Here is a 1,153,433-nt window from a genome sequence, read left to right on the forward strand (position 1 = left end):
TTATAATAGCTAGTGCTGATTTAATATAATCTTTTTTTGAAGTACTACTAAGCTTTTGTTCTTCTGTCTCCATCGGTTTTATCATGTTGTATTGGATTTTATTGTATGTGATAGTATAAACAAAACTTTTTATAGACAAGGAGATAATATAGAAACCATTATTTGTTTTCTGTTAGTTGATTCTGAATATCCTGTAATACTTTCATTCTCTTGAATGGTTTTTACACTGTCTTTTTATGGTTGATGCTATAGTATATGAAGGTATACTCAAATATTTCAAGGAAAGAGATACTATGGTAGCTACTGTTATGTCGGGTTGTCTTGTGGTGAAACACTATGTTGCTTAAATTGTTCTGTTCTGACTTGTGTTGTTGTGTTATGTCCTCTTTTATCTTAATCTGTTTTTAAAATAAAAAAAAAAAAAAAAGAAGAAGAAGAAGACTGTACAAGAGGAATTCTACCAAATCAAAGTTCAGGCATTAAGAAGCAATCGTGTTATGGAATTGTCTTTATTTCTCTCCAGTACTAACACAACTGATTAAACACTGTTAGAAAGAAGACAACCAATTTTTTGCAGTGTTCTGTGGGCGAACAAATCACAGACTTGTATGTGTAGCCTGAAATGAAGAATTATTTGAACATAGTTGAGTGGATCGATTTCAACTTCATGGTTTAAAAAAATGTAAAATAAAAAAATGCAGTGTTTTCTTTTCTATGTGTGGGAAGAAAGGTTGACAGAAAGCACACCCATTAGTAAGTGAGAGATAGACTAAATTAATTTTAATTCCGAAGTGGATATATGAGAGTACTTTATGAGAAAAATGAGGACATTTGGTATTGACAGCTGGAAAGTGATAAAAAGCAAGCTAGATGAGCAGAGGGAAAGGAAAGGGCATAATCATAAGGTTACAATTCTGATTTTCTACTTGGGTGGGGTAAAATAAATCCATGGTAATTTGGTTTCTTCTGTTTCCAATGAGACCGTAGACGTGAATGTCAAAGGGAGAGAATGTTCCCAAGAAGGATTGTTTTGAATGAAATTGGAGGCTTCTAATACTGTTGTACTCTTTTGCCTTGGTAGATATTTACTCCTTTTTCTAGGTGGCAGCTATGATGAGCTGCATTCCAACAGAAGGGTGACCACACACTTTCCAGTTTAATCAAACCTAATTTTTTGAGTGTCTGTACATAGTCTATCAAAAATACATATCTAAATGGAGATTTTGCGATTGGACTTCTCTGTCTGGAGAGGAGATCAGTTCAGTGAATCTGGCGTTGTTTGTATTAGTAAAGCTTTCAATCAATGACCAGGCAGTGTATGTGAAAAGCTGAAAGATTTTCAGGCTCTGTCACAACGTGCAATACAGAAACAGTGCTTTCTCTAGTACAAAAACAGTGACCGGGAAAACATAAACAGACAGGCCAGGCTAATGTCTCATAACAATTCTGAGAAAAATGACTAGAGGCCAAATTTAGGACACGGATTGCTGACATTTGACATAGCGTACAAGGGATACTGACCCATTGCTATTGTTTTTCTTTAGATGAGAAAGGCATAGTCTTAGAGCTTGAGAAGTATCAGTTGTAAATTGATGGTTACAAAACAATATTAGCTTATCTGTTTGTAAGCTAATTGCTGTTTTACAAGATTATAAATACTTTATCCAGCCCTGTACTATTTAAAACTTAATTTACTAAAATGGTATGTACTTTCCTTTTTGCTGTGTAGACAGCATGTATTTTTGAGTAACAACTTTAAAATTAACACCGCCCATATTAATCTTTTATTCTCCCCAATTTGAAAATGTGCTTTACTCATTTTTCTTTTTCATGAAACTTTTAAATTCCAAACACACAAATGAAAATTAAATTGGAAAAGAGAAGAAATTAAATAGTCTGAACAGTAGTCCTAATTAACAAGTTCAATGCAGAATATTTCAAAGGTAGAACAATGAGTGAAAAATTTAAATAGAAATTATTTGTGCATATATACATGTATTTAAATGATTTACTAAAATACTATTGTGTATTATATTTATGATAGGTACTGTAAAGGGCATATAAAGTATAACATGATTCAAGATCGTCTCCTTTATCAGAGAATTTAATCAAAAGCATTGTTTTTAAGTTAAACTGAGTTATAAAATAACATTTCAAAAGATAGTTTTTCTTAATATAAACCCTGGACTTGACTGGCAGTATAGAGGAGTTTTGCCAAAATAAATTAACCAAACTGTATTTTTCAGGAAATGACTGAGTAATAAACATCTTTCCTAATTCTATAAAAACCACTGGCTGATATCCTTTGTACTATGGCTCCTGGCTTCTCTCTTCTCAATCTTCCCTTCACTTCTGCTGTAGTTCAGGCATATATTTAATTCCATTAACTTTTGATGTGTACAGTAGCGTGTATAAGAAGGAAAATATATTTGTTTTCCTTCTATAACTGTTAAAATGTATCTGATGGACAAATAGTCAATTGATTCTATTTCACGTAAGTTGAGTATTTGGGCAATCTTATTATGAAGACTCACAATCTACCTATTTTTCATTTTTAAATGCTGTCAGGAGGCAGCAAATGTACCATGGAAAGATTACAGCCATTTGTCTCATGTGTGTTGTGCAAGGCTTAAAAATAAAAACATCAAACTTAAAAATTTTAGCCTTTTCCATTACCAAAGCAAGTGGCAAATTGATATCCTTAATCCATCTTTGATGTGGAGACTACTGGGTAGACTAGTCAATGCAGATGTGAAAATGCAGTTTGGGAGGATCCTCTGAATTGGTACTAAAAACAAAAGCAGTTACCTTTAGGTGCAGGTGAAAGTCTGATATGGGAGGAGGACAAATGGAAACATGAAGCAACTGGATTAAAATTTAGTGTTAGAAGGATAGGGGAGAGGAAACCACTCCACTTCAGGTTCACAGTAACCCTTGCCCAGCCCTGCCTAGCCTAGGCACCATTTTGAGAAAGGATCTGACTGAGGTGGGATCATGGCTGCCATTTTGCGAAAGTATCTGACTGAGGTGGTAGCAACCTGGCCCCTCCATGACAGCCTGAATGATTCAATGAACTCATATTCATGCTATCTTACTCGGTATGAGAAAGAGGGACATTTCTAACCCAGTTATACAAGCCACATATACTACTGGTGTCAACAGGCAGCAAGACACTAGGGAGAGGAAAGGTTTGTCCGACACAACAACAACAAGAGCCACAAACCACTCCTCCCACACACAAGGGGAATGCTGTACTTGGAATATTCAATGCTCTACACAGTGACTGTCAGTAGGTTCACAAAGGGGCCATCCAGCGATGCCTATTTGAGAACAGCTGGCAGATGGAAGTGAAAACCTGTTTCATAACAATTACATAGAGCATAGTCAGGGAAGGACATGGTAACTCAGCATCTTGGAAACTTGGCGACTTGGCAACTCCACAGAGCCAGGATAGAAAGAGTTCCCTCCTACTGTTTCTGTGGCCAGGGCTGGATCAGTCATCTGTCTTCCAAGAGACAGAGTTCGGAACCTATCCTAGTGGCTTTTTGGCCATGCAACAGACAAGAAAAACCTGTGCAGGAATGACACAGAGAAGTTCACATTTACCACCATCAGCCCCACATTGATTAAGGTAATCAGATCCTCAGAGGTCTGTAGCAGGGGCAAGTCTGGAGCTTGAAACCAGAACACAAGTAAGCAGAGAACAGTCCTCAAAGCTTTGGACAGGCTTGGTCTGGCCCACAGAGGGCTTGTGTGGCTAATCAAAAATAGTATGATATCAGTAAGGAGGGAGCTGTGAAGAAGATCTGGGTTAACTGGGCTATAACAGTGAGAAGAGGTTTTCTTTCTATCTTCTGTCTTTTTTCTTCTCTCTCTCTCTCTCTCTCTCTCTCTCTCTCTCTCTGTCTCTCTCTTTTTTAATTTTGGTAGTTTTAGTTCTTGTAATTTTGTATTTTTATTGTTATTTGTAACGTATTGCTACTTTATTGGCTTTAGGTCATCCTGAGAGACTGTTTTGGTTTTTGCTTTCAATTCTCTGTTCTCTGTTTTTTCTTTTCTTTCTTTTGGTGTTGATTGATTATATAGTTTAAATTTCAAGGGTCTCCCCTTTGACACATTCCCTCTTTAAGGGCATCCTCCTTCCTATCTTTTCATCCTCTCTTCACCTTATAGAATGTAGCAGGGGCCTGTATAAATGCATTAGAGAATAAGAATTAACCAGTGCAATAAATGCAACATTACCTTTAAAGGACATGTCTGGTTAATCCTCATAAAAATTGAGCTTAGAGGATCCAAATAAAATTACCTACAACCTACCTACAAAATTGCATTCAAATATATTAACAGGCATTGACAATTTTAGACCCTACCTCAATCTGTAAATACATCTCCATCACTTTTCAGCCTTTTGGCTAAGATCAAGTGTAAATACGTCTCCACCCATTTGCGCTCATCCTTCTGACAATACAAATGCTCTGTGGACACCCTTCTAACCAGGCCTTTACTCCAGCTTTAAAGTAAGGCTCAGAGTCTGATTTCTCGTCCTGCCTCCATTTTCAGAACCTACTGACATTAGCCTTCCTCTCATCATATTGAAATGTAGCTTTTCTATTACCCTTCCTCCTTACTCCCCTAGTACTCTAAATATCCTAGTATAATACAGTATGTAAGGGATATTGAAAACATGGTGAAATTGTCACAGTGTTTTTCATGTTGATGATTGATAAATACTTGGTTCTGTTGACTATACTGTAACCAGTAGAAATTATCTCCATAGAGCACAGCGATAAGGGGACCTTAATTAACTTAAATAAGTCAAAAACATAGAGAATACTTTTGGACAAATAAAAGCAAGAATGTATTACTGGAAAATCGAACTAACTAAAAAAGATCCTTGTATTAAAAATGAATGCTTTCACCTCATTTGACCTTAGCAATAAATAAATAATTATATATATATATATATATATATATATATATATAATAAAAATAGGAACATGAAAAATAAGAAGTGTGCAAAGAAATCTCAGCTTTCCCAAACAAATCCAAGGAGTATCAGTGGAGATAAAAGTTGTGGATCATTAAAGAAATACAAATTAAAACATCACTGATATTTTATCTTACTCTAGAAGAATGCCAATCAAAAAAATTCAAATAATAACAAATATTGGCAAGATGGGAAAAAAAGGAACCTTTCTTCATTGTTGGTGGGAATGTAAACTACAGCAATCAATATCCAAATCAGTATAGATATATTACTCAAAATATTTAAAATAGAAATTCCCTTTGACTCAGCTATTCCCCTTCTAAATATCTTCCAAAAGAATTAAAGACATCATGTGCCCATGACATATGCATACCCATGTTATAACAGCACAGTACACAGTACCTGAATCTTGGAAGAAGGCTGTATGTCCATCATAGATGAATATATAAACAAAATGTATTATTTATGCACAATAGAAAACTACTGAGCCATAAATAAAGATGAAGGACTCATTTGTAAGAAAATGGACGTTCCTCAAGTATGTAATGTTACATGAAATAAATCAGACACACAAGCTTAAATATTACATGATTTTTCTTACACGAGAAATTCAAACTATAAATAAAGACTGAAATAAAGGACAGATAATAGTAAGTAGGGATACAGATTCTTCTCATTTGGGAAGGGAACCAAGAGAGGAAGGGGAGTCTCCTTGGGAAGAGGAAAGGGAAAAGATGAGAAAAGAAATTAAAATGTGTTATATACATATACAAAGTCCACACAAGGAATGGAAGCATTATGTAAACCAAATATGTAGTGATAAAAAACTAAATTTGATTGTAACAGGAAAAAGAAAAATCTCATTAACTAACAGATGATTGTAGTTATTCATAAGATATTGTGATGACAATGACATTGTGTTAGAAATTAATTGCCTAAAAAAAGGACAAGAAAAGAACAAGAAAATGCAATTTTGACCATAAAGATGAATTAATTTGAGTCATTGGTAGAAAATGGGATGCATTTTGAGATTCTAATGCTAGGTGAGTAATATTCATAAAATGTTAAATGTTCCTCAAATATGTAATGTTAAGTGAAATAAATCAGACACACAAGCTTAAATATTACATGATTTTTCTTACACGAGAAATTCAAACTATAAATAAAGACTGAAATAAAGTCTATGGTGGTTTCTTATATATGATGCTATGGCTTGTATTGTTTCCCCAAAGCCACAAGCAGTTTGGGGAGGTAGCTGAATCATGGGTGTACAATACTAGATTACGTGTGTGTGACACTGGATTACTCCAGGATTTGGTTTAATCTAGTTCTGTGTGTGGTTGAATGGATTTCCTGAAAATAGGAGCCCTGTCTTATATAAGTGTATAGCCTGAATGAAATCTAAGGTGAAAGGAGGATGCTGTTGCTGCTTCCTGCCTGCCTGCCATGGACTGTTTCTCCTTTGCTACGTCCCTCTGCCTTGCTGCCCTGTCCTGGACCTAACCAACTATGCACTGAAACCTCTACAGCCTGTCAACTGAAATAAACTTTTACTCTTTTAAACTTGTATGTTTGGGGTATTTTGTCTCACCGGTGAAGAAGTAATTGAGACATAGGAGAAACACAAACTATAAATAAAAGCAAAATACAAGCTATGACAGGAAATAGGAGAGTAGACTTCATGAAATTGAGGAGGGGTTCTGTGGACCCAGGGAGAGGAAAGGAATGGGAATGAAGTGGAAGTAAAAATTAATAAAATGCAATATGTATGTGTAGCAATTTCACATTATGCTAATGAAAGAAATGCTAAATGGGTGTAATTAAAACAGAAAAAATAATTCAAATGCATTTGGACATTTTAATGTTCTTCCTATTTGTTTTGTGAGTACAAAACATTCTCTCTCTCTCTCTCTCTCTCTCTCTCTCTCTCTCTCTCTGTCTCTCCCCTTGCAGATTTTCAAATACTTTTGTTGTTGTTTTTGGGAATGAATGGCTTGCCTTTCACACACTCTCAAGCAGATTTCTAATTTAATCACGTTTTTGGTTCTGGAATATCCCTTCTTTCCCCTGAACATCGCTTCAAAATCCCTTTACCTCCATCTGCACCCAAGCCTCAGTGCTCTGGTCATGCTGCAGAGCTGTGTTTCTGGGTGGCTCCTAAACTCTCCTCTAGGTTTAGAGCCTTATTTCCCAGAAATTCATTCTCTCTCTTTTTTGTTTTACTAATGATTTTCCAAAAATTATGTTGTAAATTTTGTAAGTTCCTGTGTGTTTAAAAGAAATTTTGGTGTGCCTTCACTTTCTGATGGATAATTTGTCATTATAGAATTCAGGCATTAAAGAAAAAATTTTTATGACTCTGAAGGCATGGCTTCAATTTTTCTAGCATCAAGAAAAATAAATTTAAAAGGTCTGTGTATCTGATTCTTCTATGGGTAACTTGCTTATTTACTTGGATTGTTTCATTTTCTTTCCTTTCTTTTTATTTTTTAGGATTTTCTGGTTATGCTTGAAATTTCAAGTCAATGAAATTTTTTCATCCACACCTATAGATTGTTTTTATGGATTTGAATCCAGGGCCTTTGCACTGAGCTACGACTCCAATTCTTATTAATTTTTATGATGGGTTTCGCTACATCACTAAGTTACCTTGGCTGGGTTTAATCTTTTGATCTTTCTGTTTCAGCCTCCCAGACTGCTGGGACTGCAGACATGACCCCACCACACCAGGATTTCAAACTAATGTTTGTTTATTTTTAATTTCCTTCTTACTTCTTAGGCCTTTTAAATCTGAAAACACAATTTTATAGACATTTTAGTGAAATTTTCTTTACTTCTGTGACAAATGTTTCCCCTTCCTGTTTCTAAATCTATTCTCATTTGAAAATCTAGTGGTTTAGTATTGCACCTCCTGGGTGCTTCTCCATACTGATATATGTATTTTTTCCAATATGTTTTACCTGGGTTGGGGATTTAGCTCAGGGGCATAAGCACCTGCCTTGCAAGCAGGCAGTCATGAGTTTGATCCCTGGTAATGATTAAAAAAAAATCCAATATATCTTACCTTTTGTGCATGGTAGTAAGAGCAAAGGTCTGGACCTATGCTCACTCTATTGGAATATGAGATATCCTCTTCCTACACCTTCAACCAATTAGAGATTGTTTTCTCATTTGCAAAGTGGAAATATATTCCAGGCTCAACTGTCAACCTCTTGCTGTATTAACTAAAACTTTTGCATATTTAAAATTATATTTGGCACATGCAATGTTACCTCATACATTTTATCTTTTCTAATTATATGTGATTGGTATTTGATTTGGTCACCTGAAACTCCATTGAATTTTTAAATTGTTTAAACTTTTAAAAAAACTTTTATTAACGCTTGTTTGTAATGATTACATTTGCTAGGAAATTGGTACATGATGATAACACATTTAAATTCCATCTGCCTCTTCCTTTCATTTCTAGTGTCATATTTACCTAAGATTTTATAAAATAATTATCATATATAGATTGAAAACAATACTAACAGACCAGAATATATATAAATATAAAACATGTAAGACAATTATGCTAAGCCAATGTAATTGTTTAATCATTTTTTTCTTTATTTTAAACAGGGATCAAACTCATGACCTTGTGCATGCCAGGCAAGCATTTATTCTGCTGAGCTAAACCCCTCGCCAAATGCTAAACCTTAAAGAACTGTTTTACATTTGATGATTTGTGTTTTCCTTCTAATTCTAATATTTTTGAGATAATAATATCTTCTGAGTTCTCCTTTTTAAAAACATTAGTCTTAATTTCCTATAGCATCTTTTTTTAAATGTGTTTAGGGGTTGTTTTCATCTTTCTCATTTATTCAGTTGGTTTTTTTCATGCTCCTAATGATTGCTTATGTGTTCATATTTTAAAACGGAGGGCAGGTTGTACTGTGAGCTTTGTTAGATTTTTAAATATGTTGTACAATAAGTCTTTCTTACATATGGGGAACCTGATCATATTAATCAACAGGGTACATAATAGTTCACACTTGAATTCAATGTAAGTATAGTACAAATGGCAAAAGAGAAGTGATGTATTTAATACCAGTCTAGAAATTTCATATTTTCTTTTGTTACAAGTGTAATGCTGGTTAACCTATTGCATATTGTTATCTTCAAAGTAGTTGCTCAGATTGCAAGATATAAGACATGAAAACATGATCAAACAATGAAAGCACGAACTGTTCTTTTTGATGAACTAACAGAAATCAGTAATGTAGTTATCATATACTGACACATTCACACACACACACGAACATATATACAGGCACATAATCTTTTCCCTTCTTTCTTTTCTCCTTTTCCCTATCCCAGTTGCTTTTTTCATCCTAGTATAAAAAACAGTAAGATATAAAATGTAAAACACATATTGTGAAGTGGGAAGTGACAGAAACTGCATGTTTTCCTTATGGGACAACCTTTTAATTTTTCTTGTAGAGATCAGTTACTTGCACACTTTTACTTGGCTTGAAGAAGGAAGAAGGAGTGACTGGTATTATTTTTCCAAAATGAGGCTTTTGTTGAATCATCCTATCTTGATTGCCAAGATTTGTTTTATCTATTAATTTGTGTCCAGAATCTTTGTGGTTAAGATGATCAACCCACATGTACAGTAATTACAGAACTGTTACTCAGTGGGAGACACTGACAATCTGTAGCCATGGGCAACCAATTTTATAAAGTGATATTAGAACTCAACCACATTCATTATTTTAGATATTATCTATCGCTGTGTTGTCCTCTAAGAGCAGAATGAGTATTTATGGTCAAGATCTTATGGCCTGAAATTGTAAATATCTACCATTTGACCCTTCACAGAAGGAGGTTGCCATTTCTGCCTTACTATTTCTTTTACAAGTTTTGATGTTTCGTTAACATTTCTTTTACAGTGAGGATTCCTCATTGCTATTTCTCTCATGACTGTGGTTTTCTTTGTATATTTATAAATTTATTTTTGTGTATTTCAGAGGAACGGGTACTATGTGTAGGTTTTCAGTCTTCAGTCTTCCACATTCAATCGTAAGAAAGGCCAATTTTCTTTCATTTTAAATTCAGTAAATTTGAGTGGATCCTGAAAAATGGCAAGACAGAAAGCAATGGGAACAGGCATCTCTACTAAAACAATAAGTGCACTGACAGACTGTCTGATGTAGCTTGTTTTTTCTAAGCCCATAGCAATAATTCTGTGTCTTTCTGGAGCAGTTTGAACAAGATTTGTGAGAACCATGGCAACCATAAAGGATATTTCCTCAAAATATTGCAAACTATATTCTGGTAATACCTGATTGGTCATAGACATGCAGAGAAATGATTTGTAGCTGTTTTGGTATTTTTCCTCTTCATCTTGCAAAGTTTGCTTCTAGCTCAGGTTATTTCCAGACCATATGAAGAGCAACTATTCATTTCCTTTACCACCCCCACCCCCGCGATTATTGTTTCTGCTTTTGGAGTAAAACGTAAAAAAGCAGCTCTGATTATAGGGAAAATTAGAAAGTGGACATGTATGCCTAGAGAAAGGTATAAGTGCAGAAGAGGCCTCAGAAGTCTTGAAGTTTGCACATAGATTGATCCTTGATACAGAAAAAAACTAAAAAGCAAATAAACTGAAACTGTTACTGGAAAATGCCTGATAACACATTTACTAGACAAAGACTTTAAAACAAGTATTTCAGGGATGTTCAAGGGAATGAAGGCAAATGTGTGGGTAATAATAAGAATAATAAATCTATGATCAAAATCAAAATGGTAATAGTGGGAAAATCTAAAAAGAAACGGCACCAAAATTCTGGAACTAAAATGGACTTAAAAATATAGCTACAGGTATTGCAGCAGACTTGAAACAATGGACATATCAGCAGACTGAGAGCTATGACAATGAAAGCCACTGACTTGGAAAGAAAATTTCAAAGAAAAGTAAATAGAATTTAAGAGACTAAAAAATATCATCTAGAGGGCCAAATATACAGTCCAGGCATGCCAGAAAGAGAAGAAGGGAGAAAAAGGATGAAAAAATATTTGAAGTAACAATGAATGAAAGTTTCCTTAATTTGATACAAGACACAAAATATAAACATCCAATAAGATCAATAAACTAAGGTGAGCTAGCGAGACATGTAGCAAGATACATTATAATTTGCTAGGCAAAGAAAGTCTCTTAAAATCATCAATAAAGCAGTGACTTTTCACATATAAGGAATCACTGATACGGTTTTTAATCATATGTCTCATCAGAATCTGGAAGCTGGATAAAGTGGACCATAATAATCAAAGAGCTATGAGAGAGAGAGAGAGAGAGAGAGAGAGAGAGAGAGAGAGAGAGAGAGAGAGAGAGAGAGAGAGAGAGAGAGAGAGAGAGAGAGAGGACAAACAAGTGTTTTGTATCTATTATAAGTGTCCTTGATGAGTGAGAAAGATGTTAAAATATTTACAGACAGAGAAAAGCTGAGGAAGGCATTACTACTAGACTGGAACTGAGAGAAATGCTCAAAAGAGACCTTAAGAATGATAGAAAAGAGCACTAGAAAAGTAAATTAGGACTGAAAGAAACAGACGTCAACACACTAAATATAGAGTCATTATAACAACATATGCTGGTGTAATAGTGGTTTGTAATTGCAAGTTTTGTTTGCTAAGCAATGTAGAAGACTATTATTTTTAAATGATAGTGTAAAAGCTAGTAGTATTATAATTTTGCTTTATAAATCCAAATTTTTTTATGTAACTTGAGAGATAAATGCATTTTAAATCATTGTTAGTTTACACTTTACCTAACATAACATAAAACATACAGTTCTGTAAAGTCAACCGAAAGAGAGGATAGAGAATGGTACAGAAATGGACTTTTTAAACATTAATGAAGTTAAGTCTATATCAATCCCAATTACAAAGTTGCAAGGCAAGATGTTACATATGGGGAGTATTTCAGTGGTAGAGTACTTATTTAGCATACCAGAAGTCCTAAGTTAGTTTCCAGCACCAACAAACAAGCACATGAACAAGAGGCGATAACAAGAGACAATCTCCACAGTAACCACAAAAATGTAAATATAAGATACCTAAAACTAAACAAGGGATTTAAAAATATGATTTAAGCATTTTATTTTGTAAAATCAACTAAACAACAAATGAACACAGTAATACAAGAAATGGGAGATAAAAATTCTAGCAGGCATTTAGAAGCCAATCAGTAATCAGAAAAATGACAGAGGTGGGGTATTTTTTACCTGTATTTAATTTAAATGTAAAAGGGTTAGATTCTCCAATCAAAAACTGAGATTAGTAGAATGAATTTTATTAAAAATTCTATTGTCTATCTATGAGAGACTCATTTTAGATCTAAAGACATGTGCATGAAAAAAGATGGATATTCTATACAATAGTAAGTAAAAATGCAGAGTTAGCTACCATAATATCAAGAAAGTAGAGTAAGTAAAAAAAATTGTGTGAGAATCAAATTAGGACATTATATATTATTAAATAACATAAATAAATATATATGCACTTAATAAGAGATACTACCCTTATAACCATATAGAAAACAAATATGATTGTATTAAAGGAATAGATATTATAGATTGTTTTATAATAATATCTGGAGTCTTCAATGCCTTATTTAACAAGACATGGAACAGGAATATAAGGCAATAGAATATTGAAATAACACAATAAACCAACTAGATCTAACAGAGTTCTGTAGAACTCTCTACTCACCCAGAACAGCGCAAACATACCTCTCAAGTATAAACGAAACATTTTCCAGAGTAGAGAAAATATCTGAGACCACAAGTGAAGTCTCAATAGGTTTAAAGAGATAGGTATATACAAAGCATCTCCTTTGCCCATAGCCAGCAAAAGCTAATACTAATGACAGTAATAAAACTGGAAAATTCATTGACACACACTCTTAAAGAACCAATGGTTGAAGAAGAAATCACAAGGAAAATTAGAAAGTACTTACTGAAAAATAAAAATGAAAAAGCAACACACCGTTACCTAAAAGCACAATGAAATAGCACTAAGGGGAAAATTATAGTTTTAAATGCTGAACTTGAATACAAAAAAGAGCTCAAATCACCAACCTGACTTACAATTTGAGAGACTAAGAAAAGCAAAATAAGACAAATGAAAAACAAACTATGTCCAAAATTAGCAGGGGAAAAAAGGATAATAGTAAAGATTAGAATGAAGATTAGTTAAGTAGAGAATATAAAAACAACAGAGAAAAAACAATGAAAGTGAAAATTGTTTTTCTGGCAATATCAGCAAGATCTACAAAATTTTAAATAACCAGACTAAAAGTGAGAGAAATCTGAAATTCAAAAAAAACAATTTTTAAACAATCCAGAAACTAAATAATTTTCATTTTTTTAGAAATAAGGGATTTTAAGAAAATATTTTAAGTAATTATTTGTCAACAATATGGATAACTTAGAAAAAGTGGAAAAATTCCTATAACATAAATAATAAATAATAAATGAGGAGAAATACAAAATCTTTACAGACATAAAACAAGTCAAATGACTGAATCAGTAATCAAAACTCTCTCAACAAGAACAACAGCAAAAAAAGCCCTGCTCCTGACTAATACCTTTGCTGGTGAATTCTAAGAAGTATTTTTTAAACTACCATAAATAGCTCTCAAAATTTGTCAAAAAATTAAAGAGCAGGGTCCATTTTCTAAATCATTTTATGAACCCATTACTACTCTGATATAAAAATCTAACAAAGACATCATAAGAAAATTATACACCAATGTCTTTGTAAATATTAATCCAAGTATCTTCAACACTGTACCTGCAAACCAAGTTCAACAGCATGTTAAAAGATTTACACACTGTAACCAAATAGTAGTTATGCTTAGGGTGGTTGAACATATGAAAGACTGATCCATGTAATAAACCATGTTAAAAGAATAAGGAAACAATTCCATGATCATTTCAACTGATACATATAAAGAACTTATAAAATTCATAACATTGTCATGATAAAATTATGTGGCAAACTGGGAATAAAAGGAAACTTCCTTAGAGAAATAAAAACATATCCCTAAAGTAGACTCCATTCTTACTGGAGAAAGATTGACTGATTTTCTCAAGCATCTGCTTTGAAAAACACAAGAATTGCTCAAAAAAAAAAAAAGCCCCATAAAATTAGCACATGATGCAGCAATTCCATTTCTGGTATACAAAAATAACTGAAAGTAGAATCTGAAAGAGATAGTTTGTAAATAGATGCTCATAAAATATGGAGGTGAGCCCAGCCTGTTTGGGACCCTTGCACCATCTGGGTGCAGTGGAACAGCTAGGTGGGTCTGAGGCGCGTGCATCAGCCTCCCCATGTGTCTGGAGGACTGTGGATTTGTAAGCAAGCAGGCGAGCATCACCAGTTCCAGAGGCCCAGTGTCCTGAGGTAAGTGCTCCATGGACTTTCCCCCGAGCCCATCTTGTTCGGGACCCTCAAGCCTTCTGGGTACAGTAGAACAGCTAGGTGGGTCTGAGGTGGATGAATCCGCCTCCCTGTTCTGGCTGTGCTTCGGGAACTGTGAAGTTCTAAGCAAACAGGCAAGCGCCATGGGTTCCAGAGTCCCAGCAGCCTGGGGGAACTGGGTGCCAGAGTCCCAGAAGCTGTGGGCATAGAAGTGGATTTCCAACAGACCCTGAGGAAGCTTATGAATAACACTTGAAACACAGAACTATAGAAAAATGATAAAACAAAAGACCAAATTACAACCTGAAACCTCCAGCCCATCTCAAGAAACTCTAGGAGCGATGTATATAGAAGAAAATATATGCCATACACCTCAAATATCGGACATAATAGCAACTGAAATAAACAAGCAACTCTGGGAAGCTTTAAAGAAATTCAAACTAGAAATAATCTCCCTGGTAAAAGAAGAAATGATAAAAGAAATGAAAGTGATGCTGAACATATCTAAAGAAATCACAGTTAAAAAATTGGAGGAACTAAACAAAAAGATAGAATCCCTAGATGAGCAATATAAGAAACAAACAGAATACATAAAGCAGATGCACAGAGATATACAGGAAATAAAAAATTCCACTGAAAGCTGTAAAAACCCCCTCAGTGAAAGTGAAGATAGACTTTCAGACCTTGAAGACAGGATTGTAACTAGTGAACAGGAAAGGAAAGATCTTTTAAAAATAACAAAGAATCAGGAAATAACAATTCAACAACTGCAAGATGATGCAAAGAAAAACAACATAAAATTGATAGAGATTAATGAAAAAGAAGGGGAAGATATAAAGGACTTCAAGAGGCTATTTAGAGAAGTAATAGCTAAAAACTTCCCAACCATGAGATCAGAAACTGACATGAGGTTCAGTGAAGCATATAGAACTCCAAATAGTCATAATCAAAATAAAACTACACCCAGACATATAATAATCACCATCCCAGAAATCCAACACAAGAATAGATTATTAAAAGCTGTCAGAGAGAAAAGACAGATCACTTATAAAGGAAAACCTATCAGAATCACAGCAGACTTCTTAGCACAAACAATAAAGTCAAGAAGAGCTTGGAGTGAAGTATTCCAGATCCTAAAGGAAAATGATTTCCAACCTAGACTGAAGTACCCTGAAAACCTATCATTCAAAATCGATGGTGAAATAAGATACTTCCATGACAAAGAACAGCTGAAAAACTTCATGATCACCAAGCCAATCCTGCAAAAATATTGAAAGACAGTTTAGATACACAAAGGAAAAAAAAACACTAAACAAAGCAGATAATTAAACAGAACAGAAAGATAAAAATGCAACAGCAGAGAGATAACATGTCAAAATAAACCAACATATAACAGTTATAACCATTAATATAAATGGCCTCAATGCACCAATTAAAAGAAACAGACTGGCAGAATGGATCAAGAAACAAAATCCAACCGTATGCTATTTACTGGAAACCCATCTAACCCAGAAGGATACTCACAGACTGAAAGTCAAAGGATGAAAAATAGTACTTCATGAAACAGGAATCAAAAAAAAAGCAGGAGTAGCCTTCTGTTTGCAGACAGTGTGAACTTTAAACCAATAATGATCAGAAGAGACAAAGAAGGTTACTACATACTTGTTAGGGGAAAATTCCAAGAGGAAGAGGTAACTATCTTAAATATGTATGCACCAAATTCCAGAGCACCTAGTTATAAAAACAGGTATTAAAAGAAATGAAAAATCAAATTATCAATAACACATTCATAACAGATCTTAACACCCCAGTGACAACAAGGGGCAGATAAACCAGACAGAAAATCAGCAAAGAAATAACAGAACTGAATCACACCTGTGAACAAATGGACTTGATAGACATATATAGAGTATTCCATCCAACAACATCTGAATACACATTCTTCTCAGCAGTTCATGGTCATTCTCTGAAATAGACCACATATTACCTCACAGAACATATTTAAACAAATGCAAAAGCATTGAAACTATCCCTTGCATGTTATCGGATCATAGCACTTTGAAATTAGAAATTAATGGTAAAAGATACTGCAAAAATCCAACAAACACATGGAAACTGAATAATACATTCATGAGCAATCAGTGGGTCACAGGGGAAATTAAAGAGGAAATTAAACAATACATACAAGAAAGTGAAATTACAGATATAACTTAGTGGAATCTGTGGGATACAATGAAAGCCTTCCTCAGAGGAAAATTTATTGCACTGAGTTCCCACATCAGGAAAATAGAAAGAATACAAGTAAATAACCTGATGCTACATCTCAAACAGCTAGACAAAGTAGAGTAATTCAAGCCCAAAACCAAAAGAAGAGAGGAAATTATAAAAATCAGAGCAGAAATCAATGCAATAGAGACTAAGAAAACAATCCAGGGGCTGGGGATTTAGCTCAGCGGCATAAGCACCTGCCTTACAAGCAGACAGTCGTGAGTTCGATCCCTGGTACCGAGAAAAAGGAAAAAGACAAAAAAAAAAAAAAACAAAACAAAAAAACAAAACAAAACAAAACAAAACAACAACAACAAAAAAAAAACAATCCAAAGAATCAATGAATTGAAGAGTTGGTTCTTTGAAAGAATAAATAAAACCAATAAGCCCCTAGCCACTCTTATTTAAAAAAGGGAAGAAAAAGCTCAAATCCATGCAATAAGAAATGAAAAAAGTGAAATCACTACAGACTCTATAGAAATACAGAAGATCATCAACACCTATTTCGAAAACCTCTACTCTCAAAGGTTTGATAACGCAGAAGAAATAGACAGATTCCTAGAAACATATGAAGTACCAAAGCTAGGTCAAGAGGATGTAAAACTGCTGAATAACCCAATCTCTATTAATGAAATTGAAAATGTAATTAAGTCCTTACCAAAAAAGAAGAGCCCAGGCCCAGACGGATTCACTGCAGAATTCTACAAGAAATACAAGGAAGACCTAATGCCGACACTCCTCAAACTCTTCAATGAAATTGAAAGGGAAGCAATCCTTCCTAAGTCATTCCTGGAAGCAAATATTACTCTAGTACCAAAACCTGAGAGAGACCCAACTAAAAAAGAGAACTATAGACCAATCTCCCTAATGAACACAGATGCAAAAATCCTCAATAAAATATTGGCAAATAGGATGAAGCAAATCATCAAGAAGATTATACACCATGACAAAGTGGGATTCACCCCAGGCATGCAGGGATGGTTCAACATATGTAAATCAATAAATGTAATCCATTATATCAATAAAGCCAAAAGTAAAAATCACAGGATCATTTCTATAGATGCTGAAAAAGCTTTCAATAAGGTCCAACATTCATTCATGATAAGAACTTTACAGAAAATTGGAATAAATGGTCTTTACCTCAATATAATAAAGGCCATCTATTACAAACCAATAGCCAGTATCATACTAAATGGCCAAAAATTGAAGGCCTTTACTTTAATATCAGGCACAAAATAAGGATGTCCTTTATAAGGATGCCCTATATTAAATAGTACTGGAAATACTAGCCAGAGCAATTAGACAAGAGATAGAAATAAAAGGGGTAAAAAAAGGAAAAGAAGAGGTTAAATTATCATTGTTTGCAGATGACATGATACTCTACATAGAAGAGCCCCTAAACTCCATTGAAAGACTCTTAGATATAATAAATAAATTCAGTAATGTAGCTGGATACAAAATCAATACTCAAAAATCAATAGCATTCCTATCACTAACAACAAAATCTCAGAGAGAGAACTAAGTGAAGCCACACCCTTCACACTAGTAACCAAAAAATGAAATATTTAGGAATTACTGTTACAAAAGAAGTGAAAGACCTATACAGGAAAAATTAAAATACACTGAAAAAAGAAATTGAAGATGATCTCAGAAAATGGAAAGACATCCCTTGCTCATGGATAGGAAGAATAAACATTGTGAAAATGGCCATTCTCCCAAAACTCTTATACAGATTCAATGCAATCCCAATAAAAATACCATCAGCATACCTCATAGATAAATCCCTCCTAAAATTCATCTGGAGCAAGAAGAGACCTTGAATATCAAAGACAGTTCTAAGCAACAAAGGAAAGTTAGGAGGCATCACAATCCCTGACTTGAAGTTATACTACAAAGCAACCATAGTAAAATCAACATGGTACTGGAATCAAAATGGAGCTGAAGATCAATGGAATAGATTAGAAGATACAACCATAATTACAAACACACTCATCCACCTTATCTTTGATAAATGAGCCAAATAGTTTCACTGGAAGAAGGACAGTCTCTTTAATAAATGGTGCTGGAAAAACTGGCTCTCCTTTTGCCGAAAATGAAAACTAGGCCCATGCCTATCACCATGCACTAAATTAAAATCTAAATGGATCAAAGATCTGAATATTAAAACAGAAACAGTAAGTCCATTAAAGACAAATTGGGTAGAAACCTTGAAGACATAGGGGTAGGTAGAGACTTCATGAACAGGACTCAAACCGCACAGGAAATACTTCCCAGAATCAATAACTGGGACTACCACTTATTAAAAAGTTTCTGCATGTCAAAAATAATCTCCAGCATAGTGAAAAGAAAACCCACAAACTGGGAAAAAAATCTTAGTGAACTCTCCCTCAGACAAGGGACTTCTGTCTAAAAACATATAAAGAATTTTAAAAACTCAGACTCCCAAAGTTCAAAGATCCAATCCAAAAAGGAACATCTGAGTTGAATACACACTTCTCAGATGAAGAAATACAGTGGCAAATAAATACATGAAAAAATGTTCATCATCATTAGTCATTAGAGAAATGCAAATTAAAACCACAGTGTGATTTCATCTCACTCCTGAAAGAATGGCCAGGATCAAGAAAACCACCCACAGCATATTCTGGAGAGGCTGTGGAGAAAAAGGAACTTTCTTGCACTGTTGGTGGGAGTGTAGACTGGTGCAACCATTGTGGAGGTTAGTCTGGAGATTTCTCAAAAAGCTGGGATTGGAAGTCCCATTTGTTCCAGCTATTCCACTTCTAGGAATATTCCTAGAAGAACTGGAAGCATCATACCACAGTGATATACATGCACCTATGTTTATAGAAGTACAGTTTGTAATAGCCAGATCTTGGAAACAGCCCAAGTATCCATCAACTGAGAAATGGATAAAAAAAAAAAAATAAGTTGTGGTATTTTTTATATAATGGAGTACTACTGAGCTATAAAGAAGGATCACATTGAGATATTTATCAATATATGGATGCAGCTTGAGACGAGCTGAAGATCAAACTGAAATAAATCAAACTCACATGTGTGAATACCGAATATTTTCCCTAATGTAAGAAATGATTCAAATGTATAAAAGTATGTGGTAATCATGATTCCCCATTATGTGGCCTTGAACCCTTATAAAGTTTTCACTCATTAATTGGAATGGCTTTATTCTGGGCTTCTTGATATTATTACCTGTAATTAAGTGAACAGCTATTCTGAAGAAAACAAGACATCACAATAGCTAGTGCTGATTTATTTTTTTAAGTTTTATTTAAAAGGAAAAAGAGAAAAAACAAAACAAAACCAAGTGGTGTAAGGGTACAAGTAATACAGACTACAAAAAAAAAAAAAAAAAAAAAAAAACAGTAAGAAATCACCAGTTAATAGATTGCACAGTATCGTCTTAGAGATAGTTGCTCAAGTCACAGTATCAAAGCATACAAAGTGGACATTCAAACAGTGAGACTGAAAACAGTTTGTTCAATGATCCAACCAAAAACATTAATGTGGTCATCTATTTAACATCCCTAAACACACTTGCAGTTGTATCCTTTAGAACACATTTTTTCCCCCTCTCTTTTTTACAACAAAATTTACACATCTTGGGTTTTATTATTCCTTAGTTCTTAGTACTTTTTTTTTGGAAGAGAATAAAGTTATATATGGTAAAACAAAGCTGTCAATCAAAAAAAAAAAAAGGATAGACATAGCACATGATGTAAAAACAGAGTACAAGGTTATCAACAATGGTTACCATAATGCCTCTTGCTTTCTTAAAAAGAATTGTCTATCTCATTAGGTATTATAAAGTTGAACTAAACAGTAGAGAATAAGACCAATAAAACCTAAACATTGTAAACATTACAGGACTTCCAAGGGAGATAATAGTCAAATCAGAATGGACATCATAGTGAATCTTACTGCCTTCTGAGTAGTTGCCTATACCCTCAAACTTGATACTATCATACAGAACGCTAGTGCTGATTTAATATGACCTTGTTTTGAAGCCCCACCAAACTGTTGCTCTTCTGTCTCCATTGGTTTTATCATGTTGTATCTTACTGATATTTATTATATGTGATAGTATAAATAACAATTTTTTATAGGCAAAGAGATAATATAGAAACCATTGTTCTTTTTCCGTTAGCTGGTTCCAAATACCCTGTAATACTTTTATCCACTTGAATGGTTTCACACTGTCTTGTTATGTTTGATGCTATAGTATATGAAGTTATATTCAAATATTTTAAGGAAAGAGACACTAAGGTAACTACTATTAAGTCTGGTTATTTGGTGATGAACCACTAGGTTGCTGAAATTGTGATGCTTTGACCTGTATTGTTATATTGTTATGTCCTCTTTTATCTCAATCTCCCCCTTATTCATTATGATAATTATTTATTTATTTTTGTATTAATGTTTTAATTAAGGGAAAAATAAAAAAAGCAGGATATATTATAGTAACTTTTATGATTTCCTATTAACTTGATTTGAAGCCCTATATTACTCCCACTATCTTGTTTTGACTGATTAAACTCTGTTCCATTCTGTTTGATAGTATCAAGTTTGAGGGTATAGGCAACTACTTTGAAGGCAATAAGATTCACTATGATTCCCACTCTGGTTTGACTATTATCTTCTTTTGAAGTCCTGTAATATTTCCAATGTTTAGGTTTTATTTGTCTTGTTGTGTACTGTTTTGTTCAATTTTATGATACCTAATGATATAGGCAATTCTTTTTAAGGAAGCAAGAGGCATTATGGTAACCATTGTTGATAACCTTGTACTCTGTTTTTACATCATGTGCTGTCTATCCTTTTTTTTTTTTTTTTTTGACTGACAGTTTTGTTTTTTTCATATTTGGTTGTATTCTCTTCCCAAAAAAACCTAATAAGAACTATGGGAGTAATAAAACCCAAAATGTGTAAATTTTGTTGTAAAAAAGAGAGGGAAAAAAAGTGCTCTAAAGGATACAACTGCAAGTGTGTTTAGGTGTGTTAAGATAGATGACCATATTACTGAGTTTTTGTTGTATCATTGAACACAACTGTTTTCAGTCTCACTGTTGAATGTCCACTTTGTATGCTTTAATCCTGTAACTTGAACAACTATTTCTAAGATGAAAATATGTAATCTATTAACTAGTGATTTCTTACCATTTTTTGTAATTCTGTATTACTTGTACCCTTATACTGTTTTCTTTTGTTTTGTTTTTCCTTTAAAATAAAATTTTGAAAAATACATGAAATATGGAGGTAAACTAAGTGTCCATCCATAGGGAAATCAAATAAACTAACATACACACACAAACAAATTTCATTCATCCTTTAAAAATATGTTAATTCTGACATATGCTACTATATAACGAACTTTACCTAGTGATAAGTGAGTAAATAGCCACAAAAAACAAATATAGTGATTGCATTTTATGACATAGTTTAGTCAAAATCATAAAGTCAGAAAGAATGGACTAGAAAAAGAAGAAATACTGAGTCAGTTTTAAAGTAGGTACAGAATCTCAGTTTTACGTACAAATAGGATTCTGGAGATGGATAATGCTGGTGTTTGCACAATATTATGATTCTATTTAATAACCATGAGCTGCGTATTTAAATTAGGGTGGCAAATGTATATGATTTTGCCACAATAAAAAAGATAAAAAATAGGCAAGCTGAGAGAAAATATGTACAAATCAGATGGCTGACAGATGAGCATTTACAACAACCGAAGCACTCTCAAAACTCAACATTAAGAAACAATCCAATTGAAATGAACAAAAAGAAATATCACCTCTGACAACACACAGAGAGTGAGTAGGTACATGAAAAGAACTTCAACATCAACTGCTGTTAGGAAAATGTAAATAACTATACTGCTGTATCTTCACACACCTGTCAAACTGGTAAAACAAGACAAAGGGACAACAGTGTTTGGACAACAGTAAGGGACAACAGTGCTTTGGAGGACTAGATGACTCACAATTTGCTTATAGAAGTGTAAAATTACATAATTCTGAAAAATCATTTGACTTTTGCTTCTACAAGTAAAATTAGACTTTCCATATGATCAAACAATTGTATTCAGGAAAACATTTTTCTCAATGATGAACCTTGTTTTCATGCAGAAACTTGTAAACAAATATGTTATACTTCTTTTTAAAAAGTAACCATAACATAGAAATTATTCAAGTGCCATTCAATGAACAAGTGGTTAAAATGAGGTTTTCATACTGTAGATGATTACTCAGCAATTAAACAAAAGGACTATTGATATAGATATAATATATATATATGTATACACATATAAAATCACTTGAGTTACTATCAAATAAGTTATTCCTTATTAAAATCTGAAAGTTAACATACTGATTCCATTTGTACAGAATTTGTAAAATAAAATACTAATGGAATGATACGCAAGTGATTGTCTGGAGTTAGGAACAAAGGACAAGACATGGGTGTGGTTAGACATGGGTAGTACCTTTTACAATGCTACAGTTAAATACCTTAGTTGTGTTGCATGCATGAAAAAATCACATAGAGCCACATAAGCAGACAAACACACACAAATGGAGTTATGAATAACTAGTGCAATCTGAATGATCCCCATGCAGTATACCAAGGTTGATTTCCTGGGTATTGAATACTGCACTAAGTGTGATACATGCATGGTATAAATCCTCTAACGTGTGAAGCAAAGGGTTCATGCAGCCCTACTCCCATTTCTATGCAACTGCTAAGAATGCATGATTATTTAAAGCACTATATCTTATTTTCTTCTATTTATTTTTCTTTTATTCCCCCAAATTTTTGCCTGTTTCTAATTCTATTTTTCTCTCCTTTTACTCTCATCCTACCTTTTCACTGTGAAGACTGTAAGATTCACTATGATGCCCATTCTGGTTTGACTGTTATCTTCTTTTGAAGTCCTGTAATGTCTCCAATGTTTTGGTTTTATTGGTTTTGTTCTTTACTGTTTTGCTCAATTTTATTATAACTGATGATATAGGCAATTCTTTTTTAAGATAGCAAGAGGCATTATCATAACCATTGTTGATCACCTTGTATTCTGTTTTTACATTATGTGCTATGTCCATCCTTTTGATTTGACTGTCTCTGTTTTGTTATATCACATTTGGTTTTATTCTCTTAAAAAAAAGTAATAAGAACTATGGCAGTAATAAAACCCAAAATGTGTAATTGTCATTGTAAAAAAGAGAGGAAAAGAAAGTGCTCTAAAGATATAACTGCATGTATATTTAAGCGTATAAGATAGATAACCATATTATTGAGTTTTTGTTGGATCATTGTACAGAACTGTTTGCAGTCTCACTGTTTGAATGTCCACTTTATATGCTTTAATTTTGTAACTTTAACAACTATTTCTAAGATGACAATATGTAATCTATTAACTAGTGATTTCCTACTGTTTATTGTTTTTGAAATTCTGTATAACTTGTACCTTTTTTTTGTTTTTTTTCTACTTAAATAAAATTAAAAAAAAAAAGAAATAACCATCTGTTGGAGCAAATTGTGAATATTTCCCTATTTCTGACTATGTGGTTTAATATATATATATATATATATATGATTTATACATCAAGAAATTTTTTTATCTGTTATGAAGAAATTTTATGGTGGAAAAATCATTGCCTGTCGGCTAAGTAAAGTTTGATGATTAACTCTGAATTTCAATGCTATTTCTCTGTTTCTTAGTCCACTCTAGATAGTTGGAAATGGTGTAATTACGACCTTCAACTCATAGTAATAGGTCAACTTGACTGTGTAATTGTGAGAAAGATCCTTATCTCAATTACTATTTTTCATCTGTGCTTGGGAATTAAAAGAAACCCAATTCTTATAGAGATTCAAAACTCCTGAATAAAATCACTGAATCTTTTATGAGAGCTTTGAGAGAAAAAGACATTGCAATTCTGGTGACAAAAAGTGAAGTATCTATAGCTGACTTGGGTTGAATTAAAAACAGAAATAAACTTAACATCACAGTGATAACCAAAATTTCACTGACAATGTATTTGAATACATTCCTCAAAATAAAAAAGGCCTATTAACAGCCATCATTTTCTAAGACTAAGAAAGAAAAATGAATGAGAAATGAGAGACCTAGCTTGCAAGATGTGTCTTAGTTTTAATTTTGGCTTCACGTTTTTAAAATGATTGAACTCCTACACCATCCCACTGTATTTCTTGTAAGATTACTCACCAATAAATCTTTTACTCTAAATTTGCATAACTGCAACATTTTTACTTGGAAAGATGCGTGTTCTCATATACTGTATATGTAGACAGACGTAATTAATTCTAGTGCTGAGAAAAACTAGAGGTATAAAAAGTCTTTAATTGTTTGGTCACTATTAGGCACTTATATAATTTAATCACAAAAGCTAATTAAATGTCAGACCATTTATAATGTAGAAATCAGGCTAAGACCTAGGTCATCACCGGTAGATCTAATTAGATATGTACATATAATCATGTTAGAACCATACTAAGAAAAAGACAACATAAAGGTAGGGTCTTTTTTTCCCCTAAACACTTTTTCTTAGTTCTGAGTTGAATTATTTGCAGCGTTAGGAGTTGCACAAATGGGTAAGTGTGTGGATATGCAACTGTGTGTATTTTAATTGGGATTTATTATACATCATGTCACAATTTTCAGATGGATCTGCTCAGATAATTATGTGAGTTAGTTAAGAAATTAAATAAAAACATAAACAAACAGAATACTGCATTTTAACCCTGTGCTGTTGATATGAATGTTTTGATTCTGTTTTTGTTTTAAAAAGCCAGAAATTAAAATTTCAATATATTGCATAAAGTAGAGAAAACACAGTATCCTTCAGTAGATAACAATCTAAAATTAATCTTTGGTTTCATTAGTTTTACTTTTTAAAAATAAGGTTACAATATATTTATTTCAGTTCCTTCTTGAGACAGGATAGGAATATAATTACTATTAGTAGATAAAGTAACATTTGTTTCATAAAACAAGGCATCACTGTCACAATACACTATTAATATTAATCATTTGTTTTAAGCAAATTTGAATGCAACTGACCACAATTTAATTACTGTATCTTTTATAAGATTATATAGAGAGACGTAATGCTTTCATTTTTAAGGTATAAAACTTCTTTTAGATTCGCTTGAGACTTTGGTTGATGTCAGACATATTTTGTGTTTGCGGGTGTTTGATAATGTGTCTGAAATAAAATAGCCAAAGGTAATGAAATTCTCAAGAAGATAGATAGGCAACTTCAATGAGCAAGTCTAGTTATTTAACAGCAGGAAGCCATTATTGGATTGGTTTCCAGGGATAAGGATTACCTCTTATTTTTTGCTTTCCATACTAAGTAAGAGAGATCGCTTTTTATCGTGGAAGATGCATTTGACTAGCAGGCATGATTTCATATATACATTTAAAATAATTTAGATAAGATTACTTTTAAGCCAGAAAGAAAAGTAAGAGACTGGGAATACGGTTTGAAACTATCTGATCTGAAATATTAAAGAACACAAAAGTATATAATGCAACCTTGAAGTTAATCCTATAAAAACAAAGCAAATACAATCAGACTGTCATATAAAACAGAATACAAAATGGACAATAAATTTTATAAAAAATATGAAACTTAAGTAGTGGAAACACTGACTAATATTAAAACGTTTTTTAAACTACAATTAAAAAAACTTTAATATTTTAAATAATGTATACTTACACATGAATAAACGATGCAGTGTAATTATTGAACTTTTGTTTTTTTGTTTTTTGTTTTTTTTCCCTTATAGGTACTGGGGATCGAACTCACCAAGGCCTGCTTGCAGTGCAGGTTTTTATGCCACTGAACTAAATTCCCAGCCCCTAGACTTGTGTTTAGAGATAGATCCAAATATTATGTCAATTTAGTTTGTGGTATCATGGCATTTTAAAATTTTACTATTATTAGTTGTGCAGCTATAAACTGTAATATACCATCTCTTTAGGGAATAGACGTCAATGAATGGATAATAAAAATATGCCATATAGAGACAGGGGCATCACTCAGTTTATAAGAAGCATAAATTTGAGTCATTTGTAGGAAATGGATACATTTTTGAGACTACAGAGTGTAATGAAATAAATCAGATGCAGATGCTTAAGTATCTTAAGGTTTCTCTTATAGGAGAAACTCAATGTATAAATAATTTAAAGAGCAAAATAAAGGATAGATAAAGGAGACAGACATTTTGCAAATGGGAAGGGACTCAGAGATGAAGGGGAAGAGAGGGGAAAGAAAAGGAATTAAAACGGATTAAGATGAAATATATACATATACTAACTCCCCAGGATGACTATATTCATTACATGTCTCAAACATATATTAATGAAAAATTAAAAATAGGATAGAAATTTGGATCACTGGGAAATAAATCATTTTGAAAAAGTTTATTAGACAGCTGAATAATAAAGCTATATATGTAATTAATACCCTATGTTAAATAATTTGAATGATAGCCAGAGCATTTTATATGTAAATTAAGCAATATAATTCCAGTAAAAGCTAAAGTATCATAGTACAAGTGAAATATAAGACACAAATTCAAAGGACATGAAAAAAAAGAATATATTTACCAGTTATTCTAAATAAGTACACATGCATTTATATTTATTAGTGAAGTTTGCATTACAATTCATAGCAGTCTGTTTGGTTCCTTGTCCCCACATTCTATTTCCTTCAAATAGAATCATGAAATACCGTCTTGTGGCTTAAATCCTACCATCGGCTCAAAGACCATCCCTACCTCATTTGATGATCCTTAAATGACGTAGAGCCACAGATTTCCACCTTTTCTCCAGGTGCAAATCACTAGTTGGGTTGCTTGTTCAGAAGGGAGAACTCTGGATTGTGGGGTCAGCACCCCCTCTTTTCCTTCCTCTTCCTGTTTCTCTCCTTTTACTTCTCTCTCTCCCCATCCTTCCATCCCCCTACCTTCTTCATTTTAAGTATTTGTATTCCCTGTTCTTCCCCTGCCTGAGAAGTACATTGGAATTGAATATAGTTCTGGTTATATTCACAAGTTGCTGTGGTTTGTGTTTTAATGTTCCCCCAAAGCCTCATGCAGTCATGGGTGTGGCCTTTCAAAGGCCGGTGAGTGTAGGCTTTGTGATTAGTTTGTTGTTTGGTGCTGGGATTGGCCATGTGAATGCTGCAATGCCCAGAGGAGGGTAGCTGACATCCAGTACAAGGAAGGAAGGTGGGGATGCTTCTCCCCTTTTTCCCTTTTTCCCGTTGGCTCTCCTTGCTTCTGGTGTCTGCTGCAGCCTTCATATGGCCCCTCAGCCATGCCACCCTGCTTTGTAGCCAGCTGAGTGTGAACTAAAACCTCCAAAAACTGTAAGCTAAATAAACCTTTCCTTCTTTCATTTTGGGTGTCGAGTATTTTGTCTCAGCCATGAGAGAAAAGTAACTAAGATACAAATGAAGCACATTTCTTCTGCAAATAATGAAGAAAGTTTTTAAAAACACGATTCCTTAAAGTCTGGAAACTGGATAGAGAATGAAATAACCACTAGTCCTCACCAAAAGGGTAGATATGGAGAGGCAGAGAAAGTTTCTCTATTGGGGAAGACAAAAAGAAAACTGATGCACTGTTTTTGTTTTTTATTTCCTGCGCTGTGATGGATCAGATTTTGTTTTTGTAAGCACTAGCATTTAAACTACTTGAGAGGACCTGTTTCAGAAAAGATATTTCAAGAATAAGTCTACAAATTATGTATAGGAAGGAATATTTTATTTAGAGAGATCTATGCAAGTGAGAGAAGCCTTGAGGCTGAAGATTCTTTACCTTCATGCTAAATCTACTTCTACATCCATGACACTTACCATTTTTTGCATAGCCTTCACTGGCATGTAATCACACATACTGGGGTCTGTGTCTAGATCCCCAGTCTCCTAAATGAGTGCACAGCAAAGGTGCAAATGAATGAGACAAGTGGTATGATTTTCAGGGCTCCAGGAGGACCAAAATCCTCTGCAGAGTTCCTAACTGTGGTAGCTGAGACAGACAATGTCTCTGGGTGACCCATTTTTATTTGGTATTCAAACAAAGTAGAGGTTAGAGTGGAAAACGCAGGAAACCTGAGCAGGACCTTGGGACGGGTTCAAGGCCCTCCAAGCAACAGTCGATGCTAATTAAGGAGAATTATCTTAGGAGAAAGTCTCCAGGTGGCCTCAGCTGTGGCCTACCTTGCCTGCTGAGGTGTCTCCTCCTTCTCAATTCAGCCATGCCTGGGCCACGCCACAGCACTGCATATGTATTCAGATTCAGTGGCTGCAACAACACTACCTAGCTTTGTCATTTTAGTTTCCATGCCTAGACCTTCAATTTCAAGAAAGTGATATTTAAAATATGTACCTTCATCTATTCTTTCATTTCTTTGTCTATTGCCCATCTGTGCTAACTGTGTCACATATCTAGTGTCCATTGTTGGTGCTGAAATACATTTGTTGAATGACCTTTTGTATAAGTAGTAGAGGCATGCTCACTTCTGAGATGAACATTTTAATCTTTTGAATTGTTAAATAATAATTACTTAGTTAACAGAGTAAATGTTTATATAGAAGATATTTTAATACTAAGTAATAAACTGGAGATGATTGAATCATTATAACATTGACCCAAGAGTTTAGTAAAGCAAGGCATTATTATTCTTTTTTTAAAAAAAAAAACATGTTAGCTCTTTCTCAAATATACAACTAATATTGAAATTCTCTTTGAAGGTAGTTGAATTAGTTGAACAAAGTGACCCCTCCTCGTGAAACATTATTCGTCCCTTGTCCAAGAAAATGCCAAACTTATGCCATTATCTTTGCCTGACATCATTTTACAATTATAATGTCATTCCCGACAAATTTTTATACCATCATCTCATCTCAGATATAAATGCAGATGTGGGTGCACTTCTCTAGTGTTCTTCCTCTCTCCTCACCTTCTTCCTTATTAAAAAATTACCCATGTGGAAAATTAAAGCAAAACTAACTGTAAAATTACAACACACAAGCACTCCAACGATTTGCAATTTTCATAACTATTAACAATGCACTCCCAAAGGACTGCAGCACAGATGAGATAGCCTGCTGGTTATGCAGAAGCTCCAGCTCAATCTTTCCCTCCCACTCAAGGAGACACACGGCAATTCATAGAAAATGACATTTAAAATAACCTTGCACTAATCCTAATTTATTATTTCTTAAAAACTATGATGAAAACATTCTTCTGGCAATATAACAAATTACTTCCAACACAAAGACGCGTTCATTATAAATTTCAATTTTTTTTCTATGAACATGTTTGTATTTATTACTGTTATATTTTATTACCCAAATAAATTCTGTTAGCACTTAATACAACTCAGGTTGACTGTAGAAATAGCGCAAACGTGGGCAGTAATCTCATGTTGATATGCATCTCATTGTACAATTGAAGTTCAAGAAATGCTAGGGGTAAGTATATAAGTAATTCCTAAGGATTCTATCTTCTACCAACTTTCAAACAGTAGCCAAATAGATCTAAACATTTTTCTGTGTAAATCAATCCAATCCCAGTCACAAAATCTCACTAGCTTCATTTTCTGACTAGAGATAGAGCTGTATATTTGACTGAGAAATAAAACTTGGCTGATATAGTATATATTGCTTCATGATTGTAATTGTTATCTGTAGACTGAGATCAAGCAAAGGTCAAAGTAAAAATTCAGTGAATAAAAATGTAGTTATGAAAGGTAAAACTATAAGGATCAGAGTGAGGATCACCACGGATAAGACTGGAGAACAGAATGGGCATTTGGGTATGGACGGATGGGTCATATTTCCTGAGTGTGCTACCTGTAACTGACAAGGATTTACTGTGTGATTTGCGGAAAACTTTCTGCCTCACAAGCTTTTCTTGTGCCTGTTGTTTTGGGGATCAACTGAAGGGGTCACACATGCTTTGCCAGCACTTTATCACTAAGTGACATTCCTGACCTCTATCCCAATCACTTTAAGTCCCATTTTTTGTGCTGTAAGAATAATGGACATTGATCCTTCTGGGCTGTTTTGAATTTAAATAGATGTGTTGATGGAACAATGAAGGAATATTTTAATTAAAAATCCTGTATCTTTCTGAATAAGTATATATGTGCAGAAAAATGCCTGGTGTGAGGACTTCCAGGCATTTTTTTTTTTTTTCTTTGAGACAGGGTTTCAATATGTAGCCTAGACTGGCCTTGAACTCATGGTGAGCCTCCTGCCTCAGCCTCTGGAGTGGTGGAATTACAGGTGTGTGCAACCATGCCTGGCTTTTCAAGGCAATTTTATAGCTAAAAGTATCTAACTGTAAAAGTTCAAGACTTCTTGAATAATTTGCAAAATTTACATCTTATGAGTCAGTGACTTCACTCTAATTTATAAGCGTAGTTATTCAGCATTAAACAAGTGTCAGGTATCATTTTGTGTGACACTAATTGAAATATAACAATCCAGATTATTCCTTTTTAACCCAATCTTTTATTTTGAGTAATCATAGATTTGTATTAATCTGAGAAAATTAACAATATTTCAGATCCTTTTTATCCACTTCCTCAATGAACATATGTTATAAAACTATTGTGTAGTATCTCAATGATGAATACTGTAAGCCCCAGAACATTCCTAGAATCTCAAGGATTCTTGAGATTTCCCTTTCATACACAAATCCACTACCTGATGTTCTTTTACTCCTCTTATTTTTGAATCAATGGCAACCAGTAATTATTTTTATCTCTATTTTTTGTAATTTCAAGAATGTTGTATAAATAGGGTCCTATAGTATAGAATGCTCTATGGTTGCTTTTTTATTGCTTAGCATAACTTCCTGGAGATTCACTCAAGGTGTTATATGTATTCATAGATCATATCTTTTATTGTTATTAGTTCATGGTATGGATACACCACAATTTGCTTAAGCATTTATACTTTCAAGGGTTGAGGTTGCATAAGTTTCACTCTATTACATAAAAAGCTGATACCATAATTCATATACATGGTTTATATGTCCTTAACTTTTCATTTCTTATGTGATAAATGTCCTGGAGTGCAGTTGCATGTACATTTTCTTTAAAGAAACTGACAATATATTTCCAGAAAGGTTATAAGCTTTCAGATTCATGGGAGTAATGCTTGAGTGATACAGTTTCTCTCCATCTTTCCCATGGTTTCTGTTATTTTATTTTAGCTACTCTAGTAAGTGATATTATATTGTGATTTTTAAATTTTTTATATCCTTAATGGCTGGTGGTGTTGAATATCTTTTCATATATGTATCGTGCATTTCTTCTTTAGTAAAGTGTCTGTTTATTTTTATCCATTTTTCTGATTGAATTATTTTTTATACTGTCAGGTTTTCAAATGTCTTTATGTTGCCGAAATAAGCCTTTTGTCTTACATTTGGCTTACAAATATATTCTCTGTCTCTGTCTCTCTCTCTCTCTCTGTGTGTCTGTCTCTCTGTGACTCTCTCTGTCTGTCTCTCTGTCTCTGTCTCTGTCTCTGTCTCTCTCATCATTTTAGCCTATTAGTAGGGATATTAGTAGGGATCTTTACAAAGCAAGACTTGATTTTTGATGATGTGCAACATATCAAATTTTCCATATTTGGAATACCATTTATGCTTGCCTAGACTCCACAAGATTTTCTACCATTTTTAAAGAAGTTGTGTATCTTCATATTTTATGCAAAATATATGAAGTATATAAAGTACACAGTTCTTGTATAGTTAATTTCTATTTAAGGTGTAAGGTTAATTTGTAGGTTATTCGGCTTTGTTTTGGTAATTAAGAATGCCTAATTCTCTAAGACCATTTGTTGAAATGGCAATATTTTCTTCATAGAATCTGTTATTCATCTATGTCATAAAAACTAGGATATATTTATTCTAGACTATTTCTGAGTTCTGTGTTCCATTCCATCAAAATATGTATCTGTCTCTCCACCAATACCATGTAGACTTCATTACTATGGCTATAATTAATTTTAAAACCAAATCGACTGATTTTCATTTTATTCTCTTTTTTTAAAAAAATTGATTTAGCTATTTCTTCATTCTTTATCTTAGTATATGTGCTTCCAAAGTAAGCACATCCACATTCATTACTTTTATGCATACATTTTTAAAAAGTTTTTGCTGATATCTACAAGTCCTACGAAGTATTAAGTGTAATTACATATGTAAAATTGAGTAAAATCTATACAGGTACTATAATGAATTTTTATACTATGGTGATGATTGTCTGTTCATGTGTCTAAATTTTTAAAAATGTGTTATATCACAATTGTATGTTTTGTATTTTTAAACCCTGTATGTGATTTGTTAGATTTATGCACAAGAGTTTTAATGATCTAAACGATACTGAATTTAGGGATATCTATGTGTTCATTGTTAACATACAAGGATACTTACTGACTTTTTATTGTTGTATTTTTCTTATATCTTGGGACACACTTGAATACAGTGGAGAAATCTAGAAGGAGTTCTTTCTTTTGTGCATTCTTTGAGATTATATACATACATATATATATATATATATATATATATATATATTTAAAAAGTTAATTTTTTTTCTTTTCTGATCTACACTATTGCTAAATTAGCCAGTTTTTCTGCTCCTGTGCATAGTACCTGAAACCCATAACTTATAGGGTAATGGCTTAGTTTGGTTCACCATTTCAGGAGATTCTGACCATAGTGAGCTGGTTCTAGTGCAGAAGCATTTGAAGAAATGGCATCATAGAACAAAGCTACTTGGTTGGTAGTTGAGAAAGAGAAAGGGCAACAGTGTCAGATCCCAAGGTCATGTGCCCATGGCTCACATAGTATTGTGCTTTATTAATTTTCTGGGTAGCTACCAAATCAATCAGGTTAATAATCCACATCCAATCCTTTGTCAAATATCTCTTTAAACCATGCTTGTTCTTCAGTCCAAAGCAAGGTCTTTGTTCTGCTAACATGACACAACTATTCTGAGTGTAACTAAAACACAAGACTACCTTCTGGAAAATGTCAACAATCCCAACATTGCTAAAAATTTCACATGAAAAGTACCCTCTGAAAATCAAGACAAACCCTCAACTATGAATCCCTTAGAATTCAATAACGAGTGATAAGGTGAGGCACATAATTGGATCCAAACAAGACTGAAAACCAGGAGGGCAAACATTAAGTCCTGTAGTCCTACATAGCATCTGGGGCACATGATGGTAAAATGCAAGATCCAAATGGCTTGGATGCCCCTGGCCAGTTGCTGTTCACAAAGTGTCCCTCTCTGACTACCTCCATGCATGGCCCTTAGCTCTCCTTGGCAGACATTCTTAGTTCCTGGCATCTCCATCTTCCTGGCATCTCCACTGCACTTTTAGCTTCATTGCTTCAGATTCACACACTGTCTGCTCAGGAGCTCTTGCTTGATGTCTTACGCATTCTTTTAAAACTTAAGTGGATCTTTCCTTACCCAACAATTTTTGCATTCATCACAGAGCCATCCTAAAGCCATTATAAACCATCAAACCATGATAGAACCATCACAGAACTATAGTAAAATGAACATCACATAGAGAATGCTAGGGTCAGCAAAAATAGTAAGTAGGCCTCCCTGCACCATGAGAGCAGTGGCCTTGAATTCCTGGAGGTGAGCACACAATGAAATGGGTCTTCAGGATCCAGTTCCCTACTCAGACCTTCTTAGGAGCAGGGTACCTGTGAACCTCTCCTTAAATGAATTGCTAATACCTGTACCTTTGTGCCTGTGATGAATAGACTTGCTGATTTTTTCTTTTTGTCTTTTTCCTTTTTATCAGTACCAGGGATCAAACTCACAACTGCCTGCTTGCAAGGCAGGTGCTTATGCCGCTGAGCTAAATCCCCAGACCCTAAACTTGCTGATTTCTGAGATGCTGAATATTGGGTTGCTTTGAAATTTCTTCCACTCACTCAGTCCACTGCCTTTAACATCCGGCTCCTGCAGTGTCAGGGTGTGGGTAAAATACAGACAGTGCTATTGCTCTAGTGCAATACACATAGCCTTTAGTCTTATTGTCTGTATTATGAGCTAAAACCTTGAAAGTATGGCCTTTACTGTCTGTATTCCTCTTAGCATTCTATTTCCTGAGCTCCACCCAGAATTTCTCATGAAGCTCTGCTTACAGTATTGTAGGGCTTCTGTAGCCCATATCTCCAAAATTTTCCAAATTCCTTCTGTTCCAAACTGTTCTGAACCACTTGGTCAGAAAGGGTCACAGCAATGAACCCCTTTTGTGATAGGAATTTTCTTTATTCATCAACTTTCTTGAAGCTGGTACATAATACCTGACACCTACAATTGAAAGAAAGAGAGTTTTGACTTGATTCACAGTTTTAGGTGATTCAGTCCATAGTTAGTTGGGTCCAAGACAGGAACATCATGGTGGCAGGACATAGCACAGCAAAGCTACTTAGTTCATGGCAGCTAGGAAATCAACAAGATGACACTGCCAGATATGATGGGAGAGAGACCAGATGTAGATCTCAACATTAGATCTTCATGACCTACAAGATATACCTGGAAGTGTGCTTTACTAATACCCTGGAGGCTCCCAATCTAATCCAGTTGATAACTCACAATTTATTTTTCTTGTTTCATTTCACCTTTTAGAAATTCTGTGTTTTGAAAAGAGTGGTGAGAACGAATACCCTTTTCTTATTTCTGATATTATTAAAAACTAGATCTGTCACAATTAGGTATAATGTTAACTGAGTGTTTCTTTTGTGCATTATTTTTACCAAGTGAAGAAAATTCTCCTCTTTTTATTTCTCTGACAATTTTAACCATAAATGTTTACTGAATTTTACAAACAAAATTTTTGTATTGCTTGATTGGATTATATAAATTTTTTGTCTTGGTTTATTAAGCAACTGAATCACATTAATTCATTTCTAAATATTAAATAAGGCATGCACTTCTGGAATAAACCTCACTTGGTCATACTATATGATTCTTTGAATATATTACTTAATTCTATTTTGTTGTATTTTGTTAAGCATTGCTATTTCTATATTTCTAATGAAACTGTTGTATAGGTTTTTTTGGTTAATTTTTGTTTTTGTTGTAGTTTTAAACATCTGCTTAGTTTTGTTGTCAGGGCAATATTAGTTGGGAAAATCAGTTTGGAAATATTCTTTCTCATCTGTATTACTTGGATCTAAAGATTTGAGGAAAGGAGTTTCATTAAAATATTTAATTCATTTTCCTTAATTGGCATATGGATACTAAAATTATTTTTTATTGAATGAGTTGTGGTAGTTTATGTTATGGAACAACAGTAATTTCATGTAAATTTTTATTTATATGGAGTTTTTGTTGTACTTCTGTTTTCTTTTAAATGTGATGATTTCCTTTATTTAATTTCTGATGTTAATGTTTTCTTCTCTTTTTACTTTGTTGGTATTGCTACAGTTTTGTCAATTTTATATTATAATTTCAAAAAAACAAATTTTTTTGAATAGACTGTGATTTTCTGATTTTGAATATTACTCATGTCTGTTATTGTGTTTACTATATCCTTCCTGTCTTTGCTTTTAGTTTTCCTTTTTTTTTTTTTTTTTTTTTTTCTGGTTCCATGAGTTGATAAATCAGATTACTGATAAAATATTCTTCCTTTTTTCTAGTATATTAGGTATGTTTTATGCTGAATTTTCATTTTTATTCAGTTAAGTGCATTTTAAAAAATTTCCTTTCAGACCTCTTTCACTAGTGAATGAATCAGTATGATTTTTTTTTTTTCCTTGCAAGTGTTTGGAGAGTCTCCTTTTATCTTTCTTTCACTGACTTCTTTTTTTGTTTGTTTGTTTGTTTGTTTTTGATTACATAGATGATTCCAAAGAACTTGACATTATTTCAATCATTTTAAATTTGCTGAAGTTCATTTTATTTCTGGATATAGTCCATCTTGGTATGTGTTCCACTGAACTGTGAAAGGCTCCTACATAAATGTGATTAGATTCTGCTACTTGTTGACAGTTTTGAATTTCTATATCCTGGTTGATTTTTTAAATGCTTCCAATTTCTATGAGAGCAATGTTGAAGTCTACAAATATTTTTGTGGAATCATCTATTTTCAGCTCTGTAAGTTTTTGCTTCACTTGTTTTGCAGTTCTGTTGTTTGGTCATTATAAATTTAGGATTTTTATATCTTCTTGATAGATTCATTCTTTTATAATTACATTGCGTTTCTTTATTTCTCCAGTAAATTTCCTTGCCCTGTCTCAAATTCTTCTAACTTCTAAGAAACCCTTCCTGTTCCTATCATTAACATTTGAATAATATATATTTTTTTCATTACTCTACTTCGTTCTATATTTTTATGCTTAAAGTGAATTTCCTTTAAACAATACATGGCAGGGCCACACTTTGTGTTATATTTTTCCAAACTCTATATATATTTTAATTTGTACATTTAGGTAAGTTATATAAACTGTAATTATTGCACTTTCGATCTTGAATTTGCTGTTATTCTTGCACTTGTTTTCAGGTTTTTCCTCTGTTTATCATTTTTAGAGTAAAATTTTGATTTTTAAAAAATGTTTTTGGATGTGGTTCCTGACACACCCTTGGCAGTGATCACTCTGTATCTGATATTCTGTAAATACATTTGGGCCCCCATAGCCAACATTTCACTAGCGTGACTGGAACGGAGAAAACATCATTTTATGTCTCTACATTATTTCATGCTACATCATAGAACACATTTCCCACATATAGGCAGAACTACATGTGTTGTCATAGTTTTTGCTTTTTCAAACTTGATTCAGAAAACATGGGAAGGAATCTGTATTCTATTAATAACTTTACTGTTTCCATTCTTTCTTCCTCCATGATACTCCAAGATTTCTTTCTTTATTCTTCATTTTCTTTCTATTTACAGAATTCCATTTATGATTTTTTGGAGTAGTTTTAGTGTTTAAAAAATTAGTTTTTCAATCACCTAAGAATATCTTACATTTCTGAAAAATATTGCATTCTTTCTAGAATTCTGGGGTTGACATTTCTTTATGTAGTTGAAAAATATTACACCACTTCCTTTAGGCCTGCATAGTTTCTGATAAGAAATCTATCATCACTACACTTGTTTCTCTGCATTGTTAGAATGTCATTTCTTTCAGTTTGCCCTAATTGTTTTTTGCTTGTTTTTAATTTTTTTTTTTTTAAATTTGACTCTATTTTCTTTTGGGAAATAGATTTCATTGGTTCAGTCCTATTAGGATTGCTCAGATTCTTCTTGAATTTGCATATTTGTGTCTTTTGCTAAATATGAGATATTTTCAGCTGTTTTTAATCTGACTAATTTCTTTAGCTTAAGCACTTTTCCTGCTGCCTTTCAGATGTGGATAGCATGAACATTAGATCTCTTGTATAGCCCTGTAAATTGTCGAGACTTTATTAAAATTTTACCTTATGATTTTGTGTTCTTCAAAATGAATTATTCCTAATATTCTATTTTTAAATTCATTGACTCTGTCACTGTCCCCTCTCATTCTGTTAAGACCATCCACTGAGATTTTAATTCCAGTAATTAATTTTTATTACAGCATTTATATTTGTTTTTTAATCTGTTTTATCATTGATGTTTTATTTTTAGTTGTTCTAAGTGTATTTACTCACTGAATTATTTTTGTAAAAGCTTTAAAATCTGCCAGAGAATTCTAACATTTTCCAACTGGTGTTAATACCTATTGATTGTCTTTTTTGGTTAATGTTGAAGTTTCCATGATTTTTGATGTGACTAATGATTTCCACTGAAATCTAAATAATTTGTGTATTTTGTTATGGGACCCTAGGTCTTTTGTATATTTTATCTTTTGACTGTTTTCCCTGATACTTAAGTAAATAGTGTGCTGCCTGTTCCTGCCAGATGAGGGCAGAAATCTGAAATTCATCTTTAGCCTGTGTTTACACCCTTTGAGAGGTGGGATCCTAATTTATGCTGGGTTAGGATCTGGAGTCTAGGTATACGTAAGGCTTCTCCTGGAACACTCTATGAGATGAGGAAGGACTTCATTACTACTTCCCATGTGACCTCCAAGGACACCACCATGGGAGAGGGTAGTTTTGTAATCCCTGGGTGGTGCTGAAAGATCTGACTCTACTTAAACTTTTCTGATACGGGCATAGCAGTGAGTTGGTGCACCTTGTTAACACTAATGAGGTAGAAGTCTATGATTACCACATAGCCTCCACTGCTATCCTAGGAATGGCTTCATTACAACCAGGTGGAATGAAATCTCGGCTACAGGCTCAGCTTTCTCTGATGTACCTTACAGAAATTGTTGTAGAATCTAATTGCAGCTTAGCTAGGGTGAAAGCCTAAATCCACTGATCAAGTTTTGCTGTTGTGAATCAATGGTGGTAGGTCCACAGTTCTTTCTGTGATATTAATCTCGTATGATGCATGCTGCTAGGGTTAGCAACATGTATCCTGTGGGGTGTCCTTACTTCATCCTGTAGAAATGCAGAATAGGCTTTAGAAGAAGGAAGAGAGGTTTTCCCTTCATTGTTGTTACTGAGTTGTTGTCTTCTTTAGTCCTGTGTATAGAAAATACAAAGTAGAAAGGAGATCTAGCCAGTCCTTGCATGGTTTTCTGTTTGTCAAAGCTGTATCTATCAAACCCAGGAGTCCCTTTTCTTTAACATTTAGAATTTTTCTCATGAGAAACATACATTTTTTTCAGGTTTACTAAAACTTCTTCCCTTCTCTGTTTGCTGACACCAAAGAGAGCTCTGACTTGGTTCATTTATTTTTTCTATTTTGGATTTTGCTAGGAATAATGAAGTATAAAAAGTGGTTATTCAAAATGATTCCAACTGGATTGTCTCTCTTAAATTAAGTCATGCTGTACAATATTGATAAATTTCAATTAGTAGACTGAATCTATATCTTGTTATTCAATATAGAAAAAGCAATAGAGAAGACATGGTGGGAAAATTTAAAGAAAAATGCAAATACAGCTTGAGTCCTAAATATCAGGATATGTTCCGTTGGTTCTATCATCATGCTTAATGAACAAGTGCATACTAAATATGAACTAATCCTATAATATTTGTATCAGTGCTATCACATTTTCTCAGATTTGCAGTACTCTTTAAATAGCTTGAAAATGGGAGGTACCATATTTTTGGAGTCCACTATTTAATTGTTTTTTCTGAATTACTGAAACAAAACATTTTAAAACAGCGGTACTTATATTGTGGTACCTGGACCACTCCATAAACATCATCAGAGAACTTGTGAGAAAGGCAAAATTTAGGCTCTACTCTGGACTAAATTTAGGCTCTACTCTGGACTTAAAGTTCAAAAATTTCTGGAGTTGATAACTTGAATTTTATAATTTTAATTTCTAGGATCCACAAATGATTCTTCTGTATATCATTGTTCAGCTGATTAGGACTCTGTTGGAACCAGAAATATTGTTACAAACTCTCACTTTTATCAACTCATACTTCTATTATTCTTTGACACCTTCCTTTCTTTTTTATAAAATATGATGGTGATGTATAGCATTTATGAATAATATTTAAATGTAATAAATTCATAAATGAAATTTATTTTAGTAGTGTCTAACACCTACTTAATTCTTCTAAACATTATTCTTATTTGAAATGTGTAGAATTTTCACGATGAAAAACACCTCCAATGATTTTTCCTCTTTTATATTTTCACTTACATTGAGATTTATGTTATAAAGATAGTCTACATGTACACTTTAATTCAGTTGCCAAGACAATGTCTCTTTCCAGACATACACACATGAGGCCATTTTCTATCGATTTTATATTCTTGGACAGGAGAGACTTTTATTGCACAAAACAAGCATCTACAAGGATATGAATGTGTGCATTTTCTCACTATGCATTGAACCCTTGCTTTGATGGTAGCATTGTACTTTATATGATATGCCTCATTTAATTTTGTCCCATAAGGTAGGTACCATTATCATCTCTACTTTCTGAAAGGTGAAATTGATATCAGCAAATTCCTAAGGACATATTGAGTGTGTATAGTGGCCAGAGGTTTGGAACACAGGCAGTCTGACTCCAGTAGCTCAGCTACCATGTTCCACAATTCAGAGAGCTTAGTCAGTCTTTTCCTGGAGGCATTACTGAGGGTTAAGGTTAGGGACTCAGGTTCTATATTTCTACATTTACCTTACAAGCACTATACAAGCAAATGCTTCTTGGTGGAATTAAAGACTTAGGAAATTTTTTCCTATAAGTTATATTTTTGTCTGCCTTTGTGTTTTGAGTTTTTAACCAGTGACTTGAATTGCTTGTTGAATGTAATAGAGAAAGAAAAAATAGACAATGAGAAAAGGAAGTAAAGAAAAAGGAACAGAAAGAAAAGGAGACAGAAACAAGGAAAAGGCACAAAATACTGAGAAAGTAGGCATTTGTGACTTAAGTGTACCACCCATGTTTCATATCTACTTTACTAACTGAAGCATAAATACTCATATTCACCGCTAGCTTTCAATGTTTGTAATGATGTATCAATAAAAGTTTTATCACAATATTTCCATGAGAAATAAGGAGAAAACAAACAAAACACATACATACAGAATTGTGCCTATGGTTTTAATTATAACCAACAAGTAAATCTAATTTCAATTTTTTTAAAGTAGCAGGATCAAAGTTAGGAGGAAAAATCATGTATTTAAGGAGTACCAGAATAATAGCAATAAACAACTTGGTTTGGGCTACGTATGTTTGGTCACACTTTTTCATGAGTCATCAGATTAGTGAATGAAGATAAAAAATATAAGTAAAATATACTTAAGTCAAGATATAGAGAACATAACATATCTCTTGGCACATAAAAGTTGATGAATAAAAACATCTGTATCATTTATGGAATTTTTTGATGTACTATTTAAAGAATGAGGAGAACTCACAAAGCAATAATGAAAACTGTGTGTAGTTTGAATGGTGTAAGGCAATAAAGTGTTATTCTGTAGCTCAACCTGATCAGTGCATCTGCTAAATCTTCAGGCCTCTTCTAATACACACCAGAAATTCAAAGACAGTTTTGTAACCTAACATGCCTTTCTGTATTCCAAGTGCCATTATGGTGCAGCTCTGATCATCAGGTTTGACAGCGGCTACCTAGACCTGGACTGCTGCACGGTGGGTGTCACTGTAGTCACTTTAATTGCTGCTCCTCAGTGATCTCTTTTGCAGCTACCTGATCTTAAAACATTTTTCAGCAGCTGAGAACATTTGGCTGTTTTCTTATTCCATAGAATTATTGTCTCTCATAATGTTGAACTGTGCAGCTGAATGCAAGCATGTTGGCAGGTTCATGATTTCATCTGACTCCTTTACAGCTCTCCTGATAGAGGAGGTGTGGCAAACCACCGCTTCTCTTCTAGGCAGGAGACAGGCACAGTCTGTTTTAAAGGAACTGATCTTCTCCCTGTTTCTAGAATAGCACCAAAGAGTGGTTAGTGTTTTTTAGTATTGCATTTCTTTCAAAATCATTAGCTGTGTGTAAAAGAATTACGAGTAGAGTGAAGAATAGCCTGCCATACTCTAGATGGTTTTTAAAATAAAACCCATATTTGAAGGCATAAATTCCATTGTTTGATTATAACTATGATTTCAAAGCTGATTTATCATTTTCTTTCTAAATTTTTCTTTTAAAGTTAGCAATGTGCAGTTCATGCAGAGATTTTTGAGGGTGATGGTTAGGAGGATTGTGGCAGGAAATAAAATTTCAATTAATCTGTTCTTCATTTCGGTAGTTTATCATTCACACTGAAAATTGGACACTACTCTTCCAAGCCTGTGAAACAAAGCATTTTTAAACTGGTCTTTCAGCACCGTGTTTGCAATGTTAGTCTCCATATTCAAGTGATAGCAAACTCATTATGCCTCTGCACTGTTGTAGTAACTGAGATCTCTGAGTTCATGTACTCAGACATAAAAAAGTATTTCGTATGATGTTGTTGAATGGCAAAAATGAGATTTTCAATTTTTATCTTTACAATCATTTCATATGCACTAATTTAAGGAACAACAGACCTATTTATTGATTATAAACTATGCATCAATAACTGTTCTAGGTATTGACTTGACATTTTATTGTTTACTGAATTTTTCACTGATTTTTTCCAACAAAGAGATGACAAAAATCAGGCAGTAGAGAGTTCATTTCACCAGTCTGATACAGCAGAGATGATGAGAAATAGCCACTTTGGCACAAGGACTTCCTACATCCTAGTGGAAGGGTGCTCTTGGCTAATGTTTTCAGAAGGTGTTCAGACAGTACCTCTCTCTCCACTCAGGTTCTTTCTTTTTTGTAAGCATTACCATACTTTATTTCCCCTTTTTATTGTCCTTTTTTCTTGCCTAAGACATTTACTGATTTCTAAAAATAAATGTATTTAGTTCAGGCTAATTAAATACAGAAAAATGCATGAGTAATAATACCGTGATGTATGTTCATGAATTGGAAATAGGCTTAGCGTGATTGGTCTTTTTTATGTTTAGCTACTTAGCTGGTATGTTTAGGTACATCATTCTGGTTTCTGTTTGCTGTATGCTGATGACTCCAGAGGTTATGCACCTTTTCAAACATTTATTGCATTGAGAATCTTTTTACTTCCCATCTGTACCATCGGTTCTAGAATGTTCATACAAAACATAAATTTGCTATTGGCCTGTAGCCCAGAGAATCTTAAATACATGAAGGAACTATTGACCTTCTGACCTGCACTTTGATCCTGCACATTCGCTCATTCCAGTAGATTAGATCTCCTCAGGCACTTTGTCAAATTCGGACCCCCAACCCACTCCCCAATCTGCCATCTTGTGATATCCATTCCTTCTGCTTGGTAACTCTCTATTTTGTAAATAAAGAGGATAAGTGCATATTTTTTTTCCTGAGCTGAATATAATTCAAGCTAACCCTGCTCCTTGATGAGATCTGGCTCCCTGCAGAAGCCTGCAATCCCTTTTATTTTTTATTTATTTTTGCTTTGATTGCTGACCCTTGTGACTATGATTTTCTTATTCGCTCAGAATTGTCTTGCCTTTCTGCCCTCATCTGAAGGTATAATTCAATCCAAATTCCATGTTGAAGTGAGGGAGAATGGCAGAATGACCAGCTTTCCATAGCCAGTGTGCTATCAGGGAAATATACATGGTGTTAAAATGTGATGTCTGTTCAGTAGGATGGGTCTATAATCTCCACCTATTTGCAGTCATTCTCTTTTAACTTACTCTTTTCTTTGCCAAAGAAAAAGCAAAAATGTAGCTTTCCTGTCCATATATATCAAGTCAAGGGAAAGATGTAATAATTGAATATTCTCAGTACTTTAGCATGGATGAGAATTATTTCTTGTATAATCTAAATGATAGCCTTGCTTTCATGAGAAAATAATTTAAAAATAAATTTCCATTCTTCTACATAAAATACTTCAATATGGCAAGAGATTACATGTGGAAGCCATTGTGTGTCACTCTGATGAATACAAAAGTGTGCTTATAGTATCAAAATGCCAAATTTAAACTTAGGTACTGTCTTCAACATTTACTATGAAATTCTTTAGCGATAGAATTCTTTGAGTCTCTGTTACTAGACAGGGAAAAACATTTTTTTCTTGTATTTCACACTGAGATTTCTTGCATTAAACAGTGTTTTGATTTCACTATGAAACCTAAGCCAACTCACCCAGTAATGACTATTGAAAAGAAGACTCTTATAAATGCTTATGCAGTAACTGATAGGGTATAGTAAACTTTATGCAAAATAGTAACAGGATTTTTTGTTCCCCATGCTGAACCAATACAGTATAGGTATCATTGATTATAGGTGAATATTGGCCATACATTTACACTAGGTTATGGTAACATGATGTAAGAGCTATGTTTTAAAAATACTAACAGTTTTAATTGACTATTTTCAAAATGTTCACCCACTGACTTTTAAAAATAAATATGACTTTAACATATCTTAAAATAAAATCTGTTCATATATTGATGTATCATTTTGCTACACAATATATAAGGAAAATTAAGTTAATAGTGGACACTATTTTAGTCCCAGGGATGATATTTTAGGGCAATTATTATTCAATTCGCTCCTAAAGATTTTATATCTTTATCAAACTTAGTCCTAGACTGAAACTCAGGAAAAGACCGGATATACAAAGCCTACATGCCAAATAATGATTTTGTGCTGAAACCCTGTATATCTTTACATCTTAATTTCCTGTTCGTATTCATAAATCATATCCTATGAACACAGGTTTCTTAGTATCTTCCAAATCTGAGGCAACTTTTTTCCAGTGTTCCATCCTCCAATGATAAGTCTATCAGTTCTGGAAAATGCTAAGAGCTGACGACATAGCCACTACACCAGAAAGCTATATTGCAAAGGGGAAATATATATATATATATATATATACACACACACACACACACACACACACACACACACACACACACTTTGGTCTAAAGTTCATGATACTTGATGTCTGTTAATGTTTTCATTGCATAATTTATTTCTGGTCCAGAGAATTAACGGGATATACTTTTTAAAATTTCCTGTTTATCAAGAGATTTTCTGATTCCAGTCATCATTTCCAGTGCAGCAAAGATTTGTGTACCAAGAGGATTGAATCACTACTTTAAAACTCCACTACTACCATTTTATTTGTAAATGTGATTTCCTATTACACTGAGAGAGCTGGAAAAAATAATGAATCTTAAAGGTTTTCCAATAGTGATCAAACCCTTTTACATGTCTTTGCTTCCTATTGTTTCAAAATCATTTGTCATAGTCTTTATTCTAGTTATTTATAAAACATTTTGCATTTTACCCTTAAGGGGTTTGGTTATTGAACCCCTCCTTGGATTCCGTGAAACAATAAATTCTCTTTATGTAGTTCAGATTGGATTCTGAATTATATTTAGGGATGAAAGTGAGTGCTTATATTTGCCTATATCCTTAACTTCCCCATATTTTTTTATTATTTTGTTTTGTATTTCAGAGATGTACACCATTTGTCAAATAAATATTTGAAGAACTGAATTTTAAAGCCTTTAAAAAGATTCTAATATAGTACAATTTCTAAAAATCTTTAAATACGAGGTCACTCTCATATAGCTTCATTCTTCATAATCCAAAATCAATAGATAATATAATAATCACCCTATTTTATAAGAAGTATAAGAAACTGGAAATATGGGACAGGGAGTGACATTAATCATTGCTTTGGAAATAATTTTCTAATGGAATATGCAATTATTATAAAATAATTAGTATTGTGTATAGAACTTAATCACAATCATCATCATCATCATGAGAGTATATCTTAAACCTAATCATCATTACTTGGATTTCTTGAAAGTTAAGAGTTATTAATAGCATCTTGTTAGGTATTTGCTTTGTGATTTTTTCCCCCTTCTGAAAGAAGTTCATAACATACAAAAGTTCTCTAAAATGGGTTGGAAACAAGTAGCAGAAAAATAGGCCAATGTATAAATTGTGTTGGCAATCAACCTAGGGCATGTGTCACTGGAGAGCAACATTTCTGCACTGTGACTTTTGAAGGACAAAAAAAAGGCAGTTTTGTCTTCCTCAGCCCTTCCTCAATAAAGAATTTTCAAATCATATCCTAGGAATCTGTTGTTATAGGGAAAGCATTTATATTATATAGTAAAACATTTTTGGACCTAAGTATCTTTTCCACATAGGTTCTTGGCATTGTCTATTCTGTGCTTGGGAGCAATGTTTTTCTTGAAGAACGAGTCAACTAACTCACTTTCATCCATCAGCCATACCTTAGATTATTACACCAGTACACACGATGGTAGATCACAGAAGCCAAAGCTAGTTTAGGATGATAAGTTTTATTAGGAACATAAAGATGATTGAATGTAACCCAGGAAAAGAACACTCAAATCTTGTTTGAAGAGGTGGAGATGGAATAGGAAAAACGTTTCAAGAATTAAAAAAAAAATAAATAAATAAAATTGAGCAAGTAGAAGGGTAAATAGATTCAATATCTACCAAAATTCTGATTTCAATAAAATCTAGTGTTATCAACAGAAACAGGCAGGTTGGAGATGGCTTCCATCTTAATAACCTTTATGGAAGAAATTGCTTTTATTTATATAAACTGAGATATTTGTGAAAAGATGCTTGTGCATTTTTTGCCTGATGTCTAGGCAATCTCATTCTGAAAGAAAATGACTACTTTTGGCTTTCTGTCTTTTTCCCAGCTTACTTTTTAAGTTATCTAACTTCATAAGCTCTTTACTTGCGAATCAGGTAATTGAAGAAATAGCAAAGCCTAACATGTCAGACGAGATTTGCCGGCACAGTGCTCATTTATTTGTGGAAATTAAGAGTCATATTCTTGTAGAATATTCTCACTTTCATTCCAGTTTAAAATAATGTCAAAACGTTACAGGAGTGGGAGGAAAGTTGTGGTGATGTGTTTTATTTGAGCTCTTAATTAGAAGGATTCTTAAGATATCTTTGAAGACTACTTTGTGGAAATTAAAGTAGGATTTGTATACATGTAAATATGATTAAATTGAAATGGATATTGTCATGTAATAGAATGAAAATTTGTTTTTACTCTATTTTATATAATTCAAACATACTGTCTTTATAATATTTTGCCTCTAAATAAGTTGATCTTATTTTCTGTAATTATTTTAATTAAAATAATTTTAATTTTTTCTCTGAGTGCAACGGGTTGCCACTGATACTTTAGCAAATTTTTATCTATTTCTTTTAATTTCTACATGTGTGTGTGCATATATATATATATATATATATATATGAATAAATACAAGATGTCTCCTTCTGTAGGTTATAGACAAAGACAAGTTGAAGAAGTTACTTATGCCTTTTGTCATGTCATTCATCACTCCAGGAAAAAAAAATGGGAAGAAGAAATAAATAGTTCTAGAGTAGCTAACCAATGGACCACGAGATGATGTTTACATTCTCAGCATGAGCATATCAAATCTAACAATTGTGTAGTTTCTCTGCATGCTCAACAGTTGTATATATATATATATATATATATATATATATATATATATATATGGAATTGAAACCAGGAAGTTATTTCTATCTTTGTACTAACAATGACACCGTGTAATCTCTACACACAGTGCATAACCAAGAGGACCATAAAACACCAGACTTGGTCACACAGGCGGTGAATATGTAGTGAAATCTCCCTGAAACATGTAAACAAAGCCTGGATACAAACAGGTGAACTTCTGTGGGTCAGCTTATCAGGGCAACACAGAAACCCTCTCACTAGTTCTCCAAGCCAGTACATCCTTGGAGTGGACTGGAAAAGGGAGCAAAAGTCCATATTAGTCAGTGTTATCAATGGAATTAGTTGGTTTCTGATATACGCAATCATTCGACAGTCAACACTGCTTTCATAAGAGAAGAAGTTTCATCTTGCAGACTGTGCTTCTTTGCACAATTCTCATGGTAATAATCTGAATTATAGCAATACTTTCCTGTATATTGGCTATGTTGGGATTAAAATGCGTAGACATGGAGATTTTATTGACTGCATACATTATAGAAATTTATTTTTAAATAAATACCAAACAATTTAAAGGTTAATAATATATACAAGTTTTCAGTACAATTTTAGATTATTCTGAAAGATTTATGACTTTCTTGATTTTCCCTCTCAGCAACTTAAACAACATATTCAGGATTTGTGCACTATTTTTGACAAAACACTTTTAATCTGGTATAAAGTACTCCAAACATCAAATATTGGATAAAGTCTGAGGCGTTTTGGAATATGAAAGAAAAATCCACCCTCTCTTTTTGTATCGACGATCAAACTCACAACCTCATACTTGCCAGGCAGGTGCTTATTCCACCGGGCTAAATCCTCAGCAAAAATTCCAATTTAATTGCCTTTACAAATTGGGAAGAAAATCTTAAAGATTTTATCTTACTTTACATCTTGTATGTACAAATATACATATTTTTATTAAAAATGTTTTTCTTAATAATTAATTTGACCAGGTCACATTTGTTTGTATCAAATGAATGAAAGCGTTTACTCTACTCCCTTACACTTCTTTCTCATGACTCTTTTTTCCAAGCTAAAAGATTTTACAATCAGATGCCTACTAGCTGGGTGTTCATGAACTGTGATGGATTACTTTTAATTGGTGCCAGGTTCCGACTTTATTAACTGGTCTTTGTTTGGTGTTGTCTCGTTAGGCAAGTTAGCAAAGAACAGTGGTTTAACCATTTGCCCAAATAGGCAATGGCACGAAGTGTGTTTTTAAAAAGTTGACTATGTTCACAAAAGGATGTGTTTATTTTGGGAGTATCTGAGAGAAAAAGCTGGAGTGTGTGAATGTGTGTGTGCTTCCTTCAACTTAAAGCCCTGTCTGGCGGGCTGCCATCTCCATGCCAGTCTCCATGGCAACTTCTTTAAGGATAAAGTAACAGAAATGTGAGGAGGCTGCCTGCCCACAAACAGAGCTGCCACAGCCCCACCAGCCAGAGGCCTGACCAAGCAGAATCCCAGAACACTTCACATTCCAGGAGAATTCTGCAGGTTACTGATACTGGCTTTGTTTAAAGACACAGCACCTCCAGCTGGATGGGAGTTAAAGCCTCTGACAGGTACTTTTTCCCTCAAGTTGAAAAGCAGATGTGTGACCTATGTGTCCAAACATCACTTTAACCTTTGCATCTACTTTTAAATATTTAAATATATTTCATGTCTAACAGTCATTTTTGAGTAACTTTTGCTCAACACTACTTACTGAGGCAGTGGGTTCAAAAGTTAAATCAAGACATGGTTGAAGTGCCTTTAAATTTCTTGCATAAAATGTTGGTCAAATGAGATTTTAAGTATTTTGTTATATTTATCTTTTATTGAGAGTATATTTATTTTATAATAAATCATGAGTTTATGAAGCATTCCCTAAGAAATTAATAAAATTATTTATTAAATAGTATACATAATAACAAAGTATAATAGCAGTTCACATCCAGGAATGAGAACTGGAATAAAAGGGTAACCTTTATATTAGCAAGTAATAATATATTTGCAGTTTATATTAGCATTTCTCATCCAGAAATGAGATGCTTATAAAGGAACCAAGGAATAGCTTTTCCCTCACATAGTACTTGGCAGACCTGGGCAGGTAGCTCGGTGATAAAGTGCTTGCCTAGCTTGTGTAAGACCCTGAGTTTGGTCTCCAGCCCTCCAACAATTAAAAGAAAAACACTTGGCAATATCTGGAGACAAATGCAGCAGGAGCTCAAATGATGACTTCAGGTGGGTGTCCTCCACTCTGTAGGACAATGACCACAACAAAGGAGTGCTGGCCCAAACTGTCAAGAGTAACCAGTTGTGATACCCTGAGATAACATGTGCATTGATGTAATATGTGTGCTGTGCATGTACAAACACAACATATTTAAAATCAACATCACAATGTATAGCAATTCAGATAGGATTAAACTGTACCAAACATCTTTCTAAGTTGTTTTGGTTTTATCTGCTCAGCCTTGGCACTGAATGTGAAAGTCAAGTCTGGCAAATGTCAGGCTCAGATCTACCTTCAGAGTTATCTATATAATGTATTCAGCATGCTTACAAAGGCAGTTTTGAAATTTTTTATTTTTATAAAAACAATTTTTAGGATATAGAAATATGCACTGAAATACAAGGTTTATTCTTAGAAATAAAAGCCGTATATAGTTAATGCTGTCTATGAGAATAATTTCTATGCAATAAGCTATAAATAATATATTTCATGTTAAGTATTAATATTTTTGTTTGGGAATTAGTAAAATGCTTGATAGGTTTGGCTAAGGGAAATATTTATGATCTAAAGCATCTGGGTTTCTCATTTCATCACCAATGTTCTCCTAATGCTCTCTGGGGTATTTATGTTTTTTCCATTCCATTCTATTCTACAAGCGTCCATATATTAGTTTTTAAATGAATTAAGGAAAATTAGAAGTTTCTAATTATAAAAATTCAAAGTTCACTTGAAAGAGAAACCAAGGAAGTTTTTTCCATATGTGTCAGTGCCTCTCAGATTATGGTTTCCTGAACTAGTGAACACCCACAATGATTTCTTAGCAATCTCCAACAAAACAGATGTAGAAATTGAGAGTGAGCTTTTAGAAACTTTAATACCAATTTGACAGTGCCATGTCACCCCTACCTATGTCAGAAAATACTTTAGTTATTATGGAATTTACTGTGATCTAGTCAGGGTGATGACATGAACTCACAAGGCATGATCATATAAGGATCTGGGACAAATTCAAAATTTAAAATTGTCACTGAAACTCCACCACCAACAGCATGTAGTTACTATTTTTTAAATTACCTGGAAATACTTTTTTCAAGCCTGAGTCATTTCTGCCTTTATCTGGACATGTCTGAATAGGCTACCCTTATATTTTGTTGCAAAATTGAAGTTCACTGGTGTTGCAGTTTGAATCTTAAGCATACCCCCAAAGGCCCATATTCAACAAGCTTGGAGCTGACCTAGCCCACAGGGAGTAGAGGAAACTGGGATCTTGGCCCTAGTGAAAAGTGCAAGCCATTGTGAGTGTGCCTTGAAAAAGATACTGGGAAGCCAGAGTCTTCTTCCCTTTCTTTCTCTTTGATTTCCAATCACCAGAAAGTAAGCAACTTTGTGTTAACACATATTCCCTGCCAGTGTTCATGACTCACCACAGGCCACCACACAGTGCAGCTCACTGACTAATTTCTGAAATTGTAAGTCAAAATTAACCCTCCCTTCTTATATGCTGATTATCTCAGGTATTTTGTCACAGGGAAGAAAAGCTAACAAAAACAGTCTGGTATTCCTTACAGGTAGAATAACACATGGATCTGGCATAACCTATGAAGGGTTTTCTCTTGGAGATAAAAGAACATCATGCACATCAGGAAAGATATGACATAGTACGGCTGTAATCCCCAAACGGCAAATCTCAGAGGCTCAACTCAGTACCTATGCAGGATTATTTTTAATGGCACTTGTACATCACAAGTAGGCGGGGCTTCTCTCATTGCTCTCAGGTTAGCCACGCTAGAATCCAGGTCAGTGGAGCACACACTATGGTTAACTTTGTTGATCACTATCCAGAAGGAAAGAAGAAATTTAGCCACCCTTGTATCAAATACTCATTTGTCACTTCCCTCACTAAGTGGACAGCTAATAACTTGACCACAGCCAACCACATTTAAGAATACAATATGTGTCTAGGAGATATATAAGGTGTTGTAGGGAGAAGGATGAATGGAAAGAATTGTAAAGAAGAATTAAGGAATGCCACGTATGTGTATCAACTCATCACAATGAATGTAATCATTATGTACAACAACTATGTACTAGTAAACAATTAATAGGACAACTTGTATGCTTTACTATTAATTAAGCACATACTCAAGTGTAACACTCCGGTTTTTGCTCTTCAGCAAGATGCTTGCATAGACATAGAAAGCCCTGGGAAGAAGCAGAAAGAATTTTTCTTCTAATTTTACATGGAATATCAACCCTACCACTTACTGTTGTATAACCATACATAAATTATTTAATCACTTTGAAATAGGACAATAATGTTCACCTTATGGGCTGTCATGAAGATTAAATTGAGTAGCTTTCAATAACTTACCTTGCATATTACCTGTCAAGTGCAGGTGAGAAAAAACATATTTATTATTAGACTATGATAGTTTCAGCTCAGGTTGCAGCAAAATGTTTTGGATTGATAGTCTAAATAATATTGAAGTAATTTTTGTGGAACTTTGCTATTGAATTGTGATAGATCTGTAAACATGTTTACAATCTTGTGTGCTAGTGTTAACCTTGCTAATGCATCTTGAATTATTCTTTATAAAATCATGCAGGGTTGGAAAAAGTATCAAATTTTCTTTTCGGTAAAATGTTTCTAGTCTTGCACACCCTTCTTTGTTATCACAATTTATGATACCACTTAGGTCTTTGTGCTCTAGATTACTGTGTATTATCATTTCTAGGAAATTAGAATTGTGATAATAGTCTTATTTGAAATCCCTGTTCAATTTTAGCTGACTTCAAGGTTAATTACATGTATTTTTCCTGGTTCATAGCTTATTATGTAGGTTAATTCTTTTTAAAAGAGATTATTTAATATATTCAAACTAAACCTCATAATGGGAATCAATATATCAGAAGATTATTTGTGCAAATAGATGCTATTGATAGTCAGACAAGTCAGCGTTTTTAAAAAAAGAACAAGCCATTCTATCAGAACAATGTATCAGACTTATTTTCAGAGCAGGGAGTGATGCTCAAGCTTTGCATATTCTTTTCTGCCCTCCAATAAATAGTTTGTACCTCTGGTCAATCTCTAGTTCTTTCTCGTTATGCCTCCTTTTATCTTTCCTTTCTGGGCTCCACACCTACATTGAGAGACTTCAGAAACTGTGATTTTCAGATTTCTGAGCCAAACTTCTCACTTTTTTTCTTATGTGGATTGTAGTAGACTCACACTTCCATTTTTTTCACTCATAACTGTAGTCATGTTTTCGATGAGGTGTTAGAGCTTCTTTTAAGCTTTGGAATCTCTTTCTCCACCTCTTTAATCTGGGCTGGGATGAAGCTTTCTTTATTTAGTAGAGGTAATGGTATCTTAGTTCAGAGCCTTGACCTCAAGAAGTCTTGGTGTTCTGTTTTTCTCTCTGAAGAGAGAAAACGGCCATTGCCCAGAGAACAGGCCAGGCTAGCTCGCTAGAGCATGAGACACTATATGGGAAAGAGCCACTTCATCCAAGTGGAGGTCATCCTAAACAAGAATCTAACAGACTTCAACTGACTGTAGATCCAGAAGTGAGCATTTACCAACCAGCCACTGGACCTATGTCAGAGTCACCAGGCTTCAGGATGCAGTAGTTTATAACACTACATCTTTTATCAACACCAGAGTCGCATGAAACCTTTTCATGTTAAGAGAGTCAAGAAGGAAATGCATAGTATTTGTTAGTCTTAATAAGATTACCATCTGAATCTTTAATCTAAGGCACTGTCCTCTCAAAATACACGTACTCTTATTTATCTGATACTCTTCATTTTGATCACTATATTAGTTTTAATTATTCACATAACAAAATAGTATAAACTTGACGATGAAAGAAATACATCACCTTACAATGCTGGAGGTCAAAAGTTCAAAATCACTCATTGTCATCAACTCTTGTTCAAGAGTTCTTCCCTCAATTCGTTTCATTCTTTACATTTTACTAGAAGAAACCCAGTCACACTTTCAACAATGCTTGAAAAAGTTTTGCAGTGGTTGTGGGCTGTTTGTTTTGTTATTGCCTTGCCATTCTGTATTTTATGTATTTCGGGATACAATTCATGTAAGCTTTCTACCACTAGATAACAGAGATCCCCTTACTTCCAGTTTCCAGTGACACGTTCTGCATTTCCTTCTGAACCCTACCAACAAACTCCTGCCAAACGGAGATTTTCTCCACTGTGTTTCTCACTGTGGTACATGCTCTCACTAGAAGCAAATCAACATTCACAGTTTTATTCACAGGGTACTACATCCTCATGCATTCCTTGCGTCATGGTTATTTCATCTTTCTTCAAAGCCAGCAGCATGGAATCTAAATCTCTCTCTTCTTCACCTGTGCCTTGCCTCAGCTTCTTCATCAAATTTCCGTATTGGATTCGGTATTCCTCCTCTCTTATAAAGACTTCTGTGATTAACACCCACTTGGATAAAACACAATGAGAACTCACCTCAAGATCCTTTTAAAATTTCACATGCAAAGCATACTTGCAATGTAAGGTGATATATTCATGAGTTTCAGAGTTAGGTAATGATACCTTCAGAAGTCATTATTCTACATGCTACAACTATTTTTCTAGCTATGTTTCTTTTGATATCAAGCCCCAGGTATAGAGAAAATAGTATTAATTTGTGGATTTTAAAAGTAGGGCACGTACATCAAAATTGACTCCAAAACAGTTCACTTTATCTCATCAGAAATTGATATGCAGTATATAGTAAAACAAGCCCTAGTCATTTCCTTTAATAAACTGCTTTCACTTTTAATCTATTCCTGAACAACCAATGGCCTAATTCACTTTTAAATAAAACTATTTATTACATTTTTGCTCATAAGAAAAACAGTCTTCATAGAAGTCTGTCAATAATGGGCAAAGGACATCTTTGGGTTAGTGGGGAAATGAAGATCTCTCATGCTTTGTTATTGTATTGATACTCAATACAACCTGTCTCTTCAAAGCTTTTCAGTGATAGCAAATGAACCATATTTAGCTTCTAATCTCCAAAGTTCACTTGCATTTACAATTAAGGCCAATACCTAGGATCTTTCAACACTGCTCAGGTATTTGCCCATATCCTGCCACTGGTTTTAACCACTCTTAGTTATCACATTGTCACTCTTACTATTGATCTTTTTTATTTATTTATTTTTGCTTACAGTTGATCTTAAAGTTATTCAAATTCCTTTTATTTTTGGAGTTTTAAAAATAAGCATTTATTTGATTGAGGGTGTACTTCTTTGTACGAAATGGTAAGAATAAATTTTCTGACAGAGATTGTGAAATTACATTTAACAAAAGATTTGAAAGAAATCCAGATAAAAAAACAATTTTGTGCTACCCCATAGGGGAATCAACATTTTGGATTTCTTCAGCTTCTTGTTTGTCTATCCCTTGTCTGTAACATAGCTTTCCAGAGATTTTTGGCAGCTCTGCACACCAATGAATATCTAATAATTTCCCTAAAAAGGCCCAAATAGCATTGGAGAGAAAACTTCCTCAACCAACTACCACAATCCTTCCTCATGTGGACACTGGTCTGCTGGACAGAAGTTTAGCAATTTATCAACCAAAGTAGGCTGGATCTTCAAGATACAGAATCAAAAGTCATAACTTGGTTCATTTTTATTTCTCATTAGAAAGCCACTGTCTAGATCGAGCTTGTCTAATTCTTAATGCACCAGAGAGTAATGATCATAGTATTAACTAAGTATAGCTCCCTATTTACCTATTACACTTCTAAATACTTGTTTCTAAGGTTCCAGACACTGCAAGCAAATAAGACATCAAAAACACAAGGCAGTCTGGCTACGAAGGTGACAATGGACAGCCTTTGGGAAGACAATGGTATAACAAGAAATAAAAAAAGGCATTCTCTGCTGCTGCTCTTAACTACTCAGGGTTGGCTTCCTGTCCATATAACCTGTACATTATGGCTGCGCATAGAGCAAGCCTGTCTAGGGCTTAACTGTCTACCGTTACCATCTTGAAGTTTGAAGTAGTTTTTTTTTTTTTTTTTTTTAATTAAGTGTACTGCTACAATATACATGATGATCATATTCATCATACAGGATTTGTACCTGTACATTATGTATTATGATTCTCCTTTTTTCCCCAATCCCTCCTCCTCCCTTCAACCTTCTTCCCCTGCCTATTTACAAAGCTTTGTTTTCACTTTATCCCATTTTTATTACTGATTTTTTCTTTTTCCCCTCCTTCTTCCCTCACCCCCAAGTTTCTCTTTATTTTGAGCAATATTTTCCTGTTTCACAATAGCTGTTATATATTTTGGTCCTGATTTACACTTACAGCTTCTCACACCAGGGAGACGATGTGATATTTACACATGTGAGTCTGATTTATGTTACTTAAGGGTATGGTCTCAAATTACAATCATTTCCCTAGAAATATCACAAGTTTATCCTTATTTATGGCCCAATAGTACTCCATTGTGTAAAAAACACACATTTTTTATTCATTCCTTAGTTGATGGGCATTTGGGTTATTTCCAATATTTAGCTACTATGAACTGTGATGCTATGAACATGGGTGCTCATATAGCTCTGTGGCATGGTTTTTTAAATTCTTTTGGAAGATACTCAGAAAGTGTACAGTTGGGTCAAATAGGATGACTAATCCTAGTTTTTTGAGAAATCTCCCCGCTGATTCAGAGTGATTGCACCAGTCTATACCACCCAATAAGAGTTGAGAAGGGTTCCTTTTTCCCTACAGTTGCTCCAGCGTTTGTTATTGGTTGACATCTTGATGATAGCCATTCTTTCTGGAATGAGATGGAATTTCAGGGTTGCTTTAATTTTTGATCTCTCAAATGAGCAGTGATGTTGAACATTTTTTGTATATTTATTTTCCACTTGTATTTCTTCATCTGTATATTTTGTATTCATCTCAGAAGCCCGTTTTTAGCTTTGATCTTTAAATTTGGGAGGTCTGATTTTTAATTCTTTCTTCTATGTTTTAGATATAAGTCCTTTGAGGGACAATGGATTAAAATTTTTTCACTTGATGTGGATCGTCTTTTTACTGTATTAGTGGTTTCTATTGCTGTGCAGAAACTTTTTAGTTAGTATGAGATCATGGTTGTTGATTCTTTGTATTACTTCCTGTGCAATTGTGATGTTGCCTATGAAATCCTTCCCTGCACCTCCTTAAGGGTTCTGCCTGTTCTCTTTCCCTGTAGATTTAGTGTTTGTATTTATATATTTATATGTTTGATGCATTTCAATTTTAATTTAGTGTATATTGGTAGATATGGGTCTAGTTTCAGTTTTTGGCATGTGGAAAACCAGTTTTTTTCAGTAATATTAATAAGTGAGGCTGTCTTTCATCCAGTGAATGTGTTTGGCTCCTTTGTCAAAGATAAGGTTGCTGAGTGTTTTTGGAGTTTGTGTCTGCTGTTTTTTTTTTTTTTTTTTTTTGCCAGTAGCATTGTAAATATAATTTCAAGACAAGAATTGTGATGCCCTCTGCCTTGACTTTGCTGATGTAACTTCTTTTTAATATTCTATGTCTCTTCTGGTTACAAGTGAATTTTAAGAGTATTTTCTCTAGTTCTGTAAGGTATGCTAATGGTATTTTGATTGAGATTGCATTAAATCTGTATAAAAATGTTGAGAGTATGGCCATTTTCTCTATATCGATTCCTTCTACCCATGAGCAAGGATTGTCTTTCCATTTTCTGATATCTTCTTTTATCTTTTTTTTGAGTACTGTAATTTTCAGTGTATAGATCTTTTACTTCTTTTATTAGATTGATTCCCAAGTATTTTATTCTTTTGGATGCTATTGTGAAATATGTGATTTTCCTAATTTTCCTGTGAGTTTGCTGTGCAGGAATGTCATTGATGTTTAAGTGTTGATTTTGTATCAAGCTGCACTACTGAATTTAGTTATCAGATCTAGAAGTCTTGTGGTAGAGTTCTTGGGGCCTTCAATGTAGCGTATCATATCATCAGCAAATAATGATAATTTAACTTTCTCCTTTCATATCCGTATTCTTTTTATTACCTTTTCTTGTCTAATTGCTCTGGTTAATGTTTCAAGCACCATATTGAATAGGAATGGTGATTGTGGACATCCTTGTCTTGTTCCTGATTTTAGAGTGAAAGCTTACAGTTTTTGAGCATTTAGTATAATATTGGCTGTGATTTTTCAGAAATGACTTTTCAGATGTACGACCATTAATTTACATTTTTTTCTATAGGGTTTTTTTATCATGAATGGATGCTGAATGTTGTCAAATGCTTTTCCTGTGTATTGAGATGATCATGTTAATATGGTATATCGCATTTATGTATTTATTTATTTTATTTACATATGTTTAGCCATCCCTGCATCCGTAGGATGAATCCTTCTTGGTTATGGTGAGTAATCTTGATGATTTGCTGCATTCTTTTTTTTGTTTACCAGTTTCTTATTGAGGATTTTTTGTCTGTGTTTATTAAGGAAATAGATCTGTGGGTTTCTTTTCTGGTTGGGTCTTTCTCTGGTTTTTGTATCAGGGTAATGCTTGCTTCCAGGATTGATCTCATAAGTACTGATTCCTACTCAATTTCATTAGTTTCAGTATTAGTGACATTAAATTTAAATTTCTTATAGAATTCTACAGTGAATGCGTGGACCTGAGCCTTTCTTTGTTGGTAAGTTTTTAATTGTCTTTTAAATTTTATTGGCTGATGTCAAGCTATTTACAATTTTTATATCTTCTTATTTCAGTTTTTGCAATTTATATGTGTCTAGGAATCTGTCCATTCTTTCTGTGTTTTCCATCTTGTTAGAGGACAGGTTCTTAAAGTAGGTACTAAAGATCTTCTGGATTTCTACAGGATCCATTGTGATTTCACCCTTTTGGTTCCTAATTATATGCATTTGAGTCTTTCCTTTTTTTGAAAAGGTTGGATAAGTGTTTATCAATTTTATTTAATCTTTCAAAAAACCAACTCAATGATTCATTGATTCCTTGATTGTTTTCTTAGTCTCAATTACATTACTTTCTGATCTTATCTATTTATAACTTTCAGTCTCATCCAAAGTTTGGGTTTGACTTGTTATTCTTTTTCTAGACGTTTGTAGTTCAACATTAGACTGTTTATTTGAGCTCATTCTCTTTTCTCAATAGGTTGTATTTAAATGATAATTATCATTTAATTATAGTTACTGTTTAAATTCTTATTTAATTTCCTCTGTGACCCATTGGTTGTTCAGAAGGGTGCTGTTTAATTTTTGTGTGATTATGTAGTTTTTGTGATTTTTTTTTTTTCTCTTGACTTTCATTTTCATTGCACTATGGCTGGATAATATGCATGGGATAATTTCAATTCCTCTGCCTTTACCTGAGCATGTTCTATGAGCATGTGGGCTGTTCTGTAGAATGCCCATATGCAGCTGAGAAAACTGTGTATTCTGATGTTTTGAGATGAGACACTGTAGACATACACTGTCTGTTCACAGATTTGCTTCTGTTCTCATAATTTAGTTGCTTTTTTTGTCTAGTTGATTTACATAATTGTGACAGTGGGTTATTAAGGTCCTCTTTTACAACTGTATTAGTATTTGTTTCATTTTTCATGTCTGTCAATATTTGTTTGATGTAGTTGTGTACATTATTATCTTGTGCATATATATTTATGATAGTTATCACTTCTTGGAGTTTTCATTTAACCAGTACATAGTCACATTAGTCACATTCTTTGTCTCCTTTGATCAATCTTGGCTTGAAATTTCCATTGTCTGTGAATAAGATAGTTATGTCTAATTTTTTCTGGGTTTTTGTGGCATGTGGTATGTTTTATACCATTTGAGTGTCAGTAAATGAATTTCTTTTTGAACTACATGTGTTTGCTGTATGTAGTATATTCTATTTTGTTTCTTGATTTGTTGGAACAGTTTGTTTCTTCTGATTGGTGAATTGAGACAATTTACATTGGCTTATCTTTTGCATATTATTTTCTTATTGTTGTTTCCTTGTCTTTCTTCTCTAATTAATTGTTTGCTCTGTGTTGTGACTTCTTGCCATTGGCATTTTTATGCTTATTTTTATGTTCTCTTTCTTACATAACCTTCAGAACATTTTGTCAAACTGGTTGGGTGGCTGTGAATTTCTTCAATTTTTTTTTTTTTTTTTCTGGAAGTATCTTATATCTCCACTGAATTTGAAAGATAGCTTTTCATGGTACATTAGTCTGCGTTAGAGGTTGTTTTAGGGCTTGAAAGGCTTCATGTGTTGAGAAGCCTTCTCTGATTCTGATGGGCTTTCCTTTGTAAGTGATTCATTTCTTTTCTCTACATGCTTTTAATATTCTTTGCTTGTGCTGAATTTCTGGAATCTTTGTTATAAGCCTTTTTGGAGATTTATTTTGGTTACAGTAATTTGAAATTATATATTGTTAACTTATTTGTATATCACGTTCTTTATCCACGTTTGGGAAGTTTTCTGCCATTACTTCTGTGAAGCATTTTTCATGGTATTTGTATTATCTCCAGCTTTTTCATTGACTCAAATCAATCTTATATTGATCTTCGTTGGTTAATCTTGCAACTGTTGGATTGAATTTTCATGATATTTGCTATTTCTAAGATATCCTTCTTTTTATTTAAATAACAAAAACAAAACAGAAAAAGGTATAAATAATACATAATTTCAAACAACACACAGAAATCACTATTCGATAAAAAGCATATTGTCCTCTTAGAAATAGTTGTTCAAGTTACAAAAATAAGCATACAAAGTGAACATTTTTACAGCGAGACTGCAAACAGTTCTGTTCAGCGATCCAACAACAACTTAGTAATATGATTATATATCCTATACACTTAAACATACATGCAGTTATATCCTTTAGAGCACTTTATTTTCCTCTCTTTTTTTACAATAGCAATTCCACATTTTGGGTTTTATTATTCCTACATTTCTTATCTCTTTTTACACTAGAGACACAGTGTGTTATTTATAAATATTATTCTTATTTATTTCACTAATGAGGATAGCCTCAAGTTGTCTCCATTTGCCTATGAAGGCCTCTAGATCATACTTTTTTACAGTTGAATAATATTCCATTGTTTAAGAATGCCACACCTTTTTCATCCACTCTACAGCTGATGGGCATCTTGGTTGTTTCCAAGACTTAGCTATTACAGATTGTGCTGCTATGAACATGGGTGCACATATATTAATGTTCTATGACCTTTTCAGTTCTTCTGGGAAAATACCCAGAAGGGGAATAGCTGGGTTGAGGGGAACTTCCAATCCTAGTCTTATGAGAATTCTTCATACTGATCTCCATAGTGGTTGCACCAGACTACACTCCCACCAACAGTGGAGCAGTGTTTCTTTTCCCACAGCTTCGCCAACATTTGTTATCATTGGATTTCTTGATGGCAGCTATTCTTTCTGGAGTGAGATGAAATCTCAGTACTGTTTTAATTTACATTTCTTGAATGACAGTGATGGTAAACATTTCTTCATGTTTTTATTTTCCACTTTTATACCTTCATCTGAAAATTATGTGTTCATCTCAGATGCCCAGTTTTGGAGAGGGTATTTGAATTGGGGGCTTGATATTTTTCAGTTCTTTATATATTCTGGATATAAGTCCTTTGTCTGAGAGGTTGTTGGCTAAAATTGTTTCCTATTTGTGGGTTTTATTTTCACTCTGTTGGTGATTTCTTTTGAAATCCACAAACATTTTAATAATATGAGATACCAGTTGTTGATTCTTTTAAGTGTTTCCGGTGCAGTTTGCATTTTGCTCATGAATTCTCTGCCTATCCCTATGATTGCAAGACTTTTAGCTACCTTGTCTTCCAGTAGATTAAGTGTTTCTGTTTTAATATTTAGTTCTTTGATCCATTTAGACTTTAGTTTTGTGCATGGTGATAGGCATGGATCTAGTTTCAGTCTCTGGCATGTGGAGAGCCATTTTTTTCTAACACTGTTTATTAAAGAGGTTATCCTTCTTCCAGTGAACATGTTTATCCCCTTTGTCAAATATCAGGTGGCTGAGTGTCTTTGGAGTTTTTCTTGCATCTTCTAATCTGTTCCATTGATCCTCTGGTCTATTTCTTTGCCAGTACTATGCTGATTTTATCATTGTGGCTTTGAGGTAGAGTTTCAAGTCAGGAATTGAGATGCCTCCTGCCTTGCCTTTGTTGCCCAGAATTGCCTTTGCTATTCTGGGTTTCTTCTGTTTCCAAATGAATTTTAGGAATGTTTTCTCTAGATCTGTGAGATATGTTAATGGTATTTTGATTGGGATTGCATTAAATCTGTGTAACAGTTTTGGGAGTAGGGCCATTTTCAAAACGTTGGTATTCCTAGCCAAGAGCAAGGAATATCTTTCCCTTTTCTAATATCCTATTCAATCACATCTTTTAGCATAGCATAATTTTCAGCATATAGGTCTTTTACATTCTTACGTGGATTTCTAAGTATTTCCTTTATTTAGAAGCTATTATGAAGTGCAATATTTCCATATTTTCTCTTTGAGCTTTGTGTATGGGAATGCTATTGATTTTTGAGCATTGATTTCTATCCAGTTACACTGCTGAATATGTTTATTACTTCTAGTAGTCTTTTAAAGGAGTATTTTGGGTCTTCTATATAGAGTATCATGTCATCTGCAAGTAGTGGTAATTTGACTTCTTCCTTTCCTATCTTTATTCCTTTTATTTCTCTCTTTTGTCTGATTGCCCTAGCTAGTGTTTCCAGAACTATATTGAATAGGAGTGATGATATTGACATCCTTGTCTTGTTCCTGATTTTCAAGTGAAAGCTTTCAGCTTTGTTCAGTTAGTATAATGTTGGCTGTTGGTTTGTAAGTTTTTAATTACATTTTCAATTTCAATAGCTTATATTGGGTTATTCAGAATTGCTATATCTTCTTGGTTGAGCCTCGGAGGTTCATAGGTTTCTAGAAATCTGTCCATTTCCTCTCTGTTTTCCATTCTATGTGAGTAGAGATTTTCAATGTTGGTATTCATGATCTTTTGGTTTTCAATGGGATCGGTAGTAATTTTACCCTTTTCAGTTCGTATTGTGTGTATTTGGGTTTTTTCTTTGTTTTTCTTTATAATATTAGCTAAAGGTTTGTCAATTTTGTTTGGTCTTTCAAAAACCCAATTTTTTGATTCATTAATTCTTTGTATTTTTTATTTTCAATTGCATAAATTTCTGCTCTAATCTTTAAAATTTCCTCTCTTCCATGAGCTTTGGGTTTAACTTGCTCTTCTTTTTCTAGAAGATTGAGATGAAGCATTGTTTATTTGTGCTTGCTCTATTTTCTTGATGTGACTATTTATTGTATGTATTTCTCTTTTAAGATCACTTTCATTGCATTCTGTAGATTGCAGTATGTTGTTTCCAAATTTTCATTGAATTGTAGATATTGCTTTATTTCTTCTTTAATTTCATCTATAACCCACTGGTTGTTCAAAAGGTTGTAATTTAATTTCCATGTATTTGTTCAGATGTTGCAATTTCTTCTGCCATTAAATTCCAATTTCAGTGTGCTATGTCCAGATATTATCCATGGGATAATTTCAATACCTTTACATTTACTTAAGAATCTCTTATGGGATAATATATGGTTTATTTTGGAGAATGTTCCATGTGGTGCTGAAGAAGAATATGTATTCTGAGGTGGTTGGGTGGAACACTCTGTAAACATCTACTAAGTCCAATTGCTTATAGGTATGTTTCAGTTCTATTATTTCTTTGCTGACTTTTTGTCTAGTTGATCTATATCTTTGTGACAATGGGCTGTTAAAGTCCTGTGTTATAATTGTGTTCTTGTGTATTTGGTTTTTCATGTCCTTTAGTATCTGTCTTGTATAGTTGGGTGCTCCTGTATTTGGTGCATACATATTTATAAATTGTTAGTTCTTCCTCTTGAATTTTTCCACTAACAAGTACGTAGTGACCTTCTTTATCTCTTTTAATCATTTTAGGTTTGAAGTTCACATTGTCTGCAAGTAGAATAGTTACTCCTGCTTTTTTCTCAGTTCCTGTTGCATGGAGTTCTATTTTCCATCCTTTGACTTTTAATCTATGGGTTTCCTTTGGCTCAGATGTGTTTCTTGTATACAGCATATTGTGGGATCATGTTTCTTGATTCATTCCGTCAACTTATTTCTTTTGATAGGTGAATTGAGGCCATTTACATTTATGGATATCACTGATATATACTGGCTTGACTTTGCCATGTTATGTTCTGTTATTTGTTTTTTGCTCCCCCCCGCCTTGTTTAACTGCTTGTCTTACCTGGTGTTTTCTTTCTGTTGTTGTTCTGGGGATTGTGGTCATTTTTATCTCTATCTAGTATGTCTTTCAATACTCTTTCTAGGGCTGGTTTGGTGGACATGAATTTCTTCAGTTGTCCTTTGTCATGGAAGTATCTGGTTTTTCCATTAAATTGGAATTAAAGTTTTTCTGGGTACATCAGTCTGGGTTGAAAGTTGTTTTGTTTCAGGGCCTGATATACCCCACTCCAAGTGCATGTTGACTTGAGAGTTCATGCTGAAAAGTCTGCTGTGATTCTAATGGGCTTTCCTTAATAGGTGACTTGTGTTTTTTCTCTAGCAGCTTTTAGAATTCTATTTTTATACTGTATGTCTGAGATCTTAATTATTGTATGTCTGGCTGTAGATTTATGTTGGTTGTGATTGTTTGGCATTCTATATGCCTAACTTATTTGTATAACAGATTTTTCCCCATGTTTGGGAAATTTTCTGCTATTAATTCTATGAATATTTTAATTATGTCACTTGCATTGACTCCTCCATCTTTACTGATCCTATTAATCTTATATTGTTGCCCTTGGCATCATCTTTAATCTGCTGGATTGTCATTTCATGCTGCTTTGTTATTTTAAAAGTTCTATCCTTTCATGATCACTAATTGCGATATTGTCCTCAAAGTCCAAAATCCTATCCTCAGCTTCATTTCAATGGTTTTTCCAGCTTTGAATAGAATTTTTTATTTCTTTGAGTTGTTTCATGAATTCTGCTTGTTTTCTGTATTATTCATTCAAGGTTTCAATCAGTTTCCCATGCTCCTGTAATGTTTTTCTCTATTTCTTCTTTAGCTGCACTCAATAACGCCTTTACTAAGGTTGTTATTCCTACCTTTATGGGAGAGCACTTCTTATTTGATTTCCTTTATAGCCTCATGGAGTTTTTTATTTCACTTGCTATCTTTTCAGAGATTTCCAGTGTGTTACTTTTGATGTCCTCTATATGTCTCCTATACCTGCTCCTGGTGGACTAGATTTTTGAGGTTGCATTTTGCTTTTTTATTTTGCTATTTTCCCCTTTAGAGTTAATATTTGTTTCTTCAGTCCCACTAGCGTCAACTGTTAGTACTATGAATTTTGGGGTCCTAATGTAAGGTTGATATTTGTCCAGTTGATGGGTCCCACAATGAATAGGTGGGTCAGTCACCTAACTTCCCACTGCAGGGCATGTTGGGTGTGTCCTTTATTCTTTCTAGGCTGACAAGCCTAGGAGTATTGATGTAGATCAACTTTTAGTTCCTGCTGTTACTTTATCTTAGGTTATTCCAGGTCATCAAATCTCTTTGTCTTTAGTGTTTGTGTTGGCTGAGGCCCTGTTGTGTTCGTATTGTGTCCAGTGTGTCTCCATAAGCCTTTTTGATTTTTTCCAAGTTGGGAAAGTCCTTATTGGCATACTCCTTACCCTGCTTGATGTTTTCTGTGTGCAGGAAGGAGTCACCCACACTCTTGTTAGATTCACTAAGTCTTAAAATTAGTTGGAGGGAGCTTTACTACTGGCCCTATTTACCCACTGTACACCTCTATTTTGGGGGCATGCTCAACACACTGACTGGAGCCTGCTGAGATCTTCTGTTTGCGTGAGGCAGTTACTGAATCTCCCTTCAGGCTAGCACAGTTAATTCGCTGTAGTCCAAGGTTCTGGGAGAAAGGTTGGAGCTGAAGATCAGCAGTAGTATTAGGTCCAGGAGATTTGGGAGTGTTCTTGAGGGGCCAGCAGATATTCTGGTTTCCTCTGTCTGCTGGGTGCGGGCCATAGTCCCAGGTCCTCAGTGTTGACTGGAGTCTCACAGGAAGTGCGTGACGGTGCAGGCCAGTGTCCCAGGGTAGTGTGGCATTCCTCAGTGCCAGCTGGAGTTGCACTTAGTTCCAGGTTTTGAGCAATGTTTCAAGCTTCCTTGGTGCACTGTGAATCACCTGGCCCACTTTTGCCCCCGAGGCAGACAGCTGGCAACTGCTTGCCACTTGGAGCTTGCTGGGTGTGGGTCAGTTGGGCTCTCAGGGACTCCTGTGTTTTCTGGTGATTTCAGATGCAGCATGAGGTCTTCCTGACTGGGACGGAAGTTCCAAGGCTTCCCCATGCACTGAGATTCAACCTCTGAGCGTGGTCAGGGCCCAGGACTTTAAATTATCTTTTTTTTTTTTTTTTTCCAATGGTCACTGCTGCAATTCCGTGCTCTAGATTTGATATTGTATTCTTTCCTTCATTCAGTCTGTTGCATATACTTTCAATGGAGTTTTTAGTCTCTTGGATTTCTATTTAGATCTATATCATGAATTCTGTTTCTTTCCTATGTTGGGCATTTATGGTATTGATAGTTTTCCTAAGCCCCTCTTTATCTGTGGCTATGGTGATAGCTTTCATTCTTTAAAATATCATTTTGATGGGTTTTCTTTTTACCTGAATGATTACTTTTTTATAGCCTCTTTTATTTGCTATCATTTCAGAAAGTTCCAGTGTGTACTTCCGATTTCCTCTGTCTCATTGTGTTCTGGACTTGTCTTGGGTGAACTGGAGGTCTGGGATTGCATTTGGTTCTGTATCTTGTCATTCACTATTTACTATTTTTTATTTTATTTTGTTTTTTGTTTTTATGCTTTAATACTTCTTGTGGTACATAGCTTTATCACTAGCATTAAGCCTTCCCTGAAAAATGTCTGTTCCTGAGGGATGTCTTCTAATATAGATGGTTCTTTGTTTTTGTGGCTATCTCAAGAAACTACCTTCCCAATATATTAAGGGTGAGAAGTTGGTATCTATTTGACTCAGCATCCAATCCTTTAGTACTGAATTATGGTGATGGCTATGATCCCAGATAATGCCAGTTGTTACACAAAGGGGAAAAAATTGATTTCAATGGGTATAACATCCTGGCTAAAGTAGTACATTTAGCAACAACAAATAACATCAGGCACAGTTTATGTGCTGACAAATTATGCTAAATATTAACCCAATTCACTAAATTCACCAACTGCTGGCTTGTATTATCTCTGCTGTTTGGGACTTTTCCACCTGCCAGTGTGTACCTACATCAAGGCTTGCTCTACGCTGGCCTCACCTGCTGGTATGTGCCTGTACCAGGGGCTCCTCACCACTGGCCTCAAATTCTTGTAAACTATCATCACAGCATTTGACCACGGACTTTAAGTGGTGTTAAATGCTGCAAGTTCATTGCTTCCTGGCGAGAAGAAAACTTTCTTTTCATATATTTTGTTTACTCATAATTACTTCTTTGTGACCCTAGTTTTTATTTTGTAAGTGGCATAACAAAAGACAAAAATGAACATGCACTACTTATTCCCCACATGGATATGTTTGAGCAGTTCTTCTCAGTCTCTAAAAAAATAATTATATTTCTTTTTTAGCCTCATGTATTTTAGCTATATGACCACATGGCATGTTGTACTTCTGTGAGGTCCTTGGATTCTGCTCCAAATACTAACTTTTATAAAGAGAAATATTATTTACTTGTCACTCTAGGAGTGTTTCTCTTTTGGTACTGAGGCTCAAATAGTGAAAATCAAACATAATTTTCCAGCACAGTGTTAGATTCTCTCTCTTTTCACATTCTGCAAAACATTCAGTTTACTTTCCAAAAATCAGCCTTTCATGGTAAAGGACACCATCAAAGTAACTCCAAAAATGCTCTAAACTATTTTCTCACAGAATATTCGGTCAGTTTAGAGCCCAGCTGTTGACAGCATGTCACAAGGGAAAAGCTATCCTTCTGTGCTATTTATTCTCTTCCACACGACAAAGTAATACTACAAATTGATTTTATTCTAAGGCTTAAAAAACAATACAGGATTCTGCACCTGAAACTGGCCTTGGTGCTGCACTCACACACATTATTTTTTCCTTTTTGGCGTTAATTATCATCCGCTATCAACCTGCCTCCTCTCCCACTGCACTGGAGTCCATCTGGAGTGTCTCTGTGTTGTCTATGTGTGTGGGTTTCCCCTCTCACTAAATCAAGCTAAGTTAGCATCATCAGAAACTTTCCTAGTTACCATCTGTCTCCTTACTTCAGATTTTGAAACACTGAATTCACAAGTGCTAAAATGAGAATCCCTCTTAGAGATTTTGTACTGAGTTCTTCAGTGTTATCAATATTTGTTGACTTATTTTATAGCATTTGCATATATATATAATCTATATTTTAAGGCCCACTATTATTAAGCTCAAATAAAGTTTGAATGTCAAATAGGGAAACTTTATAGGAATAGTGTGACTTTATGATTAATATAGAACTTTGAGGTCAGAATACACGGGTAAAAATAATGACTGTCCTTTTTAATTTTGCAGCTATAGGCATTTACTTTTGATCTCCAAGACTCACTTTCTTCTTCTTTATTAATCATGATAAAACCTACTTATAAGGTATGTGACAGGATTTAATCAGATTCCATGAATAAAATACTTGTCATCGTGCTTGACAGGTATTAGATTCTCAGCAAATTTCATCTTTTATTCATCTGGATAAGGTAGTTTCAACTCAAACCTGAATATGCTTATGTTGTTTTGAAGCAAATTGATATTCAGTGTATATTTACTAATAATGTATTATATCACTCTTACATTGCAGTTGTAAATGCTAGGTTCTACACCTCAAGCACTCTAGAATATGGGAGAAACTCTTGAGCAAACAAGAGCCACGCTGATGGTGACACAACCACAATGGGTTGAAAAACAAGACAGGAGTTACCCAGAATGTAGAGAAGAGGAGGGTGAATGAAAGGTTAAAACAAAATTTCACAACAAAATAAAAGAACAACAATAAGTACAAAACATAGAAACAAAAGATTTTGTCTTATAAAGAAGACATAGTGTAAAACGTTCTGTTGAGTGAACTAAGAGAAATTAGTAGAAAAAATAAAGAAGTTAGTGTATACAATATGTTAGACCCTGATTAAGTTCTAACTGCTGAGCAATTTGGAGTTCTCCTAGTCTGAGGAAAATTATTCTAGGTGCAGTTGTAAGAAGAACATGATGTGCAATATGTAAATGAACAAAAATACTAAAAAATGACATTATAATGGAAGAACTGAAGTTAATGCTTTATATGAATCACATGATATTAAAAACCTGACTAAGAAAGTAAATATCTCACTGGGCAAAGCTTATTAAGGCAATTAGAAATTTCTGGCTTAAATTTTGCATTAAATAAAAGCTAATAAATTAATAATAACTAGTATTTATTCTGTAACAAACACTGAAGTTGTGTGATTGCCATTGTCTTCTCCAAATATAAACAGTCTTATAAGTTTTAAGATAAATGCAGTAAACGAACTGTAAAACTCTTACTATAGCAATTGTAAAAAATGCTAAACAGAAATTACTTATTCAGCTCTACTCCAGGTTATTTCCGTTAAGAGGCTCAGAGATGCTAATCTAAACAATCCCTCCATGTTATTGCCAAAAACTTTATTTTTCAGTAAGACAATTTTCAGTAGCTTCATGCTTCAAAGTAAATCTGTTAACTGTTGGAACATTTAGAACATTTTTGAATGTTAACAATTTTTAACTGCTCATGGGTTTATTCTACAATTTGCCAAATTTGACGACTTACATACTTTCTTCCTTAGTTCCCTCCTACATTCCTTCTCTCCCAAGGTGCTAACAACAATGGAAGAAAGTTGGCTGATGAAATAAAACCTGTTAGATCTTCGCACCAACATCATAGTTTGTATGAGCTGTGGTTGAAAAATGTGGTAAATATTCAAATTTTTTAAAAAAAAGAATTATTCTAGGAAAAGGCAAGTTGTAGTTCATCTTTGAAAATATTTCCTCTTGCTTTGAATACACTTACTCCATCATTCCGCCACTTTCTCGCCAATTCTGGGAGTCCTCTTGCTTGAGTATCTTTCATTGTGCTGTCATAGCTGAATATGTAATGTCTGATTTCAAAATATTTACATTTTATGGGCATTTGAACTTTGGAGAAGAGCCAGGAGTACCACAGTGCCAGACCTACTGCATAAGGTGACTGAGAAAATGCTACAGAGTTTTTACAAACTTGCCGATCTCTTGGATGGCACTTAACAGTGGATTCTTCTTCTTCCTCTTCTTCTTCTTCCTCTTCTTCTTCTCTTCTTCTTCTTTTCTTCTTCTTCTTCTTCTTCTTCTTCTTCTTCTTCTTCTTCTTCTTCTTCTTCTTCTTCTTCTTCTTCTTCTTCTTCTTCTATTCAATCACAATTCCTAAAGTCACTCTTGGAGCAAGATTGCTTCAGAGAGTGGCAAGATCATAGGATAACTGTCTTTAAAATATAGGGAATATTTTGAGAGTAATTAAGAGCAATTTGTCTTTTACTGTAGTATTTTTAAATTTAAATATTCACCCACTGTATATAATGATTACCCTATTATACTTAAGGGAATCGAATAAAACTGAAGATGGCTTAATTTCCTAGAAGAAGAAAGTAAAACCTATTTTACGTATGTGCGTGCTTGTTCACATATATATCCCCTCTTAACACTCATTTGAGGGAAAGAGAGATGTTAGTTGATTAAGTACAGGCAGACCAAAACCTAGAAATAGAGTTTTAGTAATCTATAATAAATTCAATAAGCTAGATATAGGATTTTATAATCTATAATAAATTCAATTAGTAAATTATAAAAATGAGCTTGTAATATTTTCCCTACTGCCCACATTTTTCATAAATAATTCACTATAAAGCTGTCTTTCTTGTCAAGGTAAAGAAACACTTTCTGTGTCCATGAAGCAAATTAGCGGATTAACCTTGTAGTACCTGCATGAGTTTATGGTCAGAAACTATATAAATTTAATATACACTTTAGACATGGGAAATGATGTACATTGATTTGACTGTCACACCAGAGCTATTTGTACATTCCCTTACTCTATCAGAAATGAAAACACAGATTTAGAAGAAAGTCATTATGCTCCATAACATACAAATGAGCAGAAGTACTGTAGATGGTTCTTCCCATTTTGATTTTGTGTTTCATCTACATGGTAGTATAGTAGAAGGTTTTCTTGTCTCTTCAGGTCATTTTCATTTGCCTGTTTCTGCACATTTTTAAGTAGGCTAAACATCTTATTTCTGGCAATTGTTTTCTAAGTCTTCCTTAGATTTCTTTACTAATCACTTGGGTTTCATATAGCAGCATCTAAACTCTCAGTCTGAATTTTAAGTTAATTCCATAAAATCTAACAGATAAAAAAAAATTTAAACCTCTGTTTTCTCCTAGGGGAAGATAATTTTCATCCTTCGGGAACAACCCAATTGTATACTGTTAGTATTTTTTAGAAGTTTGCAGGAATTCCCAGTTTCAACTTCCTCTGAAAATACTTTGTAAGTAGAATGGATACCAGGGTAATAGTTCTTTCCTATGATATAAGTGTTTCTTAGAGGCACTGCTTTCTCTTTCATCATTCAAATGTTTCATGCTTGCATCTTTTTTCTAAGATATTTAATTTTAGTGGATGTGCAACTTTATTTAATAGTCTTTTGATAAACCATTTGGCAAAATAGATTATTCAGGAAAAGCTACTTTGGTCTAATATCTTCCCATCTGACCAATTTCTACCCTACTTGCAAAAATTGCAGCTATTCTGAATTATTGTTTAATGTTACATTTCTAAACATTTTAAACTGAGATTATTGTGAACCAATAAAAATTCTTAAATTTTGAATATATTTGCTTAGAAATTTAATGCTAAGAAGTAACCATTCTTGTCCCCTTGTCAAACTATGAAAGGAAGTTCCTTCAAAAGCCTGTCTGAAATTTACCATATATCCAAAAATATCTTCCTGGAGTGCAAAATTTGTTAGTTAAAATTATATCATCACTTTTTAAGTATACATTCAAAGAATGACATTACAATACTATGTTCATTTTCAGGAAACAGAAATGTTTTCTGCTAATTATTACTAGAGACCTGTTAAACAATCATTTACATTTCTTGGCCCACTTATTATAGTTTGTTTCTGGTCTTCCCATACTTGTCAAGTTTTATCTGCTACTGTCTATTGTTAACGTTTTTCAGCTATTTGTAATAAAATGTTTACTATCTGCAGTCAGCTCAAAGTGGCTTATTGAACGAAAGAACCATCTTTGATCAGTAATTCTTGTAGCCAGTTTGGATTACTCTTCCTTTTCCATATTTTAACAACAATATCAAACAACAGAAGAGGTAGATGTTATGTATTGAGATATCAAAATGAGAAAAATAGAATGTGAAATAACAGTGTAAACTCAGAATAAGGGAAGTCAGTTGTATTTGAAATCAGTCATTTTTTGGAGTTTAACTCGTTTATCATGTAATTAGTTAATGATAATAATACAAATAGCATAAATACATGATAGTTTTTTAGAGTAATTGTTCTGAATAATCTATAAATCCTTGACTCTACATACGTATACAGTTTGCTGCCATGTTGACTGTAACTTGATCGTGTGGCTTGCTTTGATAAATTTAATATGAGCAAATGTGACACACATAGAGGCTTAAATAAAACTGGCACAAGGGCCGAGGATTTAGCTTAGCAGTGTAAGTGCCTGCTTGGAGAGTGCAAGGTCGTGAGTTTAATCCCCGGTACCAACAGTAAATAAATAAATAATAAATAAAACTAGTACATTTACAGCAGGTTTTTCATAAAACTGATCTAAGGGAAGCCAGGAGTAAATTGCTGGAGACACATGACTCAACTGACCCTCAACAGACCTGCAAGGAAATAAGTAAGGTCCTTTGACTCTGTCTATACCAGCTAAACTGCTTATTGAGGAGAACCACACAAATCAACCAAGATGAGACCAGAGAAAACCACTAGTCTAAACTGCTACTGATGTATTAATAAGTGAAAGTACTCAGAGCTAGTTATTTGGGGTTACTAGTTACACACACACACACACACACACACACACACACACACACACAAGTAAATTAGTGATATGGTAAATAAAGATGAATTTTTAATAAGATTTTCTGCCTTTTCTTCTTGGATTTCACATAATAATAAAAAAGAGAGTGGATATTGTAGGCTGGTGCTGAGAATTGTAATGTCATCAAGGTGCTTGTAGCTTTAATGCCTTGGAAGCCTGCTGTTCATGTTGAAATGACTGGTCTATCTTTAGGTACTCTCTCTGTGTTCGGGACGGACAAAAGGAAAATGGCTTCACCCACTGCTTTTTGTTAGGAAAGCACAACTCTCTCAGAAATCCCCACCAGATATCTGCTATACCTCACTGGAGGACAAGAGTATGTCATCAGGTCAATCCTAGCTGCTGTAGTGGCTAGGGAAGTATCATAGTCTCTAGGGAAGTATCAGCTTTTTCAACCCCAGGAAATGGCTTTAGAAATGACTGGTCTGTTATGCAGCCAGCAATGTCAGAATTATTTCCTTTCTCATCACATTGTTTTTTTTTTTTTTTTTAAATCTTTACTAGTGCACATTAATGTATGATGATGGAGTTTATTTGGGCAACCAGCCATTAAAATATTTTAATGAATTTAAACTCCTTTACTCCATCCCACATTTTCCACTGTTTCACATGTCCCTTTTTCTGCTCCAGATGTCTACCTATTGGTTTTCCTCCCATTTATTTGAATTATTTTTGTATCACTGCTGTACTTTTAACATTTCTCATATAAGAAAAATCATATGATATCAAATTTTCTGAATTTGGCTAATTTCACTTGATTTGACTTGTTTTCCTTTACATGACTTGACTTCATTATTCTTTATTGTTGAGTACTACTGCATTGTGTATATATAAACCATATTTTCTTTATCTATTCATCTCTTTATGGATATCTATGATGTTTCTGCACAAGAGAATCCCATGGCTAAGAACACAGGTATGCATTTATCACTATAGTATGCAACCTTTACTTTTTTTTCAAGAATATGCCCAAGAGTGATATAGCTAGGTCAAATGATCACATTGCCTTTTTCTGCTTAATAGTATATGAAACCCAAGGGGGAAAAAGATGCAAACTTGAATTTTTATCTATTTACTAAGCGACATTTACCTCTTTAAGTCTCAGCTTTGTTATGTGTAAAACTGTGAAACAACGTAACTTAAACATCTGTTGTAAATATTAAATTACAATATAGTCACGAAAGATATAACATTAGCTTTAGGTAGCTCTAAGTTAGGTAAATTTTCTCTTTGCCAGTCTCCTGAAACATGATGGAAGTTGGTATTAGATGATCAAAAAAGAACAGAAACATTAACTTTTCTTGAATTTTGCCTTTTTAGACAACTAATCAAAATATCACTGATGAACAAATTTAACCTAGATCCCAACCATGTTTAACTGTCTATAAATTTTTAAAATGTGATAAAATGATGACTGTTTAAGTAAAACAAAAAATGTATTGTGCTAAAAGATACCTTGCCATTAATACTTCTGAAATACCCCACACCCAAGCTTCAAACAAATTGATTCCTTTGTTTGCTCCGCTTTCTGAAGAACATCTCTGGAAGTCTGCTTTCATGGATGTCTTCAGTTGTGTCATTGTTAACTCCTTGAAATGTACTGAAATGACTCAAAAGACTTACATTTCATTGTTATTTTGACTTTGAAGAAGAGTCATATCACATGATATCAGATCAGGTGAAGAAGATGGGTGAAGACACACTATAATAATTTTACAAGTCACCCATTCCATTACATGCCAGTTAGCAGAAGAATTCATCATATTTTTGATCAAATTTTATAAAGACACTCATAAAAGAGGACTTCCAGGGGTGGTGGGATAAGTGTTTCAAGTGGAAGGGAAGATTCTGAGAGAGATTAATCACATTTTGTCTTTCTCTGTAATTTTTTTAATAAATATTTGTTGTATTTTTATATCACACTTTATAGATCAGAAATGGAAAAGTAATGCATGCCTATTCTGGTCAATTTGTTGTGAATTGAGGAGTTTGAATTGGAAAGAGACAAAAAGGATGACGGACAGTGAGAGATGCTAAAGTATAAGGAAATGAGACTTGACAGAATCAAAACTCAAAAATGTGTAAATATTTCTTTTGATAAACTTCCTTTTGACACTGCCCACACCTTGGCCAGTTCACTTTAGTGGACTTCTTTGGCATTCGAGGTAGCAGAACACCAGTAAAATCACTGAGGTTTCATTAGCCAGTCTCTGTCTTAATTTACATAACCCCACAACCTTATAAATCATGCTTTTGAAGAGTACAAGAACATCAGTTAAGCTTGGCTAGGGTAACAAATCCAGGAATCACAGTGGCTGAATGTAATGCATGTATTTGCTCACCTTGCTTATGAAAATGTTAGAATTTCCCTAAGAAATGTTTCTTCTAATTTATGACTCAGGGTTCCAAGCTACCTTCATCTTGTAGAAAGGCTATGAGCATATGGCCTGCTGGTTACAATTAAATAGGTGACTAATGGTGTTGTCTAAAAATGACCTGTTACTTTTTGTCTTGATATATTTCCAGAATTTTCTCATAGCCTTCCAAGGCTATGAGAAATGCAAACGGAAGAGAAGTGAGAAATGTGGCTATTAAATGCACACTACTTGTCTCTGCCAGAGTGGAAACTGTTTTCTTTACAATTAGAATTTGGGGGTTTAAATTAAATGAAAAATATTTATGCAACGTCTAGTACAATATGTGGACCCACAGTCTGAGAAGACTGTTCACTTGCCTAGAGTCAAAATCAAGTAGTGTTTGGCAAATAGGAAGGACATAAAATGAGGGAATGAAGAAGGATTGACTGAGTGACCGAAGGAGTGAACAAACCACTGTGCTGACTCTCTTGCAGCTGTATTTTTATCATCTTTGAGTATAGGTGATAAAACTTCCAAAACTTTTATTTCTGTCTCTTCATTGTTTAGAAAAATGTCCTGTACACCCTATGTATGCCACAAATTATTTGTTGATACTGAAGTTGAAGATAAGCAAGGCTAGCATAACAGTTTATGGTCTAACTACAATTGCACTGTAAGATTCCCTTTTTTCCTTCCATCAAAGGGTTACATTTTAAAAGGAATGAATTTCCCTAGAAATTTGATTTGTGTATATTTCAGGAATTGAATCTTAAAAAAAACCCTGGTTAACTTTGAAATACCAGAACAAATGTTCACCATGTGCTTCATGAAGTCTAAAGCATTTGACGTAATTGTACCTCTGTAGCACGTTGCTTTTCTTTCTTAAACAACATAATTTTGCTGAGCTGGGCTTTAGAGAACTGTGATTTGTTGACATGAATTTAACATGATCCCAACCTGCATATTAAGAATGTTTTGATTCCTTTGCCAGCTTTGATTCCTTCGCCAAGTTTTGTGGAACATACTTCTGGTCTTGGCAATCTTCTACATATTAACTATCCCATTCCTTCTAATTTCCAGGGAGAGAGAGAGAGTCGGAGACATCAGTTACTTTTCTTTGCAATCTTGGGAGTCATACACATGAAATTAATAGACAGCAGCAGTAGATTATTTTCCTGACACGTTCTAAGTTGGGGGTGTTACCAACAACATCTGAAAGTTAGAGAATGAATCTACATTATTCATCCTCAGCTGGTGATTATCAAAAGTTTGTTATTTCATTTAACTGTAGCAAGCAAACATAGACTAAATGCTAAAGTTGCATGGGAATACCTGAAAGATGCTTTTTTATTTGTATTCACATTGAGTGTTTTCTTGAGGAAAACACTAAGTGGATCAGAAAGTCTGCATGGTTGGCTTTAAGGAAAAATGTATTTGAAACACTGAAAACAAATACTGAGGAACAATTAAGAGTATAAGCATATGACACCGTGCCATACAGCTTGACTATCCATCTGCCAAATGAAGAAATGATGTACATTGTATAAACGGAGAGTTTTCGATGTAGTGAGAAGTTTAGGGCTTCTCTGTTGAGTTTTTCTTAAAAAGTGTGTACATTCACTTAATCAGTAACTATCTAATAGGTGCATAGCAAGGGTCAGGTGTTCTTGTAGGTTCAGTGACAAAAATTGTAAAACAAAATGAAGCGAAGCAAACGGAACCAATCTTGTCCTCAGGGAAAGTTTAGGGAACTTTTCCACAGTCACATAACTCCTAAATGACAGAGCTGAGATGTAAACCTAGCAATCTGAAGGCATAGTATCATTAAAGAATGTCTCCTCTTTATTCTGCATGCTTATATTACTATAGAAATAAATGGAAATTTTCCTAGTCCTCAGTGATTTGTTCTGCAAATCTTTCAACGAGGCTTTCCAATAAAGTGTTGAAGATGATGTATTCCTTACCCATGTACAGTTGATGGTAGAGTATAAGTCCTAGCATAAACAGGATCAAATATGGATATAAAATAAAAAAGACAAAGACTTTAAAAGACAATGTGGCACACAATTTAAGTTGAAGATTGATATTAGTCTAGCATAAGACAGTAATATTTGAGTGATACCTTTTAGGTGAATAAATTCAACTTTGCAAAGAGAAAAGAATATTTCAGGTAAAGAGACTGGCATGCACAAAGTTACTTGGTAGAAAAATAATGGGAAGTTTTGAAATTACAAAGAATTTAATTGGTAAAGGAAACAGAACTTGACTGACTTGAGAGATAGGAGAAAAACCAGGAGAATGTGTGGTCACAAAAGTTAAGAGAACTCTGGTTATTAAGGTCAAGTAAGTATAAGACTTTTAAAAAAGTCCATTGGCCAAGTTTTGTTTCCTTGTATGTTTTTACATCAACATTAGCAAACTGATGTTTTATTTTTTGTCTTCCAAAAAATACTTTTAGGTATCAGGAGCAATGACCTCAATATTTGAATAGAAGAGTGTGTTTGAAATGGATTGGCTAGTCAATTCATTGAAGGAAGTCATCCTATTATGCTTAGGTAGTGCTTGGAGTCAGCCTGCGTGCATAGAAGAAGGGAAAACAGCAGTTAGAAAAACAGGCAGCATTCAGGGAGTTTTCCTATGTATTGAGGTGAGATCAAGTAGAATAAGTCAAAATGCTGACTTCAGAGAACTAATGCAGAAAGACCAAAAATGCAAGTAGGGGATAATTGAGGTGGCAGAAATGTTAGAATCTAGGTACTCAGTCATTTAGGAAAAAAATTCACTCGTGAATATTTAGATTATTGGTAAATATAAATGTTGAGATTATTTTATAGGTTTATATAAAGTGGACAGCAGTATCAAGTTTTTAAGGAAGCATTAAGTAATTAGCAAGAAGCTTAGAAAGGAAGGGTATGAAGTAACAATAAGGATCAATTATTTGGAGGTGCTGATTCGGGAAAGGGAGACATTGAAATTTTAAAGGGATGATGTTAAGAACAATATTCATAGTTTGGTAACCATCTGAACTGAAGACCAAGAATTCATAGTGAGATCAGATGATTAAAATTGAGTTTAAACCACCTAGAAGGGCAAGAAGAATCGCTTAAGTGAAGTACGCACATAATACAAGCTATTCTCAAAACAGAGAAAGTTATAAATTCCAAAATTAAGTTAAACATTCTTCCTCTTTGACTTTCACGTCGGGTGCCTAACCTAGAGAGACAGTTTGCTCAAATCTTCACAGCATCGCCGTGACGGTTAAATTGATCATTTGAGCTAATGTGTTAATTATTATGTTTTCATAATTTATCACTCCCTATGATACCTCTTGAATTGCTGATAAGAAAAATTAAGACATAAATAAAGTCATATTTCTGATATTTTTCATGTCATTTTTAATGTAGTTCCATTATAAGACATGATTTCTCTGTATCATTTTCTCTCTTTGCTGAAGTGAATTTTCAGACTTGCTATTTTGTTTTGTTGTGTTTTAAAAGAGGTGGGATATAAATTTTCAGAATTTTTCATGACATTATGAATTGATATGTGTTGCTCCACTGTCTTGCTAAAATGAAATGAAAATAATAATAAAGAATTTTGATGCCCTGTTTATTCTTATTTCTTTATATACAAAGTGTTTTTCTTCTGGGGAAAATTTAGGATATTCTTTTTCTGGAGAGCTGACATTTACTCAAAGCACGTATGCCAAAACTTTAAAAATTGGTTTGTTTTATTCTTTCTTTTTGTGAAGAAGATTTAGATTGCATTTTGGACATGCTGAATTCATCTTACATATTTCAGTGTTCCTCTAGTATTTCCCATCCTTTCATATTTTGTGTCCATGTTCTAGTTTTCCCTGAAATTTTGTTATCTATTATTTCTTTCTTATATTCTTGCCAATTCTGGTACTTGGCTTTTCTAATTGACATGTTATTTTGTAATCATTTTATTAGTTCCTCATTTTCCATTCATTTTAACTGATTTTCACCATTTCTTCATATAGATGACTATTCCTTCAAATTTCTCTGATTAAAAAAACAGAAAGAGGATCATCATCATTATATTAATGACTTTATATCCATGTTTCTATGTCTACTTTGGTCTTTCCCCTTGAAACTGTGGATTTTCTTTAAACAGTAAGTGAAACTTGAAAACCCGTAATTACAATTGATTATTATACAAAACTGGCCCACATTTCTTTTATAGTTGTAGAATTGTCATCTCAAAAGCTTTATGCTTTGAAAGAGATGGCTAATTTTACACAGAGCAAAGATCTCTGTTGGTATACACCTTTCTCCTTAGATTATATGGATGGGGCATGTGTAGACAGTTTTAGGGTTACTATGTTACTAAGCCAACAAACATTATAGTTTTAAGTTTTGTGGTTAGAATTCTTGATCTCCAAAGGAAGGATTCATTTCAGCCACTTTAATTAAAAGAATTGACTAAGAGATGTTATATATCACACCTAATTGCTGAGAGACTTAGATGACGGGCTCTAGAAGAAACTACAATAAAACAAACAAACAAAAAGCAGCAAAACAAGAGCTGCTCTCAGAACCCCACTGAGGAACTGGCCTAAAAAATGAGCTCACCTAAGAGCATTTACACCTGAGAATGAATGACCTTTCCTAGCCTGCTTGCTTATGTGGCTCACATCCAAATCATACCATGTCTATACAGCTGACTGGGGAGACTAACATCACCTATCTGCAACTTAGTTGCAATGGAGACTAAAAAATGATGACTTTAAAGCTGTACCCCAGGAAATAGACGTAGTCATAGTCTGAGGAACCATCTAGCGTCCAAAGTGCTCTAAAGACCCAGAGCAGTCACAAAGACTAGAAATTTTCTATGCAGGAAAATTTACTTGAGTGGTTTTCTATATCCACGTCTAGCTGATTTTCCTTTTAACTTCTTAGACCCAGCAGTGGCTTTATGGCTGGTTTTACATTTCTGTCTGATCCCACAAAATATAGCAATGGTACCTTTACCTGTAAATCTTTCTCATTAACTCTAACTGAGGTTTGAGTTAGGATTAATTGGTGCAGAAAATTTAACAGACTATGAAACTGAAAGGGTTGACTAATCCCAGTGGTGCATGCACAGTACATTTTTTACCTAATTGTCCAAGTCTTCACACCCCACTCTCATATCCACTTCTTTTTCTTGTTCCTGTTTATTCTAAATACGGGGCCCCTGGAGGTGGCTTCTGGAAGTGGTGTGTCCATTCCCAGAGCAGCCTCTCTTTGACTATTCTGTTGGATTTGATATATCTGTCCAATAGATCTGATGCAATATCTTCATGTTCCAGAATTTAGGAAAATTATCTACATTGCTGACTGCATAGTTCATTTTTCTTTGTTCTACTGGATGGATTGTTTTTTCAAGTCTTTATTATTTCAGTAAGATTTTAGAAAGCGTCAACTTACATGTGAGTATCGACACAATTATTTTGTGAAAATCTTTTAGAAAAGGGAAAATCCCTCTGTGCCCTCTGCCCTCTGCCCCATTTCTGCCTCTCTATTGCCTACACAAGGAGCAGGCAAATTCGAAAGGATCAGGGAGTAAATACTTTGGACCCCTGTTGGCTTCATGGTCTCCTTTGCAGCTACTCAAATCTGCTATTGTAATGCAAAAATACCATAGGCAATATATAAAGAGATAAGCAGGACTAGGTTCCAACAAAAGTTTGTTTATGCAACAGGGAGAAAGCTAGACTTAGTCAACAATTTTAAGTTTACTGACTTTTGGTAAACTGCAAATGCACTGAGGAGAATATACCAACAGTATCAGTTTTAGCACTAGACAAAGAATGAAGTATTTGAGGATGAATTGACATTATTTATATTAAGTGTCTTGCTTATACTCTGAGTCACTTATTGCCTATCACTACAGTATTTTGAGAAATTTAATTGGAAACAGATAGGCTTAAGACCACTGATTTGGTCCAGAAAATATTTTGTTTTTACTGTCCCTTATGGAAATATATAAAACAATTTATAGCAGGCTTCTTCATGACTTTTTTCTTTACAATATGAAAGCAGCATTGAAAATTATTCTTCTGGTGTGAAACACTCTGCTGTCAGAAATATTTCTGGAGGAATTACTATGTTTACATGCAAAGGGAAAATCTTCAAAATTAACTTTAGAGAACCAGAGTTGGATTACTGTACACATACCTGTTAAATTAGCACAGGAGGAAAGCAAAAACTACCGAGTTATTTTCATCTGAGTTTTCAGTTAAATGGGAAACATATTAAGATTTGAAAGCAAGGAAAAGGGTAAAAATGTGGCAAGTAGCTATAATGCAGTGTATTTTGAAGTTTAAATGGATTGGAAAGTTGCTGAAAACATACTTTCCCTGCACATTTACTAAGGTGGATTTGCAACAGAACAGATTATATTTCCCTTTCATTTTATCCATGCACTATTTCAACACCAATAAAAATCCCTTTAACTCAGATGTTCAGCTTGACATTTGTATATGAAATTCAGAGAGAAAACCTGCAGCTCTGAAGTTGCCTTGGAAAGGACAGTGAGCTTTACGTGTAGGACATTTAGCTTTCTAGTGAGGGGAAATGCTCGGGTTCCCAATTCTTTGAAAGCTGCTAGTATTTGGTTGAGAAGTCTTGGATCATCAGTTTTACTGCATTGTCACCTCTGGCTGCCAGGGCTCCTCCCACAGCCTGTCACAAGCATCACTATTAGATTCCAAAGTGACACCGCCAAAGGAATCACCTCCGTCTTTCTTGGCTGCTATCTCGCATGGCATATTTTTTTTTTTTAAAGCTTAAGTTGTAGATTGCTAAACTCTGTCTCTTGTTTTCTTCACAAATCCTTCCATACTCTATTAGAACTCATCCTGCTATATATATCATACTCAATAAGGCTTTTGGCAGCTTTAATATTCTTTGAAGATAAGGAGTAAATAATGCTTCTCAGCATAGCTACTGAGCCAGATGGCAGGACTTCAAATTACAACTTGGCCATTTCCTAGTTTCTTGCTCTTGCATAAGTACTTAATCCCCCTATGACTAAATTTCTTCATCATTAGAATGACTCACTCGTAGCATTTACTTATGAAATTATTTACTGAGACAGATTAGTATAGAATATCATTTTTTTGTACCAGGAATTGAACTCAGGACCTCGCACTTGCCAGGCAGGCATTTATTCTGCTGAGCTAAATCCCCAGCCCCTGAGATAGATTTGTAAAGCAGTATCCTCATATTTTAATGTGAAGATGATAATCTTGGTAAGATGCAAATCCTGATTCAGTAGTTTGGGATTGGAGTTTCACCCCATGTAACGTGCCTGCCATTGGTCTGCAGATCCTGTGTGAATATCAAGAAGGAAATGTGTTTAAAACCCAGCTGAGCAAAAAGAGGTGCTATCACTGTTACTGTCATCATTATAACAGTAATATGTTTCTCCTTCCTGGAATGCCCTCTTCCCTCTGTGATCTCATTCTTTAAGGCCATCCTACGAGAATTAATAAAAGGTTTCTGAGTATAAACATCTTATTTTCTGGGAAAGGAAAAAAAAAGTATAATAATAGTCTATGTGAAAAACTCGCAGGCAGATATGACTTCTCTCTAGATTTCCACTTCAGCCCCAGGACTCTGCTAAATACTCCATCTGGAAGTCATACAGGAACATTTTTCCTCTTACCCTGTTTTACCTTGACGTTTCTTTCTGTAACTGCTGTCATTCAGATAGTCAGCATTCAAGATTCATTCCCTAAACATCCTTCTTTCCTTGCTCATTTTCTTTCTTCTCTTCTTTGTGTATTTTTGTTCATACTGATTGTGTTCTATATCTGGGAATTATTTCATCTTTATCTTCTGCGGAATCTTTATCTTCTGGGGAATTATTTTATCTTTGTTCTAGTGAAGCTTTAATTTTTATAAAAACAATTTTTAATTTTAAGATCTATCTTTCATTCTTCATATTTTTATATTATCACATTTTTAATTCCTGAATAAAATATTTTCATTCTCTGTGAGGATATTAATAATATTTTGATGATTTGGTTTCTTTCCATGTCCAGGTCTATTTCTCTCAAGTTTTCTTTATTCTATGTGTGTTAGTTTCTATTTTGCAAATCATTTTCTTTCCTCAAGTATCTGCATATTCTTCCTTTCACACTCAGATATGAGTATGCCGTGAAAGCTAGTTGGAAATTCTTATATGCAAATGATAATTTTCAAATGCGCGTTGACTGGGCAATTTTATTGGAGAAGCCCCAAATCATGACCTTTCAGTGGATTGGACAGAGTCACTAAAAGAATCTTATCTCTTGTATTTTCAACATTTATGTGCTCATTTTTACTTATTCCCTGTTTGTATTAAACTACATTGATCTTAGCTGTATCTAACTTCTCACAGACTTATTCTCTTACTTGTTTTAAACACAAATCCTCCAGTATGTGGCAGGGATTGACCAGTGCTATTTGCCTGACTAGACATAACAAAAGGAGGAGTCTGAGCATCAAAGTTGTTCTCTAACAAAACCGGGTGCGACTCTCTGGGTTATTCCTGCCTTTGCCTTTTCTGGAAGTTCTCAACCTTCCAACTTTAAGCACGTGGGAGTTTTAGGTTGAAAATTGGGGTGTTTCTTACATTGCTTAGTATACCCCCCAGATTCAGATTTTCCAGTACTAAATATACAAGCTTTCCCACTCTTTTTGATTTCTAAATGTCAATTGTACTGGTTTTGTTTCCTTTTTGTTTCTTGGGTTTTTGTTTTGTTTTTGTTTTTGTTGTTGTTGCTTCTATTAACTTCTTTCTTTAAAAACGTATATTTGCCATCACTTTATTTGGAAGAAGTGCATCTAAAGTAAATTATCCAATCACACTTGAATCATTTTAAAAATATATAAATATCTACTTTTCCATTATCTTAAGCAGCATTTGTGAAATGTTGATTCATGCAGTTATGTTTTTCGTATATATAGCTGATAAAACACAACAGTTTATAAAATTGCCCATATAATGCCCAAGATTATTTTATGCCTGTCTAATGTTAAACACAATGAAATTTGTGCAATATAGCCCAGCATGTAATTGACACTCCTTAGGCATTTATTGACTTGAAAAATTAATGTTCCTGAACATTCTAGAGAATAACTGTGTAACAGTACATTTTACACAATATATTCATGTGTGGGCTGTGTGTGTATGTGTGCACATAGCAGCTAATCATCCCGCCACTTAATGGAGGGAATACTGCAATTGACTGTGTAGCCCCAGGACCCATTCCCCACTGCTGAGTTGCCATTTCACTGAGCAGGGCTAAGACCCAGCAATGGTATAAGTATTATCATTATTTTCCAGAATATCACCATCTGCTCATTTGATCCATTAACCTCCTATTGTACCTCATAACAGAAATGTCCAGGCAAGAAAGCAGACACTCTGTAAAAACAAACAGAAGACAATATGTTCACATAGGTCACATACAGTTTGCTTTGGGGCGCATAGGTCAATATCTGTCTCCTTGTCTGTGTCTGTTTCTTTCCCTCTCTCTCTTTACACCTCTCTCATGCTCCCTTCTCTTTCCTTAACAGTACATTATCTTTCTTGCAGAGAGGTGGTAGATTGACTACATAAGTGAAATTATCCTGGTCTAGTTTATTTATTTATTTCTAATAGCAGGTTAATACAAATCAATTAACATTCAGTGTAGTCATTTCTTTGTGTCCACCAAGAAGAGAAATAATACACGAGCTAATAAGGAGCTTATGGGTGGTTAAATTTACATGCAGATTTCTCACCTGGGTTTTTAAACCTTTCATTAAGTACACTGAAATGATGTACCTTTCATGTTGATTGTATTCACAATTACATGAGGCTGTAGAATCTGAAAAAGAAATGTCGTTTTTAAAAACTATATTGTTTAAAAAGGAACATTTCTAAATTTCCTATCACATAATACTATCAAGTACTCTTATCCCATATGGAAGACATTATATAGAACTGTGTATATTTAGTGTCCACAGTAACATTTGAAATAGAGATTGTTCCATTTACCTAAAAGTAAGGTGATGTACTCAGAGAATTAAGTAGTTTTCCAAATCACACTCTAGAAAGTAGTGAGTCTGTGCTTAGAAACCCCGCCCAGTCTTCCCAGACTGAACCTTTTAATACTCCAACTCTAACCTAAATTCCACAATAACATAGATCCAGCATGGCTGAAATAGCAGATCCCTTGACTTAAGGATGAACAAAATCTGTTTTTCTTATCTGAAGTTATAATACGGATTGTGCAGGAAGCTAGGTTTACTGAAAATGTTCAATATTCATGATGTTCATATTGCTTTTGCTATGTTAAAGGGCTTCTCTTAGATTACTTAATTTTAATATATTTAAATGTTACTGTACTCTTAAAACATTGTGAGTTCGTTGTAATTCTAAATTAAAGAAACAACAATTAAAAATTCCAATCATGTGAGTTCTAGGCATTTACATTTTTGAAATCGTTTATGAAGCAAAGTGCACAAAAATCTTTGATGTGCAAGGTAGACCTTTTTATAATTTATCAGGTGATTAAATTATAATATTTATAATTTAACTTCATGTGGTTAAATCTATTTATAAATGCTTTAAGCTCGTAGTTGTTTCTAAATGTCTCAAACTAGTTGAAAATGTCTCTGTGCTAAGAAAAGCTGAGAATCATTGAGCTACACAAAGCTACACTAAAACCTTTAGCAGAAAAATTTAAAAATATTTTAAGAAGTTAAAAATGAAGTCAGTGCATTCCTTTCAATCTACCTCAACTTCTGTAATGATTGTTTAATATTTTATCTCTCATACTTTTGTTAGGTCATTAACACTATTTTCCAAAAACAATTGTCCCCATTGTCTTAAACCATGCTAGTCTTTATTTAGTGGATGAAGTAATCTCTTTTTTAAAAAAATTTAGGGCAAAGGATTCTTTTTTACATTTTTTTTGTTTTTGGTCTGAGTGTTGAAAACTATCCTTATAGAGAGCTATGAAATGGCAGTTCCAGTACAAAGTGAAAATAGCATCATGTCTTATCTCAATAACTCAATATGGAATTGATGAAATAACTCGGATTTCCAGTTTTCTAAAAGCAAAACAACTTAACAAAACAACCCATGAGTTCTAGACTTATTCAAGAAAAAATGAGAACAGAAAAACATAAAGATTTTCTTTAGTATTATTTTTTTTCTGGAAAGTTAATATGAAAACTTATGAGTATAATTAGGATGTTTTAGGGATAAATGCTAACTATATATACAATGATATAAATCATTTGGAAGTATTTGAAAATTCAGGTCTTATTAAGTGATGATATTAAGAGACCAGGTCTTTAAAAGGTGATGATGCAATGAATTGCCCTTCTTTGAGAATGGGATTAGATGCCCTTATAAAAAGGTCAGTTGGAGTGAATTTCTCTTCCTTGCCCTTTGCCATCTGCCAAATCCGAAGGAACAAGAAGGCCTCACTGAACATCAAATGCTGGAATTTTGATCTTGGAGTTCCCAGCTTCCAGAAATGTGAGAAATAAATTTATGTTCTTTATAAATAATTCCATTTATGATATTTTGTTATATAATCACAAAAGCACATATATGTATGAACATACATTTCAGTACTCACCTATGCTATTTAGGTCGTCGTGTTAGTGGACTTTATAAAAACTTGTATCCTTCTTAAAAAAAAACCTGTGTTTGTCCAAGATAGTAAGTTGCCTTTATGTTGTCAGTGTTCCACTGACCTAAGACAAAATGCCTGAATGATAGGAGAAAATGATGGAGGCCTTCAAAAGAGTTGAATTATCTCTTCAGAAGAGTTAATATGAAAGCTTACATGAGTATTATTAGGATATTTAAAGTAGAGATTATCATGATTTCAGAAATTTCATGTTAAGCTTGCTTCATTGCATTGCAGGTATGGAAGTCAGAACAGCATTGCTGGGAGCGTGTGATGGAGAAAAACTCTCATCTCACTGTGCCTGAGAAAGAGAAAAGAGAGACAGAAAGTGGTTGAGATCCCAGTATCCCAATCAAGGATACACTCCTAAGGACCTAACTTCTTTACATAGACTTCACCTTTTAGAATTTCTAGCACTTCTTAATAGTGTCACAAGCTGGCAAGCAAACTTCAAGATGCAGCATTTGGGGGACACTGAAGATCCAAATCCCAACAGGATGTCTGTTCATGTAATCCTTTTGACCAAGAAAGTCAGATTGAATATGCAACTAATATTCTGAACAAAATAATTTATTCTCACATTATTGCAGACCAAAGGTGATTGTGAAAAATGCTTCCAAAATTACACTATACTAACATTAAACTTGCCTAATCCACAGGTATTATTTAGTTTTCTAAGATCTAAGTTTCCTAAGGTTTATGATACTGGTCAGTGTTGACAGAAGCTACTTAGGTACTTTAAAGAAATTTTGGTATAAGTAATCGGTTATAAAATAGGGAGAAGGGCAGGGAGAGCAAAGAGAAGAGAAAGTGTTCAGCTTAGTAACTATGGAGGTACTAAACTTTCTAATGTGTGAAAGAGAAGTAGAAAAGCCTTTGCAAAAAGGTTCTTGTTTGTAAATTCTGCATTGGGTGACAACCATCTTCCCACATAAACAAATATGACCATCTTTTCCCAAATCACAGAGCAAAGTAAATTTGTGAACTAAAGTAACACTGTGTACTCTTAGTTGAGTATATTATCTACAGTCATGTCTTCACTTTATCGTAATTTGTTCAATCTCACCTTTCTTTTTGATTATCTGAAGTAGATATTATCAATTTTGTAACTGTTTTCGCAAAGTTGTATTGCTGAGATTTCTGAATCTTTTTCCCTTATCACCTAATTTGGTTCTTGTTTTTAATATAACCTCATTTCTACTTTATTTGTGGTGCATCAATTTCTTTCCTAAATATTCAAATTCAGTACTTATCTCATTGATATTTTACTTATTCTTTTCCTATGTAAGTGGCAATGGTCAGGTATCTAGTCTAGACTTCTAATGTTATTTTATTTTCCTATATGATGAAGTCTTTTCCTAAATTCATTTTTGCTTTTATGCCTCCAGATTTCTTCCCCAGGAAAAAGCCATTTCTCATTTATTTCATTACTTTTATATAATCTCAATTCTGAAGTAATCTTTTTTTTTTTCTCCTAGTTATGTCATGGATGAAAGTTATTGACATTTTTAATGACTTACTTTTTTCCAAAACAGTATGTTGAGAGATTTGAGTTGATACAGCATCCATTAGCCTATCAAAACACTAGGGTTTTCTGTTTTCACTTAATCTCCTTAAGCATATTTTATATATCTCTCCCAAATAATTGTCATGTATAATTCTCCTGCCTGTCTGATTGTGTTTATTATGGTTTCTCTTTGCTGTTTCTCTGGGGTATTTTGTATTTCATAAAAAATTACACAATGAAGTACTTATCCTCTTTAATTTTTTTGTGTTTTCTAATATTTCCTAATAAAATGTTTTATTTCAAAAATGAATTTTATTTATTTGTGTCATTTATCTGGAGCACTGACGGTTTCTAACCAGTTTGCTCTCATAAATTAGTGTTTGCCCTTTGGGGTCTACTTTAGTATCTCCATTAGTCTCCTCACAGAGAAGAAGTTCTACCTAGAGAAGACTTTTTTCCTACCCATGAATTTGTAATAAGTGATGCTCAACATCTTCTTAAAGTATAAGTAAACTGTGTTAGTTGGCACTGAATTGCAAAAAGATTACGGCCTGTGTAATTTAAACTGTCACAGTATTAGGAATATGTTCATGTACTAAAATTGGCATACGTCTTGACAAACTACAGCCTAATTCTTACTAAATTCTTTAGATAAACTAGTTGTATAAACATAATAAATGGAATTTCTTTTTGTGATACTGTGGTATCTTCACTAATTTAATAAATCCGATTCTGGAACTTACAAATAAAAAAAGCAAAAGCCTTCTATATAAAAATGTTGTAGTTTAAAATCTAAAAACAGAGAAAACTATAAATAAAACAACATAGTATATATGTACACACACACACACACACACACACACATATATATATATATATATATATATATGATCAAAGTGTGGTGAATCTTTCAATTAAAAAAAATTGTTACTACAGTAAAAGGCCCATTGTCATTAATCCACCATAAAACACTCTCCATCACTTTCAACTCACCCAACCTTTCTGAAGCGATTCTTGGAATCCATTTTTGTGTCTTTAGCTTAACTGACCGGCTGTCTCAACATTCTGAACGTATTTAAAACATTTATCATTCATGGTCTTTATAGTTTGGGGGAAAAACCAGAAGTCACAAAGTGTCCAGTCCAGTGAGTAAGTTAGATAAGCACACATCATAATATTTTTAAGATAGTGTCTTTCTGTTGAATGGGACTTGGCTGCAGCATTCATCATGTATTTGACTGTGCCTCATAAGACACAAAAGACTTCCAGAAATGCTGTAGAAAGTGGCAAGAAGATGGAATACATATGTTTGAATCCAAAGAGTATTTTGAGTGAAATTGTAAGCAATATGTTCTTCATTGTGATAATTTTTAAAATGTACTATTCCAGATGTAAATTAACTATACTTCCTATGTAAAATCAATCCTGTGCTTCATCTCTGTTTGGTGGTGTTTAAACCATTAGTGCACTTGAAATTTCCATCTTTTCAGCTAGTATAATTTTTCTCTTTTAGGACATATTCTATTAAATATATTATTATACTCTTTGTTTAAAGGAAATTTTAAAGTTACTTTTGTTTATGTTAGTTTTAGTTTAGATAAGGGACTTCTGTAGACATTTGTGTAAGATTTGATAAAAATAAGTTACTGCATAATGTATTTCAGGAAAAAAGTTTATTCCTTCCATAGTAATTTATGATTAAAATTTTAGAAATCTCACAGATATTTACCTGTTTCTATTAAATATTTTAGGAATTTTTTATTTCAAGCAGTAATTGTATCAATAACAGTACTGAAGAAACTACAATTTTCCTTTAACACCTCCAGTTTATACAATGACTTTGTTCATCATTTAATTCATTGGCCTACAAAATAAATAAGAAAAGTGAATTCCAGATATTTATTTTGTTGTCATGAGAACCCCATGCCAAAACAAAGTATGTATTCTTTTCCAATATAAGTGGCAATGGTCAGGTAGCTAGTCTAGACAGAACGTTAACGTTAACAGAACCTTATCTATGTAGTTCCAATCTTCAGTAAATATATGCACATTTTATTTTTTATGATTACTTCTGTCTTCAAACGAATTAACCTCATTAATTTTTGTAACAAGTACAACTGGAAACCCTTGTATGTAGCTTTTTCATCATAGTAGACACATAAAAAGAATGAATAATAGTGGCTTGATTTTATATCAATGTTTGAAACATGAACAGTGTTTAGCAGTAATCGGGAGGCTTTCAAAGTAGAGAAAAGAGCACAAAACAATACTGCAAGTTCTGAAATAGCAACTGCATTTATATAAAAATATAGTTCTGGAGCCTGTTACTGTTTGCTAGAAATGAGGGTGCTAAAGAGTTGCAAGAAACAAGAGGGGAACAAGAAACAAGTCATGCACCCAGAGAAAAGTAGGCAATAGTGGGTGCACCTATCTGTCTTGCTAAATTTTCATTGTCAGTTTATGTTTAGAGACTCCGGAGTGGTGATTGGAATGCAAGCGCACTGCAATTGATAAATTCAAAGCTGAAGTGGATGCTATGGTCTAACTGGATTAAGTGAGTCATGGGGACATGATCTTGGGGAATATATTTAGTGCTTGGCTCTTTCCACTCAGGCATTTTCCAAATTGCTCTGCTTTCTAGATGCCATGAATTGAATAGTTGGCATCTACCACGCCTTATGCATTAGATCCAGCTGATACAGACTGGAACTTCTGAAACCATAAGCCAAAGTAAATCACTTCTCCTTTAATTTGCAAGTGTAAGTTATTTTGTCCCAACAATGGGAAAGCTGACCAATCCAACCTTACATGAAACTCTTATACCATTTCGTAATTGACTACATTAGTAGACAGAAGGAGAGAGCAGATAGGTATGGGAACATTAACAAAAATATATAAATAAACATTATAGTTCACAGATAACATATTTTATGTATACTGGCTAATAAAATTTATTATCTTTTAATAAATTAAATGAGATCAGCATTTCTTGACATTAATTCTTTTTGCTTATTAGGTTTGTTGTAGGCTGACATTTGAAAATCTTTGGAAATACTACAACATTGTTTGTCTGAACAAAATTAAAATTCTACAAAATCTTTACCAATACAGAAAATACTTCAGTGAGATTCTAATAAATATTTAGATTATTAATTAAGCACGTTCACTAACATTTATTAAGGAGAACTGACAACAGGATTCTCAATTTAAATTCATCTTGCTGACCTCATCCTTTATTTATTCTTACCCATATCCCATTATGATCCTACAAAATTACTATAATGGACCATATAATTAACTGTTAATCATGCATCATTTATTATTGGGTATAGTGTCCTTGAGATAGTGTAGAGGTTTTAATGTGAAAATGCTTGCATTCCATGATCTGCTTAGCAGTACATGTATGAGAAGAATATTGGTAAGGAGTAAAATAATTTTAAAGTCACAGTATAGTGTTCACACTCTGCTACACCACTGTGCACTACTTACCAACCTGTCCATCATTTAAATGTCGTGCTCTTCCCAAGGGACATTATTCTTTCTGTAAATTCTACGATGTTACTCAGTGAGTGAGCTTTTTGAGAAATAGGTAAAAAAAGAAAGCTCTCAAGATTTTTTAATGTATTGCAACTTCTTATCTATGCTAGAGCTCTTGCTTATTCTGTTTGCATTGGATATTTCCAAAATTTTAAATTTTTAACATTTTTAAACATCAAGGATAGAAGAGAGATTTTTTTCCCATCTTGTATTGTATTTTCCCTTCATAATATGATTGTATTTTGTTCAAGCTAAATATTATTTATATCATTAATAATTATTGGTTTGATTCTTTAGAGAAGGCATAATTGTTTTTCTTTGTCCATGATAACAAAAACTAAAATTCAAAAGATTCATTAGCATTATATAAAATAGCTGGGGATATATATATATTTTTAATTTTAAAATGAAAAAAAGGATAAAAGCTGACAGAATTTCAAAACAAAATAATTGATTAACAATTGTTAATATATTGCATATTGTTATCAAAATAATTGCTCAGATTACAAGATACAAGCATGAAAATATTATCAAACAACGAAAGCACAAACCATTCTTTTTGATGAACTATACCTTTTTATGCTGATTACTTTATAATGTGCAAGTACTAATATGCAAATTATTAACAGATAAATGACAATATTAGACAAATGTGCTCTTCTAAATAGTTTACTTTGAATGATGCTCCATTTCAGGTTTTAAAAGTGTATTTCTTTACTTCTTAATAATATGCCTTAGAAGCTATCATGGCTTAAAATCTATTATGGTCCAGCAACAATTTCTGCGTAATACTCACTGCCTGATTTTTTGTTATTGTTGTTAAATTTTTATTTTTATTGGTGTGTATGTAGTGCATAATGACTGCATTCCTCATTCTGATTGGGTACATATATGTAACACATCTCAGTTCTTTTATCGTCCCCTTCCCTTCCCTGTGCCCTCCTTCCATCTCTTGGTTTCCTTCCCTATAGCAGATGTGTCGGGGATCTACCACGGCATGGCTAGCCAACCTCAACTTTCAGTGTCTCATTCCACACACCCCAAAAAAACTGCGTGATGAGAAAATATGCATTCTGTTGGTTGCTTTGGTCATTTTTTTCCAATAACATCTGTTGCAATTTAGAAAGACAACATCAAGACTGAGTAGGTGTGGAGACTTCAAAGAGAGGCTGAGACATACCAGTGAAACTTTCTCATTAAGAAAAAAATACAAAATTGCACCACTCTCCTTTCAATTTGAAAAATGATATTTTCATAGAAAACATAGATAGTGACATTTTTAATTGTAACAGCAGTTCAGAAAATTCAGGCTCTGAATCTGATAGGGTTAGTAGTATCTTATTTTAACTTACATTTTCTTTTCATATTACACAATAAATGTAAATTAAGTGTTCTAAGTAATAACAAAACCATGCAGCATTTTAACTGGTAGATTCAACTCATTCACAGAATCTGTAAAATGATAGTTTATAATGCAAAGATTAGCATGCTAGAAAACGGATGGAAAAGTATGATTGCATTTTTTTGTGGAAAATAAAATGAATATTATTAAAGATTTTTTTAATAGGAAGTTTTGTGTAGAATCATTTCTGTAAGGGTCAGTTCTGGCTGAGCATACAGTCTGTAAAGGAATAAAAAAAATAAGTGACTATAAAGTAATAGTAAATCAGAATTTATTTCTTTTTATATCTCTGATGTCTTCTTCATGTTTTGCTTTTGTTGTCAGTGGCCTGATATTTAATTGTAGGCAAAAGCTAAATGAATCTGAGCCAGAAAACTTCATTGATTTGACTTTTAATTATATATTATTGTTTCACTTTTGCTAAATACTTATCTATGCTAAATGTTTATTTTTCAAAAATTGTAACACTCACCTTAAACCATATGTGACATGATATTCTTATGATCTCTATTAATGATTTATAAGAATTTCGCAAACATTGAAAAAAAACTGTTGAATATGGATCAATAAAGGACTCACTGCTACCTGAATCTTAAGATTTTAATATTTCATTCTCATGAAACTTGTTCTTTTTAAAAATAAATATATTTTATAATGGGAAGTAAAATTTTATTACAGTCTTAGTTTAATCATTTTATATGCATTTAAAATGTATCACATTAGAATAAAGGAGAGAAATAGGATACACCATGTCCTAATATAATTTTATATTATGCTTTCTCTGTTTAAAATTATTGATTTTGTTTTACCTGAGTATCTGTTTTCCTAGCTCATAAACTCAATGGCTGACTAAGACTTACAAATGAAAATTTTCTTTAACATGTTGGAAATGTGGGAGGGATAATGGCACCATTTCCATTATTTAGATCATTAGGAAACACTTGTACAAACAACTTTTAGCATTTATCCCACCATACACTTATTATGTGCATGCAAATCTCTCAACTGAAACTATATACTTTAGGTAGCAGGGGTCTTTCGTCCAGTCATTAAATCCACAATACCTAGAGTATGCTCTAGCAAGCTCAGGTCTATTATTAACTACTCAATAAAGCATAGTGACTAGAATATAAGTCACATAAGGTTAGACATCTGCTCTGCTCTGTTCTTTTCACACAATATACACTCAGTAAATACCTTAAGTCAATAAATGAGAAAAAAATAGGGTTATTGAGCTTTCTCCATATTATGACCATTTATGAATCTAAAGACAATAGGGAACAATTTGAGCTGCGTTTGTGCACCTGACCTTTGAAGAGCTGCCAAATCAACTCTTCGACTACAGACCTCCCTTCAAAGGCCTCCTGCCTTGCTCAGCTGCAAGCACTGCCAGCAGACAGGAAGGAAAGCCAGCCTCCCTGACCTTGCTTCCCAAGACTCCAGTCCAGCTGCAGGGTGGGACAAGCAGATTGTCAATGAACCTGCCAACTGATTGCATTCAGTTTAAGTGAATACACATGTACACACACACAGGCACATTCATGGGCACACATACGGGCACATATGTGTGAGCATATGTGTATGTATATACACACATGTATGCATACATACATACATATATATATATGCTTATCAATATGTGTAGGAGGCTCTAATTCAGTCTTTACTAATGTTATCTGTCCTCTCTGACTCCACTGTGAAATTGTTGCCAGAGAGTGCTATAAATAAAAAGGTCTTTGTTTCCTGAACATTAATATCTTTTAGGTTGATTGCAGATTTTGGTGACTCACATTTAGAAGCATATTTCTGGTGACAAATTCACGTGGCTGAGATTCTTCCTAGAATTATAAGTTTACCAGCTGAGTATGTAGGGCTAGGCATATAGCTCAGTGGCACAGCGCCTGCCAGGCAAGCGCACGCTTGTGAGTTCGATCCCTGGTACCAAAACAACAGCAACAACAAAGTCGTGCCTCCGTGATAGCAGAGATATAGTTTTATAAAGGGTTTTGAATCTTAACTTGAACCAACATATTATTTTACATAGAATACAATTTGTTTTTCAGTCTTTGGCCCGTGATTCTAAACTCTTCTGCTTCTACAGTTTGCCTCTTTTGTAACAGATTCCATCACATGTGCCTGCCTTTTACACTTGTTTTTCTGTCTTTTCAAGCTCTAAGATCTTTCTTTTACTCCTACAGCTCAACAGTGTACATTTTAAAATGATTTATATTTCAAAAGCTGGAGGAGCTGATTATTTTAATAAAGAAAGGCTTGCAAACCTAGCCATTTTCATGGAGCATAGCTATTGAAGATAACAAAAATACAAGCTTCTGAAAAAAGAGTGCTTTTTATAGGTGAGCTCTGGGTGGCAATTTCACACCCACTCCTGTCAATAACATGACAAAAGTCAGTTACTCTAACAGATGCTTCTGCAGATTAAGGCCGATAGCAAAAGCACTCCAATTTCTCAATGAATATCGTAGATAGTTGCAAACGTCATGGGAACACAACAAGCAGGATTTATGCCACGCAAACACTGATGAGGTGGGGCTGAAGCAACATGAAAAAGTGAGACAATCTCTGTGACACATGGATTACTCGTGCTTGCTTTTTCTCTCTTCTCTTTTTTGTTGTTTTTTTCCGTTTTTCCCCAACACTGACTACTAGGGTTCAAACCCAGGATTTTCACACCAGTCCCTTTTTAACTTTGTATTTTGAAGCAGGGTTTCACTGTCACTTAACTGCCAGGCTGGGCTCAAACTTTCCATCTTTCTGCCCCAGCTTCCCTGAGATTATAGGCAGGCAACCAATTTGCCTACTTCTTTTTTTTCTTTTTTTTGTTCCTAAAAGACCTATAGAACTGTAGAAATGCTTTCAAAAATAAAATTTTAAAAATCAAAACTTTAGAAACAAGAAGGAATTTTCAGAAGCACAAAAAAGTTTAGAATTCAGTGATCTTTGATGGGTGTGGCTGTCAGTGTAATTTTTAAAATTCTTTTCCATAATTTACTAAACTGTGATATTTTTGTTGGTTTGGTTTGATTTTATACTTTTTACAGTGATGGAGACTGAAATCGGGACCTTTAAATGAGCTCTGCAGCCCTCTTTCTGTCATTTTTGTTTCTGTCTCAGTAAGTCATTAATTTGTTGCTCATGCTGGTCCTGAATTTGAGATCCTCCTTCCTCAGCCTCTTAAAGTGCTGGTATTCCACACGTGTGGCATAGTGCTATGTCTTGCTTTTATTCTTTTTTTTTTTTTTTAATATTTTTTTCTTTAGTCCTTAAATAATAACTTGAAATCAAGCTGCAAATCATTATTTTGTGGGCTTAACCAACATTTGTGTCCTTGTTTTTTTTTTTTTTTTTCTTTTACTCATCTTTCAAATAGGGCTATTACAGAGATGTTATCTGCCCCTTAGAATTTGATAGGTAATTGTGATGATAAAGTTCTTAATCTGTTGCTTTCTGTAACAAGATGCAAGCTTGTAAATTCTCAGTAGTTATTTTCCACTCCTATTTTTCCAAACTAAATATTACTTGTTTTCTTAGCCTAGAGAATATTGCCTCAGAAATTAAATGTGCCATCATCTATTTTACTTTTTGGAAAGACATATTATTTTCTATGACTTCAAGTATTCTGGCTGTAGAAATTGCACCTGAAAATATCTCATTTCTTTCATACTAGTATAAACAAACATTTTTTTGTATAGTTTTGTTATGATTCAGCCATTGTGATATGCAAACCAAATACTAGTTTAAACAAAGGTTAATGATTCAGGACTTTGCTAACTGACTATAGGTAAATTTTGTAGTTACTTAGAGGAAAAATACACTAATATAATCAGCATAATATAATACACTAATATAATCAATATAACATAAAATTCTACAGCTATTGTACTACTTTCCCTAATTGCATTATTTTTCTTAACAATCAGCGATCTATTTCTCTGATATTTTGTAAACTACAACTGTACATGGAAATATATTTGGCTATTTTCCATGTACAAAATTTATCTCTCCAAAGACAATGAAACCTGCTGTTACTTTGGCAATGCTATAAGAATCACCCAGGGAACTTGGTAACAATTCTTTCTTGTTTGGACCCACCTCTAAATTTTCTTTCCCTGAATATTCAGTTGAGTTCACCGATCTCATTTGTAATTAACTCCCGGTATCAAGCCACTTGTTGACTGTTGTAGCATGGAGACTAATTTATAACTCTGATTTGAATTCCCTGCGGAAATGACATATAACAACTGCTCAACAAACGTCTGAATGAATGAGTCAAGTAATCAGTGGAAAGGGTGTCTACATATCAATTGAAGTAGATGGATTCTCATGAAATTATGATATAATTAATGTTTTTTACTGCTTGAGAAGGGTATAAAAATTTGTTTTTTAAGAGACTCTAATTGGACTCAGGCTTCTATAGATGATATTTAGCTATTCCTAATTGCTATAGGCCTAAATTCTTGGTGCTTAGCACCTTCCTTTTTTGGTGGAACCCCGGACTCATGGCATTTAACTGTCATATCCATAGGCAGTAAGCACATATAAAATAATTCATTTTTAATATAATAAAAGCGACTTTGCTCTCATTGTTTTCTCTTCTCAGTATTTTTTTACAGCAATATTTTAGATATCATCTACAACATGGTCACCATCCCATCATAATTTAGTCAGCATATTGCATTTTATGAGAGAAAACTTCTAACAAAAGAAAGAATGGTTGAAAGTATGTGGAGTTACATTATTCAACCCCAACTCACAGAACTAGCCTTGAATGGTTTGGTTATAATGTGCTATTTTCCTATACATTGAAGTCCAGGGCTAACTATGAGTGGATCAGTCAGTAAAAGCTCAGATTCAGTTATTAGCTTCATGTATTAAAATGTCAGGTCTATTGAATGCAATTAAAATCTCAAGTTATGAGGGGTAAAAACTGATTGAAAATATACAGAACGCATGATCATTCCTACTATACATAGCAAAAGCCTTGGGTGTTATTTAAAATTTTTTTCTTCTGATTCAAGTAATAATATTTGCTGGATAATTTGAATTAATTTGAAAACATAGCAAAGCAACAGCCTATTATCTATAATTTCATTGCTTAGCTTACATTAAAGTTTTTGGTGTAATCTCATTCGCAGAAACTTACTTGTATTTGAAGCATGTTCTTATCAGTTTTTGTCTCTTACTATTTTATTGTTAGAAATTTTTCATTTCATTAAGACTGATTAGAACACATTCCCGTTTCTGGCATGGAAATGCTTTATACTCTATTTGCTGTGCATATTATTACATATTGATAGGTTATGTTTTCTACTAATACAAAGACAGAATCATTTTTTGTGCCATTGTTAACTTCATGAAAACAAATTTTGAGCAGTGGAATTCTTGAGTCATATAATCTAATTGTTTGAGAAAAAATGATCAGTTTACTTTGTCATTAGTATTGTTTAAAAATACACACTTTTTCAATAGAATCTTCAGCTTATTGGAGGTATAAAACAGCATATCACTGATATATTTTCTTTTTTATTAATTAATAATAAACTGGAATAAGTGCAAACTTTTTTCCTTTATTAAATGTGTGAGTTTCAGGAATTAAAATTTTTTTTGTACTAGGGATCAAACTCTTGACCTTGCACTTGCCAGGCAAGTGTTTATGCCACAGAGCTAAATCCCTGGCCCAGGAATTAAAAATATTGACAAAACTCTAATTAAAAATCTCTCCATCTGTTTTCCATTGAGTATGAAAGTTTCTAGATTGGCCATAAAGTTATTGAAAAACTTGACAACTTAGTTCAACTAACATCCATCATCTGACCCTCACAATATTGGCAAGAAAATACTGGAAAAATCCAACAAAAAATTATGAAGATAAGAGTGATATTATCTAATCAATATCTCAGATGTTTACTCTATCATATCATTAGAAGATAGACCTTAGTGGTTAAGATCATGAGTTCTGAAATTCCACAGATTTGAGTTAGAATCCTAGCTCTGCCATTTAGTAGCCAGGTAACACTGACAAAATTACAAGGGTGATTGAAAAATAAGATGTGTGGCTGGAGGTTTAGCTCAGCGGTTTAAGCGCCTGCCAGGCAAGTGCCAGGTCATGAGTTCAACCCCTCCCCCCCAAAAAAGAAAAAGAAGATGTGTATTTAAATTTATAAAATTATTACAGTAAAAGGCATTGCCATTAATCACTAGCAACATACTCCCTTTTCCTTTGAATGTATTTATCCAATTGTTCTTGACATTTTTAAAGTATTCTTGGATTTCCTTTTTCATGAGTATCTTCAGGAGGTTTGATAAAAAACATGAAAATCACTATCAACTGCTGTGCAACAAACAGAAAAGAAGACTCACAAAAATATTATATTCTTATCCAGCTTATTCATTGTATCAAACATTATGCAAATTGTGAATTTTCAAATTCAAAGCAACCATAAAAGATAACACTTTAAATCAATTTAAGTCATTACAACCACAACTACACAACCAAAGGCAGTCATGGAAAAAAGACTTTTAGGACCGTTCCACAAAGCAGCAAGAAAGAGGAATAAGTGGATTTGAAGCCAGGGGGAGTATTTTGGGGAAGATTTATAGCAATCTGTCTTTTGCTATAATATTTTAGAATTTATTCACCATATGTTTTGATTGCACCTCATATGTTGCTTTTCTGCAAAGTGAGACTAGCCAGCAATTTTTTAGGATTGTTTTGAATCTGAAATGACAATTTTAAAACTCACATCACAACTGTGAATAGAAAAAGCTCCTAATAAATGATGGCATGTGTAATAACAGTACAAGTTGTAATTCATATAGTTTGATCATTCACCATGCAGGGCAGATTGACAGACTGACACAAAAGCATGGTTGACATGGTGATAGTTTTGTGCTACGCTAAAGAAGACTCTACAAGATGCATTAGAAATACTACCACATTCATTGAAACTACAATCACTTGCACTTATTGCCTGAAATTCAACTTTAAAATACCTTACTTCTCTTTACTTTCAGCTTTTTATGATTCAGAATGGAAAAATCTAGAAACACGAAATCATATTTTTTTCCTAGCCATGCACACTCTAGAGTGAAGTATTTGATTGCATTTTGAGTACAGACTTTCACAGTGAGAAATTTAAGAGCTCTGGATTCCTGAAGGTGTCAGGGAATCTGTTGTCTGTCGCTGATTTGGGACAGTGACCTAATAATTGTAGCAACAAATAAGAAGAGTGGGCATTTGTCATCTAAGAACTGAATCTGTTAAAAGTGTTGGTTGGTTGATGATTCATAAAGGAAAATGCATGCATTGTTTTATGTACTCAGTTTTTAGGAATAAAGTGGGTTTTTTAAATCACTGAATTCAGAACAGATGTGGTGAAACAATGTGTGAAGGAGGCAAGGGGACTACGGTGAATCAGAATTCCTGTTTAACACAGACAGGCACTTACAGTGTCTTGAGAGAGTGAAGTCCAGAATTGGGAGTATTGCAAACTAGTTGTTCTTCCTTTTCCATCATCTACGTCAATCAAAATCATTAAGTGGACTCACTGCGTCTCTACAGTTCTTCACCTGCTCTTCCAGGGTCCTACCCAGAACCCCTCAAACAGGAGACCCTGTGAGTGACTTCTGTACTCCAGTCTAAGACGCTAAGTTTATGTTTCCTGTCAGGTAGTACTTGGTGTCAGTGCTCTCGATTTACTTATAAGCATCCTGAAATGTATATCGCATCCAGTGAGATTAAGACAGTCAGAAGGGCGGACCACAGCAAGGGTGGCAGGAGATCGACTGTACTTTTTTCTTTCACTTTTAGCCACCCACCCAAATAGAGTGCCAGGGTTTAATCTTAGTGTCTTAGCCACACATCATTTAACGGTTTTTAAAAGATGATCACATTTGGTGAATACTCAAGTGATTAATTAATTCAATGTCTAAAATCAGGGAGTTGAAAAAAGGAAATGGCTAGTAAAGGGCTGTGTTTTGAGAAATCTGATAAGGCTAATATTATTGCTTTGTCTTTAAAAAATTTTTTTACACTTTTTTTTTCTTTTTATTGGTACTGGGGATCAAACTCCAACTGCCTGCTTGCAAGGCAGGTATTTATGCCACTGAGCTAAATCCCCAGCCCCATAGTTGCTTTCTCTTTACAATAAATCATTTTAATCCAAGTACCATTGTTCAGGTTTCTTCTACAAATTACATTTAGAAGCTTGAAATTAACCATTTCAACATTTGTTATTAATGAAGAGTCCAGGCATAAAATTTATTGCTTCTTGATTATCTAAGAAATTATTATTTTCCTTTTATGCTTATTCTTCCAATCCTCTCTATTTTCCCCTTCTACCCATTGGGAAATATAAATTTCCTTTCCTTTCCATTCCTTTTTTCAGAGTGATCACTGGGAAGGCCCTTCAACTATCCATCTATGAATAGCCTATGTAAGTGTTTCAAAATTGTATGCATTAAAGCTTCACTTGAATACCAATGGTATAATATTCCAGAAGAAAATCGGGTAATATATATTAAAAGCCTTAAGTATTTGGCTCCTCCTTTTAACGTTCACTAGAAGAGACTTCTCTAGAGAAATCAAATAATTCATTTTTATCACATATAGAACAGAGTTGATAGTAAAGAAGTCAAAATGATAGAAATGAAAACTTAGATGTCTTTTGTAGACTACCAGGAAGTATAAATGCCATATAAGTGTCATAACAAATAAATAGCATAAAATTCAGTTTAGAAAGTGGCATGTTTAGGAGTTGTGTGATCAGGTAAAAGTTTACTGGAGAGCCTAACATTTGACAGATGTTAGATTATTTTTAAGAACATAATATTTGTGATTATTTCTAGTTCTGAAATTACTGTGTTTTGATTACATAAAATTAGAAAATACTCAATAGCATAAGAACAAAAATCAAAGTTACCCATAATTCCACCACCTCGTGAGATTCCCATCATTGATTTTGTGCAACATATTGTTATAAACAGCTCTCCAATTTTATAAGTAATGTGTTTATATTTTTATTGTGTCTGTCAACATCCTGCTAGGAAACAGATGGCAAGGTTAAATTATATGGGTAGGTAAAATATAGAGTCGCCTCAAAGGGTGGTGGAATAATCCAAAGCTAGTAATAATTGAGGGGCTATTACCAACCCTAAGTAATGGGTAAAGGAAAAAAGGGTGGTAGCAACTGAAACAGGAAGGAAAAGGAGCAAGTGTAAGATAGATGCCTGGAGTCAAGCTGCTTCATTTAAGGGACTCAGCCAGCTCAGACAACCTTGACAAGAGAGAATAATATCCTGATATGATGTTCTTTCCATATCCTGGATCTGATCAAGGCTTCCCACTGGCCAAAGCCGGCTGGCAGAGATCGGGGCCAGCGGAGTCATGCGCGTAGGTCATTTTCTTTGAGCAGCAAGCCAGAGAGGGAAAATTCATATATTGAGTCCAGAAGGTCCAACTGGAATATTTTCCAAATTTAGGTCAAGATGCACATATGATTTTTTAACTTATACACCATAATTTTTAGGTAAGTTTATACATATATCATATTGTTTTTAATCACTGTATGTTATCTTGTAAAATAGTTAGCTCTAGGTTATTCAATGTCTGCCTACCATATAACAACACAGAATGCTTCCTGTTTTTTCACTATTAAAATTAATGCATGTTTTTCCATTTATTTTGCTTTGTGGGTATATCTTTATTTTCCTAATCTCAATTCAAAGAAATGTATTGTTGAGCCAAACACTTATGTCTTTTAATATATATTACCAGATTATCTTCTGGGATATTATACCATTGGTATTCAAGTTAATGTGTACAATTTTGAAACACTTATATAGGCTATTCATAGACAGATAGTTGAAGTGCCTTCCCAGTGAGCACTCTGAAAAAAGAAATAGAAATGAAAGGAAATTTATGTTCCACAATGGATAACTGATTTAATTTGCATATAGTAGATTTGTTAATATGTCTAAATAATTTATTTTTACTCAGAATTTTGGAAAGCCCAATATTAAGGTAAACAGAACTGCTAAACAAGGCATCTTGACACAGCACATTTTCAGAAATCACACCCATGATATCTGAAAGTAGGTACAAGATTGAAACTAGTAAAATTCAGCCAAGTTCTAACCCAAGGTAGAAAAGTAGATGCACCTGCAAAATTGTGTTGAGTACCAGGCAGTATAGTGTAAGTCAAAAAGCCTGGGGGGGCCATTTGGTGATGTTTTGATCAGATTATGGCTCCATCTTTCCTAGCTGTGATTTTAGACAAGTGATGAAGTCTCTCAGTGTGGGAGTTAGAGATTTTGTGTTAAAATGAGATAAACAGGTCATCTCATGCATGGTAGTTAAAGAGAAGAAGGAGGAGGAGGGGAAAGTGGAGGAGGTGAAAGAGAAGAAAGAAGAAAAAGGAGAAAAAGAAAAAGAGAAGGAGGAGAAAGAAAAGGAAGAGGAAAGGTGACTGTGTCTTGGGCCCTGTTTTATGGAATAGGGATCCAATAGGTGAAAGGAAGCATATTGCGAGCAGTAAGCAGTTGAACAATATTCATGCCTAGAGTTTTATCAATGGAATAAAAGTGTAAATTTTCAAAAAAAATATGCTTTTCTCATATAAGTTTGCATATAACTAGATTGTTATCAACTGAAACTTTTATCCCACGTTGTATACTCTTTAGCACCCATTAACATCTATTTACCTTTGAGCATTCACAGAGTGCCATTCATGTATAAGCATGAATCTGTGAAGTACTTCATATTATGAATCAGTATATGTATTTTGTTTTCTCAGCTGAGATCACATTTATTCTTTCCATATAAGTGTACACAGTTTTTCTCTGTGAAATTTCAGTTTTCAGTTCAGTTGAAGTTTGTATGGACCTTAGTGTGTTGGTCTATACTTAATTCAACACTTTCCTGACTTCAGTGATTGGTTTGTGATGACTTAACTACTATTAGTAATCAATGTGAAACCTATCTTATGGTTTTGATCAAAAATGCTCCCCAAAGTCTTGTGTGTTCAGAAGTGAGGCTTTTGGAGGTAACTAGATCACAGGAGCACTCATCAGTGGATTAACTCATCATTGAGTTTGTTTATGAATGTGATTTTGGGAGGTGGCCTCTGGTCAGAATAAGTAGGTTACTTGAGTCATGACTTAAAAAGATATATTTTTGTTCATGATGTCTTCTTTCTTACTCTCTCATTCCTGACCACCACAGACTGAGTAGCTTTTCTCTGGTATGTTCTTCTATCATGCAGTTTATTTTTGAAGATGGGCAACCATGACTGAACTATCTGAACACATAAGCCAAATTGAGACTCTCCTTTAAGATGCAGCTATTCTGCATTTTCTCCCAATAATGGGAAAGTGACTAATATAAAAATTTTGGTACCAAAGAAGCAGAGTCATTGCTATAACTGTACTCAATGATGTGATTCTGAAGCCTTTGGAACTGGTTTGCAGAAGTGGTTTGAAAAGTTTTGAAGATATGGGCTACAAAATCCTTAGAATGTGATACACAGAGCTGGATGGATGACTCTGGTCAAAGCTCAGAAAAGTCAGAATACTAAAAGAGTGGAGACCATAAAGGCCAAGCTCATTAGATTGTAGTTAGAAATGAAGGCTCTCCTGGAAACAGGATTAGAGCATGTGTTTTATTCTAGCACAGAAGATGTTTGTTTTCTCTGTTTGGAAGACATTGACTGAAGCTGAATTTAAAGGTGATGGAAAAATTAATCTGGCAGAGGAAATTTCAAGTCATGCCAATGTTCAGACTGCAGCATGGATGCCCTGGTTGCTTTTAGCATGATGTATAATAGAATTAGGGAGCATAAACATCTGAATGATATGAAGCATTTGGAGCCAAAGAAAATCCTAAAGATATTAGAACCAGTAAAAATAAACTTAGTACATTGCATCAGGACAATAGAAAAAATGGCTGTGGATAGCTCAGGAATTAGTTAAGCCCCACAGATCTCACGTCAGATTCCTTTTTGAAAGACTTTGCCTCTAGAAATATCTTCAGAGAGCCCTACACAATCACACCACCTAGAGAAGGGTTTCCTTGAGTCAAGCCTTTTAGGCACTCAGAGATTGCTGCAGTCATAGTACATAGTGATTCAGCTATTGCTCCAGGCAGCAGACCTTGAGATCATTCATACGGTGTGGGCTTTGCAGACGTGTAGAATACATGAGTTGTGACTTCATGGAGTTTTCCACTGAGATTTCTAAAGACAGTGTGAAATGCCACGTAACATTCCTTGAAAAGTTGTTACATGCATGTCTTACTTTTCTCTCCTCACTTGAGACAAAATATGTGACATGCAAAGTTAAAAGTGGGAAGGTTTATTTAGCTCATAGTTTGTGGAAGTTTCAGTCCATAATCACAGATGGTGGCACATGGCAGAGGGACAACACTTCATGGCAGTGGAAGATAGCAAAAGCAATAATGGAGAGACCGAGACAAACCTCTATCTGCCCCTTATATTTTATCCAGTCTATCAGGATTAGGGAAGTGCTAATCGAAACAGTGGATTGATCCAGTAATCACCCATCCTTTATCCAGCATTCTTAATCCCAGCATTGCATTAGGAATCAATCAATCACATACTCTAGATTCAGTTGTCTCCAGAAAAACCTTTTGACCACATGAGGCTTTGCCAGGATACGTAGACACAAACCATAACAGTGAAGCTCTGTGAATAAAGCCAAATGTGCATGGGAGGAAGATGCAAGAAAGTGGAAGATGCCAGGAATTCCTGCTGAGGACAAACATGGGCAGTGAGTTAAGCCTGCCCAAGAAGAGGCCATTTGTCTGCTACCAGCAAGGCAAGGAGCATGAAGTCACCCAAACTCTTTGGAGCCCAAATCTCACCAAAACCAGCCCTATATACTGAACATGGAAAAACAAGACTTGATAGTTTCCCTGACATTTTCTGGTCTCTTTGATCTAATTCCTTTGTTTCCTCCTATTCTTCCCTATACATAGCAATATATATAGGATTATGTACTGCGTATTTTTTTACTTATGTTTTTAGGGATTCAGAGTTAAGAATTTGCTAAGACTCTCAAGAAAAACTTTGTATATGAACTTTTTGGCAATGTCAAAACTTTTAGGATCTTGGAAACTCTGAAAGATAGTGCTAACTCTTTAGCACTTTATGGGGCAAGAGGCTGAATGAATTCTTTAGATCCAGAATGTCCCTAGAAAACTCATGTGTGTAAAAGTGGAGTCTTAGGAAGGTGAGTGCATCATGGGGATATTATATTCCTCACTGGATTAACACACTGATGAGTTTATAGCTGAATATAATTTTAAGAAGCGGGTAGTATCTGGCTGTAAGGGATGAGTCAAACTGGGGGTATGACATGGAAGAATGTATTCTTCCACGTCAGCTCCTCCCTTCCCTCTCTGCTTTGGAGTCACTGTGCAGTGCACAGTTTCTTCTTCTAGGCCTTTTCATCACGCCATTTGTGCCTTAGAGCTGGACAACCATGAATGCAGTTCTCTTAAACCTTGAGCCAAATTGAAACTTTCAGCCTTTAAGCTTCTGGTCTGATGCTTTTGTCCTGGCAGTGGGTGTGTGACTAGTATACCTAGGCTTTTCTGGGATTTTTGTTAAGAGTACACTTATTCTTTTCCCTCAGATGACTTAAATTACAGGACTGGGTATCTGAAGCTACTAGTCACTATCTTGTCACTGTGAGGTTGTATAATAGAGAAACTAATCTGGAGTGGCTGTAATGGGCTGTGACAGGCTGAGCAGAGAACGAAATATGTAAACTAGCTCCTGGCTTGAATTGTTTCTGAGGCTTGATATCTTTTTTGATATTAGAGCAAAAAAAAAAAAACAAAAAAAAAAACAACTTTTGTTCAGCTTCAGTTAATTTGATTAGTGGTTGGACTAAAGCAGAACTGACAAATACATACACTTGGTTCAGTAGTTTATTTTTCATGTAATGTGAGGTCATAGTAAAATCTTCATTGTTTCTGTTTCTCATGATGCAAATAAAAGTTAAATTTCATGCTATTTGACAGAGTTTGAGAGCTAATAAACCAGAATATCCTGGAGGTCAGTGTAGCAGCCTTTGGACATTGGGATATAAATTTGCTATCTTTTTTTACAGTAGAAGTTTCAGCACGAAGTCCTCTCATCCCAGAAATACTGCACTTTGGGAATAAATCTCTATAAAGTCAGCATGTGAGAAATCTGGCTGAATCTCTCCATTGTATCAAAATAGAATCTTCTGAAAGGAGGGAAACAGATTTGTTGAGCACTTTTTTTATGAAAGTCAGGATTGTCTGGCTCAGTGTACAATAAATCACTTGTGTTTTTCTCTGCAGTCTTCTCATTGAGGATGAAAGTGACACATATAACTGCCAGGCCAGTTCTCCTCACTCTAGACTGATTTCCTCACTGCTTTCATCTCAGCAGTTGCTAATGTCACAAACAGACAGGCTTTGAAGCCAGAAGGAGGGGACAAAACAGTACAGCTCTTTAGCCGTACAGCAACCAGAAACCTTCTTTGGAAATCACAATGTCAGCGTTAAACGCAGTTGAGATATTCTGGATTGAAGGGATAAGGTGAGTTGCTGCCAGGTGATAGGGGAGAGTGTTTCCTCTTTGAGTGTCAAGTGTGAGTAGGAGCCTTGTTCATGTGGCTTCTTGGAATGAAGCTGAGGAAGTAAAGGGACAGAGACATTGGCCCCTTGTTAAAGTCCTACCCCAGACATCTGGTCCTGTTAGTACCTTCCTCTGTGTGCCTTTTGTGAGTTATGGGAAAGGTGGAAACCAAATGGTACTTGAAATAAAGAAAGGAAAACCACTTGTGTTTCCTTTAACTCTATTATACCTACTTTTCAATGTACAATTGCATCCGCTTCAGAAACTGAGGGATGAACAGATACCCAGGATATTTGAGGACCTGTGGACTGCTTTGAAGTTCCCATACAAGTGCCCTTTGTTTTTCTTTATTTCTTGTCTACTGGGAAGGTGAGAGTAACTCTGAAACCACATAGATCGAGGGGGCACTTTGCCCTAATAAGTGACTTATCCTATTTGTTTCGCCTGCTCTATTTCCCTCCCATTTTTTCTTTGGCTTAGAGTAGGAGGAGGTGTGGAGAATTTCTTCTGAAAAGTAGTATTGTGCACATTCACTAAGGACTCCATTTCATGAATAATGATTCCATAGTTTATAATTTTCCTCTTTTGCTTTCCAGTCTCTTGGCTGTGTGTTTAAATTTTCCATCTGCCTCTCTTGCTTCACTGCTCCTCTTTTTCTTTCCCCTTCCTGCTTTTAAGTAGCCTTTTCATGCTCAGCCCATCCACTTTAAATAATCTCGTTCATATTCTATCTTTGGTCTTACTTTCTAACTTCCCTCTGTAGACATTTCCTGAATTTCTTTCTCTCTGAGTCGCAAAGCTCTATGCAAAGCCTGCCCAGAATGCCTGCAAAGTGTCGTAGGGAAAATACTTTGGAAACTTTAAGGGGACACAGCATTCCAAGCTTGGCATGAATGGCTGAGAATCCACAGTTCTCTCTGGCATGAGATTTTTCCATAGGCCCTCTCCATATTGCTTGCATGCTAGAATTTGGAATTTCCAGATGTTATATTGCTGGCTATGAGTGGTTGATTTCCTTACAAAAACAAATGTAAATTGTAGCTTCTCAGCACCATTGGGGAAAAAACCCTATTTTCACTATTTTTTCTACCTCCCACCTCATACTTTTATTCTAAGTCATGGTTGGGAGTTGCTGTTTACATCTACACAAGAAATATAAATGTGCTGACAGTGTAATTCATTTAATAATAGTTGAGATGGTGGGTTCCACAGACTTATCCAGAAACCATTCCCTGTCTGACAGAACCACATATTTCCTCTTAATGCCCATTGTAAATATGTAGATGTAACTTACTTTATTTGCATATTCATGGAGAAAAGCTATTTCCCTTCCCATATTCTAATTCTCAACATGGATCATTGTGATTGAACAATATCTCACAGTCCTAGTGAAGGACTAAAAGTCTTTTTCTACAAGTAAGACGTATTCACAAAAAGAACCTTCTGGAACAGAACTTCCAGTGTGGAGAATTATTCCAGGCAGACTTTTGGAAAGAGACATGCCCTGGAACTGGTGCTTATGTGATATAACTGGGAAATTGAACCCCTGATTAGCCCTGCCAATGCCCAGTTCCATGAGCCTGGAAAAGTCACTGTTACAATTTGAACCCCAATTCCTCATATAGAAACTATAATGAAGACCATTTTGCATGCCAGTTGATAAGATTAGGTAATATTTGTAAAGGACTCAGCTCATTAGCATTTATATTTACACGAGTATTCCTAAGAGTCAGGCAGGATCTAAGTGCTCTGGTAACAGTTTTTCATACCTTCTAAAAGACCTGAGAGATGGCCATATTTTGATCATCATTTTTTTCAGAGGAGAAAAATGAAATAAAGCAAAGTTTACTAACTTAAATAAAGTCACACAACTAGTGACAACACTAAAATGCTAACCCAAATACCTAAATCATCAAAGCTCTGCACTTGTCCACAGGGAGATTCTGTCTTTAAAAATGCCAACATGCTTGACTGCTACACAGGGGTTTTCTCAATTTCCTGTTACATGTTTCTGTTTGGTGACATGTATATGTCTATTTTACTCAAATTTTGACTATTGCTGTATATTTTGGTTTCTGCTTTTAATGTTACTGTTTTCTTTTATATTTTTATTAGCACAGATGAAATACACAGAAAAAAAGAGAGAAAGAAAAAAGTATTGTCATCCAACATGGACAATGTATTTAAAAGTATACCTTGACTGAGTACCACTGTCTTATGCTTCATATATTCTTTGGCCTTTTATTCTGGTTTTCAATCTGTATATTAATTTTGTAAGGTTTTATAAGCTAAATAAAAGAATCTGATGGTGAGAATATAAAAGGGGGAGTGAAGGGAGTGGGAAAAAGAAGAGAATTGAAGGCTGCTATGTACATATACCAGTTCTCTACAGTAAATGTAATCATTATGCCCTGCAAACATGTAGTAATAAAGGTGAAAAAAATTTAAGAAGTTATAAAGAAAAGAAATAGACCAAGTAATGCGGAGGAGATAGAGGATTTAAAAAAAGGATTAAGATATATAATGGACATGGACCAACTCCCCACAGTGTATTTAATTATTATGTGCTGCAAACATGTGCTAATAAAAATAAAAATTAAATAAGCAAGCATGGGTTTCATTGTGAAATTTTGAATACATGCATATAAAGTACCTTGATCATATCTGCCATTTATTACCCTCTCTGTCTCTTTCTTATCCCACTGCCCTGGATACTTCTCTAATAATCTCTCTTCTAGTTTAATTTCATCTTTTTAAAAGTTTTGCATATGATAGATAACATGCAATACTCATCTTGTTGAGTCTGGCTTCTTCTGCTTAGCAACTTAAACTCAGGTTTCCTGAAGATTTCTTTGTCTTCTGTCCTCTGCATTGTCTATACCTACATTCCCAACTCTCACAGCTCCCACTCACCCAGGCAACACATATCTAGCAAGGTACGATTTATCCTTAGAACTCCTGTCCCTGCATTTTGAGCTTTTAAGAAGAACTCAGTAAAATTGCTAGAGCATAAGCAGTACCTGCATCAAATATACACAAACTTTCACTTTGTTTTAAAAGTCTTGTTGTTTAGCTTCAGCCTCCAGATCCCTGCCTTTGGATTCTCAGTCATCTGGGGTGGTGAGGAATGCTTCAGCACCGCACTTCTGGGCATTCAGGTGACTGTGTCATTCACACTTTAGCCTCCTTTCCTCCTTTCTAACTTGACTCTTCACCATCAACTCAGTCCTGATTCCAGTTACCATGCTCCCTCCCACTTACTTTATAAGTATCTCTGTTATTTTGTTGCCTTTAGATCACATTCCTTAGTGGCCCTTTCCCATGCTTCTTGTATCCTATTGTCTTGTTCTGGACAAACCTTCTGTAGCCCCCAACATATCTATGTCTTGTCTCCTTATGACATGGGAATTTCTGACCCTCTCAAGTGCTATACTTTTAGCACTCCAGGTTTGTTTTTCTCTCGTTTGGCCTGATGTCTTTCAACCTTCTGTTATTTTCAAGTCAACCTTCAAGAACTGTACAAGCAGAATTGCTGGGAGTTTCCTGCCTTTTTTTTATTACTACACATTTGCAGTACATAATGTTTGCATTCATCTTAGGAAGTAGGTACCTGTACTTAACATATGTTGATTATTTTTATTTCTGTTACCGTTCTCTCCCTCCTCCCTTTCTCCAGCTCTATTTTACTTATTTTTTTTAATTTAAAAAAAAAGATTAAGATGAAAGAAGACATAGCAAAACAGGTCAGAACAGAACAATTTAGACAACATAGTGTTTCACAAGACAACTCAACATAACAGTAGCTACCATAGTGTCTCTTTCCTTGAAATATTTGAGTGTACCTTCATACACTATAAGTATCAAATATAACACGACAATATAAAACCAATCAAGAGAATGAAAGTATTACAGCGTATTCAGAACCAACTAACAGAAAACGAACAATGGTTATTAAATTATCTCCTTGTTTATAAAAAATTTTGTTTATCCTATCACACACTAGATCCCTTCCCTCTATACCATTTTTTCAGGTCATGTGTGTGACACATGATCAGATTTATTATGGGTTTTGTGCATGACAGATCTTAATTATTTTTACCTCTCCTTCCCCTCCACCCTAACCATCATCTCTCAGTACCTTTCAATTTACACAGATCTCACTCTCTTTTTCCTTTTTTTAAAAAGAGAATAAAACCACACAAAATAAAGCACAATAAAGCCAATAAAAACAAAATAGTGTAAGTGATAAAGAACTTCAAAACAAGGTAATAGGAAATGAACAATGCTTATGATAATGGTTCTTGTTGTTTTCATAATAGCTGTCCATACCTTCAGACATAGCAATAATCAAACAGAACAAAAAAGAACCAATAAAAACAAAACAATGAATGCAATAAAAGACTTCAAAACAAGACAATAGTAAGCCAAAATGGCTACCATAATATATCTTGCTACCTTTCAAATAGCTGCCCATGCCATACATAGGATATGATAAAATCAAACAAGACAAAACAGTATAAAACCTAGCCCAACAAAACAATGAAAATGATACTGGACCTCAAAATAAGATAACAGGGAATCAACAATGTCTAGCACTTTAAGAGATCCCCCATAGATGCTACATTGCATATTATTACCTTCTGAATAGATGATCAGATTGCCAGCTTTAGACCTGCTAAGTCAGTGAAGCACCAAACACTACAAGCATGAAATTGTATTTCACCTCAATAGCTATCACTGCAGCCTGTATTTCTCCATATCAGCCAGTTGCTTAAGGGCTAGTGGTGGGGATGGCGTTGATTCTTCTTGTCTCCCAGCCTGTGTGCTGGAAGGGGTTGCATGTGGCTCTCCCCAGTCAGCCCACACATAGTGCTGACTCATAGGAGGTCTTAGCTTCTCGCTGACTTCTTGTTCTCTTCCCTCACAATCTGAGAATGGCACTGACCCACAGGAAAAAGCTTGCATCTGATTCTCCTCTCAGTGGCCTGTCTTGGTACCCACTTACAGGGAGGGTTTGCCTCTTGTTGACTTCTTGTCCTCTCCCCATGCAGTCTAAGAATGGCACTGACTTACAGGAAAAGGCTGGCATCTGGTTCTCCCCACAGCGGCCTGCACATGGCACTGGTTCACAGGCAGAACTTGCTTCTTGTTGACTTCATGTTCTCTTGCCCTGCTCCGTGTTTCTTTTTGTCTATTATTTTGCTCTTTATTTGTGGGCTTCTCGTATAAGAGAAACCATATGGCATTTAATCTTATGTGTCTCACTTATCTCCCTTAATATTATGTTTTCAAGTTATATCCATTTTTCTTCAAATGTCTCAAATTTGTCCTTTTTTGTGATTCCTAGTAGGTTAGGTGTATACTCCTTTTATCAAATATGAAATGAATTCCTATTCACAATGTGCCATTTAGGGAGTTGTAGTGGAAACATTACTATTTCCTTCTCCATGACTTTATGCTTTGTTTGGGAAATTAGCCAGGTGCTCTATGCCTGAGCTTTCGGCTGAGTTGTGACACATGTGACTCCCACAAAAGAGGTTGCAAGCCCGGTCCTGAATGGCATCAGTGAATCCCACAGGAGAACATATAAATTTGATCCTAAAGGAAACTCTGAAATGGCTACACAAATGCACGATGCTGTAGTTTTTACTATTAATCCTACAAAGAATGGCCTAAATGTTTTAACTCTTTAGTATCTAACTTGACATATGCCACACAATTCTAAAAGGTCAATCCCTACTTAGCACGGGATGTTTTTCAATTAACTCTACATGGTACGCAGCAAAGATCCTTTGCACCAGTGCCCAAACGACAGGTTTTTTAATAGATACTACTTCTGTTTTCAAGCTGCAGGCAGTAGGGTTAGATAGAAGTCCACATCTGAAAGACAGCTGAAGGTTTCTCCCAACACTGCCTCTTCTCTCCTGGAATTGAGCCAGAGCAGAGTTGTCTGGATTTCTTGTGAGCCTACTCCAAACTAACGTATTTATTATCAAGGAGGAAAGCTTGTGTGCTGTTAGTTAGATCACTGATGTTTTATTTGCGGTATTTTCTTGCAAAAAATTGCGAGACAGTCATTGAAGTGAGTTTGGCAAGGAAACTATAGAAAAATTCACCTTTATCAAAGGCAGAGTCTTGAAACTATCCTTGCTGATAAGAGAAACAAAAAATGGCTATTTGCTCTTCACTCTGTTTTTATGTATCTGAGAAGATAAATAATGACTGTATAAAGGGCGAATGATACTTGTTTAAGATTAGAACATTCTCACCGAATGCTTCAAATATTCTTGGTTGTAAGGATGGGGATTTATTTTTAAATGATGATTTGGCCCAATGCTTATAAAATATCTGCATTCTGTTGGTACAACACACAAATCTTTTGTGGTGGTTTAGGAGAAACTACAGGCTTTTCAAGTCTGGGAACAGATGGAGCTCTAAGTTCAACTGAGTTTCACAACAGGAACATATGACTATGTGCCTGTCTGTTTTCACTTGTGTGATATGTTCCACTTTCTCATCAACAGTCACTAAACTCCTGTGGCAGAACAAACTGTTGAAGTAGGTGTTCAACAACTGAAATTATAGAAACTTGGACCCAAGTATGCCTTTTAACAATTCTTAGTAATTTAAAGTATTTCTAACAAGCGTAAATATTTAAGCATATTTACAAAATCATCTGTAGCATTTTGATCATAGGAATTAGTATACATATATCTTTAAGAACATGAAATCTGAAAACATTGGCGTAAAATAATTCATTTAAATCTTTAATTCCTCATTGCTACATATCTGGCTAAAAACTACTAGACATGGAGCAATTCATGGTATGTGAAGAACATCTTAGATAATGAGAATTTTTCACAGCTTTCTTGGGTATTCATCAACTTCCTACATTTTGAGTATGAAGTTATTTATGCTAAATCTTCATGTAGAGAAACTCCCAGGTGTGAAACTTAAAATAATCTTCTACTTGACAATAAAAATGAATTTTTTTCTTCTTTTCTTGCCCTCCTTTATTATTTTTTTTCCTCTTTTTTCTTGTTTTTTTTTTTTTTTTTTGGTTGGTTTTTTCCCTCCGCTAAATTATATAAACAATAGGGCCCAACTTTCAAATGAATAAAGACTACTTTTAGCAAAAAATATAAAATCATGTATCTCAGTCTTTCTTTCTTTCTTTCTTTCTTTCTTTCTTTCTTTCTTTCTTTCTTCCTTTCACAAGACAGAGTGTCACTGCACAGTCTAGCCTGGCGTTGAACTCACTATGTAACCTAGACTGGCCTCAAATTCTCAGAAATTCTCTTGCATCAGCCTCCTGAGTGCTGAGATTACAGGAATACACCACCATACCTGCATCTCAGTTTCTCATATGCCATGTGAGTTATAACAGATTTAAAAGTCATCAGTGTTGAAATAAGTTAAATTATATAAATAATACTTTATCAAACGATTTTTTATATGTTAGATAAACCGATACTGCATATAACATACAAAGGGATTCTACACACACACACACACACACACACACACACACACACACACACAAATTGATTCAAACTGCTTTTAGAACCTATCTTTTCTATGAGAATACTTCTTAAATAGTCCTGAAATGCTGACTAGAGACAGACATGGAATTTAGAGATGGTATTTTGTATGGATTCGACTGCAATGTTGCAAGTTATAATTGACATAGGATAAACAAGGATATTTATCATTGAATAAATTGATAAATTGAATGAATATATTTGAGATCTTGAGTAAATAGCACTTAAAATAATCACATGTTGGCACATATTTTGATGAATTCAAGGCCTTAATGATTTCCTTTATTCAAGATTATAGTCTCGGAGAGAGAGGAACTGCTTGTGTCATGACCCCTCTTTTTGCATTGCCTAGGGGAGGTTTTGAAATGCCAGCTGAAATTTGAAAATTAAAAAAATAATAATAATAACATTTTTTTGGCTGTATTTCTTGTACCAGGTAAGAGAGACCTGATAGAATCTTAATTTAAATCCTTAGGCCAACCATTATTTCCTTTCTTACAATATTGTTTTTCAGAATTTAGACAAATTAGCTACTTTATGTCTTTTTTGAGTTAGGGGATCCATGATTAAACTTGGTTGCCTACTCTGTGACAAATTTGACATCAATCTTGCAGCAAATTTAGCATATCGGTTAAGCGGAGTGTTCAGGTACTGATGCCCAAGAGTGGCTCAGCAGACATGTCTTGGCCACATTCCTGTCACTGGGACGTATTACTACACATCTGCAATTTAAAGGAAGAGAGCTTGTTACGGCACACGAATTCAGTCCGTGGTCTGCTAGCTCCACGGCAGAAACAGGATAGCAGAGGAACAGGTACTCTCCCATGACAGCCAGGAAGGTGGGAGAGAAGGGAGGAGTTGGGGACAAGAACACACTTTTCAAGTCACAGCCCGTCTCCAACCAGGCCCTGATTTCTAGCTGTGCATTGAGCTACTGAACTTCCATATGGATAAATCCAAAATGTGTAGCACCCCTGTGATCCAACAGCCTTCACAATGCATGAGAGATTTGGGGAGGGCATTTTAGATCTAAACCATAACAAGATATTAGGTTACAGATTTGTCCCTTTGGCATTTTCCTTCTATATTATGTGAAAAGAAAAAAGAAACAACCCTAGGCCAGAGGATTTCATAACATGATCACTGATGGCAATATTGCCCCTTTAGAACCTGGTTTAAATTCAAATTTGATGACTTTTCCCTGATTGAGTTTAATGATACAGAGACAAGACCCAGATGGAATCATGCAGGTGGGTCTTTGAATTCCCTTAAGTTATAGAATATAGTCAGTCATACTGTCTGACATTGGGAGAAATGTTATGAATTTATAGCTTTCTCTTTGTAGGAAAGAAATATTTTCCCATGAAGCCATTTTGGTCCAAAAGATTCCAAAGGGTTTACAATGCTTTACACAAAATTTATCAGCCTTTTTCATCTGAAAATTTTTTCTATGGCTTAATTAATGCAAAGCAATCTCTTATTCTATTAACAAAAAGAAAATATTGCTTGCTGTTCTCTGCCTTTTCACTGAACACCTGAAATTTTGTTTTCTTTTTAAGTAGTCTGTTCTCCTCTTATAGGTCATGCTTGTTCAAGCAATCCTTTCTCTCTCTCTCTCTCTCTCTCTCTCTCTCTCTCTCTCTCGTATATTTATCTTTTCTGGCTTTTTTCTTAACACATGAAACTGTATAGAAATTCAACTAATTTTCTAATTGGAAACCTGTTGCATCACAGTACCCTTTATGCAGGAGGATAGGAAGTAGCAGTCATTTGGATGCAAAAGTAGTTCTTCTTAATCCGCCCTCAAGGTGTACCATTTTGTGCCCCGACTTGAGCAGCCTAAAAGCCTTGAGAAATTTTATTGTGTTTGAACATTATCCAGCTAATCTCTTCTAATTAATTTAATCCCTACAGACATGTGCTTGTTGATTAGTATAAATCAAGGCCTAAAATATCAGTCTTGCTTAAAGAGCTTTGTTGTTGCCTTGAAGAATCTTAATCATCATTGTTTAGGGTTCACACAGCAGACTAAAGAAGGCTTTCCCTCACTCACTCCCATTTTTACAGTGACAACTGGCTTCCAGAGTAACCTTCATGCATGAGTTCATTCTTTCTGACTTCCTTTTCCGACTGCTAAGGAAAACAGTTAACATTTGAATATTCACAGAATTAATTTTAGAATCATTAGGAGGCCAGCTATCCTAAGCGGTCATTTAACAAGCCTTTCTGCTAAATCAATTTTCTCATAAAGAAATGACATAGGTGGATTTTTCAGTCATTGTTTTTGTCAGCCTCTGAACTGAGAGAGCCAGCTGGCTTTACAGGTAACTCATTTCCTGATTAACAATACAGTTAGTCAGAAAAGTTGCTCTAATGCATCTTGATCTCAATCTTAGGGTCACTGTCTCTCATGTGACTTCGTTATGCCTAGTGGTTCACCAAGAGCAGTCCTTGGAATACTTCTCTCATCCACTTCTCTTCATTCCTCTTATCTGTGTCTATTTTAGTTTCTAGCTTTCTACATTTTATCATTTTTTTTCTAAACTCTTCATATAAATCTGGTGACATTTTAGGAGGATTAAGGTGATGCTGACATGAATGGATAGATGGGTTATCTAATGATCCTTGGGTATATTTTTATTTTTATACTCTAGGGTTCTACTGCAAAATTATGGACTGCTATGTATCCGCTATCTATTCTTCATGTGTTTACATGTGGATTTAGATGTTTTCTGTTTTCCCAGTCTACATTTCACAATGGTAGACAAATAGGAAATCCTCTTATTGATTGGTTTTTAAAGTACAGAATTGTATTCTGTTTTTCCCAGAGCAATTGTAGCAGAGGTTGCACAGCTTTTTCTTTAAAAGGCCAATTAGTAATATTTCAGATTTTGTTGGCTACAAGATCTTTGCTACTCCTGCTTACCTTCCCTTCCATAGAAAATATGGAAATAAATGATCGTGGCAATGTTTCAATTAAACTTTATTTACAGATACTGTAGGAAATTTTGATTCATTTAATTTGATTTCCTATCATAAAATATTATATTCTTTTAATACTATTTCAACCATTAAACTTTATAAAATCTACACTTAGTGAATACTAAACAAGATAGCAGGCTGGATTTGGCCCTTAGGTTAATGTTTGCTAACTCCTGAATTATATGAAACTAATGGTTTTCATGTGCACTAAAATTATTTATTAAGCTCCAGCATATTTTTCTTTGGTCCTAACTAGTTGTTTTGTTCTCTGTCATCATATTTACTTCTGCACTATTGTACAAGTCAAGCTATTCCCACTGTTTCTGGATGTCCTCTCTGGCATTCACTGAGCACTTCAATGCCACGTCCTCCTATAAGGAATGACAGGTTTGGTGTGAATGACTGAATAGATGACAAGGAGAGATGAAGAGAAAGGACAAGAGACAGTATCTGAAACAGACAATTTAATAATTCTTTAAATTGAAATTTAACTGTTTGAAACAGTAGTTAACATCAATAGTTCTGTACTTTGACCAATGAGAGAATTGTTAAATACATTTCCATTTTCTCTTCTACTTCTTTGGTATTGACAAAGATTTATAGACATTTAAATTTTTGCCCTTATAAACAGCTGTACTATTGTTAAAAATGCCAACCATTCAATGCTATTATATTCCTGTATGTTCCTGATTCTTTCAGTCAAGGAAAATCTTGTGTTGAATAAGTTGAAGTTACTGATTCAAATCTACAATGGACCAGTTGCTTCTACTCCCACAGCAATAGAACTAGCATCAAGATGTAATAACAACACATTAAAGGATTCTCCTCATAAGAATATCCAAGTATGAGAAAGTGAATAAATCCAAATAAATCCTACCCTGTTCCTGAAAAGATGCCTCACCACATAATATTCATATACAGCATATAAACATAATTATTGCATAAGAGAAAGACAACACATTTAGAAAAATGCTCATAATTTACTCAGTCTATCATGGGCTATAGAGTTGATCCTCATTAGTGAAAAATTCCTTTTTGGTGAATTAATCTTTTAGACAGGAGATCATTATCATTGTTACACCCATATTCATTTTTTTCTGTACATATAGATATTTACATACAGCTTCCTCATCTTGTCTCTGGAAAACAATGGTTTTTCAAAAGCTAGATTAACATTATCCTGTGCATCCTTTGGCTTAGAAATTTTATATTGAGCAATATTTATACTGAGTTTATCTTGACCTGGAAATACGTTTTGAGCAATGCACTGCAAATAAGAAAGCAGATAGAAAAGCTGCCACTCTGAAGGCACTGAAGGGGCTGTATCCTATAGAATGTAGCCAGCTGGCTTTCAAATGATGTAGGCTTTAAATAGAGAGAGAGATCTCTATCCATTAGGAAAAGCTAATGAACTGAATTTGAGGACTTGTTTTGTTCCAGGTTCATGAGAGACAAGATAGCTAATTGATCTATCAGATAAGTCAGCTAATACCACTGCTTTTATTGCATGTGGAGGGAGATTTCATTGGGAAGAGGCCAAGGTTACCATTCCAGTGCTTTCCAGATATTCCTTGGAGAGCTCTAGCTCCATAAAAAGCAGCCAATAAAGGGCTGCATCCTGGCAAGTTTGTATCCCATGGGATAGGATCTGCCACTGGAGGTCATAGGGCATATTGTCGTACTAAGAGCTTTGAGGAACTACATAGCTGCCATCAGGAATATGCTTGCTGGTCCTTTGTTGTCTTTCATACTTTGTAAGGGTAAAATTAAGTAGCACTTATTTAATTTAATATGTTATTCAGCCCCCGACATGGAAAATTCCCTAGGAAGATAAGATCAAAAGTCAAAGAATGTTTTTCCTCTATAAAATGGTCTTTGTCTGCTTAGACGTGAAAAACTGTATTTTTTTTAATTTCAAGTGATTATGATCTCGTATATTCTAAACCTGAAGGGATTTTTTTAGAGCTTTTGAGGAGCTGGCAGTGGAATGAGAAATAAAATACCACCCTTCCAAGTGCTTTGCAAAGTGCCAGAGTGTCCCATCTAACTGGGTCAGCTCTAAGAATCACTGTCCTTCAACCCTAACTTCGTAACAGTCACCCTTTCTTCTGGACATATTAAGAAGTGTTTTTAAAAATACGAGAAAGAAAAACAATGTTTGTATACTTTAACAGCATGTTTAGAAGTGTATATTATAATGATAAGATATGACAGCCCCAAAGATTAAAGATCGCAGGGCTAGCCCAGGGTTTCTCCACATCAGCACCGTTCAGATTTTTAAATCACAAAACTCTCTTTGGAGAGGTGTCCTGTGCAAAGCAAGAGGTTTAGTAGCAGGATCCCTGGTTTCCATCCACTGGATGCCAGCAGCCACCCTCCACCCTGCCAGTGACAATCACAAATGTCTCTATAGATATCACCAGAAGTTCGAGGTGGGGCAGAATCATCCGGGTTGAGAACTGCTAGGCTAGCTGCTCCGATTTGAAGCTCCTTGTTAGAGGGTCGCTTGGCTGATTTTTCATTTTTAAAAAAATATATAAATTGAACTTTAACCATTTTCATAGCTCTGGATTCATTTATCTGGAAATCACCTCTACAACATGACTTATTAATTTTGAATCTTCTCCTCATTCTCATATTTTTTTAAAAATTTATTATGTAGTGCAGACCTATTTTGTCATTAAAACACTCAAATTCTGTAGAAGGTTTTAGTTTCTGTTGTCCCTGGGGCAGATGTTAAACAAAAATAATTTGACTGCTGGGATCTCTAACATAGTAATTAAATTAGAAAAAATGTGCTTCAGAGTTTTAGATATACAAAACAAATGGGCGAAACATGGAAAGCATTTTGAAGAAGTATCTCAATAATTTTTATAAATGTGTGATTTTTATATATGAATATTTACTTGAATGAGAAAAAAATATAAGTGTAAATCACTATTTTCATAATGGCAATTCCTTGTCAGATTAAAGAAAAGCATTCAGTAACATAGCCAGCACAGTGACAAAGAAAATATTTCCAGTACTGAACTTTTCACCCCAGATTCTCGGGTCCATGTCTTTATTTTCTTCCAAAAGGACTTAGATGACTAAAAAAATAATGACAATAAACAGGAACTACTGAGAAGCTGTAAAGTTAATGCTGTGAATCTATGAATTTGGGAAGATCAAGTATACCTGAATATCTTGCAATGCATTCTTAGCATAATTTTAAATGTATCAAATTGGTTTTATATTAAAAAAACAACTTATGTAGTTTTAAATCAGTCTTTTTTGTATGTGTTTATTTCACTCTGTTCTTATTTTGGATATTTCCACTTTTCAGTATTATCTCTTAGGAAAGATTAGAAGGATGAAACTGCTTGGAAGCAAATCTACTGAGTGAGCATTGATTTTTTTTCCCTCTGCACAAATATATACAGAATATGTGCACACATGATAAAATATGTCAAAAGAGAGGGAGGGGAGAGCAGGAAACTGAAAGGAATGGAGAGAGAAAAAGTCATGGAGTTGCTAAAAATATTTACAATTGGAAACATGCCTGTAAGCACAAACCTTAGTAGCTGTGTTATTAAAACAAAATTAAAGAAGGAAAGACAACACTGAGCTTTAATGAGAGAAGCCGGAAGGGTGTAAGGCCAGCCACTGGAATGACCGGCAGTGAGCAGCTGGTGGTTCCTTGAGGTTTTATGATAAGAGCGTAGAGATAATTTTTTTCTTGCAGGAGAAACTGAGCAAGACCAAGCATAGCTATGCTGTCTGTACAAACGCTGAGAGGTGTGAGCATGTGAAATCCATTATGTGGAATGGAATCTGTTCCCTAAGTCATCAGAACAGACTTTGAGGATGTGTAGCAAAAACTCACAACTGTTGACCAGTGAACTGGTGTTTTGCTGTTAGTTTTCTGCGGAACACGGAAGATACCTTTTGGTCACTGGCTGATGTGCAGGTGTTTCTGTGAGAAGGCCAAGGGTCCTCTCAGCACATTGGTCCTTACTCCTTAAGAGACTTTGATCCACTGAAACTCTTGGAAAAAAGAGAAATGAAGAGTCATTTTTATCTTCAAAAAGCAAATATTTGCTTTTTGTTTTCTTAGATTCACGCTGAGAGCAAAAGAATAACTAAATGTATTATTTCTTTTTTTTTTTCCCTTGGTAAATGACAATATTTTAGTTGTGAGATATGTAAAGTAAACAGTTGCACGACTGTACATTTTTGTAGGGCTTTCACCATCCTTAGCAAAATCAGACATACAAACAATGACATACAAATGCAAAGTTTTCTACAAATGAAAATTGCAACAGGAATTCTAAATAATATAAAAACATAGAGCATTGCTTAACTGATTTTAATAATGACAGACGCACCCTAGATTTGATATAATCATTATGCAAAATGTAGATCGATTCTGTCTTCTTTTAAAAATATAAAATAAGTAAAGACGTGAAAATAGGCAATTTTTGATTAAATAAATGAAAATTTAAAAAAAAAAGAATCTTTTCCTTTCCATGTCATGTGAAGAAAGGAAATTATCCTTTTAAACAATATTCAAGTTTATTAAACAAATTAAAAAAGGACTTATACAATGTTTAATTTTCATCATTTCAAGGTTTATGTTGCTGCCAAATTTTGCACATAACTGAACGTTCAAATCTGCTAATACCCACTTAACTGATTCTACTCTGCATTCTGAAGCGTGGATTTCTTCTTGTAAATTTTTCCTTGTTCCTTCTAACATTTCTTGTGTTTCTTTTAGAGAATGGCTAATGAAAACATCACCAATTTGATAAAATATCATTAAGTAGTCATCTGTGAGAATGATGGCATCACAAGCACCTTTTAGATTCTGGAGTTTTTTTATTTTACTTTTTTACCTCCAATTCTTTCTTTAGCTATGTGATTCTACTCATATTCCGCGCAAATTTGCTTATGTTTTGTTGACCTTTAAGAGTAACATTGACACCTGCAGCCACCTTCTGCATGATCTAAATGTATTTTCACGTGTATGTTTAGTTCATATTGTTTTATGCTGGCCTCCTAGTTAGCAAAACAGTTTTAAAGAGAGATTGCAATTTTGTATACATTTTCTTGACTCTTAATATGTTACTTTGAATAGATGGAGATATACAATCAAAATATTGAATTGATCTATTGATTATGTATCTAATACAGTATATCATCTCTGTCTCCTACAAAACATTAATTTATAAAGGGCAGAGTTCACTCCTTATTCATTTTTGGAGGCAGATTATAGAGCATATAGTAGGATCTCCATAATTTTCAAGTTGACCCAAGTTTAGATTCATAACACATGATATTAACATCAGTTAAGATGATAGTTTTTGATTAAAGAAACCTAAGATTAGGTTAAATAATTTTACTGTTTGTACCAAATAATATTCCCACTAGCCGTGCTGTGACCCAGGAGCACTTTGTCGTTTATCTGAGAAGGCTGCTGTCTAAAGTTGCACAGGAAGAGTACTTTTTTGATTGTTGTTCTCTTGAGCCCTTCTTTCTTTCCTGGAAAGAATGCTGTTGGCTGGTCTATTCATTTTCTCTCCCTTTCATTCTGACATGCAAAAAAATATCTTTATATACAGTTAGCTCCAGAGTTTGTATTTATTTATTTTTACCTCCTCTTGTTCCAACGTGAACTGAGCTGAAAACCTGCAGGGAGAATTATGCGCTGAGTGGTCCTGTAGGCCTGAGCCTTCCATGTCCCTTACTTGGCAAACTGCACATTGAACTGGTTTCCTACCTTGGTTGTTAACCACATTTTAGGTGAATGACAAAATAAGCAATATATGTATTTCTTTCATGCTGTGGAAGGTTTATTCTGAATAAAGAATAAAACACTCAGAGGAAAGCAAGAGAGGATTAAGGATTGTTTCCATCAGGCTCTCTAGTTTATCTTGCACATAACAGATTTAACCGAGGCTGTGAGTCTACCTTGGGGTGGAAGGAATCATGACAGGAAAGTGTGGTTTCTTACCATTAAGTTCAGAAAACAATGACAGATGCAAGGACATTCAAGGAGACAGGATTGAAATCACTGTGACTTGTTCCTTTATTTTGTTGGAGCTTGAATTTAGTTTATTCTTGAATCATGACTTTTGTCTTCCTAATAGTAGATAACTATATGTGTTTGGATGTATGCAAGCTTTATAATACATTTAAGTAATGCGAGGCCACATGTACCTTAGTTTGGGTAAACATTTAAGTTCTGTGTGCAACATTTATACCTTTCTAAAGTTACAGCAGGCAAAATTTCTGTTAAGTATCAATAGGAAGTATTTTCATCTGTGCAAGCCACACCACCTTTGTTGAACCTTTTTAATAATATGAAAAGCATGAATGTGGCTATGTTTCAACAAACTTTTATTCATAAAGACAAAGAGCAGGCTGTATGTGGCCCAACAGGCCTTCAGTCTGCTGGTCCCTCTTCCAACAAAATGCTAAGTGGATAATATGGGAAAGAAGCCAGTCCGTCTACATAGCTGCCTAAAGTATTTGCATAAATACATTTATAAGCAAGTTCAACCTATAGCAATGTGTAAATTCCTTGTACATCTGATATTTTTCCCCGAGAGGACATATGAATTACTTGTCATTATCAAATAGTGAAATAGTGTCTTTGTTGCCATGAAGCATTGCCCTCCCCTTTGCATAATTCCCCTTAGCTTATTCCTCTCTCTCGCTTAGCTGCTTGGCAGTGAACCTCACGGTTGGGAAGGGCCAGTGGTTTACTGCCAGAATGACTTAGCATCCGCAAGCCCTTGTCTGCAGCACTTATAAAGGCTCCCAAGCTCAGCTGGCTGCCTGGACGGTCTCTCTGTGACTGTGGGTTAGAGTGGGTATCACATTTCTAATGGATTAGCCGACTATTGGGAATGCAGAGGGTTTTTAAAGTCTCTTAACTTCTAAATGCAGCACATAAATGGAGTTCTATGAATATTTAATTTGAGTGCAAGATTCAGAGTTCTTTGCAATTAGTTTAACTGTAGAGAGATGAAAAGAGAAAGAGGCAGAGAGTGAGAGTTTCCTTCAAGTGCTATCAGATTTACAGTGTACTCCTTTGTTTTTCTCATTTTAAAACTTTCCATGACCTCAGTCATGATCACTTTTATAAAATTTTAGAATCTATTTCATGATTGTGTGTCCAGTACATGTCTTCTTTTAGACAGGAATAAATACTTGCAGTTTCCAGGTTCAGTATCTCTTACACACTCAGTTGTTCTCTCCTTTAAAATTCAGCAGACCCTATGGACTGGTCTTTGCTACACAATTCATTTGCTCACTTTTCCAATAAAATAGAAAGCTTACTGGGAGCAAAGTTGGCACCAAAAATCCAGATGATTTTTGTCCTTTGTTTAAACATTTCTCAAATGATGAGATGCTTCAAAACTGCTCTCAAAATTGTTTCACTGAATAAATTGCAAGGTTGTAATCCTATTTTTGCTGAACAGTATGATTTGGGGTAAGGTCTTTAATATTTCACAGTAAGAATTTCCTCACTTACAGTAAAATAAAGTCTTACAAGGTGATTTTAGCTTCCTTTATAGCTCTTAACTTTTACACTTCTTTGTGCTCAAAACTTAGCTAAGTACATACATGTATAGAGAAAGTTAAAAAAAATTCCAACCTCCAGAAAGCATGTGCAGTAATTAAGAAAGTCACAGGAGCACATACAACAGCTAGAAAAAAATGTGTCTTATAATCAAGAAGAGATAGGTTATTGTGAATGTGGGAAGAGATGTTAGAAACAGAGATGATAGGGACTTCCGGGAGAATATGGTGGATAGATAGATGTAGCTACGGAGGCTCTCTTATATACCCCGCTTAGAATCCAGGAATGGTGCGGTACTAGGAGTCCTAAGCAAGGGGAGATATACCTTGCCGACCCAGCAATGAACTAAGCTAAGAGAAACCAACTAGAAATGCAATGCTGGTGCTATAACAGGAACAGATAAAATCTCAGCACGGAAACTGGAACCCGCACCATTGGAAGCCACAATTTAAACTTCCTGATGCCCCTGCTGCATCCAAATCGGCATGGCAGGGAGAGAGACGCATGAAAGCTGTGAGAGTGGGAATCATCAAACGGAGTTGAGAGCGGGACTGGCAGGGAGCCCTGCATCAACCTGTGTTGAGTGAGCGGAACGGGGACGCTTCCATAGAGTAGGAGGCTCCAGCAAAGGACATACTGGGACTGGGCAGACTTGCCAGAACAGGACGCTTTGGTGGCTTTAGTAGCATATTCCCCTCTCAAGTGGGATTGGTGGGGGTGACACTGCTAAGACCCAGTAGGCTAGCCCAAACCAGGTCCCAGCGCCTGGAGGTGTACCCTAGCGGTGAAGCCTTCAGGTAGGTTGAGCTGAAGGGGTGGGCCCAACAGAGGCTGCCCAGGTCTGTGTCTCCCTAGGATACTGCAGTGGGCAGGAACACCTAGCTGGCACAATTCAAACAAATTGTAACAGACAAAGAGAAAAAACTGGGCCTCCTATATTCGCTTGTATGGAAGGAACAAAAAGTATGGGAAGAGGAAGCAACAAGAAAGGGTCCTCAGTCCCCAGTCCTGAGAACACTGATCCAGGAAAGGGAAATGCAGAGGAGAACAGAAAACATGCAATATCAGACACGGCACCAATAGACATAAAGCGATATCTCTGGAGCCTCATAGATGAGTTTAAAAGTGAAGCATTTAATGAAATAAAGTAAGATATAAGTAGAATAGTTAGAGAAATGCTAAGTACCACCCAAGAAAAAAAGATGATGGAATGGAAGAACAGAAAAAAAAAAGGGGAGAATTATTTGATGGAGAAAATAGAGAAAACATAGAATATGTGAAGCAGGTTCAAAGAGATTACCAGGAAACTAAAAACTCTATCGAAAACTGGCATAACAGCTTGAAAGAAACTAAGGATAGATTATCTGCACTGGAGGGCAGATTTGTAATGTGGGAGAATGAAATGAAAAACTTCTTAAAAATAACAAGAAAACAAACAACAATAATACAAAGGCTAGAAGATGATAAGAGGATCTATAACTTAAGAATTAAGAACATAAAAGAAGTAGAGACACAAATAAATGTACTACAAAAGCTGCTCACAGAAATAATCCAGGAGAATTTCGCTAATTTAGCAAAAGGTAAACATACTCAGATCTATGAGGCATACAGGATCCCAGCCACCTACAACCCAAACAGAGCTGCACCCAGGCATATAATAATCAAAATTCCAGAAATCCAATATAAGAACAGAATATTAAAAGCCATCAGAGACAAGAAACAGATTACTTACAAGGGAACACCCATCAGAATTACAGCAGACTTCTCAGTACAAACCATCAAATCAAATTACAAAGAGCGTGGGGGGAAGTAATTCAAGCTTTGAAAGATAATAGCCTCCAGCCAAGATTGATATATCCTGCACAACTGTCCCTAGAAATTGATGGAAAAACAAGGTGCTTCCAGGACAAAGAGGAACTAGGGAAATTTGCAATCACCAATTCAACTCTACAGAGAATATTGCAGGATATTCTAAAAAAGGAAAATACCAAGATTCTAGAAATAGTGGCATAGAGGCCACAATGAATGGAGCAGAAAGAGAAATGAAGAAGAAAAGCTCACAACAAACAATAGAAAAAGAGCTCAACAGAAATGAAGCAGAGAAGATTGGATGGTAGGAACAGCTATTTTGGAGAAAACAAGACATCATAATAGCTAGTGCTGATTTAGAATCATCTTATTTTGAAGTCCCATCAAGCTTTTATTCTTCTGTTTCCATTGGTCTTAACAGGTTGTATCTTATTGGATTTTATTATATGTAATAATATAAGCAAAAACTTTTATAGACAAGGATTATACAGAAACCATTGTTCATTTTTTGATAGTTGGTTCTAAATACCCTGTAATACTGTCATTTTCTTGAATGGTTTTACATTGTCTTGATACGTTTGGTGCTACAGTATATGAAGTTATACTCAAAGATTTCAAGGAAAGAGACACTATGGTAACTACTTTTATGTCAGAATATCTTGTGGTGAAACACTATTTTGCTTAAATGATTATGCTTTGACCTGCGCTGTTTTGTTGTTATGCCCTCTTTTATCTCAATCTCCTTTTTTAAAAATTATTTACTTTCTTATTTTTATCTTTTTAATTAAGGGGAAAATAAATAAAAAATAGCAGGATACATTATAGTAACCTACTTTGATTTCCTATTAACTTGATTTGAAACCCTGTATTGCCCTCACCATCTTGTTTTGACTGATTTTCCTCTATTCTGCTTTGCTTGATAGTACCAAGTTCGAAGGTATAGGCAACAACTGTGAAGACAATAAGATTCATTATGACACCCATTGTGGTTGACTATTATCTTCTTTTAAAGTCCTGTAATGTCTCCAATGTTTTGGTTTTATTCTTTACTGTTTTGTTCAATTTTATTATAACTGGTGATATAGGCAATTCATTTTAAGATAGCAAGAGGCAGTATGGTAACCATTGTTGATCACCTAGTATTTTGTTTTTACATTATGTGATTTGACTTACTCTGTTCCGTTATGGCACATTTGGTATTACTCTCTTCAAAAAAAAGTAATAAGAACTGTGGGAGTAATAAAACCCAAAATGTGTAATTGTAATTGTACAAAAGAAAGGAAAAGAAAGTGCTCTAAAGGATATAACTGCATATATATTTAAGTGTATAAGATAGATAGTCATATTACTGTTTTGTTGGATCATTGGACTGAACTGTTTGCAGTCTCACTGTTTGAAAGTCCAGTACAAAGCTTTAGTTTTGTAACTTGAACAACTATTTCTAAGATAACAATATAACCTATTAACTAGTGATTTCCTACTGTTATTTTTTCTGAAACTCTGTATAACTTGTACCCTTTTCTTTTTTTTCTTTTTTTTCCTTAAATAAAATGTAAAAAAAGAGATGACAGAAAAGATCACTAATATAAAAATCAGATAACTAAAAAGAAGAATTTTTTCTAGGAGAATTATTGAATAAAACAGTACAAAAAGAACATATGGAAACCAAGAAAGAAAATGGTATATACTGTAAACAGTTGTAGACCTGACAAACTCCAGTCTGTCTTCTTACTGATATTGGCATTATATGGCATGGATGGATAGCACTTTTCTCTTTTATTTTGTGTGTGTGGCTTTTCTCTTTTTTCTCTCACGTCTTTCCTTTTGATTCTTCTTCTATCCTTGTCTCACTTTATAATAAGTTTTAAAATGCTAAGGATTGTCATTTGGATTGTTTTATATTCATTAAATAACTCGGCATACCTCTTACATGCCTAAATTCAGGCTCTTAACTTACTTCCTTGCACTATTTCAACAGCATCTTAACTTGTCTCCTTCAGTTGTAAAAGCCCTCTACAGAATGACAGCAAGTCAAAAAATTCCAAGGCAGGTTTTACCAGTAGCTCTGGCATGGTGACATCTGAGGACATGGTCAGTGCTTTCACTAGCATTACCAGTGCTTAGCATTTATTTGGCTCAGCTGTTCATTAGTGAAGCCTGATCTCTCCTCTTCGTTCCCTAAAAGCAACTGTTCAATCAACCTAGCTCGCTATCCAGCCAGACTCTGGGTCAATCCTTTCCTTATTTCCTGTGTGACAACATTAAATTTGGGCTATTTTATCTTGTTTAAGTAAAATCATTTTCACCTTTTTTGATGTTACTTATTTTCAACAACTAGATAGTAATTCTGTAAGAAAGTGTGTGCCTTGTCATTTTTCTTCTGTCTATCTGCTAACGTCTAGTTAGCACTGTTAGTAGCCTGGCAAAAACTGTTCTAATGTGTGCAACTTTCAGTCCTAGCACTTTTCTGGGATTTGTATCATCACGGTCTGCTATGTTGTGGAGGTGGGAGCTGAAAAATACCCTGGGCTGCCATTTGAGGGAGAGTCTGAGTTAAAGCAACACTAGACTTCTCTCTCACCCCGATTCACAGCAGCACAGCAACACAGGACCTTCCGTGGCAACATCTGTGGAGAAATAAACCCTTCTGTGTGTGGGAGCATCTGTTTTCCATATCTCTGTAAATGTCCAGGACATTTCCCAGTTCCTCTGTTTATTTAGCACAAGTAAATCTATTTTCCACACAACAGTTGGAAATGTCTGAGTGCACCATGCTGAATATATATGTCACCCTCCACCCTGGGAATGTGCATAGATACTAAAAACATGTTGCTTTCATGACACATTAGATTATGAGCATTTCAAGCATTTTGGTGGGACTCAGAAGTCAACAAATCATGTTGCAGCACTTTACTATTTTTTATTTTAAATTATTTCATTTTGCTTCATTTCCTATTTATCTACTTTTATTCACACAAGAAGAAATAATTGTACTGTCTACCTTCCTATCTTGCCTTTCATCTTCGGGTTGTTCCATCTTCCCAGGCACTACCGTTCCCAGTTTGATATACATGCTTTCAGACCTTTCTCTAAAAATTTTTTACAGATATGGAGATGTAAGAAAACAGAACCTGTAAGTGTTTTCATACTATTTGAACATGTGTTTGTGTATGTTATATATAATACTACAACTTGTTTTTTTAATTAAAAACATACCAGAAGATATAGATACATTTGATTTCCTATGACTACTATGTGACATCTCATAATATGTAAAATGGAGACATCTGGCTGAGAGGAACTAAAACTCCTTTAACTGGATCTCAAATAACAAAGACATTTATTACTTCATTCACAAGACATCTGAAGAATTTCCAATTCTTGTTCAGTGGCCAGGCTGTGGTATGCAGATACCAGATTCTTCATCTTTCTTAAGCATCGTCACAGATTGCCTCCTTTCCTCCTGCCCTGACTACCTCATCACTAAGCATCTCCTCAAACTGTATTTAAGAACAAGTACTGGAGGTCCAGGCAAAAACTGCTTTCATTTTATTAGGGGCCACTACTTTTAAGCATACTTACTATGTCGTCTTCACCAGAACTGGTGAAATCTACACCAGCTATAAGAGAGGATGGGGAGAGATTGTTCAGCAAAGGGAAAACCATTGGCTGCTACTGGAGTAGACCAAAAATGTATAAAGATGTATCACTGAGACTTAAGATGCTGCTGCGAATAAAACTCTCTTGGTTACAAGAAAGTTGGGCTAGCTGATAGACAGGCAGCTAGCACTGTCTGCAGCGAAGGTAGTTCTTTAATTTTTGTATTGCTGACATTTCAAGTGCATCTAATATTTAAATTTGTAAAAAACAATGCTATGGTAAAAATCACCTCACATGCTTCCCTGTTCATGTGGACATTTGGTTCTCTATGAAAATATGATACAAAAGAATTGATATGCCATACATAATAAAATATATTAATAGAAACTGCCAAGATGCTCACAAAATTCTTGTAGCATTTTGTACTTTTCAAGCTTTCTAGAGCAATATCTGTTTAATCACATGTTTACCAATGTTTTAAATAATAAATTTGGCTATTTGGGGTGAGAAATAGTATTATATAATTTTATTTAAATACTTTTTGTCATTTTTCTTCTACTCTTATAAATATTCAACTCTTTTAAATATTTTTGTTTTTACTCAGTTAGTTTTTGTTCATATTTTTGCTTCCTTCCTTTTATTATATTTTATAATATATTATATATACTTGTATCATAACACTTTATGTATAAATATATTTAAATATTATTATATCTTATATTTTCTATATATTATACTATATTATATATTATATTATTATATTTATCCATAAACAAGATAACATTTTTAAAATTTTATTTAAAAGGAAAAAGAGAAAAAACAAAACAAAACAAAGCAGTGAAAGGGTACAAGTAATACAGAACTACAAAAAAAAAAAGTAAGAAATCACCAGTTAATAGATTACACATTATCTTCTTAGAGATAGTTGCTCAAGTCACAGTATCAAAGCATACAAAGTGGACAGTGAGACTGCAAGCAGTTGTGTTCAATGATCTAACCAAAAACATTAATATGGTCACTATTTAACACCCCTAAACACACTTGCAGTTGTATCCTTTAGAACACTTTATTTCCCTCTCTTTTTTACAACAAAATTTCCACATTTTGGGTTTTATTACTCCTTAGTTCTTATTATTTTTTTTTTGGAAGAGAATAAAGTCAAATATGTCAAAACAAAGCTGTCAGTCAAAACCAAGGATAGACATAGCACATGATGTAAAAACAGAGTACAAGGTTATCAACAAAGGTTACGACAATGCCTCTTGCTTCCTTAAAAAGAATTGTCTATCTCATTAGGTATTATAAAGTTGAACAAACAGTAAAGAACAAGACCAATAAAAGCTAAACCTTGTAAACATTACAGGACTTCCAAAGAAGATAATAGTCAAACCAGAATGGGCATCATAGTGAATCTTATTGCCTTCAAAGTAGTTGCCTATACCCTCAAACTTGATACTATCATACAGAAAGAAACAGAGTCTAATCAGTCAAAACAAGATAGTGGGAGTATTATAGGACTTCAAATCAAGTTAATAGGAAATCAAAAAAGTTACTATAATATATACTGCTAATTTTTTTGATTTTTCCTCTTAATTAAAAAAATCATAAAAAATAACTTTTTTAATGAATAAGGGAGAGATTGAGATAAAAGAGGACATAACAACATAACAATACAGGTCAAAACATGACAGTTTCAGCAACCTACTGCTTCACCACCAAATAACCAGACTTAATAGTAGTTACCATAGTGTCTTTTCCTTGAAATTTTTGAATATAACTTCATATACTGTAGCTTCAAACATATCATGCCAGTGTAAAACCATTCAAGTGGATGAAAGCATTGAAGGGTATTTAGAACCAGCTAACAGAAAATGAACAATGGTTTCTATATTATCTCTTTGCCTATAACAATTTTTGTTTATACTATCACATAAAATAAAATCCAGCAAGATACATCATGATAAAACCAATGGAGACAGAAGAGCCATAGTTTGGTGGGGCTTCAAAACAAGATCATAGTAAATCAGCACTAGTTATTATGATGACTTATTTTCTTCAAAATAGCTGTTCATTTCATCACAGGAAATAATATCAAGCAGCCCAGAATAAAGCCATTCAAATTAATCAGTGAAAACTTTATAAGGCTTCAAGACCACATAATAGGGAATCATGATTACCACATACTTTTATATATTTGAATCATTACTTACATTAGGGAAACTATTCGGTGTTCACACATGCGAGATTGATTTACTTCACTTATGAGTATGGTCTCAAGCTGCGCCCATTTATTGATAAATATCTCAATGTGATCCTTCTTTATAGCTGAGTAATATTCCATTGTATAGAAATACCACAACTTTTTTATCTGTTCCTCAGTTCATGGACACTTGGGTTGTTTTCAAGATCTGTTTATTACAAATTGTGCTGCTATAAACATAGGTGCACATATATCACTGTGGTATGATGCTTTCAGTTCTTCTGGGAATATGCCTAGAAGTGGAATAGCTGGAACAAATGGGACTTGCGATCCCACCTTTTTGAGAAATCTCCACACTGACCTCCACAAAGGTTGTACCACTCTACACTCCCACCAACAGTGTAGGAGAGTTCCTTTTTCCCCAAGCCTCTTCAGCATTTGTTGTTGTTGGTTTTCTTGATCTTGGCCATTCTTTCAGGAGTGAGATGGAATTTCACTGTGGTTTTAATTTGCATTTCTCTAATGACCAAAGATGATAAATATTTTTTCATGTATTTATTTGCCATTTGTATTCCTTCATATGAAAAGTGCATATTCATCTCAGATGCCCATTTTTGGATTGGCTTTTTGAATTTTGAGGGTCTGATTTTTTTAATTCTTTATATGCTTTAGACAAAAGTCCCTTGTCTGAGGGGGAGTTCACTAAGATCTTTTCCCAGGTGTGGGTTTTCTTTTCACTATGCTGGAGATTTCTTTTGACATACAGAAACATTTTAATAAGAGGTGGTCCCACTAGGTGGTTCCTACATAGTAGACACTATGGTAACTACTATTAAGTCTGGTTATTTGGTGGTGAAGCACTAGGTTGCTGAAACTGTCATGTTTTGTCCTGTAGTGTTAATGATTCTGGGAAGTATTTCCCATGCAGTTTGATCCTATTCATGAATTCTCTACCTACCCCTATGTCTTCAAAGTTTTTACCTAATTTGTTTTCCAATAGATTTAGTGTATCTGTTTTAATATTCAGATCTTTGATCCATTTGGATTTTAATTTAGTAAATGGTGATAGGCATGGGTCTAGCTTTAGTTTTTGGCAAATGGAGAGCCAGTTTTTCCAACAACATTTATTAAAGAGACTGTCGTTCTTCCAGTGAAACTGCATGGCTCCTTTATCAAAGATAAGGTGGTTGAGTGTGTTTGTAGTTGTGGTTGTATCTTCTAATCTATTCCATTGATCTTCGGCTCTGTTTTGATTCCAGTACCATGTTGATTTTACTACGGTTGCTTTGTAGTATAACTTCAAGTCAGGGATTGTGATGCCTCCTGCCTTGCCTTTGCTACTTAGAATTGTCTTTGCTATTCTAGGTCTCTTCTGGTTCCAATGAATTTTGGGAGTGATTTCTCTAGATTTTTAAGGTATGTTGATGGTATTTTTATTGGGATTGCATTGAATCTGTATTAACAGTTTCAGGAGAATGGTCATTTTCACAATGTTTGTTGTTCCTATCCATGAGCAAGGGATGTCTTTCCATTTTCTGAGGTCATCTTCATTTTCTTTTTTCAGTGTATTATAATTTTCCCTGTATAGGTCTTTCACTTCTTTCGTAAGAGTAATTCCTAAATATTTCTTTTTTTTTTTTTTTTTTTTTTTTTTGCTTGCTTGTGTGAAGAGTGTGGTTTTTCTTATTTCCCTCTCTGTGATTTTGTTGTTAGTGTATAGGAATGCTATTGATTTCTGACTATTGATTTTGTATCCAGCTACATTACTGAATTTATTTAGTATATCTAAGAGTCTTTCAATGGGGTTTAGGGGGTCTTCTACCTAGAGTATCATATCATCTGCAAACAATGATAATTTAACTTCTTTTTTCCTATCTTTACCCCTTTTATTTCTCTCTCTTGTCTAATTGCTCTGGCTAGTACTTCCAATACTATATTAAATAGGAGTGGTGATAAAGGACATCCTGATTTTAAAGTAAAGGCTTTCAATTTTTGGCCATTTAATAAAATGCTGGCTGTTGGTTTGTTATAAATGGCCTTTATTATATTGAGGTAAAGACCATCTATTCCAATTTCCTGTAAAGTTCTTATCATGAATGAATGTTGGACTTATCAAAGGCTTTTTCTGTATCTATAGAAATGATCATGTGAGTCTTACTTTTGGCTTTATTGATATGTTGGGTTACATTTATTGATTTATGTATGTTGAACTATCCCTGCATTCCTGGCATGAATTCCACTTGCTCATGATGTATAATCTTCTTGATGATTTGCTGCACCCTATTTGCCAATATTTTATTGAGGATTTTTTGCATCTGTGTTCATTAGGGAGATTGGTCTATAGTTCTCTTTTTTAGTTGGGTCTTTCTCAGGTTTTGGTACTAGAGTAATATTTGCTTCCAGGAATGATTAGGAAGGATTGCTTCCCTTTCAATTTCATTGAAGAGTTTGAGGAGTGTCAGCATTAGGTCTTCTTGTATTTCTTGTAGAACTCTGCAGTGAATCCATCTGGGCCTGGGCTCTTCTTTGTAGGTCAGGACTTAATTACATTTTCAGTTTATTAATAGAGATTGGGTTATTCAGCAGTTTTACATCCTCTTGATCTAGCTTTGGTACTTCATATGTTTCTAGGAATCTGTCTATTTCTTCTGTGTTATCAAACCTTTGAGAGTAGAGGTTTTCGAAATAGTTGTTGATGATCTTCTGTATTTCTGTAGAGTCTGTAGTGATTTCACCTTTTTCATTTCTTATTGCATGAATTTGAACTTCTTCTTCCCTTTTTAATAAAGTGGGCTAGGGGCTTATCAATTTTATTTATTCTTTCAAAGAATGAACTTTTTGATTTGTTGATTCTTTGGATTGTTTTCTTAGTGTCTATTGCATTGATTTCTGCTCTGATTTTTATAATTTCCTCCCTTCTTTTGGCTTTGGGCTTGACTTGCTCATCTTTTTCTAGCTGTTTGAGGTGTACTATCAGGTTATTTATTTGTATTCGTTGTGTTTTCCTGATGTGGGAACTCAGTGCAATAAATTTTCCTCTGAGGATGGCTTTCATTGCATCCCACAGATTCCGGTAAGTTGTATCTGTATTTTCATTTTCTTGTAGGTATTGTTTAATTTCTTCTTTAATATCTTGTGTGACCCACTGATTACTCAAGAGTGTATTATTCTGTTTCCATGTGTTTGTGGGATTTTTGCAGTATCTTTTATTGTTAATTTCTAATTTCAAAGCGCTATGATCTGATAACAGTAAGGGATGATTTCAACTCTTTTGCATTTGTTTAAATATGTTCTGTGAGCTAATATATTTTAGAGAATGACCCATGTACTGCTGAGAAGAATGTGTATTCTGATGCTGTTGGGTGGAACATTCTGTATATGTCTATCAAGTCCATTTGTTTACAGGTGTGATTCAGTTCTGTTATTTCTTTGCTCATTTTCTGTCTGGTTGATCTGTCCCTTGGTGTCAATGGCGTGTTAAGGTATCCTGTTACAATTGTGTTACTGATAATTTGAGTTTTTATTTCTGTTAATAGTTGTTTTATATAACTGGGTGCTCTGGAGTTTGGTGCATATATATTTAAGAAAGTTATCTCTTCCTCTTGGAGTTTTCCCCTAACAAGTATGTAGTGACCTTCTTTGTCCTTTATGATCATTGTTGGTTTAAAGCTCACATTGTCTGCAAACAGAATGGCTACTCCTGCTTTTTTTTTTTTTTTTGGATCCCTGTTGCATGAAGTATTGTTTTCCATCCTTTGACTTTCAGTCTGTGAGTATCCTTCTGGGTTAGATGGGTTTCCTGTAAACAGCATATGGTTGGATTTTGTTTCTTGATTCATTCTGCTAGTCTGTTTCTTTTGATTGGTGCATTGAGACCATTTACATTAATGGTTATAACTGTTATAAGCTGGTTTATTGTTAACATATTATCTCTCTGCTGTTGCATCATTATCTTTCTGTTCTGTTTAATTATCTGCTTTGCTTAGTGGTTTTTTTCTTTTTTTCCTTTGTGTATCCAAACTGTCTCTCAATATTTTTTGCAGAGTTGGCTTGGTGTTCACAAAGTTCTTCAGCTGTTCTTTATCATGGAATTATTGTATTTCACCATCAATTTTGAATGATAGTTTTGCAGGGTACATCAGTCTAGTTTGGAAAACATTTTGCTTTAGGATCTGAAATACTTCACTCCATGGTCTTCTTGACTTTATCTTTTGTGCTGAGAAGTCTGCTGTGATTCTGATAGGTTTTCCTTTATAAGTGATCTGTCTTTTCTCTCTGACAGCTTTTAATAATCTATTCTTGTGTTGAATTTCTAGGATGATGATTATTATATGTCTGGGTGTAGTTTTATTTTGGTTATGACTATTTGGACTTCTATAGGCTTCACTGAACCTGATGTGGTTTCTGATCTCATGCTTGGGAATTTTTCAGGTATTACTTCTCTAAATATCTTTTTGACATCCTTTATGTTGTCTCCTTCTATTTCATTGATCCCTATCAATCTTATGTTGTTTTTCTTTGCATCATCTTGCAGTTGTTGAATTGTTATTTCCTGATTCTTTGTTATTTTTAAAAGATCTTTCCTTTCCTGTTCACTAGCTACAATCCTGTCTTCAAGGTCTGAAATTCTATCTTCACTTCATTGAGGCAGTTTTTACAGCTTTCAGTGGAGTTTTTTATTTCCTGCATATCTCTGTGCATCTGCTTTATGTACTCTGTTCGTTTCTTATATTGCTCATGTAGGGATTCTATCTTTTTTTAGTTCCTCCAATATTATAACTGTGTTTTCTTTAAATATATTCAGAATCTCTTTCATTTCTTTTATCATTTCTTCTTTCCGTGGGAGATTATTTCGAGTTTGAATTCCTTTAAAGCTTCCCGGAGTTGCTTGTTTATTTCAGTAGCTATTATGTTCGATATTTGAGGTGTATGGCATATATTTTCTTTTATACACATCGCTCCTAGGGTTTTTTGAGATGGGCTGGAGGTTTGAGGTTGTAATTTGGTCTTTCATTTCGTCATTTTCCTATATTTCTGTGTTTCAAGTGTTATTCAAAAGCTTCCTCAGGGTCTGTTGCAAATCCACTTCTATTTTCACAGCTCTTGGAATACTGGAACCCAGTTCCCCCAAGCCTCTGGGCCTCTAGAACCACTGGCTCTCTTCTGCCTGTTTAGAACTCTGTACTTCCAGATAAGCTGGACACTGTGTGCCTGCCTGCTTGCTGGTTCTCCAAGTGCAGCCAGAATGGGGAGGGGGATGTAGGTGCCTGGGGCCCACTTAGCCACTTCACTGCACCTGGAAGGCTCGAGGGTCCCGAACAGTTTGGGCTTGGGGCAGAGTGCACTGGGCACTTACCACAGGCCACGGGACCTCTGGAACTGGTGATGCTCGCTTGCTTGCTGAGAAATCCACAGTCCTCCAGGTACCCAGGGAGGCGGATGCAGGTGCCCCAGATCTGCCCAGCCCTTACTCTGCACCCAGAAGGTGTAAGAGTCCCAAATAGGCTGGACTCCAGGGATAACGTGTGCCCACCTGCTTGCTGGAAACTCCACAGTTCTCTGAGCACAGCTGGAATAGGGAGGCAGATGTAAGCGCCTCAGACCCACTTAGCCACTTCACTGCACCCGGAAGCCTGGAGGGTCCCAAACAGTCTGGGCTTGGGGCAGAGTGCACTGGGCACTTACCACAGGCCATGGGGCCTCTGGAACTGGTGATGCTCGCCTGCTTGCTGAGAAATCCACAGTCCTCCAGACACACAGGGAGGCAGATGCAGATGCCCCAGATCCACCCAGCCCTTACTCGGCACCCAGACGGTGCAAGAGTTCCAAATATGCTGGGCTCCAGGGATAGTGTGCGCCCGCCTGCTTGCTGGAAACTCCACAGTTCTCCGAGTGCAGCCGGAATCAAGATAATATTTCTTTCTTTGTTGTACTTTTGCAACCTATGGCTTTGCTTTGAACCACTAATAAGGCTTTTTCTCATGTCTGTTTCTAATTTAAATGTAATTTAATTTATGAATCTTTTTCTCTATTATTTATTTTTACATTGCATTTATTATTGAGTTCTACAATAAATGCATTCTAACTTTTCTTCAACTGCTTTTATTAGTTTTGTTTTCATCTAATTACATGTCATATGTGTTTTGCTAAGTGATCTAATGCTTTTCAAGTTTTTCACAAATACTGTGTCTAGACAAGTTATCTCATACTAAATGATGTATATTAGGCTTTGAAATATATTTGTCATAATCAACTCTTATGTATATATTGACTTTTGTATTTGTCTTGTCACATAATCTGTTTGTCTACCTTTCTGTCTGCTTATGTTATAGTTTTACAAATTGCCTACCCTTTATCCTATCACATTCCTTGGAAAGAGCAGGAGAAATCTATTTCTTTTTAAAAAATATTCCTTGAATATTCCTGTGTCTCTTGTTTTCCATGACAACTAAGATCAGTTTGTCAAGATCTCTAGAAATAAGACATTAAGTTTTTTTTATTATAAAGATATGCACAGTTTCTTCTGAATATTCCTTGGAATTACCTACTTTATATTGGTGTTGTCAACTCTTTTTACCTATTAAACTTTCTAACTGGTCATGGTTAAGGTATATGTAAAGTATTGTTATTTAATTCTAAATTTATCTACCTGTCTGGACTCATCTAATATGTTTATAATTTTGAAGTTAGACCTATGGAGGTAACTTTAACTATCATACCATAGTCATATTTTTACTTTTTAACTTTTTTTTTTTTGTTGTTTTATTGGACTGGCTAGCAAACCCTACCCAGTGATGGACAGAATAAAATAGTATTTTTCTAAAATTCACTTTAATGTAAGCTATTTGTTTTAATCTTCTAGTAGATAACATCTATTTGAAAACTGTTTCTCACTAATGCTGATTCATTAGAGAATGTCTTGTTGCTAAAGACACTACATATTTTTTCCATTGGTTTTTGAAATGTTAGTAATAATAAAAAAGAGTAACAAAAAGGGTTCTTTATGTCAAGTACTATTCTAGATGCTTCAAAGGAAACATCACACTCATTTCTAAAATAGCTATTTTACCTGTGAGAAACCTGGAACATAAAATGATCCAATCCTGCACTAGGTTTTAGAAATGAGTTAGTTGTTTTAAAAATCTTGTTTTGTTTTATTAAAAAGTGGTTTTTCTTATCAAAAACAGTTGATTTACTTAGCAATTTTAAACTTATATTCAGGGGTGAGATTAGCTAACAAATTCCAGGGCTGAAATGCAATAGAATTTCAGCTCTTTGCCTGACAAACCTATGTGATATGTGAGGATGTTTTGTTTTTTTCATTTATGGAGAATTATTGATGTATGAGTATATATATATATATATATATATATATATATATATGCCTGTATGTACATGTAAAGTTACATTTATGTGTTCAGAGAAATAATAGATAATATTCATTAAAATTTGAATGAAATTCATACCTGAATCTGAGTCTAGTACAAAAATAGAGCTTGATTTCCTTTTAATGTTCTTTTATTAATTAGTGACAGAAATATGTAACACATATTTTCTGAAATAATGTCTATTAAATATATTGGTTTAAAATTAATTTTTCTTCTCTTTATTTTCAATTAACTCCTGCATTGTATGTGTGATTTGTCTTCTTTTTCTCTAAAGATTTTCTCATTCTAAAGTTAATTTTCTCATCTTTTTTTTTCTTGAGGAGATTAAAATTTCAAAGATTTTATTTTTCTTTATTATTTAGTTTATCTGAAAACTAATTTTAATGTATTAAAATTTACTTTTTATTATTTTTTATAATTTTCCTGTACGTATTCCTCTTCTGTTTTATTTATCCTCATATAGTTGATTTTTGAGAAGTGAGAGGAAAACTCTTTATGTGATAATTTCCAATTATTTTTCCATGTAGCTCTGAATAATTGCATGCAGATGTCTTCTATCTGATGAGTTAAGGCACAATTTTATTTTATTTATTTATTTTTTTTTTATGGGTACCGAGGATCTAACTCATGACCATGCACTTGCAAGGCAGGCACTATGCCGCTGAGCTAAATCCCAATCCCTAAGGCACAATTTTAATAAATGGAGTACATGTTTTACAAGAAAACGTATGCTCTATTTTAGAACGGAAATTATTATATTAACTACTTAATTGTATGTGTTTCTTTGCATAACCTCATGTTCAAATTATGCAAAGCCCTTTTCTTCTTTTACCTTTTGAACCTTTCAATTTCTCAAAAAGAAAAGTTAACATTTACCATTATATGCTTTTTTCTATACTTCTATCCTCATTTTTATTTTTGCTTTCACAAAAATTTACTAGAGATATATTATGTGTTTATCATTCCTAAGATTTCATCTGTTGAGTGGATTATTATTTGATCCATAAATATTTATTTACCCCATTTTATTGGCTTTATTGTTGAATTTGCTGTTACTATTGGTTCCCTGGAAGTGTGTCTTTCTGTCTTTTTTTCTGTCTGTATTTCTTATTCTTTCTTCCTTTTTTGTTTTAAGAATCATTCTTGCTGCTAAATTTTAGAAAATAGCAATTTATCATCAAAGCCTCTCTTTTTTATCTATGTTTCTGTTGGGGTAAAATATGCATAACATGAAATTTACCATCTTAATTCACCTGATGTAGTCAGTTCACTGATACTACCATTTTACCATTGCTGTTACCCATCTCCAAAACATTTTTTATCTCACAAACCTGGAACTCTGTGTTCCCCTTCTCCTCCCACTCACTGGCAACCATCATTCTATTTTCTGTGTCTCTGATTATGACTGCTCTAAGTACTTCATATCAGTGGAATCATATAGTATTTGTGTTTATGACTGGCTTTTTATAGAATAGAAATATTTTACAGAACTCAGGTTTGTTTACATTGTAGCATGTCAGAATTCACTTTTGATGGCAGAATATTACTTTATCTGAGTAGCATATATTTTAATTATGCATTTTTGCATTGTGAATACTTGGGTTGTGTTCCCCTTTTGGCAACTGTAAATAACACTTCTATGAAAATGAGTATATGATTATTAATTTGAGAATGTGCCTTCAGATCTAGGTATGTACCTGGAAGTACAAGTTCTGAATCACAGGGCAATTCTGTGTTTAAATTTTGGAAGCACTATATGCCATTTTACATAGTGATTTGTACAATATCACATTCTCACCAACTATGTACAATTTCTCTATATGACTACGAATACTTATCTTTCTTTTTATTTGGTAATAGTAGCTATTCCATAGACTTGAGGTGGCATCTTGCAGTTTAGACTTGCACTGTGTCTGAAGTTTTATTTTCTTGAAATTTCCTATAAGATCTTTAGTGATGCCACATTTCTTCCTAGTGCCTGCTGTAGAAATACAAGTGAGTCTCACTGACAGGGACACTGTGCTTCAGCTTTATTTCCAAGGTCTGTGAGAGAAGACACAGGATCTTGAGAGAGGCAAAACCTATTTCCTGGGAAGAGCCCTCCCATTTTCTGCATGTATCATCAGACAATGAAGTCTCTGCTTTGTATTTTTTCTTTTTTTGGAACTAAACATCAAACTCATGACCTCGTAATTGCAGGCACGTGCCTTGTGCTGCTGAAGTAAATCCCCAGCCCCTCTGCTTTGTACTTTTTTAAAGCAAGCATCAATCCTCTACAAGTGCAAAGTTTCCTTTATTCATTCAATAAACATTCAGTAAAATTCTGTTACATCGTAAACATCATTTTAGCAAGTGAGAATACCACAATGATGAAAACAGAAAAGCTCATACTTTCCTGGAGGTTCACCTCCAGTGAGGGGAGTGAGACAATCCATAAAATATAATAGATAACATGCCAACTGGAGATAAGTACACTGTAAAAAGTAGAAAGGTTTTATTTGTTTTTTATTGCTGTGTAAAACAGTCTCACTCACCCAGAAGCTCAAAATAGCACACTTATTATCTACAGTTAGCTTTGGTCAAGAGTCCAGCATGGCTTCTCTACTCAGCATGTCATATAACTGAAACAAGATGCCATTCAAGTCTCTAAACTCTACTGAGATATTAAGTCCTCTTTCAGGTTCATTCAGTTCTAGCTAGATTAACTTCCTTGCATTTACAAGATTAGCATCTCCGATTCCTTGCTGGTTATCACCAGGAAGTTGTCCTCAGCTGCTAGATGCTGTTCATCATTTCCGGCCAAGTGGTCTTCTGCGTGATGTGGCCATTGCCTCCTCAAATTTGTCAAGGGAATCTCTTCTACCTTTCAGAATCTCCTCTGACTTTCTCTTTCTTTCATCTGTAGACCCAGATTTAAAGGATTAAATCAGACCCACTGAGAAAATTTCCTTTTCTTCAAGTCAAACTTCCTTTGTAACTTTACCTACGCAGAGCCATGAGATTCATCCTGTCCACAATTCTGAGGGCTGTTAAAGGCATGTAGACATTGGATGGGGACCTTGGGGACCATCTCAGAATTCTGCCTGCCTTTAGGGACAAGTGGCACAGAGTGCAGGTATAGGGCGAGCGTGGCCTCAGTTTCATGGGATGATCAGAGCGGCCTCTCTAGCAAGTGACATCTGAGCACACTGAGATTTATGGAGGAAGGACTTTTCTCCCTAGGAAGAAAAAATAACAAGGTCCACATCTGAAGCAAGTGTGTGTTAGAGACATAATGAAGACCTGTGTGTGGGGCAGTGAGTGAGACAGTGGAAGGAGGGAAGGGATAGCAAAGACCTGGTCAGAGAAATGCGGCCTAAAAGGCCATCCTGGGGGCTTTGGTTTTGATTATAAATGCTTATTCTTTTACACAACTTAAATTCCTTATTGTGAGGGAAAAAGGTTCATAATGTCCAGCTGATATGCATTAACGACAATACATTCTGATATTACACTTATAGTACTTATTGGTTCATAGCCTAAAAAGAGGTTCACAGCTGGTGGTGAGTGCAATAATGGGGTGCAGAGTAGATAAGTTTACAAGCTCAATGTTTTAAAATGATTAACTCCAATTATGCATTTTCCCATGTGAAGCTCCCAGAGTGATAAAGTCAGGGTATGCACACACATAACCTTCACGTTTCTTAGTGCTCTTGGCTAGACTAAATATATGCCACTTTTTACATACTCTAGATTTCAATATAAATAAATTTACATGTCCTGACTAATCTTCAATGAGTTTTTATGAAGACTCTTTGTTTCATAATTCCAGAGCCTTAATTTGGGACTTCTGATATGATGAGAAATAGGAGATTAATTTCTTTAATTGGGCCACATATGTATTCTTTTATAACTGCAGAACTCTCTGCTGTATCTGCTTAGGCATCCCTAAGATGAACATAAAATAAAAATCTCCAAAATGAATTTAATAAATCAATGCTTCTGCTTGGAAGGGTTACTGATGTGTAAGCTGAAAATCATTTTGCAAAATTGGCAGTTTTCTGACTATGAAGATGCAGATAATCCCCATCCATCTTTCCTACTTACACAGCAAAGCTTAAAGTAATGTGCTGGATTTCTAGGCATTTCTCATACTCTTTACCTGGGTGCCTCAGTGCTCCCTCAAGATCTGACAGTTCCTCTTTCCCTTAGAATTTCTGTACTGTCAATTTCGTACTCACTGACCAAGACGCCATATGCTTCATGTGTGCTGTCCAAGTCCTTCCTGAAACTCCATCACTCTTACTCTAACATTCAAACAACTGCTAGATTATTTCAAAGCAAAATCCTTCTCTAATGCACCTCATTTTAAGTGCAGTCAGCTTGCAGCAATCATTAGGCAGGTAATGTGTTCTTTTCTTCTTTCTTTCTTTTTTTTCTTTTTCTTTTTTTTTTTTTTTTTTTTGATGGTGCCTCATTATGTTTTTAAAACTGGTCTTGAATTCCTGGGCTCAAGGGTTCCTCCACCCTCAGTCTCCTGTGTAGACAGGCCTGCAAGTATGCACCACTGTTTTTGGCTAAGTCTGTTAAGGTTTGCGACCTCAATGCAGATGTTTGCGCAACAGCCTTTCACTGGCTGCTTATGTGCCTCAGACGTGAACGCCTTTCATGACAGATACTTCCCTCATTAAAAAGTTTAGCCTTAAGATGAGGGTTGCTGTGGGGTTAAAGAGTTAGAAAAGCGTCTCTAACTATCGGTTAGCACAGAACCACCAAAAACCTCCACCAACATCTCAATAATATCACTATCCTATCACAGCTAGGTCTGTTTGTTCACACAATACATCCCTGAATGGATGCAGAAACAGCAAAGGCCCTTCCTATCTTCTCTTACTTTAATTTGTTCCAAGTAGTGTTTTGGGGACCCTTCTAGTTACTTCTAATCCTTCTGCTTTTTGAGATTTTACCCTTTGAAGTTGGGCATGGTGTGCTATGCTTATGATTCCAGCAACTGGGAGGCTGAGACAAGAGGATCACTGTGAGTTCAAAGCCAGCTTGGACTGCATAGTGAGACTTTGTCTAAAACAACCCAATGAGACTGAAGAACTTGTGCTCTGATGTTAGAGGTATTCAGTTTCATAGCTTAGTTTTGCTCTTTGTTAGCTTTAGAATGAATCCTTAGGCTTGATTTCACACCGTTTCTGTGAGGACAAATAAAATGCATAGACAGTGCTAGACAATATTTGGAAAAAAAAAAAAAAAAACCTTCTCTTCTATTTGTCTCCTTGCTCCTCCTTTCTCTTCTCATTTATTCTGCATTTATGTTTGTTCCTGTGTATATTGTACAGCATATATACTATACAATGAATTGTGGTATGTGCATCACAACACTATATACAATGAATCATGCCTCTATTGCATATTTTCCTTAAAATTTTAATCATTTTTATGTCTATTCAAGTCTCTTATTCCTCAGAATTTACACAGATTGCCATGCAAACACTCACTAGATCATATCTAGAGAGGAAATGAAGAAAACTGACATTTCTACAGCTCTAAATTATTCAGGCCTGTTTTAAAATCACAAAATATACAAATGCCCATATTATGTATTTATACATATGTAAGAATCCATATGTACATAACTAAAGTCTTTAGGAAGTATTTCCCATATGTGCAAACATTGTATATGATGCAAACATCAGTATATGATATAATTATATAATGGCAATACTAGGGAAAGAGAAATTTAGAAAGTTCTCATCCTTTAAATTCTTAGGGTGAGGTCTGCTTGTGAAGATTATGAATACTCATAAAATGATAGTGATGAAATAGTTGCAATTAGTGATCAGCTTTTACTAGTTAGTGCTAAGCAACCAACTTTATCCTTGTTTGGTACTTGAAAATTCTTTTTATTTTTTGGTAGATGATCTTATAGTTTTTCAATTTTTAAAAAGCTCAGTTCTTCATAAATATCATGTTTTCAAATAAATTCACTATATTGCTTTCTTTATAGTTTTTAGTTGATGATCAAAATACATTTTTCTAACCTACAGTTCTCTATTTTATGTTTAGAAGTTTTCATTATCATTTCTGTGAAGTATTTTCAAATGGAATATCTTGTGAGTATTTGGAACAAAATACTGTTGGATATAAGAAGGAAATGATTTCATTCTGCCCAATCAATCTTGTTCATACCATCATTTAACTGATTTTACAGACCTACTGTCCTGGTGATCTTTTCCTCTGAATTTTGCTACTTTTTTTTTTTTCCAATATGCAAAGAGAACTTTGCAAAATGCTTTAAAGCTTTTCTTTCAGGGTAGCATCTATTTTTAGAGCATTTGTTTCTTGTTGGAAAAAGAGAATGATAAATTTCAAATGTTAATCCTTTAGAAAAGAATTTGTCAAATCCAGCCCACTGGCCCTCCTTTTTTTAAATAAAGATTTCTTGAAACTCATTCATACCCATTTTTTAAGCGATTGTCATTAAGATAGCAACCATGCTTTTGATGGCATGCTTTGAAAGCTGCTACTGAAACCATGCTTTGAAAAGCTGCTACTGAAACTGTATGGTCAACAAATACAGAAATATTTATTTGGTACTTCCCAGAAAAAAATGATTGAATAACTGTAGAGAGAGAAGGTGTATGTGACAGTGAAAATAAAAATGCATGCATAAATGCATATTTTCAAACTTTTAAACTTAATTGTAACTGCTGCAAAACGATACAAGTTCAAAGGTATGATCAATATCTGCTGAAAGGTAAGAATTTGGGCAGTATTGAAAAGAGTAAATGGAGCATTTAAAAAATGACTTTTTATTTATTTTACTTATTTATTTAAAGGGGGTAAAATTAAACACAACATAACAGAACAAAATAGGACATAAAAAAGCAAGGTAAGAGATATAAATTTCAAAGCTAGACCACCTGAGATCTTCACTATCTATCATATTGTCTCTTCTTTTCTTCCAAATAGTTGCCCATGTCTTCACATATAGAGAATTCATACAAAACAACATAGTATAAAACTGACTCGAACAGAATGAGGAAGGTCTTCAAAACAAAACAATGGCTGTCACTAATGACTTTCATAGAGTCTCTCTTTCTTGTCAAAATAACTGTCCATACTTTCATGTATATTGAAGTTCAACAAAACCAAACAGTCAGGGGAGAAGGGGTTGCTTGGTTTCCCGGCACTCCAGGTCCCAGCATGGCAAGGCAGTAAACATCGGTGGATCCTGGGGGCAGGAGTTGCTTCAAGCTGTTGCTTTCCAATGAACATTTCACTGCCGAAGTTCTGAAGTGGCAAACAGACCATAGAAAGACATCTCTTCAGGTTTTTGCTTGAAACCAACATTGTCAAGAAGCTGCCAGCCTTGATTCAGGGCCAGATTGACTATTGTTTTTACAAGAGATATTTAGAAGCAGTTTTCCATATTTACTGAGTGCTCCCTGACATATTTAGGTAGATGGAATATTTACTTAAGTTAACACTGTCTTGTCTTCCCCACGGTCTACTACAGTGCCTTACACATCATAAATTGATGACAAATAACCTGGTATTTAGTTACCTGGTGAAGTGGTATGCAACAAATATATAACAAAACTGTAGAGTATATCATACAAATGTTGACATAGCGTGTGGCAGAATTTCTTGCAAAGGATGCATGGGACTATCATTACGAATGAACTTTCATGAAGTATAAGACAGTCCTTGGCTGATGATTATCATTCTTCCTAAATTTGTTACTCCAGCTTTAATTCTCTGACATCCAAACCAGATTTTCAGACCATGATAATTTTGATGGTAAGTAAGATTTAGAATGAAAACTTCCTTTGAAATAGGAATTCAATACGTATCACTATATTACAATGAGCTTAATGCCAAGGGTGAGCTACTCATGCCACACTTTTCAGCACGGAAACAGTAACTTTATAGAATTTTCCATTAATAAACCACTTATTATGGCTTGTTCCATGGGAATTAAATTTTGGGGTACTGGACCTAACTAAATCAGCTCATCACCTTGAGGTTATGCTAATAACTTTAGTGGTGGCCTAATGCTGTCTACCTTTTCTATGCCACACATTTGCATGGTTTTAGTTACCGATGACTTTTAAATCTCCAGCACAGCAGTTTCTTCTGAACTCAGGACTCATAGAAATATCCACAAACATTACTATTTTTGTGTTTGTTCAAATGTCTACCTCACAGGCCTCACAGAGTGCTTCATGAAGGCAGGGTCTGTGTTTGCCTTTCTCCTGGTTGTAGTCCTCACCTCTGCACAATGTTGGTCCAATTGTAGCCCCTCATTAAGTAAGAGGATAATGAATGGATGGCTGGTTCATGTGCAGCACCGTGTACTAGAAATGGTAGTTGGTGTGGAGATAAAATGATTAATTCCTGCCATAGCATTATTCTTAGTGTTGCATTGAAATTCCTCTTAAAATGGATAAACTAGCCTACCTCTTGATATTAAAAGACTTGTAAGAACTCTTTTCCATTGTCATTTTTATAGGCTAGTTTCATTTTGGGGAATCAGCCCATTGCAATCTCAGTCACTCTGGGGCTCTGTGGGACTGTTCTCTAGGAATGGGCGGTGGGTCTTCAGCTTCCCAGCACACTCATGTGGGAGCAGCAGTGTGCCTGGCCTCATTGCATATGCACTGAGCCAGCAAGGAGCTGTAAAGTGACTTGCAGTGTCAGAAGAGAAATCAGTTACTCATATATAAAGAAATTAGCCTGTGCTAGGTTGAGTTTCTCTCTCTTCTCTCTCTCTCTCTCTCTCTCTCTCTCTCTCTCTCTGAAGGAAGGAAAGAAAGGAGGGAAGAAAGGGGGATGGAAAAAAGGAAGGAAAAAGAGAGAAAAGCTTTTACAGTTCTAGTAACCAATCAAGATTATGTTGTTTCATTGTTTTAAAAATATGAAAATATTAATTTTATCCATTAATAATTACTAGTAATATCTAATGAGTACAAGATACTCTTTAAATGTTTTAACATATTTAATTTCATAAGGACTTTTATAAAGTAGGTTGCTATTATTATATCAACTGTACAGCTAAAGAAACTGAGGCACAGACAAGTGAAAAAACTTTTCCAAAGTTATAAGACTGGGCATTGGGGGAGATAAACAGAAAGTGCTTTGATGTACCGGTCCTCAGGGCTTGTGTTCTGTGCCATGCCTCTGGCCTCTTTTCTCGGTAGGTATGCAGAGAATATCATCTGTCTTCCAGAAACTTCCATATAGCTCCTTTCACTTGAACCTTTCCATTCCCCCGGGAGCCAGAGATTTTTGATAAAGGGCAATTGTAGAGTTATGCAATGATTTGCCAAGAACATGGAAGTAGAAATGGGCCAGGGCCAAAACTCATGCCTAGACTTTTGACAGCAGTTATTTGCAGTGTTATTTGCATTGCCATCATACTTACCTGTTTCAGAGATGAAATATTTGGAATTGATTCTCTGTTTCATTCTGTCCAGAACCCTTTTCCCAGTCCTCAGAGCACTGTGACTGTAACAATGTGTACTAAATAGCAGCCACTTCTTACCCTGTCCTCAAGCAGGGTCAGCATCACAGACTGGAGGTGATCAGGTTGAGTGGGCAATGACCATACCTGTTCCGACCAGAGGCAGTAGTGGCCTTGCCTGGGACAGCCTGGGGAGTCCAGTGCAAGTCCAGTGGGAGCTGAAGAGGCCGGTATGGCTGGCAGTAGCACCAATTGTGTCTGCTGGAGTACGGAGAAGGTTCTATCACATTCCACTCCTTGAAGTGTTGAAGTTCAACAGTAACAATAAATTTAAAAGACAGAAAGCACCATGTTTTATGGTTATTTTATAAGAAGAACGTCTGATAAGCAAAGCTGACTCAGATACTTCATGCTCAAATGTCAGAAAATAAATGATATTGGAGAAGCAGACAATCCACCTGACATCGGGACAACAGTAACAATGAGAAAAAGCCTTATTGTCCCCAGAGAAGGAAATCTGCAGGGACCAAGCCAGGACGCACCTTTGAGGATAGTTACCAAAAAAAAAAAAAAAAAAAAAAAAAAAAAAAAAAAGATAATATGTCAAAATAGAGAAAACATGTTGTTCCGTTTCTCTGCAGCTGATTTTAAAAGTTTCTACCCATTTCCTTGTGTGGTCTCCTTCCTTTTGAGTGTCATGATTTAGATCCCTTTAAAAGGATTTATATGAAAGAAACTTCTTCTACCATAGGGCAGTTTGTGTCTTTCTCTCAGGCCTTTGTAAATGAACAAAGTAACCACTTGTCCCACACAGGGTGCAAAGAGAGGTTTGGTGTGGGTTTTACTGTCCATTCAGGCTGGGTATTCAGCGGGTCGTAAGTGAAATCTTTAGAAACCGCACAGCAAGAATCCTTTGCTTGGGGCACCGGCTGGGGAGGGATCTTTGAGAATCCTATTGAAACTTTGAGAGCTGTTGGATAGAAAATGTTCTTTTTAGACTTCCTCATGGGCAATACAGGAAATAAACACCAAGAGGAAGTCATTTAGCCTCTTTGCCAACTTTGTGTTGACATTTGCTTATCAAAAAGTCTGATATCGATACTTTAAACATTCGTGTATGTGGGTGTACTGTGAATGAATATGAATATCTGTGTGCGTATTCATGTAAACACACATACATGTACATCAACATATCCATATTCTAATTCTCCCTTATTATGACATTAATAATGAATTCTGCCAAAATCCAACTAATGAGGAAAAAGAACAACAAATACATATGGTAACTTTTACAACATTACTTTTAGAAATAAAAACTAGATATGCATGATCTATTTTAAAACAAGATTTAACAATCTGCATATACACATGTTGTTTCTAGTCCTTTTACTACTAAAACAATAGTGTCATTATTTATGTGTAATATTTGATTCAAACATCTTATCTAATTCAATTTTTGCTTTAGAATTGAAACAACTTTAACATGCGCATTGGAGGACCACTGAATGCCTAATACGATGTGAAAATGCTGACTTAAGAATTCAAAGTATTAAGGATTTCCCTATATAAAAGTTTTCACACACACACATATGAAGTATATAAACAAAGGAGAATTATATCAGTGTTCAGAAGTATCCACCTAGTTGTTAGGACAAGAAGGCCACTCACACAAGCGAAGGCGAGATGGGAGTCTCACCGGAATGATGAACAGGATTCAGACCACGGGGACCAGACCGTCTTTGCTATTTTTCCTCTATCTGGGCCTTATGTGCTTTGATCTTTGCCTTTCTACACATCTGTTCCTTTCACTTTGCTCAGGCAGTTCTCATTGAATTGCAATTGTTGATTATGATCACCTAAGCAGAAAACAAAACAAAACAAACAATAAAACCCTTTGTATCTGGGCCCAGGAATATCTTATAGTAACTAATGATCAGTAGCAGAATCGGGCATTGCAGGGAACTGATCCCAACACTAAGACAGGCATCCGGCACTGAAACCTTCCACCCAGGTGCTCCAACCAGGATTCTCTCATCTCTTCCTCTCTTTCTCTTCTCTGTCACTCTTATTCCTAATTCCTCCTTCCCAAATAGTCTATGTTTCTCCTTTTATTCAGTCCTTCCTTTATATCATTTCTTAGTTCACTTGCCCAATAAAGGTTTACATTACACTGGAGGACAATTCTGTTTGCTGAAGAAGACACATGATTGGTGCAGGTTGGTTCAGATAACTTCCTGCTTCAAATGGACTCATGTTGGCGAGTTCGATGGACTAACCACAGAACAGCTTCAGTGGAAGCTGTGAGAAAACTGGTAGTGCTGCTAAAGCTTTGGAAACAAGTCTATTATAATAATTATTAAAGACTGCTGACCAAGCAGTCTCCTCCATAAGCTTTAAGGCTATTGACTATAAAAACACATGTTTGCCTTGTGTTGCAATCATCATACATACTTAAGTCAAATGTAAATTTAAAGACTATAGGAGACCCTTTCCACAAAGCCAGTTATCAGGAGCCCTGCAGTGAGTCCCCAGTCTCCTGCTCAGAGTTACAGAGCTCTGCGGGAAGAAGGAGCAAATAACAAAATAGCCGTGCAGCAGGGATCTGGGATGACTAGATGTTCATGGGGAACAAAAGGTCTGAGACACCCAGAACATTAGTATTTATTGATTACTTCTGGGTCAAGGATGATGAGTGAAGGGCAGTGGGTCTTTCTGGGCACAATGATCGCAATTACAGTGGACTAGTAAGAGAGCAAAGCACTCTTGCAAGGACAAGGACAAGACAAGGAGGCGATAAGAAAACTAGTTTCCCCAGTTGCCTCAGTGTCTTTGATAGTCTTATCTTGCTCAGTGAGGACCAGAGCAGTGATTAGCCCTAGGGCTTCCAGCTGTGACCAAAAAAGCGCAGGGAGTTTCTGGGTTCCAAAATGGCCAAAGAGCAGGAGGGGGACAGGCTAGGACATTCCCTACACTCAATTCATTTTGTGGTCTCCAACAATCGACTACTCTAGAAATATCTCGTAGCTTCCTTCTGCTGAGAACATAGACTGGTAATAGCAACAACTGTTTCTCGATGCTAGGGATGGACCCAGGGCCTTGAATTCGAGGCAAGTGTTCTGCCACCCACCTACAGCTCCAGCCCAGAAACAGCAAGTGTAAAGGGGACAAATGTGGGTGATTGGGCTTGGTTATTTCACCCTACTTAACTTTGTTGTATCATATGATAGTTATATCACCAGTAGGAAAAGATGGTATTAGTCTATAATTCTGAGCTGTTCTCATGGCTATATTTCACAACATTCTGAAGTAGAATGTTCTACTGAACCATTGATTTTCTTTATAAATATATATTAACTTATCCTTATAGGAGTCTCGCCCTTAATCTTTCTTTCACAGCCAGTGTTTGGTTCATTTGTTAGCTTTTATTTCTTGGAGATGATATTTCTAGTTATGTAATCAATCCAAGTTCAATAGCCTTTGCACTTTTAATCCTTAGTTCTATATCCCTGTTAACTGTGTGTCATTGGGAAAGTGGTTTAAACTCCTTGTGCCCCAGTGGCATCAGTGAAATGTTGAAAATAGTATCCCCATCATTGAATTATTGTGGCAAATCAGAGAGACAATGCAAAGATACAAACAGTGCTTATGGATAATATGATTATCATTGCTGCACATATTAGAGAAATGATTGTAGAAACTGTATCTTATTACTAATATTTGGCTCCGGCGCCCCAATTTCAGCTGCGCCTGTGTGGACAATTCTGACTCACCGAGTACCTGACAGCACCTTCTTGGACTTCACTTGTGGATCTCTCCACTTTCTCTCCAGGGTCTTTTTTGTTACCCAGAAAGCTCATTCTCCATGCCTATCCACAGCGGATGTACTAGTGGTGATAATCTTAAGGTCAAACTTTATCTAGTAGTAGATGCTCCAGCTTGTCCTTTGCCAGTGGCCACATCCTACATGACACTTTGAATACTTTCTCTCTTTTTTTTTTTTTTTTTTTTTTTTTTTTTTTTTGTCTTTTTCGTTTCTATCAGTACCAGGGATCGAACTCATGACTGCCTGCTTGCAAGGCAGGCGCTTATGCCTCTGAGCTAAATCCCCAGCCCCTTGAATACTTCTCAGAAGTCTCAGCAAAATCCAATGCACAGCTCTTAGACCATAGATCTCAGTAGTGCACATTTGTGTTGCTTTCATTTTTTACCCAGTTTCTTCCTTGCTTCCTTTTTGCTTTTGGGGATCACCTGTCACGTCCTCCCCCTCATCAAGTCTTTTCTTTGTTAGAGTATTCTGGAGCAATAGAGAAGCAACAGGACAAAATTGAACAGGTTTATTGAGTTGAGGACATGGGAAGGAGCACACAACCCATGGCAGCTGGGCTGTCTCCTTCGACCAGATACAGACAGGCAGAGAGTTATATGACCACTGATGGAAGTGGCTCATGGAGCAGATATTGATGACATGGGACGAACCGATTGGATTCTCTGTGTGTGTAGACAGAAAAAGGAGTTGGGATTAGGGCTGAAGAAGAAGTAAGAAGTGGTAGGCATCCCCTCTCCCTCCTCCGCCATGCTAGACCACCACCACAACTGTACAGTGATTTATACTAGGGGAAAACTCATTCATTCCTAAACCCAGTCTTTGTTTTAGATGTGTTTAGGAGTAACTCAAAATAAGTTAGCATCATAGTTGAAAAATACTTGAGAACATGGATTCCAGAGTCCCTACTGGGCTCCAGTTCCAACTGAAATTTTTTAGACTTATATAACCTTAAATTTTAGGTTACCTAATTCTTTCTGCCTTGATTTTCTCACCTCTCATATGCACATGATAATAATAACTGCCCTTATGATTGTTGTGAGGAGTATATGAGTGAGTACAATACAAACATAAAGCACTTGAAACTGTAGGTAGCAGGTTGCTTGTAAAAGTTAGTTTTTATTTCTCTATAGCATTCATTTACTTGTGTCCAGAAATCTTATGGTTTGTTTGTTTGTTTCCTACTTCTTATTCCATTTGTTTTCTGGGTACAATTTCCTTCTGGTGCCCTCTCTCTTCCTTTTGCTAGTGTTGACCGAGAAGAAAGAATAGAATAAGTTCCCTGGAGCTATGCAATCTCTGGACATGTAAGAGGCTCTCTTTTCAGGAGCTTTCCATGTCTTTCTCCAGCAACACTGACCCTTGATCTGCTGGCGGACATCGGGTGATCCTGCCAGCTCTTACTTATTCAAAAGCTCTTTATTCAACTCTTCGCTCTTCTCTCTGGCTGCCTGCCTTTTGGCTGGTAGAGGCACCCTGGCTTTACTCTCAGAGGGCACGCCAGGGAAGGAAAAAACAGGGAATTGGATTAGTTGATTATAGGGTCTAGAAAATTAGAATTTTTGGATCACTCTGATTCTAGAATTCTGACCATTTTATACTGTTAATATTTACAATTCAGAATCAGCCTTTTGAAATACCAGTATATCTTTTGTTGATTGATTGAAATATAATTAAGACATAATAAAGTGTATAGGTCTCAAGTGTTCAGTGGATAAATTTTGCCAAATGTGTGCATTCATGTAATGATTACTCAAAGTAAGATAGTTAACATTCTATTTTCCTAGAAAGGTACCTTGTTCTCCTTTCTAATTAATTCCCTTAGACTCCTCCCAGCAATCATTTTCTGATTTCTATTACCATTTGTTTTTCTTTTAAAATTTTTTAAACCATATATAAACTAAATGACATAATGTTCCTCTGTTTCAGCCTTCTTCTGTTAACACCATTTCAACATTTATCCATGTGGCTGTGTATCACACATTTGTTCTCCATAGCTGAATAGCATTCTATTATATGAATGTATTTCTTAAACTCATTTTCCTATTGATAGATAATGTGAGTAATTTCTAGTTTGGGGCTATTGTGAATAAAGCTACTTTTTATATTTATATAAGAGTCTTTTGTGTACATATTTTATTCTTTTTGTTTTCTTTATTATTACATGCTGGCAATACATAATGACTATATTCATAGGGAGTTAGAAAATGTACATATCTCAATTTTTAAATCTCTCTTTCCTTCCTTTTTGCCCCCTTCCTCTATCTCTCAATTCCCTTCCCTATTTCCTGTCTTTTAGTTTGACTTTTAATTTTTTTTTTTTTTTGGTTTCTCATGTACGAGAAACCATGTAATATTTAAGTTTGTGTGTCTGACTTACCCATTTTCCTACAAATGGCTCAAATTTATCTTCTTTATGGCAGAGTAGTACTTCATTGTGTACAAAGTCCACATTTTCTTCATTCATTCATTTACTGATGGCTGTAGAGTCTGTTTCCAAGGGTTAGCTACTATGAACTGTGCCATAAATATGAGTATGCATGCATCAGTGTAATGTGATGTATTTAACTCTTTCAGGAAGATAGCTAGAAGTGGAATAGCTCAGTAAATAGAAGTTCTAAGTTTAGTTTTTTTTGGAATCTGCAAAGATTTGCATAATGGTTCTAATAAGGGTATATTCCCTCCAACAATGTAGCAAGTTTCCTTTCTCCTTTGAACCTCAATGTTGTTTTAATTTGTTTATCATAAAGGCTAGAGATATTGAACATTTCTTCATTTACTTATTAGTCATTTGAGTTTCTTCTTCCATTTATTCATTTCAGTTGCCCAGTTTTGATTGGGTCTTTAATTGTAGGGGTTTTTGTTTCTTTTATATTCTTGATATTAGTTCCTTGAGGAAAAACTGGCAAGAAAAATGTTTCCTATCCTGTAGGATGTCTGGTGATACTCTTGGCCATTTTATTCGCTGTGCAGAAGTTTATAAAAATTTTGATAAGGTTCCGTTTGCTGATTCTTAGTTCTATTTCTTGTGCAACTGAGGTTCTGTTCAGAAAGTCCTTGCCTACACTTATGTGTTTAAAAGGTTTACCTATTTTATCTTATAACAAATTGTTTCTATTTTACCATTTAAAATCCATTTTGGTTTTAGTTTAGTATATGATGAGGTATGTGGGTCTAAATTCAATCTCCTGTATGTTTATGGCCAGTTTCCCAAGCACCATTAATTAAAGAGGCTATCTTTCCTCTAGTGTAGTCTTTGGACCTTTGTGTCAAAGTTCTGGTAGCTTAATGTGCCTGGCACTGTTTGTATATCCTCTATTCTGTTCTACTGATCCACATATCTGGTTTTTGTTTTTTGTTTTTTGTTTTTGTTTGTTTTGTCAATGCCCTAGTTTTTTTTTGTTTTTTTTTTTTTTTTTTTTTTTTGTTTTTTTTTTTTTTTAATCAATAGAGCTTCATAATGTTCCTGGACAGATAAAATAAATATCATCAAAATAGTCCTTCTTCTAAAACTGATATATATTTTCTATTAAGAATATAACTGTATAATTATAGAGGCACAAAGTAAAAGTATAACTAATTTTATGCTAAAAAGACAACTACTAAAGAATTCTTCAAGGTAGTTCCACTCTTTAAGCTTCCAACCAAAAATATGTGAGAATTTTAAGTCCACAATAATTCACCAGCATTTGGAGTTGGACATCTTTTTAGTTTTAGCCACTCTAGGGTATGATTGATATATTGTTGTAGCTTTATTTTGTGTTTATCTGATGATAAATGATTCCAAGTACCTTTTTGTCTGCTTTCTAGCCTCCTTATTACTTTCATTTGTTCATTATTCTTTCAAGTCTGTAAAGGTAGGGTAATCTGATCAATTTGATCAATTTTTTGAAAGCTTACTTTCAAAAGAAATCCTATAAGATTAGGGTCTAGATTTCTAAGACAAACACAAAGAAGATCATGAGGTCAACTATTTAGTAACAGATGCTATTGACACTGCCTATATCTTTTGGCACTTACTTTTCTAGGGCACATAAACATTGTCCTGAGACACTCTACTTGTGAACTTTCTTTTGGCCTATATTTGAGGCAAGCCAGAAGTGCCAACTAATTAATGTGCTCAAAAACATCTCTTACAATACAAGTGAAAACTGTAGGCTAACTCTACCATTTCCCTTGGATATTAGGTATAGATGTGTTTTACACCATATCCTAGACTATCTCAGGAGAATAGAACCTTAATTCTCCAGAGAAATAATTTGTTCAGTGATAAAAACTTATTGGGCTACTCTGTATCTCTACTAATTTATCATATTGACTTTATATATTGATCATATTGACTTTATATCAGATGAACATGGTGGGAAATAGTTTCTATGAATAGTAAAAGCCAGGTTCTTCAAAGTGGTTGAAGTTTTACAGACAGTGTTGAGACTGGTGGGATCACTGAAGAATGAACTAGGAGAAAGTGAGGATACTCCAAGAGATGGTTGACTGTGACAACGGCATGACACACCAGTCATATTTGTAACAACAATGTATTCAGAGTTTAAGATTATATGGAAAGAGTAAAAAGCTGAGCCTTACCATATTAGGATAAAATTAAAATCTCAAAAAAATTAAAAAGTTTTGACTTTTGCTTGCAGATGGCAAAAAGAATCTGAACATTTTCACCAAGGAGTCACACAATAAGATCATTTTAGAAAATCTAAGTCTAATGTCATATTGGAGGGTCAATCAAGGGTTAACATGGAATTTCTTATTTCAGTTTTAGCAGATTTTATATAAACTGCTGAAATCCTTAAAATACACAATAGTTATAGGGTGGGGAAGGACAAATTAGTTTAAGAACGATGGAAAAGATTCAGTAAAATTTGGTAAGACTGACAGTTGAAGTTGGAGGAGGGGTGAGTCAAATTTGCTAATACTTCATGGTAGTGGTTGTAAATTTCAGAAAGTGATCCTTCCTAAAAGACAATGAAACTATGGGGAGAGATAATAATTTACAGCACTGCTATTTAATTCATGTAATTTTGGCTCGCTTTGGTGACTGATACTTATATAACCACATCCAGCAGATCTTTGAAAGTTTGGGGGTGGTATTCAGGGAAGAGACTGTATTGTTGAACTTCGTGTGGGAGTCACATCCTTAGAAGTCATACTTAAAATCTGACTGGAATGAGATCACAAAGGGGAAAAGTTAAAAGGGTTTAGAACATACGGCTGAAGATCAAGCCCTGGCAAATGACCTAATTTAGGGAGAAAAAAAGAAAAAGAGCAGTAAGTGCAGGCACAAAAGCTATGCAGTGGGAAGGAACATGGAAGCTCAGAGAAAGAGGATTGTAAAGAGGAGGGGAGGGCTGTTTGTGGCTTTAAAGTCGAGGAGGATGCACCTTCTTAGCTGTGGAAAAGACAATCCAGTATCCTGATTGCAGTGTGCTCTCTGAGGCCTGATCAAAAAGTTGAGAATATGTATCTGAGGTTGTAGTATATGCCACGTATTATTTGGAACAAATATAAGATAACTTAATCACATTTAAGCAATATTGTGGGAGCTCTCTGAAAGTTGGAAGGTCAAGGACTTAGTTGGCAGCATCAGAAGTGGAACCAGATAGGAGATGCAGACTGAGCATGAACTTGACAAGAGGAGAAGGATTTTCTGGAGGCACAGACCATCATGAATTAAAAAAAAAACAAAACAACAACAAAAAAAAAAAAAAAAAAAAAAAAAAAACCCTGAGGAGAGACTGATGCCATTCAGAAACAGAAAGTAGCGGGAGAAGATATGCACACACCTACTTGTAGATCAAATATGACTCCTAGCTTATGATAAAAATGTGAAAACAGGTAAGAAACTTAACATATGACAAGACCTAATCTTGAAGGACCTATGCTCTTAAGCAATTGAGTTAGTAAGTGACTGATTTTAGTGGACATAGATGCATAACATAAGCTAAAATTGTTTCATAGTCAAAGATAATTTAGGTAGTGGGCTCAGTTCTTCTTGGATTATGTCTATGAAACCCAGAACATAGGTATTTATATAAAAATAGCTTCCCTACTTAAAACCAAACATGAAATGAATGTCCTATTTATGTAAATGTCTATTGCTATTTCTTGAACACAAATTTGTCCTATTGGGTGAATAACCGTGTATAATTTTTATTGCTGTCTGAGTATCTCACTGAAATATTGATCCAAGTATGTTGCACAATAGTTTGCCTACTGATGAGAGATAAGGGTTGGAGCAGACACATAGCTAGATAAATTTGACTCCCTCAAGCACACTGTTTTTTTCCAGATTTTAGTTTAACTATTTTGAATTATGAACTAGCATTCAATCACTGATACATATTTTATTTTCCTTTTGCAAATAATTTTGAGCTCTGATGAGAAAAATGAGCCTGACTAAAGTGTTTGAATTGTTGGACTCTGGTTATGCCAAAATGCTCAACTCTCCTCAGAAAAGTTCTTCCCCTAAGTATCTAATTATATCAGAATCTATCCCAGTGGGAAACATGATCTTGGGTAAAAGTTCCTTCCCCACTGGGTTTCCTGAATATAATAGTCATGCGATTAGCACATTTTCCCACTGATGGAGTTGGAATGCACCCATAGATTTATAAATAGAATTTATTGTGAAAGTTACTGTGTTACGGGAGTAAGTGGCTATCGCAATTTGATGACAGAAAGTGTTCTCTGAAAAGAAACTATTATATGCCCTATGTGCTGTGGCCATCTGAGGACAAAGGAGGACAGAAGATACAAGAGAGTTTTGTTTTCAGTAAATACTATCCTATATACAGTTATGAACCACCAGATACATTTAACATTTGGCAAGCTGATATTTTATCATTCTTCTATGGGTAGAGCAGTTTAGGGATAAGTGATAATTCTATTCCTTCCCATTTTGCTGCCCCTAGGCAGTAGAACATTGACCTGTTGGAGTGTGTCCAGATTTCTGCTGATGTCTTCCCAGGAAAGCAACAGGCTAATGGAATTTGAAGACCATTTGCAGTTGAGCACCAACTTGTGCCTTAAAGTAATCCTTATACATTAAAATTTCCCTTTACTGAATTCAGATGAAACTAATGGCAAAATTCTAAGGTGAACACTGTGATGAAAGGACATTTATGCAATTGAAAATATCAGTTGCTATCACTACTGAAGCATAACTCATTTCGGAAGGATGGAGTTGCATGTTGCAACTATATATAAAAAAGAAGAAGAAGAAAAAAAAACACACCTGTATTCAATGAGGCTTTGTGCTTTGTGATCCAGTAAATCTGTAACAGCAAGAAAACACTTTTATCTTAATCAGAACAGTATTTAATGCTTCCTTGTAAGCCATCAGCAATTTCCCTAGTCAACTTAGTCCTCTCCCATGCTCATACATTGAGCATACATCATGCTATACCTAGCTGGCTTGTGTTTATACAGAGCTGCCTTTACATTGCATTTCTTTCTTTTTGATAGTCTAGCTCCACAGTGAGGGCCTATCAAAGTAGTAAGTCACGAGTGACCATGAGTCCTGGCTTCAGCTCCCAGTGGAACAGCAGCCCACCTGCATGGAACGCATACTCCTTCCCAAGAGCCAGCTTGCACTACCAGTCCCATGCCAGCTATACCTACTGCACTGGACACCCTGCTGTAAGTATCCCACATTTCTATATTTAGTAAATCAAATGCCTTATGTAGGTGTATTTTAAATCTAGAATTTCTGTCTCTGTGTTAGTGTGGCTACTCTTCTAGTGAATAGGCTATTCTTGAGTAAAGGAGATGAGCCGTGGAGAATATTTTAAATGTTTAAATGGCAGGCATAGAGGTAACCTTTACTGAAAATTACATTTAAAGTTACTTCTAAGTGTTGGCAGAATTCTTGGAATTGTCTGGTTTGGACATTGAATGTATGCACATCTCTGGTTTTAGTCTTCTCATTCCTTCTTGGATGTTGATTATAAATTCATTTTGTTGATTTTGTACTAGGAGAAGCAATCTTTCAAGCTAGAATAGAGTGACTGGAACCTGGATGCCTCCAATTTATCAGTGATTTTGCTGATGTATTTTTACAAATATAAATATATAGAAATACATTCCAGTTGGGGCTGGGGATTTAGCTCAGCAGCATAAGTGCCTGCCTTGCAAGCAGGCAGTCATGAGTTCGATCCCCGGTACCAATAAAAAGGAAAAAGACAAAAAAGAAAGAAAAAGAAATACATTCCAGTTGCTATTGTGCAGAACCAAGGTTGTTGGTATCAATGACTCAAATTGCAAGAATAAGAAATCTTTGATAGGGGATAAATTAATTTGTGGAATATGAGAGCCTTTTAGAATAAGGTACCTGTTTCTGCCAATATGCTTTTTGCTCTCGATATGCATTCTTCATAAGTTAAGATTACCTGCTGTACACTTGAAAAATACCATATAAATGCGGATTAGGAAAGTATCTGTTTATGCCTAATAATCCCATTCCAGTAGTAGTGGATAATGAGATACTTTTGAAAATAAGTAACATTCTTATCATAGCAGATTATCCACCTGACCAATCATAGAAGAGTCAGGTTCTGCAGTTATTCAGAAGGTCCACTGTAGACCTCAGTTTGTCTCTCCTCTTGGCCTTTCAACATCATGAAATTATAAGGAATCTATGGAAAATATATCTCCCAAACATTATAACATAAAGTCATACAAACAAATCCAGAAAATCCATTCAAAGTATAAATTAATGTAATATTGTTCATAGGCAATTTGGAAGTAATTCAAAATTCAAATCACACTTAATTTTTGACTCAATAAATAAACATTATTTTACGTCCCAGAATTATTCTACATAAAGCGTGATTAAGTGTTGCTCTTATAAAGCTCCTCTGCTAAGGAGTAGGAGGCTAGTAATTACACAAACAAATATTTAAATAAATCAAATGAAGCAAACAAGGAAAATATACCATAATGTAAAATGCAATGCAGAGACTTTAAATAGGTTGGGGAGACAGAGAATGATAGGGTGGCCACTTTTGAGATTATGTGATCAGCTAAGTCTTCACTCAGAGGCTAGGTTTTATCAAAGATTTGAGTAGAAAGGAGGGATTAAATAAGAACAGCTGAGGAGACAAAGCATCTCAAGTAGAGGAAAAGGAAAAGGAGTGTGTGGATATTCAGCACACAAAGAGAAAATCCATGTATTTGAGCAAGAATGAAGGGATATAAAGTCAGAGAAAAATGAAGGAGCCAGAACATGTAACACTTTGTAATGCAGAGTAATGAAATTTGTGTTTTATTTAAATGTGAAAAGAAGCTATTGGACAGTCCTAAGCAAGGAAATTGTTGCTGTTTGGAAAATTCCTAGTAAAGGAATAAGAATAAAAGAATAGCAATACAAATATGCAAGTTAATACAGGAAAATACTAACATTTTGTATATTCTTGAATCCATTTATGTTCAGAATTCATGCATCTTGTGTTCATAATTATATTGAAAAGCTGCATATAATTTGCATAAATTTTTCCTTGATAACCAGTTCCATATCTAATATATCTGATTAGTTTTTCCCCTTCAGTCATTATTTGTCAAACAAGAAGATGACAAATTATAATTTAATGAAGTATTTCTATTCAAATTCTTATTGAATTTGAGGTCACATAAAAGTAGGTGACTTTTTTTGAGCATTTAGCATTTTCCAAGCACTCTGTTGGAAATCTTACATTGTGTGTGAAGGTGCATGCATGTGTGCATGTGTACATGTGTACATATACACACATTCTCAAATAATCCTCTGAAATAGGTATCATCATCATTTTCAGATTTAGTAATATGAATTCCAGAGAGATATGTATCTTGCTCAGAGTTACACAGCTGGTACAGGGCTGAGATTTAATATGGGCTGCCTAGTCTTCTATTCACATCCATCATATCACTCTGCTCCTTGCTGCTGTATCTATGTCTTTGTTTACATCTGAGAATGCTTACCTGATTGTGTCCTCGCTATAACTATTTCTAATCATTCGATTTAAATATATACCTTGCTCCTTGGAGAATTACTGCTATTTATAGGACCCTTGATTTTAGATGGGGGAGGCAGAGAAAAAGAATAAGCACTCTCCTATTTTAGGAAGCACTAGGAAAATCATAGTCCATTGCTTAGCTTAAAGACCCAGTAACTGACACTTTTTCATCAGAACACCAAGAGTAAAGAGAGTCAAGTAAAGAAAAATAGAAGCAAAAGATTGGGACATACTTAAAACAGTCATGAGTGTTACACTTTTGATTTCAAGGATACTCTAAAGATTAACTTTAAACCTACTTCACATTCTTCCAGCAATAGAACATTTAAACTTGCTTTTAAATTTTCCTTCCCATTCCTGATCAAATGATATTAAACTCTTAACTCTAAGACAAGGATTCATGTAGCTCTAATATTGCTTTGAAAAAGAAGTTATATTATTTGAAAATATTCCAGAATAACATTGAGAGCTGGGTTAGTATGAGAATGTCTGTAAACATAATGACCTCATAATTTTTATGTGGGTCCATTTTGTAAGTGAATGAACTAGAGAAATATTTGTTGCTCTAGAAATGTAGAGTAGATTCCGTAGCTGCCATGGTGTTTAAGATCCAGAGGTTTTTGTGGTTAACCATGAAAATGGAACTCTTGTCTGAACAGATTTCCAGTGATTCTCCTGAGTCATATAATTGAGTGGCCTTTAGTGAAACCCTAAGTGCTCTGCCTGCCTTCTCACATTCTGATCCTTTTCTCCAACTCCCTAGTTTGATTAAAGATGTCCAGTTCTCCAGTTCCCTGTGGATCTGAGTGTGTCACCAATGTGATGTTTGTGTAGTAAATACACACGACACAAACGGCTTCGTTTTCCCTCCCTGTCCCTGGGACTGAGGAAGCCTGAAATCCCAGGAGAGTTGGTTAAGTTGAAATCAATATCCCTGGTAAAAATCTCAGAATTCAGTGAGACCTCTAACTGACCAAGTAAATATTTCCTCGGGGCCCTTCTGCCCATCATGGTGTTAGATTGCCACAGTTAATATAGCAAACAACCACAAACTTTGGGAATTATCTCATCACACGCTTATTCTCTTAGAGTTCTGTAGGGTGAGTTTTACTGAATTGAAACCAAGATGTCAACATGGTTGTACTTCTTCATAAGCTCGAGAAGAAAATGTTTCTTTGTCCTTACCAGCTCCAGCGCTATAATCCCTCTATATATTCTTGGCTCATGAGACCTTTTCTGATCTTCATGGTGAGCCACAATATTCTTGGCTTATCAGACCTTTTGTGATCTTCAGTATAGATTCTTCCAATGTATTTCTGCTGCTTCTTGACTTTGCCTTTCTGCTAATCGTATTTCTCACTGCTTTCCCCTTTTAGGTCACTCATGAGTACATTTAAGTGCACAACTAAATAATCCAGGGTAATCCCCCTGACTACAGTCCTAATTTAATAACATAATATTTTTTTTCCATGTAAAGTAGCAGGGCCCAAGGAATAGATCGTGAGCATCTTTGTGAACCATTATTCTGCCTATCATAATCATAGTATCCAGTGACTCAATGGCTAACTTCTGACATATAGGGTAAATACTTGGGGTTTTCTAATACTGAGAAGGTATAACTCACTGTGAAAGATAAACAAAGAGGGTTGGCATTTGTGTTGTTTCAAAAATTAAGATATTTTAAACCATGCTGCTATAAACATGGGTGTGCATATATAGCTGTGGTATGATGTTTTTAATTCTTCCAGGAAGATACTCAAAGGGGAATATCTGGCTCAAATTGAACCTCTAATCCTAGTTTTCGGAGGAATCTCCATATTGGCTTTCACAGTGAATGTACCAGCCTACACTCCCACCAAGAAATAAAAGGAATAAGGATAAGAAAGGAAGAAGTTAAACTATCATTTGCAGATGACATCATACTCTACGTAGAAGACCCCAAAAACTTCACCAAAAGACTTTTAAAGTTAATAACCAAATTCAGTGGTGTAGCTGGATCCAGTTAACAATCAAAATTAGTAGCATTCTTGTATAAAAACAACAAAGTCACAGAGAAAATTATCTTGTACAATATCATCAAAAAATTAGTCTAAGAAAAGAAGTAAAAGATCTGTACATTGAATATTAGAGTGCTAAGTAAAAGGAGATTGAAAAGGATACCAGAAAATTGAAAAGTACCCTTTTCTCATGGCTAGGAAGAAACAACATATTGAAAATGGCCATATTCCCAAAATTGTCATACACATTTAATGCAATCCCAATCAAAATAACATTAGCATACCTCACAGAACCAAAAAAAAAATGCCTAAAATTCATTTAGAAGTAGGCTTTACATTTATCCATATCCAAAGACAAAGATTTTATTTGGAATTTTATTCTAGTGATTAAAATTGGATGGATGTTTCCTTTCTCTTATGTAAAATTTTTATACTTATGGCTGCCAAATTACTTTGAAAATAAATAGAAAATCCCCTATAACAAATGCTCTAGTTCTAGGCTTTAATATTCAAGCAAGAGACAAGCCTTTTAACCACAGATTGGTTTTCTGTACTTTCTGATATGAAACACAGTGGCTGGAATTTAAACTACTATTTCATTGATTATCCCAATTACATTTATCCTAGCTATGAAAATACTTCAATAATCTATTAAAAGTATTTCATACGTTTACCAATATGACTGGAACCTTGTTTATTATTAAAATTGCAAAAACTTTGAGGTCATATAAAACATTTCAAGGATCACTGAAAATGGTAGTTTTCAGGGCAACAATGACCCCATCTTCATGAATTCTTATTTATATATTCATGTGCTTGATAATTCAATGGTGGGATCACCATATATTACTGTTTCCTGGTTTATGCTTATTTTATATCATAGATCTTATTAGTTTCCCTTTCTCAAAAATTTTCAGGTTGAAAAGATATACTGTAATTTCACTATCACATCCCTTTAAAAAAAAAGATATTCCTTGCAAATAAATCTTACAATGCTCTAATGTCTCAGGGTGTAAAACCTTCCAGGAGAGCACCAACAAAAGAAATGCCTCATATAATGATTAATGAGGCATTATAAACCAACGGGGCTTCTAAGGGAGAAGAGTGGCAGAGTGGCATTATCATGCTCTGGAACTTCCTTAAACATGTCACGAGATTTTTAGATAATTCAAAAATGGAAAAGATAATTCATAATTCATCAAAAAAGATGAATTTCTAAAAAAGATGGGAACAGAATTTAATGACTGCTACTCAGTAGTAACTTTACTTAGAGTACATTTTTCAAAACATAGAGACCATTTTGGTTCTGCTCAGAACTCAGGACTCTCTTCCTCAATGGTGCACAAATTCTCTAAGACCAAGTCATTAAATATCTCAACATACCTGTGTTGCTTAACAGTATATCATATCTATAGCTTTCATTTTCTCCTAAAAAAGGCTCCCACAATACTAACAGTTCAAAACCAAAATAACATAATTGCCCTCCTCTAATGTTTTGCTAAAAACAAAATAAAACAAAAATCTATTGGTTTAGATTCTTTTATATACTCATCAGGGAGTATCCAACTGGTAGTAATTTCAAAGAATAATTGCACATTAACACTCTTAATGAAAAATTGGGATATAGAAAGTGCATGTTTCTGTTTCCCGAGGACGGTTACCACTCTTCACACATGCTTCTTTACAGTGTGACAATACAGTTACCAACTCAAGAAATGGCATTTAATTTTCTTCTTAAGCTTGCTTCCCCTTGGGACTCGCTTCTATGGATAGAATATAGCAGAGGTGATCCTGTGTGATTTATGGATTGATAGAAAAAATACATTTATCAGTCAAGGTCTACTAGAGAAACAGATATAACACAAGACATACAAATATGTAAGAAATTACAAGATTAGTTTACAATGGTCAGCTTCAAATTTGGGTGAGGGAACATACAGAGGGTGTTTGCATGCTGGAGCCTGATGGTTCAAGCCAAAGGATGGAGCTTACCACAGTGTCCTGTGCAAGTCCATAGCAGGAAGTTGATGGGTCTGTGACAGACACTAAAGAATCTGTAATAGAAGGCTGAAGAGTTTATGACAAAGACTGAAGAGTCCCAGATGGAAGCCAGTCTGTGTCAGAAGCCAGGAGACAATGTCCAAGCTGAAGATGAAGACTGGAGCTCCTCTGAAAAAACCAGCAATCAGTTCCTCCTCATTTGCCTTTTATTGTGTGCAAGCTGCTCCCCAGGATTAGGTGTAGCACTCACCATTCACCAGCCCTCCTCTTGCACAGGTTGAGAATGTTATAAACTAACCATCTTGGCCCCTTGCTGAATCACTTAGTTTTCTCTTTGAACTCAAATTGACACAATGAGACATATCCTAGAATGGTAACAGTTTGTCCTCTCCACAGGGATGTAGAGTGCTGAAACCCTTAGTTAAATTTCTAGACTTCTCAAGTTGACATAATGTGTAAACCATAATGGTTTACCAAGCTACAACCAGCTGTCCTAAAAAGTTTAGGTTCTGGATGTTATCTCTCAGGGTATTCCCTTTCTCAACCTGGTTATTGACTGAGAGAAAGCCTGCTCCACATGGAAAGATGGCCTACAGGTTCTCTGGTTTCAGTTCAGGTCAGTTTTTTGAGTTAGCCTAAGTGTGAGTGAAGAGGCCTCTAGATGATTCCATTCACCAGCTGTGAGCCACATTCAGGTGTTTTTGCCTTCCTATCAAAAACGTCATGTAAGAGAGCAGAGACCAGGCATTAACATTATGTACTGTTTATAAACCTGACCCTCAGAGACTGGGCGTAACTGTGTATATAGTGTTAAGCAACTAAACCTGGAGGATTTTGTTTTTCAGCAATAGAAACAAGAACAGCATACATTTCCAAGTTTGATGCAACAGCTGATCAACAGCAAAGAAATAGGCACAATCCATTTCTTTTCTGTCACTTTCTGTGTGTTGGTGGTGTCACATTTTCTTGGCACAAGATGAAGCCCACAGCTTCAAACATTTCAGTTATATAGTACTCTACTCCAAAGAGGACAACTTTATATCATACTGTCATTTTAAGGAAATTTTTACTTAATAAAAATCATATATATATATATATATATATATATATATATATATATAACATAAAGTTTTGAAATATATTTCCATAATGGAATAATGTGTCTAAATCAAGCTAATTACCATATGTATTACTTCATATACTTATACTTTACATTGTGAGCACTTAAAAATCTTTAATATAATTGACTTAAATATGCATAATGTATAAGCAATGCTATCTCAATTATTATAATTATGCATAATAAATAATGCATTTAAATTGTAAATAATTAAAAATATTAGGATAATAAGTAAGTCAAACAAGATGTGAAAACTTATTCAGATTTAGCTTATTATTTGTTTAATACTACATATTTGGAGCATATAATGATGGCATTCCTTATGGAGAATTGGTACATTACGTAACACATTTTAATGTTTCTCCCCTTCCCCTTTCGTTACTTCCCCTCTTCCCATAAAGATCTACTCATTCAGCAGTTTTCCGATGTAGTACATTTTTATTAACCATATTAGCCATATTATGCAATATATCTTTTAAATGTATCCTTCCTATCTGTCTGAAGTCTTGGATGCTTTGCCCAAAATCTCCCTAATGCCCCTTGTCACACTCATAATGCTCAGCTTCTGGTAACCACCTTTGTAGAGTCTTCTCCTCCCACATATATAGTTAGCATCATACTCTCCAGTTTATTTTTATTCATTTTTAAAATTTTTATTAAATTGGTTGGTACAATTTAGACGTACATAATGATCACATTTGTTATAGGGAATTTGTACCATTTTACCATACATGATATATCCTGATTCCTCTTTTATTTCCCCACTTCTCTCCCCTCCCTCTTCCTCTCCTTATTTACAAAGATTTGTTTCCACCTTTTTCTCCTTTTATCATTTTTTCTGTCCATTCTTTCCTTCCTCCCACCCTTCCCCTAGCTTCTCTTCCTTTTTCCTAAAACACAATACCTTTTTATTTACTTTGGTCCTTATTTATGCTTTTAGTGTCTCACACCAGAGAAATAATGTAATGTCTACACATGTGTGTCCACTTTATTTCACTTAAAAGTACAATCTCAATATGCATCCATTTGCCTAGAAATGTCTCAAGCTTATCATTCTTTATGGTTGAAAGGTACTCCATCATACATGCAAAAGCTCATATTGTTTTTATCCATTCCTTGGTTAATGGGCATTTGTGCTGTTTGATTTCAGTCTTAACATTTTTAAGACTCGTTTTGCACATTATCATATAATCTATCCCAGAATATGTTCCATATGTGTCCTTAATAAGAATGTCAGTACCAGCTTCATATTTCTACTAATTTTCCGTGCGCATGATCTGCCCATACTAACACTTGAGTATTGCATTCTTCTAAATACTATCTTATTGTAGTATACCTCTCCTTGCAAACTTGTTAATTTTTCCTTTAAATGTTTCAATGCTTTTTTTCAATTTTAAAGAGATTAAAACAAAACAGGACATAACAGAGCAGATCAGAACAGAACAAGGTAAGCAACACAGTATTTCACCAGAAGACAACCCATAATTAACAGTAACTATCACGATGTCTCTTTCTTTGAAATAGTTCAGTATAACTTCATATACAATAGTAGCAAACATAACAAAATAATATAAAAACATTCAAGAGAATGAGAATATTACAGGGCTTTCAGAACCAAATAATACAAAATAAACAATGGCTAATATATTATCCAATTTTCCATAGGAAATTTGTTTATACTTTCACACATAATACAATTAAATGCTCCAATGTTGAGTGCATACATACTTACAGCTGGTACATTCTCCAAGAAATTGCCCACATACTATTGTATCATGACTTCTTTAGTTTATAACTTTTGTGACTTAATATCTATTTTATTGCATAGAAATATAGATCCTCCTGATCTCTTTCATTTTCCACTTGCATAGAATATGATTTTCTATCCTTTCACTTGCAGTATATATGTATTTTTACTGGTGAATTAACTCTTGTAAATAGAATATAGAGGGCTCCTGCATTTTTAAATCTTTCTACCATTTTTATTGGCAACATTAGTATATTTACATCCACATTAATTTCAAATATGCAAAGACCTTTTTGGTTGTTTTGTAGGTACTTTGATCCTTTTTTCTTTTCTTATTATTTTGTTTTCTTTGTTATAAAGTACACCTTCTTTAGTGATACACTTTTTCATCTTGGGCTCCCAAAAATTACCAAGGATTAACAAAATGCATTAAAATTCATTGCACAAATATAATGAGAGTAGTTTCTTCTATAATTTCAGATTTTTCTAAAACCTCAGAAGTCTGGCCTTTATTTTTCCATATTCCTCAATATCTGGTTTTTTGAGTCTCCTTCAAAATTTCCCATTAAGTTCTGCTTCCTGCACTCTAGGCTTTCTCTAGTCTTTCCTTGAAACTCTTTGAAGTTCTTCCCAATTCAAAAAAGTCCTTCACATTCTGAGTTATAGTTATAACAATGATTTACTAATACTATTTTTTTGTTAGCTTCGCATTATAATAGAATTACTGAGACTATTAACTTATAAGACTGAAAAGTTCATTTAGCTCTTAGATCTAGAGTTTCCAGCCTAAGAACAGGAAGTCTCACTGGATTAAGGGAGCTTTTTGCTATAATGTTGTAAAATATATAATAAAGCTAGGAAACAGGGAGATTAAGAGACTAGAGTGTAATTGCCTTCAAGGATTTGCCCCAATAATTTAAGGACATCTCACTAAGCCCTACCTCTGAAATATTCTATCACTTACCAATAATGCCACCCTGGAGACCAATAATTTACCACAAGGACTTTTGAAGGACGCTTATCTACACCACAGCTATGTGTTTTTAAAACATTGTCTTCAAGATCAGATTCTCCTTAGTCCATTATGAGGTTCATATTCTCTATTGCATTGTTCATTTCATTCATTGAGATTTTTAGCTCTAGACCACACACTTGCATGTGTATACACACACACACACACACACACACACACACACACACACACACTGTTTGGGGAGTAGCAAAGATTTCAGTGTCTCTATGGAAGGTGGACTAAGGGATATAACCGCAGGTATGTTCGAGTGTGTAGGATGGAAAACCATATTGCTGAGCTTTTGTTGGATCATTGAATGGAACTGTCTCCAACATCACTGTGTGAAGGTCCACTTTATACGCTTTAATTTTGTAATTTGGACAACTGTTTCTGGGAAGATAATATGTAACCTATTAACTGGTGATTTCTTACTGTATATTTTTTTTCTTGAAATTCTGTATTACTTGTACCCTTTTACTGCTTTGTTTTTTATGTTCTATCTTTTTTCTCTTTAAATAAAAAAAAATTCACATTAGGTGATTTTCTTTATTCTCCTGACTTTAGTGAATAGGTTAAAGTTTCCTGAACTTTTATAGAACAATTATTTTGAATTCTTTGTCAGGCAGTTCATATATCTCCATTTCACTGGGGCAATTATTGAAAGCGTCTTTTTTTGTTATTATATTTCCTTCGGTATTCATTATTACTACTTTATATGATGCCCATGAGTCTGAAGAAGCAGTGATTTTCTGTCAGACATTTTTGTGAAAATTATTCATCAGTTAGTCCATCCAGAAGTTCTGGACAAGTTAGCTAACATGGACTAGGGATAGGCTTTCTTCTAAAGTCCCTGAAAACACTGATTTGGTACATGAGTCAGCAAGTGAGTGTGCTTGAGGATCTGATCAATTGAGTTGAACCTATGATTGTTTATTCAGGGATAGGCTTCGAGTCTATGTCTGTAGGGGGTGAACTGGCATGGGGAGGGCCTTAAACCTGAATCTTCAGCAGCTGGCTAATTGCTACAATCGGCCAAGTATATGGGTCCACTTAATGGACCTTGAGCCTGATTCTGCAGAGGTTGGTTTTGTTGGGACTACTATTATAGGCCAGGAACCTCAATGAACCAGGAGAGATCTGGAGCTTGGAGGTGCTGGACAGATCCCCAGACCTTAGTCCTCAGGGTGCATTCTGTGACCAGCATCCACATGGTGAGTATGGGCCCTGGGTCTATTGGAAGGCCTGAGCCCTAAATCTGTAGACCCTGAAGTGACCTGGACTGGCCTACCATCTGTGCTGGAATAGAGCTTGTGCTTATGGAAGCTGCTCTGGAACCTCGAATTACTGGTGATGACCTGCTTGGACTAACATGAAATGCTGTGGGTATTGACCTAGAACTTATTTTTACTGGTATTGACCTCAAACATAAGTGCCAAGTATTATCTGATAGGTTAGGTCTGTGAGGGCTGGTCTGGATCCCTGGATCTTGGGGACTAATTCAGGAACAGGACAAACTGAAACAGTTCCTACATCTGAGTTTCTGGTGTCTTGCCCATTGCTGGAGCTTACCAAGGCAGAAATGAACCCTAGGTCTCCTAGAGTAAGCCTTGACCCCCAACTCTATGGAGTATTTATCTGTTACATAAATAAATTTTGACTTCTTTTAGTAAAAAGAAAGAAATAGGTATTGCAAAAACAACCACAGTTGTCTGTTATCATGGGACAGATCTGTGTTGTTTAGCCCTCTATAACATTCTCATATATATATATATATATATATATATATATATATATATATTAAGACTCATTAGAACAGTTTTAAGAGTCACTTGATAAAATTGAATTATTAGTTATAAAATATTTTAAATGATGTTGAGTGAGTTATAATATTTGACTCTGTGGTTGGATTTTTGATGCTGAATTGTGCATGTGTCATGGAGAATCCATCAGGTATAATGATGTTAAACTCTCCCCCTTCTTTTTCCTCATCATTTGGGGAATAAGACTTGTTGGCTAATATTCATATATTGCCATTTCAGTCCCACTTATGACTCTTTAAGTCCTTTCAATCATCGAGTGAAGTCATATCTTCAAAACTGCAAATACAGCAAATATTTGCTACATTCTGGAAACGGTGCTGTTTGGGAATGATGGTGGGCATGAGGTGGAGTATAAAAGAAAAGGAATAGTGAGTAATAACAAGAGACCATGTATTCAAGATGCTTAAAAGCTATTGATAAAGAGGTTATTGAAACATTTTTATTTGATGATGGTAGGGAAATTCTATCCCAATATTTTTCAAATGCTAAACATGGGCCCTTGAAATTCTGGTACATGGAGAAGCTCTGGGAATGTAATAGTTCAACAAGGGAACTCTGGAATCAAACTGACTTGAGTGCTTATATCAGATCCTTCACTCACTAGCTGTGTGGCTCAGAGCAAAATCACCGATTGTGTCAGCGTCCGCTTTGTTTCATATAAATTGAGAAATTACAGCTTTCTTCTTGAGGTTATTGATTGAACGTAATAAGATAATACACATGAAATTTGTTTAACACCAGTTTATTCCTTAAAAGTCAGTTAGTAGATAGAAGTTAGATTAAAATAAGAGCAAAATATTTTTGTTTTGGTCCTAAGGATCAAATCTAGGGCCTATTGCATTATAGACAAGTCATAGCCTCAGCCCCAACAAATCAATTATCATTTAGATTAGCAGACAAAGTTTACCAAGTCCCAGTTTGCACTCTTTGGGTGGCATCTTGAGACTCTTCGCCCAAGGCTTCAATTATTCAGAACCTCTCATGTAATGAAAATCCATTTTTCTCAGCCTGGGAATTTCAACTTTCTCTTTCATGACTAAGTTTCCTGTGACAAACACTACAAAGACATTAGAATTGTACCTAGATTCGGTCATTTTAGTGAGATCAAAAATCTAATGTCACATTTCTCATGTGATTTTCTTCCCAAAGGAAGTGTTTTCCAGATAAAAGTAAGAATTCTTTTCCTTTCTGACTTTTACTTTTCCCACAAGGTTTGAAAAACCAGAGTTTCAGCTACTGTATTTTATTCTCTTGGTTTAATTCCCAGCTGTGAGAGTCTCCCTTCGAACACAGCTTTTCCTCTCTGCTAATCGTCCCTTGTACCTTCCTTTAATTCTGAGTATCTAAAACAGATGTTTTGTGGAATGGATTCAGCTATTATTTGGGCTTGATCCCTGCATCCAGCAGTGAATTCTTGAAGTTCACAGGAACTTTTTGGAACGCCAGACTGCAGTACTTCATATTTGTCTTCTCTGACAATCTCTGTTTTGTATGTTTTATCTTTAAAAAAGCCATACCTGCCATGATAATTTTTAAAAATTCACACATTAAAGTCAGTTAAATGTAATAAGCTTCACACCAAATAATAAATGTGAAAATTATCAATGAAATACTATCTTCTGAAAATAAAAAAAAAATTATTTTGAAAGACTTTGGTTGCTATCATGGAATCTTGCACAGCTTACTTATGACAACTGGAGTGAGATTAAATTCTCTTTATAGAAAGGAATTTAGTTCACAGAAAGGATTTAAAGATGATAAGGAAATAAAAAATGACACCATTGTTACAAAAGACACATGAGATATAAAGGATTTGGTTTATGATCAGTGCTGTTCTAAATGCTAGGGCTGAAGTGAATTACCATTTCTATCTATTATCTGTGTCTATTTGTGAGGACTACTAGCACAAAATTATTAGACTGCCTTTCAAAGAACCAGTGACAAAACATATTTCCATTGTTATAATTCCCTTTTAAATAGCAAAATAATATTTTAAAGCTTAAAACAAAAAGGGTTTTGATTGTACCTTTCACCCGTTTAAAAAATGAAGATTCTGCCATCAGATGAAGGTATTTTCAATGCTGTCTCTTACATCCAAACTTCGCAGCCACTGCAGGCAGTGTGTGTGAATGACACCAGCTTATCAGCTCAGCTCATCAGAACAGCTTTGCATTCATTCATGCATGAAAATACACTGAGACTGGGTCAGGCTTATTTTTTAATTATAAAAGTAACAGAGTCTTTTGGAACAAAGATTTAAACTTTTAAAATGATTAAAATTAAAGTACAAATTACAAGTTTCTTAGATTCTGGCTATGTAGCAAAGTTATTTCCAGATACTGCTTGGGTGTGGATATATAATCTTCAATAATTCTTTAAACTTAGATTTGGGCTTAAACACTAATGCAGCAACACTCCTTCCCATCTGTACAGAATATGTTTGAAGACGTCTCATACCACACAGAATAGTGATATTGACTGATAACTAATATGTCTACTCAGGGACCAGGAGCATCTACAATGTGAATATATGGTGAAATGGGACAGTTTACATCCCATGTTGGAATGGAGTGAGGTTGTGAAATTTTATCACACTACTCAGTATCATGTATAATTTTAAACATATGGATTATTTATATCTGAAATTTTTCATTTACAATTTCCTGAACATGGCTGACCACTGAGTACTAAAACCATGGAAAATGAAGCTGCAGATAAGGAGAAATTTATATAATAGAAAAGTTTTCACAAAAATATAATAAAAATATACACTTCCAAACCCAGCGCCCACCTTTGGAAATAATATTATCAATGCTTTCATGTGCTCCTTTAATTTATCCTCTTCCTAGCTCCCAAAGCTAACCATAACCTAGAACATTTTTAAGACTGTCTTCTTTTTTCCATGACTTTTCATTTCTATATGAACATATTAATTGCCTAGTTTTAAATTTCATATCAATTTAAAATACACTGTAATATTCTATATAAAATGTACTATAGTATTTGTGCAATTTTTGTGTGTGTTAAGCATAGTTTTAGATTCATCTTTATAATATGACTAGCTATAGTTCACTCACAGTTATTGATGCATATATAGTTTGGTTTTGAACATATCAAAATTGACTTACCTATTTTAAAATAGATAGTAATGTGCAATATTCCTTGATATTACTATAAGTAGCAAAGCTGCTCAATTCCTGTTCCCTGGTATAAACATTGCCTACACCAAAGACTGGAACAGTTGGGTTTTAAGATGTGTCACATTTAGACTTTCGAGGTGAGAGCAGATGGTGACTGTACCATGACTTGTAGCTGAACATGAGTCTTTTCTATTTTCCTCCCATATGAAATACCACACTATATTATCTTTGCTCTATTTTTCTATTGTAATATTTGCATTCTTTATTTATGATTTATGATCTCTGCACAACCAGATAATAGTATTTTGTCACATCTGTATATCAAAATCTTATTTTGTTGACTATATTTCATTTTTATCTTTTGATAAATAATGTTCTTAATTAGAATTTAGTAATATTAATCCATTTTTAAATAGATAATGCTCTTTCTGTGCTGAGAAATTCTTTAAATTTAGTCCAGAGGCAAATTATGGCAGTCTCTTTTCTCCCTTGTTCATTTTTTAGGATAAACATAACAAATAGTTGGATTATCCCTCCTTTTTCTAATAAATTTATCTGTGGTGATTCGTTTGTGATTTTTGTATTGGAAATGTGATTAAGTGGAGTCAGACAAACTGGGCAGTGCATTGTCTTTCCTCCTACTTCTTCTCTGTGTTAGCTTGTCTTTCTTTGCCTGCTCTATAAAGTCACTGAAATCTCTGAGGACCAAGAGTGCTCACCTCCTTACAGGTCATTTAGCATCTCTGATTCTAGCTAAGAAGGGCTTTTTGGTTTTTGTTTTGCAGAAGATTGTTTGGAATGAATTCAGTAATATCTCAGAAGAAATTCTGCTGAAACAAAAATAAGATTTAATATAAATAAAGTCCATTGTACATACTACTCTGGAGTTTTCTGTTACTAAACAACTTATTCAGATATTTTTCCCTTGCTGATAGAGTGTATGTCTTCCTTTGATTTTGATATAAAGTACAATGATATGGCGTATGAGGAAGCATTTTAATCTCCCCTAACTAGAGGCTATTTAGGTGTTTCCAATTGTTCTTTGTAATTATCATGATAGCAAACATATATATCCCTAGATATTTAATTGTTTCTTTACAATTTTTAGAGATGAATTGCGATGATTAATAATATTTTATTTAAACGTTGTATTGTGACTGCTCAATTATTTTCTCATGATGTTGACAAAAATATGTCTCACCAGCCTCTAGCCTATCTTAGATGACAGCCAGTTAATTAGACATTTGCCCATTTGAGTTGAAAATGGCATTTTATTGCTTTAATTTTTATTTGTCTTGTCTCTAGATAGGCCAGCCTTCTTTACAAATGTTGATTTACCACTTATAATTTTTAGGACCTTACCTCTTTACTTTAATGAAAGTAGAGTTGTGATGTAAAGCATTATAACTGAAGAGATGTTCATGACTTACTGCAATTGTATTTTCATCATAAATCCAATAGAGCTAATCTTTGTGATTATTTGTTCACCTAAAAAAAAAAATCACAAACATAACCATGTTAAAATCAAATGGATTTTTTGGGTTTGCTGACTGAAAATTGTTAGTTTATATTTTTAAAATTATGTTTAAAAGAACACGTTTATAAGTATTTTTCTGAATCACTGAATGTTCACAAGAGATATTTGCATCAAGAGATATCAAGTTAAATAAAAAGAACAAAATTCAGGTGAAATAAAAAAGAACTTTTATATAAATATTATTAAATGAGTATTATATATTCAGTTATACTCCTTATTCACTAGTATAAGCTATCAGTGAAGATACTTCTAAAGGTCAAAGATTGAATATTATAAAAGCACAAGTAAAAATTATAAGAAGTAAACTAAGAGGATGCATGACTAGCTCAACTTAAATAGAAATATTCTATTTATCTAGATATATCATATATATGCAGGGCTTTGCATGCATGCTTTATAATTTCTCATAGTTATAAAATATTCTTAAAAGTTAAGGTTTCAATGCCTGATTTTTCCATTTCTATAGTGGCACATAAAACAGGATCACCCTCTCAAGCTTAATATTCACATCTGAGAGGTTCAAATGCCAGGATACTTGGCAGCAACTCAGGAGGATTGTGGAGCCTGTCTACCAGCCCTGAGTTGCCTGGATGATTATACCTAATCTCACAGAGGAAACATTTTAAAGAAAGCAGTTATTCACATTCCTTTAGGTTATGCGGTCCCACAAATAATAAAAGTTCTCAAAAGAGTCTACTGCAATGTTTGAAAAATAGAGTTGGCATGTAACTCAGCAAATTTACTCAAAACTATTTATGTAAAACATCATATATATATATATATATATATATATATATATATATTTTTTTTTTTTTTTTTTTTAATTTTGCAACTGTTTCCATGACTGATAGTATATATTAAACCTAGACCTGGTGCTCATACTATTTTCCTGCTTCATAAATTGAGATACGTTTCTGAATTTTTTTCAGCTGTTTGTTATTGAAACCTAAGGCAAGAGTGGTAGGCTTCATCTGTTCACTTTGAAACATAATATATTGAGAAGCTAGTAATTGTTCCTTGGGACTTCACAATTAAAATGCGTAGCACAATTTTGTGATGTGCTCTCTACACAGTTAGGGGTCCTGTCTCATTTGAAGACACATAGCTTCTGATTTTTACTGATTGACATGAAAATAAAAGCAGCCTCACATTGAGGTGGGTTGCATATTTAATGAATACATATTTGGATGTGACAGTGACTTTGCTGTTACTCCAAGTTTCCACAGCAGAGATTTACCCCATGGCAACATTGCATTGGAGTAGTATTCAGCTCTGCAATCAGTGGCACTTAACATTTATGGCACAATTCATTTAGGTTTTTATGAGTCCTTCATGTTCCCTTTATGATCCCAAACAGGAAATGTCAGTGCAGGGAATGAGAACTCTGTACACAGAAATCTCTTTGATTTTCTTTTTTATATTAATATTCATTAGCTTCTAAACCAAGAGGGTTGGTTTTCTGAACCTCAAACTCTGTATACCTTAGAGATCTCTCAGCATAATCCGAATGGTGTTTCATAGCATGGAATGACATCATTTTCTTGACTTATTTTGACAGAGATAAATTATATTACTGTTATAGGGAAAAGAACTCCCAAACTACTACATGTCCAGTATGAGTTTGTGTTATTTAAAAATCAAACGATGAATTTTAGGAACAATGGAGGTTAAGAGCAGAATATATTATTGAAAAAAAAGAGAACTTCTGTCTGAGAAAGAGACAGAAAGGATTCTGAGTAGATTACCAAAGACTTCCTTGTTTAGGGAATTTTACATAGTAAAAACACAAAGTGTAGCAGGTCCAAAGTGGGAACTCATGAGGTAGGCATGAGATGGGCCAGAACCATGGTCAATCAATAAGATTAATTGTTCAGGTAAAATTGATTAAATCAGAGACAAATGGGTAAGCAAGTCACATGGCAAGCAGGCTTTAAAGAGCAGTGACTCTTCCTCTAGGGTTTTGGGATGGTGACTCGTAGCTTCCTCAAGGTGACAGAGATATATTTACAATATAAGCCTTAGGATGTGGGTGTATCTGTTTGATCTTTTGTCTTGAAGTCTGGCCTACAGTGGGAGATGTCTGTCTTCTCCAAGGCTGCAAGATAACTGGTCTTCTGCATGGCTCCATCGAGGGCCTGGCCCTGTCTGACTGCCTATAATATCTGTGTCTGAGTTGCCTGTAACATTATGACATATAATACATTTAAACTAAGTATTTTCTTTACTGCATGTATATTAGTTGTGAATCAGTTAAGGAGCTACTATATTTCTAGGCCCTGAAGTGCATTTATTCAGGTATTCATTTATCTCATTGCTATGACAAATCCCCAAACTTAAAAGACTAACAAAATGGTCACGTATTTCCTATTTATATGAAATTCACTTTAGGGTTACAAGATTTTCTACACAGTGATTATGATATTAGTTTCCCTCTATTTATTTACTTTGTAGTCCCCTTAGGGCCTTAAAGTTGTCCACAGAATACTTTCATCAAACTTGCAAAGAGGAGAGAGTAGAGAATTACAATTTAGAGGTGTTTGTGAAACCGGACTTGCTGTGACCTGTACCACCTACACTCCTTTCCAGTCATTAGGGCTCAGCCAAATGGTCAGGATAACAGGAAACCCGGGAAACATGGTGTCAAACCTTATCTCATGGAAGAGAGCAAACAAGTTTGGTGCTCATAAAGCCAGTCTTCACCAAATGTGCTCCAGTATTAGACAGACAGATGGAATACCTATGTGCATGGGACAACTTTCCTGGTAAAGCAGTCTAGGCAATAAAATATAAGCGAACATACAAAATAAGAATTGCAGGTAGCGATGAGCACCAAAGGGATGCAGAGTAGAGAGACTCAGGGGGAAGAACAGAGGGAAAGGGTCACTTACACCTAGCACGATGGAATTTATATCAAGATGGATTTCCCTCTGCAATCCGAATGAAAGGAAAGAGTTGGTGGCAGAAAGCAGTTGACAATAATTTTCCAGACAAAAAACAAAAGGCAGAATCCAGGCTCTCAGTATGTTAGAAGGACAGAAAGCAAGTGAGTCTGGCCAAAGATTATTGACTGAGGCTGGAACAGGGATGAGTGAGCATGGAGAAGAATGGGTGTGTTCTGTAACTCTTAGAGGATAACAAGGACACCACATGCAGGAGGGTTTTGTTAGGCATACGAGTACATTATCACATTTATTATTTTGTAAAACTCTTGTTCTCCCTTCTGGAGACAAGGAAATGGAGTTTCAGAGAGTTTAAATAATTTCTGCTGACTCACACAGGTGATAAAGTGGTAGAGTTAGATTTATACTCAAGTCTGTCTGACTCCAACCTCATCCTTCTACTCATGATGCAATCACAGTTTTTATGAAACTCGCAATCACAGTGAGAATGCTCCTATTTTGTTCATGCAGTGAGGCATAAGATTGTGCACTGCTCTCTTCAGATTTCTGGAAACTCAAAATAACTGAAACTCCTGTAAATCCAATGCATATTTGAAAGGTATTTGAAATACTTTCATTGAAAAATACTTTTGTATAATAAACATGCCTTAGTATTAAGAATTTTGGTCACATCATTGTCAATTATGAATTATTGTTTTACTAGAGAACTTTCAAAATTTAATTCAAGTGAGTCCATAGAGAAGTACTCTCAAATAAACTCCCTAAAAATTTGTAGTAACTGCACTTCAGATTCCACTAAGAAATATTCAATACACTTTGTTAACCTTTTTTTGTTTGTTTTGTTTTACTATTATCTAACCTTCTGTTTCTGGAGTTTATATTTCTTCTGCCTCTAATATTGCTATGAGCAACTGAGTTAGACACAGATATTACAGGCAGTCAGACAGGGCGAGGCCCTCAAAGGAAGCCATGCAGACCAGTTATCCTGCAGCCTTGGAGAAGACAGACATCTCCCACTGTAGGCCAGAGTTCAAGACAAAAGATCAAATAAAAGCACCCACATCCTAAGGCTTGATATTGTAAATATGTCTCTGTCACCCTGAGGAATCCAGGAGTCACCATCCCAACCCCCTAAAGGAAGCCATTGCTCTTTAGCATACCCACTTGCCATGTGACTTGCTTACCCATTTGTCTCTGATTTAATTAATTTTACCTGAGCAGTTAATCTTATTGATTGACTATGATTCTGACCCATCTCATGCCTACCTTGCGAGTTCCAACTTTGGACCTGTATCACTATGTGTTTTTACACTATAAAAATCTTTTGACAACCCACTTGGGACCCTTTCTGTCTCTCTCTTAGACAGAAGCTTTCTTTCTTTCAACAAATATATTCTGCTCTTATCCTACATTGTACCTAAAATTTATCCTTCAATTTTAGATAACACAAAGGCATATTGGACAGCTATTAAGTTGGGAGTTCTGTTCCCCTATATCAATATCATTCGTGTGTTTACTTTCCTGATATTTCATTTTCCTTAAGGTTAGCCATTCATTTTTAAACCTTGTGAAGCACAGATAACTAGGTTAAATCACAGTCAGTTTGTATTTTCCTCAACATACCGCTGGAAATCCTCAACCAATGAAGGATGAAAGATTGAATAGAGTTCAGCTGTAACTCAATCATTTATTTTTTCTGTAATGCATTCTCTTTCCTTTTATTGTAATTTTTACTCATGATATCTTTTCTCTGCCTGAGGAGGACAACCAGAAGCCCACTTTTGATCTCTGGGAAACAAAAGTAATTCAACTGAGACATTACAGATAAATAGTTGATTGCTTCATTTTGCTTAAGTGATGTGCAAATATTGGAGAGCAAAGACCACTGTAAAGTGTTTTGGCATGTGGACAATAACTACATTGAAAGACTATATGAAATTCTTAGGTAGTATATTTAACTTAGATATGAAGGTCTCCTTTTTATTCTACATAACAGTTTTTCTCTGTTAGAATAGAAAGAATTCTACAATTATTTTCACAAAAATTAAACATGCATAAATACTGCATAATGACTGGGAAGAGAAATTGAGTACTTATTTTAAAAGTAAATGTTTTTGAACCAGGTAATTTCTCCTGACATACCACATATTTTTATCACATCCCTTCCTGTCATACTTTATAAGAGTGACTTTATAAAATCCGAATGTATTGTCAGAAAACCTAAATTTGTGTCTTCATTCTTTCATTTCTTTGTTTGATGACTCTGAGCAAAATTATTTATAATGTTGATTTGCTTTGTTCTCTGTAAAGTATGATAACATAGATGAAAGTGCTTCATAAATATTTAATGTTAAATTAGTGGGAAATGTCAACATCATTAAAATCAAGGTTTTCTAATTGAGTCTTAAATTCCTTGTAAAGAGAAGTTCCATTTTTATTTTCCAATTCCAGCCTTTACTGAGCTTCTCCATCTTGTCTGAACCTAAATCCTACGATCTCTCTTGCTTGGTTTCCTTCAAAGCTTTCTGTCTGATTCTTCTAAGATCAAGAAAGTATCTTTAAAATGAACTACAGACGGATTGCTAGATTTTATGTTTCATTTACATGATTTTACATAATGCAGTAATTATCGCTCCCGCCTCCATTACTATCTTTACTCTTCCTAGATCATTTTTTCCTATTGCTTTCTTCTTCCAGGCAAATGCATTTTTGTTATTCCTTGGAAATGATGCATTTCCCAACTATTTGAGTCAGATGGTGCTTCCCTTCCCTAAAAAGGCTGCAAATGGGAAACTCAGTTGGATAAATTATATTTCATATACATGCAAGCAATCTGGCATCCATCATAAAGCCATCATAAACATATATTAATGTGTTTCTCCATCATTGAAGTATATATACTCTTACTAATTTTTATTTTGAAAAGAATAAAACCAAATGAGAAAAAACTGGGGTCATTCAAAACAATGGATGGACATAGTATGTGATTTAAAACTACAATACAAGATGAGCTACAATGGTTACCATGATGTCTCTTGTTATCTTCCATAGAATTGTGCCTATCATTAGGTACAATAAAATTGAACATGGCAGCATGGAACAAAATCAATAAAAACAAAACCCTGGAAACATTATGGGACTTCAAAAGATGGTAATAGGCAAATGAGAATGAGTATCATAGTCAGTCATATTGTCTTCAGAGTAGCTGCCTACACTCTCAGACTTGATACTATCAAAAACAGATTTTAATAAAATCAGTCAAGACAAGACAGCGATCGAACAAAACAAATTCAAATAAAATCAGTCAAAACAAGGCAGTGAAGTCAATACAGAGTTTCAGATTAAGTTAGTAGGAAATCAAAAATGGTTATTGTAATATATCCTGCTATCTTTTGAATAGCTGTCTACAACCTCAAATCTAGTACCAGTAGACAAACTGGAACAAAATATAACCAAACTAAACAGAGCAATGAAAACAATACGGCTTTCAAATCATTATACAAGATTAACAATATCCTCTGCCTTCCCTATTTAGACAATTTGTCCCCTTTCACTTTCACAGGGTGCATTTTACATTTTGTATCCCACTGACTCCTTTAGTTTTTAGATTAGGGAGGCAATGCACTATCTACCTAAGTGATTCTGAACCTTTTTGCCCCCTTTTTGCCTCAAGGATTTCCTTCCTTAGAACTGGGTAGTTCTCCATTGCATAAAAGTGTTACATCTTTCCAACCAATCTGCAGCTGTTGGGTGAGCTACCTCCACATTTTTCTGGTTCCCTCTCAGAGCATTATTTTGTCATCTTTGACTTTCAGTCCATAAACCCTCTTTCAAGTTAAATATATTTCTTATATAGAACATCCTGATGGACCCTATCTTCTGATCACTCTGCCTGTGTTTCTTTTTGTTAGTGTATTGAGACCATCCATGTTAGCGATTATGACCAATCTTCTCTGCCTAATCTGTACCATGCTATTTTTCTGCTGTTTGTTGTCTATTTTCCCCTTCATTCTAATGTCTGTCTCTGAGCCCCCTCTGTCACTGTTCTTGAATCCATGGTCTTTTTTTCTCTCTCTCTAGAATGTCCTTCAGTATTTTTTGTAGGGTTGGATTGATGGTCATGAACTCCTTGAGTTCCTCTTTGTCATGGAAGCATCTTGTTTCTCCATTAATTTTGAGAGATAGTTTTTCAAGGTACATCAATCTGGGTTGGAGGTTATTTTCTTTCAGGGCTTGGATTACTTTGCTCCAAGCTCTTTTTGGTTTGATGGTTTGTGTTTAGAAGTCTGTCATGATTCTGATGGGTTTTCCTTCATAAGTGATCTGTTTCTTTTCTCTGACAGCTTTTAATATTATGTTCTCATATTGAATTTCTGGGATCTTTATTATTATATGTTTGGGTGTAGATCTGTTTTGGTTGTAGCTGGCCAGAGTTCTATATGCCTGATATATCTGAATATCATTTCCTTTTCCTATGCTTGGGAAGTTTTCTTTAATTATTTCTGTGAATAGCCTTTGTATTTCATTTGTGTTTACCCCTGCTTCTTCACTCACATTTTTTATTCTGAAGTTTTAGTTCCTCTTGTCAGCCTCTAGCCTTTGTATTGTTACTTCTTGGTTCTTGCTACTTTTAAGAGATCTTTCCTTTCACGATCACATGTTCCAAACCTGTCTTTGAAGTTTGATAGTCTATCTTTAGTTTCTTTCAAGCTGTTTTACCAGCTTTCAATGGAGTTTTTAATTTCCTGGTAATCTCTTTGGATCTGTTTCATATATTCTATTTTTTTTTTTTTTGTATTCTTCATTGAAGGCTTCTCTCCTTTCTCTGTGCTCTTCCATTCTTCCATCTGTGTCTTCTTAAGAGGTATTTAGCATTTCTGTTATTATTTTTCTTACATCTTTCTTTACTTGTACTACTATTTCTGTTCTGAGTTCTTTTATAATGTCATGAAAATAATTCTTTATGGCAGATGCAGCTTTTTCAGAACCAGCAGGTGTGCAACCACTGATCTCTTCTGTGTTTACCTCTCCTGGGTCAGTACTGTTGGGTTGGAGTCTGGAGACTTCCTTTGGTTTTTTCTCCTCTTGTCATGTTTCTGGTTTCTTTAGGCAAGTGGATAATGAGAGTCCCTGGAACTTCTTGTATTGGTTACAATTACTCTGAAGCATGCTGACTAGGGGCTGCTGCCCTCCCCAGTCTGCTGATGACCACTGACGTACAAGCCAGGTGGAACAGATTGGCCCCTCCCTTCTGAGCTGGTCAACCACTGGGAGTCTTCATTACATGAATGTGTGCCACGTGGTTGGGGCTGGTTAGGGAAAGCTTCAGGGAGACCTTGTCCTTGGCTATTGGATCGCACCCAGGGGCAGGACTGACTCCAAGTAATTCTCACCAATCCTCTCTGCGCTAGGGGTGGCTGACTGAAGCCACTGCAGTTCTGGTTAGGGTTTGTCCTGACCAACTCCAAAATGTTGCCCAGTCAATTGCCCACTCCTGCGGAAGGATCACGTTCCTCATACTCACCACAAGCTGGTCCAGATCTCCAAGTTGGTGCTGTACTCTGTTCTGCCACTCCCCTCCACAATGGCATCCTCCCATGGAGGCCCTGGGGCTTGCCAACCCCCAACTTCACAGTGACCTCATGCCTTCAGATTCTGGTGGCATTTCATACACAATAGGACTGGCTCCAGTGACAGCCTGGCTGGCTACAGCCTTCTGATGATGTTTTTCTTTTCTTTTCATTTTCCCTTAATTTCTTCTTTGGTCAAGAGGATCCATCTCCTTCCTTCTAGTCTTCTCTAAGATGTTTTATTCCAGCATCTGAGCTGTTTCTCTCAGAGAAGCTCTTTACTTTGCTGTCTATTGATCTGCCATTTTCCAAGCTTCTCCACACTAAATTTTATAAAGGTGACATTAAGGATGTAGTGGAGGATGATAATAATCATATCATCATGAACTGGCTCTGAGGGCTTGCTATGCTCTAGAAATTGAGCAGTCTTTTCTAAATGGCTTATTTCATTTCATGTGCATTGTTTTACATTATTATAGCTTATAAAATGTGGATAACTTACAGTTTCCATTCTGCCAAAGATTCTCAGGTAGAAAAATAGTTCACTTGACTTGGGCTTTCTTAAAAGACATTGTACTCCTCAAAAAAAAGCTACTGACTTATTGCCCTCTACACCATCAACCATTACATTTCTCTGTCAGTCCAGGAAGGGATGCCTTGCTCATTATGCCTTTCCTGTTGGGCATTCATTTTAACTGTAGATGACTTTCCAAATATGTTTACATTGTTTTGCATATTTTTCCCTTTTGTTGTTTTCCCAATTAAATCATCATATGGCATGAGAAAAATGTATTTCCAAGTTTCCTTCACATAACTCAGATGCTCCTGTGGTTAAAACTTCACTCTATTTGGTTAAACATTTCTGTTGCTCTGATCTCATAGGATTCATCACAGAGATGTGTGGTGGTCCATTCTCACAATTATTCCTCTTCAAGTCACACTTCTCTTATTTATTTGCACCATTTTCCAAGAAACTCTATATTTATACTCTTAACTGACAATAAACATCAGTGTTTTGATGCTGGTATCCCAAGCAGCAGGCCCAAGGCCTTTACAGGGGAAGTATTTAATATGGACTACTGTCTGTGTAATGAGTGAAGAAATGAGAAGTTTGCTGAAATAGTTTTTGTAAGTTTTGGGGCTGTCAATAAAAATGCAAAAATTTCACATCTACAGATCATTTATAAGATTTAAGAGATTTTCAGATGCTCAACTGAAGTAAATGATCCACAAAGAAGAAATACTTAGAGGTGATTCTTTTTGAGAAATAAAACTTTATGAATCTTGGTTATAAACAAATAATAAACTGGCTTTTCATTTACATAGTGGAAATGAGTTTTAAGATTTCATAAAGACTAGCTGAGAAATGTAAAAAATATTTTGATGCAGTTAAGTTTTAAAAGCAAAGAAAAAGATGTGTTGTACAGATTTACCTCAGTATGTAACAGATTTTGATGAATACACTGCTGACCAGGGTTATAGAACTCATCTCTGCAGATGCATGTGGCACAGCCCATTGTAATTCTTGCAGTACATTTATCCAATGTTTAATAAAGACTCCAGAAAATTATAATTTTCTTTTGTGCCTTGCCTTTCCATTTTTTTTAACCTACTTATACAAGACAGGCTATTCCTATTGTTGGGTATAATTTTGAGAGAAATTTCATTATTCATTAAATTGTTTAAAGAAATGTTTCAGTTCTAGGAAGTGCTTCTTTCTATCTAAACCTCATAACCTCTTAAAATAGAAAACTATTTCTGCCCTTACCAAGGCAGTAACATTTTTACTTAAGTGGACGTTATAGATTAAAATATTGATTGTAAAATTTTCTATGAATGTGAAAACTTCAATTTAAGGGGATATTAATTATAAAGTCAGTGCCTTCATCGCCAAACTTTAGCAAATAGTTTTTGAATACTATTGCAATTGATTTTCAGGTACCCTTCTCTTACTTTTCTACAATGTTTATTATTTCAAAGAGACGTAATTTAATGGCTTTAGGCTGCCTGCCATAAGATAGAGTTATATGAAGGGTCTTTTGTCACTTCCAAATACAAACATCTTCAGATAAGCTGCATTCTTGAACTACAATGTAGAAACATCTTTATGATTTGTGTGTATCTCAGATGTCAAACCTGTCTGTTAAAAAAATACATATACACATCTATCATAAAAATTTATCATAATAGTAAGCTGGTTTAAAATGAAAAAAATACAGCTTCTAGAGTACCTTGTGACAGAGCTGGTGTAGTCTTCTTCGTTTACCAGTGTTAGGATTTTGAGAGTTTATAAGCAGAACCAATTAGTATGCAAAAATAGTAATATGAAAATTGGCTAGAGAAAAAGGATTGACTTGAAAAAATATGAATAACACATTGTGCGGTGTCCCCTTTGGGAATTTAAATCCTGATCATCATAGAGATAAGGAGGCTCTTGAGCTTGACTCTGATGAATTTAACTGACATTAGGGTGAGTATGTGTCTTATAAAATGAAAACATTAAACATTTTTCATAAATATAAAAATGGTCTAGGAGTTTGAAAGCCCATGGAAGTCACATGATTAAACATAACAAGGATTTTTACTCCACAGAGTAAATAAGATCCTTCCCATGTGTGTATTGATATAAACTCTCGGTGCATTTGTTTTATGATTTAGCACAGATGGTCTCTCCCTTGTTTTAGGATGAAAAATGGATCTCCTTTTGGTTCCCCTGGAGTTCTTTTTCTTTGATGCTTAGAAAGTAGGTGTTAGCTTTTCTTGACATTTACACTTAAAGAAAACTATTGCTATGCCTTTAAAACGTTGTTTTATTTGTTTATATTTCAAAAAGAAATACACTATGGTAGTATCGGTTGTTAGCACACATTAGAATTTATGTTTTCATAGTGAGAACAATTCTCAAAGTATTATAATAAAGCCAGGGAATTATAAGAAAATCACATGAAAATATATTATATTAAAACCAATTCTTAGCATTTACTGTACTATTTATTTCCCTTAGTTTGCTAATATCAGCGTAAGTTTCTAGCGCATATTATTTTATCCGTTCATCACATTCAGACAGAGATAATGGAATTAATCAAAGTAAGTAGTCTATTATCTGCAGATCTTTAACACATGGTGAAGAAGATTTAAATATTTTCTTTATTTTATCTAAATTGCTCAAACTAAATATGTTTCTAGGTCAACATCATTTAGTCTGGAATAAGTGCTTGTTACTTTATAAACAATTTAAAGCCATTATTTCATAATTATGAAAACAATACCATGAAGTACAATGTTCTGTTTTCTAATGTGAGAAATAAAAAAAGCCGGAGATTTAAGTGGCTTACCTTGCAGGATTTGGGAAGAGTATTAAATAAATACTGTTTCTTAGCTTTTTATATGGCATGGGGTTTGCCCTGCTCATTCTTACATATTATTACCAAGTTGGATCATTCTTGGGACATACTGTGTTTGAGATGAATCTTATGATCACAGTGGGAGTAACAGCTAACATTTATGTAGTACTATTTATTTAGTGACTTTTATTTAGCAGAAATTCATTTTTATAGTGAACAGAACTCTTTATACATTTCTTCATATTATTACCTGAATTACTGAGGAAGAAGAGGCTGCTTTTATCACCATTTTTGAAATGAGAAGACTTCAACTGAAAGACTAGGCAGACCCAGAGTTGCAATGCTGGTAAGTACTGTAGGCTAAGCACTAGAAATTATGCTTTCACCAATAAGAATCATGGGAAGACTCCACCTGAACAGGATCTAGAGCAAACCTCATTATTAATAACGGCATTATAAAAAATCTTGTTCTAATTTTTAAATTACTGTTAGATAAATACACTAAGCTTCAATAGTACCTCATTGGATTAAGATCCCATATTATGTTTAATCTCTTTGGGTTTAAGTGTGGCTGTGAAAACACAGCTACTGAAAAAAAAATGTGGTGCTTCATAAATCACATGATTCGTACCAATTTGACAATATCGTATCTACCAAACTTAGCTAAGCAAATAAAATAGCAGCCTTTTGTATAATGATTCTGGTCAACCTTATTTCTTCCCAGTTTTGTGTTTTCAGAGCTTTCCTACCATGGCTTGGGCTAGCTTTCCCCTCAAATTCATATTGTTTCCCCTCTATCCATGTTCTTTCTATCCTTTCTTTGTATCCCATTTACCACCACTGTAGCTTCTTTCATGCTTGGGTAAGTCTTCTCTCTATGCCTGACATGACTTTCAAATCATTAAGGAGTTCGCCTACAACTGCTGTGTGGTTAGAGCAGGATCTGTGAAGTCAGTAAGAATTTTAAAGTCAACTTTTGAAGCACTGTAAATTAGTGGCAGTTGTGAGAGAGGTGTTATAAATGAAAAGCTGTGTTGCAGATTAGAACTAAATCAATATATGCTAAATTACTGAATGGCTGTATTCTTTGGGCAGCTTTATGAACATTTCTAAACTTTCGGAGTCAATGCCATGCATGCATCTTTCTCTTTGTCTCTTACTTTAAAATTTGGATTTGAGAGTACTGCTGCTCCTTTCATTAAGGGGCAAAATAGCTTTGGGGGAAAATATCCATCATTAAAAAGTAATTAAAGTTTCTTCTCATAATACACTATGATTTTCTTTTTCTACCATAAATTGCTCATAAGCCAAGTATACTACCTTTTCCAAGTCAGGTTGAATCTTACTTGCATTTATTCTGCCACACACAAATAGTTTCATTCTTTCTTTCTTTCCAGTTCATGGGTTCAAAGTTATGTCTCCCCCGGCTTCTTTAGGGTAAACAAACCACTTATTAAAAATGTGACTAATAGTCTCTATTCACACCTACAAAAACTTACCTCCCAAATTGTACATATCGGAAAATGCTCCCATTAAAATCAATACTCTCTCACACCAGAATTGTCATTCTAGGTGCTAAGAGAGTAAAACTGTAAAACAATCCTTACTGAGATGGTTAAACTCGACTGAATGGAAGAAAGGCTTTGGGCTTTTCCTAAATAAATAGATCAGCAGTATTATCAGGTACTAAATAAGAGCAGGTTCTGTTCTAAACATATAAAGAATAGCACTCACCATACTTAGCAACAACCTACCTGATAGCACTCCTACTGCCTTGACTTTTTTGAGATAACAGAGAGGTAAATTCTCTTAATCAAGTTTTCGTAGCTAACAGCTGTTCAGCATGATTTAAACCCCAAAATTGCCTTAAGTATGAGATGTGTAAAACTGTACCATATCCCCAAAGAAGTAGGCTTTAACAGTCATTCTAAGTGTATCAGATATCAAGTTTGGATGTTATGAGAGACTCACAATAATAACCCAGACACTGACATATATGATCTTACATTCATTTACCAGAATTTAGACACATGAGAATTCTTTTTCACAAGCACAGAGTTATAAATCAAGTTTTGACCTTGATGACCATGTGCCAACTAAAATTCTAATATTGTATAAAAAGCAAATAGTGGCACAAGTAGCAACTTGCACTGAAATGTGTTAATTCTTCATAACTGTCTTCAACTCTTAAAGGATCATTTCCTCTGTAAAGAGTTTTACCTCTGGCTTGAGTTACAAAACATGTGAGAATGATCAGTTATAATAGATGCATCCTTGTTTTCTCCCTTGGTATTTTTATATTCTCATTTGCAGAATATAGACATATGGAATCATTAGAGTGGAATATTTAATTACATATGGGCATTTTAAAATGTTTAAACCATCGCAAGAGAAAAAATGTGCCCACAATATCTACAAGCACAACCTAAAACTGTGACAAGAAATTAGCCTGTGATTTGCTCAAGTCAGAAAAACAAGTGCAGGTAGGCATGTGGTTTTTGAGGAAGATGAAGAGACACCAGAGATCTGAGTCCCTGACAATATTGAGAATTTGTCGCTGGATTTTTAATATGAAAGGAACATTAACATTTTATTCATTTCCATTGATTCCTGATCCAAGAATAAATAAATGCCTGGAATATTACAGACCAATCGTCAAGGGTTAATTTTGGTGCAAAGAAGCGGACATTACTTTTACAAAATATTTATTTATTAAATGATGGTACATATTTATATTATTGGGACCTGCACTCATTTAGCAGTCAACTACAATGATGAACATATTTCAAAAAATCCTTTGATTATTTCAAAAGTGAATATAGGGTGGGTGGGTGGTAGGAGGTAAAAAAATATCCCAATGCTCGTCATGGGATTAGGTAATGGAAATACAGTTAGGACCAAAAATAACATCCCTGCCTTTGTGGATCTTACCTTCTTGGTTAGAAGGGAGAAAAATACATAATTTAACAGTAATTAATCTTTATAAATAGATAATATTAAAATAAGCTATCTTAATATTAATGATAAAATTAGACATTTAATGTATAATATGATAGTGTGCTAAGAAGTTTGTAGCAGGGTAGAATAAAGACCTGATAGGGAATGGGAAGCCCCTCTTAGAAGAGCACTTACAGAGACTCTAACTGAGTCAGAATGAGTCGAGAAGAGTTCTCACAAGGGCGGTGGCTCTAAGTCAAGGCTGTGCTTGAGAGACTGCTGTGACTGGGGCAGAGTGAGCGTGCCAGGCACCTGAAGAGGTGGCATCTGAGATGTTACACATTGGATGATTTTGCAGCCAAGGTAGAGACTGTATTTTACTTGGAACAAGGTGGGAATTATTGAAGGGTTTTAGCGTGTTTTTGCCTATTTGTCCTACAACAAAGACTCTCTTCCCCTACCCATGTTACATTCCTTGTTCTATCAGCCACTCCTTCAACTGATTTTTTTTAATTCAGTTAAATGGTGGGTTAAATTAAACTTTTGTTCTTGAAAGATTAAAAGGCTTGAATTCTCAGTGTCTATTCCTTCATGTTTTCCCGTTATCTTCAGGCAAATTATACTATTGAACAAGAAAATACCAAACAGTCTTGCATTACCTGGTGAAATCATTCTTCCCTGGGAAGTAAGACAGATACATTTTCAAAACCCAAGTTCAGAGGAACAAAAACCAAAAGTCTTATGGGTGGGAAAGTGGTTGTATCAGTAAATGGATCCATTATCTATTTTACCATCACATTCTTATTATGAGAAACTGCACTGTTAGTGGTCCTTCCTCAGAAGCCGTACTACATGCTGTAGGTAAAGCTCCAAACTTTCAGAGTGGAGCCTTATGGATGCTGCATTAGAATCTTCAATAGGCCAGTCTGCTTGTCTATCATGTCAGCTGCTTGTGGGTAAAGAAACACACTGCAACACCAGTGGGTTTCATTGGCATGAGGCCACTGCTTGGACTTTGATGTAAAATGAGTTTCTTAGAGTAGTAATGTTGCATGCTGCTAATGATCATGATGCCAGAATCTTTGCAGAAAGGAAATTCAAATCAGTATCTGGAATAAGTTTGTATGTCTCTAAGGACATTGTGACAGAAGGGTCCATTATAAACAAATTGCTGCTGAATGGCTGTTAGGTCTCCTTAGTAATTGATTTTATCTAAGAAGTACTGCCTTCATTTCTAATGTTTGATGTTGAGGTGCTCAGCAGTAGTGATCAGCATGGGTGCAAGGAGTCCATGATTTTGAGCACACGTGTACCTTAACTGCCACTGGTTTGATAACTTTTTAATGAACATGTGTAGTTAGTGCTAGGATTTCCAGAGATTGAGGCTGACTGACGTTCTCTGAGTATTTTCTTACCCATCTGATATTTGAAAGCTGATTTTGCAGTAAATGTCATTTAGTTATAACTTATTTAGGGCAAAACTATCTGTACAGGTGTCTGACTTGAGAGATCCATCAAATAATTTCTCAAAACTTGGTGTCAGCATTATTCCAATTCTAGTCTTTCAAATTCCTGGCCATTCAGCCAAACTTTAGCTGCTGCTCATGAATCAGTATAAATATTTTACTGTGGTCATTTCTGAATCTAGATGAATAGACACGAGAATATATCGTTCAGGTTCTCTGCAGCAGGATGATCTCCATTCATGCTTGTCTGAAGAATTGCCTCATACAGGAGAAGTGCTGCTGAAGCAATCTATTTCCAGTTGGTTTCATTAGAGCATGCCATGAACCAAGCCCAAGATTTTATCCTCAGTCGAGCTATTCATAAGAACATCCCATGAAGGATTAGGTATAGATTCAGCGAGAGAAGACAATGCAGCAGGCAACTTACTCTATCTCTAAATTCCTACTGCAGATTCGAATTTTATATCTCACTTATACTGGGGGGATTGCTGGTATATATGCCCATCCTTTTTAGCATAGTAAGCCAGATAACATAATGAGTACCTTACAATGCAATAGTTGCTTCGTGTCTGAGAATTAAGTATTCAGGCAAAATATGACATGCCATTGACAATCTAGAAGCTGTTCAAAAAACAAAACAAAAACAAACAAACAAACAAAAAAACACTATCTTCAGTATCAGATAAACATTTCCCTTGCAATCCTAAGGATATTCACTGCAACTGTCTTATTACGGTTACTAGCAAGTGCGTGAAACATCTATGTTTTATATATATATATATTAATTCTGTTGCTTGTGCTAAGCCATATAGCCCAAGTGGTAAATCCACTTTAGCTGCAACCTGGACCTGGGAAAGAAACCTCTCTTACTTCTGCCTTCACTCAAAGCAGATGTCTTAAAGTTATCCTTTAGGTGGTTTGGAGCAGCATAAAAACAGTATATTTTACCTCCAAAATCTAAATATGACAAATGTTAACTATGCCTTTTTAAGAATTATGAGTAATGCAGATTGCTCCAATTTTTCTTTCACTTTGGAGGAAATATTCAACGGGGTCTAGACCATTGGAATCTACAAACTTCAAAGTGGTGGTCCTCTGAACATCCATGGTTTTCTTTTACCTCTCCTGTTGCATTTGTGTGTCTTAGGAAGGCAGCTAAGATCTTACTGCATCCTGTTTGTCGGGTCCTACCAACAAGGTGCCGTTAGTGTGGTGAACTAATGTGAAGATTACAGAATGTGCAGTCAAGTTAGGTGTCATAGTGCTGGATTATGGCAGCAGAGAGGGAGAACTGAGAGCCCAGGGAAGACAGAAAGAAGTCCTCGTGTTAATGCTTGATGAAAACTAGTACTAGTGTAGAACATAATCAGTGTAATAACAGTATCTTCCATTGTGAAATTTGATAAACCTACCTAGAGAAGAGGTCAATACATAAAACTGGGGTTCTTCTGATATGAGGCTGGGCCAGTCAGTGTGACTGAGAAATTTCCAGGTAACTAGGCTGATAACCAGAGTGTTATCCCAGAAGCCAGGTAAAGTCACAATAAGAAAGTATGTGATACATTCATATAGTTTGTTAGAAGCCTGAGGAAAATAAGTATTGAGAATTAAATGTAGACTTTGGCAAGATGTAAGTCATTTGCAACTTGAAAGAACAGATTGAGTGGAGTAGAGAAAAGGGGCCACAAAAGCTTGATGGGTTCAAGAGAGAATGAAAAGAGTAATCAAACAGAGCAACTATAGAAAGTCTTTTGATGAGCATTACTCTAAAGGTAATGAATGAAACTGATTTAAGCTAGAGAAAATTAATATAGCATGTTTGTGTGCTGATGGAGCTGATCTAAAGGACATGGAAAAATTATATCCCAAGAAAAAGAAGAGAAAATTACATGAAAGAGACTCTTAGGCTCCAAAGTTGTTCATAATATTTTGAGGGTCCTTGATGCTCTATAGTCAGAGTATATAAAAAGTAGGTAGGAAGCAATAATTTTAACTTACTATTTTGTTTATTCTATGAGAGATTGCCTCAGAATGACTTTTCCTTTTCTCAGACTTCATAAACACACACATGCACACACACACACACACACACACACACACACACACACACACACACCCTCTGTGCAGACACAAATACATTAGCACTGAAGCATAGAAAGCTTGAAGGCCAAGTGGAGGTGCTCATAAATATTCAAGGGAACATCATGTTGGTGTTTCCTGGCATTCTGCTCTCAAATATTACTAATGTTTCAGAACTACTTTTTGTGTGTGTGTGTTAGATTGCAAATTATCTCAAGATCCAGAGAGCTTCTGTGCTGTGTTAAAACAACAAATGTACACTTTACTATTCAGCAAATGAAATACAAAACCTTTCAAAATACAGATTCCATAGGTGGTTTTCAGGAATAGCTGCTGTAACATTATGGATTTGGAAAGGAGCATTTTGCCTTCCTACGTTTTAGAAGCAGAATTTTTTTTTTTAACCTGCAGACATTGATGCAGTTTGTCTATATTGCTGACATAAGAAGAAGGCAAGTCTCTTTGATAAAAGTTCAGATAGAAAATATTTCAGGCTTACACAGTACACAGTCTCTGTCAACACCTCCTTCTGTTGACATGCAGAATCAGGTATGGACAACATATAAATGTATGTATAAATGTGTACTCCAACAAAACGTGACTCCCAAAACAGGTGGCAGCCAGATTGGTCACGACAGCGATGTTTACCATATATAGTTTGGGGAAAAAAAAAAAAAATATATATATATATATATATATATATATATATATATTTATCAGTGATTTTAAAATTTAATCATTTCATATTATTCAACAGATAATAATCAAACAACATCATTTGGTGAAATGTTTTAGCATGATGTATTTAACCACCCTCCCAAAACCTATGCAGCCTTGTGAACTCAGGCTTAAGATGCTTGCCTTAATTCAAACACAATTCAGAGGGAAGTAGAAATCTCATTGGAATGTAGGAAGGCCATGATTCACAAATTAACTGAGAGAACCATGACATTTTAATTGGAACAAACTATATCTCTCTGCATTCTTTCCATCCAAGGATTTTTAAAAGAGTGAAAATACGTTCATTTACTTCAAAAATGGTTAGTTTTCTTTCTTTGCTCAAGTTTTCATGTGGTAAAATTCTTCATATATAACATATCATTTAGTATTCTTAGCCTTGAGAACTAAACCTTGGCATTGCTTTGACTGTATCATAAGGTCTTATCAATCAAAATCAGTTCTAGATGACAGGAAGAATTTCATTAATTTTATAATAGTCCCTTTGTTTGTGAACTATAATCTAAAAGAAATGCTTCCTTTTAGTAGGTAGTGGTTAATGCATCCCTCTTTTCCTTTCCTTTCCACTTTTGAACAACTGCCATTTTCCTTATTTTAGTATGCGTATTCCCTGTAGAATCCCAATTTTTGTTTTTAAGGTAGGCATGTCACCTAGGCCTGGCATGCAGAAATTGGCACATTCACAAACCAACCAGCTGATCTCATGCAGGTGACATTTTTAGCATTTTTCCTTTGAATAAGTGAAAAAGAGATATTTCCTTCTCCTCCAGCAGGCCCAGGAGATGTGTTGCTTCCATGAGGAATGAATGTGCCTGAGAATAGAAGCTTCTCAAGAAAACAGAGAAATAGTAAGCAATAGAGACTAAACTGAAAGTGATAGGCCAGGTCACAATGACTTTGTTTTAGTCTCTACTGAAAACTACACTCATCGGAACCATTAAGTCTCCCTTTTACACAGCCACATTTAGCCAGATGATCTCTGACTCAGTCTGTCCAGTATGTTTGGGCTGAGCATTGGTGAGTACCTTCTGTAATATCTTTGCTTAATGCCTCAATAAATCTCTGAGACAGGCTTATAATTACTATTTACAAATGAATAAACCAAAGCTTACTAATATCATAGAAACTCAGTGTCTTCAGTTATAAAATAAGCTGTCCAGTAGCAGCCAGGATTTAAAGTTAAGCTTTTAACTCTTTGAAGTTCTCTACCTCCCCATTTAGCACTCTTCCAAAGGGAAGGGAACCTGTGAGGAGAGACAAAAGCCCTGGTGCTTGCCACCTTTATTGTTTAGTTTCTGTTGCTTACTATTTTGCCTGCAGAAACAGATTTATTGTCTGGCAGGGGAATTGGGAGTATAAGAAAATCAAAGCTGAATATAAATATGAATGATGCAATATAATCCATAAATTACTATATACATAACTATCTCACAGTTGACCACATTGATGTACCATTTTCTCATAGAAGAATTATATTCCTCTCCTTACTGATAAGGAAACCCAACCTGAAGGCTCAGAGCACAATTGCTGGTGTCGGTGTCATGTTCCTTAGGCTTTCATCTCATCTCTGATATGTATTAGCTCAGTGATCTTAGAGGAAGTACATAGCACCCTTTATCTCAGTTTGCCCAGTATAAAATGGGGGAAATGTTAATATCTACCTCGTGTACAAGTTAAACACTCTGCCATGTCAAAATGATTAAAACTGAGTCTGATACAAAATAGCCAGTAATGGCAATGACTACTATAACAATTGAGAATTTTGGGGAAGTCTGCCACATGAAATTTTATTCGGTTTTCTTTTTCTTTCCATTGAACAAGTGCTACTCTTTGCTACCACTGGTGTAAATTTTCGTTTGCTTTAGTACATGTGATCCTTTTATGTTAGCATCCAGTTGTGAAGAATAACTGGATTTAGCCAGCTTTCCCTCCTTTCGTCTGTTCCTCCCTTCTTTTCTTCTTTTTTTCTCTCTTCTCTGTTCACCTTTCCCTCTCATCCTTTTACTCTTTCCCATTTGACATGGAGCCAGAGTTGAGAGAAGTATTTGTTCACAGAAATTGGCTTTTGCTGTTATAAAATATAACCTTGAAATATCAATTGATTGATAAAAAATAGTTGCTGGTTTTCTAACTGAGTGGATTGGCAGAGAGTTGTACACCAGGTAGTATTGCTAGGAGTTAGACTGAGAGGGGCGCTGGCATCTCAGCAGGTGCCAACAGTATTTGAAGCCTCCGGACAGACAAGTGCAAGTGCTTTTCTTTTTATTTTAATTTCTTTGGATTCTCAAAATTAAACATTTTTGAAAATGTTTATAAGTCAAAAGCAAATAATCTTATTTTAAAAGGAAATAATCCCCAACTACAGCAAACTATTATTTGTCATGTATATACATCACTGGATATCAGTAGAAGAAAGTAGTTCTTTAATGGAATTGATTTATAAGTAAAATTTCTTCTTTAAAATAACTGCAGTCCTGGGCCAGGGATTTAGTTCAGTGGAGTAAGCACCTGCCTAGCAAGCATGAGGTCAGGAGTTCAGTCCCTGGTACAAAACAAACAAACAAATAAACACCATATCTATAGATAATAAACATAGTTTTAAAAATAAAATAACTGCAGTCCTTTTTTTTTTCATGACCAAGAACAACATTAAAGAATTTTAGTAGTAGATTTTAAGATCATATATTTCTTGTGCCGCTTAATCTTCATTGATTGTCAAATTGACTGAATCAGGAGATCTCTGAAGAGGTCACTGAACTGCAAGAGTGATTTGGCATTAATAATAGCTGAATGTGATGTTAGCAGGGAGGGCCATCTTGGAGAAAATAGGTCACAGGGCCATGCCTATAAAGCTATAAATTTTCTCAAGTTCATCCCCTGTGTTGTGAGCCATGAAGTGTTCAGTATCATTCCACCATACCCTTCACCATCATATTCTACACTGACTCACATTTACAACAGCATCAGGTTCCCACAGACTGCAACCTCTGAAACTCTGGGCTAAATTGCTTAAAATGCATTTATCAGGTATTTTGTCTCAGCTATAGAAAGCTGAGTATTGCAGTGCCATAGTGTTACAGCTAAAATCTTGTGATTCTTAATGATTCACATAAAACATAGTAGTGATAAAATTTCCCCAATCACTAATGATACAGAAATAGATGAAATAATGTACTGTGTGCTACCAATAAAATTCATGTTTAGTAACACATAAATTGTAACAAACTTGGGAAACTTGAGAGGTTGACATTTTACTCTTTAAAACAATAAAAGTGCTGCAAAATAATGAGGTATTTAATATTTCAAATGTAATAAAGTTATGTGACAATTAAAAATTATTTTTTAATTCAGCAATAATTCCTTCCCAAACTATTTTCATGAGGTACCTTCAGGCTTTTAGAAAATATCTTTTGCTTACACTCAAATAACTACCATTAATTTTAGTGAGAGGTTCTGTCTAAGACTAGAAAGTGAATTCAGAAACATTAATGAGAAATGAATAAACTCTTGATCTTTTTTCCCTAAAGGATATTAATTGTGCATCTTAACAGATAGTTTATTAGTTTTTATCATGCTCAAAATGTCAAGGAATAAGGTCCTTGAATTCCTTCTTTGTATTTATGACAGAGACTGAACTATTGACTAATATTTTTTACTTCAAGTTCAGATGTTGAGGATTATTTCTTCTTTCTTCTTTTAAAATTTTATTTTAAAGAAGATGAAACAGAATAAAACAATCAAAAGAAACCAATGTAAGAGATACAGGACTTCAAAACATGAAATCAACAATAATTACCATAATGCCTTTTGATGTCTTCAAAATAGCTGCAGATAACTTCGGGCATAGTAAAAGGCAAATAGAATAGAATAGAAATGATAAAAACAAAACAATGAGTGCAATAAAGGATTTAAAAACAAGCCAACTGTAAATCTAAAACAGCTACCATAATACATTTGCTATCTTTAAAATAGCTGCTCCTGTCATTGGATCTGACATAACCAAACAAAACAAAAGAGAATAAAACCCAACCTAACAAAACAATGAAAATGATATAAGACTTCAAAACAAGACCATAGGGTGCCTCCCTATCCTGGGTGCACTTGGAGAACTGTGGAGCTTCCAATGGGTGGGCGGGCCCACGCTATCCCCAGAGCCCAGCCTGTTTGGGACTCCCGCACCTCACCATCGGTGTGCAGAGCAGGGGCTGGGTGATTCTGGGGCGCCAGCATCAGCCTCCCCCTGTGTCTGGAGGACTGTGGATGTCTCAGCGGGCAGTGGAGCATCACAGGTTCCAGAGACCCTGCAGCCTGTGGTGAGTGCTCAGCGCATTCTTCCCAAAGCCCAGACTGTTTGGGTCCCTACAGGCTTCTGGGTGCAGTGAAGTGGAGAGGTGGGTTTGAGGCGTCTACATACACCTCCGCATCCCGGCTGTGCTTGGAGAGCTGTGGAGCTTCCAACGGGCAGGTGGGCACACAGTGTCACTGAGGCCGAGCTTATCTGGAACTGAAGAGTTCTGAACAGGCAGAGGAGGGCCATTGGTTCTGCAGGTCCAGTGGATTGGGGTAACAGGGTGCCAGAGTCTCAGGAGCTGCAAACATGGAAGGGGCTTTCCAACAGACCCTGAGGAAGCTTTCAAATAACACTTGAAACACAGAAATATAGGAAAGGGAGAAAACGAAAGACCGAATTACAACCTCAAACCTCCAGGCCATCTCAAGAAACCCTAGGAGCAATGTATATAGAAGAAAATACGGGGCTGGGGGTTTAGCTCAGCGACATAAACACCTGCCTTGCAAGCAGGCGGTCGTGAGTTCGATCCCCGGTACCGATAAAAATGAAAAAGACAAAAAAAAAAAAAAAAAATATATATATATATATATATATATATATATATATATATATGCCATTCACCTCAAATATCAGACACAATAGCTACTGAAATTAACAAGCAAGTCCAGGAAGCTTTAAAGAAATTCAAACTCAAAATAATCTCCCAGGTAAAAGGAGAAATGATAAAAGAAATGAAAGATATTCTGAATATATCTAAAGAAAACACAGATAAAAAAATGGAGGAACTAAACAAAAAGATAGAATCCCTAGATGAGCAATATAAGAAACAAACAATACATAATGCAGATGCACAGTGATATACAGGAAATAAAAAAACTCCACTGAAAGTTGTAAAAACCGCCTTAGTGAAAGTGAAGATAGAATTTCAGACCTTGAAGACAGGAATGCAGCTAGTGAACAGGAAAGGAAAGATCTTTTAAAAATAACAAGGAATCAGGAAACAACAATTCAACAACTGCAAGATGATGCAAAAAACATAACATAATGATAGGGATTAATGAAAAAGAAGGAGACAACATAAAGGATGTCAAGAGGATATTTAGAGAAGTAATAGCTGAAAATTTCCCAAGCATGAGATCAGAAACCGACATCAGGATCAGTGAAGCATATAGAACTCCAAATAGTCATAACCAAAATAAAACTACACCCAGACATATAATAATCACCATCCCAGAAATACAACACAAGTATAGATTATTAAAAGCTGTCAGAGAGAAAAGACAGATCACTTATAAAGGAAAACCTATCAGAATCACAGCAGACTTCTCAGCACAAACAATAAAGTCAAGAAGAGCATGGAGTGAAGTATTCCAGATCCTAAAGCAAAATGATTTCCAACCTAGACTGATGTATCCTGCAAAACTATCATTCAAAATTGATGGTGAAATGCGATACCTCCATGACAAAGAACAGCTGAAGAATATCATGAACACCAAACCAACCCTGCAAAAAATATTGAAAGACAGTTTAGATACACAAAGGAAAAAACCACTAAGCAAAGCAGATAATTAAACAGAACAGAAAGATAATGATGCAACAGCAGAGAGATAACATGTCAACAATAAACTAGCATTTAACAGTAATAACCATTAATGTAAATGGTCTCAATGCACCAATCAAAGGAAACAGACTAGCAGAATGGATCAAGAAACAAAATCCAACCATATGCTGTTTACAGGAAACCCATCTAACCCAGAAGGATACTCACAGACTGAAAGTCAAAGGATGGAAAACAATACTTCATGCAGCAGGAATCCAAAAAAAGGCAGGAATAGCCATTCTGTTTGCAGACAATGTGAACTTTAAACCAAAAATGACCATAAAGGACAAAGAAGGTCACTACATACTCATAAGGGGAAAACTCCAATAGGAAGAGATAACTATCTTAAATATATATGCACCAAACTCCAGAGCACCCAGGTATATAAAACAACTATTAACAGAAATGAAAACTCAAATTATCAGTAACACAATTGTAACAGGAGACCTTAATACACCATTGACACCAAGGGACAGATCAACCAGACAGAAAATGAGCAAAGAAATAACAGAACTGAATCACACCTGCAAACAAATGGATTTGATAGATATATACAGAATGTTCCATGCAACAACATCAGAATACACATTCTTCTCAGCAGTACATGGATCATTCTCTAAAATAGACCATGTATTAGTGCACAGAACATATGTAAAAAATGCAAAAGAGTTGAAATCATCCCTTGCATGTTATCTGATCATAGCGCTCTGAAATTAGAAATTAAATGATAAAAGATACTGCAAAAATCCTTCAAACACATGGAAACTGAATAAGGCACTCTTGAGTAATCAATGGGTCACAGAAGAAATTAAAGAAGAAATTAAACAATACCTACAAGAAAATGAAATTTCAGATACAACTTACCGGAATTTGTGGGATGCAATGAAAGCTGTCCTCAGAGGAAAATTTATTGCACTGAGTACCCACATCAGGAAAACAGAACGAATACAAATAAATAACCTGATGCCACACCTCAAAGAGCTAGAAAAAGAAGAACAAGTCAAGCCCAAAGCCAAAAGAAGAGAGGAAATTATAAAAATCAGAGCAGAAATCAATGCAATAGAGACTAAGAAAACAATCCAAAGAATCAATGAATCAAAGAGTTGGTTCTTTGAAAGAATAAATAAAATCGATAAGCCCCTAGCCAACCTTATTTAAAAAGGGGATGAAAAAGCTCAAATTCATGCAATAAGAAATGAAATCACTACAGACCCAATAGAAATACAGAAGATCATCAACACCTATTTCGAAAACCTCTACTCTCAAAAGGTTGATAACACAGAAGAAATAGACAGATCCTTAGAAACATATGAAGTACCAAAGCTAGATCAAGAGGATGTAAAACTGTTGAATAACCCAATCTCTGTTAAAGAAATTGAAAATGTAATTAAGTCCTTACCTACAAAGAAGAGCCCAGGCCCAGATGGATTCACTGCAGAATTCTACAAGAAATACAAAGAAGACCTAATGCCGACACTCCTCAAACTATTCAATGAAATTGAAAGGGAAGCAAACCTTCCTAAGTCATTCCGGGAAGCAAATATTACTCTAGTACCAAAACCTGAGAAAGACCCAACTATAAAAGAGAACTATGGACCAATCTCCCTAATGAACACAGATGCAAAAATCCTCAATAAAATATTGGCAAATAGGATGCAGCAAATCATCAAGAAGATTATAAACCATGACCAAGTGGGATTCATCCCAGGAATGCAAGGATGGTTCGACATACGTAAATCAATAAATGTAATCCACTATATCAATAAAGCCAAAAGTAAGAATCACACGATCATTTCTATAGATACAGAAAAAGCCTTCGATAAGGTCCAAAATTTATTCATGATAAGAACTTTACAGAAAATTGGAATAGATGGTCTTTACCTCAATATAATAAAGGCCATTTATGACAAACCAACAGCCAGCATCATACTAAATGCCCAAAAATTGAAAGCCTTTACTTTAAAATTTGGCCCAAGACAAGGATGCCCTTTATCACCACTCCTATTTAATATAGTACTGGAAGTACTAGCCAGAGCAATTAGACAAGAGAGAGAAATAAAAGGGGTAAAGATAGGAAAAGAAGAAGTTAAATTATCATTGTTTGGAGATGACATGATACTCTACGTAGAAGACCCCCTAAACTCCATTGAAAGACTCTTAGCTACAATAAATAAATTCAGTAATGCGGCTGGATACAAAATCAATACTCAGAAATCAATAGCATTCCTATACATGAAAAACAAAATCACAGAGAGGGAAATAAGAGAAACTACACTCTTCACATTAGCAAGCACAAAAATGAAATATTTAGGAATTACTCTTACGAAAGAAGTGAAAGACTTATACAGTGAAAATTATGATACTCTGAAAAAAGAAATTGAAGATGATCTCAGAAAATGGAAAGGCATCCCTTGCTCATGGATAGGAAGAACAAATATTGTGAAAATGGCCATTCTCCCAAAACTGTTATACAGATTCAATGCAATCCCAATAAAAATACCATCAACATACCTTATAGATCTAGAGAAATCACTCCTAAATTTCATCTCGAACCAGAAGAGACCTAGAATAGCAAAGGCAATTCTAAGCAGCAAAGACAAAGCAGGAGGCATCACAATCCCTGACTTGAAGTTATACTACAAAGCAACAGTAGTAAAATCAACATGGTATTGGAATCATAACAGAGCCGAAGATCAATGAAATAGATTAGAAGATATAACCACAACTACAAACACACGCAACCACCTTATCTTTGATAAAGGAGCCCAGCACGTTCACTGGAAGAACGACAGTCTCTTTAATAAATGGTGCTGGAAAAACTGGCTCTCCATTTGCCGAAAACTAAAGCTAGACCCATGTCTATCACCATGTACTAAATTAAATCTAAATGGGTCAAAGATCTGAATATTAAAACAGAAACACTAAAACTATTGGAAGACAAATTGGGTAGAAACCTTGAAGACATAGGAGTAGGTAGAGAATTCACGAACAGGACTTAAACTGCACGGGAAATGCTTCCCTGAATCAATAACTAGGACCACTTCTTATTAAAAAGTTTCTGCATGTCAAAAGAAATCTCCATCACAGTGAAAAGAAAACCCAAGAACTGGGAAAAGATTTTAGTGAACTCTCTCTCAGACAAGGGACTCTTTTCTAAAACATAGAAGAATTAAAAAAACTCAGACCCCCAAAATTCAAAGATCCGATCCAAAAATGGGCGTCTGAGATGCATACACACTTCTCAGATGAAGAAATGTCAATGACATATAAATACATGAAAAAATGTTCATCATCATTGGTCATTAGAGAAATGCAAATTAAAACCACGCTGAGATATCATCTCACTCCTGAAAGAATGGCCAGGATCAAGAAAACCAACAACAAATGCTGGAGAGGCTTGGGGGAAAAGGAACTCTCGTATACTGTTGGTGGGAGTGTAGACTGGTGCAGCCTTTGTGGAGGTCAGTCTGGAGATTTCTTGAAAAGCTGGGATTGGAAGTCCCATGTATTCCAGCTATTCCACTTCTAGGCATATTCCCAGAAGAACTGAAAGCATCATACCACAGTGATATGTGTGCACCTATGTTTATAGCAGCACAATTTGTAATCGCCAGATCTTGGAAACAACCGAAGTGTCCATCAGTTGAGGAATGGATAAAAAAGTTGTGGTATTTCTATACAGTGGAGTATTATTCAGCTATAGAGAAGGATTGCATTGAGATATTTATCAACAAATGGGCGCAGCTTGAGACCATACTCATAAGTGAAATAAATCAATCTTGCATGTTTGAATACCGAATAGTTTCCCTAATGTAAGTAATGATTCAAATATATTAAAAAATATGGTAATAATGATTCCCCATTATGTCGCCTTGAAGCCTTATAAAGATTTCACTTATTAATTGGAAAGGCTTTATTCTGGGCTTCTTGATATGGAAATATTTGAAGCTATAGTATATGAAGTTTTATTCAAATATTTCAAAGAAAAAGACAGACACTATGGTAACTACTATTAAGTCGGGTTATTTGGTGGTGAAGCACTAGGTTGCTGAAACAGCCATGCTTTGACCTGTATTGTTATGTTGTTATGTCCTGTTTTATCTCAATCTCTCCCTTATTCATTAAAAAAATTATTTAGTGATTTTTTTATATTTTTTTAATTAAGGGGAAAATTTAAAAAATTAGCAGGATATATAATAGTAACTTTTTGATTTCCTATTAACTTGTTTTGAAATCCTGTAATACTCCCACTATCTTGTTTTGACTGATTAGACTCTGTTCCATTCTGTAGGATAGTATCAAGTTTGAGGGTATAGGCAACTTCTTTGAAGGCAATAAGATTCACTAAGATGCCCATTCTGGTTTGACTATCATCTCCTTTGGAAGTCCTGTAATGTTCACAATGTTTAAGTTTTACCGGTCTTGTTCTCTACTGTTTTGTTCAACTTTATAATATCTAATGAGATAGACAATTCTTTTTAAGGAAACAAGAGACATTGTTGATAACCATTGTTGATAACCTTGTACTCTGTTTTACATCATGTGCTATGTCTATCCTTGGTTTTGACTGGCAGCTTTGTTTTGCCATATTTGACTTTATTCTCCCCCCCCCCAAAAAAAAAAAAGTAATAAGAACTAAGGAGTAATAAAACCCAAAATGTGTAAATTTTGTTGTAAAAAAGAGAGGGAAAAAAAGAGCTCTAAAGGATACAACAGCAAGTGCGTTTAGGGGTGTTAAATAGCTGACCATATTAATGTTTTTGGTTGGATCACTGAACACAACTGTTTGCAGTCTCACTGTTTGAATGTCCACTTGGTATGCTTTGATACTGTGATTTGAGCCACTATCTCTAAGATGATAATGTGTAATCTATTAACTGGTGATTTCTTACTGTTTTTTTTTTTTTTTTTTTTTTTTTTTTTTTTTTTTTTTTTGTAGTTCTGTATTACTTGTACCCCTACACCGCTTTGTTTTGTTTTGCTTTTTCTCTTTTTCCTTTTAAATAAAATTAAAAAAAAAAAAAAAACGAAGACCATAGGGAATCAACAATGGCTGCAACTCTCAGGAGATCCCCCTACATGTCACATTGCATGCCTCTATCCTTTGAACCTAAGATCAGACCCCTGGCCATAGACCTGCAATGTTAGTGAAACAGTAAACACTACAGGCATCCAATTGCATTTCACCTCCACAGCTATCACCGTAGCCTGGGTTTCACCGAATAAGCCAGGAGCTTCTGGCAGGGGGTGGTAGAGGAGGTGGATATTTGACTTTTTGTTTGCCAGTGCGCATCCCGGAAGGGGCTGGGGTCTTGCTGTTCCAGTCCCCTCGCAACAGGTGCATGGTGCTGGTTCTCAAACAGGTTTTTCTTTCTGGGGTGGCCTTTTTCTCTCTCTTTCCTCTCAATCTTTAACTTTTGATTTTTATTAGTTATCCGTGCTCTTAGCTAACACAATGTGTCTAAAGGTAAATAAGGAAAACTAGCAGTTCCCCATTTTGTGCTACATTCTCCTCCTGGAGGCAGCTCCAGGAGCAACAGTACTCCTCCAGGGTAAGAGTCCAGGTGGGACTCTACTATGCTTCCTGCATGGCTGAGCTCTGTTGTTCTCAGTACTAGGCCTACCCTTCCATTCCTGATGCTTTGCTTTCTCTTATAGAATTTGAAGTTTCAGCTCTTTCTGAAACACAAATAGCTCTCCATCATACTTTTCCAAATATAGACCAATCCAAATATGGACCCATCTCTCTAGTTTAGTTTTAGATAATTCATATTATTATAACAAAGCAGAGCCAAGTTTCATGTTAATTTTGTGCTTCCTTTTCTTTTTCCACAAATTTTGTACAACTTTTTTTTCTTTTACTTTATTCTCTCTGTTCCTCTCATTCTCGATTTCTCTTTCTCAGTCTTTCTTTCTCTGTGCGTGTGTGTGTGTGTGTGTGTGTGTGTGTGTGTGTGTGTGTGTGCCTTTTTGCACATGCTGGGGAAGCCTGACCACCTGACTGCACTGAGCTTCATTTCTACTCCATTTTATTTTTTATTTTGTTCAGAAACAGAGTCTTGCTTACTCATTAAACTGTGCTCTAACCTCACTGAGTACTGGGATGGCAAGCATGTGTCAGTGAACTCAGCCTTAATGTCCCTGAAGCTAATAATTTCACTTTTGTTGTTGTAGTTTTCTAATTGGAACATTGCTCTCCAAGCCTGATACAGAGATGCTGTCTTGGTATCCTCTTCCACATTTGTCTTGCAGGGTCCTTTCATTTGTTTGTGTTGGGTTTTCTGCTTTGTCACTCCACAGTTTTCTTCTTTCTTTGCTTACTTCCTAATATTGGTGGAATGTATCTTGCAGTAGCTTCCAGAAATGTGGTACATGGAAGTTAGTTTTGCTGAATTATTGATTTGTATTTGATTGATAGTTTGACTATAAATGAAATTGACAGTTTGAAATGATTTTTGTTGGATGATTGCTCGTATTTCTCCATTGCCTCCTCAATTTGAATGTTGATATTCAGAAATTAAATGACATCTATTCTTAATGTAGTATGTTTAATCTGAGGTTCACAGTGCTATAGTTTGATAGGTGTATTTTTAACTATTTTTTTAGGAATTCACTATGCTACTTCATTTGGGAAAATCATGTTTTCAATCTTGAGTACTCTTAAATATATTTTGATACAGGTTTTCCCAAATGAAGTCTTGTAGGGCCTGATAAAAGAGTTATATCTTATTTTGTCATAGGAGGAATCTGTCAGAAATATTATGGGGTGTGATGAGTTATATCAAATACATAAAACAAACCATGATACAAATAGCATTTACTATCATGTTTAAATATTTTTTACTCATAAATGAATCATGGTAAATCCATAAAGTTGCAATTAACATATAACTTTAAATATAACATATAACTTTAAAATAGTTATCACAATATCATGATTCAAAATATTAAAATATGCAGAAATATTGTGTGGTAATTCACAGTTGTTTTCCTCTGCTCCCTGGTTACTCACCCAATTCCCAGCATCTTGCCAAGCACTAAGTACTTATATGATGCAAGAATAAGCTAGTAACTAAGAAGTACTCTCATTTTCATAAGCTATGAACCCAATTTCACCTTGTTGTTTAAAATTTAATGTATCTTGAATATATTCCTATAGGTATAATTAGAGAACTTCATCACCTTTTATACTGTTGCTCAGTATTCAATTTTATTCATGTAACCCAACCTTTTTATCTCGTTTCTTGTTAGTACTTCATTTTGTTTTTCTAAGTATGTGTGCTTAGCAAAGAATAACCTTGTATGCATGCTACTCTGCAGGTGTGAAATTGTACCTTAAACATAAACATCCAATCTTGAAACTATTAGGTTGAAATAGTTTTCTTTTTATAATTGGATAGATACCAATTACTTTTTGAAATGTCTTTTAGCTGAATAGATGTAATGCCCTGGGTTCTTGAGTCAAACTAACAAGGGTTTGACATCTGGGTTTTAGTGCTGCTATCTAGTAAGGTAAGAAATTTCATCTGTTACACAGTGTCTGACCAGAGCTGTTTCCTGTCAGACGGGATTATAATCCAATATCTAGTGGAATGAGGGTTTGATAGGTCAATAGGGAGTCACTTTTCCCAAACTGTTTTTCTTTGAAATGAAATTAAAAAAAAAGTAACCAGCTAAGGATCAAAGGTGAAAAGACCTTTCAAAGTGGGAGAGAGTTTGAGCATATGTACATTTTGATGGACATGATCCACTTGAGAAGAACTGATTGAATATGTGGAAGAAAAACCCTTCAAGTTACTGAGGAGAAAGATAATGGGAAGTGAGGAAGAAATGAAGGAGTTTATGGAGCTGAGGTGGTGGAAAGCGCACCCTGTGCAACACCATTCGGGAATGTAAAGATGGAAAGAGAGGAGCCAGGGTACTGGGTACAATGACACATTTAGCAGAAGGGAGCCAAGGGTCTTTCCATTTGTTCACTTTGCATTTTTTCTCTCTAATAGAAGCCAGGGGCATCTTCTGTGATTAAGGGATAAAGAAAGTTTGGAAGGTATATTTGGATCTTTAAAGAGAATATGGAAGGTTTACCTTGTTACAAGGAAAAATTAAATTGGTCAAAGAAAAGCACCATGATTACCAGGGAAGGTTATGTCACCATGTGAGTTTAGTAACTCTTACTTTACAGTGGAATCAGCTGACTGTGGGACTCTGAGAAAGCTTAGCTTCAGCAGGTGTGTATATTAATTACATTATTTAGGTGAGCAATAAGGGAAGTTATGAATCTCCAAGCACATTTTAAAAATAATGAACCATGTGTTCTAAGCCAAATGCAAAATGGTATGAAGAAAGCAATAGATTGCCAAAAAAGAGGACAGAGTAAAATGAGAGCAGTTTAACAAGTCAATAGGAAGGGGATGTTAGAGTAGCAGACGTTTGCATAGCTGAGATGGTAAACACAAAACAGTCACCGCCTTCCACAACTCATAATGCTCAATAAGTGTTGGCTGGAGTCACAGCCATGCACGTAGTTGTTTCCTACATTTATCCAGGCCACACCTCTATTTATGTCCAAAGTGCAAAGCACACAAATCTTTAAAAAAAGTAGAAAAGAGAGGCTCAAAGCAGCTGTTTATTTCAAAGGTGTAAAATCAATCTACTTTTTTTAATCTGACAAACTGATGGAGGACTTTGTTTATTTCTCTGTATTTGTACCTCAAAAACATTGCACTAGCTTTGAGGATGATAAAAGTACAAGACAAATGAAATTTGACCAGGTCAAATTGACCATTTCAGGGATAGCATGGAGAAACAGCCATACGTCAGCTATATCTGATTCAAAGTGGCATGGTCCCCTTTCTTTAACTCATCTTTGATGAGTTTGTGTTGTGAAACAAGACACAGGAAAAGTGGCACAGGGTGAGTATATCTAGGTCATTTGATGTTGCTGGAACCGAGTTATCTATTGATCAGCTTGGAATATTTAATTCTTTTTTAACCTTGATATTCCAGTATGGTAAGGCAGTGAGTCTCCAATAGCAAGTCATTTTGCTAGAAGTCCTCTTGTTGACTGAAGAGTAGGAAAAATGGGAGAACAAATACATAAAAAAAGCTGAACCAAAACAATAAACAAATAAAACAGTGAAAAACATCTAGTTTATTATCTACATCAACATGAAAGCACAGAAGAGAGCAGAATTTTTAGCAGTCTGGTCTGAAAGATTAAAATAACTCAGAGTGATTTGTTGCAAGCTGCATGACAGGTCAGCACATTTGAATCTCATTTGAATTCGACAACATTCACAAGAAGAGGTGTAAGCAGAATGTCTTCGGTTAGCTGTGCTTGTCTTTTATGACAGTATGAAAATGTTTTTTCTAGTCCACACCTATAGAACTTACATTGTGCTGCTGCGATGTGTGAAATTTTCCAGGACACATACTTAAGGTTCCTATGATCCCTTTCTATATTGTTTACTTATGTTCTTTCTAGTCTGCTGACTCTGTTAGAAAGCATGCCCGGTATTTGTTTAATTCCCAGAGAAATATCTGCAATATATTATTAGGTACTTAATAAATATTACTTGAATTCATTAATGTTGAATGAATGTCAAAAGCCTGCATTCACCTTATTAAGTAAATTATACTTTTTACAGAAAACGCTTGATTGAAACTGTCTATGAACATCTCTTCTTCTTGAACTGACTTCACAGAGCAGCGATTTAAGGAGATTTCCTGGTAGTTCCAGAGTATGTGAAGCCAAGAAAGTGTACCTCTGTCAGTAGTGTAAAATGCCTAGCACCTGAGCCAGTGCCAACAAGCACAGTCACTTGTCAGTGGGAGACTTATACTACAGGATGACACTTCTTGGAAATGTCTTCAAGTTAAAGAATTTGGAAGAAGAATACTCCAACAGCTATAGAGACACATTTTCCATTAACTGAACAGTCAGTGAGAAAAACACCCAGGGCTTTTCTTTAAATATGAAAGTAATAACAAATTGAGATTTCCATCATCATGACTACACAATATACCAGACAATTTAAGAGCATTACAAATAGTCTGACTTAGAAAGAAGAGACTCTGGTGTTTTTTCCTATTATTTTCTTTTCTTTTCCAGTTCTTCACAGTGTAAAATACCGCATACATATTCTTAATATGGGAAGCAAACCTATTCTTGATCTTGTTCTTCATTTATTTATAAGAACTCTTTATAGTAAATAATATAGTTTTTCATTCTTTTGAAAAACTGAACAATCCACACTGGCAAATGGCTTTAAAAATCCAATGAAATGGGAATGGGTTGCAGGGTAATGGTTACTTTTCAAGCAGAAATAAAGATTCTGGAGTACATAAAGTTACTCTTCTCTGTTTAAGAACACTTACGCTTCTTCTTACTCCTCATCCTCTGTTTGCAGTGATTCTGGGTATACTGAGGCACAGAATGCAGTGTCTGAGAAGGATCCAGATTTTTTAAAAGGTAATGATTAGGTAGTTTTTATCTAGCATATAGTTTTTGTCTAACATTTCCCTTACTTCTACACTGTACTCGAATTACTATACCCCCCCCCAATTCACAAAAAGCAATGCATAACTATATAGTTCTTGTATAGAGATAATGTATTTTAACAGCAGGATTCACAGATGTTAGCTTATCATGTATGCTTATGTATCCCATAAATCAGAGTAAAACAGTTTCCATTGAATTATCTAAATAAATTTCCAAGAGTTAGAAAAGTAAATTAATTTGTAGAGATTCTTACCTTCATTAAAGCATAATTTTATACACTAGTAATGTCAACCATGCTTTCTGATACATAGTTTCCAGATCCTGTAAGTATCACCGCCCCTATATTTTACATATGCCTTTGAATTGACCCTGTCCATGGCAACCATGAATATTTATCTCTCTTTAGAGTTTAGTTTCTTACAGAATGTCATCTAAATGAAATTTAAAAAGACATTGAAATTTAAAAATATCTAGATTCTTATATGTACCACATTTGAAATTTAACCATATCATTGTATGGATCAGTAATTCAGTTCTTTTGTTGTTGAACTATATTCTATTGCATAGATATACTACCAACGTGTTTATTTTTGATACTAGAATTTTTAATTAGTTTTTTTATTAATGATATTTAGTAACTATCCATAAGCTTGTTTACTTGCAATCTACTTACCATTATTGAAGTGTTCAAATTATTCAAATTATTTATTTAGTTATTGTCAATTTTTTAGAATTCTTTATACATTGTAAGTACAAGTTTTTTTAGCACATATGTAATAAACATTTTCTCAAGCTGTGACTTAACTTTGCAATCTTTTAACTGTCTTTCAAAAGATAAAACTGTTTAATCTTTATAAAAAACAATTATTATTTTTTCTTTCATGCATCATGCTTTTGATATACCTCAGAAAATAATGTCACAAAGGTCTTCTCTTATGTTTCCTTATAAAAACTTTGTAGATTTAGGTTTTCAAAGAAAGAGCACAATAGTGGTCAAGTTTAATTTTTTGCCTGTGTATGCCCAACGCTTCTAGCATCATTTGTTAAAAAGACTAGCCTTTTTCTATTTGTTTGCCATTGCACCTTAGAGAAAAATCAATTGACTAGGTATATATGAGTCTATTTCTAGGCTTTCTATGAAGCTTCATTAACCCACATGTTTTCCATTCTCCAATACAGATAGGAATGATTGTTGTATCTTTCTGGTGTTTGATGTCAGGCACCATGAGTGAACCAACTTTCTCCACGTTCAGGTTTATTTTGTCTTTTGCAATTCCTCTTAACTGCCATATACATTTTAGTATTAAATTGAAAATTCAACTTTAAAATACTCCTGGGATATCAAACAAATTTATTTTGAGTTATATATTAGTTTAGCATAAACTGGCATCTTTATAATCATGTGTGTTAAAATTCACAAGTAGGGCCTTTCCATTTATTTAGGTCTTCTTGAATTTCTATGAGTTACTATGAGTTTTTCACTACTCACTTATTAAGGGTTTGCTTTTCATATTTCATCATTACACTTTTTAGAATACCAAAATTAAAAACAATATATTTATTAGAGTCAAAACCAAAAAATAACATGAATCCATTTTGGGAAACTCAGTGAGCAGCAATATTTTTGAGGTTATGGCTTGTGCTTTAACTCTTTTAACCTTTTTGTGTTTCTTAATAGGTAAAAGAAAATATTTCATCATTGAGAAAGTCTGATAAGTAGTGGATTCTGTTAAAGGAAATGATGTGGATAAATCTCATGTCATTTTCTACTTCTACAGAAAGTATAGACTGAAAAAAAGATGTGTGAAATTTGACAGATTCTTATTAATTTTATGTGAAAGAATCACAGTGAATCTTTTTAAGACAAAAAGAAGATTCTGCAGTATTTCAAGCATATATCCATCCATGTCTTCTGTAATAGCCACCTATTGCATAATAGAGTAATGAACTAGCTATTGTCATGTGGATATTTCAAAAGACTATGTTGAGATCAAATAAGTGAGCTTCTTGTTTTCAGAAATGATTTTTGAAACATTTTAATTCATTTCTTCCTCTCCATTTCATTTAGCAGTGATTTTTAAGCCATGAAATTTGCATTTCCAGTTGGCATCATAAATTCATCATAAATACCCTAATCAAATCTGAGTTTGCTCCTCGAACAACTGTCTTAAAAAGATATACTGTTTGAAAGTGAATCAATTCAATTTTTCTTACAGATTCTGAAACATGCTTCATGACTCATTATGTCATCTACTTCATTCTTGAGCCTGGAAGGAAAGAATCAACCATCCAGTACTATAGCCTAGCTAGATCCAGCGCAGTGACATCCCCCAAATTCCTGGGGCTTAACAAAGGTGTGGCAGGCCTTGGAAGAGCTCCTTTGTAGAGTTTAAGAATCATGTTTTCTTTATTGTTTTACTCTAAATACTTAAATAGTAAAAACAGCTATCAAAGAAGCACACAGAAAAATATTTCAAAAAATTATTGTAATCTGTTTGCTATCAAAATCTAAAAATAATTGTTGACTTTTGCCTCCCCTTGAATTTCAATTTAAAAAAAAAAAAAACTTTAAAGAATTTTAGATCTGAAGCCAGTCTAAGACATATCGTAATACTCCTTGTATCACAAATGAAAGTATTAAAACTTACATAAATCAGTTTGTCCAAATTGCCATCGCTTACTAGAAGAACCGTAACTAAAATTGTGTTTTTCAGTTCAAAATTCTTGCCTAAAATATTACTTAAGTGTTACTATAGTTTGTTTGAATCTTAAAACTTCCTTTTAAAAATGAATTTAACAAATGTGAAATCTATATGTAACAGCAATCTTCTGTTTTTTCTTTTTCTGCTACTTATCAATAATCCCTTCAACTAACTGTATTGGTTTTTACTATACTATTTTGATATAAAGCATATCACATACATAGGTGCAGTGTTTGAGTTATTCAGAGAGGTCTCTGATGGTTAATTTGGATAAGATAGCACAATTATGTAAATCTTATGTGATATATTATCATTTTGTGGCCTGTCTCACAGGTCGTAATATGAGATATAGTTATTTGGTAACTGTATATACAACCATTTGAATCTGGTCAAATTACAACCTAGGTGGTTTTTACTGTAACTGAAAGCTCCCTGAAATCTTTTATATACTTTTTCTACATCTTCCAATGGAGCCATCACCAAACTCCTTTCCTTGAAGGACTAATATTTTGAGAATTTAATGAGTTTTTTATTGAATAAAGATAAGCTATAATCAATAAACTCGAGAGATTTTAAAATAAACAAAAAATACACAGAATCTTTTCAGAGAATTTTTCAGAAGCTCTACTACTGTGTTAGTCTAGCAGGCTGGGCACCATTCTGGTGGCACAAGATATGGCAGTAATGAAACAATGATCACTTGTTGTTGGTTATACTTTAACTGGAAAGACAGGCTGTGTCTATTAAGAAATAGACACAGAAAGTTATGGCAGGGGATTTAGTTTAGCAGCACAAGTGCTTGCTTGGCACATGTCAGATTGTGAGTTTGATCTCCAGTACGAAAAATAAAAAGAAAGAAATACATAAAGTAAAATAGAGTACATGTTGAATTAGGAAATGATAAATGTTACAGAAAAAGGAAAAAGGGAAAGGAAATTGGGCAAGGCTAGAGTTGAACAGAATGAAACCTTACAGTCTAACGGGATAGTATTGATTGAGAATGTGACAGATGATGAAGACCTGGGGAATGAGGATTAACCATGATAATAAAGGGAAAGAGCAGAGCCTGTCCGGATTTTGAGGTAGGATTTACTGCACTGCTTGAGAGACACAAAGAGAGTGTGTGTCTGTGTGACTAAAGGGACTGAAGATGATGTGAAGCATTTAATTAGACAAAGAGTAGTTGTAGTCAAACTTGTGTTGAAACTGGGTTTTGTACACTATTGTAGGGATTTTGACTTTAATCCAAGTGACATGGATAATGACAGAGTTTTTGAACAAAAGAGTGATATTATAATTTAACTCTATACCAGAAAAGTCATTGTGGCTGCTCTTTTGAAATCCTCTGTATTAAGGGGGAAAAAGAGTAGAAGTTGAAAGACTTTGAAGTTAGCGTGGGCATCCAGGTAGAGGGATGGTGGCTAATTCTACAACAGGAAGTCAACATAATGGCAAGTGGCCAGATAGGGATCTTTCTTACAATAGAGGTGACACGATTTTTTGATAGTTTGGATGTGTGATGGAGGAAAGAATGAAAAATGTCAAGGCTGACTCCAAATTCTGTGGCCTGAGCAACTGGAAAAATAGAGTTGCCATAGAAATGGTGAAGATAGGATTGAATGCATATTAAGTAAATACTGGGTGTTTTTAATTTGAGACGTACTAACTGGAGGTGTCTACTAGATATCCAAGTGGAGTTATAAAGAGCATAGATGGTTATGAAAATCATGATCTGGGTTTATTTTTTGCCTTTGAAACTTGCTGGATGGTTTTGTTGCTTTAAAATCTTTTTTAACTGTTTGCATTGCTAACTTCAGTCTTTACAATTACAATATTGTCTACTTCCTAGATTTATGAAATTAAAGTACCATAATATAATACATCATGTATACTGATTTATATTATATTGATAAATAGTTCTCTCCTCATACATGTAGGACTTCAAATATGTTAATTATTAGTTAATTTCAGCTATTATCTTCATTTGAGTTCACAATTTGAAAGAGAAACCTGGATGTCAATAAAAATTTTAGCAATCAATAGCTTCTTGCTAGTACTTATAGCCATAGGACTGAATCATCATTGAAAAGTGAAGATATAGGTTATTACAAATAGTATATACTTCATTTTTAAAATTTCTTTGTCAAGATTTTTATTTCTATTAAAGAACTCTCTTCTTCATGTACTGTTTTATAGAATTATAAAATTATTTTTGTAGTCTTATAAAATTATAAAAAATTTACTTCAAAAATGAAGAAAGAAACATTATCATACATATATTCATTGGGAAAATCAATTAAGCATCTGTTGGGGAGAATCTCAAAGATTTTTATGTCTAAAGGCAAAGACAACAGATAGAAATCGATGGGCACACATTGGTGGAGATGGATAGCTATGCAGTGGACGTGTCAGTGTTCCCCAGATATTCCTGTATGTCACAGATGCATGCAGGATACAAAGCCATAGCTATACCATCTCCAACAGATGGGAAGCTATGCAAATGAATTCTGGATTACCAGCAATTAGCAACAACTCTCGTATTGGTCACTAACCAGATGCTTAAATTTTGTGATGAGCAGGAAAGAGTGAAAAGCTGTTCAGCGGTATGGTGCTAACCCTGTCTTGAGTTATTTCTTTTCTTCTCAAATCCTTCCCACCGGTTGTTTTCAGAGTGTCCTGAGGTTTTCCTGATGAGAAGTGGTGCATTTTCTTTGTGTATGGGGATAGAACTGATCTACAGTAAGCAGCTGATAATTTAAATCCTTAGTCTTGACAGTTAGATTTGCAGTGATCCTTTTATTTGCTCACACCTGTTCTCACTGTGGCCAGATACCAGGTTGAACAAACCCGTGGCTTGGCCACTGACCATCAACTAAAATGAGGCTGTGGTGTTCTGGAGAATCCCCATCTTCTTGTTAGAACTGTGTGCTTACACATACCTTGCAGTGGCTTAAGTTATATGAATTTGTTACGAAATCCAGGATTTTCCATTAGAGCACTTATCATACTGCTGAGAGATAATAAATTCTATAATCCTTTCATGAAATTTATCCAGATTTGAAATGTCAAAGCTTTACTAATTTTTCTTCTCTCTGTCAGTGTTTTACTAAGCAATTCTTATGCATTATTCACTTATTTCTCAGAAAATGACCCTGTTCCATTTTCCTGATTGTCCCATTTTCTTGATTAAGAAGCTCAACACTTAGGCAGTTAATAGAATTGCATAGGATCAGAGAGCTAAGCAAGAGCTTGACATACTCCCAGGGTTATCCTGCCTCAAAGCCTTTGTTCTTGTTTCTATACTTACAGCAAGCAAATTCTACAACCTAGCATTTTAGGTCAGGGACTCAGAAATACTACCCTCAGTCAAACTGGCACATTTAATTACTGAGGTTCCCCCACCCCCACCCCTTGCAAGAAAAGCATCTGTGGATAGCATTTTGCCATCAGATGGCTTTTCCTCCTGAAAAGGTTCTGATAGGGTGTTCGCCTGTTTGTTGTAAAATACTCCTTGCTTTCACAAGAGTCCCTGAAAAATTCTTTCTTTCTCTGTTTGTTCCTTTAGGAAGTCATTCTATTTTGCCATGCACTGAGAAGCTTGGAGGCTGCAGATATAAGTTCCATTTCTGAGGGTTTTCTTTGTGAAGCGATGTTTGACCTTGTCTTGCAGTGACACATACCAATACACCACAGGTTCATGCTTTCATACATCTATGTCATTACTTACATACATCCTAAACACATGTATCCATAAAATATGCACATAATTCACAATATGTACATAACAATGAATTTTTACATCCTATGTGTTTTTAATTTACTAACATTACTACATCCTGTGTCAAGCTATAAGACTCTTTCATCTCTCCCAGGAAGTTCCTTCCTTCCTTTCTAGTTCAGAGCAAATACCACCCCTCCACTACCCCTGTTTTTACACAGACATAGGTACTCATGCCCCCTGCATGTTTTACCTCTGTGTGCAATGGTTCGGGAATAGAGTCTGCTTTGTATGTGCAAGTAGTGATTTGAAATTTTGTTCGGAGTAGAGGACAGCAAATCAAATGATTGCAATGAAGTAAAATAATACTCTGATTGGAGAAAAAGGAATTGGCTTATTCAGTCTAGAGGATACAGCTAAGAGATGATTTCCTAATTCCCCTGAAGTATATAAAGGGTAATTTTAAGGAAGAAAGGAGCACACTATCAATTTATACAAAGTACAAGATGAGAAAAAATGGGATTAAATTTCAACAAAAGAGTGCTTAGGCAGGGTATTATCATAATTAACATAGAAATAGGTTCCTGTCCCCAGGGTGTTTTCAAACATGTGAAGCTCTCTCCTTGGGTAAAACGTGGAAAGGTTTGGAAGGGAACTTTTCTTGCTATCTCATTAGTCCTTTTTATTTCTGAATTGTTTTCCTGGAAGATGCAGTTTTCCTACTAATTTCTGACTATATGCGTATAGTCAGAATACTTTATTCAGCACAACTGCTCAAAGAGGTAGAATGCCAGGAAGGAGGCTTCAGTATGGACACCAGAGGAAAACTTCAGGATGACACCACACTATTCATGAGTCACATTTCTGGGACAATCTGCAATACCCAGAGCCTTGTGACACTCTGAAGTTAATGAGAACTCTGCCTACAGTATGGCAAAATAGCTCCTATTAGACCACCCTTACTATAGATAATAAACAAAAGTTCTGAACAAAATATAAGAAATAACTACCTGACAATAGTAGGCAGGGACATAATCAGGCATTCTGAAGAGAAATCCACACTAGAGGAAAGGAATGGCTCTAGGATAACTCTTCATTTTCGTGGTTTTTGGCCTGGGGAAAAGCTGCTGTGTGCCCCAGTGCTGGGGCTTAAAACTTCTGAAAGTCGTTTACTTTATTTGGGACAGGAACCTGTAATCTCGATATGGTTTCCTGAGAGAAGGACAGAAAAAAGAACGTTTTTATTTGTCCTTAGAACACCTGGAGATGCTAGGATTAGCTTTTATTTTCATGTGCTTGGCTACTGGTTATTATAACAGTAAAGTAAAAAACTAACAAATTATTTTTAAAATTTTATTTAAGGAGAAAAAGGAGAAAAAAAAAAAAAAAAAAAAAAACCAGAAAGACGGTACAAGTTATACAGAATTTCAGAAAAAATAAACAGTAGAAAATCACTAATTAATAGATTATATATTTTACATTCCCAAGAGCAGGCCCAGATAGGATCACTGTTGGCACATGTGACATATCTGCAAGAATTAGGAAATGATGTATCTTTTTTGAAAAAAAAAAAAAAAAAAAAATGGTTCACCTGGAGAATTCTAACAGGGAAACTGTAAAAATGTCCAGCACCACCACGTAGGATATTTGGGAATGTTGCTCTCACAGCAGTGTTGATGCGAATCAGCCCTAGCGCCATGCTAGTACCCATTCAGCCTGTGGTGATGCCATCAAGGGGTCCCTTGCTCAGAGAGGCCACTGTCCCATGCCAGAGTCCATGGCTTTGTGAGCAGAGTAAGTCAGGTCAGAGGCGCAACTTGCCCACCGAGTAGTGGCGATTCCAGAGGGATGTAAATGGCGGCCTTGGACAGTCTGTTTTTTAATGGCTAAGGAGAGTTCATCTTTCATTTGTACCCTTGACCTTCTCAGCTTTTAAAAGCCTGTTCTTGGATCATTGCTTTTTTTTTTTTTTTGTTTTTTTTTTCTCTGCTACTCTTTGGACTGAGAGAAAGGCAGTAACTTGGAACATTCTTCAGTGCCAAAGTTAGCTTTCAAGGGAAAAGCAGTTTGAAAACACACTTTAAGTTATGTGTGTATAAATGTTTTCATAGTATAGTGTGAAGTCCTCAGACAATAATTCTGATGATCCAATGAGCCATCTTTGTAAAATATTTTTATTTAAATTCTGTTTCTGAAGATTATTTTTGTTTTGCAGTGAAATTGCTTAAATCGCTATCTATATACATTCTTTGCTAAAAATGTAGATATTATATGTATATTGTCAGAATTTTAAGGATAATCATTTTCTTGTGGATTGTGGGAAGTTATTATGATTTATATGTAGATAACCCACCAAAGCCTCATGTACTTAGAGGTGGTGCTTTGGGAAAATTTTTTGATCACAAGATACCATGCACATGAGTGAATTCATCTGATGATGAGTTTCTAGCTAGACATAATTGGGGAAGTGAAGCCTGAATGGAGAAGGTGAATTACTCAGGGCATGACTTAGAAAGATCTCTCTCCCTATTGATGTGGGGAATGAAATGCCCAAGCTATTATGTGTCCAGTATGAGTTCGTGTTCTCTAAAGTTGAAGAATGAATTTTAGGAACAACAGAGGTTAAGAGCAGAATATATTTACTGAGAGAAAGAATGATTCTGTCTGAAGCAGAGACAGAAGGAGTCCCGAATGGTTTGCCAAAGACTTATAGAGAGTAAAATCACAAAGTGAGGCAGGTCTAGGGTGGGAAAAACATGAGAACTCACAAAGTGGATGTGGAATGGGACAAAATTATGATTAACCATTAAGATTAATTGCACAGGTAACACTGATTAAATTTGGGACAAACAAGTCACATAGCAGGTGAGTGTGCATGAAAAGCAGTGAGTCTTTCTGTAGGAGGTTGGAATAGTGACTCCTGGCTTCCTCAGGGTGATAGAGATTTATTTAGAATATCAATCCCTGATGATTATCCTTAGGAAGGATGTAAGTGCATTTGTGTCTTAATTACTTTTTACTCGTCGCTGAGACAAAATACCTGATACTCAAGGTTGGGAAAGGAAAGGTTTATTTCTTACAGTTTTTGGAGGTTTCAGTCCACACTCAGTTGGCTCCAAGACAGAACTGTGGCATGGCAGGGCCGCAGTTCATGGTAGCTGCAAACGGCAAAGCAGAAAACTGGCAAGAGAGCAAGGCACACCTTCTTCCTGCCATTACACCACATCCTGGCTCCACCCCTATGTGGGTGGAGCACTGACACCATCAATCCACGTTCTAGACGATGAACCAATCACAAATGCACAATGCACAATGCATGAGGCCTGGGATTCACAGACATAAACCATGACAATTTGATTTATCTTTTGTCTTAAGGTCTGGGCCACAGAGGAGGTGTCTATCCTTCTGCAAGGTGTCTGTCCTTCTGCACTGGCTCTTTTGAGAGCCCAGCCCTGTGTGACTGCCTATAATATTTCTATCTAACTCAGGTGCCTAAAATACTGTCTTCTCCCTTGATCTCTCTGCCTTCTGCCACCACGCTATGAGTTTTCTCCTCTTCCATGTCCTTCTGCTGTGCCTTGAAACCGGTAGACGATGGACTGAAACATCTACAAACTGTGAGCCAAAACAAATCTTTCCCCCTTTACTTTGTGGACAGTGATGAAATAGTGACTGAGATAGAACCCATGGCAAAGACTCACTTTAGCCAATCCTTCCAGAATATAATGAATACTGTATTACTTTTCTATTGTCAAAACCAATTGTCACAATGTAGCATCTAAAAACAAAACGAATATATTGGCTTACAGGTCTGTAGGTAAGAGTTAGATGTCTTGTCATTAATTGATAAGTGTCTCCCCAAACTGAAATTGATGTACAGCATTTGCAGAATGCTATTGCATTCTGGGAATTTGATTTCCTGCTCATTTGAATTGTCAAGAGGATTCAGTAGCTGCGGTGTGGGACTGAAGTCCCTATTTTCCTATTAGTTATCAGTTGAGAGTGCGAATCAGGTTTCTTGAGATCACCACATTGGCTCACATCTCCTTTGCAGCCTGCAGGGTTGCTGGGTCCTTTTCAAGACTTGTTTTTTGATTCACTCTTCTACTCTTAGGGATTTGTGGGATTAGATTGGGCCTCAGTAAATAGTATATGTGTATAGGCTCATTTCAAGATCCTTAACCTTAATTATATCAGAAAATGTCCTTTTGCCATATAATGTAACATATTTACAAGTTCTTTAAATTAAGATTTGAACATCTTTAACCAGGCTATCATTTGCCTATCATAATATTCAACTATTCTGTGCTGATTGTGATCTTAAAGTTATTATTTGTAAATATTTAATGAACCGTTAGCAATAAAGAATATAGAAATGAATAAACTATGGCCTGACTTACTAGATACTTGTAATAAGAGATTACAGATTCCTATTTGCAGATATTCTCAAAATTCATCGTAAATGTCAACTCTTTAAAAAAAAATAGAGCTAGTGGCTCCAATCACTTGATTGCCAGTAGTACATTTTCCATGTGACATACAGTAAACACTCAACACATACTCTAAAATTGTTAAGCATTTACTTAATTACAATAGATTTTTAGACATTTAATAAAACTAGTGAATAAAATAAACATGACCTACACATTCATTGGTTTAGGTTAAAGTCCGGCACTTTATTTTCAAGGGAAGCAAATTATTTTATAGCTGAGTTTTCAGTGAACACATGATTGCATGAAGCAAGGTAGGTAAGTTGACAACAGATTTTTCTAGTGGCTTGTTGGGGTGTTTGACTCTTATCTCATAGCCAGTGAAGAACCAGTGAAGATTAATAAGCAGAAGTGAATTAAAAAGTTAGATACACTGTATTAATTAGATTAATACACTGGATGGTAGGAGGGGAAATGGGCTACTGATGAAGAATGGTTGTAACCAAGACAGTGATTGTTGGAATAGTGAGATCCCAAGAGATATTTATAAGGCTAATTTGCAAAAGAGAAATGAGTGTAATATATCAGAGTCTGATAGCAAAGTATATACATTTACAATCTATGAGATATTTGCAAATACATTATAGTTACTCTGTGTAAATTAGACGTGGTAATGAGAAACATATTTTTCTGTTACCATATTAAAATAGGCACACATAAAGACACCTCAAACAATTCTGGCATTTTGTTTCATGCTATTCATCTAGCCAGTAAGATATTGAGCATCTGTTGAATGTATAATATCACTCAGCATTCAAACAGGGAATTTATGTAATTATTCCTTTTGAAAGCAATAGGCTTTGTGTGCAGAGCCATCAGAACTGAAAACTTGACCTGGGAAATTTAACAGTTGAAATGCTACCAAGAACACATCAGAGGCAACCTACATAAAGAGTCTTAGTACAGATGATTCCTCCTTTCAAGAACCTACTTTTGTTCTTTCTGGGGAGGAAAAAATCCTGTCTGTAATAATGAGAAAAAAATGAGGGTGGAGAATTGTTGTAGAAGGCCTATTTGCCTTGTGTTTGTGGGACTTTCAACTAGTTAGTGGTTAGAATTTATATACTGTATCTGAGTACAATGTTTCCTTTAATTGATTTTCAGTAATGCCTCTCTGGAAACTGTCTGGCCAGTATGCTGTGGATGAGAAACCTTTGATTAAGAGAATCTTCTACAGGAGAAAGATCTAGTGGCATCTAGAAAGTCCACTAGAAACTTGGAAAGGGTTTCCTACCCTTCTATTGGTCAGTTCAAAAATTTTGTCAAACTGACATAGTTATTGTAAATCATAGCAAGAAAGGAAGCAATCAAATTAATTTCATATTTGGTGAAATAACCACACACACACACACACACACACACACACACACACACACACAGAAGCTCAAGCATTGCTTCCTAATATGGTAGTACAACTTAGAAACAAAAAGTCAGATGAACAAAATGTTTCCATTATTTAAATTTAAGAAGTGTTTGGAGCAATAGCCAGATGAGGAGAAATTTTAGTCATTCATCAGTAGTATTATATCTACACTAACACGATTGCTAGATGTGAGAGGGTAGGACTTTATCATTTTGTAGACAAAAGAATATGCTACATGTAGTATCTGACACGCATAAAAGGAGGAAAAGATTAATTCACTCATGGTTTGGGGAATTAAATCATAGTCAACTGACACCAAGGCAGGAATATCCTGACAGAATTTTGCATGGTACAACAATGTTGCTTAGTTCATGATCGGCAGAGCAGAGGAACAGTTCGGGAATGTAGAAGGCATCTAGTATAGCACTGAAAGCCACACTTCTATGGTTCTCCAGATACACTTAGGAACATGCTCTACTAATATGTAAGACATTTCTTAATCTAGTGAATTTAACAAAACAAGAATAATGGTCATACACACATATATACACAAAAACCAGCTAAAAAATATTTTTTGCCAGTACCACAGTCTTTATCACAGTAGCTTTATAGTATAATTTCAGCCCAGGGATTGTGATGCCCCCTTCTTGTCCTCGTTGCCCAGAATGACCTTTGTTGTTCTAGGCCTCTTCAAAATTAAAACAATTTTAAGATTTTACCTCACCCTAGAAAGAATGGCTAGTATTAAGAAATCAACCAACAACAAATGCTGGAGGGGCTGTGGGGGAAAACGAACCTTTCTCCATTGATGGGAATTCAGACTGGTGCAACCATTATGGAAATCAGCATGGAGATTCCCAAAAAAACTAGGACTGGGGGTTCCATTCAACCCAGCTATTTTCCTTCTGTATATGTTTCCAAAAGAATTAAAAACATCATATCACAGTGATATATGTGCACCCATGTTTATAGCAGCACAGTTTATAATAGCTGGATCTTGGAAACAACCTAAATGCCCATTGACTGAAGAATGGATAAAGCAGATGTGGTATTTCTATATAATGGAATACTATTCAGCAATAAAAAATGATGAGCTGGACATTTTTATAGATAAACGGGTGTGTCTTGAGAACATTCTTAGTAGTGAAATATGTCACACATGTATAAATATCATATTATTTCATTAATATAATGAAGAAAAAAACATGTATTTTGTCCCAGAGAGAATGACTTCAGCAAGCAGCAACTTGGGCACACTTAGGCAAGTTAAGGTTACCTTAACTAATCCACTGGGAGCCATTTTGAGTTGACTTTTGGATGTCTTTTTTTTTTTTTTTTTTTGGTACTGGGGATCAAACTCATGACCTTACGCTTGTCAGGCATGCACTTACGTTGCTGAGCTAAATCTCTGGCCCTAGGGATGTCTTAAATTTTTGATGTGCTATAAGGTTTGGGTTTTTTGTATGTGGATGGCCAGTTGTTCCAGTATATTTATTAAGAGTAAAATCCTTTTTCCACTTAACTGCTTTTGCATCTTTGCCAGAAGTCAATCGCCAATTGTTATGTGGATATCTATTTTGGGACTTTATATTGGTACTTTGGTGGTTTGTCTATCTTGATAGCAATGCCATTTTGTCATGATTGGTGTAATTTTGTGATAAATTGTGGGACTGGGGAGGGTTGCAGTTCTAGTTTTGTTCCTTTATCAAAATTGTTTAGCCTATTCTGAGTCTTTTCTATTTTTACAGAAATGTAAGAATCAAACTGTTAATCCTTATGAAAAATGATGTTGGCAGTTTGATAATGGATTGTGGTTTTTGATCTTTATTATTTTCTTCTAAAAAATAAATGTATCTAATTTTGGTTTTAAAAACTACGAGTCCTGATGAGATCATCTCAAATTATCCTTAGGTTATGGAGACACTATTTTCAGCACTTTGTCCTATGAACAAGACGGTTCTGGAAACTGTCAATCATGAAGTTATGACATTTTAGAACTGGAGAGGGGTTTGTTTGAAACCATCATCAACAGAGGCAAGCTGAGTATTTGATAATTTTCCCAGTTCATATAGCTGTACAATTTCAAAGCTGAACTAGAAGCCAATACCTTGTCCTTTTTAAAAGATACTAATTCAACACTACTATTTATTCCATTTTTAACTGATGCTCATGTTTTAAGGTGGTAGGTAAAATGGAATTCCACAAACTTCAGGCTCAGAATTGAGAAGTCAAGAGTGCACTGTGCTTTTCTCTCATTCACTGTGTGTTTGTGTGTCTCTGTTTCTGTCTTTATGTCTGTCTGTCTCTCTCTTGATATTTTGACTATTATATTGTGCTGGAAAGCTTTATTCAATCATTCTGCATTTCAAAGTTTTATTCCTTTTGAATACCAAAACACCTGGCATTTTGCTTATCACATGAAGATATTATAATAATTTGAGAACTAATTTTTTAAAGAATTAGAGATCCTTGAGGGAAAATTCTTGTGTTCCGAAATGAAATATTTAATATTTTATAAATGTTTTATCAGTTGTCTGATCATAATGCTTTGAGGAAGATATTCAAAATAAATAAAATCAAGACTAAAAAGCAGACAACTTTCTCAAGTTAAAAAATGAGGAAATTGAAGTTTTAAAGTCATTTTTCAGATTTGCCTAAAGCTGATTGTTGTTGAATTAATCATGAGATTGTAATATTTTCAACACATAAGAAGTGATTTAAAAAGTATTAAAAATCAAACTAATTTCACTAAGACAATATTTATTTATCTTGTTTTTTCTAAGCCTTCAACTATTTTAACTCTCTTGAAGTTTTTAAAGGTATATTTTCTAAGAACCTTGATGATGACTGGAGAAATGATATCACACGATGATCTTACGTAATTATGTTATAATATAGTGTGCTGAAACAGATTTTGTTGAATTATTTTTGCTATAATTCCCAGATCAAAAAATTGAGTTCTAAATAGATTATAAACTACCTAAAGAAAAGAACCATGCTATTTAATCTTGTTCCTCTCAAGACTTTTACATAGAATGCTCAACAGTTGCTATCCCAAATGATAATTATAGTTCGACCGTAGTAATTGAAAAGAATGTTTATCTATGCACCTTCCAATTTTTCCACTGCAATTAATTGTATCAATCCTTTTTCTATAGATTATACTCACTAGTAAACCAGTTTATGTTTTTGAAATTAAATATGTATTACCTGGTGACCAGGGTATGAGTTGAATCATACAAACTGACAAGGTTTTTTAATATGAATTGAAAAATATAAGAAAGAATTTTATAGAGATAAACGTAAAATATTTTTAAAATAACACAAAAATTCATTACAGGATTTACTTTAACTTTGATGAGTCTTTAGTGACCACGTTGTCTGTATTATTTCCCAGAAACTGTTATTTTTGAAAAGAGAAAGAAATATTTACTCCTTTTCTCATAATTTCTTAAAGGATAAGACAGAAACAAAGGTTTTGTATTCTAATTCATTTTTAACTCATCTCTATTGTCTTTCATGACAATAATCAGAAGAATATGATGACTAAAACATCACAGAAAAGTATGTTCTGAGGACGCCTTGAGTTGCAACTGGAAAGTTTAGGGATTTTAGACTGAAACAGATATTGACTCAAGTGATAAATCAGAACATAGTAACTTGGCAAGCTATTAGAGTTTATAAGACTTTCTGATTCATTATTACTTCAAATGAAAAAGAAACATTTTTGTGAACATGAATTGAGAAAAGAAGAACAAACATCTCCAGCATATTGTCTGGCATAAACATTTGCTTGTTACATAAGAGATTTATTTTCTAGAGTTTGCGGTTGGTGCTTATTTCAAATGAACAATTGCTCTTACATGTAGAAGAATTCTCTGTCTATGATCATTTAAATATGAAAGTTTCTGTCATTTTTTACTTATATTCTAAGTATTCTCTAAAGAGTTATTGGCAATGGAAATCGGCTACATTTGCTTATTTAAGATGAGTAATACTCTCATTTTCTTCTTTTATGTTCTCTACTTTTAGTTTCTCTGTATTTCCAGAGAGCGACTCACCTTGAACACAAAGTTTTATAAAGCATGTTCATTTTTTACACACAGTCTGCACAGTGGTTGCTCTCAATTTAAATACAAAAGAGAAATTTCCCTGATTTATGAGTTAAAGGGTGGTGGCAATTGGCAAGAGTTGTTCAGAGCTGTTTTTAAAAGCCAAATGCCACTACCTTAGTAAGTGACCAGACTTAGTTAGCATCACTCATAACTGGATCCAAGTAATAGATGTAACTGCTGATCTGATACATCAGAAAGGGCACCTCTGTGTAGTAATCCTGCCAAGTAAAGTTTACCTTATGTCCAATCTCAAAGAAACAATTACACAAATCCCTGCTGAAGACTATTTTAACTGGTGTAGGATCTGAAAAAGAAAAAAAAAAAAATTCAAGATAATGAAATTAAAAGGAAGGTTTATTTTAAGTTAAAGAAAGCTTAAAATAAATGAGAACTAAATTGTCTTCCATTAGATGATACATTTTGTTAATGCTATAAGAACCACAAAAAGCATTACTAGAAAAATTTAAATAGGGACTATGCATTAGATACTACCATAACTTTACTTTCAAAATTCCTGGGAATGAAAATAATGCAGGAATTTGACAGAAAGATGTCCTTATTCTAGAAGAGACATACTGAACAATCAAGAGTGTAAGTGTCATGTCTACCTCTTATTTTTCAGGAAAAAATAATTTGTTTAAATAGAGAAAAATATTAAAATTAGTGAATTAAAGAAAAATATGGCTATTTATGGTTTTTGTCCCCATAATATTTACAAATGATTGTGTTTTCGATATAAAATGCTGGTGAATTAAATAAATATGATTCTATGTTCATGTATCAATACATCGAGAAAGGAAAATCATGACAGAAATCTGGCTGAGAATGACTTTGTCTTAAGTATGTATCTAGTTGTTCTACTGAACATCACAGTTGTCATTTATTCTTCTATTCTTATCATGACATTCTGTTCAACAATCCTATCTTCTCTGCTTTCAAAATACCTGCCATCTGTTAAAGTGCTCTTTCGCTATAACTATCGTATTCTCCAGTCACCGCCATCACAGTCAGCTGTCCTTATAGGGGGCTCCTCTGTGAACTTTAATCTCTGGCCTCCTGTTCTCTAAATCACCAAATCGCCATCACAGTGATATTCTGTTTCAGTGCTCCCTGCTCCTGCTCAAATGTCTCCCATGGTTTTCTATCTCACTTAGAAAAGTAAAATTCAAACTCTGAGCACCATGATTTCTACCAGAGCTCCACCTTTTCTTCTAAGCTTTCTTCTCTTTATCTCTCTTTTGCTTGATTATTCCACATTCCTTCCCACACCATGGGATGTGAAGGGTGTGAAAGTTTCTCTGCCTTCCTGGAAGTCTTTTCCTTCCTCATTTCATTCTGATTCTTTTCCTTCACATAGTTAACTCAGTGGAACTGTGTCATTTAAGGACCCACTCACAAAGAATACAAAAATCTATGCTAATTATTAAAAACGAAACAAAAGGAAGTGTTGATCACCACCAGGAAGTTGCCATCATCCCAGGCTGATGGAAAAAGTTAAGGTCCACGAGGCCAAGGTCAAAGTCCACTGGTAGAATCGGAAACACAGAATCTCCCTTCTGGTGGAGAAGCCTCCAAGAACAGAGAAGAAGAAAAATAGACCAAACCTTTTCCTTCTGCCTGTTTCAAGAGATTGGCCAGAATCTAGGCAAAGACAACCACCTCAGGCACTTTAAACCCAGGCTGTGCTGCCAATCACCCTCAGAAAAAGTGGAGGATGGGAAGGAGCAGCAGGAGGGTAAACTGAGTAAGGACGACCTGCCCCGGGTGTTGTCACTGAACTTGAACAATATAAATCCATTCAGGAATCTTTCTTCTCCATCAGTGCAACTCTTTTTATGTTTAGGATGACCAATGCCAAAAGGTCTGATCATTGAACAAAAATAATATATCATTTATTTGTTTGTTTGTTTTAAAGATAATAAAATCAAACAAAACACACAGAATAAATCTAATCAGAATAGAACAATGAACGTGATACAAAACTTCAAAACAAAAAGGAAATCAACAATGGGTGCCATGATGTCTTTTGTTTTCTTGAAAATAGATGTTCATAACATCACACATAATAAAATCAAAGCCAAATATAACAAAATCAATCAAAAAAATAAAGAAAACACTGCAGAATTTCAAAACAAGATAATAGGAAATCAACAATGGCAGTCAAAATACATTCTGTTATCTTCAAAATAGCTGTCCATGCCATCAGATACAGTAAAAGCAAACAGAGCAAGATAAAATCAAACCAAAACTAAAAAAAAAAAAAAAAAAAAAAAAAAAAAAAAAAAAAAAAAAAAAAAAAAAAAAACCTATGACAATAATACAGGAATTCAAAACAAGATAATAGGGAATTAATAGTAGTTATCATCTTCACTTTTTAGGTATTCCGCCCCATCACTTTCATAATGTATATTGTACATTTTGGATCCACTAACTCCTTCAGTTTTTACACTCGGAGATAACACAGTGTTCACCTGTATGAGTCCAAACCATTTCACCCAGGAGCATGATCTTAAATTGCATCCATTTACCTACAAGAACCCTAATGATTATCCTTTTTTTTTTTTATAGCTGAGTAGCTTTCCATTGTATGAAAATACTGTATCTTTCTTATCCATTCTGCAGGTGATAGAAAAGCTACCCATGCTTTTTCCTGGTTTCCTGTCAAATGCAACGCTGTTTTCTCTCTTTTGACTTTAGGTCTATGAATTTCCTTTAGGGGGAAATGTGCTTCTTGTATATATCCTACTGATGAATCTTGTTTCTTGATTCACTCTCCCTGTGTTTCTTTTTATTGGTGAACTGAGGTAATCTATATTAATGCTTACAGCCAGCATGCATTAGTTCATCTCTGCCACGCTATCCTCCTGCTTTTGGTCCCCCACTTTTCCCCTTTGTTCAGTCGCCTGCCCTGCTTGGTGACTGCCCTCTGCCGCTGTTTCTGGAACTGTGGTCACCTTTGTCTCTCTAGTGTATCTTTTGGTGCTCTTTGTAGGGTTGATTTGGTAGTCATGAATTCCTTTAGTTGTTCTTTATCATAGAAGTATCTTATTTTTCCATTAGTTTTGAAAGATAGTTTTGTAGGATGCATCAATCTGGGTTGGAAGTTGTTTTCTTTCAGGATTTTAAACACTTCACTCCAAGCTCTTATTGACTTGATGGTTTGTATTGAGAAGTCTGTCCTGATTCTGTTTCTTTTCTCCAATAGCCTTTAATAATGTGTTCTTGTGCTGAATTTCTGGGATTTTGATTATTATATGTTTGAGTATAGATTTATATTGGTTATACCTAGTTAGAGTTCTTTCTATATGCCTCATTTATCGGTTTGTTAGGTCCTTTTCCCATGTTTTGGAAGTTTTCTGCTTTTATTTCCGTAAGTAATCTCTTTATGTCATTTGTGTTGACTCCTGCTTTTTTCACTGACATCTATCACTCTTAAATTATTTTTCTTTTCATTGTCTTGCAGTCATTGAATTGTTATTTCCTGGTCCTTTGTTATTTTTAAGAGATATTTTCTCTCACAAACTCTAACTATAATCCTGTCTTCAAAGTCTGAAAGTTTATCTTCACTCTCTTTCAAGCAGTTTTGCCAGGTTTCTATGGGGTTTTTAAAATCCTGGATACCTTTTTGAATCTGTTGTTTCATGCACTGTAATTCCTTCCTATATTGTTCATTCAAGGTTTCCATCATTTTCCTATGCTCTTCTTTGTTTATGTCTTCATTAGATATTCTCAGCAATTTGTTCATTATGTTTGTGATTTGTTCTTTTACCTGAGATATTATTTCTGATCCTATTTCTTTCACAGCCTCATAAAGTTGTTGCTTTACTTCAGTTGCTATCCTCCTAGAGATTTGAGATGTGGGACTTCCATTTTCTTCCATGTCTATATCTCCCAGACTTGTTCTGTGTGAGATAGAGGTCTGAGATTGCCTTTTGCTCCTTTGTCTTGACAGTCTATTGGGCTCCTACCAACAATCTGGTTCCTAGGCACTTCCCTCATTGGCTGCCCCTCTGCAGTGTAGACCAATCGGCCAGGCACCTGAGTTTCTTTGAAGCCAGGCTCCCAGGGAGGCAGTGGGGTAGGGGGCAAGCATCCTCAAACCTGCATAGCTACACTGAGGCTTCCTTGATGGCCATGCCTGTGCGTCAGCAGGTCTGTTTCTTCATTCAGGCTGCATGGTTACATGGTAACCCTTCCCACCAATGGCAGCAGGCATGAGGGGTGTGTTCACATGGTTCTCAGGCCCATACTGGCTGCTCCTGGGAAGCAAGTGCCTCTGATGACCTGTGGGCACATAGCATGTATCGGGCTGATTCCACCTGCATGCACTTGTTACCTGAGGGAAGCAAGCATCCAGATGGTGGATGCACAGGGGCAAGTCTGGCTGTTTCTCCCTGCCAGCTCTGGCTGTCTTCAAGAGGCAAGCCTTCAATGGCCGCCTAGTATATCATTTATTGTGGCTGTTTACCTTCCTGGTGAATAGTTGAACTCTTCATCTTAAATTTAGTGTTCCCATACCAAAAAGTTATCTGGAAATTAAGAAAAATTGTATGTACCATATTATTGAAAATGTAACTTTTTGCTTTCCCACATGTTCCTTGAGTTGAAGGATATGTTGTATTTAACCCTCACCTTTCTGATTTTTAAGTGTGGCTATCATTACAAATTGAGAATCACTTGATGAGCATTGTGTTTAGTCATGTTGTATTTATTCCAACACACTTTTTTCTTATAATTTACAAATACAAAACTCAGAAGAAAGTCATGTTTATCTCATCCACACCATAACCTTGAAACCATTGGTCTACCTTACCCCTGAGAAGGAACAGTGAGCCAGCCTGTGCACCTTTAACTCCACATAGCAAGTTCCCAACTGTTCACTTCTTTCTGCCCTTGCTCTACACATCTGGCTGTCCATCTCTCTGCAGTATCCCATTAACTTGTCAGGCGAGCTTGTCAGAAGTCATCTCAAATATCACACAAGAAGGAGAAAAAAAAAAAAAACACACAAGGCAGAAAACTGGACAAATAGCAGCTATCCCATGGGAAATAACACTTCCACAAAATGGAAATAAATTAGTTTATATTGTGGAAGCCTGTGAGGTTATGCAGAATAGTCACAGATTCTACTTAGGATTCCAATCTCATGAGAACCATTAAGTAAGAAGGCAGACATTACAGGAGATGCTTTTAAAAGGGGACATTAATGTACATTTTGAAAGCAATGGATCAGACATATAAATCATGGGTGGCATGTAGTACAAAATAGTGAATGAAATATTCATACATTCCATTGAAGCTTAGTGTATATTCCAGAGGGAAAAGTCCAAGAGTGATGGGTCATCTCCTTTGTTCTGGATCTATTTTTCCAATTGCTCTGACACAGCTGTTGGCTTCACAATCATTCTGAAGTTGATTAGATCAGAAAGAGGAGGTTCACTGGCCCAGCATGACTGTTGACAAGGGTAATGTCAGGCACAGAGTCTGTATACTCAGGTTGGGTTCCGTGTTGTTCCAGGTGGGTCTCTACATTTCAATGCTGCTGCATTTGAATGTTGTCTGCGTGCCTAACAGGGCAGCACAGTGTGCAGTGCATACGCTTACATAAAATCTGCCGAGTGAGGTTGGAAATGGTTGCTGGATTTATGGAACAGGGATATAATCACATTCACAGGAATGCTCAGCTGCAAGCAGAATCAGATCTTTGGTATCTTTGCTTAGTTTTTTGTAATAAAACCAAACATTGAATCTTAAGAAAATGAATTGCTGCTTGTGGAGAAATGCTTTTGACTTGCTGCTATAATGATTTAGAATTTCTGAAACATGTGTGGTACAGGTGAGCCTAATCCTAGATTATTCTTTGAAAGACAGAGCCTGTTAACAACTGGAAAAATAATAGGAGATAGCCAAACATGGTTGTTTGTGCCTGTAATCTCAGTTCTTGGGAGACTGAGGTAGGAGGATTATGGATTCAAGTTTGGCTGGGGCTACATAGCAAAATCCTGCCTTAGAACCCCAAACCAGGAAATAATGATAATTATACTGTGATAATATGTTGACTACTTTCTTCCATTATTTTACTTACTCTTCATAAAATCTCAAGGGAGCAGATATGGGTTTCAGTTTTCCCTGAACAGACGTGAAGGTGGAGGTTTACAGAAGCCTCTTTTCCTCTTGCCTCCATCCCATACCACATTACAGCTTGGTCTTTGCCTGGATGGTTCTGATTTGAGGTCTACCCAAGTACAAACTGCACACTTGGTAGACTTTCAGTGCAACATGAGTCTCCTTAAAATGCAATCTCCTAATTGCCTCGCGGTCATTGTGACAGTGAACACAGCCCAGCATGGTTGGTGCCCCTATCTGGGAAGAATCATTGGTTCTCTGCCAGCAGTAGTAACACTTCCACTCTTGCCTCTGTTTCCTTGACAGCTTGGTTTCTTGAAAACATGAGCTCACCAAAGATACCGGGTGCCTAAACATGGGATTCAGAGCCAGTATCACTTTTCATCATTAGGAGTGGTCAGCAAAATCATTGCTGTACAGAGTCAGAGTCGGTCATGACTTTAAGTTCATCTGGTCTAAACAGCCAGTTTTCAGATGAGGAAGCTGTGCCCTGGGACATAAGAGGAGTCAGATTAAGCTGCAGGAGTCGGAAGGGCTGTCTGGAGTGAGAAAGTGTGCACACAGCAGCATCTCATTTCTTTTTTCATCCCACATTTCCAGGCAAGCCATGAAGTTTCCCTTGGCAATAGACAGTTCCTCCTAATATGTATTTTACTATGCTAGTATTATGTTATAGAAATAAATATAGAACATGTGGGATAGACTGTAAGATAAGTGTTGTTTAAACTTTACAGAAAAGATCTGGTTTTAAACTTTATAATAGAAATAAGATACTACCATGTTTCTTGAGAGAAATAAATGAAGTCAGCATCTTAGAATATCTTATAGTAAAGATAAGATATTCTAACTATTAGAAGATTTTCCTTCTTTACTCTTTCAATTGCTATGTTTGTTAGCACTTTGGGCAAAAAATAATTTAAAAATTAAATATAGATGCACAATTCTTCTAAACCAATGCAATTGCAGCAAAAACTCACGAAGGGTATTCAGGAGATATATCCTAGATATCGATGTTTCAAATGGAGGTATTTTCTTTACAAGTGTAGCATCTAACTGTTAATGCTGTCTGAGAATTTCACATTGGATTTCTTTATAGATCTAACATGTTAAACTCAATTTAGAGAGATAAAAAATGACCTTTTAGAAAACACATTTATTGTTTTCCAGAGGATGCTCAGATAGACTATGTTTTATGTATGTTTTGCAGAACAAGAATAGAAGACATCCTGACCAAGCATGATAATCTACATAAGCCTTTTTTCATGTACTAGGAAAATCATCAGACAATTACATAAATGTGTGATTGCATGTGACTGCTTTACTATTTTCATTTGCCGAAGACTGGCTACTAAAAATTTTTCCTTCATATAGAAACTTTGTTTCAGATGAGTGAAATGCCCAAAGCACTTTTCAAAACTAGTATTGTCTCTTGGTGTGAAAATGGTTAAAGTGGGCTTTGGGAAAAGCACGAAATATCTTTAAAGGGCTGAATTTTAACGAAGAAGCCAGAATAAAAAATATCATGCACACTAAATCAGACTTGTGATGCCATTCTCTGGAGATTAGGTTTGGAGAACTGAATGGCAAGAGAGAGTGTGGAACATTTCCTCCAATTTGTAATATTGGATCAGGCCTATTTTAAACTGTGCTAATTTATTCTTCATTGAACCATGGAGATTCATTAATCCTTTGTTTTGCTGGATTAATGAGTAATCAATATGCCAAAGGGAGAAAAAAGAAAATGATTTCTACTCAAGGAACAAAGCATTCAGATAGCCAAGCCATTTTATCTTTTATGTTTACAAAACACATCACAACCCAGATAAAATGTGTGGCATTCAGGAACACTTGAGCTCTTTTTAGTTTTCTTAACTAAGATACCCATGCATTTGTATGTTTCAGATATAGATAATCAGACAATTCACTAAAATATCCAGTGTTAATGTGTGTGTATTTTGGTGCCTCTACTGTTCCCGCAAAATTTAATTCAATTTCTGTTCAACTTCTTAGACACCTATAAAGAAAAAGGTCATTCACCTTGAGTGATCTTCCCTAATAACCAAAATTAAAGTTGACCATCAAACTAGTTCCACTTAGTTACCTTACTTATTTTTTATAGTATTTACCACTGTCTGAAATTGTGTAGTATATTTACTGGTTTCTTGGTTTCTTGTCTATCCCACATCTACTCCTCACTCAAAAATATGAGTAGGGATTTTTGTCAGTTTCATTTGCCACTATTTTAATTGATGCTAGCGGCAAGCTTTCAGTGCATATTTTTTCAATGAATAAATGAGTTTTCCATGGAAAGAACTTAACCTGAAGCATCTTTTCAGACACAAACAGAAGGAACAAATAGACAGATGGAGAGAATCTGGAGATGTTTCTTGCCTAAACCTTAATGAAATCTATTAAGAATGTCTCATGATGTTAGTGACTAGTCATAGACCTTGCATTTCCTTTCACTAACAGCCATACTGTTAAGAGTTCCGCAGAGACTCTAGTTTCCTTTTGTCTGTCTGTTCTAAATGTGTTTGTATGCAATCTAGGGAGGGTTGGCATATTACTGAAGTGGCTGGGTGGGCAGAGGGCATGTCTGGCAGGGATGCTTTTCTTAACTATAAAAATCTATTAATTCTACTTAGTATTTCTTAGCACTATATTAATTGTCATTTGGAAGATTAACAACAATACCAGGACATAACCTAAGACATAGTGCATTTTCAGTTTAAAATGAAGCAGCACTGGTACGTATTCTTGTATGTTTTCCCAAAATGAAGATATATAATCCATTGGGATCAGAAATGACAAACAATATCATACATTAAACATATGTTTATGTTTAATCATAATATTAACCCCTTCAAATAAAACCGAGAATGCTGTCTTTATTTACCTTTGCTCAGAGCATTCTACTTTAGAATTTGAAATCAAAGTCTGTAACTTAAGGTTTGGTTTTAATTATTGAGTTTTCTTTCTTTCTTTTTTTTTTTTTTTTTTACTTAGAAATTACTGTGTAGAGAGCCCTATCATGGTAAACAACAGTGCCTATCTCTGAAAAACAGCCATAAGAGCAATTTATGAAATATATGGATTGAAAAACCAAAACTCTGAAAGAAGGGGCAAATCTGAGAGACTAAGGAACAGAAATGAAGAAGATCTTCTTTAGGGCATCACAATGGCAATGACGGAGCATCGAATACTTCCTCTTTGAGGCCACTCAAGACACATGTTTCCAGGAATTGAATCTCATTAGTTTAGTTGATTTAGGATCAGGTACCCAATCCTTAAGTAGGAGAGACCATCTATTATAAAAATTCTGATACACAGAGGCATTATTCCCTAGGAGAAAACTAGTATGCTAGTGAGAAGCAAACGAATAAAATAGGTGCTGGACAGGGAAAATCATAGATGTGCAGTGTAGTACCTGAGTGAACCCATCAATTCTGTATTTTATTTTCTGAAGCCTATAAACTAGTAACAGTAATCACTTCCCCTTGAGCAGTGATAAAAGAATAAACTTAGATTAAATCTTAATGTTGATTAAAATACATTGTGGCAATTTATTTTTAAAAAGAGGTATTAATAGGTGATGACAAGGTAGAAAAGTGAAAATAAATTAATATCTGGGCAAGCCAAGTACTCTGCTAATTGCTTACAGGAGTCTCTCCCTTAATAGTCACAGTGATTGTACGAAGAAGAATTCCTAAACTAATCAAACTGATAGGAAAACTGAGGATCAGAGAACTAAACATATTTTTTTCAGGGTAGTGTACTTAGTGACATACAAATATAATGATGGTGTACAAGTGTTACATTCTGTCAGTACAATTTCAAAGGAAAGCCGGAGCAATTGTCACAGTGCCTTGTTGATATGTTGTTGCACTTGTCACGGATAATTACTACATGGCTCCTTTCTGTTGGTCCATCACATTATCTTGAGACTAGCAAAATACAAGCTTCCCTTTTTCTGCCAGTATTTTAGGGTTAGGAATATTATCACCCTATAGTGTTTTGTTTTGTTTTGTTTTGTTTTCCTTGTTGAAAATCTCTGTTGTCGATTTTTATTTGAAACTGACCATATTGTTTTTAACCCTTTTTGGCTTAGGTCAGATTTCCTAAAAGCAGAGTTTGCAACAGGGATTCAGGTATATGTCATTTATCACAAAGCATTTTTTAGGAAACAAAAGAACAAAATGTTTCAAAGAAACTGAGGGAAAGAGAAAGAGTCAAACAAGAATATACTCCCTGGTAAAAAGGAGGAGACTTATTCTGATCCAGGGGACTCTGCAGCATACTTCCTACTATAAGATATTTCTCTTTCTAAAGAGAGGAGTAGGAATCTGTCAGTTAAGAGTAATTAGCAGAGGTGGGGAAACCAGAGCCTTTAGCAGATGACATCCACAGGAACTGGCAAATGGATATATTTGCTCAAAAAAACAGTATGGGCCAGGCACAAAACACATCTCTCTTCTCTAACACAAGAGTTCAGCAAATTCCAACTCTAAGGTCAAGTAGAGGGTAGGTCTTTATTCCTTTTTCTCCAACCAAAACAAATTCTAGTTTCTTGGAAAATGGTCCTTCTAATAGGAAGATACCCCTCACTGCCTAGCCTGCTGATCCCTGGCATGAGTAGGTGTACCCTTAGGTACTAAGAAGCGACTTAGTCACCTCGATTTAGATCTGCTTCTATACCTTTAAGGACCTTGTAGTCCTGCTCTAGAAGACAGTAAAGCAACAATATAAGCCATGTAGCCATGATTTATGACTGTAGTTGGTACATCTGTAAGTCTAATGATGAAATATTGTAAGAGGAGATAATGCTGCTTTTGTACGTGTGTTTAGTTTGCAAATCTAGCACATGTTCAAATCTTACTTATGGTTTAGCAAATAGCTTGTGTTTAAGTCCATATTTCCCCCTTTCTTTGTTTGTTGTTTTTGAATGGAGTTCCAAAAATTGATAAACATTTGTGGTTTAATAAATACCAAGCTACTTAACATAATCTGAGTGTTCTAACACTGAGATATTTTTAAGATTGGGGACATTTAACAAGGGATAGATAGATAGATAGATAGATAAATACCTTCTACTTTCTTTCATATTCAAATGATTGCATTATTTTATTTTTGTCATCTAAATATTTCAGTGTTCCTTCTCTCCTCTTAGCTCAATTTTTAACTTGGTTCACACACTTATTTCTTCTTCCCTGGAATATTATTACAGATTGCTATGCACATGTCAAAAGCAAAGTGATGATTTATTGACAACTCTCAGAATACTGTACAAGACTCTTTAATATAAGTTTTTTAAAAGGACATCAACTTCAGGAGGTTACAAAGCTGGAAATTTCAAAAACCTTCCCCTCACCATAGAGATAAATGTACTTCGTCTTCCCAGAGAGACCTTGACACCAATTATATGATCTGATGGATGAAGGCGTCTATCACCTTAAGAATTTGTTCTTACCTTCCTCATTTGGGCTTTGTACTCTCTGGCCTCTCCCAAATATCTTATAGGTCTGCTCCATGCCTACTCACTCACTAAATGTAAGGGATAGAACAATTCCAACCTAAGTACTCTGATCACCTATAATGAAAGTTAATTGCAAATCCATGCTGCACGGGCACATGTCCCTGTAGCTCTCTGAGTCTGATGCGTTTCCATTCTATTTATGCATCTCTTAAATGGTTTCTCCCACCCCTAAGAATCTGCTCCATTTTCCCATATTCCCCAATAAATTTTCATTTATTAAACCTATCTTTTTGTATCTTTTGCATGTTTTCTTAGTCATGATTTAGACAAAGTTTAATGAGTAATTAAATTAAAACAGCAAATCAAAGTACGTCATTTTCCTACTTATACTTTAATAGTTCTCCATGATGTAACTGATGGTGAATTGTAGTAATGATGTGAGTGTGTGTATGTATGTGTGCATGTACGTGTATTTGTTGTTCATCAGTAGCCAAAAGTGATTGGTTCCAGGAGCATCCCTCTCCACCAAACTCTGTGTGTACTCAAGCTCCATATATAAAATTTCATGGCATTTGAGTATAACCTGTGCAGATCCTTCTGCATACATTGTCATCTGTAGATTACTTATAATACCTAATAAAACATAAATGAAAAATAAATAGTTATCATATTATATTACTTAGGGAATAATGAGAAGAAAATAGTTGGCCCCTGTTTGATATAGACACAATTCTTAAAAAATGTTTTTGATGCATAGTCATTTGAATCGTTAGATGTACAACTTGCAGATACTGAAGGTCACATTCTAATTTTATGCCATTTTGCACATTATTTCTGGCCTAGGAAACTGCAGGCTTATGAACATACTTTTTCAAACCTCTGCTCATTAACATATGGCCTTTTCTCATTGGCCCAGCATCTCATTCTTATCTACCAGAGCCAAACTCAGTCATGCTTAGGTTTCACGACTGGATGCAAATAGTCCCTTCCCAATGAAGTTTTCAGTGAATTCCTAGGCAGTGTCATTCACTTGTTTTAGTATTCCTTATGACCTCTTACATATGTACATTTTAATTATTTTAATTCCGTACACATTTATTTCTCCTCTGAGCCCAGAAGAGTTTCCACGTAATTGCAAGACACAGCCCTCTCTAAGATCAGCAAGTGGCTATTTTCATGGGATTTTGAGAGTCAAATGCCTTGTGGAAACCAGTGGGAATATAAATTCCCTATCTCAATGTAACTTAAGGATGCACACTCTTGTTGAGAGCTGTTCTGATGCACTGTGCTGAGGGAACACCTCACGAGAGACCTGCCATCCGGAGAAGGAAGTCAACCATAGTGCAGAAAGGGTTAACAGAGAATTCTGATCTAAAGTTTGGCTTCAGCCCACTCTAGAGAGCTCTGGAGAATGAGTTTGGTCTATAAAAGAGCTGTATTTTGGTAGCTTTACCTATGAGCTTTACCCCAGATAGTACAGGTGTGGTGTAGTTGCAGGCTCCCATGCAACTCTAGATGAGGTGGCTCCAGTAGGCTCCAGAAAGGATGAGGGCGCATAGACTTAGTAAATAGATCTGGCAAGGGCAGAAATAGCATCTACAATACACACTCATATTTTTTTAATGTGTGAGTGTGTGTGTGGGTGTGTGGGTGTGTGTGTATACTGGGAATGGAACCCTTGGCCTTTGCAGTGAGCCATATTCTGTTGCTCATTATTAATTTATTTTTTATTGTGGAACAGATCTCATTCATTGCCCAGGGTTGGGTCAAACTTGTAATCCTCCTGCATCAGCTTCCCAGATGCTGGGATTATAGGCTTGCATCACCAAAAAGAAAGCATTAGTTTTCATTTCTTGAAAGCTAATTTCCTACCAAGTACCAGACTCAATGCCTTGCATTCATAGGGTTGAGCTCTTCAGTGGTCTGTATTAGAGTGTGTTCCACCAAGTTTCAGCCACTGTGTGACATCATAAAACCAGTGTAATCCACTGTGGGCCAGTGACATCAATGTCTATTTTTTTCTGAATATATGAAGCATAGATTACAAACTACGTTGTTGTATTAAGTTCTACTGGGAAAGAAAACAAACACATTACCTGCGAAACGATAGTGCAATGTTTTCAAGTTATCTAAATTGTACAAAATGGCTTGCAGATATATTGAAATTCAGGTAAAAAAGCATGAATGATACTGGAAACTCATAAAAATTGATGGCTGAAGGATAAGTAGGAAGAAGCTTATGTTAAGAGTAACACAATTTTAAATCATCAGTTCATTTAATCTCTGAAGTTAACTCTAAATAAGATTACTTAAAATTATTACCTTAAAATAATGTGGTACAGTACTTACAAGTGTTCATAAGAATTATATGTATTGTAAATCAACCACAAAGAAAGCCTCTTGATATAATATGCATACATTTTCTGAAAATTGATCCAGGGAAACTGTAGGTTGTTTTATACACAATCTTTATGTGTTATATATAAGAAGAGAGCACTAGTTATATTATCATTACTTTATCCATAACTATTTTGATCTGCTAGAATATATATATATATGTAAAATTAGACATTTTTTGTTTACTCACTTATATGTTATAATTCTTCAGTGTAAACCGTAAATACAGAGGGTATTGATAGTTTCAAAAATGTTTAAGTAAATGGACCAATCACATGTGATGTTTTATGCTACACTATCTGTATTACCCAGCCATTTCTTCTCTAGCACCTATCATACTGCAAGATATAAAAAGCCAAGGACAACGCCACTGATTTGATAAAAATAAGATTTTTGAGTCAGTATAATGGCTCACTCTATAACAAATTGGTGTCTTCAAATTCTCCATTATTACTGTGACTATTACAATATGAATTTTATTCATGTGAACATTACAAATATTAACAGTGAAGCATTTTTAATGAACATTCTCTGTGCAACAGCCAAATGAATTGGAGCATCTATACTCATTATGCTTTAGTTCAGCTAGTTAATTGAAATATGAGAAATTTCTTTGCATTCTATGCTAAAAAATGATTATTGCCTTAGCCAGCTAGTTGCTATTACCAAAATTAAAAATTATATAAGTTATACAAAGCTTTCCATAGAGGCTAGCATAAAAATTACTGCCTCTGCTGAGTACAAAATGATGTCTTTGGTTGAATTTCCAGATACGAAATAATAGCAAGAGATAAGCTACTTTCTGGACATTATTAAAGGATTGATGGTGAGTCTAAAATCTCTGTTGACCAGATTTATTTGCCTCCTCTGGTTGGTATATGTTTGCTTGGTTTTGAGTTGTTTGTAACTGAGAGAACTCTTGCATTTTTAAATATAGCTAAGAGCTCTAAAGAAATTGAATTTCATTTATTGTTTTGTCAGTTTGGTTTTATCTTTTCAGGTCATCAAAATTTTCAATTGGTTAAAGTGCTAAAGTGCTAAAAAAAAACCACTTAAAAATAAATTCAAAGCTAGGGTTCAGGTTCATTTGCAATCCTTAAAATTTTTAAAACTGAACATGTAGTTTTTCAGAATTGCTTCCCACTACTAGGAAGAAAGAGGATTGGTAATTAGGAAAAAGTTTTCATCCCATAGTTTTGCCCTAGATATAAGTTCCAATTTTTCTCTTGTCTAAGAACCAATACCTCAGAAAAAGCCAAAGGAATAATCTTGTAAGAGAATGTGAGATCATCTGTCTGCTGAACCATTCTACTTGGCCGATGATGGAATTGTATCATAAAACAATTGAATAGCTTCAGATGTTATGAAACTGGTCATCTCCCATCGTCTAGATTGGTAACTACATCAAAATCAGTGGGAGTGGGAAAAGCCTATGGAAATAACTGAGGATTAGATTAGTTTTATTGGTATTTGATTCAACAATAGTTTAAAACATTCTTTTTCTTGGATGATTCTTCAAGGGCTGGGGATTTAGCTCAGCAGCATGAGTTCCTGCCTAGAAAGTGTGAGGTCATGAGTTCGATCCCCACTACAATAATAATAATAATAACAATAATGGTTCAATCATTCTTTAGTTTTAATGCAGAAAAAAATGTTCATTTTTTCAAGCTAAGATTAAATACAATGAAATGAGTACCATTATAATTTTTTTTTCCTTTTTATGTTTTTCCTCTGGTTTTAAAAGTAATAGAAAAATACAGAGAATTGATAGGAGGAAACAAAAATCACTTTTGTTTCTGTTACTTTGTTAATCATTAATTCTTTATTCCATACACTATATTAAGCGTTACTCCAAGAACTGAGATTTCACCAGTAAGATAAGTCGACATTCCTACCCTCACTGGGCTGTCAGTCTTTGAGAAAGAGGTAGTGAAAAAAATTGTGTAGGATAAGAGCTATGGAGAAAAATGATACGAGGTCTTCACATAGCGCACCAGTTCAGAGGGCACATTCACATTTTGTTTCAGAGCCTCTTATTTCTGTGGGAAAGTACTGTAAACATTTGGAGAAAATGGAATAGGAGTGTGGGATGTCTGGATTGCACCAAAAGGCTACATTTTACATTAAAAACATGAATATGGTTCTATTTAAAGGAAGAGTATTCTAGACAGAAGAAAGAGTTTATACAAAGGGAGAAGGTTTAACGAGTCTGAGGACCAGCTAGGGGCCAGTGTAGTTGGACAAGAGAGAGTACAAGGATAGTAGCAGGAGACAAACAGTGACAAGTCACAGAGAATTTATGGCATGAGTGTGATATGTCACCACTGAAGATCGTTGGATAGAAGAATCTTGGTTACTCTTGGAAAGGTTATGCTTATAGCTGGTCAGAGAATATAGATAAGATCCTTAAGGTGCAGTCTAGGTGAGCAATCCTGGTGAGTCACACTACTACTGTGGAAGGGGTTAGATTCTGGATATACCCTGTTTCATATAACATACAGACTACTGAGAAGAATCAAAATGACTTCAAATCTTTTTGAATCATCATCATTAAGAAATATATCTGTGTAGTATCATTGCAGGAAATTATGAGAATGCTTAGGTATATAAACCTATGCTTCCTGCTAGTGTATGCATTTTTCACTTAACATAGTATATGCCATGACATTACCACATTCTACATCCTTGCATACTAAGAATATAATAAAACTAAAGTTTATATAGAATTTTATGGAGCAAACATATTACTTACTACTCAGAATGGGGAATTGGCAGAAATTTGGTGTCAGTTATTTGGTGTCAGCTGCAAAATTTTGCAAAAAAGGAAACAGTTTAGCTTTGTTGTGATTTTCAGCTTGACATTTCAGAACTTCTTAGTGTAGCAGATTTTCCAGAGCTTATAATCTGAGTTTGGTAACCAGAACTTTGCTCTTTACCAGGCATCAGTGCCCTCATTCTTAGTGGCTGCCCTCCCACTATTGATGAGGTTTCCCTCAACTAACACAGGTCTGCATAGCCATTCTCCATGCATGGTCTCTCTTATGACATGGTCTCCTCAGCAATACTGGCAGGATACCAGACTGTACCTAGATAGTAGACATTACTAAGTTCTTCTGCAATTTCTTTTTTTATAGCTCACCTAATTTCTTCCTCACGAGCCTGACTCTGTGAACTATCTTCTCACTGTAGTATGAATATTTCTTTTATAATTTTCTCTTGGCAGTTATATCCATGCACTCGTACCACCATTTTGCCTAGAAGTATTTAATATGTGTGTGTGGCTCAAAAAGACATTAATAGGAAATTCCAAGGCATACAAAATATAATAAGTTACTGTTGGGTAGTATGTTACTTTATTTGTTCATGGTTTCAAGGTATATTTTGTGACTATTTATGACATACAAGCAAATTTTAATCAGAATTTTAAAATATTTTATTAGAGAGTAATATAAAGTATATGATACCTCTCAACTGTTGAATTGTGACTTGATTTTGTCTCTTACTAGAAAGTTAAATGCTATTCAACTATCAATAAGTACAGTTTATTATGGAAAATGAAAGTTTGACCTAGAAGAATGTACATGAAAGGAAGGGAAATATCATTCCTTAGCCTTGCTGTGTAAATCACTGATTACCATAGAGAAAGATGCAAAAATAGTCATAGGATTAGGTTCCGTTAGACTTTCCTTGTGAACTAGGATAAGCAAGATGATCATCTTAATTTTACATTGCTAAAACATCTAGACACTCGTTAGTTTATTGGAAATGTGTTGTGGAATACCTGTAATACATCAGGAATTGTTGGATACTCTGAGGAATGATCAATGCACAGAATATAAAGACTTGACACATGGAATTTATTACCCTCTTAGGAGAAGGAGAATAAAAATGTGCAAAACATATTACATGATCAGAGAAAACTCATTTTAAAAGGTAGCTTTTAAACAGAGATCAAGAAAGTGAGGAATTAAGTGATATGGTTAACTAAATAAAGGTTGTTGTAGGCAGAAAGACTCCAAGGTGAGAGTTTGCTGGACTGGTGGAGGAAGAGCAGCCAGGAGGCCATCATATGACCTCGAAGAGATATCAGCCCTGAGATGACTTCCTGTGGCTAAGCAATTGGCTTGCCATCATCTGCTAAAGAGTGTTTGTCTCTTATTACAGAAAGCCATTTCAGAATACAGGCAGAAAAGACAGATATTTTAAGATTCATATGAATATATTATGTGTTTTTATATCTATAGATAAATGGTGTAAGTTGTAGCTCAATATGTCATCAGAAGGAAGTATTACACTGAAATGTAAAAATGTAATCGAGATAGTGCTGAGAAAGAGACAGAGAAACAAAGAAAGAGATTCTCATATTGAATAATAAACAAATACTAAAAATAACAATCAGTTTCTGACAATAGGGTTATATGAAATTAGATGTTTCAATTTTGTGTTTATTTCTCTACAATTTTTTATTTCAACATTTTATAATGGAAAAGGAAACCTTTTACAGAAAATTAAAAATTAGTGAAACTTACTACTAATTTTAAACAAATCAAAAAAAAAAAAAAAAGATGAAACAGGTGCCCAACAGGTTTTATGTAATCTAACATTGAAAACCTCAGAGTTTTATTCCATGACACTCAGACCCCCTCAGTCTCTAATCTCAGTTTGAATTCATCAGAGGTACTGGAAATATAAACATCACTACTCTATGGTTTTAATCTGGTTTGTATTGTTTAATTTCAACATACATGAAGGTATGAACAGCTAATTTGAAGAGAATAAGAGACATTATGACAGCCATTGTTGATTTTCCTATTGTCTGGTTTTGAAGACCTATAATGCCTTCATTACTCTTTTCTGATCAGTTTTATACTATTTTGTTTTGTATGAATTCATTGTGTGTGAAGATATGGACAATTATTTAGAAGAAAACAAGAAACAGTATGGCAGCCACTGTAGATCTCCTGTTGTCTTGCCTTGAAATCTGTCACATTATTTTCTTCTGATCTGCTTTGTTGTATTTTGTTATGTTTAGTTTTACCCTCTTTTTTTTCACTTGTAAGTGCTCTTTTTTAATTTTGAAGAATATAAAACCAAATGAGAGAAAACAAAAAGGGGTCAGTCAAAACAAAAGGAGGGACATAGTACATGACTTAAAAGCAAAATACAAAGTGGTGAACAATGGTTGCTATGTCTCTTGTTATCTTCAGTAGAATTGCCCATACCATCAGGCATAATAAAATTGAACATAATAGTACAGAAAAAAATCAATAAAAACAAAGTATTGGAGACATTATAGGACTTCAAAAGAAGATATTAGTCAAACCAGAATGGGTATCACAGTGAATCTTATTGTCTTCAAAGTAGTTGCCTATACCCTCAGACTTGATACTATCAAACAAAAGAGATTCGAAAAAAAATCAGTCAAAACAAGACAGTGAAAGCAATATAGGGCTTCAAATTAAGTTAAAAGAAAATCAAAAATAGTTACCATAGTATATTCTTCTGTCTTTGGAATAGCTTTCCATGCCATCAAATCTAGTACAAGTAGATAAACAAGAACAGAATATAACCAAACTAAACAAAGTGATGAAAACAATATGGCTTTCAAATCAATATACAAGATTACCAATGTCCTCTGCCTTCCCTTTTTAGATATTTCTTCCCGTTTCACTTTCACAGGGTGCACTGTACATTTTGTATCCCACTAACTCCTAGTTTTTAGATTTGGGAGGCAACCTGCTATTTACCTAAGTGATTCTGAATCTTTATACCCCTGAGCATGATCTCAAGTTGTATCCACTTACCTACAAGAACTTCAAGGGGTTTTCCTTCCTTATAGCTAGGTAGTTCTCCATTGCATAAAAGTGTTAAGTCTTTCCAAACAATCTGCAATTGAAGGGTGAGCTACTCCGACTTTTTGCTGGTTCCCTGTCACATAGAGCACTGTTTTCTCATCTTTGACTTTTAGTCTATAAACCCTCTTTCAGGTTAATTATATTTCTTATATAGAGCATCTTTATGGACTGTGTCTCCTGATCCACTCTGCCTGTGTTTCTTTTTATTAGTGTGTTGAGACCAACTCTATTAGTAATTATGGTCTACTTCTCTGTCTCATCTGTCATGCTATTTTTCTGTTGTTGACTGTCTACTTTTCCCCTTCATTCCACTATCTTCCCTCTCTGCTGCTGTTCCTGAAACCATGGTGTTTTTTCTCTTTAGAGTGTGTCCTTCAATATTTTTTATAGGGTTGATTTGGTGGTCATGAACTCCCCCAGTTCTTCTTTGTCATGGAAGCATCTTGTGTCTCCATTAATTTTGAGAGATGGTTTTGCAGGGCACATCAATCTGTGTTGGAGGTTATTTTCTTTCAGGGCTTAGAATACTTCACTCCAAGCTCTTCTTCTTCTTTTTTTTTTTTTTTTTTTTTTTTTTTTTTTGTCTTTTGCAAGGCAGGTACTTATGTCGCTGACCTAAACCCCCAGCCCCTCCAAGCTCTTCTTGATTTGATGGTTTTTGTTGAGAAGTTTGTTGTGATTCTCATGGGTTTTCCTTTATAGGTGATCTGTTTCTTTTCTGTGATAGCTTTTAATATTCTGTTCTTGTGTTGAATTTCTGGGATCTTGGTTATGTTTGGGTATAGATCTATTTTGGTTATAGCTGGCTGGATTTCTGTATACCTCATATATCTGAGTATCATTTCTTTTTCCTATGCTTGGGAAGTTTTCTTAATTATTTCTGTAAATAGCCTTTGTATTTCATTTGTATTTCTTCACTCACATTTTTTATTCTTAGGTTTTAGTTCCTCTTGTCATCATCTAGCCTTTGTATTATTTCCTGGTTCCTTATTATTTTTAAGAGCTCTTTCTTTCGCTATCACACATTGCAAACCTGTCTTCAAAGCTTGATAGTCTATCTTTAATTTCTTTCAAGCAGTTTTGCCAGCTTTCAATAGAGTTTTTAATTTCCTGGTAATCTCTTTGAATCTGTTTCATGTATTCTAAACTTTTTTATATTCTTCATCAAATATTTTCTTCCTTTTTCTGCACTCCTCTATTCTTCCATCTGTGTCTTCTTGAAAGGTGCTTAGCATTTCTTTTATTATTTTCTTATATCTTCCTTTACTTGTATTAGTATTTCTGTTCTATGTTCTTTTATAATTTCACAATGATGTTTATTTATGTCACATGCCATTTCTTCAGAAACTGCAGGTTTACAACTCCCCATCTCTTCTGTGTTTACCTCTCCTGGGCCAATACTGCTTAGGTTAGAGGCTAGAGACTGCATTTTGTTTTTTCCTCTTGTCATGTTCCTGGTTTCTTCCAGACAAGTGGGTAGTGGGTTCCCCAGCACTTCTTGTATTGGTTATAATTACTCTGAAGCATGCTGTCTAGGGATAGCTGCCCTCCCCAATCTACTGGTGACTACTGGAGTACATGCAGGGACAAGCTGGCCTCTCCCTTCTGAGCTGGTTAACCCCTTGTAGTCTTCACCACATTAGCATGTGCCGCACAGTTGGGGTTGGTTAGGGATAGCTTTAGGGAGACCTCAGCCTTGGCTATTGGATCACACACATGGGCAGGACTCAGTCCAAGCAATTTTCACCAATCTGCTCTGTGCTAGGAGTGGCTGAATGAAGCCAACTGCAATTCTGGTTCTGGGCTTATCCTGCCTGACTCCAAAATGGCACCCGGTCAAACACCCTCTCCTACAGGAGGATTGAGTGATCCACACGCATCACCAACCAGTGCAGTTCTCTGGTCCTCTGCTCCTCTCAACCACCATGTCTTCCCACCAAGGTGTTTGAGCTTGCTAACCTCCAACTTCACTGTGACTGTGCATCTCTGGATTCCAATGATGCTTTTTACAGAGTGGGACCAGCTCTGGTGAAAGCGCGTCTGGCTACCCCTTCAGTTTAAGCTTTTCTTTTTTCTTTCTTTCTTTCTTTCTTTCTTTCTTTCTTTCTTCCTTCCTTCCTTCCTTCCTTTCTTTCTTTCTTTCTTTCTTTCTTTCTTTCTTTCTTTCTTTCTTTCTTTCTTTCTTTCTTTCTTTCTTCTCTGTGTGGACTTAAATTCTCACTTAGTTTCTTCCTGGGTTGAGGATCCATTTCTTTCCTTCTGATCTTCACCAGAATGCTATATTCCAGTATCTGGGCTATTTCACTCAGAGAGGCTTTTTACTTTGCTGCTTACTATTCCGCCATCTTCTCAGAATCTCTAGTTTTACCTTCCTTAAAATAATTTCTAAAAACATCATCAGTACTTTAAGCAACAGATGAGAAATCCTTTCAATCCACATGTTCACTGCCTTCTCTATCTCACAGAGACAAAGGGCCACCTCTGCAGTGAGTTTGACCATGTGAACTCTGGAGGGCCATCCTCCTCTACAGCACCCTGTCCACAATGTCACATGAACATAACACAGCACACTCTTGTTCATAAGACCCTCCTCATAGGTAAGGGCACTGCCTAATGATGGTCTATTTGAAATGACAGCAGTGATGCATTCTACTGCAAAAATATTTTTTCACTTTAAAGTCCAAAGTAGAGTAAAATTTAAGCATGCAGATGATACTTTTGAGATTGCTGTATGGTACAAATTAGAATTCAAGTCATCTTGAGACATATAGAAACCGGGGACTTCTAAGTTAATTTATGATAATCTGCAGAGTCTCAAAAGAGATAGAATTTTGATCTTTCCACTGTTTATGAGAGTGGAAATGACTCTGGAAATGTTGGTAATCTATGATATTTAAAGCTAACATAATTAAAAATTTTGGAAAACACATTAAGGCACAGTCTTTCCCCTCTTCTTCAATTCCCGGAATAAACATAGCATATACTCTGACAGCCTGCATATCTAGGAGTTCTCTTGCTGTCTTGCTTATCTGTTCTGTGACAGGAAAGAAGATGAAGTGGTAGAGGAACAGGTACATCATATGTGTTTATGCAGATAGTCAGCTTGTGTATCTCTGTGGTGATGTCCTGAGTTATCAGCATTCATTTTTTTATCTGCATGAGATTGTGAAAGGGTTCCAAGGCAGAAGAGCAGGAATGGAGAAAGAAGAAAGAGAATTCAGTATTGTAGCTTGTTATCCAGGTTAATGCTAAAATGTTTACAGCAAAACGGAAAGTAAGACAACAATTGGGATGGGCCATAGGATTCAGAATCACTGAGGTCTGTAAGGTACAGAGGATCCCACAGTGTGCATTTCAAGGCATGGTGGCAGGGACACCCATCTGTCTACTCCTTCTGTGCTCCTGTGTAATTTGGTGTCACCTTGACACAATGGGCTGCACATTCACGCCACACTTGGACAGCCACTGAGCTTGTCCAAAGTGATACCTCTTTTCTAGAGCTCAGGTTCCCCGGGGGAGATGTTAAAATGGGCTACAAACTTCTGACTTGCATTTCTCAAAAGTAGCATTTTAGAGGACAGAGCTTGAGAGAAATTGAGTATGCAGTATGTAATTTAATTTGTTTATTGAGTACCTATTATACTCTATATGCTGGAAAAAATACATACTTAGGACCCCTCATAGGATTCCTGTTTGGTACAGGAAATAGGCCCATTTTCAATAAATATGTTGCCTACTGTAATGGAGATAAACACAAGCTGTCAAATAAGGTTTCATAGGAAAACTACTTTTATTCCAAATTAAGGAAGATTGTCACAGGAGGTGAGAGTCGGGATACACAGATACAATGTATGTTTATGTATATGTGCATGTGTACCTGTATTTCACTCAGAAGTGCAATGGTTGCCTGTTTCATGTGAATTATTTATTCTTACTGTCAACATTCAAATCCAGAAACATGTTAAGGTTCATTGAGCACAAATAGTCCTTAGAACTGACTGGCTTTATTGAAAGTCTATATTCTTCCCAATTCGTATTTGTGCTTTGGACACTTTTATTATTTCTGGTTTTTCTGGTAGTTACTTCTATTCGTTACAAAAAATAAAATAAAAAAGTGCCCATAAAGCTTCTTCCTAGGTTAGAATTTGTATGCTTCAGAAGAAAACCTTTGCACCTGCTGGAGAAATGTGCACACGTCTGGAGTGGAATGTGCCAGCTGTTCCTGTCTCCAACGGCATGCCAGGCAGTCCAGCGCCCAGAGGGAGGCATCACATCTCTGGCAGATGAAACTGGTGGGAAATTTCAAGTCGACAGAATGCAATTACCAACTTGAAATTAGGCCAGGGGCATATCTGGATGCCCTTCCCATCTGCCGGGGAAAGGACCACCAGATATTTGCTGGGGGCAAATGGTCAGTACTTTAGCTTCAAGAGTCATTTAAAAGGCGGAAACTTCAAAGAATACTAAAGGAAAATCGGACCTGGTAGGAAAAAGTCATATACCTTCGCTGGCAAATAAATAACATTAAAGCCTTGACGGGTGCAGACCTTTACTTCTCTGGGGGAAAAGAATGTTTATGGATAGGGAGGTTAAATATTTCTACTCTTAGCTACTCTTAGCAAGCGCATGTCATAATGGACAATTCGTTGTCCTGGAACTGACAAAAAGATTTCCCAAACCAAACATATTGAATGCAATACATTTATCCTGAGTCATAATGGGTAGATCCTCCCATTAAAGTTTATGGAACAACAGCAGGCAATTTTTCAAGGGGTCCTGACATAAGTATTATTTCTTTAGGAAGAAAATAAACTAATTTTTAGAGTTTATGGCAAAAAAAGAAGCTGACCTCAGACAGGACATTAAGAAGCTACCTCATGACAATGGTGTATGAAACCCTTAGAATCTGCAGGTCTATGTAGTAGAAAGATCCCCGGCTGTTTCACTTCTTCTGGTTTGTATGTTCTCCCTGGGAGAGTGACTTTTAGTAAGGGAAAAGAAAAATGTCTTAGTCTCTATACCATTATGAACATACTCATTGGCATATTTCCTGCACACTCTATTCAGAGAGAAATGAAAGATATATCTTATATCAGATCACGGTTTGCGGGAATCTATCATACCAGCAGTCTCTGTGTTCCTTTAAATAATTTGTCTTTTTTTGGGGGCTGAGAACTCAGTGTTTTCCTCCTGTGATAGGAAGCACAGAGAGGACTCTGGGCCGGATACCACTTTTCTGGCTGTCACTGTCTAGAGGATGGGGACAGGGAGTCTTCTCTGTAACCTTTCTGTAAACTGCTGTTTGACGATATGTAGCTAATCCTGAAAAGTACTCTTGGCTGTTTCTTACTGGGTGAAGAACAAAAGGTAAACACATGAGCTAGTGAGAAATCTTACAGTATTAACAGAAAAAAAAACAAAAAACAAAAAAACAATATTTGTTAGGGTGGCTTGCTTTGAATTCTGTTTGCAGAGTTCAAAGCAGGCAGAGTTCTGGGAAATCTGAGGAAATGGCCAGGAATGCAGTGGGTGAGAGTAGGTTCATTGCAAAATACAAAATACAAGGCAGCCATCCACGGGAGAGGTAAGAAGCCACAGCAGGCCACCTACAGGCTGAGTCTTTGACTGTCCTAACCCAAGTGTCACTGTTTGCTGTTCCTTTCTCGGGGATAGTGAAAAGAAGTTCAGGAGTCTCAAGACTGCCCAGTGGTTTCTCCATCACCCACGGCCAAGCCTTCCTGGAAAACTTCACAAGATGGGCTCAGTCTGAGCAATAGTGCACTGTGGCTGTAAGCAGAGCCTGGTAACTCCAACAAGTAGGAGCATTTCACCACAACTCCTGAACTCTCACCCGAGCTCTTCACAATTTATGAGCACCAAAATTTATCTCTCATAGAAGAAATCAGAGAACCTATTACTTAATGTTAGTCCTGAGCTCTACAAATGTTAAAAATCTGGCATTTTTGTTTAGCAGGTCAGCTTTTACTAATTTAGTTTTACTAGCCCTAGTAACAAGTGACCTTCTGAGTTTTATGTGAAAGCTGGTTTTCTGAAAGGATGATCCTTGAAGGAGTAAGGAATGAGATAGGTGCTAAGCTTTATTTCCTACTAAATAATTCTCCTGAAGGTGGGTAAATTTTCGGTAGTTAAATTGCTAAAGACAAAGATTCTACACAAGAAGAAATCTCCAAGTGACAATTATTTGTCTGTATTCATAGCATTTACGAGTCTCAGTAAACAGTCAGTACATTTATGTTTCTCCCATTACCTTTGGTCATAAACTTCCTTAAAGAAAAATGAATAATTATGCTTCCTGACTGCATAATGAGCATAAACATTGAGAATACAGAATACAGATAGCCCCTGGTGGGAGAGAATGGGCAAGGAGGCCAGCAGAGGTTCAACTATTTTCAAGGATCTGTAAAGTGTTGGGATGACCCTATGGCCATGGTTACTATAGTGCTACTCACATGGATGCAAACTCTAAAATGCAAATCATAAATTGTGAGATTATTTTTATGTCAGGTTCTCTCAGCACATAGCTTCAGCGGATTGCAGAAGAATCTCAAATATCCCTTGGCTAAGGAGTGTCAGCCTCAGTTGCCTAGGTAAACTTCACCACGGGCTCCTGGGTAGGCCAATGTATTTTGAGGGCAATGAAATGCAGTCTTCTCTTGGTTTAATGGCAAGCGCTTCATAGTAATATGGAATGTGAGAGTTCTAGAGTGATCTTCAAAGACTGAGATAATACACACTTTACACTGATTATCCAGATCAGGGGTCGATCTTACCAGGCTCAGTTACTCAAAATCAAGACGCCCACACTGGAGTCAATACTCTTAGATATCTTCATAGGAGTCAGCAACGTAGTATACACTTTACAGAAATAGGAATAGACAAAAGTGAGTCAGTTGCGAAAACAGGAACACATAATTCAAAGATACTAAATGTTTTCAGTGTGGTGTAGTTGTCCTTGTATTAAAATTAGAAAACAAATCAGTACAACATCTTTCACTAGAAATGTACAAATAAAAATGCAGGAAAAATCATAAAATTGTATGTTTTTTTAGATCAGTGCTTTTCAACTTATCTGTGCTGAAAGGCTGTTTTTTGTCTTGTTCTAATTGACCTCAACTGATATTTTATAAAATGAAAAAAATTATTAGAAAACATGACATGCAAAAATCAGACTTCCAAAATATAAGTTCAGACAGTCCTCCAGTCAAACAAGAGACATATGATTTTAATGAGCATTTGTTATTGATCTCCCATTCGCTGGCATGGCTGCATACCACGTGGTGGATCAGCACTTGTCTGTAGACCACACCTCAAGGGCAGCAGTGCCCTTGACTTCTTTTTCTCATCTTTTTTGCACTTTCATCTGCTCTATCTTAACTGAACTTTTCTGATATCAAAGTTAGAGCTCCAGTCACTTGTCACTTTCAACAGGCAGGTCTTTATTGAGTTCTCTGTCAGTTTAAGAAAAAATTGAATATTCTGTCAAACTAGCAGGAAAGATACCAGTTTAAAGCTACAATCAAAACAGAGCTCCTGGGATTCTGTATGGGTTGATTATTACTGACTCATTATGGCTTATGACTATTAAGGGAGATATAATTTGGGATCATTTTTGGTTTATCCAATTGGACTGTAAAGGTAATTGAAAATATTAACCCATTGTCCAAAGTTATTAAACTTAGACTTTCTGGCAAATGATCTTTAGCCTCTGAAAAGCCTGTAGTGAATCATTTCAGTGTGCCAGTTAGGAGGAAAGATGCCAAATTTAGGAAATCCAAATAGGAGTCCCAATTAAATTTGAATCTTACAGAAGAAATGATCAATTTTACATATACAGTCTGAACATTTCCTGAGATATACAATATATAATATTTGGGCTATATTTATGTTAAAAATTTATCCAGTCCACTTTACTTCTTATTTAAGCTTAGGGATTTTTACACAAGAGAAACAATATGATATTTAAACCTGTGTGTCTTATTTCACTTAAAATTGTGGCTTCAAGGTGCACCCACTCACATAGCAGAGGAGGACAGATACTGGGGAGTAGGATGAGCATGTTCAGATGGGAAGGGGAATGAGGGAGTGCAGATGGGGGAAAGGAAGGAAAGGAAAGGAAAAGGAAAAAAAGAGAATGGAAGGAAAAAAGTGGAAACAAAGCTTTTGTGAATGGAGAGGGGAAGATGAATTGAAGGGAGGGCAAATGACTAGGGAAATAAAGAATTAAGATGTATTATACACGGGTACAAATTTCCTAGAATGAATGTGATCATTATGCATTGTAAAGGCATACTAATGAACATGTATTCACTACTTTCTAAAATTCAAATTTAATTAGGTACCCTGCTAATTCTTGGTAGCCTTTCAGCCTGGACTTCAGTCTGCTTTTTGAGGAAAGATTCCACCAAGGCAACTTAAATTTAGCCATCTTGACTCAACTGGCTTAGCGTTGGCAACTGGCAGGGACAAGCTCAATATAGTGACATCCTTTAAAAGGATGTTTCCCGTGTGGCAAAGCAAATACTCATTTTCCACTGCCTGAAGTGTTACATTTTGGTGCTTTCCAGTTGTTCCTCTGCTGATAGCTGAGTCAGGGTGGCGAGCAGCAAGCCATACGACCCTGTGTATTAAATACGCAAGGAGCCACAGCAAAGACTGAAAAAAACTCTTCTTCCTCCAAGACATTGCAAATAGAAATTCACATTTTTAAAAATTCAAGAGAAAAGTATAAGGCAAACATCCAAAGGCAAAATTAGATGATATTAAAAATCCAAAAATCTTGTATATTATGTAGGTTTAAATTTACTTATTTCAAAGATACATCTTTTGCCATTAATAAAGTTATTCTCTGAGAATATTTATCTTTAGGTTTTAAGTGATAATCTTCCACTATTTTGATCTAAAATTAATAATGCCTAAACTTCCTTTTGTCAAACTGATGTCTGACATAGATCAAGAAGAGTGGTTAGGTAAAGGGCAAGTGTCATTTATTTTTATATTGTTATGCCTGAGTTTTGTGTGTGGAGAGGAAGTACTAAGAATCAAACAGAGGAGTGCTCTACCATTGAGTTACATCCCCAGCCCTTTTTATTGTTTTTCTTTTGAAACAGAGGCTTGCTGAATTGCCCAAGGGGGACTGAAACTTGAGATCCTACTGTGTCACCCTTCTGAGTGCTGTAATTATAAGTGTGGATCATCATACCCAGGTCTTCTGGGATCTCAAAGTTTCTTCTCAATCAAGAATGGTGATGCACAACTATAATCAGTACACTGGGAGGCTAAAGGGTAGGAGAATCACAAGATCAAGCCCATTCTGGCTAATTTAGATGCATACCAAGACCTTGTCCAAAATTTAAAAAATAATAATAACAAAGGACTGAGGATAGAGCTTAGTGCAAAGGACCTAAGTTCAGACCTCAATAAGACATGCATAAACACATGCCACACACTCACACACATGACAGAGAAGGAATGAGACAGAGAGGGACAGAGAGACAGAGACAGAGCGAGACTAGAGATTTTCAGGCAGTGGATCATGCAATTGTTGTGGTAACCGGTAAACAACGACCTACAGGCATGATCATAAGGTAGGAATCTGACGCACATAGGATTAATACTGAGTCTTGCATCTGTGTGTGCATCTGTGTTTTCAAGGAACCTCACTATTTTAAGGTCTTTAATTGACTGAATGAGTCCCACTCATATTACGAAAGGTAATTTCTTTACTCTAAGTCTACTATTTTTAAATCTTACTCAGATCCAATAAAAAAATCTCACAATAACAGCTAGAATGATGTGTGATAAACATTTGATTTTTAATTTCAATATTTTTATAATTAACTATAGTTTAAGTTAGTACCAGACATCCATGAATCACTAGTTTGTCTCTTTGCCGTTATTTGTCTAGGGTGTTTTTCTAAACAACTGGTGAATATTCAGTAGGAGGAAACAAGATTTTTGCAGGCAGGTTGTAATCTACACTCTACAATCTTGACTTAAGAAATTTTATGTTCAACATCTCTTTTACAACTGCTGTATTGAAAAGGAATCTCACCAATTTGAATAAAATCAAGAAGTTAAAGAATGTCAAGATTTAAAAATATAATTATTCAAGGTCATGAATGTGCTTCTTACTCATAGAATAACCCGTCTGTTTTCCAGGATGCAGTACTAGAATTATGGATTTCCTCTATATGCTTAATGTCTATTTGCTTTCCCCAATGTCTTTGTAATTGGAAAAATGGATCGCTCAAAGAAAGGACCTATCTATTCGTTCAGCGGATAGGTCAAGAGCAAACTAAAAAAGGTCTTTATCTCTGCCTACTTGATCTTTATTTCATAACTGTCACCTCCCCACCTACCTGGGGTGAGTTTGAAGCATCCTCTCCGTGCCAGTATTCAAAAACTCATCCTAAAGCGGGGCCTCTTCTGCCTGGCCTGCGTATCACGTGGATCGGTGGGTGTCCACGGCCTTATGATGCCGGTTGCTGTTCTTGGATTTGTTCAAAATTTGTTGGCTCATTGGCAAGCAGGACGCAGCTGGCTTCTGATTTAGAGAGTGCCTTAAACCAGTTACCTCCTACCTTAACTTGATCATTTAAATGGGAAGCACTACTGCTCCAACAGAGCAGAAATGATATAAAAACTATTTCAGACGGAGTATCTCACCTTGTGAATTGCCATGGCTACTGGTGCTTCTGAGGGGGAAAAACACAACAAAAAACAGTTTTCATGATTCTCACAAGTGGCACACTCCCTTTGCATTACTTAAGAAACGCTTTAAATGTACAATGAGTATTCTTAGGCTAATGACAATTGACGCCCGGAACATTACAATAATCCAATGAAACAGAATAGCATTTTGGAAAGTGGCAATTTGTGGAGAAATTGCTGATGGCATCAACACATGCTGGGAACTTTACATGTAAGTGGGCTATGGCTTAGAGCTGAGGAGTTATTTATTTGGCCTTTTATTTGTAAATAAGATCATATTCTTTTCCCTTCGGGAAGAGCTAGGCAATTATTAATACAAGAATACCCAAAGCCATCTATGATGCTGATCTTATAGGATTTAGGATTTGGAGATCTCAGTAGGTCATTTAGGGTGACAGTGTTCTATAGTTGAAAAGATCTGGGTCACAAGTCCAAATATTTGGGTAGAGTCCTTACTGCACTCCAAATAGTTACATTTTTGTAATAACTCCTTGCTGTGACTTGTCTCATCTGGCCTGAAAGCACCTCTCCAGCTTGGCTTTATGGTCTTTACTGCTTACTTACTTAATTCCAGCCTCTGCCTTATCATCAAGTACAATCCAAAGACGCAGTTTTGACCTTTGCTGTCCCCTCTGAGGAGAATGCTGACCCACTAGATGCAGGCTGACACATTTTGAGCAGACCTCACATTAAAAGACATGTTAATAATACGCTGGTTGAATGTAACAATATTATTATATTTTATGGAATAAAGAAAGGAGATCGGGAGATATTGCAGAGACAGGATGGCAACTCAGATAGGCTAGCTGGGAGCCAAATCTTTAGAAGTGAACATTCATGGGCTGGGGATTTAGCTTAGCGGCATAAGTGCCTGCCTGGCATGTGTGTGGTCATAAATTCAATCCCCAGTACCAAAAAAAAAAAAAAAAAAAAAAAAAAAAAAAAAGTAAGCATTCAGAAGGGACACTGTCTTAGTTTTCTCATTGCTAAGGCAAAATACTCGATACACAAAGTTAAAGCAGGAAACTTTTATTTAGCTTACAGCTTTTAGAGGTTTCAGTCCATTATTGGCTGGTTCCAAGGCAGGATGTTATCATAGAAGAGAAATAATTCATGGTGGGTGGAAGACAGCAAAATAACAAGGGACAACCACAGTTGTTTCTATCACTTACATTTTATCCAGGGTACTTAGGGTAGGTAGCATTGATACCCTTAATTCTAGTGTCCTTGAGTTTAACATTGCACCGTGAATCAGTCCCAGCATCACACACTCTAGAACCAGCCATTTCCAAAAAAGGCACACCTATGACAGAATAAGGCTTTGGGGGACATCTAGACATGAGCCACAGTGGGCAAAAAGCCCAGTTCACACTCCCTTTAATCTCAGAGCTCTATTGGGAAGAGTATTCCTTTAGAAGTAGAACCCCTGACACTTTGCTTTTCTTTACTCTCCACTTTATAGTTCCTTATAACATCAGACACTTTCTGATCTCATACTGCATATTTATTTATTTTTTTGTTATCTCCTCCACAAGAATATGCATTCTATAAAAGAATGGCTTTCTTCTGGTCCAAATATCTGTAGCCCTTGTACCCAGTTCAGCTCCAGAACTGTTGCAAAGAACAAAACGAACTGAAGGAAAGGTAGGGATTGTGTTACTATAATTTATGACATTTCACATATTAATCACCATTTTCTGAGCACCCATTTTTCTGCCACAGGTGAACAAGAGTCTTCATGAGTTTGGAACATAATGGAATAAACAAGCACTTACCGGATTAACAGAGGAGGATTACCATCTTTTTAGGGGAAGTATGACACCTATGGCACAAGCAAGGGTTTTGGGAGCACAAGTCTGAGAAGGAGATGCTCACAGTGATGTCAGGAGGATGGGTTGCAGGGAAAGAGCGGGAGATGGGGTTGGCAACACTAGGGCAGAGGGAACAACAGAGGGTCAGAGCGCACAGTCCTGTCCTCAACACAGCTCAGTGTGACTCAGGAGCTTATGTGAGAAGCAAAGTCAAGGGCCAAGGCCGCAGTGGGGACCGGGGACCCATCTTTAGTGATCAGGTGTGGTGCAGATTACTCAGGGACTCAGAATTTTATTTTCTGAGCCTTAGGACGCTATCAAAGCATTTTTCAATCAGTGGAATCGTCAGTATCTGCTTCTGTCTCACTCCTTTACCCAGGTACACTGGCAATATCACCATCTCACAGATTGGGCCCACTGAGGTCCAGAATAACCCATGGAAAACACTGGCGGAATTGACTTAATTTCCTCAATTATTACGTTATCAGATCTCCCTATATCTGCCCCCCTTCTTTCTGTTAATCGTACCAAAATTAAAAAGTGGAAATATTTACCCAGCGTCTTTTTCTGTCACCCACAAACACAATGCTCTCCCTAGCTCACAGAGGCCAGTGCCCCTCAGCAGAAGCCCGCTTGCTGCAGGGCGGTGGGGATTGCTTGCCCATGGATTCCATGCGCACACAGAGCCCCCATGCTATGTCCTTGCTCAGGGAGCTGGGTGCACCAGAAACGTTTTATCTGAAGGGGTGACTCCGGGCTGGAAGAGCAGAGCAGCCCTCCTCAGTGCCCACCCGGAGCTCTGTGTGGTCCGCCCACGCTTCGGGCACGCGAGAGCACTTCCAGTACAACACAGCTGGCGTGTCTAATTTTAGCCCTGCTGCCTCCTTGAAAAGAGACCCTTTAAGGAAATATATTTTCTGAAACAATCTGTATTATAATGGAGCAGCTGATAGACATGCCAGAATATTATTATTGGAAAAAAACTCTGCCAAGTAATTATGATATTTTTTGTTCTTTTCTTTTGAAGACGGTATCAATAAAGCGATTAAGCATCTATCTATCCATCCATTAAAATAATCATAAAGAAAGAGACAATGGGAAAAAAAAAAGATTTTATTTATAAAGAAGTTAGAAACCTCCGGGGTCACTTCTGATTTTTTTTACAAAATGGTTGCAAGCACAAGCATTGTTATTTCTGATCTAGTAAGGTGATGGGTGACTGGTTAGTAGGAGTCCTGGGGTACACTCTAAAATCTTTTCAATGCTCCATGTCCTCCAGGAAGTAAAAGGTTAGTTTCTCAACCAGGACTTGGGCTCATCTGGCGTGCGTGTGTTAACAGGTTTTGAAAGTGCCCCAGACACACTCTTCTCCACTTAATCAGCAAGGTTCATTCCTGCTCCTCTCCACTATTATTTCCCAGTTCTCCTGCTTGCCCCTCATCTCCTCTTCCCTCCCGTGGTCTTCCGTGTTTTGTTTAGCAGAGCGGCTTACCTCGGAACTTGGCAGGGAAAGAAAAGCAGGCAGCTCTGGTGCGGGGTAGATGGAGGGAAGGATAAGAAATAATCCACCACCCCCCTGCAACTGAGTTCTCCAGTTTCTGTTCCAGCGGCAGCAGGTTTGCTGCAAAAATCGCTTTGCTATTCGAGATAGCCAGCAGAGGGAATCGGAACTTTGCTTGCAGCAGGGGTTGAAGCAGCCTTTTTTTTTTTTTTTTTTTTTTTTTCTTGGAGGAAATACTGCAGCCTTCTGGACTGCGTACGCTGCTCCCCGGAGAGGTTCTCTCGGTTCCACCCACTGGCTGGAAGGAGGGGAAGTGAATGAAAGGACAGGACGAGCCCCGAACACCATGTCACTCTGGGAGGGAGACAGCAGCTTAAACTAAGCTGTGCACGGTTTTCTTTTTTTTTTCCTTTTTCTTTTCCTTTCTTTTTTTTTTTTCTTTTTCCTTTCTTTTCTTCTTTTTCTTTCTTTCTTTTTTTTTTTTTTTTTCTTTTCTTTTCCTTTAAGGTTGAGAAAGAGACAAACAGGAGACAGGAAGCTGATCTGCGAGGAGGATTTGGAGTTGTGCTAAAAAGGACTTTGATTTTTTTTTCCCCCCCTTTCCAAAAGCTGGCAATTGACATCGCTACAGACAGCTTGGTCAGAGAACAAACTGCCTTATCCCAAGTAGACCCTGGCAGCCGGCAGAAGCTTGCAAGATCTGGGGAGGCTGTCAGTCTGTCTGTCTGGCTTTTTTTTCCTACAGATCCCACTCCCCAGCTTTTTTTTTTTTTTTTTTTTTTTTTTTTTTTTTTTTTTTTTTTTTTTCTGGTGTGTTTTTGTTTTGCTTTGCTTTTTGAATTCTTACCGTGTTGGAACTAGCCAGTGGTGGAGTCTCCGAAGCCTCATCAGTCATCGGACTGTCAGGAATAGTGGTTTAAGAGGAAGCTCGGCCTGGGGCACTATACCCGGTCATCCAGTTCCCTGCTCGGAGATAAAGATTCCAGCTACATGGGCAAACGCCTGGATCAGCCACAAATGTACCCCCAGTACACTTACTACTATCCTCATTATCTCCAGACCAAGGTACGACTCGACCCACGGTCGGGCGATCAGTGTGGTATGTTCTGCACCGGGGTGGGAACCAGACAGGCATGTGAATTATTGTTTCACCCTCACCCGTCACCTCTTGCTTCTTCTTTGAAATTAGTAACATACCAGTGGAGTTAATGAGGCGTCGGAAGACGTAAGAGGAGAAAAGCAGCAGACCCGGAATTGTAGCTTTCTCTTTAAGGACAGATAATAGTTTCACTGGAGTTCCTTTGTTGGTGTTTGGCAGCATAAATGCTCCTGATATCTGTAAAGACCTTTGTAAATGGGCAGGGTTGTAAAAAGAAGATCACAATAGTGATTATGAGGCATGAGAACATAATGTCAGGGGCTTTTCTGGTGAGCTGTTCTTTGTTTGTAGCGCTAAAGGGGTTTTTCCCACTGTAGAGGAGTGCCAGGGTGGGGGCGCCTCAAACTTTTCATCGCTGAGTGTAGAATGAAAGAAGGGGTAAGAAGGGCTAAGGGCCCTACAGAAGGCTCTCAGAGTTTGTTTGGGTGTTTTCTCTTCTTCCGTTTTTTTGTTTTTTAGTTTTCTGTTGCCTTACAGACTTTATTTTACATTTTGAATGACTAGGATGCTAGAGACTGAATTAGGAGCTTTAGAATCAGAATCGATGGTCTTTACTTTTAGACTCTGTTTTTCTGTGTTGCTTGCCATCAGGAGGCCTGGATTTTAAGCAGGCATGGAATGTAACTGATAATAATTGGACTTTAATTGGTTAAACACTCTAGGCTGTGTGTGTGTGTGTGTGTGTGTGTGTGTGTGTGTGTGTGTGTGCTTAGATGATCACGGGGCTCAGAGACAAGCCCACATAACTAAGCAGTGGGCTGTGCCCAGCCCGAACTTTATCCTTCAGTTAAGACATGAAAGACTCTCCGGTGTGAATCACTCTTCCGATTCATCAATTAAATTGGACTTGATGGGTGGGGGTGTTCGTAGTGAACCACCTTGAGTGCGTGAATAATATTATTTTGTGTTGCTCTATCTGGACCCCACCATCTTCTGAATAAAAATAAAATGCTGAGAGTAAGGCGTGCCCGAGTGATCTTGCTGTCACTGGACTCCCTGATGTGATTAGGGTTTAGTAATTCATGCTGTAGTTGTCTCCCGTTTATTCCATGTCATCAAACAATACCTATTTGTAAACTAGACTAGGCAGGAGGTTTTCGGTATTATATTAAAATTTGTTGCTTATATCTATATTTTTTTTTCCTTTTTCAAATATTCTGTGATCTGTTCTACACCTCCAAGGTCGACCCCATTGCATTGCTTTGTGAGCATTTAGTTTGTGCTGCCGCTGCTTAAATAGACCAGCCTCCCTGCTGAGTGCCTTGGGCTTTAACTCTTTAGGGGATTTGGTTTAGAATATTGCCTGCTATTCCTCAAGGAAACAGCAAAGCAAGGACGAGTTCAAAAGGGAAAATCCACAGCCACTTCTCTCCGCCAAAAAATGAAAACAATAAACTCGAGGGGTGCCCGAAAAATATTGAACATTCTATGCCTTTTACTCATGTGACTAAATTTTTTCAAATGTTTAAAAAATCATGTTTTGTTTTGGACCTGGTTTTCTACTACTGCATATATTTGAAAAGAAACTTTAGATGGACGTGAATGAAATGATTGTTTTCCTATTTGAGATTTCTTTTAACCTGTTACTAGTGGGGAAATAAATGCTTTGTATATTATATCAAAGATGCAGGGGTCAAGAAGAGTTACTCTGGCAGAAAGCATGTGTGTGTTTGTATGAGTGCGTGTGTGTGTGTGTGTGTGTGTGTGTGTGTGTGTGGTGTGTGTAATAGGAGTAAATGAGAGTGAGTGGTGAGAGAAAAGAGATTGAAAAAATATAGAGGCAATTTTAAAATATCGGTTTTGGGGTCCTGTGTAGTTTAGTGTTGTGTAGACAGGCAGCATCTGGATCTTGTTACTTTCAAGCCAGCCAAAACCATCAATTTCAGGAATATTTTTGAAGAAGTTAGATCCATTAGGCATCCTAAGCTGATATTCAGGTCATTAGATCAGGGTAGTTGGGAATATGAGATCAGGTACTTTGGCTATCGTGCTGGTACCTATTGATTATTATGTTCTAAAATTTAACAGAGCTGTGAAGTTGTTGAATATTGTTATGGTACCTCTAGAATGACAGATATTAATAACATTCTGGCAGATGAAGGTATGAAAACGTGCCTTGTTTTGAAAGTTTGATTCACAGAAAGTATGGGAGGTGTCAGTGTGCAATAATATTTCACATCAGGGGACTTTTTGACAGAGTTAATCCTGTACAACGAAGCACTAAGATGCCCCAGAGTAAGAGGAAAATAACTGAGTTATTTCTATGTTATTTTTGCCCCTGTTACCACTTATATCTCAAAATATAGTTTATAAGCCTTTTAAAGAAAGTATATACTGCTTATATTTTATTTGATAAGCCTGAATGGAATTTTAAAAATCCACTGGCTAAGATTGGCTTGTAGTTATAACTCAATTTTACAGTCATAGTTATTGAAAATGATACATATAAAGAATACTTTTGGTTGATAGAAATACAATTCTATGGTCCAAAAACCATATTCTGTTTTATCACACCTTAAAATGTTACTTAAATTCAGTTTTGTTTTCTTCCCAAGTCACAACAGATATTTACTGAAATTCGTTGTTTTATTTTTTAAGTTTTGCTTTGTTTTCACTAAGGGATGTCTATGGGATGTTTAAAGAGTTAACTACACTTACTCAGAAAATGCAAATCACTGAACTTTCTACTTAAATAATACAATGTTCAATACAACTTATTTTTGTGATACAGCAAAATGGAAACAAAATGTTAAATAAAAGCAAATGTTTTGCATTCTTTCAAATACATACTCTAGTTTTAGAGAATCTTGTGACACTTCTTTACCTCTTCTGTTCTTATTTCCTATTACATTAGAAGTAGTCTCTTAATTGTGCCTTAAGTAATGGAAAAATATTATCATGTTTTGAATTATTTTCCAAATGTTCCAGGTTTTATTTTAGAAAAATATACATGCAAACTAAACAATGTGCAAACCCTGAGGCTGACCTGTAGCTGACTTCTAGTAATATTGCTACAATCTGCTCTTTTTCACGCCTCACATTTTAAAAGATCTTGCTGATTTTCTTTTTGACTAACATTTTTTCTACCACAATAAAGCATTTCAAGAAGCAAAGTTGCTTCTTATTAAGACTATTGAGAAGTGTTAATGACATATTCTATTATGTAGGATACATGATTGAGTTAACGACTTTTTGGAGCAAACTGGCATTGCAAAGCCAATCCAAACAGTCAGAAAATTCTAGAGAAAAGGAGCCCCCAAGATAATTTAATGACAAAACATAAAATGACATTTGATAAACTGTAACCAAATATTTTTGATTATACCAAAGACCAACCTGTTGCCTTGAGATGATGAAGTCCTGGTTAAATTTCACTCAGAATCTGAGATTTGGGATAGTTTTTCTGAAAACACCAACTAGTTTAAGGAGGAAAGCTTAGAGAAATGAAAGAAAGAAAAAGAAAAGTAAAACCTAGTCCAAGTCTGGTGCATTGAAATCTTGTAGTTTAGACATAGATATTTCTGTCATGTTGGAAAACTTTGGCCACCTTCATAAACTTTAGAAGTCATCCCAGCACACGAGCAAGGTTCTTTTTTCTCTTTCCATATCCTTACCAACCTGGTACCCCGCACAGCTTCTAACCAGCTCCTAACCAGGATGTTTTTATGTAACTACTGCTTTTTCTTCTTCGGACCTCTGGTTCCCCAAAAGATCCTGGAGAAGGGGTTCGGATAAGAGGGCTCTTTCCATTTATTTTTTTCTTGGTGCTTATGTTGAGATGCTTGCATGAAGAAGGGGCCAGGTGTAAAGAGTCATTCATCAGCTGCACGATGACTTGAGGCTGACGTTTCATAGTCTGCCTCCTGGACAGCCGCCCAACTCTAAAAAGTCTAGCTAGGGTCCAGCTGGCTGTGCCATAGAAAGCACAAACACTTGAAAGCACAAGAAGTGAGAAGTGGGGGGGGGGGGGAGGAGAGAAAGAAAGGAAAGAAGGAAAATAAAAGGGAGCTCCGGCAGGGTAAAGGGAGCAAAGATATTCTTATAAAGATGTGAATGTTCAGATCCCTCAAAAGCAAAACAGAAACCCCCCATAGTGCGCTCCTTACACGTGAAAATGCAGACAATCTTGCTGAAGGAGGGAATCAGTTTAAAATTTCCTCAGTACATCCTGCCTTGGATTTGCACTGATAGACGCAGTTGGTAACTCACCAGCTGTTTTAAAACAGACTTGTAAACTCCCCAGTTCTGTTTTTCTTTAAAAGCCTAAAACATACAAAACTGGTTTTCTAAAATTCTTCCAGTGATCCAACTTTTAGGTTTAACTCCAAATATTTTCTTTTGCTTTAGGTGGAAACAGTGTTACAGCATGAAACTATGATAAATCTTGTTTGTCTCAATCTAGAATGTAGAGAATTTTAATTGGTTTTAAATAAGACAAAAATAGAAACCTGGACCCACCCTTCCCTTACACTTTGTTTCTTTAGTCTCTCAAATCTTTACCAGACACATTTTGTTGTCTTTTTTTGATCTGGGCACTTTTATGATTGGAGGTATGTCACATCATTCAGTTTGGTGGCCATTGAAAATGAGTAGAAATGTAGAAAGTTCATTTGTTTTGTTTTGTTTTGTTTCCCAATTTTGGAATAAATCCCATTATCCCATTTTGGAATAAATCCAAATGTAGGGGAAAGCCCATGTATATTTCTTTTAAGAGCATCTTTTTTCCAGCATTTTCCTTTCACTTTCTTTCAGTCCGGAAAAGCAGAATTACGTAACACATAGTTATTTCTATGAAGTAATAAAGTCCATTTGAGGGCTGGGCAGGGGAAGTTTTGTAGGGAAAGGCAGAAAAAAAAAAAAAAAAAAAAAGAGGGAGAGAGAGAAGGAAGGCTGAAAGTTCATTTCAGGTCTTTCTGGCTTCAGGAATTCTGCAAAACCTCAATTTTGCACTAATATGATTTTACACAACCTTTTTGACATTATCAGTGGTTCTTGGGAGAGAGACAGCTTACTCACAATTACATCCTTGCAAAATTCTAGGAAAATCTGTCTTTTCCATTAAAAGAAAAATTCTTTAGTGTCAAACATTTTATTCAGAGTAAATGGCTGATGTGTATTCAAAATTGGCTTCAAGTACTGCATTAAAATTGTTTTGTGACAGTCTCATAAGCTACAGCTGTGTGTGATTAAATAGTGTAATATCAAAAGCATGTGAGAGTAGATGTTCTAATGCTATAGCCCGTGCACAGCAAGGGTCCAGATGGAGCCGAAGGTAGACCCGAGCAGAAATGTATTCATGTACGGTAATACGTGCATTGAGTGTATCTGTGGCTATTTTTTGCAGTGGTGGGAAAATGTTCAACTATTTTGGGTGTTCTTAAAATACGCTTTCTGAAAATGGAGACAGATGAACAATACCAATTTTTAAAAATATGGACTAGATGATGCCACTTAATTAGAGAACACATAAGTACTGAATGGGTTTAAAGTCAGCACAAATGGAAAGATGAAAATTGCTCCCATGGAGCACATATTGAAAAAGCAAAAGTGAATTTTTCAGTTCTGCTTTGAAATTATAAATACTTATCTTCTGTGTTTTTGTAACTTTTATCTGTGGAACTATCGTACGAAAATCTTTAGATCATTTATCCCTGAAGAAAGCAATGGAAGGTAATAGTGTTCAGCATTTTAGAGACAGCAAAAGAGCTAACAATGATTTCTCTCTAGTGATATTTGGCAATACAATGCCATATTGAGTTTTGTAAGCAAATTACACTTCTGTTTCCAATACTCAAGATTACGAAGTTACACAAGGACACATCAGTTTTATTCCTGAAGTAAAGAAGTTTCTGTTGTATAGAATTAATATTAATAAATTTCATAGATTTATTATAATAAATTGATCTTTACTAGCTATTAATTTATATATGATAAATTATAATAAATATTTATAGGATTTCCTAGTAAATTATTGTTTTCAGGCCATCAGAAAGCTTATAGAATTGGGTACTGGTCTTCTGACTTCCAGATTTTAGACACTAAAAAAATAGAGAAAGAAAAACTGAGAAATGCAGAGGTAATCAGAAGGGAGTTGAATTTGTTGCTTTTAATTTTTCTCTCAAAACGATATTGGCAGATAATCTGGGATCTTGTGAAATATTTAAGAGTTTTTCAGGAAATATACATCATGTGGAATCAGATATATGAAAAAAAGTTGGGTAATTCAGTACTTGCACTTTTAATATATATTAAAATTAAAGAAATGAATAGTTAACGTACTTTTTTCTTTGGGGACATGCTCTGATTTCTGTGTCTGTCGCTGTTTTCTAGGTCGGGTTCATTTGCTAAGGTTCCTTCTAGGTTTAACTTGTGTGCTTATGCCTTGGGAAGGGCTGAGCCCTTTTTGGTGTCCTAGTGGTATTGTGAGGTGACCTCAGTTTTATGCTTCTGAGGAGTTTCTATTGGATTCCTCAATGCTTTCTATGGAGCAGATCAAATGCTGCTTTACAAGCTGTCTAGGGATTTGTCAAATTTAGCTGTGTGTATCCTTTGCCACATCTAAATCCAGTGCGCTGAGACAAACACATCCATACCCTAAGAGTGTGTGAAGAGCATTCCTGGGGAGGGGGGACAAAATGGCAAGTGTCACTGAATCATTATCATTGCAGGCCTTGTTGTGATGGTTACAGTGTTTTCCTCTGAATGGGTGAAATTAGAGCTTTTTCAAAACTTCACAGTGATTGCATGAAGTTTTCATTTTCCTCCTCTAACTCCTTTTAATAGAGTGAGAAAGAGTTGAGGGGTGTGTATAAATGTGACTAAACTAATTAAGATAATGAAGGAAACCAGGGTTTCTGCATTAAAATAGTGCCAACTTTGCTTTCACGAATGATTACAGGTCCTAGAATAAATGGAGAAATAATAACTAATACTTGGAATTTTATTTTTACTAGAATTTACAAATTCTAAAATCCTCAAATATCAGTCTTAAAAGCATGAGACCAAAATACTACAGTTACTATAATATGTGGTAAAGTAGGAAGAAAATAATAGCAGCCTGAGGTTATATAAACAACAAAATTATGTTTGGATCATTTCCCTTCCTAGATACCCTTCTTCTCCCCAAAAGTTCCAGGAAACTAAATTAATGAAATCGAATTTCATAAAAGATTCCATTTGTAATAATGTATGATTTTATCTTTGTCATATAATGTATATAATTTAGTGAATAAATTATTATTATACTTGCTCTAATTGCATATGTACATTTGGGTTATAAGACAGGGAACATAATACTTTGAGAAAACTCCTTTGTTTCTGTTTCACCTGTGAAGTGGGAACAATGTGATCCCCCCATCCCAACTCAACTGGCCATTGTCATCAGTAGATTACCGTGACCTCTGTTAGGGAGGATAATGTTACTGTACTGTTCAGCTTGGACCATCCATAGGGACACAGCACTACTGTACATTTCATTTACTCATTACAGACTCAGATTGGAGGGAAACAATCTGTCATATTATACAGAAGACTTCAGGACATCTCCAAGTGTGTAAAAAGCGATTTTTACTTGTTGGAACTCAACCTTTACTATGTGTATTGGAGAAATATTGGTAATACATCACACAATTAAAATAGGTAACTATGTTCACAAAATTAGAAAAATCATTGAGAATAGATATCTACATATAAAAAGCCCAAAGGAACTATACTGAATTCTCAAACAAAAAAGATGTAAGTTAAATCTCAGATGTTCTTGTATGAACAATAAAATAAAACCAGTGGATGAGACTTACATATACAGTCAAGACAGCTGTGATAATGCCCATTCTTCTTGTGTGGAAAATAATGTATAGTAAAAGAAAAATAAAACTAAGGATATTTTAAATATTGGTAGTAATACTTACAGGTAATAATAGTTATGTATTTAAATTTATATATTGTGGGATTAAAGTTAGTATTTTGTTAGTATGCAACATACATGTGAACACTGGGTTTTCTAATTTGTGCCGATCATCTTAAACCTGCATATTGATCGTGTATAGAATTTAATAAGCACATTGGAAAGTCTTTTTATTGTTTTTCTAATGTGTGTACTGCTATCTACTTAATAAGTGGTTTCTGATGACTGATGACAATTTAATAAAAAAGAATGTTAACTACCCAGTTTCTAGAACAAGTTAAGATATTATAAAAACTTTTTTAATGAAGGTGAGTGATAATTGAAGCTATTGTTCATGTTTGTAAACGCTAATTTGGTTCCTTTTAAAGACATAAGTCACACAAATTGAAAAGTGGCACCCTGACTTAACTTAAAATCAAGATATCTTAAATTTCAATCACTAAATAGTTTTAAATAATGGAGTATTTGAAAAATAAATACAAAACTTGGAATGATGTTGGTGACATCACTTACTGATAATTTGTCACATCTTCAGACATTGTTTCTTGCAATATGAAATGAAAAGCACAATGACATTATTGTGATGTTTAATTGTTTCATGAGAGATGAAAGAACCACAGTTTATTTTCTTGTACTTGGTGCCAGTCGCATGACAAGTCATGACAACCCTTGTGTTAGCCTTGGTCTTGACTTTTGGCTACTAGAAGTCTTATACAATGCCATCGCCATCACTTGAAACTGTACCTTTAGAAATAAGATTTCTAAAGAGGAAGAGAATACTGAAAAGAATAAAAATCTGATATTTTTCCCTCAATTTATTGAAAAATGATTAACCTCTGACTTTAAACTTCACTAGAATAATATATCATGTTGGCAATTTCGGAAGTTTTGTTTTCTGATTTTTTTTTTTTTATTTGTTGCTAAATTGGGAAAAAACACAAGGAAAAAATCAGAAGGAATAGCTGAATGAACATTAAAGAATTTATCTTCAGGTTTTATGACTTCTTTGAAAGATGACAGCTGATGTTTGGCCTATTTCCTATAAAAATTTGGAGTCTTCATCCTGTCTTCAAATCATTGCAAATCAAAAATTTGTAATAAAGTATTGAAAGAGCTTTTATAAAAGCTCTGAGTACAAGTAAATTTCATACGTGCTTGTGAATGTAATGTCATCATTTTTCAAAGATTCTAACCTATAGATTGCTTTCAGATACAATGAAATAACAAATCTAAGTTAAATAATTAATAAAATTCACAATATATTATTTTACATAGGAATGCAAATAAATATCTGTTAGTTTTAGTTTTGTAGTTTTATTTCTAGTGTTTGAAGGTAACTATGTTTTTTTCTCATCATGACTGCATTTCTGAGTCCCTGCAGTGCTTAAGGCATTGAAAATCTGACCCTATGTCTCATGATTAAAGTCTTTCACTTACAAGATCTTGATATTTTACTAAGACCAAATTTCCGAAGAGCAACACATGGTAGAACAGGCCAGCATATCGGAAAATATTATTAACATTCTTTGGCTAAAATATGTCAAAGGCAGACACACTGGGCTGACCTTTGGCAGCAGGAACGGCTGGGAGTTCCAGGTCTGGGTGCCAGGCTGACAGCATTTTTCATTGCGTAATTGGTGGAAATGTTTATTATAGACAGTGCTTGACTGTAACAGGTGTTTCCCTGGGTTCCTAGCTTAGGGGTTCAGGCCGGAAGCGAATCAATAGCACAATACTTTCTCTATCGGATAATCTTTCTGAATTCTTTTGTCCCAAAATAGAGTAGTGAAGATTTTACACATAATCAAAGTGAAACTTCCTCTTGTTTCCTAGTTTTTGTGGTGCACTTTACCTCTGGGGAGCCAGGTGCCTCTTCCTCTCATCTAGAGGATTCATATCTCTATTAAAGCACCCATGACCAACTAGAGCCATCACCAGTCTTACAAAACGGTTGAGCATCAGGACCTCTGAAAGAAGTGTGATGGTTTCCATCATTTTCATTCTTATCCCAATATTGCAAGAAAATCAAAATTCCAAGAGTACACATGGCCCTCACCTTCTATTTCAGACAGGAAAAAGACTTTTTCTTTTTACTCTTGTTAACATTGTTCTTTTTTTTTTTTTTTTTTTTTTTTTTTTTTTTTTTTTTTTTTTTTTTTTTTTTTTGCTTTTTCTCTAGCTCCAAACATACCCTCATACCTAACAAGTCAATCCCTTCTCTATCTTGAAGAGAAAAATCTGTCACAGTCACCCTATTATTTTCCTTCCCAGTTCACAGGAATCATATCAGCTTGTAATGAATCAGCTTTTTATTGCTTTTTTACATAAAACACACACACACAAACACACACACACACACACACATACACACACACACACACACACACACATACACATGCTTGAAAGCTTGGAATATTATTTTAATGGCACTAATTTGCTCAGAAATTGGATGGATCAAGTAGAAACACAGATTGATAAACTGATTTTAAGAAGTCACTTAACTGTTTATTCTACTTGTAAAAAATTGTTTTGTTACTAGTTCGTAGTTCAAAGTGATGAATCTTATTGAAATACTAATAATATTCTTTTCTTTCTGCCAAAATATTGTTTTCCCATCACCTGAGAGGTACTGACAGTGTATTATGCAGTTTAGATATATTTTACTACGCTCTGTAGATATCGTTTATTTCCTATTATTCTTCATAGCATCTCTTAGAAATCATTGATTGTTTGATTCTAATTTCCCTAGATAATTTCATAGTAGTTGTTCATCTTGGGGAGAGGCTTCCCATGACGTTTAGTGAGGAGAGCACTAATAGCAAATTAGAAAATGATGACAGGATGCTTTTTGTACAACTGGAATTTTTTTTTTTTTTTTTTTTTTTTTTTTGTCTTTTTCCTTTTTATTGGTACCAGGGATTGAACTCAGGACTGCCTGCTTGCAAGGCAGGCGCTTATGCTGCTGAGCTAAATCCCCAGCCCCTATACAACTGGAATTTTACCTGAGATTTTTTAGGAGTATCAGAGAAGACAAAACAAAGAGATGAGTCACAGTCTAAAAGTGCTAATGGTAAATCAGGTCTTACTCCACTTTTAAAATTTGCTGTAAATTGCCCATTTTTTTCCTCTTCAAAAGCAAAACATTTGGCAAGCAAAGATAATTACTAATAGAATAACCATCTTTGGGGAAAAAAACTTTAACGTGAATACAAAATTGGATATGGAAGAGTATAGTGCAGTTGTGACTTTTGATGTTGTCAAAAATAAAAAAAAAAAAAACAGACACTGATTGCTCTGCTTCATTCCTCATACTCTGTGGCTGAGCTGTGGAGCTTTTGCTTTCGTAGTTTTAACTTTGTGTGCTCTCTGCGAGATGCTGCATGGAAGCATTATTGCACAGAGGAGTTGTTTGTTTGTTTGTTTCAGAAAGCTTTGGAGTGAAATTTTAATAGATATTTTGGAATTTTCTGTGTATAAAATGTTTGTGGAAAAATAATTATGAATGCGGCTCTGAGTCTGCATCTAATGGATCTGGATTTGAAGGGGAAAAAGCAATGTTATCAATTATAGAACCAGCAAAGCTGTATTGGCATAAGAATCACATGATGGAAATTGCTAACCAGACAACAGTGATGTTTGAAGGCCACGAATGTGCCTGAGGACTCGAGAAGCAGGTCAGTTGAGGGCGTGTGTGTGCAGTGGTGCTTATTGTTCTGGACCCCAGTATAATCATAACCTGGATGGCAATGTGCAGATTTCCTTATGGCCCAAGAAACACTAATTATTACTGTTATTATCCATGATCCAGCTTTTCTGCCTTTTTGTACCTGTGTCTCCACCCTTATTTCATTCAGATTGGCTGTCTGACGTGACCTTGTTTTATGCTATGTCTTCTGAATTTCCCTGCTTGCCAGGATTGGCCTTCCTGGGGTGATTCTTTTGTTTCCTATTACAGGCCCCTTATTGTTTCCTACACACTACTTTTCTCCTACTCTCCAATTTTCTGATATGGATTTTCCTCCTCTGCCCCCTGCCCTCTGGTCCTCTTTCATTTTATACTTTCAACCTTTGGTCCCATCTTGTTGTTTATAATTCATCACCGCATGTGGGTTTTTGTTTTTACATTTCATTCCAAGGTAGGGTGAGATTGAAATTTGCTTTCTCCTCTTTGTGCCTGGTTGTAAATTTATTTTTAGATTTCAATGAATCTGTTTCTCTCTGTCACTCCCTTGTTTAATATGTGATATTGTAATGTACATATTTATATCATAGTTATATTTCTATCAGAGTTAGTTTGTGAATAATCTGAGGATTAAAGACACAGTGCTCTTGCAGGACCTACCCTAGTGCCTGGTACAGACAGATGCCTTCACAAAAGGTTTTCAGACTGAATTAACCACCGTATTCTGCACCTATTGTATATTACTTTATTGCTAAAAGCAATGCTTTTTAAAGTCTGAACTGCCTAACATCGCTTTTACTTCTTTGATGCTTTATGTCAAAACACACTCTGTGTACCAGAAAGAAATGTATCTCAGTAAAAGACCCCGCAAAGTATCCAGACTGACATAACCTCTTTCCACCCTTGTTTTCCCTGGAAAACATGTGGGTCACTGGGATAACATCCTCAATGGCTGTTGGCTGAAGCTGGGTTACATCCTCAGCTCATGGAATACTCTGTTGCCAACAGGTGAGCTAAGCCAGAGGCCATAGTAGAACAAGGGAATAAAGAAAGAAGAGAGAGAGAGAGAGAGAGAGAGACAGAGACAGAGACAGAGACAGAGACAGAGACAAAGAGACAGACGGAGAGAGGAAGAGGGGAGAGGAGGGGAAAGGAGAGGAAAGGAGGGGAGAGGAGAGGAAAAGAGAGAAGAGAAGAGAATGAGATTGTGAAAGGCAAAGAAACCACCATAGTGCTGCATTCCAAGATGTTGGCAAGTGACACCACACACTTGCCAGCTCAGGAGATGCAAAAGTGGATTTCAAAGACAGACGAAGTCAAGACTTGGAACTTCAGGATGAAAGTAAGCAAGTAGGTCAGGACTAAATTGTAGTGGTAGTGGTTTGGAAAGAATTTGAGAGGCAATTCCTGAGCAATGGCCAAGAATATCAGCCTTTATATGTGGCTTCCTTTCATGCGTTTGCAGAAAATTGCGCATATCAGCGGATGAATTTAGCTTAAACAATTAGGACATGCGCTGAGTTGTAGGCCTAGAATTTTGTCAATTTTACTTACACAAGATCCAGAATTTTTAGCAAAAGAAAAGTCGTCTATTAAATATGCATGCCATGCGCCTATACACAACAATTACCTGATGGGAGTTTTCAGAATTTTAAAAGGATTTGAGAGATCAGATGAGAATGACTAAGGTCTCATTGCAGAAGAGGCATGCTCACATAGTTTCCCAATATAATTAATTAAGCAGGTATAAAGCTATGGCTAATATAAAGAGAGATGATGTGAGATTCTGAAATAAACTTCAAAGCCTTTTTCACATAGAAATATATGAAAAAATAATCCAGCTGTAGATAAGTGAATGAATTGTGATTTTGATTATGATTTCTCTTGATTTTTCCCAGTTATGCAAAATCACTTTTGTTTGGTCTACAAATATTTTTCTGTATCACAATCTTTTATTGCATTGCGATCATTATTACCACTGTAGAGAATATGGTTTCTAAATCCATAACTTCACTAAATTTAATAAAGTTGTTATTAAAAATTAATTCATGATTTGTATGTCTGCTAAAATGATTAAACATAAAAACATAAAAATACAAACATAAAAATGTTAAAAATCTCGGTGCAACACAAAGTCATGTCATCAAGAAATCTCTAAATCTCAGTAGCCTTCTCTATGCTCATGCAAATGTATCACCAGACTTATGATACAAATCATACTGAAGAGATTATTTAATTACTGCCTTTTCAATTTTGTACTTTCTTACCAGGTCATTAGAGCTCTCTGTTACTTATTAACAGAATAATTGTTCTTACTATATTTGTACTAAATTTTATGGAAGTCTTGCCCATTGACAGGCATGCATTTAATTGCCACCGCTTTGCCAGTTATGAAACATGCTACCATGTGCATTAATATTGCTCATTTAAGTATTCAAATTTGAATCGATGACTTTTAATCAAATTGGTTTCCTTTAAAACACTGAAAATCACCTGTTGAGCTTCCCTTACAAAGATTTGCTTGGATGTCTCTTTCAAAGATTGAGTGGCCTGATGATTGTCCCAATTCTTTGTACTTGGGTGACATAGGCTATGGTTTGTGCTGGTGACAAGGTGAACACCCTGACTGGGTTCAGAATGGCAGAAAATCCTCTGACCTGGAAGAAGTATAGATGTCTCATTACTTTGGGGGCACTACTGCGAATTCCAGTATTGGCCCTGCATCCCCAGTGCTACCATTGCATGGGTTCTATTCATGGTATATGGACTTCTCTTGTGTTCCAGTCAAAGTGCTTAATTTGCTACCAGATATTCTAAATTGGAAGTGCAGCCACTGACAAAGAGAACTTTAAGCAGCCTAAACCTTGCTAATGTATTAAAACACCACTAAACTAGTATTTGTCCTAGAGCAAACATTTTATTTCCCAAAGTTTGGAGTATCAAGATTTTCCCTCATTTTGGGAAGATGCATGACTGTGTTTCCTGTTAATTCCTGTCTTAATTATTATTAGTGCTACTTAATATCAAGTAATCTTATAGAATATCAATTCAGCTGGAAAGAAAGACACTGGTAAATCTAATGAACCTAAATTAAGTCTGATTGTGGTTTTTTTCCCTGTAGTTACAATTGTTCTTTTTCACTCTAACCCCAATTTCATTAAGATCAGAACAAGATAGTAAAAAAGTAACAGTATAAAAGTTTACCTAATGAAGATTATATGCTAGGATGATATTGAAATATATACTAACTAAATTTGACTAAAAGAGTATACATAAAGCCTCAAGAATGTGTTCTTAATATAAAAAAGCAGAACTTTTTTTTCTGCTAACATTTAATACTGTTCCTATAGTCACCTTTCAAAGAACTTAATCACATCTTTCAAAGTTGGATGATAATTTCCTACACACTTTTTTGGGAATTCAGGAAACTTCACCTAACTAAGGACACAAATGCCATTTTTTCACTTATACTTTGAGTTAGGCATTGGCAGTTTGATTCAACACATTATAGCTCAATGAATGTTTTCTCTTTTTAAGTTGGAAGATTCAGTATTTTTCATTCATCCTGGAAAAGCACTAGTATAAAATGCACCGCTTCAATTTAGGGCAAATAGAAATACCTTTTTTAAAAATCTAGAAAATTAATAGTAATGATCCAAGCAAAACAATTTGATGAACAGCAATTTGATCTGAGTTTTAAAATTTCTCATGGTAAAACTTGTTTTTGTACCTTTTCTGTATTATCACTGTCTTGCCTCTGGACAAAATGCCCACCACCCCAAATTTAAAGGAAGAGAGATCACAGTTTCTGTGCAGTCGGTTTGTGGTCAGCAGGTTCCAAAGCAGAAGCAGCATGGTGGAAAGGGCCTGGCGAAAATCAAAACAAGAAGAAGAGGAAAAAAAAAGAAAATGCTGCTTATGTCTTGATGGCTGAAAACAGAGGGAGGAAGGGAAGAGCTGGAGATGAGAACCCGCCCATCCAGGTCACACCCCAGTGACCTGCCTCTTCCGACCAGACTCTACATCCAAACATGACTTCTTTGAAGGAGATTTTAGATCCAAACCCAACAACTCCCAAAATTCCCTTACCTTTTAATATTTCAATATTTAGTTTCCTGTCATTTCTTTCCATCACGAGAATATTTAGTTATTTGCTAAGAATGTCTTCAGGATCAATATTAGACTAGCAGTAATGTGTTTCAGTGTTCTGCAAAGAATGCCAATCTATTAACATATTATGAAGCTGATAAAATATAAATAAGAACCACTTACTCAAAGAGATTGTGATTAGTGATAATGGGGGAGACCGCGCGACTGAAAGACTGGGGATTGACCTGACGCATGAGCATAATGGGCCGCGGACCCTTATGATGGCTCAGATCAATGCTGCGCATTGAGTCATTTCTTTCTACTTCTATTATGCTTCCCAGTATTAGCTCTGCAGTCAGTGACACTAAAATCATATAGAGATTTGCTCGCAAATTTCTCTCATATTTCTTTCATGATCTATTTTTTAATTGTTTTTCTGTTTTGGAAAGTAGGGCCAGTGTGTCTCAGTACTCTATCAAAAACTCACTCTGCAATATAAACCGAATGTATTGGCAAATTGTCTGGTTCTTACCTCGCTGTACTTCACACTGCTAGTACTTTCCTCATTTAAATTTCCGGGATGCCTCCATCGCCTAGAGTAGCTAAATTAGAGGGAAGGAGAGGTGTCATTTTCTTGTAGCCAGCAATCCGAGCATCAATTCTTCCTTTCCCAGAGTGAAACCTCATGTTTAAAAGTGCTGTGAGGGAGATTAGCACTGGTGCTGTGTGTGGAGTTAAGTTTTAACTAGACAATTCCCCGGCTCTGCAGCATGGAATGAAGAAATTGAGTTTCCTTTTGGTGTTTCAGCTTAGCAGGGCACTCAGTAACCTTCAAACTTCCTAGTGTTTAATATCACGAAACTTCAATTTTACTCTCTTGTTAACCTTCCTCCATTACTATCGCTGCCCTCACCAAGCACTCAAGCTAAAAACTCAAGGTCAGGTCATCTTAATGGTAGTCCAATTGTTTGATCCCCAATCCCTACCCTGGCAGGCAGCACTTACTTAATAAATATTAATTTAATAAACGATTGTTCTTTGTATATGGAAGTTGATGTTTAATGGCTAAACTCTAATAACTCTAACAGATACTTTTAGGTAATTAGCTGCTTTTTCTTCTCTTCAGTATATCCTGTAAGTTTCACCAGATGAGAATCTTTGTCTGTTCTATCTTTGTATTGTCCTACACTTTACAAGACTAGGTGAACATTGTTGATATCTACGGAATAGAGCAGATCATTGTATTCCCTATGCATCTTCTAACTGACTCCATAAATGTTGAGCAAGTTTAATAAAACCTCCTTCTTCCTTAGTATAATTATTTTATAGGTTAATTTGTTATTTTTAAAAAAAATTTTTTTTGTCTTTTTCTTTTTTATCGGTACCAGGGATCGAACTCACGACTGCCTGCTTACAAGGCAGGCGCTTATGCCGCTGAGCTAAATCCCCAGCCCCTAATTTGTTATTTTTAATTTGAAAATAGTATTTCAGTTCCATTTCCAAGACATTCATATAAATTGACAAAAAATGTAAAGTTACACACCAGGTGTTTGGCATATTTTTTGTAAAATACTTGATTTCTTTTACTCATGTGCTTACTCCAAAGTTAAAAAGACTTCATCAAAAACAGATATCTAAGTACCTTCTCTTACTTGTTAGTATGCTCGATCTGATGATCTGATGAGAATTTTGTAAAAAAAGAAAATAAGATTTTTCTGGGTTTGTGGCTCACTGTAATATTTTTCCTCTCATCATAAAGTCCACTATTTTGTACCCTAAGTTAATTGGTACGTGGAATAGTAGGACACAAAATAAAAATACTGTATAGATCAGTACGTATTTATATTCTGCCATACACAGGATGGTTGAGATAGGAAAAAAGGATATAATGTGATTCTTGCCCTTTAGAAGCTGATAATTTATGTGACAAAAAAGAGGTGACTCATGGAACAAAGGAGAGAGATTAAAGATGAAATCATGAAATACTGAGTTAAATTGAAAGGATAAAATTTGATAACTGGGCAAGTAGACCCATAAAAGGAGAAGACGAGCTTGAAGTAGGCAGAAATTTATATCCTGCTATATTGCTTAAGTCAGGCAGAGTAGGAGAGGTCTTCTTCCTAGGATAAGAGCAGAAACAGAGCACGCGACCGAGTTGGAATTGAGAAAGATACAGGGCACTGAGAAATCAGAACTCCGTGGGAGAGGCTGTCAGTTACGCAGGCAGCAAGTTTGATGGCCGGAAAACAGAAACAGAAACTGTTGTGGTCTGAAAAGACAATATAAATAAAAAAATAATTTGATCTTGGTGAAGGGAGTGGTTTTGCAAATTTACTCCAAAAACATTAACTGTTAATGTTGTTCGCCTTTTTTTTTTTTGAGTTGTTTTATGTATTTATTTTTTGTTTATCAGTATAATGAAATTTTGTTAGTACACATTTGCAGTACATTTCTTGTGTGGAGTTGGTACACATATGTAATAGATTATAATTCCTTTTTTCATGCCCTTTCCCTTTTCTTCCTTTCCCTGTTGTTTATTTCTTCATTTCCTTCCCATTTGAGATATGTCTGTATACCTATTTCCTGTTAGCTAGCTTTGATTTTGCTCTTTATTCATAATTTAGATTTCTCATGTAAGGAAAACTATGCAATATTTAAATACGTGTGTCTGATTTATTTCACTTAACATAGCCTCAAGATGCACCCATTTTCCTACAAATGAATCAAGTTTAAACTTTATGTCAGAATAGTACTCCATTGTGTAAAGGAAATGTAATACCACATACTTTTAACCATTCATCTATTGATGGATAGATAGACTGTTTTCAATGTTTAACTATTTTTTTTTTAATTTTTTTTTAAATTTTATTTAAGGAGAAAAGAAAAAAAAAGCAGGGAAAGGGTACCAGTTATACAGATTTACAGAAAAAAATGAACAGTAGGAAATCACTGGTTAATGGATTACATATTGTCATCTTAGAAATAATTGTTCAAGTCACAAAATTAGAGCTTGTAAAGTGGACATTCCATCAATGATACTGCAAACAGTTCTGTTCATTGATCCAATAAAACTCTGTGATATCATTTTCTATCTTATACACTTAAATATACATGCAGTTATATAGTTTGGAGCACTTTCTTTTCCTCTCTTTTGTACAATGACTATTACACATTTTGGGTTTCATTGCTCCCACGGTTCTTATTACTTTTTTGGAAGAGAGTAAAACCAAATGTGACATAACAGAACAGAATCGGTCAAGTCAAAAGGGTGGACATAATAGATAATGTAAAAACATAATACAAGGTGATCAACAATGGTTACCATAATGCCTCCCGCTATCTCTAATAGAATTGCCTATATCATTAGTTATAATACAATTGAACAAAACAGTAAAGAACAAAACCGACAAAACCAAAACATTGGAGACATTGTAGGTCTTCAAAAGTAGACAAAAGTCAACAAGAATGGGCGTCATAATGAATCTCATTATCTTCACAGCTGATGCCTAAACTTTCGAACCTGATACTATCCAGCAAAACAGAATAGGGGAACATCAGTTAAAAACCAGATGGTGAGAGTAATACAGGGCTTTAAATCAAGGTAATGAAAAGTCAAAGTGGGTTACTATAATATATCCTGCTATTTTTTTTCCCTTTAATTAAAAGGATAAAGATAAAAAAGTAAATAATGGAGTGGAGATTGAGATAAAAGAGGGCATAACAACGAAACAGCGCAGATCAAAACATAACCATTTAAGCAGAATAGTGTTTCACCACCAGATAATCCTAACCTAAAAGTAGTTACCATATTGTTTCTTTCTTTGAAATCCTTGAGTACAACTTCGTATACTGTAGCATTAAGTATATCAAAACAATGTAAAACCATTCAAGAGAATGACAGCATTACAGAGTATTTAGAATCGACTAACAAAATGAACAATGGTTTCTGTATAATCTCCTTGTCTTTAAAAGGTTTTTGCTTATACTATCGTACATAATAAAATCCAATAAGATACAGCCTATTTAGACCATTGGAGACAGAAGGACAAAAGCTAGATGAGACTTCAAAACAAGATGATACTAAATCTGTATTACCTATTAAGATGTCATTTTCTCCAAAATAGCTGTTCCTATCATCCAATCTTCTCTGCCTCATTTCTGTTAAGCTCTTTTTCTGTCCGTAGCTGTCAGTTTGTCTTCTTCATTTTGTTCTCTGCTCCATTCGTTGTGGCCTCTCTGCCATTATTTCTGGATTCTTTGTATTTTTCTTTTTTTAGAATATCCTGCAATACTCTCTGTAGAGTTGAATTGGTGGTTGCAAATTCCCCCAGTTCCTCTTTATCCTGGAAGCACCTTGTTTTTCCATCAATTTCCAGGGACAGTTGTGCAGGATATCTCAATCTTGGCTGGAGATTATTATCTTTCAATGCTTGAATTATTTCCCCCCACGCTCTTCGTGATTTGATGGTTTGTGCAGAGAAATCTGCTGTAATTCTGATGGGTGTTCCCTTGTAGGTGGTCTGTTTCTTGTCTCTTACAGCTTTTAATATTCTGTTCTTGTATTGAATTTCTGGAATTTTTATTATTATATGCCTGGGTGTTGCTCTGTTTGGGTTGTAGGTAGCTGGGGTCCTGTATGCCTCATACATCCGAGTATCTTTACCTTTTGCTAAATTAGGAAAATTCTCCTGGATTATTTCTGTGAGTAGCTTTTGTAGTTCACTTGTTTGTGTCCCTACTTCTTCTTTTATGTTCTTAATCCTTAAGTTATGGATCCTCTTATCATCTTCTTGTCTTTGTATTATTGCTGTTTGTTTCTTTCTTATTTTTAAGAAGTTTTTCATTTCATTCTCCCATATTACAAGTCTGCCCTCCAGTTCAGATAGTCTGTCCTTAGTTTCTTTCAACCTGTTATGCCAGTCTTCTATAGACTTCTTACTATCTTGGTAGTCCCTTTGAACCTGCTTCACGTATTCTATGCTTTCTCTGTTTTCTCCATCAAACAATTCTCCCCTTTTTTTTCTGTTCTTCCATTCCACCACCTGTTTTTTCTTGGGTGGTACTTAGCATTTCTCTAACTATTCTGCATACTTCTAGCTTCAGGTCATTGATAACTTCATTCCTGAATTGGTCTATGAGGCTCTCTATATGGTGCCTTATGTGTATTGGTGTGGTGTCTGCTATTGCCTGTTTCTCAGAATTGGGGGCCGAGGAGCCTTTCTTGTTGCTGCCTCTTCCCATGCTGCCTCTTCTTCTCTGTTCCTTATATATGCAAGCTTATATAAGAGGCCCAGCTTCTCTCCCAGTCAGCCACAGCCTGATCGAATTGCGCCAGTTAGTTGTTCCCACTCACCGCTGTGCAGCAGGGAGTTACGGACCAGGCAGCCTACGCATCTCCCCTCCCGGCCACCGTCAGGCTCTGGGATCTGGGTTGGGACAGTCTACCAGGTCTGCCGGCAGCGTCACGCAGGCCAGGCACTTTTCACCAATCCCGCCCTAGAGGGGGATGTGTGGCTGGAGTCCCACCGCGCCCTGCTCCCGCAGGACTGCTCGGGCCCAGAAAGTCCTCTGCTGGAATCAAACTGTGGTAGAGTGTCAGTTTCTCTCACTCACCTCACCATAAGTCAGTGCACGCCTCCCTGCCGTTCGCAGATTGCCGTTCTCAGAGCTTCCGCGCGTCTCTCTCCTTGCTGAGCCACTGTAGAGGCAGCCAGCCGCCGCGCGGCGGGAAACCCAAATCGCGGCTTACAATGGCGCGGTTCCAGCCTCCACACCAAGTCTTTTCTGTTCCTGTTTTAGCACCAGGACTGCATTCCAAGTTGGCTTCTCTCAGCCCAGTTCGTTCCTGAGTCAGCAGAGCATATGTCCACCGACTTATGTCTCCTTAGTCCGCACCATTCCTGGCTTCTGAGCCGAGTCTTTCAGAGAGCCTCCGGTAGTTGCTGTTATCTGTCCGCCATGTTCTCCCGGAAGTCTGTTGTTCGCCTTTTAATCAAGATGATGATCCGGTTCTGAACATGTTAAGCCTGGGGTAAGAATTGGCACTGAGGTGGAGCTGTATAATGCCGCAGGCTTAGGAGTCATAGAGGAGGTGACGTGTGCTGGGATAAATGTGAATGTGATCACCAAAACATGGTAAGGCAGCGACTGTTGAGAGACATAACTTACTTGGGAACTATAGTGAGAAAGTTTCTCCTCCTCCCTCTCTCTCTGTGACACTCATTTCTGTACTCCTGATTTAAGCCAGTGCTCTCCACCATCAGCCTCTTTAAAGGTTAGGAAAATAGTCTGAGTGGCATTCCTAACTGAGTTTAGAAAACTTGCCCTGCCAAAACGTCACCCATCTGAAAGTCTCAAACTTTCTTGTCCAGCTTTACCTTTTATTCTCCTAAGCAATTGCTCCCTAATGTTTGCTTCTGATTTTGTTCCCACAATACTTTTGTGTGAATCAACCCAATTTTCCAGAGTTTTGTTCAGGCAGAGTAAAACAGTAACAGGTGGCTATGTTTCACTTTATTTAATTATTTTTGGCTTGTCTAAATGATTCTTTTGTGCTTAAATGACCGATCAGCTGTTTTGGCTGGGACTTTTTTCTTCAGTTGCATATTAAGCTATGAATTCTTAAACTTTAACATGTGCAAGAGTCCTCAGAAGGATTTGTTGAAACACTGATGTGTGTTTCCCTATTTTAATGATGGCCCTAGGCTGGGGTAGGGGAGAAAGCTAAATTTCTCCTGGTTTCCTAAAGGATGCCGATGCCTCTAATTTTCCAGCTCTCGGGGAAACAGCCATTTCTCCTTTTTCCATTTTGTCCTTTTTCTCAAAGACACATTCATCTACATGAAGTAGTATATTGAAATTTATTGATGGTGATATTATTAATGTGTACTCTATATTCACTTCTCTAGATAGTATAACACAATATAAGTAATTAATAATAATTGATTAAAATTGTTTATCTAACAATTTTAAGTCTGTGTCTTCACACTTTCGTGACAGAAATTTGAAAGAGAGTGCAGTGAACTGTCCTCTAGATCTTAGCAAGAAGAAAAATTGGTTTGTTGTGGAGTGTAAAACTTAACTGATTTTTTTCATTGCATACTGAAAATGGTTTTATTCAAGTGTGTGTTAATATATAATTTAATTAGTGATTAGAAGATATTCAAAGAAAGGAGATGCTGCAAAATGGATGGGCCAGAGGTGAAAAGGAATCTCAAACTTCAAACAATCTTATTAATACGGAGGCTCTCTGCTGTGTATCTGGGATGTTTTAGCAGGCTTCATTTTGTCTGAAGAAGAATCCCTAGCTTTGAATTTCATTTTATAAGCAATTTTCTTATGCTTCTATTTCTCCAAAATGTGAAAATGTTGCTCATGTAAGGATATTTACGGTTACCTATCGATAGTTATTGTTCCAGTTGATGTGAACTGATGTAAGGTAACTTTGCTAGGATTCACTTCATCTCAGTGGATGTTGAGAAGTCCAGTTCCTAAATCTTTTGGGCTGGGGGAAAACTATGGCTTCCTAGTGATTCGCTGTGGCTACCAAATGGTGAGTCTTCTGAAAAGCCAACAACTGTGACCTGGTGGAAAATCATCTGCTCTCCGGAGCATTTTATATGCTGTCCATTTGTTCATATACTAGGAAGCAGAGCTATAGAATTTTATAAAATTGAAAGGAACTTTGAAATCATCAGGGCTAGCCCTTTCACTGTGAAGTTGAGGCCCTAACCTTCCATTGGTGTTTGTCTATCTCATGAACCTGGCAATTGACATAATTCAAAAGACTGGGCTCACTGTTCTGATGTAGACTACAGTGTTGTGCAGTGTTCCTCTTTTGTGATATCTTAGTATGAAGTATGTTACTTGGCATTGGGTTCAGGTACTAACCTTACAATGTGAACCCATCAAACCTTAACCTCTAGGTCCCTTCTTTATGAATTGTGTGTGTGTATTATGAAAGTTGCATATTTTGCTTACCTTTAAAGGTGGATTTTCTTTTCAGTGAAATTCCCTTTTTAACCTTTGTAGCAGAGAATGACACTTAATAAAAACTGCAAAGGATAAATCTCATTGAAAATGCAGCAGAAGGCATCAAAAAGGCTGAATAGGTTGTGGACTTGTACTAGTAGACATAAAATTTATATGCACATTTGATTAATTAATGAGGAGGAATAGGTTTTTTCAAAAAAAGTTGTTAACATTTGTTTTATGTATATCCTATTATAGTGGGAAGAAAGAGGTCAAACAATTTGATTATAAATATTTACTCATTTGAAGTTTCAGTTTTTCTTCCTGTAAGAGATATGGTTGGGAAGATTTTGGGTAATACAAGCAATACACTTTGCAGATGGCTTTTGATACTTATATAGAAATGCTAGTTACATTTATGGACTATATCCAAGTTACGCTGATATTTAGAATGGATGGAAAAGATGGATTTACAAACACTGAGAGCATATGTCTGATCTTCCCACACTTTCGCCTGGACTCTGGTTTGTTTGGCTTTGCATACTTGGATCCACTGATATCACCCTCTCCCTGATACAGCTCTGCCTCAGACTTGACTGATTTAAGGAGGACTGTTAAAGCTCGAGCTTCACCATGTGGGAGAGCTTAGAAATAAATCACCAACCCAGGGATGGAATGTGGTAATCTGATAATAAATACCACCGATGCCTGACATTCTCCCCAAAGGTCAACTAGGTAACCAGGCAGCCTTTGAGTTCCACAGACCTATGCTTCCCCCTTAATCCCATGCTTGTCTTAGCACCTGGTATCACTGTAAACCTTGTGCACTCTTCCAAGACAGAGTAGTCTTGCTTCCCAGCATTGCTCATGTCCATCTTCCTTCTAAATGAAATCTAGTCCTTGCTAAACTCCAGTGATCTGAGCCCTTCCTTCATTCCCTTCCCAAATTCCCAGGTTAGATTGTTCATCAGTTACTACTGTACATAGTATGTCTTTTCTTGATTTCCCCATCATATTAATTGGTGCTTTCAGTGCCTGACTTTTAAAGAGTCATTTGAGTTTGCCCTTTAGTAGTGACCTTTAGGAACTGCCCCCCTGGCTTCCAGTCTTCCCACTCTTCCTCTTCACACTTTAATTATGCAGTTACACTGGGCTTCTTCCTGTTACACCCATTTTCTAAGGCCTTTCAGCTCCCCAAGGGCACTGAAGCAAAGCTCCCCTTTGCTTCAGTTTTCCCCTTACCCTACTCAGTTAAGACGTGACTGGATTTTATTTGTTTTTTACATCTGAGCTTGAAGTTCTCTCCCTACTGGTCAGTGTAAAAGAAGCCCTTAGTCAAGCTTCATGGTTTCACCAGACTTTAGTTCTCATCAGCACGTCTTATCCTCACTAGTAGGTGATATTTTTCTCGTTTGTTTACTACATGTCTTCCCTACTAAAGTGTATGTTCTCTGAGAGCAGGAATCTCTTCTGTCATACTCTCATCTAAGTATCAGCACCCAGAACAATGGCTAGCTCATACTAGTAAGTGTTCTATAAATGTTTATTGTGTGCTCTGTAAATATTTTAGCTACCTTTTAGGTTTAGGTTTGTATCTGGCTGTATTTTCTGTTGTTGTGCCAGGTCAAATGCCAGACTAGTGATTCCTTGGTCTCTGATAATGAAAACGAAACAAACTTCTCATCTCTGTTTCATTGCCCAACTCCAGCCACCCACCTCCTTAAGCCAGGATAACACTGATAATTGATGGTTACATACACAATGGCCTTGGTATCCTAAGAGTGTTCAAGGGTTCTCATAAGTTAACCTGACCGTGAAATCAAAATGGCTTGTCTATCTTTGATCCTTAAAGTTGTTTCTGGGTTTCCTTTCCTGGAATTATACCCATGGCACCTGCAGTGAATTACCTACATCCTCTTTAGGTAAAGTGATTTTCCAGAGCAAATTGTTTCGAGAAATTTTTGCTTTTCATTTTAAAAATACCTGAAGGAAGTTATCCAAATAATAAACCACAGAGATTTACCATTTCAGTTCTGCTACAGCTCAGTAATCACAGAGTGGACAGAAGGAAGCATGAACCTCAGTTAGGAGGTTTTGCAGAACATGTGGAAACCAAAGCACGTATGTGGACACACACTCCTGTCTTTGTTGTTGGACACTTGTGTTTTCTTAGACCTCTAGAAAAACCTATCTTCTCAAAAGTTCAATATACGATTTTTGCATAGATCGTATTTGTTCTACCTTATTGTTGTATTATGCCCTGGTTTTCCTATTGGAAAGCAAATCAACTATTGGATATGATTTTAGTGCTATTGTTTGTCAGGATACAAGGCAGTTTTATTAAAAAAGAACTCCTAAGCCAACCTGTGAAAAGCAGCTACTCTTTCCTAAAAAGATGTATCTTGATGTGTCAATATTAGCTCTAAGCATTTGCAAAGAATGTCTTTTAGTGTCTTCAGTTTAGATTTCCAGTACTTCAGTTATTGCTGTATTAAGGAGTTGATTTTTCAGATTTGCTTTTGCTTTAGTTAGTTTTTTTTTTCTTTTCATACTGAAGAGTGATTTACTGTTGCTTACAGCCCTGGAAACTTAACTTATATTTAGTAAACATTGAGCATTAAATCTAATATTTGCTATTTAGTATTACAGGGGAAAAGCAGCAGTGCCTCAGATTTTTACTCCTGTCCTGCATTTCTGCTAGAACCAGAGCTGTGTAAAGGAAGCATTGCTTTCAAGGAGTGTGGACTCTGTTACCAGAAGTCTGGTTTCCACTGATGAAATTAAGGCTGTATCGTCTTGATTTTACTTATGTGATTCTCTTTCCTTCTTCCTCAGTTCTCTTTGACCCATCTCTGTCTTCCAGGTCTTGTTCATGTCTTTATTTCCTGAAATGGTACCTTCAGACATTAAAATAACCTTTCTGAATCATTCTTCCTATTCAACTTGTAGCCCTCCCAATCCAGTACATTCATTGGTGAATATACTGATCTTGTTGGAAATAGCTGCTAATTCTATGGCCATCATTTCTATTTTATTCATTAAGTTAAAGCAGTCTTAAAATATTCTGTTTTCTCTATCATCACCTCCCTGTCCTTACCAAATGTTTTCACTTCTGCTAATGTCTGTAATCTGAGGTTGATTGTTGTCCTAGTTAATGCATTGTACCTTTCCTAAGGAAATCATAAGTAAAGAGGTAGAAGATCAAACTCTTGCCAATGTAAATCATTTGCATTGCTTATAAGCAGTTACATTTGTGTACTAGTCATACTGTAAGTAATTATTTGAGGGTAGTAATAAGCAATGTGTAAATGTGATTCTCTATAGAATAACTCCTAACACTGCTGCATGTTACCTCAGTTAGAAGTGGCACTTTTCTTGGGACAGGGTTTTGAGGATGTCAGGATTATTCTGAGAAGAGTAGCAAAGCTCAGTGGGAGATTAATGACTCATGACAGTGCACTGTTTGTGTCTCTTTGGAACCATGATGTTATTTCCTACAAAGATGAAGCCTAAGAAGGACAAACAAGAGACCTCATTAAAGCTCTAAACATGTGGAGCACTGAAGTGGCTGTCTTTGTTGGTTGGATTTCAAAAGAAAGTAAGAGGTAATCATGATATTTGGGACCAAAGAATATCACAACAACCCAAAATGTTGTTTTATTACCGAAATATAGGAAATAAAAGACCTTATGCATTGGCTGCTTGTCTGTGATTTGTGGAGGTAATTAATAAGAGCTGTGGAGTACAAATGAACTATTATAAAATTTTTCATTTTTGTGTAGTACAAGTCATTCTTAATCAAGAAAATATAAAAGGCACTCTTCTTTTTTGAAAAACGATTGGTCAACAACTTGTTATTCAGACGACATTTTATGTTTTGCAGTACTAGGGTTTGGACCCAGGACCTTCACACTGAGCTATGTAACTCTAGCCTTTTTTAGTTTTTTATTTTGAGACAGGGTCTTGCAGAATTGCTAAACTGAGCAAGCAGGGTTTAAATTTGTAATCAGACTGACTCAGACTCTCAGATTGCTGGGATTAGCATCAGGCTTCGCAATGCCCAGTTTAGACATTTAATATTATATATTCATTTGTCAAATAAAATTTAATAATTTAGTGACTGAATCATTAGATACAGAACTAAATAAATTACAAAAGTCAAGAAAATTACTACTCATCTTTTTCATTTAAACTCATTGAAAATACACTAAATTCTATACCACTTGAAAACATTCTCATCTATGTGAATTTCAAAGGTTTTGAATTAGCATTCTTTAAATATATAAAGAAACATAAAAGTTTATTGGAATTTTTTAATAGTTTGGGGATGGCTTGTTCACGCAATTGCAAGGAGTACTAAAACCTAAAGAGTATTGGGTTTCACTCCTCACAAAGTTACTAGCTTGTCAGAGATTTTAGGAAGTATTTAAGTTCATAGAGATTTTAATTCTCTCTTATGGTGAGGGAAAGCATTGTATATATGTATAGCACATGCTATGTACCAGTCACTCTATAGTTTGGAAGAAAATGTTGCCTCGTTGAAGAGATGGAATTATTTTAACACTGAATTTTCCAACATTGTGGATTATATGTAGAGACCCACTGAGCAATTAATGAATACATAAGGGGCTAAGGATTTATAAATGATTATAAAACAGGAGCAGACATTCATAATATATAATGTCGTACAAGTTCTATGGTAGGTATGGAAGCCTGTCAGAAAAAAAATAGAGGTTATCGTGATCTAGAAACATTTGCGAAAACATCATAAAGGATATGCTGTTTGATATAAACATTAAAGAGCTTGTAGAATTATATGTACATTGCTGAGGGAAGGGTATGGCAAAAAGTCCGGAATTTGTAAGTTTTTAGCTGAAAGGAGTATGATGTTATAATAAAAAACAGAAAAATAGAACCATAAGGATTGATCAGAAATTGGAAGATCGTGAATAACCTGGGAAAAATGCTAAATATTTCCTCTAGGACAGTGGTGGTAAATATATGTCACACATGTTCAGTGAGATACTTGTGTCACTGGAAATTCTAAGAGGCTCATCATCATTGTTCTAGAAGATGTGAACTTCTGTCCAGGATAATACGTTATGATGTGAACAGTAACAGTAGTGTTGGTTACATGAGATGCCAATGAGAGAACATAGAGATAAGTGGTAAGTTAGAAGTTTCAGAAATAATACAGGTAAAAAGTATAAATTCCCTATGATGAATATGATCATTGTGTATATCTGAAATCTAACAATAAACTTAATTTCAAAAACACATGGCACTAGGGGTCCAGCTGTACACATGCCTGCCTGGCAAGGGCAAAGTCATGAGTTCGAGCTCCAGTACCCCTCCCCCACAAAATCATGACATTCTAACCAGGGACAGTTTTGCTGAAAGTGAAGAGGCTCCACGGTGTCATCAGTAGCTAAAATTGAGCAGCATTCTGATTCATGGGTTTGATGGATGGAGACTTTAAAAATCAGTCAAATGGAGTGCTGGAATGACACTAAGGAGAGGCTGTCCTCACCTGAGAAAGGAAGCACAGATGTAGAAACAGATTTGCAGGGCAGGAAAAGAGTTAAGCTTTACACATGAACTTGGTCAGCTAGCTTTAGCTGCCTGGATTACAGATAGAAGTTTTTATTAAGGCTTGAAATAAAGATTTATAATAAAATTATATTTAATAGTATTATTAGAGTAGTCAATTTAATAATGATATTAAGAGTTACAATCCTAGCACTAACTAGCACGTGTTGAGAAGGCTGTATTGTATTGTATTACACTATGCTGACCCATTAGGCCCCCATAATAACCCATCAGGTAGGCACTGTGATTATGATAATTTTGTCACTGTTTGGTAGTGATCATATTCAATGTTAGAACAAACAAGATTAAAAGGGAAATCTTAGAAACATAAAAAGATTTCAAGGAAAGTGTCTTAGAATACGTTGAGGCAAAAGCCAGTGAATGAAGGAGATCTAATCTAAAAGATGGAAGAAACAGAATTCAATATTTTGATAGCAAAGAGAATATGAAATACCATCACAGAAGGAATGTTTCATGATTTCATATATTAAAAGAGAGCTTAAAGTATTTGGAAAACTGAAAAAAATTCACTGCATTTAATAATTTTTGACCTTTTGGACCTTCAAGAAAATAGTTTCAAAAGAACAGTAACAGAAAGGGGGCTGAAAATTGAGGGAGAATTATGAGCTAGAGGCTTCAGTGGAGCGTGCCCTTCTTGGAAATTTGAGATTAAAGTTATGACAGATGTCTGAAAACTTTAGTCTCAACAAAGTAGGTCAACTTTTGTGAATGAACTAAGGTGAACCAGACGAGGTCATATTTGGAGAAGCAAAGGTAAATTTGTCTTCCTGATAGAACTTCAAATTTATAGTCCAAATAAGTAAGGGAGTTTGAAACAGAAAAAAAATGTAATGCAAAGGAAATCTATACAGTACTTTAAATCTTCTCAGTTGAAACTATTAAATGTATTAAATCCGAGCTGGATTTTTTTTCAATTAAAAATAAGCTTTGACTTCCAGTGAAATGCTGAAAAACTATGGTTGAGGATGAGAATCCTATAAGCCATATTTGTGTTAACATTTTAAAGTACATGTATTGTTTTGTGTTTCGTGGCAAGAATTTTTCTTCCTGAAACACAAGAAACAAAGAAGACAGCAGAAATTATGTCCTCCAGCCTCCCCTTTCACTTTGTCATCAGACTAAAGGTAGGGACTGAGGAGAGTCATCAAGATGTAGTCCTTGGGTTGAGTTGACATCATGGAAATTTACTGTTTTGTGGGAGGCATCAGCTGCTGTATTTCTAGATGGTTTTGGCTCTTCTGGTCATCTGTTACTCTCATTCTCCGAAATAGATTAAATGGTTAACATATCCATTTTCTTTTTCTGTTGCTAGATGAAAATAAAGCAAGGCAAACTCAAACAAAACATAAAATCATTTGGTTTGCACATTGTGACTCCCGGGGAGTCAAACTCTATCTCTGAAATTTGAATGTCAACAGTGGGTGTGTTATCACCCAAGTGCTGCCTCTTTTGTGGCCCAAGCCATAGGCATTTTTCAAATTGTATCCTCAATTCAGTAGGTTAATGTGGCTACTGAGCATGGTGCTGGTTGATAAACAGAGCTAATAAGCAAAGCTGGACATTATCTTTTATGTGCAAACAGATTTGAGGTGGGTTTGTTTGTTAAGTTCTTTCATTATCTCTGGAGAGCCCTGGCAGGAGAGTAACATTCCCTAGTTCTCCAATATAGCTCTTCTCTGAATTAAAATTGAGATTTTCCCTCAGCCCAAATTTGAAAAATGTAGTTAAGTGTCTGCAGACTGGTTTATGCAACATAGCTGGGCCTCAAGAGGAAGGGCTGATGCAGGGCAGAACACTACGCTGAGCATGAAGAATGCTGACTGCTAGACTGATGGAGGGATGAGCTGTTTGTAATCTAAGTATCTTTCTCATACCACAGTATGCAAACCCCTGAAAGAAAGTGGTAGTATACCAGGGATAGATAAATCAGGCATATGTTACTAGGATGTCCATTTAACTTAGGGGTTTGGGGAAGGTTCAAGTTTTACTTTTTTCCTTTCAACACTGGGGATTAAATTTAAGGCATTACACAGGCTGATAGTTATTATTAAAAAAATAGAAGTGATGACACAGTCATTGGCAAGGGAATATTATTTGATTGTGGCATATAAACTTGACTGGCAAAAATGGAGAATAAAGAAATTGGGAATTTTAATGATCCCAGGGTGAAGGTCACAAGCTATGAAGGAATGGAAAATATTCATAGTCCACGTTCCCTCATTAAATGAATCAGTACTGCCCCACTCTAGCCAACTTTACAGCCAACTTTATACTGCTAGATAGACCTCAGTTTCCTCACTTGGAAATGTCTGAGAGCTTGGCTTACATCAGAGATTGTGAAGTGTGCTCCCCACTTCACATGTGCTGTGAATGCACCTGGAAACAGAGCTCTCTTAGCACACCAGTTTGGGAAATGCTGCATAGCTCATTTGTAGAGTTCTACTGTGTGCTGGTATATGAAATATATGTAGTGAAGTATATATATATATATATATATATATATATATATATATATATATACCAAAGATTGAACTTATGACCTTTCGCGTGCCTAGGCACTTGTGCCACTGAGCTAAATCCCTGGCAAATGTACTGTTATATTGTAACAGTAGGGCTACATCCTAAAATATAAGGTAACTATAAGGTGTTTAAAATTCAAGGTATACCATTATGTTTATCTAGTATTATTTTTTTGGTTGAGTATGTGATAAAATTATGAACTTGTATTTAGGGGCCATGTTGTTCTATTTTTTTTTTTTTTTTAATTTTAGAGAGGATTAAAAAATACAGAACAAAGCAGATCAGAAGAAAACACTGCAAGTGACCGAGATTTCAAAGCAGGACATCTGGAGGTCAACAGTGGTTACCATAATATCTCTTGCTTTCTTCTAAATAGTTGTCTATATCTTCACACACAACTCATACAAAACCAAAGAGTATAAAAAGGGGCCATGTTTTTGCATGAAAATATCTTCTATTTTTATGAACCTGAACTGCTTTTAACGGCAAAAGTTTCACTTACATGGAGACAAGAAAACTGATTAGGATTAAGAAAAGGCTTAATACTTGACTCACCCTGTTATTAATTTACTTAGTAGACTGTTAAGTGGACTCAAATTTAAATCCTTAATTTATTCTCATCCTTTCTATACTCTTTTATTCCCTCTTTCTTTTTATCAAAATTTTCTGTCTTTTCTATTTGTCTATATCTCAATGCCTTTATCTCGAGCATCTCTCTCCATTTTTCCCTCTTGAATCTCTCTTTGATTTTCCTTTCTTTTTCTCTTGCCTAAACCACTACATGAACAAATATAGAATTAGAGTCTTATAAATTAAATATGCACATATTGTGACTGTCTATGTTGAACTTCTGCTAAGTTGCCATTCCTTGGAAAATGGAAACATCTTCAAAATCCCAGAATCCTTTGCTTTGGTCTACTTACTCATTTCTTCTGATTCTGGAGGATTCAGTTCTACTTTTCTCCTTTAACCTCCCTGCCGTACTCTGCCATTATTCTCTACCACAGATTTCAAAACAGGTTTGAAGAGGCGTGGGAGAATCAGTGCTTGTCCTAAACTATGTGTAAATGGTCTACATTCTCAGTGTTGACATGGAAGGCATTTGCTTACTGTCTGTGGGTCACACAGCTAATTCATTTTTTGAACAAATGTTCACATTTCTTATCTTGCTTGTTTTGCACATAGTTTTTCACATTTTGGAATGATGAACTGGCCTGTCAAGTAAGGATGTTCCAACAAATCAAATATAGTGTGACTTCAGTTTTGATGTTTGAAACATCTGGCCTTGTTTATGCATGAAAGTAGAGATAGCGAGCAAGTAAACATTGCCACCGCCCTCCACATTGCTGGCTTTCTCCTTCTGCTCTTGTATTGTAAAGGTGACTGCTTCCTGTAGAGAAAGGAAATTAAATTCCACAAAGGCTTAGTTTGCTAAGACTTGCTTGTGTGCCCATGAACAGAAAGTATCTGTGTGTCCTACTATTCCCAGTTGTACTCTGGGCTCCTGCCTTGAACAGAGGAAGCTGAGGCTTAGGATACCAGTCTCTCTGGTGACATGATTTTCTTGCAACAGAGTGAAGTTAAATGTCCTGGTCCCAGTGAAGACAATGTGAACCACTTCTACCTCTCAATTTTGCTAGCCACAACACAATCTTCTTGGAAGTCCTAAATCTCATTTATAAGAATAGCAACACTTGGTACACAAACCTCACAGCACCATATTTAACAAAAATTCACAGCGTGAATCAAACGGATGGCGTCCCAACCTGTGAGTGCTAAACAGGTGATGTGCTTGTAGATGGACTTTAAGGTTACTATGGGTTCAGTCTCTTTTAGATGGAGCCTTATAGAGGGTCAGCCATAGCCTTAGATTTATTCTCTTCTAAGGTTTATCTGTTAGGTTTTTGGAAAAGGGAAAATTCTAGAGAAGCAGAGAGTAGACAGTACAACCTTGAGGTATCATTTTTGAACATATGTATGGAAATCATATTGCTGGTATTTCTTGTTGATTGACCACTGGCAAAATCCTTTCCTTTGGTCTTATCTACTTCCTGGTGGTATAATGTGGAGATATGGAAGTAACAGGAGTGATAGATTAAGTTTTTGATATGGTAATATGCATTTATTATTTCATGCCAGGGCCTCTTTAATTAGATCTTTATGTCAAGATTGTGGTTAAAAAAATCCCATGATACTGTACCTTACTCATTTGGATAGAATATAATTGGCAGTTGGCTCCAGGATCCTTGGGCTTGCCAATCATGCAGCTAATGCTGGTCTTTCATTAATACAGCAATAATTTATTTTATTTGGTGGGATCAAATATATAGACACCATAACAGGAGATTAATGTCCTAATTTTATCAGTCAGGAAATTGGGGCATACAATATTTAAGTAAGTTTTTCCAAGATCACAGAACATACTTATAGTATAAGTGTGACGGTGGAGTTCAGGGTTTTCAAATGTGTCGTGGTCTGAGGAATAGAAAAGATATCTAAAGAAAGGGTAAAGCTATTGCTGCAGTCTGTAGGCCACAGTCCTGGCCCTGGTTTAGTTATAAATACCTCATGTTTCAGAGTTGCATTACGCTCTTTTGCTCCAGGTGCATATGAAAGGAGAGAACAAAAGATGGTGTGCACAAAACTCACTGGAAAGCTAAAGCCAGGGTGTTGGCTTGGCAAAGGACTTTCACTTTGATTTAGTTTCAAGTTTTATCTCAAAATGGCTTTTAAGACCCGGAAGAATTACTTGAAGTCCAAGTTCACGTGTGAAACATTAGTGGTGCACTGTGCTTTTCTGAATGACAGTTACTCTTTCCTAAAGTGTCCCCAAAAGGCATGTGCTTTTGGTTGGTAAAGTAAAGCTAGTAGCTGGCACATGAGATTTGAAAAAAAAAAAAAAATTGCAAAGAGCACATTGAATCTTTCATCTGTATTTAGCTTTCTGGAATCTATAACTGGAAAACATTTTAAATGCTGTTGCAAAAACCATAGGCTTTGATTTTTACTTTCTTGAAGATTTTGGGCCTAAATACACACCCATCTCTGGTCTAACCATTGCTCTTGTTAGATTTTTAACTTGAAAAGGGAAGCATGGCAATAAGTACTGACTCGTTGAAATACAATTAAGTAATGTTTATCAATAAAAGTGTTCATATACTTCTATTAATAATCTATCTGGAAACACAAGGTAGGAAAGAAATGTTTCTCACAGTTTTATTTATTTAATTACAGAATATCCCAGTTGTAAAAAAATAAAAAAGAAACATATGAGCAAAATGTACAAATACTTCTCTAATTCTACTTTACAAAGTTCAAACGCTTTTGTTTGTTATGTACTTTGGAACCTCATCCTCATTATATTTCCTCTCTCTTTCTCATATGTATATGTAATTATATATAATTATGCATATGTATACACACATTTATCTGTGAAAATATACAAAAATATATTTTAAGAAAGTTGTTAGACTGTGGATTTTTCTAAGTAATTAACTTTTGCCTCCGAATGATGAGTATTGTAATTTTGTGAGTGCATTTGGATCTACGTAATTCTTTTCTCAACTGTACACTAGTCTAGAATGAGAATATAGTCCTACTCATGAAACATAATGAACACTGAGGTTATTTCCAGTTTTGCTCATACAAACTTACCACAGAAAACACACTTGTTGTTACATTTTGATGCATAAGTAAGAGTGTGCTCCCAGAACCAAATCCTAGAATTCTAGAGTCAAAAGAATATTTCAATTTGTTATGTAGCACTTTAACTCCACTTCCAACACCACCACCACCACTGTAAAGTGCTACCAACTTAATTTCTCACTAATAACATATGTTATTTATGTTATATGTTAATAACATGTATGTTAAGGGGATGTTTGGTGTTTTTTTTTTTTTGGCATCTTGAGATGAATGCTTTATTGTTTATGTTTTATGGTAAATCTGTTTAACACAATAAGTTATCTTTTGAAAACTTTGTTAAGCACATCTCATGGGCTTTGATATATGCATACTTAAGAACTGGTAACCACACATCTGGCAAGTTTCCATGATTGCCTATTCCAGCTGTAAATAACTGGTTCCTGCTGTGCTGGTATGAATCAGCCAGTTATTAAGATAGGTAGTTTCCTTGAAATTTTCTTCCTGCAGCTCACCACATAACCAAAGTGTCCAACTTGACATTTTCTACATATGTCTAATAAAGTTTGTCTATTGCCTTTCATCTGACTCTTTTTCTTGCTGGGTCCTACTCTCAGTAATACTGTTGGTAAAATAACCAAAATTTAAGGCTTTTTTGAGATGATTCCTTCCTTGTGAAGAAGTAATTCTTCTATGAATTATCTTGTCATTTTTTTTGAGCTCCTTATGGTAGTCACTGTTGTCTTCACTAGGGCTCAGCAAGTTCAACTCTACAGGGCCAAATAGTAACCTTGCACTTCCTAGTCATATATTCTCCATTGTGTAGACTTAAGCAATAAACAGTGTGGCTCAGGTAAAATTATATTTACAGTTGTCCAGCCACTGAGTCATGTTTTGCTGATCTCTGTATTATGAGCTACTCTATTTATATGCCATTATGAACATTTCTAATCTTGTACTCTGTACTCTACACTTCCCAGGGATGACGTTTTTGGTTATTTGACTTAATCATTGGCTTCTGTGCATGCAAGGGATGCTTGCTGGATGAGAGAAAAATACCAATTTCACTATTACATACCTGTAGATTTTAGTGATTATACTATAAGCAATAGATCTTGAATATATTGACATACCAAAGTATAATCTATCTAAAAATAAATTGATAGCTAATCCATACTTGTATGTTTTTCTAGCTCATGTGTTAGACTGAATGTATTATTTGAGATTCACTATTACTAAAATGTTTTGAGGGATAAAAGAAATTTAGAGAAAAACCTAGTCTAGTATTTGAAAAAGCGCTAAATGAAAATATGTTAGGTCTGAAAGAAAATCTATGCAGATTGAGAACTGTGACACTTATTCTTGTCTAAGAAGTTTTATGTGAGTTGCTAAGCTAATTTGTCTTTGGCTTAACTAAAATGAGCTGTGACAGATCCTAACCATTATACGTTAGAAAGAAAACACAACTGGCAATTTAAACGATGTTTTTACCTTTACATTTCACTGTGTGTCCCGATAGAATGTTCTTTGGGAGAACTACATTAGTGTGTGGATACTGTTCAGAATGTTGCTCTGCTTTTAGGCTTTACCTGAACGTAAACACTTAAAGCTATGGATGAAAATTTCATCTATTCTATCACTAACATGACAAGAAAAGGAAAGTGTAATAAGTTCACAGCCACTTAGAAGCCACGGAGGCAAACACACCTATAGCCCTCTATGCTATTAAAAATCAGGTAGATCACCCCCCAAAGATGAGTAAATATCAATCACTCACACACAAATACATGTACAGAAACATATATAAAAATGAAGAAAATTAAACATAAGCAGTTAAAAATCTCTTTAAAATTAAAAAAGGTGAGAGCAGTAATGTATTTATATAGTAAATATTTGAGAAAAAATACTTCTTGTTACTGACCATAAAATGTTAAAGAATACAGCAATGCCGTCTCATTGAAACTGCATGGTTCATCTTCCAGAGGCAGCAGGGGTTTTTGTTACTTACCTTTGGTTTTCTTTTTTACAAGATTACACTTGTTCTATCCACTCATGGAAAGAACAGATTGTCTTATCACCCTTGAATGAAAATGAGTTATGAGTCTTTTATCTGGAGCTTACAGAGTGGTATTTACCTCTTTGTAGCTGAATTTCAGTGATGAATGCAATCTCTGATTTCATCTTAGTTAATTTTTTTCAAAAATTCCTTTTCCTGTTCTGATCTGTAGGTACATACAAGATAATAATGAGAAAGGTCAAATTACCCCATTTCAGATCATGTACAACATTTTTCTATTGTCCTCCAGGTCTTCATTCTTAATTTCCTGTTTCTTCTTCCATTCATGTCAACCCAGCTCAATAAACTAGGCATGTCTGACATTCTTAACAATCTAGTGTCTTCACTGTATTTCAAAGAAAAACTGGTGTTTTGTGTTGTACCCGTTTTAAAATCATCCTCTTTTGGCTACTCCGGCAACTGTTTCTTAAGCATAAACTAGGATTTCAAAGATTTTGTGAGCTAGAAATTTAAAGACTGAGGTCACTTAGGTGCCCTTTGCAAGTTAAAATGATCACTCACAATGGTGCATAAGCCCTAACCTGGGTACCGTACCAATGACAGGAAGAGTGAGATGCAGAACATTAGACAAAACATGGATTGCCCTATGTGGGGACTGATTAATGTCTCATTTTTTAAAAGGCTTTAAACATACACCAATACTAAATATTTGTTCAAAAATGCAAGATATTAGCTGGGCCTGGTAACAGTTGCTAGGACTATAACTACCTGCAAGGCTGATACAGAAGGATTGCAAATTCAAGACTAGAACAGGTAACTTAGCAAACAAGACACTGTCTCAAAATAAAAATTTTAAAAATGTCTCAAGCTATAACTCACTGACAGAATGTTTGCCTACTATGGCCAAGGGCTTGGCTTCACTCCCTGGCACTGAAAAAATAAAATCAAGGTCTAGTAAACTCAGCAAATATGAAACTCTTCTCATGAAACACTTCTTCCATTGCGGTGATTAGAAAATAGTTCTGAGTGATTACCTTGGATGATTACATAGAATTTGTGATTTTCCAAAATTCAAGCCAAATTGGTTAATCATGACATACTGCCTTTCTTTTCACATTTAGTTAGATAATTCACACATTCATCAATTATTGGGTAGCAGTGATACGCATGAATCTTGCAAGGTTGAATGTGTCAAGGTCTGAAACCTCCAAGGATTATAGTAAATGTATCAGTTATGTTTCACAAAAGGAATAGACTTAATGTAATAAATACGTAAGATATAAAGGGTAGTGGCCTATGTAGTCATAGGTGAAAGAACAGAAAAAGGCTGAGGGCTGGAGAGCTGAAGGATTCGGATGGAAGTTGACAGCCTGGAGCTCACTGCAGAGTCCATTATGAGTCTGAAAGGGAAAGTCAAAGCATCTGTGTTGGAAAGTTAAAAAGTCTGCACTAGAAGCCTGAAGGAACCAAAGATGATTACCCAAAGATGATGCAAAACCAGAGCTCCTGCAAAGAAGCACAAGGGAAGACTTCTGGGTTCTTTCCCTTTTTATTCCACCGAGACTGTAAGCCTATAGGTTGGTGCCACATACTTCCTGGTGGATGTTTCCTCTTTAGTTTGCAGCCTAAATGTCAGGCATTCACAGATGCATCTAGAACTATGCTCCTCTAATGTGCTGTCTATTTCCTAATCCATTCAAATTGATACCACAATTAACAGTAAGCAAACCACTATCACAATAAGTAAAACAATATGTAAACCCATGATCACCGTTATAGTATTTTATCAGTGCCATAAAGGGAGGAAGAACAGATTATTAGGGGGATATATGGCTATCAAGGGGCTATCAAGATCAGATTTAGGAAAAATATTCTGGAAAAACCTGTATTGAGAATGGAGAAACCATATATAGACTAAATTTTGAAGAACAAACAGGACTGCTGGTTACAGAAACAATACAATTACATTGTAGCATGTAAAAAAATCAAGGAGATGTAGAACAAAACCAGATTTTAAGTAATGACAAATACTTCAGCACAGCTTGGGCAATGGAGCTGAGTGGTCGGTGGTAAATGTTGAAGCTAAAGGTAAAGCCACTCTAGATCCTTAAAGCCTGAGAAACTAAGGAAGCATGAGGCTGTAACTTGCTACAAGGTGATTGATACAAGTTAAGGCAAGGATTCTGTGTGTTCATTCCATAGGATTCCAGCATTGTGCAAACTCCATGTTACACAGCCTCCCAGATCATCTATGGCTTTATTCAGGGGATTTCCCTGGGGTTTAGAGTGTGATCTTCAAAGTAAAGATAGGTTTCCGTTCTCTAAATGGAATTTATATCCCGGTTGCTAAGAGAATATATTCTTTATCTCTTTTCAATGATCTTTCTTGCCGTACACTCTGGAGGCTTGTTCAGCCTGCCTTGTTCTTGTGAACAATTTCGCCTTTATTTATACTAGTTTGCGCGTATATGAAAACGGGTAGAGATGCTGTCAGGGGAAACATAAGAGATAATAAGACTGTCAGTACCTACTGGGGGCAAGACATGCCATTTACCTGATACTTCATTTTGTCTTCTGTTAATATTATTCTCATCTACTTTTCCAAATAAGTAAAATAAATATCTTGGTTTAGGTAATTCATCGAGTAGAAAATTTAGGTTTTTAACTCTGGTTGTTCTAAGAAACCATTCTTTGAACATTGGAATACTTTTTAGTATGGGCAGTATTCTCGTGAATCTGAAGCTGACATTCTAAGAATAGTAAGTAAGTCTAACACAGGAAGAGCTTCAGTTCATATTCAAGCTGATTATGTCAGTTTATTATATCAAAGCTAATAAGGACATCTTTCCTTAGCAGCATCTACCCCTTCAAGCCTGTCTCCTTGAACCTTCTGGGCTAATATTCTGTCAGGTGCACAGCTGAAAGAATCAAGTTGTAGATTCTGGAGGGTGAGATTTACAAAACAGAGGTGATCATAATGATCTTTAAATCACACTCAAGTCACTTACACTTTCTGGGCTTCAGTCCCTGCTGTATACATGGAGGCAATGATGGACTTGAAGTCCTCTCCTGTAAATTGCTGGATTTTAGTTTTGTGAAAGACACTGAACAGTTACATCAATCAACATTGAGTAAACTGCTGCAGCACTTGTAGGTAATAGCCAGGCAGTTTCACTCCCAGATTAGGCCACTGTTGATTGTTAATATGAAGACATACAAGATGCTATAAAATTGGAAGTCTTCTTTACTTAAAAGGAAATTCATGAAAAACATTTCCCCTAGAATCAAAAGGAGCTATCCATTTCATTGTTTAATCACCTGAATCATCTTCCTTCTTAGAAATATTCAAAGATTATATATATATATATATATATATATAGTCTCAGAGAAAATTTATAAATATGTCATCATACATCATTTGGAGATTTCTAATACCCAGAAATAGTAATCAAAGAGAATTATATTCAGTTGCAGAGGACTATCTTTTAAAGACACATTTAATAGCAGGTTGATTTTCTATTTTAACTTAGCAATTACCAGTGTCATGGCTTTGCTGTTCAGGCAACTTGCAGTAATCAGAAATGTGCTAGGCAAAAGGTATTATTTTTAGTTATTAATTAATTATTTGCATAAACAACTGTTCTTTTTCTAGTAGAAAGCTTATTAAGAGACAGCAACATGCCAGAGAAAATACCCCGTAGTGGAAAGGTCAGTTAAATATAGTGTAATACATTAAAAAGAACAAACTTTGAAGTCAGAGAGGGCACAATATGAGCTGTGGTTCCAACACTGTGTCTAAGATCTTGAAAAAGTTTTGAATATTGTTTCTTTAACCTGCAAAGGAGTGTATTTTCAAGAGCAAATTATGTTAAGATACATAATCCCTGATTATGAAACATGCCAAATGACTCCAAGAGCCCTTTCTGTCTGTGTGATGGAGCAGGAATTTGAAGACAGACCTCCAAAGGGCTTTTCTTTCATTAATTACCAGAACTGCCTGTGTATCATATACCTGTGTCAAGTGTTTTATTGTACCAAACGCATGTTTCTCAAAGATTCATGGTGTATTCACCGCCTTCATTGAAACAGATGAAGCCTGCAACTTCCTTGGGAAATAAAAACAGTCATTTTGAAGGTATTACCTAGTTTAAAATAAAGGAAGACAAGTTTTACTGTTTCCTTTTACCAATCATAACCCTTGTTTAGTTATTTAAAAATTAATTTTGTAAGAAACTTGTGAGAAAAAAGAGATAAAAATGCAATAATAATTAGGCCACCAAAAGATTATAGATTGCAATGCATGCTGCATAGCTAAATTCTCTAATATTTGTAAATTGTCTCTGATGGAATAAGGGCCAGTTTCATGTTGTATTCTCAATTTGTTGTATATTGCTGGCATGTTTAAGTTTTTATTGCTCATACTAGGATCTAAATATATCAATAAGTAGCTTTTTCTTCTTACCGTTGACTGAGGTCATGAAATGCTTTAGTCATCACATAAAATGAACATATATTCTCAAGCCTGCATTTAGTCATAGCTCCAATAATAATACAAAGAGTCAGTGATAAGACGAAAACTAAAAGCAAGTATACATTTATAAAAGTAGAGCCGTCAAGCTATCTAGAGAAATTCAGCCGAGGGCTGCAACTACTCAGCTCCTAAGTCGGTGACACCTGGTCCCTTCTCTAAACTGTGCCCTTCTTTCAATGAACACTAAGTATCTCTAAATGGTTTCATTTTAAGAAAAAAAAAAAAAAAACATGTTTAGTGCATTATTTTTATTCTTTTAAAAATTAGATTGTATAGTAGATCCTAGGTGTGATTTTTTAAAATTTCTTTTTATTTATTGATTTATTTTGTTTCTTTGTTTGTTTGAGGCAGGATCTTGTTGTGCAGATCAGGCTGGCCTTGAACTCTCTTTGTAGCCCAGGCTGGCTTTGAACTCACAACAGTTCTCCTGCCTAAGCCTCCTGAGTGCTGTGATTGCAGGCATGCATCTCCATGCCCAGCCCCTAGTTACGATTTTAATGATGAGAGGAAAGCATGAAAAAATAATTTTACCAGGCACACTGCTTAGTGTTATACAGAATTTTCTATAGCATGCTCCCTTTGATTTTTTTTTTTTTGTTTGTTTGTTTATTTTGTTTTGTGGTATCAGGGATCAAACTCACAACCTCATGAAAAGCATGTGCTAATGCCTCTGAGCTAAACCCTCAGCAGGATACTCCTTTTGTAAAGAGCTCTATTTCTTTTATACTTTCTTCACATTCCTTCCCTCTTTTTGTGTCTTCTTTCTTTCTGATTTCTTCCCTCCCTTTATTCTTCCCTTCCTTCTTCCCTATCTTTCCCTCTTGTTCTTTTCTTTCTAGTAGGGGCCAAATTTCCAATATACCCACCATATCATACAAGGAACTATAAGAAGTCAATGAGTTTGTTACCTTTGTAAAAATATCTTCTTTTTTGGCTTCTAATTTACATTATCAGTTATCTTTCCTTACACATAAAACACTTAAATTTTAACTAAGCTGTAATCACTTTGATTCATTAAAGTGCATTAATATCCTGAAACATATGTCACCCTATGTCCTTGTGCCATAGATAATATTAAATATTTATTCTTTAACCTTCAAATAGATCAAGTAAGTATAAATCATACATTGATCAATGGAAATTCTTAGTATTCTTAACTACAGTTCTCATCAACTACTAGTCTAAATAAGATCATTTTGCATGCTAATTATTTTTCAAACATGAAAAAATATATTTCCCACACAGGTTCTTCTTTTTGAGGTAATATTCACATAAGAAAATTCCTCCAAATTCAAAATGTTTGTTGATGGTTTCTTGAAGTTAATTTTCATAGGCTTTAAAAGGTACTTAAACCCTAAAACATGGAGAGGATTTATAAATCCCTGCCAAAGCTCTTTAGCTTCTTTAGTTAAAGAGGGTAGTGCTTGGCTGTCGAATACCAAGGAGCATTTTGGGGGCTGTTTAGAAGTCTGGAGCATTGCATTGCTTGAAGATTATGTTTTTGACATTTCTCCCCAGCAGCCATCCATTCATCTACTAAATGTTATTTATGTGCATACAGTGTGCCAAGAGCTGGACTTGGTATCACTATGGAGACCATCACATTTTAGTCTTATCCATTAAAACCAAATGTGATTTTGTGCTATTTCTGTCAAGAAAAAGTAAAAACCTCAAGAAAGACTAAAACTCAGATAGACTCTTAAAAGTACAATCTCCACTTTTGAAAGTGCTGCCTTAATATCAAATTTTTGTGTGACTTAATGATTGTCAAGGTAACAGACATAAATTATTTTTATGCTTATATATACATTTTTCCCTCAAAAGTACTAACATACTTTAGTTTTATACAAAGTTGTTCTCTTGTGATGGGCATGAACTGCGCAGAATTTATAATATTTCAGAGTGATCTATAATAATATACGAAAGAAACACAGGTTTGGAGTAACTCCTTTTTTATTTAAAGGAAAAAAAAAAACAAAACAAAACTGTATAAGGGTACAAGTAATACAGAATTACAAAAAAAAACGGTAAGAAATCACGAGTTAATAATTACATATTGTCATCTTAGAAATAGTTGTTCAACTTACAGGATTAAAGCATACAAAGTGGACATTCAAACAGTGAGACTGCAAACAGGGATCGAACAAAAACTTAGTAATATGGTCATCTATCTTAATACACCTAAACACACGTGCAGTTGTATCCTTTAGAGCACTATTTTTTCCTCTTTTTTTTTATAACAAAATTTACACATTTTGGTTTTATTACTCCCATATTTCTTATTACTTTTTTTTGGAAGAGAATGAAACTAAATATGACAAAACAAAGTAGTCATTCAAAACAAAGGATAGACATAGCACATGATGTAAAAACAGAACACAGGTGATCAACAATGGTTACCAAATGCCTCTTGCTAAAAAAAAAAAAAAATGCCTATATCATTAGGTATAATAAAATTAAACAAAACAGTAAAGAACAAGACCAATCAAACCTAAACATTAGAAATATTACAGGACCTCAAAAGAAGATAATAGTCAAACCAGAGTGGGCATCATAGTGAATTTTATTGCCTTCAAAGTAGTTGCCTATACCCTCAAACTTGATACTATCAAACAGAGCGGAACAGAGTCTAATCAGTCAAAACAAGATAGTGGTAGTAATACAGGGCTTCAAATCAAGTTAATAAGAAATCAAAATAAGTTACTAAAATATATCCTGCCATTTTTTTATTTTTTCCATATTAAAAAAATAATAATAAAATAAATAATTTTTTTATGAAAAAGAGAGAGATTGAGATAAAAGAGGACATAACAACATAACAATATAGGTCAAAGCATGACAATTTCTGCAAATTAGTGCTTCACCAAAAGATAACCCGACGTAATAGTGGTTACCATAGTGTCTCTTTCCTTGAAATATTTGAATATAACTTTGTATACTATAGCATCCAACATATCAAGATATTGTGAAACCATTCAAGAGGATGAAAGTATGACAGGGTATTCAGAACCAGCTAACGGAAAATGAACAATGGTTTCTATATTTTCTCTTTGCCTATAAAAATTTTTGTTTATACTATTACATATAATAAAATCCAATAAGATACACATGATAAGAGACAGAAGAGCAACAGTTTGGTGGGACTTCAAAACAAGGTGATGTTAAATCAGCACTGGCTATTATGATGTCTTGTTTTCTTCAAATTAGCTGTTCATATCATCACAGGCAATTAATATCAAACAGCCCAGAATAAAGCCATTCCAATTAATGAATAAAAAGTTTATAAGGCTTCAAAGCCACATAATGAGGAATCATGATTACCACATATTTTATATATTTGAATCTTTTCTTACAGTACAGAAACTATTTGGTATTCATACATGTCAGTTTGATTTATTTCACTTATGAGTATGGTCTCAAACTGAGTCCATTTATTTATAAATATCTCAATGTGATCCTTTATATAGCTGAGTAGTACTCCATTGTATAAAAACACCACAACTTTTGTATTCATTCCTCAGTTGATGGACACTTGGGTTGTTTCCAAGATCTGGCGATTACAAATTGTGCTGCTATAAACATAGGTGCACATATATCACTGTGGTATGATGCTTTCAATTCTTCTGGGAATATGCCTAGAAGTGGAATAGCTTGAACAAATGGGACTTGCAATCCCAGCTTTTTGAGAAATCTCCAGACTGACCTCCACAATGGTTGCACCAGTCTACAATCCCATCAACAGTGCAGGAGAGTTCCTTTTTCCCCATAGCCTCTCCAGCATTTGTTGTTGATGGTTTTCTTGATCCTGGCCATTCTTTCAGGAGTGAGCTGGAATCTCAGTGTGGTTTTAATTTGCATTTCTCTAACCAATGATGATGAACATTTTTTCATGTATTTGTTTGCCATTTGTATTTCTTCATCTGAGAAATGTGTATTCATCTCAGATGCCCATTTTTGGACTGGATTTTTGAATTTGGGGGTCTGATTTTTTAATTGTTTATATGTTTTAGATAGAAGTCCTTTGAGGGAGAGTTCACTAAGGTTTTTTCCCATTTTGTGGGCTTTCTTTTCACGTGCTGGAGATTTCTTTTGACATGCAGAAACTTTTTAATAAGAGGTGGTCCCAGTTATTGATTCTGGGAAGTATTTCCTGTGCGTCTTGAGTCCTGTTCATGAATTCTCTACCCACCACTATGTGTTCAACGTTTCTACCCAATTTGTCTTCCAATAGATTTAGTGTTTCTGTTTTAATATTCAGATCTTTGATCCATTTAGATTTTAGTTTAATATGTGATGACAGGCATGGGACTACTTTTATTTTTTGGCATATGGAGACCAGTTTTTCTTAGCACCATTTATTAAAGAGACTGTGTTTCTTCCAGTGAACCTATTTGGCTTCTTTATCAAAGATAAGGTGGTTGAGTGTGTTTGTAGTTGTGATTGTATCTTCTAATCTATTCCATTGACCTTCAGCTCTGTTTTGATTTCAGTACTATGTTGATTTTACTATGGTTGCTTTGTAATATAACTTCAAGTCAGGGATTGTGATACCTCCTGCCTTGCCTTTGTTGCTTAGAACTGTCTTTGCTATTTGAGGTCTCTTCTCACTCCAGATGAATTTTAGAAGTGATTTCTCTAGATTTGTGAGGTATCTTGATGGTATTTTTATTGGGATTGCATAGAATCTGTATAAGAGTTTTGGAAGAATGGCCACTTTCACAATATCTTTTCTTCCTATCCATGAGCAAGGGATGTCTTTCCATTTTCTGAGATCATCTTCAATTTCTTTTTTCAGGGTGTTATAATTTTCCCTATATAGGTCTTTCACTTCTTTCATAAGGGTAATTAATTCCTAAATATTTCATTTTTTGTTGCTAGTATGAAGGGTGTGGCTTCTCTTATTTCTCTGTGATTTTGCTGTTAGTATAGAGGAATGCTATTGATTTTTGAGTATTGTTTTTGTATCCAGCTACATTACTGATGTATTTATTACATCTAAGAGTCTTTCAATGGAGTTTAGGGGGTCTTCTATGTAGAGTATCATGTCATCTGCAAACAATGATACTTTAACTTCTTCTTTTCCTATCTTTACCCCCTTTTATTTCTCTCTCTTGTCTAATTGCTCTGGCTAGTATTTCCAGTACTATATTAAATAGGAGTGGTGATAAAGGACATCCTTGTCTTGGGCCAGATTTTAAAGTAAAGGCCTTCAACTTTGGGCCATTTAGTATGATACTGGCTGTTGGTTTGCTGTAGATGGCCTTTATTATATTGAGGTAAAGACCATCTATTCCAATTTTCTGTAAATTTCTTAACATGAGTGAATGTTGGACCTTATCAAAAGCTTTTTCTGCATCTATAGAAATGATCACGTGATTCTTTCTTTTGGCTTTATTGATATGGTAGATTACATTTATTGATTTATGTGTGTTGAACCATCCCTGCATGCCTGAGATGAATCCCACTTGGTCATGGTGTATAATCTTTTTGATGATTTGCTGCACCCTATTTGCCAATATTTTATTGAGGATTTTTGCATCTGTGTTCATTAGGGAGATTGGTCTATAGCTCTCTTTTTTAGTTGGGTCTTTGTCAGGTTTTGGTACTAGAGTAATATTTGCTTCCAGGAATGACTTAGGAAGGATTGCTTCCCTTTCAGTTTCATTGAAGAGTTTGAGGAGTGTTGGCATTAGGTCTTCTTTGTATTTCTTGTAGAATTCTGCAGTGAATCCGTCTGGGCCTGGACTCTTCTTTGTAAGTAAGGACTTAATTATATTTTCAATTTTGTTAATAGAAATTGGGTTTTTCAGCATTTTACATCCTCTTGACCTAGCTTTGGTACTTCATATGTTTCTAGGAATTGGTCTATTTCTTCTGTGTTATCAAACCTTTGAGAGTAGGGGTTTTCAAAATAGGCGTTGATGATCTTCTGTATTTCTATAGAGTCTGTAATAGTTTCACCTTTTTCATTTCTTATTGCATGAATTTGAGCTTTTTCTTCCATTTTTTCAATAAGGTTGGCTAGGGACTTATCAATTTTATTTATTCTTTCAAAGAACCAACTCTTTGATTCATTGATTTTGGATTGTTTTCTTAGTCTCTATTGCATAGATTTCTGCTTTGATTTTTATAATTTCTTCTCTTCTTTTGGTTTTGGGCTTGACTTGCTCTTCTTTTTCTAGCTGTTTGAGGTGTAGCGCAGGTTATTTGTTTGTATTCGTTCTGTTTTACTGATGTGGGAACTCAGTGCCATAAATTTTCCTCTGAGGACAGCTTTCATTGGATCGCAAAGATTCCGGTATGTGGTATTTGTATTTTCATTTTCTTGTATTATTGTTTAATTTCTTCTTTAATTTCCTCTGTGACCCACTGATTACTCAAGCATGTGTTATTCAGTTTCCATGTGTTTGTGGGATTTTTGCAGTATCTTTTATCATTAATTTCTAATTTCAAAGCGCTATGATCTGATAACATGCAAGGGATAATTTCAACTCTTTTGCATTTATTTAAAATGTTCTGTGTGTTCATATGGCCTATTTTAGAGAATGACCCATGCACTGCTGAGAAGAATGTGTATTCTGATGTTGGATCAGTCTAAGTTGGAAATCATTTTCCTTTAGGATCTGGAATATTTCACTCCATGCTCTTCTTGACTTTATTGTTTGTGCTGAGAAGTCTACTGTGATTGTGATAGGTTTTCCTTTATAAGTGATCTGTCTTTTCTCTATTCTTGTGTTGGGTTTCTGGGACGGTGATTATTATATTTGGGTGTAGTTTTATTTTGGTTATGACTCTTTGGAGTTCTGTATACTTCACTGATCCTGATGTCGGTTTCCAATCTCATGTATGGGAAATTTTCAGCTATTACTTCTCTAAATATCCTCTTGACATCCTTTATATCATCCTTTCTTTTTCACTAATCCCTATCAATCTTATGTTGTTTTTTGTTGCATCACCTTTCAGTTGTTGAATTGTTATTTCCTGATTCTTTGTTATTTTGAAAAGATCTTTCCTTTCCTGTTCACTAGCTGCAATCTTGTCTTCAAGGTCTGAAATTCTATCTTCACTTTCATTGAGGTGATTTTTACAGCTTTCAGTGGAATTTTTGATTTCCTGTATATCTCTGTGCATCTGCATTATGTATTCTGTTTGTTTCTTATATCACTCATCTAGGGATTCTATCTTTTTTTTTGTTTTGTTTTGTTCCTCCAGTTTTTTAACTGTGTTCTCTTTAGATATATTCAGCATCTCTTTCATTTCTTTTATCATTTCTTCTTTTTGGGGACATTATTTCTATTTTGAATTCCTTTAAAGCTTTCTGGAATTGCTTATTTATTTCAGTTGCTATTATGTCCGATATTTGAAGTGTATGGCATATATTTTCTTCTATATAATCCCTCCTAAGGTTTCTTCAGATGCGCTGGAGATCTGAGGTTGTAATTTGGTCTTTCGTTTTGTCATTTTCCTTTATTTCTGCGTTTCAAGTGTTTCAAGTGTTATTCTAAAGCTTCCTTAGGGTCTGTTGGAAATCCTCTTCTATGCCCTCAGCTCGGGGGACTCTGGCACCCAGCTCCCCCAGGCCGCTGGGCCTCTGGAACAGGTGGCACTTGCCTGCTTGCTTAGACCTCCACAGTCCTCCATGCACAGCGGGGTACTGGGAGATAGATGCAGGTGCCCCAGACCCCCCTAACTGTTCCATGCACCCGGAAGGCTCGAGGGTCCCAAACATGCTGGGCTCCAGGGAAAGTGCGCAGGGCATTTACCCCAGTATGCTGGGCCTCTGGAACCAGTGGCACTCACCTCCTTAGATCTCCACAATCCTCCAAGCACAACTAAGGCAGATGCAGGCACCCCAGACCCGCCTAGCTGTTCCAGTACATCCAGAATTTGTGAGGGTCCCAAACAAGCTGGCCTCTGGGGAATGTAGGCACTTGCCTGCTTGCTTAGAACTTCACAGTCTCCCTGGAGTAACTCTTATTGTTCCATGATCTTTTGAAGTTTTGGGCAGAGCAATATTAATATCTTGACACACCTGGACTAAGGTATGTGAAAATTGGAAAATGCTAAGATTCAACTTTTCTACATTATTTACAATATGCTTATCTTTTCAAAACCTAACATGAGTGCTTAAATCTTGCATACACAATAAAATTAAAAAGAGGAAGAACTGAAAACCAGAGGTGGTAGGTAATATGTCTATTGTGTTCCCATTTTCTTTGTTTTTCGCTTCCCTTCTAAATAGGTTTCCTTTCTGATGCTGTGCACGTAGAATTAAATATGCATTCAGTCATGCATTGTGTCAGTAATAGAGACACATTCTGAGAAATGGATTTTAAATAATTTTGCTGTGTGCACCTCATAGGTCATATTTACATATCTGAAGAAGCTATAATGTCACAAGGTAATAAAATATCGTGGGACTGCTGTAATATATATTGTCCATATTTGGTTAAAACATTATACATATATCATTAAATGTATACTGTATTTTTATGTATGTACATTAGATTAATTTAATTTGAAATTTTAAAAATCAGCTATTTAGTATCTCTTAATATCATTCACACCTGTTCTTATCATTGCCTCTATGCTTTCTATTTAAGCATAAAGATGATTTCAGTCCTGAATTAAATTTTTATGCATTATGCTATAAAAGAAATTTTTGGGACATGCTAATGAAACCAATAAAATAACACACTTATTTAAGTATTTTCTTTGTTCAAACAGGGCTCTGAAATGAACTGTTTTCGTAGATTTGCCTACTGTAATTGGAAAAAATATTGCTACAAGTAAATCACTTTCTTTAACAATATCTAGAGATTTTTAAATTCACTTTTAACTTTGAACTTTATTAAGAAGACAAAGAATAGCTGAAGCTCAGTGGCATAAGTGTCTGCCTTGCAAGCGTGTGGTCATGAGTTCGATCCCAGTACCAAAGAAAACAAATTACTGCAGAATAAATCATATAGGTTTTCCTGTACAATGAACCCAAGTGAACTTCTATAAAGCAAGTTATAGACATTGACTTCAACTTTCCTTTTCTTCACTATAGGGACCAATGAGGCTGCATATTTTTTTCAGGTCTGGGTTTTTACTTCTGTTATGGATTTTCTCTCTGTCTCTATTTTCCGGGGTCTTGTGAGCTTCATATACTCATTGGAACACAGCTACTTAGAAACTATGCAGAGTGCTGGTTTATCTGATTAACAGTTACCCATGAGCCAGGTCTTTTAGTATAGTTGATTCTTTCTCAAAAGAAAGACCTTGAGGGTCCACGTGCTAGATAATCTGGAATGGCCATGTTCAGAGACATCTGACTTTTTGTGCTACATTTTTGGTTTTGGAATTTATTGTTTCTGTGTCACTGTAGTAGGTAGGATTGTTCGTAAAGGAAGAATTCTTTCCTTCTTACACTTTGCTAGCATTAAAGACCTCTGTGATGTTCACTTAAGCATCCACTCAACTGACACTGGTGTAATCACTTCCCCCACAGTATCCTGAAGGTAACCTCTCTCTCCATTCTATTTTCTCTCTTTTTCTGTGTTTTCCCTTTCTTTGATTTTGTAGTATTCCCTTTTCTCCCTTCATTGCTCACTCTCTCCTTCCTTCTTCGTTAATGCCAATCTCCCTGATTTTTTTTCTTTGTGATGTTTCTTTTACTTTCATTGCTTCTTGTTACATAAACTAGATTCCACCTTTCAGAAGTTTAGCTGCACAAAAATGAAAGGATACATATAGATAGACATTCATTCCTGAATTCTTTGAAATGAAATAAGATTGAAAATATCACTAATACTCATCAATAGGACACAAGTTAAGTAAATTGTAGTATGTCTATAGAATGAAATATTACTCACATGTAGAAAATAATTAGGAAGGACCTGACACAGTCATTTGGAAATACCTTCAAGATATTTTGCTAAGTGAAAAAAGCAAAGTAGAGAAGATTTTTGTCTTTTTTTCAGAAAAATGTTTCAGTAGGGAATAAAATTCTATTTTTACATTTTTATTGTTACTAGTAAACACACACAAAAAATTGTGTAGAAAATATAGATTCCAGGGGAAAATGAAAGGGGCAAGTTAATCAGTGTGCCTTTTTGTATACGTTAGGTTTTAAAACACTTTTCTGTAATTTTTAATTATAAATGAAATGTAATAACATAAACCTTAAAAGTCATTGTAGGACTCAGTTGAAAGAAAACTACTTTAACATTAAGTGCTAACTCCATCCAAATACCTGAAAAAACTGGTATATTTATCCAAACTTACCGGTGACTTTCTACCATAATTGCTGCCTAAAGCTTCAGTCATATTAAGTTATTTTTATGGGAAAAACTTGTTGAATATTGGCAGTTAACCTAATCTTTCTTCATTTTAAAGTAAAAAGCATCAAAAATTATTATACTCCTAAAGTTTTACTTCACACTTCTGTGCTATAGAATCTATTTCACTGGTTTTCCTGGCCATGTTACTACTGAATCAACTGTCCATCTAAGTTGTAATAATTTAAATACACAGTTTTAAATGGAACCATCTTATTCTACCACTAAGATTATAATGTCCTACTGAAAAATCATTTTAGATTCTAGACTTTTTGTGTGGATCTAATGTCCTCAACGCTATGAAATTCATCTTTCTGTGATACGTCTTGTTACTGAGTAAATGCATCTCATCTCTCTTCATGGCTTACTGAGAAAATGTGGATTGAACTCCTTGGCTGAGCTGTTCTTTCCCCAAACTGTGTGGGATGCCATAGCTTTGCTAATGACTTTCTACTTAACAAAAAAGGAACTTCTCCACCTTCTATATTTTGGTGATATTTATGTTACAATTTAAAATTTTACCAAATAATGTTTTTTTTAAGTTTTTTTTTTCCATACCTGTGATGTCCAGATAGCCACAATTATTTTTTATTTATGTTTCCACATTCCCCCATACTGACTCTTATTAGAATTTACTTATTATGGCTTACTTCACATATTTGCTTATGTGAGTGTCTTCCCTCCTGACTAGCGAGTGTTTGGCAGAAGAGTGGAGGTCTTGGTTACTCTTGTACTCCTGCCTGCTGAGCCCAGTGTTTGGTATATAGTTTTGTGTTTAGTAAATATTGACATAATGAGTAATACTTCAGTCTTATTACTGAGCTCCTTTTCTCTGTGGAAGTTTTTGCATTTTTTAAGTAAAGGTTTTAGATTAAGTAAGATTTTGGAGGGTGAAAACAAATGCCTTTACTATAGGACATGAATGTTGAAGTCTTAACTGTTTAGTTTTTGTAGAGACAATATTACTTTTGAATGTATTGCACAGTTTTACTTGATTGTTTTCTTTGCTTGTACTTATGTTGTTATTCTTCCCTACTGAGGATTAAACCTCATGGTGCTGTATCTCTAAGCTATGTTCTCAGACTTTTTAAATCTTTCTTTTACTTTTGAAACAAATTTTCACTAAGTTGCTTAGATAACACTAGAAATGCTACCCTGCTGTCTCTGTCTCCTTCAGTGCTAAGATTATAAATATTGTGCTAATTTAATGAAGATTGTAGTAATGGTATCAGTATGATTTACATTAATTTCTTTGTTAATTGTAGCTTAAACATCTTTATCCTTTTTACCTGGTGCTTTGATCACTGTACTCACCTTTAATTACAAAAGTTCTTGCTCTCTCTGTGCCATACATAGCTAGTGTTCTCAAAAGTACAAAAATCTGTAAATTCTTAATTTAATTTATTTTGAAGCGAATAAAACCAAGCAAAATAAAACAGAAAGAGTCCATTAAAACAACACAATGACTGTGATATATCTTCAAAATAAGATAAGAGGAAATCAGTGGCAACTATAATGCCTTTTGTTATCTTCAAAGAAGCTGACTATATCGTCAGACATAATAAAATCAAACAAAACAAAATAGAATAAGATCAATCATAACAAAACAATGAAAGTAATACAGGGCTTTGAAACAAGATAATAGGAAAACAGTAATGGCTACCATAATATATTTTGTTATTTTTGAAATAGCTGCCCATGCCAATCAAATGTAATAAAATCAAACAAAATGAAACAGAATAAAATCAAACTAAACAGAACAATGAAAACAATACAATGTTTTGAAACATGATAATAGATTAACAAGGGCCACTGCTTTCCCTTTTTAGACATTTTCTCCCCTTTCACTTCAAAGTATGTGTTGTACATTTTGGATCCAAATAACTGCTTTAGTTTTTTTTTTTTTTTTTTTTTTTTTTCATACTAACAAGATATTCATCCATATGACTCTGATCCATTTCACCTATGAGCACTATCTCAAATTGTATCCATTTACCTACAAGAGCCTCTAGGTTATCCTTTTTTATAACTGAGTAGCATTCCATTTTATGAAAATACCATGTTCTTTTCACTCATTCTGTTGTTGATTGACAAACTACCCCTATTTTTTTCTGGTTCACATAGAGTATTGTTTTCTCTCCTTTGACTTTCAGCCTATGAATTAAATGTGTTTCTTGTATAAAGCATATTGATGGATCCTATATCCTGATCCAATCCTTCCATATTTCTTTTCATTGGTGAATTGAGGCCATCTACATTAATGGTCATGGCCAACATGCACTGGCTCATCTCTGCCATACTGTTTTCCTGCCATTGGCTCCCCACTTTTCCCCTCCACTCAGTTGTCTGCCCCACTTGATAATTCCCCTTCTGCCACTGTTCCTGGAACCATGGTCATTTTTTAAAATCTCTCTCTAGAATGTCCTTCACTATTCTTTGTAAGGTTGGTTAGGTGATCATGATTTCCTTCAGTTGTTCTTTGTCATGGAACTATCCTGTTTTTCCATTAAGTTTGAAAGACAGCTTTGCATAAATTTTTGTTAGAAGTTGTTTTCTTTTAGGACTTGGAATACATAACTCCAACCTCTTTTTTTACTTGATGGTTTGTGTTGAGAAGTGTCATAGTTCATGTCGGTGGCCCCCAGGCCACGTGAGTTTGCCTTGTACATTTGTGATGGTTCATTGTCTAGTGCTTGGATTGATGGTGTCAGTGCTCCACCCACAAAGGGGTGGAGCCAGGATGTAATCTAATGGCAGGAAGAAGGTGTGTCTTGCTCTTTTTGTAGTTCCTGCCTGCTGTTTGCAGCCACCACGAACTGCAGCCCAGCAATGCCCACCTGCCTTGGAGCCAACTGAGTGTGGACTGAAACCTCCAAAAACTGTAAAAAATAAATCTTTCCTTTCCCAACTTGGGCTTCAGGTATTTTGTCTCAGCAACAAGTAAAAAGTAACTAAGACAAGAAGTACGTTGTGATGCTGATATATTTTCCTTTATAGGTGATCTGTGTCTTTCAATATTCTGCTCTTTTTTTGAATATCTGGGATCTTGATTATTTATATGTCTAGGCACAGATTTATTTTGGTTATGTTACTGGAGTCCTAAATGCCTAACTTATCCGTAAGCCACATCCCTTTCTCACGCTTGAGAAGTTTTCTGCTATTACTTCTGTAAATGCAGTTTTAATGTCATTCGTGTTGACTCCTGCTTTTTCTCTGACACCTATTATTCTTAAGTTATTTTTCTTTGTATTGTCTTTCAGCCACTGAATTGTCATTTCCTGATTCCTTGATATTTTTAGGAGATCTTTCCTTTCACAATTGCAAGCTGCACACCTGTCTTCAAGGTCTAAAAGTCTATCTTCAGTTCCAGTCAAACAGTTTTGTCAGACTTCAGTAGAATTTTTAATTTCCTGGATATCTTTTTGACTCTGCTTTGTGCATTCTAAATCCTTCTTATATTGTTCATTCAAGGTTTCCTTCATTTTCCTATGTTCCTCTATTTGTTTTATGTCTTCTTTTTGTGATTTCTTCTTTTACTTGAGATAGTATTTCTGTTCTAATTTCTTGTATGGCCTCAAGAAGTTGTTTCTTTACATCAGTTGCCATCTCTTCAGAAACTTCAGGTTGTGACTCCCAGTCTCTACCATGTTTACATCTGACTTGCTCTACAAAGATTGGAGGCCAGAGACTGCCTTTGTTTCCTTGTCTTGATATTTTCTTGAGTTCTTCTGGACAAGTGTGTAGTGGGGTCCCAGGCACTTCCCACATTAGCTACACTTTCTTTGAAGTGTTACAGTTTGGTTCTCCTGGCCAGTGCTGACTATGGCTATCTGATGGTGGCCATTGGGTGTGCTGGTGTGGGATTGGCTGCTACTTTCCCCAACCTGTGCTGGCTACTGGTGGTCAGAAGCATCCCCAGTGGCAGCTGGTTTGTGCACCAGGGCAAGGCTGACCACTGTCTCCTGAACCTGCGCTATTATCCTAAATCTGAAAAGTCTGAATGGTGGAGAAATGAGAAATTTCCTCTTTGTCTTAGTGTTTTTGTGTTGTTGTTGCTAATAAGACCATACCATGTACAGATTAAATTATAAAACAAAGAAGTTTATTTAGACTCACAGTTCTGGTTCAAGGTTAAGTGCATGTTCTTGGTGTTGATTTTTGTCCTGAAATAGTCATAAAGTGGCACAGGGATGACTGAGGTCAAAAGACAGGAAATATAGCTATGTTAGTTTTCTCTGGTATCTCCCTTCTTATAAAACAGCCACAGTTCAATCATGAGGGATAGCATCCCAATGATCTTATTCAATTCTCATCTCTCAAAGACCTCACCTCTAAGTTTCATAATTATGTTGTTACCCCCTTGTGAAGCCTCAGAATTGGGACTAAACTGTAACACTTAAAACCTTGAGGAACACACTCAAACCATATCCAGACCTGAGCCCATCTCTTCCTGCTTCTCTTTTTCCTTTAACTTATTTAATTTAATATTATCAAATCACTATTATTTGCTTCTAATCTGAAAGTAGCCCACATATATTGGATTTGTAATGTTGTTGAAAAACATGAAATGAAACTTTGGTGTAAGCACTCATCACAAGATGAGAATTCTTTGATGCTATATGGGTTTTATGTATTGCATGGATAAATCACTGAGTATACTGAAAGTTGAAATGAGTTTCATCAAATGTTTCTCTTACCTAGGGCTCAAACCCCCTCTTTTATGGATCCTCATAAAAGCTAGGGTTCATGTATAAAAAATTGTTGATTTTTCAATCCTTAACAATAACAGCAAATGACCATGATTCTCTACTTCAGGGTTATGTTATAGGACTATGATTGGATGTTTTAGCAGATAAAACAAAGCAGTAATAGCCCCTGAACCTAGTTTTGGGGTTTCTTCATTATTCTCTTGTTAATAAAGGAATGTTTTCTTTTTCCAAAAGTAAGTGAAACGGGCACCATTTGGCAACGTGTTCATTCAGGCTGGAGCAACATCGCTACGTCTTCTGTCACACTGTCCTGCACTGTCCTTCCACTTAAACACTGTCGCATATCTAAATGGTCTACCTGGACTATAAAATTTTGCTTTATTCTAGATTAAATTTTAAAAATGAGCAAATATTCTCTGAAAACTAGGAGTATATGTCATGGTTTTAAAGGTCTAGTCCAGTTTTTTTTTTTGGGAGACGAGCCTTAGTCTGCAGTCCATGCAAGCTTGGTGCTTGCTGTGCAGCCCAAACTGCCCTGGAACTCTCAATCCTACCGCCTCGGCCTCCTCACTCCAGGAGGTGCTGGCCACAGTGCATTCCTGGAGAACGATGAGGTGGTGATTGTCTTTTAGAAGTGATAAACATGTTTATTATAGATTGAATAATCTAAAATAACATTTTAAATTTATAAGGTTAAATGATCGGAGGAGGGATATTTAGTATTCTCTAATTTTTTTTTTTCAATCCCACTGCTTCCACTCATAATTCTTCCTCCATGAATGAGGGTTTGTCAGTTTTTTCTCAAAGATTTCATACAGTCATTAGAAAATTTAAGGATTCTGCAATGTGTTCTTTTCCTCCTCAAACTCCAAGTTAGCTTTACTCTCCTTCACTGACTCAAACCTCCCATGAAGGGAGATCAGGGGACTGCCTGCCTTCTACTCTTTCAGACAATTTCAGATTTGCTGTTGTTTTTATGATTATTTTTATTTATCATCATTTCCAGCTAATCCCAAAGCCCCACATAACTGAGAACACTTTTCAGTTTATCGTGGTATCATCAGTTACCTGTTAGTGTTTGGCATGCAGAGTCAAGGAATAAATATTTATTTTAAAAAATGATGATGTTCTAACCTAAAAGTTATCATGTTGACTATGGTATCTTATCTGGAAATGTTACCAAATGTCTACCAAATGTTAATATGTTTTATAGCTTATCAATTGTATAAAATTCAAATCAGTCTCACTAAAACTAAATTAATATTGAATGTTTAATGTTCCTATATAGATAACAGAGATGTTTTGTGTTCTTAATTCCACTACCTATTATTTTACTATACTCTTAAAATACATTAAAGGATTTCCAGGAATTTTTAAGATAACTCATTTATGTTCAGGGCATAACAACATCCACATTTGGATGCATGCCCAAAAGAACCAATTACAGGGGCCTTTCAATGTATATATATATTTTACCAAGCTTTATAGTATGATTGAATTTTGGAATACAAGATAGTTGGAAGGTTCTGGTAAAGTATTATGTTCCTTTTAAGATCAAAATCTAAAATTTAAAACGATAGGAGATTCTATAACTATCACACAAACCATGAGAACACAGTGAAAGTCACAGAAAGAGAATTTATTTTAAAATATCAGAATGAAGCCAAAAGAAATAATCTATTATGAGATGAGCCGGGGCTGGGGATTTAGCTCAGCGGCATAAGCACCTGCTTTGCAAGCAGGCAGTCGTGAGTTCGATCCCCGGTACCGATAAAAAAGAAAAAGACAAAAAAAAAAAAAAAAAAAAAGATGAGCCATAGTAGCATCCCATAAAGCTGTATAAAGCTTAGAGAAATATCTTACTCTCTGCTCCTACTTTTGGCAGAGGCAACTACAGAGTATTAACTAAGTAGAATATCATTGTGTCAATTCATTCATTCAAAGAAAATAAAGTATTTCAGTGTGCTGTGCATCGAGCCAAGTACCATAATTAAGCACAGATGCAGCATCTGAGTGGTGGACTTGTTCTCTGCTTACTAATGGAATTTTTAAAAAGGCCAAGATTAGATCTGGAAAAGTTTGAACTCCTTGTTACATTTACAAGATGCTTTAAAATCTTATACATTCTTCCAACTTTTACAAACTTTTATGAATATTATATCTTTTGTTATCATGCTACTGGGTGTACTATTTCTAGAGTGGTCAAAGTATTCAGAGATTTGGGTCTGTGTATCATAGACCTCAGACAGTGTTTAGAAAATGCACAAATCCAACAACTGACATTATTCCTCATTCAAGGCATGCATTTGAAAATATAACTAAATAGTATTTTGGTCTCTATTTCTCCACACTACAAAACTCTGCCTTCCTGGATTCCCATTGTCCTGTTTTTAGAGTGGGTGTTTGTTTATAGGTACTAGCTGCTTGTGATTCCAGTTAGATTTGTCACTGAGTTGCTTCTGCATTCAGCCACCCCTGTACTGGATACACTTTGGAATAAGTTATACTTAATAAGTATTATTTTAAACTAAAGTGCTTTATCTAATTTATGAAATTATTTGGACTTGAAGAGCCCTCCAGCAGAACACATAGCTCATCCCCTTTTCTCAAATAGTGGGATAGATTTTTATAGTCTTTAAAATCCATTCTGGGTGGGTATCTATTCTCAGCCTTCATTATCTCCAGTGATAGCAATTCCACAACCTCCCTTGGCAGCTTTCCCTATTGCTGAACTAGCCTTGCTTATTAATCCTATAATAATACCTTATGTTCTCTAAATATTGAAGCAGTGCTTAAGTTTCCCCTGCTAACTCATTCCTGCCTACCCACCCTGCAAAAAGCTTCAGGGAGGGGGAGGGTAATAATTATGTAAGCATACAGCACCAAATGATGTGTTGTGCTGCTTGTTCCTGAGGCATTCCACGAGGGACTTGTTAGGGTGGACCTTGTCAGTCCATAGAAAATTAAGCTATTAAATCTGCAGCACCAGGGGTGGTGATTGAATTACTTGTGCCACTGGGATAAAATTACTTTGCAGACATATGAATTTCAGAGCCAGTAGTATTCTTCCCTTCTTGTATGCTTTAATGGCATTGTTAGATTAGCACAATGATTCAGGGGCTATTCTGGCACATTTGTATTGGTTTGGGGACAAGGGAATCGACTTGACCTGTCCTTGGAAGGTGGAACCCACCAACTGAGGTAGAACTCATTACGAGGATTAGAGAGAGAGCATTCTTTCCTCTTTTTCATTAGTATGTGTACTACTTGGTCCTGGCACACTGTGTATCTTCGTCATTTCTATACCCCTACCCCCAGCTTCTGGATGCTTCTCTGGTATTGGCTGACTTTCCTTACAGGACTTTGCAAGACTTCAAGAGAGTTGAGAGGCCTGAAATTCATCTGCTGGTGTGTAAGAGATGCCAGTTCTGTACGAGTTTACCATGTGTAGTGCACCTGTGTGGTCTGAGTCCACCCTTCTTAGCACTTCACTTGAAAAATGTCCTCTTGATTAGCTTCTTTCCTTAGTTGCTTGTTTTTCATCAAATCCCTTTTCAGTTTATTCTAGGTGCTCACTAATAAATGTTGCCCATGGATCCTCATCCTGGGAACTAGAGTTTTCTTCTAGGGAACCAGACTCGAGGCATCAGTCTTTCTTCTGTGATGTGCAGAAGAATGTAACTGTCTGGCTCCTCTGCCTCCCTCGGTCAACTGACCTGATTTCCTTAGAAGTTTTCCTCACGCTAACCATATCCCACTTGCCCATGGAGATCACCAGTTTTATCCTAGGATTGGATGAGGGTTGTCTATAGTATTCCTTTATGCTTTCTGAAGTCATAAATATCGTTAGTAATTAAAGTGAGAATGAGCCCTGTCACCTGGAGTTTCCTGAGGTTTTGTATCACTGGGCTTCTTCTGAAACTGGTTTGTCCACATAAGATAACAAGCCACACATTGCTACCACCTGCAGAATTTGTCTGTCTCTCAAACTGGACTGTGCTTCTTTGTATGATATCTGGTCACAAGAAACCCTGCCAGGCAACTTATATAGTAGTGTCCATTCCTTTGCTGCCTAGTGTTTGTTTACTTCTTTCTCAATAAGATTTCAGTGCATTCTTGCTTACAGTCCTCCTGGGTGATTCCCTCTGACCAGCCACGTTTCCTCTAAGTTCATTCAGCTTGACTCTAAAGTATTGTCTAATTTATTGAAATTCAAGAAATTTTATATTCCCAGCCCAGTAGATACTGGAGTATCACAATAATAAGAATCAATGGCAAAATAAGAAGTGGGGGCAAACAAGAACCAACCATGACCTTTTTTTCATCTTTTTATTATTTCCAAGGATCTTTGTCCTGATATAAAGTATGTTTTTCATTTCCTCCCACTTTCCCCACAAGTGTGTGTGTGTGTGTGTGTGTGTGTGTGTGTTTGTGATTCTCAAATTCTTTACAAATATTAACTGATAAACAGGTATTATCTCAGAAATGAATTACCTTCTCAAGAATGACAGCTGCCCTGAATGTAACGTGTGCGAGCCCAGGGCACTGAGGACAACTTGTCTGGTCCTAAACGTTCCAGAAAGCATTGCTGACATGTAGAACACCACGCTCGTTGTGCTATTACTGTCTCCTTCAGTTGTAAACTCTCTAAATGAATACCTGAAATATTTATTCATACACACTCTTTCCAAGAATATGTCGCACACATTTGGTGCTCCACAATTGTTTTCAAATTATTTGGAAATATGTTTCTTGTGAAGAGAAAAAATAGTTTTCTGAGGTCCTCTCCCCAATACATAAATAATAACACTGAAAACTAAACAAGGAAATCATATTTGTGTTGCATGCTCCTGCAAACACAAACACGACTTCGTAATAAAAATTCCAAGTATAATTTAATTATGACATCATCCAGGGATGACTTCATACTTTTTTGGGAGACAAGCATATGATTTACTAGTTATTGTTTTTATAGCTACTTTTTAATAGAAAAAGTTGAGTACCTGGAAATAAATGTTGGAGGTTTTCAGTAACAAGGAAATGCTAACCTTTATTGTAGAGAGCATGCATTTTATTTAGTTAAAAGTTTCTGAAATTTGTACATTTTATAAGTATAGGATCTCTGTGTATAGTAGCAGTAGCATATTTTACTTTTGCATCAGAGAGAAATTAAAATAAAAAGTCTAGCAAACTCTGAAACTATAGTAAATTCATCTTAAAGCCAGTTGGTTGTCCTTTTTAGGCATGCTCCTGCTTGGTATACTGTTTCCCTTATTTCTGTCATCAGAGGTGAGATGGTCAGTGACTATTTGCATTCAGTGCTCTCTCAAGGTTTTTATACAGGTGTAAAGCAATGGTCCTTGTATTCAGTAGTACCCAAATTCAATAGATCAGGTGAGGTGTAAGTTTAATAAGCAATATTTTATTGTGTTCACCTATTCTTCCAGAACATAACAGGGCAAGCTTCAAGACAAAATTCTTTTAACCTACTTAGTATTTTAATTTTTAAACTTAGAGTGAAGCTTCAATTAATTATGGCAATTTAGCATAACACCTACTGTATTCTCAGCAATTTACCCTTGTAACCATGGGAAAGTCTTGAAATTTTCACCAGAGTATTGCATGTGATTAGGTTTTGCCTCCATACCTTTTGGATAAGAACAGAGATACATAATCATCATTATTATTTTAGTATGACCTGTCTATGATTTTGATAGGGTTAGCTGATAGTTCTTCATAGGGTATCCTGCCAACAAATGTGAAGTTCTGTTTATATAGAGAAAATGCCCCACCACTCAGGGCAGCAAAAGTGTGTGGTAGATCAGAGTGGTTATGTGATTATTGCTTCTGTGACCAGGCAGACCCAGGTTCTCACTGAGCCCCCCAACTGTAGACGAGACATATAAATACGTTCTATTTTCTTCATTTGCACAATGAGACTACATTAGAGGGTTAGTCTGAGAATAAAAAGAAAAATAATTACAACTAATGTGCTTAGCATAGTACCCCAAACCCAAAAATATTCCTTAATTCTAGTGTCAGCTAATAAAATTAATAGTAAAGTATTATTGTACTTGATTATTATCTAAACATATCATAATTCCCATTGCAATACAAAGATAACTTCATGTTTTTAGCTCATTCTCAGTTGGAGGAGGATAATGTCTTTAAGAATATAAAGAAATTAGGAGCATGGTTGGCTTGAATTATTTTCTATTCTTAATTTGAATTAGTTTCCCAAAATCTCTTTTGCATTATTTTGCAGATTGTTTTTCCTGTATACTATATTTTGAAGACACTCATGTCTTTATATTTTTAAGAAACAATGTTCTGGCTTTTATTCAGTTTAATAGTTTTTTTGGCAGCTGCCAAGTGGCAGATGATAAATCAAAAACTAATATTTCCAAGCACCTCAAAAAATGTCTGTGACAGATTAAACATGGGCTAAATGAAGCTTATGGATGATTTGTTCTAATTAGATATAAGGTAAATATTTCTTGCAATTTTATTAAAGTCAGAATATGGGGTTGTTCAGAGTTTCTTGCATCGTCCTTTAAAGAATCATTTGAAAATATCTTGGGTTTGCTGTCGCTGAGACAATATGGCTTGGCAGTGTATTGGTAACTTAATAAGCTCACCACATTTGTCACGCAGAAACTGTTCTTTATATGCAAAGCTGTCACACAGATTGAGTATATAATTCTTCTTTGCATGAAATAATATGATAAAACTTCAGTATCAAATTGAATGCTGTATTAGCATTTGGAATCTTTCATGCATAGTTTGGAATTGTTTTACAATGGAAGCTTTGTTTGATGACAAATACTCTTTTTGTAACATTCATCACTTATGTTTTAATTGCAGACATTATCCCTCTTACTATGAATCTGCTCCTTTTTTTTTTTTTTTTTTTCCTGTTAACATACTGGAAATGAAGCCTGTTTCTCATAGTTGTGTTTGACATTTTTTAAATGGTTTGCTGCTATGATTAGATTATACCATCAGGGTTATAGATGTTTTCATTCTTTCTACAAAAGCCTAACATTTTGAACTTTGCTCATTTTGTGATCAAGACAATATTTGCCTCCTTCCTGGTTTTGATTCAATCCCCAAAGATAATGCTTACTAATATAATATATCGTTAGTCCATCACAGAAGAGAAGTGCATGTGGTATGTGACTTCATAATGTACCCTGGCATGAGCAATGGGAGAATCAGTTAGCAGAAAAAGCCCAGGAAGCAAACTCTAGAAGCTCAGCAGTTACATTTTGTTCAGTAGTGGACATCTTCAGCAAACTGGCCCACCCGTATCAGTATCAGTTTCAAGGGGATAATGGGAGCGAAACCGCTAAAAACATGCACACAGCAAATGTGCTTAAAGCAGCCTTTTGCCAAGCAAGTTCCTGTTACAGAGTGGGCCTGCTGCCAAGGCTCTTCCAAGCACTCCACTGCTGCTTCATGTGTTTGGTATGTGGGAGAAGCTTATAACTCTAGCAGTGCCCATTGTACAATGCATGTCACGTCTGAAGTGCGAGCATTCCAGAGCTTACAGCCACCCAAATCAGAGCTCGAGAGAGAGCCAGGGACGTGGTTTAGTCTGAGTAGAAAGAAACCAGAAAGTGCATTTGTTACATTGGTTAGCTTCTCTCTCTCTCTTCTCTCAGAGTTTTCACTTTATTTCTTTTTAATTTATCTCTTCATGCTTCCCTCCTCTTTTGTTTTTGATTTACTTCATTAAAATAAATAAAGTGTATTAAAATTTTATAAAATGTTCCTTGGGATTCCTAGGCCTGAACTGAACAAACTTTCATTTGTGAGTTTATTAGGCTTTCCAGTTTTTCTTAACAAAGGAAAACCAGATCTTTTGCATCCCTGTAACTTCACAGAAAAGCCTCCATCTGGAATGAATTCAGCATCTTTAAGAAATATGTGTTCTCTATTCAAAAACCATCTAAAAATAGTGCTCAAACAAGTAAGAAAAAATATTTTGACATTTCCCTCATGTTTTATGTGGCAAGCACAGTTTGAAGCAATCTTCCTGTTAATTTTCACATGGATAAGAGTCGATGTACTTTTGTGTAATTGTAGGATGTATTTTACTCCAGAATTCTTTCTGGTTCAGAATTGTAATGCGGCGATTGCATTTGTAAGAAAGGCATAATTCTTAGCACTGTCAGCCTCTGCATAAAACTCAAATACAATTATCCAGAGTGAAATGTTCAATCACAGTCTACTGACATATGACAATACACATTTTTCTTAATTAGTTTCACATGAAATAAAGACCAGTCAACCTGTGAGGTTTTGTTCACCATCCAAGCCCCAAAGTATACTAAAGCCAGCAATTTTAATACCAAACAAGGGAATGCTTTTCCAAGAGTAACAACCACTCTCATAATTTATTGATCAGGCACCATGTGCCAAATGCCATGAAAGGGATCACACTCTTACAGTCTCAACGCTCTGGGATGCTGAGGCAGGAGAATTTTAAATTCAAACCCACCGTGGCCCATTTACTGACTTACCCAGATCCTTTTTCAGAATAAAAAAATATGGATATAGCTCAGTGTAAAGACACTGGGTTCAAACTTCAAAACTCATGAACAGAATTGACGTTTATAGAGATGCTTATAAATCAATGAAATCATTACTGTGTCAGGATTAATTTCGAGAAAACACAGTATTGTCTTTGATATGTTTAAACTTCAATGCTTAAAATTTTACCAATTTATCAAATCTATTTTTCCTGTAATATCAATGGTACCTATGTGGCTCAGAATTAAGCTATAATGGCCCAAATGAGAGAAAATTTAAGAATATGCTAGGGGAAAATATATTTCAGATTCACAGGCATGTTTTAAAATCACACAAAACTCATAGGAAGTAATACTTAACGTAATGACAAAGCCATTTTATAAGGCTGAGAACAAATATAAAGTAACCTCACAACACTGATTTTCTCTATTAGTGTTTTGAGTGTCCAAAGTTTGTACTTAGAAGATATATGTGAGATGGTTGTTCTTTGTAAACTACATCATAGTATGAAATAGTGTTTGGGAATTTTATTTTAAGAAAGAGCAATTGATTTAGAAAACAACCCCACTGACTATTTGATAAACTAGGTGTGGATAGTATAAATCAAAGGAATTTAGATCTTCTGGGCTCTCCATTTTAGAAGGAGAAGACAGAGGCTCCACCATGTTGAGTGACAGGTCTGCAACCTAAGGCCAGTTCATGATGGGAGAATCTAGAACAAAACCTGGATGTTCAGGTCTTTGTTTTATCTGCTGTTTTGTGATTGGTTTCATTTAAGCTTTTTTGAATAAACTCCACATCTATTTTGTCTTTGAGTTTCACTGATTTTATGTGCTGGCTATAAAAATCTCAATTCCAGCATCTTAGATATCATAAATGATGCTTAGAATGCATTTTATACTTCATCTGTGAGTTATAGAACAACAAATAACATGTTTAATACTTTACAGATTGATGTCAACAAAAATGAGAGTAACTGGTTTGCCCAACAATATGTTTTCTTATAAACTATAAAATACAACCTCTCCTTTAGAGGTTTAAAACAATAGTTTTCAAAGTGTAGTCCATGGAATGACAGCTGGGAACTTATAAATGACTAGGTCTCAGATTCCTACTCAGGCTTATTAAATCAAAAACTTTACTATCAAAGGTATAGAAATTTCTCTTTTTAAAGCTTTCCAGACAATTTTGATAAATGTTACTATTTCAGAGCAACTACCTTATTTATTTAGATTATACCAGTCTGCTTTTTCTTTCTCTCCTTCCTTTTTTACATTCTCTTCCTTCCTTCTTTTCTTCCATAATAATCTAATTGTTATGGTTTGTGTCTAGATATCCCCCTAAAGCCTCATGCAGTCTTAGGCTTTTATGGAGCTGGCTGACTCTAGAATGTGTGATGCTGAGATTAAGAGTGTGTGAATTCTAAATCAGTCTGATTGGTTTGGCATCATTCTAATCCCGTAAATCTACATGTAATATACAAGGTAGAAAGAATCTTGTCTATCTGCATTTGTTGTTTCGCTACTTTCTGCCAGCCATGACTGTTCTCCCATGCCACACTGTCCTACTTGGAGCCAGCAGACTATGGTCTGAAACCTCTACAAACTGTGAGCTAAATAAACCTTTCCATTTTAACTTTGGCTGTTGGATATTTTGTCTCAGCAAAGAAAGAAAAGTAACTAAGGTGCTAATACTTCACTAACATTTTCTTCTTTCATAAATAATTTAGTTTCTTAGTTATACATAATATCTTTTAAATATATAGTTATTAAGACACAAATATATTAGCACTGCTGTGTGGATGAGAGGACTAGGATCAACCATTTTGACACTATTCCTTGTTAATTTAAATGATCACCTCCATTGTTGGTCTCTGCTGCACTTTCCACGAGTGGCACCTTCATCTTTGTTGGCAGAGTCCACTAAGAGGTCACCCACTATAAGCTAAGAGACTTCATACTTCTCTCACTTAGGTGACCTCAATTGGTCAGGGCTACAGAAATGAATGGGGAAGCCAGGGAAAATTGTTTTTACTAGGATCCACGCCATGATAATCCTGAACATAAATAGGAAGACTTTTTCATCAATTCTCCTCCTGAATTCTCTTTTCAGCAACCCACAGTTCACTTCATCATCCTGGTCTGACTAAAGAAAGATCAAGACAAATGGCATTTAAAGATGAAACAATACTGAGTGTAGGGGCTTTGAGGTGTGCCTAACCAGAAACCCGTTCCTTTTGTCAGTGTGACACAGTGATGGACGTGCCAGAAAGTTGCTACAAGTCCTCACAGAAGCAGAATTTCTGATCATCTGTTGTCCAAAGTGGTTGGAAAATACTAGGTTGCACAGTCATTAATCATGATTATTGAACAAGGAACTAGGGTGAGGCTGTTACTTGCTTTCTAACTATAACACAAACTAGATAGTTCTCAGGGGTGTTCCTTAAAGCTTCTTTTCCTTTTTTACATAAATCAGAATGATACTGTCAGCAAAATTCTATCTTTGTAGTGGTAGGATAGGAATATTTAATAAGTAATTGCCTCACATGTATGATCCCAGAATTCTAGCAGTAACTACAATTTAAAGTATTGTTGTTAACAGATGTCAGATGTCATGCAGAGAAGAAATTTTTAATAATGTAGAGGAATAACAGAAGTAAAAATACCTTGAGAAGAGATAAATAATTGCCTTCAAGTCACAGATCTTTCTGAAGTCCAATTTTCAGATTGTGCACTAGGGGAAGGTGAGGAGCACATTTTGAGGCTGCAGGAAGGAGGGGAATGAGATCAGCAGAGTTCTTTGCACTTGAGAAGGTGATGGCAAGTGAAGAAATGGTGCAAAGAAATAAATTAGATTTTATGCTATCACTCCTTTTCATTATAAATAATACAGTATATATATATATATATATATATATATATCCTGTTATATAAACTTATGTAAACAAACAAACAGTGAAATATTTATACACTGGTTTTTATTAATTCTAAAATACACTGTACAGTTGCAAGCAAAACATTTTAAAGCTTTCTCAAAGAGCTCTATTATCTCTTTTTATTGCTAGCACATTATATATTAAATAAGTCATGGCCTAAGTATGCAATTGGACCCACAGTGGCATGAAATCTCAGACCGGTAAGGGAGGTTGCCTGCCACTGCCCACTCCTAAGACTGGCACTGGACCTGCCACTCTCCTTGGTTTCTCCTCCTCTCACTACTCCACCTAACAGCAGGCATTTATTTTCAGTAGTTTATATACTTCATAAGAGTCTGTACCAATTTAACATGTGTAGAATTATTATTATTTTCTAACCTCACCATCTAAAAAATAATCATTCACAAATGAAGAAGACAGCTAGAGTCATTTACTTCATTTATTATATTAGTACATGTTTGTCGTGCATGCTGCTTACATTCTTTGTGTGGAGACGGAGAATATATATAACAAGTCTTAATTACTTGTTTCATTCTCTTTTCTTCCCATTCATCAATCTCTTGATCCCTTTTCCACCTGAGAAAGATCTGTCTTCCTACTTCTTATTACCTACCTTTTATGTCATTCTGAGAATATAGAACTGAGCTCTGCATTTTAGAGAACATGCCAAAATCTGCTCAATTCAATCTCATTTCATTGGATTAAAAGTGAAGAGGTACATTTTCTCTTGTCTTTGTCTTTATCTTCATAAAACATGGTAAGAACATATCCCTAGGGATGCAATTGGGGTATCTTGTGACTCTGGAGGGGTCTGATAGTAACATACCAATGCCTGGTAAGGTAGGGAAATACATTTCACAGTAACAAAGTATAATAATTCAAGAGGAGTTATTTCCAGGAATGAGGGCTTCAGATAACAAAAAGTACATTTGCTTCCTTATTAAATTGCTTAGTGTGTCTATCACAAGTATAGGACCTGGCCACTTTGAAATGGAGAGACAGTGGCAAATTTTTTACTGAATTGAGTATTGTTTTTATTTTTATTTTTTTATTTGAATGCACTAAAATTAATTTATCAGTGCCTTACTCAATGCTATTTTTAAATTATCTATATTTCTCATATTTATTTACATGAAATACTGAAACTTTAGTCTCTCTGATAAAAGTTTCTTCTATAACTTAAAGAATCATACTACAATAAATGCCTGATTTAGAAGTTAGATCATGAAGACATGATATATAAAGGAGCATATCAGTTTCCAATTACTAAAGTATTTATGAAAGAAAAAAGTATTGAGAAAATACTAGATTACTAGTGAAGAATTAAAAAAGAAAGGGAAGGTAAAAGAGACAGAGAGACTGGGAAAGAGAGAGAAGACTGGAAATACTGGAGTGAATAATTTAAAAAGAAGGCAGAGAGGGTGAGAAAGAGAGAGAGAGGGAGAGAGAGAGAAAATGACAGAGAGAGAAGTAAAAGAACTTAGAAAATACAGTCACTTTGAATATTACGTTCTGCTCCTACTCTGACCAATTACATAGGGAATATGTGTTAAAATTCACACGTTGTGTTTTACTCAGAGAGTTCTCCACATTTGTACAAATAGTTGATGCATTTGGAAAAGATTATCAGCTCCTTCTCATTATCGCATTCTATGATTTTATGTTGGTTGGATAAAAAGTATATTGAAGAATCACCTAAGATTTGATATTGAATTTATTTGCTGGTAAAGAACCTGATTTACTGACTTGTGTTAGGGATTAAAATTCCAAACAAATGAATGTTATTGTGTAAGGTATTTTAAATATGTGATATTAGGAAAGAATTTAGCACAATTTATTTCTTAAGTAACTGTCATTCAGCAGAACAACTTCTGAAATGGTGAAGTGTTTATATATATATATATATATATATATATATATATGTTACTAATACATATAGAACTTATTTGCATCCATGTTTGTGATTTAAGGAACCAATATGTATGGAAAACAATTTAAGAAAGAGCATACATGAGTCTAATTCAAGTTGTGGTTACTGATTTGAATGAACTATCTTTTGGGAATGATTTATAATTATTAGTATGTACAAAAAAGTTCATACTGACTGTTTGATCTCTTACAATATAGCCAAAAACTTTAGAAAATCGTATATTTAACTCTCGTCTCTACACCAATACTGACGTCGTTAGATCTAATTAAACCACCTTAATTGACAAATGAGCATTACCGTATTAAATGCCTTAGTTTAAGTGAATCATTTCAGAAACTTTCGAAATAAATCCTGTTAGTTGAGAAATAATTTACATATCATGCTAATTAATCTATAGTAGTTTCTGTTAAGTAGGTAGCTATTTACTTACAAAAAGGTTTTTCTTTTATGTGTATATATTTTCTAAGCAAAGAAAAATGTTCCTAACTGCAAAAAATAAGAGATAATTTTCTCCCCACTGGAACACTGATGCTAGAAGGAATGTTGATCAATTAGAACCACTGATTTCTGTACAGCTGATTTAACTCATTGCCATCCCAAACTCTTCTGTTTATAACAGTTTCCTCACAAAACAAAGAATTAAATGGTGTCGCGTAAGTTTATTTATTTTTTTCTGATTTTGACCCTAATGTCACTTCTGTGAAGTAGTGGAAACCAGATAAAACTTAAAACATCTCTTGACTCCCCATTTTGCCGTTATACACTAGATTTGCTGCACATAGATCTTTTATCTCCCTTGTTTTTGTTTTTGTTTTTTAATCACAATCCTATGCTGCCGATATAAGTAGTGATGTCCCCATTTTATAGATAGGGAATACAACTCAGATACTTACCAAAGATCACACGGCAATGGGGGACAAATGTGGAAATGGAATTTAGTTTCCTTTCTTACATCTGCTATTGCCTACACTGATCTCTTTCCCTCTCTCTTCTTTATTTCTTTACTTTTTACCATGGAAAAAAAGCCAAACACCCTCATTTTTATGAAAGAAAAGCTTTCTCTCCAATATCATCCACCCACTATTTATAAGTTACGCTGAAGATCAGGAGCTGTACTAGGCTTCAGAGAGCACTGAACACTTTTGAATACTGTGGTAGGATCATGTGGTCTATAAAATTTTATCATATGGTCACACTCATTTGGTTCCTGAAAAGTGGAGCAGACACTATCTTCTCAACACTTTCATTTCTGTTAATTAAACAAAGGCAAATTGAATTTATCCTCGGTTCTGCTTCAGTTCACCAGTTCTGAATCTTCTTTTGGGAATTGGTGCAACACAGCAAGTTCCCAAGCCTGGTTAATGTTTTTAGCCTTTCAGGTATTCTTTTGTCTATAAACGACACTCTTTTTGTTGAGACTATTGTCTTTAATGCAGCCCAAGTCAGTTATCTGCTATATCCAACAAGACTGCATGTTAAAAAGGTGACTGCACCCTTTTGTGTGTTCTTATCAGTATTTGTCACCTTGACCATACATGAAGAAACTGACACTGTTCCTGGCGCATTCCTGGATGTAACTTAAGATAATTGTCATGTGTGTATTTCCAGTTCTCACCTCCCAAGCTAAGATTACTTAAATTTTTCAACATTTAATCACAGAGAAATTTAAAAAAAAATTTCTCTTATAATTTACCCACAAGAATCTTCTGCAGAAAAGAGACATTCACAGTATCTTTCTTTTTCCCTACCTCAGCACCAATAGATGTCTCCACAGGAGCTTCAGACCCAACAAGAGCTCTTTTCACTAAGGACTGTACAATTCTTAATTATCAAATGTCAGATTTCAGCCATCCTACAAACACCATTTAGCCAAGTGGGATAGCAGTGATATTTGTCTTGTCAAAGACCCTGAAGTTAAATTGCCACTGGACTATTTTTCTTCAAGGCTCACTTACTAGTTATGGTGGGAGTGAATTATTCACTGGGATCTTTCCATTCATCTAGACTGCCTTTATTATTTTAAATGATCTCATGAGCTACAGGGCAGCAATTTACATTCTTTGCTCAATGAATTATACCTGATAGCTCTGTCTGTAGTTTTCCTTGAGAAAGGGGACAGAAAATCTGAGAATGAATAAATCCTCTCTGAAAACATGGCTTTATCTCTTTCTGTCACAGGAGTGCTATAGATTTCAATTTTCTTGACTGAAGGATAGTTAGTGGTGGAAAGTCCTGTTTTCTAACAGTTTTAAAGAAGGAGGAATATATTTTTCTCTCACTCTTTGTTTCTCATTCTGCTTGCTTTAGGTTGTACTTTGTCTAAAACTGGGTATCCCCCACTGGTCTATGGGATTCCTCTAAAAGACATAAAGTACCCATCTGCATGAAGAGTCCTCTCCTAGGAGATATCTCTTTCCATTTATAATTTTCCCTTCCTTGCCTGTGTTTCCTCATCTAAATGTAAAGCTCAACTGCAACTTCCAGAGGGTCCTGAGAATGTTATCAGGCTTTCATGAGCTTGAGATGTTTCCAGGGACAGGCTGATAAACCATGTCCAGAGGAAGCCATTAAGGATACAGATTTGATTGAAGTCCTGACATTGATGGTGACAGCATAATTAAAAGGATTTATTTGGAGAAGAATAAGTGTTTCAAGCTAATTAGAAAAATGTTTTGGTCATACCCTAGACTGTACATGGAGCCAGAGGAAGGCAACTTTTGATACAGAGAAGGGAAAGTAAGTGTGTATATTAAAATTATGTCACTTTATATCTAGAGAATACTAAAAATTAAACATTGTAAATTATTTTTACATTGGCATTTTTTTGTGAGACGTTCAGCCTATTATTCCACCCCTGTTTGCAGGATTGCTCAGTGGGATTAGGGTGGCATAGGTACTCGAAAAGTAGAGAAAGTACCTGCTCCTAGAGTTGGTGCATGTTAATGTAAATTAGTTCTCAATCAAATTGTCTGTTTATGTGCTTGCTGCTACTTTAGAGAGAAGATGGTACACCAAGCAACAGCAGCTGACTCTGTTGAGGATCTCTATTTTTTTCTGTGTTCAGACACACTTAAAACGGTGCATTTAAATATGGCAAAATAATAGGAATATACAGTTTAGCTTCCAAAGTGTTTTCATTTTGATTGTTTCTGTTGCGTAGTGAATTCTAGTGAAAGTGAATAAATCTGATTGATTTAGAAAATCTGAAATATCATCTACCAATTTGTGTATAGATTATTAACAGGCATTAGCAGGACCATATTTGAGGTTTCTGAAGACACAATTTAGTTAAATTATTTCTTATTTTCCATAAAAGCTAATGTTTAATATTGCAAGATGGCAGGTCTTAGTCAACAAAACAATATTTCTTAAGAGAAACTCCATTGCCTGAAAGGGTAGCACTTCAATAGCTGCTGACCATAACTTCCTAACTAAAAGTGATATGAAAAACAAGTTCCTGCCAGATTTGAGGTTTTCCTTCTATTTGTGCTCTGCAAAGCTTGTTGGTGGATTTTCAGTTAATGCCTTCGGCTACATGAAAAGGGAGTCTCACCAAAAATGTTGGGAATTCCTTTGGTGCCCAATAGGAAATATGAGGAATCTGAAGGCTGAGAGAGATGAAAACTGGGAACGCTATGAACCTCATGCCAATTCTTGCAACTTACTTCATTTTCTTTTTAACTCGAGACCTGAAATTGTTTAAAATAATTCTTTAAAAACAGGATGTTAACTTACTAGTATTTTCAAACTTAATGCAAGTCAATATTCGAGTGTCACATAAATATGTGCAGTTAAGTGGATAGTTCTATGTTTGTAACTTTTAAAAATAATAAATAGGCTCCAACTTTGGAGGAAGGATATAAAATAAAACTGATAGGTAAAAGGGTCATTTGGAAGTCTATTTGTCTTAATTTAATAAAACTAAACACTCTAGTAATCCTATTAAATTGTAGTTTATTTTGTATATTTTTGCTAATTAATGTTATTATCTATAGAGTGTGAGTGTGTGAGTGTGTGTGTGTGTGTGTTCGTGATAGGGAAAAAATGGTCTCTTGAGAAGAATGCCATTTTGATGAATCACAGGAAATAGTAAATTATGTGGATTCCACACAGTTCCCAAGGCTATGACAGAGATTCTACCCCTGAAATTCATGAACTAACATCCAGAGGGAATTTGAATGGAATTACAATTCAAGCAGTTTACTTTGGGAGGAGTATAGGGTGGAGACAGAATTCAATGTTCAGTTTATTTCTCTAAACAAAACTTCTTGTGGTGTCACCCTAAAGACTGAGAAAATGCAAACTCGTTCTTTTACACTGAAATTTTCTAGCAGGATGAAGCTCTGAGTACGCTGCTAACCTTAAAATAGTTTAGAAAGTGTAAAAAATATACTCAAAATATTTTTGGAAGAAATATTGCTGCTCTGAGTAAGATTGATTATTTACAAGCAGTAGTAATGAAGTAGACAGTAAGTAATTGACTTTTCCAGCCTGCTGTATACTTGAAATGTACTGAGTTTCAAAGTCTCTTTATCCATAGACTCAGAAAATTTATTTTTTTTTCGTAGTAGTATTGTTTTCACCTTATTTCAAGTCTCTTGGCTGCCTTGTCAATTAAGCTAATTAAGGCAGAATACAATTCCCCAAAGGGGACACTGAACTAAAATATTTCAGACAAAATCATTTCTAATTTTTAATCAAGTTAGAAAATATTAACAGTATGCAAGCAGGGTTATGCATAAAAAGAATGCTGAAAAATGTTACCTTGTTCATGGAGCATACAGACAAAATACTGGATTTACAGTCTCTAGAAAATGAAAGTTAACTTATGCAGTTCATAAACAGTCCTTATTATTGTGCCACGTATTTGTGGTGCAGTTAAGACCATGGGGACTTTTGCTCTTGACTCTTTCCCTTAAAAAAAAAATTAAATAAAATTATTATACTTTTTTTAAAGAGACACAAGGCAATCATGGAAATGTAGTTTAACATCAAAGCTTTCAGTAATACACTGAGTGGAAATTGGCAAAAATCAAAAATCTTCGTCTCAGAGCTCCAATATCCTTAATTAAGTGAGGTCACAGGGATCCTGGATCCACTTTAGTTAGCAAATCAAGGCTCAAATCAGAAATTAGAATGTGTAGTTCCGAGTCAATAATCAATCTTTAATAAAAATGTAGATTGAGAAGCAGGCTGGGCACACATGGCGTTTGCTTCCGGGTCCTGCAGCAGCTCATCTCCCCATTTCACTGCTCACCCTGGCAGGAAGGCAATGAGAGAGAAAAGAAAGGGGAGAGGAGGAAGACAGAGACCAGCTTACTTGGCTGTCTTGAGGTCGCTTTGTGTGCTTTTTCCAAGCCTCTTTCTTTCATAGCCTCTCCTAGGAATGTTTGAAAGCGTATCTGCCACTGATCATGTATTTTCTACAGCTCTCGGGGCCCTTCTTACCTCCACCCCCTCCCAGGTCCACTCTGCAAAATTTCCCTCTAGCCTCTTGGTGGTTCTCCTGGACAAGAGTGGCAAAGCTTCAGCTGCCAGGCTCTCCACTCTCCCCTGAAAGCCATGTCTTACTCAGGAAGTTCTCACGCATCCCTGGCTGGCCCAGAGCTGGGAGGGCAGTCCAACCCCAACACGGCCACACCCACTCACGTAGTGCCCAGAGCAACCAGCATCGTTTACCTCCTCCTCCTCAGTACCCAGAGCAGGAACCAGGCTCAGATCCTTTGCTCTGTTCATTCGAGGGCACCCTTTGCAGTTCTTTCCTCTTGAGGAGAGAAGCACAGAACAACCTTCTCCAAGCAGAATTCCACTGGGCTTCTTCCTGGTTTTGTTTGCCAGCACCCAGTTTGACCCTTCAGTGCAAGTTTAATGCCACTGAACCAGCCTTCTGTCACCCTAAACTGAGTATCCAAATGCTACCATGTGCTGATCTCACTGTAGTATGTGCTGTTTTTTCTTGGTATCTCAGCGAAAGAATCCGATTTAGTATACTGTTGCAAATGATTTCAGTTCTAATACTCTATAGAACATTTATTACTCCAATTTCCCTTTGCAGACCCACCCAATTGATCCCTATTTATTCCTGTAATTCCAGCTGTTCATTTCAAATATCTTTGAAAGTAAGAAATGCTTTTAAAAATTGTCATTATAAAATTATGACTAAGAATTAAGAAATTTTGTAACTTGAGTGATCAGTTGTGTAGAGATTGATTCATTTTAAGGTTGTCTATTTATACACATTTCTCGATTTCCTTTCCTATGAAAGGAAAAAGAATATAATTTGCATGAAGCAAATTACATATGTATATATATATATATATATATATATATATATATATAGATAGATAGATAGATAGATCAACTGATTTAGCACAGGCAAAATAAATGAAAACGTAATTCAATCTTAAAATGACTTAACTATGAACTTATATGAAGAATTTTATGTATGAGTAGTAGAGATAGTATATAGTATAAGATAGTAGAATAGATGATATAAAAGCCCAAAAGTGGGATTAAGAACCTTCCTTTCAGAACTAAAGCACACGGTCCTGAACATCACAAATGTAAGATAGCTTAGTTTGTTTTGAGTGATAATTATTTGGAAAAATAATTTAAATGATAACATTGAACAGTGTGTTCTCGTTTCAGTAAAAAAGAATATAGAGAAGAAACAGTGCGTAATTTACTGCACATACAAATTTTTTTGCTATGAAAACTAATAAAATAAAAAGTTTATGTTCATGATAATAAAATTTCAATAATATGAAAGGCTGTGAAAGGAAAAAGAATATATTCTGTCCTTTGGCATTTTTCCTCATTCCAACTCGGTTCACCATTAACAGTTCTTGTCTAGTTTCAACAAAATATTATATATACATATATATAACATATTATATATTGTATAATTCATATAAATATATACATTGTCATTAAAGATGGACATTTACTAACTTGATTACTTCATTTCTTTCCTCCTTCCTTCAGCTAGTCACCTTAATTTTCTTTTACACCTCTCCCTTGTTCTTTTTTATGCTGGTGTTTATTCCTTATTATAGAAGTACCTAATCTAGTTAGTGTGTTTACTCTTGGTAGATGCATTCATCCCTAATACATTGTTATACAAATATATGCATGAGCCTCAAGGACTGTATACTCTAGACTTTCAACACTAAATAAAAAGAACCTTGAGTTTTCTATTTTTTTATGCACTGGCAAACTGCCCATAAGAAAGAACCTGTACATTTATCTTTTATTCAAAATGGATGACTGTGTATCCTCTTGCCTGCTCTGACATTATCATCACCGAACTCACAAATTTTGGTGAAACTGTATTTTGAAAAATACATTTGTTGCACAGTTTTATTATGGAAGAAGATAATCTACATTTGTCAATCTTTTGTATATTTTCCAGATATTTATTTTGTTTTACAGATTCTTATGTTATACTCTTATTTTTTCAGTTTATTTTAGACTAAAAACTAGTGTCTAGTTAGATGACATAGAATTGTATGTATTTCCCCAATTCATTTTTCAATTTTTCTTTTTTATATATTTATCATACAAAAATATAAAATTTATATATGTTAAACCAATATGCTGTTTCCTATGAGCATCCTAAGTTTTAAAATGATTTAAAACATCTCTTATTCAATGATTATGCATTAATTCAATTATAAAATGTTCTAGAAATCAAGTACACTTATAGTCCTAATACCATCAAGTAATTTCTCTTCCTACACTGATTTCAAATTTAATTTTGCTGTGTATTTAATTCTTATACATTTTTGGTATATTTTTAAACTTGTTTCTTTATTTTTTCTCCCAAATGTTTTTAAATGATAGTTTTATAATTAATAATGTATTTTAAGACTATTCTTTTATTTCATATACTGGCTGCAAGTCTTTGTCTTCTTTGAGACACTGAGCTCATTTTTATAAGCATGGATACATATTTTATGGATATTTCAATCCGGTCTACATTATATCTATAAATTCACTTTGGACAGTTTGACCTCCATATTCAGGTATGCCTTCCTCCTGCAAAGTGTATCTATTCATTTACCTAAATATTTTATGGTATATACAGATTTTTAAGTTTTCTTCACATTGTGATACAAATTTCTTTTAGATTAATAGTATTTTATTTTTGCTTACTAATTGGCTTATGTCTCCATTGTGCTTTTGCATGTAAATCATTTTTCTATTTATTACTTCCCTATAGAATTATCTTAATTTTTCTAATATGGTTTTAAATTAATATTTTAAATCTCCTTAGATATGACTAAATCAACTAATGTTATATATCTTTTTATATTTTTATAATGTTCTTTCTTGGAAATGATTGCATTAGGATATCTGTTTAGCAATATCAAGGTTTTAAAACACAGTTTTGTGGTTTTCATTATGATAAAAATGATTTTTGCTTTGTCTATGAAACATGATGGTGGTATTCAATTTTGTGTGTTTGTGGTATAATGTATGTATTTCTGTTATGAGCAGCTAAAACGTATCAATATTGAAATTAAACCTCATGTCTTCCTGGTACTTATTAGGGGTATGTACTCAATTCATAAAAATATTTCTTTCTTCAAGAGAATTATCCTACTTTCTTTGCTTGGCTGAAGCTGAATATCTTTGCCACTTTTTTACTTATTTATAATTAAGATTGTGGGAAGAAAATTTTGCAGTTTTGCTTCAGTGTGCTATCTGAAACCAGAAGTCTGGTGGGAACATTTTAAATATTATTCATCATGGAATCTCTATATAGCAAATCAAATAGAGCTATGTATTTTTCACTGAATGATTTTGCTGATGTGCTTGTAATACAACTTTAAAAACCACAAACAACGAATAATGTTTTTAAACAACATAATTCCCAAGCAATAATTTATACTGAAGAACATAGGGACATCTTTGAAATCCAAATATAAGCCAGAAAAATGACAGATTAACACTTGCATTTTAGTGCAAATTTTTACTAGAAAAATCTCATTGATAAACATACAGGTTCTAAGTGAACCGAAAGTCCTTTAACATTGGAAATATTCTTTATCAGAACTCCACAAGATTGCAAGTCATATTAGCTGGTATCAGGAAGATTAGGTCCAGATGTTTTGCCAGCAATTTTTCCAATCTTCAGTAAGGCTGAGAGCGGTGTCCGTTTGTTATCAATTGTTTGCGTATCTTATTTTCTCTGATTTTTATGTACTGCCATGTATCTTTCTGAAACACTCCTTAAACTTTCTCTTATATTTTATTGATTAATTAGTGACATTTTATCCTTTTGTTGTTTTTATCCAAACTCTAAAATTTGGAAACCCCCCCCCCTTTTTTTTGTATTGGGAACTGAATTCGTGACCTCATGCTTACCTGACAGGCACCACTGAGCTATATCCCAGGCAACATATTTGAGTATTGTGTTGTAATTATTCATTTGAGAACAAGAGCTCCTCCTGCATTGTATGTTCTCTGAATAGAGCTATGCAGTGGAGATATATGAATGGTTTTCTTTTTTTCAGTTGAATTAAAGGAAAACTTTGTCTCTATGCTAAAAAGAAGCCCTCTTGCTATTCTTCTCTAGGAAAGAGCTTTTATAATAAACTTTGGATGGATGAAGTTTGCTTAAAATAGGTAACAGAGGAAAAGCAACAAATTTCTGTAACAGATGCCTCCCCTAGTCTACTACTTTATTGCTATTTTTCATCAATCTGTTTCTGAAATTTTTCTGTAGTGTTCATTTTTAATATTTTGTACCATCCTAATATTTATTTAACCAAAGAAGGTGACTCTTATAAGAATACATACACACAAAAAAATGGTGGAAAACCTGACCATCTTTGATGATCCTTGATTAATGAGGATACACAGAAGTACAGTTGTCACATCTTCCCAAAGCACATGTATTACACTTTTAGATTGTCTAGGAGTCACTTTGAGAATGTTAACGCTTCTCCAATATGTCTTTGTTTCTGAAATCAAAATGAAAGCTCAAAGTGTATGAGGTTTTTTTTTTTTGTCTTTTTCAAGCGCCTGCCTTGAAAGTAGGCAGTCATGAGTTTGATCCCCGGTACCGATAAAAAGGAAAAAGTGTATGAGTTTTACCTAATAAAACAAATCACGATTGAAATTAAGTTAAAGAATGACATATAAGGCACAAAAAAACAAAACAAAACAAATGTTCTCCATAGAGCTCAGTGACTTTTGAAAAAAGAAATCTATAACCACTGCTTCATTCCAAATTGTTTCTCTGGAAAGTTCCTTTATCTGCCCTCCCAGGCAGTACTCCCCACTCCACTCGTTATTAACTTTTGTTTGACTTTTATCACAATAAGTTAATTTTGCTCATTGTAGAACATTATTTTGAGACTTATACAACCTGAAGTTAGTTACAAAAATCTGTGATGATGATTATGTTTTAATGATCCCTCGTTGGTTATAAGGAAAAATATTATGTACAGTTAGTACCAGTTGAGTCAACAGGTGATGTTGGATCCAGCTCACTTGGAGTGATGCTTTAAGTTTTTCTTGAAAAGCAGGTATCACTCTAACAGTTGTTCTTGAATGACTTCTCTATACTGTGGCTTCAAAACCTTCTAGATTAGTAATGATGGGAAAATACTTTTGCTCTACGTTATGTTGATGTAGTAAATTCCGTGGTACCCCTCTGTCAAACAATCAGATTATAGTAATTCCTCAAGAGAATATTTTCTTAAGGCAGTTTATTAGGCAAACATTCTTTGAAGCTATAATAGCATCTTTCAGTTTCAGGAGGATTGGTAAACTTCCATTTATTGTGACTAGTCAAAATATGATCATAGTGACTTTCAGTCTATTAAACCCTGCTTGTCCTCAGGACTCTTTGCATATTGGGGTATAAACAGCATGGCTACCCCAATTGTTAAATGAATCAGCTTTTCTTAAGAACAAGGTCTCTGCAAAAAGTTCATGTTTTGTATGTATTTGTATAAATGGTCTGCAGTTTATTTTACATAGTGAATAATATTTGCTGGGAAATGTGTATCTGTTTGCCAGTGAATGTGTGCATGCTTTCCAATTCTCAATACTTCCAATATGATCACAATTGCCCCATTGTTTTTCTCCTGTAAACTGAGTTAAGGATCACTATTTCATTGAACTGCTTGGAGGAACAAATGGGATAATACATTAAATAAGCTATGAATTATTTGGTTAAAAAAACATAAAAATGAGGCCTAACTGAGCGATACTTCATATGTGAATATGTATCAAGTTCAGAAAGGTGAAAACAGGAAATACAATCACAATTTTATGATTTCTTCTAAAATACTTTACCTTAGTTTCTAGGTCAAAGTGGTTTCTGAAATATCACAATTGATTTGAGATATTTTAATGTGTAATTTTGATGACAGTTGATGTAATTAATACTGAGTTAGAATCTACTCCTTGGTAAAATAACTCCAACTGTATCAGAGTTTTAGTCCTTTGAATTCAGTTCTATGTTCCATCTGGGATGTGATTCCAACATATCAATCCACCTTCCCCTCACACAGAAACATACACCCATTTGAGATCCTAATATGTACAAAAGAGATAACAAGCTTGTTCCCTCATTTTGGACATTTTGGGCCACAAAACAATTTCCCTCTTTCTTAGGTGCCTTTAAAATGAAGTCTGTATCAATAATAAGATAATGGCTTCAGTGGCCAATTTTGACTAATCTTTACTTCTAAGTTTTTTGTTTAACCTGGCCTCTCCTTATATTTTGTTCTAAATCCAAAGAGTGCCTCAATATAGTGCCTCAGCAGATTTAATAGTTATTCAGAAAAAATGAGATACAGACATAAAATGTATAAAAATACTTTTGGCTAGAAATGAGCCTAGAAAAAGATGGGGCTAGATTGTTTCTTATTTGAGTTTAAATACTTTGCAAACAAGTATCTTCAATGCAAATAATTACAGAAGGATTAGAAGTAATTGATCAGTATATAATATAATACCTATAGAGACTAACCCAGGGCTTTCTGAAACCTCAAAACCTAAAAGAAAGACAATTAAAGCTTAACTGTGTAGCAGACATATTTACGTATTACTACAGTTAGTGTAAGCTTAAACTAGTAACAATTTTTTTGTTATTAAATAGATTATTAAAATGTGGCAAATATGAGGCTAAAAGTTTATACTCATATAATATTGTCTAATTCAGAAAGTGTTTCTGTATTATTTGGAAATATTGATCATATTTTAAAATTAATGTATTGTTGGCCTAACATTTTAATTTCTAGGTATTCTATATACAAATGCAAAATAATACATACATAGAATATTACTTTAGATAAATTATAAATTATTAAATACACAAAATTTGGAGAAAGATACTTAAGTATGGAATAACTGCATATAGCACATTGAAAAATCTGATTATCATCAGTTGAAAAAAAAAGCATGCAAAGCAATGCATATAAAATGAACAAATAGGAGTAAGTGTCCATAAACTTACAATTGTATAGAGAAATTAATGGCAACTAGTAGAAGGATTCAATGAATAGTGATAAATTGCAGAAAGACAAACTCTGAGGGACCAACTTATGGCTGACCCCAACATATATACAATATACTGTTCTCAGTGCCGGAGATCAGACTCAGTTTTCTGTGGGTACCAGGCCGTCACTGTGCTTTTGAGCTGCATCCCTACATCCCTTTCCTTTCCAGTTGTATTTTATAACTGTGCAGAGCATCCCAAGAGCATTACCCTAAGCACAATATTTTATCTAGGACTTTTAATGTATCAAGAGCAAAACATAGACAAATGCTTATGAAAATAACCCAAATATTTTTAATCAAAAATTGCTGGCTAAAATTACTTTTATTTCTGAGGAATATATGTGACAGTAACTAGCAGAAAAACAGGGCAGATAGTATCAGATTTGAGCTTTTTTGAAACATGTTTTATATTTTCTTAGCTACAAAATGATTTTTTGGAAGCAGCCATGAGTGTGCTCCAGGAATAGCCCCGTCCCTGAAGCCTTGTTAGATGCATAGATGTGTTTTCTGGTGAGAGTTTCATGCTGTGAAAGTCATTAGAATAATAAATTAAGGTTCTCTGTGTACAGGTTTTTAAAGCTTCAGGTGAATGTTCCTTTTATATTTTTTTTCCCCATTCTCCTGTAGCTTGAAATATTGGGATTTTCAACTTCTCCCTTCCTCTTGGTTTTGTGGGAAAATGAATTCATGGTGTGTCACAGATGCCTCGCATAATTTGAGGCATTTGGATTGCAATGTGGGCTCAATCCTCTTTTTTCTTACTTTCTAAAACCTTGGTGGAACCAGAAGACTTAACTAACTAATAAAGACTTAACTAATAAAAACTGACTTCACAAGGGAGAAAGTGGAAGATCATATACTACGATTTTGTTATTTTGCATTAATGATTTGTCCATTAATAGCAGTATCGTCATATTCTAAAAGCACTCATTATATTTAGTTGCATGGAAATTATCACATTAAATTGTAATTTAAACAAATTTTGAGAAACAATTTGGTTATATCAGAAAGAAACTTAGTGAACAATGATTTGTGAAGTTTCTATACAAAGTGCTTATAAATTTAACTGTAATCATTGATTTTTGGGCCGGGACGTTTAGCTCAGCAGCACAAGTGCCTGCCTGACAAGCAGGTGGTCATGAGTTCAAATCTCTCAACAAAATATTTAAACTTTGATTTTTTAAAAGTAAAGGTAAAAAGACAGTAAAGATAAAAATATTTAGGAAATGTTTTTATTATATACATTCTTTTATAAAAAATATAAAACATTGCCATTAAGTTAGGGAATATGGAATAATAGAGATGTTTTTCATTACTGAAAATATTGTTAAGATGTTCCCCTATCTATAAGAAAATAAAAAAGAAAACTACTTTCTTACATGGTAATCAACCTCTAGAACTTCTAGACTAAAATTGGAGAAAAATATTACATCTAAATTCCATGAATGTGAAACAAGAAGATACAGTATTTATTTGTGTTAATCTCTGTATATTTTACCCGTGAGCTCATACTCTTGGAAAATTTCACCTTTCACACACATCTTTCCCTGGGTTAGCTCCTCCTTTCTCCTAAGGATGCAGGCTTCACCACATTGATTTCCTTTCAATCACTCCTCTTCACTTTTGCCTTTAAATGTATTAAGCATCCACTGTATTTTCCCTTTTCAAAGTGGGACACACAATAATTAAATGTAGCAGTTACTCATTTTAATAGATACTTATGTATTATTTTAAAACCTCCTAGATCCAGTATTCCCATTGGCTTTTCTCTAGTTTTTGAGCACTGCCTAGGAAACCTTTGTGAGTTGTGTCTGGTTCTTACCGATCTACTGACACATCCGGGAGCCTCTTATTTAACTCCAAGGGCTTCATTCGTTTGCTCTCACCAAGCTGATAGGAAGACATGTCACATACTCTAAATTTAGGAGAGAAGATAAAATAAAACTGAAGCCCACTCTTAGCTTTAATAATATTAGTCAATGTGTTACGCATATAAACTTGAGACAGATGAATCATGCTTTATAAAAATATAACAATACAAGCTTTTTAAAATTAGAAACTATTTAGAAATAGAATTTCTTGAGTTATCTGATAATTGTCTTATCATTGTTCCACACACACATTGCTTCAATCACATAGATATGTATCCATTTATTTGAAGATTATAAGATGAATTGAGAGTCCTGATGAAAGATGCTTCCAGAACTTCTGTTCCTAAATTCAGTCATGCTGAAAACTAGAGTTACTGTGCTCTCTCTCTGACCAAAAGTTTTATAACCACCCAAAGCAGCAAACCTATCACTTAGCACACATGCAATTAAATTCCTCATGCTGAATTATTTTACCCCTCTTTCTATAATCAGACTGTGTTACTGTTTGATGACTTGTCATTGTTTCATTATTTACAAATTTAGAAATGATAATAAAATGCTCACCTGTACTAAAAGTGAATTTTGATGCTTGATCAAGTAATTTAGATAACTTAAAGTTAGATTACGAAACCAGATATTTAAAAGTGGGAGAAATTTATAGTAAGTAAAATTACCTTTGGTAACAACATGAAAAATCTAAAAAAAGAAAAAAGATTACAAATGTATGTATAGTCCATTAAGAACTTTATTAAAAATTATTCTTGATTTGCATATTGTACGCATCCCATCTGTGTTTTTTATTTCCAGTTTTAGTTACTGGCCAGCCAACTGTGTCTTGAAATTATTAATTACATATTAAAATATTAATACTCTTCCTAAAGAGCATTTCACAATTTACTCCTTACAATACATTGTAAATTTGTTCTATTTTATTGTCAGTTATTGTTGTTATGTGCCTAATTTACCAATTAAAGTTTATCATAGATTGGTATATATTAAAATTGTATATAGAATTTAGTACTGTGTGTGGTTTCAGGAATTTACTTGGGATCTTAATATGTATCACCCACAGATAAGGCAGGACTACAGTCTGTAATATGAATGCAGAGATTTGAACATGTTACAAAAGTTTGTTATGGTGTTCCATTTTATGAAAAATCTTGGTAATTTAAATAAAAGAAAACTTGATGCTTACCTCATAATTATAGCAGAAAATGGATTGTCTTATTAAAATAATATGTAAACTTTAGTCACTTTACATCTGTATGAGGAAATATCCTCTGCTAAAAATGAAGTTTAAGAAAAGTATTTAACAACCTAAAAGACAATTGTGGCATGTTAAGATAACAGAAAGTCAAAACAGAAAACATTTAGTACTGAAAGGATATATTCCAAAATAATACTGGCATCACAGATACTTTGCTTCTTCTTTATTTATTCCATGTTTCAAAATTTCTGTTATTATCTATTATCTTTATAGTCAGGGAAACATGAAAACATGATGCTTTGTTTACAAAAAGCATAATGAATTTGAAGTGTTTACAAACATTTCAAAAAGTGATTATATTTTCTTATAGAAATGAAATTGTTTTTGATTATTTCTGGCTTCCTACAGTTTCCATAGTCTCCTAGAAGTGAACATATATTGCTTCTAAAAAAGAACCTAAGTTTCATTTTTTAAAAACCAAGTAAACAGAATTTTCCCTCATGCTAAATCAAATATTTTGATGAGACTAGAAAAATAAGAGAGTAATTTTCTTTCACTACAATTAGTTTATTACCAATCAGGAAGTACAAGAGGGCACTTTATTTTATTATACTGTTCTCTTCTGTTCTAAGCCAGTAAGTGAAGAGGAAATTGAGGAGGACAGGTTCAAATGTCCTTAGAGCAATGACTGAGGTTCCAACTTTGATGGAAATCAGTGAATCGCTACTGTATGTCTTTTACACATAGAAATCCCTCTTCAGACATGCACATTGATACTGCAAATAGTTCTTAAAACCTTGCATTCGTCAGAGAATTGAAAACTATATCTTTGTATATAGATTTAAGATATTTATGAGGATATAAATTTAATTAGCTTTATATTATAATTGGGAATTTCGTTTTTTTGTTTGTTTGTTTGTTTTGTTTTGTTTTGTTTTTGTCTTTTTCCTTTTTATCAGTACCAGGGATCGAACTCACCACTGCCTACTTGCAAGGTAGGCACTTATGCTGCTCAGCTAAATCCCCAGCCCCTATAATTGGGAATTTCAATCTGAACTTGCACACCAGTAGAACTTAGAAATGAATCCAACATTGCATCATTTGGTAGGAAAGACCACCAAGGCCTGGGAAGTAAAGCTGATGTGGCTCTGCAGAGTTAGAGATTATATCAGAATTTGTCCCAATCCTCTGTGAAAACAGAAAGGTCCTTAGTGAGATGTGGAAAGGTAAATTACAATGGCTTGATCACTGGAGCACAATGGGGAGCAGACTTGCCATCTCTTTAGCCCCAATCCTACCACATTGTCTGACACTGTAGGTATTTAATAAATATTTGTTGAATGAATTAAAAAGCTTTAAGATGATCCTTTCATATCACTACTGAATAATGAGAATCCAGAGGATTTTTTTTTCTTTTTTTAAAGCTTCATTTTTTGCTTTAAATAGAACATAAAGCAATAAGAATGATTTGGATTTATTGATTCTTTGATGTTAATTTGTATTTTTTTTGTTTTAATCTCACAAATGTTTACAGTAGTTCAGATAAAGCTGCTTAAGCTACTGTTTCAAATCCAGATCGTCCATTCTTAGGCATGTGAGTAAGCGCGCAGACACACACACACACACACACACACACACACACACACACACAGAGGCATGCACGGTCCCTGAGTGAGGGTTGGAAGGGGGCTGGGGCCTCTGCCATTTCCTTTCAGTGTCTTGGTGATGTTTGAGGTTCAATCAAGAATGGAGAAAATATATAGTCAAAAATAGGAAAATGACAGAGTCTGGAGTTAAGTAACAAAACAGAGACATACAGGAAAGTAAAGTGCAATAGATTATTGGATCTGGAAATGAATGTAGCTGACATTCTTTCTGTAGAGTCAAGAAGTCCCCAAACGGTGATAGTGAGGACTTCTAGAGACTGCCATTCCAATCACTCTTGCATTTCCAACCCTGATTTACAGATAACTTTTCTCAGTGAAAAAGCGGACCTGTCTGAAACTTCAGATCCAACCCTCTAAGGCCCTGGCCTAATTAATCTGAAGATACAGTGTAGAGCCAGCTTTTCTTTAGGATGATTTCCTAAAGACTAAAATTACGTTTCTCTAACAAACACCTTACCGAAGTGTTTTTCCTATCATGCACTTAGGGGTGAGGAACAGGCAGGACTAATGGCATGCGGTGCTTGGAGGACATTTTAATTGACTTTTCTACAGACTTAAAAAACTCCAGCAGCTAAATTGTCTGCTCACTGCTCCTCACTGTGCTGAGGGGGTTTTCTGCAAAGAAAGCAAGTGGATTTGGACTTTGGTTTTTAGTTTCAGGTTGACTTTTCTGAGCTTCTGAATCTTTTTGAGATAGAGTCATAATATCCTGCATTATTGCTGAACGTGTATGTGAACACAGCAGAGAGTAGAGTTTAGCCTGGTCACTTATTTTCATGTTAGTCAACCTGGTTGAGAATTCCTTTCTCTGTGTAAGTTTATTGCTTTTGAAAATCTATTGGACTTTTAATCTCTATATTTTAGTTTTCTTTGGACTAAACTATGCATGCTCATTGGATTTTACTACTTGGCTGCATATCCAGACCAGACCCTTTCTATTAGGTAATGTTGATATAAACCTGCCTCTTCCTTTCATATGACTCCTACATTTAGAGTGTCTAATAAATCACCACAAGAGGAATAATTAAAAGCTTCTTTCAGTTCTATTATTAAATCAACAAGAATGCCTGGATCCTGTTTCTTGATGTGCTATAATTTATACTATTAGTGTGGATTGTTTTGGTTTTCTAAAAATAATAAATGACCCAGTGAATAGCATTTGGCCGTCAGCATACAAGAAATAATCCATAGTATATAGATTTGCTCAATGGCATTTAAAAGACCTTGATTAGAATTCAGTCTGGGCTGGAGTAATGAGAATACTGTTTACTCATGGCTGCTGGAAGTCGTGCTATGTGGCAGAGGCTAGCCGGATTCATAAACAGAAACATTTCTTACCTCCAGTGGCTGGATCCAGCTGTCAGTAGGAGCTGGCATTTTACAAAACAGCTATAAAAATATCTGAATGTCACAAGTGCTAATGCTACTTTCGTGATTTGTTTTATGTTGCCTTTGTTTGCTCAGCATTCTGGCAATATAGTGGGTCAGCATTCCCCATAGGTTTTGGCTCTTTAAGATTCTTTGTGAATATTTGGGTGGTTTTGTACATGACTGAGGATTTTTCTCTGCTATGACTCTTTACCCTTACCTTCATGCCTGCCACACAACTAAATAACATTTCTTTTGACATGCTTAATATATTGGAATTAGTGGGTCAATATGCTTAGTGTTTAGGATTTTCTTGCATGGCTTGAGGGTACATATGGGCAGGGAAAAGGAAAGTACCAAGTGGCAAATTTAACCATCTTTGTAATGAAAACAAAGGTATTTAATTGGTTTTGCCAGCTGGTCCAGGCTATGCCTAGTTTTGAGAAAACAGAAGATTTCTGGGGCTGGGGATTTAGCTCAGCGGCATAAGCACCTGCCTTGCAAGCAGGCAGTCGTGAGTTCGATCCCCGGTACCGATAAAAAAGGAAAAAGACAAAAAAAAAAAAAAAAAAAAAAAAAAAAAAAAAAAAACCAGAAGAATTTTTCATTGGCCAGAAATGTTTATTCACCAGGATCCAGCAATGATACTGTGAAAAGGAAGAAGTCAAAGTAGAAAACCTGACTAATCCAGAACTTGAAAAACTAATCAGTGTTTCAATCAATTCCAGGTACAAACATTTCTTTTAAAATTCTTCCACTGTATCCTTGCCATCTTTAAAAGATTCCTTCCTTCTTCCTCTCTCTCTTAAATTTTCTTCAAGTAGAAAGCATATGGTAAATTTCTATTTGATGCGTAGGATTTTTGAATTGTTCTCGATCAAAGGATAATTAACACAGTCAAGCAATAGCAACAACAATGAGGAACAACAACTAAAAACCACCTGGAAAATGATAGGGAAGAACCAGCGACGCACATATAAGCTTTCAGTGATCCAGCCATTTTTCTCTAGTATGTAAAAGTCAACACGCAAACCAGTTAAATTACATCTTATTGTCTTGTTAGGGTGGGAAACTGAAAGAGTAAATAAGACCCAAAATGTGCCATAGATACTGAGAATAGGAAAGAAACTATTCAACACAAAAACTGTGATGGGAGGAAGGAGAAAGAAGGGGAAAATAAAATAAAATATATGTATATAAGCTCACACATGATAGCTAAGATAGTGATACAGCTAGTAGATAAGAAGATAATGTGTAGTAAATAGACACAAACATTTTCTCAGAAATTAAGTTTGGAAGCTGTTGTAAGAAAAGTAATTTAAAAACTAGCTTTGTTGGGAGGCAAAGTTCCAACGTCTTTTTGAATCGGTAAACACCAAACATGGAAATGATAACAGAACTTTGTAGCAGGCTTATGGTGATATTTCGGTGAGAAGGTAGCATGCACTTGAAGCCTGTAGGACAGAGCTTGGGAAAGACTGTGCTGATCTATATTAGCTTTTTCTTTTTTGTGTATTTAAGACATTGGCACACATAACGCTATTCAGATTTTTAATTCTACAAAGTGAAGTGCTGGGAATTCTTTTCTGATTAGCTCTTGTGTTTCTGGTGTTAAAGTCACTATGTGAACATCACATATGTGGAATGGTGATGTTCTCATTCTCTCGTGCACTAATCTTAAATTTCTTCTGTGGCTTCACTCCCAGAGCTCAGTGACCATGTGCAACACAGTGAATTCTCAGCTTGGTGCTTTGGTTTGAAGCAGCTTCTAAAATAAGGGACTGTGTGTGTGTGTGTGTGTGTGTGTGTGTTGTCATCTCCCTGTCCCTCCCCAGTGACACCCAACTTTTCTCTCTAACCTCCTGCCTATGTGAAAAGTCATGGTAAGTTAGCCAAAGAAAGTGAGTAGAAATGGAACAAATTGAAATAGTTAACTAAAAGATGTAAAGGGAAGCGAGAGTTCGACGTGGTCCCCAGACCCTGTGGGAAGTAAATTCTTGGTGGTGGTTAAAGGAATGGTAATGACCATTTTCCATGTTTGCAAACTGTTATCAGTGGTTAGGGTACTTGTGATTTGTGCTGGAGACTGGGAAAGAATGCTAACATATGAAACGAAGCAGAGAAGTGGCAAGTAATTGAGCCTTGAGGGATCCTTTTAGAAAGCATCTTGTCACTTAAAAGAATGTACTTTTGATATTCATCTAGCTGGCTTCTGAATGCCTGTTTGCAGGAAATGAAATTCTAGGTTTTGCTGTTTAAAAAGGGTAGGATGAGGGTGAGCAGTGTTCTCAGAAGTAATCAATGCCTTTTAAGCATTAAAGATGACTGTACAGTGTTTACAGCTGGATGCACAATGATGCAAATCAAATGGTGTATTAGTCTCCTGCCTAGTAAATGCGGAAACTGTAGCAATTACTTCCGTGGGTGGGTGGTCAGGATTAGAGCATTAGGAAGGGCCGGCACACTGAAGCGAAGAGATGTGTGGATGCTATGCAGATTTCCTGGAAAAGAGAGGCTGTCCTGGGGATGGGGGTTAGATACCTGAGGAACCGCAGGGAAGAGATATAGCATGAGCCTGGGGACTCTAATAATTTGACTTGCCTCTATCTGAGTGTAACAATCAATCCAGAATGGCAGAGGTCAGGAAGAACAAGATACTAAAATTGTGAAAAAGGATCACACAGCCCTTCAGTAAGTGTGAGTTGATTTATAATGACAATGCATCTGATAAGTTTTGTACAGTATTAGAGAACTACAGGCAGCTTGGGTCAGCTTCCTTTTAATTTTTCAGGAATTTTCATGCTTGTTTTTTAGCAAAGCCATATTTAAAATCACATTATGGGAACTTTTAATGACTAAGTTATATACAAAAGGCAATATTCCAAATCCATCACTTCATAACTGTATTAATATTATCCAAGGTGTTGAAATTATTCATATGTATTGCATCTGTATGGAGAAAACAGAGTATGCAAACTTTCCAAGACTGCATTCTGTTATTATGGCAGCTAAGTTAGATACAAGTTAATAAACAGTCAGAGAGGGAGCGGGCTTTCAAGGAAGTCAGTGAAAAACAAAGATATCAGAAGCGTGGCTTAAAGTGCATCTGAAGACCAGGCCTCAAGATAGATAAAGATGCAGGTGTACCACTCTCCTTAGGGGATAAGCAGTGACTTGGAATCACACTGTAATTAGCCCCACTTGGACCAGAAGTCCAGATAAGCATCAGTCACTCAGGTAGACCACTAGGCCATTTGGTCCCATCCCTTCCCCCAAATGCCTTTATTCTTTCTGTGTACCCTTGCTGCACGATGCACCGCCCTACTGGATTAGTGTCAGCCGAGCAGCTATACTTGTAACCCTTTAGGTTGACTATAGTGTGACCCACACTGTATCTACAATGTGACTTTCCTGTAGAAATCACCCCTGACAAAGAACTTCGGTGGCAACCCACCGGATCTCCTCCTGTCTCCCGGGAGCCATGTCTTAAGAAACCTTTCCTACCCTTAACCTCTGCTGTTGCTTGGCATACATTCTTTGGCTTCAGGGGACATGACCTCCGCTCATCTGACAGCTAGCAGGTTGGGAGTTGTGTCTCCCCTAGACCACCGTGAACGAGGTTGGCAGTTGGAAATTGGCTTTGCCTGACTGTTTAGCTTGCACCTCCTCCCACCCACGTGTAAAGCAGCAGCAGTGTGGTGATTCTGAAGTTCTCATGAGCAGCTGACTCATTTTAATCCTCATAAAAATGCTGTAAGTTTTGTTCTTGTTGCCATTTCACACATGGGTAAACCAAGGAACTTATGAGTTAAATAAATCGTACAAGTCACATGTATTAGTAAGTCATGGAGGCAGAATCAGGGCAGTGAGTGACTTTCCAAATCCCACACTCTAAATCAACATTACTCACACTGTAATCCACAGACTAACACCAGTCTGTGAAATGTTTATCTTTGGTGTATGATAAACAAAAGCATTGAACAGAAGTGTATTATTTGTCCTCTGGCCCTATTTAATAATATACAGACAAATATGAGTGTTCTTAAAGTCACATGGAATTGTATTGCTGTGACTCATGAATTGTAAGACCACATAATAGTTCCTGATTGATTGGAAGAAAAATATGGCTTTTTCAGAGATGGTTGAAAAAGTACAATTCTGAGCCATATGTGGTTCTTCATGATGAAAAAATAAGGTATTACCTCCCCTTTCTGGTGTCTCCTAGTAGTCTGCATCCCATGTGATAAACAAAAACTGTCATTTGTCATTTACTTTGTGGGTGCTCATTGAATTTCTTACTTGCCTCTTGGACTTGGGAGGAAGAGCCAGGAAGGGAGGAGGTCATGTTTCATGTACTCCAATGGCACAGCCAGGGGTCAGGTTGGTTCCACGGTGAGAGAATCACCTTCCAGCTTTTATCCTGTAGCACCTGTGGACAGAGTCATGTAAGACAAATATATGTCAGCATCATCACCTGTGGTTGAGTCCTTCAGAAGATTTAAGCATGATGCTAACAATACTGAGAATATGTCTTACTCTCCCCTCCCCCGCCACTGCTCCTATAGTGATAGTTTTTAAGCCACGGCTTCTGTGCTGGAGAAAAGAGAATGACACCACGATTTGGATGCAGTCCTGTAATGCTGTCATCAGGGGGTCAGAAAAGAATGATACAGGGGAGAGTTCCAGCGACACCTGTGCGTATGAGGAGTCACACAATTATTCTCAAGTGAAGCCGATTTTAGAAAAGGAAGTGAAGTTGTGGTGAGCTTAGGCAGAAAATCAGCTTCAGCAGGTCATTTCCCAGGAATCTTTTATCCAATGTGAGATCCCTTGTATCACATTTCTCCCTCTTCCCTTGCTCTAACTGGAAAGGTTTGTGTTTGCTCCCTTAGCCAAATAACTCTCCAGGTCAGATGTTAGATTGGTGCACCTGGATGCAAGTAGTGAACTCGTTTTTGTCTTTTGTTATTATTAATGTCACTTTGTGTTCAATAGCTTATTTTGGCTATGAAACCAGGATCTTCTCGCTTTCCTGATCAGCACAGAAGAGCTTGTTTTTCCTCTTTCCTCCCTTCCCTTCCCTTCCCTTCCCTTCCTTTCCCTTCTCTTCCCTTCCTTTCATCCAAGTGGAGAAATAGATAAAACTGATAAAACCCATAGTGTTGAGTAAATACCGTCAGTAGAAGGCCATTACCTTGCTGTTCTGAACAGAACTCTGACTCTGAAAGAGCCATTGTACAGGCTCACAATTCTCCCATCATCTAACTGCTTCTGTAAACAAGTTATGCACAGAGGTTAAACATGGGATTTTTGAAAAGCTGTTTAGTTTTAATATTGGCTTGCAAAAAAACATTGAATATATTTTCAAATAAAACACCAACATATACAAATACCAATATGAGGCAAAGTGCTGGGGGTGATTTGCTCCATGAGTTATAAGGAATGGACCAGGAGAGCAGCTCATCTGCAGTACATCTCCTGAATGGCCCCACACATGTAGTCACATCTATGTAAATGGGTGGATTTGTATCTCAGTATTTACAAAGCTGGATTTCTTCCTTCATACTTCGTGTATCTTTAATACTTCAATTTTTTGCCTCTTGGTTAATTATTATTTTTCTTTGTTTAAGAATTCACCTATTTGTATCAGGAAGGGAAAAGGATATCAAAACTGGCTCTTAGATGTGTTCAAACATGGTGAACTTTTGGCAGCCCTGAGAAGCAAGCCATTGTATTAGCTGATCACTGTGTTCATTGACATCTTGGAAGCAACACATTGTGTTGACCTTAAGAGACTATACCCATATTAAGTGTCATTTAAATAATAAAATTATTTTTAATTGTAACAAGAATGTGGTTATGTGGCATTTTAGGATTGCCTCCCATTAATATCCCACAGTTATACCACTACCACTTAAACAAACTTAAAATTTTTTAATATTTTAATTCAAAACTTGGGTAGAAACATTTAAATTTTTTTTGTTTTCTACTTTTTCTTTCAATAATAGTATTTACGAAAATAAATAATATCTAAAATCATTAATGAAAGAATTATGTGTATATAGACTCAGTTATGCACATTACTTACTCATGCTATTTCTGATGAGAAAATGATAGAAACACAATGAGAAAACCCACCCCATTTTCGAAGAGAAAAGACTTAATCTTGGAAGAGAAGGGCTTTGTGAAGCAGGTGCTATTTGTGCTCAGGATGTTCGGGCCACACAAGCAGCCCCCAGGGTGACAGTGTCAAAGATAATATGTTATGTTGAAATTGCAATGCCTTTAGTTTTTAAGATGTCACTTGTAATGGGAATTTGATCTTTGCTAGGGTAGTGGTTACGATTTGATCTTACAAATAAGTAAAATTTGTTTTTCATCATGAGAATTTAAAGTGGAAATAATTCCTTTTGCTGAATAGCTCCATTCCCTCTCATCACTTGTCTGTATAGGAAGAATCCTAATATATAAATGTCCTTTTACAACCTCCTTCTGATACTAGATACATGTATTTTAACCATCAGTGTTTCTTGATGTTATTTATCTCTAAAAGAAGGGGAAATTGAAGCAAGTTATTTCTATAATGCTAATCTTTCTTACATGACACTTGTAAATTGATTTGTCAAGAAAAGTTCCTCTAACTATAGTCATGCTTTAAAAATTAATGCAAATGGTTAAATTAATATAGTTCAGGCTCAAATTCTTGTGTATGGGTAAACATTCAGGAGTTAAGCAATAGGAAGACTGTATTAATATAAAATATATCATTCCATACTGGGCTATGAACTTAGGTCAGTAAACTTAGTCAATTTCATTCCCAGAAGTCTGACCCAACATCTGTCAATGTACAGTAACAGTATGTCTCTGAGTTCATAAATTTTTAGTGTTTCAGTGTCTTTCACTTTAACATATGGGAAGTATGATTATACCCCTCATAATATTATTAGAAAGACTGAAGTTAAAGTGAAAAGGGTGTACTTAGCTCACTGTGAACACCAGTCTGTGTTAACCATGTAAGTACAGTATTTGCACAACCCTCGAACTTCTAAATGAATTATGATTGAGGTACTTGGCCATGACACGATTCCAATGGGAAAGAAAACAAAAATGAAGACAGAATTCTAATTGAGCTTGAAAAGAGGAAACATAAACAGCAAAAGAAAGCTCAGTCAGAAAGACCGTAGCCACAGAACCTGTAACAGGATTGGAAGGAGGACAGAGGTGAAAAGAAAGCCTATAGTTTCTCATTTCTCAATTGAAGAACTTTATTGAACCACGTAGCCATGCAACAGGGAGCGAAGTTTTGCTAAGAGTGTCAATAATTTTCTGCCTTCACCATATTCATTATATCTCAGCTGTGACTCTACTTTGATTTCTGAATTTGAAATGAGAAAGTTTGAGCAAGGGCAGATCATTTCTGAGGGTTAGATCTGTGAAACCTATAGGCCGTTTCCTGCTCTCCAGGCCACTCCATATAAAGCATCTCTGCTCCCCGAGGGCCTCTGACATTCCTCAGTGTTTGGGGCTGGGAGGAGAGAAATGCTTTTTAGTTGGCTCAAGTTACTTCATTCTGGTTAAATGAAAAATTATTAGGGTTAAGCTCCTGGCTGTTGCAATTCCAGCTGGTCGTGTCAATGCTCTTGATACAGAAATGTGCAATTGTGTGACTCCTGAAATTAAAACAAAAGTTGCTGAGAAAGCTTCCCAATCCCAACCCTTGCTTCCTGCCTTTTGCATGAGACAGGAAGGTGAAAAGGTAAAATCTCAATAACAGATCCTCTTCTATGAGTGGTTAAACCAGCATTACCTGATGCTGTATGGTTTTTACCAATCAAAAAGATGCAGATCGAAAAATCAAATCCCAGCTGGTATGGTGGCTCACACATGCCTGTGATCCTAACACTCTGGAGGGTGAGGCAGAAGGATTGCTGTGAGTTCCAGGCCAGCCTGGACTACGTAGTGAGTTTAAGGCCAACTTGAACTACATAGTGAGATCTTATTTTTTTTTTAAAAAAAACCTTTAAGAAGAAAAATGAGATGTTTTTGGGGGATGCTATCCCTGGGCATATGTTAAAATGACTATAGTTGTTTTTAAGGCCCAGCAGACATCCTAGCTAATCGCATTCCTGCAAGAAACACCTCTCTCCCCTTTAGAAGTCTTTAACGCTTACTTCTCTTCCTTTTTTGAGCCTACATCCAGACCCATCCCGAGGCTCTCTGTAACTGGCAGAGTCACACACAAAATCTCCTTCATTGTTAGAGTTTCTTGAATTCTTTCTTGTGTTTTTTTCACTTAAACTCAAGCTTAAGATATTCCAAAAGATACTGTTCCCCTACCCCACTTCACATTGGAGAAGCCTGTCCTGCTGACTCCCGAGAACTCTCCTAGCTAACTTTTTCAGCTCATCCTTACCCTCTAGGAATCTGAGGGTCTTCAAATCATGTTCGTACCATTTTTTCATTCTTGACTTCCTTTTGTCCTATGTCAATCCCACGTACTTTTAATGGTGTATCAGGTTTTTTACCTCTCCTCCAATGATTTTCTTATTTATTCTACTTCATCTACCCATCCAATGGCCATTTCTTTGATCCTGCCATTCTTAATTGCTAAAAACTTTCTATTATCTCAATTTCAGGTGGCCTGTTTTCCTACAGTCCCAGTTGGGTTTTCCGATAAACAGTATTTTTAAAAACCTTTGTAGAAACTGTGAATCATTGGAAAAAATGTCCGTTGTCTTACATATATATTATATACATTTTTGTTCCTTTTTCCTACCTTTGAATCAGTGTTGTAAAATCCTAATCTTGGTGCCATTAGATTTTGCTCCTGTTTTGGTCTACATTCACACACCGGAACAGAACTGGAGGAAAACACTACCACGATGACTGGTCTCCCCCTAGCTCCCCAGACTCACCTGAAGCGGGCCTTCTGGCTGCCGAGCCTCCCATTACATTTCCCTGGCCCGTGCATTCTCCCACTCACCTTCATAACTAGTTTGTGCATTTCTCTTTTCTTTCAGCTGATAAATTTGCTTGCTATTTCAATGAAAAACAATGATCCAAAGAGAATTTCAAACTGTTCCTTATACAGGAACATCTTCCAACCCTTCCTGGATACCAACTTCTGCACCCTTGTACCCCCTTCTCTGTGCCTGCAGATGAATGCTCCGGTCGGAGCCAAGATGGAGTCCCCTATCACTGCTCTGCAGCCCACACCCCCGCTATATCTGCTGTTCTGCACCATAGATTGCACTTTTCCCTTGCAACTGAATTACTGTTATCAGCACACAAACTGGCTGTGAGGCTTCACATCATAAGTAAAAAGAAAAAAAAAAAAAAAAAAAAAACACCCAAAGACTTTTGACTCCTTTTCCCTTTTAGTGACTATCCAATCTCTTTTTTGCTTTTTAAAGCAAAATTCTCTAAAAGAGATCTTTCTCTCTGACTTCTGCTTCCTGTGTTTCTGTTCTCGGTTGACACGTGCCAGTCGTTTTCATCCTCACCTCTTCTTGCCAGTGTCGCTGAGGATCCTTATGTGGCCCAGCCCTATTTTTCACTCTTCAATTTTGTCAATATTCGGCACACTGGATCAACTATTCTTTCTTAAAACTAGCATTATTAGGGGCCAGCGATGTGAGTCAGTGGAGAGCATGCGCACCACATACATTCGGTTCCATCCTCGGTGCTGCAAAATGCAGCGAAGTAAACTCCAGTGCTGTGGGACGCCGTGCTCACGCATGCCCTGCCTGAGCCCTGGCGGGTTCTCCTTTCTTGTCCGGTGCACAGTCCTTGCCCACTTGTACATCTTTATCTTTCTTCATTCACTTTTTGTGAACTCATCAAAACTCCCATCTTTAAATATCATCTCTACATTGATGCCTATCCAAATTATAAAACCAAACTTGATTTCCACCTACACGTCCAAGTTAGTTATTCCATTTTTGGTTGATAATGAGAATTGAAAGTTCAGATGTCTAAAACCAGTCTTCATTTCCCCAAACTTGCTATCAGTCTTTACAGTCACAGTGAAAGATATCCTGCCAGCTGATTCAGGTGAAATCCTATCATTTTTCTTCCACTTCCTCTTATTCTTGTGTCTTATAATTTATCAACAAATATCAGTGGTTTCTTCTCACCACTTCCATCACTGTAATTGTATTACAAATCATCATAATTCCTTGCTTATATTATGACAATATTCTTTTAACAGATAACTGCTCCTATTCCTGCCTTTCTAGAGTTTCTTTCCTACCCAATGGTCAGAGATGACCTTGCAAAATGAATGCCAAATTATTTCATGTTTCAGGCCAAACCTGCCCAAAGTTTGTTTGTTTGTTTGTTTGTTTGTTTCTTTCTTTCTTTTTATCTCATTCAAAGTAAAATAAGTTTTATGAACATCTACATGTTATTTTTCTGTTTTCCCTTCCTTCTTCTTTCTAGCATACATCAACCTATCTATAACAAATACATGTCCAAACTACCCCTAGCTCTGTGTGTGTACCTTTGCCTGCATTATTTTTTTTTTTGTATCTTAAATCATGCTTGCAATAGATGCATGTTTTTTACTGTGTTACTCTGAAACACAATGTAAGTTTCAAGAAGATACAAATTTTTGTGTTACTTTTTATTGCCAGATTTCAGAGAAACATTTTGTACATATCAAATACACATATGTACTTGTTGAATAAATACTTTACTGGGTATAGGAATATGAGCTTAGATTTTACTTTTTCTTCAATGTTTAACCCAAATTAACTTTCTAAGAATGTCATATTAAAGAAACATGATAATTAGAGAATTTGGCATCTGTAAGCCAAGCTTATGGCCAACCCTCACTAAATTTATAACTTTGCTATTTTTTTTCCACTGGTAACATGATACTATTTTTTGAGTTTGCATGCTTGATTTATCACTTTTTTAATGTGGGCATATCAGTAGGCAGTTTATAGCATACTGATATGAGCAGCTTAGAGAAATTGGGTACGGGGGTGGATAACACTTAGCTAAAAATTAAGTCTCCTTTTGAGTTTTTAAAATTTAAACATACCATTTAATTAGATCCTTTTGGAGAATTATCCTACCTCAGGAAATCAGGAAATGTGGTAAGTGATAATAGCAGAATCAGATTAATACTCCTTACACACACACACACACTGAGAGAGAGAGAGAGAGAGAGAGAGAGAGAGAGAGAGAGAGAGAGAGAGAGAGAGAGAAAGGATAAAAATGCACCAATATCCATCCAGCCCTCACTCTTTTTTCTTCTGCTTGTTTGCGCAGATGTTTTACTCATAGTTTCTCATGCCCCTTCTTGGTGGCTTTTATGGTTTCCGTGTTGTTAGATTATGCTACCCCACAGATTGCCATGCTGGTGATCCCGATTCTAATAAGAGAAGCTGGTAAATGCAATGAGAAAAACAATAGCGGAAAGGCCACTTTTAACTTGTAGAGAGAGCTGCCTTTGGCTCTGCGTATACTGCTTGTTCACTGGTGTTAAAGCACTGGAGCAAGTATTTACAACCGAGACTGAGATGGTGACGGATATGTGGAGCCCACTGAATACCCTCAGCCATAATTTTTGCATCCCGGGCATCCTTACCCGTATTGATGTCATGGACAGAATTCCAGGCAGTATGACTTCCACTGCTGCACTTGGCTCACCAGTCTAGCCAATAGTATGAATTCTTCACTGAATTGGATGGTGACAGTTAGCTTCGCAAAAATATCCTTCTAAATTCTGAATTTCTCTATGGGTACAGGCAGTGACGGAGATTTTGGAAGTGAGTCCCAAATAAACGAAGAGCAGTAATCAGCAGGCTTTTGGGGAAACTGTAGCCCTCATCCTGTTCTGTCAAATGAAGACTGCCATTTAGTTTGTTTCTTTCATGAGAGAATGCTGCCTGGGGTCCTTATTCATTGCAGCTCCTTAAGTGCTTTACTGGTGTGGGTGTAAGGATAGAGGCTGCTGGCTGGTGTCACATGTACCATGCAAAGTGCTTGGCACGTTATCTTTTCTTAGATGTCTGTTTAGCTATCTTTTGTAAGGACAGCATCATGGGTGTGCTGACGAAAACGCAGAGAATATAATAAAGTCCTCCTACCAAACCCCGTGGTGCAAGCATTGCAAAAAAGGACTTTGATGTATGTTTGCATGGCTTTATCTCAGATATCACTTTGCATGTGTAACCAAACTAGGAGATCTAAAAATTCTTCTGAAATTAAAGATCGTAGGTAGGAGACTCCTCTTCCCCATTTATCCTACTTTTGTAGATAGCTTGGGTAGTTCTATATTCTGGATAAAATGTCTCCGGTCTAAAATAAACAGATTTGTAAAAACCGTTATGGCACAATCTTTTCATCAGAAATGTCCTATTGATACAAATTCAAGAAAATATTTTATGATGAAAACAGTTTCAGCCCTAGAAAAAAATCACTGTTAATGTTTTTCATTAAATCAAACATGTTGTTCAAACATGTTGTTGATTGTAACATGGACTGTTTTTTTTTTTTTTTTTTAATGAAAAAGCACAACCAATGAAACTGTGATTCTAAGAATCATCTTCAGGTTAAAGTTCATCTGTAGGAATTGAGAATGACACGTCCTTGAATTTTTAAAATAATGTCTATAACTTTTGTACCAAACCAGGGAGTACATTTGTATATCATAGGTTCTAAGAGGTAAAGCAGTAAAGCTCACTGTTGAAATTTCTTTAAATCAGCATTTTAACCCACTTGTTTAGCTATCTGAGTGTCAGCCACACCCCCCTACCTAATAACAATTTTTAAGAAATAAATAATGGAATATTATCTGATACAAGCATGGCAAACACAGGTGGTTCCACTGAAAGACTTGAAGTAATGAGAAAAATAAAAGAAATGAAAGATTTCTGTGAAAGAAAAAGCACCAGAGTTTGGCCAGAGGCATACACCTCTAATTCCTGAACTCTGGAAGGATTGGGAAGGAGGATTACAACAAGTTCTACCTCCCGATAGGCAGCTTGACACTGTTTCAAAGTAAAAAATAAAAGAAAGGAAGAAAGGACTGGGAACATAGCCCATGAATATTCCTGAGTTCAATTCCTAGTTGAAAACAAACAAACACACAAAAAGCAAAATTAAGAAAGATCACCTAGGGTTCAGAAAGATTAAAAAGCAAAGAAAGTATTCTGAACAAGCTGTGGAATTTGTATAAGAAACGCTGTGACTTTACTAAGAGACTTTCAACTAGGATAAACACAGGAAGGAGGCTGCCTGAAATTATGAGGTGAGTTTATGGGGAGAGATATAACCCCAAATCTATTATTGGCATTGATATAATCTTAGCTATAAGCATAGAACTTTTCCTGGAATGCTATTTAAATCTGACTCCAGGCGATGACCCACATTATATTTGTGAAAAATGTATGTATCAGAAATCATTGGGGAAAGAGATATATGATTAAGTTACAAATGAATTTTATTTTTTACTTGAGAGTCATTAATTTCTCATGTATAAAGAGAGATGAATAAAGCAGAGTACTAACTCCTTGAGTTAAACCTCCACTGAGAGAAACCTAAGAATATCAAATTCTGTCATCCTGGAATTATAAAGGAGAGATCTCTAAGAAGTCATCTCCTTAACTAAATGGTGCCAAAAATCTGTTTGAAATAAAGGAATAAAAACAGAATTTGTAAACACAATTATAATTCATGATTTCATATGTAGTTGTTATGATTGTATATTGTTATAAATATATACTTTATACTACATAATTTGTCAAGATAATTGTGGAATTATAAAACATAATTACCTACATATTAATAATTAAATAAAATAACGCTACCTACAAGAATATAAGTCAATGACGTTATATATTTCGCCAAAGACAAATTTGAAAGAATAATTATGAGATCCATGTTGGATATTACAGATGAATTACAGCTATGACAAATATAGTTAAGTTATGAAAAATACAGAAAATCATGTAATTGTCTTTTCGTTTAGTCGTTTGTCTCCTGCCTTATCCATTGGAAGGTTTCATTCATGAAAGTAGGCTCTGCCTTTTCATTGTTTACCCCTGGCAATTACATTAATAACTGGGATATGAAAGTCACTTGATCAATTTACAAGTTTTTGCTAAAAGAATGAATAAATTCATTAAAATAAAGTTCCTAAGTGAAAAAAATATAATTTAATTAATTATATTTATTATTTATAACTTGATATGTGTGGTCTTAAAGCTTTTATAGTTTTATTCAAGTAGAAAATATTCTTCTGAGGAATTTATTAAAATTATAGCCTTACACTGTAAGCCATGATACCACAGTGGACAGAATGGTATACAGTGTATGTGTGAATTATCTTTGGGCAGTGACTCCTGGTGACATCCCACGACAGCAAGATAAAGGGAAGAGAGCCTGCTGGGACATTTACTAAAGAGGAGGGAGGTCAGGCCTGGTATCACTGTAGTGCAGTTGCCCATTACAACTTTGCAAAATGGCACGGTATCTGCAGAGAAAACCAAAAGCAGCTTTCTCTTAGCAATTTCTCTTCCAGAGCTAAGGGTCAAATTCATCCTGATGACTTTTTCCATTCTCTCTCTCTCTCTCTCTCTCTCTCTCTCTCTCTCTCTCTCTCTGTTTTTTGAGAAAGGCATCATATTCACAGATTCCTGTAACAATAGGTAAAGTTTTCTGATTTACACCTGAAAGTCACACCACAAAGGCAAAACAATATCCGTGACAGAGGGTGAAGTAACGTCCCCAGGAGATGAGCCACGGATTTTCGCCACAAGGTTTTGAATTGCAAATTTCAAAAATGTATTCATATGAGAATATATACAAAGGGGCATGTAAGTTTTCTAGTCATTTTTTACTATAATGCTGCTCTAGTGAATCTTTGAAATAGATTATTTGAAAAATTTCCCCGATATGTAATACCTGAAAATTGACTTTAATTTAGTAATTTTCAGAAAAAATTCTAAAAGAAATTTGCTTTTCTGTTTCTTTTAAACTCAACTCTTAGAAGAATAGAATCTTTTATGTGAGTTTTAATAAAATATACTGTGCGAACTTATGTATCTTTGCCCTATCTCTGTGAATTGTTATTCATATAATGATTTAGAGACCCATTCCATGACCTAGAAACTATTTCGGAATATAACAATTAAAAGATATGTTGTAATCCAGGATCTGATACCAATATGTAAATAAATACAGCATATTGTAGTAGAGAAAAAGAATCAATCTTTAGAAATTACTATGGATAGAGAAGAAATTGTAAGAAGAGTTCAGACGGAGTGGTTTGAACAATTTTACGCATTTACAGTTAGTTTTATAATAGAACGTGAAAACATCAGGATGAGGATAGATCGAGAATGAATGGTGGATGGTAAATCTACCAAGATAACAATTTAGTACTAGACTATTAACAAAACCAAGCTTATTATGTAGGACAAAAGCCTCGACCTTTCCAATTGTATTAATATAGTATGTCAGGTGAATTCTGAGTTCTGAACTCTCTAATGTGTCCCTGACGTCCTTACTTGGTCTCCACGGCCCTTGCCATCTCTCTAGCTCCAACCTCTTGACTTCACTTTCTGTCTTGTCATTTTCCTAGTCCCTCCTGCCAACTCTGGTGGCTCTTTGTGATGGGTTCCTTTGCTCTGTCTGTACCTTGTGTCTGATATCCTCTTTTCCTGCTAGCTGCATCTCCCAGACCTTAAATGTTACCTTTTCAATCATCATCACTGTACTTAACCTGCACCTCCTGCCCCATCCTCGAGCCCTAGCTTCAAGTCTTTAGTCTTACGCTATCTAGTTGAACACTGGCTTTTGGAAGTCAAATGCATGACATGTTTAGCTCCTCATCACTGTTTCCCAGTTTGAGTTGAGAGCCTCAGGAGCGCAGATCCCTGTTCTTTACAGCTATCATTTCCTACTGCAGGTGTTTTCTAGTCACCATTCCTTCAACGAAATTATGCTGCCCCAAATCTCCAGAATGAGGTATAACATACTGACAACAAAAACCTGAACATGCATTGGATTTTCTCTCTGTCTCTAATCTCTAATTCTGTGTGTGAGTATGAGTGTGTGTGTGAGTGAGTGTGTGTGTGTGTGTGTGTGTGTGTGTGTGTGTGTGTGTGTGTGTGTGATATGCATGAAGGAATGTAGTGTACTGAAAACACTGGGTCAGCAGTCACAAGTAATACCAGTCAGGTCTCCATCTGTAAAATGGAGATGATGCCTAGTCTAACTGCCGCCACACTTTCATAAGGCAAAAATAAGTTAATGTGTACCATGGGGCTCTTAAATCTGGAGAACACTATGACATTTTTCACTATTGTTGCAACAGAAATACTTAAGTGCGTGCTTCTGTCTAATAACATCTTATATTCTTACAAAAGGTTTTCCTCTACAAGCAGTAAAGGAAGAGTCATTGTTTGAAGTAAACCCTTGTTTGGATTTTCTAAAGACATTGTTGCCATTATTTTAATGGTAAAAGGTAGATTCTGGTGCCAGTAACTTGTATATTATCAAATTGGTACAAAACAATCTTGTGTTCTCTAGTGATGTAAAGCATCTTGTTTGCTAAACTGTTTTTATTTCCATATAAAAAATAGGATCAATGAAGGAGTAACTGTAGAGGGGACTGGCAATAGAAAATCATCATATTGTAATTGGTGTGAAGAGATATCATAGTATGCTAAATCCAGGCTGTCATTGGTGATGGGAGCATCGTGTTGTATTATTGTAATGTACCTCTTCATAAATTCCTTATTAGTTGTGAGCTAAGAAAGTAGTAGCAATATAATGGGATACTCAGAACAAATCTTTGACCAGATGATCACCATCACCAGTGAGGAGAAGGAGGGCATCCTGTCCTGGGGATGTGATATTCCTGAGGGGTACACAGCTTTCATGTCTCAGCCAGGAATAATACACAACCTGAAGACGGGGGATTTAGCACTATGGCAAAGTGCTTGCCTGATAAGCCCAAGGTCATGAATTCTATCCTCAATATCAAAAACAAAACAAAACAAAACAAAACAAAAAAATCAAACCAAACCAAAACAAACAAACAAACAAAAAAAACCCCAAAAACGTAACCTGAACTTAATCACAGTGCAACATTAAAGGAATCCAAAATAAAAAGCATTCTTAGAAGAAATAAAATGTAGCAAATTGAAACCCCCATATTCTTTAAAACTATAAATGTCACAAAAGGCAAACAAGAGCCAGAGAAGTACTCAAAGTTAAAGGAAAGTAAGGAAGGGTGACAAGTAAATGCACAGTGACCGCCCTGCATCTTGGGGGAAATGCTACTGAGGGCATTGTTTAATAGCAAAGTTATTGTGCTCTGAATTGTGTTGGTCTTCAATATACTGCTGAAGATTGCTGTATTATAATCATGGGGAGAATATGCTGATTCTTGAGATATTCACATTGAAGTTTTTAGGGAAAAATTACATTTTACTAATTTGTTTGAGATAATTCAGGGAATATAAACAGTTTTAGGTTCATGGGCAGAGAAAGTTTCATTTAGACAGAAAACAGAAATTTTAAAATCAAGTTGGGCCAAAAATAATAATAATCTGGGGAAAGGACACATAGGTATTTGTGGATATTCTTTGTGCTATTCTTGAAACTTTTCTGTGTTTGAAATTATTTACACATAAAAGATTAAAAAATAATGAGGCACACTAGCTGTGGCTTTGGTTTATCTGACTCATTGGAAAGAGTTTAGTTTCTTTAGTAAATATCTACTTACAATCAGGCAGAGACTTAGTCTCCTGGGAAGATAAGATGTTTTGTGCATAAAAATAGCAATACAGAACTGTTTGATATGTTAATATTTTATTATTTTCATTTTTATTATTATTGATGAAATGCAGTTGTCTTTGAGACCTGCTGAGTTTTAATAATAAAATGGTGCATCGTTCATTTTCAAATGTCTGTATGCCATATGCGTTAGGGACACAAATTTGATATACACTTCAAATCGTTTCATGAAGGGCGAACTGTGCAGTTCACCCACTGATGCTCTTTAGATGTATGGTTGTACACACAGTTTCCAGATTGACTTGGCAGGCTTTTGAGTTCATGTGTTATATGCAAAGTGCCTCTAGTAGAACGTGGTTTTATTTGGCCCATAGTTGACTTTATTCACTTTTAACAACTAATTTTATTCTTCCCTAAGATCCTAATTATTTTTATGTAAGTTAAATATATTCTTTAATTAATGATAGTACTATTCTTCAAACTGGCCTTATTCTTAAATATTCTCTCCAGATTTTACATTGTACTCAGCATATTGAGTGCAGTACCTGTCCTAGCTTGGCTAGCTTGACATGCAGTGGTGAAATTTGCTTTAAACTTCAAGAGAAGAATCAGAACATTTGAGGGAGCACAGCTCCAAATTTCCACCTCCCTGGCCCAATCATCCCTACTCATCTTCCTCATGTTTTTCCTCTCCTCTCTCCCCTTTTTGTCTATTTTTTACTAGCTCTTTTCTTAGCACCTCTCTTCCAAGATCTTCTCTTTTTAGCCACAAGTGATGTGTGAGCAGGTGATTGTAACCACAGGGCTTTGCTCTATGACTAATGACAGAAAAAGTATAAGAAATGCTTTTTCATGATGACCAAGTTTGAAACAGTGGTCAGGAAGGAAGGACATGGGAAAGACTACTCTCAGCCAAGGCCACTAGGGAATCAGTCAAGTAACTGTTCCCAGCCTTATTGATGAGAATGGAAAGCCTAGACCCAACAGGGTCCAAGTTTAATACACTCTTCATTACTTATTTGATGTGTGAGTATGTGAAGCCAACCACTCTGAATACAACCTCCCCATCATCCAATGGAAGCAGTGCCAGTACCAATTCAGAGGTTTTTCAAGACAGTGAAATACTATCTAACATGCTATTTATTTATTTTTTATCAATGCCATTCTTTAATTTCAGTTTATAGACAGTTCACTTTTTCAACTTCAAAACAGTGTATCCATAGCTTTTCGGGGTAGTGAACAGGCTGAGTACAGTTTGTATGAAGAAGCTCAAGAAAAATTGAGGCAAGTTCTTCTTTATTTAGCTCTCTAGTCCTCAAGAAAGACTCCGGGGCCAATGTTTGATCAACTGTGCTTTCCAGAACTCGTGCCAGTGATAAAAGTGAACGAAACACTTTTTAAACTGATAATAACCAGATCATGTGGTGGTAAAGCCAGAATTATTTTTGTGATTTGTACATCGTTGTGAGTTGAAGATGAAAAGATCTTTCTCAGATCTTCCCCACTGGCAGAATTCCCACCAGAACATATGGCCATTGCCTGTCTTGACAGTTTGTGACAAGTATTTCTGAAAACACTGTCAAGTTGGGCGTGCAGTGAAACAGTTTTTAGTGCTTCAAAGAGTCCTGTCTTCCAAGCATGTTGTGCCCTGCAAATGTGAAGCGACCCAAGAACCCTTTACATGGCAGAAATAAAACTAAAACATTGAATCACAACAAGCCTATTTTTTTTTTTTTTTAATGGTATATCGACATACAACAGGACGCTTACACAGGAGACTGTGTGCTTCAGGCTAACAGAGCTCTGTTTTAGAGGAGGGTTTGGGTAGTTTGCTTAGACTTTTCTGCTGCACATCTGGAAATTCTTGTTGAGAGTGTTAATCACTTCGGGGATCTTCTCAGCAATGAGTCCCTATTTCCCACGCTTCCAGCCTGCTGTTGTCAGGCAGACTTGTTGGCTCAAAGCCAGCTTTGAAAATTGCTTCTTTCTAAGTCAAGTTCTTCTCCCCTTCTAGTCCTCCTTTATCCCCTTTACTTGTCCCTGAGAAATGTAACTGACTTGCATAGATTTTAGAGCAAAATCCCTTGGAAAAAATAGCCAGACATTGCCCCAGCCCAGCTGTGGCTCTACATGTACGTACGTACAGACACACACACACACACACACATACACTGATATATTGTATCACCTCATAATCTGATACTAGTAGGAATTTTATTACTAAGAATTTAAATTTAAAGGTGACTTTACCAAATAACAAATGTTTTGCATTTGTGGACTTAAGGTATAATTTAAGTGAGGATTCTGACTTAGAAACACTTCCTCTTAACAAAGTGCAATGAAAAGCTGTCCATGGAAAGCTGAAAAAATTGAGGTTTATTTGTCCTTATCAGAGAAGACTAAGACTAGCACTCCTGAGGCGAAACTCTGCTCAGAAATTTCAGGCAAAAATAGCACTTTGGTTTTAGCCTCATAGTATTGAAATAGCTGCAGGACCTCCAGCATCATGCCCTGATAATAACGTCATCCTGTATTCTACGCATGTTCTGGCCTCACTGAAATAAAAATGGAAGGAACACACGCTAAAGTTGTCTGCCTATTGAGTCTGTTATTTTGATCAGAAAAGTGGTATTTCCTCTCCTAAATATCCACTCAGACACTATCCACTTGTGTCTTATTGACCAGACCATTTTAAGATTACCTCTTAAGCTAAACACTACTAGAAAATAGAAGTAGAATGAAAGATCATGGCTGAATCAGCAAACTAATTGTATTGTCGCTGTTTGCAAGAAAATAATAGAGATCTATGCTCTGTCTGTCTATCTGTCACTTTCTTTCCTTCCTAGAATGGTCAGGTGAATGGATTAAAAATAAGGAAAGAGTTTGCAAGGAAGAAATCCTATATGTATACCAAACTGGTGAATTCATGTCTCACAGATTTGTAGCAAAAGTATTGCAAAGATTTTGTTGATTCAGAAGCTGAAATATTGTTGTACCAAACAGAATATTCAGCTACAGCAGTAATTAAACTTAAGCGTCTATTTTGTATTTCTTCTTGACAAAAGCTTGATAAACCTACCAACGCAATTTGCTCATGTTTCAGTTTAATAGGAGACTGATAGTTGAGTGCAGTTCCAGGAACACTTATAGGCTCTTGACTGGGCTCACCAGCACTGGGCTGCTTCCTCAAGCATTCTGATGCATGCTGCAGCACAGGTGGACACACGGAGCAGTGAAGCAGGCCAGACTCAAAGGGGAAGGTACTGTACAAGTCCAATTTCATTAGGTAGTCAGAGTAGTCAAATTCATGGACAACAAAAGAGAGGAGTAATTAACTGGGGCTCCAAGAATGGAGAAATGGGAGTTATTGTTTAAGGGTGCATAGTTATTGATTATGAAGGTGAAAACATTCTGGAGATGAATACTGGTAATCATTGCATACCTATGCAAATGTCCCTCATGTTGCTATCATAAACTTAATCATGCTTTCCATGGTAAATTTCACACTGTGGTTATATTACCAAAATAAAAGCAAAAATGAAATGAAAACTAAAAGGACAGCAGCTGCCATCACAGAGTTTACAAATGACAGATGAGAGAAGTGAACTACTTCCTCTGAAGCAAGTTGGAGCCAAATACATATGGAAGAAAGACAGAGCTGAGGGGAGCATCAGTTTGGTAGGGTTGTATGTACTCCCCCAAATAAGTACATTTTCCATCAGTCTTAAGGCATTTGCTGGTTTTAGATAAAACTGGTAGATGCTTTCAGGTTTCCAGGTGACATGGTAGGGGCAGTGGTGAAGAATCTTAGGGTCTCTGTGACATTTCCTAAAGGGAATGAAATAAGGGCTTTGATTGTGGAGTACAGGGAAGTTCCGAATTGGAAAGTTCTGTTTGGGGAATAAGTGAATATTAAAATCACTGAATATTTGGGAATAAGAGAGTTTTATCATCTATTTTGCTCTGAACTCAGTAACAGTGAGAACTAAGGGTAAGATACAATTATAGCTCTTGTTCTTAAGCACTGGTAGATTACATGATAAGATGGAGAAAAGATTATTAGTAGACTACATTTTAAACCTGTTGGTTTGGGTAGCCTTTCTTTTTTCATTAAGTGTACATATAATCCATCAATCAATTAACCAATAAGTAGCTTCCAAATATGTCTGACATTCACTGTCTAATAATTTGCTCATGTAAACTCAGCTTATTAAAAGTGTTATGTTTTTAAATCAGTTAATATTGTTATAAGACGTATCTTAGTGAGATGCCTTCAAATTATCAATACAAAGAAGCTCTAAACTTATGACTACCTCTATAAAATAAACAGGGAACTTAATGAGGGCCCTCACATTTTCAGTCTGACATTTTTCAGAAGGGTGGAGGATTCTGAACAATACACCTTTTCATCTGAGACCATATTACTGCCTTCATTGGTGCAGAGATTCAGGAAGACTATTGATTGGGCTTATTACTGCTTATTTAAGCCCAGCCCGTCTTTATAAGGAGAAGATGTAGCAAGACCAAGTTGGCTTTTAATTTAAGTAGGAATAATTGCTTTGTTGTGTCATGAAGCATTATAGATATATAGGATGACATCAGGGAAAGCTTCTAAATGAAGATGAGGCATGGGAATCTGCCTTCTATCTAAATATTGCTTATAAGTAAAACTGCAGTTGAATTTAATTTTACAGAGAAGCTCTACTCACAGAAATACATGGTCGATGCTTAGCTTTTATCCTCCTAGTGTTCAAACAGCTGCTGCAATTCTTCGCTGTCTTCTGCTCGTGTTGACAATGCTTAACTTTTTAGAGCTGGAAAAGGGGAAATTGCCTCAAATTAAAGAAAGACAGATTTGAACAAGTTGCCCCAGAGCAAAGCACTTTAAATGTCAAGAATGTTAGTGAAGCCCTCTATACTATAATTTAGATACCATCCCAGACACTAAGCTGGTGTGTTTAGTTGTTGAGACACGTGGGTGATTGTCACTTTCAGTGTTCTTTATTTATGCCGCAGTGCTTTTCTCATATGCTGGGAATGAGGAGAGAAACACTTAAGGCGTGTATTGACGACTGGCATTTTACATACACCTGAAAGATGGTAAATGCTATAGCTTTCACAACATGTGCATTGAAGAAAAATTATTCTAATAAGAAAGAGATTCCAGGAAGCATATTTCACTAATTGAAGTTAGTAATCCCCAAAACTCAAGCAGAACCATCCATGGAGTTAAAGACACAAACAGCTCTACCTCCCATTTTAGAAATCAGTCAAGACACTTCAAGAGACTGTATCTTGATTTTGTATTCTCTGTAGAGTTTGTGTTCAATAAGTGTTCTTGAATGAAAAGAGTAAGCAGTCATGTGGACTTTTACAATGTCAGAAACACAAAAAAAGTAAGTAAAATTATATAGTAGCATGGAATGTATTTGTTTTGTTTCTTTGTTTCTAATGGTGATGGCAGTAACTGTACTGATTTTTTTCAGAGAGATCTTAGAAATGTTTCCCATCTGGGAAACAAACCTTGATTGTCAGAGGCAAAAAAACCCTTAATTGGAAGTAAAACTTGTCAGAGATCTTATGATGTTATAGACCTCTCTTTCTACCATGCCCTGATTCCAGAATCTTTACTGATTTGGAACTGGTATTAGATTTTTACATTTATCAAGGAAGGGAATTTGCCCTATGTTATATTTCTGATCTATGGTACAAATCTTTACACCATAGGATATTCAAGTGGATTTTGAAAGAAAAATTAGATTGAGGACTAGGACAGTGAAATACATTTTTACTGGAAGAAAATAACTCATAAGTTACACATGGAGAGAGACACAGATGTGCGATCTCATATGTGGTTTTCTGTTCTTTATGTTTTGTTTACTGAGTAGTTAATCTGAAAAATAAAATGTGCAATTTTTAGCCAATATAACCAAAAATTGGTAAAAGAATCAAATCAGTGTAATTAAAAGCAAAAAGGTAAAATCACAGCAGACACTGCTGAAATTAAAAAAACTACTAAAAAATTCTTTTTTTTTTTTTTAAATTTTATTTAAGGAGAAAAGAAAAAAAAAGCAGGGAAAGGGTACAAGTTATACAGATTTACAGAAAAAAATGAACAGTAGGAAATCACTAGTTAATGGATTACATATTGTCATCTTAGAAATAATTGTTCAAGTCACAAAATTAAAGCTTGTAAAGTGGACATTCCATCAATGATACTGCAAACAGTTCTGTTCATTGATCCAATAAAACTCTGTGATATCATTTTCTATCTTATACACTTAAATATACATGCAGTTATATAGTTTGGAGCACTTTCGTTTCCTCTCTTTTGTACCATGACTATTACACATTTTGGGTTTCATTGCTCCCACGGTTCTTAATAAATCTGTTTGTCAGTAAACTGGAGAATTCAGAAAAGATGGATAGATTCATATATATATATATATATATATATATATATTACCAAAATCAACCTAAGAAGATTTAAAAACTATGAATAATTCAATAATAGGCATTGAAATTGAAGCAAAAATAAACACCCACCCATGAAGAAAAGCCCAGGTCCAACTGGGTTCATTGAGGAATTTTACAAAAAATTCAGGGAAATTCTAACCCCAATACTCCTCAAGTTTTTTTAGTAAAATTGCAAGGGCAGTAGTATTCCCAAGGTCATTTCTGGAACACTACTACAGCAGTGGAATTCAGCTCATGACTTTAATTTGTTCTATGATTCTGATCATAGACTCAACTGTATAAGAACCAAGTCAAATTTCAGTATGCCTTGACTTCAGAAGCAGACAAGGATCCAACAAAAAAACTGCTATAGGTCAATGTCTTTAATGAATATAGATGCAGAAATTCTCACCAGGGTATAGGCAAATGGGAGTAACGAATCATCAAAGTGTTCATACATCATGACAACATAGGGATCATAACCATCGTAGGGAGGAAAGGATGGTTAAACATATGCAAAACAATTAATGAATGCCACACACCACAAAAACAGAAAAAAAGAAACATTACATAATCATCTCAATAGATATCAAGAAATTGTTGACAAAATCTAACATCCGTTTATTAAAAAAAAAAAAAAAAACAACCTGAAAGAAATAGGCATAAAGGAAACATCTCTAGCTTATAAAAGCCATTTTTGAAAAACGACTGTCAGCATCACATTAAATGAAGAAAAATGAATACTCACTTTGAAAAATCAGGAGCAAGCTAAGAATGTCCACTATCATCTGTCCTGTTCAGTGTTCTACTGAAAATATTAGTCAGAGCAAACAGACAAGTGAAAGGAATAAAAAGGATAAGAGTAGGAAGTCAAATTATCAGTATTTGTGAATGACATGATCATTTACATAGAAGACCTAAAAAGTTCCACCAAAAGAATCTTAGAAGTATAAAGAAATTCATTCATCTCTCAGAATACAAAATCAACATACAAAAATCAATACCATTCTTGTATGCCAATAATGAACTCTCTGAGAAAGAAATTAGGAAAACAATATGATTTATAATGTTATCAAGAAAGATTTGATAGGAATTAATCTAACCAAAGAAGTGAAAGAACTCTAAAATAAAAATGAAATACTATTCTGCAAAAGGGAGTTGAACAGAGCAGCAGAAGATGGGAAGGTCTCCTTTTCTTAGATAGGCAGAACCACTGGAGTAAAAGCGGTCATAGCTACAAAATTGATACACAGATTTCAAAGTAATCCCAAATCAAAATTTAAGTAGCATTCTTCACAGAGCTGGAAATAACAATCCTAAAATTCGTATGGAGCCAAAAGACACCAAGAATAGCAAAAGAAATCCTAGGTTAGAGAAGCAACGTGGAGGGCATCACCATCTTGGAGCTGAAGTTATAAAACAAGGTCACAGTGAAAAACAAAAAACAAAAAACAAACAAACAAAAAAACCGGCAATAACAACAACAAACCCATCATGGTTCTGGCTGGAAAACAGATACAAAGATCAATGAAATAGAACAGAGGAAGTAGAAATAGCTCCAAGTACATTCAGCTATTTGATATTGGACAAAGGTGCCAAAAACACACTACAGAACAGATAGACTCTTAAGTGAATTTGGGGAAGCTGGCTATCTGCATGCAGAAGATTGAATCTAGACCCACATCTCTCACCATGTACTAAGCTAAAATCAAAATGGCCCGAAGCACTAAATGTTAAACCATAAATAATGAAATGTCTAGAAGAAAAGATAGGGAAGACTTTTCAAATCATAGGCATAGGCAAAGCCTTCCTAAATGCAACCCCAGTTGCAAGGGAAATAACTCCAAGAACCAAAAAATGGGATCGATCATATTAAATTAAAAAAAAAACTTTTGTATAGAAAAACAAAACAAAAGAACAGCAACCTACAGAAAAGGAAAGAAATATTGCAAGACATTACTCAGACAGAACTGATATCTAGGATATACAGAGAACTCAAAAAGAAATTAGATGCCCCAATAAAAGATCTGATCAAACATGGTTAAGTGAGATGAATAGATGTTTCACAAAAGAAATATAAATGGCCAATAAATACATGAAAAATGCTCAACACCGCTGGCCACTAGAGAAATGCAAATTAAAAGAGTAAGATTCCATCTTAAACTAGAAAAAAAGACCATCACCAGGAAATCAAATTATTTCAAATGCTGGCAAGGCTGCAGGGAAAAAAGAACCTTAATATAACTACTACAACCTCTATGGAAATCAATATGAAAGTTTCTCAAAAATTGAGTCTGCATTTCAATTTGATCCAGCAATTTCACTTCTAGGTATCATCAACAAACAGGTGAAGATCCAATGAATGGATAAAGAAAATGTGATATTTACTCTCTATGGATAGAAAGACAAACTTGAGTCTTTCATAAGAAAAGGAATGTACCTTCAGGCTGTAGTGTTAAGTGAAATAAATCAGACACACAAGTTTGATATTACTTTGTTTCTTCTACGTTAGAAACCCAAAATGTAAACAAACAGCAAAAATAAAAGATAAGAAATAGGAAGCTTGACAATTCTCAGTGGAGAAAGGGATCAAGAGATGGATGGAGTGAGAAGGAGAATAGGTATAAGGGTGAAAAGAGAGAACTGAGCTGTGTTATGTGTACGCACCAACTCCTCACAAGGCATTTAAACTACGCACTACACATGTGTTAAGAAGCTAAACTAAAACTACAGGAGAGTAAAAGGCAAAGAGATTGAGCTGATTTGAGGTGATTCAAATACTATCTGTCCTTAAGCAGTGTAACAGTGTTACAAAGGTATAAATAAATAAGTAAAACAAATGTATCTTCTAATTTATTGTAGTTCTTCAAGAGTTATGACTGTGTGGAATATATTTCCTTATCTTGGAGGCAAAGCTTGACCCTATATGAGCTAAGGTTCAGGTAGAGAGGTCAAAAGGAAAGAAATGTTTGTGACAAGATGGATTTTTTCTTGGTTATATGTAAGATGATTTTGAGAGGAAAAATGCATGAAACAACTTTTCTTTCTATATGCTGAGGTACAAATGCAGGAAGGTAATGATGTGGAGTGTCTAAACCAGGTCTGGGTCTAAGGAAAATTATCAGAACCACCTGAGTAACCATCTTTACTGTGTTCCCACAATCCTAGGACAATGAACTGGGAAGAGCTAAATTAAGACCTATACTAAAGACTCTTCTGACTTTTGGCACCACTGTTTGTGGGAATAAAAGGGAAGATCAAACTTGAATTACAATGGATTTCTAGAAGGATGTTCTGGGAATGTCAACTAGTCTGTTTCCAGGGAAGGCCAATGGTGACTGGAAACTCTGGAAAGACTTTAGGGAAGTGGATAGAACAATAAATTGCAGTTAAAATTGAGGGAAAATGATTAATTTTATTCCTTTCTTCTGTCATTGTTGAAATGTAATAATGGACATGAGACTAAAATTTTTGATTATTGTTTTCTATGTTTTCATCCTATATTCTAACATTGAATAACAATAAATAATTCACCAAATATTTTCAAAGTATAGAAATCTATCCTGAAAACAGACAATGCTGTGTAGTTTCCAAACAGCTCAGTAATTTCTCTCTTCTCATATGAAACTTCCTTGTAATAGGAAATTGAGTGGCCTTTATGTCATTTTCTATTGGTATAAATCTATACCTGAGTGATATTAGTATTCTTGCCAGTGAATTAGCTTAGTGGCATAAGCACCTGCCTTGCAAGCATACAGTTGTGAGTTCAATTTCTGGTTTAAAAAACATTTATATATCATATAGCATTGATTGCTTCCAAGTCAACAGCATAAAGGTGCTACGGAGAGACTGAAGTGCAAGGAGCCATGTGAGCTGATTTCTAGCAGTATTTCTTAGGCTAACTAAGATGAATTTTGATTGTGTATTCATTTCCCACCCATTGCAGATTAGTATTAAAGCAGGTGCTTGAGAGATGTGGCATGTCAATCTGGCATTACATTTTTAAACACTTACTGTCAATTTTGTAATTGATCTTGCGTTCTGATCACAGTTTGCAGGTGGGCGACAATCCATGGGCCATGCTGAGGAATGCTAGTGCAATGCTATGTCTCTATTTATTTTGGGGCAATAGTTTACTTTTCTTTCCACAATTAATAAAATGGAGCAGGGTCACAAAAGTGATTGCTGAAATGCTGTGATTCTATTATTTATTTAAAATGCTCTCCTTTTGCTGATTCACACTTTTGTATCACACACACATTCTATTGTTTAAATTAAAGCTTAAGAGTTCACTTCTAGAAAGAATAAATGGTATGCTTTAGCTGAGAGCTCACAGGCTGTATTTTTTCAGTGTTGTCGCTTAACTATAGCACCATATTATGAATAGCAAAGGTTTTTGTTCCTGTTTTTTGCTTTTTTTTTTTAATTAGGGACTTTGTTTAAAAATCTAGCATGGGTAGCGCTGGGCACTTTTTTAACACCTCAGTTCTCTCTCCCCCTATTCTAGGTAGTATACTGATGATGTTTTGGTGTTATGGTTTGTGTTTGGATGTTCCCCCAAAGCCTCATGCAGTCCTGGGGATGGGGCTTTTGAAGTCAGCTGAGTGTAGTGTTTGTGATGTGTTGGCTGTCTAGCACTGGGATTGGCAGTGTGAGTGCTGCACCTCTCTGGGGTCAGGCAGCCAGCAAAAATACAAGGGAGACAGAAGATGCACTCTTCATTTTTTGCTCTCATCACCTTTGGTAACTGCCACTGCTATGAACAGCTGCCCTCTACCATGCTAATCTGCCTTGGAGCCATCTGATTATGCACTGAAATCCTCACAATCTGTGAGCTAGATAAACCTTTCCTTCTTTAATTTTGGGTGTAGAAATTTTGTCCCAGCAATGAGAGAAAAGTAACCAAGATACTTGGCAAGTCTACTTTGAATGATAAAAACCTTAATTTATTTCACTCACAAAGAGGTGTGGGTATTGAGTTACAAAAAGATCTGTTTCAAAAGTGGCAGAGTACCTACAAACTAAGCACATGAGTTTCCTCTTCTCTCCACATAGCTCTGGTGAGACAAATATATACCCAGAAGATGGAAACAGAAGTGTGACTGTAAAATAAGATAGAAACATAAATATGACTGTAAAATTATCAGATCAAATAGTCTTGGATAGGTATTTATTTGTGGAAACTATACAAAGCTAGATATTTCTTTGTCCTTCCTGAATGGTAAACTAGAAAAGGAAGAAAACATTTACCTGTAGTTAAAAGTCACAATAACTAGGCGTGGTGGCACCCACTTATCTTCCCAGTATTTGGGAGATTGAGGCAGAAGGATCATATGGATTTCCAAGACATCCTGAGTCACATAGCAAGTTCAAGGTCAGTCTGAACTACATAGTGAGAGCGTGTCTCAAAAAAATCTACAGTAACCATTTGTAAAAATGATTTCACTTAGTCATTTTGCACCAAGAGAATATGTTCTTATATAGTAGGACCCAAAGCCAAGTTTTCCTAGACTTCCAAGAATTCCTGTGAAAAGAAATTAGTACTTAATGTGAAGGTGCTGTTGCTCATGAATACATGGTTGGAGGCCTCTAAGCACTCAGAGAATTTAAGATTATCAAACTCTTTTCTGAGAAACAAACTGCAGTCAGTTAAACCACTCTGATGCTTTGGATGCCAAATTCTACACTTAGTATGTGATCCTAGCCTAGGCTGAAAAATGAAACTCATACAAAATTTCTCCATCAGTTAATACTCTTGAGAATTCTTCATTCTTAAAATGTTTTCAAGGACATGGGATTTAGTTCTGTGGCTCAGTGCTTACCTGGTAAGTGCAAGGTCCTGAGTTGGATCCTTGGTACCTAAATAAATAAATAAATAAATGTTTTCAAGAAAATCATTTTTCCCCAATACTTCTGATCCACAAATATTCTTACCTACTTTTAAATATTATGACAGCAAATCAGAGATCAGTGTTCTTTCTTTCTTTCTTTCTTTCTTTCTTTCTTTCTTTCTTTCTCTCTTGATACTAGGTATTGAAGCCAGGGCCATCGCCCTGTCAATTCCCACCGTTTCCCCCCAGAAGTTGAGATCCTCCTGCCTCCTCCCGCAAAGATGCTGGGATTACAAAAGTGTGTCACCAATCCCAGTTCGGGTTCCTTATTTTAAAAGTGAACATCACTGATATTTGTGTACCATGTGCCACATGTGTGGTTATTATGTGTGTTAGTTAAGGTGAGAAAGAAAGAATGTGAATGAGACACAGAAACATGTCCCTTGCTTACCCCAGGGGCAAACTATATGGCTATTGTTCATTTGTCTGTTTCTTTTGTTGACTCCAGAAGTGGGAAATAATTCATCCATTTCAAATCTATTTGCTGTTATTCCAAGGTGTCCCTAGCAACCTGGAATACAATTATAAAATATACCTTGGTTATTCAGCTTTATGACTTGTCCTTACTGGGAAAAAGTAACAGTGTTGCATAGTTTTTCATCCTATTTGCTGTCTTAAAAGAGCTGTGTTAGATTGAATAGATTACAACAAACTTGAGTATCCCTATAAAATTTACAACCAAACCCAGACATTTTTGTTTCCTGCTGCATATCCTAATGGCTAAATTAAAAAAAAAAATGTAATTTCTAGACTGCCTACTAGAGATGCAGTAAATACCCGGACGGTTTAACAAACCTTCAAGTAACAATGTCAGTCAACGTGATGGCTGCTTAGAGGCAAATTAAAGTAGGTATCTTTGGTGCAATTCTGAAGGAGACATTCATTTTGCATTAGGATCTGTCCTTGATGTGTTAAAACAATTGTGGCTCACAGTTATACTATCCTCAAATTCATTCTGTTGAGACTGACCTTAAGATAATGTAAAAAAGCAATTAGTTTTAAACAGTAGGAGTGCCATCAGTGTGAAAGAAACAAATTATATAGTGGACTGATATTTTCTAGTGATTTTTAAGGAGATTATTAGAAATGAAATCTAAAAGCTGTGATCATAAATTTTAAAACTGTCAAAGAGTGAGGCTTTCATTTCTAATCAGCACAACTCCCTAAAGAAAATTCTAAACATCTATCTCCTAATAAAAGGAAATCTGAGTCGCTGGACTAGCCTAATCCAGTCAGACATTCCATGCACATGGTTCATTAAATCTCACTGTTTGCTTTATTATTCAGTATTTCAACAAATATTTACAGTGTGCATATCATGACTCATAAGTTGGTTTCTACATTAGTAGAAACTATTGTAAGTAACTCTTAACCAGTTCTTTAATTGTGTTAAAAACACACATATATGTATACTTCTATAATTTATAATTTGGTTTTTCAAACAAAGTGCTATTTTGACTCTATACTTTCAGTCCAAAGTTGGAAAATGTCATTCTATTCTTTTGCAAATTTTGTTTTCATTTAATAGTTAAGCAAAAGGTAAAGTTAGCATAATTTGTAAATTTAAAAGTCAAATTTTCTGTCTGCACTACAGTCATGTATACCCAGTTCTGTGTTGTAGAGCTAGACATAATGTTATTATTATTAATTTGATTACTGTTTACCATTCATATTTATGAAACTTACACAAGTTCTTACCTCCTCATAGGCTGTATTCAGGCTGAATCTCTAATATGTAGACACAGATTGACACTATTACAGTTTTAGAACCAATGCAGATTGCAATGTCATTTAATGATAAATTTAAAAGTAATAACTGCACAAATTATGACAATCACTAATTCTTACTGTGAACTTGTTCAGTAGTGGAAATTGTTCTAATTGGCTTACATCTGGCTAACTGATTAAATTATCATAACAAATCTGAAGAGACTAATTCAACTGTTATAACCAATTTTCGGAAAGGAAATTGAGACTCAGAGGTTTTTTTTTTTTTTTTTTTAAATAAAAAGAACTTTCAAAGTGTACATAACTAGTAATTGAGGAAATTTGTGCTAACCTCATTGACAAGTGTAAGAGTCTCTTTCCTACTGTGTCCGTGGCCAAATGTTAGGGGTAACTGTGCTCATCAGTATAGTAATCACTGGTTGATTCAGTAGTCAAAGACTTTTTGAATATGTACTTACAATTTGATTTAAAGATGCAGAGTATGGTTAGATTATGTAGAGGCAAAGAATATTACTCCAGGAAGAAACTCTCCGAATCCAAGTTAGCCAGATACTTAATGTTCCTGCAAGATAATAAAGCATCAAAATTGCTTCTGTGTGTGGTTTACATGGCTTGTGTCTCAGTTTGAACTCTTAGGACACTCTTCCTTACTATAACAGATAAATTACTGTCCCCAAAGTTTATCTGAGTCTTATAAAAAAAAAAAAAAAAACAAAAAACTGTGTTGTTAGGATTTTTTGTGAAAATATTCTAATGTTTGAGATAATTAAATAATTCATAGTATTAATAGAAACGAAATTAATGAGTAAATACTAATATCTGTAAGATATATTTTATAACTTAGAGGAAAACAGTTCTAATAGATGACTTCGAAAATCAAGGAAATAAAAATTTCCATTGTAGTGTGTATCAGAATGACAAATACATTTTGATTTAAATTGGTCTTTGATTTGTACTTGGCATTACTTTCACATTCTTAAACACTTTCTGACATAATCGTTAAACTTTAATGCAAATGTCATGTTAAATAGTTCAGTTGATCAGAATTTGGTTCCAAAATCAAGGAGATGCTGGGTTTGTTTCAAATGTGGCTTAAAACTGTGTTTATGAGTTGGAATGCAGAACCCTGAGCCAGCTGCCTAAGCTGTAGGGCCCCTGTCTCACACAAGAATCGTGCTTAACCTGCATCCCTCAGGTCTCTCACTGGGAAATGCTTCTATAGTATACAAAAGAAAAATGATGATGTAGGGAAAATAATCTTCCATTTCCAAGAAAAAATGCTGCATTCTTTATAAACTTAACTGGTTCCAGATAAACATTTGATAAATGTATTTAATTACCCAGTAACCTTAGGGACCATGTGTGCTAATAGTTATAGACCTCTGATTCTATAATAGCAACACACGGCATTTTTTAATCTTTTCTTTCTAAATCGTGAAATGAATTTACAGAGGGACATTCCAGTTCTTTAGAGCAACTTCCATCCCATTATATTGTGTAAGCACAATGCCAAGGCAATTTCTTTTTTTCCTGTAGAATATACACAAGGCAGGCTTAAGGCGTCTGCATCAAACCACTCAGCTATGTTGAGGCTGAGCTAGAAGCTTTATCTCAAAGAATGCTTTGTTATCTGGTAGGTTTACATTAGACTATGCCTGTGAATGGGAAATCTCATTCTTTTAAGGGTGGAGCCTGGGTGCATAATTAGCTTGCTGTTGTGGTCAGCTCAGGTCACCAGCTAGAAAGAATCTCTGAGACTATTTAGTTCAAGTTTTTCATACATAGATAAAACAGCCTTTGGTAGAAAAGGGCCACACAGCAATTTAGCCGTCCATCAGAAAAAGTCATATTTTAAGTGACTCATTTTTTGCATAAGCAGAAATAGATGATAAAGTGGATAAAAAATTAAAGAATTTTTTTTTCCAAATGATTCTTTGCATTGACTTAGGAGACCTCTGCTTCTCGTGAGACCAAGCAGAGTTACTTAGTCTGCTCCTAGTAACTGAGAGCAGGTCTGCATCACCTCCATTCTCTTCTGTATGACCTCTTTCTCCATATGTTCCCTCAGAGTCTCTCCTAGTGGAGTCTCTCGCTTGCAGGTTACTCTAGGGCTGAAATGACACACATTTAGCACAGTATTCTTTACAGTGAGTACCTTTTATTGTCCCCAGAGCTTATCTGGACAAGTTAACACCTGGAAATTATAAAGTTGAGATCCATTGCTTCAGAATAGTGGCTGGGATCCGAGAGGGAGCCTTTCAAGAGAGTAAGTCCATAAGTTCCATTGTGTGAGTGCTATATCAGGATTCTGTTTGGTTCTATTTGTGCATATCTATTGGTCACAGCAAATCTATAGCTAAAAGTCAATGTGGTAGAACATGAAATAGAGAAATTGTGACTCCCTTGGAACTACCAGTGTGTAGGGCTACCAAAGAGGCTGGACCAAAAGAACTGAGGGATGTGGAAAGTTCCCAGGATGTGTTCAGCACTGAGAATATTCACACTGAGTTTGGCCGCCACCATTTTTTCTTTCAGACAGTGAGACTGTGCTAGAGCTGGAAAACTTTCAACACTACATGTTAAAATCTTTGATCATTAAGACCAGAAAAGGAGCCAGAATTTTCAGTTGCATGTGTAATAAAAGGTGAAGGTACATTCTTTAGATATGATTCATTAAAAAGCAGCATAAGACTTAAGTATTATTGTTTTATTAGGAAAAAAATAATTATGATTCTAATTACATGGAACTGCTACAGCCTGTAACTCAGAAGGAAATAAAGTACTGACACATAACTGCTGGCCTCCTAATGAACGCCACCTTATCACCATGTGCCAGAAAATGTACGAAGGTTCAGTCTTGAAGCTACATCCCAGACAAGGCTTCTCTTGGCCTCTGTCTTGGCCTTGACACACGCCTGTGCTACTGACAACTAGTATGCAAATTGTTTAAGAGCTCCATTACACTGATCCAGGCAAGGAAAGCCCATCTACTAGTTTCATGACACCTTCCTTCTCAGATTCTTGTGTGGATGTATGTCCTTAGACACCCACATAGAGGAGTGAGCATCAGTTTGTGTACCACTATCCATGAGGGAAAATTTTCACATCTTCTTTTACTGACCTCAGTGTTTGGTACACACTCATCCCTATTGCTCTGAAAGAATGTAGTTTTAAGATTAAAATTTACCTGGATGGTAAAGTCTTTTGTTTTCAATAAAAAAGAGACATTACTTCTGTGTGTGAGCAGATGGAATATGAATAGTATTTGGTTTGAGAAATCATTGTATTTGCTGGGCTTCTTCGGTACTGTGTGTGTGGTCTGGTGATGACGGGAGAAAACAATTTCAAATTAACTAGTGCTTGGCAGCTGTTGTTGATAATGGTTGGAAGGTTTCTGTAAAGTCAGAGGCATGATGATCATTTTAGCAGCTCTGCCTATTAAGATTTCTTTTTGAAGACAGTGTTATGATGCCTATCTCCTTTGAAAAAAAAGGGACAACATAACCGCTACACACCAGTTACTCAAAAAGGAAGTCCTACCTCTTTCGTCAGCAGTTTTATAAGTAAATTAAATCTTTTGTCCACCTTACATTGGAATTCACAGAGAAAATTTGTAAATATACAATAAATTGTAAATGAGACACAGAGAAACTGAGCATTTCCTTTTTGGTAATTCTTCACATCTGTGACAATGTAAGAAGTTATGTGAAAGATGTAGGACAGGAAAATACTGATAATTTTGATCACTGTGGCACCTCCTCATTGGCTGATAATTTTATCAGATTAGTTTGTTTTCCATTCTTTTAGAAAATGGTCCACAGACATACTATTATTGTTGACAGAACTTGCACACTAGTTATTATTTGCAAATAATGTGTTAAAAGTCTGAACAGTGCGACTTACCAGAAAAGGAGTGGAAAACTTTTATGCCCAACAGTGTTTGTGCCCAGCAGATGCTCTGTTCAGTATTCAAATAATTTTCTTTACTGAAGTTACTGGCTCTCTGCTATAAATATATATCTTATCCAGAAAAGAATGGATTTTTTCAATATCATTATAAGGAATACCTGAATAGATTGGAATGTTGTTATTTTGAGTATATATACTAATCTGATTTGTTACAGGAAGAGATTCCTATGAAACCTCCATCTTTATCAAATGATGTGATAGTTGGAAAAAGTAATTTATTAAAATAGTTGGAACACTACATTGTCTCAATTATTTCTCTTATTTAAATTAAGATAATAAATGAGTTTTAAAATTGATAGATAATACTTAACTTTATATATGTTTTTCTTTTTCTAGCACTGGCAATTGACCCTAGTGCTTTACTACTGAGTTTCATCTATTCTTTAGTGAAAAGGTCTCACTGGTCTCTAAATCACACAGATTAGGCTTTAACTGGTGATCTGTCTGCCTTGACACCCCAGAGTTCTGGGATTACAGGTCTATTCCACCATGCCTGGAAATATTTAAACTTCAGTGTGTGTTTAGTCAGTATTTAGTAAAAAGATCGTCATATTCATGCATTGAAAAATTCTTACGAATTTGTCTCAGTATTTCTGTAAAATTCAATCTATATCTGTATATCTGTATTTTTATCTATACCTATGGGGGGGAAAGAGAGAGAAAGAGAGAGAGAGACAGAGAGACAGAGAGAGAGAGACAGAGAGAGAGAGAGAGAGAGAGAGAGAGAGAAACTTAAAATATGGAGGTCACTTACTTTGCAATTTTGACAGATATTTGTGACTGTGCCACCTTGAAATAAATGTTTCTATTCTCCCTGATCTTTAATGAACTGATATATTTCCATAAATCACAGAATTTAGGTACTGAGACTGTGTCTGTGAACACCAGGTCAGAAGGTGTTTTGTCTAAAACTGCAGAAGCCAGGGCGAGACTGATATTTTTTTATATCTTCCTTTCTTCTGACCACAAGCTTCCCTCAAGCTCATAGGCAAGTACAACCACTCCGCAAGTCTTTCTGTGTTTACAACCACATAATGCAACATGCATTTATCTAATAAAACCAGTGGTGTAATTGGAGAGTAGGTTTCTGACATATTCAGAAATATTTCAAGAATAATTATTGTTGGCTAGATTTTAATAACAAAATTCAACTTTCTACAATGATTAAGCATAAAAAGTATGAGAAGTCTCTCCCTCTCTGTCTCTCTCTGTCTCTCTCTCCTCTCCTTCTTTCCTGTCTCCCTTTCTTTCTATCACTCTGCTGAGATGCTAAGGACCAGAGGCCTTCCTGTTGGTATATCTAGTCCTTCTCCCAGACCAGTGGCAGAATCACTCACTGAAGGAAAAATTATTTATCTCCACCAAAGATATGAAGAAAATGTCTCCTAGGGCCTTAAACAGGGAGAAGATAAATTTTCCCATGCTATAGGTTCCCAGAGGAGGTGAAATGTGAGTCAAAACATCAGAATGAATAGGTTTAGTTCCCAGAGTTCTAGGAGAAGGCATTGCATAGAGACTGATAGCTTGGATCGAGATAAAGGAAAAGTCTTGTCTGCAAACTCTTTTGCCATTTCATGCTCAAATACCATCTTCCACTACTAGGTGAGATGACAGTGGCCTATTTGAACATTTACATTTTTCCTGTCCCACTGTTGGAGGAAGAGCTGCAATTAAAAAGTTATGAGAGATACAGTATAATTTTGATGAGAAAACTGGCCTATGATGTGGATTAATATACTAATAAAGTGTTACTAACAAACACTTATTCAAGCTGAGTTCATAGCCAGTTTGATGTCACTAGAGATAATACCAAAACATAAGTATGAATTACAGTAGATTCCAGGTACATTCAAAGTTAAATGAAATTAGCGATAATTTTCATTTGCATAGCACTTATTAGGGGTTGCAGGTGATTGTCATTTTGGATCCTCAGTGTTAGGCTTGTGTTTCTGTTTCAAATGTAAAGAATTGAGCATGTGAGATACATTCCTAGAATTTAATTACTCCTTAAAATATCTCATTCCATCATAAATAACCAGGTGAATGCTGTGTAAAGCTGAAATCTTCCTCCCAGCATAATAATTAGTGCCCTCACTGGTCATGTGGTCCTCTGCTCTTCTTTCTTTCACTTAGCCTAGCTATTTGCAGATGCTATTCTATACACTTTTCCCTGGCCACACACACAAGCAAGTCTCTATGTCTGCGTCCTGCTCCTTTTGTCAGTTTACTTATGCACACGGTTAAAAACTTAATTTGGAGGTGTTAACTGTTCCTTGTGGAGGGATTTGTTAAGGTTTTAGGATGAGACACTGTTAACAGGTTACCTGTGTCCATTTCTAACCACTGTTTAACTATCCCTGCCCGTTCTGTGTCTATCCGTGTGCCTGACCATATCTGTTCATATGAGTTTCACAAAAACAAAAGCAAAGCCCTTTCAAAACTGGGAAATTATCTACTTAGCAAGTTTTGTAAAATATTGGAAGAAAGATATAACCTTCCAGTAAATTCAAGCCCTTTTAAACAACACCCATTTCCCCCTAATATGTGGATTGCTATCTACTTCTGATGACCCTTTTAATTCTTTAAAGATAACCATCAACATCTTTTTTTTGTGAAAAATAATGAAAAACCAAAGGGACATCATTTTCCCCCAAATAATTTAATTACTGAGAAATGCTTTTTGCTGAAATACAGTTTCTAGTATTTTCCATCTTCCCTGGATTACCTCATTCATTAGTTTTGACAAGGGACTGTATTTGTATCAGTGCTTGACAGATGTGTTACATGCTTCAGTCTTAAAATATTCTGCTCTGAGCTCAGTACTGCATACTTGGGAGATGATGTTAAATCAGCCTTGGCAACGCACTGCTGGTATCGTGCCAAATAACCCAGGGAAAAAATGATAAGGGTATAAAGAGATCAATAAGGCAAGAGAATCTGTACTTTCAAAAGTAAGGTGAAATATGAGAAAGACAATCAGTCAAGCACTGGGGCGTAAATAAAGCAAGAGTAGGCCATGTTTGGGACACCCTTATGCTACAGTGAGTCATTAGTCTGTGAGTAGTAAATTTCTGATCCATTTTCCTAACTCCTTTATATAGGTCATTCTAAAATACAACCATAGGACTCACAGGCACATTGATCAGTCTAGCGTTACTCTTCCTTCTCTCCTAATAGAGTAAAATAGGAATATGGCTGATGGATGCTGAGCAGGACAATTTCCAGAATATTTAGATGTAAATGGTCACACTGACATTCTTTTTACACAGTGAAGATGTGTATAGCTCTCATCATTGTAAATATGAATTATGCAAATACAATTATGTCTTTGATATGCTGTTACACAAGGGAGTCCTCATAAATGCCCAGTTGTGTTGGGTTTTTAGATGAAAAACAAACAAATTCTAGGACCTGGCAATTTGGAAATTATACCATTTATTGAGTAATAGGTATTCAGTTGTGCATCAGGAAAAAATGGTTTCTTTTTGTTTCCCAGCAAAAGCATCATATTATTAGAAATTTGCAACAATAAAGGAAATAGGTTTCAGACCCAAAGCAGTAAATTTTATGAACATTCAGAAATAGGAATTTATTTTTGTGTGCTAGTGGTCAAGGAGACTTTATGAAACTGGTTCAGAGCTATTGAATGTCAGTCTAAGGAAGGGGATCTTCAGACTGTGAAGAGCATTCCATGATTTTAGTTTTTAACATGGGGATTAACTGTGAAAATTAATTTTTGCTTCGGGATGATAAAGCCTGAGGCCATCTGATTAGAGTTCTTAGAGCTCAGGAACAGTACATACAAATTGAAGAGGATAACGTTCGTCTATATGTATGGGAAGTAATGTACTTCTAGACCAGAAGAAAAGCAACAGAATGAATGAGAACAAGTGTTGGGAGACACTAAGAAGGAAGTACAGGCAGGACTTGTTCCTGTATGAGACATAGCAATGAAAAAGACCATGCAAACATGCAAACAAACAAACATCAAAACGATGAATCTACGTATTAAGTCAACAACAGATGGTTTGTAGAAAATGATTGCAAAGTTAAAACTGAATATTTCAGGCAGAATACAGAAAGAAATGTGTATTTCATGATGTGAGGTTGACACTAGGAAGTACGCTTCAGCTCACAGGCCATCAGGGAAGGGCACCAGAGGCATAAGCTGAAAGCATATTTCAGGCAGGAAAAGAACAACAAGTGATAAAGTTCAGGTGAAAACAGGAACTTCTTGGTACAGTGACAGGTGTGATTTTCAGATCATATGTTGGATGAGGAAGAGTTGTAGAAATAATTAGAAAGTTGAATTAAGGAATTAGGTGTAGCAAGCTGCCTACAAACTGAAGTTTAATCTCTAGGGACCCTTATTTTCTACAACTTTTCCCATTACCTTACATCTAATCATCATTTTTGTATTCTCTTTAAAACCGACGAGTGGTCATACACATTGTGTAACCCTTAAGCCCCATGAAGCTACATCCTTTCATCATCTAGCAATGTGTTCATATGGTTATAAAGGTTTGAAAAATTTGCAAAAGATACTTTCATTTGAACTGGTGAAGATTCTTGTCTCTTTCCACTGCAGGTTCTCTGATACTTAACTTGTTTTTCCTGGGGGGTGATAGAGCATAGTTTTGAATTTACACTTACTCTGGATTTAACAAGATCAATTTGTGTTTTTGCTAGTTTTTCTGTGCAAAAACATGGCTTCCAAAGTTGCCTATCCTACTTACGGAGCAGATGTCCTGGGTACTGAGGAGGAAACTGTTAGGCCAAGATCTTTCATAGCAGAATGTGGCTTCTGATCCCTACAGTGGAGATATGTGGAAGAGAATAGGTTACAGGATATGAAGCCAGAAGGCAGGTTTATACAAAGTTCTTCCTATTTTATTGTCCCCAAATGCATCATCAGGACAGTTTATAAGTCATTGCCATTAATGAGTGAGAAGCACAGGATTTTGGATTGGAAACCCATGGCCTAGAATAAGAGTGTAGCTGTCTGTCTTTCTCAAATTATCAACTCGACAGGAGTTCTGATTAACATAAATTAATAGAGAAATCCAAATACATAAAAGAAAATTTACTTTAGCACAAAGCATAGATAGATTCAGTGATAATGAGCAGTCAATGACTTGTCATAGTCATCCTCCAAAGAGTGCTTGTTGACCAATGGTGCTGTTACAGGAACTTTCTTCTGCACCCTAACCTGGAAAGATTTAGGCATTAAGCAAATTCAGACCAATGTGCAGTCTGTGCATTAGGAATATTTATCTTCATCTACTGAAATTATAACATGAACGTCTAGTGAATGCTTACTTTCAATGGATAAATCATGTTCCTGAGCCCAGAAGTGTCTCAAAACTGAGTCTACTGACGGATTTTAATCCATCTGGAGAAAGTCTCACTGTGCTAGTAGAGAAAGCTCTGTGTATTTTAGCCTTTTCTTTTGTTTTATTTTTATCAGTATTATCAATCAGTATTTTCAATTTTATCAGTATTATCAATTTTATCAGTATTATCAATTTCTCTGAGCCACAAGAAAAGATAATGAAATTAATCCCGCTCATTGATTTTGAAAACTTTAGATGCAAAATGAAAACTTTCCACAGTTCCATTCATTTTAATGCTTAGAATGAGTACCAACAGTACTGTATTGACCTTCAGTTATTTTTAAGAATATAAAATTAGCACCGAACAATAGCACACCTTTTCCCACTCCAAATAGAGGTAGATATTGACCTCATTTTGGTCTAATTTGATTGTTCTGTCTTTCATTTGTTTTCTCTTCTGTGAAATGGACTGAGCACACTATAACTTATCCACTTAACTCTTCTACTGTTCCCCAAGAATTTCAAGTAGTTTACAGTGATTATATTTTTATCTTTTAAACGGTTTTCTCAGTGTAATTATTATCTGTAGAATACTTTCATTTATATGCCATTTCAATATTATTTTACAATATTATTCTGTTTATTTAATGAATTCTAATTATATATTGTATTTTACATATCTTTTATGGTTTAAATTTTTATAGTTTATTTGAGAGAATTTTCTCACTTTTATTATAACTTTTTCTCTATAAAAACATGGTCATGAAACAAGCTGCTTTTCTAGGTTTTTTTTTATTGCAATGTATATCCTTTGTGACCTTGAACAGGTTGCTTCCCCATTGTTTGCCAAGATGTTATATTCCATATGACATTAGCTACAAGCAGAAGGGGTGATGTGGTATAGATGTAATGTACATGTAACTTGATATATGCAGCTATGTTATTAAAATATTTAACTCTATGTGCTATGAATTAGACCTATATCCTCAATTTAAGAAACACAACTTTATTGCATACATGATTTCAAGGAAGATTTTTTTTTTCTTTACTACATTAGTTAATGTCAATTTTCTCGCTTTGGTGATGGATTGGATTGGTTTAGTTCCTGTGTTTGGCTGTTTCTGTTTAAACTCTGCTAAAACCATGATCAAACTCATGATGTTGTCTACCTTTAAAAAGTCTGAAGTACAGCTTGAGAATTTGTAAGGCAAGGGATGATGTCAGTAAAGAGGCTGTTTTTGCAGGGATTTTTTTCTGGCTAATGAACAGAGAGGCTCTCTTCAAGAGTCTCACGTTTCTTTAAGAAATTCTTATGATTCCCATAATTTTCCCGTGTTAGGTCATGGAGTCTCACTAATTCAAGCAGCAAATTTTGCCTACACATTTGTTGAGGCACAGCCACTACACACAAGTAATTCTGTTCTTCTGTAGTACTCATGTGTGCTTTTGATTACTCAGGCATACAATTTCTTTCACTTGTTTGTATCTTCTAGCAAAAATAGGTCACTGAGTAATATTTTGCCTGTGATCATGTCTGTAATGGAGCACAGGGGTAAGTAAGTAGGAGCTGGTAGCACTTGAAAGAGTTGATTATTACATGCTCAGAAATTTTGTGGAGTGATTGTTGAACACTTTGTATATTAGTGTATTAGTCAACATTCCCAGTGCAGGACAAAATACCCAGAACTTACAATTTAAGATTGGAAACAATTAATTCAGCTTAGGTTTGGAGTAATTCAGGCCATATTTAGCTGGTTCTAAGGAAAGAAAACCATGACAGAAGGTCATGGTGGAGGAGAGCTGCTTAGTTCATGGTGACTGTAAAACAGATCAGGGAACAGTGCCAGAGAGGAAAGGCCAAAAAATCTTGCATGTTACCTAGGGCCATGCCTCCACAACCACCTAGACACACCAAGGGTTTTCTTTACTAATTTGTTAGGTGCTTCTTAAACTAATGAGGTTCATATATCAGTATTAATGGTCACATTTAGTATCAGTTGTGTACCTATTTGCCAAAAGTTAGCAAAGTGGTATACCAGGGCCCTTTCTTCCTTTCTCTTTCTTTCTTTTTTTTCTTTCTAGCAAAAATAGGTCACTGAGTAATAGGACTAACTGAAGTTCATGTCCCAAAGAGGAAGGACATTATGTGATTTATAATCTAGAAAATTTCAAGCACTAATGGACTCTCCTTTGCACAAGAAGACTTTAACCTAGGCAAATCAGAGTCCAGCTAGATTACTCGATGCACCAATGTCCATTTCCTCAAAAGAATACTATTGTTCATGACAACACTCAGGATTGTAAAATGTTTTAGGATTTAAGTAAATGTACGAGTTAGGATCTCAGGACGGCCTACTCTGTGCAAGGTATTTTTGCTTTTGCTTTGTTTTTGTTTTGTCTTTTAGGTGCTTCTTATACAGTCACTCACTTGATACACTGAGCAACCTTCTGAGATAGTTACTACCTTCTGAGATAGTTCTTTAAGAGTGAGCAATCACGGTTGAGTATTTTTGCAGTGTCAGAGGAAATCAGTAGTAACGCAGACCCTAAGACTAGGTGATGTCTGTTCTTAGAACAGGATCTCTATTCTTAGTCACCCTGCAGTGACGGGCCATCACTTCTTAGGCCTTTGAAATGTACCCATCAAGCGTAAATACCCTGTATGTGCTGAAGTCTGACAGTCAATCATGCCTTTGAAAGGAAAAGCAAAACAAGACCAACAAACAAACAAAAACAGAGCCATTTGGAGAAGGAAAAGCAAAATTTTCTAACTAATGTATTTCATTCTGCAGCCCGCCCCCCCAAAGTAAAAGAGTAAGGAATCTCTAGAAATCAAATAACAAGACAGGATACATCAAAAATTGGATATATCTATATTATTTGAAGAAATTTGCTATGGTGCATTGACTTAAATACATTGAAAAAGCTAGTTTTCACAGAGACTTGAAGTTATGAGAAATAGAATTTAAAATGTGTAAATATCTAAGTTTCTGCTTATAAAAATTTAATAATTTGACAACAGTTTACAATTTCTAATATTAATTTTATATTCATAACTGCTATCTTATGGCTCAAAGCATAAGAAATGTTGAAAATGTGTTTATAGCAAATGATCTCTGCAAGCATGCCTTTCAGTCTTTATAATGAGGCAATTACTTTTTGTGTATTAATTGCTGTCACATTTTTTTGATCTGTGTTCTAACATTGTCTTCGCAGGAAATTACTGTGTTTTATTGTCCAAATTTCTCAGATTTAGGACATAAATGTTTAGATTCTGTTTACGTTTAATTTTGCTACACCAATGAAATATAAATGAATTGGCTAATAAAACAACAAAAGTATTTTATGTCATGAATATAGGTCATTGTTTTTGAATTTGTGGTAAAAAAAGAAAGTATTTCTCCTTTTTGCCTTGTTTTGTCTAAAGAGAAGTCAAATTTAGGGGGCTAGCAAGCCCTGTGGAACTCTGGGACAAAGGAGTCATGTTTGGGGTTGGTCATGAAAAGTGAATGATCTAGTATTAAAAATGTGAATGACCTAAGTGGGAAACTTGTATTCTATAACCGTTAATCTTAATAATCTCTCTCTCCCTCTTCTCTACCTCTCCCTGTCTCTCATTGTCTCGTCTTTCTCTCCCCATCCTTTGTTCTTTCCCCATTTAACAGTTTTAATACCAATAAAACCTGGGTTATTGTTTAAAAACAAATAAAATGCAGCTGTCATCACACTATATTTTACTTCCTAGAAATAGTCTGAAAATGTAAATGCGTAGGCGGGGGGGGGGGATCATGTGAGAGGGATTTTACATAGCACAGTGCAGACACATTCCCTGGGTTAAAGGAGAGATTGCACAATGGCCTTTAATAATGGTGAATAATTGTACTTAATAATAATGGCATGTAAAGTGGGACCAATACTTTCTCAGCACGTGGAGTTACTGTTTATCTGTAATAGAGTGTGGAAGATCAAACCTGGTAACTGTCACAATGATTTACATCAGTATTGCCTGGTAGAGTTTTCTGTCATTGTGGAAATGCTTGTCTCCTAGTTGGATGCAGGAATCAGTACCCATATTTGTTTTTGAGTATTTGAAAGATGACCAGTACAACAGAGAACAACATTTAAAATGTAAATGAATTGAAAGTCATTACATTCAAACTTATATAACTGCATGGGATTATCATACTTGATTGTATACATCTAGAGTTAAAGCTGAAATTAACTGCCAGCTTCCTACCTTCAGGTCCTAGATATGATACTGGTCAGCTGAACAACTTGAAGGGTCATTTAACTTCCCTGTGTCTCAGTGTTGTTCTTTTCTACCTGATGATAACTTACTCAAGAGTTCAGTAAGTTAATGAATGTAAGACTCTTGAAATTGTGCTTGGTACCTTATACATTGTTACTTTAGTATTTGCAGAAACGCCCTAATTCTAACTATTGCTCATAGTGCAGCTGACACTAATGTCTGCATCTGAGAAGACCATTATAGCTCATTTTTCCACAAGGAACCAATCATTATTAATACTAAAGCCATGAGAATCTAAGTGATTATCAGAGTACAGACAAGACTTTAAGTTATGCTATAAACACTTCAACTCTTGAAGTATGGATTAATTTTGTTTGTATTGCCATAAAGAGCTAATAATTGGTCAGTATCAATGAAGAATTTGGACAAAGACTGGAGGCCATTGTCACTTGGACAACTGGCAATCATGATAAAAGGCTATTGACACCATTGATGACATGTCTCAATAGCATACAAATTTAGGAATGAAATTTCTCTATAGCACCTTGGAGTGACCAATAACTAGTCTTCTTGTGTTTCTAAGTATCATTAATTTCAAAACGTCATTTAAATATCTAACCCTCTGAGTGGAATTCAATGATTTTAAGTTAAACCTATTTGTAAATAACACAGAGTACTCAGTGATTATGCAGTCTGCTGAGGTTTTCAAAACTAATATTGAGAGCAACAGTGAACCTTGTCTTAGAATCTTTATAATAAAAACTGAGTAGTGATGTGTAAATACCTTGAAGCTAATTAGCCATGCTGTCCAAAATGATTTCTTTATCACTTCTTAGTTTTTGCAGTCTGATTCTTGATGCAAATGGCAAGCCACAGCTCTAATGGTATAATTTCAAGTACAGTGGCTCTTGGGCTTTAAAGAATAAAGACATGACTAGTTCTTATAGTATCATCTTCCAGGTAAATTACTCTAGCTATAAATGCGGAATAATGCTCATTTTAAGGCTCAGTCTCATAATGGTGGTGATTGTGAAACCAATGATGATGGTGATGATGATGGTGATGATGGTGATGGTGACAAAATGAAAATATTTGCTGCATGTTGGTGCTGTGCCCAGCCCAGGGCTACATATTTTACACATGATTTATGTATTTTAGTTTCACAACAGGGCCATGGAACAATTGATCATAACCTTGCTTTTACTCATGAAAAGTTTAAGCACCTGGTTAACAGCAAAGCTGCATTCTGGAGTCTTAAGCACTGTGATAGGCTGTTGACAGCAGCTCTTACCTCACCCACTGACAGAGGCTGCTCAAGTGATTGCCTTTTATGAGGAGCTTCATCTTTTATTTCTCATTCCCGTATCTGAGCTGTGCATAGGAAAAGAGAAGTGGGCCAGGTTTTCACCAAACTCTATTATAAAAGGCATAATTGAAACAATTGTTTTCTATAGTCATATTCTAGATAATGGAGAGGCAATTACCTAGCACAAAATTGCAAAGCCATAAGATATGTGGTTCATGAAACCATGGCTAAAATTGCATGGCTTTCTTTAGCTGTTCATTTAGCTGTGTTTGTTATTGCTTGCGTGGACAGTATTCATATTCACCCTCATTCGAGGCTATTATAGACACACCAATGACTGTCACAGTTCTCAAAGTATCCATTTTCTCACGTTGTGTTCTCACTTGAGGAGAGGTCTGCAGAAACAGGGTTACATGGAGATTACACTGTCTGGGAAACAAAGTCAAAACCAGCATCAACAATGCCAGCTAAACAATGGATTGCATGTGTACACACAGGCTAAATACTGCATAATTTAAAACAGGAATGTGGTGTATATTCACTTTTGGCTAGTAAAAGAGTTGGCGTGTCAATACCATGGAAGAATTGATTCAGGGCTTTACTCTTGAGTGGATAAAGAATACAAATTGTATTGCACCAGAGATGAATAAAAACAAATTGGGGAGACCATCAGCATAGAAGCCTGCTGTGTGATGGAGTCCAAGGCTACTCTAAAACCACTACACCAAGTGCTTCTACCTCCTGCCAGCAACCAGATGCTGGCAATAGAGCTGACTTGGGTTTGGCATCATGATCCTATGATTTTCAGCCAAGGAGAATTGCATGCAAAAATATTTAACATTCTCTTTGTAAAAGCACTATGCTTTCAATCAGAGAGAGATGTGTGTTTCAGTCCTAGTCAGCGGCTAATGAAATGAAGTGTACTAACATCTTATGGAAGACAGGGGTATAAGGGGTGGATGGCATGTGTGCTTAGGGATAAGAAGCTGAACTTTGGTTTTGTGGTGGAATTTTTTGGTGAAATGAATTTTAGTTTGATCTTTGAATTAGTATCATTATTCCTTGAGGAATACTGAATTGATCTTTTGAGAAAAGGGCTTGATTTGTTTAAATCGGTGGTTCTCAGAGAAACTTCTTTAATAGTACGCAGGGGACATTTGACAATATATGAAGATACTTTTGGTTGTCACAACTTAGGGGCATGATATGCATCTGATATCTAGAAGGCAGACAGTAGTGATGCATTTAAATACCCTGCAATGCATAAAGTGTCTTCCACAACTAATCACTGTCCTGTCTAAAGAGCCAATAGTGCCAAAATTGAGAACTCTGATTTAAAATTATCTGTTAAGTGTATATGTAATACTGTAATATGATCTTGCCTCTAAACAGGTATTTGTGAAATATAGTTTGACATTGTATAAAAGATTACTTTTGATGATTTCTTTTACCCTATGGATTTGCAAATGACATCTATCAGATGTACCACACACTTTCTGTTAAAACAAACAAGCAGAAAACAAAACAAAACAAAATAACTAACTTCCCTTCAAGAGAGACACATTCTGCAAGAATGTAGGAGGACCAGGTTGACACAGTTTTTAAACTTGAAAAATGAGACATATTAACAAAGCACACTAAATGAATCAGCTGCTTAGGATGACCTATTAGCCAGTTCATTTTCCTGTTATTAAGTAACAAACCATGAATCTTGACAAATGAATCTACATGTTTGACATTATTTGAAAAACTCATAACATGCTTGGTTCTGATGGCAACTTCTCTTCTGAAATTAAATTTTAAGATGGACTTAAATACAGGGAAGGCCTTGTTAACCTTTGATTTCCTCCCGTTCATTATCATCATCTTTGCTTCCTACCCAGACTTGGGTGCAGCAGGGTTTCTGCCGGTCTCATCCTTCAAAGTTAACCGCAAGGAACTTTCTATGTCTCTTAGTGCCTATATTATAAGTAGTCAAAGCTCTACCGTGTGTTGGGGGTGGGGAACAATTTGGCCTCTGATCTCAAACTCCCTGGGTTCAAATGTGGGCTAAAATTGTGCGTGACTTTGAGAAGGTCATTTGCCTTTTTGTATCTGTTTCCTCATTTGCAAAATCAGAGGAATGTTGTTTGCCTCAGTGAGCTTTTGTAAGGATAATATATCAAATGCTTACCAAGCAGCCAAAAATATTACTTACCACACTGGAAATATTGTCTTAAGAATGCTGTCTTCCAAAAATGGATGCCAAATCATTTTATTTAATTTTCTAAAGAGGACTGTGCTATGGATGCTTGGGGTTGGCTCCTCCATGTATGGTTAATTGAGTGTTTTTAGTCCCTGTTCTATAATTTCTAACTGACTCTCCCAGCAGTAGCTCCACTAGTAAACATCTTAGAAAACTGCGTATCTGTTCACTGTAGTGCAGAGAAGCCCTCTCCTTCCTTCAGTGTCACCCAAAGCCCCACCTCTAACTACACTGACACTTCAAGTTCATAGCAACCCCTTGCTCAGTCACCGACTGCAGGTCCTTTCTGCTCCAAAATAGGATTTGTCCACTGTCGCTTGGAGCAATCCAGCAAAGGCAATTTTATCTGAAGGAAAATATTTTTTGCTAACATTTTAAAATCTCTCCCTCAGGAGTTCAAAATGATTGAAGAGCTAATCAATGATAAAATTAAAAATCTATCTAGAAACAGCTACTTCAATTAAGAAAGTGGTTTCTGTGACCCATTAATCCCTAGAAAATTACTGACTCCTCTCTCTCTCTTTCTCTCTTTCTCTCTCTCTCTTTCTTTCATTCTTTCTTTTTTCTTTCTGGAGAAGGCTATAGTCTGCTTATCTATTAATGGCAATCTATTTAATGGCCTTTGCTTCTCACAAATTAATTCATTTAGGTCTGTGCATTTATCAGGCATTCCGGGAATCTTCTGCCAACCTGTGTTGAATAAAGAATGTGTATTTGGAACTGGGTGGAAAGGAAGAAATTTATAATTTTTTGAAACCCAAGCATGATTTGCAATACTGACTGGTACTGGAATCACAAGGCTTCCTCGACATATTAGGAAGGGCGTCCATCCTGTGCTTTACAGGCTGTGGGTAGAGTGCTTCCAGGAGAATCCCACCTTCTTCAGCAGAAGACTTAGAATCTAAAAACCATTATGACACAGCAAGTTATATTGGGGGTGGTGCATACTTTATAAAGTTTTCTGAAATAGTCTCCTTCTTCATAAACTGGGGCTTCTACTCCCATTTATATAAGGCATAGTTCATTTCAATGTATAGGAGTTTCCTGTCTCCATCTCAATTTTAGTCTTTTTTTTTTTTTTTTTTTTTTTTTTTTTTTTTTTTGTCTTTTTTCCTTCCCTAGTGAGATGTGATGGGCCTGTTGAAGGGCACATTATTGTTTTAGGCATCATGCAATTTACTAAGTGGTGTTCTGCTTGTGGAAATGCTTGCAGACAGCCCTGGTGGTAGTGGTGGTGGGGGAATTAAGTAAACACATATTGATTATGCTGTAGCTGCCATTCTCTTATTTGATCAGTTAACAGCTCAGTCTGAACTGGTCCATTTGATCTGTGATACAGAAAGCTGGAGACATTTTTCTGACTCCCTGGTGGTTTTAAGGGCTATGCAGTTGGAAAACTGTTTTAAAGGAAGCCTTACTTTGAAAGAAGCCTCAGCAGAGGATGGAATTCAAAGAATTTGAAGAGGAGGTGAAAGTGGAAGCCAACAGCTTTAAAAAGGTCTTGGGAATTTTAAGAGAATAAAGCACATAAGGGAAGTGAAAGATGAATCCTGTGTGACCCGTGTTGAGATGTGGCACCAGGAAGGAACTTCGGCAAGCACAAACTGAACATTTGCTGTGTGCATGGCTTGGGAAAAAGGCAAAGTGATACAAAATATTTATTTATTTTTGATACCTGGAATTGAATTTAAGACCTTGCACTGCCAGGCAGGCACTGTGCAGCTGAGCTATGGCTTTGGCCATGAGACAGATTTTTTTTTTTTTTTTTTTTTTTAGTTAATAAAACAATTATTAGGTTTTTATACCAGAAACTTGAACTGTATGTAAGTACTAAATTCAAAAGGGCAACGGATACACTGAATTTAATCCAAATAGACAAAGCATTCTCTTGTGTATTTTATTGTAAAATTCTACACTAAACATATTGATGTTAACCTAAGTCATCCTGAAGGGATGATTGAGCGAAATGTTTATTTCAAAGAAAGGCAAAGGAAGCTTTGGGCTTGGCTCTGGTCCTGTTTGCTTTTGTTTCCTCATTCCTTGATTAGTCCTCAGTTTGTGCTTATCCTGGACAATTTGATCCCTGCTGCCTCTTTTCCAATAAATCAAACATTTAAACATGTAAGCACGAGGCAAAAAGAGATCAAAGAAGAATCTTAAACTGTTTACACCGTAGCTGGTGCAGGCTGACCAGGAGGAAAAATGGAAATTCAGATTTTGTTGGCTCACAAATATCCTGAAATTTAGAATGAGTGAGCAGATGGAACCAGCATCCAGTTTCTGGCCTGGAAGCTGGAAAAATGATAGCAGCAATAAAAAATATGAGATAACTGTGACGGATGATTGGTGTTGAGAATTGGGAAATATGGAAAGAGTGCAATAAGCTATACCTTGATATACAGAATTTCAGAGGCATCGTCTTAAGTCACTTGAAAATATGGACTGGGGCAAAACTGAAATCCTAGAAAGTGTGCAGTAGTGTATTGTAACAAGAAATGAGGATAGGCTTTGCAAACACATGGCCTCCTGCATCTGTAAGGACAGCTTATTTTTATTGTGCAAGATATGTGCTAAAAATTTATTAAGTACTCACTGCTTATCAGGCACTAGGTTAGGTGCTATTAATGTAGGACTGACACGTTCCCTACACTTAGGGAACATCCAGGTTAATATTACAGACAGGTATTAAATAAGTGAGCCAGAAACGTATTCGACAGAGATCCAGTATGCTGCAGGCCGGGGAGGAAAACACCAGATTGCTTTAGAGTGATCCTTAGTCTGAAAGTAGCAGGTTAAGAGCCAACCAAGTAGAACTAGGTATGCGTGGAAAGGGTGGGAGGTCCTTTGTGTGACTGAGCGCAGTTTAAAGAGTGTTTGGAGAGACAGAGAAAGAATCGGATAGAGTTGTAATAGGACCCTGTGAGTCTAGGATTAGCTTTAGCTAAGTACAATGCCATTGCAGAATTTGTAAGAGTTCAGGACCTGTGATAAAGGCCACATTAACTCTATTTTCATGATGTAGCTTCATTCTCCTGAACTTAGCTAGCATATCTATATCTATCTATCTATCTATCTATCTATCTATCTATCTATCTACCTATCGGTTATGGTGGTTTCAAATATTTTAAAGAATGAGATCATAGTACAATTTTTCTTATTCTCCTTCCCAGCAGTTATCATATTATATCCCGGCCTTGTTCAATGGCACAAATAGTTGAAAACTTTCACATCATCTGAATAAATATTTCTTTTTGCTATTGTGCCCCAAACTTGCTGTCTGATAACTACACCCTGATAAAGTAAATTTTAGGTTAAGCCTAGCAAATTTTACCATTGGAGTCTTGTGGAAAATGATGTGTGTTGAGTAACATTCTGTGATACATTGAGAAAATCTGGAATTTGTAATAGAGTCCTATCTTTGACCAGATACATTCCAACTATAATATTAACTTTATTATTATTCCTGCTCTTTTTAGTGTGTAGTTACTAATATCCATAAAGCACTCTATTTGCACTAGCTGAGTTTTTAAAAGATCCTATTACATAGAAGAGTATTATTACTGCCCTTTCATATTAGTTAGGCCACTACATCTCAGGTTAAATCCTTATTCAGAGGTCACAAAACCAAAAAGAGACACAACAGGACCTCAACCATGACAGTACAATTTGAGAAGTTTGGAATCTATGCCTGCAATGAAACAGAAATAAGTGTAATGGGAAAACATATGTACTAATTCTAGCATGTACACAGATAAGAACCTTCACACAGCACAAGTTCTGTGAATCATTTTATCATTTTCATTGTGACATAAAATTGTGTGACTTACTAAAACAGTGGCCACTAATAGGAAGATCTCTTTCTGTGAAGGGACGGTTCACAATTTCTAGAGATGTTTCTGGTACTCACATCTAGAGGGTGCTGCTCCTAGAATCTGGTGAATGACAGTTGAGAGTACTCTTGAACCTTCTATAGTAAAGAGGACAGCCTCTACACAAAAATTTTTCCAGATTGTCCATGATACTTTCGTAGAAACCATGGCTTAGCATAGTTTAACGGAATCTTGGTGTTAGGAAATAATTCTGGTTCCGGCTTGCAAGCAGGGGTCATTCAGCATGAAGAAGCACTTTTGAGAATGGAGAAAAATAGCTATCGTTCACTCATATAATCATTTTTATAGCATAACTTCTATGTATCAGGAATTGTACGGGGCACTAAAATCAAGGAAAAACAATACTAGGAAGTTTCTGTGGAGGGAATGGTTGGCTGTTCATGGTAAGCTAGGGACTTTGGTCCCAGCTTTGGTGCTGGGCCTGATCTGTGTTTTTTATGAAGGAGGGAGAAAGCATGGCTGCTTTCCATGTAGCAGGAGAGGCAGTATGATTAGGGACAAATTTAAAAGCCAGATCATACTGCTGGGACCAACTGCTAACCTTTTTTGGTCCGGCTTATGGCTGACTACATTAAGTCAACTGCTACAGCCAGAGCGAGAAAAAGCAAGCAATATTTTCAGAAGCAACACCGCACAGTGATTCAGGCATATGTGTGCATGTACGGATTGGAAAGGACGAGCAGTGTGCCATGCTTTCAGGTTGTGCTGCTGGCCTGTGAACAGGTGTGCTGGCTTTTGTTTTTCCAGTAACAGCTCTTTCTGTTTGCAGCAGTCCTATGCACCAGCTCCCCACCCCATGGCTCCTCCCAGCCCCGGCACAAACAGCAGCAGCAACAGCAGCGGGGAACAGTTGAGTAAAACCAACCTGTACATTCGAGGGCTTCCGCCAGGCACGACTGACCAGGACCTAATCAAGCTGTGCCAACCGTAAGTGTCCTTCTGTTCTCTGTGTGCCTTTTCTAACCCTTCTGTAACCTGCACAGGCAGCAGCTGTGGCCTGCCAATGTATCAACCCCTGGTGTCTCAGGGAGTGAGGAGGACGCTTCTGAACAAGCAAGGCTGAAATCTGAGATTGGATTTCAGCTGCTTTCAGGGAGTAGGATTTGTTTCCTTGCCTTGGAGGTGGAAGCTCTTGAGCAGACACACGTGGGAGTGCTGACTGATTCTCTTATGTTGACCTGGAAGATGAAAGGGCTTGGCAGAAGCTGCTCCCAGCCCACGTGGCTGGTGGCTCAGTGGCAAATCTCATGGAAAGTGCTTTTCTTGACAAGTGTCAGTGAAGGGAATCTCAGAAACTCCAACGTGGTTGATTGCAGAATGATGACCTCCTGTGCTTCTGTGCTGTGCTGCCTAGCAGTTAGTAAATTCAGGTTAGGACCAAATTACTTCAGAATTATGTGGTCAGTTCTCCAGCTTCCTTGAAAACACTACTGCCTGCACTGTTTGGAGAGAATATGCCCATCATAGCCAAGAACTGTACTTACCAGGCAGTACTACATTTGCTAGGAAGTATGGAGATAATTAAATCATCTTGCAAAGCATCTTGATTATTTTATTATCTATTACTTAAGATACTTGCTGTCCCATTTCTGTGCAAATCTATTAAAGATTCTGAAGTTTACCTTTTAAAGGAAAGTAAAAATGAATAATGGATTATGAATCATAGACCTGTATTTTCAGATTGCTTGTTTAATAATTTTTAAAAACCTACCAGTACAGATATTTGCCATTGCATTGTATCTTTGCTGTATATTTTTAAATTTTTGGAAAGTATCACTTGCTTGTTCTTTTTCTTTTTTGCAATGTTGTTACAAGAGGTCAAGAGGATAATTATTTTGTAAATTTTCTAACTTCTAAAATATTGGAAGAAGAAGACACAACAGACAGTATTTATTTGTCTCTGTTCTGGATTGTAAGTTTGGGAGCTCATATGAAAACACCAGAAAGTGGCAGCTAAATCAAAACAGAAATACAGAACTACATGACCAACAGATAATACAGTAGATGGCTTTAGGTGTTGACAGTTACATTTCTTTAATTTTAAAAAATTAACTTCATGGGTATAGTTTTGATACACTTTTACATTCGTCATAGGAATTTGTACTTCTTCTTAATATATCTTGATTCTTCTTTCTCTCCATGCCTCTTCCAAAAGATTTGTTTCCTTTTTCCCTCTGTTCTTTTGTTTCTTTTCCCTTTTTTCTTCTGTCCCCTCCCTGTCCTGTGATCCCTTTTCTAATTGAACATTTCCTCCAACCTTGATTTGTAAAAGAAGTAAGGCACAACTTTGAAAGAGAAATTTTTTTTTTTTTTTTTTTTTTGTACTGGGTGTTGAACTCATGACCTTGTGCTTGCTAGGCAGGCACTTATGCCTCTGAGCTAAATTCCCAGCCCCTAAATTTTGTTTTTATAAAGAAATATTAAGTTTTTGTTGGACAATTAATTAGAACTTTTTGCAGTCTCTCTGTTTGAATTCCCACTTTACATCTTCCATTTTTGTACCTTGAACAACTATTTGTAGAACAACAGCATCAACTAGTGATTTCTTACTTTTTTTTTCTCTGAATGTATGTACTATTTCTACCTATTTTCTGTTTTGTTTAATCTTTCTTTAAATAAAAAATGCTATAGAAATAAAAAGAAATATTAAATACACCGATGTTAGGGCGTATGAATGGATGTTAGGATTTGGTCTTTTAATATTGGAATTGAGAATTGGAAGATAAATCAGTTTTTATTATAAAAAGTCTGTAATATTTTGAGTGGTAAAGTCTTTGTAACTATAAAGTTTCAGAGTTTATGATAGAAGTTTTGATGACATTTCTCCTTCCGTAGATATTGATATGTAACAACTCTAAATTCATACTTGAATCTCATTCATCAAAATTGTTTGTGCTCATTGAGGAAAGATTCTTCCTGTTTGTTCTGCAACATTTACAGACCTTCTGAGAAGCAGATTTCTGGGCCCAGAGATTCTGATTAAACTGGGTGTGGTGGCACATGCCTGTAAACTTGACGTTTTAGAAGGCTAATTTGGGAAGGTGGTAAGTTTGAGACCAACCTGGACCCTTTAGTGATTTAGCAAGACCCTGTTCCCTTAGAAAGGTGGAGAGAGGTGCAGCTTATGGACGTTGTTCAGTACAAAGGACTTGAGTTTAATTCCTAGTACAACAAACAGAAAGAAACAGAGACAGAGACACAGAGAGAGGGATGGAGAGAGACACAGAGAGAGACAGAAAAAGAGAGAGAAGGAAAGAAGGAAAAAGAAATTTTAAAAAGAGAAGTTAAGATACAGTAGAGTGGAGCCCAAGAGCATGCATTTCCAACAGGCTCAGTGGCGGTACTAACATTGCTGGTGTCTGAGAAGCCTTAGTCTCCAGTCCTAGGAGGGCCCCTAACTTTTTCTAATGCATAACATTTCATCTCACTAACAGAACAGTTAAGGCAGAATTTTAGGTATTAAAATGAGCTCAGATGGTCTGTGACCTTGAGGTGTCACCTGCTTCTTTTCTGTTTCTCTCTCATTGTGAGTGGATTGACCTTTATTTTGTCTAGGTTTCCTTGTAGCATTAATAATGTGCTGAGGCTGTTTGTAGCTAGGACATTAGAACCAATTGTTAAATATTCAGATATTTTATTGCAAACCTGGAGCTTGAAATTGGACAGGGTGGAAGTATGTATAATACAGTAATTAGAAAATTCCACAATTCAGAATTATTTTTAAATTTTATTTTATTAGAGAGCTGTTTCTTATGAACATACCGCTGGTATAGCATCATACCAAAGTCTCTGTGTCAATATCCATTTCTGCAAAGAATTGCCAGGATTTTATAAATGGAAATAATTATGAAAATTCTTATGTTGGCAGGAAAGAGATATAGAACCATTACTATTTAGCATAGTTTGTGTCAGTGTTCCATGTGTATGTTTTAGACATTTAAAGAATACTAAGTGAACAGAGGGTAATGGTTATTAGTTCATTATTTGCCAGCTAATAAGATATAGCTCATGTTACTTGTGGTTGTAAAAGTGTTTTTAGATTCCAGTTATTAAAGTAATCTGGACATTGAGATTACTGTTTAGATTATTTTTTCCTAGAGAATTGTACAGAGCTAAGGTGGTAAGGACATGGAAATTTGTTTGCCCTAAGATTTCTAGCTTTCAGCCCTGGTTGTGCCATCAGTCGGGTTTGTGGTTTTAGGTAAATGACATTGTCTCAAACTTCCATTCCTTCCTATATATGCAATAATCCAATTGCACTTGAAACCTTTTACATGTATTTCACCTAAAATTCTGATTTTAGTGTTTTATAATTTCATTATTTGGCATCACACTTGCTCTGGATAATCTTTTATGGCTCTCTCTAATCATAACACAGTGTTGACAGGTGACTGCCTGAACTGAATCAGCTACATGCATGTGACATCTTGGCTGGATAAGCATTGGGTTAGAGACCTAAGTGGGTGATGTGTAAAATCTCATCTTCTCTTGTAGGGTTCACCTCTCACAACGTCATTATTTTATACTAATAATCTAACAACTAAAATAATTTTGTATTGCCATTAATTATTCAACATTTCAAAATACTTCCACCAAAACAGCAGATAATATTGGTAGATTTAAATGAACTTACCGTAGGATATTTTTTCAATGGGAATTCCACGAGAGTATAACATTCTTTTAGAGATAATATTGCTTGTATTAGAGGAAATGTAATATTTAATAGCATCCATGCTAATAAATTAATAAAAAACAGATACACACAAGGCTTGGTTATATTGAATTTGCGGGTATTAGTATACATTATCTATATTAATGCTAATGAACAGGAAGCAAATGATATTAAAGAAAATAGGAATTATATTTCTTAATGTATAATATGAGAACAATTTCTTATTATGGAATTCCATTCATATTCATCATCAAAACTTCTTTATTCAGATTGTAAGTAAAATCAAGAAAAGACAAGATTAGATTTTACTCACTGCAAAATCTCTCCTTTTATGCTGTTATAGATGAATATGATGCATTATATATATTGCAAGAAATAATATATGAAGGCCTTGTGTCTGTCTTGACAGACCTCAAGGAAATTTACATTCTCAATGAAAACATATTTATAGAGTACCTATAAGATGCCTATTTTGAGTATAAGGAAGTGAGTAAATTTAGACAAAGGCCTTGCATTAGTGGAGTTTTTATGGGACTAGGAGAAGTGAGCATGGATTAAATAATTATATGATTTCATATAAAATTGTGACCATCAGTTGTTAAAGCTAAGAGGGGCAAGATATTAAGACAGTTGAACATGTGAGATCACACACTACAATTTGTGAGTGATGGCTGAGCCAAGATCAGGAGGATGAATAGGTTTACTTCAATGAGGAAGGAAGAGAAAAACATTTTAGGCAGAAGGAACTTACAGTACAGAGGGACCAGATTCTGGAAGGACACAGAAAGGACAAGGTGCTAGAAAGAGCCTATGTGATTGTAACAGAGAATGGGAGACATAGTGCTGGGATAAAACTGGCTGGAAATATGGAAAGGGATAAGTTGGCCACTTGGAAGATTATGTTAGAAGCTTCATTTTATCCTAAAAGCAATACAGGAAACCATTAAGTTGCCATAAACAGGAAGATGACATAGTTAAGATTTTTTTTTTCCAAAAAGATAACACCAGCTGCACTGTGAAGAGAAGAGATTCCATGGAATTAAGGAACAATTAGAGTGGATGCAGTTGAAAACTCATCCGGAAGAAGAGTGATTTTTATTCAACAGGGAACACGAAGAGAATTGTAATGGTACAACAGTTATGTGTGATGAAAGATGAATTTTGTTGTATGCATTCATTTTTAATATGAAATAAAGTCAAGAGAAAATTAATGAAAATAACTTTAGAACAAACAGCAAAAAAAAAAAAATATAGAATACAAATCAAGGGAACTTCAAATGTTTTTCACCAAGAATGAGTGAGCCATATTCTATAAAACATTTAGTGGCAATAATATTGAAAGCATTTATAGCAAAATGCCACAGTGAAAGAGTAGGGTGAAAGAAGAGAGGATGCGCCCCAGAGCAGGAGGGCTGCCCAGCTAATCCTGCAGACTCCTTCCCAGATGGCAGAAGGTCTGCTGGTGCATGCCGAGTGCCCCCTGGGAAGACCAGACTCAAGTGCCAGTCAAATAGGGTTCACGGGATGAATTAACAATTGGGGCCCATGGTAGACAGTTTGATTATGTACCCCACTATGCTCATGACAGGAGGAGACAGAAGTGGGAAATGATAGATTGTTTTATAGAGTTAGGGAGAGCGCCTCTTTGGACCAAATAATATTTGTTAGCCTAATGGCTTTTCATGTATTCAATTATATTTTCCCTTTAAAGAAACTGATCACTTTTATTATCTTTGTAAATATGCATTTGAAACACATTTAAGTTACGATTAACAATACGTTAGCCAAAATGGAAAAAATGCAAAAAGTTATTAGTACATTCACATTTTCTATACCTCTTATCTAACCATGCTTGTAGCTTCTACAGTGTAATTAATGCGATGCTCTCCAAAAGCCTTGGCCCCATTTTTATATGATGAACTAACCTGGACTTACTGCAAAGGAACCATGTGAAGGCTTCCTTGCTATGAAATGACCATGGTTCTGCAAAGGCCTCTTGAAAGGGAATGAAAGAAAACAGAGGAAGACACTCAGGGCAGTGCCTGTATAGTGCATTTCCAGCCATCCCCCCAAAGGCAGGGCAGTCAGCTGTGTTCCATCTTCCTTTCTATAAATGTTACCTTTCCTCAAGTTATTACATCCTAGCATTGCCCCCTTTAAAGTGAAACTGTGAATGTCTCTTGAGCACTTAAGAAGAGAGGAGAAACAGCCACAGTGGAAAGAGTAGGGTGAGAGAAGAGAGGGTGCGCCCCAGAGCAGGAGGGCTGTCCAGCTAATCCTGCAGACTCCTTCCCAGATGGCAGAAGATCTGCTGGTGCATGCCGAGTGCCCTCTGGTAAGACCAGACTCCAGTACCAGCGGGCTGGAGCGTGGAGTCCATTATACACTGTGTCAGACAGTTTTGACAAATGCTCCGACACAATCAAACCTTTTATCAATTTAAAAGTAACCTTGTCACAGGAATCTGTCAAACTGTTCAGATACAACGAAAGGAAAACAAGTCATCATGCACTGTGGAGGACCCAAGTAAATAAGAAAAATGTGACTGGAATTTTTGAGTTCTTTTTTTACCATGTCATTGAAGATTTAAAAGTTTTTTTCTAATAAGATTTGAGGGAATTTATTAGTAGCTTTCTTCTGCAAGTCAGCCTCGGGTTAAGGAGCCACTTTCCACGTGTCATAAATCTGTGTGCTGGCAGGTGTGAGCAGGAAATGAACGCTAGAATCTATGACCCTGGCCTTTGGGTTTCAAATGAGCGCTCCTTAAAGACCCAAAGTAGATATTTGAATTCTTTGAGCCAGTACAGATCTGACCCTTAGATACACCTGCTGATTCTGGTGGGCACAATTACATCTACCAACTCTATTATGAACCAGATATTGTAATTGATCAGTAATTAATTAATAATTGGCATTCATAATACATTGTTGTAATTGTTATTAGCAGAATAAATTGTATATCATACACCATTTTCTCATTTTGTATCATTTAATGTTCAAAATAACTCAAGCAGTTGGGAATAATAATTGTTGAGAAATAGTTGAATAAGCTAAATTTCAAAGGGATTAAAACAGCTTGTACCAGGCTGGCTAGCCATCAAAATTTGCACTCTATCTCCAACTTTGTTCATAACAAACAATATATTTATAAATAATAACAACGATGGCATAATTCATGCATTCCCAAGTCTGTGACGGCTATAAAAATCCCATAGGGACCTTAAAAAATAGAGTCTGGACTTCAACCTCTCAACATTGTACTTTAACTAATATAGGGACAGACTAGACATTAGGATTTATAGAAACTGCATAGGTGACTCTACTATGTAGCAAAATTGGAGAACCTAGAAGTTAATGATATCATATTAATAGGAAAACATAATTTAATTCTCTGTTTTAGCTTCTCTTTCCGACTTTTATAAGATTGAGAAGCGTCAAAGGATCCAGTAATTTGCTTTCTTTCAATTAACCAGAATGTTCAAATGTAAGGGTTGTGATAATTTTGAGAATAACTTGGTTTTCTCATCACAAAATTAAAAATTTTTCATTAAAAATAAGCCAAACCACGATTCTCTATAAGTGTTTTAAAAGATGTACCAGGAAGTCTGACTGTTAAAACAGTCTTCACAAAGCAAGCTATTCTATAACATTCAGTTGTCTAAAAATGTGTATTTAATTGATGATTCTGTAAGAAACTCTTCTTGTTTTCACTTGTATTAAATGTGTGTGTATATATTCATATATACAAATTTTTGACTGATTGTGATCTGGGAACCTAATGTTTTGTGAGTTTTAAAAATTAATTTGCAGCCAGCCATAGGAGCAAATGCCTTCTATCCCAGCACTTAGGAGGCTGAAACAGGAGGATCTTTGAAAGTTCGAGGCCAGCCTGGGCTACATACAGAGTTCAAGATCAGTCTGCACTTCCTAGTGAGACCCTGTCTCAAAAAAAAAAAAAAAAAATTCATACCATACCCAGTTGAAGTGAAATCCTACAAATTCTTATCCATAAATTCATTAACCATTGATTCATTACTATTTTCATTACTCTGATGAAATTTTTGCTGTTAAGGTATTTAAAATGTATTTATTTAAATTGTTGACATCTGGTAATGCTATTCCCTATTTAACAAGGAGCAAAGAAGAGAAAAATAAAAATTCATCAGTGAAAAACAATTGACTGTGTTAGTGGTAGCATAAGAAGATGAGGGTAAACGAATAATGGTCATCTGTCTATGGAGGTGACCAGTGAAGTCTTAGAACTCAGGGAAATATGGAATCACTGGCAGAAGTCATGGGAATGTCTGAAAATGTGAGGGACTTGAAGTTCAAGAGCATGCATTTGGCCAATTCAAGTGGCATCCTGTTTTCAACTTGTTCAGTGACTTGTGAATTGATTCCTATCAGTCTGTTTGCTTATTTATTTGTCTATGTGATCTCGCTGTCAATTGGCCCTGGTAAATCCTCCTTGATTTGCACACTTGCTTCCTCCATGGCTTTCAAGTCTTCTGTCCTGAGTATCCTCTACCTTTTAGAGACTCTTTATCTAGCTTCTCTTTCTGTCTGTCTTTTGAATATTTTGGAGTTTTTTAGAATTCGGAACTTTCCTCTTATTTTACAATTTTCTCCCTATCCACGTACACAACTGATGCCTTCATTTTTATTCATGGGTCTATATTTCTTTATTCCCTGTGCAGTTCCCAAAGATATCAAATTCACTGTTTAACAAGGTTATTCCTAGGCTAATTACTTTAATGTTCTCTTTCTCTGTGAATGGTACCATCAGCAAATCTATCATCCAAAGGAAAGAAAATTGGATCACATTTTGCCTCAAACTTGAATTAGTTCTCAAAGTGTGTAGGTCTCTACTTTGTGATGTTTATGATCCTTATTATCTGTTCTGCTTCCTGTTAGCTGTAGTTAATGTACTCGTTTATTTGAAAGTATTTATTGAATGTCATCTATACCAACCTCTGAGGGTATATTAAGGATTGGAATGTTTCTCCATAGATCTTTGCATTCTAATGAAGAGTGATAATAAATTTATAAATGGATAATTAAATAAAATATGTAAATGCAATGAAAAGCAGATTGCTAAAAACCAACTAGGTGATTACTATAGAGCGGATGTCCTCTTACAGGTGAGATATCAATTTCAAGGAAGAATCAGGCAGATGATGTTCTGAAAGAAGGGTATTACAGACATGTGTAAAAGCTTCCACAAAGCCTGCAAATGGAAATGAGCTTGGCATATGCACTGAATATAACGAAGTCCAGATGTTCTTCTGTAAGAATTAACTGGAGGGGAGTCAGAAGGACAAAAAAGACGTGAACAAGGGGGCCACTGTGGATTTCAGGAAGATTCCAGGTTTGAGGACAAAGCACTGTGGTTGAGAGGTTCACTGTGCTGGATTCCGGATATATTTTAGAGATAATTTTGGTACAGTTCATAGATTCGACATGACAAGAGCGCCAAGGGAAGGAGAAACTAGCGATCACTCCTCAAATTCTGACTTGAGCATCTGGAGAGATTATAGAGCCATTTAATAAAGAGAAGAGTATTGAAGAAGGGGCTACTTGGCACACAGAGAGATCAAGAGCTCTCCTCTTTCTGTTCTTTTTAAAATTCTATTACACATTCAGATTATTCCTATTTGCATTCAATGCCTTTAGGGATTACACGGAAAAGAATATTGACTAAAATCCACACAGGGCGTATCTGTGTATTTAGTCAATGATGTCTGACTCTAATATTCAAAGTGAAGTTTGGAGCTAATGGTGTAGAATGGGAGCAATAATTATGAAAGACTTTTAAACCTGAAGTAGTAAGGAGATAATAACACAGCACTATGATGTGTCAGATGCTGTTCAGATTACTTTGGTATGTAAGACACATGAGGATAGTTCATATTGTGAACCAATTTTACAGGTGAATTGACAGTGACAGTGACAGTAATTGAATGACTTTTCTGACTCACACAGCTGGCAAATGGCAAAGCCTGCACTTTGATGAGTTTACTTTAAAACCCAGCTTTGTAACCATAACACCTGTGTAGAGAGTTCACGTAGGCACGATCTCTAATATTGGAGGGAAAGAAAATGTACACACAGCTCAACATTCTGACATTCTGTGAGGACTAAAAGCCAAAGAAGGAGTTCATAAAGGAATAATCAGTGATGCAGAGGACAAACAGGAGAGCAGGAGAGTGTTAAACTTCAGACAATGGAGGAAAACAGAACTTCAAGAAGGGAGAAAAACTCAATGTGGTGAATGCTTACTGAGAAGGACGGCAGCAGAGAAGTTACACTTGGATTTGGCGACATCAAAGCTACTAGTAAGGTGGACCAGGAAGTGCTTGCAGACACGGAATCTGGAAGCCATTTGAAAGGAGCCTTTCTTTATTTTAATTAATTAAGGGCACTAGAGATTGAAACCTCAGCCTTTGTGCTGAACTCCATCCTTAGTCCCTTTTATTTTTTATGTAAGTCTCTCTTGAATCATGACCTGACAGTGCTTTCAAGTAGAAATGTCTCATCTCTTTCCTTTGTATTCCAACTCTACTTAATCGTCTTTATGACATTGTCGCCCACACACTGGACCATCTTATCTCTGTTTAACTCTATCTCTATCCACATTTCTGTCTTGTGCTCTCTCCTCTATAGTTCTGTTTTTTCCGCTCGCTTCATTCATCCTTTATCCTTATCAATTTCCATTCTTTCCTTAACTGAAAACTTTTGAGGAGAGTAGATTTATCTCATTCATTTTATGCACTCAGTTCCTAACACATTGTCAAATATTTAAGTGGCAATTGGTGAATATTTAATAATGAAATAAAGCTTAAATTTATCAGTTAAATCAAAATAATTTTGTTGGACTCATAAAATTTGTTCCAGGGAGAGTAAGAGTGAAGCATAGGATTTGATACGTTTTGTTTTGTTTTGAGGTCAGGTCTTGCTAAATAATTCAGACTGACTTCTAGGTGTCTTCCCAAAGCCCCATGCAGTCATTAATGGGGATTTTTCAGAAATGGCTGAAGCTAGGATGCCTGATTGATTCATGGTGCCATGCGAGGATCAAGGGTAGGTCATTATGAAATCAGTCCAGTCGATTGGTTTGGCAACACTTTAATTTTGGTTGCCAGGATATAATACAAGGGACAGAGAGATGCTTGGTTTGCATCTCTTTTCCTAACCTTAGAACCTTCTGACCATTATGAACTGTTTCTCCTCTGTGATGCATGTGTGTGATGCCACCCTTCCTTGGGGCAAGCAGATTATGAACTGAAACTTCTATAAACTATGAGCTAAATGTACTTCTCCCCCTGCCTTTACGTTGGGTGTCAGAGATTGTGTCTCAACAACAAGTGAAGTAACTAAGATACTGGCCTTGAACTTACCATGTAGACAAGGCTGGCCAGAAGCTGGTGACAATCCTCCAGCCTCAGCCTCCCAAGTGCTGGGATTATAAGCACGGACCACCACACCTGGCGATTTGATATATTTTTACAAATGTGTGCATCGAGGTAGACACTACAGCAATTAAAATGTAAAACATTTTCTTCATTTCCCAATTTTAAATAAAAATATAATCATATGCTAAAAAGTTCACAGTTTAAAGACATCCTACTTGGGAAAGAAAAGAGTAGAATAGCATCTAATTCTGAATCATTTGTGGGTTTTAACTGTTTACTACCTGTAGAAATTTGACCAAGTCATTTAGATCTTGTAATCCTAATAGTGCTTGGTAATATTAAGATATTAATAAATGTTATTAACTTACGTTATGAAACAACCTATTGTAATTCATATTTTTGCATAGCAGAATGAAACGAAACTCTCGTAATTTTAAATATTTTGAATTCTAGCAAAGTATATATTTTGTTTCTTATATTGAGCTCTGTGTGATTATTAACTGAGATTATACACATATGATAAGCGTAGGTCCTTGTGTTATTTTGTAGTATCTTATATCATCATTGCTGTCTATTGTATAACACTATATTTTGTGCTGGAAACATAATGCAGGAGAAATACTACAATTTATACTGAATTTCAAAGGTGAAAAGTAAAATACAGTGCAAAAAACCTTAAAAACACTTATAATAGTAGGACATAAATATTTCATACTCATGTATTTTAAAATATGAAATGAAAAATTTTGAAACAAACATATGCCAAGTATAGCGCTTCTGGATGAGAAGGTAGTTTGGAACATTTTTTAACAATTTTAACAATATGTATACAGTTCACGGATATTCTACTTTATACTGAATGATTCAGTTTAGTTTACATTTAAGCTGAATCAGTTCTTTGAGATATCATTTTTTTTGTTTGTTTAGAAGTCCTCAAATTATTTAAACAATGATTCTAAATTTAGATTCAGGAAGAATATATTTAAATGATATCAGTTATTAAAATAATCTTTCATAAATATACAAATTCAGATGCAATTCAAGCCTAGTTTCAGTAGACTTCTTGACAAAATAAAGAGAGGTTCCTATCTGTCTTTTGCCCAGCTGTCCCATTCTATGAATGCCACATAAAAATCACTGTAGTCCCACAATTCCTAGTTTTAGCTCCCAAAGCTATTATTTACCCAAAAATCCTTGGACAAGTCATGCAGCTTCTTCATACCTGTGTATCATTTCTATAAAGTTGATATAGTAATGGCACTTCTCTTCCCTGAGTTGTTAAGAAACTTAAATGAATTAAAATACAGGAAAACCTTTAAATAAATCCCAGTAGAACTGAGCATCTGATGAGTATTATGATTATAGGAACTTTCTCAATACAAATTGCAATTAATTGGATTATAATTTGATGATTCAGTGTGAAACTCGTAGCTAGTTTCAAATGATTTCCAAGTGATTTCCCTCTCTGTATTGAAACAGTGTATCTGGTAAGTCTTTCCTATCGCTGATGTTCTGAGTTTCTTTCACTTTAACCATATAAACATAAACAGTCATTTTTATCATTCAAGACACAGATACTGCTTTTTTATAACTGCAGCCCTCTCAAAAGCACTAAGTGAAACATTAGTCTGTCACTTACAATGTTAAGCCTGGCTGATTCTTGCATAGAGGTCTTGGCTAAGGAAACCAGTATCAAATAAGAAGCTTCCCTGTTTCAGTGATTCATTGTTGAATAGCACAGAACAGAGGAGAGACAGAATCTACAGACAACTTGCATGTTTTAACACAGAATTTGCTGATCACTGTAATGACGAGCATATTTCTTTGGCTAGAAGGTGTCTTTAAGGACACCTTCATGACAACAGACTAGAAAAAGGCCACAAGCAGTTCAAAAAGAAGAGAAAATGAGGATATTGGAGAACAGTGCAAGCTTCCCCTTACAATGTAAGCAAGGAGCCATCCCTCACTAATAATGAATGGCACTTCTGAGGAAGGAAAAAGGCGTATTCTGGGGAGCACTTTCATGTCAGGATCATTTTGTCTGAGCAGAAAGTGATTTTCTGTGGGTCTTTGAATAAACAGTCAGTTCTTAGTTTTCTACCTCTATATATAACTCTCTTTTTTCTACTCTAAAGCCAAAGGGGAGGATGTATTAGGTTACTTTTCACACCAATTCTGTGTGAGATTTATTCATTTTATTCATCCTGTGTTTGAGTTCCAGTGAAAAGGACAATAATACTGAGAGCTGACATGTTAGCGACTGCTTTGTGCCAGGTATTGTTGCAAGCACTTTACAAGTAAAAGGATCAATTCTCTCTGGTTTGCAGGAGACTGTCCCAGTTTTAACATGAAAGTCTGGTATCCTAGGATACTGTCAATCCCAGGTCAACCAGAAGTCCATTTATAAGTATCATATTGTTTAATTATCAAGCCCATCTATTGCCAATTAGGTCTGATTATTCTGTTTTGAAACTGAGGTATTGAGCCAATGAAAGAAATTCTCTGAAGTTTTAAAACCTGGTGCCATTTCCTAAAGGAGACTGAGGACTCAAACCAGGGCATGAGATGCGACTCTTATTGTCTCCTGTTCTCTTAGTCTTTACCTGGATAAATGTATAAGCTGTTGAACCAGGCACCGTTCATCAGGACTTACCTGGGCACTTAGGTACTTCAATCTCGGAGAATGTAGGGCAATAGGGAAAATTCTTTCTTCGTTTGTTGGTAACACTGAGCTATAATATATGCTCTGGTCTCAAAAATTCTTGTCACTGCCTACAGAAGAATCTCTTTTCAGAGTCACTACAGAAAACTAATCAATTACTTGCAGTTTTCTTGCCAAACAAGATATCTGTAACTTAGAAGATAATGTTAGAATATAGTTTGTAGAAAAACTTGTTTATCAAAACATGTTTTGTTTATATCAATGTTCTCTTTTTTTAAACAATGAGAGTGAAAACCTACCAGACAAACTAAAATGAAGTATCTGCCAAGTATGAAATCATGTTTCAACTGGAGGTTATCATTTTGTGGTGATCCCTGTAATATAGTCTATTTGATACAGTTTTATTCTATCATTCAATGCCAGGATATATAACCAAAAGTAGATTACTATGGTAAGTTTTAGACTTGGATTTAGAAAAGCGGTAAAATACCAAAATAAGGGAAGGAGGTCAAATTAATATCGTCATATATTAATTTTGTTTAAAAGGATATTAAAATATTTATTTGTTATCATTTATTAGCTCATACAAACAACATAAATATACTATTTCTTCAACATTATAATTTAAAGATTATTTTATCACCAAAAGAGATATCATTTGCACATTTGTGTGTCATGAAGAAGAAATTTAAATTATATCTCAGTGTATTCCAAAATTTAGGGGTATGCCACAAAAAAATTTTGGTCAGATGGCTGCCACACATGTACAAGTTTCTTTGTGATTTTTTCTTCTTTATAAGTTTGAAACACTTACTGTTCACAGCAGCAAAATGTGGCTCAGTTTTTCAGCTTACTCAAGAGGTCTGAGGTTTATTTTTTGTTTGTTCTTTCCACAATCACTGTAGAATTTCTGTTTTACACGTATGTGTTGACAGATATTGAAGCAACATATTTCATGCTATTTTACTCTGCTGAGAGTTTTCTGGGCAAACTGAGAGAAGCTGAGGAACCACAGACTCCAATCTAGAGCCAAAAAAGTGACCTTGGCCCTAAAATCTGCCTGGTGTGTCCAAAAGGAAAGGAGTCATCGGCTCAAGTGTACTTATCCCTCCATCTGGAGCTCCAAGTTCACCAGCATAGGGCAGTTGGGGACGTATCATAAAAGCAGCACCTGGATCAGGAAGAACACAGTCAAGGATTGAAGTGCGGTGACTTCTCAATAGGACATGTGATACTGCTTCCCAGGTGAACGTCCAAAGGGTGCTATGTCCTGGCCCTTCCCTTTCCTTCCCTTCCCTTCCCTTCCTCAAACTTCAGCTGTCTCAGTGATTTTATGAGTTTCTAGAACTTTCTCTACTGAACTCACAACTGTATGATTTCCAGTTCTCTAAAATCCCTGCTTTCTTCCAGTGAGCAGTACATGTTAAAGTATTAATCAGCCTTAGTTCGATGACTTACCTTTTCAAGCACAACAGTAAATTTTACCTGGATTTTAGTAATAGTAGTTTAACTAATTCAGGATGCTATGTTGCCTATGAACTTAAATGTTTGTGGAGGTTGTTAACTGCTGAAACACTGAAATGACAGTAAGACTGTGACTCTTCTTTTGCTCCTAAGTGCCTTGATCACAGAAGGAAGTTTGGACTGAATGTAAATGTTCTGAACTTCAGCTGGCTAGGAATTTAATTGGAATATAAAGAAAAAAAATCAGATTACTAAGGAATATGGAAATCACATATTTAATGTACCAAAATTAGTGGGGTATACTGGAAATCTATAGTTAATTTTCCCAAATACGTAAGATATAGTAGCCAAAAGATCCCTTCCCTTCCCTTCCCCTCCTTTCTCTCTCTCTCTCTCTCTCTCTCTCTCTCTCTCTCTCTGTATGTGTGTGTGTGTCTCTCTCTCTCTCCCTTTCTCCCTTGAGTTAGGGACCATAATTACCATGAGGACAAAGGGACAGGACAGAGATAATTTCTTCATTATTTTTGCCTAGCATTTCACTCCACGCTGCTTCTATCATGTCCATAGCAAACATTTGCCAAGAAATATTGGTGACTATTTGAACAGGCCCTTTGGGTGTTTCTTACATCTTAAACTATCACTTTCTCCCATGGAACACAGTAGAAAGAAACGGTCTTTCACAGAACAAAATCCTTACAGAATGACCAATTGTGTTAATACCCCCTCTGTGTATAAAAAATGTAAGATCTACCTCTTTACAATTTCAAAATGCTAAATCAGATCATTTTAAAGCTGTCAACGAGAGTAAATAAAACAAAACAAGAAGGAAATTCTTACAGGAGGTTGAATAAATATGTGTGACAAACAGGATCAGGACCCATCTCTGGGTTTTTAAAAAGACACAGGGTTTGAGGATGTTCCTTAATGACAAATTAAATAGAATGATGGAAATAAAATAAAATGATAAAAATAAATGGAAATAGAGACCGACAGAAAGAAGGAATTAAGGAAAGAAGGAAGGGAGGGAGGGAGGGAGGGAGGGAGGGAGGGAGGGAGGAAAGAAAAAAAAAAAAAAAAAAAAGGCAATAAAGCTGAAATGTCAGGACAGTAGCAGCCAGGACATGGAAGTGTATTGTGGCAGCACATTAATCAGCAATCCCAATATAAAATTAAACAATGTTTAGTCCCTACCAAAAACCTACCCTCCTGCTTATGAAAGATTTTTGGTTTTGGGTTTCTTTGGCTCTTCAGATAGATAAGGGCATTCACTGTGGACAGGCAGATATGGCAGGTTTTGTACAGAACTCGGGGAGGAGTGATGCTAGCGTTTGCTTTTTCTTATTTCCTCTTTGCACGGGAGCTGACTGGAACTGTGGGCTCTCACAGGCCTCCATTGCCTCGTCTGAGATGGGTTGGTGGACAGGTGCCTGGCTATGCTTTGCTGGCCAATGTAGGGAGTACATAAGGTACTATTTCTAGGGAAAGTTTTTCCACGAAGCTCTGCAGGCAAACGCTGTTCACATTATTAGAGCGTATCATGTGTGAGTGGTGTGCACACAACATAGAGGAAGTCAATTTAAGTGCTGAAGCACAAATTTCTAATTTCCTTAGGTTATCCAAAAAACAAAATAAAGTCATTGCATAATGACTATTGTGAGGGAACCTCGGGCAAAGATAAATTGGAACAGGAGTCTTTCAGAGCAGGTGTTTTCTAAATCCAGATGTGTTCATTATATTTACAGAATGTGAAGATACTCGTGTAGGCATGACATAAGATTCAGGGATTTTCCTTGGTTAAAAAATATTCATTGTCTTTGAATAGTATAGGTATGATATTTCGTTTCCTTATAGGAAAGGTTTCTCACAGTTCAGTTCATTTTATTTGCCTTTCTGCCATATCTTTCATGTACAGCCACCCTCAGGCATCTGTGTGTCAGTTTTAACCAAAGTATAGGTATGCTCTCTTGCAATCCGAACCAATGGAAACAAAGTAAGATGAGATAAGTTTTGGACTTGTTAGCCATCTCCCATTTTCTTTTTTTTTTTTGTATTTTTACCGGTACCAGGGATCGAACTCACGACCACACGCTTGCAAGGCAGGCGCTTATCCCGCTGAGCTAAATCCCCAGCCCTCCTATTTTTTAATTCCTTAACATGGCTCTGTTATGGACATTATCATATATTTTACTCTCTCATCTACAATCAACAAATGTCTGAAAAATCCATACCAGCTTTCTTGAAAAAGCTGCAGGAAAAGTGCTTTATGATTCCAAACATCAACATGAAGAAAAATCACATATTCTGAAAACTTGAATGCCCATCAACCAATATTGCTGTCACATTGCATGATAAACTTCAAGGTTGTTCAGCTTGTTTCCTGCAACACATAGAACCACAAATTAAATAGGAAAAAAAGTTATGGTACAGTTAAGTTTGGGGATCCACTAAAATTTGAGGACAATTTTTAAAACTTGTTCAAATATACATTTTTCTTGGTTAAATTTACATAACCTTAAGATGTTTTAAAAATTGTTATAAATTTTTCTTTTGTCTTTTTCCTTTTTTATGGGTACCGGGGATCGAACCCACGACTGCCTGCTTTCAAGGCAGGCACTTATGCCACTGAGCTAAATCCCCAGCCCCTAAAAATTGTTATAAATTTGAATGGATTCTGGATATAGAGCAACCAAATACATTCAACTTTGCTATTAATACATTTATAAATGAAATTGTACTTATCCCTTGAGTTAACAGGGAAAGCTGTTTGAATCCTGTCTCGCTTGCCTGTTGAGACACAAGCCACTGGGACAAGAACATTTATTTGCAGGACAACACATTTATCTAGTCTCAAACGTTTTACTTTGAAACCATGTGTAATATTCACTTTTAACTTGTTTTTCTCTGGAATTCTTTTGCCTCACTTAGGAAAGAAAATTCAGGTTTCAGGCTTCCGTGAGCTATAGATACCACTAGCCTGGATTCTAGATAGTAAAGTGCTCTGTGTCTCTGGCTTGGCACAAGATGGTGAAAATTGTTGAGCTGCAGCATGGCAGACACAGTGCCAGCCGAATGGCCAGATGCCAAGATTGCTATTTGGCAACCAGAGGCCAGACAAGCAGCTGGTGATTGCAGTAAATCTGAGCAGCATGCTTGGGGCCAGGCGTCTGGTGCCAGATCCTCCAATCCAGTTAGCTGACGCTTCGGGCTTTCTCTGGCTCTGGTACCTTCTCCCCTTGTATGGGCTTTGCCCTGGCAAGGGTAGTCTCCAAAAGGTTGTCCTGCCTAGGTCAGAGCTGTGGCATCTGGCTGGAGTAGGTTGCTAACAGACCACCTAATGCTGAGGGAATACTTGGCAGCTGGGGCTGACTCTGTGGGGTCCGGGACCAGAGCAGGCTAGCAGCAGAGGCTGACTGCAAGAGGGCACAATCAATGTGAGCTGCTGGCATGCCACGCTAGCCAGGGGCAAAGCAGTGACAGCCTGCTGGCATCTGCCTTCGGCCCTGCTGGCCTCTATTTTGTGCTGTTCTTTGTGAAAAGCACTAAGCCTGAGGAGCATGGTGTGCAACCTTGTCAAGAGGAAATGAGCAGGAGGAGGTGAGGGAAGAGAAACTGGCGAAGGAAATGTAGACATAGTCATTAAGTGGAATGCCTTAAGCTTTGGGCAGGCAGAGATTTACTAAATTTCCTGTTTCAAAACTGGAAAAAAATTCCCTCCCTAGGCATCATGATGTGCCTTTACTGCCAGCACTTCTGGACCCTGGGAATCATTTGATGGTATGCTTTTGGGAGAGAGGAGCAGAGCTTTTTTGGAGGCCAGAGCTCCCTGGAGTTGTTGCCCTCCTGGGGTTTGGCGCCATCTGCAAATTTGCTGCAGGCCCCTGATGAATTTAACTCGGTTAGCAGGAGCGGGGCGCAGTGTGTTTGGAAAGTGCTCATTCCTCTTCTTTTGTCAGGGTGGGAGGAGAAGGGACTCTGGCATGATTATTTTCCCACTGTTCTCTAAAAGGCACCATAAAACCATTTTCAGCATTGTGCCCTCCGAGCTGATTCCCTGGAACTCAGAGAGTTATTCAAAAGGGTTCAGAATGAAGCCTGACAATTTGAACATAGCCACTGGGTAATTCTCAGCATCTTTCAAAGGATGCCTGTAATTTCTCCCGGGGAAAGTTGAAATACACTACAATGGTGGATCTATTAAAGATGTTGGCACCGGGGAACAAGAACCCTATTGTCTTCAATTGCTGGAATTCCTGTCTCACCGCACGGGACAAGTACCAACAGGACGCTTTCTATGAAACGTGCCTTTTATTCTTAGTATGTGATCGCTTTCCACAGCTACACTCATGACTGATGTGCTTATCACTTAATGGAGATGAAGAAAATAGAATGAGAATAAAATTTCAATGTTATGCTTCCATGATACAACTTTTTGCTTGCTCCTTTTGATCAGGTACACTGACTTTATTTACCTATGATTACTTATCCAAGAAAACTTATTTTTGTAATGGGCCACATACAACCAACCTCAGGGAGACAGAGGTCAGACAAAGTTGACACACTCATCTAGTGTTAGGAACAAACCAACTATTGCATATTCAGTATCTCATTTAAATTAATTTCACAATAGTAGACTTTGAATTTGTTCGAATGTTGTAATGCATTTCTATTGTCAAAATAATACACTGGTCTTTGACATGTTAGTTCATGAAGTCTAGCAAGACAAATTGTGTTTGAACCTTCGTTGCTCCGTACCTTTCCCTTTGTGAACATGGCTTCATACCTAAGAAATTAGTTCTCATGCATTGATTAATGTACTCTGTGTTCACTGTTTCGTTTGGTACAACATGAATTAATATTAACATTTCCATTTACCCTTATCTCAGTTATGACTGTGCACTTTCACTCAGCTGAGATTTTCACTTTTGCTCATTTTCGCCTGTTCATTTCATCCGCTAGACTAGGAGCCCTCTGAAAGCAGAAATTACTCTCCTAACCATATGTGTGCATCTAATAGTTTCATTGAGACTAAATTGTATTATGCAGTGAAATTAACATCATTTACATCAAGAAGTACATTCCTTTCCAAATAAGGGTACAACTGATTCCTATTATTCACAGCAATTATTTTTATGAAGTTACAGTGAACGCTAAATTAGCAAATATTGAACCAGAGTTCTTATGGGAAATATAGGATTAGGTGTTTGAAAGCCTCTGGACACAATATTTTTATTGATCAATCAATGCATGATTTTGTTTTGTATTTCTATTTAATATACTATTTAATATATATTATTATTCATTAGCATTAACCAAAAGCACTGTAGTGACTCAACTAGGATTCTTTAAAACACTTAATTTCTACATATGATATATTTTAGCTTTCTTGTTCCTAGTGGCACTAGATAGCACTTCAACAGGACACTTGGAGATCATCTCTAAAGAGCAAAATCATCCAAAACAAGCCTCAATAATGAAAAAGGCATGCCATCAAAGAGACCCTCCAAAAGGACATTAGTTATAATATGACAGCTGAAACAAGAGTGCAAATTGTCTCATGTACCACCATCTCAGCTGGGCGTGTGCACATGAACGCCGTGCAGACTTTTTCCCACAATGCACATGTGGGACTGCATGCTGGGAGTAATGATTTTGGACTTGCATATAAAGTTAAGCAAGTGGGCACATTCACAGATACTCAGTGAATCATAAAGATCAACTGTGATCTATATCACTAATGCATATTATGGTAGTCATGATCTTGAGTAATCCAAATTCGGTGTATTAGAGAACTTTGTTTATTTGGAATATTTATAGATAATAATTAAGAAATTCCCAATTGGAAAACATTTTATTTATAATTGTGTGTTACTTCAAAAACATTTTAACCTCTTACCTATTTCATTCAAAAAAGTGAGACAAATTAAAAACATGTGCTTCTTAGGATATATACCACTTACCCAATGAGCCTCCCTAATATAGATGGTAATGCAGTATCATTCTGAAAATACAGTATGGAATGTACAAGGGCGTGACCTGAGTGCAAATATCCACACAACAAATTTGTCACAGCAGCGATGAGCTTGACTCAGGATAGAATATTGAAATACATGTATTATTGATGTTAATTTGCACTGGGGAATTTTGCCTCTGCAATTTATCCAATCCACTGTGTTTCACTGGATATCTTATAAGCATCTTTTTTATTCATCTGATGTGAAGTTATGAATAATACCAGAAGGATGCATTCATTAACACACATTGAAAAGTAATGACCATTTCACAGTAATAGAATTTTTCTAATAGGGAAAAATACGTATGATTCTTTCAAGGCACTATTCACATAAGTGTGTATATAAAAGCACTTCAAGAATCTCAAAACACAAAACTTGCTTATCTTTCACAAATATATTCAATTAAAGAATCACGTTTGCATGTGAAGATGTTATGAGACACACATGATAATTTATAAGTCTGGGTAACTTCCTGTTACCTACCTAACTACCTACCACCTAACGGCACCTCTTAACCCAGAGCCCTTCCTGGTGCTCACAGGCCTTGGAAATTTTAAAGACCACCCCAGGTCATGTTGCTTCCCTACTGCTTTCTCTAACGGCACCTCTTACCAATTTTAATGTTTCACTTTTTAAATTTTCCTTTTGTACCAGGGATCAAACTCACGACCTGGCACTTGCCAGGCAGGCACTTAGGTCGCTAATTTCACTCTTATTAGCTCAGACGGCTTTCTGAATTTTTACATGTCATTATGTAGAATTAATCTAAATGCAAAAAAATTATAATGAACAATGTAACTGCAATTAGGAGATCTTGTTCTGAGTTTTCTACCCTCAAATGTTTAAGCTAGGCTGGCCTAGTGGCACAGACCTGTAATTCCAGCACTCAGGGGTCTGAGGCAAGAGGATTGTTGCAAATTCAAGACCAGACTGGGCTACAAAGTGAGCTCAAATTCAGCCTGAACTGCATAGCAAGGTCTGTCTTGAAAAAATAAATAAATAAAAATAAATAAAAAATTAAGCTGACTCTTTACTGAGTTGCCATTGGCATGAGTTAATCAGAATTTTTTTTTTTCTTTTCTTTTCTTTCTTTTGGTACCAGGGATCAAACTCACTACCTAGCACTTGCGAAGCAGGTGCTTATCCCGCTGAGCTAAATCTCCAGCCCAGTTAATCAGAATTTGATAATTGTTCATATATGCAGATAGTTGTGTGATTAGCACACTATTCTATGGAGGGCTTTTTCCAGAATGCACACACACATAATTTTTATTGATTTTATTAGAAAGAAAAGTGGTAAAGTTAGTTTGCTTAGTTTAAATGTCACCCTTTCCCCATCATTTTATAGTCCAATAACAAATATTATCATGACTTATTATTGGGAGTTGTGGTAACTATCAAAAGTATCTTTACACAGAGCTTTATGAGGATTTGAAAACTCAGTATGTATTTTTTTTTATTTCATTAACAGCTGAACAATTGAATAAGCATATAAAACATTAAGAATGGCAGTGCTTATTTTATACCTGTTTAGGAGCCATAAAAACAAATTATGAACTTCTTATAAATTGCCTTGTGTTACCTGGGAAAAGGTGTTTATTTTGAGAAACGCTTATTCACTTAAGTATTAAGGCTTGCTTGATTGGTGCCTGGCATAAAAACTGATGAGGGCAAAGTTCCATCTCTTAAGGACCTAAGAGGTGAATAAGTGGACAAAATGAAAGGAGTAATCCTAGCAATGTGTGGTATGTGCATGATTCTTGACTTAAAAATATCTTCACCTTAAATGTTCTGTGATACAAGTGTTTTTGGTAAATACAGAAGACAGTTTAGACCCGAAATGTGCCAATATGAAGCAAGAATCCATAGGTTCCTGCCATTAGAATGGGCTTTGAAACACATTTGGTGCAAATCACTTTGTGAAGCTTGAGTTTATATCTAAAACCCAAGTGCCAGGTGGTCCACTGACTTGGTCTGGGCATTTATAATAAGTGTTATCTTCCACCTGCTGATGTAATTCATGCTGCATTGATCCACACATGTTGTTTACCACGTCTTTTCTTGTAATGAGTCAAAATGTATCTTTGCCATACAAAACACAGCTAGGTCTTTAGCTTGAAAACCTTATGAACATAACAAGATACTTGTCACTAACCTTGAGTATTTCTCTGGGCCAAATAAAATTGATACACCATGGACACATTTGCTCACCACGTGGAAGCCTCTTTTCAATATATGTAATAGAAGAGAGTGTTTCACTGGTCAGTTGCAGACCAGTGAGTGATGAGTCCAGTGGGTGAGATACAGGACAGGATGATATACAAAATGCCAGTCTGGTTTACATGAAAGGAGCATTGGTGCTGTTTCAGGAAAGGTTTGTTTTGTGTGTGTGTTCATATCTCATTTCTATGTGTACTGACTCACAACATAAAATTTATTTGTGAACATAAGAAATAAAGATTTAAATAAAATAGAGGAAAAAACTGTGCCAAAGACATATACCCCCCCCCCACACACAAAAAAAAAAACCTCAAAACAATTTTACTAAATTTAAATACGTGTGTCTGGAATGTACTATGCATAAGACTCACCTGCATTGTTTATAATTAATCAGTTTGTGGTCACATTCACTAGCTTTTTTCTCTGGATTCTGATTCAGGTTAGATGACTGAGAGGTGAGGGTATCTCTAAAGTGTGTGATCTGCTGATCTTGATCTGTGGGGTCCGCCTGAGTCTCACTAACATACGTGATGGCTTCCGTAGTGCTGATTGGGGATGCAGGTGTCAGTCTCTACTGTACATCTTCAGAAATGTCAAACTTACTGAGAAAATTAGTCAGTGATGCTTAGCTTCTTTTATTTTTAACTCAAACTAGGTAGAAGTACAAATTTTGTTAATTTCTCTTGCACTTAATGCTGGAGGCGATCAGAGATAAGAATGTTGCTGGAGGGGAACAGAGATACAAGAAAAATTTCAGAGGGGAAATCGAGGTATTCATTTGCATTTGTTGATGTCAGGGACAGCTCCACCTATTGTAATTTTCTACGACGTGTTTCCTGAATGCTCTTGAATTAATGTTCTCTGGAACTTAAACTCAGTGTTCTGTTTTTCTTTCAGTACCTCACCATCCTTTCTATCTAACTTTTCTAGTTGAAAGTTGATATTCTTTAATAGAAAACTACAGAGCAAGATAATCCAGAAATTGTGCTTACTTTTGACAGCCTGACAGCTCAAGCCCCGAATCCTATCCTCTTTTTCTCATTTTCTTTAGTTTTATTTGTTTTCTCATCTTTTTGGTTGTTGTTTTATCTATTGTTTATTTGTCTCCACTTACTTCTGTCTTGCTCATCTTATTCAATCACAGGCTCCCTGGAAGCGTGGGCTGTAAGAACTTGTTTACTGTATGCTATCTTGCAGTTGGAGAGATTTCCCCCCATTTGTAAGATATCTTCTGCTCCAGAATCTTATACTTTGTCATGATGTCCTGTTTTTCTTTATTATCTTCTCATCCTAATTCCTGTTACCTAGAAGTTTGCTTGATTGTACCCCTCCAGGTCAGCATAGCCCTTCTTGAGCCATAGGCCCTCTCTTCAGAAATCTTTATTATGAAAACAACAAATAAATGCCACTTAGATTAACAGAATACCAAAAGTGTTTACAGACTAATAAGAGTTGCAGAAAGAAGCTGTGATACACGTAGAGTGTGCAGGCCTACATCTTGATAATACTACAGGATTTATTTAGTTAAGTTCTTAAAAATATATATACATATGTATATTTATATACGTATGCATACACATAGAGATATATATGCATACATATATAAATATACATATATATATATGTAAAAAAGTAATTGTTTTCCACCATTTTGTATTAAAGGAAAAGGAAACATATCTGAAGAACTGTAAACTTGAGTTCAAACCTGTTACTTGTTAGCCTTGTAAGTTTGCAGCATGTTATTTAATTATCTGCATCTGTATTTTATTATCTTTAAACTGGGCCAATAATATATAATGTGATTCAGTAATTTAAGCATATGGTGAAACACAAAGAATTCTTTTGGTGGGAGGGTATATCTTCACACTGTTCATTACGGTTCCATTTGTTAGGTTACCCCCATTTCCCCACAGAGCCTTTCTCAGTGGTGTTAGCATCAGGCTCCTTTGAGGAGAGTCTGCCTTCAGTCTCTGCTTTTTATTTTGCACACTTGTTGTCACTTCCAAATACTTAATGATAAAATCATTAAAATAATGATGATCACTGAGTTTGGCTTCTCTCATGCCTGTGCACTGCCACACACCACCCCCTAATTGGATGAGGTATCATCTTCTCTCTTTTTGCCTGTTGTCCATTTATTAAGCTTTCTGGTCAGTCTGTGTCAAATTGTTGGCTACTGCCTGGTTTTCGATGTAGAGTTTCTTTTTCTGTTTTCTCGGTTGCTTCTTAAATGTCACTGCTGAAATAATTCCACCCACTCTCTGCTTTTCTCAGTGTTACCCAGCCCTTAAAATGGATGCAACACTTACCAATTTTTAATTTTTCCTGCATTATCTATAATGTTATTTATAAAGCATGCCAAAATGTATATTCATAGTTTGCTCCCCCAACTGAGTTACTGAGTACGTAACTCCATAAGCAAGGATGATGGGTTTTGTCAATTAGAGCTCCTTAATTGTTCCTTAATGACTACTTTTGCTTAATTGTCATGAATTAAGAAAACTAAGGCCAGAATTGAAAAACTAAGTCTTCAGATAGCTACAGTTTTTAGATACAATGATTCATTTAAAAAAATTATTGAGTGGTTATTATATGATGGATGCTATGTTAGCAGTTAGGAAATTATGGGGAAGGCTTTATGAAATTTCAAGTCTAATAAAGGAAAATGATGCTGAATTACTAAAACTGTGGAAAATATTACACGATATTATGAGAAGAGAGTATATGTTAAAGAGATCTAATTTAGGTACAGAAGAAAGGATCTCCCAGGGAAGGGTTTCCATGACAAAGCACTCAGAGATATGTGTCTGTAAGCTTCTGCACAGTGAAATTGCATATTCATTAGTAAAGAAAAATGATGAATTTACCCCCATAGAGTCCTACTCTGCTGGAAAATACCTTTCAAATGTTTGGCTTACATATATTTGAATTTTTAGTTTTTGAGATATTTGAGACATCTGTGTTGAAATTTGGAGTTACGTGTGGTTCATTCTTCGTGGACAAATTAAATGTCTTCCCAGAACTGGAAGCACCCCCAAACTCACTGTACACTTTCCACAATGTCCAGACCTGGACATTGACACAACTGCTCTTAAGAGTCCTTTGATTATAAAAACACAACAGAGACACTTGTCAAAATATCAGGCTTTTAGGAAAATATTTGTGTTAGCCAACAAAACAAAAGTAGAATAAAGGTGGCTAGGCTCATCACTCAAAAAGAAGGGCTCTAAAGTACTGTTTTCAGTTCTCTCAGCTGCGCTTACTGCTAGTCTAGGCTGAGATATAAGCAGTGGACCTCCTCCTGCTGAAAAACTCTCTGTGTATTGAGTACTGCCTGTATTACCTCCTCCTTTACTTCTTCACCTAATCCCATATTATGCAATCTATTAAACTAACCTATGAAATTTCAGTAAACAGCATAAGAAAATAAAGTCATCTCATCATCTTATCTGTTCTTGGATGATTGGATGCTGCCTTATTGCATTCCACACCTCAAGGAATAAGGCAGGGGACCACCATCCAAGTCCCCCCACTGGACAATAGAACATTTCTGCACAGTGCATAATTAGGGTCTTTGAAACGTTCAAGATATGTAGAGATTTTGTTTTTCCTTGGACACCTGCACCACTTACATGACCTGTTTGAAAATTGACCATATTTCAGTGTAAAGTCAGACTAGCTACTACGCCATGTTCTAAGGATTTCTAAACTACAACAAAATTTTGAAAATTATGGATAAATCTGTGGCTGAAATCAGAAAGCAAGGGAGACAGGAATGAGGTCCCCAAGGGGTATGAGAAATAATAAATGCCTTATAAACCCTGTCTGAAAGTTAGTGAATGGTCAAATGTAGGATGTTTATTTTGGTTCAAAATCATCAAAAGAGCCATTTGCTCAAAAATGAAGAAGTTAGACTATAGACTTGTTCTCTCTGTCTCGCTCTGTCTCCGTGTCTCCCTGTCTGTCTGCCTGTCCATCTGCCTACCTGTCTCTCTTTCTCTCTGCTTCTCAGTCTCTCTCTCTCTCTCCCCCCCCGTCTCTCTCTCATCTTGTCTCCATCTCTCTCTGTGTGCCTCCCTCCCCCACCCTCTTTCTTCTGTTATTCCCAGCCTCTCCTTACATCAAATACAAAATGAGTTTGAATGCTCATGGTTGTTAGCCAATTAAGGCTTTCAAATATATTGTTCAAGTCATAGATATTCTTCAGTTAGGCTAGAGACAATTTAGAACTCTGACTTTCTCTTATAATTCATTCATGCTATCTATCTATCTATCTATCTATCTATCTATCTATCTATCTATCTACCTATTTTTCTATTTATCTAACCATCTATCTATCCATCTACCATCTATCCTCTACCATCCATCTCCTCGATGACACTTGTTGTACTTAGCAGGCATCAAAGGTACACTTGACTGGTACCCTGAGCTCTCTGGGGAGTCAGGTCCCACAAGCCCATTGAGGTACTTTGAATATCATAAGTTGTAGATTGTTAATCAAAAGAAAATGTAATACAGATACTTTCTACTGTAAAACATTTGAGATTTGTCTTCCTGTTTGTCCCCATCATATTCCTAGCTTCAGCACAGTTGTTTCCATGCCTGGATTTGTTCCCTTACATAAGAAAGGAGCCTTTCATGCCTGGCCGAGGAGTGAGGAGTTGGTTCTTATGCAGCAGGCTGTCTCATCCTGTGCTTCTGAATTGTAGCCACACAGTACTGTTAATACTGTGGTGGACTGATTCACTTTCATGTCTGTGAGCCTGCATTAGTCAGTAAACATTATAGGGATAGACTTTATTTCTGACTCATCTTTATATCTGAAGGACAATGCTTGGAGTATAGAAGATGCCAAATATGTAATTATAAAATCATATGGATAGTAAATAATAAACATCAGAGTAATAAACATACTCATTTCCCTTGCCTAGCTCAGTCGCATTTCTCTAAAAGATAGTAATGTGTCCTTAATAAATGATGATGATCACACCAGGGGTATCAAAGAGCAAAGCTACAAAGTGTAAATCTGTATACTTCTTTTCCCCGTGTTTTAAAAAAATCACAATAGATGTTATGTGACTAAAGTCATAAATATCAAAGAATGGATTTATTGTTTTCAATTGTGCTGGTCTCTTGGTACAGTGTTTGAGCATTAGTAGTTATGCAATATATTTTAATGACTATTTCTAACCTACAACATCATATTTAGAGAAGGAAACACAAAAACTCTTAAGTAATTAATAGTAAATAATTAACATGTCCCTACAGCAAAATGGCTTCTGTTATCTCTGGCCTATTGAGTAGTCTCTATTTAGCTTTTAAAAAGATTAATGACTGGGGGAAAAACTGGAGGAAACTCACAATTCTTTGAATATATATATATATATATATATATATATATATAAGCCCAGTATGATTTTAGAAGTATATTTTTTGTATTTATAGTTTCTGGATCTATATGTAAAAATCTTTAACTAGAGCACTTTATGTAAAGTGTTAAAAACAATGTTTTCAAAGACAGAACACTGCTACTTAGAGGATTCATTTTTTTCAAAGGAATGAGTTCACATTATATTTAATTTTTAAATTTAAGTTTTCCTAAGTGTTCTTTATGCTGCATGTCCTAAAACTATATGAGGCACTTCTTAAATCTGTGCTTTGTTGTTTAATTTACTTTATTTCTGTCCACATTTGAGTCTGGGAATGTGATGGTGGGGCTGACTAGGAAAGAAGGGTGGGTTGTTCTGGTTTGCCCTGGGCCCTCTAGGCAGCTGTGTGAGCAGCAGGTCCTGGACCAAATGGGCTCATGACTTTACTACTCAGGGGGAGCTGTGGGTGCAGTGGACCTTCACTCACAGGCTGTAGCTCTTCCATTGTGGCCACTCTGGAAGTCAAAATTCAGTGTGAATGTCTCTTGAGAAATCCTTGTAATGAAAAAAAAAAAATCAATAGTCTGAAGAGAAGACCATTTCTGATACACTGATTACACTCTTTTTTTTTTTTTTTTTTTTTTTTTTTTTTTTTTTTTTTGCGCAGTGATGCCGGTTAATACTATAAATATGAAAAAGCGGGACACATACACTATAGCTCCAGCCGCTGAATCACAATGGCTGACAAACACATACATGGAAGCCAGAGATTTCTCCCTGAAAAGCCCAATTTAACTCCCTGCGCTTTCACACTCTCTCCTCTTATGTGCCCTCTCCATGCATGAACTTCCCAGAGTTATTTACATTTGTAAAAATCATTTTGAATTCACAGTGATGATGATGATGATGATGATGATGATGATTATTTGCTTCCTTTGGAAGATAAAATACTTAAACATTTTTTAGAACCTACATTGCTCAGCTTTTCAATTCTTTTGAAATAAATTGCTCTTAGTGAAACATTTGAAAACAGGCACACACCCTGAACAAGCACAGTTCTCCAAAATAATGATGCTATTGTTAAGTGATTGACTACTTGGGAGATTCATATCATAGTATGATGGCATGTTGGTTAATGCTAGCCATAATTTAACAGTTAAACCTGCTTAAGAAAACAAGATGCTGAATGGCATGTCAGACATAAGACACCTACGCGTAGAACTCAGTGCGATAAATTAAACACTTTATACACAGACATGTTTGGATTTTTTTCTTAATCTGTGATTTAGATAATAATTATGCTGTAATTTTAACCCTCTGCACCTTTTAAATGTTTGCTTAATTTTTATATTACCATTGCATTTACTGATACTCATACAGGGTGCCAGTGGAATTTGGCTCTGGGTCCTGAAGTCTTTATTTACGTAAGACTGGCATTGATTTAGTATTGATAACACATATCCCATTTCCACTAGATTACTCTGAAATTGTTTGACCAAAGGCTTTGGGGAAATTGTAGGCCAAGTGAAAATATATAATTCAATTTTTGAAGAGTTCTCACATTCTCTAAGCTAGGCTTTTGTTTTGCTTGCATATTTTAAATAATTCCCCAGATATGATCAAAGTGTCTCATGCTCAAATTTTGGCACACCATGAAATGTCTATGTGTATTAGAAATAGACTACATAAACATATCAGCTGCAAATGGTACAAAAGCTTTCAAAAAGAGAAGAAAACAGCCTCGCAGTTCATATTTTTTAGCTACGTTAGCATTGGTAAAAACAGATTTTAACTTTAAAAGTTATCTTGACTCTTAAAAATTAATTTCTTCTAGCTTCTAGGATCAACAAAGATGCATGGAATTTCTGCTTGTGTATACGTGCATCATAAAACGTGTTCAAATGGGGATGCGTGCATATAAAATTCTTGGTGATTTTTTACTTAGTTTTGACTCTGATTTAATAAGTCTGAATTAAGAGGCTCAAAATGAAGTCAATAAAGTTGTATGTGTCATAGGCCACACTTGGCACAGTAAGGTTCGTGAAGACAAGAATTAGTAGATAACAACTTTGCAGGTAGAATCATTAAGCTCAATTTGGAGAACTGAAATCTATTTTTACTTCTTTACAAGGTAGACAACTAAATAATAATTAGTTCTTGGCCTATTAGCTAAAATGGAATCTTTCAGGGAATGCTATTCACACCTTTTCTATTTTGTTTCTGTTCATTACTGTGATCTATTCTATGAATAGTACAGAAATGTATATGGTAGTGGAAGTGACCTTAGGATCATAAAAGATTTCATAAAGAGGATATCATTCATTGATTAATTTATGGGTTTTAAGTGAATTTAATTGCCTTTCAGCAGTTTACATGGTTAGCTTGTTGATGTTCTTCAGATTTTTTTTTTTTTTCCAAAAAAGTCAGGGTGAGTCAGAAGATCCACATGTCTTCGGACTTTTGTTGTGGCAGATCCCCCAGAAGGCTTGTGGTTTGGTGGAACTTAACCATGTTTAGATAACTGCACACGATACCCTTATGTTACCTCTGGAATGGCTCAGCAGTGAGTGAAGCCGTTGCTTTTAGAACCTCTTAACTTTGTCTGGAGTAATTTCACTAGCTTATCTTGAGTATTGGTTAAATAACTGTAATCCTATATGATGAATATTTGGTCTTTCCAGTAGAAGAATTCTATATCTTATGGGACATGTGAGAAACACTATCAAAATGAGATAAATATTTACTTCATCTGCTATTTTTTCCTCTATGCTAAAACCAGAAAAGTTTTAGTTTTACTGTTAAACATTTATTTAAATTATTTCAGGGAACTTTTATCCAGTTTATTTTATATGAACTTTATTTTCTAAGCTAAAAGAGACTACTCTAGACCAAATATAAACTTCTGTGAATTGACCAAAATTTGTGCAGACAGAATTTCTAAGAAACAAGAGCTTGGAGGCAAAGATACTATTTGGATGAAGTTATTTTTTATTTCTATTTTTGTTCAGTTTATTCCAAGACACACACAGACATATTTGCACTTGAGTTTCTCCTTCAAAATAGGGTGCATTATAAAGAGAAACTGTAGATAAAAAATCACAAATAGACGTTTAAAAATCACACTATACATTGAAACTAATACATACCTCAGTAAAATTGTACTTTAACACTTTCATAAATAGCAGGGAAGGGTTAGGGATATAGCTCAGCACCAAAGCGCCTGCCTGGCAAGAGTAAGGTCCTCAGTTCAATTCCTGGTATAAATAAAATAAACAACAAAGAGGCATGCCTTACAACTCCCTAATTTAAAACTATCCTCAAGTTTTATTATACTGTTATTATTAATTCTTAAACCTAGAAATAATATTAAAAATAATGACATTTTAAATATTTTGAGGGATATTTTCATAAGAGCCTACAAAAATCAACAATGACACGGTTGTAGATGAACTATTATTTTACTGGTAAAATAAGTATTTGAGGAAACTAGTGATCTTTAATTAGTCTGTAATCCCACTCCTGAACATTTGCCATGAGAAAAAATTTGCACATTTGAATCAATGAAGCAATATGAGAATATTAATAATGTAACTACAATGGCAAAAATAAAAGGTATATAAATAATTCTAAGTGAAAAGGTATAGGACATGTGATAAATTGTGAATTACTTTTTGATGGACCTCTGCAATAGTCAAAATAACATAATCATAGTTGGCACTGTTGTAGTTGAATTCATAATTTAAAATGTTAAATAAAAAATCTACAGTAAAAATTTTAAACTATTGTTGATTGAAATAAGTTCTAAGAAGGGCAAAACTAAGTGATAATATTATATTATTTGATATATATATATATATATATATATATATGCTACAACAATACATAAAAATAAAAAGACAAATGTTTTTCTAAGAGAACACAAAGAGGTACCTGTGTATGGAAAAGTGCAGGTGATGACCTAAGAGAGAGACATGCAGGATATGTCAGAATTACAAAATAGAGAATTTGTTAAAGTCTATTTTGTGTATTTGTTTTAAACGGTTAGAGTATTCATATATTTTAATTATTGCATACTATCCATGTTTAAATATGAGTCATACATTTGCATAGTTTAATATATAATTAATGTATAAAAAGATGCTTATATTTAATTTACAGTATAATTATTAACAGCACAAATAAAATGAGTGAATTAAAATAAACCACAATCTAAAAAATTCATGACTAAACTTATACTTGTAAAGAGTAACGTAAAAAATGTCAAAAAATAATGCGTGTTTTGAATTTTTGAATGTCTATGATTTTAAAATGTAGTTTGACAGTAATTACTCTAAAATACTCACCAGCCAGTTATAATGAAATTGAAGTTCTTTCATTTCAAAAATACCTTTCAGTGTTGTGAAGACATATTATTTCTTATAAGTAATGGGTGTTTTTCAGTGTGTTATGAAAGCTTTTAATACAGGTAGTGGTTATTTCTCAAACAAGATTACACCTACTCATTAAGTGATCCCACCATAAAGGCCAAAGAAAAAGGCTTTCCCTGTAAACAAACATACATTCACACAGCCACACAAAATCCGCTCCCCACAGAAATTTTTACACTTTCTGTTTTCATTGAGAAACAGGTAACTGCCAGGAATATAGCTCAGTGGCACAATTGCCTGTCTGGCAAGTGCAAGGTTGTAAGTTCAAATCCTGATACAAACAACAACAACAAAGGAGAAACAGTTAATTTTCAGAAAGAAGTAACAAATATTAATCAAAAGATAATATGACAACGATAAATGGGTCAATAGACCTTTATATCAGTGGATGTATCTGCCAATAGCATTATTATTTGCAACTTCTTGGCATGATAAAATACTTGTAATGATGCACTTTAGTTTGAATCTGGCATATCCTTCCAAAGCTCATTTAATCAAAGTTTGGTCTACAATCTGTGGTGCTTTCAGGGGGTGGTGAACCTGTAGGAGAGGAATATACTCTTGACAGTTATATTGTGACTATGGTCTTGTCACATCTCTCACTTCCTAGCCACAATGTAGCAAGCAGTTCTCTCTACCATGTATTTTGTGTCATGATGTACTACCTGCAGTTAAGCCCAACATGAATGAGGCAAATCAATAACACACCAGAAACACTGCAACTTTGGGCCAAAATCTTTCTTATTTCGGTGTTGTTTATTTTAGGTATTTTGTTACAGAGGCAGAAAACTGACTACAACAGGATGGTATACTCAAAATTCAAAAAGGCAGTAGAAAAAATTAAAGGAACTGCCACCCGTAAATTTCTGAGAACATTCTTTAGTGTTTAGTAATGGTTCACAATCAATAAAAACAAGCAAATACAAATGTAACACATGATGATAGTGGTAAAATATTCCATTGTGTGTCAATGATAAACCACTTGTTAAAAAATATTACTTCATTTGTACCTGCCAATTTACATGTATGGCTTAGCATGTTAAAATTTTCTAGCAATACTAACAGAATTTTTATAATATACATGTTGCCATTGGTATTTATTGCACTTAAAAGTCATTTAGAAATGTGCTAAAAGTATTAGTATTAAATACAAATATTTTATTATGAATGACTACCATTGTACAAAACTCAAAACCAAAAACCATACACAGAAAAGACAGTTAACCAACATAGCAAGTCTTCTATGTGATTATCATTAATTTTTGCAGTTCTTTTTTTATGTGTTATTTTGAAAATATATTCATTTCTAGTACAGAAGGTAGTAAACATAATATAATGTAAGCAAGTAAAATATCAGATGAGGAGATCCCTGAAAACAGTTAAGTAGATTTCAGTTTTAGAGGCTTCGAATGTAACTTTTCATTGCAAACAGTTTTAGCAACAGTAAAACCTTATGTTCCCTTGGCATAAGAAAAGTGCATAATGCCTAAACATGATCATTTTATCTGGACTTCCCTGTTGCTAACATTAATATAAATGAACTAATATTCATCATCTTGGTAGAATAAATACGCTAACATCTTTTTGGTGGGTAAATTTCATTGTGTATTACACATGTATGCCCATACCACGATTAAACCCATGATCATCCAATTGGGAAAAATGACAGTTTCAAAGAGAATCCAGCTTACAGTAAAAATCAGGCTTATTTAAAAGAAATGATATATGCATCAATATTCAGGGAGTACGTAATTTACTAACAACTAATATTTTCAATGATGAAATTAAGTTTCTACGGGAGGGACTTAAAGTTTATCTGAGTTACTATCTTTGATATAGTTAGAAGTATCTATACATTAAAATCTAATATAGTGGCTAAGAGTTTTTCTCTTCTCTAGTTTTCACCTTTGTTTGTATACTTATTGTTTATTTAGCCTATGCCCAATGGTTCTAAATTCAACACTTTAGATAACCTTTATGTACTTTAGTAAAATTCCCTGGAAGGAGAATGGATCAGAAGCATTTTTTCTCCTTATCTGTGTTCTCTTCATCATTGTCAAAAAATGTTAAGTCTCTGCAATCATTGCCCCTTTTTGTTTTAGCTTTTGTTTTCCATTTTGAAAAATATCCATAGAAAAATACATTAATAATCAGTATATGGTGTGGTACATGCTAACCCTCACACTACTTCTAAGTAGTAATCTTTAGTAAATAACTAGCACAGTAAACAAATTTGGTTAGATTTAGGGGATCTCATTGTGGACAGACAGCAGTAGAGACTAGATGGGAAACTGAGCATAGTGTCTTCCTTGGCATACTGAATATAAACAAGATCTACACGACAGAGTCAAGGAGTAGAGAATTATTAAAAAATAAAAATACTCTCAGATTTTTCATGCAGATGATCCCAGCTGAGCAAAGTAATACATAGGATAATGAAGAGTTCATTATGGTGAGAATAGTCTTTTTAATGAACTCTTAAGGAACAATTAAATATAAAACACATGAAGAATAATTAATCAAGAAGAATGCATTTGTCACTAAGTGATTATCTTTATATTTTCCTTCAGTACCACACTTAAAAACAGCTGGTGTTATCTTCCTTGGAGGAGCAATAACATCTTCAAATGCTTTCTGTATTCCTACTAGGTTTAGGTATTCTTTATACCATGAATATGTATTAAACATGGGGTCTCTCCCCTAAATACTGCAGAATAAGATCTGTGTTTAAATACAAATATTCACAGCCATAGGTGTTTCAAGAAAGAATTCAGAGAACGAAGATGTCATGTCCTATTAAGAGCATTTTGTGGGGTCTTGTGGAAGAAGTTAGAGACCTTAGGACACATACCTCTGAATTAAGTGAGTTTATCAGGTAAAACAATCCAAAAGAAGTCACCCTCTTATTTCTGGTATGTGAGAAGCAGCAGGGGAAAAAAAAAAATCCAACATCTCTCTTGAGCCCATGACCCTTCCAAGTGGAACAAACTAAACATGTATCATGGGAGCTTTCAAAAACCCTATGGAATGAAAAGAATGCACTCACGGGGGTGGGGGTTGTGTACACCTGGGGTAACAGAGAGAAAGGTTAAGGCGAACAAAGGAAGCAGAAGTTGCTGATAACTTGAGTTCAGACAGCATTACACAAATTGGGCAATCTACTCTCTTGTTTATACTTTTGGCAATCTAATTATAACCTCTGCAGGAATTTTCCTACGTTAGGTAATTTAAAGATTGTACATCATTCCCAGAAACTACTGTTTTTGAATATGTACCATAAGCCATATGGTATCATATTTTTGCACAAGAATGCTTCACATGTATGCGCTTGTTAAATCCCCTTAATGTATTAAGGGTTGTAGTGTTTTACATATACTTTTAAATGTTTTGTGTATGATATGGTCTACAAACATTAATTTCTATGTAGGCAATTGGACTGTACCATTCATTTATGCTATGAATTATTTGAATGTACAGTGTACAGGTGGCTGCATGGTATAGTTCCCCAATTATTGATCTTTTGAGATGACGCAGGAAAGCTTTATCCAGTATGCTCCCAGCATTTAATACTATGAGATTGCTCCATTTACAAAAATGCTGTGTTCTCTCTCTTTTAGATACATTGCTTTTGGATCTTTTGTAATTAAGGAAAAGCAGATTATTTTAAATTAAAGTTGGCTCGATTTCATCTCTTCTACTTTTTGTATATGTGAAACTTTAAAAAATGAAATCACTTTCTTGAAACTCTTTCTATGTTGCATGACTTTGTCTATTTTGCCTTTGGTGGGTTCTGATTCTTTTAAATGAAACTGTTCCATTATTTTATAACTTAAGCATGGAAAAGTGTGTTTAAATGTTATAAAACTCGGAAAGATTCCACAGACATTTTAGGGCTATCTCTTTTACAGATAAATGTCCCTGGGAAATACATCTTTGAGGTATTTGAATTAGGCACTTATACCAATATAAAAAAAACTACAGATTCAGTAAAAATCTCATGGTAGCTGTTATGCTATATGGAATTTCTCTTTAATATTTTGCCTCAATTTTTTTTTCTTTGACTGTCTTGTGGACTTAACAGATTTGTAGAAAACATTTTACATTACAGACAGTAAAATGATTTCTCTTTGACTCATGAGTGATGTGATAGCTCATTCCATTCTTGGATGAAATGAAGTAAATGTAAGATATAAAAAGCAGTGTGTCATGATTGGTATGATACATACTTCGACAGTTTGCACAGTAAGAATTATGTCTGTGCCTGCACATACTAAAGACTCACTGCCATCCTAATCAACTTGATATATATATACTGTACTCATTCATTTATTCACTCACTTAACATTTATTGCCTTGTATGTAAGGTCAGGGATATAACAAAAAATAAGATTTATTCTCTACTCTCTAAGAACTCTTCCTCAATGTTAAAATAAAGAAGTACATAATAATTGCAGTAATGATAAGTATTGCATTTTGTCATCGATATTCTCTTGTCATGATCCAGTGCAGTCTCAAACAGTAGTGTGCCCAGTGCCCAGCTGGATGGGGAAAAGGTAATTACTATTTGGGGAGGAAAAGAGAGGTATCAGAGAGATATTAGTTAAACTGGAATAAGAAAGATGAGGATAGTGACAAAAAAAAAAAAAAAGTCTTAGGAGAGTTTAAAATGAAGCAAAGGGATCCATGCCAGGCTTGGAGGCTGCTAGTTCATTACCAAATGTACCAACACGAATTTTTTTGGAGAACATAAAATGTGCTTTGGAACTGTGCTGACAGATAAAGTGGTCACCAATCATCACAGCTTGTTCAAGCTGCTATAGTAAAATTTTGCACACTTGGTGGCTTATAAACCACAGCAATTTATTCCTTACAGTTCTGGAAGTTGAAGAATTGAAAAACAGAAAATGACCAATTAGGTGTCTGCTGAGGCTTCACTCTGGTTCACAGATCCAGCCTTCTAGTCCTGCCCTCCTCTGGTGAAGTGGAAGAACCTTTCTGGGGCCTCTCATATGAGGGTACTGATGCCATTCATGAGAGTTCTGCCCAAGTAATCTAACATATCTCAAAGGTACCCACACCTGACTATGTATGCATATGCTATTGAAATCCCAATGCAGTTCTTCTGCCATTAAAATACATCCCTGTAAGTGGTTACACACTTTGCATATTTGATGGAGTATTCGCTTAAATAACTACTCAGTGTATGAATGTCAGGATTTTCAGGATCTCATATTTCTGTCTTCCTTACTTGTACAAAATACATCTACTACAAAAATATTTTCATGAAATGTATTCAGGTCATGTTAGATCCCCAGTCGTACTATAATGTACTATGTATTATAAGCCATAAAGTTCTTTAAGGTATGAAATTTTCTCGGTGATCTCTAAAAATCAGTAGTGAATTTCCAGCTATATTATTCAAAATGATGTTGGTCCTTTATCTGCCCTTTAAGGGAAGCAATAAGCCTACACAGTTGCAAAAATTTGCAAATGGTAATGCAAGATTGACTGGTCAGAGATTTTTACCTGGGCTTCTAGACACTGTGAAATCAAGAAAAGAGTAAGCATTTTCCAGTCAGACGCACATGAACTTCAACCTAAAAAGGATTACTTAAGTGATGTATAAAATTAAATAAGCAACTTAATATATCAAATATTAATTTTTTATCTTTAAAACATAAAAGGATAATAAAATCAACGTATTAGGGGTTTGGAAATTTGAAGTGACATATCTAATCAAAGAACTCCATTGATGTTATATATGTATGTGTGTGTATTCACATAAAATAAATATTAGTATGTGTCACTGATATGAAAAAATTGCCAGGTCCATATAAAAAAAGCCAAATCTCAATGGATTTTCATAGAGGTTATTTGGCATCAAGTTCTACCCTTAATATAATGTAGATGATGAGAGCAATATAAAATATTAGCCAGGTCCCTATGAAATGAAGGCCCTTTTGAAGAACAATTCTCATGGGGAAAAAAGTGAGTATTGTAAAATAATATAAAATCACGTGAAATGTTAGGGAATTCTATACTGGCTGTGAACATAGCAGTTACTCAGTTTTGGGGGCAAGTGTCTAGTGGTCAAGGGAGTGATAACTTGTAGATTATCTTTAAAGGACTATTTTAAAAGCAGATGGGATTTTGGAATGCAGCAATGTTAAGGACCCAAACTCACAGTCTTCAGATTAGTCCATGTAGAAAATCTCTTTATTTCACTTTATATTTTTTAATAAAAATTTTAAACAAATTTTGAAAGTGAGCCTAAAATTTAAGAATTTTTTCAAAAAAATCTGAGAAAGCCTAGGAATTTGGAGAATCTTTATTTTCACGATAACATAGCTGGAGTTGAACAACAAGCTCCCCTTTGGTAGTCACTTGAGTCACAGTCTCTCCCCATACCCATTCTGCTATCTGAGAGGCTTCTACCTTGGAAAAGTCTTCAGAGTGTGGTGAGCTCAGTGTGGTGTTATTTGAGATGATCATTCAGCATACAAAGGTAACTCTACTGGGGGCTTCAAGACTGAGGATATGAAAGGATATGAGGATAGAGAATATGAGAATAAAACAAAGAAATGGGAATTCCAAGCTGTCAGCGAAGGAGATTTCCACATCAATATGGTAGTTCTTGCTACCTCACCCTTGAGTAAGCACTCGTTCCCAATTCAGACAAACTAAATCAGTCTAAAGTTGGACTCCAAAATTGTACGAAGCCATCCAACTGATTCTGTTTTGAGAATTATCAGCCTAACAGATACACAACACCAAATATGGTAGACTGAAGATTAAGGTTTAATTTAAACACAAACTTCAGAACCTGGAGGAAGAGAAAAGGTGGAGATAGAAAAGGCAAGGTAAAAAGAAAAAGATAAGCATGGTACTGAGGGTCCAGGAGAAAGGCATTAGCAAAGGTCAGATAGGAGCAAGAAGTCCAGGATGCTTAAACAGGAAATTTTCCTTAAGAAGTTACTAATTTTTGAAACATTGTTCCAATAGTTAGAAACCAGCGTTTAGGATCTGAATGAAATTGAATAATGGGAAAAAGATGGAGTTCCAGGGAAGAAATGTTCAATAAAAGTTTGACAGTGAAGTAAAAGTGAAAAACTTCATTACAGCCAGTGTTTAAATGACAAGTCTTACAAGTTTTAAGCCAGAGGGGAAAGACCCTGATGTTGAGGAAAAAGTATACATCTCAGAGAACATGTAAGGGATATATAGGGAAACAGAGCATAGACATAACAGGAATGAAACCAATTGGAGGATGGAGAAGCAGAGACAGGAGGACTGGCAGGTCACAGCAGAGCTGATGGGCAGCAGAGCCAAGTGATGGCAGCTCATGGTTTCTGAAGCCAAGTTTGGGGCCTGAATCTTTTGTTTGCTACTTCTTAGTCATGTAACTCTGGGAAAATTGAGAGTTTTGCTGGTTCTTTGTCCTCATCTATAAACTGCAGTCTGAGACAGAGCCTACCCCTTGGAGTTGTACGATGGTTAACATAATTTTATACGTGTAGTATGAGCACAGAAGACTAGGCCCACAGAAAGTGTGACAAAGGTGGGCTCCAAATAAATACAACAAATTGAGAAGGACGTAGAAGAGGCTTGAAAATGGAGATCGGTGAATAGCTGAGAGGCATTTAAAACTTCCAGATGTACAGTCACTTGCAGAAGACCTTGAGAATCCATACTGGAAGAGCCCTGGGATGTGTGCTGATCATATTTAGCTCTGCACAAATAAGTAAGGAATCGACAACAGTGCAAAACAAGGAATATCCATGTTAGGACACACTCAACCAGTACAACGACTGTCTTGGCCAATGGAAAGGAAAAGAGAAACTAGGGAGTAGAGTACATCTCAGGTAATGAAACAGAGCAGTGGATACTCTTAGAAGATGAGGAGGCAAAAGCATCTAAGTTCATGATTATATGAACAAACATATTAAGGGTTTTTGTTTGCATTTAAAGACAAAAAGTATGCATTTGCAGTCTGACATAGCTGTTTTAGCGTCATATCCTTGTCTAATTTAATAGCCAGAGCAAACACTAGCCAATTAGTAATCATTATCTACTTGGCAGATTTGAATTCTCTCTCTCTCGATTAGCTCTCTAATTCAAATTGCTAATTATTAACCAGTTATTTTTAGGTGAAGGAAGAGAGTGACATAGACATTGCCTTGTTGCTTTACTTTCTTCCTAAAATGTGACTGAAAAAGAATAGAAAAGCAGCTGAATCTGAGTTGTCCGTTGTCACTGGATTGGCTCAATGATGGACGTAATTAGGCAAAAGCTGCTGATGACAATAGTCCTCTTTTTCAACATGGAATTTTACTTGAACAAAAGAAAATATTTGCAGTTATAAAAATGTTTTTTTCATGGCTGTAGAAAGATCCTGTAGTTTGTGTAATTCTGTCAGCGTTCGTGTTTGTCTTTTGGAGCCGTGACTCTCAAAGCACCAGCAACAGTATTCCATTTACCAGGGAACCTGGGAGAAAGTGATTTTCCAGGCCCATTGCTTATGCACACAGTTAGAATTTCTAGGAAATTCTGAGTTCACAAACTCTCCAAGACATTCTGATGCAAATGGCAATTTTGGAATGATTTCTTAGGATCCCTCAAATATGAAATGCAGTCTTCCATTTCATCCTAGGTTGTTAGTGGTTGTATTTGTAGCATGAAAATAATAATTTTCTAAATATTAATAAATTGTTTTGAAAAATAAATCTTTTTGAAAAACGTTTTAATTAATTAATTTTTTGTACCAAGGATTAAACAGAGCCTTTGTACTGAGCTGTGTCTCAGGTGCTTTTGGATTGTTTTTCTTTTAGAGACAGGATATCACTAGGTCTCCACAATGCTCAAGCTGAACCTGTACTTGTAATTGTCCTGCTTAAACCTCCAAGCATGCTGGAATTATAAGCAAAACTTACCTGGTTGTTATAGTATTGCCTCTTTACATGCATTTTCTTTTGTAAGAACTCTTTTCCAACTCTTCCTTGTAGATATTTATTTTATGTTCTTTGTAGGGTGTTTGACTCAAGATAGTATGTAAGCAAAAAAACATTTTGACTTCTCAAATAGACCTGTAAAATTTATTTAATGCAGAACAATGATGTAAATATTTGATTATCTGGGGATGGAGGTGCAGGAGGAGTGCCCTGGAAAGATGCACAGACTACAAGGCCAAGGCCCATGTAATGAATTAACAGCTATGTCTTCTGGGAGTGCTGTGAGGCTTCCAGGCCTCTGTACACACAGGCTGGGTGAGAAGATCTTGGGTGGTGTTTTAGGTGAGGGGTTGGAAGGATGAAGTGCAAAATCATTGAGCAAAATATTTAAAGGAGAAATATTTCCCACTCACCCTCTCATTTCTGTTCCCTTTCCCGAAGTCAATATACATGGGAAAAGGGGTTATTGAAATCGTTTGTTAGAACTGCCAAAACAAAATATAACTTTATGGGTGGCTTAACAAAAGTCTATCTTTTCATCCTTCTTGGCGATGGACGTCAGAGATCCTGAGACAGTGGCAGGGTTGGTTCTTCTGAGGCCTCTTTCAGTGGCTCGCAGGTGGCTGTAATTTCCATGTGACTTCTCATGTTTGCTCCTTGTGCCTGTCTCTTCATATAAGCACACCAGTTCCATAGGATTAAGTGACTATTTTAACTTCTAAATCTCAAAGTCCCTGCCATTTGAATTCTGAGGAACCAAAATGTCAAGATTTCATTATATTAATTTGGGAGAAAGGCACACTTCAATCCATACAATAACTCATGGTCTGGACAACTTGTTTGTGGCTTGAAATAACTAATCTTTTGGAATATCGCTGCTATGAACTTGTAGATGAAACCTTACTGGAGTAGTTTATCACAGCCCCACCAATTCCAGCTGGGTTCTTACAGCCAACGCTAGGCTGCATTAGCATCCCAAACACCAAAGAATGAATGAGCCATCTAGAAGTAGGCAAACAACCACATTTGCTTAAAGGATAGTGTTTCATCCATTAAATAAATGTGATACCTTTTTCTAGTGTGCTATCAATATAGAAAGCATGTGAAAAATGAGTTCGCTGAGAGTTAATTGACTGCAGAGACTATTTTCAGTTTCTGCCTGTATTTTTTGAATTAATATACACAGTGAGTGATTCAGCAAAGGGTTTAAAAATAAATTCTTTATAGAAATATTTTGCCAGTCTGATGTCTTCATAATTCATGAAGAGTAGATCCATAATAGCTCTTATTTTCTATCCTATTTTGGAAAATAAAGATGCCATTAGTTTATATTAGGATTGTCTGTGAAATAATTGAGTGTATCAACAAATATAGTTTGAATCAGATGCCATTTTAAACTAAGATAAATACTAGAAAAGGGCTGGTTATTTCTTTATAAAGTGAATATAAAACTTGTATTGACAAACTAAAGTAAATGTATTATAAAGATATGGTAGACAACGTATGATTTTATACAATTCAGTTAAGAAAACTCCAAACATTACATGAGAAGTTATTGTAGGTTATCTACCCTTTTAAAAAGCACTCTTAGAATATTAAAAAAAAATTTTTTTTTGATAACTGACAGTGTTAAGAGACTTCAATAAGCACTTTGCATTCTGAATGATTACACAGTTATGAAGGGGCATGATTTAAATGTTGAAGAATATCTTAGCAGAGGTCTCATTGGGTCTTTTTGCACCAGCTAGAAAGGCCCATGTGGGAGGAATTATGATACAAAACTGTGCACCTCATTCATTTTTCCCTTCAAGACTTTCAATCCCCTAAGGAAGTTGATTGTGGATGGTATTTTGCCCTTATTGCTTCTAAGAAATGAAAGGCTGGAGAAGAGAATTGGGTTAGCCTGAAAGCTTCTGGAGCCAGGAGGCTCATGGGACCTGGGCTTGGCGTCTGTTCCCAGGCCTGGCTCAGTAATTTGGTCACATGTTTTCGCTAATGTCTGATTTTGCTTTCCATTCGTAGATGGCAGGGTAGAGGAGAAACTTTTTAAAAATATTTAAGTCTTGATCTAACCCCCCAGGAAGGGAAGAACAAGTCAGTAAAATAATACATGTTTAGGATTACCTCTTGCCTCAGAAATCCTTCTTTTCCCTTTTAGAGTGTATAAAAACCATGAATTTCATCTGTCTAGTAATTTTTCTTCTAGTGTGTGAGTATACGTTGACAAAACATCAAGAAGAACAATTATAATTCTTCTCAGGCTTATTACATTGGTGTTTTTTGTGTTTGTAGTGGATTGGATGACCTATTAAAGACAGTCTAGACTGTATTTACCTACATGAACTGTTGACCATAGGTCATGAAGAATACCGTGCTGGTCATGCAGAAAGCACATGTTTGTCTCACATGTTGTGAGTTCAGATATGAATTTGTAACGCATGGCCCATTAAGTGCGTCTCTTGTTCAAAGTACGTCTCAGCTCTGCAAAGGAACTGTTAGTGTAAATGTTGTAACTGAGCAAGATTCGGAATTCTTGTAACTCCAGTCAGAAGTGATGCTGCATGTAGTACTTGGAAGCTGGAGTTCTTTTGTTTCATGTTTCTAAATAGTCGGAAAGTCACTCATACAGTGGAATCAGAAACAGGGAGGTCAAGGAGTAGCATGGTTTGCTTTTCTGGTGTGTGTCTGTATTAGAGAGTTCTTCCATTTCTGATAACACTGTCATATTCTCTGGGGAATAACATTCTTGTCTTTATTTATTCTTTTAGAAAAATATTAGCATTCAAAGTACCTCCAAATCCTTTCCATAAGAAAATATTTGATCTTTTTTTGCTATAAAATAATGACATTAGTTTTACATATTCTGCTTTTAATGAAGTACAGGACATTCCTGTAATATTGTCCCATAGCCTGGGACAATACGCACACCATATGACAATACAGAGGAAGTAGTGCACTTTGGTAATACTAAACAAAGAGAAAATGCCTAAAACTTATGTTTGTAGTGAGCAGGTATACTGAGAAACACTGTTTATAAGAACTGTAACATTAAAAATAGCAATGTAAATTGTAAACATAAATTATCTTTTAGTGAATACATTAGTTGCCAAATTTCTTATTGGGAATGTTTGCCAATCTAATAATGCTTTAAACTGTCATTTGACATTGAAGCATTAGCCTTCTTTTTCTCTTCCTGTACCTCAAAAATATCAAGGCCTGGTATTATATAGCAGACACCGTGGAGAATAACTGGGGGAAAGGGTGACATTTATGGACCTTTCCTCTGTATCTCCCACTGTCCCATTTAGTCATCCAACCTAAAAGGAAGCCAGTGTTCTCCTCATTATATACATTTAAAATAGATTTAATTTACTGCAAATGAATGATCAGCATCATTGTTAACAAATGTACTTTTATCGTTATAGAAGATGAAATGGTTCAGGCTAACGTAACTTACTGAAGGTGTATGTGAAGGCGGAACTGATTGTTGAGCCAGGGTGTTTTGGTACAGCAGTAAAATCTCCTAAACCCCTCACTGCATTGTCTCTGCAGCCAGATACTTCGATTCCAAAACTGTGGCGCTTGACTCAAGCAGCAGAGCATGTAGGTAGCTTCTCATTTTTACAGAAGAAATAAACTGTGACCTGGAGTAGTCAGGACAAACTGCTCAAGGTCGCAGCAGTAGGTGGAGTCGGAAAGCACGCAAACTCTTTCAGCCAGTGCCTGGGCTTCCGGTTCCCATCAAGAGTCCATAGGTCACAATTTACTTTCCTCAATCTTAAGCAATCTCCTTTTGCACTTCTGACAGCCTGATAGTCTATTTGTGAAGGTGTAACCCAATGCTTAGGTATCTAGGGAACTGCATTCCTGAATTAGAAGGACTTATGAAAGGAAATCATCCAAGTGTGCAGTGAAGAACTTGTTTTCTTGGTTTGTTCATGTTTAATTGTGTGTGCCTTGACATTCACTAAGATACTTTAAGTGTTTTCAATGAGTTACAATAACATAGACTTCTTTCCTCTTTTTCAGGTATGGAAAAATTGTATCCACAAAGGCAATTCTTGACAAAAACACGAATCAGTGCAAAGGTATGTGTGAAGGCATCTGTGCCCTGAACTCTTACCTCCACTGTTTGATTGATGGCTCCTCCATCAATGGTCTAGGTCCCAGCTGCAAAATGATCACAATGTACAGTATGTGGCAAACCTTTTTAATAATGCCGATGCTTTGATGAGTTGTATTTCTGATAACATTGCTCATTAATTTTTTTTCATTAACAAACAAAATGAAAATCACAAATCAGAACAAGTATCCCTGCTTTAGCATAAAACTAAATTAACGCCTAACAACTATGGGTTGTCTGATATGAATGATGTTTTCAGTGATGCAAATTGATTTCCTATATGAAAATAAGGAAGGCTGAACAAAACTTTTCCATGTATAATATATTTTCATTTCTCTGTTCTTTAAAGCTTTAGCAAATCAATTTTTTGATAATGCTATTGGATCCAAACTTTGACTATAAGTAACTCAGAATTTTGGTGTTAGCATATTGTTAGGTCAAAATATTTTCTTTAATGAAAATATTTTTTCAGTATATTTTACTATTTAAATTCCTTGGTGTTTAGGAATCTCATACACTTAACACAGGTTGTGTTAATGTGTGAAATCTGTATGGTCCTCCTGGATGATTTAATTCTTACTTGAAAATTTGAGTGTTCATTATAATATATAATTTTTTTCTAATCTACTCTTTGTTGTGATATTGAAATCAAGAAACATCTTAGAGCCAAGATCACTTTAAAAACTGCTTTATATTGAATTATAATATTCACAATTTAGAGAAGAACACACATATATATCTAAACTATTTGAATATGGTAGTCATGTTGTTCAGTATTATATAAAAACATTCCATGCTTTCCCTGTACTAAAAAATAAAACTATGTATTACAAGACAGAAACTAATACATGGCTTCTGTCATCCAATAGTGAAAAGAAAACAATAAACTAACTCTAGTATCTTTATATTGCCCTTGTCCATGTGGGAGTGCAAGAGAGGTTCAAACAGCAGACGTATGTACAAAATACTGTCTGAGAATAATATAGAGAATTCTTTCTGGGGAATGAAATTTATTAAAGGAAGACAGTTTAGGAAAGGTTGATGTTCAGGAGAAAGTTTTCAGAATACCAATTGCTTGGATCATGTCGCTAGAGATTTTATTAGTTATGGACTTTCACAGAAAAATAAATAAAGGAAAGGGTCAAGAGATTTTAGAGGAAAATTGTTACCCTGCATATTTTGAGCTTACTTCTGTGTGTGTTACCTGGGCTCCTTAATATTGTTGATCAGACACAGTATGTTTAAATATGTTTTTAATGACTGTTATTTTTTAAAAGTAAGCCATTAAACAAGTGTGGAAAATCTTCCAAAATGAGATCTCTAAGAGCATCAAGATAATCATGCCCTTTGATAACACAAATCGGATTTGATCTTCACAGAAATAGTTGCTTTTCAGTAATTTCCTACTTGGCCTTCACGTGAAGGCTATGCAATTAAAGCCAAACATTTTGAAGATGGAGATTTATCTATTTTTTTTTTATAGATACAGGAAATCAGTTTCTCATGAGATACTGGGCATGCTGCCTATCATACGCATATACTGATTGAAGAAGTATGAGAAAGTCCATGCATGAGTCTGCTTTGTGATGAAAGCATCAAAATTAATATTGGTACAACAACCTGACAGGCTAATTCTATTTTAGCATCTGTAAGACAGGATGTTTTTTTTTTTTTTTTTCTTTCTTGCATACCACCTGCGCTGTGGACAGTAGGCAGGCAGACAAATACACGCAATTTATTCCAGAAGGTATCTTCGGGAGCTCTTCAACACATAACTGTTTTTTAAGAATTTTGTTTTCTGGGTGATAGCTACAATTGGTTTATTCTGTGTAATAAAGCAACATAAAACAAGATAGTCACCATCATACCAAAATGACCAGAAATTTCAGAACAAAGTGGGCACTAGTTTCAGAAAGGGAGTAATGAAAAACAGTCCAGAGTTCACTCAAATATTAAAACAACAGCCCCAAATAAAAGTTACTAGACAAGTTACTGAGATTTGTACTGTTTTCTTATTTCTTATTTCTTTTCATGGATTGTCTTTCTGGCTCCACTACATTGGCTAATTTAATGTCAGAAAAATTAAATGAAATCAATTATAAAAACTGTTAAAAACAAGGTAAAAGTTTTAAATAAATTTAGTCATTTTTGCCTTTTCTTCAACATTGAAATGCCATTTTTCTAAGATGGGCTGTGTGTTCAGAGGAGAAGTGAGTAATGGGTATTCCATAGGTAGTATCCATCCTCTATGGAATCAGAGTAGCCAGTTGGCCAAACACATTAACCTCATTCTATTTTTAAAATACTCTCTTCTGTCTGTGTCGTCATAGGCTGGTTGAATTATTGTACTTATGGAAGTTTATATTGCCTTTGATATTTCATTGGGCTCTTACAATCAAAGTTGAAGACAAGTATCTAAAAGCATTGAAATCATCAAAGGAATTTCTATTGAATGAACACAGAAATTGTTATTACTTCTGTAAAGAAAAGGAGAGAATTCTGCATGTGATAATAGTTTACAGAGAGGGTTAGAGGTCAAGTAGGTTGTTTCAGAGAGAGCTGTGGTTTTGTTACTGGCCTGGAGCCTTTAGCAGTTTTGTACTCATGGTCATATTATGTATTGTTTTTAAAGTATTTTTAGGTTACTAAATATGAGGTTATATATTTTTATTACTTTAGAATGAATCAATTTTATTTTTAATTGTCTTTCTTACACACTGGCAGGGAGTATTTTTATAGCAAGTGAGGGAAGGGCAGATTAATCTATGAAACCCCATGAACCTGGAGGAAGGAGATACGCTGTATTTTTTTCACATTTCTACTTACAACCTTCACACAGTATGAGGGAGCCCCTACCTAGGGATCAATCTGACCAAGAATGACATGCACTGTATTGGGGTGTATGTGCCTTTCTACATGTAGCTGTATCATTCTGGAGGACAGCAAATATATCTAGAGTGGCTTCATATGGAGACAGAATAAGAAAAAGAGTAAACCAAATGCAAACTATGGAGAGCCTTGTTTCTAATGTCTTTATTTCCTGAAAGCAAACTAAAATAAATGTTCTGTGAAATTTATTGAGTCTGAGGAATTACATTTTGAGAAGAATATATACCTTCACCAGGTGGGCTCACAGTCTACTGAGCAGGATTCTCATGAAGCTAAATGGCTTGAAAAATGCATTTATTCAATTTTAAAATAATAACCTTAGAGTGCTGAGAAAAAATCAGATTAAAAAAGTTGTGTTTTAGGCAACTACACTGCTATTTCAAATATAACATGTGTGATATTTTCCTCGAAGTATTGAATGGATTTTACTTTCATTTGGCATGAATTTTATCACTAGCCACAAATAATTCTCTCTCTGTTTCTTTCTCTCTCTCTCTCTCTCTCTCTCTTTTCCTCCTTTCCTCCCCCTTTCTCTCTCCTCTCTTTCTGTATCTCTCATAAATAGATAAATAGATAATAGATAGATCATTGATAGATAGATAGATTGATAGATAGAAGCCAGGATCAATATCAAGTGAAGCACACATGTACTGTTACTTCCAAGTTATTACATTTTATTTCAGACAAGGACAGTTTATATGGGATCTTTACTAATTTCATTCAATCCACCAACTTTACTTTTTTAGGTGCCATTCACTTGGGATTTTCCTACTGAACCTCTTTGGAGAAAATGCTGGTGTTTTTAATAGTCCAACAACCAAAGTTAGAAAAGTATTCACTTTGGTGGGAGACTGCCTCCGTATGTTATCTCTAGCTCTACCTGACAAGTACGTCTAAATGTGTTTCTCCTGCCAGGATAACCCTTTTGAATTTATTATTTCCACTATCAAGATACCAAACATTTTATAGGGTTATTTTTATTATTCTTGTTGTGTGCTGACTTTCAGAAGATTTTGGAATAAACGTAAACAAAGTAGGTATTTGTGATATGTTTTGGGAATCATGACATTGCACACTTCTCTTCAGCAGTGGTTTTAGATATACATTTGCTTCGCATTTCCTTGTAGTCATTATTACATATATATTAGCTATGGTAATAAAAATATCCACAAACATTATTCATAACATGAACTGTTATTTGACAACATTTGATACTATAACCTACATCCTTAATGATTTTGTATCTGCAAGAGTGACATGATTTTATTAGGAAAAAATTTTAAATAATTGTTGAGGACCATAAAGTGGCTGAAAAATAAAACAATACTTATATTACTTTTAACTATAATCAGGACGTTACTTTTATTACTCCATGTTTTCTAATTGAACAGAATATCTTTTGTCCAGGTGATGTATTTGATCTCCTACTACTGTCTTTCAGTTTCCTATATTTAGAATTAGACAAATATCAACACATATGAAATGTTTTCTCCTCTTACCTCTGCTACCTTACATCAGTTTTTTTCTCTGTGGACTCACCATGCTGCTTACACTACGTACAGCATCAGCTCTGTTGAACTTCAGTTACAATGAAAGCTCATATACCATTACATCCTTCCTGGTTATATGATTAGCTTGTGCGCTTCTCCTAGATTACAAATTCCTGAGACTCTGGGTAGCAGTTACTTTGCACTGCCAAGAAATTGAGGACATGGGACAAATACAAATGGTTACTTCGTTACAAGGGGCTTTGCCTTTTTCTATGTGATCCTTGATGCTACAGTAGTGGAAAGCACAAATGTGGGCTATAAAATGCACTAGATAACAAAGATACCCGTATTTCCCAAAAATATTCTCTAAATGTAATAATTTCCAAACTGTAATATTTATGTTTTTGGTGTTCTATTAACCCCTTTACTGATTTGAAGGTAATTTCTTCAATGATTTTATAAATCTATGTGAGGTTCTACATAATATAATGCATTTAAATTAATATGCAAAGAGTACTATAACAATACACAGATATAACATGTGCATTTACCATTCATTAAAATTTATGGAAACGTTCAATGACATAAAAATATTAAAAATATACACTTTAAGGTAAAAAAGACATACCCCAAAGATTTTTCATTTTAAAGCTATAACCAAGAAATTGTCTAAGTACTAATCTTATTTTCCTTGGACAAGTTGCATAACACCTCTGCACATCTATTTCTTCAACTGTTCAATGAGATGGTCTATTCCTATAGTGTAAAAAAAAAAAAGTTGGAAATTATATGGAGCCATGTTTGTTCCGTGTCTGTAACGGACCTATACATATGGTAAGTGACTCTGTGGCCTTAGCCTTGGACATCTCCTCACAGAGGCCATGTTGTTTAGCACTATTCTGTGTTTTACACAGTTTGACGCAATTCTGAGTAGTTTTTAATGGAGAAGGAACATGTGTTGTGAATACATACATGTTTGTTGAGGCTGGCTTTATTAATAACCAAAAGTAGACAAACATTCCACTGTTAGCTGTATGATAGCCATCGGGATTTATAGGTCCTATAAACCCAGTTTCCTTGAGAAAAAACACATTCTGTCACAGTGGCAGGCGGTGGAATTCATTATAATTCAGCTGGATGAATTTGGATGGGGGTGTTTATTCATTCATCCTTTGTTATGCTGTCCACTCTGAAATGTTTTACAAGTTCATAGGTAAAAAGAAAAAGCAAGCCTACAGGATTTAGCTTTCTTGGTTTGTGAAATCATGGTAAAATAATGAAGCATTTAAAAACACATTAACGATCATTAGACTTCATGGTTAACTTTATTCTTATTACTAGTTATCATATCGCTACTAACATGGGTGTTTCTTGTATTTAGCAAAGCAATGAGAACTCTGGAGTATGACAGAGAAAAATAAAAACTCATACACATAGCAAAAGCAAAACATATAAAACCTTAAATTCCATGTGAAAGATGAATTCACCCTTTGCTATCATTCTGCAAATGGTTCCAAGTGGGCTCAGATGTTTCTTTGTTCAAAATATTTTGGTGATGTTAGGGCCTATTTCGTATGATCATTTTAAAGATAGCATGGTTTCCTGTCTGAGTTGTGGAGTTAGTGAACACTGAGGGTTTTGCATCCAGCCTCTACTTCTATTAAGAAAAAGATGGGGTTAGGTTACCCTAACCTAGTCACCCTTCAGCTGACCTCACCCCTGAGCTGAAGAAACCTGTCTTCATGAAGCCCCTGAGCACATCTTCTCTGTGGCATCTTTAGGAAACGTTGTCCTCACTAAGTGTTAAGTTCCTTAAGCTGCGGGTCACAGCTCTTCCTGCTTTTAGTGTTTGCCCACTATGGGAAAAGCATGAAGTGAAACAGAAGATTTTGGGGAAGCAACTGTCAAAGAGCATGCTGGGCTTTGGAGTTCAGGATGATGTGAAAAATAATCACATTTGAGATACACTGAATGAAACCAAGTGGCAAAACTCTTTGAGAAATATAAGGCATCTTAGAATGTTTGTCTTTGTGGGCAGTCTCTGTATAATAAAGTAAAACCTCTAGCTTTTTACTGAAGGAATAAATGAAAAGTTTTTTTTTTTCTATAGAGTAGAATTATATGATGTGCAGCCAACTTGAAATCTCATTAAATAATGTGGTTAAAAAATAATGTGGTTCATAAGTTTTTTGAGTGACAGAGGCTCAAGATCAGAAAATTCCTAATCTTGCATGTAAGATATAAAAAATATGAGTAATATTCTTTCATAGGGAATATGATGATAAAGCTAAAACTGATTTAACAGGAGAAAAACTTAGTTTTCATTTTACTTTTTATTAGTACATGATTGGGATACTCGCATTTTACAGTATTTTGGGAAATGGGTACCTGTACATAATACAATCGACTTCTTTTTTTAAACCCCCTTTCCCATCGCTCCCAAAGCCTCCCTCCTCCTCTAATTTCCTTTCTCATTGTTATTCTTAATGATATTATTAACCTTAGTTCATGTTTACAGTTTATAATGATTATATTCATTGAGGTTATTAAGTTGCTGTACATGGAATGAAGAAAATTTAAATCAAAGATTTCTCTAAATAATGTAGGATTTCCCCAATCTATTTGAAGTCCTCATAGTTTTTCTTTTCTGACTTAGAGTAACTGTGTAAGAACTCTAAGTGAAACATAAATATACATACTTAACACACATAATATATTAACATATTTATGATACATATTGTATTTGTTTGCCAGTCCATTTCTGTATGTCTCACACACAAAGATACCTTTATTCTAAGCAAATTTTCACAAGTTTACACACTGATTTACCTAAATTTTTTTTATGTTTCAGTTTAATAAAATGTAATTTGCTTCACTGAAACTTGAAATGAAATCTCCATAATTCCTTCTAATTAAGTATCTGCTGTGTTACAAAAACCAAACAATTCTTGGAGATGATTTTCTGCCTTAGGTACTTGTCAGGTTCTTTTGTTGGGAGAAATAACCTAAGACAAGTAATAATGAGTTTGCATTAAATATAAATTTACCAGTAAAAGCCTGTTTAAGTATTAATAAAGTGTGTATGTTTGAAAATTATGTGAATATATAGCATTGCTTTTATGTTATTGTATTCAACCACCTATTGGATACTTAATCTTAATGTGGATACTTAATACAACTACATTCTTCCTCCTATGATGTCCAACCCAAATTTTTCTATCCCCAAATTCTGTGAAAATCCATAGTGTAGAGTAAAAAATTTGACTCTGTTTCTCTGAGGAAAATTTTAAAAAATTATACAAAGTACACATTTTCAGATAGGATAGGTCCAGTTTATAGTTCTAGCTTATAATCGGCTCTTCTTAGAGAATAAAAGGCAAACATGGTACACAAACTACTCGAAACATCGGATATTGTAGCAAACCAGAGGAGGGTTGGTCTGCTTGGGGAGGAAGGCTTACTCTGTTTTCAATAACCCAGATTTTTATAGCCTCAAATGTCTTTCTTTAGATCTTACTGACATTTTTGTCTGTTTCATCTGTGAATTCACCTAAACACAAAAGTTAAACTTTTCTTCCTACCTCCCATCAGCCTAATAACCAGAGACTCAAGCCATGAACCCAATACTGGAGTTAAGTGATCAGAAAACAAAAGAAAGAAAGAAAATAATGATCTAGGGCTCCAAATATGTTTTATATGTTTGTTTTAATATGTGTACTCAGTAGAGAATGTGAGAGGACAATGAATTAATGAGTATCTGTGTAGTCCCCAAAAGCAGAGTGGGCAGCACTAAAATGTGGTAATTCAGTATACACTAATATGTTACAACACACAGCTTCCATGAAATAGTTGTTCCATACACTGGAGACCGAAAGTCTCTTAGAACATTCCTGAAGTTATTCAGAAAGGCAAATTTGTATAGCAGAGAAATGTTGCTTGGTTACAACACAGCTTAGAAGCATTTTACGCCAATGTGGCTTTAAAAGGAGCCTCCGTCACACAGGATTTCTTTGAAACCAGCTTGCTTCACTCCCATGTAAATCTACTTGGTCACTGAAAGAGTGTAGATCTTCAATTTTTATAACCTGTAATGAATGAATGGATATTCGATAAGGGAATTTTCATCTCATTTTCCACAAAAGAAAACTAATCTAGATGGGCTAAATAATGTCTCAAACATCCTAGTTAGCTTTTCAGCATATGTCTAACTCACGCCATCTAGGTTTATGTACTATTTGATTGCTTTTCTCACAAAATAATCCCGTGAATAGTGATACTAAAGTGAATGCCCTTAGATATTACTAATGACAAGGAGACATAAACACAATATTTTTAGTTGATCTAAAGGTGAAGAGTTTGAAAGAAACTTGCAGTGATTCCTAGCCACCTACTTTCCTTCAGTATAAATAGTATTGATTAGGGATTTCAGTTCTGTTTGTCACATAATATAGATAGAAAAAAAGAGAGATTGTGCTTCAAAAGCACAGGCTCCTTTTGAAAACAGTTTGATCAAATTTTCCTTCTGTTGTGTTTTCAGAATGGTTTTCTCCTGATGAAAAATTTCCACTTAAGTTATCTTGTCAAATATCTAGTTGCCTGTTTGGATAAATGTTAAATTAAGCAGTGATTTAATAACACTTAAATGGGAAAATACCTGTAAAATTATGTGTAGTGATAGAAAGACAAATAAACCAGTATTATAAAAGAATCTCATATATTAAAGAGAATAGCATTATGATAATATCTCTTATTCCAGATCCACAGGAGCCATTTGCTTCCTTAAAGGGCCCATGTCACAGGTAACAGCAATGTTTTCTGGTTCAGTTCTGTTTGGCTTACCTCCCATGTTTGCTCAGGGGGTGTAAGGTTAGGACCTCTGAAGAAGACACTCTATCACAATTACTGTTTCAGTTACTTCTTTCCTGATACTGAGGCAAAATAGTCAACACTCAGTGTTAAATGGGGAAAGTTTTATTTAGTTTACAGATTGTAGAGGTTTCAGTCCATCAGTGCCTGCCTCCAAAGTGGGATGGTATGGCAGACACAAGTATTGCAGAGGATAAACAGTTAATGATAAACAGAAGGTAGCAAAGCAAGCAAGAGAAGACAAGCCTCTTTCATTCCCTTATATTGCTTCCAGGCTACTGGGATGAGGGCAGTGCCGAATCAATCATTGCATTAATTTAGTAATCACACAGGTTTAATCCTACAACCGTTAATTTTAGCATTGCATTATGAATCAGTCATATACCTGAGATTCAGCCACTTCTGAAAAAGCCCTACCTATGACTGCATGAGGCTGTGGAGAGGGGTTTGCCTAGACACAAGCCAGAACTGTGAGATTCTACTCTTCTTTAAATGGCTTACAGTTGGTGGTGGGGAGTCGTTTGAGGTTGTTATCTTCTTGATAGATGAACCTGAGAATAAACAAATATCTTTTACATGTATCTTAATACATGGGTCTTGATACAGTATAATCCAACCATTCATGTTTTGAATTTATCCAGGAAGTATTTCTTGCATTACAAATCCAAATACCCAAGTGATCTTTCCCGTTCACGTTGTTTCCTTCTGCTCTCTGACCTAAAAGCTGTCTACTTGCCTTTCCTTTTGTTATTCATGGAAAACTTCGAAAACTATAATCAGTTCTTTTCAACGGCTGTACTCAAATTCATGTTGATTTTCTTATTCTTACTTGGGACTAGCCTGCCTTCCATTGAATCTGAAATTTTGCCCTGAATTTCAGAATTCCCTTGGATTGTAACTCCCTTTATTTCTTCCTTACTCCCCAAGGAAGCCATGTTCATAATCAGAATCCGGTCATTCTCAGTCACAGTGTGGATGAACTTATTTTCTTTCTCACCAATCTGAGCACTGTTTCCAGTAGCAACCATGAAGAAGCAAGGTTCCAGTGGTAACCATAACATCCTATGTGGTGTGATGTCTCTGTGCTTTCATGATAACCAGTTACCTTTGACATTCCTGAATTATTTTTCTTTTTTATGTTTTTGAATAAATGCTAGGAAAAAAATCTAAAGGCATTCCCACTTGGATTCACCTTACTTAAAGAATTAAAACATCACCTAAAGTTCTGCATTACAAATGGTTTCACTTATGCTTTGTTCTCTAAACAATTTGTAAATGGTTGTGTGCGGAATTCCCAGGCAGGGCTAGCTAACCACACACATGTGGAAGCAGAGAGGCTATGACCCTCAGATCCACTCCAGAAATACAAACTTGGTCTCTAAGATTTGGAGAGGAAATACTTTCCTCTTGTTAGCCAGGAACTGCGTCTGATGTTTTGCCCAGGTCACTTATACATCTGAGCTCTTCCAGTCAATAGTGGAAAAAATGACCTTTTGGGCAAGATGTGCGTCATGAAGACCTGATTTTGTCCTTGGTCCAGGTCACTTAAAGTGCACAGGCCTTATGACCGTTTGTGAGACACAGAACAAGAACTCAGGCAAAATGAAAATTATTGATGACTGGTCTAAGGGCTTTTGGAAGTCAACTAAAAGGGCAAAAAAAGGCACTGGCACAGGTTTTTACCCCTTCTAATGAACAGAATTATTCTAAAACTTGAATATTATGTATACAGATATTTGTTTTTAAATCCCAGTCTTTGTGCATGTTAGGCAAGTGTATTACCACAGAGATATAACCTACTCCCTAACACAATAGATCAAGATTAGAGGATGGCTAAATAAATGTAATTATTATATTCAAGAATTCATTGTATTTATAATTTTCATAATAAGAATAATTAAATTCTACACTCCCTGTAATTTTCAAGTAAATAATATGTTGGTTTTAATTATAATTACCATTTTGTACAGTCTATCTTTTGAGTTTGTCCCTCCTGCATGGTCAGAATTTCATACACTGAGCAACATAATAAAACTGCACTTTATAACCAGCTTCTCAACCATCCACCCCTTGTGACCACTATTCCATTTCTTGATTTTATAAGTTTGCTTCTTAGATTATTCAACATTTGTCTTCTTTGCCTGTTGTCTCAGTTAATGTAATTGCTCACCCAAATGACAAGTTTTCTTTCTTTTTAAAAAGTTAAACACTATTCCACTGTAATAGCTACATCGTATTTTCTTTATCCACTTATCCATCCATTAGCTTTTTGTCTGATTTTACATCTTGGCTATTGTGAATAATATAGCAATAATCACAGAACTGTGTTATCTCTTTGACATGCTGATGTATATGTTCCATACTTAGATGGCTTCAAGTGGTTCTATTTTTATATCTTTTTAGGGATCTACATGCTGATTTTATACAATGCCTGCACTAATTGACATTCCTACTAACAGTGTGCACGTGGTCTCATATATTGACCAATACTTACTATTTTTAATGCATTTATTAAAAGCCATTGAAACAAGTGTGAGATGATAGCTTATTTTATTAATTTTCATATTTGTTATGATTACTGATTTTGAACATTTTTCATATAGTTAGCCACTTTTATGTCTTTTTTGGATAAATGTCTATATCCTTTGCCCATGTTAAATTATTTGTTTTCTTGCCATTGAATTGTTTGAGTTTCTTATACATCTTATCTGTTTTACAACTTAGCAGATAGTTTGCAAATATTTTCTCGCATCCTATAAGTTGTTTCTTGATTCAGTTGATTATTCTCTTGGTTCTACAGATGTATGTTTAAGTTTTATGAAATCCTACTAGTCTATTTTTATTCTGTTCTGCTGTACTTTTGGAATTCTATCCCAAAATATTATTACATAGACTAAAGTCTTGTAACTTTCCCCTATATTCTCCTTTAGTACTATAGTGTCAAATTTGTTGTTTTTTAATTCATTTTAAGGTGATTTTTATGTGGTATTTGACAAGTTGATTGTATTCCTCTGTATGTGATTATCCAGTTGCAACAACAAAGAGACTTATTATCTCTTATTTTGGGTTCTTGGAATCATTGTCAAAAATCAGTTAACCATAAACACATGAATTCATTCCTGTACATTCTATTCTGTATTAGTGGCTTGTGTGTCTGTTATTGTGCCACTACTGTGTGCCTATTTTGTTTATCTTTTAAAAATTCCTAATTTCTTTGATATTTTCCCATTGTTTTTCTAGTTTCTGTTTCATTTTTTCTGCTCTAATCTGTATGATTTTCTTCTCCTACATTTGATTCAATTGCTCTATTTTTAGGCTCTTGATATATAACACCGAATGCCTCTTCTCTATCAGATTTATTTAAAAATAGGTTTTTGAGGTATTATTTGTATCTCAAACATCACTAATTTGACCACATTTTTAAGCACAAAAACTATGTAATTTTTTAAGGAAATAATGTCTTTTTCATGGAAATCTGTATGTGTGGATGTAATCTTTGATTTGAATTATTGAAAACTGGAATACATATGCAAAATAAGGATTGAATAAACTCTATTGAGAGCAATGGGATTTTTACAAATTATTTAAAGGTAAGTGTTAAGATGCTCAGATAGCATGGATAAGTAACTTCAGTATGATGCTAAGTGAGAGTAAGATAAATAGTAAAATCTGTGTGCTCTGCTAATACTCAGGCAAAATATCTACAAGACATTTTGTTCAATATATGTAATTATTGGTTTGCATGTGTGACTTCTAAAGATTGCGTATGCTTTGAAAGAAGGATCATATTAACTAAATATACAACATCAAGACTCAAGATAGAGTATGGGTAATAAGTATTTCCTAGGTATCCCATAAAATATAATAAATAAAATTATGAGGGGATCTATAACCTGACTACAATTGCATAAAAATAATGCATCAGAAAACTAATACTTGAAGATTTTTCTGCAGCAATGATTGCAAGAATTATCTGTGTGGTGAAATAATGATATTTGAAGATTTATTATATTAAAAATAACTTTATGATCTGAAAAAAATCATATTGGCTATAGTAATGTGACCATAATTCAACAGTTTTAAAATTTAACAAGAAAATACTCATTTATTTAATGAGGATGTTTAAAGATATCTACTATCTTTTTTTATTTTAAAGAGATTAAGACAAAAGACATAACAAAGCAGATCAGATCAGAATAATGCAAGTAACAAAGCATTTTACCACAAGATAACCCATAATTAACAGTAACTACCATGGTAGTCTCTTTCTTTGAAATAGTTGAGCATAGCTTCGTATATGACAGTATCGAGCATAACAAAACACTATAAAATCATTCAAGAGAATGAAAGCATTACAGGGCTTTCAGAACCAAATAGCAGAGACGAACCATGGCTACTATATTATCTCATTTTTCATAGAAAATTTGTTTATGCTATCACATATAATAATATACAGTAAGATATAACAGCATATAACCAAAAGCAACAGAAAAGCAAAACCATTAGGACTTCAGAGTAAGATAATACTAAATCAGCTCTGGCTATTCTAATGTCTTCTTTTCTTTAAAATAGCTGTTTATACTATCACAAATAACAAAATCAAGCAAACTAGGATAAAACCATTCCAACTAATGAATGCACACATTATAAGGCTTCAGAGAAATGTAATGGGGAATCATGATTACTATAAACTCTTATGTACTCTTACCATTTCTTACACTAGGGAGACTAGTTGGTATTTATACATGTGAGTTTGATTTATTTCGCTAATGAGTATGGTCTCAAGTTGTGTCCATTTATTTATACATATCTCAATGTGATCATTCTTTATAGCTGATTAGTACTCCATTGTATAAAAATACCACAGCTTTTTTATCCATTCCTCAGTTGATGGACACTTAGGTTGTTTCCAAGATCTGGCTATTACAAATTGTGCTGCTACAAACATGGGTGTACATATATCACTGTGGTATGATGATTTCAGTTCTTCTGGGAGTATGCCTAGAAGTGGAATAGCTGGAATAAATAAGACTTCTAATCCCAGCTTTGTGAGAAATCGCCAGACTGACCTCCAAATGGCTGCACCAGTCTACACTCCCACCAACAGTGCAGGAGAGTACCTTTTTCCTCACAGCCTCTCCAGCATTTTTTGCTAGTAGTATTCTTGATTCTGGCCATTCTTTCAAGAGTGAGATGGAATCTCAGTGTGGTTTTAATTTGCATTTCTCTAGTGAGTAATGATGATGAACGTTTTTTTCATGTATTTATTTGCCATTGTATTTCTTCATCTGAGAAGTGTGTCTTTATTTCAGATATCCATTTCTGGATTGGGTCTTTGAATTTTGGGGGTCTGATTTTTTAATTCTTTATATGTTTTAGACAGAAGGCCTTTGTCTGAGGAACAGTTTACTAAGATTTTTTTCCCAGGTTGTGGGTTTTCTTTTTACTATGCTGGAGATTTCTTTTGACATGCAGAAACTTTTTAATAAGACGTGATATCAGCTATTGATTCTGGGAAGTATTTCCCATGCAATTTGATTCCTGTTCATGAATTCTCTACCTACCCCTATGTCTTCAAGATTTTTACCAAATTTATCTTCCAACAAATTTAGTGATTCTGTTTTAATATTCAGATCTTTGATTCATTTAGATTTTAGTTTAATATGTGGTGATAGGCATGGATCTAATTTTAGTTTTTGGTATATGGAGAGCCAGTTTTTTTTCCAGCACCATTTATTAAAGAGACTGTCGTTCTTCCAGTGAACATGTTTGGCCCCTTTATCAAAGATAAGATGGTTGAGTGTGTTGGTAGTTGTGGTTGTATCTTCTAATCTATTCCATTGATCTTCAGCTCTGTTTTGATTCCAGTACCATGTTGATTTTATTACACTTGCTTTGTAGTATAACTTCAAGTCAGGGATTGTGATGCCTTCTGCCTTGCCTTTGCTGCTTAGAAATGCTTTTGCTATTCTAGGTCTCTTCTGGTTCCAAATGAATTTTAGGATTGATTTCCCTAGATCTATGAGGTATGTTGATGGTATTTTCACTGGGATTGCATTTAGTCTGTATAACAGTTTTGGGAGAATGGCCATTTTTATGATATTTATTCTTGTTATCCATGACCAAGGGATGTCTTTCCATTTTCTGAGATCCTCTTCAATTTCTTTTTTCAGGGTATTATAATTTTCCCTGTATAGATCCTTTACTACTTTTATGAGATTAATTCCTAATTATTTCAATTTTTTTTGGATGTTACTGTGAAGGATGTGGCTTCTTTTATTTCTTTCTCAGTGATTTTGTTGTTAGTGCATAGAAATGCTATTGATTTTTGAGTTTTGATTTTGTATCCAGCTATATTGCTGAATTTATTTATTATATCTAGTGGTCTTTCAATGGAGTTTTGAGGGTTTTCTATTTAGAGTATCATGTCATTCACAAATAATGATAATTTAACTTCCTCTTTTCCTATCTTTACCCCTTTTATTTCTCTCTCTTGTCTTATTGCTCTGGCTAGTATTTCCACTACTATGTTAAATACAAGCAGTGATAAGGGACATCCTTGTATTGTGCCTGATTTTAAGGTTAAGGCCTTCAGTTTTTGGCCATTTAATAGGATGCTAGCTGTAGGTTTGTCATAGATGGCCTTCATCATATTGAGGTAAAGACAATCTATTCCAATTTTCTGTAAGGTTCTTAGCATGAATGAGTGTTGGACCTTATCGCAAGCTTTTTCTGCATTTATCTAGATGATCATGTGATTCTTACTTTTGGTTTTATTGATATGGTGGATTACATTTATGGACTTAACTTTGTTGAACCATCCCTGCATGCCTGGGATGAATCACACTTGGTTTTGGTGTATAATCTTCTTGATGATTTGCTGCATCCTGTTTGCCAATATTTTATTGAAGATTTTTGCATCTGTGTTCATTAGGGACATTGGCCTGTAGTTCTCTTTTTTAGTTGGGTCTTTCTCAGGTTTTGGTACTACAGCAATATTTGCTTCCAGGAATGACTTAAGAAGAATTACTTCCCTTTCGATTTCAGTGAAGAATTTGAAGAGTGTCGGCATTAAGTCTTCTTTGTATTTCTTGTAGAATACCGCAGTGAATCCGTCTGGGCCTGGGCTCTTCTTTGTAGGTAGGGGCTTAATTACATTTTCAATTTCATTAATAGAAACTGGGTTATTCACCAGTTTTACATTTCTTGACCCAGCTTTGGTACTTCATATGTTTCTAGGAATCGATCCGTTTCTTCTATGTTATCAAACCTATGAGAGCAGAGTTTTTTTAAATAGGTGTTGATGATCTTCTGTATTTCCAGAGAGTCTGTAGTGATTTTGCCTTTTTCATTTCTTATTGCATGAATTTGAGCTTTTTCTTTTTTCTTTTTAATAAGGTTGGGTAGGGGCTTGTCAATTTTATTTATTCTTTCAAAGAACTCATTCATTGATTTTTTGGATTGTTTTCTTAATCTCTATTGTATTAATTTCTGCTCTGATTTTTATAATTTCCCCCTTCTTTTGGCTTTGGGTTTGGCTTGCTCTTCTTTTTCTACATGTTTGAGGTGCAGCAATAGGTTGTTTATTTGTATTCGTTCTGCTTTCCTGATGTGGGACTCAGTCTAATAAATGTTCCTCTGAGGACTGCTTTCATTGCATCCCACAGATTCCAGTAAATTGTATTTGTAATTTCATTTCCCTGTAGGTATTGTTTAATTTCTTCTTTAATTTCCCCTGTGACCCACTGATTGCTCAAGAGTGTATTATTCAATTTCCATGTGTTTGTGGGATTTTTGCAGTTCTTTTTATCATTATTTTCTTGTTTCATGGTACTATGTTTGGATAACATGCATGGGATAATTTCAATTCTTTTGCATTGATTTAGATATGTTCTGTGAGCTAGTATATGGTCTATTTTAGATAATGTCCCATGTGTTGCTGAGAAGAATGTATACTCTAATGTTGTTGGATGGAACATTCTGTATATGTCTATCAAGTCCATTTGTTCACGGTTGTGATTCAGTTTTGTTATTTATTTGCTGATTTTCTGTCTGTTTGATCTGTGCCTTGGTGTCAATGGTGTGTTAAGGTCTCCTGTTATAATTTGTGTTATTGCTAATTTGATTTTTCATTTGTATTAATACTTGCTTTGTATAGCTGAATGCTCTGGAATTTGGTGCATATATATTTAAGATAGTTATCACTTTCTCTTTAGGTGTTCCCCTAATGAGTATGTAGTGACCTTCTTTATCTCTTAGAATCATTCTTGGTTTGAAGTTCCTATTATCTGCAAACAAAACAGCTACCCCTGCTTTTTTTTTTCAGTTCGTGTTGCATGAAGTATTGTTTTGCATCATTTGACTGTCAGTTTGTGAGTTTCCTTTTGAGTTTGATTGGTTTCTTGCAGACAGCATATGGTTGTAGGTTGTTTCTTGATCCATTCTGTCAGTCTGTTTCATTTAATTGGTGAATTGAGACCATTTACATTAATGGTTATAACTGTTATATATTGACTTGTTGTTGACATATTATCTTTCTGCTGTTGCATCTTTCTCTTTCCATTCTGTTTGTTGTCTACCTTGCTTAGTGGTTTTTTCCTATGCGTATCTAGACTATCTTTCAGTGTTCTTTGCAGGGTTGGCTTGGTGTTCATGAAATTCTTCAGCTGTTCTTCATCATGGAAGTATATTATTTCTCCATCCATTTTGAAGGACAGTTTTGCAGGGATCATCAGTCTAGGTTGAAAATCATTTTCCTTTAGGATCTGAAATACTTCACTCCATGCTCTTGACTTCATTGTTTGTGTTGAGAAATCTGCTGTGATTCTGATAGGCTTTCCTTTATAGGTGATCTGTCTTTTCTCTCTGACAGCTTTTAGTATTCTACTCTTATGTTGGATTTCTGGGATGGTGATTATTATATGCCTGGGTGTAGTTTGAGTTTGGTTATGGCTATTTGGAGTTCTATATGCTTTACTAATCCTAATATCGGTTTCCATTCTCATGTTTGGGAAATTTTCAGCTATGACTTCTGTGAATAGCCTTTTGATATCATTTGTGTTGTTCCCTTCTTTTTCATTTATCCCAATTAAGCCTATGTTTTTTTCTTTGCATCATATTGCAGCTGTTTAACTGTTATTTCCTGATTCTTTGTTTTTTTAAAAAAAAATCTTTCCTTTCCTGTTCACTAGATGCAATCTTGTCTTCGAGGTCTGAAATTCTATCTTCACATTCGTTGAGTAGGTTTTGACAATTTTCAATGGAATATTTGATTTCCTGTATATCTCTTTGAATCTGCTTCATCTTTTCTGTTTTTTTTCTTAAATTGTTCATCCAGGGATTCTTTTTGTTTTGTTCCTCTAATTTTTTAACTGTGTCTTCTTTAGATGTGTTCAGCATCTCTTTCATTACTTTTATCATTTCTTCTTTAACCTGGGAGATTATTTCTAGTTTGAATTTCTTTAAAGCTTCCTGGAGTTGCTTCTTTATTTCAGTTGCCATTATTACAGATATTTCAGGTGTATGGCATATATTTTCTTCTATGTACATGGGTCTTAGGCTTTCTTGGGATGGGCTGGAGGTTTGAGATTGCATTTTGGTCTTTTGTTTTGTCCTTTTCCTATATTTCTGTGTTTCAAGTGTTTTTCTAAGGCTTCCCCTGGATGTTTTGTAAGTCTCCTATGTGCTAGTCTCCTGGGACTAAATGGAGGTTGCTGAGCATGTTCCAGTCAGGCCCTCCGGCCCTCTCATGCCACCTTCAGTGTTCCAGGTAGCTGGGCAGGCACCTAACCACTGTAGATGATGGGCTAAAGCTCTCTCCAGGCAAAGACCAATGACCTGGAACTCACTTCACCTGCTCTCAACTCCTGTAATTGAAGAAGGTTGCTGGGGGTAATCTACTCAGGCTGCAAAACCTCCCAAGCCTAGTCTAGTGTGTCTGGGACCTGGGCAGTCCTTGAGCTCTGGGAGCAATGATCTTAATAAGTCTCCCAGGTCTCAGTATGGCATGCAGACTCACCCCAGTCGCCAGTCGAGTTCCCAGTTCTGGATAAGGTTACTGGGAATGTCTTGGGCAGGTCTGCAACCTGCAGGGCAAGCACAGCCTAATGTGGCTGGACTCTGGTGGGTCCTTGAGCTCTGGGAGTGATGATCTTAATAGTCTCTACTATCATTACTATTCAACTATTTGTATAAACTTTTAGATCTCTATCACTTGGAATGTGGCACCAAAAATGATCAAATTCTAATTACTCATTGACCATAGCCTACAAGGCCTTTTATGATCTGGTCTGTACTTTTCTAACCCCAGAGCCAGTGCACTTAGTATATAGTGTGAGCCCTGTCTGTCTTTGAGGCTGAGGGATATTACCCTGGTATCCATGTGAATGACACCACTGGAATTATAATATGAGCAACATACATGGCCCAGTGATGGCCCATGTATCTTCCAACACTCAACAGCTTACATGCCATATGGAAGGAAACTTTGGCACCTGTACCCTTTACCTGAAGTTAACAAATTCCCTGCATTTAATTATGTGATACTCACTGAGTCCTTACTGTATAATGAAAGTACACTGAGTTTCTAAATACACTATTGGAGCATGTTTCAAATAGATGTGATTATCAGGTGGATTGGAAGAGAAGTATACAAAGAAATTTCCCAGAGTGCTATAGCATGAAATAGTAGACCTGAGATATATTTTCTAGTCTGCCCTATTGTAAGAACTTAGCACCTTCATCTGTGAAATATCATCCCTCCACTAGGCTGCCTCTGTTGCAGTGCTGGACTTGCAAGGCTGTGCTGGTGACCACCAAGTTTTCAGAGCTTTCCTGTTGCTTTCACTCCAGCAAACTGATTTAGGTATCCTTCCTTTGCCTTGATAGAAGTCTTTGTTCTCCCAGAAGTGTGGCAAGTATTTAGTAAACTAGTTATGATCAGTGATTTGCTTTTTCATCAAGAGTAAGAACTGTATCTTTTTCAGAATAAGATTGCATCCTGTTAATTTCTTGCTCACTGTGCTTTGTACATGAAGCAGTTACTGGTGCATGTCTGAAAACATAAAATATTAAATGGTCAAATCACATCTTAGATTCTGGGATGTTGTACTAAGAGACGGTCCTGCCGATGCTCTTGGTGGTGATTAGAAACTGAGATAAAACTGTTTCTATTTATTACAGAGCTGTAGTAAGTGCAGACTCTTGTTAAAAGCACAGGGATTGGGGTGCTTCTGGAGACGCACTGTATCCTTTCAACAGTGCTTATATCATATCATTTGTCTGCTTAAAAATCTGTTATTAAATCTGAGGTCCTCAGTCACTGTGTGTGACTTTTTTCACTCCTAGTAAGTCTTGAGGATGCTCATAGCATGGATGATCCCACTATGTTTCCCTTCAGCTCCAACATAAACCTGTGATGTGGAGCAAGCAGGTTCTTTACTGTCTGAACATACCACCCTTACCCTACCCTTGGGGTCACAGATAATCCCTGCTAAGAGTCCCTTTCTTAGCCTTTTCCCATTCTAAACCTGACTTACATTACTTGGAAAATCAATGTTCAATTTACTTTATGAAAACTCTCCTGCCTACTTTCACTCTTCATAAAGTTCCTTTCCTAAGAACTCATTATGGCCTCATGCCAAGTACTGTAAAGGCCAATAATACTGTTGACCATTTCTAGTATTACTTGAGTGGTACTAGTGTTGTTTTTCCTAAAACAACAACAACAACAAAAAATCATAACAGATGCCATGAATTTCACTTGTTACTTAAAACTGCTCACCATGTGCTAGGATCTATTATGAATGTTTTACAAATATTTCATTATGAAAAGATTTTAATTTCTTTTTGGAAACTTAAACAGATCGTACTGATTAAAGACAACAATTCTGTCTGAACCAACTTCCTAACAATACACTTGACTCTCAGACTTTATAATTGTCCTAATAATGCATGTAAACAGATGAAAGTATGAAATTAGTTCTTGCATGGGTGTTTGGTGTGACCTTAATATTTAGTATAACCATATGTAGAGAACTGTTTCTATTTTTGCTTGGTAGGTGCTGGTGCCTTTGTGAATCACTATGTGTAGTCTACCTCAATTGCATAATGGCCTAAGTCTTTGCAATCTTTGGTGCTGGTTACAGAGGGACAGGACAAGAGAGTTTGAATCAGTTACCCTGAGCATGGATACACGCATGTACATGCCCAGAAATAAAGTAAAATTATGAATCATACTCACAGGACCCTCATATATAAAGAATAATATCCCTTAACATTTTTCTGTGTGTTGTTATTCAGCTGTTTCACTATTTATAGGATTAATAACCAAATATAATTTTTCTCTCATCTGTTTACATGCATCATTAGAACAATTATTAATCTTGAGATTTAAACATATTTTTAACAAGTTGGTTCAGAATCAACTTTGGACTTTACTTTGTTCTCTCTGTTTAAGGGTTTTCCAAATAAAGCTGAATTTTTTGAATAGTAAAATATTTGTAAAACGTAGATCTGAGTACATAGTGGGCATGTAATACCATGGGTATTAGCTGACTTTAGAGTTAAGAGGTCCGATTTTGTCTTTGGAAAGAATTTTTAAAAATGTGTCACAAGACAAACAAATCAGAAATTTCATTTCTGTTGAAACTGAGAGTCACTATGTTAACACTGCACACCTCCATTTGGGATTTCTTAGAGAGTTAAAGTTGGAAAGAAAAAGGCAATATTTTCCTGTAACATTTTGTTTAAATTTGCATACAATTAAATTTCAATGTTATGGTACCAATATTTTTCCTTTTCACACCTTAGAAACATTAAATGTTTCTGATATATTTAGTCAAAGATTCCCTTTTCTTAATATTTCTATTCTGTCAAGTTTACTAAAATAAAATTTCAAGAGAAAGAAAAAATAGGAAAGTCTATCACAAAAAACATTTATCTCTCATCAGGTAGTCAAGATTATTTAGTAAGTGGAAGATTGCTTTGCTTATTTACAAATTTGCTTCTCATTAAATAAATACATTACAAGATTTTAAGTTTTAGACTGAGAATTTGAAAATACTGAAAAATAGCCTGATAATTTATTCTGTAGTAGCAGCCTGCGTGGAGGACAATGAGTATATTTTGAGTTATTTCACATTACAGTTTGAGTTAAACTATAATCTAGAGAATATACATCTTTCCAGGCGTTTCCTTCCATATAATTATTACATATGTAACTACTTGCGTGTATTTTTGGAAAAAATAGTCTTAAACCTTTAAGGTTTGATATGAAAATATAATTCTGCTTATCCACATTTTCCATTCAATAGTAGATCCAGCCTGTTTATGGTTTCCTTTCTACTTAGAAACTGCCCCCCGAGACTTGAAAATGAACATTAAGGCATTTTCAGGGAAAATAAAAACAAAATAAACTAAAAAACCTAAACACGAGTGAAGGTAGAGCTGTCACAGTTCCTGTACCTTGTGGATCAATCTGGAAAACAAAGGTTGCCTAATACTTCAAACCCTGTGGTATGAGAACAATACTTTGTGCACTGGGCCTCCAACTTTGGCATTTAGAATGCATATATATGAGCAGAGCTGTGTTCCAACAATCCATCTTTTCTTTATAATCCTGCAGGAGTTCCAAAAGTTCTTAGCTAGAGGATATACTTGGAAAGTGCTCCTTTTCCACTCTTAGCACACTCAGGTAACCATTCCAAAGCTGTTAAAGTTCCACTTGAGAGGTAAATTGCTATTACTATTTGTGCTGTGTGTCATAAATGGGCCCTATTATTTTCAGGAAGACCCCTTAGCAGCCGTTCTAAAGGGCTGGCTAGAGATTTGATTATATAGGTCGCTCTCCTGAACACATCCTTTAGCATTTGACATTTGCACTGGTTGCGAATTTTTATGTAACTCGTTAGAGAGGAATCTGAACCTTAAAGAGGTGTTACTCTTCCTACAACCCTCTGGCAAAGGAAAGTCTTTCATTGACTTAAATATTTTGAGTTGAAACCTGTACTTGTCTGATTGGAAAATGTTTCAGGGAGCAGATTTTGTCATTTTTTTTTTCTTTAACTGAGTTGCAGGAATAAAGCCGCAGATATCACTGACCAAAAGCAACTTTTTTTTTTTCCCTCAAAGACTTGAGAACCAAAGGAAATAACTCCAGTGATTAAAATCTTTTTATTTCCTCTGTGAACGATATCTGTGCAGCTGAGATGAACTATTCTAATTGGCCCCTACCCTGACTTTATGGGAACTGAGATTAGGAAGCCGTATGGTCAAAATTGTCATTGTACAAATTGCTTCTAGTTTAAAAATCCTCAAAAGTTTTTGATGTGATTTCTTGCCACATTTTATTTTTTTCCAAGGGTTATCGACCTGTCATTCCCTAATTACCTTGCCAGAATTATTCCCAATCTTTCAGTCATTTCTTTAACTTTTTTTCCCATCCGCTTTGGGAGAATATGAAGTTTGTAAGGGAAGTATTCAGGGCTCCTGTAATATGTCTGTTTCATTCTGTGAGACAGTATGCATTTTGCCCATTTCTGCTGCCTTTCATTTGAATAAAATATGGCTGGGTTAGAGACAAGCTTATAAAATTGTGATTTTTCTTTTCCTCATTTCATTCTACATTTTCTTTCTTAGCGTCTAGCTTTTCCATATACGAGAAGAATAAAATGCTGGAGGTGATCTCAGAATTCAACATCCATAACTTCTTTTGACATAATCATGCCCGGAAGAAATAGAATGACATTCATCATTCCATAAAGCATTCTATGCCTTGGCTTTCCTCCTCAGCCTTGATAATCTTATCAATATATGTATGCCTGGTGCCTAGCATGGTGCTTGACATGTTTTAAGTTGTCCATACATACTTATTGGGTACAGTGGGCCAGAAAAGGTTACATATGACAGGGTGCAGATGCACAGATTATTTAAGAAAAGGGAATTATTGCACATTTAAAAAATCAATTATTATTTTCTGAATTAAAGGTTCTTGTCTTGGTTACTTTTCTCTTGTTGTTGTGCAAAATACCTGACACCCAAAATGAAGGAAGGCAAGGTTTATTTAGCTCACAGTTTGTGGAGGTTTCAGTCCATAATCAGCTGGCTCCAAGGCAGGGTAGCATGATACCATTCAAGGCAGCAGTCAGCAAAGCAGTCAGAGAAAAAAGCGGGGGAGCAACGTGGGGTAAGCCTCTTTTCCTCCCTTATGTTATATGCAGGTAATCCCTCACTCCTCAGGACAGATATAGCACTCATAAAATCTCTGCACCCTCCCCCTGTACAGAGTAAGTATATTTACAGAGTAAGTGATATAAGGGAATGAAATTCTCAACCTACCATATGTCCAGTATGAGTTCATGTTCTCTGAAATCAAAAAATGAATCTTAGATAAAATGGAAATTAAGCAGCATATATTTCTTGAGAGAAAGAAAGCTTCTGTCTAAAAGAGAGGCAAAAGGGGTCCAGAGTGGGTTTTTCTAGGGACTCTTACAGAGCAAAACCACAAAGTGAGGTAGGTCTAAAGTGGGAAAACATGAAACTCACAAAGCAGGCATAAGGCGGAATAGAACTATGGTCAGCCAATAGGATTAATTGCTCAGGTAATATTGATTAAATCAGAGACAAATGAGGGACAGAGCCATATAGCAAGCGAGCATGCATACAGAGCTGACTCTTCCTGCAGGGGGTTGGAATGGTGACTCCTGGCTTCCTCAGGGTGACAGAGCCATATTTAGAATATCAGTCCTTAGGATGTAGTTGTATTTCTTGAAGTCTGCCCTACAGTGGGAATTGCCTGTTTCCTCCAAAGCTGCAAGGTATCTGGCCTTCTGTACTGGCTCTTTTGAGGGCCCAGCCCTGTCTGACTGCCTATAATCTTTCTGTCTGCTTCCTTTGCCTGCACTATAAGGATCCTGGCTCCCTGCTGAGCCTCTTAGTAAGACTTCTCAAGTTGACCCTGTGTATGAACCATAACAGCCATACTGGAGAGACAGCACTGATACTGTTCTCTGCTTTAAAATGATTAACACTTCATTTTATTTTATCTATTCCATAGGAACTTGTGTAGTAGGGTATATTTTGTCATGCTTGACTAATATAATTCAGACTTCCTTATGGGTAGTTGTTCTTTTTTATTGATTGTATCTTTCCAATAACTTGTTGGATTTGAAGAGAATTGGTAGTGTTTTTTGCATTTTACTTATAAAGCATATATTAAAATGAACCTTAGTAACCTGACATTACCACTGAATGGGATACACACACCCTAACTGCTCAGTCTAATTTGATGTGATCCAGTGTCTGTCAAAGATAAAGTTTTGATAGACACTGTGCTTGACACCAAGTATAAGAAGCAGGGAAGATATATTGCCTATCCTTGATCTCTCAAGGAATGGACAGACAGGCACTAAATGAAGAAGCAAAAGATAGTATGAGCAATACTTAAGAGTAATTTATAATAGTCATGAATACTTTGTATATGTCAGAGCTTTTTCTAATAACTCTGTGTCTTAACCCATTGAATTCTCCAGGATCTCACAGATAAGGGATTGGAGCATTGTGCTCAGAGTCACTTAGCTTCCCTCCAGCCCACACAATCCTAACACAGGCTCTTTACTGTTATGCATTAGTGCTACCAATGAAATACCCTTACACAGAAATGAGGAAGTGGTTAAGTCACCTCTCAGCTTGGAAAAGGCACAAGGAAAGCTGCAGGAAGGAGGTGATATTTGAGCTTGACTATGAACGATAAATGGAAGTTTCTCTAGCATTGACGCCAGGAAAGGATTTACCTGAAAGAGAAAAACCCAGATAATGTCAGAATGCACAATTGTATGACATTTTCTGATTTCTTTAGGTACAGCACTTACATGTAATGGAACAATCAGTGATACAACCTGAAATACAAGCTTAAGTTGTATTGTGAATGATCTTGTACACAAGTTAGGATAAAGAGCTTGTTACCAAAGCACTGTGGACCAGAGAAATTTATGTGCAAAGAAAAATAAAATACCCAAGATTATATTTGCACGTGGGGTTGACAAACGAGTTGGAAATTTAAGAAGAGGATGAGAGGGAATTGAAGGAAATCAGGCTAAGAAGATGCCATTCATTGGTTAATTACAAAAGGAATATTAAAGAGAGACTTGAACTATTTTCCCCTATGGCAAGTAGGAGACAAAAGTTAGGCAATCAGAGGCAAGATCAATCAATCAATAGGGGCTTAGAAGTCATCCGTTCTTGATGCCTGCTTCTATTTCCAGGCAGTTTGCCTTCTGGTTGCACAGGGCTGCTCTAAAATGACATTGTATTTGTATTCCAGGAAAGACAAACTGAAAACTGAGGGCAAATGTAAGTGGCAGCTAGCTTGTCTTTGTTCAAGAGCTTCCCACTTTTAATGGCATTGGTCCCAAACTGCATCATTGTCCTGGGTTAGGATACTCAACTAATGCTGGAAACTGTACTCCTTATAGCTGGGCATACAGTCTACAAGTAAAAAGGGTGCTGGCAGATAGAGAATTGTGTCAAAGTGGATGTAGCAGTTATCTTTGTGAGTGTTAAAGACGACATAGGCTAGGGAACCTGCATACATAAAAAAAAAAGGGGGAACACATGCTGGGGAAGAGTGTCAACATGTTTTGGGGATGAGTATAGTAAGTCAAACTGGGAGAAATCAAGGAAAATGTGGTTTCATTTGGCAATTGTGTCATAATTGTTTTAAATGAGAGGAAAGAATAGAGAAAGTTCTAGTTTTATGGAGAAAATAATAAAGCTGATAAAGGATGTTTTCAGTTTATTGTCTCTCCAGCAGATGTTATGAGATATTTGAAAAATTGGCTTAAATCAGGCAGAAAAGTCAGGAGAGGAAGGTCTAGACATCAAGGTAATCTAAAGCACAGCCATGACAAATCTCCTAAGGGAGAACATACAGGGTGACATAAAGGAGATGAAAGAGAAGAAAATTACAAGGACAAGCTGAAAAATCAGAGGGAGGAGGCAAATGCCATAAAAAAAAAGGTAACCTTTCTAAAAAGAAACCAATAGCTTATATAATTTAAGAATGCAAAGAAGACACTAAGTTAGCAATTAGATCAATATGAGGATTCATTAGGTGCTGAAAGATGACTGCAATTACTCATAGAATTCTTAACTATAGATGAAGATTTCTTATTTTTGCTGAGACTAGCGGTATTACGAGAAAACACAGAAATGAGGGCAGTAACAAAATCGATTGCAAGACAAATATTGTACTAATAGGAAAAAAAAAAAGGAATCATGGCATAAATTATGAGTAAAATGCAAAGTAAAGGTACTGGGTTTTACATTTTATTTCTAGTTCTTTAGAAATTCCTTTACTTGCCTCAGGTTTTATCTAAATACAGATTTTTATGGCTTTTAGCAGAATATTTGAAGCAACTAAAAGGTCAGAACGAAGGCCTGTTTGCATAAGAGTGACTTGCAATGTCCTCATTTTTAGATTATCTTTCCTTTTCTGTCTTCTAGTGCTAAGAGCAGGCCATTCATTCCACGTACCCACAAGTTATACTGAGTGACCATCCTGTGCGTGACACTGTACTAGGTACAGGCCACTGGATATAAGTCACTAGCACCAGCATCCCAAAAGCTTAGTCAGATTATTTTAGGTGATTTTAGAGAAATATTAAAGCTACAATTTTCGCTGGGTTCATAACCACCTAGAAACAAATTTCCTTTGAATTTTAAAGATAGAGCTGCTATTATTGTATGAGTTAGCCTATTTTGCCATTGGGTACAAAATCATGCCTTCCATTTCTTGTTTTAGGCTATAAAGAAACCAGCTCAATGGACACATATGAATAATGAAAAGACCTCAGGAAGTAGATAGAGAGATTGCATTGTTAATAAATATGCATGAATATCTCCCCTGGATGTCTTCTATAGTCAAGGAAGACCATTATTAAAGATGCATCCTTAACAGAAAAGACTATGAAAGCAGTTATAGTTTTCAGGGTCAATTTGCAATTCTCTTTTCACCTTGGCAGGATGTGTCTAAAGTTTAAGTGGCCGTTTTCATCTTGTCAGCACATTTCACACTACTTCCTCTGTTCAGCCTTCAACACTAGTGAGATGTCCTAGCTCATTTACAGTTTGCAATTAGCCAAGGCAGGGGTCCACTCCTATGATGTAAGATACAAGATTTGACATTTGAATTTTACATCTTAACTAAGACCACATTTAGCTCCTTTGTGAGAAATTAATTACAATGTTCACCAACTCAAAAAAACACAAATGAATGAGAAAGCAAAGACCACCTAGACAAGCAGAACAGATGAGGCATGAAGTGAGGAGATGGGAAGGAATTCATTGAAAGCAACATCTTATTTTAGGCAGATTATAAAGAATCGTCTGAAAGATTTTGGAACACAAGTAGAGCAAACTTCCTGCTTCTATGAGGTTTTATGTTCCAAAAATCATAAAATACCTAACCCAGTAATGCTGCAGTGAATTGACATATCTTCTGTCATTATTTTTAGTGTAAATTGTTTTAGCATTTCAAGAAAGTGATTTGCCTGTATATTCCAAGACCCCATAGATGCATTGCCTAAACATGACTAGGAACTAATTTTGAGACAGAAGCTAATCAAAGAGAAGAAAGTCACCTATAGAATATAAATGAAGATATCAGATATTCAAATAAGGCGAGGACTGAGTGAATGGATATTTGAGGAACACCAGAAGTGTTGGAAGGCTCCATTGACTGATGCAAATGAGGGAAGGAATGGATTGAGGATTTGGGGTGCTGAAGGGAACCCCCCAGAATGACTTTCAGTTTTTTAATCTGGTCCACAGTCTTGATATGTTCATTGGAAACAAAATGTGCAAGAAGAAAAAGTAATGAATAGACAGAGTTTTATTCTGAGAGTTGTAGCCTTTGAGACATCTGGGTAGCAGAGTGGAGATGTTAAGTGTACAAAACTACAAATCTGGAGTTAAAAGATGACAACTACGCTGAAGACAGAGATTAAGGCATCATTAGTACATTTTTCTTACTCTACCCAAAGTAATTATAAATATACATTTTTAGTTTAAAGAAGGTAAAACAAAACAGAAGAAAGCAGATCAAAGGGAAACAATGCAAGTGACACAGGAGTTCAAAGCAAGACAACAGGAGGTCTATAGTGGCTACCATCATGTCTCTTGTTTTATTTTAAGTAGTTGTTTTTATCTTCACACACAATGAAGTCAAACAAAGTAAAATAATATAAAACAGCTATTTTGAAGAGAACAAGAGACGTTATAGTAGCCATTATTGATTTTTCCTATTGTCTTGTTTTGGAGATCTATAATGCTTTCATTCTTTTATACATATTTAATGGACTACTTCCCTTCAACAATAATCACGAGGACTGCAATGAATCTTGGGACAAGACTCATAGTAAAATATTAACTAAAAGTGAAAATAGCATTCACTTCTGCTATGATTATAACTTATATGCATGAAGAAAACAAGCAGACGCAGACCTCAAATTGAAGTCAAAATTTGCATTGATGGTAGGATGACAATAAAATTTGAAATACAATATTCATGTTATATTTGTGTATTTGTGCTATAAATTTACTTGAAAATATTCATATGAGGTTAATCTTCCATGCATTCTGATGGAAATATGGAGTTGAGGAAGGGTCTGGGAAGCTAGTGTTTATTGAACTTTGTTATTTAATGAAATGCAACTTTAGATGAACACGACATACATGAAATAAACACAAAGGCAGCAGCGTCATTTGAAACTTTGGTAGATGATCCCTTGGTCTCTTGCCCCTTGACTCCTTAGGTGCTTCTCTTAATCTTTCAGTGAAGACACAATTTAAAATATACTTTTATACTGGGGTTTAGCTCAGTGGCACAAGTGCCTGCCTGGCAAGTGCAAGTTTGTGAATTCAATCCTTAATGCCAAAATAAATTCATAAATAAATAATACTTTAGAAGTCATGTTCCCCAGTGGAAGGTGTCAAACTCAAAAGTCAACAAAAACAAAACAAAAACAAACAAACAAAAAAACTGAAACTGTGTGACTGGGAGTATTTTGCTATTTGGTTTCTCTAAAAAAATTTAAAAAATAAATTCGTCTTTTGCTTCTGAATTCCTGGCAATAGCACCAATTAAGATGGCTTTTATGGAGTAGATTTTCTGAAATCTCATACTTCGAACTCAATCCTTTTAAGAAAACAAAAGCTCTAAATTGTCTTACTATTCTGAAGGTGGAAGTTTTCTATGCTGTTTTAAAGCATGGTCATTCTTTTTTGTCATAGGGTGGCCTTTTCTTTGTGCATGTGATTCCCTAAGTCCATGCCCAAAGTCTGCCTCTCCTGTTCTAAGTAGAGTTGTCAAATGAAATGCAAGTGCTCTCATGAGTTTGAATTTCACATGTACAGTGAATATATTTTAGTGTTTATTTAATGCTAATGTTTTAGTGTATGTCTCATAGTTATTTTTCATTTTTTATCTGAAATTCAAATTCTGATCACCTTGTATTTTTATTTCTTCAACCTAGCATCCTAAGTCACATGATTCCAAAAACACATTTGCCCTAAGGAACGAGCCTAGTGACAGTTCTTATCATGAGCCAAATATGGTTACCTAAGGCCTTGAAATATCCTGAGTCCAATTGTTATACACTATGAATGTAAAGCATACTCCAGGTTAAAAAAAAAAAAAACTGTTATGACAAATAATGTAAATTATCTCATTGATTTCAATATCAATTTCATGTTGAAATGATATATGTTGGATAGGTTGGATTAAAAAATATAAATCAGTCTCACCATTTTTCCTATTGTTTTTCAAGTATAGCCACTAGAAAATTTTAAATGACACCATAACTCAATATAAATTTGTTAAACAGCACTGATTTTCTGACACTATGGGATATTTTAATGTTTGGGTTATTTCATTTTGTAGAAAATATTTTCAATAAGTCAGATCTACAATACTAACACAGAAGGCTGAATAAAAGTTGTGCAAGATAGCACATCTTCATATTGTTAGTAGTTTTATGATCACATTTGAGGTTAATTCTTTCAAATTATAGAATAACTATGTACCATATACAAATTAATATAAATTGTGTGTTTTGCTTTGCTCCTGATTCCCATAAAAATATTGAAAGTATTCATTACTTTTTATTTCAACATAGAAGTATTTCCCCCAAAAGGTTCTATCATAAAACATGGATATTCTAGTCAAGGAAGTTAATCATTCTAAATTTGAAGGAATTGCAAAACATTCATTGCTATGGTCAAAATTTTTGTCAAAACTAATATTAATCATTCCCCTATCTGTGATGTAGTTTCCACCCAGAGTCCTAAGTGTTGACCCTTAGTGTATCCACATCTTGCAAATGTCACCTCCATGAGGAAGGTGAGCACCCTGTCTCCATTTTATTCTTACCAGGGTTCACTGTATTTTTCATAATATTGATATTCTACTGTATCCCAGTCCTTGTTTTATTGTATTAATAATTTATATTAAGCAGTTTATATTTTTTCTGTCTCCACGTTTAGCACAGAACTTCATGAGGGCTCAGTTCTTTACTGACGTATTAGAGCACGTCGAACCCTACCTAATTTGTAGGCAAGTAACTGTGATCCTAGGAGCTTTCTGGTATTTCTTATTGCACACATCTCTCATCAATTAATTGTACTTAACATTTTGTTGTTGTCTGGAGCACTAAGTTGTAATTAATCTTTTTCCTTTCTGAATTCAGCAAAATATAGCTTCTGAAATTGCACATTTGCCTTTTCATATTTGGCTCCTACACTAAATAAGTGTCTATCTGATTGGAAGGCAGGCTCTCTGAGCCTGTATTCCTAAAGATACCACATTTTTACCTTCTTTGAACTTTCTGTCTGAACTGACATGCCAGAAGATTGAGTTCATGATGTACAGATTTGTGCTGACCAATTTCTTTGCTGTTTTTAAGGTGGAAATCTTAAATGTGTTAATACAATGTGGAATCTATTTTATGGTGACCTGTTCTCATCTCTTGATGTAGAGTAAATTGTTCACTGTGACATCAAAACTTTTGTAATCCTCAATCTTATGAGGAGGAAACTGAGACAAAGAATGACCTACCCAGGTCACATAATCAGTAAGGGAAAAAAGCAGGATTGTAATCCACATAGGATAGATTTGAATTTTGTAATAGTTCAGATCCATAGGACCAGTGCTTCTCACATTGTGTACTCAACAAAGACACATACTATTGACTCTTTCAGTGAAAGTATAAGATCGTGAATTATATAATCTGGTTTGGACACACACTTAGGTTGGAATTTTATCTTCATCTTATCACAACCCAGTCTTACCTAGTTTGCAGAACTTGGCATGCTGTTAAATCAGGATCTCATAAAGCAAAACAAAACAAAACAAAATGACATGGAAAATCTCTAAGTAGTTCATAAAGAAGCTTGTTTACATAGAGATGGAAGAACTGAGAAGGTAAACACAGTTTAAGAGGTTAGAAGGGCAGGAAACTTTTGGCACACATAGGTCCTGAGGCACAGTGGAATGGGGTAAGGAGTTGGATTAGAAAGATGTTACTCTCTAGGTCTAAGTGACCAGAGGAGGCACACAAGTCACCATCACCCAGGAGTTGCAGCTGTCCACTGAATGATAAAATTGTGGCAGGGCTGCCTGGTAAAACCAGCATGAGGAGGAAAACAATCAACTTGACTTCTTTACTTCAATCCTTTCTTCTTCTGCCAGTGGCTCTCACTGACCAAGCCTTCTAGAATCCAGTTGGCCAAAGAACCTGGGAAATATCATGTGCAAGGATGGACAGAAGAGTGATTCTCAGACTGATAAACCATGCACACCTGATGAATTTGGAGTCAGAATTTGTATGGCCCTGGGTCAGGGGTATAGCTCAGTGGCAAAAGCACCTGCCGGGCAAGTGCAAAGTCCTGCATTTGCTTCCAAGTATAAATAAATTTAAAAATAAAAATAAGGAAAGAGAAAAGAATTTTCATGATCCCAGCTTATTATCTCCTCCCTTTGGTGGCATTGCAGTTGTTTGGGTAGAGCTGGCCGCATAGTCACTGCCCTTGTGTTGCAGTTGAAAGTGATGTTCATGCAATAATTTGTTTATTCCTCAAAAGAGCCTTGTGAAGCAACCAGAACTCTTATTCCTGTTTCCCAGATGGAGCTATTAAGGCACAGTAACGTTTCCTCAACATTACCCCAGAAGTGATGGAACGTAAATTCCTCTCCTGGTTGTCCAGCTCCAGAGCCAATTCTAGTGCACACCCCACTTCCCTCCCTTTGCGAAGGTCTTGCTTCATTCACCCTGCAGTCTGTCTGCACACTGTGAACAAAATGCTCATTAGACACATGTTTGAGAAATGGATTTCCTGATTCTAATCCAAGATGTTAAGTCTCGAATTTTTAAAATATTTGGAATTCTTTTCTAAACTTTTGCCTTATTTTTCATCTTTCAGAGTCTTGGTTCTCGCCACTCTGACTTTATTTCACGTTTTATTTGCTTTCCCAACTGAAAGTTTTGTTTGGAAGGCAGCATCCCCAGGGTCAAAAAAGCAGGGATATCTTCGCACATCTCCGGTGTCACCTAGGGCAGTGATGTAATTAAAACCACCCCACACTTTCAGTAAGAAAATCAGTTTGATTCCTGCAAAGTTAATTTTAATGAGGCATACACACCAATGACAGCTATTTTCTGTCAGTAGTCAACTATTGATGGCTTACTAGCCTTCAGATGTTTCACATTTGTGATTTCTTTTAAATTAACAGAACAACCTAGGGAGCTTTCTGATCAAAATTTTCAAAGCATTCACTTTGAATTAGTGTTACTAAAAACAAAACAAAACAAACAAAAACCAAAGTATCATGTCCAGTTTTAAGGAACCCAAGCACATGTATCACAACCAGTAAGCAGCAGAAATGGAATCTGAACTCAAATGTGCCTGACTATAAAATCTGTAAGATTCTGATGTAACACAATGCCCCCAAACAGGAAAGGATGCAGAGATGAAGGAGACATTGTAGCACTGCAAACCACTAGGGCCTTGAAAATCTGAGCACCTTTTTAACATTTAAGAATGACCTCTGTGACTGCAAAATAAAGAAGACAGCCTCGGAAGAATGAATCTGTGTGTGTGTGTGTGTGTGTGTGTGTGTGTGTGTGTGTGTGACAGAAAGAGAGAGACATTAACAAACATTTTAAGTGTAACTGGGAAAATAGTTTAAAATAATAGATCTTTTGCATATGGAAGGAGGAGAGAAAGATGTAGGAGACAAAGAAGGGGACATAAAAATATTAAGATGTGTTATGTATACCAACTCTTCACATTTAACATAATCATTGTTTACTGTAAATATGTACTTATACAATTTTTAAAATATAAAAAGAAAGAAAGTCATAGCCCTTTCTTGGCTTACAACATTTCTTCCCATTGCATTTGTTTGTGCACATTACCTCATACCTGGGGTCTGGGCCTTTAAATAAAAAAAGAGCCCTGAGTTATCCTGCTAGCATTTTTTTTTTCTTTCTTTTTTTTTTTTTTTTTTTTTTGTTCTGGCTCTGGACTCAGAGCTGAGTGCGACTAGGCTTTGTATCAAAATACAATCCAGGGCGCATTCCTAAACTTGGACCTTTGTGCATGCTCACTTCCTGTTGACCGAGTGACATCTCTCTGCTGGCCCTCAGTCAAGCCATTTGAACAGAATAGGGAGCAGTGTTCTCAAGGCCAGCAAAATCTTGCAGCCGAATAAAGGTAGCTTGCAACCAAGATGCCAATTCTTTTCCTTTGCTTGGTTTGTAGGAGTCCAGAGGTCAAAAGGAAGCCATCGCTTGAGCATTTCCTTTGTTTCTCTCTTCCCAGCAAGGCTGGCTGGCGCAAGCTATTCAGGCGCTGGGCTCACCCAGTGCTTCGGTCTTCAGTCTTTGTCACTTAAACACAGGCTTGTGCAAACGTGCTATTAGCTGGCAAGGTCCAGTTTCAACATTAGCAGTTAGACTCACAGTCTAGCTCCTCACAGTTGCCTGCACTATGAATCAGGAACTGCTGCCAGTTTTCTTCGAGGGCATTTTAGTATCATTATCCTGGTGCTTATGCTATTATCTTTGAAGTGCTGTCTTCCAGCTATTTCCAGCCTCTAAAAAGACAAGATGGTCTAGCCATTTTATCAATGAAATTTGAGCATGTAGATCAGCGGACTCTCATGATTTTCCTTGTTTCGTTTATTCCACTACCTAACCAAGGAAACAGTATTAGAGTGAGGAGGCCCTGGATGAGTGTACACAGTTATAAACTGTGTGGTCTGGAGGGGAGAGGCATGGGTCTCCCGCGGGAGTAGGTTGGTAATGTACATCATTCAACTTCTCCCAAAACTTCTGTCAGACTTGAATTTTAACAAGACCCCCCAAGTATTCCATAGGAAAATTAAAGTTTGAGACAGCAGTGTGGCCCAGATCCACACTTACATAATACCTCTTCTAAACAGTTCTGAGAAGGGCTTTATAGTTTCTTTTCGGACAGGGATGTAGGGATGTCTGTTATACAAAACTTGGAGAGCTAAACACTGTCTCCTTCTGATCTCCATGTTTAGTCCTTCATTTATCTCTTCGGGACAAATGGAGTCAGTCTAAAAACTGCCATGTTCCCTATCACATCCCTGTTCTGTCTGTCTCCTCTGCGAATCTGTCTGTCTCTTCTCTCTCACTTTCTTTCTTTCCTTCTACTTGCTATTTATTCTTTTCCCTTTTAGGTTGTTTTATATCAAGTAGATTTCCAAGTCTTTCCTCATCTTGTCTGGCTTCCAAACGTTTCAAAATAATGTTAACCATTTTACTCTGATGGATTATGATTGCAAAGTTTTCAGCTCCACTTTAAAATGTGTTGTCTAAATTGGAATGTAATATTCTATTAGATGGATCAATATGTATATTTTTCCACATGTATTTGTAGAGAACTACACGTGACTCTAAAATTGTAGAACCAAGAGGAAACTGCAGCTGTAGCTGATTTTGAAATATATAAATTCTCTTTCTGGTGGCTACCAGGCCACCATAGCTAGAAAGATTCAGAGTGTGGCATTGTTGTCTCAGATGTCATTAATGTATAAATTGAAAAAAAAAGTGATAGAATCTTTTACATAAATTAGAAGTACATTGGATAGTACTAAAGCATTAACATTAAAATGAAGAAATACATATTGAAATTCCGTTACCACAATGACCACACAATGCCAATGAAAGTATTATTAGCACTTCGTTTTTTGTAAATCTATACACAGTGACATGACCAAAGTAAACTTCAGAATCAGAAAGCATCTGTAGTGAATCTCAGTCTGAAATTTTACTTGTCAATTAAGTAAGAAGGGCTGTAATATGTGTGAAAGCACATTAATCCCTATCTAATTTTCTTCTGCATTTTTCACATTCTGCAAAAATCAGCCATCTACAAGTCTTTGGACCTTTACAGTCTTTCTTGACCATTAGTTCTTATTTGACAAAATGACAAATAACAAATGTCAAAGAAATATCAAAAGTTAATTCCATTTTATTTAATATACAGACATTGCATGATTTATAATACACATTCAACACAGAAATACCAGATATGATCTTCCTGTTAAATTAAATTATCAATGTCTTTTTTTTTTTTTTTTTCCTTTTCTAAAATAAAAACACTGGTGGTGTTCCTTATAAACACAGTTGCAAAGAAAGAGAAACAGATAAGGACAACTAATTAAGAATTGCTAAACAAACAAACAAAAATAGGATTGCTAAATATGTCTACACCATCCAAAACTGCAAATAAGTTAAATAAGTTTCTTTCCTTTAATTGACATATATGCTACTAGAAGACACCAAAATGTGTAGCAATCACAGCAGCACACATTGTCTATGATCTGTAAGAAATTGCTCATTTCCATTGGTCCTGAACTCAAGTAATGTTATCAGTTACAATTTTATGATCATTTTGGACTGTCAATTTTCATTTTTTACTAAAGAGTTCCATTTTAACTTATATATTTTAGTTTAAAGAAGCAAAACTTTTCCCATCATAGGATCTATATTGAAAATGTCTATATATAAAAAAAAAATTGCTCTCCAGAAAGGGTTCTGTAGCGGAATAGTTATTTGTTCCTATGCTGTGTTGAAAAAAAAAAAAAAAAAAGAATATGCCATTTATTGGCTAGTCATACTTTAGGAATGGACATGAGCATGAAAATGTGAGGGTAGGGGAAAATATTGATTAATCTCAGTCATTCTTTATCAAGTGTAAGTACCTTCTGCTATTATAGAATGTATATGGAAAATTTTCTCCTAGGGAGGATCTAATCTTCCAAATAATGACACTAATAGCTAGAAATAACACCAATGTAAGTTATGGCCATCAGTATAAAAGACATAGATATATGGAAATTTAGGCAGGGAAGGGGAAATAGATGACCACTAATTTACACGTGCCTGATGTTTTATTAACTTGCAAAATTCTTTTTGAATATTCCTTGGATAGTCATGTCTGGTTTAATCTAAATCTAAAAGAGACCTTGGTTATGAAGACAACATAAAGAGGAATTGGTAGTACAGAGAGTATGAATATCCTGTCAATGTTTTGATTTTTAAAATTTAAAATGATATATGCTTACCTATTTTTGAGTTATTCATGTAGGCCATCACATAGGGAAACAGTAGTAAAATAACATGATCTTCACAAATGTAGGTGTTTTTGTGAGGTCAGAGGATTAATTCTCTAATTTTACTGTTAAAAAATAAGTAGAAATTGAAAATCTTACTATTTTATAGAATAGAAGCATAACTTACAAAAAGCGTCATTTTAAAATTATGGGATTTTTTGAGTAAATGGGATCTGTGGCATTATTTACAAAGTCCCATTAGCATCTCATAAATCATATGGGCAATTATTGGAAAAAGAAGGAAAGTTTCTGAAAAGTACCAGTGCACCACAGGATCAATACAGAATTATTTGATTTCACTTAAAACACAGTAGGTCGGGTTGGCCTTATGTTGTATTGGATAGTGTCATAGCTTCAGAAAGAAAAAATCAACTCAAATTCATTTTTTTTCTTACAATTTACTCACAATACAGATTTCTTCTTTCACCTCAAAGTGTGTGAGAATTTTCCCCAGCTGCAGACAAACAGTTCAGCCAGGCAGGACACCAGCTATAATATATTCTACCTCAACATAGATTCAGATCTCAAAGATGAAGGCCTCAGTCCTCAGGGTGCCCCAGTTCAGGTGCCATGTGCAAGCCCATGTTGTTTTGCTTGTGCTTCTGATAAACCACCACAATTTGAGGCTGCCATAAATACTTGCCTGGATTTGATTAGTTTACGTGAGGAGCCCACGGAAACCAGCGAATCAGGGTTTCCATTTTAGTGAAAGGGATGTTACAGGGTCACAGGTGAAGAGATGCACATGAGAGGTATGAAGGTCAGGGCTTGTCACTCTCTGGGCCTGTCGCCCTCCTGGGGCCTCTAGGTACACAGCTGTCCTGCAGCTCCACTGACATTCCTTTGGAGTTTTCAGGGAGACTTCATGCATATGCATGGTTACTAAGTGCCTGGGTGGGGAAACCTAGTAAACCATAGGGCTCTGATTCTTCACGGTTTCTCTGTGCCCCATTCGTCCCTCCACGCTGGACCCCTCTAGGACAAGGAGCCTCTTACATTCTACTTACTATCACACAATGGTAAGTCACACAATTTCCTTATGGTAGCTCCAAAGCAGAAACACAGAGGAGGGTTAGCATTCCTCTGGCACGTTTTGAGGAAGAGAAATTTTACTTCCCTGGCCAGCCTTGGGAAGATATAATGGTTGCCGCAAATCGTGATTTGTCATAATATCAAAGGCATTAGGTAAATGTTTTCTTCACCCCTGCTTATTTCATTTTTCTGTGACATTTTCATTTCTCTGCTAGGCTTCCCCTGCCTCACACACTCTGGGAAATTATTCTTGTTTTCAGGCTTCCTATTCTCAAAATCTATCCAAAATTTATCATCCGCCAGGTGCCAGTGCCTTTCCCAACTTGTCACTTTCTAAGAAAAAAATGTAAAATCTCTGTTTTAATTTGTAATAGTTGTGCAAAATTAACAAATTCAAGTAGAAGAATAGCATTAGGTAAAACAGTACATTATTAACTTTTCAGAAGAAACAAATAATATATATCAAATTTAGAATTATAAAATATCTGCCTTAGGAATTTGGATATTTTAGAATAATAACTATTAAAGAACTTACAGTGATAAAATTTAATGTGAAGAGAAAAAATACAATTTGCAATATTTGTATGGACAATAACTGACACAGTAATTTCAATAAAACTAATATACACAGATTTTTTTTTTTCACTTAATCAGTAACCTTTTGCTTCTATGGTGTGGAGAGAGACAGAGACAGGGACAGAGTCAATTGCCTTATACTCTGCAGGGAAAAGCGGGTACTGTGGTTGCTATTTTATTATGTAATTAAAACAAATTATAACCATTAAACCTCAAAACATACTGTAGGGGCCAAGGATTTAGCTCAGTGGCGTAAGCACATGAGCTGGCAAATGCAAGGTCATGAGTCTAATTCCTGGTGCCAAAAAAACAAAACAAAAAACAATAACAACAACAAAAAATCATACTGTAGGAAGAGTTTTCTTTCCTCAAATAATTTGGAGAAAATACTACAACACTTGAGATTTAAGTAAATGACTCAAACTCAGTTTTTTCTTCACTGAAAGAGATTTTCAAAGATGTGCTCACAAATATATGAGCATAAGTGACAATATGCCATCTCAATCAGCACGCTTCATCTATAAGCAAGAGGTTGTAAAGTAACTGTTACCTGAATAAATGAATAAATGATGAATTAATGGTTTCAGTCTTATTTATCACTTCATCAAACATATGAGAGTTTTCATTGCAATATATAATAAATTGCTTCTGAAAATTATTTCAGTACTTATACAGATGTATGCAATATGAATTTAGTATAGGTATGTAAATTATTTCATAAATTTAATATATATATATCAGTTATTTAATGGGTTAACAGGACATTACTACAGTTTAAAAATGTGTGGCTCAATAATGTCACAGATCATGATTTGACTGAAGTATTTCTAAATGGTAAGAGATGCTAAGGAAGTTGGAAATCAGTCTGCTGATACCTTTCATATTTTCTTTATTATATCCCAAGTGTTTCACTTTCCCCATCCCTTTGTTCTTGCTCCTCTTTCCTGTCTGCTCTCTCTTCTTTCGCCTCCCTACCTCTCTTCCTCCTTCACCTTTTCTTTCTTTGGCTGCTGCTTCTCATTTTCCATTTTGTCTTTTCTAAGTCAATATAGATCAAAACTTCAGTGCTATAATCATATTTGTTTGTATACAATTGTTTGCTGTGCATTGTGAAATATTTTGCAACATTTCTTTATTGTACTCACTAGAAGCCAAGCGTACCTGTTTTGCTGTGATAGCAAACAATATTGTCAGATTATGTCCTTGATGTAAATGCTCAATTAGCTTCCATGTTTTTAAGAGACATTTATAGAATATTCTGTACTTCTACACAAGGTCAAATGCTAAATTCCTTGTAAAGAAATAGTTCCTTGAGTGTTAATTTTGTTGTGTAATTCTTAGGGACTGTTGAAAGCTGTAGAGTAAACATGAGTATGCTGAGATGGAGAAATATAAAAGTATATTTAGTCCAGTAATATTTCATGAGTATCAGTTTAGCATATATGAAGTTGCATTGATGACCTAACTCCTAAATGAAACAAAAAGTGGAAATAACCCCTTTGTCTTCCCTTAAACTTTTCTTCTTGTACTAATGAAGTAATTGCCAATGCATTATATTTTACACATTTTTTTTTACATTTCTTATTTATAAAATACATTCATCAATATGCTTCTTTGTCTTTGTGGGAGCTTCCAGAGTATTATTTGTGTTCAGCTCTTGAACTCCACTGACATTTTTACTTACTTGATTATTATACTTGATTTTCCAGACCCTATACTAGAGGAAAGTGCGATAGTTATGGCAGAAAAGAGTCAGAAAGCAATTGAAATGAATAGATAATTTGAAGAAGAAAAAGAAGACAAAAAGAAAGAGAGAAGAAGGGGGGGAACTAATGACCAATAAATACATGAAAAGATGTTCAGCATCGGTGGTCATTAGAGAAATGAAAACTAGGACAGCACTGAGGTTCTATCTTGCTCCAGAAACAATGGCAGCGTCAAGAAATCAACCAATAAGAAAAGCTGCCAGGACTGAGGGGAAAATGAACTCCTTTACACGGCTGGTGGGAATGCAAAGTAGTACAGTCATTATGGAAATCAGTAGGGAAAAACTAAAACAATTAAAATTGAAAATTCCATTCTTCCCAGCTATTTCTCTACTAGAGATCTTTCCAAGTGTTAAAGACACCATATTAGAGTGATACATGCATACTCATGTTTATAGCAGCATAAGTTATAATAGCGAAACTTTGGAAGCAGCTTCTATGTCCATCAACAGATGAATGGATAAAGACAGTGTGCTATTTAACACCATGGAGTATAAATCTGCTATAAAGAAGGACAGGTAAATTGCAGCTATTTGTTCTAAAATGGGTACAACTTGAACCTATAGTGTCAAGTGAAATAAACTAGACACAGAAGCTTAAACATCATATGGTTTATCTTACATGGGAAACCCAAAGTGTAAGTAAATTAAAGACAAGATAAAAGATAAATAAAAGGACATAGAAAGATAGATCTTTGGCAAATGGAAAAGTGATCAAGAGATGAAGGGTGGGGCAGAGGAGGGAGGTGAGAGTAAAGGCCTGAAGAGAAGACATGCCAAGTATGTGTGCCTACCAACTAAAAAAAGTAAGCATTATATACCTCAAACATGTACTGATAAAAAAAAATTAGAAAAGCACCTATCCAGAGATATATGCTGAAGAACTATATTGGGTATTAGGAAGGAAAATGAGGCTTTCAGGTACTCCCACCAAGGCAGTAGATAATCTGATATAAATGATTATTCATTCCTCCAAAATGACTATCATGTGAGCATCATGCCTCTATTAAACAAGGAACTATTTTTCCACATGTTGCAGATAAGTTTTCTGTCATAGGACAGAATATATAGTTGGTCATCCCCAATCAAAACAATGTGTTATATCCTGTATTCACTGTGTGTGAAGATGGGGACAATGATTTGGAAGAAAACAAGAGACAATATGATAGACAGTGAAGATGTCTTCACTGGTGGTCTTGCTTTGAAATACGTGTTCCTTAAATTGTTTTCTTTATGATCTGTTTTGTTCTGTTTAATCTTACCCTCTTTAAAATTAAAATAATGCACTATTTTATACTAATTTTGTATAAGACAGACTTCAGCTGTTAGATTCACCTGACTTGTTTCCATTCCTATTTATTTAAACCACAAACCACACAGTGCTAACAGTCTTTGTGTCTGTATAAAGAGATACATCTTTTGTTCCTTGTTTAATTATTCCACTTCATTCATGAGGACACATAAACAATGTGATGTGAAAAGAAAACCTTGTGATCTATTTCAGAGCCGAGCCATGTAGCTGTAATATTTGTAGAATGAGAGACAGCAGCGTTCTTCATGTCCTCTCATCTGATGTCTGATATTTGTGTTAATAAACACACCTCCTTGGATATTTGAACATCTCATGGCTTCTTGAAAAGACAGCAAAGGAAAATGCAATTCTGCCTTGTGCAAGATGTTTTCCTTGCAATGAACATGATGCTAAGTCTCTGTCCTCAACATTTATCAAATCTGGACACAAACTTAAACAATGAAAACAAAACATAAACCAAGGGAGTCTTCACTACACATGGCAAGATCCACAGGGGAGTCATGTAAACTGCATTTATCACCTAGCAATTCCCTGATATTTTTCCTCTTTTCCCATTACTCAAAGGAGTGTGAGCAACTAGTTTGGTCTTTAACCCATTTACTCTGTTCTGTAAAGTAACGGAAAAGTGCCATTCTGAGTCTTAGGAGGCCTGAACTAGCATAGTGCTTGCAAATTTTCCAGGCATTCAAAAAATTTAGTGCTTTCTTTCACTTTCTTATTACTAATAACTAACATAATATTTGGTGGTATCAGTGAGATATATATATATATATATATATATATATATATATATATTTATTGTGGAGGCGGTCTTAACCAGGTTGAAATCACTATGTAGTATAAGCTGGCTCTAACCTTGTAGGAATCGTCCTGTCTTAACCTTCACAATTCTGGGATTGTAGGCACACGCCACCATGCCCAGCTCAAATTAGTTCTTTTAAATTTCAATGTAATTTTTTTTTTCCTTTTTGAGATGGTTTTGCTATGTGGTTCAGACTGGCCTTAAACTTGCTAACTTACTATATAGCCTAAGCTGGCCTCAAACTCACAGTGATCCTCCTGCCTCAGGTTCCCCTTGCTGGAATTACAGGTGTGTGCCTTCATAAAATTTTAATTGAGAAAATTTTCCAAGCTCTTAAAAATGGGACCTGATTCTCTCAGAACTAAAGGTAATTGATAAATTAAATGAAAATCACTCTAATGAGAAAAAATAAAGCATACTTCTGTGTATAGTCCTTCACTTTGTAAAATAACAAAAAGCCAGACTTCTAAAAAATATTTTGAATAAATAAAGCAACTGGGTACCTATATACCTTAACTATACATTTTGTTATTTAATGCAGGCTTGTCTTTTAACAGTGAAATGTTTCTAAAGATTCGTTTTCTCTCAGGTGCTTTTTTCATAATTGTAATTTCTAGGTGATTATATTTTAAGGCAATTAATTGTGAACACATCACAAGCCAGGAGCATTTAGCCCATCTGTTTGGTTCAGATATTCTCTTGCCAGTTGTGTATTAATGTGATTATTTTTAACTACTATGACTCATAAACTATCTTCTTTAGAGTATATATTTTGATTTGATATTGCTATAGAGATTATACAGATCTGTTCTGATCTATTATTTCTTCCAAGCACCAAATGCCCTGTGATTTAAAATATTTAAGCAAATATTTACCAAGTTTTCTTAACATTGTAGTTTATTTCTTAAGTCACACTTCAATCTGTTGCATTTTTGTGTTTGTTTCATTGATGGAAATGGTAATGCAAGAGAATTAAACTTGTTACTCAAGAAAGGAGACCAGGCTCATGTTTTTGGAATGCCATGAATTTAATTCCTCATTTATCCTGTTATGTTGTGCTCCATCTTCACATAAAGGTAGCACTTGCCAACCATAGATGGCAGCAAATGTTTCTGAATTTCGGTTTTCTTTCAGATCAGCAGCGTGGGCACAGAGGTCATGTTCCAGTAACTTCCTAAGCAAGGCTTTAGCCCCAACTGTCTTCCATTTTGAAATTCAGAGAGCTATCCCCAAATATGAAATCTAATTTCTGCAGAAGAGGAAAGGTTGGCCACATTTTGTGTACCAAAAGTTGGCAAAACTTACTATTGTTTTAGTTAAGTGAAAGAAATTCACACATTTAACTATTGAGCAATTATTCCATTTTTAAAATATATATGTAAATTAATGCTTTTTAAGAGGAGTGAAAGATATACAAGGGAGGGAAAATGACATTGTCCTAAAGAATAACAGACTTCTCATAGGTATGAGATAATTCACATCTGTTTAACATGAGAATTATTTGAGACTCCATTTGCTGTTAGAATTAGCAGTTTTCACTAATTTATGATGGCAAACTTCAGATTTGTAGATTTCATTAAAATTAGTTTAACCTCTCGGCTCATGAAAATATTTAGCTGTGGGAATTTACAAAGGTTTTACTGAATCTTCTAAATTGTGAATCATTATTTATACTTTAAACAGTCCTTGATTATGTATCACCATTCCCCAACTCGACAGTGCTCAGTAGGGCGGCTGATACCTTATCCACTCCTATCCTAAGCCATCATACAAAGCTGCTAAAGAATTGTAACTGCAGGACATTCAGTCCTTAAAAGTTGTTTGATGGGAGGGATTTAAAGAAAAGAAAAGACAGTTTGCAATGAGAAACAAAAACATTGATTCAAAAATATATTTGTCGAGGGAGACAGGAAGGAAGAGAAGGGAAGAGTAAGATATGGTATGTGTAAGTACCAGTTCTCCACAATGTATAATGTAATAATTAGGTGTTGCAAACATTACTGTAATAAAATTTTTAAAAGTGAAATAGCAAAAGTATATATTCATTGACAACTGCTTTTATGGAAACTACCAAACTATAGAGCAAAGGTGTATTTTATTCCTATGAATGACATTGATTGCAAATAATGAAACAATTAGTACATAACTTACAATATTGTTTACTCATCCCATTGTCAGAGAAAAGGGTTCATAAGCTTTTGCCAATTTTCCTTAGGGGTTTTCAGAGCGATTCTGAGTTCAAACCATAAAACACATCTTTTTCTACAGCATAGACATTTGTGTGTTAGCAGTGGTAATGACTGTATTATTGCAATAATGCTTTTACTAGTGTCATTTTGTGTGTGTGCTCTGTTGACACTTTGTGGGAGATGTTAAATGCATCACACTGTCATGTCATTTAGTGATCAGAAAATCGTTTCCACTGGCAATTTTTCATTCAGTCCTAACTGCTAAAATACTTTAACTATAACTAAAGAGAAACTAAGATCTGTAGCTAATAAATGTCCTCTGTCCTTAGAGTAAGAAATATTCCTGAGGGCTGGGGAGGTAGATCGGTGTACAGCACCCACCAGGGAAGCACAGCCCCTCCCCCATTGAATTCCCAGTATCATACAAAAAAAATTCTGATTCAGTTCTCCCACCCTTGGAAATCTCTGAAGTTTTAAGATAATGAAATTTTCTCTTAACTGAAGTTGGGTTAAATCTGGTCTATATCACAGTCCCTTCCTGAGACATCCTCTAGATGCTCTATTCATAAAGAATTTGTGAGACCTATTAAAGAGATTTCAGTCTAATACAGCACTGAAGTATAAATCCACGATTAATGTCATTGCTTTCATTTTATTTCTAGTAAATAGCAACTGATCACAACTAATGAAGAAGTGTCCCATATATTGGGTTCAGAATACACAGCTTATTTCACGGACTAAATTTAAAAAAAAAAAATTCTAAAGAGTTTTCTATTGAAATTATTTTTTACTTTCTGGTAAAAGTGATCTCTATATGGTCTGTGTGTAATGTAGTAGTTTAACACATCAGTACAAAATCGTGTGCATTTGAGAAGAAGCAGTGGGTCTTATTCCAATAGTCCCCACGGTGTGCTAATCTTAATCCTTTTTAAGTCCCATCCGAAGCTTTGGATCTTTGAAGAATTAGTTAGATGCTTATATTAATGTCAAGAAATAACAAGACGTTAGCATATGAACAGTTACAAACTAGTTTCGAATGTGTCTTAATTTCCAAATATCTGAGAAAAGCCATTTCCAGCATCTTTTGGTGAGTACACGTGCTGCCTAGATGCACTGTGGAGACAAGATGTTAATGCTAATGTCATTAGTTGGAAGGTTTATGTTTAAGGAAAATAATTTTTACACATATATACGTGCGTGTCTGTTTTTCAGTAATCAAGGGATGACAGCCACATATGCTATCTCAAACCTGTAACCCAGTACTCTGGGTTGCTGAGGCAGGAGGATTACAAGTTCAAGTCCAGCCTAGGAAATTTAGTGACATAGCAAAGACCTTGTCTTTAAAAATATAAAGGAACTGAGGACTAAGGATGTAATTTACTGTGAAGACTCTGGGTTCAGTCCCTAGTACCAAAACAAGGTCACACCAGCATTCATAATATGCTAGAGTAATATATATATATAAATATTTTGAGTGATTGAAAAAGGGAAAAATTACTGAACAATTACTGGGATTGTTTGTTTCTATCTTCTTCGGCCTTACATCATACGCTTCAGTTACATATTTTATCCTGACAGGCACTGATTTGGAACAGATGCTATTATAACTACAGCACGACCTCTCTCACATCTCACTCCCATAGCCTTGCAAGGAACTAGGAAGGCTCAGGGACATGTCAGCAGAGCTTTCCAACCTCCTATGTCAGTCCTGTTACACAGCAGCACTATAGAAATGAGCTGCAAATTCCAAGCAGCATATTGAAGTTGTGATTTATTCGTTTTCTGGGCAGATCAATTAATTGTTTTGCTGTGATGCCCCCTAACTTGTAAATAGAAAGGAAGAAAAAAAAAATGAATTGTCATGTTCTATGGCCATCTCTGTCACCATTTAGGATGACAAATGCAGTTCCGTCGCTGACTATGAGAATTAGGTCATACTTAAAGGTGTTGGTGAGATACAGCTTGAAATGACTTCGCAGATACCATATTAATAGTGTAGTAAGTGTAGGTTCTCAGTGGATTTTAGCAGTCAGGGAAAGGGAAAATGATACTTGTTTCCACTTGCTTTTTTGTGTATTTCCTTTTATAGAAACTAGGGGAATGTTGATGTCCTCAAATTTCCAAATTTCTTTTTCTAAATAGATGTGGTGTAGCTATTGTGCTAATAAAATCACGTTTGTAGACTGTTGCTAAGGAAGGATGAAATAAGAGGCAAGAAAGACAAAAATAATTATGATTCACAATATTAAGAAATGGAAAAGATTCAAACATCTGGGGTCAGATCCACATAGGTGACAGCGGTTAAGGATAGATTTTCTGGAAAAAAAATATGGAGCACCTAAGTGATTCATTATTGAATTGTTGCTTTTATAACCTTTGCAGATAATTAAACATTTCCTCCTTTTGCAAATTTTAAAACATATGCATATTTGCATATAACACAGAGCCGCAGGAATTTATGTATTAATATGAGGGAAATATGCGGTAGTTGGTCAGAATCCTTTGGCATCTGTGTTTGGCACTAATGACAGCAGGTGAAGCAATAATTGGGAAAGAATATTTTAATAGAAGAAAGTTCTGGTTCTTAAATATCTCCCGTGGCAACAGCAATGCGAAGTCAGCACTTGGTAATGAATTCTACTAACTTCTAAGAAGTTACCAAAATATCTAGACCTAAATTGCCTGGGTAAAAGTTATTTCAAAAAGCCATATGCCATTTTCACAGAAACCAAAGCAGAAATTCTGCCTCTAGTGCAATGAATTTGGATGTTGCACATTTCATCTTTGCATTTTGAGTCCTGATTCCCTGTGAATATATTGCCCAAGGAAATGTTTCAAGCCTTATTTGTGGTTCATGTATATGTCTAAGTTTTGCAGCGTTTAGAAGGCAAGGAACAGATTTTGGCATTCAAAAGAACAGTCTGTACTTATCATGTCTACTGGCTGAATATTTTTGGTTCTAATGTAATATTTTGCTCACAGTCTTGGGAGACCTGTCATATGTCATAGGGAAGTACCATAGATTTCCACTGGATTTGAGTCAAAGAACATTAATAAGATAAATTTGCATGCATAAACAACCCAATATTAAAGCATTTATGGTGCCATCAAGTACATAAACATTTAGAAATTGTTTTGGCTTCTATATAATGTATGCACCCTGGATTTTCTCACATACGATCTGAAGTGACTAACTAAAGAATGTGCTTTCCGATTAATATAATAAACTTGAACCTGAAATAGCAAACCAAAACCAGTGACAGGAAAAGGAAGATATACTATTATTGAGTACTAAGTTTCCTGGTAACCCAAACAAAAAGGGATACAAATAAGGAAGACCATCCTGCTAATTATAACTGAGGAAGTCCCTCGGCAGAGATCAAAGTTTTTCCTGGCAGAAGTTTATAGAAGAAATGTTCCTAATCTGTTCAAGTAAGAGCTGCTGAAAAGCCAATGAGTTTGATTTGTTGGGCCTTAAAAACAGTACTCTGGGTAGAGTTATGTTACTAAATTACAACCTTTAGGTTTTCAGTATTACTTCTATGATTATAAATGCCATAATCTTATTGGGAGATGATAAAAATCAAAGCCAAGTGGTTTATGCTGACAGGTGGACTCCTTGTGGTCCATAAACACACGTTGTCCAGCAGGAGTCACGCAACCTGAATTTCACCCAGCTGTGTATTCTTGATGACATTCTAGGATCTCTGTGTGCCCATCAAGATTTAAAAAAAAATTTTTAAAAAGAATTTTGCATTACATATTTATTGTCATTCCATGACAATGTATCTTAACACTATCATGGATAATAAAAAAAATATTTTCCACGTTTTTTATCATTACTTTTTCTACTGGCCACTGATTTCACTTTATTTAATTAAGGTCTTAGGTACACAAGTAAATGATTGTAATCACAGAAGTATAATGGAGGTCTGGGCTTCTGTCATAATAATTCCTACTCAGTGACATTGTTCTTAGAAATTGCAGGAAATGTGTTCTAATGAATCTGTAGGCATCTGCCCTTTTGGAAACTAAACTTATTGATTTTACAAAAATAGTAAAAAAAAAAATAAAGCTATCTCTAATACAATTGTTTCTCAAATTGGATTGAATCTTTCTTTTATTTTAACGATGAATACAGAAGAGTCCTATGAACGGTGGTCAGATATTACTCTTCAAGTTTACTCTGTTGTGGAATTGATGTACGTTCAACAGATGCTATACTTTGAAGTTTTAATTTTGATTATTTTCCCCTGGACTGTGGATTGAGAATTCCATACTTTCTGTGATACTGGGCAGTGAGCATGGTTTCCTAGCTGGCAACCTGCCCACAGAGCAAACAGGGCTTCTACAGTGTACCATGCTGACAGACTGAGATATATTAGGCTATGCGTATTAAATATATTTTCAACTCTTGTTTCCAGCTTACAATGGGGACCTGGCGAATCCATAAAACAAATAAAAATAATTACGGTAATTTGGGTTTATCAGAATTCATTATGTTGTAATCACTTTTAACTCTAGAACACCTTCTGTGTTGGAATGTGTGTCCTGTACAAGTAGCCCCAGTCTGCTGTGTATTAAGTATTTATGGGTCACTGGTTTTGAGAAACAGCTCTATGGCCCCTTTACTTCCTTCAGACTTATACGTAGTCTGCTCTGGGCTTGAAATCATGTAACCAGGAAAGTTTAACTGTAAGTAACTTGAGAGCAGATAAAATTTGGCCATCAAAGTAGTAAGTACCTGCACGAGTTTTCATGCATGAGTACTATGTCTTTTCTTTTTGGAGCTCCTTTTGCTTTAATCACTGGTTTTTACCGTGCTCTGGAAAGGTGAAACGTGATTCCGTTGTCTCTAGGTGTTGTTAAAGGCATGCCACACATGTGCTGAGTTCAACAGCCTTAGAATTTTTGAGTATTCATGTATATTTGCTAACAGAGTATTGTACCTTTTTAAAAATCAAGTTTACATTGGGTTATTCACAAGGGGTAACCGTTTATTTCTTACATGGCTTGAAGGAATAAAACTTTCACCTTCTTCTGTGAAGGCTTGATCCAAGGCTCACTACGCCCATAATTCAAGCATTCTTCCTAGGCTTCTCCTACCCGCCTCCGGGAACGTTCTGTGCTTTTTCTCTGGGTATCATTCTCAGAAAGAGGAAAATGTAGTTTAAAACAACCCCTAAATTGTTTTAAAATAACTACTAAAATCTAAGTTTTATTTTTTCATTTCAATTAAAATATCTTTTAATATTTCTTTGAAAAGTAAATCTGTCTCTGCCCGCAAACTACCCTTTCTCATCTATTGTGAAGGGTTTATTTTATATCCTGTCTTTTCCTTAATCGAATATAGCAATAAGAATTTCCCATATGACAAATTGTACGTACCATGCAATATATTTTATACTTGTAATTTCTTGATACATGTGACAGAATATTTTACATTTTAAAATGTGTTTGTATGCTAGTTTTATTGAAATTTTAAGAAGAGAGTTAACTCTACATTGCAGATATTCATTAACAAGCAACAATTAATATTAATAGTTCACATTTCTAAAATATTTCCAGCAGTAATATCTAATATTATTCTACTAGTTTTATACAATCTAATATACTTTATTGTGCTTCAAATCTATGCTCAGATCTGGGATCAGGCTTTGAAAACATGTTCTCAATATATCTGTAGAGCAATTTCTTGACTTGGGTAAAGTTATAATTCCCATTTTATAGAAAACATAATTGAGGACTTCAGTGATCTGTAATTTGCTTCATTTAGGGAAAGACGGTGCAAAAGGAGAGTGTACCCTGGAAGTGTGGACTTCCACCTTATTCCAGTGCTATACCGAGTGGTGCCATAACCACAGGACAGGTTTTAGGCTTAGGAGTCACAACTGTATGCTGTCTCCATATTACTAGTTTCAGATGGAGTAGGCATGCAACCCGAACTCATCTGGATTTAACATAGGGATTGATTTCCTCACAGTCCTAGGTTTCTGGGAGTTGTTTTTCTACTCTTCTCAGTTAAATACTGTTATTTCTAATAAATGTTGAGGTATTTCTAGGTTAGCTGTAAAATTTGAATTTTTAAATTTTATTTCAGCGTCACCCAGGAGCATTTATGTCAGAGATTAGTTGCTTTCTTGGTTTATGTAAAAAGATCAGAAAAATCTCTTAAGTAATCTGTAAAACACTGTTTCCATCCTTGGTAAGAGGATCATTTAATAGTCCACAAGGATTTTCAGAAGTAATAGGAATATTTTTAAATGATTGAAGTCTAGGAGAAGTAGGGCCCAAATTAATCAGTAGTCATTGTATTCTTCAGTTATTTTCTCTGGGTTGCAGTTATCTTTCCAAGGGACAGACAAGTAAGGCTAAGGTTTTATTATTTCTTACAGGATTACTAGTGTACTTCAATAAGGAACTCCATGGTGGAGCATATTCTTAAATTTGAACAAAAGTAAAAAAAAAAAAAAAAATCATATGGGAGCTGGGGATTTAGCTTAGTGGTATAAGTGCCCGCCTGGCAAGTGCAAGGTCATGAGTTCGATCCCCGGTGTATGTTTGATAATAGATCATATGACAAAAGAATTGTACCTTGCCTGTGAATTGTCAGATAGTAAATGTTTCAGTTTGATATGTCATCTTCTCTCCATTGAAACTACTCCTCCCTGGAGTATAAAAGCAGCCATTGGAATCATTTGAAAAATAGTGTGGTTTTTTTTTGAAATTTATGAAGACAGGCAGTACTCCAGGTTTTGGTCCATGTTTATACTATGCCAACCTCAAATTTTACTTCCTGGTGCGTCTGGTGTAGACCTCTATGTGGACTATGTAAAAGCTATCTCAAAAGATCATGAAAGTCCCTAGATTCTGACAATTAAATCTCACTTCTATCAGTTTATTCTAAGGGAATATCTAGACAAATGTATAAAGCTATTATCTAGAGGGATGTTTATCGTAACATTACTTATTATATTAGCAAAGGGAAAGGAAACTAAAGGGCTTTTAATAAGAAATAAAGTATATACACACATGATTTATTTATACAATAACATACTACATATTCACTAAAATGATGTCATTTGTCTATATGTACTAACATAATACCCATGGTGTACAGTTAATTGGAAAATAAACAATCTGTAAAACACTCAGTATGTTAGGACTATGAGTTGATAATTATATCTAGATTATAATATAGAAGTAATTATATTTTCATAATACCCTATAGTATTTTTGCAAATAATCTATTGCTTTTATAAGCACAGCAAGAAACAGTAAAAATATATCATTTTAGGGAAAAATATGTAGCACAAAATTATATAATTGTGGTGATGCAGATACTTTCAATAAAATCTTAAAATATCTCATAGACCTATAAATACTCTTATATGCTGCTAATTCAGTTTTTACAAGGGACTCTCAGTATCTTAAACTCAAAATCTCAGTCTCTTAAAGAATCAGTAATTTCAGTTTAGGCTTGAAGAGAGCCATGCTAACTCAACAATACAGCAAAGACTGGAGCTATATTTAACATTAAAATTCTGGCTCTTCTTAGGTTGTCTGAAAAAAGAAAAAAATAATGCTTCTTGTATCTTTTTGTTGTTGTGGCCACTGCCCTTGGAGGTATTCTCTGGTCTTTCTCAAAAGAGTATGTTTTTCACAAATTTCACAAATGTGAGTGTCTATTATCATAGCAAGTGTTAGGGTTTGAGTTAGTTATCTCCAGGAAAGTAGAGAAAGCTTGCAAGCTTGGCTGAACCCCCAATCTGTAATCATCATTAGTATTTGCATTTACACGGTGTTTATACAGTGACACTCAACATAAACTCTTACATCTGTTTTTGAAGTCTACTTTGTAATGCTAGTTTTCCTAAAAAAAACTTTTCCAATGATTAACAAGTTTTATGAGAATAAACTGCATAATAACAATAAACTAACAGACAATAACAATTTTTAAAAAATACTTTAGTAATTATTCTGTATTGACACAGTTTGGTGAGATGTATACAGAGTTATTTAACAAATTTTTTAAAATGAAGATACATTCAGAGAAATGTAAAATTAGGTAGTTTCATGATTATCTGAGTATCATACTGTGTAGCTACAAATTTATCTACAGCACTGGGCTATCTGATCTTATGGAACCACTATTGTGTATGTAGTGTATTGTTGATAGGAAACATTTACATGGTGTGTGACTGTATGTATGCTTATATGTGACCATTTAATCTTCATGATAATCCTAGCTAGTAAAAATGTTTGCTTTTCATTAGTGGTTCATTTTGCAGATCAGAATGAGGCACAAGGAAGGTAAAGGATATTGTGGCCAACAGAGAGCAGAGGTAGAATTCAAACCTAGATAGGTTGTAATAAAATCACTTTAGTCTACCACGTCATATCCTTGGTATGCAGCAGCAATTACTATTTGACACTAAATTAAGTTTTTGGTTTGTGTATGAAAAATGCTACTGAGGATGCAGACAACAAGAAAACTTTTGCTGTACAACTTCTTCCTGCATCTAATACAAACAAAAATACCTGACATGCTTTTTGCAAAAGAAACTTGAACTTTTATTTCAGTTCAGAAAAGAAAAAAAAATGTTCTTTTAACCTGAACTAAGCTTTAGGCAAAGAATGTATTTATGTCTGGACAGATATCCCAGTGGTGATGCTTTGCAAGGAACTCAAGAGATATTTTATCTTGAGATTTGGCACTGCTTTGCTGAGGAATAAGGCACTGGATGTCTCTTTGCATTTGACTTTTTATACTCTGGAACTGAAAGTGTCCTGTGAGACTTTGGCATTTTTTTCCATGTGACTCAGAAATCCCTGATGCTTGCAAGTCCCTAACACCCGAAGGTACTAACTCTACCTAGAAGTCTTAGAACATCTCTGAATAGCAACAAAATTAACCATATTCATATATAAAACTTTTATCTTTATTAGTCTATACCCTTTCAACTTTATGTAAAATTTGTCCTTCATTGTAAATGCCAGTCAAAAAGTCTTGAAGATATTGTGAGTGACAATTTTCATTATATCATTCAGCAAAACAATGCACGTAGCAAATTGCCTCTCCCTTTCTCACTGTTTGTCTCTGATCCTGTGTCTGTCTCTGTCTCTTTCTCTCGGTCACTGTCTCTTTCTGTTTCTCCATTTTTAGTCTCTTTTTATTTGTAGATATTTGTGGTGGATAATAGTTACATTTATGTTGAAGAATATATATATATATATATATATATATATATATATATATGCATGTCTCAACTTAATTTCTTTTTTTTCTTCCCTGCTTTTCAGGTCCCCCATCCAAAATCTCTTGCCCTTTGCCACAAAATGTACCTCTCTCTTTCTATGTCTGATCTTTAAATTATTTACATTTTGATTTTCCCATATAAGAGAAACCAGGTGATGTTTAACAGCCTTATGGTCTCAAGGTACATGCATTATCCTACAAATGACTGAAATTTATTTTATATATGGCTGAGTAATATCCTGTCATGCATATATGCCACAATTTCTTTGTCCATTCATCCGTTTATGGGCTGACAGACTGCTTTCAAGATTCAGCTATTATGAGTGATGTTGTTATAAATATAAGTACACATGTGTTCCTGTAATATGACATCTTAAACTCTTCAGGGATGATAGTGAGAAGAGGCATAACTAGGTCAAATGGAATTTTTATTTTCAGTGTATGAGGAATCTTCATACTGATTTCCATAATGATTTCAGTAATTTACATTCCCAACAACATATAAGGAATGCTTTTTCTCTACAATCTGGCCAGTATTTGTTACTTATTGAATTCTCAGTGGTAAACTATTTTTTTCTGGGATAAGGTAGAATATCAGCATTGTTTTAATTCATATTTTTCTAAGATTCTTCTCCCATCAAACAGTTGAACCTGTTTGATGGGAGCCACGATCACTCCTCATTGATATAATTTCCATTAACAAAGAAAAGGAAAATAATCTGAAAAACATTGACGGCATTTTTTATATCTAAAGTCTTCAGTATTAAAAAGGAAGTTTTCTTTTAATCCAAGAATTTCATTGGTTGTATTTACCAGGCACAAAATATCTAAACAAATTTCAAATTAAAAGGTTACCGGAAATCATTCTTTCAAAAAACCACTTACCATTACTTTCAGAAGTTGGATTATGTAGACTTTCTAGAAGTAGAGGAGAATCACATTCAACTTGTAGTTGCATTAACAGTTCATTTATAAACTAAAATTTATCTTAGGAAAGAAATCCACCCATAAGAAGTTAATGAAGAATACAAACTTTGGTAAAGTTTATGAAAACTTTATAAGAAAAACAGGTCAGATCAAAACAAATCAGATATCTACAAACTTATTTTGAAATATAATCCATTATATTCCAAAATATTCATCTAATATTAGAGTTCTAAGGTTCTTATTTTAGGTGATTTCTCTCTCGTTATCAGTATTTAACTACCCATACCGTAAGAACTTCCCAAAGAACAGGTCCTCTTAATTTATCAAGCTTACTTTTTACTCAGTGTTTCTGTCAACTACAGTGCAGAAGGAACAGAATGCCAAACTATGGAATGGTAGATATTTGCGTGTTGAACCTTGACTGAACCATGTTGCTGTTTTAATACATTTAATATTCATGCTTAAAAACTGTTTAAAAAGCATAAATGTCACTTAAAATCTAAGCACATCTTGGCTACTGAACAAAAAATTCAAAAACAATCAAGAACACTACATTATGTACATAAGCTCAAATTTTTCTTTTGATCTCTAATTTGTTTTCTCTCCATCCTATTCCCTTATTTATACTTTTTATTCTCTGTATCTGACTCATTATTCTTTCCTTAATATTTTCTTTCTGCTAATTTCTCCCCTCTAGTTTTTCATTTCCTGCTGTTGGTATTTGTACTTACTTGGTGAATCTTGATGAAATCTGAATTTTATTTAGGTATAAAAGTATATTGGCTCCTGCCTTACAGAAGGAGAGTTGGGGCAAAAGACAACTTTACACCCTCTATTCCTGGTCTTTTTAGGCTCAAAAAAAAAAAAATTAAAGGAAAGAAATATACATGGAAGACGTTCTAAAACCTTTAACAGGAAGATCTCTAGGTAGCTGGAAAGTGTGCCACCTCTGTCAGGTCACAAAAGTAAAAAACTAATCTTGGCTCATGGAATTCAGTTAATAGCTTATTTACCTTAACCTTGTTGTCACTGGGACGAAACACCTACCACTCATAACTTAATGGAGGCTCATGGGTACAGTCCATGGTTATTGGCTACATGGAAGAAGATGATGTGGCGGGTGAACATAGTGTAGGAAAAGCTGCTCATGTCATGGTGACCAAGAAGCAGGGACAGGGAGGAAGGAGGGAAGAAGACACACCATTCCAGGACCTCCCCAGTTCTTATGTCTTCCACTCAGTCCCATCTCCTCACAAGGCAGCTCTAGTCCTCCTATAGTCACTTTCTTTGCCAAGCTCAGTCACTGAGCACATTCGAATGCAAAGTACATGTCCAAAAATTTCATGTCTCACATTAATAACCTAATCAATCAATTTCCTGACAGAAGTTCATATCACAACCTGCCTACTTTTCCTATTAATCTTTATTCGTCTTTGCTATGTTATGCTTTGACATAAAAACAAATAAACAACCCAAACAAAAAAGCAATCAGTTCTTGTGGTGTGAGCTCCCATCCTTCACCATTCATTCTTTCCTTATTATTCTAGAATAAACTCAACTCTTATGTCAGGTAAAGCTTTCAAGTATCTGATTGCACCCCTTCTTTTCAAGATTCTACTCCACAATTGCTTTAGTAATCTCTGCAGAGTGACGTATCAGTAATCTCAGTGAAATTAGGCTAACCAAACATTTCTTTGTCATCAAATCAAGGTCTCATGTGGATCAACAGATACCTTCTTTAATCTGGTAAATCAGAGACTGAGGTCCTTTTACCCTGATATGTCACACATCCTAGGATTTCATACTTTAAAAGTAAAATACATGGTACTAAATTTAAACACCAAGTAGACACATATTTTTAGTATAAAAATATCACATGCAATATGTGGACCAAAGTTTATTAAAATGTTTAATGCTTATGTTAAGTTCAAAATTTTATGTGAAATCAGTATAATACTATACATTTTTAGTATATAATGAAAGCAATGCTGATTTAGCATATATTATGAATGATATAGCAGTACATAGTATAGGGAATCATGGTTTAATAGCATATTTTGTGTAATAGTTTTAGTGTAACGTATTTGGTGTCATTTGATACAGTGTTACACTAACAACTATTTGCTAATTTATGTGAAATTTTACTTAAAATAGAAGTTATATATTTTATATGGCAACTCCATACATTTCAGCAAGTGCCCTCCAGGGTGACCGTATTCTGGGGAAGGAAGAAATGGAGGCTATCTCCCTTATTTTTAACTGTTTTGCTCTTCAAGCAGCATACATTCTTCTGCTCTCTGTGTGTTGGGTAGAACTATTCCAGTGACCTCAGCCTAACTGCAGTACAGAGAGAGAACTGAGGAGACCGTGGACTAATGGTGACCACTAAGGTGTCTGTTGTGTTCATCTTGTGATACTTGGACAGCAACACGGGAAGACAGTGATTACTTGGCAGTAAAAAGATTCTGAAGTGTTACAGTCTCTTCTTCCTGGGAGCACTATGGAGGAGACAGAATTTAAGTGTTAAGGGGCAGACATAGGGGAGGTAAAGAGACACTTGATAGGCAAAATCACTGAGGTAAGGAAGTCAAAGCACAGAGGTGAAGTTAGTGTCTTTTCAATAATGTTTTGGTTGCCATATAAATCTTTTGAGATGTGTCTATTATTTCTTTTCTCACCCTATTATAATGTGACTTAATTTTAGTTTAACACATGATACCCTATAAAGGTTATCAGAAAGGTTGTACATTCAGTAATTCATAAGTGGTGAATTTTAGTTGTAGGAAATATGCCTGGTTATATGGAAACAAGAGTATTGATATAGAGATATTGAGCAAACATGAAGCACTATTTACTTTGACAAACATTTTTAAAGTATCCCAACAATTTAAATATAAAGAAATCTCAAAATCTATTTATTTTTCTGGGAACATTCAATATTTCAAGAGAACTAAAAGACAAGCTTTTCACAGATAATGTGTCTTCAGCATTTAAAAATAGGCTCTTTGCTCCTGGAAAAATTGGGAGGCTTTAGTTCCACTCATTCCTGCAGACTCCTAGTCTGTTTTCCCTAATGTTGATCCATGTCAATGAGGTATGATTGCAATATCCACAAATAAAACTTGCTCAAGGCCATAACTGGTTAAAAACATGGAACACTGCTTGACACATTTGCTTCTAGTGTTGAATACCAAATAATACATTTTAAGCTAGTCAATGACACTCTGAATACTGAGATTGAAGCTAGAATGCTCAGTATAGAACACTATGCCTTTGGGAGTGAAATAAAGGTTTACTTTTGTTGGTGTTGTTGAGCAACATTCCTCAGAATATCATCAGGAAAATACTCACAACTGGTATTTCAATATTTCATATTCTTGATCATTTTGGAAGCCATAGTTACTGCTCCAAAGTCTCTTGATGTATTCTATAAGATCTAAAATGCCACATTCTCCTTTTCTGAACTGTTCAGCCATAGTCAGTGTATGGTTTAAAAAATGCATACTGTAATGAAAACAGTCTTTGAGCTCCAGAGTCTTCCCCACACCATGACTCTGAAAATGGCCTTGTCTTCCTTTCATTTGATTTGTGCAATCCCAGAGCTTGATTTCTGCAATCCCAGAGGTGTGCAGAGGAGGTGTTTTATTTCTATGTAAAGGAGAATAACGTTAATTGGTAATAAAAGGCACCAGTTGACATCTCTAAGCAAAAAGAAAAGAGCAGTAGTGTTATTCAGATGGCTTTTATTTGACGATGTCTTTCCCTATGACATTTATTGAATATTGACTAGAGAAAAGGAAAGGAAAAGAAAGAAAAGAGAAAATACAAATACTAATCTCAATGTTCAATATCAATACTCAATACTCTATAAATTCCTAAAAGGTAGTAACACCAAATAGAAGTGTGAAATACATAGCTTCTCTGCACATTTTGTGTCTTGGAGTGTTGCGTTCTATAGAGAGATGGTAATTGTTAAGAATTATAAGTCACTGAATTCCAAATCTTGCTCTATCACTAAGTAGCTATGAAATCTTGGGTATGTTAACTTATTTCTCTAAGACTCAGTTTTTTATTGAAAAATAGGACTGAGGTGAATTTTATCGGCCTCAGAGGATTGTCATGTACTTTAACTACATTAATAACAGTGAAATCCTAGCTTGTAAGGTCTTAGGGAATGGAGAAGAATATTTTTTTATTGCCTAGTTACTAAGTATGTCTCACAAAGAAATTTTGCTGTATCCTATTCATTCTGACTCTCTGTGCTTTAAGTATGTTCAATTATAAATGCTGTCTCAGGCCATGTTTGGAATCAATGTTAGATACAGATATGCAAATAACTTTCTGATAACTTTAAGCTTCGATCCAGGTTTTCCCTGTCAAATCATACTCTAAATTTGAAAATTCAGAACTCAGAAAATCAGTTCATATTTATAAACAGTACAGTCAGTTCTATCATGTGTGAGAGAAAAGGGCAGATGTGACATTAAACTCAACCTGTACCTTTTGAAAGAACTTCTGAGTGAAAGTGTGGCCACCCAGTCCAACACGGCTAGTGTTATGGGGGATCGGGGAAAGGAGCCATTATTGGGATGCAAGAGAGAACGTTTAATAAGGCAAGAGCATTTTAAACTATGCTTTGTGAAGCGAGTAAAATTTGGAAAAGGAAAACAGATAATTGGGGAATTTTTTTAGAAAAAGAAAATAGGATTGAAAGTAAGTTACAGAAATGTAGGAAAATACGAGTCATTTGATATGGGAGACTTACAGGAGACAAAGAGGTGATGGAAGAGATAGTTTAGATGTATTCCAGGAACTTAACCTCCACCTTAAAGAGTTTGGATTCCTCTGTACATAAAATATAGTCTTGAGCTGAAGAGTGAGTGACACGATTAGGTGACAGCTTCACGGAAGGTTGGTATATTAGTATAAAGTCTATGTTGGTTAAGTATCTAGGAGAGTCAAATCCCTGTTAGAAAGATACTACTCTCATTCAGTGAAATGTTACCAACTTGTTCTCCCATTATTATTTGTTTGTGTTCTTCATTAACTCTGGATTCATCTGTATGTCATCTCTTTAACAGGATATTAGGCCTTTGAGCTGTTAAGATACAGATCAAGATCCATTAAAATGTATTCATTCGTTTAGCAAACAAGTGAGTATTGAGAGCCTACTTGGTGCTGGATGGGATGATCAGAACTAGATTCACCCCAGTCTTTGACCTCGAGTTATCAGACTGGTGAATAGGGTTACATTTGGTGATCTCAGGCCAGTGCCTTAGAGATGTGAATAGAACACGGTCGCTCTTTACCAAAGGACAATCTACAAAAGAGACTATGTAAACCAGAAATGAGCTTTCACCCAACTCTTCTCTTCAAAGGATTAGCTCTCTTCATTTATGTCTTCAACTTCCAGGCAGAGAAGCAATGACTAAACCTAAAAAGCCAAGTGGATGACTATAAAGACCATGTACTCTGGCTGCCTGAGATCAGAAGGAATTAGAACACCTTGAGCCTTTTATGTTTGCTTGCTGTGTTTACAGTACAAGTTCTGTGTGATATCAATGACCTTGAGAGTTCATTTTACATTTTAACACACCTAAAACGGGATTTATTTCCCCCTTCCCTCACCTCTTTGGTTGTCCTCAACTTTGTTCTCTTGCAGTTTATAGTGGAAACCGCAGTGTCATTCCTGCTTCACTGGAGGCTTCGTATTTATGGACCAATAGCTGCTTCAACAAACAAACAAACAAACGACCACACTTTTAATAATAGAAAACATATTTTCTTAAAATTTCTCACCTTTCTTTTTGTGTTTTTTTTTTTTCTATTGGTACATGTAAGTGGTACACAATGAATATGTCCATTGTAGGTAGTTGATACGTGTACATGATACATTTTTAAAGCCATTTACAGAAATTATTTAATGATACTAATTCATTTTTATGTATTACATATTATAGTTTAATCAAACACTTGATAAAATACAAAATAAAGCCATAGTGCATTTAAAATTTATTTGTGAAAACATGTTTTAATTTGAAAACATAATGAAAGTGATTACATTAAAGATAGCAAATTATGCACTTTGTTTTTCTGTCACAATCATAAATAGTCTGTCAGCTATAATAAACTTAGAAAATAAGCCTATGAAAAGGTAAAACATCTTTTGCTTGGAGATGATAAGTCTATGTCTCAGCCTCAGGTTTTAAGGCATATAGCTCATCTGATAGGATTAGACAAGAATTACCTTTCTGCCAGTGTGGTGACTTTTCTCATGCTTCTTGGGATGTACGAGCATAGTGCTCTGCTCATTCCTTCTTGAATTACTTTTATCTGTTCTATGTTTCCTTCTCAAGAGCTAAGGGCATCAACTGTTAGCATCTGTGACTCTTCTGCCCAGGTGTTTCTCAGGCTACTAGAACAGCTCTCCGTGTGAGTGCTCTAAACCCAAAGTTCCAAGAAGGTTTTTCCCTTTTCCCCATCCATGGCTCATCCCCAGGAAATGCCTACTGCCTGAGGATGAGAGCCTGGCTCCCACACTCAGAGCATGCTAGTTCCGGAGATGTGACTTACACTTCAAAGGTTTGGCTGAAACCATCCTTTGAGAGGCTTTGTCTGAAGTCAGAGCCTGGCTTGCCTATTTCTCTTCTGTCTGCTCTCTTCTTCCAAAATAGGTTTCCTTGAGGTCATTTCCTTAAAAAAAAAACCCTTCATATAATTCTTTGTCCTAGTCAGTGCTTCTAGAAATGCCACAGACTATGCATCTCTTTAAAGTGTCTTTCCTGTTTGGCACCTTTTAGAGATATATTTTGAGCTAGTAAATCTTCTAAGCTGAGTAAATACACCCTCGGAGGGATAAGCACAACAAAACAGAACATTCCCTCAAACCTAAAATGACACACTTATCTAGTAACTAAGATTCATAGCAATAAGACAACTGGGCTGGCTGTGGATGGTGTTTTACAGATACCACAGCCATGTGACAGCCTCTGCCAACCCCACTGTGCTTATAGTCATGGAATGAGTGAAATTCCAAGATGCAGTTTCAAAGATCTTGAAGCCAAATTATAGCTGGGGGTCTAGTGGAGCTCAGGGTGGACGACAAAAGAAGAACTAGCAGAAAAGGATGCCGGGACCTGAAGCTTTTAATGTTTGAAGATGGATGCACAGCAGAAAGGGGTGGAAGAGCAAAGCACTGTGTGGGAGAGCCACACAATCACTCCCAGACCCTAAAAGGGTCTAGCTGCAATTCACTTACCAACGAGATTGGGACGTTTACTCAGATATTTATGCAATAATAGTGACCCAAAGAAAATTCACCAACTCTGTTAACATGAAGTCTGAGTTATTTTCTTCAAACTTCAGATAAATGATAAAAATTGCAACATATAAAACAAAATAACCAGTGGCAAAAACAAAAAAGAAACAACATCCTGAAGACCAGAGGAAGGGAACCTCTGAACATTATTTATAACAGGAACCAGAGAATATTCAGAGAACTGTTTATCATCTTTAATCTGATTTAAGAAGACATTGCTTTTGGCAAACAGGAAAAGAAAGCCACAAAATAGAACAAGCTGAGATGAAGGGACAACAGGATGAGATGAAAAGAGGACAGGATGTGAGGCCAAGGCGACCAGCTGGGATGAAATGGGAGCTCTCGGCAAAATAAAGGAGGTGCCCCAGGAGTCCAGACTAACAATTTTGGAGTTCAAATGATTTTTAAGGCGACCCTTCCAAGGCATGGATGTATTCCACCATAGCGCAAGGGGAATAGGGAAATGTGTCATTAGGCAAACAGGACAAATGAAGGCATTATAACCTAAGAATTATATATTTCTAGAAGAAAATTAGCTGGCACAGAAGCAGTAGTTTAACAGTGTAACTGATAAAACCTATCTAAATCTGTAGGGTTGCAAGAAAAGAGGAAAACTAGATATGTAGTTTATAAAGACTGGATATAATCCAAGACAGTCAAACATCCTAATACTGTTTTTAAATTAAATGAAAACACCCTGATAAGCATGTAGAAAAAATAGATTAACTATAAATAATTTGATACTGCTAGATTAATTTGTAACACTAGATTTCAAAAGATGATAAAGCTACTTTAGAGAAATTTTCCCAACAAATATTAAGCTCTTTTTAAAGGCTTAGCTGTTTCTTAGATGTTGAAACTACAACATTGCGAATTCTTAGAAGCTAAACCGAATAGAATTAGCAGCAATTCATCATCATGGTTGAATGCAAAGATTTAAAGAAAGGTTATAAGTTTTACACTTATGTATATGCTAAGCTGCACCCTTGTGGTTGCTTATACAGAAGGTCTCAGAAAGGTCCCCATACTTTTCATTTCCAAGAAGTTCTCAGGTGATATTGACGTAGTTGCTTTGGGAAGATAAATTACTGTGCTTTTACTAGCATTTTACCTAATTTCCTTGCCCACAAAACCCTGTAAGATGTTTATTAATATTCTACAGATAAATTAGTCCATATAGTGCAAAGGAATCAACTTTTAGTGTTTATTGAATAAATAAATAAATGAATGAATGAATTCAACAAATCAATGAGTTATTGGCTAAATATATTTAATAATCACTTATTACTATTTTTCTGGCTTTGAATTTATACCGAGTCTCCATTCAAAATCTAGCAACATGTTTATTTGTATGTTTATATTTCCCATTCCCTTTAATACTCAGAAGACTTTATAAAGTGTCTACTACTGACTGTGAAGAGTTTTTTGAAATGCAAATGTATTTTATTTCATGTAGTCAGATCTCAGTCAAGTATTAGTTCATTACTTCTGAACTTAGTTTTCAAACAATTTCAAATTGCTTTCATAGATGGTTGTATATCAGCATAAGGTTTATTTAATTTTCGGAGGGGTAATTTTGTTTAACATGGGTGAAAAAGCCAATGAGAAAATCCAACTATCCTCCCTCAGAAATGTACAAATACCAAATGATGTTTCCTGCTTTCTGAAAGTTGATGACACTATTTCTAAACAAATATTTTGTGCCAAAAGTAAAAGTCCATCTGGAATTTTATAATTATTTTCTCCACCAAACAATCTTTTTTCCCACTCTAATGGTTACATTCCATTTAATTACTATGTGGGATCGTGGGATTTCTTATGGCCCCTTTACATTTTGCAACTATATGATTTATCAAAAAGTATGAAAAAAATGTTTGGAAATACTTGGGAACTTAGCAACAAAAATACTTGGGATGCACACGTGTGTAAACACTGTGTTCCCCAGCACATATACACACATCATTAGAGATAACAAGAAGAAACAATTCCTGAAATAAGAGAAAAATCACTAATAAAATTTAAATTATTGTTCCTTTCATCAGCGATTACAAAGTGCTTTCCTCTGACAAACACAGCACATTCTACCGCTATCCCAAAAGTTTATTCAGAAACACAGAACAGAATAAAGAATTTTTGAAAAGGAAAAAAAAAAAATAGCAAAGATTAGAATCACAGATGGTCATTTTATTTTAATTTCCATTTGAAAATGTTTTAGTGAGTACTTACACTTTCCCCACAATGAGACAATGAAAGTAAAGTACTTTAATATGGAAAGTCATGTTTAAAGAAATAAGAACCCCTTGCAATTTTATTAGCTTTCTTTAGCAAATATAATGAAATGTAGCCTGGTTAAATTTAAAGTGAATATCAAAATGATTTACTGAATTACAGGAGAATAAATTGAATTAACCATGGCTGTCTTTTCATTATCCTCAAATATTGGTCCTCATACATTTGAGACAGCCCAGAAACACTTTGACTTAGCTGTACGGCTGTTTTTTTTTTTTTTTTTTTTTTTTAATATAAATGATAACATAATTTAAAATGTCTTTTTAGAAGTCTTGAGATCTTTACTTATAGAAAAAAATGTTGATTTTATTTTATAAGTACAGTGCTTAACAACACCCAGTGCTTTTAAATTATTTATATATTTTGTCAATCAACTTTCGTTACTGTAACACAATATCTGATAAAATCTACTTAAAAAGGCAAAAGTTCATTTTGGCTCACAGTGGTAGAATTGTGAGTCCATGGTTAATTAGCTCTGTTACCTGGAGTGTATGGTGAGATGCACATCAGGATCAGGGCACAAAGCGGAGCTCTCTGTCCATGCCTGGGACATGAAAGGGAGTGTGGATGGAACTAGCTCCTGTCTTTTTGACAGCATGATTTTAGTGACGTAGGACCTCCAGTTAGGTCCCACTTCTTAAAATTTCTAGAGTACATCAGCCCGGGGACCAGACTTCAGTAGGTGGGCCTTAGGGAGGCACCTCTGCAAATTACACCACATATACTATCTCACCTCACCTTTCCACAGCCATGTAAATTATAAGGAATGTACCAAAAGAAGGTACCCATGCTACCAAACAGGACATGGAGGAAAAGTGAGGCCATAATCAGAATTTCACCCCAAACCTTCTTCCTGAGATCAAGTGCTTAAAACAAAGTTACCTGATTATTTCTCTAACATTATTATACAATTTACAAGAAGCTGACATGCTCCAATACTTACTCATGAAATGATGCAGTGCATGAGAAAAATCAGGTGTTGTAAAATGATATCAATGGAAAGTTTATATGAAGTCATTTTTTTTCCTGAACACCACTCAGTTATTAAACTGTAATTCTCAATTTTCAGATCTTCTGGCCTTGCAATACAATACATTGAGTGTAGTTATGTACACTAGTAATACCAGCTACGCAGGAGGCTGAGGCAGGAGAATCACATGGTGTAGACCTGACAAGGAGTTTTAGCAAGACTCTGTCTCAAAAGTAAAAAGGGCTCGATGAGGGAACTCAGTTCCCGTGAGTAGTTCCATCTCCAGTAGCTCTACCTTTTAAGTCCAACTCTCTTGATGATTTTTGTTTGTTTTCATGGGCCAGGAGTTTTCCAGCCAAGAAACAGAAGGAAGTGTGGCTGCGTGAGTGAAATCACGAAAAGACTAGAATCGGGCAACGCCTCGTCCTATGTCTGTTTGTGAAAATAGTGACAGTCAATGATTTTTACTGCTGCCAGATATTCTAGTTGTTAAAAGCAAACTCAAATATTATTCTTGTCTGAAATTTTCAAATCTGAATATAAGTTACAATAAACTAAACAAATTCAAAAACTTTAAAATAATGCAGGTTGAAGAAAGTGTATCTTTAGTTCAGCTGTGCTACACGTCACGAGGCTACAAGACAGAAGCAAAGGTGCTGATCACACATTACCCATGCCAGTGAGGATTGAGCATGCCTGAAGAATGTTCTAGAAGCTCCCCGCAACCTCTTGCCTTAGTAATTTACTACCTTTTAATGTACCCTTCATTCTGTTTCATGAATGACTGTTTACGTGTAGAATTCCAAAGGTACTGTTAAAATCTTTGAGGACCTACCTTGAGGGTAATTGCCTGCAAGGTTCTGCTATTATTTCTCTATGAATCTTTTTTTCACAAATTCCAGCTCAGTTCTTTACTCCTCTACTCCATGCTTATCCATAATAAACATAGGCAGCTGTTGAACAAAATGCCAAATTAATGTTCTTTAACCAAAACCAACGTTAAAAATATGATTCCTTTAAAGGAAGCAAGTCTTGCAATGTGAGCAAGCCATCCAAACAAAACAAAATTGTATTTTGACCTTAAAGGTATTTTAAAGGACTGAAAAATGGAGACATAACTGGAAGAAAAGTTAGAATCAGAGATGGTAGACAGACAGACAGATAGATAGATAGATAGATAGATAGAGACAGAAAAAGACAGAGAGAGAAAAATGCAGGGAGAGGAGGAGGAGAAAAAAGATGAAGAAGGACAGTAAGAAAAAGAAGAAGAAGAAGAAAGAGAAGGGGACGGAGGAGAAAGAAGAAGAAGGAGAAGAAGAAGAAGAAGAAGAAGAAGAAGAAGAAGAAGAAGAAGAAGAAGAAGAAGAAGAAAAAGAAGAAGAAGAAAGTGGAATAGGAAAAAAAGGGGGGAGAAAGATGCAGGACAAGGAGGAAGAGACTAAGGAAGAGGAAAAGGGAGAAGAGGAAGAGGAAGTGGAAGGATGGTTAAATCCACCGAAAATATTCAGAAGGAAGTTGATTTCACTCTTTGATGTGAAAAATGGTGCAAGAGCAGGTCTCCTGGTCTCCTGACCAGTGAAGTGATAATCAAATAGCCTGCTAGAAAAGAGGTCTTTGCAGAGTTTGTCATTTCTTATGCATAACCATTTTTGTGTTCCATTCTCAACAGTCTTCCAGACAAGGAGCTAACAGATGTACAGGAAACAAGGCTGTTGTTACATGCATTTGAGATGTGACTATTCCTATTACTGTGAAGGATATAGGGGAGAAAAAAAATAACTATTAATCAATAAAACACAATTCTAGTTCTCTCAGTTCTTGCTTTATGTCACTGCCAGGTACCAAGCAAGATGACTGGTGATCAGTCTGGTAACCAGTTCGTTGATTTACTTAACTTGTATTTTTTGAATATATGCCACACCCCTGATAACTCTGTAGGTAGTGAGGACATCAGAAGCTGTCAACCAGGATGTACCAGGATATAAATTCTTACAGTTTTTGAGCTCCCAAAGGAAGGAGCCATAATATAAATTACATAAAAACAGAATATTTTAATCTCACGTTTACACTTAGTCCATTCTTGCTGAGTTTTACACTGGACAGTTCATTTTCTAGATACCTCCATCCAACACTCAATTTTTAAAAATACTTGTTTACATGATACAAAAGATTGTAATGAAGGTAGTATTTTTCAGAATGTTCCTGCATTTATAGCTAAAATCATTTAAAAAATATGTGTAAATATGTCACAGAACATAAGTTGTATAATTTCATATTGCTTTAGGCAACATATCTCTATTATCATAGTGAAATGTTAACTCTCTGAGACTTGGTTACCATATGTAAAAAATAAGAGCGATAATATTTGTAAAATGGTGTGTGGTTTAAATGAGATAGCCCATGAAGGAATTCAAGACAGTGCCCAGGGTAATGTATGTCACTTTTGTTTTTATAGTTATGTAAATTTTATTATGTGTATTTTGGATACTAGGGCGTCTTTCCTACTGCAAACTAGGAGGATTAAATGCCTTTGGGGAACATTGCCAGGGAGACAGCTGGCAGGTTACTCCCCAGCCCGACATCCTGAGATACTATTGGCTTCTGGAATGATAATGCTGTAGTTTGAGTCTAGATACCAGTCTATTCTATCATTTTCAAGAAAAGCATATTTCAATTCAATCTCCACATGTCTGATGTTACAGGAACTCTTGCTGCTTTTTTCCTAGAGCAGGATGCTTTAGGCAGCAGGAGTTTCCTTTAGTTCAATTTCTTCCATCCTTTCTTGATTCCTGAGCACAGAGAGCAAGCTTTCTCAGACAGATCTTTATTGTTATCGTTGCCATGTGTTACTCATGCCCAGAAGGAGTTCCACACTTCCTGGTCATCAGCAGAAGAAACTGAGATAAATTGAACCTGAAGGAAATTGATTCTCCCCTCATCCGCACGAGAGAATAAATTAAATTGTGTTCCAAAACTTTTATTTGTATCCGATGTATTGCTTGTTAAAAGGTGAAGACCTTTCTGTGTAGTGGAGAGGAACGTTTTCAGAAGCTTGTGGGGAATGACTTATTAATGTAGTACGAATGTGTTAAAAAGAAGAGCACTTTGGCATTATGTGAAATTTTTTGTGTTTGAAAACATGATTGAGATGCTGTTTCTAAGGGCAGGTCTAGCAAACAATGACTTCACTACCAGTGTGATTATCTGTTACAGCACAACTTTACGATCATGGAATTTCTTCTCCTTTTTGGATACATTATCAGCTCCCCTATATTTTTCATTTTTTGCTGTGAAATACTCTTACTAGATCCTTTTGTTAAGTCAAAATAAACCAGGCAAGCAACAAACAGGCCCTGGATACAAAGTCCTTTAGATCAATAAATGAAAAGATTACTGAAAGTCACATTGTACTAAACATACCTTAAAACTCACAACAAAAATTCCAGGTGCTCAAGGAAAGCCCAAACACTTATATCAAAGCATTTGGCATCTTGTGTTCAGTGCACAGTGACATATTTAGAAGAAAGAATCCTCCTTTATGATAACAATAATCCCAGTCACACGTCAGAGTTTATTCTGAGAGATAGGGCTGGAGAAATGAAAATATCATTGTGTGCACATTGCACACTACTGACAGGAACCTAGATGGCGTATACCCCTACACAACAGGGCTATTAGAATTCTCATGGAACTAGGGTTCTGTTTGTGGTTAGTGACCTACGCATCGTTATGTAGCTCATGATTGTACCATCTTTTTAATCAGGGTGACTTTTGCATCCATTGTCTTCCATGTCTCATAAAGTTAAATATTTTGCCCTTTGTGCCCTGAAATATATAAACAAAAGTCAGGTGAGTGTCATGATTTAAAGTAAGTGTTGCAAATTTACAAGACAGTGTTTAGCTCCTTAAAGCATTTTAGAAGAGAGGTGTTTAACAGCCTGTGCAGATGAATTGCAAGAGTTATAATGGCTGAAGTTACCAATATGACCAGATCAAGGCAGAGATTTTGTCATTCATTCATTTGCTCATTTTTCTTGTGGTTAGCAAGAGCCAAAAAATGTAGTGAGTCCTAGCAATCTAGTTATGAATAAATCCTGGTCTTACCTTGGCACTCTTCACCTTTAAGTATAACATACAATAATATGTACATTTCTACCAGTGCACGGAAATAAAGACACAGTATGTGGTGATGGAGGGAAATAGGAGAAGAAAGAATCCCACTTCTATAGAGTGGAAAATGCAGCTGCTGTGAGGGGCTCAAGACATCATGGCCAGAACACAGGGGAGGCAGGAAAGCAGCATGAGATTTGGTGTGAAAATTAAGAAGTCCTCCACACTCAGTGTCAGGCGAGGTTTTCTGTCTTGTTCTATAGCTCATAACAGATTCCTAAAATTTTGACTCAATGAAGTGCATTAAAAAGTTATAGAATGAGAAAAAAGGCAAAGGACAATTTCATATCTCAAACTTATTGCCTCCGTTGTCTCTACTGTAGTCAGAAATAAGCTTTCTACCAATGTGATATGTTTTGGAGACAAGCATGATGCCTGGTGCCTTCAGGGAGTGCAGTGTTGGGAGTGGCTGTCCCAGCATCGGACATCCATGTCATTTTAGCCAACAGTGCTTGACTCATTTGTCTCTTCTCCTGCCACAGCACTTAGAATTATTACAAGGACCTCACTGAGCATTTGTTAAATCAATAACAATATTTTTATATTTACATCCTGCCTGGTTCTCAAAACGGATGATACAGGAAAAAGAATTGATTTCCAGGGACTGATGAATGAGTGGACTGTCCTCGGTGCTGGAGGCCACATCCTGTCTCTGTGTGTAAGAACTGAGAGACAGTGTGACGTTTCCACCCTAGCTTCTTCACACCTGTGCTTGCTTATTGATGTCGTGAAAGACTCGTGGCAGTTTCACTGTTCTTCAACAGCTAAATGCTGGGCAGAGCCTCTGCATCATCCTTCTTAATGGGCCATTTTTCCTCTGAGGGGTGTCCATAGGTGGAATCAGTGTTGGCAGCTTGCAAAGAAGTGAGCACCAAAGTGTAATAGGAAGGAGATGATTATGTTCCGTTATTATATCGAGTGAAGGGAAACCGAGGAAGCACAGTGGTCTGTTGCATAAGTGCCTCTCCCACGTCCATAGGGGGAAAGCTCTGTAAATCAGCCCTTCTGTGCTTATTCTGAAGCTACCACTTTCCTCCTTTCTCGTGCCTTCTTTCTATGCAACTTTTGGTGTTCTCAGCCGGCTGATTACCTGGAATATTAGCTTTTCAAAGTGTGACACAGAAGTTCACCAATTCCTTCCAACTCATAGCACTTTAAAATTGCAACTCCAAATTATTCCTGTAAAAATAGCTGATCTTTATGACTCCTAGGGGATTTCGTATTTTAATCTGAAACCTTCAGAAGTGGTTCAGTTTTGTGGAAATGATGACGGGAATGTCTGCCCTTCGTGGTTTCTGTGTTCAAGGGCAAATCAACCTCTGTACTCGCTAACTTTAATTTTCCAAGGGTTATGAGACTTTAATTTGATTCTTTATCCAGTGTGCATAAAATGTTCACTGGAATTTGCATAATACATTTATTGTATAATCACTCTTCACATTGGTTACCTGTTTCCTCAAATGAACATTACTTTTTTAAGGTGATGTATTAATGTAGGACCGATTTGAACTTTGTAACTAAGCAGAATTATGTGTATCTCTTATGGACAAATAGAAAAGAGAAGAGGTAGGGAAGCATGTCCTTGTTCTGAAGTAGGCTATTATATAAAAATAGCCTGATCGTGTTTTTAAATATTCATTTTCCAAACATAAGCAGAAGGAGGGCTGTACTTAAAATATAAAGACGTGTTATGTGGAAAATGGGATACACTTATCCTGCTTGTAACCTTAGCATGTTTTCAAGGTAAGTAGATTAGCTAGGGTCCTTGATTTCAGCATATTTGAAAACACGGAGGAATTTGGAGAGAGTGGATTGGATGCCGGCAATGGGATTAGATGCTTTAAATGCCCTTAAATTCACAGTGCCCAGCGCCAACATATAACTTGGCAATATTACTTTTGTCCTTGATTTTTTGTTGAAGGTACAGTGCCTACAGACACATTGTTTTCAAATAGCAGAAGTAGGCTTTGAACTCAGATTATCTGAAGACAATCTCTTTGCTCATCTACCATACCAAACAGTTTTCTATCAAGTGCCCTGGTCTACTGGGTGCTGACTCAGAAGACTCTATGTTCCAGCATTAGAACAGGCTAGATACAGTCTGCAGAAATGTTTAGCAGAGTCTATAAGGAGATTTGAAGGTCAGGTAAGAAGTTGGATGAAATACTTTAAAGATCGCCACTCGCCCTTCGGTTTAATGGACACTGACCTGATGAGTGGCCTGGTGTAATAAAGGATGTTTACATCTTTAATGTGCACACAGGTTACCTTGGGATCCTGTTGACATATAGAAATAATTCAGTAGATCCAAAGTGTGCCTGAAATTCATTTCTAACTAGCTCAAGCTAGCGGATCTACCACAATAAAATAGCAGACACAGTAGCAGAGTATATCACCTGTCAGGTGAGGTTCTCTGGCCTCTGCTAGCAGAATCACTTTTAGTAGTTATCTGGGCCCCGGCTCTCACTAGAACAATTATGTTCACATTCTACACCAAATAATTCCCTAAATCTCACCTCAACCAATATGTTCTAAGATCCTGAAATATCATCCCATTTGTGCAACAAGGATGTTCCATAGAAGGAAGAATATCTCAAATTAAAATCCTGAATCACCACTATGTAAAGAGACACAAAATAATCCGTACCACCTCAAAGGACAGAGACTCACTAATGTTAGTGAATTTCCTTGGGTAAAAATGTGACTTTGTTGAAAAAAATTACTTTTAACTTATAAATTAACATGCAGTCATAATATAATAACATGACTCTTAAAACTCATAGCATACTTTTTAAATCACAGATCTTAAATTTTGTATTATAAGGCTTAGATATTGTTTCATTTCTCTGAAACAGATCCAACTAAATTGCAGAAGGGAAATGAACTTCCACATCTCTGTATTTCAGGAAATCTGTGTTTGAATTTAATTATATAGTCCCTGATATCTTTGGTTTATAACATGTAAGAATGCATTTCTGAAACATTTTTAATAATTCAAAAACTTAAGAAAAATCATTTTCTAAAGACTAGGAGGATTTGAATGAGGTATTGTCTATTCTATTTTAGTAATTTAAAAAATCCTTCCAAATTTAGAATAAAATCAGTTTTGCAACTTAATATGTATTTGGCCAAGGCATGCTGTAGAACTCCTAAATGTTTGAGAAATAGGCAATTGGTAACCTTTAAATATTAGATTGACAAGATTATCAAAAACCATATTTATGTGCAGTATGTGCTACTGAGAGAAGAATCAGGTGGTAAATAATCTTAGAATCTCATAGTATCTTGGTTTAAAACCAAAATAACAATATTTACTTAATTTATTTTAGATTATAGCATTGGCTACTTTTTCTCTGTATGCATTACAATTTCTATCACAAAATTATATAATTTTTAAGATCAGGAGAAGCGTAGGATTCATGCCCTCTTCATTCTTTACTGACCTACTTAATACATCCTTTTGGGCAATTTTTAAAATTCAGTCTCTAAAATTGATGGGTGTTAGGAAAGGGGATGTTTCTCTTACAGAGGGGAGTAACACCATGCTTCTCACTGGGGTCACTGAGTGTGAGTAGAGGTTAAAGTACCTGGGAAGAGTGGGAAGCTACCATCCAGTTGATGCTTACACCCTGAAGCTACTGTCCCTATTCCTTGGTGTATATAGTTCTGTCCTTCTGTAAGGCTGCAGCAAAGAGAGGGAGAGAAGGATGGAGCAGCCAAGAGTAGTGTTGGTTGGATCCTGCTACCCTACTGTGAGCTGGGATTGTCAAGCTGTAATTAAAGTATTCAGTTATAGCTTGCTTCCACCCTCATTACCAACTCTGTGGAATTGCTTTATAGATACCTTGGGCTTGATCCTGCCTCATCATTACACACTTGGACCTCCTGCTGCTGTGATATAAGAGGCACGGAGGACCAACAGTTCCCACAGACATATGTTTTATTTGTATCATTGAGCACTGGCTGATAGCAAAGGAAAATTGCCTTACGCTTCACAGAGGTTAATTTTGTACTCCGTTAATCTCTACAATATATAATAAAATGTTTGTCTGGACCAAGCTTTGGTGAGTTTCTTTAATCTTAATAAAGGATAGTGATCCTTATTAACAGTGATCTGAATCCAAATTTTTACCTTATCCAGGATAAGAAAGCAATTTCTCTCTTTTAAAAATCAATTGAACAAGGGGACCAGGGATTTAGCTTAGTGGTGCAGTGTCTGCTTGGCAAGTGTGAGGTCCCGAGTTTGATTCTAGGTATCCTAAAAAAAAAAAACAAAAACAAAACAAAACAAAACAAAACAAAAAAAAAAAAAAAAAACAAAAAACAGGCTGAGGAATGAAACTAGTTTGGGGAATTATTAGGATTTAGTTTAATAAGACATTTTTGCTATGTAAATGGAATAAGAAAGTGACTTTCTTATGACTTAAGTGACTACTTTATAACTGGCATACTACTAACTAATTTGTTCTCCAAACAGTTTTTTTTTTTTTTTTTCCTGTGAGGAAATGCCACTTAAGACCTGTTTTTTTCCCCTAGTCCTTAAGGTTGCCATTTATATACAAGCTGTACTAAATTTGGTCCCGCCTGGAAAAAAAATAGTTGCTGTTTCATAACTCTAGAACTTTCCACCTTTCACGTGGTAGAGATTCATCTCTATACTTCATGTTTAACTGAATTGATTTCAACTGTTCACATAAAATAGGAGACAGCTAGGAATATCTACATAAATTGAGATTCTGAATAATTTTACCCACTTATGCAAGATAATCTGGTTCAGTTTTTCAGCTCTATTGAACAAAACTACACCAAAATCCTAGTAAACTGTACTATATGAAAGTAGTTCAATAATATGAAGACGCTTTTGACATATGTCATTTTGCATATACCTCTTTAACTTAACCTCTAAATATAAGAGATCTTGCCACTGTATTTAACATTCTTTATCAAATTTCCAGGACCATACATTCTTTCATAAGAAGAGCCCGTCTAGAGCTGTATTTGCTTCTGTACAACATTTAACACACTACTTCCCTGGCACATAGTACAGGTAAAATAAATTTAATCATAATCATAAGAAAAATCACATCATAATTCAAAAGTATCTTCACTAGCAGGAAAATCCTATTCCAATAGCCAATATCTTGTTTTAGTGTTTATGGAATTAGAATATCAGAATGTTTAAATAATTAAGCTGGAACATCTAAGTAATATAGTGAGAAATCTTACTTACTATGCAGTAGACATTAATACCCATCTACTTTGCTTGCATATGGTAGAGGTGGGTAGTTGAGATTGAGGCTCTGTGTACACATAGTACATGGGCATCATTACCCACCTGACCTGCCTGCGTTGGGTAGGTGGTGTGGTTGTGGCTCTTTCTACAGATAGTGCCTGTGCTTTATAAAAATCATCAGAGCCTTGTTCTGAAGGTGTTTCAAAGCATTTTGTTGTGTAATGGTTTAGAGACCTTTTTTTTCTCAAAGTAAGCAGTATTGTCACTGACTTTTGCTTTCTAGTAGAGTTTTCTTTGTCTTTAGTTTTTCATAAATCTAAGATAGGCTATCTGGCTGTTCTATTGGTTTTTATGTTGTAACCTGGCTTACCCTTAATTGTCACAGGAAATAGATGCAAAAGAAAATATTGAAGTAACTATGCTCTTTATTTAATTTTATAAGTGAAAAACAGCTAGGAAATTATGTAGCTGTTTTTGGCTGCTCTTTTTCCTTACATAAAGTAGAGAACTAGTCTTTTAAAGATGCAAGAAAAAGTCAGCAGAAATAGAGAGCAAAGGAGGGGCCCAGGTGCCACCAGCCTTGCAAGCTGTTTACAAGTCCCTCCTTCCTCGTTACAACTCCTATCTGTTCACTCTGAGCTCAACTGGACACACAGTGCTCTGGTGCCTAAATAGAAGGTGGAGGAATTTATGGGCAGGTGATTCTTAAACATCTCCAACCGCGAGCTTTGAGCAGAATTTCAGCTGAGTGTGTAATTCTTAGCCAAAGTGTTCACTTACTCCATTTAGAAATCCCATTTGACTCACAGCTGGACTGTCTTTGAAAGAAGTTAGGTGTTGCACCACACCATCTGTGCCTCAAGTAGACTTTTATGACAGTCATTCGGAAGAGGGAAAGCAATACAGATGTTATGGAATTCAGCGTGCAGTTACACTTTGAGATTCAGTCTCTTTTGGCTGGCTGTAGATGACGTAGTAATTTGGAAGCCGGAGTCCGGTTTTATCTTTCCTTCCCTTTCACATGTACATGAGCATGTATATACACACTCACACCAATTCCAATATTTGTAAATATAAGCAGTTTGAACATAGTTTAAAGAACCATAAGCAACATGAACATACAAATAAGCTGTTGAAAACAATGAGAAGACTTTTAATGACATCCCAAAGGATTGTCACCTAGTCATTCAGTCAAATGGCAGTGGTCGTGGAATACGTTACCTTCAATTGTATGAACAGAAACAAAACCTAAACCCTCTGGTAATATTACTGTTCATCAAATTCAGTTGTTACGTATGTGTATATGTGTATTTTTCTTTGAGGTCACATGGTTGCAGTGCAATAAAAATAGCGGAATGTCAAACTAGCACACAGAGCTTAAAGCATTTCAGGAAAGCATTGATTGGTTCTGTCAATGGGCTGAGTACATTTGGAGAATGACCTAATTATCCCAGAGCTCTTTCTTTCTTACTGCTCTACTTCCTACTAATTGCAGGGTGGCTGGCCTCCTCCCCCTGACAAGGAAGAGAACCAAGGACAGGGGTGTGTGGAGAGAACAGTGACATTCAGTTTTAATTCATCTGAACCTGCTGCCAAGCAAGTTTAATTATGTAATTGACAGAGGGAGATCGGTGGGCTTACAGCCACTTGGGCCTGAGTTCCTGATGCTTAGCATTTGCTGAGGTTCTGCTGGGATTTTAGCAGTTACTGTAAAACATTATTAGCTGAGGCTGAACTAATCTCCCTCCCCTTCCCTCAGCAGATGTAGGTACAGAGGTTCTTGTTCTCAGACTTGATTATTTGTCATTAAGGAAAGCAAATTGAAACCAAATTGAAGCTGCTTTATTCCTTAGTAAATGCATCATTATTCTTTGGCGGCAGCTTCGTATTTCATTGTTTTCGCTTCTGATGGTGATGTAGTATCTGCTGTCATGCAAAACTCAGGAATGCAATGTTTATTTCCAGACCAGGAGTGTATTTCCGAGTTACTTAAGACATTTTTACCTCTGAACTTTCATTTGAATGAGCAAAAATATATATGGAAGTCATGGAGCATGGTGAAATACTTCAGACGTGGTAGTTTGTGCTTTATGTGCAATTTTGTTCACGGAGTCTTTGCTCCTCTTTCAGCACAGTGCCAGCAGTGCAGATGTTTTATACCAAGGGGCCCTTCTCTCCTTGCCAACCTTGTGACACTTCAGAAGTACTCTTTTCTCAAAGTTCAGCCATAAGTTCCCTGATTCAGACAAAGCTCAGAGTGTCTCAAACCTTCCTCTTTTTTGGATAGAAGTTCATCCCTGGAGACTGGCTTCTTGATTTTGTAATATCCTGTGTAGTGTGTGTGGGTGAAAAGAAAAGGAGGAAGCCAGAGAGAAGCCGTGCTACAATGAAGTGCAGGAGACAAGGCTCGCAGTTCTGCTCTGTCCTTTATAGTCAAAGGGATTAATAGACATTTTTGTCAGTGAATCACACGGTGGTCCATAAGAACATATTTTAGATGTGTTTTCAATTTTTTTTACTAAATATTTATCAAGCATAGGGTCTGAATTATGTACAATCCTCGTAATAGGGTTGTACAAAGAAATAACACCTGGTGATCCAGGGCACTTTGGATTTTTTTTTTTTTTTTTTTTAAGTACTATAAGCCAAGAAGAAGCATTTGCTCATATGTCCTACATTCTCCTACCTCTCTGTCTTCTAGAAAACAATACTTTGTGCATTTCTGTGGCCTTAATCTTTTATTATGTTTTCCTTTCCTACCAACATAGAAAAATGCTAATAAAATTATCTGTCCTATAGTGGATAGTTAGTAAATATTTACTGAGTGTCTTATATGAGATTTCAGTTCTCAAGAGATCTCTACCCTAGCTGCACATGAGGCAGGGAATAGACAGAGCATTTGCAAACCCCCTTCTGCCCACACTCAGCTGCATCTGACACCATTTTTCCTCCTACTAGGTGTTGTATTCTATTTTTGTTCTCTGTCTCTCCCTCTCTCTCTCTCTCTCTCTCTTGCTCTCTCTCTCTCTCTCTTGCTCTCTCTCTCTCTCTCTCTCTCTCTCTGATTTTTCTTCTGCCTTCTTTGCTAATTCACTTTTTCATGTGACAGCTAAATTCAAAATCCTGACTATTTTATAATATCCTGGAAATTTGTGTCTATTTCTGTCTCTGTAAATAACAGTTTATGTTGTTTCACCTCTAATTTATATTTTACATCCATCCCCCTTTTTTGAACACCAGTCTATTAGGTCTAACTGCTACTTGGAATTTCTTTTTTTTTTTTTTTTTTTTTGTCTTTTTCGTTTTTATCGGTACCGGGGACCAAACTCACGACCGCCTGCTTGCAAGGCAGGTGCTTATGCCGCTGAGCTAAATCCCCAACCCCTGGAATTTCTACTTAGAAGTCTCTCAAACATTTCTGACTCCACATGTCTCATGTTTTATTCTTCCCTGTTTCCTATTGTATCCTCCTCTATTTTCCTTATTTGAGTAAATTACATCTCCACTCAGCTGGAGGCTTATAGCAAAACATAAATAAAAAAAAATTAACAAAAACCAAGAAAGTAGATAACCAGTTGTTGACTGTAATACCCTCACTCCCAACCCAATCAGTCACCAAATCCGATTAATTCTACCTCTAGAATATAAGTCTTCCACTTTGCTCAATCAATTTAACCGCCAGCTGCCCTTCCTCTGAACGGTTTTACTGGCCCCTAAGCCTTTCTATCATTCCACCTTTGCTGCCCTCCACTACTGAACCCTCAGCTAAGGTATTATAGATCATTTCATGCTAGTGCTTTCTTAAAACTGTCAATAATCAGAATTTAGATTCTGCATTATTTGCTTTCACTTTCCAAGAACTCATGCCATTTTTAACTACTGATTTATTTGCATGATTATTTGCTACTTTTAACACAACTATAAGTTGTGTAAGGGTGGGAACTGAGAATATTTTTAAACACTTAACAAACTGTGCTAGGTAGAGAACCTAATATTTTAATACTGGATGATGAAGATTTTATTTGCATGAGCCTATAAATAAATGAAGAAGATGGACCAAACTATGAGGTGAACGGCGGTTCCCTTGCAAACATCATTTGAAGAGTTCTGCTGTAAATTTAGCCACCCACTTGCAAATACATGGGACGGATGAGGTAGACTGAGTCCTGCCTTGGAGTTGTTTTAATTCAGGTCCTATTTATAAATCCAAGGAATTTTCAAGAATTATGTCCTTTCTCTGGTGGGCTTCAGAAGTTACCAGAGGAGTTTACAAAGGGGGATTATAAAAAGTTCATGGTATAGTGTACTGGAAAGGCCCTGTGTAGGCTTGGCTTCAAATACTGGGTCTGTCAGTTAAGTGCACTGTGTCTGTTGACCCATTCCAACTCTTCAGTGCCTCAGTGTCTTCATGTGTATAATTGGCAAGAGGCCACTATTATAGAAAGCTCTTAAAACCTCACTACATGTCAGCAGTTTGGCCATTCAGGACACCTGTTAGCACATGGAAGAAAATGTCTAAATTTTAATTTTTCTTTTTTCACCCCTTACCACACTTCTTGACCTGTTCTACTTTTTTCTTTCCCTTTTTTTCCTTTCCTATTTCATCTTAGTGATTGATAATACTCGTATTTCTCATATAGTTTGAATGTTGTAGAAAGAGAAGTATTAACAGTACTTACAGAACAGATTTCCTTTTGGATTAGAAATTGAAACTTCACAGCTTCTCTGCCAAGCTTTCAAGAGCATTTTCTGGTACACTGCTGTGACACAAGTTCATTTTAGGATAACACGCTGGGAGGGAGAGAAAGAAGACAGAATTCGAGGGGAGAAAATTAAAAAGTTAATTAAAAGAAACAACTTGGTAATTGAATTTCTTTGCAGTCTTCTTTGTTTACTGGGATGGGAGGATCATAATACGTGGTTAGAAGGTATGCTTCTGTGGGACACCCCAAAACTTCTCTATGAGACAAGAAGGAAACTACAGGGAGAAATTGCCTAACAGATGGGCAAGTGTGTAGGATACTTAGGGCAGGCTTTTTAGGAGAACTGGACAAAGCTGCCCTGATGTGCATTCTTGACGACTGATATTTTTAAATATTCTTGGCAGCTGACATCACTATGGCTAAGTCTTGGATGAATAGCAGCTAACATAAATGCATACAAACTTCCCTTCTTGTTGACTTTCTCATATTTGGCTTCGTCATGTATACACAAACACACAAACAGGACAATTACAGCTTCTCTGCCCTCTCAGAAGGTATTCTAGTATCAAATAAAGACAAATATTTTTTTTTAATTTTTAAACACTTGAATATCCTTGTGCTTAATCATACTTTTTCGTGGATCATTAAGGAGTTAGAATAATATATTACAATTTATCATGGACAGCGACAAGGTTTACCAATTAAGAATCAGAGGCTATTGACACAAGACAGTGCCTGCCTGTAATGCCAGCACTCTGAGAGGTTGAGGATGAAGCATTACAAATTCAACTTCAGCCTTAATGGCATAGTGATGTAGCAAGACTGCCTCAATATTTTAAATAAACTAATAAACAAACAAATAAATAAAATTAAAAAGGGCTGAGAATATTACTCAATGCTAAGGCCCCAAGTTTAATCCCTAGTACAGGAAAAACTAAAACAGCAACAAGAAACTTGACACGGGTTTAGTCATGAGCCCAGACCTACCTCACCCACCACCTGTATTTATCCATGCAGTTGACCTGTGTTTGTGAGCACCCACTGTGTGGCAGATACTACTGCAGGTGCTGTTGATAACCATATGCAAATTCTTATCATGGCTCTCATTAATATCAGTTGGGGCTTTGAAAATTAATATTAGAGATAGACTTTATATCTATTCTGCAAAGCATTCTCTAGAAAATGAATTATGTTTTTATCTTGAGGTATCTTCCAAAAAGGTAAGGGCTACTGATTTGAGAACCTCTAACTTCAGGAAAATGAATGCAAATCTAACAATAAACTTGCATTCATCAGTGCGAAAGTGATGAACTGCTGGGTACTAATTAGGGGTTTTGTGTTCATTTCCACAGGTTATGGTTTTGTAGATTTTGACAGTCCTGCAGCCGCACAAAAAGCAGTAGCATCTCTCAAAGCCAATGGAGTGCAGGCACAGATGGCCAAGGTAACACTTCCTGTGTGTGTGTGTGTGTGTGTGTGTGTGTGTGTGTGTGTGTGTGTGTTTTTAGTATTTCCCATTTGTTGTGAGTTGACTCTACGGTAGAGTGAGTATGCAACAATTTGGGTTATATTTATGTTGTAGGAGAAAATAAACTTTACAACTGACTTGCTTTAAAATAATTTGGCTGATTTTTTCATGGTTGCTTTGTAAATATTTATTAATATGCATATATTTATATTTATGTGTTATGGTAATCACATTGTCAATTTAAGGATGCTTTTCAAATACTGTGTTTTGCCTGAGAAAGGAGATAAATTTGCATGAGCATGGCTCATCGGTAAATAGAGTTTTAGAGTAGTATAGTTATCAGTAATTTGCCTTTAACTATACTAAAAACTTTTTTCAATCTTATGTTGGGAAAAACTGACTTTTTGATGATGGAGTTGTCTGACTTGTGCTGAGAAGTGAGTTTAATAAAGCATACTTTGTTTTGCTAGAATTGCACTCCGGCCTATATAGGTGAATGTTTCCTAGATAATATTTTCTTGGTTATTAAAATTTTCAATACCAATTTAATTGGTATGCAGAAGTTATCTGGAGATTTCTATCTAAAAGTATAATGCATTGTCTATGTAAAAATAAAAAAAAACTTATAAAAATGTGTATACTAATTGGAGTTATAATAATTTATACATATGATAAAATAATGTAGAAATTTCATAGTATAGTCGGGTCAGCTTTCAGTTTTCAATGTGATTCTCTACTTATGTATGATGTAACCTTCAGGGAAGCTGGGTTTAAAGCACAGAAAGTCTCTCTGTACTATTTTTGCAACTTCTTATAAATTACTATTTCTACATAAAAAAAACTAAATAACATAGATATTTGACAGATATTTACATTAACATAGTAGTCATTTTAGTTTTATTCAAAGGCAAACCAAAGTTTAAAAATATTCTCTCCAGTTAATTTTACTAAACTTTTTTATCTCCAGGTTGTCAAAATTGTTGAACTCCTGATTCACTGCATTTTTGTGATGTTCATATATTCAGGTGATTTTAGCCATCTCCATAGAGTTGAGTGTTGCCATGATGGAATAATGTCATATTCAGTCACCTGAACTTTATTATGATTAATAAAAATTTCTGAAACCATTTTCTGACTTCAACCTCAGATTTCTAGAGGTGTGATATGTGGTGCTCACCATTTGCGGTTGTCTTCTGACAACTGATATAACCCATATCTGCCAACCTATGTTACAACTCATTTCCCTTATAGAGAACTTGGGTGAACTAATTGTCTTTATGACTCTTTAATTACTATTCAAATGCTTTCAACTGTGTAATATATTCTTCATCAGGATTATGATAATTTTCTGGATTTCCAAAGCCTGGAAGCTTTAGATTGGTCATGAACTAAGATGGATGATGTCTATATTTTTAATTAATAAGAAAATTACACACACGTCTTGGTTTAAAGTTTACTTGGTAAGGAGTCAGTGGTAACCTAAATAACAATTTCTTGTACCCAGAAAACAAATGATGAACTATACCTGTTATATGCAAAATATACTTGAATTTGAGTGAGAAACACTACATTTTCACAAGAAAATGAGTATAAAATTGCTTTAAAAATTATTATTAGAATATTTTTCTTCTATTAGTAAATGACTATAATTTTATAAGTTACTAAAGTAATGACTGCATTGTATATTATTTCTATTGCTTCAAATCATCTCAGACTGTGTGTGTGTGTGTATATATATATATATATATGTTTAAACTTGAATAAGAATAAGAACGAGTAAAAGAAATTTGTCATGGATTCCTAAGTACTGGAGATTCATTTTGGATACTTCTCTGTTTCCTAGGATTCAGGCACATGAGGAGTATCTATTTATTTTCCTTGCGCACATGCTAATTATTGACATCTCACAGTCAAGAGACTATCGGAAGACAAATATTAAATAATTTTAAAATCATTATTTATTGTAGCCAGAATTTTTGGTTTTTGTAGTAAGGAGATTTTAGTCCAAATGTTTAAGGTCACTTATCCCCAGAGTTACCCAGGGATTTTACATCATCATTTGTTCTGTGAGCAAAAGGAATGGTTTCCTTTCACAAAGTTTGAACTGAAAACCTAGAAATTTAGATGCACATCTGCCTTCTGAAAAACTTCAGCAATGAATGACTGTAATTTAGCTACCCAGAAGAAAATAAATAGCCTCCTTTTGAAAATGAAATGGAACAATCTTCACCACCTGTATTAGCAGATTTCTCACTGAGTTATTGGATTTCATGGCCATTTTTCCTTTGTCCTGGTGATAACTGTTGTTTATTATCTAACTCTGCAGTCTACAGGGGTGTGAAACTTGTACTATATTTTTGCCACTTAAATATGTACGAATGGCTTCCTGTATCTATTGAATAGCTTCCTGCATCTACATTCCTATCAATAGCCTACAATGAAGGTTGTGGTATCACATTTTAAAGATGCCAAGATTCTAAAATAAAAATTCTATGAATAACCTAGGTTCCCAATAGCAACCTGGAGCTAATATGAAAATCTCCATGTGAATTGTTTTATTTAGCAAACCTATTCCAATGTGTACACATGAAAATTCCAACAGATGTGTCAACTGAAAGGAATTTTGTAACAAATCATCCAAAATGCAGTAATTGATGGATAAGTAAGCAGGAACACAAACTAATGTTTTCTGTATAATTGCAGTTTGGGCAGAAATGGGTTTTCGGGTTCAAAGGATATGCTTCTTTAGGAAAAGCAGATTTACAATATTTTAGTAATCCATACTAATTAAGAAAATAGGCCTTGAACCTTGATGTTGACAACACCTGGCTATTGTCGCCTTGGTTGGGTTATTGAAATAGCTCTGAAACGCTCTAGTAGTAATACTATGCTTAGGTTACAGAATTACTGTGAGATTTTTTTTTAGATGTTCAACTAATTTGATGTTGTTCCTGGATTATATAAAGAAGTCAGTTGATGTCAATTATTTAATAACTGTTATTATGCATTGCATTTAAATTTGCTACTAGAATGTAAGTCATCATGTATCTTTAAGTGCTGTGATATTATAAAATAGCTTGATGAAAATAACAAAAATAGCATTAGTCAGTAAACGCTTCTATTGCTTACTTTGTTCTCATTATATTGGGTATTAAAGAGTTGATATTGAGTAAAACCTTACTGTTATTCTGAATATTCAACATCATCCCATTGTTCATTACTGTTACAACCTTAAACCAGTAATTTTGGCTAGATACTGTTTTTCGTTGACCTCAAAATACACAGAAAGATCAGACTTCTGCTTTCCTTTATTTCTGACATTCATGCTATTTGTATACATCTGTATGGTGATTTTAATGATACAGCTCTTGTACTGACAGTTAAACCAGAAAAATGAGACAAGTGCAAATAAACAAAAGAACATTATGGCTAATTTTTCCCATCACAAAGGTAACTGACTTCACTAGGGCATAGATAATGTAAATCACAAATTTTTAGTGATCACACTAGAATCTTACTTTAATAAAAGTCAAACTAAATGATCATATCCACTTGGACCAGATATCCAAGAAGATTTCAAGTATTTTGCATGAATAATAAGACATATCATTTCTGCCATGATAGAGAAATATATTCAAAGCAGAGGAAAGGAGTTCTCTCTTGTACATCGATGAAACTGATGTGGATCTCTGGGGGTTGGAGGTGGTGAATGAATTTTTTTTCACTTGTGATTTGGGGCTATGAAAAATAAAATTCCATGACTATAAGAAAGGAAATGTTTTAATAAAAGCATGCAAAATTAATTTAAAAACTATATCATCTCATTCAGGCCCTACAAGGAGAATTTTTGTTAATTAAGGAGGAACCTATTACATAGATTATTCCAAAAGACTATTAAAGAATACAATTGCTAGCCTCAAGATTTGGCTGGTACCTACCAAAGCTACTCTTATGAACGCACAGGTATGTGTTAGACTTTGTTAGCCAGGCTTCTGTAATCTAAGAAATTATTAGTTATCTCTGCTTATGATTATCCAATACCCCTGAATCACCATAATGTAGCAGGAACTACTGGTAAACCACTCAGGCATGCGTCTTCTCAAGAGCTTTCATGAGGAAAAGAAAGTGGCGTGTTCAAGGGTAACTTTTAAGTAGGCAATTAGGGAGATACAGCTTCCGGGAGTGATGAGAAATTCACTCATTCAGTATTTCATAATAGTTGGCCAATGCTGTTTGGAGCACCTAATGCCTCCAGAGTAATATCCAAGTAATTGTTTTGCTGTCGTTGTTCAATAAGACAAGGTTTCAGAGAAGCCTATAGAGTGTTTTTTGCTTGTACCCTAAATTTTTCATGGGAGGAAAAGTGCTAGACACTAAAATTGAAGGAGCAATTTGCCTTTCTCCTACATATCACATACTTGCTGAATGTCTGTACCTACAATGAACCACCATTGTTCTATGTGCTGAAATCTAACCAAGTTTATTGAAGATCACACTCTAATGAAGATAGGCAGAAAATAAACATAAAACAAAGGAATATAGTATACTATGTAGTAAGAATTAGTTTGAAGGCAATTAAAACTGGTTTTGCTTGCAAAACAGATGGAAGATGGAAATGATGGTTTGAGTTTAAACAATATATATATATATATATATATATATATATATATATATTAGCTGAGGAGGGTCAATAAAGACTTCCCTGATGGTATGACATTTGAACAGGTAAGTAAAAGGAATAAAATAAGTAAATTTTGCATATATTTATTTTAAAGATATTTACAAATAATTTCTATAATAATTGAAAATAGAAAAGTTTTTTTTTTTTTTTTTAAGTGAGAACATGTTTAGGTTGTATTATTTATATCCTGCATATCTTTTTGCTACTGGAAGATTTTTGTAGAATACCACTATTCACTGGCCCTATATTTTTATGGGAGCTCTGATTTGAAGTCATCCTAATATAGCAAAGTTTAGAAATTTCTTTTGTATAAACCACATTCTAATCGAGCCACTGAGTATTTTCTTTCAGTACTTAACTTCTTCAAATCATGTTGTTCAGTTATATCAAGGTATACATAGATGCAGCTAGATACTGTTGAATTCTCTTTAAATAGCTGTGATCCTAAAGAATAATCAAATAGTATTGTATTTCATCTAGTTCACTACTCATAGATGATTGATACAATATTACGAATACTTCTCTATCTGAATTCCTAAGCTAATTCTTGAATGTCTATGTCAGGTACTCATGTGGGACACACCTCACACAGAATAGCATCTTTAACAAACAAGTACAAAGCATTATTTTCCTCTTGATTAAAAATTTTGAAATTTTCAGTGAAAGAAATACTTAATGATTGGTCTTTTACTTGTCTATAAAATATTTGTGAAGCTCTGCTTTGTGGCTATGTCAACTCGGCTCATATTTTTCCTGATCCAAATGCTGAATGCAGGACTCCAAAACCTAATATTGAAACTGTCAGGGCAGATTTTAATCCTATTCGTTAATTATTTGAAGTTTTAGAAGCAGAATCCTCTGAAGTTCAATATTTGTATTAGCTTTTACCAAATAATTTGCATAATCTGTCTTTGGGTGAAACTGTGTTTTGCAAGGACTCTACTGTGTCCTCTTAGGTGAAAGATGGGTGTGTGAATTGCCTAGCACTGGAAATAAGCACATTTTTTTAGAAATGTCTTCATCTCCTATGTTTGGGTCTCTATCAGTTGACTACATATTTCTGATTATAGGATTTATATATATATAGAATAGAAATTCTTTATAATTGTAAGAAATATCAACAGTTTAATTCCTTCCTGTTTGAAGGACACGTGCTCAGTACACAACTTATTTTTTTATATCCTTTTGAAAAACCTACTAAAAAAAAAGTTTCGCTTGTGGTTGCAATAATTTGTTGTGAAGTTTGAAAAGGATACATTTTTTCCTCTGGTTGCCATTATAGTAGATTGAGGGGGTCCAAAATAAGATCATCGCTTTTCCCATCTAGATATTAATCCTATTTTTTTTAAAAAAAGCAAAATAGTACATCAAAACCAGAAAACTGTAACTTTAATTACTGGTACTATTTTGTTAGGAAAAGTATGCCTTAGGATTTGGAAAGAAAACAAACCTGTTAGTACCGAATGCTGAAACTCAGTTTATCAGTCTAGTTACAGTAGCTGTTAGAGAAAAAACAACCTCTCTACCAAAGAGTAAGCTTCTGTCTTACCATAGACGGCAAAGAAAACAGTATGTGTGCTCTCAGCTGGCAGGTAAAGTTCAAGGGCAGGGGAGGGAGCACTAAGTCACCTCTGTAGATTTCCTGCTGTCAAACTCTCCAGTCATGTGAGTTGCAAATTCTCTAATTTGGAAGTATTAACTAAGTGGCCAAATGAGAATAACAGTGCAAGGGATTGTGGAACTGATATCTTGTCATATAAAATTACAATAAAAATGATAAACTTCTCTGTCATGACTCCTAACTAACTATAATTGCTTCCTGGATCTTATTTTTGGTATTGTCCCCTGAGGGAAATCATTGGATTAATTGAAACGTTAGAATTATATATTATGCTAATAGTTTTCCATCCTGCTATCTGCTAGTTACCAAGGATCATGGTCCACCTTGTGCTTCCTGCTCATGTGCTCAGCAGCTCTCTTCAAGGCCTGACTGAATTTATTCTAAAAAGGAAAAGGAGGCAGGAAAGAAGGCATATATGACAAAAGAAATCACATTTCCAGAGTTCTTTCTCTATGCCTATGGTCAGGTTAACTGTGTTCACAGCTGTATTCCCATTTAATTCTTGCTGAGACTCTGTGAGAGGGATTACTTCAGATTTACAGATGAAGAAACAGGGAGTGTACCAGGGATAAAGCTCAGCGGCACAACACCTGCCTGGCAATCTCAAGATTGTGAGTTCGATTCTTGGAACAACAACAACAATGAAAATAGAAGTTGTCCCACGTTCATAGGGAATAAATCTCAACCATAAAGAAGGATGAATTTAGGTCATTTGTGGAACAATTGATATGCTTGCAACAATAACATTAAGGAAATAAATGAGACACAGAAGGTTAAATATCCTAGGATTTCTCTTATACAAGAAACCAAAAATGTAAATAAAGAGCAAAGGGAAGGACAATAAGCAGCAGGGAGATAGACTTGGTCGAAATGGGAAGGGCATTTGAGATTTCGAGAAATGGAAAGGAGGGGACGTAGAAAGGACCAATATGCTACAATGAATATATTCATTGTGTATCAGCAACATATACTAATAAAATAGTAAAAGAAAATACAAATAAATTAGGTATATATTTATATGTATACATCCACAAATTACATGTTTTTAAAGATATCTATCATAACTAGGCATGATTTTCTGTATAGGTGTAGATAGATACAAAAATGTTTGGCAATGCCAAAGCATATCTTGCTTTTACTTGAAAATGTATAAATGTACAAACACAATTTGACATACAAACACATATGCTGTGTTTTTAACCATGTATCACTTAAGATGTATAATTCTGATATTTGTTAACAACCATCTCAATATAAATATTAAATATATGCTGACACAACATGCTAGAAATATATTACATATTTAAAATTATGAAGCTGGCCATACCTCTATACTTTTATATTTAAAATAAATATTTAGAATTAAATGACTAATATTATATGCAAAGTTTCAAAACGTGCACAAACTTTTCCATTTGCAGTCATTTAAACTGCAAGGAGGAGCATAAAATGTTATTCCAGTTCCGTGCAGTAATATGGGCCTATAATCTTAGCTACTTGATAGGGCGAGGCAAGAAGACTTCAAGTTGAAGGCCAGTCTGGACCACCTAGTGAGACCCACAGCTCAACAAAAAATAAGATAAATATTTTTAAAACACCAGTTGTTTATGGGATATTCCAAGGTGAAATGCTGGAAGTCATCTTTTTGTATACTAAAATGAAAGGAAATGTTTAAAATGTTCCAGTTTTCCTCAAGGTGTTATTAAAACAGCCTACCTACTCTACTGCTTCAATATTGTATTCTATAAATGATTTCTAAGTGTAAACAATGCTGTAGCTTTGTCCATTACAATAGCCAAGGCAGTAATTAGAAGACCAAAGGTGAAAGATACTAAGGCATTGGTCACTTAATTCTTTAACTCAGACTCAGTCTCTTTTCTGCTCATACTCCTTCTTATTTGTATCTTGACGTGATTTAGATAAATCAGGGAGGGATCATACTTGCCCTTTAAAGTTGAAGACAAGCATTGGAGTCTTCAGGACAGTGAAGAAGAGACCAGTTATGTACCTGGTGAATTTGGCTAGCCAAAGAGCCCTGCACAGGGCGAATAAAAGAAGCAAGCAACAAATGTCACCCATTTTTACACATTCAGCTATGGTTTGGATCTCACTATTCTCACCTGTGTGGATGTGCCACCTCATGTGAGCCCAAACCAACCTGTGGATGTTACATATGTTGTCCTAGAAACCAGAAAGTAACTGAGACACATTCTGAGCTCTAAGTAAATGTCTAAATGCTTTGTGAGAGTTCTAGTGATTTGCTCTAGTTTACATTTCTGTGGCTGCAGACAAGCGATCAGCCAACATTTGCTAGTTTTCCCAGCATAGTTGCACTGCATACTAGCACGCTGTTAGCATCTGCTTTTCACATATTTCCTCTCTCTTGAACTTTCTAGCCTCCACCCATAAGTTGTTACAAATACAGTGTGCTTTTTTATCTTAGGTGGACGGAATGTCCATGGACTGGTGTCTGAAATCTTCTATTTCAGCCTTTGCTGGGATACAGGAAAACAATGTGATTATGTCCAGGGATTTAGTAAGTCATGCATATGGTGAATGTTGTGATTCCAGCCAAATGGTCTGGCAGCAGATGGAACTGTTAGCATAGTAGAATAGTAGAGCTTTATTAATTGAGCTATGTGCTCATTATTGTGGTTCTCTAGTTAAAGAATTTAACCATAATGCACAATACCATTGTACATGCAGAAAGCAAAGTGTTAAAAACATGGATAATTTCTATTGTCAAAAGATCTTTTAATTTTAACATTACTTTTTATAGTTTTCTACTAACATTGTTCTACTTTAGAATTTTGTAAAACAAATTATCAATACTTTTCCTAAGAGAAGGATATTGTTAAGTACAATGGCACTTTTTTTAATGCCCCAGTTCTGTCTCTTAAGTTTGTGACTGTTCATTTTAATTGTTTATAAATCATCACTTTCGTGTATTGATTACTTGGAGAGCACCAGGACCAGTATGTGCTGTGTGCTTTCCGATATTTTCTCTTTTCTCTCTTCATCCTTCTCTTCCATGGTGGTTACCTTTCATGTATTCTTCAGACTCTTCTTTATGCATCAGAACCTTCTTGCCACCCCAACCTACGTCATGCTTCCTTTTTATATGTTTTTGTAGAACCTATATTCAGGATTTGTAACTTAAACTTTATTTGAGAGAGTATTTTTGTGGCAAAAAAACCCCACTGTATTTTGACAAAAGTTTCATGGAGCCAATCACTAATGGAAAAGAAAAAATGGGGTTATTATTTGAGACGCACTTAGCTGTCAGAGAGATCATTAAGGATTCCTTTGCTAAATGTCTAAGCTTTGTAAATATTCTGGAACGGGGATGGGGAAGCTTTCAATGATAAAATAAAGGCTGAATAAAAAAGGCAGGGTTAGGTTTCCTTTAATGTTCTCTGTTATTATTTTGAACTAAGAGGATTCAAAATAAAAATATTATTAGAGCTGCATATTGGGAAATAAATGTAAATTATTAGTTGAAATATGCAGATGATGAAAAACTAAATACATTCACTTGACAAATAAATGTAAATAAAGGTCAGATAGGAAATATTTTTACTTACTGAGCAACAAGTTTTTTGTCATAACTTCTCAATCACCATTGTTACCTTCTGAACCATATGCAGTGGCTATCCAAAAGGTAGCAACAAATTATACCTTCTGAATGAAAGGATTCTGTGTTGTAGTTATTAGTATATAAGTTTAAGGTCTTTAAGTAATCTATTGCAAGTCATACATCTAAATGAATATTAAAATTCCATCACAAGTGTAATCTGATGCCATTGCTATGTTGAGAGATATTTTGAGACAATGAAAATGTTGTAAAATTTGACTTTCTTTTCATATAAGACTGTACCAAATTCCACATATGCCATCCCCTTATATAATATTTTAGAGCGCTGATTCTCAAGGAGAGACATTTTGTCTTTTCCATGGGAATATTTGCAATGTTTGAAAACATTTTTCATTTTTACAATGGTAGAAGGCATTTCCTGGAGTCTTGTGATGCATAGAAGTGCCTCTCCCCTCCCCCACAAAAAAAGAAGTGCCTCTCCCCCCATCACAACAGTTCAGCTATCTGCTTTCCTTTATGATTCATAACACGTATCTGCATACAATGCTTTGCGTATACCAAAACAGTAGGGACTAAGAAACAGTTCCAGACCAAAATACATTATAGTTCATTGGCAGGAGCAGATAGGTAAACAGATAATTTTATTCATGGTGAATATTTAACAAATGATCTATATATAGGAGCACAAGGTGAGGGCATTCTATCTGAAATGCATAGAAATCACTTTTCTGGGGCAAGAACCATCTAAGTATCCAAGTACACTTTCATTTTCATTATTTTTAATTTTTTATCTTTTATTAGCACATATTTGTTGTACAAATGCTCTTTAAAAGAGAAATTCTCAACTGCAATGATCAGAAACATTTTTAGAGGTCACAGTTGAGGTAGTGGTTGTGTTACTGAAATGTATTTGTTGAGCTTTGGAGTATTTGCTAAAGATCCTAGAGTACATGGAACAACATCCTCTTTAACCCAATAAGGACTTATTTTGTGCAAAATGCCAATAATTTTGACATTGAAAAATCCTATTTTAAATGATAATGCCAGATTGTTAAGATATTACCACTTCATTTAAAAATTTAACTTAATTGTATTATTCTCATTTTTTGGCATATCATAATTAACAAGAAAATAGTGTATATTAGTGTATGTATGTGTGTTATATGTGATTTCATTTTATGACTGTCTAGAAACTATATGAGCTCCTTGGGAATAAATTATGATTTTTTATCATCAGTGACATTACATTTAATAATTCATTGCCCCTCCTTCCTTTTGAATTTTTACTTTAGTCCAAATTTAAACCTTCATGGAACTTCCATTTTTCAGATTTAATCTTATAGCCATACTCAACTTGATGGCTGAGTCCATGCCTGATTCATCTTTAAACTTCCTCTAGGATTCTGCACAAGGCATGCGCTCAGATTTTCACTGGGTAATTCAAAACAAGCTATTTCTTTCAGAAAACTGCAGAAATCATTTGCCCAAAATAGTCATTATATTGGTTTTCCTTCAAATGGGTCTACTTATTAAATTTTTGATCGATAAAATTTCCTTCAATTAGAGTTTTGAATTCATATATGACTAAGCTTTTGGATAATTTGCTTTAGATGTTAGGATTTTTCAGAGAAGAGCTCTGTTCATTTACTTTTTAATATCTACCACTCACTGCATTTAGCAGTTAGAGATTTTCAATTTTTCCTTGGTATAGGCTGCTATAGAAATGGAAACTTGATTGCCATTTGTCTACCAGCATGCTTTTTTACAGATATAAAGTGATGATAAATTAAACTTTAAATTATTTGCAATATATTTTGGCATATTAGCTATAATGACACTGCTAATATAAAGCAAAAATAAACCATATAATGATTTAGTTCCTTTTATTCATATACAACTTTTTCATAGTTAATTTTATAGCTAGTGCTGAGTGTCATAGTTTTATTCCTTCCTAAATATTTTATTTTTATATTCTGCTTATGTTTTCAACTGAGTTTAATCTTCATTTAATATTCCTTTTTAAAAATTCAGTCTGAAGACTAGTTATGTATTAAATGGTACACTTGAGTTGTGTATAAATTTTTAATCTGAAACACAAAATATAAAGTACTCTGAAGTTACACAGGTGTTGGAAATTACCTGAAAGTGAAATTTACTATAATACTATTGAGTATGTATTAAATATAACAATGCATAGTACAGAGGTCATTTTTTCATCCTGGTTGCAGTCTGACCAGGATAATTTGTTTACATTTGTAAATAGTTTACATTTGTAATCCCAAGGAAGTGATATGAGAATTCTGGCAATTTAATTCTAATCTACCACTTTTAGTGCAACCCATGGTGAGAATAAAGACACTAGCGCGTATTTACAGTTAAGGGCAGCCAAGGGGTTCAGACGTGGGTTCATGGAACAAAGGCCATGACCCAGAACCTACCCAGAATTTTATTAATTTGGGAAGAAGAGCGTGGCTAAGAATGAGTGACTGACCATGTGATGTAATTACATACTTTATGTATTTCTTTCCTTGCTTTAAAACTATTAAAAGATACACAAAAGAAGAAAAATGTAATAAATATAGTAAAGTATAATAATACAGTAAGAAGAACCGCAACATATTCATCAATGGATTTCAGCATTTGTTCAACTGTTCATCTTTTTTTTACCTGAATCTCTCCACAGTTGTTCAGTCTATATGCATCTCAGCCATTGTGTAATTCTTTATTCTATCATTTACTTCTACTAGCTAAAGATTTGTATGTATTCGTATCATCATTACCCAGATTGAATTGAATTTTTCAAAGTACTTTAAATTTGTATGGTAGTATTTAGCAAGTTTGATATACCATCCTCAGTTAAACACAAATTTAAATCTTTTCCATCAAATAATTGAGATTTATTTGGAAAAAAATGACTTGAAAAGAGGAATAATAATGCGATGGGACATTAAAGAGGTCAGGTATGATGATTTCTTTTTATAGTCTTTGTTTCTGAGTTATGCTCTGCTTAACATTAAAACTGTAAAATTTCACAGAAAACTCAGTTGTCTAATCCCTTTCAATGGTTGGTTCTGGTTGTTACCTGTAATTTTGATAACGAAAGTAAGTGGAATGTACTTAATTATAGGTGTCATTCGTGTAAGTTTTATGCATATTTTTATGCATTTAAAATGCTTGAAATCCCTGAAATGGGTAGAAAAATGTGGTCAAGAAGCTTCACGTGGATACATTAATTCATTGTTCCTGCTTAGAGAAGGTGCCACTTAATTTATATTTTAATCAGAGTCCTAGTAGGGAGGCAGTATCTGATATTCCCTGAGAGAGCAGAGAAATTTAATGTTCTGATTGTCATAATTTTTTATGGAGAACAATAGAGACAGTCATAGTCATCTTTTTTGTTTCTTGCCTGGCTTATGTGTTCTTTATATGTTTCACTCATATTTTTTAGATGCAGAATTTACTGGAGTGTTCATTTTGGTGGAGTGCTTGCTACTCAAACTCTGTGTGTTACAGAACTTACAGTTTTAATTTCCAGTCTTTTGTGTACTGACTGATGCTTTTCTAAAGAATAGTAAATGAACTATCAGGAAAATGAAATAGATGGAAACATAAAACTGACTCAATTTTATTATTATTAATTTGAACAGACAAAAACCTAGTCTATCATATTTTTGTAAACATTTCTAGATGTTGGTCTTTCTCCCTACTCCCGTCTCTTCTTAGGTAAATGCTTGGATGTGGCCCCAGTTTGTAGACCGCAGTTAATCAGAGTACTGGTCCAGACGACCTACATACATAGGTGACAACTACAAAATTAAATTAACTGCTTGTAAGGCACTGTTGTTTAGAAGGAACTGCAGAGCTCAACCAAAGAGCTGCTGATGGTCTTGAGCACTTCCTTAATTATTCTGGGTTTTAACTGTTTTGAAAGATGATTGGAAAGTTCCTGGATGAAGAATTAAAAAAAAGCAGGAAATCTGGGAGATTTGGAATAGTGTTTAATCAGAATCTCCTTTCAACACATGAAAAGTATTTCAGTATCATAGCAACGCCTGCAAGCATATACAAATCATACTAGTACCTGTCAGTGGAAAATCTCCTGGTTGCATATCCCTACCTCCATAAACAGTGAAGATCAGGGAATTCATCGCTGCCTATGTGCCCAGGAACATGTTTAACATAGTAGATGGTGAGTAAATGAGTGACCAAAGAAATGAAGTTTGCAAAAGAAATTTTTTCTTCAAATTTTGTATTAATACACAGTGGTTCAAATACTACAAGAGCATTTATATGGCTCAATGTTGAGAAGCATAAAACTTTCCTTCTAATCGGATATAAAAAGCAAATTATTCTTGAACTTGTGTCCATGTTAAAGGGCCATCATTGTCATTTTCTTTGAGATGTTATGGAATTTATCCTCTTTATTGACCTGCCCTTATTTGTGTTTTTACATTCATAAAAAGTTGGCTTTTGTTTCATAAGTAAAAATGCTAATTTTATAAATCAGTTTTACTTTGCTAGTCAAGGCCAATTCTATAACAATTTCTTTTTAAACCTTTATTCTAAATATTTTAGATGATTTATTACCTTTATCTGAGAACAAACACTGAGGTGGACATGGCACATTAACTGATGAAAGGAAATACAAGATAAATGGGAACCCTATCATTAATATATGTACAGTCTAGCATGAATATGACAGATTCATGCATAAACATCAGCAAGAAAACAGTAGAAAACTAATATAAGGATAAATGCCCATACATCATAAATTGTATGTAGCAGTCTTGATAATTTGTCACTTTCTGTTTCTAGTCCAGGTCTGTGGATAAGAGGTGTTCTCACTACTTCCTTTGCTCTTGATGAAGTAATACAGTCATTTTTCAGACTTCTTTGTAGATGACACTTCTCGCAAGGCCACTTTGAGGAACAGTGCCTGTATGTCTAATCTCTTACAGGTTCTTCTCGGGGCCTTCTTAGCCTTCTGTAATTGTCCTGTGAAAAGACTTAAAATATTTTGATGTTGTCACTTGACTTTTGATCTTTCCTATAGCATTTGTCCTACGTTTGGCATGTAGAGTCTCCAAAAATACCAATTAAACAAAATAAGTAACGAACTGGGGATCAATTAATGGACATTTAGAAACTGTATAGTTTTTAAATTTTTTAAAAATATCACTCTGCTTCCATTCTTGCTGAGAATGACTATGGATGGAGCATGGCATGATATTTTGGAAGGTGGAGGTACTCTGCAAAGGATTTATGAATTCTGGCAGGAGGCTATATTTATACTTCTAATACTAAAAAAAAAAAACTGTGATATCTACATGCATATTTTTACTACATATCCTGACCTTGCTGCCTTGTCCTGAAAAAATATTGTGTCTTCTTTTTATATATTATTAGGACTTGTTGAGTGTTTGGTGTAGACAAGTCTTATTTCCTGAGTAATGAGATACTCCATTTGTGGTAGGGCATCTCATGCTGCCCCAAATGAGCTAAGCCAAGCCAAACATGAATTGAAATGTCAAATACTGTGTCTCATGTGCTTGTCAGTTGTATGAGCTATTTCTGAAAACCGAAATGTGGTGCAATGACATATTTTACTATTTGTGAACTTTACCTTCTGTTAATATGATTGAAACAACTGGAAATGGAAATTGTCAGGGCAATTTAACAAAGAAGCCCTATAAAACTTATTATAGTACAGGTAATAAAAATGAGCTTAGAAGGCATATTCTTCAAACTTGAGTTTTATTTGGTGAAACATGGTGGTGCCTGACCTTTCCAGAAACATACCAAGAAGGTGTCATTTTGAGGTCCTGTCTTAAATTACAAATACTAATCTGATCAAATTTGGCTGTATTTTTCTCACAGTCAGTGACTTGATGTCTAAGTACACCAAATAGACTGTTTCATGACTGGCTATTAAGATGAGCTTAATGTGTATTTTATGTAATTACATACTGTACAAAGCAATAAAAAGTCAATCTTATTCACTGGAAATATGTAATTATTGAGTAAATCAAAGGCTTTTCACAAGTTTGTAATTCACCTTAATTTTAAAATAGATAAAACCAGAAAACATGGAGCCACACACTCAGAGGTAACTTCTAAAATTCTGCAGTTGAGAATTTTGGGTATAAAAGCGGAAGTGGTACACACTTGGTACAATAAAACATATTTTTAGGGAGAGCATGCCCAACAAACAAAATTTAAAAGATTTTTAGAGTATAAAAGATAAGAGAATCACTCTTTTCCCATCTGTTCTCAGAGCTGATCTGTGGTAAAAGATCCTACTTACATCGCACATCCAGGGATATTTGTGTGTATCCAAAGAAAAATGCACCATCCCCAAAATGAGCACACGAGAGGCTGTGGTGCATCCTCAATTATAACTGCAAGGTGTGGCATCTAATTCTTGTGTTTTACCACGCAGCTGTGTGGCCTTAATCATGGTAGTGAATATCCCTACTAAGTTTCTCAATTTTTTCCTTTTTTAATGTAAACACGATCATAGTCCTGTCAGAGATTTGCTATAAAGGCTCACCTTAGAAAGGCACCTGTCCTATCATTAAGTCAAAGTGAACTACTGACTTTTGTTATTATTATGTATACTCACATAATATCTACTCGAGTCAGAAGAACGAGGATTAATGTGAAAATGATAATATACATCTACGTTTTTACATGCTTAAACTATATATATATATATATATATATAATCACTTTGTTATATTGGTATATGGAGATATTTATTTGTGATCTCTGTAGACTTCCACTTTGGAAATATTATAAATTAATTTATGAATCCTGTCTTAATAGATATTCAAATTTTTTCACTCTTATTAAAATAAAAATGTTGGCAGCAGCACATTTCTTCTTAATTGATTCTGCTTATGTAAAACCCTAACTATAGAATAAACACATAGTTTGGGAATAAGGGCACATATATTTAAAGTACTGGCAGTTGATACTAAATACAAAAAAAAACTTGCTTCATTTTGTTTCAGTTAGCAGCATGAAGATGTTGCCATGTAAAAGATGTTTTGAATAAGCTTCAGAATAAAAAGTTATAACTGAGACACCCAGATAGAAGAGACACATAGTGGGATGCTTCCCTAGCACATTCAAAGCCCAGGGGTTTAGTACTAGCACTGCAAAAAACAAACAAATAAAGAAAAATGTACAATAGAGATCACACGATTGGTACATTTGATAGCACGTGATTGTATTTAAGCCAAAACTAATATGAAGAATTACATTCCACATATGCATCATTGACATTTTAAAGAAACATGTATTGCAAACAACTCTCACAACTTTAGTATATTATTCTCAAGTTGCATAATTATCATGATCATTTTATTAGTATGTAATAGGGCGTTTAAGTCAGACTACTTTCATGTTCTCCTGTACTTACCTTATTAGGTAGGATGGGCTTCATATATGTACATTGGGGGCCCATACTCAGTAGCTTTCTGTCTTTGAACAATACTTCTCTGTTCCTATCATTAACTTATTAATAATTTTTAATGAGGTGACTCTCATGTACATTTTTGACTGGTCCCCAATACCCCTGACTTTCCCATTGCCAACCCTGGTTAGCAGTAATTTAATGTGCTATTTATTAGCCAGCCTGAGTTGAAATGCAGTCAGTATATATGTCCTGAGCTATGCTCATAATCTGTTTCTGTAAAAGCAGCATGATTTAAATATCTTGAATGAATAGAAGCAAAAGCGTGTTAAGCCAATTCAAATAAATGAGGAACATGAAGAACTCAGTAGCAAGGACAAAAATCTCACTTTGCAATAGGACACTGCATAAGTAGGGGAAAACCCCAGATGAAAATTGACACTATAATGAAAGACCATGACCTAAGAACTTGAAAGGCAGCAATGACAACAATACCTAACTGTGGTAAAAGTGTAGAAAAAAGGGAATGCTTGTGCACTATTAGTGCAAATGTCAATTAGTAAGTCCATTTTATAAAAGTTCAGCTCCCTTTTGCTCTAGTAATCCAATTTATGGGTATATATCCAAGGAAAATTAAATCGTATGTTGAAGTGGTATCTTTACTCATGTTTACTATAGTATTTTTCATAATGACTAAGATAATGAATCAACCCAAGTGCCTATCGATGGATGAATGCATGAAAAAAAAATATGGCTCATGTCCATAGAATACTTTGACTTTGAAAAAGAAGAAAGTCTTGCTATTTGCAACAACATGGATGGAAACGGAAAACTTGATGTTATGTGAAATAAACCCTGCATTCAGAAGCAATTATATGTAAAATCTGAATGTTGTATTTATAGAACCAGAAATTAGAAGGGTGGTCACAAAGACAGGGGCACGCAGGAATAGCGAGGATGTCAGTCCAAGGACACACAATTTCAATTAGAAAAAAATAAATTTAAGTGAGCTGTTTGTGAGACATGATGATATTTGGTAACAATGCATTGTATAATTGAAAAATGCTAAAAGCATATGTTTGAAGTGTTCTCATCACAAAAAAATAAGTATATGAAGTCATATGTACATAAGCTTGATTTAACCATTCTAAGTATATAATTATTTTACATTAAAAATGAAGTTTACTAAGTTTTTATCAGACGTCAGTGGGAGACTAGCCTACTTTAAATCTCTTCAGGTCATACATTATAGCTTTCATCTTTAATCTCAGTGTTTGCCAAGAGTAAAGGAGGATCAGAGGTTTGAGCCCAGCCTGAGCAATTTTACAAAACTGTGTCTCAGTTTAAAAAAAAAAAGAAAAAAAAAAAGTTGGATCAGTGTGAATAGTGCAAAAGCATTCCCTTTTTTCTACACTTAGGCTAAATCCAAATAACACAAACAAACAAAATTGTATTTCAGGCACAATTAACAAATGTCTAAACAACTTTGTTTCTAGTTTTATATGTTACTGTGAATTTCAGGTGATTATTTACAATGAAAACGTGAGATACAAGAAATTTTGAAATGTGTACCAACAAATGATACAGAAGAATGAGAAAATAATTGTGAATGAGCTACTAATTAAAAGCAATTTAGAGAGATCCCTTTTCCCAAAAAAATTAGAAGATCTTCACTTACAGAAATGTTTATTCACTTAAGAGTGCAGTTGAATACCAGTAGACATGCACAAAACTATTTTCTTTTTCCATATGGGAGGCTGGAAGGGAAGTCACTCATTTTGTATAGATGACAAATGCTTTACCAATCTAATTGTCACATAATCACAACTGGAAAACCAAACTTAAGCTCAGGAAAGCTTCATGATTCGTGCCAGCTACATGCACATTAGGAATAGATCTTGAGTTTGAACTGAATCTGCTTTGCTATACTGACATTCTTTCAATGTTCAGATTTCTCCTACCAGATTTTTATAATTGGTCCTAACTGGAAGTAACTGTCATCATAATCTTCTACAATGGAGTTTTCCTTCTTGAGGTCAAAATCAAAGGCAATTAAAGAACTTACAAGCAACAGTGGCAGTGAAAGATCTTCAAGCCCTGAAATCAGACTGCATGGCTTTAGGCTTGATGCTTGTGACTGAGTCTTCACAACTTCTGAGATTAATTTTTCTCAGCTTAAAATGAGGCTATTATTAAAGGCTGCATCACAGTTGCATTTAAGTGTTAAAGAAATTATCTGTTTAAAAGACTTAGACTATAGTTCACTCTCAAAGAAAATAACTTTATCAGAAAGAAACTAAATCTAAATAACATTTCATCTAAATGGATTTTCATATGTACCACAAATGTAACACAAATACAACACATTAGGACAAGATGTATTTTCAACCAGATTTTATAATCTAAGTCTAAGCTAAAGAGAAATGAAAAAATTAAGACCTGAAGCTAACCCAAATGTTACATAGTGTACAAGCAGTAGTAAGACTGTTCATATAACAAACTAATTGAAACATCGTTAACATTTTATTTAGCATTTTAGACTATGTGTATTACATTTCTTAAAATGAATATTACATTGAGTGAGTAGAATGTTAGTTTGACCTTCTTTGATTTCTAAACATAGGCTCAATGCTGGTGGAATACAGCACTGTTTTTACCATACTTTATTTTTTTAACATGTAAAGACATTATAATTTACTCCAGAGCCTTCATTTGCCAGTGATAAAGTGAAATCCCACAGTGATTGTTTCATGTTTTGTATTGAAATCACATATCAAGATAATGACTACTTTCATCTGAAGCCATGGCACTCAAGTAGATTAGCTGTATAGATTGTATGTCTCCTTATTGTCTTAAGGAATGAATACAGCGTTCTGTCTTTCTAGTGTTCCTTTTCCAAAGTGACCCAGAGAGATTCAAAAAGAACCAGGAAAGCCCATGAGCACTGAATTCAATTTTTTATTTTCTCTTAATAATAACTTATATAAATGAAAAGTCTCACGTCTTTACTTTGGGCTTGTTTAAATTTTAAAAACCATAAAGTAACGGGAGAAAATAATAATTTTCAAAGTGACAAATAGGAAGTCTTGCTTGTGGATTTTAAAATTTTGGGTTCAGATTGCTGAAGTAACTGTAATTGAAAGGAAAGACTAACAAGATACAGAAGCTTCCGGCTCACAACCAAGTTTGCAAGACAGGAAAAAGATAGGGCAAGAAGACAAAAAGAGGGAACCACTGAAAAGCCAAACCAGTTCTCTCTCTCCTGCTTTCCTTTTCAAGGTCACTTTTATTGAAGTATACTTTTCTACAAACTGCACTCATTGCAAATGTGTTTTAACTGTGGTACACAGTAGTGAGAGACTGCTACAGCCACGGGAGAGGACAGCTGTACCATTCCCAGCAATCCTTGGGTTCCTTTGTGGCCACTTCCTGCCTCGCCTGTGTGCTGCTGGGGCAGACTGGGCTGAGGCCCTGAAGCTGAACTATAATATCTCTTCCCATGTCACGAAATAAACTGATCTTCCAGAACTCTTTAAAATCAGTATATTATCCCTATTCCTGAGACAATAGAGTAAGATTCATCCTTAACTTCTGATTTTCTGATTGGAAGCATTCATAGAGAAAAACAATATGTGAAGTTTTACATTTGTAATAAGTAAGCCAAAAACAGCAAAAGAATAAGAAACAAATTCACTATTCTAAATCTGAGCTGATGTTTGGGAGAAAAATATGCAACAAGTGGAGAAGTGCCGGGAAGACCAAGATTTGAATATGCAAATTTTTCCTAAATCCCTGCACATCTGTCAGAAGTAAAATCTATTTTTGTTCTCACTGTAGTATATGAAATAGAAATCAATAAATTGATGAATGGATGATAGATGGGTGAAAGGAAAGCAGGAAAAATCACATTGAAATCACTTTCTGGTAATTCAGAAATTCGAAGGACTGGACAGGAATGTGTCCATAAGTCTAGGTTGGTGGGTCAGAACATAGGCTTAATGTCGGAGATACTCAGATTTTAATAACGGTTCCAATACTAATGTCACACCATGAGGTGGCTGCCGAGGAGGGTGCACTCATTATTGTTACATAAAATGGCTGTGATAATATCAATATGCAGAATTGATTTAAAGATAAAATGAGGTCATACCTGCTAAGGTGGCACACCAGAATCTAATCCTCACACAACAAAGATATGCACTCTGAGGCCATGTATAAAAAAACACAATAAATGTCTAAACTACAGTGATGATGAGTGGAATCAGCAGTACCTTCAGCTGGAGGCTAATAACTGGGTAAAAGTCAAAGGAAGGCTCAGTTCTCATGATACTGTATCACAGGGGATGCTTTTGGGGGAAGAATATATGCATGCATGCATCTCTGTATATGTGTGGGTATGAATTACTTAATACAAGCTGTCTCTCATGTAAAAGAACTCTGAGAAGATCTATTCATATGATGTTGTGTGATGCTACAAAATTGCCTCTAGCATATATTAAAATAGTAGCACAGGGCCAAGTTCAAGCCCTCCTTCTTTTCTCAAAAGGCCCAGTGTTTTGTGACTAAGGATCAGGCAATGTGTGATAAGGAGGCTACCAAAATCATCAAAGAAGTCAACTTTTATCAGAAAGGCTTCTTCTCCTGTGATCCATAATATTTTGGCTTCCAGGGACTTTTGTTAGGAATATGAGATGACTCAACAACCATTTTTAATCACTGCAATAATTTTGGAAAATACTTGCCATCCCAGACCATGGGAAGCATCTGCATGAGGCTTTAATTTGCCTCATTTATTTTTGTATCCCACCAAGAACAATGACAGAAACAGTAAAAATTATCTTGCAGATGCACTTGCTGCAAGTAGTGGTGATTATTCCTAAGCCCAAACAAAATTAGGTAAGGAAAGAATTATGTAGCGAAGATACTTTTCAGGATCTTTTGTAGAGCATTTGAGAACAAAAATACACATATAAATAAAATATATGCACGTATAAATAAATACACATATAAATAAAATGTTTTCTTTATTTGCAGAACACCAAGGGGAAGTAAAAGTCTGTAAATAGTTTCAGTCAAAAATATAGTAAAAAAATCTTTAGAAATTTTGATGCAAAAATTCAAATGAAACATTTATAAATTGCTTAAAGTTACATTAATATATATGATATTGTAAGAATCTTTGTGGTGTATGTGCATGTATGTGTGTGTCTACCATGTCAACTAGCTTTTTATTAACCTTGGATAGCACAGATATAGGCTTATTGTTGGGACATCTTTATAATAGACCAGTCAGGTAATATGGCAATAGAGAAAACAATAGATGCCCCAGGAACTTGCTTGCTGTTGACTTTGGTCAGCTTCCCATCTCATCAGGCCTCCATGTGTCTATTCTTAAAATGGGCAAATTATTGTAATTAATCCTTACAACTCACTTGATTCAGTTGAACAATCCAAAATTTCCATGATGAGGGATTTTAAAATAAGGAATTTTTGCTGATGGACTGTAACACTAATTAAGTGAAATCTTAACTTCTGATACTCTTGATAACAAACTCCTCTGGTTAGAATCTTAATTACACCCAATTTAAATTGAGATTCTAATTTGGTGTTTTTGCATATATGCCTGTTTATTTTTGTCCTACACATATTTCCCATTGGATTCTTCATGTTCACAAACATCTGTGTTTCACTGGCTTGTATTAACTAAACACAGCTTAAATCCTCGATCTTAGAAAATGAAAATAAAAATATAGGAACATAAATTTATAAATACTTAGAATCATGGATAAATTTCCTTGTAAGTTAATATAATAATGAATAATGCAAAGAGAGATTTTGAAATTCCAAGGAATACATGAAAAATTTTGAGACTACCAGAAGCAAGAGTCAAGTTAATAATTTACATTAGTTAACATGAAATTTTATCTCCTGGATTGGACTCCTACATACTTAGATTGGTATGCCACCATTCTTAGCTGTATTGGCAAATATGTATGTGTCCTTTACCAAGAATCCCAAGGTGTTAAAATAATTTATTACAGATCTCAGTTTGAGTAATCTATATAAACTATTATTTTTCATTCATTTTTTTCTGTATAATTTTGTAATGATTTTTTGTGCTGCTGATTTCCCTTGCATATGTTTAGTCTATATCTATAGTCACCTTGTAGCAAGCAGTAAATTTAAATCATATTTCAAGAATCTCCTAAATTATAATTAGAATAAAAGGTTCATACTATATAATCACTGTATTTAAGGGCGGTAGATCATCCACTGCCTTGTCTTACCAAGAAAATCAACTCATATAATATTTAACTGTAGTAATCTGTGCATTTTATTTCCTATCAGTATTTAAAGCAGTGTTTTAATTAAAATTTTATGCTTCATAAATTTTATAAGTTAACTTTTGTGTTCTTTAAAGTATTTTCTTTGAAAAATAATTTGAAAAAATAATATATATTTTTTAGAGTGCTTCTTAATAAGTGATTCTAGAAGTCATGTCTGGCTATTTCAAATTTTTTTCTTTCTGTAACTTAAAGTTATATGTTTGGCTTTTTAAGAAAAGTCACTTCTTTAGAGTTTTAAGTTGGATGGTTTTATTAATACTGTAATTAAAGTATTATAGTTAAATATTTTTCCATTCTTTATTTGATTTTTTCTAAAATGCACATGACAATTATTGTAATGCCTCAACACATCTTAGGATCGTGAAATCTAGTGTTTCTTGTTTGTAAATGGTGTTTTCTATTCCATTCCCCTCAGACATATCCTAGGAAGGTGTGGCTGTTGGGGACCATTGTGTTCACTGGCCTCCATGAAAATGAAGCCAATATAGCATTTCTGAAACTCTGATTTTGATTGTGGTTAATTTCATGTTGTTTATTTATTTCTCCTTTCTTCAAATTAATGTTTCACTTTATTTTGTACTTTTAGTAGGTGAAAGAGAATATAGGAGTCCTGCTTAATTAAATGTAACTGACCTGCTTGGAAATGTCTAGTTCTTCATGTGGTTATAAATGTTGAACTTTAGGAAATTAAAATAGTCTCCATTTTTGAAAGGTGCTCACTGATAACTGTTAAGATTAGATTGGAATATGATATACCTTTCTGTAGTTCGGTAGATTATTTTTAATTGTCATTCTATGACTCACAAAATAATAAACACAAAATTGCATGTGATATCTATAGAGTCGTATAGTAATGTGAAGTAAATTTTTCAGTAATATTGTGTTGTGTTTTACTCCTACTGGTTGAACATGCATTCTATAACTTAGCAAAGTAACCTTCAGAAACCTTGTATTAAGGTATGGACTAAAAATAGAATGGCTGCACAATGTTGGGTTTGACCAAGATTAAAGGTGCTTGGTTAAAGCATAATACTTTGTTAAACCACTGTACATGCATAACTGTGCAATATTTATAAAAAAAACACAGAAAGAAAAAGTTTCTCAGATTACCACAGAGAACGTGATTGAAATGATATAACTGTGAGAAAATAGAGAATTTCTTCTATGGAATTAGCTATAATCTTGAAATTGAGATATTTGATCTGCCTTGACTTGTAAAAATCTTCTTGTAGGAAAAATCTTCATGCATTTATAAAAAGACAGAAAACAATGTATGATGTGGTAAGCTCTGTCAAGGTCCTCGGGATAAAATAAATACAAGATTAGTGCTTTGTGTTCTTCCTCTATATGCCCATAATTTCTTCATTTAAGAAATGAAAGAATCTGATGATTTGTAAATTCTTCGAATAGAATTCAAATTACATAGAATTTTACACCTCAAAGAATTTACAAATTACTTTGCATGTAAATTTTATTATTGAGAAAGTGTTCTGTCAGTATTGGTGGTGGGGCGAACAAGACAGTGTACCTGCCTCTTGGGGTTTTATAAGAAGTGAATTTATAACCCGAAGAAAATAACAAGATCTAATTTTTAACAGTAATATAGTTGGTGCAGAAAAACAAGCCATAGAATGGGGTGGTAAACCAAGAAGATATGTGTATTACTGGAATGGAGACTGCAGGAAAACTGGTGTTTGTTTGTTTTGTAGACACTTACAATTATTCTCTATAAGATCAGTCCAAATACAGTTTTTAAAATAAATGCACCAAGGCTTTTTTAGGATCAGCTTTAAGTAACAGGCTTACCATCATTATCCAGTAAACAGGAAGGAAGAAACTGAGGAAGGGAAGGAGAGAGGAAGGAGCGAAAGGAGAGAAGAGGGGAGGAAAAAGGGCAAGGAAGGGCAAAAGGAGGAAAGATAGTTGATGAGGCCACGTCACTTACCTGAACGACATTAGCCTCTCTGGGCCTGTTTGTCAACTGAAAAATAGAAAACTGGTCTTGATATTGCTTAAGGACCTGTCAACTGTCTTCCAGGCTCCAAGCAAAGCAGAAGGCATATTCCTAAGGAGGTAATGCACAGAGATGACCACTTACTCCCACGGAGAGGCCCACCTTTGGGAAGAGACTCGTTCCATTAGTTTTCTATGGAGAGCAACTCCCAATTTAGCAGGCATTATATATTTCCAGATAGAAACCCTAAGTCTTCAGCCAGGAGAAGAGCAGAACCTAGAACTAGCCCGTCTGTCAGAAGTAGAAGGAGTAATGCACATATCATAAGATGAATTCCCAGAGCAGATCACCTAAAGTTAGTTATTTAATACATCCTTAAAGTGACAGAGAGGCTGCCTCAGCTGAGACTCTGTATTTTTATCAAAACAATACAAACAATGAGACAGAGATCCATCAAATTAAAAAAAAAAAAAAAAAATCAATGTCACTGCATCAGTCACCCCCAGCAAAATAAAGAAGTGGAGTTTTCTGTCTTGGTTTCTCACCGCTGGGATAAATTATCGGACATCCACAAGTTAAGGAAGAGATTCATTTTGGCTCACAATTTTTGGAAGTTTCTGCCCATAGTCTGCTGTTTCCAAGGCAGGGAAGTACAGCATGGCAGAGTGGAAACAGCTCATGGTACGGACAGGCAGGAAACAGCCAGGATTCCCAGCCATGTCTACAGTGACCCACTTCTTCCTACCAGTCCTAACTCCCAATCTCACACCCAGATGTGAGCCCATCCATGGACCAATCCAGTGATGATTATCACACACCCCTGCTCCAGGCCACTCCTCAAAGCCCCACTTAAGAACTCATGAATTTGAGGGGAAGAAAATTAGATATAAGCCATAAGAACTTCTCATCACACGGGCTCTATCCTTCTCTGCTCAGTCTACTCCACTCACCTTCAGCATGGACAGCAGTGGGAATGAACTTCAGAGGGTCCCTGTGGGCTTTCTAGGAGTCTGCATCGGAGGCCACCAAAAATTTGTGCCCTTACATTTGTTACAAGTTTTATTTCAAAGATTATAAGGTCTGATGACTATATTTTATCCACTTACATACCCATTATTATTTCATGAAACACATGGAAAGAAAAAAACTACCGCCTTCTAAACTAATATTACACCATTTAGGAACTTATAATATTTCTATATGGTTCTTTTAGGTTTTATAGGCAGGTTTTTCTTTTGCTTTTCTCATGCTTGGGTACTCATAAAAAGCATGCCAATTAAATTGTTGTTCTAAACGGTTTTTCAAGATCAGAATTTGATTCTGAATGATTTTATGACTGAAAATTGGTATCACTTTCTTTTCTACCCTCTTATAAGTGCTTTGGTGTCATAGCATCGCTTGGAAGGTGGATGCTCTGCTGCTGAATGAGGAGGTCTCACGAGTCTCCCACTCGATGTGAATTACAGGTGTAGGAAATGATGATTACATCCTGTTTTGCCTTCTTTATGGAACATCCTAATTTCCAGGGTCATTAAAATGTGAAAAATATGCATTTTAGAATTGATGGAATAAGTAATTCACACCTTAATGATGAGAGCGACTTTCTACTTTAAAGACTTGGAAGGATTCACACTACAAAGTACAGAAATTTCAGAGTCTGACAGAGCCAAATTCACGTTGTTTTATGGATCAGTTATTTAGAGGACGGACTGTTTAACTCCTCTGCATCTCAGGCTTTACCTGTGATATATGCTTTAGAGGATTACAAATAAATTGGACACCATAAAAAAAAAAAAAATTAAACCTCCTTGCCCTAAAAACTGATTCTTTTCTCTGAAAGAGGAGCTTCTCTGGCATTTTCTCTACATTTGAACATTTTATAAATATTATTCTAAGAAAAGGCTTTTAAAATTGGTAAAGTCCTTGTATCTTAGTAATGTTTGTGTTACTTTTGAAGTACTATTTGTTACCTAACAGATAATTCATTCATAGGTGTGTTGTGATTTTTTTTTTTTCTGTTCCTATCAGGAAGTTTTGAATTTTGGTTAAGCCCAAATGAGAGCTAGCTTTTCTCCTGCACCTCTATTCATGCCAACTTTTAAGCAAATGTTAGCTCAGCGTAAATCCTGGCTTACAGGATATTTACCTGTCAAGCTTTGTTATCTGTTTTATCACTCAGTAGAAGCACTAATAACCTCCAGAACCAGCCACTGCAAACTAACCAAAGTATTAACATTATAATTCCTGGTGTTAATTCTGTATTGAAGTCATAGTGGGTCACAGAAAATAGGTTTCTCATTTTATGAAACAGAAGGAGATAAGCCACACTAAAAGCCAATACAATATATGGCTTCTCCCAGAAGGTGGCTGATAACTGACCAGGTTCCATGTTTTTATTTATTTTTTGGTTTCTTATTTATTTTTGATTTACTTCTGCAGTGTTACCAACTCCTGAAAAATCTGTAAAACAAAATCTTTCTTTCCTGTTAGGTAATAAACATGTTATAGGTCCTTTCACAAAATGTAAAGATTTTTAGCATTCTAATAACTGATTAGGAACTCTCTGGAAGCCAGAATTTAGGACTAACTCTTTCTGCTTCTCCCAAGGCCCATACAATGCCTGCCACACCAAGTTAAATCAGTAAATTCTTGTTATTGTGATAAAATTAGTAAGGCTATAAAGAGAATAATAGGGTGAATAAATTAAGCTTGTTAGAGTTCTGAAGTCTTTATAAATCACATCAATATAAGAAATCTACTGACTTAATTAAATATATCAAAACTTTGAATATTATTATAAATACTTGAGTCCCATCTAGACCTTGAATCCAAATCTTCAAGAATAACCCTTGGTAATCTATACTTATAGCCATCACTCTTGTTAACTCTTAATGCAAAGCAAATGTTTAAAACACTGGAATGCAACAGTGTTCTTTTTCAAGAGAACAGTAAAATAAAGTTTGTGTGTCTATTTGATGAAACAATTGTTTCATGTCAGACCAATTTAACAATTTAAATATTAGACAGTGGTGCTCAAAAGCAAAATGACAAGACAGGAAGTTATCTGTTTTTAAGTGTGGTTACTAAAACATCCTATGATATAGGGCAGTGAAACTCCCAACCTACTATGTCTGGTATGAGTTCGTGTTCCTAAAATCAAAGAATGAATTTTAGGAACAACGGAGGTTAAGAGAAGAATATATTTATTGAGAGAAAAAAAGCTTCTGTCTGAGAGAGACACAGAAGGTGCCCCCAGAGGGTTGCCAAAGACTTTGTCTTTTATAGGGTAAAATCATGAGATCAAATGGGTCAAAGGAGGGGAAAAATAGTAATTTGCAGGTGTGCATAGGGCGGGACAGAACTGTGGGCAACCAATAAGATTAACTGCTCATGTAAAATTGATTAAATTAGGAGCAAATTGGGGAGCGAGTCACATTGTAAGCAGGCATGCTTAATAGCATTGACTCTTCCAGTAGAGGGTGGGATGGTGACTCCTGACTTCTCAGAGTAGTGGAGAACTATCTGGAGTGTGCATCCTTAGGATGTGTTTGTATTTGCTTTGTCTTTTCTCTTGAGATCTGGCCCACAGCAGGAGGTGACTGTGTCTTCTAAGGTTGCAAGGTATCTGAAATTCTGCTCTGGCTCCTTTGATGGCCCTGCCCTGTGTGACTGACAATAATATTTCTAACTAGCTCAGCTGTCTGCAACACTGTGACTTCTTCCGGAGCTTTTTAGTGCAACTACTTTGGGCAACAGAAAATACTATGATGTTTTGCTTGGTTTTGTTTTATTTGCTAAGTATTTTTAAAAGCCATTGACTTGGCATTAGTTAAGAGAAGATGAAAATTACAAAGTCAAGAACTTTTCCTATCTCTGCTAATTGCTTTATACAAATTCTGTAAAGATAAAAACAATGTAAGGCTAGTGTTAAGTGCTATAAATATGTAAAGTCACATAAAAACAAGAGCATTCGTATAGATTATTCTTTTTCATGCCTTCTCATTTTGGTTAGAAAGAGAGATGCCTCGTTATCATGCTGGAATTGTTGGGTCACATTTTCTGTTTCCAGACATGAACAGTTTTGTTCCATCATTTCTGCTGATCTTTGTTATATGATGCAGATAAAGCACTGCAAATAATAAGTATTATTTAGTGATGGAATAGGTTGGTTCCTGAGGAAAGAAGAAACACAATATCCATGTGAGATTTTTATTAAATTTATATAAGTATAGGTTGAGATTTTTTTTTTACCAGTTTTAGGATATTAATGCTGTTTTAGAAATACTTTTCTTTAGTAAGACATCTTGATGTATTACAGGTCAACTGCAAGAGCTCCTCATGAACAAAAGTTTAGTGCATCAACATAATCACACGTGTCCTGTATCAATGGTACTTACTGATTTGTTTATAATGAGATTTTCTGCAATGAATAGTCTAGTTTAAGCATGTGTTTTCTGTTCTTTGTGAGTCATTGTTTGTCTGTCTGGAAACCTATTTTGTTTCCTTTGCAGAGTACCATTCACTTGCTAATGATCTGCACAAATTAAGCAGAAAAGAGGAAGAGAGACAAGGTTAACTCTTCAAAACGTCTTTACTCTGCCTAAATAGTAGGTTGCAAGGAGTCAGCCTTTGACTCTCCAGTCTCCTGGGAAAATGTCCCAGACACAAAGAATGAGGAACACACACATGGGTGCGCGTGCCACTTAGAAACTCACCCTGGTGGGAGGGAGGGAAAGTCTGGTCACAGACCTCCCTGCAAAGGACTGGCAATTAGAGTGGAGGATTTCTTTATTCTTTGTGGACTGGTGCCTGTTCTGTTCGCTGTGGAGTCGCTCCAGGTCAAAGTTCTGCTGCGATTTTCTCAACATGATATCATGGGAATAGAATATAATTCCACACAACCAAGTTTTATACAAATGCGGGCAAATAATCCAAGGAGTCAAATTTGCATAACTAGCACAAGTCATAAAAATTCTGATTTTTGCATATCCAGCATGAGAAATAAAAATTCTTATTTTTGTGGAAAAACCTTTGTTCTGTATTAAAGTTCTTATTTGCCAACTTCCTTAATGGTCTGGGGGGGATCATAGGGTAAGAGTAATGGGAAAGAACTTAGTGTTTGCAAACAACTCTTTATAGTTATTTGATTTATTGGTTAATAAACATAATAATTAAAATTCTAGTTTTTGTTTCAAAGCAGAGCTGCTAAACATTTGGGCATTTGAGCATCTTAGAATTTGGGATTCTATTCTCCCCTTGTTTTGTGTGGGGAATGCTTTTGATGATAATTATAAAGAAGATTTTGTGGTGACTTTGAAACTGCTCAGTGTTGTAAATAGCACTCTGCTATTCAGAAACCAAGAAAAATGAGTAAATGGATCTTTGTGACACTTTAGAAACACTGAAAGGTAACGACTCTGAGATGAGGTTTATGAATGTAGTAAACTTAATAAGCAAACAATGGATCTTTGTGTGCATTCTTCTGAACAATGAATTTAAGAGATTTTTCTCTGCTAGCATCGGAACAAGCCCTGCATGTGCCTCCTTCACTTATTTTCCAACACCCTATACAGTTTCTAATGCTACTTTTCATTTTCCTTTGAGTAACTGGTGCAACTAAATATTTTTATTTTTATTCTAATGAGGTTTACTATGTGCTAAAAGCAATTTTGTAAAGATCACCAAACAAATCTTGTGCTATGCTTCTTCTATAAACCACATTTCCCAATGTTCAAAGGAAACAAATTCTAAATTTTCCCTGTAATCATCTTGCTGAAGAATGATCTTTGCCTTTCCCATCCAAGCCTTTTATTTTTTCATTCAAATAGCCCATAGCTACTCTTAACCCCATATAGCTGACCTCATAAAACAACGCATTCTTTTGTATGGCACTTTTAAAACTTAAACATTCATGGCATTCATGATGGAAGAAATAAAAGAGCCTGTTTCTGCTGAAACTTGCGGTCAAATTTAGAAATATACCTTCATTCCCACTTTCACTTAACCTCCAGATAACCTCAAGAGGGTAATTTGTGCTCTGGGCAGAAGTTTGGTCAGATGGGAAAATAACCCATAGCATAGGACATTATATTTTCTTAAACCCTCTAGACAACAATGTTTGGGTATGTATTGTCTCATTTTGCAGTTCATCCAATATAAGCTGTATAATTTGCTGTACATTTAAAAATTAAGAACCTTCATGTCACAAAAGTATAATGAGATTGAAAAGGGTTGTGGTGCACTGAATTATTTTTATCTAATATAAAATTTCTGTTTCACTTCTTGTATTTTGGAGTCCAGAGTCTAAGTTAGTGCTAAATAGACGTTTACTGCTATGTTGGGCATCTGGAGCCCATCTAGCTATTGGCATTCAATGTTGTAAACCATCAAAGGGCCTTTCTTGGCATCTAAATAGTATGTTCTTGGACAGCTGTATTTCTTGACCAATGGCAGAAAACTGGTTCTGCCCTGAAAACTGCCTTGAGCCATAGATTGCAGAACCTTTAGCGAGTAGAACTCTATCTGTCCAAATGAGCAGCAGCAATATGAGAATATGAAAGTCACAAAATATTTGAAATGCCTACAATGTTGTTTCAGTCAGACAAAAGATGCAGGCTGTTTGCTGGACATGGTGCCACACACAGGTAATGCCAGCACTCTGGGAGATGAGCCAAGATAAGTTCAAACCCAGATTGGGCAACTTATTTTGAGACCTTGTTTAAATTTAAAATGAAAGCAGCCTGGTGATAGAGCTCAGTGAAAGGACCATGGGCTCAATCATTAGCACTGAACAAGAAAGAAAGCAAGAAAGAAAGAAAGAAAGAAAGAAAGAAAGAAAGAAAGAAAGAAAGAAAGAAAGAGGCTTGTAATTTTGACTGATTTCTTGGATAGACCAAAATTGAAAACCCTGGATACTGATTCCCATTTTATTTGCTATTGATAATTCTGAGTGTGCAAAATTTTATCTAAAGAATTCCACTCCATAATCTCATCTTTTTTCCTAAAGGGCAATTTAGGAAACAACTAACTGGTAATACTGCCTAAAGATATCTCATCACATTTCTTTCAAACCTTAAGAGTCCTGATTTTTGCCTCTGACCATAAAATAAATTTATACAAACAAAGACACTAAAACTAAAAGAGCTACAGGTATTTGTTAATAATCAGCAGTGCTTTCACATAGGGGCACTGAGGAAGGGAGAGAGAGACACAGTATTCATTTGGTCTTCACTGACGTGGGTTTGGGTCCTTAGCACTTGTGTAGCACAGCATTTTGTTCCTCACTGAAACTGCTTTAACATGCAGGTAGACATTATGTGCAAGAGCTATGCTAATATATGCAAATTTCCATTTAGAAATGAGATCATAGGATATTTTCATTCCAACTGAACTTTATTCTCTTGTAATTTAGTAAGTTAACAGACACTGTGGCTAGCCCCGTTTATCTCTGTACATGGAAGCCAGCTTGCTGAGAACAACTGGTGTTCTCTACCTGTAGACTTTTGCTCGTGAAAGTAGGAGCCTTCAGTCACCACTAGATGAGGAATAAATGCTCACCCTTTCTTGTGAGAACTTTGACATATGTTTAACACTGTGTGTGAGAGCACAGTTCATGACTGCAGTAACTCATTTGATAACAGTCTCTACTCATGTTTTTCCATGCTGATTTATACCCTACCCACCTACCCACCCTTCCTGCAATCACCTCCTATATAAACTATTTGTACTTAAATTCTCCTCTCACGATGTTTTTCTAGGCAACTCTGACTAAGTTATCTTTTCTTGTGCCTCCTCCTCATATATACTGGAAAAATGTGGATTCTTTCAAGACACAACCATGTGTTTATTCCACATTGAACTCATCATCAACTCTTGTACGCTGAAGTTCATCTGTTTGTGCTGTGGTAGTTTTTCCTTTCTTTCATGTTGGTCTAATTTGATACAGCACAATTCTAATCAGTATCTCTACTTACATACTTTCAAGTAATCATATCAATCATGATCAGGCAAGTTTTGCTAATCATCTATTTGGTTCTATGGTTCTAGAATTTAAGACTCTTCAGAGTTTCGTACATTCACTTAGAGACATTATCCACTTTCATGTTTTCAAATAATATCCTATGGGATAATGACTCTGATAGTTATATTTAAACATCATATCATTCTCTGAAATTCTACTTTAATAAATACCACAACCTCCGTGACATCTGCACTTGGATATCTACCAGACATTTCCTGGGCAAAGGTCAAAGTTGAATGCCTTGTGTTTTCCAACAAACAGCTTCTTTCTGTAGTCTTCCTGGTCTAATTTAATGGTAGCTCTAGCCTTCTAGATTCGTAGACTAAAATCTACTACTAATCTGTTAGGAAATCCTCATATCCCTAACTTCAAGATACACACAGAATCTGATCACTTCTCAGAACCCTCTCTAGAAGTAGCACTCTGGCTCAGGCTGACATCAGCTTTCTCTTAGGTGGAGCTAACTTCTGATTGTTCCCACTTCTAGAGTCATAGTCTTATATCTGTTCTCATTACAGAGAGCTCTTTTAAACTACCAGGTCACAGAGCATGTCCTTTTAGTGAAAGCAACAATGAAATTAATCTATCTCCCCCAGAGTGTATTCAGAGGTTTCATCATGGTGGGGCAATACTTGACACCTAAAAAAATCAATGGAGAAGATTAAGTCACTAAGTTTCAGGGAATTCAGTCCATGGGTGGGTGGGTGGATTTGCAGGAAAAACATCATGGCAGAACGGTGTGGAGGAGCAAGCTGCTTGTTTCATGACAGCCAGAAAGGGAAACAGTGCCGGAGAGGAAGAGCCTGGGAACATGGTGTAATAGTCAAGGTTATACCTCACTGACCACCCAGAAGAGTGCTTTGCTAATCACTTAGAAACACAAACCAATCAGAGTGAAAAACCAGGTCAACTGTCATCAAGTATAAAAACCACCTCTTGACAACTGTTTAAAAGAGCTGATCAAAGAGCTCCGACCCTGTTCTCATACTGCTTCCCCCTCATTCCTTCCAGCCATAGTCAAAGATTTAGTGTAGTCATTCCTCCATAGATATAATTATTTTTTCTGTTTCCACTATGTTTTGGGCACCAAGAATGTATATGGGGCAAGATCAATATGGCTCCTATTTCTAGAGGTCTAGGTATAGTAGCTGTCAAAACAGTACATGTCTCAAGAAATTCCCCCTAGATTCTGTGTCTGTTCCAACTTTATGCCAGGCAAGTGAAAGACAAAGTAGGCAAGGAAGAAACAGTTCCTATAGCAAGAAAGCCAAACTCACAGAAGTGCCATTGTATGTCGACTTCTGCCTTGTTAGTAATCTAACAGTGTCATATAACCATCTAGCTGCAAGGGATGCTGGGAGATTCAAGTACTTAGAAGAGTCTGTTGCTCTCATCAAGAAAATCAAGAGTTTTGTTGCCAAGGGTTTTTGTCAGAGATTGCAGGAGAGTACGTACCATGTAGATAAGAGTTTTGAACACAAGGTTTGAAGTTATCCATAGTTTACACTAAGCTTCGGTCTTGCCCATTTCTGAACATTTTAACTAGAAAAGCATTAGTGTATCCACTTTTTAAATATTGGAGTAAAGACTATTTATTACTATTACCTTAGGAAATGACCCTATGTGGCCTTGAAAGACAGAATTAATTTTCAGTGACTCAAGCAGAAAGTTGGCTGCCTTTTAACTTAATAACTTGAGAACTGTCAGTATACTTTGAAGTTAATGATAGTTGTAAAGTGCAAATAAAAATTTTCCTAAAGGAAATCAAACCCATGAAGGGTAGTAAACAAATCTGCTGTCACTAAGAACAATTAAAGCATGTGTGAGGGAAAGCTGTGGAAGTTGGACAGTGTTTGGAAATTCATTATTATTTTGACTTGTCTTCTTTTAACTTTTAAATTATAGAATGCCTAACAAGCTTTTCCCCTCGGAAATGAAATTTAAAACATTTTATGGGTTTCTTGTGGTGGGTAGAGAATTAGGAGCAAAGGTATTTTGTGTTCATTTTTGTGCTGGATATACTTGCATAGACAGCACCACCTTTGGTGTGAATGTATTTGCCCAGCAGGGCATTTTATGGCAAATGATTGCAGTTACTTGCTTTGGTCTTTCCGGTATGGGGGGTGATTTTCCAAATAGGTATGTGAAGCCTCATTTTAATTAGGTTTTATTTTCTTTAATGAGTAAAGTAACTGGTTGAACCAAGAACAAAAGATTTATCAGAACAGAAAGTGTAGGCAACTGTTTGCTGGTGCTATGCAAAATAGCAAATGCATCATTGCAAAGAGGCATTGGGCAACTTAGCATGCATGTATGCAATGTAACTGTTGCTAAATTCAGTCTCAGGTTATTAGCAGCATGGAAGCTCCTAACGAGGCTGGGAAACTTGCTGGCATAGGAACATCCATGTTTTCATTTCCAGTGATGCTACTCAGAGTTTGTTTCAGCAGGAAGCAGCACTTCTGATATTCTTGTTTTGCTTTGTTTTTCTGGATGCTCATTTTTGGCTTTCTTTCTTTCTTTCTTTCTTTCTTTCTTTCTTTCTTTCTTTCTTTTTGTGGGTTTATTTCTTCTTAATTTACTGATTCAAAGAGATGCAAGTTTGATATCCCTGAGGACTGCTATTTCCTGTTGGTGCCCATATAAATGAAGTCAGCAAGCAAGAACTTCATGTTTTCTGGAATGTGTGGTGATTTTAGGCTTCCAGAAGCAGAAATAAAAATGCTTCTGAAATGGTGGTTAATATATTTACCCACTGCAAACTCCCCCAAGATAGAGTGGCTGTGTTAATTTGGTTAAGGCTTGTTTAGGAAAAATTAAAGAATTCTTCATCATTATGACTTTGTCAAAGGTGAACTTTTTAGAACTCCAATACTTGCTACAATTTAGTGCTTTCAGAATTTTCTGTTTACAAGAAATATGTGCTTATTAAAATGTAGGCTTTGTGATTCTTCACTTAGGCCCGGGTTATGCCAGGGTTTCTGTAATGTTTTTTGGTTTGCTTGTGTTTTAGAGTGCTGGGATCAAAGCCAAGGCCTCACACATGTCAGTGTGTGCTTTCTACCAATGAGCTAAGTGTCAGTCCCTGAGTGTCTCTGCTTTTACTCTGTATGTCAGGTTGTTTTTCACAGGCAAATTTAAAAATTAGTCCTCTTATGTGAACAGGCAGGATGATGGATTTTAGATTAAAAGCACAAGGTTCAGTATTATTATCTCTGCATATCTCTCATTTATTTGGGATATTTATTAGCAGATTATATTTGTAAAGCACTGTCTCCATGATGACATGGACATTGAAGTAGGCTATTTATTACTTCATAAAATGGGAGAGGTAGCTTAAAGAGTTATCAAAAACTTTACCTAATCACACTCAAACTCTGAAAGTAATTAAAGGCCTCTAAGAAGGTTGTATTCAGTGACATGTCATCTTCCTTGCCACTCTGTGTATGTGTGTGTGTGTGTGTGTGTGTGTGTGTGTGTGCGCGCGCGCACAGGGGAGCAATTGTCTCTTCTCAAGCATTGTTCCACTTGGAAGACTCATAAATTATCAAAGTACATTTTTTCCTTAAAGAGCTAATTTTTACTAGGAAGCAGAGGATAAGGTATATGGGAGTGTGGTAAACAATTCTTAAAAAGCACAAGAAATAAATTATTCTGCATCTCCACCAAACAAAACATATCAGAAATTAAACACAGTTTCAATAAAACCAAAAGCAATACATTGAAGAGCTTCATTCTGGTATTTCCAGAAAGCAGGTCAAGAGGAGATAATGAGGCACGTGATCCTCCTATACTAGTAACATATATTAAAATTTGTTCCATGTCAACAATAAATTATGTGCTTATCTTTTATTCACGAATGCATATGTATTTAAATTCATTCATCCACCAAAACTCTAATTTATAACTTCCGGTTCTCTGACATCCTGAGAATTTCATTTAATCTTTCAAGATTATACGTCTTACAAGATTTCTCATTGTAGTCACAAGATTACTTGATGATTTATTTGTCACTGTCTTTGTTACCCAACATAACTGAAAAACTATTGCTGTGGTCACTACTTGGAGCATAATTCTCAATTTTTACATACCATTGCAACTAATATACAAACCACAGTTCTGAAATACTCAGTTTTCTTTCAAGTCAAAGATTTGTAAAGCATTTGAAGTCTGCAGAGATTCTTCAGGAAAGAACCAGGCCATAATTTCTCTTATGCTAACATTTTATCATACATGTTTCTTCATTTGAAATATAGTAAAAGTTTAAGATATGTGCTGTTCTTTAGACTTTATCAGATTTTTCCTATTTGAAGCTCTGAACCCGTGAGTTACATCACATTACATTACTTTAAACTTAGAAAAATTTTAAATGTAGCTCAAAGTAAATCAAGACTGTCTTTTTTAAAGTTTCAAAAATTAGAAAACATTTTCAGAGCCTTCAGTCTTTTAAAAACATAAATGAGCACCACTCCTTTTCCAAAAATTTTAAAATTTCTTTTAAAGTCTCTTGTCTTTTTCAGTTTTTCAGATTTCCTTTCAAGCTAGTTTCTCTAGTTTACTTATAAAAGTAAACTTAAAAGTTTACTTGTAAAAGTGCCAGTGTAAGAAACAGTCTGATCTAGAGATAGTGATCTTAGATTTCTTTTAAGCATGTTTAGATGTTCTCCCTTGGCTGAAATTTCTAAGTGATTAAACCTAATCTCTATATGGAAAGACCCAAAACTCGATATTATTTTTCTAGGTTTGCACAACACTACAAATGGCCTTCATATTTAAGTGAAAGGACATGGTTATATACAGGAAAGATAATCTCAAAACACTTCAACTATAAAGTAAAGATTGTTTTGCCCTATCCCAAGTCTAACAAGAAACAATTATCTCAGAGGAAATTTCTGATAATTATATTATTCTATAAATATGCCTGAGAATATTGCCAGAGGTTTGAGGCAAAATTCTAGTTCCAAGGATGCCAGGAGATGTGGTTCAGATACTCGTCCCGTAATAGCCAATGAAGAGATGAACCGTGGTCAAAGTCAGGAGAGGATCTTGTAACCAGTATGCTATGCTGAGAAAGAAAAAGAGATTCAACCTCCCTCTTCAAGGGGCTGAAAAAATCTTTGGGTTTTATAGAATAGAGAAAAAGGCAAAGGTTAATTTTGGTAGAGCTTGTATAGCTGGCAGCATAAGTAAATCTGGCCAAGGAGTGGTCTGTTTGGTCAGTTTACTTTTCATGACTTGATTTGCAGGGTCCTGGGAGAACCATCTTCATGTGAGTGGGCAGTTTTGTTCCCATAATCAGAAGATGCTCCTCCCTAAGGAGCCAGTGTTAGTTTCCATTTGGGGGCAATTACTCCTGCTTGAGGGGGTGACTTTATCATGAGGTGGTCAATAGGGCTTCACTTTTCATGGAATTCAAGGTGACTGCAGGTTTTAGAACAATAAATGGAGACTTCTGGGCATTGCTCCAGGCATCTAGACTGGCTATTGTAAAACTTGGCAATTGAATGTCCCTGCAAATCCTGAAAATTAATGCAGTCACTCTTCTATCCGTACTGTCTGCCTTGAAGGGAGATGACATAACTTTAATAAATTTGGGACCAATAGACATTTTAATACAGACACCTGTTGTGTGCATAGCTAAGAAAGTGCAAAGTTCTAAGGCAAAGATCGGGGCAGATACAAAATGAAGGTAAAGATACCGGATCATCCTAACTTTAGTTACGCATCAGGCATCTGCAGTGCTAATGTCTCATTTTCCTGCTGCAGTAATGCTTATTATTCTGCAAACTTTGGAAACATCACCCTTTTCAATTTGTAAACTTGAATTTTTTTTGTCTGTTATTTTCTATTTCCAAAGAATCTGAATAGAATGAGGAAAATGTTCATGATGAAATACTTGATGACCAAAAAACACAACAAAAAGACATGGAGCATGATCAAAGTGCAGCATAGAATAAATAAGAAGTATCATCGGTAAAGCTAGGCACACATATCTTCTTTTTGTTTAGGAAAATTCCTGAAGGTGAACAGAGAACTGCAGCGTCTGCCTGAAAGAAGGATAAATAGGAGACAAAACATTACTAAAAAAGCCACAGGAAAGTGGCAGGAACTGTCAGTTACCTTGAGATTTCTTGGGACAAAGTCACATATGTTTAAAGGCAAAAGAAAGGTAAATTCACTAAGAAATTAAAGGCAGAGAGTAAAGAAAGTTTGCACCAGTTTATTGAGGTATTCAGATGATGGGGCGAATCCAAAGACTGAGGAGCAGGGATGTCCACTGTGCAAATTTAAACCCTGTCCCGGCTGTGCTCTGCCCCGGCATCCCATTCCTTACCTTCAGGAGCATGTCTGGACAGACTGAGAAAAGATCCTGCAGCGTTGCCCATTCAGGCTCATGCAAGGCTGAGGAAAAACTAACAAATGGGCACGATACAGGGGCAGGTACAGCTGTGTGACCATCCCGGTTAGTCACTCAAATATGTTAGGGTGACTTTAGAATCTGGAAAATCTACGGTGTTCCACATCACCCTAGGAAAATTTTTCTTTATACTTCCCCCGACCTAAACAACACTTCTAGAATGAACAGCAAAAGCTTGGAGGCTTATCTTTAGAGTTGAATTTAAGATTGTTATACTTCCTTTATAACAAAGGAAGATTTATTATTCTCAGGAGATACAGATAATTTTCATGAGTTTTCTAGAAAGTTATCCTAAATTCGATGGACAATAAGTAATGCCTACTTTTCAGTTTAAAATTTGTAGGTACCTAAAACTAGTAACACTAGCTATACTTGGGAAAGGAGTGTATTCATTCGTCTATTGTGAATAAACAAAATCCTTGGGTTCTCAAATCATTATATATTGCAAAATGATTATATATTATATATTGCAATATTTATATATTATATATTGCAATATTTTGCAATATTATATATTGCAAAATTTCAAAGCCATTTTAATGATTTTACATTTATCTGTACCATTCTTTTGGCTAGCAGTCATGTATGTAGTGATTCTTAGCTTCTATCCTTTTAAAGATAAGCTTATCTCTGTTGTAAGAATAATACCTTTGAAACAGTAATGTGTGTAACCCCAACATATTCCGTTTTGGTTGTCAGATAAATAGTTTGAAGGCCACTTATACCCATTGCTCCTATGTGACCTTGGTCATGTTATTCAAGGTCCTTGCAGCTGTGTTTACGCATATGTAAATGGAGATAAGGATGCTTTCAGCTTCATGGGGCTTTCAGAGAGTGACATGGGCTAATAAACATAGCAAGCTGAGTATGGTCCTTGACCAATTGCACAAAAAATAAATTGGCTATTATTGTTAATATTTTATAATAGAACCTTCAGGGCAAAAACATTAAGAATGAAATAAAATTATCTATATTATAAGCTCTAAGGCATGGTATTATTATTCTGACATTTTAAAATTTCCTTTTCTGTTTAAACTGAATATACAAAAGTGAATCTTTTTACATTTTAATCTGTTTGTTAAACTTTATGTAAGCTAAATCACTTTGTGTTATTAAATACTGTTCCTAAACTTAATTTTCAGTGGCCATGGTTTTCTCTTTGTAGCAAAACATCTTATTTCATTTAAATAGTATTGCATTTTTAACCTAGTGTTTATTTCTAAGTTATGACTATTTTTAGATGGCTGCCACCATCATTCTTATAAGTAAATGAACCTCATATTTATTTTATTACTTTATAATCTTTTTTTAGTCACAAGTATTGAATCAGATGGCATATTCTAGTCTGATATTTTTTAAATTATTGCCAGAATTTGTGCCAATTATCACATATAATAGCACATAAAATACTTTTGAAACATTTACTTTCTGAAGTGGTTTTGTGTCGCTCCACAAAGAACGGCTAACATCCAGAAATCAGTGACAAATGCTGAAGTGGCTGTGGGGAAGAGAACCTTTCTCCACTGTTAATGGGGATGTAGACTGGTGCAACCACTATGGAAGTCAGTGTGGACAGTCCTCAAAAAACCAGGGTTGGAGGTTCCATTTGACTCAGCTACGCCCAGCTATCATTCCAGGAGCATTAAAAGCAGCATATTACAGCATTATATGTGCACCCATGTTTATAGCAGTACAATTTCTAATAGCTAAATCTTGGAAACACCTCAAATGCTCATCAACCAAGTGGTGAATAAAAAGATGTGGTCGTTTTATACAATGGAGTCTCCTACTCAGCCATAAAGAAGGGTAAACTTGAGACTTATATAGGTAAATGTTTGCAACTAGGCCATGCTGTTAAGTGAAATAAATTAGATGGGCCCATGCAAACATCATGTTGTCTGTCTAGTGTGAGAAGCTGAACAAGTAAATAAGACCCAAAATGTGCAACAGACATTGTGAATTGGGAGGAAAAATGTTCTAAAAGAAAGAGAAACTGGGGATGGGGGGGAAGGGGAAAGAAAAGGAAAAAATACATGTTTATACAACACAGTGAAGCAGTTGTTCTGCCAGGTTCTCTTAGTTCATTTAAAAGAAAGTTTGTGCTAATATTGTTTGGACAATATTATTTGTAGTCTGATTGACTACTTTGGAGATAACGATACACAATGTATTTTTTTTTTTTTTTTTTGTCTTTTTCCTTTTTATCGGTACTGGGGATCAAACTCATGACTGCCTGCTTGCGAGACAGGTGCTTATGCCGCTGAGCTAAATCCCAGCCCCTGATACACAATGTATTAAATGCTGTTACTCTCTTATGATCTTGTTTTTAAACTTTCATTTTTTCCTCTATAAAATAAAAACGTATTTTTCTAAAAACTAAAATCTTAATGTTCCTCAAAGAATTCTCTTTCCTCTTGTAAACAAATGCAAAATCTGCTAATATTTTAGCATACTCTTTTGAATTTTAAAAATTGGGTTACTTGTTTTTTTTTTCATATATGTATATTTCTTTAATTTCATTTAGGTTTTTGGTACAGTTTAGTTGCACATAATGATCACATTCATTATAAGGCATTTGTACCTGTATATGTTATATTTTGATTCCTCTATTTTTCTCCATTTCTGTTCCCCCTTTTAAACCCTTTTCTCTTTCCCTATTCACAAAATCCTGTTTCATTTTATTCTTGTTTTCTTATTTTTTCTATCCCTTCCTTTCTCTCACCCTCTCACCTCCCTAGTTCTCTTTTCCTTTTGAAAACTTCTTTCCTATTTCACAATATTTATTGCACATTTTGGTTTTTCTGTTTCTCACAACAGAGAGATGATACAGTATTTACATATGTGTTCCCAATTTATTTCTCTTAAGATTATGGTCTCAGGGTTCATCCATTTAGCTATAAATGTCTCAACTTTATCATTCTTTATGGAAGAGTGATAATCCATCATATAATTTTTTTAAAAAACAAAGCACATCTTTTTAAACACTTTCTAAGTTGATGGGCATTTGGCTTGCTTTTGAGATTTAGCTATTATAAATTATACCACTATAAAAATGGATGTCCATGTATCACTGTGTTATGATACTTTTAATTCTCCTGAGAATATACCCAAAGGGGAAAATCTGGGTCAAATGGGACCTCTAATCCTGGTTTTTTGAAGAATCTCCAAATAGATTTCCAGTGTGGGAATTATTACTTTTTCCCCACCACCCCATCAGCATTTGTTATTAGCTGTTTTCTTAATAATGCCACTCTTTTTGGAGTGAGGTGGGATCTTGGGGTTGTTTTAATTTGCCTCTCTCAAATCACCAATAATGTTGAACATTTTTTCATATATTTATATTTTAATATTTAGATTTTTGACCCATTTTGATTTTAGTTTAGGGCATGGTGATAGACATCTATCTAATTTTAGGCTTTGGCATGTGGAAAGCCATGTTTTCCAGCATGATTTACTAAAGAAGCTATCGTTCCAGTGAATGTTTGATCCCTTTGTCAAAAATCAGGAAATTGAGTGCATTTGGAGTTATTTTTACGTATTGCAGTCTGTTACACTGGTCCTCAGAATCTGTTTTCTTTTGCTAATACCATACTGTTTTTATCACAGTAACTCCTAGTATAGTTTCAAGTCAGGGATTGTGATACCCTCTGACTTAACTGTATTGCCCCAAATTGTTTTTGCTATTTTAGGTCTCTTGGTTCCAAATGAATTATAGGAATGTTTTCTCTAGTTTTTTTGAGGTGTGCTAGTGCTATTTTCATTGGGATTGCATTAAAGCTGTATAGCTATTTTGGGAGTATTTCATTTAAAGTGTATTTTGTTTATTCTTAAATGGTCATATGCACCTAATAACATCGCTTGAGCACATTATATGGGGTGAGAAAGTAATGAGGAAGAAGCTAGTATCATTGGCTGGCATTTGTGAACAGTAGGGTCCCCTAAAATGTACACAGTTACCCTGGGGATCTTGTAGATCAATAGTAAAAGTTGGGAGCTGAGGAAGTAGGAGCCCAAAAACTGAGGCTTGATGAGGCTTCTACCCTGTGAACTGACATTTCTGTTGCATTTTGTGAAGAGATAAAGAACTCTAGTTTTGCTTGTTGAAGACAACACTTGGTTTCATTTACCAGGTGTGCATACTGTGACAGGCTATGTGCTGCTACTTTTTGATGGATTGTTATTAACTTAATTATAGCTTGTCCTGCCAGTAAAGTGAATCTGGAGTGAATGGGTTCACCTGAAAGTGTGCAATTAGAAGTGGAGCTGCTGGGATTCACCATCAGCTCTAACTCCAAACTCTGCCTTTCTTCTCATTAATACTTGTGTTTCTCAACTTTGTTATATTGCTGATTTCTGCATTTTCAATTTTTTTTTGTCTTTTTCATTTTTATCGGTACTGGGGATCGAACTCACGACCGCCTGCTTGCAAGGCAGGTGCCTATGCCGCTGCGCTAAATCCCCAGCCCCTCAATTTTTCTTTATATTGGTCCCCTGTGTTTATTTTTGGAAGTTTATTTTATGCAGGAAATTTTATCTATCTCTCATAAATAGAAAGCCAGTACTATTCATCACATATAAATAAAAGTAAGACCAGTGCATGGCTCTAGTGTGCTCCTCGAAAGCACTTAGAGCCTCCACTCCTCGATCTTCTCCTGCCAGAGGCCAGGTTTCCACACAGGTTTCCCCTCTGCTGAAAAACGGACTTGGCAGAAACACAGCTGCCAGGGAAGACAGTAGAAGAGGATAGGAGTTCCCTCTGAACCTGAACCTCAGTGCACTTCTTTTGGTGTCTTTGTTCTGATTCTGTTCGGGCTGTTTCCTAGGAGTAAACAAGGAAGCAGGTTTTATAGTCCAAAGGGTGACGAAAAAGCAGAGCTACAGGGTCTGAGCCAAAGCTAGAAGAATATGCTCTACAGTCTTACTGAGTTTGATCTGCTATGTAAAAGGCCAGAGGCTCAACATATGAAAACAAAACATCGGCTTTCTTCTCTGGTTAATTCAAGGTTACCTTTGCACCCGTTGTCCCCCCTATGGCCAGGGAAGCCCGCACTTTGCCATCTCCAACACAGATTCACCCCACCTGGACAGGCTTTGCCTGGTAATCTTTTCTTCATCAACTATAATAGCAATCTGAACAAATTCAAGACCACTGAATATTCCTTGTGTTTTATTGAGAAAAAATAGGCATTTTGATTCTTTGAACAGTTAACCAAAAAATCCCGCCCCATGTCAGTTTCTGTTTGTCCTTGTGGGGCATGACAGCTCTCTGAAGAGAACCAGCTGAATTTAATCTGACAACCACAGACGGGGAAGAGTACTACCAATCTAATTATCCAGTAATCTAGTCAGAATGGGAGTAATTCTAGGACTTTCCCAGGCAGCTAATCATATTTCCTGTGCATTAGCAGCCACACATGGGGAGCTTTCAGGAGCAAGGTTTGTGGCCTGTGTGGGCTTCCAGAGCTTCATACTGGTGTAATTTCCTTATTGACTTTCCCCGAAGTGAACCCTGCAGCAGTAATTTTATTTTCTTTTCTACTCTTCTTCTTAGCTTAAGTTGTTTTGGATCAACATCGGGTCCTAAGTCTAACAAGCTTCTGACCTTCCTTGCAGAACGCAGCTGAGAAGCAGAACTCCCTTCTTGAATCCATCTGCCATTTTCTCATGCAGTGAAAAATTAAGGAGTGAAATGCTAACGCTAGGAGAAAAAATGAGAGAAAAAGCACAGTTGCTTTCTTCAGAATCATTGTTTGTGAACTACTTTGCATGTCATTTGTTTATATACATGAGTAATTTGAAAGAGGGGTTTTCCAGTGAATAGTCAAGGGAAATTAGAAAGGGAATATAGGTATTGAGTCTGTTAGTGTTTCTGAACATCAAGTGTTAGGCAATGTTGTTCATGTCTCATTTTTGTAATCAGATTTTTATTATGGAATGTCTGGATTGAAAAACAAAAACAAAAAAACAAAACACATCTGGAGCGTGGCATCTTAAATTAATATCCTGCCATTTTCTGTCTCTAAAAGCTCCATTTAGGATACTATCATATTATTCCTATAAAATAGAATATTTTTCCAGTGCATTGGTGTCTTGGAAATATTGCACTAAGAGCAGAGAACATCTCTTCAATACTCTTGTTCCATATACTCCTTTAACTTGTCATTTTTGCTCTGGGGTCAGTCTAAATCTAGGCATTTGAATTTAATAGAAAAGAATTTCAGTCATCGACAGTTTTATGATGCAGTAATTTCCCCCAAAGTTACCCTTGATAATTGGCTTCTTCATTAACCTCTAACAATCATAACATATTAAGTCAATAACTGTAAGAACAATAAAATGTGCAATGCTGTACTAAATTGTCTTGCTATGTTGTCTTGTTATTTTGTATTGCTATGTTGAACAAGTTTCAATCACAGCTTATACCTCTCAGTTGCAATTTTTTGTGGACTTAAAAGTGTTCTTGCTAGGCATGGAGGTGCACACGTATAATCTCAGCACTTGGGACGCTGAGGCAGAAGAAGCTACATTCTGAGTTCAAGGCAAGCCTGATAGTGAAAACTTATCTCAACAACAACAACAGCAACAAAATTCTTACTTCTTCCTTTTCCTGGGGAAAGCATTTGCTTGTACACACATTTTTTTTGGCATACCTCAGTGCATACACTGAGACTATTGCTAAATCGTAATTGTATTTGAGCCTAAGGAAGCAGGTGAGCACAAGGCTGAACACAGAGACACTTTTGGTGCTCATTGTTCTGATTATGCTGTTTCCGTGTTTGTTCTCAGTTCAGAGTCCACAACTGTTACTGATCGGCTTTGTATAAGTAATGAAATAAACCTATAAATAAATGCTAGTTTTTAGTTATTATTTCACATATAATTATTAGTGTATTCCAGTCAACTAAATTCACCAGTTGCCAAGTGGAAATCAGAGTTAAGCATGTCAGATCTACGTTTCCTTACATAAAGTTTTCATCTGAGCACGTGAAGACATTCATCGAAAATTGATGCTGTAGTTCCTAATCCCTATAGTATTGTTGCTTACACCTGGTTCAATACATACAGAATCAAAATGGGAAAAAAAATTTGTTATGCCGGTGGTTTTTAACAGTTGAAGCATTCTCTTAATCTATAATTGGCATGCATAAAAGTTCAGCTTTTCATATTTTTCAAGGCTATAACTTTGTGCAATTTAGAGGGATTTAGTAGGAGATACAGAAGGGAGGCTGCATGGTAAGGGATCTGAGCAGTGGTATTTCCAGATACTTAAAACGTGACATTCCTTTCTCTGCTTTCACCCCAGATCTCCAATTACTCAATTGATTCTGATCTACAAACCAGAAGAAGTTGTTGATTTCACTGGTCAAATTAACATCTGCTGAATGAGTGGAGCTTTACAAAAGTTCGGTTTTGTGTCTTATTCATTCTTTGCCAGAGTGGCTGGGGCTATCCAAAAATGCCCCCAAACAGAAGGGTCTTTGTATAAAGAATAATAATAAATTCCATGATTGCCATATGTGAATTATCGGCCTTCCCTTGATCTATTTAGTTTCATACAAAGAGTACTATGGATATTTAACTTGAGTTAAATTGTCACGCAGCAGCAATTTGAAATTGTGATCCAATTTGTAAGGGACCTTTCATTTTTCAGTATCATTTTCATTTCTGTTTGTTTCCCATCATGTTAGATGTCATTTTTCTTTTAAAAAGACAATTTGTAACACATAGTCCACTGTAGGCTTGTGATAGTTCTTAGAAAATTAGATATTTTCAATGGTATATTTTGGGTTTTGCAATATGGATTATGCACATCCCATTTGGTATTGTTCAGTGTTTTTAGAAGTATTAAATGAATATTTAGTCAGGCTAAATTATCATTGGCAGGTATCCTAAACTCTTTCTCCTCATATATAATTTTTAAATTTATATTGTCTGCTCAAATTTATGTCTTATATATACAGTCTTAAATTTACATTGCCACAGTTCATACTAGGGAATTCCTACAAAGCCCTATATTACCTTTAATCTCTTTAGGCAAACTCAGTACTCACATTTTACTATAAATCTGGTCCATATAATAGTACCGTGAATCTTTGCTGTCCAACAGAGTAAATTTTTGACCATATGCCTGTTAGATTAAAATTTAGATTCACTTAAGTAAAGTTAAATATCCAGTTCCTTGATTTCAGTGCTAACAGTTCAGGTGCTTAGTAACCTATATGTAGGGGATGGTTTCTAGGTTGGACAATACAGATTCCACCACTGCAGAACATTCTGGTGAACAGTGTGCTGTATTAAAGGCTTGAAAAATTCATAGCTCAGAATGTCTACAGTGCCTTAGAAGCAGAGAACAATTGTGATGGTACAATTGCAGGTTCAATAACAGAAGCAATATTGATGGAAATGTTGGGTGCTCTCAGAACATGTACACTTGTAATTACATCTCATTAAGAGTCCTTGCCACAATTAAATGAAATCATTGGTTTTGTTAATTATTTAAAGAAATGGGGCAAATGGCTACTTAACTGGTCTTTGTATGTAACTGTAATTAATGAGTCACTTAATCATTCTTGCAGATATGTTTAGTTTTAAAATTTGGTTTAATATCTTGACATTTTTTTTCATTTTCTCCGTCATCTACCTTCCTTCCTTCTTCTATTTCTTTATTTTCTGTTTTTTCTTTCATCATTTTTTGCATGCAATATCATGTGCAGACCCTGCCAATCAGAGGTTTATTCTACTTCTTCTTTTTCCTAGCCTGACACTGGTTTTTCCCTTCCCATTTTTATAAATCTTCCTTTCCTTTCCCCACTCTTGTTCCTGTAATTTTGTTTTGGTGATGTCAGAAAGTGAAAGTGAGTAAAGTATCCCTTTTAAAGAAGACATCATGATTTTTTTTTTCCTCTCTTACATGATTTAAGTGTAAAAATCCTTGGGATCAGTCATTCATTTTCCATGTTTACATTCCCTGTGTTGAATGTGCATATACATATGTAAGAGTATATGATGGCACATACCAGGCTTCTAAAGCATCTGTCTTTTGTTTTGGGAATTGTCCTAACTGATTATGGGTAATGCTGTTTATTCCCTTTGATAGCTGGGATTCATCAAAATCCAAAAAGAGCTTCACCATTATTCAAAATTTTCCCACGAGACAATCAGAAACAGACACTTAAAAATTCCGTTGTCAAATTCCTAGAAAAGAACAGCATTCAATAACAACTAAATATGGTGAAAAATAAATGAAGTTATATCACTTCCCTATTAGCTTTATTAGGAATTTCTGTAATAATTCATAATGAAAAGTATTTTATATATTTTATTTAGGCTGTATATTCAACTTATGTAAGATTTGGGTATTTCATAGCACTCTGATATAGACATAATTCTTATGATCTGAAAAACTGATTTTGCTCATTTTTTACAAAATATAGATAGATATTTTTAAGTATATATATATATATATATATATATATATATATATATATATGTTTTTTTTTAAGTTCTAAAATCTCTTGTGACTGTCCTGTTACTCATCTGTACAGTCTTGGCTCCTCCTCCCCAGAAGCAGCCATATTTTAGCAATAATGATATCAAGCCCATTTTGGTTCTTAGTGATAACTCTATATATGCTTTCTCTATAATTGTGATGCATTTGTCTAGTGTTTACAGGAGCTGTACTCATAATTTAACTTTTCTCAGTTTGATTTGTAATGAAGCATTGGTACATGACATTTGCTGTATATAGCTACATAATATCATGGCAGCTTCCTTGTCCAGAGAGACCAAAGGAAAGAGACAGAGCATGCCAAGAATATGGGAATCACAGTCTTTTATAACCTAATCTTGGAAATGATACTCCATCTTCTTTGCTACATTCTATCTAATCGAAGCAAGTGTAGAAACTGTATTATTTTTCCTTCTGGATATAGATGTTGAGATTCTTCAGTTCTAGAGAATTTTTACTGATACTTTAAGCCTCACATTGTGTTGCTCTTTCATTATCTATGATTTTAATATAGAGGAAATGTCTTTCATCTTGAGATAACTCACAGTGTTGTCAGATTAATTAATATAGCAGAAGTCACAGAGATTCTTGAAGCTTCTACACTACCTTGAACTAAAAGAAGGCAAACTATATCATTCTTAGCTCTTTTTCCTAAATGCTTTCGGTCTAAGTTTGCCAATGTATGTGATTCATCATTACTCCATCCTCTTTTATAAACATTAAACATTAGTTTTTGCCATTTTTTTAGTAATTGATTTTCAGTTCATACTGTTTTCCATTTTGAATAGGTGAGTTGCTCACATGGCAATAAATGTAAAGAAGAATCTTCTCATTCTAACCTACTTCAACATCCTTTCTCCCCGCCCTTAATCCATGGAACTTTGACTTAAATTTAATATGTATGTAGAGGAGCACAATTTTTACTCAGTAGAGTCATGCAAGAACTAAATAAGTTTGTCATTGCATTTCAGGCTATGTCAAAAAATTCTAACACCTGACATTTGTTAATAATTACAAGCACACTTGACCAACTTTAGCTAAGTAAATGAAGCCAACCTGTAATTTGTAAACAACAAAGGTGTATATTACTTGGATTTTTATAAGTTATAAGGAAAATATCCAGTCATGAATGATGAATGTTTATTTAAAATATGCGTGGTAACTGAAAAAGCATAATGAACCTTCTGAGTTGCTGCAAAATATCTCTGGATCTCAGAGGTTCCCAATCTGAGATGTTTACAAACAACTGAGGAGGCATAAATAACAGGTTGTTGTTTAAAACACAAAGGCAAAGCTATTTACCAAGTAGGTTGTATCTCCCAAACCAAAAAGCTTCTGATAATCCTACACAGTGCTTATAAACTCCTCAAAGATGACATTGTGAGTGTGTCAGTATCCAGGGTGGAGCTCCTCCAGGTGTTCTGTCATCATAACTAATGGTTACATGGACATCTTCCATATCTGTGCATGTCATGAATTCCAACTCAAGCTCTCATGTAGACGACAATCAAGAAAGTAGGCGATGGCACAAGGCTGAGCACCTTTATTCAGAAGGGCTGATTCTCCTTTGGTTGCCTCCTCAAGATGGAGTTTTTGTTAGCCAAGGTAGACACCTAAGCAATTCCAGTACTACTAAGAGGAGCGTGGATTCATTGTATGTAGTTTCCCATCTTTACATGGGTGTTATTTAATGTTATTTTAAGCATTGGCCATTATCAAAAGACTTTTCCTTTTTGCAAGTAGGAAATATTCACAAAAATTATGTGGTAAACTTGAATCTTTTCTTTGAGAAGCCTTGCCTACATGTTAAACTCAAGTAAAGAGCTCCACTGTGACAGAAAAGTGTCTGTTGCATGTATTTTTGATAAGATTTGCCCAGTGGACAAGGAAGTAGCAATGGAGAAGGCCACTTATTTACTGTAGAAGAAACAACATAAATTATGAAAAGGCAGCACTAAAATTATATCTTACTGTTAGTTATGATGAGTATTTTATTAAACGTGTATTCTCAAAAGACTTTTTAATACTTCAACCATCAATATATTTTAAAAATCTAGTAGTCTTAACCAAATTTCAGGAATTTATTAGATATTATATTGTGTTTAAGAATGCTGGTTTATTCACCAGGTATAAATGCAATTTATTTTACTGAGCCCATATTGATAAGGTTTTATGCTCTCGGATAAACCTTCAGGAAAAAAAGCAAAGTTATATTTATTAATTTATCAAATCAGTAGGCCATCAAGATGTCACATGAAATGTTATAAGAATTGCTTAATAACATTTCCTTGGAATCACCAACAAATGCCTCCGTTGACATAGTGACTACTGATTAAAAAGCTTGAGAAACAAATAGAGATTTTACTTAGGCTTCCACCTGGTCTAAGATGATTAATACAAGTAAAACATGTCGAATATGATGTGTTACTTAGAAATAGAAGGTATATTTTGCAACTTAAAAATGGGGGAAACATCATATATTCAGAATACATTACAAAAGAAATAAAGCACACTGTGCTTTATTTTGGATTCGGATATAGGGTGTCAAATATGATTATCATTCTTTATTACACAGGAAAATGATACATTTTTTCAAAATTGAATGAAAGCTTCCTGAAACTCTTGTGTTAATAACTTATAAATCGAAGGGTTTCAAAAAAGTTTCACATGAATATTCAGAAATTAAGTGAAATTTAATTTGTATCAACTTTCAAATTAAGAATGCACACACAGATAAATGCGAATTCATATACTATACATACAATCAAGTTTTTGATTGAAAGTTGATTAATTTTAAACATTGTTCTTAAGTAGTAATCTTGTTGCTGGTTGTACAGAGAGCTTTCCTCTGGCATATTTTCTAATTATGTCAGCAATGTGGGTCATGATTATTAGGTATCTCTGGATAGTTGACATCTCTAGCTCTTTCTCATTTAACTCACTTCAATGTATATCATCTTTTTGCATGCTGTCATTTTGAATATATTCCAGAAATAAATAATATACTCCTCTTTGAGCACTGACATTTTCAGCCTTTTCAAAATAGATTGACTTTTTTGTGTGTTTTTGTTTTTTTGCCTTGTAGTGCAGAGTTCAAATCCAGTGCCTTGTGTATGCTAGTCAAGTGCTTTATCGTCAAGCTATACCGCCAGCCCTTAAATAACCGTTCTTTGACTCTTTAAAGTTAATCTAAATACTGTAGTTAAATTTAGTACACTTTCAGTTACAGATGTATAACTGTATTTTCACTTTCTTGCATAACTAGTGCCATAACCTAGAGAGGGTAGAAAATTCTCTTTTTTGATAATAGTAGTCAGAGAATATCTTTGTTTCAAACAGTTCATAAATGTAAATTGTTGAATGTGCTGGTAAATTCCATAGGTTACTCAACCTTAGAAATGCATGCAAATGGTTACTGTTTCCTTAGTTTTAATTGCATCGTGTTTAATTTTATATATTCTCATGTTAATAAAACATTCTATGAAAATCTCTAAAGGTTAACAGAATATTTGTAGACTTAAAGATAAGTCACAAATGAAGTGAGGCATTCCAAAATGGGAGTTATTTAATTTATCACCAAGATACTATGCAAAATACATACACAGAACCTAGATAAACACTGGAGGTTAAATGAGAAAACTGATATCATTTATATTTTTTATTCCTACCCTTAACCATTTAATATTTAGCACAAATGAATGGATTTGTATTCTTCCTCTAGTGACCTTACCTGCCTAGATCTGGGGAAGGCTTCACTATGAGTCTATAGTAGAAGATTTCTGGTTATATATATATATATATATATATATATATATATATATATATAATAAGAAACAAAATTAAACTTTCCCAAAGGAAAGTATTGAAATCAGTTCATACTGACAATAATTGAATTTTTATCCACAAATGTCTAAAGTTTATTTTGTCGTTATACTTCATATTCTTGAGGTCCCAAAGAAATGATTTTTTCCATGCCATAGACTCTCCTGTGAATTTCTGAACTCGTTGGAAAGGTAAACTTCACAAGTATTAATTTTTTGCTCCTGAAAGTATAAAACTCACCTCTAAAGCTGAGTCTGTTTCAGTCTCTTTGACCTGAATATACAAGAAAGTTAGAAAACATGTAGAAATCTAAAAAATGGGTAACAGCTGGTTTTACATCAAAGGGATATGAACAGACATCAAATTTTATAGTCAAATGTCATAGGTAGGAGTAGATTAAGAAGGAGACAAATGCTGATGACATCAGTTTAAAAACTCACTGGAAATATAAAATGAAAAGCCTTCATGAAAATTGCTTCAGATGTTATGATATGCTTAGAAATCTGTGATAGTTGCACCATGGCAAAGCCTTAGATTAATACAGATCTAGCATTTAATTTCACACCTATCACTTATTAGCAATAATATCTTACATGAGCTATTTAAGACTCTCAGAATGACATTTCTTCACATTTAAACCAGGTAAGTGTATGTCTTAGTTACTTCTTTCTTGCTGAGACAAAATACCCAACCCCCATAGTTGAGGAAGGAAAGGTTTATTTAGCTCTCAGTGTATGGAAGTTTCAGTCCATAAACATCTGGCAGGATAGCAGGAATGGCATGGAAGAGGGCAACAGTTCAAGGTGGCAGAAGACAGCAAAAGCAACAAAATCAAAGAAAATGAAGAGCAAGCCTCTTCCTCCCATATATTGTAACCTAGCCACCTGTCCTCAGGTGAGTGTAATGCTCACACCAACCCTGCCCTCAAGAAATTTACAAAGCGAGGCTCAAGATGTTTACAAAGTGAGGACCCTGGCCCCCTGTTGAGTCACTTAGTTAAATTTCTGAACTTCTCAAGTTGACACAATGAGCAACATACTGGAATGGATACATCCTCTAAACACTAGGTGTAGAACTTCTGAGTTATTTAGTTAAGCTTCTAAACTACTGAAATTGACAACGTGTTCACCATAGCAGTATACTTACAACATATAGCTTACTTGAAGATGACAGGATTTAATAGAAACGTTTAACAGAAAAAAAACCTACCAAAAATAAGTCACATCTGTTATCACTTTTCTTCCTCATTATTATCTTTGTTATTATCACTAGACATAAATGATGCTGTTTAAAGACTAAAACATGAGAGAGGTGAAACATCTCTGAACTATGGTTAAGTGCTCAATGCAAGATATGCAATGATTTCAGGATTAATATGATTTCCTTTCAACTGAAATATTCCCTGCCACAAACAAGTAAGGAGATGTCTATTGATAGGTTCTAATCACACTTCCATACTAGTGATCCTTTCCTTCTGGTACTGGCCAGTATCATTTGGGGACATTCTTGTTGCCAAATGAGCCCTGTTAGCTATTCTTCAGCCACCAACAGCGAACACCTCAATACATCTCTGATGTCATCCTGTCACAATGCCACTTCTGACTTCTGCATGAGCCAAGTTTCTTGACAATAATGTCATGCCTGGGAATGTTTTTCTACTGGACAGAAATTGTTACTCTTCACATACAAATATCTGATTTTTCATAACCTATTTTCCATATCTTTGCACTATATGATACATGCATACATTCATTCAATACATACCTACTATTCTCTGTTTGGGAATTCATGAGAATGTGATGAATTCTCATTTCACAGTGGACTTTACTCTCTTTGTCATCTTTGAAAGAGGAGAGATGAGCAGTTAGTTTGTAGGTACCCCTTAGGTGATTCCTCTGCTCTACGACCTTTGCCACTATAAACACAATGCTGAAAGAAAGTAGGAGAGATTGACAGAAAAAATGGCACATAATTTCTGTTCTGATTGTTTTAAATGTATTTTACCAATTCATTTAGCAAACATGTAGTAAGGGAAAGATTTGGTGATAGAAGAATATAGATTTCTTAATTGTGTTAGGTAAGTACCAGGCCACAAATTGGTTTGTCACCAGTACTAATTAACCAAAAGCTTGGCAGATGAATACTGTACAAACTGGAAATGGAACCTCCAAGCTTTCTTTCCATAGAGTTCAGATACAAGGAGACACAATTATGCAGCTACTATTGCAAGATTCCCCAAAAGACAGGGATATGTCTGTTTGTAATTTCATCTTCTGATTTTTCAAGAGAATCCAGATTATATAATTTAAGTGTAGATGTGTGTGTGCGTGTGTGTGTGTGTGTGTGTGTGTGTGTGTGTGCGCGTGCGTGTGATATAGGCATACGTTATTTTTTAACAACTATTTTGAAGGAAATACTAGCCAAACAAAATCTAGCCTTATTGAGCACATGGCCTCAAAAGATTGGAGTTTTGCCTTTAAATGAAAATAAAGCCCCTTAGCTAATACCCTTTTGATTCATTCTGTAGCTCTCACGCTGTCTTCCTCAGTGTCTTCATCTGTAAAATTGGGATAAAAACTTTTTTTTTTTTTTTTTTTTGGTCTCCAAAAGATCATGGATCAGAGCGCATGTGGAAAATTAATGAGGTCATTTGGTTAAGTGCTTTTGGCTGCTTGGAGGAATGATGACTTGTGAATACTAAGAAGCATTTGAATCATGTCTGCTCTCATGGAAAGAGAGCTAGGCCATTTAGCTGCCCCTCTGCAGGGAGTCATGAAAGAAGGAAGTAGGGAGTAGGAAGCTGAAGATAATTCTTCATGACCATCTCCTGTGGTGAACAAGCGGCCCTGGGAATTCTGAGAGGCTGTTTGCATGATACTGTAGACTCCTTTTGCAATGTAATCTAGAGGGAGTCAAACTCTCACAATGTGGGTTTTTGAGCTTATATCTATGGGATACAGTGAGAAGACATGGATAGAAAATTACATGTGACCTACTGACCTAGGTTGACTACCAGCATTTTCATGATTTCATCAATTATGTGTTTAATTAGTATATATTCTCCCTCTGTCTGATACATTACATAGACTACTGAAACAGATACCAGCATACCATTAGATTACCGAGTAACCATCCAGTTCTCACTCAGTTATTCCTAGTTTGTGGGTGATGTTTCACATAATGACTCAGGAAACCAAGCCTCCTGTATGTTTTGGTTTTCCATCCTCAAGGGCTGCACATTAGTTTAAAAAACGTGCTAGGGCTGTGGCCTTCTTCATGGAAGATGATTGTGAGCTAAGCCCGAGTGTAATACATGTGATTGGAAACTTACACTCTCCTGGTTAGATCTCAGGTCTGCTGTCATCTAAGGGAGGCTGGCACAGGGAGTAGAACACTACTCTACAAGGGAAATCATTCTGCTCAGTCCACAATTATCACCAAGCAGAAATGATTTTAGTTATTGCTCATCCATCTTATCAAGTGAAGTTATAAAGCTAATCCTTGTACTTTAGATGCTAGGGATAGTTTAGCATTCCTTTCATTCACTTGTGACTTTGTGGAACTCAGCATTCTTGATTGTATTAGATATCCTGTACACTATCATGAAGGGTTTCTTTTAACCCTTCTGACCTCTTCCCACACTAACTGCGTTCTCCATTGTTTTGCTTAGATTTCTTCTCCACTTTATATACTGCACTGTCAAGAATCAAAAGTGACTAGTCTGGTCTGTTAATGTCTCTTATTTCCTTTCTTACATTCTTATGAAAATCAGTCATCTCTGGATACAAATCCGAAAGTAAGTGTGTTATTTTAACATTTTTTGTCATCAGCGGACATGGTTCTTCTTGGAGTGATGTGTAATGTAAAAGTAAAACGATGAAACCCTGCAGAGTCACACAATGACTTTGATTGGTGTGGGCAGCCAGTATTAATTAACACTCACAAAACACCACAAATGTTCTTTGTGTTTCTAGCATGTGACTGCTAGTGTTTGATAAAGAATAAAGAAAATCGACAGATATCCACATCACAGCCATGCTGGTGCTTGTCACTAGACCTGTCCCCCTAAATATCTGTGAAAATCATAATTTTAACTAGCCTCTGACAAAACTTCTGTTTAAATGTTTCATGAAATTGGTAAATACATGACAAAAATCTCCTCTGACAACTGTCTATAACGGTATTACTTAGCTCTGTAAACAGACTACCCAGGTTTAAATTTTAGGCACACAAACTCCTATTTATAACTCTTGGCCAGTTAGTGCTGAATTCTTGTTCATCTTATGTAAAATGAAGATAATAGCAACTGAATTTATAATGTGTTAGTAAGTATGGATGAGGTGATGTTTTTGAAGAACTTGTAACATTACTTGGAAGTGGAACGCATCTGATCAAGTTTAGCTGTGATAATCACATAGAACAACACCTTTTAACCAACAAACTGGTCTAAAGAAATTTTATTCATTTGTTACAGGCAGATAATTCTGTGGGTAGCATGTTGATATGAAGAGTCTTGGTTTTTTAGGTCATGCGTAGAACATGAGATTCTGCATTGCTTACATGCTTTTTTGCTGGCATTGGCCTTGCAGTCACACAAACTACACTTTGAATAAGAAGATGTTCAATTTCTGTTACAATTATATCAGGTTGGGTTATTTTCTGTTTGTTAGTAAATGTTATTATTTTATTCTTGGCAGGTATGGAGAAAGGCAAATTGCTCTTCATGATACAAAATATCTCAGAAGCATTCCCACTTTACAAAGATGATGTTGAACTAGTTATCTAAGAAATAAAAGAAATTATCCTAATTATCACTCATGTCATAATATAATGACAAGGAATAGTAGAGCTAAGAAATGTAATTAAAAGTAGAACTACTTTAATATTAGTGAGTGATATTCTAATTATTTTCTTTTTGTAAAGTTTACTTCATTGGTACATAATTTATGTACAGTAAAATGCACATATTTTTATAGAACATAAAATGTACCATCATAGTTTTCAATGTGAGTTCAGTGGTTCTAAGAACACTCACAATAATGTACAACAATGACCTCTATTCATCTCCAGAGCATTTAGTTTTTTAGTACTGAAACTCTATAATCTTATATTCTCTCTCAGTATGATTTTTGAATACTTTAAATACGTCTTATAAGTAGAATTACACAGTATTTGTCTTTTGTGGCTATTTTATTTCACTTTGCATAATATTCTCAAGCCTGACCTATCTTATATATACGTAATGTTATATAAACATATGACCTAACATGTTAAAATTTTCATTTCTAGACTGATTAATAACAAATCCATTATATATACTAAAGTTTGTTAACCTGTTCCAGTCAATAGACCATTGGATTGCTTGCATATTTTTGCTATTGTGAATAATGTTATTATGAATGTAAGTGTTTCCATACCTTATTGAGGCCTTTGGTTATATGTCGAGAAGTAGAATTACTGCATGACATGGTAATTCTATCATATAGTGTGATCATACTGTTCTCCACAGCAGGGGAATATTGCTTTTTATTTGTACCAAATTGCACAAAGCTTCAGATTTGTTTTTACATCTTTACTCATGCTTATTATTTCCTGTTTTTAAATAGTAGACATTACATAGTATCTCACTGTAATTTTGATTTATATTTCCCCAATGGCTAGTGATAATTGAAGATCTTTTCATGAAGTTAATCCTCATTTGTGTATCTTATTAGAAGAAATGTCTAGTCAAATCCTTGTCCGTTTTCAACTGGAGTTTATTGATTCACAGTTTCTCTAAATTTTCTGAATATTAATTTTATATCAGATATATGATTTTGCAAATATCAATATGTTACAACCCGACAACATTCTATCTACTCTTATGATTTTTTTTTTTTTTTGTGCATGGTAGCTTTAATCTCATAAAGCACAATTTTCCTTTTTTTTCTTAACCTGTCCTTTTGGTATCATTTTCAATCAGAAAAGGAAGAAGGGGAGGAAAGGAGTGTGGTGATAGAAAATATAGGGAATGGATATGATCAAAAATCATTATGTACATTGAAACCTCCTCCCAAAAAACATGAAACTAAGAGAATTGGGATGGGGGAGGATGGAGGTGATGGGGGAAGTGATTACGTATGTTATGGGCATGCACAATTTGCCAAAGTGATTGCATTGTTATGTGTAACCATATTGATTAATAAAAATGTTGGAAACAAGCACTGCTTTATCAACATTCTAAAGGTTTTTAAGAGGTTTATTGTTTAATTTTTATATTTGACTTAATTTTTGTAAGCAAAGGTCCAGCTTTATCCTTTTGTATGTGGATATCTGGTTTTTCTACCACCATTTGGTGAGAAGACCATTCTGTCTCCATTGAATGATCTTGGCACTTTGATCAAAAATCACTTGGCCACCTAAGTGAATTTGTTTCTTTGTCTTCTCTTTCCTGCATTGTTCTCCAGGTATGCCTTTATATTAGTGCATCACTCTTTGTCTTACTCTGTTTGCTTATTAAGTCTTGAAATCAGGAAGCCTGAGTCCTCCAACTTTCTGCATCTTTTCAAGACTATTTTAATTGCTTGGGAACCATTAATATTTAGTATTAATTTTAAGATGAGTTTTTGTTTTCCTGCAATAAATATTGTTGGAAGTTTAGTAGGGACTGTATTGAATCTACAGATCATTTTGAGCATTAGTGAAATCTTTATACTATTACCTTTCAATTCATGAATATGAGATGTGCTTTGATTTATGTGTTTAATTTCTTTAGCAATACTTCTCTATTTTTGTTGTACACATCTTTCGCCTACTTGGATAACTCAAGTATTTTATTCTTGTTGGTTCTACTGAAAATGGTACTGTTTGATAATTTAAAATTTTCTTTTCAAATCGCTTATCATGAATATGATAATGAAAATTCCAAATGTTTTGTAAAATTGTTTATTCTTTTATTTCAATGTTTTTGTTTTCTATATGTTTTCATATCCTGCTACTAGGAATGCAAACCATCTTAGTTGTTATCTTTTTGCTCTGTTGTATCTTTTATTAATATAGAATATCTTTGGCTCATAAACTTTTTAAAACTTAAGTCTTCATTGTCTGATAATGTATATCCACCCTGATCTTTTGAGGATATTTTATGTGAAATACTTTTCCTCCTGCTCTCACTCTCTATCTGTTCTTGGTTCTAAAGTAATCCTTTCGTAGACAATAAGTAGTGGGATTATGCTGTTTTTATCTGTTCTGCCAGTCTGTGTCTTTTGACTAGAGGGTTTAATCCATTTGTATTTAATATAATTGGTGATACGAAGAGATGTTTGTGCTTTATCTATTTGCTTTCTGTATGCCTTATAGTGTTTTGTAAATGTCTAAATGGGTGTGTGTGTGTGTGTGTGTGTGTGTGTGTGTGTGTGTGTGTCTGTGTCTTGTTTTAATTGAAGTAGGTTGTCTATGCAACAAGGATTCACTTGAGGTAAATACTGAAGGTCCTCTCAAGTCTTTTGTTTACCTGCACCGTTCTCCAGGCATATGTGCATGCTAACTAGCCTGCCTTTCATGTGTAGTTGAATACTTGCCTTTTGCTTTATGTCTTTGTTTTATTTTGGTTTGGATTGCTTTTTCCTGAAAGAGAGATTTATTTTGGCAGTTTTGAGGATTAAGCCTGATTAGACTTAAATATCCTATTTTTTAATGTCTGGGTTCCATCAAAGGCAAGAGAAGACTAATAGGAGTAAGGTAAGGAATCAATGGGCCCATCGAATCCCCTAGGAAGTCGCTCAGTTACAGAGGGATGTTCCCTCAGCCGAAGAGCAGTAACCACATCCCTCAGCCGCTTTGTCTACGTATCTGTGATCAGAAGCAGCGCTGGTTGTTTAGTGGACACAGTCTAAGTCTGCAGAGGTCAGGATCCCCTTTTTCTCACCTTTGCTCCTCCAGTTCTTTTGGGTGCTTCAGCAGCACCTGCCATTAGCAAATGCCATTGCTGCTAATGTGGTGAGAGCTACAAGTAGGGACAGAAATTCACCACATTTACCACCCAACCTTTTCTCTTGGAAATAACACAACTGATAGACTCCAGAGAACCAGAACAGCTGCATCAGATAAATCTGCCATTGAGAAACTCTCTTCATGGGGAATAGATTCTTGGCACTTCCTATTCCACTGTCTCCCTGAACTCACCATCTGCTAGTTTTGTAGACGACCTCTGGGGTGGTTGGCTGCCACTGGTTGGTCTGGTGTTATTATCGCCTCAGTACACTGAAGCAAAGACTAGATAATTAAATTGTAGGAAATAAATACATTTTAAATCTATCTTTTTTTCTCTCCTGTGTTTGATAAAGCTTATTGCATCTCTTTTTCAGAGAAGTATTTTTGGGATTTCTGCTAGATGACTTAATCTAAATCATTTTGTTTCCATTAATATCACCTATCTTTTCCCTTAATTGTCCACTTAATGATAGATAATCCCTGCTTAAAGTGTTTCACTGTTGAGTGTGCTCTAAAAGCCAGAATTTAATTCTCTCATGTCTGCTGGTCATTTTTCTACATACTCAGTTTTTCCTCTCTCCGTTTCAAAAAAAAAGTTTTCTTTTTTTTTCCCATGGAATTCTAAAGCTGATCCAAGACTGACTAATGCTGGCAGTGATCGGATGGTAGACTTTGAAGACACGGGAAAGGGTTGAATTCCCACATTACTGTCTATTTTATTTGCATTGTATTATGCTGCTATATTTCCCTAATGAAAAGTAGGATGCCTACAACTTAGAGAAGGTAGACAGTGAAGCTTTCTCCTATAAAGGATGCAAATGACCAGTGACACTTGAATTTCCTTTGAAGTCTAACTTCACATATTGCAACAGCTGTAATTGATTTCTTGCTTACTAAGAACTTCAGCTCTACCACTAGTCCCATTTTAAGAGGTTTGTTAGGAAACAGTAGTTTTCTATAGTTTTGTTTAATCAAATGACCGTTCTGATTCTTTGCTGCTATTAATAAATGTTCTTGTTTGATTCTTCCAATAATTTGGTTGTATTATTCCAAAAGGATTACAAAATCTATCATGGAAGCTGTACTAATGAAATAGTCTGGAGTGACTGATGAGCTAAAGACCATGTAGTTATCAGAGACAGTTTTGGAATGTATATATTCTTCAGTGGTCCCAGGAGGTCTGCAGGGTCTGATGACTTTCATGATTAGACTGCTCACACTGTGAGCAATCCATATAAGTTCCTCACAATCCATTATAATCAGTGATATCATTGATATTATTTTTAACAATTGCATTTCACTTAAAGAATTATAGTGTTTAGCTCACATGTTCCTTGACAGTAAGGGTTTTTCTAGTTTATGGCTGTGTTCTCTGTTACCTGGTGGAACAGGAACTCAATAAATGTTTTGGATGAATTAATGGATTAATTGCTTGATTTCGAAGTGTGTATATTTTTAACTTTCTACTTTTAATAAAACTTTAGAAGCAGAAAATGTTGAAATTGTTTTCTACTAGGTAATGCAATTAGGCTGGGCTACAAATATGAATCCCTTGAGAAAGGCAGCGTTAATTAGGACTCACTTCTGATTACAATTTCAGCAGTTGCGAGAAAAAAAAAGGAACAATTTTGATGCAGAAATCTGAGATGCTAAATTCAAGGGAATGGATACCAAATATATTTGTTTATCAGACTCATTTGTGCCTTATACACTTATTAAGATTTGTCATTAATTTCTGAAGCTGAGGTAAAGATTGCTTTGTAAATATGTAGAACAATCATTCGAGTAGAATTAGTGTAATGGTTAGAAGAAAAAGAAAGGAAGGATATTTAAAGCATAAGCAAAAGTAGGAAGATGAAAGTATGTAGAACAATGATTATAATAGTAAAAACATTTCAACTAGATCTAAAGCAATGCATAGAATAAATAATGAAGATGTAAGTAACTAGATTTAGGCATATCCAGTCTTTTGGAGATCAGTTCTTACCAGATTTCTAGAAGCTAGCTAGCTAGCTATTCCATTACGACAGTCCATTTAGACTGAACCAGTTTCTTGCTGTTTTTCCTAGTGTTTGATAAATTTGCGGGCATGGAAAAATAAAATTTATTTTGACCTCAAGAAAAATACAACCAATTATGCAGTGATTGAATTAAGTCAAAATTTCCTATGTAAAACATCCATATAGCTGTGAAAATAAAGTAGCTACAATAATTGAATCTAATGATTCTAATATTTTTCACCAAAGATACATTTTAAACATTCAGGATTCCTTTTCTCTTCTTCTTCTGCATTAACCTTTTCCCCTCTCCGCCTAAACTAATTAAATTTTCAGGTCATGGATGATATCATAAACATAAACATTCCCACATAGTTCCCTTTTCTTTGCAAACAGAACTAAAGACAATATAAACAGTTGCTCTAAATAAGTAAGCATTTAATTTGTCCAATATTTCTATCCTGAGTTTTATTACTTCGTGACAAACCATTTAATTTTGAGAACAACCTGGTAGTAACAAGTTAAAAACAATTTGATCTGTTTCATTTTAAGTGCTTTATTTATATGCTTAAAGAACAAAAATTAATTAATTATCATTCATCTCTGGCACTGTGGTAGAGATTCTATATGAAACGTTTCCAACTGCATTGTTCAGATAAAGTTCATAATCCTAATTAAATACCAATGCCATGTCTGAAAGGACCAGATCATATCCAAAGTTTAATAAAATTTCCTCCCCTAAATCTCCATCTCACTCAGGGTAAAATCTGGTTCTCAGAAGAAGCTACAGGCCCTGAAATATTACTAACCTACACTTCCCTTTCCCCAGGACCTTATCTTCTGCACTCTTTCTGCTGCTCACTTTCTTGCTTCCCTAGGTCCCCAGCTGCTTCGAGAGCTCCAAAGACTCTCTCCTTCACTGCCAGCACGTAGGAAGGTTCCTCTGCCTACACCCGCGTTCTCCCAAATGTCCGTTAGCTTCCTCATCTCTTCAAATGCATATTCGAGCAGCATCTTCTCTATAAACAACCACCTGGAAAACACATAAACACAATAAGAACCCCTGAAAAAGCGTGTCATTCCTACTCCAGTACTTTCTGTACTTTACATTTTTCTTTTCTTTTTTTTAACTTTTTATCGGTACCAGGGATGGAACTCACGACCGCCTGCTTGCCGTAGGGGGCACAAAACAGTTGCTTGACACCTGTGGGTCACTCAGTATATGTTTATATGGGAATATATGCTTATATATTCATTGGATGAATGAATAAATGCACATTTTTTGCATTTTTTGAGACAGGGTTTAGCCCTATAGTTTAGACTGGCATGGCAATCTTCCTGCCTCGGCCTCCCAAGTCTGGCATTACAGGTACATGCCACAAGACCTGGTCATGTTTTATAATTTCACAGGACTTTTAAACCTATTTGCTGTGTGACTAACCATGTGAAATTTTGAGTTCCAGCATGCTATTGGCAAATAGGTAGGATATAGGATAAGATAACTTACTTATGTAATTCAATGAAAGGAAAAGCAAATAATGAAATATGTGATTATATAAAACCAATTTAATCTTAAAGCCAGTGCCTCTATCTTATGAATATTAAAATAATTGAACATATAGTATAATTTTCATTGTTGGTTTAACATAACTTTTTTATGAATAGCTATACAAATGTTCTAAGAAAACATTTAATTTCTTTCAAGTTGATTACTTGTTATAGAGTTAATTTCAATATTTAACATGCTTATGAAAACAACAAGGAGTTTATCAAAAATGTTAATCATTAGTTCTTAATTCATTAACATTGAATTTTGAGTACTTACCTAAGCCTTACTGACATGTCCAATTTAATGATCTACTATTATCAAGGATTATCCTGATATCACCAAACAAAGCAAATAACAAAGCAAATAAATACTCTGTACTCAATAAACCAATTGTTGAAATTATCTGAATGCAAATTCATATTAAAATTTACCAAATTCTTTCGCTGCCCAAACAAAATCCAGAAAATAGCATGTTTGCCTTTCTAGCCTCCAAAGAAATTAGAAAGGTAACAAGTAAGAAAAGCATTGATGGTAACTAGATGAGACATGACAATCTGAATATAATGAAATATAATTTTGAAAAACAGAATTTCCTGCTATCAGGCTGACATTGGCATAGATTGTGAAATATTTTTCTCGGGTAACACTATTTGGCTGACTTTGACTTCAAAAGAGTCTGTATCTGTGTCATTGAATGTCAACATATGGTCTCTAGATCGACAACATCAGCATCCCCTAGGAACTGATGAAATATAATTATTTTGGTATTCCATTTCAGGATTTTTGGTGAGAAATTCTGAGAGCCAGGCTTCCTTATAACTAGTTTGAAAACACTGATTGTATACATTCATGCCAAAAGTATGGAACCTCTATTATTAACAAGGGACTTTGACTCATACAGAATCTAAAGATGCAAAATGTGTTCTCTCCCAAAGAAATTACACTGAACTTAGTAATTGGGAACAGTCTGAAGAAAAGGCTTTTAAGGGAATCCTCTGCTATTCCACATTTGTATGATTTTTGGAGACACAAAGCTCTAATTGTGACTTACTCCAGATTCTTCTTTCATTTTTATGCACAGAAACCTCTAATCCTTATTTGAACATATTTAAGATAAAAAGCAAAAGAATAAATTCCATAGAAAAACTTTGGAAATCCTCTCCAGTTGCCAAGTTATCTTCATGTACAACAGCAACACTAAAGAAAACATGTACTTTTTTATTGCATCTCTCCCAACTTTCACCAGTGAAATAAAGGCAGAAGTAACTAATTGGAATAAAGATAGAAGATGCCCCCGAGAAACAACCTTTACTGATTTTGAGCTATGTAAATAATATCTAATTTAGTCCCATGTTATTCTCACTACAAACTGAACTAACTGCTTCATGGAGAAGGTATATTTTGAATTATTTCAGAAAGGCATTTCTGATGAAGGTTGTTTAATATGGAAAGTATTTGTGAAAATAGTAAGACTAGAAAAAGGAAACAATAAAAGTTAACAGAGATTATTGGAAAGAAATTGGTACCACCCTAAATCTGGTAAAAAAAAAAAAAAAAAAAAAAAAAAAAAAAAAAAAAAAAAGAAGAGTGATATTAATAGGATTATAAGGTGTACTATAATCTGGCCACAGAAGCCTGCTAATTTTGGAACTGCCAAGGAATGCTACTGCTGATCCCGGCCAGCTCTACCATTTCAAAGTCGTTAGTGTGGAGAAATAAAGCAGTTTGAACAGGAACTGCAAATGTTGCTGGAACCTGCGGCTGGCTACTGATGCTAAGGACAGCTCCAAAAGCCAAGAAAACAATTGTCCTTTTCCTTTTTTCTGCCTTCCAGTATGCAACTAGTACTTCCTTTGACAGAGTTAGCTGGACCACATAGGAAATATAGTTGGCAGGGCCCCAATCCTTGGGATACAGAATAATGCACAAAAGAATACAGTGAGGGAGAAAGAAAGGAGGGGAACAAAGATCTCTGTATTTGTGAATCTTAAAACCATCAGTTGGAACTTATTGTATCATAGAATTTCCAAAATTAAGTGATCCTTAGCATTTTCTACTTGTGATATCTTAAAAATATTGTTAAGCTATGAAATTGAGGTTTTGACAGGAAATCTGAAAAATTAATTCAATGTAAGATAGATAAAGGTGATGCTTCAGCAGAAACTAATACTGAGAACTCTAATTTCTACCTATTAGGGTCCTATTGTACTTCATCTCTTTGCCCTTTGCCAGGTTTTATGTCCCTCAACCAATTTCTGAGTGGTGGTTGCCTCCAGCTGCCCTGTTGTCTGGGAAAGTGACCCAAACTTCAGGAAGGTGCTTTAGACATTTCAAATGGGTTTCTCTCTAACACCAGTAGTGATGTAAAAAATTATCCTGGTTGTCTCAGGACATGAAAAGCCTACAGTGGGGAGTGTGTTCCAGAATGTTCCGTGGAAAACACCGAGGTCAGATTTTACCCGAGATTCTGTCTTCACTCAGCTTCTCTTCTTCTCGCTCTGCTCTGCCCTCTTTACGTCACCTGCAGTGAACTGTGTGTACCTAGATCCTTGTCTCAGGCTCTGCTTTTGGCTTTCCATTTTAATATACTGTGTATCACTGCTTCTCATTACTCCACTTTCCATACATGAGTTTCCTCATTGTACAATGGATGAAATTCAGTTACAGGAAGACATCCTCTAAGCATCTTGTCCAAATATTGTACAAATAAACCTTCTGACCCTAAAGTCACTGTGCTATACTATCACTACTTTGAATACAATAAAAGGACCATGTCATTTTAAACTATGTTTGTAATTTCCCTTAGGAGTCACTAAAATCAGAGTAAAGTTCTTGATAGAAAACTTAACAACATAATAACAGAGCTCTCACTAGGGTATTAGGTGACTGACTCATATTCTTTGAGGGATAGTTTAATTATAGATTCTCTCCCTTATTCCAGTTTACTTTTTTCCCCTATGTTTAGTGCTAATTGTTTGTTTCTGTGTTTTAAATCACTTATGTCAAAGGAAGAATATGTTTCTAACTGGAGCAGACCATAATATTCTTCCAACTTGCACTGGACTTAACTGGCAAGTGGTTTTTCACAGGATCATGCTTAACTAACTTTCCTTCCAAAGCATCTTACTTTGAGACCCATTGCCAAAATTCAAATTTTCAAATTACAGGGACTTTCAGAAGGCCTTTCATCTGAGATTTCTCAGATGAAAAATCTCATCACTTTTTCTTGTTTGTCATTTTCTAATGTCTCTTAACAAAAATAACCCTATTTCCCCTGATTGATGTGTTTTAAAATTTTGCTGTAGTTTCTTTTCTTCTTCTTTATTCTTTTTATCATTGAAATAAAATGAATTTATAAAAATAAATAAGCATATTTGTATATTGGCAACACAAATAATCAGAGTGTCTTCCCTAGTAACTGTTGGTTTGCCATGATGGTCAAACATTTAATAACTAGTAATATTTAATTTATTTCTACCTGCATAAATGGCCAAAGTGGTCCTTACTCTACACTAACAAGTTCTTCCAAAATTCATGTGTTGAAATCCTAGTACATCTGCAAATTTAAATGTTATCTTATTTGGAAATAGTTAACAAATTAGTTACTCTTCCTAGTACCACCTTTCTTTCCCAACCTCCAAACACAATGATTCATTTTATTGCTTTTACATCCAGTTTCATAACATTTACGTTTTATTTTATGCACATCATCGCCAACATGGTTCAGCTTTAATTCTCCATTTGAATGAAGTATGATTTACCTGTCAATCATTTTACATAATGGTTATGCAGTTCTTCTGTTCTCCTAATAAATCACATGACTTTGGATTTTGTCAACTAGTAGATTTGAGGAGATGTTACTAAAGTGGTAAGCTCTAATGTTTGCACATACTTTAGAATATCTTTTTACCATTCAAATATCAATGATAACACTACTGGGTATAAAAATTATGAATCACTTACCTTCTTCAAAACACATTGCATCATAATTTTATGTTTTGTTTTGTTTTGCTGTTGTTTGCTTTATTATTTAGTTTCCTTGCATGAAAATATGATTAAATCGGATCTAGTTTTCTGCCTGTTAGCTAAGATTCTTTTTCAAAACAGATGCCTCAAAGATGTTTCTGTTTGTGAGATTTAATAAGTACTGCTCTTTCTGCATCAAAATTTCTGTGAAATATGGTAGTCAACTAGTATCTGTAGATATGAAAGTGTGAATTTTTAAAAGAAATATTTAAATAAAGATTTGATGGTTTGCTTTGGTGTAATTTTCCTGAAGCATGTAACCAAATCAGTGCTGTGTTTTCAGGAGTATGTGTTCTACTTCTCCTCTGAAAGTTCTGGAGAGCTGGAGTACATACCTCTGCCTCTCAGCATCTGCTCTCCAGTCTTGGCATTTTTCTAGTCTTATTACAAAAAGCCTCAAGTTCCTAAACTTTTTGTTATCTTCTTTACTTTATTTGACTTAATGGGAAATATATACTTTCTTTCCACAGGCAGTCTGAAAAAGATTTCTTGAAAACCAGATATAATGAAAAATATTCTAATAAATGTTGTTACACTCTTGGGGTTAGTGTAGCATAATAGAAAAAAAAAACAAGAATATGAGTCATAGGAGTCTAATTTGAACTGTGATTTTGTCATATCAGTTGTCTGAATTTAGGTACCCAAACTCTCTGAGTTTCTTTTTCCAACATTATTGTGAGGATTAAATGAATAACCTACCTGAATTCGTGAGTCAATTACATGCAAGCTATAAACAGAAATGCTAGTGATTATTATCTGGTTTACACGGAGCTGATGAACTGAAGGATTTATGACTAATCCATGAAAGGAGTCAGAACCAAGTCTTCCAACATGATCAGCTCTGTTAGTCCTGGGTTAGTTCCTGTCCCATTCTTCAACTTCGGTCAACATACAGGTCACAGGAACTTGGGCTGATAAAAAACATCCTGTTACACTGGGGATGGTGGCAGGAAAGTAAAGACAAAGAAAGGCTGAACTGGGCGCAGGAGCACAGGACTGAGGCAAAGAGATTAAGAGTTCAGTCAGCCCTGGATAGATAGTGGATTTTAGGCCAGTCTGGATTATAGTGAGACCCCGTCTTGAAAAACCAAAACTAGAGAGAGAGATTGAGAGAGAGAGAGAGAGAGAGAGAGAGAGACAGAGAGAGAGACAGAGAGAGAGAGAGACTGAGACAAGGGAGACAGAGAGAAACAGAGAGACAGATGGAGACACAGACATGGATAAAAATGTAGCAAGGAGGAATGTTACTTACAAATGCAAGCACTCTCCTTAGAGAGTTTTTCAGAGGATATTCCTAATATCATTAGTTGTTAAGAAGGAGTTCTTATGCAAATAATAAAGAAGTTCATAGTGTTTGCTTAAGAAGACAAACTATAGTAAGATGTAATACTCTCCTATGTATGACTCAGATTAGATTAATAGTCAGCATAGAGCCTTTGTTTCCAGGGATTACAGGGTAAGTAAAAAAAAAAAATGTCTTTCATTGCATCGATACAAAGTTCCAGACACAGAAGTGAGGGTTAGGCATTTTTAATAAGCAAGGGCCACCCACTTGCCATATAAAGGCAGTGAGAATGGCCATTCATTCTCATACTTCATAAATGCTTCCATGTAGCAGGACATTATACCATCATTTCCATATTAAAATTTCATTGTTTTGCACATGCAGCAAAATTATGCTGTCACCCATGAAGAGGCAGTCACTCCAGCGAAAGATACACACTTGTTGGAGAGTAGTACTTAACTGATGATGCCCTAAATCAAGTTTCATTGGTGTTGAGAGGAAGGCAGTTGGACACTGGATTCTCAAAGGCGGGAAGCATTTACATTACCTCACAGGAGAAAGCACATCGACCTGGAAGCCCATTTATTTCTTTATTTTACTGAGTTCCAGCCTTCTATAAGACAATTCACTGCAGAATGGTTATCAAGTTTTCTATACCTCTTTAAAAGTTGGACAAATAATTTATGGAAATCTTTTAGTATTCCCTGAACTTCTGATAAGTATTTATGGGATTGCATACGTCAAAAAGTTTTGGACAAGCTTGACGCCAAGTAATCCTATCATCACAGCATCAGGCTCGCCCAGGACCTTGTTAAAATGCAATAGCACATGTAGAAGGTTTGAAGAAGGAAGGTCACTGTGAGCTGCAGACCACCTTGGGCTATTAGTGAGTTCAAGGCCAGGCCGCATTACACAGTGAAACTTTGTCTCAAAAAAAAAAAAAGCAAATACATAAATAATTTAAAAATGCAAATCCTTGAGCACCACCCAGATCTGCTAAACTACTGCCTCAGTGATGGAATCCTGGGAATTTCTTTTTTCACAAGCCCTCTAGATGATTTCTTTATCCATATTAAACTTTATGAACCAATGATATAAATTAGTCTATATCATTAAGAAGGTACATGGAAGCCTCACGTTGATTTTTTGTTTGTTTGTTTGTTTTGTTTTGTTTTTTTTACTTTTGGCAACATATATCGCTGTGCAAATAACTGAAGGATAGAGTAAAATATTTCTTTGCAAGATCCTTCAGTTTTTCTACTTGTCTGCCAACTTCTTAATAGCATTTATTAGAGTCCTTTTTGCCACACAATAGATTGCCAAGATTATGATTAAGAAGCTTATTCAAATGAATTTAAAATGTTTAAATGGAAATGACCTGGAGATAATAATTGCCAAAATTTAATCAAGGATTTAATTTGTAGTTTAGACCTGCCAAATGGATTTTCCCATTTTTCAGTTCACTGTTTGTGCAAGGAAATTAAAAAATATGGCATCATAGGCTAAGCTGTGAACCCTTGAAGCATACTGAGGTTGTGCTCACTTATTCTTATTAACCATATTATATCATACTGTTCCTTGGGAATTTAAGTTCTCAATGCCAGACTAGAACAAGGGTGGGGGGAATAAACACTCAGTCAAGTGTTATAAATTACTGCAGTGCTATGAACATGAACATTAATTGGATACGTTAGAAATCTTGTGTGTAATTCTGTTTAAAACATACCCTGGCTTTAGCATGCCTTATTCATCTGCCATCAAACTGCTAACCAAGGGAGAAGCGTGGCTCAGTGCTCCATGTGAATGTAACAGTTGTCACGGCTGGAGAAATAGCATCGAATCGCCTCCTCCATGCCACCAGTGATGGTTTTTACGAGCTCTTTTCACTGGTTTCATAAGATCGCAAGCTCTGAATACTTCGGGCCCCACAGTGCCCATCATTTAGACTCTGAAATTCCCAGCATAGATTCCACAAAGCAGTAGCTTACCAACATGCTTTCCCAAGTCCAACATTAAGAAGTCTGTGTGTCCTAAGGAAAAAAATAATAAAATGAAAGAAAAGCAAAGACAGAATAAATGAGGTCAGTGATGTTCTAATCAAGCTGGGCAAACATTTTATGTTTGCATTTGAATTGATGTTTTGTTTGACAAATTAGTGGTACCCAGTGTGTGTATAGGGGGGTCATTTCTTATGTTTTAAGCATGAAAGGGTAGTGTGTTGTAAGTAAAATAGTTTGATATTTTTCCCATACATAGAGTTTCCTGGGCACGTTCTCATACTTTATAAAAAACAACCTAAAAATCTTTCAGTAAAAAGTCATTCCATTGAATTCCATCTAGTTCAAATGGTGAATGAATCAGCTCTTCTTTCAAATTAGAAGGAAGCTAGAAAAAGGACACAAGAATTTCATGATGGAAACCATGTGAGGTGTCTATTGTAGTGTTTCTGCAGCATTTTATTACAAACAGAGAAAAGTCCAAAGATAGTCAGAGTAGACTAAATTCTAAATAACCTTTTATTCCATTTGTTTATTGTACGCTCACTGCTCATATCCATTCAGGGATCTATTTTACTGTTTTCAGCCCGATATGTGTTGCAACTGTGAACTAACCTCTAAATATTAAGTGTGCACATCATTAACTAGAGCTCTATATTTGTTTTGTTTTTCCTTTTCGTGGTGAAATTTCCATTCTATGAAATACATGAACCTTAAGCTGTACCTCTGGATGCAGTTTGACAAGTATTTCTAATTTTGTAACACAAAGCCTTACCCATATCACTCTAGAAATTAACATTATATGTTTAAATTTATGCATAGGTCCTGCTAGACCTCTGACATTTTTCTTAATACAATAAGCAGGCTTCTCTAGGATTTTACATGGTAAGTGGAGGCGGACAATTCATCTTTTTTTTCTTATTTGTCTGCTCTCCTGAAAATAACATTCTGTTCAGCCCTAACTGCTGGTTATATGCATTTTACATTTAGCTTATGACTTCCTAACTTTCATTTATGAAATACTTCACTGAAATTAGTAGATGAACTTGAGGATGTATTTAAAAAAGCTAATGAAATTTCTTCCATCTCCAATAAAAATAAATAGCCTAATGTGGACCAGCTATGATTTTCCTTACATTCACTGAATGTAAGAGTAGATGGATAGATGCAAGAAGGTAATTCCATGATGTTCTTCAAGCTAGCTCCCATTCATTGATAATGACAGCTGGCTACTTGGAGCCAACATTAAGAAAGATCCCTAGAGTATATCTGTGGTTACGGGAAGTATAACAAGATTGCTTAGTCATGTCTTCCACAGGTCTCTGGGAAGGCACAATATGGATGCCATTCCTTTTCCACTGTGGATATGGAAATAAGGCATCTGTAAAGAGCAGGATAGCATTGGAGCCATCCTGAAAGATGTCCTTGTTGCACTTCATGTTTGTATCCTATTAAAATAACCAATGGTTCTCTACAGCAGTCATTCTCACAAAAGGAATCTTTAAATGGAGTTTGAATACAAAAGGTAGGAGAAGAAAGATAGAAAGAGACAGAGGCAGAAACTTGAATACTCTGTCATTGTAAGAAAGAATATATGTCACTTTTTGCCTTCAGGGCAAAATACTTCAGGAATTACCTTTGCTATGAAAAGTGTAAAAATTCTAAGTGGTTAAATACCTAGATCACTGCTACCATAGGATGATAATGCCCAGTTGAAATTTACTGCTTTTCTCTAAGAGGAAAATACTGGGTCAGTCAAGATGATTAGGCTACAGAGGGTGGGTGGTAGATTGAAGAATCGGGCTTTGCTTTCATCTTTTGCTAACCTGCTTTCTTTATAACACTTCAGCAGATGTCAAGGCAATTTGTCTGCTTCCTTTACCCTCTGTGTGATCTCTCTCTTCATGGCAGTGTTCCCCAAGAGTGAGCTTCTTGGCTCAGGATCATTTTCAAAGACTCAACTTTCAAAGCAAATATACTATATACAAAGTAAATAGTATTTCTGAAAACAGAAGCTATCACATTTTTTTCCAGGGGAATAGATGAGAGAGGGGAGGATGCTGAGAACTGAGTGTGAGTTTATTTCACATGGCAAGTCGTGTAGAGGTTGCATCCATAAATGTGTTGCCAAACTGAACAGCAGCAGAGAGGAATAAGTGGGTCAGAGAGGAGGGAGGACTGAGAGAAAAGCAAATGAAAGGAACAACTTTAGCAAAGTGAGAAGTCTAAGGAGACATGTCTGTAGGGTAGGTTTTCTTACCAAGTATGGTGTTGAATCCTGACCAAAATCATTAAATAACACACAAGCATACACAAAGACATGTGCACATAGACACACACACACACACACACACACACACACACACACACATATACACAGAGAGAGAGAGAGAGAGAGAGAGAGAGAGAGAGAGAGAGAGAGAGAGAGATTTTATTTTATTGCTAAGGAATGCTGCTGGTGATAAGGCTACAGAAAATATTTCTGGGAGTGCATTTTCTTTCAGAACTTGGGAACAGAGACAGTCTGTCTGAACCTAGCCCAACTTCTTATCACTTTTTAAAAGCATGTTGTCTTTAAGAGCCAAATTAACTTTTCATGATATGGTTTCTCAGCAGCTGATCTTCGACATCACAGAGCCGCACAGGAATGACCAAGCAATTTTGTGAAATCACTGTCCTCAGCCTACTCCTGGCTCAGTGGTTTGGGGGCCAGTCAAACTTTTAAAATCCTTGTGCCGCTCTAGATTTTTGTAACTCTGAACAATTAGAACTGTTTGTTCCAGGAAAAATGTGAAGAGTGTAAGAAACAAGATCCATGAATATATCCTTATAAGAATTCAAGCTATCCACAACGATGTCTTTACAAGTGTGTTTTTTTTCCTATTTAAAATATATATTACATACAACTTTTTCAATGCTCATATTATATAAACAGTCTGGACAGAAATTTTAATAGTTATGGTGTTATACTGAGAGTTCTACCAAATGAAACTCAACAATGAAATAAAGGAAATACAGTACCTACTCTGAGAAAGACAAAAGTCCCAATATTGAAATTTTTACTTTTGATAACTTTGTCTACCATTTTTGATACTCTAAAAAATTAAATGTCATAATATAATGCATTTTCATGTTCATGATTAAAAGTGCTATTACTCTAAAATATTAATGTCATAATATAATGCACTTTCTTGTTTAAAAGAATGCTATTTTTCAAAAGCATATAATCTCATAAAGTAAACTACATATTAAGCGTGTGTCTATGCATGTTTATATAATAAAACTTTGTCCTCTGTGGTTATGATTATACTATTCACAAAATCAAAGAAAAAGGAAGGAGGTATACATGTACCAACTCCCCACAATGAATATAATCATTGTGCACTGCAGACATGTACTAATGTAGAAAAAAAGGGAAAATGTAACTAAAAATTATAGCTGCTAAAAAAAAATCAGTTCCAGTGGATTATTTACCTGTGTACCTAAATATTATGAACAGGTCATTTTTCACAGAATGCAGTTTTTCCTGTTTTAGTTTTCTATTTGTTTGATAAAAATAATAGTTTTCTCCATAACCTCTGGGATATTATTTTTTCAAATGTGTTTGATCACTTCTGTAACTTTGCATACCATAAAAATGTGAGGTATATGAGTGTAGCTCAGTGGTGGAGCAGCAGCCTACCTTATACAAGGCCTGGGTTTGGCCCCTCCATAGTAAAAATGAAACTAAGCAAACAGCTTTTTAAATGTCTTGATGGACATTCATAAAACTAAATTCTTGGGTTTTGTATATGCATGCTCACTATGATGAAAGGACCCTGGTCTGTGCTTTAAGGATGAAAGCTTTTGTTTTTCTGACTGTGTTTCTTGTTTAAATTAAAATAGAACTCTCCCTTGTGGCTTACTTTGCACATTTCATTGCATTTTTAGTTTTCTTTTATTTATTTCCCTTTTTTCCTATTTAAATGTATATATGTGTATGCATATATGTGTAGCTTTTATTTCAGGGGTAAAATGATTTTTGGTAAATATTTTTATACAGGTAGTTTTAATGTTTTCTATAGGAGTGTTACTCATCTTTTGTAGTTGATATAATCCTTAGGTCACTGCTTAATCTTTATTCCAAGTCTATCTTGTTTGTTCCATGTGAGTCTCTTCCATCCTCCTAAAAAATAAAAAGGAAAAGCATTAATTGTAAATATTTTTAGCAGATAAGTATTTACATATATAAAGTGGCATATATATACAAGTAGAAAAAAATTGTTTGGATAAACAGTACACCTGAACCAGAGAAAATGAACTTGAAAAAATAGGCCTAATGGCCAAAAAGCTTGTTTGTGCAAATGAGCTTTCTTGAAGAGCTTGCATGCATTGTTTTAGGACTTATCTAGAGCTCCCTTGAATCATCACTTGAGCCTGAAGTTCAGTGGCTTTTCCTGTCAGTCTTCTATGCACACTGGCTGTCATAGCTATCCCTACCTTATTTCCACTGTGTGTACACTGTCACCACTTCCACCACACCATGCTACACCTGGGTCAGTCAGGGAGACCTCTCAGGTTGATTTTCCCAGTTTACTAATGATCCTGATCCTTCCTCATTGGCACCAGTTTTGAATTTTGTGATACCATGTTTTCTATTGGAATTTACTTATTGGAGGTAGGTTTCCAAAGCACTTTGCTCTGGCAAGTGCTTTTGAATTTAGATAAGTGGCTACTGCCAATTTTCACTTACTGCATATTCGGAAGAGTTCCCATCCCCACTGCCTTTCTTTGGAATCCTGGCAGACAGAGGATATTTTTCCTTTAATCTTGCATTTGCTCCATCTAGACTTCTGTGAAGTTTCATTAACAGATTTTATTCTAATTAATTGCTTGTCTACAAGTGAAAATATGGTTTTCTTGATTTCTCCATGTCCAGAACTATTTCATTCCATCTTCATAAGCTCAGTGTATCTGTGGAAGCCTCTACTCATATTCATTGTTAGATAGATTGTCGTGAACCCTCCGAGATTTTAAGTAAGCAATAATTACAAGGAAGGGTACAAAATAAACATAAGAAAATATAATTTACATTTTTAGCCATGCTTTCATTTTACATTGTCCTGCTGTTACATACCAACACCAAGACAATAGAATATACCATTAAATGACTTGATACTTACTGTGTAATTTTTCTCTTAAATTTCTGTGTGGTTTATGCTTTGTTTACTGTGAATTCCTTCTTTTGCTCAAGATGGAGTGGCCTGTAATTCTTAGTGAATAGCCATTTTCTTTCTCTAAGATAAAATTACAAGTTAGGGTTAGGTGCTCTGGTCTAAAATATATATGTCATTTGCTTTGTCTTGCATTCATGATGGTACCAGCCATGCATTTTGAAAGCAAAAGGTATTTTGTGAATTTTCTTTATGTGTTGCTTCTTTCTGAACCAGATAAAGTTTCTTTTTTTTTTCAAATTTTCTCTGAACTCACTTATGTCTTTATGCAAAACCTTTTAAATTATGTTAACATAGCTACAGACAGAAGTGATTGTAAAAGCAAGACTGAAAGGTGCACTCCCCTGCCCCCAGATTACTGTGATCCTAAAGGATTTATACACTTCTGTCTATATTTTTCTGCAAATAGCCTCTGAAATTGTCAAAGTAAGCTTTACTGTTGTAGGTTGACGTTTTACCATCTTGGTTGATGGCGATAGTTAAGTCCAGCACAGAAAGTCACAGCATGCTTCTTGATGGAGATAGATGAAATGATCTCTTTAAAGGGAAGCCGGAGAGGTGGAAATTTGTGAAGAGACTGTAATTTGGCCTTCCTAGGAGACAGCTTTACAGTTCTATTAGTTATGATCCTGCACAAACTTTCTCTCTCATTATGTTGATATCTTTTGTTTCTAAGATTTTGTGTATTTGGCCAAATCAGTGTATGTTATTTATTTAGTTAGTTATTTAATCATTGTTGTTGAGACAGGGTCTCACTATGTAGTAAAGACTGCTTTTGAAGTTGTAGCAATCCTACTATTTCAGTCTCCAAGTGGTGGAATTACAGGCATGTGCCACTATGCCCAGATAAAAATAATATTTTTAAAGGATAAATCGCTTTATGAATTTTAGTGTATGTATCAGACCATCGTTGCATATTCTTCTAGCCTTAAAATACTGCAATGCATAACTTTAAACCTGGAGCAGTGTTTTGTTCCTATCATTGCTTCTATTTTTTTCATGTTTATAGAGGACTTACATGGAAAACATCTAAGATTCTTTTTCCTTAAAATACTTCTTAAAAACACAGATTAACTAATGAGAAAATTTAGTCTTAAGCTTAATTTTTTGGCCCATACATTTGTATATTTAAAACCAGACTAATGAACAGAGAAGTAGATATTCTCAGGGGTTTAATTTTACTTGCATGGCATCTTGGTTTCTTTTCTCTCATTGTTGAGACAAAATGCCCGATGCCCAAAATGAAGGAAGGAAAGGTTTGTTTAGCTTACAGTTTTTGGAGGTTGCAGTCCATGCTCAGCTGGCTTCAAGGTAGGGTGGCCTGGCTAATGGCAGCCATTCATGGCGGCCATAAGTGACAAGAGCAAACTGGACAAAAGGGAAAAAGCATGCCTCCTATTCTCCCTTAAACTGTATGTTGGCACCTAACCCTGGGTGGGTGCAGCACTGACACCACCAGTCCCCGTGCTAGACAATGACCAATCACAAATGCTACATTCCGCCACCTTTATGACTACATGAGGCTTTGGGGGCACATTTAAACAAATCACAACATTCCACCCCAACCCCCCAAAGACTCACATACATTCTTTATGTAAAAGACATTTAGTCCATCTCCAAGTGTTGCTAAAGTCCTAACAGTGTCAGCATAGCTCAAAAATTCAACTCCCGAGCCTCCTCTGGGATCTAAGGCAAATTCTTAACTATAATGCCCTGTACAAATGAAAACAAAGTTAAACACTTGTAACATGTAATGATACAAGATAAACATTACCATTCCCAAGCTTACAAACAGGAGTACACAAGGAATGGGACCAAAAGAATTCCAAAGTCCAACAGGACAAACATTAAGTCCTAGAGTCCCTCATTCAGCATCAGCAGCAATCTGGTTGTGAGCTCCAAAAGGTTTAGGTAACTCCACCCCCATGACTTTCAGGAATTTTAGCTCCCATGACATCTCTCTCAGATCCACTCTGCTCAATCCTTACCGCTTTGCTAAGATGATCCATGCTCCTGGCTTTTCCAAACTTCTGGGTTCTGCATTGCACCCTTGACTTAACATTCACATCTTTACACACTATCCTCTCAGGGGTGCACTGCCTGGCCTCCCAGGCATTATGAAATCAGGAAGAAGCCTTTTTAGCCTCAGAACACATGTGTGCTGCATCACTTGGACACTGCCAAGATCTGCTGCCAGCTGGAGTATAGTCAGACTTTCCTTTCTCTTGGCTCTAGGCTCAAGTAGCTGGATCGCTGAGAACTCTGACTTGATTATAAGGAACAAATTTTCAAAGTTACCAGCGTTCTGGAATCTGGTGTGGCCACAGCCATTTTGGAACCTCATTTGGCCTCCACTGCCATTCTGGAGATTGTGCCTGGCAGCTTTCTCCTCCAAGCAAAGTCTAAAGTTGCAAAAGGTGGAGACACTGCCTCTTCCTGTGATGTCTGCAGGCTGTCTTTTTCATTTGTCTGTTCCTTCTTAGCATTCAAGATCTCAGCTCTGTCTTTACGGTCCACAGCTTTCTGGCCAAACTCACATTGTTTTAAATTATCCTGCTGGGCTCTTTGCTCTTGATTCACAACATAAATCTGGCTAAAAGGCCTCAACAATAGCCATACAACTGTCTCAACATTCAACTGCCTTGAGATTTTTTCTGCCAGATTAATCAGTCCACCACCCTTAATCTTAATCTCAGATGAAGTCCCTGGACATGAGCAAAATGCAGACAAACTTTCTGCAAAGCTATAATATACATCAACTGGAGTCCAACAACCAAGGCGGTCTTTGCAGAAGAAACTCCCTGAGCCCAGTCTTTACCTGCAGGCTTTCTATCACTTCTTCTCTCCTGAGCTCTGACAGACTCTCCCATATAGAACAGCCTAAGGTGTGCCTGCACTACTGTTTTTGGAAACATCTTTTAAATTTCCAAACTCTTCAAACAAGCCATTCCCAAAGGCTCTTGAACCATATGGTCGGGTACAGCAATGACTCTGCGCCTTTTGTACCAACTTCTTTCTTGGTTACATTTCTCTCATTTTTGAGACAAAATACCTGATGTCCAAAACGAAACAAGGAAAAGTTTATTTAGCTTACAAACTTTGGGTGGGTTTCAGTTCGTACTCAGCTGTCTTCAAGGCAGGGTGGCGTGGATGAGGGGCAGCCATTCACAGTGGCCACAGGCAACAAAGAGAAACTGGGCAAAAGGGAAAAGAATGTCTCCTTCCCTCCCTTACACTGTATGCCGACTCCGCCCCTGGGCAGGCGCAGTGCTCACACTGCCAATCCCAGCGCCAGACAGTGAACCAATTAGAAACCCTAGATTCAGCCAACTCTGTGACTACATGAGGCTTTGAGGGCTCATTTAAACAAACCACAACCCATGGAAAGAGTTGATGGTTTATATATTTTATAACTTAGGTAGATTTTGACCAGGAACCAGAGCAAGATATATACAAAGGCTCATCCTAACCTGACAAAATGGAGCCTTCAGTAAGATTTGTTTACATGTGCTTACATGTGCTAATTAACTTCAGTGTTCACCTTAAAAGAAAGTGCTATGGAAGGATTTCTGTTTTCTGCGTTGTTAGTCCAAGAGACAGAAAATAAGTTTTATTACAGAAAAATCTTTCCTTTGAATCAATATCTTACATTTTCATAAGAATTTTTTATAAGAAAGTGGCACTAAAATGACTGTTTCTTCTATGAACTAGCTACTATCTACCCAACAGATTCAAAAAATTGCTTAAAGTACTATTTTTACGTGCACTTTGGTATTGTAAATTTTATTCTTCACTTTAACTCTTCACAATGTGTAGAATAACATAAATGGTGTTGATACATAGATGCAAGAAATCTTTGAGAGAAAATAAAATATTATTTTTCTTTAAATTTTGCTTTTATAACTTATTCAAATTGTCCTTCATGTTCCAGGGCTCTTAAAATGCTTTATTTTTTTCTTTATTTAAGAAATAGGCTGTACATTTTCATGATTTAGTTTTGACAATATTCAAGTACCAAATAATCTTTGTCATTCTTATCACCAGAAATGTTTTGAAAGTAGCTATTATTTAGTATACTGATCAGAAATTTCTAGAAGTCCCAAATTATTTGAAGTACTATAGTTTACATAACAAAATTTCAGTTTTATATTTCGGTCTTGTCTAAGTTGCTTGAATTTTGTATTGTCATTGAACGCCTACATTTGCTTTTGTATTTTTTATACAATTCAAATGTTTAAGCTAATATTAATAGATCAATTCTGAGTAAGAAAAAATATTCTTTTAGGCATTTACTTTTAGTATACATGCTATCAGAGTGGCTACTTCTAAGGACTTCTTAATGTCAGCATAACTCATTGAACTGAAAATCTGTCTCACATTTCAATCCAAAAGATAGACATATATTTTTATTTTATAATTAGCACTTACTCAAAGTAGTTTGTATATTCTCTATGGGCAGCATTTAACCAGGCTTATGTATGTATACAGGATAAAACACACCTAGAAAATATACTTTCACAGAGAGAGTTCCATTACATTACAGTTTGAAAGGCAAGTTTAAATCCACAGAATTGCAAGCAAGGAGAATATCATATAAATATGTCAATCATATTTTGACATCACAGTCTTACACTGGCATTTCCATCAAAATGCTGAAGAATAAAGCATTAATCTTGAAGTATAAGTTCCTGTAAGTATTTTGCAGAGCCAAAGTTTCTCTCTTATTTATACTAAATCTTCTAGGCTAAAAACTACCAAGAAGAAAATTAACTAAATGGTTAGGATTCTGTACCTCCTCCCCAAATGCCTGACCTTTTCTTTCTCTTTTGATAAAGATGACCCAAATTATTACTTGAAAGTGACCCTTCTTGTTCTTTGATTAAGAAATAATAGCACATACTATCATCCTTTCTCTTCTTATGACTTGCTTGTGGGTTTCTCTCATCAGCAATCAAGTAGTTCTTTGTAACAATCATTCATTTTTTTCCCAATGGCTTCTTCATTTCCACTCAGAAAGAAGAGCCAAGTCCCACAGAAATACCTCAAAGGAAGTAACACAATCAAACAAAATGACTTAATATGTGACACTTCTGGTTCACTGAGTCTTCTTTCATCTGTTGTGCAAGAAGGACAAGCACCAGATTGAATTTTTATTTATGTTTTGGTTTCTCTGGCAGAGACTCATACCTGTGCTCTAGAGTTGAATATAAAATGAAGGGCTCTTAACATTTACATACCATCTTCCCTTCAACACACAACAGTGTGCATTCTTTCCTAGTATTTTCAGTGGATGGCTATCAAATCCAGCATAGACAGCAATCAAACAGATTAGGATAAGTCTTATTGACAGGCAGCCCTTCATTTCTTTTCATCATGTTCTTCAAGATGTTCCATGTTTTCATCTTGTCCTTGCTGTGTAATCTTTCAGCCAAGCTTACTAGGACTTAAAGAAGTGTAATTTATAGCTAGTACTTGCTGGATCCTTGTTTACAAGGAGGTATAAAATGAACATTATTAGCAGGCTTTGCTGTGTTGCACTTAAGTATATTTGAGTGATTTGACATTAAAAAAAGTACAGCAGCAGCACTGTAAAACCATAATCACCATAGATATATTTGTAACCTCTATACAAAAATAATTTGTTTGGTAGATGACTAAAACTCTGACCATTTGCATTTCTTTGTTATCATTTCCCACATTTCTTTCCTTTCACATCTTCCTGTATCATTTATCAGCATGATCCAGAATACCCTTTTAAGGCGTGTCTGTGTGGTAGAGGATATTAGAGGAAAGGAGAAAGTATAGGTTGTATTCCTTTAATTCTCTACCAGAACATGTGATATATTCTTGTAAAATAATTGCAAATGCCATTGGCTTGTTTTCTCTTATTTGATAATAATTAGTGTACTACTAACTTTAATGGGGCTGAAAGTTAAGATGGGTTCTCTACAAAGCAGACAACGTAACATTGACGGTATATATGCATTTTTAAATTTGGAATAAATGATTAATGCTCAATTAGTGATTATAGTTGCTTCATAAAAGTGCCTTGTGATCACTTATGTTTTGGCATTGAAAAGTACCTTATTAGATCATATTATTAAAGGTTTAGAAAAAAACCTTTCTGGGCATTAAGATTTACATGCGTGATTGCATAAGCATATACCATAACTCATTTTATGGCATAATCACCTTGAGACTCATGATATGCTCTTTTCCTTATAATAAATTAGCATTATATTATCTGATAAAAATAAAAAATTCTTTTCTTTTTTATACCTAATTTTAAGATGAATTAAAGACATCTGACCACCAGAAAACATTCCTTAAAAATAAATGCATGATAATTATGTTCATTATTTTAGAAGGAAATTTAAGCTGTTATATAGATCTCAGACTCATAAAGATAATTTTATATGGTTATTTATACGGACATTTTAAGATCATTTACAGTCTGAGAAAAATAATTTACAGGTTGCATACAGGTTAAATATAGATTCCTCTGTGTGTTCACCTACATATGTAGCTCTATGAACAATATACAAATGTTAGTTGTTAGGAGATGTTGAAACAATTACAAGTAATCCACAGAGAGAGGACTGTCAAACTTTTGTTTCAGACATACATCCTGGAGTGTTTATGTCAAAAGTATTGTAGTTAATTAACTCACAAGCATCAAATGGTTGACTCTTTGGTTTTATAACTTTAATCACTTTTCTATAATAACCCTCATTTTCAATGTTATGTCTAATACACAGACAAAGCCAGGAGCAAATAAGTGTCAAATAATAAGGGAACAAGAAAACATACCAATTTACTCCTACTGAGCTAAAATTTACTGCTCCCATTAATTCATGGACTGAAACCTTGGATAAATAACTTTGTTTTCTGGTGTCTGTTTTCTTATCTGTAAAATAGATCATGTTACTTCACAAGATAATTTTAAATGTTAATGAATATTCATATATAAAATGCCAGTATTAGTACATTAATACATGTATGATGTCAATATTAATACATATAATAATACTGATACACATGCAATAGTGATACATTGTGAATACATATTAAATACATATAACTAATACATACTTTATTTGCAAATTCACTTTTCAGCTAGAAAGATCTTGCTAGATCCTCCCCTTTTAGTAGAAAAAAGGGCAAGTTAGTGAATTAAAGACAAAACTCTACCTAATCATGATTTCAATGATTTGGAAAATGATTTCAAGTTGATTTATAAAATTTAACTTTTATTTTTATCGGTTATATAAAAGCTTAAAATTGCACATATTACAAAGGGTCCTGTGGTATTTTAATACATGTATTTATGTTGCATAAATCAGGTTAAATTCACATGTCTTGGTGAAAATATACCTTCCTTCTGGCTCTTAGAAATTCACATGAAGCACAGCTATCTCCAGTTACCTTACAATTCAACAGCACAACCAAAACTTGTTGCTCCGTCTAACTGTAAGTTAGTACCACTTGGCCATCCTTTCCTCACCCCTCCACCCCCTATTCTTCCAGCCTCTGGAGACCACCCTTCCACTCTCTACTTCCTAGGACAAAACTGTGAATTCCTTACCTTTTCTTTTCCCCCATCCTATCTATATTTGAAATACTATTTTTTGGAGGGGTCATGTTCTTGAAAGGCAAATGGTAAGGAGTTCACTCATTATCTCTCACACTGATTACTATCATCTGTTCCAACATGATCAGTGTTTGAATTATAAAGCAATAAGTGAAGCACACTGCACCACAGTGTTTACTTCCAAATACCAGGCCAGAACGACCTGTATCATCTTACCTACTGCAAACATGCATAGTCCTGTTGGTCCTGGGTATTTGAAGCCTGCATGGAATGCATGCTCTGTGTCAGCCAAGACTCACCCTGCGGGGTAGGGGAGTTGTGTGGTGTTAAGAGCTCACCTGGCTACCTCTACTTCTGATAGCTCATTTCTATGCAATTTTGGTGAGTTACATCATCTCTGTCTCACATATAATTCTAAACAAGTGAGGAAATACATTGCCTTTTTATTTCCAAATTCTATCCCATATATCATTTTCAGAAACCTTTGTCTACTTTTCTGCAGTTTGAGGGGAGACCACTTCATATGATGGAAGGGCAACACTTACTACTCTTAATGAGAAAAAATTACAATGTTTTATCATGCTGTCTTATTTACCCTTATTCCTGGCAAAAGGTATTACTGTGAAATAACTAGTGATTAACACTGTTCTAAATGTAATCAAAGGCTAAAATTAACTAGCAAAGGCTCAACAATTAGTTTGGGAATCTATATAAACGCTCGTGGCCACAATAATTGCTTGAGTTTTTAAAATTCTATTTAGTGCAGTTTCTCAATTTATAAGTACTTCAGAAGATGCACAATATTTGAGCTTAATCATTTTTCAAAAAAATATTCTGTGTAAGTCACTTCCCAGGTTGTTATGGCTGAATACAGCGAAACATTACAAAGTATAAAACGAATGCAAAGCTCATTCTCCAACATTGTTTCCCTCTGAAGTTTAATATCCAACAAAGTGAAAAAGATATCTAGCAAAATAAGAAAGAATTATGGAAGAGAGATGGACAAAGACAGACAGAAAGAGCAAGAAGGGAAGAGGAGAGGAGAGGAGAGGAGAGGAGAGGAGAGGAGAGGAGAGAAGAGGAGGGGAGGGGAGGGGAGGGGAGGGGAGGGGAGGGGAGGGGAGGGGAGGGGAGGGGAAGGGAAGGGAAAGGAGAGGAGGGAAGAGGAGAAGGGAGGAGAGGACTGTGAAGGGGAGGGGAGGGGAGAGGAGGGGAAGAGAGCGAAGCATCTGACTATATTCATGTAACAATTGTCCAGCATGTGTAGCCCATATGCATCAGGCGTAGACATTCCTCACCTAAGCATCTATGCCTAATTCCTTGCTGCTCTTGCTAGAAGTCTTGCAGTGCCCACATCTGTGTCACTCACCAGTTCATTTTGAGAGCAATTTGACAGTTTTTGTTTAAAACAATATCTTTTTTCAAATAAGCCCACCATGCCAAATTGCTTTTCGGATTTCAACATTATCACTACTAAAATAGGATGTGTTCCTATTGGGATCTTGTGAAAAGAAAAAAAAAATGAATTCTCACTCTAATTTTGTGATTGATTAGTGTTAGAAAAATAAGTAAAAAGATCTAACAAGGCAAGATCACATGGTATCAGACTTCGTGATTGTTTCATTATTAAACAAACAAAATACAGCCTGATGAAATCAATATTACCAGATTCTCCCAGTGGTTAAATGGCACAGTGTGAGCAGCTGACTGGACAGTAACAGGTGTTCCTGAAGCATTAAGACCTTCCAGCTTAGGGATCTCTGCAGCCACACATTCTTAGTGTCTGTTAAAAAAAAGACATTTTAATCCACATATAGATTCTACTCTAAATTATTATTTTGCTTCTGTATGTTAAGTCTTCTCTTTTAGAGTTTTTAGTCTGCTGAATTCTCATTCTCCTTCTTTTTTTTTCTCAGTGCAAAATTTTAAGTGAAATCTCTGGCAGCCTTCAGGTAACAATTTCAAGTGAAAAATTAACTATAATGAACTATGAGAGTGGTAATTCTAGGAAGTTATGAAACTTTTCTAACTATGATGAACAGATAATGAATTTTCTTTTTATTGTTAGCAAATAGTAAATAGACAGCACTGAAGAATAAAGTATACATAGATAGCTCTTGCTTAATTCAGTTTCCCAATAAATCCCAATTTAATTTTAGCAAAAAATGTAAACTGGTTTCCAGAGCAAAAGTTTTACCACTTTGTAATTTACTTTGTATTTCTTCTCTTTTCCTCTGCTAATTGGACCTATCTGAGTACTGAGATTGCTAGGGGACAAAGTGTAAGGTCCAGGGGTCACTGGCTCCTGTATTTACCTTAAACCAAGACTAAGTGGTAGGATTTCAATGATTCTTTCCTCCTACTTGCCTTTGATAAAGATGCCCTGGGACACTGACATTTTAAAATTTCTCCTCTCCTCTGTTAAACAATTCCCCTAGGGTCCTGCTCCCTGCAACAATGACGGATAGTGACAATTATAGAAGCTCACAGGCATTCAATCAAGTTCTCTTGACTTCCAGTCCAGTTCTATCCCTTGTTAACTGTGTAATTTCACATGAGAGAGTCCCTCACTTATTTCTTCTTTAAAATGGGGATTATACCAAGGTTTGGTGGTGCATGCTTGCTGTTTTGCCAGTCTGATTCCAAAGGGGCAATTTAGCAATTTTGCCAGATCTTAGAGACAAAAATAAAAAAACAAAACAAAACAACTCAAAATAAATAAATAAAGAAATAAAATTAAAAGCACAGAATTAAGGCATTGAGTTCGCTCCACACTACGGGTGGGGAAAAAAGTAATTGTACTTACAGATCTCACTGTGGTGTCTGCAAGCTAAATACAATTAGCATACAAACCTGGAATATAGAAAGTGCAGCATAAATAGTACTTGCCATCCTAAGCTGATTAATGATGCTCTTTTATACTCAGATTATAGGTTATTCATGGAAGACAATGTCATCCCTTAGCAGCTAAGTCTCAGTTATTGAAAAGTTCTCAAGCAACAATGTCACACCCTGTATGAGAACTGAAATAAAGGGTTGGAGGTTTTGGTATGTTTCTGACTCTGCTTCATAAGTGGACTGCTGGACCCTCCATTCTGAATAGAGAGCAGAAGAGGATGGGGAATTTGCTGCCTATAAAATTGCTTCACACATAAGACTTGAGAATTGATTATCATTTCTTGTTTGCTTGGCTCCTCCAAAGCAGATGCGGAGATGGGTTCAAGAGAAAGTAATTTATGGGGAACATATAGAAATGCTAGCAGTGAGTGAGGAGCAGGACAAGAGCACTTTATCATTCCCAGCTCTACTGGGGGTGACTGAAATTGGTCCCAACAGGGCAGTACTGAGAACCAATGCAAGATACACATCTCAAAGTCATCCACACAAGGGCAGAGGGAGACTCATCATTTCTAGAACAACCCTGACTGTCACTGGTAAAGGAGTCTCAGTGGCTTGTGAGTTCTCTAGAATTTCTGTCTTACATCAAAGATACACAAAGGACACCAGTTAGCCAAAGAAGTCCTTTCCCTAAGAAATGCAGGACCTGTGAGCCTTGTGGTAGTAAGGACATGGAATGGGCACAGATAGCATCTGTTGTATCTGACTTTGGAGAGGTTTGAGGAATCTTCCTGAACATGTCCAAAGGATGCAATTGCTTATTACAGTCCAATACTGAAACAAATGTAGTCGTGGTAAAGACAAGCATAACAAGCTGCGGAATTTTCCAGACCACCAATACTGGCGCTCTGGGCTCCACGTTACTCCACTTGCACAGTCATGTTTATCAGTGCCCTTATGTGACTGTCCACTTCTTTAAATCCTTCAGGGCAGTGTGACAGAGATTCATTCAAGTTCTCTTTGCCATTATTGTTTTTTATCTGTCGATCTGAGATACTCTTGTGTATCAGTAGTGTCTATAAACTGACAAGACAGACTATTTTAACTTGGTCAGCTGCTTCTCAAAAGAAGAAACTTACTAAGTGCAAAACATAAATAACTACCCTGTTATCTACTTTATATGAAGTGCAAATACTGTATTCACCTGCAGACTCTATCAATTTCTCTCCTTTTTGTTATATCGCTGACAATTGATATTCTTCTGATATGTTCCACTGGTAGTTCAATCTTAAGTAAGGAAAGAAATAGCACAGACATCTTCATAGCTGGTGCTTTCATATCTGTGGGCTTCCTTAAAGAACAGGCTCGTCCCTCTGCCTGTTTCTATGAAATTAATGCTCCTGCCCCAGGGTCTGGTTGTTCTATTTATAGCCACTGTGCTTCAGTTTTGTGAGTGTCCTGAAATTCCTGAATAATGCACAGAATTCTACATATACTGCAAATGCAACCATAGCAAAATATCGTCCCTGCTGAGAGACAAAAACAGAGAGTCAACAATTTGTTACTTTTATTGGAATAATAAAAATTGTGTCTGAAAATACTGTGAATTGGATTTTTTTTTTTAAATTTAAATTCTACAGCCATGATATAACAAACATTTCCACAAATATGGCAAATGGAGAAATGTTCTTTGGAGGAAACTTAACTTCTCAACATTCATTGTTTACTCATATAAAAAAATTCCCCTCCCCCCAGTTTTTGCTGTGCATGCTATTTGCTTTTGCTGAGACTGAATCTCAATTTGTCACTCAGTTGCCCAGACTGGGCTCAGATGTGTAGTCAACCTGCCTCAACCTGACATAGTGCTGCGATAAAAGGTTTGTGCCACCACACTCAGTTCAAGTATGCCTATTTTTATGAATAGTTGTTAAAGACATGGTATTAAATAAACACTGTTTTAAACTGAAACAGGCCAGAACAGACTTTTTGTATCTACCAAAGCATTAAGTACAAGCAAGTGGCATCATTAGTGCTATCATCTTCCAAAATCTTCTCTAGCTTTTATGGAGTATTAAAAATGTTAGAACTTTGTATATGGCCTACACTATTCCTGATGTTTATTAAAGAGAGGTCATTTGACTGAGGAGATAGCTACTCTTAATTGTTTTGAAACTTTGGTGCATTTTTATTGCAAGAAAAATATATAGAATAAATAATACCATTTTGAAGAATGTTATAAAATACAGATTTTGTTGTTGTTGTTGTTTTCAGACTGGTCAGGGTTTTCACACTGAGCAACACTGCCAGCGCTTTTTTTAAATTTTTTTTTTTTTTTTTTTGAGACCTGTCTTGCTAGATTTTCCAGGCTGGGATTGAACCGCAATCCTGTATTCTCACACTCCCAGCGTGCTGAAATCATAACCATGCTCCATTGCACTGAACTAAAAATTCTAATTTTTAAGTTATCCTGTGTTTGGCTCAGGGAGAATAAAAGTGATGATTCTGGACACTGAAAATAAATGACATCATGGAAGCTTATTATAATGTGATGGAAGAGCCTCAGCATATCTGTGAATAAAACAAAACAATAGAACAGCCTTGCTGTTCACAGGAATATTCATTCCCGTGAATGTCTACTGATTATCTGTTAACCCTTTGAATGTCATCAATCCTTATAGTAGCTGATAGATGAAAGATTAAATATTCAAAATTACTTCAGTATCAAACTCTCTTCCTCTCTTTTTCCTGTCTCTCTGTCTCTGTCTCTCTCTTTCTCTGTCTCTCTGCCTGTCTCTCTGTCTCTCTCTGTCTCTCTCTCTTCATCTCCTTTTCTGTCCTTTCTTTTTTCTTTTTTACTCATACTGGTATAGATATTTCACATTTCCCTTATCTACATCATAACGTCCTATAAAGCTTTTAGAATCAAGCGAATTCTCATAAAGCAACAGAAGTAAAGATACCTCATTTTCCAGCAAGTTTGATTTAAAACTGTCGGTTACAGTGTACTTGAGGTAGCAATTGAAACTCTTGAGAGGTGCCTGGGTGGTCATTTAACAGCTAGCTTTTGTTGAGTGTGGACTTTAGCACTGCGCCATGTGCAAGATCTTCATTATTCTGATTTTAATTGGGCCTGCACTTTATTGAGAAGCAGCGTTTAAGGCAAGCATATTCTAGAAGAAATTGATTTTGCTTGTTTTTCTATCTCGGTCGGGCTAATAGGCTAAAGTGACATGAAACCTTGCTTTTAAATTTTTCTCTTTTAATCTATTCTAATTTTAGGAATGAAAAAGTTCCAACTTTTTATTTTCTTTATTCTGGTATTATGTTTTAATAAATGTGTTTTAGCTATTTAATTTCTGTGAGTGATCAACCTATATGCTTTCTTCATTTTTATTAACATGTTCCATGTTTATTATACATACATTAAACATACAAAGATAGAGAATACAGTGTGATCAGTATTCTTGATCTCATCACCAAATATCGATCTACTGTTGTCACCTGTAATTTCACTTACTCCTTCACTTTTCATATTATTTTGAAGCAATTTGTAAATGTGACTTCCTCAAATATATACGCATATTTCTGGAAAATACAGTCTCTTTAAAAATATACCTTAAAGTCAAAATTGATGCCTACATTAATAATCTATTAGTAGAATGAAATGTTCAATGTTTAGACTTCCTTTTAAATCAGTTTGTCTGATTCTGAATCAATTAATATCTACACCCAACATTGGGTGAAATTGTTATTAAATTTTATTTCATGTAGAGCTCATGGTTTCATTTCTCTCTTGCTCGTTTTCACCTGCAATTTTAACAGCTAATGTAGCAAGTTATTTGTTCCCTACACTTTGCTACAGTGTAAAATTCGTTATATCATCTTCATGGTGTCATTCACGGTGCCCCTGTGACCCTATGTTTTGCACATTGATAATTAGGCTTTAAAGTTTGCAAACATTACTTCATATGTTGTGCCAGCAGGAAGAGCATAATGCGTAGCCTGCTTGCTTGTTTCTCTCTGTCTCTGTTTCTGTCTCTGTCTCTCTCTGTCTCTCTCTCTCTCTCTCTCTCTCTCTCTGTCTTTTTATTCATTGCTGAGACAAAATACCTTATGCCCAAAGTTAGAGAAGGAAAAGCTTATTTTCTACAGTTCTTGGAGGTTTCAGTCCATACTCAGTTGCCTCCAAGGCAGGGTGGCATATTGGGGACAGAGTCCACGGCAGCTGCAAACAGTAAAGTGTGAACCAGCAAGACAGAGAGAGAGACACACTTTTTTCCTGCCATTACATCATAACCTGGCTCTACCTCTAGGCGGGTGTAACACACCACCAGTCCGAAGGCTAGACAATGAACCAATCACAAACGCATAATTGCATGAGGCTTGGGGCCACTGACATAAACCATGACACAGTCTCTCTGTCTCTCTGAATCTCTTTCTCTCTGTCTCTCTGCCTCTGTCTCTCTGTCTTTGTCTCTCTCTTTCTCTTTCTTTTCTTCCATTCTTCTTATCTTCCTTTCTTCTCCTTTTGGGATGTAGTAACTTTTGATTATCTTTATCAATACCCATTGATCCATTAGGAGTAGATTAATATTTTTTTCTTTACAGTGATCATTTTAGAAATGGTGTTCTAGCATTCTTTGCTCATTTATTAAACTAGAATACTTCTATGTAGTGAAACTGCTACTATTCTGTGACCCAAAACATAGTTTGTTTAGAGAAGGTTGCATAAATATTTAATATGTTGCTTTTGGAATCAATTTTAAAGATTTATATCCCTATTTTTTTTAAATGACCAGCAATGATTACATCTGTTATTTTACATTCTATGTTGAGTTCCATCATGAGCCCAAATAACTGCCTTTGCTAGTGGCCAACCAATTTGTTGAACATTCATATTGGGTTTTGAGTCATTGCTTTAGTTTGCTGTAACAAAAGACCATCAACTGTTTGATTTGAACAACCGAAATTTCTTTCCCCCAGTTCTGCATGTTGAAGGTGATTGGGATCCCAGTAGAGCTGAATTCTAATGGAGGATTTAACTCTGTTTTGTGAATGACCATTTGCTCACCGTGTTCTCACATGGCAGAGAAAAATTCACACAGGCTCTCAGGGGTCCTCCCTTACAAAAGAGCTCTTTGGTGATTTTTCTTATAAAGACAATAATGTACCACCAACCATCATGACCTTATCAAAAACTAATTTGCACCCAAAAGGCCTCATCTCCAAATACTACAGCTTTAGTGTTAGATGATCACCATAGGAATTAGCAAGGAGGCACGGTTCAGTTCACAACAGTAACTTTGGTACAGCTTAGTAATTTTTCTGCTGTTTTCAAGGGATTGCAATTTGATTTTGCATTTTTTTTTTCTATACCAGCCCTGGAGTAGACTAATTTTTAAGGTGCTCTGGTTCCTTACAGTGAGATATGGTGCTTGAAACAAATCAGAACACTAGTTCATTTATTTTGTTTTTGTTTTATTTTAAAAAGAGAAAAATAGAAATGATAATACAGAATTTTAAAACAGGATAATAGAAAATTAACAATGGTTAATATATCACATATTGTTATCTTCAAGTAATAGTTCATATCACAATATATAGTCATGCAAAAATTGATCAAACAATATAATCACAAACTGTTCTTTTCAATGAACTAAAAGAAATCAGTGGTATAATTATCTTGGCTACTATATATATTTATATGTGTATACATTTCTTGCCAATTCTTCTTTTATAGGGTCACTTTTTAATAATTGGTCTAGCCATTTTTAAAGAAGCAGAATTATTTTTCAAAATAAAATTTCTCATAATTTCATACTTTAAATTCAGGACTAAGTGTTTATATTAACTTTATTATCTACATTTCTTCTCTTTGCATACCAATTCTTAGTTGCTGAAGTGACATTTTTGCTTTATTAGTCATAAAATAATAATAGTCTTATCATAAGTAATATTAGAATTTACAATCTTTTCAAAACTTTTTTTTTCTTAATAGTGTGTTTCATGGAGATTTAGAGTCCGATTCCAGTGTATGAAAATCATATTTTATATTACTTCTGTTCTTATACCACCAATGTATCTTTCTTTGGGTCTATTAATTTTACTTTCAAATTATTTAGATGGATTATTTAACATATTTATTGAAAGTATGCAAAATAATAAAGTAGTTACAAGATAAAATTTATAAAGCAAAGCTTGTTCAAATATGTCTTATTTCTATCCCTTTCCTCTAATCTAAACCATATATTTTCTTTAATAAAAATTGTCTCAAATTGCATTTAATCTTTTAAAACAATATATGTAGGTTGTTACCACATCATCAGTGTTTAGATTAATGATCACTTAATATTTACAATGCTTTCCTTCTCCTATTCTTTCCATTGTAATATATCCTGGTGATCTCTTTCTGATAGCATATGTCAAATTTTCCCATTTACTTTTGACAGATGCATAAAGTTTCATTGTATGACTACACTACAGTTTAATAAATCAGGTCCCAAAATGTTTTTCTTTAATACTGGAGAGTGAACCTAATGCTTTTGAACTGAGCTACATTCCCAGGCCTTTTGTTTTTGTTTGTTTTGATTTTTATTTTGAGAGAGGGTCTAAAGTGCCATGGTTGGGCTTGAACTTGTGATCCTTCTGCCTTGGCGTGAAAGAGTCCTAGAATTTGCCTCCACAAATCCCAGTACATAACAATGTGGTTGTTTTCCTTTGTTTATCATGACATACTGTGTAGTAAGGAACAGTTAATATTTATGAAGAATCTTTCTATAAAGTGCCTTTTGGCTCCAAATGTGGGACCATTTGCTGACTTTTTTGTAACGGCTAAAAGTCAAATGCACAAAGACAAATGAAGATCACTTATAATCTTATTACCCAGAAATAACCTTTTCCTTCCATATTATGTTCTGTTTCCACATATCAACATCATGGGGCGAACGAGAAATTCAGATGCTATAGAGAGTTTCTTTCCAATCCTTTATTTTTAAAAGTTAACATTTTGTGTTCAGTGTTACCTAACCCAAAAACAAATTCTCTATAAACACTATGATATTATTTGTATAATATTTTCTTTTAACATAAACATTCCCTATAATATACAGACATATTACAGTCCCCGATATATATTACAAATAAGGAAATTTACATTATTTTGTATTTAAAACAACAGTCTACATATATCTACATGTCCTCTTTGAAAAATTCATTTTGTTTATAATTAACTAGATCCAAGGCAGTATTTAGAGCCATTGTAGCTAATTCTTGAAAGAGACCATCAAATACCAAAGATATAAAAGATTATGGTGTCCTAATACTTTATTTTACTCCCTCTAATAATGAACAAAGAGACTAGACTTAGAATGTTCAGATTAGTAGCACAGGTACCATGGTACCGTTTTTGTAGGTCATAATTTATAGGAAGATTTAGAGTACTGAGATCTCTAAGAGGTTTTCTAAAGTACCTGCTTTGTCTGGGCTATTCTAGCCACACACAAAATAAAGGCTACTACTGTACTGTGTGACCTCTGTATGCACTTTCTTTCCTCTCAGTCTTTTCATCTCAGGTACACTTTTTACCCTAAATTTTTAGTATGTGCTCTTAGATCTTTTGTAGATGTGTTGCATTCAAAAATCAAAATACAGAGGCTTTTTGCTGTGATAAGCTAGAAGGTAATTTCTTAATGAAAATAAGAAAAATATGGAATTCATTCTCATTCTATTCCATGTATCACTCAATCAAAAGACTCTAGGATTTCTCTGGGCAATGTTTTTCCTACATCTCTTGCAGAATTTAAGTCACCAAATTATTTTTTATGCAAATGCTAAGTTAGATTGCTACCTCAATCAGGATGTAGGCTTACAATGACCACCTGACCATCTGCAGAGTCAGAGACGAAAGATTGCAGTTTGGTCATCTGTCTTTGAGAGGAGGATCCAGTCAAAGATCAAAGGCCTGGAGCTCACTGCAGAGTCCAGTGCAGCTTCATATCGTAAAGTCAAAGAGTCTGTGTTGAAAGGCTGAAGAGTCTGCACTAAAAGAGTGCATAAGCATCAAAAGTTGATGGAGAACACTGAAGCTCCACTGAAGAAGCGGAAAAGAGCAGACTTTGATCTTCTTTCCCTTTCCATTCCATCCAGTCCCCAGTGATTTGTTGGCATCACTAAACATCTGGGGTAGGTGTTCCCTCTTTAGTAAGTTAATCATCTAGAGACACCAGAACTGTGCTCAAGTAACCGGCTGCACACTTTTTATTTCAATTGACAGTAGAATTAGCTATCATACCAGCTCTAAAATACAACTATGAATAGCAAATTATACCTGCTCTTTGTGACTTTGGAGTTCAGAAGCTTAAACAGGCAAGAAAATCAGTAATTACAGAACATTAAACTTAGCAAATGCTATAGTTAGGTACAGTAAACACAGAACAGAAACGCCTAGCTCAGTATGTTAGGAATTTTCTCCAGAATGTATAAAGACAAGGTAAAATCAGCCAATGGAAGAAACAGTGGAAGTGATGGGGGAGGAAATTATTTTGTAGGAAAATTTAGAAGTTCAAGCAGAAAAAAAGACAACAAAGACAAATTGGGAAGCGGTAGGTGACCTGGGTAGAGGAGATTGTAACTGGGGTGTGGCTGTGAGTGAAAGGTGGGCGTGCTGAGTTGAGGACTCAGTGTTGTTAAGAAAGATAAAGAAGTTGGGGGCGCAAGCTGACACTAGTAAAAAATAATACTGACAACAATGAAGGACTGTTTAGGATTTTTCTGTGTGGATATAATTCTCCCTAAATAACAAGCAAATAAACCAAACAAACCAAGGTCAATTCACTGTGACTTGAAGAATGATTTTTAGTCTAATGGGAAGCCAAGAAGACCCAGTGCCCTAGGGGAGTTAGCAATGACTAACACTTATATTTATGCTTTTTGGATATAACTGGATGTATGCAAAACGGATGTTCATGCTGTTTTGAAACATTTCAATCTCTTATTTAAATTTCCAAAGAGCCTGTTTATGTGTGCGATTATTGTAATAATCGTCCCCACTTCCGTGTAAGTACACTGAGGCAAAACCGTGGTTGAGCTACTTTCAGCCTTCAGAGAAGCATGAGCTGAATTCAGAGAGTTTCTTTCCACCAGCCACTCAAGCCTATCCTAGGCTAGGCTGCCTTCTCTGTGGAAGTTAGGTTGAAAAGGAGGCTATAACTCTTTTCTCAAAGTTCACTAATATAAGTACATCATTATGTTAATTCAATTTGGGGATTTGATACAAAGTCTAGTGAAATATAAAATACATTAGCAAACAACTGGAAGGGATTATTTGTCTGACATAGAAAATGTATGGTCACCCAGCCTAACATGTCACACAGCCCGAATCTCTGTGGTTTAAACTCTTGGGACCACTATGTTATAGACAAGTACTGTTTGCCATCATTCCTTTCTACCAAGTCAGTTGTTACTGAAATTTGTAATAAGACACCTCATTAAAGATGGATTTAGAAAGTGAAGGAAAAAAGAGTTCAGAGTCTTAGCCATGTGGTGGTGAATTCTTGTAATCCCAGCACTCTGGAGGTTGAGCATTCAGGAGGAGGGTCAGGATGAGTTCGAGGTTAGCCTGAACTACATAGTGAGACCTTGTCACAGAAGACAAAGCAAAGCAAAGCAAAATAACAAAACAGGCAAGAAGAGTTCAGACTCCAAGGTTCACTTTGAAAGACATGAATAAATCTTCAGATATTTACTTGATTTTTATTTCTATTGGATATGTGCTATATGCATAAAAATACAGATGCATTTTGGGCCTTATTTCACTTTCCTTGAAATGTCTAGTCATTTTATAAAGGTGAAAACAAGCCCTCAAGAGCAACAGAATCCACCTCTTCTGCCAAATTATGCAAATGACTTAAATTGACACAGACAGTGTGAAATAGTGCTAATGCCCATGTTTAGAATGGGCATTTTATTATGAGATGATGCATATAAAGTACCAGGCACCTGTGGGCATTCCCACCACGTTAGATCGAATACTTCTTTTCTTTAGACGCACTTTATTTCAACAAGCTGAGTATACTTTTCAAATCACTGCACTGATTTTAAATATTTTATTTGGAATAATTACTAAAACTTTTAGATCACAGTGACGACTGTAAACTTTTGTCAGAAAAACAAATGTTTCTGTGCTTTTTCGCTACAAGAAAATGAAAAGCGTCTAATCATCAAGAAGAAATATTTCTTAGAAGCCAACAGGACTCTCATCAGCTTTGGCTACTGCTTAAAAAGGTTAGGTCTCAATTTCAAATTTACAAAGTTAGTGATATTTCTGTCACATAACCATTGCTGTAAATAAATAAAATGTGATCCTGGAGCTTTCCAAGGAGACATACTTTCTAGTGTCATTCTTGATTACTAGACTTTGTCTAGGGCTGTTTAATTGATCAAATGAAGTTGCAGCCTTCTTGATCATATCTAGAGCAAAAGACAAGCCTGCTGCCTTGAGCAATTACCACAATCACATTACAGGGCAAAGAGCTGGAATATTTACCAGTTTCTGTTATCCACAAGGGTGTGTGTGTGTGTGTGTGTGAGTGTGTGTGTGTGTGTGTGTGTGTGTGTGTGTGTGTGTGCGTTTTCACATGTAGATCTTATGAAGTTTAAGAAGTAAGTTTTATATAGCTTTTCTTTGGTCCAGGACATGGTCTGTAGATTATATAAATGAAGGCTACTTTTTTTTTCCCTTTCAACTTTTATTTCGTCAGATTCACAGTTTGTAAGAATACTTCCTTTTCATTGAAACCAGAGTCAGAGAGAAATAGCTCCATAGCATAATTATGTAAGTATTAGAGCAAGCACAAAGAGTGAAAACATACTGAAATTAGAAGTAATAAGGGTTTAAATGCAGTTTAGTTAATATGAGCATTGCCCTGGCTTTTTATAGTAGTTGATTTTTTGGAATGACTGCAGTTCATCAGTTTTATCCATTGTATTTTTTCCTTCATTCCATGTATTAACTCACCTCTTCATCTTCTCAATCATATCCTCAATTTATTTCTACATTTTCTTGCAAACCTTAGTTCAGAGAGAAGTATTCTTATAACATAAATCATCTCACAGCAGTATGATAATGCAAGACTGAGATGTATAGATGATATGCAAATGTCCAGAGTTAATGATGGTGTTCAGTTTTGAAACAAAGGAAAAACATTGTGAAGTATTAGGATCACACTGGTAATTTCAGGTTTGCTCACTGCCTGAAAATCAGAAAGAAAGGATATTGGCTGAATTGTCCCTTATTCTTCAATAACAGAGCAGGAGTATCAACAAGGTATTACCTTCCCTTCCCTGGCTGTCACTCACAACAAGCTGCTTCTATTAATTACGAGCAACTGAAGCTCCAAGGACATGATGTCACTTGCTGAAGGCTTTCAGTCTGTTGTGACAGAATAATTGTTCCTGGGTACAAAGGAAGCATATGCCATTGATTGTGAGAGCCCTGCCACTAATGTCAGGAAGAGAAATTATAAACACTGACAGATTCACCACATGCTTTAACTTTGTTGTAAAAATCCTCCCTCATAGAAACATTAGTCTTAAAATCCTTATTAATGACTTACTTCTGATGCCATCATCGCAGTGTGGAGTTTCTTCCTTGATACTCGTATTCTTCTACCTCTAATAAAATCTCTAAAAGAAGTATCATTTACTCTTGTTCTGCAAAAGATGCTGTGACATTGTCATCACTTCAATCAAGAGTGACACATAATCAAGACTTTCAGAGCTGAGCAGGCTCAAATCCTCTGTTTTAATGCAAATGAACTTCATAGGCAGCCAAGACAGGGCTGAAGAAGGAAGAGCTGTCTGCAAAAGACGTCTCCAAGGTTGCCTTTCAGCGAAGTATAGTCTCAGGATTTGGTAGAATTTATAGTTTGAAAACATGTGCTCTTCTACTTTGCTATCCCACAAGAAACTCTTCCGGCAGACTACCCAGTGACATTTTGAAATCTATAGAACTTCAGAGATGGGCCTCTAATGGGAAAGACATTCATAAAAGTCAATTATCATCAATTTCAATATTCTATGTGACAGAAAGATGTCTGAATAAAAGCACAGTAACTCATGTATTTTTCTGAAATGTTTGTGTACAGGACATTTTCATTATTGCTTTTCTTATAATGAAAATAACTCTAAACACAGAAAATGGTGTTAGGGCTAAATTTCCTGTAGTTGTCTTATATTCATTTTCTTGGAGTGGGTGAGAAATGGAAACTTTTCAAAAGAGGGTTTTTATTCAGCTGTTCTTCACATATCCTGGAAGTCTCAGGGAAGTAAATGTTGCTTCTCTTTATGAGGACAAATGAATTCCAAGTGGAACATACATATAAATTTTCTTGCTTTGGTGGGTTAAAAAAAATCTCAGGGAAGAAGGAATTACTTGAAATTAATATCTTTAATGGAGAACAACTTTTTTTTCACCTGGAAAATGTTTCTCCGTGTTACTATTTTTTGTCCTCAAATAACCAAATGTATGAAGTTTTATCATGTATACTTTCAAGATATTATGGCAATATGGATTCAATTTATCTTTTAAAAATTATTATTACAAGAGTAAGGAGGTTGGATGCAGTATATGAAAGTCTACTTTTGAGCCTGGCTAGATTTTTATTCATTGTGATAACAAACATGTTGATCTTTATAGCTAGAATGTTTAGGTATAAAATCAGGGATTAATGACATTTGTATAGAATTTTAAATTAAAAGTCATCTTTTTCATATTTATCTTGGAAGTAGAGTTTAGTGTTAAAATGATCTTTCATAATTATAGTGACTATCACTATTGTTAATTGAAAAGAAAAGAAACATCTAACAAGAAAAATCACTGAACAATTCTTTAAAAAAAGAATAAGAAGTATGTTTGTTATTGATTTTGTTCTGATTATCCTTTCAAACCCATGCAGGGCTATTCTAGATTCAATTTATGGTTATAAAATCAGAGACTTTTATTTTTTGGTTCCTTGCCATTACTTTCTACCATGGGACATTTTTTTACTATTTCCTTGCCAAAGGAAGGTAGAAATAGAAAGGCTGTCATTTGACAAAAGACAGGTCAAAGTTTTTTGCTTCAGAAAGTATACAAAATACAGAATAGCGTGTAGTTATATGTTGTGATGCTTTCAGTCAATGCATTTATTGTGCTGCAATTTATTGTTAAGTTCCATTGAACATTAACTGATTGGCCCAGCCAGCGACAAGGGTGACAATGTCAAATGTTCCTGGTGGCAGCCCTGACATGGGCTGATTGCTCCTTCCATTTACAGAGCATCATTTTCTATAACAAATATGGGATCAAATCCCCTTCTGACTGACAGCCACATATGCTGCTTTTGTTTTAAAATCTTTAACACTTGACACTCTCAGATGGTACTTTAGACAAGAGGAAGGTACTTTAGACAAGAAGAAGGATAATTTCAAAACAACCTTCCTTTAGAAATGAGACTTGAGAATACATTGCAAATGACCTTTGCTACTGATTGTCTCTAATTTTCATTTAAATATCAAAGGGAAAGTTTTAAAACTTGATGATTGTGTTACTACATTGCATGAATTTAAGCCAATGTGAGAAAGTGTTTGCCATTTTAGGAACATGGATGTTTTGGGTCCCTAAGGTAGGCAAGAACATAAAGAATTACACCAAATTGGTAATTGCAATATGTGTTCTATTTGAGGAAATAAAATAATAAAAGTCCAGTCCTGATGGAGTTTGAATTAGAGTTTTTGGGAAATGAGCTAATGTTTCCCACAGTGTTAAAAAGTTATGAAAACTTAGTATCTTCTTCATTGTCATTTCATGAACTTTAGCCTCTCAGTCAATGCCTGGAGAGGTCCCCAGGACTCAGGATGATTCTAGACATAGCTACCGTTCATCAGTGGTGGGATGTGTAGATTCAGGTCAGTCACCTCTGATGAGAATTAGAGGCTACAGGATGACTTCTCAATTGTTTATGATAAGAATATCCAAACTTGTATATCTAACTTTGGAAGTATAAAAAAGAGTAGTGACACTGAGATGCCAGCCACACACCATCACTGAAGAACTTGTTAGTGGGGGCCCAGGTAATAGAAGGGCTACACACAGACAACTTTCAAATCCTGAAGGAATGGTCTCAGCTACAGAAATCCAGTTGATTCCAAATCATGGTAGGAGGGGTGGGTATTCTACAACCAACAACTGATCAGGGCAGTTGTAATTAATGCCTGGCTGTCTTTATGCAACTCAGGACAATTAGGGGTCATTGTGTCTCCTAATGGAGCCAGCGAAGGTCTGATCAATGTATTAGTCTAATTTCTTCTTCTACTCCCCCCAGCTTCCTTTCACAGGTAACACAATGCTCTGCTTAATATATATATATATTACACTCTATGTTCTGTTTCAGGGTTGGCTTCCCAGGGAAACCAACCCACACCCAGCAAATCATCAATCACATTTGGAATTCGTGTATTTGATTGTTTGCAATTACAGGTACATTGCAGAATTGTGACCCTGTTTTATGCTTGATAGGCCTGGTCAGCATTGCCAGAGATTTCAAAGCTAACTTTTAAAGTAGGGAAGTATTATGTGAACAAGTCTACCAAAGGTCTTAGCCTTTATCTTTACACCTAGGATCAAGCAGCACTTCCTGATGGGATTAGAGAAAATCAAAGGCCATTCTCTTTTTTGAGAGGTATATTTGAGAGGTATATATTTTATAGTGCAGTGAAGAAGTTTTCATAGTTTTTTAGTTATATGCATGACTGTACAAGTGTTTGAATTTTAAAAAAACTTCTACCCTTCTGATTTAAGATTCTGAGAAATTATTGCCTTCATTATCCGTACTTCCTGATCCAGCCAATTCAATTATCTACAACAGAGGGAAGTGGTGACCATTATAAACTAAAGCAATGGATTATCCAGAATCATTTGTTTGTCCTCAGAGTACTTTTCTCTTATATTTGAATAAAAAAGCTTATATAAGGAACGTTTTTAAATTAACTTAAATAAACTGCCTCTGGATAATTGAAAAAGACTGTACTTACAGTTGATTCTTTCTCTAAGATAACTGCAATGTTATAAGCATAAATATGAACCATTATTTTACACAAAAGTCATTTTGCTTTTATTTTAGCAATTTCAAAGAATAAAATGGAGTGAACATGGGGTCAAGAGAGTAAAAGGATAGTTTTCAAAGACACTCAATGCAGAACATTTTTCCATCCTTCAGACCATATTTAGAACTTCTTCAAGAACTAGAAATCCATGAAATAAGGACTTCTGTGAAAATTAGCATTAATACTTGGTCATAACACATATGGACATTTTCAAAGAACAAACATTTTAACCCCTTTTGATTTTAAGAGTTCACCTCTCTATTACAGAAGTTTTATTTATTTGTGTCACCAGACTTATCAGGAGAAAGGAGTCAGAGTTATGAACTTACATAAACATTTGTTACCGTTGAAAGCAGATATTCATTAACAATACTAAATTTAAATATTTCCTTCCTTTCCTATGTCAGTAACAGAATACAGTATCTCAGTGATAAGAGGTAAACTTTATTGCATGTACTTTCCATGTCAGCATAACACTAGCACTTTTCGTGTTTTCTGTTTGTTTAACCAGCACATTTGTAATGAAACTCACTGTGAACCTGCGAGGAGCTAAAGCTTAGGAAGTTTCAATGAGTCACTAAAGCTCTCCCAGCTAAGGGCAGCAAACACAGATTCAGAGTTCAACAGCTTGACTGTGCCACAAGTGGGCTTTGCAGTAACTGAGCAGCAGCGGGAAGCAGCTTGCTGTCCTCAGAACGAATAAACTCAGCTTCAAGTGAAAGCACAGTGTGCTAGCACAGGGATGGAAACCATAACCCACGCCATTTCAGGGAGTTTTCTTCATCCGGTTTAACTGCCAAGCCATGCATGTCACTACAAAATAAGCAAATAACAAAATAAGAAGAAGAAGGAAAAAAAAAAAAACAAACTCCTGCGATTGAGGAAAGGAAGTGTTGTTCTATTTGTGTATTTTTAATTACTTGCACTGACAGTGTTGTGTATTATGAAAATGCTTTTTGCTTTTCTAGGTTTCACACTATGAATGAGGCTGTATAACTTGTGCCAAGAGACATTATTTTGTATTTATTTGAGAGAAAAAAAGACATGGAAAAGAAAAACAAACAACAAAAGAGGCAAAGAATAACAACAATAAACCTAAAATAATAATAGTATTGGTTTTCAAACAGTATGATAAAAACTTAACAATGGTTGTAATATTGTACACTGTCACCTTCAAAAGGGCTGCTTAAATTACCAGATATAGACAATTTTTGTCCTAATAATGAGTATTAACTGTTGTTTTCCAAGAACTAATAGAATTAGTAGTACCGTCATCTTAGCTATGATATCTATTTATCTATATAAATTGTGCCTTTTTCTTTTCCCTTCTTCTTTCCTCCTTTCCCCTATCCCAGTTACTTTTATTATTTAAGCAGTTTCTCACTCTTACACAATGTTTATTGAACATTTTTGATCATATTTACTCTTTCAGTTTCTTACACTAAGGAGACAATATGATATTCACACATGTGAGTTTGATTTATGTCATTTATTAGTATGGTCTCAAGTCACTCCATTTACTTATAAAAGCCTCGATGCAGACTTTATAGCTGACTAGTACTTCATTGTGTAAAAATATCACATCTTTTTAATCCATTCTTTGATCGATGGGCCCGTAGGTTGTTTCCAAGATTTGGCTATTACAAATTGTACTACCATAAACATGGGTGTAAATATATCACTGTAGCATAATGTTTGCAATTTTTCTAGGGAATATGCCCAGAAGTGGGATAGCTGGATCAAATGGAACCTATAATATTAGCATTTTGAGGAACCTCCAGACTGATTGCCACAGTGGTTGCACCATTCTACACTCATACCAAAAATGGAGGGGAAATCCTTTTTCTCCACAGCCCCTCCAGCATTTGGTATTGATGGATTTTTTGATTGTGACCATTCTTCCTGATGAAATCTCAGTGCTGTTTTAATTTGCGTTTCTCTAATGGCCTAATAAGTGCTGAACATTCTTTCATCTAATAAGTGCTGAACATTCTTTCATGTATGTATTTGTCATTTGTATTTCTTCATCTTAGAAGTGTTTTTTTTTCATCTCAGATGCCAATTTTTGGATTGGATCTTTGAGTTTTGGGGGCCTGATTTTTTTTAAAAATTCTGTATATGTTCTAGGTAGGAGTCTTTGTCTGAGGGACAGTAGGCTAAGATATTTTCCCAATTTGTGGGTTTTCCTTTGGAAATTTATTTTGATGTACAAAAACTTTTTAATAAGATGAGATCCCAGTTGTTGATGTTGGGAAGTAATCCCTGTGCAGTTTAATTTTTGTTTGTGAACTCTCTGTCTACCCCTATGTCTTCAAGATTTCCACCTACTTTGTCTCCCAGCAAATTTAGTGTTTATATTTTAATATCTAGATCTTTGATCCATTTGACTTTAATTTTGTGCATGGTGACAGGCTTGGGTCTAGTTTTAGTATTCAGGATATGGAAGGCCAGTGTTTTCAGCACCACTTATTAAACAGGCTTTCTTTCTTCCAGTAGACATGGTTAGCCCCTTTGCCAAACATGAGGTGGCTGACTGTGTCTGTAGTTGTGGCTGTATCTTCTAATCTACTCCATTGATCTTTAGGTCTGTTTTTATTCTAGTATGGTGCTGATTCTATCACAGTGGATGTGTAACGTAATTTCAAGTCAGGGATTGTGATGCCTGCCTTGTGCTGCTGCCCATATGAGTTTTAGGAACTAGTTCTCTAGATTTGTGAGGTATGTTTATGGTATTTTCATTGGGGTTGCACTGAATCTGTATAATAGTTTTGGGAGAATGGCCATTTTCACAATGTTTGTTTTTCCTGTCCATGAGCAAGGAAAGTCTTTCCATTTTCTGAAATCTTGTTTGATTTCTTTTTTAAAGTATGTAATTTTCAATGTATAGATCTTTTACTTGCTCTATTAGATTGTTTCCCAAGTATTTCACATTTTGGATACTAGTGTGAAGGGTGTGGTCTCTCTTATTTCTCTCTCAGTGAGCTTGTTGTTTGTGTAGAGGAATGCTATTGATTTTTAAGTGTTGACTTTGTATCCAGCTATATGAATGAATTTGGCTATTAAATCCAGAAATCTTTCAGTGGAATTTCGGAGGTCTTCTATGTAAAGTATCATGTCATCTGCAAATAATAATAATTTAACTTCCTACATTCCTATCCTTATTCCTTTTATTTATCTCTCTTGTCTAATTGCTGTAGCTAATGTTTCCAGAACTATATTGAATAGGAGTGATAATACTGGACATCCTTGTCTTGTTCCTGATTTTAGGTTGAAAGATTTCAATTTTTGTCTGTTTAGTAAGATGTTGGCTGTTGGTTCATCATATATTGCTTTCATCAGATTACCTATTCTGATTTTCCATAGGGTTGTTATCATGAATGAATGTTAGATTTTTTCAAGACCTTTTTCTGTATTTATTGAAGTGATCATGTGATTCTTGTCTTTAGGTCTGTTGATATGCTGTGTTACATTTATTGATTTGTGTGTTTTGAAGCACCTCTGCATTCCTGGGATGAATCCCACTTGATCATGCTGTACATGACTTGTGGCACTCTGTTTGCAAGTATTTTGTTATGGACTTTTGTATCTATGTTCATCGGTGAAATTGGCCTATAACTCTCTTTTTTGGTTACATCTTTCTCTGGTTTTGATATTAAGATAATACTTGCTTCCAGGAACGAGTTAGGGAGATTTGTTTCCCGTTCAATTTCACTGAAGAGTTTGAGGAGTGTTGGCATTAAGCCTCCCTTAAATTTCTTGTAGAATTCAGCAGTGGATCCATCAGGACCTGAGCTTTTCTTTATTGGTAAGTTTCTAATTACATTTTCAATTTTATTAACTGAAATTGGATTATTCAGAAACTTTATATCTTCTTGATCCACCTTTGATAATTAATTTGTTTCTAAGAAACTGTCCATTTATTTTGTGTTATTGAGCCTATGACAGTATAGGTTTTTGAAGTAGGTATTGGTGATCTGTATTTCCACAGGATGTGTAGTGATTCTTTTCATTTCTTATGGCTTGGAGCTGACTTTTTACTTTCTTTTTTTGATAAGGTTACCTAAGGGTTTATCCATTTTATTTATTCTTTCAAAAGAATCAACTTTTGACTCATTATTTTTTTATTGTTTTCTTAGTTTCAATTGCAATGATTTCTGCTCTGATCTTTATAATTTCCTCCCTTTTTTTGGCTTTGGGCATGACTTGCTCTTCTTTTTCCTAGGAATTTGAGATGCAGCTTTAGATTGTTTATTTGTGTACATTCCATTTTCCTGATGTGGGAGTTTACCACTATAAATTTCCCTCTGAAGGTTGCCTTCATTGTGTACCACAGGTTCCAGTAAGTTATATTTGAATTCTTAGTGTACAAATACTCCAAAATAAGAGAAATATGCTTCTCCTAAAAGAAATTTTTTCGTATCTATGCCATGAAAGCAGTGGAATGTTATCTTAAAAAATTATGAGTTAATATTAAGTAGTTTCTGAAAAGCAAAATTTGAGGCATGCATTTGTTAAATAATATAATCTAAAACCTATGTTATGTAGTTAAATTTTTAAAGTGTTCTAAAATATTCAAATAACTCTTTTCTATTGTATGGTTAATTTTTCCCCCAAATTATATGTCAGCATGTGGAAACCACTTGATATAGCTAGAATACACAAAGACCAATATACCTTAAGCATTAAACTTTATCATAACTGTTCCCAAATACTGGATCATCATGCTAATCAGATTAGCTCAGATAGGGACTGGGGATTTAGCTCAGAGCATAAGCGCCTGCTTTGCAAGTGCATGGTTGTGAGTTCGATCCCCAGTACCGATTTAAAAAAAAAAAAAAAAAAAATAGGTTCCAGATTAGTTCAGATAGCAAGCAGCCAGTCCAAAAATAACTAACTCTTGGTGTAAACCTATCCCAAAGCTTAGTGTCATCTCTCCTGTTTATTAGATATGACTTATATTTATGAGTACACTTCTAGAAATTTGTTGGGTTATTTTGATCAATTATTAAATGTACTGCTTAGACCATTCCTGGAATGATTTTCGGTGTATTCAGTGGCTCTCTGAGCTGTTCTGGGTATGCTCTGGAAGGCAGTTTTGGTGATTTGGGCCACAGATTTGTTCTGAGTGTGACTAACTAAGTTGTGTTCTTGGCCTTTAAAGAACTTGGAGCAAGGCCAGAGTTGCTTGATGAATGCAGTCATGGGCTGTGGAGCTTGAATGGACCTCAGAGGCCACATAATCCAACCATGTCAAACAGATGCAGGATCTCCAAAGCCAAAAGGGGTCAGATGACTAACTTAGGATCCTGTAATGAGACTGCAGCAAAAGCTAGGCCAGAATCCAGCGTTTTCCTCCAAGGGTCACTGTCTTCCCATGGCTTCACATACACACACTAATCTTTGGCATGGCCTCTTCTTGATTTAGTAACAGGATGAATGGTTCTAAACTTTGGACAGGGTCATAATAATGATTAGTTTTTGTCCTTTGTGACTGAAGAAACATCTGGTTCAATGCTAGTCACTGATGAAAATGAATGATAAAGCAAACCAACTACATTATATATCAATGTGAAATGAATACTACAATAATTAGTAAAGGAGCTAAAAATTCAATAGATGACAACTGCTAACATAGCTTGAGTTGCTTATTATTTTTGTTTTGTTTTTCTTGAGACGAGTACTTAATAAGTCACTCAGTTGCCCAGTCTATGCTTAAACTTGTGATGCTCCAACCTCAACTTCACAGAGTGAGATTATGGGCTTTCATCACTATGTTCAGTGATTATAAATGTTAATATCAGCAAAATTAAAAACTCATAGAGAAAGTATATGAGTAATTTTAAGTTTTTTATAAGGGGAGTCCTCTCTGAGAAGATGTCATTTTACCAAGATCTCTTTCAATATCTGAGGGACACAGCCCACGTTTCACTACAGAAAAATGAGTCTAAGCAAAGAGAAGACCAAGGCCAGAATGCCAGGGGCAGGAACTTGCCTGGAGTGTTTAGCGAATATCTAGACTGAGCAACTGGAAAAGATGAGGAGAGGGAAAGGAAGAGGAGATCAGGCCAAAGCATAAGCAGAGCAGGGTCCCTAGACCTTTTAGAGACAACTGTTTTTGTTCTCAAATGAGAAACCAATGTAGGTGCTGAACAGGAAGTGAGGTGGTCAAATTTTTAATTTCAAAGAATGGCTCAATCTGCTGCATTCAGATTGGATCAGAGGTAGGCAAGGATGGAAGCAAGGAGATCAGTTAGGAGGCTACAGCGATGACCCACAGGAGCAATGTGTGAACTATACTGGTGGGTGTCAGTGGAAAAATGAAATGGCTCCAGATGAAGTGACTTAATATAAAATATAAAAGAGCAAAGAGTCAAGGATGATTTCAAATTAGGTGGCCTAAGCAATGAAAGGGCTGAAGTTACCATTTGTAAGATGAAAAGAACTAGGAAGACTGGATCAGGAGTAAGGTACATTTCACAACTGTGAGTGGTCCAAATAGAAATGAGGGGTAACCAGGTCCCAGTATGAATCTGGAGACTGGGGGACTAGGAAGGAGATATGACCGACAGATGGAACTCAGCGATTTGGTTCATGGTAACACAACCTCAGAGGCATCCAGGAGGGGGCAGGAAGGTGAGATGTATATAAAGGAGCATATTCAGCTATTTCTTAGAAGCAAAACAAACAAACAAAAACAACAACAACTCCAAAAAACAGGTACAGTAAGTATCTTGGCTACTTTTTTATAATTGCTGAGACAAAAATACCTGACATCCAAAACTAAGGAAGGGAAGGTTTATTTAGCTCACAGTTTGTGGAGCCATAAGCAGCTGGTTCCAAGGCAGGATGGCATGGCATAGAGCTACACTTCAAGGCGGCAGAAGCAGCAAAAGCAACCTGAGCAAAAAGGGGAGAACAAGCCTCTCTTCATCTCTTAGAGGATAAGCAGGCTACCTGGCATTCCCCTCTCCTGTGCAGGTGAAGCACTCATACCATCTCCTTGCCCTCTTCCTGTCCAGCTCAGAATATTTACAAAGTAAGGACCCTGGCTCCCTGCTGAGTCTCTCAGTTAAACTTCTAAACTTCTCAAGTTGACACAATGTATGGACCATTATAATACAGTTATTTTATTTTTTCCACTTAACAGGGAAGGAGGGAATTAGGTTTCAGAAAATAGATTAGATAGTAATAGCTCTGAAGCTATAGTTAAAGCTCAATAGCACTGAAGAACCAGGGGACAGCATAAAATGTGTTTTTTTTTTTTTCTTTTTCTTCTTTTTTTCTTTTTAATCTTGGCCCATGAAAAATATGAAAACAGTTACAGGCTTTGAGGCAAGTCTCTTTCTTTCAGTTCTGTCTGATTATTTGGGTAGTGAGCTACCCAGACAAAGCACAGCAAATCTGGTATAGTCTCAGTGTCCGTAATTATTTTAACTACATGGAAAAAAATAATAGCAAATATGTATCCCATCCTGCCCAATTAGTGGCTTTATTTGAAATTCTGAATTTAACAATACTTTCCAACAGGTGATTTCCTTTGCAAATTATAAAATAGTGTCTCTCGGTCAAACAAGGTTTATTTCTCTAATGCATAAATTTTAAATCCAAAGGTGGATGGTACCTATATATACCAAGCACTATCTCAGTCCTTCTCTTACACTCCCACCTAATTTACTTAATAGCCCTTTAGTACTGGTTTAACGCGTTTCATTTTTGGCTTAAAAAAGCAAGCAACAGAGCGACTAAAGGACTTGAGCCAGGTCTTCCCACTCAGATGAAGCTCCAGTCATTTTTAAACTTACTTTTCTTATTGTCGCAAGGCTGGCCAGACTGGGCTCCAACGTGATCCTTCTGTCTCAGCCTCCCACAGTGCTGTGACTACAGACACGTGCCACTTTGCCTAGCTATAAATGGCTTTTTGTAACTCAAGTCCTTTCATATGTTCTCTATACTGTACAACTTTTTACAACTCTACTTTTCCATACTTTTCCAAAATTTCTGTGTGTGATAATCCAAGCAGACCTTACTGAAGTTTGAAATTCACTTGCTGCTTCTTTTCTGGAGTCAGATTTTGTGTCTCTCATCCCTGTGACTAAGCACACACTGTGACAAAGAATCTTTGGAGCAGCCCCTTAGGTAATGCTCCATTATGGTCCCTGTACAACTGCTTTAGCCTCATTGCCCGGAATGCATGGTTATGTCATTAGCTTTAATCCATGGACTAAGACGTAGAAAACTAAATTTAAGGTCAGATTTAACATCATGAGCTCAGTCCCTTAGAGACAATCACTTCTTTGGAAGTCTAATACCTCGTGAAGCATTGAAAGAGTATCCTGAAGGGACTGGGCCAATCAGTGCATCAATACCTTGTCAAGTTTGTGAATGTTTCTTTTCTGCGTCTGTTCTCATGGCCTGCACAAATCTCAAATTGCTCTGATTACCCTTTGATGCTATCTCCTTTTTTGTTCTGTTTTATTATTACTAGGAAGTTTAAAGTGAAAAGATTTTAAAATATGACATTTCAGTTCTAACAACTCAGAGAACTGAAAATGTAATAGGCCCCTGAATTCAGCAACTAGTTGGGAAATTTTTTAAATGCACACTCGTAAACTAGGTTTGTGAAAAAAAAAATAGAACTCTTGCATATCATAAGCAGAGAAGTAAACTGATAAACTGTGATAGAATACTTAAAACAGTGAATTTATATTTCCTTCAGTCTAATAGTCCTAATGCTTAACACACATCTCCTAGATATGATCATATCAGGCTATCAGAATTAAGATTCTGGCCAATCATGAAAGCCAAAATATTTGCTGATTATAATGCTGTTGAAAAGCAAAGGACCTTTATGTGTCTTTTAAAAAGAAACGCATGAAAAGCAAATTAGGCTCTGAACTTCAAGTAATTATTTTTGTAATTCTGCAAGTGTTCCCCTTTTCTACATGCATTTAAATTTTAAGTCACAGCTAAATAAGAAAGAAAGAAAAGGAAATTAATTCAGATGCCATTTTACACTAAGATTTTATTTAAAATTATTTTCATAAACATATGATTCTCTATTATATGGAATTATAGTAAATTAATATGTCATGAATTATAGGATGGTTGGCTTTTTATTTTGCTTGAAGTACTGTATTAGTGGCAGGCCAAAAGTAGCTACTTACTCCCTTTTTAGTAATTGATTAAGTAATTTTTGTGCTCCATATGTCCTGGGTCTGTGTATTCAAATTTGTTTCTATCGTTGTAAATTATCTTTATTGTTGACGTAGTAAGTCAAGAAACTATAATCATTATTTATGATACAGACACACACACACACACACACATATCACAGATAGATAATATACTTTCTGTTTTTATGTTAGGTGTAGTGTTTAATTTTAAATAAACTCTTTCTGGCGAGGCACGGGTTGCATCGCTGGCGGCAGTCTGGGGTAGCTTAGAGGTTATGTTCTAGAGTAACCGCCCTTGGTTGGAATCTTGACCCTCGTACTACGTGATTTAGTTAGATCATTTGTTTTGTTGGAATTGCAGCACCTCGTTGGTGGAATAGTGTTAACACAAACACCTAGACTGAGGCTAGGAATATGTATTTGAGAACATAAAGCACCATGAGCAGTGCATCGTGGATGCTTAGTGCACGGCAGGCACTGTCATTGTAGTTACCTCTCCCCCACCAGCCACCCTGTTCTTCGCAGCGCTGGGTTTTGCTGTACTTTGCATAGTAATTTCCACAGCTTTCCCTTCACGACCAGTCAGTCATCTGTAAGTGGGATTAGGGTTATGCATTCATTTATATAGCAACCACGATTTTTCTCTCCCCTTTTCCACGAATTGCTAAAATATGAACTATAAATTACCACCATTAAAATGAAAATTTTGAGAAAAAAAACAGGATCCAGTTTTCCTTTCGTATGTAGATGGATCTTAAATCAGAACTAATAAATTACTGATTTTTCAAAATCTTTTAATATTTCTTTAGGGCTAGGGATTTAGCTCAGCGGCATAGGTGTGCCCGCCTTGCAAGCAGGCAGTTGTGAATTTGATCCCCTGTACCAAAAAAACATTTTTTTCTTTAAAATCTCAATTCATCATTGCATACATAATGAGAGTGTCTATTCATTATGATGATGCAGAAATACAAAGCTTGAACTCACAATTTTCAGCAAGCACTCCACCCTTGAGCGCTGATTTCAGAAGTCATAAAAATTTAGACTCAATGATTCTAGTGTATCAAAATGGGTGGGAGGAGAAGCAGAAAAATGATTTAGTTGTGGGGCAAACGGACAGGAGCCTGTTTAAATCTCTTTGTTATGCCCAGTGGCTTTCCTGGATCTTTAACTTTGAATTTTGCTTCAGGCATTTTATGTTACTCAGGAAAAAATAAATAAATTCATAAAGATCACCAAGGGCCAGCCTTTGTGAAGGAGGCTGTTGTCACAAACAGTCAGATTCTCATGGGAACGAGAAGCCACCGAAGGACCAGCGTGAATGACAGTTGTGATTATAGAATTTTCTATGCGTTGACATTTGCTTCTCCATCTTTGTTAGGGAGATTAAAAGCTTTTTGCTTCTCTTTCCTTTTTAGATTCTAAATATGTGTAACAGTAAAATAATGGAAAATAACCCAAGGAAAATTCTGTCAGTCTGTTTCCAGGGACAAATTTTATTTTTATATATAAACCTTTTCTTATTTCCTCATACACACATGCTCATTTAAGTCTACATAGCAGTGTATATTTCATAAATGCATTAAACATAACATTAATTAGTTCTCTTTTTTTCTTTTTCAAAGCAGATTCTATGACAAAGATTGAGAGCATTTTGCTTGTTTGGAGATCATCCCTGAAAACAGAAATAAAAGCATGGGATAAATAAGATAGGAATGGAACACACACACACACACACACAAAAACCAAACAAACAAACAAACAAACAAAAAAAACACAACTCAGATGGATGCTTTATTAAGTGGGTTCTAACTGTGTGCAGTTGGACTCAGTCCTACTGGGGTGCTGAGTGGGACACAATCCTCAGCCAGAATATGAAACATTTAAAAAAGGAGTCGCGGATCTTTTTCTAAGCAATGCTGTCCCAGCTCTCGTTCGTGTTCATGTGAATTAGCTGCTGAGCTTTTAAAAATACAGATCTAACTTAGTAGGTGTGGGGTGAGCCTTGGGGGTCTCCATCTCTAACAATTTCCCCCGTGTCATTGATCCATGGAATAAGGTTTGAGTTAACAGTCTGCAAAGAGATAACCTAAGAGGAATTTATATATCTTCAGAGAATTCCTTAAAAGAGTCTAGAAAGTTTCCTACACTAAACTAGAAACCAAGAAATTTTTCAGTTATAAACTTTGGGACTTTGAGCTATTTTGTTCTATTATTAGGGAACAGAACTGTAATATATGGTTATCATTCAGATGCTATGTTGAATTTTATGAGCCAGTCTAAACATTCTTTTGTGAGGTGTGATCAAACATGTGATGATGACTTAAATTAAAAATGTATATTATTATCACAAGAAAAGTCACACTGGCATTAATCTCCCCTCAAATACTGCAGTTGGAACACATTTGTCTCATTGTTCTCGCCACTTTCTGAAGCAGTTTTGGAAGTCCTCTTTTTGCGAGTGCTTTTGCAAGACTGGATCAAAAAATATGGTGAATGCTGCTGCCATCTGCCCCAAAGTAGAAATGAGCCTGGAAAGTATATGTTCTAACAGTGCAAGAAGACGTTCATGAGAGAGGACTTGCAAAACTTCTTCAAAGTTTGGCAAGAACAGTAAGATAAGTATGCTGATAGCAAAGGGGGGTATTTTGAGGGAGATTAATGATAATGTGACTTTTACTGAAATAATTGTTTCTTTGTTTTTCTGAGACAAGTTCTTGCTTTATAGTGTAGACTGACATTGAACTCACTATGTAGCCTAAGCTGGACTTGGGCTCATGGTGATTCTCCTGTCTCAGCCTCCCAAGCGATGGATTTACAGACATATACCACTACACCTGGCTGAAATAAATAAAAAAATAAAAATATTAACTCTATTTTTGATTCCACCTTGTATTTACAAAGAAATGATATTTCTGGTGCTCAGTGCTATAAATTGTTAGGCCAAATACTGTGCTTCAGTGAATTTCCCATCCTTGCTGAAACACAAATGTCGACATTCACAGTTAAGAAGGAAAGGTTTGTTTAACTCACACTTTGTAGAGATTTTGGTCAATAGTTTGCTACCTTCAAGGTGGGATGACAAAGACAGACACTGCAGAGAACAAACAGTTCACAGAAGACAGAAGGTAGCAAAGCAAGCAATGAATGAGACAGAGCTTTTTCTGATCCTTCTACTGTTTCCAAGCTACCAGGAGGAGGATGGTGCGAAACAATCAGGGGACTGATTTAGTAATCACGTACCATTAATCCTAGCACCCTGAATCCTAGAACTGCACACTCTTCAGATTCAATCACCTCTGAAAAGCTGCAGCTATGACCATATAAAGCTCTGGGGGTACATCCAGACACAAACCAAAACAACCTGTGAGGCCAGATAGGAGATATCTCAGGGTACCTCAGTGTTTGCACTGACATATCATCACTACTTTTTAAATTGAAACTAGATGAATCAGGCCACAAATCTAGATATCTAATGAATATATCCAACCTGCAATATATATCCAAAAGAGAGTTGGTTTCTCTTCCGAATCTGGCCCTCCATGTTTTTACGACAGTGAGAGGCATGAGGTGGCAAAAATGCAAATGTCAACACCCTGAAGTCACATGTAAACCTTCCTTTCTCGGATTCTTTACAAGCTGTCCAGTAAAAAGATTGTAAATGCAAAACAGATTTTCTTAGTTCACTTCTTTAACAACCAGCTCCATTGCTACATTTACAACTTTTAAAATAATCTGTGATCACTTCCTGGCTAAGGGAAGCCCCTCTAGGTTTCTTAGCCTTCTATTTTCATCTTTTACACACAAAATTATTTCTAAAACAAATAAGATTATGTTTCCCACTAAGTTCCTCAGTATGTTCCTATTGCACTTAAAAATATAATCCTAAATTACAGGCTCTGAAATTCATCAGTCCTTTCTGTAAATAATATTATTTGGCTATTGTAAAATTTGATCTGGCAAATTTCAGTTTCACAAGCAAATAGAAATGGAAAGAATTTGAGCTGTAAATTCTGTGATCACCACCCTTCTTATATAGTGAGATCTGCGTGCTAAAATAGGTACAGTTTTCACACTTTAAGTTTTGATTTAGTGATTAATATAAGCTGCTTAAATTTAAGCAGGTAGTTATTCCTTCAAGTCCTAAATTTTATGCCATCTTGCATTTACTTGAGAATACAATAAGAACAGGAACCCAGTGAATCATAGCAGTCAATGAAGACTGGAAGAGAACAGAACAACATGTAGAAAGCATCCAATCAGTCCTTGCGGTAATCCAGTGACAGTGGTACTGCTGAAATCACTAATTTACAATTACAGCATAGATGCATATACATTATATTATTATTACAATAATTATTAGGTTGAAATTTTTCAAAAATATTTTAAAAAGCTGCAAAAATGAAATAAAATTTTAGCCCTGATAGCCTAAAACAAAGCAAAAATATCTCTTAATTTTATATAAGAAATGTAAAGTCTTCCCATTGTGTTTTGAACTCAAAGTATATTCTCTTAATAGGGAAGGAGCACAGAGTCTGCTTCCTTTGTGATTATCATGTGCCACACTTTGGACAGGACCCATTTGGCCGATTGGATGGTATACAATTAGATCACTGTCTCTACTTCACGTTTGTTAGGTATCTACCCATCTGTCATTACATACATATCTAGAGAATTCATAATTACTTCTTGATTTGAAAGCACAGTGATGGATCCTGGAAATCTCTGGAAGTTTTTCATTATATTGGCATCCTTCTTACTAGAATCTGTGAAAATGATTTTTAAAGATTTATGAGCTACCTTTGACAATGTGTATAATTGGTAATTTAAAAAAAAAATTAGTGTACCTAGGATGAACAACAGATGTCAGTGTCTGTTTATCTTTATTTACAACTGATGCCAATAATATCTACTCTCATGGTCTGTTGAAGGAAAAAGGACCAAGGCAGACTTAATGTGTAAATGACACTTCATGCAAAACAAAAGCTGTTACCTTGACAAGGTTTCCTTAAAAGAAGGCTTTACAGAAAGAAGTGGTAGAAGAATCAGTATGTCATAAGATACAAAAAAATAGCCAACGTATTTCAAAAACACTCAATGTGGGCAGAGTCAATAACACATTGGTATTGGACCTGGTCACTTTAATTGTTCAAAACCACATTATCAATTTTAATGTTTCAATTGAATTGTGTTGGTTTTGTGAGTTTGTTTTAATGTAACTTTAACATGTAATTGGCTTAATAGTTGTGTTCACCATATAAACAGACATTTATGCCTCATTATATACTAGTACATATTTAAGAGCTCTTTAGTAAAAATATCTATAATTACATGTATTATAGTTCATGTGATATACTGATATCCCAAATCTGTAATTATATATAATATTACATGACATATAAAACATAACATTACATATAAAATGTATGTAACATAATATTACATATAAAGATAACATTACATATAACATTACATATGTAACATAACATTACATATAAAATGTATGTATGTATATAATTTCTTTCTTCTTAAACGGATTCATCTCAGCTTTGGCATGAGCCACAGTTTGTTTCACTAATAGTTCTTCTTTGGAGGGGATTTCCTATGCATAGAAAATGCCAGTATCCTCAACTTTCCCTTAACTGCAACTGAAAATTTAAAATGTGTCAAAATAGTGCTAAGATTCCTCTCAGTAGGGTGTGTGTGTATGTGTGAAAATCGCCCTGTTTCAAAATCATGTCTGTACATTTGTCAAATATAACAGTCACTGTCTTTTCCTATGGAGATGTGACAGTTCCTACTTAGAAGCAGGTTTGGCAGATATGACCATGAAAGCTTTACTGTTTTCCCCTTGTAGTTAGTAAATATCATATGTGAGTGTTCTTAGAAATTTTGTACACTTCCTATTTCCCATCAGACTTACTCTCATTAATGTTAACGTCCACTGACAGTTCTTCCTTAAATCAGTTGTTACAATCCTGGGTAGCAAGTAGTGATTTTGTAATTCCAACATTTCTTCCACATTTTTAGTTTTTGTTGAGCTTGAAGTAATATTTTTCTTCTCCTTATTTAGCTATTCATTTATGCAAAAAGGAACCCATGGGTTCTCTTGTATTGGTTAAATTAATACTAATATTTTGTATTTTGATGCCTAAGTGCTTTGAAGAAAGATCTAAAAATAACGAAGTCAATGGTCGCTATGAACCAGTTATTTGTTTTTCTTTCTTGGGATAACACACAGAGGTGATCAAACTAAAAAAAATACAGAAAATGACACCCTGACATTAATCATCCTAAGTATTATTCTGTTGCTTTTTATGTTCTTATGCAATCATTCTAACCACTTTTTGAAGTGGCTCTGCAAGTCCTCTTCCAAGAATATCTTTATTGGATGTGACAAAAAAATACAGTGAATGGTGTTGCCAAGTGCCCTCCAGGAGAAGGGCAGGCTCCTCAAAGCAGTCAAGTGCATCCTCCTCCACCTCATTCATCTCAGCTGGCACCAATGCAACCTCTGGTTCTCCTGGTCCAAACAACTACGAAAAGGAGATATTTTGAAGCAATTTAGAGCAGAGGCAGCAACAATGGTGCAACAAAAGACAAGCAAGAGGACTTCCAGAATTGCTTCAGGAAGTGAGCAGGACAATGTGATAACTGTTTTCAAAGCATTTTGGCAGGGATTTGTGGCAGTGTATCTTTTATTGTATTTTTTTAAATTGAACTAGAACCATAGTTTTTGATCAGATCACTTATCGGCTAACTTTGTTCTTCTTTGGGCATTCAACTAATTCAGCAGACTCTGCCTGTCCTCAAAATCTGAGTGCCAGTTCTTCCTCATTGATTCATAGACAGGGAGGCGAAGGAGTGTAAGTCACTCTCTCCTTGGATTGCAGAAGCATTTTATTGTTCCAAATTGTGCCGAGCACCTCAATGACTCTGGACCTGAGGGGGTGGGGAGCCCTTAATAAATTTCAGCATCTTAAGGTGTTGTAGGTTCCCAATTGTATGAATTTAAGAAGCTTAGCAATTCTGTATCTTCTGCATAATAGCATTTATTTTATACTCTAAGTACTCTCTGGGAAGTCTGAATAACATTGCTGCTTCTTTGGTGTAATAGCTTTGGTAGGCTAATTGACTTGAACAGTACAATTGCTCCTTTAAAAAGCCACATGGTTTTGATTAATGAGCCCAGTAATAAATCATTAATCTTTTTAGCTCATAAGTGATAAGAACTGTGTTGTTTCCCACCCCATAATATATTTCTAGGTTCTCTTGCTGATATAGTGACCACATTGTAAGGCTCTGGTCAATTTAATATGCCCACCTCCACATCATTTAATATGATGTCTAGTGAGTTTACCCTTAAAGAAGAACACAATGAGGCATGTTCAAAATAGTAATAATTATGCTTTCATTAACATGACAACATTTAGTTAGTAGCTGTCCTTCCCCAATGGTCTAGATTTCTTTGTGTAATAATATTTACAGAAATAATGCATTACTGAATTTTTCTTGCATACATATCACTCTTCTAAATTTTTAGTATGTTGTATCTTTGAATAACTCTCTGAGTATATAAGTACTTCTCTATTTTACAGTTCAGAAAACTTGATGAGAAATTTTACTAACTAGTTAACATCATATAACTGGTTAACATTGGGGCCATCACATTGCTGTCTGCCTACACATCATGCTGGTACAAAGTTTGCTGGAGGATTATGAACAAAATAAAATTTTTTGAAATGGAAATATATAAATAATTACACAGACAACCAAAATTGATATGGACATGTAGTTATAAGGCTTTATATATCCCAGGGGTTCTTATATTTAAAGAATTAAATCATGTAGCCAAGATATAATTTGGATATAATTGAGGTTTCCTAATCACCATTTTGAAGAAAATAGAATTTCAGGTTATGGACTTATGAAGCAGATGTCTACAATCTTTATTATGTTAATGTGGTAGTTAATGATAAATAGCAATTTCTTATCGAAATTGAGTTATAAACTATTTTCTAAGCCAAGCCTGTATGGCATGCATGGATCTGATCCTAGTTCTCAAGATATAATCCAGTAGCAGGCATATACTAGAAGATGAAAGAAATTTTGAAAGAATGAATAGTAAATACCAAACCTGTAAAAATAAGTGGATAATCCATTTATCGTAGTTACTTTTTATGCATCACTGAGACAAAATACCTGATGCCCAAAGTTGGAAAGGAAAGGTTTATTTTTTACAGTTTTTGGAGGTTTTAGTCCATACTCAGTTGACTCCAGGCAGGGTGGCATGGCAGGGCTGCGGTTCATGGTGGCTGCAAACAGCAAGGTGGAAATAGAGAGAGAGACACACCTTCTGCCTACCATTACATTACCCACCCCTATGTGGGTGTAGCACTGACACCATCAACCCAAGCGTTAGACAAAGAACCAATCAAAAATGTACAACGCAAATGCATGAGGCTTGGGGGCCACTGACATAAACCATGACATTTCAGCTCTGGACCTCAAGACTCATGTACAGCCTTTATACAAAGACATTTAGTCCATCTTCAAGAGTTTCCAAAGTCCTAACAGTTTCAGCAATGCTAAGAAGTCTAAGTCCCAAATCTCCTCCCATATCTATGACAAACTCTGAACTGTAACCCCCTGTACAAATGAAACAAGGTTAAACATTTCTGATATGCAAAGGCACAAGATAAACATTACCATTCCAGAAGTCACAAACAGGGGGATATAAAACACTGGAAACAAAGCAAGTCCAACATCCAGCAGGGTGAACATTAAGTCCTAGAGTTCCATGCTCAGCATTTGAAGCAATCTGTTTGCAAGCTCCAAAAGGCTTGGGTGCTCCCACCCGACAGCACTTCCAGGAATTTCAGCTCCTGCAGCTTCTCTCTTAAACCCTCTCTGCTTGCTTTTTGCAGTTTTCCTTGGATGATTCATGTTTCTGGCTTTTCCAAACTTCTGGGGTTTCCACTGAACCTTTGTCTTCATCCTTACATCTTTATAAATTGCCACCTCAGGGGCACACTGTTTGGCCTCCAGGCCCTTGCCAATTGAGGTGGAAGCTGTCTTACCCTCAGAATTTGTGCATTTTCCTTGCACCTAAAATCAGCACCACGTGGATGCCACCAAGGTCTGCTGCCAGCTGGAGCAGCAGCCAGGCTTTTTTCTCTCTTAGCTGTAGTGGTCAGTTGCCTGCATCTCTGAGCTCTGTTTACCTGATTGTGAGGAAAAGCTTTTCCATGTTGCCACCATTCTGGAATCTCCTGTGGCCTCTGTTGCCATTCCGGAGCATGGTGCTCTGCAGCTTTCTCCTCTAAGGAAATTCTTTCACTTTTGCAGTTTTGAAGCTGTAAAGGGTAAAAACCCACTGCTTCCTGGGATGCCCTATGGCCACCTTGTAATCTCTTTCTTTTTCCTCATCAATCAAAATCTCAACTCTCTCTTTACAATCCACAGTTTTATTGGAGTTTTCCTTATGGCCAAATTTACAGCTTGTTGTAAATTATTCTGCTGGGCTCTCTGCTCTTTATTTGCACCGTAAAGCTGGCTAAAAGCCCCCAACAATAGCCATGCCACAGTCTCAACATTCTACTGTCTTGAAATTTCCTTTGCCAGATTAATCAGCCCATTGCCTTTAGTCTCAGTTTCATGCAAAGTCTCTGGGCATGAGCAAAATGCAGACAAACTTTCTGCCAAGCCATAACACACATCGTGGAGAGTCCAACAACCAATGCAGTCCTTCTTCCCAACAGAAACCTACCAAGCCTGGTGTTTACCATGAGGCTTTCTATCAGCCTTCTGGTCTCCTGAGCTCTGACCAAAAGCTCCTCTACAGAACAGCCTAAGCTGCTTCAGCTTTATGCATCCAGGCAACATGTCCAAACCTTTCCAGATTCTGCCCACAAGCCATTTCCAAAGCCTCTTGAAAAACATGGTCATGTATAGTCACAGCAAATGACCCCACTCCTTGGTACCAAATTCTGTCTTACTTTTTACTTGCCACTGAGACAAAATACTTGATGCCTAAAGTTGGGAAAGGGAAGGTTTATTTCTTGGTTTTTGGAGGTTTCGGTCCATACTCAGTTGGCTCTAAGGCACAGTGACATGGCAGGGCCACAGTTCATAGTGGCTGCAAACAGCAAGGCAGAAACCTACCAGAGAGAGAGACACACACCTCCTTCCTGCCATTATACTACCCACCCCTAGGTGGGTGTAGCACTGACACCATCCTTCCACTAGACAATGAACCAATCATAGATGCATAATGCAAATGCATGAGGCCTGGGGCCCACTGACACAAACCATGATAGCATTTAACAGAGGGCCCTACATGTGTGTGTGTGTGTGTGTGTGTGTGTATTTAGTGTTGTGACCTTTAAGTACCACCAATTGTTCCAGCATGATACTCTACTAAATCACAGACCTCCAAAACTGAGATATGGGCATTTTCCCCCTTAATATCAAGTCACGTTTGGTGGGACCATTTAATTTGTTAAGAATAAGACTTGCATTTTTCTTATTGATGAGTTTTAAGATTATAAACAAGTGCCAACTAAAAGCTGGTAGTGGCCTTTTAATAAAATGGCTTATCTCATTAGAACATCTTCAATGCATTGCTGCATCTCCTCTCTTCTGCTGTCTACCAAGAATATTTTCATATGAGAAATGGAAGCAGAGACAGGTGTAGTGATGTATACCTGTAATCCTAGTACTCTGGGAGGCTGAGGCAGAAGGATCACAAGTTCAAGTCCAGCTTAGTCAACTTAGTGTTTTAGCAAGTCTCTGTCTCAAAACAAAAACAAAAAACAAAACAAACAAACAAAAAAAAAAACAGTAAAATTTAAAAGTCTGGAGATGTAGCTCAGGATAAAGGCCTAGGTCAATGCCTAGCACTAAGTGCACATCTGTGCACATGCACCTACACACACATACAGAGAGAGAGAAAGAGAGAGAGAGAGAGAGAGAGAGGGAATATTCCACATTTTCTTCATGCTGTTATTAAGAATCAAATAGAGTCAGACATCTATGAAATTGACATTGGAAAATTTCTGAATATAAGCAGACTATTTTGTTATACAAACTATAGTTTTTCACTTTCCATGTGATGAATATATATATTTAAATTTATTCTTACGGACTAGAAGTTAAAATTAGGTAACATGTTTTCCTTGGTAATGTTGGAAGTTATATTTACCCAGCTTTAAAAATAAGACTTAGCCTTGAGTCCTCTTTTGTTTACTTATTTCCCCATTATGACTACAATTTGTATGTGTAAAATGGTATATTTTATTGCTAAGTACTTTAATCTTGAACACCTATAGGAACTTATCCAACAATGGATATTTACTTTGATTTTTCAGAAAAAAATATAATCCAGCCACACACTGTATTCATTCATCTGATTCAAATCAACTTGAATTTGAATTCTAGTGAGACTTCTTAACAGATATGTGACAATTGAGCAACTGTGTGGTTTTCTTATATAACGTTAATTTCCTCATAGGTGAAATGGACATACTAATAGAATCTACTTTTAAGATTATTTTAAGCAAGAAAATATAATTAATCTAAATTACTTTAAAGAACAGCATTTGGTATGATGTAAACTTAGAGTACATACTAGCTAGCATTATGCCTCTGAGAAGTAATAATATTAACCTTTACACATAATTTATGTAAAAAAATTAATATAATTTGAAAATAAATATTACTAGGATATTTTCTACAAAATGTTTGGGATATAATACTTAAATATTATTTGTTAATTTCTTAGAAACTAATTTTTAATTGAATGTGTTAGCCCTAATCTTTTGGGACAAGGTATTCATCATATGAGCTCTATCACATAATTCCAGGAGTTCCCCTGCACGCTGTCCTTTTCATAGACTATAGTGGAGATGATTGTCCTTGAGGAGAGTTTCGTCCCCCTAAGATCCTTTGCATCTCAGTGACACATTTATCTTATACTAAATATAAATCTGAGAATTAGCTAGTCTAAGCTGTGATATTCTAGGCAGAAGACACAGAAATGTCCTGCATCTGTTCTGTATTTGTATGTGCTATTGTGACTATTCTACATAAAATTAGTAGACTATGATAGTAACTTTATGACTAGATTCACACTATTGTTTGATAATTCCACAACTGTTGGAAGGAGTATCATGGTCATTATCAACAAATCAGATGATAGCTTCCTATCCTAGAATTCACAGCAGTAGATAAAACAGAAAGCCTGGAGCCCCTTTACCACCATGAGATAGGCTGAAAAAAATTTGCTATTTACAATATTGAGTAATTCTCTATGGTTTTGTTTCCTTTTCTCATTTTTGATCAGCAGAACCCTAAGTATAAACTATACATCTTTGTGATATAATAATATATTACAATAACACTGGAGAGAGAGCTCAATATTGTGAAATGTTAATTTAGCATTTTCTCACAGGAGAAACCATCACGTCAGGGCTGATAACTGGTGATACTGAGCTCAAGTTCATGAGGTGCATGTGGAGGGAGAACTCAAGGAAAGCCAGGAACTCAACCTGGCTACTGTTTCCGGACCACAAGTAACTCAAGGTCAGTCAAGTAGACCCGCGAGGCTCCAGTCTCATTCACTGCTCATGTCCATTGGGGGCAGCTCACATGATTTAGAAACACAAGCCAGCCCCAGCCTTAAAAAACGGCCCCAGTGACCTGAGATTTAGAATGTAGGATCTTGGTCCATGTGTCACAATCAGTCTCCTGCAGTTCCTTCTCCGGAATTAAACCTTGTAGTTGAACTAAAGGACACAAACTCTAACGGCCAGTTTGGGCTGCACATTAAGTATGAAATAATTAAACATTTAGTGTAAAGATGTATTTCCTATGGAAATTTTTCTGACTCATTCAGGAAAAAAGTTTGTTTATGTTTTGGGTAGAAAAATGAGTTGTCATCTGCCTCTAACTCCATCACAGTGTCCAATTAGTAAAAGAGAAAATACCCTCATTCTTTCAGTGGAGGGAGAGAGAAGGCTAGTGAAGATCACTTAGCAAACAAGAGAGGGGCAAGTTTATTAGGACCATTTAGGGGTCAAAGCCCACTTCTTGGTGATCCTTTACTCTTCCCTTTTGCCTTTTAGGACACTTACCTTGATGTTTGATTGGGAGCATCAGTCTTAGGTTAAGAGTGTGCATCTCAAAAACTAAGGTCACCTCTCAGGAGTAGGGATGTCTGGGGTGGGGTGAGTTCAGCCTTTTTGTTATACTCCTCTTTGTCTTCAGCTGGATTGGTTGGAGCCTAGCTCCACTAGGTAGGATGATCTGCTTTAACTTTTTTTTTTTTTGGTATCAAACTTAGAAGTGTGTGGCTTGCAAGGCAGGTGTTTATGCCACTGAGCTAAATCTCCAGCCTTAACATCGTATTTATTTAAATGTTAAACTCATAACTTCAGAGAACCACCCAGAATAATGTGTGATCAAATGCCTAGGCACTTGGTGACCAAGCCAAGTTGACACATAAAAGTAACTCCCACACCCATGTTACTGGATATGCCTCTGAATTGCAATATTTTTAGACAAACTTCAAAGTCTTGATCAGGATTCAAAATAAGTCTTAAAACATCACTTATGTGCTGGCCAGCCATGTGTCCTCTTATGATGTCCAAACCAGGTCTCCTATTCATACAGTTCATATATCAGCTCTTCCCCCATCTACATAATGTGGCTGATTACTAGATCACATGATATCAAATGAGGCTAGAATATTTTCAATGTTATAAATTTCTACACTGTATAAGGTGGTTCAGTCTATGTGGACATTTCTCTCAATGTATCGTTTCTGCTCAATTAAATTTGTTTTTAACTGATACAAATAAAAAATAGTCCATATTAATGGGATAATATGTGTTATTTTGAGATTTATAACTCTGGGTAATAAGTGTGTCAGATTAAGCCTGTCTTCCCACACATTTGTCATTTCTTCATAGTGAAAATTTTCAAAATATTTTTTCTAGTTTTTTGAAATATACAATACCTTATTGTTGCCCAGGGTCACTCTGCTGTCCAAAACCACAATAGAACTACTTGTTCTTACATGTGATCAAAAAATAGAGTGAATAATTTAACTTTTATAAAACATTATCACAGTAAAGGACATGTTGACGTTGGTCCCTCCCAAAATACCCGTTTACTTTGAATACATTTGTCTTATCATCTTGCCTCTTTCTGAAGTAGTTTTGGAAGTCTTTAGTAAATGTCTTTAGTTGCCTTATTATAGCCAAGGCAGTGTTTAAAATGCATTCAAAGCGTTAATATTTCATGTTTGTTTTAACTTTGTGCAAAAGCCAAAGTTGCACAATATCAGATACACTGAATAAAGTGGGTTAGGACCCACTGAAGTGGTTACATCTGTTGAATAAAACAATTTTTAAAAAAGGAACTTGCATTTTATGTTTTAATTTTCTATTATTTCATTAAAAATAAAAATGGTCCCCAAGGAGACAGCTTAAGAAACATTGCTCTAGAGTTTCTATTTAATGCTAATTATTATTTCCCTAATATTTAAGTGTAGTTTTCTGAAATATGAGAGTTATCAGATGTTTACTAAGTTTTGAAATTTTGATCTGCTAACAGCCTTTTTCAGAATGGTGTTTATATAAGAGCCATAATGCCAATTCAAAATACGCAACTCTAAACATAACTTTTGATCTGGATATGGTAATGATTTTTTCCTCTTTCATGAGTTTCATTTGCTTGGTCACTTTTACGACTCCCCAATTCTAAGTTGGTTTTAGCTACCAAAAAACAAGTAAATGCTGATAAATCTATTGCCAACTTCCATAATGAAAAGCTGGAATACAAAGGAGTCGTTTCAGGGAAAATGATTATTTATATATTCAGATGTAAAATGACAAATATCTGCTTCTGTTAACAATAGAGCAAATACTCTTCTTTCATAAATTTTGACAAATTTAAGTAATGTATCAATAAATCTCTATACAGATAAAAAGATGTAACAGATCAAACAGAACAGTTATTTGTGGTTATGTGGTCAGTTAACTGTAATGCACATATGAATTGTAGCTTTAGACTTTTTAGGTTACCATAGGCTGCATAATACTCAGTTGTTATATTTAGAGTGCTAGCTAAGGCAAGAAACTAGAAACTCTTTTATTTTTTTCTTTTGCTACTCTTAACCATAACTCAAACTAATTGATAAATAGCCAATTGTGAATCAAACATGAAATTCAGAGAAATTTATTTTTTGCCTGTATCTATAGTTATTTGAATAGCAAACTGCTACATTTTACTCTTTGCATTTTAAGAATAAAATTATTATCATTCATTGGAAAAACAGTTGCATCATTTAAAAGGGAAGGTGTTCAATTTCTAAGCTGTTATCTACTAGTTGAATGGCCTCATATGAGATCTTTTCACCCCACTAGATTCTGTTACCTCCATTTATTAAATGGTAAAATTTGACAAGATGTGTCCTTAAGTACATTACAGACCTCCTTGTTCTTGAAAACATGGGTTAAGAAATTAACATTGTAGTTATCCCATAAATTTTTTGCCTGAAAAAAGCATTCATCGGCTTATAGTTCCAGTCAACCTTTTGAAAAATGACAATTTATGGGGCTGGGGATTTAGCTCAGCGGCATAAGTGCCTGCCTTGCAAGCAGGCAGTCGTGAGTTTGATCCCTGGTATCGATAAAAACGAAAAAGACAAAAGAAAAAAAAAAAAAAAAAGAAAAATGACAATTTATTTTATCAGATACGTAAATAAAACTGAAAGTAAAACATATGCTCCATGTTATTTTAAAACTCATTCTTTACTCAACTCTAGTTCGTTCTATTGTCAGCTGACATATTCAAGATTAATACTGCATTTCAAAGGACAGAATTATTTAATGAGTAACACTGCCCTCAGCCGTATTCGTCCTATTCTATGCATACAAATTAGAGAAGGACCCCATCCAGTGCTACATTGTCTCTGTGAATACTAATTAAGGAGTTGTCCTTGTTGTTTGAATTTAGATTCAGAAAATAGCTTACTTGGCAATCCCTTATGTCCTAAACTCCAAATGTTTATGATACATCATTTGGGGTAGCCGCAATGCTAAGGCAATTTGAAAATTGATTTGATTTAGAACAAGCTGATGCCCTGATGCTTAAAGAACATGACGTCTGTAGAGCAGCTTGGGATTTTAGGATAGTTTGCATGTGTTTATTTAGCTTCATCAAGGGAAAAAAAAATATGGAATACTAGACAAATTCCAGTCCACTTACAGGACTGCATGTGTTGACGCCCACTCATTGGTGAGTTCTGGGTTGCTGCAGGGAGTCCCCAGATGAGAGTGGTGGGACTTACATTTCTTAGTGTATTTTTCATGGAGTTTGAGTAGATCTAGGGAGGCAGAATTCAAAAATCACATCATAAGAAAAGTTGTTCTTTTTTTCAGTTCTGGTTCTTCCTAGTTTAAAAAAAAAAAATTCTCATTGTACTGTTAATGTGCTTCTAACACCTTTTAGTAAAGAATCGCCTTTGTAATAAGAGTTGGTAATAACAAAGCCTTCTGCAAACAAACAACATCTAACTATAATAGCATTAGTTTTTCACTATTTTTATACATAGGAAACTTCTGTTTATGGCGGCACTATCCTTTTAGTTATGGCAGCAACATAAAACCTTTTCAAATGAGTTTATTCAACCGTACAGGTAAGTTATTTAGAGGAAAGTTTTTCAATATATAGTACATGGCAGACAAAATTTTCTAAGATCTGATATGCAAATGTTTGAAGCTTGGGAAACACTAGGCGGATAAAACACACACTGAGCTGTAAGGTAGGAAACTTGGACTAATTCTCTCACTAATTATCAGATTGTACTTGGGCAAGATGATGAATCTTCATCTCCTCCTCATTACCCAATAAATATAGTGATGTTTGCCAAGCTACCTTTGGGGTGATGGGCAAAGATTAAAATAAGGAAAGGAAAGTGAAATACTTTAAAGTTGAAAGTTTTTGCAATTAGGCTTCATTATTTTGCTCAGTATCTAAGACATCACCATTTTTTCCTTTTATACCAGTCAAAGAATAACAAAAAATTCATAACCATTAAGACAATAAGGACACTAAGGACAATATTATGTCTACTTCTTTTCTAGGATCATGATTTTTATTAATGATGGAGGTGGGTGAATGTGTAGGCAAGATAATCACTTGCATATTTTCTATATATGCAATATTCCTAAATTAAAAATTGTATTTGTCTTTTTCAGATAGATTATATGTTGGTTTTTGCTATTTTCTATGGTGACAAAAAACTTTAAAAATAAACTCTTTAAAAAATGAATCAGATGATATATTTATCTCAAATCTAAATAAAAATATAACATATATAAATACTTAAAGCTGTTACAAATTAAGAGAATTAGTTTTGCACAAAATCTTTTATTGACATAAATTGACATAATATTAGAATATTATTTGTTGTAAATGTATAACTACATATTTTCTAATGATGTCATTTCATTGTAGTAAGTTTTCACTCTTTCTTTTTGTAATTTAGTATTTTATTAATTCCTGAAGTTTAGTTATCATTTTGGCTAAAATATAATAGTAAAGTCAAATGCCTTGTATATTTTGATATTAGTGGTTACCATCTCATGGCTATTTTATTTTGGCAATATACTTTCAATGTATTATTTCAGCTATGAATTACAGGATATTCACATATAGAAGTAATGATAACAAATGTGGCTTAGCTTTCATTCTCTTATTTATAACTAAGCATTATTGCTGCTGAATTAGAAATGATAGGCATTATGTTCTCATTTGCATAGAAATATTTATGCTTGGTCTAGGACAGAAATTCTCAAATTTAAGTGGTTATTAAGATCACCTGGAAGAACTGTCAAAATATTATTTGATCAAAATGCAGTTTGTGATTTAGGAATTCTAGATGGGCCCATAGCATGGATACTTCCACCCAGTTCACCAGCAGTCCTGAGACTGATGGGGTATTCTAGGGCATACTCTCAGACCCGCTGGTCTAGTGGAAGATGGAACAGCAGAGCAGGGAGGCTGAGGACCTTTGGTAATAGGTTCATATATTAAAGCTGGCTTTTGACAGTTGTGAGCTTTGTGTTGTGAACAAGTTAGGGAGGGATCAGCTTTTCCGTCTGTAAAATTATAATTGTATTTATTGGGAGCAGTAAGTAAAATAATGTGTTATAAATGCTTAGAACAATGCCTCACTGACTACAACATCAGAAACCAAACAAGATGGCTTGGAGCAGTAACAGTAAAAGCAGTTATGGGAGTAATGACAATGAGTACAATAGCAACACCTAAATCAGTGATTTTAATTTCTGGAGCTTCAAGTACATATGGTTGGCAAAAGTCTGAAAATATTAAATGGAAAACCCAAGAAATGATTTTATAAGAATAATTCATAGGTTTAAATTTCACACCATCCTGTGTAGTAGCATGAAGAAATCTCAGTGTCTTGCTCCACAATACCAAGGTTGTCTGTTATCCCTTTGTGCAGTGTATCCATGTAGTATACTACTCACCCTTTGGTTACTTAGTCACTACCTTAGTTATTAGATCCATTGTCTTGGTAATGTAGGGCTGGTGTTCAAGTAACTTTCTTTTACTTAACAATGGCCACCAAATGCAAGAGTCCTGATGCTGACAATTCTCATAGATCAAAGAGAAGCTATAGAGTGCTTCCTTTAAGTGAAAAGATGAAGGTCCATTACTTAAGGGGAAAAAATCATATGATGAGGTTACAGCTATTTACAAGGAGAGTGAATCATCTGTCCATGAACTTGTGAAAAAGGAAAAAGAAATTAATACAAGTTTGCTTGTATCTTAAATGGTGAAAGTTAAAGCCACAATGCATGACAAAAACTGAGTTAAGATGAAAGAAGTACTACATGACAGGGTTCAGAACACTGTGAATTCAGACATTCATTGGTTATTTTGGAACACATCCCTGACAAATAAAGGAAAACTCTTGCTTCCATATTACTTGAGTTGTCTTATAATGAAAATTTATTAGTGTTTTCTAAGCAAAGCTGGAGCGAGAGCTTACACAATGAATTGGTGAGACTATTGCTATAAAAAACATTCTGCACAGGAAAGGAATTTAGTGAGAAGCAGTTTTTCCACTATGCACATTTGCAAGGATGCTTGGAGACTAGAATCTAAGTTTTAATTAAACAAAATTATCTCCATTTGTGCACTATCCCTCAATATTCAATCCTCAATGTATTTGTTTCTTTCTTTCCCTTAGCAACAAGAGCAAGACCCAACAAATCTATACATCTCAAATCTCCCAATTTCTATGGATGAGCAGGAACTTGAGAATATGCTGAAACCATTTGGGCATGTCATTTCCACAAGAATACTAAGAGACGCTAATGGAGTCAGCAGAGGTGTTGGCTTTGCCAGGTAAAATTCTCCATGTGTAACCTGTCTATAACCTGTGTTTTCAACATGTCTAATTCCATTCCTTTTTAGCTCTAGGGTGAAAAAAGATAGAATATGCAAAATAAAATAGAGTTGAAAAACAACTTACCAATCTGTCATCTCTATCTTGCTTCAAGGCAAAGAATCTAACTAATTATAAATACATTGTGCTTATTAAAATATGCACATAGAGTATGTTTATGTGTCTCAAGTCACAGTGACATGTATATTTTGTTTCCAATCTTTCCTGTGGTTGTAGATGAACAAAATCTGATGGTGCCAATCACAGTCAGATATAATAAATGCCCAATATTTCTAAGCAAAGAAGCCCTGAGCGGTAAACAACTAAGCAAATGTGTTTGCACTGATTTTCGAAAGGGAACAGTAGATTTCTCAGTAAGCAGAGGAAAGAACAGAGGAAAAGTTTAAAAAATCCAACATGAAGTCCTAGGAAACCCAGAAAGGTGGGGTCAAGGAGGCATTTGTGTCTATTGGCTGTTTGCTTTGATATTTGAGGCAGAACGGAAAAACAAGTCAAATTGTATGTATGTCTTACATTGTTAGAAAAGAAATACAAAAAAGAAAAGAAAGAATAATTCTCATTTCAACTTTAAAAGAATGTTTACAAAAGAGGATATCAGCTAGGAATAAAGTGAAAATAGCTGGATCTGCCGTGACTTTATGGAAACAACAACAACAACAAAAACAAAGCCAAAGAAACCATAGAGGAAAAGAAGCTACACGATGACAAAAAGAAAATTAAAACATTTGTCTCTATGACTTTGTGTGCTTCTGTGTGTCTCCATCCAGATGAGACAAGGCTCAGTAGATGGATGTCAGGTGTCATCTGGAAGTCAGGACTTGGCATGCGGTGTGTCATCCTTGGATGAGCCCTGCCATCATTTGGAAACCTTTTAACCACATTGAAAGATAATAAATGTTATTAAAACATATATTGATCTCTAACTTGACTGTTCTTGAGATCCATAGACCACATCTTCATATTATTTTTGTTCTCCATAGTGTTCTAGACACAGCAGAACAGTAGATACAACTGTACAGCCCACTTTCAGAAGGCTCAACAATACAGGCGTTCACTCGAATGACCACTGTGTCTTGCTTTACATACATGCACATTATATTGGTTTCCCCCACAATCTTTGTCCTCCAAACACTAATTAATTATTTATCTTTATTTGCACTTATGCTGAGAAATAAATACATTTATAATTCATCAAAAAATATGTTGCCTAAAATCTAAGGTGATTTTTTTGTTATGATTTATATTAGTTTTCCATAGATTCGAAACAGAATACTCTAGACCAGTTTAAATAATAGAAATTTATTTTTTATATGATTCTGGAGGTGAGAAGTTAAATCAGCATGTCTTCATTTCTTGTGATTCTTTTCCTTGGGGGGGGATCATAGAAGGCTTTCTTCTCTCTGTTTCCATAAGGTCTCTCTTCGTACATGCTGGTGTCCTAATCTGCATGTCTATGGGCAAAATCAAATGGATTAGGGACTTGTTTTTACTTTTTTAAATATTATATATCCAAATACCTTCACATTCTAAGTAAGTGTGTCAGGACTGCAAACGATGAACTTGGAGGATGCTCAGAACTGCTTGCCGCCTGAGGACTGGGATCTTAATTCTCTCACGTTGACCACTGCTCTATACTTTCAGTTTGCTGACAGTAAAGCATATATATTCTATGTGAAAAACCCAATAATATATATGGTAATGTCAAAATTGAGCAATGGCATATGACGGAAGAGTAAAACTCAAAAACCTAGTTTTCTTTAGGAACCAAGAAGGGCAGAATTTTTAAATAGGTGTTTTATCCATTCTCTGATTGGATGCAACTTCCTTCTCCACTGTATTTTGCATATTTGCAAAGTGAAAATGTGCCTTATGAATTCAATTTAATCAGGTCAGCTTCCTGATTACAATCCTTCCATGTGGCCTGGGTGATTTTAGTGGGCAGCTGCTCTAGCGTCATCCCTGGTGTCTGTCCCTCACCCTGCCAGCCTTGCCTCTTCCTGCCTCGGTGACCAGGGCTCCTGCTCCCCATCTTGGCTGCTGACAGTCTCCTTGATGTTCTCCTGTTTTCTGCTTACTCAGCTCTCTGTTACCGACTTAAACATTTTTCTTCAAAGAATCCTTCCCTGACCTCCAGCCCCAAGCTGGGTAAATGTAGACAGTCTTAAAAGTTCAGTCCTGTAAAAATTGTGTTTAGTTCTTTCAACTAAAATTTATCATAATTGAAATTAATTCAGTATTTAATATTTTATTTCACTCATTGGATTGCATAATTGGTTTCCTTTTTTCATGATTGAATGGGTGGATAGATAGATTGGTGGTTTTTATCTCTATTTCGTCATTCACCATTCTATGACATTTCCAAATAGCTAAGCTCATATTATTAAAAGCTTGAGTTTTGAATATGAGTTAGTGGTCATATGCCTCTATTGAACCTTATGTCTTTGTGCTCTAAATCATGTACTTCTCAATTTCACAAAGTAGCAAGTGGATTGAAAAACAGATTCATTCAACATAGTGTATTCTTATGCCTAAAAAATAAAAAGAACACATGTGTCTACCTCAGTTTTGTAAAAACTAAAAAACTGATACAGAATGAGCATTGCATTCTTCATGTAACTTAGACTTTAATTTCAAGGAGTAGGTTCACATAATTAACCTAACTAAACGGGATGAGAAAATAACTTTAGTTCTACCATATGTAAGTAAATCTACTCAAATTTCTCCTTCTTCACAGGTTAAAATTTATTCTGCTTTTTTCTTAGACAATTAAGGCTATTAATTAAACTAACTTAATACTTAAAACTTAATCCTTCTACAATGTTCCTCCTTTTAAAAATGCTGTCCTCTGCCTTTTTCTCCTCAGCCTTTCTCCCTGATAATTCACTCCTCGAACCACAAAACAGATCAGGTGGTTTGCGTCACACTTTTCTTGAATCTCCCAAGTATAGTACATAGGAGGTGAAAAAGTTATTGGGTTACATGCAAATGTCTTGAGACAGTGGTTCCCAAATAAACAGCTTTAGCATCACCTAAGAACCCATTACAAATGAAGCAAAATAGCAGCACGCTGATGGTAAGGAGTGTAGTGATCCATAACCTGTACCCACGGCAATTCAGGTGACTTTGCTGCTCTTTAAAGGATTGTGTCTCAGAGTCATCTGGAATGTTCTTAGAAATTCAGATGCTGAGTCTCACTCTGAAAGAGTTTCTAGCTCATTATGTCTGGGCAGGACCCAAAACACGTGAGATCCCACATCATACTGCCACTGTGGATTCAGAGATCTTACTTTAAGGACTCCTGCACCAGGGTCACCTAATTTTCCAGATGGAAGTGACACCCATTACAGCCTCACCATGTTATATGTCACTTTCTTCAAATGCACTAAGTCCAAATCTGTCTCTCTTCCCGTTCCTCCTGGATAGAAACTACCTTACTCTCCTTTCTACCATTTTCAGCACCTGCAATATCATTTCATTTATGTCTTCAGTAAAATGTTGACGATATTAAATAGAATCTCTCAAATTTATTTTCTTTCTTCCTTTCAGTATGGCAACATACAAGGGACATTTGATGCCAATGATATATCACGTGTGAAACAGAAAGTACTAGAATATTAGAGAAAACTATAGTAGCATCAGATACTGTGACCTATACATTGTTTCTTCCCCCCAAAATTCACAGTGCCATAAGAATTATTAAAAGAATTTGTGTATTGAATTGAGAGAACAAGAACAGATAGGCTATAATTGTGTCTAGTAAATGTTTTCACACTTCTCTTGAATCTATGACTATCTCACTTGAAAAAATCTGAAAAATTCTTTGAGCAGGGTTCATTTTGAATATACCATTGGTGACTTTTAACCATCAAATGTGGTCTTCATTCATGTGCAAGATATCCCAAATTCCTTTGATTAGGAAAAAATTCTGCATTATTATTTCACTTGCAAGTTATGCACTAAAATACTTTGATAACTATTTCTTCAAAGTAAAAGAAGCATCTTCATTTTATATTTAAAACACTGAACTTCAAAGCATTGATTTGGGTGCCAGCAGGTGTACAGATAGCACAATTATGTGCTTTTTAAAGTTCTGAAAGGACTAAGTAGTGTCTGAAATTCCAGATACTTTATTTTAGTGTGTGTGTGTGTGTGTGTGTGTGTGTGTGTGTGTGTTAACACTCTCTTGTAACTTAAAACAATTTGCTGAGACACACCATCCTCAGGCAGCATTTTACAGCCAAATCATAAACTTCTGAGAACAGAAGTTTATGGTGGCAGTGCTGACAGGCAGACTGCTCCTGCAGAGAGAGCGGGTGGCAGCTGACGACCTTGTCTGAGAGGATGAGGATCTGGGAATAAATCAGCCAGGGTCTGCAGGGACATGGCTGGATGCTCGCATTCTCCATGTCTCATTCCCAGAAACATGAGACTGTTTGTCCAGCAAAACTCTCATGGAAAGACTTTCATGATATGAGAGGTCAGTAAAGCGTGACCCAAAGTAGAGAAGGAGTGGGGGTGGGGTGGTGAGCATTCACAATCTAGCTTTGACATCTGGGAACATAGAACCTCTTTTAAAAATGCATTTACTGTCTCCAACTGAGCTAAACTGTGAGAGACCACCGAACACAGAGACCTTTGTATTTTGCAGATTTTTTTGACCCTCTGTAGTACTCTTAATCTGATTCTCATGGATCTTTGTTTGAATGACTTTTAACATATGGGCAGTCCTGTCTTTCACCTTCTCCTGAATGAGCAGGTTTACTACATAAATCATGCAGTTCTTCTTTTCACTAAGTAAAGTGATGATGATGGTGATGGGGTGGTGATGATAGTGGTGGTGGCTATAGATAGACCAATATTAGATTGATTATTAATATCAGTATAAATAGTGGATTTAAAATTTTCTCTTTTCTACTTACAACTGAATATTAACATTTTAATGGTTTATCATCTTTAACCTGATATTTTCTATCTTTCCCCACCCTTGAAGCATAATAAACCCTTATTTAGAATGAACATGATGAAAATACAGAAACGTTTAGAAATTATTGAGCAAACACCAATATTTGTAGGCAAATATCTGATCTTTCAAAAAGTCTATAAATCCATTAAAATTTGCTTTTTATCAGAGAATATTTGATGAGATCTACCTTGAGTTCATTGGTGTGTTAAGAATGTCTCTTTTGCACATTTGGTAATTCTTTCTCCATTACTATATCAAACATGGAATCAGGAAGTCAAATGTGTCTAAAGTATAAATTTAGTAATTAGTAATCTCCAAACAACATCTGTATTTGTACAGAAACTGGTTACAATTGTGTTTTTTAGACTACACAGAGGAAGGCCATGTTTCATTTGGGGGAGGTAATTTTAATTCCTCTTCCTATTTCCAGTGTATACGGACTATAGGAAAGCACACTTCCAGGCATCCGAATAATACTTCTGGTACCTTCTTCATGTTTGTACTTGTCTTGTTTTTCCTCTTCACTTCCATTTATTTCTTCGTCTTACCTGTTTCTCTTCCTGTCGTGATGAGAAGTTATGAATGGGGCGGGAGAAGGTAGAATATTCTTTTCTGTTTCATAAATTCAGAACCTTGAGTTTTAAAACCCAGATCAACTAAGCAGACAAATTAATTAAATTGTGTCCAATATTTTGTTATCCTGAATATGCTGATGTTAAGTCCGACTCTCTCTTTCTTTCCCTTTCTCTCTCTTCTCCTTTTTTCTCTCTAATCTCTCCTATATCTATATCATGTATATTTATATCTATATCTATCTAATCTAGAAAGGGAAGAAAGTATATATTACTCTGTGGACATGGCTATACAACAAAAATTGCCCTCTAAGGACATCAAGAGAGTAATGAAAATCACTTACCCATGAGAAAATTTATAGTTGAAAATATATGTCATTTAATATGTTCCAGACTTACGAAATTTTGCTCTGTACCTGCTCCAAGCATGACAGAGACTCTTAGAGCAGTACTAAAGTTAGGCGGGTTTAAGGCAAGTAGTCTGTTTTTGTCCACTAGAGAAAACTTGGAAATCTCTTTGGGATTATAAGTTTAGTCACATTTTTATTTATTATCTTTCTTATACTCATCTTTCCATGATTTGGCCCAACCCATTTATTGTCTACCTCTTTGTGGTTGTGAACATAGTTCTCCATGAACCAGAAATAATCTAGCTTGCATCTTAGTTCTACATCGCTTCTCTGTAGTGTTTGGCTGCTTACTTAAGTGCTCTCAGCATTTTCCTGACATACAGTATATTTATTCACTCAGTATGCCAGGGAACAACGTCTTGAGTTCTACTACATGGAAGTGACTATTGTAGAATCAATAATGTAGAAGTCTACACACACACAAATCTATCTTCTTATTGGATAGATATTATATTGAATTGGAGAAATCACAATGAGTTTCTAATAAATGATCAATCAAATAATATCAAATAGTTGTAATGTAACTAAGTCAAAATAAACAATAATTGTCTGCTAGAGAGTATGGAGTGGGAGAAGACTTTTCAAAGAAGGAATTCTTAAAGGGAGATGCTAAGGACAAGTAAAACCATCCGTGAGGAACTAAGTCCTACCAATGGGCAAAGAAAGTAAAAGATCTAAGGTGGGGCAGAGCACAGGGCAGAAAAAGGACTTATTCATCACAATAGTTAGGAAATAAATATGGCTGTATCTCAAGAGCTTGATTAAAAGTATCTTTAAAAGTTTTAAAGGAGTAGTTTCTTAATGCATTCCAGGAGCATTAAATAGCAGGACTTTCCTAAACCAATACTTCTTAATATATATTTCTTAATTTTCTCTTCATCTCAATTTTTCAAGTTTAGTTTTCTTCCATTTCTTTAAGAAAAGAATCCTTTGGAGTCATTAATCTGTGGGTTGAATGAGATAATTATGCAACTCAATTAAAGTGTTCCTCATGGTATTCAAGTAATCTACCATTGAGAATTGATTTTCAAATTGAGTGATAAAAAATCTTACATGTGTCTTGAAATATGGTCTCTCTGGTATAATTTTTATTCCTTTGTTGTAGATACAAGGTCCATTATGGTGTTAAGGGTAAGCCAAACTTCACTCCAGATGGTCCAACCAAATAGACTAGAATAAAGAAGTACTTAAGGAGCCATAGGCAGAGTTAAGAGCACTAATAAGATGTGACAATGCCAAGTGACAAGTAAGGACATAAAATAATGACTCTGATTTAAAGGAAATAAGAAATCAGTTACTTCTGAGCCAGAGAATCCCGGCTCAGGACCATGGGTTCCAGTTACTTCAAATGATATATTCCAGTGTGGAAAGAGACTACAATAAAGTTTGGGAGCCACAGAACAAAAGAAAGTCACAAATAAGTACATTCAGCTACATGTGGAAGCATCAGGTGGGCAGTCTACAGAAAAGCAGAAAATCTCTCCTATAGGTACAAATGTTACCTTATTCCATTTTTAGTTTTTGGGTTTATTGAGGCTAGAAGTTTGCTAATCTAAGTAATAAATATGAGCAGTGTATCTATTCCTTCTGGGAATTGTAGGTCAAATAAACAATTAAGGTAAGTGATATTAGATGGCCTATAATAACCACAGAAAATTTTGGCTCCCCATCCACAACTTTTCTTTTCTCCAAAACCATGGTGTTTATTTTACTTTATTTTATTTTAAAGAGAATAAAAAAGACAAAATAATAAAAACAAAATGATAAAAATGATACAAGATTTAAAAACAATCTGGTAGGAACAATCACTATTATATTGCATATTGTTATCTTCAAAATAGTTGCTCAGATTATCAGATACTGGTGTGCAAAATTGATCAAACAGTATAAGCTCTGTTTTTATCCATGAACTAATAAAGCTAATAATGAAATTATCTTAGCTATCATATATACGTATCTATATGTATTTTTTTTCTCCTTTCTTCTTTTCTCTTTTTCCCCATCCCAATTGTTTCTTCCCACTGAGAAATTTATTTCCCTTTCACAATATCTATTGCACCTTTGAACTGTACTTACTATTTTAGTTTCTTACACTAAAGAGACAATGTGGTGATGGTCTAGTCTGACTTATTTCACTTATGAGTATGGTCTCTGGGGGCATTCATTTACTTTCAAAGACCTCAGGTTTATCTTTCTTCATAACTGAGTAGTACTCTGTTTTATAAAAATACCACATCATTTTTATCCATTCCTCAGTTGATGGGCATTTGGGTTGCTTCCAACATTTAACTATTAGAACGTGTGCTGCTAGAAACATAGGTACACATATATCACTGTGGTATGATGTTTTTAACTATTCTGGAAAGATACCCAGAAGGGGAAATGCTGGGTCAACTGGGACCTCTACTTCTAGTTTTTTTGAGAAATCTCCATACTGATTTCCACAGTGGTTTCACCAGTCTCATTCCCACTCACAATGTGGGAGGATTTCTTTTTCCCCATAGTCTCACCAGCATTTGTTATTGGTTGATTTCTTGAAGATAGTCATTTTTTTCAGAGTGAGTCATTTTTTTTTTCAGAATGAGGTGGAATCTCAGTATTTTTTTTTAAATTTGCATTGCTTGAATGATCAATGATATTGAACATTTTATCATATATTTATTTACCACTTGTATTTCTTCATCTGAGAAATGTGTATTTATCTCAGATGCCCATGGGTCTTTGAGTTATTGTGGGCCTTATATTTTTTTTAATTTTTTCTATATTCTATGTAGAAGTTATTTTAGTCAGTCAATGTTTAACAGTCTGCAAGATCTTCAATATAATGGCAGCTTCTTTAGAGAACTTCATTACATCTCTGAAATGTCTGATGGAAGAGTGTTCCTCAGTAAGACCCAGAGACTTGGAGACAGGATTGCATGAAAGAACTTGCAGACAAGAAGGGATGTCCCACCTATGCATAGACACAGAGCTAAAACAGGTAGAGGATAAAGAAAAGCCACACAGATGTCTTTCTACTGTTGCCTTTTGATATCTCTGCATACCTCTGATAGCAGAACCTAGTAGAAGGCTGTTAGGTAATAGGAACAAGAGGAAAATCCAGAGTTGCTTCGCTGGGGATCAGAGTAGATGGAAGACATAAAGGAAGGAATAATGTAAAAAAGTCACTACACAGAAATAAATACAATGAAATATTTTTTTCTTTTGACTACACGGTTTAAAAATGCAAGTTCAGGGCCAGGGATATAGCTCAGTGGCCCTGCAAATACAACATCCCAAGTTCAGTTCCTGGTACAAAAAAAAAAAAAAAAAAAAGATTAAATAATGCGAATTCAGTTATATACAGTATCTATATCTTTAGGATTAACAATTGGTACAAGTTGGCAGGCATGTTGACAACATGTCTGGTTTGTTTAAAAAAAGCAAGTGCGTTTTAGCTCTAGCCCAGAGTTGACAGTTAGTATGTGTATTTTTGACACAAAATGTGTTGATATTTTTGACAAAAAATACTTTTTGCTCTTGCATATCAGTTCTCCAATTTTATGACTTTGATCAAATGTCCTACAATTCAATTCAATCTCATACTCACTGTCTGGATTTAGCATCATTCTCCACTGGGATTAAGAGCTCTGTCCCATGTGAGTCACAAATGAGAACACGCAGGCTGTTCACCGTTCTGCCTGACCAGCTACAAATTTAGAAATTCCCATAAACCCTCTCAATCTTCTTAGAATGACTTATAAATGATATTTACAACACTGAAACAGCCAAATGGAAAAGACGCAAAGATGCATAGGCCCAAGTGGAAGGGAAGTCAGATTGAACTTCTCAGGCTTTCTAGGCTGCCTCCCTTCCAGCAAAGCAATCTCTCCACTGGCCTAGAAGTTCCTGAACCTTGTGTTTCAAGGATGTTATGAAAGTGTTTATGAAGATGGTGACATGTGAGTGAGTCCATTCTCTAACTTCTCTCCAGTCTTCAGAGACTGGTACAGAGGGCTGAAAGCTCCAGCCTTTGCATCTTGGTCTGCCTACTGGTCCTTCCTGGAACACCACTTTGAGTAACGTAAGTAGCAAACTCTCATTGAAAAATATCTGTTCTGAATAACAAAACTATTTCCATCACTCAGAAAATTCTAAGGGCTTTCAGAGCTGTATCAGAAACCTGAAGCAAAGACCTAATATGAAATATATATATATATATATATATATATATATGGTTTACTATGTAGAATATAGGAGTTATCACATCCCTTCTTTCAAGAAGAGTAAGTAGGCCAAATTTTCATGTAAAGATTTCCAACTTTTATGTATTGGGAATCATTTCAGATTTTCCAAAAGGTATTAGCAATCCACACAAAATATACTTTTTGGCTAGATTTTTTTTTGATCAATGATTTTTAGTCTGAAATATTTGATACAGAATTTAAGAAAAATAGCTTTCAACCCTGGATGCATGCTGAAATCACCTAGTTAGCTCTAAAAATGTGCTTGGGCCTGAGGCCAACATAATTTAGTCAGAATCTCCTGGACTGTACCCCAGACACTGGAATTTTAAAAAAAACAATTTGCTGATAGATTTAAGGTAAAGTGAATTTTTTTGTGTGTGTGAAAATGACACACAAAATTGTCAAAAAATTGTCAAAAAACCTGATTGAACTCAGGTATTTTCTACCACTGAGCTAAATTCCTAGTTCTTTTTATTTATTTATTTATTTTTTATTTTGAGACAGGATCTTGCTAAACAATCCTCCTGCTTCAGCCTTCCTTATAGCTGGTATTATAATCATGTACTACTGGGATTGATTTATTTAGGACTATTTTCAGTAAGGCTTTATTTTTTGGTAAAGTTTATGTTTACAGAAAAGTTATAAAGATAATGCAGATAACTTGTATAAAGCATACACCTTCCCCATGGTTAAAATGTCTGTTGACATAGCACATGTGTCAAAATTAAGAAACTGACTGACACTGGCACATTACTGTTAGCTAAAGTCCACATTACATTTGGATTTCACCAATTTTTCTATTTATATTAAGGGCTTTTTTTGTTTGTGTTTTGCTTTGTTCCAGGATCCAATATGTGTAGCAATTAGTTGTCGCAGCTCAGCAGCTTGCTCCTGTCTTGACAGTTTCTCATGTGTTCTTTGTCCCCCTTGAATAGCACTGATCCTGTGTCCTAGAAAATCTCTCCAGACCTGAGTTTATCTGATGTTTTTCTCATGAATTGGGAGAAGCACTCTTGTTTTTGTCATATCCTAATACCATATACCAACATTTTGAAAAAGTTTTTCTAACTAATGGTGGATGAATGGTGTGGAGAGACCAGGTTTTATCTAACTTCAGACAGCCTGAGGTGAGTAAGTCGATAGGAAATCAGTAGGAATGACATGGCCAGCAATGGAGAGCCATCAATCCCATAGGAACATTTAGAATTGGAAGTTAAGAGACAGATGTGCATTCCAGACTAAGCCACTTACTGGTTCAGAGTAACTGACCACAGAGTTCTATGCTGGTTTCTTCATCTGCACAGTGTAGAAGTTGACATCTTGGATCACTTACCATCCCAAAACTTGGGAATTATAAAAGCTCTAAAGAGGAGTTTCATTAATCGATTCTTTTTTTTAAATTTTATTTAAGGAGAAAAAAAGAAAAAAAACATAAAAATGGTACAAGTTATACAGAATTTCAGAAAAAAATAAACAGGAAATCACTAGTTAATAGATTACATATAGTCATCTTAGAAATAAGTGTTCAAGTTACAAAATTAAAGCATATAGAGTGGACATTCAAACAGTGAGACTGAAAACAGTTCTGTTCAATGATCCAATAAAACTCAGTAATTACCTATCTTATACCTATCTTATACAATTAAATAAACATGCAGTTATGTCCTTTAGAGCACTTTCTTTTCCTCTCTTTTGTACAATGACAATTACACATTTTGGGTTTTATTAATCCCACTGTTCTTATTACTTTTTTTTGAAAAAAGTAAAACCAAATGTGACATAATAGGACAGAGTCAGTCAAATCAAAAGGATGGACATAATACATAACGTAAAAACAAAATACAAGGTGTTCAACAATGGTTGCCATTAATGCCTCTTGCTATCTTAAATAGAATTGCCTATATCATCAGTTATAATAAAATTAAACAAAACAGTAAAGAACAAGACCAATAAACCAAAACATTGGAGACATTAGAGGACTTCAAAAGAACATAATAGTCAACCAGAATGGGCATCATAATGAATCTTATTGTCTTCATAGTTGTTGCCTATACTTTCGAACTTGGTACTATCAAGCAAAACAGAATAGAGGAAAGTCAGTCAAAACAAGATGGTGAGAGCAATACAGGGTTTCAAATCAAGTTAATAGGAAATCAATGTGGGTTACTATAATATATCCTGCTATTTTTTATTTATTTTTCCCGTAATTAAAAGGATAAAAATGAAAAAGTAGATAATAAAAAGGAGATTGAGATTAAAAAAGGGGGCATAACAACAAAACAGCGCAGGTCAAAAATAGCCATTTAAGCAAAATAGTGTTTCACCACAAGATAATCTTGACATAAAAGTAGTTACGATAGTGTCTCTTTCCTTAAAATCTTTGGGTATAACTTTGTATACTGTAGCATCAAACATATCAAGACAATGTAAAACAGTTCAAGAGAATGACAGTGTTACAGGGCATTTATAATCAACTAACAGAAAAGGAACAATGGCTTCAGTATAATCTCCTTGTCTATAAAAGTTTTTGTTTATATTATCATATAATAAAGTCCAATAAGATAAAACTGATGGAGACAGAAGAACAATAGCTTGATGGGACTTTAAAACAAGATGATATTAAATCAGCACTACCTATTATGATGTCTTTTTTTTCTCCAAAATGGCTGTTCCTACCATCCAACCTTCTCTGCCTCATTTCTGTTGAGCTCTTTTTCTGTCATTAGTTGTCAGTTTGTCTTCTTCATTTCGCTTTCTGCTCTATTTATTGTGGCCTCTCTGCCACTGTTTCTGGAATCTTGGTATTTTTCAGTTTTAGAATATCCTGCAGTAATCTCTGTAGAGTTGAATTGGTGATTGCAAGTTCCCCTAGTTCCTCTTTATCCTGGAATCACCTTGTTTTTCCATCAATTTCTAGGGACAGCTGTGCAGGATATATCCATCTTGGCTGGAGGTTATTATCTTTCAAAGCTTGAATTACCCCCCCCCCCATGCTCTTGGTGATTTGATGGTTTGTGCCGAGAAGTCTGCTGTAATTCTGATGGGTGTTCCTTTTTAAATGATCTGTTTCTTGTCTCTGACAGCTTTTAATATTCTGTTCTTATACCGGATTTCTGGAATTTTGATTATTATATGCCTGGGTGTAGCTCTGTTTGGGTTTAGGTGGCTGGGGTCCTGTATGCCTCATACATCTGAGTATCTTTACCTTTTGCTAAATTAGGGAAATTCTCTTGGATTATTTCTGTGAATAGCTTTTGTAGTTCATTTGCTTCTGTCCCTACTTCTTCTTTTGTGTTCTTAAGTCTTAAGTTATAGATCCTCTTATCATCTTCTAGCCTTTGTATTATTGCTGTTTATTTTCTTGTTATTTTTAAGTTTTTCATTTCATGCTCCCACCTTACAAATCTGTCCTCCAGTTCAGATAATCTATCCTTAGTTTCTTTCAAGCTGTTATGCCAGCTTTCACAAGAGTTTTTAGTTTCCTGGTAATCTCTTTGAACCTGCTTCATGTATTTTATGTTTTCTCTGTTTTCTCCATCAAACAATTCTCCCCTTTTTAATCTGTTCTTCCATTCCACCATCTGTTTTTTTCCTGGGTGGTGCTTAGCATTTCTCTAACTATTCTACTTATTTCTTGCTTTATTTCATTAAATACTTCATTTTTGAACTCGTCTATGTGGCTCCGGAGATATCGCTTTATGTGTATTGGTGCCGTGTCTGATATTGCATGTTTTCTGTCTTCATTCTCTTTTGCATTTACCTTTCCTGGATCAGTGTTTTCAGGATTGGGGACTGAGGACCCTTTCTTGTTGCTCCCTCTTTCCATACTTTTTGTTCCTTCCATACAAGTGTATGTAGGAGGCCCAGTTTTTTTTTTTTTTTTTTTTTTTTTTTCTCTTATCTGTTACAGTTTGTTTGAATCTGCTGGTTAGGTGTTCCCACCTACTGCAGTGTACTAGGGAGACACGACCTGGGCAGCCTCTGCTGGGCCCGTCCCTCCAGATCAACCTAGTGAAGGCTTCACTGCTAGGGCACACCGCCAGGTGCAGGGACCTGGTTTGGGCTAGCCTACTGGATCTTAGTCTGTGACATCACCGGGCCAAGCTCTCCCCACCAATCCCGCTTGAAAGGGGAATATGCAACTAAAGTCACTGCAGCGTCCTGTTCCAGCTCGTCTGCTTGGTCCCAGAATGTCCTCTGTTGAAGCCTCCTAGTCTATGAAAGGGTTCCCGTTTCTCTCACTCACCGCAGGTCAATGCAGAACTCCCTGCCAGTCCCGCTCTCAATGCTGTTTGGTTCGCCGATTCCTGCTCTCAGAGCTTTCGCGCGTCTCTCTCCCTGCCATGCAGATTTGGACGCAGCAACAGCAGCAGCAGCAGGAAATTCAAATCGCGGCTTCCAGTGGGCAGGCTCCAGCTTCCGCACTGAGATTTTATCTGTTCCTTTTATAGCATCAGGTTTGCATTTCCAGTTGGTTTCTCTCAGCTTAGTTTGTTCCTGGGTCGGCAGGGTACATCTCCCTTTGCTTAGTACTCCTCACATGGCACCACTCCTGGATTCTAAGCTGGTAATGTCAGAGAGCCTCCGTGGCTGCTGTTATTTGTCCGCCATGTTCTCCCAGAAGTCCATTAATCAATTCTTATTGACAGTTCCATTTCTCAAGGATAGTGTGTCATAGTACAAAGTGAGGTACTTCCCAAATCCCTGGTGTCTGCTTAAGGCAATGACAGGGAGGTCATTTTGCTTTACTGACTGGCACACATGACACTCGCATCCTAAGAAGGTCAAGTTCTTGAGAAGAAGAAAGCAAATTACAAAAAACTAAGAAAATTCAGCTCATTCATTCAACTTTATACCTAGGACACACTATTATTCCCTCCATTACAATGAACGAAGAAATAAATGACATAATTTGTTTTTGCAATGTCTGAAAGGGCACCCATTTTCATACTTGAAAAATTTTAATGTTGACTGTTTGCGCAAATCTGACCGGAAATGAGAATGTTTGGCTGACAACCCTGGATGTTTTCCATTGCCAGTAATTTGTACAGAGGCCATGATTGCAAAACCACAGACATTTCACAATAGTGGAAGCCTCTAATTAACCACAATAAATGACAAGAAGGATTTGGTTTAAATACATGGTTAATAATGCTTATAGCTTTTAGAACATAAACATAGATTTTCTATTGAGGTAAAATACACTGCAAATGATTTTTGCAAAATAGTTTTGTATCTCTGCATGTTAAGTTTGACCCAGCACATTCTACGAATACTGGATCAAGCTCTCATCTGATACAATTTGTCTGTGAGAATTGTGTTGTATTGGCTGTGAAACCTGCTCTTCTAAGTGGCCCCTTTTCTTTTTAAGGCTGTGTAATTCTACAGTGTGTTTTAAATGACTGAAACCAGTCATTCCTAGGCACTGAGACAAGAAGAAAAGGTCAGACAAGACCTTTAATGTGTGTTTGTATTTAAACATCAGACCTAACAGAAAACCCTGAAGCTTTCCACAATGAGTGGAGTCTTGTAAGAGCCCAATTAATGTATTGTCAGGTGAATGGTTTGCTTGGAACTCAGCTGTCCGGAGAGACACAAGGGGACTCAGTTACCGCCTAGAAAGAATAGATGCAGTTGTAATGATTCAGTGGCCGGTCTGAAAGCGACATGGAAAGGCAGCTGCGTCTGCTGTGCTGTCTTTTCAGCTTCACTTGATAATGCTAGTGTCGGTTTCAGCTGAAGCGTGCGCCAGATTTCACATCGCTCAGGCTGGCATTTCAGAGCGGTTAATTGTGAAACTTGAGAAAAAAATGGGCCCATTCTTCCAAACATGGCTATTCAGATACATCCTCCCCCCTCTCCAGTTTTCTAGGTCTCACTTCTGTTGTTTCCAAATGAAATGCTGAAGTGCCGAGCCCTTCCCCTGGCAGCTCCCAGATTGCCATCGTTTCTGGGACTGTTTTGGCTTGTTAAAATGTGCCCCATGTTTTAAAATGAAATTGTCACTGCTGGGTGGTGCAGGATAACATGATTTGACACTGTAGCCGGCAGCTACAGAAAACAGACTTTTATTGCATTTATTCTTTGAGAGAAGAGAGTCTCTAAAGGCTCACAGCAGACATTCACTGAGTTAAATTTGAATGAACCCAAAGTGAACAATCTACACTGCTGTCTTTGTGTTCATAGAAACAGCCCCCATCCAGTCTCACAGGGCTGTAAAGCAGTGTTAAGAAAAGATGGTCATATTTAGAATCCATAAGGGAAGACTTGAAGCTTTCAAGCCAGAATAAAAATATTGTAGGTGGGCAGAGTGAATTTTCCATCTGATTTTCTTTTTCCGTTTTCTGTGTATTTCCTAAAACACATGTATAGTCAACCAACACACACCCCTGTCTAGTTTGGGTCTTTATATAGAATTCCCTGTCATTTTAAGACAGAGAGAAAGGATTTGATTTGTAGGTCTTTTGCAGGCATGCATGCAAGACTCTAAAGCGAGTCTTAACTGCCTTTTAGCTAGACGGGTACCCAGAGAGAGATTGAACAAGGAGGGGGCTCCGGGGCATACGCTTTTTATTCTGTAGCTCTCCTGGAATAAAAATTCCATAAAGTAACATCTGTAGTAATTAAGGGCTTATAGTTCCACTCCCATTCATGTATCTGCTAGGGAGAAAGGTTATTTTCCCTAAGAGACAATAGATGGTAGATCTTGTTGGGAGATAGAGCAGTAAGAATTCTTTTGTTCCTAGAAATATAAGTTTCTTACTTTCAAAAACTACTTAAACAAATTGGAAAGCTATGGTAACAGATTCCACTGGACAAAAACCTATAAGAGTTGTTGAAATTGCACATATCTGCTCTTATGTACTAGGGATGAAAGAAGATTCATCTTGACTTTTTTCTTACTTGAGTGTCTTCTGATGGAAGGGGTTGCTATTAAGTAATCAACAAAATTTTTACTTTGTTAAAATTTCACTTGAAGCTTAAAAATATTTTATTTACACATCAAAAAATTACTCACTCTTAAGATTTTCCCTAAGTAATACATGAATCTTTGGTGACATCTGATAAAGTACAGGGCAACTGATATCAAATTAGTTTCTTCTACAATATTTTCATAGCCAGATATTGATAGAATTTTTCGGCACAAAAGGGAATCATTTGATAGGATTTTGGCATGGCTGAAGAGATAAGAAATATAAAATAAAAGTGACCTTTATTTTAAGAATGTGGTGAGAGATCCCCTGACACTCTGGGGTCTGGCATTCTTGCAGCCAGACACGTGGTATAGGGGCATACATGTAGCTTAGGTTTGGGGTGGTGCCTAAGGGGCATTAGTGATGCACAGGGAGCCCATTGGTATTCATTTTGTGCCACAGGTAAATTGCTAAGGGCGGGGAAGATGACTTCAAGATAGAGTCCCTTGGCTCCACCTCCAAGGCTTCACCGGCTACAGTGTCCTGTCTGGAGCAAAAACCTTTCAGATATAAGGATCATAAATTATGGATTCCAGTGAAGGACAACAAATTAGGATCTTTTGTTATAAAATTATTAACAATTTTAAGACAGTGACAACAGAGATGTCAACCAAGTACAGAATTGTTCTATGGAAAGTGCTCCATGTGAAGACAAGGGTCATATTGCCATTAGTTTTTCCTGGTTAGAAGCAGAGATTTGCCATGCATAAGTATACAGAAAAATTTCATACCATGCTTCCTAGAATGGTGCATCTAAAAATAAACTTGTGCAAAATTTTCACAAAATAATTACAGCTCCCAGTGGACCCCTTTAGATATCTCTAAATTTATTAGCATAGCGATACAGATACCTTGCCTGAGTCCTCTACCTGTTTCCCTGGTGGACTCCCCACTTTATCTGTGATCTGCTCACTGCTACATCATACAGATGACCCAGGTTTTCCCAGCAGCCTAGCTCAGCCCCTTGCCCTACCAATTTCTCCAAAGGTCTTTTCTGCTTTTGGAGCCTTCTCATGCTTTTCTGGCTTTTCTGCTTCCTCTTACTGACTTTCTGTAGCTATAAAATATTTGTATAACATATTGGCATTTGTTAACATATGCTTCTTATCTTGTTTCTTCTATATGTAGTATGGTCCCAAAACATGTAAAATTTCGATACAAAAAAATTTACAACTCGAAGTGATGGGCTCCATTCCAAGAAAGTTCATATTAGTGACATAACAGAAAAATGTAAAGTTATAATTTGCCTTTGGGTCAAATTTCACACATTTCATTTACATTCTTTTCTGAGTATGTGTGCTGTTCCTTATTTTCATACCTAGTGTACTCTTTGTAGGATTTCATTTTCTTTCATTAAACTCAACTCTTTCATTTCAATCTTCTACATCTAATTTTGTAAAATAATAAAAGCATATGTAATTCATTATTTAAATATTGGTGCAAATGCTATTGTATTTGAGTATTATATCCACTGTACCAAAATTATCAAGGCAGTACTCAAAATGTTCATCGCTTGGATTGTATATCAGAAGCCTAAGTTTTACACAAAAAATTGCAGTTTAGGGACTATAGATATCCAGTACAAAATAGAAAGTGAAGGATTGTCCAAGCTTCAAAAAGTATAGGACCTCAGTTTTGTGCATTTATATCTTTGTTCTATGTGTTGGACTTCAAATAGCTCATGTGGGGTATCTTCCATACCCCAGGTTCTCAATAAAAACCTCCTGATGCTGGTAACTACACTGCTATGCTAATCTCCACTTTGGGCTGCAAGTTGTTCAAGTGAAACACATTTCTGTGACTTATTTTATAGAGTCCCTGCCAGTGTAGCATACTAATTATAGTACAGGCTTTAATATTGGATAGGCATTAGAGCTTCAAACCTCACTCCACCCCTTATGGAAAATCCTCAGTGCCCTCATCAATATTAACCTACCTTTCAGGTGTACTAATTTAGTCATCCGATCAACATTTATTGAGTGCTTCTAGTGCCTGATGTCTTTGTATGACTCAGAGAAAACAATATCTCAGGGTTACTTCTGACTGAGGACTCAGCACAAAAATATCAGCATAGGCAATTTTGATACAGGGGCTACACTTTCAACAGTGATGAATTTCAGATGTTTTGTTATCAGACAGCTCAGTCTGGTAATGCCAAAAATTTGGGTCATTACCAAATCAAACTTTTCTGTTACTTTTTTGTTCTCTCTCTCTCTCTCTCTCTCTCTCTCTCTCTCTCACTCTCTCTCTCCCTTTCATTCCTCCCTTTTCTCTTTTTCTAATAGTCAGAACATGACAAAAATATAACAAAATATATAAAAGCATATAAAATATTAAAAAGTGTTTGATTTACTATTTACCTTCTTTTCCTAGAATGGAATCTACTGAAAAATGTGAAGTAGTAATTCAACATTTTAATGGAAAATATCTGAAAACACCACCAGGCATCCCAGGTAAGAGCTATCATGAAGAAATCACTGAATAGTACCATTGCTTATTGCAATTATACAATGAATGCAGAGTGAAACAAGTCTATATCTGCTTTCATAAGTGTGTATTTTTCAATACTGTGTAGCAACTTTCCTTTCTGAGAAGTTTCTTGGTGATTCCCATTTGTCCCTTCTTTGAATACAGGATGCTAATTCCCTAACATGTATTAGAAGGAAATCATGAAATCATAACAAAGCATAAAGAATGCACTTGTTATGTCAAACGCTTATGACTCTTAGCATTAATGTTGAAAGTTTGAGATCATTCTGAAGGTAAAAGGGGATCAAGAGATGGAGGGTGGATAATAGGAGGAAAGAGGCAGGGGATGAAAAAACAGAATTGGGATGTGCCATATATGTGTTCCAACTTCCTACGTGGAATGTGAGCATTATGTACTGCACACATATATAATACACAAAAATGAAAAAAATCAAAAGGTTGATTTGTAATTTACAAAATAGCAGTGATATTCATAGTTATTCATAGTAGAGTCCAGAGTGACTGCAGACCCCAAACATCTTACCAGTCAGTGGTAAGAAAATTTCATCTAAATGTAAACATGGAGTAACTCTTATGGCAATTTGACATTGTTATGAAATTTGAATGCATAATTTTATATTTTATGGTAATATCAGTTACTAACAGATTAAAGAATTTTAAAATATTTATAGTCATTTGAGCTAGTTTAAATCCCACTCTAGAATATCCATGGCATTTCACAATTCCACACAGCAAAATTCTTACAGTTTTATATATGTATTATAAAAAGATACAACTTTATGTTAGTAAGAATTATCTTCAACATAAAAGAATTGAATATAAAATGCCTATCAGTGTTTTAAATGACTCAACTTGGTATTAATCTGACATAAGATGCTCGGGAGATACTTGATGTTAAGTAAATTTTAAAATTAATTCAATAGTGCGTACAAAAATTAATGATTGAATGGAGTTTTAAAGTGATAAAAGGTTACAATGATTAAAGAACTACCTGACTAAGAAATATTGGATTGTTTGTCTTTTGATTATGATGATCCTCAGAGAAAAAATGATTTCTTCAGTCTTACAATATTTTTCTTTTTGTATTTTCTTAAAGATGGATTTCAGTAGTGTTTGGGCTACAACACATCCATTTAAGATCTATTAGAGTATTTGGTGTTGAGTATTTCAGTTCTCTAAAATATACTGACATTCTATAGAAAAATGTAAATGAAAAGAAATACTTGTGTGTGGGAGTCAAAGATATTTTCTGACGTGATTGGTTTTGGGAGGATGTCAGGAGAGCAGCAGTACCCCTTGGACTGACCTGTAGATGACATGACAAAATCCAAATTGGCTGACTACTAGATAATCAGCTAGTGGGCATAAGTGAGGTCTGTGCTTTGATTTGGTTAGCTTCTATGTGTAACATTCCCTTGAGAACTGACTGCATTATGATCCAATTGGAGACATATGGTGTTGTTAAGAAAAGAGTTAGCAGTTTTCATCTCAGCATGTAAGCTGCCCTTGCATTCTAGGAGAAATATTTTTTTTTTCCTTTTTGCATAAACAGCATTTTAAGACACTCTGCTCAGACCTGTCAAAGAATAATGGAGTTGCATTATCGTAGATATTCATGTTATTTTTACCAATTTATCTAACAGGGGTCACCTATGTAAAAGGTATTCGAGCTAGGTGTGAATGATTTATTTATTTAAAAGATTTTAACAAGAAAACTATGTCAAAATCATTGTTGATTAAATTTCCACAGATTTTAACATTTTAGGTTTCTTCCTTTTGAGGAACGATGATATAGAAATCCTCAGGGATCTAGCTGATTTGTAAATATTTTATTTGATTTTTCCCATAGAACACACAGCTTCCTAATACTACTTAATGGTAAAGACAAGGGAAGTCACTATGAATCCCCAAAGGCCTGGGTATTCTTCGTGAATACACTGGCTCTGAAATTAACCTATCTAATATCATAGCTACACCCAATGGAAACATTGTGAATAGCAGGAACTTGGTTTTGTGCTTCCCACTTACTTGTGTCTCATGGGACTAAGAAAAAATAATAATATTTACCTATAAATGTAAAGCTCTAACTCTGTATTCTTCTGAGGTTTGCACTTTATGATAGAATTAAATATATAATAATGATAATCATTTCACTACTTTGCTCTTTTATGTATTCCTTTGGAAATCAAGTAGACTTTAATAAAAACTTCATATGCTAATTGAAAGTACTTAATCTTTCACACCTAAACTTGAAGTGGGATAACAGGGGACATAATGCAAAGTATGACAGTTCAGCAAATAAAATAGAAAATCGCCCTCATGGGTATAATTACAAAGTCATCGTAGGTACAATTGATTTTGGGTGCATGCTGACTGCCTTAAATGATCTTCATAGCTCATTTGTTGTGTACTGTTGAAATCTTATTTTCAGAATTTATATCTTAATCCAATTTTTTAAAACAGAGAGTAGAACATCACTGGGAACCCCAGCAGCAATTGGAAACAATCCTTCAATTTATTTTAAAAATGAACGTTTTGATAACCTCTTTGAATATACTACTTTCGAGAGTTGGACCTTGTTTGTGGACTTACTAATGAAAATCAATCTTAATTCATGTGATACACCCGAAACAACAACAAAATTGAAAATAAATTGAAGAATCTCAACTTTTCTCATTATCAAGATCTACAATGATTAAATTCAGAAATTTGTGATTTTGCAGAACTTCATATTGATGGTTTTAATGCAGCGTTTTAAAACTATGAAAGTGTTCCCATAGTGACCTGATATCCTCAGGTACTAAGAAAAGTATAGAAAAGATTGAATGTTAAATCACTAATGTTCTTTTCATAAGAGATGAGATTGAGAATGACATGGGTGTCTGGGTCATAGATTTCTGTTCATAGTAGAACTTTGCTTTGAGACTTACTTTAAATAAGTACAGATCAACTTGTGCCATGTTCGTATGACCACTATAAATACAACTTGGCAGGACTTGCAGAAGTGTTCAGGTGCCATTGAGCAAGCACGGTGTCATTTTGTCTTTCCTGACAGTAATGATAACTATTATAGGACATACAAAGCTATTTGTTTTCCTGACACGAACATCTAATTTCCAAAGTATCTATTTCAACCCAAAACTTTGATGTGACTCTGAATTTCAAATTTCAAAAACTTCATAATTTGAAGACTATTTTCAGGGAGAGATAACATTGACCACACTTACGTTGTCATCACTGTTTTAATTTGAATCATTATAGAAACAATATATTTATTGAACATGATTCACATCAATAACGGGCTCAAAAGATACTGGCTTTTGGGTCATGCTTCATCTCTCCCTGAGCTGTTCACATTTATTTGAAAAGTTCTATTTTTGATGAGTATCATTTATCAAGCTGGCCTAATGGATACTCCTCCTAACTTATTCTGCTTATTTTAAATATAATGTTATCTCCAGATTGTAATTACCTGGACCAAAGGAGATTAGTATACAGCATATGCAAAAAGACTGCGTTATTGAGGACTTCTGAAAGTGGTACAGGAAGTTAGCAAAGACCAAGGGCAGTGTTGCTAGCAGCAGACAGGAAGGGAAGGCCAGAGACACTTGTTAAACAGTGCCAATCATTGGAGTGCTGACATCATTTACAGATAGATAGATAGATAGATAGATAGATAGATAGATAGATAGAATCTTCCAGTGTATTCTCCCTCCCTAGAGTAAAAGAAAACATAGTGTTCCATAAATGTTGCATGTCCTACATATCGATCTGGATGCTTTCTCGACAAAATGAAGGATCATTAGTTGCTTGCCTGCCTAACCCCAGACATCCTTTTGTCCCGTAATGAGTTGCACAGCTATGTTGTACAGCTCCAAAGCCTTCCATTTTCGAATGTCTGGTGAAAGCAAAGGCTAAGTTCCCAGACACTTCAGGGATGTCTGTAGGGGATGAACTTGAAAAGCTTACTTTCAAAGAGTCCCCAGAGCAGAGTGATACACCATGCAGAAAAGGCTTCCACATGTAAGGTCTTGTATTAATGAATGGAACACACAGGCTGGTTTAGAGAAAAATAAATTATATTTTGCTCTCAGACCGGATTTTTGTCTGCACATGTTCATATAAATGAAACTATCTTTTCAGGAAAAAATCAAATAAACATCTGATAAGATTACTTTATTTTTAAGATAACTTGTTTCTAATTCAATTCTAATTGAACTCTGTGAAGTAGGGTAGAGAGATGGTTGAGAGAAAGGATAACACGTTCTAAGACTTCTTAAATATTGACATCTTCTTACCAAAAAAGTTTGGATAAATAGATACCAGAGAAATCATGTTTTTCTAATAAAGAAAACAAAACAAAACATGTATGCCCTCTTGATTGTTAGACATAGTAATTTTACTGTTTTGTGTCAATAGAAATAAAGTTTTTTATATATATATAATTTTCATATATATATATGAAACATATGACTACTTCATAAGAGCATGCAAGTGAAAAATTTAATATAGTCATTTTTTAGAAAGAAAATTATTTAAATTTAACTGCCCTCCCAGATTAAACTATCAATATTTTTAAACACAATTTTATAAAAGAAATTCTTTAAAAATCTGAATAATGGAAAAATAAGCATAACTTTGTGAGAGTTGAAATATCATGTAATTTGTATTTCCTCAGTAGTACCAATCTGTGAATTTCACAGATAACAACTCTTGCTGAAAAACGGGTACCATAAAAAAGTACTATGGTGTACAATTTTTTTGGGGAAAAGTCTTCATTGTTCTAGTCAGTTAGAACATTGCCTCGTTTTAAGTGTTTCTTCTTTATGAAACACATCCTCAGTTTTGTGATACACTTTGCAAATATTCTAACCTCTAATTGGGTATGTTAGGATTTCTCCTTAATAAGAACTTTTTTGTAATACTTATGAGCTGCTTTTTGTGAAAGCTCTCATCTTTAATATTAGTGATGTCTTCTAGATTAGTACTATCCATCAAACATATATTCATTTCAGATAGAAAAGAATACCTTTAGGGTATTATTGGTGAATTTTGTAGAGCAGTGAGTCAACTTTATGGTCAATAGCATCTTAGAAACTCTGTGAATTCTATGGGAATTGATTTGGTCAGACATTCCTCAACCTGCCTATGGAGCTACATTTGGTTTTGTGAAGGTAAACCTGTTATATTTTAGTAACATTAAACATAGGAGAAAGAAGACAAAAATGATCAGATTTGTCAAATGAATACTGAGGAGCTAGATAGAGAAGGGAGAGGGATTCATCTTCAGGAGACTGATATTATTTAAGGAGATTTGTGACTAATGCTGCACCCTCATCCATCTGTGATTCCAACTGAAGGTGAGATGGGCATTCTCTTTGTGTTACGGCTTGTGTCTAGATATCCCCCAAAAGCTTTATGCACTCATGTGGGACCTTTTGTAGGTGGTTGGATCTAGGTTGTGGTACTGGGATTAAGGATTTGTGGTACTAGATTAGTCCACTGATTCGTTTAGGGAAAGACTGCCCTGATTGTGGGTGACGTTATCCAAAAGGCTTGTAGCCTGGATGAAGTTAAAGGAAAAGGAGACCTGCTTATTATCTTGTCTATGCTGCTATGGACTGTTTCTCTTCCGTGATGGCCCTTTTTCATTCCAGCCTGACTTGGAGTCAGCACCTATGGACTGAAACCTCTACTAACAGTGAGGTGAAATAAACCTTCTCTCCTTTAACTTTGGGTGTTCAGTATTTTGTCTTAGCAATGAAAAAAAGTAACTAAAATACCCTGTAATCCAGTAGGATCTCTTCTCAGGCATATCAGTGGGTAAGGTTGAGCCTGTGGTCCTTTTGAGGAAAAGTGTGAGTCATATTCTGTGAAGTTCTTGAGTAGCTACCCACACTGGTCCCGGTTTGTTGTGATACCATTCTTTAGCTTCTCTTTCTTCCCTGTCACTCTTTCTCTTTTCCATCATATGATCACTCATATGAACTCCAAATATACCCCTTTTCTGAAGCTTTGCTTTTGGGAAAATCAAGTTAACTTTGGGCTTCATTTTATTTGGCAATTCCTTTTTGATTTAGAACTTTTAGCTATAAAAGAAAATGACCCAGCAAGAAGAGTGAAGAGAATTTCATGGAGCAAACAAGTTTTTCATGATTCACTTTTTTCTTAACAGCAGGGATTATAAATTACAAAGTAGGCTGGAGATGAATATTTGTACGAGCTCATAAGTAGTGCGCCAGAGTTGAAGGTTAGCAAGAGTGATATGAAAAGTGAATTAACAAAGTCCCAAGAGAACCATAACTGTCATTACATAACTGAGATGACAATGAGGATTGCTGATGAAAACCGGAAGGACTTAGAGCAGCCACAAAGTGAGTAAAGTGCAGAGAATTTCAGGCACAAGGAAATACCATCATATGGAAGGTAATTTTTGAGGTTTCGGTCTTGGATAAATGTAAATGTGTGGATGACTGATGAAAATTCAAGGGACATGGAGCAGTCATAGTGTCAACCATGTACAGAGAGGTTCGGGTGTAGGGACTTACTACCATAGAGAAGTGATTTTGAGGATTTGGTCTTATAGAAATGGAAATGTATGAATGCCTGTAAAAACATGGAAATGACCCTTAGATGAATCACTGGAACTTCTGATTATTAACGTTGGAAGATTTTACTAATATACTTTGGATTATAGTTAAGATATTTTTATGCTACACTTTCACTTTCTTTTCTTTCTCTCTTCACATAGAAAAGTCTCTTAAGAATATAAGGAAAAGATAACTTGTTGGCTTATGTTTTTGTTTCTTTTGTTAGACTACTGTTGCTTCTCCATCCCTGGAGGAATTACCACAGTGTTCCTTATTCCAATTATCATGTTAAAATACATATGTAAGTTTTATCAGTTGAATATTACTAATGCTTTTCTGACAGTGTCTTCTGTAGCTTTGTATGAAGTCTCGATGAATAGTAATAGAATTTAACTGGAGTCTTAAACTATGCTATTTAAAGTAGCATAATTTCATGGGTCAAAGAAGGAGATGGAGAAGGTTTTCTATATATCCCTCAAAACGTGACTAGTCTTCATCAGTTATTCCCAAAATAGTAACTCCCATTAGGCCTGAAAAGCTTGTGAATTGAAGACTTCACAGTAAAAACAACAAAATAAATAAAAATTCCTTAATGTTATTTCTGAGGCCATGTTGCCTTCTGTCAGTATCACTAATGAATAGTTAAACCATTTAGTGTCTGTCTTAGTGAGACTTATTAGCAGGCAAAGAGGGCAGAGTGGCTTATGACCAATTAAGACACAGCTAGGCAGTGCAAACCGAATAATTAAGTGCTTAGTACATTTCTAAATCTACCATTTCTTTTAATAGGTTTATTTAAAATAAATTTCAAGCAATTTCTGAATAAATGGATGGTGTTCTGAATTAAATGTTTGCTACTCTTTCCTAGTAAGATTCTGTAGTCTGCTGCACACACAGTTCATTACTTATGGACTAAATCTTTAGAATGAAGTGTCTATAAAAGTTCAAAAAACGCTTTAAGAGAAATATAAGTTAAAAACCACCCTTATTAAGCAGGCTCTGAACCATGCATCATTTGTTTATCTCGTTATCTGCCTCCTCTGATTTATTCTATTTTTAAGTCCTTGAATAATGAATCAATTATTTTACTGTTATTTTCACTATTTTTCACCACAGAAAGAGAAATCTTTCTTAAAGAATTGGCAGACTAGTATTCTTTTTTGTAGAGTTCATGTATTTCAAAGATGCATGCGTCTCATTAGAATGTGAACTTCCCTAATGACCTTGATGTGTATTTCTTGCCTTTTCTATAAACAATTAATCTTCAAAACATTTCAGTACAATTGCTGCACTCTGTTCTTTGTTTCAGGCATCTAAATAAATGCATATCGCAAAATATTATTAGTAATTATCCTTTAAATAAATTACTAAATCCGTAATACTGGTAGACAGAATAGTGACCTCCAAACATCTCTTGTTCCAACCTCCAGAATCACAAATATGTTAAATTACATGGAAAAGAGGAGTTAAGATTGCAACTAGTTGTTAATACACTGACTTAAAATAGGAAATGATCACATATTACATATTACATATTACATATTACATATTACCTGGATAGATCTGTGAAATCACAGACTTCTTCAAAGTGAAAAAGAAAGAGAAGAAAAAAGAAACAGTCTGAAAATGACTTATCTTACCAGTGTTGGCCTTGACATTGGAGGAGTGTGGGAAGACTTTGAAAGCTGAAACAGAGAATGGGATTCTCCCCTAGAGCCTCCAGAAATAAACTTGGTCCGCTGACATCTTGATTTGGGTCCATTGGATCTGTGTCAGACTTTTGACCTACAATGCTATAAGATAACAAACTTGTGTTGTTATGTGACTCTTAATTTTTTGACACTTTGTTATAATAGTCACAGAAAGCTCACACATTAGTGAAGAACTTATTTTAACTGAATTTCATACAGACTCCTCTTATATAACTTATGACTGAACAGCCTCTGGAAAACTTTTTATGGTTTCTCATCCTTTTTTGATTTTTTGTCATTTATATTACAGTGTATTAAATGCAAAATGCCATTTTGTTAATTTTTTAATTTTTTTTTGATTATTTTAACTGTTGTTTGAGTAGAAGAAGGTGAAATGCTTGAAATGGGGACCTTCAGGAGAGGAAACCATGCATTTCAGAGCACATTATTTTTAGACTGAAAGTAGTAACATAATAATGTAAATCTTGTGGCACTATATAATATAAAAGGAAAATTTTAACAATTACAAAACCAAATGCAAGTATATATGTGTCTCTTAGGTTTCAGTAACTAATCACTTAATTTCAGTAATTTTCATTATTGAAAGAGTATTGGCATTTGTGAGAACAAAATGAAGTTTATCAGGTTACACAGACGACATCAGATGCAAGCTTTTGGACAAATCTATCTAATGGATATTTGGTGGTCACAACATGCTTCACTAACCTATGAAATAAAAAAAATATTTTTTTGGTTGTGTTCCCTATCAAAGCTTAGGCATATGTTAAAAATTCAGGGGAGGTAAATATTGGCACATAGCATAGAATCCATACAATGGATTCTGTCTTTTCACTAGTCGATACATTACATATTGTCATCTTAGAAAAGGTTGTTAAGGTTACAAAATCAAAGTATAAAAATGGATTGATGCTCAAACATTAACAGTGCAAACTATTTTGTTCAATGATCTAACAGAAATTTTGTAAAATGGTCATGTACCTTACAAGGAAAAAAGAGCACTTCTCCACTGTTGGTGGGAGTGTAGACTGGTGCAGCCACTGTGCAATCACTCAGGAGATTCCTCAAAAAAATAGGATTGGAAGTTCCATTCAATCCACCTATTCTTCTCTTGGGTATTTTCCCAGAAAACTTGAAAAGGTCATGTCACAGTCATATATGTGCACCCATGTTCATAGCAGCACAATTTTTAATAGCTAAATCTTGGAGACAACCAAAATGCCCATCAACTACAGAGTGGATGAAAAAGATGTGGTACTTTTATACATGGAATATTACTCAGCAATAAAAAAGGATGATCTTGAGGCCTTCATAGGTAAATGGAGGCAACTATAAGTGAAATAAACAAGACTCACATAAGTAAATATCACATTGTCTCTCTAGTGTAAAAAATAATAAAATAGACTCTTGTTGTTCAAGTGATTTTTAAAAAGACATCAAGTGAATTTTCAAAAATGTGTTCCTCAGCTAAAGGTCTGCTATTCATGTCCCAAGATTGGGAGGTTGTAGCGTGAAAACAGAACCATTTTCTCTTGAACCATTTTTTCTTGAGTGAGATTTACTCTGGAACAGAAGTTTTTCTCAAACAGTTGCACTAGTTGCATTACAGAAATACACCAAAAGGACAGAACAATTTAAGTCTTTCTAGCCGCCTCCTATCAGAGCAGATGTTAGCATTGCCAGGTGCTTGCCCATTATCAGTATCTGCATCTCTACCTTGAAGTGGACCGTCTTCAATTTTCGGGCATGATTTTGCCTGTGAACGGTGAGATAAAGGTCTCAGATTTATACCTGCCTGGCTAAGGTAATCAACATACGATGACTGGTGGGGTCACAGTGACAGTGTGCCACTTCCTTGCTCCTGCTGAACACCCCTGTGCTTTCCCTACCCCATCCCCACAGCTTGCCTGAAGGATTCAGTGTCTGTGCCTTGTGGGACTCTGCTCAACACCGTCTGCTTGCTTGGCCATTTACTTCTCAGATTCAACTCCCCAGCCCCTGAAAGTTTTTCCTGGACATATATCCTAAGAATTTCACTTTTGCAGGCATTTTTGTTTCAAAGTTTGCTTATGGTGAACCCAAACACAGAAAGGTATTAAATTCAAGAGGCATTGAATTTATTATGATTCATTTGTTTTCCTTCATATTTTGAATTTCAGAGCCTCATCTATAAAGCAGAGTCTTAAATAAAATGAATTCCTTAAGGTAGTTTGTAGCAGAATTTAGATGTGAATATAACATTCCTCCAACTTGTTGACTTCATCAGAGATAGACATAGAAGACACACTATTGTAACACAACATTTGTTGGTGGCTAACAGCTGTTGGTTGTTTTTGGTACTTGGGTATTGAAAGTGAGGAATCCTACGTGCTTAGCACAAATTTTACTCCTGAATCACATTCCCAAATTTAAAACACGGTTTTATTTTTGTGGTTTTGTCCTATAAACATACACTGTGATTCTCAGTAAAACATCTACAATGTGAGACAGAATTATGATGAGATCCTATGAGTGAGCAGGCCACTGGCTTAATAGTGTGATTTAGCTAATCATAATATGTTTTGATAAAGCTTCATTCAAGAGAATATAAACTGTATCAACATATAAAGCACTCGGTTTAAATACGTTGCTTACAAATCTTAACAAAAGCATTAAGATCAAATATTGAAACAAATCTGTTTGTACACACGGTCCTTCTAAGATGGCATGGTAACTTTAAACTAAGTTATGCTCCAGAGACCCTTGAAGTTCCCTGAAACCCTTGTCAGCAGGCTGCAAAACCAAAAATATTTTCATAGTAATCTTAATACATCAGTTAACTTTTCACTCCCACTATCTCGGGAGTATAGCTAAGTATCTCAGATGCCACATGATTTGTGTTTGGCAAAGGTTGAAATACAAAAGATATGAGATTGCAGTCATTTTCTACTAAGCCAGAAGCTACAGAATGTTTTAAAAACATAAAACCAGGCCACTCTTACAGCTACTTGTTTTTTAAGATAATTTTTAAATAAAATATTTATAATAACTTGTAAAGGTTCTATTATTGTTAAAGTAAGTAAATCAAGAAGTAGCAAAAACTCACAATTTTATCTTTGAAGTACTAAATATCAGATACAGTATAATCTATATGAGCCAAAGTTTTTCAGGGTCTTCAATAATTGTTAAGGATTTAAATAGATTCTAAGATAAAACAAACGTTGAAAACCACTGCTGTAGTATAAAATTCAAGCCCTTTATCTTCTTAGAATTAGAAGAGATTAAAGAAGGTCATAAGGAAAAGATGAAGTTTAAAATTTCATTTTTTAAAGTTTTATTTTGAAAAGTTAGTTGTGTTCTAAAAATTATTTGACATGGAAAAATTATGAAACAGAACCCAATTAAATAATTTCTACTTTTGTTTTGTATAAACATGCAGGTAATTGAATGTTCGGTAATCATATTTATATGGTTTTGTTGTTGTTATTGAACATAAAGGCAAAGGTTATTCTTCTGAACTTTGCATCATTTTTATTGGCAAACACATTTGACAAAATATCTGGCTGTTTTATGAAAGCAATTCGTATAAGCAGAATAAATTTGCTAGAAGTGTGAGAATGGAGCTGTGTGAATTTGAGAGTGATGTGAGTTTGTCAGAATCTAGAAAAAGTTTCACACTAAGTTTAAAATCCAGAAAGATAACTGCAGATATCGCACGGGAGTTAGCATTACAAGGTCCATTCTGTGCAGCTTCTCTGAGTCACTGCTAACTTCAGAAGTGCCACCTCGAGCTGCCACTGCCTGAGTACAGTTCACCACTTGGGATATAGCTTGAGTGCAGGCTTCCAGATTTACCAGTTGTAGTAAATAAAATAATAATGCTTTAAACACTAATGTATAAATAATTGAACCACAGGTGCCATTTATGTTCACAAGTCTTTTTATTTTCAGAAATGGGCTCTTTTTAAGAATTACTGAATCATAAATTTCATAAAGAAAGCTATCATACTTGCACAAATTTGAAATATCTCTGAAGCAAGTACTTACCTGTTTATCTTTATTAAGTGGCTATAATTACAACTGGATGAATCTGTCTAACAGACTAAGAACTTAAGATAAAATTTCTTCTGTCATTTAATTTTGAGTAGACAGAGCTTAATGTTTGGTTAGTCCTTTCCTTTCTCTTATGCCAAAGACAAGCATTTTGCTTTTCTCCAGCCTTTGATGTTTAGTAAGAGACCTGCAATCCTGACATCCTCTTTTCACTTGGAGTTTAATTGACATGAAGACATAAACTTTTCATTTTGCCTTTGGAAGCAGATGGATTCTACTTGAATTTTGATTTTGCCTCTTTACTTTTAAACTCAGATAGGCTGTTTAGTCTTTTGCCAAGTTTGTCCTGCAACCCAGTGGTTCTATTAGAGGAAACAATATCTCCTTTAGAAGAGTTTTGCTAGAAGAACTAGGAATTTAGCTCAGCAGCATAACTACCTGCCTTGCAAGTGCACAGTGATGAGTTTGGTTCCCAGTACAAAAGAAAGAAAGGGAGTATTGCTGGAATAAACAGAAGTTCTGCACAAAATTCTGCAGGATATGGCAGATGATAGAAGTATTATCTGTAGTTTTTATGAAGCATCATATAGATCATTTCATCAATGTCTACCTTCTAGGCTTGAGGTATAACTTACTAGTTGAATTTTATGAATTATAAACTTTGATGGGCATGTTTGGTACACAAACTGTATTATATATATATATATATATATATATATATATATATATATCTTTTTAAGCAAGATAAAACCTACTCTTCCATTCTGAGCTTTGCACATTGTTGCCTTATCTCCTTCTAGAACAGTATCCAATAAATTGTAAGTATCTGTAGTGGTGCTTAACAGTTTTCCAGAATGACTGGAAAAATATAGTACTGCTAAGTTTATCTGAAATTTGTTTTGGTGATCCCTGGATTCATAAACAGTGGTTACACTTTTAATAGGACCAAAATTTTCATGGTTAAATGGTTTAATTCTTCTAAGGAAAACAACTATAAAAACTTGTATGACCTCAAACTTCTTTGTAATAATTTCTCAAATACCTTTAAACTTCAAAGTGCTAGAGTCTAGATACCTCCCCTTCATTTGCCAGAGAAATTCTGCTCACACAGTACTGTATATTGTGCATGCAGATTTTCCTGATTTCTAACTTTTTCAGTCTATTTTGTACTGTACCATATTGAATTATTTTCTCCTATAGCATTGTACTTTTGGGATAGGAAGCCTCATTAAACTGTTGTTGAATACTTGTGTTGTGACTCCCTTGTTGAACTATACCTTTTAAAAATCTTTGTGTCTTCTTTAAAATGTAGTTTTGAGTCTAGGATACTGAGTACAGACTCTGCATTGAATTAAAACTAGTTAAGCACATTCATGTGATTTTATAATACTGTCTTGATTCTCTCTTAATATTGTTCTCCGTGAAAAGAAATTTCTAAAAGTAAATGCAGACATCGTCAACTATGGCGATTTCCCATGTAAGTGTTTTTCACAATATGTTCTTCTTTGTGAATTTTAAAATTTTTATAACTCAGATCCCTTATTTATGGCGGAGAACATTGTCCAAAGCCCTTCTCATTCTCATAAAGATCAATCTTTCCACCCTGTCTCTCACTTGTTATTACTCCATTCTCTTGATCAAATTTTTTTTAAAAGTAATGACCTATGAAAATTAAAAGAAGCAAAACAAATATAAAATAAATGTGCTGGAACACCAAACATCCTGTCACTTGTTAGAAGTAATTCTGCAAGTAGCAATTAGACATACTTTTTCTAATTTAAATAGTTTGAAATCACAGCTCTCAAAGGTTTTTTTCTTTGAAGTTTCCTGTAAGTCTGCCTTTGAATTAGCAATGCTGTGATATCCTGTGCCACCATCGAAAAGGATTTGTTAACCTTTACGTTGACTTGGACTGACTGTCGTTTTAATAAATATTTATACCCTCTCCCCATTATGACTTGATGAAGTCCTTTATCAATAATACCAAGATCTTTTCTGCTTGACCTTTGCCATCTGTTCATTCAGAAAATTTTAATCAGCCCATTTTACTTACATAGTTAATCTCTCGCTGCCCCAGTCAAGCTTGGCTCTGAAACAAGTTCATCCCGAATGCGGTCCCATTATTTTATATTTTCCACTTCTGCACAGAAGATATCTGTGTTAGAGTTTCCTTTTTAATTTTCTGGTTTAATCATTTACCACTCTCTCCATATCTAACTTTCTTTTGTCTGTCTTCACAGTATTTCTCTTGTTATTCTCTTTGCATACTCACCTGAATTTCACCTTGTCACACCACCATCTCCTCAAGGATGTAGTTAGAGCCAAGGAATCTCAGATACCTTGTCTCCAATGCTATTAATGAGTACTTTTCTTTCTTCCTTTTTTTTTTTTCAAATGAGGTTGAGGGAGTTACTGTGTGCCAACTGTTGCTTTCACTAATTTGTATATTTTTCACTTTACTTCTTAAAACCTCCTAAAATGAAAGCACTATTTCGTTTTACAGTTAAGAGGCTGATTATAATACCATATACGTAAATTGTCCAAACTCACATACAGTAGGTGTATTGATTAATCTAAGATTTAGTTCTGTTTTTCATTAGATGCATCACATTGGCAAATTTACTTGTTATTGGTAACTCAGTTTCTCTAAAAAAAAAAAAAGGATAATGATAGATACTTTCTGTGTAAACTTTTATGAGGATAACTATGAATCAAATATGTTCAACTACATAGAAATCTTAAAATGTTCCCATTACATATAAAGTTCTATTTACTCATTCACTTACACTGCTAGGTCATGAACCAGGTCTTTTCTTGGCTGGAACAGATTGTATTATGGAGAAAGAACAGTAAATCCAGTATCTAGGGTGTATCCCCAAGTTCTTTGTTTAGTTAAATGAAAGATATGAATGTTCCTTATAAAATTAAATGTTTCCTTTCTTTAGTTTGTTCAGCCTTCCTCTTCAAGGTTCATACTTACTGCAACATTCATTCTAATTTTCAGAATGAGACTGTTTGGCCAGCCTTTGCAGAATAGTATGTCCCTGTTTTCTGTGCTGGTGTCTAATAAGTAATTCTTTTGATTTAAAGAAAAGTAGCCTGTATAGAAGCTTCCTTCAGAGAAACAATCTTTCTTTACAAACTAAGTCACAGAATGACTTTCTTTTGCTGCTTTGAATTGTGTATAGAGTTAGGTCCCAAAGAAAGGGTACCTTATTAAAAAGTCTCAGTTAGAATGACAGACTCATATTTTCTCCATCTGTTCTCCATCTGTATTGTATCCTGTCGTTGAATGGAGCAACAAAGCCATGGAAATTAAACGGGACCTAATAATGCCTTCTTGCATTTCTGAGATGCTAGAGAGAAAATGGTACTTGCTGTCAATACTAGTTTTAGTGTTTAAAAGTACCATTTTGAAAATTGATTACCACTGGTATCTAATTCAAAAGACCTTTAATAGAGTTTCTTCTGTTATTACAAAGCAGCAGCAAATCTCAAAGTCATAAAAGAAAGTAACATCTACTGAGATGAAAACAACCTCAGCACCCAAAAGTAGCACAAAAAAATCAAATCTTAAGAACAGAGAAGATGCATATAGTTCAATGACCAACAGCATGTGCGTGCATGCACACACACGCACACACTTGCAGATACATTTTAGAGCTTAGATTCTCTTATAATTGTCTTCCATATTTGTAGACAATTGATTTGGGTTTCTTTTTCTTCTTTAAAGGTCATTTTTTGAGTGCAAAATAAACAGAAATTTGTTTTCAGTTAGAAGATAAATACGTATGGGTAGAGGTCAGAGCATAGGCTAATAGGATTGATAACAGTGCAATTTTTATTGACTCTGAAGGATAGGAGGGAAATAGCATCTGAAATAAAACCAGATTGATGCTTTTGGAGCCTCTTTCTTATTGGATAAATTCAATGTGATGCACTTGAGTTGATGAACCTGATTTTGATAGTAATAATTAGGCTGTAATGAAGAGACAAGATCTCCAGCCTTCAAATTCATCAGAAGTAGCCACTGTTAGTTTGGTCTGGTTGGATTAGCTTTGAATGTACTTGGACTTAAGTATTCTATTCAGTTTGATTTTAAAAAAAATGATCTCACCTTTCTGGTGTGAATGAGTGCTTTCTGTATTAGAGATACACATTTCCCATTGCATTTATTGCATTTGTTTTCCTCATTTGCTGTTTAAGTCTTTCTGTTTCTTTAAGATTTCTGTTACACTTCTATTTCTCTAAAACAATGATGTAACTTTTATTGAAACACTATCATTTCTTCCAAGGCATGGTCTTTAAAAAGCATTTGAAGTAAAGATTTCTTCCACCCTCGTTTATATCTCTTTTATTTTTCTCTAGATTTTCAAATGGTTTCTTGTAGATATCTGGGTTGCTTCCAGTCCTTATCTGTTGAAAATAACAGATATATTTGAATTCCTGGTAGTAAAATGTATGCACCTTGTGATGGTGATGCTAAAGGAAATAAATCAGACACAGAAAACTAAGTATCACATGATTTATCTTATACGAGAAATCCAAGTTATGAATAATTCAAAGAACAAAATAAAAGACAGATGATAGGAAACAATGGTAGAAGGTAGATTTCTTGGAGATTGGAAGGGGATGGAGGATGAGGGCAGTCTAAATAGTGGGGCAAGAGGAGGACTAAATATTATTAAAATGTGTTATGCATATGTACAAATTTCTAAGATAAATGTAATGTTTATGTATTGCAAATATGTATTAATCAATCCTAAGCAATTTTCAAAAGAGAAAAAATTAACTCTAAGGTGAAAACTGATGTTTTATAATTTTTTCTTAAACATGTGAACATATCTAATAAGAACATCATATATCTAATTAATTGCTAGCTAAAATGATACATGCTTATTTAATGCTGAAATAATCTTAAGTTGTTCTCCCTATATACACTGGCCAGCATGATAAGGCCCATAGTCCAACATCCAGGTCAGTACAACTGTTAGAATTTTTTCTCTGTGTGTGTTTTTTCTTTTTGGTACCGGGAATCAAATTCACAACATTGCACTTGCCAGGCAGACTCTGTCACTGAGCTATATCCCCAGGCCTTTCTTAGCTAATTTGAAAGATAAAAGTTTAGCACATTGGAGTCTAAATAAGAATAGGGAAAATGTGAACTGAGGCTGAATAGCCTTCCTTCTGTTTAGAGCTTTAGTATTTTCTTTTTTTAGAATACTCTTTTCACATTCTTTGCTAAGTTCTCAACCCAATTGATATTAAAAACAGGAAGTTGTAGGAATTTTATTATGTTGGAGAAATTTAATGTTTGTTATTAATTTCTCTTTTTAACTTCATGACTTTGCAGTTTGTTTTGTTTTAATGAATTTAGCTGTCAAAAAACATGTTTTACCTGTTTTTTTGCAATAATTTTATAATATATATTTTCACTATCCCCCAAATATCTACAGGAAATACCTATCTTATATTTTGTGTATCTATAGTTTTGACAGGTACCTGTCACTTTCTAAAGAAAATTTTCCATTTTCAACGTTTGGAACGAAAGGGAAACTTTAGAATCATAGCCAGATATAAACTTTCAGTTTTCGATGTTTGTTCTTCTAAAGGGAAACTATTTGAAATCATAGTCAGATGTTCCCAAATAGTCTCTTGCTCTCTAAGTCTGTATGAATTAAATCATCTCAACTACATAGCAAAGCTATTTCCTTTCTTCCAATTCAAAGTCTTAAATACAGAAAGTAGTACATTAACTGATAACTCACATTATCTAACAAAACCCCAAAACTTGCCCCTCTTTTATATTTTTGTGAAAGAGAACACATTTTTGCTGAAGCTCTGTCTGCTTTGACAGAGAAAATATTTCTTGCCCAGTGTTTCAAATACTAGTTAGTTAAATCATTCTTCAGAGGAAAAGTTTTCTAAAAAGTATGTGAATCTTAAAATGTTACATTAAAATAAAAAATCATGATTGCATGTGAAGATTAGATCTCACAGTACAAGAGTGGAAACAACTCATTATAGCATTTAATTTCCTGAAATTTCTTTTATGAGGCTGAATAGACCAGTGTGGTCATTATCAAGGCTTTTAGAAAGAAGGTTCTCATCTTCTGTGGACTTGACCATAAAATAATTTTCCACTAGGTTTTCTATCTGTTACCTTGTTAGCAATCAAACTGTTGGGAACATTACATTGCCTAGGTGAACACTGTCCAGTATTATCTACAGCAGCTACAGCTATAATTCTTACTCTTTCCATAGGGTATGCTTAAATCTCTGCAGGCTTGCTTTTATCAGTTTATAAGCAGAGGACCCCAGCTGCCTCCAAAACTCACTATGACTGAAAAAATATTTTTATATTCTTATGCAGGGTAGATTGAATGACTTCATTAAGCATCAAATCCTTTGAAAGGGCTATCTTGAAAAAAGCCTCATTAAGTGACTTTGATGAGTATTAAAGACATCATGTGAAATTCCTTAAATAAAAAAAATTTATCTAATTAAAAAAGCAGACCAGTGTTAGGATTCTCTAACACAGCCAGTTTCACTCAGGATAAGCTATAGATGGTAAGCATTAATATCCTTTGTTGGTTTTGGCTCTATGAATTTTCAAAGTGCATGATTCATTCATGAGGAACCTATACTCCTAGTATATTCATTAGGAAATTCTGCCTTGAGTTTCTGTGAATATCAAAGCCCTCAGAAGTGTGCCTTTGGGAGCTGGTCTACACAGATGTCAGAGACCCTCCTGGAAGTCTCCACCTCTCAGCGCTCTGCTCTAGCGTTTACTAAGTGTTTTACAGGAAGAGATGAAGCATTTCGGAGAATCAATTAATTTTTAGAACGACTGATTTTTGTGTCTACACCCATTTTGAGTCAGTTAGATCGAATTTTGAACTTAAAAATACTGCGATTTTCATAGTTTCACTAGTTAAATATTTATACTTTGATATTGAGTAAAATCTCCCAGTTAGGTGTCTTTGAAATACAAATGTGATTTACATTTACTTTTCAAAGGTTTTAATTCTTTTTGGAGAAGGTCCCTTGACTCTGATCTCCACAGACCCATTCTATTTGTTTAGCTTTGGTTTCTTCCCTACCTAGAGACTTGGGTTTGGTTGGAGGCAGGTGAGCAAATCAAAGTGAACGCGCTTGTGTCCCAGCTCCTGCAGGAGCACATCTTATTCCCCTGTACCAGGAGACTGATGAAATCTTGTGAGAAATCCTGCTTTCAGAAGTCTTATTTTTATTTTTTCTTTAAAAGCCTCTCATACATCAGTGGGGTTGAATAGGTGAATAACATTGATTTCTTTCAAAGAAGGGTTTTATGTAAATGCTGCCTAGCAGAAATGCATTTCCATTTCCTGCATTGATCTCATCCTGAAGCTTTGTAGTCAATCTAATTTTTTCTGTATTGCTGTTTGAACAGAAATTCCATGTTACAAAATGAAAGTGACTGACCAAAGACATTGAAATGATACTTAAAATCTTCTCATGTATCATTTTTGGAGTTTCAGGATGGCATTAAAAAAAAAAAAAAAAAAAAAAAAAACAAGAGCAAATGATAAAAAAACAAATGGTTGTGTACTCTAGCTGATATCATTATTCAAATAGGTTTCCTGTGTTTATTTTTTGTTTTCTTTCCTCCTACAAAATCCATTTTTGGAAGATGAATTTGAACTAGATCTAGTCTACAAAGAATAGATTTTATTGTTGAACATTTAAAAATAGAGGAATTTCTTTCTGAAATGTAGTGCAGGTAAACCTCCATTAAGTAACCATAATACTCCTTGATCTTCAAACTGTCTCTAGTTAGAACTAGAGCAGAACCTTGCCCTATCTTTAGACATGTGGTGGAGTCTATAGAATGTTAGGTTTTGGCTGTGACATGGAGAGCCCCATCAACAAAGCAGAGACAAATATGGCAGTGAAGCCTGTATTGGTACCGCCATATCCTTGGCATAAAGTAGGAAATGTGAGTTGGCTGTGTGGTATAGTTATTATTTCCGTGATAATAATTTTCATTATTAACCATCTATGTTTCTGTAATAGTTCATTTTTAATTAAAATAATGGTAAATCTCAATCTCTAATTTTGCTTTGAAATCTTGTGTTATTTAATCTTAATTGCCAATTTGACTGTATTTAGAGACTTCTGGAGAGGTGATTGGATAATGGGAGTGCTATATTCATTGATGGATTAATCCACTGGTGGTCAGAGCGTTGGAAGTGGGGCCCTGTAGGAGGCAGATCATTGAGAACATCCTTTGGGAATGTATGTTTCTCACTTAAGCATTTCCTTTGTTCTAGGCTTCTGAGCACCATGAAATAAACAACTCTGTTCTGCTATGTCTTTGCCCCACTGTGTTCCTACTTTGAACTAGCTGGCCATAGGCTGCGAGCTCAGAAACCAAGAGACAATTAAACTTCTCATTTTATTGTGGGTATCAGATATTTTGTCCTACCAATCTGAAACCTGATTAATACAGTACTATTTTGTTTGATTAAATATATAAACCTAAAACACCTGTGATAACTTGCTTTTTAAATAGATTAAAATAAAAACAGTGGCATAACTAGAATTCATTGTTATAATATTTCATTCATTTGCTGTCTTATGAGATGACTTCTTTTTGTGCTTCTGACATTTGGGTCAAAGATTAAGGATTGAGGAAAGGAAGTTGCTAAAGACTACTACTCCAACCTTAGTTACCTGTTTCAATCCATCTTTATTTTTTGCAGTTATGATTTCAGTTGTCAAAAATAGTTAATTTAAACTGAATTTGTACTTGTTGAAAAGAGTTGATTTATCTTCTTTTCAATATTCCATGTGAAGTTCTTATCTTGAAATGCAAAATCCTTGGAGCTCTGATCCAAAGTTTTTAAAGCTTGTCTTCTAACAACAGGTGCACATATGTGTATCTTTGGCTTGATTTTTAAAAACGGTGGCATGAACTCTAACATTTGGCTGCCTACATCAGAATCCCAGCCACACTATTTACTAGTGTGTGACTTTTAAGTGTGTGATTTAATCTCTCTCTGACTCAGTTTTCTCATATGTATAATAAGAACAAGGATAGATTTTTCCTCAGGTGATTATTAAATTAAGTGAGATTATGGGTATAAAACTGTTAAAGCAAAACTACTGTATGATAAATACTTGTAATAATAACAATATTTGCCATAATCACAAATAGAGGTCAGTATCATTTATTTCCTTCTGCTTTACTTTGATACATGCTAAAATATGTAATCAAGACTTTTTGAGTAGTGGGATGATCTTCTCTAGCAGTTCCAATAGTTTTGCAAAATAATCGAAAACAGTAAAATAAAACAAAGCACAATAAAATAGGGAAGCAGTGTTTTGTTGAGTTAAACTGTCAGTGCTGGAATTTATAACTTTATTCTGCTAATGTTTATTGACTCTATGTGAATCAGGCACACAATGTAGCTGTAGATGTATGGTGAGAAAGAAAACAGTGTGATCCCTATATTTATAAAGCTCAATATCTGGGTGGGAGATTCTTGATAATAAAGTAATCCTAAAGTGAATAATTGTACCTTGTGATAAATTCTACAATGGAAAATGACAGGATGCAAGGAGACACATTAAATATGACCCACTTTATATTGAATGAATACATGTGTTCTGGAGATGACACTTAAAATGATCAATATTAAGAACCAGTAAAAAGTCTGCACATGACTAGTACTCAGTAAAAACATAATAATTTCTTAACACTAGTGAGGGTTAGGGCTGACATCTTTTTTGTGTGGGTGCTGGAGTTTGAATCCATGGTCTCAGACTGTTAATCTGCTATCAGACATTGTTCTTCTGATTTATAGAAAATATGGATTGAAAAGAAATAGTAAGAGACAGACCAGCTAGCATGTGCGTAATTGAGGACTTACCTCTCTTTTCCTTTTTCTAGACAAGTAGGTACACTCTTCTTTCAGCCAACAGCTACTTTTTGTGGTGTCTTGTTTGTACCAGGCACTGTGCTTCCCCCCAATACAAAGTCTTTTTGGAAAAATTTTCTGGAGCCATATGGAAGCAAATTATTTCTCAAATCCTTTTGGATCCTCTTTTTAAAGAAATTGAAAAGTAATTATCTAGAGAAAGCATTTTATTCTTTAAGTGGTAAGGGAATATATGAGAGGATTTTAAAAGCTCAATTATTCTGGTTTATTGTGTTTGGGAAAAGGATAATGCAAGGAAGAACACAAGGACTTTGGTAATATATTGTCTTCTCCAGGAACGGCAATAAAGTGCCCTATGAGAAAGAACTTTCTAGAAATCAACAATCCTTGCTATTTTAAAGTATTACATGCACTACTATCCTAGGCACTCCTCAGAGTGGCTGCAGTTAAAAATTTTTAATGAGTATGTTAAATGTTTATCTCAGTAGGATCTGTTTTCAAAAAAAAAAAAAAAAATGCTTCTGAGAACCCCGGAGAATCTCCACTAGCTGTTGTATGCCTGTATGTCTGCCACAGCTTGTATGCAAAGGTTCTCTGATACTGGGTACATGGATGTTGATGAGAAATTTAAGCTCACTTTGCCCTGAAGGCTGGTTGTAGCTATGAAGACCAAATGCATGAAATTTAACATGGCTGTGACTCCTCATGGAAGCTGTAACTATGCTTCTTTTATGATCTGTGACATCGTACAAACAGGCAATATTTTTTTTTTAGGAATTTGAGAAAATACTTTGAAAATCGTGGTCTTCATTATATGTGTTACTGGTTGGTGGCTAAGAAGATGGAGCGTAGTGTTCAGACATGGATTTAGACTCTGGTGCGACCACGTAATCAGCCATATGAACCCGCTCAAGCGCTTTCTATAAATCATGAGAATAAGAGGTCTACCCCAGAGATTTCTCCTGAGATCCAATGAGCTAGGCGCATATAAAACACATAGCTGTCTGCACATTTTAAATTGTCATTAAATACACTTTGAGACCAATTAAATATCTTCATGTTTATGAAAATGTGGAAGTGGGTATTACTACTGCCAAGTTTGGAGATCCACCGCATATGGTGAACTCATTTTATCTTATCTCTCTATATAATCTCCAGTGTTCTCAAGTGTGATTGCAGGACCAAAAGGCCACAAAGCCCACTGTGACCTGCGTATAAGAACATCACTGCCTGTTCCCTATCTGCTTTGGGTGGGCACTATTGCTCACTAAAATGGAATAGTGGAGAAACACTGGAATAAATAGAATTGACATTGATGAAGCACATGCTGAGTATTCTCAATGTTCTTGGAACATTACATCTTGTCCTAACAAAATCCTACAACATAATTCTGTCATTTTTGGCTTTAATTAAAATTCACAGAATACAATGTATTTTCTCCAAATACTAGATACAGAACCCAAAATTTGACACTAGAATCAGTCTGACTAAATGAAACAGGAAAAGGGGGGCTGAAATTGCCAGTCATTTCTATACTTCCAAATAATTTCAAGTAAGCTATGAGTTATTCGTATTACAACTACATTATTAAATTATCAATAATTCAATTCATTTATTTAGTAATTTTATCAAAGAAATGTATACATCACCAATTTCTAGGTTTAACAAAATATATTTTCACATATGGGTAATAAAACATGGGTAAATGAAATAAAAACAAAACAGTACAGGTGGGTAATCTCTGAAAAGGCATATTAAATTTTCATGAAAGTACAGAGATGACATTTCAGACCAGAAATGAGCTATAATAGAGCTTCCTAGAAGCAAAAGCAAAAAAGAAAGATTTAAAAATGTACATAGGTCAGCATGTTAGTTTTGGTAAAGGATCCATAATTTTGTTACCTTTTCAAGGTGTTACATGAACTATCTAAATGAATTTTGGCCAACATTTCATGATAATCTAATGTATATGAAATGAAGTGATTAAATTAGTGAACAACGAGAGAACAGCATGTTGTTTTCTAAGAATGTAGTTATATGGCATATTTATTATGCCTCACCACATCTTCTCATGTTTCAGATGGGCAATAATACCTTTTCAAGTGGGAGCTGAAATGAGATAAACCCAGGACCTTTGCACTGATCTATAACCCCAATCCTTTTTGTTCGTTTGCTTGTTTTTTTTTTTTTTTTTGTTTTGTTTTTTTTTTGTTGTTGTTGTTGTTGTTCTTTGTTTTGTGACAGTGTTTTGCTGGATTTTGGAGATCCTCCTGCCTAACAGTACATTTCTTAAGAAGTATTTTTGGGCTGGGAATGTAGTTTGGTGGTAGAGTTTTTGCCTTGTGTACACAAGATTCTGGTCTTGATCCGCAACACACACACACACACACACACACACACACACACACACACAGACACACAAATGTATTTTCTATTTTGAAGAACATAAAAGACTTTTGAATCATTACGAATATAGTTATATGCAACCCTCTTGATTCAGTTGTATATCTTTAGACTGGCAAATCACATGAGAATCATGAACCTCATGCATTGTGTGAAGCTTGGTTTCATTCATGTGACTTGCATGCCAGTTCACCACTGCAAGGTCACCGTTCTTTACCTGTGATAACAGAATGCCCCTGCCCCCTGAGGATGTAGTGGTAGAGGGCTCCTCTGGAGGTCATTGTCTTAGATGCCCCTTACTCCTCTCCACAGAGGACCACTGTAAAGTGAAATGAATCAAAGATATAAATGAATTTTGGGGCACAGGATTTTGAAACAAGTTGAGACCTTAAGTGAGTCATGGATCTCCTTTTTTCTTTTTGATTTTATTTTTTTTAATTTCTGCTGAAGAGGATGAAAGAATCTATTAAATTAATTTTCTTTCTCACAAGGTTTCTTTTATAAACCTTGTTCGTTATAGTGGTATAACTGTCTCCTTTCGAAACTCATGGATTTATTCAAGGCTGCGAATTGTTTGTTGACATTCTTCAGCCTGCAAATGAGTTGTCTTACGGAATACTTTTCTACTTGTTTCTTCCATCACTTTGAATATTGTTTAATGAGGATTAGGGAAGTGTAGAAGAAGGAGTGAGCAAAATAACACTGCTCAGACTTTTCTCTGTTTTGATTTTAAGTGATTATTGGCAATTTAGGATTTCCTTGGAGAGGAAAAAAGAATACAGGAAGGTGTTTGCTTTCACAAAAAAATAGGAGCAGGGTGCCCTCAAACAATGGCTACTCAGGGTTGGACAAGAAAGAACTGCTCCTTCTCTCTACTCTTCAAGTCTGAGTACTAGTTTAAAACAAGTATTTTAATTTTCCTAGTTAACTATCTACATGACAGACAAGATAGAAGAGTTGATTTTGCTTGCTTCTCCTGTAACTGTCATAACTGCATCTGTGGTGGATTTGTTTGCTAATTAATTCCTTGCTCCATGCACTGATGCACCATTTCCACAAGATCAAGAACCTTGTAAGCTTTGTTCACCATTTTATTTCTGACCTAATCCTATATACTGAGCATAAGCTCAGCAAACATTTGCAGAATTAATTATCAAATAATATTGAAAGTCATATAAATTTGAGACTTCTTATTGGTTCCAGGATTTATGTTTCTCCTCTGTTAACTGAGAGGTATGGGAAAGGGAACAAGTGGATTATCCAGGAAGTTTCATTTAGATTCCAGCATTCAGTTCATCATTAGCAGAAAGGAATATTGGGCTTATCTATGGCTTTACTGATTGACTAAATGGTTGATCAATTGATTGATAAATTGATTGAGTCAATTTAGTGACTTCTACGTGTGAGTCTAATTTAAATAAAATGTATTTTCTGTGTTGCTAGATTGTATAATATATAAATATCAGATAGGTCATCATATTACTGTATGATTCAAGAGTGAAGGGAGACCAGTGGACTCTGGAAAGGTTAGAATGTCTATATACATCAGTAATATGGCTCTTGGAAAATAAATGGCAATTTTCCAGTATATGAAGGAAGAATGTTGAGGAAGATGTTTCTATTAAAAAATGAAGGAAATGATGACAACTGGATTGTTTATATTTTATTTACAAAAGAATAGTTTTCTTATATGAAACTAGCAATTTACTAGTGATGAAATGGCACCTAAGTGACTTAGCCAAGGGCACATATCTATAAATATATATAAAGAAATTAGAGCAATATGCTGAGATCTCAAAGAAATTATCCCACGGTATTGTGCTTCTCCTCCATACAATTTGGCAAGGTAGGTAAAAGAGAATCTAAAGTCAAAATATGAGAGTTAAGCTACACATTCTGGCCAAATATGTTGGCTTATATTAGGCAGAATTTTTGTTTCTAGAAAGAAAAATGTCGAACAGGATGTGTATAGCTGGATGAAAACAAGCTGAATAGATAAGGCAATATTTGGTGCAAATGGAATTTTTCAAATACAATTATACCTTATGCATTTACATTATAACTCTATTGAAAGAAATACCTTGAAGACTTAACTTCTATTTTACCCACACTCAGTTGAAGTAGGAAAGTAGGAAAGGAGGGAGGAAGTAGCAGAGGGAGAAAAAGTGAGTCAGATGATGGGAAACGGGGGACAGAAAGAGAAACGAAGAGTGCATCAGGTTGTCTAGACATAAGTTGTCCCTTAATTCCACTAGCAACAAAATCTTACACCATATGCAGAAATGGAGTGTGGATGTTTCCTGAAATTAGAAATGTGCTAACCCTGTTTGCTTGCTCTTGACATGTTATACTTCTCATCAGCACATTTAGCAATGATTTTGAAGATAAGATTTTTATTGTAATGTAATACAAGTAATATTAATAAAAATATAAAGACTCTTTCTTAGTTTTATACAGTCCTAACCTTATCCTATTTGAACCTCAGCAGACCAAATGACACAGAGAATTAGGCTGCTGTCTCCACCAAAGCACCCCCAGTTTATTAAACAATTACTGTGAGATGTTATTGAAGTGAATATCAAGTGAGAGTGGATTGGGCAGGTTAGCATCTGGCTTCTGAAATAATTTGTTGCATATAGTTCTTGTAGCATTGATTTTAATATTTGTTTTACTTATCTAATCACTGTGTAGTTCTTTCTTTAAGTAGACAACGCTATTGTATTTATTCTGTGACTTTTTTTGAGCAGTTACTGAAGTATTTTCTTTAGAAATATCATTAATGTTTCAAAGAGAACAACCAAAACCAACTAAGAAATAGTGTTGGCTGCTTCTTGTGTGTCCGTAAATGGAACTGACCTCATAATAAACTAAGCTCCAAGATAAGAGGGCCGTTGAAGAAGGTTTTAACACACATGGTCAAAGTTATTCAAATATTACAGAAACTTCTATTTTCCGTTCCCAAATCTGTTTGCAATCCATCAAGCCTTTCACCTTTTTCTGAGGTATCTGACTGACAGGATTTGTCTGAAGTTTTCCACACTTCAAAATGTGTCTTTGAATGCAATTCCTCCAAGGGTGGTGAGTCACTACACATCCACACTTCATAAATATTCCCCACAACTTTCTTAGCACACCCGGATGAGATGTTAATATGCTTCTACTTAATGCTAATGACACATCAGAAAAGAAAATCCTAGAGGAAAGATATTTTCCTCAAGTCACTTTAAAGATTCCTTATTCATTTTAAATATTTCATTAAATTAATTTTTCAAAGTAACAAAACAAACGTTCTTCAAGCGAAACTAAGCATGACCCCCCTCAGACGGGGACATCTGTTACTTCCCCACTGTGTCCCTGAATAATTCATGTTAATACATTTCAAGCATCCTCACCCTTAAAATCATCTTCCCTCATTCATATGAAATTTATATCGATAGAAACAAAGATAAAAGCTGTTAGAAAACTGACACTGGAGTTTTGTTAATCTTCGTGATTTACATCGAGCTGTCTCTGTCTGCCTGTCTGTAAAGATGATGTAAAATCACCCCCACACCCACTGGCCTGCAGGGAGCCCTAGGCCTATGAGGAAATATGTGGCAAATATTGGCCCGGACACTGTGGTCCCTTTTCCCATGGCCTTTGTCCCCAGGCACACCTTCCAGAGAGAACTGCAGGCTGTGGAGTCCATTTTCACCTCCTTTACTCACACTGCACAAGAGATGCACCCTGGGTACTAAATGGCATCCAAGAATCAAAGCAGAGCAGAGAATACTAATCAGCAGTAACTTCTTGGAAATCAATCAGCGGGAGCTCTTCTGATGCAGTGCAGGAATAAATCTTCAGGTTTTTTTTTTTCCCCTCCCTGCCCTTTTGAAGTCTGTTAACTGGCAATCTAAGTGACTTTCAAACAAACAATATTTATCAACATTAGAGCACTCCCCCAACTGCCCAGATCAAGGAATTTTAGGAATGGGAGAGGAAGAAAAGAAAACAAAAAAAAAAAAAAAAAAAAAAAAAAAAAATGAAAATGCAGGCCAAGATGAGAAAGGGAAGGGAAGAGAAGGGAAGGGGAGGGAGAGGTAGAGGGAAAGAGAGGGGGTGGGGGTTAAATAATTCAGGAAGATATAGTACCATAGACTTGTTTTCCATAAATTTACTTTTTAAACTTTATTTACATAAATGTGTGGCAAGCACAATTACAATCACATAGAATCCAAATAACAAAATGTTTCATGAGATACTTCCTTCCTGAGGACTTATTGGCATATTTGACAACTGTCAGTATTTCCATTTGAAGACATTCTGTCATAGGATCAGAGCATTTCAAGAGTTACAGTCAGATGTGGTGGGGCACACCTGTTATCCCAGCACTCAGGAGGCTGAGGCAGGAGGATCATTTTGAGCTTGAGACCAGGCTGGACTACAAAATGAGCTCAAAGCCAACCGAACTGCATTGTGAGAGCTTGTCTCAGAAAAAAAAAAAAAAAAAAGGTACACACAAGGACCTTACATTGACTATTATTTTTATATTTATTTTGAACCTTAGCAATGCTATGATTAAAACTGTAATAACTATTAAACTGTGTAGCATTGTTTTATTAGGAGCTGGAAAGTTTTCTGTGTGTTCAACATTACCCAGTATTTCTAATAGAAGTAAAGTTCTAGGGTAGATGCCAAGTAAGAAGTTTGTTTGTTTGTTTTGATGGTGACTGGTCTTCTTGTTTTGTAGAAATCAGTCTTAGAGAAGATAAAGTTTTTCCACATCACAGGGTTTTGGTGTACTGCAGGCTCTGTCAGTTTTGCCTGTTCTTGTTACCAAGTTGTGAGCAAGAAAATGACATGGAACTTCTTAGCCTACCCTCTCGCTGATGGCGGCCCTGCGGCTGAGGGGCTGAGGGAGAATGCCTGCAGAGCTCACACTTTGCACTTCCGCTCTCCTTTGTACTGGTTGCATCCGATCAGACAACTTGGATTCAACTTCCTCTCTTCCACCTTCTAGCCCAGGGAATTGAGCCAATCACTGTATTTATTTGTACAGTACATCCTCATATTCTGCTGCGATGCCTCTAGTTTCCTAGTTTTTTTTTTTTAATTGAAATTAAAGTGACTTCACGAAAAACTCCAGCTTCAAAAAACTCAAAGTATTGAATAAATTTTAAAGACTATCTTTAATCACAATATGAAATACTTTGCCTCTCTCTGTCTTCACCAGCGTTACATGAATGGATTTTACAAGGAAGTTTAGGGGAAAGGGAGTATTAACAATACATTCTACAATTTACAGGATCATCTACCAATTTAATGTAGTTTTCATAATTTGCACACTGACTTATGGCAGTGTTTCTTACAACAGAAACAAGAGTTATACTTTATGAATACATTAAAATATTAATAAATGACATTTATATTTTGATAAATATATATTGATAAAAATGACCTATATTTCAGTGGCAGAACATGTGGCATGCTGGAGACCCCAGTTTTGGTGTTCTGACCCCCCCCCACAAACACACAGCTATTACTATAATTACAGTATTATCAAATGTATAACTATTATTAAATAGAATCACACTTAATTTGACAATATTTTACATACCCCATGATATGAAAATTTTTCTTCTTATACATATAATTTTCTTTTTAAATACTTCTGATTTTATTATAGAATCATGCAAGAATCCTATGGATAGCTCATCTAAGTTTATTACTACAGATAATTCAGGCTAAATTATGCTATTTGACCTGGATTACCAGGTTGTATTTAAGTCATTTTATAGTACATTAGGCACAACTTGGTATTTTTGCCACTGCTCTCATGTAACACAGAAAATTTTTATGTGTACTTTCTATTCAAATCTTTTGAGTAGTAGTGGTTAAAGTAAAGGTAAGTGAAAAGAAGGTTCTGCCATATAGATGTCAATCTAAAAGCCATTAATTTAGAAGGTTATTTTTATTTGATTAAAGAAATTGACAGAGGAAGACTGCTTTATTTTGGATCTAGATTTTCACCAGTTTCTTACAGACCCTTGGTCTCTGACACTTGGTTCTGCTGGTAAATATTTAAGACTTGGGATTCAATGGGAGGGTGTTAGGCCGGTGTGTTAGTTTTTCATTACTGTGATACAGTATTATGAAACAGTGAGTTTGTGATTGTTTTTCTAATTTAACAAGAAAGATTCAATTTGCCTTAAATACTGTACTTAATAAAATAGTTTATTACAATTGATCATGATTTCTGACAAGGATCCCATTTATGGGCAATATTAGGGTGATGGCAAATTTCTGTTGAAATTTCCAGGGATATTTCTGAATCAGTTTAATTCTCTAGTCTGAAATTACTAGCACTAGTAATTCTTTTGTTCATTATCAGGCCTATGAGTGGATGAATGGATTTCTAAGAACATTTAAAATGGAGAAATATAAAGCATTTCTTGTTCCTCAAACTGGCTGAAAATTCCTTTCACTTTAATGGCCTTCTTATGTCTGTTTTCAGAATTACTTTTTCTTCAAAATATATGAAAAGAATCCTTATGAGAAACAGCTTTACCCTTTTTATTAAAAAGCATAAGATATTTATAAAACTTATTTGATATATGAGTCATATTTCTCTTCTCAGGGTGTTGGAAATACATAAATAGAGCCAAAAAAAAGAATCTGGACAAATAAATAATACTAACAGAATTTTTGATTTTTTTATTTCCTATTTTATTGATAGCACTTTGTGATGTTATTATGCAAATATTTCAAATCAGCTAATGATAAAATGTTTCTTCCATAAGCTACCCCTTTTGATAATTTAGACCAGTAAGAAAAAATATGGGTACAGGTCGTTGGTTTGAAATGCAATCTAACATTTGTCCGTAAGTCACTAGAACACATTGTTCCCTGGAAGGGTTATACAGTGAGTTTAGGATTATTTTGTACTTTCTGTTGACCGCACTGGCAGGCAGATTTTTATGGATAATGAAGGAATTGAACATCACTTCTTAGCTAGCAAAGGTAAGTGTCTCATTGAAAGACTTAATACAGAGTCCAGAAATAAAGCATAAAATTTATGGAGCAAGCAAACCTACATAGATGATTGCTTCAGTATCTGCTCCCTGTCTGTTAATAGAATCCAACCTAAGAATTCGTGGTTCATTAATAATTATTTCACGGTGATGTCACATTCTGGATGATGGTAGATTCTCTCACTTTATTCAGGTGTATCGTGAATTCTATGTATATTAGAACCTGTGATTATTCTAGGCAGAGTTCTAAAAATTGATCAAGTGACATACTTAACCCTATTACTTTCACAAATTAACTTTTTGCAATACCTGTTTCAAAACTAATTAATTCTTGCAAAGCGGTTGAAGTGAAATCTTTTGCAACAGTTTAAATGTCTTAGTTCTGACCATATATATTTTGGTCACTTACCAAAATTCATTTGTGATGATTTATATAATATTAGATATAAATTGCATGTGAATGAAAATACATGCTTTAATTTACAAATGGAGCCTTAAGAAAAAACGATTTAGAAGCAGAGAACTACATGGCATATCTTTATTCCCTAACAGGCAGGGTTATATAGGATCCAAAAAAAAAAGAAAAACCCTACAAGTATAGTATCTGTAATCAAATAGTACAAACATAAAACTGTCAACATCAAGATTGCTTTTTACATTGGAACATGACAAATATGACACCGCCTCACTAACAATGCCACTGTCATTTTCCAGTCTACATAAATCTAACTGCTGTGGTTCCCAAGTTTTTTTCAGAATGAAGCAAGGATTATACTACACTAATGAATAAAATGAAATAAAATATTTTATGATTCCTAGATATAAATCACATTGGAGGGTGATTTTGCTCTCTGAATTAAAATTTAAAATATGCAAAACTATTGACCTAAAAATTCTATGTACAGGCACTCTCCCACAGAAATAATAGCATCTGTGCATGCAGATGTTTACACAGAGATGTTCACTGAAGTTTTTTTAGTAATATGGAAACTAGCACTATAGCCAAATATCTTTCAATTAGGAAGTGATTCTTAAAACTTTGCAATATAAAACAGAGTACTATGGAAACACTAAAAACAGAATGATATGTCAATATGATCACTTGCAAATAGAGCACATTATATGTAATGTGAAGCAAGCAGGGGTAAATCATTAAATGAGGCTCAGCCCATTGTAGGTATAAAATACTATGTGGAAGCACAGAGGTATATTTATAATATTTAACAAAATTGGCTCTGTATATGTAAAGCTATTTGCAGGATTTCATATTGTCCTACCAAAATTGAGACAAACTTATTATAATTCAATACCACCTTGATATTTTATTGGATTATTTGACCCAATACCGCATTTACTGTGGAGTATAAGAATCAAATGATTTGTTATTTAACCTTCCTCATTCATTTAAAGTGCAAATAAACAGTAACCCCTTGGTTCTTCCCATGCTTTAGCTGCTAAAAAATGTCATGTTATTTGGAACTATTCTTATCATTCATTCCTTCTGTTAAGCTGTGTCACCAGAGAATATTCATATTTTAAAACATTTGTAGGAAGGCAGCAAACTCCATAATTTTATCAACCTTTTTCCTTCTTACTATTTGCTCATTGAACTTTTACAAATTTAATTATTTATACCCATCTTAGCATCTTCTCTATTTCGTTCTTCTTGCTAATGTATCACATGCAGAATTGATATTGTCAACCATACAATGGAATGTGCTCCAGAAATCTCTCGCGTTCTCAAATCACGTGACAAATGAAGGGAAAATGCCAAAGGAATTTGCAGTTTGAAAGAAAATGTGAAAATAAGGATGTATTGCTGAAGTTTCAGTGTAATACATTTATTTCCCCCCATAGAGAACAATTTTACACATACCTAGATCAGATATGGTCGCTGGTAAAGCACCTAAACATAGGCAGTGCCACTACAAAAAGGGGTTAAATAATTTAATGCTGACTTAATTCTTCTGTTTTATAATAAGACATGACAGGATAATGCATCCTGCCACCTGCTTGTCTCTCTGGTGAGATAACCATGAGAACTGAGTAACTGATTTAAGAAATAAGTTATAAAATAAAAATGTTATAAAAAGAGTAGAATAAGAAAACCTTTACAGATAGATTGAATCAAGACCCTGAAAAACATGATTTAAACAGTGTTCTAACAACGATGATGATTCTGAGTTTTTAATGAAATCAAAGGTCTATTCTTAAGCGGCATTTTAAAAACTCCTGCTGGAATACTGGTTAAGAAAACGAAGGAGAAACATTCAGTAAGGAAATATTGATCTTAAATATAATTTGTTCTAGAAATGGGAAAAATCTAATTTTCCTAACTTTTCCATAACTGTGAAACAATCAAAGATCTAGTTAGTACTGCTTTATTTTTATTTCTTACCAGTCAATGGAGCGGATAAAATTATAGTCACAAGAAATTATTTATAATTATCTCAGACTTTAGAAGTTAAATGCAATTATACAAAAAATATTTTTGGTGGACTAAATATATGTGGAGTTCACCTAATGTTTCTTTTTAAGAATTAAACTAATAGTCAGCAGTTTACAGAATTAATTTGTTATAATTTGGATTCTGGGAGGTATAAAATGAATTTTTTATGATTTATTTTTATGTCTCCAAAATATTCATATAATCATAGCACTGATGTACTAAAAGCATTAAAAAGATAAATTTAAGCACATTCAAATTTGAAGAAGATTTTTGAGAAGCCAGCCATTCATAAATTAGGTAAAATAGCACCACAAATAGCCTTAAGTGTTACCAATAAAAGGCAAAAACTTTATTGGGGAGAAAAGATTTCTTTTCTCATTGGGTTACTGCTGAGGCAAGATTAACAAGAAACACATAAAACAATGTATTTAATATAAGTTTTATAGGACAGAATAGTCTTCAACAAAACCATATTTATGGAAAATCCTGCAAAAGTATGATTGTTGAATCTAATGAAGGTAAACTGAGAGAAATTTAGCAATTTTTTTTCAGATTTTACTGTGCCCTTCTTTATTTAGAGGCCAGGATGTTCCTTTTCTCTAAGCACAGAGTGAGCAGAGAATCTTTGACCTGCTTCCAAGGTGTTATGGGTTGTGTCTAGAGGTCTCCCAAAGTCTCATGCCATCATACGTGGGTTTTTTAGAGGTAGCTGAGTCTAACATGTGTGACACTGCATTGATTCATAGTGCAATGCAGGGCCAAGAACACTAGGATTAAGGGTATGAGTGCTGCCCAGCTTAAGCATCCTTATAAAGGAAAAAAACATCTATGGTTCTTCCTTGTTGCTGTGCTGCCTTCTGCCCTCCATGAACTGTTTCTCCTCTATGAGGTCACTCTGGCTTGGATCCAGCCAAAACCTCCACAAACCAGGAGTTAAACCAATCTTTCCTCCCTTAACTTTGGGTGTTGGGTATTTTGTCTAAAAAATTGGAAAAATAGCTAAGACAAGGGGATAAGCAGGACAAGATGTGAGTGAATTCTCTTCTGCTGTTTCCTCAAATGTCAAAGTGTCATATTTTAGGGTTTCCTGTCCTAAACCACATGAGTTTAAAAAGGAATTAACTGAAAGATGACAAAAAGACATTTAATTGATTAAAATAGAAAAACCCAATTAGAGTTTACTTGATGGTTTCTGATTGGTTAAGATTAAAATATTTTTTAGTGTTTATATTGAATTCAATTTCAGTTTCCCTATGCAGAAACCTAAGGCATAATCATCATACTCCCTTACTGGTATTCCAGTTAAGTTTTTAACAAACTATTTAAATTTCCATTTGCATGCATGCTCTAATATTTCCTCTTATATTTTATATAATTTTTCTTGTATTACAGACTTCCCCAAGTGTAAAAATGAACACAGCACTAGTATCTGATGAATAAATGCAACAATATTAAGAATATTAGAGAATATAGTTGCTTAAATTCTTTTTAAAAATAATTGGTTTGATTCTTTGACATTGAGAATTTTGATTCTTTTATTAGCAATAACATCATCAAGTACTTGGAAATGATTTCTAATATGAGTTATATACCAGTAACTTTATTACTTGAGTAACAGGACCTCCAGCTGTATGAAAATAATTTGGAATGTGAGTTGGTTTCATGAAAAAGATTATGCATGGTGAAGAATATCCCATTAAAAATTCATGTTATGTTTGTTTCTTTTATCCACATGATCATGTGAATTTGCATATTATGCACGCTTAACATTTGTGTATGTGCTTTTGCATATAACTTTTTATTCTAGAATGATACAATGAAAAGTTTCTTACTAATAACTCTGGTCTTCAACTATGTTAATCACTGCTTCTTTACCAATACCATTTTTTAAAATTAAGGTTAAAAATTTATATTTCACTAAGTTTCTATTTTTGTTTATTTATTTGTTTATTTATTTTGCTTCTGTTTGTCTTTTTGAGATAAGGTTTCGCTATGCAGTTCCAGATGGCCTTGAACCCACTTTGTAGCCTAGGTTGGCCTCAAACTCACAGGGATCCTACTACCTCAGCCTCCCAACTGCTGGGGTTACAAGCATGTGCCACCATGCCCAGCTATTTCTTTGTTTTAGTGGAAGACAAACAATTTATATCACAGTTTGCATTTGTTGTTTTTTCTGAACTATTTCTTCTTGCAGACTTTTAAGGTTTAGAAACACTATCTACTTTCTGGGGAACCTCTGCAAATCTTGATTACTCTAATGATTAATATAATAAATTGATATTTTCTGGGGAAAAAGAAGAGTTAGGATGAAATGCTTTCTCATAAATGAAGAAAAGCACTTGCATTTCAGCAATTTGGAAAAAGGAAAAAATGTGTAAACGACATCTATTTTAAATAAAAATTGTATATCCACCATATTCCTAGAGCGTCTACAAAATGCAGAATTTCAAATGTGGTCAGAAAAACACCTTTAAATGCCTGTTTTTATAGTTTAAACTCTAAATATGCTGTCTCACATAATTATGTAATTCAATATAATAAAATAGCATAATAATAAATCCTTAGAAATTTCAGGGCATTTTGGCAACATTTTAGGTACCTTAGGGCTTTAAAAAAGAGCCAAATGCAAGAACACTGAAGATAACTATATGCAGTACAGCAACTTGTTATGATGGGATGCTGGTGCATCTATTGGAGGTGGGCTGCAGGGCAGCAGCCAATCAGCAACAAGGACAACTGAATGACAATCTTTGGAAACTTGCACACCTCCCTAAAAAAAAAAAAAAAAAAAAAAAAAAAAAAGTGAAAGAAATGCTTTCTATGAAATTGTAGAAGTTTCCCTCACCAACTATTAGCTTCTAAGGAAAAATTCGAGAATGACTGGGGCCACAAATTCTGATCAGCAACTGTACAAGAGTGTAAGGCATGTTTATCATATTGTCCTGTGGGAATTTTACCCTCCCATCAACTCCACTTCAGTTTTTAAGGAAAGGGTAAAGTCCTTCTTTCTGATATTAAACTTAATAAGGAAAGATTTAAACACTTATTGAGTACTTTGTCATAGTGGCTTGCTTTGAAATCCTCTGTTGGCCTTGATAGCTTGGAAAAAGCTGAAACCAAGCGGGACATACTCTCTCTGCCCAGTCCCTCAAACTCCAAATAGTATAGTAACAGCTGAATAATTTTTTTCTATGTTTGCATCAGTAGACTTCTATTCTATGGGGTTTAAACTGACTGTCTAATTCTGGGGGTAGATGGATATTTAAAGGTTGTTACTTCAAGGATTTGACTATTGCTTGGATTAATATTTAAAGTACAAAAATGAAAATAATTTTTTTATCAAAAATGAGAAAGGGATTGTTGTCTTGCTTTGTAGGGGTGACTGGGAGATCCTAGAGCATACATTTGGTCATGCATTTTTCTTCAAGTATGAAATGATTAGGAGCCCTGTTCCATGAACAAAGTTTAAAGGACTAAAAGCACACATGAAATGAGTTACATTTTTGTTTCACCTTGTTTCCTGATTTCTCAACTTACCTATCATGTGTGCAAATAAGAAATGCATATATATATACACACACATCTATGGTTTTATACATTGATATTAATAATTATATATAGCTTATATTGTGGTAATACCTATTATTTTAATGTGATAGTATATTCTGAGCTTCCTTACATAAAATATTCCTCTTAATTGCTACAGTTACCGTGATAATTACCTAAGCTCCTCTTATGTACACAAATGGTGTTTCCAGTTTTCAGTGTTATGGATGACATTATAAGCATATTTTTGTCTGTGTCCTTTTACACATTCTTAATTATTTGCTCAGGATATATTTCTGAAAGTCATTCGTATTTTTAATATTTATTGTGTTAGCATGCATTTCTGGTTCATAATGTGGCCAATACATTATAACCAACTCTGTAAAATGTTATGCACATTAAAAATAATATCTCTATATGATTTTTGAAAAATAGCTCAAAAATGCCTGAGGTAAGGAGTCTTTTAGAGAATATTAGTCATCAAATATGTTTTACCCACAAATATTCACAACTGATGCTTCACTTTCCATATTTTATGAAACATTTTTGAATTAACCATTTCAGCTTGAAAAATAATGTTAAATTAGGAAAATCAAAATTTTATACACTCATTCACTTCTCCCTTTAGAAGATAAAGTTGTAGAATCAGTGTTCCCTTTAAAAAGATTCCAAGTACTTTTTGGAAAGTAGCTCTGCTTGCTGGCTGTTTAAAATTATAATAAAAAGATCTTAGGAATTTGGAAATTATAAAGCAAAAATTTTTAACTTAGTTCTGGAAATTGCCTTACAATTGTTTAATTCTGAATATAAGAAATTAAAATATAAATATGTGGAGTAAAATATATGTAGCCAAATATTTTTCCTATGCCAAATACATGTACATATAGTAATTTGCATTTTTGTAATTTAATGCACATTGATGTGGCAGCACTGGAAGTATAGCTCCAAGTTATTGTTTTAAATGATTTCATGGTACTAGTTGCATAATTAATTTAACCATCACTATTTTTAGAACTGTAAAAGCAAGACTTATTTTTTAATCTCTATTTAGAATCTTTACATATATGATCTATTTTAAACTGTGATACCTCTAGGAAGAGGTAAGAATACTTGCAATAATACTTTTCATACAATGATATGTTCTTGTCATTTTGGCCACTTGGAATGCAAGACCATATAGCAAGTACATTTAACATGCAAATAAATCATGTTGCTCTGTTTCTCCAGCGTTCAGAAAATCTACAAGAATACTTGTAGGAAAATTTACTATTTAACAGAAAGACAAAGGAATGAAAATTTCAATGCTTTTCTGTAAAATAGAATTCTTCAAAAAAATCATTAATTTTGATGCTTATAAGCTGAATCAAAATAACAAATAACTTCCTAGAATTATTTCTGTGTGAAAATTTGTTAAGCTTTTACTCAAAACCCAATTTCTGAGGATATTGTTTTTAAAACATCGTTAAAAGCATTGGCTAACTCTCTTGGCCAAAACTGATATTCCATAAAAGATGTTGTGAGCAGCACTGGCAAGACTGCCCTTGTTATGTAAAGAAAGTCATTCAGGCATAATTGATCGAACGTGAGCTCACATCCCTTTTACTCCCTGACATGGTATTTTGTAGCTGATATCTTATTTGCAACTGCAGCACAAGCAAAGAACAAATTTCATTATTATGATATTTTGGTCACAGTAACAGCATCATCAGGGTCATATAATTTCCAGGTTGCTAAATATACTATCTGTGCTCCATTGCCCATACACTCCAAACTTAGAAATATTCCCTAGCCTTTGCTAGTATTATTTTTAACCCTTTTAAAACATTAAACACTTAAAAAAGAGTTGTATCTCCTTTTTCTTTTTCTCAGTTCCTACATTTCTATTTAGAAAATATAAAATATTATAGAATATTATTTTAGTATAGTGATACAGCATGTTCTTAAAAATTATACTTGATATATCTAAAGTTAAAAGAAATTTTGTAAACTTCTAAACCTTAGTTTCTCTTTTATTAATATGCAGTTAAAATTAAAATCAGAGTGTTGTGAGGATTAATTAAATAGTGTGTCATTTCTTATTGAATGTTATGGTTTGTGTTTGGATGCCCCCCAAGCCTCATGCAGTCATGGAAGGTGGCTGAGTCTAGTGTGTGTGATTGGTTCATTGTCTAGTGCTGGAATTGGTGGCATGGGTGCTGCACCTGCCCAGGCACACAGACAGCTGGCGTACAATAAAGGGAGACAAGGAGGCATGCTTTCCTCTTTATACCTGTTTGCTCTTGTTGCTTGCAGCTACCATGAGTGACTTCACCCCGGTCATGCCACTCTGCCTTGAGGCCAGCTGAGTATGGACTGAAACCCCCCAAAACTGTGTGCTAAATAAATCTTTTCTTCCTTCATTTTGGGTGTCAGGTATTTTATTTCAACAACAAGAGAAAAAAAAAAACAAGATGTTGAAGTTATTGGCTACAAGACACAACTTGGTAAAAGTTAATTGCTAGTCATGTCGTAGTCTGTTGTGATTGTATTGAAGTATGGATTTTAATCCATGACCATATGCAGGAAACCAGATCTTTCCCACCAGATGCCTTGCCCATTTTGAGTGGACACTACCCTTTCCATTTCACAGGCAAGAGAATGCAGAGGGCATGGAGGATCACCTGATTCAGAAAGCCCCCAGTCCAGTAAATCCTTTCCACACACATTTTACTGGATAGATCTCCATCTTTCAACCTAGTTCATCCAATGCAAGAGACCTGAGGGTTGCAATCTGGTTATTGACCCAAGAGAAAGAGAACACAGTTGTGGGTGGATATTTCAGCAAGCCCCTGCTGTGATTATCATTTGGATATGAAACTAACATATTCTTGCTAATTGGCAAAACCTCTAAACATTCCTTTGATTGTTACTTGCTTTGTTGAAGTTTAATGCAGCCAAGACCAAAAATCAAAGGTTCTTGACATGCTTGGTAACAATTTAATACAAAGACACTATTATGAATGTTCATAATGTGCAGTTCTTTGTATTTTTGCCCACAAAGTCATTTTTTAAAAATAGTAATATCTAAAGACAAAAAAATCTTTTTGAACTTAGTAATGGGCTGAATGCCTAAGTCATGTTTGGTCTGACTTGATATGTAAGTGGATAGAAAAAAAATAGATAAGTAAAATTGAAATAGATATCAAATATGTCATTAGTTTTCTTTTATTACTTATTCAGAAATGGAAATAGGATGCATTTGTAAATTCTAAATAGCCATAATTTGAAAGGAACAAATTGAATTTAATACTTGTATGTTCTCTGAAATTTTTATTGCTTCTTATTAAAACTGAAAGGAGAAGTCAGCAGGTATTTGGGAAGGCAAATATCAGAAATAAGAAACACTTTTGGTCAGCACACTTAAGTTAGAAAAGTCGGTTTATTAATGCAATGTTATCTTTAACTTTGCAACATTGTATTCCTAATAGGAACTATGTCTATGTAAGTTGATGTGGAAAAAGAATAAACAGTTTTAAATAACTTCTGGAAAGAAATAGGATATTTTAAAAAGACAAACAAAAAGAATCATCATAATTCAAATCTATATCAGTACAGCAGCTAGAGTCTTTGTGTTACTGAATCATCAATACAAATATCTACCCACCCGTCCATTCAACCATATAGTGGAGATTTATTGTGTGCTGGCTATGTGATATTAACTATATAAGATCATATCTATATTCAGAAAATGGTCCTTCATGCTAGGTTCATATTTTCAACAACATTCTGATTTATATTTACATATACAGAAACATTAAATTGAGTATACATGTAAATAATGACAGATATGTAAACAATACATGTCAGAGTAGATTTGTGTTAAATGTGAGAAGCTCATTTAATATTTAAATTGTTTTTTCTCATATTTGGAACTTTAATCAAGAGTTATATTACCTCCCAAATAAATGATAGAGGTTTCTCTTCTGTCAAGTTTTAATTGCAGTTTTCCAATCCTGTCCTTCAGTTACCAGCTTAAAGTTTTTCCTTGATCAGTGGGTAAAATATATCCATAAGTTTAATTTTTCAGAACTGTAAAGTCATGTAATTTTTGCCCAAATGAATTTTTTTGTGTTTTCACTTGATAATTTTTGTCCATTTTTCTAAGTGATTTTTGATATTGCTTCAAACATACTGATACAACTTTTAGTGATTTGGATTTAATTTCAAAATCAATAATTCTTTTACCAAAGATTACTTGTTGATGATAACAATCTACAGACATAGGTACTTTGAAATGTGTAAACAATATTCTATCTGCTATGCAACATTTTATCCACAGAGACTAAATTGGTATAAGCATAATGCTATAAACACCTATAAAGGAGAGAAGTCATGAATGCAAGGAGGTGTGTTCCAAAAAAATGTATTTATGTAAATAAGTGATAAACCAAATTTGGCCAAGGGGCCATTCTTTACCAGTTGTTGACATATCATATTAACAAGTATATTTTCAGTTTTTTTGAAAAGTATCTAAATATATTTTAGTATTATGCTTTTGAGATTTGTATTTATTGGCACCTAGAGTTCTAGTACTTTCATTTAACATATCGTATGCAATTATTTATTTATTCTTTTAATGATGCACATTAATTTTGCTTCTCAAATTTCACTGTCATCCGCAGTGCTTTTTTTTCTCTGTGTATATGTGTAAAAGGAGGGCTGTGGTACATCCTGAAATCTGGAGTACTTGCTGAAATTTTAGTGTCCAAGTTAGCATCACCATAGACTTTCTTGTAGATGAGAATCATGCAAGAGACCAGCTAAGTGTTTTTGGTGAACCTAGACAAAATCAAATGCTTGAAGCCGCACTATTTCTTGTTCTGCTTGTATTCAGTTTTAGATAAAGAATATCGTGAATTTCAATATTGAAATCTGTTTATTTACTTGGTATGTTCCTGAAATACAAAGGGTTTTTTTGGTTAATGATGGCAATTTAAATCCTTTCTGATTTTAACATAGTCTTCTCTACAAAAGTATTTGATGAATCCCTTATTAATTTCTCAGGAGTTTTATCAGGTGGCATTTTACTTAAGTATGATTCAATTTCTCCTTTGGGAATCAAACCAGCTAACTGCAAAGGATATGATTCATTTAATTCAAATTTAGCTATTTTGTAAACTCAGAAAACAGGTATTCCCTTTTGCCCTAAGATACTTTCTGATACCAACTAGCTTTGATCTGCAAGATTGTTATTCAAAATCTTTCCCTATACTGTAGGTAAACTACTACAACATAGGTAGTAGAAAGTATTAGTACCTAAATTGTTAGTGTACATGGTGCTAGAAAATTTCAAGAGTGTACAAGAAAGTGTACAAAGTGTGCAATCTCAAAAATGTACAAGAAATCACCTTAAAGAGTACATTTGCACTCTAATTGTCTTCAGTGTAATTATCTAATAACTAAGTATCTTTCAGTGTATCAGAGCCCAGGATTGTGACGTTTAGTGACTGAAATAGATTAGATTCCTATGGAAATAAAAATATGAATTACATTTTCATTATCTCTGTTTTTCTGCTCTAATGGAATCTACTACTCAACCTATTGATTGTATACACATATACGGATAGACATGCCTAGCTAGCTAGCTAGCTAGATGATAGATACATATATTTGTGATTATTGTTATATATTTTAGAGTGAACTTTCAATGGGATACAAGCATCTATGCAAAACTTTATTTTTCATTTATTATCTAAAATTTTGCTTAGTTAATACTTTCATGACTTCTTTTCTATAACCTTTTTACTTTCAATTGTCCTAGAATTTTGTATTTATTTCTTTAATTCAGGATCATGAAATGTATTTTTCAAAAGCTTCTGATTCTTCTGATTATTTTGATCTACATTTTAAATTTGTTTCTGCATCTGAAAATGGTTCACAGAGTTATTGACATGCAATCCAGGTATTTGAAATGACTTCAGCACAAGACAGGATATCCCTTAGTACATAACTAGATACTGAAAACAAAGATGACAAACAGATTAAAAGAAGGCATATATATTTGGACAGCATTTCTGCTTTTAGCTATCTAACATCTTCATAATCACAGGATAAATAAATAACCTGTGAAGGACTATTAACATTTTTGTTCCATAGAGCCAGAACACAGAATGGCTTCCTAAAGAATAGTTCTCTGGAAAATAAAGCAGAACGATTTCAAGAGAAGATTTGAATGATAAGAACCTTGTATAATTTATATCAGGCTAAACCTTGGCTTATAGTTGAATTTCACTGTAATGTTTTAATATCAGAGCAACAGAAACGATACTTGCTGTTATCATTAAGTTCTTCCCTGTGTTTCTTTCTTGTTACTGCTGGCCACATTAGATTTCAATGCTATCCTTTTTTTATTTTTTTTTTGACCTTATAAAATAGAAATATGAAAAGAAATGATTAGGAGTAAAATACGTTTGGCTCTTTTTCTCAACACTCAGCTAAGTCCCTGGACTTGTGGGAAGCGTTATTTCCCCCAGCACATGTTTGTTTTCTGGGCCGCTATTTTCAGTTCCCGCATATAATTTTTATTTTACAAAGCATGGAGAGTGATAATCCTTAAGACAATAATTTTAAAGCTTCCTTCCATACTTTATGTCATGCTGGTGGGTGATCTATCTTTTATTTTTTTCCGCACACTTACTCAGACAGAGTTTACTGTTGAGGGCGTTGTGTGCCATTTGCCACTTCCTGACTCTAAGTGTGTGAAAGCAAATATCTGAGGGTTTTATTCATCTTTTCCTGCAGACTAGTGACTGCCTAATTTTAAATGGACTATTTCTGCCAGTTTCCCCGTATAATCCCTGTTGCCTTGATTAAGTAGTCCAAAACATTCTTCAATGACGTCTGAGGTTTTGGAATTCAAAAGTAAATTGCTTCTGGGAAAAACAAATCAAACTTGCATTGCAGACCTACAGAAAATGCATTAAAACATATTACGCTGCACTTTCTTGGTGGAATAAATTGAGAGTCACAGTAATGTTTCTTCTAGCAATGTCAGATTCTGAGACACTTCAATTAATTTTGGCTTTAGATTGAGTTTCTCTCCAATGCTCTACTCTCTATTTGATGTATCTACATTTTTCAATGTATCCGATGACAATTTATGCCATAAATTATTTGCTTGGGGGCCAAAAACTTAGAATAGAAAGCTTTAAGCAATATATTAAAGGGAATGTATGAAAAATATATGGGTTTGATTTGATTTCCCATTACTGATTTGCTGTATGACATTGGGAAAACCATGTAACTTTAGTAGGCCTTCATTAATATCAGTATTAATGTCTACCTGTGATGATATTTTAGCTAATACACTTAAGAATTCTTTTCTAGTAGAAGCAGTGGGGTTGGAAGTAAAGAAATACTCAAAAATCCCAATTATTTTATCAGAGCATTGCATGCCTTATTTGAAGAAGTTGGAAAGTATGACTTACTGAAGTGTGGTAGCGAGAGGAGTATGTATCGTTTTGTTGCTTCATTTTAAAATTCAAATATTTCACTTTTTCTAAAAATGAGGAGAAAAATATTTATGTTGGCAAGTTCACATTTAAAAATGCCAGAGCACAGCTATCATTTTAAAAATTATTTTCAGTAAAGCACAATATACTGTATATATGCAAATTATGAATATGTGCCACTATAACATTCTTACAAGAAAACACTCATGTTCCAACAATTGCCCCAAATGACCTTCTTTTATTCTTTCTCAGTCATCACCCTTTCCATCCTTTATCGATAACTTATATCACAACTCCTGACATAATAGATGACCTTTGCTTCTTTCATACATTTATAAGTAAGAGAAGTCCACAGCTATTTTGTCTCATTTCACCCCAGTATGTGTTTGCCATAATCACTCATATTTCTTCTTGTAAATGTAGATTACTTATTTTCATTTTTCCATATTAACCTTTGGAGTGAATGCAGCCTGTATGCTGAACACACATACTGCTAGGCCATTCATAGTTTCCAACCCTTCTCCATTTCCAACTGTCCTGTCATGAAGAGTAATGCAATTGAACTTCTTAAAATGATAGAAATATTCTAATAGATGCTGCCAAATGTGGTAGCTATTAGCCATTTATGGTTGTTGAGCTTTTAACTGTGACCAGTATAATGCAGGAAATAAATGTATAACTTTAGCTAGATTTAACTAATTTTAAGTAAGTGGTCTTATTTACTAGTGGCTCTCATATTGAGTAATATTACAACATGTTTTCAACATGCACTCCTTTTAGTTGAAACTATTTTATGTATTTCTAGGAGTAGAATTACTTGATCACAAGGCATACAAATGTCATACTGTTTTAGATTTTGTAATTTTTCTGCCAGAGATATTTAGTTTTATCTATTTCAACTCCCCTCAGTAATGTATGAGAATCACAGTTTCTTTACAACTTTGAATACACTAAGTACTTTTTACTTCAGAATGAAAATTAGTTATTAATAGCTTGACTTTTTAGGTGCCTTCATCATCTCCCCATTTCTTGGCTTCTTCCAAATTAGTTGCCATTGTCTAAATATTTTTTCCCCTCAGATTAATGTGTAAAATCCTAACCTCCAGGGTGATGTATCAGGAAGTGGGTGAATCAGGGAGTTGAGTAGGCCCTGATGACAAACACTCCTGCATGTGATTAGTACATTTGTCAAAGATGTCATTAGGAGTTTGCTTGACTTTCTATCATGTGAAAATCTTTTTAGAAGTGCCCTTCATGAAAACATTGGCCTGAACCTGACATTAACCTGGCTTGATGTTAAGCTTCCCAGCCTCTTAGGACTGTGAGATAAAAATTTCTCTTTGTTATATATTATGTAGTTCATGCATTTTATTACAGCCAACAGTTTAAACAGATTAAGACAATCATCTTCACAAGAATCAGATCAATTTAAAGATTGAGAGCAAATTATAACTCACTCTTTTAAATTGTTGACCAGTTCCCATTGCCTTTGTGATAAAATCCAAGTCCTTATCAGATAAGAAATGGTTGTGGTCTCTTCTTCAGGATTAGCACCTTGCACCCTTCTCTACACCTGCTGGACTCCAGTTCTGGGAACTCTGTGGTTCATGAATGTGCAAAGCTCTCCTTTTGAACTTTGTACTGTTGTTTCTGCTGCCTGCAAAACCACACTTGGCTCCCATTTCCCAGCCTGAGGACCATTCACATCAATGCTAATCTCCTGCTTTTTGTCTTAGTTTAAACAGCATCCTTTCAGTAATGCCCTTTTTGAGTATCTAGCCAGATCATCCCCTTCAAATTTCTGATAGCTATTTTGGCTCACTTCTTTCTCAACTATTACCATCACTTATAATTATTAATTTGGCTATTCATTTAAGTTTCTTACATCTCTTTCCTATTCCATAAGATTGTAAACTTAAGGGGCTGGGGAGTTAGCTCAGTGGCATAAGCTCCTGCTTTGCAACTGTGTGGTTGTGAGTTTGATCCCCGGTACCGATAAAAAAGAAAAAGACAAAAAAAAAAAAAAAAAAAAAAAAAAGATTGTAAACTTCATGAGGGTAGCAAATGCCTTTTGTTTCCACCACTACCATATCAGGCAAAATAATGACCTTCCAAAGATATCCAAATCCTAATCCCTTGTACTTGTGAAGGTGTTATATTACAGAATATTATATATAAAATGTTCCCTTAAACGTCTTAAATTCAGAGGTAGGGCTTCTGAAAAGTCATTGGATGTTGAGTTACTAAACTCATCAGTAATCCACAGTCACCTGGAAGGGTGCATTATTTTCCTTGCATCCTCCTTTCTGTCTCTCCTTCCAGGCAGCCATCTTCCCCTGCAAGATCTTTTGATCAGGTCACATCTGCCTTAGAGCCAGGTAATGACAGAATTAACTTTCTGAAATTGTGAGCAAAAATAAATGTCCCCTTTTTTAAACTGTGGGTATCAGATATTTCATTTCAGGGGTATAAAAACTGTTTGGTGCACAAAGTTGGTGTAGGAGTAGAATCATTGTTCCGATTGTACATAATCAGGTGACTTAAAAGCCCATGGACATCGTTTATAGTAAGCATTTAGAAATGTTTAGAGATGTCAGTTAAGAAACTCTGACACACTGTTGCAGAGCTTAATGGATTATTCTGTTCGGTGATTAGAGGATGAGAATCCTCACAGACTCCTTAAGGCCCTACTCATGAAGTGTCAGGTGGGAATGAGTATTGTACTGGAAAGCAGACTACAGGTTATACATGTTTATTCCTGGCAAAGAATTTGGCTAGGCTTGTTTACATCCTAAGACTCTGTGAGGCTGAATTTAAGGTGGCAAACTAATTGATCTGGTGAAGGAAATATCATGGCATCATAACATTCAGGCTGTGACTTGGGTGCAGCTGGCAGCTTTTAGTTAGATTTATAGTGAGAATCAGAAGCAAACAGCAGAGATGAATGATTTGAAAGCTTTGTGGATTTTTCAGAATGGAAACACCTGCAAAGTTGAGGCAAAGCAGAACATGATTGCTGAAAATATTAACATGCAAAAGAAACATCAACATATTAAGGAAGATGTATTAAAGACATCTCAGGAATGCAAAATAACCACTCATCCTAGGCCCAAAGGTACCAAAGTGTAAAAACCTTTAATTTGAGAGGAGGGCTCCGAAGACCGTTGCACAAGATGGTCCACATAAGGAATTGGTGCCTTGGGATTCACTGAAACATCCTCTGCCAGTCAGGAACTCAGAAGCACTTGCATCGTTGGTCTAAGGGGTCCCAGATACTACACCCACTGGTTGAAGACTTTAGTATCTTCAACATGCTGCTGGTTTTTCAGGCATGCAGAATGAAAGATTTGTGGTGTCATGGAGAATTACAACTAGATTTCAGAAGAATGCCTGTTATGGTTTATGTTTAGATGTTCCCTCCAATTCCTTTAGGTGAGGATTTAGGGTGTGCATTCCTGGATTGACCCACTAATTGGTGTAATATAATTATGTATTTAAGTAATGAGAAGACACACTGTGATTGTGGATGTCACCAATCAATAAACTCATAGCTTGAATAGAAAAATAAAGGGCGGAGGGAATCTCAATGCTTACTGGTTCCTACTTGTCAGGCCATGGACCCTTGCTTTCTGCATGGTATTTACATTGTAGTCAGCTGATTAGGTTCTGAAAAAGAGTAAGATAAAATAACCTTTTCTTCCTTTAATTTGTGTCAGGTATTTTTTCTCAGTAATGAGAAAAACTAAGAAAATGTTTGTCCTTGTGTGAAGCTGTTAAAGTCAACCTAACTATGCAGAGTTGACTGCAGGAGATTTGAGATGCCAGGTATGTGAAACTTCTGATGAGGAAAACCATAGTGACTGCAGCCAGCCCAGGGGAGAAGGCATGCAATCTACAACCAGCAAGCAGGATTTTCTAATCACTTTGGACATCATATTTGAGCTTTACCCTGTCCCAGTTGTTGAACATAGAGAACAGGATTTAATGTTTGTCCGGTGGGATTTCTGTCTTGCTTTGGCCTGATTTTATTTTCCCATTATTCTCCCTTTTGAAATGTGAATATTTATTCTGTTGTCACTGTATGGTAGAAGTATTTTAACTTTTTTAATTTTATAGGAACTCACAGCTAAGCATCTACCTTGAATTTCAGAGAAGGTGATAGCTGATTTTTAGTAATGCTGAAACTGTTGAAAATTTGACAACTCTTAGAAATGGATCAAATCCATTTTACATACATAATGGCAGGATAGAAACCTTTTGGGGGGACAGGTGTGAAATATGGTTTAGGTCTAGAATGCCGCTACTAAAGCTTCATGTTCAGAAATCTGGGCACTGGAAGGTGACTGGATCCTGATTAAACTGAACTTATTACTGGATTCATCCAAGAAATATTCCTGACTAAATGGGCTATAAGAAGTGGGACCTGTTTGGAAGAGGCAGATTACTCAGGGCATAACCTGGACACAAGGTTTTTTCTCTGGTTTCTTCCTTCTCTCTCTGCTTCCTGGACACCATGATATGAGCAGTGTTCCTTTCCTTTCCACCTGGCTGTTTCTGCCTTTGAATTAGCCAGCCATGGGCCAATCTCCCTGAAACCGTGAGCCAAAATAAATCTCTCCTCCTTTAAATTTCATGTGTTGGGCATTTCATCCCAGTGATGGAAAAGCTAACTAATGCTCACAATTAAACAGATTTAAGATTGTACATGGGAACCAAGGCTGTTGATCAGTTGAGCATAAAATGGGGTATCTACCCTGGATTATCTGAGTAATCCCAATGTTATTACAAGTATTCTTAATATTGAAAGAGAAAAGACCACAATGATGTGCTTTGAGTAAAATTTGGTCTACTATTGCCGGCTTTGAATTATAAGCCATGGAATGTAGCTGTCTTCTAAAATGTCTTCTAGAAACTGAAAAAGGTAAGGGACTGAAATCTCATCTGGAGCATCCAGAAAAGAAGGCAGCACTAGGGACACATGTATGTTAGCCAGTGACTACCGCCTTAGATATCTGACCTTTAACGTGTGAAAAGTTTCAGTCTCAAGGGCTGTGGTCACCTAGTTTGTTTCACCAGTAAGAAACTAATATAGCACATATTTACAATATATAAAAATCAGAAGTGAAAGATGATATGAGTTGTATGTGAAATGAAGGAGAGATTTATGAGAAGGGAATAAGAGAGAAGTCCTGCCTCTGCCTCCCGAGTGCTGGGATGAGAGGTGTACACCACTGAGCCCAGGTTACATGTCTGCTTTGTTTCTGTTTTTGTTTTTTTTCTGTACTGTCTTGCTTTGTGTGTCTGTTCTGACTTTGCTCTGGTTTTTCTTTGTTTGATTTTTTCCTCTTTTCTTCAATTCTTCCTTCTGTATCTATTATATATAATTATCATTTTCTCGGTTTTACTTTTCACTTTCTAAATTTTTCCTTTATTTTTTTCTCTATCCATCTTTCTTTTTTTTTCTCCTGTTAATATCCTGTCTTCGCTATTCTCTTCCTTAGTTTTTCCTATTCCTCTGTCTTCTTTGCATCTTCTCCACCTTTAATGCTTTAAATTGAATGTTATAATTTGCAGTCATATCTAGAAAGCCTTTTTCAGAGGTTTCAAACAAAACTAACATCCCATACAGTAATAGGTTCTGAAAAGCTCACAGCTTCACTCAGTCTCTAATTACATTTCTTTCTCCATGTACCCCTTACCTCACCCTGACATGGTCACAGATGTTCTTTTAAAAACCCTCAACACTAGCCTTTACCTCAGTGTACAAATAATTTCCAATGAGCACAACAACCCATCTAACTTTTTGCCTGCTCATATTATTATCACCTCATTCCCCACTGACTCCCTTTACCCATTCGTCTCTCTTTGCCCCCCTTATCCACATCCCAGATTACTGGAAACAACAGTAGAGTGCAGTCTGTAGGGGTTATTGATAAAAGGGTGCAATCATCAATTCAATGTTTAATGTGTGTGATTGATCTGTGTTTGGATCTGTTAATGCTATACAACCAGTAAAAATGCTTTATTTTACAGATGGAGGGCTAACATTAGAGGACTGAAATTATTTCCCAGGTTGCCTGCTTACCATAACACTGCTAAATGCTGGAGGTACCATACACTTTGGCCACAGCACTGTCTTGCAGACCCTTACATTGCTGTTGGTCCTGAAAGGTCATCCTTTCTAGAAGAAGCCAAAGAGCTATTGCTTTGAATATTAGGTATACATAATTTTTCTGTAAATTTATTTTCCCCTTTAAGACTTATTTCTCCATTGATGAATTATAAGACTTCTGAATGGCACCCTCAGTGGTGTCTCTTGCCCCCTATTCTGATCCTAGTGACCAAATTGGAACATTTCTTGTCTAACCTCCATGAATCCTATCAGCTCCTATTGTGCCCTTCCATTAAAAATGATCTTCAGCAACACAGAACTACTGTGCCCAATAGATCTTCAAGGAAGACTATTCCTCCTTTAAGTGCAATAAAAAATTAATGATTCACTGACAGAGTATAAAATAAAATCCATCTTGCTCTAAGGAGGGACCAATTGATAGTATCGTTCCTACCTCCTAGGTCCTTATGGGATTATGCTGAGACAAAACACCAGTCTAAAATAGTGCCCTTGCTTAGCTTCTGTCTGTTCTACTTCTTTATTGTCTTATAGATTCCACTTGAAAGTACTCAGTTTTTCAGCTCTAATGAAAATCACCTAAATCAATATTGCATTTCTATGATTTTCCTACATGACCTACAGATAAACTTTTAGAAAGACCTAATTTGTTTCATTTGTTCTATGGAACAACAGTTGTTAATGCGGCAATTTTTAAGGTCAGAGTTTTGTAGACATAACCCAATGAAGACAAATTCCACAGAAAACAATGCTTTCATGGACAGATAAAAACAAAGGTGCCCTAGCAGAACCACTATGAAAGTCACATTGGTATCGAGTATCTCAACACGTTCCTTAACTGAAGATTGACGCAAAGCACCTGGACCATGGTCTCCTAGAACCTAATCTAGTCTGTCTCCTCAGTTTACTTACTGCTTCCCTGTATTTTGCAGCTAAGATTTAGTGTGATTCTTTGCAAAAATAATATTATTACTAAACTTCTCCAAAGCTCTTGGAATAGGGAATCAGAGCCACAAAAACCCTGCCCACTAAGCACTGACCCTAATCAGGGACAAATTGTTCACAATTGAAATTTATCACGTTACCTAGATGACATGAAGTTTAACAGTATAATTATTAAACTGCCCACTATAAGAGCTCGGGGAATAAGTGATAAGACCAAATGACTCTGAAATAGCACTAAAGAAAAAGGTAATTAAAGTAAGTATGTAAAATTTTGGAACATAAAAGAAATTGGCTTCCACTAAAAGAACATATTGTAATACTTCTTTAGTTACTTTTGGCAAGATGGGTAAATGTAATAAATATTTTAAAATCCTCTATTTAGTTTAATATGGATTTCCCCATAGAAGAATAATATAGACATGAAGCTGTTTTAAATGGCAATCACAGAATAATAAGTTGAAACAAAAATGACAGGAGAAAGCACACGGCATTGTTACTCACTAGTTTTTGGCATATTTCTCAATAGTTTTAATGTCAAGCAATGAAATGCAGGCAGACATTCTTATATGTCTCCTTGAGACCTTCACTTTATTTATGCTGTAATTTTTCTCCTTCAGTAGAAGAACAAGATACCCAGATTTTAATGGTCTACTTCTTTGGCAAATAGTAATACAAATTAACTACCTCGTCTGACCTTTCTACTTAGCTCTAATTTGAATTCCTGTCCTAAGATGTCTTACTATGTCCCTGACCAACAATGAGAAAGGACTAGAATGGACAATGTTTCAAATGATGTTTATGCTATTATACTAATATCTTCTTATCAGAATTATTTTGTAAGAGTTGCAAGTGTTATGCTACCAGTATGATACTGAGCTTGAGTGAGGGAATGAGAAACAATGAAACATGTTTGGTGTGCTACCACAATTGAACTTAAGAAAGGCTTCTGTGATGATATAAAACAGTCTGCAAAAATTATTCACATTTTTCATGTGAATTTTTATTTTCTTAATTCATCAAGAATATATATATATATATATATATATATATATATACACACACACAATTATATACATCACATTACTTTCTTTAAACTAACATGCCTTCATCCAAGGTGATTTTTTTTGGGGCTTGCTTTCTTTGGAAGTTGTTGTAAAGAGTTACGGTTGCAAACTACACCGTTTTTCATATAAAACTTCTACCATCATTATAGGTACTGATTTAAGGTTCCACCATGGATAAATTTTCCGATGCTGAAATTGATGTGAAGTTATTCTACTAAATCACTTTTTAGAAAACGTTTGCATATGTCTCTGTGAAAAACTTACATTTTCCTATTCGGACAACTTAAACTTATTTTGACACTTATCTCATTGTTAATCATTTAGCTTTTTGCAGATGTTTATTTCTCTGTTATATAAAATAAACAGGATAATAAGGATTAGAAGTTTGTGGAGGGAAAATGGTGAGTAATAATGCACAATAAAGCAACAGCTTGATCAAGAGCACCACACCCGCCCGCACACCGTTGGCAAGTTGTCTGATTGTAACAGAAGCTTAAAGACAGGCAAGGGACAGGTGACCAATCCCAGAATTAGAGCGGAGCTCCGGCACAGCACCTATGCCCTAGCAGTTTAAAAATTACATATATTAATGACAGGCAGTATGCTTGACCTCTGATGATATTTACAGTATGTGATCATACTTGTTAAAACAAAACAAAACAAAATTCCATAAAGTCACAGCTATCAGAAAACTTTTGGCACTTCCCATTGAAGATTTTTTTAATTGCTTTATAATTTAAACTGCAATCAACCAAATTCAGCAAGAACAATTTGTATTGAGAACAACAAAAAGCTAAGGCCATGAGTAGATTCAGGGTTCTTTAGCGCCATTTGAACGCCAGGATGATGGTCAGTGTCTGCAGCCAAGGGCTTTCTTGTGGCGACATTTGTCATTTCCTCTTTTACATCTTACTTAAATAAATGTCGAAGTAATAGGAATTTTGGCTCATTGGAGTTTTTATACTTATCTCATCCATTTTTTATTTTATCTGTAGATATTTTAATATTAATTAACCCAGAAAATTAATGGCTATCTTGATCACATGTACTCCATTATTAGTATTTGTGCCAGGACTAGAAATATCAATTCTGACTTACAGAGATTATTAAACAATTAATTATGTACTGTGTTACACTGTCGGTGTCACTCCCGGCTGGCAGGAAGGACACATGACAAAGTCTGGCAGTGGACAACCTTTTCTTTTATTTTCCTTCTCCGTACAGCCTGCCCCGGGAATCCTCCCGGTCGAAGCCTCTGTTGGTCCGCTCCCCGCGGCTCCTTGCGTGCTTCTTCTTACAGTCTGTCCCGAAGCCTCTACCGGTCCGCTCTCCGCGGCTCCTTGCGTGCTTCTTCTGCTTCTTTTGCTTCTTTTGCTTCTTTTTTCATGGCGGGAGAGGCACTCACTTTTATAGGGTTACAGTGGCCAATCAGTTCAAAGCGCGCGATGCGGGCTGATTGGCTAACATCAGTTGTTGCTAGGCAGACTATCTTACAGGGCGGGTTGTGAAGCAGGAGATCTTACAGGGCGGGTTGTTTACCAAGCAGGAAGCAGGAGATCTTACAGGGCGGGTTGTTTACCAAGCAGGAAGCAGGAGATCTTACAGGGCGGGTTGTTTACCAAGCAGGAAGCAGGAGATCTTACAGGGCGGGTTGTTTACCAAGCAGGAAGTAGGAGATCTTACAGGGCGGGTTGTTTACCAAGCAGGAAGCAGGAGATAAGCGCCATCTTAGCACACTCGATGGGAGGGGTAATCTAGCTCAGGCTTTGCTCTTTCCTACAGGCCTCACGTCCGCCAAGTAAGGCGACCGGGCTCGGCCACGGCTCCCAACATCTCCCCCTTTTTTATCTTTTATGAATGTGCGCATCGTAGCCCTTCCTGGACCGGGTGCAGAGGCTTATGCCCTATGCGTAGGCCCACCGTAGGTCCTTGGCTTAGACCTTGGTCGGCCGTCCCATGGTCTGCCAAGGCCCTGAGGCCCTCGTCCTTTTTCTAGGGCCAGGCACAAACTGGACGGAACCTGGATGCACACAAGCTTGCACTCATTTCCTCTCCGTAAAGACATCCCCTCGGAGAGAAATTTAGACCTGGGCAGCATCTAACAGTCCAGCGGCTTACGTGCAGGATGGGGTAGGGCCTGGCTTAGGTTGAGTCGCACCGGGGGAGTACGCTCTTACCCGTCATTGACTCTCCTACCCAGCTATGTCATAATTTTTTAGAGGAGGAGTGTGGGAAGCTCACCGCCCCTAGACTCGGTCGTAGGCTAGGCGAGCGAGCCATGCATATGCCTGAGGATCTTTTTGTCCATTTTGGGCTACCGCTATTTCTATTCATCTTGTTGGTTGGTCTGTGATGGATCTCCGGTAGGGCAGGTCTGATCTTCAGTCGAGGGCTTTGTTGCCCCTGTCAGTCTCTCCGGTACCCACAGTGGTTCTCGTCCCGGTTCCTGTGGGAAAACACAAACTGCGCCTCGGTTCCAGCTAACCACCGGATCCGGGCCCATCCATTGTCCTGTTAGGACATCTTTCCATTTAACCCACCCTTTATGGTTGGGGGAAGGGTTGCAGTGCTCCATAGCTGGGGAGCAATTATCATTATTTAAATTTAAAAAATTGTGTGTGAATAGTGCCATGGATAATCGTGCCTTTGGGGCCAGGCCTTGGCCTACTCCCCCTTTTTGTTTTTGTAAAATTTCTTTGAGGCTTCTATGAGCCCTCTCAATGATTCCTTGACCTTGGGGATTGTATGGGATACCATGTTTTAATTGAACCTCCATCATTTTGCAGAACTCATTGAAGGCTTTGCCTATATAGGCTGGTCCATTATCAGTTTTTAATATTTTTGGTTTGCCCCATGCGGCCCAAGCCGCCAGGCAATGATTGATCACATTAGACACTTTTTCACCTGTTTCTGCTGTTGCAAATATGACGTGAGAACAGGTGTCTGTGGAAACATGAACATATTTAAGAGTCCCAAATTCCTGTATATGTGTGATGTCCATCTGCCAAACATCACCAGGGATCAAACCTCGAGGGTTTACTCCCATCGGTATGGCAGGTTTGTATGTGGCACAGGAGTCACATAGTCGCACGATATCTCGTGCATCTGCTCTGGGAACATGGAAATGGTTTGCTAGTGTCCTGGCATTGACATGAAACTTATCATGGAAGGCACGGGCTCGCTCGATTGGTGTTAGTAAGGTAAAAATCCATAACGGGCGAGTGGCAGTGTCAGCAGCCGCATTCCCCTGTGCCATAGGCCCTGGCAGGGATGTATGTGCTCTTATGTGGGTGGTGAAGACCTTATGGTGTCTGTTCTGAAGCAATGTCTGGATAGACAGGAACAGCCCAGCCACTGTGGAAGTGGATCTAATTAAACCGGCAGTCTCAAGCACTTGCATAGCATTGACCACATACCTAGAATCGGAGACAATGTTAATGGGTCCTGAGAACCTTTCAAGAATCATTTTAACGATCTGCAGTTCCACCACCTGAGGCTGATCTGGTTCAAATTGTATGGTAACCGGGGGCTTGCCTAGGATCACATAGGCGCCTATCCCCGTCTTGGAGCCATCTGTATATATTGTAGTTGCTGGAACTAATGGCTCAGAGGCAGTAACCTTTGGAAAAATTAAGGGTGCTGAGTAACAAATGACAAGATAGGGTCTTTAGGGTATTGATTGTCTATATCCCCATGGAAAACACATCTCAAAATGGCCCAAGCATCTATGCAGGCAGCCAGGGTCTTGATCTGGCTGGCGGTATAGGGTACTCGGATGGCTTGTGGTCCTGAGCCAAAATGTTGGACAGCTCTATCATGTGCTTCAAGGGCCATCGCAATGGTGTAAGGCGCAGTCGGCCCAAAGGTTGTAACTGCATTTTTAAGTTCTCTAATCTGCTTTATTTCAAAGGGTTCCCACACATTACGTCCCTGACCCATGGCCATCTGTACAGGATATATCCCATAGGGGCCGCTATCTATCCCTGGGAACGGGTGGTCTTCATTAGACACACGACCCCCATGCCACAGCTGTCTGTGGAAATAACGTCCCGCCGGTGGCGGAGCATCGTAAGATGGCGGCCGTGGCTGAACAGAAAATGGCGGCCTGTGCGTTATTTCCTGTACTGACGGAAGAGGGGGGAGTTCCCATGCGGCGGCATCGCGGCGAGGGACCGCTTCCGGGAACGAGTTCCAGGGCGGAGCAGAAGGTTCTGTCTCCCTCCCCTGCCAGGGGGCGCTCAGAAGCTCTCTGCTTTTTCGTAAGCCTAGCTGAGCGGAGCGCAATTCGCGGCGCAACGCAGCGAAAGAGCCTTGCATCTCCCCATCAAGCGACTTAGGCCCCTGACAGCTGGTCTCTTTGGCCTCCTCACCATTCAACCTTCCCTCGTCCTCGGAGTCAGATGACTCCGAGGCTTGAGCCCCGTCCTCCTCCTTAGCATCTTTGTTCCCCTTGACGGACCCCTCTCGGGAGCTCCCTGACTGGGCCTGCTCAAATACCCTGCGTACTTTTGTAAGCTCTTGAGAGCTTTCCCCGCAACCACCCTCACTCTTAGTGCCGCTACCTAGCATGTTTCCCATTTTTTAATATGTTACTCACCGTGTGAGGCCCAAGGAATCCGCCATTTACGCATGAGCCTGAGAGGAGTCTACAAACCCTGTAGGTGCGCGCCACCCAGGGCCCAGGTTTATCCTCTACTCACCTGTCTTGCAGCTCTGCGTTGGAGCGTTGTCCACTGCCACGTCTCGGGGGTGATCAGCTCCCCGTACGGGCCACCAGATGTCGGTGTCACTCCCGGCCGGCAGGAAGGACACACGACAAAGTCTGGCAGTGGACAACCTTTTCTTTTATTTTCCTTCTCCGTACAGCCTGCCCCGGGAATCCTCCCGGCCGAAGCCTCTGTTGGTCTGCTCCCCGCGGCTCCTTGCGTGCTTCTTCTTACAGTCTGTCCCGAAGCTTCTACCGGTCCGCTCTCCGCGGCTCCTTGCGTGCTTCTTCCTACAGTCTGTCCCGAAGCCTCTACCGGTCCGCTCTCCGCGGCTCCTTGCGTGCTTCTTCTGCTTCTTTTGCTTCTTTTGCTTCTTTTTTCGTGGCGGGAGAGGCACTCACTTTTATAGGGTTACAGTGGCCAATCAGTTCAAAGCGCGCGATGCGGGCTGATTGGCTAACATCAGTTGTTGCTAGGCAGACTATCTTACAGGGCGGGTTGTGAAGCAGGAGATCTTACAGGGTGGGTTGTTTACCAAGCAGGAAGCAGGAGATCTTACAGGGCGGGTTGTTTACCAAGCAGGAAGCAGGAGATCTTACAGGGCGGGTTGTTTACCAAGCAGGAAGCAGGAGATCTTACAGGGCGGGTTGTTTACCAAGCAGGAAGTAGGAGATCTTACAGGGTGGGTTGTTTACCAAGCAGGAAGCAGGAGATAAGCACCATCTTAGCACACTCGATGGGAGGGGTAATCTAGCTCAGGCTTTGCTCTTTCCTACAGGCCTCACGTCCGCCAAGTAAGGCGACCGGGCTCGGCCGCGGCTCCCAACATTACACCTACTAATATATTCTGGATTTGGTATTTTAGAACAGAACCACACAAGATACATTATTTAAGCATAACGCTTGTTCATACCTAAAACAAATACATTTCCTGTGCAAAACTATTGGTGAAACCACTTTCAGCCCATTTGCAAGGTAATCCACAGAAGTAACAGCAAGTGTGCAGGCCAAGATAAGGGCTACAAGATGGTAGCAGAAGGCGTATAAAAATCAATCTTTTGGACCATAGGAATGCTTAGATGATATTTTTCTCTTTTCTCCTTCTTCTTATCCTTGATTTTCCAGGAGTATCACAGCTCATAACATCTGCTTTGGCAAAAAGACATTTAGTGTGTGTGTGTGTGTGTGTGTGTGTGTGTGTGTGTGTTACGATTGTGGGAATCAATGTAAATCTATTAGCCATGCTCTCTTACAAATGATTTCCCAAGCTCACAATACTCCACGGTCCTAATATCCAAGGAGCTCTGGCCTGTCATGACCTGTTAACCCACGTCCACCTCTGCCCACTCTTTCCTCTTCTGCCTTCACCTGTATGACTTTAATATGAGCCATTTCCTTGTTGTTGTTGTTTATTTTGTTTTAATAAAAATGAGCCCCTTGATTATGTTTGGTCAGAACAGTTATACGTGCTGCTCAGTCAATACACACTACTCTTTTGAAAGGTGTTTAACTTTAGGTAACTTACTATGTAGAAAGCAATCCAGCTAGCGCATTGTTTTCAATCTGTTTTACCCGAACCCTGATAGAAAATAGGACATATACTTTTCCTTCAAATATATTATTGGACAGGGGTCCAGTGTAACCTAGTTCTTTAGAAACACTTTTAAAACCTTAGAACATTCAAAGAGTAAACATTATGAATTTTGGATTTCTCTAGACAGTCTTTAAAAAACAGAATCAAACAGATCACGAGCAATAAATGTAACAGATGCTGGATTGGAAATTGCACAGTCTAGAGGAGAAAAAATTAATTTGTGAAAAAGTAGTAGACTTTTTCCCTGTGTGTGTTTTTAAAGACCTTAGCAAAGCAGAATGGAAATATCTGCAGGGTCTGCAACCAATTTACATGCTTAAGCATTTGTTTTCCTTTACATTCTAAACAGCGTCTACTTAGTAGTAAGCCCACATAATAGAAAGAAGGTTCCAGAAAGGCTGCGTATTTTTGGCATCCAGCCTGCTGTTATCCAGGAAATTTCTCAGTCTTCAGTGCTCACTTGAGGTGTTTATTATTTATTTATTCATTCATTTCTTTTTAGCTTTTCCCTATGCAGAACTTGCTGACCATATTGCTCAGATCAAATAGACATGTTTCTCATCCCTCTGGTGGAGTTTCTTCTCTTTTTTCCATCTGACTTAAACCTCTTATCTTACTTCTCCAGCATTGGCATTACAGTTTTCTTTTGTTTTTAACAAATTGTGTAGGATTGCAAAATTGCTAAAACAATGGGAGCGGAGATAAAGGGGAATTCTTTTTAATTATTTTATCCAAGTATTGATCATGTTACTTTTTTTAAAATGTGTGTATTGTCTGCTTAGAGTTGATGCTGAGGAAGCCTTGTAGTTTGGAAATGGTTCTGAGCCATTTACCACAGATTTACTAAAATCTTCATCTCATTCCCCATTTCAGCACCAAGAATTAAGATGAAATGCAGGTATGGGAATGTTTTCAAAGGTCTCATAGCATAAGACACACTAAAAAGGACCAGCAAAAAGACAATATCTCTGATAAAAATTGTTGATTTACCCTGGGTTCTGGCCCCATCTGTCATGCTTCGATCTATACCATGTCTGTCAGAATTTGCAGAGTTTTTAATGGGGCTTCCTATCCCTCTATCCTTCTTTACAGCCTTGGTCAAGGGAATTAAAAAAAAAAATAATCACATTTTGGAAAAAGTCTCATTATTTTAGCTAACTGGTATACTATTTTCTTGCCAAACTCTTCTGTGTCTGTGGGCCATATTTCTATGTTTATCAGCAAACTGCAACCGCAGGTGTTTTTAGGAGGTGATAATTTATTTTTCCTTCACATGCTGTCTCCCATGTGGCAGTTAGAAAATTTTGCTGGGCCTACTTGAAAATGTTTATTTATCGCTATGAAAAATTTTTAAATTTAAATAATTTAACTAAAAACAATGGTGCTCTTGAAACAAAATTTGGAGATTTAAGAACAGAACCTTTGGGGCTGGGGATTTAGCTCAGCGCATAAACACCTGCCTTGCAAAACAGGCAGTCGTGACTTTGATCCCTGGTACCAATTAAAAAAAAAAAAAAAGAACAGAACCTTTAGTTTATGCACGGATAAACCGTCCCAGAGCAGATATCAGACAGACACTCACTAAATACCTTCTACACATCTTTCTTTTTGTCTCATGCTATGTTTTCGACCTGTGTGGCTCACAAGTAAACTCAAAAGATTGCAAGTGATGCTAAGGAGCATACAGGGAGTCCACTATCAATAATTTCCAGACACACTCTGTCTAATTGTGACCAATGATATTTTGCTTTTAAACTCTTGACAAAATATCATTCACAGAACATATTTATAATATTAGATATATGCCCCCTTTCCCTGAGAATTTCCTTTGAAGATCATCTGAGGTTTTAACAGAAAGTTATGGCTTAGATCTATAGGTATAGCATGCTGAACCTGCCTGATCTCATTTCAGTCTTTGACTATTTCATTTTTATTTCTGGTAAGTGCAACAAATACAAAAGCAAATTGTTTAGCTCACAAATTATGTTCAGATTGTTTTCACTTGTGCATTCATTTATAGCAGTGTTTGCAAAATGATTTGTTCTTAAACACTCAGCAGAAAATAGAGGCACAGGGAGCTTGAATATTACCTCGATGAGTGTAGACAAGCAAGAATTAAATTGACCTTCCACATCAGATTTTTCCGTCCTTCCTTAAAGAAAGGAAGCAAAGAGGTGCTAAGTTGATTTATGTTAAGTTAAAGGCATTTCTGTAAAGCAATGACCTTGTATCAATAAATATTTAAGTATCTAGGTCTTCAGGGATCTGTGAAAAAAAGGCATTCTTAAAATAACACATCTGTGAGAGAGTTAGATTGAATGTGCATTCATGGATTTTAAGGAACTTTTATGTTCAAAGGAACTAAACAGGCTATTATAGGTTTTTCACTTTAACTTTCACTGACAATTTGAATAATGTCAAAAGTGAATTCAAAAGGTAATTATAGATTATAAAATATATTGATTTTCCCATAATAGGCTAATCAAATTAACTCCAGAAGTGAATTGAGTAGAAGTAAGAGGGTGAATTCCACTTGCACTTTTCTTTCTGGTCACTGTCCCATATGGAGGGAACTATTTGTCTCGTGGTGTTCTTGGCTACAACCCAGACGTGAAGGAAAAATGGTGATAGTGAGCTTTTAAAGCTCTAAAAGTTCTGGACTTTTGTGTTAAAGAAATTTTAAGTGCTTCATAATACAAAATGTATGTGTGATAACATTTTTAATATGGGAAAAACATAATTGTAAAGCCATAGGAAAAAAAGCAATATATAAGTACATGAAAACATAGTTACTGTAATTGGTTATACTTTACTCAAAACTTGCCTATATAGAAAGTAGAATAAATAATTTAAAATTCTATCTATTAATATTTATTTTAAAAAGCAGAAAATTCTAGTAACTCTGTTACAGGAGTAATTTTCCAATAGCATTCCATATAAGATCTTATTTTATCAAAACCTACCCAATCGATGTTTTTCATGTTGCTTTTCTACAGGTTAAATTGCTATAAAGTAATCAATGAATTTTTGATACATCCTAAAATCCTAAAAATAGACTTTCACCTTTAATAGCCAATTAGTGTAGAAGTGTCTTGGTTACTTTTCTCTCATTGCTGAAACGAAATACCTGACACCCATTATTAGGAAGGCAGTTTTATTTCTTACAATTTGGGCAGCTAACTGGCTGCAAGGCAGGGTGGCGTGGCTGGACAGCAGCGCTTCATGGCCACAGCAAGCAGCAAGGTGGACTGGTGGGAGAGAGAAGCCTACTTCCTCGCCCTTACACCGTATCCTGGCTACACTGTAGCCTGTACACTGGGTGAGTGCCACACTCACACCACCAATCCCAGTGCCAGACAACAAACCTGTCACAAACGCCACACTCAGTCCTGTCTGAGCTGTGAGGCTTAAGTGGGGGCCGTGGGAACACATTATAACAGGCGGAAACTGATAAAATGGGAGGCAGTGTTTCATATATGTTAAAGGTTATTCCAAATTAGCTTTTGTCAGTGATCTAAGTTAAATACGGCTCAAGTGACTTAATTTTAGTATTGTTCTTTTGTATTTTTATTTTTCTATAATAGTGTCTTTAGCTTTTATTCAACTTTCAAACCAGAAATTAAGGTGTGTAAATTAATATCATGACTTCTTACAGAAATTTCCTAAGAAACATTTATTGAAGAAATTATGCTCTTTTTCTTATATTACATTGAACTCACAGCCATAATGATTTGCTGTGATGAACAAGTGTTACTACTTTTGAAATTAACTTCAGTTAAACTGTAATGATTAGAACAATGATTAAAATAAAATGAGTTTTGTTGTCATAACCCCCACCCCAAGCATTGGTTTGGAAAGCTATGCATGGGAAAGAGTGCCCTTCAGGAAGTGAGTGTCACCAGTCCAAAACTTACAGCACAGAGCTGAAGCAGAAGAAAGCCTGAGAATAGACACATTGTAACGAGCACCAGGAGCACCTTCACTTCATTCAGGTCACCCTTCCCTCAGGTGGCACAGCTCAATGCCCGGACTTCCTAGGCTCACAATTTTTACACGTAGGAAAATAAGTATGTTGTGAGTGCCCAGTCTCCCAGCTATGTGTAGTGTTGTGCCCAAAAGATCCACTGACCTCTTATCCCACTCAAAATATGAGATCATGGATATGGTTTCATTTTTGAAAGAGGCTGGTAAAGGGAGAGGGAAGCTGGGAACTATACTAACCACTCTTCAGCTCCATCTTGAAGCCAACCTATGATCCACTGGAATGCTGTGTGTAGAGACCCTCCCCAGCTGGCTCACAGGCAGCTCAGATTCTCCACCTGCCTAAGCCCTAACCCTGAGTCAGCTCCCTCAGTATAGTCAAGGCAATAAAAGCAAATGTGTCATGCAGAGAGTGACTTAAGTTTACAGAACTGGAGGAAACCTGAAATTAAGCCTTTTAAATCTTGCCCCAGAGAAAATAGAAAGCAAAGTTGTTACTTAGCACCTTTCTTGGCTTTGTGGAAACAAGAGGCACAAAACCTTAAAAATTGATTCTCAAAAGCATATAATAGTTATAAAATAGGCACTTCCATTTAAAAATTCTAAGAGAGTCTCAGAATCTCCAGCTGACCAAAGGAATGCAGATGTTTCACTTTCTAAATTAATCAGTGAAGACAGGAGCAAGTAACTGTTTCTTTCAATGAGGAAACAGGAATGAAAACTTCAAGGAACACAAAATATCAAAGGGACACAGCACACAAAGGGAACACAAAAACATTCGGATAAAAGGCACAAAAAATATTGGTGATCTATAAATTATCAGGCATTTTGACTTTAAAATGATTTCTTGAAAGAAACCCAAAGATCTATAATATGCCACAGATAAACAACACAACAAAATAACAGTAATGCATGCACAAGTAAAAACTTCAAGGAAGGTATAGAAATTATAAAAGCAACCAAACAGAAATCTTGGCTCGAAGAATGTAATAAATGAAATGAAAAATGAACTAGATATTCTTGACACCAGGTTTAATGACCAGAGGAAGCAAACATCTGTAGAGTCAGGGCATATCATTTGAAAATATCCAGTCAGAAGAGAAAAAAGAAAAAGCAAAACAAAAGCAAAAATAGAAAAAAAAAAAAAAAAAAAAAACCTATAGGATTTATGGTGCATTTTTTGAGAAAGTAAACATTTACAGTATAGGACTAGTAGAAGCAGTAAGAGAGAAAAGGACAGAATGGCTAATTACATAGTGGCCCAAAAATCCTGAAATCTGAGAGGAGATAATGACTTTCAGTTATAAAAAGCGCAAATGTCTACCAGAAATTCAGTGGTAATACTTGCTTAGCATTGGCAAGACCTTTGTTTCCAATCCCCAGCTTCACAAACAGATATGCCAAACTCTACAAACAGGCTCAATCCAAAGAATAGCTTATAATATAACTTGCTAAAATCAAAGACAAAAAGAATTTGGAAAGCAGTAAGAGAAAATGGACCTACCATATGCAAGGGAATATATGAGACTCATCAACAGATGTCTTTCCAAAACACTTTCAGGGCATGGGAGAGTGGGATGTCATACTGAATAGGCTGGAAAAAAATTGTCAGACAGGAACTTATGTGGCAGATATGCCTTTCAGAAATGAAAAATAAAGACTTTCTAGACAAAAATAAAAAGCTGACTTTATCACCTAGACCTGCCTTATAAGAAATGGTAAAGGGAGTCTTGTAAATTGGCAGGAAAGGCTGCTCTTTATCAATATTAAAATATCTGAAGTTTAAACTTACAGTAAAGAAACAAATGTAGCCAAATTCTGAATACTCTATAGTACAGTGTTGGTATGCAAGCCAATTATAAAGTTTGTTATGAAAGTTAAATGATAAAATAATTATAAAAAACTCTAATTTTATAATTTTCTATTAGATTCATAATAATAACATGCAAATTGTGACATCAAAAGCATAAAGTTGGAAAAAGGTAAAAGTAACTGCTTGCTAGTAATGTTATTCTCAAACTGAACTGGGACTGTTTTAAAACACACTATGTAATCCTATTGTAACCACAAACCAAAAACCTATAGTGCATACAAAATAAGAAAGATAAATTAATCAAAGAACATCATCAATTTACAAAGAAAGCCAGAATATAATAAATGTCAATTATTAAGTCTTTATCTGTTAATAATTGCCTTAAATGTGTGTTGTTAAATGTTCTGATTAAAAGACAGAGTGGCTAGATCTATTTTTTAGAAAGACCTAGCAATGTACTGCCTATAGGAAACTTACTTCATCTTTATAGCAGACACAGAGTATTAGCACAGAGTTAGCAAAGGGTTTTCCATGCAAACAGAAGCCAATATAGAGCAGGCATCACTAGACTTCATCAGACAAAATAGACATTTTATGGTTTGAATATGGTTTGCTTCCTATTAAACTCATGTTTAAATTTAGTACTCCTGTGAAATATCAGAATAGGAAATTAATCCAACTTTGATGTTTACAGATAGAGCCTTTGAGAGGTGCTTAAGATTAGATGAAGGTGCTTAAAGTGCACAGGCAGAAATAGGACACGCACATGGCTCGTCTAGTGTGCTAGGTTTTGCTCTGCCTTGGGAGTTTGCCGGTAGGAAGAGCAACTCAGATAGAGCCTCTTGACATTAGACAAGAGCTGTGAGCTAAAATAAAGCTCTTTTATTTGTAAATCAATCTGTGGTATTGTATATTAGCAGACACACACTCAAAAAAAAAAAAAAAACACAAACACAAACAAACAAAAACACACCCTAGAATCTGGGAGACTGACTAGGGGAACATTGGAGCAGTGCCACAGCAGGGACACCCGAAAGGCAGAGCCCAGAGCAGTGTTGCATGGCGAACTTTCACAGGCAGCTGCCACACCGGGATCATGTGACCTGTGACCAGCAAAGGCATGGGGCAGAGTTTCCCAGGACTCAGGAACAGACAACCCACTGCAGTACACATGTGATGCTTTAGGATGTGTGACTTCATGATCTAATGTCTACCCTACTGGGTTTCAGACTTGCTTTAGACTGTTTGCTCTTTTCTACTTCCCTATTCTTTCTTTTGAATGGGAATGAAAGTCTTGTGCCTGCCACAAGTTGTGTGCTGGAAGTAGATAATTTTTTTGGACTTTGTAGGTTCATAGCTAGAAAAATGTGCCTTGAGACTTGGGCTTTTGAATAGAGGTTGGAATGAATAGCAGAATATGTCTTGTCATGAGTAATGACTGCTGTGAATAATTATGTGACACTACATTGGATGACCTAGAAGAAACGGGTACATTTCTGGAAAGAAACAACTGTAAAGGCTGAATCATGCTGAAATTGAAAATCAAAGGAGACAAAAAGCAAGTGATGAGATTGAATCCTTCTTAAAAAATTTCCCATCAAAGAAGATGAGGAGCCTCGCGGCCTCACAGCATATTATGTTGAACATTGCAACCATTAGTAGCCATGTTTCTCAAACTGTTCTAGAAAAACAGAGAAGAAAACATGGTTGGACACATTTTACAAGGTTTGTATCACCCTGATACCAAGGCCAAACAAGGATACTACAGGTAAAAATAAATATCAGGCTGATGTCACTAATGGGCAAAGTGTAGATGCACAAATCTTCAGCCAAATAATTGCATACTAAATTAAACAACACATTAAAAGGGTCTTACGTAGTGATCAAGAAACATTTTTCTCTGGGATGCAAGCCAGAAGCAAAAAGGCAAATATCCTGTATCATTTCATTTATATATGGAATCTGGAAAAGTAAATTTGATAGAAATAGAGTGCAAAGGTGGCTGCTATGGACAGAGAAAAAGGAGAAATGGTGAAAGAGTACATTCCTGCAATTACAAGATGAATATATTCTGGGAATTTTATATATATATATATATATATATATATATATATATATATATTAAATCCTTATTTAGCATATCATATACTTCCAGTAAACCTAGGCAATATATCTTAGATATAAAGTGGAAAATACGTCAATTATTTTTATAGTTATTATTATGTATATTATTATGTATCATATATGTGATAACATCTCAATGAATACATACAATATAATCATTTTAGCTGTTTAAAGCTCAGAGAGTAAAACTCCAATGATTAGCATACATCACTAATTTTATATTTATAAATATGTACAATTATATGTAAGTAACTAAACCTATATATTTTAAACTCAACAATTTGACCAGTTTTATCCTCTCATCTCCCAAGGATAGTGCCCTTACTTTTGAGAAGTGATTTTTCAGGTCTACTGTTTCTTTGATATGTTAACCAGGTTAAACACTACTGACTTCAAGTGATAGCTTGACTCCTTTGATTCTTTAACATAGGGCCAATCTATGAATCCAAAAAGCTTTTGCAATTTTTTTTGTGTCAGTGTCATAGTAATAGTTCCAATGCAGGTGATTCCTTCCAATCCATATTATTATTATTATTATTATTATTATTATTCTGTTGGATGGATATTCTCTCCCTCAGGAGTTTAGAACAACACTTGGTTCTATCTTTATATACTGTTGCCTATTAGTGTTTCATATACCCTTGTGATTACTGTTGCTTACTGAGGATTTTTGCACTTTACCTTGAATATTCAGGTTTAATATCCTTACATTACTTCACATTTTAGTTATAAGTGGTACAATGCTGTAACATAACTCTGGTTTATGTCTTACTCTATAATTCTTGTTAAGTGTCCCAAGCTTTAACTCTGAATTAATAAATTAATATGTTATCAGTGTTGGATAAAAGTTTGTGACGCTTTTCTAATGTGGTGTGAGCTATTTATGCAGTTACTTAATTTCACTAGTTTGTAGAATCTTATATGAAGGAAAGAAAATAAAATTATTAGAATGATTATTTCCCCTTCTGTACTTTAGGAAATCAAGATAGATTAGCTATTCAATTCTTTTTGTCTCAAAAATTGTCTCGTGAATCTTGGCAACAATATGATAAACATTAGATTTCAGGAAGTATGAAATGTGAAATTCTAAAGGGACAGTAACAGTAATTTTAGGCACCAAAGATAAATTAGCATTTTTTATGAAGCATGATGATCACTGATCATACGTTGCTGTTGGCTATTCCTGTTGAATCGTTTTCTACTAAATAATCTATTCCTGTACCCTTCATAATATCATAGGTCTTCCAAGTTATGAGCCTCAGAAAACATTACAGCACTCTGGAGTGGACAGAACACTGTAATGAATGAAAGATATAAAATTATACTTTTTGAAGCTTATGTTACTGAGTAGGTAATACCTTTACCTGAATTCTTCAATGTCAGAATAACCTACCTTTAAAACTTAAAACTAATGGCTTCTTTTTTTTTTTTTTTTTGTCTTTTTTGTTTTTTTTATCGGTACCAGGGATCGAACTCACGACTGCCTGCTTGCAAGACAGATGCTTATGCCGCTGAGCTAAATCCCCAGCCCCAAACTAATGGTTTTCTGCTGCAAAATTATTACTTATGCATTAACTACATTTTGATTATAATAAGCTAGAAATTACTAAAAGCAATCTAACTGATAATACTGAGAAACATACTATGTAAATTTATTTTAATTATCTTATACTAGGAGCTCATGTTTTTAAAGATATATTTTGATACATTTTAACACTGGAGAGTATTAAAAAATGGATAGCTGCTAAATTTGATATAATCCTGTATTTTTTATTTCAAATAGGTAATTAATTAGTGTCTCTTAAATTGGTTAAGCAAAAAGACTAAATACAAATCTAGATATATCTAAGTGTAAAGTTTATATTTCGATGGTCAACTAGAAGGTTCATGTTTGGTATAGCTATCCAGAAATAAGTTCATAAATCTTAAAAAATTGTTCTCCGTTAGATACTTCTCACAGCATAAATGTAATAGAAGTTGAGGACACTGTTTGATACTCTCTGGTTTACACTAATGGACATTCTTACAGTGACTGCCAGGGGGACAGTTTTTCACTGAAATTATCTTTTGTGAGTTCTCTAATTAAGAGGTAAGGTGTTACTAAAGTGAATAATTATCCTTCATTCCAGAACTACGATGTCAACAGTAACGAGTGGGTTTGCTAATACTTCTTTTCAGGTGTCTCTGTTCCTTCATCTGTAGCCATTAGCTTAGTGACAGCCAATAATTATTTTAATTTGATCCTCCTGCAGAAATACACAGATGGCTTTCTTCCTGTGTGGCACAGGGAAAGCTTCAAAATTCCTGAGAGATTTCTATCACTCCTCAAAGAATTTCCTCACAGCAATGACATTTGGCCTAATAATTTATTCTCTCTGTTACCAGACCTCCCTTGAGTGTCCTCACAGGAGAGACCCTGTTGTCCTAGAATGGCAATCTCTGCTTCCAGGATTGTGTTTGATGAGTCCCGGTTTCGGGCAGGAAAACTAAATAGATAAATAGATAAATACAAGGAAGACTTCCTTTACTTTATATTTTTATGTTATTTTCCAGAAAACAATGTCAAACTTTATGAAGTGAGAAAGGGATAACCTCTCAAATATATCAGTGAACAAACTCGTAAAGATAGGATTGGGATAACATTGAGAATGGCAGTAACATGTAACCATAAAAAGTAATAAAAATGAACTCAGTTTGATTCATGAATGACTCAGTTACAATAGCAAATATTTAGAAGAAATACCTGGAAATAATAACAATTGTCAGTCTCACAAGTGATCGATTTCTTCATGCTCTATATTTTGTAAATATTTTAAAAATTATTAATCAGGTAAACGTCATAAAATGCTAAAATAATAATTATATAGACAAATACTGAACAGAAAGGCATATCTTCTGTTCTTTTTCAAAGAATATCTTTGAAAAATTATATAAGAATACTATGATTTTTTTGTGGCTTGTAGCAATTTTCTACAGTGTAGTATTCAGTATACTATAACAATTATAAAGGACCTTTTTATGACTTCAATTCTACGTTTTTTATTCTTTTCCCTTTTTCTTCCTTCTATGTGTCTGCACTTTTAATATGAAGTTGGAAAGGGAAAATAAATAAATGAGAGCTCTTTCACTGATTGCTATCGGGGTTTCAGTCTTTCTGTTCTCAGGACAGCTTTATACCTTTAAAATTCATCACCAACTCAAAAACTACTCTTCCTCAAGTTGACTATATTATGTGTATCCTCACTTGTCATGATAGAAAACAAAGTTTAAAAATATTTTACCTAAAAGATGATAAAGCCATTGAATATTAAAATAACAGTTTAGGAAAAGAACCATACTTTCAAAAAAAATAAAAAGGATGAAGTTATTTTACATTTTTCACAAACTTCTTTAATGTTTTGTTTTAATTATCTGCTTTTGCATCTGCCAAATTATATGCAATGTTGACTTTATTGGTTGAGAATGAGAATAAGGATAAAGGAGACCAATAACATGCTAACATGATTACAAAATAGTCGTGACCTGTGAACTCTATGCAGAGCCTTAGAGACAGCCTCAGAACATAGTTTAAGAATCTTCAACCTAAGATAGATATTTTTTGTAGCTTCCTAGTATTCCATATTAATGACTGTGCTGTATTTCTATACAGACTATCTTTTAAAGTAAATGTTTGTGTTGGTTTGATTTTTTTTTCTTTCCTTTACAAACAATGTTGCAATGAAAGCCTTTATGCATGGGTATACATATAGTAGGGGCTTTTTAAGTGCTGGACATCCAAGTTTTTAAGTGCTTTGTACTTGTTAGATCAATGCTGTACTACTGAGCTACATCCCAGCCCTTCAGTGCAGACATTTAAATGTGAATTACCAGATTAAACATTCTTCTTAATTTAATGTACAATATGTGGCGTCCCTAATGAAAAGTTTTCATAAATTTTAAATTTAAATAGAATAATATTAACTATCGGTTCCTAGTCCTTTAATATGCTGGGAGATAATAAATTTCATAAATTTTATGTTGCTGTCCATCTAAGAATTATAAAATGTTAATTTTTTTCTTTTTTTTTGGCTTCTGGGGATTGAACCTATAATCTTGTTCTTGCCAGACGGGCGCTTATGCCACTGAGCTAATGCCCCAGCCCTTGAATTCTATTATCTTTCATCATGTTTCAGACTTTTCATCACTTTTTTCCTTGGGCTGCCTGGTTTTTGTGGGTCAGTTGCTTCTAGTGTTCTGAATATCAACCAAATTAATCCATAATATTTTCTTTGCCTCACAAATATTTTTCACAACCAATGCATTCACTTTCTTGTGTATCTTCCCCAATTTGATAATTTGGAGTTTTAGTATTATAGAAATTTCATAGACTGTAATCCTCCTCTGTGGTTTTCATCTTTTGAAGGCTAATAAAATAATTGGAGAATTGAACAAGTAAATCCAATTTCAAAAGATGTCATTGAGGTTTTGTTCAGAATGTTATTAGTTTCTACTAATAACTCTGGATACCCAGAAGTAGACAAGTCCTGAGAATTCACCCTTTCAAATGTGTCTTACCCTGAGTCAGACTTCATTTTTATGGCTTTGTGGCCCAAAAGATATTTTGCTTAATGAATCAGTGGCAATAATTAGAAAAAAGTTAATCGTATACTTCTGCTCTCCGATCCTGTTTACTTGAATTCCCTATATAATACATTTAAATATAGAAATATTTTGGAACACTCTGTGGCTTTTAAAATTTCATCAGGAAGTGATGGCTTTCATAATTGGAGTAATCTATCAAAATAGATGAATTCCAAATTTACAAGAATTCCTGAAATGGTCCTGAGGCAGAATGTGCCCTACTTTAGCATTTCTGTTTTCTTATTAGGAAGAAGAGGCCCAATCTGAAAGCTAAGTCTAATTTTCCTCTCAGCCTAAAAAAGATTTCAGTAATGACTCGTCTTTTTCTTCCAACCACTTTATGTCTTCTTTTCTTATTTTTGCCAGTGACTGCAAAAAAGGAAGAAGTGCACACGGAGAAGATGTTCTCCCCAAAAAAGGGTTGTTTTTCTCTCTTCAGTTCCACTTTCCCTTCAACTCATTCTCTGCAATAATTTCACTTCTTTTCTCCATCAGATAATGTTTCTCAGTTAAAACTTTCTTGAGCATATTATTCTGAATTTGCTATTTTCTGTGTGCCATCCATATTATTGTTATTAATTGCATCCTGGGGTCAAGTCTAATTTTTTAAAAAAATACTTTTTCTTTCATTTCGAGGGAGCTGAAAACTTCTAAGTGAAGTTTTGTTCAACGTAGAATTTGTTTCTCAGTGTTCATTCTGGACATTGAGATGCAGGCAAGACATATGCAGTTAAACCCTTTGGTCATTATAGCTAATTTACGCTCACCATGTTGGAGTGGGTTTACCCTGCACCAGTCATAATTTGATATGATTTAGTTGTTTATATGTATTTCCCAAATTTATGAATAACAATAATAATTATTATTGTCTTCAGACCAGCACTTGCAAATCTTCCTTTCTTTTGGAGGGGAGTGTGTTTCTTTCATCTGTTCATCTGTTTTCCTCCCCTGGTAGACTGAATTGCACTCCAGAGATGCCTGTGTCCTGACCTCCAGAATATGTGACTATATTGTATTACTTTGCAGATGTAATCTTGAGACGGAAAGACTCTCCTGAACTTTTCATTTAAGTCAGTGTAATTTCAGGGGTTCTTAAAAGAAAAAGACAATAAAACAATTGGAGAGGTGGTAACAAAACTAAAGGTAGGAGCAGCAGAAAGATACAGCAAGCCAAGGAATGTAGACAGCTTCTACAAGCTTAGAAGGCAAGGAAATAGGTGCCCCTGAAGCTGCTAAAGGAACTGAGCCATACTGACACCTTCGCAGTTCTGGCTTTAAGAACTCTAAGAGAATAAACCTGTGATCATTTAAGCCATTGAGTTATTGGGAAATTTTTACAATAGCCATATGAAAATAATATAACTTTTTAACTCTTCCTTTGTTTCTATAGTCAGTTATCGTCAGGCGCTGCTGATGGAACCCACATCTGTGGTAATACTGAGCACTTAGTTTGGGTGACACACGTAAATTCAACCACTCTGCCGTAGTGGATTGGGATCTGTGTTTGAAAAATGCGTGGACTGCAAACTTCTGTCATCCCACAGCCGCTTCCTGTCTTGGTCACGTGAATATAAATACATTCAAAGGAAAATATGCTGCCTTCTTTTCCTCACAAGAAGAGATTATCCTTGAATTTGGTTCTTGAAAATTTTAACATCATCTCTTTACGGGGAAGTGATTTTAAATTTAGTTTAAAATTTAGAGATAGCAAGCTATAGAGATAAGGAATGCAGGACTGTACTGATTTTTATGTCACCATCAGAGCTGTGCTCTTAAAATACTGAAATAATTGTAATAATATTTATAGTTACACGTTTAACTTGATTGTTTATTGTTTAGCAGCATAGGTATGTTTGTAATCTACAGCCCAAGTCCTTTGCTATAATCCTCCAAGTAATTTGTAAAATCCATGGACATATGGCTATCTTCTTTCACCAGTGATAAAGGAATTACATTTGCTATTGCTCATTTTATACTTTTTGGAAAATAAAGAACAAAATACTAAAAATTGTTTCCAGTTTGCCTGCTCATAAAAGGTAAACTTCGTACCTCAGAGATATGGGGAACTACTAACTGGCTTACTGAACTGCATTCTTCCTTTGTTAAATATTAAAAATGTTTAGTTTTATGGTTTCGTTCTTAGTAGTCCTTTTGTCTGGATCAGGGGGAGTGTGGGTAGGTTCAAATGCCTAGCTACAGGAAGGTACAAATTCTTTTGTCATATAAATATTTTTAATTGTAAAGTAGCTAATTATTTTTACTGGGATGAGCTAAAGGTTTTTTCTGTTTTTGTTGCATAATTAGTTCTCATGGGGGCCAACAAAATCCATGTGTTCTGATAAAATATAGATAAATGAGAGAGATACAGAATTAAAGCAATTATGACTGTGCTAATCAATAAAATCCCAAAACTAGTAATAAGAGTGTTGTGTTTAAGAGTTCTTAGCAACTCAGAATTCAGAATTGTTGCCATTAATTAAGGGCATATTCCTCAGTAAGATAATAAGATTTTTGTCTTCTTGTAATGTAGTGATTTCTAGGAAGTTATGCAATTTAAAACTATATAATTAACATCATTTTTGAATAGTATAGAAATATTTTCTAAAATTAATTCAGTCTCATTAATGAAATAAAAAAGTGTTAGTGGACAGTGAAACTTTGGTTTCAGATGGAGCTCAACATTTCCATCTATTTACTAGTTACTAGATTTTGAGTAAGTTATTTAATATTTAAGGTATAATTGTGTGATCAGTGCAATGAAGGTAATAATATGCTTCACCAAAATCATTGTGGAAATTAAATACAATATTGTGTCTGAATTTATCTGAGGATATTTTATATTATATATTTATATATCTTTATATCACCCAAGGATATAGATAATCTATATCTATAGAAATAGATCAGATTGTGGTAGCAAGCAAATCCTCAAATCTCAGGGGCTTAACTCTTACAAGTATAATACCTGAAAGTATTAGATAATTAGCCTTTGGATTATGAGATTTGGTTTTGGGGACTGTGTACTGCAGAGTGACTCAGAGCTATTGCAACCACCTGGAGAGCACAGGTTAATGTTCCCCAGCGACAGAAGGGCCAGATAGATGGCACCTATCAGACTGCTTGGCTCAGATGTGGCGCTTCCCACAGTTGTTGGTTTATAGGACTACAAGGCATGGAAGTATACGGGACGTGTGACAGTGATGCTCGATTGTGTCTATTTGATTGTCTTGGGAGCCACCCAAGGGATTGCTGAGCACACTTGCGATGTTTCTAGGTTGGTCTTGCAGGTGTGAGCTTGGGTATTATATTTGTTCTCTTGTCTCTCCTCTGGTGCCCTTTTCTCTGCTTTTCTTCCTGCCTGCCATGAACCAATCTTGCCCTGCCGTATACTTCCACCATGATATTTCTTCTTTAGAGCAGCTAACCATGGACTGAATGCCATAAAACGGTAAATCCAATCAAATGTCTTCTCTTTTAAATTGTGGATGTTGGTGTGTATTCCTTTCCATCAGTGAGAACTAATCCCTAACAAATGCAAGAGATGATAGCATGAATATTCGTGAGCAAAGTGTTTTCCATGCTATCGAAATGTCTAGTGAGATGCATAGCTTATAGGTAAAATAGCTCAATAAATGTTGTATTTGTGTTTATCATTACAAGTACAGTGCTTTAGAAGCAATCCAAGTTTTAGCTGAGAACCTGCTGCTAACGCTCATTCTGGGAAAGCTTGTAAAACCCTCTGACTGCCCATTTCTTTCATAATAAAATAGGTTTCACCGATCAACTTCTTATGAAGATGAAATGAGAGTGGGTCCACCTAGGATGACCTTTTAGGAGATGGTAGCTGTGTTATGATACTTTAAAAAAAATCCTGTTATTTATGAGTTATTAAATAACCATATACAGTTAAATGCCTAGCAACATGAAAAAGTTTCAAAATTTCATGATTTACATTATCATACTTAAACTATGAAATGCTGGCAGATTATGCAACCTCTAGTCATTCATTCTATGGGTTTATATTAAACGCCTGCTGGGTTTTGGAAGCTGGACAGAAGCAATGGGCAGATAAGTGAGGCTTTTGCTTTCATTGAATTTGTATTCTGGACTAATAAGATGGGAAATAGGTAAAAATAATCAAGGGAATGTAAATTAGCTTTACATGTTCATTTTAGCTTGCAGTAATTGACAACAGGAAAATTTGGTTAAGATTATTATTTAGATGCTCAGAAATGCTTTTTTAAAAAACTGAGCTTCTCCTCAGATATGAAAGGCATGACATTATTTGGGAGAAGCACCTTCCTGGTAGGGTAAATTCCAAGTACAAATTCTCTGAAGCAAGCCTACCTTATCTGGCTCAAGGTACTTAAAAGGAGAATGAACACAGGAAGAATTGTTAAGAATGAAGCTATCTAGATAAGCAGGGACTCTTTAGGATTATGAAGTCAATTTAAAAAGTTTAATTTTCCCCCGATATTTGACATCAAATCATTGGAATTTTCTTTGCAGAAGAGGGATGATGCCTGATTTTACTTTAGAAAGAATATCTTGTTATTATATTATATCTTATTATTACATTTATAAGAGTTATTTCAGAATTCTGGGAAGAAATGGTGGTAATTTTGAATGACGTAGTGAGGGTACATCTGTTTCTGAATGGCTACCTGTGGTGCAGTTCAGCAATATGATCTAATTAATTTTTTTCTTTTAGATGCAGTGTTGTAATGAAATTTAGAACTTATTTTAGAAGTTTATAAATGTCATCTAAGGAAATGCCTGATAGATTTTATGGACATAGGCTTATAAAGAAAAAATATTAAATTGAAGATTCACTTAGACCCCAAATTAATTGGTTATCTAGGAAGAAAGAGTAAATCTTACTACTAATGTGTCCAGATAGGTTCTTTGTTTCAAAAAGCACTATGTTATGTGTGTGTGTGTGTGGGGGGGTGAGTATGGGTGTGTATATTTCTTGCCATAGTAACATCAAACACAACACTGAAATTCTGAGTTAAGTAGCATATAATAGTCTATCATAGCCATGCTCGTCTGATTCAGTAACTAGGGGGAAAAAATCAAAAATCCAAGAGACAATATCGTACAACTGAGATGACAACAAGGTAATATAGGGCAAATACATTGGTCATTTCCAAGAAGTTATTACCTGACTCAGACTTGGGAAAGCCTGCTTAGGAAAGATAAATGGATGAAGCCCCTTAGAAGAATTAATGTTTTATATTTTTAATCATGACATAAAACTATACTGAGCAAGAGGTCCTACCTTCTTGTACCTAAGAGATAATATTATACAAGATATACAGTGTATGGATAAATAATCTAATCCATGTTTATTTATGGTAACTCCTACAAGGAGCTCTTAATGCTCAAATTCTGGAATCTGTCTTTTGTGCTCACTAGTTAAGACTTTTTATCTCAGAATCAGATTTTCAAGTTCAGCATTCAAAGCTCTTGCCTCTGGCAGCTAAAGGCCTGCTATTATGGGCAGAGATTAAAATTTCCCTGGGCCAGGATCTATAATTTTCTATATTAGGTCTTGGATCAGTGCCATAGTGTTAGAGGAATGAGACATTAATAAATCATCTAAAATTCTTTTTCTTGCAAAACAATCAAAGTAAGAGTTCTGTTAAGGTGAGTAAAGAAAAACATCAGTTCCCCTCTAGTTTTGTGCTTTAAATAAAATCCTGTGAATACACAAATTGGATTTTCCTCCTTCTTTTTTGGAAAGGGTCAGGGCATCCTACACAACAGAACACAGATAAAACTCTGTTCACCTGTTTCCTAGATGCCCCCTAACTCTCTGAGTGAAGGAACGGAATTGTAGTCACTGTTTGCTATTTAAACAGAGAGAAAGTACAGCTCACACAGTCTTGCTCTTCAAGGAAGCCAATGTGAAGACTCACACAGCCAACACCCAGTCTAGCATTTACAAGATTTTTCTCCACTGTGACTGGACTCACTTTTTATCATATCCTCTGTTCTATGAACTACACAATTTAGAACTGTTTCCATGCCACCTTACTCTGTCAAAATTCATTTTTAACAAGAATCTAAAGTATTTTTTATTTCATCTTTTCTTTCTCTTAATACTTATGTATAGAGTTATAATATATTTTATACTCTGAGATTATTGTAAGTTCTAGGCACTACAGGCACTGTTGAATTTGGAAAATCTAACAAGAAGTACAAGACTGAAGAAATAATCTAGGTTCTTGATTTTAAGGCTTTACATATTCCAGAGTTACTTTAAAATAATTATGCTATAAAAGGGGGGTAAAGGATATTAGATTAAAAAATGCATACCATGAAGTCTTTTTGAGTGTGGAAGTGGTCAGACATAGGTATTCATTAGACAGTTCTTCTAGGTCTGTATGTGTTTGCCGTTTTTCACAGACAAATTGAAAAATACAAGAGAGCAAGCCCAAAGATATGATGGATCAGTTCTTTATTTGCTTTTTAAACACTTTTTAAGAGGTTTTGTGTGAAAATACAATGCTCAAATGTATATAGAAACAGATTAAAACAAAAAGTAAGAGAAAAGAAAAAAATACTACATTTGTATGGCAGTATTTAATTTTACATTATAAGTAGTAGACTTTACTGCTTAGGTTATAATTGGAGTCATTTTGTTTGATTGAAAAATCACAAAATTTTTATAAATACAAATTCAATCTCTAGAGACACTGATATTCTGTCATCTAATAATATAGATGTAAATAGATAACATAAGACATGCACCCAAATCTATTTTTATATATTCTCTTTTATACCATGCCCTGTGCAGACCAATACACAATTCCTAGAATTACTTATGTCCTTTCCAGCAAAAGAATGCATGTATGTGTGTGCATATTTCAAATTTAAAAATAGATAAAATAAGAATTTTTGTTAATCAACTACTTTATTTGGATTGATTAGTAATGCTGTAAAGTCTCTTGCACATTTATTTTTTAACGTATGTAACGGCTCCATTATCAAATAAGTGGCAAAAGTAAGTCCGATATTATTAACAGAACAAAACACCAACAAAGAACATGAATTCATGTAAAGGATTTTAAAGCACAGAGCATTTTTAGTGCATTTCTATTTTGATGAGCATTTTAATAGCAATGCTGAAATAAAATGAATGTGACCTCCATAATAGAAAACTTCCGGATTTCATTTCCCTAAAAGATTTATATGAAGCAGCTCAGACACTGGAGGAATAATTACTAGATCTAATTAAGTTACAGGAAAAGCCTGTATATTTTGTCTTATTCTTTTTGTTTTTCGAGCAATATTCTATGGCAACCTACATTTTACGTCTCTGATAACGATAATATGTAGGCAGAGCTGTGTACATGGGAGGAGCCAGGCCAAGCAGAAGAATCCACGCTTGGGAAACCACTAAAAAGACATCTGACTAGATCCAGGGGGTCAAGTCCTGAGGGTACCAAGACAGGATTCTGCAAAGGAAAACGAATCTCGGAGCAGATGATATATACAGAGAAAGTGAAAAAGACAGAGAAAGGACTTGAATAATGGAATCTTTTTTCTAAAATGCTAGAGTAGTTTGAATAGCTTTTTTATGCTTCCTAATTGTTTTCCTTTGCACTTGACTCCATGCTGACACTGGATCCTAAGAGAAGTCCTTACGGTTACGTAATTATTCAACCATGAAATATTTGATCTAGTTGTCTGACTAATGTTCACTGTAGGTATAAGAATGAAAGCTCACATAATGCTTTGTTTTTTTCTACTTTCATCTTCTCTTCCATTGAAACTCTGGTTCCACTGAAATCATATTTTTGTTATTTTTCTGGACTCCTTTGATTTTGACCAAAGGGAAATTTCTGCCTTATGCCCCTTTGTCACAATGGATTTGGGAGCAGCATGGAATAAGAATGATTTTCATTGATTCCTGGAATAAGGAACCTCAGTCTCTCCTCTAATGCATTCATTTAAATATGAAAGCTTTTAGGGGGATGCATGTTTATGAACGGATAAAAACCTAAATCATAAGGTTTGACAATGCAAGCATCTACTTAGAGAGAGCTAAACTTTGAAATCAGATTTTCCTTCTGGGGGTGGTGCTTTTCTCCCTGGGGCATCCTGCTAGCCTCTCCAGATTCCTTTAGCTTTAGCACAAAAAGATCAAGTAAAGACCCCTAGTATCTCTCTAACTTCCACTGTTTCCCTTTCCTTATTCCAGTTCGACACTTCATTAGCATTCTTCAAAACAGCCAAGCACCTCCCAACATTAACCTTAGAACATTTGCACCTCTGTTCTTCTGCCTGAGACACGTTTATTCCTCAATCTACAATTCTTACTCTGTCTTTTTATTGTATCCCATCCGCTGTCACTGTCTGAATCTTATATTTTTGACAAATGTTTCTAGTGCCCATGACAACTAAAGTATTATTTATATATTTACTTGTTTATCGGCTGTATCACTCCTACAGTATAATCTCCATAAAAACAGTGTTTATTAGTTTTGATCTGTAGGACTGAGAATAATGCCTGGAACTTAGTAAGCCCTCTATAAATAACTATCAATAATTATTTGAATGTATGAATTATTTGAATGTATCAGTAATAATATGAATGTGTGTATGTGCTTCTGTTACTGTTGAGAAAAGCTTTTAATCATTCTAGTTTGTCTTACAGATGTTGAGAAAAGGCTGTAATCATTCCAATTTGTCATATGGGGTAACATAATACAGGAAGTAATAGACTCTGGGATACACTTAACATTGTACCCCATCTCCGACACTTAGTGTGTACCTACTCAAGTCACCTAAACTTGTCTCTCTTGAGTTTTTCATCTCAAAATGAATTGCCCTAAAAATTAAGTTGTATTGAAGAAAAATGTGAATGATTCAGTCATATAGCACAATGTGAAATATCTAAGAACCTTCATTCATAATTGGTAGCTATGTAAATACCTAACAAAATTTTTTTAAAACATACGATTCATTCAAGATCTTGAATACAATTTACTTTCTAGTCATTTTTGTAGGTTCCATAATACATTTCATTATTTTTTGAAAACAAAACAAAACAAAAACAAACCCAGAAATTTCTACCTCTGGATCAACTAAACTCAAATTTCTTGAACCCAGCTCTTTATGGGGAGGCAAAAGAGTGAGTCTAGATTGGAGTCACCTCCAGAAAACCTCCTCTCTCTTGTTCTGAAGCCTACATAGTAGTAGGCTAATAGGATTAATGTGGTATGTCCAGCACTAAACAGAACAGCACTTCTCTTCTGTAAAAGGATTATTTCCTTTCATAGAGAAGGAAAAAGTCAGATGTCAGCTCGATTGTTAATTAACTTCCTTTGACAACATCCAAGAGGAACCAAAGAGTAGTTTTACTATAGGGGGCCCATCATGTTGCCTGGGAAATTTGACAATGTCTCTCACGTGCCTTGTTTAAATGAGTGAAAGAATTGAGAATATTTTATAGTAATGGAGGCTGTCCAAGTCCTTTCAGAAAATTAACCACATAAAATTAAGAATAAATGAAATTTGATGTAAGCTGTCCTTCTTACTCTTATAGGCTAAAATAAAACCTCTGAACTCCAATCCCTTCTAAACTGCCTCAGTGTGTTGTCTGCAGTGTTTCAGTCCAATGTCCAGCTAACTGCAGCAATCGTGTGATGGGAATCAAACAAGAGGCATGGACCCAGGAAACTGTCCCTCGAAGTCATACTTTCTTTGTGTGTCCATACAATATTAACACTGAAATATCTACTATTTATTTTGTATGCTTCTATAGCCCATAAAGTTATTCCCTTGCCTGTCTCACATAACGGCCCAAATCACTATAAGTATTTCATTTATTTAGCACATATTTGCTGCATGCTATTTTGTACTGGGTGTCAAGTTAAATACTGAAAGTAAAATCAAATAATCCTATGAGTTAGGGACCATTTCTAATTTGTAAATATGTTCTAGAAATTTTACGTAGCTGAGTCAAATTTTACAATGTGTAAATGCCAAAACTATGATGTAAAAAAATCTATTTTCAGCAAAACCCTCATATTTGTATATCATATCTTAACTATTCTCAGTTTGTGACTATATTTTGCCTTTGAGGAAAGAATCATGCATTCCTATATAATTAGGTGTTATGTCCACTTGTATCCAAACATGAAATGATCAAATAGCACACATTATGTTTCATACAAAATAGTCACAGCCTTGATTATGATTACTTTAAGTAAAAAGGAAACATATTGCCAAACTACAACTACTTAGAATATTTTCAACATGTGACTAAGCCATTTTTGCACTTTCTTAGAAAACATGGAAAAGGTTTCTAGTGCCTACTTTAGATAAGAAAGCCTTTTTGGAAAAATTGTTAAATATGAAATGCATTAATAATAAATTTAAGACGTTTATGCAGCTATATTTTTAAAATGTGACAGATATGTCCTCTTTCCAACCAAATGAAGTCTTCACTTATTCAACTGAATTCGTGCCCTAGTGTCATCAACACGTACTCACTGTTCTTATCATCAGAGGAGCTCTGTGTCCTCTGTGTCCCTGAGGATGACTGTGGTACTTTTCAGGACAGCCCTGGTATTTATTATGAGCATGACTTCTCAGCTCAACCTACCAGCACAGTTCCATCACCCCACTGGCATAGACTTTCTAACTTCCATAACTGATTTCAGGCCTTCCCAGCACAGATCTGTAAAACAGACTTGTGTGAGTCCTTCTCATGGGCTCTAGACCTCCAGTTGGACTCCTAGGAGGCATTGTCATGGCTCTAGGTTTTCATCTGGGCTCATATAGGACATTGCTGTGGGATCCAGGCCCTTGGCTGAATATTCTGTGTCTTTGGTGTTGTGGATAGATTTCCTGTACTTTCTTGTGTTAACTCTGGGTGACCATCATAAAATAATATTATTAATTCTGTGCCCTGATTCTAGTTGTTCTCTGCACAACTTCTGATTAAAAGAGCTACATTACTGTGTATTGATTTATGCAGGTTACGTGAGGCCACTCTTCAAGTTATCACAATTCCTGTACACTGACTCATGAGTTAGAAAACATTTAATCCCAAGTTACTGCTCTTGTAAATTCTTCTCCTACTGAAGATAAGTTTCTTGTCCTATTTGATACTTCTAGCCTTGTTAACTGATACTGCCAGTGTAATATATATTTTTCACTTTGAAATTGGAATTGAATTTATTTCTACTAACTCAGTTTACTACATTGTGGGGATTCATGCAGCCTCTAATGCAAAAAATATATGTGTAGGAAAGCGTGAAGGAAATTGAGATGTGTTTTCTTGACCTGACTTTAAATTCAGTTTTGAGGGCATTTGTGTTTATTTCCTTGTTGGGAAATCATAGGTAGCCAAGAGATCTAATCCTGTTTAATATTTTAAGATTCTTCTCTATTTCTAACCATTCCATTTGTATTTTCCCAAAGCAGTTAACATGAGTCCTTCAAGGAATTAAAGTTGTATATGGGACTAGACCTGAAAAAAATTTTGGCATCTTTGTTTTAAACATCTGAATAACTTTTTAAAACTTTAGTTTATTAATACATATGTATAGTGCATAATGTGTAAGTAGGCTGCTTAGTTATATCTAATGAACATTTTCTAATTCCCTGCTCCTTTTAAAGAGTAAAAGGTTGTGCCTTACTCTCTAATTCATTTAAATATCATTGTAGAAATTATCTTGAGAGTGTGAAGCCTGAATACAATATAAAGGACAAGAGAGGGCTGCTGAGGTTGCTTGTAGCTTGCTGCTTTGGTGCCTTCTGCCCACCATGAACTGTTTCTCCTCTGCAATGCCCCTCTGCCATTCCATTCCACTTTGGGGCCAGCTAACTATGAATTAAAGCCTCTACAAACTGTGATACAAGAAAACCTTTCTTCCTTTCATTTTGGTCATCAGATATTTAGTTTCAGCAGCAAGAAAAGTAACTGAGACAAGAATTGTATTGTAAAAATTTAATAAGCTGTAACTCATTCTCTGTTGATAAGCATTTATACATTGTTACATCATAATTATTCTGCAAAAACTGAACAGCATTTTGAAAGAATTACATATGCTAACAGAGAAGTTTCTTCACATTTAAGTTAACAAACAAAACTGATATACTAAGTAATAGTGCCCTCTCTGGAATTAAAAAAATTGATAGATGGATTAGTAAATATATATATTTTTGCAGTTTCCTGGAGGGAGTCATAGCCAAAGGTGGATGTCACAAAGAAATATTTACCATGTATAATATTTGATTAGTTCAAATCAACTAACTTTATATATGTTATTTGTTCTTTTTAAACAATATTTATATTCATTTACTATCAAATGACTATGCTGCATAAGATTGTAACTGTATTTTTCTTCTCTGTGGCTTTTTCTAATACCAATTCCTATATATATGTATATAGGAGTATATACATATATATTATATGGTAATATATAAATATACAGTATACAAAGAGCTCTACTAGAGGAGAGTACACTACTTTGGACAAAAAGGAGAGAGAGAGAGAGATGAGGTCAGAGCAGAATATAATTCATTTTGTTCCAATGAATAAGATTTATTTTGAAAAACTGCTTATCTTAGGAATCTTTTACTTGATGTTTTGTATTTCAACACTGTGTTCCTAATCTTTAGTTAGCTAAGTCTTTTGCTATCTCTTGGAAGTGATATTGATTTCCATTTTTTTTTTTTTGTTTCAAAACATTGTCTTCATTCACAATTGATGGTTCAGTTGTTTTGATCATATAATGAAACAAATTTAACTGTCAGAGAATATTTTGTGTCTCCTTTACTTGACATAACTACCTCTCTATTAGGAAATAATAATACTATGCAATTCAGCTGATGGGGTACTTTTGTTCTTCTTCAATCATCTTTTCATATGAAAGCTTTATCTGGGAATTGTCACAAATATATAATAATAATGGCATTTTCATCCTTTGACAGAGAAGTGATCTTGAGATCATTACTTAGATAGAAAATGATGTGTTTTATCTTGTTTCTAGGCAATTTTTCTCATTGCTTGGGAACATTTTCTTTCCTGTTAAGCTAATTCTCACAGTGGAAAGTTATATATAAATTTAATATAAGCAGTGGTCTATTACTGAAGAATAAAATTAGCAATGCACATGCAAGATATATTTTCTTTAAAATGTACTACTAACTTTTTATTTATTTCCACTTTCTTAGTTTATATTCTTTTTCTAGTTTTGGCCAAAATCAAAGGGACAATCATTTCTCATACATATGAATACAATCCATTTGATTTGTCTATTCTGTTACGGCAAACTGTTATTAAAGATGAGATGTAAATCATATGAGAAGATCTCGTTGGTCGCTTAAATTTTAGTTCCAATCAAGCCCGTGGCTAAAGAACTACTGTGGTTATATTTTAAACAATGTTTAGGGTTTTTCCACCAAATTATGAAGTCGATCAAAAGAACTACCTAAAAATATGTTGGTTTTACTTCTGATGGGAAAGAATAGGGAAAATAAGCATTTGGAGAAAATGTTGATTTAAAAGTCAAGAGAATGCATTACTGGTTTAATTTTTCCAAGTGCCACAAATTAGATGGTAAGTTATTAAATTTTATTTTTATTTTATTTATTGACAAATATAAGATATATATTATATAAATTTTAGGATCTGAACCCCGACAGGTTCCATATGCTTTTCTACATAGAACTTTATTACAACTAGAGCTTCCCAAAATGTTATACTTTCCATATTAGTAAACAAAGAATAGTTACACAGTAAATGGGACATTGAGTCCAAATATAAATGTCCCTTTGACTTATGCAGATGATTTTCTGACTCCCTAATATATTACTATTTGGCAATACTCATTGTAAAATTATTTGAGTTAGTTTTACATCTAGCAGTAAATACCAACACATGCATGAGAAATCTATCATGTATCATTATAGAGAAAATGTATCAAATTATGAATATTGTCTAAAAAATCATACAGATTCCTTAAGCAGGTATCAATAATTATTGATTTTGGGAATGTTGGGACATTCTGGGTGGCCCTAGAAACAAAAAGTATCCTAGATTTTAAAGAGAAATTCAAAATAAAATTTTACCTTAATTTTGCTAACTAGTGTCTTTGTTTTAGTTTTATCTGTTCGTTTGTAACAGGAAACCTTGTAATCCATTAGGTCATCCATATCTGTTCATATATTGAATATTTTATGTTTAAACATAAAGTTTGGAAGACTAAAGACACTTTACTAAACAAGCAAACAGCAATTATTCCTTCATAATTACCATGAAACTTTATTGCCGTACATTGTTATATTTTAAATACTCCCTATTTGCATGACAGACCATAATGTCTTCCCACATATTGCAATCTGTGGCTTGGAACAGCATCTCTCTTCCACAACGCCTCTTTTTCATTTAGTCTTCATTTTAACTACTGTTAAGAGAGACTAAACAAAATTAATTGGCACTATAATCCTGCAACAAGGAAATTGCAGGCAGTACAGTATTTCTGTAATGCTGAAACCATCTCATTATTCAAAAGAATTCATGTTTAACATTTCAGATATATTCTTTCTTCCATTAACACAGACTCATAATTAAACCAATGCTTCTCAAATTTTAGTCTGGATGTAAATCACCCAGGGATAATGTTAGAATACAGATGTCAATACAGCCACTCTGAGGCCAGAAGCCTAAGATTCTGCATTTCTTACAATTTCAGGTTCTAAAACATTGACCCCAGGTTCTAAAACTTTAAGCACTCTGTGATTAGCATTACTTTCATGTATTACCTATAGCTAAGTTTAAAAAGGTTTTAGCAATATGCATATATGCACACATATATAGACTACACAAACACACCACACACACACACACACACACACACACACACACACACACACACACACAGAGAGACACACACACACACACATTCACACACACATTTTACCTGACCCTTATATGAATCTTTTGTACTCTCTAGGCTCAAAATCAATTGTCACATCAGTGGACTTATTTAACACAAGAAGAAACAATACCTTATCTATGAAACTCTGCCACATAATGCTAAGTAATTTCACTCTGAGGTGAGCTGGGTTACATGGTCTGTAGAGATATAGATTGGAAAACTCACAGAAAACATTATTACTCATACAGTATTTCAGACCAGTGATTGCAAACTTTGACTTTTTCATCTGGATCAACAATTTATATTAGTTCTGTTGTCAAGGCGGTGACTGTGTATAGACTTCCCTTGATACAGTCATCCTCTTCCTCTTCCTGTTTATCAGAATCACTGAAGTCATAGGATGATCAGAGCAGACAGTTGGAATGCATTTAGGTTCACTGAGGCAACACAGAATTTTCCATAAAGTAGCTGTCTTCTTCCCCAGAAGCTGTTCTAAGACTCCCAATGGATGTTGGAAATTACCTAGAGTATAAAACCCTTTATTCTTTTTTGTACATATATACCTATTTTAAAGTTTATTTTAGAAATTGGACACAGTAAGAGAATGACAGTTAATAATAAAATAGAAAAAAATATAAAAATATATTGTGGACCTGATTTCTCCCTGTCTTAAACAACTACACTCTACTTGCCTTGTTATTGTGATTGGAGATGCTATGAAGAAACACAATGCCTACTCTTTGGCATATGAATTGCAGCACTATTACTGTTTTTGAGTGAAATATGAGTTAATTGAACACAAGTAATTCATACTGCAACAGTTGTTCTGACAGTAAAGATGACTACGAGGTGTCTAATGACCAGGCAGAAGGCACAGCTTTGGTATTCGGGATAAGATGATGATTCTTGTCCCAGCCAGCACTGAGTGGTATTGTCCAAGATTTTGTCAAATTAATCAGAATGGCACAATATCTATAATTCATTAATTATCTCTGGAATTTCCTATTTAATATTTTGGGATCAGAATTGTCCATAACTAACTGAAAGTTTAGGGAGAGAAGCTGCAGATATAGACTACTATAAAGAGCTCTGTGCTTGGAACAGGGCAAAAATGACATTTTGTTTTATGTTTTTCTTGGTCAGTGATAATTATTATTTCGAGTCATTTCTTCTAATAGCAATAAGAAGAGTCCTGCAATTAAAAAAAAAAAAAAAAGAGTGCGCTAATGGGATTGACACAATACTGTTGTCCTTTGGAGTCAGGTGATTTTCAAATATTTATTTGTAAACACTTGTTTGAACATACTTACTTGTAGATACCGATTTGCAGATATCTGTTTGCCTGTAATCTTTTTTTTAATGATTGATTTTGGATACAATTAGAGTTTCATAATAATTTTTAGTTTCCAGGTGAGTTAATACTTACTAGGGTTTCAAATAGGAAGAAAATTATGTCAGCGAAACTATTATTTATTAAGAAAGCAATTTTCCATATGAATTGTTAAACTGCAATGATGTGAAACAATAAACCTTTCTGTAGTTCACATATTTTTAACGTGATCTTGATTGATGTTACCTGGTCCTCTATGTGTTTCTATGGACAGTTTCAGGCTGGTTGGATTCACATTCCTGCTGATCTTGAGTTCTCACTCACCTGTCTGTATGCTTACTAGGCATTGGATGCTCTAGTGGAGCCTTGTCTAGATAGTTAGCCTTGACTCAGCTCCCTGTTCATCTTATTCTCCAGCAGGGGAACCTGGGGCGATTTCCATAGACACACAGAGGATTTAGTGGCATGCTTTTCAAACTTTGTTTCACTTACTAATGAACTCATTGGCCAACGGCGTTCATCTGGGGTCAAATCAAGATTCAGAGTGAGCTGGTTCCATGCAATTAGAGTTACAGAAGGTGATTTTTAGTTGCACACATATTCTGAGATGGTGACGGATAAAGGAAACGCATGTTGGTGTTCAGAGAGTAAACTTACAAAATAATAATGGATTTATTCAAACAAACCAACAGATTAACACTTTTTGCTGTCTTAAAATATTTACCAACATTGTTGAGTCAAATGGTTTTCTTTGTGATGTAAGTTTTAGAAGTGAATTTGTGACATACTGACGTTTTTATCATTTCTTCCTAGGAAATAATTTTGCTAAAGTCCTGCAAGATCCCCACAATCTCTCTGTGAATCATGAATTATAGTCATATCCTTGGCCACCTTTGGTCATGTGTTTCACTTAATAGTCTAATAATCGTTCTCCTGGTGTTCTGACTAGATTTTACTGATAAATTGGAGTGCAAACTGTTTAGTAGAGGATCAATTTCTAGTCTCTTTGAAATTGTTAAGGATTAATGAGAAACAAAGCTAGCTTGCTTACAGTTAGCAAGGTTCATGTCTTTTTAGAAAGAAGATCCACAAGATCAGTTTCCGAAATTGAGCCCTAGTTTTTACAGTTAGCTTAAAGATGAAGTATTCGTTCCCACAAAAATACAAATTATGAGTATGTTTCTAACTTAAACAGAAGGGAATCTGCTTGCTTCTGCACTTCTGAGGAAAGTTCACATTCTACTTCAACTAATTATTTTTTCAACAATAATTTTTATATTCTTTTATGGTCTGCCAGTACTTTTTTTGAAGGCCAGTTAGAACAGCAGCCAACAAAGCGGAGACTAAAATGAAGCCAAATGTCTCTACAGAACCAAGATGCTACTTCAAAAGATGTTTGCTACAAAGCTCTACAGTGACTCAGATAATCTCTTGCTTTTAAGGAGAATTTGCTAATGTGGAATTGATTTCTTATCTTGCCAGCTCCCAATGAACCATTACTGTGCAAATTCGCTGATGGAGGACAAAAGAAACGGCAAAATCAAAGCAAATATACCCAGAATGGGAGGCCTTGGCCCAGAGAAGGAGAGGTGAGTCCAGACTGAAAACTTGCGCTTAGAAATTCAACAGCATACACTTTTCAGAAAGAAGGCAAAGCAGACGTTTAGGGCCATGAGAAAATTTGGTCCCATAGAAAATGCAAAGATTTCAAAGGTTCAAGTAATCAGGCCTGCATAAATGTGTCTAGGGCAAAATGACATAGGAAGAATCCGGGGCTTAAAAACCAACCTCAGGTCTACACTACAAGAAGACTTCTGTCTTTATCCAAACTTGATCCTGAAAGGAATGCACGAATATATCACTAAGAATTGATTTGTACTGATGGGATAATTATAAAATGTGGGTTTGTTTGTTAAAGTGAATGTTTTCAATTGAAATCAATGCTGAAAGTTGAATGTTTGTGTTTTGAAAAAGACAAAGAAAAAATAAGACGTTTCATGTGGTCACTGGTGGTCCACTTGCATGTGTGTTTGTTTATTTGCATGCCCATATGTTTACTGATGTGTCGGTGTGAGATGTGTGTGTGTGTGTGTGTGTGTGTGTGTGTGTGTACACACACAGATACATCAACTCAAAATATGACATTTTTGGTTGACAAGAAAAAGGAAGAAAAATTGATATATACAGGGTTCTGCAATTCACAATAAAGCAAATGAAAAGCAATCAACAATTAACTGTACATTTATTCTCCTATTGCAAACTGGCGGAAAGGAAAGCTTAGCAATCCTATGTCATTTGGAAATGCATTCCTTTAGTTATTTAAAAAAGAAAGAGTATCTGAGATCCTTTGAGCTGTTTTCATTCTTTGTAAAATGGAATAGAGTTGTTTGAATGACTTGAGTAAATGCCATTTTGTACCAAGACCACTATTTTAACAGAGTGTTTAATGGAGTATTTCTATTCAAAGCTCCTACTTTACCCATTTATCACCTAAGGGGCATTGAACTTTCAGCACTGAGAAAGCAGTTGTGAGAAAAGAAAAGAGGCTAATATTTTTCTCTGTAAACCTTTTAGCCATTTTTTGGTTTCTGAAATTGTCTGTTTTGAGCAGTTCCATCCAGGTTTCAAAACTCTTCTTAAAGTTATATAATTCAAGTGCTACATTATTTTTGACTTATTGCATTAAAACATGAAAAACAGAATTATTACTGAGCACTGAAAGCTAATAGAAAAAGGCAAATTTCCTTGTACTCATCTTTAGAAAAACAGTTTATTTTGTGTTCTACGGAGAGGAGGGATTGACCCTTTTGTCTTTAGCATGGACATCAGTGTATCGGCAGGCAGCCCCACTGGCCCTTGAAGACATTCAGCATTTAGAAAGACCATTGGATCTTTACAACTTGGTTGGGTAAAATCCCTGCTGATGGTAACCCATAGGCTCCAAGACTCAATTCAATAACTTAGTGACTAAAGCTTCACTACCTGTTTCCTCAAGATCCTGTAATGTCACCCTCACACTAGAAAGCAAGTTACACCAAGAAGTTTCATCAGCATCTACATTTCTTGGAAATCAAACCAATGAATAAAAGGAATGCAGAGTTGGTCCTCTGTTACTCTGAATAGAACTAGGGCGCTTGGCTCAGTGCATGACAAATACCATATGTACCACATCATGGAATCAAGTTTATGACCCAGATTACCTTATAATTTAGTTGTAGGTTTTAAAAGAGTTTCCTAATCTTTTTTGTAAAATTTCATGTTTTTCTGGTTGGAGTTAAATATCAAGAGGTGATAGTAAACTTATCTATGACCAATAAAATATATTCCAAATATGTCGGTAACTCAGTACATTGAAAGGCAAGAAAATAGAAAACTGAAATATATGCATTGTAATACACTGATCAGATACTTTGGTTTGGGATAATATGTTAATTAATAAATCTTAATTGTGTCCCCAGAGGTAGATATAGCAACAATGTTGGATCGCTTTGCCCATCATTCTATAAATTTTATTTCTATCCTCTTTTACATTATTCTTTACTAGAGTAACTTAAAGCATATTAATGAAGTGTTTCATAATACAAATAACTTTATAAGCAATATTTAAATACATTTTATGTTCTTTTAAATTCGAATTGCATATGTTGTTCATTCCAAACATGTGTTTTAGTTACTGTTAGTTTTCCATAGTTTAACACTTGGAAATTGATTTTCCACTTATGATTAACAGCATCTTTCCAGATAGTTTACATCTGTCCTATTAGTCGCCTGGGGGCACCACCTACATCCTCTGCTTGAGGTCAGTGACTACCCGGAAGAATAAAAACACTATTCAAAGTTAGGACTCCAGCACTAGCTCAAGGGAGAACTTTCATTCTTCCCTCCATTTAGAGATGTACTTTTCCTTAAATGCATTTCTGAAGTGTTATGCCTAACACTGTAAGAACATCCTTTTAAATATCTATTTTTGCTCTTTGTTTTTAATCATTGTTGTCTCACATACAATTTTAAAAATTAAATTATGTTGCTTCAGACTTTAAAGTAATAGCCCAAAAGATGTTTGCTTTTCCTTTCTTTTGAAGTCAAATAAAAATTGCTAATATGAAGAGGATTTCTGATAAAAAGAAAAAAAAATTCCAACATACCGCAAACATTTCAGAAGTATTATAAATATGAAAACTGAAAGCCTAATTAAAATTTTAATTTATTGTTTCCAGTTGCCTTCTTTTAGGGTGGCATTTTGGTAGTGTTATTAACACAATTTGGTTTTTTCTTTATAAAACCTAATACTGAAAACTTTACAGACATAAATTGGTTTACATTATCAAGGTTTTGAAATAGAAATGAATGCCAGTACAATGTTTTTGCAGAGATGAAAAACATAGGGATAGCCATCATAATATAAAAAGCACATTTATATGCATAATTACATTTTTAGAGCAAAATATTGCTTTGAAAAAAGTGGCACTATTTTATACTTTTGCACAGTCATGTCTGGCTCAGTAAAAGATGACCTGATTTGCACATTTACTTAACATTCACTCTATTGCTATATGCCACTTTATTTCTAACATATAAAAAAATCTAACTTTGCTTTGATATGCCATTGAAAATGAGAGGATTTTCTATATCTCTTGAGAACCCTCAGCTATTGATAGGGCACAGTTTGAGAGCCATTGTGCCTGAGAAGTCTGTACCAAAGACACTGCAAAAGAACTGAATTCTTAAAGCGCCATCAATCCTGTTTAAATATTAAAATCTGTCTGTGTCAATTAGTAAGGAGCCTCTACCACTATTACAGCAATATCAGCTCACTTTTATCAGGGTAGCTGCTGCAGAACCCACCATGATCTAGAGGAGTAGGTTGTTGGTTGGGACAGCCGGAGGTCCCCAGACCCCATTGACAATTACAATTTATTGGCCAGCACTTGTGCTATGCAAGGGCTAAAGTATTATGAATGTCTCTTTCATCTCCAACATTGCTCACTTGATCATTTTGTGACTCTCATGATCCCTGTGACATTGTATTGCCCAGGTATTTTATTATAGTGAAGGCCGTGTTCTCAGTTCTTATTTCAAGGAAAATGCTACTACTCAAAGTGACCTTTACTGTGATTCGTAGATGAGTGGTCAGGAACCAGGCATGTTTCAAAATATTTTTAAAATGTATCAGGGATATGAAAATCAACTCTTACTACTTCCTCTTGTGTGCTCAAGGAATACATTTGCAGTGGCATCAAAGAGCCATCAAATCCGTCTTTACCCCAAATAAAAACAGCTGATCAGAGAGCTAATAGCTATGAGAGTCCTCTTTCCTGACTACCAGATCAGAACCTGATTTATTGACACTTAGTGCCTCAGTAAAGACAATTGTAAGCTAAAATACATATTTATTCATTTATCCATTCTTTCAACCACTGTCAACACCACAGTCACAAAACATACACAGACGTGTACACACTGACTTCTGGTATGTGTATTTTTACAACCTTAATTCGATTATATCAGAAAGATGATTAGATCAAATCAAAGGATTGATAAGTTTCTATTATAATTATAAAGGTCATTAAAATTTTGAAATTACTTTGTTTTTTCCTTTGTTGTGACTGGTCTCTGAGTTTTTAAAAAATTTTTAAATATAAGTAAGTGCTAAGTTTTACATTTTTGCGTGTGAGGCTATCTCACTAAATTTTTATGTTGAATTTGTGTTCTTAAATAGTAAAAAAAGGCTATTCTTTCAGGGATCATTTCTATACTATGTTAAATAATACTGATATCAAAATCAGATTTTCCCTGTTTGAAACTCTCGTCTAGCTTTCATAAAATTTTCCTAAGTCTTGTATTAATTGAGTCAATAAATGTAATTGATAATTGTTTGGGAATTATATATTTCTAAGAAATAATGTTTTAACCATGGGCACAAACATGAGACATGACAGATGAGCAAGAAGCAACAAAGTCTTCAGATGTTTTCTGAAAAATGCCACATTTTATTATAAAACAAAGTCCATTGAAATGATATTTCTTGTCTTCATCTTATTTACAGTTCTCTGCCAGAGTCAATTTAAAAGCTACAAAAAAAATAACAAACATGTTTTCTTTATTTGATGCTCTGAAGGTCATTTCCCTTACTATGGAAACATTTTACAAGATTATCTTCACAGTTTGGATGTGAAAATGAGCTAATAAAATTAATGTAATATTGTTAACAACTAGCACTCAGATTACTAGAAATAGTGCACAGGTGTATGTCAAAAAAACATCCAATAAGGTTTTGGGAATGCAGTCTAAGAGTATTAAAGTTTGGAATTCCTTAATTATCCCCAGTTAAAAAAAAACAAAAACAAAAACAAAAACAAGTTTTATGTGCAGAATGACATTGCAGCACTCCTGATGATAATATTAAAGTGAATTTTTAAAATCTAAGATATAGGCCTCTCTGTACAGAGTACAATATTTTCACTGCCAATACCAAGGATACCAGGGTAAAATCCCATGGCCCTGTCTGGATGCCTTAGTTTGAAAATCTTTAGAGATTTTGATACTGACATAGGATACTTTAATTTTCTTAAATTAGAAATCTATTAATGTAATGACAAAATCTATTATGTGTTAGTTGAAAGTGAAGGGTTATCATAGACAATTTAGGCTAAGTATTTTGTTATGTCTTCTAACCCAGGTAAATTGTCTGTTTTCTGATTTGAAGTCAGCTTGCTTTCAGTCATGGTTGAAGACTTCCACTGTTTTTACGCATTGTTTATTCAGCGTTATTATCAATAAAATTTATCTTCATTACGACTAAGTAAATGAAGTAAATGTGGGAGAAATCTACTGTGAATCTGTAGCCAAATGTAAGCAAAGTTGACAAACCTGATTTCCAACATACAACCTCCTGCCTAGTGTTTCTCAAATTATTAGAGTCCTTGGTGATTCTGACCAAATCCAGTTATGATTGGAACAAAGAGGTTTCTGTAGATTTCTAAGTAAGCAGACAGTAATATAATTAACACAATAGTTGTATCCTATATTTCACTTCCAGACAAACAAACGTTACCTTCAGTGGGTGCGTTCTAGGTTCTTGTTTAGATTTGCTTTTATTTTTGAATAAAGTTAAGTATGCACAAATCGAGTGTCTTAATTTTGCCACCCTATCTTTATCATCATCATCATTTATTGCTACTATAAGGCCTTTGCTCCTTCACTGACTAACACTTCCTGGGGTAGACTGAGTATGCAGTTTGGTATAACAAATGACTCCCGACCTAGGTATGTTGCATAGCAGTAAAAACTCCTCTGGTCACATGCTCCCTGTTCACTTTCCTGCTTTCTCAGCATAGGACTACTTTTGGCAGAAATGTTCTGAAGAGAAGAAGTGTGTTTGAAAGAGATTTTTTTTAAAGATAATATTGCAGAAGAACAGCTTAAAGCCATCCAGGCTGTCAATACGCCTTTACTGAGCATCCTTTGCTGTGAGTACAGTGGATTGGATGTGTAGAGCTCCTATAAACTCAGAGACTGAGGTGATGTGGGAGTTCAAGTGGCAAAAATCTTCGCAGAATAGGTGATTAAAAGTATAGTAGAATATGATTTAGTGTCAGAGAAGCCAAATAACTGGCTCAGATGTATACAACAGTGAAAGAAATTCAAAATAATGAAAAATTACTGGTAGCAGCCACAAGAATATTGGTTCATAGTTGGCCTGATATTAAATATTACTAATTAAATATTAACTTCTAACTACTAATTTTTCAGGGTAGGTATAGGAGGGATTGACTTATGTTTATTTACAAACTGGAAAGTTAGATCGATCTTGTAGTCACCATTATTTTAACTATCATAATATAATTAGCTCAGTTTTTAACTTGGAAGCCAGCTTTGAACTGTGTTTCCATGACTAGAATTCTCTAATTCTTTGATTTTCAATACTATGCCAAATCAATTTTGTTTTGGAATAAAAACTACTTTTAATAATACTACATATGTTTAAAAGAAAAGTTGCTAACCATACAGTCTTTTAGCTGAATTTTTAGCTATCTTATAAAGCAAAGTTTTAAAATGTAAATATTGATATATTTTGCTTTCAACTCAGATTGCATTTGGGGTTTTATAATATCACATTTCCAATCACCAAACTTTATTTAGCATTGAAACTTTAGATAGTGTTCAAGGTTCTAGCCAGTTTTATGTTGAAGATTTTATAATCGTAAAAGCCAAGATCTGACAGACGAAGGAAGCCTTGGATGGAAAAGATGAAATGCGATGAAAGAAGAAAAATAAAATATGAATTATTGCTAGAAATCAAGGGAGAAGTTGAGCTATCATTGCAAAATGATAGATTGAACACTAAGTATTTTTAAAGAGAAAGAAGATGAATTATTTATTCTGGTGAAAAACGATGGGAAATATTTGGATACCAAAACTGTTTATGTAACATTGATGGCGTAGGATGGACCCCTCATGCTTAAATACTTGCCTGTGTCTTTACAGTGACTCTTTTCTAACAGAAGAAGCAACGTAATGCCACAACCGATGACCTACTGGGTTCAACAAAGAATTGGGAAACAGGAATTTTCTTACATATACTATATCCCCATCATGCTTAATATAAAGAACTCATGCTTTGAGACATTTTTAGCAGTGAGAAAGACAAAATAACCCCTTCTTCTCAGTCACATATGATCTGAATGCTGTATAAAACTCCTAACTACTTGATCATTTGCCAGTCAGCATACTTCTTATTAAGCATGAGGTTAACCTGACAATGAGATCCAGTAATAAAACATTTCCATTAGCTTTGAAACCGTATTTTCCAAAATCTAATTTTATAATAACAAGCACTAGAAAATTTCTATTTCATAGTTATGGAATTGAAATAATATCCTTTGAGCCACTAGAAAGAAAAATAGTTTGGGGAGAAAGTCATAATTTTATTACATGGCATATCTAAAGAATTATTTGGAGAACTTAAGTCACACCATGTAAACTCAGGATACCTTAAAACATTTTTTCATGAAGATAGGGACGTTGTCTACATAGTTCACCTGTGTTTTCTTTGTGCATATTTCAGTGTTTGGCAATTAGATGCTTCATTCTTCTTTTTTTAACAAAGGCTTGGAAAAAATTAAGGTGTACCTATTACCAACATTGCCATGTTGTGAAACAGTCTTTTAATCATTGAACTAAAGGGGAGTCTCTATATCTATGATCTTCAAAAGCGCTGTTGACCATTATAACGATGTCAGTATTTTCCAGGTTGAGTTTGTTAGCTTTCCCACCAGGTATGATTATGTCATTTATTTGCAATTTTAAATCCGGAGTTAGGGTGAATGTCTCTTCTAATGTTAAATCTTCCCATTGACACAAGAACTGGGATCCTCCACAATTCTGTTTAAAAACATTCTCACTTAGTTAAATGTTCTGCTTTAAACCTGCTAGGCTCAATGTTTTCTGAGCTGCGATCACTAACAATGAAATATAAATCTTGCAAGTCCCTGTAATAGTATAGTTTTGGATAGAAAATAGTTGGTGAAATATTTTTATATATTGTTTAGTTCGTTCCTCATCTCCTCTTAGAAAATGGACTCACTTCTCCATAGCACATGGAGCTTTGCTTTAGCAGATGAGACCAGACAGCTGCCATACTTTTCTGATTGTCTCTTCTGGGAGAATCTAAACATTCAGCAGCAATCCCTTGACTGTGCAGAACCATACAGAGTTATTACCCAGGAAAAGTATGCAACTGATCTCTTGTGGAAGTCATTCTCTCATATCTCCTTTCCGCAAGTGAACCAATAGCCAGTCCTAATTTTGTTCTCAGCATAGTTTTTCCTACTATTTATTCTTTCTTTAACAGGAAGAAAGTTAAAAACATTTTCTTTGGCAGAATCTTGACTTACTCTTTGATCATCCTATGATTTTATGATTATTTCAGATTTTTATTAAGTTCTAGGAATATCTTGGATTTTCACACTTTTGTTATCATGTGAAGTCTGATAGTATGTTCATTTGGATTTTTCAATTCTTATTGTCTTCCTCAACCAGAAATACTGCATCTTTAACCCAGAATTAGATATCTTGTCCATTATCACTCTGACATATCTGATTTTGCAAACTTCTTCCTTCTACTTTGCCTGTATTATCATGACTGTGCAAAGCCAAATGTCTCCAGACATTTTCAAACTTACTTCTGAATCAAATCTCTCCCCTATATTACTTTCACAAATGGCATACCTTTTTCATCCCTAAATTTAGAATTTTAAAATATGTCATAGAAGATACAATGTGCTTTATTAAAATTAAAAAGTTTACCCATTTTAAAAATAATTCTTTTGGTATACATCTTACAATAGTCTGAAAATTTTTCGGAAGTCTACAAGGTCATTTATAGTTCTATCACCTCAATTTAACAGCTTGTGGAAATTAAAGTCAGTTTTATCTTTTATCAGAGATCTTCAAAACTTTTGTATTTTTATTTTAGAAACACCATATGAATGTCATGTTTTCTAAATATAAATATTGACAAGTAAGCATAAAGGATGTTAATTGAGATTCCATTTTAATAGCTGTCTTAGTTACTTTGTGCATCATTAGGACACAATACCCAACACCCACAGATTAAAGAAGGGAAGGTTCATTTACACTCAGAGTTGGTAAAGGTTTCAGTCCATGGTAGCTGACTCTAAGCAGGGCGAGGCAGCAGTGGTACCTGGCGGAGGGAAAGCTGCTCATAGGGTGGTAACACAGAGACAGAGGGAAAAGGAGAAGGAAAGGAGGTAGAACCTTCCAGGCCAGGCTCAGTCACCCAGCTCTTCCCCCGAGCCCCACCTCCTAAACCAGGCCAGAGACAAACCCCATAACCTACTCACCTTCCTGGAGCCCCACCTGTGGGTACATGAAGCTCTTGGGGGACATAGAAATATAAGCTGTAACAATCAATACAAAAACATTTGTAACATTGTATTTCCAGATGTATTTTATGCATGTTATCTTTTAACTCCTTTTGCTTATTGAAAATCTAATCATAAACCAAATAATAGTTGTATGTTATTAAATAACAGCCTAATAAGTATAATTATTAAACTTGTTTACAAGTAGTAAATTCTTTAAATACAATACTGAGAATACTATAATATGTTTGACTTCTTTGGCTTTTTCTGAACGTAAGTAACACTAATCCAGAATACCATATGTATTAAAGTATATATCTACTACAAGTTTACTAAAGTGTTTTCTTAAATCTGATTGTAAGAACCTGTTAATCCTTGTAATTATTCAGTTGTAATTTATCTAGTTATAATACATCATATGTCAAGAAAACCTTAGGATAAAGGAATGTTAGGCTCAAACATTATGGTTTTAATTTCCCTAGAATTTCAGTCCATATGTGTTTGTACAATCTTTACTTTCTCAAATGTTTTGATCTTAACGTTCAGGGTAAAAATAGTTTCAAAGGTGAAAAAACAATTCTGTCAGCGAATCTTCTCACTGACTTTGTTATAGTCAATGAATCTCTGCTTTCCAGATGGGACCTAGTATGTCTATAGAAGGAGTATCTCCGAAGTAGTAGTGCCTACTTGCTGAAGTATAGACTTTAAGCAGTTTTTCTATACTTATTCCCAGTATAACCTAACATGCTTAATTACAATTATGAGATTAAATAGCTAACTCCTAATTCAAAGTGATGTTTTGATGAATCCTCCACACATTAAAAGTAAGGATATTTCAACAATTCAAATAAACCATTTTTTTCTATTTTTAGCTCTTCTAGTATTGTCTAGAAGGCCTAAAAATATCCTATTTTGCCTTCTACCTTAGCCATTAGAAATTCAAAGCTTAGCCATTTTTGAAAAATGACAAAATGATCCATTTTTATTTTAAATAAGTTATATGTGCTTCCAAAATAAAACAATATGAATTTAAAAAAATGGAAAATATTTGTGAATGTAAGCCCTCTTTAAATGTGACAGAATTAAGCATCACTTTCTACGTGTACGGTGTGACATTTTCATTTTATCCCCAACTGTTTTATTTCTTGTATTATTTTGGAGTTTGTGAACATGCCATGATGTTTGGTGATTACATAATTTTGATTTCATGGTTCTAGCTTAGTATAGAGGTGGCTAGACACAGCAGCAAAATCAATTTCTTTTTCATCTTTGTGGGAAAAGACAAAAGGAAATTGAATGCAAAATCTGCATTAAGGCCATATTAGACAGGTAGCTCAGCAATCTGTTACACCTGGTGTAAAAACAGGCGTCACTGTGGAGAGACTGTGCTACCATGCTCAACCAACAGTTAGATTTAAAACAAAGAGAGCCCTTTGTGCCACTCTTGCCCTATTTTGTTACCCATATGTTCCAAATGCATCTGACCTAACACTATCACTTTTTGTCTCCTCTTACCAAAGGAACTCAGAGGCAGGACTGTCCTTAAACAAAATCACGAAGTAGGTGAAGCCTGTATTCATTCCCTAGGCTTCAGCAGCGACAGTTTCACCCTAGACCTCACCACCTCGCTGTCCCCAGATTTCTTGTCAGTTACTCAGTGTTCTGCATTTGTACCTTGCTTTCCAGAGGGCTTAGGCTGTCTCCTGGTACCCAGTGGGCTCTATGACTTTATCATTGCCCTCCCAGAATTGTTCAGTGGCTCCCCAAGTGGAGCTGGGCAGTCTAGATCTCCCTACCTTACTTCCTGAGTCTTATGTCCCACTCTTCTCCTCTACTGCAAACAGACCGTCCCCTGGCTGTTATTGTTTACACATCACCGTTCCTTTTGTCTGAGCCAGCCTTCACTTCTCATCTCATCTCTCCAAGGTAGGCTCAACTGGACCCCCTCTACATACTTTACCTGACCATCCCTAGTCCCTCACTGTACCCTCTATAACACTCACATGGTGCTCAACACGTTATTGCTTTGTATTACAATATTCATGTATGAATTTTGTCTCCATGCACTGTGCTGGATGCTTTATAACTGTAATCACATTTAAATTTCACAACAAGCCAATGGAGTAGTATCAGACCATTTAAAATGTGAGGAAACTGAGGCTCAAATAGATTAAATAACTTGCCCAAGGTCACACAAATAAGAGCTAGGAATCAGCCAAAGCTGTCTGACTCCAAATCACACTTCCTCCTACCCTCCCACACTTCAATCTCCTCAGTTCTGTTTTATCCCTGAAAGGCAAAATGAAGGCTTGAGTTGGAGGAAGAAGCCCATTTAGGGCCTTGGAGTAAAAGACATTTACCAAAGAGATAGAGTTTATTGATAATTATTTTATTTTTAGCGAGGCCTGGTTGAGTAACTAGAATCTATGATGTATAAGTAAAATGTGACAAAAATTCTTCACCTCATTGGTAGAACAGATAAACATGGCATGGAATATTTAAAACAGTTTGTAATCTAATAAAAACTAGAGAGCTTTGGTTTGTCTCTGAGCATTATTGGAAAAAGAGATAGATGATAGATAGATAGATAGATAGATAGATAGATAGACAGACAGAGAGACAGACAGGTAAGCAGCAAATGTGATGTTGACTAGAGAAGGTTTCCTACAAATTACCAATTTAAACAATTTGGGATAGTTAGGAGGCTGAAGATCTGATTATCGTGCTAGATGTCTCTATTGACATCTCTATCTATCTATCTCTATTGAATGTAAAGCCCACTTTTAAAATTTTGTTTATAGTACAGCATCCTGAATGCATTATCAGAGAGAAATAAAGTGTCCTTAGGAGGAAAATCTTCTCACAAAAAGGATAGTTTTTTACCAAGCCCCTGTCAAGTACCAAGGGATCTAGGGTTTCAGCTCAGCTCTAAACAGCTACACTTAGCCTAGGGCCAGGCTGTCTCCATCAGTCAAGTAGCAGAGGCCTCTCCCCTGGGAAGAGCTGACACTTAAGGTCTCTAAAGTTGTTGTTGTTGTTTGACATTTTGTTTGTTTTTGTGGGACTGCAGATTGAACCTAGGTAACTACCACTAGCCTACATCTGCAACCCTTTTTAATGTGGTTTTTTGTTGTTGTTTTTACTTTAAGATAGGGTCTCATTCTGTTGCCAGGCTGGCCTTGAAATTGTGATCCATCAGTATCTCTTTTGCTTTTCAACAGACACAAAATTTTTCATTTATATTATCAACTTCTCGTTTCTCAGATCCTAGTCTGTCATATACGATTAGTTGTGGATCTCTTTAGCGTGCATGAGATCTTTAAGGTTAAAGTGGGTCATGTATTGTCACTAAACATGTGTCTTCCGGAGGACTCTGCTGACTTCCAGCAGCCATTTCTAGTTTGTTTGCAAACACCAGTGAAATTTATGTATTTTCCTTTTATGCCAATTCCACTCATGCATGGCTCTACACTTCTGTTCCTAACACCAATCTTAATAATAGCATAGTTATTAAAATAATTGTTATCTAGAACCTGAAATGCATACTGTGTGTCAGTCTCTGTGAGAGACAGCACAAGAATTTTCAGTTTAGGTACTGAATCCAAAGAATTCAAACAGCCTAATAGGAAAGCTACTTCACCATTCTGTCAAAAAGAAAACAAAGTAAAACAAACTCAAACATTAAAGTTGCTTTTGTTTTTTCCTTACATGTTTTATGGTTTTTCTTATAGTCTACAAAGTCCTCTATATTCATTTAATTCTTTCCCATCTTTTAAAGTAATTGCAGATTCACAGGAAGTAAGAAAAAATTGAATCTATATAACTCCATTTCCAGTAGTTAGATATTTATAATTGTTCAGGATCAAAGCCAAAATTTGATATTATTATAATTGATTTTAAAATTTTAAAACACAAAAATTTTTCTGCCCTGTGAATAGCTCGCATAGTTTTAAATTCTACTCTGTGCTTTGTCCCTATTCATAAGTGATAAGAATGCAGACAATCCAGGGGAAGAAAAAGGAAGGAAGGAAGGAAGGAAGAAAGGAAGGAAGGAAGGAAGGAAGGAAGGAAGGAAGGAAGGAAGGAAGGAAGGAAGGAGCCAAAGGGGAGGTGCTCATAGATTCACTCAGAGAACTTTCTCCCACATTGGTAGACATGATATTTGGGTCTCATCAGACCCCAGGTGACTGTCACAGCAAAGGAATGAAAAGGATCCCACCTCAGAAGACCTGCGTCAGAATCTGATTCCACCTCCAAATATATGACCTTGAGCAACTCTCCTGGACTTCCCATGCTTTAGTGTCGTCATTTATAAAAGGGAGAAACTATTTCTCCTGCTTGCTTCGTAGGGTTGTTGTAAGAATCAAATGTGCTGGTGTGCATGAGAGAGAGGCAGGTTCTGAATGGAAATTATGAAGTTGTACCGTTTCCTGAAACTACTGCCAGTTACAGAAGTGTAGTTTTTCAGAAGTGTTCTCATTCTTAGAACAGAACTGCCCCCTAACATGAGCCATGTGGCCTAGAACTTCCATCATGTGTGCATGACCTCCCCTTTCCACCACTTAGTAGGATAAATACCAATAATCATCGAAGGAGCACTTGGTGTTCTCATTACCTGCACCCTGAGGCATAGTGTCTATTCTAAAATTAATATTTCCAACAGTTTCTTCTACAAGGTCTAGAGCACTTTAAGTAGCTTTTATTTTTATCTTGACTGCAAGATTTACTTCTACTCTGTGTCATTCCATGAGATGCACCATGGCTGTGCTTGACAATAGTGAGAAAATATAAGGGCACCAAATTAGACAGTGAGCGATTTATGAAGTAAAATTGCAAATCATCCAAAGCTCTGAACTCATTGATGGGTTCAGGTTTGTGGATAGTGACAATATTAATTTTGAAGTAAGCTAAGTAAAATGAACTTTAATCATGGAAAATAAAATAAAGTCTTTGAATCGCATGTTCTGGTATCACAGTAAAAATGTTGAGATCTGTCTTCTCCCCTCTTCCCCCATGTGCAGGCTGGCATGGCTCTGACCTATGACCCCACAGCTGCCATACAGAATGGGTAAGTAGAACCTATTTTTCCTGTTTTAATTGCCAAAATATATTTGAACTGAGTCAGTACCAAAAAAAAAAAAAAAGTTTAAATATGTTTTTCTTTTGTGTACCATTTTATAATCAAATGTTAAACTTTTTGCCATTTTAGTTATTTCCTTCCTGTAAGTGATTCTCTTATCTGCCAGCTAGATTCTTCCCTCTCCCTCTCTCTCTCTTTCCTTCTCCTAGGCCTCTTGCCCAAAATGAGGAGCATAAATAACTGAAACACAGGAGAGAACATAGATAAAGTTCAGGTGGGAGAATTATCTGTGTTTCTCCAGGACAAGTGTATTGCTCTGCAAATCATCATGCAATCTGGTGTTCAATAATTTCTAGTGTGCTTCCAGGTTAAATTTTATGTTCATAATACTTTCCGCTCTCCTATGGTGGTCAGCATAATGTTAATAGCCAGAGAGCAGGATAGCAACTCAGGTGATTAGATCTTCATTCTTTACTGATATCAGCATGTGGAAATTTGTAGCCTATTACAGAGTTTCAAATTTCTCCTGTAAAACATGAGATTGTTAAAATGTGTGGTCTGGCATTTCTAAATTTTCATGAATTCTGGATAGTTTTAGTTGAAATCTTTTCTCTCATATGTGTGTCTGCGTAATATTATGATATATATATATATATATATATATATATATATATATATTCTTTTTTACCATTGTGTGTCTTGCCCCTGACACTAATAATTTGCTGCTTGCTTGCTTCTTTTAACATCTCTTTATGGTGGATTTCCCATATGGCTTTCATTCTGCTGTCTGTCTTTTAGTCTCATCACAAATTAAATCACAACAAAGACTTCATTAAAGATCAATGTAGAGGGTGGAATGAGTTTAATTTCATTTTTCTCTTTGGTCAATGACCTATAATGAAAATCTGTGGGGTGTTGAAAGTGTTATAATAGTCACTACTGATTTGTGTCATTCTGTCACTCATTTTTTCCTGCCTCAAGCATCCAGTGAGTGTGTCAAGCACAGTGCTACAAAATAGACCCAAAAGGCAGTGTACAGCACAAAGTCTTATCCCAGAAGAAGTCCAAAGTCTCCTTTCCCTAAAGAGTGATCACTGCGAGTAGATTAGGGGAGGAATCTACTTCTTTTCCTTTGGTTCACTTGATTTATTCCCTTGTTAAGCAAATAACTATCTGTAAGTTTTGTGTTCAGAGCACTCCACTAAGAGTTGGGAATATATTAGTAAATAAAATGGGTCCCGTCTTTGCTCTTTTTTGCTTTCTTTGATAGCAACAGAAGTTAATTAACATTAAAAGGCTTTAACTGTTTATTCATGATAAGCATGCAAAGAAGTGCAGGATGATAGGAAGAGTCTGACCTTGCTTGTATAGTGAGCCAAGACTTTTGGGAATAGTGTCTTGAGCTGAGATTAGACAACTTTTAATAACTAACTTGATTTCATTTGATGGTAAAAGAGAGTGAAACAAAACTGGCTCTGAAGTCTTTGTCCTAGAAGGACTGGAGTTACTATTACAGAAAGGCAAGGCAATGTAGTCTAGAGCCATATTTAATTATCGGACTTCTCAAGACAGAAACAATGAACTGGAAGAGGAGAACTGGGTGGTACCTAGAGGGTGGTACCTTCTTACATGCTGTCTTACTCAGACATTCGTGAGCACACACTCAAATTCTCTAAAGGCGTCATTTTCCACTTACTTGTGCTTAATCATCAAAAACCTAAAGGATTAAAACTTTGAGTTTTATTTCTTAATCTGAAGGGCAGAAGGTGAAATTGGCCCAGCACCTTGTTCAGCCAGTAGATATTGCCCAGTGCGGACTGACACTTGGAACTGAGGCTTTTAGTCCTTGTCTACTTGAAATCTTACCCATTTTGCTTTTTTGTTGTTACTATTTATGTTGTTTTGAAACTTTGTTACCTCTTGGAACTCATGACTGTTTATTGGTGCTCCTTCTTGTTCCTTAAGCACACTTCCTTTTCAATTTTATGGTCCTATTCAGTTTTTCCTCCTATTCTTCTCATTTTGTTCATTTTTTCTCATGTTTTAATCTTTACACACTGTTATTTCTAGTGATCTCATCTGCTTCTATCACTTCAGGAGCTGAAGACTCACATGCTATGTTTCTAGTCTCTCTCACCCCTGACACTTGTAGCTATTAGGTGGTGTCTGTGCCTTTCCTTTACCCTTACCTGCACGTCACAGAACAAACTACACTCATTCAAATGAAAGCACAAAAATACACAGCAAATTACTTTTCTCTTTTAAAATTTACTCTAAAGCCACTTGGACTATAAACTCAAGTTTATCTGGCTTGCTAAATTTTTCCCTAAATTTTTCATGAAAAAATGATTATTGACACTTTTTCATTCTACATCTGAAATCTATCTTCATTCCAGCCCTGCCTCCCTCTCCCTGATTGAGTTCCTTTCATGGTCATCCCTACCTGTACCAAGTCCTCTTTTACCTAGATCTAATGTAACCGTCCTCCGGACCATCTTCCATGACCTTTTTAAATATTTTTAGTAATTTGTGTAATCATATCAATTTACCTCTCTTGTTTCAAATATTACGTGTTATTTACTAACTACTGAACAACTCAGACTTCCCTGTACAGCAATCATAGCGTTTCACAGGTTGTTTAGTGCATTTGATCTGATCTTTTTTGTAACTCAAATATCCCACTGTGTCTTTAATACAAGGAATTCTTTCCACCTGAGTTCAGGCATGGTGATATCCACTCTTCCTCACCCCCCTGCCAAACACAAACTTAAAAAACAAAAATACTGCAAGAACATCATCAAACCAGACCATGCAGAGCTACTTACATACTTGATCATAAGAAAAATAATGCATGCAGTGATGTGGTTGACACGCCAGAACCGGACTCTTATCTATGCACATCCAAATTCTGCCGCTTACCTCATGTTAAATTGTGGCCATTACTTGTACTTTAGCTTTCTCCTTTTATGAAAAGGAGATGATATTATTAGTCCTCTTTAATAAAACTTCTTAAGGATTAAGTGAACTTGGTATGGTGCAACATAACCATTATTGTAAATATTGATATTCTGTTTTACTGTTCAGTGTTTCCATTAAACATTCGCCAGTTAGACTTCTTACTTCATGATTATTGACACACCTACCTATTTTCCTGCTGACCTGGTGACCTGGTGAAGATATGCACTAGATCTTGTTCTCCTTAATAGACTGTGTAACACAGTATTGTGGATACCAAATCAGATATAGGAGCATGGTAGTTGGTATCTGTCTGATTCTGTCAAGCGAATGTCAGGAAAATCACTTCCCTTCCCAGCTATCAATTCAGTTTGGCCTTGTATAATATCTTAACCTCCTTTCCTTGAAATACAATCTTCAATTTTACCCAAAGCAGCAAAATTATCTGAGTTTGTCAGGTCCTGAGTTAAGGATGCAGTTTTGAAAGTGTTAGACTATCCACTGTGTATTGATGACAAGAAGATAGAAATATTATACACCATATGGAAATTGAAAGGAATAGGAAGATTGTAGCTAAATAATTTTAATTATTTGTTACTACATCACATAGAGTAATTTTAAATGTTTGGCTGAATTTTGGTTCTATTATTGTATACATTTACAACCCAGTAATAGTGTACTAAAAAAAAAAAAATCAACCATTTCTATACATGTAAGATGTCAAAATAACTGTGTGTATTTTCTTAGCATACTGCCCTGTGGCTGAACAGCGGCAGCTCCCAGAGATGTGGAACCTGAGTTAGATAACTCACTTAGCTCATCAAAATGCATTAATGACCAAAATAATGTTTGACACTCCCTGTTCATATTGCTTTTTTTGGTCTCATAGTCAAATCTAACTCAGAGAGAAGAAAGCTAGCAAAAAAATAAATACGTATTACTGCAGGGAGGAGGCTAAACCAAAGATCTAGTAACCACTCTCCAACCAAGTTAGAATTGTGCTGATTCAGAAGAGCTCACCAAACTTTTTTTTCCTTAAATTTCTATTATTTAACTGTTTAAAATTATTTTGGTGATACAGTTTAATAAAAAACCTCACATCATATCAGAGACATGGATGTGTCCAATTCTACTATGAGATGACCAAGAAGAGAACTCTGATAGAAACATAAAATACTAGGACATTTATGTACATATTCACCTTTGTATGTATAAGTTTTTTCTGGACAAGTAAATACACAAGAAATAGTAGCAATCATTTTCTGTGAATAGCAAGGGAGTCTTGAGAAATTGAGGTGGGAGAGAAACTTATGAAGTTTACCTTTGCATGTTTTTTTTTTCAAAAAGAAAAATAAAGAAAACTAATTCCACTGCACAACTACAGAGGAAATGTGGTTGCATTTCAGCGAATATTGGCAGGACTGTGATGAGCGCTGGCGTGAGCCTGTCCTTCTACAGAGGTCCCATCACCCACCAAAGATGTATTTCCCAATGCTGAGGGGTCCTCTCACTGTACTTTGAGAAGGAGACTTTTGATGATTGTATGGGCTGCCTTATGGTTAGTAGCTCCAACAGTGTTGAGAGGCGAATGCTCTTATTTCCATAAACTCCACAGTAATAAGAGCATCATGAGACTGAAACAAAGACTTTTCCATTTAACTTGATTTTTAACTAATAAAGAACAAGCATTTTGTGATTAGACCATTTTGTAATTGTAAGTGCAACATTTTATAAGTGCTATTTGCACTTAATCAGTGGAACATTTCAGTTCTGTCACCCGCCTGAGTTTATCTATATTGTCACTTCTGTGAAAGAACCAGTTCAATGTCACTTGTATCTAAGGATTTGAAGGTTACAGTGAAGGTCTGAGTCACCACAAAGAAAGACCTGTATATACTTTATGATAGGCTAACTTAGAATGTTAAGAATGTTCCTTCTTCCTTCACAGTGTGTTGGTAGAACTCTATAATGTGTTATAATTTTTGCTCTATAGTTTTCTTCACAGTCCAATATGAAATTTGGTCACTTTCAAATATAAGCAGGAGGGTGGGAAACAATCCCTCTCATGTTTGAAATCCCATCTTTTCTTTGCTTTTCACGCTGAGAGCTGCAATGTAAGAGCTCCTGGAAGGGTTTAGTTGAATAAAATGTATTCTTGGAGATGACATGAAAAAGAATGCCTTCCTATAGCACTGATTTGCCAGCTATTTTATAGGGATATTTGCTATTAAGTGATATAGAAGCCTTATCTTATTATACTAGAAGAGAAATCTAAGGTGAAAAGTATGTTGATACTACTATTAAAATGACCAATAATTTATTTATCTTTTGCTATTGTATTACCCTGAGGATAGTATTCATGGTTTGGCTCTAACAATATTGCCTGTGGACATGAAACACAAACCAGTGCTGTTGATTTCAGTGTGCAAATAGGATTTTGTACTTTTTTTTTTTTCTACAGTAAAAAGCATTCTACTCTGGGGTTATTGATATAATCAAGTTATTTTTATTGTCGGTGTAATAAGATTCCATCATATTCCTATTGACTGTTAAATCCCCCAAAGATGACTTTTTTGCAAGCAAAATAATATCTTACTATTGACCTATACTTGCATTTTCTGGACTCATAGAACATCATTGTCTTTAATGTCAGATAACCGAGTAACTCTTTGTGTTCGAATGCTGGATGGCATTGCTCTAAAGTTAACTTTTCTTAGCTACTTTCATTTAATATTTTGTTCATAGGAAACTCTGCAGATGTAATTAGACTCGCTGCTCAAGGCCAGGTCTCTCAGTCTCAACACTATTAACATTTTGGACCAGAAGTGTTTCCCATGGGAGTTGTCCGATCAATTGCAGGATTTAACAGCATCCCAAGCTTTTTCTCAGTAGATGCTAGTAGCATCCATTCCACAGACAACCAAAATTATCTCCAGATATTGTTAAATGTCCCCCTGCAAAGCAAAATCATCTCTGTCTTGTGACCACTGGACTAAATATTTTTAAAGGTGCTATTATAGGGGCTGGGGATTTAGCTCAGCGGCATAAGTACCTGCCTTGCAAGCAGGCGGTCGTGAGTTCCATCCCCGGTACCGATAAAAATGAAAAAGACAAAAAAAAAAAAAAAAAAAAAAAAAAAAAAAAAAAAAAAAAAAAAAAAGAGGTGCTATTATACTTGTAATACTGTGCCAATCTTGAGAATGAAATCTCTCTTAAGTGAGTAAACTGTTTTTAGGAAAAACAATTTGTTGAACGAGTCATGCTCAGTTTTCTATGACAACATTTGGAAGACAAAATGCATAAATTCCCAGGTATAAATACAAAAAGACACATTTAAGAAATTACTTTATATCTGCTATTATCGTTTAAAAATTGTCTATTTCCTTCCTGTTTCCCAGTAGCATGATGTCTTTGCCTAAAGCATTTATTTAGACTTTACTGATTTCATTTTATTTTGACGTGCTGCCTATGTGAAAGTGTTTGCAAACAATAACATGGACACATGGCAGGACTGAGTAAGAGATGGGAAATACATTCTGTAGTCTCGCTCTGGAGTCTGTATATTTTCTTTAGATGCAGTCTTTTCTAAGCCTCATGACAACCTCTCTTGTCACGACTTTAGCATGAGTTTTCTATAAATTCATCTGGTACGTGTTCGGGCTTTAGAAGAGCTTATTTCAAGATACCGGAAGCAGAGAACCAAAATGGTGCCCAGTTCATTCTTTCCAGTGTATTTTCCATTCTAAATGATACTCTGACTTGAGTGGCAGTGTTGGAGCTTACTAGAAAATATGAAATACCATTCTTGTGTGATGGATGGGATTAGAGCAGATAGAACAAAAATGCATTAAATTTTCCCCCAAGGGTTTCTTTAGTTAGTAATAGCTTCCTTGGCTGGTTTTTTTATGTTTCTGCTCTCTATTTTCCCCATAGAATTTCCTGTAAACTCTGCCTGTCAATCCAATTTTTATTGCTTTCATTTTTAATACTCCAATTGGTACATTTTACAAAATAGACCAGCCATGCTAAAATGTGATGCATGATTTTCTCTGTCAGGATAAGAAGGAGAAACCTAAATTTCTAACAGAAGAAGTTAAGCCACTGCATGATGGTGAGAAGGAGTTGTTGAGTGGTCATGGATGTCTGTCATGTTATTATGAGCCCTGGACATGTATTTCTGTTTACTGCTTCATAAATAAGACCTGCCAAAAGTAAGAATTAAAAGAGATTATTAAATGCAAAACATGTTTTTCACAGACAAAGGTCATTTTGTCTGGTTACTAAAGCCCTGGCATGCATAGAAAGCATGTATAAAATTTCCTCCAACATTTAAACCCTACTAGATGCTCTTTTGTGAGGTCTCATCTTTCAACTCCTTATCTCTTTCAAGGACCCGTCTTCTATTGTCGATTTGTCTGTCATTGGCCATTGTGCACTGAATCACTATTTAATTTCCTAAACTACTCTCTATTCGTTCATCACTCACTCATTATGTAGTTATTAAGTGTACTGCATCCCAGTCTCTGTGCTAGGCAACAGGGCTGATGTGTTACCTGCCATGAATCTATAGTCTAATGGGAGAAACAGTAAATAAATACTTTGACCTTTTATGCTTGGGCTGCCACCAACATACAGTAACTGGATGACCCAAACAACAGAAATTTATCTTCTCACTAGTTTTGATGGCTAGAAGTTCAAGATTGAGGTTCCTGTTGATTCAGTTTTGGTTAGGGCTCTTTTTTTTCTGTCATATACTATGTTTCCTCATAAATAAGACCTCTGTGGGGAAAAATCAGCCTTGAATACTAGAGATCAAATTCCAGCCCAAATTAACCCACTCTTGCCTTACCTGCCTTACAGAATAGCCATCAAGCGAGAAGATAGTGATGACAGTGTATAACCTTCTTGGTATTTCTTTCTATTAAGTATGCTAATACAGTCCAATCAAGGTTCCATCTTTATGACCCCCTTTAATTACTTTGCTAGTGGCCCCATCTCCAAATAAAAACCACACTAGCAGTTAGGACTTGAACACACAAAGTTTGGGGGACACAAACATTTCATTCATCACATGTATAAGTAACATTTTAGAAATTCTGTCTTCAGGAAGTGTTAAACAATAAGGAAAAAGAGATAGAGAATACATGAAGCATGGATGGTGAATGATGTTTTAGCTGTGTGTCTCGCCAAAGGGTGGGGCAAAGATAATTGGATGAGACCAAAGATGAACAAGAAATAGTCTTCAGGGATTTGTGGAGGTAAATGTTCTAGGTAGTAAGAATTCTAAATTCAGTAACAAGATGGGAAGGCTAGTGACGCACATATGGGAGAGAAGAAAATCAGCGTGATGGGTGGATCCCAGTGGTCTAGAAAGGGTGGGATATAAAAATGCATCAGGAGAGGTGGGCATTATCTTGATGGTTCTGGGCAGTACAATGAGTTCATGTTTTGTATTCATTGCAATGGAAAACATTGGGAATATTTTAGGTTCAAGAACATATGGATGTGGTAAATTTGAGTGACTGTAGAAACCCTAAGAGACATTTTACAATCTTTGCATCTGTGTTACACATGATTAAGGCTCAGTATCTTTTTAAATTAGAAATGTAGATAGACAACTTCTTATATGGCATTATTTTTAAAAATAATTAATTTATTCAGGACACATTTCTACTTTTTGAGATACAGTTCTAGAATTTTGACAAGCACAATTCTGTGACCACAATACTAAGCCAGATTTTGAGCAGTACATTCATCTCTTCCTAAAGTTTTTGCATTGTGCTTTAAAATGTATCCCTTCTTCCACCCCCAGATCTTGGCACCCACTGATCTCTTGTCTGTAACTCTAGTTTTCATCTTTCCCTGTGGTAACACAAATGGAATCATTTGATATGCAGTCTTTTTAGTCTTTTCCACTTAGCAGAACTCACTTGTGATCTGGCATGTGCAATGTTTCAGTAATTGTAGGTGGCCTTGCCTTGGTGTGGGTGCTACACACACACATTCAGCCAACTACAATGAAAACTATTTGAAAAAGTATATCTGCAGAAAAAAAGTGCATTCATCTTTATATAGGTCATTTACATTGTACTAAGTACCATAAGCACACACCAAGCATGCAGGAAGATGTGTACAGGTTATATGAACATATGAGAGCGTTTTATATAACAGAGTTTAGTATCTTTGGATGAGGCTATTTATTTTTTTTCATTTTAAAGAAAAAAAAACAATAAAAACAAGTGATACAGAATTTCAAAACAAGATAATAGGAAATCAGCAATGGCTAATATAGTCCTATTATTATCTTCAAATTATTTGTTCAGATTATGAGATAAAGGCATGCATAATTGATCAAACAGTATAAACACAATTTTTTTAAATTAACTAAAAGAAATTGATAGTAAAACTATCTTAGCTATCTTTTGTGTTTGTGTGTATATATATATATATATATTTTTTTTTGCCTTCTTTCTTTTTGCCTCTCACCCATCCCATTGTTCTTTCCTTCTGAGAAGTTACTTTCCCTTTCACAATATCTAGTATAGATTTTGAACCTCATTAACTTTTTCAGTTTCTTACGTCCATTAATTTTCAGTTTCTTACATCAGGGAGACAATATGAGGTTTACACATGGATTTGGTTATTTGGAGTGGGTCCTGGAGACAATCCACATAGAAATCAAAGGATGACTGTATTCTCCTTTCATTGCCCAGCAATATTCTAATTTATGGATGTACTATACATTACTGATTCAGTTTAACAAATCAAGTTAATCTTGGGTTGTATTTATTTTCAATAAAATATTGATAAAGCCTCTATAAACATTTGCACTGAGGTTTTGTGTAAATAAAATACTTTACTTTTCCTAAAAAAATGGAATTTCCAGTTCATATACTACATGTATGTTAAGCTTTATAAGACATCACCAATCTGTTTTCCAAAGTGGCTGAACTATTTTACATTCCCATCAGCAGTAATTCTGTGCATCCTTGTCAATATTTGGCACTGTCTTTTTCTATTTTTCTATAGTTTTATACCCAATCTTTTAAAAAATTTTTCAGTTATGTAAAATTAGGGGTTCAGCAGGCATGAATAATAGAACTACAGTGTATAATAAGCCCAATTTTTCAGCTATATTTTTAAAACCAAATATCTACAGCTTTCCTCTGAGATTCTTGCTAAGAGCTCAGTAATATACATTTAAGGCTATAATTCTCTAGTCTTACTATCAACATTTGCTCATCGAATCCTGGAAACCTTACATTTTACTTATATAATCATGTGAGTATTGCAAACTGCTTCTTTTTAAATTAACCCATGAAATTCTCTGTTCAAAATATCAGTGATTCATCAGGCTTAATTAAGGCTTTGTCCAACTAATTTAAAAATATGTGCGTACTAACCATCACTTGCTAAGCATATTGCAATGTGAAATACGATTCATTTTCCTGGATGTGTGTTTTTCATATCCACTCTCACATCAGGGAAATACTCTGTCTCAGACAACCTAGTTTTGTTTGTTGTGTGACTGATCCTATTAGTCTTTAGTTATAGTGAGACTTGAAGAAAGAAGCTTGATTTAAAATTCTACTGAAGCATTAAGCAAGTTGCAATGCTGGGGTGTAGGCTGATCAGAGATGGGCATGTCACTGATTTTACATCTAGGAGCTACCCTTTTAAAGATCTCCAGAATGATCTCTCTTTTGATACATGGATTACTAATCTTGCTCACCATAATTTTATGATTGTTTGACAAAAGGTCTTGGAAGACTAGAAATGTTTGTGCTTCTCAAAGAATCACCAAAATTTTATCTCAACTATTCAATATTTCTCCCAGTGCCTTTATAAAACCCAAAATTAACCCTATTCCAACTTAAATGCAAACCATCCTCTGTCTTCTCTTGTCATGCAGATAGAGTTCTCTTCATGTGGGCATGGACCCGATATCCAGAGCTTTTTTTGATTGATTTCTTGAATAAAGAGATGTAGTTCCTGTCTGTGTAAGATCTGCCATCTCTCTAAAGCTTGATGTTTTCCTTTGCCTTTCTTTCAGACAGCTTTAGACTGCCATTATCTGTTCTTGAAGAATGATGTCTCTGGCTTTCCTCCTCCTATAATTAAAGACACTATTATGCTCACTTGGCCTAAGAGACTTTGTATAGGTAATTTTGTAAGATCACTTGAAGTTGTTGCTTTGCTTAGATGATTTGTTTTTAGAAGAATCAGATACTGTCAAGCTCTGAATGGTCCTGTTAACAAGTGGTGGAAAAACATGCAGGGGAAACTCTTGTTTTCCCAGTTGTTCTTGGTAGATTTGATTAGTGGCCAGGCATGCAGCAACTTCATGAATCTTCTTTTTTGTTGTTTCTGTTTGCAGATTTTATTCTTCACCGTACAGTATTGCAACCAACCGCATGATTCCACAGACATCTATCACGCCATTCATTGCTGCTTCCCCTGTCTCCACATACCAGGTATGTCTGATTTACCTGCACCTCAGGAGAGATCTTTCTTACCATTAATTCACTATCTATAGGCAAATAGAGCACAGTAAACTAAAACAAAAGTCATCCTCATACACTTTAGTCACGTCTTAATGTTCAAGTTTGGAATCAGCCTATTCTTTCTAGGACTGGTGTGCATCAATTCATGGAATAATAAAATCCAGCATAATTTCATTCCTCCTGCTGAGTTTTTATGGTTAGGATCCTTTCCAGCCAGTCTTAGGACAGCTGTCTTACCACCAGGAAATTATTTTGCTTGTTGTCTTGTGTTTTGGCCATTTATATGTCCTATTGTGTCTTTTCTAAAAGCACGTTTGTAGACATTCCTTCACTGACTCCAGGCTATTTTATCACTGTCATCCAGTTTTGTCACAGTGGTCCTGGTAAAGCTTTACAGATAAATGTTATATCACGCTTCTCCCAAATAGGGAGATTATCAAAGTTGTGAAAAGTTATTCCTACTCCTTGCTCTTATCTCTTTCTCAGGCCCAAAGAGATCAAAACAGACAGTAAGGGCTCTTCAAGTTTGAAATATAAGAAAAGCTAAGACTCAGTGTGTGTCGTAAATCAGGTGTTGTAACCCATTAACTCTAAGTACACAGATGAATTAAGTCACACTTGCACCTCAAAAATAGTAAATACCTTATTCCTTTGAATTATCAAGCATGTGATATTTGTCCTTGTTCTTCTTTACTTAATATTGGTCTTCAAAAGTTCTTTTATTTCTAATTCAGAAAATACCTTTAAATGCTACATGTAGAAAGAGAGAATCTAGTGTATTTTAAAAATTCTTTGGAGAGAGAAAGACAAAGAGAATGCATGCATGTGTGTGTGTGCATGGGCTTCTCTGTGTTTTGCAAACGCTGCCAGGGATGATTTATAATGGGCAAAACTATAATATTGCTGACTACAAGTAATGCAATGAAATTTCATCTTATTCAGCCACTACATACTTCATTTTAGGATGTCCCGGCTGTCAGAACATCAAACTTGAGAAAATAAACATTTTCCTTAATCAATTCCCCCAAAGAAGATCATTTTCATTCTTTTTTCTGTAATCATGATCTTGAAACATGTGCATGGGTGAATGAAATAGGCGTTTGTTTGAACTGCATTAAAGGGTCCTAGAATGGGAACTTCTTAGTTACCTTTCCTTGGGACTCATGAGGCGACGTGCAGGTGCTGTTCATTTTGTTCTTATGGCAGGCCTGCTTGCTTGTGTGTGTGCCTGTGTGAGGGTAGATGCACACGTATGTATGTGTTTTCTTTTCTCTGATCTTGGCCTCTATTTTGGCCAGGACCACCCATCGAGCATCAGTGTAGGTCACTTTGATGATATGAATAATTTATTCACAGAAAAATGATTTTACGTGGGAGAGCTCATCAGTGGAATTTAACTGTAGCTTCCGTTTTTCAAAACAGAGATTACAGCAATTTCCCATGTTGTTGATTCTTGCTTGTTGCCACTTTCTACAATCCAAAGTGTATTGGCAATTTTGACGGTATAAATATACTGAAAACATAATCTCTATAGTTTTCTATATGACAGTCAGCTTATACATGCTGATTTCCTCATTTGGCTGACCTATGATTTATTTAAGAAGAGTTGGCTGCTCAAATGTTCATTTTTATTTGCTATACCAATTGCAGTGTCAGCAAGAGAAAGATACCAACTTGCTTAGCTTGGCTTTAACCCAAAACATTATCCCAAAATTTCTGGTTTATTTCATTAAGTCTTAGCACCAATTGTACTGATTGGGCATATTTCTAAGATCGAATCACTATAGCATTCAAGGTAACCACTAACAGAAAATGAAGACAACTTAACAGTCAACTCTTTCTTCTTTAATTACTTAGCAAGCATCCCTGGAGGTTGACACATAAATAATCTCTGAGGCTTTTGAAAACTTTAGCTTCAATGCCAAACTCAAAATGTGCTGTAGGATCCAATGTGATCCATGTGGGCATAGAAGCCAGCCAGTGAAATGGGAAGTTGCTTTACATTTCATCATGGTTCAGGGATGAAATTAATCTGGTCATGAGTTCTCTTTTTATCCGGGATTTTGAGCACTAATTGGCTGTAAAGTCAGATTGATTCTACTTTCTCATGACCAAGTATGACTCCACTGAACACAAGAACCAAGTTCTTTCTGTGATTGCTTTGTGCTAATAAATGCTGTTTGATGCATAGGTCCAGAGTACTTCATGGATGCCTCATCCGCCATACGTTATGCAACCAACAGTAAGTGTTCTCAGTCACCTGAGGCTAAATATTTTTATTATCCAAGTGCAAGCTTTTGTAATGCATAGAAGCTTTGGGGTAAAGCTTTCATTCAGTTCTGTGATTCTTTCAGGAAGCCATAATTTCCAGATTAAAAGCTGTTCCTGAAAATCTACAAAAGGATGTTGAGTATAGCATGAGTTACAAAGGCAGAAACAGAGACACACAGAGCAAGCAAAAAGGAGAGTGAGCAAACTCCCCTGTTGGAGAAATAGCAGTCTATCTCCCAAGTCCATGTCTACCATTTGTCCTGAAAGCTTTTTGCTTATACAGGAACTTAGAACGCTGGAAAGTTAAATCCACCATACAGGGAAAATCTTTGTTTTCCATCTGTCATGCATTATTTCTGATGTAGTCTGATGAGATTTGTGGGAAATTTTGAATATCTTAGCCAAGTGTTGACCTGAAACACTAAATTCAAAATATGTAGTTGTCTATTAATAAATGATTAAATATTGATAGCCAGATGGGTAAATAGTTTTATGTTAATTATCTCAAGCAAGTATTTTCATTAGTGAAAAAAGTCTTTTAAGATATTCAAACTCTGTTTACTACTTACTACGTTTCGCATTTTGTGGCACATTACATTAATCTCAACTAAAAAGAATATTTTATATTAGAATCTAGAATAAAGGCTAATGACTTTTATTTCTGTCTCACTTTCAAGTCCAGTCTATAGAACTATGAGAGAGAAATGGAGAAAGAGAGAGAGAAAGAGAGAGAGCGAGAGAGACAGACAGACAGAGACAGAAAGAGAAAGAGGGAGAAAGAGACAGAGATACAGACACAACAGACACAGACACAGACACAGACAGACAGGTATGAGGCTAGCAAAGAGCCCTAGGTAGGACATTGTATGAAAGGTCTCTGGCATATTTTTTTTTTTTTTTTTTTTGGTCTCTACTGGTCACTCTACTTAACTGACCTTTGAGAAGAATCAAACAAGAGAATATATGTAAAAACAAAGTAAAAATATGGCATGCTATACATTATTACATTATACATTATCATAGAGTATTTTAATGAACAAAAAGGAGCATTGATACTTTTTTAACCCTTTTGGGAGTTAAATTTAAATGAGGTCGCAAACAATAAAGACTAGAGAGCTAAGAACACTGATATCCACCTATTGGACAAAAAGATCAATCAAAAGATTTGATTTTCATATTTGAAATATAAATGTTTCTACATTGTTTCTAGCATTTCTAGAGATTCTTTTTATTTAAAGATTACAAAATATGTAGCTTACCACAGTAGAACTTTGAAAGATATTTGTCAAGTCTAAAATCCTGCTATGTGCCATTATTTATATACCTGGGGGACTTTCTGAGTTCATCTGGTCTACGTGCTATAAATCATAGCAATATGCAATACATCCAGGCCACACACTTCTCTCCAAGTCATGAGTATAATTTAGCCTGTGCCGCCAAACTCATCCAGAGCACAGAACAGAGCAAGCCAACACAGGAAACGCAAAGATGGCCTGCCAAGTTCTAAAGAGGAGATATTCTAGAAAAAAAGTCACCTTCTAAAATAATGTGTTCATCTATAGTTCACAAATGCTTAGTCTTTTCACCAAGGCTAAGCATCATCTCTTTGTGACTAAAATGAATATATATCTGGAAAAATCAGTTTTTCAGAGACATCAAAGTAAATACAATGCTTCAGTGCTTGAATGAAAGTAGTTGGATAGATTTTTATTTCACTCGTTAGCCAGTGCCTAAGCAAAGTTCTTTTTTTAGATACCTCCCCTTCCATTCATTACAACTTCAACTCCATGCATGCATGTGTATTTCTCATCTACCTTGCTTTAGCAATAGAGGCATGTATGTGCATTTTCTGAATGTATGTGACAGAGACAAAGGTTCACTTTGTCCTTTTGAACTTTTCTTACTGTGGCTTCCACTCATTGATATCACTGTCATATCCCATGAATGGACTGCACAGCATGTTTCCTTAAGCCACTATGTTTAAAATACAATTTATTTGGCCAGAGTGGATTCCTAGGAAGAGAATGGCCATGCCAATTACCAATTCATTATAACAGCGTTCCAGGAACACAGAATTTGTACCATCAGTCTTTGTTCTGTGACAGTTTTTCTATTTTTTTTAATATTACATAAATAATTTGCCTTATATTCTGTAGTTTCATCATCAAACTATGGATTAAACTGATCACAGTATTACCAAGATATCAAAAGACATTTCAGGTTTCTAAGGCCAAGAAACAAAATATTCAGGTTTGAGAATAATGAATGAATGAGTTTATGATTGGCAGCACAGATTCTTGTTGGGATTCTTGGGATAGAAAGCCTTGCTAGCTAGAGGACACTGGGAAACAAACTTAAATTTTCTGAATGCCAGTTTCCTCCTTTGTAACATGGATATACTAACACCTAAGTAATTATGTTCATTATGTTCACTAAATAAGGCATTAAAGCTTTAGAAATAGTGCTTGGCAAATAGAAAACACTCAACAAATGATTATTATTTAGTTAAATAATAAGCATCGTATTATGCTTTAGATTAGACCAATGGTAGAAAATGAGTGTTGGTACAGAAAAGAATTTGAGGACAAGCAGGAAGTACCTATTTCTGCTTCATTCACAGTGATTTATCTTACTAATGGGTTTTAAATGGATTGTTTTGATTGAACATATTTCATTTACCTACAGAATGATTCAATGCCTAAAGAAAATACTCACTGGCATCCACTTTAAATATATATATATATATATATATATATATATATATGCTTCAAATTATAACTTGCTTGCAGTTTCCCTCCTTGACCATATTTTCTCTTCTCCATGTTCAGAAAACCTTATAAATTCCCCTCTAGAAATTTCCTCTTCCCTCGTTGCCATCCATACACTCTGGCTCTTGAGTGGGGCCATATTCATTAACTCTACCAGAAAGAACCCTTTCAAATCCCTCCCAGACGTTGCTCCTTCTCAAGCAGGTTTGTATCTCAAAACAAGTGTTCAGGGAAGTATTAAATGAAAAACTTGCAATGAAACTAAAGCGAGTGCTCCTTGTGTTTTTACTAGTATGGAGGAATGTTTAAACAGGAGGTATAACAGTTAAGAGCAGAATGAGTGACGGAAAGAAAAGGATGAACAGAAAGAAAGCACCAGCATAAAGTTTGCTGAACTTTGCCATTCCATTTTTACTTATTTGAAGAGTTAGTTTTCTAAGTAGTGAGCAATGCACTTCTTGTTGACTTAGGAAAAGATCCTGGGGATAAATGATAGAAGTCTCCACCACATTCTAGTATGTGTGCAAAAAAACGGACCACTGATATTGGACCCTGGGTAATTATTGGATCTCCTGAAGTATGTCAGTCCCGTTAGGGAAGCAAGACTGTTTCTCTATTCAGTATGTTTATCATATGAACAGATTCTAAGGAGATAGAACTGTGACACGGTGTGAAGAATTCACTTTTAGGGGTGAACAAGTAAAAATGTTGACAGTCCGTGCAATCAGCTTGTTTCTGCTTCTCAATGCAAGGCTCTACCCTATCCTCTGAAATTCCACCACTTCACTGACAGAATTTTAACAGTTGGTAGATTGCACAAAATATCTTCAGAGCAGGATGACACACTGGAATGTCATATGAATACACAATTCTCATGTTCCAATACACTGGATAGTTTGTTAAATCTCTGCTACTGACAAGGCAGAGAAAAATGAGAGCTCCCAAGAGAAATCAGAGTTTCATTAATTTAAATTCTATTTAAGCTCATTTGAATCATAAATCTTCTGTTATTCATATGGTTAGTGTTGCTTCATATCAAGGAGAAAGGTCAGCTTTCATTTTTACTTAATTACAATTTGGTTACCTAATTACAGTAGTGTAGGAAATGCAAGATACCCTTATTGAATCCCTGGAAGATTTGTTGCTATGCAGGATTATATTGTAATTTTTATTATAAATATACTTAATTTACAGTTAAAGAGCAAACACAAACTTTCTTTCTATAGCAATATTATTTAAAAAAGAAAAAAATACTTACTTTGGTTATCTTTTAATTCTAGACACGTGATGCCTGAGTTGGAAGTTGTATCTTCCAAATTTCCAGGAACATTTTTTGAAAAAGTATATCACAAAGTTCAGAAAATATTGCAATGCCATTCAAAAAGCAATTTTTTTCTTATATTTCATTTTCACTTCAACACCTCTGTTGGGCAAAAAACAAAAAACAAAAAACAAAAACCCTAAAGCTTCTAATTTTTAAAGCAAAATGCCATGGCAAAGTGTTTTTTCTAAGAAGTCAATGTGGCTGAAAAATTATACATTTACAGATTTTTTAGAAGTAAACATAATAATATCCTCTCCATACTTCTGTTAGAAGGGAATCAAATAAATGAGAATACCCTTAATTAGGGCATCTTCATCTTGGTGTCACCTCTTTTTAAATGTTCTTCTAAACCAGTGGGATAAGTAGGAACAGAAGAATTTTCATAGCAAGTCCCTTAGATACACTAAAGAAAAAAAAAAAAAAAAAAAGAGCTGGCCTTGAAGTTGTAAATTTCATTCCAAGTTGCTAAAGTATGTTTTCAAGCCTTAATTTACATGACTTTATGAAACAAATACTATAAACAATGGAATTCAAAGCCCAAAGTTCAAAAGAATATAGAGGTATAAGACTTCCCAAACAGGATTGCCTTTACTTCCCATTCTACTGCTTGGAAATAAACCTTGGTAGCAAATTCTTCGGTCACTATTCAGTCTTTTTTTTTTTTTTTTTTTTTGTCTTTTTCCTTTTTATCGGTACCAGGGATCGAACTCACAACCGCCTGCTTGCAAGGCAGGTGCTTATGCCGCTGAGCTAAATCCCCAGCCCCTATTCAGTCAATTTTTATAAATATAGAGGTAAATATAGAGGTATATATATATATATATATATATATATATATATCCTTATACAAAATTAAAAATATAATCTTACCACTTTAATTTTTCTCCTTACCTTGTTTGTTTGGTGTACCTATAACATCACTGGGTGCTTTTTAAAGAGAAGAGATTTATTTTGGCTCACCATTTTGTAAGCTAAAAGTTTTGACTGAGAAGCCAGTCTGTCTAGGCTTTCGGGTGAGGTGTTCTGGATGTTCATAGTGCGGTAGATATCACATGGCACACAAGAGAAAGTCCACAGAGGAAGCCATAGGCCAGAGAAAGGGCCAGTCTCATGATTTTATAAGAACTTACTTTTCTCAGAACTATAATTGCCTCCTACTAATCACAACCCATGCCATAAGAGTAGTATTAATCCATTCATGAGGAATATCATGACCCAATTACCACTTCAACATTTCAGGAGTTTTAATACTGTTACACTGTGGAACAAGTTTCCAGCACATGAGTCTTTAGGGGACAGACCATAGCAAGAACATTCTGGATGTTCACATGTGAGTTATATGTAGCTTACTTTTAAAGCTTCATAATAAGCCATTGCAAAAATGCTTCAAAGGTATTCAACTAATTTCCTACTCATAGTTATTCCAGATACATCCTATACTACTCACTCAAAGAACTAAGAGCTTGTTATTAAATTGTAGTAAAAAAAATACCCAAAATAAATTTCCAGTATGAAGGGTGTATGTGTTTGAGAATTTGATGTACATTTTTGATAAACAGCATGTTAGTAAGAATTTTTCTTCTCTCATGGTCTGTATTGACATTAGGTGGTCTCAAGCTTTCAATATTTTGTTAAAGTGAAAAGTATTGAGTAATGTTTCATTGATACTTTGTTTTTATTTATTTGGCTTCAGATCGATTGAGTTGTTTCTCATGTTTTTGGACTTCCTTGTTTTCTTTGTCTCTGAATATCAAGTTCATTCACTTTGCTCATTTTTCCTATAGAATAGTATTGATCTTTTTATGTGTAAAAAGTTAAGAAACATTGTCATAGGTAATTTAGATGTTTTCTAAGTTGATTTGAATTTTAATTTTATGGTACTTTATGAATAATTGTAGTGTTTATGAATTCACAGTCTTCCTCTTTAGAAAGAGAGTCACCAAACATATTCTGTGACAAGCCAAGTAATACACACTTTTGTGTTTTTGAGCCATGTACTGTCATACCCATCAAGTTCAATAGTTGTAGTGTAAAAGTAGCTATAAATAATGTAAAAATTAATTGGTGTAGCTGTTCTACTTAAGCTTTGTTTAAAGAAATAACTGAGAACTACACTTGATTTTCAGGATATCTTTGGCCAACCCCTGATTTAGAACAATGGGTTCCATGTGAAATGCTCTAAACAAGATTGCTTAAAAAACGTTTTTATCTCTGGAGTTTATTTTGTAAACAAGATGAGATGATTGTGTTAATTGGATTTTCACCATTGTTACAAAATCCTCAAATTACAAAACACAACTAATTTCAGTGGAAGGTTTGCTGTGCTCACAGTTTCAGAGGGTTCAGTCCATGTTCAGCTGGTTCTAAGGCTAAGACATCACGGTGAAAGGACATGGTGGCCAAAACAGTGGAAAATAGAGAGAGGAAAGTCACTCGTCAGAGATCAGATCCAGTCTGGAGATCACACTCACAGGGTACATTCTTATCTGCTAGGTTCTACCTCATGTCCCCTCATATCCTAATCATGCCTTCAAAGTATGTTTTTATCACGGATGAGTTCACTGAGGAAATTAGTGTCTTCATGGTCGAATTGACTTTTGAAACACTTTGCCTGTAACAATCCCCACTCTGAAGAAGTAACCCGAGCTGCCATGAGGGAGAAAGGTGGGATGACCAATTTGGCTTCTTCAGGCCAAAGCGAATCGTAACTGTTGATTGGCAGTCAGGGATACTCTGTAGAGTGTCTATTAAAGGCCCTTGATATACACCAGGCATTTATATCTTTGGTGACTTACAGCTTTAAATCTGGAGGAGACAAAAAGAAAGAAACAATTAAGTGTGTATGGTCTAAATAATAGAATTATTAGGATAATTATAAGTCCAGTTCCTCCTAAGAAAAAGCATCAGGAACTTATATTCTAAATAGGTCTCTATCTCCCTGAGGAGGCCAAGAATCACCATCCCAGGGCCCTACAGGACAAGTCACTGTTCTGTATTCATGCTTGCTTGCTACATGACTTATTTCCCCATTTGTTCCCAATTTCATCAAGTTTACCTATGCAATTAATTTTACTGGTTGACCATAACTACTCTTATACCCTTGAATTATGAAAGGATCCTTCTCTATCTAGGGTGGTCATCCTCTTCTACTGAGTGTCCAGCTTTGGCGAGGACTCAAAAAAATGATGAGGGAGGAAAAGGACACTGCTTAGTCAGTCAGATCAGATGAATTGACCCTGGTGATCAACATGGTGACAAATGCAGCATCCAGGTTGCCCTCACATCCAAATGTAAATATAAGTATAAATATAAACTTTATAAGACCTTATAGAATAATTAAATGAATCTAATGCTAGAGAAATAAAAGGATGGGAGAGAAAAAATAAGAATTAAAATGTGTTATGTACATGTGCCAGTACCCTACAATGAATATAACCATTATGAACAGCAAACATGCAATGATAAAAGTTTAAAAAAATTAAAAACAAAAAAAATTAAATGAATATTCTTGAGTATAAAATACGTGCAACATTCTTCTTGCATTTTTGGAAATGGGTGATGAAAATAAGCAATCTGGCCTCCAGATTTGCCATCTAATTGTGGAAAGGATTTTTTAGTGTGATTTAATTACAAATGGACACCTTACAACTGTCAAATGTTTAGCAACTGCACAACATTGAAGATGATGGGCATCTTTGCCAAGTTAAAGGCAAGGAAGAACAAAGGTATAAGCATGTCTTTATAGAATGAATGGTGGTTTGGGGACTAAAAAGAAAATAAAGCTAAAAATAATATTTAAATTTTCAGAAGAGGATCTCAGATTACATAAGGGAGCAGAGAAGTAAATAATCCTTAGCAAATAAATTGTTTGTATCATGGAATAAGGGAAAAGCTTGGCTGGAAAAGTAAATTTTATTCTGTTGAAGTACAATTTTCATTTATTCAAATCCATCAAACATTCTTGCACATTTCTTATTAGTTAGTTAATCCCAAAGTTATTGTTGAGAACTTAGATTTATTTCCAAAAGTATGAAATAGAAGGGGAAGTTATGGCACAAATGTATGTGAAAAAGTCTTGATTTCCAAAAGAATAAAAGATAAATCAATGATAAATGGAGAAAATTTAAATTTTACTACATCATGAAATTGCCATTTTGCAAAACTTCTGTGCATAAAATATTTTTACACAGAGCTACAAAAATCCTTTTTTTAGTCATATTCATTTCCAGATAGATCTAAAACCTTGTTGTAGAGTAATTCTCTGCTGTGTAATGTCCCTACCTCCTAAGCAGAGTTGTGTCTAGAAGCTTTGATGTTTCCAAAATCATTTGAAATCTAAAAGCATTCTGCAATACTAAAAAAAAGATAATTAGATACAGAGATTCAATTCTACCAAGTGCCAACGAGTAGATCATCTGTAGAACAGAAACCATGTCTCTGTGTCTATTAACATAAAATTGACACTACATTCCAACTTCATTGTTATGTAAGCGTCCAGGTGGAGACTTACACATGTGTCTATATTCTTGGTATGTTTGCATATGCTCTTTCTACATGTTTTTGTGTTATCTAAGCAGACATTTTAAAAATGAATGAATGCCTCAAATTATAATGAATTACTTTTTAAAACTTCAATCATAGTATTCTGAAAACAAGACTGACACCTGCTAAAAGAATTCAAGCCATTCATGAATTTCTTTGCATCTTTTGATAGTGCTTAGAATTTCTCTATTGCTTCATCCTCAGTAGGGCAAAATATCACTGCTTTGCCAATTTCTTCCTAAAAACATTGGCATTCCATCCTTAATAGCTATTTAATATATTCAGTAAAATTAAACATACTCATAATATTAATTTTCCAATCTATTAAAGTTTTATTTCCTCCCCCCAAAAATACAGAGCTATATTAATGTCCATGTCAGACTTTCTAGAAAACAATAGATTATTAGAACAATATGATCACATAGAGATTGGGTAAATCTTTCATTTTATACATCTTGCAGGAAAAACAGAATGTACCAATGAAATCACTGAAGGACTAGGATTGAGGATAGACTGTGGAACCCTGTGTTGTTTTATAACATAGTGCACTAAGATATCCTCAAATGTCAAAATTCTTAACATGGTATATGTGGACATTCATTCAATAGATGGTCTTAAATGGGTTCAAGTAGTTGAATATCCCAATTTTAAAATACATTGTTATATGCTATTTACTTCTCAGGATGTTATCAGGATAGCTTTTATCTTAAGACTGACATTTGCTGTATCAATCCTAGTGATGTGGTTATTTCTACTTAAGTTGTATGTCTTACATTAATGGTGTTGAGTGCTGTTGACTGGTTTGGGATTTACAGGTCAAGCATTTAGCATATGTATAGAACTGGGTGAAAAGCTCTCGTGATTGTAATGTAGATTCCAACAGCTTTTCTGTTACAATTTTGATTTCATCAGTTTAAGCAGTTGGGTTATTCACTAATTTTTCCCTCCATTTCAATTCTACCCATTGACTGGAAATTTTAAAAACGGTTAGATCTTGCATACTTACTGTAACCTTCCAGAATGCAGTGTTTGCTGTGTATACCTTCTGACTATGTCTGGCCATCATAGGTAAAGAGTGTAGAGATTAAAGACAAGTTTACTCCAGTACTTTCCATGTCCTTCGTTAAAATACAAAACAAAAGTAGATTTCCTGATTATAGGAGGAGTAACTTTTTTTTTTTACTAACATGCAGGGTAACATTCAGTCTTAGCTGAATAAAATAATAAATTTGAAATAAATTGTTCAAGAGTTATCTGAATAAATTGAAAACATTTTTAAAAGACATTAAGATTACTTACAGATTACATGGAAAACTAACAGAAAAAAAAAACATTACAGGAGATATATTCATTAAAACTTGTAGATAAACTTATGGATTGTACAATTTTGAATTTTCTGGAGCTAAGACTAATATTTTAAAAAGGAAAAAAAATTGGTCTTCTTGTTGCATTCTCTGGTGACAGGGAACATAGTCTGTCTCAGAGAATCTTATTTTTTTATTTTTCTATTGCATTCTAGAAAAAATATACAATCACATACAAGGTTAATATCTTACATTTCCTTCCGCAGCTAAATTCTTAGTCTTTCATGGCCTAGTCTGATATAAGAATAACACTTAGCAAATCCAGTTGATTAACATGTGGCTTCTTTAATGTTTCAAATTTCCTTAGATTTTTTTCAACAGTATGCCATCTGATTTGTATCATCCAGGTAAAGATATTTGACATCCTTGTGCAAGGAGCAGCAAGTTTATGGCAAAAGTTTCCTCAAGAAATGTACTTAGAGTGCTCAGAGAGGTTAAACATATTGGATAAGATCCTACAGTGTCTTGCCTTTGAGTGTCTAAAGGCAAAATTTTACTTAAAATATTTATGGCAGGCATAAAAACAATGAGTTGCTACCACTTGGTGGCTTGTGAAATACTTACGACTTTTAGTAGTACCAGAGTCTAATGTGTTCACTGAGGTTAGTCAGATGTCAAGTGCACTCACTGGTGGCAAAGTGACCCGACAGAATTGTCTTGTTTGGTATAGACAGTATCTGCATAAACTGATGACTTGGCATTAGCGGTACTTACTTAAAGCTTGTTCTGAAGCTGCACCTAAGAAGTGACAGCAAACCATATCATTGGTAGAGAAGCAAAATTTTACTTCCCTGATGATTTTGTTTAGAAGACAAGCAAATAGTCAACTAACATCACACTGTTTATGTGTAATTTTTTTTAAACAGCTTGGTAGTTGTCCCTTTTTATATCACAGATGTATAAATTCATTGAACAGAATGGAAGAGAAATACTAGAAAAAGTTGAGGAAATTGAATCTAAATATTAAAAGTTTATTGTTAAAAAGAACATTGTGCTATTGGTTTATTAATATACATTACCACAGTCTAATTATCAACTTGGTTTCTGAATAATCTTAAAGTTGTAGGCAAAAGAGGAACGTTTATCAAAGAGATGTTAAAGGGTTTTTAATTAACACACATGAGAAGCATTTCTCTGTATCAGTGCTGTATATTAAAACTCCATCCTTACTTTTAAAATTCTGGTATCTTCTCAGGGCTGTACCCTAAATATCCACAGTCAATACCCACTGTCGTTAGAACGTCTGGTTTTCGTTCTGTGCAACATGTAAAAACTCTTGTATTCAAATATACTACTTCCAAATGATTTGCCTTTAACTTTCTGAGATGTATAGATGGAATTCATTTCAAAGAATAGTCTATATCATACATGACATAATCATGTGGATAGTTGGTTACATGCACAGATGGTGTGTACAATATACATATTACTGTTCACATACAGTCATCTCGATAGAGTTTCTTAAATAAAACACTGACCTACATTGTATACAAATATTTGTCTGTATGAAGATGTTAAAAATTGTATTTATATGATACAAAAAAGATTAAATATTGTTGAAATTCACCGTATAAACTAAAATGAGAGTAAAAAGATCAAGAGATCGGGAAATAAAGAAGAAAAACTAAAGAAGAGGATGTGACAGGTGTACATTTTAGGCCTGGGTGACTAGGTAAGTTGATATCTTTTTTAAAAATTTTATTTTTGAAGAGGGTAAAGTTACATGTAACAAAACAGATCATAAGATAACATTGTAAGAGACACAGATTTCAAAGATTTCAAAGCAAGACAACCAGAGGTCTTCACTATCATATTCTCTTGTTTTTTTCTAAAGAGCTGTCCATACCTTCCTGTACAATGAATTCATACAAAGCAAAATAGTATAAAACTGATCAGAACAGAATAATAAAGGCAGTTTTGGCCTTCAAGATCAAACAATAGGGAAGTCAACAATGGCTGCCATAATGTCTCTCATTCTCTTCAAAATAGCTATCCCTGTACGTTGAAATTAAATATAACAAAACAGACTAAAATCACTCTGAACAAAGAATAATGGTATTGCTCGATTTCACATCATGGTGCTATGGAATCAGCACTGGCTACTGCAGTGTCTCTTTTTCTTTAAAGTAGCTATTCATTTCATCGTGCATTATATAATTGATTCTCATAAACATTTTAGAAGTTCTACACATGCATGAGTCTCTACATGTATACCTATCCTTTCTGTATTAGAAAGAAAAACAAAACTAAACAAATCCCTAGAAAAACACAAAACAAAAAAGACTTGTAAACAACAATAACAAAGAGCCCAAAACACCGACAATATAAGCCTTCAAACAAGGTGGTATGAGAATAACTAGGGTTGCTATTTTACATAATGATCTTTAGGAGTTCCTCAGATCACCACACCATAATATGCACAATTATTTCAATCCTATGAATGTTAACTATTTTGTTCCAAGAACTTATAGAGTTTGTAGCACAATCATCTTAGCTATCCTAAGTGTTTTTTTAATATAATTTTAGACACTTATTCTTTTCCCTTCCTTTTTCTTTTTCCTCATTTTCCCTGAGATACTATTTTTTCTCTTTTAAGCAGATTTGTATCCTTTCACTGCAATAATTTAGTTTTTTGTATCTTATGTATTCTTACCATTTCTTACACTAGGGAGGTTATATGGTATTTACACATGTGAGTTTGATTTATTTCGCTTATGAGTAATGGTCTCAAGTTTTATCCATTTACTTATAAATATCTCAATGTAATCATTCTTTATAGCTGAATGGTACTCCATTGTATAAGAATACCACATCTTTTTTTATCCATTCCTCAGTTGATGGGCTTTTAGGTTGTTCCCAAGATCTGGATATTAAAAATTGTGCTGCTGTAAACACAGGTGCACATATATCACTGTGGTATGAGGTTTTCAGTTCTGGGAATATGCCCAGAAGTGAGATAGCTGGGTCAAATAGGACTTCTAATCCAAACTGACCTCCACAGTGGTTCCATCAGTCTAGACTCCTACCAACATCGCAGGAGAGTTCCTTTTTCCCAGCAGCCTCTCCAACATTTGTTGTTGGTAGTTTTCTTGATCCTGGCCATTCTTTGTGGAGTGAGATGGAACCTCAGTGTTGCTTTAATTTGCATTTCTCTAATGACCAATGATGCTGAAAATTTTTTCATGTATTTATTTGCCATTTGTATTTCTTCATCTGAGAACTATATATTCATCTCAGATGCCCATTTTTGGAATGAGTCTTTGAATTTAGGGATCTGATTTTTTTTGTTGTTGTTTTGTTTTAGTTCTTTATATGTTCTGGACAAAAGTCCTTTGTCTAAAGGAGAGTTTACTAAGATGTTTTCCCAATTTGTGAGTTTTCTTTTCAATATTCTGGATATTTCTTTCAACATGCAAAAACTCTTTAATAAGATGAGATCCTAGTTATTGATTCTGTGAAGTATTTTGCATACAGTTTGATTCTTGTTCCTGAATTCTCTACCTACTCTTATGGCTTCAAGATTTCTACCTACTTTGCCTTCCAACAAATTTAGTGTTTCTGTTTAGGTCTTTGATCCATTTAGAATTTAGTTTAGTACATGGTGCTAGCCATGAATCTAGTTTTAGTTTTTGGCATATGGAGAGCCAATTTTTCCAGCACCATTTTTGAAGATACTATCTTTCCTCCAGTGGATGTGTTTGGCCCCTTTATCAAAATAAGGTGGCTGAGTGTGTTTGTAGTTATAGTTGTATCATCTAATCTATTTCATTGATCTTAAGGTCTGTTTTTATTCTAGGACCATGTTGATTTTATTACAGTAGTTTGTAGTATAACTTCAAGTCAGGGTTGTGATGCCTCCTGCCTTGCCTTTGTTGCTTAGAATTGCCTTTGCTATGCTAGGTCTCTTCTGGTACCAGATGAATTTTAGGAGTGATTTCTCTAGATCTGTGAGGTATGCTAGTGGCACTTGATTGGAATTGCATTAAATCTGTATAAAAATTTGGGGAGAATGGCCTTTTCGTAATGTTTGTTCTTCCTATCCATGAACAAGTGATGTATTTCCATTTTCTGAGGTCCTCTTTGATTTCTTTCTCAGGGTATTATAATTTTCCCTGAACGGATGTCTTGCTTCTTTTGTTGGGTTAATCCCTAAATATTTCATTTTGTTGGATGCTATTATAAAGGGTATGACTTCTCTTATTTCTCTCTCTGTGGTTTGTTGTTAGTATGAAGGAATGTTATTGATTTTTGAGTGTTAACTTTATATCCAGCTACATTACTGAATTTATTTATTAAACCTAGGAGTCCTTCAATGGATTTTTTAATACTTTTTTCTCTTTTTTTTTCCCTTTTTATAGGTACCTGGGATTGAACTCACGACCACCTGCTTGCAAGGCAGGTGCTTATGCCGCTGAGCTAAATTCCCAGCCCCTTTTCAATGGATTTTTGAAGGTGTTCTATGTAGAGTATCAGGCATCTGCAAATAACGATAATTTAATTTCTTCTTTTCCTATCCTTACTCTTTTTATTTCTCTCTCTTGTCTAATTGCTCTGGCTAGTATTTCCAGCACTATATTGAATAGGAGTGGTAATAATGGACATCCTTGTCTTGTTCCTGATTTTAGGGTAAAGACTTTCAGTTTTTGACTGTTTAATATGATGCTGGATGTTGGTTTGTCATGCATGGCCTTTATCATATTGAAGTAAAGATCATCTATTCCAATTTTCTTAAAGTTTTTTTATTATGAATAAGTTTTGGACCTTATCAAAAGCTTTTTCTGCTCCTATAGAAATGATCATGTGATTCTTATTTTTGTCTCTGTTGATATGATTGATTACATTTATTGATTTACGTATGTTGAACCATCCCTGCATCACTGGGATGAATCCCACTTTGTCATGGTGTATAATCTTCTTGATGATTTGCTGCAATCTGTTTGCCAAAATTTTATTGAGAATTTTGCATCTATGTTCATGAGGAAGGTTGGCCTGTAGTTCTCTTTTTTGGTTGGATAGTTCTCAGGTTTTGGTATTAGAGTAATGTTTGCATCCAGGAATGAGTCAGGGAGAGATATTTCCCTTTCAGTTTCATTGAAGAGTTTGAAGAGTTGTCGCCATTAAATCTTCTTTGAATTTTTTGTAGAATTCTGCAGTGAATCCATCTGGACCTGGCCTTTTCTTTGTTGGCAAGGATTTAGTTACATTTTCAATCTCGTTAATTGAAATTGGGTTATTTGGCAGTCTTACATCTTCTTGACCCACCTTTGGTAATTCATATGCTTCTAAAAATCTGTCCATTTCTTCTGTGTTATCAAGCCTATGAGAGTAGAGGTTTCCTAAATACGTATTAATGATCTTCTGTATTTCCACAAGGTCTGTAGTGATTTTACCCTTTTCATTTCTTATTGCATGAATTTGAGTTTTTTCTTTCTTTTTTTAAATAAGGTTTGCTAAAGGCCTGTCAATTTTATTAATTCTTTCTTCTTTTTTTAAACTTTTTTTTAAATCTTTTTTTTTTTTTTTATCGGTACAGGGGATCGAACTCATGACCACCTGCTTGCAAGGCAGGTGCTTATGCCACTGAGCTAAATCCCCAGCCCCTATTAATTCTTTCAAAGAACCCATCTTTTTGATTCATAGATTCTTTGTATTGTTTTCTTAGTCTCTATTGCATTGATTTCTGCTGTGACCTTTATAATTTCCTCCCTTCTTTTGGCTTCCAGCTTAACTTGCTCTTCTTTTTCTAGATGTTTAAGGTACAGCATCAGGTTGTTTATTTGTGTTTGTTCTGTTTTCCTGATGTGGGAATTCACTACCATAAATTTTCCTCTGAGGAATGCTTTCATTGTGTACCACAGGTTCCGGTAAGATGTATTTGTATTTTAATTTGCCTATAAATATTGTTTAATTTCCTCTTGACCCACAGATTGCTCAGGAGTATATTATTCCATTTCCATGTGTGTGTGGATTTTTTGCAATTTCTTTTGTCATTGATTTCTAGTTAATGGCACTATGATTCAATAACATGCAAGGGATAATTTCAATTCTTTTGCATTTACTTAAGCATATTCTGTGGGCTAGTATATAGTCTATTTTAGAGAATGTTCCGTGTGCTGCTTAGAAGAATGTATATTCTGATGTTGTTGGGTGGAACACTCTACATACATCTGCTAAGTACATTTGTTCACAGATGTGATTCAGTTCTGTTATTTCTTTGCTGATTTTCTGTCTAGGTGATCTGTCCCTTTGTGTCAGTGGTGAGTTAAGGTCTTCTGCTATAATTGTGTTACTGTTTATTGATTTTTCATTTCTGTTAATATTTATTTTATATAGCTGGATGCTCCCAATTTTGGTGCATAGATATTTAAGAATGTTATCTCTTCCTCTTGAAGTTTTCCCCTAACTTATGTAGTGGCCTTCTTTATCTCCTTGAATCATTTTTGGTTTGAAGTTCGCATTGTGTGCAAACAGAATAGCTACCTCTGCTTTTTTTTTTGTGGGGAGGATCTTGTTGCATGGCGGATTATTTTCCATCCTTTGCCTTTCAGTCTGTGAGTTTCCTTTTGGGTCAGATGGGTTTCCTGTATACAGCATATGGTTGGATGTTGTTTCTTGATCCATCCTGTGAGTCTGTTTCTTTTAATTGGTGAATTGAGACCATTTACATTAATGGTTATAATTGATATATATTAGTTTACTTTTGACATGTTAACTTTCTACTGTTGATTCTTTACCTTTCCACTCTGTTTAATGGTTTGCCTTGTTTAGCGGCTTTTTCCTATGTCTGTCTAGCATGTTTTTCAGTATTCTTTGCAGGGTTGGTTTGGTGGTCATGAAGTTATTCAGCTGTTCTTTGTTGTGAAAGTATATTTCTCCATCCATTTTGAAGGACAGTTTTGCAGCATGCATCAGTCTGGGTTGAAAGTCGTTTTTCTTTAGGCTCTAGAATACTTCACTCCATGCTCTTCTTGACTTCGTTGTGTTGAGAAGTCTGCTGTAATTCTGATAGGTTTTGCTTTATAGGTGATCTGTGTCTTCTCTCTAGCAGCTTTTAATATTCTGTTCTTATGTTGGGTTTCTGGGATATTGATTATTATATGTCTAGGTGTACTTTTATTTTTGTTATGGTTGTTTGGAGTTCTATATGCTTCAGTTATCTGTATGTCAGTTTCCATTCTCATGTTTGGGAAATTTTCAGCTATTACTTCTGTGAATATTGTCTAGATATCCTTTGTGTTGTCCCCTTCCTTTTCATTTATACCTATCAGTCATATGTCGTTTTTCTTTGCATCACCTTGCAGTTGTTGAATTGCTATTTCCTGGTGCCTTTTATTTTTAAAAGATCTTTCTTTTCCTGTTCACAAGCTGAAATCTTGTTCAAGGTCTGAAATTGTATCTTCACTTTCATTGTGGTGGTTTTAATAACTTTCAATGGAATTTTTGATTCCCTGTATATCTCTTTGAATCTGCTTCATGCTTTCTTTTTCTTTCTTTCTTTCTTTCTTTTTTTTTTTTGTCTTTTTTGTTTTTATTGGTACCAGGGATCGAACTCACGACTGCCTGCTTGCAAGGCAGGTGCTTATGCTGCTGAGCTAAATCCCCAGCCCCTGCTTCATGCATTCTTTAGCACGTGTTGTTCATTCAGAGTTTCCATCTTTTTACATTATTCCTCTAATTTTTTAACTATGTCTTTTTTAGATGTTTTCAGCATTTCTTTCATTACCTTTATCATTTCTTATTTTACCTGGGAGGCTATTTCTGTTGAGTTCTTTTAGAGCTTCCCAGAATTGTTTCTTTCTTTAAATTGTTATCATTTCAGGAATTTCAGATGCATGGCTTATATTTTCTTCTTCTTTGTCTTCTTCGTCTTTTTCCTTTTTATCAGTTCCAGGGATCGAACTCACAACCGCACACTTGCAAGGCAGGTGCTTATGCCGCTGAGCTAAATCCCCAGCCCCAGCTTATATTTTCTTGTGTTCATGTCTCCTAGGCTTGCCTGAGTGGGGCTGGAAGTTTGAGATTGCATTTTCCTCTTTTATTTTGTCATTTTCCCAATTTTCGGGTTTTGAACGATGTTTCAAATCTTCCCCCGTGTGCTCGGAATCACCTGGCACACTTTTGCTCCTGGGGCAGACTGCAAGCCACTTGGAGTCTCTGGACATGGGCCAGTGAACTCAAGGGAACTTGCCATGTGTCCTCCGATGATTTCAGAGGTGGTGTAGTCTTACCACGTGCGAGCAATGTTCCCAGGCTTCCCTGTGTGCTGGGATTCAACATGTGCATGTTCAGTCTGGAACTGAATTCAAGCAATAAGTTCATATCTTCAAACTGAATTAATATTTGTAGGGTGAAGGATAAGTCCAAAATGATAAACAATTTCTTTAGCACATTGAGATTGTAAGACTTGATAAAGATTTTCAACATGTAGTTTGAAGTACAGGTTTAGAACTAAAAACTGGCAGTCACAGACTTGGAGAATGGAAGATATTTATAAATAAAGTAGAAATTAGCAGTACAAGAAATCTCTAGCTTTACATTTGCTTTCCATCTATAACTGCCTTTTTTTTGGTACTGGGGATTGAACTCATGACCTTGTGCTTGCCAGGCAAGTACTTACACCACTGAGCTAAATCCCTGGCCTGCTTTTCATATTCCACAGTGCTTAGCCTTAGGAATATGAAATAATATATGACATTATAATAATCATGTTTATCTTATTATGCCAAATGCTCTAAATCAAGTGCTTGCTTACTCCTTTTTCAAAAAAGATTATTTATCAATCTAGTTAAGCTTTTTCTTATATGTATAAAGTTAATTATGCATTGTATTTTTCATATATGCAATTTAATCAGTAAAATGTATACGTACCTGATGTTTTCACTTATGGAACTTACCACAATGATGAATAAGAAAATAATGATAGATATTTCAATTTACCAGAAGACTCAGAGACTACAATAAAACCTCCATTGAAGAATCCTACTCTAATACAAAATGGATTAAAAATTCCAAATGTAAACTTTTAATCTGTACCATTTAGTGATATCTAAACCAGTATCAAAGAATTATTGTTTTTTTTTTACTTTTATAATTTTAAAAAATAAAGAAAAAACGGACTTACTTCTGTACTTGAAAAAAGCTTGCACTGTGAAAGCCTGTATCTTCAGCCTTCTGTTTGAGATGGGCTGGGTTGTGTTTCCTGTATTTCTGATGTTCACTGGTTCACAGAAAGCTAGCCCAAGTAGTGGCAATCACTCTTATGGCTCTCCTAAAAATTAGTTCTTAACTCATTATCTTTCTAACAGGCAAAATTATGCAAAAAAGTTTTACTGTTACTTTATTGTCTGATAGCAATTTTCTCTTTCTCTCTCCATCCATTTAGTTTTACAGTGAATAGACAACTAATGAGTTACCTCAAATTTTTCTTTACAATGTATCTTTTGTTCTTGAGTTTAACTTTTGGGATCTACAGTGTATATCTATTAAAAATCATATACTTTTATTTTCCATCTTGAATTATGATTTCTAAGAACTCAAGATTTTGAGCTTATTAAAAAACATAGATACTCCTCCTGTTGCATTTATTAGAAAACTCACTTATTGGTTGTTCAAGAGACATATAAGTTAGTGCTAAAAAAAATCTGTTACTTATCACAAGAGTCTAAGAAAAATTTTAATAGATGACTGCAAGTATAAGTGAATTAGTAATTTGCATTATATTTTTAGTTAAATATATGTGTGTTTGAAAATTCAAAAGATTTACAAGGTTTAGCCAAACAATGAAATAAAAAAGTGCGTGGAGAGAGGATAGAGGGAAGGGAAAGTGAATGAAAAAAGGAGTTAAGATGTGCGATGTACATGCACCAACTTCCAACAAGGAATGTAAAGTCCATGTACTAGGTACATGCACTAATAAACTAATTTATTTTACTTTTTTTAATTTGAAGAGAAAAAAATAAAACAAAATTTCAAAACAAGAAAATAGGAAAGCAACAATGGTTAATAAGTTGTGTACTGTTATCCTCAAAGAATATACTCAGAGTACAAGAAAAAGGCATGAAAAATTATACAATCTTTGCCCAAATCTTTCTTTTCCAAGAACTAAGAGAAATTAGTAGTATCACTATTTTAACTATTTTGTATATATATATATATATATATGTATATGTATTTTTTCCTTTTCTCTGTCTTCTTTTGTCCTTTCCCTCTCCCAGTTTCACTTTGCTTTTAATGAATTTCTTCCCATTTCACAGTATCTAATGTACAGTTTAAATCTTATTTTCTCATTCAACTTCTCATAGTCCAGAGACAGTATGCATTTTATACATGTGGGTCTGATTTATTTCAGTTGTGAGTTTGGTCTCAAGTCTCATCTATTTACCTGTACAAGTTTCAAGTTTCTCTTCTTCATGGCTGAGTAGTAGTAGCACTCCATTGCATAAAATGACCACAACATTTTTTTCCATTCCTCCGTTAATGGGCATTTGGTTTTTCCCCAAGATTTAGCTATTCCAAATTATGCTGCTATAATCACGGGTGCACATATCACTGTAATATGATGTTTTTAATTCTTCTGGAAATAGCTGGATTGAAAGAGACTTCTAACCCCAGTTTTTTTGAAGAATCTCCACACTGATTTCTACAGTGATTGTTATCAATCTACACTCCCACCAATAGTAGAGAAGGGATCCTTTTTCCCCACAGCTCCTGCAGCATTTGTTATTGGTTGATTTCTTGATGATAGATATTTTGGGTGGAAAGAAGTTGTTAATGGACAACTTTTTCTATTATTGTATACTTCAAGGCATGGAAATCTTCTGAAATAGTCCACATATCTGCAGGCCATTTCTTCTTTTGGAGCTAGAGTCTTCTCTGGAATCTTGCCTTGCCTTTTCAGGTTACAGCGTAGTTCTTCATGCCATTAATTTGTAAGATTCTTCATAATACTGAGTATGCTGTGATGAATGATAAACCTGAGCATCACAGGATAATGTTTTTCCAGATGAAGAAAGTGAGGCTCAGAGAGGTTAATTAATTTTTCTCATATCTTACAGAGTGGTGGCAGAGCCAGGACAGTTGGATATCAATTCATTTAACAATTCCATTTCATTAGATCTAGATTGATTCCTCATTACATTGTTATATTTCATATGTCATACTTTAACCTGCAGCATATCAACTTGAGAGATTAATGAAAAATATTGTGATTAGGTCCTTCTCTTCATGAAAGATAAAAAAATTCATATGTTATCTGTGTCTGATAATACAGATTAAATTAGCATATTAAGTAAAATATTTTAGGAAGAAGTTTTATAATTTGGCTAAAAGCTTTCACTTTGACAGACATTCATTCAAATAGTATCATGATTTAATTTTGTCTTATAACTATACAATGTCAGATGATGTATTTGAGGCAAATATACTTTAAGTCTGCATTCTTGTTTCATATGAACCACAGGAAGGTGAATATTACAGGAATACTCCAGCAAATCAGACTAATGGTATTTCACATTTTAAAGAGGCAGATAAAGTGCAGAGTGAGTGAATAATTATGAGATGTTTCCATAAAAGCATAGCATAAAAAGCATATCACTATATTTCTAAGCCTATATTAACCAGAAATCTCTCTTAAGCTATTTAAATTCCTTCAATTTTCACAGTATGGTTTATTGTTTTAGCATATAATTCATTTTAAGCATTGTGTAACATTTTTATTTCATTATACTATTTTAAAAGTCTGATTTTTTAAAAACTTTTTAAATTAAATAAAAATATGAAATAATTCTGAAATAAACCCAATTCAAATTTTCTCTTAATTAATCCTAATATATTTTTTCTTTATGATTGATACTATTTATTTAGATAAGTAAAAATAAAAAGTCATTAAGAAATAAAACCAAAGAAAACCCTTTCTTTCTTTTTTTCCATATAAGCTTACATAATTTTGAAAATAACAGGGCAATTATTAATAAAAGTGGAATATTTTCTACTTGTCTTTAAAATATTTGCTTAAAATCCTGCTTTAGCATAAAAGCACTGAAAATAATTTTTCAAGCATTGAAATTTTAGTGCTACAGAAGCTAGTCTACTGGATTTCATTAACCTGCTCTAATTCACTAAATGAAAGACAAAAATGGGTCCTTATCTACTTCCACTGGGGTATAAGATCATGTTTGTTGGCCAGTCCACTGAACCAGGAATTACAGCATCTCTTTCAAGTCTGCCATGGTTAGGTGAAATAAAGGCCTTAAGTTTAGGATATGCTACAGGAGGAAGAGAGAATGAAGCCATCAATGGAAAGAAATGCAGCGGTTGGTTCTCAGAGTGTCAATGTGTGGAGACTCACACAGCTGATCTCTGCATGCTTATGGAAGACCCTCACCTGATGCACAGTGTGTGCAGTCAATGACTGCCATGTCTACTACCTGGATTATACTTTTGCCCAGTTACCTGTTGCATTCTCATTGTGAATCCTGGTCTCCTTGTGATCATAATCAAAATACGAAGGTCTCTGAAGATTTCTATGTTTTGAACATTTTTTTTTTAGTTCACAGCATCCCTCTATGGTTCAGATCTAAGGATTCTCTTCCAAAATTATATTGCAGGCCAGGAATTCTCATTAGCTGTTGGCTCCATCTCCTTGTGAAATACCATCTATCTTTCTTATGCTAGACATAAGACAGCCGTCCTTAGGCTGTTCTTTAAGCTCTAGATCATCATCTTTTCTGCCAGTTGGTCTATGAACTTAGCCTTTCCATTGTTCATCTCATGACATTTTTGCTTCTGTCTCTTCCTAGATCTGGAGAAAAATAATTATGGAATAATTTGGTTCATTAATATGATTTTAGAATGTTAGCTCACAATCTTCTCAGGAAAACTAGTGTTTCCATTATTGACCTCTCTGGTTTACCACAGCATACTCAGAAGAAAATGTCCCATGATCTTTGGAGGTCCAATTCATGAGAGTGGTTATGCATCGCAGTAATAAAAACAAGATCTTCAGTGACTGCTGAAATTTAACCATAGGGAATTAAAAATCAGTTAAATTTAAAAGAAAAGACCAAATAAAACAAAATGTGAGTTGTCATGCCCTTTTCCTAACAAGTATACATAAACTGAAAAACTGTGGTGTACATTTATACTTTAAAATGTTATACTTTAAAAATAAATTGGAAAATATGAGATCAGATCAAAAAGTAGGATGAAGGTTTAATTTTTTTATAAATATAGTAAAAGACACATTGCTGTTAATCCCCCCCCCCCCACATACACACTCCAAACACATTTATCCCTGGCATTTGCTATTTTCTGAAACAGCTCCAGGAGGTCCTCTTACAGGAGTGTCTTTAGTTTCACACAGTATTCTGAGTTGATCCAAAACATTCACCTTTCATGGTCACTTTCACTTTGAGGAACAATCAGAAGTTGCAAGGTGCCAGATCCACTGGACAAGATAGATGAGGACACCAGTTAATATTTTATCAGCCCACCTTTCTGATGGCTTTTAGCAGGAGCATCCACTGCATTCATTATCAGACCGACCTTATAAGGAAGAAAGTGGCAATCATGATGGGGACAAATGTGTTAGAAAACAGAGTGGGTATTTTTAGAGGGGGGTATGCAATGAGATTTTATTGCAATACACATTTTAAAATAATTCATTCATCATAAATTCAATCACATATTCGATTACTAGTATTTATAATTTGATGTTAAAGAGAACACCAAATTAAACAAGATATGTTTTTGGTGGTTTAAGAAAACAAGTAAATAGAAAATGTCTTGTTATCCTTTTCACAAATACTTGCACATTACTACCTTTGAATAAAATGACATCTTAGATCTTTTTTACTAAACTAAACTCATATTACCATTGTACCGATTAGAATGGAAGAGTCATAATTTCTCATGTTGATACATTCTTGAGATATAATTTATATTTCTATCTTTGGCAGCTGACTACCTGGTTCACTAAGAATATATAAAATAGTTATACCAAAAATTACAGAAAATATTATGAACCAATTATTTTTTAATTTTCATTCTGTATATTTGATAATAGTGGGTAGAATTTTTTAAAGGATTAATACAGACAGCATTAGGTGTTTGTATTTGTTAGATCTAACCTGTAAAGAAACTGTAGAGTCCTAATTGGATTTTTTGATTTTTTAATTTTATCAAATACTCACTGGTAGCATCTTTAGGTGTGTGCATTAATTCTTTGTTGTTCCATTGCTACGCCAACACTAAAAGCCTTCAAATAAATGTTACTTTGGGTGTGGAGACAAAACTGCTAGGAAGAATAACACACTCCAATATTGCCAATTACAAATAGGTCATTAATGGCATTTTTTTAGAGTCAAAGAGCAAAGGGGCCTTCTTTATAATGAGAAATTTACATATCTATCTCAAAAGAGAAATTTACATATCTATATTTATTGCCAACTCTCCTCCAGGGAGACAAGCATTCCCTTCCTTGGGACTCCTGACTCCATAAAATTATTTTGCTTCAGATAATTAAGATAAGTTTCATGTCACTTGTAGACACAATCTGATGGGACTGTAATAATTTCTCATTGTTAAGAGCAATTTCCTGGTTTCACTGTACTCTTCAATTTAGTGTTTAGAGATCTTGACCTGTTCCTGGGAAACAATCTAGTCTGCTTCCTGTTTTCTGCTCCCATAAAACTTCCAGGTTTGTTCATTCACTAAAATGCCTTAACTTATAGAGGAAGCTCCAACAGGGCCTCACCTGATATGCCAAAAGTTGAGTATAAGGATCGGGTAGCCAAAATTTGAGATCAATAGAAGACAGACTGTCAATATTGCCAATGATGTTTACTGCAGCAAAAAAGTTAAATCTTCTTGATTACTTCACATACACTTTAAAAAAATTATTTAGCTCTATTTAACTAATTTTATTTAACTCTAAGTTAACTCTACATTCTTTCAACTAAGACTTGATAGGCACTTGGTGTGGGAATGAATGAATGAGTTAATGTATATTCATTATCAAAACTTCTATATTTCACCAAAATATCTTTTAAAGTTATTGTGGCTCTACTAGTGCAGACAGTTTGACATGTACTCTACGTTAGATAGCTCTCTTAATATCTGAAAGTAATATAATTTTACTGTTAAAATGTAGCTTTTATTTCAAGGAAATCCAAGATAGACTTCTTAAGAAGCTGGTCAATTTTTGTTTCTAAGAGTATATGCCAATGTGAGGGCACAGTTCTACCATGGAACAACTCAAGTTGATTGTCTATCCATTTGAGGAATTTGCTGTAATCCCTTCACAGTATTTTAAAGAGTTGGAATAATTGGCGATGTACGCATTTCCTTATAGAAACTTTATACGATCAAAAGAAAAACAAAGACAGGCTGATGTGTACTTCAGTGATGGCGGGGAGCAGCCAGATGTTTTCAGTCAAATCCAGTCCACAGATGCTATTGCCTCATTATGCCTTAATCCATGGATTACTTCAATTGGCTGACTTGGTGACATTTGAGGGTTGTAAATAACCTTGCTTCTCTTTGATTACACAGTGTTTTTGTAAAAAGCTATTCTCTAAAAAGGCTCTGTCTTCTGCCCTGAAATTTTTTTTTAAGGAAGTTATCAGGGTGGTTTGTTTTGCCTGCTGTCATCTTCAGTGATGTCAGGAGAAAGGAATGAGAATGTCCACAGTGGAAGTATAGCCGTTTCCACAGCTGGCTGAGAGTGGGCGGCCCTTCCCGGATGAGCTAGCAGGGGGAGAAGGGTGGTGGAAAACATCTGTCACAATGGGAATAAGCAAAAACAACTGCCTTTGAAGATCGCCTTTTAATGACGAGGAGGGCCCTGAGTTCTGTCTCTGTAATGAGAATGGAAGATGTAGTTGTTGGCAAGCAGATGGCTTCAGGCTTGCTCTTCCATGAAGGAACACAGGAATATATGTTGAAAACCTCTAATGCTAGTCAAATCTAATAATCTTGCTGACCATTCATTTATTTGCCTCTGCCAAATATAAGCTAGCAGGAAAAAAAGAAGCATTAAGAGGAAAAAGTTGGAAGAAACAACCTAGAAGAAAAAAAAAAAAAAAAACTGGTTCTGAATATTTTTCTCTTAAATAACTTTAATACATGTAAGTAATTCAGTTGGTGTGTGAGAGGTCAGAAAAAGGGTTTTGCTAAGTTTACTCGAATATATTTGCTGTCCCATGCTATTTTTTCAGTACATAAATTTTGAAATGTAAAGTAAAAAAGTACATCACAGAGGCAACCTAACACTTAACATTAAAGTTTGAATACAAGTTAGTAGCACTTTTGTCTCTTCAAGGAACACCAAAAAATAATAAAAATATCTCCGTGAACTCTTTTTGATAGAATGGCATTCGTTCCTTGTGCCATAGTCCTTTGAAAATAAATTTTAAAATAGTGAAACTACCTTCCATTTGTTTGACAGAAAGACAAATCTTTGAAATAGATTACTCTGATATCAAATAAATGCTGAAAATTATTGAGTAATAAGACAAATTCTAGATGTCTTATTACATGGATATGATTTTATTCCTGTCACCATTGTTGCCAGGCCACATTGTTTGCTCTAGTGTGGAAGTGACTGCCATAGCTGCTGACCCCCAATGGTGTTTTCTCGCCACTCTTTGGACAGCAAACTGCCACATCCCTTGCTGGTCTTCTAGTGATTTTCTTTTCCTTTTTCTCTGGTATTGGATGTTGAACCCTTGGCCATTACCTCCCATAGCTGAATCCCCAGTACATTTATTTGCTTGCTTAGTTATTGACAGGATCCCGTAAGTTGTCCAAGCTGGTCGTAAACTTAGGATCCTCTTGCCTCATCCTCTGTGTTAGCTGGAAATACAGTTGTCCATCAGCTGCTTGATTCCCTCTTGTTTCTTACTCTGTGTTTCATATGTAATTCCCTTCAATTAGCAGAAGTCACAGATGCATGTGCAACAGTAAGAGGGCTCAAAAACATTGAAGGAGTATTTACAGTTAGCTTGTTTGTCTGTTTTCTATTTTCTCTTTCCAATACTGCTTTGAAAGGACAGTCTTCACTTCGTGGGAAAATATAGTAACATGTGGAAAGTGTCATTGAGAACTGTATATTGTTATGAATGGCAAAGTTACATCACAGAAAATGATGGATAGATCCTAATGAAAGATCTTAATAGGAAAGAGCAGATGTGGAAACTCTGAAAGTATGATGTTTCGTGAACAAGACAACAAGGTAGTAAATAGCCAATATATTCTGTAATATTCCAAGAATCAAGCAGAGCAGAAAGAATGTGCTATGATGATCAAAGGGAAGGAAGATATTCCGAATGGAACATGTTGTTTTGAGTTGCTTGAGAGTCTAGTGAATTGTTTGAAATTTGAGTTAGTAGTTCAGGACAAAGGTCAACTTTTTTTTTTAATATTTTATTTAAAAGGAAAAAGAGGAAAAAAAGCGGAACAAAACAAAACAGTGTAAGGGTACAAGTAATTCAGAACTACAGAAAAGCAAAAAAACAAAAAACAGTATGCTATCATCAGTTAATAGATTACTCGCTATCATCTTAGAAACGGTGTTTCAGGTCACAGGATCAAAGCACACAAAGCGAACATTCAAACAGTGAGACTGCAAGCAGTTGTGTTCAGTAATCCAATCCAAACCATTAATATGGTCTTCTATGCAACACACCTAAACACTCTTGCTGTTGTATCCTTCAGGGCACTTTTCTTTCCTTCTCTTTATTACAACAAAATTTACACATTTTGGGATTTATTGCTCCCTTAGATCTTATTACTTTTTTTGTAAGAGAATAAAATCAAGCATGATAAAACAAAGCTGTCAGTCAAAACCAAGGATAGACATAGCACATGATGTAAAAACAGAGTACAAGGTTATCAACAATGGTTACCATAATGCCACAAAGGTCAACTTTGAAAACAACTTTTAAATACCTTAAATTTTAAACTACTTTCAACATTTGGTTAATTCTATTATGTCCTAACAAGTACTTTTGGAATATAACTTTTGATACCTTCAAAACACTTATATATGGTATGTATGCAGGTTGAACCCAAATCTTGGGTGCTGACCCTTATTGTTTTACAAGGGAGAAAGTGAGCGTGTCTTTCAGAGTTTGCCCTCAAAAGCTATTCCAGCTCCTTGGTGAAGCAGAAGACATTATTCAAAAAGAATGAATATTTGTATGTAAGGATTGCCTTAAAACACATTATAGGAAGGAAAGGAAATTGTTTTGTAAATGACATTTTATGAATAAAGGCAGAAACCTTATAAAGATAAATAGATGATCTAAACACTGCTGGTTGTTTTTGTTTATAACAAGGTATGGATCATATTAATGTCACCAAGATTATTTCAAGCTATGTGACACTTAATTAAGAATTAAAAGGATTTAACAAACTGACCAAGAATAAAACTAAGATTCTTTTTAAAAGAAATACAATAGAAAATTGACTCAGAAGTCATAGCAGACAAAAACGAGAGCACTGCTTCTTAAATTCAGTTGTGAGTGTCACACTTGGGCATCTTATCGAGATGAGAACACTTTCTCTTTAGGGCAAGTGTGGACCTGAGGTTCTTCCACATGTTACCTTGTCCCAGAAAACACTTGGAGATCAAGGATCTAGGGAATTTAAAATCATTCTATTAAACTATATAAAAATATAGTTGGTAGATATAATAATAAAATCTAAGAGTAATAAATTATGCAATCAAATTTCTAGCACAGGTTCCACAACCAGTATGGCTCTGAAGAGTGGCACCAAAACTGGCATCCACTGGACAGCTTTCTGCATATTAACTGACATTTGAATGCCTTGAGAGCAAGTTGTAATATCTGCCTTTGATGCCAGTACCTAAAATGTTACCAACAGTTGTGCTCACTCCTTTAGAATATATATTATTTCATTATTAGAACAGAAAATACTTCATCAAAGTGCTTATACTGAGTTCAAGACATGTTAGTAACAACAGTACACATAGAAGGTGTTCATAAGGGAGCAAACAAGTTCTTTACTAAGGTCATGACTTTATGGAGGTATCATTAGATTTAGTTAAGTTGCTAGATGAAACCAGGAAAATTCTTTAAAATGTCTTAAAGAAAAGTTGCAGTGCAGGAATGCCCTCTGAGGGCCCACAAAATAAAGAACATTTTGTGGCAAATCACAAGACAAGGAATAGGTATTTTCCTAGTAATAGCCAGAACTGAGGTGCCTCGTGACACGTTTAGACAGTTTGTACTATAAACAATGGTCAGAAGCAAGATAGCAGGCAGGTTTTCCTTCTGATCACCTCTGTGGTTTGAGAAACAACTTCCTAGGACCATTCACCAATAGGAGCCTGTAAAATCTTGAAAATTGTATGCACTCTGGTCATTTAGCCTATTTGTCAGTAAGGGGAAGAATTTAATGAGAATCTCTATGACATTTCAGCCTTAGTGATAGTTGAAGCCAGATAAACATATAATAGGAGAAAGATGGAGTCTATAAATACTCAGCCATCTGCTGGGACCTATGTTTGCCTTATTATTTAAAAGAAGACAGGCTGAAATGCTGTGTCTGTCTTTCATTTTAAACTCCCTGTACATAAATGTCTACTTGGAGGAATACCATGCGATTGCCATACAAATAAGTAAAGTATTTCTTCTCTTGTTGCATGGCAAGGCTCACAAAACGCTTAAGCAGGCATATGGCTATTAACCTGGTGCATACTATTTTGAAAAAGCTTAAACTTCAATTGTAGCAGTGCACAAGTAAATATAGGAAATAAAGGAAATTTTACAGCATTTAATCAGGTATATATATTTCTTCCACTGAATGGAAGTCATGTGGTAAACTCTAATGTTAAACTTGTTTGGGTAATATACGGCCCAGAGAAACCTTGAAATTCCCATATAAATTTGGAAGTGCTCATACAGGGATATTTTTAAAGGAAATCAAAGAAAATAGATCTATAAGTCTGTTTAATCCATCTTTTATCCAAACAACAGAATGTTTCTATTATTAGAGTTGAACCCCCTTAACCCAATTCAAGCATGAAGTCGCTGCTGCTGTTACATTCTGTTAAACCTGCAGCAAGTTCCACTCACTGTTTTAGTCACCCAGCCCCATTAATTAAGCATTTTGTTTTTGAGAGACACTGTGCTGCACTCAGGATCATTCAAAACGTGAATATAAAAGGTATTTACTGTAAATAACTTCAGTGAACTTGGAATCCATGGGAGAAATAAAGTACAATTATAATTAAACTGTGAGCAAAGTTCTAGAAGAAAAGTGGAGAGAAATGACTGACAATGTGGGTAAGTCGTGGGAGATGTGTAGAATGTAGCGCTGGATAAAAATGTTGACGTGCACATGTGAAGATGTTAGAGCACATGTGTGAGCCATGTTAGAGCACCCCTGTGAGCTGTGTTAGAGAACACGTGTGACCACATTAGGAAACACGAGTAGGTGCCCAGAACTCCTGGGCGAAGACAATAAGAGCAAGACAGTAAGATGGACAAGAGAATAAAGAGCAATGCAGGGTCCTGGAAGGACAAGATTCATTTTCACAGATTTCAAGATCAGGCTAAATGGGTGAACTGGAACCCGTGTGATCCTGTGTTGGGCTATGCTAAGAAAACCATCCGAGACCTAGCAGTAGAAACCCTTTGGACACAAACAATGTTCTAACATAGTGAGAAAAGCCATGACCCTCGGTGACCCTACTATTCATTCATTGTATATAGCTTTTGAATAGGGAAGCATAAGTGGAAAACGTGATCCCATCCTTGAACTGTCTTGTCTGATCATATCTCCTCAAACATATTTGACTTCAGTAGCAATGGGCTGAACAATGCCAGAATCCTAAACATAACATTTTCACTATAACATAATTAAAAGATTATAATTTAGCTGTGAAAACAAGAGCTAGGCTGCATTTTTGTGGATTTCCCTTATATTTCCACTTGAAACAAAAAAAAAAATGAAAAGTGATTCTTCTCATATTTAAAGTTTCATAATGTGCATTTTTATATTGTTCTTGTTTAGGTAAAAGAAAACCAAGATCTATTTTCTATATCTCTAATATAATTTTCCATAATACAATTTATTTGTGCTTCGAAATCAGAAGTTTTAATTGTGTCTTAGAAAGTGTGGAATGTGTCCCCTCTCGGATGGGATTGGTGAAAGGTGCCTGGCCTGAGTGACGCTGCTGGCGGACTCCCTAGGCTGGCCTAACCCAGATCCCAGAGCCTGACGGTGGCCTGGAGGAGCAACAGACTCCCGCGTAGGCTGCCTCCTCCGCAACTCCCTGGGGCGCAGCGGTGGGCGGGAACAACTAGCCAGCGCAATTTGATCAGGCTGTGGCTGACAGGCAGGGAAGCCGGGCCTCCTATGTAAGATTGCATTTTATAAGGAACAGAAAATATGGGGAAGGGAAGCAACAAAAAAGGCTCCTCGGCCCCCAATCCTGAGAAACAGGCAATAGTGGACACTGCACCAATATACATTAAGCGCCATCTAGAGAGCCTCATAGACCAATTCAGGAATGAAGTTATCAATGACCTGAAGCTAGAAGTATGCAGAATAGTTAGAGAAATGCTAAGCACCACCCAGGAAAAAGCAGATGGTGGAATGGAAGAACAGAAAAAGAGGGGAGAATTGCTTGATGGATAAAACAGAGAAAGCATTGAGTATGTGAAGCAGGTTCAAAGAGACTATCAAGAAATTAAGAAGTCTATCCAAGACTGGCATAACAGCTTGAAAGAAACTAAGGACAGACTATCTGAATTGGAGGGCAGACTTGAAACATGGGAGAATGAAATGAAAAACTTCTTAAAAATAACAAAGAAACACACAGCAATAATACAAAGACAAGAAGATGATAAGAGGAGCCATAACTTAAGGATTAAGAACATAAAAGAAGAAGTAGGGACACAAACAAGTGAACTACAAAAGCTACTCACAGAAATAATCCAGGAGAATTTTCCTAATTTAGCAAAAGGTAAAGATACTCAGGTGTATGAGGCATACAGGACCCCAGCTACCTACAACCCTAACAGAGAAACACCCAGGCATATAATAATAAAAATTCCAGAAATTCAATACAAGAACAGAATATTAAAAGCTGTAAGAGACAAGAAACAGATCACTTACAAGGGAATACCCATCAGAATTACAGCAGATTTCTCTTCACAAACCATCAAATCACGAAGAGCATGGGGAGAAATAATTCAAGCTTTGAAAGATAATAATCTCCAGCCAAGATTGAGATATCCTGCACAACTGTCCCTGGAAATTGATGGAAAAACGAGGTGCTTCCAGGATAAAGAGGAACTGGGGGAATTTGCAACCACCAATTCAACCCTACAGAAAGTATTGCAGGATATTCTAAAAAAAGAAAAATACAAAGAACCCAGAAATAGTGGCGGAGAGGCCACAACGAATGGAGCAGAGAACAAAATGAAGAAGACAAACTGACAGCTACTGACAGAAAAAGAGCTCAACAGAAATGAGACAGAGAAGATTGGATGATAGGAACAGCTTTTTTTGGAGAAAATGACATCTTAATAGGTAATGCTGATTTAGTACCATCTTGTTTTGAAGTCTCATCTAGCTTTTGTTCTTCTGTCTCCAATGGTCTAAACAGGTTGTATCTTATTGGATTTTGTTATGTACGATAGTATAAGCAAAAACCTTTTAAGGACAAGGAGATTATACAGAGACCATTGTTCATTTTCTGTTAGTCGATTCTAAATACTCTATAATGCTGTCATTCTCTTAAATGGTTTTACATTGTTTTGATATACTTAATGCTACAGTATATGAAGTTGTACTCAAGGACTTCAGGGAGGGAGTCAATATGGTAACTATTTTGGGGTCAGGATTATCTGGTGGTGAAACACTATTCTGCTTAAATGGTTATGTTTTGATCTGTCCTGTTTCGCTGTTATGCCCTCTTTTTTCTCAATCTCCACTCCATTATTTACTTTTTTATTTTTATCCATTTAATTAAAGGGAAAAATATAGCAGGATATAATATAGTAACCCACTTTGACTTTCTATTATCTCGATTTGAAGCCCTGTATTACTCTCACCATCTTGTTTTTGACTGAGGTTCCTCTATTCTGTTTTGCTGGATAGTATCAGGTTCGAAAGTTTAGGCATCAGCTGAGAAGATAATGAGATTCATTATAACGCCCATTCTCGTTGACTTTTATCTACTTTTGAAGACCTACAATATCTCCAATGTTTTGGTTTTGTCGGTTTTATTCTTTATGGTTTTGTTCAATTGTATAACAACTAATGATATAGGCAATTCTATTAGAAATAGCGGGAGGCATTATGGTAACCATTGTTGATCACCTTGTATTATGTTTTTATATTATCTATTATGTCCACCCTTTTGACTTGACCGATTCTGTTCTGTTATGTCACATTTGGTTTTACTCTCTTCCAAAAAAGCAATAAGAACCATGGGAGCAATGAAACCCAAAATGTGTAATAGTCATTGTACAAAAGAGAGGAAAAGAAAGTGCTCTAAACTAAATAACTGCATGTATATTTAAATGTATAAGATAGAAAATGATATCACAGAGTTTTATTGGATCATTGAACAGAACTGTTTGCAGTATCATTGTTGGAATGTCCACTCTACAAGCTTTAATTTTGTGACTTGAACAATTATTTCTAAGATGGCAATATGTAATCCATTAACTAGTGATTGCCTACTGCGCATTTTTTTCTCCTGTAAATCTGTATAACTTGTACCCCTTCACTGTTTTTTTTTCTTTCTTTTCTTTTCTCCTTAAATAAAATAAAAAAAAAAAAAAAGAAAGTGTGGAATGTGGTGAAATAGATTCTTTTTATCCATTCTGGTAAATGTCTTGGCTTAACTGTCTTTAACACTTTCCTTGTTGTTTTTGATGCTTTTGAATTGATTTTAGAAGTATTTGATAAATTTATGTGAGGAAGGTGTATCTTCTAAGAACCCTGGAACTTGAGGATAAAGGGTTTAGTTCATGTGTTTCGTCTTTCAACACAATAGCCCACTTTTCTTTTATGACGTCTATACAATGCCACATGGATATTTTAAAGCTTGCCTGTGTGTAGGTGAAAGATACCTCGATATAAAAGTTACTTATTATTAATTGGAATAAGAATCTAATGAACACAAGATCATCCTTTGTTGCTTGAACCAAAGTCGCTTATTGAAGAGGTCCTGAGATTTTTCTATGAACAACAATAAATAGTTCCTTTGGTCTAGCAACCATTATCCCCTTCAGTAGAAGTATAAAAAGATAATTATACAGCAAACCATTTTCATGATGAAATTCTTTTTACAAATTTTAACACAAGCAGCTTTTATAACCAGGAACATGAATTTAATGATAGTAAATGTAGGGTTTCTAAGACATGCTCAGGCAAACTACTTGACTTTGGAACTCAAAAATTTAAATTTCCAGCTCTCTTTCAATGAAGCTATTTTGTTTAGCTATTATGTTTAGAAGCTATTTTGCTCTAAAGAAACTTGTTAAAAAACACTAAAGGCTAATACTAAATACGCTTCATTAGTTTTTAGGCACAAAAATCTAAAAGAAAAAGTATTCTTGAGAATATTATTTATGTGCCTATTTTGATAAGGAATATTTCAATATGACATATTTACTTCACATATTCATTCAAAAGGACACAATTGTATTCCTAAGCATTTTCCTAATAATTGAAACTGTTATTCACACTTGAACAGGCATAGTATATAATTAGGATTCTTTTAAATGTGTCTCCATGGATAAAATTAATTTGGCTTTGGTGTTTTTTTAATGGTACATGTAATAATGCAACTCTTTCAATTAATTGTAACCGAACTGAAAAACAACTTGTTTAACATTTGATTTAGGTGTTGAAGAAAAAATTCTTTCAATAAATAATATGCATTCTCCCATTAGTCAAACTATGGATATAGCTCAGCAACATTTAGCTTCTAGGGATAGACGGTAGCTTACTTTTAAAAACCATTCGCCTGGATCATAGGCATAATTTGTAAATGTAGTAGTACAAATATTATGCCAATTAAATCTATTCTTGCCTGTATATAGGAACTAGAAACTCAGTTCTAGTTAACCACATACCCAAAACAAGTAACAAATATATATCAACCAAGAAATGAGCATGCAGCCATTGAAAATCATATAATAGACTTTACTTGCTTAGTTATACAATCTGGGCAATTAATTTATATGAAAGGCCCGTAGGAAACTTGTTTATATTCTATGTGAACCTCGGCACTGAATATGATATTTAGAGTTAGTTATAGGAACAACAGTTGATGCTTTGTAACTTTTTCTAATTATGCAACTTCAAATTGTTTCTCATTTTGTATACATGATACTTATGAATCCATGAATACACATATATGTGCCATAATTTTAGAACTATAGCACCAGTGATGCTCTCAGCTGGATAGTTCTTTGTTGGGGAAAACTATCTCATTGGTAGTAGGGACTTAGCAATGGCTAAACTTAATGTGTCACTTGGGTGAAAATAGCACTTGGGCCTCAGTCATGACCTCCAAATATGTCTCCAAACATTGCAAAATCACTCCCCCTTGAGAAGCAATGCTATATGCATATACACAAATATGTTTATTTTGTGAATTTCTATGGATACTCATTATAGAACTTTTTACATAAAGTGAATTTCAGATCTGTTTCAGGACGTAGTGATCAAAAATATGAAAAAAGCACATATATTTGAGCTGAACCATGATTTAAAATTGAACCTTATGAAAACAAATTTTCTCCCAAGTTGTAAAATGTTCCATTCTGACTAGTAATTTCAAAATACATTTCTATTACTTGGACATATATAATTTTTGACAAATACAGTTTAGCTATACATATTGATAGGGTTAGTGTGGTACTTGAACACATGCATATAACATGGACTAACCACATTCAGTCTTCTTTTCTTCACCCTCTCTTCCCACACTTCGCAACCCTTAATTGTCACTGTTTTATTTTTAGAACATTATTTTCTGTTTCCACACATGAAAGACAGAACATGTAGTACTTGTCTGACTTATGTCACTTAGCATAATGCTCTCAATTTCCATCCATTTTTCCATAAATAGAATTTCTTTCTTTTTATAGGTGAATTATTTTTACTTTTTTATTCATTTTTACTTTTAAAAGTTTTTATGGGTATATTATACTCCTTTGTGTATATAAGCTACATTTTCTTTGCTAATTCATCTGATAGTAGATACATAGGTCAATTCCATTTCTTAGTTATTTTGAATAATATCAAATCATCAGGTGTGCAGATGTCTCTTTGGTATGTTGACTTCATTTTGTTTTTGTGTATGTACCCAAATAGGTGATAGCTAGATCACATAGCACACCTATTCTTATTTTTTTAAAGAACTTCCATGTGATCTGCTCACCCCACTTTAGAATGGCTTTTATCAAAGTAATGATAATAATAATAGCAAATGCTAATATCAGGATACTGATAAAAAGGAACTTGCATAGACTGGTGGTGGGAATATAAATTTATACAGGTATTATTAAGAAGAGTAAGGAAGTTTCTCAAAATATAAGTACTTTTTTATTTGGAGATTTGTTTTCTCATCATTTTACCTAAACATTTGCTTACTTGCTTGCCACTGAGATACAATACTAAATACCCATAATTTAAAGGAGGAAAAGTTTATTTTGGCTCCAATGTTTCACTCACATTCATCCCAAAGCAAGGTGGCATGGCAGAGGGGGATGGGAGAGGAGAAACATGGCAGTCAGGAAGAAGTAAAGCTTCCTACTTTTCTATTATTTCCCCATCACTCACACCACAGTATGTCATTCTTCTTTGGTAAATCCATCATCTACACCCAGAGCTAAGCAAAGCAATCAGTGAACTAATCCTATATTGAATACCCATGATCCAGTCACCTCTCGAAGCCTAGCTATAAGCCATAACAATTTGGATGAAGCATATATTATGACATCATGCTATAGACAACACGATAGATACTAAATAGAGAATGGAGAACAAGGCAGACATGCTGTCAATCTCTTTACATTGAACAATCTAAATCAGAAATGCTGGTAAATCTTAAGCTTTTTAAATTTAATTGAACAATTAGTACTAGTGATATGAAATTTTTATTTATAAAAGTGTTTTGAGTATCTATAGTTTTTTAATTCCTATTTACAGAGATTATAAAAATTAATCATAAATTCTCTTGGAAGGCATACTATTGAAAGAAGCAAGTAAAGAATAATAAAAGCAGGAAAACATTTAAGTGCTACAGTGAGTTTCTAGGGGTACTGTGGCTTCCCTCTTACCTCAGCTATTCATTACTCTCCACACATAACCAATATTTGTCAGAGAAAATGACTCTTAGATTTTTCTGGTGCAATGCAGAAGCAAAAGCACAGAGTAAACAGGTTTATTGAGTTGAGGGCGTGCAAAGGAGCGCACAACCCATGGTAGCTGGGTTGTCTCCTTCAACCTAAATATGGGGTATGGGACATATGCAACCTTTGATGGGGGGTGGTGCTTAGGGCAGGCACTGATGACGCATGAGGAGCTGATTGGCATGTTCTGTGCATGTAAACAGGAAGGGGAGTTACAATTAGGGCTGAAGAAGAAGCAGGAAGTGGTAGGCATTTCCGCTTTGGCCTCCTGCCATGTTAGACCACCACCATAACTGTACAGTAATGTATTCTAAGGCAAAACTCTCTGAATTACAACATGCTTGAAAGCTGAAGGCTACCACATTCTTCACAGATATCTGGATACCAAAAATTTTTAAAAGCCAACCTTCTGCCCAGGTTGGTTGGAAATTTATCAAGATAGCTGAAAACAAATGATTGTTTCTGAGACTAGAGAAAATTCTTGCTTCTTTTTCTTCTCCTCACAGTGGCCCTCCTTAAACTCTGTATTCTGCTCACATCAAAAAAAGTTGACATCTACAAGGGAAAAAAATTTAATATCTCCACATATACTTTAAGTTGAAGAATGTCCACACAAACAATGTAGGACTGTATATTTGGATAGCTATTCTTCAAGTTAAATGAAACAGCTTTATGACATTCATATTATAAAATCATTGTTCCTATGGATATAGCAGAATGAAATCCTGACCGTTTATATGTCCAGTGTGAGTCTGTGTTCTCTAAAATCACAGAATGAATTTTAGGAACAATGGAGGTTAAGAGCAGAATATATTTATTGAGAGAATAAAAGCTTCTGTTTGAGAGACACAGAAGGGGTTCTGAGTGTATTGCCAAAGATTCTGTGTTTTCTAGGGACTTTTATAGAGTAAAACCATGAGGTGGGGTGAATCTAAATTGAGGAAAACTGGGAATTCATGAGGCAGAGGGACATGAGGTGGGACACAACTATGGTCTACCAATAAGTTTAATTGTCCAGTAAAATTGAATAAATTAGGAACAAAAGAGGAAGGGAGTCACTAGCAAGGGAGTGTGTAGATCAGTGACACTTGGGGATTGGAATGGTGACTCCTGACTTCTCAAGGTGATCTAGACCTAATCCCTAAGGATTACACTTAAGGGTATAGTTGTATCTGTTTTGCCTTCTGTTTTAAGATCTGGCCCATAGCAAGAGGTGTGTGTCTCCTCCAAAGTCACAAGACATCTGGCCCTCTGTGCCAGCTTCTTCTAGGGCCTAACTCTGTCTGACTGTCTATAATATTTTTAACTAGCTCAGCTGCCTGTAACATTACTCAAAATCAGTGACCCTTATTGGTTTACTTATAAGCTCGCATTACTTTCTGCACTCTATTTTGTATATTTCCATGTATGCAAAATCAACTGGCTATTCTAGAAATAGTAAAAACTGACAGACAAAAATAAAACAGATGAAAAAAGAAGCGTAATGAGTTTAAACCATGTTTTAATTTGAATGATTAGTGTTAAAATTTTCAATAATCATTTGCATAAGTCACTGTGAGAAATGGTATGATATGAACTACAGGTTTTTTGGCATGAAACATTTAGATAATGAAGGTAAGAAAGGTGATATATTTGTCTTTTTCATTCATTTTACACAAATAATTTTCTTACTATTATCCAAATAATGTTCTCACTTTTTGCTTTGACATTCATGTAATTTCAAATACATTGTTTATAGTAGATACCAAATAAGAAAGATTCACAAATCCATTGTAACAGGCTGAAAATCAGTCGTAATTAGATTTGAATAATTAAGATCATCTTCCTAGCTTACCTCCATAAAAATGCAGGTTTGACCTCTTTGAATTTAATAAGATATGATATAATAATTACATAAAGTACCACATACTATATAACACTATATAAGAACAGATAATGGAAAAAAGAAAGCATAGAGGAAATAATGATAATCAATTGCTTTTAAGAAACTATAACATTGGCTTGTCCAATTAAATTCTATAGCTAAAACATACCTCTAAAAAGCTGGTGTCTATCAGGATAACCTGTTGTCCTTGTTAAAACACAAATTCAGAACCTGAACTCCAGAAAGTCTAATTCTATGTGTGTTGATGCTGCTAACTCATATATCATCACTGGAGTGGCACTGGTCTTGGATACTGTCCATTATAAGAGTATCAATACTGATAGTATTTATTATAGTACATCTTCTGACACTGATACAGATGTTAAGCCAGCTATGCATGATCATTGTGGGAAAGAGGCATCCCCTGGTTTCTTTTTTTTTTATTTGCATGATCATATATTTCAGTTAGGAAACTGATGAAAACTCAGCCTTTAAATTTCTTTCAAATGTGGGCAGAAGGTTAATAGCACAGATGTTTTCCAGACTTTGGATCATCCACACTTGATCTTTGGAAACGGTACCCAAATTACAATTGAAATTATTTATTTTTGAATTTGGATGACCAAATGCACCCTTTTTCTATTGAGCAGTTTTGTTTTGCAGATGCAAGGGTAAAATGGACCAGACTTCCACATCAGCTGTTTGGTCATTGTGCTTTTCATTGGAATTACAGCATGCTACAATATTTTTCCTCGCAGCTTAAATATTGAGCAAATCCAGACATCCGGAGATGCTAAAATGAAAAATCTGTTTTCTCTTGCTTTAACATTTGCCAAGTGCACTCTGTCAGACAGCACATTCTATACATTTTAAGTAAATGAAATTATGCTTACTATGTTGGCAACACCTGTCAAAACACTCTTCAGTGTATGCTTACATGCATTGAGGAGAAATGGATTTGACAGTGCTTTTAATGAGGCACAATTATAGTTGAGGACATTGGTTCTGCCTTAACAACCATAAGATTTTTCCTTTGTTCTTGTCTTTTTTCTTCCATACAATATGATACAAAAGAGATTCTGTTACCTTTGATAAGGCAAGAGATTCACTAACATTAACCAACCCTGAAGTTCTCTAAATTGTCTTTCCCTGAAACATATCACCAAGAAAATTCTCTAAGGAGTTTCTGTCACTCACTTCCAGCTCACTCAGTAATGTAAATTTTTCCCATTCCTTTGAGATTAAAAAAATCACATTCTTCATAATTTGTACAAACTCGTTATTCATTGGCCATTTTTACTGAATATGATCCAAAATATATATTTTTGCACATCCTCCTCTTAGAACCTGTATATGTTTGCTCACTTATTTACAATAACTATTCCATTTAGGGAAGGAAAGTTTCCCTTACCTTGTTTCTTTTCTGTGCCAGTGCTCCTACTTAGAATTCCAAATCATGACAAACCCCTTCTCACTCTTCCTTTTGACTGTCAGGCTTCTGGTTTTTATGCAGGAGCAGCATACTGGCATCTGTAATCAAATGAGTCCCCAAACACTGTTTTCCATCAAAAGGTACTCTAAGAGATGAGGAAGGCTTTCCTAAATTAATTCTAAATTCAGACATTCAACCCTCCACCCTTATCACTCACAAATTTTGATTGTCACATGCTCACTTACCTCATTTCCATCTTCCTCCACCTTGGGGAATATGTAGCCTCCATGGCATTGAGTAGAAAATAACCTCCCAGATAAAATTTTACATTTACCACAGATTTACATAAATAATCCTCTGTGTGGTTGCAGCAGGCTGGTTAGAATTGAAAGATTTCTGGAATTGTCACTGTTTTAACTCAGTGTCAGAATGTCTAGGAGCAGATACTCTCAGATAGTCTAAATCTCAAAGTCAACAGTAGAATTGAAGTTTTGTTCCTGCTAAGGGTTAGCATATTGGGAAAGTACCACTGTTTGGTTTTAAAAAAAATGCTTCAGGACATCCACCTTAACTCTGAGGTTATTCTATAATTTATCCCTAGGTGATTTAAGAAGAACCGTAGTTCTTCTTAAAGTGTTTACTTCTGGTCTGGCACAACAAATACCTGAAATGAAGGCCAGTAAGTATTTTTTTTTAAAAAAAGGAAAAAATAAAGTTACTATTGGTAATAAAATTCAAACAGGAAGAAAAGATGATCTGTCTGAGTTACAATTAAGCAAAACATTGTTTTATTTATTTATGTATATTTTATTTATACATCTTTCATTTAAGAAAAGATGATCAGCCTGGATTACAATTAAGCAAAACTTCATTTTTTATTTTTTTATTTATATGTCTCTTACTTGGGAAGTAATCTGTTATACAATTCACAAAATCAACAAGAAATTCAAACACAAATGTACAGTTATATGTATTTACAAATTAGAAAGCTACAAAATAATATGCACATTTTCTCGTAGATCTCAGAGTAAAAGTCCAAATGTCAGATCTTCATATCAAGTGTTTCCAAATAATTGGTGCAATTTCTGTTTTCCCTCAAAATTAATCAGGAGCAGGTCATAGGGAAGGCTGCACGGGACCTTGATCTTTTGGCAAGTATAGTCAGGAATCTGGGTTTAGATAATACCATAAGAAATTGATCTCCCTGAGCAAAACTATTTTAGGAAACATTTGCTTGTGAGTAATTAGTTTTGGTAGAAAAATTTTGACAGTATATGCTTTTGCCCTTGCTTTGTTTCTTTGAAATACTTATATGGAAAAAAAAAATAACTAGAAAATAATGTTTAAGAAAGCTAATTTATTCAGATACATGATCACATTACAATAGAATACTTTAGTGAATTGTTTTATCGTTAGTGTCTTTTTATTACAATATCTAATATAAAGCACTTGAATTATATAATCCTCCAAAATGCCATCCAATCCATTTTTTAAAAACATTTTTCCCATTCTCTAATTTAGTTAAAGGAGAATAGCAGAATACAAAAAGTGGTGTTCAAAGGTAATATACTCTAGCTCCATCACCTGACACATTATATATATATATTCCATATATATGGAAAATTTTTTAAATGTTTGCCCTTTCTTATATTTCCTATAGTTACAATAAATAAAAACATGTATCCTTGCAATGCACCTTTCTTAACATCTGATACAAATTTGACTTCTGCATTTCTTAAATTTTAATTTATGTAGGAACATGAAAATTTGATCAATATTGACCAAGTTGAGTACTTTGCATTGTGTTAAAATTCTAGGTAAAATGATTCAGAGAAAGAGGCATAAAATACAACAACTTTTATTTTTACTAAATTAATGTTAAATTTCAGTAAGTCCTTCAAGAGAGCAGGTCAAAAGGCCATGTACAAGTGTAACATCTCCCTAATGGAAAACTGTATTTGAGCGATCAAGAATTCCTCATGTAAATACTGTATAAATTGGATAAAGTAAAAGTCTGATTCCATTTCCATTATTGTTCATCTTTTATCAGTCAGAGAAGCTTATCTTTAGAACAGTGGGAAAGAGGATATACATCATTTCTTTGAATATGTTCTAGGTCAACTTTTGGAAAAGTAAATGACAGATGCATTAGACATATCACATAGAGATCACACCAAAGAAAGGAAGCTGCTCAGGCTGTATTTTAGGCAAAACAAAATGACATGGATGAGTTAAAAAACCATGTAACCCTGAATTTAGCCTTTTTAGCAAAAGTACACATGTTTGATGTTAACATAAAAAGTAGTGTACTGCCCTTGTTTTTTTAAAAGTTGTCTTCCTGTAGACTGTGTTTTCAGATGGACTTTGTATGTGCTTGTAGGGTGCTGTGATCACACCAACAATGGAACATCCTATGTCAATGCAGCCAACAAACATGATGGGTCCCCTGACACAACAGATGAATCACCTTTCACTGGGCACAACAGGAACGGTGAGTTAAAAACTCATTTTATTTTATCTTCTTGTATTTTAATAAGATACAGCCCTCTCTTTTTGTAGGCATTATTGGTGAAACTTGTTCTGTACCCCTGCCTAACACGTTTTTCAGGTGCCAGTATGAATGAGCTGTGTAGTTCATTGGCATCAGATTGCAGGACACATTTGCTCACACTGACTAGGCTGAGGGTTTTACTGTGCTGCATTTGAATCTTGCTTTCAGAAATGTGTCCTTTTTCCGTGCATCTGCAAATGTAGTCCCAGGAGTGATATGCTTTAGGCTGCTTTCCCAGTTGTTTACCCTTGCAGCCAGGATATCATCCCCTTTCTCCACAAGGGGCCAGCTCTGACTATGACTGATAGAAGGAGAGCTTTTTATTGACTTTCAATGTCTAACATCATAAAATTAATTGAGAACTTGGCATAAAATATCTTTTGATGTTTGTCTTTGATATGTTGACATAGAACTGAAAAGAAGAAAGGGACTCTAATGAGCTCAATCTCTTTTTATTAGGATGAAAAAGTTTCAAATAATCTTATTTCTCCTTAGAAACAAAAGTGTACTTAAAAGCAAATATATTTTCAGCTTGATTTTATATCGGTAAGAAATTTGAAATCATGGAAAAATGTTATTTTTTTAGAAAAGATACTTTCAAAAATAATTGACAACTTATTCAAGAAGATAAATGCCTAATACAATGATGGTAAAACTTTATTACTGTTACATTTGACACCATCAATAGCTATATTTCTCCTGAACTTTAATACAAATAGTTTGTTATTTTTAAATGTAGAAAAATATGTACTATTTCTTCTGAATGTGCAGTTTAGATTATTTAGAAAAATCACTGGAGTAGAAATCAAGAATCCTAGTTTTAAAACTCCACTGAACTCTGTGGTTTCTATCTGTCCTTGGAAAAATAGCATTTCTGGTCTCAATAATGTTCAAATATTGAGCTTGATATATGCCCCCAAACTATTATGATTTTACATACTTAGTTTCATATGTTACTTGGATATCATCTACAAATATTTAGGAACACTACACAGAAATATTTAGGATTAATTAATCAGTGACTAGCTTGCTGAGTAGAGAATATTGATCTGTAGACTGTATGGAATACAAGAAGTTCTTCACATGTCTTCTGAGGTCTCACTAATCCACTTTACACGGGAAGACATTCATCCTCTTAAAAGAAAGAGTCACAGCGTTTTAGTAAAGAAACTAAGTTTTATTAACAAAGCAAAGCACTAATGTTTAGGGCTTCAGTTGCTGATTCCATGAAAAGCAATTGATGATAACCCAAGTGTCTGAATGCTTGGAATGAATCAAAGGATTTCTTAGGTTTTTGATCTTGAGCTTTAGAAGTCATGTTTAAGATTACATTTATTTATAACTGTGGCATAGGCAATTTTCATTAGAGAGAGGATTTGAAGATAATAGTTTTGTTCTTAGTGTATAAGGATTATTCAAACATGATGCATTATGAAAACAGCAATTAATAATAAGTAGGCTTGAGGTTTGATCATGTTACACATGGAGATTGCTCTTTAGTGTAGCAGCCTCCTGTCCTTCAATAGTTATAAATTTTGAATGAATGAAGTATGAAATTCTCTTGACAAATGAATATGATAACAGAAAAAAGTTAAAGTGCAAAGTAAAGAAAGAAATTAATAAATTTTACATTTTTGAGTCAAAAACAAAGCCAGTAGTTGCTAAAGTTTAAGTGTGTAAAATATGTTAGGTTGAGCATATGATTGAATCCTTTAGAAAATTGAAAAATAAGCCAAATGATACTGAACAGGCTCGGAATTGTACTACTGATCCAAATATATATACATATATATATATATATATATATATATATATATATATATAATGGTGTATGTATATATACATATATATAAATAGTGTATTTGAGCATTTTAATAAGGACAAATTTATGTGAATCTATAACTTTATTTAGCTGGTAACAACCAGTAAGAATAATTCTATAATGACATATTTCACTACCTTCTTAGAAAATAAAATTTTTTGCATATGGCTTATTTGTAATACTTCCCCTAGGTTTTTGCTTATTTGCATTTTTCTTCCCTTTAAATTTGCAAATAAATAATATTTTGACAAATAATAAGTCTCATATAATTTTATGAAAAATTTAAAATTTTATGAAGTTCTGGATAGGCATAGAGGAAACTTATTAGTCTACTTATTCATTAAACAAAAGATGATAGAGTATGTTAAGTGACTCAAATGCTGGATTTTTCTTCCCTTAAACTATCAATCTCATACCTGAACATACCATGATAGATTTAATTTATCTGAATGTTAGTTGACATTTGAAGTGACTGTTATGGAATTGAGGTTGATATTTAAAATTGAGTTTTCCCACCTACTAGCTATCTTTCCAATATTTCTATTGATATGGAAAGCACCTTGGCATCATGGAAAGTCCAAGAAAGTTGGAATCAAACTGGAGTTAAAAGTCTGGCTCTATCTTTCTTTCAATATATATGTTTAGGCAAGTTTTTAACTTCTTTGAACTTTCACTTCATCTTTTACAAAATGAGAGTAACATTATATACAACCCAGGGTGTTCTGAGTGTTAATTGGAATGATGTACATAATACACCCAAAACAGTGTATAATGCCCTTGAGGTGCTTATCAACTGAACTACCTAACCCCTCCAGCCTCAGTAGCTTCTACCTAACTGGTGGAAGTCTAGCCCAATTAGTACCCTATTAAAACCAGAGAACAACTCTTTCACTTGTTCTATGCCAAATAATGTCATTAATTTCTTTAAAAATTTCCACTTTTTTGCTACTATAATACTCATCTATGACTTCAAAGTCAAAACTCTACAATCTACCTAAATCACATTAGTAAGTGAAGCTGACTGAGTTCAAATATGTAATCAAATTTGCTCTGTTTCCCTATATGATAAATGTGAACATGTTATATGAAGTCACATAATATTAAAGTTATATTTTAGAAGTTTTCCAATGCAGTTAAAAATGAAATCTCCACACGAGTTTGGACAAACTGGTGATGCGTGGTGCTTTTGGCAGCCTGGAATATGAGTACCTCTGTCTAGAGAGTGGCTGCCATTGAAATCCAGGCAGCTATGGCCATGTGGGGTACAGACCCAGAGGGATCGTACCTTGTAGTTTTTCAAGATAATCTGAATATTTGGATTTCAGTGTGACATTTTCATGTCATTAAATATTGAGGCCCAGTTTATCCCCCAAAGCTCCATGTGTGTGACTGCAATACAAGGTTTTCCTCCAAATTCTCTGACCATTTCTTCTTTTCTTTCAGTCACTAAATGATGGTTTCCTTTTTAACCAGGCTATATGGTTTCCTTAAGCATCTACTCCACTTTCATGGTTTTAAACCTTGCTTTTCCACTGAAGAGTCCCATATCTGAGCGCTCTCTGCTAACCTCATCTTAGAATCCCTCATTTTCCAACTACTAATTTGCTCTCTCCATGTAAATTTCCCGCTAGTTTCTCAAAATCAGAATGACCAGAAGTAACTTCATGAGCTTCTCTAAACTTCCGAGTTCCTTTCCTCCTGTGTGTACCTGTACCCTGTTTTCTTTCAAGTTAAGTCATAATCATTTGCTAGTAGTCAAACTATGTACCTACAAGTCAATCTAGGCCCTTTCTTCTCGCTCACCACCAGCTAGAATATTTAATAACTGTGCCTTCCAGACACTGTTTCTGCCAGATACATTTCCTCTTCCACAGTTCCAGGGACTCTGCCGTGGGCCTCCCTGGATTCATTTCAATGGTCTCCTACCTGCTCTTTCTTGCTTTCAGCCCCCCACTTTCTCCAATCCATTCTGCACCACGTTACCGCTGCCAGGTAGTCTAAAATGCCCTGACAATGACTGTCTCCAGAACTCTTTAGAGACTTTCAGACAACTAAGTTTACTGAAGTTCAGCAAAACAAAGTGTGGTCAGTGACAACTAAGATTAAAATAGGAAATTTCACTTCCAGGAAGTGATGGGCTTCTAGGGCAGAACACAGTGAGGTCCTGTGAATACTTTCATAGAGAAGTTCATGATCAGAGCTAATGGGAAGTGGAATTCGATTCAGTTTATCTCTTTTTTACAAAATGTACTAAGTCATAGGCTATATCACACTCCTTATAAAGATCCCTAGCTAAAGGAATTATATTGAGCCAAAACCTCTTTTTTATCTTCATAACAACAGTTGTATTTCATGTCAGATAACCCCAAAGTTTCAAATGGGTGCTATGTAATTTAATCAAACTCTCTGTATAAGTTTTCCCTTTTAATGCTTATTTTTCAATTTGCTGCCTATTTTAGGGTTAGATAAACCCATCAGCCTTAAAATAAATGAGTTTTATGCAACAGTATAATGGTTGTATTTCATGGCTCTGCTGACTTTCATGAATTTTTCTAGCTTTGTATGCTTTTATTTATTTTTGCCACAGGATTCTTTTGATTGAAGCAACCCATTATCCATAATTTCTTATCACATATTTCTTATCATAATTTCTTAGTGTAAGGTTTGGAAAATACCACTAGGGACTTTCCTGTGTTATGAAAACCCTCCAAATTGTATGATAAACTTGTTTTACAAGGTTCATATCTCCCCTTTCATTTGTTTGGTTGCTCCTTACCAGTGGCTTGCAATGTCATTCAAATCTTTTGAAAGAAAGAAAAAGACTTTGTTCTGAAGTCTCTTTATCTGCAGTTACTGTTGTGCTCTCCAAGGCACTGGTGATTTGTGACATCTCTGTATTCCCATGGTACAGCCATAAGCCACTCACAAAAGTAAACTTGTGATTGTATTCCAATATTCTGCAAGTTCTCCAGCAGCTTTCAATCACAATACTCCTTTACTGTTCTAAAATTCTGTCAATACCAGGTAGAAACCTAAATTATTCACTTTGCTTAGTTGTTGTCTCTTTTTATTTTTGTAACCATTATTAGATATTAATTTTTAAATTTCTTAATTAAGTTTGTTGATACATTTTAGATATACATAATGACTATAGTCATCACAGGAAATTTGACCTGTACCTGGCGTGTCTTGATTCTCCCTTTTTTTCCCATTCCTCTCCTCTCCATTCAACTTCGTTTCCCTTTCTTATGTATAAAATCTTTGTTTCCATTTTCCCCTCTCTGTTTTTTTCTTTCTCTTTCTTCTTTTCCCACATAGATATTAAAATGGAGAAGCATTAAAGAAATAAAATATGAAACTCATATTTCAGTTCATAGTATCATAAATGACAAGCTACTTTTTCATTAAATTTTTTTCAGGAAAAACAACAACTAATTTTAAATGGTAAAATAGAAGAAGAAAGAAAATATAGGTAAACAATCTATAGATTTAAAAATGTGTTCAATCTTATTTTAAAATGAAAGACCTTTAAAGAGTAATGTTACATTATAAAAAGTGAATAGGCTTTATCTAAATGTCTATTAAGTAAATTTTAAAGCTTTGTTGTTTAAAAAATGGGCTACACAATAAAGTACATTAACAACTGAATAAAAAGTCCTAATACATAAAATGCCAAAAATATGTCCAGGTAGTTGATAAAGAAGGGAAGAGAATGCTGCAGAATATATGAAAAGTTACAACAAAAGACAGAAATTACAATTTAGTCTACTGTGTATAACTGACACAAAATGCATATCCCATTAAATAAAATCATTGAAATAGTTCATACTCTTGAGGTTGATGCTGGAAAATAAACATTTTCAAATAGTGATTGTGTGATGAAAGTAACTTGAGCTTGTACCTAGCACCTGCACAAGGTAGTCAAAATTTTCAGAACATTAATCCTGGCAGAAAGGACAATTACAGTTTTGAATAAGTAGTTTATTGAAATATTCTAAAATGGTGAAGTCTTGATGCTTCAAAAATAGTTAATAGTGTTGTTTATAATGTGTAATGAGCAGAAAAATTGAACAAATCATAAACTATCCATAAATTGAAATGTAAAATAGCATCTAATTATGAGTTCAAATTAATTAGATAAATTAAAATGTTATATAAAAAAGAAAGAAAAATCTGCATATGTGGATATAACTCCCACTGTGAAAAATAAAGTGTATAAAATAATGGTGTGAAGAAATGCAAAGTAAGTGTAATTATTTTGAAGGAAGAGATTACAGATAATTTCTATTTTAAACATTATACTTGTCTACGTTCTCGAACTATTCAGCACTCAGTATTATTTTCTCCTATTATTTTGGTGTTTGATTTTTGGTTTTGGTGCAGGGAATTGAACTCACAACCTCACACTTGCCAGGCAGGTTCTGTACAGCTAAACCACATCCCCGGCTCTTCTTTCATTATTTACTTTTAAATTTTATAGGTGTATTTTTGGGAAATGATCAGCAACATGATCCAAAAATTAATGTTTCTTTGTTTTGTTTTATACTGATAATGCATAACTGCCATTTTTTCAAAAGGTAGGATTTAAAACCACTAATTAGCAAAACGTTTAGATATATAAATAACTATTTTTTTTCTAAATTTGGGAATTACAATTAACTCACTAGTTCAGTAAACTGTTGTGAGAAATGTAAGAACTTATAAATATGGTTTTTGTTGCATATGACCCTTCTGATCAGTGTTTCTTGTTGACAAAGTACTTTGCAATGTTTAATTTATTTACATTTTCATATGCCATTTACACTGGAGAGTAATTAATGTTATCCTTTTGTGGAAAGGAGATGAAAGTGAGAAATTTGTGGTGGTCCAAAAGTTTTTAAATGTGTGGAATAATAAATTTGGGGTTTTGGCTTTTTAAAATGGATTTCAGGTCATATGATTAAAGTAAGAGTCCACCCAAGAGTATCTATTTAACTATGTTCGGGGCAGTTTATTTGAATGTGAAACAAGGTTAGAAGTTTGCTCTTTTTGAAAGGGGTCTAAGGCCACAGGCCTACTTTCCATTTCTTGATAGCCCTGGCTAAAGAAATTGTATCAAGCCAAATCTTATTTTATCTTCAAAACCTTGGATATATTTGATCCCCATGAACCAAAATTTTGCAGTGATTGCCATGTAATTCAATGATGATTTCCTGGGGTTAGAACACTATAGAAAAATACAGCCATTATCCATTCAATAAGTTGTGGTCTGTGAATTTCTGCTCCACAGAGTCAACACAGAAATCTTCTCTCTGTGGAACAGAAAGCTCCCTCTGCTCTGCCTCCCACATAGCCACATATCACACCCCAACTAGGACTTCAAATTGCACTCACCTCCATAGTACAAAAAATGTGCAAATTTTTTATCTTCTTTAAATTACCATTCTTCCTTTTATTCTCTAGGTTTTCCCTTTATATCACACTTTGAGCCTCCTCCAAATAGACTGCCTGTAAAACTTTTGTGTCAGCCAGGGAGAGTAAATAATTCTCATTGATTCCCAATGAAACAAAACAAACAGGAAAACTATCATGCTCCAAATTATAGTGTTCATGCAGATCATGCTGGTCCTGACATCGGGTGAAACATGGTGGTGGTAGGAGCCATGGTACCTACTAAATTGGAGTATCACCTGTAAACTAGAGTCATAATGCCTTGACTGCTTGAAGACAGGGGGTTAGGTGAACATAAGATGGGCAATGGACCTTTCCAAATTTTAAAGCTAAAATTCTGTTTTATTTTCTTTTGTACTTCATTGCATTCTTTCTCATGCTCTTTTCATTCAAAGATTCAATCCCAAGACAGGATTATGATACTCCACCAGCTGTTGTGTCAGGTAGGAAAATTCTCATTCCTTTAAGTCTTGATTGGAGGGGAGAGATGGAGGTTGCCTGGTTTTTGCCAAACTCTTTAAAGCAGTGATTCTCAAAGCAGTGAGTATGAGAAATTTGAATTTTATTTCAGCATTGGTATATATGTTGCTTTTTAAATAAAAAAAATCAAAACTCCAAGAGAGTCTGTCTATCAAAGATACACAAAAGGTAGAGTCTATATCCTGTATATTGGTGATTCTCAATATTAGATAGTTACCACCATTTCTGAAAAGTGGGATAAGGACATTGTATTTAGCAAAAGAATCATGGATTGATAAACATAAATTGAGAAGCACTGCTTTATAGACAAGAATTAGTCTAAAGTTAAAGAAAAAATCATCCCATTTTCTTGTCACTGAGCATAGGATCAGAAATATAGTAGGTACTCAGTATATTTGTTGAATGAATTAAAACGTTAAATTTGTTCCAAAAATGAAAATTTGTATGTCAAAGTGAATCTACCAATATTATATTTGTACAACAAAGTGACAGAGATTGCTTTGAGAATGCATCAGGGTCTTCAGATTTTTAATTAGCAACATTTAAATTGTTTCCTAGAGTTTTGTGGTATAGTTTGTAATCGGTATATGTGTGTGAAGAGGTTGACTTTTATTTTAAACTGGACCCTGTGCATTCATCTTTATTTGAAACTCTGACTATCTTGCAAAGAGGAAAATGGGCACAAAATGTTCATTTATGTTGATTTTGTTTTAACTAACTGAACTAGTGACTGTCTGAAGTGCTTTGAAATCTTGATCCTTTGATATGTTAGATGGCAAGAACATAAAATTCAAACTCAGAAAAGCATTACAGAGACAGAGCAAAAAAAAAAAAAAAAAGAAAAGAAAAGAAAAAGAAAAATAAAAAAAGAAAACTTGAGAAATAGAGTGAAAGAGCCACAGGACGGTTAAGCCTGGCAGCCAGACAGAAGTTCCCATGCAGAGAACGTTGTGTTCTTGGCGTCTCTGCTTGCTTCATCCAGCATCCAAAGGGTGATCTTTGTTGTATGCTGTAGATTTGTTTAGTTATATTCATGGCTGAATTCTTGGAATGTCCCCATTGTAAAACAATGGCTTAGTTTTCCACTGAAGTCATTTTGGCCTTTAATGTTTATAAATTCTCGTTACTTAAAATATCACAGTCTTTCTCCAAAGTATATTTTCTATCATATCTGGTTGTGCCATTTTCATTTATGATATGGGACACTTGGGAAGAGACTTTGTTTGACTTATATGGCTTGTATTTTGTTTCACATATAACATTTTACTTAACTAATGGCATATATTCTTGATAACTTACCAGTGTTAACAATAATAGACAACATTGTCTGGAACTTCAGCTGGTTCTCCTTATTTCACTCTTTCAAGAATACAATGCAAAAATCGAAATACTTATTATATACTGCTTGGATCAAATGCTACCAAATCAAGTGAGGCAGAAACCATGACTAAAAATCCTAGCTCTGGAGTTTAATCTCATTTGATAGACCTTAGTCACTGAAAAATTTTGAGCAAATAAATGATTTGATAAAAAATTTAATCTAACAGTTTTGCATGTGCTTGATGAAAAAGATAAAAAAAAAATTACATAGAAGAGTTAGAGGCCCAGAAATAACATATTTACATTTAAAAATTGCTGTCTTCCCACAAATGGAGTACAAAGGAAGGAACCAATATAGCGTTCATATGAAAAATAGTGTTCTGGGCTATTTTATAGTTATTTGTTCCTCATAAGATTGGTTTGGTGGCTTGACATATATTAACTTACTTTTTTTTTTTTGGTTTATCTCTAAATAGAAACAAACTTTCTTTCTAAAATGTCTTTTAAGTGACTAGTGGAATAACTTCAGAGACTTTGGAAAATTTGTATGTCCTTTGCCAAACCACACCAGAAAAATGAACTAGCTATTGTAATATCTCTTTCCAAGCCATCTCAAAATGCCAATATTGAAAAACTCAAATAATTCATTATCTGCCAATGTAGGAGCCAACCAGATTTGCTCTAGTTTACTAGAATTAAAAAATATCTGCTTCATAATTTACAAAATATAACCCAAACAATATCATTCAATCCACATTTAAAGCATTTATTGAACAATTCCTGGACAGTAGATACTACACTGTAGTAGAGATGCACATTCAAATTTGTGTTGAAAATAGATCCTTGGTAAACATTTTGAGATCTAATTTAATGTTATTTGTGATGTTCAACATATAAGATATAAAGTTGAAACCTTCAAAAATAAATTGAGTTCTGTGTTGGATTAGAAAGGAAGAATCTGAGTTTAACAATTAGACACCAGTGGAAAATGTGTATTAAGAAAGCGTATAAGATATGCAAACTCTTAGAAATAGAAAAGAGTTTCTCAGGATATTAACTCTCAGCAAGTCAGTAAGTATCATGATGGCAAAGTTAGGTCAGTACAAACTGATTTGGGGTGGGAACTCTTCCTTCTTTGAGTCATGTTTCAACTTGTCACTTTACTTATTTAAATAATTTATATTGGAAGCATATGTGGTTTATTGTGCTAAGTGCTAGGCGTGCAAATTTTTTCTAATGATTTTTGGAAGCTCAATTTAAACGAATTACCATGACACAGTGGCATAAGTACATCAATTATCATAATGGCTAAGTTTGTTCATTCGTAAATCAGATACCTAACTAGAGAAGCTACTCATGTGAGTTACTAATTGTGGAAAAATGAGAACATCACTTAACTTCCATGTAGTTTAGATTACTTATCTGATAAAAAAAATTCTCATAAGCTTTTCCTAAGCGTTGAAGAAGTTAAGGTAGGATGAGTTACAATACTTAAAGTGCTTAAAACAGATCCTAGCAAAAAATTAGAGTTCAAATGTTATTGAACTCTAGGGAACTCATAACTACTGATATAAGCATTGTTACAGCACAAAGAAACAACTAACTACTATGAGAGGTGAGAGAAAGAGTCCTAGTAGAAGAAGGATCTAAACATAAGCATAAGAATATATGGGTATTAGCTAAGTTGATAAGACTCTGGACAGGAGAATTTATGACCAAGGAGGGCGCATGTGCAAAAGGATTTTTGAACGAAGTATGTCACAGTGGGGTGAGGCAGCTGGTTAAAGAGGGCAATAAAGAAAAGAATGCACAGAAAGAAAGAAATAGGGAAAATGAGCCTCAAAATGTGTTGAGATGAAGTGACAGTGCTAAATACAGTAGCTTGAAGTCTGTCATGTTAATAGAAAAACAGTAAGAATTTTGATATTTGAGAATGACATAATAACTCTGGGTGTTAAATGGAGAACACATTGGGAGAGACAAATCTAGAAAAATGAAAAATTGAATCCCAACAATCTAAAGAAGAAGTCACAATGGCTGGTACTCAAGTCATGGAAAGTTGGTAAATTTGTGACATATTAATGAGGCTTAACACGATGGCTGGGAAACAATAGAATATCATGATAGGGAGAGAAGAATTAAATCTGCCTCATAAATTTCTAACAACTGAAAGGCGTGAGGTACCATTTGTCAGGCTTTGAACCGTGGAAAGGAAGATCTGATTTCTGCAGAAAAAGGGTGACTTTGATGTCAATCGTGTTAAGGCTGAGATAGATACCTGTGATCCACAGAAATGAAAATGTTTAAATGTGTGTGCCTGAGTTCAGATGATAATTCTTACCTGAAGGAGTTTCTGTAGACTTCATGATGGAATTAAGCTGTGTCACCGACAGAATGTGATCAGAGCTAAGGAAAGTACATATCATCTTAAAAATAAGTGTCAGAAAATCAAGTTTAAAATAAAGTTTGTAAAAGGCACATAAGATATGTAAGAAAAAGCAAGAAGATGATAAATAAAATGCTGGTTAATGACAGGAATCCTGAAAATGAGTCATTGGACTTTGTTTTAGTTACTTTTCTTGTTGTTGAGACAAAGTATTTGACAACCAAATTTAGAGAGGGGAAAGGCTCGTGGTTTGTGGAGGTTTCAGTTCATATATGTCTGGTTCCAAGGCAGGGCAGCATAGCAGAGGGTCGTGCAGAGGAGGCACCAAGCAGAAAGCAGCAGGCAGCAAGCAAGGTTGCTCTTTCTGTCCCTTATATTTATCCAGCCTACCCACCCTTAAATTAAGGGAGGGCACCCTTAAATCTACCCTCAACTATGCAAAAACCATCGGTGGACTAATGTAGTAATCACACATCCTTGATCCAAGCATCAGGTATGCCAGATCCAACCACCTCCAGAAAGCCCCACCTATGACTGCCTGAGGCTTTGGGGGGGCATCAAGATACAAGCCATAACAGATTTTATTATACAGAGATCATTAGTGAATTTGATGGTGCAATGTATGGTGAAGGCTACATCACTGAATGGCATATAAACAAGTGAACATAGCAAGTAGAGTTAACTAAAAACATTAGGCTTTAAAGAACAGAAATGATGATAATGAAACAAATAGACTAGAACTGACTGATTTTTTTAAAATGAGAAATATTGGCCATGATGGGTAAAAGGCAGGAGGTATTTCTAAAGTTTAAAGTTATAATTCAAACTTGACGACTAGTAGAACAAGGCCCTTATGGAAGCCCTTTGTGTTCTAGAATGTGAATGAACAGGAACTAGGAATAATGTATGTGCATATAAATCTGCAAATATAAACATAGGAAGCTTTGGTGATAATCATTCTTTCTGGGCCAAGATGGAATTTCAGTATTATTTAGTTTGCATTTCTCTACTGGCCAGTGATGTTGAACATTTCCTCGTGTATTTATTGGTCTTTGGTTTTCTGAGAAGTGTCTATCAGTATTACTTGCCTATTTTTAAATGAGTCTTTTTTTATTGGAGGTTCTAATTGTTTTTGATTTCTTCATGTATTCTATATATTAGTACTTGGTCTCAGGAATAGATGGAAATTTTTTTCTGATTTTGTAGTTTATCTTTTCTCTCTGTTGGGTATTTCATTTGCTTGGCAGAGCTTTTTAATTAGATATGATCCCATTTGCTGACTCTTTGTGCTATTTCCTATGCAACCAGGTTTCTGTTCAGAAACTCCTTCCCCATAATTTTGACTTAAGAATTTTACCTCTTTTATCTGGCATTAGATTGTTTCTGGTTTACCACTTAGATCTTTGATCCAATTTGAGTTTAGTACGTGATAAAAGATAGAGGTGCAGATTAAATCTTCCCTGTGTGGATAGTTAGTTTTCTCAACCTCATTTATTAAACTATCTTTCTTCCAATGTGTTTTTGGCTCCTTTGTGAAAGATCATATAGTTGAATGTGCTTAGGGCTATTTTCTATTTTATTGTATTTCTCCACATGGCCTTTTCTGTGTCACAACCATGTTTTGTTTTAAATCACTGCAGCTTTGTAATATAACTTCAAATCTGTGATTGTGATGCCTCCTGCTTCCCTTTTGTTCCACTGGATTACTTTTGCTATTCTGAGTCTTTTCTGTTTTTATATGAATTTTAAGCTTGTTTTCTGTAGTATTTTGATTGCTTAAATCTATGTATCCGTTTTAGAAGTGTGTATTTTCTCGTATCTTCTTTGATCTCTTTTTTCAAAGTACTGTACTTTAATTGCTGAACACTTTCCCTTCCTTGGTTAGGTTAATTCTTTAAGTACTTAATTTTTCTTGTCACTATTGTAGATTGCATTTTTTCCTAATATTTCTGAGTAAGTTCATTACTGGTGTACAGAATTGCTATTCATTATTCTGCTGATTTTTTATCCTGCTACATTGCTGAGTTTGGTTATTAATTCTAGAGTTTTTTTGTTGAATGTGTTTGAGTCTTCTATGTAGAAAATCACATCATCTTCAAATAATGATGATTTGTCTTCTCCCATTCCTACACTTATCCTTTTATTTGTTTTTCCTGCCTAATTTCTCTGTCAAGAACCCAAATAATATCAAATACTGGCAAGGTTTCAGGAAAAAAGAAAACTTCTACATTATCAATGAGAATGTAAACTAGTACAATCACTATGAAATCAATATAGAGATACCTCAAAAAAAAACCCACTAAAAATAAAAATTATATTCAATCCAGCTAGTTCTCTTCAAAGTATTCCCCAAAAGAGTGAAAGGCATCATATTATAATAACACATGCACATCTGCGTGATAGAAGCAAGAAACCTGACAACTAATTATTGGAAGAAGCCTATAAATCTATCAAACATATGAGTTAATAAAGACAACCTGGCATGTAGAAACAATGGAGTACCACTCTGTGTAAAGAATGATGAAGGAAGCCGGGCGTGGTGGCTCACACCTGTAATCCGAGCACTCAGGAGGCTGAGGCAGGAGGATAGTGAGAGTTTGAGACCATCCTGGCCTACAAAGTGAGCTCAAGGCCAGCCTGAACTGCATAGCGAGACCCTCTCTCAAAAAAAGACAAAACAAAAAAGATGACAAAGTAATCATTTAGGAAAGTGAATATACCTTAAGATCATTTTGTTAAATGAACTAAATCAGACATAAAACTTTCTCTTACACGAGAAAACCAAACTATAACTAAGGAATAAAGTAGAAGACAGGCAAATGGTTCTTTATTAAATGGGAAGGGGATCAAGAAATAGAGGGAGGGAGGAGTTAACATGGTAAAAGAAGGGAATGAAAAGAGAATTGTTATGTTGAATACATGCACCAAAACTACCCACAAAAAATATAACCATCATCTACCACAAATACATACTAATAAAAAGCTAGACAACAAATAGGAAGTCCTTTTCTATGTGAACTATTAAGTGGCATTGAGAGTGATTGGAAGATGGATGACTTGGTAAGGATTTAGGAAGAGCATAGTTTGGAACATTAAAGTAAAGAGGCCATGAACCAACACATCGAAAATTTAAAGTGCAGTGCTGGGAATTCCTTTGAAGTTACAGACTATGAATTTTTATGGTACTAATCTATGAGGATGGTTTGTTTTTCTCCATGTAGTGATCAAGAGCTAAAAAGGCAGATATATTAATCCAAGGTGAAGTAGCTATGGAGTAGAAAGAGAAAAATGGCACTGTGCATCAATGACAGCAGCAAGATAACTGAATAGCAAACTGTAGTTTCAAGGAAAAATATGCTGGAAAGGAAGGAAATGGAAAGAGCAGAAAACAGAGACTGCAGTTCCCAGTGAGTTGCATGGTGTAGTCAGAAGTAGAATACTTAGACTTAAAATTTTGATAAATGTACTATTTCTGGGAAAATTTCAGGTGACCAGAGTACATTAGGTGACATGACAGAAGTCAAGGAAACTGAACAATATGGAATGACAAAACTCCTGTGTAACTGGGATATTTTACTTGCGTGAGTTTTGTTTGGTTTGGTTTCATTTGAAGTTTACTGTAATTGGGTTATGCACGACTTCAGGAATGTTTTGTTTAGAAAGAGTCTAATATAAATCTTTAGGCTTTAACCATGAATATATTTTAAATATAAAAATAATCTGAGAAAAAAGAAGAAGAGTATAGGTATTCAAAATAAAGCGTGTACGTGCCAGAAATGTCAAACCTCTGATTTATCACAACAGTGTCCTCTATGTTAGCCTGATTTTCAGCCAGCCTTTTTCCAGCACATTTCAAGAATAAAGGATGGAGGCCTTGAACTGCCCTGTAAATTTCTAGGCAAAATTAGAAATACACTCTTCTGTTAGTATTACTTTTTCCTAACGGTTATAACTCCTTAAAACATTCTCTTATTTTAAACAGGAGTAGGAAAAATAAGTAAATGGAGACTAAAATATCACCTTTATACATGGCAGAATTTTCTGAAGCACATATGAAAATTACAAATATCTTTTGGTTCTTTTTCGTTTTCTTTATTGGTACCAGGGATTGAACTCATGACTACACTTGCAAGGCAGGCACTTATGCTGCTGAGCTAAATCCCCAGGCCGAGCTTTTTTTTTTTTTTTTTTGAAAAACTACAAATAATTTATCATCAACTTTTTATCTCAGTTTTCTTGGACTTAATTTCCTTGAAGGGCATCAGCATGAAATCAAGCAAAAATTATTCCCAGAGAACAAATGATGAATGCAAATCTATCATGCTCTTCTAAAAAGACTAGAGTTCAAAATTTGAAGCAAGGTTTAAAAAAAAAAAAAAAAAAGAAAAATCTAGAACAAAGCTAAAAAGTGCAGTGAAAAGAACTGTAGAAACTTCTGGAATATGTATTCACTCTCTGCCCTATCCTTTTATATATCTGCTAAAACAGTTCAAGGTTGTAAATATTCCAGTGTAACTTGGTGGGTTTCACTGAAAATAATGTCATAATGTATAGTCACATGTGACGTTCTCTTATGTCTGATTTGTATTAATGGAGTTCCTCCTAGATATAAAAATTCAGATTTACACATAAATTACTACTAAAACTATATGCAATTTGTTTGCCATTTTCGTGACAGTATAGAAGTTTACATCGGAAAGGCCCACTAACTTGGAACTGGTGATGCTCAACAAAAGATTTGGTTGAAGCTCCTCTTTATATTACTGCTTCTGGGTGAGAGTTACTTTCTCTAACTGCCCTAATATCATCAGGGAGTGAGGGGCAGTATTTACACCACTTCAAAGAACAAAGTCATTTTCAGCTCCAAGCAACATTTACTTTCATGGATACCAGGGGCAAATTATAAATGATTTCCACCCTTAATTAAAAATTAGGTCATTAGTACCTCCAATTAGTAACAATTAGTTGGTAAATTGTATTTACTGTAAAAGACCTGACACAGAGGTACACGTGTTCCCACAAGCACACATGAAAATCAGTTTCATTTCTTTCCTCAAATACTGTGCACTCACTTTGATTACAAAACTGCGTTTCTTTAACTGTACTAATTAATTGAATTTTTTCTTTTCAATAAATTCTAATAAAGATGAATTTATTCTACTTACCAGTGCATGTAACTAATATTTGCAGACCTTTTACCACACTACAAGGAAACGAGTCTAGGTGGTGTAGACCGTAATCCTTGTACTCAATGAACAGAGAGCCCAATGGAAGACAGGCTTATAAAGAATGGTTACTTAACATGTTACAGATATCATTAAGAGTCATCTGTGAAACTTGAGTTTGTATATACTATTTGTATGAGTATTCAACACACGCATGTGCATAATGGCTTACCATGCTTTTGATGATATGTTTACATGGTTCACTAAATTATAAAAATTAAGGTTTTTCTTAAAACCCTTTTCCTGTAGGAAAGTTTTTATTTATTTATTCAAGTATTTTATCCTATAGGGAGTTTAAGAAATTACCCTATTCTTACAAACAAACATCGTTCTTTTTTAACCCAGTTTCCCCTCTTACAGGTGGGAGGATAGAAGCATGCAAAATCTTAAGGTTTATTTTATAAACCCTGAAACTTTTTCTGTAAAATTCCAGAAAGTAAATTTTTGGGGGTTTTGTACACCGTATAAAATATGTCTCAACTTTTCAGCCCTGCCATTGTCTCACACAAAAAGGACACAGTGACTGAGCATGAGAGGTTCCATTAAAAATTTATTGACAAAATAGGCAGCAAACTAGAATTGGTTTGTGAGCTACATATAGCATGCCCTCCCCTGCCCTATAGGGTATATTTTCACAAATATCTCTAACTATGCACTACTCATGAACATTTTTATAAGATATATGAAGCATCTTCTTTAAAATTGGCATTTTGGTGCTTTTTCGTTTTATAAACAGCAGAGAAAATGTCAGAGTCAGAGGTGGTAGAAATTGAATGACAGTTGACAGACATTTCTTAGTGTTTTAGTGTGTATATCATAATTAATTGGAGTATTGATGTATTAAAACCCTGTAGATGCATTTTTATTTTTCACACTCTCATCATTTATTAGTCTTCAGGGACTTAGTTTTATGTGCCAGCAACAAGAGAACATCAACTGAGAAAGTCAAATATATATTCTGTCTAATGTCTTCTGATGTGATTTAGAATTCTGTACTTTTATAAATGGAGAGAAAGGTAAAAAATACATCATCCCAGTAGATTTGTAGTACAAGTATATGTTGCGTGTTTGTGACATTATCTGAGGTGGTTTTGGTGTTGTTAATGTCAGTTAGTATCCAGTGAAGTCACTCTTGGTGTAGCACTATTAGCCATTCCTTTTCCTCTGGGTGGTTGCTTCTCTGAGCATGATACTCTTTGCACCCTGAAGGTAAAGGAAAGCTTCCTTGGTTTTACCTGAAAGCCACGCATTGCATAGGGATGGAGGGATGACTGTCCTCTGTGGCAAGGGAAAAGCAAAATTCCACTAGATGATTGAGCACACATAGAATAGAAAGACAGCATCACAAAACTCTTTGTAGCCGACCCTTCCATCACTGGTTACAGTGGACTTAGAACACACCTCAGCAAAAGCACCTGGTGTCACTTAGCACTTTATTCCTCTAATAAAGGCTAGAGCCCATATAAAGGCAACAGAAAAAGAGGGCACTTTCAAGTAACAATGGAATTTGAAGTAAGCTAATTGTGTGTGGTGTGTGAATCAGTACATCTGCTACTGAAAGCACATGGTTCTTGTCATAATCAACGGCACAAAGTGGGCACTTGAGGTCCCTGTCAGAACTCCAGCCATGAATTGATTATGATTCACCGCTTGCCAGAGGCATGCTTGAGACATCTGATACTGGAGAAATCCTAGTTTAACATAACAGAATAACAGAAATAACTTAACATACTAAGACTAGTATGTTAAACTAGTTTATCAGAAAGCAAAATATTGGAACTATGTGATTGTATGTCCCTGTAGAAACACTTTCTCTAAGTTAAAAGTTCATGGTTTAACCCTTTACTTCTTGTATTGGTATATGATACAGACATTTAGAAAATATTGCTTGCTTTTTTGAAATGCTACAATGAACAAAATTGTCCTTCATTTTACATCCAATATTCCTTATATAACAACACCAATGATGAATTGCTCTACAGGTTCAGTTTTCAGCACACATCTCTCATTCTATGAATGAATGTGCTTTCTTTGAACAGACAGTGTGAGATGAAGTACAGTATATTTCCCTTTGGCTTGGTCATTAGGACATCTGGAACTGGAGGGGGCATATTGCATGTTTTCATCATTGTTCTCAATTCTGGATTTGATGTGCTTTTAATTGCACTTCTTATATTAGTGCTTAATTTGTAAGCCCTTCACAGATTCGAGTTGGAAATGTAAGTCTCCCATTCCTGGTTAAGAACATAAATGAAGAAATTCCAATGGGGTTAAGGGAAGTTTGTGTGCTATAAATTCCTAGTGAAAAGGTGAAGTGAAAGATATTTTGATTGTGTGTTGATCTTATGTGAAAATTCGCCAGAAACCATGGGTTTCATTTGTTCACATACATGTAGCTCTAAATAGGAAAAGATATGATCTAAACAAGAAAAATAGCTTTTAGAGTTAAGAAAATGTACATGATTCTTGTCCTCACTATTTAATAGTTATTTAGCAATAAGAGCTTCTTAAGTTTTCTGAAGCTTTTTTTTTTTTTCTTAAGTAGAGTTAATAATACCTCTTTATCAGTGCACAACAATAATATGAGGATTAGCTGGGTCCACATCCAAAGAACCTAACAAGTACCTGACTCATCTTAAATTTTAAACAGTTGACATATTTTTTTCTCCACAATTAAGGCAGCATGTTAGGATTTTTTGATATATATTTATCTCTCATTTGCTTTAATAGATCAAAACTTTAAAACATAGTAATTTAAGGTGGAGTTTTAACATCTAAAAATAGAAGATGTATTTTCCATATTGGTTGAATGTGATGATATCATTAGCTAATACTAGATATTATTATTAGATGATATTATTTCTTTTACATGAAAAATAATGTGCAGCATGTCAAGTAAAAGTGACAAAAATTAAAAATCATTATGACTTTGAAACCAGAAACATACCCATGAAAAGAATCCAAAAAGGAACACAGGTAGTTATTCTTATAGATTTATAATTTCTATTTTGTAAAAATTTAAAATATTGCTTTCTAACCTACATAATTTGCTAAAATTTTTCTTTTCATATGCATAATTTTAAATTATACATATATCAGAGGAAAACATGAGTGTATTAACATGAAGATAAATATAAATGTACTGACAATTGTGATTTTATTGGTGACAGACAACACAGATGACCTCTAAAACTCTCTTCTGATTTTCATATTTTTTCATATTAGGTAGAATTTCAAATAAGGTAGTCTGCTCCTTGTTGAAACACTTGGAGTAACCCTAAAATATTCGTGTGGTATTTAATATAAGATTCCTAGTCTGTTGTGGTTTACGGAGATGACATACCTTATTTGAAATTGAGATCATATGTAATGCACGTCATGAACTCTATTGAGTCTAATATCTATAATATACACATATCTCATGGTTATATGTATTTTTTCAGTTTCCTGTCTAAAACAAAATCTCCCACTGTTGGAGACAATTTATTTCCCTAAGCTGAATATCACATATATACCTACCCCAATCCAGTGGATATCATTTTAAAGTTTGTTTGCCACCCAAAACACTATTTATTCTACCTTCTTTTCTATGACCTTTGTTCATTTTTATATGTGCAATACATCACAAACAGTGTACCATTTCTTATCAGGCCAGTCTTTTTTTAGTTATTTGAACACAGTGCTTTTATACATTCAATGTGATTTTCCTTTGATTAAATATTGATGGAAAAGCCATCAACTAACTGACCTCACTACTAGGTATCAAAACTATAATCCCTTCACATTGTTTTTTTAAAGTGAAAATAAAAATTTTAAAATATTTTAAATCAAGGATGCCCTTTGATTTACATGAAATGAACATATTTCAGTTGGCAGAAAAAGCAGAATGTCTTGCAGGTCCCTATAAGTTGTACATTATTTTTTTGTGATTTCTCTGAGTCCACAACTCTACCTAAGTGATTGGAAAAGCACAGGACTCGAGATTTAGGAAATGTGAATTTTATTCATAAATTACAGTTATTTCAACAACTTAAAAATTCAGAATGAGCAAAACAAAACAAAAAACCATTGACATACTTGAGATTCTTGTTCTGGAAGGTTAATGCTTACAAGTCCAAAAAGATGGGAGATCAATTAGAGTCAAACAATTTGTTCACTAGCTTCCTGAAATGAGGAAGAATTGTACCAGCGGAGCAACTCAGAAGAGTAAATTTGAACTCATCATGAGATTCGTGCTTGCTGCCTGTAACCCTGGGAAAGGTTTAAGGAAATGATAACATACTTTCTATTGGCTACTTTCAGGAAAGGAAGTAAAACTAGGCAACTGGATACCTTGATAAGTGTTGTCTAGTAAATGGGAAGGATAAAGCAGACAAGCTGGAATTGTCATAAAAGCTATACTAGAGTGGTCATTAATGTCAGAACAGGGTGAGGTGCAATTTGATTTTAGAATTTTAGAGTCTTTTCCTTCGTCTTTTCTCCCCTAAGGTCATTAAGAAGCCTTGTCTGATAATTGTAAACCTTTGAAAATTGTTTAATTAGAAAGAGTACGACCTTGCAAAGAGCTACCAGTTAATTAGTGGTTATTTTAAAGATTATCTCAAAGACAATTATAGTATGCTTGGCAAAAAATATAACAAAACATTCAATGGCCTTGATAAATGTAAATATAGACATGAGATAGGCCAAAATGGTGTTTTATTCATCAAATATAGACATGAGATAGGCCAAAATGGTGTTTTATTCATCACATCCGGTGAGAGCGTGAGAGCGTATGGAAGGTGCTAAGAATGCAAGGGTGAATTCACACATACACAGAATATGCAATGCTTAGTACTGAACCAGTGCTTTGTGTGGGTTGGTTTGTAATATTTAATTGACACCAAGATTGGATAAGGGAGTCTACGTGTCTTTTACAAATTGTGTGTTTGTATGTGTGCTTACCCCTTACTCATATTTATACTCTTCTAGTGATTTTTAATGCTTTAACTTTCTTAACTTTCTTCCTTCTAGTGATTTTTAATGTTTTAACTTTCTACCAGTTAGGTTCAGAACATGACACTCTCATTTTAGATGAATACCATGTTGTGTCTGATTTTTGCGTGTTTACTTTCTACTTCAGATACTTGCTTTTTTACTCTTTCTGTCTGCCTAGTCTCCTGTTCTTTTGAGCCATAGCCTTCTTTTTGTCAATTCTAACCCTTTCATGTATTGATTTCATTTGCCATAACCTGTTTTAATGGTCTTGCAGCATTAATTAGCCTTTCCATACACACCCTACTCCATAAATAATTAGGGCTTTTTCTCTATTCAATAAAACGTATAAATCCTTTCTGTCTTGTGTTTCTCAGGACATTCTCAGGACATTTTGCATTGCTTCATTCTCTTTTTTCAGTGACATTGTGTGCTGCTCCCACTGTAACCAGCTGATAGATGACCTCCAAATCTACATTGCTTACCTTATTCTTGGTTTTGATCTCTTTGCCAATGTTTCTAACTACCTACTTGATGATCCTCATCCACTCCTAACACGCCTCTCCTGGCCTGTTGTTAGCTCAAACTTCATTTTCACCATTTGAGTTTCATAGCCTTTCATCTCAATCCAGGCTCTTCTGTAGACTTTCTCAGAGTTTGAGAAAACCTCTGCAAACATTACTTCTCTAAGCTATTTAAAATTAATTGTAACTGTGAGTTTAAAATTGTTATGGTATTTTGCAGGATTACTGTTGTGGGTGAGAATCGTGACAATATTTAATTGAGCTTAGAGTACAGTAGAAAATCTCTCATTAGTTGATTAATGATTTTAAAAGCTCAGAAAAGATATACAACACTATCCTACATATAGTCCTTTTTCTTATAGATTTTATCTTCACAATATGTTACAATCTGTTTTTCTCATCCTATTCTTGTGCTAATACAGGGTAGGTCTTTGTATACATTTTAATTTTTTGATTATTGTGTGTTTCTAATATTAACACCTATCTATCCCCTTCCTTGTTCACTCTTCACACAAATTCCTGAATCTATTTTAGGTTAGCATTTTAAAAGTTTTATACGCAAGGATACTGTCCTAGTCTAATACTAGAACTTACTTAAAATTATTTACCCTATTTCGTTATTGCCAGAAAACAGGGTACAGATAAGATTTCTGAATCTGTAGTCATCTTTTCTAGCAGCAACCCTTAAACTTACACTCAGTATATATTAGACGTGCACATATATGGTTAGTTTACAAAGCTGTTCTTCAGTGATCTAGGTATTAAGATCATAATGTAGAATTACAATCCAAGTGTGATTGTCATTTAGTTCTGTATATGATCAGACATAAAATTTTTCTAAAAAGAATATTGTCTCTCCTGTACCTAATCTCCAAATAAAAGACTAGGTGTTGGTGTGTGACTGTAGGTCCTCTAAAATTCTCTTCAGCTTCTTCAGAAGTTTGAGACAATTCAATGCCAGTTTCACCTGATGGATAAAACATATAGCTCTCTGTAACCAGCAGCAAAGAAAGCTGCATTCCAGGTACTCATCAAAAAATACAAAATTCCAGAGTTTCTGCATCTTATACCTTGCAGAACCTTGGCTAAGAGAGAAATAATATTTTTGAAGAACTGTTTGGATATTATGTAGTTTATGTACTCTTTTGGCTATTCTAAATTATGTACCTTGATTAAGCTGAGAGAACTGTTTTACCTGGATGACTACGTCCCACTGGTCCCCGGAAAAATAGTTTCGCGTGAAGTATGTCTTGGCACAATGCCATCCCATCCTGTTTGAAGGGCACCATAATGAATAGGCGTTGCAAATTTGCTCTGCTTACTCTAAAGCTGCTGTTCACTGTTATACTTCAGCGTGTCTGCTCCTTTCAGACTCACACAGGAAATGTTTCTCTTGCCTCCATATTGAAAATCATTCTCTGCACCTGGTTTCTTTTCTTACCTAATGGACACAGCGGTCTTGTTGAAAGCATGAATATTCTCCTCTGATAAACTTTTAATTTATTTTATTTTAATTAAGCTTGATTTATCACTCTACCTTTCTTTCTCTTTGCCTGATTTTCCTCACTTACTGGACATTACAATATTGTATATAATTTTGAAACCTTGCCTTAAATCCTTCTGGGAAGCAAGGTGAGCTCACCAAATAAATGCAGGAAACATACAGAATCAGAGTGTCATATGTTCCCAGTGCTGAACCACAACTCAGTGCTGTAAAAATGAAGGACTTACTGGACTCATGTTTGTGGCCTGCACAGGAGAATCCTCAAGCTACTTTCCGCCTGGTTTTTCTTCTGCTCCCCTGCATGACCCTCTGTTTTCACTGGTCATGAAATGACCAGAGTGCGTTTGCTGTAGCCACTTTCTTTCCTGCCTCCGCTCATCCTAACTTTGCCTGGAATACCATCCTTGCCACACCGCAATTTTTGCTACTGCTACCTTTTGCATCTCCAACATTTTATTATTTCTGAGAGTCTCTGCCTGAATTTTAGCCAGATGGTCTCTCATTTTACTTTGGAAACTCTCAAATCCTTGTGTTAATACCTGATGTAGTCTGTCTCATGTTATAGATATATTTTTAAGTCACTAACCACTTACTCCTGCTTTTAGATTCTTTGAGATACAAAGAAAAGAATACTCCTGGTTTATCTCTTATAGCATTAGGCTCAAACATTTTAAAGTATATATATCAGGCCCCACCAATTTTACAATATACTGAATTTCAATGTATTATTTTTATAGATGCACATAACATCTTTTGATCACATCTATCCACCTATTACTTCTCTCCCCTACACCTCTTCCCACTACTCCTATTCCCTGCCTTTCTCTTAATTGTCTACTTTCAAGCCATCTCCCCACAATCCCCGCCCCAGAGTCCCCAAGTTAGGGAAGACATGCAGTGCTTGTATTTCTATATCCGGTTTATTTTTGTTGACATAATGACCTCCAGGTCTTTCCATTCTTCTGTAAATGACATGATTTTATTCCTTACCATTGAATAATGCTCCACTGTGTTTATATGCCGCATTGTTCTGTCCACTCATCCATTGATGGGAACCGAGGCTGCTTCAATGTCTTAGCTTTTGTGCCACAATAAATATGGCTATGCTGGAATCCTTACAGAATGCTGACTTTAATTCATTTGAGTATACATCAACGGATGTTAACCCGCATCATACAGTAGTTCTTGTTTAATTTTTTGAAGAACCCCCTTACATAGTGGCTTTCCTAATTTACTTTCCACCAATGGTGGAAAGTTTTCTGTTATCCTTTCCAGTATGCACTGTTTTTGTGTTCCTGATGATAGCTATTCTGACTAGGATGGGGTAGAATCTTAATATAATTTTAATTTACATTTTCCTAGTGACTAAAAATGTTCAATTTTTTCATAGATAGTACTTATAAGCCATTTGTACTTCTTTTGAAAAGTGTCTGTTCAATTCATTGATTGGGATATTTACACTTTGAGTGTTAAGAGTTTTAACTTTTTTTAGATATTACAGAAATTAATCCTCTGGCAGAAAAGTAATTGGTAAATACTTTCTTCAGTTGTGTAGGCATCTTTTCACTTTGTTGATTACTATCCTTGTTGTGAAAAACCTTTTTAATTTGATGGAGTTCCATTGATCCCTGCTTTATTTCTTCTAGCAGAGTCCGATTCAGGAAACTTTTGCTTATACCTGTGATTTCAAGTGTTTGCCCTATTTTTTTTTTTTCCTAGCATTTTTGAAATCAAAGGTTTCACACTAGATCCTTCATCTATTTTGCATTTCTTTTTACAAAGTCAGAGATGAGGATGTATTTGCAGTCTTCTACATATGATTATCTAGTTTTCCACTATTTGGAATGATATTGTGAAACTCAAATTATTAATGAAAATAAAATACACATTGACTCTTTAGAAGAATTCAATGTTGACATTTCTTTCAAATAAATGTGGAAGACAGAAAGTAGAAAAAATAACTACCCTAGTCTCGTATGTATAGTTTCTCTAACAGACTTAAAATTCAGAAATTCTCCTGCAAAAGTATTGTAGGCAGCTGTAACCTCTTGGTAGAAATAGCATGGCATCCATCTAACTAGTGTTGCTGCGTCAAGTTTTTCCTACCTGTGATCATTCTCTTGCAGTCCATGGTTATCCTAAAACAAACATGACCTGCATCACATTCCCCCGCAGACTTCAAGACATAACTCTCAACACTTGGGCTACAAAGGCCTTCATGAGGCTGATGACTACTTCTTCTGATCCATCTCTCACTGTTCCTGGGTTCCAGTGATAATTCCCTGACCTCACTTCCCGGAATGAACTCAGCCTCTAATCTTTAAGGAATATGAAAATATGAGGATTACCTCTCCCTACAGTGTTGTTCCCACAGCTGTTCAACTTGCTTGTACTGTACTGCCTTGTTTGCATGCTCTGGTGGTTCCTTCTCCTCCAAAGCTTCCTTTATACTTCTATCTTGTAGAACTGATATATTTTCCTTTTTTCATTAGATCCATGGGAGTATCTTCATCATGACATTTAAAGTACTGAATCACCATTTTTAGCTTACTTATCTTTTTTTTTTTTTTTTTTTTTTTTTTTTGGTGTAAAGGCAAGACCATAAGCTCATTTGGAGCAGGTCATATGTACCTTATTTCTCCATAACCTGGTAGAATATGACCCATGGTCGATATTTGGTAAACAATCATTTATTGAATAGAAGATAGTAAGAATATTTTCAGTCTATGTCTACTCAAAAAACTTAAAGTTAAAAGTAGGAAACAAGATTCAAGGATTTTTCAAAAGATATAGAAATTTTCATGAATAAGAACAATAAGATTTCTTAATGAGACATGAAAAAACTTTCATGAACAGTGAAAACTGGAAAAAATTTGGAGAAAGTAGAACTATGGGGAAATGAACCTTACTAAGCTAATTTAAAATATTGGTGGGAAACTTCAATGTGACTGTTAGAAATATGATTGCCCTTCAGCACTGCCACTTATCGGAAAGGTTACATATTGTTAATTATTTTCTTTAGATAGCTATCACAGTCATTTATCTCCCTAGCATCAGTATAATTGATTTCTCAGTGTCACCTTCTGAAAGCAGTGTTAACCCTTTTTGTTTCTTACATCTTTCCCATGAGCACTGTTGCAAGTGCATCTTGATCCCAAGATTATTGTTCTTCCAATGATCTTCAATTCATTTTTTTTTTTGTCAATCCTAGAAGAGCCTGTAGAACGCTGTTTACCAAATCTCTGAGAGACATGCATCCAGGTGCCTCGCTGTGAGATCACTGTGAGTGACAACGAGGACATGTGCTGGCTCTTAGCTCTTTTTCATTCACAAAATAGAAAATCACCATCTCAAATCTGTTAGGGATGCACAATTACATTGAAAGCTTACTGAAGAAAAGCAGCCAGTCAGTGGATATACTGCCGGTGTTCCTTAAATAGGATTTTCTGCCATGATCAAATAAGACAGCCTTTCCTCTAGCAGGAAAGCTATGCCTTCCTCCCCCTTTCTCTTTTGCATGTTTCATCCTAATTTAACTTGACAGTCCATAAGGAATTTAGCTAATGTTTTTTAAATGACATTGAAACGTCTTGCAGATTAATAGTATTCATAATGATAAAATATCAATCAATCTTTCACAAGCCTTTCTTTTTTTATATTGCCTGTGGTTTTTAGTATTTTAAATTCCTACTCTCAAAGAGATATTTTTCTTTTAATTGTTCTTATTATAAAACTACTTATAAATATAAGTAACCATCCTGTTTTTTTTAAATCTTTCGGCATACCTACAAATAAAATACTATTGTCATTTTTATCCTTTCGAGAAAGTATCATTGTTGCTCTTGAACTTGACTAGTTCTTGCAAATGATAGTTTTTTTTTTTTTAAATCACCTAAACTCAAGGGAATTATTCTGCTCATAACTTATATTTTGTAGTGCCTGATGGCTTTAAGATTCTTTCTCTCATGCCATTCAGCCTTCAGTTTCGTATGGAAAATTAAATCCATATGATGCCAAAGTATATAGTTCATATAAATCCCAGTTCCTAAAATAGTTTCCTCAGGAATCTCATCCAAGACTTCAACGTCATTATTTTATTCAGATAAAGTAAATCTCAGCAAGGCTCTCAGGGTGCATGCTGTCAAAGAAGTAATGCCAGTCTTGAAGATGATGAACATTTATACTCTACTCTTTGCATGGCCCCTCTGGAGCTACCTTCTCATCAGTAAAAAATAGCACCCAACAAAGATATACTATGATAGGTGAAATATTAGAAAGTCTTAAGAGATACTCATTCTTCCTCACCTCCCAGGAGTCCAAGTTTATAAGTTCACGTTTTCAATTCTCCCTTTGTTCTCAAAATGTGGTCCTAGTTTAGCACCATTTACATCTCCTGAGAATTTGTTAAGAGTACAAATTTTTATGTTCCACCCTACCCGTAATTCAAAGTGGGCTAAGCCAAATAATCTTTTTACAAAAGCCCTCCACATATTTCATGTACATACTTAAATTTGAAAAACACTATTTTAAAATGAGAAGTCAATCACAATTCTGTATGTTAGTGAGGAGAGGATTAAATAGTTTAAACAATGGGAGAGAAATAAACTGATGTTGGAATTAAAGTTCTAGAATGTAAATCATACTCTATTATTCAAACTCTATCCCTGTCTTCTAGAATTCTACCACATTTTACTATTTTACAATTATAAAGATCAATAGAATTTGACTAAGTTTGGAAATAAGTACAATATTGAGTTCTTTGAGAAAAATTAGTAAATTTCCATTTGAATTTATGTATTACACTCAGACCTAGCAATACAAAATGATATGTTCAGAAAATCTCAGAAAAGAAGTTGTTAGTCAACACGCTGTTATAGTGTATGCTTCCACAGGGGACTGGTTAATTACCAGGACTGCTAGAACTGTAGAGGCCTGAAACCAAAGTGAGAGTCCAGTCCATGCTTCCTCTTTAGAAAGGAGTGAACTTTTATAAATACAAATGCAGTCATGTGAGAGCATGAAGCACCTCCACTCTTTTTCCATGGTTGAATTGGAGATCTTACTACACTTTTAAATTAAAGCTCTATTTTTAAAATGGACTCTCTCTCTCTCTCTCTCTATATATATATATATATATATATATATATATATATATATATATCAAACTGTGACATGTACGTGTTAATCACACCATGTCCATAAGCTTTTGCTACCCTTACATTCTTTTAAATGTGTAGCAATTGAAATACAAACTAAATTTGTCCTTTTCACTGGTGTCAATAACAGCTAAAAGGATCACATGTATTTGGATATTAAATCTTCTATAACAGACAGCATCTAATCCTGATTACTTGTGGTTTTTATTTGTAAGGCATATAAAACTAAAAACAAGACTCTCAACTGAGGCCTCGGTTTCACCCCAACCTGATTTTCATTGTGTACAAATTCACAACTCATTAACAAAGATAAAAATTGTGCTTATTTTTCTCTCAGTGCCTCCAAATGAGTCTTTGGTAGAAGGAGGAAATTTTGTCATGTGTGTTTCTTTTTCTGCTATGTACCTCACAACTGGTTGTAGTCTGTTATGAAGATTTTTTTGGTTTGTTTGATTTTGTTTTTGTGCTGATAATTTGAGATGAATCTATAGAAAAAAATCACTGAAATTCAAAATACTCAACACTAATTAATCTCTGAAACTTGGTTGATCACTTGTTCATAGAGATTTCCTTAAGGAAAATGTAGAACTATTTTCCAAATTTTCCCTAGGGTAGAAAATCTAGAATTCTTCAGTATATTAAAATCACCACAACAGCATGAACTATCCAAAGTCCAAAGTATTCTTTGGCCAATTGTATTAGAATATCTCTGGCACCTTCCAGTAGGATATATTTGTCTTCTTTGAAAGACTGAAAGAATCTCAATAAATATTTATGCATAAAGATACTGACTGATCCTGCAGGGGGAAAATCCAGTGGATATAAAGAATGAAGGATGGAAAGAGAAAAAATAAACAAACCCTCTTACCTTGTTTTGAAACACTGTTATTCAAATTTGCATTCAGAGATACCTTTGTGTGTAGAACACTTATTTTTTTTTTTTTTAAAAAAAAGCCTGGAACACTTCTTCTATGAAATATAATTCAGAAAATTCTAAATGAAACAAATTTACAGCAGTCTTTTCTTGAAGTCTCAGATTTACCATACTCTCATGTAACATTTTGTTTTTAGAGTCACTTGTCAAGTTCAGCTCGAGGCTTCAGAAGTTAGGCAAACTAATAGAAATAGGATATTGAATCACAAGTAGCATATGAAATATAGTTTAGGAAAATCAGTCTTGGAAAATTAGCAAAATAAAAGAGTTAAGGGAGCAGTGCTTAGTGCAATTCAACACTGAATAATGCTGAATTACATGGAAAATCCAATCTGGGAAAACAGCAGAGCGATGTGATAGCAGAAATGGAATGGCAGGATATGGTGGTTAGGTCGCGTAGTTAGAAGCATGGACAGGGTCAGTGTCACCTGGTGATTAGTTTGGCACTACCTGATACCCTCTTCTCACGGTACTCATCTTCTGTTTCATAGTCTCTTCCTCAACCCTTTTAAAACTTATTTCAGAATGTTATACTTTTGGGGCCTATCTAGTAAATTATTGCCTTTCCTTGATGAAAGCTAATCTTTTCTCAGGATTTGCCCAATTTCTTGGCAGACAATTTTATCACAAAATATCAGTCTTTAGTGTTTAACTTTCGTACTAATGTTGGAATTAGGCTGTGCTGATTTATAATTGTAAGATAGAAATAGAGTGATGGTGATCATTCTCTATGTGGGCTTTTGCAGAGATCTCAAAATATTCTGCTTAGTCTCCCTGTAAATAATAGTGAAAATATTTTTAAAAACTAGGCAAATTTGGTTCAAATAAATGATTGAAATGATGGCCAACTATCAACATTGAAGAAATTTCCCCTGGCTGAAGTTTTGTTTTGTTTTGTTTTGTTTTGTTTTGTTTTGTTTTGTTTTTTTTTTTTTTGGACAGGATATGAGAACAGTAGGCCAGATTCACAGGTCTGTCTCATCTGATGAATTTTTGGCCCATTCTATCAGAACAGATAATGCTGTATGCTTCTTTTACACTCATTTTATTTTTACTAATTTCCTCTTGCAAGTTTATAGAGCTTCCCAAATTCCAAAGAACCATCATACACCATGTTCACATGGTCTAACTGATGGACTTATGCACCTGCAAAGAGAAAGGAAGGCCTGACCAAAAAAGGTGTTACTAAATACCTTGTTTCCTTATTTTTATCGGAAACCTGCATGTATTTAAATTTTGGAGGACATTATGGGCACTTCTGCATGTTCTTTATATCCTGGGTTGTGTTGGTTAAGAACAAAATTCATTTCCTTTCAAATTTTCTCACATTGGAATCACATTAATGAAGACTTGGAAGATTTCATTCTTAGATGTACAGTTCCTATACAAGTGATTTTAAATTGGATAGAAACATGCATATTTGTCCTTGAATTGTTGTTTTTCAGCTTCACCATTGTAGCATTGCCCTAACCCTCCTCTGTATGCAGACTCTCACCACCCATGGACACCATCTCTTCCCTCTTTCCACTGGCTACCCTTTCTGCCTTTCTCAGACACACAATTTTTGATATCCACTCTCTGCACTTCTGTAACTATTTCTTTATGCAGGTTGACTATCTGTCACAAGCCTTTAAGGTCACATTGTCCACCTTATGTGTTTTATAATATGTTTTCCAACAAAATATGAATAAAGATTCCCAGTCTGAAGCAATTTCTGATGTCTTTTATTATCCTAATATATAGCTAATTCTATGCTGAGATTTGTATGTATTATTTTATGAATATTTCTCAGAAAGTTTTTTTAAATGTAAATGTTTGACTCTACAACAGGAGAATGAAGGCTTAGGAAGATAAACCCCTGTCTATTCTTACTCATCATGCTAAACAACTCATAGTAGATATATTTCTCTCAATATTTATTTGTTAATGTTATTATTCTAGAGGTTTTTCTCATTGTTTTGAATATCAGATAAAAATTTACTTTTGAACCTCTCTTCTTATGTATGTAATGATTGCTTTGAAGAAAATGCACAATATCTTTGTAATCTTATATCATCTCTTAAATCAGGAGATTCTGTTATATGTATCAACAGTTGTTCCCCCAAAAGAAGTTTCTGCTTTTTGACGTTTCTTTTCTCTTCTAAAATACTTGAATATCACTCAGGCTTACCATCTTCAACATTAATTTGTTTGAATTTAAAATATAACATTGGAGAAGTTTATATTAATGACCTTCAAAGTGATGTGATAGACTATGCATGAATTCTGAATCAGTGTACTGTCAAGCATGGATGCTCAAAAACAAAACAAACAATACGTTCATAAATTAAGAGTATTTCCAGTCAGGTGTGGAGTTATGTTCTTATAATCCCAGCACTTGGGAGACTGAGGCAGGAGAATTGCGGTGAGTTCGAGGCCAGCCTGAGCTACAAACAGAGTTCAAGGTCAGTCTGAACTGCATAATGAAACTGTCTCTAAGAGAAAACACACACACACACACACACACACACACACACACACACACAAAATAAAAGTATTTCCTACATATTATATTAGAGAGCTTCAAAACATTGTTAACATGTTAATATGCCCCAAAGCATCATAATTAGTATACACAAGAGAAATAGTAACAGAAACAAGGAACAAGAAACAAAACTAGAAAGAACAGTTCAGTTATGCTGCCAGATTAGCCCTTAGTAAGAAGGCTTGGATATCTTCCCAAGAACTTTTTCTGATTAACCGAAACAATAAGGAGAATCACCATTAGCTCTCCCTTCACCCCAACCATTTAAAAATCATGTAACTAGCAAGTCTCAAAAATATCATTTGTTTGTTTGTTTGTTTGTTTTGGTGAAATGGGCCTGGGGTTGTGGTAAAAACCCTCATCTCCAGTTCCACAAAGAGTATTAATAATAAAATAAGTAAATAAAAACATTTTAGGTGTTTTATAGGTGGCTTTTGTCCAAGATTTATTCTTTTGGCAAAGCTCAGCAGAAGAAACATCTGTTTAGCTTCAGCTGAGTTTAAATTCGAATGTGCAGTCTTTTCAATTCTCCAGTGAAAAATCTCTAGTAACAGGGAGGTAGGAAAACAGGAAGGAAGAATTTCTACAGACAGGACAAATAATAATTTTAATATTCCTTACAGGCATTTATTTCTCAAGCTTCTGAGCCTGACCTGGTCTGGTTGGAACTCGGAGTTGAGTAATGCCAGCCAACCTCACCCACATCTCTGGAACCACTGTCCTAGTTCAGTCCTGCGGGGGCTTCTGCCTTCATGGGACCTTTATTCCCAAGACATTCTTATCCTCCTCCCCAAAGGGCCACCATCTTTTTATCAATGACCTGAGACGGCTTTTCCTTTATGTCGTTCTGAGTAGATTTTCACCAACACAAAGTTGAATTCCCCTACATCTTCTCGCTCTGTACAGAGAATTCCCTGGTCCTCAGGTCTTACTGTAATGGTGATTCTTAGCTAACGGCCTCCTCTCAAATGCAGGCTACATCAGCTTCTGTGCCCAGGAGAACTGGAAGAAGACGTTACTGTCTTCTGCATTAATCTTGTCTCCTTTAGACCGGGTATAGGCTCCTTAGCCTCGTTAAAGATAATATTTTCCCAAGACACTACCTCCTTCTTCCCCTTGCTGCTGTCATCTGTCAATCTCCTTACAGTGTAGAGATGCATGGCTTTTTGTCATCAAAGCCTTGCCTCACTCATATTGTAGTCTCCATATTCTTTAACACCCATGAATCAGATGACTTTTATCCGTGTCACTCCAGCCACCATTTTATAATGAATCATAAACTTTCTTCCTCTAAGTCTTGAAATTCTTATTCTTGCTTTGCCAGTGCTTCATTCTTGCATCTCTCCCTGAACTTTGCACTTACCTGCTTCCTTTTTTTTTTTCTTCATAAGTCTAGAAAAGGTTGTATATTATTTTACCTGCTCTCTTGCCAGCCCATCACTAGCAGTAATATTATGCAACTTGAACTTCTTTTGTCTCTCTCTAATTCCACAATGAAATAATTTTGAATATTCACCTTTAAATGTATTTTAAGGAAAGAGTTCCCACATTCATCTTTCTGTAAACCACGCGGCACCAGTCAGGGCAATGAACATGCCATGATTTTGCCGAGACAATAAAGGATGTTACATATTCCTTCTATTTTCTGATTCCAAAGTTATGAATAAGTTGATTATGTCAAGCAAAGTTACCTACATTTCTTGAATAACAAAATAAAAGGTGAACCTCCTGTGTTGAGGGCTTCTAAATCCTGGTCCAATACTCATCTCCTTCTCCTTTTCAAAACTGCTTGATTTCATTACTATTGAGTCTAGTTGCTCTCTAGCCTTCAGAAAGCTTTGTGACAGAGTGGTACCCGGCCTTTACTCATGTGTATGTCACTTCTGTGAAGATCTTCCTCTGATGGGATATCCTGCCTATTTTTGTCCCTAATACAGGTACATTTTAAAAATTTTTTAAATTATTTTATAATTAGGTCAAGGTTTTCCACAAACACTTGTAAGATGCAGAACAATCACTTTTACGGGTTCTGAATTCCTTTCAATTTTAGGTTTTTCTGCTTCATTCTAGGCTGTAATTATTCATCTTTTGAAAAGAAAGATTGCTTCCTTAGGTGACCTTATTTTCCATGAGTTTTACATTTTTTGGAAAAAATGAGTGAGCTTTTGACTTGCTCATTCATTCATTCCTATGTTCATTCTTCGTTCACGCATGGGTTCAGGTAACAGCTTACGTAATTTGGCTGCTAAGAGAAGTAGCCAAAGTATAGATAAATAGCTGAGGCATCATAGGATAGAGCTCTTGCTTCAAATGCCAAACCAAAGCAAGGTTTTCTATAGCAATTTAGCCTTTGGAATCACCTTGAGAGACAGTCTTGGATTTGTGTTGTAGATGGATCAAAAGAACGAAAACAGTAGTAACAAAAACGCACAGAAAGAAGGCATTCTAGGGGTGTGCTGTTAACTCAGTGGGTGAATTTGTGTATAGCCAAACATAACAGAATGGTGTATGTTACAATGATCCTAATAGACTTCAGAAGGGTTGCGTTAAAATTTCCATGATAACATATTTTACTTCTGTATTTATTTGACAGTTGCCATCAAGCAAATTAGTCTTCAATTCTTGAAGCAGAATGTAACCTGGACTCTGGTAATAGAGGGTCCTTGCCCTTCCAGTCCTACCCTGTGTCAATTCCTATGTTCTAAAATTCTTCATGCTCTTGAAGGAAAGAATGATAGTATTTGCAGCTTTGCAGAAACTCTTCTGTTATGTTTTGCATTGCCAAAATTGTAGAGACTTATATAAACAGAATAGTGGCATTTAAATCTGTTTTCCCCTAAATTATGTTCAGTTACTAGAAATATGTTAGGCAAATAACTTTGTATTCTATATTTTTCAGTTTCCAACTTGCTGCTCTCTATCATTCTCTTCTCTGCAGAGAATACTGCAGTTTCTTTCTTCCATTACCATCTCTTTCTTCCCATCTTCCTTTGCTCCCCACCCACTTTGGATTAGTCTCCAACGTGAATATTCTAAATAGTAGAGTAAGTCAAGTTCTGGTTTAAAAACAAAACAAAAAAAAAAAAAAACCTCTTAACTGAAAAAGCAAACACACTGAAAAAAAAAACATGTTGGTTAACTTTTTTGGAGTCCAAATTCTGCTCTGTTGCAGAATTCAACATTTCCTCTCACTGGGTTATATCAAGTGCCCCAGTCCATGGAGATGATTGGCATTCATGATGTGTGGGCCTGATAACATGGAGACAAATATTTTCTGTGGAAATGGAATTTTCTCTGTGTGTGGCAGACTTGGATGAGTTCCCTCTCATTTTGGCTAAAGAATTTTTTAGCCCGGCCAATGCAATGGGTTAGTCACAGAACATAAACAGAAAATAGCAAAGCTTTCAGGCACAGTTAAGACTTCTTGTTCAACTTATTTTCTTGACAAAATCCCTCAATTGTTTTAATTCCAAAATAAAAACACATGGCAATGTATTAGAGAAAATATTAAATGACCCTAAAAAGGCCAAGTCATTAGTTGTCTGCTGCTTGTTATAAGTTTCTGAAAATATTATCCACATCAGGTAATTTGTTAAAATGATTCCCTTTTGATTGATTTCAATAGAGACTAATAATACATGTTTGTTTAATATTTAAAATAGTTCCTTAAAGAGATTGTCACTTTTTACAATACCTTTAAATCTTTATTATTGATAAAACATATTAATATGGCAAAAAAATAGCAAGTGTTAAGGAACACTAAGTCAGAAAAGAGAAGAAATACCAGAGTTAAAATAATGCAAACGCTACAACTGCAAGGATGTGATTTCCTATTCTGTTCTTGGTTACAGTGTTTAATGTATGACTGATAATAAAAAATATTGTATAAGTGAATTAACAATAAAGTAGAAGTGAGCTAACCAGGCACTGAATGGATTAGTTGCAAATTCAGTTTCTTCTGGCCTTTTGTGAAACCACTGAATCCTATTCTGTGGGGTCAGTCAACACAGTATGTGGCACAAACAAGGAGATCAAATTATTTGGCTGAATAATATTGATAGATAAATTCGAGATCTGTGTCCCTATTGGAATTTTACAAATAGCTCATTGACCTCTCTGTTCTCTGAGCTTCCCACTCAGGTGATCTTTCTATCCTACCCTAGAATTTCTCACTAGCAATGAGTATGTACACTTCCCACGTCAGTATCCAACACTCAGTATCAAATATATCACCCTCTGGGACCTTCTGTATATGTCTTTAATGATCATTTTTGCAACAATTCTTTGACACCATTAAGTCTGCCTTCTCCTTTTGCCTCTTGTTCTTTGGGGGTTCTTCTTCATTTTCATTGCCTCCATGCCCAGCTTAGATTCTTTCCATAGCAGACTCTGGAAGTCACTTCCATTCATGGCCGGCCTTCCTGCCCTTTACCTCCCCCGCCTACCTCTCCTGTCATACTCTCTTTGCAAAACTTCCGTCTTCCCTGCATTCGGTTCTCAGTCTACACAATATTTTTGATTGAAGAAATGTGGGGATAGGCAACCATGCTACTGTGCTGTCAGATTTCACATTAATTTTGTGGCCCTACAGGTGAAACAGACAGATAGCAGTGCCCAGAATTATTATCATATAGTCCTGGTCAGGTCATTTTCCCATTCTCCAAGACAACCATTTCACACCTTCTCTCCTGTGCCCAAGGCCACTAACTCAGCTTTCAGCTTCAGTCTTGCCCGAAAAATATACAGTGAAAAGGGAGCATTAGGATCTCACCAGCTTCTTAACATTCCCATATTTAAATTAACCTGTTCTTTTCTTTTGGACAGATAGATGATCCTTGCTCTAATCAAGACCAGTCTTTCTTTCTCTATGTTGCCTATTGTTTGTTTTACACTTCTGTTGAAATATAAATACAAATCTACACTTCAATACATCTTATGAAATACACATCTCATATTCATCACCCAGATCGAAGTAGAAAAATGTTTTTATTTCCCTGCCTTATTATGTTCACCAGAGTATCCACAATCCCTTCTTGATCACAGATTTTGTTTGATTTATCTTTTAAATAGACTCACATAACGTGAAGAAATCTTTTCTGCCTTCTTTAATTCAACATTGCATCTATGAGATTCATTCATATTTGTAGAGCAGTTTACTTTTCCTTCGCTTTATGTTATCATAATATGCACATTACAGTATATTAATCCTACTATTGTGTTATTTATTAGACGACAAATGATACACTAAGTGATAGTGTACATTTATGAAAGATGGTTTTAGACATATTTAAGAATGGAATTGCTTTGCTATAGTTTGACAAATGTCCTGATGCTTGGTTACTGCAAGTTTTTTTTTTAATTTTTATTTTATCAGTTTATATTTAGAGTATAATGGTCACATTTCTTGTGGAGAATGGGTGCATAACACATTCTAGTTCTTTTTCTTACCCCATCTCATTAACCTCCATTGATTTTTTCAGCATCAGATTCATTTATTTATCATCTCTTATAAAACTAGATATCATATATACAGACTAAAATTCAGACTAGGACAGTAAAATACATATAAAACATGTAAGACAATTATACTAAATCAAGATATACTTTTAGATACATTGTTAGCACTGGCTTGCAATAGATTTTTTGTCATTCTTTTTTTATATTGTCTTTTATTTCTCACTTTATTTACATATTGAGTTTTTCCTAAATGAAACCATATGACATTTAAGCTTTTGTATCTGGTTTATATCAGTTAACATCAAAATGCATCAATTTCCCTATAAATAATTCAAGTTTATCATATTTTACAGTGAGTAGTACTTCATTGCGTACAGATACTATATATTCTTTATCCATTCATCTTTTGTTGGACATACAGGTTGGTTCCAGGGTTTAGCTATCATAATTGTGCTGCTATAAACATGGGCATACACTGTGGAATGATCTTTTTGCATTTTAAGGGAAAGATTCCTAAAAGGAGAGTTGGAACCTCTAGTTTGAGTTTTCTGAGGAATCTCAATACTGATTTATAGTGGTTTCACTGCTTTCCATGCCCACCAGCTATGAAGAAGGGTTCCCACAGCCTCACCAGCATTGGTTTATTGGTTGATTTATTGCTTACATCTGCCTGGAGGAAGACAGATTCTCAGCATTGTTCTAATTTGCATTTCTTAAACAGCCAGCAAAGTTGAACTTTTTTTCATGTATTTATTGACTATTTGATTTCTTAATTTGAAAAGTGTCTACTCCATTCTGATGCCCATATTTTACTGAGTGTTCAAATTTTGGGGAAAGTCTAACTATTTTGAGTTCTTTATGTATTTTAAATATTAGTTCCTTGGCAATTAGCTAGCAATTTTTTTTGTTTTACTCTGTAGGTTGTCTCTTTACTCTATTGGTGGTTTCCTTTGCTATGTAGAAGCTTTTTAATTGACACAATCCCATGCATTGATTCAAGGCATTATTTCTTATGCCAGGATTTTGTTTAGAAAGTCTCTGCCTACACCTGTATCTTCAAGAATTTTACCTTTGTTCTCTTCCAGCAGTTTAAGTATTTCAATTCTAATGTTTAGATCTTCCATTCATTTCAGTTTTAGTTTAGTACATCCTGAGAGATCTGAGTTTAGGTACTATCTTTGGTATGTGAATAGCCAGTTTTCCCAGCACCATTTTTTGAAAGTTATCTTTCCTCCACTTGAAAGGATTTGGCCCCTTTGTCAAAAATAACATAGATGAGTATACCTAGAGTTGTGTCTGCATCAGCTAGTCTCTTCCATTGATCTATTTTGTTCATTGCCAATAACATGCTGATTTTATCACTGTAGCTTTGTAATGTAACTTGAAGTTTGAGGCTGTGATGTTCCCTGCCTTGCCCTTGTTGCTTGAAATTGCTTTTTTATTCTAGATCTCTTCCAGTTCCATACAAATTTTAAGATTGCTTTTTCCAGTTCTGTAGGAATGTTGTTGCCATTTTTATTGGGATTGCAATAAATATGTATAATAATTTTGGAAGTATGACCATTTTGACTATTTGGTTCTACCTATGCAGGAACAGAAGATGTTTCAATTTTCTGATATACTCTGTGATCTATTTCTGAGCAATATATTTATCATTGAACAGGTCGTTCACTTCCTTAATTAGCTTAATTCATAACTACTTAATTTTTCTTGATAATATTGTGAAAAGTATTGTTTCCTTAATTTCTCTTCTGTTGAGTTTGTAAAGGAATGCTACTGATGTTTGAGTGTTGGCATTGTGTCTTCATACACCGCTGAATTTTGTTTGGAATCTTGGTGGGTCTTGGAGAGGTCTTTTATGTACAACATCATGTGTTTTGCAAATAATGATAATTTAGCTTCTTCCTTTCCTATCCATCTACCTTTTATTTCTTTCTGTAGCCTAATTGCTATAGCTAGTGTTTCTAAAATTATGTTGAACCAGAGTGAAGATAGGACATTCTTCTCTTGTTCCTAAGGTTTAGAGCGAAAGACTTCAGCTTCTCTCCATGGAATTTAGTTTGTCGGAAGTGGCTCATCAGATTGAGATAAAGACCTTCTATTCCTATTTTCTTCATTTTTCTCATTAATGGATGTTGGATTTTGTCAAATGCTTTTTCTACATTTATTGAGATGCTCATGTGAATTTTGTACTTGCTTCTGCTCATGCAGTGTATTATATTTACCTTTTGTGTATGTTGAACCATTTCTGAATCCCTAGAATAAATCCTATCTGTTCATGATTTTCTGTATTCTGTGCCAAACAGTTTTATAGAATGGATATATCAATTTAAACTCCCAGTAGTAGTATATGAGATTTTTCTGTTGCCTGAATTCTCACCAACACTCAGTATCTTCACACTTTTTCATTTTTGCCTCCAGATCAGAGAATGCTGTTATATCACAACACGTTTAGGATCCATTTTGATGACTAATGAATGATGTTAATCATATTTTCATGTATTCCTTACCTATTTACATCAGCCACATATATCTATATAATTATTTAATTCTGATTTTTTCAATTATACTTATTTTTATGTATATTAAGTACCACATGGGTTTATTAGCCATAGATTTGTTAATCTATCTCCAAAATCAGTATCATAAAGATTCAGTACAACATAGATTCTCCCTCTGTATAACCATATCCATATACTACTTATTCACGTCCATACTTTTCATTTTGGCAACCATTAACTGTGCAATATTTAAAAAATTAGACATACCGAAAATGTTATATATATATGGTGAATCTATCTATCTATATAAATATATACATAGTGTGTATATAAATATATATATATATGGAATATAGTATTTTGGAATTGAGGCTTTTTTCTTTTTTTAGCCTCATGATAACTTATTGAAGATTAATCTCAATTTTTATGTATATTAATAGTTCATTCAAGCTCATTTTTAAGCTGACTTTTCTATCTTCTTACTGATTTGCAGAACGCATACACATACTCAACACAAGTTTCGTTTATCAGATAATACAGCACCCCTTCTTATCCTTTTGATAATTCACATATTTATTAAATATGAGTTTTTGAGACATAGTAAAGAAGTTTTTCTTTCCCCCAAATCCTTGAAGTCTTTCTCCTATTTTCCTCCTATTTTCCTTCAAAAGTTTTATTCTTTTGCCCATCTGAAATAAATTATGTATGATATGGGAAAGAAATCACATCATTTTCTTGTAAGATACTTTTCTGTACCATTTATCAAATAGATCACTCTTTAGGGCACTGAACTGCAATAGCACTCCAGAATATTGTAACGAAAATTTGTATTTCTTGCTTAATAGTTCAATGCACACCACTCCTGGGATTATGCTTAGTGCAATTCTGGGAAACTGGATAGGATAATATGTTCTACACACCTCTTTGAATCTGGGTTCCTTCATCAATCAAGTGCACTAATTGGTGTTCTCTCCATAAGTACTTTTTTCCCAGTAGAAGAACAATAACCAATTCTGTATCCACCTCCACCTACGCTTCAAGAACCATCAATTCCTCACAACTCTCTACTTTGTGATTTTTATATTAATACCTTAAAAAGTACTTCGTGTACCCTTATTAATACAAAGTCATACACTGTTACTTTCCTAGGTGCAGATACACTTCATTATCTAACATTTCATTGGCAAAAGTAGAAAAAGCATAGGAAGAATTGGGCAGTACAGAACTGCCTTACCTTGATGTTGTTGGAAATTTGCTTTCTTTTAACTTTTGCTTTCTTTCTCTAGTTCCTCTCTGTTAACATTCTCATCCATTGAGTAATGTGGAAATTTGAAAGTATTCTCATACTTCCATTGTAGAAGCTATTACTGCTAAGTTAATCAAAACAAACACACGAGATGCTATCAGTCTGCCATCCCAAGTACAGTCTTGTGAACTCTGAGATGGTAGAATTATACAATTCCAAACAACATAGCTGTCAAAATTCCAGAGTAATTCTGGTAGAAACAATACCATGCTTCTCTCTCAGTCCTCATTCAGTTTTGAAAAACAAAACAAAAACACCTCAAGCCATTACCTGTATCTGCAAGCTTCCTCTTTAAAAATAAACTTTAAATTACATGATTTTAAAATAATTCACACTAATTCTGTTAGTATCATCTATCATAATCTCTGCTTTCATCTTTTCAACTACTTTTGGAGGTAATTTTTACAGTTTTTTTGTGCTTTATCATTGGCTTTCTTGGTTTAATGAGACCAAACCAACTCCTCTTGCTGAAATTTATTAATCAGTTTTACAAGCTTTATAGCCAGAACTAAGTACACCAATGTAAAATAATGTAATGATACCTCGAAATCAACCATTACCATCAGTTATTTTAAGAAAAGCCAAATATCCAAATATAAGTCTTTTCTTGGCCCTATAAAATAAAGTAAATGAAATCTTTCCCTATATAAAGTATGAAAAAATTTGACTTCTTTACAATTAGTGGGGACATAGAGAGTAAACCCAGAACTAACAATGTAGGGTTTTGTTTTCCCAGAAATAATCAGTGATTACACACAACAGAAACATTTTGTCCCAACTCAAGTAGGCAGAAACACAACTCCTTTCCAATCTCGCAAATTTTTCTCATACTCTTCATGTAAGTATCCTGATGATGCACTGTCTAGACTTCCTGGAACAAGTGATGGAGCCTGGAATTTATTCTGCGGCTTTGAAAATGATTATTCAAAGCTCCTACACACTTCCATTATGAAACCCACTGGCTTAAGAGTGTGTAAAAGCTATGAGCTGTAACTTTGAGCTTCTACTAATGGGAATCTTTTATGGATTCATTTATTTTATCTGCACTATCACATTATAACATGGTTCTCATCAGGTGTTGTATCAAAAATATCAAGCAAATATTATATATAGTTTATATATAACTTTTATATATATATAAATATATAGTTATATATATATATATATATATATATATATATATATATATAACTTTTTTAGCTTATAGGAAGTATCAATAAAATAAATTAGGTTAAAGGATATAAATCCATTTTTGTTATGGTTTTAATAAGTAATCTATGAGAATTTATCAAGTCAAAAGGGCAGAACTGATATCACAGACCTTTTATCTTTTGTTAGTTTGATAAAATAATAGCATTGTCAACCGCCCAAATCTAAACAATATTTGTGCAGCCTGTTTTATTGAATCTAAGTGCAGCTCTTAAGAAAATCAAAGTTGGAATCTTCGAGAAAAAGTTCAGTTACCTGTCATCAATAATCAAAACTGAGAGTTAGGCTTATACAGAGCTGTAGCCATTTCCTGTAAGTACTTGCTCTGAATTTTACAAGATCACCATTCTTTAGGCTTCTCTCTAGAATGTATAAGTTGAACACAGAAGCACTTCACTGTTACAGTTTATTCACAGATAACAGTCTTTAGGGACATAAAATTCCACATTGACTTGCTTAAAAACTTTCTTAATTTTTAAACAATTTTCTCAAAATCTATCTACTAATTTGCCAATGACAAAAGAAAAACAATCAGAAAGATTTGTTCCATTGAATGATATACAAAGCAACCCAGATAGCACATTGAACTGAACTCATCTTTTTTATAGCATAAAACCTGCAGTATAAAACCTGTTTTATAGCATAAAACAAGACCAACATAAAATTGAGATACTAGAGTAGCTTATAGAGTAGTCCTTATAGAGCTTATAGAGTAGTCCTTCTAAAATGAAAGTAGGTATTACCGTTACAAAGTAAGGATAAAATGTAAGCAAACAATAAAATATTAATCAAAGGCATATTAGCTTATATTTTCTTAAAACTGCAATTAATAAATCCTATTGATAAAAAGAAATCAGTATCCATACTATGGGGTAATGATCAGAAGAAAGCTCTTAGGATCTTTTTTTACTTAATTTTAAAGGTAATAAAAAAGTTGCTAAATCATGGATCAGAGGAACATGTGTTTGTTCTCACGATGTGTGAATCTCAGTTCCTTCATTTGTAAGATGGGTGAAATATCCTGCCAGACTCAAAGAACTGTTCTAAAGGGAAGTATGAATTAGTCCATTAAGCAGTTCAGCTCAAAACTAGTGAATATTATGGGAAGATTAAAGACCTGTTGATTTACTTTTATACAAATAAAACAAACATGAAGTTTTGCATACCTGAATTTAAAAAAACTAAGCTAAATGTCGCATAAAATACTCTCATTAGCCATACTGCCTAGTAATTCTTTAGTTGCACAGGGAGATATAAATACTGTAATTGAATTACCTCTTACGTTACCTGATAAATGATCTATACAGTCATAGGTCATGTCCCTACTGATCTCTAATTCACAGAAATACCTCCTGACAGACCTGAGAGTGGAGTTCAGATGGATGGATCAAAGTAGCATCATGAGTGCTAGAGACATCTTCCTATGGGAATATCATACATCCTAACTTGTTAGGCTCAATTGCAGTTTTAAATACTAGTTCTAGAATGGAAAATTTCAAGTGGTTGAAGGGATGATATGCTAGTATATAGTACGTCATGACCACGACCAAAGATAGAACATAAACTACCACAGTATCAATTGTGTACTTTGATGAGTTCATAGTGGGCAAAAACATTACCATAATTACTATAAACTTGCTAGGATTTTTAAGATTCAAGTAAATATTTTCCTAAGGGGTATTCCTGCAGCACTAGGTCTAAGCAAATTTCATAGATACTACAAAAATGAAGTTTTAGAATTGTTTTAATCATGATAAAATGAGCTTTTGTAAAACATGACTTCTCAGAATTTTTATTGTATGTTTTAAAAGTAGGGCATGATTATATAGCATTGCTCAATTATATTGGAACTTAGAAAACTCTCCTCTCAATATATGTAGTGATCCAGGTATCCATTGTGAGGAATGTTAACTTTAAGGATATTTAGAATCCATAGACAATGTCAAATCATCTACTTGAAATGGCCAAGGAAATGTTTTACAGTGTAATTCCTGGAGCAATTTTGTTGACGAGGCAGAAGGCTGACTTTTGTTCTAGATGTGAAACCAGGTTGGTTGAAATGTGATGTCGGGGCTGGGAATTTAGCTCAGCGGCATAAGTACCTGCCTTGCAAGCAGGCGGTCGTGAGTTCGATCCCCGGTACCGATAAAAATGAAAAAGACAAAAAAAAAAAAAAAAAAAAAAAAAAAGAAATGTGATGTCTGAGTTCTGTTCTTAGATGAAAAATTGATAGTAATTGAACACCTTTCTAATGAAGGACACAAAAGCCGTGGTGAGAACAGTTAGCTAAGGTAGTTAAAGCTTATACAAATACATTGTGAGTGGAGGTAAAATTAATATTGTGATGAGTTAAGAAGTAAGTGATATGCTTGATGTTTTAACTGGAAAGGGAAAGCATTCTGATTATATCTTTCCTTTAGCTACTGAATGATTGTTTACTGAATTCCAGAAATTTCTTTGTGTATTAAGAGATGTAAAAATGCATAAACCATGGCCCGTGACTTTAAGGAGATGATAGTCTGGACACTCTAATAGAAGAATGGTGAATACAATAAGGACATAGAGGATAGATTATAGAAGTCACTGATAAATTTCAATCACAAAACTAAATTACCAATGTTATTAGACCTTTCAAGCAAATAGCTCTTTGTTCACTTAAAAAGTAGTTTTCAAGTAGGTATGAGTTTCTCTTTGTTATTTTAAGAACACATAGCTTATAGGAAACAGTTTGGTTTGTTTGGTTTAGGCTGCTTTATTAAGACTACCTCTAATTTTAGAAGTTAGAGTGTTTTTAGGATGGAGGTTCCATTTATTCCATTTTTTACTGTAATTTTCCATGAATATTAAGCAACTGCAGTAGGCAAGTTAGTCTCCATCAAAATATTTCCCTTCAGTTAAATCATGTCTCTTGAATACTGAAAGTGGTATGATACACAGTACAAGGAATTTATCTTTTTGATTCCTCTGCATGGCTTTAATAAATTATCTGAACAAATTCAGAGAAATAGATTCAGAGGCTTTTGATTGCCCATCAGAATAATTCCTTTATCCTTTATGAACTGAAAAACTTTGTTTCCTGAGTTGATTCTAGTTATGAAGTTTTGTAATATTGTCACTTTTAGAAGTGAGGAGCATGGTTAATTCCATAGAATTTACAGGGAGTGTATGTGTTAAAAATGAGAATATGGGTCATATTTTGTGTTCATTAAATGAGCTCCCATTCTTCTTTGCAAAAATACATTTTGTGTCGAATACATATTTTATTAAACATCACAACATATAGAAAATTATTTAGCTGTTTTATTACTTATCCCAGTAATAAAAGTTCTGAGAATTAGAAGAATTGGAAAAAGTAATGACACTGACTTAAAATGAAATAGGAGAAGGAAGCAAAGAAAACTTCATCCTTAGCTCCAAAATGACATTTGCCAAATTTGAGTAACGTAACATAAATTTTTTCTTGCACTATTCCTCTAATTTTAATTAGAAAAGAAATAACTACTAAGATTAATATATTAAGTCATTCATTCAACAAATACTTGTTGAGAGCCTACTGTATGATAGACACTAGCAATAAAATGGAGAAAAACATTTTAAAAAGTGAAACAAAATAGATGTCACCCTAACCCTTGTTGGTGTTTAGATGTGAAATGTGAAATGTTGGAGATGTTTAAAATCATAAAGTGAGGACTGGGGCAAAGTAACTTGAACTGATATTGTAAAATTGAAGATACTATTCTGTTAGTATTGAATCAGAAAAGAAAAGCTTATTTATTGCTGGTTTGGGAACCTGTCTTATTTTTGGTCAAAACATAATTTGACTAATCATGTATTGGCCGTGGCCCATACATCTAAAATAGTCTCTTGTGGTAATTGATTTTCTGTGTGGTTGAAACCCCAGGTTTACATGCATTTTTCTTTGATTTCCTCTAGTATATGACTGCCGCAGCTCCTATGCAAGGGACCTACATTCCCCAGTACACGCCTGTGCCTCCAACAGCTGTTTCTATTGAAGTAAGTCTAATCCTGTCTTCCAGAGAGACAAAGGGAAATGAGTCTCAGTTATTTATACTGTGGTTCCCTATAACACAAGAAATCCTCATGTCTAAATTGTGTGCTGGTCTGAAATTTGTAGTCCAAACTCAGTATATGAAAGTATGTATACTTACCCTATCGTGCCTGTGTTTTGTTTTGCACATAAAATGAACTAACCTGATACAGAAGTCTGAAGGAAGGACACATTGCACATTTAAAAATCCAGAGAATAAACCACTACTCTATAAAGTGGTAGACGTAATACTCAGTAATAGGGAGGAAAAGCTGTTTGAATGTACTAGATCTCCAGTGTCTTTTTTCTCCAAGAGAGTTCCTAGCTGCATTGTAACACCCTGGAATTTGTTAAAAACACAAACTGTAAGATCCTACTCACCCCTGCTGGATTTTAATTTTTCATTTTAAGATGATTTCTGAGTGACCCAGATGCACATTAAAATGTTAGCCATCCATACTAGTGTGCTAATTCTCAAACTTTTCCACACATTACAATTATTTGGAGAACTTTAAAAACACTGATTCCTGGATTCTATCCCTAGAGATTCCTACTGATTTATCTTGAGAATGTAGTACACATCCAGGTTTTTAAAAGATTTCAGGTGATTCCCATATATTCCAAAGATTAAAAACCACTGCCCTGGTAAATAGTGTAACTCCATAGTACGATGTTTACCTAGCATGCATGAGGCTCTGGCTTCAATCCCTGATACCACAAAACAGAAATGCGCACACAAAAACAGTAAAACTACTGTTCTTCTAAGTAAGTCATCACAAATTTGTAGCTCTCTATAGACAGGAAAGAAACAGGTGGATCACTATGATCACTGTATATGTAACAAATGAGAATAACGGTGAATCAATATACTCTAAACCTATTTTGCTGGACAAAGCCTCAAGCTACATAGAAAAGGAGAAAGAATAGTGCTATGCAAAGAATGGTAAAACTTTTAGATGTGTATTTTCTCTGGTTCTACACATTGTCTTTCAATGTGTTTTCTTTCCCCTTTTCTCAATGCACACGTACATTGTTATCACAGTGCATCTCTTGTCACCAACTGAAAATCTTTGGGAATTGATCTCTTTGCTACTTCATAGCTTATCCAGTATACAGGGTAATTAAACCACTGCACACAAAAATGCACCAATAAAGAGACTGATGGAAACCCTTAGAGACTAATTGGATCTCTTCAAAAAGGTATTTATTTATTTTTTTGTGTGTAGTGTGTGCTTGCTTATATTAAGGTATAGAAAGTGCAGATGCTTAATAGAATACTGCTATGTAGTTTAGAAATCCAAGAGCATGACATGTTTAATGCTTTTGTGTGTTCTAGATGTATGGATCTCAAAACAATGGACCATATTAAAAAGTTTTAATTGGATCTTCAGAATTTGAAGACTATTGTGATGAAATTTCACATTCTTGGTTAAGTTTATCTATTAAAAACACCTACACTCTGAGGTAGTAATTTGGACTTTCCAGGCACTGTAAGCATAAATTTCTGCCATATACTTGCATTTCTGTATGCCTACACCAAAAGCATAGGCTTAACTAAATAATTAGCACATTTTAATGATTATAAAATAATGAAACATAGTTGATGGTATTTCCTATTAATAATAGTCTAGTTATAGTTAAATGCAGAGTTTGGAAAGAAGAAATTCACTGAGAAATATATAAATGTATTCTGACACATGCCTTGAATTTTGATTTATGAAGTAAAACACTGATGCATTGTCTATGTAGAAACAGTTATCATTCTCCTGTATTCAGATAAATAAATGTTGGTGGGATGCTCAGAAAAATACACAACAGCAAACAACCCTTTAAGAAAGAAAACAATAGATGACTGTAGGGAGATTTTTTCAGATTCTAAAGAAAAAATTCAGGGATTTTTAATGACAAAGGACTGACCAAGAACTCATCACAGCAGATATCCAACACATTGCCCCCAAGTCTATTAATAATCAGATCAAATCATCATCACCTATCACTCCCATGGCATCAAACCTATGCCCCTGCTGATGAAAATGCTAGAAATCTGTTTTTGCCAGCATCTGTGAGAAACAAAACACAGGAGACAGTGATAGAAAGGCAAACCAAAATTAAGGACAAAATTATTTCCCCACTTTTTTTCTTAAGACCACTAAATAAATTGTACTTCATGTCTTACAAAATAAAGCAAAGTAAAATAAATCAAATTATTGAATGGAAAAATTACTCAGCACACTCTTTATGAAAACATCTGATCTTTACTGTGGATTTTTATTAATGCCAGAGTCCACTGGTTTGCTAAAATGTCTATAACATTTGCTATACCCCAGCAGCTTGTGTGAGTATACTAATACTTATAGAAATCATGAATATTTTTTACTAATAAATTGTCACTTCATATGATTTATACAACTAGTATTTAAAAGTTGCAAGAACAGGCAAAATGATTTTCTGATTTCTTGGGTACTCCAAGAACGTCCGATTACACTGTTTATTGGCATCACATCAAGACAACTTCTTCAACCCCTATCTAGACACACACCGATGTTTTCTTTTGAGTACATATCGTGACTTCACACAGTTGACAGCATCCCTGCTCAAACCCAACACAGGGGTATTTACCATCTCTGGATGAGGACCCTTTGCTTTAAGCAAATAAGGCTTTTGTGTACTTATTTGCCTCCTTAGGGTGTTGTTGCTGATACCTCTCCCCAGACAGTGGCACCTTCTTCCCAGGACACCAGTGGTCAGCAGCAACAGATAGCGGTGGACACGTCCAACGAACACGCACCTGCATATTCTTACCAACAGTCTAAGTAAGTCTGGGCTATGCTGAACTCTTTCCTTCAAGATCAAGTATCTTGAAAGTACTCTTTCTGGTGTATCTGTTACTTTATGTTGCAAAGAAACAACCCCAAACTTAAGGACTAGTATATATTTAGCTCATAATTATGTGGCTGGTTTGGGCTGCCTTCAGGAGAGTGTCTCACCTGATCTTGAGTGAACTCAAAGCATGTAACTTGGCTCCAGAGAATTGACTGGCTGTTGAGTAGGGTAAGAAAATGATTGAGCCACATATTTCTGCTTTTCCAGCAAATAAATTTACAGGGATTCTCAGAATTCTAAGAGTAAGCATTCTTGAGTTTTCCTTATCATTCCTCAGCTATTGTATTGGCTCATTGGTCAAAGCAAGTCATATGGTCAGAGTAATTATAGGTTATTTGTTACTAAAGAAACACATATACTCATTTTAGAAAATAATCTATTATATATTCTTGGCAAAGTTGCAGCATTCGCATCTGAATGTGTGGGGTAAAGTGGCATTTTGTTCTCAGTCTCCTTACGATTAAATGAAGATAATGATACACCGTTTGCAAGGTTCCTTTAGACATCCAATTAAACATTTGTGAAAAAGGATATTGCAAAATACAAAATAATAGATTCTCAGGTATTAACTGGTAATATGAAGTAGTAATTTATTCTTGATGGTTCCTAAATCATTCATAAAGGAAAGTACATTTGACTTTGTAATCAGAAAATAATTTGAGATCTTTGTGGTGAGACCAAGGGAATTAACGAAGGAAAAGCCTATAGAAGAGGCCTTGGCACGTGAACTATTTTGTAGATAACAGTCAAACCCTTGGAGAAGAATGAATTCCCAGCTGGTCCTCCCTGAAGAATCTGGCTCCACTTCTTTGTCATCATTTTGCTTGTGAAAGAAAAATACTACTCAGTTACTCATTAAAAGAACAAAAAGGATTTTATTCAGGATAATTTCATTATGTGTCAAGACTATCACAATAGGAGACAGAAACTGGGCTCAACTTAGAATGCAACAAAGACAGCTGGATATGCATAGGCAATCAGTAGAGAGACAGGGTCAGAGAATCAAAAAATACCACATCAAAACAGCAGGGTAACGTACCTATTACTAACCTGAGTTAAAAGCATTTTTATTGAAAGCAGATCAAGAATTGATAAATGAATTGTTAGCAATGAAGAAACTGATCAGACATTGAGAATGATTAAATATCAAAGGTTGAGGATTCTGTCAAGAATTGACCTAAACTGTGTAGACCAGGCAAGGACAGGGTCTAGGCATCGTCAAGAAAAGAGCTGAGAATAGCAGGATTGAAATTTGGCCAAGAGAATCTTGTGTACCTTCCTTACACATTAGGAGACTTACTTATTGTTGCGTTAATCAAGGCAATGGAATCTTCTGAATGCAGTCTAGTTCCTAAGTTTAGCTGTAAAAGTTAAATTGGCTCAGATCACTAGTTAACAAATATAAAGTATAGCTATTGTTATCAATCAAAACTTTCCAAAAATATTGTGACTGAGTAAATCAGGCTATTTTCCTTTTTTCAACTTCCCTACACCCTGTATGAATCACTTGTCATTCAATAAACAACCTGGTGGTCTTAACTCTCTGATCAGGCATATTACATTTTTATTTTATCCTGGTCTGTGGGTTATATGTGGAAAAAGTATCATATATATTCTATGTGAAAGCAGAGTGAAAGACACTGGTGGGAAATGAGAGACTATGTATACTGACTGATTTTATGTGTCAATTTGACTGGGCTATAAAGTCCTCAGACTTTTGGTGAAGCATGATTCTGGGTATGTTCATAGAGGTGACTTGGGATGAGATGAAAATTTGAGTCAGTAAAACAGAGTAAACTGAATAAAGCAGATCGCTCACCTTAAGGTAGGTGGCCCCATCCACTGAGTTAAAAGCATGAACAGAACAGAGAGACTGGGCCTCCAGGAATGAAAGGGAGCTTCTGTGTGAATGCTCGAGCAACAGCACTGGTCTTTACCAGCTTTTGGACTGAAGTGGAACATTGACTTTAACTTGGATTTTGAGTGCTGGCATTTACAACACCAGCTCTCCTCCTCTTCCACTTTCAGACTCAGCCTGAAACTATGCCATTGGATCTTTGGTCAGCCACACCTCCCCCTACCCTTCCTGTTTTTGCATGTATTTATTTTATTTTTATTTTATTTATTTATTCACTTGGTACCAGGGATCGAACTCACAACCTCGTGCTTGCCAGACAGGCACTTATTTTGCTGAGCTAAATCCTGGCCCCGTTTTTATATTTATCTATCTTCTTCAAACTAATACGGGCAATTGAAAACAGGGCCTTTACCTTTACACCAAGCTATATCACCAAACTCCTACCTTTTATTTTCTACTTTCGGACATGGTCTTGATAAGTTACCAACACTGGGATCAAATTTATGATCCTCTTCTGTTAGCTGGCCATCATGCTATATTTATCTTTTGGTCTGTTTCACTAGAAAACCCTGACTGATATACAAGTATACTTCATAAGGCTCAGTGAGTAGGCAAAACTTGCCTCGAATCTCCTAAATCATAATGAAGAAATGAGCAGTTTTGTATCCTAGAACTTTCCTGTTCATAGTTAAATTTCTAGATAAATGAACGCAATGTTTCTGTTCATCCAACCATCAATTATTTATTGGTCATCTACTGTTAGACAACCAGCATTTCTAGGTGCTAGGAAAAAACCAATGGAAGACATATATTTCTCCCCACTCTTTTGGACTTTAGTTTCTACTAGCAAGAGACTCATATACAATGGGTCAATCAAAAACAATAAAAAAAGAAACAGTTGCAAAGCATATTATTCAAAATTTTTCTTCTGATAGAAGTGATCAGTTAAAGTTCTAGGATTTAGTATGGGAGCAGGCCTCTTATACTGCTGGGGACTGAAAGTGATTTTAAAGTTAACCTCGGAGAGACTGGAGACAGAGCATTCTAAGCAATGGAAATTGGCTTTTAGAAAACTTGGGGAGGGAAACATGAGGCTGGAGTGTCCTGGACTAGAGGAGCGAGTAGCAGAGGAATGTGGATAGGCCAGCCATCATTAAGCCCTTGGAAACTTGACTTTGTATAGGATAATTTATTCAAACTGAGCTCAGAAATCAATGTAGCGCTTTCAAAAAAAAGTTTGATCATTTTTTTCATGCCTAAGTCTTATAACCTGAACAATTACTTGTAAGATAAAAATATGCAATATATTAATTAGCATTAATTTCCTATATGGTTTGAAATTCTGTATCCTTTCTATCTTTAGTTTTGCTTTGTTTTTAAATTTAAAAAAAAGAAGTTACAAAAAATAAAGTTATATGATTTGGCTTACATGAAATGACTTTACCACCAACATGCATATAGAAGATGTAAATCTCCAACCTGGACTGGCACCCCCAGCCCCAGCCTCGGAACCAACAGAAGCATTAATCTATTCAGGGAACTCAGCTCTGCACTCCTTGGAGGCTGCCATCCACAAACACAGGAAAGGGGGAAAACTATGAAAAGGTATTTTGCAGGACTAGAGACATCTGCAGACACCCAAAAATTTTACCAGAGACACTTGACGGTCTTTGCCCACTGGGACACAGGCTGCCAGAACCGATTAACCACAGATATTTGCTAAACCTTTCTCCTGCCCTCTTTGCAAGCTTATGAAAGGAGCACACAACTTTGTTGAGGCAGAGATCTTTGTTGCTCTCTCTGCCTACCTGCACCCAGGTAATAACGCGCCAAGGAGTTGCTTTCACAAAAGCCTGTCATTTGGTCTCCTGCCTCATGTTTTAGTACAGAGGCGAGTATTTCAAGGATTATTTTTAAGATGCAAGTTTCCCCCATCTGGCAACTCTGAGGAACCTCTGCTCCACCCCAACTAATGAATTGAGCTATAGTTTTCCCTCCTTGTCATTCCACAGGAGACATTCTCTTGTTTCTCAAGGATGTCCTCATTTGGGAATACAGTACCTTTCCATGATCATAGTATGATGTGACAGGGGAGAAAGTTCTGTCTGACTCACACAGAGCACCCCTATCTCACAGATTCTCACCTCCAGGTCCAGGTCCTAGTTCCCTTAGTAGTACCGGTATCACACCAGTTACTGTAACAAGAATTGTCTCTCTCCTCAAAACTTAACAATCTAGGGTGGAATTAAATCTATCCATAGCAAAGGCATACATATCTTAACTGTAAAAATGAAAAAGTCTTGCAAAAGTCTGTAGTAAGAGGAGAATGCATTTCATTTCTCCTGGATTGGTATGCTTCAATGAAGATCACATCAAATGGAGAAGGTCTTGCAGGAAACAGTACATTCCAGATGGTGTCACAGTTTGACCCAAATCCAGGGTTAAAGCAGGGAGGATTTCCTTAAGAAGTGGAAGGACAGTAGTAGAATGTCCTAGAAAGGCACACCCAGATTCTAATATCAGATGCCATATTGAGGCGCTTGGACAGCATCTCCTTTTTTCTATCTTTTCTTCTAGCTGAGGAAAAGCAACAAATTAGGAAGCAATGGAAATCAACAGTCTGATATTGCTCTGGTTCAGGCAGGAAAAACAAAAAGGGATTGTGATGGAGGACTAGGAAGGTACAGTAGAGGGTCAGGTTGAAAATCAGAAAAATAAAGACTTTACAATTCTAGAGCAATCAAGGAAGTCATTGACCAATAACAGAGGCAGATAAGACAAAAGTCTCAGAGGGTCTGGCTATAGAGATGGACAAGAAATTTAATTATCTTTACAGTGATTCAATTTCAAGATTTATCCTTGAAATATGTGAGGAAGTCTGAGTCTGACAACATACAACTTTCATGGTTTAAATGTGCTTAAAATGGGGTTAAAATGGGGTTTTACCTCATTTGCATTGAGCTGTGGAGTATTATACACTTAAGTTTCAAAAGACCATAAATATCCAGAATAAAATCCTCCATCCCATGTTCTCATGCTGATAAAAATGATGATGACTTCCTTGTTTGAAGGAATAGGCTTTCGCACAAAGGAATATACGTTATAGGGATGTTCTCCAGGTCATGATCCTTACTGCAACAACCAGAGAGAAAAGCACCTTGCAATATGGAACATTTCCAAAGTATAACATGAAAAAATCACATGCATTGCCTTGCAGAGAGTCCTTTAAACTGATAAAAAAATTAACAGGTCTTTTTTCTATCCTTACTTTCCTCTTTGTGAAATGCAAAAAGTGTTGAGCCTCTGACTTGAAACAACAAAATATTAATTGAAAAAGAAACAACATACCAAGAGAAATACTTTTGAAGATTATCAGTTTTACCAATGTCAGCCAAGGAAATCTAACCTACATCTTGGTAATACATGAGATTTTTCAAATAATGCACTGGAAATGGAGCTAAATATTTACTTTACGCACACAGTGCTCTTTTTCATCAGTAACCTTCACAGGAAAAAGTTTGAGGGATTTAAATCACTCAGGGTGACAGTTATCAAACAAGCATTCCCTAGAAAGCAGGCATATAACAGCTTATACAGATATAAGTGTGTTTAACAAGTCTGCTGTGCTTTTTAAAGTTATCTGATTATACCCACCATGAGAAATTCAGTCTGACTACATTTGACCATTTTCTAGACATGGGACTATATTATCCTCAGTGGGGCTACCAGACATCTACTTCATGACAGTTTTGTTTTGAGATCAAGCCTCCAGCAATTTCCTGAAGTTAGTTATAGTCTACTATGGATGTCCCTAAGATCCTTTTATGTTCCTTCCTGTTGCAATATATTGGAAAAGTATTTCTAAGATAATTTAGCCAATCCACATTATTTTAAACAAGCCAGATTTCACAAGCAGCAGCTCATTTCCAACATCATTATGATAATTAACATGCCCCTACTTTCATCAGGCAACCCATTTCTAACCATCATTATGCTAATTGAGATATGGATAGCTTACAGTACTTGGTACAAACCTCTGGCCTTTCTCATTAAATGCTAGCTAACCTCCTGTGGGTATGACATTCTGAGGAGGCAACTTAGTGCCCCTGAAAAGCAGCTTGAGGCTTCACATATACCTTCAACATCCAAATGTCTACACTAAGGATACTGTAAGAAAATGACAGCATCACAACCAAAGATCACAAAAGAAAGGTGGATGCAATGCAAATAATGAGTCTATGAATAAGAGAGAGTGTATTTGGGATCTATCAGTAAATATTTAAATATTCTGAATTCTACGAGCTAGCTAAAACAGTACTTTGCATTTTGTATTTGTGGAGGGATTTTTTTTTCCCCATTGTTAAGAGAATCTATTAATGCAAAAGGGACTCTGAGCTCTTATCACACTAGGAGGAAATGATGTCTTCATTCTATCAAGGAAATTTTATGAACATTCCAATTCCTATTCAAATTACCTGTTTTTCTTTATGTTAAGCAGTAACCTTAAACATAAATAGAATCTAAAGAGAATGTCTTCAAATAAAGTTAAATCTAATATGTGTAATGGTTCTTATTCTAGCTTTGTATATTCAGTTATCATTCACTTTATTGGAGCCTGAATATCTTCTTTTTTAAAAGTGTGAGAATTAGATCATTGTTCTCCAAAGATGTGAGCTATGGCCCTAGTACAGAGGTAGGACTTACCAATAGACTCAGGAGTGAGGGTTAGAAAGCTTCTGCAGCCTTTCCTTGTTCAAATGTTTTGGAATACCCAGCTACAGTCTAAAGGAAATGTTTACCTTAATTGCAGTTCTCTTCAAAGTCTTCAAAGTAGAGTAAAATATGATAATAATATACATGACCTCTCTTCTATGGGGCCAAATACATACTCCAGATGTTTTACTGCTTGACAGAACAGGGTGTGTGCTGTCTTCTTTCTGTAGATTTCCAAGACAGTAAAATCTAAAATACTACAGAAGCGTAATAATATATTGATTATCCATTAGTAATTTTGATATTAATGTAAAACATTTTAGACTTCCCTCCCTCAAGTATTTTTTTTTTTTACATTGGTGTATGCATTGTGCCCTACCTAATCTTTAGTTTACCTGTGGCTAATCCAGCAGTGAAAATGCAGTATGCAACTTTTCCAAACTCTGGACCATGAAATACTGCTGTTTACATAATATCTATCACATGAAATTAGTCTGTAAGCAATTACTCTGAGAAGTACTGAATCATTAAATTATTTTAAAAAATAGATTTTGGAGATTATAGTTTGTTATTTCTCAACCTAGTCATTCTGCTGCTGTTGAAGAGAAGATTAAAGAGAGAATTTAAAATGACATGTTCTTAAATCCAGAAAATTATCAGCCGACAAATATTCACTCTGACATTAAAAAATCATTGCATTACCCTTGGAATTGAAATCTAGTTTTATTCTCCAAATTTTGTCTGGCTAACTGAACTTCCATGAACATCAAATTCCTACACATTGTCAGTATACTGATAATGTGTGAATTGTACTTATGAGTCGTATTATGTTCTATGTGCAGGTACTTTACAATTTGTGCATGATTATAGTACTTAGCTCTTTCACGTAAATTAATTTTAAATTAAATATATTCTTCTTACTGATGAGCGCAGCGTGGAAAATGTAGAATTGCGTTTTTATGAGTATCAGTGCAGTCACTACATAAATGTGCATATCACCCTTTAGCTAAGGCAGACACAAGTAAATTTTAATTGTATTAAATAGCAATATTTTCCTTCAAACTTCAGTTAGGAATGATGAATATTTAAAGTTCAATCATTTGTTTTTGTGTGGCAGTGAGACTACTTTATGGGCCAAAAAATTACGAAAGAATAACAAGAAACAATCATATAAGGTTATAAACCTAAAAGTAGCCCCAGCCTACCCAGGAAACATTAATGATTCAGTGTTCAGTGCCTATTAAGTACTTCAGCAGAAAGGGTCTTTTATGGAATGGCTGTTCCTTGAATGAAGAAATCAAGATGTTTTAGACATTTTCTGTTCAATGCACAATGGAAAATGGAAATGTCCACAAAAATAGACCAAGATTTTGTTTTCATAGCAAAATAGATTTTAGAAACAGAGTAAGTCTATAATTTGCAAAAGTAGAGAAAGTGAACTAAAATATAGCTCATGGTTCTTAATACTACTACTACTAAGATTTAACTTATCATTATTGTTATTATGAAGATTGTAATTTTATTCCTTCTAAGAAGAAATCCAATTTTACCATGTAACAGACAAAGGAAAACAAGATGAAATTTTAGAGACTTTAACTTATTTATAAATATTTCAAATAGTCTATCAATTTGTTGCTTTCTATACATGATTCCAGGAAAAAAAAAAAACTCATTAGGTTCCTAATAACAATAAATAACTCATTATGACTTTGACAAATTAGGCAGAAGTGATCTGTCTGGGCCATTTCAGTCTAAATATAATGCAGTTAAAGCATTTATGAAAGCCTTTCGTAAATCTGAATAAAACCAAAACACTTGCTGAGAGCAAGGCAGTCCTGTACAGATCTCATGACTCTGGCAGCAGACATTTAAGTGAAATTTGGGCCCCCGCCTCAGCCACTGGTCTTACACTCCTAGACTCTGCATTCATGAGTTTTGTTTACTGAGTGAAGCAATTGAATACGAGCAGAATCAGCAGAGCTTTTCTCTACCGTTCGATACCCTGAAAGAAGAGGACTCCATTTGAAGGTGACCAACAGATAAAGTTTCCTCTTTGTACAACATAACCTAACTTTTTAATAAAGTTCTAATCTGTGAACAGAAGAGTTAAGTGTGAAATTCAATCCCTTAGAACCCTAATCCTCTAATATAGATGGAACTTCAGAGCTTTGGTTAACCCAGCCCATCTGGGAAACATTAAACACAGTAAAACGACATTTATCTAGTTAATCACCTATTATGCACATTCCACTTCTCCATATACCTTGAGAATAAAAAGTAGAAATAAAATACTCTGATGGCAAGAAATGCATTTCTTTTTTTGAGATAGGGTTCTTGTTATATTGCTCAGGTTGGCCTAAAGTCCTGGGTTCACATAGGCTTCTCATCTTAGCCTTTCGAATACTAGGACTGTAAGTGCAAATTATCACATCCAGCTAAGAATTTAAAATCTGGATGAGATCAACAAACAAGGTAGAATAATTGTCTTATGTTTCAGGCCAGTCAAGGTTATGTGACTCTACTTAGTAATACTACAAGGCAGCATAGAATTCAGTCATTACGATGCATAGTGGAGAACTGCACATTGTTGACTGAGTTAGTGAGGAATCCCAGGGAAGTTCTAAAAATAAATACTTAAAGAAACTCCAGGAGAGGTATAACACAAAGCAGATATTAGAAAGTAGATTCTATGCTCATAGGAAGTTGTATTTATTTGTGTTTTATTGCTATCATAAAATAATTGAAGCTAAATACTATATGAAATTTATTAAGCTCACAGTTTTGTGGGCTGCAAATCCAAAGTTAGGTGGTCTCATCTCTCTGGCCACTGGTAAGGGATCTTTGGCAGATGTTGTGGTAGGATCCAGTGTGATCACTGGTAGATGATGTGGTAGGATCCAGTGTGAGAGAGTTCATATCACAAGACAGGAAGCAAAGATTAGGAAGGGGTAAGGGTTCTTCTTTTCAATCAATTTGATCTCAAAACTTAGCTCAGGATCAGATGAGAACTATCTTAATCTCTTCCAAAAGCAGCATTCACATTGACCTTTTCTAGGTACTGTCTCATAAAATTTCATCTTTCACATCGCCATACCGGAGACCAGGCTTCCAAAATACAATCTCTGTGGGAACATACTCAAGCCATATCCAAACTATAGCAGGAGAGATGTCTCTCTGAGTATAAGTGAGGTGTGTCTGTAATATTTATTGTTTTGAATAAAATGAGACTCTTAGTCTATTAAATTTAATTTCAATAAATTAAATTTATTTAATGAGATCAAACTCTCTAGCTTGAATATATTCGTGAAAGTGGCATTTGACAATTTTATAGGCTAAATATGCTTTTCTAATTAAATATAAGCTTAAAATTTATTTCATGTGCATGTTACAGTGAAAGACCTCACTACCCTTTAAAGAGATCTCACTGGCAAACAGCGCAGAAGACAATTTCAAAGCTGTTGTGATGTAATGACCACTCTTATTCCATTGTTTTTGCAGACCATAAACAGAAGAATGTCCGCCTGAAATTTTGCCTTGAATGAAGAAACTTCACTGAACAAGAACTTAGTTGGCTTCCAGTTTGCACAGGCATCAATGGAAGGCTTCTTTTTTTTTTTTTTTTTTTTAATTTTATATTATACTCAGTGAAACAAAGTCTTTATGTGCTGTGCAAATGGTTCCTTCATGTGGTCTGACGATTTATTTTTGCCACCCTTTCTTTTTTACTTAAAGGAAAAGAAATCCCAGGGCTGGGGGGTGGGGCTATGGAAGGTTAACATTATCTCTGGAAGAGCATTTGAATTCAAACTTTACCTGAATGTATAGATAGATTTTATTTTTTTCTTTTTTTTTTAATGGAAAACCTGATGTCAAGAGTTGGGCAAACCAATATGGAAGCAAATAGTCTTCCTCAGTAATTAAGCTACTTTTTGTTTTTCCCTTCCTGTTTAAATCTGGTGGGTTGTTTTTTCTTATTTTATTTTTTCTTAGAAATTTTTAGGTAAGGTTTATCTTGAATCTTAATTGCCTTAATTTTAAGGACGTCAAAAGCTCTCAAGGCAAGCTGTCAACGTCTTGTTTAAAAAAATAATTCAAGAAAGAATTGAAATATTGTGCCAGCTTTAACTGGTACAGAAGCTTAAGACTATGCGTTTTTAGGGTGAAGAAAACTGTACAGTTTAAAAGAAAACGTTTTTCTTCATTTGAAGAAAATTTGTTGATAAAAGAAACCATGGCAACTGCAAGAATTGGGAAATGCTGGGACTTTTCATGAACTTTGTCTTAAGTGTTGACACAAATCGTTCTAGAAGGCTAAAACATTTTACAGTAAAGTTATTAATGTTGGTTTAAAACAACTGCATTAGAAATAATGCGTGTTGGGGGGCAGAATGCAGATTTTTTTATTTACAAAGCGTGATTGCTAGCAAAAGCATTAGTGCTTTTTATCTGCAGTCTTTTTTATGAGCTTTACAAAGTTTTTAGTCAGCTTTGCTTGTCACATTGCAAAACTTAGCTAAGAGCATTAAAAACAAAACAAAAAAAAAAAGTAAGTAGATAGGAGCTTATGGTCAAAAAGTGCAAAAAAACAAAAAACAAAAACAAAAAAAGCAATAGATAGAGAAATTGTTGACAATTTCTGTAGTCTTTCCTAGTTGTGATCAAATTCAGCCTAAGGATGGCCTATTTTATACCAAAGATGAAGTGATACCCTATTACAGTCCAGAAGATAGAGGTTCTTCTTCTTGTTTTGTTTTGTTTTGTTTTGTTTTGGTTCTTTTCTTTAAAATTTTATTTGACCTACAATGGCCGGACCAGTTCTTACTTTGTTGTTTGTTTAAATTACCTTCCACTGGTATTTTACATACTGCAAAAAGAATTTTTTTAAATGTATATTTGTTTATAACAGAAGCTCACGCCGGCTGTGTTCAGCGGTCCCAGCATGAAGAGTTCTGGATACCAATTAATTGAGCCAAGAAGCTTTTAATTTTTTAAGCTTTTATGGTTCCTTGCTAGCTCTCTTCAATAAGACACCTGTGTTGATGGCCAACAGTAAGCCAAGAGACATGTGTAAGAGGCTGGACTTACTTTCTGTGGATTGTGAACTAAAGATACTTCCTGAACATGGCCTGGAAGGTCTCTGAAATGTCATTTGTCGGAAAAGCTTAGTGATACTGTGTGAAATGGTGAGTGGTCTCCTGCAAAGGTCTCACGGTATTTGTAACAACCTAACAATGGTCTTCCTCCTAAATTCCAGTAACCTCCTTGTTTTGTCTTCTCACGGCAGTCCTGTCATCATCTACCATTACTGGCTACTTTGACGCTGCAGGTGGGGAGGGGTTGTTTTCTTTTTGTCTCTTTTCACAGTGTATTCATGTCTTGATCTTGCCTGAAAGAAAGAAAATATACCTTTTTATGTCAGTTTAATTTTCTGAGGCAAGAAGTACCAGTAATACTGCGGATTCTCCTAGTGGGATTTAGGGAAACTGTTAAAATGCTAGTTGACAATCAAGAAATTGTATGATTTATATCAATAAGTACCAAAAGAACTAGTTTTGATCAATCATTAAAGCCAAAGGAGCTATATACATATAGAATGATACAAAATTGTATCTAAAATTATTAAACCGATTTACCTAGAAAACATCTTTACACTTTTGATTCGTCAAGGTCACATTAAACATATACAGTTTAAACTGAAATTGAAGAAAAGCAAATGAAATTTTGTTCATTGAACTACTCACTAGAAGTGCATTTTGAATGAATCATTTCAGTCACAAAGAGAAACTCTTTCATAAACTAAGTAAGTACCATACCGGAACCTGACTTTGCCCAGAAGAAAGAGGAAAATGTCTAAGTGCACTATAAAAGAACACAGGGTAGACTTTTAAAAAACAAAAAAAAAATATAAAAGGCAAATCAGTATTCTCATTAGGTGGGTATGAATAAGGAGATGAATACAGAGTTTTACTCATATGAAATTGCTAATAGTCCACTGTTTAAATAGATCCTGCTTTTTTAAATTTGCAAGCCCATGGATGGAAGCTCAAACCCAGATTGACTGCTCATATATGTAGTTTAACCACTGGCAAAATACACCAACAATATGTGGCGTATGCCACACAGAAACTCAACTGGTCACATCCTGATGGTTTTCCATGCTGTAGAGAGAATCCTAGATTTAAACATTCTCCACTGTATCCTTCAGCTTCCCATGTATTGCAATGGTGGTGTTATTTTGGAAAGAGGGTTCCGCATAATGCAAAAAAACCTGTATGGGAACTATATTTTCTATTTCTCTTTTTGGCACTTGAAATTCTTTGTATCAATAAGGTTTATCCTAAGAATACTTCACTTAAATATAAAGCCAACATGGATTCATTTCTTTCGGTAAAAAATATCAAAAATGTATATTAATATGATACAAAGAAAGACTCATCCACACATTCATCCGTGAGGGTAAGAGGTAGCTAACATGTGGCTGATAAATGTGCCTAGGTAACTTCTTGTTTCTATTCAAAACTGCTGCTTTATTTATACATTCAGATACTTTTCTTCAACTATGAAATTTTAGTAGTCTCAGGAAATTATTCTCCCTGTCATTTTATGTGCCCATGTGTGTTTTACGTTTGGATTGTTAATATCATTAAATTCTATAAAATGTGCTATTTCAAACCAAAAAGAAACAAAATGATAAAAAAAAATGCGCATGTCCAAATTGCACCCCTATTCTGTCATTTGACCTAGGAACTGTTTTCAAGAATCCATTCTTGGGGAGAGGGAAGGGGTCTTGACAGGTAAGCAGCATTAAATTGTTGGAAAAAGAAAGAAAATCAAAATATGTGTTCAAAATACACAAATACCAGAAAACTAATTTAGTTAGCAACATATATTGTGGGATTTTAATCTTATTTAGGACTAAAATCCTTTTTACATGAAGTTAATTTTCTTTGTATTGTGACTTACCAAACATGTACTTACCTGCTTCATTGTTTCCTTTTGACATTGCTGTGACTTATCCTACACATTTGGAAGTAAAAGAACACCACAGTGTGTAGAAACCAGAGGCGCCCAAAGCAAAGCCATATCTTGAAAGGACAACAAAATTCAGATTGTGTGAACTAGAGGGAATGCTAGCAGGTGCTGATGATGATTTGGTTTTCAATGCTAATGTGTCTTTTATATAAAAGCTGGAATAACATTTTAAAGAAAATCCATTATTTAACTCCAATTTGGCCCACATTGTTTGTTTCCTTGGTAAATTTCAACAGTTCAGACAGTATTGTCTCATGTTTTACTTGAATTAATTATTTGTATGGCTTCAGCAGATTTACCATCTTGAAAAACATATGACGCCCTTTCACCTCTTTCTAATGCAAGATAGCCTGGCATTAAAAGTGTGCTCCTCCTGCCTTGGAGGTGGAGGCTAAGGACTGAAGAAGGCTGAAGGAAGCCAAGAATTCACATTATTTCACTATGGCAACAAAAGACACTGGCCCTATCAGAAACTTAAAGAATTATTTTTTCATTCATATATAACCAAAAACAGCTCTGAATTTTGATTTTTTCAAAAAAGTAAATAATTGAGATGTCTCTTCTACGGCTATATAATGTTTATAATGGCCTAAAATCTCCATTAATGAAAAGTGAAATTTGATTTAAATAGGACCTTTGTGGTCTTTTCCATGATTGAAGACAACTTTCAGTGGGCTGTCTAGACAGATAATGATGTAAATAGATAACAATACATTCAACAATTCAGTGTCATTCCCAATTTGAGTGCATCAACCACTGCAGATGAATTGATAAGCAGAGAAAAATTATTGTATTTCAGTAATAAGTGTTTTTAGAGATTTTTAAACTGAACAAGGGACAACATTTATGTACATATATAACAACTTTCAGCACACTTGAGTAATCATGCACTGTATCACAGTATGACAAGTCATCGAATCTTGGTCTATTTTCTTTGACCTGAGTAAGGTTAAAGGATGGATCTTACTTTTCATGCTGTTGTGGCTGGGTGCTACACAGTTGTAAGTTTCCTGAACCTGACAGCCTCTCGTGTCCATCTGAGGGATTGACAGCATTTAAACAGCCTTATTGCTTCTGAACACTGTATGTTTTCTGTGGCAAAATGATAATGAAATTTCATTAATGAATATATTTGGTTTACAAATAGATAGCGTCCATTACACACTGGAAGACAATCGGGAATGACCAAGATTAACACTTCTTACCAAATATTTTAAAATATGACATTGGTCTCTTAATCCAAATATTCTTGGTTTGGGTTTTGTGGATTATGTGTTCAGAAAAGTTTAAAAGCTCAATGCTGAACACCTAAGTGGCCCCAAAGATCTTCTATGAAGTCATAGGGAGGAGTTCATGCTAGATTAATGATTTCTTTTAAGTGTGGTTTTTACCCCAGCATATAAATGTTCACTTGTCATCAAAACAAACAAACAACTACAAAGAGAGAGAGAGACAGAGAGAGAGAGAGACAGAGAGAGAGAGAGAGACAGAGAGAGACACAGAGAGAGACAGAGATGAGCAAGCTCTCAATATTCACCTCTGTGTATCTTGAGGTGGGAAAATAAAGCATTAAGAAAAGTTTCTTCCACCCAGGAAGATTATGGAATTGAGTTTAGAATCATCGAGCTTGGAGTCTGCAGAAAGAACCACAAGGCCACTGAGTGCACAGTGGAGCTTTTCCTAAAACTGCCCCATTTCTGAGTTTTGCAAATATACTATCGCTCTCAATTTTTGAAGGGCTAATTGTCCACTTTGAATATCTGTCTTTTCTGCTCAAGAATTAGGCTTTGGGCACTGTTTCCATTCATTAGTATTTCACCTTAGGGATGGGAAAAAAATTGGAAGTAAAATTCAAATGAGTCAATTGTTACTTAACTACTGATTTATTGAGAGTTGAAGTCATTAAGAAAACTCGCATCGGTGCACTGTAGACTCTGAATTTTAATAATTCATAATATCCTTTACCCATTCACCACAAATAATTGAGAGTTGACTGTATTCTTGCAGAATATAAAGAAAAATACTGTGGCCAAGGATTGGGCTTCTCTCAGAAGAAAAGTGTTTTGGTTTCATTCACTCTACTGAAAGTTGAATAAATAAACACAATTTCTGTGATAAGAATATAATAGCTTTAAGTTAAATGTGCACTCATTCAAGTTTAATGAAAAATGCATTTTATTTTTTTGTTATATTTTGACTGTATCACTGTATCGAGGCTGAATGACTGATACTCCGGTGAAAACCCTTATGATCACATTTTATATAGGTTCAAAGTGTAACATTAATGTTATACTTTGTATTTAAATCCTCTGGTTTTAGAAATTTTAAGAAAGATGCTCTGTCCTCTTCCCCAAAGTGTGATATTTCATCATACACAAAACAAGGAGTTATTTCATACCTTTCAGGAACTATAAAATTAATTTCAAAGAAATACTTGAAGAAAATCTTTCCCCATTCTGCAAGTAAGTGCTTCCATTTATTTAAAAGTATAATTTGAATCTTAATTTGAAAACTACATGTATAAATACCCGTTGTGAGACACGGAGTTTCTAAGAAAAATGGGACACAGCTTCTTTAAAACCCTTATTTCAGGTCATACTCAACTTCATGGAACTCCTGAAACATCACTCAACTTTAAACCTTATTTAAAAGCATTTTTGTATCGCTGTCTCTGTCATGAAAAGTTCTGTAATATAATGGTGTTTCTGTTTTTTTTTTCTTTTTTTTTTTCTCATCTGTACCACAGTTAAATTAGATTCCACATTTTCCCTGTTTCTTGGGCTTTCTGTAGATCAGTGGATCTTAGGTTTAAATTTGTTTTATTTGATGAAGCTTTCAATAAAAAATGAAAATAAAATCAATAAAGGAGGGCTGTTGTGTTTGTCTGTAATTGTTCAGAGACCTGCTGTGGGAGCTGATGGGAGGGAGGAAGCTGTCTCTGTATTTAGACACATTTAGACACACTGCTAGAGTTTCTCTAGAAAAGATCATCACCAGTGAATAAAAAAAAAAATTAAAAACTAAGGGAAGATTCTGTTTATGTAAAGGGCTGAAAAAGCCAGAGTCTGCCAGCTCTTCCTAGTTCTTTTTTATTTTTATTTAATATACATAGATATTGATAAAGAAAATATAAAACACATTCTTATTTCCATAAAAATATAAAACAAAATTTCATAACAAAATAGTTACTATTTTGTGTATCATGATCTTAAAAGGATAATCACAATGTTATAGTACATCCTAGACCAAAACAAAATGAAATAAAACAAAATAAGACAAGAGCAAAATGACTTTTTGTTGCAAAGAAGATACAAACAAAAGAACAAAGCCTTTCTTTCTTGTAGCAAAAAGAAAATAGTAGTATGAATGAAGCAAATTAACATATAATTTAAAACAGTTTTGAACCTTCAGAATACATAATTTGGGGAATTATTTTAATTTCTCCCTACCTTCTATTTATCTAACATCAGAGAGAAAGGGAGAGAGTCAAAGAGATATCCCCATGAGAAGCCATACAGTATGTAAACGTGTATCTGAGTTATTTTACATACTGTTATATTCCCGTTTCATCCACTTGCCTAAAATAGTTCAACTTTATCTTCATGGCAGAGTAATACCCCATTATCTAAAAATACCACATTTTCTTTGTTCATCTGTTGTTGGACTTATATGTTGTTTCCAAGATCTAACTGTTATAAAATGTACTGTTATAAACATGGTTATGTATGTGTTTTGGTAAGGTGATGACTTATGACTCTTTTGAGAAGATACCTAGAAGATGAATAGGAGGGTCAAGTGGAAGTTTTATTTTTTCCCTTTTTGAGGATTTCTACACTGATTTAAATAGTGGTTCTACTAGTTTAAATTCCCATCAATGATGTAGAAGAATTTTTTCTTCTCTACAACCTCACCAGCATGTGTTATTTGATTTTTTTGATGATAGCCATGCTTTCTAGGATAAAAGCATGGATAAAATGCATTTAATAAAAGCATGGATAAAATGCATTTAATTTGAACTTATCTAATAATCGGTGATTTTGAACACTTTTACTTCCTGGCCATTTGGATTTCTTCTTCTGAGACATATCTGTTCATTACAGTTGCCATTTCTTAATTGGGTCTTTCATGTTAGAGATTGTTTTTTGTTTTTTTAGTTCTTAATATTTCTAAAAGTTAGTTCTCTGTCTTTGAAAGAGCTGACAATGTTTTTCCCCCATGAATCAATCACATAATCTAAAGGCCTGCCCCGATATCTATGAAGTTTTGGAGGACATTCCGGCAGAAACTATAACATACCATGTGCTACTGAAAAGAATGTATATCCTGTTGTTGGATGAAGCACTGTAGATATTCAGTCCATTTATTCAAATATTTGTTTGAACTCTGATGTTTCTTTGCTAAGTTTTTGTTTTGTTGATCTATTTTCTATAGTGTCATATTGAAAGCACAATTATTGTATTAATGTTTAGCTGATTTTTTATATCCACTAGTGTTTATTTTATGAAATTGAGTGTACTGCATTTTGGTGCATATATTTTATAATTGTTATTTCTTCCTGTTAAATAGTTTCATTAGCCAATATATAATGCCCTCTTTGTCTCTTTTGATCAACATTGGCTTAAAGTTCACTTCCAGAATAGAAATACTACTTCTGGTTTTTTGTTTGTTTGTTTGTTTTGTTTTGTTTTTGTTTTGTTTAGGGCTACTGTTGCATAGTTTATTGTTTTTCATCCTTTCATTTTTTTCATATATGAGTTTCTTTTTGTGTGAGATGCATTTCTTGTATACACCATGCCATTGGATTTTGTTTCTTGATTCATGCTGCCAAACCATGCTTTTTGATTGGCTAATTTAGTCCATTCACAGTAATAGTTATAATGATAATTATAATTGGTAGGTATTGACATTTCAGATATTTATTATTTATTTTTGCCATTCTGCTTTCTTTACCTTCTACTGGACATTTTGGCATTGTTAATTTTGTTATTTCTTTTTTTGTTGTCTTGACTATTTTTGGAGTGTTGGTTTGTTGGTCACGGATTCCTTTTATTTCTTTTATTTATTTCTGTTTTGTTTTTTGAAACAGGGTCTTGCTATGTAGTACAGGCTGGCCCTGAACTCACTATGTAGGCCCAGGCTGACCTCAAATCCCAACAATTCTCCTGTCTCAGCCTCCGAAGTGTCTGGATTTCAGGAGTGAGCCATCACACCTGACTGATCTTGGATGTCTTTATGTGCTTTTATCACAGAAACATTATTTCATTAATCTGAAAGATAATTTACACAGTATATCTATCTGGGAAGTTGTTTTCTTTTAGGGTTTTAAACACTTCATACCAAGCTCTCTTCGTGTTCAAGTTTGTGTTGAAAGGTTATCATAATTTTAACATACATAAGTAGTTCGTAGATAGGTATAGCTAGGTAAATCAATAGATGATAGATATAGATAGAAAACATCTATATCTATATATGAGTGTGTGTGATTCAATACTTTCTTCTCTATTTCCTTTCAATATTTCTAGGACTTTAATTATTATGTGACATGGATTTTTTCTGATATGGTTATTCAGGGTTCTGAATGCTTTGCTTAACTGTTAAATTCTTTGTGTCTAGAATGTTTTCTACTATTAGTTTTTTAAATAGGTTTTATCCCTTTTGTGCTGTCTTTTGATTTTTTTAAAAATTCCAGTTACTCTTATCTTAGTCTTATTTGAGTCCTCTAGCTCCTCTTGCATCCATTTTTCATACTTTCTTATTGCTTGTTAAGATATATTGCATCTGTTTATTTAGGGCCACTAACTTTTTGCTAGGGTTTTCTCTACAGTTGCTGATAATTTCTTTCATTTGGCTGATTATCTGTTCAGTTATATCCTCTTCAAATTCACCACGCACCTTATTGTTTTGTTATCACCAATGATAATACCTTTTAAAACATTTCTGGTCACATGGCTTATGATTTACTCATCTTCAGTCCCTGGTGGATTTGCCTTAGGGGCTCTGGCAATTTTGGGATACATCTTGTTGCCTTGTTTTCTCATGTTTTTTATATTTTCATTTGTTTCCTGTGCTGGGGTTTGCCTCTTTAATTCCGTGCCCATTTCTTTGACCCATAGTATTGTTTGTGACCTCTAGACCCGATGCTGACGTACAGAGAAAACCATTTGACAGCACCAGCCATGTCACCTTGGCTGTAGCAGTAAAGTCAGTGACAACAGTGGCTTGAAAGATAAACCGAATGCTGACCAACCTTATGAGCCACTCATGAACCACTCTTGGAAAGTGCGAAGTGATCTATGATTTTAGTGTACATAGTAATGCAACCCAGATAGTGACTCTACAGTAAAGCAGGCCATTGGACTAAATCACATCTTCAGATGCAACTCCTCTCAAGGTCACACCCATGAAACCTGGGCTCCTGGCACAAAATATAGGCCCTGTGATCTTCCTGACCTGAGCTTGAGTTTCCAAGGACATCTCAGGAGACCCCTCTCTTGCGCTCACCTCACCACACTTGTCTCCCATTCTGGCTCTCTCCCAGTCTCTTTAGTAGGTTAGCACTTCAGTCTTGGACTAAAATTTTCCTCTTGGATATTGATTTTATCCTCAGTCAGATCAATCTTTTGATTCTCATCTCTACTGCTCTGTGCTGTGGGGTGTGCAAAGTGGCCAGGGCAGGGTTGGGGGTACGCCAGGCCGATCTCCTCTCCTGCAGAACCCACTCAGCTCTGTGTCAACAGCACAGGCAGGGCTGCATTTCCTTGGTTGTTATGCCTAGGGATTCAGAGACCACCCAACTGTGACCTCCAAACCTTTCTAATAGCTATCAATTAAAATATCATGTTTAAAGACAGAAGTAATAGAGTTATATATAAATATAAAAGTATCATTACTAAAGGCATATGTGGTTTATATCCCTGAAAAGATTAAATCCCTCTCCACTAAATTCCATTTTGCAAGTTACTGCTGATTATGGCAAGCAAGTGAACATAAGTTGTATTATTCTGATTCAGAGTAACCAGAGTTAGCTTAGAGTATATACAGATATTCCTCATTGAACAACATACCTGCTTAACAACTGTTCAGACTTTAGTCTGAAGTGCCCTGTTCAGACTTATGGCCTGTTTTGTTTGTTTGTTTGTTTCTTCTGGGGATCAAACACACAACCTCATACTTGCCAGGCAGGTGCTTATGCCACTGAGCTAAATCCCTGGCCCTTTGTGACCTGTTCTTTCTTTTTTTCTGTACAGTTTAGTACATCTTGTTAATGGAGCTTCAGTGTCTTATTTTTATATAGAACACTTGGTTTTTACAGTACTGTAATATTTACTGATTGTGCTGTATAGTACTGAAGTTTTATGTTCTGTTTTCCATCACAGGGCTGCATGTAAAAGTCATGCAGTTAGGAGCAAAGTCATAGGTTGGCATTTTCTCTGACCACATCTTTGTTCTGAATATTGTAATGTATTATAGCATACAATATCTCAGTTAGTGACTAATTCATCTAACAAACTATTTTCAGGGAAACTCAGTTATTAAATGAAAAATCTATTTAAAGGCTAAGAAATATTAGTATGCATTTTCAGTTGCTCAAGAATATTGCAGAAGACAAAAATTGAATAAATGAAATGAATATGATTTGTTAAACACCAAAATAAGTAAGCTGTAAGACCAAAGCACATGTATGAATAAACATATAAAAGAATAAAAAGGCCAAAGGAACCCCACACATTTATGATATCCTAAATAAACATTTGAAATATGATGCATCTTCTTTTTAATCTTAATGTGTGTATCCTTTGATAGCATCCTTTCTGGCACCCCAGAAAATCGTCAGACCAATTGATGAATTTCATCTAGCTTTCCCTAATTCTCTAAGAGATAAAAGTATGTTTCACTGGTTGTTTCTTGCGCTGGTCAAATCTCAACTCGGTACTTGTAACACATCTTCCGTGGGGAAGGGTAGCATGGCTCAGAGAGATGGAGGATGCACGAGTGTATAGAGCACTCACTCAGACGGTGGCCATTCCACCTTCTTACCGTCTATCCCAAACCTTTTCCCTCGTTTCTTGCTATCAGGTGAAGCCCTGAGCTTTGAGTGTCTTGGTTTGGCCTGTGAACATTTTTGTTCCACTTTGTATCATTTTTGTTATTCTTCCAGTGTGGTTTGCATAATGGTGCATTTGGAGGCTACCATTGTATCAAGATAACTACCTACCTGATACATTCAGCCTTTAGGAAATATGCACCTGCCCGAGGAAGGGTGTACAGAAGCCTAATCAGTGTACAGCCTATAAGAATGTGTGGTGTATATATCTTTCCCCTAGATGATTAGTAGTTCAAATGATAGTGGTAAAAAAAGAATTTGGTTTATTAGACATGAGAAAATAAGATTTGAATGAAAAATCTGAAGCTTGATGTTAGCCAGTGTCTTTGTCTATTTAGATGACTACAAAAAATACCTTCAAATACAACTACAAATAAAACATCTTTATCACTCATAGTTCTGGAGGTGAGTGTCAACAGATCTGGTATTTCCTGTGGTCCTGCTTTCAAGGTGATGTCTTCCGTGTTCCCACATGCTGAATGTGGTGAAACAGGTTTCTGAGGCCTTAATTATAACTTATAACTCCACTCACAAGGGCTGCGTCTTCATGATTTAATCGGTCCCCACAGCTAATACTTATTAATGCCATTGTCTTCGGGGTCAGGGTTCAACCTACAAATTTTGAAGAGAAATATTCAGATATTAGCATTCATCATCTTTCACAGTTTGCATAGCACAGTAATTCTTTATATATGTCTTTTTGTTTTGGACTTCTAAGAAAATAATGATAGCATCACCCTCCCTTCTTGTATATACCAACTTTTGTTTCAAATTTCAGGGTACATGGGAACTTGGTTAATGGATAAATAGGTTATACTATTATGGTGTCCCCAGCATATAAAATAATCATAATTTTATGTCCTTGTGTGTATTTTGTCTGTTTTTGTAATTCATTTTTTTCAAACAAAAATCAAGCACTTCATCAACTTTTAATAGTTTCAGTAAGGCTCAAGTTCCATAATGTTTTTATCTTAAATATATGCTGACAAAGATAACATTTAGATGCTTCCAGCACAGTAAGTGACATATATATGTCACAATCTCAGAAGATTTCATTATCATTTTCAATTTCTGTAATGATAAAAAGTCTAATACCCCAAATGATTACATTTTTAAAAGTCCTCAGAAATGGAGGCAGTAGCCTTTTCTCCCAGGATTTTTCTTCAGCCCTAATGAAACCAAAAGCTACCATGGTGGTTAAAGTGGCCACCAGCTAGTGCTGCTGTCCTAATATGCTGTGGATCACAAACACAAATTCCACATTCTGTAACCAGAACCTGCAATATGAGATAGGCTACACAAGCTAGGTCACCAGAGTACTCACTCCGTTCCTGGTACTGGGCCTGGGGTCACATGGCTTTCACAAGAGTGCTTTGAGGTCGACCCTTGTACTTTCCCCATTTCCCAGATGAGGCTTGTAGAGTTGGTCAGTGTACCCGGTAACCTACACTTAATATGGGCTGGAGCTTGACTAAAAGCAGGCTCAAATTCTAGTCCCAACTCTAAAAGTTTCCTCTTCTGAAATGACTTTGGGCAATGCCACTGTGAAAGGCACCTTGTTTTGTTTTGTTTTATAATCAACATGTTTTTTTCATAAATAGTTCATCTCCCTGGGTGTCAGAGCCATGGATCTTGGACAGTAGAGATATTGGATTTTATTTCTAATAACTTTTGGCCATAAAATCCAACATATTTCAAATTTCCCCCCTCAGAAATAACTTGCTGTTTTAACCTTTCTTTTATTTGGGGCTGTCTTTGATTTGTTCTTGAAGAAAAGGTCCTATCTATCAAATAGACTGGCAAAACTTTTCATTGATATATTCAAGCAAAAATGTCTACCATACAGACCCTCCATAAGCATTTTAATCAGAGTAGACATGGTTTCTGCAAATTTAAGAGATTATACTCTAGTAAGTGCTGGTTTATGACCATATTTTAACATGAAATAAAATCAGTAAATTTTTGTGGGCAATATGATTAGCTCTTCCACTGTTTGATTAAAAGTGAATGTAAAAGAATTCCGGGTCTGAATACAGTGATCTCTCATCAAGACATATGAAATCTCTTCAGCCCCCTTATTGCTGTCTATGTCCTAGTTTATTCCATCAGCAAAATGGTTCTTTCCTTTTCCCAATTTTTCATGGTGCAGACAGTGTCTAAGTTTAGGATTAAAGAGCCCAAAGTTTCCTCTTAATAGTGCTGATACAATGTTTGCCCAAATTCTTAGAGATAGTCCTGAAAAAAGCATTGGGAAAGCAGTGAAAAAATCTTGGTTAATGTCGAGGTTTACTTCTCTTGGAAATCCAACTTTTTTGATTATATGAACATACACCTTTTATTCCTCAGGCTACTTATGAGGATAAAACAGGAAATACATATGTCATACATAAGTCCTCTAAACTTTGGAAAGACAATCAAATGCTATGCGTAATTTTAACTTTCCAGTTCTCCAACTCCCCTTTAAAGCATGAGTGTAACACTTGAGAGTCAAACACAAGATGGATATTTGAGAAAATTAGAGGAGGCACAAGAACAAATAAGCCAAGCCAGCACTGAGACACGCAGCAATATCACCCAGATGCTGGAGGACACAAACACATAAGCTTCAAATACACAAGGTTCTGGGCCACTAGAACAAGAAGGCACAGAGATTTAGCTTCGAGTTGAGCTAAATTCACAGATAATTTTTGGGAGGTCATCCTGTATCATCATCTCATCCGTAAGTCGTTTTTCCCTTCTTTGGACCTTCAACAAGTACCATGACAACTTACACAAAGCGATGAATGGGAAGAGGCAGATGCTAGCACTCATTAAGATTACTGAAACAATCAACTGCAAATAATATTGAACAACTAAGTCTGTTCTGCAGACTTCAAGTCAGTAAGATATATTTACCTCAAGAAAAAATATGGGATCAAAAAAGTCATACCAGCAAGAATTTGTGAGCAAATATTTCCAAGAAAAATGATGCTCTTAGAAAAACATAAATAAATTCAGGCCTTTAAAGGATCTGAAAAAGTATAATAAGCACGAGATAATCATTCCAAAAATTACACACGGGATCTGTCTCTACCGCCTTCCAGCTTCACCTGTCCCCTTCTGTTTTCTGATTGACTTGTTTCTGTTCGCTTGAATTTTGATTCCTAACTTTTTGGTGTAGTGTAATACAGTCATAAAGAACAGACATATATTGAATGGGGTCGAAAGTTGTTGACGTTTCTTTATAGCTTGAACTACTAAATTTCATTTGTCTGAATGGTTCCATTATATTTTTCTGAGTGGTGCAAGTTGTTTTAGCTTACAACGTCAGTCTCTAGAAGGCACTTCTTTCTCTCTTTTGCTGCTCTGATGAAACCAAAACTATTCATCATTAACTTATATGTATATTTTGCTATTAACACTTCACACATGAACAGACATCTATTATTTTTCCACTAAAACAAGAGTATGATAGTTTTTTTCCTATCAGTATTGTATTTAAAAAAGATTAACATTAAAAGCAAAGAACCATTGTTTTCTTTGAAATCAAATTTCTTGCACATCTTAACCCTCCTCCTTCTGCCTGTGTTCTTCATCCAATTTATTCAGAAATTGCTTGTCACTTGAATCTTACGGCTGTCATGCATCTTTCTATAAGCAACGTTTGATTTTTGAAGTATGTAGACTGTCTTCATATTTTCAATATGTAATTTTATATTTTTGCATTTTAATAACAGTTTGGCCATGATTCTTGACACACACTTCTAATTCATGTTCCCATGCATGTGACTCTGATGAACAGAAATTTGCATTTATAATCTGTGTTTACATGTAACTCTCTAGTCACATATTGCTTATAGCTGTGTGTTCAAGTTACTGAAGTGAATACCAATAAAAAGAAATTCTAGACCATGTTCCTTGGTTATACATGTTTGGAATGTTAACTGGAAAAAACCAAAACAAAACAAAATGAAAAAACGCATAGAGCTTAAATGACCAACAGGCATTTCACAAGCTAGATACACAAGTGTATCCAAGAAGCACAATACATTAGCACCCGGAAATACATCATTCTTTCGTAACCCTTGCAGTTGCTATGTAATCTCTCCCCACCCAGGGAAACTGTCTTGAACTATAACAACCCTGGATGATTTTGTCTGAAATTCATGTTATATAATTGCATATTTATTTGTCTTTTATAAACATATGGATACAACACATGAAGAACCACAAAGATATTATTCCTCCTCTGAAAATTATACCTGCCATATTAATAAAATTTAGAAAATTTTAGTTTTAAGAGATGACATGATTTTTTTACATGACATCTTTCACTGTTGCATATCCTTTACAACTCAGTAAATTAAATGTCCCTGGGAGTGGTAGCTGCATTCTGAAAGTAATACTGAGTCTTAAGGTAAGGCTGATTGTCTGCCTCCATTCAAGGTTAGACAGCACATCACTTACTGCCTGCTTCCTCAGTGAGTGGTACTGCCTCAGTGAGGCAGCTGATGCTAGAGTGTGCAGTACTGGGAGACTATCTACATGCAGAAGTTATCAGTGTACAGTTGTTTATACAGAAGCCTAGATTTTAGAGTACATTAAACCCATGGTTTCCACATGAAATACCAACTCCCCTGGCTTATTATAAAATATTGGGAATTTTCTTGCATTAAAGATTTTGTTCCTTCTTTCTGTCTTTTGAGTCCAACGTATAGGCCAACAGAGATTAACCAGTTTTCTTAGGATACGACAGAGGTATGTGCTTTGGAATTTATTTGGGGGGAAGAGAGTTTTATTCCTTTAATGCTTTGGTCCTAAAAAAACAGTAATTGAAGCCTTTGGGCAACTAACAAAAACCCAGCACTTTAATGTCCATTCTACAATTGTTCTTAAGCTATGTACAGTGCCTTACATATTTTGCAAGGGGAGTTCCCTGATGTCCAGATTGATTCGAAGTCTGAGTTTCACGGATGTGACTTTAGAAATGCTCCTGTCTTTGCTTCCTTTCTTGTTACTGTGGTAGTCCCTACTGTGATGGATAGAAGCTACCTGCTTCTGTCTTTTCTGCAGGGGAAGTTTTCATTTTTATTTGTCTTCTGTTCCCTTTCCCAGATGTAAATGTCTTCCAAGAGTGCGTTACAGCTACAGCTCTGTTTTACATTCCCTACAAATTACAGTCCATGTTTTGTTGTTACTGTTATTGGGGAGGCATTTTTTTATTTGTTTGTTTTGTTGTTGTTGTTATCATTGTTGCTTTTCTACCACAGGAGAGCTGGCATGGAGTAGCACACTTGGCAGAACTTTTTCTCTCTCACAGGTAGCATTATGAAGTATGATTTTTGATGAGGCTCCTGGAGGTAAGTGTCCCAGAGGGAGAAGCTTCCATCCTATCTGCAGCCCTCACCCTGGCTCATGCTCTCACATATGTCCACATGTGGCCTTCAGTAACTTATATAGCCTGGCTGGATGAGCTCGTATGTACTGGGTTGAACAGTGTCCCCCTTTTTGGAAGAAAGGGATGAAACGGGTTCTTCCCCAGAACTTCAGAGAGATTATAGCCCTGCTTATACTTGCACTTCTTGACTCCGGAACTGTAAGAAAATAATCTGTGGTTTTGAGCCACCTCACTGTGCACGTTGATCCTTTGTGATGACAGAACTACAAAACAGATGTCTGAGATGTCCAGGAGCCAACTCCAGGCAAGCAAATAAATAGTTCTTGTCTTTCCCAGTTCCAGTTCTTGCAGATTTCACTCCAGTGGGCTGTCATGTGACCTAGGTTTTCTGTGAAGTTCTAGAAAAACCATCAGTATCTGTGCTTTTTTTTTTTTAATTTAAAAAAATGATTAAGATAAAAGAGGATGTAACAACACAGGTCAGAACGGAACAATTTAAGCAACATAATGTTTCACAAGACAACCCAACATTACTGTAGCTACCATAGTGTCTCTTTCCTTGAAATATTTGAGTATACCTGCATACACTATAGTATCAAACACGACATGACAGTGTAAAACCATTCAAGAGAATAAAAGTATTACGGGGTATTCAGAACCAACTAACAGAAAACAAACAATGATTACTATATTATGTCCTTGTCGATGCTTTTCAGTGTCATTGAGTGTGGAGCCTTTTAGCTTTCTATATGTCTGAGCTAAAAAACGGAATCCTTCATGATGTTAGTTTTGTACTTTGAAATGAGGTCTTTGAGTGCGACCTTACCCCAAGGCTAACTGGGAACACACAGTGAGAGCGGACCCTCCCTCCCTTGGCTGCAGTTCCTCTGCCTCTTCACTGTCCTTCTGTCGCCAGGCTGGATCTCCAGCTCCCCATCTTAACCACCCCACTGTGGCAAGCTCCCTGCCTCCCTACCCCAGAAAAGGAATTTTCTGGAAGCACCAGGAAGAGACATGAGCAGGATATATTAAACAAGGACAGAGAGTACAGCACACACTGATCAAAAGTATCTATTAGAAAGTAAACACAGAAAGAAGCCTTTATTGTAAAGAGAAAACAAACAGTTCCCAGATTGTTGGACCTGGGAGGGAGCCCAAATGGATTACCAAAAGTATTCCCAGTTTAGGGCTTTTGTACAAAAAAAAAAAAAAAAAATGGACTATATTGCTAAAGTTACTGATATAAACACAACAAAGGCATTATTTAGCGGGATATGACTATCTCATTTATGAGCTAGAAAACCCCACCAATCCAATGAGGTCTTTTGTTGTTTTTGTGGTTGAGCCTCGAGGTGCCCTGGCCTTGGTTATCAGCATCTCCTTCCCTGAATCTTTCTGACTTTGTGGTGGTTTTTTCCCCCCACTGCCTGGCGCTCCCTTTGCCAGGAGGACCTGGATGTCCTCAATGCAAATAAAAACTGATTAGTTTTTGGTGGGGAGCCACTTGTTACTTTAGGAAGTGCTGCCCAAACCTTAGACAATGAAAACTAAGCCCAGCTGTGTCTGCAGGGAGTTCTTGGCTCATGGTCCCCAGATCTTTATTGCTGTCCTTATAGAAGAGCCAGGCTCTTCTTGCTCACCTTCTTAATTGAGTCCATTTATGGCTGGGGTCCTTGGGTAACTCCAGCTGTGTCCTGAAAGTCACTGTTTTTGCAGAGAAGTCCGATTGTTAGTTATGGTTTCCTTATCTCCTTCCTGCCCATCTTTGTTTCTTCTATCCTTTCTCACTTTCATCTTTTCAGATCCCAAAATGAAGGGAAAATAAAAAAGAGAAGGGGGAGAGATATATTTGGACAAACCCATTGGATACCTAGTAAGGGCTGTGAACTACGCTAGGCTTGTTTGAGTGATGATCCAGCCAGCAGTGCTCTGTGAGTGGGCCCAGTTTGGAAAGACTCTTGTCAACAACTCTGGCTAGAAACGCCCATTTTAAAATAGATTCTGATTCTTGAGAATGTGTTTTTGTTAGACATACTATTGCTAACATGGTACTTATCTGAAGCTATGTGAAATAAAGCAAGAGCTCTTTTCATAATTTTCAGTATCTTATTTAGGGAATGAATTCATCTCGTCAGAGAAATGTACTCCTTAAATGAGGTTTTTATTATCTTCCTCTTTATTTAGTTCATATATAATAAAACTCCTTTGTCTTATTATGTTTCTTTATCAATATTTAGGCACTCTCAATTTAGATTTTTGTTGATTCATTAATTTTTTTTTAAACAATTATTCTAGAATATACAAAATGAAAACTGACTTTTTATTTATGTTTTTGAGTCTCGCTATGCAGTTTAAGCCAGTTTTGGCTCACCATAGTCCAGATCAGTCTGGAACTCCTCAGAATTCTCCTGCCTCATCCTCCGTAGTGCTAGTACTTCAGAAGTGTGCACCGCACCTTCTGAATGCAGACCATTAATATAATGCAGACCACAAATATAAAAGAAAAGAATTACTGCCATAATTTCACAATGAACTTATTTTCTTTCATTCTTATTTCTATATGTACCTTTAAAATGCTGTGCAAGTTTAGAATTTACTGTACTATGCAAAATGTGACATTTTTTCATTTGTCAACACTCTCACTTTTAAATATTGTGTTCGGTTCTCTAGAGTAGATACACTGTAATCTTTGTATTTAATTAATTTAAAAATACCATAATCTGTAATATTGAGTGAGGATAGGCAATTTATTTTTGAAACCTGAACTTTAAACTACTTAAATAAACAATTCAACTTCTATTAGTAATACTCTAAAGATTGCCTCAGGTTATTTACTTTAAGCAGCTTACAGTGATTGTATGTGCACCCAGATTCATGCTGAGGATTCCAAGCTTAAACAGAAAAAAACATAATACTTAAGTTCATGGATAGTGTAGCATGCTTATTTCTTTAAACTTTATTTTGCTTGCATCTTTGTTTTCTTTAAAAATGGAACAAATAACTTGTTGAATATCAAGGAGTTCAAATTTTGACATCCAAAAGAAAATTTTAACTAATGATAAATGGTTATTAAATAAAATAATGTATGGTTATACCAGCAGATAAGTTGCAAGACAAGGAAAATGTGTGTGCGCTCACGTGTGTGGTGTTTGTATGTTTATAATTTATCTTTTCTACTTAAACAAATGCATAACTGCATACACAGTCCACTTACAGGGCTAGAATGCTTTTGGAAATAACAGACAAGTCACCACACTTGCTTAATCCACAGGGCAAAACTACATTTCTAACTTGATTTTTCATGATTTCCTTTCATATCGTGTGCAGTTTATCCTATGCATATGTTAACTATTCAGACTAAACCATTTGAACAAAGAAAGCGCATAAAAACACTAGCCAGAATATTTACTAGAGGGGTGAATATTTTGAGTAGGATATTCACATAGGTTTTGCGGTTTTAAGTACTCCGTGCAGTGAAGATATTAAACTGCCCAGAGAGGACCATTATCAGGGTCCTTAATTTTCTAACTGTTAAGGATTTCTTTATCATTTGATAATGTTTTCTTTAAAAAATTTTTAGAGACAAAATACATAGAAGCAAAATAATTATCTCTATGAAAATGATCAAACTATTCTGTTTTTATATAATAGTGTGTAAGATTGATGGAGGTCACAAATAAAATTTGATGATTTCTAGACTTTTGAGTTACATGCAACAATTGTAGTGTGAAATGAAATTACTTGTAATTTTCACTAGTGACAATGTACTCTAGTTCTATGGTTTGTTGCATATAATCATGATTAAAGGCCACTTAAACTTCTGATAGATACTATTTAAGAAAAGGAAAATATTTTTCTTACTCAGGTTTAGAGACATAAGAAAGAGTAACCCTTGACTTCTTGGAGCTTACTCTGAGAATTCCTGTGATGGAAAAGAATTGCATTTGGATAAACCCATTGGATACATAGCAGGGGTCTGAAGGAGACCAAGTCATTCTGTAGGAATCCAACGATTCACCACAGAAGTGATATCTGAGCTATATTGTAAATGACAAGGATGAATTTTCCAGATGAACAAAGAAAATATTTTAAGAGGTAGAATAATATAAAATACTGTAGTAGAAGACTGGAATTTTTAGGAAGTTTGGAGAGTCTTCTATATTTCTTACAACTGGAAACAAACTCAAGAGAGGAGTTTATAAGGTAGAGGGACTTGAGAATATAGAGAGGGTAAGAGTGTGTTTGGAGAACCCTGCACACCTTGTTGAAGAGCTTGAGTTTTACTGGGGAAACAATGGGGAGATACTGAAACAGTGCATTCTATCCAGTATTCTGGCTACACTGTAAATGGTGGATTTAATTCAGTAGATGAGATCATGTTAATGGAACAGAAATAGCTTTTGTGTTCAAAGTTAATGAATTCAGTACAGGACATTCAGAGTTGAACTCCTGGTGGAGCACAGAACTGAAAATAGTTTAGTAAATAGTTGTATTCACAACTCAAATTGGGAGAAGATCTCTAGGCTGAGGGCAAAAAGTGTAAGTCACTAGATGATAGTTGGTAACTAATAGCATGACAGCTTGATCAGATGTTTCTTGGAAAAAAGTAAAATTTACATAACATTGGGCCAAACAAATACCAACAGCCACCTAAATAAAGTCTGGATAGAATAGGAGCATAAAAAGGAGGCTAAAAAAATATACTTGTAACTTATACCAAAAATAAGAGAGAAGTTAGTTTCGAAAAAGAGGCTGAACAACATTTTTGAAAATAACTGGTAGTTTGGGATTGAACCAGGTGCTCCAGAAGAAGTGGACTGAGTAGACTTCAAGAAGAAAAACTCACTTTAAGTAGAAAATTTTTCCCTACACTCTCATTGACATACATCTGTCTCGATAGCAGGTGGACTTCTATGCCACAAAATAAGATATTTAGGGTATTAGTTTCTTCTAGTAAAGCCTGTTTATAATGTTTAAAATTAAATCTAATGAATGACTTAATTACTCATTATATATGCAATGAAGTCTTTCTTCAGATTCTTATATGCTTAACACTTGACTGTTGAAGTAACCATGAAGCAGCCATGGAATTGGCATTCAAACTTCAACTCTGGTTTCAAATTCCTTTGATTTTTATGTTGTAGAGAAAATGGCCACCAAGTGGAATACCAATCTCATAAGAGTATGTCTCCACGTCTCAGTATATAATGAACCCATTTGACTATGAGATTTACTTGGGTTATTACTGAAGGCAGATGAGCATCTTGGCAGTAACAAAGTTTTATTGCATCTGTTATGCAGAGCCTAGGTAATCTATGATGATGGCATGACAGAACTTGTTTGTGGCTCTGTTGTAAACATTATTACACTTTGCCTAAATGATTAAAAACATGTTCTGCTGATATCAGATTTATTTGGAAGTGCTCTTATAAAATGAATTCAATAAGAAGCAATGTATAAAAACTGTTTGGGGACTGTGGTATTTGTATGTGACAAAATCTTGGCAGATTTTGGAATAGCAAGCTGAGAGTTAAGTTGATAGTGCTTTTCAGACCAAGTTCAAAATAGTTTAACTCCACTTCTAGCATGTTCTATTTATTCTAAGAATCTTAAGTTCAGTATAATGAGAGGAAAAGGAGCACAGACATCATTCCTTGATGGGAGAAGTATCAATGAACTTGCAGTTTAGAGGAAACAGAACACATTACCTTAATATACTCTGCACAGAAGGAGCCTGGGAGGACCTCAGGAACAAGAAGTTTGTGCTGACCTTCCACATTGTCCTGTGTGAGTTGACCACAAAGAAACATTCTGCCCTATTGTGCCAGTGAATGAGTTGTTCATTAGACTGGAATGAGAACATGGTGACTGGATCGTGGAGTGACTGGATCATGGGGATTCTGTGCTCACCAGTGACTAAATCGGTGATGATCATAGCTGTGTGCTGTTCAACCATGGCCCCCAAGTGGAGGAGGTGGGTCTCCGGGGTGTGCCTTTGCTGATCTGTCTTTTTCTGGTGCTGTTTCCTGTGTTCTGTGTCCTAGCCACCATGAAGTGAGAAGCTTAATTAGACCACATCTTCCTGCTATCATGTTCTTGCCTTGGAATCAGTAAGCATAGAATGAAATCTCTGAAACTGAACCAAAGAAACCATTTGCTCTTTTAAACTGTGTATGTCAGGCACGTGTAACGAGCATCAGGAAAGCTGACCACCCCAAATGCCTTGCTACAAAGTACTTCACGAAGCTTTCATTCCACAATAATACTGCCACACACCCAGGGGCAGTAATACTACACAGAACAAGAAGAATTTGAGCAAACTTATGAGTTCCCTCTCTATTTTTTACCATTAGAGGATAGCCTTTACCCAATCACGTTTCTTCACAATTATGGTACCCACTTCTTTCAGACTTGGCAAAAAAATACATAGATTTCTTTGGTCCTGCAGGGCTTCATTTCTGAGGGAAGGCTCCATGCCACACAAAACTTTAATTAAATTTATTGTGCTTTTCTCTTGTTATCCTGTCTTTTATTATTAGGGAATCAGCTCAATCTTTTGGAAAAGGTGAGCAGAAAGTGTTATCTTTTCACCTGTATTCAGCCATGCTTTTGAACAGTCAGCAGTTGAAAGTGAGCCACATGCTACAAAGCTATGTTCACCTATACCGTGATAAATTTAATCTGCTCAGAAACTTGTTCACAAGTACTTTCCATGTAAGTGTATTCACCGGTGCCCTTCTTTAGGTCAATATCCCAAGAGTAAGTACTGGGGAGAATATCACTTGACAAGAATACAGCAGAAGACTCAAGTCAGTGTTCCCTAAGTTTGCTGGATTGCTTATCCAAGTTCCCATTTCCAGTTTCCTTTGACCAGACAAGATTGTCTGCAGATAGGAAGAAGAAATCAAGATGATTAAGATACGGCCAATGAGCTACTCCTTCTATTACATGCTAGCCAGACACCAGGTGGATTTTACGATAAATAGTATCTCTGTATTAGTCTTTTTTTTATTTTAGAGAAAAAAAGACAGAGTAAAGAAAAACAAAAAGCAAAAGAGACAAACAAACAACAACAGACCAGAAAAAAATAACAGTATAGGTTTTGAAAATCTCTGTATTAGTCTTTTGGTATATCTCTGTTAGTGTGTTTTCTACTGTAAATAACAACATCATAGACTGGATAAGTTAGAAGGAAAAGAGTTTTCTAACTCATAATTTTGGAGGTGTAAGTTTGAGGGGTCACCTCTGTTCCTGGTCCTCTGACTGAAGAGTTACAAAGTGGTACAGGACATTGTGTGCTTGTAATGGTCTGGATCTGAATTGTTCCATGGGTTGAAGAATTGGTCCTTGAGGCAGCAGTGTTTAGCGGTCTCATAATAGCTGTAACCTCATGATGTATTCGTAGCTTAATGGAATACTGGCAGGTGGTAGAACTCTTAGGAGAGGGTCTTGTTGGAGGAAGAAGGTCACTGGAGATGTGTCATGCAGGACACATTTTTGCTGTGGTCTTCTACTCTCTCTCTCTCTCTCTCTCTCTCTCTCTCTCTCTCTCTCTCTCTCTTTCTCGCTGTCTCCCTCTCTTGCTCTTTCCTCTCTCTTCCTACACAGGCCCAGAAACACAAGTCAAAGGACAGTGGACACTGAAACCTTTCCAACTGAGTCAAAATAAATCTTTTTTTCCTTTAAGTCAATGTCTGTAGGTACTTTGTCAGAGTGATTAAAATCCGACCAAAGCATATGGCAGAAGACAGAAAGTAAAACATGTGTGTCTCTTTAGGTCTTTCTCCTTGCTTTTAGAAAACCACTGGGACTCAATTATGGGGCTCTACCTTGATGAATTTATCTTATTTTATAGGTCTCCCAAGGGTCTCATTGATAAACAGCATAGTAAGATTAAGTTTCTACTTTCATTAATACTTCAATGTTGGGGTAAAATTTCAATACATAAATACTTGACGGGCTCATACAACCGTTTCAAAAACATAACGTTTCATTTATGCATTATTGCTCAGGGTAATGAACAGATTTTTTTTCATGTGCTGATAAATATTTTCTGGTAATTTGAAAAAATTCTAATTTCTGTGAAAATCTATATCAGAGAAAAGAGAAACAAGAAAATCTAATGTGACCTGTTGTTCAGAAACAAGCTCCCTTTTTGCCATTTTAGCCACTTTTTCAAAACTCCGTAACTCAGAAACAAAATCAAAACAGAAAGTAAAACAAAAGGCAAAATTAGGAAAGCGAACTAACTCTTCAGAGAATTTCTTACTAGAGATTAAAAGATTATACAAATACAGTGTTTCCTGGAAAAGGAAAAAGAAATCATTACTTTCTTAGCAAAACATACGAAACAACTAAGCTGAAATTCTAAATACTCGGAAGCAAAATTTTCCATTTCTGCACGACTCTAGTCTTATTCCAGGAAACTTTGGGTTTGTTCTAATGGCTACACCTTTCTAAACTGTGGTATTCTCTTGCCCTGTAATTATCCTTGAAATATGATCCAACCAAAAGAAACACCGCATAAAGGAAACAAGATTGCGTATTAAGATACAGTTGACTATCCTTAAGTCATGCTCTCTTTGTTAGTATAAAAAATCAGCAGAGAAACTGTCTTCTAAACTTGAATTCTCTCTGGAATTGGATTTATGCATATGCCGTCCAGATTCCTTTTAATAGCCACCTGGCTGAATCATGTATATGTTCCAAAGCAGAGAATTCTGAAGGAATCTGTGACAATGAGCAGGACATCTCAAGCTTTAATGTGCACAGAAGATCCTGAAAAAAAAATATGAATTATGATTCTGCAGGTCTCAGTTGTAACAGGTGTGCCTAAGATTTGTTGCCAACACTGTGGGACTCACAAATACACTTTAAGCAAAATGGAGAGTACAATACAACTTATTTTGAGTTTTCACTCATTGGAAGAAATTTTGAAGGATATTTAGGTTACTAGAAAATGTGAGACATGATGGTAATGAGAAAGGGCAAAATTTTAATGTAGTTGTGTTTACTGAAACTTTGATGATTTTATTTGAGTGGATAGTTTTGAGTTTGTTCAGATAATTTTCCTGAGATGTGAATTTTCTGTAGACGCTGGGTGCTGTGTTTATAAATCTCAGAATCAGATAAACTAAACATTCCAAGCAGCCAACACGCTACCCCTGCCACACACATTGAAGCTAAATTTACTCTGCCCCAGTGGTATCTCCAAATGTGTGTGAAGAAACCATTCTAGACATTTCTATCAGAGTCCCAGACCTTCACTAATTTTTAAGCTCTGAACCGAAAGGAAAAGGCAACAGTATGTAATTAGAGAAATCTATGATATACACATTAACGGGCAATGAAATGCAACCCACAGAGGGGAGAATGAAATTGTGGCCAGTTAATAAGTGTCTGTACTTATTAGAGCTAAAGAAACAACCAATGAAACAAATCTAAGCCTTTCCCAAACAGCACAGAGCAATTATATTTGGCATAAATTCCACTGAGGATGTGCAGAGAAGCTTAAAGAACTGAAAAATGAGAGGAAGAAAGCCAGCAGACTATACAAGTAAAACATTTCTCAGATATATCACAGACAAGGAGAGGGTAATGGCGGAGAAAGGAGGCTGCAGGCCATGGGGAACAGGAAAGAAATGAGCTATGCCTTTTCAACCTCAGCCTTCATTCCGGCAGATGATGGGAAAATTTAAATTTCAAAGTCATCCGCAAGAACTTGGAGAATAACCCTAATGCAAAATTTCTAGCAGAACTACAGGGACTTTTAATGCCAAAAATCAGAGGAAACAGGTGAATATCCCCTTGAAGAATGTAGGGCTCTCCTGATGGTAACTTTGTTAACACTGATTCTTTTACTGGAAATGATGAAACAAATATTATTTCTGCCTTTAGGAAATTGCAACGGAACTTTTTTTTTCTCACACTAACAGACCACGTAAGAAAGTTTATTAAAATGAATTCTGGGGCCTTTTTGTCACTGAGTTTTGGGATCAAGTCCCAGACCCTCTACTTACTAAGAATATGTTGGGTAACATATTTCATCTCTTAAATCTCTGCTTATTTATCTTTAAAATGGAAATAATATCTGTAAGTCAGACAGGAGAATTAAACATACGAATGGTCTCTTGCAAATATGTAACACTTGGTTTTCTTGCCTTTCCACGTGGATTAAAGCATACTGAATGGGACCAAGAGGAAGGATGATATCTGAGAGTCCGGGACATTCCTAATGGTCAGTCTACGTCCCTGACTGGGGCCCTTCCTTCCTCTATGTCTCCCCCTCACTGTTCCTTCCTTCTTTCTAGCATTTTGATGAAATTACAAAAATAAATACAAATTCTAGATTGATGATATCCTTAGGTAGTTGAAGAAATTGTGATTTGTTTCAGTGCAATGCACTAAAGTCTGTAGCAAGGAGAGTCCAAATTATTGGCAGAGATTCAAAGAAGACAACACTGGGCAGAGGGCGTGCAACATTAAAGCTAGCGGGGTAAAAATGGTGAGCAAGAGCTGGATAGAGGCGCTGATGTGCAAGGTAAATTTAGAACCTCCAAATGCACCTGTTTTTTGTTTGTTTGTTTGTTTGTTTTGTTTTGTTTTTTTTTAAATCTAATCTTCAGTTTCTAGTTTGGGATAGAATAAAGAATGAATATAAAAATGGTATGGTGTGTAATTGTAGGCAAATAGATTGGCACTATGGACCAGTGAGGGTTATCAGTTTTGGTTACACAGCAGAGGAACCTTTTATATTTGTATAAATCTCTGTGACTAACATATACAGTCATATAAAAATCGTCGGATTTGAATGAGGACTTGATGTGAGACTCAGAGACATAAGATTGGTGATCACAGGTAGATAATTCAGAATCCGCAAAAAGCAGCCTACATCCAACACCAGAAGAAAGTAATGGAAGTTACTCCCCGGCTCCTATAAAAAGTGATGGGTGTGGTGCTCTATGACTTGCCTTGCCTGGGTCCCCTAAATCGTATCATACTGAAGTCAAGCGTATTGATAATTAATTTGGGGCTGTCTATGAGCAGGAACTAGGAATAAGAGGGTGGGAGAAGAAGTAACCATTGAGGTGCTTAGAATGGTGCTAAGGTCTTCTGAGGAGCGTCTAAAACAGCTTTCAGAATTTCTCACCGCAGGGTCTCCAGGGAGAGACCTTTATAACCTCTGGCACCTGTTGAATTTTTCCCCAGGCTATGTTATTTCCTCTGCATTTCTAGGCACATGAGGCACAGAAACCTAGAGTAGACAGTGGATCATGTACTGTACCAAGCCAGTAGAGGAAATTGAGTTAAATTTCATTTAGATCTGTGCGAAAATCACAACTGGAATCAGCGATGGAACTGAGAGGATGGAGTGGGAAATGAGGAACCTGATGTAGTGTGCTTCAGGATTTGACATGATATTTAAATTTATTTCTACTTATTTGCAGCACACTTTCAACTTTATTGCATTCCTAAAAAGGACTTCATTGATTTTCCTAGTTGGGGTATGCTCCTCTATGGCCTATTATTTTAGATTTGCAGTAAATATTGGTTATATCATCTTCTGAGTGTGTGTATAGAGTTGTGTACAATTTCCCACTTTATATAGTAGGCAGCTGTTATATAAGTGCCTATTTAAAAATATTAATGAAAATTTTGCTGCTCTCTTTGGCATCACATTACAATTATATTCTTTTTCCAGGCTCCATGAAAATAATACAACCTCTTATGTCAAATGAAGGATGCATAGCATTGTAGAAGCATCATGGAAATATGGAAATCAGTATGATGCCCTATTGCATGGATGGAGAACCTTTTAGAGACTCAGTCCCAAACGGCAGCCCAAAATCCACTTTTGTATTGCAAAGTGCCAAAAGTACAATGAAACCTGAATACTGAAGTTTTAGTTTAGAAAAAAAAAAGAAAAAAAACCTCATACATTAACATCTTTTGTCTTAAAAGAAAAGCAAATTGCTTGCTTTGCCATTGATTCTCTACCACTGACCGATGGTGGTACCAAGAAACCAAACAAAAGAGTTCTCACCTGGGTATATTCTTCAAGTTCTTCTTTCATGTTCCAGGCTGCCAGGTACAGAAACTCAGTTTCTTGATGCTTCAAGCTTTATTAGGATCAATAGCGCTGACCCAGTACAGATAGATGTGGAAAGCAGAATATCTATGCATTCTGTGCAGTATTATATGAGATGCTACCTTGGTCTCAATTAAAAGGACTTCAGAGACCATTCAGGTAATGTAAATGAGACAGGTTGGAGATTTCATGCCAGAGGAATTTAATAGCATGCCTCATATAAAGGCATTTCATTTTTATTATTTCAAAATACTACCTGGCTAAATAACAACAAGGAGTTATTTCGTGATGGCTTCCACTGTGTGGAAATAAACACTTTATTATTATATGTACTGTTTATAGGCCCTACTCTTTTGAATGTCACTTAAATAATATCTTTAGGCTTTTACATATTATCCATTTTTATATATTAGCCATTTTATAGCAACACTTCTTTTTTATCTTTTCTTTTTTTTAATTTCTGTTTCACCATATCAGATAAGATATATGTACTTTTCTTCTATGACATCTTTGATCTTATTTTTTGCTAGATCAAAAAAGAAGAGAGCCAAAGCTTATCTCAGGTCTTTTGTCCATGTCTCCTTAGATGTTTCTCAGTGGAAAGAGATTCTTCCTTTCCTACATGCCTCAGGAAAGGTTCATGAGTAAATACTCCTCAAGTCCTTGATGATTTAAATCTCTTCTCAACATAATCTTTATAACACATTTTGGCTGGATGTAAAATCATGGGTCATACATTATTGCATCATCATTATTTTACTCTGGGCTCATTTCTATTTTCAATTTTTATCTGAGTAAAGACATCATTTTATGCTTGCAAAGATTTAAAATGTTTAACTCAAATTACATTCCTGTTTCACAAATTTTCTTGTGTTTTATAGTTTTGCTTGCAAGGAGCATTTTCATTAGCTGAAGAGTTTTGATTCCTTTACCCTTCCTCCTTCCTCCTTCTGTGCTGGTGTGGCCCTGGGGCCTCATGCATGCACGCAATCTACAGCTGACTGATATTTTTCATCATGAGCAATGCTAAATCCTTTCGATTTGACCCGGCACACAATAGTTAACTACAGCTGTATAAAAAATTCACCAAAACCTAGTGGCTTTAAAACAATAAGCATTTATTATAATACATGAACATAGGTCAAAAAATTGAGAATGATTTAAACTGCGTAGTTTTGGCTCCTGGCCTTTTAGAGATAATAATCCGAACCCTGCCAGGGTGGCAGTTACCTAGAGGCTTGACTGTGCTGGGCAGTCTCTTCAGGCTCATTCATGTGGCTGTGGGCAGGAGGCTGCTATTACTTTCTGTGTTTTAACTAGAGACCTCAGTTTCTTTACATGTAGGCTTCCTCATAAGATGGCTTGAGTGTCCTGATGACATAGCATTGGCTTCTCCTGAGAAACTTGAAAGGCGGGGAAGGAAGAGAGGAAAGGAGAAGAAAGGAGAGGAGAGGAGAGGGGAGGAGAGAAGAAGAAAGAAGAGGAGGGGAAAGAGAGAGGAGGGGAGACACGGGGAAGGGAGGGGAGATATGGATAAGGAAGAGAGGAGTTTTTCATTGCATCTTGTTTTGTACAGTATCTGTTTAAGTTTTCACTTTGGCAGGAACTCCTGAAATATTTACATGTAAATTGAAGGTTGTAGCTTTCCTTTCCTTTCAATTCTGTAAGCATAAGTTATAGTTTACTTTTCACCCTCTCTTCTGAATGTCTTTATGGATTTGTGAAGTAAGGTAGAAAATTTTGTATTCATCATCATTATCCTAAAGGAAATAGGAAATTTCTAATAAATAATTTTTATTGTGGGAATCAATAGATACAAAATAATGTAATTGGGTTATTATGATCATATTGTTGAACTCTTCTTTCCTGGAGAAAATACAGAGCCATGTTATAATCCAAATATCCCTTGATGAGAGTATAGCATATAAAAGTAGAATAATTTATAAAACTTGAAAATTCAGTGCCATAAGATCTCATGTGTTCAGAACTCTGCTATTGGCATGATGGTTGCCTGGCAGAGTGAGCTGCCAAGAAATGTAAAACCAAGAACCTGCTCAATGAATAAGCCCGGGTGGCCTCATGGCCTCAGCTTTTGGAGCCCAGGTCATACACAGTGTTGTAACAAGGCACACTTACACTGCTTGGGAATATGGTTGTCTTTTTATGCACATTTTCTAGAAATGGACTATGAAGCCGGAATTGTGTGTCTGCAGACATGGACATTCGTGCTTAGGGTTAGGGTCTCCTATGTACTTGCTCATCCAGGTGACCCAGGCTTGGTCTTGGAGAGAGAAACCCTGGTCAAACTGGATGTGCTCAACGTGTAATATCAGATCTGTATTTTGTATCCCAGTGAGTATTTTCATTTTAAGAACTTGGCCAAGATATTTTCTCTCAAAAACGTCAGAACTTTAAATAACTTTCAACTTGTCTTTTTATTAAAACTTTATCTCACAGACAAGTTTTTGTATCATTGACTTCAAATCATTCCAAATGTGGATGTGTAAGCTTCTTTAAGATCATCATACTCTCAAAGACATGCATTGTCTATCTGGGGTAATTTAGGTTGTCTCATTCTGTGGAATCTCTTCTAATCAGATTCAAAGACTCCAGAAAGTAGATAATTTCTTCTTATGTCGGGAAACATAAAGCAATATGGTCTTCAACTGTGCTTCATAACTGTCATTCGGTAAAGGAGAATGACCGACTTTTGGAGCAAATACTCTATTATTCTAAAGTATGCCTTTGCTCCTGAAAATGAATAAGGAATAGAGCAACATGTTTTTTGGAAGAATTACAATCTGCAATCTTTTTGAAAACGGGCAAGAGTCCAGCAAGTCAAGATTATAAATATTCACAGTGGATCACATGTTCATGGTGTTTCTTGCTTTATTTGTTTGCCTGTATATCAACATTTTTAATATTTTCATATAAATATGTACTTTTTTAGTTGAGAATAATTTTTAACTTAAGATATAAAATGAGTTATGAGGTTTACTTTTCAAATATTTATTTCTAAAACTAAAAAAACTTGAAGTTACGGATTTTTTTAATGGAACTGTTTTTAAAAAGTGAATCTCAAGATTCGGTCTGCAAGGAGTCTCAAATTCGGAACAAACAAAATAGACAAAGTCATATTCAAAATTAAATAACTTACTAGTCATTAAGAGCAAGCAACACACACAAGCACACACACACACACACACACGAACATCTTGCACTACCTGGCAGTTTTTCAAATCCCTTTGACTAGTCTGAATTCAATCTAAGTTTCTCCAAAAATTGATTCTTAAATAATTAAGAGACTTGTTATCAATTCCTTTCCACCAGAGGGCACCACAGACTACATTCCACAATCCTGTTTGTGGGTCTGGGTATATAAAAAATAAACTAAAGTAGACAGTTTTAGCTCTCATATTTTTGTAAGGGAAGAGTTTTAAGGTCAACAAGTAAGCATTATTGGTTTTTCAGTGAGGTAAGATTTGTTTTAAAGACAATAATTAGACTTTCCCAACCCTTCTGACATTTTTACCCTTCAGATTGAAAAAAAGAAAGAAAAATAGCTGCTTAATCTTACATTCATATCTGTATTTTTACAAAGTTATTTATTCTGAGTTTAAGTGACAAAGAACTGCGTTAGCTGTGGAACCTCATGATAAGGTCCATCTCCAATTCTTCCTGTTGATATTCATCTGGGACAAATCCTTGGAATCTGTGGACTTTATGAATTATCATAGAATCTAACTTCTAAGAAGGTTATGGGAACCCAAACCCTGGTCCTCCGGATCTTTATGCAACACTAGCAGTAAAGTATAGCCATCTGTTTCAAACTCAGAATGGCCCGGAGATACTTTTGTCTGCTTCACCATCTACTGAAGATTGAGGCTTTCCCTCGAATCACTGAGAATCAAATGCTTCCAAGTCACCCTACATTTTGCTTCTGATACTGGGTCTGTAACAAGGCCCGATGTACTTGAACTCCCTTGGTGTTTTGAGGGGTGAGTTTTACAGGCTGAAAGTCACTTTTAGTCCCCGTGAGTGTTCAGTAACCTCAGGTGGCTGTGAAGAATAAGCCCGTGTCTGCTTTCCACTAGCTGATTGGGATAGAAATGGTGCATTTGACAACTGAGAAGCACTCGAAATTCACAGGCTGCAGAGGAGCACAGCTGATCATAACTTCTCATGTGAAAATACGATTTCCTATTTCCTTTTCCTGCTGCATTGCTGAAGAGTATTAAGTGAGTTTCCTAGTGTATGGCCAGGGATTTTGGCAGCTGTGTTGCTAGGGAAATGCTGAGCAGCAAAATCATCACGTTTCTAAACTGACTCTGAGGGTTGCACGAGGTGGCTTTCCAGGTTATGAACTGTGTTTCACATGGAAGAGAAGCAAATGTTTCTCCAGATTTTAAGTCACTTGCCCTCCTAGTCTCCAGAATTACTCTGAATAATAACATGGGCTTTATTTAACAGGCATCTCACCAAGATAACCCAGCTTTGATGATAAATGGGCACCAGAAACCTAAACCATCACTTTTCTGAGACCCCAGAGAGTGTCTCTATTTATGAAATGACTGTCATTCATTAAGAAGGTAAATACGACGTTAAATGTTCTTTTTTTTTTTTTTGTCTTTTTCTTTTTTATCGGTACTGGGTTCGAACTCACTACTGCCTGCTTGCAAGGCAGGAGCTTATGCTGCTGAGCTAAATCCCCAGCCCCGACATTAAACGTTCGTAATACAAATACAAAACCAAGTCTGTAAGAACAATAGCACTTTTATAATAAAAAAGAAATTGCCAAGCCATTAGGTATATAATAAAATACACATTCTTCTTTGCATTATTTTGTTAGCAAATATGATTTCTTGTTTCTCCTGTTCTCTCTTTCACAATATCATGTTTTCCTTATACTAATCCTAACCAATGCTAGACTGTTTTACATCCACTATAAATTCTGAATCTTCCTCTAAAAAATTTAATTATGAGAATTGATGACTACCATATGTTTGTTTAGTGTGATGGGAGAATACAGCCTCACAAAGAGGGGCTGCAGACCACCATAAATTATAAGATTGAAAGTTTTAATCAGTAATTCAAAGCTCTGCTCCACCCTAAGGTAAAGCAGTACGTTCTTTGGCACTGAAATCATGGTACCCTGATATCCATATTGATCAGAATATGTTTGGCAATTAAGTATGTCAAACTAATGACAATAGGGACTAAAATCATTGTTAAATAAATGTATGGAATTCTCCTTCAACCATGTATTCCTCACCTTATTTCCCTCTCTCTTTACCTTCAAAGCATGTAAGGAATTGAAAAACGTGTTTGTTTGTTTGTTTTACCTTTAATCTGATTTCTCAGTTTTTCCACAACACTCAATGATTATTTTCTGCTTTCAAAATTTCTGAAAATGCTTTTTATTAAATCTCCCAATTACCTTCTGGTACCCAAGGTCAACAGAAGCTTCCCAGGATATTTGATTTGCCTTTGTGTAATAGCTGGCATCACATATTTCCTTCCTCCACTTCTTTCTCTCTCTCTCTCTCTCTCTCTCTCTCTCTCTCTCTCTCTCTCATTTAACCCTCCTATTCTGGTAATTTCTTCTAATTTCCTTGTTTTCTTCTGCCTAAGATTATCTGTTTTCTTGAGTTTCATTTATATTTCTTGTTTCTCACTCTATACCCTTAGTAAGTCTTCTCATCCTGACTTAAATTAAGAAGTATTTGATACATTTTAAATAATTTCTCAGCTTCCCACTTCTGAGGTCCTGCCTCACATTTCTGTCTCTTGATTTTTTTTTTTTTTAATTTGGATAAGTGGACTACAAAAATGTCTGTGTGCCTATCCAGACTCTTGCTCTCTTTCTTTTAACTCACTAGGCACATATTTACACGGCTTCCTCACGGTTGTATGAGGCCATAGGATATACTTATGCCCAATAGAATGTGAGTAAATCACTACCGATTTTGATCTGTATATACTCTGTGTGGGAACATCAAGATGTCTCTTTCTTGCAAGTGTTTAAGGATGATGATAACACAAGATTTAACAGTCAGGAAAACTCACACTGTATGCCACTGGGATGAAGAATATTCTATTTCACTGAAAATCGAGATCTGTGTTAGTCACTCTTCCTATTGTTCAGACATGAAACTCAATGCCCATTACATTATGGAGGAAAGATTTAATTTAACTCATGGTTTTAGCCTATGGCATGCTGGCTTTGAGGCAGAGACATTATGGGGAAAGGGTTTGATAGAAAAAAGATGCTTAGTTTACAGCAGCTGAGAGTAGCCAAAGGGAACAGCACCAAAGGCAGAAAGCATGTGTTATCAGATACACCTAGAAATATGTTTCACTAATCCCAGACCAGATCCTACAGACAGTTAAAGCTGAAACTACCTTAACTGTCAAATCTCATCACTTTCAAATTTCAAGCACATACCCGTAAACCACTCTTGCTCTCCAAATAAAGACAATAACAAGTGCATAATTCTGCTTAACTGTGTAACTGTCAGCCATACAGCCAGACACAAAATAATCCCTTCCCCCAGCTAACTTATCTCTACAGTTCTAGCATTTTCAAAAGTCCAAGTCCAAGTCTCTGGCTAGCTTCAAAGCAAACTCTTAGCTATAAACCTCTTTAAAAATAGACACAAAAGTTAAAGAATCCCAAAGAACAATGGCACAGGGTAAAATTTTTCTTCCAGAAAGGAGGAATACAGGAAGAGAAAAGAATTGGATCAAAGCCAGACTAAAACCCATCAAGGCAAATATTAAGCCTTGTAGCTCTGTATGTGGCATCTTGGACTCAGGATGGTAAATGTGAATTCCAGAAGGATTGGGTGGCCCCACTTATATGCATTTCTGGGTGCAGCCCATATAATCTTCTCCCTTGTACTGGGTCTATTCATGGCTTGAATTTTTGTTCAGCAAATATTCAACAATCCTGGCCTGTCCATCTCGTAGGTTCTACACTGCATCTTTGGCTTTATTCTCACAGCTTTGTGTGTTACCTGTTCAGGGGCTCCTTGCCCGGCCTTCCAAGCCTTCATTTGTTATCTAGGTAGAAGCCTTTGGCCTTGCAATCTTTCATTTGGTTTCTGGGTTGAAGCCATTGTGATCCCACAATTCTTTCACCCCACATGCCACAGCAGTATCATGTGAATGACACCAAGGCCAGATGTCAGCATTAGTAGCTAGGACCCCTGATATCTGGAGAAGTGACTGCGTGTCTAGATGGCTAACCCCAAAACCATCTACGCAATTCCTGGGTGGATCCCTTAGCCCCTCCAAGTTATAATTATAGCAATAAGACTATTCTGATTCTTTCAGTGTAACAAAGGATTCCTTATCTCTGAAAAAAACTAATTTTGTTGTACAAACACTTGCCTATCAGGACTCCAAATTACCCAAACTAGAAAATTTAAAGACTTTCAAAATCTGTGTACCAACCTTGTCCCAGCTTCCAGTTTCTCACCAAGATGAGTTCACTGGAACTCTTCCCATTTTCAGTGGCTGTGTTTACTTAGTTCAGGCCCTCTTGGCATCTAACTCTTCTCAATTTTTACCACCTCTTTCATCCTTTGGAGTCCATTTTCTATTCCCTTTAAGAAATAATTTAATCATTTGTATGTGCATATTTTTATCTTAAAATGTAATGGTATACATTTGCTGTTAAGTAATAAATACATACAGTTTGGGAAATTTTCAAAAACTCAGAGAAGTAAATAAAAGATAATCATCAATTATAATCTCTCTGTCCCATGCAAACGCTGCATTCAACTCACAGGCTTTCCTATTGTGTTTGTAATCAATCTTTATTTGTATAAAAATTTTAATTTACTTTTTATCTGTATCAAAACAATACATGTATAAATTATAGAGGAAAAAGAAGTTTCATCCCACATCATTTCCAATTCCACTATGATGAGACAAACACTTTAACTTATGTTAACTATTTCTTTTGTTTTCTCCACATTTGTAAGTGATATTCAATTCACAGTATTTTTTAAGAATATATATATATATATATATATATATATATATAGTCTATTGACTACTCTGGAAAAAAAGAATTTAGTTTTGTTATATCCCAAACTTCCTTACAAGTTTATGTGACAGTAAAATTTTGCTACTCTTTTCAGTTAAATCAATAATGGTATTTGGATTTTATTGCTCTATAAATATTATTCAAATCTGTCTTTATTCCCCTTCAATTTTTTCCATAATTTGTGGCTTAGTTTTCTACATACCTACCACAAATTTATCTCTATGCTTTCAAAAATAACACATTCTTCTCACTACATAAAGACATTAAATACTTAGTGAAAATTATTTTGGAACAAATTTTCTACTGAAGCCCTCTGCATTCATGATTTAATCTGAAATATATACTTTTAGTTTTAAAAATATATAAATAATACATACCAGGCAATAAAATAAAAAAGGGACAAAAGATACAGAAAAGCTATAAATGAAATCCGTGGTCAATAAACATGTGAAATTTGTGTCACCTCATGAGCATTGGCAATATTAAAAGTTTAATGATGCTGTCCATTGGAAACCTAAAATGGTACACTCCTTTGAGGAGTGCATCCTAATCTAATGGAGGAGTCATCTATAATCTAGGAATTATGTAGTGTAAAGTAATTATTGTGCATGTACAAGAACAGATGTCTTCTCTTACACTCTTTATAGCACTGGCCTCAATAGCTCTAACTGGAAATGACTCTAATGCCCATCCATGGAACCACTGAAAAATAAATTATTGTACATTCATCCAGTGAAATGCAGTACTACTCTGAAATTAATGAAGTATGGATGATTCTCAAATAACAAATAACATCTCAAAGAGATGACAAAATGCCAATTTCACCATAGATATTATTCTTTGGAGAAAAGTGATGGGGAGACAGTGTACTTAGAACTATGCCTGGAGCTTTGAAGGCATTAACATTTTCATTGTGAAGCAGCACGTTGATTATAGTATAGTAATCCTCATGCCTCTGTTTTATTTACCCCGGTACTTGAAAATTGCAACTGGAATCAAAGTAGTGTAAGAAGATATATTTGGTGTGATTTTTGTGTAGGGAGAAATTTGCTGATTTCATGGATGGTAACGTCCCTATTGGATGATCCTCCAGAAACATAATCCTGAAAATAAAGTTATTTAACTGAGGGTAAGGGAAAAACTAAACACTTCTTTTTCCCCCTTCTTTCTAAACTTGTCTTCAAGAGGAAAGGTGCTATGTTTCTATTCTTTTTTTTAAAGATAAGTTTCCTAGATTGTTCTGTGGCCTTTGAGCGATATCAGTTTGACTCAAAGGCACTTTATATCCGAAAGTACATAAAAAAGCGTTTAATACTTGACTAGGAAACTGAGCTTTGATTGTGCCATTCTGTCATTATAGCTAGGAAATAACTGTTAAAAATTCAACCTTTTATAATGCTAAGTCTGGCAGACCTGTGTGAAAATGCTGAAGGCTTTTCTGGATTGCACACACCTCATGGTTGCAGGAGTGTGACTTGCTGATTAGACTTTCACACTTTGTCAGTGACGTTTATTGGCAGGTGTTTGAATTCAGTCTTGATATTTCTGCATGTGTTTTATTTTAGGTGGAACACATCTCTCTATTGGATGGTCAGTATTTCTCCTGTAATAACAAAAGAACTGCAATAGGGTCCCAAGGAAGAAGGTTTTGCATCAAGCCCCAGATCATACAACAGTACCAGCTCCTGCTTTGTCCTACTTTATCCATCATGGAAAGAAATTCTGTGGGTTTCTGCAGTGCATGCAATGGTTTGAAAATTAGAGTTCTTGAATTATTTCCAGCTTTAGTAACTTATTGGCTGGTCATGTTACAAGCAAACTTGCACAGCACAACTTTATGTACTTACATGTTAACAGGTTGACAGCACTCACAGGGATATAGGAAAGCATAATAAATGTTTAGAAATACCTATTCATAAGTTGCCTTTCTCCCAAAGCATTCAGGCGACTAAAACTAATTAGGTGATATCTACTGATTAAGTGCTAGATGATGACAGTTTTTACTCAGTTTTGAAATTCTGGGGAAAAAATTGCTAGGTATAATTATCGTTGACCGGGAATGACACCCATGATAAATAATGTGAAAGTTAGTTCACCGTAGGAAGGAAAAATGTGCTGGCTAGATTCAAAGACGCAGCTAACAAAGGAAACTGTAAGAGCTCTGGATGGCCGCTTTAAAAGCCACGTGGGTTAAGTGTAGGAGAATGAGTTTCTTTTTGGTCTAGAAAAGCGAATTGTGTCTAGGAAAGTCAACTTCAAAAACCACTTAAGGCCTTGTAAGTATCTAGTGGGTCAGGAGATGTATTAAGTCTATGTAGGTTAAAGGCTAAGGAAAGAATGAAATGCTACAGTCATGATTTCAAAGTGTCTTTAAGACCCTAGAACTACCGCTGAAATTCTGGAGCAGGAGCCCATTGCAGCTTGCTTGCAACTTCAGCGAAATCATCTCTCAGTTCTCAGCCTGACCATTTCAGCACCTGCTCTGCCTTCCTAAAACTACTTTATTTTAGAAAGACATTTTTCCTTTCTTTCATCTGAGTGGTCTATGTCACAAACTACGAAATCAATTGTAGGGAGTAATTCAATAATATTAGAAAAATTCCATTCCAGTGACTTACTGTGAGTTAGCCTTCATAATGCAATTGTGTAGCGTCTTAGAGTTTCTCAAGTGTTTTTGTCTGGGCTGATTTCAAAGTAAGAGACAAAAGATCACCTTTTATAGTCATTATTTCTAGTATAGGTAGATTTGCTTTTTGCAAAGCAACTTCTGTGTCCTGGGAACTATCTAGGCCCTCACGCACACGGTTCTCTTTTAAAAACATTCTGTAGTGAAGAATCTACAAATTGTGAAGAACTTTTTTCATTGGAGACCTATTACTTTAATTCCAAGTGAACAAAGTCAGTTTTATACGACAGTGATGGCAATATTAGGGTTACTAATCAAATCGAAATGGAGCATGGATACAATTGAGGTCAGAAAAATCTGGAACTAGAACTAGAAGGGCAAGATGTTCTCTTGCTTCTTTATCTTAGCTCTTCTTTGTGTTCAAATTTTAGAATAGTGCTACAGTTATGCTGACATGCCCTCTACCTTCTTATATCAAGGAAATATGCAAGAAAGCACTTTGATACAGCTGGGCAAAGGAGATGGTGATGAAGAGTAGAAAAGCTGACTCTTTTAGGAGGATCAAATGGCCATAGCAGGGACAGGAGCTGAGCATCAAATAAGATGGTCAGATAAGACGGACACACCTCTTATGCTGTCTGTCTGGTGCAGACAAAATAAGAGGTATCTATGTTAAAAAAAATGGCTATTTAATCCTCTATTATTTCATATTTATGCTGAGCAAACAGATTTAGATCAGGATGGTGATGCACTCAAGATCGTAAAACTTCTAAGGGAAAAGATAGTAACTTAGAACAGGGCTTCCAAAACATTTCTTGAAAAGACCTAAGGGGTTTGTCTGTTGTTCCAATTTGGTGTTAGTTTCCAGAAGTTTCTATGTGATATTAGTGAGTCATAATCTTGATAAAAGTCAGTCAATCAATGTTCACTCATTGACATAATTAGTTACAAAAAGAAGGGAAATGAGATTATCTAACTGATAAAAAAAAAACAATGAGGCAGTAAATGTGCAAAAAGTCAAACCAATACAAAGTGAGTCTATAAAAAAATACAAGAAAGAGTTGTGGACTTCTATTAATTTTAATAATTGGAGGTGCTTAATTATGGAAATTTTCCTTGTGGAATAACTTCTACCTAAAGTTATTTAACTATGTCAGAAACAGCTAATTTTGAGATTTGAACACTCAATGTGTATAATTGATCCTAGTCTTTTGGGGGGGACACTTTTAGTTCTATGTCTCACACTCCCTATGGAATTAAGAAATTTGAATTCATTTCAGAAGAAGGTCATTTTCATGGTTAAAGAACAACTAAGGTCAGTATTTGTATCTGTTAGCTATTGCTATGCAATAAATCAAACCCAAATTCAACAGCTCAAGCATTATTACTTGTGCATCTGTTAGTCGTGGTTTTAGGCTTTGCTTTACAAGTCTGTTTGTAGCTAAGAATGTAGGTAGGTTGGGCTCCAAGCCTGCCAGTTGGCTTAGTCTGATCCTCGTGTTGGGAAGAGTATCCCCCCAGGGAATGTGGCAGCAGCCAAGGGAATAATTCTGAATAACATTCGAGCTTATCAGTGGATGCAGGCAAAAGTGAATTTTGGATGTGTGCACAAAATGGGATTTCTTGATGATTCTAGAACAATCATACCTAAAATATTTTAAGGAAAATGATGACTTTTGAAAAGAGAAGAAGTGCCTTTTGGTTGCTAGACTTTTTTTGAAAAACATTTTTTCCTAAATATAGAAGTTCTACTTTATCTATTTTACCAATTTCATATTAACCAGGTGATCATCTGACTTCGTGACATGCTATTTTTATTTTTTATTTTTCAAATTTCAGGCTGTGAGTTGAGTTTGTCATTGTCATTTTTTAACCACATTATTATTAAACCATGTAAGGTAACATTTTTGGTTTAAACTTTTGTGTTTTGTTTTGTGTATGGTGGGTGTTTGTTTGTTTGTTTGTTTGAGGTAGGGTCTTTGAGGTAGGTAGTCCTGGCTGGCCATGAACTCACTATATAGTCCAGGCTGACCTTGAACTCATGACAATGATTCTATCTCAGCCTTCCCAGTGCTGGGATTACAGGCATGCCACCATAACCAGAGTTTTTATTTTGAATTTTTAAAGAAGTTCTTATTTTCAATTTTTATAGCCTAACCTCATTCTTTTAGCCTTCACCATCTTTTACAATAATTCTGGATCTTTAACTGTACAACTTTCTATTTATAAGTAAGTATCTTTGGAAATTCTACATGGATAGTGTTTTGTTACTGTATTTTAAATTATGTAATAAAATTGTCTCTCATTTTTTCTTCTCTTTGTACTCAGGACTTCACTGATAATATCAATTCCTGTTACTCTGTACGTGTTTTCCATGGCTTCCCCTTGCTATTTTATACTCAGGAGTTGGAATCCATCACATTTTACTTGTCAATTCTTCCATGGATTAGAGGCTATGTTTGTTTGCTCCAGCTGCTATAACAAAAAGCTACAGTGGTGTGCCTTAAATAATGATTAATTTACTCATTCCTGAAAGCTAATAATGCATGATAAAGGCACCAGCAAGGAGAAAATCTGGGCAGGGAACCCCTTTGTTTGCAGATGACAACCATCATGCTGCGTTTTGGGGCTTACACATAGAACAAGAAAGTGGTCTCTTGTGTCTATCCATTTTTATTTTTATTCTTATTTTTATTTTATTAGCACATTGGCAATACATTAAGTTTACATTCATCCTGGAGAGTGTGCGCATATCCATAATACAGTTTGATTCTATTTTAAATCTGCTTCTTTCTTCCCTTCTCCCCATTTTCATTATTATTTTTCAGTCATGTTAATGATGTGTAATTTTCACGTTTATTGTAGGTACTGTGTCCATGTAAGCAACTCATGTTAAATCTAAAATTTCTCCTTCCCCTCCCATTTCCTTTCACCTGCTGTCTCCTGGACTCTTTTCATTTGCAAAGGCTTTGTCTCTAATTCTCTGGGTTTTAGGGTCCCCTGCTCTGTTCTCACTAATCTTCACTGCCTCTTTAAAGGCCCTTTATCTGATTCAGTCACATTCTAAGGTATAAAGGGTTAGGACTTCTGCATATGAATTTGGTGGTGACAAGGACACAATTCAGACCATAACACAAGCTCAGAATGCTTTCAGCTTCCCACAACAAATTATGACACTTAAAATTCTTCTATGTACCCTGCTATGTACTGTTTTAGTATAGTACATTCAATACCAACCTGAATCCTCTGTTAACTCCAATGAGCATATCTCATTCTTCTCTTCTGCTCCCTAGAGATCCCATGCAGGTCATTATATAGGTGACACACTTATCATAGCCACTGGAGGATTCAAGATGATGACACAGAATCTGTCTTACCACGTCACTTCCATTACAACTGCAGCAGCAGAAAGACAATATACAAGAAAAGTTAAATATTTCATGTCGATTCATATTTTAGGAGCCAAATCAAATCACAGAGCCATAGTTACTATCTTCAAATGCAGAGAAAAAAACAATGCCATCTTATGCATCGAGAAGGGTTGGGAGATAGATGAGTGTCACTTACTTCTACTATTTATTCCAGAGTAGAATTTTTAGATGATAAATGTAGATGAATCCAATTGTCATGAATAATGCCAAACTGCATTCCTTAACGACTGAATCATCTGAATTCCCACCAGCATGGGAGAAGTCCACATCCTCACCAGTGCTTAGTATTACTCAGTTTCTAATCTATCAAAGAATACATACAAAGTAGCATCTTGCTGTGGTTTAACTTTCATTTATCTCACTAACAATTACTTTGAGTATAACGTATGTGCTACACTGTGGGCTTCCTTCTCTTAAACTTCATATTCCTGTGATTCACCTATTTTTCTATCCATTGCCTCTTCATATAAGTTTGTAATATTGTCTCCTATTCTAGATATATTCTCTTACTAGACACTGAAAATTATTTCTCTAATCCTATTACTTATCTGTTCTTTTTATCCATGGTCACATTTTTAAATAGAAAGCATTAAATTTAGTATAACTTGCAATTGCTGTTTTTTTTTTCTGCCTGTGTCATGTATGTCTAAAGATGCTCTCAAGAATTCTGTCGCTGCCACTTAAAATTATCTTTTTCTTTCTTTTTCTCATCTGTGAAGCTTATATATCTGTTTTCCATGTTTAGAGATTTTATTCTACCTAGTAAAATAATAAAGAGTTGTGTTTTTATCTCACTACTCTCCTTTCTTTTTCTTTTATTAACTATTGGCCAAGAAGTCCATATCTGTGCTCTGCACGAATGGTGAGGGTAGCCATGCTGAGCTTACATCCAGTCTGAGAGGAGAACTTATCTACAGTGTAATGCTAGCAGTAGCATATACTGTAAATTTTTGAAGCATGATCTCTACGAAGGGAAGACATGTCCTTTTGATCCTATTTTGTCATTTTTTGGTGGACAGTTATTTTTTTAGTTTTAAGTAAATACTGAAATCCATCAAGTGCTTTTTCTGAACCAAATGAGATCTCAACTTTACCTTCCATTCTGTGACTTGATAAACCAAGCAAATGTACTTTCTAATATAGGAATTCAAGCAGCCAGATTGATAAATCTGGAATTTAGTTAGCTGAGCTCAGTGACCACTCGGGTGGACCCATTTCAGAGTCTCACCAAGTAGCACTGAACTGGAAAAATTTACAAAGCTTTTAAAACAGAGAACCACAAAAAGACATCCTTTGGAAACCATTTACTAGAATCTTACATTAATTTTGGCTGACATCTGTATCCTGCTTCTTTTGTTGAGCAGGTTAACTTTTCTCCTGTGGGTACAGCTCATTCTGCTTTTCTTGTGGGACTTCTACCCTGATTTCTAATTTTCCATTTCCCTGGGTCAAACACAGAACACTAGTTAAATGCAGGGCTCAAGATGGCATCAGTTATGCCAAGCTACAACAAATATAAGACATATGGGTCATTTTATTACATATAAACACATTTGGATCCATTGAGCCAAAATTGCAAGTTTCGTCCAATGTCCTCCAAGGCTCTCACACTTGCTGGCCCTCTCCCTGTACCTTGCCCCGCTATTCCTGACTTCAATGTCTTCAGCTTCTCTCTTGTTCTCCTCCAGCTCCCATTGGGCCTCCCTCCTTGCTCGGCCCCAACCTGCTAGGCGCATCCAACATCACGGTCTTTGTAATTGTAGTTTCTTTTGCCCACAAAGAACTTCTTTCAGATAACACAGATGACGTGCTCTCTCAGCAACTTCAGATGTTTACCCAATTTTTCATCTTCTCTGAGAGTGCTGATCTGGTATTCTGTCTAAAATTATAACCAATCCATTTCCAGCACTCTCAACATCCTTTCTCTGGTACAATTTATTGAGTCATTTTTTTTTTCTTAATTACTGAGGCTCTGGCATTTTTAGGGAACTTATTACGCCTGCTAGATTTCCAATAGCAAAAGTCTTTCCAGGGACCACACCTTCCACACACAACCTGATCAGTCCCCAGAGCATACCAGCTAACATCTCCCTCACCAAGTTCCTGGAGACCAAGCCGGGATCAGCCTTGCACTCAGCCAACCCAAGGCCAGGTATCCGCTGGCTCCCAGACCCTCTTCCACAACACCCATCCGGATGATTCAAACTAGCCAAAGCTGCTCACCCAGCCCCACCTGGCTTTCCCTCAGAACCTCCAACAGAGACCGCGGCCTCACCTTTCTCTCACCTCTCCAGGGTCTTTGGTGCTATCTCAGGTGGCCCTACAGGACACTCCAGGCATCTGTGAGCATGAAATTCTTTCTCTGTGGTCATATTTATGTGTGTGTGTGTGTGTGTGTGTGTGTGTGTAAGCATATTTGAGTAAAATTAAATCCAAGTACAAATTTTTGGCAATTCATTTCACTTTCCTTATCCCGTAGCACATAACATACTACATAGTTACATATTTATCTTATTTAGTGCAGGACTTCCCTAACCAGAATAAAGGGTTCCTAAAGCATGGATTTATTTTGACCAGATGTTATCACCTCTATATTTCTGCAGTCTATGACAATTCCTAGTATATCCTAGGCCTTCAATATTTATGAAATGGATGAATGGAACATTAATGAGTAAAATGAATTTTCCTTTCAAGTGCTAGTTCTAAATAAAGAAAATAAGAAACAATCAAAGTTGGCATTTTGTTATGTTTTTTATTATGCAATTTATTTATTTTCTTTAGAACTGACTTAATATTTTCACTCCAACATTCATTCTAATGTTTGTTGAGCAGTTTCTTATTCCATCAGCCTCTACAAGGTAAAGCAGGCAAGGATGACAAAAATAAACCTTATTCATTTTTGTCTGTGGGAGTTTTCAGTCCTCAGGCTTTTTGATCTCCTGTTTATTACATTATGGGAGAATACTGCTCATTTTAAAATAAGATTTCCCTAAATCTGATTTTAATGGCTGTATAATATACAAATTAAACAGCTTCCTGCTAGTTTCATTGGATAAGCAAACTTAGTTTGTTTATACATACAAAGTTTAAATTGTTGCCAGTAATTTAAAAGCTGAGTGATTTAAGGTTAAATAATTCAAAATTTTAGCCACTCTGGAAAAGAGGAAATTATAGAGGAAAGAACTTATATACCAAAAGGAAATTAATTGATGCACAGACAGACCTGAGTGGCAGAGTCTAATTCAGACTGCTTATTGGCTTGTCAGTAGGGTGTTTTTTCATCTACCTGGCTTTCTTACTTACATTAGCTCCCTGCCCTCTATTCCTTTCAAATTCATTTCCTCTAAATAGAATATTCCATTATATGGATGTGTCATAATTTTTTTCTTAGCTTTCTCCTCCAGGATATACTATTAGGTTATTGCTAAATTTTCACTGTTATAAACAATGAATAAATTGTCTCTATATTAATTTCAAATTCTTTCCTTCGGGTAGATTTTCATAAGAGGAAAATTACTAAGTCACTGAGCACGGATATTTTAATAGATTTTTAAAAATAGCATGTGTGTTTCTACTCTCAGATATGTATGTGGATGAATATTTCAATGACACCCTACTGAAGCTGTTCATTATAATGTCTTCATCTTTACTAATTTAATAAGCAAAAAATTGTATTTTAATTTGGATTTCTTGATTAACACTGAGGCTTAACTCCTATGTTTTATTAGCAGTTATTTGGCACTGCTTTCAAACTGTTCTCATTTTAACTTGTCACATTTTTCAGTTTGCCATAAGCTATTTCTTCATCAACTATTTACCATATTTACTGTAAATAATTTTGCAAACAATATTTTGCTGTAAAAATTTTGGATTTTACTTATTTGTTTTCTTTGATAAATGAGTTGTTACTTTTTAATATTTAAATTAAAGTCTTTCATTTGTTATTTCTTACATTGGTAAGCTTACTGTAATTTTTCTCCTATAAACATAAATTTTAAAAATTTAAATAAATAAATTTAAATATAACCATATATTTATGGTTATATAATTTAAATATAACCATAAACATATGGTTATATTTAAACATTTTACTTTTATTAACTTTGTAATCTGCTTGGAAATAAAGTTAGATTATAAATTTTTGTTGTCAATTTTTAACTACTATTGCATCATTTTTTGAAAATTATTTCTTAAACATCTTCACAAATTGGTATTTCACTTAACATGTATTATACTTTTATATATATTACACTCTATTAAAATGATATTATTTTGTTTCTTTTGTGAATTTTCTAGACTCATTCCATTTCATTAAGTTTTATGATATACTTTTGTGGACAAATCATTCCAAAAACCAATCCTTGTAATTTCATTTTTTAAACATACCATTCTCATTCGTTTTTACTTTTCCTAAACACAATTCAGAATTACAATTTCAGTTTCAAAAAGTTGTATTTCTAATTGGAATTCTATCAAAAATATAAATATAGTTAATAATTGACTTCATAAAAATAATAATGACATACAACATTCAAGAAAATGGTAATCTCCACTTTTAAATATTTCAGTAAAGTATTACAGATTTAAATGAAAATCTAATACACATTTACCTAAACTTTTTTTTATTTATTGTATATCATGCTGATATTTCACAAAGGATGTATTTTATTATATTCTCTATTTATTCCTGGTATTTAGGGAAACATTTCATATATATTTTAGGTATTTATACATCTTTTGAATCTTTATGTTTAACTCCTCAATCTGCCTTGAATTATTTAAATGTATTTAGTGTCGTAACCTCCAATAGTGATACATTTCTCTTCTTTCCAAATACTGCATTTTTTTTTTTTTTTTTTTTTTGGTACGAGGTGGTGGGGGGGATCCAACTCACAACCTCATGCTCCTCAGGCAGGTGCTTACACCACTGAATCAAATCCTCGGGTCCAAATTTTCTTTTGTTTATATTCTCTGTTGTTTTAGTGACAAGTTACAGAACTTTAAAAAGATTGATATTTCACATCTTTGTCTTGATCATGGTTTTAATGGAATTATTTCCAGTGTGTGAGTCTAACATTTCCTCTTGTTTTGATAATATCTTACAAAGGGTGATCAAAAGGTCGGATGAATATTTAAATCAAAATAAATTCATCACAGAAAAAGAAACAATGCAAAGAATGGTGGAGTTAGTGTGCTAGAAGCAAGTTGGAAGTATTTAGAATATTTTGAAGTGGATTAATGGCAGTCTATATTTTGTTGAGATAAATATTTTAACTAATCATTCCTTTTTGATCAAGCATTTATATGAGTTTCTAGCAAATGAAAAAATTATGATATATCCTCATCTTCCTTATGCACTAGACCTTATAATGTACAATTTTAGGCTCTTCCCCAAAGTCAAAATGATCATGAAAGGTAAACATTTCAAGTCATCTCAGGATATCAGGGCAGCCATCACAACATAGCTAAAGATACTGATGGAAAAAAAAAAAAAAAAAAAAAAAAAAAAAAAAAAAAAAAAAGATCTCCATAACTACTAAGAGTGCTCACTTTGGCAGTACATATATAAAAGTGGCAAAAAAGATACAATAAACATGTCCAGACCAAAAGGGCATGGTATACTGAGTAGGATTAAAGGCAGTGAATTTTTTACTATGCTGTTTTTAAATTAAAAATTCACCATATTATTCATTCACATTGTATAACCAGGTTAATACACACTACTGTTTTCCTAGTTTATTAATTATATAGGATTTTTCTTTTGGTACATTTTTGAATTTAATTTGTTACTACTTTTAAGATGATTTTATATTTATAGTCTCAGTAGGACTACATACTACTTTCATTTGCTACTTTACGTTTGTAAGTTTTAGTGTTAGATTACAGATCAATTCGCAGTGTCTGCCTCTTTCTGTCAAATGCAGCTTCAATGAGAAGATAATATTTGTGCAAAGTCTTGGAGGAATTAAAGTAAGCCATGCAACTTATTTGGGAAAAGCATTAAAAGCAAAAGGCACAAGTGGGTACAAATCTATGCACTAATGAGTTACTTTTAAATTCCATGGCTTTAAAGAGAAAAAAAAAAAAATGTCAATTCTGTGCTTGAGTTTAGCAATGAAAGTTTATGAAAGTATATTGATTCTTCACCTATAGTAGGGAAATGAGTGCAAGAGAGAGAATTATATCGTCCTTTTGGAGGTCTTAGAGAGGGTTCTACCCCAATCTGGAGGAACTATGCTTTGCATAGGAAGAGTAGGCACTACCCAGGGAACAGAGAAAGACCTGAGTGAGAAAACGTATACTTAGGGAATTTTGAATAGCTGAGAATCATAGGAGAGAGGGCAGAGGGGAGGCAAGTGTAGTAAGTTGGGGGCATCCAAGTCATGTGGCACTGTCCTAGATGTTTTGTCTCTCTGCTTATAAGCACTATTAAGGACTCACGGGAGTGAAAGGCTTGATCACATTTTGTTTTATAAGAGATTGTCTGTCCTGTTTAGATAATATGGTGCTTGGAACAAAACTGAAGGAAATGAAATCAGTTAGGATTCTGCAGATCATCTCAGCCAGAATGAAAACAAAAACTGAACAAAGACAGATGAAAGTGATAGAATAAGTAGGTTGGAGAGATGCTAAAATGAACAGACTTTGGTGACTACATGGACAAAGAAGGATACATTAGAGTATGGGATGATTCCTTAATTTCTGAATTACATGATTCAATAAAAGGTATTGGATTCTAGAATCATTCTCTTCCATATAAGGAATAATAAAAAATTCGTAAATAATTATAGTAAGCAAACATACTTTTAATGGCAAATGAAAGACACTAGATTCATTCTTTCAAATGTAATGTGTATATTTTAATTTTCTTTAAAGGTAGTATACATTGTCTTAATATGTTAGATATGAAGGCCTGCTTTACTCTGAACTTGATACCTAGTACATGTACATGAGATTTCAATGAACTTTAAATATATTCAGAGAGCTTGTTTATTAGTAGGATTTCCCGAGTCAAGCCTCATTCCCAGGAGGTGCTAATAACCTGATAATTTCAGATCTTTAATGCTAGAAATATTTGTGAGAGCAAGCAAACAGCTCCATGAAGATTCCATTTTTCATATTTGCTTTTTAACTTTTAGTAGCATGTGTTTCACTTTTCTCAACCCCTCTCACATATACCCCACATAGCCGCAAACTTTCCTATTTTAGGAAGATTTCAACGACGATCTTTTGATGTCTCATCACTCAAAAGAAAAATTATTATTTCTGAAAGTGGCCCTTCGGTTATATTGGTTATAGTGGGAAGAAACTGGTCCCTGATTTTTGAGAGATTAAATAAAATTCTAAGCCTACTGCATTCTCTCACTGATTTCTACAATCTGTTCTCTCACTCCTGCTTGATTAATCCATGCTTCCCATTATGGAAGCTTTCACTGGAAACAGAGGTGTGACATTACAACCAGAGGAAACCTAGGGAACCTTCCAGTTATCCGCACAGGGACAATCAGGCTTGGAATGGGGCAGTGAAACAGCCTTCTGGGCCCGCTGGCAACAAAGCCTGAGCACAACCTCCCTAGAAGAGGAGAATTCATGTTGAAAATAGAAGACTCAGTATCTTCTTCCATTTCCGCTGCTCTAAAAAATATCTGAGCCTGGGTAATTCGTAAAGAAAATAAGTTTATTTCACAGAACTCTAAAGACTAAATGGTCCAAAATTAAGGTTCTGCCAGTTGCATCCAGGATGGTGCTTTGAACCCTGTAACTCCAGAGAGAATGCGTAATGTTTACCCAGAGCAGAACATGTAGAAAAGCATGAAAGCTTGGCTATTTTCCTCATGTCCCTTTGTAAGGTTATCAACTTATGAGAGCTCTGTATGCAAATGTATTACTTGTGAGAGCTCTGTATGCAAATCTGAGTAACTTTGTTTTCATTTTTTAAATTTTTATTACTACACACTTGCCAGCCATGGTGCTCATAACCATAATAGGGAATTTGTACCTGTACAAAAGTCATCTTAATTCTTTTTTCCCCCATTCTCTTCCTTGCTCTTTAGTCCTTTCTTTTCCTCCAAATTTATAGAAGCTTTGTTTCCAGTTTTTTCTTTCTATTCTTTGTTTTTTTAAATGCCTTTTCCCTCCTTCCTTCCCTTGTTCCCCTTCCTACTCATCCTTTCATGCTATTGCATCAACTATTAAATTTTAGCATAAATTTTAGAGGCAATACATTTAAGCCATAACTGCCAACATGGCAACCATGACTAGCATAAAATAAACAATGACAGGATAGAACTGCAGAAGAGTATGATTTTGACAATTAGAGCTCTAAAAAAAAGCTTACATGGCATCATTCTTAGCTATCTGCAAATAGCTGGATTAATTCAAATGTGATTTGGTTTATTACATATGACAATTAATAAATGTAATAAGAAATTTTCTTACGGAAAACCTACCTCCAGCATTTGTAATAATCATGTAATTATCACAGACTCATTTCTGTGGATTTTTGCATTGCTATTGTTATATAAGATTATTTCTCTTTGGGTGACTTTGGAGCACTTGACTTTAAATCCAGCTCTGAAATCATGCTTACTTGAGTGATTGTGGGTGTTTTGAAAACCCTGTTGTAGAACATCAAAAACCTGTAACTAGGAGAGGATGGGAAAATAGCAGATCAATAAGTAGCAAAGTAAAGAGCATCTCTGGGAGAAACAGCTCAGATGCTAAAATTCGACATCATGGAGAGGACCAGAATAAAGGAGATGTATCCTCATGACCCAGGGAGAAACTAAAGTGGGGAAAAAGAAAGAAGGAAACTAAAGTGGGGGAAAAAAAAAGGAAAGGGAGGTGGGGATGGCAGGCTAAGCAGATGCACTCTCACCAGAGCTGATCCCACTGTGTACAAGGTGTTGCTGTATCTGAGGACACGTGGTCATGGTGAAGTTGGGAATTGGTAAGCCGGAGAACCTTAGCAGGAGGACACAATCATGGAGAGGAGTGACAGAGCAGAGAACAGAGCTGGCATGGACCTGTACAAACTCATGGTGAATGTGTGGAACTTAGTCCTCCCGTGGTAGTGGGTGATTGGCCAGGTAACATTTTGGATTCAGGCAGGACAAGCCCAGATGCAGAACTATACCGGCTTCAGTCAGCCATTCCTAACACAAAGCAGATTGGCAAGAATTTCTTGGACTGAGTCCCACCTCTGTGCATAACCAATAGCCAGGGGTAAATTTTTCCCTGAAACTATACTGAATTGATTCTATCCGCGTGACACACACTAACCTGGTGAAGACCCACAGTGGTGGACCGGCTCAAAAGGGAATTCATGACCACCAATTCAACCCTACAAAAAATACTGAAGGACATTCTAGAGAAAGAGAGAGGGAGGGGGGAAGCCCGTATTCCAGGAACAGCAGCAGAAGGGGCTTGCTGAACAGGGCAGACATTGGAATGAAGGCGAAAAGTAGACAACTAATGACAGGAAAATAGCATGAGGCAGATAATCTGGCTATAATCTCTAACATGGATGGCCTCCCTACACTAATAAAAAGAAACACAGGCAGAATGAATCAGGATATAGGGTCCATCAAGATGCTCTATATAAGAAATATAATTAACCTGAAAGAGGGTTTATAGACTGAAAGTCAATGAAAAAATAATGCCTTATGTGATAGGGGAAAAAATGGGGATAGCGCACTCATCAGCTGCAGATTGGTTGGAAAGACATAACACTGTGATACAATGGAGAACTACTCAGCTGTAAGGAAGGAAAACCTTGACGCTCTTGTAGGTAAATGGACACATCTTGAGATCAAGCACAGGAGTAAAAAGGCTCAAAATCACTTAGGTAAATAGCGGGTTGCCTCACTAATGTAAAACTAAAGGAGTTAGTGGGATACAAAATGTACAGTGAACCCAGTGAAAGTGAAAAAGGAGGAATTGTCTAAAAAAGGGAAGGAAAAGGACATTGTTAATCTTGTATCATGATTTGAAACCCACATTGTTCTCATCACCCTGTTTAGTTTGATTATATTCTGTTCCACTTTGTCTACTTGTACTAGATTTGATGTCATTAACAGCTATTCCAAAAATAGTAGGATATATGATAGTAACCATCTTGAATTTCCTATTAACTTAATCTGAAACCCTGTATTACTTACACTGTCTGTTTATGACTGATTTTATTTGAATCTGGTTTGTTAGATCGATGTCTTGTCCTGAGTGATTTTAATCAAATCTGTTGTGTTTGATAGTATCAAGTCTGACAGTATAGGCAACTACTCCACAGACAATAAGATCCACTCGGATACTCATTCTGATTTGACTATTACCCACTTTTGAAGTTCTACGATGTCTCCAATGCTTTAATTTTATTGATTTTGTTCTGTACTGCTATGTTCAATTTTACTGTGCCTGTTGATATGGACAAATCTATTGAAGATAACAAGATACATCACAGTAACCACTGTAGATCACCTTGTATCTTGGTTTTAAATCATGTACTATGTCCATATTTTTGTTTTGAAAGACCCCATTTTGTTTTCTTTCTAATTGATTTTATGCTTCTCAAAATAAAAAAAAAAACTGTGACTATCAAAGTCAATCCATGTCTAAAATTTTACCTCAAGTGTGAACTGCCTGAATGAAACTTCTCAGGTATGTTCTTATGACCTTAAATATATAGGTCAATTACATGTGAGACAAATTCATTTTAGGCTGAGAAATATGAATAATATATATAAATATAAAAGCCAAGATATTTTTCAAGCCAAGACTTTCTAAATGGACCCACTATGGATGCCTGAAATGTTATACTTATATATTCAGTTTTTAACTGAAAATATGAGCTCAAAAATGGAAGAGCAGAGGAATTTTATCAGTCTTAGCAATCATACTAAAAGCCGAAGCCACAGACTAAATATGATAAGGACTTACTACATATCTTTTTAAAATTTATTTTTACTTTTTAAAATTTTGTTTTAAAGAGAATAAACAAAAGAGGACAGAACAAAACAATACAGAAAAGAACGATTTAAGCAACACACACTTCACAACAAGACAACTGAAGATTAACAGTAGCTACTGTAATGTCTTTTTTCTTTGAAACAGGTGAGCATACCTTCACACACAATAATATCAAATGGAGCAAAATAGTATAAAACTATTCAAGAGAATGAAAGCACTATAGGATACTAAACCAAATAACAGAAAATGAACAGTGTCTACTATAATATCTCATTTTCCACAAAAAAAATTTTATACTATCACACATATTAAAATCCAATAAGATACAACATGATAGAACCAATGGAAATAGAAGAACAAAAGCAGGGTAGGACTTGAAAGCGGGATGATATTAAATCAGCAGTGGCTGCCATAATATCTTGTTTTCTTCAAAGTAGCTGGTCATACTATCACCCATAATAAAATCAAACAAGATACAATAGAATAATTCTAATCAATGAATGAAAACATTATAAGAGTTCAAAGCAATGTAATGAGGGACCATGATTACCATAAAATCTTATGTACTCTTACCATTTCTTACATTAGGGAGACTGTACGGTATTGATACATTTGAGTTTGATTTATTTTACTTATGAGATTGGTTTCAACTTGCATCTATTTATTTATAAATATCTCAGTATGATCATTCTTTATAGCTGAATAGTACTCCATTGTATAAAAATACCACATCTTTTTTATCCTCAGTTGATGGGTACATAGGTTGTTTCCAAGATATGTCTATTGCAAATTGTGCTGCTATAATCATGGGTGCACGTATATCACTTTGGTATGATGTTTTCAGTTCTTCTGGGAATATGCCCAGAAGTGGAATACCTGAGTCAAATAGGACTTCCAATCCCAGCTTTTTGAGGAATTGCCAGACTGACTTCCTCAGTGGTTGCACCAGTCTACACTCACACCAACTGTGCAGAAGAGTTCCTTTTTCCCTACAGTCTCTCCAGCATTTGTTTTTGGTAGTTTTCTATATCTTGGCCATTCTTTCTGGAGTGAGATGGAATATCAGTGTAGTTTTAACTTAAATTTCCCTAATGACTAATGATACTGAACATTTTTTTCATGTATTTACTTGCCATTGTATTTCTTCATCTGAGAACTGTGTATTCATCCTGGATGCCCATTTACAGATTGGGTCTTTGAATTTGTGGTGTGATTTTTTTTTTTAATCTTTATATGTTCTGGAAAGCAGTCCTTTGTCTGAGGAACAGTTCACTAAGATTTTTTCCCAATTTGTGGGTTTTCATTTCACTCTGTTGGAAATTTCTTTTGACATGCAGAAACTCTTTAATAAGAAGTGATCCCAGTTATTGATTCTGGGAAGTATTTCCCATGCAGTTTGATTCCTGTTCATGAGTTCACTACCTACTCACATGACTTCAAGATTTTTACCTACTTCATCTTCCAACAGATTTAGTGTTTCTGTTTAATATTTAGATCTTTCATCCATTTAGACTTTAGTTTAGTACATGGTGATAGGCATGAGTCTAGTTTTAGTTTTCAACATATGAAGAGCCAATTTTTCCAGCACCATTTATTAAAGAGACTATCTTTCTTCCAGTGAATGTGTTTCTCCCCTTTATCAAAAATAAGGCAGTTGTGTGTGTTTGTAGTTGTAGTTGTATTTTCTAATCTATTCCATTGATTGTCAGGTCTGTTTTTAATCCAGTACCATGTTGATTTTATTTCAGTAGCTTTATAGTATAACTTCAAGTCAGGGATTGTGATGCCTCCTACCTTGCCTTTGCTGCGTAGAAGTGTCTTTGCTATTCTATGTCTCTTCTGGTTCCAGATGAATTTTAGAAGTGATTTCTCTAGTTCTAAGAGGTATGCTAGTGGTATTTTGGGGGGGGGGATTGAATTGAATCTGTATAACAAGTTTGGTAGAATGGCTATTTTTACAATATTTATTCTTCCTATCCATGAACAAGGATAAGAAAAAGTCTTTCCATTTTCTGAGGTCCTCTTCAATTTCTTTTTCTGGGTATTATTATGTTCCCTGAATAGATCTTTTACTTCTTTTGTTAGATTAAATCTTAAGCATTTTATTTTTTTGGATGCTATTGTGAAGGGTGTGGCTTCTCATTTCTCTCTCAGTGATTTTGTTGTTAGTGTGTAGGAATGATATTGATTTTTGAACGTTGACTGTATCCAGCTACATTACTGAATTTATTTATTATATCTAGGAGTCTTTCAATGGAGTTTTGGGGGTCTTCTATGTAGAGCATCATGTCACCTGCACATAATGATAGTTTAACTTTCTCTTTTTCTATCCTTACTCCTTTTATTTCTCTCTCTTATCTAATTGCTCCGGATAGTATTTCTAGTACTATATTAAATAGGAGTGGCGATAAGGGAAATCCTTCACTTGTACCTGATTTTAAGATAAAAGCTTTCAGGCTTTGGCCATTTAATATAATGCTGGCTGTTGGTTTGTCATAGTCGGCCTTTATCATATTGAGGTAAAGACCATATATTCCAGTTCTCTGTAAGGTTCTTATCATGAATGAGTGTTGGACCTTATCAAAAGCTTTTTCTGCATCTATAGAAATGATCATGTGATTCTTATTTTTGGCTCTATTGATATGGTGAATTACAGTTATTGATTTATGCATGTTGAACCATCCCTGCATGCTTGTGATAAATCCCACTTGGTCCTAGTATATAATCTTCATGATTTGCTGCATCCTTTTTTCTAATATTTTATTGAGGATTTTTGCATCTGTGTTCATTAGGGAGATTGGCCTGTAGTTTTCTTTTTTAGTTGGGTCTTATTCGGATTTTAGTACTAGAGCAATATTTGCTTCCAGGAATGAGTTAGGAAGAATTGCTTCCCTTTCAATTTCATTGAAGAGTTTGAAGAGTGTCAGCATTAAGTCTTCTTTGAATTTCTTGTAGAATTCTGCAGTGAATCCATCTGGGCCTAGGCTCTTCTTTGTTGGTAAAGATCTAATTACATTTTCAATTTCATTAATAGAAATTGGGATATTCAGCAGTTTTACATCTTCTTCACCCAGCTTTGTTAGTTCATACGTTTCTAGGAATCTTTCCATTTCTTCTGTGTTGTTGAACCTATTAGAGTAGAGGTTTTTGAAATAGGTGTTGATAATCTTCTGTATTTCCAGAATCTGTAGTGATTTTATCCTTTTCATTCTTTATTGCATGAATTTGAGTTTTTTTCTTTCCTTTTTTAATATGGCTGGCTAGGGGCTTATCAATTTTATTTATTCTTTCACAGAACCAATTCTTTGATTCATTGGTTCTTTGGATTGTTTATTTAGTCTCTATTGCATTGATTTCTGCTCTGATAGTTATAATTGCCTCCTTTCTTTTGGCTTTTGGCTTGACTTGCTCTTCTTTTTCTAGATGTTTAGGGTATAGTATCAGGTTGTTTATTTCTGTTTGTTCTGTTTTTTTTTGTTTGTTTTTTTTTTTTTTTTTGATGTGGGAATTCACTGCAATAAATTTTCCTCTGAGGACTCTTCTATTGCATCCCACAGATTCCGGTAAGTTGTATTTGTATTTTCATTTGCTTGTAGATATTATTTTATTTCTTCTTTAATTTCCTCTGTGACCCACTGATTGCTCAAGAGTATATTATTCAATTTCCATGTGCTTGTGGAGATTTTGCAGTTTCTTGTATCATTAATTTCTAGTTTCAAGGCACTATAATTCAAAAACATGCATGGGATAATTTCAATTCTTTTGCATTTACTTAGGTATGTTCTGTGGGCTATTATATGGTCTATTTTAGAGAATGTCCCATTTACTGCTGAGAAGAATGTGTATTCTGATGTTGGATGGAACACTCTGCATATGTCTACCGAGTCCATTTCTTCACAGGTGGGATTCAGTTCTGTTATTTCTTTGCTGACTTTCTGTCTGGTTGTTTTGTCTCTTTGTGTCATGGTGTGTTAAGGTCTCCTGTTATAATTGTGTTATTGCTTATTTGATTTTTCATTTCTGTTAATACTTGTTTTGTATACCTGGTTGTTTCAGAATTTGGTGCACATATATTTAAGATTGTTATCTCTCCTTCTTGAAGTTTTCCCCTAACTAGTATGTAGTGACCTTCTTTACCTCTCTGGATCATTCTTGGTTTGAAGTTCACATTGTCTGCAAACAGAATAGCTACCCCTGATTCTGCAAGGGTGAGGGGGTTCTTTTTGCATGAACTTGCCACATATCAAGAGCACAGATCAAAGCTAGACTAAAACAAATCTTAGCTTTGGTTAATTTAATAATTTGATGTAATTTTAAATCCATATTTCTTACTATCTGACATGCATTTATTATAAAAAGGGCATCAGGTATCACTGGAAAGTTGAGTGCTTTAATGTATTTGATAAATTAAAATACTTAAATATATTTGATTAATTAAAATACAGTTTTAAAATATATGACCTTTTATTTGCTACTTGTCCCTTCTTACAGAGAAAGATTTGTGTTTTTCTTTTTCCATCTTTGGCATCAAAGATGGATTTTATAAGCAACAACACTGTTTAATCAGTATTTAAATATAGAAAAGAAAAGAAATGTTTATTTTTATTAGATTTTTCTTTGGTTCAGAAGGCAGAAGAAAGAAAAAGGGATCAGATTTGTTTATTTGTTTTGTTGGGTTTTTTAACTTGACTTCTTTGCAGTAAGGCAGTTTACCTGTGCATTGTGTGTTGGTGGCCTTGAGGGAGGCAGACAGCTCAAACCCATTTCCCTCTCATATTTTCCCCCTCCCAGATGCAGACTTTGGTTCCAGATACAAATACAGAGTATGTGTGCCATCCTGAGCCCTAACCTCCCTGGCCTTGGCCTCCTAGCTTCTGCAGAATCATGCTTTCCTCATCCTCATCCTTGTGTTTCATCGCACTTCAATACAGACATTCTCCAAGGTACAGAAAATATTATTCAGTTACTACCTGCAGGCAGTAGGTGGGCCATAGCTTGTTTTTTTCTTTTAAATTAGTATCATTTGAATCAGAGGTGGATTGAAGGGTAATAAAGTTTCATAAGTAGTCAGAGGGTTAAAAATATTGCTGGAAATAAGAAACACAAAAACATAATACACACAAACATTTATTTTGGGAAGAACACACTAGATGATTGTGATGAATAATTTGATAAACTGTTCAAAATGAAATTAAAACTATTAATGTACATGATCAGTGAAAGAGACCCTCACTGAAGAGCTCTCTGGTGGGAGCACAATCTCATTCAATATTGGTGATGGGCATTCTGGGAATATAAACATAGCTTTTTAAAAATCTGCACAAGTTTATACCAAGAAATTCTACTTCTAGAAATTTTTCCTATTGTAATACCTAGGAGAAGTGCAAACATCAGTATCTGGAGCCTTTATTATAATATTAAACACCTTACACAAATTGATCAAAATAGAGCATTGTAAAATCAGTAGAAATCTTTCAGAATCTCGTATACAAATACATAACATTGCAGTTGTCATAATTATAGTAACATCAATGAAGCAGTTTATTTATATACATGTAATCTGTCATTTTAGTACATTCACATTTACATTTTTTTCTTAACAACTTTTTCCAACTTTCTCACAATTTTATAGCCCTTTGTAATACTATCTAATAAATCTTTTTTTTTCGCTTTTGTTTTGCATTTTTAACCTCTTCTTTAACCTGAAGTCAGATTCCTTTAAAAGGAGTTTTTTGTTACCAAATTATATTTGTACTCCTAGAGTGTACAACATGATGTTAGATTAATATTCCATTTTTGTTTATTGGTTTGTTGTTTAGCATGTTAATATTTCTTGCACAATTTGCTGAATGATATATTTATACATAGTCTTTTGTATGGGAATTTGTTAAACTGGTCCTAGACTTGGAAATCAAATATCTGAGCAATGGAATTGAAACTCCTAGCATTTCTCCTGGGATCCTGAGGCAGTTACATCACCGGACAGGATTGTCCATCTTGTCTTTGTAAAGCACTGACACCCTTTCCTATATCTTTTCTTTTCTTCCTTTCTTTCTTTCTTTCTTTCTTTCTTTCTTTCTTTCTTTCTTTCTTTCATTAAGGGCTAGTGTAAGCCATACATCTGTTACATGTAATGATACACTCCATGGCTGCATTTTACTAGAACTATCAAAACAAGATAATGGATAACTTACCTGGACAGATCAAATTGTGATAAGACTTCCTTTCTCCCTAGGAAGCACTTTTTCAAACTTCATCCCCCAAACCAAAGGATGCATTGGGGGGAGGGGGTTAGGTTGAAAGCAGTCTGAGGAGAATGAACAAAGGAAGAGACTGAGAGGAAAAAAAAAATAAAGGTATGTTTCCAACTGTGCCTTTGATCTTCAAGAAATTTACATGCCCTTGGAACAGAGAGGAATAAGACAAGCTTAGCAAACAGTGCCCAAAACACCCAGTTAACACTGGTTTGAACCAATTGGACTCCTTAAGGGATACTTACAGCTGCTTATATTTCACATTCAGAAAATGTTCTCCCTTAAAAAATGGTGGTATTTTTTCCTTTCCTGTTTGTTTCCACCCTTAGGATTTTAAACTCCTCAGTTGCCACAAGTCGCCCTCTAGCCACCAGGGTCACCATCAGGAATCTGAGATAACACAGTGAGACACCATTTAGAAATCATCTTTTTAACTGGGAGTCCAGCTAATAGTCCCAGGCAACTCTAACACTGCAGAGTGGGAGGGAGGAGATGCTTTTGAAGTGGCTGAAAGGCATTTCTTCCCAGACAAAACCGTCTGGGATTACAGCCCCGGAGAAAAATGGCTTTGTGTCAATTTTAATACATGTTCAAACTCAAGGTGTAGCCTCTGAGAGCCAAAGGACAGAAAGAAAGAAAAACTATACACCTTTGATGACCATCTTCTTTTTCCCTTTGACTTGTTATTTTGTTCTACTTTGCAGCTGGAAAGATTTCCTACAACTAACCAGAGAAGAAAGGGTGACTAAATCATTTTTCCATGCTTCATGTCAGTTAATGAATTTTACTAACGTCCACCTTAAATTATCAAGTTATATACAAGTAAACAATAAGTAAAATAATTATGTTTATAGTGTTCAGGCAATGCTTTGAATGGTACTAGATTTCAGCTCGTTTAATGCACTTTTCTTTTCCTTTACAATCACGTACTTTACCTGTAAGAACAAATAAGAAATACACCATGGTTCTTGTCATCTAAGATATTTTGGTCTGGTAGTTTACAGGGAAAAAGTTGAGTATGTTATATGGTAGCTTTGTTTCAATATTCTTGCTTTTTATCCTAAGGCCCAAACTAAGGGTCACATTCTAAAAAAAAAAAAAAACATTATTTCTGTGGGACTTACAAATTAAGGAGGCAAAAATTAGTTATGCTAGTGTTTGGAAAATTATCTATCTCCTTAAAAGTCAAAATATACTTTATAATCTGATGCAGAAATTTCTTTCCTGGATGAGTATTCAAAAGAGATAAATACATATAGATGTACAAAGATTAGCACAGAGATGTTTACAGAGGCTTAATGGTAATAACCAAAACAGAAAAGTGGCTAAATAAATTGTGTGTACTCATAAATTGGAACACTGCGTGGCAACAAAAAATGAAGAAACTACTGAAACTACAATAAATTAAAATAATTGCCAGAAGTATTATGGTAAAGTGAGGAAGGTAGACAAACGGGTCATATATCCTATGATTACATATGTAAAATTCTAGATTAAACCAATTAATGATGATAGAAAGCAGATGAAGGTTGCCGGGGCCAAAGGATAAGGATGGTGGATTGAAGATTAAATGGTTGGGGACATGAGACAACTTTCTGGAATATTCAGATATTCCATAACCTGAGAGTGGTGGTGATAGGCATAGTGTGATCACTATGCTTTTAAATGGGTCCATTTTACTGTTATGAAAATGTATGTTAACTAAGCTTTATTTTACAGAAGGTAATAATGCCACATTATTTCTCCCAGTTGTATGAGGAAGTTCACTAGAATTCATTAGAGATCTAGAAGTTGGAACAATTCTTTGGAGAACTAGCATTGTTTTAGAGAAAGAGGAAGTATACTCATTAATATCCAAGTAAGCAGAACTTTTGGAGAAACTACTTCCAAATCGTGAAATATGGGCTCTAAAAGTTGTAGGATAGAAGGCCTGGTGCTTTGTCACATCTGAGATGACAGAGTATCCCGTCAGACTGCAGGACCCTCTGTCATAATGCAGGATGAAGAAGGGTGAGCGTTCTGGGGAGGGCCTGCGCTTCTAGAATTTGATGAAGCAAGGATTTTATTTTACTTTATGGTCAGATGTGGACCTTCCAGACGGGAAGAAGACTTGCACTCTCAGAACAATGACTGCCCATCAGGACTGGAGAAATGGGACACAAGGAATCAGTGACTGTAGGGGTGGTAATATTAAGATGGTAGTAATAATAAAAACTAAGGGATGGTAATATCTAGAAAAGACCTCTACAAATGGAAAAGAGGTCGTGAGAGTTATGAGCTCTTCTAGAAATCTGCAAAAAGACCCCTCAAGAGAGTAACTGTGTGCTTTTGGGTGACTGAGGACAGCATCATAAACATGTATCACAAATAAGAGGCATCTGCCTCTTATCTCTACGTCACCAAACTTGCTCCCTTGAACAACCAAGAGTACCATACGATGGAGAGATGATAATAGAGAAGTAGGCTAGGAAGCCAAAGATGCAGGCAGCCGCTAGGATCAAGAAAAGCCAGATTCTCCTTTAGAGTCATCACTAGGGATGAAGCCTTGCTGAACTGTGTTGTCATCCTGGCCAGAACTGTAAAACAACAAATTCATATCGCTTTAGTCCAACTTTGTGATAAATTTATTTTAGTAGCAGTTTGAAATTACTGTGGAAGAGAGCCTCGATTTTCTGATAGTTTTACAAAGTCTTACAACAAAAATGTTTTATCTGATAAGAAAGAAAAAAATCTGTATTATTATTTGAGCTATAAATGTGTGTAGCAGGACATATGTGCTTGTTAATTGTTTACCACATAGAAAATTCATGTGCTGATGGGCATATAGACCATTTCCAGATTTAGTTATCACTATGCATGATGACTTTAACTCTTTTGAGATGATAACTAGCAAGGAATAGTTGGTTCAAATGGGATTTCCAATTTTGCTGTTTTGCAGAATCTCCATGCTAATTTTCCCAGAAGATGCTGTAGTTCATACATCCATCAACAATTTGAGCATGCTAGCATTTTTTAATATCTGATTTCTTAATGATAGTCATTCTTTCTGTAGTTAGATAGACTCTCACTGTACTTTTAATTTGAATTTCTTTAGTAAACAATGAGGTTAATTTTTTATGTATTTATTGGCCATTTGTATTTCAATTGCCCATTTCAATTGCCCACTTTTTGACTGAGCCTTTTATTTTAGGGGTCTAATTTTTGGAGGTCTTTAATATTCTAAGATTAGTCCTCTCTCTGAGGCGTAGCTTGTAAAAATATTTCCCATTGTGTAGATTATCTCTTCACTCTGTTGACTGTTTCCTTCTGAATCTTTTAAATTTGATATGATACCTTTGGTTGATATTTGGCACCATTTATTTGCCTTTGGGGTAACGTTCAGAAATTCCTTGCTTACACCTATATCTTCAAGAATTTTACCTTAATCTACCAGCAGATTAACTGTTTTTACTTTAACATTTAGATCTTTGATCCATTTTGATTTTGACTTAGCGCATGGTGAAATAGATGGGTCTCGATTCAATTTCTGCCTGTGAATGTCGTCTTTTAAACATTTACTTGTGACAGATGTGTTCTAGAATCCAGAAATCAGAAATTAGATAACAATGCAGAAATAACAATCTTGAGAGAAATTGTGAATGTGAGCAGCAGAATTAAACACATTTGGTAAGAATACAACACAATAGTGTGGCATGTTGACAGATTCTTAGTCAGTACAACCCTATCAAGAGTCATTTTTCTGTAAGTGCAATACTTTTTGAAGGAACAATAATCTTGTCACTTCAAATGCTAAAGTGACCTTATGTGTTCATCTCGTGACTTTTCCTGGCTCAAGACCAAACTATTCAATGCTTTCTACCCAAACATCACTTATCCCAAAAATCTCAAGTGTAAGACATTCGAGCACCAAACTCAGTAACTTACAGTCTACCCCATATTGATCATCACTTCACTGAGCTGCAGGATACACAGTGAGAACCACACTACTGGAAACTGGTTAGAAATCTTACAGGGGAAGCATCTTGGCCTAGAATTTCATACAAACCACTTGAGGAAACAGGCGAGAGATGATGTTAGTACCATACTATGTTGACTCCACACTGGTCCTTTCCAACACCAGCAAAAGGGTTTCCACTTGTCAATCTATTTCTAAGCAGTTTCTCTGGTCTCAGGACCTCCTTTGACATATGCACATATGAAACATACACATGCATGCACATATACCCAAGGTGCCAGATAAAACAAGGTGTAATATTTATTTGGAGCAGCACTCAACCAGTAGCTGATGGAAGTTGCTGAATGAATGCCCCAGCATCTTCAACCATTAGTTGGTATTCGCTGTTGCATGTTGTATAAACCACATTCCCATGACTGGAACAAGATATCTAACACTTGCAACGTGAAAGGGGAGGCATTTATTTTGACCCAGAGTTTTAATCCATAGGCAGCTGGCTCCAAGGCAGAAACGGCATGGTGGAAAGGTCCGTCAGAGAAAAATCTCCTTATGTGAGTATGTCCAAAAAGCAGAGTGAAAGGAAGAGTAAGGGAGGGAGATGGAGCATTCCAAGTCATGCCTCCCTGTCGCACCGCACCTGACCAGACCGCACCTCCTAATCCAGTTGTGAATCCGTTTTTTTCAATGAATTGTAGCTAATATGAGATTTTGATAAGTTGACCTGATAATAAAAAAGTACTTTTAAAAAGCAACCTGCAAAAATATCTAGAAATTAAAATTGGAAAATACAATAGCAAAATTAAACACTTAGGAGCAAAGGTTAATGGGAAAGCTCAGGATAAACAATGGAAAACATAGGATACTATTAGGAACATGGGGTTCTGAATATTTGGGAATATGTTTCAAAGTTTTAAAGTGATGAAATGGAATACTTTGAGAATGTTAGATTCATTTTCAGTTCTTAAGCCAAAAGATACAATTTGACTTGTTCCTTCTATTTAATAGTTTCCTATTTAATATTTTCACTTAGACTTTCTAAATAATTAGTGAATATTAAGAGGTGTCAGAAGATACCCGATTTGTGACCTTAATTTGTTAATTAATTTTTACCTGAAAGTGTACATAAAATATAAATAATTTTTCATAACTTACCTCATGTTTTTATTTTGTCTTTTATTCAGGTTCACTGCTATTTTATTGGATATATTTTAACATATTTAGTGACTCCCCTAATTAGCAAAGGTTACATTCCTAGAGCACCTATAAATTGTGAAAAACAGAAAATTTCAGATATGATCAGAAAAATGCCTATAAATGTGTATTTTTGTTGTTTTTAACCCTAAAAATGCTGTCTCCCATAGTTGTGCAATTTAATTTAATAATGTATTAATTCCTTTAAAGGTGCAGGACACTTTGACAGCATCTTAGGCATTTTAAGGCTTTAAGAATCATAAAACTGAGAACACTGGGGATAGCTAAGGCGGCCGGCAACATGTTACCATGGTAGAATGCTAGGGCACCTGCCATAGCGGGTTTACAAGGCAACAACCATAGAGCAGCAAAGAGAACTGAATAACCCTCAGGGATTGGCTACTTGCAAACCTCCCGCCAAAACAATTCTAGAGAATATTTGCAGTTTTTTTTGAAATTTCAGGGGTTTCCATGAATGATCATTTGTTAGGTATTGAGGAAAAATCCGCCAGCTACTGAGGCCAGGATCTCTGAAATGGGACTTCGTGGAGGTATACTGTGTTTACAGTGATACCTCAGTTCACAAACATAATTGATTTGTTCAGTGATTCTAGGAAACATCACCAAGGTAATGTTTGTCATATGATATAGAATTTTGTAATGGAAGCATAATTTTGCCAACCACCTCTATTTGCAAATTATATTGTTTATGGACAGAAGTGTTTGTGGACCGACATATTACTGTATTTGATCATATTATTTTCTACTTTAATTTGTGGGTTTCTAGGTATTGAATTTTTGCCTCCTGTTAATCTACTTGGTTAGAGCATATTATGTTTTATATATTTATAGATTCTGTTTGCTGATATTTTATTTAAAATTTTTATGTTGGTTATATAACTGAGATTATTTAAGGTCACAAATTTTTGTGTTGGTTATATAAAATTTCTACTTTGTGGTTCAAATATCCACAACCTCAAATAAATAAATACATTCACTCTGTGACTGCCTTCTATTGTATATCTGGGAAACAAGATTGCCCGGGATCCACAAACAGATAGCACTATTTTCTTCTACAGTTAGTAATTACAAAATACAGTAATATTGTAGATATATTAATTTATTCTACATTTTTATTGCACTTTGACTATATAATGCATAGTATACTATATTCAAATGTATCAAGTTTAAACATAAAGCACAAGCCTCTCTTTTCCCTGACACAATCACTATACCTGTGAATTTTTCACCAGAGATACTCATGTGGACATACATGGGGGGGGTAATAAAGCTGTTAGGCACCTCAAGTTTTCCTACATAACCATTTTTCTTGCTCATAGGAGGATTTGGTTAATTTTACTGGTTGCAGAATATTTTTACTATATATCTTAGTTACTTTTTACTCATCACTAAGACAAAATGCCTGATGCCCAAATTTGGGAAAGGAAAGGTTTATTTCTTACAGTTTTTGGATGTTTCAGTCCATACTCAGTTGGTGCCATGGCAGGGTGGCATGGTGGGCTGCAGTTCATGGTGGCTGCAAACAGCAAGATGGAAATCAGCAAGAGAGAGATACACACCTTCTTCCTGCCATTATATTGTATGCAGGCTCTGCCACTAGGTGGGTGTAGCCCTGACATCATCAATCCAAGTGCAAGACAATGAACCAGTCACAAATGCACAATACAAACGCGTGAGGTCTGGGGGCCACTGACATAAACCATGACAATATAGATTACCAAATTTGATTTAGATAACCTTATACTGCTGAAAATTTTTGTTATTTTCAAATTATTGTAGTTTCTAAAATACATTATTTTGCATTATTCACATAGCATGTGTGTAAAACAATTTTTGAGGAATAAATTCCAGAAAGTGGAATTGGTTTGTCAAACTAAGTAGGGTTTTTAAATGTTGCATAGCTGATTACTGGTAGATCTTAAATCAAGAATCAGATGTTGAGGCTCTTTCTACAATTCTATTTCAGATTTGAAAAATAGATTCTTCCCTGACAAAACTGGAATCTTAGTAGAGACAGAAATGAAGACTAGAATTTTCCTAGGATTTGTAAAAAGATACCTTTTAAAGCAAACTTAAGTTGTCTTAGACACATTTCAATGGGAAAAAGGATAGAAGCGATGTCCAGAGTAGCCTGCAATTTAAGACAGGTAGTAAGTTAGGGCTGAAGGAGAAGATCTGCTATTTTCAGGGATTATAATTTAGAAGTCCACAGAAAGACTGGATTTTCTAAGAAAATAAGAACTTTGTTCCTAAAAGAAGGATCAGATCCTATGGAGTACTTAAATCCTAGTGAAAGAATTCCAGAACTAACAGCTATTCTACAGAAATATTTTGAAATCAGATGTAATAATTAGCACAGGAGACTTCACTATCAGTTTGTTTTATTATTCACTCCTTTCCTCCTTCCCCGTAAACAGCTCTCAGGTTTTCAGTTCAAGAGTGAATACTTGGTTGCAATTTTTGTGTTGAAACCATCTCAGTGCGTCTGCATTAGAGGGCCACTCTCATGAGTTTATTTTAAAAGGCAGCAGGAATATTTTCCTTTTACTCTGTCACACTTCTGTTCCTGAATTGGCATGCTTCCTGCCAATGGCCAGAAAACCTTTTTCTTTTCTCTTTTTCTTTGTTTTCCTTCTAACAGTGCAGCAATAATCTTAATGTGCTACTGTGTTTTAATAGTCAATTTAGGCTGACAATTAAAATAAAATACCACACTATAAAACTATTGCATTGATGAGCGCCTTCCAAATGGCAGTTCCCAAGGAGATGGTGCTCCTTATAAGACACAGAACTTTATCAGAGTTGGAGGAGTGGGGGAGTAGTTTTATTGTCTTAGAGAATCATCTCTCAACACACTTTTTACCTCTCCTGCTGGTTTCTATCTTCAGAGATATTTGATTTGCACTGAATGAGATGCCACTGCATGGAGTCAGAATAAACTTATTGTTGGGTGTGCAGCCTGCTGCATTCTACCTCTGCCCATGCTTGAGAGAACTAGAAAGTAGAAGGGAAGCTCTGAGTGCCACATGCATCAAGACAGAACACCAACTTTTTATCTATTATTTATTTTGTACCTGGAATCGAACTCATGACCTCATGCTTATGCTCATACTTATGCTGCTGAGCTATATCCCCAGCTCCAGAACACCAGATCTTAATGTTCATTTTGATCTGTGAGAAACAGAAACATTTTTCTGTTGCTGGCTTTAATTAAGAACTCAACTAAAAGTGAACTTTGAGCTCAAGGGAAATTGATTATATTTTTTTGCATCTCTGACACATTTTTAGGTCAGAATTTCACTTACACCTTGCCCACCTCACTCTTTGACCTCAGGATGCTTCTTGATTATTCCTCATACGGTAGATTTTTCTCTACTTCTGCCTTCAATTATTTTCTTCTTAAAAATTATTTTACCACTCATCATTTCTACTATGCAATTTTTGCATAAAAGAACTCTATCAATTTAAAGTTTAAATCAAAAATGTGTCTAGGGGAATGATATAGCACTATTTCAACGAACTAGTTTAGGTCCTGGGAAGATGAAGGGGATTTGGGTTCTTGTAAATCATGTCACATAGGATGCTGCCTACTACCTGCTTTTATAAAACTGAGCCTGGGCTCCTGAAGGTTTTATCTCAAATAATATGAGATAATTATTTTCCTTTAAGAATGATCATTTTGGGGCTGGGGATTTAGCTCAGCGGCATAATCACCTGCCTTGCAAGCAAGCGGTCGTGAGTTCGATTTCTGGTACCGATAAAAAGAAAAAAAAAGTGTAAAAAAATAAAAAAAAGAATGATCATTTTATACTTTAATCCTTAAAATTTGTCTCTAAATTCCTTGCCTAAGTAACACCATATCAAGCATTAGGAGAAATAGACAGATGTCCTGGGCACTACTGGCCACCTGCAGACTTATGAAGTCTCAAATTAACAGCATAGAGTCTTTTTTATTATTATTATAAAAGATGTTTTAATATCTAATCTAGTCGCTCAGTACTAAATTTCATCAGGAATCAAAGTTTGTACTGACCACATCCACAAGGAAGATTTCTAAAGAAAATCTGATACAGGGCATGTGTGTGAACTTATGTTGATCTACAGAGAGCTATGTGAATAGATACTTCGTAGGTGCTAAATTCAGATCTTAAAGTAGGTCCTGGTAGGGAAGAGCGGCATTGGATGTGTTCTCAGTTTACATTTTAACAACCTGCCCTTCATTAGAGGTTAAAAACACTTTGATTTGCTACTCTGTTCTTCCTGCACAAATCTGTTTTCTATCATTAGTTCTCAGTCGGTTGTGGTTCCTTTGAGAGAGAGTAGAAAACCTGAAAGTTCAATGTAAGGGGAAGAAAAGTAAAATGTATAAGAACTGCACTTGGAGTGAATATGAGAAGTGGAAAAAGATCCAAAATGTTTCAAGTAACTAACAGGCACGCTTTTAAATATCCTAAAGAGCTTCAGATAATTTCTTGGTCTTCATAATGAACTTTGTTTTTTTTCTCCAATAGACTAAAATTGAAAGTCAACTTTGCTTGGGGTGACTAGCAATGCTGACATCATAAGAGAACTTGTAAACAAACAGACAGGACATATCCTGTCCATACAAAGCATTATCCATGCTCTCATGAGACATGCAACATTTAGAGCAGACTGTAAGCAGGTTAATAGATTATGCATGTTTCCTTTAATTGCAATAAGATGGAAATTGTAGGAAAACCAAAAGTAGAAGGAAGTTCAAGGTTTTGTTGTAATTTTTATTCCCTGTTAAATGCAATGAGAATCACTATCCAGATATCAGTTTTTTTGGCTCCAGAATTTGGCTATCAGGTTCTTCAATTTTCCAAGGAGTCCCAAAACCTAAAGCTGGCACCAGCTCTCAGTGAAATCATGAGGTCATGAAAGTCTGCCTAAAATAGCCAATGAAATACAAGAAGTCATTATTACTAGTAAAGACAGCGCTAGATTCTGGAAGAAACCATTATACCCACAGCTAGTTGTATGATTTAAATTTGTAATTCCAGAGAACCTGGAAAGATGGTGGATCAATAAGCAGCAAAGTAAAAAGCATCTCTGAGAGAAACAGCTCAGATGCTGCAATATAGCATTCTGGAGAATACCAGATGGAAGGAAATGGATCCTCTCCACCCAGGAAGAAACTAAAGTAAAAAAAAGAAGAAGAAGGAGGAGGAAGAGGAGGAAGGAGAGGAGGAGAAAAGAAAGGAAGAAAGAAAGAAAGAAAGAAAGAAAGAAAGAAAGAAAGAAAGAAAGAAAAGAAAAATATGAACAGAAGGCTGTAGCTAGACACACTTTCACTGGGCCAGTCCCACTGTGTTCTGAAAGGCCACTGGAATCTGAAGACACATGGACACAGTGAAATTGGGGGTTGGCAAGCCCAAGGGCCTCAGCAGGAGGAAGTGGTCATGCAGGGGTGTGGTAGACCGGAGAACTGCACCAGCTCATGGTGAGTGTGGGTGACTCAGTACTCCCGTGCGCCAGTTTGGAATCAGGCAGGGTAAACCTGGAACAAGAACTGCATCTGACTTCATTCAGCCACTCCTAGCACAGAGCAAATTTTTGAGAATTTGACTGAGTCCCACCACTGTGAATAGGGCAATAGCCAAGGACAAGGTTCCTCCAAAGCTATCCATAACCAACCTCAACTGTGTGGCACACACTAACATGGTGAAGACTCCCTGTGGTTGGCCAGCTCAAAAGGGAGGGGCCAGCCTGCCCCACCCCTGTTTATACTCCAGTGGTCACCAGCAGATTGGGGAAGGCAGTAATCCCTAGCCAGCATACTTCATAATAATTATAACCGATATAGGAAGTGCTGGGGATCCCACTACCCACTTGTCTGGAAGAAACCAGAAACTTGAAAAGAGGAAGAAACAAAAGTCAGTCTCTGCCTCCAACCCAAGTAGTACTGGCCCAGGAGAGGTAAACTCAGAAGAGATCAGGAGTTTCATACCTGAAGACTCAGAAGCAACAGCATTTGACGTAAAGAAACAACTTCATGAAATTGTAAAAGAAGTTAAAACAGAAATACTAATATAAGTAAAGGAAGATATAAGATTAATAAAAGAAATGCTAAGCACCTCTCAAGAAGACACAGATGGAAGAATAGAGGAGCACAGAAAAATGTGGGAAACCCTCGATGAAGAATACAAAAAACTTAGAATACATGAAACAGATTCAAAGAGATTACCAGAAAATTAAAACTCCATTGAAAGCTGGCAAAACTACTTGAAATAAACTAAAGATAGACTATCAAACCTTGAAGACAGGTTTGCAATGTGTGATTGTGAAAGGAAAGATCCCTTAAAAATAACAAGGAACCAGAAAGTAACAATACAAAGGAAAGAAGATGACAAGAGGATCTATAACTTAAGAATACAAAATGTGAATGAAGAAGCAGGGGTAAACACAAATGAAATACAAAGGCTATTTACAGAAAATGATTAAGGAAAACTTCCCAAGTATAGGAAAAGGAAATGAAATTCAGATGAATGAATCATACAGAACTCCAGCCATCTACAACCAAAATAGACCTATACCCAGACATGTAATAATCAAGATCCCAGAAATTCAACATAAGAACAGAATATTAAATGCCATCAAAGAAAAGAAACAGATTATCTATAAAGGAAAACCCATGAAAATCTTGGCAGATTTGTCAACACAGATGATCAAATCAAGAAGAATGAAGTATTCAAAGCCCTGAAAGAAAATAACCTCCAACCCAGATTGATGTATCCTGAAAAACTATCTCTCACAATTAATGGAGAAACAAGATGCTTCAATGACAAAGAGGAACTGTGGGAGTTCACGACCACCAACTCAACCCTACAAAAAATACTGAAGGACATTCTAGAGAAAGAGAGAGAGGGGAAAAAAAGCCCGTATTTCAGGAATAGCAGCAGAAGGGGCCCACTGAACAGGACAGACATTGGAATGAAGGTGAAAAGTAGACAACCAAAGACAGGAAAATAGCATGAGACAGAGGAGGTTGGCTATAATCTCTAACAAGGATGGCCTCGACACCCTAATAAAAAGAAACACAGGCAGAGTGGATCAGGAGATAGGGTCCCTCAAGATGCTCTATGTAAGAAATATAGTTAACCTGAAAAGCGGGTTTATAGACTGAAAGTCAAAGATGAGAAAATAATGCTTTCTGTGACAGGAACCAGAAAAAAGTAGGGGTAGCTCACATGTTAGCTGCAGACTGGTTGGAAAGACATAACACTTTTATACAAAATAGAACTACTGAGCTATAAGGCAGGAAAACCTTGAGGCTCTTTTACATAAATGGATACTACTTGAAATCATGCTCAGGTGTAAAAAGGCTCAGAATGGTGTAGGTAAATTGCAGGTTGCCTCACTAATACAAAAACTAAAAAAGGAGTTAGTGGGATACAAAATATACAATGCACTTTGTGAAAGTGAAAAGGGAGGAAATGTTTAAAAAGGAAATGCAGAGGACATTGTTAATTTTGTATCATGATTTGAAACTTGTATTGTTTTCATCACTCTGTTTAGTTTGGTTATATTCCGTTCCAGTTTGTTTACTTGTACTAGATTTGATGGCGTGGACAGCTATTCCAAAGATAGCAAGATATATTATGGGAACCATTTTTGTTTTCCTACTAAGTTTATTTGAAGCCCTGTATTGCTTCCACTGTCTTGTTATGACCGATTTTATTTGAATCTGTTTTGTTTGATCATCTTATCTTGATTGATTTTATTCGAATCTGTTATGTTTGATAGTATTGAGTCTGAAGGTATAGGCAACTACTCTGAAGACAATAAGATTCACTATAATACCCATTCTGGTTGGACTAAAATCCTTCTTGAAGTCCTATAATATCTCCAATATTTTATTTTTATTGATTTTGCTCTGTACTGCCATGTTCAATTTTACTGTGCCTCCTGATATGGGCAATTCTATGGGCAATTCTTGTTATCTGACGATAACAAGAGACATTATAGTAACCATTGTAGATTGCCTTTTATTTTGGTTTTAAATCAGGTACTATGTCCATCTTTTTTGTTTTGAATAACCCCATTTTTTTTCTCTCATTTGGTTTCATTCTCTTCAAAAAATGAATAAAGATTTGTATTTGCAGCGCTCAGAAGGTTGAGATAAGAGGATTCCAAGTTCAAAAATTATCTAAATGACACTTTCTGAAAAAATAAGCAAACAACCACACAGAGAATCAAAAATTATAGAACCACAAGAAAGTAAAGTCAAAGCTTTTTTTTCTGTATTTGAAATATATCCCAACTCCTCTTAAATTTTCAGCAAATAAATAGAATCCTCTGCAAACAGACTATAAGCAAAATATTTGCTAGGATCATACAATCCATGAAGTCATCAGGAATTGTATGCTACTAGTATTCTCAGAAATAGCACAATGTTAATCACATAACTCACATAAAAACTGAGATACAAAATTATAAATCCCACGTGTGCCTAAGAAAGCAAATTTACCTATAGCTCCCCAAAGCCTTCAAAATGAAAATACCTTTTTTACTCATAGAAAAATAAACATAAAACAATTAACCTATTAGTAGAATAAAACATAAAGGCATATAAGAAATGGTGAAAGGTTTTTTTTTATCATTTTAAAATTTTAAACAAAGTACAATCGTTTTCCTATCCAAAAATTTTGTTAGAAAAAAATGCAGAAATGCAAATTGATTTTCAAGCTAATGGAAATCAAAATTACCATTATTTTGCAGAACTGGTTTACCTGAAAGGAGAACTCTGAGGTTGTGCTATATTAGGAAATTCCAGAAATAATCCTTGTATGGTGCATGCTTAGGAAATAATATGCACATATAAAAGAATATGGATTTCATTATTTATTATTATAGCTGCTTTTATAAGCAATTCCTAGTTTTCATTTTTCTTTTGTAATAAGTACTGCTACTCTCATGTATCCTTAGCATAGTGAAGCCAAATGTACCTTACTACCGCTTCAGGACAAGGACAGAAACCATAGGAAGAGAAAGTCTGAAACTATGGGCAGACACACTCTTACCGTGGTCTCCTGATTGAATTTCAAATTGAGTAAGAGATCCGAGGAGGCATGTGCCTTCCACAATGTCTGATAGTTGGGGAGGTGCAGCAACATCAAAGATACAAGGATGCCCAAAAATTTAGATGATATAAAAGAAGTCTTCCCAAATGCATGGCAAGTAAATAGTACTTAGTCACATTGATGCTAGTCTCCACTGCATATTTTTCCATCTCTGTGTTTCAGAAGCTTGGTGGTCCAGTAACAGGACCCGTTGCCTTACTCACTACTCTGGCATTTTGGGGATGGTTAGGAAAACTACAGCTATGCCAGTGATAAATTCAGGATTTGACTCTTTTACTCCATTGTGGAACCGTCTCCCTTTGTGCCCTCTTCCCCTCTTTCGCCTGCCACTCCATTCAGACCCCAACTCTATTGCATTTGATATTTTTAAATACTAAAGTATTAATGCACAACTTTTCTCATACAATTTGGTTGGATTGCCATGGACTGAGGACTCCCTTTTTGATGTACAACTGACCTTGTTTAGGGTATGTCTTGAGTTATAGAACCTGTGCTCACAGTCATTGTAACTTTTTTTCTTAAACTGAGGCAAAAACATACACCAAAGATTTTAATTTTTAAAGAAAACACTAAGTACTCTTGGCTATTAGCACAAAATTGGTCTCAGACCTTTAGAGAATTTTGATCTTCTATGACTGAAATTATATACCCATTGAACACAACTCCCTGTTTCCTCCTTCCTCTGGTTTCTGCTACTTTGCAAAATTATATATTTATCTGTGTATTCCTGGTCTACTTCACTTACCATGTAGTCTTAAAGTTTCATCCATGAAGCATGTAATATAATGTTATGGTTTTATCCAGATGTCCCTCAAAACCCTCATGAATTCACGGGTGGAGAGTGTTAAATGTCCCTGGGTCAGGGTGTATGAATGGGGAGTAATAGTGTACTAGGATTAAGAATGGGACTATTGGAAACTCCACCCTGTGTATGGGTGGCACGAAAAAATCCTTCTGTGTCCTGCATAGAAAAGGACAGAATTACGAAAGGTTTGTTGTTACTGTTGCTGCTACACTGCTTGCTGTCCTCTGCCTGCCCTGCCACGAGCTCTCTCCTGTGTCATGCCCCTCTGTTATGTCATCCTGTCTTGGAGCCAGCTGACTGTTCACTGAAGCTTTTATAAGCTATGGACTGAAATAAATCTTTCCTCTTTTAACTTGTGGGTCTTGAGTATTCTGTTCTTGCAATGGGGAAAGTAACTAAGACAAATAATTTTTGTCTTTCATATGGCTGAACAATATTCCACCATTACACATGTTTATATCACATTTTGGTTATCTCTTCATTTGTTGATAGGTATTTAGGTTTTTTCCATCTCTTAGCTATTATGAATAATGCAGCAATGAATATGGAAGAATAAGTATCTCATGGAGATCCTAATTAATTCCTGGCTGTTTTCCATATCACTCTTTTGCATTCCAGTGAAAAGTGCACACAGGTTCCATTTGCCACACTTTTGTCAACAAGTACTTGTTATTTATACATTCTCCTTTGCATTGCTTTCTCCATAAAGGCCACCCTAGCAGGTATGAAGTGATATTTCCTGGTGTTTAAATTTGCATTTTCCTGTCAGTTGTTAATGTTGGGTTATTGTTAGCACATCTGCAGGACATTTTCATGACTCCTTTGAAGAAATGTATCATAATATAGATTTTCTTTTGCTGAGCCTTACGCAAAAAAAAAAAAAAAAAAAAAAAAAAAAAAAGACTATGGAAAAACTCTGGACCATTTTATTCTGTGTTTATTTTCAAGGAGTTTCAGAACTTTTAAAAAGATTGAGTAATCTTTTGCAAGAGATCTATTTCCATGCTTTTCCATGGGTGAACTTGGTGAAACTGTTCTCCATAGAAAGAACATTTCTCGATAGAAAGAAATGATGTTTTTACTGATGCTGAACTTGCTAATTAACCTCTCAGGCATTGCCAAACATGAAGCAGAAGTCACTTCACATGTTTCAAATGAGAATATGAATAAAAGAACTACAGTGAGGGCAAAGATTACAAGAAATGACAGCAACAAGGCTAGTATTGGTAGAAAGCTCTTGGCACCACATGGTTGGAGAGAAAAGGCCAGAAACCATAGACTAGAGTGAGGCTGGAACCCCACAGGAACGGAGTGCTGCAGTCATGAAGAAAACAGAGTTGCTGCCAAGGACAGCTCAACAGAAAGCCAGCTCCACCTCCTCCTGCCAGCTTGTCACTTGCCCTCGCTCTCACTGATGAAACGCATCTGAGGCCTGACAGCACTGGGGGCTGTAAGTGACATCATTCTAGCATACAAAGCAAAGCAAGGCAGAAGAGAGAGTCCAAATCCAGCAACAGGAGAGCAACCTGAATGTAGCAACACAACCAGCTATCAGACAGCAGGAAGAATTGTCATCCTAGCAGGCTATTTGAGAACAGTTCTTTCCTCTCCACTGTAAAGCACGTTTTTGTTTTGCTTTGTTTTTGCTTTGAAATCTTTTTTGAAGAATTTAAGTCAGTAAAATCCATCAATGGCACGTTAGTAAGTACTTTTTCATATACGGGGCTCAGCACTGCAAGCTGATACTCAATTCTTAGTATTAATGCTTATGCTGTCAGCGTCCTATTCCGGAAAGTCTTTGGTTATGCTGTGGTTTGTAGTGTTTCCCCAGTGTTAACTTTGCAGCTCTTTCAAAGTTTCTGTTTTTAATCTCTAGGTCTTTGCGTGTTTTGCTTTGAGTCTAGTACAGAGTGAGAGATAGGGATCTAGTTTCAGTCTTCTATATATGAATATTTAGTTTTTCAAGCATTATTTGTTGAAGAGATTGTTTTGCTACAATGCATGCTTTTGGTCCCTTTGCCGAAAATCAGATGGTTCTAGTTGTATAAGATTTTTATTATTGCCTTTTATTTTATCCTATTAAGGCACTTTTCTGTTGTGTTGTCTGAACTATGTTGTTTTTCTGATACTATGCTTTTTTTCATATAGTTTGAAATCTGGTATCCTAGGGCCACTTGTTTTGTTATTCTTGCTCAGGATTTCTCTGGTTATTTTATTTTATTTTATTTTATATTTTATATTTCATTAGTGCATGTGTGAAGGACATAAGGTTTACATTCCCTGTGGCAAGTTGCTACATATCTTGATCCCTTCTCACAGTCAATGTCACTCTTCCTCCTCCCCGTCCCGCTTTCTCTTATTTTCCTTCCCATCTGAGAAAGCTCTATCTCCCTACTTCCTATTATCTTTTTTCTCTTTATTTTTACTTTTGGTTTCTCATATAAGAGAAATCATGTGATACTTAAAGCCGCGCATTTGACTTACTTCACATAACATTATAATCTCAGAGGTGTTCATTTTTCTACACGAGATTCAAGCTTCTCTCTCTTTATGGCACAGTGGCACTCCACTGCGTGTGGCTATCATGTATATTTCATTTATTCATCTGTCGGTGGACATATAGGCTGCTTCCGAGATTTAAGCTTTCTGATTTTATATGAATTGCAGGCTTACTTTTTCTAGTGCTGTGAAGTATGGAGAAGGTATTTAAATAGGGAGTGCAATGAATCTCTAGACCATTCTTTGATATATAGCCATTTGCAAAATATTGGTTCTTCGGATCCATTAACAAGGGAGATCGTGGGTTGGGAGTGTAGCTTGGTTGCACAGCGCTTGCCTGGCAAGCACAAGGCCCTGAGCTTGAATCCTAGTATCAAAAAATTAATTAAGTAATTTTTGAACAGGAAGACTTTCCTGTTTCTAACATTTTCATCTACTTATTTCTTTGCAATTTTGTAATTTTCATTGTAGTGGTTCATCTCCTTGGTTACACTGAATCCCAGATACCTAATATTTTCTTGAAACTATTGTGAATGTAATTGATTTTCCGATTCTTTCTCAGTCGATTTATTATTAGTGCAAGGAATGCTATTGATTTCATGCATTGATTTTGTATCCTTTCATATTGCTGAATTTTTTAAAAATCAGAATTAAAAGTCTTCTGATGGATTTGGGATTTTCTATGCAAACAATGATGTCACATATATACAGGGATAATTTGATTCTTCTTTTATTATTCACATATCTTGTATTTCTTTCTCTTGCCTGATTGCTGTCATTAGTCTCAAACACTATTTTGAGCGCAAGCAGTGAGAGTGGGCATCCTTCCTTATTTTTGTTTAAGAGGGAAATCTTTCAGTCTTGTCCTGGGATGAAGCCAACTTAGTCATAGTGTATGATCTTTTTAATGTGTTGTTGAATTTTGTTTGCAAGGAACTTTTGAGAAGTTTGTATCTATGTTTATCAAGAATCTTGGTCTATAGTTTTCTTTATTGTGTCTTCATCTGGCTTTGGTATCAGGGTTATGTTGGCTTAACAGAATGAATTTAGAAGCATTTATTTCTTTCTTATTGTATGAAAAATTTTGAAATGCTGCTGAAATGCTGGTCCATTTCTATAGGTCTCGTAAAATTTAACAGTAAACCCATCTTGTCCTGGCCATTTATTGTTGGCAGAGTTTTAATTTCTGCATCAATCTCATTGCCTATTGTTGATCTCTTTATTTTTTTCCATCTTCTTATTCAATTAAGGTAAGCTATATTTGCTTAAAAATGCATCCATTTCTTTTAGATTCTGAAATTTATTGAACTATTAGTTTTCAAAATGTTTTCTTATAACCCTCCCAGTTATATTGATATATATCAGTTACAATTTCATCTTTTTCATCTCTATTAATTTGAGCCTCTCCTTTTTTTCTTTCAGTAAATTTAGCTACAAGTTTATCAATCTGTGTCTTTCAAAGCATCAACTCTGGTTCATTGATCTTTTGCATTTTTTAGTCTCAAACACTCTATAGAGATATGCTAAGTATACTTGTTCTATAGTATAGTTAAAAGCTGTAATTTTTTTGTCTGATTGACCTATTTGTGGGAAGAAAGTATAAAGTTCCCTACTGTGATTGCAGTGGTTTCTATCTGTGCTCTTTCTTTCTTTCTTCCTTTTTTGTACTAAGAGATAAACTTAGAACTTTGTGCTCGGCAGGTCCTGAGTTCACTTGTGCTTCTAAGCTATATCCCCAGCCTCTCTATCTATACTTTTATATCAAGTATTGTTTGTCTTATGAAATTCAGTACACTCACTTTATATTCATATATATATATATATATATATATATATATATATATATATAATTGTTGTCCCTTCTTCATGAATTCTTTCTTTTATCAATATATAATGATTTTCTTTGTCTCTCCTGTCCAGTTTTGGTTAGAAGTCAAGTTTGTCAGATATAACCATATCTACTTTGTTTGTTTACAAGCTACAACTATTTGAGATAATAGTTTCCAGCCTCTTATTTCCAGTCTGAGTATGTCATTATTGAAGAGATACACATGTCACAATTAACATGTAAATGGAGATTCAATCTTTAAATCCAAATCTTTCAACTGGAGAGTTTAAATCATTTACATTAAATGTTATATTGAAAGGGATGTACTAATTTCTGTCATTTTGTTGTTTTTCCAGTGTTTGATTCACTTCTGTTTGTTTTTGTTTTTGTTTTTTTAGATAAGGTCTCTCCATGTACTCTAGCGTGCCCTTGAACTCACTATGTTATCCAGACTGGACTCAAACTTACAGCAGTTGTCCTACCTAACCTCTCAAATGCTGGGATTATAAAATTATGCCACCATACTCAACTTCGTTTATGCTTTCTGTTCATTTAGATACTCTCCCAGTGAGCTTTATACTTTCCCTTGACTTAATGGCTGCTGTTGACTTGTGTCTTTATTTAGAATTCACTTAGTATTTTCTGCAAAGGTGGCTTTGTGTTCATGAATTTATTTCATATATCTATAATGATTTTGAAGGATTGCCTTTCTGGGTACAATAATTCTAGTTGGAAATCCTCAGGACTTGAAAACTGTTATTTCAATCTCTTCTGGTTATTAAAGTTTCTATTGATAAATCTGTTGTCATTCTTATGAATTTGTCCTTGCAAGTGAAAATGTGGTACTTGTCACTGCAACAACTATTTTCTTTGTTCAGAATTTCTAGAACTTTGACTATGACAAGTTATGTCTATTTGGCATTCTAAATACTCATTTACCTTATCATCCATCTCATTTTCCAAGTTTGAGAAGTTTTCTGCAACACATTCAATGCGTAGATTGTTCACATCCTTAGCATGTACTTTGACACATCTCTTAGGTCAAATAATTCTTAAATTTAAATTCTAGAGTTGTCTAGATACTCCTAGATAACATACTCATGTATTTTTATTCTGTTTTCATTATTAGTGAGCAAAGTCCTGATGGCCTTTCTTCTGCTTCATTTTATCTATAGCTGAGATGTTCAATTGAGTTTTAAATTTGAATTAAAAAGATTTCCACTTTGAGAATTTCTGCTTGGCTATTTTTTTTTTTTTTTTTTGCAGAAATTCTATTTACTAAAATGGACTTTCTTCTCCTGAGTTGTCCTCCATCAGTCTTTCAAGTGCTCATATTCTTTGAGCTTCTTGATCATTTTAGTTATTTATTTATTCAATTATTTGTCTCTTTTTCTGTCTCACTGATCACTTTGATCCTCAGTTTTTAAAATCACCTTGAATTTCATTCATTTCAATATCTGTCAGATTGGCTTTTGGAGACCTGTGTATTTTAGAGCCATTTTGTTGTCTTGTTTTTCATATTAGCTGTACTTTTGTGTTGAGGTTTATAGATCAGTTGAGAAGGATATCTCCCCTACTCTCCTGTGTGTTTATGAGTCTTTTATAGATGTGCATTTTGAACTGTGTCTTCAGTCATGAATATATCTTTCCCTTTTCCTGTATTAGGAAAAACATCCATGGACACACACATATTATTAGTATCAGGCCATTTGTTGCAGCACCACATATCCGAATGCAAACCATTTGGTTCTCATTATAGCAAAGGACATATCCAAGAACAGGGTGGCAAAGGTTTGGTAATCTTGTGTTAAGTGTTCCACATAGCAATAGAATTAGGGACATGGAACACCTAGGTGACTTGCAGCATGCACCCATCAGTCAGGAAGATGAACTTATTAAAAAGGAGAAGCTGGCAACATTCTTTGTGATATGCCTGTTTCTTACTAAGCTCCTGAAAACAAGCAAGACCTATGGACACAAGATTCTCCAAATTTGTGTCTGTTCTACTTACTTACAACATAGCTATAATGCTAAAAATGCTTAGCAAATAGCCTAACATGTGATAGATTCTCAATCATGTTAGCTATCATTGCATCACTATTGACTTCCTCTTTCTTAGGTAAGCTTCTTTGCATATGAATTTGTTATTAATATAATAAACATAAGCATGTGCTATATATTGTTGTTCTTGTGATTGTATTAAGTACTGCTTGATAATAAATGATAGCCAGTTGTTCTCATGTTCTGAAGATTGTGTTAGGCCAGGTAAGGATGGACGGATCTAGCCACAGCTCATTTGACTTGGTTTCCCTTTGTATCAAATGTTTCTAACTCTCTTTCTAGGAGCAACCATAAGACTTGACATGCTCTTTTCACAGTGATGGCAGAGTAACAGAAAACAAGCACGAACATGCCAGAACTCTTGAGATCACAGTTCCAAGTTGGCACACTGTAGCCTGTACATCATTCTTTCATATAGTGTTAATACTATTCATCTAAAACTCACAGGAGGAAGATTACGTATCACCTTTTTTGTGGGAAGAAATACAAAGACACAGAGAGAGATATTAGCCCTCCTGGTTTTCACTTGCCACACTAAATCATTCACAGTGACTGATTTTTTCTCATAAATTACACTTGAATTATTCCCACTTTAATCCAGGCTCTGATGTCTTGTTAATGATACTGATTGATCTAGCGTTTCCATAACATACTTATTGAAAATTTATATCTGTCCATATCACCATAAGACTTTACTAAAAAAGAGGGATTTGAGGATTTCACCAAATTAAGGAGCATTTTATTTAAAACTCTATGACTGCACCCCCGTGTACATGATCAGTTACACTGGTTAACATCCTTCTATGCACACCACATTAATGCAACGATATCATGGTTCTGTCACAAGGCTCCATAGTTACTTCCACACATTCTCTTTAGATTGCTGCCTTTGCACACAGTGAATTCATCCGCACCTCTTTCCTCTCCCTGGCCAACACTTTTTATCCAAAGACTTCACTCAGCCTTCACCGGTTAGTAGAACCACTTCCTTGATTCCTTTAGGCATTCAGTGTTTTTCAGATCACTCTTTGCGTTCATATTTGCCTCATACTGCAGTGTAACTATTTTAATTTTCTCTTTTACTCATGGACCATCATCTTTGAGGGCTCGTGTCTTTTGTTTTTATTCCTAGCACTCATTACAGGACAAGTATGCAGCAAAAGATTGCTAAATGGAGTTTTTTCTTCACTCATACAATAATTTCTCTTGTCCACAGGATAATATAATTAAAGACACTTAAATCATCAATACTAACTGTGTCCTGTATTGGTGGCTTATTGGCTGTTGTTATTGCCATAGTTTCTGACAAATTTTATTTTCAACAAAGTAGTGTAACACGTTGATCAATGTTAAACTTTCTTTTAGTTTTATAGTTTTCCTTTGTTTTGGTTTTTATTTTTTTAAAATGGGTCTTACTGTATAGTGCAAGCGGGGCTTGAGCTCACTATGTAGCCCAACCTGGCCTCAAACTCACCATAATTCTCCTGCCTCAGTCTCCTGAGAACTGAGATTACAGGTGTGCAGCATCATGCCCAGCTTATAGTTCTACATTTTTAAACCCATGTTTTGTAAATTTAGAGTTTAGTTGTTTCCATTCTAGACTTAATACTTTCCACCTTTTATTTTACATTTTTCTGTCCTTTTTTTGGCCAACACATGATTTTTAAATGTTTTCTTTACTCAAAAATGCATTGAAACTCTGACATGATTTGTGTTTTCTCTTTAAAAATATTTCTGCTGTATTTCTAATCCTATATATAGCTCTAGACATTTTCCACTCCACCAAGCAGAAATGAAGTCTATTGAATTTGAATTTGGGTGGGTCTTTGTGACTCCTTCAAAAAATAGAGTGAGACAGAGAAGATGATAGATAATTTTGAGGCTAGATTATAAAAAATTATACAGCTTCCATATGGCTCATCCTTTCAGCAATAGACACACAGTACATCCACTGTACTGAGATGAAGCCCATGCCATATGGAACAAGTGAGTTACAGAACGGAAATTCCATCCCCTGGTTCTACTTTGATCCCAGCTCACAGCCAGCTCCAGCCCATCAGCTATCCTGGCGTTGGGCTGCCCAGCTTTAGTCAAAGGCTAAAGCCGCAGAAAATGAAAATGAGCCTTCTCCACCCAAACATGCTCAGATTTGTAAACAAAATATGTGATTGTGATTAAGTTTTAGAGTGGTATGTAGAGTAATCAATAAGAACATTGTTATAAAATATAAATAATAAGCAATTTTTAAGAATAACCTCAATAATATTGGGTAAACATTGAATAAGTACTGTACAATTAGTGAACTTTTGAGGAAAATCAATGTCAAGGTAATATCTTCAAAGACTGGAAAAGCTTAAAATGTTTCTGTTCTTTAAATGCACATATAGTATACTTAAGGAATGCATACATCCCAAGTGTAAATTACAAAATATATAGATGGACCTGTCTGGGCTACACCTACAGCCGCACATGTCTCAAGAGATAAAGCTAAAAATCAAAAACGATTACTAGGCTCAGAGTTAGTTGAGTTATTACAATCATCTGAAAATGTTCCCCTGATATCTGAAAATGCCCTTTTGTGGATCTTTTAGTCAGGGAAAGCAAAGTATTATTTGAAAGTCAAATTGAGTTGACTCCCTCTTTTGGTCAGCACAGTTGTGCTTTAATACAAACTATCCACTCATGTACTTATTGTCTGTGAGTACAATAACTCACAGACCGTGAGTTAAAATACAACCGTGAGTTATCATAACATGTGTTATGACTCACAGAATTACTAGTTGGCCATTTACATCCAATGCTTGCTGATCCTGTGTTAGATAAAATATTTTGGAGCTTCATAGGAAGATTGTTGGCTAGCTTTGTCTGAGCTCACTGACATCATATCCAAAATGTTGGCCTTAACGCAAAGCATAATGGTACAGAGTCCAACTTGCAAATGGTGACTTATCCCCAGAATTAAGGGATGGTGGTGAAGATTAGAGGAAGGCAGGAAAAGTGGTATACACCAGATTGAGTGACAGGAAGATCGACTTAATAAGCAAGTTCAGAGGGCATGATATATCTCAGAATGCTAATAGAAATTGATTAGTTGCAAATGACAAAATCCTGTCTAAATACCCAAGAGAGTACCTGACTTCAGGAGTATTTGAAACTAGAGTCTCAAAATAGTTTCACAAGCACACAATCAATACTTGATTTTTTCTCGGATACAGCTTTCCTCTAAAAAAATAAAATCCTTCAAGAAACTCTAAACTCACATTACTTTGACTTTTAGGAATTCAGTGAGAAAAAATAATCTCCACCTCCATTATTCTATCAAAGTCCTGGGAATCTATCCTGTGAGCTTGAGTGAACAACATGCTTGTTATCCAGCAATCCTTATGGCCTGAGCCATGAAGTCTTTTGATTGGCTGGATCATGACAACATCTAGCTTTTGAACTTAATCACACAGGTTGAACATGAAGAAGGAGTCCTTCCCCAGAGAAATACTGAATAAATTTGTTTATGTGTTTATATCACATCTTCTCATTGGTACCAGTTTAGGTTTGCTAGATAAGTACAAGATTCCTAGTTAAAACTGAATTTCAGAGGAGCAATGAATGTGAAACCACTTTAACATAAATGCACCATAAGTTTTGTATGGAATACGCTTGTACTAAAATCTATTTATTCAAACTTCCAATTTAACTGGTTATCCTCTCTTCTTCATTGATCGAACCTAACATGGTAGTTTAAGTTTACACGATTATTTTGAGAATCAATCAAAGTGATGTATCAACACTTTTAGTAAATTATGCAGTCCAACAAAAACAGAAAACATTATTTTTTCTGAATTGGGTTTCTTAAAGTTATATTTCAATCCTGAAGGTAGCCTGAGACAATCATAGAAAATACTCATACCCTCCTAAACCTGAAGTATATGCTTTCTCTGGAAAGTATGGGAATTAATACATTGAGTTTACATATACATTACTTCAAATAATCATAACTGAAATGATTATTTTAGAAATAGTGAAATAAAGAAGTCAGAATTATACACACATGCACAATCTTTTCCGAATCCTGAAAAAAACTGAATTCAGTCTTATCTACAATTAATAGTGAATCTTAAATTCTATCCCAAAAATTTTTCCGAAAGATTTGGCCCACAATTCTAGCTCAGAGTTTTAAAAGCCTGATCCTTACTGCCAAATTTTAATTACTTCCTGTAGGGGATTCTTCTTTTCTTTTGTCCTTCAAATTATTCAGAACAGAGACATCTGTTTACCGCTGAACTGAAAAGCTACTGCCAGCCACAAGATGTTTTCTCGCTGTTTTGTATTTTCTCTCTGATCAGTAAAAGTCTGTTTTCTTCTAGGGAAAATGGCAACAGCTTTACACTTACTCATCTTTGCTAAGACCCAATAGTGCTTCTTGCTACTTTCTCATAAAGAGGTCATTTTACCTGCATTTAATTGCTAGGGTTAAGTAAATAAAATCCCTGTTTCATATTTCCCTAGAGAGCTGAAACAGCATCTTACAAGCTGGTTTCATTAAACAGTAAAATGATAAATTCTACTACAACAAAATAGCAAATTAAACTGGAAACATTGCTTATATGCGACATTGTACAAAGAGACAAGAGTGCTAAAGAGTTCTATATAGGTAATTAGGAAATAAAATACTGAAAAATATGTTAATTACTGCAAAAGTGTAGTAATTGTAAGAAAATTAGAGAAGAAAAGGTGGGCACACAAGTCACAAGCCAGGATTCACAGAGCAGCCAGAGAGAGGGGATTGTAAGTATTGGAAATGGTCTTGGCATTTCCTTAATGAGTGGGCAAATCATTCAGAAAATGGGTTCTTCAGGCTTATTACTAGAGGAGAATGTTATGACAGCTACTTGCAAATTTATTACAAGAACAAGAGTTAAGCAACTTCTGATGCACATTGAAAGCTGCTTACCATGTAGCAGATCTGAGCTCTGGGATATTTGTTGCTCTCCATTTTGTTTACTATGTAGTGGCCTGTGTTAGTTGCTGTCTTTAAATGACTGATTTCTTTCATGCCTAAGAAGTAGGTTCTAAAATGCACTGTGTTCAGGACTGAATTTCAAGACAAAGCAACTTTGGACCAGCACTTGGCTATGAGACATCCAGAAGTAGGTGTTTTAAAGTCTTTGTTCGCAGGTCTTTTGATTTTACAGAGGAAAATATGCTTAGGAGGGAGCAGGAAGATGATGTGAACTTGGCAGTTACCAGTGTGGACTCAGGACTGGTCCTCATGTTTTTAATCTTGTGTTCTACATTTTCTCCTCTTTCACTAGTCACATGTTCAGAGATTTGTAGTTCAGATGATTCAGAGAATGAACTTGATATATCCTTTGAGAAGAGTGAGAAAAAGGGTGATTGGAGTGAAGAAATGATTTAAAATGCAAATGTTTTACATAAATTATTAACCAATAATTTGATCCATTTTGAATTTATGTATCCCATTAGATTTCTTCCACATATGTCTGTAAATTCTATGATCCTCTTTCTGTTAAGAGGTGAAATCAAATTCTCTTCCCCTTGACTATGGACTGACATTCTTGAGGTGTATCTAACTTACATAGGATGGAGAAAACTATGCACAGTGATTCAGAGGCTAGGTTATAACAAGTAACTACAACCCTGCCAAATTTATGTGATTTCTGAGACATACACACATTTGGAATACAATGAGCACCCACTTCTCACAGCATCTGGCTAGCCTCAAACTGGCATGATCAAAGGAAAAGAGAGAATTCACAGAGACAGAGGGATGCCAGAGAAGATTCACTCATTCGGGTCACCATCTGTTGAAATCTTCCAAGCTTGGTTGTCAGATAATGAAAGTAAATAGTTCCCTTTGTTGATCCCAGGACCATTCATGTTGTGATGCAAAACAGAGAGCCCAAAAGTTCAATCAGCTTTAGTAGTTTAGGGTGACCTGTTTACAGAGGGAGGTAACTTGAACACTTAAAATGCTGAGTCAAATGTGTCCTCGACTTGTAATGAATGGGCCATTCCAATGGGAACTTGTTTACACTCGAGTACTAGATTCTGTCTCCTTCCATTAATTTTGCAATTTAGAAAAGAAACTGACAAATTCTTCAAATCACAAATTTCTCATGAGAAAAAAGGAGAATGTTGTCCTGTGTGGGTTTTTTCAGTAGTATCAAATTTAGGGGTGGGATTGTAGGGATATATGTGAGTTCATTAAATGTCTGTGGTTAGATGTTTTTCACAAAATGCCAGCAGGTATAGTCACAATGTGATGCATCCTTAGTGATCATGTCTCTTACCATGCTCTGATGCTGATGATCCCAGGCCACACTTTAAAGATTGTTGATTCTAAAACGAGGAAGTTAAATCTGTCTAGTTTACTGAGAGACTAAATAGGCTTAGGGAAAGCTTTTACTTTGAGAAACTGCACTGTTCTGTATCAAACACTCAAAAAATGAAAAAAAAAATGAACTGAAAAGAGAGGAATACAGTTTAAGTGTTCCATTTTGTTAATGTTGTTTTCCAATGTCACTTATCATAGCTATTTAGTTTCAGAAGCTATACGCAAATCAGTAAAATGTGACCTGGAGAGAAAAAGCTTTGTTTTCCTTCCATTCTTCTGTCTACCTATACAGAGAACAAATCATATGGCCCGCATTCCATTAAGAAAAGACAAATGTTTTTGCAGGGATAGAACACGTGGTCCATAGCTCACCACACATTCTTGGATCTGAAAGAGTCACCTCTAAACATGCCATCTCATACTGCTTTGTACTGGAGTGCCAGAGAAGTCTTGAAGTACGGGTATATTTTTGAAATTATATATATAATCTGGACATTTTCTTTGAAAATGAGTAACACTGGCTGTCCCATCTGAATGTGATCTCTCTCTCTCTCATGATCACTGTGTCTCTCACAGTCTCTGTCTCTCTGTGTCTCTGTCCCTGTCTCTCTTTCTCACTCTCCTTCTCTGTCTGAGTCTATGGAATACTTTGATATGTAATTCCCTTCTGCACATAGAAGTGACTTAATTTTATAAGTTTTCTATAGAATCTGTTGTGGCCATATTGTGTGATTCACTGGTATACAACATATTCTTCTTCCAGGTGTTCTGATTGGTGGACAACTGAGAAAAACAGAGAACGATAGTACACTTGCTTGATAATAAAAACTGCCAAAGACTTAATAAATAAAAAATTCAACTCACCTCTTCAGCCATTCACACACAAAATTGGGCTTCCTCAGAGCACATTCTTAGAGCTCCTTCTCACTCTTTGGTTCTTGTCTGAAAGTTTGGTGAAAACATGCATCCTATGATTCTGTTTCCAAGAAAATCACAAAATCTCTAATATTCTTGTGTTCTTGATGAAAATTTATTAATGCAACAGGGCAATAGCTTTGGAGTCACACACTTAAGTTTGCTGAATGATTTTAAATGTTTCTACATTGAAAGTATATGAACTTGAGTTCTGTTTGTTTCAATAAAATAGAAATAATTGTATCTGCCTCCCGGGGCATGGGGATCGGTCATATAAATGAAACACTTAGCACAGTACCTGCACGAATACTTAGTGAAGCATAATTCTTCCTGTCATTCATCCTAGTTTGTTGCCCTTCCTTTCTCACCATGCTTCATCCTCCAAATTGCACATAACAATATTTTCTTTGTGACCGCTAGGTGGAGAAAGCAAGCCTTCTACAGTAGTTGAATTAAACACACTGCCGGCCAATTTCATTCTGACCTAAATGAGCACTGCAGACATTTAAGGAAGAGAGAAAAAAAATTCAATTTCTCAGAACTTTAGACGATATGAGTAGCAGCCCGTAGAGATACTAGGGAATTCTTCAGGAGTTCACAATGAAAGTGTTTGAGTTTTAAGTGTGGTTATGCCTTAAGGCACTGGGTTTTACTTAGGGATTGTCCTAGGCAAATTATTAAGTTTAAGTCTGCTTTCTCGCACTTTTTTATCTTTCCATGCCCCAGTTTCTTTTCACATGCATTTCAAAAAGGCAACAATCAAATATTCTTTTCTACTCAAGGTTGTGTGTGTGTGTGTGTGTGTGTGTATTTTAAGGTGAAATCCTTTGATAAATTACCTTTTTAAAAATCTACACTGTGAAAATACCCTTAATCCACTAGACCTACTTCATAAAGAGCTGTGGTAGCATCATTTAATCTTCTTAGTGATTAACTACAAAAGATTTGATTAGTATAATCCTTTTGTTAATTGTACTTTGTGTATACAAAAAAAAGGTAATTTTATTTATATTGAAGGCACAAAAATTGTTCAAGGTAAGTTTCCTTGACAGCAAAGAAAAAAATTTCTATGCTAGAAAAAGCTCAGCATCTGCAGGAAAAGACATTTTGAAATCTCATATTTAGTGAGCAGCTAGAATTTGTTACCGTTCACTTGCTTGTTTTTTCTACTGTTACTATTTTTTTTTTTAAAGTGATTTCACATTCCAGATTTTAAAAGTTCAAGAATTCTTTTCTGGTATTTTCTCCTCAATTTGTATCAGTAAAGAAACAAGATGAGAAATCTAAAATATTTTGAGAAAGAATCTAGGTTGCATTGAATTGAGATGATATAGATGTAAGAGAAATATAAGTCTTAATGTTTTAGGTGTCAAATATGCTGAGTTTGTGGTTCCCCCAACATCAAAGAATGAATTCATGAACCAAAGGAAGAAGCTAGGAGAGTGTTTTGGAGATAAGGAAAGAATAGTCTCCAGATTTCCAGGAGGTCAACAAAAGGTCCAAGGCCCTTTTTCGGGGGTAATTTATAAAGCAAAATCATAACATGGATAAAACCACAAACAAATTATAGAATTATAAGAATAGCTAACCAGTTACATAGGAAGGTTACCTGGAAAGTGGTCTGTATTTCTACAGATATGCATGCATTTCAAAGAAACAAACTGTCCCCAGAGCTGGTCTATATTTACCTCTAAGCTGCTGCCCAATGCTGAGCTTGTGGACATTCCAGGAAAAGACTTTATAACTTCCTGCTTCTTTGCCTTATGGTCCTTGACCTTCCTTCTCATTTGGTTTCCTAAGTGTTTCATTTTCTTTCAAGCCTTTACCTAACCTCCCAGCACTGATCCCGAAGTTGAACTACTTGGAATGGTAGTCCATTCTATGGATTGCTCCTTCTCCCAAATTATCTGATTGGCTTAAAGTGTTTCAGCTACCAACTTCCTTCTTAATCCAACTTCAAATCTCTGTATCAGTCAGGGGAAGTGCCCTGTGATTCCTTGGTGCTCAAAAAGAAGCATCCAAAGATGATTCACTGTACCTGTACTTTCATTCACAAGCACAAAATTTTCTGCTTTTCATGCTGGGAAATATCCAACTTACATACTATTTGTAATGCAAAAATAAAAAAACTCATTATCTTCTGATTTTTAAACAGTAGTTCTATTTGTTTTTCTACCAGTACTATTTACAGGCACTTTTGTTACTATTTTGGTTTTCCTGTGTTATTTAAGAAGTAAAAAGGCTTTGGAGAAATTTAAGTTTGTGTTCAGTAAATTTTCACTGTATGACCTAAACAAAAGACTCCACAGGTAGCCAAGAAGGTAGGTAGAACTCTGGAGTGCAATTCCACTTAACTGGGGCTTGAAATGGCACATTTATTTCCACTAAATATTCTTTTAATATATCCCATAGAATGATCATTTATGCATGATCCACATACTCACAAAATCAGAACAGAAATAAAGATGTAAATATAAATTATACCTTTTCCTGTTACAGTTTCTGATGATCAGTTTATAGTGTCAATTTTCAACAACAATATTTCACTGTGACAGATTCCCCATTGCTGGTACACATACTCAACATCCCCAGTTTAAAACTGGAGAGGTTTAAATTGGCTCATGTTTTCAGGGGATTCAGTCCATGGTTGATTCGCTCCAAGGCGGGAGCATCATGGCAGAAGATACTTAGTTAAGTCTGCTAGGAAACCAAGCAGAGAGACAGTGACAGAACAGAAATGCCTAGATACATGTATCTAGGTCACACTCCCATCACTCACCTGGGTACACTAAAAAATATGCTTTACTAATACCGTAGGTGGTTCTGAAGGTAATCAAGGTGATAAATACTCACGTATGGTGTTAATCATTTTATGCTGAGTATCTCCTCTGCAAACACAGACAAAACTTTGAATTCAGATAGTTTATTGAGAACTGCAAGAAATATACATAACAGGTGAAAAGTACAGAACAATAGGGAACTTAGCAAGAAAGCAAACAATAAAGAGCATATGATAAAGTTGGTTTTTAATGGATAATGGGGTTTAACCACGTGGAGAAACTATGAAAAGAGGAAAGCATATTTCTCAGTGTTGGCTGATAAAGATGGGGAAGCTGTGGTATAGTATTTCTTTCTTAATTATAGTTTTTCTTCTTACACACTTAATTAGCTGCAATCAAATACAATCTGAAAATATTCTTATAAAATCTATTTTGCTATTCACTATTTTTAATCTCTTACTGGGCCTAACTGCGAATGAAATTTTAGATACAAAATATGGTCAGAAAATATAGTGAGTATTATAGTAAAAGGAATTCATTACAGTAAAAGGCGCACTGCCATTAATGTCTCACAAAATACTCCCCCTAGTTATCAACATATTTATATCATCATTCTCATTTATTTGTTTGTTTGTCTATTTATTTATTGTCTTTATGAGACAGGGTTTCACTACGCAGTTCAAACTGGCCTTGAACTCACTTTGTGGCCCATTTGGCCTCGAATTCACAGCCATCCTCCTAACTCAACCTGCTGAGTGCTAGGATTATAGACATGTGCCACCAACCTTGGCTATCACATCATTCTTGTGACTTTATGGAGTCACAAGGCTTTCTGGAAATTCTGTTTGATGAAGATCTTTACCTATGCTGTCTTGCCTGTCTTATTTTTTTTTCTTTTAGAGACAAGTTCTTGGTATGCACTTCAGACTGACCTTGAACTTACTATGTAGCCCAGGCTCGCTTCCAACTCCCAGCAATCCTCCTCCTTCAGCCTCCTGAATGGAATGATAGGTGTGTACCACCACATCCAGTTTTGATGCTCTCATCAATTAAAAATATTTACCTTTCATTTTGACTTAGGGGAAATGTAAGAAGCCAGATAATATCAGATCCAGTGGATAAGGTGGATGAGGAAACAGTTTTATTTGACAGCAATTTCTTTTTTTTTTTTAATGTTTGAAGAAAATGTATATATTTTTTTTAAAATTTTATTTAAAGAGACAACAGAACAAGGGAAAACAACAGAAAAAGGGTACAAGCAATACAGAATTTCAAAAAAAACGAACAGTAAGAAATCACTAGTTAATAGATTACATATCGTCATCTCAGAAATAGTTGTTCAAGGTACAAAATTAAAGCATACAAAGTGGACATTCAAACAGTGAGACTGCCAACAGTTGTGTTCAATGATCCAACAAAAACTTAGTAATATGGTTATCTATCTTAAAACTTAAACACATATGCAATTGTATCTTTAGAACACTTTCTTTTCCTCTCTTTTTTACAATAACAATTACACATTTTGGGTTTTATTACTCCCAAGGTTCTTATTACTTTTTTTTGGAAGAGAATAAAACCAAAATGTGACAAAAAAAAAAAAAAAACAGAGTCAGTCAAAACAAAGGATGGACATAGTACATGATGAAAAAAATAGAATACAACGTGATCAACAATGGTTACCATAATGCCTCTTGCTACCTTAAAAAGAATTGCCTATATCATTAGGTATAATAAAATTGAACAAAACAGTACAGAACAAAACCAATAAAACCAAAACATTGGAGACATTACAGGACTTCAAAAGAAGATAATAGTCAAACCAGAATGGGCATCATAGTGAATCTTATTGCCTTCAAAGTAGTTGCCTATAACCTCAAACTTGATACTATCAAACAAAACAGAATAGAGAAAATCAGTCAAAAGAAGATGGTGAGAGGAATACAAGGGTTCAAATCAGGTTAATAGGAAATCAAAAAAGTTACTATAATATATCTTGCTATTTTTAATCTATTTTCACTCAATTAAAAAATTTAAAAAATAAATTTAAAAAGGGAGATTGACATAACTGCATAACAACACATGTCAGAAGAGAACAATTTAAGCAACATAGTGTTTCACCACAAGATAACCCGACATAATAGTAGTTACTATAGTGTCTCTTTCCTTGAAATATGTCAGTATAACTTCATATACTATAGCATCAAACATATCAAGACAGTGTGAAACCATTCAAGAGAATGAAAGTATTACAGGGTATTTAGAACCAACTAACAGAAAATGAACAATAGTTTATATATTATCTCCTTGCCTATAAAAATTTTGTTTATACTATCACATATAATAAAACCAATAGGATAGAACATAATAAAACCAATGGAGATAGAAGAACTCAATGAGACTTCAAAACAAGATGATATCACAATCCCTGACTTGAAGTTATACTACAAAGCAATTGTAGTAAAATCAGCATGGAACTGGAATCAAAACAGAGCCAAAAATCAATGGAATAGATTAGAAGATACAATGACAACTACAAATGCACTCAACCACCTTATCTTTGATAAAGGAGCCAAACAGATTCACTGGAAGAACGACAGTCTCTTTAATAAATAATGTTGGAAAAACTGGCTCTCTATATGCTGAAAACTAAAACTAGACCCATGCCTATCACCATGTACTAAAATAAACCTAAATGGATCAAAGATCTGAATATTAAAGCAGAAACACTAAATCTATTGTTAGATAAATTGGGTAAAAACCTTGAAGACATAAGAGTAGGTAGAGAATTCTTGGACAGGAATCAAACCACATGGAAATACTGCCCAGAATGAATAACTGGAATCACTTCTTATTAAAAAGTTTCTGCAAGTCAAAAGAAATCTCCAGCATAATGAAAGGAAAACCCATAAACTGGGAAAACATCTTAGTGAACTGTCCCTCAGACAAAGGACTTCTGTCTAAAACATATAAAGAATTAAAAAAAATAAGTCCCCAAAATTCAAAGATCCAATCCAAAAATGGGCATCTGGGATGAATACATAATTCTCAGATGAACAAATACAAATGACAAATATTTACAAGAAAATGTTCATCATCATTAGTCATTAGAGAAATGCAAATTAAAACCACACTGAGATTTCATCTCACTCCTGAAAGAATGGCCAGGATCAAGAAAACCACCAACAATGAATGCTGGAGAGGCTGTGGGAAAAAAGAACTCTCCTGCACTGTTGGTGGGAGTGTAGACTGGTACGACCATTGTGGAGGTCAGTCTGGAGATTTCTCAAAAATCTTGGATTGGAAGTCTCATCTGTCCCAGCTATTCCACTTCTGGGCGTATTCCCAGAAGAACTTAAAGCATCATACCACATTGATATATGTGTACCCATGTTTATAGCAGCACAATTTGTAATAGCCAGATCTTGGAGACAACCCAAGTGTCCATGAACTGAGGAATGGATAAAAAGTTGTGGTATATCTATACAATGGTGTACTACTCGGCTATAAAGAATAAACATGCAAGGAAGACTTCCAGAACTGTTTCAGAAAACAGCAAGAAAGATGGGGAAAACATAGGAAGGCAATGTATTTTTATTATAGTAACATTTTACAACTTAACCTTTTGCTATATTTTCTGAACACATCTCATTGGTATATATGTATAAAAAACAACAATAGTATTGATAGCATTTACTATTATCTGTAGTTCAAAGCATGAAATGGAAGCATGAATACAACCTGTGTGGATAATGGTGTCTATATCTCTATACCTGCCTGTAATTAGTTAAGGGATCTGGGGAGAGGGGAAATTCAGCAGCCTTGTGTTTGAATGTAGTGGATTTCCACAGCCGAAGGCTGCCTTCTAACAGTGATGCTGGTGCCAGTCCCTAGGGGACAGGGTGCTGAGAGTAGAAGTGGAAAGATCAAAAACAAACAAACACAAAATGGGTAAAACATTGACATGCCTGCATTGTCACACTCCTGGGCAAGACTGCTACTTACGGATCACAATTCATATTTATGCCTACATTTATATAAAATTCACAAATTAAAAATCAGCATTCTGCCAGGCATTATAGTGCAAGCCTACAATCCCAGCACTGAAGACGTTAAGGCAGAAGGATTACAAATATGAGGACAGCGTGGGATACATAGCTGAGACATGGTCTGAAAAAATCAGTATGTATCTCCAATGACAGTAATTTCCAGGCTTAAATAGTTTCACTGGAGAAAGCTACAAGACATTTAAAAAGAATTAGCAGTAATTTTATACAATTTCCTATGGAAGAAGAGGAAATACAATTTACAAAGCTTATTTCTATCATAATATCAAAACTAGATAAAAAGTATAAAAATAGAAAAATACAGACAAATAGCTTTCCAAAATTACATTAAAACTTTCAAAAATACGAGTGGGCTGAATGCAATAATAGACAAAATGAACTATACATCAGTTCCAAGTACAATTTATTCCAGGTGTTCAAGACTGAACATTTGAAGACTAATCAGCATAATCAATCTTGTCAACAGGGTAGGTGAAAATAAATCATATAACCAAATCAAGTGATGCAGAAAAAAACACCTGGCAAAGTAGGAGTTCCGTTCATGAAGCATGATATGTTCTGTATCTAGATGTTCTCCCAAAGCTTAGTGCAGTTTTGGGATAGATTGTTTGAGAGGTAGCAGAATCTAGAGTTTGTGACTGATTCATAGTGCAGTGCTTTGATTAAGGGTGCTGGAATTAGAGTGAGTGATTGCTGGATCAATCCATTGATTAGATGGCAGCACCCTAATCCTAGCACTCTGGGTAAGATAAAAATGGCAGAATTTCCCTCTTTTGCTCTTGCTTGTTGCTTTCTTCTGTCTTCCATACCATAAACTGTTTCCCTTTGCCATGTGTCACCCTGCCTTGGAGCCAGCCAATTATGGACTGAAACCTATAAGAACTGTGACCTAAACTAAACCTTTATTCCTTTAACTTGAGGTGTTGGGTATTACAACTTGAAGTGTTGGGTATTTTGTCTCAACAACAGCAATAAAAAAGCAACTAAGACAATGCAAATGTCATAAAATTAAGAATAAAAGAGAATTATCTCATCTTAAAAATCTATAAAAACCCCTATACCTAGCTTCAGTATAATAGTGCAGAACTTCTTTTTCTTAAGAGCATTGGTGGAGGGGTAGAAGAGGAGACGAGCAGAGCAGAATAGAGACCCATCAGTAGGTCTAAACAAAAATGCTCAGCTGATTCTTTAACAAAAATGTGAACTGCTATTGGGTGGATGAAGGAAAGAGAGCCTTTTGACAAAGAGTATAGGGGCCATTGGACATCCAAGGTCAAAATGTGAATTCAGAGGAAAATTTTAAAACTATATGTAACTGAAATGTAAATTATTATTTTATTTTGTGCTATTTCTTTTTGGGAGACTGAAATGCTTCCGTTTTCATTAAATGCTTGGATTTGCATCCATGCATCATGGCTGTTTTACATCCCAGTTCTGTGACTTTGACTATAGTCCTTAAATCTTCTATTTGAAGTTTCTTGTCTATCAAATAGGAGTGATGTCAAGGGAATGTAGATATTACTTCACAGGAAATGAGAAGGATTACGTTAGTAAACATGGTAGCTATAGAATTGTACCTGGAATATGCTGAGAGCACTCAGTAATTGGTTTTTACCATTTAATATTGAATTTGATTATATTAAACATGAAAAGAACATTTCTCAAACACATATGATAAAGGTTTACTGATTTAAAGCAATAAGAGGCCTGCATTTTGATCTCTTGCATATCCCAATAGGCTACTTAAATATTCGGGTAAAGACTTCCATATTTAATAACCAAATTAAATAGCATGGCTTGATACAAAGTCAACCAACAAAAATAAATAGCATTCTTCTGAACAAATAACAAACTCACTGAGATTAGGAAAACCACACTTTTGACAATAGTATATAAAAATGCAATGTTTAAGAAACTATTCAACAAGGGAACTAAAAGGCCTTTACAATGAGAACCACAGTATTCTGGAAAAGAGATTGAAAAAGGTATCAGAGAATGGAAAGATATCCTTTGTTCTCGGTTAGGAAGAGTCAATAGACTGAAAATGATCATACTTTCAAAGTTGTTATACAGACTTAATATGGTGCCAATCAAAATATCAATAACATACATCACAGATTTAGACAAAATATTCTTAGAATTCATTTGGAACCAGAAAATATTTAGATTAGAAAAAGCAATTTTCAGCAACAAAGGCAAGGCAGAGGGCATCATAATCCCTTACTCAAAATTATGCTACAAAATTACTGTGATAAAAACAGTATGATAATGAAAAAAAATAGCTGATACAAGGGTCAATGGAACAGACTAGCAGATGAAGAAACAACTCCAAATACATTCAATCACCTTATCTTTGATAAAGGGGCCAAAGCTTTACTGGAAGAAAGATAACTTCTTTAATAAATGGTGCTAGAAAAACTTTTCCACATTCCAAAGATTAAAGCTAGATTCATAAATTTCACTATGCTCTAAATCAAATTTGAAATGGATCAAAGATTTAAATAAGTCTGCTGAGAGAGAGGAGAAGTAGAACTTATGAAGACTTTATGAACAAAGCCCTGATTGCACAGGAAATGTTACACAGAATCACCCGGGATCTCATCTTATTAAAAAGATTCCACACACCAAAAACAACCAAGAGAGTGAAGGGATGCCCCACAGAAGGGGAAAAATTTGCTAGCTGTTTCTCAAAAGACTAACATCTAGAAAATATATAAAAAATATTCAATGTCACCAGTCATTTGAGAGATGTAAATTTAAAAAAACACTAAGATTCCATCTCACTCCAGAAAGGATTCTATCGTTAAGAAATCAACAGTAAATAAACACTGGGAAGGCTGGGAGGAAAAAGGAAACTTACTGGCAGGAAAGTATACGGACACAAGCACTATGGAAATCGGTACAGAAATTCCTCAAAAAAAACCCCTAAAACTTGACATTCCATTTCACTCAGCTGTTCTCCTTCTAGGGATCTTCCCCAAAATTTAAAATCAACATGACACACTGATATATACATACTCATGCTGCAGCGTGATTTATAATACTTAAATTTTATAGATACTCATATAACTTTCAATAGATGAATGAATAAAGAAATGTGATAGTTATATACAATGCAAAGCTACTCCGGCATAAAGAAGGTTAAACTTGACACATTTCAAGGTAAATGGATGCAACCTAAGATAATCCTCTTAAACGAAATAAATTTGGCGCACTGTTTAAATACTGCAATGTTTCTGTGGTGTGAGAAAGTAGAAATATGACCAAAATGTGAACATAATAGATATGGTGCAATAGGAGGAAAATGTTCAAATGGGAAGAGGAACAAGAAAGAGGGATGGGAAAGGAAGGAAGGAAAAAGAAAACAGAATAGAAGGAAAACATAGAAGCAAAGCTTTTCAAAATAAGGAGAAGAATTATAGAAAGGAGGGGAGAGGATGTGGAAAAAGAAGAATCAAGATACAATAGGTAGAGGTACAAATTCCTTATGATGAATGTGAACATTTTGTATATTAACATGTACTATAAAATTAATTTAAACATAAATTAGTTGGGCTTGCTGGCTGCCACTGTCAGAAGGCTTGCTTACTGCAGACAGTCAGCACAGGCAGGGGACGCAGCCAGATCCACCTCTGCTTGCCAACTGCCACCATTGAAAGGCTTGCTGCCTTTTGGCTGCCAATGTGAGTAGGGACACACAACCAGGTAAGCCACGTGCACCTATGGCCAGCATTGGAGACACTTTCTTCCTTGGGACAGCCATTGCCCACTAGAAGAGTCAGAAAAACACACACCCCGTGTGAGTGCCACCATTGCAAAAGTCCCAGTGTAGACACACAAGCTGAGAGAAGAAGCAGCCCCACCACCACCACCACCACGCACCCCTGACCATTGGGGAAGCCTCAGTGTAGAGGCATGGGTCTGGAGAAGTCGGCCCCATGCCCTGCTACCTCCCTGGGGACCTGGGGCCAGAGAAATTCAGGTGCCTGTCCCATTTGCCTACATCATGGAGGGGCAGCTGACAAGGGAATTGGCTGGGACCCCACAACTGGCTTATTGGGAGGAACTCAGGAGAATGTGAAGTGAAGGAACAAAAGGCAATCTCAGACCTCCAGCCCACACAGCACAAGTCTGGGAGATACAGCAATGAAAGAAAATGGAAGTCACACACCTGGAACCTTTGAGAGCATAGCAACTGGACTAAGGAAACAACTTCATGAGATTGTAAAAGTAATCAAATCATAAATAGTGTCTCAGGTAAAAGAAGAAATGCAAAACATAATGAAAGAGTTGCTTGGCACATTTAAAGAAGACATAGCTAAAAAAGAGGTGCATAGGAAAATGATAGAAACCTTGAATGAACAATATAGGAGGGAATTACAATGCATGAAACAGATTTCAAGAGATAGCCAGGAAATTAAAAAGTCAATCGAAAGCTGGCAGAACTGCTTGAAAGAGACTGAAGATAGACTTTCAGACCTTGAAGACAAGATGGCAGCTAACTATCATAAAGGAAGAATCTCTTAAAAATAACAAAGAAGGGCCAAGGATTTGGCTCAGTGCATAAGCATCTGCCTGCCAAGCGCAAGGTAGTGAGTTTGATCCCAGGTACCAAATAAAATAAAATAACAAGGAATCAGGAAGTAACAATTCAGTGGCTGCAAGACAACAAAAAGAAAAATAATTTAGAGTGATAGGTATCAGTGAAGAAGCAGGGGTCAACACAAAGACTGTTTACAGAAGTAATAGTAGAAAACTTCCCAGACAAGGAGAAAGGATCTGGCATTCAGATAAGTGTAGCATATAGAACTCCAAATAGCCATAACCAAAGTGAGTCTACACCCAGACATATAACAATCAGTATCCCAGAAATTCAACACAAGAACAGATTATTAAAAGCTGTCAGAGAAAAGAAACAGATCACCTATAAAGGAAAACTCATCAGAATCACAGCCGACTTCTCAATACAAACCATCAAGTCAAGAAGAGTTTGAAGTGAAGTGTTTCAAATCCTGAAAGAAAACAACTTCCAATCAGACTGATGTACCCTGCAAAAGTATCTTTCAAAATTAATGGAAAAATGAGATACTTCCATGATAAAGAACAGCTCAAGGAATCCATGACCACCAAACTAACCCAAGAGAGTGCTGAAGGATATTCTAGAGAGAGATAAAAATGGTCAGGGATCCAGGATCAGCAGCACAGGAGGATCGCCAAACAGGACAGGCAATAGAATGAAGTGGAAAAGTGGAGGGTCAACAACAGGGGATAGCATGGCAGAGATGAACCAATGCATGTTGATTGGCCTCAACTCGGCAATAAAAAGACACAGAGGGAAAGTGGATCAAGAAACAAGATCCAGCAACATACTGTATAAAGGAAACACATTTAACTTGAAAGGAAATTTATAGACTGAAAATTAAAGGAAACAAAATAATTGTTCCACATGACAAGAGACCAGAAAAAAGCAAGGATGACTTATCCATCGATCACAGAATGGATAAGAAAGATATGGCATTTTCATACAATGGAAAGCTACCCAACTATATAGTAGGATAATCGCTAGGTTCTTGTAGGTAACTGGATGCAACTAGAGATCATGTCCATGGGCAAAATGGTTTGAACCCTAATGGGGGAGCCCTAGCATAAAAAAACAGGAGTTAGTAGGATCCAAAAACACAATAGATATTGTGAAAGTGATAGAGGAGGGGGACAGTGATTTGGCTCAGTAGCATAAGCACCTACCTGGCAAGCATGAGATTATGAGTTCAATACCAGGTAAGGGAGGAAACACCTGGGAGGGGAAGGTGGTAACCACTGTTAATTTCTTATTGTCTTGTACTGAACTCTTGTATCATAGTTTTGTTAGGTTTGGTTTTGTTCTGCTTGTTTTGTTAGATTTTACTGTGTCTGATAGTATGGGTAGCTATTTTGAAGACAACAGAAGTATTATGGCAACCATTTTTGGTTTCCTATTATCTTGTTTTGAAGTCCCATAATGCTTTCAATCTTCTGTTTAATTAGTTTTGTTCTGTTCTGTTTTGCTTGATTTTATTATGTGTGATGGTATGAACAGCTATTTTAAAAAATAAGACATTATGGTGATCATTTTTTATTTCCTATCATCTTGCTTTGAAGTCCTATTCTGCTTTTATACTTCTGCTTCAATTGGTTTTATTCTGTTGTACTTTATTTATTTTATTATGTTTGATAGTATGGATGGCTGTTTTGAAGAAAACAAGACATTATAATAGCCATTGTTCATTTCCTGGAATGCTTTCATTCTTTTGTTTTGATTTGTGTTAGTCTGTTTGCTATATTTTGATTTCATTTCGTGTGAAGATATAGTCAGCTGTTTTGAAGATCAAAGACATTATGGTAGCCAGTGCTGAATTCCTGCTATCTTGTTTTGAAGTCCTGTAACATTTTCATTCTTCCGTTTTATTTTGTTTGCATTTATTGTGTGCAAACATATGGAAAACTATTTCAAACAAAACAAGAGACATTATGGTTGCCACTGCTGATTTCCTGTTGTGTTGTATTGAAGTCTTGTATTGCTTGCATTGTTTTGTTCTGATTTGCTTTCTTTTGTTTTATTTTCTTTAAAATTAAAAATAAATAATAAAGAAGCAAAAAATTAGTTGGCTGTACTTTGTCTCTCTCTTTTTTCTCCAGAGGAAACTCTTATAATTCCATTTTGCCCTTAAAGTAACACTGGCCTACTATAAAAATAATATACATCCATCTGACATATCAGCTTGATACAAATAATAGAACTGCTTTGAAATAGAACTCAGAGTGGAGGCATAAAATTAGTAAAAGATAATCTAATTATGTACAAGAATGAATATAGTACCAACAAAAGTGGTATTTAAAAATACAGAAACTTTCCCCAATCATATTGGAATTATTTCTAAAACTTACTATGTAAAAGATTTATTCCAAAAATTAAGTATTTTCTTTCTTGTCCTAAGAAATAGTTTAGGCTTTGCATTAGGGATTTACTTCCTCAGGTAGACTTTTCTTTTCAGCATAGATCAAAAATAATGAGAAAAGTCAGTTTTTTCTATTGAAATGAACTTTCAAATGAATCTTCAACCAGAGCATTTAGGAACTTTCTTTTATACTTTCTTGGCATCTATTCCAAATGCATGCATTGATTTTATGCATATTCCCTAAGTTAAAATCAAGTTTCTATTTGTATTTTGCACATTGAACTGAATGACTGACTTTGAGCCTTATTAGTCTTTTTGATAATTGCACAACTTTTCCCCTTTTAAAATGCTTATTCCATTCAGAACCATCCTCTGCCTTTACCCCTTTACTTATTAATTTTTTATTCTACTCACCTGCACTGTTATCATGAGTAATAAAATCAAGATAATTTTGTCTTTTATTTATTTTAGTTCTTTTTGTGGACTGCTTTGTGCCTTTCAGGCATTTTAGAGTTGGCACATGTTAACAGTAATTGCTTTGTTGTATCTCTGTTTTTAGGATCACAAGACTGAGCTATATTTTCTGCTATTAATTTGGTATCCTTATTCCTATTCTCAAAGGCTGGGAACTGTGTGTTGTAGTCAAGGTTGTGAGGAAAACAATTAAAAACAAGACATAGAATTTATAATATTATTTTATTATGGTCACCCAGTCTTAACACAAGAAAATGCAGGAAATCTGTCCACAATATTAAAGACAGAATATTCAACCAAGTGCCTGAACCCCACAACAAGGTCCTGAATGACTCCAGATAAAGACCGATAGCTCATGACAATGCCCCCCGCGAATCCAACTGCAGGTCTAGAGCCCACAAGAAGGACTCACACCACTCTCTTTAATGGATCTGTGCTGGGAAGGCCCAAAGGTCAGCAGTGAAAGCCAGAAAGTTCATGCCAGCGGAGTGAAGGAGCTGTGCCCATAGGTTGAGGCTGTTATGCTGGAGCCAAGAAGTCACGCTCATAATAAAAACCTGGACTGTCCTGAAAAGCACCAGAGCCATCCTCAGTAACTCAGAGGCCCTGAGCTCTTGAGATGACAAGCACAGTTGAGTACATGCCAGGAAGTCAGCATGATGAGTTCATTCTGGAAATTAAGTGGCACATGTCTTCCTTTCTGGAGCCAGGAAGCAATGCTTGATGTAAGGACCAGAGCTTCTCCAGGAGAACCAACTCAAACAGCAACACATAGGAGAACCCAAAATGCCTCAAAGCCGTGCTTCTTCTTCTCCATGTCTCTATTTATGTTGGCAACTTTCCTCAGGTGGGACATCTATGCTCAGCGCCAGGGTGATTTCATTCTGCTGGCATTAAGTTGAGCACCAGTTTTAATCTATAATGCTGTGTTTCCCAAAATCCTTTTCCACCGGTTTCAGGTTAATGCTTAGCAGTAAAAGGAGCTCTTGTCTGATTTGAAATCTGGAAGAGAAGTAGAATCCATGTTCTGCAAGCAGGGGCACCCAGATCTACAGGCAAGAGAGTCTAAAAGCAGCTTCCTGGTGAACTCCAGAAAAAGAATCACTCATCTTGCAAGCAGAGCAGATGTGAGAGCTTCTCACTAATTCATGGGAGTTGTAAATGTTTCAGAATCACTAACTCTCTGCTCAGGCTGAGATTGGTAGTATAATTTCCTCTGACATTTGGTGGTGACTCTTTTAGCCTTTCATTGTAATTTGCCTGACTGCCATTCTTGTGCCACACAAATCTCTAATTCTGTGCCAAATCAGTTGTATCTAGATTGCACAGGGGCCTGTTTTCTTGAACATATCCTAATACATACAAAGGTCTTCAGTATATTGAAAACAATATCCCAATATTTTCCAGAGTGCTTATCAAGTCTCCCCACACAGAGCCCTAAAGTCTTTTCTGCAATGTGGTTTCTATTTTGCTTCTCATCAAAGGGTGCTGCATAAATCTCAATATTGCTGGTGGCTACCAGGATATCTGTGGACCTGAATGGTGACCTTGAATAGTTTGGCATCTCCAGAGAGATCAAAAGTATAGAGAATGACATGTTGGAAATGTGTGAGCTGCAAATGCTAACCTGTAACCTGTGTGGAAGCAAGTGTCCAACTTTTTCAACATTCAACACCAACTATTCAAGTGTTTCAGAAAGTCATGGTAGCATCACTTTTGAATCCTATATACTACTTATCCTGCTAGTAGGTTGAATGTTTTTTTGAAAAAAAAAATATTATACTGCATTCTCAGACTTCTCTTCTTAGCAAACTTACCAACCTGACTCTTTTAGCTCTTTTAGGTATATGTACTACACATATTGGCCTTGGTGAAATTTGCCACTCAGCATTTAATCCACATGGCAAGAGATATTTGTGTAATAGAATGTTCCAGAACTTAAGCTAAAATGGTGATGTCATAAGTGAGTACTGACTATGGACCTGTAGCTTCATATAGTGTGGGGGAATTAGTGGAAGGAATCCTGAAACTTGATTCCCTAGAATACCATAATAGTCAAGGATATAAGATCATCAGATGTAAGGTCTAGAGCCTAATTCTAACATTATATGGAAGTATGTATGTTTTTAATAGTAATGACTTTCATCAAATTGAAAAACAAGTGGAATTAATTTTATAAAGGACAGAGGCTGCACCGAATGTACTTGTTTCTTCATTGAACTGCATGCTGGGTAGTAATTTTGAAAGTAAATCTTAAATAGTGAAAATATAAGAATAAAGTGTCTTTCTTGTGACCCTAGGAGTTAAGTGATATGTGTCAAACTGATTACTATAAATTATTGTCAACTCTTTCATATAATAATTTTGAATTTGTTCCTGTATTTTGGTCCCAGGTGAGGGAGATGAAGGTGACGTTGTATCTCAACTTGATTATCATTATCCTAGACTATGTTTGGACTGTTAGCTGCCAAGGAGAACTCCATTGAACAAGGCTGCATTGAATATACACACAGGACATCAGTCTTCTTTGGTTAACCACAAACAACATTCTTAGCAGTAGCACAGAAGAAACTGGGAGAAATTTGCCTGGAATCTTGAAGCAGGAAAATTCAAAGAGTGAAAGAAAGAATGAGGAAAGAGTGATAGTAAAAGAAAGAGTAGCTCAGACTTGCAACAGGGAATGTCGTGCAGGAAGGTCTGATGAAAACCAGACCTTCATCACATTCTTGAGCCTTGGATTGACAGGGTGCAGTCTACATATACCCAACAGAGTATGTGACTATTCACTACCTACATTTGTTTTTTTACCAACCAGAGAATCATTTTCTTGGCTATGTTCCACACTTATAAGGCATTTTTCCATTATTTAGACTTTAAGTTTCATTTTATTTTTTATTTTTAGCATTAATTACAATACTTTATTGTATCAGAAATTCCAAAGATAAAATAAAATATTCATGTCTTCTCGCTTTTATGTAAACTACACAGAGAGAAAAAAAAATAAGAGCTTTTTAATATGACATTTCAAAAGCATCAAGATAGTAAAATGTGATATAATCTTGAATATTTTCCTATGTCCTTATCTGACAGCATGAATATTCACAGTTTTGTTACTATTAAACATGTATGTGGATGCAAGCATGTTGGATTCTTAGCTTATATTTCTTCACCTCTAATACCACTCTGAAAATTCATTTTATGTGCCCAAGGGTTCTCTTATAAACCTAGATTACTCGCTGTGAAATTAAAATTAAGGTCAAAAATATGAAATTACTGAATCATAGAGAAAAAACAAAAATTTCACTGCAAGCTTATTCACAAAAATTTCCTCTGAACAATGAATGGAAAACTGCCTTGGATTTAAGGAAAGGGGCAGGAGGAAACCTCAGACAAACTCATGGAGGCTCCTATAGAGTGAGCCTGGACCTAAGGCTGCAGCAGCTGGTTGTTTCTAGGTCATCATCTCCCCGTGCTCCTGAGAGGACTCCCAGTCACCACCAGCAGGCCCCTACTCTCAGTCATCTGGTTTGGAATAATCCTAGCAATCCCTGTCTTTTTAGTGCTCCACAGAGATCCTTCCCATTCTAGGATGCATATAAGTAATTCTCATTGGAGGGAAGATTTGCTCAATATTTCCAATTGCTCCTCCAGTCACTCTTCACCCTTCTCCATCTTTCCATTGACCCAAGGACACTGATCTGATTGTTGCCCACATTCAGGGCTCCCTTGATGTCTCTCACCCTGTGTGTCAGACACCTGCAGACAATGAGAAAGGGTCCAGTATGGATCCTTCTGGCTTTCTCCCCGAGGTGTGGTAGTAGAGTAGCTATAGCTTTCTACTAAAGGTCACTGTTCATTTCCTCTCTGTGATGTGAAATATTGTCTTTCTCCTGCCCCTTTGAGAATGGCTCTCGGTTTTTGCTGTCCTTAGAAGTATGCAAGGCTCCCTGCTAGTTTGTCTTAGCCCCATATATACATTTATCTAATATAACAGGAATTTGGGCAGCTTGAAACATGATAGTATGAAAAGAGAATCTCACCCCAGTCAACAAGGATAGTACCTGTATTTCAGCATGTTAGCTGTTAGCACAATTGAATAAAAGCCCTTGATGCACTTACAGTTCATTAGAGGGATACACTTCTTCAGAATAGAATATATACAAAGCATTGTGTGTCCAGTGGTGGCAAATGAGCACCACGTGTGCCTAGTTGTATGTTCCTTACCATTGAAAGCTCTAAAAGATTCACCTTCGTTGGTCTACACCTTTAGATATAGGGAGTTCACTGTATTTTTCCAAAAACAAGAAAAATAAGTCCTAACATGATATTTTAGGGTACTGGCAATATAAGCCTTACCCCCCCAAATACGTCACAGTTAAGATTGTCAGCCAAATGGATGCATTTTGTACATCATAACAGTACTGAATTATAAAATAATCATATTAATATGTAATTAAAAATAAATACTATTGACATTAATACTTAAATTGATACTGTAAATTATAATTAGTATTTGTAAATACCAAAAGGAGATCTTTAGATGAGAGGTAAATGGACATGCAAACAGATGAACATAAAGCTTATTCATGGATAAACAGAGTATAGACAATGCACTAACAACTTGGATGCCTGACAGAACAGACTTCGTTGTGTCTAACGTAAATCTTCACAATTCAGTGTCATGTGTTGCATTACATGTACTTAATGCACGTGTGTGAAATAAAAAAAAAATTTGTGGACATTCGTGCCTGCAATTTTTGTTCATCATTCTTAATTGTCACCATTTGTATTGTCATTTCTGTCTCTTAAGACTTCAACATTTGACTTAATGGAAACTGTGAAACCCGGCATGCGAGAGAGGCTGCGATAGATGAACAATTCATGGAATAAAACCACCAAATGCAATGTAATGCCAATGCAATGTAAACAAGACTGCATGTGATATAGGAGAAATATATCTCCTGCCGGATATCAGAAGCGCCAAGCTCATGTCCCAGTTGAAGGATGAATTCCCAGGAACTATGAAAGTGAAAAAAAGGAAAGGTTTGAGGAGAGATAATTCCTGAGAGAAAGGCAGGCTTCCCAAAACTGGGTTGCCATGGCGGCCCTTTGTTGGGGATGATTTATACAGCAAAGTCATAATGTGGGTACAAACATGGGTCAAACTGTAATCACCAGTATGATTACAAATATAGCTGCTTAGCTGATATTAATTCAACAGGGAAATGACTCACAGAGCAAAGGTACGCGGAAAGTTAAGTTTTATGTCCATCTGTTTACCTGGCCATGTACCTCTGATTTTTGGGAAGGGATGGTTCTGAATGCTCTGGTCACTTATTTGGCAACTGGTGCCTATCAAGGAAGTAGAATTTACAGGTGAAAAGCATAGGCCTAAAGTCTCATGGTCTTTAAAACCCTCAGGAATTTTTTGCCTTTTTGAGTGAATGTCCTGGAAGACAAAAGGGTCTAGAGTAATTTTTGTTTCCTGAAGACAGTTTTTCTTCAAAATACAATTTAAAAATCCCTATCATCCTTGTCTCTCTTCTACCTACCTTTATTTCTTCTGTCCTACATCAAAATTAATAAATGCAGAAGGGGGCTTGTGGCACATGGGAAAGGACAGGGAGACTGAATATGCCCCAAATCTAAATTATCTATTAAGTGCTAATTAAACCATAGGGTGTTTTTTTAAAATGGCATCCTGACTGGGCATTGTGGTACCGGCTCATACTGCCAACTACTCCAAGGTTGCAACAAGAGGACCATAAATTCCAGGTTAGCCTGGGTGCCTTAGTAAGATTCTGTTTCAATATCAAATACCAAGGGAAGAGGGCATAGCTCTGTGGTAGAGCACTTTTGGGTTTGATCCCTGGTACAAAAAAGGAATCTCATCAGTGCGCAGTTGGTGTTATTAAGAGACCAGCGGTGGAGAGTCTGGACTGGGCCGGCCAGAAGAGTAATTTCCTAATCTCATTCCAGGAGTGTGGCTGATAAAAGCCCCCTTATGGTCTAATGTGAGTTAGAGGATCTTTGGGCTATTATGGGACAGAAGAGCAAGAAAATTAGAGAGAAAGCGACATAAATATTAGTATTATTTATGAAAATCTGTATTAATTATTAAGTAGTTTCTCTTCTATACAAAAATAAATGAGCAGAAGCAAGAGGCTTGAGGAAAAGAAATTTAAATGTTCAGCATATCTCTTTAACACTTCTGCAATATTTTACTCCTTTTCGCTTACAGTTTTGTTTTGTTTGTAATTTTCACCTATTTCACCCTCTTTTTCACTGGTCTTTCTAAGTGAAGAAAATTATTTTTTTTAAAAAAAAATTGAATCAATACTCTAGTGATTAATTTATCAGGAACATGTTTATTTTTTGCATCTTCAACCTCTTACTTTTTACTTATAACAAATTACATTCTTATGGAAAGCCTTAACTCAATCCAAGTTAAGACAGTATTTCTGCTAGTATTTATTTATTCACTTAAAGTTCACTAAACGGTGTTTTAGGCACAGTCAATGCAGAAACAACCTAAAGTATACAAACAGGATAATTTCAGAAAGCGATAAGTACTTTGAAGAAAATAAGGTGACGTCACAAGGAATTACAGGAGCAGTAGGGAGACTAGTTTAGGTGGGAAACTTCAAAGGAAGTTGCACTTGGGAAGACAGTGTTGTAAGAAAAATGAATCTTTCTTGAAAATTAGGGAGAAGAATGTTTTAAGCACAATATGTATACCACACACAGAGATATATACTTGTCTTTTGAGTTCTCAATTTTCAATCCACATTACCCCATTGGGGTGATTCCATAGTAACTTAAGATTGAAACTAGCCTGTTTTACATCACATTGAGATTTGCTACATTTTGTGTTCCCCCAGTGAAGCCCATGGAGTGGAACAATGTAAGTCCCTGTCCAGTTCCTGTCCAACATTCTAGACAAGTTTACATAGGAAAAATAAAATCCTACATAAAATTCAAAATCGAGAACATATTACCAGTTCTATTCTCCACTTCCACATAAAATAAAAAAATCATAGCATTAGAGAGCAAAGTGGAGACTCTTTAAGAAAAAAATAAGTTGACACTCTAAGCTTCATCTTTACTCTGTTACCCTTGAAAGGTCCCACCCTAGTCTCCTTTTCACATCGTGGTATCTTATCTTCCAAGTTATTTCATTGTTTTAAAAGGAATGTTATTCCTTATGTCTTCTTTGTTCTTTCCAGCTTCAATAGATTAGATGTTATTTTCAAATGCACTGGTTTCATCTTTCTACAGGAATGAAAGTGAAGTCAATTATTCTAAAACAAGTCTTGCTAGAAAATGTAGGAATTCTGGGCATCAATTGCTGAGAAATTTGAAATGAGGTTGGGCTTTGGATCTATTTGCTGTTCTATTTGGAAGCCCAAAATATCTGTTTATAGTACCATCTGCGGATTCACTTAATTCCTTAGCTTCTTTCTTCTACTCAAATCATGCTATTCAAATTATCTTCTTGAAAGTCATCAGTGACAAATGACCTTCTGCTTAACAATTTCCAACAGTCATCAAACAATCCCATCTTCTGCTATTTGATGCTGTCAACCACCTTCATTTACTTGTAGCTCCATTACGGCATGCAACAAAGAGTACGGCCCATCTCTTTCATCTCCTCTCTCTTTTTTGGCTGATTTTTATGCTATATTTACCCTTTTTAATAAAAGGATACACACTTTTTTCTGTATTACACTATTAATGGTATCAATTATCACTTCAGTGGGAGTAGCCCAATGTCTAAATCTGTAAACTTAACCATTTTCTAAAGGTTCAGTCTACTTTAGAGAGCGCTATATTGTCAATATTTTGCAGACCTTTCCTTTTAGGTATCTTGTGTCTTCTTGGCCTATCTCTTGGCCCAATCTGGACAACAGCACCAGTTCCTGTTTGAAATAAATACCTTTCTTTGACCCCAATATCTCTACAGTTAGGTTTGCAATGATCCCTCTCCACTCACCTGAACTCACTTTGTTACATCCTCTCTGTGCTTTAGATGCTTCTATTTGAGGTGCTGGTGTGTAGCTTCTTCTTCTCCTTTCTTCTCTTAAGTTCCTGCTACGTGTCATACTTTTTCTTTAAATGGATAATTTCCTTATCAGTCTTTTGCACAATAGGATCAATGTTTTCCACAATCTCAGTAGAAACACCCATATCTTCTAACAGAAACTAGACTTTAATTAATAAGATTAAATCTGGAATAATTGTCATTATCTTCAATCTCTTTACATTTCTGTATTTCCCATTTTTTTTTTTTCATGGCATGGGTATTCTCTCAATCTCTCAAATGAAAAACTCCATTTCTCCTTACCTGTTTCCATTTGTCCACCTCTTGTAACTATTGTTAGCCAATTTTATCATTCTTCCACTTAACTTTAGATTTCCTATTTTCACTTTTAACCATGAAATCCCTAAATACTGATCTTATATGCAAGTTAGACTAGCAACATCATCTTCTTGATAAAGGTGGTCAGAATTTGGTTTATAAGAACTGCAAATATGCATTGTTCCTTTCATTGTAGATACTGACAAGAAAATCAATGTAATTAACTCAGTGAAGTAAAAGATACAAGCATTATACTTCTTTCTCGATTCAGTATGACTTCCATGTGAACTAGCAACCCAATGAAATTCTAATTTGATAATTTAACAGGATGCCTAATAGTTTGGAGGCCATTGGGTATCAATTGCACAAAAAAGAAGGTTCTTATGCTGAGCAATTCTCTTTAATATAGAAAATTAGTTTATTGAAAGCTTTTGCAGGAGAGCTTCGGCCTTCAGGTATGCCATGAATAACTCTCAAAGCAATATTACAAGATTAGTCTACCAGAGAAGTTGTGCCCCACTGGAAAGTCACCGGAAGTGTGAGCTCCACAGACAAACAAATTGTAACAGGTTCCAGGTGTCAGGAAGCCTCTGAAATGTACAGAACCATGTCATATCTACTTTGTAGTCCCTGGGGAGTAAAACAGATGCCCTATGTCACATGAGTTGACAACCACAGGAACAGTGAATTTTAATGTTGATATAGAAAATATCAACTTCAGTGCAACTATGCCCCTGCACTACTGTATGTATCTAAATCCTATAACACTGAATCTAATTGAGCAAAAGATGTTTGGGACCTGTAGCTACAAGTATTTTTGGCTACTTCAGCTCTTTGCACACTAAGGCATACTAGGAGAAGAATATGATTCTTATTGAAAACCAATTTAATATATCCACCACAATACGGATGGCATTTTATTTTTTTCTAATTGAAAAACTAATATACTATCATTACTGAGAAATAATAAACTGAGAAAATTATAAAGAATAAAGTTCATAAACTTCTATATTGGAATTTTTGACATATATTTTGCTCTCTGAAATTTCTAAAAATATGTTAAAGGATCTTAAATTTACCGATTCTCAGAGGTCTTTGTCATCATGCAATTTCTATGAGAGAGAAAAAAGTTGATGTCCTTTTCATCTACTCTACCTTGTATTTCAAAATGTCATTTAGAAAAAATTCCAATTTTTAATTCATCTTTGTCACCAAATGGAAGCCAGAGCCGTAACCAAATGGTCATCAGTGGTTTTTATATATATATATTGAATTAGATTCATAACCTGAATCTTTTAATTTTGCTGCTAAGCACAGGAAACATATTAAATCATCTAGATATGTTATATACTTTAATAAGAATACATAATTAAAAGATGACATGCATTGAAAACACAAAATATTATCTAAACCCCCAGCCCTCTAACCTTTTGATTGCTATTCCCAATTTGCTGCAAATGTTTGTGAAAAAAATGTCCCCCTCTCACGACCACAAACTGCAACAAAAGAGAAAATATTTGAAGAACTTATCATGAGTGAATACCACTGGATTATCAAGTCTCGCCATTATGCTAGCACAATACTTTAAGATTCTGATGCATAATTAAAATGAGAAGAGACAAAGAAGCATTCATTAGTTAACTACACCCAGGGAGGGAAGGTAGAGCTGGGGAAGGCAGATGAAAAAGCAAAGTCTATGTTACTAGTTTTCTCAAATTATCTTTGTGTCCTCTTCTAGAAACTCAATTGCTTTTCCCCAACATCCCTAACAATATGTAGTTCCCTCAAGTGAGGGGAGCATTGTGGACTAAATTTTGTCTTCCAAAACTTAAAGATTGAAACCCTAATCCCTAGTATATCAGGAAGTATTTGTATTTGTAAATAGGGGTTTCAAGAGAGAGTTGAATTCCCGGCACGGTGACACATACCTGTAATACCAGCACTTGGGAGACTCAGGCAAAAGGATGACTTTAAATTTGAGTCTAGCCAGGGCTACCTAGTGAGAGCCTGTCAAAAACAAAACAAAAAAAAACAATAACAACAGGAGAGAGAGAGAGAAAATATTAAAGTGCATGCTTTAAATTGGCTTCTAGTCCAATCTGCTAGTGTTCTCACAGAAGAGTACATGAGCACAGCTAGAGGAAATCACCAATGACATGAGTGCACAGTGGGAAGGATACATGAACACACAATGATATCTCAGTCAGCTGAGGAGACTGTAACAAAATATCATAGACTGAGTGGCTTACACAACAGAAATTTATTACTTAAATTTTGGAGGCTAAGGATATCCAAGCTAAGGCACTGGCACATCTGAGGTCTGGTACGGCCCTCTTGATGGTTTGCAGGCAGGCCTACACATATGCAGTTGAGGGATATATCCTGTGTCTCAGATCTCTTTTATAAGTGCATGCATCTCATTTGCAAACACTCTATCCTCATGACCTCGTTACTTTTCAAAGACCCCATCTTCCGACAAGACTGTTGGGAGCCGTGGCACTGTCAAGTCATCAGACGCGGTGATTGCGAGGCCTGTGGGAAAGTACAAAAGCCTGAGCTAGATTACCCCTCTCATCGAGCCCGCCTGTGTGGCACCTGTTTCTTATCACCCCACTAAGTTCCCGCCTCACAGGGTAGTCTGCCTAGCTATTAATCCTATATATAGCCAGTGCCTCCACCCCCGAGAGAGAGACTGAAGCACGGAAGGAGCCGCGGGGAGCGGACCGGTAGAGGCTTCGGGGCAGACTGAAGCACGGAAGGAGCCGCGGAGAGCGGACCGGTAGAGGCTTCGGGGCAGACTGTATAAGGAGAGAATAAAGAAAAGCCTGACCACCGCCAGACCTTGTCGTGTGTCTTTCCTGCCGGCCGGGAGCGACATCGACACAAGACCACATTAAGATTTTAGAGTTCGGTGTATGAGTTTTGGAGATCCACATTCAGTCCACTACAGAGGATATTTGCAACCCAAGAAGAAAAGCCTTAGGAAAGACCAAATATTCTTACATTTTGCTCTTCGTTTCCAACCTCTAGAACTGAGAAAATAGATGTCTATTGTTCAACCTACCTGATTTAGAGTATTTTGATATGTCAATCTTAGAAAACTTCTACAGGGAAGGAAAATTTTACTTTTTAAGTAAATAAGCTTGGTATGTATTTTGCTGTAAATAAATGCTTCTCATATGGAGATGTTTTGTTTTTCTTAGCAGGGAAAAACAAACAATGCATGGATGTTTTGATTGTCATATTATGGAGAAGGGATACCCTGCTGGCTCAATGCATTGAGATCAAGAATGCTGCTATGACTGGGCGTGGTGACTCACACCTGTAATCCCAGCACTCAGGAGGCTGAGGTGGAAGGATCTTTGTGAATTTGAGACCAGCCTGGGCTACAAAGTGAGCTCAAGGTTAGCCAGAACTGCACAGCAAGACCCTGTCTCAAAAAAAAAAAAAAAGAATGCTGCTATGTGTCAGGGAATCTAAGGAACAGAACACCCCTGCTCTGCACTTCCTTCTCCTCAGTACAAAATTCCATATCTCCCTAATACCAGGAGCTCAGATGTGGAAAAAGATCTGCTCTAATGCTACAGATTTGCCATTTCTGGTATGTAAGTAGAGAACTTCCACTTTTCTCTTGGAGTTTGAGCCTTTAGAGTCATTGCTGCACCAGTTAATCATCTTTTGCCAGTCACTGTGAGCAGTTAGCTACAGTGTGCTTTCACTAATTATCTCCATCAGGACAAGTTGGCCCTACTTAGGCAGAACGTGCAATATGGAAGATTTTCCACTTTACCATTAGCAGAATGAAAATGCTTCTGCTATTTCTCATCTCACAGAATACAGAAGACAGAGACAAATCCCACATGTCAAATGTATCACCTGTTTCGTGGATTGTATCTAAGTGCCCTACAAAGACTCATGAAACTATAGGTGGGGATTTTCAGACCTGCCTGGATCTAGGGTGTGATGCAGGGATTCAAGGCTGCCCCAACCTGGCTGTTAGTGGCAACGGCCTACGAACAGGGAGCCTGGATGAAATATAAAGGCAGGCCTGCTCCTTCGTTGCTGCTGCTTTGCTGATTTCTGCCTACCACACATAAACTATTTCTCCTCTGTGGTGCCCCTCTGGCATGCCACCCTGCTGTCTGCGGACTGAAAGCGCCAGAAACTGTGAGCTAAACCTTTCCCCCTTTAAATTGTCGGAGTCAGGTATCTATTTGCCTCAGCAATGAGAAGAGTAACAAGACATGGTTTTAAAAGTGGACAAATAAACCCATTCTTTTTGCCCACAATGGACTAGACATGAATTCGTCGTATCAATTAACTGCTGAAGCAAATTCTTAAATTCTTTATTCAGCAACAGAGAAATTTGAAAGTGAGTTAGGACCAGGATTTAGAGAGCATTAATGCGCAGTTGTTTGAGGTTCAGATTTATATCATATTTTCTCTTTCTCTTTCTTCTTTATCGTCATCTGTATCTGGTCAACAAGGAAGAACAAAAAAGGCAAGGATACACACAACTAAGATGCTGAATTTATGCAAATGTGTTCTACACCCTCTCAAGGAAGTTGAACCTCAGCTCCGAAGAATGACTAGGAACCACTAGATGGAAACAAACTGTCTCTCATTAACGCTAGAGGGCAGCCTAGAAGTAGCCAGTGTGGAAATCACTGTCCTCTGCTTTCAGTTTACATAATTTAATCGTCACTGGAGATGTAGGAGCCATTTTACTGTGCTTTCTTTAACATTCACCAAAATATCTTAAAAACTGTGGAGCTTTTGTGGTTAGGGATGACCACAGGTTTACTTTAGCAGTGGAAACGAAGTTTATCGTAACGACCCAGATTCTATTTCCCTGCCCACAGCTAAGTCGCTGGTTTAAGGAAGTAAAGATTTAATGTTGCACTTAAGACAGAATCATTGTTCTAGATTTGGAGAAGGCAGAAGTGTGTCAACTAGCATAGTTTTCTATACTCTGAAAAGAATTGACATACTAGAGAAAATATGTAAGTTTCAGAAAGATTTTGATAACATTAGTATTTCTTTTGAAGGCTTACCTACCTAACTGCACAACAAATAGTCTGAATTTTTAAAAATCTTCAAGTAGGCATTTCTTTATAACCTTGTTTATCTTCTGTAAAAATAAGAATATTGTTATTTTGTCTACTCAGGCTCCACCCTCCTCCCACTTTTTTTTTCACCCTGTACCTGGAATCAAACTCATGACCTCACACCTACCAGGCAAGCACTTGAACCATTAGGCTAAATCCTCAGCCCAATGCTACCCTTTTGTAACAAATCTAAAGTAAAATTTTGGTTTTTACTTGTTACCAACCCCAACATAAGTTCTTTACCCCAACAAAGGCAAAAACCTCCTGGCTTAGGTTTGAAAGAAGGGTCTGAAGTTCTAAGGATTCTCAACGGTTTCCTTGGCTGCACGGCATAAAAGAGATATTCATATGCTTGAATAATAATACTAAATTTTTCCCATTACAAATAACTATAAAAATAGAAATTGGGGTGGGACAGAAAGTCATTTACAGGTGGAAATTCATTGTTCTAATTAATCTATAATAGGATTAATGAAAAGAGATATAAAAACATCATAATAGATGCTATAATTCAAAGACAAAGAGAATCAAAAATGGCAAGAGAAGAGAAAGCCATGATACAAAAGAAATCCTCAGAAGATGAATGGATGATTTCTCATTAGAAATTATGAATGGAAGAACTCAGGGTATGCATATTTAAAGTGCTGAAACACTGTTAACCAAGAATTCCTGTCCATCAAAAATGGAGGATAAATTAACATATTCTCAAATAAATAAAAGCTCAGAGTACTCATTGTTAAACTTGTCTGACAAAAAAACCTTAAAGTTTAAATAAAAGATCACTACACAATAATTTCAATCCACACAAAATTTAAAAAGCACTAGCTAGACTGGGTAAATACAAAGGCAGAATAAATATATTTGTGATTTACTTGACTCAAAGGCCAAATACTTAGAGCAATAATATAAATGTATACAGATGACTGTAAAATGCATGGAGATGTGATTTATAGGATAAAACTAGCACGAAGAAAGTGGAGGAGTGGAGATGTATTTGAGCGGTGTTTTTGTATATTAAAGAATTTAAGTTGGCATTCATTCAAACTAAGTTGCTCAAAAATACTCATTTTAATTCTGAGGGCAACTATGAAAAAGAACTGAAAAAAATACGTAAAAGACATTTAGTGAAAGTGAATTAGTAAATAGTAAAAAGGGAACCAAAATGGTACCTTAGAAAATACTTACTGTCCTGTAAAGAAGGCAGAAACAGTGGAATAGAACAAAAAAGAGACGAAAAATAGAAAAACAGCAGCTATAAATAAAATAGTATGAGTAAAATCATTAATGTAAATACATTTACATTTACACTCCAGTCAAAAACACAGATTCGGAGAATAGCTAAAAACAAAATAAGGCAAACTATCACCCAAGGCTATGTTGTCTGCAAGGAACGTATTTTAAATTTAGAGATGCGAATAAGTTAAATGTAAATGTTAAATAAAAATGGAATGTTTTCCTGTATAAAGCAAATGTTGCACCATAAAAGCCATATGCTAAGCCATTAAAGAACATTAATAGTTTAAAAAAGCTTTGAAATCATGAGTTACTGTTTTGAACTTCATTCATTGAAGGAATAGCGTTTAGAAGTCAATCAGAGAAAGAAATTTGCATTTTCCCAAAACTTGCTAATTAAATAACACTCGTATAATTTATAGATGAAAGAAAAATGCGACTAAAATATGGAAAAATATTTTGAAGTAATAAAAACTAAAATACAACATATTAACATAGATGCAATGCAGTTAAACAATGCTTAGAAGAAAAATGACTATATTAAAGAAGAAGAAAGGTCCTATATTAGTAATTTACATTTTCATCATAAGAAGCTACAAAAACAGTGCAAAGCAAAGCAAAGAAATTAACAAGAAAAAAATAAGGAAATTAATGCAATGCATAAGTAAATGAATGAATAAAATTAAATGAAACCAAAAATTGCTTGTTTAAAAAGATTAAGGAAAATGGTAAAGCTACAGCTGTGTGCCCCTCTACTCCACAAATAATTAACTTACCAAAAAAGTTTACTTCTCAATGTTGTGGAGGACTGAAAGTCAAGAGCAAAATTTCAAGTGGATTTTGTTTCTGGGGAAAGCCATGTCTTTTCTTTCAGCAAGGAGTCTTGAATTCAGCATCCTTACATGGCAGAAGGCAGGCCATAAAAAAAGACAGTGCTGTGTGAATCTCCATGTATAAGAATCTTTGTGTACTCATGAAATCTCCAAATGGTATGGAAAAGACAAAAATATTCACCCCAATCCAGTGGGCTATCAAATATAACCTTATCAATTCCATTTTAGAGATGTGGCAACGAATTTATAGACTTTAGTAGACTGCAGACTAAAAGCCATTTTAAACAAATTTGATTCTACCCATGTCACTTTACCATATGGCCCCATGAGAAATTATTCATTTTCTCTCTTATTCAGTTTTTCCTTTTGAAAAGGGGAGATACTGGTACTGCCAATATTCTGGGGTCATTTTAAGAGGTGTAAAATGCCTAAGCATTTACAGTGCCTGGAGCACAGGAAGGCTTGACAAGAAATGACTGTTGTTATTAGTAGTAGTGCCACAGTAATACATAATAAAAGCCAGTATTTGATCCCCAACATCATGGGCATGGCATTGTACCACATGTGTCCTACTTCGAGGAAGAACTTGCTTCCCAGCTTGGAGAATAAGCTGAGCAGAAACATCTAGCTGGCATCTACTTCACAGTCTACTTTGTCTGCAGAGAACTGTCCTGACAAAGGTCTCGTAATCCTCAGGACAGTCCTAGGTTGAGTGAACAAGTGAGCTGTGGATTTTAGTCATAGGAAAACTTTGGGGGATTGTATTTATTTCTGATCTGCTAACCTGACTAGTCAAGAATTCGTAGGCCTTCATTTTTGAATTGTAGGCCTTCTATCCTTTTCCCAATGATGGTTCTCTATGCTTTCTTTCCCAGGTGTTGATCTATAATAAATATTTTTCACACTGAAGTTTACCTTCATTTGTCTCATGGCCTGTGGAGTATAGCAATGCAGCATTTAGAAACCCTGCATGAAAAAATGCTAATTTGTATTTGGATGGCTATGAAAGGAAGATAGAAAACAAAAGGTAAGACTCACCCTTCAAAATTCCTAGTGTGACATAAGAAAGATAAAAGAACACATGAGATCACATAGAAACTGAAAGCTCATTGTATGTAAGGAGAACAGTGGTTACCATTGGCCTTGTGTGTTTGGGTTGTTCTTGCCAAGGCTCATTTAGGTGACTTCAGTGAGGAGGGCACCTGCAAGTAACTAACTCCGCAAGCACTCTGCCCTTTCTCATCAAAGTGCTGGCCTAAATCAAAATTGTAAGATTCATAATTTATCAAGATGACTCCATTAGTGCAGCATAAATGGGTAGATTAGATTTCATGTATTTTTAGCTTTATAATCATAATTTATGACTAACTCTGTCATATGTAAAATGATAAGTGAAAAATGGGGAAATATGAGGACCTCACTGAGATAATCTCATTTGAATTAGACAAATGAGGCCCTGCTTTAAAAGAACACCCGTGTCTGTGGATAAATTTATGAAGTCAAAACAAAAAATAATTACAGTGCAGAGATGGCTGGTGCTGGATGAACCCATTTCATTCCTAATGTTGGTTGGCAGCTCCTCATCCCTGATTATTCCATCTGGAGATAATTGTGTGATATCATCCATAAAATTAAATCATAAATCAACCCAACTACTGAACAGGCCAGCAGGCTTCTGAGAAAAACACATGTAGGGGAGTTAAGACTCCTGAGCGTAATGAGAGATAAGGGAATGAATTAAGAGAAGAAGACTGACAGAAGCTGACCCTCCGCATGGCCACAGGCTCTCTTGCTCACAGCTACCAGTAAAGTCTAGGCCCCGCTGGCATCAAAGCAGTCAGCATACTGCTGAATTGCTGATTTGCTGGTGAGAAAAGAATGTTCTGTGTGTGAATGGAATCACATACTGCTTTTTAGGGATTGCTAACTTGAGTTGTGGGAGTCTAAAATGAAAGCACCATATTTCCTTTTTTGGTAAGATGCCAATAGTTACTGTGCAATCCACAAATGTAACGAAAATCATACACAAGTAAACAAAAATAGAACGTTAAGGCAAACGTTCCTTCTTGACTTAGTTTTCGAAGGTCTGAGAATAAACCACAGACTTTTGAAATTTGTTCCTTGTGAACTGTGGTCAACTTGCTGTATATATTTGGAACACAGTTGCCTTTTCAAAACAGTAAGATGTGGTCTGAAAGAGGAAAGATATTAAGAGAAGAACAAATGCGTGGTTCATGTAGCTCCTGTTGATTGCCACAAGTGCTTCCACTGTGGCCAGCAAATAGGAAGGGTCAACAGTCAATGATCAGACTCGCGGTTTGCTCAGACTAAGGCAAATGGCCAAAGGGCACATGTGCATGTTGAATCATTCCACAGCACCAGCCACATTCACTTTGGAAACTGCATTTTTTACCATAACATTGCAAAGTCCAGCTGTGTGCTGAGTTTCTGGATTTGCAAAGTAGAGGCAGGAACAGATGCTGAAAAGCTGGTGATTCATGAGCATCTGAGTGGGAAGATCACTGTGTCACTCTGGAGAGATGAAAGGAAGAAAACAGTGATGAACACACTGTTTTTCTCTTGTACTCTTCCCTCTCGCAGAATAGTAGTCACACCAGTCAGGCAAGTCATTAGCTCTGAAAAATGCATGTTCTTTTGTTTACTGTTAATTAATTATACACATTATATGTACATATTGGATTTTATATACTAATAAATATAAGGGCCTATTTGGCTTTGGATAATTTTAAAGTAGAAATCAATCAGAAAATAAAAAAAACCTTCTTATAAGCCACTACTATTTATCTTTAATTATTTCCTTCCTCCATACCCTGTCCCTTGGAATGTTTGTTATTTCTTGTACTTCTGAACAGTCTTAACCAGAAACTAGAAAACCACATGGACCAATTTTGTGAAAATGAACAGCAGCCGAATTCCATTTGAGCTATTGCGCAGGCCAAGAATCTTTTAGTTGCAAATTTCAGAAAAGTACTTTAACTTAGTCTATGCAAAAAAGAAGGCACATCTTCTGAAAAATAACTTCACATGACAATGGAGACAGCTGTCTCTAAAGGAGCACGATTTTAGGTATGGTTACATCTAAGTCTCAAATAATCCTGTCAGGTCTCCTGTTCTTTCTCTGTTCCTCTGCCTGCCTCTAAATTTACCTCCATCTGTATCAATATTTCTTGATTCTATGGGTTTTCTTTTTGATTTCCTCTTGTTAGACTTCATGAAAGCAAAGGCCTAAGTGAAAACAGTCCAGTGGTTTCCTTGAGATCCATGATTTCCCAGAGCAAGAGACTGTTTCTCAATGATTTTAGAAAGCACAATAGTATACATCAGGGTAGTGGAAGAGATAAGATAAGACTGTTTGATTGGAAGTGTATTGGAAGTGATATACATATAGTGAATGATAGGAAGCTTTTCATATTGTTAAAACTATGAGATGAAATAATGAATCTTTGTTTTAGAAAGATTATTCTGATAGTATTGTAGAGAGAGAATTAGAATTGAAAGAATCTAGATTTTTGAAGATACCTGAGACCACTGAAATGTGAATGTTCAGTGATAGTAGTATTAGAAAAGATTTTTTTTAAAAAAAAAGATCGAAAATAGCATTGGGGAACACAACTGAAATAATTCAGCAGCTAACTGATGATGACCAAATGAAAAATATGGCAATAAGAACAGCAAGAAAACTTCCACCTTGGAGACTGAGTTTGAATAAACTCTTACTTCATATATATTTTAAGAAATTTTTCTAGGTCCCACATAAGAATGCTACCAAGTCTGGTATATATTCCATCTCATGAGGAGTAGAGGAATTCAAGCATAGATTTCAGCCAACACTTTAGATTGCAACTAAGATAATCTTTTAACAGTAGCTTGATTTATTCTATCTTTCATTAGTCCATTGAAATTCATCAAAAGTTTAAATATTTTTTCAACTTTTAATAATCCAGAGTGTTGAAAAAAATAGTTTCTTCAACTATTGTGTATCATGCTTGTCTTATTTACTTTTTATTTGATGCTGAGACAAACACTTGCTGCTCAAAGTTGGGAAAGGAAAAGTTTATTTCTTACAGTTTTTGGAGGTTGCAGTCCACACTTAGTTGGCTCCAAGGCAGGATGGCATGGCGGGGCCACATTTCATGCCCGCTGCAAACAGCAAGGCAGAAACCCGCAAGAGAGCGAGACACGCCTTCTTCCTGCCATTACATCACATTCTGGCTCCACCTCTATGTGGGTGTAGCACTGACACCATCAATCCAAGCACTAGACAATGAACCAATCCCAGATGTATAATGTAAACGCATGAGGCCTGGGGGCCACCGACATAAACCATGACAATGCTTTAAAGAATTTTAAAAATGTTTATGAAAGACAACATTTAATAATGACCTGAAAGAGGACATATGGAAGAGGTGTGACCTCATCCCTTGTGCCATACTGTGCAACAACCAATGAAGAGGTGGAGACTGTTGGGAGCAATGAAACATTATTTATTATTATTATTTTATTTCATAAAGCAAAACAGAAAAAGATAGATATCAAAAAAAAATTAGGAAATTAACACTAGTTAGTATATTGCAGATTGTTATCTTAAAAGTAATTGTTCAGGTCACAAGATTTAGGCCTGAAAAAAAATCAAACAAGCAAAAAATGAAAGCACAAACTGCTCTTTTTGATAAACTAAGAGAGATTAGTAGTATAGTTATCTATCTTGTTTATACACACACACATTTCCTTTATATATATACAATCTTTTCCTTTCTTCCTTTTCTCCTTTCCCCTATCCTATTTCTTCTTTCACTTTGAGCCCTGGGTTTCCCTTCCATTATCACTATATCTGTTGTACATTTTGGATCATATTACTCTTTCAGTTATTTTTTTATTACAGAGATAATACAATATTTACAGACATGAGTTTGATTTATTTCACGTGTGAGTATGGTCTCAAGTTGCCCCCATTTACCTATAAGATTATCCTTCTTTGTGGCTGGGTAATACTCCATTGTATGAAAATATCCACCCTAGGATTGATGTACATTTGTGTTGTTTTCAAAATCTAAGTATTACAAATTGTGCTGCTATAAACATGGGTGCACACATATCACTGTGACATGACCTTTTCCATTTTTGTGGGAAAATACTCAGAAGGTGAATAGCTGGATTGAATGAAATTTCCAGTTATTCTGAGGAATCTCCACAATGATTTCCATATTTGTGTCAGTCTCTACTCACACTAACAGTAAAAAAGTGTTCCTTTTTCCCCACACGCCGGCAGCATTTATTATTTCTTGATTTCTTGAGGGAAGCCATTCTTTATGGAGTGAAATGGAATCTTAATGTTGTTTTAATCTGCATTTCTTGAGTGACCAGTGATACTGAACATTTCTTCATGTGTTTATTTTCCATTTGTATTTCTTCTTCTGGGAACTGTGTGTTCATCTCAGATGCCCATGTTTGGAGAGGGTCTTTGAATTTGTTGGGCTTTATGTTTTTCGGTTCTTTATATGTTCTAGATATAAGTCCTTTGTTTGAGAGACAGCTCACTAAAGTTCTTTCCCATTCTGTGAATTTTCTTTTCACTATATTGGTGATTTCTGTTGAAATGCAAACACTTTTTAATAAGATGAGGTCCCAGTTGTTGATTCTTTTTAGTATTTGCTGTGCAGTTTGTGTTTTGTTCATGAACTGTTTGCCTACTCTTATATCTTTAACATTTCTCACTATCTTATCTTCCAGTAGATTGAATGTTTCTATTTTGATACTCAGATCTTTGATTCATTTTGACTTTAGGTTAGTGCATGGTGACAGACATGGCTCTAGTTTTAGTCATTATCACGTGGAAAGCTAATTGTTTTCTTCACCATTTATTAAAGAGGCTATCTTTCTTCCAGTCGACGTTTACCCCCATTGTCAAGGTGGCTGAGTGTCTTTATATTTGTATCTACATCTTATAGTCTGTTCCATTGATTCCCATGTCTATTGTTTTGCCAGTACCCTGCTAATTTTATCACAGTATCTTTGTAATAAAATTTCAAGTCAGGTATTGTGATGCCTCTTGCCTTGCCTTTGTTGCCCATGTTGGATTTGTTCTTCTAGGTCTCTTTCAATTCCAAATGAATTTTAGGAATGTTTCCTCTAGATCTGTGAGGTATGTTAATGGTATTTTGATTGTGATTGCATGAAATATGCATAATAATTTTTGGCCTATATCCATCCCTACTATGTTGGCTCTTCCTATCCAAGAGCAAAGGATATCTTTCCAGTCTTGACTACCTCATCTGTCTCCTTTTTTTAGAGTACTATAGTTTTCAATGTATAGGTCTTTATATCCTTTGTTAGTTTGATTACTAAGTGTTTTGTTTTTTTCAGTGCTATTGTGAAAAATGTAATTTCCTTAATTTCTCTCTCAGTGAATTTGTTGTGTATAGGAATGCTATTGATTTTTGAGTGTTGATTTTATATCCAGCTATACTTTTGAATTTGCTTATTAACTCTAGTAGTCTTTCAATGGAGTTTTGGGGGTCTTCTGTGTAGAGTGTCATGTCATCTGCAAGTAGTGATAATTTAACTTCTTCCTTTCTTATCCTTATTCCAATTATTCCTCTCTTTTACTTCTCTGGATAATATTTCCAGAACAATATCAAAGAAGAGTGGTGATAGTGGACATTCTTGTCTTGTTCCTGATTTCAGAGTAAATGCTTTAAGTTTCTGTCCATTCAGTATGATGTTGGCTGTTGGTTTATCATAGATGACTTTTATCAGAGTGGGGTAAGTACCATCTATTCCAATGTTTTGTAGAATTTTTATCATGATCAAGTGTTAGACTTTATCAAAAGCTTTTTCTACATCTACTGTGATGGCCATGTGATTTTTGTCTTTGGCTATGTTGATGTGGTGTATTACATTTATTATTTTATATATGTTGAACCATCCCTGCATGCCTGAGATGAATCCTACTTGGTCATGATGTATAATCTTGATTATTTCCTACATTCTGTTTGCTAGTATTTTATTGAGAATTTTGTGTCAATGTTCATTAGTGAGATTGGCCTATAGTTCTTTTGCGCTGGGTCTTTCCCTGGTTTTGGTATCAGAGTAAAATTTGCCTCCAGGAATGAGTTAGGGAGAATTGCTTCATTTTTAATTTCATTAAAGAGTTTGAAGACTATTGGCTTCAAGTTTTCTCTAAATTTCTTGTAGAACTCAGCCATGAATTCATCAGGAGTTTTCTTTATTGGTAAAACTCCACCTGGAGTTTTCTTTGTTGGTAAGTTTTTAATTGCATTTTCAATTTCAGTAACTGACACTGAGTTATTCAAAATTTTTATATCTTCTTGACTTGGTTTTGGTAATTCATACATTTCTAGAAACGTGTTCAATTCTTCTGTGATTCTGAGCCTATGTGAGTAAAGATTTTCAAAGTCGATATTCCTGATCTTCTGAATTTTCACAGGATCTGTAGTGATTTCATCTTTTTTTTTTATTTTCTCATTGCATGAATTTGAGGTTTTTTCTCTCCTCTTATTTATAAGGTTTGCTAGGCGTTTATCATTTTTATTTATTCTTTCAAAGAATCAACTGTGCAATTCCTTAATTCTCTGTAATGTTTTATTAGTCTTAATTGCATTAATTTCTGCTCTGATCTTTATCATTTCCTCCCTTCTATGAGCTTTGGCCTGGACTTGCTCTTTTTCTAGAAGCTTGAGGTGCAGCATTAGGTTGTTTATTTGTGCTCCTTCTGTTTTCCTGATGTGACAATTCATTGCTATGTATTTCCTTCTTAGGACCACTTTCATCGATCTTAAGACCTATATGTTTTGGTATGTTTTATCTGTAGTTTCACTGAATTGTAGTTATTGTTTAATTTCATCTGTATCTCATTGGTTGTTCAGGATGGTGTTGATATCCGTGTGTTTATATAGGTTTTGCAGTTTCTTTGCTATATTAATTTCCAGTTTCAGTGCACTATGGTTGATAATGTGCATGGGATAATTTCAGCCCCTATTCATTCACTTAAGCATGTTCCATGGGCTAATATATGGTCTATTTTAGAGAATGTGCCAATACACATTGAGAAGAATGTATGCTGATGTGGTTGGGTGGAACATTCTGTAAACATCTAGTTTGTCCATAGGATTGATTCAGTTCTGTTATTTCTTTGCTGACCTTTGGTTTAGTTGATCTGTCTCTTGGTGACAATGGAGTACTAAGGTCCCCATCAAAACTGTGTTATTGTGTAATTGGTTTTTCATATCTATTAGTACTTGTCTTATATAAATGGGTGCTCCTATATTTGATGTATGCATATATTTATGATTGTCATCTCTTCCCTTAGAGAAGTTTTTCCCCTAACATGTATGTAGTGACCTTTGTCATCTCTTGATCATTTTTGAAGTTCACATTGTCTGCAAAAAGAATAGCTACCTCTGTTTTTTTCAGGGTTCCTATTGCATGGGATATTGTTTCGCATCCTTTGACCCTCAGTCAATGAGTTTTGTTTCCACTCAGGTGTATTTCTGTATACATGATATTGTTGGATCCTGTTTCTTGATCCACTCTCCCAATCATTTCTTTTAATTGGTGAATTCAGAGCATTCACATTTGTCGTGTTATTTTCTTGTTGTTGCTCCCCTGCTTTTTCCCCATGTTTAATTGCATGCCCTGTCTGATAGTTGTTTCTTCTGTTGTTTAGTTTTGGTCTGGGAACTGGGGTCATTTTTATTTCTATCTAGTATGTCTTTCAGTACTCATTCTAGAGTTGGTTTTTTTGGACATGAATTTCTTCAGCTGTTCTTTGTAATTGAAGTATCTTATTTCTCCATCAAGTTCACAAGAAAGTTTTTCAGGGTACATCAATCTGGGTTGAAAGTTATTTTATTTCAGGGTTTAAAATTCTTCACTCCAAGCTCATCTTGACTTGAGGGCTTGTGTTGAGAAGTTGGCATGATTCAAACGGACTTTCTTAGATAACTGAGTTCTGTCTTTTCTCTAACAGATTTTAGGATTCTGTTTTTATGCTGAATTTCTGGGATCTTGATTATTAAATGTCTGGATGTAGATTTATTTTGCTTATGACTATTTGGAGTTCTATGTGCCTCACTTGTCTATATATCATATTAATTTGCCATGCATGAGAATTTTTTTGCTACCGCTGTGAATAGTTATTTGTATTGAATAGTCATTTGTATTGACTCCTGTATTTTCATTGACACTTATCAATCATTTATTGCTTTTCTTTGAATTTTCATGAAGCTGTTGAATTGTTATTTTATCATCCCTTGATATTTTTAAAAGTTCTTTCTTTTTGTGAAATCTAGTTGCAAACCTGTCTTCAAGGTCTGAAAGTCTATTTTCATTTTCATTCAAGTAGTTCTGCCAGATTTCAGTTGAATTTTTAACTTCCTGATTATCTCTTTGAATTTGTTTAATGTAATCAATTTCTTTCCTATATTATTCATTCAAGGTTTCCATCATTTTTGCATGCTCCTGTACTTTTTTTAAATCCATGTCTTCTCTACTTATGCTAAGCAACTTCTTTATTAAGGTTGTCATTTCTTTCTTTACCTAAGAAATTATTTCTAATATGATTTCCTCTATTGCCTCATGTATTTGTTTCATTTCATTTGCTATCTTTTCAGAGATTTCAGATATATGACTTTAAAATCTTCTATTTCAATATACAGTATATGACTGCCAGTGTCTTCTATTTCAGTGTCTCCTTTAGTTGTTCCTGATGGACTGGGCATTCCATCTTCTACTAAAGTCTTTCACATGCAGGGAAAGGCCACAAAACCTTATTTATAAGAACAGTCCTTTGGCTGTAGTTTGCCAACTTAAAAAAATAACATTAGCTATCTTGATGAGAGTTCTTTTGCCATCTCCTCAAATTATTTTCATGCAATGACAGTGCTTCACCACACTCTCAGTTTTGTTGATAGTATGTTATAAACAAAATGTTTTAAACAGATTTGTTAAACAGAACATACAAACAGGACATTATATTCAGGAAGGTGACTATAAGCAAAAAGGCCAAGAGCCTAAACAAAGTATCCATTAGTTTGCCAAACTCAAAGCCCAGATTTTAGAGGACCAGAATCCTCCTTGGTGAGTGGGAAGCACAAGCTGATTTTTAATCTTCTTTTCAGACAGTGTAAGATAGCAGTGTGTCTGTCAAGGGTTTGGTAGTTTTCTGATGCTAAGAGTGTGTTCTTAACTTTTATGAAGTGTGCTAAGTCAGAGAAAAGAACTTGGGAAATGCGATTTGATTCTGAATCTTATTGCTAAAATGTGCCCCGTGCGACAGCATTAGCGTTATTCCTTTTAATGCAAAGTTTCAGGCTCTAGATCAAAATTTGCATTTTACCAATATTCTTTGGTGATTTTTATGTATCTTTAAATTTGATAAAGGAACCCCCAAATGGAATACAAATTAAAAGGATAGAATTTTTATTGAGTATTTTTAAATGTCATACTCTTATCCCACAGGAATTGTAGAGCAGTGCCTACTTATTCATGAAGAATATATCCTAAAACTCCTACTAGATTCCTGAAACTGCTCAATTTGACCTTATAAAATGTGTCTTCCCACATATAGATGAATACTTATGATAAACTTTATGTTGTAAATTAAGTACAGTGTAATAATTAAGAATAAAATAGATTATCTATAAGACCGTAGTATAATAAAGATGTGGTTTTGGTCTCTTTTCTCTCTCTCAAAATGTCTCATTGTTCTGTATATAGCTTTCTCTTCATGTTGCGGGATGATTCAATGCCTTCATGATGAGGTGAAGTGAAGTGAATGTCAAAGGCACTGATATGGAGTCTTAGACTACTACTGATCTGTGGCAATATGTCACACTTATGAATTGCTTATTTCTGAAATTACCCATTCAATAATTTTGAACTACTGTTGATCTCAAGTAATTGAAACTTTGGAAGTAAAACTACAGATAAAAGCTTATTGTTGTATATAATCTTATGATGTTAATTATGTTATTATAATAGAATATGTCTATTATTATTGAGACTGTTTAAAAACTGATTTTTTTCAATTTATAGAAATGCATTAGCAAAATTCTTGGTGATAACTGCTCAGAAGACCACTTCTCTGGTATGAGAGTCTTTGGAGAGAATAATAAAGAAGGAAAGAACAAGGGTGGAATGTTCCAATCTTCTAGAACAACCCTCAGTTTTACTGTTATCTCAAGGTCATGATACCTAATTACCTACCTATAAATTCATAAAAATTCTCATAGAGACTTCTGGAAAATAGCTTAAATTTAATTCAGATGGGTTTATTATTTTCTTTTAATATGTTATCCTGCAACACATAAGCAAATAAAATTCACAAATCATACTCCTGTTTCAAGTCATAAATAAAAAGACAAATTTAGAATTGTGTATTGTCACTTCATACACTGCAAATGAACTTGTGACCATGTACACTTCAATTGCTTGTATGGCACTTTTTTCTCATAAACAAGAGAATGTAAACATTGTGAGTTATTAATGGCCTGAAAAAATTATAACTTTTTCCAACAAGGAAATTTATATTAAGATAATATTTCTGCAACATCTGGTTTGTGATCCGTTGACTCAACCATGTAACTCCAAGTTCAGTTTCTCACGTTCCTTTGTGCTGCCTCTGTCTCTTCTGCTTATTTCCCCTTTTTTCTTAGTCATACGTCAATAGCACAAATAAAGAAACATTAGCCAATGACGTTTAGAGAATTGTAGCAACATTTAACTTTAGAATCACCCAAGAATTCTATAAGCAAATATGTGAATATTTAAGTTCATTACATATATATGTGTGTGTGTGTGTGTGTGTGTGTGTGTGTGTGTGTGTGTGTGTGTATTTATCAGTATAGTCTTTGGGGAGCATTAAAAGGGCAAGTCTCAGGCTAAATTACTTTCTTCTCAGGCTTTGTCTTCAAGAAACTCTGGAATTCACACTTATAGCACAAAGAAGCTACATTTAGGAGCTTAGTTTTGTTTCTCTTCCTATTGCCATCTCACACTTCACTCTAACAGGAGTCCATCTGGGTCCATACATGAATCTTATTTATGGATGCTTTCTGTTAGCTTTTCAGTCACCACTGGCAAATCCATTTGGTAGGTACCCAGAATTTCTCCAGCTCCTATCAAATTCCAGATTTTAGTGAATTATGTGAAAGGTGTTAGTGCTTGCCTATTGCAGTAATCAAGCAAATCAGAAAATCAAAAGAAAAAAAAAAATCGGTCTTTGAAACTTGAGAGAAAGAGAAAGAAAGAGAAACAGGCAGCCGGGCGTGGTGGCTCACACCTGTAATCCCAGCACTCGGGAGTCTGAGGCAGGAGGATTCTTGCAAGTTCAAGACCAGCCTGGGCTACAAAGTGAGTTCAAGGCCAGCCTGAACTGCATAGAGACCCTGTCTCTAAAAGACAAAAAAAAAAAAAAAAAAAAAGAAAAAGAAAAAGAGAAACAGAGAGAGAACAACACACAGGAAATGAAATAAAAATTGCATGTCCTTGAACAAGGTACTTAATCTTTTTCAGTCTCATATACAAAATGAGAACATTTTTTCTTACTTCACAAAACTGCAATGATTTTGTTTTTGTTTTTGTTTTTTTCCTTTTTATCGGTACCAGGGATTAAACTCAGGATCGTCTGCTTGCAAGGCAGGTGCTTACGCCGCTGAGCTAAATCCCCAGCCCCAGAACTGCAATGATTCTTAAATCAGTTAAGAATGAAAATTTCTTCTCAGAATGCTAAGGACATAGAGATTACAGGAAAGGGGGTAAAATTTCTTCTCTATCTGCATAGGATCCCTGTGATTAGGTCTAAGAATTAGACCAATGTGAGAAAAATTAAGGGGAGACACAGTGATGTGTCCTGCTTTGCCTTTGTCCACAGTTGTTTTTGCTATTCTAGGTCTCTTTTGGTTCCAAATGAATTTTAGGATTCTTTTTTCTCCAATTCTGTGAGATATGCTAATGGTATTTTGATTGGAATTGCATTAAATCTGTGTAACAGTTTTGGAAGTACTGCCAGTTTACCACGTTGGCTCTTCCTACCCAAGAGCAAGGGATATCTTTCCATTTTCTGATGTCCTTTTTATTCTTTTTCAGAGTACTGTAGTTTTCAATGTAGCAATCTTTCACTTCCTTAGTTAAATTGATTCCTAAGTGTATCATTTTGATGCTATTGTAAAAGTTGATGTTTCCCTAAATTCTTTCAGTGAGATTGTTATTTGTGTACATGAAAGATATTGATTTGTGAGTGCTTGCTTTGTATCCAGCTATGCAACTGAATGGGGTTATTAAATGTAGAAGTCTTTTGGTGGAATTCTGTATAGAGTATCATGTCATCTGCAAATAAAGATAATTTAAATTCCTCCTTTCCTATCTTTATTTTTTTCTCTTATCTAATTGTTCTAGCTAGTGCTTCTGGCATTACACTGAATTTCAGTTCCTTTGCATTTGCTTAAGCATGTGTCGTAGGATAGTATATGGTCTATTTTAGATAGTGTACTATGTGCAGCCTAGAGAATGTATATTCTGACATTTTTGGGTGGAACACCCTGTAAATGTCTGTTAAGTCCATTTGCTCACAGTATTGATTCAGTTCTGTTATTTCTTTGCTGACTTTTTGTCTAGTTGATCTATCTCTTTGTGAAAATGGCTATTAAGGTCTCCCATCATAGTGGTGTTATTATATATTTGACTTTTCATGTCTACTAAGATTTGTCTTATATAGTTGGTATTTTTTTGAGACAGGGTCTTTCCATGTAGTTCAGACTAGCATTAAACTCACTTAATAGCTCAGTTGGACCTCTAACTCGGTGATTCTCCTGCCTCCGGCTCCCTAATGCTGGGATTACAGTTGTGTACCACGGCACCCCTCTTCCTCAGAAATGTATGAGCAATCATTTGAAAAAAGAAAAAGTGTAGGCAACTCCTATGTTTGTTATAAGTGAATAGGCTATAGTTTAGTCTTGTTTCATTGTATTCCTATAAATCTTAAACTGTTTGAAAGAAAACACCAGCTGGGCTGGTGATTAAGCTCGTGGCAAAAGTGCTGCCTGGCAAGTGCAAGGTCATCAGTTCAGCCTTTGGCACTAAAAGAACAGCAACAACAACAACAAACAAACAAACAAAAAAACACACCAGCTATCTGTGTCCTCTGATGTACGTTAAGTAAATGTGATGTTTTAAATGCATGAAACATGAACTTATTTTCTAAAAAGAATTAGAAAAAAGGAGAGAATTAGAATGTCTGTTTGATATTGGTGTGTATCTACATTTAATATTTGCTCCCTTATTTTAAGACAGTTTTTAACAAAATTGAACAGTTTTATCAGTAATCAACATTAATAATGAAAGCCTTTGAGGAATTGTAGATTGAATCTAGGTTCTTCACACTGAGCTACGTCCCCAGCTATTTTTATTGTTTGTTTGGTTTTTTTAAGCTTTGAGACAGGTGTCATCACCACTATGTTGCCCAGCTTCAGTTGCATTTTGTTACCCTCCTTCCTTGGCCTCAGAGTGCTAAGATTACAGGTGTGCACCACCGTGCTCAACACTTAAGACATTTCACACCCATGACAAAGATCGAACTCTGCCCAAAATACACAGTTTCCTCTTACGCCCCTTTTTCATACATAAGAAACTGAGGCTTAGACCAACTTAACAAAATTCACACAGCTGGAACAGCTGACTGTGATTAAGTGGTCTGACTTCAAAGCCAGTGCTTGTGAGCACCACATGCCTTATGGCAGATAGGTTCTCTGGCTGAAAAACTGTGATGCATTGTACCTAATTCAGATGATTCTGAAGATACTAAAAATGATATGACCCATTTAAAAGGTCGACCAGAAGTCTTGACCATAATAAAGCCCTTAAGAAGCTTTGACTATCATTATTATTAACAAAAAATCATGGGGAAAGGAGAGAAGGATCACCCTGGAAATGTTTATGAGGACGTGACACAGGGCTCAGAAACAGTGTTCTTTTAGGTGATCAAGATAACAGAGTGTTGTACAGCGGGGAAATTTGTGCTTTAAAACTGGGACACTGCTGTTTCTTTTTAAGGTAACTTTTGACAAATCATACAACCTCCTTGAATCTCTTTATGCATCTTGATGATGGCAATAATATTCCCCACCTTTCAGAAGTTGTATACAGCAAATGTAAAAAGTGCTCTAAAATGTGTGAGATATAATAGAAACCTTGAACCTTGCAGAAATTATTTTCCTTCCCAGCAACATCAGCAGCTCCCTACTGGAGGATGTAATTGCGATTAATGAAAGGAAGTTTAGATTTGGTTCCCAAATCATTATTTGTTCCTCAAGAGAAAGTGTTGGCTCTTTATGAAAGCTGACAAAGTGCTCAGATAACAGATGGGCTGTATGTGTCATTTGACCTGTGTCCTTTAATGGGCCAGGAACCGAGAACATATTCACACCAACTTAAAGTTTCCTCAGAATTACTCAAGCCAGAGCAGTTTTTAATGATCACAATATCCACTGACCTTGCCTGCAGCAAACAATTGAAACAATTAAAGGTTTAGTGAAACAATTAAAGGTTTAGTTGCTGGCCATCTTTGTGATGCTTTTCCATTTTGAGTAGTGTTGGTCTGCGTTGTTTTCAGCATCTGGTGTTATTGAGATAGTTTCAGTCATTCTATCTATTTTCCAATTTTCCTTTCCCCTTTCAAACCAGAGAAACGAGTCTTTGCATTGCCTTTCCTCAGACTCCGGATGAGGAAAGGTTGCTGTAGAGCAGGAAGGGAAATAGTAGAATGACATTCATTAATTCTTAGTGACACCTAATAAACGGAATAAGGAAATATTCAAGGGAATCTCAAAAGAGCTACTCCAGTGATATTTCCTAACAGGGAAGAGAGTTTCAAGTTCTCCTCCAAATATAACTAGGACAAACAGAATTTATACACAAAGAGTAGGGAGGAAATATGTGGATGAAAGATTACCAGCAAGGAAAGTCAGAGATGCTGGAGAGGGTACCTAAGCTGACTTGAGACAGGATTGTTGTGTGAGGTGGAGGGAAAGAAGGTATTGAGGTTGGGGAATAATAAATTTGATTTGAAATCAAGGATGGAGGAATTTTACTAACCTGACCTACCAGTATTTTTATCAAAATTGAACAAACAGGTGAAAGACAGAGCCCATGTCTTGAATTAATCAAAAAAGAGAGCTTGGTAGAGCCTCATTCAAATTTGGCCAAAGAAGAAAGCTGTCAGAATCAAAAAAGTTTCCTAACCCAGGAAGAGTCAGAATGGAATGATCCTGAGAACAGGAGGGACATAGCATCCTCTCTGATGGCAGCAGTCGTGTGGACACAGTGAGTCTTCAGGGGGAAACTGCCTAGTGAACATGAGGCAGAAAATCCAAGGAACTCAATTTCTATGACGGATGATATCCTGTGATTAGACACGACAGTCAGTGATCCTGTAAGTGAGGCATCTCTGCAGTGGACATCATACTATGTATCACAGAAAGGTCCCTCCAGACCTTCTGGCCAAGGTCAAGAGCAGACTCTGGCAGGTCCCAGAGATGTCCTGAATTCAGATGGGGGTAGGGTGGTGTCCTCTGGAAGACTAACAGTTGTCTTCTGTGAGCAATGAAGTCATATTAATCATCTTTTTCTCATAGCTGAGACTCAACATCCAACACCTATAGTTTAAAAGGAGGAAAAGTTGAATTTTGCTCACGTCTCAGGGTATTAAGTCTGTGATTAACCGGCTCCAAAGAGGAAACATCATAGGAGAAACATCATAGGAGAAAGGCATAGTTGAGGAAAGTGGCTCATATCGTCACAGCTGGGAAGCACAGAGAGAATGGACAAGCCAGGGAAGGAGCTCCAAAACCATGCCCCCAGTGACCCACCTCTTCTAGCTAAGTCCTGATTCCTGAAAACACATTTAGCTACAAACTCATTAGGGGTTAATCTACTGACTATAGTGTCCCCATTATGCTGTCACCTTCCAAAACCCCACCTTTGAACACAAGAAACTCCTGGAGGACATTTTAGATTTAAAGTACATTAGTGTCTTATTTAGGTTGATCATTAAAAATATAAGGAATTATTATTTCTACCACAGCTGATTTTGTAGCTAACAATTTATATTTGCACAAGTATAAATCCATTTGAGAACTTAATGTAATAATCTCCAGTGCTTTCAAAATGATCGGAAATATGGCTATGCTGACCCAGCCACAGGTAAAGACAGAGAAAGCCTGAGAAACACTAAGCAATTGATTCAATCATAACATTGCCATCAGCAGAGGCGAGGTCAGTAAAAACCATTATTCTAAATTTCCGATCTCTTAACTGTTCTCTCTCCAGATTTGAGAAATGCTGCCTCCAAATGATGTCTATTATTTTCAGCATTAGTTTTTTTTCTCCTGCTCATGATACTTCAAGAAACCTGCTGGAAGATAAAGTTGTAATTATACTCGCCGTGTGCTGGTTAAAGTCCTGTTTCCAGCCATCCTTGCTTAGCTTCCACTCTGCTTCTGCCTGTTTCTGAGGACAAGAGGCTTAGAGAAAGCTATTAATGGTTCAAAAGGACTTCAGACTCCTGAGATGACATTGTGCAGTGAGCATGAAGTGCCAGTCCTTGAAGGATTAGTGCTGTTTGTGCTTTGGCTGTGCCCGTCCTGTGGAAGGGAAAGGCTGGTTTCAGAAATTGATCGCTTCTCCTATGGAGCAAGCCCAAGTGGACAGAACTAAAAAGGGATTTGAGACGAGGCCAGTGGCTTTGTTGCAGAGGCCTTTATCACCTCTGCACGGGGCAGTCTGTCTCCAGCCTGGCTGGCTTCAGGCAGCTACGAAGCCTCCTATAGGGCCACATTAATCCTTTCCTGCTCCAGCATGCATCCAGCATGCACACTTGCAGTTGGGTGGAAGTGATGAGGAAGGAGGGAGAGGGGAATTTGCACCCGGCCCACTCCGTTTGGTCTTCAGTCAGGCTGCCCTGGGCCTATGACAGTTTTCTAATGAGAAGCCAGTGGGTGTGGGTTGTGCGGGGAGAAGTAAGAGAGGACAGGGGAACTAAATGGACTCCAGAAAGATGCCCAGACCTCTGAGTCGCTGCAGGGTGAGAGGGCTGTGTGCTGTCTTCACAAGCTGTGATGGCCAGAAGGCTGCATTCACCTGACTTTATTCTGTACTGTTAGGACCCCTCATCTCACAAGGACCTTTGAATTTCAGTGCCTTTCATTTTTATTTCTCTTTCTTAGTGTCTTTTTATAGAAGAAATGCTTTCAGAATTTGAAAATATTTTAGTCATCATCTACACAAACTTTGCACTTTATAATGGCAGGAAATGGGCAATGTAAAAGACTAGTCCAGCCGATGATGGAGCACGGAGCACGGAGCTGGATATTCTACCTTCTCCTCTTCTCTTTCTTTCCCCTCCCTTTTCTCCCTTCTTCTCTCTTCCTTCTCTCTTTCCCATAGTGGTATCTAGAAGTAGGAAATCAGAGCTCTTGACCTGGTTCTGTCATCAGCCATCACCTGCTGAAACCTACTCAATGTCCGGGCTTCCGTTTGACCATCTGATTAGCACCTGGGGATAGCGACAGTCCACTTGCTCATCAAACTCAGGCCTTTTTCTTTCTGAGCATGTGGGAAACAGTCTTTACTATTTGGGAGCCTAGTTTTGAGTTCTGGCTGGTTGGAAGGGTGAAAGTGACATATACCCATTCAAGATCTGATCCTAATATGCCCTGCCAGGTCCTCTTTACTGAATATGGGAGGAGCTACCTTACAGGACAGAGTGTGACTGCACAGAGGGTTAGGAACTTTAGTTCTCACGTCCACACCCTCTTCCTTCCAGTCTATGACTCAGTCCAAGCCACAAGAGCACTGATCCTGTGCTAGTCACTGTGAATTAGGGATTATTTGTATTACAGCAGTTATTACTCACTAATAAAATCTCAAGATTATTTTCAGCCACAATGTCTTCAGATTCTATGGATGGATGTTACTTTACTTTATTTTCCATTCAGCATGTATTAAGTACCAACAGTGTTATGCTTTTTGTTTTGTTTTCTTTTTGTGTTTTTGTTTTGTTTTGTTTGCTTTATTGGTACCAGGAATGGAATTCACAACCTTGCATTTGCAGGGCAGGCGCTCATGCCGCTGAGCTAAATCCCCAGCAGTGTCCACAGTGTCTGAATTGTGTTACAATAATTTATGTCAAAACATGGGGTTTAGCTCAGCGGCATAAGCACCTGCCTTGCAAGCAGGTGGTCGTGAGTTCGATCCCCGGTACCGATAAAAATGAAAAAGACAAAAAAAAAAACAAAACAAAACATACTTGCTCATTTCTTTCAGAACCTTTCTATTCCCAAATTCACATCGGCTATGATGGGATATATTCAGTGTGCAAAGCATAGCTTGTTTTTCCTTTCTAGTTTTTCTGTTTACAACAGTGTTAAAGAGGAATTTGGGAGAAATAGATTCCAACTATTATTATCCAGCATCATTGGAAGGATATCACAGAGCAGTTGTTGAGTATCAGTGGGTTAATTATAGAGGAATGGAAGACAGGCTGGGCTGGTGGAAACTACTTGAAGTAATATAATAGTATTCAGTCCAAAGACTGCGTGACACTATTTCAACATACCTGTATTACATGCACTCCTTTGGATTCTTTTTAAAACATCTTTAAATCAGGCCCATGAACAAGTATTATCCATCCTCATTAGAACTATCAATTCTCTTTTGGCTGTGATGCCCATTTCTACTTTCAAATTCTTTAGGTAAAATTTTCTCTACAACATATTCATCTGGCCAAGGAAAGAACACAATAGAGCGTATTTCAGCATAACCAATTAGCTGTGTAACTCACATTAACAATAACAGGACTTTCACTCCACATTCTTCCTCAGTAAATCTGGCCTTTCCCCTTATGAGCAGCAGATGGGTTTTCCACAATGGCTCATTACCTTCTGGTGCAGCTCTGCTGCCAGGAGTGAAACATAAAGTTATTTATAGAGGGAGAAAGATGCATAAGTCACAGTGGATTATTTTCTGCCATCCTTTTTCATTTATTTAGTTAGAGTTTTCTATTGCTCAAGATGAGAAAGTTAGAGAAGATGGTGGTGTCTCCCTGGGAATGGAGATGAATGTCCCTTCAGCTTAGTGCTTTTCCTGATGGCCACATATCTCTCAGATGATGCTGTGTTTCTCACAAGAAATGGTAATTGGGATATTTCTGTAGAGAATGCACTCATTCCTCAAAAGATTCCATGACCCTGACAGGCCATCTCTGGGAAGTTTGGACAGAAGGGGCAGATGTCAGTGCCACTTACTTAATGTGACACATTTCAAAAAAGAAAACAAATTGCAGCTTCAAGGTATGTCAATATTTCTCAGATCCTGACATCTCAGTCAGATAAGGACTATTCCTCTGTCGACTGGGGTAGAAAGACAGGGAGCTGACTTAAAAGCTTGCCACGCTAGACATGTTATGAAAAAGTCACGGCATAATGATAAAAATCCATAAAGAAAAAGAGAAGAGAAATCTAGAAAAAGCAATGAGTATAATATTGTCAGACTGTAGAAGCTGGGAGAAATGTGCCATGAAAACAGACTGCAGCTCAAACTAGATCTTCCATAGGAAGTTCTTTACCTCCCCATGTCTAAGTTTCCTCATCTAGAATGAAATTCTAGATGCTACCCACATAATATAAGGATTAAGTGAGTTAATATTTGCAAAGCATTTATAACAGTGCCTATTACATAGTAAGTACAATATCCATGTGTTAGGTAAAGAGCCTCCAGCCATCAGTGATCATTACTTGCTCTGTCTTCCAATGCATTCACTGTTTGCCAATTTCTTGCCCCTCAGGCTGCAAGAGTCAATGCGTTATCTGACTCATAGTCTTCCTTAAGATCATTTGTTTGTTTGTTTGTTTGTTTTGGCTATATAAAAAGGAAAGCTATTTGTCCCTCTCTTAAGGGTAAGGCTTGACACAAAAGGGCAGTCAGCTACCAAAATCCCTTGTGCCCCGCACCACATAACCTAAAAAAATTGATCAGCATCAAAAAAAATGAAAAAGCACAGAGAGTTGGCAGCCATAGAAGAAGAAAGCCAACACCAGGCAGAGTTCAGAGTCATGCAGTGTTGGTTTCTAAAGGAGGTCAACCCATTCTTTTCTGGAAGTCGCAGATATGAATCAAGATTTTTCCTCTTTGTGAAAGAGGAAATGCACAATCAGTTCCAATTAGTTTTCTGATACTGCAACAAAAGAAAAAATGTCTTTGAAAAATGTTGAAAACATTAAAATTTACTAGAAGGTACAGTACCTTGTTTCCTCCTGACAATTGTTGGGGGAGGGGAGCACAGACAGAGATAGAGACACAGACAGACAGAGATAGAGACACAGAGACAGAGAGATGACAGGTTATGGGGAGTGTAAATCCTCATTATATTAGAAAGCTGTCTAACAAAGAAATAAATCTCGGTGTTGTTTTCCCCTATAGCTAAAGCAAGAAAATCACAGAATCATAGAGTATCAGATCTGGAATGAGCACAGAATGGCCTCAGAGCACGTGGTTTCAAAAGCGGCCCAGACATTACTAAACAGTGGGAAGCCATCTCTTTCAATGTAGTCAGCTGTTCAGCTGTTCGAGAGGGAAAAGACACCAGGGTCCCGCTTCTCAGCACAAATCTAACTTCGCAGGGTCCCCTCCTCACTCATCAGCCTTTTCTCAGGAAAACTATAAATTAATTCTCTCATTCACATAAGGAGATGACAGTGTTTGTAACAGTTTTCATTTCCTCCTACAGTTTGATTTCCTCAGGACGGACATCTGTGACAGAAGGTTTTGTTAAATATTAATGAGAGATAAACGCCAGCACGTTTCAAGTAAGCAGCAAAGACGAAGACGATGTTTCCTACAGCCAGACCATTGCAGTATGTAATGTGGATCTCATCACTTGGGAGAAAAACGCTAGTGACAGCCTTTTAGCACTGTGAGAGGGACATTGCTCCAGTGCTGCAGACAAGGACTTTTGCTACCACTAATCCATGAACTGACAATGCATTAATCCAATTTCAGTGTTTGTTACTTTAATGTCCTTTAGGGTTGACAGTAATTAAGACAGATATTACGCTAAATGGCATCATACATTGGGAAAAGTGTTCTCATTTAAAAGCTTTCATTTGACAGTAACTCTACTGGCATGCTGTCTTTTACTTTTTAAAAAGCTTTATGGGACAAGATCAGTTTTTAAAAATCGCATTTCTCTTCCTGAGAAATGACCAGAACACAGGAAACCTCTTTTCTCAGATTTCATGTTTCCAATCCTGGAGGTGTGAATCTAACCTGGATTTTAATGCTTTTTAGAAAGCAAATGTAATGCAATAACTTCTTGGTCTTTAAAAATAATTGCAACCAATGGAATATGAAGGCCTCAATTATTGATATTACAATCAAATGAGGTGATGGGGGAGGAAAGACATTTACCATGGCAGTAATTGCATATCAAAAACTGATGTTTTTACTATCTTATTAGAAGCAATAGGAGCTATCAGTGAAAGTCCTAATGGATTTTCAAATCTTTGTGAAAGAAAGCTATGCATAGGGAATAAGTAAAACAGATTGACTTTCACCACTCTTGACTCAAGCAGCAGTAGCAGTTAGAAGTTCAGACCACCAGGAAACATGGTACCTAGATCATGGAGATTTGTATCTTTTGTCACAAAAATTCTGCTCAAATTACAATTAGATATGATTACTCATCTTCTTAAATGGCCAAAATTATGATATCAGACAGTAGCAAGTTCTACTGGGAATATGGAGAAAATGGAACTCTCAGATAATGTTGAAGGAAAGGGAAAATTGTACACCCACTGTGGGGAATAATTTAGAGGTGTCTTACACTCTTCCCTACATTCCAATGATCCTGTTCTTTACATCAACCTATGTTGAAAATCACTTATAGCAAAACTTGTATTAGATTTTGCTTGTCTCAGACAGGAGAAGCAAAGGGTGGTACTTTAGCCTGTGGAATAATTTGAACTGAAGAAAATTGGACGGCTTGGAAGCATCTCAGAAACAAGGTCTCTCTCACCTCTTCCTGCCCTGCTGTTTTGTAACCCTAATTCTCCCCTTAGGTGAGGCATAGATAACAGAATTTCTCCTTCCTAAGTCATAGATATTAGAGCCATTTCCCCCAAAAGCAAGCTATAAAGCCTGAAAATATTACTTTAGCCTTTTTCTGTCTTTGTGTAAAGCAGCATTTGTGACCTATATTTCTCCAACAGATCATAAAATCCTTATTCCAGAGATGTCTGGCCTATGCCTGGAAGGGAGGAATGCTACACAGAGAGGTAAAAAGAAATTCAAATAGGCCTTACAGGATTTCCCTACTCAATCTAAAACTATTAGCTAATACTCTTTTGTATAGTGACGTAAGTACACAGGTAGCTGCCTATGATTTCTCAAATCTAAACACAAAAACAGTTTGCCTTAAATATTTGGGTTTTCATTCTGAAGTCTCTCGTGACACATAAAACTTTGGTAAGTGACATTTATGAGAGGAAAACTGTCATACCATTCTGCCTTGACAAATGTTTATAGCACTTTTATTCATGTTGCCTCAATTTACAAGCAACCCAACATCCCTAGGTGGAGAATACATACAAAGTACGGCGAAGCCACAAAGTGGAGTAATGTTCAACAAAAAGAAAGACAAGGTACTGACATCTTAGAGGCTGAGGCAAGAAGATCTCCATGCTTGGAACCATCTTGGATTATATAGTGAGTTCAATGCCAACCTGAACTCTATAGTGAGATCTTGTTTCAAAAATAAAAATGGTAACAAAGAAAAAAAAACATGAAAACAAGAAAAACCCAGTTACTAATATATGAACAAAATGATATCAAGTGAATTAATGTAAGTCAAAGCAGACACAAAAGCTTATATTCTGTTTGATTTTACTTAGGAAAAACTGCAGAGACAGAAAATAGTAATTGATAGGGTCAGGGAATAGTGGAGGAGAATAATTGCCAAGAGAAATGAATTTTGAGGGCTTTGACAACGCTCTATGTCATTTTTGCAGGGATGACTATATGAATATATGTTTTTTTTCAGGATTTGTGATGTCATAATTTTCAAAAGTGAATTATGTTGCCAGTATATTATATTTTAATACACCTTATGTTAAAAATTGCTGCACAGAAGAGCACTTCAAGACTCAGTAGTTTAAAATGCTCCTTCTAGACCAGGTGTGACCGTGCTTATCTGTAATTCCTGCACCTTGGGAAGCGGGGGCAGGAAGATGGTAAGTTCAAAGCCACTTAAAGAGATCCTATCCAAAAACAAAAAGAAAACTTGGGAAATCTAGAGGCATTGTATATCTAGAGCAAAATAACATCGTTCAATCCCTACTACCATAAGAACGGGACCCTGGATGTCACAACCTGTGGTTGGTAGGTGTCAGGCCACCAAGTGGCTGGGCTGGACACAGATATTCTGCCCCACTTGTTGTCCCAAATCTGCAGGTTGGGATCCATCCTTCAGGTCTTCTCTTCCCTAGACTGTAGGACACTTGGCACATGTTCTGATGGTAGAAACACAACTGATTAAAATTTTAAGTATTCGCTTGTATTTCGTCTGCTAAAATCATATCAGCCAAAGTTAAAAAGGAAAAATTATAAGACTTAGTCCAAGTTTCAGAGGTAAGAAAGTAAACATGGGAAGAACTGCATGTGAAATTTTTTTGGATTTTTATATTGAAAATGATAAAAATCCAATAATTATTTTTGCTGAAAGCTCTTTATTGAACTGCAATTTACTAGTACATCTCTATATTTCTTTAAGGATTGTGAGATGAAACAGCCATAAGACTAATTTTTCTTTTTTCCTGTATCACAGCTGAAGATTTGTTGTCCAGTATTCAGACCAGAAATTCATGTTCTGTTTTCAGAAAAGCAGTATAATGGCTTTTATTAGGCAGTTATCAGCTTAGGACTATTTTAGATTCAGTTTCACATTGGTAAGCAGGAAGCTGGAAGCCAATTATAATACCCAGTTGAGATACTCAGGATCCTCTGGGTTCTTGCGTGTCTCACTCATGATAAGATCTGTAAACACTTCTCTGTAGGTATCTTTCTTACTCTATTCTTTTAGATAGTCTCAAATACATATTTTAAAATAAGCAGAAATTCAGAAGAGGAGGATCATCAGTAAGGGAAACAGAGGCTGCCTCCGGGCAGTGATAGAATGTCTTCCCTCTGATCATTTCCTCTGCATATACTGTATGAGCTTCGCAAATCTCTTAATCTCTCTAGGTCTTGATGTCTTAATCATTTGATAAGGCTAATTATGTCTCCCTTTACTTACTTTTCAGCATAATGGAGAAAACATGTGAAGTCACAATACAGTTTTGGCACAATAGACTCTTTTGGTTATAAGCCATTTTCATTAAGTGAATACACAGGTGTGACTCTGGCCCCAAAGGAAGCCCATATTGTTCTATAAATGGAACAAAAGCCGCCTTTGATTTCTTGAAGCAGCTTCGCTTGCCAAGTGATTTGAGAGATTTGTCATAAGCAGGAAAGACAACGTCAGCTCACTGGTACTTTCAAATCTGTACAGGAGAATGACAGTTCTCCATTTGCTGACAGTTGTGAAATGAGCCTGTTGTCTTGGGATGATTTTAAGTAGAAAGCTTGCCATGGTCCTGGAAAGATCTTGAGGGATTTACTGTGTCAAAGCCAAGGTTGAATGAAGTGCAGGGGTAAAGGAGTTTGGGTAATCACAGAGAGGCAGCTTCGAGGGCAGTGAGTTATTGATAGGATACAGATGACTGTCCTCTGGTGAGAAGGTAGTCAGGGAGTTTCCAGATGAATGTCACTAGTTTCCCACTGTATTCATAGTTTACCTTTGACCCTTGGTATAACATTGGGCAAAGGCTGCATCTTTTTAGCCATTTACTTTTCATAAAAAGCAAGAAGAAAACAATCAAAATGCACTACTATTTAGAATTTTTGGACCTATGAGAACCCAGGGAGTATGTTTGATTTTATCAAAGTTTAAAAACTTACATGTTGGATCAGTAAAAAAATTACTTAAAGGTCAGTACAAAATCATACAGTACATTTGTACTTCTCTAAGATCCTGACACTTAGAAAAGCAATGTTCTATAACTAGTAACTTGAGAGTAAATCCATTAACATTCCCTTTACTGTAGAGTTTGTTAAAATGGAAACTTGCACCAAAATCATCTAAGTAGCATAATAAAAATGAAAAATAAGTGGGAAGTTCCTACCACACATCTTGAATTAGAATTTCAAAGGTGGGGCACAACATGGAATTTTACTTGTCAATAGGATCTTGAGTTAATATTAAAAATGGTTCAATGAGAATTGTGGTGCTTAAACAGAATCCATCTTAAGTTGTGAATCACTAACCTAGGCTCTTTGCTCACCTCCAGGACACTATCTCAGTCACTTTCTCATCAACGAGGCATAATATCAGACACCCACAATTTAAAGAAAAAGAGGTTCATTTTGGCTCATGATTTCCATCCATTGCCAGCTGGCTCCCAGACAGGAATCATGGTGAATGGGCCTGCGCAGAGAAAAGTTGTCCACATGATGGCGGCCAGGAAGCAGAGAGAGAGTAGTGCCTCTCTCGCAGAAGCAAATCACTTGTGATGGGTCTACAGTCCAATCACCTTTATAAGGCAGCCTCTGGAACAGGAGGCTTTGGGGGCTGCTCCAGATCCAAACCCCAACACACATTCACCCCCAAAATAAGTAAAGGACACCACCCCATTTCTCTTTTGATTTGGAAAACTGATTTGGCTTTATACCACTAAGAATTTTTATTTTGATGGTCATGATGAGACATATCTGCAATCCTACACACTTAGAAGGCAGAGTCAGGAGACTTGCAAGTTTAAGAGCAGTCTGGGCAAGTTAATGAAGAAGTAACTGGAAGAGTAACTGGTGGAGAGCCCTATACTTCTGTTCCCAGTGCTCAGAAAAGAATAACCAGAACTTTAATTTTTTATTAGTATATATTTGCCGTGCTTAAAGTTTACATTCAGAGTACATGCAGATAAATAAAACATCTTGACTCTTTATATCTCTCCTCTTCCCTGCTCACCTTCCACCTCCATCTCTAAGTCTCATTCCCATGTTGCCATACTACTATTTTTCACTCATGTTTACAACATTTAGCAACAGATAAACATCCAAAAAACAAACCGCATGGACTGTGCCAAAGTTTCAACTGAAGATCATCCTTTAGTCATTTCAGGGGTTCTCACCATAGTCTAGTACAGAGAAGATTTAATTGAAGTAGCCCTGCTAATGGGCAAAGACAGGATGCTGTTGTCTTTTTAGCAGGAGACCTGGAATCCCTGGATTTCACAGGAATTTATATTTTACTTCTTAACGTAACCCCAGAGGGAAAGGCTGTACACCTCAATGCGTTCTTACGGGATTCATGGAAACTGGGGGAGAGCGCTAAGCACTTAGCCCTGCACACACCCCCAATCTCTGTGTTCCTACCAGTGCTAACATATGTCTAATACTTGTCATGCCACAGACATGTTGACTGCACAAACAAAAACAAATTTCTGATATTCGCTGCACTAAGTTAGAAACTTTTGGTACTGGTTGAGGTAGGCTAACACATGTGCTTTGTAATAGTCCTGGGGCTGCTCAGGCTTTCGCAGCAACACATTAACTTGCTAGCTGAGCGAAGTTGGAGGGAATACATTGATGTTGATGGCAGTCTGCATCTGGGTTGTAGCTGATTCAAGCAACATTCAGAGACTATCTGTCTTCCATGCTAAATTATTTTAAAATAAATTATATAAATCTTGAACTTGGTTAAGGAAATTTTGATGAATGTCCGGACTTGCTAACTCCAAGGTTTTGTGTACTGCCACACATTGGGTGTCCATTCTTTTTTCTTTAATTAATTAATAACAGCCTAAGCAAACAGATATATCTATTGGTGATACCTCCTAATCTTCATCACAACCTCTACAATTATTAACGGTATACAGATGAGAAAACTAATACCTAGGGAGGTTAATTGAATGGCTTAATGTCTTATTTCACACAGAAAAGTACTGATATTCTTACCGAAGTCTGTCTGCTCCCCAAGTCTAGGATCTATTCACAGTGTCAGCATAACTCCCAGAGGCACATGTTGTGAAAAGCCATGATATGTTTAGGAAACATAAAAATTCAACTTGGTCAAATATTATACCACGAAAATAAAGAATGGAAGATAATCTAGGAAGACAGATGGAATTTATCTGAAACTAAGATGCTGGGTAAGATAGTGGGTAAAACAACAAAGTAGAATAGTTTCCTAATTCCAGTTATGATTGAAAAAAGATCTGAGAGTATATTGAAATAATTTGAGCTTTTAAAGAGGCAGGAAACAAATAGCAATGAACATTAGAAAGCATAGTTCAGAGAACAATAATTCAAACTGAAAAGTTACAGTATGCTAATTTATTGAAGAAGGGTAACTGGGAAAAGAGAAAGTTAACTCAAAGTCAGGTGCCTGAGTTACTGAGAAAATTAAAAACATAAATAGTGGCTAATGTGGGTAGAAACTTTGTGTTGGTCTAGGAAAATGGTTTCTAAATTCCATTTTTGTAGACTTAAGTCTTCCGGTCCAAAGTCCCATGTGTTTCCTAGTTGAAGAGAGCCTCAGTTCTTATACTTATGCTAAATAGCCTTAAAGAGGGGTGCATCCCTATTGCACACTTTTAAAAGTTTCATTTTCAAAAAGCCACGATTCTACCAATAAATTAGCATATGTCAAAAATTTATTTTAGTTCATTAACCAAAGAAGCAGCAAGATGAAAAGCCTAGTTCAAAGCTATCAATTATCAAGACAGTAAAACTAGATAAGATGAAATGAATGCATATCCACATATTACTTCAAAAGAGAAAGTAATAGAAATAATTTGCATCTATTTTCTAAAATTAATATCTTTACAGAATTATAATTTTATGAGGTTATCATAGGTACATGGCTTAATTAATAGGAGCAGTAATCTATGTTCTTCAAGTGACCCTGAGGCAAAGGATGTCACAGCATGTCATGAAGGATCATGCTTCCTGTTTTATTTCCTAATACTGCATAATTCTTTTGTTGTGAAGTGTACATGGCTTGTCTACATGCATTTTTCTGGAAACAATCTTTCCTGACTCTATCCCGGTGCTTTCCAAGAAGATCATGGTCTTCATGGTATGTATCCCTGCGTGCATGGCTGTCTTCATTCTGAGGCAGAGGAAACAGCTCAGAAGAGGGCTAGATGATTGCACTTGCTGTCTTTTCATCTCTCTTACATCTCCCAGAATTTCCCAAAGTGAGTAAAATCAGAGAAAGTGTGCTATTTTCCACTGACAATACATGAAACTAGAATTTTGGTAGTGATTAGAATAATAAATCGAATAATTTGAATAAGCTGAAAATTCAAATTCTACTGTATTTTACACTGTCAAATATGAGCATTCAAATTGGCAAGAACTGAGGCACAACCAGGACCACCAAGTGAGGTGAAGTGGAAGCAGTAAGCGAAGTCGATTTGAGCCTGGGTGCAGGCGAGTCAAGGGCAGTACAACAGCTGGCCCTGAGGGACAGGCAGGGTAAGGCTTTACAGGAGTGTTTGGATGGGAAGTCGGAATGGCAGGGACGAGAGGGAACTTTTTAGCCCGAGTCTGTTGAGTTGGGGGTCTTGGTGACTTTTGTGTCTTGCAGGAGCGGCTGCCAAGGGAGATTACCAGTCCATCTCCTTTAGGGAGCTCTGGCTTCCCGCCATCTGCAGCTGCGGTCAGCAGCTCTGCTCGGGAGCTTTTCTTCTCTGTCAGGGTGGGGGGTGGGTCTGACAAAAAGGGGTTTTATATAATGCTATCTCATATGTGCATTTTTATTTTGAATTTTGTGGTCTTCAATTTTTGTTAACATACCTTTGTTTCTGTTTTTATACAGAGACAAAACCAATGTGTTTTCTGTGGAAAGACTGGCTTTAACTCCAAGACCACATTCTATAACTTTTTTTGGTTAAAATGCCATGTGTGTGTGTGTGTGTGTGTGTGTGTGTGTGTGTGTGTGTGTGTGTACAGTGATAATGAGAGAAGATCAAAAGTTGGCTAATTTTGGTAAGTTTTCGTTTTCATTTTGTGCTACCAGGCTTTGTACACAGAACTTTCACACTAAGCTACAACTTCAGCTTCCATGGGGCCTCTTTTTAAGGTTTGAGTCAGGGTTTCACTGAGTCACTAATTTATCCGTGCTAGCCTCAATCTTTTGATCTTCTTGTTCTAAAGTGGACTCTAGCTTATGGCATGTAGGTGAAACAAAGTTAAAACTTATTCATCTAATTAAACCAAAATCCATGGCTTATAATTCCTACTTAAAGTGAAACCTAGAAGCTCTCTGGTCAGCTGCTCCTATGCATCTGTGTTTAAAGGCTGAAGAAACTGAAGTCTGATGTCCACGGATGAAGATAGTAGCAAAAGACATTTGCTCAAATAAAATGACACTTTTCAAAATCAAGCATGGACTTCTACTTCTTTCTTTTTTATGTTATTCATGCTGCAAGTCTATTGGTTGGTGCTATCCACACAAAGTGGGTCTTTCCCAATCAGTGTGAGATCGTGGATGCCAATCATCTCTGAAAAATACCCCACCAACACATCCAGAAATATGGTTTACTCCTCTGTTAGGTATTTCTGAATCCAGGCAAGTTGACCTATCAGAATTCTTGGTCACTCCCACAAAACTTAAATGTATAAAACTTAAAATGTTTTATACATTCACTGAAAAATGTTTATCAGCCTCTGATCTAACAGGACAGAGACTAATAAATAAATGGCAGACTAGATCTCATATTTAATCATAGAAAACAGGGCTGTATAAAATTGACTATGTAGCTTTTTGGGAGAGTAACTCAGAACGTCTTGAGCAGCAGGGCAGGGAAGACAGCCTTGACTGGTTTATCCCATAGGTCCTGGAATTCCAAGCAGTGAGGTAGTACATTTAGCCTGACTGAAGATGCACATTGCATTTCTCCTTGATGCTAATTTAAAAGGAAATTATAAGCAGAAGGAAATATTGGAGAGGAACTAAGCCAACCCCGGATGGATACAAATAGTCCTTCAGCCTGTAATTTCATTATATTAGTATCTGAGCTCCATATAGTATAAAGAATTGGACAGCTGCCAGAAGCAGAAGCAAGAGACAATTAACCAGTTAAAAATCAAATCAAACAATTCACCTTGACTTTCCTAAAGAGCAAAGGGTTTAGGTTTCAAAGATATATGCAGCTCTATTACAATTTCCATGTTCTTTTTAGGTGTTTACTGCTCAAAATAAGTAAAAATAAGAGGATACTCTGGAATCTAATGAATTTGTGTATGAAGTGCAGAAATGACAGATACCTTCCAAAAATAAATGATGTCATAAAGAAGAGTCAAAAAGGCACTCAAAATGTAAGCCCTTAACTACTTGTTTCTTCTCTGAGTATATAATTCAATTATTGATGGAATAAGCAACATTAAAATTTTCATATTGCATTTAAAATTATTAACACATGGAATATTTAATATTGGCATAGTAATAGTCATACTGCCCATGGCCTGTTCAATTGTGATATGATACAGAGGGAAGTCCCCACCAGTCTTCTCTCAGAAGGAGCAATACACATTTTACCAGAAGCAAGGTCGTTCTGTGATCAGCATTGCCTACTGACACGTGTCTTACAATGTTTTAATTCTCTGACCATTTTCTCACTACAAATGATAAAATTTAAGTTTGTATTGCTGCCAGTGTATCATGTGATCCTGGCATAAAACTATATTTGAAAAAACTACAAATGGGAACATTTAAACTGAAAACTTACCAAAATCAAATTCATTATAAGGAAATCATATACATACGTGAGAATATGTATGTGAATTTTTATGACAATTAAGGTAAAAATATAAATTCTCATAGAGTATTTTCCAGACTCTAAGGTTATGTCCAAATGTTCTGGGGAGCTCAGTTGAAAATATTTAGTGTATTTGACTTTAAAGTCCTGCATTTGTGAGGATGCAGTGGAAATATTTGAAAATATTGGGTTTATAGAAGGGTCAAATTCTACTCATTTTGTCTGTTCTCTGTGATATAATGACCACCTGGAGAAAAAACCCAGACTAGCATTTGTTTTCTCAAAGTATTAGGGAAAAGTCAGCTCAATATCAAGTTGAATCGTCATCTTTACAAAATGTAAAATCTTTCTAATCTTAGGAAACGTGAGGCTGAAGCAGGAGGATCAGTACAAGTTGCAGGCTGTCCGAGGTTACATAGTGATTTCAAGGCCGACCTGAACTACATAGCAAGATTTTGTCTCAAAAAAAAAAAAAAAAATAAAAATATATATATATATATATAGAGAGAGAGAGAGAAATAACAAATATTCATATATATGTGTGTGTGTATGTGTATATATATATATATGTTATTTCTTAATCCTAAAGGTAATCATATGTTAGAGTTTCAACCTATTGTAAAAGAGGTACTTTTGGTACACTGTAACATGATAGAAAATTGACTGTAGAAGGTTCCCAAGAAACCTTCAGAGATGTTTGCAGGCTTTGTAAGTGTGGATAATCTGAAGGGTCTTCCAGACTCTGCAGGGATTTATCATGATTATATTTGTATACTTAAAGAGCATCTTTCCTTAAAAGTCTTCCAGGAATGTCACCAACCACGTGAATGCATGCACACACACACACACACACACACACACACACACACACAGAACACTTTGGTAAAAATGATTTCTGTATAAGCCTATCCAGGCTGCCATGACAACACACCACCAATTTGGTGGCCAAAATATCGGAAATATATTTTATCATAGTTCTGGTTGCTGTAAGTCCAAGATCAAAGTACCAACAAGTCAGTTTCTCCTGAGGCTCCCCTCCCAGACACACAGGCTGCCACCCTATTGTCCTGTCCTTACACGATTTTCTGTGGACACAACTCCCTGGTGTCTTTTCTGGTAAGGACTCCAGACCTATTGGATTAAGACTCAACACTCAGGACTTCATTTAATGTTGGTGTGTGTGCATGTGTGTTTCATTGCATTTTAATTACCTCTTTAAAGCCTCTATCTTCAAATATAACATCTGGGAGTTAGGGTTTCATCATGAATTTGGGACAGAAGAGAGAGACACAATTCAGACCAACAATACTTACGACTACAGAGCAGCCTAACAAAATATCAAAATATTACAAGAAAGAATAAAATTTAAAATAAATCATCTAATTTCCTGTCACTTAGAAATAACTTGAAGGACAGGTTATTATAGGCATCCCTTCAACCACTGAAGAGTAACTAGCTTCATAGAGCATGAGGTGAATAGATTTCAATCTATGACAATGGAAATATATATATATATATATTTACTTTGTGATTAAATTACTTAAAATTTTAGTCATTTGATATTTTATTTAGTTTGATTCTAAAACCAGTGTATAAAGTTATCATTTTCCACAAATATTACTAAATCACCTTCTCAATAGAGTACGCTTTTTTCATGTCTAATCCTATTGACTAATTCTCATCAACTTAATATCTACGCCTTCTAAGTTTCATTACAGGAAAGATTAAAAAACAGATAAATCTAGTCATTTAAACCATTCAAAACATATAAAAGAAAGGATGGAAAATGAAATGTTCCTAGCTTCTTGTGGGGGTTATTTTTGTGTGTTTTAAAATAATCATTTCATACTTTTTTATTGTTTGATTATTAAACAATCACATATGACAGTACCTAAATAGAACCTTTAATTAGCTTTTCATAGTATATGTTCAATAAATATTTGTTGAATTAGAAAGTAAATTTTGCTTAATAAGAACCACACGAATTCTATTTTTTGAAAACTTATAGAAAGAATTGCTTATGTGGCATTTTATTTTGGGGTCCTATTAAATAAATACCACTCTCTTATCCCCAGGCATTGGTCTAATGGAGTGGGACTATTTTAAAGATGTGCTAAACAGTAATCTAAATGTTACATGATGTAATTTTGTTATCCTTAATATAGTAGAAAAAATTTAACAGTGATAAAGCACATTTAAAACTTGGAATCGTTTTGTTTAAATCCAACACATATTATTCTTATTATTCTTAAAAGATAGCTCAGGTTTCATTAAAAACCAAATTATAAAAACAATATCTTGAATTCATTGTATTTTAACTGATATTTTGTTAATATTAATTGCTATAGATGACAACAAAGTTGGGATTTTATGAATTCCTCCCGATTGTTCTTCTTGGCAATTAATTTTTATAGGTACATGTGCTATTTTGTGCATTGTGTAAGAATTACTCATCATTTGTAATTGGTGTCCAGCCTTGCAAAAATTAGGACTTAACTTATGGAGTCTGGGATAGTAGTTAGTGTTAGTTTCAAATGTGGAATTAAATTGCAGGCTATCAGCAGGAGAACTGGTTTATGATGAGAGGAAAAACTGCATATTTCTTGGTGACAGAAATGTGTGAATAACTTTCCAATATCTTATCAAAACCCTTTGATATTTATCACGTTGGAGTATGCCTCTTAGTTGCTTAAATTCTGCCATTTCTCTCCTTTGATTTCTTAAAAAAAGATATTTTAATTTTTTGCTTGTTTCTTTGGATTGTTTTTTTAGTGTTGTTAGGGTCTCTTATCTGACCTAAATCTGACATGTGATTCATAGCGCTTAGCTCACTGAGGTGTGAATTCATCCACACTGCTGGGAAGTCTTTATTTTCTTCATTCTTCCCAGGGTACTGTTTAATCAGGAGAAAACAAACTTTAAAAGCTGCTTGTTTGGTGATATTTGAAGTTATTACACTGAATGCAGAATTTTGATATTCAAAAATGAATCTATGTATTGTTCTACAGTATGCTGGTACTTTCAGTTTCATAGCAACAAAGGGCTATAGCAGGCATTCAGCCAGTCCTGCCCTTTTGGCAAAAGGAAGCATATATACTACTGCGGTATCATGCTCAAAGACAAACAGCAACAGAGGTAACACTTCATCTCCTGTTAGCACACAGATTGTGTTTTATAAATGATCTTTGGGCAAAAAAAAAAAAAATTAAGCAATAATCACCACATTTGCCCCTGACTCTGCAGATTTGGGGGTGGAAATCGGGTAAGACAAAGCCAGGGCAGAGCCTCACCAAGGGCTCCAGCTGGGTATTTCCAGTACCCAGTAATCAGTCTCCTATTGATAATGGAATACTTGTACACACAGAAGTGAGGTTTTGTTTTTTGTTTTTTGTTTTTTGTTTTGTTTTGTTTTTTTGCAATTTGTTGGTTAATATATTTCCCTTCTCTCACTATGGAATTATATTGGCTTAGGAACTGCCAAGTTTGTGCCATTGAAAAATTCAACAGTTGCTTTGAGTCATAAAAGCAGAAACCCAACTGATCAGTGCCTTGGTGAATTTTAAAAGCTGATTGGAAATATCCAACAAAATGGTTCTAAATATTCAGCCTTACTGCACAAGGTGAGGAAAGGCAGGGAGCTATGTTGGGTGCCCTCTGAGAGGGGAAGAGTAGGGAAATTCACGTGGTCCTACCTGCCCTGCCCAGCACTGTCTCCGTAAGTTCACCACCCAAACCAACTGCTCAGCTATCAAGTATCACAAAGATGTTCTTTAATCATATGAATTATTTTAGCAGTGAAATTCGAAACAATTTTGAACCAGTTGCCTTTCACAGTAGAGTAAGCATTTTAGAAAAGGAATATTATGGTAGAACGAATAATAGAAACCCAAATACAGTCACTTGTGAATCTCAAGAACCTGCCAATGTGTTACCTAACACAGTACAAAGGACTCTGGAGCTGTGAATAAGCTAAGGATCCTGATGGAGGTATTTTGTATTATGATGGTGAGTGCAAGAAAATCAAACAAAATACAAAGAGAATCAGGAGAGTTGGTAAAGGGATGAGATATGCAGATAAATATATATATATGTACATATGTATACTAAATATATACATATATAAACTATATTGCTGAAATCACTAAATTGTCCATTCTGAGCTTGAACATTTTTTTTGCTATTTAGCAACTTTATTTATCTGATTTTTAAAAAGAAAACAGTTAGAAAAGAAAAACAAAAAGCAAAAGAGATCAACAACAACAAACCCAAAACAATAATATAGGTTTTCAAAACAGAATGAAGGAAATTTAACAATGGTTGTTATATTGCATTGTTCTTTTTTTTTTTTAAAGAAAGAAAAGAAAATTTAAAAAATAGAAAAACAGAACAAAAGGTAGAACAATACCAAATTTTTAAAAAATTAACATCATAAAATCTCTGGTTGATACATTACTCATTGTCATCTTAAAAATAGTTGCCAAAGTCATAAAATCAAAGCATAAATAGTGGCTAGACAAACATTTCTGTGCAAACTTTCTGTTCAGTGATCCAACAGAAATTCAGTAATGTAGTCATCTATCTCACACACTACATACACCATTATATCCTTTAAAGCACTTTCCTTCCCTTTCACTTTCACAATATCTACTATACATTTGAATCCCATTACTCTGTCAGTTTTTATTATTTTTATACTAGAGAGACATCGTCATATTTACTAATGTGAGTCTGGTTTATTTCACTGATCAGAATATTTTAAAGTTGTCTACATTTACCGATAAAGCCCTCAAGATCATACCTTTTTATAGCTAATATTCCATTACATAAAAATACCAAATTTTTTGATCCACTCTGTGGTTGATTGGCATTTAAGGTTGTTTCCAAGATTTAGCTATCACAAATTGTACTGCTGTTAATATGGGTGCACATATATCTCCGTGACATAATCTTTTCAATTCGTCTGGGAAAACACCCCAGAGGGGAACAGCTGGGTTGAATGGAACTTCCAATCCTAGCTTTTTGACGAATCTCCATACTGATTCCCACAGTGGTTGCACCAGTCTGCACTCCCACCAACAGTGGAAAAGTGTTCCTTACTCCAGGCAGCCTTGTCAACATTTGTTATCAGTTTTTTTCTTGATGGCAGCCATTCTTTCTGGGGTATGATGAAATCTCAATGCTGTTTTAATTTGCATTTCTCGAATGGCCAGTGATGGTGAACATTTCTTCATGTATTTATTTGCCATTTGTATTTCTTCATCTGAGAACTGTATGGTCATCTCCAACGCTGGGCCAAACTTCTGATCCTCCTGCCTCAGCCTCTTAGAATGCTGGGATTACAGGGATGTACCACCACACTCATCTCAGACAGATATTTTCAAATTCACATTGCTGGCATTAAAAATAAAAAAGGGGCCACCAGTCAACAACCAGTTAAAACAGCCAGTTAAAAAAATAAGTAATAGAGCCTCCTCTATAACCACCATAGAGGATGTTTCTCTGCTAATCTATTTTAGAATTTTGGCTTCCTCAAGTATATAATGATACATTTGAGTCATTTTAAGCTTTTATGTTTGTAGTAATTTGTCACAGCAACTTTTAGAAACTAATGCAAAAACAAATTCTTTACTAAACAATTGCATGCTAAATTCAGAGAAATAAAACATGACTACCACAGGAACCCTAAAATAAATAGAAGAGATAGTACTGTACAATAAAATCTAAGATTACTGAAAAGCAGGAAGCAGATCCTCATCTATTATTAATGATTTTAAAAAGCATGTCAGAAGGGATACAGTCTTCTTTCTTTTTAAGTATCTCTATTATTTTTAGGAACTAATAAAGCAATTTCGAGGCAGAGGATCTGTGATAACCATTTTCTGGGCATCGCACCAGCAGGACGAGCTTCCCTTTAAGCCAGCGCTGTCTCTACTACTGTATAAGCAAGTGCCCTCTGAGTTACGAAAGCTTTTGCCTGAAACATGACCCCAACAGAATTCTTGGCCTTGTGCCTGACTGTATGTTCAATTTTCACTCCAGAAAAGACTGTATGTTTTCAAGTATACAGATATTACCCATAAGTTTAATAATATAATTTTATCTCTCCATAGAGAAATTAAGAGCCTATGCTTCCTAAAGAGACTTCCAAAGGTCTTTGTGAACAATTCCATGGAATTCCTTTATCCATCTCTTTCTCCCTTTCTACTAACAAAAACAAAAGTGAAATTAACAGCTATTCTTCAGGCACACTGATTCTGACATCAGCCTTCCCATCCAGGCTCTGCCATTAACCAGGCCATAACCCAGACACTTCTGATGGTCCCTTCTTGCTTCCTGCATCAAAGCCCTCTGAGTGGCTTAGAGGACCCCTTTACAAATGATCCTTATAGGACAATCTAATCACCTCCTACAGAGACTTTCTCACTTAGGAAACTAACAACCAACCAATAGGCAGCTCAGATGGCATTTTCTCATTGAAATTTACAGGGTTCTGAGATGTCAGCATGACTAGCAAGATGTCATGTAGCCTACTGTCTATTAAAGGTGTTCAGACTACTCCCATAACACGTTTTCCTCCCCTTCATTCCAAAGTAAGTAAATGTGAGCAAAAGTTGCCTCGTGTAGTTGAATGAGTTTCTTGCTAAGATCACCTGTCTGGGATGCAGACAAAGTCAAAAGCAACGTTGTCAGTCAGTCCAGAGTACTCTGATGAGAAATAAATGTACGTAGCGCTTCTGGTAACTGTACAATGGCTTTGACTTAGGTTTAGATGTAGTTGCCACTGCTAAGCAAAGGAAACACATTAATACACACACACAATCACATTTAAAATAACTTTATGATGGCACACAAGGTGGTATCACTTGAAACTAATCATTTGTGGAGTAACTAAGAAATACAGAATGATTAATTTTAATTCTCACTCACACTCTGTAGGAACCTTCTGCTCCTCTCCAGTCTCTCTGAGGTTTCATCCTTCCTTTCTCCTTGGCTATGATGTTTTATTCGCTCTCCAGGTCATAAACGATGTGAATTTGGAGCTGCCATATCTGGGTGTTTCTAAATTCTGTGCATCCCTCAAGTCTTTCTCATTCCTGCTTAAAGCATTCCCCGTCTTGTCTGGCTGAGACAGATACTCTAAAAAACCTCCACACATCTCATTATATGGGACTAGGACTTCTTCTTTTAGGTAACTCCTTTTTCCAACTTTTATCATTCTCTTATCATTCCGTTACCAGTGGGAACTCATCAGTTTCCATCAAGGTGAACATAGTAAATGATACCTAGTTAACTGGAAACCTATTGTATTCATAATAAGTCTTTTTTTTGAAAAGACAGGGTCTCACTATGTTGTTCAAGCTGGACTTCAACTCAGTATATATCCTAGGTTTGCCTGGAAGCTCCATGACACAGATTCAATCCTATAACATTAATTAGCCAGTGGGCCAATGGCTTCTCTAAAGATGTAGACAGAGCTGGTGTGATGAGTTATTTTAGTCCTCATCACCTGGGTGCAGATGACACCAGTGGAGCAGGTCAACCTGCTTTGTCTAGAAATCAATCTGCAGTGTAGGAAAAAAAGCAGTAAAAGAAGGAGATAGTTAAAATACAAACCATTCCCAAGGCCAACTTTGAATGAAGTCTTACCTCTTTGTCTCTGTGTTATGTTTAAGTTATCCCATTTCTGATTCTTTGAATTGTTTCCATACCGTTTGGGTTTTGTTCATGAAGTCTCTGCCTACCCCTATGTCTTCAAAACTTGTACCTACCTTCTCTTCCAGTAGATTTAGGGTTTCTGTTTTAATATTTAGATATTTGATACATTTTGACTTTAATGCATCCTAATTGGTATCAGCCTAGTTTTAGTCTTCAGCATACAGAAAGAAAATTTCTTTCTTTCTTCTGCTTTTTCTTCTTTTTTTTTTTTTCTTTCTTTTATACTAGAAATCAAACTCAACACATGCCAAGCAGACAATGTGCCATGGAGCTACATCCCCATCCCTAAAAAACCAGTTTTTCGATCACCATTTATTAGAGGCTTTATTTCTTCCAGTGAATGTGTTTGGCCTCTTTGTGAAAGATAAGACGGCTGAGTGTATTTGTAGTTGTGCCTGTATCTTCTAACCTACTGGCTGGTCCTCAGGTCTGCTTTTTGTCAGTCCACTGCTGATTTTATCACAGTAGCTTTGTAGTAGCTTTTGAATATCAAAAGAAGTCATCAACAAAGTGAAAAGACAAACCAGAGAGTGGGAAAAAATTTAGGCAACTGTCCCTCAGACAAAGGACTTATATCTAGAACATATAAAGAATTGAAAAAAATCAGACCCCCCAGAACTGAAAGGCCCAATCCATTTTTGGGCAGCTGAGATGACTTTTCTCAGATGAATAAATACAAATAAATATATAAAATATATAATGCATAAATATATAAAATACAAGTAAACATATAAATATATAAAATATAAATAAATATATTTAAAAATATATTCAACATCATTGGTCATTTGAGAGATGCAAATTAAAACAACACTGAGATTTCATCTCACCCCAGTAAGAATGGCTATCATCAAGAAATCAACTAATAACAAGTGCTGGCAGGGTTGTGTGGAAAAAAGGGAACCCTTCTTTACTGTTGACAGGAATGTAGACTGCTGCAACCACTATGGAAATAAGTGTGGAGATTCCTCAAAATCTAGGATTAGAGGTCTCATTTGACTCAGCTACTCTCCTTCTGGGTATCCTCCCAGAAGAATTAAAAAGAACATACCACAGCGATACATGTGCACTCATGTTTATAGCAGCACAACTTGTAATAGATAAATCTTGGAAACAACCCAAATGCACATTAACCACTGAATGGATAAAAAAGATGTGATATTTTTATACAATGGAGTACTACTCAGCTATCAAGAAGAATAAACCTGAAACATTTATAGGGAAATGGATGCAATTTGAGATCATACTTACAAGTGAAATAAATCAGACTTGCATGTGTAAATATCATATTTTCTCCCTACTGCAAGAAGTTGAATGAATAAATAATATCCGAAGTATACAATAGATATTGTGAAATCAGAAAAAAACTGTTCCAAAAGAAAGAGAAATTGGAATGGGAGGAGGTAAGAAGGGTAAAGGAAAAAGAAATTAATATTTATACCCACAAAAAATAGTTAAGACATGTTTGATCAATATTTCATGCCTATATTTTGTAATGTGAGCAACTACTTAGAAGATAACAATACACAATGTACTAACAATTGTTACTCTCCTATAATCTCATTTGGAAATTTTGTTTTTATCCTTTAAAGTAAAAAACAAATAACTGAATTACTTTACTTTTCTGACCTCGTTTACTCTCTATATTTTAGATGGAGTGCAAAATATCTTCATCATAAAAATTTGAGTTATCAGGTAGAAATTCAATTTAATTTTGCATTAAACAGAAAAATATTTTTTAGTCTTATCTAACCAAAGAGTAAGTTTTCAGATGTAGTCAGGTGTGAGTAAGCAAATACTACCCATTTCTCCTTCTTTTAAATTTTTCATTATCATATATATTTTCAGATGCGTTTGCTCTATCCAGCAACAGAAGTAGCTACCAAAAGTGCCAGGATTCCATTCAACTCATTACAAAATCCAAGTGAAAAGAACTGTCTTCTCTCTCAATAACTGGAGTGTAATTCACATTTGGACAGTTTGATCCACATATATTAAGTTAATCTAATCATTGAAGCTAGAGAAGAATACTCTAACCCTAACCCTAACCCTAACCCTTACCCTAACCGTAACCCTAGTCTACTGGAAGTCTACTGGTGAATCATGGTCCACCTTGTAGCCAGCAGATGGAGTAATTCTCCATTGCACTCACATGCATCATGGATAGTATGATATAGTAGGCCAAAAAGTTTGCTCTATAAAATGTCCACATCCTTATTCCTGGAATCCATAAATGTGATGAAAGGCAAAAGTGATGCTGCAAATGTGATGAATTTACAAGCTTGAGATGAGTATATTCTATTGTACTATACAAAAGACTCAATGTTATCACAAGAGTCCTTCAAGGAGACAGGGAGGTATAACTATCCTTCAGCAAGGAGAAGACTAAAATCCTCAACAGTGAATTGGAACTCTGATTAAAATGCTTAACCAAGGAACTCCAGTTAAAGATATGCTGCTCTCTCCGGCAGTCTAAGGCAGCAACAAATCTTTGATGTCAGCTCCATTTATTCCTCCTAAAGAGTCTTACTATTTCTAAAAGATCTGCATAGACTTCCTTATCTTCTTATCTAAAGCTAAAGACCTTCAGTGCACTAAAGGAGAATGACCTTGTAGAAAACTGCACCATAAACATAATTTTAATGCTAAATGATCCAGGAAAAAGACATTCTTTAGATAATTACATTTGCTGGCAAGATTCTTTTTCCATATCCTCAAACCGTCATAAAAACCCCAACCTCTTTCCCTGACTGCAGTTTCTTTCTTGGAAACTCACCGGCTGCTATGCTTGGCAGGGCACCTGAATCTAAACGTTTTTTTTCTTTCCATGTTCCTTGTCTGTTGGTAAATTCTTTTACTAGTCCTTTTTACTCAGCCTTAGTATCAGTCTCACATAGCTGTGGGGGATTAAAGATAGAATGAGAATATAATCATAGGTATCAGTAATTCCAGTTTACTTCATGACTGAAAGGACACAAAATAAATATAATTACTGATAAAAAAGAGAACCAGAGTCAGACAGCATAAGTATTATAGGCTTCCTTTTTCTGGACCAGAGCTGAAGGATCACACACTACACCTCAGTCCAAATCACGGAAAACAGAGCACACTCAAGTTGATATAAAGAAAGGAATTTCCTGCTGTGTGCATCAGGTAAGTGGGTTTGTAGTTTTTCTTTCTTTCTTTCTTTCTTTCTTTCTCTCTCTCTCTCTCTCTCTCTCTCTCTCTTTCTTTCTTTCTTTCTTTCCTCTTTCCCACATGCAATAGTTGGAGCATTCTTTGAGTATGATATAAATATTAAACCCTGAGTTTTCTGGAGACATTTGAGTTCATTGTATCTCTGTCTCGATACTCTTGTGCTCATAAGTCACTGATGACTTAATGATAATTAGAGTAGCATTGTTTGAAATAATTGCACTGATTTTTAGACTCTCGTCTTGGGGGACTCTCCTCTTTTTGACTTGCTTGTGCTTCCCCACTGCAGTGCACACACACTTGCTTGTTAGCTCTTGTAAGGAATGGTGGTGTCCGAGTCATGCTTTGCCTCTAGTGAGCTGGAACATTTCTTTTGGCTTTGTTACACACATACACACAGACACATTTCACAAACTTTTTTTTGATCATTGAGGAATACATGACTTTCAGCAATGCCTGAAAATGTATGTTTGGTGAGCTACTTGTACAGGAACTGCCACATAAACAGATGAAGAGGAATTCAAAGAATTTGCTGAGGAGAATATGGAATTATCTACTCAGGTAGACTTATCTACTCAGGATGTCCCTACCGTGTGAACTTCAAAAAACCTAGGTACAAGTTTGAAAGGAGTTATTTTGAGAAGGTCTGTCTTCCTTTCTTCCTCTGAAGCGTCACTGCTCCTATCACTGTGACCTCTTACCTTCATAATCCTTGTGAAATATCCCCTTTCTCAGCCAAATGAGTCTTTGAATACTAAATTTCAAAAATTCTCCATCTTAGTGACTCCCATAAGCCAAGACACAATCGGTTAGATTTCCATATGGTTGGCAAGCAGATATGTTAGCTTCCATGATCATGAAAAGATATCCTTGTGCTGATATACAACGAAAAAACACTCACAACTATAAGAAAATGAAATGTGTGTTTTGAAAGTCTGAATGCTAGAAAACATTCCTAATACAGTATCAAAAACTATAAGATATTCCCAGGCTATTTCTTATCAAATTCATCTTTGTCTTTCCTGATCATAACGAGCATACGAATGCACAATGATATTAATAGCACCATTGAAAGCAATCCCTGTTACTAACCAGGCGTCTGAATTCCTAAGCGTGCCAGTAATAATCCATATCAATATCATTGTCAGTAACAGTGCCTTCTCACACAAAGAACCACCACAAGATTTATCTTTGTCACTTGTTTTGCATTTGAATTCCTCTGTCAGATTAATTACAAAGCTTTTCCTCCCCAGATCTAGGATTGATCTTTGAATCCACGGATAATTGTGACTTGTTAATTGTACCTTTTGCTGCTGAAGACATCTACTAGATGACCATTATGCCTGGCTGGCAGTGATGATTGCTGCCATGAAAAAGCTGCAATTCTGCCAAAGCTTCCCCTGGCTCAGCACTTTGGTGATAGTACTGTGTTATACACATAAGTGGAATGGGAATGAGACACTTGGTTTTCTCTAAAACAGTATCTCTTCTTTGTGGCAGAATATTTTTATCCTCTTTGGATTTACAGGCAATGAACAACAATAAAAATAAGAACAGCAAAATCTTGCTGAATTGATTTGCACAATAGCAAAGTCAGAGCCTTGGAGACTGAGTCCATGACTGAACAGCACCGTTACAGAACTTTAAAGGTTGCAATGCAGTGGACTCGCTGCATTTTCAAATGTTGTATCACCTGTTGAGACTAAAAAGCAGAGAAAAATCTGGAAAATACTAACAGAACTACTAGAGAATTTCACTCTAACCCAAATGGTTTTCCCCAGGCTCTTGTTAATGTCAACAAACATTTTGGATTTTCACTACAGGGGAAGAGATGCAGAGCACAGAGGCTAGGGAGACTTATGTTCAGAACAACCTACAACAATGAAGAACTGTCTGTCCTCAATGGCCAATAATCTTGAAGCTGAGAATCTCTTCCCTAAGAAAGGTGACTATCATCAGTTGCAATATTCTATCCATAACATCCTATAAATTGAAATGCAAAGTTCCAAAAAGTTAAAAGAAGATTTAATGTAGTTCTTCTTTAGGGAGATGCAACAGTCCTGATTTCTTTAAGTCACTTTTATATTCTTCTTTACCAGTGGTGCATGCCTGTAATCCCAGCACTCGGGAGGCTGAGGCTGGAGAATTATTGCAAGTTCAAGACCTGCCTGGGCTACAAAGTGAGGTCAAAACCAGACTGAATTGAATAATGAAACCCAGTCTCAAAAAGATGACGGGGGGGGGGCGCTTAGTGAAGATGGAGATGATGTAAATTTCTTTAAACCTCATTTTTAGTTGGCAAACAAAAAAATTTATTTCTTCTCCAAGCACATGCCAAGGACAACTGAGGATTTTCAGTCATGCAATGTATTACATCTTCTAAAATTTACATCTTTCAGTAGCTTTAACATCCTCCTTTGTTGCTACCTTCTTCCAAATAAATACATATTTCCTCACAAGGAACTAAAATACTCACCAACAATTATGTGTAAGTCACATGATTATACAGTTAAAAAAAGAAAAATCTTGTTACTATGGTTATATCACTATAGAGGTTGATATTGTCCAAAGTTTTACAGATAATGCCAGAGTTAAAACTGAGACTCATGTCTCTTGATTATTTTTCCACTGCTTTTTCCATAAATTCTTACACTTTTCAACTGTGGGTATAACACTTAAAGTTCCAGTTAAATAATATCAAACTTGGCCATGTAGAAATTAATAAATCTTTTTAATTTCCTCCCCCAATGGAGCGAAGAGCATCATTTGTTTACCCAAGTAGTAATTAAATCTCAACTATGAAGAGATGAGAATATTAAATTCTAGGAACACAATGTAGCTAATGCTTGTTCCCAATGATACCTGCCACAAATATACCATTCTATGAGTTCCCTTCCACAGTATTACTGTGACATTACTCTCAAAGAGTAGTAAGTTTGATTTCCTTTCTCCTTGAGCCTGGCCAGATCTTTTCTTGCCCACTAGAGTAAGTAACTTGTGAGTTATATGTGTGACTTCCAAGGTTATTTCATAGAATTTCCATGCAATTCTTTTTACTTCTACATGTTTGCTCTTGGAAAACAAGCATTGTGCCATGAGAAATCCAAGTAGTCATATGGAGCGTTCACCTGCAGGATTCTGTCGAGAGCTTCAGCCGCATTACAATAAGTGGCCAACATCTGTGTTGGACACGCAAGTGAGTGAACATTCAGGAGATTCCAGCTCGTTGGGTGAGAGGGCACCTCTAGTCTCAGTGCTTTTCTAGACAATACCATACAGAGCACAGAAACAGTCTCTGCTTAATCCATTTTAAATTGCAGATTTATGGACAAGATAAATGACAGCTGCTGTTTTAGACTGCTAAGTTTGGGAAACTTTAGGAAAGGATTCTTAAAACCACTGACCTCTAAGTTTTTGAATCATATGACTAGCATAAGACCTTGTGAATATATTCTCATAATAAATTTTTTAAAATTTATATGTTCAACAATTAACCCAAATCTACTAGACACTCAGAGCAAAGTTAATGATCTGATTTGGCAAATTCTAAAATTTCTGTAATGATGGTCAGCTGATAAAATAACATTCTGCGTTGTACAGCAGTCTTTTGTATGCTAAATGCACTCTGCTCCTCAAAGATAAATCCACTGTCTATTGTTCAGCATATTGGATTTTTGAGAGTAAAAGGGTCAGTAGCTAATGCGTGGCAAATTTATCACCATAAAGGACTTTATGTTTTCAGTAGTAGGAAGGCAAACAAAGTCTCTGCTGTGACACCTGGAACATCTTAAATCTCAGCTTCAGTTATACCCTTTTCTCCACCTCTGAATAGTTCATGTGTGATGAATCACCAAATAAGGAAGAAGAAGTGAAAAGCTAAGTAATTTTGACATGTCTTTAAAAACTGTCCTTGGATGCAGAGTTGCAAGCACTATTTTCCAGACCTTAGTTCTGCCTGTAAATCAGCCAAATCTCCTCATAATCAGACATATGTTTTTGAGAGAAGCATCTTTCTTTTTCTTGGCTGACCTCCATTCCAGCAGAGGAGATGCCACGTAAACTCACCTAGGAACTCCTGGTCAAGTGTGCTCAATTTATGAAGTCTTGGATGTGGTCTACAATGAGTTAATTACTCCCGGGAGCAAAATGCTATCTTACAGATCAAAGCAGTATTGCAGATTTATTTTTACTAGTGAAATAACTCACAATAATGTAAGATAATTCCTTCCAAGGCTATGGACTCTCAGAATTGAAAAATAATCCCTTTTCTTGGAAGCCAGGGATATAAATTGAGGTCAGTTGTCTGGAGAACTGAAGTTTCTAAAAGCAAGAATTATTTTAAAGTACAAAAGCAGGTTGAATAGAAAAGTAACAGGGAAATATGGGACATAATTAGTCCAATCAGGCCTAAAAATTTAATGTAAGTTAACAAAGCTTGGTACTGATACCAAGGAAGAAAAATAGGCCAAAGACATAGAAAGCCCTCACGTAGATTAATACATTTAAATACATTTATTATAGGATGAAACTAGCTCTGTAGATAATTAGGAAAGGATTAGATGTTAACCAAATATGGTGATACAATAGATTTTCCAACGAATAAAGTAAGAAATTGGGGTCATACATCAGGAAGCTAGTTACTTAATACTCAAAAAATCAATTCCAAATGGTTTAAATATATAAAACTGAAAGGTTAACTTAAAGAAAAAAGTGCAGGTAAAAAGAAAGATATGAACTCAAGGGCAAAGAAAGGTATATTTAAAAGGATGTATGAAACAAATTTAAAAAGAAAAAATGATAACTTTGGCTACATTAATTAAGACACATTAAACAAAATATAACCTACTAATCTATTCCTCTGAAGTTAATTATAAAAAATTATAAAATGGACAAAAGTTACAAACAAGAGGAATTTGTGATATGACTCCTTAGTAGGGCACATAAGAGTTCAATGCATAGCACCCACCAAAATATTAGTAATCAGTAGATGAAAATTAAAATTCTACACCATGTTAAATAACTAGATGGGCATTTTTTTAGTGTCTAATTTTTAAATTTTATTTTATTTTAGTTTAGTTTAGTTTAGCTTAGCTTACTTTGAGAACATTGTTTGTTTACCCAAGTAATAATTAAATCTCAACTATGAAGAGATAAGAATATTAAATTCTAACAGCACATTATAGCTACATCTAATTCCCAATGATACCTGTCACAAATATACCATTCCATAATTTCCTTTCACAATATTACTATGATACTACTCTGAAGAGAAAGATCAAAAAGCAGTAAAAAAGTAAAAACAACAACAATAACAAGATAATAGGAATTTAACCATGGTTGTTATACTGAATTTTTTTACCTTCAAAATAATTACTCGAGTTATCAGATATGGCATGCAAAACTGGTCAAACAATACAATTTCCCTTTGAAGAGTTTCTTTCCCTTTTACTACATCTATTGTAACTTTGGGATCTTATTTACCACTTCAGCTTTTTACACTAGCATTGCACACATGCAAGTATGATTTATTTCACTTATGAGTAAGGTCTCAAGTTGTATCGCTTACCTATAAAAACCTTTATCCTTCTTTATAGCTGAGTAGTACTCCATTGTATAAAAATACCACATCTTTTTTATCTGCTCCTCAACTGATAGGGATTTGGGTTGTTCCAAGACATGGCTATGATAAATTGTGCAGGTTGAAGCATAAGTGCACATAAATTGCTATGGCATGATGTTTGCAATTCTGGAAAAATACCCAGAAGATGAATAGTGAAGTATAATGGAACATCTAATCCTAGATTTTTGAGGAATCTCCAAACTGATTTCTGTGCTGGTTTTATCACTATACACTCCCACCAACAATGGAGAAGGGATCTTTTTATTCCTACAGCCCCTCCAGCATTTGTTATATGTTGATTTCCTGAGGATATTCATTCTTTCTGGAGTGATATGATATCTCAGTATTATTGTAATTTGCATTTCTCAAATGACCAATGATGTTAAACATTTTTCACATATTTATTTTCCATTTGTATTGGCTTATCTGAGAATTGTATATTCATTTCAGATGCCCATTTTTGGATTGAGTCTTTGAATTTGGGAGCCCTGATTTTTTAAAATTTTTCATATGTTCTGGATATAAGTCCTTTGTCTGAGTGATAGCTGGCAAAAACCTTTTACCAATCCGTGGATTTACTTCTCACTCTGTTAGTAATTTCTTGTGATGTGCAAAGACTTTTTAATAAAATGAGATTCCAGTTTTTGATTCTTTGAGCTACTCTGGTGCAGTTTGTATTTATTTATGAACTCTCTGCCTATCCCATGTCCTCCATATTTGTACCTACTGTGTCTTGTAGTCAATTTAGTATTTCTGTCCTATTATGTAAATCTTTGATTCATTTTTGACTTGTGTATGGTGATAGGTGTGGATCTAGTCTTAGTCTTCACCATGTTGAAGATAATTCTTTGAACAACACTTTTTTTTGGTACCGGGAATTGAACTCACAACCTCATGTTTGCCAAGCAGGCACTTACACCACTGAGCTAATCCCCAGGTTCTAGCACAGCTTCTTAAAGAGGCTATGTTTCTTCTAGTAACCATGCTTGGCTCCTTTGTCAAGGTGGCTGAGTGTCTTTGTAGTTGTGTATGTACCTTCTATTCTGTTCCATTGATCCTGAGGTCTGTTTCTTTTGGCAGTACCAGGCTGATTTTTTCACAGTAGTTTTGCAGTATATTTTCAGGTCAGGGATTGTGATACCTCCTGCCTTGCCTTTGTAGGTCAGGATTTCCTTTGCTATTCTAGGTCTCTTCTGGTTCCACATGAATTTTCAGAATTGGTATCTAGGTTTGTGAAGTAGGGTAATGGTATTTGTGAAGTAGGCTAATGGATTACATTAAATATGTGTAACAGTGCTGGGATTATGTCCATTTTCATAACATTGATTTTTCCTATCAAAGAGCAAGGTATATATTTCCATTTTATGAATTCCTCTTTGATTTACTTTTTCAGAATATTGTAATTTTGAGTGTATAAATTGTTACACTGCTTCCTAAGTATTTTGTTCTTCTGGATATTATGGTAAAATGTGTGGTTTCTCTAATTTCTCTCGCAATGAGCTTATTGTTTGTGTACAGGAGTGTTATTAATTTTTGAGTGTTGATTTTGTGTCCAGTACACTGCTGAATTTGCTCATTACCTGTAGTAATCTTGTTTTGGAGTTTTTGGAGTCTTCTATGTAGAGTACCATGTCATCTGTGAATAATGATAGTTTTACTACTTCCTTTTTTATTGTTATTCCTATTTCTCTCTCTCTAATTGCTGTGGGTAGTGTTTCCAGAACTATATTGAATAACAGTTGTGATAGAGAAGATCTTTGTCTTATTCCTGATTTTAGAATGAAAGCTTTCAGGCTTTGACTGTTTAGTATGAAGTTGGCTGCTGGTTTATGATAAATGGTTTTTATCAGTTGCATTAATGAAAATCCATTCTGATTTTCTGTAGGCTTTTTTTTTTTTTTTTTACCATGAATGGGTGTTACATTTTATCCAAAGCCTTTTCTGCATCTGTTGAGATGATCATGTGACTTTTGTTTTTGGCTCTGTTAATATGGTGTATTATGTTTATTTATTTGGACATGTTGAGCCATCCCTGAATTCCTGGGATGAATCCCACTTGTCATAGTATATAATCTTCTTGATGATTTGCTGCATTCTATTTGCCAGTATTTTATTGAAGGTCTTTGCATCTATGTTCATTAGAGAGATTGGCCTGTATTTCTCTTTTTTGATTGAGTCTTTCTCTGTATTTGGTATCTAAGTAATAGTTGCATCCAGGAATGAGTTAGGAAGAATTATTTACCTTTCAACTTCATCAAAGAGTTTGAGGAGTACTAGTGTTAAATCTTCTCTAAATGTCTTGTAAAATTTAGTTGTGAATGCATCAGAACTTGGGCTTTTGTTTATTCATTGGTTGGTAAGTTTTAATTATATTTTCTATTTCATTAACTGATATTGGGTTATTCAGAATTTTTATCCTGGAACAAAAATGTAAACCTGTGGAATACAAAGAAAACAATCCTCAGAGATCCCATTTTGGTAGTTCTTATGAAGGCAAATACAGTTTTGATAATTCTTGTGTTTTCAGGGATCTGTCCATTGCATCTGTGTTTTCTATCCTATGAGAGTATAGATTTTCAATGAAGGTATTGATCATCTTCTCAATTTCCAGAGCATCTTTAGTGATTAAGCCTTTTACATTTATTATTGCAAGAATTTGAGTTGTTTCTTTCCTCTTTTTGACAAGTTTGACTTGGAGTTTATCAATTTTGTTTATTTCAAAGAATGAACTCTTTGATTCATTAATTCTTTGTATTGTTTTCTTAGTCTCCATTGCATTAATTTCCTCTTTGATCTTTATAATTTCTTTCCTTCTTTGAGCTTTAGACTTGACTTTCTTTTCTTTTCTAGAAGTCTAAGGTGCAGCATTAGGCTGTTTATTTGTAGTCATTCCATTTTTGTGATTTGAGTATTCACTACTATAAATTTTTCTCCTATGACTCCTTTCATTATATCCCACAGGTTCCAGTAAGTTTTATTTGAATTTTCATTCCATTTTACATATTGTATAATTTCTTCTTAAATTTCTTTGGTGATTCGTTGATTGTTTAGGTGAGTGTTATATAATTTCCAGGTGTTTAAGAAGTTTTCATGGTGTCTTTTGTCATGAACTTCCAATTTTATTGCAGTATGGTCAGATAATATGCATGGGATAATTTCAGTTCCTTTGCATTTATTTAAGCATGTTCTGTGCACTAGCATATGATCTGTTTTAGAGAATGACCTGATTTGAAACTGAGAAGAATGTGTATTCTGATGTTGTTAGATGGAACGCTCTGAACATGTGTACTAAGTTCATTTGTTCACAAGTTTGGTTCAGTTCTGCTCCTGATTTTTTGCCTAATTGCCTATCTCTTTTTGACAGTGGAGTACTGGAGTTACCCCATTATAAATGTGTTATTGCTTATTTGATTTTTCATGCCTATTAATATTTGTCTGATATAGAGTGCTATCACACTTGGTGCATATACATTTATGATTGTTGTCTATTACTCTTGAAATTTTCCCCTGAAAAATATAGAGTGACCTTCTTTATGTCTTTTGATCATTCTTGGTTTGAAGTACATAGTATCTGAAAATAGAATAGCTACCTCTGCTTTTTTCCAGGTTCCTGTCACATGGACTATTGTTTTCCATTCTTTGGATTTCAGCTTGTGAATTTCTTTTTCAGTTCAACGTGGTTCTTGTAAATGACATATTGTTGAATTTCATTTCTTAATCCACTCTGCCAGTCTATTTCTTTTGATTAGTGAATTGAGACCATTTACATTAATGCTTATAACTGATATGTATTGGCTTATCTTTGTCATATTTTCCTGTTGTTGGCTCTTTACATTTTCTTTCTAAGTGCTTGCCCTGCTATTTGGTTTCTTTCTGTTGTTGTTGTTCTTAAAAGTGTGGTCATCTTTATCACTTTCTAGAGTATCTTTCAGTACTCTTTCTAGGTTGGTTGAGTGATCATGAAGTTCTTCAGTTGTTCTTTTCATGGAAGTATCTTATTTCTCCAACGATTTTGAGAGATAGTTTTTCAGGGTAGACCAATCTGGATTGAAAGTTGAAAGTATTTCAGTGCATACTTCACTCCAAGCTCTTCATGACTTAATAGTTTTTTTTTTTGAGATGTCTTTCATGATTCTTCGTAGGTGATCTATTTCTTTTCTCTAAAAGCTTTTAGTATTCTATTCTTGTGATGAATTTCTGGGATCTTAATTATTGTATGACTGGCTGTAGATTTATAGATTGACAGTTTTGCAGTCTGATTATAATAAGCTTTCATAGTGTAGTGAGATAATAAAAGTATCACATACTGATTGTAGAAATGAAGAAACCATTTTGCAAAACATTTCCACATACTCTAGTAGCTTTGAACAAATGCATATCCTATCATACCAGCAATTCCTCCATGGAGTTACTGTGGGCATTTTACAAAGCAACCTACAAATGTTCACAAATGTGTTTTTTATAACAAAATTAGGGCCAACCGCAATCTCCATTGACTTATTATAACTACTTTGTAGTGAATTCCCATAATGGACTACAACAGCACATTGAAAATAAAGGAGCTATCACTATACACATAAGTGTGAATGTATAGTCATAGATAATCAGTGCATAATGCTGTGCTAACAGTGATACAACCATATCAATGGTAATCACTTTGATTTTAGTACTTTTAAAATATGCTATAAGCCTAGAAACATATAGAATAAAATGAGACTTAACTTAAAGGTTTATTATTCATTACTCTCTACAAAATAAAAGACTAAGAGGGAATACATGAGAATGAGTGATGAGATTCCTGATATTAAATATCTATAAAAGGAGGTAGGAGAAAACAACTCAGGTAAAGATTGATAACAATCGTTAAAGCTGTCTTCTGTTGAGGTGGCTGATTGCCTCATAGTGTTCATGTTATCATTATTCTTTCTTTAAATCATACAAATATGGTATATATCCTTATCCAAAAGCTATATATCAAAATACAAGCAACACAGATAAAGTAGATATCATGCTATCTGATGGTAGGTTTCACATCCAAAGTTTTTGTAAAGTGGGAAACTGAACTAGGCGGATTAATTTCATTTCTGAGAAGCATACAGAATCAACTTCTCTGTGTTAACACAAGGCAGAACTTGGTTCTGTAATTCAAACTCTAAATATATAAAAACATGTTATTTTAAGGGAATACAAAGCCCAAGAACTAATTTATTTAAGAGACACCCTTGGATTTTGCTTTTTCAGCATTACCCTGTCCTAAATATTCCCCCAAAGAATGAGACTCCCACATAAAAGCCTTCCCCACATGGGTCTACAAATGTCACCCTTTCACTACGGTGGGTCTCATGAGTACCCCTTGCTTTTTATGACTAGCCTTCAACATATTTGTTAATTATCCTTACTACCCTTATATTCCTTCACTAGATGGACCAAAAGTGAAATATAGCCTTAAATTTTATTTCCAATCAGTAAGATCCATAAACCTATTATAAATGCATTCAGCAAATATGAATTATACCAACTCTTTGCCTTCAGGGATCCCAATTCATGAAATTACATAAATCATAAAAGTTCAGAAGATACTCAACTGTAGGGATAATTCAAATGTAAAAGTATTTCCTTTTTTGGTAAAATTTTTTTCTTAAAATTTGAAACACAGTGAATTGTGTACATTTATTGTGTAAAATCAGATACATTTAATATGTACATACCCAATGGGAACTGTTACTCAAAGGACTTTCTCTACAATCAAGGAAAGCTATTTTATCATCCCTGAAACTTTTCTCATAGCTCTTTGTAATTTTCCATTCCTTCCCTTCTCCCTGGGAAGCCGTGGATCTGCTTAGTTCTCATTTCCTATAATTTATATAACAAGCTTACATTGCAAGGATTTCATATAAATGAATTCTTGCAGTACGGTTTGCCAGGAACTAGTTCTGCTTCTTTCACTGACACCTGTGATGTTGAGACTAAACTGTGTCATCTTATCTAACAGTAATGTTAACCTGCCCTTTTCCTAAGTAATATCCTACTATAATTTATTTTTTCTAACAAGGAAATAATGTTAGTACCAACTCCTCAAATTTCATAGTTTAAGAATGGGAACGTCACATTCAGAGTAACTACCCACATGTGTCTGAGTTTTGCCTTTACCTACTCCCCCAGGGATTCTAAACTCTTTACTGCTGTCCTTTTCTGTTCATTTCTGAACGTCCTCAGTGAGTGTGTTCCATGTTCACATCCTTGGTGTTGCTGTATAACGCCTCTCACAATTTTATCCGACATTTGCAGTGCACCACAGGACAGCTTCCCAACACAGTTGAAGCACTGCAGATCTAAAGAGCCTTCCAGTGAAAGAAACTATTTGAATTGGGGAAGTAGTACCCTTGCTTAAGAGGTTCAAAGCTTACACAGTTTACACAGCTCACCCAGTTTACATAAGGAGATTCCAAATTGTTTTCTTTCCTCTTTATATTGCAGGCATCAAATTTGGGACCACTATGTCTAAGGCCATTAGTGCACAGCTAAAATTAAATTCTAATTGAGCTCTTATTTCACATCGTTGCAGACTCTTAAACCGAGTCAACTCAATGTATTCACACCTGCATTCACACAGCTTTTAAACTGAGGCTTGCCTTTAATGTTCATAGTGAAATGGGCTCAGAGCACTATAGTTGTGAGGTGAACAATAGCTGATAACTACTGAGCTGTGTATTTTCCCATCCGGCCTAGAGCTGTCCACTAATGCAGCTCACTTCATGTCCTCTATGCACTAGAATTCTTCACATCTACAACTTATTTGTATTGCATTCTGAGCAATGGAACAATATTATTTTTCTTTCTTTGTTGTCAAGCCAGCTACAAAAGTCTCAGCACATCTGTATCAGGCCGGTCTGAGATATGTTAAGAAGACATTTCTTACCATCCATTCGAAGTCCTACTATAAAGAAAATATTTTATCCTGCAACAAAATCTGAATCATGATTTGTTGTGAACTCACATCTTTCTCATAGGACTAGAATTATTCTTCTATGCTGACAGCTCAAATTATACAAAGCTTAGTGTAAATTAAAAAAACAAATAACCTTCTTCTTGAGTTCTATACCATGGACTTCTGATTTGTACCCTCAGCTATAATTCCAATGTTGAATTCATCAAAATATCACCAGGCAACCTATGTCCAAGGCAAAACTGATGCGAGGTACTTTACTATTCTTGGAGGCAAGATCACATTGATCTGATTGTAGAACCCACTTAAAAAGAAAGGTCAAAGAGATATTTATAGCACTTTGGGTCTGGGTTTAAGCAGTCTCAAGTGGGTCTTTCAAGGTAAGTCATTGGCTAAAACTCAGCAAAATTTGTACAACAACAATAGTTTGAGGTCATAACTGAGACAGGGACTTGAAGCATATGCTGATACATGCATTTTTGTTTGCTGAGCAAGGTGTTTGCCTAGTGAAATGTTTATTATCTCTGATAAATTGACGTGTAAGAATTTCCTAAAGAAAATAGTAGAGCTATTTATTGGTTCACAAACTTCATTTTCCTAAGAAAAGTTATCCAGCAAGATAGCACGAATTCACATGGACAGAAGTGTTAAAAACTCTCATCCAAGTCATATTGACATAGAAGGCCTGTGCTCTTACTTGTTTAGAAGTTAATTTTAATTAATGTAAAATGAAATAAAATTTCATTGCAAATTATACATCCTAAGCACCTCAGAAATTCCAGAAAATATCTTTCCTAGTGAAAGGTCAGAAAATAATTTTCAGATGTGATGGCTCAAAGTAATTACTAAAACATGAGATGCAAATAGAAACAGAAAAGGACAGGGAAATACGAGTACAAGAATGTGCATTATTAGTGACATTTGCAAAAAAAAAACAAGATAAAGAAGAAAAATGGTCTATAATTTAAGAAAATGTATGTGTCTTGGCGAATACAGTAGAGCCAGACTGTTCCTACATATATAGTTTGAGTCACTCTGTCTCTAGTTACAGATTTATAATTCAAGCTTGCTAAGAACCTGTTTACTTAATCACATGATCTGTACACTTTCACACATACCTCTAAGCACAATGAAAAGATGCCCAGTTTCAGAAATTGTGGGCAACAAGAAAGAATGGTATTTGCAGCTTAGGAAAATCAGTCAATAAAATAATCTATCACAATTTCTTGCACATCACAAACATTCAGTAAATACTAATTGATGTTATAATGACTCTATCAAGTTAAACATTAAGAAGAAATTTTTATGACATTCTAAATAGGCATGCAGGGATGGTGGAATCCTTGGACACAAAGAAAAATAGTGAAATGAAAATCACAATTTTGTTAATGGCTGCATATGCATTTCATAGACCAAAACAAGATTCTAGGTTTAAATGTATATTTGGAACATTAAGCTTATGGCACACTCTAAAAATAATGTGTAAGCAGTGAGAAGAAGTAAGTGCATTTACCCACTTGCATTTACACTATCAGAGAAGGAAAGACTCCTGATGGAACCTTCACTGATATTTTCACCACCAACCATTCCCATCTCAAGAAGAAGAAATGGAGCAAAGAGAATGGAGCTGCATGTGTGCGTGTGTGCATGTGTGAGTAATGGGTTTGCTTTTCTCTAGAACATAATGCTCACTGGCTGATGTGATCCAATCAATGCCCTAAAGTACTAACTAGCCAGACTACTCCCATGTTTTGGAGTAAGGCTAGAAAAGTGGGAGGCAGAAGTATGAAAAAAGAGAGCAATTGTTTAAGTTTCTGGCTCATATGCTCTCCTATTTTTACCATTGTGAAAATTACTTTGGATTGAGCTATACTGATTGAGCTTTACTGATATTTTCCAGAGGTCTAGCAAGACCTAATCATGCTCTGTGAATCAATCTTCTCTCTATGAGATTCCCAAAAGAATCCCATTTTGTATCCATAATGAATGAAACAAAGAAGGAAACCAAACTTGCTTTATTATAGCTAAGAATTTAATACCCACGGTAAAAAAAAAAAAAAAGCAGTTACATTAAAAGCTGAGTGGGTAGGTTATAGATGAATCTCAGGCATAGGACCTTTATCTAGCATGATGTCCTGGGTTTAATACCAGGTACAAAAATAACACAGAGAGGGAGAGAGAGAGAGAGAGAGAGAGAGAGAGAGAGAGAGAGAGAGAGAGAGACAGAGAGAGAGACAGAGAGAGAGACAGAAATAAAGACAGAGAGACAGAGACACAGAGAGAGACAGAGACACAGAGAGACAGAGAGAGAGAGAAAGCTGAGTTAACACATTTATGATGAAGGCTTACTATCTGATTCCAAACCTGTATCTTGAGATTCTATACTATTTGAATGGTCTTATAGAGGAAGGTAATTAAATATATGGAGAAACAAGTAGTTCTACCTATAATAACTATATTTTAAAACTCCTCCATAAACCCATTAATTGGTACAATTAACCAATGACTATAATTTTTAAAAAGAAAAATCCCCATGAAACTAGTTGGCACAAAAGCAGATTTATACTTTGTTTTCAATGAGTATTAACTGTATTCTATCCCACTAAGAATTATAGCCCCTTAACATTCCAAGCTGTATACAGTTACACTGGAAATTTTTCTCCTATTTTAATGAAGCAGAAAACAACTGAGCAGCAGAGCCAGGAAAAGGGTTAAAATTTCATCTCTCCACACAAAACTTTGAAGCATTTATTTCAGAAAGGCAAGTAGAGATCTATGAGAGAGAAAGACAGTGAGAAGTGGGCTTTTAGTATCACTATGCAGTATCATTCTCACCTGTATTCTCTTTACCTGGCCAGTCTTAAGCTACAGATGTCACTTTAGCATTTGCCAACCAGTTAAGGCCTAAGTGGAAAGACATGACTAGTTGATAGAATTTAGCCTATTTGATCAGAGTATCTCTGGAGTTTTCCATGTAACATAGCACTTAATAAGTACTCACCATCTTAATTGTTAGACTACATGTATTGCCAATTCTTTGGCAACTACTGTGAGGAGGACCATATGTCTCTTTTCTCATTTGCAGACAGCCCCTGGACCATTGTCTAACACACTGTGTAACAACGGCCTTTCCCTCTTGCTGCCCTTAACATTAAGTGTCACGCCAGTTAAGATTTCGCCTTTTTATCCTACGTGGCAAGGGGAAGCCCTAAAGCTTAGTTAATACCCATGAGAGGTGTGAGAAGTCAACTGTTACATTTCTAAAATCTTTTACTCTGCTAAGAAAAGGACAGACATGAGTGATAATATCATTCTCTGGTCTGTCTGCCTCCAAAACAGATAATTATATTTGGGCAGCTTTATACACAGGTCTGAAAGTGAGAGTGACTGGTAAACGCCAACAGTGACGCCATGCAACTCCTGGTGGGCCAATATCAGCTGTTCCCCTCCACTGCCATATGAGAAAAACAAGCCCCCAGGAGCCTAAGGCAGTACAAGTTTTCTATTACATGTGGCCATTCACATTCCAGATTGTTATAGAATTTATCTGGGAAGGAAACAGAAAAATGATGAAACTAAATCATCCAAATGGAAATTCACATCTGAGTTGAAAAATAATCACCGTTTTTCTTTCTGCAGTATAAACATTTACAATCTGCATCTGTGTGATACTTTCCCAGGTGCAAAAGTCAGGAAAGACAGAAAGGGAGGCTGCTCTGGATTTTTGCTCAAAAGTTCAGGAACACATACAGAAAAATGGCTCTCTATAGAGAAGAGAGAGCTGGGATTCAGATTTCAAGGGTCTGACTTTCCCCAGGCCCTTGCCTTTGAAGCTGGATTCCCTGCTCAGGTTTCATGGACCCAGATGTCTGGTTTTCAAAAGCTTCTTTGTACTGCAACAATGAGGTTATGCACTGTGTTTACTTAAGTCACTATGTATTTCCCCACTAAGAATACAACAGATTTACCAAGAAAAATATATTAATAGGATAATACGTCTTAAGGAATTATGCTTAAGACAGCTGGGTTTAGCACTTTAAAATATATTCTTCCTCATTATTACTCTTCCAGGAAATGGTTATATATTTGAGTCAGCTTGCTACAAAAAATCACCAGCAGCAGAGTCCACAAATTTGAAATAGAATTCTGGCTTCATAATTTGCAGTTGTGTGAGTCATTTGTACCTCGTATACCGGTTACTTACGTTATTTGTAAATTTAGATAGGTAATTGTATCTACAGGAATCTCAGTTTTTCATTTGGGAAAGGATTTATTAATGCTTGTCATCAAGATTGGTCTAATAAGTGAAAAATAAAGTGAAAAATATTCAATTAGCTACTACCATTTGCCAGACAAATATTCCCTCCTCTTGTACTGCATTTTGCAAGAGATTCCACAAGTGTCACTTTTTCTGGGATGATATAGGCCCAGGATGATGATAAACCAAATCTCTACTCCAGCTCTTCCATCTACGCTCAATATTTCTGGGTGGCTGTTTAAGCCATTTTCATCAAAAGTAATGTAGAAAACAGATTAATCTGAATGAAGATTGTTTCTGTGACCCACTTTCCAAGGTCCAAGAGTTCGCTACCGTTGCTAATCAGAGGTGAAATGGTGGTCAGAACTAGTCTCTGTTGGAAGTCAGGGTTATTTGGAGCAAGAAGAACCCAGGATCTCCTCAGGCAGCTCTGTGGCCCATGCTCCAGGGTGCAGAGCGCCAAAGCAGGGCATCGCTTCCTTCCTTCTGCACCACTGGCCCCTCTACCACTCTGCAGATTAAAAGCTTAAACAGCAAGAGTCTCTTCACTTATTGATCTAAAATAAAGGAATTCTAGACAAGTTCTTTTTCAGTACAACTTGATTAGGATGCATGGAATGTGTTATAAATGTGTCTCCCAGATTGTTTCACTGAAATACAAACTAAACTGATTTTCTTACTAATGCAATTACAGACTAACAGCTTCTAATGCTGGTGGCCTATTCCAGTGTATGTGAAAGCAAATCAGGCAAGTTGCAGAGATTTATTTATTTATTTATTTATTTATTTATTTTTATTTACTTGAATGGGTGGGCTGAGGCTTGGGACTTTTTTTGAGTCTGGGACTTACCTTCAGTAAGCTAATTTTATTCAGATACAGTGTGTGTTTAAGATAGAGTTCACTGATTGTATCTGACGTCTTCCCCACCCCAGTCTGCATGTGATCAGAGGTGGAGCTTGTGGGAAGTGATCGAATTTTAGGGGTGCTACAGCTGGCTTGGTGTTAGGAGACAGGATCTGTCAGAGGAGGTGGGTTACTGGGGGCATGACTTGGCTCCACCTTCACGCTCCATATCTGTGTTGCCAGTTGCCATGACATGCCCAGCTTTTCCTATGCTATGTCCTTCTGCCATGTTGTTTTGCCTTGGCAGCTGCGAGCCATGGATTGGAATACATGAAAACATGAACCTCGTTAGTTACAGGTGCTGGGTATTGTGTCTCGGGCATGTCAAGGTTGCTAAAAAAAAGACTTCTATTAAGATCTGCTATTGAATAGCCATAGTTTCTCAATATTTTTGTATTTATACTACCCTCTCTGTAATATAAGTTCAGTTATCACCAAGATATTACCAAATCTAATGTTATACTTTAATTTAAAGTGTCAGCATTGAAAATTTGATTGATGAGTAGTGATATGTAAAGAGATGTAACACCTGTTGGTCTCTAGTATGATTTGTATAAAATTGTGCTGTATGTGCTGGAAAACTGTGTCTTAACATACAAGGTCTGCCACTTGTCATACATTGAAGAAACTGTAAGCACCAGATTTTTCTGGTGTATTTTACTTACGTCAGTTGCAAGAAGCTAAAATATATTATATATACTTTGGCTTTATATTTACTGGAAATCTATTAGGCTATCTCTCTGAGCTGTTTTTAGGGTTAAATAAATGCAGAGTTGTGGATATTCTATTCCTGTACAAAGGCAACACGGCAAAGCAACTGTAGTTAGGTTGACACAGGCTCGCAGTGCCACCTGTTGGGTGATGTGTTAATAATCATCATAGACTGCTATGCTTGCAGCAAACAAAGATCATTTTCTTTTTTTTTTTTTTTTTTTTTTTTTGTCTTTTTCATTTTTATCGGTACCAGGGATTCTAAATAAATGAATAACCATATGAGCAGGAAATGTACAGCCAAATTTAAATTAAACTCACTTATATTGGAAAAGTGAAACATATCCCTAGAAAATTGGTGTTATCTGGCTTTTATTCAGTTTATTTCCATCGAAGCAATAAAGTAAAATGGAAATTTAAACTGACAGAATTTCAGAACTAAATACATCTTTAAATAATAATGTAATCTTCTCATTAAATAGATTTTTAACAGAAAAACACACTGCTAAAGCAATAGATTTCCCTTGGCTATGGAACTTGGAGTAAGAGCGCTAGGACTGAAATTCAGCTGATCAGATGCCTAATTCAAGATGTTTCTGGATGATGTTCTGTGAGACTATGCATTACAGAGCCTCAGAGTCTATTTTCAGCAGAATGCTGCTGAGAATCAGGACAGATCTCATAATATTCCTTATTTAAATTCATGCCATTTCAGAAGCAGAATTTTAATTTTTATCTGCCTGTTTAAAGCTTTCACAATTGTTAGGAAGCATACTAAACACAAACTAGACAAAGAATGATTTTCTCCTCTTTCTTTCTTCTTTCTTTTTTCCCTCAACAATTCATTCATTTGTTTTCCAATCAGATTTCTTGTGCCTTATGGAAAAATGTCAATGAAGGCTGTGAATCCATTGAGACTCTCATATTTTAGTTCTCTGAAAATGCTAATTGTTCACTTTAGACAGGAAAGAGTCAAAGATAGAAAATTCCCCCCTACTCTGATCATATGTTCAGGACTGCAGGAACAAAATGGATACTTAATAGAGACCATGTCAGACACAGGGAAAACTATTAAAGATTACCACTAAAGACTAGTAGGGCTCATAACAACATTTAGAACTTGGAATGATTTCCAAAATTAAAGATAGTTCTATATTCTTTAACAAATCATTAGTAATGCATTTGTTAAAGAGAAATAGCATTCACACTCACCTCCTTGCCTGGAGCTTCAAGGAGAATGAGAAAGTAGCAGATGCCACTTCCTGGTCAGTTTTGAGAGGAGTAAATGATGAATATTGAAAATGTTTAGAAGGAGAGGAAAGGAGGTTGCATCAAACCAGACCAATTAGATGCTTCTTTAGTGCCTACAGTGTTGCCTTAAAGATCTGACATTGCAAATTTGCATAGATTATCAGCCTATTACCAGTTTGTTGTCTGGCCAGAAGAGGAGGAGTAGCTGGCCATCAGATCCTATCAACGGTGCCATTTCTTATTATCTCAGAATCTACTCTGAGCTCTTCCACTCACTGTATCACTCAGCCCTGTAACTGCCTCCTAATCAGTCTTCTTCCTTGGCAATTCCTTTCCCTACATGGGCAGCAATCTTTTAGAAATATTAATTGGATCATATCATTTTTCTGCTTAAATCCATTGATGGGGAATAAAATTCAACCTTTTTAGTATGGCATGTAATACCTTCTAATTTAGCTCAAATTTCCTGTCAGCCTCATTTTCTGGCTCCTTAGTTCCTATAATTCATGCTCCCGTTAGCCATATACTTGACTAACTTGCATCTCTATATTTGCAGTCATTTCCTCCAGCCTACTGTGGCCTTCACTGCTCTCACTGAACAAATTCCTATTCATCCCTCAAGGTCCATTTCCATTATCATTCTCCCTCAGGAGCCTTCTCTAAAGCTCTCAGGCAGGAAGTATCCCTCCTATGTGTGCTTGTCCCCTGCTTTTCTATTACTTACATTTATTATAGCATGAAGCCCATTGAATTGCATCTCCACCGGTGTATTAGTCTTCTTCAAATAGAGGATGAGTATGCTAGTGCAAGCATTGTGATAGGTGTTTATAACAGTTGAAATCATCATGCACTGATCTACAACGTTCACTGAAGATAAATCATGGATGTACAACTGTGCAGAAACTATAAAGACAAAGGCCACGAATGATGCTGTAAGTAATCTCATGCAAGAGCTGTCTTTTCTGCTCTTTAAATATACAAATAGTTGGAAAACAGAAAAGCGTCTTCTAGACTGGCTGTACTCCACTTCAGTGTGATGATTCTTAATGCTGAACTGTCAAAATTAGTGGTGAAACATGGAGGCTATAGGTTCAGTTGTAATTCTTACTTAATAGTATGATATCTGTTTTCATTATTGGATAAAAAATTTCATCATCTGTGTCAACTTTATTGCAATGTATATTCATTTTATAAACGTATGTGAAAGCACACTTTGTGTTTCACCTGTGTACACTGGTACACAATGAGCACAGAATCTTAATTCAATGAATGTGGAGTGAAAAAAGATATAGATGGGGAAGGAAAAATGCATGGATGAGCTACAGAAAGGATGAACAGATGTATAAATTTGAGTTTCTGATCTTCCTTCTGTGAATATCCATTCCACTTGACATTTGAAGTTTGAATTCTGTAGTGAATTCTCTTTGTTGATACTTGAGCCTATTATCACCTTTTCAGGTTCTCTTTGTTCTGCATGGTCAGTAGACTAGACATTTCTTATCTCAGCTATGCTTTCCAGACTGAGTATAGTCAGATTCTGCTAGTGTGAAGAATTCGCAAGAGACTTAAAATCAGAAGAGAAGGAGAAAGTGCTATTTTCTGGTAGCAGCTGTAAACAGTAATGGACACTGGCAGCCAACATGGGATTCTACTGTGGCCTTCGAAGGAATGACACCTGTTGGTACCACAAATAACTGAGATATGTCTGTATGATTGCTGAAATTTCTCAGATTCTGGATAGCTTAAAAGTTCTTGTGTTGACCTGCATTTATTCAGTTGCCCAATAATTCCATTTTTCTAGTAGTAAATTGCTTCCAACCCAAAAATGACTAGAATGAGACTTGAGTAATACAGAATCTTCATTGGAATCAAATGGAAGATTATTCTCTTATATAGAGATATATTAATATATAACACACTTAATATGTATTTAAATATAACATATACTTAACATGCTCATAGAACTTAATCTTGACCATGCTTAAATATTTTCAGTAATGGAGGTCCCACTGCATCACAATGTATCCTTCTCCCTCTATTGATTTCCAGTTTAGAAAAAAAGCAGGCAGGAAGCGAGGTGAGTTGCAGGAGGACAGAGACCCCTTCCATTGCCTCTTCACCACCAAGAGAATCAGGCGAGCCATGTTGCAGGATGGTGGCCACTCCCCTAACCACTGCCATGGCTGAGATGAACTGCTCCAGAAGACCAAGAGACCAGAAGGAACACAGTGACCCAGTAGGGTTCCAACGAAAGCACACAAGGTCGACAGGTGACACTAGTGGGGTGAAAAGTCTGAAGCAACAATAGCTCTATGAGCACAAAAGTGACTGAAGCCTCTGTGGAACTGGCAACCAGCTTGGGAAGAATCCAGGACTGGCTCCTCCCTTCAATTTTTTCTCTTCCTTTTCTTTTCTTTTTCTTCCTTGTCTTCCTTTATTTCCTTTGTTTCTTTCTTTGCTCTTCTTCCCCATTCTCTTTTCTGAGGAGAATTCCAACCACAGCATTGTAATCCCAGTTCACAAAGCGATACACCAAATTAAAATAATCCCTTGAATATTCCTTCATTCTTTCTTTTCTATCTCCATCTCTAGTTTCCCAAACCTTGAATGAGCCTCCTTTGTCTGCCAGCCTTGCTTCTACTTCCTTTCCTGTTATCTTTGTTTACACTCTATCCTCCCTAAATTTCCCTACCACAGGCAAAACCACTCTACCAAGGGGAAATACTTCACATACAAACTCCTAATTTAGGTCAATTCTGTTATGTAAGTATCGATTCTGCTTCTATAGTCTAAAGTACAAGATCAGTAGTTAATACAGTTTGCAAGTCTAAGTTGTACTTGACACTATAGTTATTGCAAATTTTACCTCTTTAGCTAGGATATCAGATTTGTTGTCATCAGTTATTCTTTTTGTAATAATACTGGGATATTTGGTGGTAATGACCTCACCAAAACCCTACACCAAAGGACTAGGGACTGAGCCAAACAGATACTGAGCCAATATTTCACTCTTAATTAATGGGGAGGATAGGATCTTGTAACAGACACAATCCAAGAATCCCTTACACACAGAAGACATTCCTGAAGAATGGACTTTTCTTCAAGAGGCCTCGATACTAGTGACATAACTACTAACTACAAAATCTCACAAGGGTCATCACAGAAAACAAAATAAAAAATTTTTGAAATATAATATGGTAAGATAAAAAAGCAAAAGACAAGCTCAGCCCTTCAACCCACCCAGAAAACAGCCATGAGACATCAACATTGAAGAAATTGGAGTATGCATAGCTGAAATTTCTGAAATGATAGAAATTGAAGTTAAGAAACATATCTGTAAGGCTACAGAGGAAATCAGATCAGAAATAATCACTCAGGTAAAAAAACAAAACTAGATCAGAAATAATCTCTCAGGTAAAAATGAAATGCAAAGTAATTGCTCAGGAACTCTAGAGCATCAACAGGTAAAAAAAATACATGATAGGAAGACAAAGGAAATAGTGAATGATCTGTATAGAAAAGAAATAGAATGCATGACATGGATTCAAATAGATATTCCATTGAAAATTCCATTGAAATTTGGCTAAACTGCTTGAACAAAATTGAAGACATATACTCACACCTTGAAGACAGGATTGCAACTAGTGATCATGAAAACAAAGGTCTCTTGAAATGACAAAAGAATAGGAAATAACAATTTAATGGCTGCAAGAACACACAAAGAAAAATAATATAACAAAACTGGTGTCAATGAAAAATCAGGAGTCAACACAAATGGCATATAAAGGAAAACTATTTTCAGAAGAAATAGCAAAACATTTTCCAAGCATGGGAAAAGAATCTGACTTATAGATAAGTGAGGAATATAGAATTCCAGTTAGCCATAACCAAAATAAATCCACACCTTAACATATAATAATCAAGATCACAGAAATTCAGTACAAGAACAGAATGTTAAAAATAAAGAAAAGAAACAGATCACCTATAAAGGAAAGCCCGTCAGAATCTTGGCAGACTTCTCAACACAAACCCTCAAGTCAAGAGGATCTTGGAGTGAAATATTTCAAGTTCTGAAAGAAAACAACTTTTAAACAGATTGATGTATGCTTTAAAACTTATAGCAGTGAATTCACACATCATGAAATTGGAATGTCCTCAAATGAGCAACCTAATGCTACACCTCAGACTTCTAGGAAAAGAAAAGGAAATCAAGTCAAAATGCAAAAGAAGGAAGAAAATTGTAAATATCAAACAAGAAATTAACACAAGTGAAGCCAAGAAAACAATACAAAGAATTAACAAATCAAAGAATTGAACCTCTGAAAGAATAAATCAAGTTGAAAAACCCCTAACCACCCTTATCAAAACAAGGAAAAAAACCACTTAATGTAGTGCAATAAGAAAAGAAAAGGGTGAGGTGACATCACTACAGATCCTCTGAGACTTCAGGAAATGATATTTACTTTGAAAATTTTTCATTGTATATGATAGAAAATCAAAATAAGTGGACAGATTCCTAGAAGCATATGAATTACATATGATAAGTGAATCAAGAAGATATAAAAATTTTGAATAACTCAATGTCAGTTAATGAAATTGAAAACAGTTAAAAATTTACCAGCAAAAAAAGCCCAAGTGGATTCATGGCTGTGCTTCACAAGAAATTTAGAGAATATTTAATGCCAATACTTCTCAAACTCTTCGATACAATAGGAAGGGAAGCAATTTGCCCGAACTCATTCATAGAGATAAAGTATTATTCTGATACCAAAAGAAAAGAAAGACCCAACAAAAAAAGGAAAACTATAGGTAAATCTCACCAGTAAACATAGATGCAAAAATTAATAAAATACCAACAAATAGAATGCAGCAAATCATCAAGAATATTATACAGTAAAACCAAGTAGGATTCATCCCAGGAATGAAGGAATGTTTCAACATATGCAAGTCAATAAACTTAATACACCACATCAACAGAGCCAAAGACAAAAACCACATGCTCATTTCAACAGATGTAGAAAATGTTTTTGATAAAATAAAACACTCATTCATGATAAAAGATGGTCTCTTCCTCAATCAGATACAAACCATCTATGACAAACCAACAGTCAACATCATACTAAATGAACAAAAAGTTGGACGTTTTCACTTTAAAATCAGGAGCAAAACAACAATATACAAGCCCAAGACTTGTCTCAGTGGTGTAAGCACCTGGCATAAGCTTCTGCCTGGAATGCACAAGGTCATTAGTTCAATACCTGGTGCCACCAAACAAGAAAAAAAAAAAAAAAAAAAAAAAAAAAAGACAGCAAAACAAGGATGTTTACAGCATGATGCTACAGATTCAGCACTCAGTACCATAGTGTCTGTTTTTCTTTAAAGTAGCTGTTCATTTCATCACACATAATATAATCAATTCTCATAAACTGTTTAGGAGAAGTTGTATGCATATATAAAGTCTCTACATGTATACCCATTCTTTCAGTTTTAGAGAGAAAACAACAAATTCCTAGAAAAACATGAAACAAAATAGACAAATAAATAACAATGGCAGAGCCCAAAACACTGACAATACAGACCTTCAAAACAAGGAGGTAGGGCATAACTGAGGTTGTTATTTTAAATAATTATCTTCGAGAGTTCCTCAGATCACTATACAATAATATGCATAATTGTTCCAGTCCTATGAATGTTAACTATTTTGTTCCAAGAACTTATAGAGTTTGTAGCACAATCATCTTAGTTATCCTAAGTGTTTATATAATTTTATATATGTTTTTCTTTTCCCTTCCTTTTTCTTTTCCTCTTTTTCCCTGAGATATTATTTTTCCCCCTTTAAGCAGATTCTCATCCTTTCACTGTATTTATTGAGTTTTTTGGTATCTTATGTACTCTTACCGTTTCTTACACTAGGAGACTATATGGTATTTATACATGTGAATTTGATTTATTTCACTGATGAGTACGGTCTCGAGTTGCATCCATTTACTTATAAATATCTCAATGTGATCGTTCTTTATAGCTGAGTAGTACTCCATTGTATAAAAGTACCACATCTTTTTTATCCATTCCCCAGTTGATGAGCATTTAGGTTGGTTAGCAGATCAGAAGAAAACAATGTAAGAGACACAGATTTCAAAGCAAGACAATAGGAGATCATCACTGGCTATCATATTGTCTCTTATTTTTTTCTATTTGTCCATATCTTCAGGCACAATGAATGCATACAAAACAAAATAGTATTAAACTGATCAGAACAGGATGATGAAGGCATTTTAGGCCTTCAAAACCAGACACTAGGAAAATCAGCAATGGCTGCCATAATGTCTGTTGTTCTCTTCAAAATAGCTGTCCATACTTTCATGTATGTTGAAATTAAACAATACAAAACAGACTACAATCATTCTGAACAAGAATAATATTGCTAGATTTCACACCATGACACTACGGAATCAATACTATTATGTTTTAAAGTCCTATAACACTTTAATTTTTGTTTTGATTGGTTTTGTTCTGTTTTGTTTTCTTTGATTTTGATTATATGTGATGGTATGGACAGCTATTTTGAAGAAAACAAGAGATATGTTACTCATTGTTGATTTCTTATTATCTTGTTTTGAAGTTCAATATCACTTTCATTGTTCTGTTTTAATTAGCTTTTTTCTGTTTTGTTTGGTTTGGTTTTATTCTCTTTAAAATTTAAAATTTAACAAAAACAAGGATGTTCACTATCACCACACCTATTCAGTAAAGTTCTGAAAACATTAGCTTTCAAGACATAGGGGTAGGCAGAGAGTTCATAAACAATACCCATCTTCATGGAAAATACTTCAAAGAATCAACAGCTGGTAATTCATCTTATTAAACTTTTTTTTGCCCACCAATAGAAATTACCAACTGAGGAAAAAAAAGTTTAGCCAACTGTCCACATAAAGAGTTCAAAAAATCAGGCCCCTCAAATTCAAAGACCCAATCCAAAAACAGGCACCTGAGATAAATCCACAATTCTCAGATAAAGAAATACAAATGGCAAATAAATTTATTAAAAATGTTCACCATCATTGGTCATTTCAGAAATGCAAATTAAAATAACACTGAGATCATCACATTCCAGAAAGAATGGTTATCTTCAAGAAATAATCCAGTAACAAATGCAGTAGGAGCTGTGCGAAATCAGAAGCCATTTTCACTGTTGCTGGGAGTGTAGAGTGTTACAACCACTGTGGAAATCAGTGTGGAGATTTCTCAAAAAACTAGTGTTAGTGGTTTCATTTGACCTCGCTACTACCTTTCTGAGTATTTTCCCAGAAGAATTAAAACATACCACAGTGATATATGTGCACCCATGTGTATATCAGCACAATTTATAATAACTAAATATTAGAAACAACCTAAATGCCCATCAATCAAAGAATGGATAAAAAGTTGTGGTATTTTTAAATAATGGAATACTAACCAGCTCTACAGAAGGAATAACTCATGGATTTTGTAGATAAATGGATGCAACTAGAGACCATATTCATAAGTAAAATAAATCAAACTTGCATGTATAAACATTGTATTGGCTTCCTGGTGTAAGAAACTGAAAAAGTAAATTAGATCCATAATCTACAATAGAAATTGTGAAAGAGAAAGAAACTGCTCAAAAGGAAAAACAACTAGGTTTGGTTGAAGGAGAAAAGAAGGAAGGGAAAAGAGAAAAATAAATATAAATACTTTTGTATATATATTGTATAGTTAAAATAGTTATAATACTGATTTTTTAATTTGTTGAAAAAGGTGTTTGCTTATATTGTTTGATCAGTAATGCATGCCTATATTTTGTAATCAGAGAAAGTACTTTGAAGATAAAAATATGCGATATATTGATTATTGTTAACTTCTTATAATCTTGTTTTGAAATTCTTTATCATAAAAAACTCACTTTATTTACCATGAAATAACTGGTTCTGATTAGTCATTTGTTTTCTAATTTGCTAGCTGTTCCCATCTTTCAAAAAGTCTCAAATTCTGGTAGCTAACTTTGCCTACACAGATGCAGGCCTAAACTCAATACCCCCTAATATTTTGGTAAAAATGATTATGCAACTGAAATGCTAATTTAATTCTGCATGTCTCTTGGAGGTAACAAGTTTCAAAGTTCAATTTAATAACCCAAATGTTTCTGATCTTTGGAATATAAAATTTAAAACTTTTAAATATCTATTACTTTGGAATTCCCTGTGTCTGATTTTTTTTCTTATAATGAACCATAGTATAGCAACTCTCAGTGAATTTTATGAGTTCTTCTAGCATATTATTACCATTAAAGATGCTCTTGGATACCACCAACCTGTAACTGATATCAGAAATATAGATGATCTTGTCTCATAGACCATTTGCTAACTTAGTAGCAACTAAATACAGTTAAGTTCAGCAGTTCAAGGCTGATTTAATACTTACATGTGTAAATGACCACATTACGTGAATGTGAAAGAAAAATAAAGGTTCTCTCAGTATATGCGCCGAACACACTTGGCAAAATCTAAAAGCATTATTGAAAAACAAATCAAAACAAAGTTATGAAATAAAGGTATTTATAATAAGACATATGAAAACACACAAAAAATCTCATAGATAACATCATTCTTAAGCCTGAATATTTTCCATTTACTACTGGGATCGTAAAACTCATGACTTTTATTATAGGACAAATACAAAATATAAATGTATTAAACAAAAAAATAAAGAATGAGAGAAAACAAGGAGAAAGATCTTTTGCAAAGGGAAAGGAACCAAAAGAGAGAGGGAAGGAGCTGGAGGCGAGGAGGATTGAATAAAAAAAAATAATAATAATAAGATGTGTCTATAGATGTATCTGCTCCCTGCAATTAGTGTAAGTATAAGGTACCTAAAACTAATAAAAATAAAAGTTAAAAAATGAGAATATAAAAAGGATGCCTGCTTTCCCCATTCCCATTCAGCACTATGATAAAAGCTGTAGCCAGTAGAATAAGGGAAAATGTTATGTAAAAGGAGAAAGAAAAAAATGAAAAAGAAAATAAATCAGATGGGAAAAAATAAAAGTGGAAAAACTGTCTCATTTTTCAATCAGTCGTAGTCATCTGGGAAAATTTATAAAACCACTCTGAACACTACTAAATGAATTAGGCAAAGCTTCAAAGTACAAAATAAATTAAAAAATCAATTGCATTTTATTAGAACAAACAATTGGACATTTAAATAACAACTGCCATTTAAAATAACAAAATATGAAATACTTGGAACTGTACAAGTCAAAATTTTAAAATATTTTTATACTTTTATGTGAAAAACTATAAAATTACTGAGAGAAATTAAGCAAGATTGAAATAAATGGAGAGAGATACCATGTTTATGATATCAGAAAAAAACATTCATGCCATTAAGTCTGTTTACCATATTGAGCAACAATACAACAGGGAAAGATAAATATTAACATATATGCACCAAACAAAGGTGCACCCAACTTTATACAGCAAGTACAACTAGACCAAATACAAGTTTAAAAATATATAAATATAAACACAATTAGAGAAGTTAACTCAACACCCCAGTAACTCAGATAGACCAACTAGACAAAAAAAATCAACAAAGAAGTATTGGAGTTAAAAAAAAACTTTGGAATGAATAGACTTAATAGAGATGTACACTGTTCCACCCAACAGCAACACAACACACAATTCTTTGTAGCAGCTCATGGAACTTTCTCTGAAGTAGACAACATATTAGCCAATAAAGCAAACTTAAGTAAATGTGAAAGAATTGAAACTATGCAATTCATATTAGCAGATCATAGAGCAATGAAGGTAGGATTCAGTGACAATAAAGCCCCCAGGATTTATGCAAATGTATAGAAACTGAGAGAAACAAAGAGTTATAGAAGAAATAAAGTCACAGGTAAGTTTGTAGAGCTAAGTGATAAAGCCAGTACAACACACTAGAACTTATGAGACATAATGAAAAGAGTCATAAAAGGCAAATTACAACAAAGCAAGCCCAAATAACATAGTAATGCATCTCATGGTCCTAGAAAAACAAGGTCCTAGAAAATTCCAGTTAGTACAAAGAAGGAAATTACAATTAATGAAGGATTGGTTCTTTAAAAGAATAAGCCAATAGCCAATCCAACCTAAAGAATAGAAAAGATCCAAACTAATTTCATTAGAAATGAAAAAGGTGAAATCACAATGGATACTTCTGAAATACAAAAGATTATTAACAGCTGCTTAGCAAGCCTGTACCCCACAAATTGAGGAATTCAGAAAAAGATGGAGATTTCTAGATAATTATAAATTACCAAATCTCAACCAAGAAGATTTAGAAACTCTGAAATCCAATACTAGGCAATGAAATTGAAGTAATTTCATTTCAATTTCAATTTTAAAAAACAAAGAAAACCTCAAGTCCAAACAGATTCACTGTTGAATTCAACAATATCTCGTGAGATGTTCAAACACTAATACTTCATAAGGTTTTTAATGAAATTGAAAGGGAAAGTGTATTACCAAACCCATTCTTGAAAGCTACTGTTATGCTGATTCTAAAACCAGACAAGGATTTAAAATAAGGAGAAAAAAAGTATAGATCAACTTCTTTAATCAATATAGAAGCAAAAATCTTTAACAAGATACTGATAAAAAGAATGCACCAAAAACTCAAAAAGATCACAAATTGTGACTGAACAGACTTCATCCCAGGGATGAAATGATGGTTTGACATAAATGCAAATTAATAAATTCAATGCAATATATAAAAGAAGCAGAAGAACAGGAACCACATAATCATCTCAATAGATGCAGAAAACACATTTGATAAAATCTACCACTTTTTAATAATAAAAACATTGCAGAAAATAGAGAAGGATCTTGCTCCTTTTTTATAAAGCTTATTCATGACAAACCTACTGCCAGTATCACATTAAATGAGGAAAAAATCAAAGACTTTGCTCTTGGAAATCAAAAACAAAACAAAGATGCCCATTACTATCATTCCTATTTGACATAGTACTTGAAAACTGGCAAGAGCAATTAGGCAAAATTTTAGAAAAGACTAAATAAAAGGAGTATGTACAGGAAAGAAAGAAAGTTATCATTATTTGCAGATGACATGACACTCTATGTAAAGGATGCAAAAACCCACCAAAAGTGTCTTAGAATTAATAACCAAATTCAGTAATGTAGCGGAACAAAATCAACACATGAAAATCAGTAGCACTCCTGCACACTAATAATGAACCCACTGAGAATTTAGTTATGAAAAAAGTACCATTGATGATAGCACCACAAAAAATTAAATACTTAGGGATTAACCTAAGGAAATAAAACACCTCTATGCTGCAAACTATAGCATTCTGAAAAAGGAAATCGAAGAGGAAACCAGAAGATAGAAAGATGTCCCCTGTTTCTGGATAGGTAGAAGCAATACAGGTAAATGACCATATTTGTAAAATAGATATATAGTCTTAATGAAATCCCAATCAAAATGCCTATAGTATTTTTAGTAGAACTGGGAAAAACAATGTATCCAGAAGAGACCCGGAGTAACAAAAGTAATTCTGGGTTAACAACAACAACAACAAAAGAAATAAGTGAGCAAAGTGAGAGTCATTCCAACTGAACTTGAAATTATGTTACAAAACACCATGATAACACACACACACACACACACACACACACACACACACACAACCAGACATTAGGATCTGTGGGACAAAAAAAAAGATGCGAAAACAACCTCAAGCAAATTGTTTTATCTTTCAAAAGAGAACCAGACACATACACCGGAGGAAAGACGGCCTCTTGATTGAATGGTGTTGGGAAAATGTGCTATGTACCTGCATAAGATTGAAGTTAGACTCATAGCTCTAATCACGTACTAAGCTAAAATCAAAATGGATCAAAGAGCTAAATGCTAAAACACACACACTTAACCTGCTGGAAGGCAAAACTAAGTAAAACTCTTGAAGTTGTAAGCATAGGAAGGACTTTCTAAACAGAACCCCAATCTTACTGGAAATAGTATTGGAAATCAATAATTAGGCTGAGGATCTGATCAAATTACAAAGTTGCTCCCCAGAGGGGAAAATAAAAAACCAATGGTGCGAAAAGGAAAACTACAGAATTAGAAAAGTATTTTGTCAGCTATTCCTCAGAAACAGGACTAATACCCAGAATATATAAAGCACTCAAAAAATAGACCTTTGAAATAAAAGACCCAATTTAAAAAATGGGCAAGCGAAATGAACATACACTTCACAGCAAAGATACATTTAACCAATACACGCTGAAGAGTTGCTGAACGTCTCTGATCATCAGAGAAATGCAAATTAAAACAATACTAAGATTCCATCTCACTTCAGACAGAATGGCTATTACCAAGAAATCAAATAACAACAAATGCAGGTGAGGTTTCAGGGAAAAGAATCTTTCTACATTGTCAATGGGAATGTAAGTTCGGTCAACCACTGTGGAAATCAGAATGGAGAGTCCTCAAAAAAATAAAACTAGACATTCTGTGTGATACAACTATTCCCCTTCTAGGTATCGTCATAAAAAAACTGAAGACATCATTGTACAATAATGCATGCGTACCATGTTTACAGAATCATAATTCATAATAGCTAATTCTAAGGAGTGACTTATCTGCCCATAAACAGATGAATACAGTACGTGCTATTTACACACAGTGGAGTACTATTACACCATACAGATAGATAATCTTGAGCTATTTGTAGGAAAACATGTGCACCTTGAAGCCAAAATATCAAGTGAATCAGACACACCAAATTGACCACCATATACTTTCCCTTATACATATAAATAAAGATCAAAACAAGATAGGGAACAGGAAGTAGGGAGACTGTTCTTTCTGAAGGGTGTGAGGATCAAGAAGTGGAGGGGTAGGGGAGGGGAGAGAAAAAAAATTTTAAAAAGTAGTAAAATAGTGTTTTATACACATACCAGCTCCACAAAAGGAATGTAAACATTATGTACTGCAAATGTAAAAAAAAAAAAAAAAAAAAAAGAGGATCCAAAGCTAGATGGCTATGGGAAGGACGGCAGGGAAGGAGGATGAAAACACGAATGAAAATGTATTAATATGCATGTTCCAATTCCCCACATTAACTATCATAAACATGTACAAATAAAGAAAATGTTTCAAAAATAATAAGCATCACTTCGTGATAAAAATTGACTAGCTGATTCCAAAATGCATATAAAAATGTAAATAGTCTAAGTAGAAAACTAGTAGTAATATAATAATAATCTTGTAAAATACAGATAAAAATATAGAAAACATAGACTGTTGTACTCGGGGATTACAAGGGAAAAGATTTAATACAGGCACATTATTTATAAGATTATTTAATAATACTCGCCTGGAGAATCAAATGCAAAACAGTACTGGAGATCTGTCCACACACTAGAGACCTAAAAAACCCAGCTGAGGGCCTGGATCCCATGGCGATGTCCTGATGAGTCCAGATGAAGACTTAGAGCCCATGGTAATGTCCTCCACAAGTCCAGTTGGAGGCCTAAAGCCCATGACAATGTTTCATGCAAATCTGTATCATAGATCTACACTGGGAATACCTAAGATCGGTGTGGCAGAAGCTAGAGAGTCTGCTCCGGTAGGATGGAGGATTTGTGCCAGCAGGCTGAGGCATCTGTACTGCAGCCAGGAAGCAATCCTCAAAGTAAGGACTACACCTCCCCCAAAGAAAACCACAGCCATTCTGAGTGACAGACAGCAAGGATCTGAGGTTTTCTGATGATGTTAACAGCTGAGTTCATATCAGGAAAATCAGCATGACAAGCTTCTCCAGGAGAATCAAAGCACACCATTTTCCCCTCCAGTGCTCCTTTATGTTGTGGGCAACAATCCTCAGGTGGGCCTTCCACACCCAGCGCCACACTGATTTAGTTCAGCTGGGTGATACAAGTTGACCATTAGTAACCCACTGCAACGAATTTCTGCTTTTCAAAAAGTACTATCATTTTATTAAATGAGAATCAGTATACTGAGAAAATGAACAATCAAATCTTATATCTAATAGTGGACTCGTATCTAGAATATCACTCCAAAAATACTAATGATGAAACAAATAGCTTAATGGGAGATAGAAAATTTGACAGACATTTAACCAACATAAACATATAGATACAAATAAAAATGTGCTGTCAGCAGCATTAGGAAAATGCAAATAAAACATAAGATACCCCTACACATTCACTAAAACGTCAGAAATTAAAAATGAATAATCATATTGAATATTAGTGAAGATCTACAACAATTAAAACTCGCTTGTGCTGCTGGAAAATTAAAAAATGGTAAGCATTTAATAAAATAATTTATAAACTCTTTGAGAAATTTAACAAATACCTATCACATAATCAAGCCATTGCATTTCCAGAGATTCATACACAAGAAGTGAAAACCTATTTTTACACTTGTGCATAAATATTTATAGCGGCTTAATCCATCCTAGCTGTAAACTGGAAACTACCAACAGGTGAATTGCTACGCAAATTGTAGTCTGGCTAAACATTGGTCTCATCAAAAAAATGAATGAACTATTAAAACTCAACCACAAAATGAATCTCTAATTATACTGAGAGAAATTACACAAACCAAATGAAGGTGCATGTATTATAAAATACTATTTGTATGAAATTGTAGTAATGTCAATTAATTCTATGGCAACAAAAAGCAAACCAGTGGTGGCCTGAGGAGAGGAAAAGGGTAATTATGTCACAGGAAATGGATGCAAAGTGGACAGAGAAAAATATTTTTATTGTGTTGTTTTCCCAGTGTATATGTAAGTCAAAATATATCAAAATGTCATCATATACTTTAGTGATGTCTAGTTTATTATTATTAGTAGTAGTAATAGTAGTATTACATCAAGTGTATCTCCAGAATCTGTCCAAAGTGTTAATACTTTTAAGTACCACAAAGCAAGTAATTTTCCAGTGAACCAGATTAATTGTAAAGTCCCTGCCTTATAGCAAACTTCAGTTATCAATTGGAATTTATCGTACAAACACATAAATAAACCACTTTGTGTAGTCTCAAGGCATAATAAACACAGAAGGGCTGGATTTCATGATACTGAATTTCATATCTTTCTGGATCATAAATCCAAATAGGAGGTTAGCACATTGTGCGCTACAAATTTGCCAGTGGGTGATGGAATCAATAGCAGAGATGCATTTCCCACCGCAGTGCTCCTTCACACTTTCCTGACTTAGGACTCCCTGCAGTGTACGTTCATCTAGAGTTACCTGTCTGGAAAATAGTCAAGTCCTGTGCATCCAATATTTCAAACACTACACCTGTGCTTCATAACTTCTGTATCCACTTTACTCCATTTTTACTCCTTTTTGTTTTCTGGGGAATAATTTATATCCTTTTCTCTCTCTCCTTTTCCTTTGAACTTTCATCTTCAAACTTTCTTTAGAATTCTTTTTTTGTTTTGTTTTGTTTTTTGGTACCAGGCATCAGCCTCATGACCTCAAGCTTACCAGGCAGGCATTTGAACCACTGAGCTAAATCGCAGGCCCTCTTTCAGATTTTCTGTGAGTTATTATTTTATAATTTTTATTTTTATTAGTACATGATTGCAGTATATAGTATTTACATTCCTTGTGTGGACTGGAACATATAAATGACACATTCTGATTCCTTTTTACATCCTCGGCCCTCTTCTTCACTGTCTCTTGATTCCTTCCCATTTCTCCTATAAGAGAAAATATGCAATATTTAAATCTGTGTTTCTGATTTATTTTGCTTAATATTATAGCCTAAGGGGGCATCCCTTTTCCTAGAAATGAATCAAGTTTACTCATCTTTATGGCAGAGTATTACTCCATTGTGTGTAAATACTGCATATTCTTTATGTGTTCATCAGCTAATAAATTATTTTACCCTCTGACTTTCCCTCTCCTACATTAATAACCCTTTTATGCTTCACTGTTATCAACCACTTTGGTTTCAACAACAGAAACTTAGTTTTCTCTCTGTTATACTAAAATTCTTTTTGTTATTTTTGGCCTTTCCTTCAAAATAATGACAAATGGAAATAAAATTACTCCAATCATATATGCAATCATATATGCATATATATATATATATATCCTATACACTCCATTTTAGACATTAATGACTTACTCTGTTATACTCACTAATACAAAATAACAAACTTTCATATGCGTAAATCTTTATTTCATCTCTAGCTATTTCCTTGGGATAACATAAAGTGATGTAATGGTGGAGTTGAGTGGCATATACTACACAATCTATGAATATAATCACCCCTGCCAAATTGCTTTCCAGAAAGTTTCTGTCAAGTGACAGTTCGTACCAGACTTTTATGAAAATTTTTGTTTCAGCTTAGGAGCATAGCTCTTAACTGTATTTGCTAATTTTATAATTGACCAACAAGTCTATTAAGAGTAGAAATCTTTATATTTTTCAACATGACCTGTTATTCATACTAAGTGCTTACTAAATATTAACTAAAATAATTATAGCTTACTTGAATTGGCATTTAATACTGCTGAAAGTTAACTGCAATAGTATTGTAGTGAATTGATAAATTTCTCTATATGTTGCAGCAAATGACCATCATTATTACTTATTATGTAGGGAAATAATATTTTGCACATGATTTGACCCTATTTTCAATGGTGAAAGTGTAATCGCTGTAAGCTTGTCATTAGAAAGATAAGGAATGTTCAGATATTGTCCCATGGATGGGATAGTGGTCCTAATTTTATGGACTGGAATTAAAACTACAATCATGTGACCAAGGTTTCCAGAGTTGATATAGTTTTAGTCAGATGACAAGATCTGTGTTTTTCTTGTTGTCGTTTCCCCAAAGGTTTATTTTCTAGCTCATGCATAAGAACACAAACCGCATGTACAAACTATGCTTTACTAGAAATAGGATCTTAGCATATAAGACAACCTACAAATGCATCTTATAAGCCATTTTCACCCATATAAACAAAGTTCCTCATTTCTAACTTACTGTATTTGATTTTCACTGATTGATTTATCTGGAAATATTATTTGTATTATTTAATGTTACTTGAGTTATCTATGACTTTTTAATGCCATTCATAATTTTCTTGTAATTCTTTCTGATTTAGGTTTCATTGTATATATTCGCTGGGTTTTTTCAGCAGCCCTTATCATTGTTTTGACCTCTTATTTTATTTTTTGACCTCTTATTTATTTTGTTTTTTATTGTATGCTTAAAAATGCTATTTATACTTTTTCAAATTCCTTTTCTCTTTCAAGCAGACATTCTCAACATTTCACTGCTCTGGTTTTAGCTATCACCTGTAAACTCCTGATTTACACTGGTCTTCCAGTCCAGAATTTTCTAGTGAGTTGATTAGCCAAATCCTGGTTTTCTTCCCAATTTCTTGACCTTAATCGGAAACAATATTATCCACCAAGTTATTCAAGTCAGGACTCCTAAGTCATACTCTGTTCTTATCTATATCCCCTGATCCCTTTAACACATGAATTCATCCAATTCCAAATAAAAATAACTTCTAAAGGTTCCATTTTTTACCTTTCAGCTACTGCCTTCAAAGAGCTTCTTATCCACTTGACTAAAACGTTAGAGTTGTTTTTACTGAGCTGATCTCTGTGCTTCAGTCCTCACCCTTAGCCATCTTTTAAATTGCACCCAGAGAAAGGTACATCATAAATCAGATGGTGTATCAGTGTATAATGTATCTTCTTCCTCTGAAAATAGCTATTAGGTTTTTATCACTTATGGGATAATGTCCAACCCACTTCCTATGGCACACAAAGCTCTTCACTGTGTTGCCCTCTGCCCTGTTTTCACCTCTTAACTCACTTAAGTGTACACACACACACACACACACACACACACTTTATGTGTCACACTCTGTTGCATTATTTCCGTATTCAGCATCTCCCTGGAGCTTTCATGTTGCCATATTTATACAAGTCATTCATGTTTTTCTGCTTAAAATGATACCGTGTTATTCGTATTTATCTAAAAAGATTTTTTAAAATACTTTTCTCCAACCATTCGATAATCACCTGTTCCATCATATGACAGCATCAGATACATATTCCTTACATAATATACTGTTATTTATTTGTCATATAACTCATATCTCTAAAATAAATTTCCTTGAGGAGTAAGGTTGCTTCTTTATTCATCCCTACTGCTCAAATCTTAGGATCTGCTTAAGTATTTTCAGCAAGTAGCTGAATCGATGAAGGACTGAATGAAGTATAAGTAAGGAGAACAGAAAGCTCTGTGGGACATTGAATTCTTTCAACTGACTCGCAAGGTGTTGCAAGAAGAGTAAGTTAGGAATACGAGGTGAACCTGACTCTGATACACAGCAAAGCTCAGAGCCATCCATCTGCTTCATGTTAGGCAAGTCATTATGAACTTTGTGTTCCACTCTCTTCATCTATAAAATTGGGATTATTATACCTCCCTGAATTAATAGGCTCATTTATAGGCCAAATTTCATTAAAAAATATTCTAAAGTATTTTTAAAAGACTGTTTACATCTATTCACCTTCCATGCCTTCTAGAAGTGACTGTTCCTAATTAAATTTCTCCATGCATTCACTCATGGGCAAGGATTGCTTCCAGTTTCCTGTTTTGCTATGTCACTAAGTGTTGTCTCCAGCTGCACGGTGGGAGCTGGTTATCGCTATGTAGTTGAAAATCAAAGCAAGTAAATTATCCTTGAGGAAAATGAGGACAGTTTTCCACTTATCACTTCATGTCTCATTTCAAAGGGAACACATGGGACATTTTCCTCTAAATATCCGAGTGACCATATAACCATTTAAGACCTTATCACAGGGACAACAGAGAGACATGAGGTGGGAAACAATGTTTTTACTTCATAAAGCTGCTACAGAATTCAGAAGTAACGTGTATAAAATAGTTTTAAATAGCATCTGGCACAGAGCGAGCACTCTGTGTCTGTTTAGATGCACTAAAAAGCTGAGTTTCAAGGAAGTTAAATAATCTGGCTTGGAATCTCACCCCAAATAAGTGTAAGAGCAAGCATATGAACAGTAATAAGCCTGGATAGCCAGTTTCAGCCTTCCAGCTGTGTACCTAAAGAAATCTGGAAAAAGAAAACCAGTGGTATTTATTGAATTGCCAAGACTTTCATTGAATGAACCCTACGTGTTCTTTAAAATAATTTTTAATATGAATGAATTTCAACAAAGTCTCAAGATTTCTATTCTTCCAACCATCAGAGAACTATTTGGAATATTTGGATCTTGATAGATGTAGCTTAGACGGTATCATGAAAAAGATTGGATAAAGCAGTATCTATATATCTTAAGAGCAAGTTAGGGGTTCTTTATCATATTTATGTTTTGAGAACTTAACAGAACTGTTAATAGATCTATCAGGTTTGACAAATTGAAAGCCACTTTTAAAGCCTTTGCCCAGGGTGTAGCAGATAGAAAAAAATATATATAATATATATTATATAAATATATATTATATAAAATATATAAAAATATAAATAATATATAATAATATATATTATTATATAATATATAATATAATATAAATATATATAATATATAATATATATAAAACCTTTATATATAAAAAAATATATAAATATATATGATTATATATAATATAATATATAATTATATATAAATATATAAATATTATATATATATAAAACCTCTGAAACTCATGAATGTGACATCAATAGGAGTCTTTGAATATATTATAAATTAAGGATTCTGAGATGAGATCACCCTGAAGTACCAAGGGAACCCTAAATTTCAACCCTAATTAGAACTAGAAGTGAAGGGGAAAGGCGTGTGAAGACAGGCAAGTTTGGAGTTGGGTAACTACTGTAAGGTGAGGAGAATCTGCAGCCTCTAGAACCAGAAGCAATGAAGAATTTTCTCCTAACGCCTTCAGAAAGATCATGTCCTGTCGATACTTTGCTTTTGCAATTTAAAAATTGAACTAATTTCATTTGTTTTATGTCAAGGACTGATTGGTTCAACAACCTCTCAAGTGAGTAGATGCTGAAGGTTTAAATAAAAGAAAATTTTAAAAAGTGGTATGATTTTAGGGTTGCAAAAGAATCAAAATCCTCCAGCAAAATTCAAAATTCTTTGGAGGCATAGACAAAGAACTCCTCTGTGTGGCCAGTATTTATGTGGTTTTCAAATAAAGGAAGGGGCTATTAAGGAAAACACAGGAACTGAGCAGGACCTGGGGAGTCAGTCCAAAGACCTCCCCAAGTAGTAAATTATTCTAATTAGGAAAACTGCTTGATCTCAGGATGACATTTTTACAGGAGTAGAGCTTTCAGCTACAGTCTCTATTTAGCTAATGCAGGTTGGAGCCAGGTGTCCTCAGCTGCGGCCTTATCTTGTCCTTTGAGGCATCACAGCATCATAGGCCACCATAGGTGTCAGATGGGACTGGTGATTGATAGTTCACTTGCTATGAATCCACTGCCCATCTCCAGACAAAGGGCTTAGACCAGGGACACACTACAAGTAACCATAGAAAGCTAATTGATTCATTTTAAATTCTGCTCAGAGCCACTTGGTAGTGGTCTCCCTCAGTTTTAAGCTATCAGATCAGCCTTAGGGACCTGATACACCTAGGATGGAAATTTTATTGAAATCCCAAGTAAGAAGGTAAGGACAAAGCACTAACTCTAACAACACTTTTCTTACCTGCCTCAGTTGTAAACAGCAAGAAATAAGTGTGAGAAAATGAGGCAAAAATAATGTGAGAGAGAAAAAAATAGAATATATATATATATATATAAAACTATATACATACTTCAGGAAAAAAGAAAAACTTGTATAAATATTTTAATAGTACATTTACCCAGATATCATGAAATTATTACAAGTTACCTTTGGCTTCTAAAATTACTAGAGGTGCTCAAAGTGGTGCCTATGGGCTTCCAGACTTTTTATTAGTACAGTGAACTACTGCTGGAGTAGCCTTGGTCACGGAGATACTGCATACCTACTTTCAATTTTTCCTCTAAATTCAATGAGTGTAGTGGGTTTTCTGCTACATAGGAAGTCTTTTACAGTCTCCCATGTGACAGTAATACATCAGCTGAAAAAATATCACACCATTTTTCTTTTCCTGAGATGGCTTATGCATTTTTGTCTATATCTATGTATTTTTATGTATAATGCATATGGCTATATAAAGATAACATTATATATTATATGTGGCAAAGCATTATAGAGAATTTTGATATAATTGGTGAATGAACATTTCTCAATTAGCACTTACTTTTATAAATAGATATGGGCAAATATGGACACAAGCAGGTAGTGAAAGACAGAAGGAAACATGGTTTGACAAACATGAATAGCAGAAGATTCTGAGTCACATTCTTGCAGCAGAAAACTGCTACATGGGGAATTTGGGAATTTGTGGTTTCACTGTTACTATCCTGGCTGTGCCAGCCAGGTGCAAGACCCAGATTGTTCTCACTGATGTGTAAGCCAGAGCAGACAAGTGACACTCAGCAGTACCCAGAACTGCTAGTGCTTTGTGTCTTGCATTGAAATTCCTATTCTAACTCTAACAAAATCAAGGCAAGTTCTACCTTTTTTATCATTTGAAAATAAAAATCTATGTAGTCCAAATAAGATTTGACTGGTGAAAGCAATGGAATAAAAATGTAAACAAGTGTTATTAGATAGTGGCAGTGCCCTTTTTATTTGAAAAAATTAACAGAAAAGTCAAGAAGCAAACGGTTAAGAAAACAACAAAAATAAAATGACAACAACAAATGGCAATAGAGGATTTCAAAACAAGATGATAGGAATTTAACAATGGTTATGTTGCAAATTGTTATCCTCAAAGTAATTACTCAAACAGATACAGGCATGCAAGATTGACCAAACAATAAAATTTCCCTTTGAGCAGTTTCCTTCCCTTTTACTATATCTACTGTAACTTTTGGATCTTATTTACTGTTTCAGTTTTTTACACTAGAGAGCCAATTCCATGTTTATACATGTAAGTGTGATTTATTTCACTTATCAGTATGGTTTCTAATTGCATCCGTTTACCTATAAAAGTCTTTAGTTTATCTTTTTTATAGCTGAGTAATACTCCTTTGTATAAAAATACTATATCTTTTTATTCATTCCTCAATTGAAGGGCATTTAGGTTGTTTCCAAAATTTAGCTATTACAAATTATGCTGGTATATACATGGGTGCACATGTATCACTGTGGTATGATGTTTTCAATTCTTCTGGGAATAGCTAATAATTAATCCTAATTATTTGAGGAATTTCCGTATTGATTTCCACACTGGTTTTACCAGTGTACACTCCCACTAACAATAGAAAACTGTTTATTTTTCCCTACAACCTTCCCAGTATTTGAAATTGATTAATTTCTTGAGGTCACTCATTCTTTTTGGAGTGAGATGGAATCTCAGTGTAGTTTAAACTTGCATTTCTTGAATGAACAATGACTTTGAACATTTCTTCATATATTTATTTTCAACATATTTCTTCATCTGAGAATTGTGTATTCCTCTCTGATGTCCATATTTGGATTAGGTCTTTGAATTTGGGGGCCTGATTTTTTTTAAATTCTTTATATGTACTAGATGAAAGTCCTTTGTCTGAGGAACAGATATAAAAAAAATATCTTCCCAATATGTGGTTTTACTTTTACTCTGTCGGTGATTTCTTTCAATGTGCAAAAACTTTTTAATAAGATAACATCCCAGTTGTTGATTCTTTGAAGTGCTTCCTGTGCAGTTTGGGTAGTCTTCATGAACCCTTTGCCTACCCCTATGTCAAGATTTCAGTCTACCTTGTCTTCCAGTAGTTTTAGTGTTTCTATTCTAATATTTAGATCTTTGATCCATTTTGACTTTAGTTTAGTGCATGGTGAGAGACATGAGTCTAGTTTAAGTCTTCAATGTAGAAACTCTAAAACACTTATTAAAGACACTGTCTTTCTTCCACTGAGCAAGTTAGGCCCCTGTGTCAAAGATAAGGTGGTGCAATTTGCCTGTAGTTATATCTATATTTCCTGTTCTATTCCATTGATCCTCGGACCTGTTTTCTGGTGAGTACCATTCTGATTTTTATTATAGTGGCTTTGTAGTATAATTTCAAGTCTGTGGTTGTGATGTTTCGTACTTTACCTTTGATGCCCAGAATTGCCATTGCTATCCTATGTCTCTTATGGTTCCATATAAATTTTAAGTATGTTTTCTCCAGATCTATGAGGTATGCTAATGCTATTTTGGTTGGGATTGCATTAAATCTGTTTAACAGTTTTGGAAATTGGCCGTTTTCACAACGCTGGTTCTATCTATGAGCAAGGGATATGTTTCCATTTTCTGAATTCCTCTTCAGTCTTTTTTCAAAGTACTGTAATTTTCAATGTATAAATCTTTTATTTCTTTGTTCGATGGATTCCAAAGTATTTCATTTTTTTAATGTTACCATGAAGGGTGTGGTTTACCTAATTTTACTCTCAGTAAGTTTGCTGTTTAGGTACAGGAATGCTATTGACTTTTAAGTATTGACATTGTACCCACTTATGCTATTAAATTTACTTATTAGGTCTAGAAGCCTGTTGGAGCTTTTGGTGTCCTGTATGCAGAGTATCACATCATCTGTGAATAAAGATAACTTCTTCCTTTCTTATCTTTGTTCCTTTTATTTCTCTCTCTTGTCCGATTGCTCTGGCTAATGTTTCCAGAGCTATATTGAGTAGGAGTGAATTGACAGTGAACAACCTTGTCTTATTCCTGATTTTAGAGTGAAATCTTTCAATCTTTTACCATTTAGTATGTTGTTGATTTTAGAGTGAAATCTTTCAATCTTTTATCATTTAGTATGTTGTTGTAGATGGCTTTTATCAAACTGAGGTAAAGATTATCTATTGTGATTTTCACTATGAATGAATGTTGGACTTTATCTGTATCTATTGAGATAATCGTGATTTTTGTATTTTGCTTTATTAATATGGTGATTTACATTTATTGATTTGCTAATGTTGAATCACCCTTGCATTCCTGGGATGAATCCCACTTGGTCATGGTGTATAATCTTGATGACTTGTTACATTCTGTTTGATGGTATTTTATTGAGGATTTTTGAAACTATGTTCATTAGGGAGATTGGCCTATAGTTCTCCTTTTTGGTTGATTCTTTCTCTGGTTTTGGTATTAGAGTAATATTTGCCTTCCAGAATGAATTAGGAAGAAGTGCTTCCTTTTCAATTTCATTAAAGAATTTGAGGAGTATTGGCATTAAATCTTCTCTAAAGTTCTTGTAGAATTCAGCTGTGAATCCATTAGGACGTGAGCTTTTCTTCGTTGGCAAGTTTTTAAGTATGTATACAATTTCATTGACTGATACTGTATTATTCAGAAATTTTATGTCTTCTTGATCCAGCTTTAGTAATTCATATGTTTCTAAGAATCTATCCATGTGTTCGGTGTTTGTTTCAGCCTATGAGAATAAAAGTTTTTAATGTTGGTATTGATGATCTTATATATTTCCACAGAATCTACTGTGATTTTACCCTTTACATTCGTTAAAGCATGAATTTGAGATTTTTTTCTTTCCTTGTTTTGATAAGGTTGGCTAGGGGTTTATCAATTTTATTCATATTTCATATAATCAACATTTTGATTCATTAACTCTTTGTATTGTTTTCTTAGTCTTAATTATGTTAATTTCTGTACTGATCTTTATATTTTCCTCTCTTTTTTGGGGGGGGGTGCTTTGGATTTGTCTTCTATTTCTAGAAGTTTTAGGTATGGCATTAAGTTGTTTATTTGTGTTAATTCTGTTTTCCTCAGATGAGAGTTCACTGCTATAAATTTCCCTCCAAGGACTGCTTTCATTGCATCCCACAGATTCTGATAAGTCGTCTTTGCATTTTTTTGTTTAATTGCATATATTATTTGGTTTTTTTTTTTTTCTTTAATTTCCTTTTTGGCCCATTCATTGTCCAGTAGGGTACTATTAATTTCCACGTGTTTGTGGAACTTTTTCAATTTTTTGTCATAAATTTCAAATTTAACTGTACCAAGGCCAGATAATGTGCATGGGATAATTTCAGTTTCTTTGCATTTACTTAAGCAGTTTTGTGTGCTAGTATGTGATCTATTTTAGAGAACTATTCACATGCAGCTGAGAAGAATGTATTTTCTAATGTTGTTGGAATATGTATATGTATATATCCTGTATATGTCTACTAAGTCCATTTGTTCACAAGTTGGATTCAATTCTGGTATTTCTTTTCTGACTTTTTATCTAGTTGAGCTGTCTCTGTGTCAATAGGGTGTTATGGTCCCATTATGATTATATTACTGGTTATTTTATTTTTCATGTCTATTAACATTTGTCTTACATGGTTGAACTATCTCATATTTGGTACTTATTTATTGTCTGAAAATAGAATAGCTATTCCTGTTTTTATTATGGTTTCCTGTCATATGGAGTATTATATTCCATCCTTTGACATTTAGTCTATGAATTTCCTTTTGATTTAAATGTGTTTCTTGTATGCAACATATGGTTGGGTTTTGTTGATCTACTCTGCCAGTATATTTCTTTTGATTGGTAAATTGAGGGCATTTACATTAATAATTATAACTGTTATGTATTGGTTTATTGTTGTCATTATCTTCCTGTTGTTGGTTCTTTACATTTTCTTTCTAAGTGATTGCCTTGCTTGTTGGTTTCTTTCTGTTGTTGTTCTTGAAATTGTGCTCATTTTTATCATTTTCTAGAGTGTCTTTCAATACACTTTCTACCTTGGTTGGGTGGTCATGAAATTCTTCCATTGTTCTTTGTTGTGGAAGTATCTTATTTCTCTACTGATTTTGAAACACAGTTTTACAGGGTACACCAATCTAGGATCAAAGCTTTTGTCTTTCAGTATTTGAAATACTTCACTCCATGCTCTTCTTAAAACTTGATGGTTTGTGTTGAGAAGTCTGCTGTGAACTTGGTAGGTTTTCTTTTATATGTGTTTTGTTTCTTTTCTCTAGCAGCTTTTAATACTCTCTTCTTATGCTGATTATTATATGTTGAGGTATACATTTATTTTGGTTATGACTAATTGAGGTCCTATATGCCTCACTTACCTGGATGTCTGGTTCTGTTCCACTATTGTTGGGAGCCGCAGCCCCGAGCCCGGTCGCCTCACTTGGCGGACGTGCGGCCTGTGGTAAAGAGCAAAGCCTGAGGTAGATTACCCCTCCCATCGAATATGTTAGTTTCCTGCTTACCGCGTAAACAACCCGCTCAACAATATAGTCTGCCTAGCAACTGATGATGTTAGCCAATCAGCTTGCCTTGCTTACTTTAACATGATTGGACACTGTATCCGTATATATACCGGTGCCACCCCTGGGAGGAAGTAGAAGCCAGGTAGAAGCCCGGAAGTAGAAGCCCAGAAGGAGCCGCAGAGAGCGGACCGATAGAGGCTTCGGGGCAGACTGAAGCACAAGAGGAGCCGCGGAGAGCGGACCAAAGGAGGCTTCAGCTGGGAGAACCCAGGGCAGGCTGTACGGAGAAGAAAAATAAAAGAAAAGGTTGTCCACTACCAGACTATGTCGTGTGTCCTTCCTGCCGGCCGGGAGCGGACATCGACATTTGGAGGCCCGCCCGGGGACTGATCACCCCCGAGACGTGACAGTGGACAACGCTCCAGTACAGAGCTGCGAGACAGGTGAGTTGGGGATAAGCCTGGGCTCTGGGTGGCGCGCACCTACAGGGCTTTTAGACTCCCCTCAGGCTCACGCGTAAGTGGCGGATTCCTTGGGCCTCACGCGGTGAGTAACATATTAAAAGATGGGAAACATGTTAGGTAGCAACACTAAGAGCGAGGGTGGTTGTGGAGAAAGCTCTCAAGAGCTTACAAAAGTACGCAGGGTATCTGAGCAGGCCCAGTCAGGGAGCTCCCGAGAGGGGTCCGTCAAGGGGAACAAGGATGCTAAGGAGGAGGACGGGGCTCTAGCCTCGGAGTCGTCTGACTCCGAGGACGAGGGAAAGTTGAATGGCAGGGAGGCCAAAGAGACTAGCTGTCAGGAGCCTAAGTCGCTCCATAAGGAGTCGGGTCTGCGGAAGAGTAGAGAGCTCCTGAGTGCGCCCCGGCGCGAGAGGGAGGCGAAGCCTTCCGCCCCACCTTGGGGGCCGTTTCCGGAGGCGATCCCTCGCCGCGGGGCGGCCGCCCGGGAGCTCCCTTCCTCTTCGCCAGAACAGGAAGTGATGCACGGGCCCCCATTTTCCGCCCAATCACGGCCGCTGTCTTATGCTCCGCCGCCGGCAGGTCGGTATTTTTACAGGCGGCTTTGGCAGGGGGGACGCTTGTCTCATGAGGTACATCCACCTGGGATAGATAGTGGCCCCTACGAGATATTTCCTGTACAAGTAGCTATGGGCCAGGGACGCAATGTATGGGAGCCTTTTGAGATAAAGCAGATTAGAGAACTTAAAAATGCAGTTACAACCTTTGGGCCGACTGCGCCTTACACCATTGCCATGCTGGAGAATCTGTCTTCTGGGCCCCTCACCCCCGCGGACTGGATTCAGCTGGCGGGGGCGTGTCTGCCCTCGGGCAGTTACCTGGATTGGCGAGCCTGGTATGCAGAGTCCTCTGCAGAGCAGGCTGAGAGAAACGCCAATCGGGGAGACCGGGGGTGGAACAAGAGAATGCTTGTGGGAGAGGGTCGGCGCGCTGATGGTCAGACTCGGTTCCCCGGCGCTCTCTGGCGGGGAGGAGATAGAGAGCCATCCGCTCCGCCCTGGAGCTCTTTTCTAAAAGCGGCTCCCCGCCGAGAGGCCGCCACAGGAAACCCTCCCTTCCCTCAGCCGGCACAGGAAGTGACGCCCCGTTTCACTCTGTCGCGACCGCAGTCTTATGACGTCGCGCCGCTGGGCAGACGGTATTTTCATGGGCGGCTACTCTGCCGAGCAGGCTGAGAAAAACGCCGGTCGAGGAAAAAGGGGCTGGGGATTTAGCTCAGCGGCTTAAGCGCCTGCCTTGCAAGTGTGCAGTTGTTAGTTCGATCCCTGGTACCACTAAAAAAAAAAAAAAAAAAAAAAAAAAAAAACGAAAAAGATAAAAATAAAAAATAAAAAACAAAAAGGGGGAGTAAACCCTCGAGGTTTGATCCCTGGTGATGTTTGGCAGATGGACATCACACATATACAGGAGTTTGGGACTCTTAAATATGTTCATGTTTCCACAGACACCTGTTCTCACGTCATATTTGCAACAGCAGAAACAGGTGAAAAAGTGTCTAATGTGATCAATCATTGCCTGGCGGCTTGGGCCGCATGGGGCAAACCAAAAATATTAAAAACTGATAATGGACCAGCCTATATAGGCAAAGCTTTCAATGAGTTCTGCAAAATGATGGAGGTTCAATTAAAACATGGTATCCCATACAATCCCCAAGGTCAAGGAATCATTGAGAGGGCTCATAGAAGCCTCAAAGAAATTTTACAAAAACAAAAAGGGGGAGTAGGCCAAGGCCTGGCCCCAAAGGCACGATTATCCATGGCACTATTCACACACAATTTTTTAAATTTAAATAATGATAATCGCTCCCCAGCTGTGGAGCACTGCAACCCTTCCCCCAACCATAAAGGGTGGGTGAAGTGGAAAGATGTCCTGACAGGACAGTGGATGGGCCCGGATCCAGTGGTCAGCTGGAACCGAGGCGCGGTTTGTGTTTTCCCACAGGAACTGGGACGAGAACCACTGTGGATACCGGAGAGACTGACACGGGCAACAAAGCCCTCGACTGAAGATCAGACCTGCCCTACTGGAGATCCATCACAGACCAACCAACAAGATGAATAGAAATAGCGGTAGCCCGAAATGGACAAAAAGATCCTCAGGCATATGCATGGCTTGCTCGATTGGCCCACGACCGAGTCTAGATATGGCGGGCATCCTTCATTCTCCTCCATAAGGTGACAATACACAGCAGGGTAGATGAGTCAATGACGGGTAAGAGCGTGCCTCCCCAGCACGACTCGACCTAAGCCAGGCCCTACCCCATCCTGCACGTAAGCCGCTGGACTGTTAGATGCTGCCCAGGTCTAAATTTCTCTCCGAGGGGATTTCTTTACGGAGAGGAAATGAGTGCAAGCTTGTGTGCATCCAGGTTCCGTCCAGTTTGTGCCTGGCCCTAGAAAAAGGACGAGGGCCTCAGGGCCTTGGCAGACCATGGGACGGCCGACCAGGGTCTAAGCCAAGGACCTACGGTGGGCCTACGCATAGGGCATAAGCCTCTGCACCCAGTCCAGGAAGGGCTACGATGCGCACATTCATAAAAAATAAAAAAGGGGGAGATGTTGGGAGCCGCAGCCCCGAGCCCGGTCGCCTCACTTGGCGGACGTGCGGCCTGTGGTAAAGAGCAAAGCCTGAGGTAGATTACCCCTCCCATCGAATATGTTAGTTTCCTGCTTACCGCGTAAACAACCCGCTCAACAATATAGTCTGCCTAGCAACTGATGATGTTAGCCAATCAGCTTGCCTTGCTTACTTTAACATGATTGGACACTGTATCCGTATATATACCGGTGCCACCCCTGGGAGGAAGTAGAAGCCAGGTAGAAGCCCGGAAGTAGAAGCCCAGAAGGAGCCGCAGAGAGCGGACCGATAGAGGCTTCGGGGCAGACTGAAGCACAAGAGGAGCCGCGGAGAGCGGACCAAAGGAGGCTTCAGCTGGGAGAACCCAGGGCAGGCTGTACGGAGAAGAAGAATAAAAAGAAAAGGTTGTCCACTACCAGACTATGTCGTGTGTCCTTCCTGCCGGCCGGGAGCGGACATCGACACACTATGTGGGAAATTTTCTGATGTTACTTCTGCAAATAGTCTTTTCATGTCATTTGTGTTGTCTCCTTTTTAGTTGACACCTATCAGTCTCATATTGTTTCTCTTTGCTTCATCTTGCAGCTACTGAATTGTTATTTCCTTTGTTATTTTTAAAAGATCCCTCCTTTCATGATCGCTAGCCACAATCCTGTCTTCACAGTGTCTCATCTGTCTTTAGTTTCATTTATGCAACTTTTCCAGTTTTCAGTGGAATTTTTGATTTCCTGGATATCTCCTTGAATCTGTTTCTCACATGCTAATTGTTTCCTGTATTGTTCATTCAAGGTTTCCATCATTTTTCTTTACTATTGTATTTTTTTATCTTTGCCTTCTTTGGATATACTCTCCAATTCTTTCATTATGTTTATCATTTCTGTTTTTACAGAGATATTAGCTCTGACCTGATTTCCTTTACAGCTAGCTGGAGTTGTTTCTTTACTTCTGTTGCTATCATTTCAGAAATTTCAGGTGTGTGATTTTTAATTTCAACCATGTCTATGTCTCTCATACTAGACCTTGATGGGATGGAAGTTTGAGATTGCATTATGTTCTTTTATTTTGGCATTTTCCTCTGTTCCTCTAATTCAATGATGCCAATTCCTAGTTGCTTCCTGCACTGGCAGTTCATCTGGAAGTGGGCCTCACTGAGGTGGTGGATGGTTGCAGTCTCTAGGTGCAGGCTTCTAATTCCTGTGTGACTCAAAAATGGTTTCCAGGTTTGAAAGAGTCACTGAGAATTGACTGCCACTTTCTACAGGCCTCACTGAGCATTCACTGCAGGTTACAAGGCTTGGATTCCCATTTCCCACATGCCTCAGAAAGTTTCCAGGTCACTGGGTACCAAAAACCACAGCCTCAGGGAGGTTTCCCAGAGATCTGTGGGTTGCTGGGTTCAGTTTCCCAGTCCCTAGGAGCCTCAGCTATGATTCCTGGGTGTGAGTGGGTCACTGAACACAGTTTTCCAACCCTATGGGCCTCACGGTAGGTTCCTGGATGACTGTAGGTCTCTGAACCCAGACTCCTTCTTTGCAGACCTCAGAGTTGGTTCCCAAATGTGGGTGAGTACCTGGGTATAGATTTCCAATCCCCATGGTCCTCACTGAGGGGTCCCAGATGACTTTAGATCACTGGGTATGGAGGACTCCCAAACTCCACAGGCCTTAGGGAGCATTCTTAGATGACTGAAGATTGCTGTGTTCAGCATCCAAGTCTCCATAAGCCTCACCTACAGTTCCTTAGTGTGGGCTGTGAAACGCCTTTTAAATAGTTTTAAAATTATTTTCCAGTAAATAAATTTTCTAGTTAAAATAATTCAAAATATATTTCACTTAAATTATTCATTTTAAATCTGATTTCAAGCCAGATTTATTTTTTATTTATTTATTACATATATATCCTAGATACATGTTCCTCACAGAGAAGGTAAAATATGATTGTTTTCTTTCCTATTAGGATTTGTTTACAGATGTCAAGAAGCTGAAGTAGATCCTCTGAGAAAGAAACAATTTATACTGTTATTTATTGAAAAATTAGCAACATTTTCCTCATATTCTTTTAACAAGTTGTGCCTGTGTCCATTTGTCGTTTTTTTTTTTCCAGGTATCACAATTATTGTGAATGCACATAAGCATTTTCTTTACTAACTGAGGAAACTGATACATATAATTAGTAAGTGGTAGGCCTGAGATCACACAATATATCAGAGAATAAAGTTGATTTCCTTTGGATTGCAAATTATATAATGATGTCAGAGAACTTTTTTTGACTCAGCTAAAATCTGAAATACAATTTAAATAGAAAAAATTGGTACATTGCCTCATTGGCCATATTTTATTTCAAGGCTGAAATGTTAATGGTACCATAACTAAATTAGAATCCTTGTCTTCCTTGTTACTGAACTATGTCCAGTATTCTTGGTTCTGTACTGATGACAATGCCAAGAAAGTTGGAATCTGAGTGCCTACTGCATATTGGCAGCAGGCTTGATATTACAATGTGCTTCAATATTCTGTGATATATACCATATCACCAATGTGATGCTTGCTTTCTCCATCTTTTCAGCTCATAGATATGTTCTGGAAATTATCCGTTCTCAAAAGGAGCATACAAATCTGAAAAGAAGCTGCAAGTGTAATGATAGGAACTTACGGTATCTGAAATGGCAATAACCACAAAGAAAATTCTTATGACAGGCTTAGAGCCTACTTATTTCTTAAGCGTGGGGAGTCCGAAACAGAGGGAGATGAATTCTCTTGTCCCAGGAAGAAACTAAGGTGAGAAGAACCAATCAAACATACAGTCCTGGTGCTACTATTGGAACAGCTAAAGGTTCAGTGCTCCTGCTGCAGCGCCCAAACCCAAGTGGTGGCGATTTACAAAGCCACCTGAAATCCTGCTGCTTCGACTCACTGGAAACACAGTCACACTGAGGTCAGGGCTCAGAGAGCAAAAGGAGAGCTGAGCTAGTGGGGAGCCTGCATCTACCTGTTGGTGAGTGATGGGAGTGGAGACATTCCATATAAAGGGGGGTTCTGGCAGATGACATTCTGGGACCAGGCAGGACTGGTAAGTACAAGGGGCAGCAGTGACTTCCGTCAGTTGTTCTCTTCCCGAACAGGATTGGTGGAGTGAGCTTCGCCTGGATCACGCGACCTGGCTGAGACCCAATAGGTTATCTGAAATCAATTCCCTACAGCAGCAGAGCACACTAAATGCAATGAAAGTCTCACTAGGTTGACTGACCAAGGGAGGCGGCGCACACTAATACAGTGAAGGCCTCAGCAGGTTAACTAATCCGGAGGGGAGGGGCCAGCATACACTGATCCTGTTTGTAACTCACTAGCACACTGCAGTGGGAAGGATCACCTAGCCAGCATCCTTCAGAAGAATTGTAACCAACAAAAAAAAAAAGAAACTGGGGCCTTCTGGAAAAAACAAAAAAGATGGGAAGAGGAAGCAACAAGAAAAAGTCCCCAGGTCCCAACCCTGAGAACATTGACCAAGGACAGGTAAATACAAAGGAGAATGAGGACAACAAACATGCTATATCAAACACGGCACCAGTGGACATAAAGAGACACCTTCAGGACCTCATAGATGAGTTCAAAGGGAAATATTTAGCCAAGTAAAGCAAGACATAAGATTAATAAAAAAGATGCTAAGCATCCCTCAAGAAGACACAGATGAAAGAGTGGAGGAACTCAAACAAAGGAGAGAATAGTTTGATTAAGAATATAAAAAATATATAGAATATATGAATCAGATTCAGAGATTACCAGGAAATTAAAAACTCTATGGAAAGATGGCAAAAGTGCTTGAAAGAAACTAAGGATAGACTATCCAAACTGGAGGACAGTTTTGCAATGAGGGATTATGAAAGGAAAAATTTTTTTAAAATAACAAGGAAATAAGCAGTAACAACACAAATGCTAGAAGATGACAAGAGGATCTATAACTTGAGAATAAAGAATGTAAATGAAAAAAAAAAAGCATGGGTACAAACAAAGGAACTACAAAGGCTATTCACAGAAATAATCAAGGAAAATTTCCCAAACACAGGAAAAGGAAATGATACGCAGATGTATGAGGCATACAGAACTCCAGCCACCTACAACCAAAACAGAGCCATACCCAGGCATATAATAATCAAGATCCCAGAAATTCAGTATAAGAACAGAATATTAAAAGCTGTTAGAGACAAGAAACAGATCACCTATAAAGTAAAGCCCATAAGAATCATGGCAGACTTCTTGAAACAAACCATCAAGTCAAGAAGAGCAAAATATTCCAAGCCCTGGAAGAAAATAATCTCCAGCCCAGATTGATATACCCTGAAAATCTGTCTCGAGAAATTAATGGAGAAACAAGATGCTTCCAAGACAAAGAAGAACTTGGGAAATTCACAAGCACAAATCCAACTCTACAGAGAATACTGCAGGGCATTCTAGAGAGAGAGAGAAAATTACCAGAATTCCAGGAATAGTGGCAGAGAGGCCTCAATGAATGGAACAGAAAATAGAATGAAGAAGACGAGGAGACAACTGATGGCAAAAAAAGAGCATAATAGAAATGAGGCAGAGAAGGTTGATTATAATCTCTAATATAGACGGCCTTCATACACTAAATTAAAAAAAAAAAGAAACACACATAGATCAGGAGGTAGAGTCCACCAAGATGCTATTTTTAGGAAATATAATTAACATAAAAAAGAGTACATGGATTGAAAATCAAATATGAGAAAACAATGCTCTATGTGACAGAGAACTAGAGAGTAATATGGGCAACTAGACAAGTATTTGTGGATAGGTTGGAAAGACAATTAGAGATCAAGTCCAGGAGACAGAAGGTTTAGAACCACTTAGGTAAATAGCAGGCTGCCTGCCCCCCAGTTTAAAACCAAGAGTCTTCGTGAGACCCAAAAATGCACAGTGTACCCTGGGGAAGTGAAAGGGGAGGGAGTGTCTTAAAAAAGATGGCAGAAGGTATTATTAATAGTGTATCAGGATTTAAAATCCACATTACTTGCACCATGCTGCTTAGATAGATTGTATTCTGTCCCAGTTTGTCTACTTGCATTAGATTTGAAGGCACAGACAGCTATCCCAAAAACATCAGGATATAGCACAGTAATCATCTTTAATTTCCTATTAACTTAATCTGGAGCCCTGTATGATTTATACTGTTTTATCATGACTGATCTTAGTGAAATCTGGTTTGTTTGATTGCTGTTTGGTATCAACAGATTTTATTCAAAACTGATATGATCAATAGTATCAAGTCTGAGAGTATAGGCAACTACACTGAAGATGACAAGACTCACTACAATACCCATTCTGGCTTGATTACTATTTGTTTTTGAAGTTTTATACTATATACAAAGTTGTGTTTTTATTAATACTGTTATGTACTGATATATTCAATTATACTATGTCTGATGATACAGCCAATTCTATTGAAGATAACAAGAGATAACACAGAAATATGGTAGAACTCCTTGTATAATGGTCTTATATGTCTTTTTTGTTTCATGTGTTTATAGGAATATGTTTTGTTTTGTCTTGCTTTGTTTTGTTTCTCCCTCTAACATAGAAAGGATAGAAATACATGTTAAGACTCATGCAAGTTCAGAACCTATAAACAGTTTATGAGAACTAATCTTATGACACATGATGAAATGAACAAATACTTTGAAGAAAAAGAGACACTAAAGTACCCAGAGCTGATCCCGGAGTGTCATAATGTGACACCCAGCAAATAGTATTATTCTTTGTTCAGAGTGATATTAGCCTGCTTTGGTTTGTTCAATCTCAACATAATTAAAGATATGGGTAACTGCATGTATGTTTTAGTGTATAGGATTGATAACCATATTTCTAAGTTTGTGTTGGATAGTTGAACAGAACTGGTTGCAGTCTCACTGTTTGAATCCCCACTTTATATGCTCCACTTTAGTATCTTGAATAACTATTTGTAAGAGGACAGTCTATAATCATCAACTAGTGATTTCTTACTGTTTATTTTTTCTTTGAAATTGTGTATTATTTCTACTCATTTTCTATTTTGTTTAGTCTTTCTTTAAATAAAATTTTTTAAAAAGACACTAAAGTACCCAGTGCTGATCCTGGAGTGTAATGATGTGAAATCCAGCAATACTACTTGATAACTATATTATTATGTTTTTGTTGGATAGTTGAACAGAACTGTTTGCTGTTTGAATTCCCACTTTATATGTTCCACATTTGTATCTTGAACAACTATTTGTAAGAGGACAGTATGTAAACATCAACTAATGATTTCTTACTGTTTATTTTTTCTTTGAACTTATGTATTATTTCTACCCATTTTCTTTTTTTGTTTAGTTTTTCTTTAAATAATATTTTTAAAAATCTAAAAAAAGAGCAAATGCTATCTTTACAAAAAGTAACTAATTTGCACCTTCTTCCATCCAGACAATATTTTAATCTTCAGTAGAAAACTTGATGAGGATACAAATGAAGTACTATTGCTTAAAAATGTAAGAAACATAAGTAAATGAGTAACAATTAGTCCTGAATCTGTATAATTTTTAAACCCTAGGGAGAAAATGATTTAGAACACTTGAAAACTCATCACCAGAGAAAATTCTTTTTACAATGTGAGATGTGATCAAAACATAAGGTTAATAGTGAAGTTAGAAACACCTTATTACAAGGAGCATATTACTATTAGTCCTCCTCAAAGTACCCACTTCACCTCAAAGCCTTGTCCCATAATTGCTGTCATTTTATGAAGCAGCACTGGATTTTTCTTTCATGAGTATCTTTAGTTGCACAGTCATGACTGCTTCAGTGTTCTAAACTGATCCAAAATGTTTAACCTTCATCTTTTGTGAAAAAGCCAAACGTTGCAAAGCACCCGGTTCAGTAAACAAATGGATAAGAACACCTCCTAATGTTTTGACAAGCCTGTCTTTCTGTTGGCTATCAGTCAGTACCAGCATTCACTATATTTTTAATGCCAGATTATAAAGACACTTTTATAAAGGGAATTTCCAGAACTGCTTCCAAAAATGGCAAGAACACGATAAGGCTGTTAGAAACAAGGGGGAATATTCTGAAGGGCATTAAAGGCAATGTGTTTTTCACTGTGACTAAAAATTCACCATATACTTTGAGCATTCATGTAGTTAATTTAATAATATTTATAACATATTTTTATGGCTGTTTAGGTGGCTTTTTATTATTGCCACATAGAATTTGATTGTGACAGTTGAGTGTCATGCTCTACAGGGTGGTGTGTAGAGATAAATGAATAGGAGCAGGAAAGAAAGTAACCCTGGGAGCTCCCAGAGGGTCCTGTGTGTTGAGCTGGGTTGGATGAGAGTCTAACCGCCATGTAAAGTCCAGATATATGAAGACTTAATCAAGAGGATATAGCTTGCCTAACATCTGAACTTCCTTCCAGTAAAAAATTCAGTAGAAAAGCACATCCTTTGCTTAATTATCTTTTCTTTTCTATGAACTTTGTTTTACAAAAATGGAGAAAGTAAGAAGAAGCCAAAGGCAAAACAATGGTTGACCTTTAAGAACAGGGAAAGACCTCAAATATGGACATAGTGGACCTGTCTCCACAGGAAAGTTGCTTTGCATAAAGCTAAATCACAGATTTGTGACAAATACAAGATACGTTAAATTCATAATGGGCAAATCTGGTTTCAGTGGTTGAATTAGACTGTTTTTAATATGATCATACAAGTTTGAAAATTTATATCCCTTCAACTTTTAATAAGAAGAGAGAATGATGCACAATATCAAAATTTGGTAATAGATAATGAAGTATAGCATAAAATATACTTGCATAAATATATAATAAAGATAGTATTGCATATATTTTATGCAAATTAAAAAGTAGAAATTTATCTGCCATTATTAGATGCTAACCTACAGTCATATCTTTAGATCATAGGTCTAGATGCTAATTTTTTGGTGTGTTTATATTTTCAACAATCCATGAGTTTTTTAAATGTTTTAAACCAACTCATTTTATCGCTTGGTGTTAGTTGGCTTCTATAAAGAGGAGAAAGACTGGTATCATAGTGCTTAGAACTGGGAACAGCAAACCACAGACTGCATTGTGGTACTGTTCAATGTACTTCCTATCAGCTAAGGGATCTGTTTCTTAAGGAAATTAAATCTAACGCCAGGTGAAACAGCTAGTCAGGCAAAAGCAAAATAATAACCCGACCATAAAAGTCTTAGCTTCACCATTTGGCAAAATTTTCATTTTTCAACAAAAGACTTGCTTCTGCTATTATCAAGAATATTCCCTGGTATTTCAGGTTTTGTCCTGACCAAGAATGCTGTGCTCACTCATACGTGTTCTTCCTCTCCACTGACTTAGCTGATGAAAGCATCTAATTCACAGATCGGTCAAACATGGAAAAGCCAAGAAAAGACATGAGCTAATGAAAATTTTCTGTTTGTCATTATTTTAACCACTAAGAAATACCTGCAGCTTAAAGAAATAATGGGAATAATTCATGATCACAGAGACTAAGTAAGGGCAGGTTGATCTTTTTCTGTAAAAGTGAAGCACAGAGCAAAATTTTTCTTTGTTTTAAATGTATTCATCACTCATCTGTAAGACTTTTATCTGGGCTAGAGAGAAAAATACTAAGCAAGACTATCTAAGTTATTGAGTAATAGTAATCTTATACACACCCTACATGCCTGTCTATACTTGAAGTGTAGCAGTCTCTCGGGCAAATAAGCAATGCTTGAAGGTTAAGTGATATTTCTCTATCTAACAATGTCATGCACAAAATGAAAAATCACTGCTCAGATGATCTTTTACAGACAAACATTCTCACAGCTTTTCATTATGCTAATCAAATCTTTATCTCACATAGCTACAGAGCAATCATTGCTATACTTTATTCTATGGGCTATCATTTTCCATTGTTTAAGATAAAGAAGAGAAAATAAATCAGCTAAGTAATCATTTGCATGATGTTGATGAAGGGCTTCTTGTATGCCAACTAGTCTATTAGAACCCGGGAATAAGAGGAACAAAATCAAATTCTAATGCCTTAGTGGCTGAAAATACAGCAGAATATCCTATAGACAGGCAACAGCCCTATAGGAAGAGTCACAGTGCTATTAGGAACTCAACACAGGCATGAGGAAAAAGTCTTCCCTTGAAGTTTGAACGAATGCATTTCACCAAAAACTCCTTCACTCAGATGTTTTTTTTTTTTTTTTTCCCCAGTAAATAGTGAGATGGGGCATATTATACACACACACACACAAAAAAAAAAAAAAACAGTTTTGCACATCATGATTATAATAACCTGGGACATCTGAATGACTGTCAGCAGTTTGTGTAGACTAGATTGGAGAATTGAAGAAAAGATAAGAAAGGCCAGGGTAAAAAATGAATTAGATCTCCATGAAGGTGGACCTTTAATAGCAAGTCTTGGGTGACCATGAGAACTTCTAGCTGGGCCCTGGTAAAATCAGAGAATAAAACAGTGAAAGCTCTGGGTCCACAAGAAAAGTGACAAAATATGGCACCTGGAGTGAGGCTATAAAGATAGAGATTTGAGTCACTATGGATCTAGCAGCTAGATCAAAAGAGGAAGTGGTGTGCATGAGTCATTTAAATGAGTCTTTGATGACTGTTAACCCTTGCCAGGCAATCCTTACATTTCTGGTTGAATTGGTCTTGCTTTCAATTCTCAAATTGGATCTTATTTTTTGATTCAAACAGATTTCTTTCATTTATGAGTCCAGGTGGGTTGAGAAATTAGACGTCCAGAGGCTCGGGGTCCTCTCTTTAAAGGACTGCTGAGTGAATTCCTGATCAGCAGAGGCTAAAATTGAGGTGTGATGGAATGAGGCTGTGTTGGGTAGACCAGATGTTAACTGGTTTGCTTTTGGAAAATAAATCCCTAGAGAGGGATTTAGAAAAAGCCACTGGGGACTACTAGCCTGTGACAATGGTTGATTGCCTAGATAACCATCTTTCAGTTGCACAGATGTTTGCAATGATAGGAAATGTGGAAATATAAAGAGCATGAGCCTAACAAAGTCCACATTAGCTAAGCTGGGAACAATGCACAGAGATTTTTCAAAACTCTATTGTGGTTCTCAGGCCTTCCTAAGGAAGCCAGGAAAAATGGTCATTTGGTTTGTTTCTAAACCTTTCCATTTAATACCAGAATTCTCACATTCTTGTTAAACTTTTCCACGAGGGAATCCGATCAAACTCCCTTGACAAGAATAGAGTGTTCCCAACCCTGATGCTAATAATTCAGACTAGCAGTCACGTCTTTTGCTCTTCTGATAATGACAGAATGTTTTTAATCAGACCTGTGACAAAGCATCATCTCTGAAATTTGTGACATAAATTTTTCAGCTTTTACAAATTCTACCTGTCAGTAGGTGAAAGCCAAAAAAGATGAATGTTCTGAATGCTATGACATCACAAATAGGTAAGATTTACAAACCTGGTACTCTGTATGATCTCTGGTGAGCAGAGTCCACCATCACCTGTAAGCTTAGAAAGGCAAATTCACAGGCACTGCCCCAGATCTGATGACTCTGAATCAGCATGTTAAGATTTTCCTGGTGATTTCAATGCAACCCATTTTAGAACCACATGAAGTGTTTGAAAGGACAGGCAAGGATAAGGAGCCCAGGAGGATCTGTTTTACTCAACATGTGTTCCTTTTATCATATGTTTTTGAATTTTGTTTTACTCTAAATTAATAGCTATCATTATCAGCATACATTAGTCTGGTGAAGTTTATGAATCATTCTGTAGAAGAGTTTGAAGTAACAAAAGAAAATACATTTGATAAAGGCAAACAGGTGTACTGGTATCATTCTCAAAAGGGTAACAAAAGAAACTGTGAGACATGGTTGTACTTGTGCTTTTATATCCAAGCATAGCGTGGACAGGTGTTGAGGCATTGCTTACTACATAGTCATAGGAACTGCTAGTATTATAAACATTACTGTGCTTGTTACCTGCACTCATGATTAAAGAAAATACTACATATGGATTTCAGGTTACCAAAGATTAGATGAAATTTTCTTCCCAACTGAGTTAACCAGACTGCTGAATTCTTTTCAGGGGCTTCTTGTGGAAAGCAATGTGTTTTAAGTTGCGTTTGCTCAGAAGTGAATGAAGGCACCAAGTACTAGCTCCTCTCAACCCTTTCTCAAGTATGGACAGAGGAGATAATAAAGGAGTCCTTTCACCCCTATGAGCTGTCTGAGTCCAAGGTCAGGCCCCTCCTGGGGCTCAAGTGCTAAGCCATTGAGAGGATACAGTTAAATCACACTTTACAAATCTTCAGTGTTACCCAGATCTATTCTCTCACTCACGGCTTATGCCACAGACACTTTTACTGGGTTTTGCTTATTGCTTCCTTTCTTTCACTTTTATTTATTTAGAACTTTGAAAACGCACTTTGGTTTTGAATTTGTATGCTGACTCTATGGTGTTGCTTGAATGACAACAGGTCAAACTAAAAAAGATTATTTATACATTAATACTGACATCTAAAAACAGCACAATAAAGCCATCATGAGAAAGATAAAGCAACTTAACAGTAGCCAAATGGTTAACCTTTTCAAGTGATTAATTTCAAAGAAAAAAGACAAAATAAAAATAAAGCCTGGCAGGTAGCAAACATTCAGCAAACATTTGATGAATAAATCAAGGAACCTTCAAGAAAAATATTCAAAATGGCATTTTTAAGTAATCATGCTCCTTTAGGAATAGCTATACCTTATTGACTTGTAATATTGCTCTTACAGGAAGTATTTCATTAAAGTAATTGAATTGAGCACTCCTTTCAATGTAAGTCGTAAGATTTGATAATTTTCGTACAAATGGGAGTTATGAATGATCTGATGTTACATTCAGAAAGTGGCTTTGGCACTGTGAAACATGAGATAATAATTCACCAAAGCATCCACATAAATATTTAAGGAGTTCTGGAAAATGTATCCACTTATTTCAAGATTTAAATAAATAAATCTTAATAGTAACAATTAAATATCCCGGAGCAACATTACCATCAAGCTCCATTAGAAATAGTTCTTATTGTCTGTGAACCCATGAACTCATCCCACAATGTAAATCCTTCAATCACATATAACTGAGAATTACTGAAATTCATGATAAATGTTGGAAATAGAAAAAAACTCAAGCTGCTGCTACCTTGTCTCCACAATATATCTGCATATGAAACTTAAGAATTTTAGGGCTATGTTATTTTTATTTAATTGTAGCTATGACAAAAGTGGGTAGGTTTTTATAGTTTTCCTGCTGGCCATTCATGAAGCATTCAGGAAGAGCTCTCACTACTCTTTTTTGAAATGAATGAGATCCTTTTTTGTAAAGGAGTTTGATTTATGTACATTTAAAGAGTTTATTCAATGTTTATACATATAATATAGATACTTTAATACAGCACATGTACTATATCGTTATACATATAGTATAAATACTCAAATTATTTATAAACAATGAAAATATTTAAGCTACCAAAAAGAAATATATAATAAATATATCTAAAATATAAAAACAACAAAATGTATATGAAACAGTAAAACAAAGCATGAGCAAGAACAAAATAAATAATTTAAAAAATAAAGGAAAGCGTCTTAGGTGGTAATAATAAATTCATTTAAATTTTTAAGAAAAATAGACAAATTAAATAAGATACTAGTTCTAACTGAATAATATAAATAGAAAACAATGATTTTACTAACATATTTGTGGCATATAAATGTTGGTATCTGGGATGCATAAGGAAACCTCCTTAACAAAAAACAGAACTAGAAAAAAAAGACAACTGATACAAATATATATATATATATATATATATATATAATCACAGAATTACTAATACATAAAAATTATAGACGCCTAACTAGAAATTGATATTACAGAAAAACTTAAAATATGATGTGTCTAACTCAGTACACTAGAAAAAATCAAAATAGCTGATAGGATCACGTATTGAAAAGGTTGTGGAGAAATGAACACTCTTCTTCAGAAGTATACAATGTATCAACTACTTTAAAAGAAAAATATGTTTTTTAATCATTTTAAAGACACACTTATTGTACCAGAAATTTCTGTTTCAAAAAGTAGAGTTTAAGGGCTAAGCACATACATTCCAGAGACATGGCTTTGAAGCTTGGATCTGTTGCCTACAGGATCTGTTTTCTTAGGTAAATAAATTAATCTCTTTTAGACTCAGTTTTAGCCTCTCTTCAGTAAAGTGAGGAAAGAAATAGAATCTTCCTCATGGGCCCATGGTAATAAAACAGTTCGTGAAGTATTTAATATATTACTTGAAATATAGTAAGTCCAGTGTTAATAGTAATGATACGCAGTGTCAATAATATCTGACAGAATGTAGCTATTAGCATACATCCTCTAACAAAATCCACATGGCAGAAATGTAAAAAAATGGTCACTGTACCAATGTTTCTACTCATATTAAAATAGAGATAATCTAAATTCTCCTTCCTGCTACAATGAATACACAAACTGTGTTATATTTATATAATGGAACTCTTTATATCAATTGGGTGAATGATGTAGAATAGGGTCCAATAACACATGGCCCCTCATTTTTTGTAAAAAAAAAAAAAAGAAAAATTAATTAAATCACAACTAATCCTGTCCAACTAACATATTATACATGGCCAATTTCAGAACAAAATGTCAGGGTTGGTGTTTTGGGTGGTACCTAGATGCCCTCCCACAAGGCCTTATGTGTTGATAGGTGCGGATTTATAGAGGTGCTGTACCTATAGTGTTTGATAACTAAATGAATGTAGCACAGTTCTGGGCATGATAAGTTGAAGCCCCACCTTGGAGATGGGTGTCGCCCATCGGTAGGTTCACAGCCTGGATGGGTACAAAGGGAGGAAGAGCAGGCAGGCTGCCTGCTGCTTGCTGTTCATTACCTTCTCTCTCTCACATCATGGACCATTTTTCCTCTGCAATGCCCTTTTGCCATGCCACTGTGCCTTTGAGCCAGCTGACTGTGGACTGAAACATCCACACACTGTGAGATGAAATAACTCTTTCTTCTTTTAACTTGGGTTTGTTGGATATTTTGTCCCAACAACAAGAAAAACAACTCAGACAGTTGGATACTTGAAACAGCTCAGATATTCCCCAAAGCTAAAAATACTGTCTAGCCCTTTTCAAAAAAAGTTTACTGACTCAATCTAAATATTCATGTATATATGTTGATGAATCTTAAAAAGATATATTATTGATGAACAAAAATATAAGATGGATGCTGCATAATTCTCTTTATGTATAAAACCATAATATGTATATATATATTTCATGTAACACACATGTACTGAAACCCTGCCAAAGTATGAATAATTGAACAATAATGTATACCAACAGATGAACAGTGATGATTATCTCTAAGTAAAAATTGAAAATAATGAAATAAAAAATATGTTCAAAAGCATATGCCAATTAGTTTCTTACCTACAAATATAGTGGCAACTTGATTCATGAACCCTTTGAAAAAAAATTGGCTTACAAACAGAAACATTTGGTAACTCTGTTTTTGTCTGAAAACTACAATTGTGACAAACATGACTGTGGCTATCTTTCCCACACAAACACAAATGTGGCCGCATTCTCCAGCATCATGGAACAAATCACATTCCTAAACCAAGGAACTACTGTGAATAGTAAGGAAGTAATTGTAGCAAATTAACTGTTCAAAATATATCCAAGTAAATATTAGTCTTTATCATTTTACATTTGATTAAAGTATTTTCATTTTTAAAAATCTTAAACACACATGCTTCATTTTTCTTAAAAGGCCTATATTTTCTGTTGTAATACTATATAAGATAAAATTTTGGAAAACATCTGGAAAAGTTGAAGTATTAATCATAGTGATTTGTACAGTAATCTCAAGGTTGATATAAAAATGATTGTTTATGTGAAGGACTGTATAAAATATGCAATGTAGAAAAATGCCATCCTTACATCAATGCGATATTAAGAAACATTTCCTGTGAAGATAGTTGTTTTAAAAATGTGATGGCATAAATATTTTCTTTCCATGGGTATTTTACTTTTTTTATACATGTGACATATCAAGTGCTTCTATTTTGTTTATTGGCTTGGTTTGTTTTTACACAGGAATGATTTCCTTACATTTTAAAAAAAAATTTTAACTGACACATAAAAAACATGAAAATTATATGGATTGATTGGGTACAAAGTAATATTTAGCACATTTATACATTGTATTATGTTTGAATTGGGCTAAACAAATCTTAAATATTTATCATTTCTTTATGGTAAAATGAAAAATACCCTTTCCTCTAGTCTTTTGGGTATACATACAGTCACCTTATTGTGCATCTTCCTCCTGTGTAACTGTAGCTTGCTCCCTATTAATCAACATTTCTGCTTTCTTCTCTGCTATTCTCTCAACCTTTAACTCCACTATTTTCATATTCTGTGAGGTCAACTGTTTTAGATTCCACGTGAGAATTTGTGCTACTTTTCATTCTGGGCCTTTTGGTTTCACTTAACACAATTTTCTTAAGTTCCATCCATTTGATTGGAAATGACAGGATTTTATTCTTTGTATGAATAGTTCCATCCTGTACATTTATGACATTTTCTTAGTCCGTTTATTAGTTGATGAAAGCTTGGATCATTTCCATGTCTCGGCTATTGTGAACAGTGTGACTATGAACACACCGATGCAGATGTCTCTTCAACACACATATTTCATTTCTTTTGGATATATACCCAGGAGTGCAATTGCTGGGCCATGTAATAGATCTATTTTCAAATTTGTGACTGCCTTCCTATTCCCTAATAACTGTACTAATCCATATCTCCACCAACATAGTGAAAACTTTCCTTTTTCTCTACGTCCTTTCAATCACTCATTACCTTTTGTCATTGATAACAGTCATTTTTACTAATGTGAGGTGATACCTCATTGTGGTTTGAATATATATTTTTCTGGTGATTAGTGATGTTGAATATTTTTTCATATTCATCCATGTTCAGCTTTTGTACATCTTCTATTGAGAAATGTCTACTTAGGCCTTTTGCCCATTTTACTAGTTTATTATTATTAATTTGCAATTTGGTTTTTGGAATACTATTTATGTTCTGGATATTATCCCTCTGCCACTTGTATAGGTTGCAGAGATTATGTGCCTTTTTTAGGCTATCTTTTTATTCTGTTGTTTGTATCTTTTGCTGTATGGAAACTTTTAAATTAGTTTAAAAGTTCTTATATTCTATAACAGGCAAGAAATAAAGATCTAGATTCATTTTTCTGCATCTAGATATCTAATTTTCCCAGAACTATTTACTGAAAAGACTGTCTTTTCTCCAGTACATGTTCTTAGTATCTTTATTGTAAGTCATTTGACCCAGATTTACTTCTAGGGTATCTTTTTATTCCTTTGGTCTGTGTTCCTGTATTTATGCCAACACTGTGTTGTTTTGATTGCTACTATTACATGTGGTCTGACCTCAAGGTTTTGACATGATTTTAGTGCACAGTAAGCCATTCAACTTTTACAAAATAAGACAAGATAGATAAATTACGTGTTGGGAAAAAGCATAAAAGACTGGAATGAGTTTGGTCTTTGGTATCCAGTAGACTAAATATAGATTCTGAATTTATCATTTTGTCAGAGTAACTTTTGGTGGAGATCTGAATTTTTAATCAAAATTACACCAATAAAGAATGTTGAAAAACTATTAACTATCTTATCAAAAAGGTAAAGTATTATTCTGCTTCTAATACTTCTAATGTAGAGTTTTTCACTATGTAATTATATAAATATTTATAGTTGTTATGCTTGCTTTCTTCCTCACTCCTTCTCCTCCTTCTCTCTCTCTCTCTCTCTCTCTCTCTCTCTCTCTCTCTCCTCTCTCCTCTCTGTGTCTCACACACACATAAAGAGGCAACAACACACTCCTTTCTTAAGAAAAGGGAGAAACAATCATATGAGAGTTTTTAGCCAGACAGATGTTATTACATGTCTTGGTTACTTTTCTTTCATTACTGGGACCAAATATCCAACATCCAAAATGAAAGAAGGAAAGGTTTATTTAACTCACTGTTTGTGGAGGTTTCATTCTATTTGCTCCCAGTCAGAGTGGCATGACATAAGGACAGCACATCAAGGCAGCAGCCAGAACAAAAAAGGGGAGGAAAACCAAGCCTCTCCTCCTGATTTATCTTGCACACAGGCCATCCCCCCACAGGGCAGGTGTAGCACTCACACTCCCTCGGTGCCCTCCTCTTGCACAGGCTCAACATATTTACAAAGCGAAGATCCTGCCTCCCTGTTGAGTATCTTAGTTAAACTTTTAAACTTCTCAAGTTGACACAGTGTATCAACCATAACATTACACAAATTGAAGTACCTATGTGTCACGTCTTTAAGTGACACATAGGAGTCCCAATCTAGCCTACAAAAATCACCTCAGACAGCCACACGTCCATATCATTCTATTAATTCAAACATTCAATGTAATGTAAACAATGTAGAATACTCTCAGAGCTCTATCTTATCTCCAGATATTTGCTTAAACCTAGATACCTGTTTGCAAATTTTTCTTATTATTCTACTTAACTCTTTTCCTTCTTATCATCCCTACATTTGAAACCTTTGGATTCTTCACTTAGATTTGGGTCTTTGGTTTTCTTTCTCAAGGCTTGGTTCAGTATTTTCTCTGCAGTACAATTCACTAATGAGACACCAAGAAACAACATCCTTTGGTTGCTTGCTTTTTCTGGCCTCAGTTCCTCATGGGCAGTCACATAAATGTAGATAGAGCATCATATCTTGTATCACAAAAAAGTTTAAATTTAGGAGACTGATCACACTAAGTTGTTATTTTTTTCAAAGCTAATGTCAACCATTACGTCATTACAAATAATACATATTCAGATTTTAAAAGTAGTAGTTATTAGGTAATTAAAGTTGAATTGGATATACAACAATATTTTTCAAAGTAGAGGCCAGTATCTCTGGGAGATTCTTGAAATTTCCAGTGAATTTTTATTTTAACATTGTGTCTTTATTTTGATGATAAAACATTATTATCTTCAAAAGAAATACATAATGTTAAAGTAAGAATTATAAGGCAATCATTCAAATCATATAAATTATGGGTATATAATTATAATTCAGTGTTTGGTTTCTTTAAAACACATTTGATTGTATGCTTTTTTGGTTTGATTTTATGATTTCATTTAATTCAGGAGATTGAAACTTTTATAGTTTAGGTCTAAAATGTCCCCCCAACTGTCTTATGCATCGAGGTTAGGCTTATAAAACATGATTGGATCACAAGGGCTCTGTGCTCACCACTAGGCTAATTCAGCAATTACTTCACCATTGCGTATGCTGTTAGGAGTTAGGGCCTCAGGGAAGGGAGTGAGTCATTTTGAGTCTCCATTTGGAGAGAATGTCTCTGGGTCTCTCTCTGCTTCCCTGTCATGAGTAGAGTAGCTTCTGTCCTGCCATTTCTGCCTTGAAGTCAACAAACCATTTGGGACTGAACCATCTGAAACTGTGAACCAGAGTCAATTTCCACTCCTTTATGTGTCTTTAGGAAAGTAACTAATTCAGAAGCCAGGAGATATTATCTTAGTAACCCTCTGCTAAGAACTAAAGAATAAAGGATAAAATGGGTTTGCGTCAAATAAAGACCAATTAAAAACAACAAAACTTCACAAACTCAAACGCAAAGAAAACTATCTCTACCCTGATTAGACGTTAGACTCACTAGAAAGCTTTAAAATCTGACCGGCATCATAGTCCCACATAGACCATTTAATGAAGAATCTCTAGAGATGAGTTCTAAATATGGAGATGTATATGAAAGTGCAGAATAATCTTTTATTGAAATATCATGTGTTGATGTGCAGAAAAATGGCTTAAAACAGTAATAGAAATGATGAATCTTGCACATGGCAAGACAGTCTCATGTCCTGATGGTGCCAGCACATACTGTTAATTCTCAATAATACTGGAGTACATTAGGCAGGCGTAAACAAAGGTGAGCCTCTGGTTCAATTTCTAGTGTAGGGTCTTTTGTCGTCCTCTTTGAGCTGTTTCCTAAAAACATCAGCAGTATGTGGTTCAGGAAATGCAAATACATTTTTAATGGTGGGGGATTATTAGTTTCTTTTTTACTGTATTCTATGAATATTCCTAGGTAGTATATTCCTAGGTAATTTTAATCTATAGTCAGAATTGAAAGCCATGTTTTCTAGTAATTTATATAGAGACTTGGTTGGGAGATTTAGACTATCCATGGTAAAAGGTACGTTGTAATATGGGAAAATTGAATGAAAACAAAACACAGAAGCTGCTCCACACTTCAGAGGACAGTATTATATTTGTATGATCAATGGAGAAATTGGATATCAAACACACAGCATCACCTATTACATTAACAATGCTAGTATTAATTTATATTTGTGTTTTTGTATATATGTGTTTTTCATTATTAAGATTGTTTTCATGTTATTTAGAACAAAAAATAAGATAATTCATTGATATCAATGGACACTTTTTTCATTAAAATTGATGCATATTTGAATCCAGTTTGAGAAATACTACTAATGGATTTTTATTTGGCTCATAGCCTCTGTAATCTAAGAAAGTTAATGAATAATAGCATATGCAGTCATGTTAATTAAAGCTAAATTTAGTTTGGGTGTGTGTTTTAATATATGCCCTGGGGATTGAGTAGTCAGGGATGATGCTAGAAAAAAGTTCTCAATTATTGGATTCATGATAGAAAGGAGATGGTATGGTAAATAATCTAGCCTACACAGTCGTTTAAGTGTCAAGTTGAACATATGTAACTGCTGTTGATTCTGAAAATGATGTAGACTTTTTGGGCTGTAAAATAAATAAAGAAGTTGATATGTGGTTATAAAGAAAAAAATCTATGAAAAGGAAAATAAGGAAAACTGAATGATCTCTGGCTTTGCCAGTTTTTCTCTGCTTGTGTTACTGCCTATTCAAATGTTCCAGGTTAGAAAGAAGACAGTGATAAAATGGATTCTTAGCAAAGGAAAATCACCAAATATACAGAAACATAAATCTGTTTCGAGTACTTGTATTTAATGCTTTCACTTGGTAGATCAAAGCAGTGGGAACATATAGCATCATACTACTAATAATGATGGAGAAGCAATGTTGTAAGTAATGAGATCAAGCTGTTGATATACTAAGTTTAGTATTTGGACATGTTTTCTTTTAGTGACACAAGATTAGTGTGTGGTTAAAACTCAGGGAACTTCATTAAAAATTCTGTATCTTAGATTTCTTAAAACGTCAGGCAACAGAATGCGTGCAGTCAATCTTTTTTTTTTTTTTTTTTTTTTTTTGCCTTACTCCTTTGGAATATATTTTATTTTTTTAATTTTATTTAAGGAGAAAAAAAAGCAGAGAAAGGGTACAAGTTATACAGATTTACAGAAAAAAATAAACAGTAGGAAATCACTAGTTAATGGATTACATATTGTCATCTTAGAAATAATTGTTCAAGTCACAAAATTAAAGCTTGTAAAGTGGACATTCCAACAGTGAGACTGCAAACAGTTCTGTTCTATGATCCAATAAAACTCAGTGATATCATTTTCTATCTTATACACTTAAACATACATGCAGTTATATCATTTAGAGCACTTTCTTTTCCTCTCTTTTGTACAATGACAATTACACATTTTGGGTTTTGTTACTCCCACAGTTCTTATTACTTTTTTGGAAGGGAGTAGAACCAAATGTGGCAGTCAATCTTAAGAAGCTGGTTCTAGCAGCATTTTTCCTTTATTGTCTCTAAATGATATTGATACTGTGGGAGTGCGTAAACCACTGTCCCAATAGTCCAACCCACAGTGCCCAGGGACATCGTTTACCTGGTGTCTGAATGCTTATAAAAGCTAGCTTAGGACAAATACTTGAAATTTTTTAACCTAAAATTTTAGGAGTATAAAGAAAGCATTCATATGAATTAACTTTGTCATAAGAATTATATACATTGCTAGTAACACTTTTGATATATAACTTACGTAACATAAAATCCGCCCTTTGAAACATAGAATTCAGTGCTTTTAATGAATTCATAGAGTTGTACATCCATCACTTTATCAAATTCCAGAAAAATTTGTTACTTCTACCCACCCCCAAATAATCTCATACTCAGCAGTCACATCTGCTCCTTCCCTTACATCCTGTCCCCAGCCTTTGGAAGCACTGATTGGTTTTCCGTCTTTGTGGCTTGGTTGTTATGGACACCTCATGTACACGAGATCATATCCTATGTGGTGTCTGTTGATGGCCTCATCTCTTAGCATATTTTCAGGGTTCATCCGGTTGTAGCTTGTATCAATATTCTCTCCCTTTCTTTTTAAAACAAACATTTGCCCCATCACTCATCTGATGACTGACATTTGATTTGTTTCTATCTTTTAAAATAATACTGTTGTGAACATTGGTGTACAAATATCTTTTCATGTTTTGGCTTTCAGGTTTTTGGCTTTATATCTAAAAGTAGAATTACTGAATCGTATAGCTATTCTGTACTCATGTTTTTGAGGAGTTGCTGTACTGCTTTCCAGACTAGTTTCAATATTTTACATTTCTATCATCAGTGCACAAGGCGTCTTATACATAATTTTTGTTTCTACTGGGCATGACATGTTAGGGCTTTAGTGACTTTTTGAGCCTTAAGCACCTGTTTATTTGTTTATTTTCCATTTCTATTCAGTTCTATTTTTCAGTGGTTTCCCTAGAGTTTTATATATCTATGATTATATGATCTGCAAATAGTGCAAATTCTTTTCAACTTTCCAATATGGATAATTTTTACTTCTTTTTCTTTCTTAAGTGTCTTTAAATCTCCAATGTAGTGTTGAATAGGCATGAAAATATTGACCTCATTGTCTTTCTCCTGGTCATAGAGGAAAAGCAGTTTCTTTAATCATTACTTGTGTGGTCAACTGTAGGTTCTTCATAGAGATCCTTTATCACATTGAGAAATTTCTATTTTTAGGTTGTTTAATGGTTTTATTAAAAAATTGGGTTTTGTAAATTGTTTTTTCTGAGTCTATATTGATGATCATGCATTTTGTGTTCTTAATTTTATGTGCTATTACTTTGATTTCTTTTTTGCATAATGAGGCAATGTATCATTCCTGGGATTAATCCTTCTTGTTATTTTGTAAACTTTTAAAATCTGTTACTGATTTTAGTATCCTCATATTGTGCTAGGGATTTTTTGGTTTGTACTTACAAAGCATATTGTCTTGTAGTTTGTTCTTCTTTGGTATTCACAAAGAAATATTGGCCTTGTAAAATTAACTTGGGAATTTTCTCTTCCTCTTTTACTATTTGAAAGACCTTACAAAAGGTTGGTGATTCTTTGTATCCATGTAGATTTCATTATCAATAAGGCTTCATGGTCTGTAGATTTTCTCTTTGGGAGGTTCTTTGATTATTAATTCAGCATCTTTTCTTGTTTTGTCTATTTACACTTTTAACTTATTTATGAATTAATTTTGGTAGTTGAAGTCCTTCTAGGACTTTGTTCATTTCACAATTTCTCAGCATAGATTATAACATTATTTTGTAATCATCTTCTTGAGATACATAGTAATGCCCTTTTTCTATTCATTGTTTTAGTAATGTGCTATATTCTATATTTTTGTTATTTCTGTCATGTTAGGCAAAGACATCAAATTTCTTCATCATTTCAAAGAACAAAATGTTGGGATCATTATTTTCTCTATTTGTTTTCTCTTTTCTACTGCATTTACTTCTCTAATCTTTAATTCTCTCCCTATACATGCGTTGGTTTCAGCTTTATTCATTTCCTTGTATTTTATTTTTAATTTACGGTGTTTGGGTAGAAAGTTAAATTATTGGTTTGAGAATTTATAGGAATAAGTCACCTTATCTAGTAATTTTCATTATATTGTATTTTCATTTTCATGCATTTTAAGATTTTTTATTACTCACTGATTTATTGTTTAACGTATTTGTGATTAAAAGTATACTCTTTGATTTCTACATATTCATGAATTTTTTGATTCACTTTCTGTTAATTTGTAGTTTCATGCCATTGTCTTCCTAGAACATGACTTAATGGCTGAGTTATTTTATCACCAAACTGATTGTCCCCAAAAATGTTCCACATGTGTGTAGAGAATATATGTCGTTTGCTGTTGTTTGAGGAAGTTCATAGTGAATTTCTGGTAAGTTGGTAATTCTATAAAAATACTCAAATTCCATAAATCCTGTCCTTCTTCTGATTTGTTTTATACACTATTAAAAGTGCAGCTTTTAGGTCTACAATCATTATTGTTGAAGTCTTTGTTTCTCCTTCCAACTCAGTTTTTGTTTCTTGTATACATATATTTTAAAATTGTTAATTGTTCTTAAAACATTAGTCCCTTTCTCATTTAAAATGCTGTTCTTTGTCTGTGTAATTACTTTTGTCTTAAAATCTATTTTTGTTTTCTTTCTTGTGGTACCAGGGATCAAACTTAGGACCTCACCCTTGCTAGTCAGGCACTTACACCACTTAGCTAAATCCCCAGCCCCTTAAAAATCTATTTTTTTATAGAATTTGTATAATCACTTCTTGGGGTGCTATTTATGTATCTTTATTTTCTTTTCCTTTAATTTTCAACCAACTTGTGGGTTTTAGTCTGCAGTGTATTTATTACAGACAGTGTATAGTTAGATTTTTTAAAAATATATTTGGTCAATCTTTGCCTTTGTTTGAAATGTTTAATGTTTACATTTAATGTAATTACGGGTAATATGATAATATGTGTGGTATTTTGCTATGTGTTTTCTGTTGCCTTAGGGCCTTTTGTTCCTCTATTCCTCTATTATTACCTTGTTTTTTATTAACTAGATACTTGCATTCTGCCACTTCACTCTTGCCCCTTCTGCTGTACATCTTTTACTGATTTTTCTCTGCGGTTATTCTTGGAAGTACAACTTAAAGTGACTAATTTGAATAGTTTACAAAAGCTGTTTTAACATTGACTTATCCCCTCCCTTCTATGTATGATTGTTGTCATACAAATTGCTTTGAATAAGCCAAATGTTATAATTATTGATTTATGGAATTGTCTTTTAAATTGGGTAGAAAAACACCTATAACTCTTCACAACAAACTTATCCATGTATATAGTCTTTTACACTTATATACTTACCTTTACTATGCTTTTGATTTTTTATATGAATTCAATGTGATATCATTTTTTAAAGTAAAGCCTGAAGAATTTTTGTATGTTTATAGGACATTGTAGTGATAAAGCGTGTTTTTCTTGAAATGTCTTTAACTTTCTTGTATTTTCTCTTTTCTTCCAAAATTTTTCATTATTCCATTGTCTTGCCTTCTGTGTTCTCTGAGAAATTCACTGAGGCTTTTCTGTATTGGTTACTTTTTTCTTGTTATTTAAAAATCATATATTTGCCTTTTATTAAAAAATTTGACTATGACATTTGTAGATGTGGCTATCTGAGTTCATCTCATTTGAGATCCACTGAGGCCTATGAATGTGTACATTAATGCTTTCCATCATGTTTAAGGAAATTTTCAGCCATTATTTCTTCAACTATTTTTCTTATTCCTGTCTTCCTCCAGCTTCTCTGTGTATGCACAGCTTAGTGATGTCCCAGCATCTTCAAGGCTCTTCATTTTTTTTCTGACTTTTTTCTTTCTCTTCTGTACACTGATCCAAATCTGTTACTCAGCTCATTTAAGATTTTTTTAAATTCACTGTTAAACTCTTCAGTTCCTGAATTTTTACTTCATTCTTTCTTTCTTTCTTTCTTTTTAACCTAATATTTGTTTTTATTTATGCATGTTATACAAGTTTGTAGTACACAGAGTTTATATTCCTTTTAGGAAGTTACCTTTACACAGTAGATCTTAATACCAATCTTATATACTAGCTCTCCTTCCCCAACCATCTCTTGATCTCCTTCCCCTTTGAAAATGCCCTCTCTGTTTACTATTATCTATAGCTTATTCTTTCTTTCATAGCTTGTTCTACTGCTTAGCTCTATAATTTACCTTGTACTTGAATACATTGTGAGAATTGTCACACACATGCTGTGAATCAGGCATCTGTCATCAAAGCATTTCAGATCCTGTCAACTTCATTTATCCCTCAGCAAAGTCACTTCTTTCTGTGGACTCAGAAAATGCAACCTGCCAGCACTCCACTGATACCCAGTTGTAATCTGTATCTCCTCCTGTACTAGACCTTACAAAGAATTAATACAGCAGGAATCCATTTAGTTACATCCATGAAAAACTCAAAAGTATGGGTCATTTCATACCGCATGGCATAAAACTCATCAATACAAGAGAGACACTAACAAATTCATTCTTCTTGCCTTAAGAATAGATTGTCCTAAAAAGTATTATTCAGATGATCTTCAAAAGAACTGTTTTATGAGATCAAGAACTCATTAAAATTTGATAATGGGAGTAGAGATCTCTATAGCAATTTTTTTTTGTCTTTTGACTTTATACTATATCTTTTTCTATTAATTCCAGTGAAATTTCACTTAAATCTTGTGCCATAAGTTTTGTTTTCTGGGAAATTCAAACAATGACATCATATGTAACAATTCTTATGCTAGGAATAAAAAGAAAATCTTAGAAAATGTAATTCTTGCTTTAAGTGGTCTGATTAAAGAAACATAAATTAAATATATTTTCCATCATAAGTGAACTATTAACAAAGTACTAATGAAGCATGGATAATATAACATTAAGTTCTATCAATAGATTTAGGTTTGAGAGATGTAATATAAAATATACATTGAATTAGACTTTAGAAAATGAGAGGAATTATACTAAGTGGATAAAGGCAGTAATGAAGTGTTACCAAGACCAAGAGAAAAGTACGAATGAAAGAAACGGGGTGAACCCTCGGTAGACTTCTACTAAATTCATTCATTCACAGGTTTGGTTCAGTTATGACATTGTTGATTTTTTGTCTCCTTGCTCTATTTATTTGCCACAATGGAATAGAAAGTTACCCCACTACACTCGCGTTAGTGCTTATTTGATTTTTCATGTTTGTTAATATTTGTTTTATATTGGTGGGTACCCCTGTATTTGGCGCATATATATTTATGATTGTTATCTCTTCTTGAAGTTTCCCATTAACAAGTAATAGTACGCTTATTTATCAGTTTTGATCAGTCTTGGCTTAAAATTCACATTGTTTGTAAGTAGGATAGCTATCCCTGCTTGTTTCTCGGTTTCCTTTGTGTAGAGCATTGTTTTCCATCCTTTGACTTTTGGTCTATAAATTTCATTATATGTTAAATGTGCTTCTTGTATGATGGATACTGTTGAATCTTGTTTCTTGATCCATTCTGCCAATCTGTTTCCTCTGACTGATGAATTGAGACCATTTATATTGATGATATATACATACATATATATATATACATATATATACAATATATATAATATATATTTAAACTATATATTATATATATATATATATTTAAGCTTGTCATTTTACTTTCCTGCTGTTGGTTTCCTGTTTTCTCCTTTGTTTAATTTCTTGTCTTGTCAGGTAGATTCTTTTTATTGGTGTTTTTGGGATTGTAGTTTTCTTTATATGTTTCTAAAATAGACTTCAGAATATTTTGGAGGGCCAGTACAATGATCATGAGTTTGGATGTGTGAAAAAAGGAATGCTTCTCTACTGTTGGTGGTAACATAGACTGCGACCACTGTAGCAATTAGTGTGCAGATTCCTCAAAAAGCTAGCACTAAAGCTCCCATTTAACCTAGTTATTCTGCTTCTTGGTATCTTCTCAAAAGAATTAAAAACATTATACCACATCAGTATATGTGCACTCATATTTATAGCAGCACAGTTTTTAATAGCTAAATCCCAGAAACAATCCAAAACTTTCAACTGATGAGTAGATAAAAAAGACTTTTGATTTTAATACAATGGAGTACTACTCAGCCATAAAGAAGGATAAACTTCAGACATAAGTGAATGGACATTGAGACTGTATTCTTAAGTGAAATAAATTGGCCAAATATGTGTAAATATTACATTGTCTTTCTGGTGTGAGAAACTGAAAGTGTAAATAAAACAAAAAAATGTATAATAGATTGCTATGGTTTGTGTCTGGATGTTCCCCCAAAGCCTCATGCAATTCTGGGGAATAGGCTTCTTGGAGGCAGCTCAATCTAGAGTTTGTGATTGATTCCTGGTCTGGTGCTGAGATTGGGGCGTAAGTACTACTCCCATGCTACACTATCTATAATGCAAAATCCTATCTATAATGCAAAGGAGGAAAAGAGACTTGTTCCTCTGCTTTTGCTCTTGTTGCTTTTACTGTCTTCTGCCATGAACATTCATCACTCTGCCATGCCACCCTGCCTTGGAGCCAGCTGATTTTGGACTGAAACCTCCACAAACTGTGGATTAAATAAAGCTTTCCTCCTTTAACTCTGGGTGCTGGGTATTTTGATCTCAGCAGTGAAAGAAAATTAATACAGACATTGGTAAATAGAAAGAAATTCATCCAAAAGAAAAGGGAACCTGAAGGGGACAGGAGAAAAGAGAGGTAAAGGAAAAGAAAAATTAGAAAAGAAGTATTAAACGGAAGCAAAGCTTTGTAAATAATGAGGAAAGAGGGGTTGAAGAGAAGGGATGGAAACAAGAATAAAGAGGAATCAAGAAATATCATGTACAGGTACAAATTCCCTATGATGATTATGTATATCTAAGTGCTATCAAAAACAATAATATTAAAAATAACTGGAATAGTTCATTATAGACAGAATTTATTTTCACTCCACTTTTATCATAAGTTTATTGAAGAGAAGAAATGAATATCATTCAACTTAGAATTTTTTCACTCACTTCATTAAAAACTTGCAAAGTGCCCAGCATTTACTTTGCTCAAAAACTATCTATTCCTTAGGTCTCCATTCTCAGCTGCCTTTACAAATTGAAAAGCACTGTGTAAGGATGTGTAAGTATTGTTTGCTATTCAAGAGCAGGCAGAAATCTATTGCCTTGTTATTTTGATAGAGTTTTGGACTTAATTGTTTAAAAGAGGTTTGTGCAAAATGAATGTTCACAAGCAGCCTCATCATACCTGCTAGAAGCATTTACGTAGATGAGAATTCATGTGGTGTCTTCATTTTCATATTTCTGGAACCAGAAGGATGGGAAGAAAATGGAATATTTCAGGAATGGGGAAAGTATCAAAGCACAAAAATATTTTGTGTTCACTCCTCACCATTTTAGTTTTCTTGTAAACCTATGGCTTAATTCTATCATTCTATGAAAATAAGACCTAGTCTTTAAAAATAATCATTTTTGTGTGTCTATCTTTCATTACTATGGTGTTTCATATCATCCTAAATTTATTCACAGTAATGGTTTCTTTGGGCATGGGGATAATGGCCTGTGAATTAAAGTTCACACTAAAAATGTTCTGTGATCTGTAAGCAAAAGCTGATGCTGATGATGGAGGAGAATGTTGGGACAGATTTGCTTTGTACTTGCTAATCTCTTACCCTCCAAATTACCAGATGAATGAAGACATTTGCTCCCTTGGAGCTTGGAATGTGGTGAAGAACGGGTGGGTAACTCGCTGATACAGTTTAGAATGTAGTCCTGGGGAGCACCTCAGCAATTCAGATGTTGAGCATCAGGGTTGAAGACCTCTCACAGACAGTAGGTGACTACCTAACAAAGGTGACTACCTTTGTTACATATCTATTGCTTTTCTGCTATATTACATTTGAAAACTATTGTTACTTAATGAAAGTTTATGAAAAACATGGTTATCCAATTCTTTTAATATCATCCTACTCCAGTAAGAATGGCTTGTATCAAAAACTCAGAAAACAAGAAATCTGGCAGAACTGTGGGAGAAAAGGAAACTTTTTACCTGGTTGGCAGAAATGTAAACTAGTACAACCATATGAAAATCAATAAGAAAATTCCTCAAAAAAATTTGAAAAGGAGATTACATTTGATCCAGTGACACCTTTTCTGGGGATCCTCCTGAAGTATAGAAGTCATCACGTTATCAGGGTACATGCATACACATGCTGATCAACACACTCACAAGAACTGAATCAAAGATGTAGCCCATCAACAGAGCAGTGCTTAAAGAAAACGTGGTAGAGTAGAGCACTCCTGAGCCAATAAAGGAGGCTAAATTTGAGTTGTTTATCAGAAAATGGATGGATATTGAAACCATAACAATGAGCAAAATAAGTTAAAAGGTTAAAGATAACATAGTTTCTCTAATATGAGAACAAAAATATAAAAAATCTAAAAATCAAAATAAAAGAGACATTAGGAAGCAGGCAGGAAGACTGTAAGACAGTAAGGAGATCTCAAGAAGGAGGGAGAGAGAAAGTTGGGGTAGGGGGAGTGTAAATGACCAAGATTTCATATGTGTTTCAGTCCATCCCTGAAGCTGAACCACTATGTATCCTAAATACACACTGTCACGATTTAAAATAAAAACCCTATTTTCCATAGTATTCCTTTCTTTTCCTCATGGACAGGTTCTCATTCTGTGTGTATTTAACCTCACCTAGGAAAATATGAACTCTTCAGGCAAACGTGCGGACATCTCATGTTACCAACCCCATCACCACACCTACAGGAGTATCTGCGAATGAATCACTGAAGAACTTAGTCTAACTTCATTTCCAATTAGTATAGAGTCAGACAGTTTGAGTAGCATAAAGGTTCTGAGAAACTTTTTGTAATTGTTTCAACTGCAAGGAAATCCGATGTTAGCACACAGCAATGCCTAACTTGCCGCTCATTTGAAGAGAAGCATTTTTGCCAAAGGGTCATTCAAAATCAGAGAGAATCACATTGATTAAATCCAGGCTGCAAGGCCCACAAAATCATGGAAGCCTGTGGTTATTGAGAGACAGTGAAAGGATTATTGAACTTGAACTACATGGATCATTTAAAACAACAACAAAAAGCTCGTTTGCTTTGACAGCAGGCAGACAAACCATCCAGCTTGCCCGTTTAGGGTTCAGGTTCACTTTGCCAGGGTCGCTCCATCAGCTTCCTGCCCTTTGTTCTGTGTGGGGCTGGTGGGGCCTGCTGGGGCTCCTGGCTGAGCAAATGGAGAGGCTTTCAGTTTAGACCATGGAGTTCTGAGCTCAAAAAGGGCCAAAATCGTGAGCAAATCGAACAGACAGATGATTGCCCCTGGTTTAATTCCAAATGAGAATCAATGTAGCATAACTGCTGATGGAAAAGGACTGTAAAATGTACAGATGAACTGATAACTGACTAATTTTACAGTCATTGGGCACTTGGCCAGGCCAGCGTGAGTGCCACCATAAATCATGTTTGTAAGCATGCCACTGTGGGGAAGACATGTAAAAACCAACATTTTTACCCAAGTCATATGAAAGTAACTTCCCTTCCTTTTCTTTATTTTTTTCCTCCTGGTATTTCCCTTCTACATGAAGCCTGCCATTTTTATAAACATCTTGTACAACGATGTGAATAGACACAAACTTTAATGTGAAATGTTTTCACACTAATATTCAGTGCATGAGTTCTAAAACTTAATGATAAAGGAATGCATGTATGCAAGAGAGACAAACGACATACACTCTGAATTTTCAAAGCTTTGTCAAAAGCTGAATACATGAAAAGCTTTGTCAGATCTGTCTTGAAAATAACAAGTTGGAAAAGAGTTAAATCATCTATTTTCCTTCTGCAAGTTTATGGTGACCGAGTTGATAAATTCCTACTTTATAATAAGAGATTTTCTCCCCCCAGCCAATAAAGAGAGCTTTGTGGACACACTCATTTTCCAATGAACAAGACAGTTTCCTCACAAACAATAGCCTCAGTAGGAAAGAGGATTGGTAGGTGGGCAAATGTGAATACATAAGCTGTAAGGGGTTTGGAAGGGAACAACTAGATGTGAAATATGTCTAAAGAAGTCAGGAAGAAACAGGTTGTATTAAATTAATAGATTGAATTAATGGTCTTTTTCATATGTCTAAGTGTCTATGCACTTTGTAAGGTGATTTTACAATTTTTCTCATTATTACCCTGCTATTCAACTTTATGCTCAACTATGAACCTTACTTTGGCTGATGGTAGCAGAGTCTACACAAGCAAAAATTTGAAGTATGGTTCTGTGATTCAGGTCATTCTCTCTCCTTTTGCCATTATGATGAGTGACATTTAAGCTAATATGTCAACTTGATTGACTTGAAAGTCACCTAAAGCACACTATTGCTTTTAAGTGGACCAAGGAGGCATGACTTTAGATCTTATACCTGGCCCCTGGCCCCTTCCTCTCTGTGCTTTTCCCCCCTCTTCTTCTCAGTTGCCATAACCTATGCAGGTTTCCCACAGTAGATCCATCTATTACGCCATTTATACCTTGGAACCAGCTGTCAATGGACTGAATCCTAATAAACTATGAGCGAAAATTAAACTTCTCCCCCTTAAACTTGGGCATCTGGTATTGTGTCCCAGCAATGGGACACCATAAAAACAGCTTGTTTTGATTAGCGTGCTAGTTTAACCTGCAATTTAGACTCAATTCCAGACTAGATTAAACAACCCATAGTGGATATTCATATATATGAACCATAATAGATAACTGATATTTTAAATCACTAAATTTTAAAGTTGTTTGTTACATAACAGTGGCTGACTGATACATAGCTAGTATCTGAAAATTTAAGAGAAACTAATTCATTCAGGGTTGAATTATGAAGCACTATAAAAGGATCAGGTAAAATATGAGAAGAAGCCAGTGTCAGTACATTGCAGTCCATATCACTGAGACTTCTCAAATCTTTTCCCATTGTGAAGAAAAAAATGAAAGAAAAGTTAAGTTAAAGAGCAGAAATAAGAACACAGGAGCAAATGTGTAATGAAAAAGTCAAAGAAATGTGAATTCTTATTTGCCAGGCTCTCCCTCTGAAGATTGCTACTCTTTTTGCTCATTAATCAATGATAATATAAACATTTACTGTGTAATTATTGTGTGTGGTAGACTTTTTAGCCCCTTTCCTCATCCTCTTTCATTTCGTGACTACAGTTTGATGTTATTACTCTAGTTTACGGATGAATCAACTAAAAGTCAGGGAAGTACCATCAAGACGAATTGGTAAAATATGTTTGTGTGTATGTCAGTTTCCCTGCACTCTCCCCTGCACCGATCCACATTATCTCTATTCCACTGGCAATTTTTTCAAATTTTTAAACAAACAAAAAAAAATACCACACTATTTTTGCATTGTATTCCAAGTCCTTTGGCATTTGGAAGTAATGTATATGTATGCTTTATTTCCATGTATTTGTCTTGTGCAGACATGATATAAGTAAAACATGGGATATTTCTGCCAGTTTTACATTTACCTACTTGCTATAACTATATTTTAATTAAATCAAATGTGGATATTGTATCAGTGATAAAGATGAAATGCTCTTGTTAAATTGTTGAGAATTTTTGAAGCTCGGATGAATTGATTTAACTTTATACCTCTCATACAAAGCCTGGTATATTAAAAATATGACACGTTTTTAGTAAAATTTCCCTATTTCCAAGTAAAAGTATAACTAATATAGTTAGTTATATTTGTTAAGATAGTTAATACAAGCTCAAGAATACACACAAACACAAAACAGAGATGAAAATGTACAATTTCAGTTTAACTGTTAAAATCTTGTAGACATTGCCAGAGCTCTCCATAAAAAGGGAGCCATAGTTAGACACAGAACACTGATACTAACCAAGAGGACAGAAAGGGGAAGAATTTGC

At 35.3% G+C, this 1,153,433-nt stretch overlaps 1 protein-coding gene, 1 long non-coding RNA gene and 2 other non-coding genes across 14 annotated transcripts; 2 read left to right on the forward strand and 2 right to left on the reverse strand.

Annotated features, from left to right (window-relative positions):
• Positions 1 to 148,846: 148,846 nt before the first annotated feature.
• LOC111754672 (small nucleolar RNA SNORA2/SNORA34 family) lies at positions 148,847 to 148,978 on the reverse strand. Its single transcript, XR_002789351.1, has one exon. It is a non-coding gene; the product is annotated as a small nucleolar RNA SNORA2/SNORA34 family (small nucleolar RNA).
• A 13,394-nt stretch (positions 148,979 to 162,372) lies between these two features.
• On the forward strand, positions 162,373 to 916,000 carry Rbms3 (RNA binding motif single stranded interacting protein 3). Of its 11 annotated transcripts, none has more exons than XM_063257075.1 (15): positions 162,374 to 162,530; positions 408,744 to 408,901; positions 455,189 to 455,247; positions 537,124 to 537,215; positions 668,686 to 668,843; positions 688,423 to 688,502; positions 778,384 to 778,490; positions 792,809 to 792,855; positions 804,200 to 804,296; positions 806,518 to 806,568; positions 849,679 to 849,789; positions 857,497 to 857,544; positions 896,535 to 896,615; positions 899,335 to 899,462; positions 909,602 to 916,000. In XM_063257075.1, exons 1-15 carry the CDS (start codon positions 162,405 to 162,407, stop codon positions 909,606 to 909,608), a joined length of 1,350 nt encoding a protein of 449 aa, XP_063113145.1. In that variant the 5' UTR covers positions 162,374 to 162,404; the 3' UTR covers positions 909,609 to 916,000. The 11 variants fall into 11 exon arrangements, with proteins under 11 accessions (XP_063113148.1, XP_063113149.1, XP_063113145.1 ...); XM_013144014.2 differs by lacking the exon at positions 162,374 to 162,530 and adding an exon at positions 265,417 to 266,028; XM_013144015.2 differs by lacking the exon at positions 162,374 to 162,530 and adding an exon at positions 265,417 to 266,028 and having other exon boundaries at positions 408,747 to 408,901.
• Positions 252,984 to 265,420, reverse strand: LOC134477847 (uncharacterized). Its single transcript, XR_010050088.1, has 4 exons — positions 264,955 to 265,420; positions 261,300 to 261,635; positions 257,712 to 257,796; positions 252,984 to 255,209 (listed from the first exon to the last, which is right to left on the reverse strand). It is a non-coding gene; the product is annotated as an uncharacterized LOC134477847 (long non-coding RNA).
• Positions 706,944 to 707,064, forward strand: LOC111754674 (small nucleolar RNA SNORA32). Its single transcript, XR_002789353.1, has one exon. It is a non-coding gene; the product is annotated as a small nucleolar RNA SNORA32 (small nucleolar RNA).
• Positions 916,001 to 1,153,433: the final 237,433 nt, after the last annotated feature.

This window comes from Cavia porcellus, unplaced genomic scaffold (assembly GCF_034190915.1).
Source record: "Cavia porcellus strain 051 isolate PalLab524CR breed Dunkin Hartley unplaced genomic scaffold, mCavPor4.1 scaffold_10, whole genome shotgun sequence".
Classification (NCBI taxonomy): domain Eukaryota; kingdom Metazoa; phylum Chordata; class Mammalia; order Rodentia; family Caviidae; genus Cavia; species Cavia porcellus.

Excerpts from the sequence above, each read along its gene's own strand:
- Rbms3 (XM_063257075.1), top strand. The coding sequence starts at position 162,405 with ATGAGTCCTGGCTTCAGCTCCCAGTGGAACAGCAGCCCACCTGCATGG. Across the intron at positions 668,844-688,422 it reads AGAGGTGTTGGCTTTGCCAG|AATGGAATCTACTGAAAAAT; the intron begins GTAAAATTCTCC and ends TTCTTTTCCTAG. Across the intron at positions 778,491-792,808 it reads CTTGGCCCAGAGAAGGAGAG|GCTGGCATGGCTCTGACCTA; the intron begins GTGAGTCCAGAC and ends CCCCATGTGCAG.